This window comes from Sesamum indicum, linkage group LG12, assembly GCF_026168435.1.
Source record: "Sesamum indicum cultivar Baizhima isolate 11 linkage group LG12, ASM2616843v1, whole genome shotgun sequence".
Lineage (NCBI taxonomy): Eukaryota > Viridiplantae > Streptophyta > Magnoliopsida > Lamiales > Pedaliaceae > Sesamum > Sesamum indicum.
The window spans coordinates 12,923,032-14,007,191 of NC_142668.1; the positions used below are offsets into that span (position 1 = coordinate 12,923,032).

General features: G+C 36.5%; 188 protein-coding genes, 10 long non-coding RNA genes, 7 other non-coding genes and 1 pseudogene across 348 annotated transcripts in view; 97 read left to right on the plus strand and 109 right to left on the minus strand.

Annotated features, from left to right (window-relative positions):
- The first annotated feature begins 2,170 nt into the window (after window positions 1–2,170).
- LOC105174838 (glucose-6-phosphate/phosphate translocator 1, chloroplastic) lies at window positions 2,171–5,519 on the plus strand. Of its 2 annotated transcripts, XM_011097057.3 has the most exons (5): window positions 2,175–3,163; window positions 3,434–3,659; window positions 3,995–4,217; window positions 4,587–4,800; window positions 5,242–5,519. In XM_011097057.3, exons 1-5 carry the CDS (start codon window positions 2,663–2,665, stop codon window positions 5,251–5,253), a joined length of 1,176 nt encoding a protein of 391 aa, XP_011095359.1. In that variant the 5' UTR covers window positions 2,175–2,662; the 3' UTR covers window positions 5,254–5,519. The 2 variants fall into 2 exon arrangements, with proteins under 2 accessions (XP_088732158.1, XP_011095359.1); XM_088876032.1 differs by lacking the exon at window positions 5,242–5,519 and having other exon boundaries at window positions 2,171–3,163; window positions 4,587–5,206.
- Window positions 5,520–6,074: 555 nt separating this feature from the next.
- Window positions 6,075–10,014, minus strand: LOC105174839 (tryptophan synthase beta chain 1). Its single transcript, XM_011097058.3, has 5 exons — window positions 9,597–10,014; window positions 8,132–8,488; window positions 7,116–7,558; window positions 6,931–7,025; window positions 6,075–6,606 (listed from the first exon to the last, which is right to left on the minus strand). Exons 1-5 carry the CDS (start codon window positions 9,933–9,935, stop codon window positions 6,431–6,433), a joined length of 1,410 nt encoding a protein of 469 aa, XP_011095360.1. The 5' UTR covers window positions 9,936–10,014; the 3' UTR covers window positions 6,075–6,430.
- A 763-nt stretch (window positions 10,015–10,777) lies between these two features.
- LOC105174840 (disease resistance protein RPM1) lies at window positions 10,778–13,822 on the minus strand. The gene has a single exon (XM_011097059.3). The coding sequence runs from the start codon at window positions 13,633–13,635 to the stop codon at window positions 10,855–10,857; it is 2,781 nt and encodes a 926-aa protein (XP_011095361.1). The 5' UTR covers window positions 13,636–13,822; the 3' UTR covers window positions 10,778–10,854.
- A 1,639-nt stretch (window positions 13,823–15,461) lies between these two features.
- LOC105174841 (septum-promoting GTP-binding protein 1) lies at window positions 15,462–18,822 on the minus strand. Of its 2 annotated transcripts, XM_011097060.3 has the most exons (6): window positions 18,223–18,797; window positions 18,011–18,131; window positions 17,630–17,726; window positions 17,474–17,513; window positions 16,673–16,756; window positions 15,462–15,831 (listed from the first exon to the last, which is right to left on the minus strand). In XM_011097060.3, the coding sequence occupies exons 1-6, from the start codon at window positions 18,589–18,591 to the stop codon at window positions 15,667–15,669; spliced, it is 876 nt and encodes a 291-aa protein (XP_011095362.1). In that variant the 5' UTR covers window positions 18,592–18,797; the 3' UTR covers window positions 15,462–15,666. The 2 variants fall into 2 exon arrangements, with proteins under 2 accessions (XP_011095362.1, XP_020553855.1); XM_020698196.2 differs by lacking the exon at window positions 15,462–15,831 and having other exon boundaries at window positions 16,743–16,879; window positions 18,223–18,822.
- Window positions 18,823–23,960: 5,138 nt separating this feature from the next.
- On the plus strand, window positions 23,961–27,390 carry CHL (chloroplastic lipocalin). The gene is made up of 5 exons (XM_011097061.3): window positions 23,961–24,447; window positions 25,052–25,178; window positions 25,665–25,895; window positions 26,265–26,555; window positions 27,017–27,390. The coding sequence occupies exons 1-5, from the start codon at window positions 24,368–24,370 to the stop codon at window positions 27,296–27,298; spliced, it is 1,011 nt and encodes a 336-aa protein (XP_011095363.1). The 5' UTR covers window positions 23,961–24,367; the 3' UTR covers window positions 27,299–27,390.
- Window positions 27,391–27,572: 182 nt separating this feature from the next.
- GDC1 (Ankyrin repeat family protein) lies at window positions 27,573–28,490 on the minus strand. Its single transcript, XM_011097062.3, has 2 exons — window positions 28,147–28,490; window positions 27,573–27,927 (listed from the first exon to the last, which is right to left on the minus strand). Exons 1-2 carry the CDS (start codon window positions 28,429–28,431, stop codon window positions 27,670–27,672), a joined length of 543 nt encoding a protein of 180 aa, XP_011095364.1. The 5' UTR covers window positions 28,432–28,490; the 3' UTR covers window positions 27,573–27,669.
- A 1,663-nt stretch (window positions 28,491–30,153) lies between these two features.
- On the minus strand, window positions 30,154–32,620 carry LOC105174845 (hexon). Of its 3 annotated transcripts, none has more exons than XM_011097064.3 (4): window positions 32,514–32,620; window positions 32,304–32,351; window positions 30,800–31,396; window positions 30,154–30,661 (listed from the first exon to the last, which is right to left on the minus strand). In XM_011097064.3, the coding sequence occupies exons 1-3, from the start codon at window positions 32,525–32,527 to the stop codon at window positions 30,805–30,807; spliced, it is 654 nt and encodes a 217-aa protein (XP_011095366.1). In that variant the 5' UTR covers window positions 32,528–32,620; the 3' UTR covers window positions 30,154–30,661; window positions 30,800–30,804. The 3 variants fall into 3 exon arrangements, with proteins under 3 accessions (XP_011095366.1, XP_011095365.1, XP_088732125.1); XM_011097063.3 differs by having other exon boundaries at window positions 30,766–31,396; window positions 32,514–32,618; XM_088875999.1 differs by lacking the exons at window positions 32,304–32,351; window positions 32,514–32,620 and adding an exon at window positions 31,506–31,523 and having other exon boundaries at window positions 30,766–31,396.
- Window positions 32,621–34,909: 2,289 nt separating this feature from the next.
- On the plus strand, window positions 34,910–40,115 carry LOC105174846 (microtubule-associated protein TORTIFOLIA1). 2 transcript variants are annotated; one of them, XM_088876273.1, is made up of 6 exons: window positions 34,910–35,861; window positions 36,637–36,828; window positions 37,750–37,852; window positions 37,948–38,516; window positions 38,598–39,479; window positions 39,660–39,795. In XM_088876273.1, exons 1-6 carry the CDS (start codon window positions 35,166–35,168, stop codon window positions 39,681–39,683), a joined length of 2,466 nt encoding a protein of 821 aa, XP_088732399.1. In that variant the 5' UTR covers window positions 34,910–35,165; the 3' UTR covers window positions 39,684–39,795. The 2 variants fall into 2 exon arrangements, with proteins under 2 accessions (XP_088732399.1, XP_011095369.1); XM_011097067.3 differs by having other exon boundaries at window positions 34,912–35,861; window positions 39,730–40,115.
- A 187-nt stretch (window positions 40,116–40,302) lies between these two features.
- LOC105174847 (putative serine/threonine-protein kinase PBL23) lies at window positions 40,303–44,394 on the minus strand. Of its 2 annotated transcripts, XM_011097068.3 has the most exons (6): window positions 44,003–44,394; window positions 42,584–42,768; window positions 41,763–41,944; window positions 41,458–41,647; window positions 40,815–41,206; window positions 40,303–40,713 (listed from the first exon to the last, which is right to left on the minus strand). In XM_011097068.3, exons 2-6 carry the CDS (start codon window positions 42,705–42,707, stop codon window positions 40,495–40,497), a joined length of 1,107 nt encoding a protein of 368 aa, XP_011095370.1. In that variant the 5' UTR covers window positions 42,708–42,768; window positions 44,003–44,394; the 3' UTR covers window positions 40,303–40,494. The 2 variants fall into 2 exon arrangements, with proteins under 2 accessions (XP_011095370.1, XP_020554099.1); XM_020698440.2 differs by lacking the exon at window positions 44,003–44,394 and having other exon boundaries at window positions 41,763–41,952; window positions 42,584–42,720.
- Window positions 44,395–44,672: 278 nt separating this feature from the next.
- LOC105175145 (uncharacterized) lies at window positions 44,673–47,255 on the minus strand. Its single transcript, XM_011097491.3, has one exon. It carries the CDS (start codon window positions 47,045–47,047, stop codon window positions 44,840–44,842), a length of 2,208 nt encoding a protein of 735 aa, XP_011095793.1. The 5' UTR covers window positions 47,048–47,255; the 3' UTR covers window positions 44,673–44,839.
- Window positions 47,256–48,476: 1,221 nt separating this feature from the next.
- LOC110013001 (uncharacterized) lies at window positions 48,477–50,264 on the minus strand. Of its 2 annotated transcripts, none has more exons than XR_002288130.2 (2): window positions 49,327–50,264; window positions 48,477–48,904 (listed from the first exon to the last, which is right to left on the minus strand). It is a non-coding gene; the product is annotated as an uncharacterized LOC110013001 (long non-coding RNA). The 2 variants fall into 2 exon arrangements; XR_002288131.2 differs by having other exon boundaries at window positions 48,477–48,953.
- LOC148784869 (small nucleolar RNA R21) lies at window positions 49,546–49,628 on the minus strand. Its single transcript, XR_016063455.1, has one exon. It is a non-coding gene; the product is annotated as a small nucleolar RNA R21 (small nucleolar RNA).
- LOC148784870 (small nucleolar RNA R21) lies at window positions 49,822–49,899 on the minus strand. Its single transcript, XR_016063454.1, has one exon. It is a non-coding gene; the product is annotated as a small nucleolar RNA R21 (small nucleolar RNA).
- A 738-nt stretch (window positions 50,265–51,002) lies between the features above and the next one.
- LOC105174848 (Pollen Ole e 1 allergen and extensin family protein) lies at window positions 51,003–52,901 on the plus strand. The gene is made up of 2 exons (XM_011097069.3): window positions 51,003–51,341; window positions 52,514–52,901. The coding sequence occupies exons 1-2, from the start codon at window positions 51,185–51,187 to the stop codon at window positions 52,795–52,797; spliced, it is 441 nt and encodes a 146-aa protein (XP_011095371.1). The 5' UTR covers window positions 51,003–51,184; the 3' UTR covers window positions 52,798–52,901.
- Window positions 52,902–55,003: 2,102 nt separating this feature from the next.
- Window positions 55,004–56,407, minus strand: LOC105175146 (fatty acid desaturase 4, chloroplastic). The gene has a single exon (XM_011097492.3). The coding sequence runs from the start codon at window positions 56,101–56,103 to the stop codon at window positions 55,198–55,200; it is 906 nt and encodes a 301-aa protein (XP_011095794.2). The 5' UTR covers window positions 56,104–56,407; the 3' UTR covers window positions 55,004–55,197.
- A 1,678-nt stretch (window positions 56,408–58,085) lies between these two features.
- LOC105174849 (uncharacterized) lies at window positions 58,086–61,640 on the plus strand. Its single transcript, XM_011097070.3, has 7 exons — window positions 58,086–58,508; window positions 59,043–59,183; window positions 59,276–59,641; window positions 59,867–60,112; window positions 60,285–60,377; window positions 60,761–60,961; window positions 61,106–61,640. Exons 1-7 carry the CDS (start codon window positions 58,170–58,172, stop codon window positions 61,319–61,321), a joined length of 1,602 nt encoding a protein of 533 aa, XP_011095372.1. The 5' UTR covers window positions 58,086–58,169; the 3' UTR covers window positions 61,322–61,640.
- A 1,490-nt stretch (window positions 61,641–63,130) lies between these two features.
- On the minus strand, window positions 63,131–66,803 carry LOC105174850 (taxadiene 5-alpha-hydroxylase). Its single transcript, XM_011097071.3, has 4 exons — window positions 66,110–66,803; window positions 65,582–66,020; window positions 65,297–65,484; window positions 63,131–63,636 (listed from the first exon to the last, which is right to left on the minus strand). The coding sequence occupies exons 1-4, from the start codon at window positions 66,605–66,607 to the stop codon at window positions 63,331–63,333; spliced, it is 1,431 nt and encodes a 476-aa protein (XP_011095373.1). The 5' UTR covers window positions 66,608–66,803; the 3' UTR covers window positions 63,131–63,330.
- A 147-nt stretch (window positions 66,804–66,950) lies between these two features.
- On the minus strand, window positions 66,951–69,386 carry LOC105174852 (protein FATTY ACID EXPORT 5). Its single transcript, XM_011097072.3, has 3 exons — window positions 69,038–69,386; window positions 68,101–68,188; window positions 66,951–67,311 (listed from the first exon to the last, which is right to left on the minus strand). Exons 1-3 carry the CDS (start codon window positions 69,234–69,236, stop codon window positions 67,239–67,241), a joined length of 360 nt encoding a protein of 119 aa, XP_011095374.1. The 5' UTR covers window positions 69,237–69,386; the 3' UTR covers window positions 66,951–67,238.
- Window positions 69,387–69,819: 433 nt separating this feature from the next.
- Window positions 69,820–71,547, plus strand: LOC105174853 (DTW domain-containing protein). Its single transcript, XM_011097073.3, has one exon. The coding sequence runs from the start codon at window positions 69,972–69,974 to the stop codon at window positions 71,082–71,084; it is 1,113 nt and encodes a 370-aa protein (XP_011095375.1). The 5' UTR covers window positions 69,820–69,971; the 3' UTR covers window positions 71,085–71,547.
- A 584-nt stretch (window positions 71,548–72,131) lies between these two features.
- On the plus strand, window positions 72,132–74,397 carry LOC105174854 (RNA-binding CRS1 / YhbY (CRM) domain-containing protein). The gene is made up of 5 exons (XM_011097074.3): window positions 72,132–72,816; window positions 73,181–73,308; window positions 73,383–73,608; window positions 73,688–73,815; window positions 73,929–74,397. The coding sequence occupies exons 1-5, from the start codon at window positions 72,234–72,236 to the stop codon at window positions 74,004–74,006; spliced, it is 1,143 nt and encodes a 380-aa protein (XP_011095376.1). The 5' UTR covers window positions 72,132–72,233; the 3' UTR covers window positions 74,007–74,397.
- A 170-nt stretch (window positions 74,398–74,567) lies between these two features.
- LOC105174855 (purple acid phosphatase 18) lies at window positions 74,568–79,194 on the minus strand. Of its 2 annotated transcripts, none has more exons than XM_088876555.1 (6): window positions 78,844–79,194; window positions 77,552–78,492; window positions 76,232–76,900; window positions 75,627–75,815; window positions 75,464–75,552; window positions 74,568–74,996 (listed from the first exon to the last, which is right to left on the minus strand). In XM_088876555.1, the coding sequence occupies exons 2-6, from the start codon at window positions 77,687–77,689 to the stop codon at window positions 74,777–74,779; spliced, it is 1,305 nt and encodes a 434-aa protein (XP_088732681.1). In that variant the 5' UTR covers window positions 77,690–78,492; window positions 78,844–79,194; the 3' UTR covers window positions 74,568–74,776. The 2 variants fall into 2 exon arrangements, with proteins under 2 accessions (XP_088732681.1, XP_011095378.1); XM_011097076.3 differs by having other exon boundaries at window positions 77,552–78,501.
- Window positions 79,195–81,935: 2,741 nt separating this feature from the next.
- Window positions 81,936–87,703, plus strand: LOC105174856 (polyadenylate-binding protein interacting protein). The gene is made up of 13 exons (XM_088876336.1): window positions 81,936–82,353; window positions 82,768–82,893; window positions 83,002–83,149; window positions 83,643–83,754; window positions 83,978–84,012; window positions 84,407–84,479; window positions 84,570–84,600; window positions 85,089–85,363; window positions 85,684–85,938; window positions 86,040–86,144; window positions 86,249–86,296; window positions 86,453–86,540; window positions 87,310–87,703. Exons 1-13 carry the CDS (start codon window positions 82,152–82,154, stop codon window positions 87,480–87,482), a joined length of 1,671 nt encoding a protein of 556 aa, XP_088732462.1. The 5' UTR covers window positions 81,936–82,151; the 3' UTR covers window positions 87,483–87,703.
- Window positions 87,704–88,074: 371 nt separating this feature from the next.
- LOC105174858 (protein METABOLIC NETWORK MODULATOR 1) lies at window positions 88,075–92,500 on the minus strand. 5 transcript variants are annotated; one of them, XM_011097082.3, is made up of 3 exons: window positions 92,343–92,500; window positions 88,601–89,658; window positions 88,075–88,503 (listed from the first exon to the last, which is right to left on the minus strand). In XM_011097082.3, the coding sequence occupies exons 2-3, from the start codon at window positions 89,591–89,593 to the stop codon at window positions 88,375–88,377; spliced, it is 1,122 nt and encodes a 373-aa protein (XP_011095384.1). In that variant the 5' UTR covers window positions 89,594–89,658; window positions 92,343–92,500; the 3' UTR covers window positions 88,075–88,374. The 5 variants fall into 5 exon arrangements, with proteins under 5 accessions (XP_011095384.1, XP_011095385.1, XP_088732463.1 ...); XM_011097083.3 differs by having other exon boundaries at window positions 92,210–92,348; XM_088876337.1 differs by lacking the exon at window positions 92,343–92,500 and adding an exon at window positions 92,206–92,332.
- Window positions 92,501–94,640: 2,140 nt separating this feature from the next.
- On the minus strand, window positions 94,641–95,311 carry LOC105174860 (2S seed storage protein 1-like). The gene has a single exon (NM_001425508.1). It carries the CDS (start codon window positions 95,258–95,260, stop codon window positions 94,814–94,816), a length of 447 nt encoding a protein of 148 aa, NP_001412437.1. The 5' UTR covers window positions 95,261–95,311; the 3' UTR covers window positions 94,641–94,813.
- Window positions 95,312–97,559: 2,248 nt separating this feature from the next.
- On the minus strand, window positions 97,560–102,101 carry LOC105174862 (1-acyl-sn-glycerol-3-phosphate acyltransferase). 3 transcript variants are annotated; one of them, XM_020698533.2, is made up of 6 exons: window positions 101,653–102,101; window positions 101,146–101,524; window positions 98,969–99,118; window positions 98,780–98,878; window positions 98,608–98,700; window positions 97,560–98,156 (listed from the first exon to the last, which is right to left on the minus strand). In XM_020698533.2, the coding sequence occupies exons 2-6, from the start codon at window positions 101,470–101,472 to the stop codon at window positions 97,875–97,877; spliced, it is 951 nt and encodes a 316-aa protein (XP_020554192.1). In that variant the 5' UTR covers window positions 101,473–101,524; window positions 101,653–102,101; the 3' UTR covers window positions 97,560–97,874. The 3 variants fall into 3 exon arrangements, with proteins under 3 accessions (XP_020554192.1, XP_011095394.1, XP_088732606.1); XM_011097092.3 differs by having other exon boundaries at window positions 101,146–101,540; XM_088876480.1 differs by having other exon boundaries at window positions 101,146–102,101.
- LOC148784871 (uncharacterized) lies at window positions 101,916–102,428 on the plus strand. The gene is made up of 2 exons (XR_016063207.1): window positions 101,916–102,053; window positions 102,245–102,428. It is a non-coding gene; the product is annotated as an uncharacterized LOC148784871 (long non-coding RNA).
- A 215-nt stretch (window positions 102,429–102,643) lies between these two features.
- Window positions 102,644–106,365, minus strand: LOC105174861 (Rho GTPase-activating protein). 4 transcript variants are annotated; one of them, XM_011097087.3, is made up of 6 exons: window positions 105,810–106,365; window positions 104,097–104,772; window positions 103,765–104,005; window positions 103,259–103,321; window positions 102,831–102,941; window positions 102,644–102,703 (listed from the first exon to the last, which is right to left on the minus strand). In XM_011097087.3, the coding sequence occupies exons 1-5, from the start codon at window positions 106,156–106,158 to the stop codon at window positions 102,849–102,851; spliced, it is 1,422 nt and encodes a 473-aa protein (XP_011095389.2). In that variant the 5' UTR covers window positions 106,159–106,365; the 3' UTR covers window positions 102,644–102,703; window positions 102,831–102,848. The 4 variants fall into 4 exon arrangements, with proteins under 4 accessions (XP_011095389.2, XP_020553895.2, XP_011095388.2 ...); XM_020698236.2 differs by having other exon boundaries at window positions 102,658–102,703; window positions 102,827–102,941; XM_011097086.3 differs by having other exon boundaries at window positions 102,689–102,941; window positions 105,810–106,364.
- Window positions 106,366–109,081: 2,716 nt separating this feature from the next.
- Window positions 109,082–109,974, minus strand: LOC148784872 (protein expression protein). Its single transcript, XM_088876108.1, has one exon. It carries the CDS (start codon window positions 109,622–109,624, stop codon window positions 109,289–109,291), a length of 336 nt encoding a protein of 111 aa, XP_088732234.1. The 5' UTR covers window positions 109,625–109,974; the 3' UTR covers window positions 109,082–109,288.
- Window positions 109,975–113,558: 3,584 nt separating this feature from the next.
- Window positions 113,559–117,071, plus strand: LOC105174863 (uncharacterized). The gene is made up of 3 exons (XM_011097093.3): window positions 113,559–114,100; window positions 114,722–114,847; window positions 115,133–117,071. Exons 1-3 carry the CDS (start codon window positions 113,702–113,704, stop codon window positions 116,651–116,653), a joined length of 2,046 nt encoding a protein of 681 aa, XP_011095395.1. The 5' UTR covers window positions 113,559–113,701; the 3' UTR covers window positions 116,654–117,071.
- Window positions 117,072–117,113: 42 nt separating this feature from the next.
- LOC105175148 (reactive Intermediate Deaminase A, chloroplastic) lies at window positions 117,114–120,394 on the minus strand. 2 transcript variants are annotated; one of them, XM_088876386.1, is made up of 6 exons: window positions 120,165–120,393; window positions 119,688–119,803; window positions 119,517–119,561; window positions 118,566–118,639; window positions 118,380–118,429; window positions 117,114–117,485 (listed from the first exon to the last, which is right to left on the minus strand). In XM_088876386.1, the coding sequence occupies exons 1-6, from the start codon at window positions 120,340–120,342 to the stop codon at window positions 117,388–117,390; spliced, it is 561 nt and encodes a 186-aa protein (XP_088732512.1). In that variant the 5' UTR covers window positions 120,343–120,393; the 3' UTR covers window positions 117,114–117,387. The 2 variants fall into 2 exon arrangements, with proteins under 2 accessions (XP_088732512.1, XP_088732513.1); XM_088876387.1 differs by having other exon boundaries at window positions 117,416–117,540; window positions 120,165–120,394.
- A 918-nt stretch (window positions 120,395–121,312) lies between these two features.
- LOC105174864 (NEP1-interacting protein-like 1) lies at window positions 121,313–123,775 on the minus strand. The gene is made up of 5 exons (XM_011097094.3): window positions 123,488–123,775; window positions 123,028–123,179; window positions 122,481–122,564; window positions 122,184–122,348; window positions 121,313–121,717 (listed from the first exon to the last, which is right to left on the minus strand). Exons 1-5 carry the CDS (start codon window positions 123,633–123,635, stop codon window positions 121,595–121,597), a joined length of 672 nt encoding a protein of 223 aa, XP_011095396.1. The 5' UTR covers window positions 123,636–123,775; the 3' UTR covers window positions 121,313–121,594.
- A 3,960-nt stretch (window positions 123,776–127,735) lies between these two features.
- On the plus strand, window positions 127,736–133,751 carry LOC105174865 (uncharacterized). Of its 3 annotated transcripts, XM_088876358.1 has the most exons (5): window positions 127,736–127,885; window positions 128,304–128,354; window positions 129,093–131,517; window positions 131,861–132,088; window positions 133,157–133,751. In XM_088876358.1, the coding sequence occupies exons 3-5, from the start codon at window positions 129,095–129,097 to the stop codon at window positions 133,287–133,289; spliced, it is 2,784 nt and encodes a 927-aa protein (XP_088732484.1). In that variant the 5' UTR covers window positions 127,736–127,885; window positions 128,304–128,354; window positions 129,093–129,094; the 3' UTR covers window positions 133,290–133,751. The 3 variants fall into 3 exon arrangements, 2 of the variants coding, with proteins under 2 accessions (XP_088732484.1, XP_011095397.1); XR_016063107.1 differs by lacking the exon at window positions 128,304–128,354 and having other exon boundaries at window positions 129,093–131,489; window positions 133,157–133,295; XM_011097095.3 differs by lacking the exon at window positions 128,304–128,354.
- Window positions 133,752–134,908: 1,157 nt separating this feature from the next.
- Window positions 134,909–138,544, plus strand: CPK33 (calcium-dependent protein kinase 33). Its single transcript, XM_011097096.3, has 8 exons — window positions 134,909–136,128; window positions 136,503–136,646; window positions 136,760–136,912; window positions 137,157–137,272; window positions 137,509–137,676; window positions 137,780–137,907; window positions 137,988–138,087; window positions 138,172–138,544. Exons 1-8 carry the CDS (start codon window positions 135,441–135,443, stop codon window positions 138,244–138,246), a joined length of 1,572 nt encoding a protein of 523 aa, XP_011095398.1. The 5' UTR covers window positions 134,909–135,440; the 3' UTR covers window positions 138,247–138,544.
- Window positions 138,545–139,480: 936 nt separating this feature from the next.
- LOC105174868 (protein translation factor SUI1 homolog) lies at window positions 139,481–140,776 on the minus strand. Its single transcript, XM_011097097.3, has 2 exons — window positions 140,620–140,776; window positions 139,481–140,090 (listed from the first exon to the last, which is right to left on the minus strand). The coding sequence occupies exon 2, from the start codon at window positions 140,039–140,041 to the stop codon at window positions 139,703–139,705; it is 339 nt and encodes a 112-aa protein (XP_011095399.1). The 5' UTR covers window positions 140,042–140,090; window positions 140,620–140,776; the 3' UTR covers window positions 139,481–139,702.
- A 1,739-nt stretch (window positions 140,777–142,515) lies between these two features.
- On the minus strand, window positions 142,516–146,822 carry AUG4 (HAUS augmin-like complex subunit). Its single transcript, XM_011097099.3, has 13 exons — window positions 146,493–146,822; window positions 146,353–146,400; window positions 146,134–146,259; window positions 145,517–145,867; window positions 145,272–145,371; window positions 144,957–145,002; window positions 144,325–144,418; window positions 144,111–144,182; window positions 143,895–143,953; window positions 143,703–143,771; window positions 143,575–143,626; window positions 142,819–142,896; window positions 142,516–142,751 (listed from the first exon to the last, which is right to left on the minus strand). Exons 1-13 carry the CDS (start codon window positions 146,619–146,621, stop codon window positions 142,674–142,676), a joined length of 1,302 nt encoding a protein of 433 aa, XP_011095401.2. The 5' UTR covers window positions 146,622–146,822; the 3' UTR covers window positions 142,516–142,673.
- Window positions 146,823–147,160: 338 nt separating this feature from the next.
- Window positions 147,161–150,926, plus strand: LOC105174870 (RNI-like superfamily protein). Its single transcript, XM_011097100.3, has 6 exons — window positions 147,161–147,492; window positions 147,600–147,733; window positions 147,939–148,108; window positions 148,370–148,447; window positions 149,871–150,015; window positions 150,178–150,926. Exons 1-6 carry the CDS (start codon window positions 147,366–147,368, stop codon window positions 150,595–150,597), a joined length of 1,074 nt encoding a protein of 357 aa, XP_011095402.1. The 5' UTR covers window positions 147,161–147,365; the 3' UTR covers window positions 150,598–150,926.
- A 1,012-nt stretch (window positions 150,927–151,938) lies between these two features.
- On the minus strand, window positions 151,939–160,363 carry LOC105174871 (putative aconitate hydratase, cytoplasmic). The gene is made up of 20 exons (XM_011097102.3): window positions 159,821–160,363; window positions 158,802–158,906; window positions 158,344–158,504; window positions 158,166–158,258; window positions 157,676–157,861; window positions 157,339–157,500; window positions 156,819–156,963; window positions 156,577–156,719; window positions 156,424–156,480; window positions 156,248–156,327; window positions 156,064–156,139; window positions 155,681–155,866; window positions 155,479–155,546; window positions 155,246–155,364; window positions 154,292–154,413; window positions 153,965–154,063; window positions 153,371–153,850; window positions 153,093–153,191; window positions 152,742–152,984; window positions 151,939–152,396 (listed from the first exon to the last, which is right to left on the minus strand). Exons 1-20 carry the CDS (start codon window positions 160,161–160,163, stop codon window positions 152,328–152,330), a joined length of 3,036 nt encoding a protein of 1,011 aa, XP_011095404.1. The 5' UTR covers window positions 160,164–160,363; the 3' UTR covers window positions 151,939–152,327.
- Window positions 160,364–163,135: 2,772 nt separating this feature from the next.
- Window positions 163,136–165,819, plus strand: LOC110013011 (6,7,8-trihydroxycoumarin synthase-like; annotated as a pseudogene).
- Window positions 165,820–171,324: 5,505 nt separating this feature from the next.
- Window positions 171,325–172,546, plus strand: LOC105174872 (protein S40-6). Its single transcript, XM_011097103.3, has 2 exons — window positions 171,325–171,587; window positions 171,726–172,546. Exon 2 carries the CDS (start codon window positions 171,751–171,753, stop codon window positions 172,348–172,350), a length of 600 nt encoding a protein of 199 aa, XP_011095405.1. The 5' UTR covers window positions 171,325–171,587; window positions 171,726–171,750; the 3' UTR covers window positions 172,351–172,546.
- A 3,183-nt stretch (window positions 172,547–175,729) lies between these two features.
- Window positions 175,730–177,002, minus strand: LOC105174873 (heterodimeric geranylgeranyl pyrophosphate synthase small subunit 2, chloroplastic). Its single transcript, XM_011097104.3, has one exon. It carries the CDS (start codon window positions 176,913–176,915, stop codon window positions 176,004–176,006), a length of 912 nt encoding a protein of 303 aa, XP_011095406.2. The 5' UTR covers window positions 176,916–177,002; the 3' UTR covers window positions 175,730–176,003.
- Window positions 177,003–182,228: 5,226 nt separating this feature from the next.
- Window positions 182,229–187,065, plus strand: LOC105174874 (putative beta-1,3-galactosyltransferase 2). 2 transcript variants are annotated; one of them, XM_088876456.1, is made up of 11 exons: window positions 182,229–182,892; window positions 183,806–183,902; window positions 184,013–184,077; window positions 184,166–184,377; window positions 184,488–184,551; window positions 184,974–185,046; window positions 185,236–185,356; window positions 185,572–185,659; window positions 185,760–185,885; window positions 185,972–186,081; window positions 186,399–187,065. In XM_088876456.1, exons 1-11 carry the CDS (start codon window positions 182,780–182,782, stop codon window positions 186,575–186,577), a joined length of 1,248 nt encoding a protein of 415 aa, XP_088732582.1. In that variant the 5' UTR covers window positions 182,229–182,779; the 3' UTR covers window positions 186,578–187,065. The 2 variants fall into 2 exon arrangements, with proteins under 2 accessions (XP_088732582.1, XP_011095407.1); XM_011097105.3 differs by having other exon boundaries at window positions 182,238–182,892; window positions 186,425–187,065.
- On the minus strand, window positions 185,970–186,527 carry LOC148784873 (uncharacterized). The gene is made up of 3 exons (XR_016063154.1): window positions 186,390–186,527; window positions 186,178–186,285; window positions 185,970–186,106 (listed from the first exon to the last, which is right to left on the minus strand). It is a non-coding gene; the product is annotated as an uncharacterized LOC148784873 (long non-coding RNA).
- Window positions 187,066–188,765: 1,700 nt separating the features above from the next.
- Window positions 188,766–190,924, plus strand: LOC105174875 (autophagy-related protein 8C-like). 2 transcript variants are annotated; one of them, XM_088876147.1, is made up of 6 exons: window positions 188,766–188,889; window positions 189,005–189,072; window positions 189,758–189,813; window positions 189,921–189,973; window positions 190,456–190,574; window positions 190,679–190,924. In XM_088876147.1, exons 2-6 carry the CDS (start codon window positions 189,036–189,038, stop codon window positions 190,771–190,773), a joined length of 360 nt encoding a protein of 119 aa, XP_088732273.1. In that variant the 5' UTR covers window positions 188,766–188,889; window positions 189,005–189,035; the 3' UTR covers window positions 190,774–190,924. The 2 variants fall into 2 exon arrangements, with proteins under 2 accessions (XP_088732273.1, XP_088732272.1); XM_088876146.1 differs by having other exon boundaries at window positions 188,785–188,889; window positions 189,008–189,072.
- Window positions 190,925–193,646: 2,722 nt separating this feature from the next.
- LOC105174876 (uncharacterized) lies at window positions 193,647–198,905 on the minus strand. The gene is made up of 9 exons (XM_011097106.3): window positions 197,941–198,905; window positions 197,324–197,369; window positions 197,143–197,227; window positions 197,002–197,047; window positions 196,814–196,912; window positions 196,479–196,547; window positions 196,067–196,400; window positions 195,584–195,732; window positions 193,647–195,498 (listed from the first exon to the last, which is right to left on the minus strand). The coding sequence occupies exons 1-9, from the start codon at window positions 198,358–198,360 to the stop codon at window positions 194,068–194,070; spliced, it is 2,679 nt and encodes an 892-aa protein (XP_011095408.1). The 5' UTR covers window positions 198,361–198,905; the 3' UTR covers window positions 193,647–194,067.
- Window positions 198,906–202,593: 3,688 nt separating this feature from the next.
- Window positions 202,594–204,866, plus strand: LOC105174879 (GDSL-like Lipase/Acylhydrolase superfamily protein). Its single transcript, XM_020698509.2, has 5 exons — window positions 202,594–203,138; window positions 203,319–203,443; window positions 203,809–204,042; window positions 204,198–204,447; window positions 204,556–204,866. Exons 1-5 carry the CDS (start codon window positions 202,865–202,867, stop codon window positions 204,774–204,776), a joined length of 1,104 nt encoding a protein of 367 aa, XP_020554168.1. The 5' UTR covers window positions 202,594–202,864; the 3' UTR covers window positions 204,777–204,866.
- Window positions 203,712–203,784, minus strand: TRNAF-GAA (transfer RNA phenylalanine (anticodon GAA)). The gene has a single exon. It is a non-coding gene; the product is annotated as a tRNA-Phe (tRNA).
- A 250-nt stretch (window positions 204,867–205,116) lies between the features above and the next one.
- MSH5 (MUTS-homolog 5) lies at window positions 205,117–218,982 on the minus strand. Of its 5 annotated transcripts, none has more exons than XM_088876216.1 (34): window positions 218,657–218,945; window positions 217,588–217,619; window positions 217,400–217,494; window positions 217,237–217,317; window positions 217,086–217,158; window positions 216,381–216,444; window positions 215,906–216,060; window positions 215,677–215,778; window positions 215,497–215,524; window positions 215,364–215,395; window positions 215,227–215,284; window positions 214,836–214,949; window positions 213,557–213,613; window positions 212,697–212,798; window positions 212,516–212,560; window positions 211,585–211,662; window positions 211,423–211,473; window positions 211,261–211,342; window positions 210,587–210,660; window positions 210,384–210,483; window positions 210,026–210,122; window positions 209,822–209,911; window positions 209,669–209,733; window positions 209,517–209,575; window positions 208,726–208,802; window positions 208,538–208,624; window positions 208,313–208,374; window positions 208,165–208,226; window positions 207,334–207,387; window positions 207,148–207,233; window positions 206,736–206,767; window positions 206,629–206,652; window positions 205,487–205,602; window positions 205,117–205,407 (listed from the first exon to the last, which is right to left on the minus strand). In XM_088876216.1, exons 1-34 carry the CDS (start codon window positions 218,690–218,692, stop codon window positions 205,321–205,323), a joined length of 2,457 nt encoding a protein of 818 aa, XP_088732342.1. In that variant the 5' UTR covers window positions 218,693–218,945; the 3' UTR covers window positions 205,117–205,320. The 5 variants fall into 5 exon arrangements, 4 of the variants coding, with proteins under 4 accessions (XP_088732342.1, XP_020554165.2, XP_088732343.1 ...); XM_020698506.2 differs by having other exon boundaries at window positions 214,863–214,949; window positions 218,657–218,942; XR_016063083.1 differs by lacking the exons at window positions 205,117–205,407; window positions 205,487–205,602; window positions 206,629–206,652; window positions 208,165–208,226 and having other exon boundaries at window positions 218,657–218,981.
- A 1,242-nt stretch (window positions 218,983–220,224) lies between these two features.
- On the minus strand, window positions 220,225–221,078 carry LOC105174880 (uncharacterized). The gene is made up of 2 exons (XR_016063313.1): window positions 220,698–221,078; window positions 220,225–220,618 (listed from the first exon to the last, which is right to left on the minus strand). It is a non-coding gene; the product is annotated as an uncharacterized LOC105174880 (long non-coding RNA).
- A 2,623-nt stretch (window positions 221,079–223,701) lies between these two features.
- LOC105175150 (uncharacterized) lies at window positions 223,702–228,971 on the plus strand. The gene is made up of 2 exons (XM_088875937.1): window positions 223,702–224,207; window positions 228,476–228,971. The coding sequence occupies exons 1-2, from the start codon at window positions 223,763–223,765 to the stop codon at window positions 228,784–228,786; spliced, it is 756 nt and encodes a 251-aa protein (XP_088732063.1). The 5' UTR covers window positions 223,702–223,762; the 3' UTR covers window positions 228,787–228,971.
- Window positions 228,972–230,967: 1,996 nt separating this feature from the next.
- On the plus strand, window positions 230,968–233,567 carry LOC105174881 (uncharacterized). 2 transcript variants are annotated; one of them, XR_016062992.1, is made up of 3 exons: window positions 230,968–231,428; window positions 231,851–232,070; window positions 233,221–233,567. XR_016062992.1 is itself a non-coding variant. In XM_011097112.3 (2 exons), exons 1-2 carry the CDS (start codon window positions 231,146–231,148, stop codon window positions 232,015–232,017), a joined length of 450 nt encoding a protein of 149 aa, XP_011095414.1. In that variant the 5' UTR covers window positions 230,968–231,145; the 3' UTR covers window positions 232,018–232,201. The 2 variants fall into 2 exon arrangements, 1 of the variants encoding a protein (XP_011095414.1); XM_011097112.3 differs by lacking the exon at window positions 233,221–233,567 and having other exon boundaries at window positions 231,851–232,201.
- Window positions 233,568–235,272: 1,705 nt separating this feature from the next.
- LOC105175152 (mitogen-activated protein kinase kinase kinase 18) lies at window positions 235,273–236,756 on the minus strand. The gene has a single exon (XM_011097499.3). The coding sequence runs from the start codon at window positions 236,611–236,613 to the stop codon at window positions 235,288–235,290; it is 1,326 nt and encodes a 441-aa protein (XP_011095801.2). The 5' UTR covers window positions 236,614–236,756; the 3' UTR covers window positions 235,273–235,287.
- Window positions 236,757–240,179: 3,423 nt separating this feature from the next.
- Window positions 240,180–243,277, minus strand: LOC105174882 (WRKY transcription factor 6). The gene is made up of 6 exons (XM_011097113.3): window positions 242,829–243,277; window positions 242,571–242,672; window positions 242,299–242,472; window positions 241,865–242,167; window positions 241,348–241,461; window positions 240,180–241,002 (listed from the first exon to the last, which is right to left on the minus strand). Exons 1-6 carry the CDS (start codon window positions 243,033–243,035, stop codon window positions 240,466–240,468), a joined length of 1,437 nt encoding a protein of 478 aa, XP_011095415.2. The 5' UTR covers window positions 243,036–243,277; the 3' UTR covers window positions 240,180–240,465.
- A 4,403-nt stretch (window positions 243,278–247,680) lies between these two features.
- Window positions 247,681–253,052, minus strand: LOC105174883 (SWAP (Suppressor-of-White-APricot)/surp domain-containing protein). 8 transcript variants are annotated; one of them, XR_016063095.1, is made up of 5 exons: window positions 252,655–253,052; window positions 251,653–251,816; window positions 250,361–251,158; window positions 248,096–249,978; window positions 247,681–247,966 (listed from the first exon to the last, which is right to left on the minus strand). XR_016063095.1 is itself a non-coding variant. In XM_011097115.3 (5 exons), the coding sequence occupies exons 1-5, from the start codon at window positions 252,694–252,696 to the stop codon at window positions 248,344–248,346; spliced, it is 2,757 nt and encodes a 918-aa protein (XP_011095417.2). In that variant the 5' UTR covers window positions 252,697–252,831; the 3' UTR covers window positions 248,026–248,343. The 8 variants fall into 8 exon arrangements, 7 of the variants coding, with proteins under 7 accessions (XP_011095417.2, XP_088732437.1, XP_020554055.2 ...); XM_011097115.3 differs by lacking the exon at window positions 247,681–247,966 and adding an exon at window positions 251,955–252,072 and having other exon boundaries at window positions 248,026–249,978; window positions 252,655–252,831; XM_088876311.1 differs by lacking the exon at window positions 247,681–247,966 and adding an exon at window positions 251,955–251,992 and having other exon boundaries at window positions 248,026–249,978; window positions 251,416–251,816; window positions 252,655–252,794.
- A 1,417-nt stretch (window positions 253,053–254,469) lies between these two features.
- On the minus strand, window positions 254,470–268,929 carry LOC105174884 (uncharacterized). Of its 9 annotated transcripts, none has more exons than XM_011097121.3 (23): window positions 268,626–268,926; window positions 268,067–268,291; window positions 267,845–267,875; window positions 267,590–267,741; window positions 266,769–266,928; window positions 265,990–266,086; window positions 265,180–265,349; window positions 264,611–264,777; window positions 263,681–263,869; window positions 263,489–263,578; window positions 262,394–262,474; window positions 261,639–261,782; window positions 261,363–261,445; window positions 260,352–260,493; window positions 260,128–260,235; window positions 258,967–259,128; window positions 258,798–258,885; window positions 258,055–258,132; window positions 257,845–257,911; window positions 257,665–257,764; window positions 255,441–255,557; window positions 255,185–255,241; window positions 254,470–254,846 (listed from the first exon to the last, which is right to left on the minus strand). In XM_011097121.3, exons 1-23 carry the CDS (start codon window positions 268,737–268,739, stop codon window positions 254,721–254,723), a joined length of 2,748 nt encoding a protein of 915 aa, XP_011095423.2. In that variant the 5' UTR covers window positions 268,740–268,926; the 3' UTR covers window positions 254,470–254,720. The 9 variants fall into 9 exon arrangements, 4 of the variants coding, with proteins under 4 accessions (XP_011095423.2, XP_011095424.2, XP_088732415.1 ...); XM_011097122.3 differs by having other exon boundaries at window positions 260,152–260,235; window positions 268,626–268,925; XR_002288170.2 differs by lacking the exon at window positions 254,470–254,846 and having other exon boundaries at window positions 255,209–255,241; window positions 257,665–257,708; window positions 268,626–268,929.
- A 1,273-nt stretch (window positions 268,930–270,202) lies between these two features.
- Window positions 270,203–273,223, minus strand: LOC105174885 (uncharacterized). The gene is made up of 7 exons (XM_011097130.3): window positions 272,893–273,223; window positions 272,742–272,808; window positions 272,572–272,618; window positions 271,895–271,982; window positions 271,339–271,472; window positions 270,931–271,029; window positions 270,203–270,462 (listed from the first exon to the last, which is right to left on the minus strand). The coding sequence occupies exons 1-7, from the start codon at window positions 273,112–273,114 to the stop codon at window positions 270,388–270,390; spliced, it is 732 nt and encodes a 243-aa protein (XP_011095432.2). The 5' UTR covers window positions 273,115–273,223; the 3' UTR covers window positions 270,203–270,387.
- A 3,246-nt stretch (window positions 273,224–276,469) lies between these two features.
- LOC105174886 (cell differentiation protein rcd1-like) lies at window positions 276,470–287,118 on the plus strand. Of its 8 annotated transcripts, none has more exons than XR_016063090.1 (13): window positions 276,470–277,016; window positions 278,606–278,677; window positions 279,149–279,238; window positions 280,532–280,574; window positions 280,709–280,815; window positions 281,017–281,112; window positions 281,689–281,879; window positions 281,981–282,050; window positions 282,195–282,267; window positions 283,696–283,780; window positions 284,874–284,932; window positions 285,037–285,368; window positions 286,738–287,118. XR_016063090.1 is itself a non-coding variant. In XM_088876292.1 (10 exons), the coding sequence occupies exons 1-10, from the start codon at window positions 276,618–276,620 to the stop codon at window positions 283,719–283,721; spliced, it is 1,167 nt and encodes a 388-aa protein (XP_088732418.1). In that variant the 5' UTR covers window positions 276,470–276,617; the 3' UTR covers window positions 283,722–285,369. The 8 variants fall into 8 exon arrangements, 1 of the variants encoding a protein (XP_088732418.1); XR_016063092.1 differs by having other exon boundaries at window positions 285,270–285,368; XR_016063089.1 differs by having other exon boundaries at window positions 283,696–284,932.
- A 3,337-nt stretch (window positions 287,119–290,455) lies between these two features.
- LOC105174887 (uncharacterized) lies at window positions 290,456–295,083 on the plus strand. The gene is made up of 9 exons (XM_088876102.1): window positions 290,456–290,812; window positions 291,368–291,433; window positions 292,080–292,175; window positions 292,508–292,550; window positions 293,066–293,172; window positions 293,599–293,694; window positions 294,298–294,488; window positions 294,586–294,655; window positions 294,746–295,083. The coding sequence occupies exons 1-9, from the start codon at window positions 290,645–290,647 to the stop codon at window positions 294,851–294,853; spliced, it is 945 nt and encodes a 314-aa protein (XP_088732228.1). The 5' UTR covers window positions 290,456–290,644; the 3' UTR covers window positions 294,854–295,083.
- A 689-nt stretch (window positions 295,084–295,772) lies between these two features.
- On the plus strand, window positions 295,773–300,784 carry RTL2 (RNAse THREE-like protein 2). 2 transcript variants are annotated; one of them, XM_011097134.3, is made up of 5 exons: window positions 295,773–296,292; window positions 296,782–296,934; window positions 297,277–297,650; window positions 298,659–299,513; window positions 299,612–300,784. In XM_011097134.3, exons 1-4 carry the CDS (start codon window positions 295,906–295,908, stop codon window positions 298,858–298,860), a joined length of 1,116 nt encoding a protein of 371 aa, XP_011095436.2. In that variant the 5' UTR covers window positions 295,773–295,905; the 3' UTR covers window positions 298,861–299,513; window positions 299,612–300,784. The 2 variants fall into 2 exon arrangements, with proteins under 2 accessions (XP_011095436.2, XP_011095437.2); XM_011097135.3 differs by having other exon boundaries at window positions 295,780–296,292; window positions 298,686–299,513.
- On the minus strand, window positions 298,812–300,633 carry LOC105174888 (alpha-1,3-arabinosyltransferase XAT3). The gene is made up of 3 exons (XM_011097133.3): window positions 300,499–300,633; window positions 300,334–300,408; window positions 298,812–300,213 (listed from the first exon to the last, which is right to left on the minus strand). The coding sequence occupies exons 1-3, from the start codon at window positions 300,611–300,613 to the stop codon at window positions 299,054–299,056; spliced, it is 1,350 nt and encodes a 449-aa protein (XP_011095435.2). The 5' UTR covers window positions 300,614–300,633; the 3' UTR covers window positions 298,812–299,053.
- Window positions 300,785–302,723: 1,939 nt separating the features above from the next.
- Window positions 302,724–304,738, minus strand: LOC105175153 (alpha-1,3-arabinosyltransferase XAT3). Of its 2 annotated transcripts, XR_016063013.1 has the most exons (4): window positions 304,453–304,738; window positions 304,237–304,353; window positions 302,934–304,155; window positions 302,724–302,842 (listed from the first exon to the last, which is right to left on the minus strand). XR_016063013.1 is itself a non-coding variant. In XM_011097500.3 (3 exons), exons 1-3 carry the CDS (start codon window positions 304,565–304,567, stop codon window positions 303,008–303,010), a joined length of 1,380 nt encoding a protein of 459 aa, XP_011095802.3. In that variant the 5' UTR covers window positions 304,568–304,738; the 3' UTR covers window positions 302,724–303,007. The 2 variants fall into 2 exon arrangements, 1 of the variants encoding a protein (XP_011095802.3); XM_011097500.3 differs by having other exon boundaries at window positions 302,724–304,155.
- Window positions 304,739–306,708: 1,970 nt separating this feature from the next.
- Window positions 306,709–308,731, minus strand: LOC105174890 (alpha-1,3-arabinosyltransferase XAT3). Its single transcript, XM_011097136.3, has 3 exons — window positions 308,437–308,731; window positions 308,204–308,314; window positions 306,709–308,116 (listed from the first exon to the last, which is right to left on the minus strand). Exons 1-3 carry the CDS (start codon window positions 308,558–308,560, stop codon window positions 306,960–306,962), a joined length of 1,392 nt encoding a protein of 463 aa, XP_011095438.2. The 5' UTR covers window positions 308,561–308,731; the 3' UTR covers window positions 306,709–306,959.
- An 8,682-nt stretch (window positions 308,732–317,413) lies between these two features.
- On the minus strand, window positions 317,414–318,267 carry LOC148784874 (uncharacterized). Its single transcript, XM_088876583.1, has one exon. It carries the CDS (start codon window positions 318,130–318,132, stop codon window positions 317,611–317,613), a length of 522 nt encoding a protein of 173 aa, XP_088732709.1. The 5' UTR covers window positions 318,133–318,267; the 3' UTR covers window positions 317,414–317,610.
- A 12,939-nt stretch (window positions 318,268–331,206) lies between these two features.
- Window positions 331,207–334,180, plus strand: LOC105174892 (GDP-L-galactose phosphorylase 2). The gene is made up of 6 exons (XM_011097138.3): window positions 331,207–331,939; window positions 332,079–332,200; window positions 332,303–332,362; window positions 332,530–332,772; window positions 332,889–333,323; window positions 333,446–334,180. Exons 1-6 carry the CDS (start codon window positions 331,816–331,818, stop codon window positions 333,785–333,787), a joined length of 1,326 nt encoding a protein of 441 aa, XP_011095440.1. The 5' UTR covers window positions 331,207–331,815; the 3' UTR covers window positions 333,788–334,180.
- A 1,117-nt stretch (window positions 334,181–335,297) lies between these two features.
- On the plus strand, window positions 335,298–337,964 carry LOC105174893 (aspartate carbamoyltransferase 1, chloroplastic). The gene is made up of 6 exons (XM_011097139.3): window positions 335,298–335,633; window positions 335,834–336,401; window positions 336,476–336,615; window positions 336,918–337,091; window positions 337,282–337,518; window positions 337,629–337,964. The coding sequence occupies exons 1-6, from the start codon at window positions 335,454–335,456 to the stop codon at window positions 337,734–337,736; spliced, it is 1,407 nt and encodes a 468-aa protein (XP_011095441.1). The 5' UTR covers window positions 335,298–335,453; the 3' UTR covers window positions 337,737–337,964.
- Window positions 337,965–341,044: 3,080 nt separating this feature from the next.
- On the minus strand, window positions 341,045–344,509 carry LOC105174894 (endoglucanase 11). The gene is made up of 5 exons (XM_011097140.3): window positions 344,249–344,509; window positions 343,923–344,135; window positions 343,273–343,473; window positions 342,726–342,980; window positions 341,045–342,004 (listed from the first exon to the last, which is right to left on the minus strand). The coding sequence occupies exons 1-5, from the start codon at window positions 344,468–344,470 to the stop codon at window positions 341,336–341,338; spliced, it is 1,560 nt and encodes a 519-aa protein (XP_011095442.1). The 5' UTR covers window positions 344,471–344,509; the 3' UTR covers window positions 341,045–341,335.
- Window positions 344,510–346,996: 2,487 nt separating this feature from the next.
- LOC105174895 (small ubiquitin-related modifier 1) lies at window positions 346,997–349,391 on the minus strand. 2 transcript variants are annotated; one of them, XM_011097145.3, is made up of 4 exons: window positions 349,248–349,391; window positions 349,005–349,180; window positions 347,466–347,615; window positions 346,997–347,361 (listed from the first exon to the last, which is right to left on the minus strand). In XM_011097145.3, the coding sequence occupies exons 2-4, from the start codon at window positions 349,074–349,076 to the stop codon at window positions 347,296–347,298; spliced, it is 288 nt and encodes a 95-aa protein (XP_011095447.1). In that variant the 5' UTR covers window positions 349,077–349,180; window positions 349,248–349,391; the 3' UTR covers window positions 346,997–347,295. The 2 variants fall into 2 exon arrangements, with proteins under 2 accessions (XP_011095447.1, XP_011095446.1); XM_011097144.3 differs by having other exon boundaries at window positions 349,005–349,389.
- Window positions 349,392–350,840: 1,449 nt separating this feature from the next.
- On the minus strand, window positions 350,841–353,022 carry LOC110011250 (small ubiquitin-related modifier 1). Its single transcript, XM_011097141.3, has 3 exons — window positions 352,810–353,022; window positions 351,246–351,395; window positions 350,841–351,099 (listed from the first exon to the last, which is right to left on the minus strand). Exons 1-3 carry the CDS (start codon window positions 352,885–352,887, stop codon window positions 351,034–351,036), a joined length of 294 nt encoding a protein of 97 aa, XP_011095443.1. The 5' UTR covers window positions 352,888–353,022; the 3' UTR covers window positions 350,841–351,033.
- Window positions 353,023–355,999: 2,977 nt separating this feature from the next.
- LOC105174897 (glucan endo-1,3-beta-glucosidase 12) lies at window positions 356,000–358,142 on the plus strand. Its single transcript, XM_011097146.3, has 2 exons — window positions 356,000–357,482; window positions 357,575–358,142. The coding sequence occupies exons 1-2, from the start codon at window positions 356,111–356,113 to the stop codon at window positions 357,607–357,609; spliced, it is 1,407 nt and encodes a 468-aa protein (XP_011095448.1). The 5' UTR covers window positions 356,000–356,110; the 3' UTR covers window positions 357,610–358,142.
- A 12,731-nt stretch (window positions 358,143–370,873) lies between these two features.
- Window positions 370,874–372,190, plus strand: LOC105174898 (ethylene-responsive transcription factor 3). The gene has a single exon (XM_011097148.3). It carries the CDS (start codon window positions 371,194–371,196, stop codon window positions 371,899–371,901), a length of 708 nt encoding a protein of 235 aa, XP_011095450.2. The 5' UTR covers window positions 370,874–371,193; the 3' UTR covers window positions 371,902–372,190.
- A 3,753-nt stretch (window positions 372,191–375,943) lies between these two features.
- LOC105174899 (uncharacterized) lies at window positions 375,944–378,501 on the plus strand. Its single transcript, XM_011097149.3, has 4 exons — window positions 375,944–376,814; window positions 376,974–377,423; window positions 377,559–377,868; window positions 377,996–378,501. Exons 1-4 carry the CDS (start codon window positions 376,401–376,403, stop codon window positions 378,130–378,132), a joined length of 1,311 nt encoding a protein of 436 aa, XP_011095451.1. The 5' UTR covers window positions 375,944–376,400; the 3' UTR covers window positions 378,133–378,501.
- Window positions 378,502–380,628: 2,127 nt separating this feature from the next.
- On the plus strand, window positions 380,629–385,874 carry LOC105174900 (EH domain-containing protein 1). Its single transcript, XM_011097150.3, has 16 exons — window positions 380,629–380,946; window positions 381,047–381,126; window positions 381,563–381,631; window positions 381,710–381,767; window positions 381,949–382,004; window positions 382,080–382,116; window positions 382,185–382,249; window positions 382,704–382,817; window positions 382,962–383,064; window positions 383,154–383,203; window positions 383,580–383,708; window positions 383,804–384,055; window positions 384,168–384,247; window positions 384,974–385,100; window positions 385,197–385,340; window positions 385,429–385,874. Exons 1-16 carry the CDS (start codon window positions 380,862–380,864, stop codon window positions 385,612–385,614), a joined length of 1,635 nt encoding a protein of 544 aa, XP_011095452.1. The 5' UTR covers window positions 380,629–380,861; the 3' UTR covers window positions 385,615–385,874.
- A 241-nt stretch (window positions 385,875–386,115) lies between these two features.
- On the minus strand, window positions 386,116–386,186 carry TRNAG-GCC (transfer RNA glycine (anticodon GCC)). The gene has a single exon. It is a non-coding gene; the product is annotated as a tRNA-Gly (tRNA).
- A 16,956-nt stretch (window positions 386,187–403,142) lies between these two features.
- Window positions 403,143–405,337, plus strand: LOC105174901 (SWIB/MDM2 domain superfamily protein). The gene is made up of 3 exons (XM_011097151.3): window positions 403,143–403,398; window positions 403,657–403,855; window positions 404,490–405,337. Exons 2-3 carry the CDS (start codon window positions 403,682–403,684, stop codon window positions 404,616–404,618), a joined length of 303 nt encoding a protein of 100 aa, XP_011095453.1. The 5' UTR covers window positions 403,143–403,398; window positions 403,657–403,681; the 3' UTR covers window positions 404,619–405,337.
- Window positions 405,052–406,597, minus strand: LOC105174902 (GDSL-like Lipase/Acylhydrolase superfamily protein). Its single transcript, XM_011097152.3, has 3 exons — window positions 406,054–406,597; window positions 405,443–405,932; window positions 405,052–405,336 (listed from the first exon to the last, which is right to left on the minus strand). The coding sequence occupies exons 1-3, from the start codon at window positions 406,414–406,416 to the stop codon at window positions 405,140–405,142; spliced, it is 1,050 nt and encodes a 349-aa protein (XP_011095454.1). The 5' UTR covers window positions 406,417–406,597; the 3' UTR covers window positions 405,052–405,139.
- A 465-nt stretch (window positions 406,598–407,062) lies between these two features.
- Window positions 407,063–409,672, plus strand: LOC105174903 (mitochondrial pyruvate carrier 3). The gene is made up of 6 exons (XM_020698180.2): window positions 407,063–407,260; window positions 408,723–408,869; window positions 408,970–409,068; window positions 409,163–409,215; window positions 409,381–409,454; window positions 409,532–409,672. The coding sequence occupies exons 2-6, from the start codon at window positions 408,815–408,817 to the stop codon at window positions 409,572–409,574; spliced, it is 324 nt and encodes a 107-aa protein (XP_020553839.1). The 5' UTR covers window positions 407,063–407,260; window positions 408,723–408,814; the 3' UTR covers window positions 409,575–409,672.
- Window positions 409,673–409,884: 212 nt separating this feature from the next.
- On the plus strand, window positions 409,885–413,614 carry LOC105174905 (grpE protein homolog 2, mitochondrial). The gene is given in 6 exon segments (XM_088876662.1): window positions 409,885–411,430; window positions 412,000–412,225; window positions 412,314–412,501; window positions 412,598–412,652; window positions 412,655–413,216; window positions 413,303–413,614. Coding segments are annotated over 5 exon segments (1,005 nt in total). The 5' UTR covers window positions 409,885–411,046; the 3' UTR covers window positions 412,807–413,216; window positions 413,303–413,614.
- Window positions 413,615–414,006: 392 nt separating this feature from the next.
- On the minus strand, window positions 414,007–416,077 carry LOC105174906 (uncharacterized). 2 transcript variants are annotated; one of them, XM_011097159.3, is made up of 3 exons: window positions 415,685–416,077; window positions 415,068–415,232; window positions 414,007–414,319 (listed from the first exon to the last, which is right to left on the minus strand). In XM_011097159.3, the coding sequence occupies exons 1-3, from the start codon at window positions 415,925–415,927 to the stop codon at window positions 414,248–414,250; spliced, it is 480 nt and encodes a 159-aa protein (XP_011095461.1). In that variant the 5' UTR covers window positions 415,928–416,077; the 3' UTR covers window positions 414,007–414,247. The 2 variants fall into 2 exon arrangements, with proteins under 2 accessions (XP_011095461.1, XP_011095460.1); XM_011097158.3 differs by having other exon boundaries at window positions 414,007–414,334.
- Window positions 416,078–416,272: 195 nt separating this feature from the next.
- LOC105174909 (uncharacterized) lies at window positions 416,273–417,577 on the plus strand. Its single transcript, XR_016063354.1, has 2 exons — window positions 416,273–416,676; window positions 416,890–417,577. It is a non-coding gene; the product is annotated as an uncharacterized LOC105174909 (long non-coding RNA).
- Window positions 417,243–421,690, minus strand: LOC105174908 (phosphatidate cytidylyltransferase 3). 4 transcript variants are annotated; one of them, XM_011097162.3, is made up of 12 exons: window positions 421,471–421,688; window positions 420,588–420,690; window positions 420,085–420,338; window positions 419,831–419,982; window positions 419,521–419,662; window positions 419,049–419,205; window positions 418,649–418,696; window positions 418,480–418,566; window positions 418,083–418,211; window positions 417,932–417,988; window positions 417,677–417,760; window positions 417,243–417,545 (listed from the first exon to the last, which is right to left on the minus strand). In XM_011097162.3, exons 2-12 carry the CDS (start codon window positions 420,675–420,677, stop codon window positions 417,456–417,458), a joined length of 1,290 nt encoding a protein of 429 aa, XP_011095464.1. In that variant the 5' UTR covers window positions 420,678–420,690; window positions 421,471–421,688; the 3' UTR covers window positions 417,243–417,455. The 4 variants fall into 4 exon arrangements, with proteins under 4 accessions (XP_011095464.1, XP_011095465.1, XP_011095466.1 ...); XM_011097163.3 differs by having other exon boundaries at window positions 420,588–420,841; XM_011097164.3 differs by having other exon boundaries at window positions 420,085–420,357; window positions 420,588–420,841.
- A 4,565-nt stretch (window positions 421,691–426,255) lies between these two features.
- LOC105174910 (65-kDa microtubule-associated protein 1) lies at window positions 426,256–431,435 on the plus strand. Its single transcript, XM_020698291.2, has 10 exons — window positions 426,256–426,415; window positions 427,331–427,428; window positions 427,532–427,735; window positions 427,873–428,121; window positions 428,207–428,422; window positions 428,817–428,972; window positions 429,058–429,369; window positions 429,766–429,853; window positions 430,683–430,831; window positions 430,982–431,435. Exons 2-10 carry the CDS (start codon window positions 427,357–427,359, stop codon window positions 431,279–431,281), a joined length of 1,746 nt encoding a protein of 581 aa, XP_020553950.1. The 5' UTR covers window positions 426,256–426,415; window positions 427,331–427,356; the 3' UTR covers window positions 431,282–431,435.
- A 136-nt stretch (window positions 431,436–431,571) lies between these two features.
- EXT-LIKE (hydroxyproline-rich glycoprotein family protein) lies at window positions 431,572–435,235 on the plus strand. Its single transcript, XM_011097166.3, has 6 exons — window positions 431,572–432,118; window positions 432,295–432,395; window positions 432,851–432,960; window positions 433,656–433,731; window positions 433,806–433,946; window positions 434,288–435,235. Exons 1-6 carry the CDS (start codon window positions 432,025–432,027, stop codon window positions 435,020–435,022), a joined length of 1,257 nt encoding a protein of 418 aa, XP_011095468.1. The 5' UTR covers window positions 431,572–432,024; the 3' UTR covers window positions 435,023–435,235.
- A 2,742-nt stretch (window positions 435,236–437,977) lies between these two features.
- IAMT1 (IAA carboxylmethyltransferase 1) lies at window positions 437,978–440,291 on the minus strand. The gene is made up of 4 exons (XM_011097167.3): window positions 440,063–440,291; window positions 439,574–439,987; window positions 438,886–439,161; window positions 437,978–438,525 (listed from the first exon to the last, which is right to left on the minus strand). Exons 1-4 carry the CDS (start codon window positions 440,171–440,173, stop codon window positions 438,172–438,174), a joined length of 1,155 nt encoding a protein of 384 aa, XP_011095469.1. The 5' UTR covers window positions 440,174–440,291; the 3' UTR covers window positions 437,978–438,171.
- A 5,716-nt stretch (window positions 440,292–446,007) lies between these two features.
- Window positions 446,008–453,377, minus strand: LOC105174914 (uncharacterized). Its single transcript, XM_011097168.3, has 8 exons — window positions 453,216–453,377; window positions 452,563–453,060; window positions 449,760–450,123; window positions 448,052–449,367; window positions 447,661–447,774; window positions 447,306–447,457; window positions 446,705–446,773; window positions 446,008–446,254 (listed from the first exon to the last, which is right to left on the minus strand). Exons 2-7 carry the CDS (start codon window positions 452,977–452,979, stop codon window positions 446,725–446,727), a joined length of 2,412 nt encoding a protein of 803 aa, XP_011095470.1. The 5' UTR covers window positions 452,980–453,060; window positions 453,216–453,377; the 3' UTR covers window positions 446,008–446,254; window positions 446,705–446,724.
- A 1,310-nt stretch (window positions 453,378–454,687) lies between these two features.
- On the minus strand, window positions 454,688–459,231 carry LOC105174915 (putative BPI/LBP family protein At1g04970). Its single transcript, XM_011097169.3, has 6 exons — window positions 458,546–459,231; window positions 457,362–457,501; window positions 456,815–457,166; window positions 456,352–456,600; window positions 455,633–455,758; window positions 454,688–455,193 (listed from the first exon to the last, which is right to left on the minus strand). Exons 1-6 carry the CDS (start codon window positions 458,951–458,953, stop codon window positions 455,029–455,031), a joined length of 1,440 nt encoding a protein of 479 aa, XP_011095471.1. The 5' UTR covers window positions 458,954–459,231; the 3' UTR covers window positions 454,688–455,028.
- A 532-nt stretch (window positions 459,232–459,763) lies between these two features.
- Window positions 459,764–460,977, minus strand: LOC105175154 (uncharacterized). The gene has a single exon (XM_011097501.2). The coding sequence runs from the start codon at window positions 460,484–460,486 to the stop codon at window positions 459,845–459,847; it is 642 nt and encodes a 213-aa protein (XP_011095803.2). The 5' UTR covers window positions 460,487–460,977; the 3' UTR covers window positions 459,764–459,844.
- A 926-nt stretch (window positions 460,978–461,903) lies between these two features.
- Window positions 461,904–465,143, minus strand: LOC105174916 (serine/threonine-protein phosphatase PP-X isozyme 2). Its single transcript, XM_011097170.3, has 8 exons — window positions 464,682–465,143; window positions 463,786–463,938; window positions 463,546–463,608; window positions 463,389–463,474; window positions 463,033–463,108; window positions 462,683–462,951; window positions 462,530–462,608; window positions 461,904–462,215 (listed from the first exon to the last, which is right to left on the minus strand). Exons 1-8 carry the CDS (start codon window positions 464,820–464,822, stop codon window positions 462,165–462,167), a joined length of 918 nt encoding a protein of 305 aa, XP_011095472.1. The 5' UTR covers window positions 464,823–465,143; the 3' UTR covers window positions 461,904–462,164.
- Window positions 465,144–467,707: 2,564 nt separating this feature from the next.
- LOC105174917 (syntaxin-52) lies at window positions 467,708–471,337 on the plus strand. The gene is made up of 6 exons (XM_011097172.3): window positions 467,708–467,851; window positions 468,641–468,859; window positions 469,676–469,881; window positions 469,986–470,086; window positions 470,211–470,255; window positions 470,971–471,337. The coding sequence occupies exons 2-6, from the start codon at window positions 468,642–468,644 to the stop codon at window positions 471,100–471,102; spliced, it is 702 nt and encodes a 233-aa protein (XP_011095474.1). The 5' UTR covers window positions 467,708–467,851; window position 468,641; the 3' UTR covers window positions 471,103–471,337.
- A 1,113-nt stretch (window positions 471,338–472,450) lies between these two features.
- TAFII59 (TATA BOX ASSOCIATED FACTOR II 59) lies at window positions 472,451–477,095 on the plus strand. The gene is made up of 12 exons (XM_011097173.3): window positions 472,451–472,764; window positions 472,883–472,969; window positions 473,180–473,281; window positions 473,367–473,484; window positions 473,689–473,792; window positions 473,875–474,012; window positions 474,088–474,183; window positions 474,697–474,821; window positions 474,944–475,076; window positions 475,296–475,421; window positions 475,970–476,081; window positions 476,603–477,095. The coding sequence occupies exons 1-12, from the start codon at window positions 472,639–472,641 to the stop codon at window positions 476,974–476,976; spliced, it is 1,641 nt and encodes a 546-aa protein (XP_011095475.1). The 5' UTR covers window positions 472,451–472,638; the 3' UTR covers window positions 476,977–477,095.
- LOC148784875 (uncharacterized) lies at window positions 475,648–476,690 on the minus strand. The gene is made up of 2 exons (XR_016063015.1): window positions 476,550–476,690; window positions 475,648–476,299 (listed from the first exon to the last, which is right to left on the minus strand). It is a non-coding gene; the product is annotated as an uncharacterized LOC148784875 (long non-coding RNA).
- A 1,077-nt stretch (window positions 477,096–478,172) lies between the features above and the next one.
- On the minus strand, window positions 478,173–482,009 carry LOC105174919 (cell division protein FtsZ homolog 1, chloroplastic). Its single transcript, XM_011097174.3, has 6 exons — window positions 481,481–482,009; window positions 480,874–480,973; window positions 480,406–480,635; window positions 479,654–479,821; window positions 479,100–479,333; window positions 478,173–478,703 (listed from the first exon to the last, which is right to left on the minus strand). The coding sequence occupies exons 1-6, from the start codon at window positions 481,733–481,735 to the stop codon at window positions 478,464–478,466; spliced, it is 1,227 nt and encodes a 408-aa protein (XP_011095476.1). The 5' UTR covers window positions 481,736–482,009; the 3' UTR covers window positions 478,173–478,463.
- Window positions 482,010–482,163: 154 nt separating this feature from the next.
- LOC105174920 (V-type proton ATPase subunit e1) lies at window positions 482,164–484,448 on the minus strand. Its single transcript, XM_011097175.3, has 4 exons — window positions 484,291–484,448; window positions 483,880–484,023; window positions 483,570–483,617; window positions 482,164–482,520 (listed from the first exon to the last, which is right to left on the minus strand). The coding sequence occupies exons 2-4, from the start codon at window positions 483,975–483,977 to the stop codon at window positions 482,454–482,456; spliced, it is 213 nt and encodes a 70-aa protein (XP_011095477.1). The 5' UTR covers window positions 483,978–484,023; window positions 484,291–484,448; the 3' UTR covers window positions 482,164–482,453.
- A 993-nt stretch (window positions 484,449–485,441) lies between these two features.
- On the minus strand, window positions 485,442–486,981 carry LOC105175155 (putative long-chain-alcohol O-fatty-acyltransferase 5). The gene has a single exon (XM_011097502.3). The coding sequence runs from the start codon at window positions 486,678–486,680 to the stop codon at window positions 485,607–485,609; it is 1,074 nt and encodes a 357-aa protein (XP_011095804.1). The 5' UTR covers window positions 486,681–486,981; the 3' UTR covers window positions 485,442–485,606.
- Window positions 486,982–487,450: 469 nt separating this feature from the next.
- On the minus strand, window positions 487,451–499,170 carry EDM2 (ENHANCED DOWNY MILDEW 2). The gene is made up of 19 exons (XM_011097176.3): window positions 498,939–499,170; window positions 497,903–498,400; window positions 497,733–497,829; window positions 497,288–497,341; window positions 496,985–497,169; window positions 495,484–495,580; window positions 495,263–495,367; window positions 494,361–494,608; window positions 494,182–494,277; window positions 493,589–494,098; window positions 493,275–493,419; window positions 493,107–493,208; window positions 492,136–492,228; window positions 491,466–491,507; window positions 490,402–490,512; window positions 489,334–489,405; window positions 489,140–489,258; window positions 488,977–489,040; window positions 487,451–488,871 (listed from the first exon to the last, which is right to left on the minus strand). Exons 2-19 carry the CDS (start codon window positions 498,310–498,312, stop codon window positions 487,780–487,782), a joined length of 3,642 nt encoding a protein of 1,213 aa, XP_011095478.1. The 5' UTR covers window positions 498,313–498,400; window positions 498,939–499,170; the 3' UTR covers window positions 487,451–487,779.
- A 1,565-nt stretch (window positions 499,171–500,735) lies between these two features.
- On the minus strand, window positions 500,736–508,031 carry LOC105174922 (fimbrin-4). 2 transcript variants are annotated; one of them, XM_088876388.1, is made up of 15 exons: window positions 507,843–508,031; window positions 507,372–507,680; window positions 506,963–507,133; window positions 506,487–506,725; window positions 506,225–506,396; window positions 506,090–506,128; window positions 505,840–505,908; window positions 505,605–505,721; window positions 505,008–505,219; window positions 504,316–504,471; window positions 503,898–504,097; window positions 502,718–502,875; window positions 502,501–502,597; window positions 501,879–501,970; window positions 500,736–501,496 (listed from the first exon to the last, which is right to left on the minus strand). In XM_088876388.1, exons 2-15 carry the CDS (start codon window positions 507,456–507,458, stop codon window positions 501,014–501,016), a joined length of 2,292 nt encoding a protein of 763 aa, XP_088732514.1. In that variant the 5' UTR covers window positions 507,459–507,680; window positions 507,843–508,031; the 3' UTR covers window positions 500,736–501,013. The 2 variants fall into 2 exon arrangements, with proteins under 2 accessions (XP_088732514.1, XP_011095479.1); XM_011097177.3 differs by having other exon boundaries at window positions 507,798–508,031.
- Window positions 508,032–513,193: 5,162 nt separating this feature from the next.
- Window positions 513,194–515,317, minus strand: LOC105174923 (rho GDP-dissociation inhibitor 1). Its single transcript, XM_011097178.3, has 6 exons — window positions 515,210–515,317; window positions 514,632–514,861; window positions 514,469–514,535; window positions 514,042–514,260; window positions 513,791–513,915; window positions 513,194–513,587 (listed from the first exon to the last, which is right to left on the minus strand). Exons 2-6 carry the CDS (start codon window positions 514,845–514,847, stop codon window positions 513,510–513,512), a joined length of 705 nt encoding a protein of 234 aa, XP_011095480.1. The 5' UTR covers window positions 514,848–514,861; window positions 515,210–515,317; the 3' UTR covers window positions 513,194–513,509.
- A 3,449-nt stretch (window positions 515,318–518,766) lies between these two features.
- Window positions 518,767–521,839, plus strand: LOC105174926 (uncharacterized). 2 transcript variants are annotated; one of them, XM_011097184.3, is made up of 6 exons: window positions 518,767–519,343; window positions 520,052–520,163; window positions 520,251–520,422; window positions 520,513–520,718; window positions 520,990–521,139; window positions 521,465–521,839. In XM_011097184.3, the coding sequence occupies exons 1-5, from the start codon at window positions 518,883–518,885 to the stop codon at window positions 521,113–521,115; spliced, it is 1,077 nt and encodes a 358-aa protein (XP_011095486.1). In that variant the 5' UTR covers window positions 518,767–518,882; the 3' UTR covers window positions 521,116–521,139; window positions 521,465–521,839. The 2 variants fall into 2 exon arrangements, with proteins under 2 accessions (XP_011095486.1, XP_011095484.1); XM_011097182.3 differs by having other exon boundaries at window positions 520,990–521,129.
- Window positions 521,840–522,711: 872 nt separating this feature from the next.
- Window positions 522,712–528,275, minus strand: NHX3 (Na+/H+ (sodium hydrogen) exchanger 3). The gene is made up of 14 exons (XM_011097185.3): window positions 527,963–528,275; window positions 527,022–527,140; window positions 526,838–526,935; window positions 526,654–526,713; window positions 526,514–526,560; window positions 526,226–526,420; window positions 525,951–525,997; window positions 525,753–525,819; window positions 525,230–525,330; window positions 524,857–524,958; window positions 524,056–524,200; window positions 523,605–523,667; window positions 523,420–523,503; window positions 522,712–523,334 (listed from the first exon to the last, which is right to left on the minus strand). Exons 1-14 carry the CDS (start codon window positions 528,119–528,121, stop codon window positions 523,056–523,058), a joined length of 1,566 nt encoding a protein of 521 aa, XP_011095487.2. The 5' UTR covers window positions 528,122–528,275; the 3' UTR covers window positions 522,712–523,055.
- Window positions 528,276–530,763: 2,488 nt separating this feature from the next.
- On the plus strand, window positions 530,764–537,874 carry SVL1 (SHV3-like 1). 5 transcript variants are annotated; one of them, XM_020698163.2, is made up of 11 exons: window positions 530,764–530,903; window positions 531,004–531,177; window positions 531,740–532,033; window positions 532,632–532,747; window positions 532,851–533,352; window positions 534,344–534,382; window positions 534,496–534,780; window positions 535,418–535,560; window positions 535,678–535,734; window positions 536,707–537,187; window positions 537,350–537,874. In XM_020698163.2, the coding sequence occupies exons 2-11, from the start codon at window positions 531,069–531,071 to the stop codon at window positions 537,682–537,684; spliced, it is 2,361 nt and encodes a 786-aa protein (XP_020553822.1). In that variant the 5' UTR covers window positions 530,764–530,903; window positions 531,004–531,068; the 3' UTR covers window positions 537,685–537,874. The 5 variants fall into 5 exon arrangements, with proteins under 5 accessions (XP_020553822.1, XP_020553824.1, XP_011095489.1 ...); XM_020698165.2 differs by having other exon boundaries at window positions 534,496–534,675; XM_020698164.2 differs by having other exon boundaries at window positions 530,783–530,903; window positions 530,984–531,177.
- Window positions 537,875–538,397: 523 nt separating this feature from the next.
- TRNAS-CGA (transfer RNA serine (anticodon CGA)) lies at window positions 538,398–538,479 on the plus strand. The gene has a single exon. It is a non-coding gene; the product is annotated as a tRNA-Ser (tRNA).
- A 2,843-nt stretch (window positions 538,480–541,322) lies between these two features.
- On the plus strand, window positions 541,323–543,386 carry LOC105174929 (RmlC-like cupins superfamily protein). Its single transcript, XM_011097189.3, has 6 exons — window positions 541,323–541,554; window positions 541,662–541,711; window positions 541,814–541,852; window positions 541,961–541,989; window positions 542,388–542,554; window positions 542,777–543,386. Exons 1-6 carry the CDS (start codon window positions 541,454–541,456, stop codon window positions 543,279–543,281), a joined length of 891 nt encoding a protein of 296 aa, XP_011095491.1. The 5' UTR covers window positions 541,323–541,453; the 3' UTR covers window positions 543,282–543,386.
- Window positions 543,387–545,739: 2,353 nt separating this feature from the next.
- LOC105174930 (putative MO25-like protein At5g47540) lies at window positions 545,740–549,684 on the plus strand. Its single transcript, XM_011097190.3, has 11 exons — window positions 545,740–546,237; window positions 546,616–546,777; window positions 546,921–547,039; window positions 547,534–547,608; window positions 547,824–547,917; window positions 548,256–548,315; window positions 548,490–548,558; window positions 548,693–548,791; window positions 549,034–549,078; window positions 549,160–549,262; window positions 549,358–549,684. Exons 1-11 carry the CDS (start codon window positions 546,010–546,012, stop codon window positions 549,468–549,470), a joined length of 1,167 nt encoding a protein of 388 aa, XP_011095492.1. The 5' UTR covers window positions 545,740–546,009; the 3' UTR covers window positions 549,471–549,684.
- A 534-nt stretch (window positions 549,685–550,218) lies between these two features.
- Window positions 550,219–552,450, plus strand: LOC105174931 (bric-a-brac protein). Of its 8 annotated transcripts, XM_088876094.1 has the most exons (4): window positions 550,229–550,373; window positions 550,696–550,890; window positions 550,982–551,224; window positions 552,001–552,450. In XM_088876094.1, exon 4 carries the CDS (start codon window positions 552,031–552,033, stop codon window positions 552,217–552,219), a length of 189 nt encoding a protein of 62 aa, XP_088732220.1. In that variant the 5' UTR covers window positions 550,229–550,373; window positions 550,696–550,890; window positions 550,982–551,224; window positions 552,001–552,030; the 3' UTR covers window positions 552,220–552,450. The 8 variants fall into 8 exon arrangements, with proteins under 8 accessions (XP_088732215.1, XP_088732218.1, XP_088732220.1 ...); XM_088876091.1 differs by having other exon boundaries at window positions 550,696–551,224; window positions 551,998–552,450; XM_088876090.1 differs by having other exon boundaries at window positions 550,696–551,224.
- Window positions 552,451–552,896: 446 nt separating this feature from the next.
- Window positions 552,897–555,245, minus strand: LOC105174932 (small ribosomal subunit protein eS8). Its single transcript, XM_011097192.3, has 5 exons — window positions 555,089–555,245; window positions 554,917–554,989; window positions 554,099–554,426; window positions 553,633–553,805; window positions 552,897–553,166 (listed from the first exon to the last, which is right to left on the minus strand). Exons 1-5 carry the CDS (start codon window positions 555,090–555,092, stop codon window positions 553,085–553,087), a joined length of 660 nt encoding a protein of 219 aa, XP_011095494.1. The 5' UTR covers window positions 555,093–555,245; the 3' UTR covers window positions 552,897–553,084.
- A 130-nt stretch (window positions 555,246–555,375) lies between these two features.
- On the plus strand, window positions 555,376–557,347 carry LOC105174933 (Putative lysine decarboxylase family protein). Its single transcript, XM_011097193.3, has 4 exons — window positions 555,376–555,818; window positions 556,363–556,491; window positions 556,595–556,779; window positions 556,857–557,347. The coding sequence occupies exons 1-4, from the start codon at window positions 555,606–555,608 to the stop codon at window positions 557,209–557,211; spliced, it is 882 nt and encodes a 293-aa protein (XP_011095495.1). The 5' UTR covers window positions 555,376–555,605; the 3' UTR covers window positions 557,212–557,347.
- Window positions 557,348–557,539: 192 nt separating this feature from the next.
- Window positions 557,540–558,463, minus strand: LOC110013009 (uncharacterized). Its single transcript, XM_020698336.2, has 3 exons — window positions 558,386–558,463; window positions 558,228–558,300; window positions 557,540–558,120 (listed from the first exon to the last, which is right to left on the minus strand). The coding sequence occupies exons 1-3, from the start codon at window positions 558,434–558,436 to the stop codon at window positions 557,540–557,542; spliced, it is 705 nt and encodes a 234-aa protein (XP_020553995.1). The 5' UTR covers window positions 558,437–558,463.
- A 1,817-nt stretch (window positions 558,464–560,280) lies between these two features.
- Window positions 560,281–562,565, minus strand: LOC105174934 (Mitochondrial import inner membrane translocase subunit Tim17/Tim22/Tim23 family protein). Its single transcript, XM_011097194.3, has 5 exons — window positions 562,230–562,565; window positions 561,373–561,437; window positions 561,213–561,285; window positions 561,081–561,134; window positions 560,281–560,642 (listed from the first exon to the last, which is right to left on the minus strand). The coding sequence occupies exons 1-5, from the start codon at window positions 562,417–562,419 to the stop codon at window positions 560,431–560,433; spliced, it is 594 nt and encodes a 197-aa protein (XP_011095496.1). The 5' UTR covers window positions 562,420–562,565; the 3' UTR covers window positions 560,281–560,430.
- Window positions 562,566–568,121: 5,556 nt separating this feature from the next.
- LOC105174935 (Calcium-dependent lipid-binding (CaLB domain) family protein) lies at window positions 568,122–571,013 on the plus strand. 4 transcript variants are annotated; one of them, XM_088876332.1, is made up of 2 exons: window positions 568,122–568,360; window positions 569,401–571,013. In XM_088876332.1, exon 2 carries the CDS (start codon window positions 569,484–569,486, stop codon window positions 570,678–570,680), a length of 1,197 nt encoding a protein of 398 aa, XP_088732458.1. In that variant the 5' UTR covers window positions 568,122–568,360; window positions 569,401–569,483; the 3' UTR covers window positions 570,681–571,013. The 4 variants fall into 4 exon arrangements, with proteins under 4 accessions (XP_088732458.1, XP_011095497.3, XP_088732456.1 ...); XM_011097195.3 differs by having other exon boundaries at window positions 568,123–568,360; window positions 569,360–571,013; XM_088876330.1 differs by lacking the exon at window positions 568,122–568,360 and adding an exon at window positions 568,378–568,672 and having other exon boundaries at window positions 569,360–571,013.
- A 96-nt stretch (window positions 571,014–571,109) lies between these two features.
- On the minus strand, window positions 571,110–575,758 carry TRN1 (tornado 1). The gene is made up of 3 exons (XM_011097196.3): window positions 574,252–575,758; window positions 572,929–574,172; window positions 571,110–572,618 (listed from the first exon to the last, which is right to left on the minus strand). The coding sequence occupies exons 1-3, from the start codon at window positions 575,756–575,758 to the stop codon at window positions 571,242–571,244; spliced, it is 4,128 nt and encodes a 1,375-aa protein (XP_011095498.2). The 3' UTR covers window positions 571,110–571,241.
- A 2,459-nt stretch (window positions 575,759–578,217) lies between these two features.
- LOC105174937 (RNA-binding (RRM/RBD/RNP motifs) family protein) lies at window positions 578,218–582,695 on the minus strand. 4 transcript variants are annotated; one of them, XR_002288155.2, is made up of 6 exons: window positions 582,417–582,690; window positions 582,199–582,321; window positions 581,564–581,790; window positions 580,065–581,259; window positions 578,727–578,805; window positions 578,218–578,548 (listed from the first exon to the last, which is right to left on the minus strand). XR_002288155.2 is itself a non-coding variant. In XM_020698355.2 (6 exons), exons 4-6 carry the CDS (start codon window positions 581,783–581,785, stop codon window positions 578,792–578,794), a joined length of 1,431 nt encoding a protein of 476 aa, XP_020554014.1. In that variant the 5' UTR covers window positions 581,786–581,790; window positions 581,939–582,004; window positions 582,199–582,321; window positions 582,417–582,695; the 3' UTR covers window positions 578,218–578,791. The 4 variants fall into 4 exon arrangements, 3 of the variants coding, with proteins under 3 accessions (XP_020554014.1, XP_088732721.1, XP_011095499.1); XM_020698355.2 differs by adding an exon at window positions 581,939–582,004 and having other exon boundaries at window positions 578,218–578,805; window positions 582,417–582,695; XM_088876595.1 differs by having other exon boundaries at window positions 578,218–578,805; window positions 582,517–582,686.
- A 4,226-nt stretch (window positions 582,696–586,921) lies between these two features.
- Window positions 586,922–588,905, minus strand: LOC105174938 (Protein kinase superfamily protein). Its single transcript, XM_011097198.3, has 3 exons — window positions 588,732–588,905; window positions 587,785–588,288; window positions 586,922–587,436 (listed from the first exon to the last, which is right to left on the minus strand). Exons 1-3 carry the CDS (start codon window positions 588,732–588,734, stop codon window positions 587,035–587,037), a joined length of 909 nt encoding a protein of 302 aa, XP_011095500.1. The 5' UTR covers window positions 588,735–588,905; the 3' UTR covers window positions 586,922–587,034.
- Window positions 588,906–589,887: 982 nt separating this feature from the next.
- LOC105174940 (truncated FRIGIDA-like protein 1) lies at window positions 589,888–593,239 on the plus strand. The gene is made up of 3 exons (XM_011097200.3): window positions 589,888–590,903; window positions 591,519–591,694; window positions 592,426–593,239. The coding sequence occupies exons 1-3, from the start codon at window positions 590,096–590,098 to the stop codon at window positions 593,008–593,010; spliced, it is 1,569 nt and encodes a 522-aa protein (XP_011095502.1). The 5' UTR covers window positions 589,888–590,095; the 3' UTR covers window positions 593,011–593,239.
- A 147-nt stretch (window positions 593,240–593,386) lies between these two features.
- Window positions 593,387–600,848, plus strand: WRKY20 (WRKY family transcription factor family protein). Of its 2 annotated transcripts, none has more exons than XM_088876434.1 (6): window positions 593,387–594,251; window positions 597,571–597,765; window positions 598,416–598,917; window positions 599,291–599,438; window positions 599,523–599,678; window positions 600,164–600,848. In XM_088876434.1, exons 1-6 carry the CDS (start codon window positions 594,180–594,182, stop codon window positions 600,654–600,656), a joined length of 1,566 nt encoding a protein of 521 aa, XP_088732560.1. In that variant the 5' UTR covers window positions 593,387–594,179; the 3' UTR covers window positions 600,657–600,848. The 2 variants fall into 2 exon arrangements, with proteins under 2 accessions (XP_088732560.1, XP_011095503.1); XM_011097201.3 differs by lacking the exon at window positions 593,387–594,251 and adding an exon at window positions 595,808–596,328.
- Window positions 600,849–601,399: 551 nt separating this feature from the next.
- LOC105174942 (uncharacterized) lies at window positions 601,400–602,735 on the plus strand. Of its 2 annotated transcripts, XM_011097202.3 has the most exons (3): window positions 601,400–601,576; window positions 601,660–601,857; window positions 601,940–602,735. In XM_011097202.3, the coding sequence occupies exons 2-3, from the start codon at window positions 601,662–601,664 to the stop codon at window positions 602,518–602,520; spliced, it is 777 nt and encodes a 258-aa protein (XP_011095504.1). In that variant the 5' UTR covers window positions 601,400–601,576; window positions 601,660–601,661; the 3' UTR covers window positions 602,521–602,735. The 2 variants fall into 2 exon arrangements, with proteins under 2 accessions (XP_011095504.1, XP_020553913.1); XM_020698254.2 differs by lacking the exon at window positions 601,400–601,576 and having other exon boundaries at window positions 601,583–601,857.
- On the minus strand, window positions 602,700–604,989 carry LOC105174943 (uncharacterized). 2 transcript variants are annotated; one of them, XM_011097205.3, is made up of 4 exons: window positions 603,452–604,989; window positions 603,305–603,354; window positions 603,119–603,203; window positions 602,700–602,970 (listed from the first exon to the last, which is right to left on the minus strand). In XM_011097205.3, the coding sequence occupies exons 1-4, from the start codon at window positions 603,789–603,791 to the stop codon at window positions 602,924–602,926; spliced, it is 522 nt and encodes a 173-aa protein (XP_011095507.1). In that variant the 5' UTR covers window positions 603,792–604,989; the 3' UTR covers window positions 602,700–602,923. The 2 variants fall into 2 exon arrangements, with proteins under 2 accessions (XP_011095507.1, XP_088732565.1); XM_088876439.1 differs by having other exon boundaries at window positions 602,700–602,989.
- A 140-nt stretch (window positions 604,990–605,129) lies between these two features.
- On the minus strand, window positions 605,130–605,865 carry LOC105174944 (uncharacterized). Its single transcript, XM_011097206.3, has 2 exons — window positions 605,616–605,865; window positions 605,130–605,518 (listed from the first exon to the last, which is right to left on the minus strand). The coding sequence occupies exons 1-2, from the start codon at window positions 605,767–605,769 to the stop codon at window positions 605,370–605,372; spliced, it is 303 nt and encodes a 100-aa protein (XP_011095508.1). The 5' UTR covers window positions 605,770–605,865; the 3' UTR covers window positions 605,130–605,369.
- Window positions 605,866–607,403: 1,538 nt separating this feature from the next.
- Window positions 607,404–611,524, plus strand: LOC105174945 (Mitochondrial transcription termination factor family protein). 4 transcript variants are annotated; one of them, XM_088876438.1, is made up of 8 exons: window positions 607,404–607,525; window positions 607,728–607,963; window positions 608,546–608,624; window positions 608,694–608,887; window positions 608,968–609,657; window positions 609,778–610,253; window positions 610,365–610,491; window positions 611,109–611,524. In XM_088876438.1, exons 1-6 carry the CDS (start codon window positions 607,474–607,476, stop codon window positions 610,090–610,092), a joined length of 1,566 nt encoding a protein of 521 aa, XP_088732564.1. In that variant the 5' UTR covers window positions 607,404–607,473; the 3' UTR covers window positions 610,093–610,253; window positions 610,365–610,491; window positions 611,109–611,524. The 4 variants fall into 4 exon arrangements, with proteins under 4 accessions (XP_088732564.1, XP_088732563.1, XP_088732562.1 ...); XM_088876437.1 differs by lacking the exon at window positions 607,404–607,525 and adding an exon at window positions 610,772–610,828 and having other exon boundaries at window positions 607,540–607,963; window positions 611,106–611,443; XM_088876436.1 differs by lacking the exon at window positions 607,404–607,525 and having other exon boundaries at window positions 607,540–607,963; window positions 611,106–611,443.
- Window positions 611,525–613,017: 1,493 nt separating this feature from the next.
- LOC105174946 (zinc finger CCCH domain-containing protein 18) lies at window positions 613,018–617,467 on the minus strand. Of its 4 annotated transcripts, none has more exons than XM_011097209.3 (9): window positions 617,161–617,467; window positions 616,413–616,482; window positions 615,336–616,276; window positions 615,078–615,245; window positions 614,795–614,974; window positions 614,373–614,449; window positions 613,958–614,119; window positions 613,746–613,863; window positions 613,018–613,565 (listed from the first exon to the last, which is right to left on the minus strand). In XM_011097209.3, exons 3-9 carry the CDS (start codon window positions 616,262–616,264, stop codon window positions 613,493–613,495), a joined length of 1,707 nt encoding a protein of 568 aa, XP_011095511.1. In that variant the 5' UTR covers window positions 616,265–616,276; window positions 616,413–616,482; window positions 617,161–617,467; the 3' UTR covers window positions 613,018–613,492. The 4 variants fall into 4 exon arrangements, with proteins under 4 accessions (XP_011095511.1, XP_011095510.1, XP_011095512.1 ...); XM_011097208.3 differs by having other exon boundaries at window positions 616,413–616,485; XM_011097210.3 differs by lacking the exon at window positions 616,413–616,482 and having other exon boundaries at window positions 615,336–616,271.
- A 3,227-nt stretch (window positions 617,468–620,694) lies between these two features.
- LOC105174947 (ARM repeat superfamily protein) lies at window positions 620,695–623,202 on the plus strand. Of its 3 annotated transcripts, none has more exons than XM_011097211.3 (2): window positions 620,695–620,936; window positions 621,536–623,202. In XM_011097211.3, the coding sequence occupies exon 2, from the start codon at window positions 621,576–621,578 to the stop codon at window positions 622,989–622,991; it is 1,416 nt and encodes a 471-aa protein (XP_011095513.1). In that variant the 5' UTR covers window positions 620,695–620,936; window positions 621,536–621,575; the 3' UTR covers window positions 622,992–623,202. The 3 variants fall into 3 exon arrangements, with proteins under 3 accessions (XP_011095513.1, XP_011095516.1, XP_088732096.1); XM_011097214.3 differs by having other exon boundaries at window positions 621,541–623,202; XM_088875970.1 differs by lacking the exon at window positions 620,695–620,936 and adding an exon at window positions 620,948–621,206.
- On the minus strand, window positions 623,200–624,132 carry LOC105174948 (heavy metal-associated isoprenylated plant protein 47). Of its 3 annotated transcripts, none has more exons than XM_011097215.3 (3): window positions 623,803–624,132; window positions 623,589–623,664; window positions 623,200–623,478 (listed from the first exon to the last, which is right to left on the minus strand). In XM_011097215.3, the coding sequence occupies exons 1-3, from the start codon at window positions 623,806–623,808 to the stop codon at window positions 623,333–623,335; spliced, it is 228 nt and encodes a 75-aa protein (XP_011095517.1). In that variant the 5' UTR covers window positions 623,809–624,132; the 3' UTR covers window positions 623,200–623,332. The 3 variants fall into 3 exon arrangements, with proteins under 3 accessions (XP_011095517.1, XP_020554004.1, XP_088732097.1); XM_020698345.2 differs by having other exon boundaries at window positions 623,589–623,667; XM_088875971.1 differs by lacking the exon at window positions 623,803–624,132 and having other exon boundaries at window positions 623,589–623,780.
- A 1,740-nt stretch (window positions 624,133–625,872) lies between these two features.
- On the minus strand, window positions 625,873–629,491 carry LOC105174949 (uncharacterized). The gene is made up of 3 exons (XR_016062978.1): window positions 629,273–629,491; window positions 628,859–628,973; window positions 625,873–626,126 (listed from the first exon to the last, which is right to left on the minus strand). It is a non-coding gene; the product is annotated as an uncharacterized LOC105174949 (long non-coding RNA).
- Window positions 629,102–629,203, minus strand: LOC148784876 (small nucleolar RNA Z122). The gene has a single exon (XR_016063452.1). It is a non-coding gene; the product is annotated as a small nucleolar RNA Z122 (small nucleolar RNA).
- Window positions 629,492–632,200: 2,709 nt separating the features above from the next.
- On the plus strand, window positions 632,201–635,242 carry LOC105175156 (calcium-transporting ATPase 12, plasma membrane-type-like). The gene has a single exon (XM_011097503.1). The coding sequence runs from the start codon at window positions 632,201–632,203 to the stop codon at window positions 635,240–635,242; it is 3,042 nt and encodes a 1,013-aa protein (XP_011095805.1).
- Window positions 635,243–638,885: 3,643 nt separating this feature from the next.
- Window positions 638,886–646,413, minus strand: LOC105174950 (putative DUF21 domain-containing protein At3g13070, chloroplastic). Its single transcript, XM_011097216.3, has 14 exons — window positions 645,647–646,413; window positions 644,728–644,825; window positions 644,541–644,634; window positions 643,756–643,833; window positions 643,475–643,578; window positions 642,926–643,007; window positions 642,471–642,610; window positions 642,324–642,402; window positions 642,148–642,211; window positions 641,664–641,755; window positions 641,491–641,556; window positions 640,754–640,870; window positions 640,087–640,266; window positions 638,886–639,702 (listed from the first exon to the last, which is right to left on the minus strand). The coding sequence occupies exons 1-14, from the start codon at window positions 646,217–646,219 to the stop codon at window positions 639,460–639,462; spliced, it is 2,010 nt and encodes a 669-aa protein (XP_011095518.1). The 5' UTR covers window positions 646,220–646,413; the 3' UTR covers window positions 638,886–639,459.
- Window positions 646,414–647,167: 754 nt separating this feature from the next.
- LOC105174951 (ABC transporter C family member 3) lies at window positions 647,168–653,218 on the minus strand. Its single transcript, XM_011097218.3, has 10 exons — window positions 650,462–653,218; window positions 650,224–650,310; window positions 649,515–650,144; window positions 649,226–649,390; window positions 648,803–649,097; window positions 648,494–648,708; window positions 648,102–648,407; window positions 647,946–648,009; window positions 647,608–647,847; window positions 647,168–647,515 (listed from the first exon to the last, which is right to left on the minus strand). The coding sequence occupies exons 1-10, from the start codon at window positions 652,778–652,780 to the stop codon at window positions 647,409–647,411; spliced, it is 4,428 nt and encodes a 1,475-aa protein (XP_011095520.1). The 5' UTR covers window positions 652,781–653,218; the 3' UTR covers window positions 647,168–647,408.
- Window positions 653,219–654,294: 1,076 nt separating this feature from the next.
- Window positions 654,295–660,253, minus strand: LOC105174952 (ABC transporter C family member 3). The gene is made up of 10 exons (XM_011097219.3): window positions 657,777–660,253; window positions 657,543–657,629; window positions 656,830–657,462; window positions 656,509–656,673; window positions 656,008–656,302; window positions 655,681–655,895; window positions 655,284–655,589; window positions 655,125–655,188; window positions 654,794–655,033; window positions 654,295–654,708 (listed from the first exon to the last, which is right to left on the minus strand). The coding sequence occupies exons 1-10, from the start codon at window positions 660,189–660,191 to the stop codon at window positions 654,578–654,580; spliced, it is 4,551 nt and encodes a 1,516-aa protein (XP_011095521.2). The 5' UTR covers window positions 660,192–660,253; the 3' UTR covers window positions 654,295–654,577.
- A 5,385-nt stretch (window positions 660,254–665,638) lies between these two features.
- Window positions 665,639–671,744, minus strand: LOC105174953 (ABC transporter C family member 3). Its single transcript, XM_011097221.3, has 10 exons — window positions 669,084–671,744; window positions 668,842–668,928; window positions 668,125–668,760; window positions 667,816–667,980; window positions 667,303–667,597; window positions 666,978–667,192; window positions 666,579–666,884; window positions 666,436–666,499; window positions 666,096–666,335; window positions 665,639–666,027 (listed from the first exon to the last, which is right to left on the minus strand). Exons 1-10 carry the CDS (start codon window positions 671,493–671,495, stop codon window positions 665,891–665,893), a joined length of 4,557 nt encoding a protein of 1,518 aa, XP_011095523.1. The 5' UTR covers window positions 671,496–671,744; the 3' UTR covers window positions 665,639–665,890.
- A 1,394-nt stretch (window positions 671,745–673,138) lies between these two features.
- On the minus strand, window positions 673,139–675,787 carry LOC105175157 (salviol synthase). The gene is made up of 2 exons (XM_011097504.3): window positions 674,009–675,787; window positions 673,139–673,871 (listed from the first exon to the last, which is right to left on the minus strand). The coding sequence occupies exons 1-2, from the start codon at window positions 674,900–674,902 to the stop codon at window positions 673,251–673,253; spliced, it is 1,515 nt and encodes a 504-aa protein (XP_011095806.1). The 5' UTR covers window positions 674,903–675,787; the 3' UTR covers window positions 673,139–673,250.
- A 146-nt stretch (window positions 675,788–675,933) lies between these two features.
- LOC105174954 (serine acetyltransferase 1, chloroplastic) lies at window positions 675,934–677,504 on the minus strand. The gene has a single exon (XM_011097222.3). The coding sequence runs from the start codon at window positions 677,375–677,377 to the stop codon at window positions 676,181–676,183; it is 1,197 nt and encodes a 398-aa protein (XP_011095524.1). The 5' UTR covers window positions 677,378–677,504; the 3' UTR covers window positions 675,934–676,180.
- Window positions 677,505–683,139: 5,635 nt separating this feature from the next.
- Window positions 683,140–685,036, plus strand: LOC105175159 (pectinesterase QRT1-like). The gene is made up of 5 exons (XM_011097505.3): window positions 683,140–683,688; window positions 683,932–684,127; window positions 684,200–684,406; window positions 684,494–684,726; window positions 684,830–685,036. Exons 1-5 carry the CDS (start codon window positions 683,399–683,401, stop codon window positions 684,975–684,977), a joined length of 1,074 nt encoding a protein of 357 aa, XP_011095807.1. The 5' UTR covers window positions 683,140–683,398; the 3' UTR covers window positions 684,978–685,036.
- A 101-nt stretch (window positions 685,037–685,137) lies between these two features.
- Window positions 685,138–690,085, minus strand: LOC105174955 (uncharacterized). 2 transcript variants are annotated; one of them, XM_011097224.3, is made up of 7 exons: window positions 688,960–690,085; window positions 688,463–688,527; window positions 688,243–688,365; window positions 687,002–687,730; window positions 686,162–686,378; window positions 685,889–686,008; window positions 685,138–685,807 (listed from the first exon to the last, which is right to left on the minus strand). In XM_011097224.3, exons 1-7 carry the CDS (start codon window positions 689,252–689,254, stop codon window positions 685,461–685,463), a joined length of 1,896 nt encoding a protein of 631 aa, XP_011095526.1. In that variant the 5' UTR covers window positions 689,255–690,085; the 3' UTR covers window positions 685,138–685,460. The 2 variants fall into 2 exon arrangements, with proteins under 2 accessions (XP_011095526.1, XP_011095525.1); XM_011097223.3 differs by having other exon boundaries at window positions 685,138–686,008; window positions 688,960–690,084.
- Window positions 690,086–691,025: 940 nt separating this feature from the next.
- ZIP11 (zinc transporter 11 precursor) lies at window positions 691,026–692,970 on the minus strand. Of its 2 annotated transcripts, none has more exons than XM_011097227.3 (3): window positions 692,401–692,970; window positions 691,702–691,742; window positions 691,026–691,610 (listed from the first exon to the last, which is right to left on the minus strand). In XM_011097227.3, the coding sequence occupies exons 1-3, from the start codon at window positions 692,852–692,854 to the stop codon at window positions 691,086–691,088; spliced, it is 1,020 nt and encodes a 339-aa protein (XP_011095529.1). In that variant the 5' UTR covers window positions 692,855–692,970; the 3' UTR covers window positions 691,026–691,085. The 2 variants fall into 2 exon arrangements, with proteins under 2 accessions (XP_011095529.1, XP_011095528.1); XM_011097226.3 differs by having other exon boundaries at window positions 691,702–691,760; window positions 692,401–692,968.
- A 1,078-nt stretch (window positions 692,971–694,048) lies between these two features.
- On the minus strand, window positions 694,049–698,774 carry TIM50 (Haloacid dehalogenase-like hydrolase (HAD) superfamily protein). 2 transcript variants are annotated; one of them, XM_088876420.1, is made up of 11 exons: window positions 698,382–698,588; window positions 697,929–698,017; window positions 697,481–697,586; window positions 697,022–697,058; window positions 696,807–696,868; window positions 696,572–696,685; window positions 696,265–696,369; window positions 696,044–696,142; window positions 695,179–695,335; window positions 694,968–695,070; window positions 694,049–694,425 (listed from the first exon to the last, which is right to left on the minus strand). In XM_088876420.1, the coding sequence occupies exons 1-11, from the start codon at window positions 698,436–698,438 to the stop codon at window positions 694,380–694,382; spliced, it is 975 nt and encodes a 324-aa protein (XP_088732546.1). In that variant the 5' UTR covers window positions 698,439–698,588; the 3' UTR covers window positions 694,049–694,379. The 2 variants fall into 2 exon arrangements, with proteins under 2 accessions (XP_088732546.1, XP_011095527.1); XM_011097225.3 differs by lacking the exon at window positions 697,481–697,586 and having other exon boundaries at window positions 698,382–698,774.
- Window positions 698,775–698,949: 175 nt separating this feature from the next.
- On the plus strand, window positions 698,950–700,102 carry LOC105174958 (uncharacterized). The gene has a single exon (XM_011097229.3). It carries the CDS (start codon window positions 699,063–699,065, stop codon window positions 699,723–699,725), a length of 663 nt encoding a protein of 220 aa, XP_011095531.2. The 5' UTR covers window positions 698,950–699,062; the 3' UTR covers window positions 699,726–700,102.
- A 2,373-nt stretch (window positions 700,103–702,475) lies between these two features.
- On the minus strand, window positions 702,476–708,897 carry ATSPO11-1 (Spo11/DNA topoisomerase VI, subunit A protein). Of its 6 annotated transcripts, none has more exons than XM_088876417.1 (16): window positions 708,666–708,896; window positions 708,442–708,541; window positions 708,138–708,211; window positions 707,884–707,985; window positions 707,560–707,633; window positions 707,428–707,444; window positions 706,784–706,853; window positions 706,676–706,712; window positions 706,367–706,414; window positions 706,206–706,264; window positions 706,098–706,129; window positions 705,904–706,009; window positions 705,638–705,758; window positions 705,501–705,564; window positions 705,218–705,373; window positions 702,476–704,821 (listed from the first exon to the last, which is right to left on the minus strand). In XM_088876417.1, exons 1-15 carry the CDS (start codon window positions 708,718–708,720, stop codon window positions 705,247–705,249), a joined length of 1,086 nt encoding a protein of 361 aa, XP_088732543.1. In that variant the 5' UTR covers window positions 708,721–708,896; the 3' UTR covers window positions 702,476–704,821; window positions 705,218–705,246. The 6 variants fall into 6 exon arrangements, with proteins under 6 accessions (XP_088732543.1, XP_088732542.1, XP_088732545.1 ...); XM_088876416.1 differs by having other exon boundaries at window positions 702,476–704,829; XM_088876419.1 differs by having other exon boundaries at window positions 702,476–705,373; window positions 705,638–705,719; window positions 708,666–708,897.
- A 4,148-nt stretch (window positions 708,898–713,045) lies between these two features.
- On the plus strand, window positions 713,046–716,439 carry LOC105174960 (Pyridoxal-5'-phosphate-dependent enzyme family protein). The gene is made up of 7 exons (XM_011097231.3): window positions 713,046–713,318; window positions 713,404–713,478; window positions 713,841–713,984; window positions 714,197–714,556; window positions 714,637–714,872; window positions 715,486–715,709; window positions 715,927–716,439. Exons 1-7 carry the CDS (start codon window positions 713,106–713,108, stop codon window positions 715,965–715,967), a joined length of 1,293 nt encoding a protein of 430 aa, XP_011095533.1. The 5' UTR covers window positions 713,046–713,105; the 3' UTR covers window positions 715,968–716,439.
- Window positions 716,440–718,764: 2,325 nt separating this feature from the next.
- Window positions 718,765–724,923, plus strand: LOC105174961 (DEK domain-containing chromatin associated protein). The gene is made up of 12 exons (XM_011097232.3): window positions 718,765–718,933; window positions 719,497–720,232; window positions 720,359–720,392; window positions 720,824–720,903; window positions 721,445–721,504; window positions 721,593–721,703; window positions 721,970–722,050; window positions 722,147–722,224; window positions 722,808–723,270; window positions 723,428–723,540; window positions 723,975–724,005; window positions 724,413–724,923. Exons 2-12 carry the CDS (start codon window positions 719,519–719,521, stop codon window positions 724,559–724,561), a joined length of 1,914 nt encoding a protein of 637 aa, XP_011095534.1. The 5' UTR covers window positions 718,765–718,933; window positions 719,497–719,518; the 3' UTR covers window positions 724,562–724,923.
- Window positions 724,924–726,356: 1,433 nt separating this feature from the next.
- LOC105174962 (nuclear transcription factor Y subunit B-3) lies at window positions 726,357–727,984 on the minus strand. Its single transcript, XM_011097233.3, has one exon. The coding sequence runs from the start codon at window positions 727,254–727,256 to the stop codon at window positions 726,642–726,644; it is 615 nt and encodes a 204-aa protein (XP_011095535.1). The 5' UTR covers window positions 727,257–727,984; the 3' UTR covers window positions 726,357–726,641.
- Window positions 727,985–730,271: 2,287 nt separating this feature from the next.
- On the minus strand, window positions 730,272–734,571 carry LOC110013006 (RNA-binding (RRM/RBD/RNP motifs) family protein). The gene is made up of 3 exons (XM_088876148.1): window positions 734,415–734,571; window positions 731,878–734,300; window positions 730,272–730,578 (listed from the first exon to the last, which is right to left on the minus strand). The coding sequence occupies exon 2, from the start codon at window positions 734,276–734,278 to the stop codon at window positions 732,110–732,112; it is 2,169 nt and encodes a 722-aa protein (XP_088732274.1). The 5' UTR covers window positions 734,279–734,300; window positions 734,415–734,571; the 3' UTR covers window positions 730,272–730,578; window positions 731,878–732,109.
- Window positions 734,572–735,495: 924 nt separating this feature from the next.
- Window positions 735,496–737,558, plus strand: LOC105174963 (Ribosomal protein L7Ae/L30e/S12e/Gadd45 family protein). 4 transcript variants are annotated; one of them, XM_020698242.2, is made up of 6 exons: window positions 735,503–735,657; window positions 735,728–735,775; window positions 735,899–735,956; window positions 736,041–736,178; window positions 736,750–736,873; window positions 737,019–737,558. In XM_020698242.2, exons 1-6 carry the CDS (start codon window positions 735,566–735,568, stop codon window positions 737,039–737,041), a joined length of 483 nt encoding a protein of 160 aa, XP_020553901.1. In that variant the 5' UTR covers window positions 735,503–735,565; the 3' UTR covers window positions 737,042–737,558. The 4 variants fall into 4 exon arrangements, with proteins under 4 accessions (XP_088732175.1, XP_020553901.1, XP_020553900.1 ...); XM_011097234.3 differs by having other exon boundaries at window positions 735,504–735,657; window positions 736,750–736,917; XM_088876049.1 differs by lacking the exon at window positions 735,899–735,956 and having other exon boundaries at window positions 735,496–735,657; window positions 736,054–736,178; window positions 736,750–736,917.
- Window positions 737,559–738,196: 638 nt separating this feature from the next.
- TIC20-V (TIC 20-v-like protein) lies at window positions 738,197–739,062 on the plus strand. The gene has a single exon (XM_011097236.3). It carries the CDS (start codon window positions 738,298–738,300, stop codon window positions 738,955–738,957), a length of 660 nt encoding a protein of 219 aa, XP_011095538.1. The 5' UTR covers window positions 738,197–738,297; the 3' UTR covers window positions 738,958–739,062.
- Window positions 739,063–741,799: 2,737 nt separating this feature from the next.
- On the plus strand, window positions 741,800–743,520 carry LOC105174965 (fasciclin-like arabinogalactan protein 1). Its single transcript, XM_088876115.1, has one exon. The coding sequence runs from the start codon at window positions 742,052–742,054 to the stop codon at window positions 743,297–743,299; it is 1,248 nt and encodes a 415-aa protein (XP_088732241.1). The 5' UTR covers window positions 741,800–742,051; the 3' UTR covers window positions 743,300–743,520.
- Window positions 743,521–744,411: 891 nt separating this feature from the next.
- LOC105174966 (nudix hydrolase 10) lies at window positions 744,412–749,080 on the minus strand. The gene is made up of 9 exons (XM_011097238.3): window positions 748,656–749,080; window positions 748,323–748,496; window positions 747,159–747,224; window positions 746,621–746,758; window positions 745,916–745,993; window positions 745,787–745,837; window positions 745,656–745,690; window positions 744,998–745,106; window positions 744,412–744,904 (listed from the first exon to the last, which is right to left on the minus strand). Exons 2-9 carry the CDS (start codon window positions 748,479–748,481, stop codon window positions 744,716–744,718), a joined length of 825 nt encoding a protein of 274 aa, XP_011095540.1. The 5' UTR covers window positions 748,482–748,496; window positions 748,656–749,080; the 3' UTR covers window positions 744,412–744,715.
- Window positions 749,081–752,508: 3,428 nt separating this feature from the next.
- On the plus strand, window positions 752,509–759,829 carry SRT1 (sirtuin 1). 3 transcript variants are annotated; one of them, XM_088876767.1, is made up of 15 exons: window positions 752,509–752,802; window positions 753,543–753,683; window positions 753,766–753,795; window positions 753,873–753,965; window positions 754,583–754,702; window positions 755,025–755,125; window positions 755,259–755,367; window positions 755,967–756,046; window positions 756,986–757,064; window positions 757,231–757,284; window positions 757,809–757,905; window positions 758,000–758,082; window positions 758,486–758,553; window positions 758,777–758,882; window positions 759,278–759,829. In XM_088876767.1, exons 2-15 carry the CDS (start codon window positions 753,666–753,668, stop codon window positions 759,584–759,586), a joined length of 1,347 nt encoding a protein of 448 aa, XP_088732893.1. In that variant the 5' UTR covers window positions 752,509–752,802; window positions 753,543–753,665; the 3' UTR covers window positions 759,587–759,829. The 3 variants fall into 3 exon arrangements, with proteins under 3 accessions (XP_088732893.1, XP_011095543.1, XP_088732894.1); XM_011097241.3 differs by lacking the exon at window positions 753,543–753,683; XM_088876768.1 differs by lacking the exon at window positions 753,543–753,683 and having other exon boundaries at window positions 752,692–752,802; window positions 753,853–753,965.
- A 743-nt stretch (window positions 759,830–760,572) lies between these two features.
- WYR (inner centromere protein, ARK-binding region protein) lies at window positions 760,573–771,578 on the plus strand. Of its 3 annotated transcripts, none has more exons than XM_088876478.1 (11): window positions 760,573–760,953; window positions 761,560–763,694; window positions 764,661–765,278; window positions 766,107–767,538; window positions 768,205–768,557; window positions 768,645–768,824; window positions 768,989–769,146; window positions 770,067–770,158; window positions 770,228–770,306; window positions 771,215–771,242; window positions 771,390–771,578. In XM_088876478.1, the coding sequence occupies exons 1-9, from the start codon at window positions 760,779–760,781 to the stop codon at window positions 770,269–770,271; spliced, it is 5,187 nt and encodes a 1,728-aa protein (XP_088732604.1). In that variant the 5' UTR covers window positions 760,573–760,778; the 3' UTR covers window positions 770,272–770,306; window positions 771,215–771,242; window positions 771,390–771,578. The 3 variants fall into 3 exon arrangements, with proteins under 3 accessions (XP_088732604.1, XP_011095546.1, XP_011095547.1); XM_011097244.3 differs by having other exon boundaries at window positions 760,574–760,953; window positions 770,228–770,351; XM_011097245.3 differs by having other exon boundaries at window positions 760,574–760,953; window positions 766,116–767,538; window positions 770,228–770,351.
- Window positions 771,579–772,724: 1,146 nt separating this feature from the next.
- Window positions 772,725–774,828, plus strand: LOC105174970 (Concanavalin A-like lectin protein kinase family protein). Its single transcript, XM_011097246.3, has one exon. It carries the CDS (start codon window positions 772,774–772,776, stop codon window positions 774,793–774,795), a length of 2,022 nt encoding a protein of 673 aa, XP_011095548.1. The 5' UTR covers window positions 772,725–772,773; the 3' UTR covers window positions 774,796–774,828.
- Window positions 774,829–776,433: 1,605 nt separating this feature from the next.
- On the minus strand, window positions 776,434–777,291 carry LOC148784877 (uncharacterized). Its single transcript, XR_016062993.1, has 2 exons — window positions 776,931–777,291; window positions 776,434–776,742 (listed from the first exon to the last, which is right to left on the minus strand). It is a non-coding gene; the product is annotated as an uncharacterized LOC148784877 (long non-coding RNA).
- A 1,419-nt stretch (window positions 777,292–778,710) lies between these two features.
- LOC105174971 (early nodulin-like protein 6) lies at window positions 778,711–779,838 on the plus strand. Its single transcript, XM_011097247.2, has 2 exons — window positions 778,711–779,164; window positions 779,311–779,838. The coding sequence occupies exons 1-2, from the start codon at window positions 778,972–778,974 to the stop codon at window positions 779,682–779,684; spliced, it is 567 nt and encodes a 188-aa protein (XP_011095549.1). The 5' UTR covers window positions 778,711–778,971; the 3' UTR covers window positions 779,685–779,838.
- A 242-nt stretch (window positions 779,839–780,080) lies between these two features.
- Window positions 780,081–787,102, minus strand: LOC105174972 (NOL1/NOP2/sun family protein / antitermination NusB domain-containing protein). Of its 5 annotated transcripts, none has more exons than XM_011097252.3 (20): window positions 786,820–787,102; window positions 786,605–786,640; window positions 786,383–786,445; window positions 785,738–785,892; window positions 785,485–785,598; window positions 785,268–785,333; window positions 784,737–784,820; window positions 784,568–784,654; window positions 783,996–784,087; window positions 783,830–783,890; window positions 783,518–783,577; window positions 783,089–783,149; window positions 782,737–782,844; window positions 782,229–782,347; window positions 782,072–782,143; window positions 781,775–781,860; window positions 781,336–781,432; window positions 780,651–780,916; window positions 780,526–780,568; window positions 780,081–780,241 (listed from the first exon to the last, which is right to left on the minus strand). In XM_011097252.3, exons 1-18 carry the CDS (start codon window positions 787,046–787,048, stop codon window positions 780,785–780,787), a joined length of 1,722 nt encoding a protein of 573 aa, XP_011095554.1. In that variant the 5' UTR covers window positions 787,049–787,102; the 3' UTR covers window positions 780,081–780,241; window positions 780,526–780,568; window positions 780,651–780,784. The 5 variants fall into 5 exon arrangements, with proteins under 5 accessions (XP_011095554.1, XP_011095553.1, XP_011095552.1 ...); XM_011097251.3 differs by having other exon boundaries at window positions 780,526–780,577; XM_011097250.3 differs by having other exon boundaries at window positions 780,081–780,568.
- Window positions 787,103–787,196: 94 nt separating this feature from the next.
- On the plus strand, window positions 787,197–789,668 carry LOC105174973 (uncharacterized). Of its 3 annotated transcripts, XM_011097255.3 has the most exons (4): window positions 787,197–787,418; window positions 788,150–788,217; window positions 788,311–789,107; window positions 789,360–789,668. In XM_011097255.3, the coding sequence occupies exons 1-4, from the start codon at window positions 787,316–787,318 to the stop codon at window positions 789,418–789,420; spliced, it is 1,029 nt and encodes a 342-aa protein (XP_011095557.1). In that variant the 5' UTR covers window positions 787,197–787,315; the 3' UTR covers window positions 789,421–789,668. The 3 variants fall into 3 exon arrangements, with proteins under 3 accessions (XP_011095557.1, XP_011095556.1, XP_011095558.1); XM_011097254.3 differs by having other exon boundaries at window positions 787,198–787,418; window positions 788,311–789,668; XM_011097256.3 differs by having other exon boundaries at window positions 787,404–787,422; window positions 788,311–789,668.
- Window positions 789,669–792,040: 2,372 nt separating this feature from the next.
- On the plus strand, window positions 792,041–808,598 carry LOC105174974 (E3 ubiquitin-protein ligase UPL1). Its single transcript, XM_088876284.1, has 16 exons — window positions 792,041–792,453; window positions 793,171–793,266; window positions 793,342–793,548; window positions 795,030–802,949; window positions 803,015–803,329; window positions 803,643–803,844; window positions 803,932–804,218; window positions 804,310–804,599; window positions 804,820–805,948; window positions 806,048–806,194; window positions 806,277–806,357; window positions 806,500–806,725; window positions 806,809–806,948; window positions 807,649–807,755; window positions 807,881–808,042; window positions 808,233–808,598. Exons 1-15 carry the CDS (start codon window positions 792,421–792,423, stop codon window positions 807,981–807,983), a joined length of 11,283 nt encoding a protein of 3,760 aa, XP_088732410.1. The 5' UTR covers window positions 792,041–792,420; the 3' UTR covers window positions 807,984–808,042; window positions 808,233–808,598.
- A 1,230-nt stretch (window positions 808,599–809,828) lies between these two features.
- On the plus strand, window positions 809,829–813,133 carry NOI (RPM1-interacting protein 4 (RIN4) family protein). Its single transcript, XM_011097259.3, has 3 exons — window positions 809,829–809,991; window positions 811,772–811,954; window positions 812,829–813,133. Exons 1-3 carry the CDS (start codon window positions 809,986–809,988, stop codon window positions 812,871–812,873), a joined length of 234 nt encoding a protein of 77 aa, XP_011095561.1. The 5' UTR covers window positions 809,829–809,985; the 3' UTR covers window positions 812,874–813,133.
- Window positions 813,134–813,491: 358 nt separating this feature from the next.
- On the minus strand, window positions 813,492–816,198 carry LOC148784878 (transmembrane emp24 domain-containing protein p24beta2-like). 2 transcript variants are annotated; one of them, XM_088876287.1, is made up of 5 exons: window positions 816,040–816,198; window positions 815,014–815,211; window positions 814,206–814,392; window positions 814,008–814,115; window positions 813,492–813,759 (listed from the first exon to the last, which is right to left on the minus strand). In XM_088876287.1, the coding sequence occupies exons 2-5, from the start codon at window positions 815,209–815,211 to the stop codon at window positions 813,626–813,628; spliced, it is 627 nt and encodes a 208-aa protein (XP_088732413.1). In that variant the 5' UTR covers window positions 816,040–816,198; the 3' UTR covers window positions 813,492–813,625. The 2 variants fall into 2 exon arrangements, with proteins under 2 accessions (XP_088732413.1, XP_088732412.1); XM_088876286.1 differs by having other exon boundaries at window positions 816,003–816,055.
- Window positions 816,199–816,914: 716 nt separating this feature from the next.
- Window positions 816,915–819,773, minus strand: LOC105174977 (transmembrane emp24 domain-containing protein p24beta2). The gene is made up of 5 exons (XM_011097260.3): window positions 819,646–819,773; window positions 818,619–818,816; window positions 817,753–817,939; window positions 817,557–817,664; window positions 816,915–817,312 (listed from the first exon to the last, which is right to left on the minus strand). Exons 2-5 carry the CDS (start codon window positions 818,814–818,816, stop codon window positions 817,179–817,181), a joined length of 627 nt encoding a protein of 208 aa, XP_011095562.1. The 5' UTR covers window positions 819,646–819,773; the 3' UTR covers window positions 816,915–817,178.
- Window positions 819,774–820,732: 959 nt separating this feature from the next.
- Window positions 820,733–824,134, minus strand: LOC105174978 (cellulose synthase-like protein E6). Its single transcript, XM_011097262.3, has 8 exons — window positions 823,699–824,134; window positions 823,151–823,475; window positions 822,903–823,043; window positions 822,670–822,801; window positions 822,309–822,521; window positions 821,987–822,211; window positions 821,554–821,901; window positions 820,733–821,429 (listed from the first exon to the last, which is right to left on the minus strand). The coding sequence occupies exons 1-8, from the start codon at window positions 823,980–823,982 to the stop codon at window positions 820,887–820,889; spliced, it is 2,211 nt and encodes a 736-aa protein (XP_011095564.2). The 5' UTR covers window positions 823,983–824,134; the 3' UTR covers window positions 820,733–820,886.
- A 3,857-nt stretch (window positions 824,135–827,991) lies between these two features.
- Window positions 827,992–832,737, plus strand: LOC105174979 (WEB family protein (DUF827)). 2 transcript variants are annotated; one of them, XM_011097264.3, is made up of 5 exons: window positions 827,992–828,716; window positions 828,851–828,917; window positions 829,692–829,742; window positions 829,903–830,099; window positions 830,685–832,737. In XM_011097264.3, the coding sequence occupies exons 4-5, from the start codon at window positions 829,929–829,931 to the stop codon at window positions 832,473–832,475; spliced, it is 1,962 nt and encodes a 653-aa protein (XP_011095566.1). In that variant the 5' UTR covers window positions 827,992–828,716; window positions 828,851–828,917; window positions 829,692–829,742; window positions 829,903–829,928; the 3' UTR covers window positions 832,476–832,737. The 2 variants fall into 2 exon arrangements, with proteins under 2 accessions (XP_011095566.1, XP_011095565.1); XM_011097263.3 differs by lacking the exon at window positions 829,692–829,742 and having other exon boundaries at window positions 827,994–828,716.
- A 275-nt stretch (window positions 832,738–833,012) lies between these two features.
- Window positions 833,013–834,872, minus strand: LOC105175161 (GDSL esterase/lipase At5g03980-like). The gene is made up of 5 exons (XM_088876315.1): window positions 834,568–834,872; window positions 834,105–834,320; window positions 833,860–834,008; window positions 833,490–833,763; window positions 833,013–833,408 (listed from the first exon to the last, which is right to left on the minus strand). The coding sequence occupies exons 1-5, from the start codon at window positions 834,842–834,844 to the stop codon at window positions 833,200–833,202; spliced, it is 1,125 nt and encodes a 374-aa protein (XP_088732441.1). The 5' UTR covers window positions 834,845–834,872; the 3' UTR covers window positions 833,013–833,199.
- A 570-nt stretch (window positions 834,873–835,442) lies between these two features.
- Window positions 835,443–838,449, plus strand: LOC105174980 (Sucrase/ferredoxin-like family protein). Its single transcript, XM_011097265.3, has 5 exons — window positions 835,443–835,969; window positions 836,580–836,665; window positions 836,756–837,061; window positions 837,174–837,257; window positions 837,654–838,449. Exons 1-5 carry the CDS (start codon window positions 835,568–835,570, stop codon window positions 838,102–838,104), a joined length of 1,329 nt encoding a protein of 442 aa, XP_011095567.1. The 5' UTR covers window positions 835,443–835,567; the 3' UTR covers window positions 838,105–838,449.
- A 317-nt stretch (window positions 838,450–838,766) lies between these two features.
- On the minus strand, window positions 838,767–842,584 carry LOC105174981 (phosphatidylinositol/phosphatidylcholine transfer protein SFH2). Of its 5 annotated transcripts, none has more exons than XM_088876317.1 (11): window positions 842,188–842,580; window positions 841,808–842,096; window positions 841,187–841,270; window positions 841,053–841,106; window positions 840,708–840,785; window positions 840,414–840,467; window positions 840,138–840,197; window positions 839,954–840,049; window positions 839,540–839,641; window positions 839,372–839,452; window positions 838,767–839,296 (listed from the first exon to the last, which is right to left on the minus strand). In XM_088876317.1, the coding sequence occupies exons 3-11, from the start codon at window positions 841,235–841,237 to the stop codon at window positions 838,976–838,978; spliced, it is 897 nt and encodes a 298-aa protein (XP_088732443.1). In that variant the 5' UTR covers window positions 841,238–841,270; window positions 841,808–842,096; window positions 842,188–842,580; the 3' UTR covers window positions 838,767–838,975. The 5 variants fall into 5 exon arrangements, with proteins under 5 accessions (XP_088732443.1, XP_011095568.3, XP_088732442.1 ...); XM_011097266.3 differs by having other exon boundaries at window positions 842,068–842,096; window positions 842,188–842,578; XM_088876316.1 differs by lacking the exon at window positions 839,954–840,049 and having other exon boundaries at window positions 842,068–842,096; window positions 842,188–842,584.
- A 3,672-nt stretch (window positions 842,585–846,256) lies between these two features.
- Window positions 846,257–846,329, plus strand: TRNAF-GAA (transfer RNA phenylalanine (anticodon GAA)). Its single transcript has one exon. It is a non-coding gene; the product is annotated as a tRNA-Phe (tRNA).
- Window positions 846,330–846,710: 381 nt separating this feature from the next.
- On the minus strand, window positions 846,711–851,573 carry LOC105174982 (serine/threonine-protein kinase D6PKL2). Of its 4 annotated transcripts, XM_011097267.3 has the most exons (4): window positions 851,281–851,573; window positions 851,121–851,188; window positions 849,378–850,382; window positions 846,711–847,761 (listed from the first exon to the last, which is right to left on the minus strand). In XM_011097267.3, the coding sequence occupies exons 3-4, from the start codon at window positions 850,265–850,267 to the stop codon at window positions 846,888–846,890; spliced, it is 1,764 nt and encodes a 587-aa protein (XP_011095569.1). In that variant the 5' UTR covers window positions 850,268–850,382; window positions 851,121–851,188; window positions 851,281–851,573; the 3' UTR covers window positions 846,711–846,887. The 4 variants fall into 4 exon arrangements, with proteins under 4 accessions (XP_011095569.1, XP_011095570.1, XP_020554006.1 ...); XM_011097268.3 differs by lacking the exon at window positions 851,121–851,188 and having other exon boundaries at window positions 851,189–851,573; XM_020698347.2 differs by lacking the exon at window positions 851,281–851,573 and having other exon boundaries at window positions 851,121–851,273.
- Window positions 851,574–853,205: 1,632 nt separating this feature from the next.
- Window positions 853,206–856,903, minus strand: RPAC43 (RNA polymerase I subunit 43). The gene is made up of 9 exons (XM_011097272.3): window positions 856,613–856,903; window positions 856,314–856,499; window positions 855,883–856,012; window positions 855,694–855,774; window positions 855,368–855,567; window positions 854,844–854,939; window positions 854,608–854,701; window positions 854,315–854,431; window positions 853,206–853,634 (listed from the first exon to the last, which is right to left on the minus strand). Exons 1-9 carry the CDS (start codon window positions 856,766–856,768, stop codon window positions 853,531–853,533), a joined length of 1,164 nt encoding a protein of 387 aa, XP_011095574.1. The 5' UTR covers window positions 856,769–856,903; the 3' UTR covers window positions 853,206–853,530.
- A 1,488-nt stretch (window positions 856,904–858,391) lies between these two features.
- On the minus strand, window positions 858,392–860,970 carry LOC105174984 (nuclear transcription factor Y subunit B-7-like). The gene is made up of 2 exons (XM_011097273.2): window positions 860,834–860,970; window positions 858,392–859,250 (listed from the first exon to the last, which is right to left on the minus strand). Exons 1-2 carry the CDS (start codon window positions 860,895–860,897, stop codon window positions 858,613–858,615), a joined length of 702 nt encoding a protein of 233 aa, XP_011095575.1. The 5' UTR covers window positions 860,898–860,970; the 3' UTR covers window positions 858,392–858,612.
- A 1,987-nt stretch (window positions 860,971–862,957) lies between these two features.
- Window positions 862,958–868,224, plus strand: LOC105174985 (uncharacterized). 3 transcript variants are annotated; one of them, XM_011097274.3, is made up of 7 exons: window positions 862,958–863,344; window positions 864,390–865,170; window positions 865,270–865,388; window positions 865,474–865,561; window positions 865,659–866,093; window positions 866,174–866,630; window positions 866,732–868,224. In XM_011097274.3, exons 2-7 carry the CDS (start codon window positions 864,409–864,411, stop codon window positions 867,997–867,999), a joined length of 3,129 nt encoding a protein of 1,042 aa, XP_011095576.1. In that variant the 5' UTR covers window positions 862,958–863,344; window positions 864,390–864,408; the 3' UTR covers window positions 868,000–868,224. The 3 variants fall into 3 exon arrangements, with proteins under 3 accessions (XP_011095576.1, XP_020553972.1, XP_011095577.1); XM_020698313.2 differs by having other exon boundaries at window positions 866,765–868,224; XM_011097275.3 differs by having other exon boundaries at window positions 864,395–865,170.
- Window positions 868,225–869,801: 1,577 nt separating this feature from the next.
- Window positions 869,802–871,602, minus strand: LOC105174986 (ER membrane protein complex subunit 8/9 homolog). The gene is made up of 5 exons (XM_011097276.3): window positions 871,288–871,602; window positions 871,044–871,190; window positions 870,884–870,943; window positions 870,115–870,281; window positions 869,802–870,013 (listed from the first exon to the last, which is right to left on the minus strand). Exons 1-5 carry the CDS (start codon window positions 871,492–871,494, stop codon window positions 869,983–869,985), a joined length of 612 nt encoding a protein of 203 aa, XP_011095578.1. The 5' UTR covers window positions 871,495–871,602; the 3' UTR covers window positions 869,802–869,982.
- An 827-nt stretch (window positions 871,603–872,429) lies between these two features.
- Window positions 872,430–880,197, plus strand: LOC105174987 (GBF-interacting protein 1-like). The gene is made up of 9 exons (XM_011097277.3): window positions 872,430–872,918; window positions 873,452–873,495; window positions 874,659–874,758; window positions 875,588–875,714; window positions 875,828–876,492; window positions 877,226–877,523; window positions 877,733–877,997; window positions 878,320–878,790; window positions 879,426–880,197. Exons 1-9 carry the CDS (start codon window positions 872,759–872,761, stop codon window positions 879,774–879,776), a joined length of 2,481 nt encoding a protein of 826 aa, XP_011095579.1. The 5' UTR covers window positions 872,430–872,758; the 3' UTR covers window positions 879,777–880,197.
- A 1,403-nt stretch (window positions 880,198–881,600) lies between these two features.
- Window positions 881,601–883,253, plus strand: LOC105175162 (GDSL esterase/lipase At5g03980-like). The gene is made up of 5 exons (XM_088876655.1): window positions 881,601–881,823; window positions 882,068–882,283; window positions 882,380–882,528; window positions 882,625–882,898; window positions 882,980–883,253. Exons 1-5 carry the CDS (start codon window positions 881,808–881,810, stop codon window positions 883,186–883,188), a joined length of 864 nt encoding a protein of 287 aa, XP_088732781.1. The 5' UTR covers window positions 881,601–881,807; the 3' UTR covers window positions 883,189–883,253.
- Window positions 883,254–885,444: 2,191 nt separating this feature from the next.
- Window positions 885,445–891,137, plus strand: LOC105174988 (WW domain-containing protein). Of its 2 annotated transcripts, XM_088876232.1 has the most exons (10): window positions 885,445–885,733; window positions 886,131–886,220; window positions 886,740–886,858; window positions 887,179–887,891; window positions 888,068–889,446; window positions 889,690–889,769; window positions 889,865–889,957; window positions 890,046–890,119; window positions 890,360–890,492; window positions 890,937–891,137. In XM_088876232.1, exons 1-10 carry the CDS (start codon window positions 885,649–885,651, stop codon window positions 891,018–891,020), a joined length of 2,850 nt encoding a protein of 949 aa, XP_088732358.1. In that variant the 5' UTR covers window positions 885,445–885,648; the 3' UTR covers window positions 891,021–891,137. The 2 variants fall into 2 exon arrangements, with proteins under 2 accessions (XP_088732358.1, XP_088732359.1); XM_088876233.1 differs by lacking the exons at window positions 885,445–885,733; window positions 886,131–886,220 and adding an exon at window positions 886,258–886,483.
- A 1,425-nt stretch (window positions 891,138–892,562) lies between these two features.
- On the minus strand, window positions 892,563–895,434 carry LOC105174990 (RING/U-box superfamily protein). Its single transcript, XM_011097279.3, has 3 exons — window positions 894,318–895,434; window positions 893,866–894,232; window positions 892,563–892,932 (listed from the first exon to the last, which is right to left on the minus strand). Exons 1-3 carry the CDS (start codon window positions 894,821–894,823, stop codon window positions 892,786–892,788), a joined length of 1,020 nt encoding a protein of 339 aa, XP_011095581.2. The 5' UTR covers window positions 894,824–895,434; the 3' UTR covers window positions 892,563–892,785.
- Window positions 895,435–897,053: 1,619 nt separating this feature from the next.
- Window positions 897,054–900,117, plus strand: EMB2769 (Cwf15 / Cwc15 cell cycle control family protein). The gene is made up of 7 exons (XM_011097280.3): window positions 897,054–897,406; window positions 898,142–898,233; window positions 898,372–898,413; window positions 898,522–898,609; window positions 899,060–899,153; window positions 899,566–899,666; window positions 899,776–900,117. The coding sequence occupies exons 1-7, from the start codon at window positions 897,276–897,278 to the stop codon at window positions 899,897–899,899; spliced, it is 672 nt and encodes a 223-aa protein (XP_011095582.1). The 5' UTR covers window positions 897,054–897,275; the 3' UTR covers window positions 899,900–900,117.
- Window positions 900,118–900,889: 772 nt separating this feature from the next.
- On the minus strand, window positions 900,890–903,925 carry LOC105174992 (transmembrane protein C9orf5 protein). The gene is made up of 2 exons (XM_011097281.3): window positions 901,782–903,925; window positions 900,890–901,197 (listed from the first exon to the last, which is right to left on the minus strand). Exons 1-2 carry the CDS (start codon window positions 903,624–903,626, stop codon window positions 901,093–901,095), a joined length of 1,950 nt encoding a protein of 649 aa, XP_011095583.1. The 5' UTR covers window positions 903,627–903,925; the 3' UTR covers window positions 900,890–901,092.
- A 265-nt stretch (window positions 903,926–904,190) lies between these two features.
- ABCG26 (ABC-2 type transporter family protein) lies at window positions 904,191–907,723 on the minus strand. The gene is made up of 9 exons (XM_011097282.3): window positions 907,150–907,723; window positions 906,787–907,076; window positions 906,545–906,700; window positions 906,261–906,444; window positions 905,801–906,079; window positions 905,436–905,720; window positions 905,068–905,352; window positions 904,865–904,972; window positions 904,191–904,760 (listed from the first exon to the last, which is right to left on the minus strand). The coding sequence occupies exons 1-9, from the start codon at window positions 907,375–907,377 to the stop codon at window positions 904,491–904,493; spliced, it is 2,085 nt and encodes a 694-aa protein (XP_011095584.2). The 5' UTR covers window positions 907,378–907,723; the 3' UTR covers window positions 904,191–904,490.
- Window positions 907,724–907,890: 167 nt separating this feature from the next.
- LOC105175163 (coiled-coil protein) lies at window positions 907,891–911,163 on the plus strand. Of its 4 annotated transcripts, none has more exons than XM_088876772.1 (6): window positions 907,891–908,317; window positions 908,548–908,929; window positions 909,197–909,390; window positions 909,468–909,635; window positions 910,327–910,551; window positions 910,701–911,163. In XM_088876772.1, the coding sequence occupies exons 2-6, from the start codon at window positions 908,582–908,584 to the stop codon at window positions 910,936–910,938; spliced, it is 1,173 nt and encodes a 390-aa protein (XP_088732898.1). In that variant the 5' UTR covers window positions 907,891–908,317; window positions 908,548–908,581; the 3' UTR covers window positions 910,939–911,163. The 4 variants fall into 4 exon arrangements, with proteins under 4 accessions (XP_088732898.1, XP_088732895.1, XP_088732896.1 ...); XM_088876769.1 differs by having other exon boundaries at window positions 908,552–908,929; XM_088876770.1 differs by having other exon boundaries at window positions 908,552–908,929; window positions 909,477–909,635.
- Window positions 911,164–911,274: 111 nt separating this feature from the next.
- LOC105174995 (transcription factor DIVARICATA) lies at window positions 911,275–912,942 on the minus strand. Its single transcript, XM_011097283.3, has 2 exons — window positions 912,148–912,942; window positions 911,275–911,617 (listed from the first exon to the last, which is right to left on the minus strand). Exons 1-2 carry the CDS (start codon window positions 912,492–912,494, stop codon window positions 911,410–911,412), a joined length of 555 nt encoding a protein of 184 aa, XP_011095585.1. The 5' UTR covers window positions 912,495–912,942; the 3' UTR covers window positions 911,275–911,409.
- A 2,351-nt stretch (window positions 912,943–915,293) lies between these two features.
- Window positions 915,294–918,176, plus strand: LOC105174996 (FKBP-like peptidyl-prolyl cis-trans isomerase family protein). Its single transcript, XM_011097284.3, has 8 exons — window positions 915,294–915,504; window positions 915,902–916,090; window positions 916,180–916,214; window positions 916,579–916,672; window positions 916,786–916,846; window positions 917,358–917,403; window positions 917,516–917,586; window positions 917,738–918,176. Exons 1-8 carry the CDS (start codon window positions 915,449–915,451, stop codon window positions 917,813–917,815), a joined length of 630 nt encoding a protein of 209 aa, XP_011095586.1. The 5' UTR covers window positions 915,294–915,448; the 3' UTR covers window positions 917,816–918,176.
- Window positions 918,177–918,494: 318 nt separating this feature from the next.
- LOC105174997 (protein transport protein sft2) lies at window positions 918,495–921,190 on the plus strand. The gene is made up of 4 exons (XM_011097285.3): window positions 918,495–919,200; window positions 920,154–920,421; window positions 920,518–920,622; window positions 920,792–921,190. The coding sequence occupies exons 1-4, from the start codon at window positions 918,986–918,988 to the stop codon at window positions 920,900–920,902; spliced, it is 699 nt and encodes a 232-aa protein (XP_011095587.1). The 5' UTR covers window positions 918,495–918,985; the 3' UTR covers window positions 920,903–921,190.
- A 6,427-nt stretch (window positions 921,191–927,617) lies between these two features.
- LOC105174998 (leucine-rich repeat receptor-like serine/threonine-protein kinase RGI4) lies at window positions 927,618–931,552 on the plus strand. The gene is made up of 2 exons (XM_011097286.3): window positions 927,618–930,634; window positions 930,724–931,552. Exons 1-2 carry the CDS (start codon window positions 927,808–927,810, stop codon window positions 931,176–931,178), a joined length of 3,282 nt encoding a protein of 1,093 aa, XP_011095588.1. The 5' UTR covers window positions 927,618–927,807; the 3' UTR covers window positions 931,179–931,552.
- A 370-nt stretch (window positions 931,553–931,922) lies between these two features.
- Window positions 931,923–935,474, minus strand: LOC105175002 (regulatory protein RecX family protein). Of its 2 annotated transcripts, none has more exons than XM_011097294.3 (6): window positions 935,208–935,474; window positions 934,722–934,987; window positions 934,480–934,642; window positions 933,324–933,416; window positions 933,019–933,106; window positions 931,923–932,433 (listed from the first exon to the last, which is right to left on the minus strand). In XM_011097294.3, exons 1-6 carry the CDS (start codon window positions 935,279–935,281, stop codon window positions 932,152–932,154), a joined length of 966 nt encoding a protein of 321 aa, XP_011095596.1. In that variant the 5' UTR covers window positions 935,282–935,474; the 3' UTR covers window positions 931,923–932,151. The 2 variants fall into 2 exon arrangements, with proteins under 2 accessions (XP_011095596.1, XP_011095594.1); XM_011097292.3 differs by having other exon boundaries at window positions 934,722–934,996; window positions 935,208–935,464.
- Window positions 934,906–935,582, plus strand: LOC110013007 (uncharacterized). Its single transcript, XR_002288150.2, has 2 exons — window positions 934,906–935,018; window positions 935,156–935,582. It is a non-coding gene; the product is annotated as an uncharacterized LOC110013007 (long non-coding RNA).
- On the minus strand, window positions 935,570–945,405 carry KP1 (kinesin-like protein 1). The gene is made up of 18 exons (XM_088876051.1): window positions 945,153–945,405; window positions 944,544–944,762; window positions 942,728–942,891; window positions 942,481–942,624; window positions 941,626–941,979; window positions 941,191–941,259; window positions 940,867–941,091; window positions 940,165–940,246; window positions 939,896–939,991; window positions 939,588–939,767; window positions 939,254–939,360; window positions 938,520–938,700; window positions 938,255–938,417; window positions 937,902–938,155; window positions 937,445–937,608; window positions 937,196–937,363; window positions 936,071–936,765; window positions 935,570–935,956 (listed from the first exon to the last, which is right to left on the minus strand). Exons 2-18 carry the CDS (start codon window positions 944,695–944,697, stop codon window positions 935,803–935,805), a joined length of 3,354 nt encoding a protein of 1,117 aa, XP_088732177.1. The 5' UTR covers window positions 944,698–944,762; window positions 945,153–945,405; the 3' UTR covers window positions 935,570–935,802.
- Window positions 943,405–943,952, plus strand: LOC105174999 (histone H4). Its single transcript, XM_011097287.3, has one exon. The coding sequence runs from the start codon at window positions 943,483–943,485 to the stop codon at window positions 943,792–943,794; it is 312 nt and encodes a 103-aa protein (XP_011095589.1). The 5' UTR covers window positions 943,405–943,482; the 3' UTR covers window positions 943,795–943,952.
- Window positions 945,406–948,251: 2,846 nt separating the features above from the next.
- LOC105175003 (uridine kinase-like protein 3) lies at window positions 948,252–955,107 on the plus strand. The gene is made up of 15 exons (XM_088876052.1): window positions 948,252–948,536; window positions 949,218–949,381; window positions 949,642–949,733; window positions 950,111–950,180; window positions 950,813–950,931; window positions 951,012–951,108; window positions 951,640–951,719; window positions 951,911–952,105; window positions 952,285–952,368; window positions 952,478–952,538; window positions 953,573–953,633; window positions 953,799–953,892; window positions 954,002–954,074; window positions 954,306–954,388; window positions 954,574–955,107. Exons 1-15 carry the CDS (start codon window positions 948,463–948,465, stop codon window positions 954,721–954,723), a joined length of 1,497 nt encoding a protein of 498 aa, XP_088732178.1. The 5' UTR covers window positions 948,252–948,462; the 3' UTR covers window positions 954,724–955,107.
- Window positions 955,108–955,253: 146 nt separating this feature from the next.
- Window positions 955,254–957,753, plus strand: LOC105175004 (fructose-bisphosphate aldolase 5, cytosolic). Its single transcript, XM_011097298.3, has 3 exons — window positions 955,254–955,711; window positions 956,425–957,107; window positions 957,202–957,753. Exons 1-3 carry the CDS (start codon window positions 955,567–955,569, stop codon window positions 957,562–957,564), a joined length of 1,191 nt encoding a protein of 396 aa, XP_011095600.1. The 5' UTR covers window positions 955,254–955,566; the 3' UTR covers window positions 957,565–957,753.
- A 2,989-nt stretch (window positions 957,754–960,742) lies between these two features.
- LOC105175005 (uncharacterized) lies at window positions 960,743–961,808 on the minus strand. Its single transcript, XM_011097299.3, has one exon. It carries the CDS (start codon window positions 961,627–961,629, stop codon window positions 960,880–960,882), a length of 750 nt encoding a protein of 249 aa, XP_011095601.2. The 5' UTR covers window positions 961,630–961,808; the 3' UTR covers window positions 960,743–960,879.
- Window positions 961,809–963,644: 1,836 nt separating this feature from the next.
- On the plus strand, window positions 963,645–965,574 carry LOC105175006 (uncharacterized protein At4g26485). Its single transcript, XM_011097300.3, has 4 exons — window positions 963,645–963,913; window positions 964,004–964,769; window positions 964,885–965,083; window positions 965,180–965,574. Exons 2-4 carry the CDS (start codon window positions 964,229–964,231, stop codon window positions 965,448–965,450), a joined length of 1,011 nt encoding a protein of 336 aa, XP_011095602.1. The 5' UTR covers window positions 963,645–963,913; window positions 964,004–964,228; the 3' UTR covers window positions 965,451–965,574.
- Window positions 965,575–966,475: 901 nt separating this feature from the next.
- On the plus strand, window positions 966,476–969,717 carry LOC105175007 (uncharacterized). The gene is made up of 4 exons (XM_011097301.3): window positions 966,476–966,663; window positions 967,888–968,820; window positions 968,940–969,138; window positions 969,220–969,717. The coding sequence occupies exons 2-4, from the start codon at window positions 967,929–967,931 to the stop codon at window positions 969,491–969,493; spliced, it is 1,365 nt and encodes a 454-aa protein (XP_011095603.2). The 5' UTR covers window positions 966,476–966,663; window positions 967,888–967,928; the 3' UTR covers window positions 969,494–969,717.
- Window positions 969,718–970,444: 727 nt separating this feature from the next.
- On the plus strand, window positions 970,445–973,195 carry LOC105175009 (uncharacterized protein At4g26485). The gene is made up of 3 exons (XM_011097302.3): window positions 970,445–970,711; window positions 971,830–972,028; window positions 972,273–973,195. The coding sequence occupies exons 1-3, from the start codon at window positions 970,549–970,551 to the stop codon at window positions 972,940–972,942; spliced, it is 1,032 nt and encodes a 343-aa protein (XP_011095604.1). The 5' UTR covers window positions 970,445–970,548; the 3' UTR covers window positions 972,943–973,195.
- An 843-nt stretch (window positions 973,196–974,038) lies between these two features.
- LOC105175164 (uncharacterized protein At4g26485-like) lies at window positions 974,039–974,878 on the plus strand. Its single transcript, XM_011097511.2, has 2 exons — window positions 974,039–974,432; window positions 974,591–974,878. The coding sequence occupies exons 1-2, from the start codon at window positions 974,092–974,094 to the stop codon at window positions 974,862–974,864; spliced, it is 615 nt and encodes a 204-aa protein (XP_011095813.2). The 5' UTR covers window positions 974,039–974,091; the 3' UTR covers window positions 974,865–974,878.
- Window positions 974,879–975,857: 979 nt separating this feature from the next.
- LOC105175165 (heavy metal-associated isoprenylated plant protein 16-like) lies at window positions 975,858–976,654 on the plus strand. Of its 3 annotated transcripts, none has more exons than XM_011097513.3 (3): window positions 975,858–976,009; window positions 976,120–976,198; window positions 976,274–976,654. In XM_011097513.3, exons 1-3 carry the CDS (start codon window positions 976,004–976,006, stop codon window positions 976,543–976,545), a joined length of 357 nt encoding a protein of 118 aa, XP_011095815.2. In that variant the 5' UTR covers window positions 975,858–976,003; the 3' UTR covers window positions 976,546–976,654. The 3 variants fall into 3 exon arrangements, with proteins under 3 accessions (XP_011095815.2, XP_088732767.1, XP_020554162.2); XM_088876641.1 differs by having other exon boundaries at window positions 975,869–976,009; window positions 976,126–976,198; XM_020698503.2 differs by having other exon boundaries at window positions 975,873–976,009; window positions 976,103–976,198.
- Window positions 976,655–977,890: 1,236 nt separating this feature from the next.
- Window positions 977,891–981,556, plus strand: LOC105175166 (disease resistance protein RPM1-like). Its single transcript, XM_020698285.2, has 2 exons — window positions 977,891–980,245; window positions 980,330–981,556. The coding sequence occupies exons 1-2, from the start codon at window positions 978,696–978,698 to the stop codon at window positions 981,384–981,386; spliced, it is 2,607 nt and encodes an 868-aa protein (XP_020553944.2). The 5' UTR covers window positions 977,891–978,695; the 3' UTR covers window positions 981,387–981,556.
- Window positions 981,557–984,984: 3,428 nt separating this feature from the next.
- Window positions 984,985–988,356, plus strand: LOC105175167 (disease resistance protein RPM1-like). The gene is made up of 2 exons (XM_011097515.3): window positions 984,985–986,924; window positions 987,010–988,356. The coding sequence occupies exons 1-2, from the start codon at window positions 985,270–985,272 to the stop codon at window positions 988,145–988,147; spliced, it is 2,793 nt and encodes a 930-aa protein (XP_011095817.2). The 5' UTR covers window positions 984,985–985,269; the 3' UTR covers window positions 988,148–988,356.
- A 1,331-nt stretch (window positions 988,357–989,687) lies between these two features.
- Window positions 989,688–990,407, plus strand: LOC105175168 (heavy metal-associated isoprenylated plant protein 47). Its single transcript, XM_011097516.3, has 3 exons — window positions 989,688–989,786; window positions 989,897–989,975; window positions 990,051–990,407. Exons 1-3 carry the CDS (start codon window positions 989,781–989,783, stop codon window positions 990,323–990,325), a joined length of 360 nt encoding a protein of 119 aa, XP_011095818.2. The 5' UTR covers window positions 989,688–989,780; the 3' UTR covers window positions 990,326–990,407.
- Window positions 990,408–994,554: 4,147 nt separating this feature from the next.
- Window positions 994,555–995,203, plus strand: LOC105175010 (heavy metal-associated isoprenylated plant protein 16). Of its 2 annotated transcripts, none has more exons than XM_011097303.3 (3): window positions 994,555–994,632; window positions 994,722–994,800; window positions 994,871–995,203. In XM_011097303.3, exons 1-3 carry the CDS (start codon window positions 994,627–994,629, stop codon window positions 995,113–995,115), a joined length of 330 nt encoding a protein of 109 aa, XP_011095605.2. In that variant the 5' UTR covers window positions 994,555–994,626; the 3' UTR covers window positions 995,116–995,203. The 2 variants fall into 2 exon arrangements, with proteins under 2 accessions (XP_011095605.2, XP_011095606.2); XM_011097304.3 differs by having other exon boundaries at window positions 994,565–994,632; window positions 994,722–994,791.
- Window positions 995,204–997,158: 1,955 nt separating this feature from the next.
- DDI1 (ubiquitin family protein) lies at window positions 997,159–1,004,093 on the minus strand. The gene is made up of 16 exons (XM_088876563.1): window positions 1,003,715–1,004,093; window positions 1,003,528–1,003,560; window positions 1,003,295–1,003,431; window positions 1,002,892–1,003,006; window positions 1,001,697–1,001,813; window positions 1,001,019–1,001,084; window positions 1,000,292–1,000,354; window positions 1,000,167–1,000,211; window positions 999,659–999,720; window positions 999,465–999,558; window positions 999,213–999,305; window positions 999,059–999,128; window positions 998,855–998,925; window positions 998,312–998,360; window positions 997,748–997,773; window positions 997,159–997,463 (listed from the first exon to the last, which is right to left on the minus strand). Exons 1-16 carry the CDS (start codon window positions 1,003,778–1,003,780, stop codon window positions 997,335–997,337), a joined length of 1,236 nt encoding a protein of 411 aa, XP_088732689.1. The 5' UTR covers window positions 1,003,781–1,004,093; the 3' UTR covers window positions 997,159–997,334.
- A 2,042-nt stretch (window positions 1,004,094–1,006,135) lies between these two features.
- Window positions 1,006,136–1,015,389, plus strand: LOC105175012 (enhancer of mRNA-decapping protein 4). 2 transcript variants are annotated; one of them, XM_011097307.3, is made up of 12 exons: window positions 1,006,138–1,007,398; window positions 1,008,181–1,008,230; window positions 1,008,307–1,008,463; window positions 1,008,563–1,008,781; window positions 1,009,927–1,010,055; window positions 1,010,238–1,011,857; window positions 1,012,297–1,012,656; window positions 1,012,738–1,012,857; window positions 1,013,473–1,013,643; window positions 1,013,838–1,014,002; window positions 1,014,118–1,014,243; window positions 1,014,798–1,015,389. In XM_011097307.3, the coding sequence occupies exons 1-12, from the start codon at window positions 1,006,499–1,006,501 to the stop codon at window positions 1,015,104–1,015,106; spliced, it is 4,326 nt and encodes a 1,441-aa protein (XP_011095609.2). In that variant the 5' UTR covers window positions 1,006,138–1,006,498; the 3' UTR covers window positions 1,015,107–1,015,389. The 2 variants fall into 2 exon arrangements, with proteins under 2 accessions (XP_088732242.1, XP_011095609.2); XM_088876116.1 differs by lacking the exons at window positions 1,014,118–1,014,243; window positions 1,014,798–1,015,389 and having other exon boundaries at window positions 1,006,136–1,007,398; window positions 1,013,818–1,013,980.
- Window positions 1,015,390–1,016,590: 1,201 nt separating this feature from the next.
- Window positions 1,016,591–1,017,310, minus strand: LOC105175170 (chaperone protein dnaJ 11, chloroplastic). Its single transcript, XM_088876117.1, has one exon. It carries the CDS (start codon window positions 1,017,241–1,017,243, stop codon window positions 1,016,791–1,016,793), a length of 453 nt encoding a protein of 150 aa, XP_088732243.1. The 5' UTR covers window positions 1,017,244–1,017,310; the 3' UTR covers window positions 1,016,591–1,016,790.
- An 8,455-nt stretch (window positions 1,017,311–1,025,765) lies between these two features.
- On the minus strand, window positions 1,025,766–1,029,306 carry LOC105175013 (Pentatricopeptide repeat (PPR) superfamily protein). The gene is made up of 3 exons (XM_011097308.3): window positions 1,029,055–1,029,306; window positions 1,028,902–1,028,978; window positions 1,025,766–1,027,829 (listed from the first exon to the last, which is right to left on the minus strand). The coding sequence occupies exon 3, from the start codon at window positions 1,027,684–1,027,686 to the stop codon at window positions 1,026,034–1,026,036; it is 1,653 nt and encodes a 550-aa protein (XP_011095610.1). The 5' UTR covers window positions 1,027,687–1,027,829; window positions 1,028,902–1,028,978; window positions 1,029,055–1,029,306; the 3' UTR covers window positions 1,025,766–1,026,033.
- A 479-nt stretch (window positions 1,029,307–1,029,785) lies between these two features.
- LOC105175014 (putative galactinol--sucrose galactosyltransferase 1) lies at window positions 1,029,786–1,033,974 on the plus strand. Of its 3 annotated transcripts, none has more exons than XM_011097309.3 (13): window positions 1,029,786–1,030,147; window positions 1,030,238–1,030,503; window positions 1,030,591–1,030,681; window positions 1,031,059–1,031,107; window positions 1,031,194–1,031,285; window positions 1,031,380–1,031,487; window positions 1,031,590–1,031,721; window positions 1,031,816–1,032,226; window positions 1,032,330–1,032,471; window positions 1,032,644–1,032,711; window positions 1,032,793–1,032,927; window positions 1,033,019–1,033,236; window positions 1,033,327–1,033,974. In XM_011097309.3, the coding sequence occupies exons 1-13, from the start codon at window positions 1,029,945–1,029,947 to the stop codon at window positions 1,033,689–1,033,691; spliced, it is 2,280 nt and encodes a 759-aa protein (XP_011095611.1). In that variant the 5' UTR covers window positions 1,029,786–1,029,944; the 3' UTR covers window positions 1,033,692–1,033,974. The 3 variants fall into 3 exon arrangements, with proteins under 3 accessions (XP_011095611.1, XP_088732591.1, XP_088732590.1); XM_088876465.1 differs by having other exon boundaries at window positions 1,030,007–1,030,147; window positions 1,030,311–1,030,503; XM_088876464.1 differs by having other exon boundaries at window positions 1,030,024–1,030,147; window positions 1,030,227–1,030,503.
- A 3,639-nt stretch (window positions 1,033,975–1,037,613) lies between these two features.
- On the plus strand, window positions 1,037,614–1,041,718 carry LOC105175015 (putative galactinol--sucrose galactosyltransferase 1). Its single transcript, XM_011097310.3, has 13 exons — window positions 1,037,614–1,037,984; window positions 1,038,213–1,038,463; window positions 1,038,550–1,038,640; window positions 1,038,758–1,038,806; window positions 1,038,911–1,039,002; window positions 1,039,082–1,039,189; window positions 1,039,289–1,039,423; window positions 1,039,508–1,039,918; window positions 1,040,023–1,040,164; window positions 1,040,252–1,040,319; window positions 1,040,408–1,040,542; window positions 1,040,637–1,040,854; window positions 1,040,991–1,041,718. Exons 1-13 carry the CDS (start codon window positions 1,037,794–1,037,796, stop codon window positions 1,041,365–1,041,367), a joined length of 2,268 nt encoding a protein of 755 aa, XP_011095612.1. The 5' UTR covers window positions 1,037,614–1,037,793; the 3' UTR covers window positions 1,041,368–1,041,718.
- Window positions 1,041,719–1,043,453: 1,735 nt separating this feature from the next.
- On the minus strand, window positions 1,043,454–1,045,957 carry LOC105175016 (small nuclear ribonucleoprotein SmD1a). Its single transcript, XM_011097311.3, has 4 exons — window positions 1,045,838–1,045,957; window positions 1,045,630–1,045,706; window positions 1,043,980–1,044,171; window positions 1,043,454–1,043,884 (listed from the first exon to the last, which is right to left on the minus strand). The coding sequence occupies exons 1-4, from the start codon at window positions 1,045,849–1,045,851 to the stop codon at window positions 1,043,823–1,043,825; spliced, it is 345 nt and encodes a 114-aa protein (XP_011095613.1). The 5' UTR covers window positions 1,045,852–1,045,957; the 3' UTR covers window positions 1,043,454–1,043,822.
- An 821-nt stretch (window positions 1,045,958–1,046,778) lies between these two features.
- On the plus strand, window positions 1,046,779–1,047,225 carry LOC105175017 (glycine-rich protein / oleosin). Its single transcript, XM_011097312.3, has one exon. The coding sequence runs from the start codon at window positions 1,046,779–1,046,781 to the stop codon at window positions 1,047,223–1,047,225; it is 447 nt and encodes a 148-aa protein (XP_011095614.1).
- Window positions 1,047,226–1,047,704: 479 nt separating this feature from the next.
- On the plus strand, window positions 1,047,705–1,050,907 carry LOC105175171 (putative amino acid permease 7). The gene is made up of 7 exons (XM_011097518.3): window positions 1,047,705–1,048,260; window positions 1,048,373–1,048,609; window positions 1,048,822–1,048,915; window positions 1,049,126–1,049,340; window positions 1,049,490–1,049,623; window positions 1,049,767–1,049,994; window positions 1,050,138–1,050,907. The coding sequence occupies exons 1-7, from the start codon at window positions 1,048,140–1,048,142 to the stop codon at window positions 1,050,537–1,050,539; spliced, it is 1,431 nt and encodes a 476-aa protein (XP_011095820.2). The 5' UTR covers window positions 1,047,705–1,048,139; the 3' UTR covers window positions 1,050,540–1,050,907.
- A 1,178-nt stretch (window positions 1,050,908–1,052,085) lies between these two features.
- LOC105175019 (putative amino acid permease 7) lies at window positions 1,052,086–1,055,153 on the plus strand. Its single transcript, XM_011097313.3, has 8 exons — window positions 1,052,086–1,052,421; window positions 1,052,522–1,052,688; window positions 1,052,813–1,053,049; window positions 1,053,271–1,053,364; window positions 1,053,592–1,053,806; window positions 1,053,971–1,054,104; window positions 1,054,218–1,054,445; window positions 1,054,586–1,055,153. Exons 2-8 carry the CDS (start codon window positions 1,052,571–1,052,573, stop codon window positions 1,054,985–1,054,987), a joined length of 1,428 nt encoding a protein of 475 aa, XP_011095615.1. The 5' UTR covers window positions 1,052,086–1,052,421; window positions 1,052,522–1,052,570; the 3' UTR covers window positions 1,054,988–1,055,153.
- A 412-nt stretch (window positions 1,055,154–1,055,565) lies between these two features.
- On the plus strand, window positions 1,055,566–1,059,676 carry LOC105175021 (putative amino acid permease 7). 4 transcript variants are annotated; one of them, XM_011097317.3, is made up of 7 exons: window positions 1,055,566–1,055,866; window positions 1,056,539–1,056,787; window positions 1,057,828–1,057,921; window positions 1,058,149–1,058,363; window positions 1,058,464–1,058,597; window positions 1,058,692–1,058,919; window positions 1,058,999–1,059,676. In XM_011097317.3, the coding sequence occupies exons 1-7, from the start codon at window positions 1,055,743–1,055,745 to the stop codon at window positions 1,059,386–1,059,388; spliced, it is 1,434 nt and encodes a 477-aa protein (XP_011095619.1). In that variant the 5' UTR covers window positions 1,055,566–1,055,742; the 3' UTR covers window positions 1,059,389–1,059,676. The 4 variants fall into 4 exon arrangements, with proteins under 4 accessions (XP_011095619.1, XP_020553992.1, XP_088732266.1 ...); XM_020698333.2 differs by having other exon boundaries at window positions 1,056,542–1,056,787; XM_088876140.1 differs by lacking the exon at window positions 1,056,539–1,056,787 and having other exon boundaries at window positions 1,055,567–1,055,866.
- Window positions 1,057,689–1,059,425, minus strand: LOC110013008 (uncharacterized). The gene is made up of 3 exons (XR_016063023.1): window positions 1,059,322–1,059,425; window positions 1,058,265–1,059,239; window positions 1,057,689–1,057,952 (listed from the first exon to the last, which is right to left on the minus strand). It is a non-coding gene; the product is annotated as an uncharacterized LOC110013008 (long non-coding RNA).
- Window positions 1,059,677–1,060,674: 998 nt separating the features above from the next.
- Window positions 1,060,675–1,068,090, minus strand: LOC105175022 (S-adenosyl-L-methionine-dependent methyltransferases superfamily protein). Of its 7 annotated transcripts, none has more exons than XM_020698329.2 (12): window positions 1,067,847–1,068,090; window positions 1,067,657–1,067,752; window positions 1,066,746–1,066,829; window positions 1,066,315–1,066,389; window positions 1,065,764–1,065,844; window positions 1,065,398–1,065,527; window positions 1,063,992–1,064,238; window positions 1,063,509–1,063,683; window positions 1,063,272–1,063,355; window positions 1,062,973–1,063,111; window positions 1,062,151–1,062,344; window positions 1,060,675–1,060,969 (listed from the first exon to the last, which is right to left on the minus strand). In XM_020698329.2, the coding sequence occupies exons 1-12, from the start codon at window positions 1,067,979–1,067,981 to the stop codon at window positions 1,060,784–1,060,786; spliced, it is 1,626 nt and encodes a 541-aa protein (XP_020553988.1). In that variant the 5' UTR covers window positions 1,067,982–1,068,090; the 3' UTR covers window positions 1,060,675–1,060,783. The 7 variants fall into 7 exon arrangements, with proteins under 7 accessions (XP_020553988.1, XP_011095620.1, XP_011095621.1 ...); XM_011097318.3 differs by having other exon boundaries at window positions 1,063,992–1,064,243; window positions 1,065,388–1,065,527; window positions 1,067,847–1,068,088; XM_011097319.3 differs by having other exon boundaries at window positions 1,063,992–1,064,243; window positions 1,065,388–1,065,527; window positions 1,067,657–1,067,747; window positions 1,067,847–1,068,038.
- Window positions 1,068,091–1,070,009: 1,919 nt separating this feature from the next.
- The window catches only part of PA200 (proteasome activating protein 200), a 16,535-nt gene continuing 2,384 nt past the window's right edge, over window positions 1,070,010–1,084,160 (minus strand). For 2 of the 4 annotated variants that reach the window (XM_011097322.3, XM_020698166.2), the window contains exons 4-35: window positions 1,083,982–1,084,104; window positions 1,083,252–1,083,353; window positions 1,082,994–1,083,159; window positions 1,082,426–1,082,542; window positions 1,082,265–1,082,332; window positions 1,082,062–1,082,163; window positions 1,081,770–1,081,986; window positions 1,081,372–1,081,605; window positions 1,081,170–1,081,297; window positions 1,080,914–1,081,031; window positions 1,080,604–1,080,822; window positions 1,080,368–1,080,523; window positions 1,079,550–1,079,626; window positions 1,079,211–1,079,416; window positions 1,078,639–1,078,855; window positions 1,078,463–1,078,542; window positions 1,078,270–1,078,387; window positions 1,078,019–1,078,189; window positions 1,077,482–1,077,650; window positions 1,077,347–1,077,390; window positions 1,077,216–1,077,258; window positions 1,076,955–1,077,094; window positions 1,076,679–1,076,773; window positions 1,075,631–1,076,532; window positions 1,074,251–1,074,529; window positions 1,074,069–1,074,164; window positions 1,072,924–1,073,102; window positions 1,072,383–1,072,464; window positions 1,072,087–1,072,211; window positions 1,071,144–1,071,236; window positions 1,070,387–1,070,540; window positions 1,070,010–1,070,277 (exon numbers count right to left, since the gene is read on the minus strand). In XM_011097322.3, coding sequence (XP_011095624.1) covers window positions 1,070,236–1,070,277; window positions 1,070,387–1,070,540; window positions 1,071,144–1,071,236; window positions 1,072,087–1,072,211; window positions 1,072,383–1,072,464; window positions 1,072,924–1,073,102; window positions 1,074,069–1,074,164; window positions 1,074,251–1,074,529; window positions 1,075,631–1,076,532; window positions 1,076,679–1,076,773; window positions 1,076,955–1,077,094; window positions 1,077,216–1,077,258; window positions 1,077,347–1,077,390; window positions 1,077,482–1,077,650; window positions 1,078,019–1,078,189; window positions 1,078,270–1,078,387; window positions 1,078,463–1,078,542; window positions 1,078,639–1,078,855; window positions 1,079,211–1,079,416; window positions 1,079,550–1,079,626; window positions 1,080,368–1,080,523; window positions 1,080,604–1,080,822; window positions 1,080,914–1,081,031; window positions 1,081,170–1,081,297; window positions 1,081,372–1,081,605; window positions 1,081,770–1,081,986; window positions 1,082,062–1,082,163; window positions 1,082,265–1,082,332; window positions 1,082,426–1,082,542; window positions 1,082,994–1,083,159; window positions 1,083,252–1,083,353; window positions 1,083,982–1,084,104 — 5,062 coding nt within the window. In that variant the 3' untranslated portion in view covers window positions 1,070,010–1,070,235. Of the gene's footprint in view, window positions 1,070,278–1,070,386; window positions 1,070,541–1,071,143; window positions 1,071,237–1,072,086; window positions 1,072,212–1,072,382; window positions 1,072,465–1,072,923; window positions 1,073,103–1,074,068; window positions 1,074,165–1,074,250; window positions 1,074,530–1,075,630; window positions 1,076,533–1,076,678; window positions 1,076,774–1,076,954; window positions 1,077,095–1,077,215; window positions 1,077,259–1,077,346; window positions 1,077,391–1,077,481; window positions 1,077,651–1,078,018; window positions 1,078,190–1,078,269; window positions 1,078,388–1,078,462; window positions 1,078,543–1,078,638; window positions 1,078,856–1,079,210; window positions 1,079,417–1,079,549; window positions 1,079,627–1,080,367; window positions 1,080,524–1,080,603; window positions 1,080,823–1,080,913; window positions 1,081,032–1,081,169; window positions 1,081,298–1,081,371; window positions 1,081,606–1,081,769; window positions 1,081,987–1,082,061; window positions 1,082,164–1,082,264; window positions 1,082,333–1,082,425; window positions 1,082,543–1,082,993; window positions 1,083,160–1,083,251; window positions 1,083,354–1,083,621; window positions 1,083,749–1,083,981; window positions 1,084,105–1,084,160 lie in introns of those variants that run through there. The other 2 variants (XM_088876144.1, XM_088876145.1) reach the window with 2 other exon arrangements.

A 1,084,160-nucleotide genomic window follows, 5' to 3' on the forward strand; every position in this document is an offset into this window, starting at 1 on the left:
CACAATTTGAAGGTCTTTGACCAAGGGTCAATCCTTTGGTAGTTACATGAGCGTACTTGACTCCTAAAAATGAGGACGCTTAAACACCATTCACGGATAGTGGATACTGAACGTGGATACTCAGATAAGCTTACTGATATCACTGGATAACAGGGTATATAAAGGAAGAGGTCGCGGGGTACCAAGAGAGGTTTTTTTGGCGAGGTCTTGAGTTTATCATCTTCACTTAACCTTGAGAGTTATCTCACATATATACACCAAAACTAACTTGAGCGTCGGAGCACCTACGCCGGGATCAACCCCGGCTAAGTGACGTTCGTTCCTTGCTTGCAGATTACCTTCTAAATTACGAACGCAGAGCAGGTTGCTGGCTTGGAAAGGAGCTGAATTTTCGAGCCGGATCAGATGCACATAAGAAAAATAATATATAAATATATACATATGTAGAGAGTGTGAAAAGCAAATAAGTATGATCTTTGTTTCATTCTTGAAAACATACATTTGGCATTGTGGAACATTAGAATTGATGATGGGAATTTCCTAGGGTAATCAAAACTTGTATAATTGTCATTCCTATAACATACATTGTTTTGGCTAATTCTAGCATATTTGAATTCTTGTTCCTAATAGCTGGCGTAGCACATCAATCTTAAACTAATTGATAAGTAGAAAACTTGGTAGACCTTTAACGTATAGGCACCGAATCAACCACTATCTTCTCATCAGCCATAGTTTTCTCCCACCTAAACTTCTTGACCTAGTGATGCATGAACACAGTATTTCCAAGCGGGCATACTCCTTTTCGGATCACATACTCGGATCACGTGCATGACCTCGAGTTTTCTCTCTAGTATAACTGCAATATAAACATATTTCGTGGAAATATATATATATATATATATGTAATGTGTGTGTGTGTGTGAATGTAATATTCTTACCTTCCAGTCTTTTGAAATGGTGAAACCGTTGTAAGAAAAATCAACAATGGCTTCTCTGAAAGCTCCTTGGAGGGGCGGTGCGAGTGAATGAAAATTTCATGGTGCATGAAAACTTCCAAAAACATTGTGTATGAAGAAGTTAGGGTATGAAATTTGGAAGTTTTCTATTCATCAATTAGTTTTAGAGGGAATAAGGTGAAATTACTTAAATATCCTTTAAAAAATAGCCCAAAAGCAGTTGTTCCTCAAAAGGGAATATTCCCCTATATTTGCTGAAAATAAAAAAAAAAAAAAAGCTAAGTACTAGAAATAGAAAGGTTGGATGGTGACTTGTCAAAAAAATAATTGGGGGTAAAAAGTTAAAACGACCCAAAATTGGGGGTGTTTTAACCAAAAGAAAAAGAACAAGAAAGTTTACCGGAAGAAGTCATTCCCTACATCTTCGTTCTCTTACATCTTAATGGTTACAAATGAAATGCAAGTTCCTATTTGTACTACATATCTGCTCAAATGAACGATAAAGATTAAAAAAATCCTACAACTATGGGGAAACTCCTAAAATTCTTCAAAAACATGCACAAAATATTCGTCAATGTCATTTACCTAAAAGCTTTCACCTATTTTACAAGCTTCTAAAATATTTACACATTGTAAATAAATTTAATATGAAGAAAATATTCTAAAGCCTCTAAACTCCATATTAAGCCATAAATGAAAATACGCACATGCCTCCGTCCCACTTACGCAATTTGCTTAAACTTCATTAATTGGAGAAAAAACTATTTAATATTTATATTTTGATTAATATGTTCCTTAATTCTGCATGTAATATATTTTTTAATGGGTGTTAATGATTTGACTTTATTTTAATACCATGTTAAAAGATTATATCTGTAAAAGTTTAAAATTATTAAAAAAGAGAATCATTGAATGTTGATATTGGGTAGCTGTCAATCCATAGATTAAATTACCCCAGGGTTCAATGTAGAAACAAATGAATCCAACAACAATTTGGAATATTTGTGAGAGCAAATAATCCAAATGCAGCAGCAAATAATAAGAATGATCCCCTTCCGCGTTGCCGTTGAATACAAGAACAGGGTTGCAGCAGTTGCTTCGGACACTTCGTTCTTTAACCCAACGGCCAGAATTGGTAGAAAACAGTAACAAGTATTCGGTCTACATTGGAAACTACAAATTCGGAATAACCACCTAATTCTAAGTCTGCCACCCTACTTTCCCAATACAAAAAGAGGTCACCAACCCTTAGAACTGAGATTTCAAGGCACCGCAGTCGCCTATAATTTATTACACATTGCTGCCTTTTTCATTCAACAACACCACACACACAAACAGATCTTGTGTTCTTTTTCTTGTTTTAAATTAGATCGTATATACATTCTCTCTTCTCTCTCTCTCTCTCTCTCTCTCTCTCTCTCTCTCTCTATATATATATATATATATATATATACAAGTGCTGTTCCAACGTTGTCTCCTCCTGATACTTGGTTACTCGAGTACTCAAAGGTTGCAGACACAGACTCTGATACGCATGGTGGTTTAGGCTCTTTTTCACATAGAAGAGCCGTGAGAAACTACCTGTATTTGTGTCTTTTTGGGCTGCCAAGACTCAAGAATTCTCCAACTTTCAGCTTCTGACCAGCTACGGCAGTTTTGCAATTGTGGGCTTGTTTTAAGGAAATCGCGTCATCGGATTTTTCAGTATGATATCTTCTCTCAAGCAGCCAGCTTTGCCGCTCCATGACTCTAATTTTCGCCACTCGAGGAGAAATTTTCTTGCCCGTCACTCGCCGGTGTTGCCTTCTCTCCCGGCGGTGAAAACTTCGCGGGGTGCCGTTGTTTCCCTATCTAAACCGCTCCATGTCTCAAAGGTCGAGTCCTTTTCAATTAATAAAGAAAAGAAACCATCTCTGATCACTTGCAAGGCCTATGAAGCTGACAGATCAAAGCCGATTGTTGAGTCGGCGGAGGCGAAGTCTGAGGCCGCGAGAAAACTGAAGATCGGAATCTACTTCGCCACATGGTGGGGTTTGAATGTGATCTTCAATATTTATAACAAGAAAGTATTAAATGCATATCCTTTTCCTTGGTTAACTTCGACGCTGTCTTTGGCTGCTGGGTCAATAATCATGCTAGTTTCTTGGGCTCTGAGGATTGTGGAAGCCCCAAAGACTGATCTTGATTTCTGGAAGAGCCTTTTCCCAGTAAGAAAATTAGGGTTTCAATTATGCTATTCCCTTACCTGAATTTTCGATCTAGGTTTTCATCTTGTTTTGTTCTCTTCTTAAATTTTCTTATCTGGGCCTTTTTTCGGCCGTGTCTGGTGATCTACAAGTCCAATCTTGTCATGATTACTGTTTTCGATTTATATAATCTGAGTTCCTGATTTTTGTGGTTTCTTTTTCCGCTGTTTTTCTGTGTTTAATCAAAAGGCCTAAAATTTGATTTTCGGTGATGGTTGGGATGGTGTGTAGGTTGCTGTTGCACATACAATTGGGCATGTGGCGGCGACTGTGAGTATGTCAAAGGTTGCAGTTTCATTCACTCACATAATCAAGAGCGGTGAACCTGCTTTCAGTGTTTTGGTCTCAAGATTCATATTGGGAGAGACGTTTCCACCAGCTGTTTATTTATCGCTCCTTCCGATTATTGGTGGTTGCGGTCTGGCCGCTCTCACTGAGCTCAACTTCAACATGACTGGTAATTCACACGGCCTGTAGTTTGGTTGTTTTTATGGAGAATTTGCTTAAATTATGAGAGGATTGTGATTAAATGATATAGTAAAATCTGATGATATTTGCCTTTCTGTGAAATACTGGGAGTGTAGCGAAAGCATTGTTGCCAGCTTGATGATTCTCTTTAAGTAAATTCTTGGTGGAGTCACATGAAATCCTGTTGAAGTAGGTGGTCAGGATTGGCATTTTGTGGTTATTTGGAAAATTGAGTGAAGTTGTGAGGGTTCTGAATGGAAATTCTGAGTTGTTTAGGTTGTTTTCTGATGCCTTTTTTGTATGATTGTTGGCTGTCAATATCAGGTTTTATGGGGGCCATGATTTCAAACTTGGCGTTTGTTTTCCGGAACATATTTTCCAAGAAGGGCATGAAGGGCAATGCTGTTAGTGGGATGAACTATTACGCCTGCTTATCAATGCTATCTCTGTTGATTCTCACTCCATTTGCTTTTGCTGTGGAGGGACCACAGATGTGGGCAGTTGGATTTAGAGAAGCCTTGTCCCAAATTGGACCTCAGATCATTTGGTAATCTCATGAACCGACTACTTTCGTCGACTCTTATTTGTCCGTGACTAAAGTATAAAATGTCTCATCACTGAGCCTTTCATACAGAGGCTTATATTCATTATTGAGAAATTAAACTTACATCTATATAAATTCCGTAAGAGAGTATATATTATATAAATGCCCAAAAAGATTTCACTTGCTGTTCTTCCAATTATCTGAGCAGTTTCCTTAAAATTCATCAATCTTGGAATTTCTTGAGTAACTCCTTATGTCGGGTTTCTGAGGAGCTGTTCTGGGATTTTGTGATTTTATCTGTCTTTTTATCAGAGTTTGTTTCCTTATTGTTCTGCTGCTGGTTAATGTTTTGTGGTTGGCGTTTGTACATAGGTGGATGGCGGCCCAGAGTGTATTTTACCACCTGTACAATCAGGTGTCGTACATGTCGTTGGATGAGATATCGCCTTTGACATTTAGCATTGGAAACACCATGAAACGTATCTCTGTCATTGTCTCCTCCATCATCATTTTCCAAACACCCGTACAACCTGTCAACGCTCTTGGAGCAGCAATAGCCATTCTTGGAACTTTCTTGTATTCGCAGGTAATTGATTAGCTAAGTCTTTCCTTTTGTGGATTTTTTGACGGCTCTGTCTCATATGCCCGTTAGGACTATGATTATTACAACCAATAGCACCCTGCATTACAGACTACTTATGGGACAGTGTATCTCCTCAATTTATGTTTCCCTTTTCTCATGCTGTAATACCTAATCAAATTTTACTGTGGTTTCAACTGAAAATGATAGTTTCCCACCATATTTCCAATGAGTTCAAAGATTCCCCTAAATGAACATTTGATAACATAGTATGTCCTGTCTCCATCGGGCATCACAGCACATTAGTTAAACTTGCTACCATTAACTAGGTTCTCGTTGTTTTATCCAACCTCCTCACCATGGAACTCAAGATTGATCACTCATAGTAATGAAATTTACTGCTCCTTTTTACTTACATGCTTGACTAGTATTTGTTATGTTCAACAGGCAAAGCAGTGAAGACCGTGGAAGTAGGAATTCAGCATGACAGAAGTAGAGTTTATGTTTGGTCTGTAGCCAACTACATTTGCTAGGTGGAGCAACAGCTTTACTTGTAGATATATAAATAATGAGCTAAACAAAACTTTGCTCTTATACAGTTTATTTAGGCGGCATTTTCCTGGTTTTGTTTTGTACTTAGAAATTGAGAACTGTAGTTTCAATAAACAATGGAAGAACAACTCTTGATTAGCAATGAGATGGAATATCTAGAGTCCATTTAGGCATCTCTATAGTTGATATATTAGTTAATGCTATATAACCTTGGAGAAGTTTTTGCATGCTGATGATTTTATTTTGATGGCAAAATTTGTTCTGCAGATATTGCAGTAGTTTGAGAATATTATAACATGGGGTTTTTGTTTTTGCGGTGTATATGAGAGGGTTCCTATAATGTCTTTTTGCAACTTGGATAAGTTATCTGCTATTTGAGGCCGTCGAAAGTTTAAAATCATGTTCTTATGGCCTTGATTTCACAACTCAATCAGGTCAGCTTGACTCAGGTTATCAGATCAATCCAACTTCTCTCAGGTTCTTCTGTGCATGAAATTAAGCCAACTCAATCTAACCCTTGATTGAATAGAGCTCAAGCCTGTGAGCACGTTTCTGTCTGGAACATGTGATGAGTTATCGATCCTAGTAGAAATAACATCATTACCACCACCGTCTGGGGTAGCGTTGTTTGGCAGCGTTCGGTGAACATTTTTTTTTTAGATAAATTTGGTGAACATTTAATCACCTAACTTTAATATTTAAAAAGAAAAAGAAAATGCACTATGAAATGAACCAATGAGCTGCTTTTATTTTTTCACCTGACTCTGATTTTTAACAGCCATCTAGAGATAGCCTTTCAACATCAGACAAACACCAACATACTAATGAACGCTATAATCGAACAGCCATAAGAAAGCCATATAACATAGACAGTCTGCTAAACTAAAGACCAATTTCTACCCTTCGGAAAATATCATCAGATAGACCCTCCTATGAACTGTGCTGAAGCTAATGCAGACTGCCAAGGAGCAACATCTTCTTTGTGAGTTACAATGGCTTCATCCATACAAGAAAAGCTTCTTTCCTCCATAGGATTTTCCAAAGAAAAGAAGAAAAAGAGGAGAGTCAAAATTTCAAAGGATCCTTAAAGCTTTAAATGTTTAATGGCTGTCTGAACATCCTTATCGCCTCTGCCACTACAATTGAGCACAACCTTAGTTGTGTCAGGAAGAGTTGGGCACAGCTTCTCTAGATAAGCCAGTGCATGCGATGTCTCCAATGCAGGGATAATGCCCTCTAGCCTAGATAATCTCTTAAAAGCTGCACATAAAGGGAAAGTAAGAAGCTGAGTGAAAGGTGATATTGGTCTAGCCTTCATCCATATGACAAATTACCCCCGAAAAATCATCTTTTAGGAACACATATAAGGAAGCAGCCATGTGGGTGCAGACGATAACCACATAGGCACAGTGCATATATATACATATAAATGTGTTGAGACTAGAGAGAGAGATGCATGGAAGAAAGATAAAGAAAGGAATAGGTGTTTTAATTAGTTTTCTTCCAGTGGGATTAAGAATGGAATAACTCCATAAACTACTCCAAAGAATAGACGGAGAGGGAAAATTAAGTTTCACTCCTTACCATCCAAAGCCTCCTCATCAGTTATGCTATAGTACTCAGCCCGTCCAACATCTTTCAGAAAGCTGTGCTCAGGTCCAACCCCAGGGTAATCTAGCCTGCAGTAGCCAGAAATAAATAAATTCCTAGTCATGTATGGCAACTGACTCTCATCTCAAGTTGACACTGTAAAAAGAATATGATTTTACCCAGCACTAATAGAATGTGGTTCAACTATTTGCCCGTCATCATCCTGTAACAAGTAGCTCATAGCTCCATGGAGAACTCCAACCTCGCCTTTAGTCAAAGTGGCGGCATGTTTACCACTTTCTAGGCCGAAACCTGCTGCCTCCACACCAATTAATCTGACATCTTTGTCATCAACAAATTCGTGAAAAAGACCCATGGCATTTGAGCCTCCACCAACACATGCGACAACCACATCAGGTTTACCACCCCACTTTTCCAGTGCCTGTTTCCGTGTTTCTTTACCAATCACTGCATGAAATTCTCTTACCATCATAGGATATGGATGCGGCCCAGCAACTGATCCCAATATGTAATGAGTTGATTCCACGTTAGTCACCCAGTCACGTATAGCTTCAGATGTAGCATCCTTCAGTGTGGCAGTCCCAGAATGAACTGCCCTAACCTACATGTTAAAATAATAATTTCTCAGTCGCAAAATGTAACATTAACCATAACAAAACCGCAGATGGGGCAACAAAAAAGCAACAGAAAATAAATATCGTGAATTACACAGATTATTAACAGAATGAACCAAGCCCATGGATGTGCCAACTGCTAACAATAGAGGGAACATGTAAGAATGCATGGATTTTTCAAGTTAGCAAGTATAAAAATGAAGCTAATCCAGCTAAAAAGATATCAGATGCACCCCATACATTTACTTCAAGGGAACTCTATCACGAAGTAGCTTTGGATGTGATTCAACAATTTATGTAACATGAGGCAACAACATTAAGAATGAGTGGGTAGAACCATCACTCTGCTTCAGCCTCCTAATAAGCTGATGATCAGACAGCAAAAGACTTCAATCTTTCCAGCTGATAAGATGATAAAAACATACTTGCCAGTGGTTCTCTAACAATAAAATTGTAAAGGTGTCCACCAATTCAACAGCAGACAGCTATGCATTTCCGAACTCCAATAAAGGCAGCGGAGTAATTTGAAAAAACTAGTGTAAGATACAAAAAAAACAGACCTCAGCACCAAGAAGGCGCATTCTGAATACATTAAGCGACTGTCTCTCCATGTCTTGAGCACCCATGTAAATAACACACTGCAACCCGAACCGAGCACAAACTGTCGCCGTGGCGACACCATGTTGACCAGCTCCAGTTTCAGCTATGATACGCTTCTTACCAAGACGCTTGGCAAGCAAAGCTTGGGCAACAGCATTGTTGATTTTGTGGGCCCCAGTGTGATTAAGGTCTTCCCTTTTGAGGTAAATATGAGGGCCTTTCCCATCAGGGCGTTTATAGTGCTCGGTAAGTCGTTCAGCAAAGTAAAGTGGGCTTTCTCTTCCAACATAGTCTCTCAATATCCCATCTAGCTCTTTCTGCAATTGATCCAATTGACAATACATATTAGGTTGTACAAAATATAAGGGAATGACGTGATAATACTCCTAATACATACAGTGACATATTGCAATGCTGAAGATACCCAATGGATATAACTGGTCTTAAAACACTAAGTTGCTTCAGCAACTGCGGGCAATAATAATATTGTAACCCCATCAGGCTGCTGCTCCTGACTCTTTTCACCTTGCATTTCATATATTTTTTCACTTTACTACGTCATTGCTCTACCTCTTGACCCTACACCTTACATAGTTTTGCAATCACATAAATCTACTTCCTTTACATGTCATTAGCAAGTTCTTCATTGGTTGCTCTCTTTTTCCCCAATACCTTGCAGATACTTTATCGCTACTCTATGACGATGAATTTTGATCTTATTCTATTCTTTCAAGCCTCAGATTTCCAGTCACTAATTAGCCCTTCTCTTAAGCTTGATAGCAATACAATCTCCACTAAGGCAGGTATCTTATCCTATATCTACAGCTTGAAAAGGCATTACCTGGTCCTTACATGATTGCTTCTATCATCTCTATGTGTCTGAAAGAAAAACAAAACGGTTGCGATGCAACAGAAATGATCATTTTAATCACACCACTACACACATGTGCATTTATACTAAGAAAAGTGTAGAGCTTTCTTAGTACAAGATATCAAGGCCTTCGGATACATCCTGATTATAGCTCAACAACAAATAGTTCACTCACATCATGAACTCGTCCATTTTCAATGAAGTACTCTTCCTACACGATAGACGAATGCTAAAAGTATGAGCCTCTCAAAGTATAGCCGGTAGAAGTTAGAGCATCTTTGCCACCATAACAATGGATGCTACGAGTCGCAAAGAAATAACTTTCCAACCACCAGAACTGCCATAAACATTCAATTTTTATCATGTTACTCTGATTGACGCAACAGACAAAAAAATGATAAAGGAAAACCCGCTCCTGATCAAATACCATAAGTTTCCTAATGCAGGTTACGAAATATACCAAAATCAAGCATCAGACAACACCTAATAAAGCGCAAAAAGAAGCCACAAAAGCTGGATCCTCCAACCAAAAAAACAAATGAGAAAAGACAAACCTGAAACTCATGGTCGGTGGCAAGTGATTTGAAGGCGGCCTCAAGCTCCGTCAGGGCATACATTAGGGTTTCTGGAACATACTTCCCTCCAAATTTCCCGAACCGACCGAACGAGTCCGGCCGCTGCAGAGCCGCGGCCGGGTCGGCCTCCTTCCCGACCATCAGCTGCTGCTTGGTGAGCGTACAGTGAACGGAAGGGGAACGAGTAATGGAAGAAGAAGGAGGCGCAAATCTATGGACTTTGAAGGGCAAAAGGGAACGGGAAGGGGAATGCGCCGGGAGGTAGGTTTGGGCTGTGCAAGCAGCGGCGGAGGACGACGGGGCTGCGGAGAAAGCCATGTTGGGATAGTACAAAGGGAAGCGTTTACAAAAATATGATTTTTTTATATATTTTATTCTGGGAGTTTTCGCAGCGGTTTAACTAGTAATGGTTTTGTGACGTGGCTGATTTGTGCTTCAGAGAACTTGTGGGAAACAGACAACGGAAGTTGAAAGGACCTCTATGCCCCCTACCAACCCCCCTTGGAGCACCGCCTAATTTCTCTTCCACGCATTCCAAATAAGTAAATTAAGGCCATATATTATATAATATTTCTTGTATGAAGTGAATATTATTATTTTATTTATATTAAATTATTTTAAAAATAAAAAAATATAGAAAAAAATTAAGAGTGGGTAAAATAAATAATTTGTAAGAAATATTAGTTCATAAAAATAGTTTATAAAATTTTAAAAAGATATAAAAAAACTTAATTTATAATCCAAAATAATATTTGGGTACTTAACGAAAGCTAATGAAATAGGTTCATCGTTAGATGCACGTTAAAATTAAGAGATATTTGTAATTTTTCAAACAATAATGAGGTATTTATTGGCTATAATTTACTATTTTTAATAAATAATTTATTTATATAAATTATTTATGTTTTAAAATAATTACACATACGTTCGCTTCAACAGCAATATCATTTATATAAATTATTATTATTTTTTAAAAAATTACTCACACTCCTTGAAAAAATTGAAATCAGTACACAAATTGTCCATATTTTTTATTATTTAAAGGTGATTTTCCTAATTATATAAAAAAAATTAAGAAAAGAAACCACAAACTAAAAAATGTAAATTTTATTATCCCTATTCTAGAAAATTCATATTTGAGTTTGGTGGAATCAAATTAATTATAATAATTATAAAATAAATAAATTATATTTATGGTATAATTAATACAAACTTAATGGAGCCGCGACGAGGACTACTACAACCGCCTGCCTTGCCATTTTTCGTTAATCAGAGAATATATCTCGATTTTGGGAAGGTGCGCCAGCTTCCAGTCATCCCCTTCTTCGTCTCTCTGCTTTTCGAGTTTCTCAACAAATCTCTCAGACATGTCCGAAAACTCAATGCATTTAAGATGTGTCAAATGATCAATTCCCAAAGGAACCTCCTCCACCAATTTGCAGCCCCGTACGCACAGCGCTTGGAGAAAGGGCATCGAACCCTCCTCAATCTCTACCCATTTCAATCCGTTTAACCTTACAAGTAAAAGCTTCTTCAGCCTCTTAAACCCTGCTGATTTGAAGCACAATCTGTCACCTTCATAGGCAAGGTCGAGTTCAAGAAACCTCAAGTTGGGCAAATGTTGAAGGGATTCCGTTGGATCCTCATTGATCTTGCTCCATCTCAGATGCAACCCGGTGAGGCCTTGAAGAGAAGGTATCCACTCGGGTACCTTCAGTAACCGCCCTCTCAGTTCTAACCATCTGATTGGAGGCGCCGGAGACAGAGGATACTGCAAATCCATTATTTCCTCTTCGTCAATTGATGCAATCAGCAGTGACTGGAGGACTGTGAGCTTTGTGAGTGAGATGCACAGTTCTTCTCCATCTTCTTCTCTCAGCTTCGTGACTCCTAATTTCTTCAGTTGTGTTAGCTTGCCTATCTCCCTCACAACCCTAGTTTCATTAGCTTGAGTAGCTTCAATGTGTGAAAGAGTCTGTAGGGATGATAAGCATCCGATTCTGTACGGAGCTCTACAATTGTGTTCTTCATCAAAAGGCCAGTAACCTCTGTGAATTGTGGAATTATAGACCAAGAGATGACGAAGTCGTCGGAGCCTTAGAATTTCAACTGGCAATTCTGCCACTTTCGTGTCACTGAGATCTAATGTCTCTAGATTCTCAAGGTTCTGGATTGATTTCGGGATGGAATTTACATTTGTGGTATTTAGGCCGAGGTACCTGAGCTGATATAATTTGAAAACTTCATCTGGGATCTTCTCTGTCAAAGAACCTCTGAGTTCTAATACCTTTAGTAGCCCACAAGCACTGCCTAGCAACTTGGACAATGTCAGGTTAGATACTCGATGGTGGTTGTCCAGCACAACCACAGATTGGATGTGATGATTGCTTCCAAGATCTGCCATATTGTCTACGGAACCATGAATGGCTAGTCGTCGGACCCTAGCTGGCCATTGCGTGTGTCCACCGTTAGCTATGGTCACGAAGCTCTGTTCTTTCGACTTGGATATGATCATTCTATGCAGGATGTCATGAATATGAATTCTTACGGGCATATTGTAATCTGGTGTCTCTCTGACTTGGATTAGGCTTCTGTCAAGCAGCTCTTTAACATAGTCCTCTGCAACTTCTTCCATTGTTTTCGCCTCCTTTGGCTGTACAAATCCTTCAGCGATCCACAGCCGAATCAGCCTGGTCATATATATATTGTGATCCTCTGGGAAAATGCTTAAGTACAAGAAACAAGATTTCAGATAGTAAGGCAAGTCATAGTAACTGAGGGAGAGTAATTTGGTCATTCTCCTTAGACGGTCGCCTTCTAATTCATCACCAAGGTTTCGGAGGAACTTGTTCCATTCTTCAATGTTGTTGTTCTTGGTAGCTAAGAGGCTTCCGATAACTACAATGGCAAGGGGCAGACCTTCACATCTCTTCAAGACAATGTTGGCAATTTGTTCCAGATAACTAGGACATGAGCCCCCCAAGAAGGCCTTTCTGTAGAACAATGTCTTTGACTCTTCTTGAGGCAGAGGTTGCATATTATAGAGGTATCCATTACTTTCAGTACTAGCAGCGCAGCCTATGCTTTGAAAACGAGTAGTGATAATGATGAAGCCACTCGTTCCGCTTCTGGGAAATGCATACCTAATAGCCTCCCAGGCAGTGAGATTCCAAATATCATCTAGAACTACTATGTAAGTACTATTCTGGAGAAACTTATGAACAAATTCCTTCATTTCATCAGCATCCATGGCTTCTAGTCCCTGAGGAGGCTGTTTATTGACATCAGCAGTAAGCCTCCGGATCATGGTTCTCAGAAGCTCGTAGAGCTTGAACGAGTTTGAAACTGTCATCCACACACGAGTACTGAAACGCAACCTCACTGCTGCATCATCATAGACCTTTCTGACCAGGGTGGTTTTACCCAACCCTCCAGTTCCCACCACTGATATCACTTTAAGACCAGAAGTATGATCAGTTGAAGAAAGCCATTCGACCAGTTGTTTCTTTGGCTTTTTTATGCCCACAACCTCTGTTTCTTCCAGCAATAGTGCATCTCCTCGACTATCATACCACGTTCTCCTAGCAGGAGCAGATTCGGAAGTCCCATAGATGTCTTTGTATCGCTGCTGTCCTTTTGAAATGCTTTGCACCCTGGACCGAATTGCTCGCATTTCAGAAACAAGTTGATGGCGAGCTTTCAAATTCTTGACCGAGACATATATTTGTTTGATACGGCCAAGAACCCCATCTGTCCGCCGGCGCCCTGCCAACCAGAGCATAAATTTGTCCATCACATCTTCGGCATCATAAGCAACATCTCGAACTTGCTTGATCCATTCTTCCAGCTGTGGGTCAACTTCTTGCTTTTGATCTGCCACCCTTAAAAAGGCTCTGATGTGGCCCATCTCGTCTCGAATAGACTCTGCATTTTCCCTGAGGCTTCCCAGGAGCTGTTGCTCTTTGGAAATCCATGCCGAGAGCTGGTCCACCAGAAAACACACTGCTATTTCAGCCATTCAACTCGATCTAACTACGTTTATAAGAGGATGGGGGAAGAAAAACGGATGAGAATCACATAGTAGTATCTAATCAGAAAACTTGGATTGATGTTGAGGACGGATGAAGAAGGTTTCGGTGGATGATCAATGATGTTACAGAAAAGGGACTGGAAAGGAGTATAGTTGAAATCTTGAAGAGGGTGGTGTATAGTTGAAGGTATATCGGAAAGTCAAAAGGTTGAAAGAATAAGGGTGATGCTTCCAGTACCAGGGAAATAATTAAAGTTTTAGCTGTTTAATTAGGGGTTAAGAACCACTGATGTCTTCGCTTAGCAGTTGAGGGTAATGCTGAGGTCCCTGAACAAGCTTGAATTTATGGATTCAAGTCCTACACCTGTGGGTGTTTAATGTGAAAAAAAAAAGGGGGTTCAGGAAAATCAGTTTGATAACTACTTTTTGGTAGTTATTATTATATTTTTTTATTTCTCCAACATTATTTATTATATTTGTTTGACAATATTTTTTACAAATCAAAATATATTGTAAATATATGTAATATGAATGAATACACCTCTTGAAATTCCCTCATAATGCTTACACCTTTTTGTATACCTCATGATATTTTGTAATCATAATATTTATTAAGATAATTTGTAACTTCAATTTTGGTGGTTTATAAATACCCATTATGTAATTTATTTGTAAATAAACTTTTGGAAGAATAAGAATAGAGATTTGGAGAGAGTACATACATTGTTTTATTATGTACTTTTAGGAGTGATAGGGCTACTAAATTTAGAATATCTCTAAATTTGTAACAAAATATTTACATTAAGTTATTTTCTTATTGTATATTTTAGATACTTTTTTACTCTACAAAAATTAATAATACAATTAATAAAATGTTTTATTTTTAAAAAATAATACACGTATATAGAATATACCACATTTACTAGTATAAACTGAATCTCGGTGAGGTGACTGGGTCTTTACTATCAAAACCCATAGGATTATGTACCTAATTTGGACTAAAAAAATGAATGTTTTTTTTTCCGACACTCTGTCTATCTAAATTCGATGAACAAATGAAAAAAAGAAAATTAAGATACCATAGAATTATTTATTGTGTAGTTCTTTAATCACATTAATTTTTTAAGTCAATCAATACTTGAACAATTAATTATATAAAATATATTAATTATGCTGGGTATATTTTTCAACATCTTGGTTAGCAATCATGTCTAGTTGAAGTGATAAAATTGAAACTTAAAGTTCTATAATATTAAGTTTGATCACCATCGAATATGTGGATTTATTATTTTTCATTAGCTTATTTTTTAAATAATATCATAAATGCTATATTCTCTAAAAAAATCAATCTAAAAGATTTGTTTGTGAAATGTGTTTCCAATAATCATGAATTTATTGACAAACTATTGATAAAAATAAAACTATATTGATAAATATAGTAAATTATTGCTAATTCAAGACGCAACTTGCTAGTTTTATAATCATTTATTTGATATTCAAATAAAAATAATTAATCTATTTCGTCTCATTTTGGTGATTTTACTATGAGTAGCATTTATGTTGGATATGTATCTAAAATATTTTATCATGTTTGCTTTAATTTAAAATTTATTTGGCCTTATTTTTAATTATCTTATTGTAATAAAAATATTAAAATATTATCCAAAGCCTGACCCGAGCCAAAAGAAATTGGGTAAAAGACAAAGGGCTTCGGCCCAAAGACCTATTGGGTCCGGAGGAGGTTGGATAGGACCTGGGTATAGCTTTATCCATTGACAATTTTGGCAGTATATGCACTATAGAACTTCCAACAGTTACAAAACAATATTATATATATGTATATATATATTCTGTTTCTTTTCTATTCTTGGATAGAAATTTTAACATCGTACAGGTGAAGTATACACGTCATCTATGACCACAAGTCTGCTATTTACAAGTCAACAGTTCACGCAATTAGATTCGACCACATGTATTTATTTACTCACAAACAAAAACTAAAAAAAAAAAAAAAAAGAATTAGAAGTCAATAATGGGTTCACCAATGGTCAAGTTTCTCTGTGGAGTCCAAGGCAAGTTAAAGAGCTTGGCCATGATGAACTTGAAGATCTTGTTCACGTTGATGTTATGTGTTGCACTTGAAAAGAATAGTGTTGCTTTCATAGCTCTTGCATATGCCCGTGCCTGCCCATACCATCACATATCCTACGTTAGACAAATGTTCCCTCTACCTACAATGTTAATGTAGCAAATCCTAACAAAGAAACACACACACATATGCATCCAATGTTGACCGAAAAATATGTAACATCATGCGAGAAAAATAGCAATTACACGAGACAAGTTGAGGATACGCGTTTTCTTTTTCAATTGATATGTCCATTCCTTGCTTTTTACTTTTTCAATTTAACATATTTCACTTATTGATTAATCAGATATTATACGAAACATTCTATCAAATTAATCATATGACCAAACATTTTCACTATAATTATTATTATAAAGTAATTAATTGAGTATAATAAAATCTAATCTTAAAAAAAAAAAACAAATAATTTCTCAAAATCCAAATCACATATAGAGTCCATCATGCGGGGAGACGTCATTCCTGAACTAGCCCACACATTTCTAACACGTTTCTTACTACAAAAGTACAAACAACGGCTGTATGACGCATCAAAACAAGACTCCTACTCCTAGTCTTCCCCCAAAAATTGAACATTCTTCTGGGTGGGGGGACCCCCAATTTTGTTGAGACTTGGGACACTGATTGGTAAACAAATGACATTTTTGTTTCAACATATGACAATTTGTGTGTACAAGACTATATGTCACATTAGGGGTCATTTTAATCAATCCCATCTTAGTTACCACGTCAATTGCCTCACATTTTTCATGAAAATGACTTTTTACTTAAAAAACCATACTATAATTTTTTAAAAAATTGGACAAAAGATTATAGCAATTAAGAGAAAATAGACAATTATTAGGATTAAAATATGACAATATATTGAACAATTTCTACCTGAGTGATGATTGTCCACTGTATATCCGGCGGAAGTTGGACGAAGTCGTCGAATTTGGTCCCTATTAGTATCGGAATTGCAGTCTGCAAACAAAATAGTAATTTTTAAAATTTCACAATAGATAACACATGGTGCCGATTTCTGCTACGCCCAAAACGTCGAGTGCAGCATCGAAGATTGAAGAATGCTATGTTTAGGTTCCAACCCTGTAACATGTCGAATGTTATTCTAACTTTTATAATAGTTTTGTTCTATTTTAATATCAAATGTTGATTACATGTAATTATTTAATATTAAAGACTAGTATATGATTGACATAACAATCGATTGTTATCAGATATAAATATGGGATAACTACATTCCTCTTTCCTATAGTTTGGTATAATTACATATAGATCCCCCGTCATTTGAATAATTACATGTAGCACTCTTGAAATTTGCTTTCATCTAACAAATAAGTTCATATATTAATCAAATCATGGAGGGTTTATGTGTAATTACATCAAAATTAATATGAGGGAAATGTAATTATCCCTGTAAATATTTGATACTGATAATTGATATCGATCTACTCAAAAAAATATCATTTGCTGGCATGATGATTATATGTAATTAACTCCATACTAGGTGTGAATTTCAGAATAAAGTCGTTTCCAGCCATCTATAACGATTTTCATACTTTACATGACGCGACAATCGGCAAAAAAGGGATTCCAGATAAGCTAAAGCGTGTTACTTTCATGAAAACACCACTGAATCTCTTGAAGTAAAGTGCAAATTGGCGTTAATACCAGTCGTACCTGATTCCACTTTCTTGCTTCTTCGTACCACCCAACTACACTGCAATTCCCCACAAATAAACTTCACTGCATTAGTGCAAACTAAACATTAATTAGGAGAATTTTAGTAGATTAATGATAGGTATGGACATAATTTAAAAATTCCTGCGTACGTACTTGTTGAGAGTACATCTACTGGTGAGATCGAACATGAACAAAATCGCCACCGCATCCTTGCACGCAATCGGAACTTGATCCAATGACCCCCTATCCCCTGCAATTTCGTACAATTATTCTATTCATAATTAATTCCACCATTAAAATTGGAATTTATTCCCTCGGAAAAAATAATCAAATATTCTACAGGAAAAAAAAAGAAAAGAAAAGAAAAGAAAAGAAAAAGTCAATGAACTGAATTTGGTGAATTGATAATATAAATATTTATTAATAATTGATAATTAATGTATCAATCAATGATGTTAATAATTATTAATAATCTAGAATGTATTTTTTATTAATTTATTTAAAGAAAAATGAATTCAGTGAAAGCAAACATACCTCCAACATCCCATATTCTGAAAGCAATTCTTGCACCTTTAATGTGAAATGTCTTGTCCATTAGGTTTAGCCCTTTCATCTGCAAGCTTCTCTTTTCTTCTTCGTCTCCCACATATTTTATCTGATTATTTTCAAAAATAAATTTTTAAAAAAAAATCAAATAAGAGAAAAAATAATTCATGAATCAAAGTTGTTCTTGGTATAATAATTACCACAAAAGTTGTTTTTCCAATCTGGCAATCGCCTAATATACTGATCTTCAAGGCGACTAAATCGGAATCGCTCTCGTAACCGCTGCTGGACGTCGTCGTTTCGAGGTCTGCTCCGTTTCCGCTGTCGGAATCCCTAGCTTCCGTTGATGAAGACGAAGAGGAAGAATTTCTCCTGGTGGATAATCTTCTGTAGCGAGCATTACTAGGCATCCGTACTGAGCAAACAAGAAGTCTCTCCCAGACGAACCTGAAGAACCGCCGGACTACGGTCACTTTGTCTACGATGCTCCACCGGATGTTTATGTGGACGATTCTCCGGCAGAGCTGAGTCATCTTTCCGGTGGCGTCTTGGAATTTCTGAGTAGCCATGGCTGCTGCCGTGCATATATGTATGTTTTTGTGTACACGTATGGGGTGTTTCTGGGGTTGCAATTGTACAGTTTGAGGAGGAGGAGGAGGGAGGAAGAGGAGAGTAATATATGTTGGGTTTTGGTGTTGTAATTAGCTCACAATTACAAGACCTGTAATAATAGTCTGCCGCTGTAACCCTTACCCCAAAATATATAAAAATGAAGCAAAAATATGCTTACAAGTGGACCTTGGGCATGAAAAGTTTTAATTTTGATCGAGTTTAGCTGAATTTGAATAAACTGTACAATGAGCTGAGTGATTGATGTATAATTCAAAAATAATAATTAATTATATGACAAGCGTATCATATTTTTCTATAATTTGTTTGAATAAAATTTTCCGATGATGTTGGGGGATATGCATGTTTAAATTCATGATATATTCAATATCTTATACATTCATATTTAAATATTTTGAAACAAGAAAATATATTTCAATCATTCAGCTACTCAGTACGCAAGATATCGAATGTAACATTTGCGAACTAATATTGATATGGGGACGACATGACTCTATAACTCCGCATACTATTTATCGATGTATTTTTTAAAAAATTTTAAAACAAGATTAAATTAAATATATTAATATTTTCATACACTTTTTAACATTTAAGTATCTAAAACTATAAAAAAAAAAAAAAAGTAGAGTAAATATTCATAAATAGGATGCAGGCAGGCAGACTCAGAATCTAAATAAAATAGGAATGGAGGGTAGAAGTTGATTATTTTAGCATTAGAATAAGGTTTGATTGGGTAGCAAAGGGAGGTTTTGAGCAGTAGCCTTTTGGGGATAAGTAAGAATCAAACACAACAGTCCAATTTGCCGGCTTTATTGGTTTCTACATAGCCTAGCCCCTGTAATTAGACCAATCCCACTACTGATTATCGCAGCTCCGCCCAGTTAAACTTAATATTGTCATATCTACCACAGGAATTTGAATTATTTCGAGATGTTTAGTAAAATTAAATGTGTACTAAATTTTGATTTTTGACGGGTAGTAAATTAATTACAAAAAAAATTATCAACATACATAGTGTAATTATAATTTTTATTATGGGTTTGTGGGGTGAACACCTACGTTTTATTTTATAACAAAATAAAAAATATGGCGATTTGCATTTAGATAAGAGTTCAGTTCACCTTTATTTTTCATATTTTTTATTTTTCCACTTGGGTTCGATTTTGTCAAAATAAAAAATTCTAAAATAAAGAGTAGACAAAGATTTGGAACACGGAATAATAAAATATGTAGACGGATAACCAAAATCAGATTAGACTTAAGTGCACGTTGCTTTTTAATATGGAAATATTGGAATTTGAGTTGGTCACCTAAATGGGAATTTTAGTTTGGTACAAGAATTTTAGTGAGTATGCAAAATTATTTCTTTACTTCTTTTTTAATAAAGAATTTTATTTGAGATGTAGTTCTGAAGTTGTATGATTCTATGTCGTTCCTGGTGACGGGGTATGCTCGATTTGTATGTATAATTTAATTATTTTTATATTTGTCTAAAATAAAAAGATAAAATAAATAATTGATCAAAATTAAAAAAATAAATTAATTTTAATGTGTGTGAAGACGAGATTATTAATACAATTACTTAATTAAAAAAAGATGGTTATTTTGTGGAAAATATAAAAGTATATGAAGCAATTCATATTTTATCAACCATGATAATTATTTCAAAAGTCTCACCTTTCATACATAATACAGATGCAGTAAACTTTCTTGCACTATAATATTAGGTGAATAGCAATTTATCCCTAGTGATATTGAAAATGAACACATTACCCCTTTATAAAAAAAATATAGCAATTTATCCCTCTATACTTTATAAATGAAGCAATTTACCTCCTTATACAGAGAGATAAATTATTGTATTTTAAAAAATATAGGAAAGTAAATTGCTATTTATGTTTTCATAAGGGGGTAATTTGCTCATTTGCAATATCATAAGGGATTGCTTGCATTTTTTCCATATAATATTAGATGAGGAAAAGTCAATTTACCAGAAAAAAAAAAAAAAAAAAAGGAGCTACTTATTTAGGGATTTAAATGCTTGGAGGCATTTAGGACTCCTATTGGTGAAGTCTCAAAATCCAACTTTGGAACTCTTTAATGAGAAGGCCGTTTTCACGTGTTTGCTATTTCACTCCACTCCCTACCAAACGGACCCCTACTAAATAATGCCATGCACGATCATATATAATGCTATAGAGTTCATTATTACATCATTCAGTACATTCAAATTAAAAAAAATAACAATAATTCAATATATTTATATTTTTTAATCAACTAACACGTTTGAAGAATACAAATAAACAAGAAAATACTACAAAATTGTACTATATATTTGTGGTGCTCGAACTCACAATTTTTCGATTCAAAGGATGCAACAATTGGAGAGAGAATGAATTTAATTTGATTTACTCAAAAAGATTATTAAAACGTTAAAATTGAAAGTATAACGTAATCTGTTACAGACTCTACAGAATTTTTATTGGTTACGGAATTACTATAATATTAGTCACAAACTTAGGTGATTATATTAATTATAATTTAATGTTCTGCCAACCAATTTTATTTTATTTTTTTATTTTTTATTTTTACATAAGATAAAAAAGCAAAAATTCAGCGAGACAGCAACGACTTGATTGGTGGATCTGGATCCACCTAATTCACATTAAATATTAATCATTGGATGGGAATAAAAGAAAAAGGCTGCAAGCACCATCAACGTGACACATAATTACCCATGCTTTTCTGAAAAGCCCCTTCGCTTATTTGAAAATTACACTGTGCCCCTTCTTTTCCCGGCCGGCGCCAAACAAGCCCAAAAATAATAGCTATATGGTTACCCTAGATAGGGGCTAATGACTAATGAGAGGGTCCACTAACCAAAGACACCTTAGAATAGACCACGAAACAATATTTAGATACATTAGCATTATTTTGTCATAATCCATGGTCATGGAGTTGGGTGAGATATTTAAAAACTTACCACCAAACTCAAATTAAATAATAGGATTAATTATTATTATAAAAAGAGTACCTGCAGCCCTTTATTTAATTTTATTTCTCTGGTTGGTTTACTAATATTGTCAACACATTAATGTAAATAATTTAATATTTCATTAAACACTTGATTACTACAATTAGGTACGGTTCCCCTCACAAACATTCACACGCGTACGTGTGGTCACATAAAAAATAAATTGAAAGTTACACGGCGTGTTTTTATCATTTAATTATTGATTATATGATGGAGGTAAGTATTTTACATTGACTGTATAAAAAGAGTTTAACCAGTTTATAATTTTTAATAATATTTTTTTTAAAATGTTAATTCAAGATAAAATCATATTACATATATTAAATCAAAAGAGACAATACCTCCCGTAACGAGCAACCTACCATGTGAAAAGGATTTTGGGAGAGATGATTATTATTTTTTAATTAATATAATTCATTATATTATTTAAATATATCTTAAATATTAAATTAATTAATAATTTTAAATTAAATATGGACATATATTTAACTCATACGAAGTCAGATCAGCATGATATTATTATGTGTATGTTGCCGAATGTGTATGTTGATGTGTTTGTAATTATGATACAATTGAAAAACAAAATATTTATACTATTATAATTTTTTTATTGTACTAAATTTTTAATATCCTAATTTATTATTTATTTTATCTTTTTATGTAAAAAAACTTTGGTTAAGAAACACAATTATATTTTTTTTCTTAACAAATTTCTATCTTTTTTTTTAATAAATTCATAATTATAATTTTTTTCCACTCACTCTACGTTTTTTTTTTCTCAACCCCTTACATCCCGATTGTTTCTTTTCCTTTCATCTCACATCATAATTTTTTTTTCATTTGCTCTTGAAATCGTGTGCCGCAACAACTAATTTTACTAAAAAGAAAAGGAGAGAAAGAATAAACTTAGATAAAGTAAAATTCATTTTTTATTAACATAATAAAAATTGAATTTCTAATTAAAAAAAAAATATAAAATATATAAAGATAAATAAAAAAAATTGTCATCTTTGCAACACGCCACACACATCATTAGTCATGTTAGTATATGTGTCAAAATTTTCCCTCTTTTATTTAATTTTTTAGACACACTAAATTGTACTATTTTTAATATATAAATATTCACATGTAACACACGCCTTTAAGAATGATTTTTGAGACAATCGCCCATTACATTTAGCGACTTTTGAGACGTCTCTTTGGATTTCGTATTTTGGTAGGATGGAGTGGCATAGGAAGTCAAACAAACCTCAATTTGGGAGTGCCCATTTCGATATAATAACATGATAAACTAAAACGGCCCAGACGACCGAGGTTTGTACATACCTAAATCTTTAGGCCACCTCGAAGTTCTTGATCAGCGTGCTCTAACGTCAAAAATTAACTATCCTTCCGAGTTCCGAGTAACTCGTAGGATTAGTGATTTGAGTCGAGATCATGCATAGATATTTTGCAGTATTTAATTTTAAAATGTCGGGTTAGCATAAAAATAAAAAATCTATTTTAGATTTGTTGGGTGATCTCTAACGAAAAAATTTTTCTATACTAAATGTATTTTAAAATAATTTAGAGTAGTTAAAGAAGTTAGATTTCAGCATCACAAGTGCATGTAAGTAGGACCGCGTTTATTTAGTTTTATAGGAGTCGGATATGTTAAAATAAATACAAATACATATATTTGCATTTAATTTCTAGAATGCTCTCGAGATTGATGATTGGTAGATCAGGTCATTCAGTTAGATCGGTCGACCACTTAAGAATCCTTTTATACGTGGCCGTACAAATCTGTATTATTATGGAATGTTGGGCTCGACTCAAAAGCTGTACAAATCTGTATTATTATGGAATGTTGGGCTCGACTCAAAAGCTGAGCTCATTATACATCGGACAAATTGTCGGATCACTGAATCACTAGTTGAACCGATTGATAATACTAATACCACGCTTCGATGGAAAAGCAAAGTAACCAGAACAACTTGAAGAAGATGAAGCAAATTGGAGCGACAGTCATGCATCAGATTCACAACAAACCGTACCTGGAGGTTCTGGACAGGTTTGGGGTATCCGACGCTTCTGTATTGGAGGGATTCATGGGCCTGGAATCTGGACCCATTAGCAGGCCTAAATTGGTGTGATTTTCGTTTCTCCAGAAGCCCGGTTCGAAATCAAAAATAGTTATGAATCAAGGTTGACACAATTTGATTTGTCCGAATGAGAGTTTGAAGTTGAGACCCACCATGTAGACATATTAATTACTGCTTTTATCTTATATGGATGGAAAGAGAAAGAAAGAGAGTGATTGATGGTTGCGGTGAAGGTGGGACTGTTGTACGTAGATTAGACATAACAGTCGGTCCCAGACTCCCAAGATTTTAAGAAAAGATAAAACAAAAGAAAAGGAAAGAGCAATAGGTAGTTATCGTACGGATAGAAAAATTTAGTGTAGTTGGTAGCCGGTAATAAATTAGAATCGGGCAGAAGGGGGAAGAGCTTAACCGTTTGTTTCAGTCCCATCTCTTTTAACTGTCATCAGTCCTCGCTCTATACCTGTACGAGCAAAAGTTCACAAAAAATTGATCTTGCCAACTGTGTTATTAGAATAGAAGGAATCCAAAGTCGTTCTTGAATTCTGTATCTGGGTTTCAAGAATCAGTAACTCTAGCTTAATTCCTTGTCCGAAAATGGTGTATAAGTGTAGCAATCTTGTTGCGGCACAAGCACCACCTGTAATAGTTCAATCGCGTTATCCTCGACTGCCCAAGTACGTTTCTCGCCTCTCCTTCCAATATCTGCCCCGTTTTTGTTTTTTTAGGAAAATTTTGGTTTTCTCCCTCTTATGATAAGTCGTCATTGCCTCTATGCCTTTATCTGATTATGATAATTTATGATTGGAGTTGCAAGTGATTGGTTGGAAGATTTTCAGTTCCAATATTCAGGCTTCCCAAAGCAATGTTGGATTCTTGATGCTTTGCTGGAACAGTTTGAGTTGTTCTTGAGATTTCTTAAGCTAATGATTGTCCATTTTTTGGGTTCTTTTTGTTGCTGAAAGATACACAGTGTTGTTCTATAGACTTCAGGCTGATAGTTGGATTCTTCTGGAGATGTTAAACTAAATTGATATGGTCTTAGGTTTACATGCTTAAGTTGTATCTCAATTAGTTTAATTAGTGCTTGGCTTCCCAGTTCTTGACAACCTACATCATGTATGATAGAGAAGTCATGCAGTATATGCAATCGTGTTCGAGTTGGCTCGTGTGTTATATGTGCTCATTTAAAAATTGTATTTGAACTCCGTACATAGTATTATCTGGATCTTGGCTCGTCTATAATCTACTGCGGAGTGCTGAATATGCTGCAATCTGCAGTAGGGGAATTCCGGGCAAAGACATGTCAAACTGCTGTCTTGATCACCCTATATCCATTAAATTTGGTGTTAAACCAGCAATAGCAGGTTTCGCAGCATCAGTGATATTGCTATCTCAGACAGACCTGGTCAGTGCTCTATTTGTATATTGATGCTTCATTTTATATGCCATGGCTTACTTTTACAAAGCAAAATATGTGTCTTTTCTTTTGGCTATGTTATGCCAGTCAGTGGGAACTGCTTTACGTAATCTGAACATTGTTATGTGGAAGGATATAATCAACCCTTTTCCTCAAACTCAATGATGAACTTCAGTGTTTTTCCAGTGTTCTTTGAAAGCATTTAAATTTGGAAGAGAGAAATGCTGAATTATCTGCTGTTTTAAGATTATTATCATCCTTTTTATGTCTTAGAACTCTAATATTTTTATGGAGGTACTATATTCAAGAACAAGAAACATTTGATTCTATGAGGACAGGTCTGTCTGAAATGTTGGTGGTGCTCCTGAGTTTTCTCATTTTTTTTGGTATTTATATGTCTTGACCTTATTCTAGTTATGTAAATGGGAAAAACAGATCGCCGAGCTCCAAACATGATTTTGTTCTATTCGGCAGGCTATTGCAACAAATATTTCTCATGGGAATATATGCCAGCTTGCAAGTGCTACTGATAATAAGCTGACTCTTCCTTTGGACAATGACGAGGGGAATGGAATGCTGATGATGATGAGAGGCATGACAGTGAAGAATTTTGATCCAGCCAGATATGCTGGTAGATGGTTTGAAGTAGCTTCCCTTAAACGTGGGTTTGCTGGGCAGGGTCAAGAAGATTGCCACTGCACTCAGGTAACTGGAAAACTTCCAAGAAAGAAAAAGAACGATCTGATGAATGTTTTATATTTCAGCTCACATCCCTACTAAAAGAAATGCCCTCGGCGCCTTAATAACTGGCAAGTTGTGCTGTGTGTCAATAATATCCCCACATTGCTCGTTAGATAAAGATCTCAAAGATCATTATTGGCATATCTAAGCTTTACGGTTCCCCACACAGATTAAGGGGCAGGACGGATCATAGAGAAGAGGATGACGAATTATGTATACAGTCACCTACAAATTTGGATGGAATCTTTTGTGTCCTCATCTTTTTCATGTTTACTCTATGAGTGGAATTGTTGGCCTGATTTCTGAAATTTATTTCATGCTACATAATCGCAGGGCATTTATACGTTTGATCTGGATACACCTGCTATCCAGGTTGATACATTTTGTGTTCACGGAGGACCTGCTGGTTATATTACAGGTATAAGGGGAAAGGTTCAATGCCTTTCTGAGGAAGAGAAGGATAAAAATGAAACTGACCTAGAAAGACAGGAGATGATCAAGGAGAAGTGTTACCTTCGGTTTCCCACTTTGCCATTCATTCCCAAGGAACCTTATGATGTGATAGCAACTGATTATGACAATTATGCTTTGGTTTCTGGAGCTAAGGACAGAAGTTTCATACAGGTACACTTATTCTGCATCCCGACACATTCTAGTTTTCTGAGAGCCTCCAGTTTATATTGTTTCTTGATATGCATTCTATACTTGCCGGCCTTCTCTTGTCACTTCGATTTAAAGCCCTAAAGAAAATCCTGTTATATCTCGTTCAATCTATCTTCACAACAATTTTTGCTACGTTAATGGCTTTATCAAACTATATATTGTCTACATAGAACTGAAAGTTAGATCCGAGCAATGTCAAGAATCTTTGATCTTAGTTGCCGTTGTTTTGGAAGTCATAATGCTCTGCAGGACTTCAGGTTGCCTACCACTACCTTAACTTAAAATCACTGCCACCCAGTGTTCACATTTCATGGATTTTCTTTCAATATCTGGCACTAGTTTCTGTTGATTCTGAGCATAATTCTGATAATTGTCTGAGCTCATTCCTTTATTACTTCCAATTACTAAGAACAATATTTCAGATATACTCGAGGACGCCTAATCCTGGACCAGAGTTCATTTATAAGTACAAATCTATCTTAGCAAATTTTGGGTATGATCCTAGCAAAATCAAAGATACTCCACAAGACTGTGAGGTGATGTCAAACAGTCAGCTAGCGGCAATGATGTCCATGTCCGGGATGCAACAAGCTCTAACAAACCAATTTCCCGATCTAGAACTGAAAGCCCCCGTTGCGTTCAATCCATTTACCAGTGTTTTTGATACTCTGAAGAAGCTCCTTGAGCTTTATCTCAAGCAGTGATTGAACTTAAACCCCAAAAAGTGTCTTGTAACGTAGAGCTTCTTTATCTGACTAACTTATATTGTTAATGGCAATCTTTCTCTTTGCTTGCATATACACGCTGTCATATGTATATGCGTAATTCATTTTCTTGCTGTTGCGTAATATCATCGGTGACAGTCAGAAAACCTCTCATCTTCACATTTTCAGTTCATCCAGTTTGCTAGCACAATAATGTATAATTCACCTCAACATTATCTTTTGTAAACTAGAAGCCATAAACCATCAAGACAAATTTATGCAAACATCTTGATTGTTCAATGCATACTTCCAAACCTTATAACAAGGGAGGGGGGAACTACAACAGCAAAACTTCACATGTAGTTCAAGAATCATGCTTTCTGAGCTGAAAAACCAAGAATAAAATCCTTGATCTCATCGCTGACGGCCCTCTCCAACGCAGTACGGCCTTCTGCATCCTTGACGGTGCAATCAGCTCCAGCTCTCATCAACTCTTCAATCTTTGGCTTATCACCCTCAGAAGCAGCCATCAAGAGCAAGATATCCACTGGGTGGATGTTCTGCTCCAAAAGAGCCTCCATCTTATCATAAGAACCCTCCACTGCCAGCATTCCCATGTAATTGAAGTACTGTTCAGACATTAAAATATTAAGGTTATTCCCATTTTGAAATCCATTCAAACTTACAAAGTTATCCACAAGTCTCATCCACATGAACAAACAAACATAAGCAACAGTAGTTAAAAAAAGCCGGCCAGCCATCAACAAAACTAAGTACTAGCACAACCGACAACAGCAGCAGCAGAAGAAGAAGAGATAAGGAATGAAGGAATGTTCGACAAATTACACCTGTTCAACATCGTCCCGGTCGAAATCATCGCGAGACTGGCTTCCGTAAATGCCAGCACCTTCAGCGTCGACGCCATTCTTGCCGAACCTGAACCAGCAAGTAGTTCTTGAACCAGAGGTTGGTCCCAATTTCCGGGTGGTTCTGGACCATCCAGCAATTCTCGCAGAGCCCAGAAACTGAGAAGTGAGATGAACTGAAACAGGCGCAACTGAAGAAGACGACGACGAAGAAGAAGCTATAATGGGTTTAAGCGAGAATTTGGGTTGGAGAGCTGTTGACGCCATTGCTTTGATGGTTTCAGATTTTCACTCTCCAGTTCGGATACGATCAAACCAACGGTCCTTAAACATCCTGACCATTATAACTGGACGTTGTGTTATATCTTTAGTTTAAACCAAAAACAACAAATCAGAGTGGCGCAGCGGAAGCGTGGTGGGCCCATAACCCACAGGTCCCAGGATCGAAACCTGGCTCTGATAGATTTGATTTCCGAGAGCAAGCTTCACCTAGCCACACCAATTTTTTCTTTTTTTCTTTAATAAAAAAATCCGAATGAAAAATAGAAAGAAATTATTAGTAGAAAAATTACCTCAATTAATTTCAAAATGTTAGGGATTTTTGGGCCATCTAATCTAAGTAATAATTATTCTTATAACCTTTTGTAATATATTTATTACATATAAAGAATAATAATCTAAGTATAATTACTTTCATAACCTTTTGTAATATATTTATTACATATAAAGATTAATTTTGCATTTAATAAATGGGTTCAATCTAACTATTTTTCTTAAAGCCAATGTTTTCTACACGACATTCAAACTGCTTTATGGTTTTTTCGTTTTGTGCAAGTTCAACTACAATAATCCCCGTACAAAATTTTAAATCGAAAATCGAACTTTTAATTTTTTTCTAATATTGGATGAAAATAAAATTAAACTTTTGAGGTGTTTCTTATATATCCAACTTTACTTTTCCTTAATCTATTGTCCCTAACAAAACATCAATTTTCTTTTTAATACATTTTTTTTATACACTTATTTTTCGTCCCAATCAAACAAATACTTAAGTCTTTTAAAATTGGACAACAAATTACAACCTTTCAAGCACGGAACTGGTCCCCCTCCAACACACACACATATATATATATATATATCATCAACTTATATTTGGAAAAAGTACCTTGATATAGTCCCCCATCATTTAAACATTACAAAAATTCTAGTTAAAAAAAATGTATTCTACATAAAATAGAAAGATAATTCAAATTTTCAATGTTTATGGGCATATCATAAAGAAAATAGTACCCATTTTCATAAACTTATAAGTATGTCAAATTTCTTTGATTTTCCAATTTATTTACCAAGATTATCCCTAAAAAGAAAACAGTAAATTACAATATAATCCTTTCAATTTTATCATAATTACAATTATCTTCACATTATTTAAAAAATTTCAAATACTCCTATAATATTAACAATCGTCTAACATATATTTCTTACATAATTATGGCAATTTTATTTCAAATTTTTCTTAGATAATTATGGCAATTTTATTTCAGAAAAATTTGTTTGTGATTTACTCGAATATATAGTGGGCTAGTGGTGGTGCGCAAGTATGAAAAGATTTGGTTGTCTATCACTTTCATGATTGAGTTCACATGATGAAGCAAAGAAATATATAGTCATATGCCTCCCATGACCCCTCCCATGAAATGATCTTTTTTTTTGGTTGGTGGGGCGGGGGGGGGTAGGCCTCAACCCAGTTCAGGAACCCTCACATTATCCAACTTTCTTCACCAAACAAAACTTACACAATTTACTCTTTTTCACCATTCAACAGAATGCAAGCAAACATACCACTCAATAAAAGGAGAAAAAGCTCACTTCTTCTAACTTATGGTCCTTTTGTTTCACCTACTGCCTTCAAATTGGCCAATTGGGACTTGTTAGGTACATGAATCAGCAGCATATAATGGGGTTGGCATCATTCATATATACTCAGAATTGAAACAAACTGAAATGGATGAATAAGTGGTTAGGGAATAGTACATCCAACTTAAATTGATTTAACTGCATGCACATGAATTCAGTGACCACATCACCCCCCATAGGCCTCTACTTTAGATAAAGAATATAAGGTAAAGATTTCATGCAAACTCAAGAACTAACTAGCTTAAGATGTCTCACACTCTAAGCAAGTCTCCCACCAAGATGAGACCCGAAGCAGCTATTCGGCCACAGGCCTCAACTTTTCCTCCTAGTGTAAAAGAGAAGGTGCAAATATCCCATAGTTTTGGCTTAGCATTTTCTGATAAGATGGCCTTGAAATCTAATCCGGTGGCTATAGGGACTAGAGGTACAGTTGGATCCCTCATCATGCAAGAAATAGAGTACTTTAGCCGGCTTGAGATGGGTTGCCAGAGCAGCTCCAACAAGCCTGCACGACAACTTGCAAACTCAGCTTCAACTGGTGGGTTCTCCAAATCCAAGCTCGAATCGCTGATCACTGTTCCTGGAAGAAAGAAGAGGGGAAGCAACCGGCTCATACCAAGTATGTGTTCTATGGTGGAAGTAGTGGAAAGCAATCAGAGAAATATGTTTTCTGGATTCACTTACAGGAATCTAAAGGCTGATCTTAAGAGGTAGTCACCTTAGTTAGCCTATGCTGTCAGATAGTTTTGAGAACCCAAGCTTCTTTAGACGATTTGTTATGGGGTTAACCCATGTCTTGTCTGGATTTCCACATTTTATGTCCACGATTTCAACTACACCAGGCCCCTTTTTGACGGGCTTTTGTCTTATTGGAGTCCCTTCTATCGATATATTATCAGCTGCAAGCATTGGAATTTGATGAGTTCCTCCAGAGTAGTGCTTCGCCTTCTTTACTGTTTCAGGGCCTTTATCATTTTTAACATTGCTTGTTCCGCTGCTGCTTGCTTCATCCATTGATGTTCTGGGTTTCAGTTTTCTAGGAGTAACATCACCGGCTGCAACAGGGACCGAAGCGCACAGAGAAGGTGTCTTAGATTCAGATCTTGTGGATTCTATCTCTCTAGACATTAGGGCACTGATTGTCCCAGTTGTACCCACTTTAACGGATCCTCCTCCACCCCTTATAGCCTCTAATGTCTGAACCATATTGTTCCAACTAGCTTCAAAAGTCCACCAAGAAATTATCTGCGAATGAATTAGTGCAACTCTAAAGCAGGCTTGTTGAAACAGAGAGCAAATCAAGCTGTTCAAGATCCTGGAAAATAGCAGCACAAAGCACGTAAGTCTTAAATCAACTGTAGCAGATACAACATTACATATGAAACTCACTGAAGCAATTTGATCGAGGGTGGCAAGGATTTTACATTTGTCTTCATTAAATTCACAACATAACAATCTTTGACGAATCAAGTTGGTAGGAGTTATTCTCACATACTGTTCAGATTTTGAAGCAACTTTTCCTAGCACCCCATTGGCAACTCTTCATTCCAAAACTTCTGATACTCTTATCAGAATAGGAATAGAACTATACATATAAACCAATGCATTTTTAGTAGAAAATGCAAGCCAAGAGACTTTACTTCACTTACAAGCTCTTGGTCCTAATCATCAAAACACAAAAGTTAACTACCAAGATTAGAAGTGCTTACAAACTTTCTGCCATAAAGGGAAAAGAAAAGGCACAATAGAGTACATTTAGGTGGTAATCATGTGATGCATGATTTTCACAATCTAACAAGCAAAGAGCTAATTGATTTAAACACCTCAACTAACCTACTGCAGATAATCAATGCTTTTGGACTAAATAGTTTCAGATGAACCAATTTTGTTAAAACAGAAGCACCTAGAGCTGCAGCATAACTGTCAGCACAATCAATGTCACCATGAAACTCATAAATTACATCTCCTGACTCTTGACCACAAGAATCCTGCACAAAGAGCAAAAGCCCACCACTCCAAACCCCCAATTCTCAAAGCTAAAGAAATACAGAAAAACAAAAACTATCAAAATCCTCTTATTCCTCAAACCCCATGAAACTTCACAAGAATAAAACAGAAGATGAGTAAAACAGGACATCAGGGATCCAACTTTCAGCATTGAAATTGAATTGAAGTCTAATCGAATCCCATATGAACAAGAACTGAAATGAGTTGAAGCTTACCCACAAAGCCCACAATCCGGAGCTTCCAAAGGGGCTGTGAAATAGAACCTTGAATCCAAAACGTCCCAAGATAATGGAAAATGAGGAGTCAAATCAAATGATAGACAGCCCACAAAAGCAGATTTGAGTTATTGAAAGAAAAAAACGAATCTTGGTAAAAAAGTGAGTACTCTTACTTTCGGAATGGCTCTCAAGAAATCCAGTTCTCACCTCAAAACGAGCATTTGGGTAGATCCAGCATGGTTGTATCCTGTGTTTCTTGGATTAGGCTACCCTTGACCTTTTCCTACAATTGCTGGCCCACTTTGGTTTTCATTTTTGGAAATGTTTTTCATTTTCTTCTGAATGTTTCAAAATGACACAGTGTTGAAGTCCATTGTTCTTAAATTTGAGTTCTGTATTATTTATTTTTATTTTTATGATTTAATTTGCCATTAATCTTGTGTTGTGTTTGAATTTACGAATATCCCGAATCTATCAAATTTATTTAAATAAATTCATGCAATAAAAAAAATTAAATTTTTTGTAGCATTGTGATGAATTTTAAATTTATCTAATATAAAATTATTTAAATTTTTTATTCTAAATCCTAATTATTTCTTCCAAATACAGCGTTGGTGATAATAAAAAAGTATTAGATAGAGTATTCTAATTGAAAATTTGAGTTCATAAAATAAATATACAATCTTTTTATAAACTCCATGTCTTGTATATATTTTACAAATAAATCCGAATTAAATGATACTATTTATTCTGGAAATCTAATCTAATAAATATATAGTTTTTTGTAGTTGGTATAAAAAAAAAATTGTGTCATGATATTATTCCTAGTACTTGACTTTTTTTATATTCTCAGAAATTAAATACCCGAGTAAACGATAAATTTCTATAGCTTCAAATTATGTATTAATAATTTCGGTTGATTTAAAGCAAAAGCTGTAAGCAATTTTCTACTAATTTTTGCAACTTATTAATAAAATTATAAATATAAATTATTTTTTAAATATTTAAATTCCAATATTTTTTCATTTTTAATTTTTATTCTTAAATATTCCTAAATTTTACTATTGAGAAATTCATATAAAAAAAGTATAAATTATTTTTATTATAAAATAAAAGTTATTGCAGACACCTGAATGAAAGGGAAAATGGGTAAAATTCTTGGGCAGGTAAGATGGCGAAAATAAGAAAATATTATTGAATAATTAAATAAGTTTAGGTGAGACTTTATTTGAGTTGTAAAGTCACATTTATCAAAATTTTAGTTGAAACTCTGTCTCGTGGTGGGTGCATTTAGTTAGGGATGAGCGTTCGAATCGGATTGTTCGAGTCTCAATTCAATGAGAATGAATTTTTATAAAATGAGTTGAATAATTTTTACAATTTTCGAGTTTTGAAATATCTAAACTCGATTTTAAATAATTTAATTTAGTTATTAAATGGAGAAAAATACCCAATTAAATTAATCGAGTCCCTGATATTTATTTAAATAAAATTATCAAAAGAAATATATGCTTTCAATATTTTGTTGTTGTCTAACTTTTATTCAAATTTAAATTAAAAAAAATGAAGAAAGAAGAGGAAAAGTTCGGGTATTCGAAACTTTAAAAATTATTTGATTACTTGAATATTCGATTTTATAAGATTTGTAATGGGTACAAAAATATATTGCATGAAAAATTAAATATATTATTTGAATAGTCCACAATTCAGAAAACACGACTCGCGTGCATCCCTATATTTAGTGTACAAATACATTTAATTTGTGGATGATTGTATATATTATTTTTTAAAATATGTGCGAATTATTTATGTGCTCCGTACACAAACCATACAAATTTGTTAAATAGAGTGATTAGTAAATTAATACATATAGATATGAGTAAACATTTAAAAAATCTAAAATGCCCTCAAAACCAAACCCCAATACACATAAATCAATTTTAGGGTTACTTTTGGTACTTTAATATAATAATCCATTCTAGGTTTTGAAGTTGAGCAAATTTGAAAATCAACATATAATTCCAAAATACTTGTGAAATTATAGAATACATTTGCATACATCCAACATGAATTACAAATAAGCACCCCCAAAAACCACAAATTTACCAAAAACAAAATTCAAACTCCCATGTGCACTCTCTATTTATATATGACCCACATTATTACATTATTATATATAAGTTTGTACCACCTTAATTTTGGTATTAATTTAAATTTTTTTACCTGATTATTACACTTAATTACAAGATCTAAATTTTACTTCACCTACACAGAATCCATATTATTATAAAATAAAGAGTTGCTATGGACACAAAATGATATTTTTAACACTTATGAGTGCTGAAACTAATGTTTGTAAAGAAAGAATATCTTTTGATTGATAAGATTACTAATTTATTCAATTCAATTTAATTTTTTTATTTTTTTATTAGTTTAATGTGTTAATTTATATATTTTATTTTTTATAGATTATATATTTTAAATTATAAAAAAAATTATTTATTATATGCACATAGCAATATTCAACAACTATTACTAGTTAAAAAAAATGGAAAAAAGAGGATGTAACAGTGATTACCAGCCTGAAATTGAACCACAGATCTCACTTGTCTTTCAAATCCAGCTCACGTTTTTTGCTTTCAATCTGAGTAACCCATACCCCATAGATGGATTAGCCCATGAACTTCTTATACCCTTTTCCCTCAAAAATCTCCCACTTCTTCAATTCAAAAACCCCCATTTTCATCACAGCAATCGCATTCTTCGCTCGCTCTGTTATCCCCATTCCGAAATCTCTACTTTGCATTAGACTGAGCAACTTCTCAGCAACGCCATTGCCGGAGAAAAATCCTGCGCAAAATGAGCTCGCAAAGATCTGCCAAGCCCACAAAGCCGCCTAACCAAACAACCCCATCAAGATCATCCTCCGCTTCTTCTTCCTCTTCCGTGTCATCCCATTTAGCCATGATTGAATTGAAGCAGCGAATCCTCACTTCCCTCTCCAAACTCGCCGACCGTGACACGCATCAGATCGCTGTAGAAGACCTTGAGAAGATTATCCAATCCCTGTCGAACGACGGCGTCTCCATGCTCCTCAACTGCCTTTACGACGCTGTCAATGACCCGAAGCCCGCCGTGAAGAAGGAGGGCATCCGTCTCCTGGCGGCCCTCTGTGCCGCCCACACTGATCCTGCCGCCACTCATCTCACTAAAATTATTGCCCACATTGTCAAGAGGCTCAAGGATTCCGATTCCCAGGTTAGGGACGCATGTCGCGATGCCATTGGCTCGCTGGCCGGCCTGTACTTGAAGGGCGGTAATGGCGGGGACGGAGTTGTTTCGCTCTTTGTGAAGCCCTTGTTTGAGGTGATGAGTGAGAATAACAAGAGTGCACAATGTGGGGCGTCAATGTGTTTGGCTAAGATGGTGGAATGCGCCTCCGACCCACCTCTGGCAACGTTTCAGAAACTTTGTCCGAGGGTTTGCAAATTTTTGAATAGTCCAAATTTCTTCGCGAAGGCTTCTTTGTTGCAAGTTGTGTCGAGCTTGTCTCAGGTATGTTCCATTTCCAGCGGTAGTGTTCGGTCGTGGTGGTTCTCCTCCATTGTTTTATCTTTTTGAACGAGCGAGTACTAGAAGTTATTCTTTTGATATTTGTCGCAGACTATGAGAAAATTTAGATTAGATATTAAGTCTCATCTGATGATATAGTTGACTTTTTAATATTTGATGCGAAGTAAGAGTAGAGAAATGGAATCTTGACTCATTGCAGTATTGTTTTCTGTCGTCCAACTTGATTCTTGTGAAGTTCTGTGATTGTTGAAGTATTTTTAGAAATTAACTGCAGGATTGTGAGATTGCCTTTAGCATTGGATCCTTCCATCCAATAAGGTTCTATTTAACTACTGTAATTTCCTGGTGCTTGCTCATCTAGGCAATCCATGATATCTGCACAGTGTTCCTAGGATTTTTTATGCCATTAAAACTTGCTTAATGTACTCCCGGAGAAAACATGTTCTGGATTCTAGAGTTTTTGATTCATCCTTCGACGAAGTATTACATCTTCCCTCTTATGTCCTGATACTCGTGAATAATTGTTTGCTATTGAATGTTTTAGCGTGTCAATGCCCGTGCAATTTATCATACTGGTCCATGTAACAACCTGGACTTCAAATTAGACTGAGCATGGCACTTTCCATGGTGGTTCCTTTCACCTGTCTGAATATGTTTCATTCCATCAGTTCATTGGCAATGTTGGTGTTATGAAAGCAAAACAAGAAAGTAGACTTTATTACTCTTTCTTTTTTAATAATCTTACTTACTGTTTCAGGCAGGAGCAATTTCACCACAAAATTTGGAACCATTACTGCAGCGTATTCATGAGTGTCTTGGCAGTTCAGACTGGGCAACTCGAAAGGCTGCTGCTGGCGCATTAAGTTCCTTGGCTTCGAACTTGAGCAACATAACCCCAGAAGGAGCTACGCCCACGTTGACTGTGCTTGAGGCCTGTCGGTTTGACAAGGTATATAAAAGTAGCATCTCTGCAAACCATCAATGTGATTCTCAGAGACTGGCTATCTGTGAGCCTGCCATTTTTGCCCACTGATCAGCTAGAATTTTGTTATTTTAGAATTTGATTTGGTCTTCAAACATCTTTCCCTCATTTAGCTGCTTGTAGTCACCAGCGAGTTGATGTCTGAACTTGATATCTTTCGATGAATTATACTGCAAAACTAATAATTGACCTTTCTGAGTTTTTCAGTTAAAAAAATTCACGAGTTGGTCTTTTGATGCTTGTTATCATTAAGTTGCTCAATACTACTTGACACCTAAAGGTGACCTCTGTTTTTGTAGCGCTAAAAAATCAAAATAGTAGCTATTTTGAGTTTGCTTGCTGTCACATATTTCAGAGGATGATTGAGCAAACACGCATCCATCCTGATAGCATACAACTGATGGAAAACAGGAAGTCCCTTTTCCCCCTAATTTCCCTTGCATCAATCCTGAAAGCTCATAACAGCTTGGTCTTACCATTTATCTCAACATTCACAAAATTAACCACATGAAAGCTGCATTTCTTATTTCACAACAATTTAGGCCAAAGTACCCCAAGAACATGTTATTACCATGTCTTACCTTCATTCTTCTAGTTTGTCTTTGACATAAAGATTATTAGTTGGCTTATATTTGATAAAACTCATGTATTTGGTATGTATAAAGTATGTTACATGACTTGAATGTGAGTATAATTAACGGCCAAAATTCATTCTGTTTGCCAAGGACACTTTCCATCTTTGAGTATTTATGTTGCATAAGTAATATTCAGTTTGCGCGCTTGAATGACAATTGTTGGACTAGCTGAAGAGTGAAGTTGGGCAGCACTATGTTTCTACTGGTTTCTTGGCTGGCCAATTCAAATTGAAGTAATTCTTTCTGTTTTCAGATAAAACCTGTGAGAGAGAGTATGACAGAGGCATTGCAGCTCTGGAAGAGAATTGCAGGGAAAGGAGATGTATCATCTACTGAACATAAAGCTTCATCTCATGGTAGTCATGGATCTTGTGCTCATCAGCAGAATTCCATTAGCAATATTAGTTATTTGTTACTCACATGATTTCTTCTTTAATATTCAACCCTTCAGATGGTGAGGCTTCTGAACCTGCTGGTTCATCTGATAGAAAGGATCTTCCTAATCTTGGTGAGAAAGGAAGTGAAAAATCAGAGAAGAACTCATCCAGTGGATCGTCTCCCACTGATTCTAATACGAAAGGCAATGGAAACAACATTTCTGATGAGGCAGTTGGGATATTAAGGAAGAAGGTACCACCAGCATTAACTGACAAAGAATTGAACCCTGAGTTCTTCCATAAACTAGAAACAAGAGGTTCAGGTGATTTGCCTGTAGAAGTGGTTGTCCCTCGCCGATATGCTAATCCTTCACATTCCCAAAACGAAAAAGACCCAGAGACAAATGATACAGATCCAAGTAGGACTATGCTAAACGGCCAGGCTCAGGGATATGAGAGCATTAAGAAGGGAACTATTGGTGATAGGATCGATCCTAATCAGAGAGAGTTTTCCGGCGTTTATGCAGATTTTTCTAGAAATGAATCTGATGGATTAGTGAATAACAAAGGAAATTGGTTGGCTATTCAGAGGCAACTATTACAACTGGAGAGGCAACAGGCTCATCTCATGAATATGTTGCAGGTATACTTTCTTTCATTGCATTCAGGACAGGTTTCCTGAATTTCCATTGCACTGACAATTCCTTTTCCATTTCCAATGCAGGATTTTATGGGTGGGTCTCATGATAGCATGGTGACCCTAGAAAGCAGAGTTCGGGGGCTTGAGAGAGTTGTTGAAGACATGGCCAGAGATTTGTCAATATCAACCGGTAGGAGGGGTGGTAGTTTCATGGCTGGATTTGAGGGATCTTCAAACAGGCCTCTCAGCAAGTACAGTGGCTTCCCTGACTATTCAGGTGCTAAATCAGGGAGAGGAAATGATGGTCGCATTCACTTCGGGGAGAGGTTTGCAGCATTTGATGGTGTTGCTTCAGGCATGAGGGGTAGGGGCCCTTCTTGGAGATCTGACGCATCAGATGCTTGGGACTTCCATCCATATTCTAAAAATGGGCAAATGGGCTCAAGGAGAACTGCAGGTGCTGGTACTATGGATATTAGGTCCTCTAAATCAGATAATGAGGCTGATCAGGTAGGAAGCAGGAGAGCTTGGGAAAAAGGAGGTGGACCTGTTAGGTTTGGTGAGGGACCTTCTGCAAGAAGTGTTTGGCAAGCTTCAAAGGATGAAGCAACCTTGGAAGCTATTCGAGTAGCTGGTGAAGACAATGGAGTTGCTCGTAATGCTCGAGTAGCTATACCGGAGATGACAGCTGAAGCATTAGGAGATAATGGATCAGTACCAGAGCGTGACCCCGTTTGGACTTCTTGGAGCAACGCAATGGATGCACTTCATGTTGGTGATATGGATTCAGCTTTTGCTGAAGTTTTGTCTACTGGGGATGATCTCTTGCTTGTAAAACTTATGGACAAAGCAGGCCCCATAATCGATCAACTGTCAGATGAAGTAGCTACCGAGGTTTTGCATGCTGTTTCACAGTTGCTTATGGAGCAGAATTTCTTTGAAATGTGCTTATATTGGGTTCAACAGGTACGTCTTTTGCTTTATAGTTCCATAGTTTAGCTGCATCTAGACCAGTCATGTTTTATAATAGCCTTCACTTTGTATCCCGTATTTGATAAATTCTAGATCCCTTTTTCCGCTCCCAATAAAAGCTGGAAATTCCACTTATATTGGAGAAGATGATGTTATCTGTTGGTTCTATGACAGAAATCTTGGTGCATAACAATTTAGGGTGCATCTTATGGGGGATCCCTCTGACATTGTTTACTGTACTCAGTTGGCAGATATAGTTATGGAAAATGGCCCTGATGTCCTGGGAATTCCTATGGAAGTAAAAACTGAGATTTTAGAGAATTTACACGAAGCTGCTTCTTCATTAGAACTAACAGAGGAATGGGACGGATCCCCTCCAGACCAACTGCTACTGCAGCTGGCATCAGCCTGGGAAATTGATCCGCAACATCTCGGGAAATAGCTCTGGAAACAAACTTTTTTGCTTGGTGTGGAGTGGATATATTAGATATTTTGTATCTACAGATTGAAGGTCAAACCTCTATGTAAGAACAGTTTACCACATGTATACTATGATTACAATATGACGGGGTGTTGAGTGTTGCATTAGTCTTCACTCATAATATTGGGATTCAGAGTTTCTTGCTTGCATTTTTATGTGCATGCAATTGTTTGGTTGTATTGTTTATATTAACGCCAACCATTTTGTTAAGGCAAGAAACTGACTTCTAGAATCCAAGAATGGAAGGTAAGTCATCTCAATCAAGCTCAACCTATTGGGTCCATGGAATTATTGAAACCACTAACCATTAGTAGCACTTTCACCTGAATAGATAGATACGTTTAAGCTACATTCCATTATATCTCCCAAGATGATTTTATATTTTACAGTGAAAAGATTGTTCAAATTTCACTCAGAAATTGCAAAATTTGTCTTTATAAACTGACAAAAATCTGTCTCCTAAACATAACTATTTCTGAGTTTGTTCATGTTTAGACATTATCTACACCACCATTTTCTGGGGATCTATTATTTATCACCATTCTCTCCTTCTTGGTTTTTGTCTAGTGACAAAAACTCTAGTGCAGTAACAACATCGGTGATCATAGGGCGAGTACTGGCATCCTCCTGCAGGCACATTGCTGCGACTGCAAGAGCTTGATAAAGTGCCTTTTCGGGATAGTTCCCATTTAGCAATGGATCCGCCATCAGATGGAACTTTTTCTTGTCTTTCAACAATGGTTGTGCCTGCCAAAATCCATCAAAGAGCAGAGTAAATATAAACTCATTTTATGCACTAGGCAGCCTTAATCAGAGAAAATTGTGAATGAAGTTCTCTAAGCACATACCCATTCAATTAAATTTTGCTCTTGACTTGGTTTTGCTTGGTCGATGACTCTTCTGCCAGTGATCATCTCCAAGAACACGACTCCAAAGCTGTAAACGTCGGACTTGGTAGTCAACTGACCAGAGGATGCATACTCAGGTGCACAATAGCCGTAGGTTCCCATCACCCTCGTTGAAACGTAAGGTCTCCCTCCGACAGGACCAAGCTTGGCAAGCCCAAAATCAGAGAGTCTGGGGTTGAAGTTGCTGTCTAAAAGTATGTTGGATGCCTTAAAATCTCGGTAAATCACTGGAGGATTGGCTGTTTCATGCAAGTATTCAAGTCCTCTTGCTGCTCCTTCTGCAATTTTAATCCTCGTGTCCCAATCAAGAGGCTTTTTGTTTGGACCTAAATCTTTACACAAGAATCAATCAGCATTTCAGCAGGTGCCACAAGTATAATGAATGCATCCAGACATGGGGAAGATCAGCAAGGCAAATTCATGAAGATATGTATTAACTTAATGAGCATAATTGAGAGAGAACTGTTCACGCATACAATAATAAGCTGCAACTCTGAGGACTTTAATATCAAGAAATTAAAGTATTTTGATCATCAAGCTTAGTACAAATAGCATGAGGTAACGAGGAGTTTGTAAGACATACTTAGGAGGTGATCCTCCAAGGAACCATTGGCCATGTACTCGTAGACTAAAATTCTGTGCTCTCCCTCAGAGCAATATCCTACTAGATTGACAAGATTGGAATGGTGAAGAAGACTCAACATCAAAACTTCCACTAGAAATTCTCTATTTCCTTGGAAACCATTTCTATCGAGTTGCTTCACTGCAATATCCTGAGCGACACCAACAAGATAAAAACAAGTCAGCTGAAATCACCCTTTTGATGAACTGTTTTGAGGATGAGAAAATGATGATAACAAAATGGGACGTAGGGGTTTAAGGAATTACAATTTTCTTTCTTTCAAGGTGGCCTTTGTACACCCTACCAAAGCCGCCTTCACCTATCATCATTTCAGGGTTGAAGTTTTGAGTTGCCGCTGACAGCTCTTCGAAAGTGAAATTTTCTGCAGCAATGTTGTTCTTTCCAAGTTTTTCTATTTCTCCATCTACATACCTTCTCCTGCTGCTATCTGCAAATCTAGTGATCGATCAATTTTATTCATCATTTAGCTTTTGAAGTAATAGCAATCAGTTCTCTATTAACTCAGTTCAAACTCATGTCAAATGAAACAGAAGAAATATTCATATTTTATAATGTGAAAATGTTAAAAGTGCCCAGAATCTTCACTAAAATGCTCGACTTTGGAGGAGATATTTCATGATAATATTTAAACTTATAGGATTTAGTTACATATTTCTGGTGTCTAAACAGGAGAAGAGAGCATTAGTGTTTCTTCCAGGAATAGAGAACCCAGGTGCAACAGAAGATATGCCTAAGCAGAAAAAGTTGGCACGAGCCTAAAGGCATTATTTGTCAGATAATCTACAAAAAAATAAACAAAAATAATCATATTCTCTTCCAGATAACGACAATACAGATTTTTATTCTTTTAATTTTGGATTGAATATCATGTCTGCATCTTGTGTCTCTTTTGATTGCTGACGGGCAGCCATAATCATGATCTTCATAAGCCTTGATCATAACACTGGTTTAATCAGGGCAATCTATCAATCAGGGACATTAATTGTGAATTCAAAGCATAAAACAGGAAAGAGACACAGGAAGGAATAAAAACTTGACAAAGAATCAGGACAGATAATCCTCTTACCAGTTTTGAGGGATAAATTTGAGATCGAGGTCAAGGGTTTTGTGTCCTTAAATTCTGGAGCCTTCTTCACGGAGTTTTGTTGAATTTTCTCTTCTGACATGCAACACGAGAAACAGCTCAACATCCTTCCGTTCTCCTTGCGTTATCTCAACTTAACCATTTCAGAATGGATACACCATCAACCCCTGAACGTATATTTTCAATCAATATGCTACCAAAAGATCCAAAATTTCTCAGATTGCATTTGTATCTTGAATCTCTCAGCAATCTGATCAAAAACTTTCAGTCCTGAAACAACCAGTCCTTTCTGGTCTTTCAAGAAACAAAAAGGATTTGATGGTGCAGTTTTCTTCTCCCTTCAAAGCCAATATGTCATTCAAATATATTGGACACCATCTGTTTTCTAAATATAGCATATGTCTTGCTAAGAACCACACGAGGACAAATGGATCATAAACATGTCAAATGACGTTGTGCCACGTGGCATTTGCAATTATTACTATTTGGGCCTAGGTATGAGTATAGATAAATGCACCACCACATTAAATTGAGGAATGTGAAGCAAACTGAGACCTTTGCAACTATTTTCCACAACTGCCAGATTTTGTCCCTCCTTGTTCGATAACTAACTTTAAAATGCAAGTCAAAGTGCAATTCCACAAGAAATGGCTTTACTTCCATCCTTACTGATCTTGTTTCTCTTATAGAGACAGGCCCTTGATGCCAGTTCCGACGATCTTTCAACTCTGTCTGATGTAACTTCTACATAAGTCATGATTAATAACACCATGCAGACATGGTGAGTAGCACTAGTTCTTGACAAGGGGCTCCCCATAAAATCAAAAACTAATGTCTAAGAGTTGAGGTATGAGAACATCGAAGGTAATGCATTATGGAAACTACATCCAGAGGTTTGTCTTTAAATAAAAAATTGCGCAAGAATATCAAATGAATTGCTTCCAGTAACTCAACAAACTAATGTAAGAAGTAATATTTTTCATGAGAAATAAAGATAAAATCAAGTTACTTATTTCAAGTGAAGGAACTACTGAAATAAATATTGTTGTTTGTTTTTCCTGACGATTTATCGTTGTTCTATGTGCTAATGGCCACCCGTAAATCATGAAAATTTATCCTGAATCCAATTTTTTTAAGTGAATGTTCTGAACAGCACATAAAAATGTCAAATAAATTATGAAATGAGCAAATGTAGTTGTGTATTTTATCATATCATCTACTTCTTGGTTGAGAGTCATTATCCTAAACCCTAATTTTCTAAGTGGATGTTCTGAAAAGCAGTATCAAGAACGTTAATTCAATGGTTTCCGCATTCTAAGTGGATTCAGAATGTTTCCCATGATTAATCACAGCTTCTCTTTCTTTTTATCAATCAAATTCAGTTTCTTCTCATTTTCTTACCCGTATTTGTAGTGATTTTCAGAACACCATCTCTCTGCAACTCCCAACACCAAATTGTCGTTTCTATGGATTTTGTGAATCGAGCCCATTGCAGCTTCATGAGTTCCGGGTTTGGATACACGATTTCCACTTCCTCGAGGAAACCCTCCTGCTATTGAAGGCCAATTAGGGTTTCGGGGGATTGATGGAATCTTCAGAGGATAACCAACCAATGGAGGTTACCATAGGTCTCTTTCTCTCTAAATTCCACCACGCCTAAATTCCAGGGGTGGTGGAATTTAGGCGTGGTTCTCGCCATTGTTGAGAATCAACAACCTCCGAGGAGGAGTTGGAATGAAGTGTATCTCATTTTGAATTTTATATTTTCTTGAATGTATGTGGTTTACGGAAGATGACCTCCACTTTGTCTAATTTCTGAATCTTCAATTGAAGAACCCTAAACACAAAATCATTCTTTTTTAGGTAAATGCACATATACTGCATATTTTGCACTGCTTTTGCACAGTATGAATCATATCAATTATGGAGTTCATAATCAATTTTTCTGATTTTGGATTTTGTACATAATACGTGACCTGTAATGTATTATCTTTCTTTTATGTAAATTCACATGCACATGCACTTGCACTGCACATCTTTTGCTCAATACGAATACTTTCATGTTGGGATATTCATAATTTCACTTTAAACTCCTTATGCATGACATGAACAATCTCACGGTAAGCCCATGTTCAATAACTGATCTTGCCTATCAGAATATGAAAAAAAAACCAAAATGGCAGACAACACAACGAAAATATGATGCTGCAGCTCTGCTACACTCAAGACAGGTGAAAATCAATTACTGTTTGCACTTCTCCTGCGCAAGCGTTCGCTGTTTCTCAATGCAGCAAGTTTGTTCTCGAGCTTTATGATACGGGCTTCAAGATCCGACAGTGCAGCCAGATTGAAATGTGAAGAACTATTGTTTGGTTCCTCAGAGTTACTTCCATGTAAATACTCTGCAACCATAACTGGTCTCACATCAGAATTTTTCCTACCTTTGACTTGTGTTGAGACCTTCTCGAATGCCACTGTTTCTGAGGTTATGTCCCCGACTTCATTCTGTGCAACATCTTTGTTTAGATTCATCTCCAATTGCGTGCTAGTAAGATATCCAACAACTGCTACTGGAGATAAAAGATTCTCTTCATGTGCAGAGTGTGAAATCCCATCACATGATGAAATCATCTCTTTGTTGTGCATTTTGCTACAAGGTTGCCAGATTACCACCGAAGAGTGGCTGATCGTTGCAGCCTCATCACATCTTGGTGGAAAACCCGGTGGAAATTCAGGATCATTTGCTGTCTTTAATAGTATCAATTTCTGGAGATATTCATTAGCAGTAGAATTCTGTCCTCCTTCAGGAACTTCACTATTATGGGCTACGTCTTCTTCTAGCTTTATTACTGGTTGGGTTCCTGGAGAAGGTTTTCCAACTGCAATACTGAGAGAATTTGGAGCAGGAAAAGGAAAAAGAAGATGTTTCTTTTTCTGTTTCCCCGGACATTTGAGTGGAAAATGTGGAGGGCCATCAGGATTGTTGGCCAATATAATTTGATCTGAATCTAGGAGATATTTGAGTGGTTTCCGAGGACTTCTTCGTTGTTTCACCAAACCTTTAAAGGCATCCACTGGACATAGCACTGCTCTCCTCCACCATTCTAGATACCGGATAGTCACGTCAGATTCAGAAAGTCTAGGTGGAAGATACAACATTTCATCATCACTCAAAGACTCGCTATAATTGTACCATGCAATTTCCGGGCTCATATTTTCCCTGGGAATCCATCTTGGAAGATCTTGATCAAATCCAAATTGCATTGCAACTCTATGAGGAAGATAAGGTTCTCGGCAATCTATCCCAACAAGCAGGGAAGCCCTCAGGCACCTAAGAAAGGACTCCAGTTCTACACTCAGACCTCCCCCCTTGATCAACTCTTCTTCTTCCTTGTAAAAGCCGGGGAATGACCAGTTATCAATAGCCAGGGCATACGGCCGCCACAGGAAAGTCACTCCAGCAGAATTGATAGCCGGCCTCACATTCCCAATCACGGACTTCTTTGGGCCGCTCCAACGAGTCACTCGCACCCCACCGGAGCTAATGAAGTTGGGTTCCGGCTGCAGTGGCTGAAGCCTTTCCCAAGCCCAAACTTGCACAAGGCTAAATGGCGACAAAAGGGTGAGAGACAAAAGACTGTCATCTTCACTCAATAATTTAGTTGATGCAGCCATTGACTCCCTCAACAAGCCCAAGTCCCTATATATGCACGCCAGAACAGCTGGACCAAGCGCTAATCGCCTTCCTCTAGCTAAATGGATCGCTGCAGAAAACACATGGCTACCAATTCTATCGAGATGGTTTCCAGGAAAAACGAACCTTGACAACCACAGGGAAAGAAATGCTTCGTGCTCAAACACGCTGCCGCTCTCCATGAACAGGTTCAACCATTGGGAATGACTATCCGTTCTGAGTCTTGCAAGATTTCTGCGGCTTTCCTCTAAAAAATGTTCAATTACAAGCAGTTGTTTAGTTTCAAGAGGCAATGAAACAGGACCACCCACAACTGAGAAACCGCCCAAGATCAGCATATCCTCCAATGTGATGGTGGACTCTCCCCAGGGGAAAAAGAACGTGTTGGTTTCAGAACACCATAGCTCCGCAATCCCAAACACTAAATCTTCATCTCTGTGGATTTTGTAAATGGACCCCGTAACTGCGTCGTAAATCCCAGCGTCTTTCCACACCGAGCTGTACCTGGAATGCATGGTCTGGACCCATGATCTCCAGTTTCTTAGTGGATACCTCCAGCCATTAAAAGCCACCTTCAGCGGCCACTGAGGTTTTGGGGTGAGAGATGGAAGCTTCAGAGACGGGCCTTCAACGGAGGTCGCCGTCGGTCTCAAAAAATATGCTTTTCTAAGGGTCGGCGAACCTCCGGTGGGTGATATCATATACTCCTCTCTTTCTTCAATGGTGGAGGAGTTTAAGCGCTGTTCCGCCATTGATGAGAGAATCAAGAAATTTGTGAGAGAGATAGAATAATGGTGGAGATCAGTTGAATACCACCGGAAAAGAAATGGAAACTGAATGAAAGGTTTTCCGGGTGATACACAGACGCAGAGTTGTGGTTGTCGTGGCCTCAAAGCTTGATCAACAAGAGGGAGGGAGAAAGGGGTTGATCTGGTGGCAGAGGTACTGTAAAATATGAAGAAAAAGGTGCATTGGTTTTATCTTCTGTTTTTTCCTTTTTCCTGAGAAGAAAATGCATGAGAGTTGGCAGGCATTCAGTACCAAACGCGCCAAGCATGTCTCTTCTCTTCTATACAACTACTTAGTAAATATTACATTTACTTGTGGAGATGTAGCCTTCATATATACATATCTATACTATATATATATATATTTATATTTATTTGAGGTGATAGTAATTTGACGAATATAAGTTTTTTATTGAGTATATTTTTATTATTGAATGATTTAATAGTACAAATGTCTTGTCAATTGAATAATGATTACGATAGATTGTATGTGTTTATGATAAGTTTGATTATTAAAAATTAACTTTATACCCTTACAAATATTTTAATATTAGCAAGTCGAGATGAGATGACAAAATATTATTCTTGTAAATAACTAGTTACATAAATGTCTAAATATGTGGATATGATTAGTGTTTTTTTGTAATGAACATTCTTGACCGAAACATATAATAGGGTGACGGAGAGGTCCGTTATTCGAATGTCACAATTGGTGGCATCGGGTCGGGGCAGGTGTCGTTGCCAAAATAGCATAACCGCTCAAAATCAAGATGATTCAAATAATATACACAATCAAACAAGAAGGGATCATAATAGAAAGTTTGTTTAACATAACATAGATAGAATAGGAAATTAGTTGAGTAAGTTTATTACATGTTGAGGTTGTAATTGTTGTGTTTGTGGACATAGTTTCAAATGGTATTAGCCCCATTGTTCTAGCTAGCTGCTTAGTAATATGCACAACCACAACTACTAATTTGCTTACATATCCAAAATAATAAAAGCTAAACTTGTTCGGTTGTAAAATTAAAGAGGATTTTTTTCCAATATTGTAATCAAACAAGTTTGTGTTGTGTCGCAGAAAACAGACCAATTTCTTTCATTCCAACCACCTTGGCCTGTCTTGTTCCTTTACTCTTCAAGGGTATATCTTATTAAACAATCTTTTTACCATACAGGTGGCATAATTTACTTGGTAAATTCTAAGTACGTTCTTTAAAATTTAATATGATTATAACTATCTTTTATTATTTTAAAAAATTATAATTTCATCCCCAAAATAGAAAATAAATACCTAATCTTAGACAGTTGAGTGGAAATTACTACAATACTTTTACTCATTTTTTTTCTTTAAGAAAATATTTGAAAAACAATAAAAGAATTTGAGGGCAAATAAAAAAAAAGCCATAAACATATTAGCATATAAAAATATGGTTGCAGTTTACACCAATCACCCGAACAATTGATACAATTTTTTAAACAAAGAAGAAAACCACCTCAAAGTGGTAACATTAGATTAACATTTGAACAAACCACACTTTCAATTTAGCTTTTGTTTCTCATTTTCTCTTTGGTGCAGGAGTTTTGCAGCTTTAACTTAAGCAAGATCCTCCTCTACATTCATTTCTCTGAAGTTCAGAAAGAGTTGCAAATATCAAAATATTGCCACTTTCAGCAGTTCTATCTGCTTCTCTTTCTCTGGAAGAAATTGCTTGCCTACAACAGCCAGACTTGCATTTTCTCTCATCACCATTAAGTGCCGTCCAGTCCGCATACATCTTCTGGCATCAGTAGTTGGCCTGACATAATTGACTTGGGTTTCTGGAGATGACTATCAATCAATAACCATAACCATGAAGATCTCAATTCACTGCGTGCATGTTTTGATGAACTTATAAGCTCTTTAAAAGATATTATAAGATGCTACAAAGTGCAATGTTTGGTAAATTATTTAGAAAAACATCTTAAGAAGTATGCATATTGACTTATTGAGGGTCAGGCAAATAACATATACAGCCATATACTCAGCTCTGCCAAGCAAACAAGTTTTTCATTTAAAAGGCATAGCAAAGCAATCAAAAGCTTTTCCCAGATTATGCAACTCACATGTCATAGCCAAACATCTCAGTGTTTTGTCATTTTAGACGAAACAACAACATGAAAAAGAAACTTGCACTATGAAAACCCAGAAACAAGATCAATGAGAAAGAATCTCTGAGATATCCGTCCCTCAGAACAGGTACCTCATCAATGAGTATCAGTCCACTGCTTTTAATCAATCAGCATCTTCTTCAGAGGGAATAAAAACAGGATGAGGTGAAGAATTTAAGGTAATTTACTTAACATGAAACAAGGATGTGAGAAACTTTACGTACATCTACCATAAAAAGTTGAACTTTAGCTTTGAAAATGATATTATGCTATTGATGTTGGGGATTTTTCTCCAAACAACAAATGTAGCACATCCCTCAGAACCAATTCTCTCATCAAGGGATTTCAGTCTACTTTTAACGTTAAAATTGTGGAAAATATCATCACGGGGATGCTACAAAATCTTGATCTTAAAAAAAGAAAGTGAATCAAATTAAAAACACTTCTCTTTGCCGGAAAAATTAAAATTATTAGGAAAACAGAAACAAACTTTGGAGCGAGGCTGGCATCAGCCAAATGCACGTTTGTGCATTAAGCCAAAGAATCTATAGCTCACGGAACATGAAGGATTTGAAACATGATTACGCAATCCCTCAGAACAAGGCTATCATCAATGGACATCAGGCCACTACTTTTATTTCAATAAGACGTTCTTCATAGGGATTCATTCAGTAATACGAGAAAAACAAGAAAAGATAGTAGACTAGCAAGAGAACAATTAACAGCAAGAACTTCCACCATGAGCGAGCAGCACACGGAGAACCAAATGGGTAACCTGACGCTAAAACGACGACGTGTACAGTCTCATTGCAGGATTTGAGGCGGCGAATGGAGATTGGTGATCACGCATGTAGGGTTTTATTGGGAAGGGGAAGTGGGTGAGTTGAGAGCCCGGCTGTTTGGGTACACGAACAATTGTACTCCTGGGCCGGCTTAAGTTTTTGATGTCCCTAGGGCGTCCGCCTATTAGGTTATTTGGGGTAGGGGAAAAATAATACTGTAAATCCTACAATATCATTTCTTTAGGGGCCGTTTGTAAGGCAGATTTATTAATGACAACGGGGTGGGTTTGGCAAAATTTAAACATGTCTTCTAAAACATAATTTGGATTCGGATTGGCCCAAGAGTCGGGATTCGTTGGGTTGAACTCGATAACGAAAGATTTTCTATCGGCCCTTTTGTAGAGTGGGTCTGATTGTGAAAGACCTAGATAATTCATGGGTAGAGCAGAAGATAAACCCGATTAATATTTTTAAAATGTTAAAAAAAAATATTTATTAACAACAATATTACATAATTTTATTAATTTGAGACAATAATAATATTAAAAAAATATTTTTTTGATAAATTTATATGTGCATATTTTAGACATTGAAATACTAAAAATTTTATAATATGCGTTACTTATATAAATATTAAAATATTTATAATATTATTTTAATTTTAAAAAATATTGATTTATGTATTATATATAAGTATAAATAAATTCGGCATATTTTTTTATATATGTATAAATATGTTTTATGAAAGTATTTATACTAATTCCAGAGTTAGTAAATTTAAATTTGACTCTACTCTTTTTAGGATTTTAAAATTAGGCAAAAAGATCCCCTACTACCAACCGTTAAATTATGGAACTTCCAAATCAAATAAAAAAAAAATATGGGACAAATGTTGTAATTTTGCATCAAAATATCTTAAAACTATCGCTAAAAAAAATTCTCAATCTCAACCAGAAGTAAAAAATAGCAACATTAGTAAAGGAAAGAGTCCCAGGGCACGGAAATCAGATGTAAAAACCCTTGGCAATCAACTAGTTATTAACGACTATAGTTCACACCTTGAAGCAAAGAGGAAAGAGAACCGGAGAGGATTTCCCTCCCGGAACCCAACACCGCCGTTGTCGGCTATACGCGTCTGCAAAGGGCTTCCATCTTGCTTGGCATGTGAATGGAGTCCAAATGGAGATGGCTGTTGACTTTGAGGCTTTGCTTCCTGATTTTGATGGTAAATGGAGTGAGATCGTGGACGGGTGAAATCCACGGCAGAGTGGTGTGTGATGTGTGTGGCGACTCTTCAATTGGCCCCGAAGACCATGTTCTGCAAGGCAAGTTCATATTTTCCATTTCGCATCAGGGGTGAATTTTCATTTGCTTGTTAGTGTCTTCGGTTCAGTTTTTGGGGTGCATTTCAGATGATTTTAATTTTGTGGAATATAAAAGAAATGGTTAAGTAACAAGATCAAAGGACTTAAGGATTGATCGTGATTGTGGGCTAGATGTACAGAACGTTGCTCATTTTGGGCAGAAAATATATTGGTTGGATCAGGGAAATTGAAGTATACTGAATGGTCGTCGCTATACTGGTTTATCTTCCACAGCAAATTGGAGCTGCCAAGACTGGGATGCTATTATCTGATTTCAATGGTTGTAGTTGAGTAAAACTTATTAACTAGAAACTAGTAAAATAAAAATGGAAGGAATTTTTTACAAAAGAACTGATTTTATTTAACTCCTTGCTACAGAATCTTCAATCGTATTTCCCAATTCCTATGTTTATCAGTTAGACGGATATTCAGTTCTAAACAGGTTTGTATGAGTGATTATGAAGTATTTGAGGCATCAGACTGTTCAAGAGGCATTGTATTAACTGGATGCTTACAGCTCTGGAGCCTGAAATGTTAATGTTGCCTATTAAGAACATAAAATCACACTTTTAAAATTGTGTGACCATAAACTGATGACAAGTTTGTTCTTCAAGCTTGTCTTTGAGTTTTTTGTTCATCACTGTATTAGCAGTGTGGCATAATTTCATATGCATTGCATGATCCTTTGCAGTTGCATCTTTTCTCCAGGTTTGACGACGAAAAACCACATAGGATAAGTAATCATAGATATAGGAAGTTTCTTGGTGATGAAACTACCAGGAATTAGGTATATTTGAACACATCATGGCAGCTCAATGGGGGATTACAAAATGACACAGATGTCACAGTACATACGTTGTCTTTGTCCGTAAATTTTGTTAAGATGAAGTGAGAAAATCACAAAATTCGGAGTTGATACACATGGTGTATGAAGAGATAGATCCAGAACACATTAAGAGATGAATATTGGAACGTCCAAATGTTGCTGTTTACTTTTTGATATCAGAAAGCTGTCTTCTGTTTCTGATGGTAACCATTTCAGTGGGAAATCTTTCTTTTCCGTTTACCAGGATAATCATTTTAATGGAATAGTATGTTTTCTGATGTAGAGAATTCTGCTTTTCTGTCTACAGGTGCTGAGGTGGCTGTGCTTTGCATAACCAAATCAGGGGAAGTGCTAAACTATCAAGCATTCACAAACTCGGACGGGGTATACACAGTGGCCGAGACAATGCCAGCAAGCGAACGTTGGGATGCATGTCTAGCCAGGCCTATCAGCAGTTTCCACAGTCACTGCACACATCTAGGAGAAGGTACCGTTGGTGTCAAGTTCAGTTACAACCACCCATCAGGCTATTCTCACACTGTCCGGCCTTTTGTCTATCGTCCAGCCATTGTTCCTGTATACTGCACTTAGAAAGTGTGATTGAAACAGAATTGTTGAAATGGAAAAACAGACCAAGTCGAGCTGTATATCTATGAAATATTATATGTATAATCACATTCTGAACTTGATTTCAATGTGTTGTTTATATAACCGGAAAGATGTAGAACCATGTGCCGACCCAATTTAAGAAGAATGGTTAGTGAGCAATGCAGTGCTTCCTTTTGACCAATGAGTCTGTATGAGAGCGCTTTGCAGGGTTTAAGTGACAGCTGCGATTGTACGTAAATGTTTGGTCCTTGTTGCTGCTAACTGCTATGTTCTGCTCACAAGTAGATGTGTGTAGGTTTTTTGAGATTTTTCGGGGAACTGATAATGAAATCATGATGGATGTTCACCAGATGGTAAAGAAATAACATTTAAGTCTATGTTAGTAGATCTTATCCCCTAACTTATAATTCTCTTCAAGAATTAGATGCCTACCGCAATCTAATTGTGCAGAATTGCACCTTCAGTTCTAACAATTAGAACAAGATGAAAGTCTAAAGTAAATATAAAAAAATACAATATTTAACTTTGAGAAGAAGAGAGGAGAGGTAATGGCCGAATTTTGGCCTCTAAAAGCCTTATTGTCGCCTGCCATCTGTACCCCTTATAAGAGGTGGAATCCTTCACTTCAAAATAATGTGTGATGGGTTTGAATTAGAATCTTATTACTTATTTTGTCTCGACAAACCCAATGCTTTGTACCAGAAGAAAAGAAAGTAGCGGAAGATGATAATATCTAATTTGGTATTTTCAGAAATTATTATTGTATTATTACAAAAAAAATGAAATTGGCAAAAAGAGGTGTGAGTGGATTGAGAAGCTTGCTCTCGAAATCAATTCTATCAGAGCCAGGTTTCGATCCTGGGACCTGTGGGTTATGGGCCCACCACGCTTCCGCTGCGCCACTCTGATTTGTTGTCTAATCATTCCTTCACTAAATAGAAATCAGCGTTACAATAAACTAAGAATATTCGGTGCATATCCAAAGCATGATCGTAGGAATATTCATTCATTCAGCATAATGTAACGTTCAGACACCCCGCAACATTCCTCAGATGTCCCCTACCTTATATTCCATAATGTAAAAGAGATGGTGTATAACTAAATTATTTGTTATATTATCCCACTATTTTAATCATTGTTGGGATGGAGTATTTTTGAAATATGAAAATAATTTGAAATGAATTAGCTTAATTGTTTTTAACTAGATCAATTACAAAATAATAATTAATATGAAATTGATGCTCGTTTTTGTCACTTATTTTTTCTTGATAAAATTTATATATTAATTAGAAAGTTGATCATTCGTTGCCATTTTGTTGGAAGGTTGGATTGCGCTATTTACTCATTGTATTGTTTTCTTGAGTTTATACCGATTTTTAGATTCTACTAGCATTTGCCCCGCGCGTTGCACACGGTGACAAACTATTTGCATAAAAATAATTTAAAGTCATATTATTAATTATATTTTATATTATCAAACAAATTATTTTTTTGAAAAAACAAAATATAAAATAAAATAAAACGTTCTCTTATTCAAATTACACCAGAAAATTAATTAAAAGATATTGCAAATGTCAACTTGAATTTCAAATGAGATATATTTTTCTTTTACGATATTTCTATAAAAATCTAAACCCATTAAAATTATTTGAACTTAATATTTGTTTTGCACTGATAATATCAATACATAAATATTAAGAAAAGATATTCAAATTGCTGAAAAAACTACTGAGTCATTGATCATTGATAAGTAATTTTTATTCTATTTAAATTGAATAGTTAAGAATAAATGTACAATGATAGATATTTTTATTAATAAAAATATTTTTGTTCTTGTTTGAACAACATTTTTTATTAATAAGATTTTTAATGTATAAATGATCATACAATAAAATTACAAAAATTAGTCTCTTCCTTTGTAGAAAATTAGGGTAAGTATTTAAGATTTACTCTCTGCCAATTATATCAAATAATTCTTTCCTTTTTCTTGGACTTTTCACTTCTCTTCCTCCTTTCACTTTTTTTTTTCTTTTTTATTTGAACCAAACGAACTTTTCAAAATTTCTTTTATACACGTAAAATGCATATATTAAATAGAATAAAAAATATAATTAAATTTGCAATAAAAAATGGATGTGGTAGTCTTTGTAGCGTGGAATAAATCCACAAAATTCATCTAATTAAACAAATTACTAAATCAAAAGAACAAGCAAAACCACATTGTTTCTTCTAACATTTTCTTAATACAAATTATTTTCCTACCTAACTTTAGAATGTTAAATAATAATAATAAGAACCATTCTTTTCCTTAATAATTAGAAAAGAAAAAACACGAAAAAATTGGAATTGGATAATACATATATATATATATATATATAATTTTTATGGTACAAAAGATGTGTTTTCAGCAGGCTCTTCAGTCCAATCCGAGTTGGGGTCGCTCCAAGACCTGGGCCTCACCCCAAACTTGAAGAAAATTACCATTTCCATGACCTCAAACACCCTCCACCCATCCAGTACCTCATTCCAAACCCCGCTCACGATGCAGTAGTTGTTGTTATACGGTGCTCGGTGGTGCGCCGTGTGCTGCATTCGCGATACCAGCACTCCGCCGTCTTGCAGCGCCACCACCACCCCCGGCAGCCTGCTCTTCGTCGTGTGTGCCCACGCGTGAAACTGCTGGCTGAACATAATGCAACCGGCGCACACTCCCACGAACCCAAGCAACACCGGATCGTCGCAGAGAAGATTTATGGGAAGGACAGTGAAAGTAACCGCCCTCGCCAAAGCGTGTAAGTTGTTAGCAAACTCACGGCGCGTGATCGTCCATGGCCACTTGTGGTGCCCTTGAAACGCTTCGATCTGGCCGCCGAAAACTGGGGTTTCGGCGCCGCCGTAGTTGTCGATGCCCCAGTGGTAGATTCCCGAGCCGAGATCCGCCAGCACGTAGCCGACGAAGCCAGCTAGGACAGGCTCGAGCCAAATGTGGGAGTCGACTGCCCCTACGACAGACTTCGCTAGAGAAACGAGCACGGTGGTGCAACCTCCAGCTAGCCATGCACGGTGCGACCAGGTTGATTTCAGAGTGGGGTCATTAAGCACGGGGGGGCGGGAGGTAACCGGGTTGAGGAGCGTGGGTTCTAGGATCAGTGGGTCGGAGTTGGGACGGCGGGGCTTGAGCGGCGCGGTGGCGGAGCAATGAACTCGGGCAGGAAGAAGGGAAATTCGGGCGTGGTGGTGTGACAAATTGGGCCTAAGAGATGGAAGGCGTTGAGGCAAAACAGCCATTGAGAAATCGCAGCAGTTGGGAAAATAAGCAAAGTATGTGAATTGCAGCAGTGGTTAATAGAACAGGAGAGTGAGAGGGCATGGGAATGAAATTGGTGGTTTGAAATGGAAGTGTAATTTGTGTATGAAATGTGGTTGGAGTGAGAGTTGCGTGGGGCTATTGGAGTCGTGTACAATTTGTGTTACATATTTTCTTCCATTTTCAAATGGACAAAAAATAAAGACAAGGAAGACAACCCTCCACCTCCTATTTAATTCACAATTTCATATCAACCAATTAAATATTTTATTTTATATATATATATATATATTTTGTTTCTTGCATGCCCATAAAAGTTGTCTTGTAAACCAATGTTTCCTTTTATATGTAAATTACATGCATGTAATATCAATTTTTATTTGGACCAAGGATTTCTTAGCATAGTGGTTGAGACTAAGTTGAGATCCCTTAAATAAATTTGATGTCATAGATTCGAGTTTCATGTGGGTATTTGTTACACTTCATGTGAATATTTATCACATTTTATATGAATTATTATAATTTATTTGTACCTAATTATTAGTTGAATTGATATATTAATAAAAAAAATTAATTTTATTTGGATCCACGTAATATATATATAAGATAAGAAGTATGAGTAAATGTCAATTTAAGATTAAAATACATATATATATATATACATAGAGAGAGAGGGAGAGGGAGAGGGAGAGGGAGAGGGAGAGGGTGGGGGGAAGTTCATTTAATCTACTTAATTAACGACTCAAGTACAGTAAAACCTTTATAAATTAATAAACTCTCTAAAATAATAAAATCTTCCAGTCTCGACTTGGGCCTTTATAAAAAATCATCAAATTCGATAAGATAATAAGATAATAATTTTTAAAAAAATTCCTTTATTAATATTAGGTCCCATTAAAACTCTAAATTAATAATTCATAAATATTACAATTATAAATATTATGATAATTGCTAAAATATGAAGTTTGTAATGCTTTACGCATTTGATCATTCATAGATAATTTTGTGATGTCTTTTAGATGAGAAAACACGGTTGGGTGTTATGAATTATTTTATTTTCATATTGAGATTTATATAGTATATGTTTCATTCATCATGTACGAATATCTAATTGGCTATAATAGTTATTTAAGTGCAACAAATTAATGTAAACATGTATGTTTAAGTAATTTCAATGAATTGATACATGCGTCTATGAATATAATAGTTAATTGTATACAATGAATTGATATTATACATGAATATATTTAATTAATTACAAAGAATTGATTGATGTATGAATATAATCAATGAAACATATATGAATTCATTTATTTTCAATACATACGTACTAAATTTGCTGAATTTAAAAAGTCTCTCTTTTAATTAATAAAATATTAATTTATCGATAAATTAATATCTCTCTAAATTAATAAAATTTCATGATTCAAAAGTTATTAATTTATAAAAGTTTTACTATATATAGTCATATAACATTTTATTCTGTTGTGCGAAGCAGCAATAAAGGGGCGACCAAACATAGCAACTTTTGCTCACGTGATTATAAAAACGCTAAATTCCATTTTATTTCTTTTATATTTTTGCAAAATAGCTAAAAATCGCGCAATTCTATTTTAGTAAATTTAGCTTAAATATAACTCAATTCAAACATATTTCATCAGAAATTAATAAAAAATGAGGTGTACATATAAATAATGCCTATTACATATTTATTATGGTGTAGTTATTATATAATTAATATAAATCTTACAAAATTCGAATTAAGATTTTCCCCATTCATAGTGTTGTTTACCAAAAATAAGAGAGTAAAATCTAGAAATCTTGTCGGAATGAGATGCAATTCGCACACGTAATCCCATCAAACAACTCGAACTTTTAGTCGTAAACTGGTTATGAAACAGACAAAGATGATACTAAAAGACAACTTCACACGAGCCACATATATCTATATAAAGTCAAAACATTGCTATAACAGTAGTATACTTTCTTCGAATATCCTCATACAATCCTCTCTTTTTCTTCCATCTGCTTCAGCTTTCCCCCAGCAATGACGCTTTTCTTCAAGATCATCGGAACCCACCAGATGTTAATGCTGTTGCTGGCCGTTCTGATCGTTTCTTGTTCATACACCCAGAAAGCACAAGCCTTTAAAGCACCCTTTCGTCCCGGAGACGTATTGCCGCTGCTGCCAAGGCAAGTTTCTTGGCCTGTTTTGAACAAACTCAACAACGCAGTGGACCTTCTGCCCACTTTTGTCGGGGCGGCCTCTGCTACAAACAATTCACTCTTACACTGGAAAGGAGCTTGCTTTTACAACAACACTGCTTGGTTGGTTTTTCACAACAACAGTGGAAGTAGATTTGGGGGTGGTACTCTCCACATTAAGGTTACTGGATGCAGCTCTGCTGTTCTCTCTCTTACTATTTCCTCCTCCTTTCTTGATGTGTGTTTTTGGAGGTTTGGGATTTTGGGGTGTATGGTTTGTGGGTTTTGTTTCCTTAACCGAGCTGTTTTGGGTTTTTTGCTGAGATTGTTTTAGATTTAATTGGTAAAAGGTTGGGAAACTTGTTTGTTTCTTGGTTTCTTTTGTGTTCTTCAGGAGTGATTGTTTCTTATTAGTTTAAATTTGTAGTTTTTAATCATTTGGGACTTCGGGTATTGATTGTAATTAAAGTTTTACTGTCTGAATCGGGCCTTTTTCAAGTTTTTACTTCTTCGAATTATTTGTCTGGAAAAGTGGGAGACAGTTAAGACATAGTCATCTAGGTTGCACTCTGCTTAAATATGGTGACGTTCTGATAGATAGTAAAGGTATGGAACAGAATCTATGGGGTATGGCGATTGCAAGAAATGCTATATGTATTGCAAGAGTGTTAATTTTCCGTTTCTGTTCTTATATTTACTCTGTATACATCTCCAGGTTAGCAATGCACATAGTTGGACATGTATGGATCTTTATGTCTTTGCAACCCCGTATCAAGTAACATGGGACTATTACCTTCTTTCTCGTGAGCATACCCTTGATTTCAAAGAGTGGGAATCAGAAGCTGAATTTGAATATGTGAGTTAGATTGATTGTAACCGAATTATGCTTCATATTCTGAGGTAGTAATTTTCAGATTATAAGCATGACTGACTCCAGATGAAAATTAGGTGAAAAATAGGGGGGTTTCGATTTTTCTCATGCAAGCAGGGATGTTGGGAACCCTTCGGGCTCTCTGGGAGGTGTTGCCTTTATTCACGAATACTGATTGGGGTCAGAATGCTAATCTTGCATTTCTTGAAAAGCACATGGGTGCTTCCTTTGAAGAACGACCTCAACCATGGGTCACCAACATTACGGTGGATGATATCCACTCTGGAGATTTCCTTGTGTTGTCCAAAATTCGAGGCCGATGGGGTGCCTTTGAGACCCTAGAGAAGTGGGTGACTGGGGCTTATGCTGGTCACACTGCTGTCTGCTTAAGGGACTCTGAAGGAAAGCTATGGGTTGCTGAATCAGGACATGAAGATGAGCAGGTAATGGTTTGACTCCTCCTACAATTTGGCTTGTTTAGGTTTCTTTACTTGTTGATCGGCACATTTCCAATTTTGCCTAGTTTTTAGAGTTGCATTTTCTAAATGATCAACCATATTCCACTGCTTCTGATCCTTTAACTTTCTGAAGTCTTCTGATACAGTTATTCCCATACATTCTGTTGTCAGATAATAACATGTCTACCTTTTAAAATTTACTTCTTGTAGGGAGAAGACATTATTGCCGTCTTACCGTGGGATGAATGGTGGGAATTTGAGCTGACAAAAGATGATGCCAATCCGCAGATAGCACTGCTTCCCTTGCATCCTGACCTTCGTGCCAAGTTCAACGAGAGTGCAGCCTGGGAATATGCAAAAAGCATGTCTGGATTACCTTATGGTTATCATAACTTGATATTTAGCTGGATAGACACTATTAACGGAAATTATCCAGCACCTTTGGATGCTCACCTGGTACTTCCTATTTCAGTCTTTTAAGACTTCTTATTCAAGCCGGTACCATCTCACATTTTTTATTATCTGAGCTGCTAGGTGATTAATCCATCGTCTCAGCCCCTGCATGCTATCTTTTGCTGAGAGTATTGAATTTTTTCTTCTTCTGTCTTAATTTGTTGGACATTTACAGGTTGCTTCAGTTATGACTGTTTGGACTCAGTTGGCTCCTGCGTATGCTGGTAACATGTGGAATGAAGCATTGAACAAACGACTTGGAACTCAGGTTTATTAATATCAATCTCACTGATTTAGCGCTTACAAATTTTTAAGGATGTGAAGAAGTTATGAGCATATTATTGTTTTCAGTAGATTATCAGGGAATTGAGCATCTCTAATTGAACAAATTACTGCATGAAAACATTTTTGGACGGCCCATTGTTTTCTTCTTTCCTCCTCAAACGGGGAGGAAGGTTTTGTTGTTTGTACTTTCGCCTAAAATTCTAAGGTGCAAACGAGCACATGTTTAAGGGTTTAACATTCACCAATTTATGAAATTCTTGGAAAGAGGGTTGGCTTGCGTCTAATTAAACTTTACTTATGTTGTCCTGATTTCTCAGTAAGTACGATACAATATACTAAATATGATAAAAAATTTTGTTTCTCCAGAACTTAAGTCTTTCTGAAATTATTGTCGAAGTCGAGAAGCGTGGATCATCTTTTGGTGAATTGTTGGCAATTCCTGAACAAGATAATTGGGTTTATGCTGATGGGAAGTCAACATCGTGCGTTGCTTTTGTCTTCGAAATGTACGAGGAAGCAGGGCTGTTTGGTGAACTTGCAAGCTCTATTCAAGTCACTGAGTTCACAGTAAGTACATCATTCCTCTATCATTTCTTCTGATTTCAGATGGGAAGGTAGCTAATAAGTTGCTTATAACACTCCTGCAAACGAATCTCACAGTTAGGTTAAGCATTACTTGGAATCTTCATTAACTTGTTCCAACTTTTCCAGATAAAAGATGCTTACTCTCTCAAGTTCTTTGAAAACAATTCAAGCCGTTTGCCCAAGTGGTGCAACGATGGGGACACGGTAAAACTCCCTTTCTGCCAAATTCGAGGGAAATACAGGATGGAATTACCTGGATACAATACCATGGATCCTTATCCTCACATGAACGAGAGGTGCCCATCCTTGCCACCGAAATATCTCAGACCAGCAGGCTGCTGATACATGAGCTGCCTGAAATTGTAGTTTTAAATTATCTTGTACATCTTAGTTGGTTAACATGTAATACTCAAAACGTTTGGCCTGCCTAATGTCGTCCACCCGGTACAAGTGAAGACTTGTATCCTTAGAAGATTTGTAATATTTCATGGAAAACCAGTAGCCCATGATTGTACAGCACAATCCCTAGAGTATTTGAAATACAGCCCAATTTACAGGAGAAAAAGGGTTCCAACAGAAAACTGTAGACTATTGTTATGTTCAACGGCACATGAATGCTTATACGCAGGTTTCATAACTAGGAAACCATATATTTCTGTTATATCATTTAATTACAGCACTTTCTTTGATACAATTTGGATTGGAAGTCCTTGATACAACACATGAATGCTACTCTATAAAGTGAAAGAACAAAATACTATCATAAATGGACCAATAGGAACAAAAGTCCACTTTTAAATTATAACGTGAGAACACATACATTTTTTCGGTGAGAATGGTGAACTCTGGCGGAAAATGGTCTAAAATCACTAAATTTTAAAAGATATTGAACCAAAATACTAATTTAAAAAGTTAAATAACAAAAATGTCAAATAGCTAAGTCACATAACCAAAAGTATATTTAAGCCTTAATGAAAACAATGCCCAGAAATTGAAAGAATGGAAAATCCAGAATATTATTAAATGGAATTGGGACGACTTCAAAACAAGACTTTGAAAATGTCAACCTAAGTACTGACTCAGTTCCAATAAATTAGGTTGGACACTGAAGACTGACATATTGCTGATGATTTTGAAATAAATTACTACAGTTTTATGACAATACTCAACATTGACTTGCCTGAATAGTCTGTCTGTGCTCCGATATGCACAAGGTAGAGGCCAAAGAAACGTTGAAATATTGATTGTGAGAGCTCGAACTAATTAGGAAAGAGAAAGGTTTTGTCTGTTACTGCAATGGAATCTTGTCTTCATACATGAGAAACATTTTGTCTGTTACTGCAATAGAATCTTGTCTTGACGGGATTTACAAATAAAACTATGCCCAGAAAGCCAGGCTGCCGAGTTAAAGACTCAGAATACGAGATTAGTCCGTCTCTTTGTGTGTCTGTGCTCCAATATCCATTAAGTAGAGGCAATGATTGACAACTTGTAACATAAAAATTTGCAAGTCGATTTGGCCCAGCGTTCAGGTTTCAGCCATTGACTTCTAAGTCATGTATATTTACATACCATGGGAATCAACTATACCAACATATATGCATGGTAAATCCATTAATGTATGTCAATATCAGCTGCACTTATGGCTTCTTGGTAGCATTTCAGGCAAAATATACTTATTTTGAGGCAATACATTACCCTCACTAGTTCTTGCCGCAGACATCCTCAGCAGAGATGTTTGATTAACAGACATCTCCGACTCACTGTGATGGGGACGTAGGAGCTAAATACACTATCTTCACTCCTTAATTTAGCGAGCTTCTTTTATGTGGTTGATGTTAAGAAATTGAAGTGTGTCCTTTTCCTTCTCACTTTTGAAGCTTCTCTTCTTACATCACTCCCTCTTAACCAGGATAGGCTCGGCCAACAAAAGTGCAAAACAGCAAAAAGTCGGTCATTGTTCAAGCTTCTGACCATACTATCATATGAGCTACACAGCAACAGAAAAAAAAACCTAAGAGAATGTCTTGTCTTCCAAAAATTTACTCATCAAACAATCTTTTAAGAGCAAATAACTGAGTGACATAACAAGTGATGCTTATAAGTAGTAATAAATTCAGATTTAAGGTGAAGAAATCTTGCTATAGCATCTCAGGAAAAGGTAAATAAAGAACTCTGTTGAGGAAGAACTTGGCCAAGTACAACATTCTTATTAGTTAGTTAGCCATATCAAATAGCTAGACTGCCCACAGGAAGTACTTCCATTTTGGTATTGGAATTGCATATTCAGAGGGAATGCGCAAATATGCCTCAATAGGCCACTTTTATGTTCAAGTGTCACAGTATCTAGATCACACCACTTCCTTCGGTATAATTTCAATTGGAAGTCCTTGATTGGGTTCTGGCAGAGGATGCCTTTGGTAGCCGTTATCCTTGCAGCAGAGTTGCCATGTAAACTGAGTAACCAGATAATGAATCGTCGCAAGAGTTTCCATCTTTGCAAACTCATATCCGGGACAAATACGAGCTCCCCCTCCAAATGGAATGTAACAGTAAGGTGGTATAGATTCTGGACTCTCAAACCTGGCTGGATCAAATTTTGATGGTTCTGGGAAAATGGTATCATCCAGGTGAGTCATGCTAGTGACCCAGAATATCTGTATCAGCAAGAATTGTGTTGGAAAATTTCAGTTTCAAGTAATTGAAACAACATTTTGAAATATAACAATCGGATTTAGAAATCAAAAGCAATTAGAGTCACATTGGAACAAATAACATTAAACAGTTAGAAACACTATTAACAACAAAAGAATAATTCAATTGAAAACTTACAACGAGAATTGTATCGTAACAATTCTCAGTCTAATTGTAATAGATAATTTTAACTGAATTGCAGAGTTACTGCTTACCTTGAAGAAAATATATATTCCGTATCAATAGTGCACCAGGTACACGTAATTTCTCCCAGGTTAAGACGTTTGCGGTTCTTTCGGTTTTAGCACTACCCGGAAAACACCTCGAACAAACACTCAAAAGCTTGTTACCGAAACTAAGTTCAAATTTATGAAATATTGGGAGAGAGGCCGAGAGAGAAATTGTTTCAGGAGAGATTGAGAAACGAACTTGAAGTTGTGTCTTGCAAATGAGAAATGGATAGCCTATATATAGGCATGACCAAATCCACTACTAATTGCATCAATAAAATCAACCATAAAATGCCTTCAAATCCAAATGAAACAGCCATGAAACGGTAAAAAAATTTCCTGTAACAACAAAGAGGTTAAGAGGCCATAATGAGGTGATTCAATTCTCTTCAAATTTCAATTCTATGGGTTTCAATATGAAATCAAATTTCAACCATCCCCCACAAACTCATAGATTTGAACTTAAGTTTTTGTGATTTCCTTTAAAAAATAGTACCTTTCGATTTGAACTACTGTCTAAGTTATCTGACGTCAGTTATCACCAGGTCAAATAGAACTAAGCCTTGAATTTGAATCTGTGAGTGTGACAACGTCTGTCAGTAACAACAAGCCACCAGCTTTGTATTGATCTTTAGGGTTGACACTTAGGCCATGTGTCCTGATCCTACTTATGAATGCTTTCAGGAATAACCCAATTCCTTAGTTGTGACCAAACAACAACATTCACTAGTTGGGTGTCTCCAAGGATGCATTGCTAGCATCTCCTCTTGGAAGAATTGACCCCATTCAGAGATAAACTCTTAATATACTTGTAGTAACAGCACCTTATAGAATTTCAGGGGATAGACTCTAGATACAAAGTGTATCAGCCTATTTTGGTGCTCTGACATACCTTTACGAGTTGTTGATACCACATTGAACCTTTACCGAAGAACACCTCGAACAAATATTCAAAAACTTGTAACCGAAAGTAAGTTCAAATTACTGAAATATTGGGAGAGAGGCCGAGAGAAAAATTGTTTCAGGAGAAAGATTAAGAAAGAAACTTGAAGTTGTGTCTTGAAAATGAGAAATGGATAGTCTATATATAGGCATGACCAAATGAACTACTAATTGCATCCATAAAATCAGCCATAAAATGCCTTCAAAGTCCAAATGAAACAGCCATGAAACGGCAAAAAAATTTTCCTGTAACAACAAAGAGGTTAAGAGGCCATAATGAGATGATTCAATTCTCTTCAAATTTCAATTGGTTTCTATTTGAAATCAAATTTCAACAATTTGGAATTCATTATTTCCGAGCTTTATGATACCAAAGTCTGTTTAGGTAACGAACATGAAAAAGTATTTGCATATGGTTAATGTAAGCAAGAATACAGGAGGTTTTTCTTACTTGCCATCCTTTTGGTATTATGTATCCTTCAAACTCAATGTCCTCTAATGCCTTTCTGAAGCCTCCAAATGTAGGAGGAATCGTTCGAAGAATCTCCATTGCTACTCTCCATGTGTACTTCATCTTGGCAAGATCTTCCCATTTCAACAGCTCTCCAGAGGGCTTGCTCTTTTTAATCTCCTCTTGTTCTGCAGATCCCCAGAAACGATAAACGGGCAATCGTTTTTTCCGTAATTCAACATAAGGAATAGAAGAAAAATGTAGAAAGAAGCAGTGAATGTGTACCTGTTAGAACGGCTGCATGTATATTTGGATCATTTGCCAGAATTTGGATAATAAAAGTAATTAAAACTGAGGATGTATCATATCCACCAATCATAATAAGCATAACATTTTGTACGATCTCATCCTCAGACATCAATTCTTGATCATCTTCCCCACGAATGCTGAGCAAGCAGGTAATGAGATCTTGATGAGACGAGGCCCCATTTTCAAGTTCAATCCTTTTCTCACTTATAAGCTGTTTCAATATTCTCTGAATCTCAGCACTGGCCTTGAGGCTGCGGTTGAAGCGCGTGAACGGCAGATTAACCGGGAACGACCACACCCCTGCCATTATGTGTTGAAAATACTGAATAAGTGAGTCTCGTCTTGCTCCTCTTTCAACACCAAAAAGAAGGGAGCAAATTATGTTGAACGTCAGCGTCTTCATCAGTGGTAAAACCTGAGTACCACCACTAATAAGCAAACTAATGATCTGGGAAAAGAGGGACTATTCACAAAAGACCATGGAAGAGTAACAAATTAACATACCGTAACTTTCTGTTTCCCTTGCCAATGCATTAGAAGATGCAACCTGATTTCTTCGTCCATCTTTCCAACATAGATCTTTAAGCTATCTGCCTTGAGGAACGAAGCAAGAGCTTTTCTGACACGCATATGTTCTTCGCCACTGAGTTCCACCAGGCTGCGGTCACCAAGTATCCTCTTCATAGATTCCGTCTGATGGTTGCTCATGTTGCTGCCATCACTTGAGAACACAAGTTTGTTGGCAGCCTGTCCATGGATGAAAACAGTTGGTTTTCCAAAGAGACTCATCTTCGAGATTGGACCATATCTTTTAGCTCTTTCTGCAAACCATTTTTCAGCCGTGTTAGCCCTCATTGCCCAGAGAAAGCCAAGGCTCTGGCCTATAACTGGTATTCCTAATGATCCAGGGGGCAACCGTTTCAATAGTAGTCGTCTTCTCCTAATAATAAGGAGATAAAAGATAGGAAACAGGAAGAGGGAAAGGAGGAAGAGAATGTTCATGACTTCAAGATAGAGAGAGATGAAGGTGCTGAAGGCTCAGGTTCTTCTACCTGGAGCTTTTGGTCAACGGGGCTTGTGTGCCTGATTGGTTTACAGTTCTATATGTAAGAAACGTTTTTCCTGAGTTACTGCAATGGAATCTTGTCTTGATATATGAGAAACGTTTTGACTGAGTTACTGCAATAAGATCTTGTCTTGATGTATGAGAATCGTTTTGTCTGTTACTGCATTTTTAATCTTGTCTTGATTGAGTTTACGATTAGATCATATGTTCATTTTGGACTTAGATGATAACACCAGCTAAAACAATGCCCAGAAAATCCAGGGGTTGCAGAGTGGAAAATTCAGTGAAGCCCGTTCGTCTGTGGTCAATATGCATTAAGTAGAGGCTGGAAATCAAGAAAAGTCATAGAGCACTATGTAAAATCTCAAGAGAAGTTACATAGAGTAATTCCACCCCCCACCCAATAAAAAAAAAAAAAAAAAAAAAAAAAACTCTCTTGATACAATCATTGTACGTAAGTCACAACAATAAAATGCCAACCAGCAACCTTGACAAATCCATGTAGTTTGGCATGTTTTCATAGAAACAGAGCATGAATCATCTGTGTAGGAGAAACTGTCAATGCTATTACTCAGTCTTCGGTGGAATATGGTTCCCTCCAGTGGCAATTTTGTAAATATAAAACACAGTCATGGCGAGGCTGCAAACAAGAATCAAGATGGCAAAAATTAACATATTTGGTAGAATCAGTCGTATTTATGGAAATGCTCATAATTCATTGACACGCAATAAGATTTTGACATCCAAAAATCTATATAAAATTCTCAAAGAAAAGCAAACCAGAAAAATTGTGTGCAAGCTTCTTTCATGTGCCTGATGTTAAGATGGAATCTATCCTTTTCCTTCTCACTTTTTAAGCTTCTTTCTTTACATCACTCCCACTAAACCAGGTTATGCTCAGCCAAGAAAAGCCCAAAACAGCAAAAAGTCAGTCAAGCTCACCATGCTATTGTATTGAGCTACAATCAACATAAAAAACAACCTAACAGAATGTCTTATTCTTCCAAAAATTTACTCATTGAACAATTTTTAAGGTAAATATCTTTCTGTTAAAGCTGAGGGAAAGGTAATAAAGAACTCGGTTGAGGAAGAAATCTTGGCCCAAGTATAACCCTTTCATTAGTTGGTTAGCCACATCAAATAACTAGACTATCAACAAGAAATAGTTCGATTAATTGAATTACGTATTCAAAGAGAATGTGCAAATAGGCCTCTGTGTGTGTGTGTGTGTGTTTCAATTAAGCAAAATGCATAACTATCTTGTATGGCATTTTGCAAATGCAACAAATGAATTAGCAACATTATACTCAGAGAAGAATCCACAACATTATACAATATTAGGTGAGAGAAGCCAAGGTATGCAACTTTGGACGATATATGATCCGGCTAGAAAAGAGATGGAATAGCATGTTCATTCTTTTCGATTTACCTTATTCCAGCAACAATACCAGGTGGCATTATCTTTCCAGTTTGCATGTATCGCTGTCCCATGATCCATGTCAGTATGGCAGCAACAGCTGTTTAAGGCAGTGCTAGATCAGTAACACAGCAGTTCGGACAATAAAATACCAACATGGTTGATGACCCAAAACTTCAATCAGTAAAACAGGCAATATTAATCTTTGTTTCTCAAGTCTTACTACCAAAATTCACATTTCCATCAATGTAAGCCATTCGCATGTACTTAAAAGTTTGTTAATGCTGCTCAAAACTTTTGTCAAAATTCAAATACAGCAGCCGGAGAGAATGTTGCGAAGCCAAAAGATGACCCAAACTTTCTCCGAATTTAGTAAAATTCTAGTCAAGTTGGTTACAAATACAAATTCCCTTCTGTTGCAGTTATTTTGAAACATTTATGACAGGATTTCTGCGCAACTTCCCAAGTACTGACAAAGCAACAATCAAGCAATTTCAAAAATAAAAAGGCCAGATTTCCGACCAACATAATCAACAAAAGAATGAATTCGGACGGCTATATTGGGAAGAAAATACATAACATCACAATGACAAAGCTATCGGAAACTCTCCAAATCAGTGATAAAACTTTAAACTATTTACCAAAGAGAAGCCGTCCTTAATTCTTGTAATCTGTATCTTTATCTTGTACATTTGTAAAGAAAAGCTGGGACATCAGAGCATTAGGATAAAATATTTCCTAATTTCACATTGATAATGTTGCCAGCTTTCAACAAGAAACAAGCATTTCTGTCCTTCTACGCCCAGATCGAAATCATGACAGCATAAACTAAAGAGTTTACCAAATTCCACAAACACATAGACAATTCCACTAAAAAAATCATCAAATCAAATCCAATCAACTCAACTACGACATGTGAACGTGTTAACTCTGATAAAACGAGGCATACCCGTTTCAAGAATCAAAGCGAAGTAAGAGTTTTTGTGTTTATGGAAAGCTTGGAGGCTGAGATAACCGGCGAGGACAAGCAGCAAACCAGTGCCGAGACCCCCAGCCAGTGACGCAGTGCTGCCTTTCTTGGCGTACCCGATGACGCCACCTAACACCAGAAGCAGCCCGTATGGAATAGTGAAGCAAAAATCATGCATCTTGGAGCTGGGTTTTCCGAAAAGATTGAAATTTTTGGGGAGAATCGAGCAAAAATTAAGAGATCAGAGAGCAAATATTGAAATCGTTCTGATGCTTCAAGCTGGAAGCTTCTTCGCAATCTGGTGAGTCAGATGCACGTAACGACCACCAACTACGTTGACCTTTAGTTTTGTTTGCCGTTTTCCCGAAATTAATCTTGATCTTTAATGAAAGGACTGAAGTGTCCGCTTTCTGTATTTAGCAGACAGATCACAGACTGCAACTGCTTGCAGATTTTTGGAGGGTATTATTGTCAATATGAAAATGTTTTCGCGTGGGCGCCACAATCCTCTGAATAGTGCGTTAATGACTTTTTTTCTTTTTTACTTTTAACTTTTCTTTCTTTCTTTTTTTTGGAAGCAATTTTTTACCCTAAAAAATAAAGTGAAGTTTTCATTTTTTTTTTTTCAAAATAGTTTGTAAAATTTTTAGCATATTATTTTTGAAACTTATAAATATTTTAAAAGAAAATAATAAATAATATCTTATAAATTTGAGACCATCTTATGAAAATAAAATATTTGAAAAGCTCTTGTTAAAAGGATTTTGTAGTATTTTTTTTGTTTGGATTTTGTAGTATTTTGATTCTAGGGTTTGTGCTTTGTAATGAAATTTATTGCTTCACCTTCAACGTCAGGGTAATGTTTCTGCATTCTGAATGATCGGAAAGGTGAAAGTGAAACGCAGTCAATCAAATGCCTGCTCCCTTTCGATCCGGAATTGGATTGCAAAGGGGAAACGCCCAATTCTACTTTATCAATCCATTGAGAAACAAAATCCCCACATTTCAGCAACCGAAAACCCTAATTTTCCGAATGGTAAATCAATCTGGGTCTACAAGGAGACCCACTTGCCCATCATGCTCCAAACCGACGCCCATTTGTCTATGTAACCGACTCCGCTCTCCTGCTCTCCATAACTCTGTTACTGTCACCATTCTCCAACATAGTCTTGAGAAAAAGCACCCTCTGAATTCCACACGAATCGCAACCATTGGGCTAAAATATGTCGATGTAATTACAGTTTCCGATGTTAATTTACAAGCCCGGTTCTTTATTCGGTTGCTCAACTCCGGTTGTAGAACGGATGGGGTCAAATGTGATGAAGACAGCCATCTGTTTGATGAAATGTCGAGTGAAGGAGAGAATACTGAGTTTGTTGGCAGGGCCATTTCAGGACTGCCGTCTGAAGAAGTAGCTCTCGTAGATTCAGAAGCTACTGCTATCAGTTTTACCATTGGAAAATATGGATTCATTAGCTCCTTTAGTAATCATTGGATGACACTGGATGAATGTCAGAATATGAGCTTTGATCAGCTATTGGCCTCAGATATAGCTGTCGATGATATAAGAAAAGGGTTTGTTGTGAAGAAACTTCAGATGCGGCCTATAGAAGGGAGCAATGAATACGAAGAAAGTAAAGAATTTGAAATTGCAATTCCTTCAGGATCAGTGCTTTTATTTCCAAGCGAACGATCAATCGACGTTGAGGCTGTGGATTTTGAGGTTAAGAATTTGATCGTGTTGGATGGAACATGGGCCAAGGCCAAGAGAATGTACAATGAGAACCCTTGGTTGAGATTCTTGCCGCACATAAGGTTGGATGTAGATAAGTTGAGCTTGTACAGCGATGTGAGGCATCAACCAAGGGCTGGATATTTATCGACGATCGAGAGCATTGTGTATGCTATGAAGGCCATTGGGGAAGACTCTGAGGGATTGGATGGCCTCTTGGATGTGTTTGAATCCATGATTGGAGATCAAAGGCGATGCAAAGATGAAAGGTTGAGCAAAGCTTCTGGGAAGTGAGCATTTGATTGATTGTACTGCGTTTGGATTTAGTCTCATTTATTACTGCCATGACTTAGCTTAACAAATGACCATGAGAAGCAATGCGGAAAAGGGACAACCTAGAGATGGCCGTTCATTCTGTTAGAAAAGATGAAAACTAAGCCAAATTTTTGCATGGGTCAAGGTTGGTGGTGGATTGTGTTGAAAAAGATTCCAGACCTCAAAGCCTTTTGTTTCCACAGGTTGGCCATCGAGTTCTGTAATAGCCTTCCTTTGTGCACGAAAATAAAGCTTGGAGGTTCAGATCAGCGTTGGCTTGTGCAGAGGGAGTTTCTTTGGGGGATTCAGTCCCTGCGACTGAATCAATTGGGAACGACAAATTCAAAATAGAAAGTATAGCTCGTTCTTTCACCACTTCGGTTTCTTGCACATTGCTACATAAACAGTTAGTTGAATATTAATTTGCCCAATGGTTGATGAACTTGTCTGAAATCTTACCAAATACTCGTACATTTCCGTTAACCATTATGGAAAATATGGTTGCAAACTCTCTTTAACTGCAGCAGTCGATTGTCGTCATATTTTAGTTATCAATAGTTGCTAAGTTTATCTTAAAATCTTAACTTAAAACACACACACACACATATATATATTTATATTACTTGATCACGTCCAAATATCTAACTCTTTTTTGGTTTTTTTCTCCGGAGACTCGGCTAATAAAAACAACCCTGTTTTTGTTGGTTTAAAGAATTATTTTAACTTAAATTATCATTGTTTTAATTTAAAAATAAAGTAAAATTACGACGGGCTCCTAACACTTTTTATAATTATAAATGCTCTTCATTTTCTTAAAAAAAAAATTATAAATATTTTTTTAAAAATTTAATAAACTGTCATAAGGCTTAGTCGTTAGATTGTCGTTAATATCATGAATTATTTATAATTTTAAGAAAATAAAAAATAGAAAATGAAAAATGTTAAGAAAGTCTTAAAATTTTCTTAAAAAATATTAAGTATGAATAATTATAACTTTCATAACATTTACACTAATGAGATTTAAGCCATTGCCAAAATTACTGCTATTTATGCTACGGAGAGAGAGAGGTTGATCAACTCTCTCCATCTCTGTCTTTTGGAGTATTCGCAGACCCCGAAACTTTTCTGATGTTGAAGCTCTTTTCATGGCGACGCTCAATCCAACACCCACAACCCTTGAACCTCAGGTTATTTCCTCATCTGCTGCCCTCGCCCTCGCCCTTGCCCTTGCCCTTGCCCTTCCTCTTCATCTCTCGTTTTCTGGGCTACTCTCCACCTGCAGAAGATGAAGAAATATACGACCCCCCTTTTTCTCCCACCCCTACACAAACCGCCAAAAGGAAAAACAAGTCAAAATTCATTAAAAAGAAGAACCAAACGCAGAAAGTCGCCAACAAAATTAATTCCGATGGTGCCAATGGCTTTCCGGTGAAGTCCGAATTGCCATTTGATTTTATGTACTCTTACTCAGAGACCAGCCGGGGTGTTGAGCCCATTGGTTTTCGCGAACCCAAGAGGTTTTCGCCCTTCGGGCCGAGCCGGATTGATCGGAAATGGACTGGGACAAGAGCTCCAGCCGAGCAAAAGCCGGATTTGGAGAAGTTGGCGGAGAAGCGCCAAAGGGTTCTTGGGGAGCCACTCTCCGAGGAGGAGGTTACGGAGCTCGTGGAGAAATATCGCCACAGCAATTGCTCCCGCCAAATTAATTTGGGTAAATTTTCAGTTTTTCTAAATCTTTTCTTCCGAGCATTGTGATTGGAATTTTTTCTCTCTACTGTGGTTTATGTATTATAAGGAAGCATGACCCATAAAATGGTTTTCTGTTCATTCTTGTAAGCATGGTTGATAGTATCGACCGATGTCCAATCATAGTGGTAGATACATATCCGGCTGCAGCATGGGCCGATTTGGCTACTGTATAATGTATATTCCTTGTGTGCAGAATTCACCTCACTTGAATTTTTGAATTCACGGATGAGCTTGAAACATCTCATTAGAGTTGGAACTTCTATTACGATTCTCCTAAAGCCATTTACCTTTTTTTGAAATGAAAAAAGTTATCCTGATTATGGTAGGAAAAGGAGGTGTTACGCATAACATGCTAGAAGACATCCACAACCACTGGAGAAGAGCTGAAGCAGTGCGAATCAAGTGCTTGGGGGTGCCAACTCTGGACATGGACAACATTTGTTTCCATCTTGAGGTTTCAACCCTGACAATTTTTTTCTGCAGAATCTCGCCGTTTATTAGCTAATGAGGGTTGCAGTATGTTTGTAGGACAAATCTGGAGGAAAGATTATATATCGTCACATAAATATCCTTCTCCTATATCGTGGTCGTAACTATGACCCTGACAAGCGGCCGCAGGTTCCAATAATGCTGTGGAAGCCTCACGCACCAATTTATCCGAAGCTTGTGACTAATGTTGCTGATGGCCTGACATTTGAAGAAACTAAGGAGATGCGGAACAGAGGGCTTAATTCTCCTGCCTTAATGAAACTCAGTAATTATATTGAAGTTCAATCCTGACAGACTCTGATTTTATAGTATTAGTTGTTTAATTTCACCTCTGCATTTTGCAGCTAGGAATGGTGTATATGTAAATGTTGTGGAGAGAGTAAGAACGAAATTTGAGACTGAAGAAGTAGTAAGGTTAGACTGTACTCATGTGGGCACAAGCGACTGTAAGAAGATTGGCGTCAAACTGAGGGTATGAGAATTCTAATTGAAATCTAAGTTGTCTGTTGATGACAATTTTGTCCTAATCTGTCTTCTCTAGAAGGAAGTTATGATCCTTCAATTCGATTTCTATCTTGGATGCAGGATCTGGTTCCTTGCGTTCCTCTCTTGTTCAAAGATGAACAGATTATACTGTGGAAGGGATACAAAGAACGTGAATGAAACCTTCATTCATATGTGGAACTTTCAAGCCAGAAAATGGTGGGGCAAAACGGTGTAAACCTGATGCAGTTGCACTAGAGATTTCTGATCACCTCCCTAGCTAGCAAGAATTGGTGGCTGCAGTTTCAAACTCAGGTTTGCACGGATTTTCCTGACAGGTTAGATTGGTGAGCACTAGAGAATGTGCAGGCAACTGACTTGATGTATGATTAGGGAACTTCTCGACTTATCAAGTGTATCATCCTGCACTTTCTGTGTTAGTCATGGCCCTTTGGGATTTTTTACAATCTATCAGAAACTTTAACAGTGAACACGGACTCCTGATGAATGGAACTATTCTTATGTCAAATTTGATATTTGATATTAAATACACTGGTCAAGTTTTCACCGATCTAATCATGCAGTCTGTTTGGCATATAAGAGAATAGTCATTCTGACTCATACGGGAAAATAAAGATTGGACATTCTACGTGCTGTATGCTAAGGTCAGCTCATGAGAGGTGGGAAAGGAGATCAGGAGAGACATAATTTCTGTCCTTACCATCCTTCTTATGCATGTTCGGATATTTTTCAAGTTGTCTTAAACGTCATAAATTATAACAGAGAAATAATGGCAACAATCCCTAGAACTGATAAATTTACTGAATCAACATTTCTAGCAGAAACAGGGACCCTGAATACTTGTCTAAATGATCATTTCGATGTTAAGGCACTACACACAAAATATGCAGGATAATATAATTTACAGGACAAGCTAAAGATCCACCTATCTAGGGCTCCACGAGTATTTTTCTCAGTTCGCCATTCTTTTTCAGGAGACACCCTGAGCCAAACAGGGAAATTATCCAGACTTGATCTGACGTCACTCGTTGATCGTCATCATTCCTATGCCACCTCCACAATGCATGAGTTGAGTTCATTATCTTGAATTCACCATGGCCAAAACTTGCTTCCCGGAAGACAGACCACCCAGGTTGGGGCTCCTTGTACCTGCCAAATGATTTTCCAATACTTCTTACACTGTTATAAATCTAATTTAAAGACATGGTGCAGGGATGACAATAAACTAACTGTAATACATGGTTTCCAGATGATAGGGTACAGATAGGGTATGAAGAAATCACTATTGGTATTTATTGGGTAGGGGTCCAGGTAGGGCGATACCCATTAACAGGCCTGCCACAAAAGAGGCCACAGTGCAGCCAATCAAGACAAGCTTTCTTTTCTTCTTTTCCTGGTATTGAGGGGAACAGGGGAAGAACAAATACGAAATCCACTAAAACTGAAAAACTTTATGCTAGATCATATTTCTCACAGACGGCAATTACTGAAAGAGAGAATGCAAAGCTTCTATTTCAGCTCATACAGTAGGCTCAACTTATATTGCAGTTAGTTTTCAACACTTCTCTTCAATACACATTGTAATTCCACATTTATTTTACTACGAGAAAACTTACTCGTGCGCTAAACCTTCTTTATTACCACCATCCCCAATCGTGATGTGGACAGCTCCACACCGGTCTGATCTACCATTGAACACGCGCTTCTGTTGAAATAGCACAATAATAGGTCAAAATGCTCAAAGATCAAATTGATGGAAGCTACAAAATGTAATCATACTGAACGCTCATAGGCATGAACATGGCCAGCAAACACGATATCCACACAAGCAGCATGAAGCAAGGGTTCCATTGTTTCCATCATCTCATCACCTTCACCTTGATGGGCCTCATTACTATTATACCATGGCATATGGAATAGTACAAGCAGCCAGGGTGTCCTTCTACGATTCACCTTTGAAAGATCAGCCTGGTCAAGTTCAATAACAAAAATGTTATGTCAGCGAAATACATCATTGAATAAGATCACGTTCGATCAAAAGCATTATTTTCATCACCTTTGACCATCTACTCAAGATGATAATGGGAAAAGCAAAAGAAAGGCTAAGAACCTACATTCAGGACTAGACAAGAACATCATATTTATCTCCTTTAATATCTCAATTTTTTTAAATATAATTGTAAAAGTTTATCCGGATCACAAGGTTGTCTTCAATCACTCAGCGACATCCTATACTGTTCAGATTGATTTGTTACGCCTAGCAATACATAGAATCATGAAAAAAAAACATTGCACTCATCTGATCCATTGACCACAGAGTTCATCGGGATGATGAGAACCTTTTACATCTCATTTCATGAAAGAAACAAGTATGCTCAACTAACCTTCAGCCACCTATATTGATCAGAATACTTGTCATAATCTGCATATGAACCAAGCATGATAACATGAACACCGGCAACATCAAACGAGTAATACAAATTTGAGGTGGAGTTGCTCTCTGAATATGGCATCTTCCATCTTGAATTGTAGGGTAGAAAACCATCTTTCAAGAATGGGATGTTTTCCATCTCATGGTTTCCTTGAGTCACCATCCATGGTCTTCTACTTGCAAGTGGCTGCAACAGCTCCCCAAATGTGTCCCACCTATGCTGTATATAATCAGCATATGAAAGGTCTCCAGGAAGCAAGTGAACATCATATTTGCACTGATCTATATGCGCCAAAGTTGTCTTAGTCCATTCAGTCTGACCTAAATCACCCGCCACAGAAAAAGTAACTGGGAACTGAGATGGTGGGGTTTTGAGCTGGAACTCAGGACCTTCACGCCCACATCTATAGAAGTACAAGGTGTCATCATGCAGAGGACCAATTACAGTGTGGTGTATAGTTCCAGACCTGTACAATAAATATTTGTAACTAGTATTCTCCCCTCGAGCTGTCGAGGTGTAGTTCTTGGATGATGTTCCATATTCAACAATGGAGGGAGAATATCTATCACTAGTGACCCATGTAATCCGTATGTGTTTGGCCCCAGCCAAGGAGATGTGAACCTAAAATGGCCATTTATAAAACAAAGCTCAAAGATCAGCTCTAGGCTCGAAACTAATGCATAAAAACTCCAGTCCTCAAATCTTGAGATGACAGAAACTGATATTGTACTTGAATAACAACTCTAATAGCACCGACTCTCCTACTTTTCTGTATAATTCCAGCACAGCCATACCAAATGATCTCAATTTTCATAACTGGATTAGAATAAACCACCAGATCCAATCTTGCATAAGCAACCAAGAAAAAATACGTCATGTACAATAGACCAGTAGCGCCTCCAACATACTATTCATCAAAAGAAAATTTTCAAGCATACGATTTTTTATCCAAAAGCCACAAAGAAATCATGCTTTTGGTTCTGACTAGAGAAATTTTAATTACAGTACAACTTCGTACATAGCCAATTCTTTTCTATTAAATAATTATTTGATCAGGACTATCTCTATAACTCTTGCAAACCCCAGCACCACAGACACCATAACAAACACGACCAACTGCCCAGCACCCAAATCACAAAGGCCCAGCAAGAAAATCCAGAGAAAATAAAGAAACATGCAAATGCAATCAAGCAGTCCAGTTTCCAGACATTCAGATTCTACATTCACGAATCAAAATTTTCTTAAACTTCCCCTTAAACAAATGAACTTCACCTGTTGAGGATAAGAAGAAGGCTTCGGGTCCCATGGAAAATGAAGCGTTTTCCGAGGCGGCGGTCTAACGTACTTACTCGAGGCACTGACTACCAAAAGTGCTAGCACCACCACCAAAACCAGTTTCGAGTCCATCATCGATTATACTTCAGCATGTGGTACATATTCACTGATGCTTCATATCGACTTCATGTAAGTACAGTACGGGGTAGGTTTTATCCAGGGAAAACAAACCTCAAATTCGTCTTCGGTTCAGAACTTTGATTGGGGCATTCTCAGTAAAGCACCCGTGATGCTTGCCACATATGATTGGCATGTGGGCTTTAATGATATTTAAATGCTTGAATTTGAAGAATGTTTTGGGTTCCCCAGAGGCTGAGAACCACACATGTCAGGTAGCATAAAATATTTATTCCCATTATACAGAAGAGAAATCAGAAAAAGAACACTATCATTTGAGGAAAAGTACTTTTAACCATAGTACCACATGGAAAGCATAACAATTGATACTTAACCATAGAATTTGAGAACCGTGACAATGAGTTCTTCACCTCCAACAAATATTTGCACTTGTAATGTGAAAGGTTATGACGCTAATGTGAGAAACAATAGTACAAACGTTAAGCAAAACTTGGCATGCACCGGTCACTCTAGCCCAGCTTTCATTGAAGATTCTGATGTGGAGAAGCTGCAAATGACTAATAACGGAGACAACTCATGCCGGCATGTACATACACCATGTGTAAACCATGAGATGGCTGTGGAAGGCGCGCCGCCACCGTGCTATGGTTGATTCCAGAGGGAGGTGGCTGCGGATTAACCGGAGGATGCTGGCGATGGCACCGGCAGGATCACATTTCTGGGTTTTGGTACTGTTGCTGTTGCGAATTAATCGCCATCGTCAGTGGGGCCAGCCCGCCTGATTGTTGCATCATTCTCAACTGCAAACTCTTTACACAATTTTAATTCTACAGTATATTTCAAAGAAATGAAAAAAAAAAAAAAAAAGAAAGAAAGAAAGAAGTACTTGTAAAAGATTAATGAAAGTTTATTTTCGAGAAAACAGACGATCATGTACTTATAATAAAAAAACCAGTGTTGTCGTACTTCTAAACAAATATTTAAGGCCAAACAACATTATCATCTTTTACTGAGTTGCTTTTTATTATTCCCTTGGTTTTATAACTCACTATTGAGTTTCTTTACACGTTCAGATGGTCAGATATTTCTACTACTTCTGCCGAAGAAACTATAAACTGCAAAATCCATTGCTCTAACCCCTAAATCAACACCTTTGGAAACCGCAGTAAGGCGATGGACCAAATTTCTCGGCGCATCCATTGCAGAGTTTCCCGATTGGGGAGTCCAGGAAAAGCAAGTTGAAACCGGAATAGCATTAGCCCGAAGCAATTCCTACGTGATTGAAGGAGGTCGATTTCTTTCACAATCGGAATGCTGAATTCCTTCGCTTTAGATATTCTCACTTTTAGTCGATTTCGTCCGCCGGCGAAGGAGTAGGATTCTGGGGGGAGAGGGTAATAGCATTTAGGAAGCCACCTTAATTTGGCCAAAACTAGGCTGTGTAGTGACTCTGTACTATACGATCGCGACTGACCCAATAGATTTGGTATTTTACGCCATACCAAATATTTAGTTTGCTATTTTCTTTTAAAAAATTCGGTAATTCAATAGGTTTTGGTTTTCGGCTTGGATAAATTGAAATGAACTTATTTTAAATAAATAAATATATATTATATTTATAATTTATAAAATACATATGATTATAGTAAATGATGCGTGCGATTTTAATATGGACTCAAAACACTTAGATCTTGATGTTGGATTTGGGCTAATTGAGTAAAAGCTCTTGAGAAAGATGACCTGCAAAATAAAGGGGTAGCACTTTGATGTTTAAGTTAATTCCGAATTTAAGAATAGATGAATGTAAAAATGAATTATGACGAGAAATTATGATAAAAATGATAATTTCATATGCAAGAACACGAAATTAGAGTAATAGAAGAGCAGTAAGAAGAGTCCTTAAGCCTGGAAGAGACTGTTTGTCGGGGGTACCTCCTCTCTTTATAGAGGAGTTCCCCTGCAATAGGAGCCCTGTTGAGGGGAATCCGCATTATTAGCGAGGAAGGCGGGATTCTGTGGATAAGGCTCCTCCTTATCCATTCCTTAATCAACAAGTCTCCAGGTGAAGGGGGACTCCTTCTAAGTGCAAACTTCTACCGGGTGAAAAGTCCTTCCAAACTGAAAGAGTACAACCTCTTGAGAGCACATTTCCTATAAGCTAGCCTTGAAGGTCTCTTGATTAGGCTTCTTCCTTTGGCCAAATATTATAAAGTAAGCTCTCTTCCTTGATTGGTTTTGGTACCCCTTGGACCGGGTCTAGTGGGCCTTCTCTTTGGGCCGAACCAAATGGTAAGTTGTCCCTTTCTTGGATCAGGCATGGCGACTTGGGCAGGTTGTCCCTCTCTTGGCCTGGCGGGTTTATATCTGGCCTTAACACTGCTTTTTGAGTCAATCTTTTTTGGGTCATACCCATCAAATAAATTTAATTTTATTCAATTTTGAATTTATTTTTTTTAAATTTAATTAGTTCAATACAATATCCAACCGAAACGAAATAAAGTCATTGTGAGGGGGTTGTTGGGAGATGAGGATAATCCCTTTGATGTCTTCAAATTCTAGTGACAATTACATGGCCCTTATGTCCATGTTGTATTAATAGCCTTTTGCTATGTGAGGGAGGACGATACATCTGAATGCCAGACTTTAAGAACTTACCTCTTGATGGTCCAGTTGACCTTTAGTCAAGACCCAACATTTCCCATGTCCTAATATAGATTGGAGGCTATTCCCTTTCCGACTCCGTGCACACAGGGGCCTTCCACCAGGTCTTTGTGTAAAATTAAATGTCTAATTGGAACAACACATACTTTTAGATGAATATTTAGCATATATTGTTACCATACTCAATTTTCATCTAATATGAAATATTAGGATCTGGTTCGCAACTGCAAATAAGAAAATTGGCTACAGGCCATATTATTGTCTTGATCACACATACAATTAAATCAAATATTTTTTAATCTCAATTATATGACAATAAAATAATATTATGAATAAATTACAGTGCGATGTGTATAAAAAATGTATGAGTCCAATTGATATATATTATGCTCAAAGCTTGGGTCGAGCGAATACAAATACTGAAAGGGGACCTACAAAAAAGGCGTTAGCACTTAGAAGCCCAAGTTAGTATCGAATTTAGGAGAAAAATAATCGTAAGAAATAAAATATAATGAGAAATCATGATAGAGTAAACAATTTCGTTAGAGAAATCGTGCTAAGAGTGATAATACTAAAGTATGAATAAAGTTGGTTTTTCAAATTTTGGAGGGTGTCCCCGTAAAGGGATTGAAGGTGTCCCTATTGGAAGGCTGAAGGTGTATATATAGAGGGGACGCCCCCCTCTACCAGGACTTTGTACACCTCTTTTCTCCTTGGAAGAAAAGGGTCAAAATTCGTGTGGATAAAGTTTAACTTGGTCTTATCTTTAACTGATCAACTCACAAAAACACGTCTTTGCTTGGGATAGAACTCCTTTCGTGCGACGACTCCTATTTGGCGGGGAGCCTCTTCTAGGTTTAAGAGTTCTGGGTTTTGGGGAAACCTGTCTTCTCCTGGATTATCTTATTTGTAAGGAGGTCCTCTTAGGGCTAATGTGGTCCAATGTAGATGCCGACATCGGGGTTGATGATATGCCACATAAGAGAGTGGGATACCACGCGGAAGAGTGGACTGACAAGTGTGTGGGCTTTTTTAGCCGAGTATTTGTTAGGTTTTTATCATGGTTCGAGTAGGAGGATGCCTCCAACCTCCTTTCTTTATCAATCTATCTTCTGAAGGGCAGCCGCCAAGGCCGCCTATCAAGTGTTTTCGGGCCTCTAATGACTTGGGTTTCCTAAAATGTTATGAGTCTCTCGTTTTTTTCTTCTTTTTGAATTACTTAGACTTATTTGGGCCACAGTATTTTTATGCACATCACAATGTTTTATAAAAAAATTATTTATATATTTTAGTCTAATTTTATAAGAGTGTCAATCTAATTTACTCTAATATTATTACAGACCAACTGCAAAGAGCTCTGAAATGATTTACACAAAATTGCCTTTGTAGATTGTAAAATGTGATTTTGAGGAAGATTCTGGACCGTACGAGGGCAAAACTGGTAAAGGGATTTCAAAAAGTGGAGTAAAAAAGAAATAAAGAAAAGTAAAGGGGTGTGTAGGCAAAAAAGCATAGAAAGATCAAAAGAAAAGTAAAAAAGAGAAGCAGCGAAATCTTGGGGAATATAAAGCTGGAAATACCCGAAAAAGGTATACATTCATACATTACACATTTGTTCTCTCGTAGGATTTGTGATTCCAAATCTAAAGCTAAGCTACTACTCGCCGAGTTCTCAGATCTCCTCACTCTCTTCCAAGTTTCTGAAACACTCTCTTTTTCGACATCCAATCATTGTAATTCAATTCTGTTTCCCCCGACACTCGCATTTTGTAATTCATTGAAGCATTACAATATAGGAATGGCTTGCAGAAAGGGGGAGTTAAGGGAGGAGGGGAAGAGTAGGAGTGCCGCAGCGGCGGCGGCCGCTCCGTTGGTTGCAGTGGGTGATGCCTTGCTGTTCACGACGATGTGCATCATTGGGATGCCTGTGGACGTTCACGCTAAAGATGGCTCCGTTTATTCTGGAATCTTCCACACCGCCTCTGTGGACAAGGACTATGGTAATCTTGGTTTCGTTGTCTGCTTTTTGTTTGACTCCCTGTTGAATTTATGGGTGAACCGGGAAGGGTTTTTGCTTATTGCGTCAATTGTTTTATGGGTTTTGGTTTTTTCTGTGAGAAATTTTTGGTTGTTGATTGACGTGTGCTTTGGTACTGGTATCTGATCTTGATTTGATAGCTGAATTTCTCGTTCGTATTATGTTGAATTTGTATCTTTTCTTGCATTTGGAAAATTGAAACTTGATTTTGAGTTCTGGTTTCTTTAATTATGGACTAGTTGTTTATTGTTTAAGGCATTTGCTTAGTTTGTAGCTTAACAGGAGGATGAGCGTATATTGTCCAAACTTATTGTAATCTCTGCAACTCTCTTCTGGGTGGAAAATATTTCTAGTTAATGGATTTGTGTTTGGTTAGCCATTGTGTTGAAGAAAGCGAAGATGATTAAGAAGGGGAATCTAGAGGCAAATGTAGTGAATGGAACTCTGATAGAGACACTTATTGTTCAATCCGACGATCTTGTCCAAGTTGTTGCTAAGGCAGGTTGCTCGTGCTTTTCTCAAATCTCAAGTTCTGGTTTGCCTTATGACTGAATTTCAATCATAAGTCATAACTTCTTTTACTAATAAATGTTTGCCTACTTCCAGGGAGTCCTCCTTCCTTCTAATGGAATTACAGGGTATGTAGGGGGGAACAGCATCGAGGCTGCTGCAGGCTATATTGAATGCCTGAACAAGGATTCCGGAGTAGTAAAACCTAATGAGTCCAGAGGGAACAAAAAGCACAAAAGTCAGACAAGGTAAGATTATACAATATCTTGCCGCAAGTGATGGGTTGATAGACCTTAGCATAAAAAAAATCATATTTTGTATGCACCACTTGCTTAGCTGTCGATAGAAAGATACTGATGAGCCAGATGTTGGCTGGTAGGGGAAGGAGGGGGCAAAATGACCCCAAACAGCTATTCTTGGCAGCCTGAAAGTGGACCTAGTGTTACTTTTCTGTTAAAATGTGAAATGAAGCCATTTCAAACTCCAAATGTGGAATTCCACCACCTTGTTTCCAATACTACTTCCGCATTTTGTTTTAATTTATGGATCTTTAACGGGTGAATAAACCAATTATTCATTTTAAGTCGTTCATCTTTCTCTAACTTGTTGGGTGGGGGTCTGGGGATTGATTGAGTACAGACTTCAGAAAGTGTGCCTTCTACTTGACACATTTGATTCTTGAGTCCATTACATTGATTTCGCAACTATACGGAAATTTGCTATATTGTTGTCTACCTGCAGGTTTGCAGCCAAAAGAGAGAACGGTTTTTCTCATGCAGATAAGCCAACAAAAGTTTTGGGCAGTTCTCGGGAAGATCATAATGAGAGATTGGATGCAATGAAGCTTGTAAAGGTGAACTTTTGAATGAGGAATAGCTTGCCAATCTACTGATAAGAAATAATTAAGCTAGATTGTTTCCGTTTATTGACTGACATGCAAGGCATGCTCATGCTGTGTTTTCGTCCTTCTTATATGAAATGCTTGTATTCCTTCTCTGTCCGTCGCTCGATCTTGAGGTCTCTCATTCATTCCTTTTGCATGATTCATTCATTTTTCATTATTTTTGCTGATGCAGATAGAAGAAGCACATACTCTTCCAGTTGATGGAAGGTAAATATTTCTGCCTAATTATGTTCTGTTGGTCATCTACAATTTCTTTTGCACGTTCCTTTTGACTTGCTATTGGATGATTATTTTGCCATTCACTGGCTTGCTGTCCCTCTGATTGTGGCAGTGAATGTGGCTTAGCCTTTTGGCAAGCCTATTTTCAAGTTGAATAAGATTGTGTGTCTGTCACAATCTATCTATTAGCTACCATTTAGATGTTCTTTTTTTGTTGATTATTATTCTTGTGGTTCCTGGCACTGTTTTCTTTTTTCTGCCTCACAATATGTTGTGGTTTCAATTAATTTCTTCTTTCCTTTCTTGGTTTGTATTGTTAGTATTATACTAAAACAACTTCACTGTTTATGATTCAAAATTATCTTGCAATTATTGGTGACAGACAGGGTGGGGATGGCTCACCAGAAATGCAGAGTGATACCCACAATAACCCTGAGTTTCAAGACAAAGGAGCCGTATGTTGATATAAATTTACCATAGCAAATACTATGGGTTATATCCTCCTAAGTTGTTTTCTTACTAGATTTTAATTCTGTTTTCTGCAGACCAATGAAGTTCAAGGCTCAAGACTAAGCAGTGAGTTTCCATCTCACTCCCCTTTGGAAAAGAGTTTGATGACAAAAGCACCTCTATATATAGCTTCCATGACTGAGATGGCTTTTAAAGTGACTGCAGACAATAGATTTTAACATTCTCCCCGTGTTTTCTCCTTTCCATTTTTGCCAGTTCGGAACATTTTCTGGGGTGTGTGTAGTCTTGGGGAATGGGTTGGTGGGTTGTTTCAGTTGCTGTCGGGTTAGGAGGGATACCCAATTGTTTGGTGGTTGATGTGCAATCAATGAGCTAAAATATAGTTGCTCTGGATGACATTATCAATTGTTAGATGCAGCATTCATCTTTCTTAAACGTATAGCATGTGGAGGAAACGGAACTTCTTTGTGCTCATGTAGTTAATTCTATCCCTGCTGATACCAACACATCTCTTATATTGCACCATAAGCTGACCAGTTTTCTGTTTCTCAATGTCATCTGGAGGTTATAATCCTATGTTATCTCCCATGCAGTCACTACTTATGAAGCTCAATCAGCTCCTGCTGTAAATACTCTAGAGGATACTATGCAACAAGAACCAAAAGGATTATCTTCGGGTTCTAATGCACTTGAGGACCAGGGTCAAGATAGATCAGATGAGATTGCATGTACGGTTGCTACTGCAACAAATATTTCTATTGCTTCGGTTCCCATCATTGATGTTAAATCAGAATCATGCCTCAGTGCATCATCAAACCCCTTTCTGTTGGTTCCTCCAAAAAATTCAGGTGTTAAGAAAACTGCCAAGGTACTATTGATGTCCTTAAATAGTTATATGAGCTTTGCCTGAGAATTCACTTGTCACAATAATATTGCCTTAAGCTGGAATTTTGAACTTATTATATGTATGGTGCTTCTTGTTGTATTTCTGTTACGGGTTTCAAGTGCCCTACAGGAAGCTGCCTCTGTGAAATATTTTATTAGGAGCATGGTGCTATTGGTGTGGTTTTGTAATTGATTTTATTTTAGGAAGATGGGTTTTGGCGATTGGATGTAGAACAATGTTCCTAATTCTCTTGCACACCCAGCTAGTCACTGTGCTTTATGAAACAATTTTTCTCTTTCTAGGAATCTAAGCTCAATCCTGGAGCTAAAATATTTTCACCGTCAGTGTCGCACCATATAATGGTGACTTCTCCTGCAATGGCAAATGGAGCTAGTGTTCCTTACCTTCCAAGCACCTACACTATGGCACCAATGGCTACAGCACAAGAAGAAGTTGATGCAAGTTCTTTTGCTCATTCTCCCATGCCTGTTAAGTTTGCTCCATTCAATAATGTCGCTGTAGGAAATGGTGGTAGTGATGCTCCATATGTCCAACCTGTAAGTGTTCATAATTAAGGATGATATTGTGTCTGCGGCAAAGCTACCTCTTCCCTCATACTATTTGCTACCATATTTTACCAGATTTACTTTGTGTGCAGATTATTGGACAAGTGATAAACAGGACCCCACAACCTTTTAGGTATACTGGTCAATACCAGAACTTCCAAGCCAGCCCGGCCTATGGTCATCCAAATGTACAAAATGTATGTCATGCTTAGTGGAAGACCACTTTTCAGAATATCATTACTTTGCATATGAATGGTTTTACGAGGGTCATCTAATGATTACAATTCATTGATATTCTCAGGTTATGTTTGGACGGGGGCCTGTGGTTTGTATGCATCCCATTTCTAGTGTAAGACACGAAATGCTTCTACTTGTTTTTCTTATTGATTAATAATGTATCTACGAAACATATTCCTCTACAGAAAACGGTTGTTATGCCCCTTTGCACATTAAGTATCTACTGTGCATTTTGCTGATTGTTTTGTGGCTTTTATGTTTGTTTCAGGATGTTGTACAGAGTGCAGCAGGGTTCTCCCCAGCAACTGCACGACCTCTGTTAACTCCACATCAAGTGCATCTTCCCAAGCACCAAGGTATGTGGTTATAGTAAGATAGGTTATTTGCCAAAATATTTAATTTTAATAAGTTAGAAAGAGTTTCAAGTTCATTTTCCTGTGTACCTAATGTGGAATTGTTTAATCAGGTTAAGGTACTTGATAAGCATCAGCAGAAGCTGTATTCATGTAATCACTGTCTAGTGTGCTAATCTATCAGCAGCCATTGAAACTATAAGTTAGTTGCCTCTGGGAGTGTTTCTGGACTCAGGGTAACATTAGATGCATATTTAGTTAAAAAAACACATAATGCTGTTAAATTGTTGACAGGCATGTTAATGAGCCTAGGAAGGATTGTAGTTCGTTGCCTAGTTGACTTGGGACTTGCCAGCTTACGGGTCACTAGATAATGGAAGTAAAGGTGAAAGATGTATGAAAAACTGAACTACAGAATAGAGATCAAGAATTTCTGCCACCATATATGGTCAACCTATTTATTTCTATGCCAAAATGCACGAATATAATTCAGTAAGGTTGCTGACACGTTCTTAATATTACATCATCCTATACAGAATTTGTTGTTTACCTCATGTTTTATATAAGATTTATGTATTAAAATCAGCCCAGTACAATGCTACCTTGGTTTAACTCAAGATTTTAAGGTGGTAACGTAGTGTATGGAGGAGCAAAACTGTTGACTGTGGGTCAACACAAAACAAACACACTTTGCATAAGATCATCATTAGCGGACTGCAATAATTGATATAGTGACATTTTGGAACATCGTTAACCTGAACTACATCTTCAGGGACAGCTTCGGCTCAGGCACTGCAGCTGTGCATGGCTCCCCCAATTCTAGCAAGTGGACCACAGCCGTTTGTAATGCCAAGTTCCATTCCCATTCAACAGCCTCTCTTTCCTGTATTGCGGCCTATTGCAGTGCCAGCTGCAAATGGTTTCCTGGGCACCAAGTTTGCTTGAATTTCACTGCCATATCAGTGGCACCTTTTTCTGATTTATCATTTTCTCATGAAAAATTTTGATATATAGTTTACTGCTGTGCTTGTCCATACATGTCCATTTTTTTTCTTGTCATATTTTCTCTTTTGGTTTTACAATGTTCCTTGGAAATGAGGCATTTGAACATTGTAATCTCATGATTTTGATAAATTCATTCAGTATTCCTATTATTTTTCCTATAAGTGTGGGAAGTAAATATAACCATATTTGTGAACAATTAGGCTCATGAATGTGATTGAAGTTTCTTCTTGTCAGAACGAAGGCAGCAAAATGATCTTTGAAAAAGCCAAAAGAACCCACCATAGCTAGTTTGGGTCTTGTGTCTCCATTCTCGAAGGCATAAGGCAATTATCAAAAGTAAATATTTTAAGGCAGAAAAGTGAAAAAAACAGGGCACAATGAAAAATAGAAGCAGACTCTAAAAAAGGATGAAGGATTGCAGACTTGATAAGAGAAAATGTCATAAGGATTTGCAAGCATAACAAAATGACGGTAAATATTTTAAGGCAGAAAAGTGAAAAAACAGGGCACAATGAAAAATAGAAGAAGACTCTAAAAAAGGACGAAGGATTGCAGACTTGATAAGAGAAAATCTCATAAGGATTTGCAAGCATAACAAAATGACGGTAAATTTAACCTAAATCTAGAGAAATTGGAAACTACGAAGTTCATGATTCTAAATTCCATACAGCCTGTGAGAATGATTTGATGCTGTTGCAGATCATCTGAGCCCTGGCCAGACGTTAAATGAATTGTTCAAGAGGTGTTGGGTGCTGCTCTGACAGTTGAAACACAAGTAAGCTATACAAGTTGAGAGATCACATAATCTGGTGAACATGTTAAAGTATAGCTATCATGGCAAACTTGCTTCATTTTCCGGATCAGTTTCTATAGCTGCTGTTTCAAGTGACTCGATTTCGGCTGCAGAAGACGGTGGTTCAGCAAGTTCCCCTGGGGTTTCTTTCATATTTTCTTGTAAAGCCTAATAAAAACATGGATCCAACTTAACATGAGCATGGCAAATTACTAAATAAATCGAATTAAGATAGATGTTTGCAGAGCTTAGCTCTTTATCTTACCTGTAAAAGCTCAGTCATCCTTCCAGTTCCATGGTAGAACAAAGGTTCCATAATGGAAGCAGTAGCTTGCAAGGCCTCAGTTAAAAGTGGCTCAGTAGTATTATATTCGATTTCTTGTTTTGAAATAATACCTGAATCTTCTGCTGAAGATATCAATTCTTCCTTTCCAACCTCAATTTTAATATCAGATGCTTGTGAAGATCCTGAGGTATCAATGTCCGTTGATGTCATCGGCTTGGGTACTTCTTCTTGTCCAACCTCTGAGATGCTTTTGTCAAATGACCCATCATTATCCTGCTTGCTTCCCGGGGCAACTTGGTGGCTGGGATGGGGTTGTGCGGCTAAAGAAGTAAGGCCAACAGGTATAGATTGATTTGGTGGTAACATGGATAATGGTTCAGCCATATGCACATCTTTGTCATCATAGTCAGAAGCTTGCAATTCACTTGGAGAATCGACAGGTTGAGGAATCATAGGAACCGTTCTGCCCCTCAAGCCAACTGGAGGGGCAGGAGGAGCTGTTTTAGGTGGTGCATATTTGCGTTTTGAAGGTACCATAGCAGTTGTTTGGAGAGTAAGTTTCTTGCCACGTGATGAACTCAGGTTTTCAGCAGTGAAATGGAGATCATTCCTTCTGACCATCTGGACATGTGGAGCAACATCATTTTCTGCTGTAATGGGAACATAATGTCCTGGCTTGAAAACAACGCCCCTCAAATTTGTATTAGAGTTTCCAATCCTAACATTTAGCAAATAACCAGCATCAAATGTGGCCTCAACAACACCAGTTACAGCCTGGCCCACCAAGCATTCAACTTCCATGGTTCTATCAGCTTTCTGGGGAAGGTATTCTTTCACTCCTTGAAAACCAGGTGGAAGATGGGCAGCTTCAGTGTGCCTTGGGCTTGCATCTTTACGGGGACGACCGCGTCTCCGCTTTGCCGGCTGAACTGATGGGCCAGCAGAGCTCTCTTCTTGGGTAACTATATTCATATTAAGAAATTACAGCGAAGTCCTCTCGCTTCTGAGCCAAATAAATATTATGCTGAACTAGGCCCCTGCTAGTCAAAAGACAAGTTTCTAATAAAAATGTAATTGGCTGTGCCAAAAGTCTGCAGAACTTGATTAATTTAAGAAAATCAGTAATTGCATCATTTTGAGTGAATTTGATAACAGCAAGCTACTAAACATAAAACAAATAGTGGCAAAATATAATATTTGAAATGGCACACCTGTGGGGCAATAAATATGGGATATCTTTAGTTAATATCTCTGCAACTTCTTTCCAATTTCCACATACTCCACTAATACTATCATATTATAGCATAAAAAACTCACGCCCACCCCCCTTTTGCATCTGGAGTGGATGAGATGCTAGTATCTCCTCCCCCAGGCATATATATGTTGATTCATTTCTTCTGCCATTTATTGAAAAAAAATAATTATCTCCAAAAAAATATATTAAAAACGGTATCAGGAGGATGCCAACAATAAATAGTCACAATCAATAGTATACTATTTATGTTCACTGCAAGAGCAAGTCCATGCACTCACACCGGCGAACAACTTTGCTAAAGGTTGTTTTCCATAATTTTCTTCGTGTTGAGCAAATTGAAAAGAACCGCATGCACTATAAAAACATATCCCTTTACTTCATGAAAATGGGATGCTAACTTCCCTAGGGTGATACTAATAAGTTTGAGGAATTAAGGTCAACAGAAATAAATTCAGTTTCAAACAAAACTTTCACACAAATATATATCCGACTACCAGAAATTTGTGAGATTTTGAGCTAACAGCCCAAATAAATCATTTATGCATACAAGTACAGAAAATTATATTTACAAGCACCACCAAGGACAGTACAATGCAGCAGTTAAAAATTTCTTCCGGTTAAATGACAGTGTAGACCTTATTTTACGGTATCAATTGGGACAAAGGATATACTTTCTGATGGAACAAACATATATTTATCAATCACCAGGAGCACAAAATTCTAGAAATTTATATGATCCCTCAAGAAGATCCTTTTTAATCTTTACAAAGATAGCATTTTGAACATAAATTGATAATTAGACTAACTCAGATTGGGCAGACTATTAAGAGAAACAAATTATTTCCAGAATATAATGAAAAATAAAAAGTAGATGTAATAGAAACACTAAGAATCACACACAAATACCTTTAAGGATTACTGATGTGTTATTGTAAGATAGAGCGAGAAACTTTATGACCAAAGTACAGAGAGATCATGACAATGTCGCGGAACAAGATGAGAGTAACTTAGCAATAAACCGATGTTTCCTACACAAGAATGATATGACGCAAATATATAGACACGAACGAGGATGATTTAACATTATTTTTAAACAAAATTGAGTGGACGGAAATTTTCAACGCTAAAAAACAATATAACAATTATGAGAGGGTTGTATGAAATTTATAGCGATGGCATCTCATATAACCTACTTCAAATGACAGTCATTTAAGACGTTTCAACTTTTACCGTCTTTTTTGAAAAATTACAAGTACTCACAGAGTTGTATAAGTCCTTATTTAATTTCCATTACTTCAACAGCTACGTATCAACTATATGTTGATAATAAAATAAATACACAATGAGAACTTCATATTCTTATCAATTTAGGTAAATTGACATGAGAAACACAATAAATTAATATAGTTAAGAACTAACAAAAATAATAAACCCTCCACAAGATGTTATTACTCCACTATCATCAATATCAAGCAAATGAAACAAACAAAGTCTTGCGTTTGAAAGTTGAACCGATATAGACCTCAACCAATACATCCGTTACGGTTTTTCTTTTTTCATTACTAGCAAAAGGTTAGCCGTTACATATTTTCCCGTGAAATGCTCATGAAAAACCGCGTTAGATTACAAACAATCTCCATTAAATTGCGTAAATTTGGCAGAGTTTCCTAGATTATTCCTCCGCTCCAACCTACATGACGTGTAAACACGACCGTAGTATTTTCATAAGAGTACGTTACAAATGATATTGCATTTTCATTCAGACCTATATGCATTACACTAGGAAGCCATGAAACGATAAATAATTCACATTGTAAATAGCATATGCAACCCTTTGTGCAACTAGTTTGTATATGCCGAATTTGGCCACGCAGCGTTACCCTTCTCTAGCAGGCAAAATAGGACGGGCAAAAGGGTGAGACTTTTCACAAAATTTATCCTAAGTTTCATCATCATTAGTCACATCACATAGCAATAAATGTAGCTAGAAATTCCTAGGCATACAATGATGAAGCATCATTAAGTTGGAGTAAGCTTAACTTTGCCTTGCATTATTCCTTCAACAGATAAGATTAAAATTAAACTAGCACATAACTACATGTTCGTCCTTTGTAATCTCTACACCAACCAAAATCTGTCCTTTTCCTTTTCCCTTTTCACACGAATACGCTGAACCTTACACTCTTCGCACCAAAAAGCAAATTTAAAAAGCGCCCATAAACCGCGCAACAAACAAAATCAATTAAACAAAACCCCAAAAACTTCAACCAACAATAACAATTAATCAAAACCAAACAAAAAATCTCCACCAAACAAAAGCAGAGCCAACCTACACGAATTCAATGCCGCAACAGCAAGGCTCCATGAATCCACGCGTTGCAACAGAAGAAATTGCATGGCAGACGAAATTCAAAAAATAAAATAAAATAAAATACTGAATCATAGAATGGTGAAGAGATTAAATACCGTAACTCTGAGTAGCCTTGAAGAGGGTTTTCCTGATAAATTATTATTTAGAATTGAAATTGAACCTAAAATACGGAAGGAGAATTATTTTGTTTAAACCCTAGAACAGTGGACTTTGAGTATATTAAAGTACTACTAAAGAGTACTCAATTTTTTTAATTAAAAAAAAAAATTGATTAACTATGTCGATACTTACACGGATTTAGGTGATAGAACTACCTGACTCTGATAAAAAAAATCCCACAGTTGCAATAATCATATGACACGTGTAACAGCAGTGGGGTCCCTAGGAAGAATTTTGAATCAATATTTATACTAATACGAGAAGTTCTTTTCCTTGTATGCTCCTAAATTAAATGTGTGTGTAAGATTTAATTATTGAAAATAATTAATAAATATATAATCATTGTTATAAAATATCACAAGAGAATGGGTTCAAAAAAAAAATATTCACAAGAGAAATAGAAATGGAATATCATAATTTTTTACGATTTTTTTCATAGATTCATCAACACTGTAGCACTCTTATGTATAATAGTCTATTAAGTAACAATGTATTAATGACTTTATTTAATTTATTGTATTTTATTATCTATTTTTATATTTAAATGTAATTATATCGAGAAATTAAAATTTATTTACTATAATTTATGTAATAATACTAATGTATATCAAAATTCAGCAGTATCATTATAGTCGAATGACTTTCTCAAAAATTCTAAAATCACTAGGAGACTAACCCTGCAAAACAAATGTTAGCATTCTGATACTTAAGTCAGTAATATTCTTATGAAATAAATAAATAGAATACTCGAATCAAAATGAGAATAATGGTTGAAATAAAAAAAAATCATATGGAGTGCCAAAAATATACTGAAAATAGCTTAAAAATAAGAGAGAACAAGAGTTTGAGTGTGATGATTTGTGTCCCCAAAATAACTACATAATACCTCAATTTATAAGCATTCATAGAGTAAGATACGAGGGTTGGTTATGAAGAATCTGGTGCCACTGGATAGCTCCGTGTGTTAGCTTCCTGGCAAAAAAAAAAAAGAATTATAGGATTTAGACTTATCTAGACGAAGATATGACCGTTTAACTAAGCATTGTCCAATCTGTCTAGATATACAGGAATGCAGTTACTTGTTAACTAAAAGTCAATTCCAACGGAGCCTTTTGGAGTTATCTAGAGATTTTTTTTCGTAATGTGTCTTAACATGTCAACCATTTGTATGACATAATCACACTACTGTATGATGACTCAACTTGTTGTATTGAATTTACTTCTTGGACATGTTAGGTTGGAAGAAAGAAACAATTTAATGGGCTTCTATACCTTGCTCTGGGCCTAGCAGGTGGCCTGTTGGGCTGGAGCCCACCTCCTCATCCTTGGACTTTAAAACAAATGTTTGAGGAGGTATCAAATATAATTTCAAAATTATTCAACATATAATTCACATTAACTAATAATATTTATAAATATAATCATGTATTTTGAGTTTTTAAAACTTAATAATATTAGGAAAATCACTAAAACTTTGATATTTATCGATTCATATGTAAATATATATATAATAATTTAACTTAATGTAATAATATACATAATAAATCTTCATGAATGTTAAATTTTTAGTATTTGTCAATTTTTAGCAAAATATTAAAATGGAAAAATTAACTAAAAATAATAAAGAAACGATATAATCGCGTAAGATATGGGTAATTATGCCTATTTAAAGAGGTCAAAGGCTGAAATAGATATTCTTCCGTTCGCGTTTCTTTCACATGTAGGCCACGCTTTGTGTTATTTTTATTTTGATTTTTTTTTTGGGAGAGGAGGAGGGGTTGGTTCTGCATGATTTATGATTATAAGGGATTTTTTTTTACTATTCAATTTTATTTTACAAGGATTATATGTAAATAGTAAATTTTCAAAATGAGTGTAAGTGTAATTTTAAAATTTTTTTTAAGAGAAATATAATTTTATATTTTTAGAAGGGGTTTAAGTGCAATTAACCCTTTTAAAAATCCGATCCTCATGGCGCATTTTTGGTTATTAAGCAGAGGTACCAGAATTGATTCATTTTTAAGTGTGTATATATATATTTATTATATTATAAGTGTATTATATAAAATATGTGATTAATGCAATTCAAAAATCTGAATTGTTAAGTAGGCGGACATGGCACAATTGTGGGGGATTAATATCCAGAATTTTGATTTGTGGAGTAACGGTAGATGGGGTGCATTAAGAGAAAACAAATTATAGGCAATAAACCGATGCAGATGCAACAACACTACTTGGCAGCTCTAAAGCGCAACTACTATTATTATTACCAGACACACGATCATGTGCTACAACATTATTAATTATTCCCACCATTTCTCCCCAAAACCAAGCATTAATTAGCCCACGCACAGGCTACTTCCTCTGCGGAGAGAAACAGTGTCTTCTTATTCTACTCAACATCCGCTCAGGCAAAGATTGGGCGCATGCGGCACTCCGTGGGGTAACTCATGCCGCACATACGGGGAAGATACTGCATCATCTGCTGCATCTGCTGCATTTCCTGCTCCATCCCGTACTCCTGCTGCATCTGTCTCATCATACACCTTAGCGCCTCACAGCGGCAATGCGACTTCACGTCCCTCAGCTCGTTGCAGCACTCCCGGAAGTGCTCGAACTGCCCTTGATTCGCCTCCGCGCTCCTCAGGAATGATTCTTCGTATTGCCCCCTCATCGACCGCATCCACTGCATGCAGTGCCTCATTTGGCATTGCCGGCTCTCCCACTCGCACCCTCGTTGGTTCTCCTCCTCCCCCTCCTCCGCCACGCTGGTTGTCACCACCGTCTTATGGGCGGAGGCGCTCACCAGAGCAGCGGCGAAGAGCACGGCGAGAACTATTGTGAACCTTGCCATCTCCAGTTGTATATATGAGTAATTAAAGCAAATTGATGGATGTTTTTGAGTGAGGATGAAGTGGAGGAGGGAGCAAGTGTATTTATAGTGGAAGTGAGCAATTGCATGGCGAGAACGTGGAGGAGTGGAGCTTACACGTATTGAAATCATGCAAATGCTGCCATTGCTGCTTCTGGGCGCAGCTCTGGGTAGGAAGGCTTTTGGGCTGTGGTTTTTTGTTTGGGAGTTTGGAGTTGGCAGTGATGATCAGCTGCGTGTTGCTGGAAATCAGACGACTAGACATACAATGAACTCCATCCACCAAATGAATCATGTGAAATAACATGTTGGACACTAGCTAGCGTCTCCATAGCCCTACACTTTGTTGGATTCTTAATGAGAATCTAAAGCAAATAACAAGAATGTGGCACTTTAATGTTGCATTTTCGTGAATATGGACACAATACGATATGAACGATACAATGATAAGATAAAAGTTTGTCATTTAAGATTTACTATTAATGAAAATTTTAAAATTATAATTTAATATTTTGTTATTAATATTAAATTTTGTGTTAATGGTATATGATCATGTGATACTATAGATATTCGACATCGATTTTCATTGACAATCAATAGTCATCTAATTTTGGAAGTGAATTCGTTTGCATTGTCTACGAATTTGTGTTTTTAATCTAATTATTTCAATAAGTAATCTATCACATGCATGATTATGGGTAGACAAAAGATACACAAAGACCGTTTAGTATATTATAAATCATCTAAATTAACGAAACGATGGATGTATTGGTCCATTATACCACCTTGAATTCTTTTAAGAAAAGATGGCTCAATATATCTAAATTACCCTTATAAGGATGGAGATATCTCTAGTCACATATATTAACATGTAAATATATTTAAAGATAATTTGATTAGAAAAAAATTATTTAACATATAATAAATCAGTCAGGGTAAATTTGAATTTTTATTAAAAAAATTTTATTAATATTAACAAATTCGATTAACTAACATGGGATCTATTTATTAAATAAAAATAAATATCAGTGAATTATATGTAAGTTCAAATTTATAGGAGATTATTTATAACTTTTTCAAACTTAAAAAAATGACTGTATAATTATCCTTATATATATGTATATATTGTTTGAAATTCTTATATACAAAATTCAGTCAGGCCCAAGGTTCTGTATCAGGCTTCTTCTTGGACTTTTGAAATGGATCAATTAGGCCGAAGTCTAGCCATTTCATTTGGGCTTCTAAGATGTTTTGAAGGGCGCATGAGCCATTTATCAGTTGGGTCTATTTGAGCAATTTAATCCGGAAAAATTGAATATCAATACTAAATACGTACATGACTAATTTCTACTGATATGATATGATTCACATTATTTAATATTTTTCACATTTAATACATATAAAAAAAGATTACTTCTTCAGTATTGCATCACGAGGCTAATGCTCGATATTCAGTAATGCATTTAATGATACGTAAGCTGTCAGCAATGAAATTTATATTGTATTGACATGATATAAACATATAATTAAATTCAAGAAGAATTGGGGTATATTGTGATCCATGGATGAGAGTGGCACATTAATAGAATAAAGACGTGATCAAGGAATTGACTTAAAAGATTTGAATGTCACATTGCATGATATAAGAGATGTGTTCATTTTTTTTCCTTTTCTTGTATTTCAAGGTAGAGAAAATAATAAAATGCATCCTATTCAGTTTTTTCACAAACTAAGAGTATGAAAAGTTTAATCAATATCTGTGGTACTGGTGGCATGTATGTATGTATGTATATTGTAGCAGGCACACGTAATTCTCTTTCATTTGGTAATAAATATGTGCAGCGTGATCATTTTCAAACCTAATCTTGGTTTCTTCAAAACAGGTGCATTTCAGACCTAATCTTGTTGTTTATGACAGAAATATGGCCGACCAACCAATCTCCATGTTAAACCTTAGCCACATGCTGAAAGCAGACCAAGTTAGGAAAGGTTGAAAAACTTGTCCCACAACCAATTATTATTTGTTCACCTGTTTTTCGGTATGATGATGAAAATGTGTAATGCATGTCTTATTTCTTTATATATTGACATCCTAACTCTTACTCTTGTAAGAACAAAAAATTAAAAGAAAAGTTTGTATTGAAAAGACATTTGACAGAAAATAACATTTTAAAGTCGATGTAAAGATGTAATTACACACTCGACATAAGAAATCCGAACCCTCAAACGATTGTTATTGTTGAAGTCTCGATAATGAGTACTTGATTTTTAGTCCAAGATCCTTTAAATTGATCGCTCGAGATTTTAATTAGTAGACGAGCTCCAAATTTTGATACAATATTTGACAACTTTTGCAGTAAATATAAAAACTATCATTTTTAAAAAATATCGACGTATTGAACCAATATTCCGCTATAAATTCACATAGTACATATAAGAATTTTCTACATCAAATTTGAGAGCCAATTTATTGGAGAAAAATCGGCGTTTGCTTGGCTGAATAGCTCTGTGTCAGTAGCAGAAGACTATGTTTCCAACTACCATCATAACTCAAGCTTCAAATGCAGAGCCAGCAACCTTGGACGGAGCTGCTAAGCTATGAAGCCACAGTTCGGCAAGAACCACCATTTTCTGATAATGCTGGGGGAGTAGGCCTTTGAGAGTGGGGCAGATTCTTGGCATAAACATCATGAACCAGTTTTACATAGTCTTCGACTTTGTCGGGCGTCCAATCGTCAGTTCTGATAGGAGGAAGATACCTTACAGTTAGAGGCGCCGGTCTAACATGCAAGCTGCCCTTCCTCCAAGCTCGATGGGTGCCCGTCAAGATGATGGGGACTATCGGGCGACGTGTTTGCAACGCCAAGTGCACAAACCCCTGTTGCATAGATGCAATTTTGATTTAGAACTTCATATAATGATAAGGGTATGATGCACCGACACTTCAAGTAATCACCCCTACAGCGTCCTGACATGTGTCAAACCCGAAAAGAACAAAAAACAAAAGAAAGACACGAGTGTCAAACACACTGTTTAGCATGTCTGATATATAGGTTCTTTTATAATTTTAAGAAGTAAGGTGGCTAACAACATTTTTCTCTTCCTATTAGTTTTATTCCTTTTTCTCAATCTTTCTTCTCTGGTGTGTCTTAATGAAAACGTCACTGACAGGAATTATCAGTGCACTAATTAAGAGGGATATCCATGCAAATACTCAAACAACATGGGTGGTTTATATAATATAACCATAGTCGAGGGGGTGATAACCTAATAATACGCCTTGTCAACGTCTACAACTATGAGATCGAAAAACCAGTTATTGATCTTACCTTCTTAAAAGGTAACAAACGTCCATTCTTGGACCGTGTGCCTTCTGGAAAAATGATCAATGACAGATTGTTCCTAACAACTGCATCAGCAGCCTGCAGGAGAGACTAGTGGTTAGCAGATGCTGTAATCTGCCTAATAGCAAGATCATAAGTAGGTGAAATATTCAACTACCTCCTTCATGGACTCAATGGCTGCCTTTGGATTCGACCTGTCGATCCGCAGATGGTTTGCCAAAACATACAACTGTCCGAAGAGTGGATAAAATATTATCTGCACAAAAACAGATTGCAAGAATTCTTGAAATGCTGTCATGATATGCTAAACGAGTCGAGGGTAGGGAGAGATAATAACGATACCTACCTCTTTCTTTGCAATGCCAACAGTTCCAGTGGGAGTAAGCCACATAATAAGGAAGATGTCTATGGGGGATGCATGATTACTTATATAAATGGCTCTCTCGTTCGAGTACTCAGCGCCTTGTATCGTTATAGGATTCCCCAAAATCCACATCTGCGCGCAGGCAGTCCCGCAATCAATATGAATATCGCGTATGATCAAACATAGTAAACAACTGTTTAAGTGCAAGAACAAGTCAACTGTTTGAGCTGTTGGCTAAGACGTTATCAAGCTCAATTCTTGATCTTGATATCTGATAGAGTTATAAAAGCATTAGCTCCTTATTTGGTGGGATTTAGATACTGTTATGTTAGAGTTCAGACATTGTTAACATATTATAGCAACCTTGTGATGTCATGGTCATTGAGAACAGTAGTTTCAGCTTAATTTCCCATTCAAAGCCCAGCTAAGGTCCCCATCTTCAAAGCAGACAGACGGACAGAGAAAGAAGAAAACGGCTTTCTTAAATTTCTTGAAAAACTAGCCACATCATTTGCTCCAAATTTGAGGATAGTATCCCCCTTCCCTTTCCATGTCTGTCTCTCCTTTACCAGCTCAACTAACCACATTCATAAATTTCTAACAGGGCTCACTGTATATATCAAACAAAAAACAACGTGAAACATTTTAAAAAGACCAACAATTTGCTATAATATTGATGTGGGGTTCAGTACCCATCCTAAGAAAATTACCATTATGCCTTCATCATCTTCGAAAATACGGAAAACTCATAAATATTTTTTTGAGGTTTAGCATGATTACGGATACTTCTCGTTATTTAGAAAAATTATAAATACCCTCCTCAATAGAAAATAATTATGTAGCCTTAGACGGTGAAGTGGACATTAATTACTATTTTACCCTTGCTAAATTATTTTAAAAAATATTTGAAAAAATGTAAAAAAAAATTAAGGTGGGTAAAATAAATATTCTAGAGAAAATATTAATTCATAAAAATATTTCAAAATTTTCTAAAAAATATATCAAATAATTTATAATGTAAAAGGCACTTTAATCAGTTCAACACAAAAATCAGACCGGAAAATTAATGGAAACTAATAAAATTGGGCTCGTTGTAGACGAATGTTAAAATTAGGAGATATTTGTAATTTTCAAATAACGAGAAAATATTTGTAATTATATCAAATATCATAAGATGGTTAAAGTTATCGTGAAAAATATAAAAATTAACATCATTTTATTCAGGTGGAATCAGTTGAAATCTCATCAAACTCGTTGAATCATTGATATCAAGTCCATTGGACCCATCAATTCTGAATTATGCGAATTCTACACAAAAGCTCGTATGCTTTAACTCTACAATTTAATGGCATTATTGATATAAGCGTCAAAGGACGTTCATATTTATCGAAACCTACCCAACAACCACATCACACATATGCTGGTCATAGGGTTTGAACCATAATCAAACACCATCTCAGTCACACGTTGCATTTAATCTGGACTACTAAGCTACGTATGTCATGCCCATTTGTTTTAAATTTTCACAGATTAAGTACGGACCGTATAATGTGTACGATCGGAGGGTACAGTAAATTACAATAATTTCTCCAAAAATTTCATATAATTAAAAATATCTTTTCGTTAGTTAAATAATTATCAATATCTTCCTTATTTTAACGGCTACTTAACAATTAGCTCAATCCGAAAGGTTTTTATCCATTTTATATAATAAATTGACCAAAATGCCCTTGTAAATTAAAAATTATGATTTTATTTGTTTTTTACATTTTTTTAATTTTTTGTTGGACTAAGTGGATATTTTTTATTAATTTTTAAAATTTCTCTATCCACCCCATCCAATTTTTTTTAAATTTTTTATTTTTTGTTAAAAAATATAATAAGGGCAAACTTGACAATTTGATAGCTTCCTCCAAGAATTATATAATTTCATCAAATATTATAAAGTATTTATAATTTTTCAAATAACGTATTCGTAATTGTAATTTACGTTATTTTATTATTTTTTGTCCATTTCACCAACAAAAGAAAATTATAAATTTAATGATTTTTTTTTACCTTTTAAAAAAGAATAAGAAAAAACAAAGGAAAAATCCCGAAGTTGGGGAATAGGATATCAGAATATTCATGAGTAGAAACCAACTTATTTTAGGACTTACCAACATTTTCCCGGTGACATGGCCGTAGATGTTCCCCTGCCTAATCCTCTGGTACGGCCACGGCAGCAGCACCACCATGATCACACCCCATATGAACGTCGTCAACATCATTGACACAAAGCACACGACAATTCTCACCCATGATATAAGCACCGGGAACCACCCGGTGTCGTCGTCGTCCGTGTAGTATTCATGGCCTCCTGCCCTTTTCTGCTGTCCATCCACCATTGCTCTGGGCGGCGGCTCGGTGTTTGGCCCCGTGCTGGCGTCGAAGTAGCTTCCGAACCTCCTGTTCCGCAAGAATCCACCCAACCCAGAAGTTTCCATGGAGAAATCAATTATGAATCAAAGAAAAATGAAGTCCCTTTTGCCTGTGTTGCTACAAATATATCAATCTGTCAGAAAACACAGAGTAGAGACATCTCAGGGGAGTGATTACTCTGAGTTTGGCTGGTTGTAGAGGGAATGAAGATAAAGAAAAAGCAAAGAGTTATAGTGAAGAATTACATGAGATCCTTGCAGTAGAAGATAGATAAAGCAAATTCAGTAGAAACGTGCGGCCAAACAGAGACAGAAGCAGGAACTAAAAGGAGAGTTTTCAAATGTTTTATGATTGCTGCAAGTCAACTGAACTGGTAATACAAGTCAGCCAGCAAAGCAAAAAACAAAGCACCAGAAAATTCCATTCTTGAAATTCCAAAACTTATCACATAAGCACACGTTTTCGTCAGGAAGCCATGTCTTCCTTGTTCTATGTATAATACAAACGGGAGTTACAACAATGGAGTTTGAGGGTGTCTGGAGAGAAGAGGGAGTACTTGCAGTGATTGAGATTGAAAGTAGAAAGAAAACTGGAGGCCAGAAATCAATGGAAAGAGAGAAGTAACAAGACAAAATGAGAAGCTAAGGTAAGGGGGCTAATGCCTAATGGGCCTTTTCCTATATTTCTTAGGGTGTGATTGCTACGCTAGGTTTTTATTTGGGGAATTCTATCCAATTTTCAAACACGTGACGTCTGCTTTTTTGGGGATTTATTACCTTTTTTTTAATGCTACCATACCCTTAATTGTGACAGGAAACTTTTATTATTTTGCAACAGGAATCAAAAAATTTTAGACCACAAGAAAGGTGGTTCTTCAGAATACCCATTGTAGAGTAAGTTTTACATGACCAGCACCATCTAAACAGAGATCACTAGAATTGTCAAGAAAATAGATTGGCGATCACTAAAGTTGGAATTTGATATAAAAATTTGGCCAGTTTGTTGGCATTTTCACTTTCAATAGCAAATGAATATTTTCAGTTTTGTTTAATTTTCGTGTGAGATGTGAATGTTTTGAATCAATTAATAAAATTACATTTTATATTGAACTATGGTGTCAATCAACGTAAAACCAAACATAAAAACTTCAAAAATGAAAATGCAAAGACCAGAAAGAAAGTATTTGTAGACATGATCTGAGGTGTCAATTTGCAGCCAACAAATTCAGGTTCTTACACAGCGTGCTAAGTGTTGGTTCTAGTACTTGCAATATTCGCAAGGTTTCCAAACCTGATGCTGTATTAAAAATAATAAATAATTACATATATGAAGTGTACATTGGAAATAGGAGAAGATGTCATAAAATATAAAAGACGAATATATACACCATCTCATCCTACAAATGCATGTTATACATACATACTCTCTTATGAACTGAGAATCATTTCTTCTTTGGAGCAGATTTCTTCTTGGCAGCAGTTGTCTTCTTAGCAGCAGTTTTCTTCTTTGAATCTTTTAACCCCATTCCACTTTCCTGTCAACACATTGAAAATAATATCACCAATATAAGATTGAAGTTTGCTGGGATAAGCATTCTGAATTTGATTACACAGAGTTACCAAAAGCAGGGTAAATTCATCAAAAACATGGATGCATCAGGTTAACAAGATCTTTCATACCAACTACAGCCATTTTGCTCCAAAATAATTTGGAAATTGTGCATACCAACATCATATATAAACGACAATATGTAAGGCTATATTTTAGAGAGGTCAAACAGGAGAAGAGCAATCCATCCAAACAATCCATAGGCACATCCGAGAGAAGCCCAAGATATCATCAGAAAAGTACCTTCCTGTAGTGAATGTAAGCAATTTTACCAGTAAACTCCTTCCCATTCTTGTCCACATAAACCTGAAAAGTATTTAACAATTTGGTAAAGATACAATTGGAGAAAATAGATTAAACATGCATCTCAAAAGAAAAGGATCCTGGTCAAGGGTGCATATGAATATTCCACTGTTTGTTAACAAGCAAAGAAAAGAAAAATGGTGCTTAGGGGTTTATCTGAACTCCGAAGGCAACAAAGTATATCAGCAATTTTATCTATATCATTTGGGAGGACAAATCCCATTAAGATTGCATCCTATGTGTGGGTAAATGTGATTGGCATTCGTCTTTACTGCACCAAGAAGTAGAATGTACTGGAAGGAATCACAGCTAAAATGAAAACTAGTCTTGATAAAGAATTAAGCATATATAGGAAACATCCTTGCATATAGTTCATCAGAAATAATAAGTGTTAAACTAGAGCGAAAAGAATAAACATTAGATACAATCAGAAAATTTTTACTTACTTTGTGCCCATCTGAGCCCGTATACCAGTGACCAGCAGATCTACTAACTGCATGTACCCTTCGGTTGCCAGCATTTTTTGGAAGTCCAACACAATTTTTAGGGTTCACCCAGTTCTCAGAATCTTGTGATGCATTGTCAACCTGAGACTTTTTGACATTTTTCTTGCTTCTTGTGGAGCTTTTCTCAACATTTTGGCTCTTATTTGTTTGCCTGGAATTATTTTCTTGGGCAAATTGGCCCCTGCAGAAAAATGAACAGATTCAATTGATAAACTTTCACATGTAAAACAATAAAAGAAGATTTAAAAAAAGAAATTACTTAATATGCTTACATGTAATCAATTATTGATACATTTTGTTGCTTGTATTCTTGGTTGCTTCCTGCTCCCAAGGGGAAGAAGTAGGGCAAACGCTCACGCACTAGTTTCTGAATTCTTGAATCCTTGTGGAAAAAATAGGAATGAGCAGGAGGAAGAGAGCCCACATCCAACGTCCTCTCATTGTCAGAGACCTTACAGTCAACTTCTGATTTACTCTTGTTTTTCACGTTTTTGAAATATTCTTCACAGACTTCATCAAAAGCAGGTGTAAGAATGTGGGAACTCTTCTCTGAACAGAAATCTTTCCATAAGTCATCATTTTGGCACTTGCCAACTGATGCTTCTTTTTTCTCCCTATTGCTCAAAGCTACATGTTTACTAGTATCTGATTGTTTGTTCAGAGACAAAGTTGCACGACGCATTTCTTTGCTTGTGTCTTCAATCACGGAAGGATCATCAGAATCAGAATCAGAATCAATCAACTGGAATCTTCTCAGAGGACTCACAGTTAATTTAGGAAATATCTCATTGTTGCCTTTTGTTTCCATATTGGCGGAAGCCGAAGCTCTTGAAATTTCTTTCCACTTTCTTGATCTCCATTGGCTTCCAGAATCTAAACTCACAACCCCCTGTCCACGCAGGGATGGCTTTGAGCTGCTACACACAGAATTAGTAGGACGAATGCCTGCTATTTAGAACAAATAACAAACTTAGATTATCAATATCAGCATACACAGGGAATGGCTGATCAAATGATGTACCTATAAAGTTAAGCCATTAGCAACACACGCTAAACGCAATAATCAGGGTTTCAGATGATGCGGGTCATTTTAACAAACAGCTTTTCAGCAAGGCCCTATAGAGCGTCAAGCTTTGCCTGTTAAGTACTTCACTAAGGTTACATGAGATGCCTTCACAATCAAACAGTACTTACAACAACAGCAAATTCTGTTTTCAACCTACTGCGTCTCCAATTGTTTGTTATGTCTAGCTTTGGAATAAAGCATTTCAAATCTCAAATATGCATCTATTATATTCCTACCAGCAACAACAGCTTCTAGTATTCCTGTTACAAAAGCAATGGAATTTTTTAAATAATGATGGAAAACCATTAAGAAAAGAAGTTGCGTCATTTGTATGCAATATCTTTTGCAACTTCAGCACAGCCACATATAATTTCAGCTTTTTTTCTCTTTTAAATGTCTAGAACCTAGATCTGCACATGCTCCTGGTGACTCCTCCAGCATGCACCTAGGATTGAGACAATATCAAAAGGGAATGTGCATATGTAATATTTCACTTTTATACATTCTTGATTAATTTAAGCCAGATTCACAAGGAAAATATTTGCACATGTGGATGACTACCATTCACTTTATGATAGCTGCTGCACACACAGCTCAGTAACGTATATTCGCCTGAAATGCGGAGCAAGAGAGGTCAGCTAACCCAAGCCTCAAATGAAGAGGCCTGCTCTATCAAACATCTATAATGCTATAACACCACATCACTCCATTCACGTGTTTCTTTCCATTAGAAGACAACAAAAGACTTCCCACGCACAAAATAGTCGTGCAAACATCAAAGTAATTTCAAACTTTTAACTAATTTCCAAGATTTCTGTATACTTCCAATGCTGGAAATACATTGCAGATACTCCTGCTTTACCAAAAAAGGCCATTGTAATAAACTGACCATCAAACCAACATTACGAAATTCAAATACCTCTGGGCCAATCTTCCTCGGAAGAGAAATCCTCGATCTCATCATCCACATTGCAGGGCGCACCCTCAGAATCCGTCTTTCTGGACTGGGATGTGGGTTGTACCGTGGGTCCACGGCAAAGCCTTTTGAGAGCCGGAGGTGGGTCCGAAACATGAGAATCGGAAACCCTAACGGGAGATTCGAAATCATCCTCGCTGTCTTCTACAATCGTCCGGAGATTGACAGCTGTTGGTCGCCTCTTAGCTGGCCGGAGTAGCGAATCGGGTGGTGGGGTGGGGTGGGGCTCCGAGTGGAGATCAAAATCGAGCCCTAGAGAGAAGGATGGAGGCTCAAAATCATAATCCGCCATGAGAGACACGGTGGCTTGCTAGGGTTCTTTATCCAAAAATGAGATCGATGAAAAATTGGGAGTGAGGTTTTTCAATTTGGGGGGATTGGCGCCAAGAATGAAATATGAGAAATTGAAAAGAGTGGCGCGGTTTAGCAATGAAGCCACCTCCACCTCAAATCAAATCTGCCCTACTCCAAAAAGCCCTCCGAAATTTAACCGTCCGCGTTCCTTTTTTTTTTCTTTTTCTTTTTCTTTTTCTTTTTCTTTTATCTTGTTTGCTGTGATTGAAATAGAAGTAAATTTTAAATATTTTTTTATTTAGTATGAAAAAATTACTTTTTTTAATTTTTAAAAATTAATCATTTTTCTTTATTTTGTATTAGCATATTTATATTAAAATAATTTAAAGTTACTAAAAAATTTAAAAAGTAAGTTTAATATACTTAAAAATAAAAATAAGCGTCAAACAACGACAATAATAATTTTTATATGTCAACATTTCGAATAAAATAAGTATTGTTTTTTAGTTTAAACTATTCAGTCTCAAATAAATAAAAATTACTACCACAACCCTAATTTAATTTCAAACACATGTGCATTTATCGGTACCGAAATTATGTGGGTGTTATTAGGGGGAGAAAGAAAAAATAATTGGAGAGAAATTATATTTGTAGGCAATATAGTTCATAAAAGTAAAATCGATACTTTCTGGTATTTTTAGATCTTATATTTTTATTTTTTCGATCCAATTTGAATTTTGAAATAATTTTATATATATTTAATTTTACTTTATTTTCGTCTATTATATCCAGCCAAGCATCAAAGTTCTCTTTATGCATTCTATTTTACTTTTATTTCTCTTATACATCAAATTTTCACCCTAATTAAACCAGCACTAAAAGAGCAAAAGTGGGAGTTATGGGACATTTACTAGTGTTGAAATGCATATTTACAACACGGGAGAAAACGAATTTTTCGAGCTCGAGTCGGCTCAATTCATCTGCCACCCCTAATTGTTGTTACTCATCTGATGAGGGCGAATTCGTAAAAGTGTGCCCTACGTTGGACGAAGGTATCGGACAAGCATCTTTGCCCCTCTCCACATGTAAAATTCATTTCGTGCTCTTGGAGAGGTAAAACTTAATTATTTTTACATCAAATATAAATATTGGAATAATTACGCCACTTTTTTAAAATTTTGTGTAATTAAATAATAACTTCATATTATTTTAAAAAAATTATACCTAACATCCTCAACATTTATTTTCATCCAACATATTTATATTTATATTTTCCGTATAATAAACAATACCCATTACCACATATCATTTGTATTTATATTAATTTAACTAGAGTAATGTAAAATACAGAACATTATATTCTTTCATTATAATTACTTCTATACCCATCAATTTATAATTTTTATTTAAATAAAAAAAATACACATACATCTACAAAAAAATATTAACATTATTTACAAACCATCCCAATTTTTTTACAATTATTAGATAATTTTTTTAATTATGCAAAATATAAACATAATTTATATATATAAATATCGTAATTCTATATATTATTTGAGTGTGAACCTTATTAGATGAATACCCAATCCAGTGGCATTGACCAAGTCTGTCCAAGTGATTTATCAGCTGGCTCGACACCCTAATCTCAGGTCACATGGCGCCACCCACTTTGATTGGACGTTGAAAATTTATGGTGATTGATGGTACAAAATATATGGGGGTTTATACCAAAAATATTTTTGGATCTCATCTAAAATAATTATTTTTTTGAATCTAGACATACTTGTATGATTCGTACATTATCTTTTTGAATCTGAATTAAATTTTAAATTTTATTTATTAGAAAAATATCATGCTACTTATTATAACACACTTAATCAAATACCGGAAAATACTATTTAATAACAATTAATAATTTAAATTATTATTTTCATAAAAGTCAATCTTTCCTATTCTAAGTTGGGTTTTTTTCTCTATTTGTAATGTTGAGGATTCTTTCTCTGTTTTACCCACCAACACCAACCACAAATTATTTGCATTTCACCCTCTAATCATTTCATTATTCTTTATGAATAAGTTTTCTCTATTATATGCATAATATTATAGAATATAACAAATAAGCTTTAAAAGGTCGAATAGTTTATAAAATTAAGAGTAAATTACATTGGTGTCATTGATATTAGGTATAATTATACATACGCTCAAAATGATAAGTACATTATTTTAAAATTATAACTTTATTTACATTGTTCCCATCACGGGAGAACAACTTAAACATATCATTCAACTAAATCACAATTGTACTCTATTTGAGACGTACTTATAATTTTACAACATATGTAAAGGGAATGTTGATGTATCAGCCCAAAATTAATTGACCAGACCAAAAAGGTGCAAAGTGAAAGACTCAATTACTATGTGTAAGGCTCATAATCTGGTTAGAGAATTAATCAAAGAACAATTATATATCTGATTGAAGGGGAAAATTTTAGCCCGAACCCAATTTGGTAAAATTTAAATCATTCATATGACAAGTGTAATATACTTATCGTATGATTGGTATACAGTTCAAAAAAAATTATCAATTACACAACAAGTATAATACACTCACTCTGTAATTGATTTAATTCGAATGAGAATTTTTCCTAATTCAAGTTTCTTAATTTTTTATTACTTAAATTAGATTTTCATTTAAATTTTGAATGGACACTTGCTATGCGCCTACTGTTATTAAGGTTTAAATTTAATTTTAATTAATTAAGTTCAAATGATTAGATATTTCAATTTAATGGATTATTTCATCATATGAATCAATCTAAGTACAAAAAAATTTTAATTAATCAATTTTATTATTAATTAATATTTTGAAATAATAATATATTTTAAAATAAATAAAAGCTGGACCAGCACCAACCAAATGATTCCCAAAATTTAGGTACAAACATAAATTAAAATAAACTTTACAAAAAATAAAAACATTAGACTTCACTCCAATTTCCTACATAAATATTTCTATTTACATAGCCCTCAAAATTTTTACAAAATGTGACAAAAGAATCAGACAAATCATAAAAATTTGGATGAACACGACCGCGAATGTTGAATTGACGCAATTACCCTCATCGTCACTCAGGTATACTCTGCAGCGCGGGCCTCCAGGACCGTTGATGGGCCTCAAACCGATCACCCACGTCCATCAACTGCGCTAAAACCTGTTGCACTGACAGCCCTTGTGCATCTGCTTTCTTCACCAGCTGCTCCAACTCTTTCTTCGAGATTTTGATCTTCACCTCCGTAGAAGATAAAACGCCGTCGCTTTCTCCCAGAAGGCTTTTCTTCTGTACGCCGAGAGAGTGGCTGTAGAGATCCCCCCGGGTTCCGGTTTTATCACCCGATGCGAACGAGCCCCAGTCTTCGCCGCCCCATTCCGCGGCGGATCCTTTCCTTATGCAGTTTCCCATACTATAGTATCTACTCTCTGTGCGTGTAAATGGATATCTCTGGGCTGTATGTATAGAATTTGAGAGTGGAAGGAGAAGCGGGTGATATATAAAAGGGGCGGGTAAGGCAGGTGGTTGTGGTATGTGGGGCCCGTACACCTATTTCGGGTTGGCTCAAACTGAAGGCTCATTAGGTGACGCCACCGCCACTGAGTCGTCTAATTGAAGGGACTGGCGGCTGAGCTCGGCTACTAACCTGGCTTGTTCGATTTGCTTACGTTTCTTGATTTCCTGAGAAATACTTAAAAACCGCCAGCATTGAAGGGATCCGAGTTGTGTTGGTTGACCCGGTTGGGGAAACCATGTCAATCCGCCAAGTCATACAAGTAATCTTTCAAAAGGTAATTGAGGTGCAGTTATCTACTCAATCCTTTTAAATGTGTCTGTCTTTATTAAAATGTGAAATATTATGACAAGACTTTTTTCGGATATTATAATTCCAAAGTGATTATATTTAAGAATAATCAATTAAATGAGGTGTGAACTCTTTTTCCAGATAGATGATACGTGTACCGTCAGGGATAAGACTTTCCAAGTGTCAGACGGTTATAGCAGAAGCTGAGGCTCACAAGAGCCGGCTAGTAGACATCAAGCCGCTCCGTGTGAAAAGGAGCTAGCAACGGAATCTAGGGTGTGAACGCGGGTGAAAAGGAGCTAGCGAAGGGAATATCTCATCTACATGATCTCATGAGGAACGTCATGATTAAGCGCTTTAATCAATTCATAATTACAACGTTTATCACTGTTATTAACGTTGATGACTACCACCTCACTCACTCACTCGCCTCAAATCATTAACACATTCCGCCTTATGTATATTATATGGGATAATTAAACTCTACTTTCTCGATATTTGGTATAATTACATGTTAAAATTTTATTTAACACTTTTAATGTTTGTTTTTATTTAATAAATAAGTATATTTATTAGACAAAGATTATCGAATTGTTGATATTAATAAAAATATATATATATCTACTATCAATTGACTTATTGATTATTGCAGGTCAAATAAGTTTGTTTTTATGATCAACTTACCCTTATACGTCTAACGCATTAATGCATGTAAGAAGATATATCTTTACTATTATAAAGATAGTTTAGTTCAAAAAAGTTATTTGACTTGCAAAAGATTAATGGACGGTCAGTATCAATTTTCATTCAATTTTTTTGTTAATATCAGCAAACTCAGTGAACTTTGATTAACGGAGTGACTTATTTGTAAGACGGAAGCAAATTTCAGGAATGCTAGATATAATTTTCTAAATACAGAAAATTTACATGTAATTATACCAAAACATCAACAGAGAAATATGTAATTATCCCATATTATATTGTTTTTGTGAATCATTTGATTTAGAAGTTGTCAAATGTTGGAATTGCGAGTCTCCATTACTGTTTTATCGAGAATAATATTAGTTGTATTTCTCTTACATTATCTGTACAATCTTAGTTGTCTTGTGGAGGGGCTGGTGATGAAGCTCATGTATTTTATCCAGAGTCAACTCCTTTTTTATTGGGTTAATTCAGTTTTGTATCGAATCAGTTGGGTTATTATTATTTTTTTCAATAATGGAATTTATATAATTTTAATTTTATATATTTAAATCGATTTTTATACTTTTAAAATTCTAAAAAAGAATTATCTTTATTGTCATACTTATAAATTTTTCTATTTATTTTTCTCAAAGTCTATTTATTATACTCTCGTTTTGTTATAATCCTTTAAAGTAAATAAAAATAGACAAAATTATACTTGACTATTAACAATATAATATAGGGTAAAATGCACTTTGCCTCCATGAATTGTACTTGATGTAAATTAAATTTTTAGACAATTTTGCCCTTATGTTATATATATAGTTCAAAGAATTTCCTTTTTTTTCTAACAATTATGTATTTTTAGTTTAATTGAAAAAACTATATTTTAATTATAATGAAGTAATAGAAAATTAGTAAATTAAATAGTTTGAATGTTATTATATTTACAGACTTAAGTCTAAGTAATGAATGAGTATAAACAATACACAAAATAATTCCATAAAAATATTTTATTAATTTGGTAATAACATTAAGTTATTAACTATTTATTCTTTTATATAAAGATGAGTAATTAAATATTTTTTGAATATGTTTTCTTTAAAAAATAAAATATTTATATTTACTTATTTCTTCAAAATATTTAACTTTTGGGTAAGCATATATATTTGTCAATTTATTAACTAGCATATATGAAAATTGTTGTTTATGTTATATTTGTTGTATATCTACTATATATATTAATTTAGGTTTAATTACATTTTGTCATCGAACTATGACGTTTTTACACTTTGACATCTATACTTTTATTTTATATTAATTTACAATATCAACTTTATGAAATTTGTATTTTGCCATTTATAACTATTTTTCAATCAAGTTTTTTTTCTGGAAAAAAATAATATGCAGTCACAAGCGATATTCAAGGGTTATGCGATGTGATATTTTTTACATATGCATAATATGTGATGTTTTTTCGACAGAAAAATCAATAAAAAATACTATCATATATGGCGATGTGCAAATTTCGCAAAGTTGAGATAGTAAATTGACACAAAATATTTCGATGGTAAAGTGAAAAACGGCATAGTATAGATGGCAAAATATAATTTATCCATTAATTTATGCTCCACTTGTGATCTAAATTCTTTCCCTATTAAAAGAATTAATCAAAAAATAATTTAGTGATGATTTAATATGCAAAAAGTTAAAAAAATATTATAATTATTCAATATATGAGGGTATTTTTGTCAATCAAAGGGGTAAGTGTTATATCAGTGATAACTTAGGGGGACAAAGTGTATTTTACCCTATAATATATATTCACTTTAATGCTGTCTATAATGAAATACGTCAATCAATTTGATTTAAAATTTTATGAAATTATGATGTTTATAAATTAATTAAGTAGAAAATAATTTTTTAAAATTCGAGTGGACAAATAGTCATTTTGATTTAGCACAAGTTTACAAATTGAATAGTTTTACATTAACGAATAAAAATGCATTTGTAATATTAAAAATTTACCCATACCGATATTCATTCTTAGGGGGATATTTAGTGTACAGACTCTATCCATAAAAAAAAAAATATTTCAATAGGCATATGTCCGAGTCTAAATCTAATATAAAAATATTAACTACGAGCCTGATTACGAATTATTAAAACGGTACGAATTTAGGTATTGCCCATTAATTAACAAGTCTAACATATTGAACTAAAGTTAGATTAAAAAATTAAATAGAATTAGTATTTAGGAAAAATAAGTATTGTATGATATAAAAAATGAGGTACGAATTCAAATCCAACTCAAACTTGAGTTGGTATCAGCATTTAAAATTAAGTATTTGAAGTTGAAAAAGCAAGTCCCAGTAAATTTACGTAGATTTTTGGAGTAATAAATGAATTTCATGCCAATCTCGTTTCGTTTATTGCATATGTTGTCCTCTCAAACACTACTCACTTCTTGGATGGATCCTCTATTATCACGTGCGGATCATCATAAATTCTTTGGCCTTTTTTTTTTTTTTTTAAATTAAAAAATTGAATAAGGATAAATGTATATTCTGAGTAAAAATAGAGTATAAGGTAAAATAAATGTGTGTGTGGTGTTTGTTACTCCAATTTTATAGGTAAGAAGGAGGGTGGTCTGAAAAGAAAATATGATAGGATGAAGGTCGCCGTCGGTATACCATGAAACCCATACGATGTCGTTTGTTTTTATTTATCTTCATGAGAAATACTAAATCATTAATCTGTTGATGTAATAGGGGACGTTGACCACTTGACCGTACAAATCTACACCCATACACGTATGCTTGTTCTTCCCCTACCCATCTCTCTCCCACTGTTTGAAAAGAGATCAAAGGTCCCCCACTACCCTACCCAACCCCCCCCCAGATCTAACACTCTCACACCCAAAACCATTTCATGCTTCAAAAGACAAGTGGAGCAAAATTTTGCATGTAGGAGACGAGCTTAAGGCCGGCATCACAACAATGAAGATAACCGTGGAAAGAGCCAGTGTCCAAGAAGCTCAGCACCCAAGACCAACGCTATCCCCTCTACCACCATCAGATCTTTCTTATAAGCCCACTTTTCCAGGAAAGCCGCCTCGCCGGAAACCCAAGACGTCCACCGCCGGAGTCCGGGTTAAGAGGGAATCTACCAAACGGAGCAGCCGGCCCGAGACCCCTTTACTTAGATGGAAGTTTGATGAATCCAATGACAAGATTAATTCAGTGGAGGACGAGATGGAGAAACCATCCAGTGAAGTTGGCCGAAAGAGTGGACGGAGAGTTAGGCCAGTGGTTTCTGCCAGGAAGCTGGGCGCCGGACTCTGGCGGCTGCATTTGCCGGAGTTTCAGACTGGTGGTGGCGGAAGGTTAGGGCTTCAGGTAGAGTTTTTCCTGAGAAATTGTATTTTCAAAACTCTGATTTCAGTTCTAGATACGTAGCATATGCATATATGTACGGTGCTACTTAGTTCTTCCATTTTTCTGGGGCTGCGGATTGGCATTATACTGTGAAGCAATTATTGCATTATGTTTTGGTGAATCAAACGTAGAGTATTATCAATTTCCTTATTTATATATCTTGAGGGTGAGGCGGCGGCTTTTGAATGGAAATAATACTTGTGCTTGTGTTATTTTTCAGTGCAAGGGGGATGACAGAGAGGCATGAAATGGGTTTTAATTACATACATCTCTGTAATTGAAATTTATTTTCTTTATTTGAATTTAGTGGTCCACTGGAGAAGGAGTCTTATGTGTTTGTAAGTTTTTGAATTTGCCTTCAATTGCATTAATTATTTGGAAGTTTGTGATAATGGAACTTTCAGGACCATATTGGTTTCCCATTTTGTGTTCTTGTATGACTTCTGTTGCAAAGAGCATTTTTCATGAGTTTGCTGATTTCTTAGATCTTGTGCTATTGGGCGTGGCTTGAAAGTTCTGCTTCTGCCAACTTCAAGGAAATGTAGTTCATATTCGTCTTGCTCTTTGTCTTCTTACATGCAGTCTGGAGATGCACGATTTGGGGCCGCAATACACGGTCAACAAGTCGACAGAATACATAGTTCTCCTGCAAATGATATGGTACATAGTCCACATTCTGTGTCTGGTTCTAACGGGCTTCTGCACAAGGTAATAAATTTTGTTCATGGTGCTCCTTCCCTTTTGAACTTTTGCTCGAGTATGATTGACTGTCAAATGGGACTATGGAATGAGCCGATCTTGTAAATTGTACTGAGTTCTGCACAATGACTAGCCATAGGTTGTAGACTGTCTTGTACATGGAATTCGGGAAGTTTACATTACAAGATTTGTGGTTTATGAACTAGTTGTTGCAAGTTGCTGAATGATGTTAAGACTAGTTAACAAAGATGGGTTTCTTCTCATTTTCTTTTCTAACACTATTACATGCTGCAGTTTGATCCGTCGTTTCAATTTCCCAACTCTGCAATGGAGGGTGCAACAAAGTGGGATCCTGTTGTTGAGAAAACATCAGATGAATTGAAGCAAATATTTGGCCAGAAAAAGCTCCCTAACCGACGAGCGCGTGAAGCTCCAGTGATATCTGCCCTTGAGACACAGCTTGAGCAGGCTAGGGCCAGAATTAACGAACTTGAAACTGAGCGCAGATCTTCGAAAAAGAAACTCGAGCAATTCTTGCAAAAACTCAGTGATGAAAGGGCAGCATGGAGGAGCAGAGAACACGAAAAAATTCGTGCAGTTATAGATGATATGAAAGTTGAGTTGTGCAGAGAGAAGAAAAGCCGTCAAAGGCTGGAGTTAGTCAATTCTAAGCTGGTCAATGAATTGGCTGATGCCAAGTTATCAGCCAAACGATATCTTCAGGAATATGAAAAGGAAAGGAAGGCCAGAGAACTGGTGGAGGAGGTCTGTGATGAACTAGCTAAAGAAATTGGAGAAGACAAAGCTGAAGTGGAAACTCTAAAACGAGAATCAATGAAACTGTGGGAGGAAGTGGAAGAAGAGAGGAAGATGTTGCAGATGGCTGAGGTTTGGCGTGAAGAACGAGTCCAGATGAAGTTAATTGATGCAAAGGTGATGCTTGAAGAAAAGTACTCCCAGATGAACAGGATAATAGCAGATCTCGAGGCTTTTCTGAGTTCCAAAAGCCGAACATCAGATTTGGAGGAGATGAAGAAAGCAGAGTTTCTCAGGGAAGTGGCAACCTCTGTTAACATACAAGATATCAGGGAATTAACGTATGAGCCACCAAATCCAGATGATATATTTTCCATCTTTGAAGACATTAATGTTGGTGAGTCCAATGAGAGGGAGGTCGACTCCAAACTCTATCATACTGTGACTCCTGAAGTAAATCGGCTCAACAAAGACAGTTCTGACAGGCATCTTGACATACATATGAATCAGAATCATGAACTCGAAGAGGATGCTAGCGAGTGGGAAACTGTGAGCCATCCTGAGGATCAAGGCTCAATTTATTCACCGGATGGAAGTGATCCTTCTGTCAACAAGAGTTTCAGGGTCAGCAATGTTTCAAGAAATGGAGGGGATGAGACGCCGACTACGGAAATTAGTGAAGCTGGTTCAGCACAACCGCGGCAGTCAAAGAAGGCGTCATCCATATCTAGGTTCTGGAGATCATGCCCAAGCAACGGTGATAATTACAGGATCATATCAGTCGAGGGGATAACTCGGAGGATTTCAAATGGAAGACTTTCTAACGGGGCTATAACATCCACCGACTGTGATTCAGGAAAAGGTGGGATTAGTCCTCATGATTTGGCTGGACAGTGGAGCTCACCTGATTCAGGGAATCCACATATAAACCGAGGGATGAAAGGATGCATCGAATGGCCACGTAGTGCACAGAAGAGTAGTTTGAAGGCCAGACTTTTGGAAGCGAGGATGGAGAGTCAAAAGATCCAGTTACGCCAGGTTTTGAAGCAAAAAATTTAGGTCCAGACATAAGAGTGGATGACAAACCTGGTTTCTTCTCAATCGTAAGCTGCTCATATTTTGTCCACTGAATCTACTCGGGTTCCATTATAAATGCAACGGAGAGTATGTGGTATTCGGCTCTTTGGTTTTCTCACTTTCTTTATATATGCCTTAGTATCAGTGCTGAGAAAGCTATGGCTTATTTATGGTTCAGACAGATCAGCATCGGCAACCATATAAGCAGATGATGTTATTATAAGTCTAACATGTAATGATTTAGTTTTATCCAGGAAACAGCCGGTTTATTGTACAGGCACAAACATTAAAATTGGGTTGTACCAGTAGTCGGCTCAGAGAGGCACTTCAATCACCATTGTTATGCAATTGATCATTCGTAGAGAATGTGCTATGCTATAATATCTGTATCTCATCCTTACGTTGATTCATGTAAAGCATTGATCAGATTTACCCATGTGAATTAAGAAAATTGTCATATTTTATTAAGGGATTGTAAGCTCTTAAATGCTCAAGATGTCGATGACAGGAACAGGAAAAGCAACACAAAGGGGGATTACTAAAAGAAGAATGTAATAGAAAAAAAGGAGGAAAACAAGAGTTCCAGCAGGTGTAACTCTTTCTTTGAAAGGTTTAATTTAGATTCCTCATGCGCAGAACTCGGGAGACTACACCATAGTTGCTGAAGTTTAATCAGTTAAACCTTTGTCAAAGTTGGGCTCGAGAATCATTAGGAGCTACTGTAGCACAGCTATGCATTCAACCTCAATTCTTGCATTCATGGGCAGTGCTGCAACCTGGTATGTCGAACGAGCTGGTGCAGGTGCTGGAAAATCTGCAGCACAAACAACTACGTAAACTTCAAAAAATACAGCAAGGACCCCATGAATCTGCACAGAAGAAAATTGATGTGAAGAGATCAAAGATTCAATGGACAAGACATATACTATACTTGACTATTCATAAACTTGGACAAGGCAAATTTCACATAAAATCAAAATCGTCTAGCTTACAACACCTTATTTATTATTGACAATGTTAACCATCATCATGGACTCATGCTTAGGACCGAAAGCCAAAATATTATAAATATTAAGAATTGTACCAATTCAATTACCGTGAAAAGACCTTCCTACAGATTTTCAAGTATGGGAGAAAGGGACTAACAAAATCTAATTGACCGGAGTTTTCTGTAAAGTCATAAAAGCATCTTTGAACCATACTTATGCAGCCATTATGTAGCTTTATATATTCAACTCAAAACACCTAACATTCTTGTCCTTCCACATCCTGAATAAGAAATTTGTTCAGGCAGCCAAAAATATGTTAATTTCATGAGTAAGTTGACCTGAGTTGAGCCTCATGCTCACAAGCATATTATATAGAAGCCGTAAATAACACGACAATGAACAATTGCCTTAACCATAGAATGAATCAAAATAAACTGACTTCTTTTAAACTGTGCACAAACTTTTCACTAATTTACATGAACATTAGAAAGGAGTAAATCTGGCTATTGAGATTAATAAATAGAGAGCAAATTACACATAATCCTCATAAAGGTCTCATGCAGTTCATGGACAGAGAATAAGCAAGGATTCACTGACTTCATATATTCTTTGGAATTGGACATAACGTAGTGACATATAGTGAAACAATGGCCAAAAAGAAACATATAAGAGGATGTTCAGAGTCTCAACACCAAGTTAAGACAATTGTGAGAACTTACATTTAGCATAGATCTCATTCACTTTCTTGAAGTCATTCAGATCAGCCAACCTGTAAAGAAACAGAGAAGGATCTCATGAAAATTGAGAAATAGTGCAAGCGGTAAAATACTTATTCAGTAGGTAATTTTGTGGGTTGTGGTGATGCATGTGCCCCAGATTTGGAGAGAAATGTAAGGATTCCCTACATGATTGTTGTCTTGACAACCGAGGAATAGCTGGCACCACTTGCTTTAAGTATCTCCCCAATATTCTTGAGTACCTAATAAATCATGCATGGGCACAACTATGTAAGTCTTCCCTCCTACAACGTAAATAAGAGGTGCTTATTTTCTGGTAAGAACACCTTATAAGATGTTGCTGGTGCTTGGAAATAACTTTAAGAGTAGGTCGCATAAGCTCAAAAGAAGAGATATTAGGAGCTTATGACCTCTTCTCATTGAACGAAACCTATATCAGTGTAATAACAGGCAGGTAGAATTTGCTGAGAGACATTTCTCTATTGAGCAACATTAACTTGCCTTAAATGCTTCTAAACACATATATCAACCACCTTTTTCACTAGAATCTTATCCACCAAGAGTGCATTGACAAATAAGTCCTTGAGACAAGCTGATGAGGCTGACATTGCTCAAATAAGATTTATAAAGGAAGCTTTCAACTCATCTTGATAATATTTTAGGTCAAGAATTGCATACTAGATGACAGATCCACTCAAAAGATTGACTCATGAATGCATTAACACAAAACAAGCAATTTTGGTACTCCTATCGCCCCTTTCTTTCTTCAGCCGAATCTTCTGTTTGTACAAAGAAACTAATAGTCTGTAATATGAATAATGAGAGAAATGTATATATTCTTTCATTCACATGGCAGTCAAATCCAATACTAATGGATTCTTGAGTTAATTACAAAGCAGAGAAGACAGAGTTAAGCAGTACAATATTAATAAGTCTTCCACTCTTCCTTTTCAGTAAAATGGTAAACTTGCAATCTCTTTCTCCTTCAAAAGTTCAATTAGCACTATGGTCCACTATAGATGTTTTGTCATATGGATCCCTTTGCCTGCCAACTCCATTATCTTTAACAAATTCTTTCTGAAAAGATATCAACAAGAATGCCGAGATATGATGGAATACCTGCTCTGTTTGACCCTCGACACCATCTGACACAAACTTGCCAGTCTGCATTTTGGACAAGAAATAGAGTCACTACTACCATCACATACATTCACACATGCATGAGGCACACATGCAAAAGATGAAATCTCCATTTTAAATTATATGATCTACTAATATCACACGACAAACCTCAGGGACAAGTCCAAGAACCCCAGACAAAAAAATCATATTATTTGCTTTTATGGCTTGCGAATATGGCCCCAATGCTGCTGGTGCCTTTTGTGTCTGAACTGCTTCCTTTATACCTAGGTTCAATAGCACATTGCGACAACTGCGAGCATTATGCATCACCGTACAGTCATAAGTAGTATGGGGAAAAGAATAATAGACGCGCAAAGAGTCCAAAGTAAGATCTAATCCACAGAAACATATAACAAAAAATGAAAATTTCTCGGACGAGCAGAGCTCTTTTATCAAATAATAGAATAAGCACAATGGATATAATTCATAAAGTACAATTCTTTAATGAGCATTTTTCAGACGGAATAACCGAGACGTTTCCCACTCAACCAACCAATCAAGAAGACTGAAATAGGAACACAAAAATTGCTTCCGAAATCTCTCCGCGAGCTTGTGCTAGTGTGGATGGTGGGGTAGAGGACTTACCGGCTGCTGCATCACCAGAGATTTTCAAAGAAGCGAACGGCGGTAATCGAGCTGAGCGGCGGAAGTTGGCGCCTGGGAAGGATGTGCGGCCGTAGCCCACTGCTGATGGCGCCGGGGAGCGGAGTTCGGCCATGTCGGTAGCCGGCAAATGGAAGGTCCTCGCCGTGCACCACGCCATTTGTCTTTCTCAGTCTTTCTTTTGGCGAATGCTTTCATGAGCGCAATAGCTGGTACCTACTCATATCACTGAACCAGCTTACCAGAGTCCCAGATATTGGGCCTGGACACGCCATGTCGCCACTCCAGTTATTGGGCTTTCAAAAGTGAGAATTGGGCCTTATTAATTGCGCCTAAATTAAATATTTTCCAAATTTTGGTTCAATGAACTCAATTCTATCATTTTTCCAATTTTTATTTTTATTTTAATTATATTGATGCTTAATTAATTAAAAATATCTATATTGAATAGTTTTTTTAAGTTTAAGTTTAATTTCAATTATATCAATATTTAATAAATTCAAAAATGTCTATTTTCCAATATGTTTGTTATTTTTTGCGTTAAAATATGTTGCAGGCATTATAATATATACAAAATAGATTACTAACAATATTCGTTTAAGATTATACAAATATATATTGCTTAAATTCATTTTTCTTATTTCCCTCTTTAAGCTGAGAAATAAGTACATTGGGCCAAAGTTTAAAAAATACCATAACATAATAAAAAATGCTATTAAATGAAACATCTGTAAACTTTTAGCGCTTTTATTAAGGAAAGACTAAAAAACAAATCACAATTTGAGAACTAAAATGGCAACTTTAAATTATTTAAAAACCAAAACTACATAAATGTCTATTTTCAGGACCAAAATGGCAACTATCTCTAATAAAAAAAGAAAAGAAAAAAGAAAAAACTTAAGGGTGTTGTCCGCATTTAATTACCTACCACCTACCGGCTACCACAGCCATAAAAGAGAGAGATAAAAGTTGGGATTGCAAGAATAGATGATGGAGCATAGTTTCCTTAGACATTAAGTAAACCATTTCATCATCCTGCCTCAATCATCACTACCAAAAAGGTAATGGTCTGAAAATTAATATGGGGTTGGTGCTTAACAACAAACACTAATTACATGGAATCCCAAACATGTAAGAAATATACTCATCAAATGCATAGATAAATTTGATATCTTTCATATACAACAAAGCTCTCCTTTCTTTATGGACACATATATAAGCTGTTACAAGTTCATTCATCCATACTAAGAGATGGCAAATTGTGCTTGGAACCATAACTAGGATAGCTTAAAACTCCAAAGCTGTCACGTTCATGAATTGCCAATGCCTCCGCCAATTTTGTCTATATTATGCTCTTATAATGTTGGCTTAGGACTGGGATGTTTTCCACTTTTTTCTTCTTCTGATTGCCATTAGACATCCTTTCTGCATATTGGGCAGCTAGCTTGCCGGGTAAGCCATTCATCTATGCAGTGCAGGTGGAAGAAATGCCGACAACTTGGCAGTAACCTTGTACATTCTCCATTCTTGAAGTCCTAGCATGATAAGAGAGTGAAATGCATTAATAAAGATGGAAGTATAATGACACAATTGTGATACGAGACAGAACTCTTTTAACATTAACTTCTATGTTGTGCTTGGAAGATGGTTAGGTAGATGTGGGCATTTTGATTAATGGCTATGGTTGAGCCATGATATCCGTAGACGGGCTTCAAGCATGAGGGGTACAAACTCAGACACAGCCCTTAACCACGGCGATCTCATTAATCTCCTCCACAAGGACTACAGGTCGACAAGTCCTCAGTCTTTGTTCAAATTCTTGCGAATCTTTTAATTGAGTTGGAAGAACTAATGGTTATTATATCCATTGTTTACTCTTGTGCTTTAAGTAAGAGTCAATTTCAAAATGTAAATCATATCGCGCAATCTTTATTAAAGTTTTCAGTATTGATTTGAATATTGCTTCTAACAGACCAAACTCAATGCTAACAAGAGATATACCTGTAAGCAAATGGTGCAACATGTATCAGAACATGACAGAGCAGTCTCTGCTCTGGAAAACTCAAAAGTTGGCAACCCCTGGATTGTTTCGTGAGATAATCCCCTCATGGTATTGACCTCAAAAATATCAGAAATCTCCCTCAAACCTGTTTCCACAGTGCTAATCTGATACAAAAATAGATTATATCATCACCTAATTCAGAAGAAAGTTGGTTCAATCGCTCAGCTGCCAAACTAAAATGTTGAAAACTTAAGTCATCCAGCTAATAAAGTCACCGGAATTAATTAATCACTAACCTGCCATTGGTAAGCCTTTAACACTGCAGGGCTCACCCATTCCATAAATATCTTCCCATTTACCAAACTACATATTAATGCAACCTGAAAAAAGATCCTCCTGTTAAAACAAATGGTTTTGGGTCATATGAATGAACTCTCTACCTATGCAGATCGATTCACATGTTTCTAATTAGACAATCACTTAGACAAGAGATTGACACATCCCTACCCTCATAAGTTCCTACAGACAATGTCTACCAAAAAATTGACGGGTTTCGATGATGCAAGTATAAGAATTCATATAAAATCAAGATTCTTGGCAAATGCATCAAATCCGTGTTAATCACAGTTTTTTCACAGTAACATGATTATAACTCAAGTGATGGGCGCAGTCCTCTTTCCTGGAGTCTTTAATTGGGGAGAGATTTCATGGAGGTAGAATGCTATACTACATATTTATCCACAAAACTGCAGAATGCCGGTGGTGTTTTTAATAATGACCGTGACATACTAGTATTCAAATCTGGGACCAATGTGTTGAATTATATGCAAGTATGTCTACGACCTTGGAAAATGGCTCTCCGTTTAAAATGAGTTCCATCAATTGGACGCCTGTAACGGCCCCAGCCACTGCCCCAACACCAAACCCTCGCAGAAGACCGGTTTCCGTGGTCTGCCCTTTGATTGCTCCGCTAATCACTCCTACGGTAGCCCCACCTACATTAAAAACCAACAAGTACAGTCCAGAAAGAAATGGAAAAATGTAAAAACTGCTTGAATTGAAGTGAGAAATTAGCACATATGATGAAAATCATTGAAACAAAAGGGTCCCAACACATGAAAGCTAGTCACTAATTTGATCACAGGACAGAGAAATTCATCAAGCGGGTGGTGTGCATATCCATCCACACCGCACACACTAGTGGGATGTTCGTGCGTGAGCGAGTGAGTGTGTGCCTGTAAAAGGGGGGAATCACCCACTCTAGCAGCAAAACCGCGGCCGTGGGCTCCGTAAAACGACGTACCTAAAGCAAAAACGCAAGTAAGTAGAGCTACAGCAAATTTCTTGAGCAGCCCGAGGAGGAACCCAGATTGAGAACCGCTGAGTTCTCTGCAAACCCAAGACGAAATGGTGGAAGCCCACATCTTGGTTACTCGACAACAGATCAACATCTCTGCGAAAATTTAAGGGATTGTTGTGCGCGTACGAATGCAGACTCTAATGGCGGAAAAGACGCTCTCAACGAATCAGATAGCTCTACATAAACCAGTGCTTAAAAATATACACAAAATTTTGTGAGCATTTATAGGAGTAGAAGAGAAAAAAAGAAGAGTGAAGGATAGTGGGAGCTCAAGAGGTACCGCACACGTGCCGCTGCATGCACTCCTCTTTGTCGAACTTCGATTGGCTCCCATTACAAACGTTTTTTGTCAAACAAACGCTTTCTACGACGCTACTTTTAAATTCTTTTTTATAGCGAGTTTAGAGAAGAAAAAATAAAATGATAATTGCACCTCTCCCTATCTGATATTTGATGTAATTATACATAAATTTTTTATAATTTGAAAAATTATATCTAATACTTTTGAGATTTGTTTTTATCTGGCAAATAAATTCATCCATCAGTCAAAATTCATCGAATTTGCTGATATTAACAAAAAATACAAAAAAAAAATCTATATTTGTCCTCGATTTCTTGTTGCATGTTAAATAAATCTTTTTAAGATCAAATTTTCTCATACGTCTTCATGCGTTAATTTATATAAGCAGGTATATCTTCACCATATAAGGGTAGTTTAGTCCGAAAAAATTTATTTGATATATAATAAGTCAATAATAAATCAATTGATGACTAATATCAATTTTTTATTTTATTTTTTTATTAATATAATTAAGTACAGTGAATTTTGACAAACTAATGGACTTATTTGTTAGACAAAAATAAACTTTAGGAGTGTTAGATGTAATTTCTCAAATCGCAAAGGGTCTACATGTAATTACATCAACCCTCAGTGGAGGGAAGTGTAATTATCTCAAAGAAAAAGAAATTTATGGTGATTTATAGAAATTTTAGTAGTTGAATTTAAACAAGGAATAAGACACTCTCCTCTCCAAGGTTTAGTGTAATTACACTTAGATTTGCTATAGTTTAAAAAATTAAATCCAACACCTCTTAAATTTGATTACGTCTAACAAATAAGTCCATCCGTTAGTTAAAATTTACCGAATTTGTTGATATTAACAAAACAATAAAAAAATTCTATATTTATCCCAAATTAACTTATTACTGATTTATTGTAGGTCAGATAAGGCTCTTGTATTACCAAATTACCTTTATACGTTTTCACGCGTTAATACATGTGAAGAGGTATATATTCACTATTATAAGAGTAGTTTAGACGAAAAAAATTGTTTGACCTGCAATAAATCATTAACAAATCAATTAAGGATAAATATCAATTTTCATTCAATTCTTTTAGTTAATATCAGTAGGTTCAGTAAATTTTGACTAATAGAATGACTTAGTTGTTAGATGAAAACAAACTTAAAAAATACTAAATGTAATTTTTCAAATTACAAAAAATTTAAATATAATTACACCGTACCTCAAGAAAGGAGAATGCAATCATCCCTTAAAACAATTTTTCTTGGAACATAATTAAGAAAATTATTGGAAAACTATTTTTTTTATTGTACAGTAAATCAATAATTTTAGCACATCAATGTGTATATATGCATATTATATATTAATACTGATGTTGTCACCTTGACTACCATCTAAACTGGATGAGTAGTATTTTCTCACAAAGTAGGTTAAGATTATGCATTGGTTTGTAATCGAATAGTCGAATAATATCATACCCACAATATGGGTTCGAATTATTGTCAAAATGTTTAAACGTCTATTTTGATTTGTGTGTTGATTTTTATGTGATTAGACTTTAATTTTTATAAATAGTAAACTAGGTGTGCAATTTAACCGACACACGTGGTGTAAATACAATATTTCTAACTGATTTAGTCAGATGTCATCACTGCTTACTTATAATATAACAAGAAAAAAAAAAAAAAAAAAGTAAGTCACAAAAAATTTAAAATTAAATATTTTACTATAGTAGAAAGTACTGAATTGCTACGCCCATCACCTTTCACTTCTTTTACAAGTTATATAATGTATAATATAAAAAATATATATAATTAATTATACAATACAATAATATTATTTATAATGTAAATTTACATGATTAGATTGGGATTATTATAAATTTTAATCATTAAATGATCGTTAATTTTAAATAAAAAAATTTATTGTGATTTACTCACTAATTAATTCAATTAAATACCTAACTCATAGTTATGTTGAGTCTTTGGAACATTAAATTCGGGAAAACCAGGTGCCGCAGCCTGGAAACACTACTGTTTCTCTGTGGGTTGCTGACTAGGAAATCAGCACATTGCTTAGCTGCTAAGGCCTTGGTACCATTTTTTCCTCACATTTATTGTGCAATTAAGACTTTTTATGCTTTCTTTAGTATTTCTCTATTGCGAGGGTTGTTGAAAAAGATGCAATATATATATATATATATATATAAAATAAATTAATAGAATAGATATAGTTACATCATTTTCTTCTAATAAGAAATAGAGATAAAATTATATTGCCATTTCTTGAAATTACACTAAGTATTGCATATAAAATCCCAAATTCTCACAAAATATCCCAATTTCTCCTATCATTATCCAGGTGAAAAGGACAATAATTGCCCTAAATTAAACCTTCAGAGTTATAAGACCACGGTAGCCACTTCCCAACATGCATAGCTAACTTTACAATTTTTTTTTTAAAAAAAATTGAAATGTTGATCGATATAATTATTAATAATTAAGAGGGTAAATTGTATAACATCCTCTGTGTCTTGGTGAAATAGCATGCAATTCCATTGCGTTAATTTTATAAATAAAATATCTCTTGTGTTATTTAAACACAACAAAAAAGCTCCTCTCGATTGGAAGCTAATGGAGAGTTTTTGACATTCGTGTATTATGCGAGTAAACTTTATTTTTGGCCTTTTTTAGAGTCACTCCAGGTGTGCAAATATCTATTTTCACCCCTTTTTTTGTCCTTTAAATAGATTTTAATAGATTATATATTATTAATTAATTTACATATATTTTAATAAATTATATTATTTATGGAACATATTAAATAAATTTCAAAACACCTAAATGTATATAATCTTTTTTGAATTTTAAAAATTTATATGAATTATAAATATAAATCAATTATTTCAACTTTTTAAATTTAGATATTTATGTAAATATAGACGTAAAATAATTATTTCAATTATATATTATTATTTAGTTTAAATACATTTTAATAAACTATATTTATTCATAAATTATATTATTCAAAATAAATAATGTTTAGATTACAATGACAATATGCATTTTGTTATTTTTTGTTTGGAAAAAAAAATAATATTTCTACTTTATTTTTCTAAAAAAATAAAATAACATCTACTTTCCACCTTTCTCGCTTCCCCTCATCCCCAACAGCCATTGACTGCGGTCACCCGTCACTCATTACCCTGGTGGATCTGGGAGATGATGATGGTCGAATAATGTGACTGAAGGTGACGTCGTTCTAGATTTGGGCAACAACGACCGCCCAAATGGGGTGCAACGCCTCTGAAGGGGTGATTGGTCACCCCCTTCTGCAGGAGCGACTTTGTGCAGCATTGCGAGGTTTAGGCGGTGGGTGGTAATGCATCTCCACCACAATACTTTAAGCGGCGATGCACATCGCCCCACCATAGAAGTGATGTTGCGGCGGCGGCTCTCTCTCTATATATTTGTATTATATAATTTCGTTTATTTTTTTATTATTAAAATCAAAGACTATCATTACAATTAGCAATTTAATGAAAATTTTAATGCTATTAATTCTAATTAACAGAAGGAGAGAGCGTGTATAATTTTAAAGTATTAATTTTTTTTATTTATTTTTTTAACACAAGATAATTTTTAACTAAAATTTTAAAACACCGAGATTTTATGCAATTTACTAAAAAAAATAATGTATCATATATGACAAATAGCACAGAGAATTTGGGAATTTTCAAATCTAAAATGGACTTGGGTCGGGTCTCAAACGTGAGGATTTAAAAGAGTTTACAACCACGCGCCAATTGCGCGTGAATGCAATTGACTGCTGCTTGTGAAATACCAGAAGTGGACGCGAAAACTTATTCTGTAATTGCATGCATAATTTTCTCAGATCCAACTTAACAAAAGACGAACACTGAAAACAGGTGCATTTATCACTATAATAATATTTAATTAAAATAGTATCAATTTCCGCCATTAACGACCTGGAAGAAATTCCTTGTTGCAAGATAACAATTTTCACATATAAACGAAGGTACTGTGTTTATTTTACTGTACTTGAATTGGATTGTTTCCTTATTGGTTAGACCTTTGTAATTGCTGCTTTACCCAGATCCCGATTCCCATATTTAATGGATTGCGATTGTATATTGCATCTTGCATGGCGATAATTTTTCAGAAATTACTTTCCTTAGCATTGCATGAAACAAAATTTCACCGTGCATGACGATGAACTCTCAGAAGAATCGGAGAATTGGTAATGAGGAATGGTGAGATGGAGTTGTATGTCGGCTCGGATTCCTGAGTTGTCACTGATGAAGGAATTATATTTAGGTTATTATAAGAAGAATCTGATTTTTGCTGAGCTTTTTTCTGTATTTTGTTTTTTCGGAATCTGAAATTTGTGTCACTATAATTGTAACTAACTGTATGTATTTGTGGTGATCAAGTAGGCTTCTGAAAAGTAATAAAGATAAGGAGCTTGAGTGAAATCGGCCGGAAAGGTGAAATTAGATTGCAACTGCACAGTTTTGCTTACCAGAACATAATGTATTAGGATTTATTGTGCATATACATGTCTCAATCCTTGTAAGCTTGAGTAGGTTGACTCCCTTGTAATACTAAAGAATTTGGATGAGAATTGGTTTCCAGGTGAAATTTCAGTAGGAAAATCAGCCATATCCTTCACTTAAATGCTGTTTTTCCTCCTAGAGATGCTAAAATTTATAGTAACAATAGTTAGTCACATAGATGAGGCTTGAACATGCATCTAATGCCACAATGTTACACAGATGTACAGTTCTTTGTTACTGATATTCACATACAGGCTTGTTATTGGTTGCTTTGTTTTGACGTATGTGATGTTTTGCTTTAAGGCAGAGTCTGTTGTGTGCATCTGCCTTAAGAAAAGGCTTTAAGAAAAGGCAGAGACATATAAACTACAAAGATTAAATTGTTCTTAATCTTGTAAAATTTAAAGGTTTCATTTAGTTGTTAATGGGAAGAGTTAATGGTTTACCGCTTATCCAGTAGAAGTATCCAAGTATTTTGATAGATTTATTGTTGCTATTGTTTGAAGAAAATTTAGGAAGGCATAAGATACATCTTACACGTCCAGGACAGCATGTTCGTTGAATTAACATGCTTACAGCTTCAGTTTTACATTTTGTTAGTACTTGAGGTGCTTGCATTTCAATTGGGAAAGTTTTCAAGAATATGCTTGATTTATCATCTAAATGCAGGGATGGATGTTGGTTCTCCTGGGAATGGATATGATACCATAAATGACTTTCTGAAGGATGATGACTCTGCACTTCCAGATGATCTAGATGTCGGCTTCATAGTAAACAAAGATATTGTTGACGATGACGTTTATAGTGACTCGGGTGTAAATGATAAATCTCATCTTGATTTGAGTGAGAAAGAGAAACCAGAAGTCCCATCACTTTCTTCTACGCTTAGACATTATGATGTTCCTGGATCTCCTTCAGAAAAAGTCCGTTCCTATCTTGAAAGTGGGTTCCACCATGACACTTTGGATAAAAGAGATAGTGTAGGTGATAGGGGGAAGTTCCATACTCAATACAATGAAAACCTTCACCATGATGATTATGATAGACCGTCTAGCAGCTATTTTCATGATTCAATTTTTGAGATGGATCCAGAGCCTATTCTCCATGAAAAGCAGAATGATGATTCGGACTATCATCAGCTGGAACCTGTCTCAGTGCAGGACCACGACATGCAGCAATACATATTGGATAAGCCAGCCTCTCCAGCAAATGCTGAAATAGGTGAACATACATATGTGGAGGCAGTGCAAAATGAATCGGCTCAGTCAGGATGTGTGTCTAGAGATACAGATGAGGGAGTTCCAATGCACCATACAGAGAAGTTGTGCATTTCTCCTGTTTCCCCTTTGAGAGATCCTGAAACTAATAGTCATAAGGTACATGAATTGATTAATTCTTCACGTGGATGCAAATATTTAGCACCATCACATTTTGATAAAAAAAATCATGGCAGTTCTCCAGAACCAGATAATGCACCCACTAAAAATATAGAAACATTAGGTTCACCAAATGTATCTGGTAGTTCCTACCAATCGACCGACATTCATGATATACAACCTGGTTATCCAGCTAAGTCAAATCAGCAGATTTCCAGTCCCACGAATAAGCAGACTCCTAGTACTATAGTACCTAATCAGATAGATCCTCCCCAAGCTGAGCCGTTGAACTTGGCTTCTTCTCATGGAATGGAGCTTATGTCTCAGCACATTGAGAATTCTCCTGCAGAGCATGTTATAACATCACCAAGTGGTCATTACCGGGTGAACGGGGAAATGCTTCAGTCATCTATTAGGAGACAGAAATCCTCTTGCGTGCATAAGGCAGATTATAGAAACAGGTCCTACTCTAGGTCGTCCCGACATAGTAAGGGTTGCAAGAAGAGGTCACATGACTTAGGTCCTTCTATGAGCCACTCTATCAGAAGTGAAAAGTTATGTCCTCCACATGAAGGTCTTGTGCAACCATTATCTTCTTCAAAATCATCTGAGCAGAAGCATGCATCAAGGTCCCCAACTCCTCAAGACCAGCCTCTCAAAAGTCAGAACTCGTCTGCTTCACAAGGAGGTGTGGTGGTGCTGCCGTCATCTTTGTCTAGATTATGTAGGCAGAAGCCTGGATCAGCAAGGAGGTCTAATCATAGGAGGTCCAGTTCAAGGTCACTATATATTGGAGGCGGCCACAAGGATTTACTTGACGCATCTCTTTCTGTAGACCGGTGTTCAAGAAGTCATAAGGTATCTTCTTCTGGAGAAGGTGACACACAATTCCCATCTTCTAGATCAGTTGAGCAGAAAAATATATCTTCACTGATGCCTCATCGAAATGGTTCTCGATCAAGGTCTCCACATACTAGATACCATCACAAGAGGCCACGCGATACAGCTCAAACTGAGCAGCTGTCTCAGAGAAAGAAACTCTTTGCTTTGCAGGGTTCAGTGCAACTGTCATCTTTGTCAAGATCAGGAAAGCAGAAGCACGAACTGGACGATAAATCTACCTCTTTCGGAGTGCTATCAATGTCACCTCATAATGGAGACCATTGCAAGACATCATTGTTTCATGCTGATAGTTCTACAGGAAGGTTGCACAGCAGGCAAAAGGAATCTGCGCTGCAAGGAGATCACGGACAATCATCTTCTTCAAGATTGCGCAGCAACAGGCCTGGATCAGTTGAGACATATAAAAGAAAGAGGTCCCAATCAAGGTCTCCATGTACTGGAGATAACAAGAGGTCAAAGCGTGCACACCACCCTTCCAGCAGTCAAAACGTTTCCGCGCAACACGAATCCCTTTTGCAACCATATGAGTCAGCCGAAAGGCAGAATCTTGGTCTTTGTTCAATAAATCCTGCTGAACCTATGCATTCTGCTTCTCCTTGGAGTTCAAGGCAAAGGCCTATAAATAGTTCTTCGGCAAAAGGTGCCCCTGAATTACACAGAAATCATTGCACACACCATAATCATGGGCATCGAGGGAGGTCAATATCGCCATTACATATCAGAAGAAAGGATTTCTCTAGGGAATCCAAAGTAGATATTCCAAAAAGATCTCTGTCAAAGTCCCCAGGTAGAAGAGACATTGGCAAGTTTCCAAGGTTGTCTTTCTTTTCTGAAATTATGGAAATTCCATATTTCTCTCTTAGTATCCAATTCTTGACTGTACAAATAAGTTTTTGTTTCCATTTCTATCAATTTTCTGATGCTCGAATGTGCCAGAAGTTTCTATCTCCTCATCTTGATTTTTCATTTTGCCTGTATGTTACAGAGTTACTAGCATCTGAAATCATGCCCTCTTCTGATGAGGGTAGGAAAAAAGCACTGTAATGAAATGAATTCAGTTCTAATTCATTATTCAGGGGACAGTAACTTCAAAAGTTAGACATTCTACGTTCTCTTGCATTCATAATGATGATCATTGGTTTACATTTGTTACTTCAGGAAAAGGCACTCTCCAAGGCACAGATCTCCTCAAAGTTATCATTCTCTTCGTAGTACACCTAGAAGAACTCACTGGTCACCACCTCATGACAGGAGCACTGGATTGGGTAAACCCGGTAGAGGTCTATTTGTTGCTGGGTTCAGTTTTATAACTACTGAAAGAGATCTGGAGAGGAAGTTTTCCAGATTCGGACGTGTGCGAGATGTTCGTATAGTTCGTGACAAGAGGTACTTCACATCAATAATATAGTTCCTTGTCTTTCTTTATCAATGGTTATAAGCTCTACTTTGATTTTCTTAGTATTTTAGATTCATGTAAAACTCGAAGGCAATCTGTTTCTTTCATCTTATATATAGTATACAGGAAAAATGAGTCATGTGGCCCCTTATACTGAAATGACTTGCCTTAAGTAATTCAACCTCTGGCGTTGACAAAACACCATCTCGCGTGACTATTCTTGAAGTAAATATGGCTATTGAAATTGACCTTAAACTTCTTGCTTTTCAATATTTTGAAAGTCCTAAAGCAAATCTTTCTATCCTGATTCTCAGTACCATTTCTCTTTGAAAATAAAATTCTAGTTTGCAGTCATGCAGAATATAGATTATCTTAGGGCAATGGATAATTATGAATAATAATTGCCAACTTTTCTCTTTGTAAATTAAGCCGTTGTTTTAGGGAAGTAGTCTTCGCTAAAATTGTAATCAAAGATTCAGGAAATGCATTATATGGTATTCTCTCTTGTGAGTAAAGTTCATCTAGAAAGTTATTTGCCACCAACGACAGCTTATTCCATGATCTGCTCTGAAATTAGTGGTCCCTTAGCTGAAGATAGAATAGGAATTTGCTACGGAGCTGGGTTATTTTGCAGATAATTTATGAATTAGACAGCAATAATAGATTCTCTAGTTATTATAAGGAAAGTGATGCCAGTTGTGTTAACATCAGCTGCCAGCCTTTCCGTCAATCTTTTATTCCCCAAAACCTGGACATCCTTCTGTCAGCAACTCTGTCTAGTTCATGAATTCCCCTATTCTGTTGTTCTTTCTCTCATTTTTCTATGTATTCTTACATTCTGTTTAGAATTTTATGAATTATAAATCTTAAAAGCTGCCATTCCCATTTCCCTCCCATGATAATGTAATATTTTATATTCTTCATGCCCCTACCTTCTTTATCGACTGTCTGAATTCATAATGAGAATTTTGTGAAAAAACGAAAACTGGAACTCGCCAAATAAAGGGAACTAGCAGGCGCTATACTTGCAATCTCAGTATCCTTTTTCTACATGATAGGTCTGGAGATTCTCGTGGATTCGGGTTTTTAACACTGGAAAGAGATGAGCAAGCAGATGCCGCAATCAGAGCCCTGGACAAGACGGAATGGGACGGTCGGATCGTCCTTGTGGAGAAATCAAAATCTCATTGAAGAGATAAGGCAAGGCGGATTGGATATCAAGACTGATCTTGTTAGTCCTGCCACTCAATTTTGTTTGTCTTTAAGATATTCATTTTTCAGATAATGAGTAGGACACCGATGAATTTAAGCATTAGGCATAACGTTTGGTAGATGATTTTGTTCCTGGAAAGCACCTGGAGAATATGGTTAATGTGTGCACGTAACACTCGTGAAAGAAACGTGGCCGTGACTACTCAAAACCGCGTATTCGGTTTAGACATTTGCTGCTGTTTTTGTCCTAGTTGCAGTTGCCGGAACTATGGATAGGAAGGAGTCTACGCCCCCAATAACAATGACAACATTAATGCAGACAACGTGTCCTTATCTGTAAATTCCCAATTCTCATGGAAAATTCAAGTACAGATCTTCTTACACCCATCTTATTATGTCAGTCCTGTGCTAAGAACCCAATAGCCCTCATTACTTACTCAATTATGCTTCTCTCTATCTCTTATCTCTTTGCAATCAATTATTAGTTACTATTATAATAATAAACCACCAACTACCTTTTCAAAATTCGAATTCACAACCTTAAAAATAAGAGTAATTATATTTATACCTCTTGATTTATGATCTGTTTACATAAATTATTTTTGTTTAATTACATAAATTACCTTGACAGTAGAAAAATAAGTATAATTTATGTGATTATGCTAATATTTTTGGGAATGTGTGTATAATTTTTTAGAAAATGAAGAATTTGTATAAATGATATTGATGTTGTCTTTGTAGATGTACATGTAATTTTTAAAGAATAAGAATGAATTTTATAATCAGATCATAGATTATTAAATGTAAATGTAATTATTCCTGAAAAATATTGGGCCTACAAATTATACTCTTTAAAAAAGAAGAAAAAGCTATACAGGATAAAAACTGAATGTGATGTAGGATGGTGAGAGATGGAATCCTTCTTTCTCTACACGGCAAAAGATGAAAGAGGTAGCAGAAGCAGGCTTTCCGTGTTTTTCTGTTGGAAATTTCTGTTTTGCCGCCCCCAACAACGGATTGAATTTTTTATTTTAAGATACGTTCCATTTTTTATTTTAATTATAATTAGACGGCATGTTGCTTTTTTTGTATGGATATAATAAATAATAATTTATATTTTAAAATATATTAAGAATAAAAAAAAGTATATAAATCAACATATAATATTGAAAAATTAAAGACAGACAAAAAATTAATTTAAAATATTATCGTTATTGTAAAAAAAATTAATATTAATATGTCATAAAACGTCCATTTATGAGTAAAGGATACCTTTAGTTTTGTGTATTAATATACATATATACACCATGTATATAAATATTATCATTTTTATTTAAGAAGTTATTGTTTTATTTTAAAATTATATATAGTTATTATATGAAATAAAATAAAAGATGCAATAAAATTTAAAATAAAAAATAAAGTTATCCCCAAGGTAAAAAAGTAACTTATTAGAAAAGTAAAGTAAAGAAATTGGGTAAGATTAGGAGGGGATTTGGATTAATAATTTTTTTAAAATAAAATAAATATTATAACATGTATATGTAAATTAAAGTTAAAAATAAATAAGAATTGTAAGAGAAAATAAAAACAGTCTAGAAGGCGGAGAAAACAGTATTAAAGTAGTGCTGAAATGGACGCGTACACGTTGTAATACACCACAGACGGAATATACTAAGACCATGAAAAATCATGTAAGAGCGTAAAAGGCCGCCTTCTTGGCTCCTTCTGATCTACACCAGTTGTGATTTTATTTTCTTGTCGTTGTGGAAGAATTCAACTCCTGAGCTCGACCAACAGGCTGACCCTGACCGAGTTCATTCTCCCATTACCGTTTTGGACTTTCAGAAAGAGAAGCGATCAACGCACTTGTCTCTTTTATCCTTTACTCTTTTCATTCTTTCTCCGTATGTTCAATAGGCCTTCTGTTCAAACTCCTCGCAATTTCTCTTCAAATCCCCTCTGGGAACCTTCTTTTTCTTGAAAGTTCACCAATATCTCCACCTGTTTATGTTGTGATCCAACTTTTCGGCGTCATCTTTCTCGTGGGCTGCTGTTTTTTCCCTGAATTTCCATCTGGGCTTTCGCTGATTTGCGCGTTTTAGCTTCTTTCTTCTTTGAGAGATATTGATGGGGCTCTGCGTAAGCAAACAGAAGCCCGTCAAATCAAATGCCAATGGGCACACACCCGTAAATGGAGTCCACCACCAGCAGACCCCAATTCAATTCACGATGTCTCCCGGCTATGCAGCTCAGTTGCCCCACGTAATTCCTCCGGCCAGCCCCGCGCCGCCGCCCGCACAGAAAGCAAACACGATTCTTGGGAAGCCATACGAGGATGTCAAAGCCCATTACAGCCTGGGGAAAGAACTTGGGAGGGGCCAGTTTGGTGTCACTCATCTCTGCACTGACATTGCAACTGGGCAGAAATATGCTTGCAAGTCGATATCCAAGAAGAAACTTGTTACCAAGAGTGATAAAGAGGATATGAGGAGAGAGATTCAGATAATGCAGCATTTGAGTGGGCAGCCTAATATTGTGGAGTTTAAGGGTGCTTATGAGGACAAGCAATCTGTGCATCTTGTGATGGAGTTGTGTGAAGGTGGAGAGCTTTTCGATCGGATTATCGCCAAGGGACACTACAGCGAAAGGGCAGCTGCTTCAATCTGCAGGAGCATTGTAAATGTTGTCCAGATTTGTCATTTTATGGGCGTGATGCACCGTGATCTCAAGCCGGAGAATTTCTTGTTGTCGGACAAGAGTGAGAATGCTCTCTTGAAAGCTACAGATTTCGGACTATCCGTTTTCATTGAAGAAGGTAAGGTTTTGTCCAGTGCATTGAAGTTGAAAAACTCTCTTATTGGTTTGAATTGTTGCATCTCATGGTGCTTATAGTTGAATTCAGTTCTTGGCGTTGTCCTCTGCATATGAGTTTTTGAACTCCTTTGTGTTCAAGACCAGAACAGTCCGTGTCATTGTTGACTCTTGTAAGAAGAATACTCTAATAACTCTTTTAGTTTCATAAAACTGCAGCATCAAGAGGCCAATTCTGGTAAAAGGAAAAAAAAAAAAAAGGCTTACTATTTGTTATGGGTGTCTGTTCAGTATGGTCGGACAAATTTTTTGTTACACAACTAGATATAAACACTTACAGTTAGAGGAACACTCAACTTTTCTACTGATACTCCGCAGGGAAGATATACAAGGATGTAGTTGGGAGTGCTTATTATGTTGCGCCAGAAGTTTTGCGTCGCAAATATGGAAAGGAAGTCGATATTTGGAGTGCTGGAGTCATGTTATACATATTACTCAGCGGTGTACCTCCTTTCTGGGCTGGTAATAAGCTCCAATCTCTATACTTCAATGATTTGGTGTCAGTCCATCTCTATAGTCAATGAATTAGTGTCCAAGTTTCTCATGACTAACAGCTCAAGATTAAAAATTTACAGAGACTGAGCGAGGAATATTTGACTCTGTACTAAGAGGACATGTGGATTTTGAAAGTGAACCTTGGCCATCAATATCAGCTAGTGCTAAGGACCTCGTTAGTAGGATGCTTACTCAGGACCCAAAGAAACGCATTACGGCTGCTGAAGTTCTTGGTATGGCCTTTTCTGGAACCGTGATTGACTGATTATGTAACTGACTTTATTGTGAAAATGTTATCCTTTGCTCGTGTCAAGTAAATAAGCATCAACACTCTCTGAATTAATTGGAAAGTACCGATGCCCTTCAGATGATGATATTTCTAGTTTTTCCCTCGACACTTGTTCTCTTTCTTGGGCTCTGCAAATTTTTCTGCGCCGTAGTCTCCAACTGAAATTACGAAATTTCTGGCTTTTATAGAGCATCCATGGATTAGAGAAGGTGGAGAAGCATCTGATAAACCAATAGACAGTGCAGTCCTCACCAGGATGAAGCAATTCAGAGCAATGAACAAGCTCAAAAAGCTTGCACTGAAGGTATCACTTGATATTTGGCTATCTTTCCTACATCTCATGAAGAGAACTTTAGTAGTGTAATTATGAGTTGCATTCTCGGAAACGTCTATATGCATAAAGATGATCCATTTCATTTAACATCAGCATTATTTATAGTTTTCAGGGACTTATAGTAATCACTACAATTAGAGACCTTTCTCTATAGAAACTCATCAGATGTCCTAATCCGTTGTGGTGGTATTTCTAATGAATTCTAGGTAATAGCAGAAAATCTTTCTACAGAAGAAATTCAAGGGCTGAAAGCAATGTTTACAAATATGGACACTGACAACAGTGGCACCATCACCTATGAAGAACTTAAAGCTGGTTTGGCTAGACTTGGATCAAAACTTACAGAGGCCGAAGTCAGGCAGCTCATGGATGCTGTAAGATATAACCCTTTGCTCCACTCAAATAAACTTCCCCTCTTTTAAGGTTTTGGTGCTTTCCAAAGTGCGGTCAACTTAGATCATTCTAAAATGTTCACAGGCTGATGTGGATGGAAATGGATCGATAGATTACATTGAGTTCATCACCGCCACGATGCACAGACACAGATTAGAAAGAGAGGAAAACCTTTACAAAGCATTCCAATACTTTGATAAAGATAGCAGCGGGTAAGCACTCAACAAACTTCCAAATTTTGCTTTTTAAGACGATAGATTTGAATGATTTATTCTTTTTTCCATTGCTACAGATTCATAACAAGAGACGAGCTTGAAACGGCTATGCAAGAATATGGGATTGGCGATGCGTCAACCATAAAAGAAATAATAGCTGAAGTGGACACAGACAATGTAAGTTTGTTTCCCGTAGATCAAAGTACAGTTCTTCACTTTGTCTGAAATCTTGTGTATTAATCAAATTTGTCATTTTTCCAGGATGGAAGAATCAATTACGAAGAGTTCTGTACCATGATGAGAACTGGAAACCCACAGCAACCCAAGCTCTTCTAGCGCCAAACACAGCAACTGTGCTGTGTGAGACCATCTGCTAGCAATGTATCATATCCACTCACATGTTTCTATTCCTTGTCCCGGCTAGTTCTGGAAATAATCTTTGTTTTTCACATCTGTTTTGTTTCTATTATATGAGGAAGGCTACACCTTTTTCGTACAATATCTGCTTCATTATACCATGTAAACATCCAACCCAAAATTTCCAAGTTAATGGTTCGATTTCTGACAACATATAATGTAATGCGACAGAAATGTGATAATGAACACAAGTAGGTGTAGCAATCTTTGCATTCAATTCCATCTCTCTCTATCCTGTATGTGTTCACTCTTTTATCGTAACTTCTGGTTCGCACTGACAAACCGTATTCACCAGTGTTAAGCCCCAGTTGCCAACTTCAGAATCAGTTGCATCTTCAGATCAAGAATTGACTACGCATTATCAAGCATCTACAATTCCCTGTTAAAATTAAGCAACCAAAAATATAATAGCGCTCTGGAGCTTTTCTATGTGCAATTCAATGAATTTTATGCTAAATCCAGAATTTCCTGGCTAAAAGGCTTCAAGCCTTTTTTTTTTTTTTTTTAAAGGAAAGGGCTTCAAGCTTTAGAGTCAAGAATCCAATAAATTTTACACCGGAAATATCTGGCAAATTCCATTTTCAGCAGAATTATGCCACAAACATGATAGAGCTTCAAAGGTCTTCTTTATACGGTAAAATTCTCATCCTGCTGCATTCCAATGGACTGTAACCACAAATATCTACCCATTCCACGTTCCAATTTAGAGATAATCCATAAGACTTGCGAGCAACACAGAGGTGTTTGATTAAGCTTATAAGCTTAATGTTAAAAATAACGCATGTCATACTATTTTTCGGCGAAATTGAATTTTCTCTCCCTAATCTTATGAGACCTTGAATGACGAGCCAATATTAAATTACATTCGTACTAGTTTGATGTCAATATTTTCATCTTTGTGAGAAAATTATCTGTTGGATCTTTATTTGAAATGTGTACAAACTTATAAAAGTATTTTAAAAAAATTAAATGCAAAATATGTAAAAGAACAGCCAAGTAAATCTTAAATGGTATTTTGTCATTTTTATATAAGACGGGGAAAAAATTTATAAAATTCAATGTTCTATTTTACTACTATCCAACATAATACGAAAACCATTCTTGTCCAAGAGAACATTCATGCAGACAGTGACAATTACAACAAAAGGACAAATAGACAAATCTGCATTACTTGAGCAGATATCAACTTCATTAATAAAAGAAGTGCAGTTACAGTTTACTGGATACCCCATGAAAACATCAAGGGGTTGAAAATGAAAACTGCAGCAGACAGAAAAGAGATTGTTCTCAAGGATCACTCACAATCTCCAAATAACACACTTTAATACTCAACCACCATATATCTTCAACTAATCAAATTAATGGCTCCAGAGGCCTAGAAACCATGAATCTTGATCTGATCCTTCTTCACAATACCAGCAGAGATTAGGAATTGAGAAACATTCTTGCGCTGATCACCTTGGAGCTGAATCACCTTGCCCAGTTCTTTATCCTGAACAACATTACCATTGCAGCAGAACTCTTTCTTTACATCTTTAAGAATCTTTTCGTAGCTGAATTCCTTTCTCAGCCCCTGGACTGTCGTCAAGCTTTTCTTCCCATTCCTCTGTTGTATGCGTATATGCACATACTCCTTGGCTCCTGGGGCACCCGAATCCTTGGCCTCAGCAAAGGGATCAAAAGCGGTTGGAATCTGGAGGTCGAGATCAACCATGAAAGTTGTTGGAGAGGAACTTCGGTCGCCTAGAATTGAACGCGTTTAACTGAAAAAAGGATAGATTATTCAATAACCCAAGAAGAATCTCTCTAGTTGACTGCAAAAAACTCGAACTGATACATAAAGAACATGTTTAACCGACGCAACTTAAAAGCAGGAATTCAGGGCTCACTGAGTACTTTTTATGGAAAAAGATTTGGAAACATAATTTAATTTGTTTGTTAATCAGAAATCAGAGACCATTAACTTCAAGACGTGTATATTCAACAATTATAAAATTCAAAATCGAAATAAGGCCCAGGACATAACTTCGCATACAAGAAAAGATTTGACCTATCAAACCAGAACCCGAGTCGGGAGCGAACTTCACCGCAAAAGCGATACTAGCCAACAAAGCGCAAACAAGAATTCCAAAACACAATCACAAGAACCATACACGATCGAGAACCAAAAGCAAACCCCGAAATCCCAATCAATAGCTCAAATCACATGCTAAGAAACAAAAGAAAATTAGGGCTTGGATCACACCCGAGGAGAGACGAGATACAATCTCTTCCAAGAGCCGGTGAACGTACCTTTCAAATCTTCGCTTTCAAGATTTCTCGATTTGATGAGATGAATTAGCGTTCGAGATTGGACGTATTTATAGAGAGAAGCGGGAGGCGGTGGTTTGTCGTTTCCGTGAGCCACTAAAATCTAAATAAAGCCAACCACGAGTTAACCTCTTTTCCTAACCAGGGTTAATTTACGCCATCGAATCCGATCGTCAGGGGAAAGGAACGGTCTCGATTTTTCAGCCCAGATTCGGGCCAATCAGTTGATGATAAGAAGAAACGCGTAGATTCGACGCACTCCAACTTGCTTTTGGACACCCAACACCACCTCTTTGCTATTTCCTTTCCCCTAAGAGAACTTGCGTGTTTTACGCGGCGTACCTTAACCACGCGCTTCTTGGAATAACGTTGCCTCACGCCCTGGCCTCATTCAATTATATTTCCTCAATGCCATAATCAAAGTCCGTTATTTAAAATTAATTAAAATACATAGTTTTATTAAAATATCTAAAAATATATATTAAGATAATAAATTATTTATAAAAAAATACCTAAAAATAAAAATAATAAATAATGTTGCAAATGAAAAAGAATAATCATTTGAAAGGAGTTAAAAATAATTAATTAATTTAAAATTTTAAAAATAAATGGTAAATATTAAGATTAAATGAAACTCTATCAGGTGTTCCCACTTAATATAAAGTCTAGATTTTAATTAAATCGTTACAAATTAATTAAAAGTTTATTTATTAATAACTGTTAACTCTAATCTAAAAAAAATAACATAAAATTATAATATTTTGAACTGTTATCTAAAACTGAGCACTGGATCAATGTATAATGAGAGTGGTAGTAGAGTAGTTCCTAAGAGAGTGTTTACAATTTTTTTTTTAATTAAAATGAAGAAAATGTGCATACTGTTGTGGTATTAATATAAGGATAGATGGAATTGATTTTCTTCATATCCTATAATAATAATTAAAGAAAAAAGCTCTATTTCTTTATCATCAGAATATTTTGGGCACGGGTTTTGTTATTCTGATGGTGTGGAATTGTGGCTTTAAATCAAAGTAAAATAAATCACAAGAACATTATGACTTGTTTCCTTTTTAGGATGAGATAATATGATTGGATGAAATTAATAATAAGTGTTGGGAGGAAATCCTCAAGTAGTTATATAATTAATTGTTTACTTTGTATAATTATTTCAAGTAATAATTAATGGCCAAACACCTTACATGTTTTTAATTTTCTTTTTTTTTTTTGTAAATTTTATGATGCCCACTTGGTGATCCACATGTCCAAACTTCATTACCAGGCCGAAGAAGATTTTACACTCCATTTGGTTCCTCCCCATTTTGCCTAGAATGGAAGAAGATTAGTAGGGGGGACGAAAACTTACATATTTTCTAGGAGGGCAAAAGAGTAAATTCATTGATATAGTTGAGGGTGTGTGTGTAATTTCAGACTAAACCAACACAACCTCACGGGGAAGGAAAAACCAATTCAATGGGATGCACTTTTGATCCAATTCAATAGAGAATGTTGTATTTTTAGTCCTATAATTTATAAATTTAGTACATTTAATCTCATATAAAGATAATTGTAGTATTATAAATCACATAAGATAAAAAATTAACACAATTGATTCTATAGAATAGAACATTGTAACATTTTTTTCATTCCAAATACTATAATTTTTTAGCCAATAAAACCAAATATGCGACACCTTTTATTGTGTGAGATAAAAAATAAAATTTTCCATTTCAGCAATAGCAGCCACATGGGGGGGCTTGTCAAATTATACAGGACCCAAGTCCTAAAAGGAACAACATTGGGCTAGACTGGATTGTTAATCCAATACAAGCTAGTTCATCAATGTAAACATGTCCTAACATCATAACCTCAGAGAAATAGTTTTGTCTGAAAATTGATTAATAGTAAGATCCAAAATATTGGAGTATCATTAAGTTATTTACATAGAGATGGATGCAAGCAAGCTATTGCATCTTCTCCGAAACACCATAAAAAGCAGAATGTTATACAATCATACTACACAAATGGATAGAGATAATTTAGGTGCTAGGATGATCAGGCAACCGCTTCAGGTCCATTTCCACTTGGTGAATGGTCCACTGCATGTTCTCCAGTTTCTGCAAAGAAATTTTTGGTCAGACCTTGTAGTGAAATGAGAATTCAAAACCTTTATGTAGATTTTACCTTCACTATGTCATGGTATTGCCGGGCAATAGTGTCGAAGTGTGCATCAACACCTTGATACTCACGAAGTCGTGTGACCTGGTTACGAAAATGAACACCAAATTAGTTCGGACTCAGTTTTGGAGCCCTTGAACCACTTTATGTTGGATTACTTGCCAGGACAATTGTGTCTGTCTGTTTCACACAATTAGATGCACTACTTTTGGTCACCACTGATATCTGTGTGTGATGGTGTGATAGAAACGAATGCAGAAAGCATAAACCCTTGTGTTCCGTGCCCACATGTTGAGATATCTAGTTTCAAAATTAATATAATAGCATAGCTGAAGCAAATCGAATGGTGTCAACTGTCCATGGAATTCTCCTATTACAGTTGACAAGAATAGAAAAGTGAAGTTTTTGCATACACACTTTAGAAGTCAATAAGCATCATATTCACTACATCAGGTTCAGTATATAAAGATTCCAATAATCAATACGTATTACTACTTTCAGTTTAACTCCAGAGAACACCCATTATTTCTCCCATATTTGAAATAAAAATAAGAGAATATATACAATACCAGGTAATTAAATAACATCACAAACTGATATCTTTCTGTTAAAATAAGCATCATTATGACTTTCTCATCAAACAGCAGGGTTTCACTATAAGATAATCGACTTTGCTATTTCACATTTAAGTTTCATTGCCATAACCAGCACAGTAGTACCATAAGCAATAGAGAGCAAAACCGTTAGAGTGACGAAGCTTACCGCTTTGTTATATGCAAGTGAAGCTTCTTCTGTTGACTCAACAAGATATTTCCTATACAAAGGAGAATTAGCTAACATTACTTTGCATGGGAAGTAAAAGTTAAACTGTATACTATATACTGGTTTACCTAATTTTGTGGAGTGCTGGAATGGTTTCTGTAGTATAGGTCTCAAGCAGGAGAATATGCTCCAGAACTCTTCAAAAACAAATAAGCAAGTAATATTGTTAGCAAAACATATTTATAAACAAGGTATCCATATCAGCCAGTTTATAAACAAGCTCTCAATGTCAATGTTCAGCGGTAAGAGGGAAGCAAAACCTTAATTTCGCACTCATGGTCTCACATCTTTTGCATAGCCAAGTCTTTTGTAGTTCGTCCTACAAAACCCATAAGGAAAGTCTTTGAGAGAGACTTTGGCAAAAGGTAAAACTGAAATATTGGCATATTGCTTCAAGCATCTTATAGAAAGTGCTCAAAGTTACCAGATAAGATGGTTCAAGCATATTTAATCACAACTGACACTAAGAAGCTTACATATTTATGTTGGTGCCGAAGTTTTACATCTTTCACAAGCTTAATAAGCACCCCAAGAATCTGCTCCAGAACCTTGGATAGACAAAACGTCACTTAGAAATAATATGTAAAAAAGATTAATCATGACCTAACAATTCAATGAAAAGATTTAACCAGGCAAAACATCATTTAGGGATAATACATGATCAAGAAAGTATAACCAATTCTTGCTTACATTATAATATTCCGCAAATTTTCTGTCAGAAGAATACAGATCCTCCCTCCATGCTAATTCTTCTCTTTCGATCTCCTCAATGATCAACTTTACCCTGCCATACGAGAATTCAAACTGTAAGACTGGATTAACCATTGAAAATAAATATCTGTATACTGAGATCACAGTATAAAATTATCTTTATTAGTAAGGTGGGATATTACAATTATCACATTAAAAATGCAACATAAAGGTGACATCAACAATCTTGTATTTTATCCGCAAGGAAATCAAAGACATTTTTGTATATTGGAAACTGAAGAATAACAGTAGTCTCTAAATTTAAGCTTTCATCTTATCGATGAGGAAAACACAGAAGGGCAAGAAATTTATGCAAAGTGTATTAAGTCATATGAGCAAAGTCAGCATTATTTACTGAAAAACATAATACAACAAATAAACCATTTGCAGGAAATCAGCCTAGACAGCATTATATTTCACCTCAGACCAATTTTAGAACTTAGCAATGAGAAAGGTCACACATGCCAAATCTTTTATTGTCAGAAACTAGAAGGGGAAAGCATCTTGCATTACTAGTATGTCACAAATACATGCAGAGATCTGCAGGGGCTGGGAGAGAGAGAGATGGAGACCTTTCTGGAAGTCGGGAAGTCAAGTTCTGATGAACACTTGACGAATCTGGCAACCAAGGAGAAAATGAGAGTTAAATTACTGCATACGTTCTTGCAGTACAATGAAAAAATCAACAGAAATAAACCGTACTGGAAATAAAATAGATAGACTGATTTCAAGCTGGACAATGGGGGGGAGAGACCACAAAAGCATGGTAGGTAATCAAGAGCATCAGCAAGTTGTTCGTACACAAATCAGGCAAGCCAAGCATGCAATATTCATCAAAATATTATAAGACAATAGTGAGGGTGGAAGGATGAAATATTTAGACTGACCCATGTCATCTATAACAACAGCATCTGCCAATTTATCACACTTGGCATCTAACCGACTGGCAATCTCACGGGCGAGCAACACCTGGTATTCCGTAATGTCCTGCATTTTCAGAAAATTAAAAGATAAGAACGACTCAAGTCCAGAACATGTAAATTTTTCCGCTACGCAAAAGTCAAGTAAAGAACTTGAGACTAGCAGAAAATGTATGCAAACAGATATTGATACACTGTGAGCGGTCCCGTACAATGGGTGGTGCCTGTTGAAGCTGTGTTTGCCATAGATAGGTCGGTGTTATCCCAAGGAACCTATTTGGGACACCACCAACTTCAGGTTCAGATGCATCAGTCACCCCAACAGAGAAAGGATTATTTGCAGAAGCCCCTGCCCCGATGGCAGATACATTTGTATAATTAGTTGAATTTGTGCTTGAGCTGATTGTGACACTAGTACTTGTACTATCAAGAGAACTCCTGGACACGATACTCCACTTTTCAATTTCTTCCTCATGAATCTCACCGTCTTTGGAGATGAGAGGAAGCCGCAACTTTTGAGCAGCTTCTGCAACAACCATCCGATGCTCAAGGGCCTCATAAACCTGAAAATGACATGTTTTTAACTATCCTTTTGCCAGTAAGAAACCAACAGTAATATCCAAAATCAGTTATGAGTTCCATTTATTTCATTCCTACTTCAACTCGAAAACATATTAGACTAAACCGCAATGCAGAATGTTATATCCTTAACTTCAACTGACACTTCAAAAAAGCAAGTAACTAGATTATTTTTTACGTGGATAACATGTTTCCACTAATTCCTTCCTGAATGAAGTTTCATACTTTGTAATTAACTGAAAATTGGAACCTGAGGTGAGTTCCTCAACCCGAGCTGAGGATAAAGGCCCTGAACATCACGAATGCCGCCCAAATTAGCCACAGAAACGGCCTGCTGATACTCCTCCACCATTGATATCGCCTCTATGTACACCGCCTGGGGCAATGTTATTGCCACTAACCCGATTAGCACAAATTAAAAACACTCCAGATGGGTAATTAGAAGCGAATTAAATCGCATGAACAGTACCAGAGCTTCCAGGTAACGCTGCCTCTCTTTACACATCTCTTCTCTAGCCTGCATTCTCAAATCCAGCAAAACACCTACAAATCAAACTTGCGAACACGAAAAAGAAAAGAAACTTATGATGTGGAGAGAATGGTTAATACCAGCTGGAGATCGTAGTATGTGGATTTGGAAATGAGAGATCCATCGGGAGCCAAGCAGTGGCGCTCCAGCAGATCCATCACTTGGCTGACGTCCGCCGGAAGATTTTGCGCCGCGAATATCTTCGCCATTGATGAAGCTACAGTGCGTCGTTTTCCCTATTTCTGGAGAAATTGAGAGAGTTTGAGTTCAAAATACTTCTTACCAAACACTTGCATGATTTAATTTAATTTCATATCTTTCCGCCGGCCTCAAATTTGAAGTTGGGGAAAAAGAAGCCGTGAAACGACGGCGCTGCAGTAGCCCGTGTACTCCCACTATTTTTCTTTAACTTCCTTTTGCCCATTTAATTTCCAAGAAATGTCAGAGGAGCCCCAGAATTATTGCAAATTTGCAAATGCGGGAGGGAGGGCAAATGAGTAACAATATTTGGAACATATGTTTTTTCTCGTGAAAAGAAAAAAAACAAAAAGATAATATAGAAAAAAAACTCATTAAGGGGATTAATTTAGAGTAAGTTGAAGAAATAAAAATTAAAATCAAATATTAGGAATGAAAATAAATTTTATTAAAAAATAGATATAATAATTAAAGGTATTTTATGTTATATACATTTGGTGTATGAATGGTATTTATTATTATGACTTAAATCGAAGAGATGGATGATAAAATTAGGGGTTGGAATCCAAAGGTAAGTCGGCGGGAGGTGATAAACTAGCGGAGCCCAACGTCACAGACCAATTACTGTTATAAACCGATTTCCTAACCCGAAATCAACCATTCCAAACCGCAAGGAAAAACAGGCGAAATTGCAGATTTTTGCCTGTAAATTCCATTCCCATAGCCCACGCCTCTTTATTTCTACTTCGTATTTCATGGAAAAAGGGACAGCCAGAGAATCCACTCAAACGCTCACCACTTCTTTGCACAATCTCCAATTGAAGGACGATACCGTCAAATCAAAATCGACCCAGAATTCAATCGCCTCCACTCTTCGATCCCGTGCGTGCTTGTATTCGATTCTTTTTAAAGATTTTTCTGGCCGTTGTTGGTATTGTTGCTAAAAACTATGTGGTAATTGAAGTAGTTGGAGCTTATGGGTTTTGCAGAATTCTTGAGTTCCAATAAGGGAAAGAAGCCGCCGAGTTTGTTGAGCTTGTGTCTGGGAGTTGTCGGTAGCAATCTTGAGGACATTATTGATGACCTGGCTGAGATTGCCCTCGCGTTCCCCGCTGATGTTAAGGTCAATATTCATAAATTCTCGTCCTCTTAGTTTAATTGCTTTTTATAAACTGAATTTGAACAGACTTTTCACTTTTGCTGACAAGTTACAGTTCTCAGGTCCTATGTAGGAGTGGCTTTAGTCTTTTTGTCTTTGAGTTTTGCTATTTTAGGCACCCCTTTTTTTTGGTCTTGATATGTTCAACTTGTATTTTGTGATTGAACAGTTGGTGTTGGTGGCAATTGCGAGAAGAAGAAAGTTGCTGAATGACGACATTGTCATTGCTTTGGCAGATAGTTCGTGGGAGATACTTGATATATCTGGTTCAGATGTTTCTGATTCTGGACTTTGTCATATTGTGAATATCTGCCAAAACCTAAGAGTGGTTGATATAAGGTAGCTTTCAGTAAATTGTAATTTCTTCCTTCTAACTATGCACTACTTACTCTGTGTGGTAGGAATTGAGAATGAGGTAGAATTTGTTTGGTGGTTGGAATGATGTCTTGATCATTTTGAATTGAACGAATGACTGTTTAATATTTGTTCAGTTGCATTACCTTAGTAATGTTGGGTGACTGGCTACCCACCGTGTTATAATCAAAGTTTGGTCTGCGTGATCTTTATTTTTAGTAAGACTTTTTTTGTTTCTTTTGGCAGCCGATGCAGCAAACTTACGTCAACAGGAGTTTCGAAACTTCTTCAGCTTTGTCATTCCCTTGAGATATTGAGATGGGGGTATGTTCTCAGCTGCTATCTTCTGTGACTTCAGTCAAACTATAATCTTGCAATCATGCTATCATACATGCTGCTTACTTATGTTCTCTTAATGTCTTTATCTGTTCCATGCGCTTGCCAGAAGATCTAGGGCAGTAATGGAGAAACGGGCCATGTGTCTTGCTTACTTATGTTGCCCGAATGCCTCTATGTTTTGCATGTTAAATTTTCTTTATTCGGTGCCATTGGTAGGCATATTTGGCAGCTTCATGGATAAGTGTCAGAGAGTAATTATGGAAGATGGTGAACCGCCTGAAGGAAAAGTTGAACTTGGGAAAGAAGAGTTAAGGGAATAAATGGGAAAATATGCAAAAGTTAAACAGGCCATACATGTTGCTTACTTATGTTTCTCCCAATACCGATCATAGTTGCACTTTAAACTCTCTTGATAGATTGGCAAGCTTATGTAGTAGCTAACAACAGTGTCAGTGAGTAATAAGCGAAGAAGATGAGCTTTCTGAAAGGAGATTTCAGGCAAGCAGTGGACACTATAAAAAACAGGTCATGCGTGAATGTGATATGATTAGTTATCTGTTAAATATCTTTGAGTGCATTAATCAATTCTATTATACCAATTAAGTTAACTCTACGAATATATTACGGGAATCCATCTTTTAAATATTTTTTATTTTTTAGACAGTTAAGCCACTATGCCACATGTAAGGTGGAGCGTCTGCGACTATTTGTTCAGATCTGGCCTGGCCCTTGCCATAGTTGGTTTGCCACCTTGAATGTGTTGGCTTTATGTATAAATTTAATTGAGGCTGCTCTCATGGCTAGCAGGCTAAGGTGTGAATCTTTGGTTGGTTGGTTAAATTTTTCAAGATGTATATTTCTTTGCTAGGAATTGAACTTCTGATAATCCAAAATATCCAAGGAGAAGTTCTCATTTATTATTTCTAACAAGAACTCATTTTTGTCTATTTCCAAATCATAAGGTCTAGATGTTTCTGTGAATGATAAACTTTTAGGAATCCATTAATAAGCGAAGATCCATGTATAGGTTCCAGCCCATTTCAGACATCTTGCCTTCAATTTTTTTCTCACCTTGCCATCTTTATTGTTTTCCTTTTATGTTGGAGCCATATGACCATGAAAATTGATATCCTGTTATGTTTGTTGGCTAGAATCTACAGATTGTGAAGTTTGTTATCATATTTCCCTCTCTGATTGTTAGTATATACGCAATTCGACTGTTCCATATGTGATCTGATTGGCCCTTTTCAATTACGGAAACTAAGAGGGGAACATACCATGTCATCTGTCTGCTTTAAAATATTTACGGTCATCATAACTCTAAATGGTGTAGTGGCCCACTTTGTTGGGTTTTGACGTGGGGGACAAACCTCATAACAGGAAATGAACTAAAGTTAAAATGTTGCAGTGGTTGTCCGAGGAGCGACTACACTGCCCGCAGATGCCTGGGTCTCTTAAAGCCTAACCTCAATGATGTGGAGGGGGAATCATGGGAAGAGCTTGATGCTGCAGAATTGATTCATGGTGCACAATCACTAAGATGGCTCGTCTGGGTATGCTTTTTTCCTGTCATTGCTTATTTTTTGTGCTTTAATTGAGTAGTTGCAATGCTCCTTGTTGCTTGGGTCACATTCTAGACTATAAGACGCCAACACTATGAATAATTCCGGCAAGTGTTACTCCCTGGCTAATTATTGTTGTTCATTCTTCTGCAGCCAAAAATTGATAAGGATTCACAGGAGACCTTGACCATTGAATGTCCTCGAATCGTAGTAAATCCAAAGCCATCCCCTTTGGGTTTCAGGGGCAGTGAAGCTCCCCAAGAAGCATTGTCGCAATTTGTATTGGATGACCCAATCGTGAAAGACATTGATTCAAAAACTTGGGCGGTATCTGGGTTTACTACATCCAGGTCTGCCCTTCTACCGGTCACAACTCCTACTGAACTATCCATGGCTGAAAAATTTAGGTTAGCATTTTTGGAGAGAGATACTCGATTAGCACCAAAGAGAGCAAAGAATGCAAGGCAACATCAACGACGTGCTGAGAGGGAACGGATGATGATGGATGCTAGAGCAAAAGCCTTGGCACTTGCTTCAAAAGCTACAAAGTCTGTGAACCTCAGGAATTTTTAGGGAAAAATTCTCAGGGAAAACTTGCAGCTTCTTGTGTTCAAAGTCACCTCCGTTGCTTCCCTATGAAGACTGCACCGGATTGTCAAATTTGAGAAGATGGATACGTATTTGGATGTGGATGGCAGGTGTGTGCCTCCTGGAGGCCATCCAGAGTCTAAGTTAATCTTGGATTAGTTCATACAAGCAATGGTTAAACTTTTGTATTGTTACCTGTACAGTGTTGGAAGAGTGAAAGATTATAAAGAACAATTTTTTTGGATCTTCGGATTCTCTTGTTGTACATTGTGAAACAACTGGATACATATACTAAGATGAGAAATTTTCTGTTCTCTCTCTTTTCGTCGGTCCATTTGGTTTTAGTGATGTATTCATTTGGTGGTGAACAGGGTGGTGGTACATTTGTTTACACTGCAAGTTGCAAAATCTGGGTTTCATCTCTAGTATCTCAAGTTGCAGGATCTCTGTGCGTTGAGAGCAAATGGTTTGGACTTCTTATGCCAATTCACCTTCATTTGAGTTCTTGTGGTAATCTAAGTTTGTGGAACATACGCGAGACATGGGACATCATTTCAGCAAAGCTTAACTCCTGGTACCGTCCACGAGACGTTATATCAGCGCCAGTCATGCTACTAAAGCCGGTTGCCTCGTGTGCGATATACAATTCAGATACAACTCTCAGTATGTCTCGAAATAGAATAAAAAATTAATTTCATATTTTTTTTATAAAAGTTCAGTATTTTTGTTTAAGTTTATTCAGTTTTATTAAATATCAAAATACTATTTTTTTTATTTATTAAGTATTCTTATGCCAATTTCACTTATCAACAACTAAGAAATAAATATTAAATATAATTATATAGTTCCATATTTCTTGTGACTGCATTTTTAATAATATTTTGGTTAACCAAACCACCCAAGTGACACAGCAAAAAGGAACGATTTTGACTCGGGATTCAATATAATGCCTTCACATATGAAATTTTTTTAATCAAAATTTTGATTGAATCTCATTCAATGAAACTGAAGCGGATTGAAAATTGACCAATTAACTTTAATTGGACGGGAATGTGAAAATCAACCGACTAACAAGTACATAGAAAAGAGTGCTTTCACTAACGGCATATCAAACGCTAGATTCACTAAACATAGCTTTAGACTTGTATCTTTAGGTTTTACAGAGGAATGAGCAACAGTTGAAAAGCAAAATTTGATTTGCTTTTGTGGAAATGGCTTCCAACTGCCATTTTTAAGAAAATCTCAACTTGTTGCAGAAAAAATGCTTAAGCTGATCGCCATGTTTATCTTTCCCTGTGCAAGGTTAATGCTATTCTAGCCCAAAAGTTCAATGCAAAAGGAAACAAGCACATATGCCCATTAAAAATCAGTATAATGAGAGTCGCAAGGTGATTGAAGCGCACATCCGGGTCTAACCAAATCACAGCCAGGGATGGTTACATATTCAAATACTACTGTTTCACTAAAAGCAAAACAAGGACATTATGCTCAAACCATGTAAGATTCCCGTCATAGCCCGGAGTTAAACCATGTGAATATCCCACCATTATTGAAAGCTTTTCTGGATGAGGAAAACAATGGCTTCTCATGCAAAAATGAGCACATTTGCTCCCAGTGAATGTCAAAGAAGCATTTATTCACCGCATCAAATACCAGGAGTTTTGCAAGATGAGGAAATTGATAGACCACAGAGCTGAATCCTCTCTTCATTAAGTTCACTGTTTGGATAAATTCCGAATGACATACTGAAGGATGCCTCCATGGTCAAAGTATGCCAGTTCAACCTGCAGAAGGAATTGAGATAGTTGTAAGCCATCGCAAGGAAGACTGATTAGCTCAATAACTGACTTATCGTATAGCTTCTTCTATGTCCTCTCTCTTAGATCTATACTAATTAATGGTTATCATGTAGGGTATCGACTATAGTCGGCCATGGATCATTTAAGTCATCAAACAAAAATATGTAGAGCAACATCATCCTTCAGCAGCTACACCCTTGCACTTACAGGGAAGTCATTCCATCCAAATTTACAAGACTAAATATTTCATAGAACTTCATTGTTACAGAAATCCCTCAACCTCTTGCATTTTTGGACATATAATTGCAGAAAAAGGAGCTAGATGTGTACCTCTGTGTCAAATCGCAGGGTACATGTAAAAGATTTTCCATTATCTGTTGTCACAGTAATATCTTGTCCAGGCCTAATATCGCTTTTCTTGGTTGGAAGGTCTATGGTGTAGCGCTCTTGACCTGTCAAACCAAGTGTATCTGCATCCTCGCCAGGCTTGAAGCAAAGTGGGATAATACCCATTCCGACCAAGTTACTACGATGAATCCGCTCAAAACTTTTGGCAATCACTGCTTTAACACCCTGATTAGATAAACAAATGATGCTCAGATCAGTAGTTATAAAACAATTGACCATCAGATAAACAACTCGACATTACAAATTGACATAATATTGCAGAATACCACTCACCTGTAGCATTGGTCCCTTGGCAGCCCAGTCTCGGGAACTACCACTTCCGTATTCTGCTCCAGCCAGAACAATTGTATCATGCCCGGCCGACTTGTATCTCTGAGAAAAAAATGTAATTTAAGTCGGTATGCAGACAACAACTAATGTCAAGACAGTAATATAAGATGTAGTTAGCTCTGTTTCCACAAGATCCACGTTAGTGGTATTAATGTATTTGCCATTTGTGCCTGCTGGTAGGTCAGAGGATAAGGCATGCATGCAAAATCAACAAATCTTACCATGGCAGCATCATACACATAAAGTTTTTCCCCTGTCGGAATGTGAATGGTCTTTGGGCCCACTTCTCCATTTAACAATTTGTTTACTATCCGAATATTGGCAAAAGTACCCCTAGCCATCACCTCATCATTGCCACGACGGCTACCATAAGAATTGAAGTCCTTTCTGTCAACCCCACGCTCCATCAAGTACTTGGCAGCAGGGCTATCTTTGTGAATGCTTCCTGCGGGAGAGATATGATCAGTAGTGATACTGTCCCCAAACAACAGCAAACAATATGCATCCTTCACTCCACGGGGACCAGGTGGGTCCATTGTCATGCCATTGAAGTAGGGAGGCTTGTGGATGTACGTTGACTCTGAGTCCCAACCGTAAAGGTTTGATGAAGGTACGGATAACTGATTCCAGAATTGATTTCCTTTTGTAATGGCTTCATAAGTGCTCTTGAACATTTCAGGAAGAACGCTGGATTGAACAACCTACACAAATGTACATTCAAGTTTGATTCAAGTAATAATAACAGCCCTACTTCCGTAGTTCTTATATGAAAAACAGATGAGATAAAGAGAGATAGAGCAAGGGAACCAAATTACCTGTGCAATTTCTTCACTGGTAGGCCAGATATCCTTGAAATAAATGCTCTTCCCATCTTTTCCAGTTCCAATTGGCTCTTTGTCAAAGTCAATATCAACCTGGAAAATGCAGCATTGGAAGGAAAGAAAAAATTGGTGTATCAAATGATATTTTCACCAGAGAACACTTTTAAAACTAACCAACCCGGCAACAGGTACTTAATTCTAGTTGGATTGATGGACCCTTCCATTTATATAGATTCAAATCTAAATGACAATGAAGTGCCTATCAGCTGTAAATATAGAGTGCTATAGCCCATAGGTGCTGGACAGAAATCAAAGTCGTACCGTGCCGGCTAGTGCATAGGCTACAACCAAAGGAGGTGAAGCTAGATAGTTAGCTCTCGTCAGTGGATGAACACGACCTTCAAAGTTCCTATTTCCAGATAGCACGGCCGCAGCAACAAGGTCTACAAAATCAAAATAAAGTAGTTGAATAATACGTAACACTAAAGCCATTGGTATGAATCACGACATGACAGCTAAAGACGTCCATAACTTCTGTGCTCTTCTAAAATTTCTCAGCAATGAACATGGCTATGCAGACCCAAAATCATGGTTGATATTTTGATAACTTTAATTCAAATTATTACAAATGTCACAATCTCAATCACAGGAGAAAGAAACAAAAGGATAATTCCAAAACAAGTGTAATTCACTAGACTCATGAAATCCGTATGCCTAAATTAACCAAAAGAAAAAAAAGGCAATTGCTTTTATCCAGGCAAGATGTCAAAAGCTTGTACCACTGTTATAGAAGCAGAATTATACAAATCCATTAAAGCCCTTTTGTTCTTCTTGGAAATGCGCACATGAAACATAACCCAGATCATCTTTACTTTTAAGCAAAAAAACGAAGAGAAACAGAAAGGTTACGATGGAAGCTGACGTCAATGACTTGAGCATGTGTTTATCAAATAAAAGGAAAGCACTATGAAGCCTTAAACAACTTTTACTCTCTAAATAATCTCTGATGTGGGGGCAAAGGGCACTACAGGAAAAATCATTTTCATGATTATAGCAGATATTTTGCCCAACATGCCCATTTTTATCGCCAGAAAGGATATGCTATAACAATTTATCCCTACTCAGATATATGGATTTCAACAACTACAGTTTACGTTCAATAATACAAGATTGCAGTGGCCATTGATTAATGAAGATGAGATAAACAAGTATCCAGACAAGTTTGCCAATTGAGTGCAATACACCAAAGAAAAGGGAAGCATTTAGGAAATATACCATTGTCAGCTATAGCAGAAGCAACTGATTCATCCAGATCCCCAGAATTACCAATACAAGTTGTGCAACCATAGCCAACAATATGAAAGCCTTGCTGGTTCAGGTACTTTTGCAAGCCACTACATGAGGTAGTAAAATAAATTCAGAACCTAACATTATGGTGTTGTATCATGTGATGTCAAGGAGAAAAAGAAAATTCTAAGAACGACGTTGTGCAAGATCCTATACAGTACCTCTGGAGCAAATATTTTGTTACAACCCCAGATCCTGGGGCAAGACTTGTCTTAACCCATGGTTTTACCTGTCCGATAAACATCAAACTATAGGTCAGGAAAAGCAAGCTGCTGATACGAATCTCATAATCAGAGTGCAATCAGCCATATGTCACGGAAGAGAATTAAAAATCCAAGAACCATCCGATGCTATGATACAAACCTCTAACCCCAGTTCACATGCCTTCTTTGCAACAAGACCAGCTCCAAGCATCACACTTGGGTTTGATGTGTTTGTGCAACTTGTAATAGCTGCTATGACAACACTTCCATGCTTGAGCTCCGCAGGCTGCCCATGGAATGAAAATTTTACAACTTTCTCCTGTTGTTCCTTTGGTACAGCGAAGCCCTGCATGAATAAAGACAAGAAAGTTGCAGAAACTAAAACAACACAACATTAAAGAAATACAAGGCTTAAAAGGAGTTTTTACAACTCAGGCAGCCTTTGATCTCTGTTTTGCACTTTCACATATTTTACTAGTTGTATATAGTCAGGCTCAGAGCTGAAGTGACTGCAGAAATTTTTGAAAGAATGTTGCATCTTACCTTGAACCCAACTTTATTGTCGAGACATGAATGCCAATCAGCCTTCATATCTTTTAAAGGAACTCGATCATGAGGCCTGTATCAAACAGCAACAACCCATTCATCTTAAAGAATATGTTTATAATATGAAAAGCGGAAATATTACAACTCTACCAGCAGGGCACCAGAGACATTCTATTAATACCTTTTAGGTCCTGAAATACAAGGTTCAACATCAGCAAGATCCAACTCCAGATAAGACGAGTACACTCTATCTTGTTGAGGCTGTACAATGAATGCATCCAAGTAAGCCCATATTTATGCCATTCAACTCTCTCACTCACAAATTAAGAATAACCAGAAAAAAGTGATAACATGTACCTCACTGTAGTCAACGAACATTTTGTTTGCACGCAAGTATGCCTCGATCATTGCTACCTAGCCAAGTTGAAGCAAGAAGTGCCATATCCTTCGCAGTTAGACTCTGCAGATATGTTTTAACACCAATACGCAAATAAAGAGAACGATACCCACTGTCTCATCGCTTCTTCCAGTCAATTTTAGGTACTGTAGCGTGACATGATCCACAGGGAAGAACCCCATGGTTGCTCCATACTCAGGAGACATATTTGCAATTGTTGCTCTATCTGCCAACGATAACTTACCCATACCCTCACCTACAAATTGAAATAGACAGACAGACAGACAGATCAATCTCTCCAACATGAGGGAAATATAGAGAACTTTTCAAGCTTTTCGGCTAAGATGAGAGTTACCATAAAACTCAACAAACTTGCCAACCACACCATGTTTTCTCAGCATTTGCGTCACTGTTAAAACCAAATCTGTTGCAGTAACCCCATCACGCAATTTCCCAGACAACTTAAAGCCAACAACACCGGGCAGAACCATGCTCATTGGCTACCAATTTGCAGGAGGAAAAAGATATTGATATTAAGCACAACAGCATATGTTGAAAACGGGAAAAGTTATAAATATAAAGGACTAGAAGAAATTCTGACATGAAAAATTGATTGATTATCCTAGGGTGATTAAAAGAATGTAATCAGTTCCCATAGAAAAATTAGGTAAGGATGTCCTAAAGCAAACACAAAATTCATTGTGAACAAAAATGCCCTAACAAAGAGCTCTCTTGTGGAAAGAAGTCAGATATAACTAGCCCAGATATCCAAAAATTCCAAACAGCCATTGAAACCCATATTGGCTAAGATGAAAGATACATGCAAGTTAGCATAATAATAGATCAAAATTCAAAGCAAAACAGGTATAGGTTACCTGGCCAAGCATTGCTGCCTCTGCTTCAATTCCTCCAACTCCCCATCCAGCGACACCCAAGCCATCAATCATGGTTGTATGAGAATCAGTTCCTACAACACTATCAGGGTACAGAATGCCCTCGGTGTTAAAAACAACTCGTCCAAGATACTCCAGGTTCACCTGATAAATTTTAAAACATTTCATCAATGTCAAATGGTATGAAGTGCAAGTGTTATACATTACTAGCTCCACAGCTCTTTCACTTATTCAGGTACTTGCCTAAAATATCAAGCTAAACTACACCTTACATATACTCAATAATTGATGAACCTGAAAAAATAAAGGGCAAAGTTACCTGATGGACAATACCAGAACCAGGAGGAACAACAAGCATATTGCGGAAGGCAGTGGATCCCCATTTCAGAAAAGCAAACCTCTCTTTGTTTCTCTTGAACTCAAGATCCATGTTGGCCTGCACAGCATTTTCTGATCTGGCTACGTCTACCTGAACAGAATGGTCGATGACAAGGTCTACAGGAACCTGGCAACATTATTTTATAACAAAAGAAAAGCAATGTCAATACGCCAATAAGTGAAGGCAATTTACAAGGCAATCTACCTATACACAAACTTTTTACACGAAGGGAGTTTCAAGCAGACAAGCAAAAGTGTATAATTTCCTGTTTTCTCTTACCAATACACTCAAATATATTCTTTTTTAAATGCTGTCGAGAAAGCACAATGCATATAGCAATTACATACATATAAACCTTATGCAAAAAAGTAGCTTTCTACTGCAAAAGCATACTGCAAGGAGATTAATGTACAAAGGAGAAGCTGTATACCAAAGGATTGATTTTGTCGGGGTTACTACCAAGGTCCTTGATAGCCTCCCGCATGGAAGCAAGGTCGACCACAGCTGGAACTCCAGTAAAATCCTATAAAAGAAACCAGAGAGCTTTTACAGGAAACTGCTGTAAAGAATTGTGTACCCATCACCAATCTCCTCTTTATTCCTCTCACCTGTAACAGAACACGAGCAGGCTTAAAAGGAATCTCAACTTGCTTCGGAGCAGAATTTTCCCAATCAATAATTTTTTCCACATCCTCCTTGGCGACTTGGAAGTTGTCACAATTTCGTATTGCTGACTCTAAGAGTATCCTGATAGAATATGGAAGCTTGTCTGCACCATGAGATATTAAAATTAAGGAAAAACCTCATGAAAATGTCATAATAACAGTAAGCATCACCCATACATCTGAAAAAAGTATTCCGATAAAGTGCATACCTCAACTGTACGTTGTACTATTAACACAAATAAAAGTTTACTATTCTGAGGTTTGAGATCCATCATAGAGAAAGTTGGATTTAAAGAAGTCAAACCATGACAATGATATAATTACTAAGTTTCATATGGACAAAAGACACACGATACCAGAAGAAACACTGAAATCCAATGGTCCAAACATCAAGTCCTTACCAATCCTAGGATCTTTCAGAGCAGGAAGGCTATAGAATTTCCCAAATTCACCTCCTCCAGGCTTGGGAAGACCAGATAAAATTCCACTGAAAGGATGCTCGGAAGCTGCATGTATTGGTAAACCTCAACAATATGATGATGAAACAGGACAAGCAAATCGTGATTATATAATAACTTGAATATAATATCAATTGGTTGTGGAAGCAGGGAAAAGTACCAAATCAAATCCCTTCCTATTAAAATGAATAAGTACCAATGTGAAATACAGGCATCTTCATGGTATAAATTATAGTCATCATAAAACCGAAAATATATTGTCTGAGAGAGGAAATTAGAATGCCTTGAAAAGACTATTAATCCCATCACAATAACAACACTAATACTTGTCAAGACCAGTGGCCTTCTTTATAATAAATTCCAGTCCACAAATAAGTAAATGAAAATATACAGCATTCCACCAAAACAGAAGTCTTCATCATGGCTCATGCATCTATCGGTTTATTTCACATGACATAAACCTCACAGAAAAACAAAAATAAAAGATCATCAGTACTGTAATTGATTTTAATACACTACTATATGCCTTCGTATAAATATATGTGTATGCAGACAAGCAAGCACGAATATAAAGGCAAACATAGATCCATTAACCCAAGCATTTTTAATTCTTCATTATTAGTAACATTGATTCTTAAAACAAATCCATAAAAAAGGCACAAGGAAGTCCCCGTTCGAACAAGACATGTAAAAAGTTGGCGGATCAGTAGATGTTGATATAAGTTACATTTCCGATACCAATCCCGAGCACTAAACATGCATCCATTAATTCTCAACAGAAATTCAAAAGTTGATTTAAAAGTAGGTCGAATAAACAAAAAGGCACTTTCCATCTAGTCCAGCGAAAAGGAGAATAAAAGGTATCCAGACACCAAAACCAAACCCGGCAGAAGAAGACACCACTCAGTAAATCAACAAACACAATCCAACTCAAAATCAAACGATACAAAATCTCACTATACCCATGGTAGCGATCTTGCGCTCAAAGCGTTCGAGAACAGGAGACGCAGTCCTGATCTGAGCTCTAAGACTGACAGGCGATCGCCAATCAACACCGTGACTCCACCGCGGAGCGGAACACCGAATGGATCGGAGAGCCGAAGAGAAGCTCAGCGATCGGTATCCGAGGCTCGACGGACGCGACGACGAATGCAACGGCGGATTTCTGGCGAAGGTCCGAGAAGAAGGCGATGAGAAAGAATGTTTCACAGAGGAAGAGAGGGTGGAAGCAAAGCGAACTCTACAAGCCTTGAGGATCGAAGACGAGGAAGCTGAAGATGAGGAGCAGTAGGTGGATATATACATGTCGATTAAAAGATATTTGCGCGTGTCAGTCAGTAACCTAACCCTAGTGAGTAGTCACCAGTACCAGTACCAAATTCTCTTTTTATTACTAAAAGAAAAGGATAATTTTACTACGACTACTACTACTACTACTACGCCTGTGCAAGTATGTAATGTATAAATGAACGAGTCCGAACTGCGCAAACTGAGACGAAGCAGTCTTTATGGGCTTATGAGTGTGTAGAGTAATTGGGGTTTTGGAGCGTTTGATTCCGGGACTGGGAAGAATCAACGGTGGAAGAAAAGGCTGGACGAAGATGTGGGGCGTGAAAGGCTGCGGTTTTGCGCTTTTTGGTTGGACCAACTTGTTTCTTCGGACTTTTTGGTCCGGAAATTGTTGTGTAATTCGCATCATCACATTCATCGCTGCTCTTGATTCGGTTCGCGTGGCGCCCACATGCTCTGGATCTGGTGATTGTACGATGATGTCATAATATGCTTTTAGGGTCGTATTAGTGGCCATAAGTATGTAGTTTGACGAGGTTAACATGAGATTCATTACATTTAGTAAATTGACCGAATCCAATAATTGAAGCTGAAGATTCAACACACCATCCAAAATTTTGATTTGATATTTAGTTTTTTTTTTAAAATAAATTTTGGTATCCAATTTGATTTTGATTATTAGTTTGAATTCACTAGATAGTACCGAATCAAGAAATATTAATTTTATTTATATTTATATTCAATTTTTATTTACATACTTTTGTGTTATAGTGATTATTTTATTTATCAAACATGAGAATAAGTAAATCAAAAGTATAATATAGTACTTAATTATTTTATTTTATTTTGTAACAAAATTTTGGCTTATCAAAGTAAATAAAGATTTCATTACTTTACAAAATCGAACATATTAATTCAATTTGATTCTTGGTATAGTAATTTAGCCCACCAAATTTCTTTTTAAAAAATTCAATATCATTCAATTTCTTTGTCACGCGCGATTTTTGCGAGAATATAAAAAAAATTATAGTGTGAGATTAAAAAAAATTATGAAAAGATATAAACGTAGTATAAGGTGAGGAGAAAGAAAGAAGTTTGTGAAAAAAAATAAATATAGGATAAGGTTCAAGACAAAAAAAAAAATCATAACTGTAGATTTATTAAAGATACAGAATCATTTTGTTGTATTCTTTAATTTTTCCATTTCTTAAAAAAAAAAGGTTAGGCATAATAGTAATTGTCATTAATTTTAGTAACTATACAGTTGCAACTTATTTAATTTTCTCAACCCACTACTTCACGTTTCTTTTTCAAAGAAAAGGTTAGGCATAATAGTAATTTTCCAAAAAAAAAAAAAAAGAAAAAGTAAACCACTCACATACTAATCTCGATAATTAAACTAAAAAATTAACAACTGTTCAGTAGGAAAAATAATATCACTTTGTAGTTTATAGATAGAGAGTGAGAAATGAAGAGTGCTTAATAACTGCTCAAAACGTTTTCATGTCCAATCAACTACCAATACAATTTCCCCCACATTATTTACATGAACCATGCATGCATGACTTTCCAAATATTATAAATCACAATAATGAGAACATAGATGATTTCAAGAAAAACTAACAAAAAGCGTAAGTACAATTAATGCACAATCACCAAGAAACCAACAAAAGTAAAATTAACATCCATAGTAATCCAATATTGAATTAATATTAAAATTACTATTGTGGACAATTTTTTTTGCAAAAAAATAGAATGATTAAAGGGTAAATTAGGAAAATAAAAAATTGGTACGATTAAAGGGTTTTCTTTTACTATCTATAGTGGCACGTCGTCCCTACGCGCATATAGCAAATAATGTTTTATATTTTTAAAATATATTATAGGTATTTTTAATTTTTCAAGCAACAAGGAGTATTCATAATTATGCCAAATTTCAGAAAATGTAGTTGTAACTTACTCAATATTAAATTACAATAAACTCAGATAAATACATTAGCATAACTAAACATTATGAAATATTAAATTACAATATAACTCTGAAATATTAAATCACATAAAAATGATACTAACACCCACACATCCAATGACTACACCAACCCATAACCTAAAACCAATTCATAAAACCTCAAACTTAAATACCAGACAAAGACATCAATGATACATCTAAATATCAGACTTCCTATATCCGCAATCGGAATGCCTGGGACCACAAGGGGGGGGTTGCCCCATGATTGAAGACATGTCATTTATATTCGAACTATGGTATGGCATATGCAATTATTCTTACACATTGGAGGGTGCACAAGTTCCACATACTTATTGTACATCCCACAATATTATAGTACAATTGCATGATTGCATTTAGACCCACAGAGGAGATGAGAATAGTTAAAACTAGAATCAGAAAAAGTTTCGATAAAGGATGATTTTGACATTTTAAAAATTTCTTTAATTATTTTTTCAAAAAAAAAAATTGTAAGGGTAAAATGGACTTCTCAAACTTAAAAATTAAAGGTCAGGATTTTTTTTAAGGTTCTAATATTTAGAGGGTAATTGATGTGGTGAATGCATCTGGTAACTGCATTTAACCCTTAATATAATCCTAAAAAGTTTTTACCAAATTTGGTCGAACTAAATCAATTACATAGCAAGCGTATTGTACTTGCCGAATTATTGGATATTTTTCTTAAATTATATACCAGTTATACGATAAATGTATTACACTCGATATATAATTAATTCGGTGACCAAATTGGATTTGATTAGAATTTCCCTATAACCCTTCACTAATTAGGGAGGTGAGAGGCAGGCAGGGAACCGTCCCCGATTCCTAATCAAACACCTGCAGGATCAATTGTTTTTCAATTCAGAAAAAAACGTGAAAAAGGTTGCTTCATAAGGAATTCGAACAACGGACCGTAATTGTATAAAACCTGAAATATTAGAGATCATTTCACTTCTTTAATTAACACTTAATAGTAAAAACATACGCACATTGAAACAGACACAAAAGTGATACTTCTTCTACTGGCAGTAATCTTGCCTGTGGCAATTCTCTTCTTCTCCAGCAGACAGAAAAGACTGCAAAGAGCTCGCTATCCACCAGCCCCTCCAGCTCTCCCCATCATTGGAAATCTGCACCAATTCCGCGCTTCAACTCCTCATATCTATCTATGGCGACTCTCAAAGAAATACAGCCCTGTCATGTCCATGAAGCTCGGCTCGAAGCCAGTACTCGTTGTTTCTTCACCTAAAATCGCTAAAGAAGCGCTCAAAACTCAGGACCTCGTGTTTTGCAGCAGGCGGAAGCTTCTTGGGCACTACAGGTTATCCTACAACGGCTCTGACATCACCTACATGCCTTATAACGACTCATGGAGGGAACTGAGAAAGATATGTGTTCTTCACCTATTGAGCAGCAAACAGGTCCAGTGGTTTCGGCCTATCCGTGAAGATGAAGTGTTTCGCATGATCAAGAACCTGTGTGTCAGGGCAAGTTCAGGTGAGGTTGCTAATTTGAGTTTGATAGTGGTGGCTCTGACAAGCACCATAATCTGTAGGACTGCTTTTGGCAAGATGAGTGACCAAGGATCGGGACAACTGAGGTTTCATAAGCTTTTGACTGAGTCTCAGGCCATGAAGGGCGGATTTTTTCTGTCTGATTACATACCTTCACTCGGGTGGATAAACTGACAGGAATGATTTCCAGGCTCAATGAGATCTATAAAGACTTGGATGAATTCTACCAAGAACTCATCGACGAGCACCTGGATCCAAACAGGCCAGAATCAGCGAACCCGGATCTCCTGGATCTGCTAATCCAGCAAAAGGAAGAAAACTTGTGTTCGATCCATCTCACTTGGAATCATATAAAAGCAATACTAATGGTCAACAATCATCTTCAATCTTCAATATCAGAACTCCTATCAGCAATTTCTTCACTCGTATCATCCGCTCTAATTGATTTTTTGCTATTTTTTTTTTGTTTTAATAATGTGTACTATACAATTACTTTATCCAATTGAAAATTTCCATTCATAGATAAACGACAAGAGTGATATATATAACTCTTGCATGCCTCCGGAAAATTAGGGGCTTTCTTATACAAATGCAGACATGAGAGCAATAAATAAAGATAAATTCTTGGGAAAATTCTAATTTGAACCTAATTCACTTGAACTAATTATATGTCAATTGCAATACACTTATCGATTGATTTGTATAATGTTTAAGGAAAGTGACTAATCACACAGCAAATGTGATTAGTATGGTTCGACCAAATTTGATTCGGGCAAGAATTTTTTCAGATTCTTGATGGCCCTGAAATATTAGATGATCATTCCATTCTGAAAACTTCATTCCCAGTTCTCTAATAACATTTGGTAAAAACATATGCGCATCAGCATCCAGCACTGAAACAGCAACGTACAACACGGAAATGATCCTTCTTCTGGCATTAATCTTGCCTTGCCTGTTGCAATTCTTTTCTTCACCAACAGGCGAAAAAGACTGCAAAGTGCTCCATGTCCACCAATGGAAATCTGCATCACTTCGACACTTCAAATCCTCATATCAATCTATGGCGACTCGCAAAGAAATACGGTCCTCTCATGCCTATTGAAGCTCGGCTCCAAGCCAGTAATCGTCATTTCTTCACCAAGAACTACCAAAGAAGCGCTCAAAACACACAATCTCGTGTGTAGCAGCAGGCCGAGGCTTCTTGCGCACCATAAATTATCCTACAATGGCTCCGACATCGCCTACATGCCTCATAGAGACTCCTGGAGGGAACTGAGAAAGATATGTGTTCTTCACCTCTTGAGCAGCAAACAGGTCCAGTCGTTTCGGCCCATCCGTGAAGAAGAAGTGTTTCGCATGATCAGGAATCTGTCTGCCAGGGAAAGTTCAGGTGAAGTTGCTCATTTGAGTTTGATAGTGGTGGCTCTGACAAGCACCTTAATCTGTAGGACTGCTTTCGGCAAGATGAATGATGAAGGATCGGGACAACGGAGGTTTCATGCGCTTTTGACCGAGTCTCAGCCATGAAGGGCGGATTCTTTGTCTGATTACATACCTCACTCAGTTGGGTGGATAAACTGGCAAGAATGATTTCCAGGCTCGATGAGATCTATAAAGACTTGGATGAATTCTACCAAGAACTCATCGACGAGCACCTGGATGCGAGTGTACCCGCCAGCTCCACTCCTACTGCCTAGAGAAACACTGGAGAAGTGCAACATAGAGGGGTATATCATTCCACCTAAGACCTTAGTGCACATAAATGCATGAGCTATTGCAAGAGATCCCGAATACTGGGAACATCCGGATGAGTTTGTGCCCGAGAGATTTTTGAACACAAAAGTTGACATCATAGGACAAGATGTTCAGGTGATTCTGTTAAGAGCTGGCCGGAGGGGGGTGCCCTGGAATCATGATGGGGCTTGCAACGGTGGAGCTAGTGCTCGCCAATCTTCTCTACACGTTCGACTGGGAGTTGCCTGTCGGGATGAAGAGGGAAGATATTGATACTGAAGTTTTGCCTGGAGTTAGTATTCGCAAGAAAAATCCACTTTGCCTTGTGCCTAAGCAATTTAACTATTGTATTTGATCACATATAATGCCTTGGAGTCCATCTGAATCGTGCATTATAAAATTACAAAGGATTTGTTTTAGGGCTAGGAGTTACTGATCTTTGAGTTCGTCTTCTGGCATGCATGTTATGTTAGATGAATAAAATTCTGTCATTTAATTCTATGTTGTCTGTTCTAGAATTTCACCCGGTCTGCTACTAGACGTAGAATATTGTAAAGAATAGGAGATAGTTGCAAAGAATGGCTAAAGCAGCAATATAAGAAACAGACCTAATTATTAATCTCTTATCAAAGTTATTAAATCATTGGAGGGTTTAGGGTTCTGGCACTTACAATTTTCAAAGTTTACTATGTCTGTAGAGCTCACCAGTTTGAGCATGTATATATATATTATTTTTTGAAAATAAACCTTCATCAACTTCATTTAGAAAAGAGTGTAGAAATTTCCAACCCTGTTACACTCTGTCCTCATTCACCAAGAAAGAACATTCTACTCTTTCAACAAAAACTACAATTCAGGACAGACCCCCCATCCTAAATAATATTGAAGAAAGATATACCAAAGAAACCTCAAGTCACCTCCCCTGTTTATCAGCAACACAGGTAGGCATCTCCCCATCCTGTTAGTTCAAAACCACTCTCACCTAATAACCAACCAGCCGCCTGATTCGCATTCTTCGGAACACAAGAAAAATTTCCCCCAACACCCAAATGCAACAAATCATTGGTGCAATAGGTCCTACCAAATTGCCATCACTGAGCAACATATCAATGGTTTTTGCATTAAACCCCTTAAAGAATTTCCACAGCTAGTCTTGCCGCAATTGCCTCTGCATGATCCTTCTCTAAGATATGAGGACAAAACATCACCGTCCAGCAGAAACATTCGCCTCTGTCATCACGAACAAACAACTCCCACACCAGCACCCCTCCTGTCCGGGAAGACAAATCCTGCAAAATTAGCTTTGAACACACCAGCCGACGGAGGAGATTATTGTTATTTGTTTTTCTTTTCTTTTCAATGAATCGATTACGTTAAATATTATTATTTCAACAAACAACAATTAATTAATAAAAAAAAGATTTATAATTGAATAATAATTACTATTTCAATAAACAAACTATTATTAAAATAATCCAAGACGAATTTTGCTTTCTGTAATTCAATTTTACCAATTTAATTGAACCTTATTGACATTTAAACTGTTATCCTCAATCATATAATACGTATAATATGTTTACTATAGAATTGAAAATTTTGGTTTTATATATAAAAGACAAGATGATGTGATGCATAACTCTTGGACGCCTCCTGAAAATGAGGGCCTTTCTTACATCAATGCAGACATAAGAGCAATAAATAAAGACAGATTCTTGATAGCTGAGCGGTTGGTGACCGTAGATTACGAGACCCTCTTGCTATTTGGTTAGTACTTAGCAGCTGCCACAGAATCAAAACAAAGCGCACATGAATCTCATCTTTTTGCTTGCTATCATCACAAGACTCCAAACATGTATGGGCCGGATTCGCCGACTTTTAATTCGTACTAGGATGTCAATCAAGTGTTTCGAGCATGTTTAAGAACACACTCAATTGATGTTATGTCCAATCTCTAGCTTGATTTGAAAATTAATATAGTTTCTAGTTTATTTTAAAGTTTTTATACTAATGCTAACACTAACAAAAAATAGTATCGGATTCACTTAAAATACAAAGTAATGAGATAAAATGTTAAAAATTAAGAGAGTATAAATGAGTAGAAAATTGGGAGTGAGATTCCTCATTTTTAGTGTACAAGTGATAAATTGAATTTTAAAATGTGAAACTCTAAGTAAGAAATTCAAGTCGTCAATTTAGCTTAAATTGGATTTTCATGCTGGGAGAGCTCTAAATTTATATACAATCTTCAACCGGTTAGATAAGATCGAATTCTCTACGAATTTAATGGAGGTTTTTCACGAATTTTGTGGAGGTTTATCTCTTGGTAAGGTTGAATTGCCGAATAAAGCTAAATTTTCCACTGATTTGATATAGGATTATCTCCTGGTAGTTGGAGTCTGTTGCATATGAAGATATCTTTTAAAGAAAAGGATGTCCTATCAGAATTTTAGCAAATTGATTGAGGAGGTACTTTCCTCCAGTTGGAATCCCAAAACTTTAGGGTTTAAAAATTACTTTCAGCTGAAGGAGTTACATGTCCCAGTTGGGACAACTGGTCTGTATCTAATTCAATAGGGTTTTCTAAAAAATCCTACGTGGATGCCACCTAACCATTCGTGGACGCCATGTGATATAGGCTTTTACTTTCACTAGGGGATTTCAAATCCCTATCCTATAGGGTTTCTTGGACTAAGGTCTTCTCAAATTCAGGTTGCTTTGGATTTTTTGGGTCAATTTACTTCTTAAAGGCACTTTCTACCTAATTTCCTATGGGGCTCTATTTGAACTGAACTTTCTAAAAATACTTTGAATTTTTACTTGAACTAGGCCTTTGAGGGACTTCTTTTAAGCTCTCGCGATCACTTTATTCTTTTTCGACTGCTTAGTTCCTCTTTAAATTAATTAATTTTTATAAGTATCCAATACAAATTAAATTATTACATAAAAAATAACAATCTTGTAACTTATGAGAATGAATTAACAATCTTGTAAGTAATAAGAATAAAATTGTATTTGCTAAAATGAGTTGTCAAATCAAACTAAGGTAATGGAAAATGTATTATTGAGTCTTGTAACTTGAATACTGCAAAGACTGGCTAGATCTTCACCATATTTTCCTGCTTTTTGTCTCAACTTTGGCCACCATCCTCATTAAACCCAGATTCAATGTATGGCCGTGGCGGCAGCCTCCCTTTGTGGGCCATAATGTCATATAGGATTCAGCTTCAACTTGTAAACTTCACTCTACAACCCTTCTTTTTTTTTAATAAATGGTCTAATTCATTTTATAGCCAATTATTACTTTTATGAATAAAGCATTGAATCAAAGTTTGAAGTAAAATTAACTTTTAACATAGAACACTTGCCCAATATCATACTTCAAAGGGTAAAATACACTGACTCTCTAAATTATTTTTGATATAATATTTATTCTCCTAAATTGATAAATATAACATTTATTCTCTTAGTTAGATAAAAATGTCCCTCATGTCTTGACAATTATATATTTTTAATATATTTTATTAGTTTGCACATCTAATTATTTTTTTAATAAATAAAGAATTTAAATTAAAAGTGGAGTATAAATTAATAGACATAATAGACACACAATAAAAATAATATAACTAACAACTCATATATATTTTTTAAAAGAAATTGACAAATATAAATTCTTAATCAAAAGTTCAATATTATTTTTAAAAATTATATATATATATATAATTATTTTTTATCATACTTTACAAAAAATATGTTCAGAAAATCAATATGTAATTACTTATTTTTATCTAAAAGAATAAATAATTAATAACTTAATTTTATAACCAAATTAATAAAAACTTATTATGAATTCTTCTTGGAGTAGTTATTGTACTCATTCATTTCTTAACTTTGAGTTTTGTAAAATATAATTGAATTCAAATTATTTAATTCACTGATTATATTTTACTTTATTATAATTAAAAGATATTTTTTTAATTAAAAAATTTAATTAAATTTAAAATACAAAATAATTAAATATATATTATTTGAACTAAATATATATGATATAAGGGCAATATTATTCAAAAATTTAATTTTAGGGAGTACGTGTACATTTGTTAGTCTGAGAGAGTAAATATTATATCAAGAATAGTTCAAAGGGACAAAGTATATTTTACCCTACTATAAATACCAAGATTTCAAAATCTTATACGATCAGTTCCAATAAAATTTTATAACGAGGTATTTGGTTCAAAGTTCATAAAAAATATAAATAGTTTTTTTTTTTTTTTGGCATTTTCATAAATGAATTTAGCATATATATAATTATCATAATTTTTTTTATATAACGATATATTCAGTCATTTATTTTAAAGAAAAGAGAAGCTCTTTTCCATGAGGGATTACATCCTCTTTCAATTAATTATTCAACCGCTGATAAATAAATTGGAATGTAAGATGAAATTTTGTTAACGAGTAAGATTCGTACGATTCGGAACTTTTTAGTCCCATTTATTAGAGATTTTTTTAACTATTTTGCTTTTATCTCGAACAACATTAGTTTCATTTTCAAAATGGGACGAGACGATTTTTTGTGATAAAAGGTTAAATGTGCTCTATGCATTGAAGAATGTGATTGGAACCATTCACCAAGCAATACAATATTGTCTAATTGTATTATAGGAATAGTTAATTAATAATTAAGGTGTATAAAATAAATCAATTTATATATAAGTGGTAGGTCCCTCGGAACGTGCCCACCCATCATTACTTTACTTAAATATTGCTACAACCTATTCAACTAAATTGATGACGCTTCTCTTCATCATATGCTTAATTAATTAAAGTTCAAGAACGTATTAATTGCCCCAAATCTTATTTAAATTTATGTTTGAGAGACTTAGAATAGAGTTTTTAATTCAGAAAAAAAAGACAAATGCATGAACTTAGGCGGGAGTTGATACATCAAACATCCTAATATGCATGTAATGTTGGACCAATTTAATTAGCGATCAAATATTAATAATTAATGTGTATTTTTACAAAAATCAATTACCCTTTGAAAAGTAATTATATTAATAAAAATTATGGAGTGTCGGGTGTCATTTTTAATCCTATATATTTCTTTTTTAATAAAAGAAGTTAATGAGTTTCAAGTCTTTAAATTTTGATGATTGCTAAAAACATGTCGCTATCTCATATTTACAAAGGTTGAGAATTCATTATAAGAATATTTCACTCGCTATGATTTATATAAAAAAACTCCAAGAAATCCTTACACAAAATCATAATCAATGTGAGATTGGAATTTCATCGCAACGAGGGAATCAAACTATATAAGAAAGTTCGAGATCAAATCTTCCGTAACTAACATGAGTTTGGCGTGTTATTCAGGCACGTCTTCATGCAATTTAGCCCTGCTTAGATGGTTTTATTTGAACGCTCATACACACGTACTATTTTCTGGATATTGATGAAATTCTACTTTAGTATCACTTGTCATATTCATAATTCTTTAAGAATACTTAATTATTAATTTAATTCTATTAATGTGTCAATCGGTATTGATTAAATCACTGTATTGCTCAATTTATTAAAATATTAAGACATTAACCTTTTTTTTTTTAAAAAAAAAAAGAAACTTGTATAGGTGGCCTTCCCTAACGAAGGAGGTGAGAGCCAGGCTGGGAACCATTTCTTTAGCATCATTCCTGATTCCTAATCAAACACTTTCAGGATCCAATTATTTTTTAATTGAGGAAAAAACGTAAAAAGTTGCATCTGAAGAATCTTGTGGCCAATAGTAAGAGTGTGAGTGGAAATAAATATATATATACATACAGAAAAAGAGAAGTTTAATCGCATTTGACCTCTCCCAACAGCGATTTCAGGCTCAGGCATTTCGAAGACGACGAGAAAGATATATATATATATATACATTTAAGATACAAATAAAGACAAGTATTTATGAAATCTTTTTCTCCAGCTAGCGGCCATGTCTCCCTCTCTCTCTCTCTCTGATTGCCATCACTACTCTCCTCTCTCTTCACCCTAAATATTAAGGGCTTATACTTCACCCTTTGCTGCCCACTCTACCAATACACCAAAAACCCTTCGCTCCTTTCACAGATTAGTAGATATATATTGCTCTCTAAGGAAGATCAGAGAGCTTGCTGACAAGAATTCTAGTACTCAGGAAAAAAGGTAATTACATGAATTATTATTAATCTTGTTTGTTTTCTTACATGAGGGCGAAATCTTGATTTGTTTAAGGCCCGTCTGGTAGATTATGAATGGTCAGATTGTTTAATTAATGGTCCTGATCTTTACGAATATATCCAGGGTCTCTTTCATCTGTCAGCTGGGAATGGAGAACAGGTACGGTTTATACAGCCAAGGAAGCAGTGGGTGGACATCCTTAAGGAACGAAGAGTTCCACGAGGAAGATGTTTGGGGAGTGTTCAAGGGGAGAAATAAGGATTCCGATTCCGGGGCCATCATCATGACCTCTTCTTCCAAACAACCCTCTTTCGTTTCCAAACGCCTCCCAACAGCAACCAGAATGATCCCGAAATCCAGCAGCAACAAGAATGATCCTGCAGCCGCCTCCCAAGAACCTAAAGTATTTCAGCACTCCGCTCCTGTAAACATCCCCGATTGGTCCAAAATATACGGGACCATCTCCAGAAACAATACCTCCGGTTCGTGGCTGGATTCCGATTCCGGCGGCGATGGGAATGGGAATGGGCGGAGTAGTTGGGAAAGCGAGGACGACGACGACGACGACAACGACAGGGATGTGATTCCGCCGCACGAATGGATAGCGAGGAAACAGGGCAGAAGCCAAATATCGTCGTTTTCAGTGTGTGAAGGGGCTGGAAGGACACTCAAAGGGAGAGATTTGAGCAGGGTAAGAAATGCTGTCCTGAGGAAAACGGGATTTCTTGAATCAAAACCCGATTATTAACTTTTAGCAGTAGAAGTCGTGAAACATGTGTGTTAAAGCGATTGTAGTTGTGATTGTTGCTGTAAAGTGGTCTCTTCTGTACCCAGTCATTATTTCTTCCTTTCTTCAGGGAATTTCGTGCTGTTCTATTATCACTACATTCTTGTAAATTGATTGATGCCTCCTTTACATTTGAAAGGGATTTTTTCGTGTGGAAGTGGTGAAGGGCTCTTGTTAGGGCATATGTGTAATTTGATAATGGTGGTTTTTCTATTACAATCTACTGTTCTATTTTGTACATCTTAAGTTTAAATTTTAAAATGTAATATTAATTTATAGTAAAAAATTCCAAGTCAGATTAATTCTTTCTTTCTTTCTTTTTTTATGAACACTTTGTGTTTGTATTTATATCGTGAAAAATAAAATTACGATAAACACACATGAAATTATTGTCATTTTATGTATATATTGTATAGAAGTAATAATTGGCGTGGGATCTATTTTGAATTGGGAGGTGAACATGTAAGAACAGTTGTAGATGTGCAGTAGTGTCACATTGATTGTTTTAGTACTAAGATTTAGAAAGCCCCTGTGACAGACGCTTTCTAATTAATAATAGATGTGAGATGTCTTTTATTTGTTTGTTTGTTTTTTATTTCTAATAGATGTAAGATGTATGAATTAACATCTCACTTTTTCAGATTTTAAGGGGAAACAAACACTTTAGTTATACAAACCACCTATCAATCTACACTTTTTTATAATTGAAGTGGATGGTTTTCGTCTCTTGCATTTTTTTTTTTGTGTCATTTTTATTTTTATTTTAAAATTTACTTGTATGTTTGTTTTTTACTTATTGATTCGGGTTCGGTAATCAAGTGATTATGAGGGTAGTTCAGATGGGGTGTTTGAAAATTTAAGGAAAATAAAAAAATCGTTAAGCTCATTTGGTGGTCTCCGACAATAATTTTTTTGGTGTTTAAATTAGTTTTTGAGTGTGAAATATTTGTGGCCCAAATTCCTAAGCTGCTTCGCCCAATTGCTTCAGCCCATTTGCCCTAGCCCAGCCCATCCACCCCACCCGCCTACCCGATTTAACGCTATAACTATCTGCCTTTTCTTTTCTCTGTTAAACTCTAACCCTTTTTTTCGATTCTCTCTCTTGTCATAGATGTATCATTGAACATATTCAATAAAAAACGCGCTTTGAAAAAATTATGATTTTTAATTTAAATGGACGCATTATTTTACCCAAAGAATACATAATTTCACAAGACTAGACATAATATTTCAACCAAAAGACACACTTATCCATTTGGGTGATTGGGCGTTATCAACTATCATTCATGTGTCATGAATTTGTCATGTAGCGCAAGTTGTAATCAATTATTTATAATTTTTTAAGTTGATCAACATAAATTTATTATTATTTTATTAATTTATCATTCACTATTTTTCCAACAAAAGATAAAAGAACAAAAAAGGTTAATAGGAATTAGAAGTGAGTAGTACATTTGTAAAAAGTAGGAACTTGTGAAAGTTTGTGTAATAGAAATCGATATAAGAGTTAGATATTTTAAAAAACAACAAACCAAAAGAATTTTGGTAATGTTTTGAAACTTTTTCAAAAGAAAACAAATGCTACAACACTAAATGCTTTTTCTAAATGGAATGAAAGAAATGCAAATGGAGGACCTTTGTTATAGAAGTTGGAAAAATGTCATTTAATAGACATGTCCGATATCAAAGTTTGCTTGTCGTTCGACTTTTGAGCTTGGGATACGAGAAATGAGGTTGGAACCTTGATTTTGATAAATGCTTGAGTATATATACGGAAAAGCATTCGTACGGACGGCATCTGTCCTCTTAGGCGATGCCAACGCGTGTCCCCCATCCAATATTTTCTGCTGACTTATGTACTTGATAGACTTTGATTGGCCTGGCTCATTCCTAGTCCGTATTGTCATTAGAGTATTTTGAGTCTCTTTTTAACGCATTGGGCTTTATTTATGTTATCCACATCAAGTTCCAATTGAAAATTATAGACATTTGTAAAAGTTTATAACTTTTTATTTGGATAGATACATCATTGCACCCAAATAATATATCATTTTACCATAATTGACACACCATTTCGATGAAAAGTAACATATTATTTCATCAGAATAAACACATCATTCAACCGAACGACACACCACTTCAATGACCGACACTTATTCGGTTGATGATGATTGGGTGTCGTTAGCCATCACGCACGTATTATACTTATTATGTATTGCATATTGAATAAATCGCTTGTTCATGAATTTAATTTGATAAAAAGAAATTTATTTTATAATTCATCATTCACCATTTTTCATAGTACAATCAGCCTCGTGTATAATTTTTTCAAATTATAAAATTAATAATATATTGTTATTTGCACTCTTTGACAGTTTTTCATATCTAAAAGAAAAATTAAAGAATATAATATAAGTAAAAGAGAGAGAGAGAGAAATATGTAACTTGAGATTATAAAAATATAAAAGAAAATCAAGTAAATTGATATAATATACATGAAACCACGTGATCGAGCCAATGACATTTTCGTCTAATAATTAAAAACTAAATTTAAAATTAAAAATTCGAGTCCCATCAAATATGTCTGCATTTATAAACATCCCTATAGTTATATTATTACTGTTTCATTTTTTCTTAAAAAAAAAAAAAAGAAAAAAAGAAGAAGATGGGAGAAAGAAACCACATGATTGGTGTTTGCTAGCTAAGTGGAATCAATGAAGACGACAAAATGAGAATAGGAAAATGGAAAAGTATGTTAAAACTACTTTATAGCATCGTAGTGGAGGAGATAACTTTTGTAGGGAAAGGATGGAAAATTCTACCTCGCATTCTTCAGTTATATGATATCTGTAATGCATTTATCGTCTTATAAGTGTATAATTTAAAAAAAAATAATCAATCACATATTAAGTATAATAAATTTTACTCTGTTGATTTGATTCGAATAAGAATTTTTTAAAAGAAAATAAAAAGAGCACAAATCTCATTTTGCAGTTCCAAGTGATTGGTTTAATGCCATCATCTTCACGGAACTCACCTTTATATTATATTATCGGTGTGTGCTTCCTTGTATTTGAAATAGGACAAAGCCCTAATTGTCAACAATTTGACGGAAAAATTGAACTCATTTTGTCGGAAATCTTCATCATCCATGGGTCAAGATATATTTTCAAAATAATATATCGTTTATAAGAATTACTAACAAATAAATAATCAATACAAGCATCATAAATTAAAACATTTAAATATACAATCATCTTAATTAATTACTGTTGGCATTTAATAAGTATGAGCCTCAATAAGTCTGTACGTACTTTAAAATCGTTAAACTAAAAAGGGATTGATATAATAATTTAAGAGCAATATATATATTAAAATGGATACATTTAAAAGTTACACAATATTGATTAAAATCCGTGCAAGCCACCACCTGTAGCTTTGCTGAAAATAGGTTATTCTACCACAAAAATTAGGTATTTTTGGTTGCATCCACATATCACAAGATAAGACGCCGAGCATCAGACATCCACCCCTCCTATGTATCCCAACTTTACAGCCACATTTTCCCGTTTCTTTCCTCCTACGACCGATGATACAAACCGGTTTTCACGGTCCTAACTGATCTGGACCGCGGCGAGGCTCGGCTCAACCAGGCTCGAGATCAGCTCAGTCTTCTTCCCTTGCAAGCTCTCCAGTTCCTTGAGAGCCAATTCTTTAAATTTCTCTATTTTTTCTTCCATGAATCCGGCTTTGTTCTTCCCCTGAATTCCCTGTACCATGCCGGCATAAAGCCCGAATCTTCTCAAACTCTCTATTTCCTCCTCGGCTCCGCCGCCCAATATGGCTCCACAAGCAGCTCCGCAAGCGTGCAGCTCACCTTCCTTTTTCTTACACACGTATTCGATGACATCGTACTCGCTCCCCAATTGGTCCAGCCCCAGTTCTTGGTACTGCCCGTCCACCATCCCCTGTGAGCCAGTCGCCCTCGTGATTTCTACAATCACTCTGAGTATTTTGTCCGGGTTGCTTCGGGCCGGGTCCAGGGACCGAGCCAACAACTCGAGCCCAAACGGAATGATCCCATCTCCCGTCAGGAGCTCGATGTTGGGGTTGTATTTGTGTTGGATTCCGGGCCTGGGCCTGGGCCTGTCCGTCAACGGAAGGTGCTCGTGGGTGTACGCTGCCGCATGCATGAGATGTATAGCAGCGGCGGCCGCCATGGCTTGGTCCCGGTCACCGCCGACGAGCTCACACGCAGCCACGCAGAGAGAAGCGGCGGTGGTCCTTGGTGCGGCGAACGTGAGGTGGTGCATTGGCTCGAAAACGGACTCAGGCGACCTGATGGGGATGGACTTGTTGAGATAGGCGTCGATTTGGGCGTCAATGGAAGCCCAATAAGATTGGGTTGGGGCCGTAGATAGGACGACAGACATGCAAGGGGGGGATGGACGGCGGGGATTTGATGTGAAGAAACTGGTTTTGTGAGTGAAATGGGAGAGGTGAGAGGCCATTTTTGAATTTCTCATGCAGTGAAGGAAGGGGAATTTGAAGTAGGAGGAGGAAAGGGTAGAATAGTAGTTTAAATAGGGGAAATTGGGTGTAGGTGGTCCATGACTATTTGGAAAATAGGATTTGATGGGTAGGGACACTAATACTATAACATTGATATTTGAGTGCCCAATTTATAAAGAAATTGGCTCGCGTGCCTCATGCGTCCTCTTTCCCACTATTTTACTTCACTTCTAAACTCTTCTCTTAGGCTGCATGCATTCGTTCCTGATTTTGCTCGAAATCAACAATTTGAATGAGCGATCTCTCAACAGTTAACTAACTCCACCAAAATCAAGCGTTGGGTTTTTTAGAATAAGACAAGTAAAGTGAGCTTGTCGGGCACGTCCCCAACAACAACCTTTCGACGCTCAAGTTAGGTTGACCGAGGTAAATGTGTACGATTAAAGACGTAGATCGAAAAGGATTAGCATTCATTATCTCGTAATATGGCGTCTTGGAGTATTTATAAGGCTTAGCCGGATACTATTGAAGGGGCCACGTGGCCTTATCCTGCTAGCTTACGTCCACGATCAGACGGCTGGCGTTGCCTGGATCTTCAAGTGGGCAAACGGGTCCGGGTCAATTCTGCTCCGACCTGACTAATAGAAAAGACGCGGATCCCGGATGGAAAGACTAACATGCCCTTGATTAAAGGTATTATAGGCATTTTTCATGTATACCTATCAATTCCCATGAAATTATTTGGATTTCAACCTTCAACTATCATTTTAAATGGATTTCAGATTCAGTTTAAATCAAAGTTAAAAAATTTGAATACAATGTAAGAGTGCAACTCGATTGATGGATTTGAATTTTATGCATTTTAATCACTATCATAAATTCTTTGAATGAATTTAGATAACTTTAAATTCAAAGAATTATAATTCATTCACCTTTGTGTTTGGATTATGTTTTGTCGAACTCCGATGAATTTTAGATTCTTTCTATTTTAAGTCATTTGGAATTTCTTCTTCAAATTTTTCCTCAAATTCAAATATAACATAATTAAGTTTTTTAATATTTTATTTTAAATTCTATTACGTGTCTTAATTTAACATATATATTTTTTATTTTATTTAAAGAAAAATTTTATATATATAGTGTATGTATTATAATGAAATTAAAAGATGCAAAAAAAATTTGAAATAGAGTATTTGATCTGCTTAACTCAAAAAGTCAAACAAATTGGCGAGTACCAATGCCTATTTTTTAAACCAGACACGGTCGAAATTAATGTTATCAGGACTTTTATGGTCCCTATAATTACATATTATATTTCATGTAAAAAATAATATGTCATTGTGTTATGATAAGTATTTTTTTTTTTTAAAATGATCATTACCTAATTATATTAAAGACAATTATGCTCTCATTTCTTAAAATTAAAATTTGATATAATTATACGTAAATCTCATGTGGTTTAAGAAAATTATATCTAGTCACTGATATTTGCTTTCTTCTAATAAATAAATCCCTCTGTTAGTCGAAATTTACCAAAGTTCTTAATATTAACAAAAAATTGATATTTACTCTCGATTGACTTATTACTGTCTTATTGTAGGTTAAATAATTTTTTTTTACAAAACTACCCTTATAATAGTGAAGATATACCTCCTCAATGCCTCAACAAGTGAAGCCGTTTGAAGGTAAAAATAGAATTTTTTTTTTCAATTTTTTTGTTAATATCAGCAAATTCGGTGAAATTTGACTAATAGAGTGACTTATTTGTTAGATGGAAGCAAATCTCAAAAATGTTAGATGTGATTTTCCAAACCACAGAGAACTTACGTGTAATTACACCAAAACTCAGTGAAAGAGAATGCAAAACTTCTGTGTAACGTGACCTTTTTCCGTCTAATTTCACAAAATTCAGATTGTAACTCGACCAAATAATAATAATAATAATATATAAAAATAGATAGATTGAAATAGCAAAATAAAATTTATCCAATAATTTATTAGGATAAGTAGCAGTTAACCCATAGACCCGTTGTTGTGGCAGTAACCTAGACCAGCACGGCGATACTTAGTGTATTTCTTTGACAATCTTGCAATATCCATCATGGGATGATGCGTGGACGGCTGAATTGATTAATTAATATATTTATTTTGACTCAGTCTGCTGCTGACCAGATTTACTACATGTAACGTAGTTTTTGGGGAACTCAATATTTTAATGCTAAATTATTATCTGAAATTAGAATAGTTATAATTGATTTATTTATTAAAATATTAAAAAAAAAAAAAAAAGTACAAGAGGTCAGCAGGTGATATCAGTTTGAGGCTAGACATGGATTGCAAGTTTGGCCAATATATAATAACCTACTAAATCCAGATTTCTTGACTTTAATCCGTTTCTGTTTCCTATAATCGCTTAGATTAGTCAAATTAATCACCATTCCCTGAATTCAACATTTACTAATATTATTTCATCAGAAGTAGATACCTGTAGACATCTTCTCCCCCAACTTCTTTATTAAGAACAAGACTATAAAACATCCACTAAAACTCAATTATAATTTTTCTTAAACATGTCAATACGAGAACATTGAATAAGGCCTCGTCGATTTTTCATTATTAGGTTGGGCGAACTATTTATTCGAGTTTGATATAGGTGGGTTGAGTTATTCAGCTCAAACAATTTAAATAAATATAGTATAATTAATACAATTTTTTATTTTATTTTTAATCATGTTACCTAATTAACTCATATCACAAAGCAACGAGGACATTAAGTGAATTATATATATGTGTTATGGGTTGCTAATGACGAAGACAAATGTTCTACATTAATCGCCGACAAAGAGCTTGAGTGCTTTATACGTACGAAAACACAATTTTAAGACGAAAAGAATCATAAAGCTGATGTGAAGCAAAAAATCGACATCACCTGTAGCCACATCAATATCACTAATCTAGAAATAAATCAGATGGTTGAAGTTATTATGTTAGGGGGTAGGAGGAGCAGTAGCAGTAGCAGTAGCAGTAAAGGCACGCAAACTTGACTACTAAACAACCAAACCAATACCAACCACTCTCAAAGTCGCACAAGTTTTAATGCATGTGTTAATACTTTGACCCCCAAATATACATCAAAATCACGCCTTCCTCTACTCTTCTCTACTTTGGGCCTTCCCCTTAATTTGGATTCACAGATTTGATTCTTGTCAATTTAAAATTTATAGTTAAAATTCATCTAATTCGTTTATATCGTAAAATAAATGCTCAATTGATATGGATTTTAAGCCTATTTATAATGGGCTTAAAGTTCACCTAATAAACTAGTCATCTTAAATCACTTCGACATGCTATAAAAACGTTGGCAAAATGAATTTGAAATCTTCGCACAAATTTCTTATTATTTTTATATATTTTTGTGTTTGTAAATAGATAAATATAATATATACATATATATGTAATTAATTTTTATTATTTTGTAATTAGGATAAGTTTATATGTATATAAGAAATAGGAGTTTGGTGAGGCGTAGGGCACAGCACACCAACTGGAAGCAAGCCATCAAATGCAGGTGTTGAAGAACAACTACCTACTCACCACCTAATAATAAAGAAATAAGGGGGAGAGAGGAATATAGGGTACGGGTATTTGTCGTGTATGGCGGCACCACCATATGTAGCATGTCCCACGCCGAGGCCTGCTACTCGTACCTTTCCATTATTCTGATTTTATTTTATTTTTTATTATATAACTCTGAAATATTAATCGATTAATTCTTTGTTTCAATTTCATTTATTAAGTATGATATATATCGAATTTAATGTAGTTTCTTTTTTAATTTTGATATAGGCCCATTTTCTATATTGATTGAAAATTAAGTCTCTAAAAGATATTAATTTTACTAGCGTGACGCCTTTTTATAACAAAAAATCATAAAATTCATATATAATCGGAATATATCAGATCGAAATATTAAAAAGACTAAAATACCTCCTCCTAAAAACAAAATACCCAAAGAGACTTAAAGATCTCTGTGTGTTTTCATCCTAATCTATCCTAAACACTAGACCGTTGCTTCTATACCCAGATAAGTGATACATTTGACCCTATAAATACACTTAATTATTTCAAACATGAATACGTTATTTATTCAATTAACTCCAATATATACTATTTTTTTTGTCGACTTCACGATATTTTTGTTGGTACTATCCAACAAACTTGATGAATTATTATTAATTATTATTTTTAATCTTGTAAATTCACATGTTATGCCCAATTGTAGAATTCTTATGACAGAAGTGGCAATGAATTATGACGATATTCTCAAATTAAAAAAGAGAAAAAAAAAACAACTCATTATTGCAGAACGTAGATGTAATAATGTATGAGTATGAGGTGTAAAAATTTGATGATTGAGAAGAGAGGCACGTTCTTCACACGTGCACCATGTGTGATTAATTTCCAGATTTGAGACACACACTGCTGTATCATCTATCTATCTATCTATTTTTCTTTTTACACAGACAGCAAACCCATATCTCACATAATCCAATTATTGGAAATTACGACAATTAATTAATGATTAATTCCTAGTATTCGCTCACTAATACGTCTACTGAGCTCTAAGTGGATTCCATTCTAACAAACCCAAAGACTCCCATCACCACTTTCTCAAAGATATAATTGGAAACAAACAGTTTTTTTTCCTTCTTTTAGACAGGAATATACATAATTATTGTATTATATTTCACCTAATGTCGATAATAAAGTTATTTGTGATAATCGTTAAGTTTAGTAATTTCAATTTTTAAAAATTATAGTTAGAGATCATTTATAAATTTCGATAATAGTTATCTAACGAGACATAAAATCGATATCCATTTATCTGGAATGATTCTTACATATCTTTCAAGTCATGCACATAAATAAACACGACTCGAGTAAAAAGAATTATATAGGGTTTATTTATCATAGCAATTTTACAATCTTTAAGGATGTTATGGTCATTTAATAAATAATTGCGGATTTGATGTCACAATCTTTTTATAATATAAAATAAATTATGATTAATCTATGAAAAAGTAAATAAGTATTTTACTTTGCTCTGACACAAAAGTAATAAAAAGCAATTTTCTTTTGAAATTAGAGAAAATAATTTATACAAGAAGAGGAAGAGAAATATTTTATTTAAAAAAAAAAAAAAAGAAACAGGCGTAGTCAGACAGTTCACCGACAATTTAGCAGAGGCACGAGGAGGGAGGTTTTGTTAAGGCACAGTGCATTATGTTTAATTTTTTATACCTTGAAATTAAAAAAAAAAAAAGAAATAAAAAAAAAAGACATGGAACAGAGTGCAGTTGGGTGGGCGGTGGGTCTATTCTATTCTTCTCAAATTCCACACCCCTCCACTCCTACTTCATCTTCTTCTTCAATTCTTCTCTTCTACCATCTCAGATTCCACCGTATTACAAGTTCGCCGTCGCTGATTAAAGAGCCCATTTTTCCTGTTTATATATACGGATAGTAATACTTCATTAGTACTTCCGGGAGCCATTTGCAGAGCTCCTGAATGCTCGGCTAAACAGTTCCGTTTCGTCCGTCTCTGTTCTGATCTCTCCCATTGTTCTTTCTTGTGAGAATAAGACAGTGATATTGCGCTGTGTGTGTAGTGGATGTAATTGCTGCGATATTCAGTGTTTTGTTGTGATCTTTGTGTTCCTGATTTGGGTTATCAGCACTTTTCAGATTTGTGGTTGTGTCAAGTGAAAATTTTGAGCTTCTGGATCCGTTTCTGAGTTGATTTGCTCAGCTTCCTTGAAATTTGAGATGGGTTTTGCTTAAGTTGAGCAGTTGAGGGAATTAACTCGAAAAGGGCAAGATGTCTTGGAAGAGCAGAGGATTGGAGTCAACTTCGAAGAATGTTGTTTCGAGAAAACTCACTTTTCTTCTTTGTATTGGTTGCTTCTGCGCTGGGATGCTCTTCACCGACAGGTTTGTTCTTTGTGGATTTCATCTCAATTTTGAGCGAATTTTTGTTAGTGCATATTTGGGTTGTAGAGTTTTAGGTTTATGGGGTGTTTGCTGGTAATCGACATATATGAATGGCAATGATGGCCAAATTATAAAGAAATCATGACCATACTCGGTTATCAAGGCACTTTGAATGCTTTTTGATCCAATCATTAAGTATGAATACTCTTTAAAGTATTACATAGTGCTGCACTTGCTGCCAATGATGGACGGAGCTAAAAGTTAATATATATACAGGAATTTGGTTTGATTTATTTGATTAAATCTTTTCGTCCTCCTTAGGCTGTTAAGAAATCTTGGAAATTAACTCGGTCAAGTTATAGTGGTGAATCTTTTGATACAGCGATAGGAGAGATACAGTTACAGGGGGAATGACTCACTATCTGAGATTGCTACTAATTTAAGAGCACGTAGATGCTGTTAGGGTAATTACTCTTAAGTTACAGCTGTTCGCTTGAGATTGAAGATCTTGATTACAATTTGGGCGCTTGTTCAGCTGCATTTTGATTTTATTCTTGTTCGGACCAGAAGTTGCATTTGTAAATTAATACTTTAACATGAAGTCATCATTTTCATGCTAACGGTCTAATGGATTGGATTTGCTGGAGTCTTCATTGCAACTTAGAACAATTTAGAGTCTATCTATACTAGATATGGATTGAGTATATAAGGAAATTAATAGGAATACTTGCATTTACCTTATAATTTTCCTGCACCTCATTTTTGGAAGTACTAGTATTGTTTCATCATACTTTCAAAGCATTTCTGCTGACTAAACATGGCAAAATTTTCTAACGCAATTCAAGATTTGGTTTACGATATTGTAAAGCTTCTTATACATCCGTCTTTGACTGTTTTGATTTATTGCTGACAGGATGTGGGCAGTGCCAGAAGCTAAAGATATATCACGGTCCACAGGAATTGAAGATGAAAAACTTCAGTTAGTTTCAGATGGTTGTGGTCCAAAACTTGTGAGTAATTTGCTATCACTAATTGAACCTCACCCCCATTCTAAATTCCAAGTTTTCATTATTTGTTTAGAGAATAATGCATTTTCTTACATCAATTTTCAATTTGTCAGAAAGGTGTAAAAGGTGAAGCCAAGGAGATATTAGGTGAAGTGTCAAAGACACCTGATGCTATACAGTAAGCCCTTCAAGGCCAATGATGTTTATTTCATTAAATTCAGCAATAGCTTTAGTTGCATAACTCATAGCCCACCTTCAAAGTGCAGGACTCTGGATAAAACAATTTCAAATTTGGAAATGGAGCTAGCTGCAGCAAGGGCTGTACAGGATTCCTTACTTAGCGGTTCCCCAATATCTGAAGACCTGAAGTTACCTGAATTGACCAAAAAAAGAAAATACTTGATGGTAGTGGGGATAAACACTGCTTTTAGCAGTCGAAAGAGAAGAGACTCTGTACGTGCTACTTGGATGCCACAAGGTGCTTCATCTTTAATATATCGTTCCCATCTCACAAAGTTTCCGAGGATATCATATTGGGTTGGTGTAGTTATTCCTAATTCATTATTCACATTCTATTGGGCAATGCAGGTGATAAACGCAAAAAGCTCGAGGAAGAAAAGGGCATTATAATTCGATTTGTAATTGGTCATAGGTAAAATGAACAAATATTTATTGTGGCGTTAAACAATTATTTAGCAACTGATCTTTCTTGTGCGACCTTCTGTCAGTTGTGACCTCTGTGTGAAGTTATTATTGATCAATATCAGTTATATATCAGTATATTATTGCAAATTTATCCTTCAGATAATCATCACTTAGACTTGGTTTTTCCATTGTTCAAATCTTCTTTTTTTGCACTATTCCTCTGGGTTCTGCTTTATGTAATTTAATGCGCTGAATTTGTTAAGAAATAGTTATCTTATCGTGAAAGAGCTTCTGAACATGCATAAATTTCATTTTGCAACCTTATCTCTGGAAACTTTCCCAGAGCGTCCTAACTCATTCATACACATGCAATCTGACAACGAATGATTGCTAATTTTCACCTTTATACATTTGGTTTCTACTCTCCAGTGCAACATCAGGTGGCATTCTTGATAGAGCTATTGAAGCAGAAGATAGGAAACACGGAGATTTTTTGAGACTGGTAATTTCATTCTGCTAACAAGCTATTATTCTTTCCTGAAATTACAGTCAGAGTATACATCATCTGGACATCTGTCAGTTGATATATGTTGTTTCTGCATGTTCCTTCTATGCAATCTACTACTACAATAACTATGATTGAGGTATTGTGCAATTCATTATCCTTTCTTATTAATACATTTTTATACAGGAACATGTTGAAGGATACCTTGAGCTATCAGCAAAGACAAAGACGTATTTTACCACTGCTGTTCAACTTTGGGATGCGGATTTCTATGTCAAAGTTGATGATGATGTGCATGTAAACATAGGTATGAAGCAAATATTATAATCAAACAATGTGCTTGAATGACATACTTGTAAATCAGAAGGAAGAACCTGCTTTGTTGTGTAAGGGTAAACAAGTTTGGTCTTGTGAAAAATAATGAGGTTCGGATGAGGAGCAACATGGTGTTTGAAATGCTTCTAAAGTAGTTTATTGTAAGACATTCTCCTCAATGTTGTCATCTTATGATGTTTGGAGCAGCAACATTGGGAGCAACTCTGGCTAGGCATCGTTCAAAACCAAGGGTGTATATAGGATGCATGAAATCTGGTCCAGTCCTGGCTCAAAAGTAAGCAAGTTTCTTGCAATGATTCTTTCAGCTTTACTTCTATCCCCAAAGTTCTTGTTTCCTTCCCTTAAATGAACCCGGTTTGGCATTCTACTGACAGGGGAGTAAGATATCATGAACCTGAGTACTGGAAATTTGGCGAGCATGGAAACAAGTATTTTCGTCATGCTACCGGGCAATTATATGCTATTTCGAAAGACTTGGCTACATATATATCAATTAACCAGTGAGTGTTCGCCTTGGCTTGTTTTTCTCTCTGTATTTATCTAAAACCTAAATCACCATCCTGACATGCAATTTTCATTGTGGTAGGCACGTTCTTCACAAATATGCTAACGAGGATGTCTCACTTGGATCTTGGTTCATTGGATTGGATGTGGAGCATATAGACGACCGCAGACTATGTTGTGGAACACCTCCTGGTAACATCTTTTTGCTAAGCCAAACCTGCAAACCAATAACCTCATTCACTAGAAAATATATTTTTAAAACACTGATAAATACGAAACAAGAGGTACCTTTCAGGTTCTCTAGGTATTCCAAGTTTATGCAAAATTTATCGCTTTTTAGGTGATTGAAATTTCAAACCTCCATTCTTCTGCTTCTTAAGCCACTGAAATTTGGACCTAAGAGATTATAAGATGTGAAAAAACAGCATCAGAGTAGCTAGTGGAAGTTTATGTATAAGTTGTAAACAGGTGCTCGAACAATGTCAAGAAGTAACATATACTCTTCTTAGTTATGCCGATGAAATTGCAATTGCAGATTGTGAGTGGAAGGCCCAGGCTGGCAACATCTGTGTTGCTTCATTCGACTGGAGCTGCAGTGGAATTTGCAATTCTGCTGATAGGATTAAAGAGGTGCACCGCAGATGTGGAGAAGGAGAAACTGTTCTATGGAATTCTGCTTTCTGATTAAACTAACATTTCTTGTAATCACTGGCGCTATGGCTGACAAAGTTGAGAATTCTCCAACCGTGCAGCTTTCCTATACTGCTACGATCTTGTCCTACCTCAGGACAATGCTACGAGGGCTGCTAGGACTTTGCTTGTTTTACATCATTTGCTGGTGTAAATATACCTGTAATATATGGACGAGGAAGGTGGGAGAAAAGTGGCAGTAAAAATCTGCTCCGTTTTAGCTGAGGAGATAGATGATTGTAGCAACTATACATAGAAAATTAGGAATACCATCATGTGCTGCTGTGAAACTCAATAAGTTTGGAATTTTTGTGGGAAGTTTATGACACGGTTTCATATCCAATATATTAAGGATGAGGATACCACGTTGTATAAGGAGGTACAAAAATCCTTGCAGTCCTTATGGAATGGACATCTTTTAGCTTCTGCCTTTTACTTTGAAGTCACAGTAATTTTGAGTTGTTTCTGATGGTGTTGATTTGAAAAGCGTCATCTTTTTCCTTTTTCAATAAATTATAGATTTTAGAAAATGCAGGCCACGTCTACAAATGATTGATTGAAAAATAAAGAAAGATAGGGTGAGTTACATTAGGTTGAAGCAATCAATGTTTCCCACCCAACTCCAATTAATTCATAACTATACATATATACTATGTTCAATTTCTTTATTTTACTCTTTTGCCCTTCAATTAAGATTGGAAATCAACTAAAGAAAATAAAATCGGACTCCATCCATTTAATTATGACAACATATACCTCCTACCACTATGATATTAAAATTCAATTTGAATAATTAAGATACTGGACCCCACTTTTAATCTTTAAAATCTCATTTTTTCGATGTTGAACATGGGAATGAATTGTTGTAATAATGTCCATGAATACGCAGGTATTAGCTTACTTGTCAATGCCAGTTTTTGTACTTAGCCTGTAAGGGTGATCAACTGAACATTTACATGGATGGAAAATTCTAATCATTTAATTATAGAAATTTCTAAACATAATAGTAAGTTTTACTTGTAAAAAAAAGCAAAACATGTTTTATCTTTCATATAAGCGATGAACTATGTAACTTTAAGTGTGTGATATTTGCATTTTGGTACAGTGGTTATATGAGTGGACTTAAATTTTTGTTTATTTTGAGTTGTTCGATTAAAAGAAGGTGTTTGGCTAAGCTTATAAGCTTCTAATAGTATCGTGCCCGTTTTAGTTATTATGTCAAACACCCTAACATCTTATAAGTTTTAATATCTTATTTTATTCAAACACTTTAGGAGTTTATTTTTAAAATAAAATCCAACATCTTATAATCTCCTAAAATATCTTATAAGATGTTTTAAAAAAGTTTAGCCAAATCCCCTCTAAACAGGAGATAGGATAAATTTGATTATAATAATTAAAAAAACTCAAAATTAACTAAAACGCATTTACTTTGCACAATTAATAAAGTAAATCTGGGACTTATACTTTACAAACATTGAATCAAAGATAAAGGACAAAATTACCGACATTGCCCATTCAGCCCATGTATGTTTGTAAGCCCAATTTAGCCCACTATATTGCTAACCCAATTTCTTCCGACATAGACAACTCTTTTTTATATTCTTCTAAGGGATAAATGCAAATTACCCTTTGAAATATTAAAATAGCGCAAGAAACTTCTTTTATAAAAAAAAAATGGCATAAAACCTCCCAATCTTTTAATCAAAAAGCATATCATCCCTTTTGACTGGGCAGTGTAGTTCACTCGTTCATTTTACGATTGGTTCATCTATTTTGATTTAGTAATTAGGAGTAAAAATAATCATTTGCAAATCAAAATAGCTAAATCTTTCGTAAAAATGGGCGAGTGAATTATGTTGCCCAGCGGAGGAGGTATATCTTTACGTGTTAATGCATCTGAAGAGGTATATTTTTACCGTTATAAGGATAGTTTAGTACGAAAAAAATTATTTGACCTATTATAAGTTAGTAATCAGTAAATTAATGATAAATATCAATTCTCATTCAATTTTTTTGTTAGTATCGATAAATGAATTTTGACTGACGAAAAAATTTATTTATTAGATGAAAATAAATTTTTAGGAATGCTAAATATAAGTTTTTAAATCATAAAAAAATTATATATAATTATAATAAATTTTAGAAGAAAAAAGTGTAATTATGGATAATAGATATGATATAATTGAGCTTTTGTTTTTTTATGAGTTGGGGGGGGTTATGAGGGGATAAAATCAGAAAAGAGAGACACACGCGAATTATTGCTCCATTATACGCTACTCCCCCCTCTCTCACTCCTTCTCTTCTCTGGTAAGCTCTCTCTCTCTCTCTCTCTCTCTCTCTCTCTTTTCCTTTTACGTATACGGGTTTTCTTTTTATTCTGCTCCAATTGTGGAGCCTAAATTTCGTTTCCTTTCGTTTCTAGCAGCGAATCCTTGATTTCTATCGACGGCATCATGGCCAAGAGCTCCTTCAAGTTGGAACACCCTCTTGGTATTATCACCATAGGCCGATTGTTGATGGCCTACCCTTAATTTTCGTCTGATTGTGGTTTTATTGCGTTGAATTGATCGGTGCTTCCTTTGGTTTTGAGATTTTGCTATGATTGCGACTGTTAAATTGATGTTTGTCAGGACTTTTATGATCTAGATTGTTGGTGCTTTGTGTTTGTGTTTGTGTGTGAGGGAGAGAGAGAAAGAGAGGTAGAGGGAGTGAGCGGTTGCTTATTGTCTTATCTTGTTGTTGTTGGGTGTGACGTGGTATATGATAATCTGATCGTGTCTCAATTTGTGAGGATTGACTCCCTATTAGGTTTTTATTATGATGAACCGGAATAGAAGTGACCTATGGGCAATTTTCTTTTTGTTAGCTTGGAGTTGGTTTCTGTATTGTTTTATAGATGTTTTACTATCATGCGAAAGATGGGTGGGAGTGAAGCGGTGCAAAACCTTATCTGATTGTAATTTTTGGCTTTGGCTTTATTTCTGAGTCTTTACTAAATTTAATTCTCTGTAAAAGGTAAAGTTGTATTTCATATACATTCTTCATGGAAGGAATAGTTTTGCCACAATGACTATTTTAGTTATGTTAGCACATCTTGATTTGCTTCGCTGTATGTTTGTACAATATAATCTTTTGTTGGTTTTTTGGGGTTTGATCAGACTGTTTCATATTTCAGAGAGGCGACAGGCTGAAGCTGCTCGAATCAGGGAGAAATACCCTGACAGAATTCCGGTATCAAAAAAGTCAAATTTGGTTTATGAGTGCCTTTTTTGTTTTAATTAATTTGATATTTTGCCCCTCTCACCAACTGACGTGCAATATCTATTTCTGTGATGCAGGTTATTGTGGAGAAGGCCGAGAGGAGTGACATACCTGACATCGACAAGAAAAAGTCAGTAACCTTATTCATCTTCTAGCACTTAGTCCTTATAATATTTAGTTGGGGGTTGACATACATTGTTCTGTTTTATGTTTCTTTGAGAAAGTTTAATGCACTGTGCTTTTCTATAAGTCTGTACATTTTAGCAATATGTTCTAGTTTTCTTTGAGAAAGTTCCTCTGCTATGTGCTCTTTTATTAGTTTGTATTTCAGCAATATGTTTTTTATATATGCCTAAACATTGATTTACAAAATTTTGAAACTCAAGTATCCTAAGAATTCCCTGAAATCTGCTAGCAACAGGATGTAGTTTCAGTGGATGTTTACCCATCTGTAATATTTTCTGGTACCTTCATTTTCATTTATGTTGGAAGATAAAGCAATGTTCTTTTTCTTTCTTTTCTCTTTGGGTTGTTAAAAAATGCAGATGGCCAGCTCTTTGTTCCTAATTAGTTGTAGTCTCATACCAATGTTTGATATTGACAAAATTGCAGATATCTCGTTCCTGCTGACTTGACTGTTGGACAATTTGTTTACGTTGTACGAAAAAGAATTAAGCTTAGTGCTGAAAAAGCCATATTTATCTTTGTCAAGAACATTCTCCCTCCCACCGGTAAGGAGGATTTTTAGGAGTGCTGATCAGTACACGACTTTACCTTTGTGCCGAGCTTCTGCCCTTTCTTGTTTAATAATTGTCTATGTTCTGTTTAACTGCAGCTGCAATGATGTCTGCAATTTACGACGAAAATAAAGATGAGGATGGCTTCCTATACATGACTTACAGTGGAGAGAACACATTTGGGTCATTCTGAAATTGGAGTCTGGCTGAGTCATGTATATAGTCCTAGAAAACATGTAAATTCTCTTTGATTATCTATCTGGTCTTATCCTTATCAAGAGATTGCTGTTGCAAACAATGTCAACTTCGATGGTTTTATGTTAATCCTATGGTAACTTCTAATATATTTTCAAGTTTCAGTTTCGTGTGTTAATATAGTTCCCTTGCTGCTTCAATAAACCTCTGCTGGCAGTAATTATGTGTTGGGCTCTCCTTATCCTGTTACTGAATACGGATTTAAAGCTATTAGGCCGCTCTCATTTCCCTGATCTCTAGAATGATTGCAGTGGTTTCGGCTGTAGATTTGGACCAAATCCATCTACAAAAGGCCGATGACTCCATGAACCAGCCGATTGATCCCCTCTATTTCAGGATTTCGACCAAACAGATTCCCCACCAAGAAACTGTTTTCCGACAAAATTATTGAGCTTTCACCAAACAAATCTTTATGCTACTACTGGGTCAAGCATTTGCCTGTTGGATTGCCACTTTGTACATGACAACCGCATACCAATTGGACGAACCAATTATGTTTTGGTGGCTCTCACAAGCAATGGTCAACTTCTCAAAATTACAGTCGATTTCCGAACTTTCACGGGTCATAACCACCAACTATGTTTTTAATTACTACTTATTTTTCTGCTAATGAACTCTATAGAATTGGTGCCAAAATAGGACACGCCGTCTAAATATTGTCAGAGACTTGACTAAAACACGATATGAAATTGGTTTTTGTATCTTCATTGACATTTGTACTCCTACTTTCAATATATTCATCTTCATTTTTCTTTTTTCTAGTCTTTGAAGCTTAAATTAACGAGACGTGTACGAAATCATAAGATTTGATCCCAAGAAATTGGATCGTGTGGTTGAGAAAGCATACACAATACATGACGTGAGTTTAGACACAAGTTCTTCTTTCCTAAATTACGGAGTCCAATCACAAAAATTCTTTTGAATTTCATATTTTAATTTTGAAAAGTAAATTTTACAACTTAGCTTGATAGAAACGTATGTTGCATAAAGCTATGTACCTAATAAGAAAATGGATGATGGTCAAAATAAAATGCAAAAACCAACGATTATTTGACTGAACTGACACCACCATTTTCTCAACGTTTTTCCGCTCACCCCAACATTGTATTATTGAAAAAGAAATTACAGTACGCTGAGCATTGCAAACTCTTGGTCAAAACATAATAATAAGTGCATCAAACACGTGTCAATAGAACCATTGGTCCTCCAAACAAAAGCGTGTCTTTATCCACCACACATAGACATTGTCCCGCTGCTTGACAAACTTAAATCCAAAATGCAAAAATATCATATTAGAAATAAAGAAATCTACATGCACGTAGTCATGGCCTCCTTATATTGACCTTAGAATTGTACCGAGTTTCACATGGAATAATTCAATGCCATTGCAATCGGGCAGTTAGCCGTTGCAAGCGTATATATAAAGCATTCCCACCCGACACAACCAAACAGCTTCGTCTCAAAGAAACAAGTCGCAAAGGAGAAGATCGAGAGAGAAAACAAACAACGCAGTAACAACACCCAGAGATCAAGAACATGGCTATGCCTTTGTTCAATATCTGGGGCTGCTTCTCGGAGCAATCGGAGAGGAGCAGGTACGTCTGTGAAGGCGATGTATGTTATCTACGTGGTTCAAAGGAATCACAGAGTTCCAATTCGAAGAAGAATGAACACAAATACAACATTCGGATCCCGTTCTATCGGATTTCATCCAGAAAGTCTTCAAGTTGAATCCCTTCATGTGGGGTACTTATAGCTTTGGAGTAAGGCTAATTTTATGCTTTTGATCAATTATTGTATATTGCTCATGTGGAGCCTTTTTCTTGCCCGCGCATCGGGTCAGCCCCTTTGCATGTTAGCTTATTAGGGGCAATAATCTTTGTGTAGCTGGCTAGTGTAGATATCAAAAGATTAAAGGTCCGGGGAGGGATTAGAGAAAAACTCGAATTCTTTAGGTATTTTAGTGCATGATGATATCCACCTAGATGCACGTGATGGGATATCTTGCTTAGACAATCTTGTTGTTTGAGCTGCAAACCTAGATGTTCTGTAAGTTTTAAGGTTTTTATGTTTTAGTGACTGTAAATTTTCTGTTTAGACCCCCTTTCAGATGGTATAAAAGTTTCCCCGTATCTCGTGGAAATTCTTTTTTCTCTCTTCTTATCTTCTGTTTTGGAATCACGGGCTTATGACAAAAGTCCATTCAGATATATTGAGGATATTGAAAGCAGAAGCATGATTTAACATCGAAAAGTTTCTGCTCTATGTGCCTTTTGCCTCTACAAAACTTTCTTCATGAGAAAATGCAGTTGACCCGAATTAACAAATTGAGTGGTGATATGAACTTCTCTATGCATACCGCGTCTAGTAAAAGTTGTTTGCGTTTTGCCATCTTTTCTTTAGCTCTCAGCCACACTTATTTCGGAATAGAACCGACAACTAGATCAACTTTTGATGTGAAAGGCTGGAAAGTAGGGATGCATCTATCAAATTCCACTTTATGATGGTCCATACCGGCATGGCCGGCCGTTGTGCAGAATTAGCTACACGGGATCATGTTGGATGTTGCAACAGTTAGGTTGGCACATTTTCCTTTTGCAATATCTGTGTGTTTTAAATGAAAATATGAAAATAATTTCCCCTTCTTGAACATCATCCCTGATGCGAGTTTGTCGGAAGAATCAGAAAGCTTCTGAAAGGAAAATCAAGAGACATGTAAAGAGGACTGCTTGTTGAGTATCATAAGTAAATTGAGAGAAAGACGATCATTTTCATAAGGTGATAAATTGCTCTCCTGCTTGAGACTTTAGCTTTCGACCAGAAACATGTGTGTGCTGTATTACTCATAATTCTCTGTCAAGAAAGAAGACAAAAAGGAATGGTTTCTTACAACTAATGATTTTTGTCCACCATCATTTCTGTCTGATGCCTACTTTAAATCCAATCAAGTAACAAGATAACCCTTACATAAGACTAGGGCCACATATCAGTATAAATGTTCTCATTTGGTCAGTCAGCAAACCAGAAAACATACTCACAATACCCTGAATCCCAATTGCCGCCCCCCCCCCCCCCCCCCCCAAATAATTGGACAGAGAAACTTGATCTAGTGTACTGAAGACATGATTCTCAGATGCAATTCATGACGGCAGATTTGACTTATGCACCAAACTGCTTCTATCTGACTGCCATGCCAATTACAACAATCTTCTTTTTCTCTAAATAAACTGTCTCAGAGTTGGAGAGCCAAATCAGGCTGCTGAGGATCAACCAGGACACCTGATGGAGGCTTTCGAGGAGACCCTGATTGGGAACCAATATTTAAGTCGGGAGCAAAATGCATCTGTGGGCTGAGATTTTGCCAAGTAGACTGCAGCTGGAACCTGGATAAATGAGCACTGGCTAGTTGCGGACAAACCATTGGTTGGTTGTGAAACTGTATCCCATTGCCTACTCTTATAGGTACTGGGCCTTGTGGTACAAAAGCATGACGAGATGGAGTTTTCCTGTCTGGTTGAACATGCATTCCTCGAGAAGCAGGAAACTCTCCATGAAATTGTGCTACTTGTGAGTGGATATCACGAGTTGAATTGCACAAGGAATCAGCATATATCTGGTCCTTCTCTAGATTTGCATTTGGCCCAGCTGGTCTAAATCCTCCGGCTCCTACAGACATCCATGCACGCGCAGCAGCTACAGCAGCAATGCTTGAGTCATTGCTGCTAGGGGATGGAGCTGAAGATAAAACTTGAGGAGCCCCAGTCGATAACTGATTTGAGGATAGTCTTTGATTCTGAGCTTTTTCAGCCAACATCCTCATCAACTGGACAGGATCACCCAGACCCTGCCCCTGCTGATGGGCTGATTTCGCCGAACCAAATGATGAACTGTCTAACGTATTACTATCCCATCCATTATCAACAACCCTTCCATTAGGCAGTCCTCCAATACTGGGTCCAATATTATCAGGCCTTCCAGAAGCTTCAGATGGAAAAAGGTTAATGTCCCTTGAAGTGAATTTCGTGAACATGGAAGTTTCCATTCCAGAACTCTTGGAAATTTGTCGGTGGCCAATGAGTTCAGCTGCATTTTTACTGAATGAGGGTGGACCTGTCGATTGAAACTGCTTCAAAACCTTCTCATCAGTCTCAACAGAAGTCCTAGAGTGTGAATATTGATGCTGGTTACTGGGATTAGCAGAATACCCAGGGTTCATCCCAGGTGATGAAAAGAAAGATGGTTTTGTTTCTGATACACTCATTGTAATCAGGTGCTCCTTGACTGGAAGAGTGGTGGTGATACTAGGAGCAGGGGAACTGACACCAGCAGGACCAATAAATGGGGATTTATTTTCCAAAACCGGCCTACTACCTGGGCTTTCCTCGGAAGACACTGTGACCATAGGGACATCCTCGAACTTCCGAGGATCAGCATCAGGCTGTACCTTCGCCAAAAAAGGCGGTTCCTTCACAGTGCAATTTTGTAGCATTAATACAGGAGTTGGAAGTGGCTCATAGTCTCCCACCCACCCCCGACCAAACTTGAATCCTTGAGGGAGCGCTTGTTCAATTCTCTTGGAAGTAACTTTCCAGGCAACAGATCCAAATGTTGTAGCAAAACGAGCCAAGCTCCTAGCATATGAATTATCCGAAAAAAGCCCTACCTGGTCGAGAAAAAGTGGGACTAAGTCGGTACAAATAATAATGACAAATGAAGAAGCATAAGATACAAATCTATAAGAGGCATACAGGAATCAATTGCTTGCTTTCTCCCTCAAAAGTTGACAAGATAGATTCCGAGGTGGTCACAGGGGAAGAGAGCAAGGTGCTATATGTGGCACGACGGTTTTCATCGTGCAGAAATGATTTCCTACCAAACCTAGAAACCGGACCCTTAACTGCAAGTAGAAGGTTGAGTAGTCAGAAGACAGCATCATATGCCAGGATAGATGAACTACACAAGATTCTATATGCTGAAATCACCACCTTTGTTTCCCAGGTGGGTACAACAAGTACAATGCAAGAATGATAAATGTTTTCCTTTCAAGATGCAGACATATGAAGGCGGATAAATAAAAGAATGCACAATCAACTGGTATGAATCAGTTATTGGATCCAAAAGAATAATTGGAAGTGTACCGACATTGTCCGGAGGCAACAGAGATTTTTTGCGTCAGTTATGCAGCAGATAAACCAGTCAAATGTTGTCAAATAATAAGGTCCATGAGTTACCTGGCAATGATTCTTCTCCCTTGTATAAATTGTTGTCATTCGATAAATGATTTCCTTCAGCAAGCACATCGATATTACGAGGTCTCTCGCATCCAACAGACTGGAGGGCATCTGAAGCATTATGGATATCAACTGTTGTTGCATGAATGACTCCTGATGAGAAATCAGAGCTAAGAGATTCTTGGATGGTCCGGCTCACAGACTTTTTTATTTGCCTTATCAAAGTAGAGCTAGATCTCATCTTCTGATCAGGCTTGACATCTTTTTCTGAGCATTCAGCATTCAACCTTATCTTATGAAATTCTTTTATGGCCAATTCTTTGATGCTGCGTGCCTTTTCAATGATAAAGGTGAACCAACAGTTGTCCCAAAAGAGTTAAAATAACAAGTTGAAAAAGTGCAGCCCCTTTACCTGCTTGTGGTATATGGTATCCGGTGCATTGTATTGCATTGCATTTGAGCAAATGAGAAAAACATCACTCTGCATGATAGCAAAACAGAATTACATGCAGAATAGGAAAACAAAATATGCATAATTCTAACATCGATAACAAACTCAAAAGCAAACGTAAAATCTAGAGTTCTGGTCACTGGTCAGTAATAGCCACCGACTGACAGAAAAAAAAAAAAAAAAAAGCAGCATATTAAAATTTAAAAAAAGAAAAACAAAAGACAAAGCAGAAATACCTCAGAAGGATATCCTTTCTTGGACCAAAGTAAAGGACACAAAAGGGAGCAGACACTCACCTCAAACTGTTCCAAAGTTGCATATGATCCATTTCCAAGCTTGCTCCTTACAGTGGCAAAGTCCATTGGGTGCTTTATGACATCATGGTAATCTGGAAGCTACACCAACAATAGAAACTAACTAGTTTGAAATTCCTCAGCACAGACGCCTGATACAAACCAAACATTCGTAATAACTACCCACTTACCTCTTCAGGATCAACGGGTTCTGCATAAACACCATAAATATCTTTCCTGCTCAAACAGGACATTAAAGAAATTGACATTAAAAAGTGTCCCTCTCATGCAATCTCATTAATGTTACCAATAATGTCGAATTAGTCACATACTTCTGAAGTTTGTCCAAAATCAACTCCAACTCCAAAGCTTTCCTATCAGGCAATGGTATCCCAGATGGAAACTCTGTCGGTGCCCCTATTCAGACCAAACAAATTCAACAAACCCCATCATAAGTTTCACAAAATTGAGAATATACACTTGTCAGAAAACCGTAATAGAAGAGAAGCGCACCCGGAGGTGAATGTTCAGCTATGGGTTCCGCCTCTTTTAATCTAACCTGCCAAATCAGAAGGCATCATTAGACTTCCAAAAAAGCCGCCAAGAAATAGACAGCTGATAAAACCATAAGTAATAAATTAGTAAATAAATGCCAACCCACCCCCCCCCCCCCCGGGTAGCTTAGGAGAACAGAAGTCGGCGTGGGTGTAAGGTGATAGAAAATGAAGGCAGACAAACAACATGCGCGAGTGAGTGGGAACATGAGCGTGTGTACAATATAATACATTTCTGTCTGTGGCACCACGACTGTAGTGTGTTCTAGAGAGAGAGAGAGAAAGGGGTGGGAGCCTGATCAGAGTCTGTGGGGGTTAGTTTTTCTTGACAGTTAACCGACCGTTACGTATATATACATCAACATAAACACATTTCTCCCGACCACACAAACCACACGCACTGACCTATACACACACCACCTCTACATAAATCAAGACATTTTTGCTCCCTCTTATTGCCCAATTAAATTAATGAACTCCAATCCAACACAGCTTCACTTCATTTCCAGGCATTCTTGAATTCCCATTTTCGTCGTTTTCCATTTCTAGATCGAAACAACATAAACTGATAATCACCTCCTCATCGTTTTCGACACTATAGTTATCTTCGTCATTGACATCATCATTACCACCATCCATAACCTCGTCGATTTCTTCATCGATTTTCCGCTTTTTCAATGGCTCGCCACCGTCATCGGAGGAATTGGCTGACGTCGCGGGCGCATGGTCCACGCGCCGGGTCCGTCTCCGCTGAGGGGCTGTTGACTCAAGTTCACCGCCGCTCTGGAGTTTAAGAAGGTGCTTGAGTTTCTTCTCTCTGCGGTGCAGGTCCTCGTTTTCGAAGAGCTCGTCGTCATCAAAGTAGTCATCGAGGCCGAAGACGTACTTCACATTCCGCCGGCGATGACTACGGCGAAGGTCAGGCTCCGCCGCTGACGTCTCGATGGCCAGCGGATCCACCTTCGGTGGCCTCCCTTTCTTCTTCATCTGGGCCATCCTCAGGATATTTCTGCTCTCTCTCTCTCTCCACACTCTCTTAATCTCTTTCCCTCTGAAGAAGCAGAAAAACCCCCACTTTCCCCACTTTCTCTCTCTATATTTCTATTTTATATTTTCTTTCTGTCTTTTTCTCTCACTCCATGGTTTGGAGACTGGTATGGTTCTACCTGGCTCTGCTTTTTCCTCTGTTTGTTGTCCAAACCTGGGTCTGGAGCTGAGGCTGGGAGAAAACCAGCGAAACGGCGTTAGTGGCTGAGAATGACGGCGTTTGGGTTGGGTGCCGCCTAACCTTTCGTCAACCTGCCGGGCTCAGACTTTTGCAGATATTTCTGTGCAAAGTCGCAGCGCGTGTTTGCAGTGCTCATCCTCTACGCGCCATTCCTTCTGTACCGTACGTACCCCTGATTATTTTTCTAACATTTGCTTTTTTTTTTTTTTACATGATGATAGTGCTCGATTATTCAAACTGCCTACGATGACGGCCATGCGGTTTCAACATTTTCAAACCAATTGTATGTCATTAGCGATTTTATCAAATAAATTTTGAAAATTAAAATCAAAAGTATGATTTAGTGTAGCTTTAGACGGTTCGATTTCGATGGTTTTAAACACTTGTAATAAAAACAAGACATTAAAATTAATAAAAAATAACAAGCTAACAATACATAATTAAAATAAAGATTAAATATATTTGCATTTCTGAATTATGCAATTTGTCTTATTTACACCCTTAAAGTATGAAATGTAACAATAAAACTATTGACAAAATAATTTGAAATTGATAAGACTAAAATGCCCTTTTCACTCACCCCTATACTTTTTTATTCTACTTCCTAAAATAAATTTTATTAAAATATCTCCCCTAAACTATTTTTAGTGATTTCAAATTTAACTCACATTTTATTTTAAAAATAATTTTTGTAATTTATAATTTTTTATAAATTATGAAACACAAAAAATATTTATAAGCTCAATATATGCAAATATATTTTATAAAGTAAAATAAATTATATTAAGAAGTACATGTAAATATGTGTCAATACATAATGCATATAATATTATAGAAAAAGTATGTTATATAATTTATAAATTTTATTCAAGTACATGTCTACATAATAAAAATGTATCACTTAAAAAAATATAAAATTTTATATATTAATTATATTATAGATATGCATATTTTACAGCATATATATATTCAATGAAATATTTTAAATTTTTATTGATAGTTAATTTTTTTAAAAAAAAAGTTCAATATACATAACAAATACTGTATAAGCAAAAATTATGTAAATTTTTACCAATTGTGTGAAAAGTATAAATATTATAAATTTATGGAGTTTATACAAATTCTATACTCAGTATAAAAATTATAAATTTTAGATAGTATTTATTTTAAATAAAAAAATTATAATAATTGAAACTATATTGAGGAGAATGATCGTAATAGAAATATTTTAAAGGTGTAAATAATTAAGGGCATTTTTATCATAAAAAATTTAGTGTATATTAGGAGCTATTTTATTACGTTTCATAGTCCAGGGGGTGTAAATGCACTTTATTCATAGTATAAAGATGCAAAGTGTATTTAACACTTGGAATAATTAAATCAAATACATAATAATTTAATGAGATACATATAGCTAAAATTTGAACAAAATGTAACAAATTAAAGTCCAACCCTCTGTCTACAGATAATTCTATAAAATTCTCTTTTAATTTTATACTGAGCTAATAATTGAAGGATATGGAAAGGTATGGGCCTGCGGCACCAATTTATAAGCCCAAATAAGGAAGTTGTAGTGGGCGAGGTAAGTCTGAGCCCAGTCCAACAAGCCCAATAGAGTGTCTTTAGCTTTTCGGAAACTATGGTTTTCTCAAGCTTTTTGTGTACAAGTTGATCAAGAATTGCTTCAAACAAGTTCATTTCATTTCATTACATGTGGCTAGGGGTGGCAAATGGGTGGGTTGGGTCGATTTTCAATCGGGTCCAAACGAATTAGTCCAATATTGGTTGAATTTGAAATGGATTTAAAATAACGAGTTGAAAATAGATCAGGGTTGCAAATGGGTCGGGTTGGATCAATGATATCTATTTATTATATTTAATGTTTACAAAATTCAAACTTATAGATAATAATAAGATGACAATATTTTAATCCAACATGCAATATAATATAATTAAATGATAATTATTCATTATTTACGGACTGTAATCAGGTTACATTAAATATTTATTTGTTAAATATAAAATAAAAAGCTCATAAAATATTACAAAATACCGTATTTTTCGAACCAAATCATGAAATGAATAACCGTGCAATCAATTTCTCTATAATTATTTCTAAAATTGAATTGTGGATTTTCAACCTCAATAATAATAGTACGTGTTAGTTCATTATAAAAATTTATTAAATATTGATACTTGATATGTTCATTGAAATTTACAATATAGTTGTATACTGTCAATTTATTAAAAAAAATAATGGTCACATATGAATTGCAAGTATCCTTCACTTTCCTTTAATTTTTTTTTCATTAATTCAATAATTTACTAAAAATATTTTGAGAATTTTGTTTCTTATAAAAAATATGAAAAGTTAGAAATGTAAAAGTATTTAGTAATATATCGTATAATTAAATTAATTTTAATGAACTTAAAATTCATCATCAACTCATATACATCATTAATATATTTAAAATTTATATTTAACTCACTTAAAACTCATCACCGACCAAAAAATATATAACACATGAAGCGTGTTATAACAATTTTCTGAATTTCTTCTCTATTAAGATTTAATACTGAGATTTAAATGATTGGGAGAGAGAGAGAGAGAAAGAGTTGATAAGAGCAGGCAAATAAAGGGGAGTGATGTGCATGTTGTTGGTGGATGACTGATGACTGATGACTGTATGAGCTTCTCATAGACCAGCGGATCACACAAAATGGAATAATGGCTTCAAGTGCGATCGATCTACTTTCACATATTTCCACTATCTTTCTTTTTTTTTTTTTTTCTTCTTTAAGATAAATATTCTATATTTAATTAATTCAAACTTATAATTTTAAATTTATTTGTAAAACTTCAATCTTAACTTGAACTAATAAATTAAAAATATTATTGCACTATCTTTCACATATATGTATATATATTAATGATGTGTAAACTCTCTAATAGCTTCCACTTAAAGTATATATACGGATGGTCAAATCGAGCTTGGGCTACTGACGTCTTATGGCTGCTTCCAAATGAAGAGGCAAACATTATATTTCTATGGCCTACCGCGCTCTTTTGGCCTCGTGTGTGTACCATATATGGCGTGAGCGTAATATTAGGCGATTTGATATAATACATAGAGATACACGCACTGTGGGTGCGTTAGTGATTCGAGATGTGCAGCAGAGGATTCTTAGTGTAGAATTACCTTGCTATTAGCACTTGTACACTTTACTGCTTATGGCGGATTCTTTGGCCTGTCGAGTAAATCGCTTAGATTAAGTAAGTTGTATTGTACTATCGTATTTATTTTTTTACTTAATGAAAATTATCTTTACAGAAAAAAAAAAAAAAGTATATATACAGACATGTGGCATGGCTATTTTCCGTCCATAAATAAGAAAAACGACTTACGAAAACTTAAAAATCTCGAAATAACTCACGTAGCTAAGCCTAAACACAATGAATCGACATATTGGGAATTTGGGTTTGGCCAATATTGATGTGTATGTTTGTCTCTTCTCATCATTCAAAATATCGGAAGTCGATGGACATATATAGGCCCAGAATGATATGAAAACACGATTACAAAAGCTGCTAGTGCGACTCCTTCCACTTATATGTATTCAACACCACACAAATATATTATCGATTGGTCAACACTTGTACAACTAATATTTCATTCACACACATACTCATATATACATACAACTTTCTCATCATAATTCTACATCATTTTCACATTGAATCCACTCTATATTAATGCTTGTAATTGAATATATATATATATATATTAATTAGTAAAATGCCATCAAACCCCATGGAATAATAGCCAACAAAAAAGCTTCCAAGTGGATCCATATCTTTTACAGTCACTCCCAGGAAAATTCAAGAATCAGCAAACAAACCAACTCAACAAATAAAAACGATTAAAAATTTCACAAGGAACAAAACGCGCTAAAACCTACTACTGCACTATACATTTATCACATTTTTCCATCCAACAATATAACAGAAACCCTCATCCAATACAATTTCACTGCAAAAAATCCCTTCACAACGCACACACATATGTAAAGGTCAAATATATATAGAGATGGGCGGACGAAGTTTCTCCATCGCAGCACACAAAACAAACTCAGCCCTCATCAATTTTTCTGCTCGTTCACATCTACTCATCATCACCCTTCACATTTCTCCATCCCCCAACATATATATAAACTACACACCCTACTTGTCTTAATTATTCCATCATCGCAGCATTCAAATTTCATCACACAATGGCTTCTTTCTTCATGATGCGATCATCTGCATCCTCGTTTTCTTGCTCTATTTTTCTCTCTTTTGTTCTGCTGTCTTTTTGTGCTGTTTCGAGGGCTCAAAGTAGTGTACCGGGTATGTACGTGTTTGGGGATTCGCTGGTGGACGTTGGCAACAATAACTACTTGGAACTTTCTATAATTAAAGCCGATTTTCCATACAACGGCATAGACTATCCGGGTGGCCAAGCAACCGGCAGGTTCTCCAATGGCAAAAATGCTGCTGATTTCTTAGGTATATATCATGCATCTACCTATTACGTACATGTATTTGTTTTAATTACTTACATGAGAATGAAATGATTAATGTATATGTGGTCCTAAAATATCTACTATCAATATTAATTAAACAACGACTTATAATATCATGACGTCCATTTATTAATTAATTTGCATGTGTGATTGAATTTGACAGCGGAGAAAGTGGGGTTAGCAAGTGCGCCGCCGTATCTGGGGCAGCCTAACGGTGTGTTTGTGAAAGGGGTGAGCTTTGCTTCGGGAGGAGCCGGAATCTTTAACACCACTGATGAAAGCCTCATCGTAAGTGAACTCAACTCAAATGGTTTGGATTTGTTGTTGTGTGAGTATTTACGTACAAAAATTCTTAATACGGAGTGCGGCCCACTTAATTTCCATGATATTCTTTTCATGAAGCTGGGTGGTGGACACGTAATTATTGATATTTTCCACAACTGCCAAATACTATTTATGATGAAATTCATGAAAACAATACAGAAAGATAGGAAATTGGACTTTAGTTTTAGGTACAGACAGACTATCTGTCAAGAGAGAAAAAGATGTTAAAATATGCGGTGAGCGTGGATCGAACACGCGACCTTCAGATCTTCAGTCTGACGCTCTCCCAACTGAGCTATCCCCGCTGCTTGTTTTTCTTACAAACGCAGAAGCATACAATTCCATTACCGCATCAACTGGGACATTTCTCCACCGTGCGTCAGAGACTAGCCAAAGAATTGGGATCTCATTTAGAGGACCACTTATCAAAGTCGCTCTTCCCCGTCGTTATTGGGAGTAACGACATTATCAACTATTTCAACACCGGGTCTGACGCTTCTCAGAAATACTCCCCTCAGGAGTATGTCACTCTAATGGTTTCCAACTTCAAAGAATTGCTCAAGGTACAATAGCATTTTACGTCATACACATGAAACATCAGACGCTCACTCCAAAACTATGATTCATATCTCTTTTACATGCATACCAAAAATTGAACTTCAATCACACACATTCTGATAAGACAATTAACAGCTTGAGTGATCCTTTTCAAACTCAGGGAATGTATGGTCTAGGAGCACGCAAATTTATAGTCACTGGGATAGCCCTGATCGGATGTGCGCCCAAGGTAAGATATCCCACCCCCACCGGTGAGTGCAACAAAGACGTAAATTACTGGGCCAAAAAATACAACGATGAGCTCACACTGATGCTGCATGAATTGAAATCGGAGCTCAAAGAATTCCAGTACTCGTATTTCGACACATACGGTGTCTTCACTGAGTTCATTCAGAATCCAGCAACTTACGGTACTAACTCAAACTTACTACAATGATCAGTTTATTGAAAATTGTCTAGCTTCCTTTTCCAGTTATGATAGAACGTTCTTTACATTGAGAATATGAATTGGGCTTCAGGGTTCAATGACACAAAATCCGCTTGCTGTGGACTGGGAAAATTGAGGGCCAAGTTTCCTTGCACGCCGCTTTCGCTGTTTTGTTCAGACAGAAGTGACCACCTTTTCTGGGATGTGTACCATCCTACAGAGGCAGCTGCTCGCATTTTCATTGATGTGCTTTGGAGAGGTTCAGGAAATTATACATTCCCCATGACCGTTGAGGAGCTGATTGCTATTTAATAATAGAACTAGGCAACACATTTTAAGTGAGAACATGTGCGATAGGTGCTTCTGAAATAGAAACAACTGGGAATTTCATTGAGTTTTCTACATTTGAAGTGTCTATATATATATATATATATGTTGAAGAAATGAATTGCATCCAGTGCTCTGTTTATCTATACCCAATAAAATCTGAAAGCAGCGACTTTGATGGTTGGTGCACAATAACCTTCTTGTGTCTAACGTTCCTATGCTGAAGCTTTCTTAAAGAAAACACAATTTTAGCAGAGAAGAAAATGAAGGGTAAGAAGCAAGAGAATGATTCTCTTGTACAGAAGGCGTAGAGGACACAAAAAAAAGACAGTTAAGAATGTAGATAAAAATGTAATCAGCAGTCAGTCACTTAAGTGCATTTCAAGAACATGATCGTTACTGTCTGGCTGCATTAAGATGCCACCAAAAAAAAAAAAAAACAAAAAAAAAAGAGATCTCAAACTGCATTAATACTCTACCAGCGTTTGTAGACCTGTCGAATGTGGCATAATCCGGAGTTCTTATGCTTTCAATGCTGAGAAGGTAAGATATCTTCAAAGAAAAGATGCAGATTGCCGTTTGAAGTATCAAAAGCTAGCATCTTTTCCACAGCCTCCTGCAGTTAGTATGCACACTTCATTAGGTGTTGAAAAATTTAAACTGGCTGACTCAATTAAAGAGCATGCAAATTGCACCTTATATTGCTGATCCTGTGCCGATATATTCTCATGGAGAAGTCTGTCAACATTCTTGTTGTCTCCAGTAGCAATCAGTATAGATGCTGCCCTTTTTACAACTTCCTTAGAAACTCCTAGAAATTTAGAACATCAGAAAACTTAAATTGAAGGAAAATATTTTCGTTGGCCTACCCATCCCTGCTCTTACTCACCAAAGCAAGTCGTTAGGGGCCTTATACAGGATATATACTAAGGCAAAAAAATGTCCTACAGGATTCCTTGAACTCCAGTTACTCCTGAATGCTGACACAATAGCTAATTCAAACTATTGTGAACATATATTGCTTAATGTTGAATATAATAGGATGAGCATATTATTGTTTTGATGTCAAGTTCACTTGTGAATAAAGCTACCATAGTTCATGCAAAACTTTTTCGTTATTTCACAAGCTTTTTTCTGCTGGAAACAATCATACTTCCGTTAAAGCCCAAAGGTCTGAAAGAGGTAAAGCATTTCCCAGATAGAATCTTCACCCAGCTGAAAAAGAAGAGCTTTTTAGTCTCTCAAACAGGAAAATGGCAATCACCCTTTTACTGATGAGAAGTAGGCGCAGTTGGAAGATGGTAGCTGGCATCCCCAATTCCTGCTAACCGTATTCAATACCAAAACTACTATCCTACCAGCTTCAGACAATCTGGTACGAGCTTATCTTCCAAATTCTTTAGTTGTGAAGAAGTAAGAATGGATTAATAGTCTATTTGTGATTATGCATGGAGGGACTATCATATCATGTTCACCCTATCCATCCACCAAAAAGTGCAGGTTCCTGCCGCTTAAATAGTGATCAGTTCAGATTTAAGTGGTCGGACAGTAGTATCTCCTTCTGAGACCATTACAGGGGAAAAAAAAAAAACAGATTCGTTTCTTTTTCTTAAAAGAAATCCCAAAATTTAGGTATGAACATGATATACAACTAGTCACTCAAGGAGTTGCCACCAATATAATATCATAAGAGCTTCAAGTACGAAAATATCATTATTAGCTTTAACTTTGATAAATGTGAAAATTATAGGGTAAGAATTTATACCATGATCCTGAACCAAATACATTTCATGACAAGTTAAATTCCCAGCTTTACAAGACAATATTAGAAACATACCTGCAAGTAATGCACAGTGTAATCCTGCAAGACAAATTACAGTAATTGACTTTTGGGTAAACAAACTGTGAATCTGTATTGGCTTCAAGAGATGGTTCAGCACTCACCATAGCTAAGATGTGCATGTCCAGGAACCAACCTGCCAGGCACAAGATAAGTAAGATGATTTACAAAACCTCACAAACAACACATGGCTGGACCCACGTGCTAGGAACTCTGTAGTAAGAAAGCAAAGAGTTGACAACAATATTCAGCAGAACAATCCCGATACCCCAACTCATAGTATTATCCTAGCACAATACATCCATTGTAGGAGACGGAAAATGTTTTATACATCACAAGTCCAGATGACTGATATCAGTGCCCTTATAAACAGAGAGATTTCAAGAAGAGAAACTTAATTACAGCCTTAGAATCCATGTGTTCTGTACATGAGGAACCATGGATCAAGATAATTAATTTGTCTCGTTTATTTAAAATAACATTAGATTCTACATTATATTAAAAACAAAACAATACCTATATAGAAATACAATGTCTTCAACATCTGTGCATTTGTCTTCTGGGCTTAGCACACTCATGGTGTAATACTTGATCTTGCTCGACTGTGGGCATTAAATGATGATGTTTGTAGCATAGAAGATCTAGACAGTTGTTCAAGCTCGAATTATGTGAAATATGAAGTATAAGCACAAATTCTGCTACCTCCAGTAAACAGCCACTTTCAAATATCTCACTCAAGTGAGTAGACAGCATAACCTGCACAAAAGTGGAGAATCCTGATATGAGAGGCAAGTTGTCACTTAAATAGACTTTGACTCCCCAACAAAAGGAAATAGTAAAAGGCCTCCTTCAGGACAGTGTACAAAAATTGACAGTGGTTTCTAAAAATTAACAGGGTTAAAACTTGATGATACTGGCAATCGTTTATCATAAATATATGAAGTTACTCCTAAAAATTACATCTAAACAACTAGTGCACATACTTTCACATTAGCGAGAATAAGCCATGTGCAAAGCTTTGATGTAGTGTCATTAACTCCCTAGGAAAAATGGAAAGGAATATAATGAACGCAAATGCAGAAAACACTCTTTGATGGGTTAGGCCATTTTAAATCTATTTATATCTCCTAGCCAAGAAGGCAGCTACTCGAGCCCCACATATGCTTTATCCAGTTAGAAACTCTCATTAAACTCATCCAAAGTTGGTAATAGCAGGAGCACTGACAACCTGATAGACAAAGAATACATCCCCTTGCCAAGTAGTCCCTCTGTCCCAAAAAGAAACAGATCATTCTGAGGATCACATTGTTTAAGTAAGAGTTGAAAAAGGAGATTTGTGTATCTTTGAACTATTGCCTCAAAGTAGTAGCTGAGGATCGGTGATTCTGTGAGATCAATAAAGAGGGTAGGCACTCATTTCATTTCATTCACAAAGGGAGTCTTATTCTGAGATATCCAAAAGAAAATAGGGGCAAAATTTTAATGAATTACTTTGCTTGAAGCTAGGATGTCGAAAGGCTGTAAATATCAAACCTTAGGAGGATTATCGCATTTAGCGAAATAATTTATGGTTCCACCAAGGAGACCAATGCCGTCTGTAATTGATATGTAGGAGATGTTAGACACCAGCACCAGCAACCATACAGTCACTAAGAAATCATGCATTTTCAGAGTAGCTTACCTTCAGATAGAGTTCCTTTTCCGAATTCATCCACCAGACATAAAGACTGATAACTTGCATGCCTGGAGATAGATGAAAGTATACAAAAATATTAATAAATCTACTCTATAAGATCATCCATGCTACAGGTTTCAGTCTCGGGTCATTAATACCGTCTTGACACACTACAATACAAGACAAAAAAGGCCCGGGAAAATTCCAACTATCTGTGATTTTCTAGCATACCTCAACATCATGCCCACTTGCTGGAGGTCAATCATAAATGTTGATTGTTCTGCGGTCATAAACTTACTTCCCATTGCACAGAATATCCTAAGTTAATGAGTTCACAGCATTATTGCAAATTGGAATAAAATAAACTGCCTCATGAGAAGGATGATCGAGTGACAAGATTGGAGAAGAAAAGATGAAACCTATCAGTTAAACCCACTATAGCTGAATCTGCTGGTACAAAACTTCCAATGTGAGAGAGGAAAACAATCAACGCAACCTGGAACACACAAGCGTACACATAAAAAGTGGATAAGCAATTGCATTATAAGTGAAAATGCTATTTAGCCATATAAAATTTTCATGCTTTCTAAGACAATACCAGGTACCAAGTTGCTGCATATACGAATTACAGATGGGATAATGATGAACACGATGCTTTTAAACAACATACACAAGCTTTGATAAAACAAACAGTAAAACCATCCTTGGTTTGTTTATCTGCTATGCTACTAAGTGTCACCAAACTTGCTTATACACATCTCCTGGTACCTGATTAACCATTTATGCATGCTTTTCACTTTGTCGAATTTATCCCATGAAATTAACTATTTTTCTATGCGTGGACCAGATCAATTTTAGATGGTCGATCCCTTGCAGAGCCCTGACTAAAAGGAACAGACAAACTATAACAAAGAAAAGGAAAAGAAGAAATACATGAGTGGTGATAATAAAAGAATGAAGGATTCGTTGGAGCTGCACAAAGAAGGTAAACACTTAAGTCTGTATATAACTGTGTTAAATAGACACCTAAAAATATGTCCAGGCTGGGAACAATTAAAGGACATAAAAAAAAAAAAAAGGAAAGGAAGACGGATTATGCCCAGAGGATGATTGAGGATGTATTTAGCTTCAAACAGAAGTTAAAATCCTACACGAGGAAATCTAAGGAAATTAATTTTCACCGGAAGAAAGGAAGTCAATTCTTACAGACCTGCTTTATGTAGATACTTTTCCCCGAATAATTAGGACCAGTGATGATATTGATTCTTCCTGGTGGGCACAAGTGCATGACTTCTCCTTAGTAGCCAACATGAGTGACAAATCTCGATCCAATTAATTCAAAAGAAAATTCGCTACAAGTACCTTCATCCAGAATCTTCGTATCATTGGGAATAAATGTATCAACTGTCATTTCCTGCAAAACATGCCTGACAGGTAGCAATAACAAAGCTTCATAACATCTTAATGGACATAAATACAACGAAGGTGTAGCTTAATCTGCATAGCTGCTCAAACCTTCCATTTCTTATATCTAGCACGCTTTCTGAAGTCAAAATCGGCCTCACATAGTTGTTCTGGCGAGCAACCAATGCTAATGACAAAGAGCTACATGGTAGTCACATAGTGATCAGAACAAGGAGTAGCATAGAAGGAAAAGTACAGGGACGATGAGGAACCTGAGCAGTAAAATGGAGTGAGCAGAAACTGAAGGGTTCTCACCAATCAAGCTCAGCTGTAAAAGTAACAGCTTTGAGTAAAGGATCAGAGAATTGAAGAACGTGAGTGACGAGATCTCTGGTAATAGCTCTCTCCATGTCTACGAAAAATGGATCAGTAGAAAAAGAGAACGGAAGCATCAGAGACAATGAACAATAGCACATCAAAACAAGCAAGCGGCAGATGTGTGCCATAAGCAGAACACTCTCAAGAAGAAAGCTACTATGAGTAATTTGCCTGCAGTTCATGGTCAATATCAATACAGTACTTATGCTGCTATAACATGTAATGTTCTTTGAGAATCAGCAATAGCCCCAATTAGTTTTAGGTTGGATGCATGTAAATCCTTCCTGAAACTTACCCAAAATTTTGTGATATATATCTCCTAGAAGGTCATCCAGTTCTCTTGTCTTTGCAGTGCGATAGAAAAACTTCTTGGAGTCTCCATCTTCATCAGAGAACTAGAATTTTACCAAACATAAGCATTGCAAATATCAATAAGCTCTTTGTTGCACAAATGATAAAAATGCAAGGTATATATTTATATATAAGTGGATTACTTACAGCAAATTCAAAATCCTGAAGTTTTTCTAGAATGTTATCATTGAGTTTGTCTTCAAAAATGCACATTAAGTAGCCTGCATCATATATCAAGACAACTTTGTTTGAAAGCTCAGGCGCATCTGAACAAAATCTGGAAAAATTTGTCTTCTGAAACTCAAAAGGTTACATAATATTCAAAACAATAAATAGTTGGATTCAGTCCCTTCATCTGAAATGAGTATATTCTATCCAGTTTCATAGATCTGTGATTCCTCAGACCTATTCCAAGTTTAGAAATCTGCTGAATCATGACAATTGCATATACTTATTTGTTTCAACCTTAAGTTTAAGAAGGAAAAAAATAGTTTGCCAATTTATAGGACTCGATGTCTCTCTCATAGCTAGTAAAAATAAGTGGTTTCCTGTATCATCAGTTGGCTTTTAGTTTCTGGAGTGCATAACCTCATAGTGAAGCCATTCTTCAATATAAAGATGGAAAAAACTATAGAAGTTTGGTGCATTCCCGGGAAATAACAATTGACAACCAAGCTTATCAGGGAAAATCAAATTGTAAATGAGGTCAATGGAATAACCTCAAAGCCCAAAACTTATCCTACTGAAACCATACAAAATTAGCATTGACTACCAAAAGCACCACGACAAAATATAAAGCCACCATATAAGCTCAAACCAACCTATCTGGTGTATATAAACGATACAAGGGATGAATTTCTCCCCAGACATATGAGGTAATCTTGCGAGTTCCAATGATGAAACCTGTAAGTGCAGGTATTTTCTTCACATTGAGTATGTGTTCCATATTTTATTCAAACACTATGACTGCAGAAATATAGCACCTCTTCCAGAAATTCTGGCAATTCCTCGTATATTTGCCTCAGCTCATCCAACTGCATGGAACAAGGAACTAAAGCCACAAAGGATAGCAAGACACTTGGAGGAATCACTTAAAGATAGAGATACTTCCTTAAAATCAGTCTAAATCTATGAAGATGTCTCACCTCACCACAAAAACCATCTTTCACTATCGTGTCATAACCCTTATCTTTACTTCGATTTACATCTATAACTCCCATGACCTACAAAAGGCTCAACCAAACACAAAAATCAACAAATGAACAATACATGAGGAAAGAACTAGAAAGTTCAGAAATCATTGGAGTACAAGTTTGCAAACTCAGGAATAACTATGAATGCAAAATCATGTCCCTGTAACATATGGGCTCTTGATTAGTCAGCGAACTGATAGGTTGTCCTTAATCCTTTCCTAAGGCCATCCAAGCATGAGGTCCTATAGGCTAAAACTAAGGGCCCATTTGGTTGTGTTTTCAATGAGATTTTTTCCACTTTTTACTATTTGGGTAGTTGGGATTTTGTTGGTCAAGCCATTTTCATTGAGAATGCATTCTTATTTTAATTCTCAACTTTTTGAAATTATAGGTCAAATGGGTTTGTCATACTTGTCAACATGTCTTTTCTTGCTTCAAATTCAATTAAAATTGTTTCAAATGGCAAGACTCACTTTGATTATTTTATAATTTTACATGTTCAATCAATTTGGTCATCTGTCACATCAAAAATACATATACCTATATTCAACATAAAAAACCAATAAAGCATTTCTACACATTTCCAATTGTTGGAAACTGAAAATGAAAATGAAAACACAACCAAACGGGCCCTAAAATTTCATTTTCAAATACCTGATATGCCACACAGAGGATCATGTCAGTAAGTTTGCGGTGAAAATTAAAAGTTACACTAAATACTCGATCACTCAACTCCTGATTACAGCACAATGGTTATTCATATGCAGTCCTTAAGGGTTGAAATTGGAAGCATTACAGGAGGTCAACAACCAACTATGTCAACAGAAAAAGCTTAAAGTCAACAGAGAAAGAAAACGTAAAATAGATAGAAATCAAAACACACCAGCTCATATACATAGGCCAGATCAGTAGACATGTAATGACCAGCCTGCAATGTAATATATGCAAGACAAATGAATAAAATCATTGATAAACTACATAAAGAAGTCAAATAACATGGCAAAAAGAAGATGATGACATAAAATATTGTTTGAATTAATGAAGAGATTAATCAGTAGTTATACCTTCTCAATGATATCCAAATTTAAATGCTTCAGTTGCTCTCGAAGTGTTTCTGAAATCCCTACTTCAAATATCTTGTTTATGTGCAGCAGTGAACATATGCTCTAAAAAGAAAACTCAATGTTTACATTTATAAAGGAGGTAACAAGAGTGACATGACATGTAATAAAAAAGGATAACAGGAAGAATAACACATATGGGTCACCCTATCGGCATACGATGTGACGGTTGAGTGATGTTGCCACATCAAATCTTATCCATGTACATGTGTTGTTGCATCATGTATCCATTTGATCTAGATCTCTTATAACACAGTTTCAACTTCAATTTTCTCAACGTGTCAAATGCACCAGCAATCAGGCTCAAACAGAAACTAAATAGACAGTGTGCTCTAGATACTTAGTTGTGCCATTTTATGTGCTTTAAAACTTTTGGACTCATCTCATATGCCACAATTCTTAGAGTTGCATTTCGTTTCTTTCTATATTCTGGCTTGACCTTCCTCAAACTCTTGGCAAGAAAATCACAACGAAAAGTTTCCTTCAAATCTAAGAGTGGGAATAAAAGTGCCTGAGGCATAAAGAAGTCAGTCAGCACATAATCTGGTATCTAAATCATTTGCAATCATGATAAATGCAAGCTGAACCATGAACCACCTCCTTTAATGCAGATAAATGAAGCAAAAGCAATGGGAGAGCAAGAAAGAGAAAGATGAATCAAATTATTGCTTCAAAGAACCCTCTATATAAGCATTTTCTAGATGAAGAAAGTGATCAACCCCAGAAAAGAAGCAGGGTTTGCCATCAACTTGTCAGATTATTAAATTTTTTACTTTGTGAATTGAGAGAGAATAAAGCCATACCTTAAGAAATGACGTCCAGTCACTACTTGTACATACAGAGCTTGGAGAATTGATTTTCTTTAAAAAATTCAAAATACTGGAATTAGAACTGAAAAGATAAGAAGGCGTATAGAATTTAGAGAAAACAATGCATCCTTCAGGGCTGGGCGATAATTGCAGACACCCGTCAACTTACAGAGGGTATTGCACTTACCACCAAACTATCAATTTATGCAGACAACTTCCCTACCTTTGGAAAATGCCCCCCCCCCCCCCCCCCCCAAATCAAATTCCGTTTCTGGCTGAATATTTTCCATGTTCTAAATATGTAGGTTATGTGCAATTACCTGCTGAACTTAAAAAGTTATGAATTAACCACCTAAACTATCTAATTCTCATTCTCCATCATTGACGCCTTATTTTGGTTGGATAAAGTGGAATGTTTCACCAAAATATTATCATGTATTATTTTCTTACTTAAAATGGACAATTTGGTTAATTAAAGTTACCTATTTCTATAGTTATTTTGTCCTAAGTTTATTAGACATTGAAAATCAATTTATGGTTACTCCCCAAGAACTGTTGTAGCATATAAATGCATGTCCATTTATCTATGGAGTAATATGGTCATTTGGAATTTAAACTGGATATGAATAAGAGAGTCTGTGTTCTTTTGGTATATATGGGCAATAAAAGGCATTTTTGTAGAACCTTTTTCTTTTATATATTCATAAATTTATATACCTTGTCTACATATATCATAACAATGATTGAGGAATAACTATAGAATTATCTTTTAATTATCTCACACACATAAAATTACTTGAGTTGGTTAAAATATCCCCATATGATGCAAATGAAAAGCTTATGACAATACTTTGCAGCAAAAACTCCACCACATTTATCCAAAAAAAGTATTTTGTAGTCCAACTAGTTTAGGTAGTTAAACTTACATTTCTTTAAGCTGACGAGGTAAAAATGCACACAACTCAAAGTAATGCAAAAAACTCCAGAGGAAGATTTTATCTGAAATGGAATCAAGGGTGAAATATTCTACAGATATATTGGAGGATCGTCTAGATGAATTAATATTTTGGGGTAAAGTGCAAACCCTCCTATAATTTGTGAGGGTGTCTGCATTTAACCAAAAAAAAAAAGAGAAGAAGAAGAAAAAATCTTGTTAATGTGGAAGAAGAAAAAAGATTATTACAAGGTTTGCGTCAATGAAATAGCACATATTCTTGTTTTTAACTAAATATCAAATGATACTATGGGCATAATACTGTTGAAATACATTTACCAGGAGAGCTAAGAGGAGATTCTGCACCTTGAGTATGTGAGGAATATCTTTCACAGACTTCAGAGTTTGCCGCAAAGAAACCAACAATTCTTCAGCACAAAGAAAGAAAGATATCTGATTTATCAAGGGGAATACTTTCACTCAATGCTGATAAGGATACAACATTCATGTTTACAAAATGATTTAATGTGATCAGCAGTGACAATTATCATCTCAATAAATACATAATACCTTCACACGCTTAAAGCCTCATTTCATCTGAATCCTCTTATTTTCATTCTTATGGATCTTTGCAGTACTTTGGTCATGCTCAGCACTAAAAAATTAATATCAACAGTATATGCTAAGCACAAATGACGACAATGAATATATGTAGCTAAGACAAGGATACAGTATTGAGGCGAATATTCAACTTTTCAAGGTCAAGTACAGGCCTCAGGAACCAGTTCCTGGTCAAATAGTACTGTTAGCCGAAATCTCAACAAGGGCAAAGACCCAGCAGTGTTATATCTCTGGAAGTCATTTTACCTTAATAGACGTCTGCCCATAGGTGTTACACACTAAAAGGATGCGAAAATATTAGTCTCGATAATTTCTTTCGAGGGCCAATAATCTGAGAAATTATTATGTGGAAGATATAAAAGAAGAAGTTTCAGGAGACCTTATTCATCATCCCATATACAGAGAACCTGCAATCACAAATATCAGTGAACATTTCTTTTAAACATGAGCCAATGGGCTCAAGTGATCGTTCTGATTTTCCCCTTTCTTTTGCTCTAACTAAGCTCATATGGCTTGGACATTCATTTAAGACAGATCAAAAGTGTGTTTCGGCATTTACCCTTCCTTTGCTCTACCAATGCCCATGTGACTTGGATGCTTGTCAGTTTGGAATATCTGCAATGCCTCATGGGCAGCAGAATCAACTTTGAGGAAGTTGTTTCTTATCTTGTTTGTTAAGATATACATCTGGGATGTGAATCTAGCTTTCTGCAACAAAAATAGATATAGAAGAAGAGAGAACTTAACCCGGAAATTTTGCTTTAATGAGTAACAGACGGCAAAGATACAGTGAAATCTCAGAAACTGAATTTATTGCAATTGACACATTCCCACTTTCCTTCGCTTCAAGGGTATCTAGTACCCTCTCATTCTCTAATATGGCAAGAAGTCCCCCACTGGCACGAACTTGAACATCACTGCGCACATCCATCATGGAACTAAGCTACAGTTGAACAAAAGAACATAATCACTTGCATCAGAATTTATTTTAAACCAAGAAATGATCCAATATTCTAATGTCTTGAGTCCTAAAAGAATTCATTATTTCTTCATATAAGCTCATCTTCCCAAATATAGTTAAAGCTCGTCAAACCATAATTTGGAAAAGAATTCAAGGCATGAGTCAATCATAAATGTGTATTACAATCTAGCAAGTAAATCAAGACTACTGACAACTGAAAAAGCAAATATCCAAAAGTCATAATCAAAGAGTTGAAGAAGGAAAAAGACAACATATAGGTCAAGCTGAACTATTCAACTCACATAAGAGACCCTTTCTTTGATATTCAACCCTTCATCCATTCCAGTTACACGCAGGTACATTAATCTGTTTGATGCAATAAAACATCAAAAACAGGTATTACTAGAAATACTTGGTAGAAACAAAATATCCGACTCCAAAGTTGATATCACAGGCTATAAATCCATCTAATGACATTTTAAAAAAAAACACAAAGTATAATCCTTAATGTCCTGGCCGTCTGCCATCCGATAGTGCCAACTGCCAACAACTGACCAGATGCCAAAAAACTTGAGTTGAGAAGTTAAACTATTTTTTATTCTGATGGCCACATCACCAACATGTGAATTGAATTGCTTAGAAGCTTTTAACAAGAAACATATAAATCCCCATAATGCACTTTCTGATCAGCTTGCAAACTGACTCCATCTTTGGAGGAGTACTCGGTTGATCAACTAGAAACTGAAAGAATCAACCAAAGAAAGTTCATTTCTTAAGATCTCTTTTTATAGGTGTGACCTAAAATTACAGAGTAAGGATATTTTGTGTTTGATGAAAACATGAAAAGGACGGCCAAAATTTGCCAGAGTTAATTACCAGAGACCATTAAGTGCATATGATGCAGCAGCTAACAGTTGCTAGAGACCATGTGACCTTTATCAGCTTAGCAAGACATGTCAAAACTTGGATGAAGATACAGGTACAGAGTTCTGCTATTATTTTTTTACCTATGCCATGCTTGCTCATAGCTGAATAATGAACTTTTTACGAGCTTTACTGTTGGAGCTTCAGCATTCCCATCTGCATTAATTCTTGAAATTAGGGGATAAAATGTGCCAGCAGAAGGTTGAATGAGATATCAAGTTCTAAGTGGTGTACCATTGTTTTGTAGAGCAGCCAAGAAGGATTGTTCGCACTTGGTGCTGGTATAGATTATGCATGGTTGGGCTTGGTATTTCACTAGCAATCAAACGAAATTATGAAAAAAGAAAAAAGCATGAAACAGAGCTAACACACTACTTGAACATTTCTTTTTAAGTACCCATCTCAACTAAAGGAAAATCCTCATTGCCATCTTCCCAGAATTCCAGAACATGAAGTTGACATATGCTTGAATCATAAAAAGATATTCCAACCCTGTTGAAAAGGCGTATTCACGTCAGTAATTTAATCTTCTTAATTTGACCTATTTGACCTCTTATTCAAATATTAAGGCAGAAAGAGGTTTACCTTTGGCCATGCATGATACATGCCATATACACCTGTTACATGAAAGTAACGAAAAAGAAAGATGTTATGCAGCGAAAGTTATTATAGCAATGCTTACTAAAGTAAGAGAAAGCATGAGGTAAGAATGAGGCACTATGCAGACAAGTAACTGCCTTTTTAAATGCATTTGATATTTCTAAAGGCACATAAAAGACTGTTAGTTTTTAAATGTTAAATTAAGGACTCAAAAGGAAAAAGAATTGAATTCTGTGGATGTTTTCTGTCACAACTTCGTATTTGTAATTTTTCTTTTACAGATCTGTTCTCTAACTTTGCCGTCTATATCCTCCATTCTAATTCTAGTGATCCCTCTTTCTGGCAGTTGTGTATTAGCACCTCCGACATCTGCTTTTTCACTTTTGTTCTGGAAATCATTAAAAAATTTATAGAGTACAGTGAGCTAGCCTGTGAATAATATCTATCGAAACTCCAGGTTTGAAACTTTCATGCAAAACATTTACACCTTATCCTATTTAATCTAATAATGTAGATCATGGCGCTCTTTTTCTGCCCTGCATCTTGCTCGTATAGTCTACTTGTCAGCAAGCCTTCAAATGATTGACAGAATTTCGATTTGATACGGAAATGTCAAGATAAAAACATCTCCCTAAACCAAGTATTCCAATGTCAGTTTTCCAAGGATCCATTACTTTTGATCCATCACAAAAGTGAATGCAAATAAAGTTCCAGAAATACTTCAACGGGAAAGTGGAAACTCAATGCCAACTTAGTAATTAACTTAGGCATGTAATATTTTTTTTCCGGAAAAAAAAAAAAGAAAACCTTCACTCAATCATAATGAGATTGCAGATGTTGCTTAACCATAAAATTTTCAAATTCTCCAAATTAGGAAAAATATTTGTAATAACGCTGTTCTATTTTGTTCAACCAAACACAGAAACTGCAGAACGAAAACAAACCATAAAAATAAGTTAAATACACAAAATCGGCCGAATCAAATAATCTCGCAAACTGAAACCGAGACGGTGTTGATAACCGTTACACGTTTAAATTCTAATACATCCCATACCTGAGACTCCACATCTGTTTCGTCGACTTCTTCCATAATTTTTTTGAGGCCTGAGATTGAGAGAGACAGAGAAGAGCAGCGAAGAAAATTTTGAAATCCGTAAAATAAAAGACGAAAGAGGTTCACGCGGATTTTTGGAGCGAATGGCGTCACTTAACTGCCACTCTGACAGCTTTCCTTATTCAAAAATTCAAACAAATTCTTATATTTCAAAGGGAAAATGGCATGGGACACCCCTGTCAAATAGGAAAATTGCTAAAAACCTACTTATATTTTGAAAATAGCTTAAAAGCCCTCTATGTAATATAAAACTTGCAACTCCCCCCTCCACCTCAGAAATAGATGGAGAGTGACCTGCACGCGCTAGAAGTTGAATTAAAGAAGTTTTTTGAAATTTTTTTTTTTGTTTGAATTAACATAAATGCGCCTTTACAGTAGCTGCTTCTATGATTATATTACAGGTAACAAAATTTTATTTGTTCTATTTATTATTTTTTTTGTAATTCCTTTGTATGAAAATTGAAATGCTTTGTTATTAATAATTTTTCTTTTATATTTTGTAGAATATGTTATGCTTTTAGAAGATCTTCGTCGAAAGAAGGAAAAATTGATTTAAGATAAAAAAAGAAAAAAAAGATTCAAAATATTATTGTAAAAATATGCTGCAATTAGAATTGTAGGTTCAACCAAAGAAAGTGAATGAAAATTTATTCTATAATTGTAAGACAAATAATTTTATTTATTTTTGTTGGTTGGACCTGATTAGTATTTCTAAAAAAGTTTCACAGTCAAGTTCAACGACGACACAACCAACAGTTGAAGAAGAAGTTTATTCAGAAAGTAGAACAATCGAAAAAATTTTAAAAACGTATTGTCCATTTGCCATGAATTAACAGTGAATATAAAAGCGTTAGAGGAAATCAAAGAATGATGAAGACATTTTTTGTGCTTGTTATTGTTTTGGTAATTGCCATAGTATTGAAATAAATTATGTATTTGTACTCGTTGATCTTATTAAATGAATTATTTTCACGTTATGAAATAGCTTGTATTTTAACTCAGTTGAATCTGTTGAGAAAGTATCAAATATTGTCAATAATAGTTATATATTGGATGCTACGAAAAAGCTATTTATATGAAAATTTTATAACGATATTACTAATTTTCATTTTAATCAATAGAAAGGGTTAAATTTATGAGTTAGAACTGATGAGACAATATTACATTATAATTACCTATCAAATTAGTGCAATTGCTGATCATATCTCTACTTTTATATAATTAAAAATTTTCCTCTGTACTTCTTCCCTTCTCTAATATAAATGATAAAGTTTTAAGGTCGGATTCGAATCAATTACATTTTATATTTTTAGAATAAAATATTAACATTCCGTTAAGTTTTTAAATATAGTAATTATACTATATTAGCATGCATGAAAATCACGTCAATCCCTTTTAGAAAAATTCTAACTCGGACCAGAGTCGATTCCCCCTCCAAATTCCTGAGGAATTCATGTCATTTTTCATCCGTCTATGGAAAGGGCGCTCTTCACCCATCGATTAAGGGGTTGGATTTTCTATACACATAATATGTATATATTTATTGAAACAAAAGATACAATTAACGGCTGCTAATTGCTAATAAAGTATTGGCATTGAATGAATTAATTCTGAGTCGGGTGGTCTTATTGCAACCAACCAAAATCAATAAAACCAAGAAGAGGATGGATTGTCGTAGCTCATTATACACTCATCAAAAACTAAGGAACATTTCGCTATTCAAATTCAAAAACTCATCTCGTTGCATGAGCCTCCACTTCTCGGCCTCATTGCTTTTACTTTCATCTTTCATCTTCAGCCGGATTTTCCCCATCCTTATTTGCCTCTTTGGATCGGAGATCCTTGAGAATAAGTTCCGGCACAACAAAATTGGCTACAAAGTATGCGAATAAACACACAGCACTGCCATCAACAAGTGTATATCAGAATCGTATAAATCATTTGATAATCACTTGTAACTGATCATCAGACGAAGACAAACCTCGTCTGGAGCAGCACCGATAGGTTTCCGGCGGCAGCTGGAGAAGTAGCGGCGAGAAATATGGGAGACGGCGGCAGAGATCTGGTTCTGAGAGACACGAAGGAGAAGCCATTTGGATTCAATCGCATTGAAGAAGGTTTACTTTCCCAGAATTGGTGTTTGTATTTGTGATGGGAGGGTAGTGGAGAGAGCTGAGACTGAGAATTGATGCACTTCATTTCGCGATTCAGTTTCTTAGTTGGGTAGTCTGTGGATAATGTATTGATATGATGATGATATGTTTTTGGGTGAGAGCCGTGGTGTAAGTGTAACCACCTAATCCTACGCTGCCGATGCAAGCGAGAGTTGAGATTTCTGTCCTCCGTCGTTAGATTTTCCAGACACTTGGTCCCATCATGAGTGAATTTTTCTGTCACCGGCCAAATGTTGACCAATAATTCCAATATACCATGAATTTTGAATATAAATTTAATATAATATTAAATAAGTAGTTAAACATATAAAAATAATGGTAAATAAGAAAACACAAAGAGAAAAAAGAGTGTGCTAGAATGGAAATCAAGAAACTCAAGTTCAAGTCGAACTTAAAATCGAGACAGTTTCACTCGCCTAGCACCCTTATTATTCACAACAATAACAATTAGGAAAAATTGAAGGCGGGTTTGCTCATACTCGGATAGAGCATATATATTTACTAAATATTAGGGGATGAAAATATTTGTTTTTGCACGAATAGATTTTTACAATTTATTTTGTAATTTTAAATTTTTCCAATCAATTTATCGGAAAAATTGCATGTACATGGCCCAATGAATTCTACGGGATCGACATAAACTCTCCTCTTTGACAATAAAAGCTTTGAATGTGTCTTGTCCTATTTTAGCAATCATCTAGGATCTAATTATCCGATCAATTTCGCCGACACTGGCTACTTCACTGGTCATATATATAAATCATAATCAAATATATGTGGATATGTCTATTTATAGCAAGGCGCGTTTAGGTTCATGTTATAGCAATTCCTCCATGAATTAATGGTTCAACTAACACGTTTCGAATGTTGTCTTTTAGTTTATGGTTTAAATTCTGTATATTACGTGCATGTATGTAAGTTATATGGGAGAAATCAATTGATCAAATATTTTCAAGTGTAAGGAAAATATCAAAATAAATTAGGGTATGTGTTTTTTTATGAGTTTTAAATTTCTCGAGATTGATCAAATTCGAACTTAAATTGTGAATATTATAGGAGGTGTTAGCATATGGGAACAACACTAAGAATACCTTCCTATAGATAATTTCTCCAAAAATCAAACTATCAACATATCCTAATTTCTTAGGGGCAAAATGCTTTTTGATTCTCATAAAATAAAGGTAGAATTTATTTTGGTAACATAACTATGACATGTGTCGCTTTTAGTCCCATAAAACTCATAATCATAAATTTTTAGTTCAAAAAAGTCATGTGCATTGTAGTTTTAAAACTAAAAAAACTAAAAAGGCATTCTGATTTTGGGACTGAGAAGTTCTAAAAATCACTTTTTTTCGGAAATAAAATCGCCCTGATTTTGAGTTTTATAGGATTAAAAGTTTCACCTGTCATAATTACGGTACTAAAAGAAATTCTACCCTTATTTTATGGAACTAAAAAAATATTTACCCCAATTTCTTAGATTCCTACCTCTATCTAATACTATAACTTAGCTTTTGTTGGAGGATCATTGCAAGGACACCTTCAACCCATCATCGATTTCTCTATTTTCAGATTATTAGCCCTATAAAGATTTGGATCATTTGATCATCGAACATCAACCTGTTGGATCAATAGGTATATAAGTTATTTTCATACGTAAATTTGATATTTCTGATATAAGTAATATAAGGAATAATTACATCTATATTTCTTAATTTATGATTTATTTATACACATCATCCCAATCTTTTACAAAATTACACACTTATGAGAAACATCAATATTATTTATACAACTTACTCCTGCTTTTTGAACATTAATTATACATACATCACAAAAAAATATGCGTAATTTATATAAATAGACTATAAATTAGCGAAAATATACATAAATGTGATGTGTATATGAATGAATCAAAATTCAAATATATAGTAAAAATAGAACGAAATACCAAAACGAGCAAATGAATACCTCAACAAAGTTAACAAAAAATAATTGGTTCATATAGAACAAAAATACCAAAACAAGCTAATAAATACAATACAATGCACCAAAGAAAATAAAATATTCTTACCAAATAAAATATGATTGAATTGAACCAATCACATAATAAATGTGATACAATCACCACGTGACTAGGTTTTTTTTTTTTTTTAAGAGTATACCAATCACGTAATAAGTGTATTTAATTAAATGAGAGGAAAATAAAGTAGTAGTGCGTATGCATATATATATATATATAGAGAGAGAGAGAGAAAAAGTAAATACTAAAGTGAGGGGCAGAAATCGGGCATCACAGGAGTTAGCTGTATCCGAATTTAGTTTGCATGAAAGAATTCATGCTTTTCCAGATCAAAAGGTCAACTGCAAATTGTGAGGGTTGAAAAAGTCTTTGGATAGAATGAAAATAGCAATCAACTATGTGACATTGTGTGGGGTAATTGAACTCGAAAGGAGAGTGGAGGTTTGCATTTGATAGAAATTTTAATTCAAATTCGATATAGTTGAATTGGGATCAATTGTATGATAAATATAATATGTTTGTCGTGTAATTGATGTATATTTTATGAATATAACCAATCACAAAGCAAATGTGGCCTATTTTGTAATTAATTTGATTCGACCATATTTAATTGGACCAACAATTTTTCTTGATCAAGAACTATATATATACATATACAGCTGGGTGCATTAATTATTTATCCCAAGAGAGAAAACTAAGTGGTGACCGTATTTAATTTAAATCTTCTCAACCATCTCTTTGAAAATATTGGCATTGCCCTTCTTTGGCCCTATATATACTCCCTCATTGTCACTCCCACCATTCATCCATCATCAATAATTAGCTACTGCTCTTCAAGTACTCATCAAGATGACTTGTAAGATTTTCCTTCTCCTGCTTCTTGGCGCTCTTTTTTGCACTTGTGGTGCAAGGAAGGGTTCTTTTGACGAAGAAAAGAACCTCTTTCACCGCCCTGGACTTGGTGGCATTGGGGCGGGAGGAGGCGGAGGTGGAGGATTTGGTGGTGGAGGCGGAGGGGGCTTGGGTGGAGGTTCTGGCGGGGGTGCTGGCTTCGGTGGAGGTGCGGGTGGGGGACTTGGAGGTGGAGGAGGATTTGGAGGAGGAGGGGGTGGAGGTGCTGGTGGAGGAGTAGGGGGCGGCTCTGGTTTTGGTGGAGGAGCGGGATTTGGAGGAGGAGCAGGGAGTGGTGGAGGACTTGGAGGAGGAGGTGGTGGAGGGTTTGGAGGCGGTGGCGGAGGTGGTGCTGGTGCTGGTGGCGGCTTTGGAGGTGGATTTGGTGGAGGAGCAGGAGGTGGTGGGGGGTTGCCCTGATCCTGAGACAAATATATATATGTTGGTCTGTGGACTATTATGCATGGAATTTGATTAAAGGTGAAGTGAATAAGGCAGGCTCTAGACCAGGAGCTCTATCTTTTGTAACAAGTAACAACAAATGTTTGCAGTATGTCGTCTTTTGTTTTAAGTATGGGTACTGAAATGGTTGCAGTGAAACATATTTCCACAAAATTCTTAATCACGAAAGTTTAATTTGGTATACATTAATCTAGCCTGACTTTTCCAATTTCTTACCGTGCTTGTATTTTCTCCGTAACACATTCCTCACATGCAAGCAGTACTCATTTTTGTCAAGATTTACATGCACAACTCTTGTTTTTTTTAGTAGATAGATGGCAATAAGATTCAGAGGTACGACTCTATTTGCTTTGGTTTTGATACGATGACCATCTTATATTAAAGTTTAACCATTAAAAAGAATAACTTAATAAGTTTAATCTATAGATTATCACTATGCGAGCTGTAAAGTCCAAGTACCATTTACGCGAATATGATAGGAAAAAAACGTATATAATTTTATATTTTATTTAATATATACCTATTGGTTTGAGTGAAAAGTTGTTCATTTTATAGGTTTTAAATTTAAGTTCTTTGAGCAAAGTCTCCTACAAGCCTTGGAAATGAGACATGTAGAAAGTATGTTACCATTCTAATCCGCAAATCAGTAAGCAATCGTGAAAAAATGAAATTAATTGAAAGAGGGCTATGATGAATGATAAAATGATAAGAGAACGTTTGAGAGCATAGTGTTTTTGTGCGGATGCTAGTGCAAAAATTGCGTTACACTTAACCAGGGGGAAAAAGACTTGTTTTTATGGCCATAATCATCCACAGAGTGAAGAAGGATGACCTCTTGGGACTTGGGTCAGTGGTTGCTGCAGATAGGCACTCTCAAATTTGGAAGCGGTTAACAAGGATCTTGAAAAGTTAGGTTCATTGAGGAATCCTTATACAGATAACTCTTATAATAGGAATAAGTCCTGAATTTTTTAGAGGGTTGTTGAGGTACGTGTGGTGATCTGCTTACATCCTTATGCCTCGTCACGAGTTACGTGGCCATCCTTTTCGTTTGTGGACAAATGGTTTTCCGCCATTTGTGTGTGTGGCCAATCTGGTAGCTTGCCAGGTTCAAGGGCACTCTCCTCATGGGCTGGCGACCCTTTATCGGAGCCCACCTCTGTCAGAAGTCTCTAATAGATACTTGGGCTGAGGGCCCCTTTTTTTTAGGCCTCATGTTTTCAGAAATATCTAATTGGGTTTTATTTAAAATCTCTTGTTTGGTTGAGTATAGTTTTAGGGCATCACATATTATACGCACAAAAATTTTCTAAAATTAAAACAAATAACATAATATTTACAATCATGACATGTATATATTAAGTAAAATATAAAATACAATATCTGGAATTCAATCCCTAATAGAAACTCCACAGTTGATAATTATCAACAATTATTACTTCTCCAATTCTCCTAAAGTTCACAGGAAATCCTTAGAGAAAACGAAGTGAAGGAAAATTTTGAATAATAAATGCAGACGGTTAAATAAATTAATAATAGTACAAAATGGTCCTAATTAAGTATTCAATATATTTTTCTCATCTCAACATAATTAACAAAGACCTATACGAAATACTATAGTTATATATATAATTAATCTAGTTGGGCCACATTAATAAAATCTTGATTTATTTATTTATCTTTTATCGTAACACGCGTTTGAGTAGTGTTTAGATGCTGATGAAGTATTAAGACTTGAAAGTGTGTAAAGGACTACTCAAACCACTATTTATCGCACGCTTTATGTACAATTTTTTTTCTAAATAAAATACATAATATTATTTTATTAGTGACGGCATGTGGGATAAATTCATTTAACAGGTGGGCCATTCTCTAATAGTTGAAACTAGGCAGTTGGCTGATGATCATGTGATGAAAAGTCTTCCATGCATGCAGACTGCAGTCTTGTCATGTGTTGAGAAAGCAGAAGATAGAGGTACAGGTACAGGTGGTTGCATTGCAATTTGCATTCATTAACTAATATGTCAAACACGGTTTATGGATGAGAAGAAGATAGCGCCATTTAAAGCATTCTAATAACTAATCATTTCTCACCTCTCATCATCATCACCAGTCAGTCAAACACGATTTCATTTAGAGTAATTTCTTCTTTTTATTTTGTTCTTGATCTCGGTTGCGTGCCACAGTCTGCACCACCACCGCAACGAATCTTGCTCGCTCATACTCATCCCTAGGGTTTTTTCTGATTTTGTACGAATTCAGCGATCTAGATAAACGATCTCACCACAGATTGCTAACTTTTCCAAGATCAAGTATTGGGTCCCTGAGAATAAAACAAGAACAATGAGCTCGTCGAGCACGTCCTCAACAACAACCCTCCGACGCTCAAGTTAGGTAGATTGAGGTAAAAGTATGCGATCACAAAGTTCAATCTAAAGGAATGTGGAACTGTTACCTCTAAATATGGCATATGGGTTTATTTATAGAGTACAGTTGGATACTGTTGACTGGGCCACGTGACCTTATCCTGCTGGCTAGTGTCCGTGATCGGACCGCTACTGTTGCCCGGATTTTCAAAGGCAGAGTTGGATCCGGGTCAGGTCCTTTTCGACCCATCCGACAGAAGAGGCGCAGATCCACAGTGAAAAGTCTGTAATACCCTTAATAAAGGGTGTTTACGATATTTTCCAACATATTTTACTAGATACCAATCACTTTCTTTGGTGACCTAGTCCCACCTCCGTTCCATGTTAAATCATGATAATCTCCAAAATTAGAGGGGAAAAATAAAAAGTACTTAAATACATATGGATAAGTAAATTAATGTAAGAAATTTAGGACTATTTTTTATTTCGAATAGTGATGAATGTCCACTATATAGTTAATTAATCATGAATTTTGTTCGACATAGAATAAATGAACCAAAAGAAAAAAAAAATTATGTACTAATTAAATTTGTGGAGATCGGCTGCCCAGATTCTAATCATAAATTACAAACTTATTTAATGAGTGAAATAAAAGAAAGGAAATCATCAAATAAAAAGAACCATGCATGTACATACTTCTCTTGAATAGTATGTGCATTGTACGTCATATACGATACTGTACAAATAATATTGTTTTTCTTATTAATGATTGGGCCTATCACCCATTCAAGTTGTTGGATAGCGGCCCATGGGCTTGCACAGCAAACCATTTTAATAAGTTTTAACCAATAGACTCTATAAGAAACACGCTTTTACTAAATATCCAGAGAAGCGCGAGTCTCGGCGGACCCCCAGTTTTGAGCAGGAAAATGCACTTTTCGATTTATAGATGAGTGTATTGTATTTTTGGTCCAATAATTTATGAATTTAATATCTTTGATCCACATTTAGTCTAGTAGACTAAAAGATGCTACGATGCTACAAGTTTTTAGTAGAAATACTATTACTTTTTTATCTTATTAGATCATATGTATTAAACTCATAAATTATGGAATAAAAATTGCAACATTTCCTGCATAGGGCAAAAAGTACAGTTTTCTCCACTTTTGAGTATACACAATACCACTCGTAACAACTTGAAATCTTTGTACCCTTTCCATTGTAGAAACGATTCTTCAGGTGGTCGTGGATTCCCAGTCTTAAAAACCAACCCACTTCCGACAGTGAACTGAATGTCTGTACTCTTAATACACAGTAATGATTAAGTGTGTAAATGTTGGAACTGCGAAAACTCGTGGTTGGAGCTCGTTGCGAAATTATGACTGCCAAAATCAGGTGATTTAATAGCTAAAGCCAAGAAACAGCTCCCAGTTTTCTTGAATCCATGTTTCAAATATGTTGGCGGATCGAGAGAATAAGTTCCCTCTTTATGTTTACGGTTGGGAAGATGTTGCCCCATTGGCCATTTCCCACATGCAGGGATTTCTGAAGCCTTATATCATCTATATAAATCCCCCCTTAGATCTTCGCATTGTTAGTCTGTGTAAGGATAAGTGAAGTGTGACGATGAAGATGTCTCCTAATAAGCTTCTCGTTTTTCTGTTTTTATGTGCCCTTTGTGCTGTTCATGCCAGAACATTGTCAAGCAACGGCGGTGTCTTTGAGAAGAAACCAGCGGATCTTCCTGCTGAAGACGGGCCGTCAGAGGATGACAATGGAGATGGGGGTGCATCCGACGAAACTCGCGGGAGAAGGCCAGGAATGGGCGCAAGCGTCGGCGCAGGAGTAGGGGGTGGAATCGACGTGGGGGCTGGGCGTGGATTGGGCATAGGTGGGGGATTCGGAGGTGGAGTGGGTGGAAGCGTGGGATTTGGTGGTGGACCAGGCGGTGGTATTCGAGCTGGTGGAGGGATTGGAGTTGGCGGTGATGGTGATGATAGCTCACGTGGCGGTATGGGTGGTGGACCAGGCGGTGGTTTTCGAGCTGGTGGAGGGATTGGAGTTGGCGGTGATGGTGATGGTGATGGTGATGGTGATGGTAATGGTAGCTCACGTGGCGGTTTGGGTGGTGAGGTCGTTGGAGGATCCCCTTGACGTAGGCTGTGCAAAAATCAAGTCCCCACTTCCCAGTCTAAAGCTATTTGGGTTTAATAAGGAGCAGGCGGCAATATTATGTATGAAAGTGGTACAGTAGTACTGTCTGTGTAGAAGAATGTTCGTGTGTCTTGAGAATGTATTATCAAGTGTCGCGCTCTATAACTATGTGCATGTCTTATCAAGCGTCCTGTCCACTGTCTTTTCAATCTCAATTTCCACATATGCTTAGTTATGTGGCACATGTTAAAAATTAATAAGGAGATATTAAAAACATAACAAAAATATATATATCTATACTCTTAAGCACCGTGTACATGGTTTGTTAAGGGTGGATTGGGCCGAATATCTACTCCCTTTTAGAGTTGAAACTAAGGGTGGCAGTATATGGTTTCCACCAAATTCATCTAATTTTGAGTTAGGTTATTTTTCATATAGGTTCAATATAGTTTTATTTAAATAAATTATGGGTCCTAAATGAATTTTTCATGTTTAATTTTCTATTAATTTACCAAAAGTAATTTTAATAGTATAATAGAACTGATAAAAAATATTAGTATATATTACAGTCATGAGTTCTTTATGGGTCCTATATGGATCGTTGATGGATTTTAAGTGGGTTGATGATGCGTTCTATATAGGTTGGTCATGAATTTTAAATGGAATAGTGATGTATACGGGTTGACGATGAATTTTAAGTTCATTATAATTGATTTAATTATACTATATATTACTAACTACTTTCACATTTTTATAAGAAACAGAAATTTTAAAATTTATTTAGTAAATTATTATTTTAAATTAATGAGAAATAAATTAAAGGAAAGTGAAGAATTTTATAAGATAGTCAAAGCTTGCAATTTACATGTAACCATTTTAAAAAAAATTCTAATAAATTTTAATTAACATATCGAATATCAATATCTAATAATAATTTATAATGAACTAACATGTACTATTATTATTGCGATTGAAAATTTTACAATTTAAATTTAGAAAGAATTATGGAGAAATTGATTGCACAACTATTCATCTTATGAGCTGTTTCAAAAAAATACGGTAATTTTTAATACTTTACAAGCTTTTCATTTTAAAATTTAACAAATGAATCCTTGATGTAACCTGATTACTTTTCTTCATATAAATTTAATTGTATTATATTATATTATAAGTTGTATTAAAAATATTGTCAACTTATTATTATTATCTAAATTTTAAAATTTATAAATATTAAATATAAAAATATGGGTATCATCGACTCAATTCAAACCATTTACGATCCGTTAATTCAAACACATTTTTAACTCAACCCATATTGAATCCAACCTATTTGGATTCGACCCAACCCGTCCATTTGCCATCCCTAGTTGAAACCAATTACGCAAATTGTAGTCCCTATACTTAGGGCTGAAATTAATTTGGTCCCTGAATATTTTAAGGCGCAATCTGAGTTCATATAAATATATATATATATATATATATATATATTTAAATTGTTATAATTTTGATCTAATTATTAAAATTACAATTAATGAAGTTGGGAACACGATTGTGTTGCACAACAAAACAATAAAACTGGATTAGAGAAAGTAATAAAGACTATGTAATTTCTCTAGTATTTTATTTTTATTTTTATTAATTTACTTTGTCTCTATCTATTTTTTTATAATCTTTTATTTTCATTTTTACTACTTTCTCCGATGTTTTATTTCCATATCTTTTATTTTTATTACTTTATCTAATATTTTATTTATATTTTTATTACTTTATCTGATTTTTTGTTTCCATTTCTTTAAATTTTAAAATTTTATTTTTTAATTACTTTTTCTAATATTAAATTACCATTTTATTTTTTTATTTTTATTACTTTCTCTAATCCATTTTTATTTTGTTGTTGCCCAACATGGCCTACCCTCCAACAGTCGTGTTCCCAGATCCGTTAACTTTAATCCGATTTTAATAATTGAATCAAAATTATAATAATTTAAGAAGTTTAAAGGTTCAAATCGCATAGAGAAAAAAAAAATTAATGTACCCTGCCTCTCTGGGTCGTTAGGGTCTGACATCTTAGGCCTACAAGAGATCGTTAACGAAATGGCCCAAAAATCTGCTCGGCCCAACAAGCCCTGTCGGTGTGAATATGATATTGATAAAAATATCAGTGGTTTTATTCGGTTTGGGCCACGTCTCCTCCCCTTTGATTCGTTTCTTCCTCCAGTTAATCACACGTCGCTCCTCCTCACTCAATATATTCACTGCATCGCATCGTCTCATCCTTTTCCCGATCAATTTATCTCTATTATTCCGTGAATTTCATCAGAGTTGAAGGAAAATTCGTGAATATTTTTGTTTTTGAAAGATGATTCAGCCTCTATATGCTCTGGTTTTCGGGGAAGTGTTTGTGATTTTGCTTCTTCTTTTTCGGACGCCGCTGAGAAAGCCGCTTCTGCTTTTACTGGACAGATTGAAGCAGGGTAGGGGCCCGATAGTGTCGTCCACCGCCGCAGGGACCTTGTTTGTGATCATGGTATCCATTTTGTTTAACATTACGAGCATTCAGAAGCGATCTATGGAAAGTGCCTCCGTTAATCCTACGGACCAGGTGCTCTTGGCCAATCAGCTTCTCGAAGCATCACTGTTGGGTAAACTTTCCTTTGATCCTTAATTTGGTCAATCTCTTCTTCTTGTGCAAGAAATTGTGATATACCATCACTGATTTTGCTTAAAAATTATTTCTAAAGCGTGTTCATTAGTTCTGTTGTTTTACATAAATTAAAATGAAAATGAAATTATTTGTGTAGGGTGGTGTTGATATAATTTCTTATTAGATTTCATGTAATAGTATAAATAATATTGATTTGGTGAATTAGAATCCACGTGATTGTTAAATTATTTGATTCCCGATTCATATAGTGATTTTGTCCTATTTGTGAAACGGCCCCATTAACACAATGTCATAATGTTATATCACGTGATGAGCTCTTATTATTGTACAGTACATAGCCATGCTTCTAGCTACTAAGATCCTCACAATTGGAAGGAAAATTGCAATTGATGAATGCAGGTTTTGCTCTATTCCTGTGGTTGATGATCGACAGAATCCATTACTACATTAAAGAGGTTCGCATGCTGAGGAAGCATTTGGAGGCTGTGAAGAGGATGGATCAGAAGTCGGAGGAAGTGAGGAGCAAGGAGAAGGGCAAGAGTAAAGCTGTGGAGGAAGATGACTAAAAATGATAGCGGAACTTGAAGCTAACGTTAAGCTTGGAAAAGGCATGACTGAGGTTAATAAGCCCGCATTTATTCTAGTGATTAGGAATATTTGGTGCTATACAACTAATGCAGGGTAATTTGATAAGATTCTTGTTTTGTTTTAACTTTTACATCAATGAAGATTTGCTAATGTTTATGTTTATGCATGGATCCTTTGGTTGCTTTCATGGTCCTAGTTTGCTGGTCATCAAGTAGGATTGATGCTGGCATGAGTTTTTTAATTATCCATCCTTTTTCCCCTAAGACGCCATGAAATGGGATCTACATTACCCTCTTATTTCACCAAGACTTGGTATTGGGGATAAGTAGTGAGAACTAGAATAGCATGAAAATGAATGATGGAGTGAGATGAAGAAATGGAATTTTGGGGCGCTGCCCTGGGGAGTGCAGATAGCTAACATCTGATCGGAATTCAAGAGTAAATTTAGACATTATGTTAGGAAATGGATGCTATCAATGTGGTAGCAGCCGATTTTAGTTAAACCATTAGAGCACATATAAAGATGTCGATATTTCACTTTATTACATCTTCATGTTTTATCTAAAGATGTGCACCTATATGGAATACTACCGAAGTGGATAGCATAAGATTATTCCCCCCTCTTTCTAGAATAGATGTAGAGATCAAATCATTGTCTCAAGTTGTCTTTCTGGTTTCGAGTTGGTACTCTTCCCTTTTCCTTTCTATACCTCCTGGATGGATTCCTGTCCTTCCTTTTCGCTTGATAAGATTCAACCGAAATAGTTGTCAGGAGCTTGACTTATAGCAGATGCTGCACAATATACAGTTCAAGCAATGTGTTTTTCTCACTTTTGTAATTAGAATAGCATAGGAATAACTATGAGGAGTTGATAGTTCATTTAACTTGTAGCAGATTAGGATACTTACTATATGGATCAATTGATTGACATAGCAAGTTTTGAGAAACATAAGTTAAAAAATTTTGAATTCAAATGTCGAATGTTAATAACTGTGCACTAGAAGGATTCAGTGCCTCAATTACCTAGAGAATTGCACAATTCACTTTTGTGTTTCTGCTTGGAGCCTGAATATCACTGTTCAACTGTTCTGGGATATTCATATTCAGGTTGCAGTGTATTCTTTCCTGGGCTCTGAAAAAATTAGCCTCTGATTCAACAAATTTTTTTAAATCTGATCAGGTACATCCAGGTAAATTGGAGGTAACTCGACCAACGGTTATGCTTGAATCGAGTGGATTTTCTGTAACTACGCAACTAAAATTACGGGTAGAGGTCATTGGGTTACAAGCGAAACCCCTCACCACCTAAGTTCGGCCAACTAATTTAAGATGGTTGAAAAGTTATAAAGTGTGTAGGTCCACTTTCATACCTTGTATAAGCGAACACAAATCGTACTTGCGATAGTTGCAAGTAAGGAGCTACAGAAAGGTCGATGTGTTCTTCAAAGCGTCATTCTTTCTATAAAAACACACTGATAATGTAATGTAACTGGGTCCTGTGACTGGAAAAAACTTGTGTTTAATTCGAATGCATGGTGCCGTACTCTCCTACTTTTATACACAGCATATGATTACACTTATGATTGGTACATCCGCGCACCAAGTATGGTGGTATATGGGTCAACATATGACGTGAGGCGAAGTCATGGATGAAGTCACAGGATATGAATTCCTTCCAATGTGATTTAGACTTTCACATAGGATTCGCAGCAGGACATATGTTCTAAATAAAAAACGTTGAAATTCAGGCTCCACTCCACTCCAATCCACTACAATGTTTACACTAAATATAAAAGTAGTGGGCGCATCCGCATGAGAGAACAATGGCACACCGACCCTCAACCAGTGCCCAAGGATAAGCATCGTAATTCTTGTTTTAGTTGAAGCACTTTGGCTTTGGCTTAGACTACCTACACTCTACCTCGACAAGAAAGAATAAGCTTCGCTGGCTTTGTTTTTGGATTAGGATAGCCTAAACTCTCTTGTCCGTAAAATAAAAAGGAGGGTCTATCTCTACTTTTGTTATCCACCAATTTATGTACTACATTTCTCCTATTTATATGATTTGGATCATTCTGGTTGTTGCGAGCATTCAAAATATAAAATGTTTTAATTTAAATTAGATTTGGATATGCACAACGAATTTTATGATTAAGTATCATTGATCATATGATTCATCACATATGTTTAATTCACTTGTGATATGATGTAATTGTATATAGTAAACAGAGCATGATTTTCTTTTTTTTTTTTTCCGAAAAAGTTAAAATATTAAGCTACAAATTCTAAAAAATAATAGCCAAAAGGAAAAGGTGGTGGGTGCTTGGGTCATACCATCTCCACCTTACACATGCGTTTGTATTTCTTGTTTTATGGATAAGTCTCCACCTTACACATACATCAAACCACAATGATAGAATTTTAGTAGTTGAAGTGCATTTGCGTTGCTTGATCTTTTCGTGCCCTTTGAGCAAACTATTGGCCAACCCAACTTTTCTAGAACCCAACGAATAACCCACATCGCCATTCAAATAATCAAAGGTGGGCTCTCTTGTGGCGGTTTTATTTCTTAGTTGACTCACTTAGTTTCTTAATAAAAGAATGGTTGACTTCCCGACCCACCAATACAAGAATTTTCACACTTAATCTTATGATTCTTCAAGTCTTCCATGTTCACACTTTAGGTCTGAACACTTGGCAAGTGGGCGGTGGACTTTGTAATTTTTCACCTGACTCCATCAACGTGTCGTAGAATTGCATCATTCTTCACACTTGCCCACATACTGTCAACTCTAATCCCTTCACCACCGCCCATTGTGACCAAGTTCCCCGTCCAAAGACCTCAATACTTGTAAATTGAATAAGTAATATTTCTCGAACAAATTTTAGTTATAATCAGTTCAAAAATATATGTTTGTCTAAGTTCTTTATTGTTGATGAATCAAAATTTTCATAATTAAAAAATCATAAGTTCGAATCCAATCAATACATGAATATTGAACTACTTCAATAATAATAATTGTCTACTTGTAATAAAACTAAGTATCTGTCCGAGTTTCATGATTTTTTATTCAACACGGCTTTAAGAAATAGAAGTAATGTAAATTTATTTTCAAAGGTTACCTATTGTATAATATAAGAAGTCTTTGCATACTTTTTAATATTTCTTTTTACCTTTTCTAATTGCTTTCCGTTTACACTGTGATTATGAAACTCAGAGTAAACCTTTGAAGGTTAAATCACATTTTCACACACAATCTAATGTAAATTTGTAAATCACCCGTACTTTGAAGGATTGTAGGAAAAATTGATGTGGATGAGTAAAAAATTCCATTACTGTTTTCTTAAGAACAACAATTCTTGATACAGAATCATAGTTACCACTATCACTACTCCAAACTGGAAAATTACTAACATCAACACTACTAATTTCATCAGGAAAAGAATTAAAGAATGAGCCTTCAACGGCATCTGGAGTTGGAATCTCTTCTTCGTTGATACTCGGAAATATACCGTAATCTTGGTTCATGTTTTCACTGTCGTGATGAATTTTTGAAAATTCTTCATCTTCATTGGCCCTGACGGTCATCCAATCTTCCTCCTCTTTCCAGACTGGTAAATTCAAGTTCGGCAAGAAAGCATCTCCGACCAAACCACGGATCCTACCTGTCGGAGAATCCGAAGATGAAGCAATATCCGTCGGGTTTGGAGAAGAATCCGGGACCTCAAGAGCATCCCAGAAGCCTTGATCCATTACACTAGTCGGAGATTTCCTGGTGAACTCTCTAATTTCACCACAATTCACCTCCACAGAGTTGAGAAACGGGTGCTGCAAGAGTTCAGCGGCCGTCCACCGCTCTTTGGGGTCTCTCATCAAACACTTACTCAGAAAATCCTTAGCACAGTCGGAGAACCAGATGGGGAACTCCGGCACGTCGCCGGAATAAGCTACTCTGTAAAGAGCTGACGCAGGGTCCTTCATCTCCGGCCATGGATTAGATCCCGTGGCCATTTCAATAACTGTACACCCCAAGGCCCAGACATCAGCAGGAAAGCTTTGCTCCTCCCCGCGTGCGACTTCCGGGGCCATGTACGCCGGCGTTCCGGCGAATGCGGGAACAGCAGAACCGCTCCATTTCGCGCACCCAAAATCCGCGATCTTCAATCCATCATCGCCGATCAATACGTTCTGGCCTTTGACGTCACAGTGCACAACCCCCTTCAGGTGAAGATAATTCAATCCCTGGAGCATTTGATGCGTATAGAACCGTATCACGTTCTCATCCAGGCAACCCCCCTGACTCCTGATCAGATCAGAAAGCGTGCCACCGGCGACATACTCCAAGAACAGATTGTAAACCCGTTTATTATCCTCCCAAGAAACATCAGAGCCAAAGCACTTGACTATAAAAGGAGAGGAAAGCTGAGACATCAAACACTGCTCATTCTGTAACAAGCATGAAGAAGAAAAACTCGCAGACTTAACAGCAAAGACACAGCCAGCGGCGGTGGTGGCGAGAGAGACCACGGCGGAGGAGCCCCGACCGATGGTAGGACCCCTTCTCCACTCCATCAAAATTATCAAGATCGAAGTTCAAAGTGTTGTTGGATTTGAAGTCTTCGGAGGGTGGAAGTGGAACTATATATATAGGGGGAAAGATGAGTGGATAGCTGTATTTGGAGAAACAGTTAATTTATTCGATTGGGGGGGTTGGACGTCCTTACGCAGAGAATCTTCTTCGGGTATTCCTCCCGTCCCGTATGCGAGCGACGGCCATACGATAACACACTTTCCATTTATACAATTAAAAATGTATACGCTATGGTTTCCTTTTTCAGTTGAGGATGAGGGGTTCCACGTGGCGGGAGGGGAGAGGTAGAGAGGCATCGGCCGACGGTGTGCGGCGCGTTTCTTTGCTTAGCTATAATTAATAAAGAGGCGTCCACATGAAGGCACGTGAGCACGTGCCTCTGAACGCCGCTATCATCGCAACTACGCAATCAACAACCAAGCCAGCCAGCCAATCGATGCGCTTTTAACACATTGCGGCGCGGCTTTTACTGTTCGGGCAAGCAATTCTAATTTCAAGGTTTCGGATTTGGCTAGGTACAACTACCAAGGACCGACGACGCCCTTTTCACCTCACCTTATGTCCTCTTAATTAATATCTACCACGTCACAACATTTTTATTCAACTCATTTTTCATCCATATCAATTCATTCATCACCAAATATGTATAATTCATTTTAAATTATATATCAATCACATAATAAATATATTATATTTATTATATAAATAATTTAAGTTCGAAAAAATTTAATTTGAATTAATATTTCTTCTATAATTATAGCACATCTTATGTACGTTTACAGCTAAAAAAGATGCCATTTTCACTTAGACTTATGTGATCTTAATTAATAACTAGTAATAGTGTTGCACATTTTATATACGTGCATAATTTTAAAAATAACTTAAAAAAATGAGCACAGTTGAAGGACAAAATGTATTTTTACCCAAAACTAAATTGGGAGAGAGGGCAAAAAATTAATAGGCAAATTGAAGGCGTATTTAATTTATTGAGTAGATTGAGAATAAGTGGAAAGAAGCGTATGGATTGGTGGTGGTAAGTGGAAGGTAAAATGTTGAAGCAGAGGGCAGAGAGAGTGTGGTGAAAGTTGGGGATTTGGGACTTGGGGCAGTAGTAATAGTAGGAGTAGGTTCACCATTTTAATGCTACTATTTACTCTTCACACCAAATACCAATACTGCCCAATTACTTGCCTACTTATTATGATGCTACTCTCCTCCATTTCTCTAATTAATAAGGAAACTTTAACTTTTATGATTCACTCTCCTATATTTATCACTCTAACCATTTTTCGGTCCTACACCATTAAATCATATTGTAGATTTGGTCTCGCACAATAAGTGGGTGGGACTATATCTATAATCTTTTCATTCCTATGTAATAAAAAATGTTAACCTCGTTAAGCATAGGATCGATAGTGCAAATCCTTTTATCCCATGAGACGAAAAATAAAATTCTATATTTTATGTAAATGTCATCTAAAGATATATTTATTTTTTTAAATATATATATATGAAAGAAACAAACTAAGCACAGTTCACCAAAAGGCACGAGAGATTAATGTAAGTGATAATTTTAATACTGTCACTATATAATTATGTATATGATCATTAATAACTTATTTTCTTGTAGCAAATGTGATCATGCACCCTGCGTATTATTTTTTGTAAATAATATTTTATTTTTTTATTCAACATTATAATTGGACAAAAATGTATAAAATATTCGTTTTTGTAATTTGGACCATGTACTATAAGCTGCAATAAATAAATACTAGACGAAATATTAAAAAAAGAAAAAGGGGGGGACCCTCGATGGGTGGCTATATGAGGCTGGTTAAGGAGCCACGTTACAGCGCGATCCTCTCACATGTTTCATGTTCGGTAAATTGAAATTAGGCCCAATTAAGATTATTAAATAGCGACTGAGAAGTTGTTGTCAAAAGGTTTAATTAATTAATATAAAAGCAGGTGAGGTGAGAATTGAGATTGACAAGTTATTCCAAAGTTGTAGAGTTACGCCCAAACAATCCCCTTAAATGATGAGCTTTTAATGCAACAATAAAAGTTTGGGGCACGAGAAGAAATTCAAGTATATGACAGATATAACTGGTGATATTTCTTTTATCGTATATTAATCATATAATAAGTATATCATATTTATAATATAATTGATTCTGATTTAATCTAAAAATATTGGGCAGGAAGAAAGTAAAAATGGGAGGAGTAGAGGAGGGGAGTGGAGTGGAGGTTGCAACAACCAAATTGAAAAAAGTGAGAATCTTGGGGAGTTGAAAAGCTAAAAAAATTGGAACCGCCCAACTATTTTAAGCTGAAAAGGGGAAGGAGTGGGGGTGGGGTTGGGGGGGTTAACAGTTAAATCATGGTTCTTGTGCTTAAAGTAATGGTAGGCGGTGATCTTTCCAAGGTGTAGTCTGAAGCAAGCAAACCCTCTCTACCCAATCATCAAAACAAAAGTGCATTGCGTTCCTCACACCACACATCACTTTGATGCTACCTATCTATATCCCTTCTGGCCTTGGGGATAAAAAGAAGAAAGACCCCTCAAATTAAAGGGGCATCTATCCCTTTATGCATCACAATGGTGGATCTGTAATGAATCATAAAAAACAGTTTTTACCTAAAATGACATGTTGATGGAGTATTTGAGGTGACAAAATGCATCTGGGGCTATATCTTGTTATTTTGGATTCTTGATTTATTTTAAACAAGTCACATGAATTCTTTAAAGAATGGTAAAATAAGTTTTATCTTACTAATATATTGATGGAGTACTTCAAGTGACAGAATGCGTATGGAGTGAAATCTTATTAGTTTGAATTCTTTAGCACGCTAATTTTATACATGTCCACATGTTAATGAATGTGAATAAGTACATTTTCATCTCGTAAGAGTAGCTTGTATCTTAATGAAAAAAAAGAATGAGATAGGTTGAATGTAGATGTAAGTGTAGGATTCAAGAAACCAAAATGTTGATATGATTGGAGGAGAAAAGCAAAGAAGGATGATGAGGTGATTAGGCATCATGGGGTGGAATCTTCCCCTACCTTTCTTTGCTTTTGGTTTATGCATGTACGTATGTGATTGATGTGTGTGTGAGGAAGAGGATTGCACACATGAAGAAAAGGACAAGTGAGGCTCCACATTCCTATTCATATTCCTCTCCCCAATGCCAATTCATCAGCTTTATTTGTTGTATATCATCTTTGCTCTTCTTCTAATCCATTCCTTACCTAACCAAAACCAACTAATTTAGTGGTCAGGTTTCCGATCAACTAACCAATTACACTGCGCACATAAATGTTTGTGGATGAGAATATTGGCAAGCTCACCTAATGACTTATATATTTTTCGAGAAAGAGGAAAGGTTGTAAGCCCACAGCTTCAATCTATTAACTTTCTTTTCTTTTATGATTCCTTAGGAATTTGCCCATGAGTTGTCCAGTTATGACAGTCTCATTAATTGGACATCACCACCACAAGTATGTGGACTTAGAAGAACGTATGTTGGGCCGTCCAAACACAAATATGGTCCACAAATTGGGATCTTTCCGTGCACTCCAAACCATTCAAAAGCCCAAATCTACGTGGGTAAGTACATTTTAGGAGAAATCAAGAAACAAGCCTTGTTTCTGCACACATGAGCATAAAAAGATCATGACACGTAAAATGACATGCACGAAATCACCAAAATGAACTAATTACACATGTGCACGCATGGTTTCAGTTATTGGGACAAAAAAACTTCCTCTATGCATTTTTCTTTCTCTAACTGTCCAGCTGGCCAAAAATCAAATAGAGCACTGCATGATCACTTATTTTCCAACATCCCCCACGCTGTTGTTATGATCTACAACCCCTTCATTTCGCTGAGAATTCCCTATAATTGAGCTTATGGCCGCAGCCAAAGCCGCAGTGAAATTAGGGTCCGCCGCAATGGCCGCGGTCGCCGCATTCACAATATCCTGGGAACTATCAAGAACCTGAATCCCGGCTCCTGGGCTTAAATGTTGTGGTTGATGACTCGAAAACGGGCTGAGAGCTTGTGGGCTATGGAGGAGTGAATTTGTGGGGATGTTAGCGTTGTTATTTGTAAGATCCAACGTCACAGTAGGAAATGGCGCTGACGCAGATATTGTGGCCAGGTTTTGTGAATAGGGCAGCTGCACGTTTCTTGCCAGCACGTTTGAGTTCTGTAATCCATCCGCACTCGGCATCGGTCCCGAGAGTAGCATTGTTGCGGCGGCAGATGTGGTAGACGCCATCGCCATGGCTGCCGGCGGGAGCGGGTGGTTATGTCGCCCTTCGTAGGTGGTTATAAGAACTGACCGGTCTTCTGCACACCTTTGCACCTGTCATTTACAATCATATTCTCTAAGAGTTAATGTTAGTACAAGCGAAAACCTCCTCCTAAAATTAGTAACAAATTATACCAACCATCCCTGAAATTATGAACCCTAACTCTAGATTAGCCCCACTATAAAGCATGATTACATAATCATATGAAATTTTGGGAGCATTATGAAATTCGATCAATTTCTGAAAAATTATATATATTGGCAACTTAAGCAGTCGTACGATCTCCTGATTATACGAGAAATTTGTAATACGAAATACGGTTGCATCATATTGAACTAATGATAGTGATGCAAGAAAAGAGTTGCGATATATAGAATTAAGGATGGAAAAAGCTATACTTGTTTGCGAACGGGACAAGCAACAGCCATGGTACAACGGTAATAAGCACGAGGGCATGGGTTTCCCTTGGCCAATTTTTGCCCGTATTTTCTCCATTGGCATCCATCTGAAATCTGCACCACACCATACATATGACGATCGATAAGTAGACCAGATGTAATTGTGAACATAATTAGTGACAAGCTGCAAACCAAGAATATTAATTTCAAAACATAAATCTCCTTTTCCAATTGAAGTTACGTATCAGCTGTTGATCAGATTCTCCCAGAACTCAGAAACAATTATATTGTCAACTGTACTGGTTATTACCAAGAGAAAATAAACTTTCATGAATGTGAATTTTCTACACGTTGGAGTGGTAATGTTGAAGTTTGGAGTTTCACGGATGTGAAATAATGTATATATAATAATTTTATATGTTTGTTATTCTTGAATATGTCCTCTATAATTTAAAATTATTGATGTACCTAATTAATCAGCAGTAAAAATACGAAATTGAATGCCCGTTTCACTTACCATAGTTGCCTCTGAGCGGGCACGAACTGAGACACGGGCTTTCTTCATGGTGGCCTCAGCCGCCTGGTGATCGAGATCCTTTGAAGTATGAGGCTGATCATGAGGCACTTTGTTTATCTGAACTGAGTTAATGCTCTTCTGCAATCGAAGATTGGCCATTGACATTTCCTCCGTGCACAGTGGTGAACTTGAGCACTCCAGCTGCTGCTGAGTTTTGCCAATGTCTTTACCCTCGCGTTGACCGCGATGCTTCAGGTTAATCTCGAACCCTTGATTTTCTTCATCAACCACTTCATTTATCATCTGAAGAATGCAAATATTACTATAGATATTCAATCAGTTAACTGAAAAATAGTGTCTTTTTTCGTTCTTCTTTCCGTGAACTGTTAATGTAAGAGTCTGGATCATGACATAATAATCTGATGCGCGCCAACCTTGCGATCGTCTGATTTGATTTCAGCGGATGATCCAGGATTCTGCTGATGATTTGAAAGTGACATGATGTGCATCTTCAAGGAATAATACTTGTCGTTGATTTGATTTAGGATGGCTCTCAACCGTTCATTTTCTGTGTTCATCCGGTCCAGCTCCGCCTTCAGAACCACGAACTGCAAATACATATACATATATCACAAATCCCGTATATATATATATATATATATAAATAACAGTAGTAATTGGTTGTAATGGATTTGAATGATCTTACCTCTGTATCTGAAGTAGTAGTACCCTCTGCTGATCTATTACTATCCATACTCCGCTTCTCACTCATCACATTTGGATTGCTTGTCAAAAGATCTAAACCAGTCTACATTTTTTTTGGGGGGGGGGGGGGGGGGACAAAAGAGAAATTAGAAAAAAAAAATTAAACTGATAATTAATTGTCTGCGAAAGTTAACATGTATGATGCATTCAAAACACATTCATCCACAATATATATATAGAGAGAGAGAGAGAGAGATACGCTTATATGAAGGAGAAGTTCTTTCCCAGCTGGTTCATCACTTTCTTTCTTGATTTGAACAGTAGTTGATGAATAATTCCTCTCCTCCGCGGCGAAGAAATCCATTTCACTCAGAACCCTTTTCTCCCCATGATCCACATCTGACAAACCTTGATGATCATCAAAGGAGTTGAGAATCATCATCTCCTGATTAAACCCGTTTTCCATCTGGAATGAATCCTTATTATCACATGCACGCTATATAATACATTCATACAAATTACAATGAATGATCCACCAAAGAGAGCAAAAAAAATGATCTAATGTATGAATATGAAGCGATAGAGAGTGTAAACGAGTCTTGATATGTGTGTGTGTGTGTGTTGTCCTTTGAGTCTTAATATTAGAAAGGGCAGAGGAAATAAAAACAAAAGTAAGAGGTAAGAGTTGAGACCAAATGGGAAAAGGATTTCAAAGGAAATTGTAATGAAAGAAAATTCCAAGAATGAATGGGGTAGAGTTATAGGATCGGAGTGAGGTCAGACGGTGCGTCAATGTGCGCCCAATCACTCTGACGAAATCTTCTTCCCAATCAAATTTTCTTCACTAATTCTAAAATAAAATTACATGAACAAATATATATACATGTTATTATGTAATTGGTTAATATTAATTATTGGATCCAATCTGAAAATGAATTGTTTTGTTGGAGTGAATTTGAGTGGTATGCGATTGGGGTGGCGAGTTCCACGTGAGAAGGAAGAGTCAACGGAATTGACGGCCAGGGATTCTCCACATGGGGACTCACCCCACCACTTTGACCGCTTTGTTTTTTACTTGTAAGCTCCCACCACCTTAGCTACACCTACACTACATCCCATCATCTACCTACACACACTCACACATATATTTTATATACTTTTATTTCTATTTTTTTTTAGGGTTTGACATAAGATGCATTCTTGTTTTAGTGGTTTTTGAACCCACGTCCAATCAAACTAAAACTATATAAATAAGCAAAAATTTGTAGTGTCTAAGGGAAAAGTAAGTTGTCATTCTATTATGATGTTGTCCCCGTGAAGTTCATGATACGGTTAGACCAGCAATTAATTCATGAATTAGTTTGGATGTCTATCTCTAGAGTTTGAAATGGGAATAAAGCTAGCCGATGTGATCACTTTGATTTTTACAGTGATATCGCTCGAAATATGCGACCTTGATTGGTTATCTCGATCACGTACTATCTCAAAATCTAGTGATTGAGTTCTGAGAATAAAACAAGAACGTGAGGCTCGTCAACAAAATTCAATTTAGAAAAGCCTAAATTCATTCATATTTACAACGTCTGAAGAGTTACGAAATCTTAGTGACCGAAATTCTCTAATTGCTAAAAATTATTGAATGATGGGTTAATGTATGCCACCCATATAGCTAGAGTTTTCAAAATGCTACCCCCTAACATACATGACCAGTAAATGTAATTTTTAGCCGAATAAATATCTATTGCGATATTTATGTTAATGTAATTTGTAAATTGTGATACTGTTGAAAGAATATGAGTAACTTTTTGTTAAAAATTGTGTTTGTGATGTGTCGAACACTCTATTATCTGTAATATTGTCATATCCTCATGTCAACCCGTGCTTCTGTTTTCATTAAATTTCTGAACACGTTAAATGATATATTTAACTCATTTTCTAATCGTGTCAATTATGCGATTTTATTCATATATAACTCATATCTAGCAATATATTGATCGATCATCGAAGCTATCAAAATTAATTACTAATTCTACGATTGTAGCAGTAGTGGAACCATATCGAATCCCTAGGGAACTACGATTTAAAGCTCAGTCAAGTTGCGGTAACCAAATGGGTGAAGTTTGAATTAAGAATTATTACTAACTAATAGAAACTAACAAGAAAGCATATATAAATTGTGAGAAAGAAATCAATAAGAGAAGAATTCGGATCCCAAGGGAATGTATCATCCAATCGCTATGTTAATCATTGATCACACAAGGTTAAGTTCACAACGCATTCAACTTCGAAATCTATTAGAATAGTGATAATAAATTCATGTTTTTCTATTGTAATTGATCTGACTCAAGCATCCAACTCAAAACTGAGTATCTCACGACTGGGCACAATAGCGTTCCATATCAATTCAATAGTGGCATGTGCATCAGTGAGAATAGTTGAACCAAATCAAATAATTGAGATAATTGCAATCATCTAACCTAATTTTCTTGTCCCTATAAATAAATCATGCGGAGCAAACAATTAATTTGCTTGCTATTTGTGACACTTATTCATGACAATTACGGATTATTTGGATAGCAATAGAATAATTAATTTCAAATCAAATTGTTGGATCTATCAAAATTAATCATTCTACAAGATGTAAATCAACACAAGAAATACTCGATGAAATCAAATTAAAACCAAGATATCAAAATATAACAATTGGGTTTAACGTTCTCCTTGAATCAGAAAAGAGGATCAGCTACACCATGTGTGTAGAAAATCCTAAAAAATATAAACTAAGAAGAAGAAAAGGGGAGAGATGACCTAATCTAAGAGAGTGATAAAATATGAAATTGAATACTAATCTTCAGCCTTCACACTCCTTTTTATAGCAGCAAAATCGTCCTCCCTCTTGCCTTCCAACGTATTGTTTGGAAAAAAAATGTAGCGCAGTAAAAATCTTTCCAGATTAATCTCTCTTGCAGATAGCTTTGCCCATTGAATAGGGTGTGATCACGTCCTATCAGATGTTCAAGTCACTTTTCCTCTCATCTTTCCTTAATCACTTTTTGGCTTCATTTGAGGCTTTTAGGCTCTCTTTTCTTCAAATGGGGTTAATATCAATCTTTTATCTAAAAGTTGCATAATTCAATTATCAATACAATAAATTCATTCTAAAATACTCAAACTAAGCATGCATTTGAGTGATAAAACGCATCGTATCGTATATATAAATATATATATATAATGATTTTTCAAACTTCTGTACATTATAACATTCAACATAACCCTAAATTCTAGAAATCAAATTTGTTGGATAACTTTCCAAAGGGGTAAGCCAAATAAGTCAAAAAATAGAAAGAATCAGGTTCCTGGAACGAGGGGAAAAGTGTAGGGCTGAAGTTGATTATTTCGTCGAACTTTTCTCGTGGATGTCTTCTTTTTCTTTATAACAAAAATAACTGAATTATTATTATTGAAAATTAATGTATAATTATGTAAAAATAAATACACGGGTCAAGACGTACATTTAGTCCCATCAGATATCTTGATAATAATTAAAACTCGCATTATAAATATAATGATGTTCGATATTAACCATTAAGTCATAAGGGTTGATGGTCTACAACATAAAACTGGGTAGCAAGAGCTTATGGCTGAAAAACGTACCTTCATTTGTCTTTAACGAGGCTTGAAGGTGGACGAGATTAAAAGTCTAAGACGTTCCATTCAATATGAAAGTAATTAATAGCAACTGTTTAATATTTGCAACTGCCAAATGTTCTGATATTTTCTCATTTTAAAGTCTATTTTTTAACTAAATAAAAAAACAATTAATTGCAGTTTAAAGTCATAAGAATAAAGCTCAAATTTTCTCTTTTTCTTTAGGTCAATTCTTAACTAAATTAAGAAACGATTCTTTTTTTTTTCTCTATAAATTTCAATACGTGAAGCCGACTTGCAATAAGTTGAAATCCAAATATACGAATTATTAAATTTAAGTTCTACTAACAGTACGACTTTGAATCCAATTTTTTTATGTTATATTTAAGTATATATGATTCTTAATATAGTTTTATTTTAAATTTATTCACGAACTGTTGACACATGGTTATTAATATTATTTTTAAAACCTGCTAAGTAGTTATTGTGAAGCAATTCTACAAGAATAATTTATTAATTGGGACATCATAGGGCACATTTTAGTCAAATTTTGCGTCGCCCGTCATTTTTATTAATGTGTCAATGATGTCTAACTTGAATGATAAGGTGAAAGTCTCATAATTAATAGATTGTGGGTTTGAATCCTATTGAAACGACTATATAATTAAATTACTTTTTATAGTAATATCTTATTTCTTTGCTTATTTTGAATATATTTATTAATTTCGAAAAGTTCAAGTATTAAACTAGTATTTAAATTTAATATAATAAATGATGTAGCAATGAACAAATTTTTATTTTTAAAAAAGTCATTTTTGTTAATGGCCATCAGCTCATTGAATAATCAATTAATACATGTTTAAATAAAATAATTGCTGCACCGATATATTAAGACAAGGCAACTAGCACGTAGTTATAGCTGTTGCAGAGTGTAAAGTATTTATTATTGTTCAAGTGTCAAATTTTGCAGCGCAAAAAGTCAGCTCATTCTCAAACTGGGGAGTAGTATTTCTCCTTGTTCAAATTTTGCAGCGTAAAAGGTCAGCTCAGCCTCAACGTCACGGATACATCCACCCACTTTCAACCCTTCAATACTCTCATCTTCTTCTAGTAAATAAAACACCACCATTCTTTTAGTCTTAAAATTCCAAAATTCATTGAATCCTAATGTTAACTTTAAAATAAAGCCCAAATCATATTTCCAATCCATCCTAAATGCATTCAGCTCATAAAACACGCCTTTTCACATAAACCCACTTTTTGTAAACGATTGACAGTTAATCTGCTGAAATTCATACTGAGGGTTGAAATTTGAAAAGGATTATGTCGACTTTAGATTAGAGGTCGGACCGCTCTACCCAGTCGCCAGCTTTCCCGCTTCCGTCGACGTCTGAGAAAGTTCTTAGGGGTTTCGAGGATCTTTTTCTTGTTTTTCTAGAAACTATTTTGAAGAAAGTCAGAACTAGATGAAAAATCAAAGAAAGTGACATTTCACCCAAGATTACAAGTCTTTTAAACTTGGAGTTGGATCACATGAAAAGGCAAAAATAAAATTTTACAAATTATTAATTAGAAGCACCAAGGCACATGTTTTTCTTATTCGTGACCGAAATTTATACCCAAAGAAAAAGCAGGGAACAACCTGGATTACTCCCCGCTCTCCGAATGGATGAACACGAGTTGAATATGACACTTTAATTTCGAATCAAGATCCTGTGGGAAGATAGATCTTCAGTTTCTGCAAATTTTCTGTAAATGCATAGAAATAAAATCTCATAAGGGCATCAGAATAACAATTTCACAAATCATCAACAACAATGCAAAATTTCATGTAATATTAAAAACCTCTGGGAGATGAGGGATTAAAAAATTTCATACAATATTAGCACAACAAACTGATGTTGTCATACACAGGCAAATCAAGATCTGCCATTGGTCAAGAACTGGCAGCCCATTCGGGAAGGTGGTGATCTTGATTTTCTCGGCACCATACATAGGTCGAGCACTTCCAAGTGTATTTGGAACTCTGATGCACTAGCAATTCTATCCTTCCACCTCCTGCACTCAGTCTTGACATATTCATCCTGTCACTTATCACACTTTTCATGGATGTTGAAGTTTCACAATTAGACGCGAGTGGCCATCAGCATTGCACGGATTTTGGCCCTCAGATCATCAGGGACATCAGTAGTGGTTTCAGAAGGTTGGGATGAAGCCCTCTGGAGGGAACTCACTACATCAATAGAAGTTTCTCTGCTGATATGACCACCTGCAATTCCTCTAGACTCATCTGAGACTCTGCAGCTGATCTCGCCCTCTTCCAACTCATTTCTTTCATCAGATGATCCCTTTTTATGTTTATCTATGGAACTACTATTTTCACGATCATCATCTGAAGATGTATCATGCTTGCGGTTCCGTCGAGATTCCTTGTCTCTAGAAGAACGCCCACTCTTGTGCCTGTGTTTGTCCCTGCTACGATGCGAGGAACGATGCGAGTGATGCTTTTTCCTAGATTTTTTATCTATTCCATGATCATCATGATTGTCTTCTTCCTGCAAATATTGCTTCGATGAACGCCTTTTCCTTGAGTGCTCATGAGAAGAAGAGTGAGAACGATGTTTCTTCCTAGACCGTTTATGATTTCTGTCCTCTTTATATTTATCTTCACATTCATCCTCCCGTTGTGAACGACGAGATCGGTGCTTTGATTTATGGCGCTTATGGTCCCTGTCTTCTTCACTACTTTCTCCTTTATCCTCATTTTCCTCAGAAGAAGAATGATGTCGATGCCTTTTCCTATGGTGCTTATGTTTCATTTCCTCTGCACTTTCATCTTCTCCATCATGTCTCCTAGATCTTGATCCAGAATTCCTTCTTGAGCGACTCTCATGCTCTTTTGTATTTTCATCTCCATAATCATCTTCATCAACATCCTCACATCCTCCAGCTCTTGATCGATACTTCCTTTTCGAGAGTCGCTCAGCATGCTCCTCACCAAAATAATTTTTCTCACGCTTCTCACCTGTAGCAGGCATATCAAGATCAACAGGAGCCAAGCTGCCTTCTCTGTCTTTGCCATCAAGATTAACCTCACTAGCTGACCTTGAGACTCCGGAGTCTAGAGGTTCTAGTGATGAACCACGTGATGTTCCAGCTTTAAAGGGCACTTCGCCACTTTTCAACATGGCTACAAACAGTTTAGCCCTTTTCAGCCTTTCAGCCTTGAGCTTCTGCTCTTTGGTCAAGTGTGCCTCAGCAGAATCAGCCTCTCCAGCAGCTTCACCAGCAACTGTTCTTGCAATTGCGTTGGTGGCAACTGCAGAAAAATTATGACTTTCACTCTGACCAGACTTTTCAACAGCATTATCTGGTCGGGAAGAAGGAAGGCTGCCTAAAGTTCCAGGCTGTATAACTTCACTGCTATTCACATGAACACCCGGAGAAGTGCTTGAAATTATGTGCAAATTAGAATTTTTTATGCCTCTTGTTGCAGCCTGAAGAATAGCAGCTGCAGCTGCTGCATCTACAGTGATTCCACATTCTTGCTGGGCCCCTTTGGATTCAGTCTCCTGTGTGTCCTTCTTTGATTTGCCTATTACCATTTTGAACTTCTCTTTCCTGTCAGATTCCAATGGCATGTCACAAACAGCAGAATCCAATGAAAAATCCTTTTCCTTGAGTACAGAAGCTTTCTTGTCTGTCCTACGTCCTACTAGGTCATCCTTTCCAGGATACAAACTCTTCCCATTTACTCTAGACTGCAAGAGAGATACAAGACATTAATAAAACAGAATTCTTGGACACATCAAGTAATCTTTATTAACAGGAAACTAAGGAGACCATATCACCGCATAGAAAAACAAACTAGATTCCTAATTTCCAAAAATCTATGGAAGTTCCATAAGTTCATTTTTGGCCGTTCAGGGTAGGAACAAGTTCATTCAAGATTGGCCCAACCAACAAACAAGTGGAGATCAAAAACTATTTTTAAACAAGATCATGCATATCCTGTCTTCCTAACATGGCCAGTAATTGCGGCCAAAAATGAAACTATTTGCAGTGACAAAACACAAGAAAATGGAAAGGAGAGACACATTTGATATGGTTTACTCGTCATGGTATTACATAAGGAAAACATACCTCTTGAGTAGTTTGAAGGACTTTTAAGTAGTACGAATGGTACTGGTTGGATGGGAGAAGAAAAGGAAATCTCCCATGCTTGCTATCTTGCTCAATAAGAGTTGCCTCAAACTGCTTCCCATTTCTGATAATAAATTCAACAATCTTGTCAATCAATCTCTTTAATTCAGGTGGTGGCTCTACAATTAATGGCTCAATCTTTGAAGTCATTCCCATGGTCAAACTCTTTGCTTTATCTGCAGCAGCGGAAACTGAACGAGATTTCTCTTCCATGCCTTTCACAGTTCCAGATTTGGATGCATTGATCAAAGAGTTCTTCTTCACTGTGAGAACCTTCTCTTTATTGGAAAGAATTGGGTTTCTAGACACTGACTCATCCTTCACCATATGGGCCTGGGATTCAATCTTTTTTGAACCGTGAGAAATACTATCAGTGACAGAACTATCCTGGGAGGCATCTCTCTCAGTTTTTACAGTATCATCACCCTCCTCTTCCTCTCCAGACCCATAGACTGACCCAAGCAAAGACAAAGCTCCACCAACACCATTTGAATTATTGGGCTCGCCACCTCCCTTTATCCTCTCATCTTGTGAGTTTCCATCAGATTCAGAATTCAAAAGCTCTGGGTGATCAACAAGAAATCTGAAGTATGCATGAAGATGATGGCCAGGCATCAAGAACCCAAATGTTGGATTGTCTCCCTGTTTCACCCGCAGAATAATCTCTGACTGCCCACCATTTTTGCTGACAAACATGGCAGTCCTTGCAATTATCTGATGCGCCTTCTCAGTAGGAGGCTGAAAAAGAAAAGGAAAAGTACAAGACCAAAGAAAGAAACTCTTTTAGAAATGAGAAATTCCAACACTTCTAAACAGCAAATCAGAAGCACGGGAGTACAGAGAACTAATGAAGCAAGAGACATTGAGTAAAACTGATTACCGAATAATCATGATGCAACAACCAAAAAAAGGAGCACTATTTAATGTATTGCATAATTTTGCCCCCTTAAACTGATAGTCTTCAAAAAAGAAAATTTCTACTTTCCTAATCCCACCTGCAACGCCCTTGTCATGACATCAAAAGGAAACAAGGTGCCAGTGTACGGCAACCAATCACAAGTAGTCCATCCCTGCTCCAAGCATCTGAAAACTTGACATGGCGAACCTTAAAATACATATGCACCTTTCACAATTGTTACAGGCCATACTAGGGAATTTGGGTTAGCAAAGTACAAGATATCAAGTTCAGGCAGAAACATACAAAATCCTTAGATTCAAGAGCACAGGCTTACCAAGCAGTGAAGAAGGTCTCCAGGAATGGGGAACGGAGGGAGAAACCCAGAAGATTCCGCTCCAGCATCAGCATCCCTTTGGTCAGCAGAATCATTGTTTCCATAAGAGAAGGCAACAGCACGATAGCCTAAACTGTCCGGTCGGTGTTCATCATCCTCCACATCTAGATATAAGAAAATTTTAGACAACACTTAGATGGTCCACCAACAACTGGGAAAGAAACCTAAGATTTACGAAACATCAGTTATCCCCATAAAAGACATAAATGAAGTCATGTCTAAAAGGATTATAGAAACCTTACTTGTAACTCGAAGAAGGAAGTCACATTTTACATCCTTCCTGCAAATTTGGAAGATACAGTACAGAAGTATGCTACCGGCACAAACTAGATAGATATTACACCCCTTGTTCATCCTACCCTGTTTTTTTAAAGAGATTTCAGCATAAATATTTCCTGACAACAGCCATAACACCAACCTCCACAAACAAAATCTCTAGCAATTCAAAAAGTTTGCTGAAGCATCTTAGTACATAGCCTCATCTGTTTTGCATTGCCTACAGTAGAAGTCAAAAAGGAACTTTTCATGTGTTTTCTCAAGGAAGAGAAGACAACAAAAAACTTCCTTCAGTTACGGGAGCCTGGCAGTTCAGTGTATAAACAATGTTATCTTAGTCAAGCCTGCCAACAGAAAGGATTGGAAATGCAAAACCAATATTTTCTCTTATACAATGTGCCAAATTTTGTTCTCACATCGGCGGAGCAGTTTGATTCCAGATTATTTCTTTCTTATCGTTAATTTCCAGATTCTCACACAACAAGAGAAGAATTTTCCGGATTCTCCCCCCCCCCCCCCCCAAAAGAGAAGACTTAAAACAATAATATTCGTCTCCTTTTTAGCTAAGAAAACTAACAATACAATATTAAGTCAAGAAACTATTAAGCCGAATATCCAAAACCACTAAACTTGACAAGTCGAAAGGTTAAGAAAAGTGATGTATACCTGGTTGATCGGACTGCGACGGGAGGTCAAGATATCTCTCATGATCGAGTTCAGCTTCAAGGGATAAGTCCTCCACGAGGATAGTTTCGGAGTTGCGACTGCGTCGGCGCGGCGGAGGAGGTCCGGAGAGAAGGTGGCGCACGTCGTAACGGTCGATATTGAGGGAGTGCCACTCAACAAGGGCGTCGCCGGAGTTCACGAACGCCGCCATGGCGTCGTCGTCAAAGAGCAAGGCGTGGCGCCCCACCACCTCTAGATCCATATCCTTTTGCTGCTTCGTCGATCGTCAAATTGTTGTGGCTTGCAAGTTGAGCAAATTTCCGGAGACTAAATTGAATTGAAGATGAAGAACCCTAGAAAAGAGGGAATTTCGGAGGCGGTAATAAAGTGGTTAGCAAGCACCGTACCAATATTCTGGGACATTTGGGCCTATTGTATTTTGGACCTTTATTGGGCCATATCTCAGGACAAACATTGAAAATAAAACTTTTGATTGGATTAGGATCCTATTAAGTAATAACTTTCTAATACGTAAATATGCCCCTCAACTATAATAAAAGTCTTTGAACTTTCAACTACTCAAAGCTGTTAAATATTTTTTATTAAAGTTAAAAATATATATTTAATTAAGGACCAACAAAGTTGAATCTAAAATTAAAATTTTAATTATTGTGCTTTAAATATATATATATATACACACAAATGTTTATAAGGATAATTTTATTCAAATATTTAGTCCAAGGGAATTAAGTATTACAACTATTAGTTTCAACTTTAGAGAGATAAATGAGATGTGTAATATAGTTGACGGGTAAAGTGCATTTAACCTTATATATTTAATTTGGACAATAATTGTGCATAATATAATTTGTATGATTTTAGATACAAAAAATAATCTCGGGAAAATATGGAAAAAAAATAAATTAAATAATACAAATTGTTGGAGATATATTAATGTATTATCTATATATATAATTAATGAGAGGGGAAGTAACATATAATTGGAAAAGCAAAAAAAAGAAAATGTAAAATAAATGCGTACTAGGATCCAGTAATACCACAATGGACGAAAGACTTTTAAGAAAATTCTAACATCAACGGTTAACCTGCAAAACAAGGGTTTCAACATTTAAGTTAGTAATCCAATTATCAAAAAAGAGTTGGAAAATTCTTGAAATAACATAAAATAGTCGTATAATAATTGATATAAAGTGATAAAATATCATAAATGTAAGCTAAATTAAGCTTATGGAGTTCAAAAATTGAGCAAGGAAGCTGCGCTGTTTCCAAGAGAAAAATAATATTAGAGTATAAAATGACTTGATACCATTTTAACTACATCATGACCTTTTAGAGCAGAAAGCAGGAATTGGTTACTGCAATCCGCAGCCCGTTGGAAAATTGCAAATGTTTGCCAACTAACAAACAATGGAAACACTATTTGAACTTATTTAGATTGAGATTTAACTGTGTCTTAAGCAATCAACCAAAAAATGTAGGAGTTTTGTTCCCCCCCCCCCCCCCCCTATCTTAGAGGTTATTACTAGCTATTTGATAAAGTTGTAGGTTGTTACTAGATGGGAGGAGTTATCCTAACATGACTCCCATGCTATCGGCTGACTCATCTTACTGAATTAAACTTATTTTTTTGCTCTAGCAATTAGTTTGTAAGAAGTATAGGTTTGATTCCTTAGTTACTGGCCAACCAGATTGGGTCTGCTGGGCTAATCAGTGAGAGATCCACTCATTTGTTTAATACTTTTAGACAAATTACTTGAGGGAGGTATCAAAACATAATCGAGAAAAAAATGTGAGTTGCAAGAGAACAATGAAATTAAGACTATATATGGATGGAATACATTGAATTTAATGAAAGAATTTAAGAAAAAAATTTCAAAGAATTCCGCATCAAAATGATTTGAAATTCATCAACAATTTGTTACTCTGTTCTACAATTTGTGTAGCCCGTATGAACTAATGACTATCAGTTTCTTGGGTTTCCCACAGAAAAAGAGTAGCCGTAAAAGAATTATACAACACTCAAAGAGTCCAGCTGATCAACCATCTTACAGGAGGATTTGGTGGGCATCTAAAAACTTCAAAGTAGATTGCAGAAACTTGTCTCCAGCAGGCGAGCACGACTTGGCAATTTCCACGAGTTTGGAGCATGCTTCTAGCGTTTCATCAGACATCTAGGAGAATTCAAGGTATAAACTAAATATGAGCAAATAAAAGTTTCTTTTGAGAAAATAAAAAACTGCGAACGAGAGGTTTTGCATGTTTAGAAGTAATATGGTAAATACTCATGTCTGGCATATATTCATATCTGGCACCATGTACACCACACACAGTGCAGCAAAAGGGGGTGAATTAGGAAGACAATGGGGGTGGGCTAGGGGGGTGGGGGTGTGAAGTGGCAGAGATTCCAGAGCAGAGAAGAAAGTGAGGAAGCAAAATATGTTCCAGGAGAATCTGCAGTTTCTTGCATGATTAAGTTAGAATACCATCAAGAATAAATCGATTTACTTACCTTGAAAGATGAAGCTACACAATTACAAGCTTCGAGAGCCATCTTTCCACGGACAGCCTGAGACACAAGTTCACGATGCTGTGATACAAGTTCCCAAGTGTAATGATAAAAATTCTAAGATAATCAGTGATGCTGCATCAAAACTTCACAAAACTGAAAAGAACAGAAAAGAAATGCTGCATGGAGAAGAAGTGACAAAATGGAGAATGGATAAGTCAAAAAGATATATAAATAATTTAAAACATAACCATCTTACCATAGAAGGCTCTTGCATAACAATATTTACAATGTCCTGAAGAATGCCACCAGAAAATGACAACAGTTCTTGATGATAGGACCGAACACCATAAAATAATTGGTAATTACCAATGACCTGAATACATAAAAGGTAAATATTACAGCCAGCAAATGAGCAATACAAGCAACAGGAGATATGAGATATGTATATAACATGCATTTACATGCACATTCACAGAGAGAGGGGGAGGGAAGGAAAGATTTCAATTTGCCTCCTATAGAATGTTCAAGGTCATTGTGAACATCAACAAGCAGATAGTGCAGCATAGAGTTTGCAATTATATGAAGAAAGTACAAGGTACCATGAGGGAGAATAAAACCAGGTTTGGAAGCCATTCGGCTAATGCAATGTCTAAGGAGTGGTTGGCAGTGGTAGTAGTCGAGGAATTGGGGAAGGGGTGAAACTGCACCTTCTTTGTATTTTATAAGACAAGATATTCAGAAGAATGGAAAGTTTAGGGGTGTTCAAAATTCGGTAAACCGACCGAAAACCAGCCGAATACCCTTTTCTTTTAAAACAAAAATCGGTTAGTTCGGTTCTGAACCGAATCGAACCGGCTAATTAAATTCGATAAAATGGCATGCCAAATTTTAGGTTAACCGAATTACTGGTTCAATTCGGTTAACTGAATTGCACAACCATTGGAAACTAGAGGGAATAGAGGGGTGAGGCTATCCCTTGTGTTCAATTTTCAAACTACCCTAATTAAAAGAGGAAATGGATTACAAGAACAAATATCTTCGCTTTCAACTGCCCTCTTTCATGATACCTAAGGAGAGAGATGGATTGACTTTTCCTTTCCCTTCCATGATACACCAAACACCATTGATAATGTATCAAAACTCCCCATTTTACAATCTCACATTCCCATAGAACTTATTTTCCCATTTTTTATTTGCCTCTCTAGAGGTTCTCTGATTTTCAATCTTGCTGTGTATACCTAGTAAGTCTCAGTAATTCTAGGAATCATCAAATTCTTCAGTAGCTCAAGTTAGCCGCATCTGGTACAAAAAAGGGAAGGAAATAAAGAGTTAGGAGAGTGAAACTTACTTTTACATGGTACTTGAAGTTATTTGATATGACCCAAGGAGAAGTAAATATAAAGTACTCCTTTATTTAGTACAATGAAAATAATGTAGGAATGGAAGATTTATTTTATTGTTTTACCAAATAACAATTTTCTTTATTCTTATGCTAGATACAGATATAATACTTTTAATATGAATTGATAATTGAACTTGAAAACTTACTTCACAAACAATCCAACAATAAGCAAATGTCAACACCAATTACAAAATATTTTGGATGCCAATTTGCAATGTGCTAGAGCTATTGGATCAGTGGTGGTAGTGCAATTGTGAAGCATCACATTTTTTTGCACTAGGGATTATGCCCGTGGAACAAAGAATGGTTGAAAAACATAAAGATAAATAATAAAAAAATATAGTAAAAGATTGTGCCATGGATAATATAGTTAGCAAAAATGCAATTGAGGATTTCGTCATTTGAGTCTTTATGATTTCACTTTTTCGCCAACTTTGGAAGGAAAAAATTGGCTGCACAAGGGGTTTCAATTATTTCAACCTTATATTTTACTTCCTCTTCGATTATTCCAAATCAAACATGAAATCTTTTCATATACAGTAGCTTATAATTCCACTTCTCTTATACCTTCACTTTTTCCATTCACTTTTGCCCAATCAAACAAACACTTTATTGTTTCCCTAATTTTACAGGTTCCATCCCTTCACCCAAAAAACAGTGTGGACATTCATATATGAATGCGGTAATTTGAGGCATAGTGGATATTTACCTAAAAACTACAGGCAGATTCAATAATATCTTAGGTCTAGGCATCAGACACAGTGAGGAGCACTTGAAATCAAGTCATACACGTAAATATACCTTCACAACCTGTAGCTCAGTTGGTAAGGCCGGAGCAACTTTAAAGGTCAAATCAAGAGTACAGACCATGTTATCCTAACAAGCCAAATCGGTAGCAACCCGCTTCAAGTACTTAACACATTTTACGTATACATGATATGATAATAGTTTTCACTGGACTTGTTACCAAACATTTTGCTGTCTGGATCATATTTAAAATCCTGAGCAGGAATTAAGGAGGTAATGCTGAGAAAGCTTGGTCCGTGATCACAGAGTATTAGTAGCCTAACAGACTTACCTTTCCACTGATTGCATGGTACAGGAATTGATTCTGAGATAACGCTGCTGACAAGAAAACAACCATACATAAAACCTTGATCTTCATTCTGGGCAATACCCTACAATTTGGGAAGTCACACCAAAGAAAAAATGCAAGCTAAGCAAGTCTAATAAATAAGTGAAATAAAGGAAGCATCACCATGGCTGGGAGTCTAGGAAAGACAAGACACGCTTGGGAATGCAGGCCCCTCCTTGATCAAGGCTACCTACAGTGAGAAACTACAACATCAAGAAGGTCTAAGAGGAGGTAACAAAATCCAGCGATACTTCCAGCTCTGCTGAGACTATTATTGCCGTTCTATATAGTAGGTTAAAGGTGACATAATCTCTATGAAGCTTAAAATGAGACCTGGAACCATCACCAAAATGCCACATAACTTGCATATTAACGAAATAATCCCTTCAACATCTTCGGTTGTCTGCACACCTACAGGAAAGCATACTGATTCAGGACTTCAAATTGTAGTAAACCACTACTAGGACATGCAACAAGATATGCAGGAGAGGTGAGATAGTGCAAATTAGTCTAGTAAATACACATTGGCAAAACAAGGAGCTAAAGCATAAAGACTCATGTACCTAGGATAGTAATAGAGATATTCATAGTAGGAATAAACAAAATCAGAGATCATCGGGTTCATAATAATAGAAGAATTGTTTTTTTCTCATCACAGGAGTCGACACAGTCAAGTTACAGCTGCTTATAATAAGGACTATGGGTACATTTTCTTGTGTGTCATTCAAATTGTCAGTTCTCCATCTCCTTCATCATTGTACGACTTGGTGGGGTCCCAGACTCCCACGGAACGGAAAGAGACACAATTACTGAAGAGGATATCAGCACTTCCAGCAAGATCCATCATGTACTTCATTATGATGAAGTTGCAGCAATTCTTTATCATGACAAACTACACCCTTTTTTTCAATTCATGCATGTTATCTTTTATTGTAGTATCAACTAGAAATAAAATCTTTAAGATAGCGTTTTCTTATAATGTTACACTAAGCATTTTTTGGTAAAAATTCTGTCAACAAAACTGATGTACCCAGTAATCACAGCAGATTTTCCGGTGAAAGAAGTATTTATCTAACCATCGACAGAGTCTACACTTTGCAAACAATTTATTGCTGCATCTATAAGCTCATCCACATGTGAAATAAAGCCACCAAGTATTGCAACCTGATACAAGAAAAGATAAGGAGCTGAACATATGACTCAAAGAATATGATAGTATAACTGAATATGAAGAATAAATTGCACCTCTGCCGTTTCAAGATATAATTTGAACTGTCTTATGACACTAGGAATAGCAGGTACTGTAACTTCATTAAAGGCGAGACATGATTTGACAAAGCTGATACTATTATTTCCATGTCTCAGTGCTCTAACAGCTAACTTGTTGCTGGAATGAACAAGCATCTCCTGCAATCACCAATAGTATATAATGTTAATCACAAGCACAGCATGATAAATTAAAATAATCAACCTTTGATGATCATGGGATGAAACCCACAAAAAGGTAACAGATTATACTATCAACAACAACCAATCGCACCCCTCCAGGGGAGGGCAAACAAGAAAAAGGGGAAAGAGAGTTCACCCTGACCAGTAACAATCAACAGCGGAAAGAAACTAGTTATTTAGAACAAATCAAGGTAGTTCTTATAATCCCTTGGTAAAGCTGTAGAAGCAATTTGTTCAAAAAGCATCTTCAGTAGTCAGTAGACTCAGTACCCTATCAAGATTCTATATAGATAGGAACGGGTTCAGTCTTATACAGTTTGTTTTAGTTAGAAGAGCGCAACTACAATCATGCAACTCTTTCATTAGTTCCAACTGAATTTATGGGTGAAGGATGGAGTTAAATTATTATACTAACGACACTATTACTTTGTCAACGCATGACTACCAAAAAAGAAAAGACTAACTTTGTAAAGCAAAGTAAATAAAGTATTCTTATAGGTTACATTTGCAGTTCCTTACTTGGGCACGAGATTTTTATTTATAATGTCAATTTACTATGATAATAGAATTTATAGTACAAAACCTTAATTGAAATTTAGAAACTTCGAAAAAAATTAATCTAGAAATTACATGAACCAAAAAATATTGACATTGCAAGACCAATTTATGTAAGTTAGGGAGTCATTAATTACAATATAATTTGCAATGCTCACTTTTGTAAAACATGAAATGACAAAAGATGGCACTATGAATGCTTCAAGATAATTTCTCACCACTGGTTGTAGGAGCATAAAGCTATTATGTCAACAGTGTAATACCATGTAACAGCAATCCAATATTAGTTCTCCTTATGTAACAGTGGGAAAGGAAAATCAAAATCACTTGCATTGCATAACTAACTTGTTAATGAGTATCATCATAAGAAAACGCACGTCCCAAATTAATTTTAGAACATAACTGAACAGACAGTGGGCGAGAAACCTGGAGTTCACTAATGCAAACAAAAGCTCCGCGACATTGAGCAAGGAACCTTAAATGGAGTTCGACTTCCGTCCCATATTCAACCTAACAGTAACAAGCAAATTGTTGATCATAAATTCTTCCAAATGTCATAGCCAATTTTATTGAGTTCTCCACAGTTATTGAGAAACAAAACCGTTTTGCAACTAAAAGTAGGTTACCATATATACAAATCGGGAAATCACACGAGCTGGATGCTGATAATCATCCTTTCTCATATTTGAGAAGTCTAAACCATCATACAAGGCCTGAGCGACTTCAAGTAGGACCTCAATGACTGTAGGATCTTGAATGTGACCCTGCCTAATAATATTATATTAGTTCCTTAAGCTTCCAAAAGAAACTATACTAGAACTGAGATGCTTATCTCCCAATATACACAAGAAAAAAGATGCAAAAGATTTGAAAATAAAGTGATTCTTTACAAGTGACCCAAACTATCAGAAAAACTGAAGAAAAAAATAACTAATGATAAAAACACCACGTCCTTCAACAACTAATAAAAAAAGAACATACAGGAGAAGGAACAAGTTAAGTGCAAAACTTATGTCTATGAACTAGCAGTGAATCTCAAATGCCTGCAGTTCCCTCCTGAGGAACATTTATGAGTTATTTGCATCCCCTATTTAATGGCATCATTGGCATGGGCCCAGAATATGGTAATGATTTTTAAGAATACGCGTTTGCAGATTTTTTTACCAGAGGGTTTACAAAAATGGATTTCCACTCCGTCCTGATAAATACCAAGAGACACGGATTGAAAGGGGGAATTTCCAAAAACCTCCCCATACAAGCCCAAAAGAAAAAAATAATAAACAAAAAAAGTAAAATAATAAAATCAACTGGTCAACTTTTCCACCCTTATACCTGAGACGTGTAACTTTCCTACGGAGGGTCCTATCTCATTTCTGAATGATTCTTTGCTACAAAGAGAAGACCAAGATGGTGACTCAGGAAAGGTCTTTCCACCACTCTCAACCCAACTTTCTTTACCATGTAATATAAAGTCGATAAAATTGCCATTGGCCAAATGATTGGCAACAAAATAGTTAATGAAAAGTCAATAATAAGCCACACTCCTTGCATCCAAAAAACATGGCATTAATTTAATTAGGATTTAGTAAAAAAAAATTAACCAAAGATAAATGGAATGTTCTGAGAAAAGATAATACCTTGTTGCCATACTAAGAAGTTGCATATTGACAGAGTTTCTTGAGCTCCCATGCAACATATCTAAGATGTCTAGAAAATGGTTCTACAAAAGCATAAATTTAATGCCAATCAGTGAAGATATTCTGCAGGAATCTCAAGCCACAAGACCATAATCTAGTGTATTGATGAGATAATGTTTATGATTAAATAATTTAGAAAATGGGATTAAAACTGTGTCAACACTAGAAGTAGGGACAGTTTCATAGAGAAGAAAATCTCCAAGATCAGATGCATACCAGAGCTAAAATGTCCTCTATGTTGGCAAAATGAGCAACCAACTTTAAAAGAATTGACTGCAGGATCATCAATTCATTTTCACCAATCTTTTCTTCCATTTGACGATCAAATATTCCACCCAGTATGACATTTAAGCAAGTACCCTGCATAATAGATCAGAGTTAGGCAGATGTGTGTTTCCCTCAGTAATTCAATTATCACATAGAAAATATAAGGAAAAAGCCAAGGTGTTACAAACCCATCTAAGAAGAATGATTTTATTTTCAACCTTTAGATGGTTCCAAGTTGAAGTTTATTACTCTTTCAAGATCTACAAGAACCAATTGTATTCGTATTACCGTCAAAACCAGAAATTAATGGTGCATGCAACCCACTGATCTAGTTAAATGGCAGAGAGAAAGCATTATCAAATCCCCTAAATGAGAAGGGGGGAATTTATCTTCACCATTAATGATATAACAAATTTTAACTTAATTTGGCTTTACAATGTTGCAGATTGCATTAGGAAAACATAAGGTCGAGAAATGATACCCAGCTTTTGGTATGAGCAGAGAATCATCTATTGCCAACTACGTTAGCCATAGTTGGGAAGATTAAAATACTTCTTCCAGAAGATTTTCCTTATTTTCTTTTCCAAACTGTTATGATCAGATCGAATCAGCATCATAAGATAGCCAAAAGAATAAAAATACGTAAATCAGCTTGTAACATGAATAGCATGGATAAAACGTATATTGATAATGCTTAAAGTTACCAACTGATTCTCCAAGATAATATCCAAATAAGCATCTGCAACCATCAAGTACGCATCAAGTTTGTCATAACAAGAGAGAACCTGAAATCACAGATGCAACTAATTTATGAGTAATGGAAATCTTATAATTGACGAACAGTTTCAATTATTAATGACGAATCCTGTAGACACTTGACAAGTGAAAAAAAAAAAAACAAGCATGACAGACAAAATCATATACGGACAACTTGAAGGATCTTCTCAATTCATTCTGTGCTATAAATAAGATAAATGCATCATAGAGTTTGGGCTGGAGTGAGATATTGTAAAAATATATAAGGCTCAGGACATGATAATAATATGATAGGGGAGAATAAGTAATACCATCTAACTAGAAAGGAAACGGGAAAAAAGATTTGGCACACATCAATAGATCTATGACTCAACAAATTTGAGAAAAACAGAACCAAAAGTCCCAGATTGCAAATATCATCATAAGGAATTAGCCAAAGCATGTATTATATAATGCACTGACACTCCAGAACTCACCCCATGTAGTGTCTAACGCATGTCAGACACAGTTCACCCTATGTAATGTGTCCACAAATAAAACAAAAAAGAGAAAATCCCAACACATGAAGGACAAGGCAGGACCCGGGTGATAGCATGTCCGACATTTTTCAACATGGAAATTTACCTTTTTTCTTATGTTTTTGGAATTTAAGGATTATAAAATTCAAAAAGCATTCTAAAATTATTAAAAGAAATAATATTATCCCATTAAATTTTATTGTACCTCATTTTCATTTACTTTTCTTGTTTTAATATTTATGCTTTTTTCAACAATATCGTAATCCACAAATTCCACTTACTTACATCTAACAATATAAACAAAATAAATATATTCTCACTATAGTTTTTCCTATAATTTATAAATTATTTACTAAATACATATACAAATATATGTTTATGTCCATGTATATATTTTATATATAACATTTATAGCATAGTCAAATTTATAAATACACCGTGCATCATGAAAAGTACATACGATCAATGATATTAATTCAGTATCAAAACAGAAGAATCTACACAAATGAAGAAAAACTATAATACCTGGGAAATTTTATCGACTAGTAAATGAACACTGCTCAGTTCAGGTACCCTTTCACATAGCCTATGTCCGAGTAATTTGAAATTCAAACACTGCATATTAAGAGTTATATCTGCCGGATCATAAGATTCAAAGAGCAAATAAACCAGTACAAAAACCAGAATACCACTTCCTCCAAATGTTAAGACACATACCTGATCAAAAGAGCTATCATCAGTGCATTCTATGAGATGTAGTATCTCCATGGCATTAAAACAAGTATACCCAATTGGAAGTTCCTTCAGTATATAATGAAGGAAAATCGAGATACACGAACAATTTTTAAACAAGGTTGACGGGTCCCTGCCCATCCCAAGTGCCACAAGAATACTGCTAATTTCCATCTGCAGCGAAGTATACATAGTTAATAAATGCATTTTGCTACAAAAAGAGATGGTTCTCACAAGTTTCAAATAACAAAGCAAAGGATTTAACAAGTAGATGTTAGATTGCAAGTGGGTTTGATCGAGATGCTGCAGTATTAAGGCCTAAAGCTTTAGTCTAGGAAATTTTTTTCAAACATATTAAGCCACACAGATCCAAACATTAAAATCGAGAAAACTTAATGCCCTTGCCTTATCCTACAAAATAGACGAATTTCTTGTCTTTCCAGAATAATTTATACAAAACTTGGGTCAGGCTAACTACTAGTTGGGGGTAAACTGAATTTCATTTTCAGAATGACAAAGCTCTACGATGAACTAAATTTTCTTAAAAGAAGAGAATGAATTATAATCTAAACAACACTGAGCTACTATATAGCAGCAAGAAAGCTACTGTTTAAAACATGCAACATAAGGTTGATTAAGGATAAAAACAGGATGCATCATTCGTTTAAACTAACAAGACCAGAGCACTGAACTTCTGGCACAATCCTCATTCCAGCCATACTCATCCCTAAACCCCCCCCCCCCCAACCGATCCCCACCCCAGCCCACCTCCCTATGTTCTCATAACTCCACTCCAAACTATATGAAAGAAGCAAGTGGCTGTGTAGAAGAATACGACCTTGTAACACCACATGCAACCCAACAATCTCAATGGACCAGCAAAGAAGCAGCGTCTGAACATTAATTCAGTCTAACCTGTTTCCGATCCTTTAATAAGCATCTCATGATATACTCAATAGTAGGTTCAATCAGTGTAAGAACCAATTTACTATTTCCAGAAAGATTTCCATCCATAGTGTCTCTCCCTTGTGTGAGGCGCATTAACAGCAGTTTTAGATCATTAGTGCAGGTGATCAGAAAACCTGCAAGTTCAGGTAGCTGTTTCTTATTAGAGGCATGAATATTTTGAAACCAACAATGAAAAGTGAAAACTATGTCGCGTATTAAAAGAGGAAATGCTAGAGAAAGATCAGCACTAGCAAAGTAGCATGTATTGCAGACCGCGAACCTGTTGAAATACATGAGGTAACTTGTGAGTTTGATGAAATGCGCAAAATTTTATATTTCAAAGCACACGGACATACAACTGAAGTGTCCTAGGTTTTGTCTAAACTCAGATTGCCAAGTCACCATCAAATGTTAATATGTTAACATATAAGTGACGTGCAAGACCACCACAATAATCACATAACCCAACAAGACTCAAGGAGAGCACATAAAAACATTCAGTTACATACATAAGAATAGAGACGAAGAATTAGTACCAGTGTCATATTGTGGTAATCGTTGAGCACATTGGACCAAGTACAAGCGGCAGTAGGCTGATGCCAGTGGATCAGCAATGCCCCTCACCATCATAACCAAGCGTTGAAGGTTATTCTCAGGATGGTTGTGGAGGAAGCGCCAGCAAGGCAATATTGCAAGCTCCAAATAGCTGGTGCAATAATAATCAAAGTGATTATAACAAATGATAACATAAACTCAAAACTTAGAAAATAATTTAGTTGAAAATTTGCAATGCAACTCTCAAGATAGTTCATCAAAGATTTAACATATTGTTTCATCTCTACAACCCTGGAGAAGAATGACATTAGGGGAAAATCCTCTAAAACAACGCAATCATAATTTCCTTTAATAATTCATTTCAAATACTTCTCTGTGTAACCATGCAAAGTACTTCACATAAATGATCGAGCAAGAAGAATCTAGAGATAAAAACAACCAAAAATTTGCTGAGAAACTTCATGAAGTGGTAAACCTTAAAATGAGAAGGAAAAAGTACAGGACCCTTGCAGAACGATCCTCTAATTTTTTTCATGCACAGATTCTACTATTGATTCGCTAAAAGAATAACTTCAATAATGTCAAAATTTGATGCATTGATGTGAGAAAGTCCAGGAGATAAAACTTCCAAGCTGTGTTGCAAATCTTCTTCTCCTTGTCTGTCTATCAAGAGAATGTCCAATTCATGCTGTAATGATGTTGACACGAAACTTTTTCACATGCTAAATATTATAAATTACACTGAAATCTTGGTTATGAACAAAGAAGCAATGAATAAGCAGGGACTTCACATGCGAGGAAGCAGCTCACGAACAGAGCCAACTTTGCTCAACCAGTTATTGCATGTTTCTTTGGCATCAAAGCATACATCACCTGCTTTGAAGTTATCTGCATATAAGAAGGAAAACATGGATTAGAAATTTTACAAATTGGCAGGCTGCCAAAGTTGCAATATTAAGTTAATAAACACTTGAAGCAGATATCACAGAGGCGGATAATCAAGCATATAAGTGCATTGGTCTCAAAATATCCAATCAATCCACAGACCATAATCTGCCTTACCTTCCTTACAGAAAAACAAAATTCAGCATCACTTCTTGGTAAAATTTCTTTGAGTAATGACGAAGATGCCATATCACTCATTCCACGCATCATATGCCACCATCATTAGCTATTTAACACCAATTTTAAATTTTTGTTATTACTACTTGAACACCCCCCCCCCCCACACACACACACAAAAAAAGGAAACAAAATAGAAAAGAAAAGGACTACTTATGCACTCAACTCCAGAAGTTTCTGTAGCTGAAAGCATTCTGCAACTTGGAATTGTGATAAACTCAAAATTTATAACTGAGCTGGTCATGGGAACAGCATATTCCATTCTTTCCTGAAAAGGCTGATTGACCACCTTCTCAGGTACAGGTTCATAACCAACATCATAAACCAGTATATTTGTAGTTAGTGAGCAAGATCTTGCCACAGAGACCAAAAGAGAGGAACAACTAAAGAAAGTCAATCCATTTTAAGACCAAAAACAACAGAGAAATTCGATAACCTTGTCACAGACCTGGTAAAGAGCAAATAAATCCCCCTTCTTCAGTGATCTCGGCTTTTTGCTTGATGCGGGCCCATACGAGATCACCAAGCATATCCATTATGTCAGTTGCCAGAACAAAAAGTGTTGGATAAAACTGGATTACAGATGCATCCATTAGAAGCCTGGCTACCTACAAAACAATATTTTCATTTCCAAAAGCACAAACTTTATGGATGAAAGGAAATAAATTCTTCACCAACCCCCTGCCCTCTAACCAATCCTTTAACTGTGCAACCCTCAACAATTAGTGATCAATACAGTGTAAGAGCACAAAATGAAATCAACTGCAGAACTCCTTCATCCCAACAGTTCAAGAGGCTGTTACCTTCATGGTTTACCAACTTCATTCAAATTGAAAAATTTTGAGACAAAAATCAGATAAAGAGGACAAAAAGGAAAAACTTTCTAAGCACATAAAACTCCGTGTAGATACATCGAAAATATTTTACAGAAGTTGTTACATTAGGTAGATTTAACAGGTCAAAACTTTTCCTACCTTGTCTAAAGAAAACCTCCAGAGAAATATAACTTCATGGAAGTTGCATACTTCATATCATTCAATGGTCATCCAAGGGTTTCACAAAATCCAGAGAGAAAACAAATTTGTTTGAAATAATGTGGATTCACCATCCAGAATTCTTCAGCTAGAGAGTAATTTTTATCTTAAATTCTTTATCAAACATATTCAAAGATGGAAAAGACAACACATAAGCACCGCTGCCCCAACCCTTAAGTCACTTGGCACAAGCATAAGTTTTTCATAAAAATGAATATGTACTGAAAGGATTTACCTTGATCGACAACCTTAAAGATGTTACTCGGTCATCCCTAAGCCAAGACTGATTAATTTCATCTTTGAGTTCCTGCAACTTTGAAAGACACTCCTGCTGACTCACAACCTTAACATCTTCTTCATCAAAATTTTTGGAATCATCCAATTCCCCTGAATGCAGATCTCTTGATGATTTACCAATTTCTACAACTATCTCAATGATTATAAGCAAAGGCATAAAGCAAAGGAAACACAATAAAAAGAATACCAATACCTTTGGTACCCTTCACAAGCACAGCAGACACCTATTAGGAGCAACCATCAAGCAACTAGTCAACATCAGCAACTTGATCCAAACTACTGAGCTTAGATTTTACAGCAAAAAAATGCCTCAACACAGAGGCTAGTCACCACTATGTTTCCAGTAGATTAGAATTTTCAAACATCAAAAGAAAAATCGAAGTTCTGGTATCTATGAAGTAGCAGAAACACATACCAAAGACACCGGAGTTGTTTTAGAAACAGGAAACCGCTGCATCAAAATTCTCTTAAAAGAACTCCAGTCCTTCCTTACTCTCAGTTGAGCAGAGATGTCACTGGGGGCTGTGGCCTCAGAAGAAATATCTTCATGCAGAATATTATTGGATGATTCTTCCATTATCCCATCAGTAGCCCTAAGTGGATCGACAAAATCATCATTTCTGCAACCAGATTCTTTCACCTGCAACAGAAAGTTCATCACCATATAAGGTTGAGTTAGATATACAAAGCTTCATTGGAAACCAAAGAAATTATGTGCATAGTCTATTATGATCCTAATTGCAAGGAGCAAAACATGAATGCCACATTATACATATAAACGCCTAAGAGTCTAAACGGCCTTAGACTTAGACGCTCCCACTTCAACAGCCATAACAGCAAGAGGATCGCCAACAACTTGCGAAATACACTTATTTTCTTAATCACGCTGAAATCGCAAACTCTGCCACACTATGATGACTCCTTTTCAGAACACAACGAAAATAATACATTCTCAAATTATCAAAGAAGCGTACCCGGAGAGCCGAAGGAGAATGAGCGGATAAAGGATGAGTATCGGCACGCCTTCTGGGAAGCGAGCAGGCCCGCTCTTCGGCTCCGTAGTCTCGCCGTCTGAATTCAACTCCCATGGACTGAACTTCCAATAATTAACACAAGAACGAGAACTAAGATTCAAGAAACTACACCTTGTCGCTCCGCCTGATCAACTCTCTTTAGCGGCTTCGCCGATTTACCACGCGGTGATTTTCTTTGGCCATTGCCCGGAGACAGAGTCGCTAGTTCTTCTTGACGACTTTAGTTCACGAACGAGACTTGACGGGAAAGTACTTTTGACTGATTGCTGGATTCGTACTAGAAATAAGGCTTGGGCCCAATATATACATAGACCCATTTTTGACAGCTGCCCATGATTGGCCTTATTGGACCATCCGATGGCCCAATATTTATTTGTCGTACAGTTTTAATAAAATTTAATCTCTGAATTTTGTGCTTTTTAATATCATTTAGTTAATTAAAATTGCAAAATTATTTTACAAAGTACTTTAAAAATATTAGTTTTATTAAATTAAAAAACCATCATCGATAAAAATTCTAATTTAAAGGCCAATTTTCATTTTTCCCAATTATTTATCAATATCTAGATTAATAAATCAGAACTAAATTTAATGGTTTTTAACGCATAATAATAATTCTATTAAATTTATTTGTTCAATAAGGTAAGTCTTCTGGCCCAATACATAATAATTCTATTAAACAGACCCAATTCTTTCTGTGGTCACCCAATTGGACTCGTTACGCATGTATGGCGATGGCCCCTCCTCTATTTATATTTGGTATAATTATGAGTATTTTTTGTTGTCTCGGTAATATTCAGTAAAATTATGTAAAATTAAAATAGAAATTTGAAATTATTAATTTTATCTTAATTCTATTTTTTGGTTATAAAAAAATCAAACAAGATGGATGAAAAAAAAATTCTACTTAGTCCATTTAAAATAAATAAATAAAATTATAATTCATAGTCCACGAAACATTTTGAGCATTTCACCACAAAACATAGATGAAAAAATCTAACAAAAATTAATGAATTGTGATAGTTGTTGGATTGTCGTTAAAATTCTCAAATAATGAGAGATATTTGTAATAATTTACCCTTTCACTTATTATTAGCCAACTGACAAAAAAGAAAATTAAAGTAAGGTTTTGCTTGTACTTTTTTATATAATCTAATGAGTATATAATAAAACACTTTTTATTGGAGAAATGCGGAGTGGGTTCTTATTCAATTTATCTTCAAAGTATTCTCTTAATGTAACTAATTCATTAGTCATCGTCATAGGTTTTTTAGGTTCTCATTTAGAGGGTGTTTTGGCGAACCTATAAAACGTTAAAAAAGTGTTTGGTGATTTCATTTTAAAACAATTTATAAGATTCATAAATAAGATTTATGAGTTTATCAGTTCACTCTAACAGGTTGAGGAGTTAATATATATATATATATATATATATATATTGTTCACCATTTTTTCACCCCTCCAACTTAGAATAAATTGACTAAATCCATCGAATTCTTTGCAAGAAATGCCACACATATTAAACAGCAGTCCTTCAAAATATACTTAATCAACCACAAAAATGTAGCACTGTAAAATATACAAGGCGTTCTACACAATTAGCGTTTAAACTATAATAGTAAACCAATATAAGTTTCTTGTTCTACACCATCAGACACTAAGAGATCTCAGCCATACATAGTGTACAAACATAAAACTGAACTCATTTCTTCTTCGAGTAGTCCCTCGGTCCAAATATGGTTGATCCAACTCTCACATTGGTGCTGCCCATTTCAATCTGCAGGCACGAAATGAACAGTCAGGTAGTAGTGGCTATACGAATAATCTATACATTTTGTCTCTAAATAAACAAGGCCCCACAATTGTGTCTAATTTGCACCAAGCAAAATGATGAAACTAAGTCGATTCTGGGAAGTATTAACAGATTGCCAAGTTTAAGATTTAGAAGGTTATTTGCTGATTCTAAAAACTTCCCAAAGCATAACCTAGCTTCTGATGACTTGCAAGTTGATAATGATATCTGACTTATCTATCGTCCAAAGTCTTAAGCTCATTTCACTTTAAATCGAAACATGGAATAGCATTAGACATATCATTTGCAACTACTTTGGTCAATTTTCCACATACAATGCATGATACAAATTATGCATCTAATGGTTCTGTCTGTACCATAAATTTAGTACTAACTGCAACTTATAAAATATGACAAGTCAAGCAGATACGGCAAGCTGAATTCCAGGCTTACCGCTTGTTCAAAGTCACCAGACATGCCCATTGACAGCTCACACTGAGATTCTACCATTCCTAGTGCCTTGCATAGCTCAGCTCTACAGTTCAATAGAGTCTGTGGCATGGCAAAGAAATTCATCCATCAGTACTCAGAACGTTTGTCAAACAAAGTGCATTAACAACAGAATGAGAAACTCTTAGGACACCAGCATAATTGTTTATCACTAAACAGATCTGAGCCACTCAGCATAAGAGTGAGAGAACAGAGGCCTGACTATATAGAAAGAAGGAATGCATATATAAGCTACCTCATCTCAACTTAGAAACAGCTAAGTAACATGATGACACACAGTTGTAAAATATGAAAGTGCTTGGAGAGCAAAATCAACATCCAGTCGCTTCCTGTCTGAATGTTCAAAATCACCTTGAAGTTCTCTGGAGTTGATGTGTAGTCGGGCATCCCAATTGTCATTAATCCAGCAAACTCAAGATTGGGGCAGCCTAGCTTGACATGCTTCACAAGATCTACACATTGTGATGGATTTATTCCAGATTTCGCTGCATTTCACATCAGAATTGGTGTCTATATGAGACAATACAATAAGCAACTTAACATGCGAATCCAGAAAAGAGAAGGAACTGCACGACAACTAAACTTATATTTCCACGAAATTATCATGTCGCAAATACAAGAATTCACTAATTTATTCAAATTTAGAGACTATTCTCAAATTGTTCAAGTATATCATGTATGTGCAATTCATCATGTTACGCTCTAGATGACGAGTGAGATGCCAAACTTTGCAGCAAATATTAATTTCTGCAATCAATATGATGATTAAGCTGCTGCATCATCAACTATTAAATTTTTAGATGGAGCGCCAGCTTGAACTACTCAAAAGTTTCTATTGTGACTCAGAGGTCAACCTAAACTTTTACACGGACTATTGGAATTGAAAGAGACAAGATTAATTACTCACATACTTCTCCACTGGTGTTCACCTGGACCAAAACCTTCAAAGGCTGCCTTCCAATATTTGAAACTACACGATCAAGATTATTGGCGACCTGCGCACCAGATACAACACAGTAATACTGTCATTTTGATTGATTTAACTTGGAACTCCATCAAAAAATTTTGTTTTAGTTAAGAGCACCAATCTTCAAGGAAGATCATTTTTTGCAGGGATAACGACCACAAAAACAACCAGAGCTGCCAAGCATATAATCACAAGCTATTCCAGCTTATTGATAATTCATTATATCCAAAGTTAAATATTTTCAGCTGTTATAGTTTAAAGTTTTTTATTGATAGTGCTTAATTATGCTTTCTCATCATTTTATGGAATATGGAAACTGTAGAAGAACATTCAGTCAAGGAGGAAGGCAGCATATAAAATTCTTGATTTCACTGGGAGGTATGATACTAAAGTGGTTTCTTGGCTTACTGAGTCTTGCCACCATAACAATTAGCAACTTCAACTACAATGTTTCTACTGCTGTCTTCAAAGGCCATTTGATGATTCAATGAGCTTCTTTGTTAGCCTTAAACAATTTTGTTGGGATGAGCTATGGAAAAGGAGGAAAAGGAGAAAAAGTTACATGTGATGCCTAACCCTGAATCTCTATTTGACTGAAAGCATTTGAATAATTTTACCTTCTCATTATCAACACCCTCAACCATGGCCAAGTTCGGAACAGCAGCTGCAGATAAACAAGACAAACATTTAAAGCATTTCCGTCAAAACAGTTGTTTATAACCCGAATAATATCTCCTATCCTACAGCTTAACATTGGAAAACGGAGTCCATGAGGTGTTCATCATACTTAGCAGCGCTTTAACTTTATTGCTCTGCAAATGCCCGATAAAATGCCACTCAATGTCCTCAGGGAGCTGCACACGAAATATACACCCAAAGTTCAGCAGAAATTCAACAAACATTCAATCCCAATCGAAATTCCTGATATACTAAAGAACCTGAGGGGCTTTATCTATAAGTTCCTGAACGTAGTTTTCGCCAAAACATCGGTGCCCCGCGTCGTAAACTTGGTCGATTAGGGACACTGGCTTGGTCTTGCTCACGGCCACCACCCTTACATCATCGGCGCGGCGTCCGGACCTCTCTGCGGCGAGGCGAACACGGTGCAGCACCGCCCGTAGCGCCGTGACAGCTGCGCCTTCCAGGGCCGGAGCTGCCATTATTGGATCAGGGTGTTCACCACTCTTTTTATTCTCGTACCGCTACCAGATGAATTTCTAACTGATGAAAAAACAGAAGATATATGGGATGGTTTTTCAAGTGCCAAATAATTCGGATCCTCCATCAGCAACTTCAAGTAGAGGGATATTCGGGTCCCACATTAGAGGAATATATGTGAATTGTATTTTAGCCCCTTTTTAAGAGGTAAAGTACAATCCACGTCCTCATAATTCCTGAAATTACTAGCGAGCCCTTGGAAAAATCAGCCTCTTTAGATTTTTACAAGGTGGGCTGGTGTTTTTTTTTTTTTCACTAAAAATAAATGTATGATATTACATTTATGAGGATAATTAAGTTAATTTATTTGAAATATTTTATATATTTATATATATGTACTATTTATTAAGTATGAGGACATGAGGAAAAATATTTTTAATTGATTAAATGTGTATTACTCAAGATACCTTTATTTTAAAAAAAAATTGATAATATCCTTAGATTTTCTAGAAATTATATCTTGTTCGTGCATATTTAAATTTAATAAAAAAGTTTAAGAAAATATTAATGAGGCTCAAGTAATTATTTTATTTTTCTCCACTTTCATATAATTAAATTAAAATAATAATATAAATTATGCACGTACCTTGAATGTACTTTGATACCTAATCTTTTTGTTATTGTTATCATTTGGTACAGTATCTGGTCTTATAATGTCTTTTTTTTTTATTTATTTAAACCTATATGATGTTACATCTTAGTTTAAAAGCAAATTCTTAAAATGTTTAAATAAAATAATGTTAAGAACCTTATAAAATATTAGTAATGTCAAATATTTAATTAATACGATTAGAAGTAAAATAATTTTTTAATAACTTAAAAATTCAATTTTTTTAACTGTTGAAAGAAAGACGAATAATTAACTGATGATTTTAAAAGTAGAGTTTGAAAGCCAAAACAAGTTATATAAATCGATGAGATGAATTGAAAATTGGAATTGATAGACAGAATCCTCATGTATTTGAGTTTGAAAGTGAAATAAGAGCGATGAATGTGAAATGGAGATGCAGAAAAGTCCATCTTGAGTTTTTCTTTTGGCCAAATAATATAAAGTGGCCTTGTGTTTTGAATAATTATGCTAAAAACTTTCTTTTATTTTAAAAATAAGCAAAATATCCCCTCTGTTTTTGTAAACATAATTTACTTGTCACTATCCGTTAAAACCAATTAACAACGTTAAATTTTTTATTAAATGATCGCCATGCCCTTCCTATTATATTATATAGAGAATGTCGAATGAACGATTCATGAATATGAATGTCAAATCAAAATTTTTGGACAATTTCGAAAAATAAAAAGATCCCCCAAATCTAATCGTATCATTCCATTATATTAACAATTAAAAAAAAACGATCATACTATGTCATAGTATGAGGGTAGTTAGGCGAGTCGGCCCCCATCCTCTAGTGGGTTATGACATCTCTCTCTCAAGGAGGTACCGATGATTCAAATTCCCCTAGGGTAAAGGTACTATGGAAGGAAATTGATCATGGATTACCAATAAGCCTAAAATTGATTCTTCCTAGTTAGATGCTCGAGCGATTAATGGGGACAAACTATAAATTCGTCGCTGGTATGTCTACTCTAGTTCAAATTCAGCTTGGCCAAATAATTCGTCAATCTACTATGAGATGGTACAACCCCCCCCCCTTGTCCTTTAGAAATATCCCATACGAAAATTGATCAATTCATCTCAACTGTTAGATTTATAAAAGTTTAAGGATATAAATTCAATTAATTTTAAATATATTTATTTAAAAAAATAATAAATTTAAAAACTCCCGTCCCCACCATACTCTGCCCCCTTCTCCATCGTTCAGCCCAACAAACCCCCTTCCCTCGCCCCTACCCACCTGTCGCTTCATAAAGCGCAATGCTAATGTCACTGTTGCACCCCAATCTAGGCGACCGTAATCACAGCCTCCCAGAGCACGATCGCCAGATTTCCTCAAGGCAACAGTGAGGGGAAATTTGGGCGACGGCGGTCGACCCAATTTTTTTTCTTCAAATTTTATCTTTTGATTTAATTTAAAAAATTAAAAAATTTAATTCATATTTTTTAAACTTAAAAATAATTCAAAAAAGTATAAAATGAAATTTAAATACTTAAAATAATAATTTAAATTTACATACTATTTATAGTAAATAATATAATTTATGTCTAAATAAATAATTAGTTTAATTTAATCAATAATGTATAATAATTATATATAGTTAGTTTTTTTTATTATGATATTTAATTTAACTATTCAATTTAAATTATAAATATATAGTTTTATTTTTATTGTAGTTTAATTTAAATAAATATATTTAAAGATAAAATTATTTATTTTTTTAAAAGGAAAAAAAGTAAAAAGAAAATCACAAAAACAATATGAAAACAAGAAAATGAATAAATGTGTGTGATTTTATAAGTTCAAAATGGTATAATACTCATATTTAGTTCAAAAATGGGTCAAAATTTGCCAAAAACCAATCCGTTTCGCATTAAGTACGCGTAAAATCCACCTTAGTTTTTAATGAAATTAGCGTTTTATGCAGAATCTTTTAAATCACAGGGGCCGTTCAGCTTATTTTTAAATATATGGGTGTAAAATACAATTTGGCCTTTTATTTTTAATTAGGATAATCACACATATATCTCATGTATTTTATATAATTATACATAATTATTTCATAGTTTGAAAAATTATATTTAATTTTATTAAATTTGTTTTATATCAATAAATAAGTTCATATGTTAGTCAAAATTTATTGAATTAACTGGTATTATCAAAAAAATTGAAAGAAATTCCTATTTTAGCCTGATCTACTTATTACTGACTTATTATAGGTCAAATAAATTGTTTCTAATTACACTATTCTCATACATCTTAACACACACTAATACATGCGATGAGATGCACCTTCACTTTTATAAAAATAGTTTAGTCATTAAAAAATTATTTGATATACAATAAATCAATCGACGAGTATAGATTTTCCATTCATATTTTTGTAAATAACAATAAATTACGTGAATTTTGACTAATCTGGTCTATTTGTTAAATGAAAATAAATGATAGTTTATAAAGTTTTGCGGACCAATTAGGGGATTATATGTAATTACACAAAACTCGAGGAGATGATGGTGTAATTATTGTTTTAACTACGTACTTAATGGGCTGTTGTGAATTTTTTGCAAAATATAAAATATATGAAGGAGGCCATACTATTTAATCAGGCGCCATTTAATTTCAAAAGCCGAGGCCCAGGCCCTAGAGTGGTATAATATACGTTTCAGGGGGCTTGACATGCAGCAGTACACCTGTCAACCGAATGCAAACTTGTAACGGAAGCACAGTGGCTTTTTCCCTCTTTTTCATCGACAAATACCCCCCAAAACTCCAGAGTGAGAGAAAAACGCCGGTTACGAAATTCTTAAGAGAAGATAAAGAACTGAAAAATGGCGAAGAAATCATCCAAGGCGAATAAGGGTAAAGCCGTTGCATCCAAGGCCGCCGGCACCAGTCGTGGAAATTCCAGTTCCTCTCAGGCTTCTGCATCATCTCCTCCATTACATGGCGCCAACACCTCTTCCGTTTCTACTTCCCGCTCCCCCCTTCCGCCCGCTACCGCTTCGCCGGTCTCTGTTCTCCCCAATGCTACAGTTGGAGCTTCTATCTCTTCGTCCAGCCCGAGCGTCCCCGTCCCCGCCCCCGCTCCCGCCTCGCCGGCTGCGCAAGTTCCACCGGCAGGATATCGAGCTGCCGGTGGAGATGGCAGAATGAGTTCGATTGAAAAGTACATCCTCGATCTCCTGGACTCTGATCGCCGCGAAAACGCGCTTGCTGAACTCTCCGCGGTTTGCAATTTCTCCCCCTAAATTTAGTCTCACTTTTGTCGCTTAGTTTAATCTATTTTTTGGGTATTACGATGCTTTTGTCTATATTTCTTACTGATTGATCTGCTCAAGGTTATATTTTACGTCTAAATGTACAACTCTGTGATGGTCCGGATTTTTTTGTTCTGCTCTTGTTTCTTTAAAACGGGTGTTGTTTTACGTTATCTGGTATTGAATTACTTCTGGTGTTTAGTTTCATGGCCAATCTTTAGGCTTGCATTTAGTTTTAGTATTATTACTCCGTGGAATAAATTAAAGTTTAAAATATCATAGTGCAATTTGTCTGTAAACCATACAATGCACATTTTCTACGACAAAATTATTGGTGAAGTCCGTTACAGCTTTTTCTATAGAGTGGTTCCTGTAAGGTTGAGGTGTTTGGCTGTGACCATTTGTATTGTCTATATTTTTTCTCTTTCATTTCTCAGGAAAAAAGTGAAGCATACTATTCTTAACTGATATTCAATCCTTATGCTCCTGCCATACTAAAGATCAATTTCATGCTACATTCACATTCACTAAATTTATGTAGTTGGATTGTATATACTAAGAGGTAAATGTCACCGGCACTCTCATAATTATGGCCAAAGTTGGATCTTCACTGATGGGCTATTGCTGAAGTAAAAACTTCTTCCTGTAGTGCAAAAGCTATCTTATGCATGTAATTTGTTACTGGAACCAATTAATTTCCATTTTCTGCTCTTGATAATACACTGCATGTATGCAAAATTTATTTGCTTGGTGTTATACCTATATCAAATTTTTTTTGGTGAAAATGAAACTTGAATGTCTTAGATATTGGTAGAATTCTTACCATTTCTCACTAAATCCAATCATGAAAAGTCGAGGCCAAGCAAACCTACTGCCATCTCTCTAGACCTCTTTCTGTTAACAGACCTCAAAGCAATGTCATATATTCATCATCTCATTCGTTTGGTTTCTTTGATGCATTTTAAGTTGGACGCAATTTGACAGACATATTACTTCTTGAAAAGTTAACAGTTTTGTGATTATCTTTCTTGTCAACTAGATATAGTTTAGCTAACATATCATCTAAGCTTTAGAAGCCACTTGATATGACATTATCTGTCGACTGAGATAATAATTTGATGTTGAATATAAGTTAAAGGAATTAATTTAGGGTAGTTAAAATGAGAGCTAAAATGAACCTTGATGTCTTAATTGAGTGAATTATTTAGTACTTTAGAGATTGAGTAGAAAGTCGAAATGGTATAATTTTTCATAATATCAGTATTTAAAGTGAGCTCCTGGATAACCCATTTTTCATTTCCCATGTTACTCAGATTGCGTTTGTCATCAAGTGCCTAAGTACCATTCTGGAAGTGGCTTCACTACCTGTTATTTTTTGTTTTTCTGGGTTTTACTGAGTCTTTCCTCTCTCTCTCTCTCTCTCTGTCTCTGTCTCTCTCTCTGTTTCCCCTCTTTTTTTGTGTCTGTGGATACTCTTAATAAGATACTCGCTTTCATTAGATGGTTCAATCCACTGCTATGCATATGACTAATAAACTTTCTCATCCTGTTCCTAATAGAAGAGAGTAGCGTTCCAAGGTCTGGCCCCACTCCTATGGTTTTCCTTTGGTACAGTAGCTATACTTCTCCAGGTAATGAGGTTTTTGTGATAATATTTGTCAACTTATCATTTTCCAGAATTTCTAAGGAATAATACTTTATCTACCATTTATCTTCTCAAACGTGCTAGCTTTATTTTCTCTTCTCTAAATGCGTCGTGGTGAGCTTGATATGCTTAGTATTTCTTGTCCCCATGAGAAGTATCAATTGTTTATATCTAGCAAAAAAGTTGGGAGTTCGTACTTTTTTTGGTTGCTTCTTTTGTGTCTTAGAGAAAACCATTTGTTCTCTTAATTTGAAATGTATTAAGATTCGGATTGAAAATAGACTTCACGAATTTTCTATAGTGTCGTTTTTGTGTTTTGTAGTGCAAGGCTCTTCAGATTGTGCCATTTGTTTTCCCCTTTAAAAGTTCCTCTAATTTATGCCTCTATTTTCTTGCTTTGCATATATTGGCTATGTGTTGCTTATGGCTGATGCTACTTATGTTCTATATTCATAAGGAAGTGCTGTCGGTCTATCCATTGCTGTCACCCCCTTCCCTAACTCCAGAGCAATCCAACAGGGTGTGCAATGCTCTTGCACTACTTCAGGTCTGACGCTTTTGCTTTCCTAATCAGCATAAAACATATAACATGTGTCTGTATTCTGTAGATTCTGTATAACATGTGTCTGTATAACATGTGTCTGTATTTTTGTGTTGACCCGTCAAGCTGCAGATGGTTGTTGTGGGTTGTAAATATGACACACCTTGAGTTGCCTTGATAACTCAGGATATGAGGTGGAAAGATGGGAGAAAAAGGGCAAGAAACAAGTTTAGAAAATAGAATGAAACAATCCCCTGTGTCTGTTATGTTCTGGAAAAGAAGTGATTTATGTATTTCTGTTTCATGAATCTAATCTTTTCTTCAATCACTTAACTTCTGCATGTATTAAAAAGCTCCTAATTTTTTCAAATATTCTAGTACTTTGGTAATTACTCATATTGTACTGCTAGTTATTGTTGTACTATCTTGACTTTTTTTCCCTTTCTTTAATGTTTTCACCTAATTGATCCTTGGAACATGGAGGCCCTTACTGATTTTGTGCATATTAATGATGTTCCGATTTGCTGGAGCTGTGACTTCAGCACATTAAGATGCACCTGAAATGGCGTCCGACACCAGTCCTGAGTTTATGTTACTTCATATTTAGTATTTATATTCAAGTATTATTTCAGGATGATGTAGTTGCAGTTGATTCTCTGAAGAATTAGTAGCATCCAACCCTCAAAATCTGATTTAGCCATAATATCCTTTCATGGTGGTAGTCCTAGGACTTGAGATAATGACTGCAGCGTCGCTCATGTAGGGTGATGAGTACTATCTTTTTAGCTTATTCCTTATATATCTTGATCAAATTATGTAAGCAGAAGATGTCTTCCGATGCATAGGTTTTCTGTGCATTTGAATAAATGACTTCAATCCTCCAATGCTGAAGGTGATTACCTTAAGCGGTAGATTGCTACTCTGTTCTGGTCTAATTCTCTTCTGCTCATTGATAAAGCTGCATTTCTTGTAGAAAATACACTGCAACAACATGTTTTTTGCTGTATGTTGGTTGAATTAGCCAATGTTTTATATTGTGATTGATGACTGTGGTTTTCCATATATGTATATGTATATGTATATATTCTTACCTCCAATTTCTGTCATTTTGGTGTTTTGATATATTTGTTTTATCCTATTCCCAATTTCTTGTACTTCAAAGGCGAATACAAATAAGAGAATTCTGTCTGCTATAAAAGGTTGAAATAATCAATTGTATGCGAAGTGTTGAGTGAGCATTGTCTGCTTAGTGTCCTAAACTTATACTCATTTCATTATTAAATTATGTGGTTGGTGCAGTGTGTTGCCTCTCACCCAGACACAAAGATTTTGTTTGCCCAAGGTATGTTTATTGCTTCTGGACTTACTATTCCATTTGTAGTCCTGCTGCAGGAGAATTAGTTCTCTTCACAAGCTATTCATTTAGGTTCTTTAAAGAGATGACAGGTTTAAAATTTTGTCTGAATGCTGTTGCAGCACGCATCCCATTTTATTTGTACGTCTTTCTCGGCACAATTGGTGAATCCAGGCCTTTTGAGTATCTGAGGCTTGCTACTTTGGGGGTCATGGGTGCTCTTGTGAAGGTATTTCTTATTCAAGTTGTTGTTTCTGGATTTTAAAAAAAAGTTACTAAGACATAGTAGGTTCCCGGTCAGTGGGGAAGGAGGAGAATTGGATTGGAACATGAAGTAATATAGCCAGCTTAATTATTGGTTACCCAAATGTCTAAAAATTGTATGATTGTGGTGAAACTAATTTTGCATTTAAATCTCCTCTGTTTCCAGGTTCCAGACACCAGAGTGATCATTTTCCTTCTCTCATCGGAAATAATGCCACTATGCCTTCGCGCAATGGAGACTGGAAGTGCATTGTCGAGAGCAGTTGAGTGTTTGCATGTCTATTTTTTTCTGGGTTGTGCATTTCCCCTATGATTAATGGTAGTCCATATATTAGAAATCAATTGCTTTCCATCTGGTTGATCTGATTTTTGACCCCGTACCTAAAGATTACTGCAAATTCTTTATGGTTCAACTAGGGCTACTGAATAAAATGATATGTCAAGTCATAATTCTCTGTTTCTTTCCAGTTTTACGGTGTCATAACTGCTAATGTGTCTCGTTAGTGACGAGAACTTCTACGGTGGTAGCTAAACTACAAGAGTTCAGGCAATATGTTGCTGGACACAATATTGCTTGCTGGCTTACTGGTCTCTGTTGTGGTATCTATAGTAGACAAATGCAATATCAGCTTCGCCGTATTGTGGGAATATGATTTTTAAGAAATGCCTTGTAACTGAATGGTTTTAAGTGCTTGATGGTGTGAACTCTAATTGTCGTGTTGTGTGTGGACATGCATTATGTTATATGAGTGCTAACATTTAAATCTGAGCACAGAAACATCATCATACCTATTGCTTGCTCTTCTTGTCCTTGTGATCAACTAGTTACTGGTGGCAGGTTGCAACATTCATTGTGCAAAAACTTCTGCTGGATGATGTGGGTTTACAATATGTATGTTATTTGCCAGAGCGGGTGTTTGCTGTAAATCATGCACTAGAGAATGTTCTTGCTTCACTTGCTGAACAGCCCTCGACTCGGCTCTTAAAGCATGTCATTAGGTGTTATCTTCGCTTTTTGGACGATGGAAGGTCTGCCTTATTCTAATGGAATCAGTTTGTTTCTGCAATGCCTTCCTCTCTACTCTAATTTATTCATGTAATTAAAGAGACCAATCACGATTTCCCTGCAGAAGTCTCTGGGTACTCAGAAATTTCCTCCCAAAAAGGCTTACCGATGGCACATTTGATCATTGTCTTCGAGTAAGTATCTTTTAGCATACAAGTCATTTCGACATGTCCTCACTTTTTATCTTTATATTTGTTGTGGGTTGTTTGGCAAGGATAAAAGGTGTTTTTACTATTGGATGCTGTTCTGATTGTTTCTTCTGATGGTAATGTTTCTAGGAAGATCAAACAGCTAGAATGTGGCTGCAACAGTTGCTGGACAATCTTTCAGGACGTCCAGTTACGAAAGAAGGTGGGGGCATCTGATCATATGATAATACAGTGCATCAGGACGCTGTTGTTACCTCTATGTGCTTGACAAGCGATTATCTAGCATCACCTTTACTTAAGTGGTTTTACTCTTTATCCATATGAATACATGAATATTTCTATAGGCTTCACCGGTACCTGAAGTTAATTTATGGTTGCTTCCATTGATGTATCTATTTAGAAACATACTTCTCTTAGTTGACAATGTGCAAATTCCTGTTGTTTTTAATATAATCTGAAAACTTCAAACAGAAACAACTAACTGGGGGTATATATGTGGATGTCACTTTCTAATACGCTAAATGAATTTTTCTGTAAATTTGTGGCTTCTTTCCTAAGGAAATTGTACATGGCCTCAGCTTTTTTGTTTTAAAAGTAGTCCGGTGTGCTGCTTTTTCCTATTCTTGATCTGAAGAGAAAGGAAGCATAAAGGCAACACCATTTGCGGTTCTTCAGTTCTTTTAAGAACTTTCTATCAGGACCTAGTTCTGATCAGTTTGTTACCTGGATCCGATTTTCTTTTGATAATTTAGTAGCTGTAGGAAAAGGAAAATGCAACTTATGTAAAACTTGTTTCATATGCATAGAAGTCCACCACATTCCTTCCTCGCATAAATTTTTGGAAATAATTGACTTGTAATCCAGTCCTTGTGAGGTCTTTCATCTGATTTCAGGAAGATTCAATTACATCGAAGTTCTACCTTAGATGAGCTTATTGAAACTTTGAAATGTATTTCTGTTGGAACGCTAATTGGAGTTACACATTCATAAGCCATAATTTGCATGGGATTCGTTATGACGAGGTCCTTACTAATGCAAAATTTTTCTAGGATTTAAATAGATTATGAAATCTATGATTTTGTTACCTCTTATAGGTACAAGCTCCTTCTGTCTCTATTCGTTGTTGTAGTTACTCCTTCAGTCTGCTGGCTTCTCAAATATTTCCAAGTCTATTTGGCTTTTTCGGAAATAAAAATATCACTAGTACAAGACACTGTTGATTTTTATGAATGTTTCTTTACCTTCTTTATTCTAGTGATACCAAATTCAAGCACATTTTGGTATTTGTTGGCTGCCAAGACCGAACTTTGCTTACCCATCCATGTGCTTTCCGGCCGTACAAACATACCATGGTGTATGATGTACGTCAAATTTATATACGTAGTGTAGAGGCAATGGCACAAAATAGATTAAGAAATTTGATTTTTGTATCTTTGCGTTAAGGATCTTACGGAGAGTAAAAAATTATATTTGGCTCCCATGTTTGCTTATAGTGTGCAGCTTTTACTCTAAAAGAGCTCTGTAAGATTTATCATGGGTGCACGGTGTCCTCTTGCTTCCTGCTTGACATGCTTTTCGACGAATTTGTGGCAAGAACTAACTTTCTGCTACCTGCAAAATAATATTGCAGGTTCTCTTCGCGATTCTACGAGATAGTCCTCACCATGTCTATACTTATTTTTATTGGGCAGCAGTTAATTCTGTCTCGGTTCCAGGTAATGTTATCAATTTGTTGACGTGGATGCTTCCCCTTCCTGTCATCTTTTTTATAAGAACACATTGCATCTCCACTGCAATAAAGCGGCATTTTAGTGTATAAAGTACCTCATTAATTCATTTAGTTAACTATGCCTTTTAAGCTTACATGTGTTTTTTTCTTTGGTGCCTTTCCTTTTAAATCACTTGGCACTACTTTTCCCCCTAAAATGATAATAATTGTGGGGGTTACTATGTTCCACCTGCTAGCTTTTCAAATTTGGTCAATTATAGATTGTGATACATGGAGATAATCTTCCACCTATATAATAATTTTTGCATGTTGTGACAATGGTTTGGGATTTATATATGTATATATATACTGGTATGACTATTTGAAGTTTTTTTCTGTATTTATTTGAGATATGCTTGAGGATGGTCAAATAATCGTGGGCCTTGGGCCCTAAGATAATTTATCGCCATTTCTGCAATTTATGCATTCTTCTGAGGAGTCGTTCCTCGTGTCCTAAGAATCATAATACTGGCATGCAAAAGCCTTGTCACTTTTATACCTGCCATCTGCTATATATTCCATAGCCAATGCTTGTACAAAGAAACACCTAAGTCTTAGAAAAAAAAAATTGGTTAAATTAGGTCAGTGGTTGTCTATAAATCATTTCTTGACTGGTCTTCTTTGACATTTATGAAGATTTCTTTCAGTTGATATTCCTGGGAGCCTTTATATGACTTGTTTATCTGTTGATTCTTTAGTTTGTAATGCATGGCCTTCCTATGCGTGGAAAAAGTAAGCCTCATTTACGTTTAGTTATATTTAATTAATATTTAGGCCCCATTTAGGGTTGATTGTATTCAATTATTATCTATATTGTCGGTATGGTTGATTCTTTTGTGGGTGTGGCATTGGCATGTGCTTGCGACAATTTGGCTCCTTTACACTGATTCTATTCAATGTACAGTCCTCCTATATGATATGATCCTAATCTATGTGCCTTTATTCCTTTGGAATCATTGGCCTCTCATGAGATCTAAATTTCTTGAAAAAACAAAATTATTTCCTACTATGTCTTTGTGATTTGTTGGTATTTTTCTCAGGCCATATAGAATGGGTCGAGATTTTGTTTTAATTCTTTCCTAGTTTGCTGCTGCCTCAGGTATCATTCTTCTTTCGGTATAATTTACTGAATTACAAATGTAATCTTTTATATGTAATATTTGACGCCATAGCTGGATGTTACTGTTTTCTCTTGCTTGCCAGATGGCCTAGACCGTCATTGTTGTGAAACTCCATCGCTGTAACAAAACAGGATGTTCCTATTATCCATCTCGCCATGATTTTATTTTGTTTAGTTTGATAAAAAAGACTATATAACTGAGAGTTATTCCAAATAGCTCAATTTCACTTTAATGTTCATAAACTTCCTTATGAAATTTCTGTATATAAATTTTCTCTTTCAGTAACTATTTGGTTTTTCTTGACCTTTATTGCAGTTTGGCAACTCAAAATTACAAAAAATAAGAGAGTTTTTGGCTGGCAAATGTTTACATGAAAGCAATGCGCCCTCACCATGCTAGAAGGAAATATGGAAGGTAGATCTTGATGTTGAATGCCTCTGTTATTGTATACTACTTCTGTCCCCAAAAGATAGATAGCTGCGGCGAGTGACTACCACTCTAAGTGCAATTATGAACTATAGTTAATTACTCTTAAGAAAATAAATGTATTACGCGATATAAAGGCAAGAGAAAGTGCAAAGGCAGCTGGCTTAGAAGAGTATAAGATATTTCCTTAGTTCTAATGTCAATGCTTTTGTTATACTAGTTAAGAAAACATTGCGTCTCTTCAAGCAGATTTTCTGAAAGCAAATGACAGGACAGCGAATGCCATCAATGTTATTTTGTTATGTGTTTTATGATGAATCCCTCATTAATGGGCAATTGCAGCATTTCTCAGTGACCAAGGATACAGTAGAATTGTTGGTTGCGTAGTGCTTTCTTAACAAGGGGGTGAAAAGAGACAAATGTAGTATGCACATGGATAAACTTGTTGATCATCATCTGTTGTTCTGGCTTATACTGCTCGAGAAATTAAGTATTTTGCATTCCTTGTTCAGGAGTGGGTGTGATTTAAACTCAGTTTCGACTGGAAAATAACATGAGGAAATCATTCCCTTTGACCGGTCTTCTCTTTTCGTGTGACTAGTGATGGAAGTGCATAGATGATATGAAGCATACAGATGCTAAAGAGTATTAGATTTCCTAAAGCATTGGCTAATGAAGGAAGCCTATCAAAACTAACTATCATGGATATGTCTACTGGTGGCATAAGTGACTAACAATTTCAGCAAAAGCTGTTTGTCACTGAGCACTTCATAGAAATCCTATAACATTTTCTGTGTTCAGGTGAAAGAGAGATTTTCTAACTAAATCTGCTATTGGTTATCACCCAGTTTCCTTTGATTACTGTGGGCCGTATCTCATTTCAAGATTCATCGACTGACTTGACTAGTGTCCTAATTCCACTCTAATTAATTTTTTAATTTATAAAGCCCAATTGAGGACCTAGTTTCCTTTTCATATGTTCTCTATTCTGGTGATGAACCACTAGCTTCTTTTGCTTTGGCATTCCTGGAGATATTTATGGGGTTGCTATAAATTAAGCAAGCAGTTTCTTTATGCTCCTTTAAAATGTTGAAACTTCCACATGCTAATAGTTTAGCTGGTCAAAGTTAAGTTACCTTTCAGAATTCCTTTTTATATAATTTCTTTTGGCATTTGTCCTTTCCCTCATTTCTTGGGGAATTTGGTCATAAAGAGAAAAGAATTAGAAAAATAAACTCATGTTCGATTGAAATTGTTGGTACATGAAATCATCTAATTTTCTGTTATTCTTTTCAGTAGTTTAACAGACCCCGAATGGTAGATTTTTGTTTGATGATTTGTCATTCTCCTGTTTCAGGAGAGTATAGCAAGTGACATTATCGTGCTGCGAGATCGCAAGTGATGTTATTCTGCTGGCAGACATGGGATAGACTTTGATTGATTGCAAGTGATGTTATTCTGCTGGCAGACATCGGACAGACTTTCATTGATTACATCCTGTTCCCTGTAGAAGATTATGATTGGTTGAAATTGTCATCTCTGTATGCTTTATTGTTGTCAACAACCTTGAGAAAAGTCTGCCTTTATGCTGTTTAGGCTGTGAATATGGCAATTTTCGGTTCAAATGATGTTCTAGTGATTGTAAGATAGTCAAAAGCATCGGCCTTGTAACATCTGATGTTTATGAGCTGGAGAAAGAAACAGTGAAATATAGAATAGATCAAGGAACTAGAAACAACATCAGTGTGATGCCTGGAATTCCACGCTCACCTAGGCTTTGGAAGTAACTACTAACTGCTCATACAAAACTCCAGTCTTTCCTACTTTCACTTGGATTGGATTGGATGTAACTATGAAAAGGTGATGTAATTCAAGGACGACTTTTGAATGGTATCGAACAACATGAGATTACCAGGAAAAAAAAATCTGAAAATTCATCTTGATGCAGATTTTAGAGTGCGTATATTCTGTTGTATCCAGATATTTTACAGTTGCAACCCAACTTCAATGATCTCACAAGTTTTATATTGCTATGCTTGACACAATGTTGATGTCCCAGAAATCACAAGAATGTCTTGAATGCATTGTAGTATATATTTTATTCCATTTGGAGTCTATGTTGAAATCTTGAGTCACTAGGAGCTTGAATTCTTCTAAACTCAATATACATTAACAAATTCAGAAATTTGTGTTAGTTTGTAAATCTCACAGCCTTCAATGTTCGTAAAATATATTATGACTTTTCTTAAGCCACGAGTGAATCAACACTTTCGACTAACTCCAGTTTTCAATGTTTAAGGTCACTGCAAAATGTGAACGCACTTCATTTTAGGGGCGCGTTTTTACAAAATGGTAAATTACGATTATTCTTTTGATATTTATCGTAATTATAAATATGGGATAATCATTTTTTTCATACTCATGGTATGCTTTTGTTTCAGTTTTAGTATATTAGGTTTTCAATTTATTAGATTTGATACATAAAATTTTAAATTTTATCCATTTGTTTATCTTCTGTCAGGTTGACTGTTAAAATAAAACGGTTAAAAAAATTAAGTGAAACTTGTATGGCAATTAGATCCGAAAAATCGGGGCTCTGACCTGGACCCGTCCCATGGGGGTGGTTTTGGGATGAAATTTCCCGGGTGTGGGGCATGTCTCCATCCCGCCCTGCCCCGCCCTCGGTAATACATTATTTAATAAAAATTATACTATGATATATAAATCCTAAATATTTTTTGTGTGTATCCGATTCTATATAAGAAATATAAAAAATTAAAAAATAGTTGATAAGAAAATCAATAATTTAGATGAATATATTCTTTGTCTTGTATAATTTATACTAGATTGAAAATTATATTAAGTTATTTAAATCTAAATTGATATTATTTATTAAAAAATAAAATATTAGTTGATTATATATTTTTTATAATATAATTCATTGTAAATTGTAAAATGATATTAGATTATTAGAAAACTAATGATTTAGGTGTAGGTATTCTTTATCTCAATACATTCATTTTCAATTGAAAATTATATTAGCTTTTACTTGATGAAAACTATAAAATGTTGATAATTGTTTGCAATTATATTCATTTATTTCTTTTTTCATGTGGTGGGGCAGGTTGGGCGGGCGGGGGCGGGGGCGGGGGTGGGGGTGGGGGTGGGGTGTGCGGGACGGGTCTCGGTCCGAACAGACCCGTACCAACCCATCCCGTTGCCATCTCTAGAAGCTTGTCTATATAAGGCATGCTTAACTATTTTATGCTATCGAACATGTAATTATTTTTTTATTTTGATTCATATTTTAATTTTAATTTTATAATCAAGAACAATATTAATTCAAATTGTCACCGAAATTAATTCAAATATTTCATTCCAATTGAAATCATTATGGAAATAAAGACGCTCGATGAATGCGAAGTAATATAAAGATAAACGCTTAATAATTATTCAATAAATTTAATAAAGTCTTATGTTCAATCATCCCTCATTGTTCACAAAAAAATAATCAGAGAAAAATAGAATAAATCATTCAGAAAACGTTAATGTACTTTTATATATTGTTTGGTTGTGAGTCGAATAAAACTGCGTATGCATGTTTTCGGTAAATGTAAATTTCATTAAGTAAAAGGAGTATAAAGGTACAATAACATGTTTCATAACTAGGCATCCCTCTCGACACGCCAAGGGATCCGCCATAAACAATAAAATCCACATAAGTTAATAAAATAGGGTAAGTTAGCACTAAGGATCCTTTGTCGCATGTCTCCTATAACGATAGCAACAAGGTTTTGATGCATCACGTTCCTCTTTGTCAAACCGGCGAAGGTTGCGTTCGAGACAAATGTGGTAGATAGCTGCAGCCACAAGGGCGCGGTAGGACGCAGAGATGGAATCCTTGCCCTTCTATTTCATTGCTGCCCACAAAACACCCGTTGGCCAATTCCGGTTAAACCAGTCAAATCTAAGGGTCTGTCAGGTCACCTTTAAGCACCTCTAGGAATACCTGAAAATTCGAAAGGGACCTAAAAATAGTGAAAATCAGCCTACTTTGGACCCATGAGGTCTCAGAATACTAAGAATACTAGCAGTCGTAGGAGTATGGAGTGATCTCAAAGTCTTGCAGTCCATTCTGCCATGGATAGTCGTAGGATATCGCCATTGATATCTTATGATGTTGCTCATGTACAAAATAAGAAATATATAATAATCATTATTTTTGATTTGAGAGAATTTGTTTATAAATTTATAGAATTTTTTATTTCACTAGTCACCGAAAAGCCAAAAAATTTAATTATTAAAAATAATTAAAAAAAGGTATAAAAAAAAGCATAAACTCTAATTAAATGGAGTATGCATTGACAATATTTGTGTTGTAACAATGCAAAAATAATAAAAAAAAACACACGCTTTCCTCAGTGAAATCGGTATTTTTTTTTGCTTAAAATTGGATTAGTTATTATTTTTTTGAATTATTGTACTTAATTGTAAAATTAAAATCAAAATGAATCAAAATAAAATACTTTTTGTCTGTTGAATAAAATGGTAGCCAAATATGTCTTACATAGACAAGCTCCCACTTAATTTTTTCTCTAAAATTGGATTGACTATTTGTTTTAACAGTAAACTTAACGAAGGGTACCCAAATAGATAAAAATTAAAAATTTTGGGTATTAAGTCAGATGCTTTGAAAATTTGGAGTTCTAAAACTGAAAATCGAGTATAATTTGAATATGAAAAGTGAAATTATCCCTGATAAATATTTAATTATTATTTAAAAAATTATAAATATTTTTTTAAAATTAATGGTAATTTTTCAAACAGTTTAAAAATATTTGTATTTAATATCATGGAAGCTTTATAATTTTCCCGTTTACAAAATGCCAAACTTGGGCTGAAATAGTACCAAGTCTTGAAAGGATTCGGAGGATCGGTTCAAGCGAGCTTGGGCCAGATTTAGGCCCACTGGGCCTGCAGCGGTTGAAACTGTCTATTGGTTTGGGCTTCTAAGATTCATAATACCGTGCGTTTCGCCTATTAGGTACGTTAGGAGGACGGCTACTCGCAGCAGCAGCGAGTGAAAAAACATCAGCGGTCGAGGTGAAGTGACACGCAAGGCGGCAAGCATAGAGGGCATCATCGTGCAGCTGGGCTGAGCGGCACGTGTTAGCCAACAACTTTCACTGCCTGCCTGCTCTCTCGGATAAACTTTGAACTTGAAATGTTAATCCAAGGGCAGTCCGGTTTTTAGTGAGAGAAATATGGCGAACTTACCTCCGCCTCTGAACCTGAAAGCCGCCCCCTTTGAGGTGCCCAGCAGCTCTTCTTTTGGCGCGGGTAAAGAACGGAAAATGCAATCGGCGGAGCAGCTTGTTCTCGATCTTTGTAACCCTGATCTCCGGGAAAATGCCCTTCTCGAACTCTCCAAGGTTTTCAATTATTTTGTTTCCGTATTCCTTTTCCCTGTCTTTATTAGGTTTCTTCGTGTTTTGTAGTTCAGTGTTGTATTATTCTTATATAGTCTTCTTGTGCTGATTGGATGTTTGGTGATCTCCCATAGCCTTTTCATCTTTCTTTCCGTGAACTAAAAATAATTGCACAGACGCTTTTGCATTTCTTCATGAGCATATTGAGTGGTGGAACTGAAGTCGCCGGTTGTTATATGGAATTTTAGCGTGCTGATTTTGAAACAGATAAACTGACAAGCATGCCACTCATGTAAAGTTTGAATTGAGGATCTTATGTTATGTCTGAATTGTGGGCAGTGTGCTTGCTTTCAAATGTGCAAAACTTCAGTCCTGCCGGGCAGAATTCCCCGTGTCTTCCTCTATTATGATCCATTAGCAATTAACTTATGGTCATTGGGCGTCAAGTCTAATTCCATTCATTTCTTTCTCGTCACATGTTTGATTCTTGCTAGTTAATCATTTTTCCCAACTGCAATTTCATATATCTTATACAATGTTTTCTATCTGTCCTAGTAGAAGAGAGAACTGTTTCAAGATTTGGCTCCACTACTGTGGAACTCCTTTGGTACAATTGCTGCTCTTCTGCAGGTTTGTTTTCTTTCCTAGCCATGTTGGTCTACTCTTCTGCATTCACTGGTTGGCCAGTAATTATTGGGCAGATCCTCAGATCCCTGATGACTTTAGTTTGTCATTTGATGTTTAATCGAGATAAATTCTAGATTTAACATTTTCAATCAGAATACTTTTAATAATTACTCTGGTTGTCTTATTTTAGTTGTCATGTACATCTCACATAGCTTTACTTTATTAGCTAAAAGTGGGAGTTCCGAGTAAGAAATATACGAATCTCATGAAGGGGAAAGTCCTTGCTGAATCACTAAGTACGTGGAAACTGTTATTACTAATAAGATCTATTTGTTTGTGGTCTGATTATCAACTCATATTTATCCTTTTTCATTTTACTGAAATTGGAAAAATATTCCAATTGAATTTGATGTTTGGGTTGGAAAATTTTATGCCGACTTTTTGCCTCATTTTCTGATGAGGAAATTTTCATAATATTTGTATAATTTCCTCTATTTTATGTATTGATGGGCTTTTTAGGTAATATTTAGCTGCATTCATTTCTGGGATTTGCTCTTGAGATCTGCTTTCTTTTTAATCTTCACGCTATTCTATTGGACATTCTGGACTGACCTCTCTTTTGGATTAATCCATTCTTGACCACCTGCAGGAAATAGTTTCCATCTACCCAGTTTTATCACCACCGAACCTAACTCCTGCACAGTCAAACAGAGTTTGCAATGCACTTGCTCTTCTTCAGGTACTGCTCTTACATGGTTGTGTAGCCAAATGCACGTCTATCATAGTATAATTAAGGAGTCACAGAATGTAGTCATGATGTTTCTCTGGTGCTTCTGTTGCATGTGGATGTATTTTGGTGGCTTTATCTACTTCACAAACCCTTTCTCTCTGAACTACCTATGACCAATAGAGAAAAATGTTAGCGCCGGCAAAGTTAGAAGATCAAATTTTCATCCCACTGGGGCAAAGATAATAACATGGGGAAAAAATAATTCATTAACTGATAATTAGACAAGGCAAATATCTTTTCCTTTTTGTGGATCTAACATGATGATTTTTTATTTGTTGCAGTGTGTGGCCTCACATCCAGATACTAGAATGTTGTTCCTGAATGGTAATCCTTATGGACATCTGAGTTTTTTGTTGCTGTATCCAATATAGGATATTAGAACTTCGAAATAAGATTTTCTGGTAATCGGGTAAACTTTGTACCTGTACATTTTACTCCTGCTTTCTTTTTTGGGGTTCTTTTCTTGTGTATTGGGGGAGGTGGGAGCGCTGGGAGCTACTGAGAGTAGCTTCTGGAATTGGAGTACTCGTTGGTTCTACTTCTATGTAGTGGTCAAGTGATTAAGATGAGGTTGTTTGCGTTCACTGGCTCCTGTGTCTCTTTCACCTGATTATATGGCATGGTGATGATTCTGCCATTTTTTTGCCGAACATTGCCATTATTAAATTCGTATTAATGAGGTTTTAATTATCTATTAATTCAGCTTGGATGATGCGTCCTGTAATCCTTCTCTAATACTTGTGTAATTGAGTTCAATGAAACTGTTGCCTTCTTTTGATGAATTTGTGGGCCGGGAAGTTCTAAATGGGACTTTTCCATCTTGTATTTTCTTTTTGCAGCCCACATCCCTCTATACCTTTATCCTTTTCTTAATACAACCAGCAAATCGAGGCCCTTTGAGTACTTGAGGCTTACGAGTCTAGGAGTCATTGGTGCACTTGTGAAGGTATTCCCATTTCGCCAATTTAAAGTTCTCTTATTATGCTAAGATAAAAAGCTTTTCCTCTTATGCTCATCATAAAGGAATGCACTGTGTGCCTGTTTGTTGGTTTATTCTGCTCCATGCCTAATCTAATAACCATGTGGATATACAAGCAGATAGGTTTAGAAATTGTTGGCGTTAAGTTTGCTTAATCCGCCACTGGATACAATGAACTTATAATATAGGTACAACACCCGGTTTCCAAATTGGTATCTTGCTAATGAAATGTAAATAATGTTTAGCTTATGCAGTAGTGATTTGAATGCTTTTGTCTCTTAGTGCTTTCCTTTCTGTTCGTCTTTTTTTCCCGATTATTAACTTTTGCATTTCCTTTGCTCATTATATCTTTTACATAACAAAGAGCACTGTGGCTTGTCTTTTGGTTCATAGGTTGACGACACTGAAGTTATCAGTTTCCTTCTCTCTACTGAGATCATTCCCTTGTGCTTACGAACAATGGAGATGGGAAGTGAATTGTCCAAAACAGTAAGCATTTTGCCGATAGCATCACTTACTGACATTTTGCTCATTGGTTGTGGTTAATGTGGAATTGCTTTTGAATAATGATGTTTTTGAAAGGCATGTTGATTATGCAGCTGTTCTCTCTTTAATGCTAAACCAAAAGTTGCCACTAAACAACTAGAGTCTGTATTTATCCATTCAAACTTAAATTCTCATCAATATGTCACAAATATTGGATGTGTTTGGAGAAATTGCGTGCTGATTTTTATGTACATCCTACACAATTAAACTAGTTAGTTCTTATATATAAGTTCGAGTGGGATGGGACCTCCACATTTTGAGCATTATGTTGCCTGTTTCACGAGCAGAAGATGGATTTTCTCTCCTGATTGTCACTATTGGTTCTCTTAGTGAAATGATTGAATGGGTTCCACAAACTCGATGTGCTATAAATGTCATGATACCCTCAAGATGCAGCATTTGAACTGAGCTTTGCTTACATGGGCATCTCATGTTTATATGCTGCCTCATAATTTCCATAACTAATATTTAAATCTAGTGCAATTGGTTTTAAGCTTTTATTTTATGATTGGTGGACTTGTTTGAATATGAGGGCGAATTTGGCAGGTAGCAACATTCATTGTGCAGAAGATTTTGCTTGACGATGTTGGTTTAGAGTACATATGCACAACAGCGGAGCGCTTCTTTGCTGTAGGTAGGGTGCTGGGAAACATGGTTGCTGCACTTGCTGAACAGCCTTCTTCTCGGCTTTTAAAGCACATTATCAGGTGCTACCTCAGATTATCAGACAACCCAAGGTTGGTCAATGGCGTCTGCATATGGGTTGCTCAACTATATTTCTTCATTTAAGGTTGTGCATCTGAGTGGTGAAATCAATCATCTTATTTTATGCAGAGCTTGTGACGCCCTTAGAAGTTGTCTGCCCGACATGCTTAGAGATGCGACCTTTAGTAGCTGTCTTCGGGTAGGTGTAATTAATACATCGTATCTTGAGATTATGAGATATTTATCTTTTTGTTGAAAAGGACGAATTTGCTTAATGTTTTGCTTTCAGGAGGATCCAACTACAAGAAGGTGGCTACAGCAGTTGCTTCATAATGTGCAAGGACCTCGTGTAGCGTTGCAAGCAGGAGGTGGGTTCGATCACATGATGGTCAATTGAATTAAGCCCAGAGTCCTATGTTTATATCTGATTTATAGGCGGATTGTTTGCTTAGTATGTCCAATTGTCACTTTTGAAATTTTGTGGCCGATTTTGCCACGATGAACCCTGAAAGCTGGAGTCTCTAGTTGTGCTTTAATTAGCTGGAAGCTAGAAGATGTATCTTTGGACCGTTTGTTCAAATTGCAAGACCATCTGGTATAGTTAAGACTGTAAATTGCCGTTGCTAATGACATTCTATGAAGAGCTTCCTAGCCGACAAGCCCGCATAAGTTCCCTGTGTGATGCGAATCACACAATGTTTCTGGGATCCTCGACTATCGGAAAGATGATGAGGTCGAACCTTACATCCCTCTTAGAGTCGGGGTGGTGGTTGAACAAATTTTGACTTAATATTTAATTCCTGCGTGATCTGAATTTCCATTTAATATTTTAATCCTTCCTCCAGAAATTATAGTCAAAAGGGAAACCCGACTCCGATTATCTAGAATTGCATCAATTGCCACCCAGTTGACGATCAGAATTGGGCTCCGAATTTCATCAATTGAACGATCAAAATGGTGGCCCGGAGATGATGGAACCTACCCCGAAATTACCTCAGAGAAATTGGCGAGCTATGGCTCCATAAATGAAATTTTTATTGTAAAGTTTGTTTTATCAGCTATTTTATGTAATATGCATACACCACATGTATTTAGAATTCCATTCAATATTGGTTTTCCGTAAATGACTAGCAAATCCTTTTCCAATGTCATCTACGCACTAATGATTAATGAGATGAGAATCTGAGTTTGCAAATACCTGAATTTATTATCAAAATCGATATATGCCCTATACGAATTTATTTTCTTAGACATCCGAAATCGTGATTATTATTAGGTTATTAAATGCCAATTTCTTATTTCTTTTTTAGAATAAAATTAAGGTCTGACTAATACTATGTGCTGCCTCCACACAAAAGACACTCCTGCTACTGCAAAGTCGTAAAGCTGTGGTGTCGCCCAACTCGCTCTACCTCTATTCGACGCGCTCAACAGGCCCGGAACTCCGATATGCAGTCGCCGGCGAGTAGCCCAACGGCAATATATACGTACACGCTTCCATCGGATGACGAAGAAATATCCGACATGGAGGTATCGGTGACGGCGGTGGAGAAGATTCTCAAGTACAGTTTCAAGAACAAGAAGCTGCTGGAGGAAGCCCTAACTCATTCCTCCTGCACCGGCTCCTCCTCCTACCAGCGTCTCGAGTTCGTCGGAGATGCAGCTCTTGGCTTGGCACTCGCCAATTATGTTTTCCTCCTGTACCCTGATCTTGACCCTGGCAAGCTCTCGCTCGTACGCGCCGCCAACATCAGCACCGAGAAGCTAGCGCGCGTCGCCGTCCGCCATCAGCTTTATAAGTATGTTCGTCACAACGCCACTGCGCTGGAAGAAAAGGTATCTGCTTTTTCCCTGAAGAAACTTCAGGGTTGGACCACATTGTGGCTGATGTGGTACTGAGTCCAACATTTTTATAGTTATCTATATACCTGTGCGGGTCTTATAATTGACGCATATTTCAATTTGTGTTCCCCCCTGCGGGGACATGGCTTTGCTAGAGTTGAAAATGGTGAAGTTTGTTTAGTTATCTAACGAGCACTTGAGAACGGGGAATTGATGCATGCTTCACGACGATCATCTCATGGGTTTCAATGTTGGCTAAAAATTCTTAAGTATATGAAGTGTACTATGCATGCTTTGTCGCGAGTGGCTTAGCACCTGAAGGCATGGATCTTTCGGGGAGCATTGCGCACTGAGTGCACCAAAGAATTGTTTCAATTGTTGCCCCGTGAAGAGATGCATCAGCAAGTGCTTGTTGGGAAGCTAAACCAACTTTTCCACTTTGAATTCTATCAAAATCGTGCCCCTTTCATGGTTTTGTTTCAGGTAAGAGACTTTGTGAAGTCAGTAGAACAAGAGGATGAAGCAGAGGTTTACGGGGGTTTGGTGAAAGCACCAAAAGTTCTTGCTGATATTGTAGAGTCAGTGGCTGCTGCAGTATATGTTGATTCCAACTTTGATTTGAAGTCTATGTGGTTGGTTAGTTTCGACTTGCTTTTCTTAAAACATTTCTTTGTTGTCTAATTTATTAAATATGTTTACTAGATTGTCTGTGTACGCCATGTTTGGCTAAAATTTGTGTGACAGGGAATTTGTTGGCAAGGGGAAATATCAGAAGTGTCTGAATTCTAGCTTCTCATTATTTTAAACAAAAGGATATCTCATTTATCAGCTGTATATCTCTCTTCTGGAAGTTCATGATATTTTCTGATGTAACAGGCATGCTGTCAATTTCAGTGCTATTTGTTCATGGGATGACCCAGCATATACCTGGAATTCCAGGCTGAAGTTGCTTATTAGTTCTGTTTTGCTTTACTTTAGATTATTCGAGACCTTCTGGAGCCTATTGTTATGCTTGATGTGCTGGAACAACAACCACAACCAGTCACAATGCTCTTCGAACTGTGCCAAAAGGATGGAAAGCAAGTTGATATAAAACATTGGAGAAAAGGAGAGAGAGATATTGCAAGTGTCTATGTTGATGGGCATTTTGTAGCATCAGCTTCTTCTGAGCAAAAAGAGAATGCGAAGCTTCATGCTGCGAAGGCTGCTCTTCGTAAGTTGTCTTATGACTTCGGTGACATAATGAATGCTGACATATTTAGCCAACTAAATGGGGACAATGAGATTGAGGGCGCGAAACAAAAACTGCATGAACTGTGTGGCAAGAAGAAGTGGCCGAGACCGAATTACAAGTAAGCTTTTTGAATTGCTGAGATCTTTGTGTAGCAGTTTATTATGTGTATAATGCTAACCTATTTGTTGCCTTTTGTGATCCATTTTCTCATGATGAAATTTCGCATCGCATCTGGCAAGTATGAAAGTACAGTATAGTATCACTTCATTGTCTTGAAACTGTTATAAGATGCTGCATGGGGTCTTTATATGCTGTTAGCTGAAAAGATCTTTATTTCTGCCTTTGTGCCGTGAAAGGGAGAAGCTTTGTTCCATGTGGAGTTGTTGCATTTTCTTCCTTAATTGCGTAATGGCTATTAAAAAGCATCGAATTGCTTATTTAATTTTATGCTCCACTATAATACATACATCAATCGTCTGACTATGAAACGAGAGAAAATATCAGCAACTTTATGATGTATAATGTCAATTATATTGTCTGGCTTGGGGTGGATGGGCATAATTGTAGTTTTTGTTGCCTGTTGATGTGCTTAGTCTGGTTGGAATGTGTTGATTGGAGGAAGAAGTAAAAGTGACTGCTCCTGGATATGGTTATGGCATGGAAGATACCTGTCCATTTGCTAGTTCTGAAATAGAATATGAAAGAACAGTAAATTTCACTTCGTTTAGACTTGAGAAAATCTATGTAAGCCAAAGATCACTTATTTTGTTTGTTGTCACACATATTCAGCTTTATCAATCATACTGTCCTGCTTTTGCAAAGACCTTTGTGGTAACTAAATTTAAGGTATCAAACCAGATTCATGAGGACATACTCTCTTAGGTGGAGCAGATATCATGAATGTTGAAATTCCATGTCAACCTTAACCACAATAAAATCAAAACTTGGTTTTGTTTGGTGATAGTTCTAAATGTCATCTCAGCAGAGGTTTTATAATTGCATCAGATTGCATATCCTGAATGGTAGAGGTGCTTTTGTCTTCTCATTTTCTCATTTCAATTTGGTGAAACTGTATAGTGAAAGAGGGGAGGATATCATTTATCCTCCTTTTTGTGTAACCCATTAGTTCTTTGTTTCCTGTCAATGTACGCAGAATCCAGAAAGAGGTTGGTCGTGCTCATGAGAAGAGATATGTATGCTCTGTTGAAATTGAAATCACTGAAGTTGTACTTTTTGTGACGGGGAATGAGAAGTCACGAGTGAAAGAGGCAGAGAACTCGGCAGCTTCTGTAATGCTTCATGGTCTAAGAGACTCTAAGTACATATGATTTTCTCAGAACATAGAGAGTGGCCTATTGAATTCCTAATTCTGAGATAACAAATGCTTCTGTCTGATTGTAATTGTAGAGATGTTAGGTTTATATAATCCAATCCCGGAAATGGTTTCTTGGGCCAAGTTACCTGGTGTCTTGTTCAATATTCTGTGCTTCACTACATGTATGACTGTTGATCTGATAAAAATTACCTAGTTAAAGATGCGTTTTTAACCAGTTTAAGGGCTTGAAGTATTGTTTTCCTAAACCTCACTATATTGACTCTTACATCCTGCTGGTCAAGGTACACAGCCCGAACTTCTCGATAGCCCTTTGCATAGACTGACTCTGGATCTGTGATGACAGAATGATGGTGTCCATACAATTCTATAAGTGAGCTCTCCTCCGGTTCGATCTTGTATCGCAGGTAATGAACGTGCATTGTGGGGGCTGGGTTGCCATAGTAGTTGGCTGCTGCCCATTCCAGTCCCAGTGGTTCTACTTGCACCATGACTGCGCCAGCAGGCAAGAACAACTCATTTGTAAGCCCAGCTCCATGAGCGCCCACAAGCACACTGCACGAGTTAACTGTGTTGGCGAACTTGTTCACATTTCTTGCCTCCTCCGCTCTGGCAACAATGACCCGGAATCCCAACTCTTTCATCATGGTAATCATCTCATCTTCATTTAGAATCTTCCGCGTTTTCTCACGGGATATAAGCATCAGAGTTGGCTTTCTAATTTGGGAAACATGCGTGAACTTTAGGCTGTATGTTTGTCCAATAAACTGCCTGAAATCATGGATAGAGTATCCTCCAGGGATGTCACTGGGATTCAAAGCCAGATTATCATGGTACTTGAGCCCAAGAATCATCCCTGGAAAGCAATGCACGCTTCTATTGGCAGCTGGATTCATGACCGCATAACTCGACATTCGAGAGAATATCTTGCTATATTTGGCCACAAATGAAGGATCGTAATCCTCCAGGATGATGAGCACACGGGATTGGAAATGCTTAATTGTGATGAAAAGGGGAATCAAAATGTCATTGAATTCATGGAATAAGTTCCCCGAGATGCCAGATGAGAAAATTACAGCAGGGACTTCATGGTTATATTGGCAAACTGGTGGCTGATTGGCACCGTGCAATATCCTGACTGGAGTGATATACTGGAGAAGGTACTTATCCTTTTGCAGAGCATATGGCTTAACACTAGTTTCTTCTTGCACCCAATGACTAGAGGAATCATAAACTGTAATGTTGTTGTTGGTGTCAATTCTTACCGGGAGATCCGCTAAACAAACGATCGAGTTTTCAGCAACATCGCAAGCAAATCCAGTGGTTTCCAGCTTTCTCCGATCTTTCCCTGCACAGATATATTAGCCCCAGTGAGATTGTAACAATGTGGTCTACAAGAAAATAGTAGCAGATATTTCACTGATATGTTACCTCCCATCAAAAGGAAAACAAAGACGAGGTCGCTTACCTCTGACAAGTCTTGCAAATGGGGATTGCGGTGGCTTCTCCTCTTCATCTTGTGAGCTCGAGAACTGTTGCATCCCTGTCATTGCCAAACAAATTGGATTCACAGTCAAATCTTTGAAACAGGGGAGTTTATGAAAAAAGAACCTTGTATAGAGTTAGGAGTTACATCGATCAAACGGAACGATATCTCCCCCGAAGAAATCAGCAAAGAGCATAATGAGAACAAGCAAGAAGGTCACTGGAGCTGGACCGAAAACTGGCCATCTCTTGTTCTTCTCCATCCTCAAGTTGTTGCATTGAGTGGAAGAGATGCACTGTTAAGGTGATGAACACTGATGTTTATCTAGTCAGTCAACTCTTTGAGGATCCTTGGTTTTCGTTTTCTTCTCGGTTCCCTTTGTCTTTGCTTTCTGATTGCAATCTTTTATTAGTATTATACTTAATTTATTCAACCTCCTGCTGGGCGTGAGGGCTGTTAAGCGCAAATCTTGGGCAGCTAATGACCTGAGATTGTTATTGCTTTAAAGTAGTGGCAAAGGTACAAAAGTCTGACATAGCATTCACATGGCCTTTGGATGGATCTCCATAAGCTTCTGGGGGACGATGCAAAGAATTGTATTATAGAATTTGGAGGAAATAGTTGAAGATGAAAAATGAGAGCAACTACTCTACACATCTGACTGCTAACATTATCAAGAACCAAATGTGTGTCGCAATACACAAACACCGAAAAGTTTTTCCCTCTCATCTACTATACGTTACAGTGAACCTTTTGGCATTGAATTTTTTGGATTTTAGCGGAGGAAAGTTTTGTGTTCTAACTATAGAAAATAGAGCGTAGCATTCTACATCTTTTAATTTTTTCCCGTAAAATGGAAGGTCCAAAATTAGCCTAAACATGGTGAAGAAATAGAAAAGGAGGAAGCGGGCAGTCGTACAACGATTACTTTATACTAAACTAGCAATGGTTGCACGCATTTTCGGGCATGTACATTTGTGGGTGCAACGTGATCATTATTTATATCTTTTCATTTGATTGATTAAAAAATTAAGAACAGGCATTAATGACAATTGACAAAGAAATCAATTTTCAAGTGCTTGGTCTTGGGCCGTATGATTGGATTCAAGCAGATGGCGCCATATGCCATCCATCCCTTCAATTAGAAGGATCCCACACTGGGCCTGCTCCAATATGCCTATTGGGCCAGCAGTGATTGTCCTCAAGCTCAATATTTCTTTTAGTTCATATCACCCACTATTCAGCCCACATCGAATTTCGAAATAAAACATATGCTAACGTCAAATCTAAAATTTTCAGTGAAAGGTGACGTAGTAAGTTATTTATCTCTAAGGACTACATCCCCCTTTATTTTTCCTATTTGAGACTTTTTTTCTTTCTTTCTATCTCCTACTTATTTTTTTAGTTTTTAATGGTATTTTCATCTTATTTGAGCTTACTCTCTTCCCCCCCCCCCCCCCCCTTATTATAACTTCAATTCATACATTAGAGATAACAAAAAATTTGATTTTCTAAATATTTTAATAAATATTTATAATTTTATCTTTAGAAAATAATATTACATTATGCATACATGCGATGCTAGTGTGAATAAAGCGTAATAATAGCGGTTCATTATCAAATCAGTTATTAATGATTATAGAAATTAGGAAATAGTATTGCCATATGATATCAATAAACAATTCTTAATAAGAAACAAGGTTTATTAAAAAAAAAAAAGAGAATATTTTATTACTAATATTTCTGCCAGCGATTGTTTGCTTAATTTGTAAGAACACATTAGTTAATTTTAAATAGTTTTACATTTAGTTTTATCTGCCAACACGAGGGTTGTGTTGGTGAGTAATTAATAAGTATTGTTATAGACGACCTTTAAAAAAATGGCGTTCGGTGTCACCCCAAAATATTTGATATCGATAACACTCAAGACACTTTAATCACACTTTTGAAAAATAGCATAAAAAAGACTTGGAACAAACACAAGTCATACAAGAATAACTCGAGAGAAGAATTTATTCTGACAATACTCAGATCGATGGATTTGAAATCTTAATAATAATTTCTTTTAAATTTATTTGAATAATATTATATATTAAAAAATTTAGATTATTTTAAAATATACTTTATTAAATATTAACAGATTTTAAATTTTTTAATATAAAATCATTTGAAATTCTTTCTCAATATAATTTTGTGTAATTCAATTCCATGAACCCAAATGGCAGGCATAAGAAAAACCCACATGTTTGGTAAATAATGCAGGAGATGGATGAAGGAATGCTGTAACAAGTCTAATTCCATGAACGGTGGTCCTCAGGGTTGGTTTGGATGTGAATGGAAATGCAATAAAATGAACCGGAGAACACTTGATATTAATAGTAGGAACGAGACTACCTGAATATTAACTGGAAATGTCTAGTAACCAATACCAAAAATTGCTGGACCGTTACGGGAAGTGCCCAAAACCTGACTCCCACTCCTAGGAAAACTGCTGCACTTTTTATAGACATCTGATGTTAGAAGAGTTTGTACAATGAGAACAAAACGTTTGCATAAATGTGTAAGAGCAACATTCTTGACACCTTTTTTGCCCAAATGTTCTCAGACTCTAAGTACTTTCTTTCAAATGAATCAATACAGACTTCTTCCTGCAAAATCACAGAGGTGAATATCGAACAAGGCTTATCGCCTCAACCATTGTCTCTCTAAACCTCGTAATATTGATTCTTGCATTTTGTCCATTAAGGTACACTTCCTTGCCTGCCTGGACAGGAAGTGCTCTGGGGTCTGTGATGTATGTATGATCCCGTCGGCCGAACACTTTCAATAATGAACTTTCCTCGGGCTCAATCTTGTACCTCAGGTAGTGCACGCCCATTGCACGGGCCGGATTCCCATAATAAGTGGCCGCAGCCCATTCCAGGCCGATTAGATCCACCTGCACCATGACTGCACCGTCGGGCAAGAAAAGTTCATTTGTGAGGCCGGCCCCGTGAGCTCCCACGAATACACTGCACGAGTTTATGAGACTGGCAAATAAGTTCAGATTCGATATCACTTTAGCTCTAGCAACCACAAGTACTCGGAAGCCCAACTCTTCCATCATAGCAACTAATTCGTCTTCGTTCAGAATCCGTCTTGTTGATCTGCGCGATAAAAGCATCACTGTTGGAGTTTTAATCTGCGAGACGTGGCTGTACTTGAGATTCATTGATTCTCTAAGAAACTTCCTGAATTCGCGCATCGAAAGCCCTCCAGGGATATCACTGGAATTCAAGGCCAGATGGCCATGAAACTTTAGCCCGACTACTGCTCCTGGAAAGCAATGAACACTTTGATTTGCAGACGGGTTTATGATTTCATAAGAAGTCAATCCAGACAGGGCCTTGCCGTACTTTCTCAAAAACGAAGGATTGTAATCCTCCAGGATGAAGGCAACTCTGGACTTGAACAGCCTGGTGGTGATGAAAAGAGGGATGAGGATTTCGTTGATTTCATGGAACACGTTTCCCACAAAGCCGCTGGACGAGAAGATCACAGCAGGAATTTCGTGGTTGTATTGACATACCGGCAGAGTGGTATTTCCCTGTAAGATTTTTACTGGTGTTACTCTTTTAAGAAGAACCTCGTCTTCTTGCCTTGCGTAAGGCCGAATCACCGTTTCTCGTACAGATTGATTAGAAGCAATCGTAACTGTCATCGCTCTGGTATCAACCCGCACAGGACGATTTGAAACACAATGTATGGAGTAAACTTCACTGTTGCACGCGAAGCCGGTGGCTTTGAGCTTTTCCTGGTCTTCCCCTGTTAATTTGCATCAATCAAAGTTTAGTAGAGCTATTTTGCATACTCAGAAGAAATCTGAAGCAGAACAGAAAAGCAGACCTTTTACTAGTCTTGAGAGAAGAGAATCCAGGGACTCGTGTTTTTCTTCCACAGGTTCCCTGATAATAGCCTTTCTGGTGCTGGAAATAGGTGGAGAACTGGAGGTATAATGGAAGCCTGCCAATTGCAAAAGAATTTAAATAAACTAAAGTTGTTCTCGAAATGAAATGAAACAAAAAAGGGAATAGAAAAACATGTAACAAAGGTAGAACTTACGTTGCTCGAATTGAATATTATTCCCCCATAAAATGTCGATATAGAGCAAAGGAAGAACAAGCAAAAAGATCCATGGAGTTGCACGGAAAACCAGCTTTCTGGGCTCCTTCTCCATTGTCCAATAGTAAGCGAGCAACAAGTTCTTACACAGTATGCAAGAAAACAATTAATATGATGATGGAGAATCCTTAAAATGACTAAAATATTACCAGCTGATGAGATGTCAATTCTGTTCTACCTTTAATTTTTTCCTTTTCTACAGGTTCTATGTCATTCTCCTCATATTTTACTAATTAATTACTCTCATCTTCTTATTCAACTGTGGAGAGGAGACTTTCTAAGTACATGAGGGATCTATTTGTTTATGACTACTGCCAAGAATCAGAACATTTTTTAATCTGTGCTTAATTTCGTCATTAAATTTTACGAGCTATATATTAATCTCGTATCGATATTAGATTTTTGAACAAGTCCAAGTAAGCTCTATCATTTATTAGTTTTTCGTATAATGCAACAACTTAATAGCAAAAAATAATCAAAGCCTATACTCAGGCTGCTGATATAGCAACATCCAAAGCATAATCCAAAACGTGGTTTCTCTACGTTTTAACAATTATTTGAGGCCTTTTCGCTCCAAGAATACATACCTGCTCGCTTATTCTATATGAAACAACAGCCAATCCAAAACCGTTAGACAAAATTACAAGTTGGAAGATTAATTTACTTGAGGAAATGAATCTTGTTAGTATTTCACTGTCGACAGAAACGTATGGATATTTTGAACAAAGGGTGCCAATTTTGATGCCGCCAACATCGTTAGGCGTTTAGTGTTAATACTAACAAATTTTCTAATCCCTTTGACAGCTACGAGATCCATAGTTATAAGGCAACTCCCTCGGTTTCTGAAGCTTTTTCTTCTTTTTTAATCTACCAATATACGTAAAGAGGAATACTATTCAATATTCATTAATAGTGATCATAAGTCTGGATTATTTTATTCTATTAGTTTCCATTCTTCGTCCTTTGAATCATTCCATGGTTTATAAATAAATTCAAATTCGACGTTCATGGACCATTTTATATGTATAGAAGAACCACAGGAACCAACGCCTGCCGTGGAAAAACAGCTAGAAGAATTAACAAGTGGCATTGTGAATTGACTACCTCATTTTGAAAGCTTGTCCAAATTCTTACAGGAAATGATTTGTTGGTATGAAAACTACTTCAGTGGTAATGGTTAATAATCTTTCATTTCTTGTCAATTCATCAGAATAATTAATGGGAGCTGCTGTTTCTTCATCTTTTTCTGATACATAATGTATTTTAGGACCACAATTTGCATTCTCCAATTATAGGCGAGGCATATATGCGTCGTTAGCTTGGGGTTTCAACTTGTCCTGTGTTTTACACGTTAGTCATCTTCCTGTAGCCATCTAGACTTTTCCAACCTCTCAAGTCAACACTGATGCCTTGCCTCTCTTTGCGTCATGCCTCATGTGCGTTCCTTTTTTATTTTTCAGAGATGGGGGTGGGGTTGCCAGACGGACACGAAAGCTATCTTGATTTGCAATTCCTTAGTCTTACTATTATCATTGTACTGGATCTTGATAAATATAAAGTAATTGACTTGCTGCCAACAAATTAATTTTTCTGCAGTTTTTAAGAGAGAATTTACATCAAATTATCAATCAATACACGTGCTGTTCCAAGTTGGTGATGCTAGTTGCAGGTGGTTCCTCGTTTTGGGAGGAGAAAAGGAAAAAAACAAGCACGGATTTCGTTTCCTTGATAGTTCTGTGATTGCAAGAACCAAGAAAAGTATATAAATGATAAGTCGTGTTTGTTGCTCGCTCTCCAAGCAATGAATGAAATGCAAAGGAATGTCCTGCTTTGCGGAGATAAATGTGAATTATCTTAATGACATATCACCGGTTGTATTACTTATCCGTCTGCGAAATCGTGATACATTTTCCTACGTTCTGCTGATTCCCAAAATGTAACTCATAACCATATATAGCAGTAACTACGTGGAACGAGAAACTTTGCATTTGAAATGAGTTTTTGACAGTCCTGCTCGTGCTATCTCGTGAACCTGCTTAAGATGTAACTTAGACAACTTACCAGCAACCTTACTCATACAACTCCTTCAGCTAATGTGTGAAGATTGACAAGGAAAATGCTCAAGTGGTGAGCTTCAGCAGTGCAATGACAGTCAAAAAGGAACATGGCAAGCTATAGTTACCTCTTAGAATAAGCTTGAATCAAGATTCCTCAGACCGGATATTTTCACTTGAACTCAATTTAGAATGTCATACATATCTGACTTGAATACAAAAGAATTAATTCTGCATACACTTAATGAAATAAGAGAATCTGAACAATGGAAACAAAATGTTGCCTTAATTTTCCAGGCAACAACATGATTATCCTTGTATATACACAAGCAAGATGTTATTTGCTTCTGTGTCCAATTACCTGAATTAACCTCTGACACGGTGAATCCTTGTTTACCTGTCTAAATCCGTCACAATACTGAGGGCTTCAACAAGTGTCTCCCTAAACCTTTCCAGATTAACCCTCACATTCTGCTGATCAAGATATGCAGTTCTAGCCGCTCGATATCCACCATCTCTGTACACAGATCCAGGGTCAGTCACAACTGAATGGTTCTGTCCATACAATTTTACAAGTGAACTCTCCTCCGCTTCAATCTTGTATCTCAAATAGTGCACGCCCATTGCACGAGCAGTATCGCCGTAGTAGGTGTTTGAGGCCCACTCCGTCCCAAGTAGCTCCACTTGCACCATCACAGCACCGGACGGCAGGAATATCTCATTCGTCAGGCCAGCCCCATGAGCTCCAACCAACACGCTGCAGGAATTAATCAGCTGGGAGAATTTGTTCAAATTCGATATCACTTTCGATCTTCTGATCACGAGTACTTGAAAGCCTATCCCTTCCATCAGGGCAATCATCTCGTCTTCATTCAGAAACCTTCTAGTGTTTGTACGCGACAGAAGCATCAACCTCGGTTTAGTTATCTGTGAGACGTGCACGAACTTGAGATCATAAGCCTGTCTGAGAAAATGCCTGAAATCAGACATCGAATACCCCCCTGGAATGTCGCTGGAATTCAGGGCCAAATTATCATGGTATTTCAGCCCAACTACCGAACCTGGAAAACAGTGCAAACTTCCATTTGCAGCTGGATTCATAACCTCATAAGCTGACAGGCGTGACAAAACTTTCCCATATTTGGTCATGAACGACGGCTTATAATCCTCAAGAACGAACAGGACTCGGGATTGGAACTGTTTAGTAGTAATATACAGAGGGATTATGATTTCATTCATTTCATGGAAGACGTTGCCGGTGCTGCCAGACGAGAAAACCACGGCCGGGACGTCGTGGTTGTACTGGCACTCCGGTGGAACTGTGGTGTTCCTGTATTGTAGCATGCGGACCGGTGTGATAACTTTGAGCTCATCTTCCTGCCTAGCATAAGGCCGAACGACAGTTTCATGCTCCACAGCCTGATCAGACGGTATGTAAACCGTCATGTTCCTGGTATCAATTCTGACATGCTTATTTGATACACAAACAACAGAGTGTACAGCCCTGTCGCATGCGAAGCCAGTAGCATCAAGATCTCTCCGGTCCTCGCCTGCACCAAATTTCGTGTTAGCAATTTACACTTGTCTCATCATCTTCAGCAAGAAAACAAACTTCCTATATTACGAAACTCACACACCTCTCACAAGTCTTGCCAAGTGAAACCTGATGAACTCCTGCTCCTCCAGCGTCTTGTTGACGGCCTTTCCGTCTCTAAATCCAGCTTCCGAAGTAGAAAAATACTGCACCCCTGCAATTTCCAGAAATTCAGACAACCCTGGAATTATAAATCATCATATACTCCAAGCATACAAGAAAACAGCAAATTAAGAGATCAAAGAGCGGGTCTGAACTCTGAAGAAGAAAAATTACATCGATCAAAGGGAAGTGTATTCCCCCAGAAGAAATCAACGCAAACGCAAAGCAGAGAAAGGGAAAGCAAGAAGACGAGTGCAGGAGTTGCTCCAAAAATCAGCTTCCTCGGCTCCTTCTCCATCTTCACAGCTACGCTTCACTTCTTTTAATTTGCATGTCACGAATAAGTATGATATTGAAGCCGGCTACGATTCCTCAAGACTTAAAAATGTCCTGTCATTCTTTTTCACATTTTTTTTATGAGAAAATTGTATTGACTAATTTATTTTATTAGAATGACAACTACTAAGAGTCTTGGAGCCGGGGGGAGAGCATATGTTGAGTAGCTGAAGCTTGGAATATCAAGGAATTTCTATTCCAGACGAATTTAGCGCAATTGAACCAATTATATAATAAATCAAATATACTTACAATATAATTGAAGTATAATTTAAAAAAAATAATCAATCACATAAGTAACCATTATATTTATTTATTTTTAATTAGTGTGATTCGATCAAACTTGACTTGAATAATAATTTTTTAAAATAGTAGTGATGGGTGCATGGCAGGCTAGGTAGCTAGCGGGCTACTGTCAGGTCGACTTGGCTTCTTAATTAAGATCTTTATAGAAATTAATGGTACTTGGGGAGTATTTTTTGAACAATATGGGTAATTATATTGGATTCAAAAGTCAAAATTGTGATGCAGAAATAGCGTTATCTATGCTTTGCAGCATATTAAATTAGTGCACATGGCCGTCGATCTAAGACGGAGTTTGCGATCGGAAAAATATTGTAAATATAATTAGATTTGATTCAGTTCTTTTCTTTAAGAAAAATGAGTAATTATATGACAATGTTATATATTTATAATATAATTGATTGAATGAGTTTAATTTAGTACGGGTAAAAAAAAACACAAATAAATTATTTTTCACTTTTAACATAAATATATATAAAAACTATCCACTAGAAGAAATATAACTTTTCGTAATGATTAAGTATTATGTTTAAAAATAAAAATTCATCGTAAATATTAATTATGGTTGCGCAATGGCTATAGAATTATTGTTTATGAAAACGACGCCAAATTAAATACTCTAAGCTATAGTTAAAAATCATTGCAAAAGTTTTGGTTATTGGTAAAATCACGTAAGAGTAGTCGAAACTTAAGTTTTTACATTGATTTTGTTTGAGCGTGTGATAAATAAAATTGATTTATAGTGATTTATAATATAGAGAATAGGCCATCTCCGATTTCGCTTTCATCAATTAATTAAGTAATGAAGGAATTAAAAGCTAAAGCATAAGATATGAGAGGCCATCAGAATCTTTGTTAGAGAAAAATGGCTTAACAGAAATATATAGATTAATTTAAAAAGTAATTAATTCCAACAAATGTAAAATAGTTGGAATATCAGTATCAAGATGGGAAAAGGTTAAGGTAGTGATGCCGTTGTTGATGTTAACAACTTAGCATGTGCATACTCTTCTTCTTTCATTTTCTTCATTTCACTTCACGCACACACACACACATATATATATATATATATATTAGTTATTGTCGCACGCGATTGCTGCAAGCATATAAAAAAAATTTGGTGTGAGATAATAAGAAAAAAAAGTTATGAAAAAAATCAAATTATAATTATAAATTACAACAAATATGAAAAAGTAAGGTGAGAGAGAAATTTGGAGTATTGAGTAGTTAAAAGAAAAAAAAATATATAATTATGAGATTATTAATAAAATATTAGAATTACTAATCTGACCAAAAAAAATTTAAAGGGAAGAAATGAAATAAATGATAAAATTTGAGTATTCGAAAATTGGTGCAAAAAAAGTTCAAAAATTATAGTGTGAGATGAAAAAAAAAATTATGAAAAAACTCAACTGTCATGTGAAGTGAGAAGAAAGGGGAAAAAAATCAATAAAAAGAAAGAAATGAGGGGTAAGATTAGCAAGAAAAAAAATTGTAATTATGAAGTTATCGAAAATATAAACATTTGTGAGGGAAAAAAAATATGGAGAATGTGAGAAAGAAAAATAAATTGTAATTGTAAGTTTATTAAAAATATAGAAGTTTGTGAGGAAAAAAACGAAGAATGTGAGAGAAAAATATGAAGTAGTGGATTGAGGAGAAATTTTTTTTAATTATGATATATTATTAAAAAAATATTGAACTTAATATTATGACCAATTATTTTTTAAGGTTGACAAAATGAATTAAACGGTAAATTTATGTATTAAAAAATTGGTACGATAAAAGGGTTTTATTTTATAATATTAATTAGTTCTTCATACGTGCATATAATAAATAATCTTTAACGCTTGAAAATATATTATAAATAAAAGTAAAATATATAAATCAATACATTACATTAATAAAAAGAAAAAATAATAATAATTTATGAATTAATGTAAATTTTGAAAAGTTGAATAGTTATTTTATCATGAAGGACATTTTTTACTTTACAAAAAATTAGTAAGGCTGTGTTATTAACCATCATTTATGAGTGTGGACGGCCTTTTTTTTTTATAATAGTATAGATATAGATATATTTAAACTCAAATTAATTAAATTAGAGAATAAAATTTTCTAATTAATAACCCCAACAACTATAAGATTCTTCTCGGACAGGCAGCTCCAACAATTTATTATTACTATGAAATAGACTATGATAACCCTTATTTTGCACAAAGGATATATATAAATATATACATGTTCTTCTGAAGTAGTAATCATATGATTAAGTCGATAACTCGATAAATTGAGCAATATATTGATTCAATCAATATTAATATTTGTTCAATATAATAATATAATTAAAACAAAATTACTATAAATTCACATAAAGTAAGACAAATACCCACACGTCCACCAAAACTGAAACTCATGATTTCAAACTTGTTTATAGAACCTAAATCTATATGTATTTATATATATACTTTTGCCGCTCCCTCTTTTAATTGATAATTGTAACAACGGTTCTATTTTTTTTTTTTTTTTTGTTATATTACCTCTTTTATTTATTCTTTTACCCTTTTAAAAAAAATTAATCAAATAAAACACGAACTATGTATATATACTAAAACTTTTTTTGAAAGAAGGGTATCTATCTGGTCCTATGGCAGCCCTCACCCACTTATTTAGTGCACATTACTTTCACGTACTTAAATGAAAATGCTGAAGATTGATTTTTACAAAAGCGTGAACAAATTGCATTAAGATATTGACGTTTTTGTTTGCTATGTGAAATGCTCCTTCACATTCTTCCAACCATAATTTCAGAAACTGTACGGGATTTATTAATATAATTAGGGTTTTTGGCATAGGTACAATTAATTATTATTATTATTTAGTTGGCTCAATCATATCCAATAAATATTAATTATTTAATTAAATCAAATTCTAGTGTGCGTTTGCTTTTTCTTTTTTCCCCCTTCAACACGAACACAGTGATCAAAGACTCATGCAATCATTATTCTTTTTATATTAGTTGTTGCTGCACGTCGTAATATTTTATATTTTAAAATATATTATAAATAGAAAAAGATATATATACCAACACGTCATATTTAAAAAAAAAAGCAACAAAAAAAATAAATTAGGAGTATTATCGGACAATACAATAAAATTGGTGTCGCAGTGCCAATAATCCACGTTTGTAAGAGAAAAATGTCTTCTCTTATATATTAGCACAGATAATGTTTAGGTTATGGGTAGAAGTGTGAATTCTTGGCATTTGCAAAAAAAAAAAAAAATAGAAACCGCCATTGATATATTTGTGAAGAATGTATCATCTCATTCATCTGAAAAATCAAAATGTAATAAAGCTAATGAAAATGTATACATACAGTTAGTGAAGAAGGAGAAGACTTAACTACCTCTAACTAATAAATTGCCAGCTCGGATCCCATCTGGCCTAACTAACTGAAAACGTATTTACCCTAATAGAAACGCAAAAAATGGAAACACACGACTATAGCTTAAATAAGACCTGCGAACATGCTCTGTATCTGTACCAACTTCTGCATCATCATCTTCCTTGTGTTGCTTGTGTCAGCGCTTTCTGCATCTCACTACATCAAGTCCCTTCAGTTGTATCCCTATTCGTCTCATTTTATATGAATGTATTGTAATTTATTTCATAATTATTCTCGGTTATATTTTTTTATAATTGAATCAATGTATTGTTCAATTTATTGAGATATTGATGTAATTATATAATTAACGCTTAAAAAAAATTATATTACGATACAAAATTGACATTTGACTTGAGTAGCAAGCTTGAGGTCTCATAATGAAAAGTTTGTAAATTTGAATTATACGAATCTAGATATTTAGTCTACCTTAATTAGTAGTATATAGTTTTTTTTATTTATTTTGTATTTATTGACCGATTTAAAAATATTAACATATTGTATTTTTTAAAATTATGGATAAAAAAATCAAACATTTGACAATTTGAAGTCAACGTTGGTGGTCCTTCCAGCCCCTATACACACTCTTACGACAGACCCCAAAAAAATAACAATAATAATAATAATAATAAATTGAAAGACGAAACGGAGTTCACTTTATTGAATTGATATCTTGATTTCCACATTTTCCTGATCAATTGTGGACTTATTACATGTATAGATGGTTGAATATGATTGGCGCCGAGATTAGCGAAGATAAACCTAAATAATTTGAACATGATTGAGGCTAAGTCATGAAAAGGGGTGACAGAAATGAGGGTTAATAGAAGAAGATGTATGGTTGATGGTGGATCCGCAACTGTAGGAGCATCCAACATCCCTACAATTACTCTGCATGTAGCTAAAATTCACGTGCCAGTCCCTCAAACCTTGCTTCTATTGCATTTATGATTCACTATTTTAAACAACATATTGAGATAAATCACTTTTTTTTTTTAAATTAAGATAATTTGCTCATTGACAATATCATATGGATAAGCGTATTTTATACTTCCTATTAATCGCAGTTGCTGATGATTTAGCATTAGGTTTTTTGCTTTCTTTTTTTTTTTTCCTTTTCTTTGTTGGGAATAAATTAAAATATTAATTGGCACCAGTTGAAGAATCAAAGAGGGGATTTGGTTGGAAAGGGCGGCCTAGTTTTTCTTCGATTAATTGCAATTAGACACTACTTTTTATCATTAAACTTTTGACTGTTTGGAATGGTCCGGAAAGTACAACTGCAATCGCTCATTAACTAAAACCGCGGCAATGTTGTAATACGTTTCAAGTTGTCAACCCCCTGTTTGCCAAAATAGTTTCTACTATTTTTAGAGCTGAGATACTTAGAGTTATTAAACAAGTGACTAATCACGTAACAAGTGTATCACTCATAAATTAAGTGCAATACACTACCGTGTGATTGCTGTATAGTTTCGAAAAATTGACTAGTCGATTGACAAGTATATCGCATTTGTTATACAATTGTATTGTCGACACTATTGCGTTATGGTTGTCAACACTAAGCAATACACTAATTCGACCCATGTATTACTATAACTAAATACTACGGAATAAATTATAATAAATTCATATAGGGTGAGACAAACACCAACACATCGATAGAACTCGAATTCAAAATCCCAAACTTATTCATAAAATATCAACATAATGGTTAAGCTAAGACATCATCGGTGGCAATTTACTTGATTGATTTGCCGTTTGGAGTAAAAGATTGAGATGCTCTCTTTGTTCTTTCCCCTAATGGAATCTAATTTTTGGCTGCTACATTACCAGCAGCTCAGATACTTATATGAGTGGGCAGCCCAAATACAGGTGGAGGTGGTTTTGGTGTGTTGAAATTGGGCCATCATTTTATTATTTACTTCACAGTCAAACTGGGCCAAGCTTTCTTTGGTAGACAACTTATCTGAGAGAAGAATCTATTACAACCTTTTATGTCTATCAAATTTCAATTTTCAATCAGGAATTTATTTTAAAAATAAATTATTGTTTTTAGAAAATCATTAAATAGTGCAATAGTTCGACGTGAGATGTTTGAGCTTGTGTTATTGGCACTCCAACATTTAATTTAATATGTGATTGAGTAAAACATAATAAAATAAAATATAAAAAATAAGAAGGTACTTTTCGTATGCTTGGTATAAGTAAAAATGTACTAATTTCGACGCAGCGTCCTAGCTCGAGGGTTGAAACGGACGGTTGCCCTAGGTACAATAAAACCTCTATAAATTAATACTCTATAAATTAATAAATTCTCTAAAATAATAAAATTCTCCGGTCCCGACTTGGGCTTTTGTAAAAAATCATCAAATTCGATAAGATAATAAAATAATAATTTTTCAAAAAATTCCTTTATAAATATTAGGTCCCATTAAAACTCTAAATTAATAATTCATAAATATTACAATCATAAATATTATGATAATTTACTAAAATATGAAATCTGTAATGCTTTACGCATTTGATCATTCATAGATGATTTTGCGATGCCTTTTAGATGTGAAGACATGGTTGGGTGTTATGAATTATTTTATTATCATATTGAGATTTATGTAGTATATGTTTCATTCATTATGCATGAATATATTTAATTGGTTATAATAGTTATTTAAGTGCAACAAATTAATGTAAACATGTATATTTAAGTAATTCCAATGAATTGATACATGTGTCTATAAATATAATAGTTAATTGTTTCATGAATATAATCAATGAAACATATATGAATTTATTTATTTTCAATACATATGTACTAAATTTGCTGAATTTAAAAAGTCTCTCTTTTAATTAATAAAATATTAATTTATCGATAAATTAATATCTCTCTAAATTAATAAAATTTCATGGTCCCAAGGTTATTAATTTATAGAGGTTTTACTGTATAAGGACGCTCTTCAAGTAATCCTCTTTTGTTGTCATGTGTCCTAGTTTTTGGTGTTTGAAATCTATTGTACCAACAATTTTTTTGGTGATACGGCACAAATAATCCCACGTGGACTGCCACTTGGCTTCTACAAGGATGACTTCTTGTTTGGACCTCTACTCAGGCTTGAACATTTTGTTCTTTTGGGATTTTTGAGTTCTTAGTGCTTTATTGTGAATTGATAATTTTGTTTTTCATATGGGTTTTTTGAGCCTTTTTTATGGACATCATCATCAATATTTAACAAAATATATTTCACAATAAGAAATAAAAATTTGAAATCATTCAAATATAAAATTATCCAAATAAATGTAAAAAAATTGTTACTGTGTATTTAAAATCAATAATTTTTAAATACATAAATCCAAATCTATTAAGAAAATCCTCTCAAAAAAGAGTGAAATACTAATATTATACCATCAACTCATTCCAATTCATACAAACTCTTTTTTAAAAAAAAAGAAAAAACCCAAAGGAAACGTCGCTATATTTGGAAGAGCAGCAGAGGGGAGGAAAGTAAGACGAAAAAGGGGTTCACCTTTTATGATGAAAAGAGAGGCGCATATTCATAGGGATAAATTAAAGAAAATCAGAAAAATCTTGGGAGGAGGAATATATATATGGCATCTTCATTAATCCAATCAACATTCACCACCCTGTATTAATATTGTTCAACACCCACACAATCATATTATGTGATGGTACAAATTTCAGAAAAATTGACCAATTCTGTACACTACAAATATATCATACTTACTCTGTGTTTGATTTGATTCCGCCAAATTTGATCTGGGCAAGAATCTTCCGCTTATATATGCTTTATTTTCTCGTGTCAAATTAAAAGTTTCGACTCGAAGGCACAAAAACTATATGAATGCTCTATTATATTTTGGTATCACACTAGTTAGCAACAGACACGTAATTTTTTTTAAATTAAAAAATATAATTAAATTAGACTGTAATTTCAAAATAAGGCCGTATACATCAGTATGTGACTCTAAGGTAGTGATAAAAAGATCCTTAAATGTGCATAACTATATTTGATGACGTTTATTTAAGTTTATCTTATTTCCAAAAAAAAAAAAAAAAGGTTTTACTTTCGCCATTTGGCATTATTGTGTTGGCATGGGTAGGTTAATGAAGCTGATGTATGTCTATTACAAGACTAGTTTAATTAACCACTTTCTTGCAAATATTACCTACCCACATGACATGTACGTATAAAATACGTACATTTGCATGCACAAAAGGAGTTGTGTTGACTTGTGTGGTCAAGCAGCCAAAACGTGGTTCAAATTTTTTGTTCTTATTTAGTCTTTTCCGGTATACTTCATTTATCGGTGGATGTCATCATAACCCGCCTCGTTTATAAATTCTATGATCATTTTACTAGGTAATTAAGTGGACAAAATTTCATGGTAAGCCCCAAATTAGAAAAAATAATACGTATTTTAAATCATACATAAATCGATTATTATATCATTTGGATTGAATTTTCTATTTCAAATTTTATTATATGCATCTCCCATTTCGATAAATTCTAATATGGATTGAATTCTATTAAATTTAATTTTGATAAAAAATTTTCTCTTATTTAATATACACATGACATCTATGCAAAATATTTTTTTAAATAAAATATAACATAAATTTTATAAATATAGCGTGTATATATTAAACGGAATAGAAAATATAATAAATTTTGGAATGGATAATCCAATATGCCATATAGTCACCCTTAATTAATCAAATAGGAAAAACACAATTATGCTAATTATCCTTCGGTTGATGGCATACATGGGATGGGAGCAACTCCCACTGCAGGTCCCAAGAATTGGAGAAGGAAGCAATAGTGATCATGTCGAGTGAATATTTAACTATTTAAGCACCAAAATCAAATAATAAAGTATGTTCTCCACATTTCGTACAATGAATAATCTCCTTAGCTTCTGGCACTATACACATACATGAAACGAAAAACCTTTACCTAAATCAATTTTGATCGAATTAAATCAATTACGATGTAAATACAATACACTTATCGTATGATTGTTTATTTTTTTAAGGATGTACGCCTATCACACGACAAGTATATTGTACCTGCTATATAATTGATTCAGCTTCGATTAAAGCTGATTTGGATTAGAATTTCGCGACATGAAACACACGAGGCACATTTATTCTGCATATAATTAAATTATAATACTCACTAATATGTATGTATGTACAGAAGGAAAAGGCTAAGAAACATTCTGCAAATGAATTAATACTGATAGTCGATCAAAAGGCTTTCTGATAAAGATCGTGAAGCTTCTTCCACGACTCCTCCCTCTGCATCTTCAGCTGTTTGTAGAAGTTCCCAATGAATGTCTCAGCCTTCTGAAACAACTCCTCCCCAACTTCTTCTTCTCCCACCTCCTCATTCTTCTCTTCAACCTTCTGATCAGCTTCTGCTTCGCCAATGAAGAAGATGCTCGGCGTCGAAGGAGACTTCTTCACCTTTTTAGGCTCTTCAACGACACCGTTACCCGTCTCATAAGTATCATCTAACTGGGCAGCAGCTTTTGCCTTACTAATGGTTACTGGTTTTAGTGCATGATTAGGTCGTTTCTTGTTGTTTTCTGGGGGTTTGAGGAAGAAAGAAAGGAGCCCGGCTTCTGCTCCCACTACAATGATCAGAACGTTGGCGATGAAGTAGAGGTATGTAGACCTGAGAGATGAAGATAAGAGAGGTGTTATGGTGAGGAGAAGGAGCACTAGGAAAAGCTTCAAAACCTGGGACTTATCGGTGTAGTATGTCATGGTGGGAGAAAGTTCTGTCGGAGTAATAGGTAGTTGGGCTTTGAGATTGATAAGGAGATGTGCAAGAGAGCAGGGATTTTTGTTGGAGAGGGTTAGGGGTGATGGGCATGCAGTGAGCTGTGGAGGGGCCTATTTGCACATATATATATAGCTAGTCATGAGGTTTTGGTCTTGTAAATGGGACTTGTTGTAGGTTGTCTTTATTGTCCCTATTGTGCTCATATGAATGAACTTGGTTATAGTCGGAAAAATTCAAACTCAAATCAAAGTTGATCGAACCAAACTAATCGTCTTAATTACTTTTATTAAATTGTACATCAATCACACAATAAATATATTATATTTGCCATATAATTTGTTCTGATCTGATCGAACCAGATTCAAATTTGAATTTCCCCTATAACTTATGTGAAAGAAATATACTGCAAAAGAATAAACATGGAAAGACAAATCAAATAATTCTATAGTAATTCAAGATTAATTATCTATTACAATTTTCTATAGTTATGTACTCTACTGGAAAATTTAATATTGGGTCCAAAACATGATAAATTTATAATCAAGTCTAATATATATTCTTTTTCAAGCTAGCTATGAGGACTAATAATGTAGCACAACTTCTTTACAGGCATAAATTCCAAGTTTGGACCAGTCCATTCAAGAACTTGATTCCTAAATTCCCTGTTGTAGGAAATATTGCTGCATCTTTAATTTTTGTTGTTATGCTCTCTAACATATGAAAAGAGAAAAATCCAATCCGGAACCTAAATGAGGCACTGGTAATCGTAGCCAAGTAGTGGCAATGGTGCCAAAATAGGTCCATACCAAAATCCAACCCAACCATACCAACTTGCAGCTTGGAAGTGATTGATATATAGGCTGGATGGCATTACATATCGTATGGTAGGCATATGGTCAATAGTGGGATCACTAAATATCAAGAATACATAACATATTCCTACCAAAAACCCATCAATTTGTACCAATAATATGTATTTATGAGGTCTAACATATGTAAAACACAAGAGAAGAATATCATTTTTTCTCTAAAGAGATCACAATATGAAAGATCATATTATAACACGGTTGAATTGTCCGTAACTATAATAAAATTCTTTTCTTGTAATTACCCCTTCATTATGATATGTTTTATTATGTAAAATTACTATCCAATATATCTACCATTTTAACTACAATTTATCTAGTCCATGTTGATTAGTAACATTATATTTTCAACTGTCGTGCAATTATTTTTCGATCACTTTAAATTTAATTTTATTTAAATTAGAACTTGTTTCTATAATGATGGTAACTATATTAGGAGAGGCGTGACATTGTGGCATGATAAAAGTGATATCCATATCCAAGTTTCGAGCATGGGATTAAGAAAGAAAGATTATGGAGAGATGAGAGTACCATAAAAAACTAGTGAACAATCGAAAGAGGGAAAGAGACATTTGAATTCAATTGGCCAATTGGGGATAAGGTCGGTGTAGGATGCGTGGGTCCCACATTTGTTGCCTGTTGGATCTTCCTGAGTCCAATTTACTGAATAGGGGTGGGCCCAGGCGCAGTAGCTTAAGATTTCCGCCGGAATCTATAATGTTAGGAATAAAATTTCACTTGATCTACGGTGATTGATGTGTTCCATTCTCCAACTTTTCGGCCCTTTCAATGCCCCAGACATTATCCAAATTGTTGCTTAATCCCGTGCGAATCAGCCCTAACTTAGTTAAAATCCTGTCACTGAAAAATTATGAGTTTGAGTTTCATTGTATAGGTATTAATTTATTTTAATAATAATTATTTAATTTGTTATAATAAAAATATTAATTATCAAATTGAATTAATATTTATATTAATTTTTTATAATTAAAATTTATAATATAATTTTAACAAATTCATTCAAGAAAAGAAAAATATAGAACTCAGCAATTTCCTGATAAATATGTAACAGATATTAAGTAAAAATTACGTTTCACATACATAGTATTATAACATGTCAAAATTATCATACGATAGTTTCAATTTTCAAAGTGAAATTTAGGTTAAAATAAAATTAAATTTAATTTGTAAATATTTTAGGTTTATGCAATTCTTTCTGGATCGGAATGCGCCCTTTCCAGTGACAAGGAGTCAATAAAGAAGAGAAAACAATAAGCAACATGTTTGTCAAATTCCCAACTTGTAATAAGATGAAATGAGATAGCTTAGGTTATCCATAATGTTTATTTACAATGGTTTGGATTTTGAGTGAGTGGCTCTGTGGAATCTATGATAATAGCCGGAGCCCGTAGGGGGTCTCAACTCAATTCTTGCTGCTTTTTACTTTTTCTGCAAATATCTCAAGTTTATTACCACCTTTACCTAAAAGCACGCTTTTGCTTTTGCTTTTCCTTTTTTCTTCTATAGGAACGTTTTATTCCTTTTAGTTTTTCGGACTAGTCACTTGCCATCATCCTTGTTGCTACTTGCTCCTCTCCAACTCAAACTTCTTTTAATTTATTTGTCCATTAATTTTCACATTGCATTTGAATTAAAAGATTTAAAATTATGAATTTAAAGGATTTCAAATTCTTTTATTTTAATTTTGAATTATGTTTTGACGAGTATGGATGAATTTCTAATTCTTTTCAAATTGATCTATTTGAAATCCTTTTTTCAAAATCCAAATCTTTCCATCCAAATACACTCTAAAAAAATTGCTCCGTCCATCAAAAGTTAATTTGTTGATTATTCAAGATATAAGATCATACTGAAGTACCTCGTGAGGTCTTCATCTAATGAATAAACGTGAAGGGAAAAAAAGTACGATTATGTGTCTGGATCCCACTAAACGTATAAATGTTTAATTTATTTTATTTTATATGAATTTATTATTTTCCTTATTCTTTGCAGATGATTGTTTGTAGATATTATATTGATACGTAAATTGAAAAACCACAAAAGACTAGTACAAGTTGGGCCAATTCGCTAAGGATGATTCATATACAGCGGAAATTGAGTTCGTATCGTTGGGTTTGAAGCCCAAGTTTTGGGCTTTAATTGCCTATTATGTCAAAATGGATGAGTGTGTGTGTCTGATCCATAAAATCGAGATTGCCAACATATGTTATGGAAAATTCTTGTCTAAATTAAATTTAGTTGAATTAAACTAATCACATATATATTTATTATGTGATTGATCACTTTTATTAAAATTGTACATCAATTACATGAAAAATGTATTACACTTATTATATAATTGGTTTAATTTCGACCGAATTTTTCGGGGGGATCTGGCAGAGGACCAAATATTTGGAAAGCAGATCTGCCCGATCCTCCATTCACAAATTATAACTAGACACCAATATCTTCTGCCAGATCCCCCGAAAAATTATTTATGTCGTATTTACTGTTGTAAGGATTGTAAGTTTGCGGGGGTGGGGGTCCGTAATCACGTGAACATTGTCTGCCATCACGTTTTACTTCTCCTTACTCTTTGCTACTAACTGCATTCCGCAGCTATCTACCATTCTCAAAACTTGGATTTTTTTCACGTCAAGAAATTCATAAAATGAAATATATATATATATATATATAAATATATATCTTCGCATTTGGTCAAAATAATTTGATCAAGTGCTCATAGGGGTTGTACCGTTGAGATTCACTGATTTCAAACACAATAGTTGTAAATTAGATAAAATTCACTGTAAATTCAACCTGACGAACAATGAAAATGCTCGTGCTGCGTAATTAAATTATCAATTTTGCTTTTACTGTATTTTTTAAATAAAAAAATGGGTAAAAGAATATGGATAATATGAATGAAAAAATTTAAAAAATTGTCAAAAAATCATTCATGTAGTCTATAATAAAAAAATAGAAAATTTTAAAAAATAAATAAAATTATAATTCATAATTCACAAGAGTATTTTGATAAGTCCACAAAAAAAAAAATGAATGGAAACCTACAAAAAGACTAACAGATTGGACCAATTGTTAGATGATCGTTAAAATCACGATGTATTGATAATTCTTTAACAATGAAGGAGTGTTTTGTAATTGTATGTCGAATATCAAAAGAGCCTATTGTTATTTACCTTTCAATTTAATATATATATATATATATATATTTAGTATATAAAATTTTTCTTATATAATATAAATCATATAATCCTTGGGGTAATCCAAATTACCCCTGAAATAGCTAAATCAATCGTAAAAATGTGTAATTGAACTCATTGCCCAGAAGAGAGGATAACATGCTTCTTTATTAAAAGGTATGGAAGGCTTTGCCTTTTTTTTTTTCTTTTCAGGCCTTTTTTTTTGGGCTATTTTTCAATACTTAGGGAGCAATTTGAATTTATCTTATAATCTTTGTGCACGAAAATTCAATCCACGAAATATGCAACTTTGGATGGCGTGGGCTGAAGTATATTCACTGAATCTCCTCATTTGTGACTTAAAATATGGAAACGTGGTTATGCTCCATACCCTCAATCTTGGATGACTAAATAATGATTAACCTAATTCAACCACAACTTTTATCCAAACAAAATTTTCAACTATTTTATATTTATCAAACATTATTAGTTAAAATTATTTATTTCAACAAATTAACTTTTAAATAATATGGCCGGTGCAAGCAAAAAATTGCCCGTTTTAATATGTTCAATTTGGAGATCTTTGAATCTAATTTTTTACAAACTATAGAATAGGACCTACAAAAAACATGTTAATACTGTATCGCTCAAATCGATAAACAGTGGTGGAAATACGAATTAAGCTGGGAAAAAAGATATAATGTAAGAATAATGCTTCATTGCTAGTATATTTTGAATAAGAGTATATGTATGCGTGCGAGTGTCAAAAATGCATTACCTTTTATCGGAGGGAGGAGACTTATTTTTATAGCCTTCCTATCCTAATGTTTGATGAAGTGTAGTTCCCTCGGGATTCAGGAAAATGATTGTCGAGATTAAGTTTCCAAAATTTCTAGAGGAAATATCGGGGGTGTTGACTGTTGGGGATCCTCGAACGAATATGCTCTTAGATTCCTAGGGGTTAGTTAGGGTGAGCTCGATGACTTGCCTAGATCCTCAGGCCTCCTTAGCGGCTACTTGACCATCATTCCTCCGTGTTGACCAAATAGCATACTATCACGTATGTAGGGGATGTGTGTTAGCGCCCAAGTTTTTGCCATGTCAACCTCTCCTTCAGGCTTAGGGGGGGGCCTTCAGGACCCCTCTACGGGCCTTCTCATCCTACGGACTTCCGTAAATGGCCTAGGCGTGAGGTACTTTTTCCTTGATCGTGTGTATTTTTAGTACATCAATTATAGCTTAATATATATAATGTTAAATTCAACACAACTAAAATGCCATAAGTTGGATTCTCATGATTGCCCATCTATAAATACATAATTTGATTTATTATAGTGAAAAATATCATATACAAATATGGTAATTATTCAATAATATCCTTAAACTATATGGGAATGATATAATTAATTTTATATCGGTCAAAATTCAGATTCGTGGAGAAGAATTTCATACCAAAATAAATTAATTAATTTTTTCTTTTGGTTACAAGAAATAAATTGATTAACGAGTAATGAGAATGAAATGCAACTAAAAAAAACCTTATGCCGCCCTTGTTGCTTCTGTAATAAATTCATACTTATAGACTTCAATGGAGTCAGCCAAAAACATGTAATAAAAGGTACGATAATGGTGGGGGTATGTGTAATGTGTATCCCCCACAACGTTTGAAGTCGCCGAGACTTGTCCTAGAGAGCTTCTCCACTCCAATAATCATGCATCCTAACTTTTAAATTGGTTGAAACTTTTGTAGTGTTTATGTAAAGTATTATTTCTTGTAAATAAAAATCATAAACTATTATTCATTAAATAAATTTAATTTTAATTTAATAATTATGATGATTATATATTAATTATGATATTAAATTAATATTTATAATTAAAATAGATAATATCTCTAACTCGTATAAAATATTATTAATAAAAGAATAAATAAAAATATAATAATTGACAGCGAGGCCGGATTAAAGGAAGACTTCAAATGAGATAAAGATGAATATAGCCATTTTTTAGAGGTAGGTTCGTCTTCCCCACCTCCACTACAAATTTACATAAATTATTAAATAAAGAGGAAAATAATCTATTTTTCTGGACAAATCTGATTGATCCACGTTCGAAATTATGTTAATGCCCACCTGGGTATTAATTTGTGGGAAGGGTGAAATTTTGAAATATTTATTTAATATAAATATATTAAGTTCTAGTTTCATATATACATAGATGTTTATTATTTTTATAATTTCTAATCAACTCTTATCAAACGGACATATGGAAGACAATGTTTTTATTTTTTTACAATTATATACTGATGTAGGCAAGCGTGCCACATCGATTGCAAACGAGGAGTTGGAGTGGCTTATAAGTCTCAAAGTCTCTTATTCTTGACAAAATTCATCATACATTGCATTGCCACATTACGTGTGGTATTCTGAATTTCATATAAATTTCATAATTTTGTTCTAAAAAAATACATCATCACCAGTATAGAGCACTCAAATTTTTCATTTACAATTAATTTAAAATATTTCTCTACATCAAACTGAGAATGATACGATAAATAAATAGAAAATTCAGTTTAACCAATTCAACACAGTTACCAACCCTAATTCCAATAGGGTCCCATCAGTTATAGGATGTGATAGAAGTGTGTGCCCTCAAGAATCATCATGCAAACTACCAAAACCCTTCTTCTCAAATTCAATTTGATGTAGACCACATATAATCAAGATAATAAATATTTCATTTCCATTATCATTGTGACTTCTTAATTTAAATTAAAATGGTCAATGCAGTCGTGTACTTTTGGTATATCTTCATCTATATCATACGAGGTCCTATATTTGAAAAAAATAAAATACTAGGCTCTATATCGTTTATTAATACTTAAATTAATTCAAATTCAAATTTAATAATATGATCAGAAAGCTAAATATCATAATAATAAATATGCATTTTTAATGATGTTAATTTTAGAATTATTAATAACTAATCCTATATATTTGAAGATGTACGAATACATGTAATATGATTCAAGCCGTTCGATCTCAATCCCCAAAAGGTCGCGAGGTCCCATTGTTGAATTTATTTTTTTTTAAATAATAAGACCGCATGAAAATTTCTGCTCGTAAATAAATTAAGAATTAATTTTTTATTTGTTGTTTTATTGTGTAGTAACTTATCTCATATTATTGATCAGTGTATAATTATTGTATTTGTCTTTCTTATTTTAGGTATTAACATTTAACAGGATTTATTGTTATGTAATTATTTCAATTTAATAATAGTTCATCGCTTCATATAAAAAAAAGATCGTGCTAGAATGAATTCATCCATACATCCATTAAAATTCGAACACATAACTTAAAATTTATCATGAGATATCAATCTCAACTATTACTAAAATAAGACGTCGTTGGTAATAAATTTACGTGTTAGTAAATGTATTTTTCCCTGAATTATTGAACGGTACACAATAACTAAATCCATATATTAGTTTTGAATGAAAAGTGGTATCTACCATTCAGAACTTGGACTTTTCTTGGGTGAAATTTTCATTATTTAGATGATTGCGGTGGAAATAATTTAGGTCCCACGAACTGAAATTTGTGTAATTTGGGTTGGGAGAATTGTCCACGAAATTTCCCATCTTCCATAAGAGGAAAATCGGTGCTTGTCTCTCTTGCATCACTTCCTATTATACTGCATACCTTAAGAGCTTGAGCTTTTCTCTATTTGTTTTGCACATTTATAGAACAAAAATTGGGAACATTGATCTACAGAAAAAAAATCTAATTTAAATTGCATTTTGGTTATATTTTCCAATTAATTGCACGATAATTACATTTTATTTTGTGGTATGATTTAGGAAGAATGATCAATTGTGTAATAAGCACAGCAACACTTACAATTTAATTCCCTCTTATTTGATTTTCAAAGAAAAAAATTAAAAACTTCGATTTCAATCATTATCATACTAATTGATCGTATTCTTGTGAGTATAAGTCGATTATAAAATTAAGTATAGATGATCAGTTCTTCCATCGATTGATTATTTAACGGCAAATAATTTATTCAGTTAAACAAAAAAAAATAATAATGATGAAATGAGTTCTAATTCACGATTTCCTGTCGAACACTACAAAAAATATAACATTTAATTATGGCTAATTACTATAATTAATAAAAATAGCCCTAGCAAATAGTCACCATCACAGCCATGCATCGGTTGTTGGTTGTGCTTTTTACGAGGATTGTTAAAATACTTATTATGATTTTTAATCATGATAAATATTTTTATCATGGCTCTTACATGCGGAAAATATTTTTTTACAATAATTTTATGTAATCAAGATTAATAATAATTATTTACTATAATTTATAACGACAGTCATTAATATTATAATCAATATATATATATATATATATATAAATTTGCCCCCCAGGGGAAAAAACTCTATGGCCCTTAAATTTGAAACATTTGTGAATTAGAATGTGAAACGTGGTTATGGTTCCAGTCCCATATCATATTACTAATTGTTTAATGAAGTTGGATGACTGAATAATGATACACCTAATTAAAATAAATCTCACAAATATATATATATATATTCATACTTATACTTCAGCAAGAATCGGACAAAATTTATTTAAAAGTTGAAACCCTTTCAGCAAAAGAAAACACAGAGGTATCATAATGCTGTCTCCCCCCCCCCCCCCCACCCCTTTGCATTGACGTCATAATTTTGTCTACTTCTCTCCCTAAATAATATACACCCACGTTAGATTTTGGCAAAATGAAAAAATTATACGGAAAATAAAACATAAAACTCCAAGAAAATTCCTCCATATTGGACCAACAAAAATGAAAAAGATCAAAACTACCTATAAAAATCAAGAAAATTATAAAATAATCAGAAAGAAGGCAATTTTAGTCCTGTAATCTAAAAGATGTAGTTATTTTTTTTATTTTGCACGAATTGATTTTAATAATTTAATTATGTAATTTTAAAATTTTAACAATGTAAATTCTTTTTGGATCAATTGATATAAAGCGTTAGTGCTCCTTTTGGGCTATGGGCGTAAAAGCTTTGCATTGTTCATATCAAGATTCTGGTGAGATAGAGATAAAGATTCCACCCCAAAAAATAAAATGGAGTGTAGGATAAGTAGGACTAAAATAGAGATCATTTCGCTTTCCCTTCTCTACCCACAAGTTTGGGTCAAAATAAGTCACCTGCCTGCCCCCCTCCTCCACAACAACACAAAATATGGCTGCAACAAAAAAAAAAAAAAAAGAAAATGATTCGTTTTGAGGTTACGCGGACCCCAAAAGATAATGGAATCTTTGGATGATGACTATTGAAAATTTTAAAAATGAGTATACGTTAGAATTGATGGGAGGTTATTAAATAAAATCATATAATATTTAAATCAGTTTGATTATTAAATTGAAGAGATAGAACAAATATATTCACTATAAGAAATTGTGTTTCTTGATTCCAAATGATCTAAAGTATGTATAAGGGTTTGGTATACGTATTTATATAGATCCACGTATTGAAATTTTTTCCTTCTAGGAATCCAAGTGGCAAGAATCAACAACTATCATGTTGTTCGTCGGGTTTGGATGGTTCAAGTCCAATGCAACTTGATTTATATATTGCAGGTTGATAATAATAATAAGTAAAAATTAAAAGATTCATATATATGTAAACTATTCGTCGTTAAATAAAGTGAGTGGTCGCTTTTGTTTTATTTTATAATTTATATCGCATATAAATATCAAATATATCATATACATCACAGATGTATTTAATACTTTCTACATTTTGGCTTTCATAAATGGATGGAAATAAAAAATGAAATACAGAATTGAAACAAAAGATCCGAATATTTGAGAGAACTAAAAACCTTTGTAGAATGGATAATTTTTTAAGTTAAAAAATAAAAAACAAAAAATCTTAGACCAAATAATGACGTGGATACCACTTTTGGCGCCAAATAATGCATTGAATTCGTTTCTATTGCATTGGTCCGATAATATTTTAATTCAGCAGTTAAAATTAATATTTCATAAATAAATTTGAGATTATAGACTCGACTTTCACGTAACATATGAGAATATATTTTATCTTATGTCGGTTATTATAATTTGTTTACTATATATATTTTTAATTATATTGATGTATTATTACTTAATTTATCAAGGTATTAATAAAATCATGCACGTAATTATCATTTTCTTTTTAAAAAAAATATACAAAAAGTTTGGTGAAGAATAGTCCAATGAGGTTGCTTGCCAAACATTTTTCTTAAATTCAAAACTCAACCTTATGCTTTTATTTATTTGAACCCTTTCATTTTCACGTTGCCCACATTCCAAGGAATCTTCATTTCTTAATAATTACAAATTATAACATCATTTCACACATTCAAATTATTAAAAACTTATATATATATATATATAAAGCAATAAATAAATAATAAAATACTATGAATATAAATTTACATTGTGAATTCATAATCTCCCGATTACAATTCAAAAAATTGCAACAAGGTATTATAACAAAAAGAAATTCTATTTAGAGCAGCAATTATGTTAACATTTTTGAATATTTGATCACAAGAATCGAAATTCATTATTTATAAAATTAATCTAGTCAATGTGGCGTGGGTAAAATCTCCCATGGCTTTACATTTTACTCCAACACATTATATATATTCACAAATTAGGCCAAAAAAATGGTGTATTTTTCGCACGAATTTAGATCAATCATCAACCCGACCCAACAAGGTAATTGAAAAAAAATCAGAGCCGTTGATGTTTCATACGTGGTGTCATCACTTTGAGCTAAATATATACCTAACAATGGCCCAAAACTTATAAATACCTAAAACAAATGCGGGATCATGTGTAAAATATATTCTCCTCTATATTCTCAGTTTGTACATCGATCGGATTTTGTTGTAAATTTAGGGTATATTATCTCTAGTGTGGTTGAGAACATAAAGACCACCAAATCGAGGTTGTGCAGTGGACTTCCAAGAATGATCTCCATCACAAACCCATCACTTGTTCAAACGGTAAATAACTATTCCATGCTTTGCTTGTTGGGTAAATTACAACTACTTCCTTCAGATTTGGTGTATTATGAATATCATCTTATTGCTCTTTACACTGTAAAAAAATGATTATTGAATATAATTTTAGTAGCTATAGACTAAAAATCGTGGTAAATAATTTTTATTGACCACGTTTAAATAAAACCGATGAAAAAACATAGATTTTCCACAAAGAAAAAGTTATTTGTCATGACTAAATGTTTTAACCACCCTCTCAAATGCCACAGTCAAATAATCGTTACATGATTGTTGTCAATAACTATTTGCTACGGCTATTTTATTTTTAAATGTTATATTTTTTGTAGTGTTAGACGATGAGGTAAAAAAAATAAAATACTTGGAAAAATATAAAAGAATATTGAGTGTGGGTGCATAAAGTAAATAATCCATTGAAAATGTTAGTTCATAAAAGTATTTTATACAATTCTAAAATGTATATGAAATTATAATTCATAATTCAAAAGGGCATTTCAGACAATTCACTATAAAAATTGAATGAAAACCTAACGAAGTGTGCTTGTCGTTATAAGAACGTTAAAACCAATAAATTATTTGTAATTTTTCAAACAACAAAAAGATATTTATAATTATATCAAATTCATGAGAGGTGGTTGCAGTTTTTGTCCACCTTCAAACTTCAACTTGTTCCTATGTGGCAAAGATAGTTATTTATGTTTTTTTTTTCTTATCTTTTTTTGGTGTACCATTCTAAATTCCGCGTAGATTGTATTTGGAGTTAAGGATTTTAAATTTATAATAATAAATCTATTGTAATTATTTGATTAATTCCATGTTTCAAATAATTTGAAATCCCTCAATTCTCATTTTGAATAAAGTTTTATAAACCAATTTTTTAGGTTTGAAATAATAAAAGATTGATTTTTATAGTTATGCCTCTGATAATAATGTAGATATAGTGGCATGAACATTAAGTTATTTTGTAGTTCCAAATAAAATAAATGAAACAGATGATGGTGATATGTACCAAAATCCTTTTATGCTCTATTATCTATAATTCTCTCCCTATATATATATCGAAATAATATTATATATGTATTTATATATCATAACAATTATTTGAGGGTAACCCTAAAAACATGCAATTCATTACTATCTGAATTATATAAAATTAACTAGAACAAAATAATTTACTTATTACGATAAAAGAACTGAAACATTCATATTTTAATGGCACGTAACAAAACATTCCACTATTTCCAACCAAACTAAGAATTAGTTACAAAATATTTGGTATTAAATTATCACTATAAGCAATTAATAATAAATGTATAGTGACAATCTTGTCACCAATTATCGATAGTGATAATTTTATAGACAATTCTTGTCATTGAGAATTATATAGTAATAAGATCAAAATTATTGTCACTTAATATATATATATATATATATATATTATGTGACAGATTCAAAAATTATTACTTGATATCTTATCATTAATATTATATATTCTTTTGTGGTGTGTTTATTATATTTTAAATGTCGTATGCATGTTTTCTTTATTTATTGAAAAAATCAATCAAATAAATATTTAATTGCTATAGATTTTAAATTTGATTGTACATGCATAGAATATGGCACGTGCAAATTGTTACTGGGACAATAATTTCTGTTGTGTAATTTTGTTACTCTAAAATCTTGGGAGATAATGGGGTTTTTATTTGGAATCTGAAACGTACTAACTTGACAAGAATAGGTCGTGCAATTTCTCATAACTTTCTTATCTCAACCTACCAAAACCCAAATCGAATGACGACCCGATTCGAATCCTTTACGGGGAACAGTGAAACCCGGGGCACACCAATCAGTTCAGAGCCCATCTGCCACAAATACAATCACAACCACAACCACATTCACAGATTCACTCTCCTCTCCCTCTTATCAGCCTCTCACTCTCTCTCTCTCTATATATATTCACCCATCCTCTAACCCAACCACCATTACATCACACGCACCACACCAGAAGAACTAGCATTGAATTTTCCCCTTCTCTTTCACAGATTCTACGAATCCCTTCTCCTTCTCTCTCTCGATTCTCCGAAATCTCAATCGCCGGGAACCCTGGATTTCAAGTGACGTTTCGGCGTTGTTCCTTTTTATTTTTTCTGTTCTCTAGAGAGGGGTAAGACCCCGGGAGAAAAGTTGTCGACAATCACGGCTATATTAAGAGTAAATCGCCCTTTTCTACATGTCCGGGCACTACGACGCAAGGGTTGTGTGACCGGGAGCATCCCTTCGCCGCACGGCGGACGTGGCGCTTTGCCCTCTGAAGGTGGCAGCCCTTCCGACCTCCTCTTCCTTGCTGGCGGCGGTCAACTCCTATATTAGCTCCCTGCATTTGTAGATTAGTATTTAATTATCATATACTACTACTACTACTACTATTCTGTTACTCGATTAAGAATCTGTCTGCTTTTACCGAGAAAAAGGAGTATTTTTATAAGAAAGATATATTAAGATGATGCTAAGGATTAAAAGGGTTCCTACTGTTGTTTCCAACTACCAAAAGGAAGAGGCGGAGGAAGGCGCAAGCCATGCAGCCGGCTGCGGCCGCAATTGCCTCAGAAGCTGCTGCCTCCCAGGTAATTTTCTTAATTGTTTCTGCGGTCTGTTTTTTATTTTATTTTATTATTATTATTTCTGTGTAAATTTCATGCGGTGCGTTTAACTCCTGGTTGTAGTTTCTTGGTCTGAAATTTACTGTATTGTTGATTCGATTAGGGGCAAAGTTGCCATTGTATGCTTTTAACAAGACAAGCAAGGTTGTCTGTGAAAAGGATTCTGTTGGCTCCGAGAACGACGAGCCTCCCGTTGACTTCTTGGACTCGCTTCTCCTTGCGGAGGTAGAGAAATAAAATACCGCAAATCTGATACAGGGTTTGTTTTTTACGTTTTTCTACTGAAATTATACGACTTTGTGTAAAATTGATGATTCTTGATGGTAGTGGGAGGATCGTATGCAGAGAGGACTCTTCCGCTATGATGTCACTGCTTGCGAAACCAAGGTTTGTCGTTGTCTTCGCACTATCTAATCTACAGTCAGAGGTTCTTTCTTTTTTATATTTCTTTTTCCTTCTTTTTTCTTTACTATCTACTCTGATTGTCACATGTAGTATTAACGTCCTTTGGTGTTTATATTGCTTCTAACTGTTAGAATGATTATGGTTTATAGGTGATTCCTGGCAAGTATGGATTTATTGCCCAGCTGAATGAAGGCAGACACCTGAAGAAGCGGCCTACCGAGTTTCGTGTTGATAAGGTCTTGCAGCCCTTTGATGAGAACAAGTTCAATTTTACTAAAGTTGGGCAAGAAGAGTTGCTCTTTCAATTTGAGCCCAGTAAGGACAATGTTGTCAAGTTCATTCCAAAGGCACCAATTGATGCTGAGAATTCGCCTAGCGTTGTCGCCATCAATGTATGTATCTATTTTGCTTTGCTCCCACATCAATTTTTTGGTCTATGTTGCCCTTAAATGTGTTTAGCGAGGTGTAGCAATAGCTTGATTACATGTAGTGTTGCACAATTTAACAGGTTAGTCCAATTGAATATGGACATGTGCTGCTGATCCCTCGAATTCTTGAATGCTTGCCTCAGAGGATTGATCGTGAGAGCTTCTTACTTGCTCTCTACATGGCTGTAGAAGCAGGGAATCCCTACTTCCGCTTGGGTTACAATAGCTTGGGTGCATTTGCTACTATCAATCATCTTCACTTCCAGGCCTATTACTTAGCAACACCTTTCCCCATAGAAAGGGCTCCGTCAAAGAAGATAATAACTACAAATGGTGGAGTGAAGATCTCTGATATTCTGAATTATCCGGTCAGGGGTCTAGTTTTTGAGGGTGGGAATACCCTGGAAGATCTATCAAATGTTGTCTCAGACTCCTGCATCTGCTTGCAAGAGAACAACATCCCTTATAATGTACTTATTGCTGATACCGGGAAACGAGTTTTCCTCTTCCCACAGGTTAGGAGAACTGTACATGGCACCTTATAGAACTCGATCTTTTGCATATTTGCTGTTTTATGTATTTATATTTTCTAACTGAGGCTAATGTCTAATCCATGAGTTTTATGTGAACAAAACAGTGCTATGCAGAGAAGCAGGCTCTTGGGGAAGTGAGCTCTGAGCTCCTCGACACTCAAGTGAATCCAGCCGTTTGGGAGATCAGTGGACATATGGTACTGAAAAGAAAGGAGGACTATGAGGAAGCATCTGAAGAAAATGCTTGGAGGCTCCTGGCCGAGGTTTCCCTCTCTGAAGCCAGGCTCCAGGAGGTGAAGGAGCTTATATTTGAAACCATCTGCTGCAATCTTGATGAGAACAAAGATGTCACTAAGACCCCAGTTCAGGAGTCAGCTGTCACCCCTCCACCTCATGAAGACGTGGATGCCATTAGAGGCTCCCACCCTTCAATGGTGCCTGTGTAGCAGCATTGTCAGGTTCCAAGCTCAGACCTCAGTATTTATGCATCTTAAACAGTGAAGCGCAACATGGAAGTTTCCATGGTTTGGGTTTGGATTTGCCTAGATAATGCAAATTATATATGTATGCTTTGTTGTTGGATCATGTATGTAACTCCTGTCTAGTGCTTGATCGTCCAGTCGAGGCGTGCTTTTATGGATTGTGTAAAATATTGTTCCTATCTCCCTGGTTTCCCCTAGGATTTGCCAAAATAAGGCAAACTATGTTTGCCTCCTTGTTTGATTTATCTGTGCAAGTCACTAGTGTCTAGTGCTTGATTGTGGGATGGAGCTTGCTTTGTGGATTATGTAAAAAACTACGTCTAATGGATTTCTGGTTGAGACATTAGATTGACTGAATGTGGATGTTGTCTTTGATTGTTTTTCATTTTAACAATAAGAAGGGTGCTTGAAGGTGCTGGGAACCTTGTCCTAGCATGGCAGATGAGCATAAAGCCATCCAAATGGAGACTGACAAATAGGGGAGCCACAAAAATAGTTGTGGTCCCGGGCCATTTTGGTGGTGTGGGTTACATACATACCAAAAAGCTGCGGCCTGCTTCATCTGATAACCACTTCCGTGGACTCAGACGTACATGTTCTTTTGTATTGTTTTTGGTTAAAAATTCGAATTATGAGGTGCTGTCAATTTTCTGCCCTTTTCTATGTGTACTTTTAATCAAGGACCACATTTGCTTTGAACCAATGGCAATGGCCTTTCAGTAGGGATGAACCCTTGGTCTTGGGGAACGACAGGCCGTGGATGTCTCGTGTCAGATATTTTTCCACACAATAGAAATACTTCACTCAAAGATATAAATTTATTTTCTTAAAGTTTTCTTGTAGATGCTACCTTCTATTGGATAAGTAAAATATATATATATATATATATATATATATATACTACTTTTTACAAAAACTAAAGAGTATATGATGATTACTAAACCACTCAGTTCACAATTTTCATTTACTACGTTAGGCTGGCCTGTTATAAGGAGTGCCGGCTTGTCACTTCTCTTGGTTGCAATCCCATGAAAGTGGTATTAGGCTGTCACCAAATCCGAAAGGATGCTGAAGAACTTCTGGTTTCTCATATTAACCTCGAGGCCTGCGTTCAAGTGGAGATGAAGAAAGGGGATTAGCATATGAAGGAAGATCCAAAGTTGAATTGTAATATGATTTTGACACTTTTGGTATTATTCTTAGAGTCTTTATTGTCCCTCAAGATTTTATTATTAATCAAATGTATTATAGGAAGCATAACAAAAACACAATGAATACTTAATGCAATGTGTAATATTATCTAATAAACAAATTACTAAACAATCTTCAATTCATCAGTCCTAATTTCAATCACAAGTCAACTAATCTCAACCTAATCAACTTCAACCAAGTAAAGGTGTACTTAGTGTGATAATTTAGCAGTTACAAGGTATAAGAGTACATTGTCTGACCATTATCATATGAGCAGGATGGCGGATCCAAAAAATTCTCTTGTGAATATTCTTACCCGGATTCAATTTATTGTGATAAAGTCGAAGCAGACCAAAACAATTAAAGGAAAATCAATTGAAAATCATAATAACAATAATAAATTGTTTCATTTAGTAAAAGAAAACTCAAAATTCGTTTAATGATACATAATAAAATCAGAGTGAGAGGCCGAAAAATAAAGTTCGATAAACGAAGAGACATATTTTCATGTTGCCAGGCCCGAGGGCTAAATTTTCCTACTCACATAAGTTCTCGAGAACCGACTGAGGACGAGACATTCTTGGCTCAAATCCAGACAGCGATCCAATCTCGAACAAAGGTCAGTTCCTCACAAATTATGCCTTATGTTTATCGTGGATTGCTGTCACGAGTTTTTTGCGTATCAATCCTATGATGTGGTCGGTTGAGACAATAATGTGTTTGATAAAATGCCCCTGAAGGTTTTTCAGTTTCAGCTATTATATTAAGATTGAAATGTTCTTTTTCTTTTCTTCCTGACTGAAGCTTCTCTGTAATCAGGTTCTATTGACTGTAATGGCGTCCTCTTCTACATTCTCCACGTGGGCCTTGAATGGTGGCGTACTCGTCCCTAAGGTATCAAGAAACGATGGCGAGTTTATTTGCAATTATCTCAATTGTTGTGTTAAGCGAACGCCTTTTATGCCCACATCTCAATCTGCCCACGTATCCCGTTCATGCGTATTCCCTGGTGCCAAGGCAATTGACTGGAGACGAGGAAAGTTGTCTCCCAAGGGTGGACTCCAATGCAAAGCATTGGAAGTTGATACTAAGCATTCATTTTCATTGGGGAATAAGTTTCAACTTGAAGATGTGATCGAGGCTCAGCAGTTTGATAGAGACACTCTCAGCGCCATATTTGAGGTGGCACTTGAAATGGAGAAGATTGAGAAGAACTCTGCTGGAAGCCAAATTCTTAAGGGGTATCTAATGGCCACACTTTTTTATGAGCCCTCGACTAGAACCAGGCTTTCGTTTGAGTCTGCTATGAAACGTTTGGGTGGGGAAGTTTTGACCACGGAAAATGCACGTGAATTCTCCTCTGCAGCAAAAGGAGAGACACTTGAAGGTACTCCATCGTCACTCAGTTTGTTTACTTGATTGAACGGTGAACTGTTCATGTTGATTTATGTTTAACTCCAGATACCATAAGAACGGTTGAAGGATACTCTGATATAATCGTGATGAGACATTTTGAAAGCGGTGCTGCCAGAAGGGCAGCAACCACGGCTAGTATTCCTATTATCAATGCTGGAGATGGCCCTGGACAACATCCAACTCAGGTTTGGGAACCGGAGATGATTTTAAGATAATTTAAATTCATTAATCAAGCTTTGGTAATTAATGACGTCCATTAATTTCGTCTATGTGCTTCAACTGAACGATGTAGCAAATTAGGCATCTTACTTTATATGAAGCATTTTGTAGATTTGTAAGAGCTATGTTAGACAGGTTATGGATATCCCTATATGGTGTATATGTAATATCAGAGTGTATCTGACATGTTCATTATACGTTGGCTCTTCTTCCTCTTTTTTTTGTTTTTTATTTATTTCTTTGAATGCTTTCCTCTGGCAATGAATAGGCCCTCCTGGATGTGTATACTATTCAAAGAGAGATTGGAAAACTTGATGGCATTAAAGTTGGACTTGTTGGAGATCTTGCTTACGGAAGGACAGTCCGCTCACTCGCCTATTTGCTTGCTAAGTACAAGGATGTTAAGATCTACTTTGTGTCGCCTGAAGTTGTAAAAATGAAGGTAAGCAAAAGGGTTTGGAGTTGTCAACGGAGGAGGTGGCTCTTAAATTTCTGATAGGAACTCAGTTTGCTGAAACTATTAATATGAAAAAATAACTTTTTTCTAAGATATTTAATTTGAGATTGAATTAAAAGTTTCTTAATATAATTGTATACAAGAATTAAGACTACACTTCCTATCCGGATTTCAGGATGACATAAAAGATTATCTAACATCTAGAGGAGTAGAATGGGAAGAAAGTGCTGATTTACTGGAGGTGGCCTCTAAATGTGATGTGGTGTATCAAACTCGTATTCAGCGAGAACGCTTTGGTGAAAGAATTGATCTATATGAAGAAGCTCGAGGGAAATACATTGTCAATCTGGATGTGTTGAATGTAATGCAGAAACATGCAGTTGTAATGCACCCTCTACCGAGGCTTGATGAGGTTGGTTGCCCTTTTCTGTTTTGCTATTACTTGGCAATTTACCCATTGATGAGATCGTTCTACTTTTCTTTATCCTGATTTTAACATATGTATTCTCTGGCTTATTTCAGATAACTGTTGATGTGGATGTCGATCCAAGGGCTGCATATTTTAGGCAAGCGAAGAACGGTCTCTACATTCGCATGGCTCTTTTGAAGCTCTTACTTCTTGGTTGGTGAAGCAGTGTGCTGGAAATATTCCCCTACACAGAGTTAGTAAAAGATGCATGCTTTCCACTTTCTTGTAGTGGACTTCCTCCCTGGGACAGAACAAGTAGAAACTCAAGTCATTGTAGTAACTTAGATGATGGTTTTACTCTTACAGTTGAACGGGGTGCCTAATTTTTCTTTCTTGTTCCAGTATATTATCTTTTACACTTTTAATGTATCTTCATCGGTCTTGGTTCATCTTTTATGCTTCGTCTTGATTGGTTAATAAGTTCAAGAAAAATCGGGGTTGCTTGTCTTACCCCAAAGTTATGTTTATTTTTTTTTCCTTCACAGCAGGTGTCTTCATCCTTGATGACGAAGCTAATCTTGTTATTCTCATCCCGAAGCTATAGAGATATAAGAACCCATGAAATTAGTTATAAAATGAAATGAGATATAAAGTTTATAGCAATAATTATGACAAAAGCTAGGTTTGTGAACTTCGTTCCAATTTGTGAAGAAAATGCAAGTCCTCGGGGTCGCTAGCTCGGACTCAAGGTCGCTGTCTCTCACCATGTCGCATCACCATCCCACCAGATCATCACTCGCAACCTGCTTTCTTATGAGGTCCCTAGCGACCTCCATTCACTTGTATATTTTCTATTGTACACTTAGTTAGTTAATTTATTGCACAGTCTATTATTTTTCAATTTCTTATGATAGGATTAGTTAGCTGATTCTTTCTTGGTCTTGTATATATAGGGCTGATTGTACATCATTGCCGATTGGCTTGATAATTTTATGAAAGTTCATACTTTCTTCTCCATATTCTCTACAATGGAGTTGGGTTTTGCTCTCCTAAATTTGAGAGTTTTACACAATTGCCGTCCAATTATCAGCAAACTTGAGTATATAGTTAGCAGATTTGTGGAGAAAAATAAAAATGGGCCTTTGGGTCGACCGTACAACCCGTACTTATGGGCCGTGGCCCAAATTCCGCAGCATTCAGTCACGATTGCTCACGACGGCATTGAGAGCTTCGCCACCGAAATGTAACCTCTCGCCGATTTGGTTCCTATCTTCTCCGAATGTCTGGTCTCTGTTTCTTCTCAGTTTTTAATGATAATCAGCTGAGCAGTTTCCTTTTTGCGGAGAAAACGAGTGAAGAAAAAAAGTAGAAAAAATGAGTGGTTTCAAGGCATTTAAAGCAAATGTTCCAGTTGCCTGGAGCCCCAATCTCTACATCACACTTATCCGGGGTATTCCATGCTCTAGGAGGCTCCGCCGGCGCACATCGGAGGCCTTCCGCTTGACCTAATTATCGGCGGAATCCTTCAGCAGGTTCCTAAGATTTTGGTTGTTTACGAAATGCAGATTGGTAATTTTCATATCTATTGTGTTTTTGAGTAGGTTAGACTGAATTTACATATTTTCTTCTTCGTTTTGTATGGTAATTTATAGTCCGCTTTGGTTGTAAATCATCATTCTGTCTTAGCCTACTAATTCTTCGTCGTAATTTCTGGACTCCTTGAACGGTTAGCCCTTTTTATTTATGTCCATAAATAAATACACATTCATTTATTATATCATTGAGATCTTTTTTGGTTAATAAACTTAATATAGCTCTGAATGAAGTCTTCTGACACTCATTTTTTGCGGTTTCATTTTGTTTCGTACTGTATAAGTTCATGCAGACATCTTCTCCTTCTTGGTAATCTGTTCTTTCTCTACCGTTAGTTTCTTCTTTTTCTTCCCAGTGTGGATGTAAATCATTAAACTGAAACTTTTTAATGTATTTTAAAGTATGTGTAGCCAATTTCTGATGTTTTTTGGTGCCAGAAGCCCAGATACAGCATGGTTCCTTGCAAAGTATATTTCTTGCCAACCATTGCCCGAAAAGATGGCAATCAAAACTAAGATTAAATTTACAAGTCATATTTGGATGGTAATGAGTAATGTAAAAACTACCCATAGTTTAAGTCCTAAATGTATTTGAAGAGTGCTTAATTATTTTATTTCTTTTCTTTTCTTTTGAAGGCTATAGAGTAGGCTTCACCATCATGGTTAATGTCCCATTTTCTTATATTACTTCTTTCTTACAGGTTGCCTCTATTCTGTCTCTTCTGCTTTCTTATAGGTTGTCTGCATGTTAGATATTCTATGTGAACAGAGATAGTGGCAACTCAAACTCAAAGTTATGGTCCTTCAACCTCTGAAACTTGCTGCATATTGAAGAACACTAGTTTATGATGTCAAAGGAAGTGTAACGTTGAACATGAGAAACATTATTACTATTAAGGGATGTGCTTCCAACTGCTTTCTTTGCTTGGTTAGCTGCATGGCGTTCTTGTTTCTGTAATATTGGTTTTCTTTGGTAAAAATCAGTTGGTAGCATTTGTGCATGTACAGTCTATCTGCAGAAGCTGTATTGACTGCACGGGCTAATATCTCGAAGAATTACAATGCATGCATGATTTGAGCTACGAATTACCTAACCTCGTACAAGTTCCAAAGGTCGTGTCCGCACTTTGCTATTTTGAGTTTTAGTTTTTGGTCCTTACTTGGCATTGAGGTTGAAGGGGTATTTATAGACAGGTCACACTTGGCTAGTGACATCCAAGTGGTGTAATTCAAAGATAGTTGTTGCCCACACAAGGATTCAACAGTCAAATTTGATGACGACGTCATCAGTTCCGCTCAGATGGTGCCGACCCGATCTGAACCCAAATAGAATTACACTAATCTTGGAGCGTTTAATCATTTTTTCATTTCCTTAAGGGTATTTTTATAATTTACCCAATTGTGGTGTGTGACCCCCACATCAATGACCTTTACCCAGTAAAAGTGAAAATTGATCAAGGTCCAATAACAAGGGTACGCATTGTTATGTAAGTTGAACTATGTCAAGAATCAAAGTCTCGGATCTGCAAGCAAGATCCAGAATCATTGAGTGATTGAAAAATCAGTTCGATTGGCGTGAGTCTCATAATTCCTACTCCTATTAGTTCTACATTAGGCATTCGTGTGGTAGCTTTTCCTCATAAGTGATGAGCAATGAATGCTGACCCCTCTATTTGATGCCCAGCCCATGTGTGGATGTCGAAAACTTTGTTCCTTATGAATTCTGTACCAATAGTTTTGTGCTGTCGGTGAGAGAAGCGGTAGTTAGAGGTTGGTATTGGGATGCAAGAAGTATGATAAGTGACTGGTGGTTAGAGCTTGGTATTGCTATGCTGTTCGCATGTTAAATGCTAGAAGAAGGTTAGTGTTGAACATGTACTGCTAGATTATTACAAATTAAAGACCTCATCTTGCTTGCTGCATTCCCCCACAAAATATTAAATACCATTCCCTAATATGAATATATATATATATATAACACTGTTCTGAATAATTGGCATCTTCCGCCATGTGCCATGTTCAGGCACTCTATTGAAATAGACATTGGATTTCTGATTCAACAGAAATACAAAACAAAAATGACTCAAGTTCCTTTTCTTGAAGTCTATCACTCTTTTTTCACCTTCATAATTTCTTCAAAGACGTTATATTTTAATCTTATGGAAGATACAATAACCTTACTGGCTATACTAAAGAATCCCCCCAATTTGTATACATTCTCTTACTTTTTATATTGAAGAAACCAGTGAGAAACCAGCAGAGGCAGTAGAATTGGAGCTACCCTTTTCTAGTGCATTCAGTTTGGCGAAAACACCGACCAGTGGAGCAGTGTTGTAAGTGCAAGCCTCAGTTTGCACAAAGTTTCCCCGTCTGTCGACGAATTCATCTTTGCTATCAGGTCCACCAACCAGGGCTCCGACAAGAACATTCGGGTTTGGATCCTGGCGACCATGCCAGTGATCATAACCCTGAGTGCACCCTACAAAAACCTTGCTCTCTCTGTATGGTTCCATGGATGCACCCCTATGGTGCACTCTCTTGGGATAGGCTGGTCCATAGCCAACCAAGTAGCTTACTCCCATGGGATTGGAGCCCAAAATGTAGGCCACCTGTGATTTGACAAATGAGAGGATCTCATGGGATCCCACTGAATCTGTGGGGCAGTTGAGCATTTGATTGGTGGCATGGAGGTGTTCAGAGTAGACTGTGAGTAAGAAAACAGCAGTTGAAACATACTGCATGTTGTTCCATTGGCGGGTGTAGAGGAGTCCACCTGGGGTGCGTTGCACATTAGTGGAATTGTTCTTGTTCAAGCATGCACAAATATAGTGCTCTGCCTTGGACCTGTATTGTTGGAGGATCTCCTGCTGTTGATTGTTTTTACCTTCCATCGGCAACTGCAAAAATACTAACTTATATTATAAAAAGAAGAAGAAGAAACACAAACAGAGACGTCTGCATTTAGGGGATGGAAAATTGCATTTCTTTTGGCACATATAGGACACGACTGTTTGTACTTTCGATCCCCTATCTTACTGGATTAATTTTTTGAACATAAGATTAAAAATCATGTAAATATAGTTATATCTACTAATCAACTGGGATCAAATTTGTTATATATTGAAATTACTTTTTAAATTTGTGGGATAAAAAATATTAACCCGCAGACTGTAAGACCAAAAATGCAATACTCCATATTCTATAGTAATAAAAGTACAATTTCCCCTTTAGGGGACAAGGGTTAGTGACGATGCCACTATAGGAGAGGACTTTTTCGAGTCTTGGTGAATAAACTTCCACCAATTATACTGCAATCAAGGAAAATGTTGGGACTCTATGAATTCCTCTATCTTGAAAGCATTGGGGGGGGGGGGGTTAGGAAGAGAGAGGTGTAAAATGTTTTGATTTGGTTTTGATGAGTTGAAAAAGGTGAAAATCCAAGACCAAGTTTACTAAGCGTGGAGGGGTAGCCTTTGTCGCACTTTACGCCAATGCTAATGATGCCATATTGACTATAAAAAGAATCCTTCTTTGGGTTATATGTGAGATTTTGAGTTTCAATTATTAAAAGAAAAAAATCCTCGATATTCATTCTAGTAGAAAAAGAAGAGAAATTACCGTAGAGGCAATGATTTGGAGACCGGCGTACTTAACATCCCAGCTGAACTCAGTGATGGCCCAACTGATCCCACCAAAGGGAAGGGCGTTTTGAATAGCATAATTGAGGTAATTGGAGTTGTCGGTGGCCTTATATAGCCACAAAGCAGCCCACAACAACTCGTCCATGTACCCGCTCACCGACGTGTAATACCCCTTTGCTCCTCCTATACTCTTGTCATATTTACCTCTATACTTGTCCCCAAATTCAAACAGCTGCAACACACATAAACACTTCATCAACCCACCTTCTTTTCTTACATATCTCTATCTTATTTCATCTATCTTTTTTTTTTTATATATAATAGACTTATCGTATGATTAATTTAAATTTTAGCAACCTGAAATGAACTAAAATTTGGCATTGCTTTTCACTGCTCCACCTATTTTTGTTAATTAAACTGCTTTTGTCACAAAGTAAGAAGGAAGATTACGTGAAGCCGTATTAAATAATGAACAAAAGACCTACTTCTGTCTGCCTCTCTAACCACCTCATTAACTAACTTACCTGTTGTGCGTGCTCCAATAGAAGGTGGGAGTAATGTGGGTTTGTTCTCCTAAACACGATGGAGGCCGCTGCCATGGCCGCTGCTGTCTCCGCCGCCACTTCGGACCCGGGATTGTCCTCATCCAACTTGTATGCGCGGCGGGACGTCGTCATGTCCTCCGGCCGCTGCCAGCACAGGTGATCGGTGTCGCCATCACCCACCTGAGCAACCACCACTAAGTCTAAATTAAACGTCCGTCGTTATCATTGTTCCCCCCTTAATCATATCACAAAGCACGAGATAATTGCTCGTACTTTTCCTTAACACGACATTTTCTCTGTTGTCCGAAACCGACACTAGCTACTTTAGAGTGATGACTATAAACAAGATTTGAAATTTTCGGACCCACCCAGAAATCAGGGGCGTGTGTTACTGTAATCACTGCAGCTCTCTCCAAGATTCAAACCCACTTTAATTCTCCGGCGTGATTGGGGGATTAAAGCCCACACTTTTTCTTGAAGTGAAAATTCGTGCTTCTCTTTGAGTGAATTTTTTGAAATTTTTTGAAAGAATAAGCGACACGACATCCCCACAAAAAGTTGAGAAAAAAAGAAAGAATTCAATCACCTGAGCCCATAGAACATGAGGATGAAAGAAAGAATTCAATCACCTGAGCCCATAGAACATGAGGATGAGTGTGTGCTTTGATGAAATAATCAGTTCCCCATTTGATCGCATCAAGGGCGTGGCGGAGCTCGCCGGCGGCGGCAATTTCATCCCGGAATTCAAGAACACCCCATGAAAGCATTGTAATGGTGAAGGCCATTGGCAGACCAAACTTCACATTGTCGCCAGCATCATAATAGCCTCCCACCAAGTCCACCTATTCCCAACAAACAACCTAGAAACTGTCACACACTGCCCATACTAACTCAATTTAATGAGATTAACAAAATGGTTTAAATGCATTAATTACGAAAGAAACGTTGTTCAGACCCCTTGCTCGAGACCGTCGGTGAGGCCGGAGTGGTGGCGCCACCGCACTCTCTGGTTGTAGGGGAGGCGGCCGGAGCGCTGCGCCTCAAAGTAGAGGAGGCTCTTGGACAGAGCATCTTCATAATCAAAGGATTCAGAGAGAGAAAGAGCGGGGAAGAGGGAAAGAAGTAAGAGGAAGAAATGTGAAAGCAACTTGCGTCGGCATTGGCTTTTCTTCCCCATTGTTTCAATTCTGATGTTAGTTCTGTTGAGCTGCCTCTCCCTTTCTCTCTTTTTCTTATGGTGTCCCTCTTTATATAGCATGCTAGGGAGGCACGTGACACTCGGATTTTTTGCATGAGATCATTAATGTTAATTCCCTATATTTTCTCATTTTTTTCTGCTTATTATTATTATTGTCAATTAATTCTGAAAAATTCTTTTTCAGACTGGATTTTGCCGGATCTTAAACCAATCATTCGACAAGTGTAATACACTTACTGTATAATTAATATATCGTTCAAAAAATTTGATAAATCACAAAATAAATATATCAACTACGCAATTGATTTAGTTGAACAAAACATGATTTTTCATTAATTATTGATATTTAGAGGAATTTGAAATGAGGGTGGAGGGAGAGATGTATGATGGATGGATGGATTGTTGGAGTGTGGAAGTCATTGTTGCATGCTGCTGTGTTACATGTATTGTATATGTTACATGTGCGTAAAGTGAATTTGAACAGTTGTCCAGTAAAGGGAAAATGAGATTCGTAGCATATGGCCTATATGCAGCGTTACTTTTGGAAATTTGAGTCTGTAGTTTGCCACATCATTTCAGGTATTAAAAACAGGCAGAGTTATAGTGATCCAGTTAATGCCTTTTTACCCCTTCATTACTCCCACTGCATATCAAATTAGGTTGCTACCCAAAAAGTGAATTTATTTATTGTATCCGTGCAGTGTAGGTGTGGAGTTTGAGGTTTTATATTATGAGCTTCTTTGATGCATTATTGAAATTTGAGTATGATTAAATGTTATTGTCGGGAGCCTATTTTACAATTTGTTCAGGTAGAGATTCTGCAAAATTTAACTATTTATTTAATATATACACACCGACTATACAAAGATTATGTTATTTATTTTAAGATAAATTCTAACAAAATTCTCTAAAATCTAGCACATGTATAACTATCTTCTTATTGTTTGAGAAATACTAATAGTTCTGATTTAACGTTTGTCCAACTTTTCTATATTATTAGTTTTAATTTGGTTTTCATTCATTTTTTCGTAAATAAACGAGTTGAAATGCCTTTGTGGGCAATTAAATGATTTTATTTATTTTGTAAAATTTTCTAAGACTACAGGGGCAAGGAAATTTCACCTTGTTTTTATTTTTTTTAAAAGAAACAATAAGGTAGATATTTTTTAGCTCCGATCAAAGATTACATTATTCCATTTGAAATCATATAAACTTCATGAGAACTCATTGTAATTTACTTGTTATCTTATTTAAAAAAGTATTTTATACAGGTGGTATCTATAAGTTAAATGATATAGAAAATATAGTATGAATTGAATTAGAAATCCAATCCACCTGTCCAATGCCAAAACAGTCTCTAATGACCATTCTTAGTTAATTAGCTGGTGAAGCGGTTGATTAGCTAATTGGTTGTGATAACAAAAGAATTGGAGTAGTTTCCAAAGGATTAAATAAGGGTTGGGTGGTCAATCCCTAAAGTTGCATGGGCTTTTCTAATAATGAACAAAATTGTTGTTGTGGACACCTTATTAGTCTTTGTTGCATTTAGGCTTTAAATTTTTATTTTAGTCCAATCAAGAAAACATAATCTATAAACGATGAGTAGGATAACCAAAACATTATGACAATAATCATTTTGGAATTCAAGCAATTAATTGTGGACCAAGAGAGGTTTTGAGATAATAATGGTTAGGTTAATTCTCAAAATGGAAATACAATATGATGTCTAAAGAGAGTTGTAAACATCAAATAAATGAACCAACCACCTAAATTCACATAGATTGGAAATTTTGAAAATCTAGAATGATAATCCTGATTCTTTGGCCTTGTTCGGCTAATTACATACTATTCAAATTTTTTGAACTATAGCTTATAACATTGTAATGAATTTCAAATTCCATGGAGATAAATGTAAAAAACAATCACCCAAAAGCAAATATTACGGTGAAAAAGCACATGTTTTGAAGAAATGAAAACAACCACCCATAAAGCGAAAAAAGATTAAGAAGACGTACTGGGACAAGACATTTTGCTGTCTGAAATTAGTTGCAGGATTTGCATTTTTGTCAGACTAATAACGAGGTAAGTCGGACATCAGAGTTAGTAGCAAGGTTGGCAGATTGATCTTGTGCCTCCCAAATGGCGTGGGCCTAAGACGAGCTCCACCGCCAATTCTAAGCCACAGGGTTAGGTTGATACAGGGTCTTTTTAAGACAAGATCTCCACACCCTGGCCATGCCAAGATTGCTCGACCAATTGTTAGCTCTTCTTCATTAACTGGTAATAATTCAACACAACATAAGACCTAAGAAAATCATGAGCCCTCCAAGTAATTGACCACAGCATCTCACACCGACACACAAGATATATGTTTTTTTCTGTATGGATATGAAGAGTCTCAAAGCACATAACATATTTGATAACATACAGAACGTCCGCTTCTTGGACCTCCAAAACCTTGGACTCTTGCAAAGAGAAAAATGTCAACACAACAAGAATCAGCAGTTTACAAAGCTTGGGAACCTTGATTATCATAAACTAAATTATATCATAACCCTCCCAAGAGAAAACAATGAGGCAGCCAACAAACTGAAACAGAATGACTGCAATGGGACAACAGTAATCACGACAGAACACTGAGTGAGTGCTTAAAAAGTTTAAATTCCAACAGTATTGTGTCGCTCATAATATGTTCTCAGAACCCAATAAAACTAGTAATTTAGGGATTATCTAGAACTCATGTGCTAAAATAAGTCTAGAATTCTGATCTATATTACAATCCCAAGGCCTTTCCATGAATTCAATTACATAGCTGCACCTCCAGTCTGGTGCAGCATGGCGTCTATCTCATCACCATCCTCCATTTCCAGCTGCAAAAAGTGGAACACCATGTTAACTCAGTGTACTTTATAGCTGAGATAAGTGTATTTCTGTAGTTGCAAATGTTACAGAGAGGAAGAGGGAGAAAGGTAACCTCATCTGGGGTTTGCTCCCCCCGGAGGCGACGACCATCAAACAGAAAAGCAATAGAATTGAAGTCCACAGATTGCCGGTCACAATAGGCGTTCATAAGTTTCTTTAGCTGTGTGCTTCTCTTAATCCTGAAAAACACTTCATTCCCATCCTACAAGAACAATCAGAGCATCGTGTTGCTTGTTACAGTTTCCGAGCATCCAAAATTTACTCGACCATGACATATTACATATCATATTAGTAGCTCAAAACACAAATACTTTTTCAATATAATAAATGAGAAAAAGTGAAAAAAAAAATAAATGAAACTTATAATACTAACTAACAGGGCAACAAATCTGTGGAAAAGATACAGTGCCTTCACAGACAGAATAATATGGTCAAAATGGGATGATCCTTCCCACTGAAAAATAATTTCCAGACATGTTCTGCTAAAATTTTATGCCAAAAAGATATGCAGCAATTCCTACTGAAGAAGCTATATTTCCAAGCTCATGCATATAAGAAAAACACAAGATCTCTAAGTCCCCAATCAAGACACAGGAAGTTTATTTTATAATTAAATGGCTAATGCTAACAAAAGAAACAATGCTAAGGCTTTGCTAAAAATTGAGAGAAGACCAACTTACTGAAGCAACATGATTACGCGAAATTATAACAAGACTAAGCTATGCATGCTTGTAAAGATAACAGCAATAAAGAGCCCTTCAAAACTACCATAGCAGTAGGTTCTATATCAGAAAAGGATTCTAAGAAACAAAGTCTACTGATGATTCAAACATCAACCACATAAATCAACATACGAAAAGAAGACATCCATAAAGTTCGATTCTTCAGTTTTGGGAGAAATAGCATTTTAATCCTGAGCAGCAAAACCATGAGAACACAGTATTTTACAAAATAAACAATCCAATTTTACATGGAAAGTTCTGCTTGCATTAACAACACATGAAAAAAGCAGTGTATCACTATACAATGGACTGAGACAATTGCAGAGGCGAACACTAAGTAGCAAAAACAAACCTACACAAGTATAACACACCAAGAACCAATCTTACCCTAAACCAACAAGATAATTCAAAAAAATTTAAAAGGAAAACAAAAAATCCAAAAGCCCGATTTTATTTCCTTAGTATCTCCGAACAGCAAAAGAATCGTCCAGCCAAAAACTCCAAATCGGGAAAAGATGGCATTCCAAAACAGGAAAAAGAGTATATATATGTGACTTCCATACAAAACCACTCCATTAATCCTTTAACATGCTAACGATTACGATAATTTGCCTACAAATTCTCAACATAAACAAATAGTGGCACAATCAACAAAACAAACGAAATCAAAGAATTGGCAAAACATAACAACAAAAGTAAACGTCAGTATATAAAACAAACAAATATTTAGCATCTGAAAACCCCAGAAACAGATTTCTACTAACGAATACACCAAAAGCATCGTGGGCACACGTATTCAAAGACAAGAAACAAACATGCTGCTGGTGCTGCTACTGCAAATCGAGTAGAAGTAGGAAAAGGTGTGAGACCTGGCCTTTGACTTTGAGATTGATATGGGCGGAAGCATCGGCAGGCTTCTTGTCTTCCTCTTGACCCGACATTTTCTCTGAATCGTCTCCGCTTTCTCTTGGATTGGGCAGGCAGGCAGGCCTAACACAAACAGAAGAGAAGTCTCTTTTGCGTCCCTTGGCTAATCTCCGCCCACCTTTTATTTCGAATTTTTCTATTATTTAATTAATCACCCAAATAAAATAGGAATCAATGAGGTTGACCTGGAGATTATGAGTTGACGGTTCAGATGCAGCGATGCGTGATGGACGGAGACGGACTAGTGCACCGCCCTTTACTTTACGGATTGATACCTTACGATGTGGTCAGAGTAGAATTTTCACTTTCCTCCTTTGAGAACGAAACCTAGAAATATGCGCTGCGTGATTTGTAAGCTATGTTTGTATCTATGGTCTTATGGTATTTGCATTTTACCCCCCATAATTCTTTTTATTATTATTATGACCATGAGATAATACAATATTCTCTTTGAAGTACATATAATAACTATTATTCAAAAGTGAACCTATATCTAAAGCCTCGCCAAAATACACTAAATTATTTTTCAGAATCAAAAGCATATATCTACTAACACAAAACAAGACTCCACTTAAATCCATAAACTCATAATTAATCTACAACAACACAAAACTCGTTACACCTGATTTTATCATCTATTGAAGGTGGATTGGAGAACATCTAATTTCCAACTGCCAATTTCTCTAACTCTCTTACACCAACTTAAATTACAAAATATATATATATATATATATATATTATTTTTCATCTTGAAACTTAAAATTTTATCAAATTTACTTAAAATTACAAGATCAAAAGTGAGAATTCCATAATTGATATAACCAAAAATCAAAAGGCCCTAGATTATGATATAAAAAATGTCATTGTTTTAAAAAATAAAAACAAATTTAGATTGTTTACGTACTAGACGCAAGTATTACTTACAGATATAACATATATTTTACTTGGTGGTGGTGAATAACTAAATATAAACACTAGTATACTACTAATATTCACTAAATTTATAACTAAAGGGTATGTGCTCTGGTTAACTATATTTTTTGGTCTCTATATATTCATTTTTTTATCTCTTTGTTCATCTCCCTCAATTTTGGTCCCTAAAAATTATAAATTTCCTCACATTTGGGATGATTAATAAATTGACCGTCGAACCTAACATTGGCTCAAGACATGGTCATATTAGCGTTACATAGCTGGGTCAGGTAACACTCGGGTTTGGCCGAAAGACAGTGGCCCAAAACACGGCCGTGCTGTGCTCAGGGGCAATCTAGATGTCCTTTGTCCTAGCAAGATGGCCATGTAAAGCTCGCATCGTAAGCTTCATCTCCACATTGCACGGCCAGCCTAGTCATCTTCAGGGTATTGTTAGTTTTGACCGCCTATTTTAACACCCATTCCAAATGTGCTGAAATATATGTAATCTTTAGGGATCACAATTGAGGGAGAGAAACATCAAAGACCAAAAAGGCGAAGAAGTGGCTATATATAGGGACAGAAAACGTAATTAGTGCGATTTTATTCCATATCAATATACGAAAGTTTATGAACTTCCGTCCTTTTTATTTAGGAAATAGTGTCTGTAAATACTGAATACAAACCTTCTAAACTGTAAATTCTTGGAGAGTTGTCTCACGGACAGTTAATTCACCAAGAATGGTCCTAGAAATGGAGTTGGGAGTTGTCAATGATGTTCTCGCTCCCAATCCATTCCCCAAAAGAAAAGAGTTACAGTGGGGGGAACTGGTGATTACATGAAGAATATTTGAACTAGACTGCAGTGAAAAACAAATTAAATTCTATCATCTGAACAGGGAATTTTCAGGAATGAAATATGAAGCAAGTGAATTAGAATATCAGACAACTAATCCGAAGAAACTAGAAAGTTGCTAGAACAAGAGTAAACTGGAAATCACAAGTTAAACAGGGATATCCTAGGCCAAGTTATATTACAAACGAAATCACCAACTCTAACTATGCACGAGTGCCTCCAGTCTGGTGCAGCATAGCATCTATTTCGTCACCATCCTCCATTTCCAGCTGCAGCAGGGGGCAGAAGAAAACAACTAATTCAGAGTCTACTCACTACTGTACATGAACGCTTTGGAGATATACAAGTGCGACTTTGTGTGTGCGCGCGCTGTGTGTGTGTGTGAGAGAGAGAGAGAATGGAATTGAGAAGAGACCTCATCAGGAGTCTGCTCTCCCCGGAGCCGACGGCCATCAAAAAGAAATGCAATGGAGTTGAAATCAACAGATTGTCGATCACAGTACGCATTCATGAGTTTCTTTAGTTGTGTGCTTCTCTTAATCCTGAAAAATACTTCATTTCCATCCTACATAAAACATACCAACTAAGACACTTCTAGGAATGAAAACTTTACAGTTTTGTACAATTCAAAAGAAAAGTTTGCAGGAGCCGAAATCATGCCCCAGTTTCATAGCCGGATAAGGTTAGTCAGGCAGAATTACCACAAGAAAACAAAAATACAATGAAACAAGGGGCCAACGATGGTTAAAATTTATGCGAATAGAAGAAAATTGATGACAACAAGAAATGCGAAACTAAATGTATAAGAGCAAAGATGTTTGATGCAACAAAACATGATTTTACAACAACCAGAACAGCAGATTGTTTTAACCAACTTTGTTCTAACGAGAGTTTTCTACAAAATCATAGTTAACCACAAGAAGTCTCCCTATTCATTATTAAGAAACTATAATTACTCAATTTGCATGCGGGAATCTGATAAATTTCTGTCCCACCGACCACCTAAGTCTTTTAGAACAAAATCTCCTCACTGACACAATCAAATCAATTTCAATAATAACCCAACAACTCTCGCGAGAAAGAAAAGTACTGGCTGCTGACCAATAATTGAATACTGGTAGTTTTCCCACAACCTTAAACCAAGCAACCATGAAATTCCTTAAAAACGCTTTGCTAGCCTTAGAACATTTAATTTTTCATGCATAGAATTGAATTCGCAATACGTCTAGGATATCTGAATCCTTCTATTGAAATTTGGATGAATCTATAAGATGTGAATTCCCAGCCACATCAAAATTCCAGGTGCCAAACATGAAAAGGCCTGTTGATGTACCACAAGCGCAAGGCATATAGTCATGGCTCCAATGTTAGATCACCAATAAAACTAACAAAACCATTTGACATGTAGAAATTCTATCAAAAATACAAAAGAATAAATAAATCCGTTGCATATACAATTAGCATCTGCGTATAACATGCAAATGCCTTTAAGAGTTTGGGAAATTATTCTCCACCACGTACACTTGCAATACCAATGCCCCATCAAACACTAACCATGGAATTCTATACTCCCAGTTTACCCGCTGCAACTACATAGAATATGCAAATGACCAAAAATCAATCTTCCATCAAGGTGAAGAGATTTATACCTTGCCAGCATAGAGACATTGTTTCTATTGCAGATATAAATACAGTCTACAAAATGTAACACACAGAAACGTCATCAATCATCATAGTTTATACAGCTATAGACTTAAAGAGTGACGAAGCTACGACTACAGGGTCAAGAAGAAGAAAAAAATAGGAAAGGAAATCGTGACCGGGAACCCAAAAGAGGGGGGAAAAAGCTGAAGCAACTATAAAAAAGAAAAGCACGAAAATTCTAGTAAAATCAAATTGGGGAAATATGACCTAATGAAAATATTTCAACCATAATCATTAAATCAGACAGAAACGTATGATATATAAAAGAGTAAGACCTGGCCTTTGACTTTCAGATTGATGTGTCCCGATTGATCGCCGGGCTTCTTATCCTCCTCCTGACTGGGTGTCGACATTCTCTCTCAGACGCCGATCTGAAAACGCCGCCGCTGTGCTCGCCGGAACAGTAAGTTCTCTGGCCTTCCTGCCTTGGCTCTACGAGGGGAGGGTTTTGCCACCTGCCTCTTGCTTGCCCTATTTTGTATTTTAAAAACAAACGCAAAGAAAAACATAAAAAGAAATTGCTAAGTGATAAGTGCTGAGGATCGTGTGGGGTAGTGTTTCTGCGGTTGGGATGCGTTTGTTCTGATCCGACGGTGATAATGCGTGTTATTTTAATTAATTTACACAAAACACTAATTTTTCATAATATTATTGTCTCATGATTATATATTTTTGAATATATTAAAATATTAAACTACATCTATCAGGTTGGCTTCGAGGCCGATCGTGTCCCAATTTTTGACAAATTCATCCCAAACCTCACCGATTATCACCCTTAATAAAATCACAATTTTGTTACTATTTTCATATATCAGAAATTAAGGACCAAATTTGGTTGGATATCACATAATTAGGTTGAATTTGTGAGTTATGGGCAGCAAATGTGGTGTTCGAAGGTTACCGGCCATCATCAGCTGACACTCAGTTTGGGCAAAACCAAACCCAATCGCTCTTAACTTTTGCTTATTGGGATCAAAGTTGAAGGCACCTAACACGTATTCATGTAGTTGGGTGGACCAAAATCACTCCCCACCTCATTCTTACATGCCTAAATTCATTCTCTTCAAACCTAAACCCGCAGCTTTTCTTTTCCACATCCCAAATCAGTTTTCCATGGAAAAACAATCATCTTCATATTGTTTTTTTTTTTTTTAATACTTCATTTACGCATCTTTTTTGTCTGCTTCAAAGAGTTCACACTCAAAACGAGATCAAGTGTCCGAACTATAATTTTGTTTTTTTAAACTGTAAAAGGGCATTCGATTTTAAATATAAAATACGAATATAATTTAAGTGAAGGTTGGTTGCAAATTTGACTTTGAGTCCATGCACATAAAATTTATGGGATAATATATATCTTACCATGTCGGATGGGATTCATATAATTTATTTGTCAATGTCTATAACGGGCTTCTGAAATTAATAACTGGCTAGGATATTTGCAAGTAAATAAATGGTAGGATCAAATATCTTGAAATATCCAAATCGAATCACTTAAAATAAACACAGCCCAAATAAATTAATTCGAAATGGATGATTAAAAAAAAAAAAATCTAGTTGGATGAGTGAGACATTTATGACAAAAAGTGTCATAATAGTGGAAACATATCATGCGGATACCTAGCAGAAAATCATTGAAGACTTGGTATCCAGATTGTAAGATGTAAGGTTTAGTTGAACGAAATTTTGTCAACAAACACAGTCTTAGCCTTTCTTTTTTGCTCTTTCTTCTCAACTAGAAGCAACTAACACTGGCTTTAATTATGAGTGGGTGCAGGTCCAAAAGTTTGTGGACTTTATTGCAAAGTTATTTACAATGGAACTGAAAGATTGTTGCATAAATTTTGCGACATCGTACGAAATCTGTCCAGAATTTTGTTTGTTTTTGATTTATTTGTAGCGGCATTTGAGACAACGTCTTATGAAAATCAGTGAGTCATCACCAATTTTCAAATGAAAATAATGTGAAGGTGAACAACTCCATGAGTTGAGGTATTATTTCAACCCGAACCACCACCAACATGTGGTTGTTCATAATTTCTGGTGATGAATTCCAAGAGAAATTGAGTTATTGGTGTAGACAAGGCCCGACTCTAGTCTACAACTTGTCCTCCTCTACTCATATATATAAACTGCAATTGGGACCTTTACTGCCAACCAATTGGGTAAATGAGTTCATATATTTCGTAAAATAAATTATATCGACGCTTTTTAAATTAGATATAAATATATAAATATTTTTTTTAAATTATAAGTACATTCTTTTGTGGTGTTTTCCCCTAATTTAAAAAGAATCAGTACTGATCCCCAACTATTATTTGAGAACTCAAACCCATGATCAAAGTTATAGATGCAAAGTGTTCTTGTGAACAGACTTCCTTGTTTTGTCACACTCCCTTGGTGGTGTTAATATAATGTATCTTAGGGAGTGATGCAAACTTTTGTTACCATATAGGAGTACACTTGTAATTATCAATTAAATACATATCTTCTCTGTTGTTTAATTTCGATCAACAGCAACGGCGACTAGGACAAAAAAAAAAAGGTGGAAAATGCCGACATCCAACGGAATTAAATGATGTAGTGGACCAACATTTGTGAAGGTTTATTGCTTATTCAGACAGTATGAACAACAGATGGATCTTGTTCTTTGTAATTATTAGTACGTACTATTAATATATAGATTTACTGTTATTTAATAATAATAATAATAATAATGCAGTAATATGTAAATTTTAAGGTTAAGTTGTTCTATACTTCCATATAAGTAAATCAACAATCGAACTTTTTTTTTAAAACAAAAAAGGACAGGTGGGATGATGGCCTGATTCAAAAGACCCGTTGTAGTAACATGACAGGCGCAGTCCGTACAATGATATGATTGTGTGATGATAATGAACAAACGCTTCAACGTTCATTTCTGTCTTGTTGATTTCACTTTCAGTCCCCTCTCTCTTGTACCCAACTTGTGGATTATTAGGGTAAGTTGATTAGGCCATTAACCTAATTATTTTGTTGAGAGTGCAACCACCCATCCCCTCCACCTATTATTACTGCTTCCCACCCAATTATATTATATTAAAAAAATTAATTAATTTTGATGATCTAATATTATAGGCTGATTTGTTAAACCATTATCGTTATCCAATAAATTCAAAATCGAGATAATAACAGTAAAATAAAGAAATAGTATTATATTATAATTGTTGTATGATTGCTGATTTGTTAAACCATTAAAAAAATAAACAGAATAAAAATCATCTTCAACGTTCAAAAACAAGAATGAGACAAAAACGTTGGAGAATCAAACAAAAAGTCATTAACACAATATACCTAATTACTATTTATCTTTCTTTGTTGCAACTGGTAATAATACTCCCTCCTTAATTCCTCTCCAAATTACATCAAATGTTAATTCCTTTTACGCATGATTTCACTATATGTAGTTATTACCGGCCCACTAACTCCACTACTTCACCACAAACACTCTAAAATTCAGCATCTATATAAACACAATCTAACTCACCTATTACCATTCAAGAATCTCTCATCCTAACTACTCCTTCTCTAGTGCAAATGGAAATTCTTCACATACACTTTCTCTCCGTTTTCCTCTTCCTTTTCTCTTCTATTTGTATCCAATCCGTTTTCTCCGACTCCGGCAGCATAGGAATCAACTACGGCCGCGTTGCGGACAATCTACCCTCTCCGCCGCAAGTGGTGCAGCTCCTCAAAACTCAGGGTATCACCAAAGTCAAGCTCTACGACACTGATTCCACCGTCCTCAACGCATTTTCAGGCTCCGGCATCTCCGTCACCGTCGCTCTCCCCAACGAGCAGCTCTCGGCAGCAGCCGCCGCCAACACATCATTCACGGACTCGTGGGTCCAGTCCAACATCCTCCCTTACCACCCCAACACCAAGATCGAAGCCATTGCCGTAGGGAATGAAGTGTTCGTCGACCCGAAGAACACCACGCCGTTCCTCGTACCCGCCATGAAAAACGTCTACGCTTCACTCGTCAAGTACGGCGTCGCTTCATCCATCAAAATCTCATCCCCGGTGGCCCTCAGCGCCCTCCAATCATCTTACCCGTCCTCCTCCGGTTCTTTCAAGCCTGACCTGATCGAACCGGTGATCAAACCAATGCTGAACTTCCTAAAGGAAACCGGCTCGTACCTGATGGTGAATGCCTACCCATTTTTCGCGTATTCTGCCAACACGGACACCATCTCATTGGACTACGCTTTGTTCCGTAATAACTCCGGCAGCAAAGACGCCAACAACGGGCTTCTTTACAAAAGCTTATTCGAAGCCCAAATCGACGCCGTTTATGCAGCAATGGCCGCCTTAGGTTTCAACGACGTTAAAATGGTGGTCACTGAAACCGGATGGCCGTCAAAGGGCGACGAAAACGAGGTCGGTTCAAGCGCAGAGAATGCGGCTGCATACAACGGGAACCTGGTGCGCAGAGTGCTAACTGGGGGTGGGACCCCTCTGCGGCCCGACGAACCTCTCAACGTCTATCTATTCGCCCTTTTCAATGAAAACCAAAAGCCCGGGCCCACTTCCGAGAGAAACTACGGGCTTTTCTACCCAAATCAGCAGAAAGTGTACGAAATTCCGCTCACGGTGGAGGGTCTCAAGGGTGCGTCGCCCACCATGGACGAGACGGAGGTGATGGCGCAACCGCCGAGAAAACTGGGGCAAACGTGGTGCGTGGCGAGCGAGAAAGCTGGGGAAGAGAAACTGCAGAAGGGGATAGAGTATGCTTGTGGAGAGGGAGGGGCTGACTGCCGTGCGATTCAGCCGGGTGGGACATGTTACAACCCGAGCACGCTGCACTTCCACGCATCGTACGCATTCAACAGCTTTTATCAGAAGAACTTCCGGCAGAGTGGGGCCTGTGATTTCGGCGGCGCCGCCTACGTAGTCACCCACCCTCCCAGTAAGTTACTTTGTTACCACATTTTTTTCAACTGCTAATTTGAATAAAATTATTTCTTGAAGAATTTCAGTTAATTGTCTGGAAAATTGCAGGGCTGGGGAGCTGCGAGTTTCCGACGGGGAACTAAATTAACAGGACATTGCTGAAAGAAATTAGGAAAGTTGTGGGGTTGGAGGGCAGAAGGATTTGGTAGGGCAGGCAGGCATGATTCTTGCAGCAGTTGGATTCCTGAACTTAGTCGTCATGACTTTGTTAATGCAGAAACATAATAATAGTAGAGCATAGTATGATCATGAAATGAGGGGGGGGGTGTTGAGAATGCTACATCCTTGAAGTCTCCAGTACCTGCTGTTTCCTCTGTTGCTGCTACTGCTGCCTTTGTTGATACAGAACTCAGCAAAGAAGATGATGATGAAGTTGCTGATTCCTCTCTGTTCGATGCCGGGTAGAAGCGTGTCATTCATTACACGCTTCTTCTAATTTTGTGTTGTATTTGTTGTGTGGCATACACGTCATTTATTTTGTGGATGATTGGTCCACGTCATAGCTGAGTCAGTTAGATAGTTGTAGACGGTTATGAGTCAGTTGAAGTCTCTGTATTTAAACGCAAGTTCGAACCACATTTGGAGTAATACAGTCTGATATTTTTCAGCTATGAAACAGAGCTTTCTTCTTGCTTTCTTCTCGTCCACACTCAGCAAACTTTTGATGTTTTGTGAGGTTTCTAACATGGTATCAGAGCCTTCTACGTGAAGGTCTCTGGGTTACCTCATTGCAGTGATTGCATACCTTATTGATTTTGATTCAGAATGGCGGATGAAGCAGCCTCGTCGACTATGGGACACAGAACAGGTGAAGCATCGTCTCAGTACGAGAAGGACATGCTTTTCATTCATCCTTCTGAGCATTCGCAGCTGGCGTTAACATCTTCGCCGCTAGATGGTACGAATTTTTTGGTGTGGCAGCGAGCAGTATATGTCTCTCTTGGAACGAAAATGAAGCTAGGCTTCATAGACGGTTCGTTCTCAAAACCAGCTCCTGGTTCACTTATTTTTGAGCAGTGGAGGCGTGTCGATTTGATGGTCACTTCATGGCTTTGGAACTCCATGTCGAAGGACATAGTAGAGTCCTTCATGTACTGCAGCACCTCGCGTGAACTTTGGCTAGCAGTGCAGGCGCGATACGGACGAAGCAATGGACCTTTAATATATCAGTTGCAGAGGGAGCTCTCTTCGGTCGCTCAGCAGGATTTGAGCCTTACCGCCTACTTGACAAAGGTCACGAAACTCTGGAATGAGCTTAATTGCTTGGCTCCTCCACCGAGGTGTAAGTGTGGAGGATGTACTTGTGGGATTAATGAGGAGATTGATCAACTTGCTTCACTGACGCAATTAATGCAGTTTCTCATGGGGCTTCATGAGGTTTTTAGCAACGAACGCAGTCAGATTCTCATGCTCGACCCTTTACCAACTGTAGAGAAAGCTTTTTCAATGGTTTATGCTGTTGAACAACAGAGAATGATACACACTTCCATGGAAATGAACACCAATAATGTAGCCTATCAACTATTCTCTAAAGGCAGTAAGAGAGATGATGGAAAACATGCACAAAGACAGCGGATTACTGCAGCAGAAAGACGAACTGTGGTTTGTTCACATTGTCGCAAACCCGGACATGGGCAGGACACTTGCTTCCAGTTGCACGGAATACCTGATTGGTATAAATCGCTCAATGAAAAGAAGAAAAAGGGGAGAGCTTTTACAGCTAATATTGATGTTAAAGATGAAGGAGTGCCGGACAATACCACGAGAATGATAACTCAACTGATTCAGCTGTTGACAAAGGCGAATGCTCCCTCGGATCCTATCACTAGCCACGCAAACTTTGTACAATTTGAAGAGGAGTTTGCAGGTAATACCGCTAAGCCAACTGGTATTGATTTAAGCTCTTGGATCATTGACACGGCGGCTACCAATCATGTATGTGCGAACATTGCATCTTTTCATTCATTTGCTAAACCTGCTACTCCTCACTTCATCCATTTACCAGATGGTTCGAAAAATGCTGTTACTTATGTGGGCAGTGTTCAATTAAGCGACGAAATCACACTACATAATGTTTTTTTTGTGCCTCAATTTTCTGTCAATCTAATATCTGTCAGCCAACTCTGTACTCACACTTCTTTTCAGCTTCTCTTCACTAAAGAATCATGCTTTTTGCAGGACCAGGACAGTAAGAAGAGCCTGGCCATAGCTCATTTGTTCAAGAACTTATACATTTTCAGACCTCATCCCAGTTTTGCTTCTGCCATGGATAGTGTTGGTAGTGGTCTTGCCATGTCGTGCACACAATCTGACAACCAAACTTTGTGGCATCAACGTCTAGGGCATGCTTCTTTACAAGCTGTCAAACACATCAAAAATATTGTTTTTAGTGTTGATAATGATAAAATTCCTTGTGATGTTTGTCATAAAGCTATGCAATCTCGTGTGCCTTTTCCCGTTAGCTCCTCTTATTCTAATACACCTTTTGAACTAGTGCATATGGATTTATGGGGACCGTATGCTGCTTCTAATCTGTTGGGGGGTACATACGTTTTAACGTTGCTTGATGATTATTCACGGTGTCTTTGGACCTTCATCCTTAGACAAAAATCCCAAGTCCCTGTTACCTTGAAGCATTTCTGTTCTCTAATCTCTAACCAGTTTAAGCGTTCCATTAAAACCTTAAGGTCTGACAATGGTTCGGAGTTCTTTAATCACGACTGTCAAACTCTTTGTTCTGATTTAGGAATCATTCATCAGTCTTCCTGCACATACACTCCTCAGCAAAATGGTCGAGTCGAACGAAAACACAGGCATTTGTTGAATGTCGCTCGGGCCTTACTCTTCCAGGCATCTCTTCCCATACGATTCTGGGGAGACGCCATCCTTACTGCCACATTCTTGATTAATAGAACTCCTAGTAAACTTTTACATTGGAAAACACCTTTTGAATTACTCCATGGATACCTTCCTACATATAACCACTTGCGGGTTTTCGGCTCACTATGTTTTGCTACCAATTTAAATCCTCATAAATCAAAATTCCATCCTAGAGCCTTAAAGTGTGTCTTCATAGGTTATTCGATGCACCAAAAGGCATACAAGTTATTTGATTTAGACTCACGTTCTGTTTTGTTTTCCAGGGATGTCCAATTCTACGAAGGAGTGTTCCCTTTCTCGCAGAACGTTTCCTCCTCTAATCCCTCGCCTCCGTTGCCTCTAGTTTCACTAGACGTTGATGCGGTTTCGTCTCCTTCCTCCTTGTTCTCTCCTCAGCCTATTGTGTCTCAGTCCCCTTATTCACAGCGTGTGTCTCCACTACCATCTATAGATGCCTCCACTCGTGCTATTTCCCCTGTTCCTCGTCGTTCAAATAGAATTTCTCGAAAGCCAATTTGGCTTGAGGATTTTGTTTCTAATGTCACTAACTCTTGCATCATTCATCCATGTAATGCCGCATATACATCCTTTGTAGCCTCTATGTCAGTTTTGCAGGAGCCTAAGTCGTATCAAGAGGCGATGCAGCATCAAGAGTGGCTCGATGCAATGAAAGCTGAAATCACTGCTTTGGAGAACAACCATACATGGTCTCTTGTTCCTCTACCAGCTGGAAAGAGACCAATTGGGTGCAAGTGGGTGTATAAAACAAAGTTGCGGGCAGATGGTTCGGTGGAAAGATACAAAGCTCGCCTGGTGGCGAAGGGTTTTTCACAGATAGCCGGGGTGGATTATACGGACAATTTCTCTCCTGTTGCAAAACCGGTCACAGTGCGTGTACTTCTCGCTGTAGCAGCTGCTTATGGGTGGCCCTTGCAGCAGATGGACGTGAATAATGCATTTTTGCACGGCTACTTGGAGGAGGATTTGTATATGCAACCACCGGAAGGATACTCTGTTCAACCTGGCCTTGTTTGCAAGTTGGAGCGTTCCCTCTATGGCTTGAAGCAAGCCTCTCGACAGTGGAACGTCGAGCTCACGCTTAAGCTTACAGACTTTGGTTTTTCTCAGTCGGCCTATGATCATTGCCTCTTCACCAAGATGACGGATAGTGGCCTAGTGGCTCTTCTAGTTTATGTTGACGACATCGTGGTTACAGCCCCATCCTTGGAGCTTATTCAATCTGTCAAGACCTATCTACATTCACTCTTCACCATCAAAGATCTTGGTGACGCACGTTATTTTCTTGGGCTCGAAATTGCTCGCAATTCTGATGGTCTTTATCTTGCTCAGACCAAATACGTTCACGATATCGTTCGTGATACTGGGATGATGTCTGCGAAGTCTGCGAGCACTCCTCTTCCGTTTGGCCTTAAACTTAGTGGTGACTGTGGTGCTCTACTTCCACAACCGGATCAGTATCGACGACTCATTGGCCGATTACTGTACTTGGGTTTCACCCGTCCTGACATATCGCACTCGGTACAACAGCTTAGCCAATTTCTGAATCATCCGTGTGTTGCCCATTGGAAGGCCGCGCTACATGTTGTTCGTTACCTTAAGGGAGAGCCATCCAAAGGGCTGTTTTTTCCTGCCACATGTTCTTTTGAATTGACGGCTTATTGCGATGCCGATTGGGCGTCTTGCACTGACTCACGCCGCTCGCTCACAGGCTATTGCATTTTCTTGGGAGATGCCTTGGTGTCTTGGAAGACAAAAAAACAGTCCACAGTTTCACGTTCCACCGCCGAAGCAGAATATCGAAGTATGGCGTCGACAGTTTGTGAGCTTAAGTGGCTTTCCTATTTGTTGTCTGATTTTGGTATCAAATTATCTCTTCCTGTGCGTTTGTTCTGTGATAATCAAGCCGCTTTACATATCATGGCCAACCCCGTTTTCCATGAGCGTACGAAGCACATTGAGATTGATTGCCATGTAGTTCGCACTGCGTACAAAGATGGATTCTTAGCTCCTTTGCACATTCGTAGTTCTTTGCAGCTGGCTGACCTTTTAACTAAGTCATTGTCTCTGAAGTCTTTCGCATTCCTACTCGGCAAGTTGGGTCTTGTTGCGTTGCACCCTCGTCCCACTTGGGGGGGGGTTGTTGAGAATGCTACATCCTTGAAGTCTCCAGTACCTGCTGTTTCCTCTGTTGCTGCTACTGCTGCCTTTGTTGATACAGAACTCAGCAAAGAAGATGATGATGAAGTTGCTGATTCCTCTCTGTTCGATGCCGGGTAGAAGCGTGTCATTCATTACACGCTTCTTCTAATTTTGTGTTGTATTTGTTGTGTGGCATACACGTCATTTATTTTGTGGATGATTGGTCCACGTCATAGCTGAGTCAGTTAGATAGTTGTAGACGGTTATGAGTCAGTTGAAGTCTCTGTATTTAAACGCAAGTTCGAACCACATTTGGAGTAATACAGTCTGATATTTTTCAGCTATGAAACAGAGCTTTCTTCTTGCTTTCTTCTCGTCCACACTCAGCAAACTTTTGATGTTTTGTGAGGTTTCTAACAGGGGGGGAAGCTAATATGAGGACTTGTTATCTCTGTAATTATTTACCTACTTCTGAATCAAAATACAGTATTATATATTCAGTAAAGAATAGATACATTGTTATGTATGTGTGATGGGGTGAGCAGCGACTCATACGTCATGGGTCGAATGGTCGTACAATGGTGTCCGAGAAAGGAGGTATTGGATTGGGTTTGGACAAGGATCAAACTATCAAAATTTGATACTTTCCTGGTGGGCTTTAATGGGTCTACTGACAGCCCAGTAAAGGTCCTTAGCACAATTCAGCCCACATCAATATGGTGAGTCCAAAAAGCCCTTTTGATGAACAGACTTATCTTCAACACCAATTGAAAGAGATGTTTGTTTGTTTACCAATTACCATATGCATCTGAAAATCAATCATCTCAAGTGATCCATGCCATAACAGCTCAACACAAATTCTCTAAATTACATATCCAAACCCTTTGCTTCTTTTATGGGGTATGAATGATTTTGCCACACATACTCTTGCGCCTATTATTACTTTTGTTGAATATAACATATGCTCCAAATTATTCTGACTATTATGCATTTGGTTTGATGAAATTATTATAAGGAGGGTCAAAGCTTATTTTGATTTTGGTGTGAGGCCGATCCACTGTCAACATGTGGTGGACTAAGCTTAAACTACATCATCCCACTTCTCTATTATATATTTAATTTTGTATGATATGATTTTGAGTAGCTCGAAACGCCCGTTTAGCTGCCCAATCTCCATTCATCATTTCTATCCACGATAACAATTATTATTTTATTTATTTAGATTTTTTGTTTTGCCTTTAAATTTATTTTTTAAGGAGAGAGAACCACACCAAATTTATTTTCTAGGTAGTAATATAGAGACCAATCAAAAACTGAAGGATACGCGCCCTCCCTGCCACCACAAGCTGTCAGTCGTGTTCACGCTCAATTTGCTATGCTTGGGTAAGCATCAGCCCAATGGATTACCGGTAGAGCCAGTTGTCGGTGAGATCTCGAGCCCTGTGATTTTCAGGGCTGACACCTCAATATACACAGCTCCACTCGCTCACTAATCACGAGACCCTGGATTCGGGTCACGATCCAACCCACACATTTTCATCGGGTCGGCACTCTGGAGTTGAGCGTGGGTGGATTGGATTTGACCACGGCTGCACTCTCTTTTGGTTTTATGGCATTTGTGTCCTTTCTTATATTGGATATGCTTTTGAATTACCAAACACTATTGCCAGCAGTATTAGAACATATATAATATATATTTTAAAAATAAAAAGTAATATATAACTAAAAATAGATTAAATTATTAATATAAATGAAACGGAATTATAAATGTGATAGTATATTGATAGTTAAAAAAATAATATAAACTATATCGATAAAAATATTTAAGTGTATATTGATATTTTAAAATTTAATATAATTGCGCTACAAACTGCCTTTTGTGAATTAAATTTGCCTTTGTGTTTTACATTAGCATAGACGATGAAAAATTAAAATTAATCTAGGAATATTTATTAATTTCCAAAATTAAGATTTTCAAGTTTAATAAAAATCATTTGGGTTGCATTTCGGTTGTGTTCTACTTTATGAAGCCCTGAATGCACTACAAGAAATACTTGAACTGTCTGTTAAAATTTAATTTAATAAATTAATACATATATATTGGAAAACACTCTACTTGGTTTTTATCAATATTTTTTTTATTTTTATGTTATGAATATTGATACAGTATTTGGTAGGTAAAATGAAAATTTTGTGCCTAATATTTAATAGATACTCTATTATTTTTCTAAGAAAGAGTCAGGACATGCAAAATTTTCAACAAAATTGTGGACGATCTCGTGTCCGTCTCTTTCCATCATTTTCATAATTATTAATTGATACAATAAATAATATAATTTTTGAAATAATTCGAAAATTAATTGCAACACATTTAGCCACGTATTTTTTTTCAATTGATTATTGACTATTGATGTTGAAGATGTAAATATTGTAATTGATTCATAAAAATATAAAAGCTCGTTTCAAGATATCGATTAAGGTTGCGATATCATGTGCATAAATAGATGCTATTAGAATTAATGATGTCTTGATTTAGTGGTTGAGGCTAAGGCTGAAGTCCCATGAACAAGTTCGAAGTCATGAATTAGAGTTCCACCAGACGTATGGGTATTTATCTCACTTTACGTGAGTTATTATAATTTTATTTACAGTCATCATGACGTATTAGTTTAATCAAGAGTAATTGTAATTTATTGTTTACTATTCTCAGTAATTAATTACAAAAAAAAGATGCCACCATCAATTGGAGATGTAAAGCACCCTTTATGTTGTGTTCTTTCTTTCTTCTTTTTCTAGTAGATAAAATTGTAATTATATCATGAATTTTAAATATTAATAATAATATATTAAATTATTAATATTAACTATTTATAATTAACTAACAACTATATTAAAATAATCCAACATGTATATATCAATAAAATTTAAACCCACGACCTTAAAGTTATAGAGTCTCAACTTCAATAATTAAATTATAATTTATTGACATTATTATTATTTTACTACTTATGATTTTCGCACGTAATTTGAATTTCTCCAAATTTATTTTTTTAAAATGTTTCATTATTTGAATTATAGTCTTAATATTTTATTTGAATGAGCAGAAGGCATTTCAGAGCTTATAGCTGGAGGATGGGCATGAAAAGAATTTGGTACTAGGTAGGGTTCTTGGGGGAGGTTCAACCACAAAGAATATGCTACTTTTGTTTTCTTCTCTTCCTAATCTCCATGCCCTAATTCATGATTTGGCTTTTCAAGGGCTTCATGGGCTACTTTCGCAATCAACTATTTTTTTTTTTTTTTTTGGCTAATTAAAAATAATGTTTGAACTAAGACGCTTTTTATCATAGAAGAAATTTGATGTCAATTCAACTAAATAATTATCGACTATTCGGTACATAAATGTCCGTATTATAAAGTACTGTCTGCTAAATATATCCTTAAGCTAAAATGTGTTCGTTTTCTTGGATTCGCAGCTGTGTTGTTTTGTAAATCAATGATATCTTAATTTAGTGATTAAAATTTATATCTCATAAACAAGTTCGACCTCATAGGTTTGATTCCCATCAGAGGTATGTGTAAATTGCTTCAATTTAAAGAACACAATGGGGTAAATTGCTAATTATTTTTTTATAGAGAGTAATTTACTCATTTGCAATATCACAGGGGGATAAATTGTATTAAATTTATTACTAATCTACAATTAATTCAGAATCTATATATTATTTTTTATTTTAATTTTTAAGTAAGAACAATAAATTATTATTGATGTAATATTAAAAAGTTTGATGATGGCGTTTTCGAGTAATAAGGTAGACATTTGTTTTGCAAAACTAATTAACTACTTAGGTGGAAAATAGGATTTTTAAATTTTGTAAATGGTATTTTCCTGGGATTGATTAGCATTAGATTAGAAAGCAACTTATGGAGAAATGAAATGGATTAGCATTTACACAGACAGCTGTAAAGCTATTTGGACATTGATTTATTATTATATTATTGTACATTTGTTTGTTTGAGCACAAATTGTGGTGTGTGTTCGATATTCCATTTTCAATGCTGAGGATGTTACGTGAATATTGTGTTATTTGTGTTTATAATTAGATTTTAAAATAATTTTACATATAAAATATTAATATAACAATTTATTATGCACGTATTGTATTAAATAAGCTAAACAAAGGTTGAGAAAATAGAAAGCTGCACAAATTAGTTACGCACTTGTCGTTTTTCTATATCATGATTATTTGTGTCTGTGTAGGTGTTGACTGCTGCTATAACTTCAAGATAAAATTTCATTAGCTCACAGCAGTGTCTTATTTCATGTACACCACAACGAGAAGACTATAAACTAATATTTAGTCACATTGTTAAAATTTTCAACTATTACGAAAATGTAACAAAAACTAAGAATTTGACCGCAATGATAAGTTTAATGGCCTAACAAAAACTCATAATTGTAAATAAATTCGATTATAAATAGACTACATAAATTGCAACGGCCAAAAATACTTATTAAACTTCGTAAGATAATAATTAATTTATTATAATGTGGCCATAAATTTCAAAATAAATATTAAATTAAACTGATAAATTAAGTTCAAATAGATATTAAAATATTTTTTAATAATTAAGAAAAAGTTTAAGGTTATTTCCAAGAGAGGATGTGGTTGTTCTTTGTGATCCAGAGTTGGATTACAAATGAGTACTATATTTTGTATTTAAAAAGCATAATTAAGAATCTTATTTTATTTTTTTTATCATTCAAGGGCTTTTTGGTCTTTTAATAATTTATTTTTTAATTTAGTATCGCTTTCATGCTATATTGATTATTTTAGCGAACAATAAATTTTTTGTGTACGCGAAGCTATGAAAAAAAGTATTGACCACTAAAACCAAAAGTTTAGTCTAATCAACGAAGCTAAGATTTTTTAATTTTGAAGTCGTGAGTTTGGATCATATCAACTTATGACTATTGGCTTATTTTAATAGTAGTGATTAATCTAATTTAGTATTAATTATTCTTTAACTAAAAATATTTAATATTAATAATTAAAATTAATGATATAATTATAATTTAAAGGAAAGTATAATCGTATGGTGTAAGCGACGGCATATTCGGCTCAAAAGTAACAGTGATTCACATCTTGGGCCGAAATTGGACCAGTGCACCGCAGGTGCCTTCCCACGAATTCATTAAAAAAAAAAAACAAATAATAAAATAAAAATCCACAAGCACTTATCCCTAATGTATGCGACATCGTATAAATGATGTTTTAATTAATAATTAAAATTAAAATTATGAATTTCTATTTTATTAGTATTTATATGAGTTTATTATAATTTATTTTATAGTTTTTTTTTTCAGTTGTTCAATTTTTCAAAATATTAATAATTATATATATACATATATATAAAGATTGACTTATCCTAATTTAGAAATTGTTGGATTTTTACTAAGTTAATTTATTTTTGAAACAATCAGTGGAATATTTTTGGAATAAAATTTGTTAGTAGACAAGTGAACATATTATAAATTTTATTGAATAGTTGGTATTATCCATAATGTATATTCCTTGACCTATTTAATGATTATGGTTCAAATAATGGCTGTTTGAATTATTTATTTATTACAATTTGGTGAGCTCTAAATGTTACTTCCAATTAACAATATATATATATATATATATATTGTCCCAACTATTTAAAAATATTCACTTAATTATGAATCCATAACTTCTAAGTTGGGATCGACGATATTGTGCGAACAATCTCATCCAGTCATCCATTTATGCCATCGATCACACCTATTGGACACTGTTACAGTTATGATACGTTCATTTCTCGTGAATGGCATATGCAGATCACGTTTAGACATCATCATGTTAATCATTTCTCGACCACCAGATAACTTGTTTAAAAGAATATTTTTATAATTAAACATTCCAAGTTTTCTTACATTTTTATCTCAATCTCATCACTTATTTGAATATCATAAAATTTTCAGCGAGATTGATCCAAAAACCACAATAATCTTTAACGCAACAACTTAAATTAGAATATCATGGACCAAATATGCAATTACCAAATCATATTACACATGCCACATTCTACTATGATAATGTAATAGAATTGCGTAATGCGCCCCACCAGACACATAATCTCAACATCACCAGAATTTACATGTCGGATTATGCAATTTACACTTCCCCCATGAAAAAAGTTACCAAATACACTCAACACAATATGTTCTGTATCGTATTCTTAATTAAACATGAAACGTAACAACATTAGATGATGGTAAATCCGATTTCTTACATATATTTGTTGTTACTATAGTTTATAATTATATGAAAAAAATTATAATATTGTTTGAAGCATTTAAGTTGAATTGCATTAGAATAAGCAAATGCAGATTTTGGTCTGACTTTTAATTATATTGCAGTAAGTGAATTTATGATTATGAAATTTATGTTATCTGCTGCAGTTGGATCGGATAGGTACAAATTGAAGTCACTTTGGTCTTATGCTCTTAAATAAGTTTTGGTGGATGATTTACACCATATCATTCATTGCATTTTGCAGAAAATATTGTCCTGATTACATGATTTTATTGCAATTTGCCTCACAATATATGAACACATATGTCAATTGAAAAAATTAAATAATTCTAATATATATATGTATGGACAATTTAGCCCATGGACATTTGGGAAAAAAATATAATTAATAATTGTATCATCATAATTTGTTGTTTGAAGAGTTCCATGCAAAACTTGAAAATTTTGGCGGGACGATCTTATGTGTATCAATTTTAAAAAATTTAAAATTGTTGTGATTTATAGGAATATGGATGGTGTGGTACATGATAAATTTTGATTTAAATATTTAATATATTGATTATATATAAGAATTATGTATGATTGAAATGGGATTAAATAAATTTTTTTTGGATGATTAACGCTGGTCAATTTTCGACGCGTGCGTACATCTAGTTGGACTGTTAAGATAATTTTTAATCAATAGGCTGAATGATTGTGTGAGTACATCAAGTTGAATTCATATGAATCAAATTTTATTAGAATTCAAAAAGTAAGTACACGTGACCAATTAAAAGTACCCTATTATACGTTTTAATGTATAAGCTACAAAAGCGACTTTATTTGTATCTTAAATGGAGTAAAGCTTAAAATTTGGTGTTAGTTCGATCAAGATGAAAATAGTCACAAATAAGACGTATGCAGTTATTAAAACACATCAAGAAGTTCTTCCTTAACCCTCAATTCTCCCCTCAAAGAACTCCCATATTCCTCCCTTCCATGCCTGGAAAAATAGGGAAAAAGATTTAGTAGTAGAGTATGTCAGATAGCTTCAAGATCATCATAGTCGGTCGAAATTAGCAACAAACGATCCTCTAGCATACGTGACTTTAAAAGTACCTCAGTTAATATATGTTTTAACAAACAATTAATGAGCTACGTATGCGACTTTAGTCGTATCTCAAAAAGAGTAAAGCTTAACATTTATTATCGAATCTGATATCATCTGAAGTTCAATCAAGATGACAATAATCACGCTTGCGTAAATCATACGTATGCAGTTATTAGAGTACATTGATAAATCCAGATACCGACAAACTAAACGTATGCCCATATAATTAATATCTTGCCAAATTATGTTAGTCGAGTTGGAATTATTTAATCTATACAACTGAATCGTTATTACCCTCATGCATGCATGCTTCCACAAAGTACGTATTGAATAAGAATATCTTTTTCTACGCAAGACAATATGAATCAAACAAGTAATAAGATTAAATATATATATATATATATAGTAGTATGTTGAAATTATGCAAAATTATGCTAGAAATTTGAAGTTTATGACAATTATAATGCTACCACATTTACTCTCACCACCAACAATGAACATTCATAAACTCTAACCAGAAACAATCATCTACCACGCCACCCTTTGCTGCTTTTTCACGTAAATAATGAAGCAGAGAAAAGGACAGAACTGGACACCACTCTGACCAGAAATACCAACACCCATTAATTAATAATTGAGAAATTTGTAGGGGTAAATAGGGAAATAGAGGAGAGGTGAGGGGTTGTTGAGTCTTTTCAGGTATGGATACAAGGGGCGGAGTCGGTTTGTGGGGGCGTGTGAGAAGGTAGAGAAATCGAGAAAGCAATTCCTCCCAAAAATTGAAAGGAGAAAAAGGGAAAAACAGAGCAAAAAACAAAAAACAAAAAACAAAAATTAATAATTAAAATGGAGAAATAAACGCTCGGTGCACCTCACCCCCCTACCCCCCCCCCCCTTCTCTGTTTTCACACACAACACACAGTAGAGAGAGAAAGAAAGAAAGAGAAAAATTAGATTATCTCAATCTCATCTCATTCCTCTCTGTATCTGTGGCGTTGTTTCTTTCTCTGTACATATGTTTGCTTCTTAGGCCATTGCTTTTTCTTCATTGCCCCTCCCCCCTCTTTATAATCGTTTCTCATCTGCTGATAATTGGTATCATTTTTCATTTTGATTTTTTTGTTTTTGGGGTTCCTTCTCCTCGTGCTCCTCCGGCTTTTTTTTTTTTTTTTTCCTCTTGATCTTTGGATTTGGCCATGCGGCGAGGCAGAGCACCGGTGAGGCAAGCGGAGGTGGTTCACGGCGGGGAGGCAAACGGATCTGGAGGTTCTAAGGAGATCAGATTCCGGGGCGTGAGGAAGAGGCCATGGGGAAGATTTGCTGCCGAGATCAGAGACCCTTGGAAGAAGACGCGTGTTTGGCTCGGCACCTTCGACTCGGCTGAGGAAGCTGCACGGGCGTATGACAGCGCCGCTCGCTCTCTCCGTGGCCCTAAGGCGAAGACGAACTTCCCTTTGCCCCCAAACGGCACTGTTTTTCCCGATTTCAACCCACAAAACCCTAATCAACCACAAATCATCAATAACCCTAACGACCCATTTATGGACTCCCGGTTTTACTCCGAGGAGCACCAAATAATTGCGCAGCAAAGGCCGACCTCCAGCGGTATGAGCAGCACCGTCGAGTCTTTTAGTGGGCCCAGGCAGCCGCCGCCGCCGCCGAGACCGCTGCTCATGCAGCAGCAGAGGAGGTATCCTCGGTCTCCCCCAGTTGTTCCAGATGATTGTCACAGCGACTGTGATTCCTCCTCATCCGTGGTTGATGATGCCGAGTGTGACATAGCCTCCTCCTCTTGTAAAAAGCCCCTGCCTTTTGATCTTAACATGCCGCCGCCGCCGGTGGATGCCGCCGCTGACGCGGATGCTGATGTGGACGAGCTGGCTTGCACGGCGCTCCGGCTCTGAAGTGTTTTAGATGACGATCCCATCATTTGGAAAAAACTCATTTGGTTAAATTACCAAACTTCTTTTTTTTTTAACCTTTTTTTCTTTTTATTTGCGGAGAAAGCCAGGAAAAAAAAAAAACAGGAATGAAACAGAGCGAGAAGACTGCTCATAGACAGGGGTGAATGGACTAAGACGTTATAGAAACTTTAGAGTCTGTGTTCTATGAGTGTCTGTTGTTTGAAGAGAATTTACTTGTTTTAAATTTATAAACCTTAATGTTATTGATAATAGAGGTTATTCTGATGCAGATTTGGGTGTAGTCCTGTGGTGTTTTGGTCTCTAGATGATGTTCTTCTGAATGTTGCTACTCAAGTCTGTTGTGTGTATTTTACCCTTAAGCGCAACTAGCTGTGTGAGTTAGTTGTGAACTGTTTAATCTCGACTTGGTGAAGTTCTGACCTATTGGTTTGCAACATCTAGTTTTCTTTGTTGTGATGTGAAAATTTGAAATTTTGAATAGATGAATCTACTCTAGTAATTCCCGGACATGGTTTGTAGGCATTGCGGTGGTATCTGATCCTGCTATTTTGAGAGTACTGTTACTGGGGTAGCTTAACTTGAATTGCTTTTGCTACATCTTTGGGACGGGTACCTCGGATTGTAGGATACTTTGAAAGCTTATTTTCCATTGTTCATTAATCTGCATCTGCATTCTTTGTCTAGTCTGGTATCCTATCAAGTGTTGCGGGTAGACTTGGTTAAGTTTCTTGCTAGAAGAACTGCTTATGGAGAACACTGTGGTTTATTTTACTTGTTTTGGTCCGTTTGTTTGTACTAGGAAACTCTTCTTTTGTTTTAAGTCATACTTGGAATTGTTAGTACCTTATGCTTTTGGACCTATGCTGTTTTGCCTTGGGATCTTGCATGGGGCTGTTTTCTTGGTCGAGAATCACTTGCATGTAGATTTTACGTGTTTCTTGTATCTCGGATAAGTAACTGATGTAGTTAGATACATTAGTCAGTAGTCATCAGTATGCGGTTGTATCCTCGACTCCATAGATCACCACGTGTGTGTTTTACGTTTTCTTTGACATGTCCAATTGACACGATAAGATTCTGTCAATGATTGTTAATTAATGTATTTTTAGTGGTTTTTATTGCTGGATGCCGTCAAAAGAAGTAAATTTGGAATCTAGATGTATTTACTGCAACGAGAATGCTTTGAGACGCATTTATTTATGCTCCGCTTCTGAGATGGTAACTTGTTGTGGTTCTGTTGTATTTCCATTTCCCTACTCTTTTTTCGTTCTGATTTAACATGTTTCAGCAGTTTTCACTTCAAAAGGAAAATTTATCATAAAGGGGTTTTCATGTTCTATTGCTGCTCTACTCCTTTGCAGACTCCACTGGCCGCGCACATCAATAGACTTCTTTAGTTTTCTGGTTTCTGTTTTGGATGTCATTTACTAATAAACGCGTTGGGGATTATATGAGGTTTCCTTTTCTGTGCTTTATACATGTTTGTGCGACGATAATCTCTATTCTTCTTTCTTATTCCAAATTGTGTTTCCTTCTTTTGCTGTGCTGCTTTTCTTTCCTGTTTTGGCACAGAGCAAGACAAGGTGGTGGTGTTGGTTGAACAATTTGGTTAGTACTATTTCCGGAATCGTATAGGTTTCACTCTTATGTTGTCAATCGCAACTTGGATCGCTATAGCAACTTAAGCAATTCAACTGTGTAAGTTTGTTGCCTGTTTCTTTTGTTGATCAATCCTATCATTAGCAGCATTAAGGTCTTCATGTATTTGATGTGTTATTTGTCTTGCACTTTCTTGCATGATATTTACGTTCGGCGAACATGAGTGTGGGTGCTGTTGGTCTTTGAGTCGGTATTTTGTGCTATTGATAACCTATGTCTCGAAGTATGCTGCTAGTTCTGTATGCTTGATGAAGTTGGATCTCTTGGTAAAGATTCAACTTGCTCTGTTCGTCCATTGCGTTGCCCAGGGGGAATGTCTTCTTGGTACTATTCCTTCCCTGGCTGTAAGAAGTAGGTTTTTTGGCTGATACCGGGATATTCAACAAACTGGGAATAAGATATTAAGTTTTACACTTCATGAACACGCCATGGTCGGGACAGTGAATTATAGGCCCAGGTAATACAACTTTCCTCTGTCCAAAATATCAGTGAACATTAATGTATTTTGAAATAGTCGTTGTTATAGGTAGTTTGCTGGTCTCACAGCCTTCTCCAATTGTTGGTTTACTGTCTTTAAACGTTTGTCCTGGCTTATTAATGTTAGCCGTGTTTGAAATTTTCGAGTTCAAATGGAAGAATATGTCCAGCATCCGCGGAGAATGTCCGCTCTTCTGTTAACTGTGCCAAGCAGTCCCTTAAGGTTTCAAGTTTTGCAGTGATATATGCATAGTGATGGCACCTTACTTTTGGAATGGAAGTTGGAAGCGAGAAACTTTTTATTCAAATCAAGTTTGATTGAATTAAATTAATTATATAATAAGTATGATTTACTTTGTCATGTAATTGATCACTCTCTTTAAAATATATACTAATCACACGATGAATATACTAAAGTTTATTATATAATTGATTTTAATTTAGTCAAATTTAACTTGAATTAGAATTTCCGGAAGCGTGAGTTATTTAGCAAAATAGACTGGTTCCAGCCTAACAAGAAGTAACTCTTGGTTTTAATACGCACCGGGAGGGTATCATCAATGCATACAACAAGAAGGAGATCCTATTATCCTTCCTTCATCACCCAACACCAAACCATTGTTTACCCAAACCCAAACCCAAACCCAAACCCAAACCCTATTTACATTCAGGCCCAATAAACGGTTTGTTCTTTTATCAAACATCCTGTTACATAACTTTATTCCCTCGCTTTTTTATTTTTTCAAATATTCAAAACAATAGTCTATACAAAAAAAGTTAAATATAATATCTGTAAAACGAAAAACTTACAACTTTTGTGATGGGTGAATGCAACCCATAATTCTTGAAGGATTTTTTTTTGAAAAAAATGGATGTTAATTAGTCTGTCGTGCTTTCTCCATTATAACTCCCATCATTATAGAATAATCTTGTACCACATTTAGCATGGCAAAAAAATTTCGGGTATATTTCGATAGTCATTTTCAGTAACCGAAATGTCAAATTTTGAGGTGTATACATAATTTATTCTAAATTAAAAATGTTGGTTCATGTGTCTAGAAAGAAAGCTCAGGTGATAGATCATGATACTTATCTTTATAATTTGAATTCCTAGATAAATTAAAATAATCTTCAGACATCAATGAATGAGAGAAATTTCATTTTGGACTAAGCCAGAGTTGGACAAGTATTGTATATATATATTGTTATGGCCACGTCTAATGGCATCTTGTGCACCACTCATCCAATCAATTTCTCACAGACACTGCATCCGCCCAACAAATTCGTTGACCAACAATTTCTCCCTTTCCGACTTTGATTTATAATTTGGATTAAATGTAATTTAATTTATGTGATACATAAAATAAATAAATTATTTTTTATTCTTTTATCAATGATTTAGATAGAGGATAATTTACTTCATTTTCTAAAAACATCATTTTTCACAAAGAGTATTTTGTTCATTTCTCATATAGGAGGCCGAGGGGAAGCAGAATGGAGAGAATGGCCACTCCCACTTGTTTGATTGAATGCGGAACAGTACACGTTGTGGGGGCGTATGGTCCCAGCCCCACAGCATTCCTGATTGATTTGTGGTTTCCTTGTGAAGTCCTCTGCTGCTATTTCTCATCACTCATTTCAATTTCACTACAAAATTATTATAATATATGTTAGTCAGCTTAATTGATGAGAAGAAATGTTTTTTTAGTCAAAATGATTTTAATAAGAGGAATTAATAGTGAAAAAGCTCATAAGAACAAATTTATCCTCCAAAGAGCATGAGAATCTTTTGCTCATCACCTGATTTGCCAAATAGTTGATTCCCAGACCATTTGATGGCTCATTTACTGATAAGCAGTCGATATGAGTTCTGATATATGAATTTCTATAAATACATTGAGGGTTTCATTTTCACAAGTATGTATCATTTTAGTTTTGATGTTAAATATATTACATGTAAGATACATAGAAAAACAACCTTGTTATTGTTCCTTGCTTATCTCCTCTACGCTATGGTTGAATACGATTGTTGGAGATGCGGACATGATTTTGTTCTGGATGAAGAAGAATCCAGAACAAATAAAATAAATTTCCAAATCAAGAAAACTGCAGCTGAGGCTGAGCTCTACCCAATTTCCCACTCTAAAATACTCCTTCCTCCGCCAACTTCCCTTGCGCTCTCCCATTGGCAAACAAAAGTCAAAACTAACTCAAACATCCCACCTTCCTTCCATATGTAAACTGAGAGTCTGAGATACAGATTTTCATTTCAGACCCACAACTCAACCTCTCTCCCCTCAATCACAGACCAGAATCTCAGTGCTACTGGATTTCATGCGGCCATGGGGGATGAAAGAGAAGCCTTGCTGCTGAATCACCTTAACAAGAGTCGGGCCTTCGCCCGCTGCGTCTCCCACCCGCGCGACGAGCTCCAGAGCTTCCGCACCTGGCTCAAATGGCTCTGCGTTGATCAGTCCAACCCTTTGACTGCCTGCCTCTCCTGGTTCGTCTTCTTCGCCTTCGCCATTGTCGTCCCCGCCGTCTCGCATTTCGTGCTCTCCTGCAGCGACTGCGACAGCCGCCACAGCCGGCCCTACGACACCGTGGCACAGCTCTCTCTCAGCGGCGTCGCCACCTTATCCTTCGTTTGTTTGTCCACTTTCGTCCGCAAGTACGGCCTCCGGCGGTTTTTGTTCTTTGATAAGCTCCGCGATGAGAGCGAGACTGTTCGGAAGGGGTATACCCAACAATTCCATGTACGCTTCTCCTTACGCCCTTCCTTTCTCTCGCATTCAATCTTGTCTGAATTAAGATCAAGCGGATTTCGATTTGACTGTTAGAAACTTACAGTAATTTGGGTGCTTCAGATCCTTCTTTTACTAACAACTCGCGTTACAATCTTGTTCGCAATGCAGAGATCGCTGAAGATCTTGTTCAGCTTCGTGCTGCCCTGTTTTGTTGCTGAGAGCGTCTACAAAATATGGTGGTTTGGCTCAGGCGGAACACGAATTCCCTTCTTGGGACATGTGATTGTGAGCAACACCGTTGCTTGCATCCTGGAGCTGTGCTCCTGGTTTTATAGAGCTATGGTCTTTTTTCTAGTCTGTATTCTCTTCCGTCTCATATGCTACCTTCAGATTCTCCGCCTGCAGGATTTCGCTCAGGTTTTCCAGGTCGATTCTGATGTCGAATCAGTTATGAAAGAACACCTCCGGATAAGAAGGCATTTGAGTATTATTAGCCATAGGTATAGAGCATTCATATTATGGGCATTGATCTTCATCACCGCAAGCCAATTCGCGTCTCTTCTCATGACCACACGGCCCAATGCCGATGTCAATATATTTCATGCTGGAGAACTAGCGGTACATACTCGGATTCTTCGTTCCCATGTTCTTGTGCAAGTGGTTTGACTTGTGAACACGGTCTGTTTGATCAGATGCAATACGAATTTGCAATAGAAAATCCAGCCCGCTGAAATTTTTGTACTTGATGCACAGGTCTGCTCTGTCAGCCTTCTATCCGGGCTCCTGAGTTTGTTACGAAGTGCAGCAAGAATTACCCACAAGGCACAAGCCGTGACGTCCCTTGCGGCCAAGTGGCACGTGTGTGCCACAATCGACTCGTTCAACACAACAGAAACCGAGAATGCAGCTGCTCAGGTAGCACGCGAGCAAGTTTTCGCTGAGAGCTCCCAAGGATCATCTGATCTTGATGATGTTGGGGATGAAGAGGATGACCTTGACAATACTAAGTTTCTTCCATCATATGCCTACAGCACAATCTCATTTCAGAAAAGACAAGCATTGGGTACATCAGGCTACCTTAAATCTTTTTGTTTGTTTCCCCACTGTGTGAGAATTACTACACACATTTATTCTATTTACACATGTAATGTGAAGTAAACTGATGATATCTAACTTTTGCGGTGTTGCAGTGACCTACTTTGAGCAAAATAGAGCTGGAATCACGGTATACGGCTTTATGCTGGACAGAAGTTATCTCCACACCATATTTGGGATAGAGTTTTCTCTTGTGCTCTGGTTGCTGGGGAAGACAATAGGCATTTCTTGAACCAGCACACGGGCATGAATCTGGATTAATTTGTCAGTACCCCAGGCATTTGATTCGTGAAATCTGCGATTAGGAGTCGTTAGAAGACAATTTATTCGTTCAATTTTTCTATCGTCCATCACTTTTGTATAGAAGGATCAGAACGAGCCTGCTCGACTCATCTTGCATCCTACACTTGTAGATTTTTTTTCTTTTTTTTCGCAGGTCGTATCTATGTGTGTTGGTTCTTACGTAACGAGTATGTGCCTTGCTCTGTAGCTTCCTTGATCATAAAATTGCTACAATGGGAGAGGTTTGGACTTTTTTGGACTGTGTTGTACTCATGCTCGTTTCAATGGCTATATTGTCATGTTACTTTTTGTTCTTCAAGTTTCGCTCATAATCTTTCACTGAGTTTCAAGCTTCTTCATGTCATAAAGTAATATCAATTGAAAAGATAAAATAAGTAATAGATAGTAATAAATTAAAAGGGTGAATTACAACAACTTCTCCTAAAATTTGACATAATTACAAATATACCTTAAATATTTGATTAAATTATGTAATCGATGTATGAAATTGTCAATTTTGTTCTTATTGTATTTTTTTTTAAAAAATAAAATTTTGTAAGAAAATTGAACGGGATGGATAGAAAAATTTTAAAAATTATAAAAAAATTATCCACTTAATACATAAAAATAAAAATAAAACTTTAAAAAATAAATACAACTATAATTCTTAGTTTATAGGGGTATTTTAGTCTGTTCAATAGAAAAAATTGATGAAACCCTAATGGAGGCTAATTGTTAGAGGACAGTTAAAATCATGGGGTATTGATAATTTTTCAAATAATAAAAATATATTAATAATTATATCAAACCTAATGAAAGCTTGTAATTTACTCTAAATTAAAATAACCTAGCTAGGCGAAGTCAAAAGCCCATTATAAGTTTGAATTCCACTACCGTGTTGGTGTGTATATTAATCTATTTTAATTCTAATTATTAATTAATTATTGATAATAAAAAATTATTATTTTTGGTGGGCTTATGTCTAATGCAAAAACGCGTGTTGGATGTGTGCAATATGCTTCCTATTGTTGTCAAGACTCAAAACCTTTGCTTCCACAAGAAAAAGAGCGCTAGTGACAAGTCATTTTCACTAACGTTTTATCTCTCAATTTGCCTTGATCTTGTTTTTCATGGTCAACTTTTAGTCTCAAGCACCCTGCCTGCCTGCTTGCTCAAGTAAATTTCAAGAATTAGTATATGCATGTGACGGGGATTCTAATGAAATATTGAGGTTGCATCAGTGTCGTGGATCAAGGTCATTTCTTTCGGGTCAGGATAACTTGGGTCTGACCCATATAGTGACTTGAATAGATGTCGTGCTGAGAAAATGCTTAGCCATTGTATGAATAACTTTTGAGACGACACGCGTTGGGGAGTGGGACCCACAAAAGGGCCCTACAAACAAGAAGTACTTTTACACACAACGTCTTACTCGCATATTTAGATCGCAAATTTTTCCTTCGACCCCAAATTTACTTGAGCATCGGAGTGTCGTGGTCGAGGACGGACCCGACTAGCTTAATTTTCTTTGTTTTATCTTCAAATATCAGATTCGGAGTGGTGACGTGGTGAGATCGTGGTCCTTGATCTAGGTCGCGCGTGATCAAACCGAATCAGCATGTTCACTTAATTACTAAAATATTAGTTTTAATTAAAAGATTGTGTATTTAATTTTTTTTATCAATGTAAAAATGGCATTAAACAGATTATTCATTAGTAATTATGTATAAACAATCTGTGATCTTTAGGCATATGATGATAGTTAAAGTTAAAATCATTTGGTTATTTTTCTTTTAGAAAAAAAGAGGGTAAATTCCACTTTAACCCCTCTACTCTCTCTTTGTTTCACTTTAGCTCCTACTCTCCATTCTATCACTTAAAACCTTTTATAAAATTTTCAATTGCATTCCTACCTCCAAAATTAATTTTATTAAATAAAATACTTATGAATGTTTTTTCTTAGTACATCTTAACATCTATATACCATCACACTGAAACCTTCAATGTAAAATATAATCAATTAAGTAGTAAAGAATTATAATGGTAAAAATCATCATTATAAAAATAATTATCATCATACAAATTAAACAAATGATGATAATAGTATTATTGATCAAGATAAACGTTATTCAATAGAACCATCTAAATTAGTTTTGAGTTTCGAAATGTAAATTTAAAATTTAGAGTAAAAACATAGAGATGTTAGAAGTATTAAAAAAAAAGTTTCACGATTTTATCCTAAGTATTTTATTTTATAAAATTAACCCAACTGAATTGTTAAGTTTACAAAAAAGGTGAGGATGTAAGTGAAGTATTTATAAAAGTTCAGGGGGATTAAGTGATATAATTGAGAATTGGAGGGGGGTGAAGTGGAATTTACCTTTTTTTGGAAAAAAAATATTGATGCATTAAAAGGTACTTGTTCCCTTAAAGAAGGGGAAATCACCCGGGGAAAAGAAAGATTTAGGACTTAGGAGTAGTAAACTAGACATGCCAAACTCAGAGCGACGTCGTTTGACGCAGGACGTCGGATAAACGGCTCTTCGCTCCCAGAACGAAGAAAAAGACAAAACCTCGTTTTTGGCTGTAATGATAGATAATCAGAAACAGCAAAAATTGTTACTCGAGGAAAATCCGGTAGCCAAACGAACCTGAATCGAAGTCCTGAAGTTGCAGAGAATGGAGATAGATTCTGCCCCGATTAGTCGGTGCTCCAAGGAGCACCAGAAGATCTACCAGGATTGGTTTTCTTTCGCTGATTCAGGTTGCTCCTGTTATTTCTCCTACTTCAAATTTGATTCCGGGGTTAACTTGTTTGTTTACTTCTTCTGTACTTCAAATGTTTGATTCTTTTATGCAATTAGATGGAGATGGGCGTCTCACGGGAGGCGATGCTATCAAGTTCTTTGCCATGTCTAACTTACCTCGTCAAGATCTCAAACTGGTAATTATTGTTATCATTTGTTTTTTTACTTTTTATTTTTTTTTCTCTTTGTTTGATTGTTTTTATATTGCCTTTCTTAAGGATGTTTTCGCTGCTTTCTATGGTAAATTCTTGTGGGGTCTAACTTTGTTCTAGTTCTGGAGTTAATGTGGTTGATTAAGTAGCACAGATGATACTTTGTGACGCTCTGCTATCTACTTTAACTTTACTCGACATATATTGTATTGTGATCAGGCTCTTGTGTCGTTTGATTTAGCATATGATTAACCCACTTTTGTGCCAATGTATGTCTGTCCAAGTGTTACTTGGCTTATTTTGTGTTTATAGGTTCCTGAACTGGATTGAAGGCTTTCATTTTGATTACATCTATGGATTCCTTTTTGTAGATTTTTCCTATCTTCTTATCTTGCTGTTGCTTCTCTTTCATTTTCATAAGGTGTGGGCAATTGCCGATTCGAAGAGGCAAGGCTTTCTTGGATTTAAAGAATTCATTACAGCAATGCAGGTTCTGATATTTTCCTGTTCATTTTGTGAAAATGATCAATATCATGATGCTGATCTCCCTTAACATTTGGCTATGTAGTTAGTCTCTTTGGCACAAGCTGGGCATGCTCTCAACAGTGATATTTTAACTTCTGAAGGTAAGCACTGGAGTATCAGATTCTTTTGCTTCTTTAGTTTTCATGTTCCTGGTCATTCTATTTACAAGTCGGAGATGGTGTTTTATTGCTTGCCTGAGTTTTCTTTCCAGTTTCTTTAGTCTGTTTATGTCCTAATAAAGTAGTGATTTTGACATGGTTGTATTACATTAATCATCTGCAGTTGACTTCGAAAACTTGCAACCTCCGGCCATGGAAGGTCTAGATGCACTCCTTGCTGTAAGTCTTTTATTTTCCCGTACTTGCATTAAAATTTAAATGCCACTGTTTTTCACTTTTTCTGCTTTTGTGCAGAAGAAAAAGCGTGTATCAAGTGAACCTGAGCAGAATGGTAAGCTTGATATGTTGTCTGTATTGGAATATTGGTATTCAATTCTGGCTGACTTTATTATGTTTTAGGCAGTGTTCAACCACAATCTTCACCTGCAGCTAGTTGGTTTTCTTCTTCAAAATCTGCAAAGAAGGTAATCTGGCATTATGAACCGTCTTTTACTTGATAATGCCTACATTTATGCCTCTTCCTTTGCCATGCTTATTGCACACTAGCATAATGCCATCATTTGGTGAGGTGGCTATTGGTTTAATTTTCTTCGGTAGTCATCCATTTTAAGGTCTCTAACTGCATGGGGGTGGAGTGAAATGTTTATTCCTCGATTTCTGTTCTGTATAATTATCTTCCTTTTTTTCTCCTGTTCTCAATCACTTCAAGTTTTTGTGCTTTCATTTTTATTTTAACATATCTATGCTCAGTTTTATAGACTTCACTATATTGGTGTCAGAGTCATGAATATTTGCCCTCTCTTCAAGTTCTTTCATCATGCCATTCCTTTCGTTACCATCCAATTTCCACATGTCATTTCTTCTTTGTTAGGTTTTTTGGCTCCTTGAATGATGCTTCCTCCTTATATATTGTACTAGGTATCTCTGAGTTCTGTCACTTCAATTATTGATGGCTTGAAGAAGTTGTATGTACAGAAGCTCAAGCCCCTGGAAGTAACCTATCGGTTTAACGACTTTGTTTCTCCGTTGCTGGTACATATTTATTCTTCCTTCAGTTAAAGTAATGTGCAGAAAACACCAAAATATTTGGTCTTCTATTTGTTGCTTTTTTGGATGGACTATACTTTAGCTGATCTGGTGATTAACTCTATACAATAATACATTGCATGTTGGAAGACCAATAGTGATTTTGATGCTAAGCCCATGGTGATGCTGCTGGGTCAGTACTCCACTGGGAAGACAACATTTATCAAACATTTGCTCAGAACAAGTTATCCAGGTACACAACAACTATCTCTGGAGCATTCATGTACCTTCATTTTCTTTTGTTACTGATCTAATTGTTCTTTATTCAACTCTATATCATAGGTGCTCACATTGGGCCAGAGCCCACCACAGATAGATTTGTTGTTGTGATGGTATGTTGTACTCTTTATAGTACAAAGTTTTTACTATTTATTTTAAGTTAAACAGAGTCCTATATGATTCTGCTGTTCGAACTTCTGATGCTATCTGGTTCCAGATTGTATACTATGTATGATTTAGTGGGTTAATTGGTTTTTCTACTGGCATAACTTAATGGATGATGGAGGCAGCGCTCTATTTTTTCTATGATTTCTCGTCATCTGGTGTTGCCTTCCTTCCTTTGATGTGTATTGCTTACATGGAAATTGCTGGCTGAACATTGGGTTGATTGCTTCATAAATGTTTTTCCAACTTCTGACTCCATTTCCGCTGGTATACATTTTTGTTTCCCATCAGTATTACTGTGAAATTGTTTCTTTTTTTATACAGAATGGACCTGATGAGAGAAGTATTCCAGGAAACACCGTTGCTGTTCAAGCAGATATGCCTTTCAGTGGCCTGACAACTTTTGGAACTGCATTCTTGTCAAAATTTGAGTGTTCACAGATGCCACATCCTGTGAGGGCAAACTTTATCTATCATCAACTTTTTCACCCAAATGAAGAGAGACAAAATTCTTGACTACTTATATTTTTTGTTTTGAATGCTAAAAGCTGCTGGAGCATATCACATTTGTGGACACCCCTGGTGTTTTATCAGGAGAAAAGCAACGAACACAGAGAAGCTATGACTTTACCGGTGTAACATCGTGGTTTGCCGCAAAGTGTGATCTCATCCTGCTTCTATTTGATCCTCACAAACTTGATATAAGTGATGAATTCAAACGAGTTATTGGATCTTTACGAGGTCATGATGATAAGATACGTGTGGTTTTGAACAAGGCTGACCAAGTTGACACACAGCAGGTGCGAGTTATTAAGTTGTTTTCTTTACTCGTTATATTGTCCTTCAACTGTCCCCATAAAGAAGCTATGTAATGGTCTGGTAAATTCATTTTACTGGTCATGCTCATTGCAGCTTATGCGGGTATATGGAGCATTGATGTGGTCCCTTGGGAAGGTTCTAAACACTCCTGAAGTTATGCGAGTTTATATTGGGTAAGCTCTTAGCCAATTACTTTGTTTTTTGTAACAATTGAAATGTTATCTGCTGATATATTGTTATCGGACCAATATCTAAGTTGACTCTCAGCTATGATAGCTGGCTTGAATATTTATTTGGTGGAAACTGAGATATCCTATGTCCAAACTTGTATGTGTTAAGGTTTTGATATTGAAAGTTAGGGCACCCACTTCAAACTTGAAAACCTAGGTTCGGGAAGCTTTAATCGTTTTCTTTGTATGCTGCTATTAGTCTTACAGATCTTCTGGAGAAATGTGTTTTGGGTGTTATTTTGTAGTTATCCTATATTTTGCTTGTTGCTGCATCATTTGGATTATTTTCTGAAAAATATTTTTATATTATATCCTGTCAAATTTTATTCCAAGGTCCTCTATATTAAAAGAAAGTTTCCGAAAATTGAGTCTTGTGATGGATGCTTTTGACAAAATGCATTTTTACTTGCTGATGTCTGCTGCACTTGAGTTCTTTCTTGAACTTAAGTCAGCCTTATCTCATTGACTAGGTATAGTCTGCATCTTCTTTCCATTAGTGGTTGAGATGGATGCTAGAGTTCTATTTCTTATACCCCTCCATCTTGTTTCCTTGCTCACCTTTGCCCTCTGCCATCTCTTCTTTTACACTGCCACTGCAGTTATGATTAATTTTCCTGTTCTTGTGGCTAACATTTGCTATACTCTTGGTGTCTTCTTTTGTCTTTACAGTTCGTTTAATGACAAGCCCATCAATGAGGCTGCTTCTGGTCCCATTGGTAAAGAGCTATTTGAGAAAGAACAAGATGACCTTCTTGCTGATTTGAAAGACATACCAAAGAAAGCTTGCGATCGTCGTGTGAGTATGAGATCATCAAGTTTTTATGCCTTTTGGGCCACTATTTGCTTATTGGCATGGGCAAAATGGGTTTAAAATATTCTTTATGTCCTGCAGATAAATGAATTTGTAAAACGTGCTAGGGCAGCTAAGATACATGCTTATATTATCAGTCATCTGAAAAAGGAGATGCCTGCAATGATGGGCAAAGCTAAGACGCAACAGAGGCTCATCGATAACCTGCCTGATGAATTTGCAAAGGTTCTAGCTCTCTCTCTCTTTCTGTGTGCACGTTCTGTGTGCCTGTGAGCACACGGCTTTGCTTATTTCCCTATCATTAAATTTTCAGGTTCAGAGGGAACACCATCTACCAGCTGGAGATTTCCCTAATGTCGAACACTTCAGGGAGGTTCTGGGTGGCTACAGTATCGATAAGTTTGAGAAGCTGAAACCTAAAATGATACAGTCTGTCGATGATATGCTTGGGTACGACATCCCCGAACTTTTGAAGAATTTCCGCAATCCTTATGATTAGAAATACATCAAAGTCTTTTTGGGCGGAGGAGATCAGTTCTTTTTGGATACCTCAAAATCTTCTATTCTACTTTTATAGTCAAAAGGGGCATGGTATATGTTGGAAATTATATACATTCATTGCTTGTGAATTGATCACCTGTATTTGTGCTCTTGATGATTCTGTACGATATCTACTCTGCTACGTGTTGAATTGAATACCTTCCTCCTTGTAACCATTGGATGCCTTCACCTACAATAAACGTAATAAATCTTTTTTCATATCGTGAATGGCGCGCAGCCGCTCTGGCAAGTCGCAAAAATATTGCATGCACAGGTTCCTCAAGGACAAAGTTGAATAAGAAAAATCTGAAACTTCCAGAGTTCGAATTTTGGGAGAGTAGAACAGAAATTTCAGGGTGAAACGAAATAGAAATGAAGGTAATAGTCGGATGGGAACCCCTGGTATCTTTCTCAGGATTAAAATGGAAGAAAATATTAAGAACAACGAATCCTTGTGGGTTGCACCAGCCGGGAATCGAACCCGGGTCTGTACCGTGGCAGGGTACTATTCTACCACTAGACCACTGGTGCCTTTTGCTTTATCGTTCTCCATCTTCCATATGAGTACCTAAAAATCAAGGTGATGCTACATAAACCATTTAATTCAAGGGTGAAAATTATAGAGACCATTATTAGTAGAAAGGAAATCAAAATGGTTAAACACACCAAAGTCCGTGTTCAAAACTACAACATTTTGTAGTGATCGTTGGCAACCAATTCAAGAATTGGTTAGCAGATCAGAACTACCAAAGACGTTTGTCAGATTTTATCAATCCTCCACTCATTTTCTCTCACTATATCCCCTCTAATAAAGTAAATCAATTCAAGACCGCTCTTGCTAACGAGATATATTAAGAGAAAAAAAGAAGAGGGACAATGCAGTCTCTCCTGTCCTATTATTGCTTTTATTTCAATAAATACTCTTTCATATCAGGTAAACAAAAATGAGAATACACATCTATGCAATCATACAAAAATGATACAAAGGACATAAATAGACCATGAAGACACACAATATCCATAATGAGGATAAAATATTGCGAAACTATGGTGACATCATGCACGAGAAAAAAGGTTGTGTAGATAGAAATGAAGATTTACAAATTGAAGGAGAATGACAAATGTAACAAGACGCAGATGACATTCATTGGCGCATAAGATAAAAGCAACACCTCACTTCTTCTATGTTAAAAAATGGAAATAAAACATATTCTACCGTGACACAGATACAGACACACACACACACCCCACACACACCCCACACCCACACACACACACCCCACACCCACACACCCCACACACACACACACACACACACACACACCCCACACACACATACACCCACACACCCCACACGCACACACATTCACACACACAACCCGCACGCACACACACACCCACACACCACAAAAAAAAAAAAGACGCACAAATAAGAAAATGGAAAAGTCGAGACAAGGAGGGGTCATCATTAAGCAAAACTTCTCAAGTTTGTGGTTGATAAAATTGAAAAAGAAATGCAGTAGCTGATTAGAACATATAAAAATATATTCGTTGACATCATGATCTCAACAGAAACCTGCTACACCAGATCTTGATTTACAGAAAGGTTGATCCCGAAACTGGATAATATTGATGACAAAAATCATTGCCCTAATACAATTACATATATAAAACACAATGAGAAATGCTGCAACCTTCTTTTTTCCAATAATAGCATTGGGTTCAAAAGAACAGTAATAAGTAAGCTCTACTTGATGCCCACAGGAATGCTTCCCCCAAAGCATCGAATATCAACCAACAAGTAAAACAACTTTAAACTCAATAAAATTCCAAAGCATTATTGCAATATTTCAACTAAAATTCCACTCTTATTTCAAAAAATACTATTTCATATAAGGCAAATCAAAATGAGAATACACATCTATGCAAGCACACAAAAATATTATAAAGGACATAAATAAACCACAAAGACACACAATACCCGTAATGAAGATAAAATATTACGAAACTATGGTGACATCTTGCACGAGAAAAAAAGTTGTCTAGATAGAAATGAAGACTTAGAAATTGAAGGAGAATGACAAATGTAACAAGACGCATATGACATTCATTGGCGTAGATGATAAAAACAACACCTCACTTCTTCTATATTCAAAATGAAAGTAAAACATGTTCTACCGTAACACACACACACACACACACACACACCCCCACACGCACACGCACCCCTCACACACATGCACACACACACACCCCCCCCACATGCACACACATACACACACACGCACGCACACACACACCTACGTGCACACACACACACACAACCCATACGCACAACACACACACCCACACGCCACACGCACAAATAATAAAAAAATATGCACAGACAATGAAATGGAAAAGCTGGAACAATGAGGGGGTATCATTAAGCAAAACTTCTCAAGTTTGTGGTCGATAAAATTGAAAAAGAAATGCAGTAGCTGATTAGAACATATAAAAATATATTAGTTGACATCATGATCTCAATGTAAACCTGCCACACCAAATCTTGATTTTCAGAGAGGTTGATCCAAAAACTGGATAATATTAACGATAAAATTATTGCCATAATACAGTTACATATATAAAACACAATGGGAAATGCTGCAACCTTCTATTACTCCAATAATAACACTAGGTTCAAAAGAGCAGTAATAGTTAAGCTCTTCTTGATGCCCACAGGCAGGCTTCCCCCAAAGCATCGAATAGCCACCAACAAGTTAAAAAACTTTACACTCGATAAAATTCCAAAGCATTACTGCAATATTTCAACTAACAGAACAGATCACATGTCAGAAACACACATTGCATACTCAGGAAATATCAGAATTCTTACAACCAGAAGAATAAAGCAATTACAATGATACATTAAATCAAACTGGAAAACAACAAATGCAGCAAACTAAAGTGGTTTTCTTCAAGAAACTCATCAATCACTAGATTAAAGATCGAATAGGGCACACTTAGCAGCAGTTTAGAGGAACCCTAAAAGCACATGATATGTTTCCTGCTCTTCTTCTCAGACCGCTTCTTGCCTTTACCCACTCGCGAATTATTTGAAGCACTGACGTCGGAATCAGAGTCAGAATACGAGAAAAATAGTTGTCTAGATAGAAATGAAGACTTAAAAATTAAAGAAGAATGACAAATGTAACAAAACGGATATGGCATGCATTGGCGCAGAAGATAAAAACAATACCTCACTTCTTCTATATTCAAAATGAAAGTAAAACATGTTCTATCGTGACACACACACACACACAAATACACACACACACCCCACATGCACACACACACACACACAACCCACGCGCAGACACCCACATGCACAACACACATACACACACACCACACACACACACACACCCCACACGCACACCCCCCCCCCCCACATGCACACACATACACACACACACACACACACACACCACATGCACACACAACCCACACACACACGCACGCACACACACACACACACACACACCCCCACACGCCACATGCCACACGCACAAATAATAAAAAAATACGCATAGACTAGGAAATGGAAAAGCTGGAACAATGAGGGGGCATTATTAAGCAAAACTTCTCAAGTTTATGGTCGATAAAATTGAAAAAGAAATGCAGTAGCTGATTAGAACATATAAAAGTATATTCGTTGACATCATGATCTCAACGTAAACCTGCCACAACAAATCTTGATTTTCAGAAAGGTTGATCAAGAAACTGGATAATATTAATGATAAATTCATTGCCCCAATACAATTACATATAAAACGTAATGGGAAATGCTGCAACCTTCTATTGCTCCAATAATAGCACTGAGTTCAAAAGAGCAGTAATAGTTAAGCTCTTCTTGATACCCACAGGAAGGCTTCCCCCAAAGCATCGAATAACAACCAACAAGTTAAAAAACTTTAAACTCAATAAAATTTCAAAGCATTACTGCAATATTTCAACTAACAGGACTGATCACATGTCAGCATCACACATTGCATACTCATACACACACACCCCACATGCATACACACACACACCCCACATGCACACACATACACATACACACCCCTCACACACATACACACACACCCATCATGCACACACATACACACACACAACCCACACACACACGCACACACACCCATCATGCACACACATACACACACACAACCCACACACACACGCACACACACCCATCATGCACACACATACACACACACAACCCACACACACACACACACACACCAACACGCACAACACACACTCACCCACACGCCATATGCCACACGCACAAATAATAAAAAAACACGCACAGACTAGAAAATGAAAAAGTTGGAACAATGAGGGGGCATCATTAAGCAAAACTTCTCAAATTTATGGTCGATAAAATTAAAAAAGAAATGCAATAGCTGATTAGAACATATAAAAGTATATTCGTTGACATCATGATCTCAACGTAAACCTGCCACAACAAATCTTGATTTTCAGAAAGGTTGATCCAGAAACTGAATAATATTAATGATAAATTCATTGCCCCAATACAATTACATATATAAAACGTAATGGGAAATGCTGCAACCTTCTATTGCTCCTATAATAGCACTGGGTTCAAAGGAGCAGTAATAGTTAAGCTCTTCTTGATACCCACAGGAAGGATTCCCCAAAGCATCGAATAACAACCAACAAGCTAAAAAACTTTAAACTCAATAAAATTTCAAAGCATTACTGCAATATTTCAACTAACAGGACTGATCATATGTCAGCATCACACATTGCATACTCATACACACACACCCCACACGCACACACACACACACACACACCCCCCCACACACACACACCCCACATGCACACACACACACAGACACACACCCCTCACACACATACACACACAACCCACATGCACACACACACACACACACACCCCACACGCACATGCACACACACACACACACACACACACACCCCACACGCACACACACACACCCCACACGCACACACACACACACACACCAACACGCACAACACACACTCACCCACACGCCACATGCCACATGCCACACGCACAAATAATAAAAAAACACGCACAGACTAGGAAATGGAAACATTGGAACAATGAGGGGCATCATTAAGCAAAACTTCTCAAGTTTGTGGTCGATAAAATTGAAAAACAAATGCAATAGCTGATTAGAACATATAAAAGTATACTCGTTAACATCATGATCTCAACATAAACCTGCTACACCAAATCTTGATTTTCAGAGAGGTTGATCCAGAAATTGGATAATATTAATGATAAATTCATTGCCCCAATACTGGTACATATATAAAACGCAATAGGAAATGCTGCAACCTTCTATTGCTCCAATAATAGCACTGGGTTCAAAAGAGCAACAATAGTTAAGCTCTTCTTGATAGCCACAGGAAGCCTTCCTCCAAAGCATCGAATAACAACCAACACGTTAAAAAACTTTAAACTCAATAAAATTCGAAAGCTTTAATGTAATATTTCAACTAACAGGACCGATCACATGTCCGCATCACACATTGCATACTCATTAAATATCAGAATTCTTACAACCAGAAAGAATAAAGCAATTACAATGATACATTAAATCAAACTGGAAAACAACAAATGCACCAAACTAATGCATGTCCACCAAGCTAAAGCGGTCTTTTTCCAAAAAGCTTATCAATCACCAGATTAAAGATCGAATAGGGCACACTTAGCAGCAGTTTAGAGTAATCCTAAAAGCACATGACACACACACACACACATACATACATACACACCCCACATGCACACACACACACACCCCCCACATGCACACACATACACACACACACACCCCACATGCACACACATACACACACACACACACACCCCATATGCACACACATACACACACACACCCCTCACACACATACACACACACCCCATATGCACACACATACACACACAAACCCCTCACACACATACACACACACCCATCATGCACACACATACACACACACAACCCACACACACACGCACACACACACACACCAACAAGCACAACACACACTCACCCACACGCCACATGCCACACGCACAAATAATAAAAAAACACGCACAGACTAGAAAATGGAAAAGTTGGAACAATGAGGGGGCATCATTAAGCAAAACTTCTCAAATTTGTGGTCGATAAAATTGAAAAAGAAATGCAATAGCTGATTAGAACATATAAAAGTATATTCGTTGACATCATGATCTCAACGTAAACCTGCCACAACAAATCTTGATTTTCAGAAAGGTTGATCTAGAAACTGGATAATATTAATGATAAATTCATTGTCCCAATACAATTACATATATAAAACGTAATGGGAAATGCTGCAACCTTCTATTGCTCCTATAATAACACTGGGTTCAAAAGAGCAGTAATAGTTAAGCTCTTCTTGATATCCACAGGAAGGCATCGCCCAAAGCATCGAATAACAACCAACAAGTTAAAAAACATTAAACTCAATAAAATTTCAAAGCATTACTGCAATATTTCAACTAACAGGACTGATCATATGTCAGCATCACACATTGCATACTCATACACACACACCCCACACACACACACACACCCCACATGCACACACACACACAGACACACACCCCTCACACACATACACACACAACACACATGCACACACACACACACACACCCCACATGCACACACACCCCACACGCACACACACACACACACACACACCCCACATGCACATGCACACACACACACACACCCCACACGCACATGCACACACACACACACACACCCCACACGCACACACGCACACACACACCCCTCACACACATACACACACACCCATCATGCACACACATACACACACACACAACCCACACACACATGCACACACACCAACACGCACAACACACACTCACCCACACGCCACATGCCACACGCACAAATAATAAAAAAACACGCACAGACTAGGAAATGGAAAAATTGGAACAATGAGGGGCATCATTAAGCAAAACTTCTCAAGTTTGTGGTCGATAAAATTGAAAAACAAATGTAATAGCTGATTAGAGCATATAAAAGTATACTCGTTAACATCATGATCTCAACATAAACCTGCTACACCAAATCTTGATTTTCAAAGAGGTTGATCCAGAAACTGGATAATATTAATGATAAATTCATTGCCCCAATACAGTTACATATATAAAACGCAATAGGAAATGCTGCAACCTTCTATTGCTCCAATAATAGCACTGGGTTCAAAAGAGCAACAATAGTTAAGCTATTCTTGATACCCACAGTAAGCCTTCATCCAAAGCATCGAATAACAACCAACACGTTAAAAAAACTTTAAACTCAATAAAATTCTAAAGCATTACTGTAATATTTCAACTAACAGGACCGATCACATGTCAGCATCACACTTTTCATACTCATTAAATATCAGAATTCTTACAACCAGAAAGAATAAATCAATTACAATGATACATTAAATCAAACTGGAAAACAGCAAATGTACCAAACTAATGCATGTCCACCAAGCTAAAGCGGTCTTTTTCCAAAAAGCTTATCAATCACCAGATTAAAGATCGAATAGGGCACACTTAGCAGCAGTTTAGAGAAATTCTAAAAGCACATGACACACACACACACATACATACATACACACCCCACACGCACACACACACACACACCCCACATGCACACACATACACACACACAACCCACACGCACACACACAAACACACACACACACACCCCACACGCACACACACACACACACACACACCCCACATGCACACACATACACACACACCCATCATGCACACACATACACACACACAACCCACACACACACGCACACACACACACACCAACACGCACAACACACACTCACCCACACGCCACATGCCACACGCACAAATAATAAAAAAACACGCACAGACTAGGAAATGGAAAAGTTGGAACAATGAGGGGGCTTCATTAAGCAAAAGTTCTCAAATTTGTGGTCGATAAAATTGAAAAAGAAATGCAATAGCTTATTAGAACATATAAAAGTATATTCGTTGACATCATGATCTCAACGTAAACCTGCCACAACAAATCTTGATTTTCAGAAAGGTTGATCCAGAAACTGGATAATATTAATGATAAATTCATTGCCCCAATATAATTACATATATAAAACGCAATGGGAAATGCTGCAACTTTCTATTGCTCCAATAATAGCACTGGGTTCAAAAGAGCAGTAATAGTTAAAGCTCTTCTTGATACCCACAGAAAGGCATCCCTCAAAACATCGAATAACAACCAACAAACTAAAAAACTTTAAACTCAAAAAAATTTCAAAGCATTACTGCAATATTTCAACTAACAGGACTGATCACATGTCAACATCACACATTGCATACTCATACACACACACCCCACACGCACACACACACACACCCCCCACATGCACACACATACACACACACACACCCCTCACACACATACACACACACCCCATATGCACACACACACACACACACACCCCACATGCACACATACAAACACACACACCCCAAACGCGCACACACACACACACCCCACACGCTCACATGCACACACACACGCGCACACACACACACATACCCCACACGCACACACACACACACACACCCACATGCACACACATACACACACACACAACCCACACACACACATACACACACACCCATCATGCACACACATACACACACACACACCCATCATGCACACACATACACTCACACACACCCATCATGCACACACATACACACACACAACCCCCCCCCCCCCACACACACACACCAACACGCACAACACACACTCACCCACACGCCACATGCCACACGCACAAATAATAAAAAAACACGCACAGACTAGGAAATGGAAAAGTTGGAACAATGAGGGGGCATCATTAAGCAAAACTTCTCAAGTTTGTGGTCGATAAAATTGAAAAAGAAATGCAATAGCTGATTAGAACATATAAAAGTATACTCGTTGACATCATGATCTCAACATAAACCTGCTACACCAAATCTTGATTTTCAGAGAGGTTGATCCAGAAACTGGATAATATTAATGATAAATTCATTGCCCCAATACAGTTACATATATAAAACGCAATAGGAAATGCTGCAACCTTCTATTGCTCCAATAATAGCACTGGGTTCAAAAGAGCAACAATAGTTAAGCTCTTATTGATACCCACAGGAAGCCTTCTTCCAAAGCATCGAATAACAACCAACACGTTAAAAAACTTTAAACTTAATAAAATTTCAAAGCATTACTGTAATATTTCAATTACCAGGACCGATCACATGTCAGCATCACACATTGCATACTCATTAAATATCAGAATTCTTACAACTAGAAAGAATAAAGCAATTACAATGATACATTAAATCAAACTGGAAAACAACAAATGCACCAAACTAATACATGTCCACCAAGCTAAAGCGGTCTTTTTCCAAAAAGCTTATCAATCACCAGATTAAAGATCGAATAGGGCACACTTAGTAGCAGTTTAGAGAAATCCTAAAAGCACATGATACACACACACACACACACATACATACATACACACCCCACACGCACACACACACACACCCCCCACATGCACACACATACACACACACAACCCACACGCACAGACACAGACACACACACACCCCACACGCACACACACACACACACACCCCACACGCACACACATACACACACTCACCCCTCACACACATACACACACACCCATCATGCACACGCATACACACACACAACCCACACACACACGCACACATACACACACCAACACGCACAACACACACTCACCCACACGCCACATGCCACACGCACAAATAATAAAAAAAACACGCACAGACTAGGAAATGGAAAAGTTGGAACAATGAGGGGGCTTCATTAAGCTAAAGTTCTCAAATTTGTGGTCGATAAAATTGAAAAAGAAATGCAATAGCTGATTAGAACATATAAAAGTATATTCGTTGACATCATGATCTCAACGTAAACTTGCCACAACAAATCTTGATTTTCAGAAAGGTTGATCCAGAAATTGGATAATATTAATGATAAATTCATTGCCCCAATACAATTACATATATAAAATGCAATGGGAAATGCTGCAACTTTCTATTGCTCCAATAATAGCACTGGGTTCAAAAGAGCAGTAATAGTTAAAGCTCTTCTTGATACCCACAGGAAGGCATCCCCAAAGCATTACTGCAATATTTCAACTAACAGGACTGATCACATGTCAGCATCACACATTGCATACTCATACACACACACCACATGCACACACACACACACACACCCCACACGCACACACACACACACACCCCACACGCACACACACACACACACACACACCCCACATGCACACACATGCACACACATACACACACACACACACCCCTCACACACATACACACACACCCCACACACACACACACACACACACACACACACCCCACATGCACACACACACACACACACACCCCAAACGCGCACACACACACACACACCCCACATGCACACACATACACACACACACACACCCATCATGCACACACATACACACACACAACCCCTCCACACACACACACACACCAACACGCACAACACACACTCACCCACACGCCACATGCCACACGCACAAATAATAAAATAACACGCACAGACTAGGAAATGGAAAAGTTGGAACAATGAGGGGGCATCATTAAGCAAAACTTCTCAAGTTTGTGGTCGATAAAATTGAAAAAGAAATGCAATAGCTGATTAGAACATATAAAAGTATACTCGTTGACATCATGATCTCAACATAAACCTGCTACACCAAATCTTGATTTTCAGAGAGGTTGATCCAGAAACTGGATAATATTAATGATAAATTCATTGCCCCAATACAGTTACATATATAAAACGCAATAGGAAATGCTGCAACCTTCTATTGCTCCAATAATAGCACTGGGTTCAAAAAAGCAACAATAGTTAAGCTCTTATTGATACCCACAGGAAGCCTTCTTCCAAAGCATCGAATAACAACCAACACGTTAAAAAACTTTAAACTCAATAAAATTTCAAAGCATTACTGTAATATTTCAATTACCAGGACCGATCACATGTCAGCATCACACATTGCATACTCATTAAATATCAAAATTCTTACAACTAGAAAGAATAAAGCAATTACAATGATACATTAAATCAAACTGGAAAACAGCAAATGCACCAAACTAATACATGTCCACCAAGCTAAAGCGGTCTTTTTCCAAAAAGCTTATCAATCACCAGATTAAAGATCGAATAGGGCACACTTAGTAGCAGTTTAGAGAAATCCTAAAAGCACATGACACACACACACATACATACATACACACCCCACACGCACACACACACACCCCACACGCACACACACACACACCCCCCACATGCACACACATACACACACACAACCCACACGCACACACACAGACACACACACACCCCACACGCACACACACACACACACACCCCACACGCACACACATACACACACTCACCCCTCACACACATACACACACACCCATCATGCACACACATACACACACACAACCCACACACACACGCACACATACACACACCAACACGCACAACACACACTCACCCATACGCCACATGCCACACGCACAAATAATAAAAAAACACGCACAGACTAGGAAATGAAAAAGTTGGAACAATGAGGGGGCTTCATTAAGCAAAAGTTCTCAAATTTGTGGTCGATAAAATTGAAAAAGAAATGCAATAGCTGATTAGAACATATAAAAGTATATTCGTTGACATCATGATCTCAACGTAAACCTGCCACAACAAATCTTGATTTTCAGAAAGGTTGATCCAGAAACTGGATAATATTAATGATAAATTCATTGCCCCAATACAATTACATATATAAAATGCAATGGGAAATGCTGCAACTTTCTATTGCTCCAATAATAGCACTGGGTTCAAAAGAGCAGTAATAGTTAAAGCTCTTCTTGATACCCACAGGAAGGCATCCTCCAAAGCATTACTGCAATATTTCAACTAACAGGACTGATCACATGTCAGCATCACACATTGCATACTCATACACACACACCCCACATGCACACACACACACACACACCCCACACGCACACACACACACACACACACCCCACACGCACACACACACACACACCCCACATGCACACACATACACACACATACACACACACACACACCCCTCACACACATACACACACACCCCACACACACACACACACACACACCCCACATGCACACACACAGACACACACACCCCAAACGCGCACACACACACACACACCCCACATGCACACACATACACACACACACACCCATCATGCACACACATACACACACACAACCCCTCCACACACACACACACCCATCATGCACACACATACACACACACAACCCCTCCACACACACACACACACACCAACATGCACAACACACACTCACCCACACGCCACATGCCACACGCACAAATAATAAAATAACACGCACAGACTAGGAAATGGAAAAGTTGGAACAATGAGGGGGCATCATTAAGCAAAACTTCTCAAGTTTGTGGTCGATAAAATTGAAAAAGAAATGCAATAGATGATTAGAACATATAAAAGTATACTCGTTGACATCATGATCTCAACATAAACCTGCTATACCAAATCTTGATTTTCAGAGAGGTTGATCCAGAAACTGGATAATATTAATGATAAATTCATTGCCCCAATACAGTTACATATATAAAACGCAATAGGAAATGCAGCAACCTTCTATTGCTCCAATAATAGCACTGGGTTCAAAAGAGCAACAATAGTTAAGCTCTTATTGATACCCACAGGAAGCCTTCTTCCAAAGCATCGAATAACAACCAACACGTTAAAAAACTTTAAACTCAATAAAATTTCAAAGCATTACTGTAATATTTCAACTACCAGGACCGATCACATGTCAGCATCACACATTGCATACTCATTAAATATCAGAATTCTTACAACTAGAAAGAATAAAGCAATTACAATGATACATTAAATCAAACTGGAAAACAGCAAATGCACCAAACTAATACATGTCCACCAAGCTAAAGCGGTCTTTTTCCAAAAAGCTTATCAATCACCAGATTAAAGATCGAATAGGGCACACTTAGCAGCAGTTTAGAGGAATCCTAAAAGCACATGACACACACACACACACACATACATACACACCCCACATGCGCACACACACACACACACCCCACACGCATACACACACACACACACACCCCACACGCACACACACAGACACCCCCAACATGCACACACATACACACATACACACACCCCACATACACACACATACACACACACAACCCACACACACACGCACACACACACACACACACGCACAACACACACCCACCCACACGCCACATGCCACACGCACAAATAATAAAAAAACACGCACGGACTAGGAAATGGAAAAGTTGGAACAATGAGGGGGCATTATTAAGCAAAACTTCTCAAGTTTGTGGTCGATCAAATTGAAAAAGAAATGCAGTAGCTGATTAGAACATATAAAAGTATATTCGTTGAAATCATGATCTGAACGTAAACCTGCCACACCAAATCTTGATTTTCAGAAAGGTTGATCCAGAAACTGGATAATATTAATGATAAATTCATGACCCAATACAGTTACATATATAAAACGAATGGGAAATGCTGCAACCTTCTATTGCTCCAATAATAGCACTGGGTTCAAAAGAGCAGCAATAGTTAAGCTCTTCTTGATACCCACAGGAAGGCTTCCCCAAAGCATCAAATAACAATCAACAAGTTAAAAAACTTTAAACTCAATGAAATCCCAAAGCATTACTGCAATATTTCAACTAACAGGACCGATCACATGTCAGCATCACACATTGCATACTCATTAAATATCAGAATTCTTACAATCAGAAAGAATAAAACAATTACAATGATACATCAAATCAAACTAGAAAACAGCAAATGCACCAAACTAATGCATGTCCACCAAGCTAAAATGGTTTTTTTCAAAAAGCTTATCAATCACCATATTAAAGATCGAATAGGGCACACTTAGCAGCAGTTTAGAGGAATCCTATAAGCACATGACACACACACACCACACATGCACACACACACACACACACCCCACACGCGCACACACACACACACCCCACATGCACACACATACACACACACACCTCTCATACACATACACACACACCCCTCACACACATACACACACACCCCACATGCACACACATACACACACACAACCCACACACACACACACGCACACACACACACACACCCCACATACACACACACCCCACATACACACACACGCACGCACGCACACACACACCAACACGCACAACACACACTCACCCATACGCCACATGCCACATGCACAAATAATAAAAAAAACACGCACAGACTAGGAAATGGAAAAGTTGGAACAATGAGGGGGCATCATTAAGCAAAACTTCTCAAGTTTGTGGTCGATAAAATTGAAAAACAAATACAATAGCTGATTAGAACATATAAAAGTATACTCGTTGACATCATGATCTTAACATAAACCTGCTACACCAAATCTTGATTTTCGGAGAGGTTGATCCAGAAACTGGATAATATTAATGATAAATTCATTGCCCCAATGCAGTTACATATATAAAACGTAATAAGAAATGCTGCAACCTTCTATTGCTCCAATAATAGCACTGGGTTCAAAAGAGCAACAATAGTTAAGCTCTTCTTGATACCCACAGGAAGCCTTCCTCTAAAGTATCGAATAACAACCAACAAGTTAAAAAACTTTAAACTCAATAAAATTCCGAAGCATTACTGCAATATTTCAACTAATAGGACCGATCATATGTCAGCATCACACATTGCATACTCATTAAATATCAGAATTCTTACAACCAGAAAGAATAAAGCAATTACAATGATACATTAAATCAAACTGGAAAACAGCAAAAGCACCAAACTAATGCATGTCCACCAAGCTAAAGCGGTCTTTTTCCAAAAAGCTTATCAATCACCAGATTAAAGATCGAATAGGGCACACTTAGCAGCAGTTTAGAGGAATCCTAAAAGCACATGACACACACACACACACACACACACACACACACACACCACACGCACACCCACACACACACACACACCCCACACGCACACCCACACACACACCCCTCACACACACACACACACACCCACACGCACACACAGACACACACACAACCCACACGCATACACACACACACCCCACATGCACACACATACACACACAACCCACACGCACACACATACACACACACAACACACACCCACCCACACGCCACACACCACACGCCCAAATAATAAAAAAACACAAACAGACAAGGAAATTGAAAAGCTTGAACATTGATGGGGCATCATTAAGCAAAACTTCTCAAGTTTGTGGTCGATAAAATTGAAAAAGAATTGCAGTAGCTGATTAGAACATAACAAAATATATTCGTTGACATCATGATCTCAACGAAAATATGCTACACCAAATCTTGATTTTCAGAGAGGTTGATCCAAAATTTGGATAATATTAATGATAAATTCATTGCCCTAATACAGTTACATATATAAAACACAATAGGAAATGCTGCAACCTTCTATTGCTCCAATAATAGCACTGGGTTCAAAAGAGCAGCAATAGTTAAGCTCTTCTTCATATTCACAGACAGGCTTCCCCCAATGCATCGAATAACAACCAACAAGTTAAAAAACTTTAAACTCAATAAAATTCTAAAGCATTACTGCAATATTTCAACTAACAGGACCGATCACATGTCAGAGTCACACATTGCATACTCAGTAAATATCAGAATTCTTACAATCAGAAGAATAAAGCAATTACAATGATACATTAAATCAAACTGGAAAACAGCAAATGCACCAAACTAATGCATTGTCCACCAAGCTAAAGTGGTTTTTTTCAAGAAGCTCATCAATCACCAAATTAAAGATCGAATAGGGCACACTTAGCAGCAGTTTAGAGGAATCCTAAAAGCACATGACATATTACCCACTGTAGAAGCTAGTCCTCTTCATGGCGATGTTTCCTGCTCTTCTTCTCAGACCGCTTCTTGCCTCTACCCACTCGCAAATTATTTGAAGCACTAACGTCGGAATCAGAGTCTGAATACGCCTTCCTGCTCCTTCTTTTATGCCGCAGATGAGCAGAATCATCATTTGAATGATGGTGACTCCTCCTCCTCCTCTTCTCCTTCCTACTCTTCCTCTTTCTTCGCCTACGCTTCAATTCCCGCAATTTATACCTGCAATTTACTTGATTGAGAAAAGTGCCTTCAATTCCTTAAAAATAGAAATAAAAAAGAAATAGAAAAGTACTTTCAAGATAATCCAACTAACCATACTGCTCAAAAGCAACATGGCATCAGAAAGTAAACCAAAATCCAAAATGCTATGAATACATGGGATGGTTAACAGAAAGCAATTAACACTGGGTTAGCTTTGTATTTACTAAGGTATTTCAGCAAAAGCCCAAGCGACAAGAAACATAAATCACACAAGACACCCCAACCGTTAATAAAGTTAGCATAAAAACTTGTAATGGATTTTGATTATTTTATGAAACTTACCTATCTTCTAAAAAGTTAAAACTAGTGTCTCCTTCTAGTAAAGGAATCATTCACTTTCTAAAGAATAGCCACAGGAATAGTTGTGCCATTTATTGAGCAACATCACAGATTCAACAACTTATAGGCCTAATATCCTAGTTTCTGCAATACCAAATCCACATTACTAGAAAAGTGTTACCACTCAAATATGTATGAAACTGCCCATAGGTACCTGAAGGCAGAAAAATAACAGAAACTTTGGTAGGTGAATAATTAGTTCTTTACCTGATAAACAGTAAGTTACATGTAAGCACAAGTATGAGTCAAGCATCAGCTACAACATATATAACTGATCAGTTGTTTCTGAGCATAGCTTATTTGATTAACAAAACCCAGATCGCAATCATTATATTGTAGATAGTGCAATAGAAAATTATGAATTCAAGACCTAAGATAAGAATCTTGGTGAATTTTTTTTTTACGTATAAATAATTTTATAACTGTATAAATTTTACTGCATGAAAAATATTAGTACCAGCAATTTATAATTTGAACTTAATTGAAAGCATCATTCACCTTTACATAAGCTATGTTTAATATTTAAATTTACATCAATTACTTTGACCAGTACAAAGAAGTCATAATAATTGTTATAGCCAAGGTTTTTTACATTTGCAATAATAGTATGATAAATGTGAATTTGGATACATACCATCAAGTTACAATTTTGAATGTTATTCACCTCTCCTCTATAGTAACTATGTTTAATCTCTACAAATACATAAAATAAAGTAGTTTGACTAGGTGGCGGGCATTCTGTCTGGGTGTGGGCGTGCTGTGAAAAATCGGACTTGGACCGACTTCCACGTCTGAATTTAAGAAGGCTTCGTTCGATCAACTCTGTGCTCTGCCGAAATCCAGCCCCGATTGGTTGACGGTTCTCTGTCTCCCGCACAGCCAAGTCTTTTTGAGAAGGTCCGTCTTTTACTTGTATGTAACGTGTTCGAGGAAATTCCTCTATGACTTATAGTTTCTCTGTGCCGACTTGTGGGATACGAGGTGGCATGAATATTTGGTAGCTTGTCTTCAGGACCTGGATTGATATTTGTTTCTAGGAATTCTGCCAAATCTTAATGTTTGGATTTTCTGAAAGTATTAGGCTGTTGCGATTGTATGATGATTTTGCAACGGATATAGTAGGCGTGATCGTTTAATTGCGTTCGGGGAATGCAGGTACTGAGAAAGAGATTTCCCGAAAATGCTGCAGCAGCGGTTGAAGAAGGCAGTTACAGACAACCCTAAGAAGGTTGCAGACTTAATTGATCTCGTAAATCTGCCCACAGTACTTAGAGATTTCATGGGTCAGTCTCAGAGTTCTCGACTGAATTGTTTTAGGCGGGTTTGGTCTTATATCAAGGAGAACAATCTCCAGGTTAGATCCCAGACACCCCACAACATGCCCAGGCACACACTAATTTGCTTGATGTTTGCATTTGTTTGATCTGGGAATTGCTCTTGCTCCTGAAAGTTGTCTACTTGTTGATCAACGCTAGTTATCTGAAGTTTGAGCTCAGAGCTACTGTCATTGTCCAGTTATGTTCATGTACTGATTATTCTAACGAATTAGAGGAGTAAATCTCTTGAACTGATTGTGTTTGTTTATTTTGGTACTCCTTGTTCATCCTTTAATGTGGTCTTACTTAGTTCGACAGGTCAATTTAGGTGAATGGACAGGGTTAGAGTGGGTTTCAAATTTGTTTGCTATCTGAATAATATTCTTTTGCTACAGCTGAATCATTAGCATCAAATGATATGAAGAAGCTAACTCACTAACCCTCTCTTACTGCCTCCTAAAACCACCAAAAATTCTTGAAACAACAAAAAATGCAACTTATTTTCTTAATAATATATTGTTGCCTTTATTTGAACAGAAGGAAGTTGGGTATGGTTTCTTTTTTAGGTGCTAGCAATTACCTCCCCAAAGCTTTATGATTGCTTCCTGTCACTATTAAATTGTTTTGGCATTCTTCTTAACTACCTGGTATACTTCGTTTTGTCTTTTGTAGGATCCAGTCAACAAAAATGTAGTGAATTGTGATCAAAAGCTGAAGAGCATTCTGTTGGGCAAGTCTAAGGTCGATCTTGCTGAACTTCCCATGTTGGTTAAGTTACATTTCCCCAAGCAGCCCAAGTGATCATCTAAGTTCGTTGAGGTTGTATCCATATCTTGCTATTCATACTTGTAACGAGTGGTGCAAAAACCTAAACCCTCTTTTAAATGCACTTAAACCCATCATGAAGCTGCATGCCTGCAGGCTGTTTTGTTATGCCAGGGAGTGTGTTCTACTTTCAGATTCATTATCGAAACATTTGTTTCATTTATGTATTTATTTTTTTGAAAATATTGGTGGGCAGCAAGAATGGGCTCCTGTCAAGATAGAGACTAACAATTACACATTATAGTTGTCCCAGTTGTGAAAATTATGAAAAACACCGTGCATGAAGGGAATTGTCTTCATAAATGGTAGTTCCTCGAATTATCTTGTCTATATGTGTTCCTGTTGTCTGCTTTTAATAGAATATGTGGCTGGATCGACTATTCCACCTACTTTTAGGGTAATAGCAAAATACTAAATAATGTAGAGTAGAATATCATATCATGTAGTATCCATATTCTTGCCTGATAAAGACTGAATTATTCCCTGTAAGAGGAAATTCATTGTAGAAATACAGCTAGATATGTTCTGACTGCATAGTTTGCTAGTATGCCGTTTGTTTTCTCTGTAGGGTGGAAAGAATCCCAAAACACGTATTCATTCGCATCCGAACATGTAAGACCATTATCTTCACCACACAAATAGCTCATCTCGAACCTTCCAGTCCCACAACATGCAATTGCTGAATGTTCAAAACCTGTGCCACACATACAAATTTGTGATTAAGTCGAAACTCTTAATCATGTCCCCAGAATACGCTAAAACTTACAACCGATGTCAAACATTTGTGTCATATAACTCACCAAAAGAACGAGGGTTCTGAATGATATTATAAAGAGTAGCATAAGGATTCACAAGCACCAACCGAAGCCCAGAAAGCTCCCTGTTCAGTGTCTCCACCAATGACTGCAACTGCTGATTGAAATCCATAGCCACTTTGTTGTATCCATCAATGCATCCTCCACCTGATGCTAAGTTTGCCGTTCTCTCCAGCGGCAAGCAACCCATCGGAGGCAGCCCTGTCAACGATATTTTCCTCGCTCCCAGCTTGTAAATATTTGTAATGAAATTTCTTGCTATGCCTGCCAAGAACTTCTGGTACTCCTCAATGGAGTACTCTGATGATCTGCTTGGAAGCAGATAATAATTTTCTAAGAAATCATTTGTTCCTATGCTAATTATGTAGAGAGCTTCACCCAAAATCTCGTCTGCCTTGTTGTTGCCCAGGTAGTCTCTCAGCCTGCTTTGGTATTCCTTGTAGTACTCCAATTCCTTCCATAGAGGTATTACAGACTGCATTTGGAGTAATAAAATTCTTAAGAGTTTAACATAATGCGAATTCGCTTATATAGTAGCCAAACAACGAAAATTTTGAAGTTAATGAATCATATGAGAACCTCATTACTATACTTACAAGAACTTTAGAAGTAACATTGTCATAACCAGTTCCAGCTGAAGCAAAGCAGACTCCCGTAGCGAAATCTTTGATGGTGTAAGCCGGGTCCAAATACGCAGGAACAGTTGTTTTGAGCCCAAAAGCCTCGGAGATGAAATCTGTGGGAACCCGGCCATTGGAAAACCGGCCTGTTGCTCGACCACCATCAAAATCTCGACCGTAAGGCTTGAAATTGCTTTTTAGCACTGTCGGGATGTAGTTGTTGTTCCCAGAATCTACCGTGGAATCTCCAAAGACGATGATGGATGAAACTTTGGCGTCGGTTTTGAGGATTTGGAAGAGTAGAAGTGTAAGGACCACAGAAATGGAAGGCAATGCCATTAATTTCTGTGTTGTGGGTTCGGACAGGGGTTGCTATAAATTAGCTAATGTTAGGAGCGCTTAGACAGAGTGCTATATGAGCTCTAAATTTGCTCCACTTGTCTTACAGTCTGCTTTGGGATGAGAAAGTGTAATAAGTAGGAATTATCTATAAACCTCTGTTCAATGGCAATGACAGTTGTGGCCCAGTTATCACTACACTAAAGTCGATATATTAGAGTAATTTACATTATTTTTCGTGTTGTATTTGAATTGATGGATTATTAAATTATATTTTGTGAAATATTGAAGTCATTTATTTATTCACATACGCACTTTTATTGCGTAGTGTAGGAAAGAAGTAGTCGGAAATTTCATGTAAAGTAGGTGCAATGTTGGTTCTAATACCAAAACAGTATCCCAATCCCAATGTTTTAGTTAGCTGAGGCTAATGTTCAGATCACGATGTTTACACAAGTTAGCAGCAAAAAGCCAACGGATTTTGCGATTGACAACTCAGAATATAGAGAGATGGTAAGCAAGCATGGAGTAGAGGTAATAAGAGTTGAATTAACGATGAATTAATACTATTCATCAGCTTTCCTGATTTTCTTTCAGCCAAAAAGGCTGGAAAAAAGTTGTCTTTTCTTTTGATTCCACGGAGGTTCACGTTTCAAACACGGTTTTGTTTCTTCTCTGATCTTGCCTTGTTATTATGATCTCTTGAAAAAGCTATCAGAAACGGATTATTAGCCACGGAAAGGGTTCACTTTACGTTGTCAAGATATTGTGGGTGGACATGAGATTCAGACATTGCTTCTATTTATTGCGTCTTTGTGATTTATGCCACCCCAAACTTGTCATGGTATGTGCTTCCTCCTTGTTATTAGGCCTTTGATGTGCCGTTCTCTTATGTGATCTTGCCAAAATATCTGACAAGTTAAACTATAATCTCCGTTGATGCGAGCAAAGATGCTTAGGATCAAGAGTTCAACTTATTAATTGAGTGAAAATGTAATGAAATAAATCAATAAAAGAAATAAAGTAAGTGTGGTTTTCGTATACTTGAGTGTAATTAAAAACATACCAATTTCTAAGAAAGAGGTCTATTATTTATGGGTAGACTCCTGGCTTGGGGAAAAGGCAAGAACCCCCAATATTCAGGTATCAATGGGAGGTGTATCCTCAAACAAGTAGGATTCTTTGATTTTTAGGCGGGTTATTATATTTGAGATAAGGATGTTTTTAGCTCGTCTCTTCTTATTGCCATATGTCCTAGTTTTTTTTGTGGTTGGAGCTTATCCGCCCCAATGGCTCTCTTTGCGTGCTATGGGGTGAATAATCCTACATCGATTGACACTTGGCCTCCACGAGGGTGGCCTCTTGCCTGGGCCCCTACTTGAGCTGGACCTCTCAACCCCTACTTCTTGAGTCTTCAAAGTCTTAGGACTTCCCTTCAGGTTTTGGGTCTCTTTTGCTAGACCATTTTATTGGTACAATTCTTAAAAACAAAAGTAAGGGTTAATTACACTTAGATCCCCTCTAAAATATCAAATTAAATATTTCCTAAGGAAGTTTTAAAATTATATTTATATTTTCTCCAAAAATTCACTGTTTACACTTGATCCTTTTTTGTTAAGATTGGGTTGAAAGATATTAACGATAGAAGAAATTTATGTGGATTTTCAATTTTATCCTTCATTTAACATTCGATATAATAATTTCATACTTACAAGGGGAAAAAATACAATTACATTAACCTCACCCCATATATATATATATATATATATATATTATTTATCACTTTATAAGTACAAAAATCTACATGGGAATATTAAATGAAGTGAAAAATTAAAAATGAACGTATTTTTCTAACGTTAGTATTTTTTGTCCAAACTCTAATGGAAGAGGGTTAGTGTAAATGGAGAATTTTTGTAGGAATTGTAAATGTAATTTCAAACATGTTTGGAAGAAAGTGTAAGTTTGCATTTTAAGAGGAGGTCTAAGAGTAATTAACCCAAGAAGTAATTGAAATTCAATTTATTTATTTATTTTAATATTGAGTATATTTGAATTACATATAGCAAATGATACTCATTCAGTTTTCGGTCAAAACTCAAAAACATCTTTTATAATTTGTAAGTTGCAGGGCAATATCTTTCAATTTAATTAATGAAGCTGAGTTTGATAGTTTTGATGAAATCAATTCATTTAAAAAGACTAACGTCGCTACTTATTGTATAATTAAATGGGTAAGACTAAATAATTTAATTAAATATACAAATTTGGATGCGGTGAGTAACAGTTGATGCAATTTGGTGGATTAGGTGGCAACTGAGGCAGATTGATGTATAAGTCAAGTCGACAAGCTCAGCTCCTCCATACATATACATACACAAGTAAGTAAGAAAAAGCATCAATGGCAGCCTCCAAGCTCCAAGCCTTGTGGAACCATCCTGCAGGCCCCAAGACCAGTACTTTTTCTCTTTCATCCTTAATCTTCTGTCTCATCATCAGTTTTACAAATTTAGTTATATAGTATTGGATTATGATGGATGGATGGATGGATGGCAGTTCATTTCTGGGCTCCGACGTTCAAATGGGGGATAACGATAGCCAACGTTACAGACTTCTCCAAGCCACCTGAGACCCTCTCTTACCCTCAACAATTAGGTACTTTTTCTATGAAATGAAATAAAAGTATCGACTTTGATCTTAGAAGCTTTTATATAGATATATATGTATGTGTTGTCGACGTTTTGGGCAGCTGTTGCTGTGTCTGGACTCATATGGGCTCGCTACAGCACAATTGTTACCCCGGTCAGCTTTTGTTCTTAATTGAGTCATTTTATGTATTGTACAGTGATTTTTGAAGCGTCAATAGTAATTTTCTTATATATCATCCAACATTATACTGTATTTTCCGAATATAATTGTGTTGGGGCTCGATACAACATTGAGATTCAAGTCTTTATAATTGTGCAGAAAAACTGGAACCTGTTTAGCGTTAGTGTGGGAATGTCAGCTACCGGATTATATCAGCTTGCGCGCAAGACTGGGTGAGTAATAGCAAAAAATACAAGTACTAATGATGCAATGATCTTGCAATAGGACATCTTAAATTTGATTATTTCAGGCATGACTACAACTTGTCCGAGAAATACGTGGGGGAACGGTGACCAAGGTTTAAGAAATGCAACATTGAGGATGTTTGTTCACCTCGTCCTATTCTAATTTGTGTTGGTTATGCTGAATAAAGGATGACAAATTTCTGATATTGGTTAGAGTCGTTGGATAATGCAATGATTTGATTTGATTTCATGTATGTCCTTTATAAGAGCATATATTAAACAATAAGACATTTAGGTGTCATTTAGCTAAAAGGAAAATCTGAACAATCATACACAAATTATCGAAAAGGAATGAGAAATTAATTGGAACTTAATTCCATAAGTAATTGGATTACTTATAAATGAGAGGGATGCATTGGATGCAGGAGCCCAATAATAAATTAATAGGATTAATTTATATTGGGTCATGTATTTAATTGGATCAAATACATAATTGGCTTAATTAGGTGGGCTTTGATTAAATTGAATTTAATTGAAATTATTTGGACCTTGTATTTTATTTTAAATAAAAATCGGCCAAAGCACCCCCTAATTAAGTTGTTGGAAAAATTATAGGAAAGAAAATTATGGACTAACAATTTTACTTTTGGAAAGTGTCATGTTAGTCATCTTTTATTTGGAATAAAGAAATTATTAGGTTATGGATGACAGAATGAACCTAGACATATTGTAATACGTCCATATAAGGTATATATATGTATATTAATTATTTGGAATGACTAAAGAATACATAACATACAACAAAAATGATTTCCTATCCTAAGAACATGAACTCGGTCGCCCCCTCCTCTCAAGCACAGTTGGTGTATTTTTCCCCCAACTCTTTTCTAGCAAATTGTATTGAGGGATATCTAATTACAGTGTGGTGTGAACGCAATTTTAGATGGCTTTTAGGTTGAAATCTTACGTGAACGGATCAAACGAATGAGATTCGAAATAAATCAATCAAAGAGGTACCACTTGATTTACGATTTTTTTTATCTCTCGTTTTCATTTTACCATTAGCCCTATTTTATTTTTATTAGTGAAATTATTAACTATATCGAACTTCTGGAAGCTCTAAGGATGTACCCCTTGAAATTATAGTTTTATTACGTTTCGTTTTTAATTTGCGTACTTTTATATTACCGCTTCTATTTGCGTATTCTCGAATCGATCCACTCGTATTTTTCGATGCTTTTATTATACAAAGTTCTTTTTATTATTTATTTAATAAAAAATTATAACATTCATTTAATATGATTCTCACAATAAACGGAGCCTCAGTGCACAGAACAAATGTAGTGGTCGTTCTTACCTCTTTGTACATGGGTTTTGGTTTTAGATTGATGTAAGGTGTATTATTTATGACAAACAAAGTTGTTGAAATTCGTAATTATTATTTTTTAAACATATCATATTTATTATGTTAATTAATTATAATCGAAAGGGGTTAAATGCAATTTAACCTGTAATATGTGAAAAGGAGATAAATTGCCTTTTTCCCCAATCGAAAAGGATGCTGCAACTCAAGATCAACTATGAAACAACGGCCAACAATGTTCGACCGGACAAAAATATCCTTCTGCAGTTGGTTTAATTTAGGAACTCCTCAGTCCTTAAGATATTCCACCCCGTTTTCTCTAGGGGCAATAAAGTCAATCCAGACCAAACACCTTTTCTTTCTCACCAACTCCACATCGTCTGCCTTCTTCAGTCCCTCCACCGCCACTATCCTCACGCTCTCTGTGTCCCGATTCCACCCTTCTGATAAATCTCAAATTCCGGTAATAACGTCTCGGTTCTTCTCGAGGATCGTGTTGACTCAGTCCCGCAACTCCCCGCTCTTCTTTGATCGCCATGGCCGTAAATACGTTTCCTCTTTCACCAAGCAATTGCTCTTTCCGGGTGGGCTACATGATAAGGTGCACTCTTTATTTCTTACGTATGAGGGTTTTGCTAGGGTTTAGGCCCTTATATTTGGTTTTCTATTTGGGGATGAAAGATTATTTCTTCTTTTTTCTTTTGTATCTCTTCATAATAGGATATAATTATGAGTTTCTTTCAGTGTGATTTGTTTGTATCATGATGGGCATCAATGTGTTTGGTTCTTGACCTGTATTTTCCTGAATGGTGCAATCGAAGTTTGAATGCACAGCTTTGAAGGAGGTCCCGGCATCTCCCTCTTTGTAAATTAAATATCAATAGCATTTTCAATGAACGCCAATCTGAGCTATCAGAACGGGCGCCTTCATGATTTCGGCAGCATATAAATTAATAACATTCTTGGTATCTTGGTGTCTAGAGGAAGCTTTGTAGTATACGGAACATTACCTATGATTGAATAGGCTGTATGAACTGCCACTGCCCTGCTTTTTCTTTCTTTTTTTATTTTGTTGCGCATTAGGTTCTGGTTTGCCTTTTCTTTTATATCATATAGTAGTTACGAGTGCTGGAGTTAGTAGTATTGTGGAGACAAACTCTTCCATGTTAGGGGGTAACTGATCAGGTGTCATTGCTGCAATATTCAGCCCAAAACTCTTATAAATTTCAATGGTTTGGATTCTCGTCATCCACCTTCCCTCAGCCTAATAAGAAAGAGACTGCTCAATCTGGAAATGAACAGGATAATAAGGCCAATTATGAAGCTGCTTCAGCTACTGATGCTCCTGATCAAGCAGAAGCATCAATCTTTGGAGAAAAAACTGAACCAGTTCTTGGTACAGAACCTTAGTAGAATATGTCTGGGGCTGTGAAAAGAAGAAAAAGAGGTACTAAAAAGAATAGCATTTTCTGATTCTCATTCAGATTTGGAGGTTGACCTTTCAAGAGATGATCTGGTGAAACTTGTGGCTGAGAGGGAACAACTTTTGGATTCAAAGCAGGAAGAGCTTGAGAAAATGAAGGATAAAGTTTTGAGGAGTTTTGTGGAGATGGAGAATGTAAAGGAGCGTACTAGGCGTGAATCTGAAAATGCAAAGAAGTTTCCCATTCAGGTTTGTGCATTTCCGTTACAACTTCACCACATGTAAGTTTTCCTTGAGCCACATACAGGAATGCTTGACCAATTATTTATTTGAATTATGCTGCAGAATTTTGCAAAGAGCCTTTTGGATGTTGCGGATAATCTGGGTAGGGCTTCTTCTGCTGCAAGAAGAGCTTTTCAAATTTTGATGTGTCTAACAATACAGATGGAACTGTTCAACAACTTAAAATGCTCCTTGATGGCGATGAAATGACTGAAAAACAATTATCAGAGGTAGTACAGTTTTTGGTTCAACTTCCTGCCATCAATCTTTGATATATTGTGCGCATCTGCTGCCGTTCAATTTGTGTATTCAGAGTTATTTTCTGTAAAAATTAAAGGTTATAATGTCGAACATGTAATCCTAAATCATTTTCTGGTAGTTTCTGCAAAAGCTTGCCTGGTGTTTGCATTTCTCTCTTCATGCTTCCTTATCTGGTTTCTTTTTGGAGTTTAGGCCAATATCACAATTCAAATAAGCATATCCTAGGAAATCCTAGGCCGAGCTGCTAGCTCCTCATAGTTAGATTGACCGAAGGAGTAAGCTTTTTCATTTGCAAGTATTCAAAAAATTTGGACTAGAGAAACGTGATCCTATCAACAAAGAATTTGATCCAAACAGACATAACGTGTTCCAAGTACCAGACGCTTGGAGGCCAGCAGACCATGCTGCAGTTGTTCTGAAGGTATCTGATGAGTTTACACGTAGATGCATGTTTTGTAAACCCATAAGTGTAAATCTTAATGAAGTACCTTTTTCTTCGCACTGCAGGCCGGGTACATGCTGCATGAACAGTTATTTGGCCTGCTGAAGTAGGTGTAACTGTCGCAATGAGCAATTAGCTGAAAAAGTATCTGAAGGAAAACATTGCACCGTTTCTTGGGCACAATATCAAGTCCTAGGCTGGAAAAATGACTGGTCTCTTTGTATCTATTCGGCCAGGTCCCATGTCTAGTTGCAGATAATAGAACGTATATACTCATACATCTGTTTATTGTTATCTGCGCAGGTGTTTTAGATGAATTCATGTTAACCCAAATTTTGAGCGTCAAGTCAGGAATTAAAGAAGTCGATTTTACTGCATCCCTCAGTGCCATCAATTGTCTCACTGGTTTTATTAACAAGGCCCTGAAAGTTGGCAGGTGTTGCCGCAAATGCTTTGGTATAGCCTCATGTACGGCTATTCTTTAGTCTGGGTTTAGTAGTGCCTGAGTTCATTCATTTGCTATGATGGTATTTGATTGGTAATGTCCAAAAGGTTTCCCTGGTAAAACTAGCAAGTAATTTCACTATGAGCAGTCTCTTTAACTACTGAGCAGAGGAGTTTGGCAAAAACAACAGAAAGAACATGATATGCAGGGAAAAATTCATTGAAGCCAGTTAAGGTATTTCTGCTGGAAATAGGAGCTAAACCCCAACAAGTCATGTAGCTATTTAAAGGAGGCAGCTGGCAGAGCAAGAAAGGGAAACAGGCAAGAACAATAAACACATCCAGAATTAGATATTAACTTACCATTGCCTAATATGTGCATTATAGGCACTTGTAAGGATCAGAGATATGATGGCTGTTTTCATCTAACTGCATGAGTTTATAAGCCAAAATCCCTTTGGCTTCCTGTGTGAGAGGCGAGCTCCCCTCTATTCACTTTTCCACATTTCAAAATAGAGTTAATTTATAGAACACTTCAGATACTATTCACCCTAACTTAGCATTCACTACGCTTTGCTCTTTGAAATAGGAGCATTGACTGGACTTTTGTTGGAATCTTCTTGATCTTCACTCATTTCCTGCAGTGTAATAGACTGCGTCAAGTTAAACTCACACCTATATTTTGTAAGAATCGCATCAGAATATACCTATTATGCTTATGCAGCAAAAATAGAAGAGTGCATATATCATCTTTTAACGGGAAGGAAAACCGTCACTCGTCAAACGAATCTGTGAACTGCCAAAATAGTGTCTGCCAGAGTCTAGTTTGTGTCTTACAAACAAAGCATGTATATATACACACAGATCCAATTCTTAGAAGCACCAGCTGAAATTGTTCAAGGAGTGTACTTATGTTAACAGGAAAATGAGCTTCCAAAAAAAGAACCATGAAGGGATTCTGTCAAACATCTTTCGAGCTGAATTTGAATTAGGGGAAATTGTCAATCACTGGCCAACAAAACACAGCTTCATCAAGCTTGAAGCAATCACAAATGCATTTCAAAATCAGGCAGAGACACAGAATAGCAGCAAGCATGTTGAAGGTGCGTGAAGTGCTAGCAGGGAAATGAACCTAATCCTGAACCACGGCCATGTGACAGAGCAAGAATATGCAGAACACAAGAGTACCAAATTGCTTTACACTATCTAAGATGAACATTGCATTGTGTTCAACATCTTCAGTGCTTACTACTGGCAGATGCATGAAACATATATTTGCAGTGTGGAGAGAGGAATTAGTTCAAAAACCAAGCCTGAAAAGCTTAAATATGGGAAGGAAGTTCATCTGGAAAGAAGTATCAAGAAAAAGAAATTAGTACAACTAACCTGAGTGTCCTCTGCACTGACATCTCCTATCCTAGGTTTTTCCAACATACCATCAACGTCAGTAGTCATGTTCGCACCATTTTCTGATTGATTCCTTATGCTTGTTCTAGCTTCATTGCTAACCTTCTCCAGAGCTTCCACATTTCCCCTTTCTATTGGAACAATCTGCAACATGAAGCATCGGCCATTTAACCAACTGAAACAAGACTTATCAGAACTCATTCAGGAAATATGGAAGAAGCCGTTCTATCACCTGTTATTACATCTTACAGGTAACTTACATTACATAATCCAGTGAGCCATATTCCAAAGACAATCATGATTCTTGAATCGCCTTACCATGGAAAGAAAGGGTAATTAATTACTTCTCCGACAACTAATTTCACCAATTTCATGAACATAATTATGATCATACAACAACGGGGGGTTCAAATTGCGATTACTCGAATGAAATCCCAGAAGCAAAATGGTAAAAGAATCATAAACAAAAACGTAGAATTTCTACTCATAAAACACGTGAAAAGGAGGGTTTCTTTTTTGTTTCTTGAAAAAGCAGAAAGAGTGGAAGAAACAAAAAGGGACAAAACCCCAGGCCAGCTAAAACTCTGTTCGTTTACCGGAGCATATCGGAAGCGGCGTTTGCGGGGCTCATCAGCGGTGGCGGTGGCGGGGAGTGGGGTCCAGCGGCAGAGGAGGAGGGGAGGAGCATCGTTTCGGTTGTTGCCATTGTTTTGGTTGTTGGACTGGGAGCTGACCCATTGCTTCTTCCACTTCCTGACTGGGCCGTTGAACACCGGCGCTGATGGGCTGGGCGCGTACCTCGACGAGGCTCGGCTCTGTCTCGACCCCACTCCTTCCATCTCTGCTCTGCTTCACACTCTCTCTCTCTCTCTCTCTCTCTCCGTTTAATGTTGGGTTCTTCTTGCACCGCTTCTCTTCTTCTAATTGTCGCAGCAGGAGTTGGAAGTAAATGGGAGTTGCTGTCGTGGCAGAAAAAGAGCGAAGTTGCAGATGATGTCGCTTTCTGGTTGATGCTTTTGAGGTTTCAGCCACTGCGTACGGTTCGCCTTTAGTACTATGTAATTAGCAGAGAAGATAATGATAATTATGCTACACTCTAATTATGCAGTGTACAATAATCTACAACATCATAATCATACCCTTCTCTTCATGTCCCCATCTTCCTCAACATACCATCAAAACAACTTGGAGTGAAACCCCTTGAATCATATCAACCCTTTGATGTGCCACTTCGGAATTAAACAAATCTTTCACTAATTAAAAATAATTTGTTTTAATATAATTGTGTTTGTATGCTTTTGGTTTGGGATTCCTTTTTAATGACTAAATCCAGGCTTATTTACCAGCAAATCATGTTTATTAGGGAGGGTTGCCTTGGTAAATTACTATTATCAAAGTGACGTCGGTTGTGCTCAATAATCTTATCCTCTGAAGTAGTCCATTTCCCGTCCGTGCCATAACAGCTCCAAGAATTTTTGTGAGTCCAACGATGCTGGATGCTGGCTGCTGGCTGTGCTGGCTGTGCTGGCTGCTGTACTATACGACACCCCAGTTATTCTTCCATTTCAAGCCCCGACGCATCTCAAAGGCCATATTCTCAATCCCATCAAGAAATTCTTGAAGCTTTTGGATGAAATTGACCCTTTTTGTTTTTGGTTTCTCATATATCTCTGTACTAGTCCAACAATCCTAACTTATTTGAGAAAACTGGCTTTGGTCTTTTTATGACCAGATAAGTACTTTAGTCATAATTATTTTTGAGTAATCAGGTTGCTGAAAATGATCTTATGTTGTTGCTCAGGTTTAAGAGGTGCTTGAGGGAGGACAAGTGCTAGAATGGGTCGGAGAAAGTGCAGACATCCAGTACATAACGAAGTAAGAGAGGTGATTGAAGTTCGATTCTTTGATGAACTGGATGCAACCCATCATACCTCCCTGCTGAATTTTTCTCCAGCCTGATCACAATCCAGAGTCCCCATGGATGATTTTCTGAAGGGAAACTACACCAGCTATGAGGCATAAATACATGAAAGAAACTTAAGGTGTTTCCTCATTCTGGCATTGGTAACTATAAGCATTTGAGATATGGAAATTCTTGATTTGAACTAAGGGAATCAACTCTTCTTATGAGGTTGCATATGGGGGTAGTGTTGGTGAAACTGGAAAAAGCTAGTGCCAGCTGAGGAAGTAGTTACACAATCCCACTGCTCGACATTGATGCTATGCTACATTTCTTCTTCATGAAAGCAGGAAACAACGAAAATTGCAACCCAAGAAGGGTTGCTGGATCCCATACAAATTATACAAGTTCTTTTTTCTCCTACGGTAAAGCTCTTGATGGGTTGATTACATTCTGGTTGACAGCCTTCAAGGATGCACAAATTGTTGTCCTTTGAATATTTGACCTAGCATCATGTATAATCTTTCCTGCTCTTCAAAGCTCAGGTTTCTTACTATCTGCAAATGAGAAATTTCAGTAAGTTGAGTCTCGTTGTAGCATTTTTTAAGGTACCTTCATGTTGTTTGGAATCTGAGGCGATCATTCTGATGAAAGTTTTACAACATGATTCTTGGAAAGATTTACTGACCTGATCCAAGATCATCTCTACTGAGTTGGTCTGAGGGAGGACAAAAGATTGAAAATAGATATAGGCAAATATAGCCATCACCATCTGCATAAATATGTCAGGTTGAATGTTAGTGTGCAGTAAATCATCAAGATGCACACTGACTGAGATATGTCAAGGATATCAGGGTCACCGTAAGAGAAGTCAAAAAATTGTGCCGATTTCATTTCCACCTTAGTGAAACGTGGCAACGATGTGGAAGTATGAGCAGTTTACCTGGCAATCCATTCGATCTGTAAAGCCACCATGCCCTGGAATGCTATCGCCAAAATCCTGGAAAAGGCTGGGATTCAGTGTGATTGTGGAAGGATTATGGAATTACTGAGTATTATTCACGCCATCTTGACAAAATGAAAATAATACACACCTTAATCTTAAAAGCTCTCTTCAAACCACTAGCAAAAAACCCTCCAAAAGGTGCAATAATTGATGCAAACAAACCTAGGCATAAAGCATGCCACTGCACTGGCAAAACAGACACTCCCTTCCAAGGTATCTGCAGAAATTCATTACAATTAACTTATTCTTTTTACTTTTTCATCACAACGTAGTCACAGTGTATTTCGACATTCTATAATCCTCCATTCCACCATATCATGTAGATGCACATCTGTGGAGAACGTGACATAATTGCATGCCAAATTGTGAATCGTGTGAATAAAATAAGAAAAATGAAGCATAAAATGGATCAACGACCATCCAAGTTTATCTTAATACAATATAATACTCATACATCAACAACAAACCATCACCCATCATCTTACCCATTCAGGAAGCCATATAGGAAAGAAATAATACTCCGGCTTGAAAAGTGGCCCAGGATCGCAATGAAGCCAACCAGTTGATAGGTCCTGCATTTACTATTCAGACAATAACTATCCACAACAAAACTGCAGGTTTTTATTTATGATGGTTTATTGCAACAAGAATTACCTTTCTTGGGCATGTCAACCATTGAAACTGGCCCAAAATATTTGCAAGCTGTAAAATACACATTAAAATTACTATAAGGCCATTGACAATTATGTGACTTGATAGAGTCAAAGAAAAAAGTTGGCAACAATCACATATGCTTCCTGGGATACTTGTGGCTGTGTCTAATTCAGTTGGGAATAAGACAGGCAGCAGAAGAATAGACATAGGCAGTTTAATTCTGGTTTTTATCGATTTTGATACATGTGAGAGTGCTTCAAGTATACCAACACGAGTAGACGGTTGTAGATCAAAAGGAAATATGCTACAGTGCTTCAAGTATACCAGCACAAACATTTCATGGCTACGAAAACAGATGCAAACAATTCGGACTTAACAGAGAACTTTTTGCAGTGTTTACCAGAAATGCAGACACTACGGTAGCAACAGATCCTCCAATAAAGCCCTCCCATGTCTTCTTAGGGGATAGCTTGATTAAAGGTGTTCTTCCAAAGAAGAAGCCAAAGAAGTATGCAGCCACATCATTAGTTGCTATAAGAAATGCCGGAAGGACAAACCTGTATGCATGGGGTGCAATTCTGATAGCATGAGGATCATCGAACATTCAGTACTAGAGAAAAGAAGAAAATATCTTTAGATTCCCTTTTCATTGCTCTTTTAGGATTTCCTTGTTATATTTGCAGGTAAAAAGAAAATGACTGAGTGGCTAAGATTTTTAAGGCATACTATCCATGAAAACAATACTACGATGTCATCATGGTGAAGCTGATGTGGTGAAATCCAAGGTACTTCAAATAACAAAACTTAATAATTTTTAGAGCCTTATATACTGAAAAAAAATAGTTTAAACAACAATTCCAGTATCTAGTTACCAGAAAATTCCTTCGAAAATATTAGCAACAGTGAATGAAGACTGCGTGAAGACCACTATAAGAATCATGTGCGTCCATGCATACTGACCAAATTGATACTTGTACATCTTCTTCTTCAGAGTAAGAATGAACCACACCATTCCTGGAACGGCAGGTGCAATTTCCATAAGAGAAAGTTATACTAATAATAGTGATACCATATTCTAACGACAGAAGCCACATATAAATATGATAATTGAACATAAAGCTTGTGCTTGTAATAAAAGAATGCCTAATGATTATGTTGCAATCTTTCAGAATTTCTACGGACCTGCAATGTATAGAAAATAACAAATGACCATGTGATACTTGATAAGGCTGTTCACAAGTCTATAGAAGAACTGATCTGATGTTACAGTATTGACAAGATGTTGACTGAGAATGCGGCCATACACATACAGCATTGCTGTAAAGAAAAAATACCTGCAGAAGAGAGAATACTTAATTTAAGAATACAAGGAAGAATCTATCTAAGCAGGAAGCTGTAAGGATTCACAATGTATTTAAGAGTTGAACTGTTCTTACCAGTTGATAAGCCAAAATCCAGGAAGCTGCTTATCTTCATGAACTCTTCTACGCAACTGAAAAAGCTCGGATGCCATTAATATTTGGATGACAACCACCATTGCGCATATATAAAGATGGCCCAAGTACAGAATGAGTATGAAACCTCCAAGCATCCATAAAGAGGAATGTGTTCGAATCCACATGGATCTATATTTGTTTTGATCATGGACGAGTAAGCTTCCTCCATTTAATTTGCTTGGATCAGGAAGAACCTGGAACAAAGAAGGACACCTACAATTCTAAGTAAAAAACTAAACTTCTTTATTAAACGGAGCTCACCTCTTACACCATGCCTAATGAGTGACATATTTTGACCATAACAACTAACAGGAGGAGATCATTTTCAACTAATAAAATTATATTTCAGAGCCTTGTAAACTGATGATGTTGATTAGTTTCAAACAATTGTGAATGCTTGGTCTATAGTAAGATAAATCGATGCTTTCCAAGTTGAGAGTTACCTCTAGCGATTTGGCACGTCTACGCTGACGAATTCGATTGGTAGGTGTTGAAGGTAAAGGTGGGCTATGTTGCTTCTGCATCATATTCATATTCACTCCCCACCTAAATAATTGTTGACGAGAACATATGTAAAGACCCCCCAGGAGTTAAATAGGCTTCCAATGCCCCAAAAGCATGTTGATGATTTGTCATAAAATTGGCTCAAGTGATTCAGGTAATATTCAAGAAGAGGGCATCATGAGTTATACTAAACCTTCATAAACATAAAAAGTGGGGTAAGCAGCTGAAAAGCAAGGGGGAACATAAAAAAAGCCACTCATCTATTTATCAGAGTACACTTGGAATATTAAATAGCTTTCTACTGAACAGCCCATTAGAAATCAAGGCACATTACGTTAATGCATCTCCTGTTTCAAGTCTACAGCATTTTTGTCCTCTTATCTTTGTAGTCGATATGAAACCGTACTGTTTAGTGGAATCCATGACGACTTCATAATAAACAACATATGATGTTCCGGTAGACAATTCACCATTCTAACAAGGGTCTGGGTTCTACTACAAACTTGGACAACATAATCCTAGCCACATATCCACCATATAAACGCAAAATTTGAAATACACAGGAAAACGAGTAGGAATCCGTGTTTAAGCTAATAAATCACATATCTCAACATATGAATAGCCATTCAAACGCTTCCCCCTTCGCAGATAACACACAAAAGCAAATGTCATAAATTTCCATTCATTTTTTCTAAATTCCGACACAAATGCAACGGGATACAAACACAACGCGACAAATAACATCTTTATTGACGAAGCAAGAAACAACAATTACGAACCTAAAGTAAAAAAAAGAAAATGATACACCAGGGACAAATATACCTGCTCGCAGTTTATCCCCTCCACTTGCTTCTCCAATATCTGATACTCCGAAACCGCAACACTTGCTACAATGAGATTCATCCGGAACGAAAATGCGATGGCAAAAGCACGATCAATTTTGGCGATGATGATAGAGACATTGAAGCTCAATTTTCTGGATCAACAAGTTTACGCAAAAGGCGGGACTGCTTCCCTCCCTCCCTATGCTTAGATGTCTACACACATGTTAGCCCCGCTACGACGCGTGTATTTTTCTATATTTTATTTTATTTTATTTTTTCTAAAAACTCACTGTAATAAAAATAGAGATATACATTTTCATTTCCTCGGATTTAGTGTAATTACACAAAAAAAATTTGTGGTTTGACACTTAACACCCTTGAGGTGTACTTCCATCTAACAAATAAGTCACTTTGATAGTTGAAATTCACCGAATTTGTTGTTAGTATGTTTACCCCTATTAACTTATTACATATTTATAATTAGTCAAATTATTTTTTATGATCAAATCACATTCCTATATCTTCATGCATTAATGTATGTGAGAATATATATTTTCACCGTTATAAAAATAGTTTATTTCAAAAAAATTTGTTTGATATGCAATAACTCATTAATAAATCAATCGAGGGCATGGGACTTATTTGTTATATGAAAGTAAATTAGGAGCGCTAGATGTAATTTTTCAAATTACAATAAATTTACGTATAATTACACCAAATACCAGAAAAAAGATAATATAATTATCCCATAAAAACACTTGTATGAAAAATAATTAGAATTACTGAATTTTGTACTTTTTAACCGTGCATAAAATATATTTTTTTCTCCATTGGCTTATTCTCAGAAATTAGCTTAGCCCCGATTCTACTTGAGCATTTACTATCCTAAACCATAAAATATAGGGATAATTCCCCTCTCCTTCTCAGGTTTTGTGTAATTATATGTAAATTTTTATAAATTTAGAATTTGTATCTAGTAGCCCTAAGGTTTGTTTTCGTTTAATAAATAAGTTCTTTCATTAGTCAAAATTCATGAAATTTATTTATATTAACAAAAAAAAATATATTAACCCCTGATTGATTTATTATTGATTTATTGTGTGTCAAATAAATACTTTTATAATCAAATTACCCTCATATGGCATCACGGTTAATGCATGTGAGGAGGTATATCTTACTGTTATAAGAGTAGTTTGGTTCGAAAAAATTATTTTTCTTAGAAGCTGGAAAAAATAATTTGATCTGCAATAAGTTAGTAATCAATAAATATAGAGTAAATATCATTATTTATTTATTTATTTATTAATATCAATACATTTAGTGAATTTTGACTAACGGGTTGGCTTACTTGTTAGATTGATGGTAAATATCAGTTTGCTTCCAGTTTTTTTCTTAATATCATAAATATAGTGAATTTTGACTTGAAGGAACTTATGTGTTAAACGAAAGCAAATCTCAGGGATGCTAAATGTAAATCTCTAAATAACAAGGAGTCTATGTGTAATTACACCAAACCTCAGGGGATAGGAGTATAATTATCCTTAAAGTATAACAAAATGGTCTCTCATGATATAAATCAACTTTTTTTTTTTTATAATAAAAATGCCTTATTATTTATACCCTCTAAAATATGTATATCTATTACAATGGCTCCAAACACATATTTTGTATTATTATAAAATTTTTATTTAAAATAAACAATACAAAAAATTTATGATTTTTGTAATTAGCATAGAATCTATATAAACTCTATAATTTAACGATCCTTGCAATTTTTTTACATAATTGTTAAAAACATTACATAATTTTTTGCTTGTGATGATATATATATTGGATTATCTTTAAAATTAAACTATCTTTATAATTTTAAAATATTACACCAAACATATATATACATTCATAAAATATGCAAATATATAGTACAATCAATCTATAATATTTTATAATTTTTTGAATAATGATATGATATATTTTAATTATGTGTACATGTAATTAAATAAAACTTTTTAAGTATTTACATGTATTTTTAATATAAATAATATATTTGCATATAATCGCCTGTAAATCATTTCTGTATTACATAATCTATAAAAAATTATAAATTTTTATTATTATCTTTTGAATGAGATTTGAGTAAAATTAGTTTAAGGAGGATTTTTTAATAAAACATACTTTATGGAATAAAATAAAAAAATATAGGGATAATTGAGAAAGACATTTTTAATCTATTAATATCAAATTATTTTGTGAGAGGGAGTTTTTATTACTTTTTAAAATTTTTGGAGTAAATAAGACTACACTAATAATTTCAGAATGTGAAATGTATTTAATCCAAATAATAATAACATGAAACAGAGCAGAGTAGCATCAGTTGTGATCCGGTGAATTTTGATTGGAATGCGGTACCTACCAAGTTTAAACGACTTTAATTAATTGATTCGAGATTACACCTTGCAATGATAGCGACTTTAACCTTCATGCATGGAGCATGACGATTATGATACCTCCCTTCCCACCATATTTTACTTAATTGCCCCTCCTCCATACATCCATCCATCCATTCAAACCCCCAATTTTTAGATGTCCTGATTTTTTAAATTCAAGTGGGTATTTAATTTCTTTTTAATAATAATATATTATTTTTTATTAATTATCTTATAATATATTAATTTATTTAAAAAATAAAATTAACGCGTCTCTGTTTGTGCATTGTGTTTCCTATACTTAACTAATTCAGAAGTATGTTTGTTTTAAGTACTTGTCCTATATGATGGAAATCAAAATTTAAATAATAATTTTTCTTATTATTTATTAATTAAATGATAGAGGGATTAATGCAGTAGTAATGGTACGTTAAGCGGCTTCATTAAGTCTAAAAAATTCAGTAATCTGAGTATAATTATGATTATGATGCAGGAAAAGGGTGGATACGCAGTTCATAGAGCTCCACTCCATATTTAATTAGTATTAATTAATGAAGTAAAAGTGTTATCTGAATGAGGCGTGATTGAGTTAATTAAAGAGTCCGCCCAATGTGCTACCAAACTTGCACTCGCCAAAAGCCCCATCCCATATAAAAACTTTAAGACGCAGTCTAGAATTTCTTTTTGCTTTCTTGCAATATCCTTTTTCTTTTTTTTAATAAGATTCAATTTAGTACACTCGAATTTAAATATTAATATATCATATATCAATTTAATTCAAATAAGCAAACATATTAAAAAAAACAAACAAACAATACACCATTATGAAAAACAAATTTTAGATTGTGATACCTCAACTTCACAAATCAAACAAAGCTCGTTGATTGCAGCATCCTGTTGACTATGTCAATCTTTAACAAATTTTCAAGAACAAAAATGTTCTTAGAGGTAATTCTGTAATTATCAAAAGATAGAAAAAGTGTCAAAGTATTTTTTTTTAAAAATAAGTAATATGATCCATATATATTTTTAATTATTTATATCAAATTTTAATTTAAATATAAATTGTTATATTAATTTTTTTTATTGAATCTCTATATAAAATTATACCTTTTAATAATTTAAATATTAAATTATTTAATAATATAAATTATCACTTAATAAAATTATTAAAATTAAAAGATTATTTATCTTCTATTTTTATTTATAACTAAACTCTACTAAAAATAAAATTAAAAATAATTTATGTATTTTATATAAATCATATTAGAATTAATAAAGTAAATAATTTATTTATTCAAAAGATATCTTAAATTATTTTAACGGGGGTTACGGTAGGCATGGCGGGTGTAGCTAGGAAAAAAGGGATAATTTTTTAAAATAAATAATTTAATAATTTAAAATATTTTTTTAATAAATAAATAAATTTATTTATTAATTCTAATTAGATTTATATAAAATACTAATTATTTTTAATTTTCATTTTAGTTAAACTTAGTTATAAGTAAAGATAGAGGATAACTAATTTTTTAATTTTAATAATTTTAAATAATATATACAAGTGTAATAATTTTTTAATTTAAATTCATAATCTATTAATCTTATTTATATATTAATTAAATAATTTAATTATTTAAAAATATAATTTTATATAGAGATTCTATAAAAAATTAATAAAATAATTTAAAAATTTAAATTAAAAATTGATAATAATTATTAAAAAATATATATAGTCATATTACTCACTTCATAAATATTATTTTGACACCCCTTCTACCTTTTGATAATTACAAAAATACTCTAAAGACATTTCTATTCATAAAAAATTATTTTAAAAATTAAAACCTGATCAACAAGAGTATTTAGATTTTACTGTCAGCATAATTTTTATAACTTTTTAAAAAGTATGAATAATTTATGTAAAAAGATAATAGATAAAGGGGTGTAAATATAATTATTCCTTATTATTTTTCATATCAATCATACATAGTTGCAAGCAAATATGAATAAAAATGTAACAGGAGAGAGTGCTTTTTATCTTAGGTAATAAATAATAGTTGATCATTCTTTTACCATTGCTTTTTACCGCTAACGACATTGACCTGACCGACCATTTATAGTAACAGTCAAAAGGCAGTGGGACCGTCGAACCACAAGGGGCAAACAAGTCTTTCCAGCTAGCCCCATCAGTGTCATGTCTCGTAAATAACCCCTCAAACTGGGGCAATTAACTACCACAAAGATCTTACACTTTTTCATCACGACAAATAATAGTATGTTGGGGTCAGAGACGACGACGTACGTGTCCGGCCCCACACTCACACTCCCATAACAATTTTCCCCCTCTCTCTCAATATATATCCTTTTTTCTGTCCTTTGCTTCTAGTCTTCTACACTCACTGTCCTTTTGCGAACACACACACACACTCACACTCACACTCAGAGACTCAAGCAACCAGAAAAGAAACACTTAGATCTGAGTCATTATACTCTGAAACCCGACCCATCTAGTGTGATCCGGTGGGCATTGACATCCATTGCTGCTTCTTCTCTGTTCTCTGTTGATAAATTTGGATGTTTTTTGTGGTATTAAGTGCTTGATGTTACTACCATTGCTTGTTCTGGAAAAGTTTCTTTTATTTGATTGAAATGGTTTTATAAGGAGATTTAACTGTAGGGAAGTGGATTTTAACAATGGTGTGTGTTGACTGTAGTGTTTGTTGCTTCTGGATTTGTTGTAGATTTGTATGGATGATGGTGTTTTGTGGTCTTAGTTACTGGACGCCTTGTTTAAAAAGGGAATTCTTGATGAATTATATTTTTGTCAAATTTTCTTTTGGTGCTTAAAACAGCAAACTTCTAGCTTTTTCCTTTGGTTTGATGGTGGTGTTGCAGTGAGGTTTGAGCAATGTTGTCTAGACACTACTTTAATTCAGCGGTTTCGGTGAAAATTGGAATTTTGTTGGAAATGCTTATCAGTTTGGTTCGGCTTTAATTGGATCCATACTCTGGAAAAGGGTCAAAAATGGTGGTGCGTGCTTTTATGCAATTTAGCGTGCATTTTGGGAAACAATGTGGTGAACATAGTGCTGATGTTGTAAGTAATTATAATTTTTCTGGAAAGAAATTAATGGAATAGATAAGAAACTAGTCCTGTTTGAACAATTGTGGCTGGCAGGATCATGCCCATGCTTGCTTGGCTTTGCTTATGCATTTTTTTGCTTGTGCTGTTAAGGAAGTAGGTGGGATTGAGTTCTGACTGGTGATTCCTTGAATCTGTTGTTCAACTACTTGGCTCTGCTCTTGCATTAGGGCTAGCTGATTCGAAGTGCATTATTTTGACATATGCATGACTTCATTCATGATATGGTGGTATGCAAAACAGCACTTAACAGTGGTTAGAACACAGTGACTGAAGTTTTATTCTTTTCTCAGGTTCCTTCCCTCTAAGCCATAGTGAGATGGCAGCTGTAGAGGCCGAAAATCCTCTTATTGGACAAATTACTTGCGGCTCCTTACTGCAGCAGCTGCAGGCAATCTACTATTTTATTCCATGATTCACTCTTTTTAAGCTCCCTGTTTCAGTTAAGCTAAGTTTTTGCACATTGATGGAAATAAATCCTTCTTTAATTGCAGCAAATTTGGGATGAAGTTGGTGAAAGTGATGAGGAACGAGACAAAATGCTCCTTCAGTTAGAGCAAGAGTGCTTGGATGTATACAAGAGAAAGGTTGACCTGGCTGTGAAATCCAGAGCACACCTTCTTCAGACTTTGGCAGATGCTAGAGTTGAACTCACCAACCTCCTATCAGCTCTTGGAGAGAAGACTTATGTTGGAATTGTAGGTGATTAGGTTTCAATTATACGGAGACACTTGCAGATTTGGAAATGATCATCTGAGGAATGTTCTGCAGTCCATAGCATTCAATTACATCTTAAGTAGTAAAATTTACAATGGTCTCTTTGGTTCTTTCACAGCCTGAGAAGACATCAGGAACCATCAAGGAACAGCTTGCAGCTATAGCTCCTGCACTGGAAAAACTTTGGAAACAGAAGGATGAGAGGATAAAAGAGTTCTCTGATGTTCAATCTCAAATACAGAAGATATGTGCAGAAATTGCTGGAACTAGTGACAAGGTGGAGAGTCCTGCAGTCAACGAGTCTGATCTATCGCTGAAGAAATTAGATGAGTTTCATGCTCAGCTCCAAGAACTTCAAAAAGAAAAGGTGAGGTCTTTAAGTTACCATAATCAGTTCTTAGATGCTTTCCTGCTTTTCTAAAACTCATGGCTTCTTTTGCTTGATCTCCCAGAGTGATAGGTTGCACAAGGTTCTTGAATTTGTCAGCACAGTTCATGATCTTTGTGCCGTCCTTGGCATGGACTTCCTTACAACTGTCACAGAAGTGCATCCAAGCCTAAATGACTCTACTGGTGTACAATCAAAAAGCATTAGCAATGAGACACTATCGAGGTTGGCTGAGACAGTTTTAGCACTAAAGGAAGACAAGAAACAGAGATTACAGAAGGTAGCCACATTAGCTCTAATCCTGCTGATTTGTCATAATGAAGCTGAGTAAAAGTTCTAATTTTACATTCTTGTGTAAATTTCTAAAGCTGACTGTGAGCGTGAAATTTCTTCTTATTAGTTCGGAACAGATGCGGCTGGTTTAAAATCTATGCTATTTGTCCAACTTCTGTTGGATTTGTAAACAAGCATCATTTCGAGAAATATCTTGAAGATGAGGAACTTATATTAAAGAGTAGTTTGTAGTTACAATTGTTTTTACTTGCATAGCGTCATTTTGCTTACTTTTGATTCAAAAAGATGTTCTGTTGTGAATTTTTTTCTACGGCATGGAGATAGCTTTACCTTAATAATGCAACTGAACTCAAACTCTTGACCAATGTCTCTCTCTACAGCTTCAAGAACTGGCAACTCAGCTTATTGACCTTTGGAATTTGATGGACACACCTCCAGAAGAACGTAGCCTATTTGACCATGTCACTTGTAATATTTCAGCTTCAGTTGATGAAGTTACTATACCTGGGGCTCTTGCTTTGGACCTCATTGAACAGGTACCTGGAGGTATTTTACTTCACAAATTTCGAATCTTCATAGGCATACAATCATTTATGATTTAATGTACCGGATTTTCTGAAGGCTGAAGTGGAGGTTGAGAGGCTTGATCAGCTAAAAGCTAGCAGAATGAAGGAAATTGCTTTTAAGAGGCAATCTGAGCTTGAGGAGATATTTGCTCAGGCACACATAGAGATTGATACTGAGGCAGCTCGAGCAAAAATTTTGTCACTCATTGATTCAGGGAATGTCGAGCCCGCAGAGTTATTGGCTGACATGGATAATCAGATAGTAAAAGCAAAAGAAGAGGCCCTGAGCAGGAAGGAGATATTGGATAAGGTTGAGAAATGGATGTCAGCTTGTGAAGAAGAAAGTTGGCTTGAAGACTATAATAGGGTAATTATGTTCTTATCCTTTATCTTTCTTCTCTGCTTCACTCATACATTAGGCTGCGTAAATATTTCTTGACATGTTAGGCAGTGGGGGAAAAGGGGATGGAACCAACAGTAAGTTGTTGTTGTCTCTCAACTGCCTGTCAGTTTGTCTTGAGAATTTTTTTTCCTTGGTGTAACGTAGCACAACAATCTATGCCAGCAGCATGATCTGTGATTTATACAGCCTTTCTTTTGTTCAGTGATTGAATGCTGGTTAAGTATCATACAATTACAGAGAGCCCTTTCAGAAACTATAACACTTGACAATCACATTTTCCTTCTCTTTGCGTCACTTCATTGTTTTATCTGGCACTTTATTGAGTTGGAAATTAAATGAAGCATTTCATTTATGAAACAGGATGAGAACAGGTATAATGCCAGCAGAGGTGCACACTTGAATCTGAAAAGGGCAGAAAAGGCACGAATCCTGGTGAATAAAATTCCAGGTATGTGTTGAACTTTGACAGTAAGTTTCATCTTTACTTCTTTCCAGTGAATAACGAACTAAATTGTACCATCCTATTAAGGTAGGGGTATATCAATGTCGGTGGATGAAATGTCCATCTATTTCTACTAAAAAGCGGATGAAATATTACCATCCTACGAAGGAAGGGTTATATCAGTCAGTATCCACGGAATATATTTTATATCCTTGCTTTGTTTAAATGTTTCTAACGAGCACCATCACGAAGCATTTTAGACAGAAGCATGGTGGAAGTGTCAAGAATCATTTATAAATTGGGAGCATCCTTAATGCCTCTAGATTTTCTATTCCGCTTGTGTTAAGTCTTCTCATTATCCATAAATATCATCTATTATTTGCTCCTTACTTTTCCATTTCTTAAGAGTACATTGGAGTCAACAGTCCTGACCTTGTCAAGACACTTATTTTCAAATGGCATGAGAAGTACTTAAGCAGCAACACTAGTGAAATATAGAATCTTGACCCCTATATGGAAGCAAATAGTGGTAGTACGGAGAGCATGAGGCTCTGTTGAAGGTTGTGGCTTAGGTAGGATACGGATGTTGATTAAAGCATAATAAAAGTATAAGTGTTTGAGGAGCTGTCAGTAAAGGCTAAATGATAATTGATAAGTAGATGTGCAATATATTACCAGTTGATATGTTCTCAACTTTGTAACATATCTACGCATTGTAGTTGGTTATGTCTGGTTTTTTGTTTGATTTTGTCAATCTACTTCTTGAAGGAACTTCAACAGCGACATGCCCATACATAAACTAATATTAGAACCTGTACCTTTTCTGGTCGTGCAGCCCTGGTTGATAGCTTAGTTGCCAAAACCCGTGCGTGGGAGCAAGAGCGTGGCATAACATTTACTTATGATGGTGTTCCGCTACTCGCCATGCTAGATGAGTATGCAATGCTCAGACAGGACAGAGAAGAGGAGAAGAAGAGGTTGAGGGTAAGTCTAATATCTATTCTATTGTACACAACCAAGCTCGCTGACACTGATTTCTAGGAGTTAAAACAATTTGCTCCTGTCAATCATTCAACTCATCAATGCCTTTTCCATTCCTATACTTCATATTTACTTTTTCCTTGTTCTATACAGGACCAGAAGAAGTTTCATGAACAGATGAGTAAAGAACAAGAATCCATGTTTGGTGCGACACCAAGCCCTGCTCGACAGCCTAGCACCAAGAAGGTGGTTGGCCCACGAGCAAACGGAAGCGCCAATGGAAGTTCTAGCAGACGGCTCTCTCTAAATGCTCATCAAAATGGTTCCAGATCTATAAACAGAGATGGGAAGAGAGAAAACAGGCCGGTTGCTCCGGTGAACTATGTCGCCATATCAAAAGAGGATGCAGCATCACACATTTCTGGGACTGAGCACCTCCCGAGTACACCCTAAGTATTGCCCAGACCAAAGATCTGTTGTTCCATATATCTTTTTGATATCTGTTGTGTTTATTAATGCTTACCAGTGTAGTGGTCACTGTCAGTAGGATACGTGTTGTTGAATACATTAGGTGTTTGTCTTTATATTGAGGCTAATTAGTAAGTAATTTCAACTCAAATTACAACATCAAGCAACCCAACCAGTAAAATTCAATGTACAACCAACCCCTCTGAAGTGCACCGGTAAGCTTTATTAAGCAAGTATACTCTGCTTATGGACCTGATAACAACTGAAGGCGCACTTTCATATTTATTTTCAGGAATTGGGATCAAAAGCTTAATGAGGCCAAAGATGGAAACACGATTGCTTGTGGCTTTTCGTAGTCTCAGTAGTTAAGTTTGTAAATTAAGCTAAGGTTGTCGACGCAAATGTGAAATCCTGCTTTTCTCTCTCTCTTTCTACATTCTTTTCTTCTGACAAACGTTTCTCGTGAAATTTTCATTAAAAAAAGGTAATATATATATATAATTAATTATAAGTTAATCTTTGAGTGTAGCTTCTACACAATTTACTTAAACTAATTTTTGTATAATCGCATTAGAGAAAGTATGGATTGTGTGTAATCAGAATGGTTTGGGACAAAAATAAAGAAAAGAAAAGAAAGCTGACAAGACGACACGTCGTCGTATTCTAGTTCTGCCAAAACTTGCAATTTCAATCTCTCTGATTCTTGAGATTTTGAACGGGGCACGATAATGGCGACCGAGAATGAACCGGCGAAGCTGCTTCTGCCGTACCTTCAGCGAGCCGATGAGTTGCAGAAACATGAACCCCTCGTCGCCTACTACTGTAACTCTCTCTCTCTCTCTCCCTCTTCTTTTTCCTCTGTTGAACTCTGAGATTGAAATTGTAATGATTTTCATACAACTTCGTGATTTGTAGAATTTAGCTTAAGGCTGTTTGTTTTGTTCCCTTATTTTTTTATCTTTTGAAAAATGTTCATTGAATATGATTATTTTGATCAGGTCGATTGTACGCGATGGAGCGAGGGTTGAAGATTCCTCAGAGCGATCGCACTAAGACTACCAACGCCCTCCTCGTTTCCCTCATGAATCAGCTTGAAAAGGTTTTCCTTTGTAATTGCTATTTTCAGTTTTCTGTCAACTACTCTGTGAGCAACACTTTACTTCTTGTATGTGTGAATTTTAATCTTTCATCGGAATCAGTTATCCTGTCCATGTACTGCCGCTGGATAGCTTCCAGTTCCATGTTGGAATTTAAACAATTGGATTAATTTTCTACCGCGAGACGGTTCTTTTATTCTTCTTTGCCAGTGTTCTGTGTGTTTTTGGAAAATTTTCAAATCACATATCGCTAATATCCTCGGTACTTGCTGATCCTAATCATTTAGTCTGAATCCTTACCTATGTGTAGTTACACATTCTACTTCATTACTTCCATTGTTTTTATTGTACTGGTAGTTAATAAGTATGTGAATTTGTTGTTTGATCTTCACTTCATGTGACTTGAGTTACCTGATCTAGTGATCTCTTTGGTGTACCTCTTCACATTGTCTTGCAGGATAAGAAGTCATTGAAGTTGGGGCCTGACGATTACCTACATGTTGAGGGATTTGCCTTGAATGTCTTTGCAAGGGCAGACAAACAAGATAGAGCAGGAAGAGCTGATTTGTATGACAACTTCCTTGCACCTTTTTACTCGTTCATAGTTGGGGATAAATTTCCTGTTTTCTCATTGCATTTTTATCGCAATCATGTTATTTTATTGTTGGGGGTGGGGGCTCAGTGCTGATATTTGATCCCTCAATTTATAAATTGCTCAATCAAGGTCAGATATGGTGGCACTCTTGCCCCTTGAGAAACCATTTTGTATTCAAGTGGGTTTGGATGGATAATATTGTTTTGGTAGGTCGCTACTCACATTTCAACAAGTGAGGTATTTCTGTGGCACAGATTGGGGAGGCTCCCCCCAATCTTCATGGAGCTACACTTCATGAATATTTGATCATTCTAACTCCTTGGCATTGTAGTAATATTTATGTGAATGGCTTTATGATTTATGTGGCTTGTTTTTGAGTTCTTTCTGTTTATATTAGACTCAACTGTTGATCAATCAAGTTCATTTGCATTTTTTGTTGGTAGCATGTATCAGAGAAATTTTCTCTTGAAGCGGCAAAAATCAAATCATTTTGTAAGTCTGAGGCGCTAGATTCCATGTATCTTATTTAGCTGAATCTTTACTGGTCCAATATTCTTCCAATTCAGTACCGTGAGCATCATAGTTGGATGCATGCATGAAAATTGACTGAGTTCATATTATTTTGATCTTGCTTACAAATTGCTAATTACCCTTTTGGTTGCCACAGGAATACTGCAAAAACGTTCTATGCTGCAAGCATTTTCTTTGAAATCCTGAATCAGTTTGGGGAACTTCAGCCTGATGTGAGCATTAATCTAATTTACTCACTGCAAATCAATTTTCAATTTTCCTTATTCTTTAATCACCCCTTTTACAGCTCGAGCAGAAACAGAAGTATGCAGCATGGAAAGCAGCAGATATAAGGAAGGCTTTGAAAGAAGGAAGGAAACCTGTTCCAGGTCCTCCTGGTGGAGAGAATGATCTTCCGGTGCCATCAAGTACATCTAGTGGTGAATATGTATGATACTTGTACCTTTGATTTTCTTCCCTTATGTTTATATTGCAATTTGGTGACTGGTGAGAGAAAAGAGTAATACTGCTCTGTTTGGTGAAAGCTTAAAGATAAGTCCAGCTATGTGCAAATTTTTTATGCCTTCTTTTTGCTGTTTGATTCCTGTGGACTGCACCAAATCTTTCAGTGTTTTGCTTTTAGGTTGGTACTTCATTTTAATTTGACAATTACCTACTGGTTTGGTTCCTCTAACATTAATCAGCAAATGCTTTTTTTGTGATGAAATTCCCGAGGAAAGATATATAGCATTAAGTATTTTTCTTACAGTTTGGGTACTCTCTTTGCAGGATCTTGGACCAAGCAGAAATAATTTTGCCACCCAACCCGATCCGACCACAGTAGATCCTGCTGTGAGAAATGCACTAGATTCAGCATCATCTCCTCGGTCATATGATCGAGAAAATTTTCAGCATCCTACTAATTTCTCACAACCACCTTCAAATGTTACACCCTCACCTTCTTCAGGCATTTCTCCTCCACCTCGTTATCCTACTGATGATTATCCAGTCGACAACCTTCATCAACCACCTTCGACAAACAACTCCGAACATTCTATTTATCAGCAGTCATATCACCACCAACCATACCAGCCAGAAATGCAGCAGCACTTACCACAACACTATCATTCACATGATGTACCCTCGTACTCATATCCAAATTTCCAGTCTTACCCTAGTTTTACTGAGAGTAGTCTTCCCCCTGCTCCTTCTAATTACCCTTCTTTTTATCAAGGCTCTGATGCTTCCTATGCCAATTCACCACATTCTAACACGGCAGCATATCCATCAACTCCGCAATACAATTCTAGTAGCAGAAATGGGAGTGTTTCAGAAGTTTCTCCACCCACCACACAAAAATATGAGTACGATAGCAGTTACCAGCCTCCACCTGAGAAAATTGCTGAAGCACACAAGGCGGCTAGGTTTGCAGTTGGGGCTCTAGCATTTGATGATGTTTCTGTTGCAGTTGACTATCTGAAGAAATCTCTTGAGTTGTTGACAAATCCATCAGCTGGTAACTGAGTCCTGTTATCTTTCCGACTTGATACTTACAAGGTTTGATTTGTAAAGATTTATAGCTTGGAGTTGTTCGTCTTTGACACATGAATGGGGATTGGAATTGTATACGTATCTTGAAATTGTGAGCGAAAACTTGTGAGAAACAATAGGACTGCCTACATTGTTTCCTTCTTTTATTTCTTGGTTTATTTTATGATGATTGATGTTTGTAGGGCAGTCGAATCCCTTATCAACACCCAAGTTGTTCTGCATGGTTTCTGGATGCATGGACTGTGATTATCTCAGAAGGCATCAATTTTCTTTTTCTCGATCACATATATGATATCTTGTCATGGAATTCGTTCTGACAAATAGTTATCAGTTTCAACCAATTATGGCATTGTTGAGTCTTGAAATAATTACCTAGTGTTCAAGTTTGACTTCATTTCTCCTCCACCTCTTAATTTCATTAATAGGAAAGAAAATGACTCCATCAAAACAATGAACACCCTCTGTTTATACTAGAAGGATAAGACAAATTTAAGTCTTGTCGTGTCCAAACCAAGGTTCAAACTTTCATACAGCTATGTTCTTCAAAAACGCCAACACCTCCTAGGACAACACGAAAATGCTAAGTATTACTTTCTAGTCTAAACGTGTACTAATAATTCCCGTACGAAACAAGAGAGGATACGAACATCATATCTAGTTCAGACTGCCTTCATCACTAGACGACGGGGATAACGATGTCTAACTTGCTCTACTATACATGAACTTACCTGCATTGCTAATAACAAACAATACGTTCCTCTGAAAACTCGTCCCAGCTAATAAACATCCTTCCAGATTCAGTTTCCCTTTATAATCTCATACATCTCACACTTATAAACCTATCCTCAACTTATTATTTCATGCACATACCTTGACTACTAAAACCAATGGGATCAGACTTCTGTGTTTCCCGGCGTAGCTTCACTTCCAGCAGACCATCCAAGAACAACCCAGATAATGAAAGCTGCGGCCTACGAGCATCGCTAATGAGATTGATGAAGCCAAGAAGCTTATTACGGGCCATCATGAAAATCAGAAAGATGAAGGAAAAGCAGGAGCTACCGCTCTACAAGAACAATTATAAGGTTTTAACTCTTGAGGATTGGATTATATCTTCTCCAGCTGGTGATTATATCACTGTCAGTGGAGCTGGTGACGAAACATTGCATGCGCCTAAACAGCCCTCCAGAAAAATTCATCCATCGTTTGATGGAGTCCTCAGAGAAGAGATATCAGTGAACGCCAACGAAGCTGAAAATGGGCAGTCCTCATTTAGCAGAACAAGAAGCGGGAAAGGGAAGAAGAAGAAGGTGAGTTTTACATCACCGGAAGTGACTGATATATTCATGCTGCAGGATTCGCCGGAGAACAATGTCAGCGAGACAAAGAATACTCAAAGTTTTCATAGAGAAATGCTTCATTTACATACCACCATTTAATCAAATGCTTGTGGAATAATCAATAATTGAAGTGTGAAGTTGGATTGTTATACTTCACTAATAGCTGTAGGGATTATTCCTCACTGAGGTGACAATATTTGCATGAAAAAGGAATTTGGAGTTGAAGGAGACATATATTATTGTTGAAGCATGATGATAACTGGAAGTTTTTGGAGCACCCCATAATTAACTATCTTATAATCCAAGTGGCGAGCATTGTCATCATTTTCATGTTAATTCAAATCATTAATTAACTACACTTCTCATTATGTGTGTGTGTGTGTGTATATATATTGGCTTCTTAACAGTACATGACCTGCTAATTAACAGTGCTATATACTGATCATGGTGCCAAGAACAGTAGTTTAATTAATTAATTGTTAATGCTTAACTCAGATGCTAGCAACAATTTGTAATTATGTTGGTATTTATTGCTCATACAGCTACTAATTGATTCTAACTCATGCCGTCTGGTCTTGTAGGTGCTACACAAATGACTGTCACTTTTTAAAAAATGAAGTGAATGTGCTGATCATTCATTCGCAAAGCACTGAATATAATATAAATTTAATCTATTTGCATGTACAGAATGAGTATTCTACTAGATTGTAACTTGTAAGTCGCTTTAATAATGAAATGCTGATAAACATATATACGCCGTTTAATGCATGATCTATTGATTCACATGAATTCACTCCGCGAACACGAAAGCTTAATTTCTTTGTTAAACAGTAACCTATCAACAACTTGTGATTAGATTATTGCTATTTTCGGCCCTTCTTTTTGGCTTTTCGAGTGGATTTGGATGTAGGGAGAATTTTAATTTAAATCAGGTTCAATATTTATATTATTATGTGATTGATATACAGTGTAAAAATTTATATACAATTGAAATAAATTATTGATCAATTACATAGTAAATACAATTTAATTTAATAATGAAATATGACTAAATTGAAATGGACACGAACTTTGCCGACAGGACATTGTTCAAAGTCCAAGAATGTGAGATAGCTAGGAAAGTTAGTTTGAACTGATCCAGATTCATAATTAACAACGAAATGCATGCAAGCCTACATTCAAGAAACATTAATGATGGACAAAGAAAAAAGAAACATAAAAGGCAATTAGATGTATGTAGTAGAAAATTAAAAAAAAAAAAGGGTGAAAAAGTGGGTAAGAGACAATTACATACTTGTTCTCGTCAAGACAGGTTGAAAAGCAAAGGCCATTGTTACTGTTCCAATTCTACAGACACAATCATCGCATTCTATCTACCTTAAAGTGAAAGTCATGAAAATTGCAATGAAACAATTTAAAGGTTGTCTTTTCCCTAACTTTTTAAGAAATTCTAACTCAAATTGAATTTGATTGTGTATAGTTTAAGAAGATATAACAAGTATATTGCAATTGTTTTGTAATTAGTTTGACTCGATGAAATAGTAAAAATTTTCCATTTGTGTTAAGAAATCACCAAAAAGCCAACATATATATTTAAGTACTCCGAACTCAATTCTATCCATAAAATTTGCATATAAACAGTCGCTAATAACACACATTAGTTCTTAAACCACAATACAAGAGTACTAATTATACCAACACATAGTCAAACAATTTCCCCTTAGTTTCATCTTTTCTATAAACATCAATAATCTTGCAAGGGGGGTCTTTAATTGTTGTTCACTAAGCTAAAGAAAGGGATGCAACAATGTGAAAGAACTGAAGCTGCTCTAGTAGCTCCTTGGCACGGCTTGTGGCTCGCATCGCCACACGCGAGAAGAGCTCGTCGCTCAGTTGATCACCTATGTGTGCATCAACTAGGACACCGCTAACACTACGACAACTGTTGGCCAGCACGCGGCCTATCTCAGCTGCATCGTCCGGGTGGTTCACCACCAGAGGGCTTCCACCTCTGAAAACTTCCAGCTTGTTGACGATGAATGAACCGTCGGCCTCCACCACCTCCTTGAAGTCCTCTAGGCTCGGTGCGTAGATTGGGATGTTGAAGTTGTCACGTTTTTCACTAGTGATTAGACCCTGCAGGAGACGAAAATTAAACCAATTGAATTTCTTGATGAAAATTTGGATAAAGTGAAATCAAAGTGGCAGCTTTATGATAGCAATATGATGCAAATGGTGATGATCATATCAAGTTGGTGGTGGGATTGATTTGCTTGGGGGCAACAACGACGCCTGCCGCCCGATACGGCCAACATTGGGAACCAACATGCACGACAAGCTCTAATCATGTCTAGTTACAATGTGTCATGAGTTAGATGATCATCACATTTGCTTTTACTTCTTCACACCATATCACAAATATTGAGTTAAAAGTCAGTACAACTTCATCAGTAATTCAACAAAGATGGTTAGGTTGTAATGAACATATATACATACCTCCTGGACTAGATCATCCCAAGCATCCTGAAAATGGGTCCCAAAGAGAAACCCAGCCCCGCCCTGGTCGGTCGGGTCGGAACAAGTCCGACCTAAGCAAACCAAGAACATGGACCCTCCACTCTTCATTTCTTTGGATCTTGATCTCAGGAATCCAGCCAAATCACTCTGGAATTGTTTCTTGTATGCATTTGCGGTGCTCTCGCTTGCCCCGTGAATAAATATTCTTCCCCTGTTGTATGCCGTCGATCTCTTGTCCAACACCACATCAGGAACCTGATGATGGCCGTTCGGGTCGACCCACCCGATCCAACAACAACAAAATTTAATATTTGATATCATGCAAATAATTAAATAATTGATCATATGGGCATTTGCATTTGACCTAATCCTCTTGTCAGGGACGATAACCTTGTTAATATATGCGGGTATGGGTATAAACCATTTTTTAATAAACGGGCAATCATTGATCCATGCATGCAGCTTGGATTGTACACCACCCCAGAAATTAAAACTGACTATATATTATTATTAGAAAACAAATGTCCAAATTAGTAGGTGGTTTTGAGAAAACCAGGGGCTATTTTCTTTCAATTGCTTTTTGACAATTTTACCAAAAGCGTTGGAGCTATTAGACACGCCTTTTTCAAATTAACGACATTTTCGGGTTAAGAAGAGAGTGAGTGACCTGAGACAGCCAGTGCAAGGAAAACGCGGAGTAGAACACATCAACGGACTTGGCCGGGAAAAGTCGATAGTAAAAGGAACCTGGAACTCCGGCGGCGAAGTAAGAGCGGTGGCTGTTGGAAGCCAGGCACTCCTCCATGCTGACTCCGCCGTAGGGAGGGAGGAGCTGGAAGAGGGTGTTAAAGTCATTTGAAGGTAGATCGGAGAAGAAGGCTGAGAATTCGGGCGGGTCGCAGCCCGCCGCCTCGTAGCGCTTAGTCATGTGTTGGATGATGACGTCCACCATGTAAATGGTGTTGCTGCCACAGGAGCAGCCGAGGTCGGCCACCACGAAGGGAAAGTCCGGCGGGGTCTGCAGACGGACGCCGTCCAGGGTTTCTCTCAGGAGATGGAGCATTGATCGAGCATGCTGAGCCTGCATAACAATTGTACACTCTTAAGTTGCACAAATGAAATGATGAGAAAGAAGAAGAAACAAAGAGAGAGAAACCTGAGCCTGAGAGTTGTTAACATAGCTAGCTTCCCCTCTCCCTCCTTTCATGCTCAGCATCCTTTCCAGCTTCATTTTAGAAACTACAACGTTGTCGCCCGCAGGAGCCATATATGTATTATATATATATAATGTGTATGTATATATTTATACTATGTTACGAGGTAGGATGGTACAGATTGTGAAAGTGAGACGAAGAGAGAGGGTGGACGGACTGTTATATATATAGGGAGGGAGGGGATAGATATAGATATGAATGTTAAATGAATGTAAAAGAAGATTACATAAAGTAAAAACGAAAGAAAATAAATGGGCCTCACATGCAATTGAAGAAATGAGGCCCAAGATTCACGCCGCATTTCCATCTTTCATTTTCAATCTCTCTACGTACATACCTCCCTCTTGCCTGCTTCTTTAAACAATTCCTCATTCTCATCATCCATAAATCAGATCATGTTGTGACCAATGAAGCACATCCATCCATCCATGCCAAGATGGTGATGATGATATGGATGGTAAGTTGGTGTAATCTGTATGCGCATGCATGGGTTATAACTTAATTGCAGTTTTGATTTGATTTGATTTGATTATTATGTGTACTTAGGATGATAAAGTAAGGGAAAGAGTGGTACGTAGTGCTGCTAGATTCAATCAGTTTGAGAGCATTATGTATATGTATGTCTGGTTGTAATTTGATTTAATTAGTCTCGTCCCACAAAACTGGGCGGGAGACTAGTGTAAAACAATGTCTGTACTCCGTTAGAAGCATTCTAAACATGACCAATTACAGTTTACACGGTAACTGAATGTAGATGTGTCTGTCAGTAGATAACACGGACCCATTACTATATTTCTTTTGTCTTAATTTTCAATTTATCACTACTGGGGACTTACTTTATTTTCAAAATTAAATGAATTCAATATATTTGTAGTATTCAATTTAGACTATATATCATCATATCACCCTGTTTTTACCAATAATTTATGTTGCAAATGCTCCTAGTTTCATAATCTCCATCCAATTATAACATCATATATAATTCACATCTACTAATAAATGTACTTTTTGATTTATTACCCATTACATTAAATGTAGATGTCAGTCCAAATACTTATGATACTTATCTATTTTGCCCCTCGGATAGGACTTCCATAAATTCATTGATCAAACTTCATTTTTTGGTTTATTACATTAGATGTTGATGTGAGCCCAAACATTTATGTTACTTATCTATTTTGCCTTTTATGAAGTAGGATTCGCGGATCAAAATATCCTTGAAAGTCGAATTTTAATTTATTTATTTTTAATAGTAGGTGGTTTTTTTAAATGGCATTTGTGGAAATCGGAATGCCTTTAACCTAATGCGCATTGAAAAATTGGGGTGATCTTGATATTTTTTTTTTTTTTTTTGGTGGGAAAAAGAATATATTGAATCTCAACGGCGTAGATTGTTTTATGTTGAGCGGATCTTAGGTGTAGAATGATGATGATGTGGGGATTTTGAAGATCTTGGAGAAAGCAAAGTGGGTGGGGCCCGCCCCGACTTTATGCGAATTCAACAAACAAAGATTCAACTGCCAACGGCTAAACCGATATTTGATATTGATTTGATGCATGATTAAGGGACTAATTACTCATCTCTCATTCTTAATTAAATCTAATTGTGTCTTTATTTTAAAATTATTAAGTAATCTAATACCCTATTGGTGTCGGTCACTTTGTGTTACACTTTTTAGCAACATATTTTATTAATTCTAGTAAAGATGTATCGGGTTGTTAGTTGTAATAGTTTTTACAGGTAATTATTGTCTGATTTAGAACTGTTAATTAATTAATGTTCATACCTTTTCTTATTAAAAAAATAATAAAGAGGATTATAATGGGGAATTCAAGAACAAAAAGCTAAATTAAATAATGATGATCATCTTCTTCTAAACCAGAAATCAAGCTCTAATTTTCACCTAATTCATGCAAAAACACGTAACCAATTTCTCCATTATTTTGTCCTCTTCTTTCTAATTAATTCTTATATATATATATAATCAAAAGTATATATTTGCATTAATTTGAGAGAAAGTAATGGAAATAAAAATACATACATATATATACATAAATATAAAAAGAGAAATTTCTTCACAATCACAAACGACGGTTAATGATATCGCCATATCAATTATTTATGAAGTAAAAAATATCATTTATAATAAAATAATTAATCTATTCAAATTTTTAAAATTTGAATTAATTGATAAATTATTATTATTATTATTTGTTCTTTCTTTTTCTAATGTCATGTAACGTTACTTTTATTTATAATATATTTTTAAATATGGAAGATTATTTATTATATATACATAAAAATAACTTGTCACGATAATTAATAATTAAGAAATTAAAAAAGGAATGATTATTGGCATTGGAGAGTGATGAGTGTCCCAAAAGCCCCGGAATTTTGTCCCTTTTCTCAACTTATTTGTCGGACCCAACACAAAAAGTAGTGTATATATATATATATATATGTATTCTACCTAATAATAATGTTAAGTTGTACCAATGATATTTTAACTTAATAATTAAGACTAAAATTTCATAAATAAATTTTAAATTATGTGAAAGTGAATTAAGATTTTCTTTTTAAATGAGATCAATAATATAAACTTAATTTTTTCTCCAAATTACAATGCATCAATATTACAAAATTCCTCATGTGGGCTTTAATATTTTTTGTACAAAATTTTAGAATTTGATTTGGTAAGTAAAATTTTTATATTGGAATTTTTGGTCCTATAACTTGAGAGAGTTGGCATTTATTATCTTTCATGAACTTATTTACAGGACTAAAATTGCATGCGAATTGAAATTTTCGATCAAATTCGCCAAAAAATAATTAAAATTTTTAAAATTATAAAGTTGCAAAACTAAATAGCGAAATCAATCTGTATGGGATTAAAAATGCCACCCTCAATTTACAAGATAAAAATTGCGATTATCCCGTGGATGTTATTTAAATATATCAAATGAATTGAAAATTATAACAGATATCGCTAATGCCTACTTACCAAATAAAGAATTTTTATAATTAGAAAAAAAAATCAAATTCTAGAAAATTTGGATTGAGTGAAAATTGCTCAAAAACACTTCGTCCAAATATATATATAAATATAAATAGATTTTATTTCAATCAGTATGATTATGTAATAACCTTTTGTATCAATGAAAAGAAGATAACAACAGCCTAATAATCCCTTCACCTCATCAATCTTTTTAATTACTTCATAATTTGATCAGCCCACCCCACTATACCAACCTATATATATATATAGATGTCTCTTATTGTTCTTATACTACAACCCACACAAACATGTGTGCGTGTGTGTGTGTGTGTGTGTGTGTGGACATGTACGTCGTTTCGTTGAGAGAGTAAGCGACAGATGCATGCATGGAGACAGGGTCAGTCAGCAATATTCTATACCTGCACAATTATTGTATGTTGAATGTAGCGATCAGATTTTTGAGTCAGCTTTCCCTTTTGCCTGCTGCAGCAAATTAATTAGTAATTGGTTTGTAATTAATTAATGGGATTAATAATTAGAAAGAGGGAGTTGAACAGGAACAGGAACAGGAGCAGGAGCAGCAGGCTTTTGGGCTAATAATAATGTTGATATATGATCAGAGTTGGTCAAAAGGATATTTTTCACGTACACTGTTATCATTCTGCCTCTGCCTCTGCCTCTGCCTCGACTCCCCCCCTCCTCCTTGAATACGACCCTTTATATCATATGTCGCACCCTCACTTCTATTCCAGCTACATACATAATTACAGAGAATAGGAAGAAGCGTGCTTCCCGACGCGTCACCCCCTCTGTTATGATTGGATTACGTCTTTTATTTTATTTAATATATACACACATCATGAGTATAAATTAAATATATAACATCATTTTTATGCACACATGATGTGTATATGTTGATGGGTTGCAACAAAATTCAGAATACAAAATTGACTTGGTTGATAATTCTTGAAAATCAATGAATTGAGCTATAAATATGTATATACATACATAGATTCATAGTTGAAGAGCTAAAAAGAGGAATTAATTGTTGATGAAGTTGGGTGTGGAATGATTGTGTGGGTATTGAGGTTTTTGTGGGTGGGAGTAGCTAGTGAGCATCAGCAATAGCAATGAGCATGTCGATATGGTCTCAATAAGTAGCATTATGATCACAAGAGGACAAAACCCATAAATACATGAAAGAAGCAACTAGAGATCTAGCTAGCTAGGTATATATATTCCATGGATGGATGGGAGTGGGAGTGTATGCATTTCCAATACCACATGTAATTTATGGAGCAGGAAATACAAGCAACACCACATTTCCTAGCTCTTATTCTTCAACCCTTAATTTCTGCCTTTTTGTTTTGGATTTATCAGGCAAAATCCCAGTCCAATCAAGAAACCCTATTACTCTATTGCATGTGTTCCCAAATTAAAATTTTAGGTTGTGCAGACGATCAACATCATTTAATTGTTAGTTAACTTGATGTTGAAGAATGTGTGGGTTGATTGAGGTACCACCCATCACTTCAAACCCACATAGCTATAGCTATAGCTCTAGGGATCACGAGCCCACACACACATCTACATACTTAATGCACTCTGCAATTCCAACTTGTATTATATTTATAATAATAATGACTCGCTAACACTCATAAGTGAGGACCAATATCTCAACACTCGGTCAACTACTGTTAAACTCCGTCATACTTTTGTTTTTTCTATTCATAAACATGAATTTAAGGCTGATGAATACCAACAAACTTATAAACATACAACATTATTATTCTTTCTCAAACTCACCCTAACACTCTTACTGTTCTTCATCTTCCCATAAAACCTCCCATCTATGCATGTTTATAGAGAGACTTGAATAGGTGAAAATATATATACCTCTTCACTCCAAAACATATATACATTAACCACAATAGCCAGTACTGGATCCACGAATTTGCTGTTGGTATGTACGACAAGTTGTAAAACTAGAATGATACTGTTCCTATCCCACTCCCCTCCAAATTTGTGGAGCACCCGACAGTTTAATGACACAACCCCATTACTGTTCACAAAAGGAGAGGCACACTTTCTAATAATAGAAAGGGTGGTATGAATAGCCCAATGAAGTTGGAGGCGAGCTCAAACATATTGGAAAAGATGTATCTACCTACTAGACACATGCATGGAAATTATGCTTTTTGCATGATGTCATCTCATCGGGATGCCATTGCCATATCATTACTGTTTATGTGCACCACAAGTTACAAATGGGTACTCTTAAAACTCTTTGTCTGTGGGTAGTGTGTAATGTGTCGAATTTAAACTGCTGGTCCTGGAGAATTATGAGTGCGGCTCTTATGGATAGATGACTCACAAAGCATTGTGTGTTTGCTGGAATTATGAATGCACATGCCACCCCCCCCCCCCCCCTCCTTCGTTTGGTTATCATTATTAGCTTCTGAAGCTTACATATTATTCTGCTCAATTTCTCCGTAATGACAAGAAAGAGAGCCGACATGCTATTAGCATAGGGAATGCCGAACCCTTCTCAATTGCACAAGAAACTCAATTCAGCAAAATGGATGTTTCTCTACCAAGTCGTCGTCTTCAGCAATTGGGTCTACAGAAAAACGAACTACCTTAGTCCCACTTGTTTCTCTACTAAATCTTTGTTTGTTGGACATAAATACTAATATGTTCCGAGAAGAAAGGTAAATTAAATGAATTGGCAGACGAGAAAAACTTAAGAGTTTGAATTGGGCCGCCAGGCCTCCAATCACGAATTATGAGTCCAACACCAACCACTTAAAAGACTCAGATATGCAAAGAGCGAAGCCTGTGAAGTGGATTTTCAGTTTCATTTCCTGACGCGAATTGATGTGAAAGTCAACTTTGCGTCAAATGTGTAATAATTTGAATGATTAAAAACAAAGAAAAATACTAATCTCATTTACATTAACAATCATGTAACGTAATTGTAGTTCTTGAATGAGCACCATAAGAGGTGTGTCCAGAAAGAGCTCCATCTAAATCCACCTATCAATGAGATGATACAGACTACAACTAGAGCTACATATTTTACACAAAACTGAATCTGAGCATCCTGCTTCACTGGTAACGGCCACATCAACAAGCTACCTGTTACAAACAATTCCTCCTGTTACACTTAGATAACCAATCTTGATATTGAAGGTTAAACATGAAACGTAAATACTTGAGAAAATCACTCTTTTTGACGAACTGTTAACCTATAATCTAACTTTGTGTAGGTTTGGGTGTGGGTGCAACAAAACTTGCAATCAAATAGATGTCATGCTGTATGCCCCATATGTACATTATACTCCGAATGTTTGAGCAATCCTTTTCTACATTTAGCAGGGGTCATAAATGAAAATAAGATGATATTGCAAATATGCAGCGTTAACAGATTATTCTAGACCATCCGCAAGAGTGATGAAAATGTGAAAGCCATCAACTAACCAGAAAAGAATATTCAGATGCAGTACAACATTTATGACCAAATTGATATAAATATATCTACACCTGATAACATGTGCACAAACAAGGGCAGTACATATAATTTCTTACCTAATATGCCTACAGCATGCTTAACAGGAAATATCCCGGAACAGCCCTTTTGCTTCATCATAAATCCATCTGCCAAAAGAAATACAAAAATGAATAGAGAGACAAAATTCTGAATTATTAAATACTGCAAGTAATTGCTGATCTGAACTATCAATTTTGGCTCTTCATATTCCATTTTCCTCACACAAATTTGAAATATATTTAAGCACCATGATAACACACACAGCCGTGACAATGCGTTAGATCAGACAATATCATGATATAAGTAAAAGGTGTCACTATCATGTCCAAAAAGATTAACTAGGTGTTCCCCACTGCTGTATGGAGGGTGGGATGTGAAGAGCATAGGTAGCAATGAGGCATGCATATAGGTTTATTATATAGTGAAACATAGTCATTAGGCATCATACTTTGAAGAATAACTATATTGCAATAATTACAGCAACGCAAAATAGCGTTTGACCCTATAATAATCAAGAAATCCACTAGGAAAAACCAAATGACATTGTTATAAAAATCACCAGAATATAAAGCAGCACATGGACAAAGTGTGGAAGAAATGTAGCTCAGGAGTAAGGATTGCTTAAATCAATGAACTCACTTGCACAGATAAAGCGGCAAATGATCATTCGGTTGTTTACTTGAAGAAGTTCTCCTTTCACTTTCTTCAGCAAATCTTCTTGGAGGAAGGACTTGACAAGGGCCTTCTATTAAGCCAGCCATCAATGCTCTACCACGAGTAGACTCATAGACCTGCAAATTAACAAGAAAGAAATGCGTACAAACTCTCAATAAGTATGTCCACTCTATCATAAGTCTTAGTGCGAACAAAAGTATCCAGTGACCCCGGAACCCATGCACTCTTTTTGGTAAATGATGCCTGGACCATTTCATGAATTTGAAGTTCATAGAACAACACACTCCAACAAGCATAGTCAAACTAAATTAAACTTCACCTCACTGTCTTCCAGGCCACATGGGCGGCCAACAGCCTCAGGCAAATCACCAGGAAAGTAACACTGATTCACTGTTACCCACTTTGTTGTAGTATTTCTATCCTCCCACATACCCTGCAATGAAGAGATATTCATAATGCAGACCACCAAAGTACAGTGAGCTATCCTACTGGTTCCCATCAGAGATCAGAAAATCAACAACTCCAGAAGCAAAGTATAAAACATCCAGGTCTGCTCCAGGAATTGTAATTTGTAAAGCAAGGTCAAGTGCAGGTAAAAAAGAATGCAACCATTGTGAATGCTCAAACCAAGCAAAAGATTTCCAGAAATGTAGTCAGAAACACAATGCAACTTCTCTCATCTACCAAAACACATGTAATTAGATTCTTACCTGTAGCTTTGAAGGTACAAGTCTGCCATTCAAGCGAATAAGAACGTGATCCAACGTTTTGTACAGATGTCCATTGATGCAGCAAGATATGTAATAGACTTTTTCATCCAAAACTTGAACCGGGTCACCAACCCAGTTGACAGTATGTAAACCATCTGCCGAGGACCTATCCTGGTTCAAAGCCGCAGCACTTGCAGCAACTCCAGAAGGATTATCACGTACAACTGCTTGCTCCTTCCGATTTGTATTGTTCGAAGACTCATCGCCCTGAGATTCTTTTGGATCCCTCATCAGAAAGTTATTTTCCAGAGATCGCCCTAATGAACTTGCCTCTACAGCATTGGCAATTGCCTGGGATTTATCAGTTGAACTGGGAACTATCGATAACTCTACTGAAGAATTTGGTTTTAGTTCAGCCACGTCCTCAACGGTGGTTTTCCCCACCAATGAGTTTAGAGGTGAAACACTAGCAGAACTGGAGGTTTTCACCAAATTATTTGGGCAAGTTCCAGAAGATACTTTATCATCCATCTTACCCCTATTCGAGACATTATCATTCTCCTGCATCCCTCTAACCTCTTTTCTCTCTGACCCAGATTTGACATGGCTTTGATTATTGCCTGCAACTCCAGTAGGAGTGTTTTCCAATGTAATGTTCCCATTAACTATTACCTTCGGCTGGCCAACCTTATCATCTGAACCACCAATTATTTTACTTGAAGTGGACGTGCCAGATACTAAATTGGAAGACACTTTTGGGGTATTGATATTTCTCATGACACGACCGTATTTAGGAGGCAAAGGTTTACCATTGCTTAAAGACAAGCACTTTCCACAATGCCACTCCCCTCTTGGAACTCCCTTTTGGTTAGTTGATGGGAGGCATTTCAAGTGATACCCCTTTTCACAAGCATCACAAATGAGTATGCTATCTATCTCTGTCACTGTAGACATGCACATTTGACAGGTCAGAGCCTTATTCATATACTCCCTAGAAGGTGGATTCCAAGTAGGACGCTCAGACGCCCGTGGTTGTAATAATTTCTGGACAATTTTACCAATTTCAGCATGGGTATTTGCCACAGGTGAAAGTTGAACACGATTAGTGCCTTGTGAAGCGGGTCCTGTTGTCTGAGAATCAAGTGTCCTTGATGCTGTTTGAGGGGCCAATCCAGATTTGACACCAGCAGCTCCCTCAAGCTTAAAGGACATATTCACAGGGACCTTATTATCTGATCCAGTTTTGGATGATAAGGCAGAAGGGGGTTGCACTGACCAAGTTGGAGCCCGCGCAGTTGAGTTAGCAGAGTAAGTGGCTGCAAAATGCAAGTTACAAAAGGTTGAATATCAAATGAAAAATAAGAAGAAGAATAAGATGGTGATAACATAGTATGAGCAATTTCCCAAGGGAAGGCTGCATCAGGAAGTAGTTCCCAAGAAGATAAATTTATCTTATCAAGTTCCTATGAAATGAATATCAGCAGTTAATTGTGTAATTTCCATTTATAAAGAAATTGTTAGTAGTCCCTAAAAGACAAATATTTATGTTAGCAGAACAACAGCCTCAGCCCAAAGAATATCCATCTACACAAACCTAAGTTCTTCCCTTACATGAAACATTTTTAGCATAGATCTTGCAGTCAAAGTCTTCATGGTTTGATTAAGGAAGCAAATCTTCCTACAAATGAAAAGAAAGGATTCGTGTTACCCTGGATTTGTGAAGGTTGTGAAGAACCATTAGCTCTTCCATCTGATCTAAGGTGCGGCCTGTTAACTCTTGGCAATGCCGCTGAACTTGAATGACTAGAAGGCAATGCACTGGAAACTATTGGTCTTATCTCACTTGTAGGAAGCTGATATGACAAAGATGTAGAATTTGCTGTAGTACTATGGCCTAAAGGTGTAGTAGACTGGAAGCTCCCTGAAGATATTGACATGTGACTTGATTTATCTGGCTGAGACACTCGAACAGGATGTGATGCACTGTGACTCTCAACAGCTGCACCAGAGTTTGCCTGCAGACGAGATGAGTGTGGTGTAGATGGTAGAGAAAAAGCTTCTGCCTTTTCCATCTGAAAACAGAGGAGAGTAAAACAATCGCCAGAATAAAGCAGAAGTTACAGATGAATTAGAAGTAACACCAGCAAACACCAATATCGCATTATAATTAAATGCAAAGAACAAAATGAAATTCTATGTATAAATAAATGCAGATGAATTATGCAAGAGTAAAGCTGGTGTGTGTGTGTGTGTGCGGAGGGGGGGGAGGGTGACCAACCAATTAGAAGCATACAAAAGATCGAATGAATTGACCAACAAGCGCAATTAGCGTATTATGATACAAATGTCAAACCTAGAAAAATCCATCAAAGATTCCACACCTAGTGTCAAAGCGTGCAAGTTAATTACGGAAAATATTGTGTGAGAGCTAGTTTTTAACAGAATATTAAATATTAAATGATTCTCCTTTATGAGTACTTAAGTTTTGAGATACGGTGTTCATTTGAAGTGGTATCAGAACGAGGCTAAACAACAGGTGACAACTTAGCCTTTAGATGAAGTGTGCGCATTCAACAATGTGCATAGCATAAAGAGATTTGCTACATACTTCAGCATAAAATTTGTTTTGTCTGCTTAACTTCATTTTTATTATTTCCAGTTTCTACTATTTAAAACACCGGACACGTATTCGCTTTACCCATTCTCAATGAAAATACGACATATTTTATTGTCTTACCTATAACCATCCATCTCAAGCGTAAACATCTATCTAGTGAAAATAGGATCCACATCATTAATATTTGACATAATACTCCATTAATTTCAAGAAATCCACTAGCTAAAAGACCAATAATTTCTACTTCTAGGCCTCAACATAAATAAAACAAAAATATCTAAATCCAACATAACTTAACTGATGAGACATAAATAAAATAACGGAACCCATTAACTATTATCCTTACACTAAAATATCATTTTCAATCTCACAAATTCAACATTTTGACTCAATTTCATTTACAAGATAATCAATGCAAAAATGGAAAAGCGCTTGAAATGACAAAATGAAAATGAAATTGAAGACAAACAAGGCTTCTTAAATGCTGGCTTTTGACATTTTGTGTTGTCTTCATGATATTGTTTTGATTTTTCGGTCAGATATCCATGTGAATCACTCAGATTCAGATTCAGATAACCAGAGGTAAAATAGAGTTTGACAGTTTCCCTCTTTGAGAAACATGGAAAACCTATCCATACATATTTGACCTGCAGCCTTCGTTTATGAAGCAATCAGGCCCTTCTTGAACTTTTATTAACCATGTTCAACACATTTCTCAAATTAATAATCTTTGGTCAAATCTCACTTTACAATTGCTATTTAATTTGGCATACTCTAGCTCACTTTCTCATATCATATGTGAGATATAGCATCCAATTTAGCCCTATCTAAGAGAAGATCAGAACATTTAATCTAGTGAAAAATCTAATACACAACATCTAACTCGATTACACGATTTAAAATTCAAATCCTTGCATTCAAAACGGTATCTTATCTTGGAGCCAACAGATCAGGTTAGGTCCATTCTTTACAAAACCATCACGCACTTATATTGTTTTTCACATACTACTGTTCCGATGTAACTTGAAGCCAACTAAATCTACTAAGCTTATTTGATCACATCTAGAATAGTTATCATCAATTTCTAGAGATATATATTTCATCTTGAAAATTTTCTCAAAGAAATTAACCAACAACTCTAAATTCAAAATGGAAGCTTCTCCTTTCTACACATTTTGATATTAAATAGAACTTCAATTATAAAACAGGGAGGTTAAATGAGCATGAATCAGCCTAAACTTGAAGGAAGAAAGAAAGTGACAAGTGATAACCATCAAACCGCATGCCTAGCAAAATTGATAGAATTACATGATGCATTTTTTAAGCTGAACAGAACACATTTGATAACCTAGCACAGAGTGGGGAGGCAAGAAATTTACTTTTATTACTGTAGCGGGAAGAGGGACAAACCATAATAATTTGTCTAGAAACCATATGGTTCCATTCATGATTCAGATTTTTTATGCATCACATTTTCTTGAATAGGGGCCAAATACTTTTACTACATTGGTATGAGAATAGTTATCTCAGACTTTTCATTAAGAATGCAATGCCAATACTGAACTACAGAACAATAAATAATTTCTTGACATCGGCACATTAAATAACAAATTAAATCGGACGTTGCAAGACTATCACCATAAAATTACAGAATGTAATCAAGCATGTATCATCAGAGATAAATGAAGAATGCTCATGAATTGCATATTCCCTCCAACCAACAGCTCATACAGAACTCCACATCCACGTTCCATAATGCATCCTCGTGACTGAAAATCATATAAAAATATTCTAAACTCTATTTTCATCAGTCATAACAGAGAGTTGATTCCCAGATTACAACTAAAAGCAAGAATTAAAGAAGCAACCAAATCTCTAAACTGAATAGGCAAACCTTTCTTTTGGAAACCAACAACTTCTCAGCGATAGACATTTTGGGCGGCCGAAACCCTAGCCTCTGCTCTTTCAATTTATTAAGGCCCAAATCCTCAATTACACCCCCAAAAGCATCCCTGGGGAAGACGTCCTTGGGTGCAAAACCCTCGCAAACCTTAGCCAACCTGTTCCGCGCCTCTGCCATCAATTCCTTCTCAGCATCAGTGGGGCCCTTTCCTCCCCTCATTTTCCCCATCGCAGCCAAAACCAAGACCATCTCCGCCACCTTCTTCACATCCCCAACCAAACTCCGCTTCCCTCCCCTAAATCTCTTATGCGGCGAGGCCTCCCTCACCACATCCCCATCCTCCTCCGCCGGCCTCTTCTCACCGACAACCTCCGATCTCGCCTCGAACGACTCAACCGCTGATTCCATCCAACAAAAACAAAAGAAAAGGAACAACTACCTGGAAAGCCGCATGGACGGCACCGTATCGAGACAGGAAACCGCACAGACCTGCAGAGCGGAGAGAAGCGCGAAGCAGCCATGAGAGAGAGGGATAAGGGGAGAAAGAAAACAAACCCTAAGGGGGGCGGGAGAGAGGGGAGAATAGAGAGGGGGGGAAATGAAATTAGGAATCGTTAAAAAGAAAAAAACTTAAAAATAAAAACCTTTTTGGCGGGTAATTGTATTGAGCTTTGAGTTGGAGAGTGAGTAAATCGTATGTGAGAGAGAGAGAGAGAGTGAGTGAGTGAGGGTAGGGGGTGGTGAGCCAAAAACTTGAGCAGGGCAGCAAAGGGGGGAGAGAGAGAGAATGAGAGACAGACTCTATTATATATATGATCATTTGTTGCGAATACACTATTTTCATTTTTCTTCTCTTTTGGTATAGTGTGTGCGGTAGCTGTCACGAGGGTTGCACGCTCCTCCACCCTGCTACTCTTGTTCTTTCACACATTTGCCCTCCATCTCTTCAATTCATTTACACTTTCATTCTCTAAATTTTTGTATAATTACATGGAATTTTTTTGTAATTTGAAAAATTATATTTAATACTCTTAAGTTTGCTTCAGTCTAATAAATAAATTCCTTCGTTAGTTAAAATTCACTGAATTTATTGATATCAACAAAAAGTTTGAAAAAAATCTATTGTTAACCCCAATTTGACTTATTACTGATTTATTGCAGGTCAAACAATATTTTTCGAACTAAACTACCATTATAACAGTGAAGATACACCTCCTCACATGTATTAACACGTGAAGACATATTATGGTGCTTTGGGCATAAAAAAGAATTATTTGACCTGAAATAAGTTAACCGAGGATTAAAATAGATTTTTTTTTTAAAATCTTTGTTAATATCAGCAAATTCGGTGAATTTTGACTAACAGATTAATATTTATTAAATAAAACAAACATTAGGGATGCTAGATTCAGTTTTCAATTTAATATATTTACTCCCCCCATATCTGTCTCATGTCTACATAAAATATTCATAATTTTTGTATAATTATATAAACTATTCCCGATAATGTGTATTTTTAAAAAAATAAATATAATTTATGTAAATAGATCATAAATTAATAAGCTAGATGAAATTAAGTATCAGCCGGAGATGAACTAAAATCATGCACAAATTAAGTTCGTAAACACTTATATTATTGTCACAAACTTTGAAATATAGTTTTAAAAAACATATTTACATATTTCGAAATTTATTTGAATGAAAAAAGAAATCTAACAGGTCCAATTTGAATTTCAAATTTAGAGATGGGATCCCATTGCAACCCCTGAGGAGGAGGGGAAGGGCACTAGCCCCAAAATGATATTGGTGTGACGACATGCAATTGACTAATGACCGTTTCAAAATTGCTTTTACAAAAAACAAATTGAAGAGCGTATTAGTATTTGATTTATCATTTTACATCGTTTTTAATAAATAATTTAAATTAAATAGATAGGAGTAATGATTTAATGTAATTGATTATATGCAAAGGGAAACGTATGTAAGTAATTTGGATGTCCTCAAACTGAAAATCGTGTTTCTGGTAACAGAGCATGTCCAGTTGAGTAGTGCAGTAATGCAAACACAAGACAAGAAGAGAAGTTGGGTGAAGCGAGGAGAAGAGAGCGAACGTATGTGGATCTTACAGATCAATGATTGCTTTCCTTGTATACATCAGAACCCGCACCTTACATACAAATGCTTTTATTTTACAAATACAAGTAGATACAACACGTATACGCTTGCAAGATCAACTACTGCGCATGCTAGAGATGTAGTAACAGCGCATCCATTTTGAATACGTTACGTGCAGGACAAAGGGATAGGATCACAACTCATAACCAACTCCCCACAGGTGATGCTGTAGACATCTCGAATTCGTAGTGGGGAAGGCACTCTCATGGACAGAACACCTTTTTCTCTTGCAAAAGATACCCATTTTTGGTTATGCTGCAGCAACTAAATGAGACAGGACTATCAGATGGATGTCACGTCACTGCATATCACAATCCAGGAGTCTGTGCAGAGGATTCGGGCATCTTGAAGCTTGTAACCATGGAAAACGGGTAACTGAAATCCTTCACTGAGTTTTAAATTTATATATGGCAAGATCACAGTCTTCAGCACCGTGGATGCTAATGTCTGCAAACATAGCCGGTTCTTAATCGACATAAGAAGAGAACAATATTTGCATGTACTGACACATAAAATGGATTTTTGTACATCTGTGAGTGAAAGAAGAAAATTTAAAAGAAAATATGGCATTGGAAGTGGGAAAAATGAAGGAAAAACCCACCAACTTTCTTCAGTGATCCCTATTCCCTAACTCTGGGTCAGGGTGTTCTCTATTGATCAGGTGTGAATCTATTATCATCTTAAGAGTATCCATCTGTATTATCCTAGCTGGCACCTTAACAACTGTCTCTTTTAAGGATATAACTGGGCCTATTTATATTACTGAACGATGATACTTCTTATAGCTAAAGTTCATAGACATGCTTTGATGCTTTCTAGTTCATAGAAACACGGACTAATACATACTTGAGCAACCCCAAAAAATTTGAAAGATTTGAACAGATACCTGGATCAGACGCATGTGCAAGTCACCAACTTTGCTCCAATTAAGAGACAAAGTGAAGTCATTTAACTTTACACTACCAGTGAGAGCATTCCTTGAAATTTCAGCCGACGTGGAAGTACCAATCCCCTGAAGCAAGCACACTTGTTTATATCATCCTCTCACTATACAGATACGAAAACAAAGCAAGGGAACTCAAAATAAAAGATGCCCATATCACTTGCAGCAAACCGGTTTGTTATGTAATGGATATAGAACAATTGCTAGAAGAATTTAAAAAGTTTCAACTGATAAAACAGGCAAGCTGTTGACTTGTTGATAAAAGTATATTTATGCTTATCATCTGACAGAAGTCAATTTTTGCATCAAAAAGGGCTTCTTAGTTTACATCTAGACAAGTTTAGCAAATGCCAAAAAAGGTGATTTTTCATTTCTTCAACATTTATTCTTTAAGAAAATTTGTAAAGGATCCACTTAAATAAAACAAGTTGTAAGAGGTGCTATTCCAACAAGGATCAAGTTATAACACAATTTAAATTCAACAACTGCACAGCGGAAAATGCAAAGGCACCTAACATTATTACTTATCCCAGTTTCAGAGTAAATTATCAGGATGAAGTAATGACTGCAGCCAGGTAGACTCCAAATGCTAAGTGCATATAAGAGATGCATTTGACTGATATCCTGATAATGTAAACACAGAGTAGCTTCACTAAGCTTACCATGGAAAAGGATAAAACTGGTATTACTTCCTCCACATCCAAAACATCAATGACCACATCTAAAAGAATTGTTGCCGTAATCTGCTGATTTTCAACTTCTATGGTTGGTGGTGAAGATACAGAAACATTCAAATTCATGTCATGATTTGGGTACATCTTATACAACTTCGGAATGATGAACCTCCATCCAGCTGTGTTCAAGAGGGACTGGTCTGGCAGTTTATCAACAATCCACTGCATCTTGCTTGCCTGATAGAAAAACCAAATGTTAGCTATAAGATGTGGCAATCCTGGTATGCAGTTTAAGTGAAGCAAATGCTAAACCGTCAAACAATTCCCTTGACCAGGCTGCCAAGATATCAGAAGTTGATACTGACTAACAGTATGGATCCCAGTGGATCCATATCCAGCAACTGAAGCAAGACTATTGTCCCATCTCTTACTACAGAAGTTAAGAACTTACATTAAAGTAAACATATGATGCAGACTTGAGAACATCTTCATGCAACGAGATTTTGACCATCTTATCTGCTTCCTTGCAGGAAAGTGAATCTCGTATTGATCTGTGGTAGTGGCTGGAAAGCACAACTGCATCCTTGGAAGAGAACAACCCATTTACTTCAAGGTCAAGGGATGACTCAGTCAGCTCTGGGTCATCAACAAATGTAACATTTAATGCAGCGATATTAGTTACAGGTACTTCCTTGGGAAGAGATTGCAGCATAGAGTCAAGCCCTACAATTGATTCCTTTATTTTCTTCGAAACAGCATCCTCAACAGCAGAACTAATTTTGCTCTCAAAAGCATCCACCAATCTGGAAAACATAAAAGAAGCAATTGATTTTGGGCAAATTTGGTACCATAAGACACAAGTTAAAATAATGTCAAGATTTGCATAACCAGAAAGCAAGGGAAAAGGGAGAGTTTTATAGATAACCTCTATATTTGATGGACATAAAAAAAGCACATCTATAGTTCGTATAAACAGTAAAAAACACTACGTACGATACCCTTGGTAAAGCCATGATGCTCCACCATCCAACTTTATATATATATCGTTCACGTAACATCCACATTCCAAAAGAGACAGCTTTAGAGATCCTTGAAGAGTAGTCAAACTGAGGGTAAGGCCAACCTCCAATCCTTCAACCTTAGAAGAATTAAAAATTGTTAATTCCTGTTATTGCATAAATCAACTGGGAGATGATTACTTCATTTTTACATTTTTTTTAACCACTGTAATGATTAAGGCTTCGGGTCGAGAGTGCATGGATTAGCTGGTGAACTCACTTGCAGAAAAAATGGTCATATGAAGCAAATAACTGAGCTAAGTCTCTAAGAGAGTCGTTACATGAACACTAAGAGGATCAAAGGCATGACCCAGACAGTTTCCCGTCCAATGATAATTTTCCCAGAGTCGCGTGAATATCAATTACTGCTTTACCAAAGTTTTTGTCAATAAAACAATGACCTTCCCCTAATCTCAGAACACCTTCTTGTAGCATAAAATATGCCAAAATTTTGAGTGAAAAGAGAACGTAGATAAATAGATTATGATTAGTAATATAGTATATTTGCAAAGTTGCAGAAAATTTTCTTAATCTTTTGAACATGTAGGCCATCCATTGACCTATATTGGCAACTTCAAAGTCTTGCATAAGTGTTGGGAAGTGAACCAAAGTTCACAAATTTCACGGCTACGACATAAGATTTTCCTTAGGGATCCTCATCCCTTTCAGTGACCTCAGCCTTCAAATCGTAATGTTATAAAAAATACGGGCAATTCTAGTTCACTGATAAGTGATCTCATGACTAGGACTAGCTAGCGATCACATGTAGGGATATGGCAGTTTTAGTGTATTCCTTCTCTTCGTCTTCGACCATGCCGTGTTATATTAGATTCTAACAATCGTATGTCTTTCCAGACTAACAGTCTGCTGAAATCGAACATTTCGTGATTTTGATTCATGTGCGGATTACTAGCCTCTCCAAGTCAATATACAGACTATATTGAAATCTGACCCACTTATCTTCTCCATATGCATGGTGAAATTGCTGCTTATTACCATTAGAAAATGGAATAGCCAGCCTATCCAGCTGCCGTACAATTCTTGCTACCAGTGCACAACACGAAAGACTAAAAGCCACAATCATCTACACATGTAACAAAATCCATAATAAGTTAACAACATACCTCAACAGTGGCACTTCCCTTATCAGAGACCGTGATTGGAAGTAACCAAGTACTGTACGAATACTCCCAATTCATACTTAAATTCGCAGTGGCACCAGATACATCTATAACTATCCCGCTATCTCCAGTTTTTAGAGTAGATAAAGTTACATGAACTCTTTCAATAGTAATATTGGAAAGAACCATTTGAACTCTACCCACAAACGGGATTTTCACATACTTCTCAATCTTGGGCAGCTCAAGCGGAACTAATGAAGACTCCGCCTTTTCTATCAACAAATCCTTGAGAAATTGAAGACCCTTGTTTGATACTTCCGCTGCCATATACCCTACTTCATGAGAATGAACACAAGAAGAAGAAAAGGCAACTAAAAAGAGCAACAGAAAAGGGAAGATTGAGCGCGCCATGAGATAATTGAGGATAAACCCAAATAAGAAATGGGCTTTTTGAATCAAAATCAGGGTTTATCACTAATCATTGTAATTGGAAAAACAAAGTACTTTATTCTTGGATTTGTCTTCCTCCAATAAGGGAGTTGAAAGCATAAGCAACATTGGAGTCTTGAAATATAAAAATAAAGGAGATAAATATACGCATTGACGTTGACAGCATGAGGATTCTGAAACACTTGCCGTTCTGAAGATGATACACGTGATCATCGCAGTTCGGTATTACGCAAAGGAAATCAAACAGGTAAAAATTATACCGAAAAATGATACAATTAACAAGAAAAAGAAAAGAAAATCTCGTGACCCGTTTTGGCTTTTGGGCTCGGTTAGGCCCAATTCATGAATTACTCACAACAGTTATTGGGCGACATTGCAAGAAACTCCTTAAGGACAGGCTTATTATAAAAAATATCCCTCTTAAGTTTAAAATGTTTAGAAAACATAAATTCTAATTCGAATCGAATTTAATTTGATTGAAATTAATTGTATGAAAAATTTAATGGATTGATATATAATTTTAAAAAAATGATTAAGTGCATATTAAGTATAATATATTTACTATGTGATTAGTTTAGTTCGACAAAACTTAAATCATGTAAAAATTTTCCTTACAAAAAACCTTCAATCTAAAATTCAAAATATTTGTAAGAAAGAATCACCATATATGCCAAAATTCTTCCTCCAATTAAATTAGTTAAATCAAATAAATTATACAATAAATTAATAATATACTTATTATATAATTAATTATATTTTTTAATTTTTATATAACAAATACAATACCCTTCACATGTAATTGATCTGCTCTATTAAAATTTCCACCATACATTTGATATACGTGTAAAAAGACTATAATTTAGTCTTGTAATGGCATGTCTTGTTAGTGATCGTCGCCGTGGAAAGATGGATGTCCAGATCACAGGTGCTGTAGGCGACGACGTGAATATTGAAAACTATGCGGACTTTCCCGGAGACTCTTACGAAATTCTGGAAATGCAACGTGCCGGAGATGGCATTGGAATAGAAATCAGAGTCGTCGAGAAGACGATCCGCCATTAACGCAAGCGAGATGTTCAGAATGCGGGTGTCGCGCGCGCCGATCTCTCCCGCGGGGATGGGGGCCTCTCCGGCGTCGTTGCCTCGGTACCTGAGGACAGCGGTTGTGTTTGCGTACTTGAGACCGACCCAGTTAGGGTTCTCGACGGTGACTTGGGCGTCGAGGGTGAAATTCAGGTAGACGCGGCGTTTGAGTATATCGACGGAGGAATCAAAGTGGGCGAGGGAGAAGGAGTTAACGGCGGTGACGAGATGCTTGGGTTTGAAAACAGTGAGGCCCAGAATCAGGAATAGCAAGCCCGATCCCACTACGGCAGTGACCACCCAAAGATAGGCGTATTTCCTCCTTCGCCGCGCTGGGCGGCGATCTGGAGAGCCAGTGCCCATTAGTAATTGCTCATTGTTTTCTAATACTATAAATCTATTTCTGCACATGGGAGTGTCTTGATTTCGTCGCTATATACTATTGGTGATATTGATACCTTAAAACTGACTGATGATTTGTAGGCTCTAACGCGAGTTTCGCCCATGTTTAATTATACTGCCTTTACGGACTAACAGATTAATAATAAAACAAACAACGAATCACCAAAAACCTGTAAATTACGAAAGCTTGAGATGAGATCGGTGAAACAGTATCCTCTCGAGCTACCTCCCCTGCTAAATCCTTAGATGCGTGCTACTCATATATTTACTCTGAAATCAGAATAAAACATACGTAAGGCAGGAACCGGCCGGCATTCAAGGAGGAATACCAGGAGTGCGCGTAGCTCAGTCGCATGTTGACTCTGGAACATTTGAGGCGAAATGCACGAGGTCTAGAAACCCGCCGCTCACATCGTCCTCGTCAGTTTGCGCGATTATCAAGATTAACGCCATCCTGAAGTGCATGCCTGACGAAGCCAGTCTCTGGGCGGCGAGTGGCCGGGAATTTGAAATAATGAAATGAATCTAAATTACAAAGCAAAATAAGCAATTATTATTTGGTTTCCTGTAAGAGATTCAAAACTCTTTTTTCTATATGATCCTTTTTTTTTTTTTTTTTTGACTTGGATGAATTTTTTTAATTGAAATAAAAGTGATGATTTAGTTTTCTTTGAATAAATTAATTATAAATATTTATATGTAATATTTTTCGATAATTATAACAATCATTTACTAATTATCAATATCTTATTAATTATATCTATTCAACTACGTACTATTATTATAAAAATAAAATAATATGCTGCACACTGATAAAATTCAAATACATAACTTTATACTGATGAGCCCTTAACTTTACAAATCGAAATAAGGCTCATTGGTCTTTTTTCTATATGATATTAGCAGCAATAAATCTGAAATCTCTTAACTAGAGTTTCACAAACATGTTGGCAATTCAATTTTTCTATCGAGCAAAATTGTAATTATCTTTTTGGGCAATTTCGATTTTCTGTTCCGCAATTGTGTAATATTTTTGGGTACGCTTGATAACCTATACTATTATTTAATATTTTGATATATTTAAATACACATCTACAAAGATAATGACAATTTGGTTTCCTTTTCTATTCTTTTTCTTCCCTTCATCTATTATTTATTTTCTTTTTCCCCTTATATTTTTTCCTTTCAGTCACATTGTTTCATCTTATTTCTATTCAATCTTTTATTCATCGTCAAACATATTAAATAAAAAGTATTATAATTTTGATGTATTAAAATTTTTAAGCTGATATCTCAAGTGTGCCAACAACAATAGCACAGATTGTAAGGTGAAGATTGCACATTACCACTAGTGTTTCTTCCTTCTTCTATATAATTTATTGGGAGATGGATGTAGTTGGGGTAATCAAAGGTAACAAACTGGAAGTTTTCGCACAGCTGCGTGAAGTATGATCAATACTATAATTTGGTTTGCATACAAGTATTCACTGCCGATTAACACACTATCATCACAACAGACAAATAGAAATATAGATGAAGCGCGCAATAGGATAGGTAGCGCCCAAGCACCATGTTTTACAACACCCCATATATCATTCCTATGGTTCATCTATGGAGCTCAAGCCACAATCATCCTCCTTTCACCACACTAGAGCATTTACAACATCAAACTGTTGTTTCTTCATTCCTATAAGAAGTAATCTGGAGGCGGCTTCTTAGCAGGCGCTCCTCTTGATTCCTACATTTCACCATAAACACAAATCACGCATTGTAAGAGGCTAATATGGGCTTTCTTGAACAGACTGACAAAGCAATCATGTTGACTGAAACAATCACTAGCGTTTAATGAAATCCTACTACTAACAAGAATATAGATCCTACACTATGCACCAAAATCATGAGGGAACGCAGCACGGGCACAACAAACAATTCTGAAGCTGGCGGTCTGGGTTAATGTCAAGCATTTGACCCAAAACCCAAGATTTATGGTTGGCATTTCTAATCTTCCAGAGAGCAAAATGTGAGCCGAAGGGGAGAAAAAAGTCATAATACCTGTGGTGCTGCTTCAAAAACACGAAATTCACTTTCAAGGTTTTCATTCAGCTCAAGAATTGCTGCTACATTTCCACATCTGTAGCATGACTAAAATTCATGACATATTCAAGGTAGAACAATGAAACAACTAAAACAAATTGCAGTTGTTACCTGTAACAGTAATTTGGTGCAGACCAGACTGTAACTATCTGATTATTAAACATCCATTTATAACCTTCCATTACCAACTGATGGGCACGACATATGAAGTCAATATTGTTCGAGTGATTAAATGAAGTGACAACACTACCACCAAATAAGAAACCTGCGCCACGTGGGCTCAAACCCCAACCATCAACAATGTCTTCTGGATCAGACCATAGGAGATCACACATAGCACCATCATGAGGCACTTCTTGCTTCCGGTCAATTGTCCGAATCTGAAAAGATGGATGATGTCAATCCCAATCATCAATGCAAAATAAAGAAAAATACTTCTAAGTTCCGGATATTTGTAAGACCTGGTCTAATGTAGAAATCGCTGGAGATAAACCACCATGAACACAAAATATTTTGTTCTCGATGAGTGCCGATAGGCTGCAAGAGATTGCAAATAGGACATGACTTATCAGAGCAGTCTTTCACAAAACAAGCCACACCAAGACAAGGAAATCGTAATGTGGTAACCCAGGCATGCAAGCAGAGGTTAACCATATAAAAAATCTAAACTAGTATCCAAAATATGAGGCAACTAACAAGTTGGCCTTTGTTTTCTTTTTATTGGTGATACTTGTTTACTGCACACGGTATATGAAATTCAACAAAACCAAATGCAGGCTTTCTTTCTTACAAAAGCTGATGAAAAGAAAGTCGCAACCTTATGTAATCAAATATATCGGTACAATATCTCCAAACATTGACAGAACCATATTTCCGTAGGCACTCGTCGTAGAAACCGTACACCTGGAACAAGTTACACAAATAAGTATTTTACAGAATATAGTAGCTAAACCTCACATAAAACAAAGATCAACCTGTGTTATCTGCCGACTCTCATGGTTACCCCTGATGAGAGTTATCCTATCAGGATATCTGACCTATCAATGCAATATCTGTTAGTCAATACTAGGCCAGTGTCTGAAATTTCTTGGAACATGGAATGCTAGATACTCATATGCTCTTGTAACAATTTGTGATGTCCAGGAATACTGAGTATCATAGATGACGCACGAGTACGCCAACTTTCAGGACAAATAAGTTGAAAATGCAGGTACCTTCAGGGCAAGTAGAAGCAGGAATGTCTCAACTGAGTAAAATCCTCTATCCACAAAATCTCCAAGAAATAGGTAATTTGTCTTTGGACAATCACCTCCTACTTTAAAAAGCTCTTTCATGTCATAGAATTGCCCATGTATGTCGCCGCATATCTATTTCATCCAATTGTAGAGAAAAGACAAATACTATATTAGTAATCAGAGCATTATATTCAAGCCAATAAATATATGACATCAAAAGGCACAGCATAATATCTTCAAACCGAGAAAAGTATTTCCACTGGCATTCATCAATCCTTTCTATGTCTAAAGCTTCTTTTCTTAGACATAACTTTGTCAATTATTGTGAAACACTTTAAATTTTCAATAATTGACTGTTTCAGATTTACTTACAACCCCCCCCCCCCCAAACAACACCTGATAATCAACAGTGGCCTACCCATTAATTTCAGCTTTTATCCCCTACGCTCACTTCTGAAGCAAATATGAGATAAGGGGGGCTAGAAGTGGAAGGGTGATCAGTTTCAATACTCAAATTTATTAATTCACATATCTTCTTATTCTAGTTATCCAGTTCGGTAAATGAGAAGTCGAGCCCCATAATATCTACACTCATGGATTGAACTATTTGAATTTAGTCAGGGAAAGAAGAAATAGAAAAACACATATTTTTTCAGAACTCATAAATCATCCACTACAACTCAAATCTAGGTGGATCTCAACCAATTATTTTGAGAAGTCACTGTAAATCGAACATCCAGTGACTCAAGTTGCTGGCAGCAAAATCCCATCTCAAGTCTTCCTGTATCCAGTTCTCGTGTAGCAGAATCTATTCAACCCAAACTAACCCAAGAAAAAGTGAAAAAAGTAGATTTCAAGCTTCCTTAGATACTCACAGTGACGGGGGCATCGACGCGCTGAACATTGCTCTCTTCGACGAGGATTTCCATGGCCTTTAGGCAGAGAGCCTTGACTTCGGATTCCTTGAGCGGTTCGCATCTTTTCAGCTGCTCTATCTGCCGGTCGAGGTCTGACATCTTCGCAGATTCCAACCTTAAAACTCCTCCACTAATTCTGTGAATAATCAAATCGTTTACGAATTATAAACTATTTTATGATTCCGCATCAGAATATTTGCAAGGCTTCGCCTTGCTGATTGGAGGCGTGGTTCTAGTTTTATACTGCTGCCATTGATAATTGACGATAGCAGTGCTGAGGTTCACTACTTTTTTGTGTGGGCTTTCTTTTCTCTCTGGAAATGGGGCTTTCGCAATTCGCGCTTGAATTTTTGGGAATTCTGATTTTCCCCCTCATTTCTTACCTTAATTAGGTTTTCAGTCGGGCGCATTACCTCTTCACTCCTTTAGAGAATCGCTGTATGTCAGTGTAGAAGGAATAACAATAACGGTTTATATGAATCAAATCATCAGATTTTTTTTTTTATGTAATTTGACCAACCGTTATTCTTTCCATCAAAATAATTATAATCAGCAATATCAAATATTTATAATTTAAAAATTATTAATAACTATAATCATCAATATTATATAACTATATCTAATCAACAACCACTACTAAAACGATACATACTATTGAAATAAAGTAATATCCACACACGTTAGTAGAATTCAAACCCTCGACTCTAAGTCATAGAGCCTCAATTTTTCCAATTAAGTTACACTTCATTGATAATCGAAATAATTAGTATTAATATTTAAAAATATTGGATAGTATCTTAATCAAAATAGATGTCGTCAACAAATGAATACTGTCGTAGTTCCTTCCACTTAATTAATAGTATAAATTTTAAAGCCTATGTATTAAATAACATTGATAGTCTTCGCACATATACTTATGTACTTAATTTTTCATGACCTCATTAGTATGCAATAAATTAATTTATGAGCATAATAGTATGATTGAAAATTTTATCTGGTGGCATACTATTTATTGGCTTGGTTAAATGTCATTTTTAGAAAAATAATAAAGTTAGGCTCAAATACATTGGGTGATTAAGGCTCTAGATCAAAGTCATAAATACTACCCTTTTAAGAAAATTGGACCCATCCAAAATTCATGATATGAAAGACTAAAATTGCAAACATTGGCATGAATTTTTCACAAGATTTTGAATATTTTGATTGGTCATGGAATACAAAATTCGAAACTTGTAATCCTTTGTTCTAAAATGGTCTTGAAATTGGGGAAACTGGACACATTTAATTTCATACTTTATAAAATTTTAAAAATGATTTCAAAATTTAAATCATCCGACACAATTAGTCCCCTTATATTATGTAAAGTAGATGATGAAATATTGAGACTTTTTCACAATGTTTGGTTTTGTGTTTTGGCCCATGAGATGGGCCAAAACACAAAACCTTGTTTGTTTTTGTTTTTTATTACTTTTTTTTATTATTTTTTATTTTTTTCTTAACATAAATATATATATTATATTTCATTAACAAACAAAATACTATATATACATACACATATATATTACTAAATATATATATTAAAAGACATGATTTGACAATAAACAGTAACTTCTGTCTCCAAAATCCCAACATCAAACCTACACCACTTATTTTACATTATTTTATATTATATCAAAACACAAATCCAAACATACCATCTATCTCAAAACACATATTTACTTATCTCTACTTTTCTCTCTCTATTTTCAAAACACCAAAACAAAAACATCCAAAACATTAATTTCGGAACTGTTTTGAGAATTTTGTAAAGCAGATAACTAAATGGGTCCAATTTTATTATCATTTTAAAAAATCTAGTAAAACATATGACTAAAAGCATAAATTCTCTTATTTTATAAGATTAAAAGTGTAATTTTGTCATTTTTTGATATATTGTTCATTATTTTTAATAAAACTTTCAAATTACTTTTTGTTACATACAATATTATATGGGTTAAAGGAAACATAACACCATCTATCGTCTTTGTTGAATTGATTGTTATGAAAATTGTTTATATACTTTACAGATTTTTTAGCTTCTCATTGCATGGGATAGTTACGAAAATTGTTTGGAGATCTCAGTAGTAGAATGGGACTTCTTATACCACATTCGTAATGTTCGGGACTAAAATGAATCTAACTCTATTTTAAAAAATATTTGTTATAAATAGGATAATTACACTATATTTTTATAAAAATCGGTAGAATTATACATAAATATTTTGTGATTTGATAAATTATATTTAGTATTCACGACGTTCATTTATGTCATTTTTATCGAATTTGTTAATATTAACAAAAAGATAAAATGAAAATTCATATTTGTCCTAAATTGACTTATTATAAAATTGATGCATGTTAAATATCTTTTTAATCAAACTGTCCTTATAAGGTGAAGATATACCTCAACAAATGTATTAGTGTGTAAAGATGCGTAAAGGATACTTTGATCATAAAAGATTTGTTTAATTTGTAATAAGTTCATCGGAGTATATTCAATTTTTTTTTATATTAATATCAACACATTCGATGAATTTAATTGATGGAGTCTATTTATTAAGATGAAACTAACGTCTTAATTATTATGTATTTACAAAAATTTACATATAATTAGACGAAAATTCAAGAAAAATGGTATAATTATACCAATACCAATATACAGCTAAAGTTTGTGTTTCAGTAGATGAATTTGAAATTACGTTATGAATTTTAGAAAAAGATACACCCCTGTGCGATACGGCGGCGTTTGGTGACTTTGGTCCCTTGAAGACCAAGTCGGAGCAAGCACAATTCTCTTCGACCTTATAAAAGGGGAAAAGGAAAAGGGAAAAGAAAAAAAAAATGGGTTGAAATCCATACTTTATTAGGGATATAAGCTGTCCAGCAATATAAAAAGTCGGAGCAATAATTTGTCGCGTGGTAAAGGCGTCCATTAGTCCGGAAATTTTTTGCCGGTAGCTGGTGGCGCGTTCTGTCGAGCCCCATCGGAAACCGTTCCGCAAATTCAGTCTATCGATAGGCACGCTGTTCTGTTCCTGTTTGTGACGAGTCCTACAATTCCACAATTCTGATCGCCGATTTTCGAGAAGGTAATACAAATGTTCCTCACTTCTCCTGCAATTATAGGGTTCTTGATGGCACGCATATATGATGGAACTAATATGGAAGTCGTTTTTTTCGGTGGCGGGGGTGCGGTGTATGTTTCAATTTTTGCGGTGGAGTATTTGGTCACTTTTAATTTAGATGCCTTTCTTGTGCGATTATGGCTTCAAAGGAGTACCTCGTCTTGTCGCTGAATTTCGGAGAACTGGGCTAGATGTGTGGTTTTCTTTGGTTCTTTTTAATTTGTTAAGACTTTTTTGTATTTGGTGTAATTTTGAATTTCTATGCTGCTTATTGTTTATATCATAAGGATCTATTGCTGTGTGATTTACCAAGGGGTTATTCGCAGTATTTGTATGATATGGCCAATGGCTAAAGATGTTTCTTGCTTTGAGTACTATTATAATTATTCAAAAGGTTTTGATTCAGGTAGATGGATGGTTTCTAATTATGCAGTTCCCGGATTGTTGTTTTATATTTCAACTTCCTCTCTTGCTATCTCTAGTTTTTTTTTTTGTGTGTGTGTTCTTGATAGTTTGAAATAACCTTGCAATATGCAGACAGATGAACTTTAAGGCCCTCTGACATTGTTAATTGTTATGATCATGTTAGTGGTGGGATATCAGATAATACATGTGTCATGCATAGCATGTTCTCCTTTTAAAATTAAACTTTGATTATCTGAAGATTATGGGACTGAGTTTATATTAGTTTTCTAGCTATTAATTGTATAGATGATTCAGTTGTTGAAATTGCTCTATAATTGTTTTCGGCAGAATGGCGGCTTCTGGAGACTCATGGGTGAGGGAGTACAATGAAGCTGTTAAACTTGCTGATGATATCACTAGCATGATATCTGAAAGGAGTTCATTGCCTGCGACTGGGCCAGAAGCGCAGAGGCATTCATCTGCCATACGGAGAAAAATAACCATACTGGGAACCAGACTGGATAGCTTACAGTCTCTTTTGTCTAAACTTCCTGGGAAGCAATCCTTGTAAGTTACATAATTGAACTCTTCAATTAAGATTTCAGATGTAACTAGGTTCGAATTTGCTTCCTTGAAAGCTTATTTGGAATTCTGATATAAAATTAAAAAGGTGAAGGAAGAAAGAACTATAATATTGCACCCTTTATTAATTAGGACTTATGAACCTAGCTTAAATCACATAATCTACCAGTGGTGGCTGGTGGTCTGGAGTTGAAGTCAATATCCAGCCACCTCATAGCTGGAGCATCGCCCTAGGCCACTTCATGATTTCTTAAAGTCTTCCTCCTTGAATGTGATCATGAAGATTTTGGGGTTGACATTCAGAAACAAAGGTCAGGGACAAGAGAGGTTAAGACTGAGAAGTTCTGTGAGGAGGAAAACAAAGGACATCCAAGAGCAAATGGGCTAGCTGTTCAAAATATAAATGAACAATTACCTGATGTGATGGTGGTAGGGAGCGAGTATGAATAAGGAATGCACTGTAATATACTTGGTTTCTGGGGCCACTTGTGGTTTATATTAACAAATAGAGTGATAGGCGATTAGAGTTATGTTTCATGCTTTCCTCAACCTAGAAGTTAGATTTAATGGCTTAGCTCGACGTTTTAAATTTTCTGGTAGAGAATCACAAATTAACATATTCTATATAATTATGTCTATATATTTATTAAGTGCTCCAAAATGATGCAACTCTTAAATATTTAGAGTTTTTCTGCTTCTAAGACCCAATAGTTCTTCAATGTCACGTAGTACCTAAACTTGGTTCTTTTTTTTACAGTATATTATTCTTGACATGCTTTTTAACCTGCTCCATGCATGCAGGACTGAAAAAGAAATGAACCGTCGTGCTGACATGGTTGCAAACCTGAGGTCAAAAGTAAACCAGATGGCTTCTACTTTGAACATGTCAAACTTTGCGAATAGAGACAGCCTACTCGGACCAGAAGTAAAGCCTGTTGATGCCATGAGCAGAGCAAATGGACTTGACAACCAAGGCGTTGTTGGTCTTCAGAGACAAATCATGAGAGGCTAGTTGCTTGTCTTTGAAATAGAACGTTCTTTTGATTTTCATTCTGTAACCTACAGTGTAGCTTTTATGTTGTTTATCTTTACCATTTTAGTTTCATTGCAGAACAAGATGAAGGTCTTGAGAAATTGGAGGAGACAGTCATAAGCACCAAACATATTGCGCTCGCTGTGAATGAAGAGCTTGATCTACATGCCAGACTAATTGTGAGTTTTCTAGTTTTTGGTTTCATACTTCACATGCCTACTTCTGTTACATCCCGCAATGTAGTTGTTTGTCATCCATATTGTGTTTCTGTCATGACCAGGTTCGTGTTTGTTTAATGTACAGGATGACCTGGATGAACATGTTGATGTTACAGATTCCCGACTGCAGGTGAGTGTTATTTTTATAATATTCCCTCAAATCATACAAATCCGTATGCCAATGGTGAATAATGGTTTGGACGAATTTTAATGAAACTAGTAGACTGTTAGATTGGAGGATTTGCATACAATGATTTGAAAAGATTCTGATATGGAATGGATCTTGGATTGTGGTAATTACCTCTCAAATCCTAAAATGCAAGAGATATGCTATATTAAGTTAAAATCCTTACATCTCAAATCCCAAAATGCAAATGGAATGTTATAATATGTTCATCTTTATAGAGAAGTTTTGACATTGACATAATATCTAATGTCTGAGCCACAAACCTGAGGTTATTCCTTTCCTAATATGTGAAACAGAGAAGTGTTAAATTAAAGCAAAAGGAGGAGTTGTTCAGAGAGACACCTTTAATATAGATTCACGTGATGGTGATTGTTTAGATTGGTTTTTCAGATCTCATTGTTTTCATAGCAAATAATATGCTCTGGGATGTGATTGGCAAGTATGTTGCTGTCAAAACGCATAATAATTAACAGTCATCAAAATCCAAGTACTACGACACATCTCTGTTGCTTGCCCCCCCATCTTGATGTTTAATTTCTAAATCTTCACCTAAACCTTTTTCTTGATGTTTAGTTTCTAAATCTTCACCTGATGCTTTTCTCTGCAAGGCTATTTTTATCTTACGTTCTTTCGTTTCTTCTCCTCCTAATGATAACAGAGAGTGCAGAGGAGGCTTGCAATACTGAACAAACGGACAAAGGGTGGCTGCTCTTGCTTGTGCCTGATGTTATCAGTTATAGGGATCGTTGTGTTGGTCGCTCTTGTATATATGCTGATCAAATATCTGTAATCTTTGAAGGAATGGAATTGGAACCTTTAATGTCTGTCTGTCTTGAATTGATGTTTACTGCTTTTAGTAAAGAAGAAAGAGTGGGAAAGCAGGAAGGCGGTGTGTCTTCCTTGGATTTGAGTTTTTCCTTTGTTTGCCATATTGTTTTGCCCAGTCCTTGTATGTATATATTTGATTGCCGAAAGCAACTTCCGCACGGTTGTCATAAACCCCATTTTGAAGTTTTTTTTTTGCAGTTTTTGAGTCAGAAAAGCATGTTTTGCTGAGTTGATTGTATTAGTATCATATTTGGTTTGTGCTGTTTGTCAATTACTCGAGGATATTGTTAAATTAGTTGCAGTCAAGAACGGGGTGGTCTCTGTTAAGGTATGAGGATTGCTTCTCCTATTACTTGTCTAGATTCTAAGATGGATTGCATCACAGTTTTATTCATAGACTGCCTTGTGAATGAAGGTGGTCTGATTAATTTGAATCTTCTTGCGAGCGACACACTGCTCTAATCAATCTCTAGAGCAACCTGCAATTACCATCTCCAGGAATCAGCTTCTATTGTCGTTGTTATTCCTCAACAACTAGCGAAGTCGAGCGTTGCAAATATATAGCCGCATTAACAAAGTCTCAGACAAGTAGAATTTTCATACAGTTTTAATCTCCCTGATACAACAATATCCCCAAGTAATCGGAAACAACACAGACCATATATGATAAATGCAATCAACTCAACACAAATTTTCCTTTTCCTCAATAAAAAACACAAGGTAATTCGAGTGTTCAACACCCATCAAGGGAGGTGATTCGCACCAACAGACCCAATTCTATCAACATAATTTGGTGTCAATGTGCTTGAAATCACACCAGAAATATAAAAATTGAAACTGTTTTGGATTACCCTGGGGAGTTCCCTGCAGTATGTTTCCTGAAATTTGACGAGGTGGGTAAAAGATTTGAAAATTTATAAAAAAATTGTCTACTTAATTCAGAAAAAAAATCCATAAATAGTTTTAAAAAAATAAGTAAAATTATAATTTATAGTTCATAAAGGCTTTTGGTTATGCAAACTTGACGACGAGTAATGAATTGGACAACTGTTAAAATTAAAAATATTAGTTATTTACAAAAATAATAAGAGACATAAGTAATTGTGCTAAATTTCATAGGAGCTTTGTTGTAATATATTTATTTATTTATTGAAAATGGATATTGGTGGCAATTACACATTAAAAAGGATAAAAAGAGGATGAATAAACGGGCTTACCTTTTTTTTCTTTTTTAATTTAAAACTTATATTGGTCTGGTCTGGCTCGGCCCGTCCTAAATTAGACCCTACTCTCGGTATAAAAGTACAGTAAAAGCTGCTAAAATAAAAACCCAACCCTAACTGTAATTTCCCCCCAATTTGAGTTCATGCATACACTTTCTCATGCGCTAGAACGAGGAGAAAATTGAATTGAGTATGATATCAGCGATTTTCCGTACTCAATCGCATACTTATTGACCTCGTAATCCAATTTTTCGGGAAAATTTTGAAATTTGGAGATGAGCATAGTACCGAAAGAAACAATTGAGGTGATAGCGCAGAGCATTGGCATCACCAATTTATCCCCCGATGTGTTGCCTGCTCTGGCTGCTGATGTGGAGTACCGCGTTCGCGAAATCATGCAGGTCGTTATTTCCTATTTACATTTTTCTAATCGAATGTACTATGTTTGCTGTTACTCTGAAACATACAGTTTGCCTTGTGTTGAAGAAATTACGTATATTTGTTTATTCTTTGTTACAGGAAGCAATCAAATGCATGCGACATTCGCGGAGAACTACTTTAACTACGGACGACGTTGATAGTGCCCTTGGATTAAGAAACGTCGAGGTAATATTTGCCTTTTAGTATGGATGCTACCAGTTCTTTTCCCCTTATGCAATTATGTGTTAATGTTGCCCTTTTCCGTTTGTGATTGCTTTGACTTATGGAATGTGTTAGAGCCTTTTGCTATTTTAGTGTGTATTTTCTTGGTTGCTGGTTATATATGGTTTGTGTGTTTGGTGATTGTTGTTTTTGATAATGAATCAAATCATTCAGCCAATATATGGATTTGCTTCTGGAGACCCATTGCGGTTCAAAAGAGCTGCAGGGCACAAGGACTTGTTCTACGTTGAAGATAAGGATGTGGAGTTCAAGGAGGTACGCAATTTGGGTTTTATTTCATGGAATTTTAGTAAGAGTTATAGCATGTGTACCTACAGTTTTTGGTTTGATGCATTTTAAGGTGATTGAAGCGCCGCTGCCGAAGGCCCCGTTGGACACAGCAGTGGTTGCTCACTGGTTAGCTATTGAAGGAGTTCAACCTGCTATTCCAGAAAATCCTCCTCCTGAAGCTCTTCAGAGTAGCATGCTCATGCTTTATATCTTGATTCTAGATCAAATGCACAGATGCACACATACACTGAAAAATGAAGGAATAAGTTGTTCTCAGTCCCACCTTTTCCTGCTGGAGGAACCATACGTGTCTTTGTTTCAATGCATGTATATTCCTTCTGTTTGCCAGCTCAAGATTTATTTCATAAAATGATTAATTTCTTCTATGGCAGCACTATCAATGCCCTCTGATAACAGAAAGACTGAGTTTAAAGATGATGGAGTACCTGTTGACATTAAATTACCAATTAAGCATGTACTTTCACGGGAACTTCAGGTACTGCTGACGTCTTATGTGTTTTCCTTTATGCCTGCAAAAGAACACATTATGTCTAACAGATCCTGAGCTGGTGGTGCAGCTTTACTTTGAGAAGATCACTGAGTTGACTGTGAGTAGATCTGAGTCTCCTCTGTTTAAAGAAGCATTAGTCAGCTTGGCAACTGACTCGGGGATCCATCCATTAGTTCCTTACTTTACATTTTTTGTTGCTGATGAGGTAAATATAAGTGATTCTCAATCTAGACTAATACAATAATATCGGAGGTTGAACATCAATGTTTAACAATGGCAGGTTTCTCGCAACCTGAATAATTTTTCTCTCCTTTTTGCTTTGATGCGTCTTGTCTGGAGCCTTCTTCGAAATCCACATATACACATAGAGCCATATGTAAGTTATTTTTTGCTTTCATTCTTTACTCTGGTTCCTTCTCAATATGTATGTGTTTCTTATTCTAAACTATGTTGAACTTTTTTTTCCTCATGATTTACTCCTTTCTCAAGTTTACTGATAATCTTGTAGAGTAACACAGTCTTCACTTATGATGTGCTAGGTGTGAATAGTTGTGTGCTTGTTGAAACTCTGCCCCTTGTCCTTTGTATTGAGTAAATCAGGCTTGTGGATCTTATTGGGTTTCATATTTATGATTGTCCTGGCATATTAAAGCCCAGATGTTTAGATTTCAATGAAAGAGGAGATAAGTAATGAATACCTGGTTGGCACATTGGTCATGCTACCATTTGATCTTACACACTAGTAGCTTGTGGCAAAGTCATCCAAAGGCAGAAAACTGGTTGCATGAGCAACCTGATTTTGGTAGATTTGAAAGTTTGTTAGCAAATGTGCTTTAGCTTTATGTTTCAATAGCATTTTTTCTAATTACTCATATCTAATTTTAATTAGCTGCACCAATTAATGCCTTCGGTGATGACTTGCCTCGTTGCTAAAAGATTGGGAAATAAATTCTCCGACAACCACTGGGATCTTAGAAATTTCACAGCTAATCTGGTTGCTTCCATATGTAAGAGGTGAGAATTCTTCATTCTTAATTGCAACCACATAATAAATGAAATAAATGACTTCTTGGCTTTTCTCCTGACAATAAATTTGTTTCTTAAATTTGATTTCACTTTACCATGCAATTTTGCAGATTTGGCCATGTTTATCACAATCTCCAGCCACGTGTAACCAGGACGTTGCTGCATGCTTTCTTGGACCCATCAAAAGCTCTCCCTCAACATTATGGTGCTATTCAAGGCCTAGCAGCCCTCGGGCCTAATGTGGTACTTCCTGCTTCCTTCATCCCTCTCTCTGCACATACACTCAGTTGTGTGTGTATGTGTATGCCGGACTTCATTTGCATGCATGTTTGCATCAATGTGTTTGCTTGTGTGCGCGCTTCTGCTTGTTAGTTAACTCATGTGCACATATGTACATATCCTCTGTCTTATATCTATCATACACAATGGTTAGAATGGCTTCTAAAACAAGCTACTGGCCAGGTTCGGTTGCTGATACTTCCCAATCTAGAGCCTTATTTGCGGCTTCTGGAGCCAGAAATGCAACTAGAGAAGCAAAAGAATGAGATGAAGAGGCACGAAGCCTGGCTTGTATATGGGGCGTTAATGGTAACATATGCTTTGTGGGACTGTGCTCGATTTTATCTATCCATTTCACTCTGATCGAGGTTTCAAAACCAAAAGGCAAAACAACTGTCATCCATTGTTATCTTGACCTGAAAAATCTGTATTATTACTCATGAAGATAGTTCATCCAGGGATAATATCCTAAAATTATGAGTAGAATGTCCAAGGGTGAAGAAGGGGATAAACATGATCTAAAATAACATCAACATCAGGGAAGGTAGTTACTTTAGCTGATCACCGTTTAGATCAAGAATTACCATCATTAGAAAGTTCATTAACATCTGCACACCCATTTCATCTTATTTATTACAAACTGGCTTCAGACCAACAACCAGCTGAATTTGATGTAGAGGCTTTCAGCCTGTGAAGTCCACTTGCTATGTAATGAGGCAGTATTATATCCCACCACAATAGACTCATTTGAAAAGACTCAGTTGTCACTAATAGCTTCAATCCTTTTTATTGTACAAACATGGTTTTGTCGTCTTGGTTCCATTGTAATCTGACTGATGAAATAATGCTCTTCTTAGCGCGCAGCTGGTTTGTGCATGTATGATCGGTTGAAGATGCTACCTTCTCTACTGTCTCCACCTGCACGTACTGTCTGGAAGAGTAATAGCAAAGTCCTGACGACGGGTTCAAGTATGATTCTCTTAGTCATGTTTCACTGCTTACATGAAAATGTTCAGTACCTTTTTCTTTATATTTATACATGGGTGGTGTTGAGGGATAGCGGAGGGGGCTGTGGATGGAACTAGAGGGCATCCCTGCATTCTTGTAATGCACAGCCCTTGGCAGCTTTATAAGTACATGCATTACCTGGTCAATTTCCTTCATGTGCTATTTGTTCAACAGTATTCCTGGCATTTGGAAAGCAAAATTTTCATCAGGATGTCTAAGATCGACTAGGCCAAATGTTCAGAATTGGATGGGTTTATGTATGTATTTTCTAATGACTGAGACTATGTTTCAGAATGGTATTCTGAATTTGAAATTGCAAGCTACATAACTTGAAGTTGTATGAGTGGGGACCTTATCATAAAATATCTCACCACGAAGGCTAATCATTGATGCATGCTTACTTGGCAATTTGTGAAGTCAGAATTTTACCTTCTGTCAATTATGAGATTCTGATGCTTTCATCTATTTCCGACTTGTCAAAGATAAGCGTAAAGCCAGCATGGATAACATGATGCACCAGCCTCCATTGAAGAAACTAGCAACAGACAGTTCTGTCGGAGTAATAACCCCGAACTCACTGCCGGCGGACATGCCAGGAACTAGCAGTGGATATTCAGCAAATGTTGGGGCGGACTCTAATATGCAATCATCAAGGCCTTTAACAAATAACAACGTGCCTGGGTCAAGTGGCAGAAAGGAGATTGTTGGTGGCCAAGGACTGAAGCAATCAGCTACTCTTGATCAGGCGTGGAAGGAGGATGCCGATGCTAGGCATTTGTTACCTTTGTTGTATGAACATTTTGGTGAAAGCATGCTCTCCTTTGTACCTTCACCTGAGGCAGCTGTATTCTTATAATTTTACTCTGGCCTGCAGAGGGAAAAGCTATATCGTAGAGCTCTAAGTTAAATTGTGTACTCAAATAGTACTCATGTTGGTTAATTTCTCTCAGGACAGTGAAAGATATTTTTGCGTTCTCTCTCTCTCTCGTTTTGGAGTTATTGGGGAATGAATACCAGCACGACGAAATCACAACTGGCGCACACATTTCTTGAGAAAAAGAATTATTAGCATATTAAAATGTTATCCCGGCTTCTCTTGCATTACGCCCTCTGCTACGGGACATTTGATGTTTCTTTGTTATTTGAATAAATTACAACAAATTTTGGGTAAAGTTTTTTGTAATTATGAATACTTTCTCATTATTTGTAATATTATAAATATTTTTTTTATATGTGATGAAATTATATAATTTTGAATTATCAATTTTGTTTTTGTTATAATTTTTTAATATAAAACTAGAAAATTATTAAAAAATCCGAATAATGTGGATGGAAATTTTTAAAAAGTTATTTACTTAGTTCACAAAAAAAATCATAAAATTTTAAAAATAAATAAAAATATAATTTTTAGACCGAAGAATATTTTGATTAATTTATTGCATAAAATAAATGAAAATCTAACAGCGATTAACAGATTCAGTTAATTGTAAGACGACAGTTAAAATTAAAAAAATATTAATAATTTTTCAAATAGTAAACAAATAATTTATAATTATATCATATTCCAAATCAACTTGTTCTAACTTGCCCTTGTTATCTCCAGTTCTCGAAGAAACGCCTTAACAAAGAATTGGTCCATTGGACCTGATATGCGCTCCACATGAGCAGACACTTTGAGTTCGTTGGGGCCTAATAATTTAGAATTTTTAATTGCAGGTTTGAATTGTTGTTTGTAATTAGACTTTAAATCTTGGCGATCTTCGATAAACCATAAAAAATTTGACAGTCTAAAGTAAAGGTACAATGTCCTCACTATAAGAATCTTGGGCGATGACAGTAGTTATGTGATTAGACTTAAATTTTTTACCACTGCCGGTGAATAGAATTTCAGATCGATTTACAAGTGGAGTGTTTATGAAGTGCCATTCTTCCTTCCTTTGTTCTATCCCACTTCACTCGACATTTCTATTGACCTGGTTGCAGGAGGAAGCACAGGCAAAATTTTCTGGTTCCATGCACAACATAACTGAAAGCTTATTTTAAGTCAGTACCTTGTACAAAACCCTTGCAGCCTTCTTATTTTCGAGGAAAAGAGAACACATCGGTATGGTGGTTGAAATTTATGCACAAGGAATATTACATCTTTTTCCCGGTGAAGATAGCTGTGCTCCTAAGAGGCCTACCTTTGGCTGTGATCTCACGTTGACATACACAAGCTGAAAGGGAGAAAGAAGTTGCAGATGAACAGATAATGTAAGAGATCTTCATAGCTATATGAAAATGACCCCTCACCCCTTGGGAATAATGAATGAAGAAAAGAATGAATGGAAAAACAAAGACCGGCTAGAAAAAGAGGCTAGATGATGTTGATGAACTGAGTGAGACTGGAGGCTTCTTGCTGTCTAGGTTCCCTGTAATCTTATCAGCTAGCTTTGCTCCCATTGGGTCGGTCAGAAAAGTCTTCTGAGTTGATTGAGTAAAACCAGTTGCGATAAGGGTAACATGGATTTCTCCGTTGAATTGCTCATCCACAACGGCACCAAATATAATATTGGCAGAAGGATCTGCTAAACTTGTAACAACCTGGGATGTTAGTAAGAACAAAAATAATCAGCAAATAATTGCACATATATTTCACAACATTAATTTTTATTTTTTTGGCTATGATGCTTTCATATGTCTTGACTATTAGGGAACCATAGTGTTCCGTGGGCCTGCATTGTTTGTCAATCACCAGTAAATTTTTGTTCAGCTGTGCATTCGGGTAAAAGATGGTTCATGCAGCAAATAAAGGTATTCTCTCAGGGGTGTGAAGAAGAAAAAGCTGCTAGAGAGATCGGATGCAGGGTGGTGATTGTGAATCCACAAACAAATAACTCTATCCAGAAAGTCAGTTAAAACGAAAAATATTCAAGTAATTCTGGTGTGATTTTTCAAATCCGCAAACAAAAGAAGAAAAGAGAAAAGGCACCGCAATACCTGAGACACCCTATTCACTTCTTGCAGAGTTATATCCTTCCCTCCAGTAATATTGTATACAACTGCAGTAGCTGACTGAATTGAAGAGCCAATTAGAGGAGCCAAAGTTGCTTGTTCAGCCGCTTCTTCAGCACGGTTCTTGCTAGAGGAAGTACCCACTCCAAGGATTGCAGTACCGGAATCCTTAATGACTGCCCTGACATCTGCAAAATCCACATTTACCAACCCTGGTATCTGCAAATATAAGAATGCTCAATAATCACACAACTGGTCTAAAATGTGAAGGAATTTCAGTTACATAAACATAACTGAGGAAGGAGGTCCTCACATGAGACTTAAATAAACTTTTGAGAATATTTAGTTTCACTCAACCTCAGAGATGGGGACAAATCTCCACTTTAATACTGATAACTGATTCACACTTCACATTTAGTTAGGTTATGCATATACAAGCCAGAGCGAAAGAACTAGCCTCTGGGAAATATGAGAAAGCTTGCCGTAAAGCAAAAGGGAATTGTTGATGAAGCACTAAAGATTTGTAGCAGCACACTCACATTGATTATATCTGATATCCCTTGAACACCCTGACGGAGCACATCATCCGCTAGAAGGAAAGCATTTCGAAGGGAAGTATGTTCATCAGCGATATCTAGGAGACGATCATTTGGAATAATTATAAGTGCGTCCACGTTTTTCTGGAGCTTTTCAATTGCTTCAAGGGCCTGAAACAATATCAGGTACAGATTAGAAGAATATTAAGACTTTGAATAGTTAAAGTTCAACAGATTGAAGATGAGTCCTTCAAATTCCCAAAGTGCACTTCATAAGAACAAGAAACTAGAATGAGAATATGAATGTAACAGGGCGAACATTAGCCCCAAAACAACAAGAGAACAATGAGTGAAGATTTGGACTTTCAGGTTCCATCACTCCATCACACTGTAATGAAACGTGTTTTCATTGACACATTTCCCCATCAAAATCTACTGATACCTCAGGAAGACTAGTTGGATATAGCATTTAGATGTTGTGAATTTTGTATAACATCTTTCTTTTTCGGAAGTTCCAGCTTCCTTAGCAGGACAAGTTGGATGGAGTAAGAGATAATTGTAACGAACCTTTGTCGAACCTAGGAATATTGCATAAATTTTCATCTAACAATTTGTACCCAAACCAGAGTACATGGTTTTGGTTGAACAAGAACATAGTTCTTTATCTGATTCGGGAGGAAGTCCACACTCCAAATGTTTTTGAGAAAAATAATAATGAAATGTTCGCTGGTTCTTTAAATAGAAATATCACCTACCTGAACAGATCTTTTACCCCCTTCAAAGCTGAATGGATAGGTAACAACACCAACAGTTAAGTACCCCGCATCCTTTGCTACTTGAGCAACAACAGGGGCAGCACCAGACCCCGTACCCCCTCCCATACCTGCTGTTATAAACACCATATCTGATCCCTTTAGAGCATTTGCAATGGCTTCCTTTGACTCCTCTGCAGCCTGTTCCCCTAAAAGTGGGCTGCCTCCAGTACCTGCATTCCAGCAAGCGTTTAATGTTAAAACCATCATGAAGGGACTGTAATATCATGCACAAATTCAACAATCTGAAACAGTAAGACCATATAGTCAAGCTTTCCGAGTTCTGACGCATGAGAACTATACATCATTATTAAGTGACATATGGTATAATTTATTTTCCATTATAAATATTGCAAGTTTCAATCTTGAGAAGTGAAAGAAATTAGTGCCACAAATAAGAGAGAGGCAGACCAAGTCCACGAGTCAAAACTTCTCCAATCTGAATAGGGTTCTTTGCTAGAGATTGCAACAGTGTCTGGGCATCTGTGTTTATGGCATAGAAATCCATTCCCTGTCAATCAACACCAGACAAAACTATTGCAAATTAAGATAAATATAACAGAAATACAACAAAATCTTCAGAATGGATTAGAAGAACAAAAGTTTGCCCGAAATCCATGAAATAAAAGCGGATTGACATATTCATGTACAGCGACTAGAAACATGGGGGGGGGGGGGGGGTGTACAGAAACTATAAACTTTCTGAACTACATTGTATTTGGACACACAAAACAAAAAGTAAATTAGACTGCAATGAAGGTCTCGATATAAACAGCGATAAGTACCCTATTAGCATCATTTAAATCTCAAATTCTGTCGGAGTAGATTCTTCACTGTGGCTCTAAAACATAAGCATTATAACAAATCATTGATAAACTTACGAGTACGAAAATGCCCATTATGCGCAGTTTGTAAAGACAACATCTTGAAGGGCAGAATGCCATAACAAGAGGAACGGAAAACAGAGGCATAAAGAACAAAAAAGAAGTTAAGTGGTGGGAGGGTTTTCCGCCGTAACCTGTAAGCCGCTGCCAATCATGCGATTAACGGCATTGTTGCCACCTCCACCGACTCCGACCACCTTAATCTTGGTGGAGCCTGTTGGTATATACGAGCAGTAAACACCGCCCCGGCGTCGTTTAAAATTGCAGAAACTTCTACGACGAGACCTGGAGAAGGAGATACTAGCACGCGCATTTTCAGAAAAGGAGGTCGCTGAAGAATGAGTCAAGACTAACTCAGAAGGGGGTCTTCTGAATCTAAGCGTCGCCATTAATGCAAGTTCTGCTTTTTAGTCTCTGAAAATGAGTGTTTTGTATCTATTTGCAAGTGTTGTTTTGTAGTATCCGGAGAGAAGGGAATCAGATTTGAAGACTAAGATTTTGTTTTATTTGATACTAATTGATACGACATTCAGCCCTCGAAATCCAAAGCAGATTCTTTTTTACTTTTGTCCATCTTATTGCATATGTCTCGAGGGTTTGCACTTTTTCCTGTTCTTTTTGTCTAATGTTGATTCGCGTCGAAGTAAAACATTCAAGATGAATTATCAGATGATTAGGGTTTGCATGAAATATCAAAAGCATGTGCTGAATAAGTAAACAATGCATGCAGCAGTTAGAAGTAGATTGCTGAAGGACAACTTCAAGTTGATAACTGCTATCTTAGGGCCTCAGGCCCAATTTAATTTGTGCAAAGATATGGGAGCGGATAAGATACAAACTATATTTATTTCTTGAAAATACACAAATTAAGATGTCATCCTTCAAAAATGAATAAGAGATAGGAAAATGGGTTTTACAGAGCACAGAGAAAATGGAGCACAATTTTGAGAATAATTTTTAAATAGTTGAAAATTACATACAAATCTGACAAAAGGATTCTGGGTACTATATACCCAAAGATGTTATTGATTGCTCTTTGATTCTCCACCCACAATCAATAATGTAGCTCTGAAACAGGCTTGCTTGCACATGCTTCCCATAGAAATATCATTCCGATTCATTCAAAATGGGAACAATTAGAGGTTTCATCTGTGACAGGTACACAATTGCCCACCTACACATCGATAACATAAAAAATATAGGTTTTTAAGAAAATAACCTGGATGTTTTCTAAATTAGTACTGGAAACAAAAGGAACAACATTGCATTTCTCTAAAAATTAAAAAAAACATATGCATTATGGTCAAAGCAATTTCCCTTCAACCCATGAACAATTCTTCCAATCCGAAGGAAATTTGTGTGATTTTCTAATGACTTCAATAGATAAAATGCTACATGACTTGTTGAGCATGGTTGTTTAATCATCCAAGATTCCAAAGTGATAACAAGAATATAGACCAAGACAAGCTGAAATGAACAGCCACTTGACAAGAGGGGAGAACTAAGCATAATGATATGAGAATCCTGGTGAACAAATTCTTAAAAGAGAAAGCAACAAAGAAAGAAACAGCTCCCATGATTCATAATATGAGAGGAATCAACATCTGTGCAATCTAGCTTCGAACACGGGAAATGTACCCTTTAGATAAATTTGGATAAATAAGTGTGCATGCTTAGAAACAGACTGTGCTCTTACATATGCTAATGTGACTCACATGTTCAAACCCCAGATCTGACATCAATGTCAATTGAGCTTGTATATAAACCCAAAGAAGTTAACAGCTATCAAACAGTAACTTTAAGGGATCAAAGATTCATCTTTAGTGTTCATCATAGTTTCATTAGTTTGTTCTTTCAACACATTGTTTCAATAGTTATTACATGTCTGCAAATTAAACATTTTACATAAGCACCTTAAAAATTTCTGGGATATAAATGTGTAAGTAGGGGACCTTTTTCTTAAGGCGTTTCGAGAGGGAAAATTCAATTGAGGTAAGCTTGCCACTTGGCACTCACACTCATGTATACACTATCTGCTCCTCAAGTGGCAGGGTACTAGAATGAGATAATCTAATTGGTTCAAGTTCACCACAAGATCGTCACATCAGAAACATCAATGATTGCAAAAGCGGAAGAAGGAATGGATTGGGAAACATAAACTTGCATCTCACTATACAATTTTAAATATTTTTCTTTCTTCTTAAACGAGGGAAATGTACTTACATCATCCAACAGCACACCGTTGCTGTAATAATCAATGTCAGGTGTAACCTGCATTGCAGAACAGAATCAAATATATGTGAAAACAGGAGTTTAATCTCTTTGCCCCAGAAAAACCAAAAAAATGTGATTATCACGGATGGAATTCCATTACATATGTAGTCCAACAGATAATTAATCTGATAAAGAAAAAAATATATGAAAGGGTGGACGTGTGGTATGAGAAATTAGTTGCATATTACAAGAAGCAGAACACACAACTCAAGCAATCCGAGAAGAATCTTTCCCAGAAGTGAAAGAAATGTTAACATACAGATTCGCGGAGGGCCCTCTGTTGCAGCAGATTCTGGTGCAGAGTGATGCAATAATCCCAACAACAAGGAAGATTAGCGTAGTCACCAAGAACCCCATCTCCAATTAACGCTATGCCCTCAGACAATATCGACTAACGCTTTACCTGCGAAAAGGATTTTCCAGACCACAAATTAACAAGCAGATCCATCACTACGATTCAAAATTACTACTTTAAGATTTCAGTCATTGCGTAAAACAAAGAGCTGCATATGATGTGAAATATATACAATATGGATTCAACACTTCAATAAGGCGTAGCAATACAAGGGGATCAAGGCATTGACAAGAACCCTAGACATTATTGAGTCAACAAGTAACAGCAAACATACATAATTGAGCAACAATCATGGCGTTAAGAATCCGGAAGTACCTTAGAATCCGGCGACCGGCCAAGCTCCAGGGGAGCACTTGAAACTGCTGGATCCGGCGTCGCTTTGACAAGATTCAATTGTCTTCTCAATGAATGGGATGCTCAAATTGTAACATGATATTCAACGTGCGATTCACCACCAAAAAAAGAAAAGAAAAAGGAAATTATTTGGGCCTCGATTTATTATAAAGGAATGGGCCTATGTGGGTCCTTTTCTACCCTGGGAAGCTTAAATGGGCTTTGCTTATGGCCAGTTTAGAAAGCATATTTGGGCCTCAGTTGAAAATATGATGGGCTTTCAAATCTTCTTTTTGGTGGACTTGATAAGGCCCAAAGGTTGGTTTTAGTTCACAATCCTGTTTTTGGACACTTTTTCACTAGGTAATATATTAACTTTCTGTCTTGCCATGTTACTGACAAATTATGCCTCATATCAATTTCCCTAAGACTACATTTAGATAGATGAATTTACAATGATGGAATTCAAATTCTTAATAATGTATATTTTGTATGCTAACATTAACTTTCACACTAAAAATAAGAAACAGTGTCTGAGACATGTAAAATAGTATATATTTATTTTCAAAAATGGGGTTAATGGAATTGAATTTTTTTTCTGTCCCATTTTACACATACGCTGTATGTATAAAAAATTACATTATCAATTTATTTAAAAAAATATTTTATACACATATCCATGAAACATACAACAAATATTGGAATAAAAAAATTGAATTGGATATGTATTAGTGGTTGTCAAAATTGGAGGTTTTTACACAAGGCATGGCCCCTGGCGTGAAACGAATGTAAGAAGGTAAAAGAAAAGTTGGGGGAGTGAGAGAAGAAGAAAGTGGTTGAGGTGACATACCCCAGATTCAGCCAACAGAAAGAGGGTAAATAGGAAATTGTAGCTACATGGAATCTTGTGATATGCCTAGGAAAAAGCATTCCTTTGTGTCTACACTGCTGTAAACTGAGTGGTCATCGTCATCGACTAAGTGGGATTATTATGTGATAAGCCCGTGGCCCGCGGCCAAATGAAGGATGAAGGAGATGGAAGGGAATAGATTTTTATGATGTGTGGACTGAAGAGCAGTGGGATTTTGGAATTTGGGAGAATAAATGGCCTAGTAAATAAAAGTTTCAGATAGTGGGAGAAGATGTTTTGTTTGTGTTATTTGTGGGCAAATAGGTAAAAAAACACATCATAAATCTCACGGCTAGTCTATCATCATTCAATATAAAAGTAAACATAATCTAGTTTAACAAGTCCCCATTAATATGAGAAGCAATCCCCAATTCTATCCACCACTCATTTATCCTGGCAAATAAACAAGGACTTTCTCTACCATATGCACCCACACTCTCGTCACCTTCTCCTTCACTATTACTCCTATATACCGGAACTCTTCAATCACCCTCACGTCTGCACCGTTCCTCATCAACGGCGGGAAGAACAACCAGAAACTCGTCCCAACCACGAACCCCACCGTCAACGTCCTGCTCACGTACCACGGCAACCGCCATTTCTTCTCAGCCAAAGCCACATGCAATCCAAACTCCACCACCACACAAACGCCTTGGATCACAAAAAACATGGTCATTTCCCATGACGGGCTCGCCCGAGTTACGTACCAAAACAAAAGTTCATGCATAAGACCAGAGACAAGAAAAGCTGCCAGCACCGCTGGCAGTGCCGCCCAGTCCCTGCCCACCACCGCTGCAGCGGATGACCTGATCGGCTTGTACACCGTCTGGCGCAGTATATTGTTGACCGTCAGGTTCCACCGTCTGCCCCAGAACTCCCGGAGGGAGGTCGCGAGATATGGCTCGTCTGACGGGGTTTCGAGCTCTAGCCCCAACAGCGCCTGGACCAATAAACTAGATAACTCAACCAAAATCTCGATCAAGAGAAAGACCAAACAACAATACGCGATCAAAACAATATGGGTGTGAATATACTCCTTGTAATCATACAATATCGAGATTAGCACGGTAGAAATTGGGATTTCAGTGGCCAAATATAGGGGCAATTTCTTGGATTTCCGGGGGCCCGGGGCGTCGTTTTTGGGCTTAATCTTGAACGGGAGAGCAGCAACGGCGGCGAAAACGGGGAGAGATTTCGGGGGGTTGGAATAAAGGGGCCCCTGATCAAAGGCGAAAAGGAGAAGCTTGAAACTGGCAAGCCATGTTATGAAGAAAGCCGTGATGGCAGTTAAGAAAGCGGAGGTCGTATACAATGGAAGAATCGCGAAGACGTAGAAAATCGGGAGAAGAGAAATCAGCCGCCATTTGCCTTTGGGCAATCTTGCAGAAACGAAATGGCAGTAACTGAGAGATGCAATTACTGCTAACCAAACACGACTCAGATTCTTGATTTCACCTTCCATTACTGTGAAGATCTTGATGATCAAATTCTATAGATGAAAGTTTAATCAGTCAAGAAAAGGGAGTATCGGAGGAAGATTCCGCGTGATGATGTGAAAAAGGGAGCGATAAACTGGCCACCGTCCATGTTTATTTTGTGGTTTTTGGAGGATGCATATTCAAATGCTACGATACGGCTTTCCTCAGCCATTGGTGCACGTTCAAACATTGACTTGATTTGTGGGTCTTTGCCGAGGAGCCGAAGTTGATCTTTTTGGCCTACTCTTGTTTGTTTCTTCGCAGAATCTTTACATATATTTCCTAATAACTATCAAAATCGTTTATTTTTTGAAGGACGATATATTATAATTAATTGATATAAATTAATTATAATTATTCTTATCGAATATCAATATCTAGTAAAAATTATTATAATAATCGTATTCTAATCAAATATTGATACCTATTATTACAGTATAAATAATATCCACTATTTAATAAATGCATTACACGTATAAAACAAGTAAAAATCATAAAATCTCAAACTTAGCCAACTAAACTAGTGAGGTTACTTGTCATTTCTATATGTGGAGCCTTTAGGTGCCAAAGAAAGTAAATTAATTCTCCAAAGACTTTGTTTGAAGCTGCATCTCATAGGTTGGTGGTCATTTCAAGTTCATTGGCAACTTCTCTAACTTAGTTCTGTTGAACTAGGCTTAGGATTGTTATACTATGTTAAATGAAAATTCTCAAATTTCAAACGAGGAGATTCAGTTAGGCAGGTGGAGGCAGCTGAAGAAAATAGGAGCAACAAGAGCAAGGCACTCAGAAAAATTACCCTGCTACATACCCCTTGCAATTTCAGGCTTCATACCATCAATTTTATGATAACGCACTGCAAGCACAAGGACACCCAAGGTTTTCACTGGTCTACTGCAATGAATACAAGCAAAATGAAGCCTATCTAAGTATCAAAATAGAAAAAAATGAGCTTATCTAAAACTACCAATGTTAAATATTAACAAAAGAGAGCTGCCTTGAAGTTGAAATGTCGCGTTCTTGGACTAAAGGAATATACATCTCAAGAGGAGGACCGCATGCAACTATGGCCCCCTTCCAGATCTACTCATTAAGCCATCCTGAAGAGTTCTGCTGAGAGAAGGGGCGGTATGGACCTGGAGCAAAACCTAAAGGGCCAAGTCGGAATGGGGGTGTTGGAGCGGGAGGATGATAACTACCACTTGCGTCCCGCATAAGTGGGCCAGGAACCGTGTTGCTCATTCGTGCGTGGTTTAGCTCATCCAAACGAGGAGCATATCGCTGCATTGCAGATGTATTCATCCCACCATGAGTGGAGTCTGCAGCGGGATTAAGTCGTCCATATGGGGATGGAAACCCAGGTCCAGGATAGGACGGACCAACAGTTCGCTGACCAAAAGAACTCAGTTCCTCACTTCTTATCCACCGGTCACTCGCCCTAAAACCGTAGTCATGGATAGGGCTTGGAAGATGTGTATGCCTGCCTATCATACTTGGACGTGTTTCAGCAACGTTCAAGTTGTGCCACTCCTGATTCCCATTATATCCAGTTTCAGAGTATGGCCTATATCTAGAGAAGTTCCTTTGGTCGTACCGCTGAAAGTCATTCCCCCCAGAGTGAACTTGCAATGGAGTTTCGAGATGTTTGGGTGAATATGTTTCCAGTGACCTACGACCAGGCACATTTGGTGACGGATTGCAGGAGATAGGGCGCCTTTTAGACTTGTCTTCCAGAAACATATTATCTGATTTTCTTTTCTTTTTTCGTTTGCCACCAAACTTCTTTGAATTTTCTTCAGAATGATTCTTCCCCAGGGTGCAATTCTTATCCCATTCAGGGCCACTGCTGTCATGTGGCAAACCTTCTTGGTGACTTTTAGTCACTGTGCCGTTTTGTTCCCCATTTTCAGATTTATCTTGGTGTACATCTTCGCCTTTGTCAACAATCAGTTCATCACGAATATGACATTCCTGCAAAGGCTCAGGGACATGCATCTCATCATGACTTTCCTCTGCTCGATCCTTCTTTTGCGCCCCAGACAGGTGCTGTTCAGCGATAGCCTTGTGTTTGGGCGTCCAATCTGGACAGCTCCAGAGATAAAGTACAGGTGCATTCACGTTCCAGTCCTCGATTTGTTTGTCATTTACATCAACAGATCCAGGTAGATAAAATGCCTAATAGGTAGAAACCGTGCTAGAGCATTAGCATTTAGCATTCACACACTAGGAAAGCCGGAGATATGTTCAGAGCAAATACAGCACAATCATGAAAAAACTTACCTTGCCAACAAACATCTGATCATCCTCCCAGATCAGATCATACGGAGATCCCTTTTCATCTAACCTGATCAAGAAAAAGAAATCAAAATTAAAGCCTCTCAATTTTATTTGCATTTGCACATTTTTCTATTATATCAACATAGTGAAAAGTTGAAAGCGATACCGCTGTGTCTCCCTTGGAACAATAAGGATTAGAAGTTTTGGTCTGAATTCAAGAGCTTTATTGATGAATTTGTTGGCAAGGGCCGCATTAACACCAAAAGGTGGGTTCAGCCCGATAATCTAACCAGAAAGCAATCAGTTATAACAATCTGATGGACATGGAATTCTGAGCACAGAAAGAGGTATTATTCTCACCAATTGCGACCCATCTGGCAACTCATCTCGTTTTACTCCCATCCAGTCTCTTCGTTCAAAACTAAAATCATTCTGTAAAACAGACAAACACGAAAGTAAATCCAAACATGCAGATGCAATAAAGACTAGCAAATAGAACCACCAAACTTTAAATTTTCAGTTGCTGGAAAAAAAATGCATCTGCAAACTTGCACAATGAGACAGTTTAACCCCGATGCAACATAATCCAAGCAATTCCAGTCGGAACCCTACGAAGATCTCACAATTCCCAGGACAACTCGATTTTAAAGAACAAGTTATTGTTAATTTACAAATGTGCACCATATAATGGAGCCTAAGTTAACACGTATGTCATGAATAACAGAATAAAAAACATAATATGGAGTGTTCCCATACAGAAATAAGATAACTCATTGATTTAGAAGATATTTATAAGTCAAAAGAAGTTCCCCGCTTCATATATTATTGGGCTAGAAAAATGAAGCCATCCAAATGTCAGGCAACAGAGTATAAATAAAGCAATGTTTTATCATAGCCAGAGATGATTGATCAACAATCAACAGCTAAACAAGGATGAGCACGTTAATCCAAAACCACCATCTCTGCTATAGAATCACTTTTCAAAACCATCACCACCAATCTCCATCCAAAGTGGCCACTATCCAGAAAAGAGGAAATATGAAACAAGATATGTTCTCCACTGGCATTCAGAAACCCGTTAGCCATGCAGGCAAATCTATATGTTGAGCAGTACATTACTCAGGGGAACGAATGGTGGACCTGTAGTCACTGTAAATTGTTGCATTTCAGGGGTAAACGATGTTCAGAATGCGAGAAAAGGGGAAAACAACTAAGAGAACCACGGGTCTCCATGCAGAGAACTGAATCCAAGAATTGTTTTTGCCTCTACAGAATTGCCCCCAGGGCTCGAGCCACAGCAAAGGGAGTGATAGGTTAAAGCCATAGCAAAAGATGCCAGGAAAAGATCGTATTCCGCACCATGCCCATAAAAGAACATCCAGGAGGATGTCCCGCCACAACTTAAAAATTTGGTCACAATAGTTTCACCTTTGGCCGAAAGGTGTCAAAGTTTTTGAATGAGCATCTCTTTCCCATCTCGTCCAGCTTTTCTTTCATGAGGCAGCTAAAATCATTCGAACCGCAAGCAAAATCAACTAGCTGTTCAAAGAAACAACAAATATCAAGAAGCTAAAAAGATTAATACATAAAAATCAACAGAAAAGATTAATAAATAAAAATTCTCTAGTAGCTATTCAGGGAAAATTGCAGTTTTTGGCGGGTGGCGTTTTGGGTCCTATTCGAATTTGTCTTTGCAATTGGGTCCTGTGGTTTTTCAAAATTTGCGAATTGAGGACAATCCCGGCCAATTTCTCTGGGCAAATCACATATGATGTGCACATGACCTGCTAATTCGGGATTTCCAGCCAATTTATGAATTTCCGGCCAGAATTGTCCTCAAATGACCAATTTTTTAGTTGCAAGACCAAAGTGCTAAAATTGATTTCAAAAGAACCAAAATTGCCACACCCTACACTTACAAATTAAAATTGCAATCTTCCCGTAAAGATTGATGTCAGCTGTAGGGTTGTAAAATTTTTAACAAAAAGGAAAAGCTACCAAATTTATGTCCTTAATCACAAGATGTAATTTAAGTTACGAAATCTCCCCATGCCCTCTCTATCGCACCCCTCCCCCCATCTTCTCGGCATGCATATGGACTTGAGAACAATACCTTGCTCTACTGGCGACCACAGATTTCAAGACTGGTGGCAGTAAACTGAAAAATGAGATAAGGGAAAAAAAAGGAGGAAATAGGAAACTGAAGGCAGCAAAGGTGTGCTAGGGCAAACCAGAAATGGTAGAAGTTGCTATGCCATAAGACTGGTCATGAAAAGATTAGAAGAAACATGTGTTGCTCTTCAATCAGACTATGGTAGTTAGAGGTTCAGGTCATGTTAATATACTTAATGGTCACGTAATGGAGGATTTTTTTTTAACTTCTGTTTCCTTTTTTTTTCTGTTTGGGCGGGAGTGGGGATGAAGGATGGGGGAGACGCATGGAGGCACAGAATATAGTCCTTCTAATGATAAACCAAAAGAAAGTGTATTACCATGTCACCATCTTGAATGTACCAATGGAGCACATCAACTACCTGCATCGGGAATCACACCATCAACACACAAAGAAAGTAAAACAGGTCAATGGCCAACATGACAGGCTAATAAATATAAAAACAATGCCACCAGGTTCTATGTTGGAACAGTGGGCTAAATATGTCTGGTTCTCCACCTATCCAATGAAAGATGTCTATTCTTTTAGTTTATTTGTCCCAATAAGTTTGACATGGACAATAGACAACAAAGATAAATCAAACTAAATCCTGCGACAAATTTTGGAGGGTCGATTTATTTGTTCCCTTTCCAACAATATTTTCCATCATAAGCCATTTTGAGAAAGGACAATTCGGGAAGAAATTGTTATAAACTTTGTTAAATCCTAACAGACGTGAAATGGGATATCTTCTGTGGCATGGAGAGAGTATTTTTGCATACTGAAGTACATTGCTACTTTAATATATATGTGTGTGTGTGTGTGTGTATATATGTGTGTGTGTGTGTGTGTGCACAAGAGATACAGAATAATAACCAACATAAACTGAATACAAGAGAAATAAGCATTTTCTGTCCCAAATTTTAGACAACAATTTCTCTTAAAATCAATAAACAATAATTCCTTAAATCTATCTCCTAATCAAGAATCGCCAGAAAACATTAACCAACCTCTTTCAGTTTATCCATTTTCGTGAAATGGCGACCAAAGGATGTGTAGCGCAATCCATATAGAAATGGAGCAAGATATACTTTCAGCTTCTCCTGCAGAAACAGAACAGCTCAGCACTAGAACTCAGGCCTCAAGACTAAGAAAATTCACTGTCTCCAGAGGGCACATGGGACACTCAGAAAATTCAAAACATATTCCTATTCGTTAGTGCTTCCACAATGGGAACTTTGAGTTCACAGCATACCATTATTCTAAAATTGATTTTAGCTAAAGCAACATGCTTGGATGAATATGGTGCCAAAGGAGATTTTAATTAGCCGAATCTCTTTCTGAAATCAACTCTCTCAATTCTTCCTTCAGTTAAGTTTGAGTACAAGCTTACACTTCATTGTGCATCATATGTAGGCAACTTAGAGCAGCTAGTTTAATGGCACCAGTTTGTTCCTCTTCAAGCTATTGTATGGGAATGTACCTGAGGATGTTGACTGTACAACAGGTCAGAGTCTCCAAGACTCCAACAAGAACTGCAGGTATCACCCCACCTCTCTAAGATGGCCTTTCACTTAGTTATCCTTTGTACTATCACTTCCCTCAGAAGTTTCCGGAGCGTCCAAAGTATACTTGAACATTGAAATGTGTCAATAATTTATTCCTCATATATTACATCAGTTGCTTTCCTTGGTGAAATCAGGCCCACTCTCCATCTTTCAAGAGCAACAGGTAGCATATTCTGATTCACTTCCTAAGACGGCATTTTCTTGCTAACAATCCATTCTTGCAGCAAGCATGGTGGTGTGAGATGATAAGAAAACAAATAACACAATGCTTCACTGGAGATGTTTAATTTTGCAGACATCACACAGAAAACTGTCCATAACTAACGAACATGCAAAACCTTAAAATATAGGGAAGGGGCACAGACGTGAAAGAAAATAGACAATTCAGTTAGCTTTCTACATCAGACACTTACTTTCCATCTCAACAACTGGACAAGTAGATCATTGCCACAGACTGCTTTGGCATCCTGAACACTGCCACCTTCATCCAATTTTTTCAGTGCCGCACGAACAGCCTGCAGTTAGAAGATAATTAACTTCCATTAAGATTAAATGATCTGCAGAAAACATTGATCACATACCTGAACAGCACCCTCCACTTTCCCCATTGTAATATTGTCTGCAGAAAATTTTGAATATTGAGAATGTGTAGATGGTGGTTTATGCCTTCTTTTAACTTCATTGAGTGTTATTGAGGATGAAGCATCTCTCATCAAAGTCAATATTCTGAATTACAATGAAAAATAAAACAGGGAGGTTAGAGTAATAAAACTTCTAGCACTCACATATCTAAATCTGGTAAAGAGTGGAGTTCTAATAATTTTATGTCCTTGTAAATAGAGGTGCAGTCTAGGGGTTCGGAGAACAGAGGATAAAACACATTAGGAGTTCACACCTTTTTCTGGTATCAGCATCAAGAGTCAAAGTATCATTTACAGTTTTTGCTACAGGCTTGGCCTTCTGCGTTCTCTCAGGTTTACTAAGAACATTTACCCCCCTGCTAGATTTCCCTGGTCCTGAATCCAGGCCACAAAAGGTGGCATATAACCTATGGCCTAAAGATATCTCCCCTTCATCAGTTGCAGATTCTTTTGACTTCTCAAGATCATTTCTGTTTGAATCCACTTTCTGCTTTTTGGAATACTCCTGAGCAGGCAATTTCTCCACTCTTTTTCTTGAGAGATCACCTTGCTTTGCGCTTGAAGACACCTTGTCAAACACTTTTGGTGGTTTTACGGAAACTCGTTTCCCCACATTACTTTCCAAAGCTGAAGTTCTTTCCTTCGACAGATCCTTCTTTTTGCTAGATTCAAATGGTAGCTTTTTCAGTTTCTTTTGCTGAGGACCTGGAAATTTTATATGGTCCCTAACAGGGGTGGCAAAATCCGGGTCGATCTCATGTTCTCTGACAAGAAAGATAAAATTAGGTAAAACGAATACCATGCTCGATCAAATAAAACCAAACTAAAAAAAAAATCAAGGACCCACAAACAGTAGATCAAAATACGGTTGGGAATCAGTCCGTCCCAAGCTCTTTGTATGATTTCTCCTGCCTCGTCCAAATCCTTTTCACCTGGAATATCACTGCCAATATATTCGGAGCTCTTAGCTAAGAAAACAACTTTGAAGCTAAACCCAGATGAACAGGCAAAGAGAACTCAGATCACCTTGGCAGACATTTTCTATGGTATGCCCTTGGACAACGACGACAAACAGCAAATTGCAACTCCGGATTTGACCTCACTTCCAATTCGTTACAGACATAACATTTATGAGCAGGGCAGGCAAACTGTTCCCCAGCAGCAATCCTTTGCTCGTGGTCTTCTGCAGCAGCTCTATTGCCAGGATGGAGAAGTTTAGCCACACAGTGAGGATGATAGAAGTGTCCACAGGCTCCATTAACACAACAAAAGACCTGCAGATAACACGCCAAATCCGATAACATGTCAAAGAGACATGGTAAACAGAATCAAGAATAACAGAAGAAAGATTGTTTTGCAAGTGAACCCACCAGCAAATTGAAGATAAAAAGTGGATTCATAATTGGACTTGAAACATACTAATTGATACGAGAATGCCGACGGAAGAATAAACACCTAAAACTGCGGGGAAGGGGGGGGTAATTCAAGCCATAAATGCACGCCTCGTTTCACTAACGTGCCCTGATACTGAAAGTGCACCTTCATGATAGCCAAAACTAATCACAGAAAACACCACGTAGTTCTTGAACATAAGAATCTAAAAGGCATAAGTCGAAAAAGTATGAAGGGAAAATGAAATGATTTGACGGTATAACAGATGGCATACATCAAGTAGCACATTTAAAATCTGCGTCAGAAGAAAAAATGAGCGAATAAATCTCAAAAAACGAAAATGAAATAAAAGCAACCAACAGGGGCTTCACCTATTGCTTCATCATGGTTCAAATATTAAAGAACTAGTCAGTAAAGGGAATTTGCTCTTTAGTGCATCTGACAAGAAAAAAGCCTTTCTCACAAGAATGACTGAACTCCAACATTGTGGAGCACCTTGTGAAAAGATGATAGTGAACTTCTGATCGATCACATACCTCAGCACCAGATGATTCATCAGAAGATCCTAATTCCCCACAAGCAAAGCACTGGTGCTTCTTATACTCACAATTCTTACAATAAAAAGGAACATTTTTAATCGCCTGCATTTAAAATCACAAACGCCATTAGAGTTTGCCACATGGAAGCAAAAACCCCAAGGGAAATAATTCTTATAAGAAATTTGGAGGAGAAGAGAGAAAGTAGCAAGAAAGCATACTTCTAATTCTGCATCAGTGAAGCCCAGAGATTCACAGTTAGATTCCTCACCATCTTCAACAGTTGCATGGAATGACCTCATGCACTTGCCTTCGCATCTAATTTGATCACGGGACACATTTTTCATAGAAAAGAAAGAGTTGCATTAACTAATTAGACAATCTGCCTTAATGTTGATAATATATACACACAAATATATATGGCAAATATGCAAAAGGTCGTAACATACAGATGAATATGAATAAGGCGCATCTACATGCACAGTTATGATAGTTATGATATGCAACGAGGGCGCATACACGAAACTGTAACACTGTTAAAATTGATAAAAACGACAACAAAATCAATCATGCACTTAAGAACTACTGAACATAACAGTGTCCTGAAAAATGCATAAATGCCTAAAAGACTCTTAACACCCCACGCCATAGAACTCTTTCAGTAGTCAATTTTCCTTCATGTCCCCTTTGCAATACAATTGGCAATTCTATTTAACAATTGAAGGCCAGATGAAAACCCAGAAGTATCAGTTTCTACATTCATCCTCCAAAAAAGAGACAGAAAACGTAGTGATATTAACCATTCTGATGCTTAACCCCTAACCATAGATGAGGCCCCAAACACAACACTGCATAATTTGGTGAAAGATAATTGTACAAATGAAGAAAACATGAAATAAAACACAAAACATTAAACACCATTAGGAGAAAGATGCATATGTTCATGCACGGAAAGACATACAACAGAAACAACACTGCTGGTCCTGATCTAGAAGTCGTTTAGTGATTATGTGGAGCAGACAAACATGAGCAATCTGCATAAAAACTCAACACCTAAACTTTCCAGACATAAAAAGCTACAGTTGAAATGACCATTGGGCCCCAACCTAGTGACGATTTTGTATTTTTCTGAATTTTAAATAAAACATAGAAAGAACGACCAATTTCATGTTTATATGAAATCCAAAAATGATTTGGTCAGACATTAAAAATGCGCATTCTTGTTTCTATAATGAAATTTGAGTACATACAGTCATCGACCCATTTAATTTTCACCTTTGCTATTTTTCTCCAATTTTAAGTATCAGAATCCTATCATAGAAACAGGACTTGTCAATCATAGCGTGTCTCTTCCTCAAACCATGCTCTTAAAAATAAAATGCAACTCACTAAGATATACCAGTATTCCATAATTATATTCTTCCCCAGATCACCATTTAAATCAAGTTATCTCACTTGCAGATCCATTTTGAAATTTGCTGCTGTTTTTCATTCTTAATCTTCTTAATGAAATCTATGCATATTCCCTTTCTTCAGCTATATAAATAATGAACACTGATCTCATAATAAAAATGACATACAAATAAGAACAGGTCAAGCATGGATAGGCATGAGATTTGTTTTAAAGCTAGTGGAGCGTGCATGATACTATTACACAATAAACCAAGATAAGTATTAGCAACTGGAATGCTTAGATCTAAAATTAAAGTCAAGATAACATACATATATATATGACCACCATTGTCACAAATTGCACAGACTGAGTCGAAACAATCATCCTCATCAGACTCATCATCTCCATTCTCATCCTCTCCATCCTCATCATCTGCATTCTCATCAATCGTGTCAGACTCCTCCTGGTCTTCATTTCCATTAACATCCTCAACAATAAAAGGAGGCTTTACATCCTGGCAGCAGCACATTTACATAATTAAGTAATTTACGAATCATGTTGTCAGGCTTATTTTATATGTTTTTAGTGAATCTGCATGTGAGTGAGTGAGAGAGAGAGAGAGAGAGAGCAACCTCGTTAGAAAATTTCCTCTTCCTGAGCTTTTCCTCGAGAAATGTATTCAAAATCTGTTTAAAGGAGGGGGGTATGGAATTGTTAGGGGAGATAAAATTAACAAATACATGGAAGTTAATCAGGAGTCCAGTCAACCTCATGCTCCAGAGTAGCATCAGCTCAGAAAATGGACAATTAAATTGTATCATCCTATTTAATGTATTCCAGGCTAAATATTAGCATGTAAATTGACAAAGACAAAGATTGAGATGGGACAACAAAATAAGAATTTTGGGAGAATTAATGACCTTTACCTGAATACCTAGAAGTTAACTGTACCCTATCAACTCCTCATTATAATTCACATAGTTAAGATGGAATGTATGCAGAATGATATCACAAAAACTAACATCATTGCAAAAGTTCTGATTTACTAACATAATCCAACAAGGACAGACTACGAACCTTGGAGTTCGCTAATGCTTCATCCCTCTTAACAGCTTCATTAATTAAACACTTGTGATTTACTAGATCATCCTCCGAAGGCCTTTTCTCGAACATGCTAAAATATTGCACAGAAGTTTGAGAAAAATGAATACACAGAGATATCTAAGATTCCAAAATTCAACATTAACCTGAATGTTTTATTAAGATGGTCCCACAAAGCTTTCTGCGGACGCTGAGGATTCCACTTAACGAAGTGTAAGAAATGCACTGTGATCTGAATTGTTCTAATTATCTCGTGATAAGCTTTTCTTGGCTTCAGAAGCTTGATCCAGCTACCCTCTACTGATAACACTGATATCTCAGGCTTCTCATGCAAAAGAACAAACTTCCAAGATATAACCTGCTTATAAATTTTCCGAAGCCCATTATCCGTTTTTCCACATAAGAAAATCTGTTGTAGCTGTCCATCATGAGTCTCGCCTTTATTCCACACCACAGGCAACTCGGTGAAGGGAACCGACTCGTCATCACCAGAGATAAATTCATACTCTGATACATTGTTTACAACTGTTTCACCTTCATCATCTGATGACGCCATCTCTTCCTTTAGTTCCCTTGATCAATATCACTTTTTTCACAACCCTCGCATATTGTTACGAGTTGCAACTAATAGCAAGATCTCAGAACTGTAGCAAGCAAATGGAAACATAATCGACATTGCATGTCAGTACAACCTGGTAATCTCAACTATTACCTACTTCCCTACAGTGTAAAGAAATTCATTATGGTATATAAACTCTTGAAGCAAACTCCTAAAATAATTTTACTTTCTTCCTTCAAGAACAAAAAATCAAAGAATACAAAAGGAAAGAAAGAAAAAGGAATTACTAGCAAGAATCGATACCCCTAAATTGCATACGTCTAGGGGCGATAAAGACGATTCTGCATAAAATAAACGAGACAAAACATTCAAAATTATCCTTTCATCCATTCAGATCAGTGAACCATAATTCTCCGGAAAACCAAACACAACTATACACGGCAATCCACAAAAACAAACTCCAACAATATTCGCCACTCCAAGGCACCGCTACTAGTTATGGACGCCGACACACACAAACACCATCAAAATAAATTAATATATAAAAATTAGGGTTTAAACAAAAACATTGATAACTCAGCAGTAAGTTAATGACCTTATACCATTATACAGCCATCAATTACCTTATTACCATTAAACATCCACCGAAAGATGTACCATGAAACTCAAACGAAATCGAATAATAAGCGAATAACCCTAGTTTCTCGGGATAGCCGTCGGCGCCCACAATTTGCCTCTGTTCCCGGTGGGAGGATAAGCGCGCGTGATTCGTTTGAGCCCAAAACTAAAACTTGGAATCCGATTTGGTGCAGTATACTATATTAGAAGGGAGCGGGTACTGGCTGAGAGTACGTGGCCGTTTCTTGCTTGGAAACAAGCAACAATAAAATTAATTTTTTAATTTTTGTATTGAAAAAGTATTAACTATTGTAGCACAAAAATAAATTTTCAATGTCTGCTTAAAAAAAAGAAATTTCGAGTTATAACGCTTCATGTACCAAAGTTTGTAAATAGGTGCAGTATGAGTTAATAATTCACGGGAATTTATTATTTATTAATATATAGTGTTTGGCATATTTGATTAAATAATAGGGGGTGTACTTACAATTATACTGACTTTTATGGAGAATTTGTTGTAATTTATAAAAAATATATAAATAGAGATTTGAAAGAAGAAAAGGACCCACAAAAAGGTTTAATTTATCAATCTCGCCCTTTGGTTTTGGATTTAATAACGTTATTTGTTCCAATTATATTAAAGTATCAACAACAGTAAGTTAGCAATATAATATCACTAGAAACATCAATATTGTTTATAAAAATCACGATAAAAAGTTACGCATATACCAAAAAAAATGGACATCATTGCACAAATTGTCATACTTTTAAACTGCTAATGGTGGTTTCTACAAACGGCAGAGATACTACAACTACAAATATAGCAAACATTATAAATGACTTGTGTAGACAAACTATAGGGATGCTTGCAAGAGTTTTCAAAAAGCGTATTCAGCTTATGGTTTAAAAAAAAAATATACTTTTTAAGTGTTTTGGATGTCACTTCTAAAACTTTTACAAAAAGCATTTTTCAACAAAAAACTAAAAGCACCTTAGAGAGTGCTTATTTGATTTTTTTTTATAAATAAATTTCAACTTACTTATATATTATTTTACTGTAATTATGATAATCTTAATTCAAGCTTACCATCTTTATAATTTATTTTCTAAATTTTTCAACAAAATTGATGTTAAGGTGTTCAAATAACATGAATAAGTTAATGATATTATTCCGATAAATAGAAAAAAAAAATGTGAATTAAATTGTTATAATTAATTAAAAATATATATTTTTTTCTATGATGCAAATTTATTTATAGTCTATGAATAAAAAATCATATTACTTAAAATATTATTAAATTAACATTAAAATTTTAATAATATTCAATATTTTAATAATATAACAATAAGTATTCGTATAAATTAATACGAGATATATTAAATGAAATAAATTTTTTCTAAATTATTATTTAATTAAAAAACAAGTGCAAATATTAAAACAAAAATGATATTCCTCTAATATATAAAGACAAGATAATCAATTAAACTTGTTTCAAAGTAATTTTGCCTCAAAAATTACTCAATTTTGCTTTTTATATTTTCTACAAACACTATACACTTTTATTTGTTACAACTTTCAACCTTTAAATGTGATTATCCCTTTTAGTTAACTCTGTCAATCATTCAGGTCAGTAGGCGAGATGATAAACTTCAACCTGGGAAGAAGCTTCAAATTTTAAATGAAACTTAAAATTTGAGCCTGAAATTTAAAGCTCTACTTGCTTAAGCTCAGAATCTGAATCCCAATGATTTCCCAGCTCACACTCGAACTGTATTAGTCATAGAGAAAACAGACGACCGCGTACAAAAATAAACCTTTAATGCTATAAAATTGGCAACATTTGCTCCCAAACTGAAGAATGGAACAGCTCTTAGCAGAACTAGAAACATATTTCAAAATTTCCCCCCCAAAAAATATCATTATTGTAAGCCAAGATGACATATTCTCTTTCTTTATAAACTGAGAACATGTATCTGCGTATAACTTTGCAACAAAGAACTTACCCATTTGAGCGGACTCACCTACACAAGTATTCCTACACTTTTATTTATGTTGTGTTCTAACAAAATTCTGCAACCACTATTCACTTTGTGGTTGTCTCCCCTCATTCACAGGTGGTGGAGCAGATGTCGCAGTATCAGATGGCAGATCATCTGCTTGGGCAGAGATTGCCGTATCAGAGACTGTATCATCGAAAGTCATGTGTGATATCTCAGAAACAATCGAGCCATCATCTTCCCCACTGATTGACGGCTCTGGTGATGCTTCATGAGAAGCTTCTGTAGCAGGGGATAAAGAGTCATCAACAGGAAGCACAGGGATCAGGCCAGGAGTTATGGCAAGAGCTGTGGATGCAGAGCCATTAGTAATAGGTGAAGCTGCTGCATCTGAAATAGATACAGAAGCAGGCGACTGAGCTTCGTCGACCGAAGGCTCTGGTGATGTCCCACGACTAATGGTAGAAGGGGACGCAGCAGCAGACGACTCCGAGTCTTCCACAGGCTGCTGAAGGCTCCAGTACATAATACTTGCCGTGAGAGTAAGAATCATTTTTTGGTTCACCTGTCAAGTACACAGGCAGGAGCGATATCAAATATAATGTTGTCACAGTTGCTTGTTTACAAGAAATTTTAAGGATCACACTCTGGGGCCTCCTTGTAATGTGGGATACAAGGTATGGAAACGAAATTTGAACTAAGGGGTAGGACAGTGTTTAAGGTTTGCTAAAACTCAAGCCAGCTTTCTTAACCCACCCACCCCCCCCCCCCCCCAAAAAAAAGAAAAGAAATATCCAAATCTTCCCGTCCTTTTATCTATTGAATACCAAGGGAGGGATATCGTGATTAATATCAGTAGTTTGTTGCATTTGAAATCAAGTGTAAAAGGCTGCAAACCCCTGCTATTAGAAGTAACTAGAGGCACACAGCAGAACTTGGATCCTTACCTCAATGATATCCTCAGGCAACAAGAAAATGGAACAGCCAAGCTTTCTTGCAACACTGATTATATAGGTAGCATTCAGCTTCTTCTCCTCATCTGTTCAGAAGATAACAAAAGTCAAATTCCCATTTACGCTTTTCAAAATTTAGACGTAGCATTGACCACCTCATATGACAAATCACACTGAGATAAGCAAAGGAAAAGATCAACATATGTAGTTACGAGATCGCAGGAGAAGTCTGCGTTGAAAACTACTGCTCCATACATACCGTCCACCTTTTCCAGTACATACACCCCAAAAATGGCATTCCTTTCCTAGCACACGTATTAAAAAATTGTATTTCCCCTTCATTGATGAACACTCCCCCCCCCCCTTTTTTTTCCTTTTAGGGGGACGCACGTCAGAAGCTTGTAACCATATGGCAATCGTACTTACAGATACCTTAGCTATAAATGCAAAATATTCTCAGGCATCTTAAAATTTCTGCTGCCAGATATCTAATGAAATATCACTACAACTTTGAACTTTTGACTGTTTAGGATGTCTGTCAATTATAAGACAACGAAAATCATCCAAGTAGATTAAGCAAAATTTATTAAGTTCAAAAGTTGAAATGGCAACTTACCACTTTCACCTTTGGTTACAAGGTTCCAATTAACAACGCGTGGCTCAACTGCACTAAGAAGCTCAAGAAAGAATAGTCCATTTGAGAGGCTCTTATCCTACATAAGCATTCAAAAATTCCATCATTACCAATCAGCAAAAGGGAATATGATACCTATAAGACATGCATGCATATACAGACTCGTGTGCTTGGTGAAGTATAGCAGCTTATTCTCAACCTTGAAACTCTCCATTTGAGATTTTCTGCCTAAACTCTTTACTTTTCTATTAGCCCAGTTCAGTATATCAGCATCAGTAACCTCCCTTCCTTGGAAACGCGACCTCAGTTTTTTCAGAAGTTGAAGCATATTAAATCTCATCAACTGCCAAAGGAAAGCTGCAAGGAAACCAGTGCCGAACATACTTGAGAGTTGAGCACTATCATCCATTATTTAGTTTAGTTTCAGCTCATGCAAGTGTTCAAAACATTTATAAGAAATGAGGACAAAGTAACCACCTCATCAAGTAGAATAAGAGTTACTATGTAGAAACTTGGAGAACTTTTGGCAGAAGACATTCAGAAAGCAAAAAAGAGGTGTTTAAACATCATCGACTACCAAAGTAGGAAACAAATCAAGAAACGAAAAGTAGGCCTTGAAAGTCACTAGAAATCAGATACAAAAAACTACGCTGGGACACTTCATGCTGAAATATTATCAGAAGTTCGTACATGTACTTCATATACTGGTCTGCTCATCTGGATACTGCAATCCTGCCTTTTATGGGTCTCAAAAGAGAATTAATTATATCAATGCAAGGGCTCTAACAAAAAATACCAGAACTAACTTTTGCTTTTCAAATTCCTTTTACTCCATAATAGCCTAGAGCATTTTGGGCCTAACTCTAAATTGAAGTTCATTCATTCTTCATGTCTTTTAACTTTTATTTTTCAAAGAAAATAATATCTTTGAACACTTGTAGCATTGAGAACTGTGTAGCTTTTGTTTTCGTATTTATGCTGATTTATATAGTAAGTTGCTTGCACCTTTTCCAGAGGTGAAAGTACAAGGCAATTTTCGTTTTCTGGTTACTGATGCAATGAGAAAGCCAAATGCATTGGCCAAAGCCATTCATGATTGAAAAAGGGCCTTAGCCCACTGATCAAAAGAATGAACAGAAATTGAAAAGAAAAACTTATGGCTGGGTATCGCTATCTACTAGGTTCTTTTATTTTATCTAGATTGCTGAGGAAAGAGGAGGATGCAATACGGAACCACAATTAACACAACTTAACACAGGCCCTGGGGAAAGTGCTTAATGCTGTGCTAATTCATCTACTTGGCTCAAGACTTAAACTTCTGGAATGGATTTGTAAAATTCCAAACCAAAAAGAACCTAGTCAAGAAGGCAAGTAGTTACCAAGTATGAGCTTCTTATTCCCTTGCACAAAATCATTCCCAGCTACATTTACCAGGGAGAGTTTCAACAGCTTTCCTATCCGAACAACTTGATTGCAGTTCTCTACTTTTCTAAATGGCATTTTTATTGGTGGTTTTGTTGCCTGCTTCCAGTTGACAGATCCTGGAGCAACTTTATCCAGCACTTCCAGGAGAACCCACCTGCGCACATGATATGTTTGATCGATGTATGTTGATGAAAACCAAGATGACAGATATCAGAAAGTGAAACCCAAATGGCAAAGCTAGATTCCAAAACATCAAAAGAGCTGTTGTCCTCTGTAAAGTACGAAAAGCAAAACTCTTAAACAAATGGGTTCCTTTGTAATTTCATGTGCATAATTGTGTTATAAGTAACTTCATAAAGCTGGAACACTAACCCATTTCTGACATCCTCAAACAAGTTGTTGACATAAGAGACACTTCCTAGGCTGTTTATCCACAGACGAAAACACCTCTCTTCTCTAGACATTAGCTCATCATCTGTCATCATCTCTGCAAAGGAGACCTTTTTGCTGTCTGTGGACAAACCATTCCTGGGTAAAAGAAATCAGGTACAAAGTCCACAGACTTGAGTCACAAAGATATAAGAACCAGATACGCAATAAATGCTTATAACTTAAAGAGACACATGAGACCAATGTTTATTATTTAAAGATACGAAAACAAATAATCTCAACAAAGGTGAAATTCTTTCAGAGATGAGACAACTGCACAAGAGTACCGCATCTCACATAATTGCACAATATTCCGAGATTTACCTCCTAACAGGAGAAAAATTAGTGCACTGCTGGACTATAGCTTTTTTATCAAAAGTATCGACGGTAAATCACAAACGCCGCAAATAAGTTCAGTACATACGAGCAACGTTTCAGTGGAATAACTGAACATCTATAAGGTATTTGTTTGAAGCAAATAGGAGAGACTATCAGTTAGCAATGATGGTTTTGCCTTTTTGCAGTCAAACAACAACAACATTAGCTCCTTAAAAGAATTCATACCACTTTGTAAAAGCATAATATAGCTGTAGCATCCAATTCCTTATCCATGTCCAAGAAGAAAATTTTCTCACCTCTGGTGGAATATCTGTGCAACAAAAGCAAGATTCAAATTACTTGAGCCTTCCACAATATCCTTGGGAGTTAGATATCTTTTGCAATCCATTTTCTCAGCATGCTCAAGAACCAAATTGGCCCTTTCAGTGGGATCCTTCGTATCTAAGGTGGCAGGACTGCAATGCTCCGGCGCAAGTACATTAAGCAGGTAAGTATACGCTTCCCCATCCTACAAAACATGACTATGATAAAATCATAACAGCTGAAAATGTTTGTGAACTATAAGAGGAGCAAAAAGCTCACTGCTATCTGATTGATAGTTAAATGGACAACCATAATCCTAGAGCACATCATGAATAAGCAAAAGAGGCCCAAAGCTAATCTCAAACTTAGAAATAAGCCAAAAAACAGAAGTCTCAAATCCAGTCATTCTCTCCTGTAATTTTTACACTGGGACCACATTGCACATTTAACATAATCTCTAAAATGCTTCCATAACACCTCCCTGGGGGGCTTAAGAAGCATAATGAAATCCTGTCACCGTCAACCCAATCTCCAACAGAAATTAACCAACATTCTTACAACTCAAAATCAACTCTATAACATGGACATACCTTCAAGTCGGAAGAAAAATTTGTGACAGTTTTTTTGTAGCCTGCTTTCTTGAGATGGAAATTCATCCACTTCAGCAGAACTTTTTCGGGGGCAAGTCCCATAAGCTCCTCAACGTCCTGCATATATTAATGACACTTATCAAAGCGTGCCATTAGGCTGAGTTCGAAGCTCCCCATATTGGAAAAAGAAAAACCCTGCGAATTACTATGATTAAAAGGAAACATAACCAATTACATTGTTGTCCTCAACAAGTTCCAGAAGTTCGGGTGTCTTTCTGAGGTTGAGATCTGCCAATAGTTGGATCTGAAGATGCCACACCAATGCAGTGGAAAGAGTTTACATCAGTAAAGATCAAAGAGCACAACTATCCTTTGCTATATTCTACTCATTATAGTCAAGAAGCCTTGCAGTATCTCTTCCTTCCTTCTTTCATACTAAAGCGAACTGAAAACGAAGAGATTTTATGAAGCCCAAAGGTGCTAACCTTTATGATCTGAGAAATTAATCCAAGCAGCAGATGCGGCTGCAAGGGACGAACAACAAAACATAAACATCTCAACAAATGATTTAGATATAAACCCTTATCCCGCAAACTTATCAGCACATCAGCTCAACTTACTCTTCCTTCAACAAGATCCTGAGTACCAATGTTAACTACTGTGCATCCAATAGCCTTAGCAGAGTTGAGACACAGTGTGTGATTCTCGTTTCTTTCCCATGGATTGAGTACTCTTTTCGTGTTAATAGCCCGATCGTCTATTGTGCCAGGTACTGCCACATTGATCAGCTTACTGCAACAATTTCAAGAGAAAAGTAAACCACCAGAAACTATCAAAATCAAAGTAGTTAATTTGGAATACCAAAGCTGTAAGTTAAAATACCATAGTAGGACTCCATCCTTTGCAAGATCAAATAAAGCATTTGAAGCCGGATCAATTGGAAGGAATTGCTTCAGAAATGGGTCGTCCCTGAGGTAGCTGTTAATATGTGCAACATATGCTGACTTTTCAGGCTCACTAATAGTGTGAAGAAGGGTGGTCGTGGTGGCCTTCAGGAAGGACGAAGAGTGTTTTGGATCTCCCAATTTGGTGTTGGCTCTACTTTGTAAATCCAAATATGACTGCTTATCCAAAGCAACAACAAAAATGTTACCGACTGTCTGTCTAATCTTACATCAAGCAGAACGAGTTTAAACCCAGTCTCCACTTCACTAAAGGCCATTTCCTCTTAAATATTGTCATGATTACAACCCAGAAGCGAAAAATTAACCTAACAATATTTATATAGCCAACTTCTAGTCTGTTTACAACCCAGAAGCAAATTAACCTAACAATGGATAAGGTGCAAAAACACTTACCCTGAGGAAGCCTTCAAAATCTACCTCATCATTCATATCAGAGTGTGATTCTCCCAATCCTTGCCTAATCTCCTCCTCATCAAATATGCCACTGAAACGCTTTAGTTTTACCATCAGAGATGGCAAATCACCAACTGTAACTTTACCATTTTGATTCTTCGTTGATATGAACTAGCCAAAGAAAAGATAAATAAATAAATAACGAAGTAAACAAACTAAACACAGCACATATTCAATAAATTAAATAGAAATGCACTTCAACTGGCTATCAATTCTCAGATGCAAGAAACACACAGATAATGCCGATAAAATTCCTCATTGATTTAACAATAAAAGTACATCACCACATCGACCAACACCAAAATTAGAGATTCATATACAGTAGAAAAGGGATAAAACGAAAGTTTACTTTGGACTTGAGGGTGCGAAGCTCGACTTGCGTGAACTGGCTCTGAAGCCATTGATCGGAAACCAAAACTCCAACAAAACTAGACATCTTCTTCTTGCCCCCGCGCTTCCACAAATCGCGGGGAAATTCCTCCAAATCGCACTAAAATCCGAAGTGGTTGTCTACCCCAGAATCCAGAATTCCCAATCTCCGTCTCAATCCAATCACGCCAATATATGCAAACAATCCATGCAAACAGAACCCGATACTCCACAAATCTCGGACGAGTTCCCTTGGGTCCCCGCCAAAACCGAAATCGACAAATTCAATCTGAAGAAAAAACAATTGAATATGAGTCTAAAACACATCAAGATTCTGAGAATGGTCAAACAACGATACGATGAAACAGGACGTGGGATTGAACAGTTCTCAATAGTACATGCATACCTGTCAAGAAAATCCAAGATTTGCGCAAGCCTTTTTCGATCTTACCTTTCCCTTATGAGTTTATTGAAGGTTTGACTGTTGGATATGAATTTCTGAGCGTTGCTTACAAGAATGGAGGTGGAAGCGCAATTGCTTCGATGAAGGGCAAAGAAGAGGAGAGAGAGATTTTTGGTTGTGGACACGCAAAGACTATTTGGAGGAGGAGCCAAAAAACAGAAGCCAGTTAATACGAGAGAGTGTATGGAGGCCCAGTATCGAGAGAACCCCACGCGGCGGTGTTTCGCACGCTCTCTGCTCGCCCAACACCTCATCCCCTTATTTACACCTCATCTCCTTATTTCGTCACTTTTTGTGCCCGTCTATCGTTTAGCCGCCCCTACCCTACCCTACCCTACCCGGATTTTCTTCATCACTGCTGCCTATTCCTATTACTTACCTATTATTATTTATCATTTTACTTTCAATAAAATATGCTCTACTTTCTTATACAACAAGTGTTAAATTACAACTAGCTTCCTAATTCTTCATCTAATTATAAATATTTTTTTACAAATATCTTTTATTTTATAAGTTATTTAATAATTAATTTAATTTTTTATTTTTTTTATAATAAATTGACCGAAATATTTTTATAAATTAAAATTTATAATTTTATTTTTTTTCGTAAAATAAGTGAAGAGCAATAATTATTTTTTCCTTTACCCCAAAGACTAATTTTCCAACTAAGAGCCAAAATATTTCATAATGTCTGGATTCGTTTTTTGAGTGTTTTATGGAGATAGAGAGAGAAAAATAAAAATAAATAAGTGTGTGTTAGAGATAGTATGTATGTTTGGATTTATTTTTGAAGATAATTTAAAATAAGTAAAATATGTTTAATGTTGATTTCGGGAGACAAAAATTATTATTCATTGTCAAATCATATTTTTTTTATATATATTTATGTATATGTGTGTGTATATACATATATGTATGTATTTGTGCTAAAATAATTAAAAATACATAAATAAAGTATTTTTGAATGATGACAAATATTGAGTATATTTTGACTTATTTCAAAAATAATTTAAAAATAAAAACAAATATAGTGTTTATGTTTTGAAGTATTTTATAAAATTACTGAAAAGTGCATATGAATTTATCTATATTTATTATTTACCTATACTCCCACCTAAGTCATCACCACAATTAATTTAATAAATATATATATGCCATTTTGTAGTGGTTTTTTCTCCGTTCCGAATATGTATCGTCGATTTATTAAGTTCTGAGCAAAAAAATAAAAATAATCAGGCTTGAATTTTATACTTAAAAAAAAAACCATTATGTGTAATATAAATTACGAAAAAATCGACGCTATACTATCAATGAAAATTTCCGTCGGACCTATTTATGTTTTCATCTTCATTTAGTTCTTTTGAGCAATCATTATAGAGAAAATTTGTTTATATATATGTATTCTCAGTAGCAATACATGGATTTGACGTCGCAGTCAAATATAAAATATAATTTTATTAATTAATTCAAATATATTCTCGTCTTCATACAAATGTATACAAAATGCATATTTTCCACTTAAAATAGAAAATTGAAAATGAAAACATAAAGAAAAAGAAGAGTTTTGACGACGTTGAGGGTATATTTGGTATTTTAGTTTCACCAAGAAACAAATTATAAAGCATAGAATTGCGTAAACCAATAATAAGTTGTACGTTTTTTAATGAGAATATGTTACATAATTACACTTTAAGATAGGTGGGGGAAGTCGATGTCGTTTTTATGAATACAGGCCGAGCAACAATAGAGATCCTTGTGGGGCTGCTTCTCTTTGCCAACTTGAATTTTTGTACAAATGAAGAGTTAGTTTACCGGCTTGTTTTACTCAGATCCGTCTGGATAGGCTCACAACACAATCAATTATATTTGTTATATAATTGATTTATAATTCAAATATAATATTCCATCATTCAATAGATATATCCCACTTATTAGTTGATTAGTTTAATTTTACCAAATTTTGATTTGAATTAAAATTATTTCTTTTTATCATAATAACGATTATTTCATAGAAACCACAATACTAATTTGGAAAAAATATAAGCAATTATTATGATATTTCAAATGAATAAATTACTCCACTACTAATTTATGTCGAAATTTACATAATCCATGTAATATAAGAAAAACTGCCGCTATAATATCAAAATAGTTACTGGTCTTTGGTCCTAATTATCGGGATATTAATTTCTATGAGTTGGTACATTACAGATAATACTTGAAAAAAATGAACTTCAATAAAACCAAAAAGATTTATGTTACCAAATTATGACCAGCAAACAGTTCCAAATTGTACTACTACATTCAAAAAAAAAAAATATTCAAACTGTACTATTTATTTTGATGTGCATAAACATAAACTGGCACAGAAAGGCCCTAGCGGCTCATAAAAGAAGAAAGAAACAAAAAGCTTATGGCACCCTCCAGAAGGCCCAGGACATGTCACGCCTATGACGTCCCTAAGAGATTAAAGATGTCCCAGCCCATAGTTTAATTAGGCTGGCCCAAACAGTGCAAGAAACCCAGGAAGAAGGGATGAAACCAAGGACATCCCCGATTTGGACCATGGTTGAAGCCCGACAAAGTATTTGGTTCAAAAGGCTCACACACATGGCAACCCACTCTTCCACGTGACACATCAGCATCCACTTGGACCATATCAGCTGTAGCAAGGAGGACTCCCCTGGCGGCTAGGACTCCTTGCAGATGAGAAATTTCTCCGGACAAAGAGAACTCCTACTAACGTCAATCTAACTGTGAATAAGGACGACCTATTCCTTATCCTAACCATTCCAACCAATCTCCACGAATATCTAGGGAGTGAGATAGAGCTCTAACTGATGGGGGCACTCTCCTATAAATATAGCCTTGGTCCCTTTAGGTGGGGGACACCCCTCTCACTATCTAAACACCTCTCTTACTCTCTGAACTATCTCTTAAACTCAATCTAAGTATATCATCACGTGTTCTTATACTTTTCACCAAATTTATTAACCAAATATCGATTCTTAATTAAATTCACTTACAGTTTGCTTTATTTCATCTCAAATTCAATATTAGGTGTCGGAGTGCTAACGCATTTTTTGCAAATTCCCCCTTCAAGATCCGGATACGGTTCGGCCCAAGTTTCAAATAATAGTCCCTATCTATTGAACTCGTGCATTTTTTGAATGCATCATATTTAATACTGGTTATATTAATATCTCAACAACCCAAATATAACTCTAATTTGTGATAGAAAAAACCTTTATAAATCACAAAAATATAAAATTGATTTAGACTTATAATGAAAAAAATAATATTTGAACATTATATATATTAAAGAAAATTAATTTTATTGTTAAATACATTTTCACATCTGAAGTATGCATTTAATCATATTTATGATGAATTTTTTCTTATTAATTTATACCCATTAAAATATGTTTATTACAATGATTCCCCTAAAACATAGTTTGAATTATTATAACAAATCTATTTAAAATAAGAGGGTATTTGGGTGAGCTTATAAGCTTTATGAAACACATTAAGATGTTTAGGAGCTTATAAAATGCTACAAAATGTTTGATAGACTCTTTAAGAAAGATTTCATAAGCTATTCTAGAAAAAGTAAGGACTTGTCAACTTATTTCTAATATATTAAGAAATCCCTTTGAATTAATTAAAAATTTGTCATTACTAACATCTTATTAGCTCCATAATTTTATTTTATCCCTACACTTCATGAACTCATTCATAAATAAAATTCAACATCTTACAAATTCTAAAAATATATTACAAAATGTATGAACTTATAAAATCTTTTATATACGCTTAGCCAAACACCCTCATTAATGTTACTCAAGATTTAGGCTTAACTGCATTTTCCTGCCCTGTATACATGGTTAGTGGCAAAATAAGGGTTGTAGATATAGGGGTACCAATTAATTTTTTCGACAATTATAGGACTCCGCCCACCAAATTTTAAAAGGTGGTCGGAATTTGTTGAGGTGGACAAATATAGAGTTTTTTAAATTGGGAGGAAAGCTATTTAGATATTTTTTTTAATCTCTTATATGCCGCATAAGCACTTATATAAAAATAAGGTCAAATTGCATAAAAACAAGCTTCGAATTTATATTTTATACTAGCTTCATGACATGGTGTATTCACATGCATATAATAAATCATCTTACACGATTTAAAATGTACTATAAATTAAAATAATATATAACTCAATACATTAGCTTCAAAAAATCAACTTAAAAATATAATCGTCATTAAAAAAATAAATACATAAAATTATTATTATTTAGATAATTATATATCTAAAAAATAAAATTATTATTTTATAAAATATAAATTTAAATAAAAAAACTAACCCCCCAATCTGCTCTCTTGCTGGCGCCTCCCAAAAAAGAGGCAAAGGCAACACCTATAACCTATCTGCAAAGGGGGGCGACGACCCCAAGCAACTGTCGTCGCCTAGTGGTGCTGGGAGGAGGGGCATGAAGCGTCGTCCCCCCCTCCCCTCCTTTATTGGAGGTATTTTCAACCACTTTTCAAAATTGAAATTTTTAATTTTAGGATATTAGTTGCCATTCTATATTTATGGTCCTTATTTTATGACTATCTCTTAAATGCAATTAAGCCCAAATTTGATTACTTTTCACATTTTAAGGATTTTTTTTTTTGGGCTAATTTTCATACTTGAAGAGATGAATACGGCTATAAACATATTTTAGGGAAGCAAAATATTTTCACCCTTAGTTTTAAGGGCTCCAGCCACTAATAAAAAGACCCATTCATAGCCAACTAAGACTATGTGGTTTAATGTGTAGGATAGGGCAAGATTTGCGTGTGAATACTGCCTTACTAACAAAAACCAGAATTAATTATTTTGACAGAATACCCATAACTAATTTTAGAGTAGCGACTTTGACAATAGGTTATTTGACAATTGATGACCCCCATAAATAATTAGATTTTGGTGCATTACTCCCGCGGACCTGGTTGAAGGATGACAATAGTTTTGTATTCTGGAATGGACTGCACGCCCCCACGCCACCCATTTTTCTATATTATAATGAAGTTGTTATTTTTTTCTGGAACCAAAGAAAATAAATCCAAATAATGTAAAGTGTCATTCATTCCTTTTCAGCAACCCGCCACCGACCGCGGGCAATACCGCCAACGAATGTCTGCTCAGTGTCCGCCCATTATTATTCCGCACCGGCATCTTAGGAGACGAATTAGGACGAATTTTATTGAATTACTGACCCATCAAATTTTTGACCCGATTAGTCCCCATACTTTTGCAGATAGAAAACAGAGAAAAAGAAACTTGGGACTAATTAAAATTGAGTGGCAAGAATGGGGCGGAAATAAAAATTAATTGTAGCTGAGTGAATACATAAATAATAGATTTCTCGCCACGTTATAATTGTATTTTTTTTCTTTTTTTTATTTTTTGGATAATTAACTAGAACAACAACTAATGAAGAGAACACACTCGCAAACATTAATAAAAATTCAAGTAATACCAAAGGAAAAATATACATATATAGTAGACCAAAAATGTTAAGGATGAGTACTTGAGTAGTGGTTGTGGGCCGGGCTTCTCGAAATCCTTCCTCTTGCAAAAGTGCATGACCATAAATTGGGAGATTTATCAGACTACTGGGTGGCCCATTCCTTCTGGATATCAAAAGTGTAGTTGATCTCTAGGTAGCATTTGTTGTCATCGTCAATAAACTGAATCAAGTCAGATCTAAGTCAGTCATGCGATAAATATATTATATTTGTTATTTGATTGGTATACTGTATAAATAGAGTAACTAGTCAGATAACAAATACATGATGGGACTAAACTTGATTCAATTAAATTTTTTTTTTATTATTATTAGTTCGTTAGAGAGACGGAGGAAACTCTGACGGGAAATTAATGTATGTTCAACCTTTGATTTTGCGGAATATGATCCTCTAGCAAACATTCCCGATGGAGTCGTCTCTTCGGCCATTTCATGTACATATGGCTCCACCTGAGGGCTAAAGGTCCCCAGCATTTCTTTTGCGCTGTCCACTGTTACATGTTAACAAACACTACTACACATTAATAAATCAAAATCACAATATTAATTTAACGCGTCAGAATATTGAATTCTAATATGACTAGAAGGAAAGAAAGTATTAACACATGTACATATACCTTTGAGTCCAGCCTTCCAGACAGTATTAGTGTACTTGAGGCCACAAACGATGTCGTTGCTGACCTTGAAGGAGAATCGCAAGCGATAACGGCTTCCTTCCTTGAGCGTAAACCACAACCCTTTTGGGTTTCCACCCTCCGGAATTGGAAGCTCGATGTCAGATCTCCCCGGAGACAGGATTGTCAGGTTCAGTATTTTTACATCTGGTTCTTGATCCTCTGCAAATTATCCCGCAATTCTCAATTATATAACATTGGTTGATCTAATTAGAACGAAATTTAGCCTAGTTTTCTACAAAAGTAAATGACTTATTATTGCTTGAATTTGACCAAATCGATTCTAAACGAAACATTTCATGTATGTTTAAGGTATGCCTGTCTTGTACAGGAAAAAACGAAATACGTACGCTGAAAAAGTTATACGTACCTTGAACGGCATCAGCATCCACACTTCCTAAGAGTTGTTCTTTCCACCTCCTCAAGCTCTCATCATCCTGAAATGAAACCATATTATATATCTGAACATTGAAAATCCATGCAAGAATCGTATTAGTTTAATCTAAGATCGATCGATGAATGAACATGAAAACCTTGTCTGTCTCAAGATGTTCTTTGATGGTCCGTTTCGGCCCTAACTGAACCTGCACTTCTTCTACTTCATCCTCGGTTGTGTAACAAGAATTAGCTTCACTAGGCTGTCTGCTCACACTTCCCTCTAAATCAGGCGTCGCGTCGTCCTTCGCAGCAGCGCTGTTTGTCGCACTGTCTGAATCATTCTTTTCTTCTTTATTCCCATCAGATCCCATCTAATTATCTCTATCTATATCCAAAACAAAACACACCTCATCAAACATATATACACACACACACACACACACACAATCTTCTGCTTTGCAAGAAATCAATGAACTTAGAAAAAGAATAAAGGAAACGACAGACGTGTCCCCTCTAGACAAAACTGTCAAAAAGGTTCATCATGCAGCATAATTGAACACAAGAACGAATGGGGAATTAGATGGCTTGAATGTTAGAGAATTGATGGGATTAGTTAATGATGATTTCCATACCAGAAAAAAAAGAAAAAAGAGGAAGTTGAGGGGGGCTGTCTTAACTAACAAATTTACAACTTTTAATCATGAATGTGTTCTGGAAAGAACAGTGCGTGCACCTGGTAGAAGGTGCAAATGGGGAGAAAGACAGCTTGTTTAGGTGGTGAAAAATGATGAGATGATGGAGTGGAAATGGAATGATGAGTTTGGATAAAGGGGAGATGATCATCAATCACATTTACAGGAGTAAGTATTGGTTTGTGGTGATCCCATAACATATATATGTGAAAATAGGCAAATATTGAGCAAAATTTTGAGAGTGAAGGTCTAAGAGGTAATAATTACTTTAGTATGGATATTTCTTGATTTTTTCAGAGTATAAATGGGACCGAAATCTTGGCAAGCTATTTCGGGTCTTTTACTGTTTCTTGAGAAATTCTAGTCTTGTGAATGGGTTTTGTAAATGTTTCCTTCTATATACAATGCAATAGATATGTGGATGGCTGATAAATATTCTATTTTCTAAAATTAAGGGTTATGTGTCAATCATTTGTACACTCAATGCATAAAACATTGGGTGCGTGTGGGAAAAAATCTTATAAAAAATTTGGTCCGACCAAATTGTGTATCAATTTCATAGTAAATGTAATACATTTGCCATATAATTAGTTAGTCACTTTTTTTGAATTATACACACATAACAAGATAAATATGTTACATTTATTGTATAATTAGTTCAAGTTTAATAAGTGCCAATCTGAATTAGAATTTTCGGGGTTGTGCTATATTTAACTGCATAATAGTGTGGAAGAGGGTGTTAGTCAATGTTAAAATTAAAGAAAAAGGCACATCTCTCAGATAAAATATATATATATATATATTTCCACATCTTACCTTTAATCAAGCTTATGAATATCCTTGAAAAATGAATTCATTTATTTAGTTATTTTGATTATAAGAGTTCAGATTTGATGGGCCATGGGCTCGTTTGGAGCTTGATGGGCTAAAGTGGGCCCAGTTTGACTTGGGCTGTTGTAGGGCTGATACGGATTTTAGTATGCTTTTTAATATGGGCCTAACCCAGGAGAGAAAAAAGCCCAGTTTCAGTAGCAGTTTAGATAAGTGTAGCATTGTTTATCTTTGTGAAAATATCCAATTTTTTGTACTTTTCTAAAATTAATTTAAATTCATTTTTATATTCAGTATGCTCTTGTAAATTAATCACTCCATTTTATATCATTTATTACTTACTTAATTTTATATTTAAAGTAAATCATTTATTTTTTATTTATTTATTTTTGAAAAAAATACAATTTATGCTAACTAGTATTTTTTGTACTTCATTAACTAATTCCCAAAGCCATATATAGGAAGAAGAAAAAATCAAATTCTTGATAGATAATCTAATTTTAGGAAACTCAACGTTCATGCATGGCCAACCAAATTCCGAAAAATTTTATAGTAAATAGTCTAATCAGATATGAATCAATCACATGATAAATATAATATAATTAATATATAATTTAAAAAATTAACTAATTAAAGAATAAAATATATTATATTTATGATATTTGAATTCAAGTAAAAAAAAAAAATCGAAACCGCATGCAAAATCAATATAAATTCCCCCACAATCCCTTTGATTTTCCATCTCCCTCTCATTTTTCTTCCTCTTTGAACCAAAATCCCCTGTCATTGGTCAAAGGGAAGAAGAAACAATCATGGCTTTCTTCACCACCCGCCTCGCCGCATTGCTTATCTCTCTCTCCGTCGTCCTCTCCGCCGCCTCCGCAACCGACCTATCCTCCTACTTGGAGGGATTCAAGGACCATTTCAGGTTCCTGCACAGCATCGTCCCAAAGGAAGAGCAGGCCAAGGACTGCCAGTATCTTACCGAGCAAATGACCGCTGCCGTAAAACAGGTGGAGCAGTTCTCGGCGACCGCAGTGGCGAAGCGGTTAAAGGATCCCCCGACCGACGATTGCGCTAAGAAGGCCCTTCTCCTGTGCGAGGAGGCGTACAAGAAGGCCGTGGAGATGTTGAAGAAGGGGGTGGAGAGCGTCTCCGCCGGAGACTTCGTTCAGGCGAAGAAGAATTCACGCACGTTCATTAATTACATCAATGCCTGCGACGACAGCTTCGGCGAGTTTCGGAATTTCGGCGACTGGGCAAGGGGCGTCGGCGATGACTGTCTTGGCAAGATTGTCAAATACGTTTAGAAATCATGATTATTTCAAAATTATAATCGAGGGAGATGCTATTTGTTATATGTTCATTTTTTCTCATCATATTATGAAATAACATTTTTCTCTATTGAACAATAATTACTCTATTCCTATAGTACTTAATTTCTGACCATAATTATCTTTTGACATGTATATAAAGACGGTCTTAAAAAATATCATTAGATTATTTTTTTTTTAATAACTTAGCTAGTGATTCAAATTAAATTATTTTGAGGTCAAATAATACTTAAAAAAGAAAATCATTTTTCCATTTTAAAAATATTTTTATTTTATATTCAAATTCAAATTTTTATATATCTTGTGCAAATATTATTGCCTTTTGATGATGAAATTGTCAATATATTCACTACACATATTTTGGTCCACGTCAAAGTCTAATTGTTCTAATAATTTTGACCTTTTGTGTTAGAAAATAAACCCATCAATATTATTAATTATTGGATCCATTAGATGAAGGTCACCATGCTTCACTTTAAAATTAAACATGCAATTAGCCATTTATATAATAATTAACTAATTACCCATTCATGATATACAAATAATGAATTAAACATTCTAAATAACTAATTAATAATTAATGCTTTTAATTGGATGATTTATTCTTTCAACAGAAAAGATCAAAATTATAATTACTGTGTTTTGAAGTGGATAATAACATGGTGGATGACTCAACACATTTTATTTATGTGCAATGAACACATTAATAATGGTTTAAATGCAATATAAAATGAGTAAAAAATTTCATGTGATTTCTTTTAGCATATTACTCCTCTGTACTTTTTAAAAATGAAGCAAATTCTTCTCTATATAAACATTGTTTCATTTTTCAAAACACATGAAGTAATTTGCTATTTTTTTATATATATTTTTGAAAAATATGCAATTTACATATGAGAAATGAGCAAAAATCATGTGAAAAATAAAATAGCAAATTACTTATTGTATTTTGAAAAATGAAACAAATTACTCTCATATCTAACTCATTGATAAGAGGATAATTTACTTCATTTTTTGAAATACAGAAAATAATTTACAATTTTTTTTTAATAAGAGGGTATTTTTACTCATTTATTATATTACATGAGGATGAATTATATTTTGTATTAATAATTTTATTATTAGATGTAATGGTAGCATTATTTTCAAGGGACTAACAGCAACGATACGGACTATTTTGTTACGTTTTATAGTTAAAAAATATTTATGCAACACTAAGTCATAATTAAGGTTCCAAGTGTATTTAACCCTATTGACTTTTACAGAATAAGTGAATTCGCAAGAGATGCAACACCAAAGAAAACAGTTCACTCACGCAAACGTGGCGACTGTTGATTGGCTTTCGCAAACTACTGCAAACCCACGCTTGTTACCCAAACCCCTAGGTGAAGGGGCAATATAGTCATTTTAGGATTATATAAGAGAGAGATAGAGACGAATAGAGCAGAGAGAGAGAAACAGCAGCGGGAGGGTAGAGAGAGAAAGAGAGAGAGGAAAGAAAGGGGTAAATTTTGCGATAGTAGGAGTGGAGTGGCAAATTGGTAAATTAATGAGTGAGAGAGGGGGGGCAGCAGCACCGCCAGCGGGGCTGGTGGTGACGGAGCAGCAAATAGCGGAGGCGCTGGAGGCTCTCCTCCGCGACACCAACGCCTTCACCTCCTTAAACGGCGTCGTTCAGCAGCTCGAGTCGAAATTGGGTGTTAACTTAAGCCACAGAGTCGACTTCATTCGCAGCCAGATCCAGCATTTCCTCCGCCTCCAGGCCCAGCACCAGAATTTCATGTCCCACCACCATCACCAGGGAAATTTTGCCCTCAATCAAACCCCCAATTTTCACCCCGTTCCTTCGCCACATCTGCCTCCGAATTTCACTGCACATCATACAGCAGAGGGTTACAGCTTCCACCCGCCGCCACCATCCCAGCCACAGTTGTCGCAGCCACCGCCGGCGCCGCCGGTCGCAGTGAAGAACCCTAGTGTCACCACCGCCAGTGTTTCTGCGAAAGAGAGGTGGGTTTCTAATTTCTTAAATGATTTCTTTTTGCTTTTTTTTTTCTCCTTTTGGAAAACAAAGAGAGCTTTGTGAAGGGTCGTTTGGTTGGTGAGGAAATTTTGGGTTTTCTTTGCGTATTGGGAACTGTCCTCAACTTCTGGCCACCAAACAGGTTTTCCATTTTCCATTTCCGTTGCTGTTTCCTAGATTTGCTTCCTAGTTACTTTCTTTGTTTCTGGCTTCAGTTATTCTCTAGGTGACCCAGTCATGATCAATGCGTAGAATTCACAAAATTAAGCTTTTTGGTTTTTTAAGTGTGTCGTAATGTTATCATTTCGAGTAAAACTATGTGGGATGTTGGTGTAGATGGTTGCTTTTGTTTGCCAAAGCACACAAATTCCGTTGTATTATCGAATTCCGGTTGTTCAGTATGTTGACCGAATTGAACAGCAGAGAAAGGGAATGGCATGACATTACTTGTGTGTTTGTTGTTGGGGAGGAGGAAGTATTCTGACAAGATTAGTAGCTTTGAATTTTTTATTTATTTTCAACCCTCCAATGTCGTTCAACATTTCATGCAATGAATCATCCAACAGTAGCTCCACCACGGGCATTAAATGAGCATTAGCCTTGTTCTAGGCATTGTTTTCAAATCAGTATGGTGTGCTTATCAAACTTACTAGAGCTCGTTGGCTTGATGTGATCTGTGTGCAATGCTTTTACAGTGTTCCAACTGCGAAGAAAAGAAGAGGTGGCCCTGGAGGCCTAAACAAATTGTGTGGTGTTTCTCCCGAGCTTCAAACCATCGTGGGCCAGCCCACCTTGCCAAGGACTGAGGTTCAGGAACCTACTCTATTGTTTATTCTTTGTGTTTCATCTAGAACAATATTTGTACATTCTTCCTAAAACTAGTGTACTTTGCAGATTGTGAAGCAATTGTGGGCTTATATAAGGAAAAACAACCTTCAAGATCCGAACAATAAAAGGAAGATAATTTGCAATGATGAGCTCCGCTTGGTATTTGAGACGGACTGTACTGATATGTTCAAGATGAATAAATTGCTAGCTAAACATATACTCCCGCTTGAGCCTACAAGTATGGATCCGTCCGTTGAGATTGGTCGTGTACCTTGTTGGGACTTTGATGCTTATGATATATTTGCAATGTCATATTGTATTTTTGCAGAGCAGACAGCTGAAAATGCTAAGAGACTGAAGGTCGCTGCGGTGAAGGTCGATGTTGCGGGATCTGATAGTAAAGGTGATGACCCTGTTCCAATTGTGTTAATATCTGAAGCACTTGCCAGTTTTTTTGGAACTGAGGAGCGGGAGATGTCACAAGCAGAAGTATTAAGGCAGATGTGGGAGTACATAAAGGTTAATCAACTTGAGGTATGATTTGTTTATTTGTTTTTTCTGCTTTATGCTACAATTTTTCAGGTGACAGAAACTTATTTAATAATTGTTAATTTGAGGGGCACCTTAGAACAGCCTTCACCTTTAGCTCTTTCTTGAAATACCTTCCCGAAGATAAATTTGGCAGTCGGCACTGAGTTATTTTTGTGGACTTACCCATGCATAATGATGTTCACCATCTTCTTTGTTGTACTTGGGCAAGAAGTAGTTTTCTTCAATATGTCTTACCATGTTCTGCTGTTCTTAGGATCCTTTGAACCCAGCAGCCATAGTCTGTGATGCTAAATTACAAGAGCTTCTTGGGTGTGAAAGCATTTCAGCATTAGGGATACCCGAGATGTTGGCACGGCGTCATTTATATAAGAAATCGTGATAGCACACTGACTGGTAAGGAAAGGTATTAATTACTCTTGCCATCCTTGTAACTGGTTCCTCTGAGTTAATTTTCTAACCACCAAAAGATTGCGATACTGGAGAATTTGCCTGAAGATTTTGCTGTCTATTCAAAATTCCTTGGCTAATTCTTGCTGCTGTCCTGTCTGTGATTTCACATCTTTTGGCCTCTCCCTTCCCTTTTGTTTGTTGTCCTATCCTGGTTATTTCTTGTTAAAAAGGATTGGGTTCTTTGATTTGATGGATTATTGGGAAGAACTATGGCTTTAAAATTTGTTCTTTATGAAATTCAGTTGCAACTCTGATGGTATGCTGGTGGTCTTCTGCAGATATATGATGTTAATGCTAACTTATTTGTGTTCTGATGCCATGTCGAGTGCTTCCTGAAAAGAAGGTTCAAGTGGCTTCTACTTTCAAGTGTTTAGGTTTACGGCTGTTGCTAGCACTGGAAACTCAAGTTTAATTGTGGGCTAGGTATAATCCAAGGTTTTTCATTCTTTAGTGTGGAAACATCTATCTATTGCATTTCCAGGTGCTGTAAATATCCTGACCGTAGGACAACAGATGTAAAAGAAGATTATACGCTGCTATGCCGGTTCTGTAAAATGAATGATTATCGACCTTAGGTCAGTGTATCCACAAAACAGCATGTTATCCATGCTGATGTGCTGCTTTATTGCTGTATATGAATTTAGCTGCCTACACGACTCTCGTGATATTTTCAAGTTTAGAAACTCTCTGGGGAAAATTCCTCTAAACAAATCACTGGTATTCTTCTACACTACTAAAAAGTTAAGCTAGTAGAGCGGGAGTGTGTGCCATAGGGCACAGACATCGGTTCCCTGTGGCTGAGTACAGAGAAAACAGGTAGTCCGAGGGTACCTTGTTTGTGTGCATTCCCGATGGTCATGTTATGTTTGCTTTTCTTTTGTGGGATTTATGTAGAAAATTCATTCTAGCAAGTCCTTTTATGGGTGAAAAATATTATTAACAAATTATCACAAGACGCTTCAATTTGAGCATTTTCCCGCTATATTCCAAAAGAAATTAGAAGACATCTCAGTACGAGTATATTTTTATTCTATTTTGTCTTTTCGTACCAAAAAGATATTAAAAAATATATTAATACAAATACAAAAACAACTATTGTAGAACATCTCAAGGCAAATATATGTTTATTTTATGACATCTTTTCATAAAGAAAAGTAAAACAACGTAAAACATATTGATCCAAACATACTTTCATTACCTAAAACTCACGCACAAGAATAGAAGTTCACTTAAAAATATCAATTTTTTGATAATAAAAGCGAAACTAAACAAGAGGCGATCTCACAGCTATAAGCCTATATCTTTCTGATTTATTTTTAACCGTGATGCGATTAGGTAGGAGTTAGTTAAAACTATCATTTACAGAAACCCAGAAAAAGTAGACAATCAAGAAGGCTCGTCCAGCTTAGTGTCCCAAATTAATTCCCGCCAGATATCGGTCGAGAGGGACTGTTTTACAATCGACAGCACAGCCGGGAGCTTTCATACATGGCTGAAAGAGGGCCCAGTATGCAAGAGAAAGTAGTTATACAGAAAAGATTCAACTTAGCATCTCAAATTACTTCATCGATCCTTAGTACAGAGCGCCTTGTACTAGTACAAATATTTAGCATGAAAAGCCCATTGTTGGCCAAAGACGGACCAAGATCCTCTATTCCATATAATCCATTAAAGTACCAACCAGCCACAGCCACAGCCACCGAATGAAAATTGCAAACCAGTTGATCACGTTGGTAATTTAAGCTTCCACTGCCCTCCTCAAGTATTTTGGATATTAGATGCCTTCTAATAGTGTCACCATTTCACTGGAGGAGCCCACAGATTTCTGATGCTCCCTTTCTATTAGATTCTTCCATGCTTGTATATCGCCTATGATGATGTCTGATCCCTTTGTGGACCACCAAATATTGGTCTCATATAGGCATCATCAAATCTCCGCCAGAAGGAGTGGATAGTGTACACAGGCCTTTCAATTAGCATTGACAAACCATCTTTTGCTCGCAGAAGATTAGTTGCTGCTGATTCCTCAAAGGAGAGGAGAGGAAGCATCATATCCTCCTTGGTAATACTCCGGGCGTGGTCTATGTTGTTAGCATGACCAGGAGGGAGTAGATAGTTTACCAGCGGCTTTGTCAAGAAACCAAAGACCTGCAATTCGGGCAGCCGTCAGATATACTAAAATAACAGACCTTTATTGTGAATTGGAATCCCACATAACTAAGACTCCACTCACTATTGTGCTAAAAAGCACAACGATTACTGTTGTTGTAACCATTGTAGCATTCACCGGATCCAGTGGCACACCATAATGCGTAAACTGCAATGGTAAAAAATTAGCATGCAGACAAAGTATATAAAATTACTTCGCAACAAGCTATACTCGTTGAAGAACACCACCCAGATCCAGCACAGGTTTACCTGTTTGAATGCCAGAGCAATGGAGACTGCTCCTCTCATCAGCCCAGCCCACCAAATTATAACCTAGTGAAAAAAAACTCAGCACATATTATTAACATTTCGCATGGAATTAAGAGATCAGACAAGGATATAGTACAAGAAGCAAATCTATACAAGAAGTGTTAAAGTTGGCCCCTGGTGCAGGTTAACAATCGCATCTTCACCTGTCACGCTATTCATTTCATTGCTTCTCCATGCACTTTGATTGAAATCAGTATTAGGTCCAACAAACTAATTAATCCTCATGGTTTATCTGTTAGATAATCTTATCTTGCCAATATATTTCTTATGAGTGCACTTGAGCAGGGCAAGTCAACAAGGCTTCTGAGTCAAAACCACAAGGGAGTCCTGACCAGTTTCAGCAAGGGGAGGTCACAGGTCCCCTTAGAATAAATTTTCGAGATGTGCTAACCTGGTGCTTCAATGTTATTGACGATGATCTTGATGATGATCGGTTCATACAATTTGACAAAGCCGAGAGAGGAAACACAAAAGCAGCACGTCCAAGCATTATAAGGAACATAACAGTACTATACACACCAACCGAGTCCCAAGCACTGTAAGGATATTTAGTAGAAAGGAAAATTTCAGTTCAAATAGGAAGACATAATTTTCCAGGAACCTAGAGGATAAAGAAAATTCCAATTTCACAACAAGCATCACAAAGCCAATAGTGACAAGTTATGAGATGCAATTCCGTAAACAGAAAACTTGTATCATTTCTGGAGTGCTTCCGAGAATGATCTATGTATGAAGGACATTCCAGTTTCACAACATAGAGGATGAAGGTAATTCCGGTTTCACAAAGACATTACAAAGCCAATAGTGACAAAAGTTATGAGATGCAATTCCGTAAACAGAAAACTCTTATCATTTCTGGAGTGCTTCCGAGAATGATCCATATATGAAGTATTGATGACTGGTTCACTTTGGACAACAAGAAACTGAAGAGTTTGTCACATGCAGACAACCGATCAAGCCAATCATACCCACAGACATTCAAAGAAAAGGATAACCTATCCATGTGCAGATAAAGCACCATAGAATTTATTTAACTTCTTAATGAAATTTGACAACAAATTATTGGGAGGGGCATGACTGAATGGTTTCAGTAGCATAGCAACTAGCCAAGGAATGGCACAGAATGGACCATAAAAAAGATTTAACCTTGCCCGGAGCTAACTAAATCTTCCTCTTGAAGGATAGTTCTTACCTCAACTTGCTCATTCTCCATTTCTGAGTATCAAGGGCATCCATTCCCACATATAAAAATATAAATGTTTCAGCAATAAAGGACATCATTGCAAACACATGCCTGCAAAACAAAAATGTAGAACTGTAGTCCCACCATACAGATCGCTAATGAAGATTCTATAGTATTTTCCAGCTGCTCCATGGAGCCTATAATTTTGATACTTGTTGAATACAGATAAATATTTGCATTTTTTTATATCACTACATGTGTTGTAAGAACTAAGAACAGTGGGTATGACTTCCTGTAAACTAAGGTTGAATGAGGCAGAAGACCCTTCTCAAGCTATTACTGGAATTTCAGCTGGCACAAGATATTGGAAAAGTATACATACCGGGTGGTTACTCTTGAACTGTCAGTTACATTATGCCAAGCATAATGTGACATGAAAATCCCACAAAAGAAGACCGTCAGAATCCCACTTAGCTTGAACAGCTGTAAGGATACAAAACAAGGTTTCAAGCTTCACACGTCTCTTTTATTACATTAATGTATCTCAAACAAGAAGGAGCTTGAAAGAAAGCATCAGTATAACACCTTGTCTTTACATGGAAGAGATAACAAGGAAGATTTTAAAGGAAGAGAGCCATACAAAAAATGCTGAACCAAAATAATCTAAGAAACTAGAGAAAGCTGATGTAATATGATGCAGTGAAGACCTGGGGAAATAAGAAATACTAGTTTTCTCCATCATGTGTAAAACTGTAAGTCAGAGTTGGAGATGAAACAGATACCAAGGATCTATATCTGAACTGCGAAATAGAACTGCTTGGGTATGGAGGATAAATATGTAAAAACATATGAACTATACAATTGAGGTAAGAGGTGGCTGTACTAATTCTTTTCTTTTCCATTACCTCAGCCAACATGTAGGAAAGATATGCCATAAGAACCATAACAGCAAGTTCACGAACAGATGAATGCCTGTTGGCACGAGCAGATACATGGTCCATAAGAATATCGCAATCAAAGCACCCATCCAACTCCACGTCATATACCAAAGTTTTCTCACTCTGTCTGCTAATCGAAAAGACACAGATCAATAAAAATTTTACCTCCCAAAGTACAATCCCTTGAGAACATAGGAAGTCAAAAGCCCAGCCTGAACGAATAAAAGAAAATTAGCTCTCTTTCTGTGCATCGAACAAAGAGAAATGGGAAGCCAAAGTACAGCAGCACATGATGTTAGATCATGTTCTAGAGGTATACATGAGCATCATGAGATATAACAAACTACAAACTAAAAAACCCAAAAAATTAAGAGAGAACCAAAAATCAAGCTAATGCATTTCTCAATCAAGCATTCAAGGTACTAAAATCTGGAACTCACAGCAACACCCAGAGCAGTGCTTGTGGAGAACAAGTATAGGAAATCCAAAATAACTCGGACTGCAGTCCACACATCTATTCTGTTGACATCAAGCTTTTGAATTGCATTAAATAGAACAACTGATGTGGCATCATTCACTACGCCTTCCCCAAAAACTAGGCTGTATAGCAAGGGGGTCTCCTCTTGATGCAGAACCTAAATGAAGATTCCATATGTCATCCCATGAGCACACAAAGGTCTGGTTACTTGAAGTAAAACCATGCGTGTCATGTAGCAGCATTAACCAACCTGCAGGGTGCATACAGTATCTGTAGAAGAGAAAATTGTTCCGATACCTTGTTCGGACAAGTAAGAATTAAGGTTAGTTTAAGTGGTACACCATGACAATTTGCAGAAAATCAAGTCAGTCAAGGTCTTTATGAACAAACCCAGATAATCACGGGGAGTCAGACCAATAAAATTCAACCTCGGAAACAGCAACCAGCTGCCTATAGAAACAGCAATATGCAAACAGTTCGTCAGAAATTCTCAAGGACATATCAGCACATCCTCAAAGAAAAGCATTTTACATGATCGAAACCAAAGTGTAAGTGGACATGCATGAAAAATTACCAGCTGTAATAATAACTGATGAAATAAAAACTCCTATTACTCCAAACAGCATTATTGTTAAGAAGTTATGGAAGAACTGCTTCTTCTTGACCTGGAATCTGTAGAGAAATTCCAAAGATATGATAATATGAAACTGGTGAAGTAGCATTGGAAACAAAGGTATCCTAAGAAGCTAATAACTCACCCTGCATTAAAAATGATTGGTGGCAGGAGATAAATGAAGAAGATCTCTTCATCGAACCTCAATATGTGTGAACTTTTCCCCTTGCTTATCAACAGAATTATCGTCCCAGTCACACATCCCTTATTCATCAAAACATGAGTTTATCAAGCATTGGACTTAAAAATTTATCTATTAAACCAAGTCCAACAATTGAAGCATCATAACATCCAGAGAAAGAGACATAAATGTTTATGGAAACAGGCAGAACCCTTTGAATGGCATAATAATCCACAGCCAATCTCAACTTATAGCAAACTTGTACATGAAAAAACAATGGTATATCGCGTAGAGGAAACCAGGATTTTAGGTTGGGCAATGAGGACAAAGGAAAACTTTGTTAAACAACTAATACCCCAAAACAAGTACTAAAATCAACGAAAAACTGAGTGCAAATCTTATTACAATCTCAAAACAATTGTCCATGGAATTTGCAAAAGGCAGTAATTAGTAAACATATTTTGTTTAGACTACTTGTACCAATCCCAGCTAGGCAATCCAAACGATCTAAACCCGTAAGTCTTCAACAATCAATTAACAATGACACTCATTAACTATCAAACATGTACAATTTGCCAATCCTTTCCCTTTTTCATATGTTAGGATAACCGTTCTATTCAAACTCCAACTGTCCCTCCGCTCTAGGTTTCTTCAGGTAAAAAACTCCATACCTTGGATGATTTTAGCGAGAAAAACATAACAAAACCAAACAGTCCAAAACATGAAGCCCAAAGCTAGGTCATTCTAAAGCAATAAAACCCTCTCATTTTAGTATTTCCTTCAGATAAATGCAACCTCCGAACATATCACCAGACAAACGGAAAGCACAAAACAAGAGCATATCCAATACACAAAAAGAAACGTCGACGGGAAGGCAACAGATGAACAAAAAGTATATATATTACGATGAAAAGCGCGGTGATGGATTCATTAACCCATCGATTCTCTTCGAGCATGTGTCCTATCACCAAACAGAGGCAAAGAACCGCCACAAACACCGTTATGGGCACCACCAGCTGGCGCGCCTCCCCCAGGTTCCCCGCCATCTCCCACATCCTCTCCATTTACTCTCAGAGTTCACATGCACACAATACAAAACACAGCGATTTCTCAGACCGAGTCAGAATCAGAAGTAGACAAGAGATAGAGAGAGATGCGAGTGAGGAGCAGTGTAACTACTGAACATCATGGCACTTGGCGCGAATTCCCGGCGCACACTGATACGTGTCCAATCCAATTATTTTATTACCTTTTCTCCGCTTCCAATTCTATTCTTTAATTTACTTTTAATAATTACATACTAATTCATCTATTTAATAATATTAATATATTACGTATTGAATATTGTAATGGTACGTTTAATTAGTTCATTTTGAAATATCTGTCGTTCCTCACCTTCTTTACCCTTTCTCTTCTTCTTCAAACGGTCTAGCCCAGTAACTCTTCTTGGGCTCGGCCCATAGATTTTGTCTGCCTTGACAAAAGGAAAATGTTGCAGTAATTATTTATATAAATACAGTTAGATGTATGATTCATTTATTAAATTATGATCCAAAAAATTTAAAAATTTATGTGTGATATTGTCTATTCAAAAATTTCATATTGTTTTGTCGTAGACAGCATGTTGCAATAGAATTAGTGCTCTTTGATGTGAATTGTTGTCCTATAAGGTCACGATTTTTTTGAAAATACATTTTGCTATAAATACAATGCCATGAGATTTATAAGACGCTCAAATTTCTGGTAAACAGAGGATGAAGGTGTTGAGGAGCATTATCAAGGAAAAAACTTCCAAAATCCAATAATACACCCAGCATTGGAATCCCTCGGTGGAGGGGAGAAAAAGATTGAGCATGCCCATTCAATTCCCTTCCCTCTGCTCCTGCTTGCTTGACCATAAAGATGAAGTCAACACCTTAGTTTCTACATAAAAATACAAGTCTAGTATTCCACGACAGTGATAATTTTTTCCTTTTTTTTTTTTTTTCATTAGACTGAAATGCTCATTGAATGAGAGGTCCCCCTTCTTTCAGACAAATATCTCTTTCTTTGTTACTTATGTGGTCAGAGATTGAGTAAGGGATTTCACGGCAAAAATAGTTTTGGCATACAACTGTTTCTCAAGTCTAATGTTGTTAGAAAGAGGAGGTAATGAGTTGTCTTGTCAATATATAGTGAAGTTGGTTTAAAAATAATATGAGTATTTATAGTGATACTATGAGTTCTATAGTATGGTAGGGTGTACATATTTATTGTATAATTTGCATGTAAAAATTTCTGTTACACCCTTAAAAATAAAAAAATAATATGACATATACTTCAGTTATTGATTTAAGATCCCAATTATAAAATGTAATTTTCAATCAAACCGTGCGATTTCTTTATTTCTTTATTTGTGATGCACTTACGAGGTATATTTATTATGACGAATATTTTCAAGAAAGGAATTAAAAACCCTTTATCTCAATTGGAGAGATCGCCCAAGAAAACTAAACGAGCAAAGCAATGAAACTTGCATATTAAATTTATAATTTTTTTATATAAAAAATAAATTAAGTGGTTCGGATTTTAATCACCAACACAATAAATAATATACTTTTAGAGCTATAAATCACTTGTAAAAGTATTTAATAAATTACTCATTAATACAGTTCAAATAATCAGAAAATCTTAATTTTTTGCTTCAAACGGATATAATTTGTGTGGCTTTTAAACGACTGTCTTAAATTATTTTTTATTTATCTTTCCGTAATACACAAAAAGAAAATAAGAAAAAACAATAAAAGACCACCACGACGAAAGTCGTCTGCTACTTTTTGTTTTGTTATATTCAAATGGCAATATACAATATTTTTTATAGTGGACCCATATGAGTGACGGAGCGCTATTTAATTGTTAAATTAATCACTCATAAATTATTATGAGGTTATAAATTTTAATAACTTATAAAAACTTAGATATATAATTATGTAAGTTTTTAATATATTTAGATTGAATGTATCATCTATAAATTTATGTATAAATTACAGTTACCTTTCATGACATTTTGCATAACTATAAATATCATCTCATTATTTAAAAAATTACAAATACCTCTCAAGTAGAAAAATAATTATCTATAGATGGTGAGATGTGTATTTCCCTTTGCTGAATTTAAAAAATATACATTTATATATTTAAGCAATATATATATTTGAGAAAATATATAAATATTTATGTGATTAAAATAAAATACATTTATATATTTAAGCAATATATATTTGAGAAAATATATAAATATTTATGTGATTAAAATAAAATTTTCATACAAAATATTAATTCATAAAAATATGTAAAATTTTAATTTATAATATAAAAGAATATTTTAATTAATTTAACAAAAAAATGTGATGAAACTAAAAAACTTGACTCGTTGTTAAATATTAAAATCGATGAGTACATATAATATTCTAAATAATAAAAATATGTTTATAATCATATTAAATTTTATAAAATACTATATAATTTATCCTAATGTTATAATCTTCCAAACAAGTGGGCCACCACCCTGTTTTGCAAAAAATTGCCTGTCACCGGGTCCGATTTGCGTCCCACTCCAGATGTGACACATCTTACGGACGTCAAGCGCGGACTTACGTCGGGTCGTCTGGAGCTGTCCTTATAGAATTCAGGAATTTCAAATGTGCGATTATTAATATACTTTTTAGGTTAAAAGGACTTAAATGACTTTTTCTTAAGACAATGCAGAAATAAATAAATAATGAGTATATAAACCTGCAGGCTGAAAAGGCCTGCTGAAGGCGCCAGCCTAGCTGAATTCAATCTCTCGAAGCTGAAACTCTCTCCGTATGTCTCTGCTCCTGCTTCATCTTCTTCTTCTTCTTCTTCTTCTTCTACTTTACTGTAAGTCGTTGTTTATTTGTTAGTGGTTGATGTTTTCGAGTAGGAAAACGAGAAAACTAACCGCCCGGCGCTTCAGTCACCGCTGTGTTCATCTAATTCTCCGTCAGAATGTGGAGATTCCGGGACGTGTTTTTGCTTATTATGCTTTGCTTATTGGCGGTTTCAGTTGCTGCTCAAGGAACTAGGAGGGGAGGCAGACAATGGCAAACACTAAGCGGTAGAAGATCTCTGTGTGTGTGTGTGTGTGTTGCTGTTATTGATGCGGAGAAACGCGACCACTGAAGTGGCGTCAAAGATTTAGTTGGTTGCTTTCTTTTTCTTTTACTGCAGAAACAAGTCCGAGCGTCCTATAATATTATGCCCGCCATCTAATGTCCTTCTGTTTCCATGTTGGTTGATGGTTCTCCATGATATCCAGATTATATTTATTTCATAAACCTTTTGATTTCATGGAGGACGACGGCATGGGGTTCCTAGGATTATTCTCCGAGGAGTCTGGCAAATAGTCAGTCATCATGGAGTATTAAATTTTATGTTTGTGCAAGATGTTGATTTCTACCTGCAGTTGCGTTTAACTGAGCTCAATTACTTCACTGCTTTTTTTTCTTTTTTTCTCTCTAGAGTACTATTTTCTTATTGGAAGTATGTAAGTATGAATGTGTATTCCTCCGTGTTCTAACATAATACAAGCTTTACTCTCTGTTCCGCAAGTGTTTTGTTCAAGTGACCATCTCATAGTACAGGTTCCAAGAACTTAACCTTTTTGCTCCGTTTTGCAGGAAATGCGCCTTTGGTGATAGCAAGAGGCGGGTTTTCGGGGGTTTTTCCTTATTCCAGTGGTTACGCATATGAACTCGCTCTGCTAACTGGCTTGCCTAATTTGCATATATGGTGTGATGTTCAGTTGACCAAAGATGGAGCAGGAATCTGCTTTCCAGATATCAGGCTACAAAATGCTTCTGATATAAAATATGTTTATGGAAACAAGAGCAACACCTACACTATAGATGGAAAGCAAGAGCAAGGATGGTTTTCTGTGGATTTCACCCTTAAGGACCTAAAACTCGTGAATAGTAAGTTCGATTCACGGTCACCTGCTTGCCTTGCCTTCTGTTTTAGTGATATCCTACTCTGTTACTCTGAACGTGCCCTGCTCTGGTTGTAGTGCTTTTTTCTGCAATAATCTAGGTTTTGGAAAAGCAAATAGCTGCAATCCTGTGCTCGCTTGTTTTCTTCTGTAAAGCACCGATATTAATCTACTCTATAGGAGTAATTTACACTGTTGAATCACTCAGTATGTGCGATATACAAAAAAATCATTCTTTTATTTCTTGCCACTTACAGTGAAAAAACTGCTGAAACTGAAAGTTAAGTGTTCAAAGTGCTCTTCTCGGCACATTGATTTAGTCATTATGTGTGTGATAACATCAAGTATGTCTTGGATTTTCATAAAAGAAATACAAATTGCATTACCTTGTGTGTGGTTATATTGACCCAACCAGTAAATTCATTGATGCTGTGGTTCTACAGTCTTCAGTGTAAAACTATATTTTCATGCTACTAAAGATTTCTGCAGCTGGCTCTTTTTGAAGCTTGCTTTCTTGACAGAAATGAATTTGTATAATATGAAGTCATTACATTCATGCTGACTGTCATTTGATATTGGGACAGTGAATCAAGGGATTCATAATCGAGTGCCACATTTTGATGGGAATAATCTGCCAATTCTTACTGTTGATGATGTAGTTAGACTAACAAAACCACCTGGGTTATGGTTAAATATTCCGGTATGTGAATCAAATCCTCCTTCTCAATTGTTATCATAAGTTTTCATCAACTATTGTTTGGCGAGTCTTAATCAGCATTCTTTTTGTTCAAATACTTGTACAGCATGATGCATTTTTCAGCCAACATAACCTGAGTATGAGAAGCTTCATTATTTCTGCATCGAGGCGCATGATTGTTAATTATATATCATCACCTGAAGTGGGCTTCCTCCGCAGTATCGTATCACGATTCAGAACAGGCCCGACAAAGCTTGTGTTCCAATTCTTGGGACCTGATGATGTGGAGCCTTTGACCAACCAAACATATAGGTTACTTATGAAGAATCTTACATTTATCAAAACCTTTGCTACCGGAATTATTGTCCCCAAAAGTTACATATGGCCTGTGGACAACAGCCTATATTTACATAATTACACCTCTCTTGTACTTGATTCTCATGAAGCGGGTTTAGAAGTTTTTGCATCCGATTTTGCAAATGACGCATCTTTGCCGTATAACTACAGCTATGATCCTGTGGTTGAGTATCTTTCTTTTATTGACAACGGCCAATTTTCTGTTGATGGTGTGCTGTCTGACTTCCCAATAACTGCATCTGCAACCATAGGTAAAAGTGAATTTTCATTTAGATAGGCTCTTCAAACACCCGGGTTATTTATTTTTCTTATGAAACAGATTGTCACATCAATCTGAGTTTTAGCGTTGAATTTGATCTGACCTCTCTATTCTTAAACTTAACGGTATTGCTTTTTAAAGTTCAACCTGCCGGTATCAAATGTGATTGATGCTTTTAGACACAAGTATGATCAACTAAAGACTATACTTGAGTTCCTCGTTTGTTTTCTTCATTTTTGCTTTAGTTTATTTTATTCTTTGTCATTGAGTTTGTGTGTCTTGTAGCATTTTCCTTTAATTTGTCATTTACTTTATTCTTGTTGATGGTTTTGTTTGTTATTCTATGTTGGGTGTTAGCTTCAAATAAGATTCTCTTCCATCTCGATGTTTCTTTGATGACTTTAATTTTTTGGGCAATTCCCACTGGTTGGCTGCTCAATCTAACATTCCTAATTCTCGATTTGACGTACAAACTTAGCCTAGAGCTGAGTTTGTAAGATAACACTCTTGTCTGAAGGGAAAATAATACTTTCCTATTTTGATTCTCATCTGATTATGACATACGATTAATAGTTATTGACCTCAAGTTCCATAAGACTAATCCAGGATGTGCATGTTATAAAACTATGAGGGCATGCATGTAGAAGACATGTGAGTAATGTCTCATTATTACAGGTAAGAATGTAATCTATATCTGATATCTTGTTGTCGACTTCTGCAGTAACGAATGTATCTGTATTTCTGGTGAGGATAATTTTCTTTATTCTTTGAAGTTATTAGCAAAATTCTATGCGTCAAATCTCTCATCAGCTGATTTCTTGCTGAACTGAGCTGACGCACCTTAGTTTACTAGAATCTTTGATGCAATGTAGCACTAGAGTGTTTAATTTGCTCTAGGTAATTCTGGTTATCACTTGTTTTGTTGAAAAATATTAATATCCTGTTGCAGACTGGGGAGTGTCTAATCTTATTGAATTTCGCAGATTGCTTCTCACACATGGGCAAAAATGACACTGTGCAAGGTAGACATTAGTAATTGCATTGTGCTGGTATAAACTTGAATATTTTCTCTCAGCTAACTACTGCAACAGAGCTGTCTATACTGACATGATCCTTTCTTCTGCCTCTAATTCAGCAAAACTATTGATTATATCTTCTGAGGGAGCAAGTGGCGACTATCCTGGTTGTACTGACGAGGCGTATGCTAAAGCTGTATCAGATGGCGTAGACATACTTGATTGCCCTGTTCAAATGACAAATGATGGAATACCCTTTTGCCTGGGATCTATCGACCTCAAAGAAAAAACAAATACTGGTGAATCAATTTTCACCAACCTCTCGACAACTAATTCGGACCTTAACATTATAGATGGAATTTTAGCCTATAATCTTACATGGAGCCAAATTCAGACATTGAAGCGTAAGTGAAACGGGAACCTGGTCATGTATCATCACACCATTTGCTTAACATCCATAACTCCAAAATTACAAGAACCACTGGGCTTGCATATATAAAGGTTGGTCGAAAAAGTCAACATGTCATGAAGCTTGGGGTCTGGAGGAGATTCTTTTCCAGCTTACACATGTTCCAACTGGAGCTTACTTCTTGCCGAGATGTGCATGATTCCTGTAGTCATAGGGCCATCAATGGGCAGTATGTGCAGTAGTGCATGAAGTTGGCCCCCCACGTAACTTTTAACTGGGTTGATTTTGGCTAGACAACAAGCTTAATATATTAACCATTATCTATTTGAAAAACACAATAGGTCGTATGAGTCACCATTTTGCATGTATCATGCAGTCTCTATCTTAGTAAGAATCTTACAAAATTGATGTTTCTTGGTTGTTGGTTACTTGGCATTTGCATCAGACGCAGGACAAGATGAACTGAAACTTCATCAAGAGTCAAGACACATCCTCTTGAAAGTTGATTCTTATTTCACATCTTTTACGTTTTATTGCATATATTGATATCATTCAATCGCAGGTTTGTTGCAGTAGTTTCTCTTCAAGTTGTTAAAAATTTGCACTGATGTCTTATTTTGGTTTAATTGCAGCTGCTATTTCCAATCCATATTCGATATATTCAATGTTCAGAAATCCAGCAGCCAAACATGTTGGGAACTTAATGCAGTTATCTGATTTTTTGGCATTTGCACATAATGCATCTTCAATATCTGGAGTCTTGATCAGCATAGAGGTGAGTATATTTGATGCAACTTCTGTTGGATCTTTGATTTGACCATATTAACAAATGAAACTCATATGTGGGGTGCTATAATGCTACTTTCTGAGTTCCTGTGCCCTTATTGACCAGCTTCAGCTAACAATTCAGATCAAAACGTGGACTGTTAAGACAGATGTGCATGATCTGGTAAATTATTGACTTAAGATATTCAAATCTAAGAATTTGATACCGCATCACAACTTACATACATTATACCAAAAATCTCCAAGCACATCTTGAAACTGTTGCATGTGATAAAGAGAAATTTCTAGCAGTTTCAGTACCTCAAAATCAGGCATAGAAAATCAATAAGTTTCTGACAGAGACAGAGCAGTCTAAAGTTGAGGGGAAAATGCAGTTTGGATTCTTTTATTATTGTAGTTTTGTCTTACAGTTTGCCGTCCATGTATAAATTGGGAATGCCCGTGATGTGAAACAAAATCCTTGGTATCATATTTATGTAAATAGTCGTTAGTCAGTATTCATGCAATAGATTCTTCTAGTCCGGAAATCAACAAAATTATCCTACAGTCTGGAAATCTCCAAAAAATTCTCTCGATGGATGTTCCAAGCTCACTAATACTTTTCCGTAAGAAGAATGTTATTTTATAGAGTCCTTTCTGTTGTCACAATATCCAGCTGCTTCAGGACCTCTTTCTTTGTTGCACTTGCATGCTTTGGTATAAAACAAGGTGTATTATGTTAAAGTTTGACATCAACTTGTTCAATACTTTTTGGTATGGTATATGGGTGACAAAGGTGAGCAGTAATTCAAGTAAGACCAATGAGGTCGCATGTATCATCCTATCCGTGAACAGTCCCAAAATGTAATTGATGTCACAATCATGAAGTTGAGCTCATCTGTGCTTGTTGCTGGAGCATTTATGTTGTTTTGAACATACATTTAAAGCTTGTGAATGTGTTGCTTGATAAATTGATGACGATACTAGCTTTCTAGCTGTTCCCTTTCCATCGTACTGTGGTGTCAAGGACTTAAAGATGACTAGCAGGAAGATTTTGCAAAAATACGCATATATTTGTTCCCCATTTCACGTAGGATACTACCTATACAAATTTATTTGATGAATATCGCATCACATTCTGTTTCCTGTCTTGCAGAACGCTGCATACTTAGCTGAAAAACAGGGACTAGGCGTAGCTGATGCAGTTTTGGATGCTCTAAGCAAAGCTGGTTATAATAATCAGACTGCCAAAAGGATCATGATTACATCCAGCGATAGTGCAGTACTTTCCAAGTTTAAGAGCACCAGCAATTATGAGCTCGTCTACCTAATTGATGAGATTATTAGCGACATCTTGAACACAACCATTTTGGAGATAAGAAAATTTGCTAGCTCTGTTGTCATCCGTAAAGCATCCATTTTTCCTTCTGATGATGCATTTATCACTGGTAAAACATCTATCATCCCAAAGATAAAAGCCTTTGATCTCCCAGTCTATGTGAAATTGTTCCGAAATGAGTTTCGATCTCAACCATATGACTTCTTCTCCGATGCGTATGTGGAGATTAATGCTCATTACTTTGCGGGAATTGATGGTGTCATAACAGATTATCCTGCAACAGCTGCTAGATTCAAAAGTAAGTTCACATGCTATGTCCATTATCTTATAGTCTGATTGTCACTACATGTTTTTAGCATTTGTGCTCAAGACCCCCGTGTTTCAACTTTCTAGTTGAGCGCCAGAAACTGCATCCTGACGCGTAAAAGCTAACAACGTTTCTTGTTTGATTCATTAATAGGGAACCGTTGTCTAGGATATAAAGATACACCACCATACATGATGCCTTTGCAAGCTCGGCTTCTTATTGATTTAATCTCGCCAACATACCTACCCCCGGCAGAGGCTCCAAGCCCAATCCTCACGGACAACGATGTGGCAGAGCCTCCTTTGCCCCCTGTCACCGGAAGGCCTTCAACTGTGAACACCGGTAGTGGCTCAACAGCACCAGGTCCAACTCCACGAAACGGGCAGCCTGCACTTTTTGCAAGCACCATCCTCCATGTTCTTGCCATTTTACTCTCAACTCTTATATGCGGAGGTCAGAATATCAATACCTTGTACACCATCTTGTAATGTTTATAATCTTGTGATGGACCTTACTCAATATCTATAACGAAGTCTGAGACTACCTAGCCAGTTCAGATTCCACATCGGAGAACCTGAGAAATTGTTTTCTCGGACGACCTTGTATGTATTTTATGTATATCCAATCTATTATAGAGTGTGATTTTATTACATTGTGTTTTGGATCGGCTAGAAATAACACTTTTGCAAGAGAGAAAAGAACATGCTAAAACCAAACTCCCGATGATTGCTAGTATCACTGGCCGCAATGCAGTATGCTGAACAGTAGAAGACAGATGTATACTCGTTATTATTGCTACTCTTCTTGAACCCTTCCACTCTCCCAATTTTCAACTATTATTATAACTCATAATTTGCACTACTTAATTATTATCAAATTCTCTTAACACGGTGCATTAATGGCTTCACCTGCTCCCATTCTCCCGCCGCAAGAGTCTTGGTGCTGAGGCTCGCAATCTCGCCTAAAAATCAGTCACATCCCCGTAAGACAAGCTCGTTGCTTCATGAGCACAAGAATTTCGTGCGCCATAGCAGAACCCCAAACTCCGCTGATCGTCCAGAGCCGGTGGAGATCATGATGGCACTGGAAGAAAATTCGTGGTTTCCGTCGGAGAAGGCGGAGCCGAGAACATCGCCACTGTTCAGGACGCGGCGGCGGATTGGATTGAGAACATCAAGAAAATAATGTAACTTGAAGCAGCGTCGATATGTCCGAGTGGTTAAGGAGACAGACTCGAAATCTGTTGGGCTCTGCCTGCGCAGGTTCGAATCCTGCTGTCGACGCATATTTTATTGCCCTGATCTCAATAGCAATTGACATGATTTTTTATTTATTATTAAAGACAAAATAATTTCCTAAAACCAAAATTGCTCTTAAAATTGGATTTAATTTCCAAAATTTATAATGGGGTATCCGGTGATTTTAAACCATATCAAAATTTTATCTCAAAAATTTTGTTAAACCTCTATTTCGTTGGTGATTACATTCGTCAATATGTAATTAATTTTCAAGTTTAATGAATTAAAATTAGAATAAATTATATGAACACCTCTATTTTATATTCTCTGTAAAAGTTACGAGTACATTTCTTAAAATTATATGTAATTACAATTGCATGACCTGATTAGAAATAACATATTATAGTATATATTTAAAGTAAATTATATCCACCCACAAAATTTCAATTTATAATTTTATAAAAAATCATAAAATATTTATATAATTATATCTAATTTTAAGAGTATAAAAGCAAACTATCCTGAAGATGAATACAAAATGAAGAAAACCAAGTTCAAAAGTGCGCTTTGTTCCATAATTAGGAAATGGAACACGTTTTTACCAATAATGAAGTCAAAGGAATGGGTGGTGGGCATCAACAACAAACACAAAAGGAAATGGGATTGCATCAACATATCGTAATTCATAGATCATCACACTCACACTCACGCTTTCATTGGCGTCGCTTTGGAAACTTCCAACACGCTTTCAAACTCCAACTCAATCTCATCTGACGTATGTTTGCTCTCATCCCACATACGCCTCCCCCCATCCTAAATTACAAATTTATTATTCTTATATAAATAAATATTTTAACAAATTTAATAAAAAATTAAACCAATTTAACAGTGTAATTACAACATATTTTATCCAACTACCTATAAATTATTAATTAATTTAATCACATCGATTGTTCAAAAGTAGAATAGATTAGTATTTGGTCATGCTTATATCATAATGACGGCGCCCTTAATGATAATTGATTGGCAGCAGATTTTTGGAAGACTGCTTCATATCTATCTATTGGACAGTTTTAATTTCATTGTCAACTCAAGTTCAGACAACTCATTAAATATTCATCATCACCATCATATATATATATATATATATATATACTTCAATCATCTCAACATTTTGATTTACTACCTTCTTAAATTGACAAATATTCAACCTTATTATTATTATTATGATTATTATTCAATTAATTAAAAAATTTGATGGTCGACCACATTTGACTATTAAAAGCACACACACGATGCTATATCAAATGAAAAAATTATAATAAAAATATTAATACACATTAATCCCGTGTCTAAATTATTATAATAGCATCAGAAGATAAATTTACATACAAAATTTAAAGGAAAAAATCCTTGGAAGAAATTAGATGTTGGTGATTACTTTCTTGGAAGTGAAATTACATTTATTATAGCTCATGTTGTATATTTATTTAATGCATACCAAGTTAACTTTTGTAAGTCTCCTTTATTTTATAAAATATTATTTATTATTGGGGAAAAATGCAAGCAACCCCCTTGTAATATCACAAGTGAACAAATAACTAGATTATGAAAAAATAAATAGTAATTTATCTTCTTGTATTTTTTAAAATACAATAATTTATCCACTTTATTATTTTTAAAATCAAGCAATTTACCTCCCTATATAAGGAAGTAAATTGCTATTCACGCTTTATTATTGAGATGAAGATGAGGTAGGTATTATATGCTTTTGAGTTGATGTTCATCTAGATTCTTATTGATTCACACTTGAATAGGATAGATTTAGGGTGGGTTTGTGAAAATTCGAGATTTCGGATCTATCGAGTTGACGTAGTAGATCAGATTAATATTTTTTTAAAAAATTAAAAAATAATAACTATCATAATATTTATAAATATGAGATAATAATATTATCGAAAGGTTAATAATTTTATCAATTTATATGAGGTAGTAAAATGTTAAAAATTTTATATTATGTGTTACTTGTATAAATATTAATGTTTATAAACTATTTATTTTATTATTTTAATTTCTAATAGTATTGAGTTTATGAAATATAAATGAATTATAAACATATATTTTTATATACATTTGTTTATATTATTATTTTAAGTTATAATAGTATTGAGTTTATGAGATATAAATGAGTTATAAACATATATTTTTATATACATTAAAATACATGTTATATAAGTATACATATAAAATATATAAAGTTAAATATGAACACACAGCGAGAAAGACATTAATAGTACCATACAGGAAAGCAAGTTTGGATTCAAATCACCAAGGCCTGAACTCGTCTCTCGAACCTCTTAAGACTTCAAAATTCGTCCCAATGAATGCGATCGAGATTATTGCCATCCCTAATCATCAAATTCTTTATAGTGATGTATTAAATTATTATATTAATTAAAATAAGAATTAATCAAACCTTGTTATTTTTAAATTTATTATAATTATAATTATAATTATTTTTTTATTATTAAAAAATTATAAATATATTTTAAAATTAAATAATTATCTAATAAATACTCTCTTTAATAATTTATTATAAAAAATATTTATAATTAAGATAAATTTTAAATCACCCATTAATTTATAAAATAAAAGAAGAAGTTAAACATGCGTTGGAACAAACAAAAAGGGAAGAATACATACAAGATGTGACATAATGCTATCATCATGCTGAGGCAAAATGTCCGGAATAAAACAAAGTCCCTGGATCTCAAGGAACCTCCCCCCCACCCCCCCAATCCCCCCCTGGGTCCCACCTATGGCCCTTTGACCCTCACAGATCAACCCAACGAATTTAAACCTTCCACTCCCCCTTTCTTCTTCACTATTCCATGGTTCCATCCCCCCTATATAAACACCACATACATGCAAAACTCTTCATTTCATTTCAAATTTCAACACACACAGTTTCACATTCATCACTATATCTCAGCAGAAAAGATAATACAAGAAACCAGACATGGCAAATGTTGTTAGAGATCCTCGTCCTGTGGTCAGAAAATTCCTGGCTAGACCTCAACATGAAGGCGTCGGTGCTACTGTCAGAAGAAGCATTGGAAGGTGAGGTTTTTATTTATTTATATAAGGTAAATTTTAGAAGAAATTTCATGGTTTTTTTTTTTTTTTTTTTGCGTTAAAAGAAGGGATTTTTGTTGGTCTTTTGGCAGGTTTGAGCTGAAATATTTTGACCCTTTTCTTGTACTCGATGAATTCTCAGGTGGGCTGTCTCTGTTTTTGTTTGTTTCTTGAATCTTGAAAGCTTGGAAGTTTCTTGATTTCTCATTGATGGTTTTGTATTTTTGTTTTAATGAATTTACAGTTTCTGCTCCTGCTGGATTTCCTGATCATCCACACAGAGGTTTGATCTCAAAACATTTCCCCACAAAACACGATTTTAAGGTAGTTTGGATTGATATGGATGGTAACTGACTATGATTTGTTTTTTTTTGTTGTGATCATCTTACAGGATTTGAGACAGTCACCTACATGCTTCAGGTAGACACCTGCGCCTTGCTACTAGTTTTCTTTATGCTCTCCTCTCTGTTTTCCTCTGTGTATTGTCTGAGGTTTGGACATGAAAAAGTAGCACTTTGTCAATGTTTTTTTTTCTGTGATTTTCATAAAATAATGACAACAGTGTGAAAAAGTGGTATTCAGACCATTTCTTGATCATTGCCACACTGTCCCAATCATGGTGTGCTTGTGCAGCCTGAAGAAAACAACATAAATCATTTGTTTATTAAGGTTGACTCATAATTCAAGAAAACCTGAAAATTGATAGAAATACATAAAATATTCAGTTCGTTTTCCTGTTTTTCTGGGCTATTGGAATTAATTAACCTGAATCAATTTTTGATGAAGAAACTGAGAAAAAATTGTATTTGTATGGACAGGGAGCAGTGAGACATGAAGACTTTGAGGGGCACAGTGGCACCATAGAGGCCGGTGACTTGCAGTGGATGACTGCAGGAAGAGGGATTGTCCACTCAGAAATGCCTGCTTCTGAGGGTACTCAAAAGGGCTTGCAGTTGTGGATTAACCTCTCCTCCAAATATAAAATGTCAGTGCCCCTTCTCACTAACTTTTTACCTTTTTGCTACCTAGTGGGATCTCAAGAATCAAACTAAAAAGTACCCATAACACTCACTTAACTACGTTCACTATTCCCCACATAGTCCAAAGTGCCGTATCCATTAGCATCCGATGATATCGATTGATACGTTATGAATTTGTTTCCTTACGTCTGTCAACTTATGTTGTCGCTGATAACTATGCACAATAGGATTGAGCCAAGGTATCAAGAAATGAACAGCAGGGACATAGCGGAAGCATCAAAAGATGGGGTAAGAGTCCGAGTCATAGCTGGAGAGGCGCTGGGAATCAAGTCACCAATATACACCAGGACCCCTACCATGTTCTTAGACTTCACTCTCAAGCCCGGGTCGCAGATTCGGCAACCCATACCCGAATCATGGAACGCATTCATTTATGTGTTAGAGGGGGATGGCATATTTGGGACTGCACGATCTTCGGCTGTATCAGCCCACCACCTTGTTCTTCTTGGCTCAGGCGATGGGGTGGAGGCCTGGAACAGATCCTCGAAACCACTCAGGTTTATTCTGGTGGGAGGTGAACCGTTGGGTGAGCCAGTGGTCCAGTATGGTCCGTTTGTAATGAACAGCCAAGAACAGATTGATCAGACCATTGAGGACTATGAGAACTGTGCGAATGGATTCGAGAAAGCAAGACACTGGAGATCTGAGTCCAATGTTGTCTTTGGATATTAGTTTATATGTAACTCAATTGTATTTTAATATCATTATTATTTCATATATGTTTTGTTAGCGCTCATTGAAATAAATATTTTTCTTTTTTTGTCTTTTTTCACAAAATGGAACGTAGACTAATGAATCCATCCAATTTTGTCATAACGTGAAAAGAGTATTGGTTTCATTGAATGAAGCTAAGATATGGAGAAAAATTATATAAAAATTCTTATTTAAATTATATCTGATCGAACCAAATTAATTATATGACAAAGATAATATACTAACTACAAGATAAACTAAAATTTAAAAAATCCGATTCCAACTAGAATTTTTTATAAATTTGGTGTATGCGGACAAGTATTTATGTGGTTCAAAAAGGGAGGAATTGCTCCCATGTTTGTGCTTTATTTGGACCATTCATGTCGCAATCTTGGGCAGGTTAAGAGGTTTTTGTCTAGCTAGCTTAACATGATCATTGGTTTTAATTCTCTATTTTGAATTATGTTTACTTATAGTTATATATAAATTATGTACACAAACATTACTTTTTAGATGAGATTATTTGAATATGTAAAGTAGTATGATAAATATATCAATTTATAATAGACGAATGGAACTTTTTAGGCATATACAAATTATTATTGTACCTGCATGTTATCTGATTAATTTTATTTGGCAATTTTTTTTAATTATGTATCAAATTTGATGTGGTAAAAAAATGCAGGGTCCGATTGATGTGGATTATGCTCAAAATTTGGGTTGAAACGAATGCAAATCCTGAAAGGGGGATTTGTAGAAAAGGCGTTAGTACTCCGACGTCAAATTAGTATTTGATTTTGAGATTGAATAAAGTCAAAAAGTAAATAAGTATAATTAAAATAGAAATATGGTGAATAAAGTTGGTCAAAAGTATAAGAACATGTGGTAACATACTTGTAGAGTTCTTAGAGAATGTTTGGAGAGTGAGAGAGGTGATTTAGAGAGTAAAAGAAGTGTGAGGGACGTGAGAATGAAAAAGGTGTCAGGAAGGTGTAAGAGACGTTAGATAGTCCCCGTATAGAGGAGTAAACATGTATTTACACCCCCTGCGATGGAGCACTGCACATTTTCTTTATTCTCGGGGAGGAATGGATAAAGACAGTTTGGATAAGGCATAATCTATTCTTATCTTTTATTAATCTTATTGTTGAATGCTAGTGTCCATGTTGGAGAACCCTTCATCAACAAGAACTTCTAAGCGCTAGGGAGTCCTAGTCGCCAAGAAGTCTAGGGCAGGGGACTCCCTCATCTGCGAAGAGTCCCAACCGTCAAGGATGTCCTCTTTGCTAGGGCTAATGTGGTTTCAGGGTGACTGCTGACCTCTAGGTTCATGTGGCACCATGTGGGAGAGTGGGTTGCCACGTGTATGGCATTTTGGCCCTAATATTATGTTGGGCTTTCTTTCTTTTCTTTTTGAATGTTTTGACCTACTAATTTATTTTTATGCACATCACAGTCAATTTATATATAAGAAATTAATGTCATATGTTATCTGATTCAGTTGATTCGGACTACTCGCATCTATTGAAATCTCTTTAATATAAACAATTACATTATATAATTAATGGGATAATTACATTGCTTCCCTTATAAATTTAATTAATTAGACATAAATTTCTTATACTTGATAAATTATACTTAATATTTTTTAAATTTGTTTTCTTCCATCAAATACATCCATTCATCAATTAAATTTACATAAATTGCAGCCACAAAACAAATTGAATTAAAATTTATAATTACCCCTAATTAATTTACTAACCACTTATCATAGGTCAAATAAATTTTTTTTGATTAATGATTCCTACTAAAATAATAAATAATTCACATCAACTTTTTAATAACTTTAGGTAGTACTTCTTTTTTTTTTTTTTGGGGTCCTACAAAAAGATAATGAGATAGTTATATATCCCCTCATGGGATCTAACAAATGGATCCATTGTTAGTAAATAATTTATCGAATTTGTTGATATTGATAAGAAAAAAATTGAATAAAAATCTATATGTACCTCGAATTAAATATTCCTGACTTATTACAAGTCAAATAAATATTTTATGATCAAATCATACTTGTAAATATGAAAATATACCTCCTCACATGTTTTAGAGTGTAAAAATGGGTAATGTTAATTGGTACAAAAAATAACCTGCAATAAGTTAATAATACGTCAATCGGGATAAATATAGATAAATATTCAATTTATTTACTAAAATCAATACATTTGATAAATTTTAATTAATTGATGAATGTATTTATTAAATAAAAAATAAATATTATGAATTAAATGGAATTTCTAAGAGATTACATCAAATTTTAGGGAAAAGTTGGTGTAATTATCTAAAAAATAATAGTTTAAAAAGTAGAAATAGAAAAGGTATAAAATTGGAAAAGGAGAGAGAAAGAAGAGAAAGAAGACAAGTAGGCTACAAAAGAACCGTAAGCTCTCCTACGAATTTGGAGTTCCCATAACACAAACACTCTCTCTCCCATATTCCCACAACATCTCAGCTCCTCAATTTCTCCAAATAACACCGGAATACGTACCTATATGGCATCGCTCATTCCAACATCTTTTTCCTCTTTCTCCTCCTTCTCCTCTTCTTTTTGAAACATAAGAGCAAAGAGATTCTTAGTAAGGGGTCTTTTCGAATCCGGCATTCCGGCGAAGTCTGTCTCATTCCCCGGCTGTCCTTTCTGGGGAAAGAGATGCCTACCGCTGTGAAGCAGGAGAAGGAGGATAACACCATCAAGAGGTCCAATTCTTCCTTGAATTTCAAGAAGCTTGTTCCCAAGGTGTTGCGCAGCAGTTCCATGAAGAACCCTTTCAAATCCAAGAAGCCTCGGACCCCTGTTGATATTGTCCGGGAAACAAGGGCGTTGCTGTTGTACTTCCATTCCGGAGACGACGCTGGCAATCCTAAGCGCGATGAAAAGGTTCATTCTTTTTCCTTTTTTGGGTTGCATTTGTTTGCACCGTGATTTTGATTTGTTTGCTTTTATGTTCTTAATTCATGTCCGGTTTTTGTTGTTGAATGTATTTCGTTTTTTAAGTTTGATTTCCTCTTGCATTGAGGAATACATCACCTTAAACTTAAAGGCGTTATCACAAATTTCATTCTCCATGTTATCCTGATATCTCTTTGTTCCAGCGGTTTTCAACAAACTGTTGTTGGAACAATGACACGACGTACTCTGGAGCTTTTGTGATTCTAACACTTGTGTCCTGACAACATTGTTGCGGCATCAGTTTATTTTCATGGCATTCTTTTCAAACTACGGATCTTCTGATATACTGCAGCCTTTTGGTTTCAGTTGGAACAATTAGACGCCGATATCAGGGAGCTTAAGTCGATTCTTTACGGCATTGATGAATCTGAACCTGTTCCAGAAGCTTGTGCGCAATTGACTCAAGAATTCTTTAAAGAAGACACCATGCGGCTCCTGATTAACTGTCTTCCGAAATTGAACTTTGAGGTGAGCAAAATGTATCCGAGCTTAGTCCCGTATTTCAGTTGCTCCACTTTGGATGCTCTTTTCTCTTGATATATGTCGGCCCAGCTTATTACATGTTCCACTCTATTCTTGTTCCTTATCATGGATACATATTTTCAATGAAGGCTCGGAAAGATGCCAGCAGAGTCATTGCAAATTTGCAAAGGCAACCAGTTCATTCAAGATTGATTGCTTCTGATTACTTGGAAGCCAATCTAGATATTATGGATCAGTTGATAACTGGGTGAGTTATCCTTATTTTGATTTCTAACTTTTATTTTTGTCCTAAAGCTACTTTATTGTGACATACATTTTAGTATTGCAGCAATTTCTGTCTGCCAAACAAAAAATTGAAAGAAAGAAAATGCTAGTTGTAAAAGTTTGGTTTCCTGATTGTTATTGGGAGCATTCTTAGTTTTGGGAGATTAAGATTGCTTCTAGTCAAATTTTGGTGAAACTAAAGATTAATTCTTGTCACTACATTGTGCACAAACAAAAAAGAGTCAGGACTCTCCATGCACTTTGCCCATCTTGTTTAAAAGTTTTGTCCTTGTCCTTGGTTGAAAAGAGACATGTAAACTGTTATGCATAAACATGGTTCAGAATGATTAAAATCTAAATAACATTCTTGGAAGTCTTGATTGACACAGGTATAGATGAATGCTATAGTTTCCTTGCATTTGAATTCACCTCTATTTCCTCATATATACAGGTAATTAATGTTGAATTTTTCTATAGGTATGAGGATCCTGTTGTTGCTTTGCATTATGGAGGAATGTTAAGGGAGTGCATACGACATCAGGTTGTTGCCAGGTAAGAATCATAAATGCACATGTGAAGTTTCTTCCCCTTAGGGTCCATCTGTATACACTGACTTATTTTCTGTTCTTTTATTTCATTGTATTTTCTAGCCTTCATAGTTATATTTCGAAAGTAGTACATTGTGGTTTACTTCATTCCACCCCCCAGCTATTCTCTCTCTCTCTCTCGCTCCTCTTCACAGTAAAGTCTTGATGTGTTGCCTGCAGATACGTTTTGAAGCCAGAGCATGTGAAGAAGTTTTTTGACTATATTCAACTTCCGAACTTTGATGTTGCTTCAGATGCTGCTGCTACATTTAAGGTAGTTTATTTTGCTCTATGTGTCTCTCTCAGTAGCAGCTTTTCTTTCTCAATTATGGATGTCTCCATTTTGATGCATGTAGATTTTCTTACATGATGACACCTTGTATAATAGGCTTTTGGATAATCTAGGTTGTCTTTTTTGCTAATTTCCTTGTAGTCGTGTATTCTCCTGGAAAAGAATGCCAGACAAAATCTGTAACTTCCAAGTTGATGCTTTCTGATTTCTCAAAATAGTAATTATGAGTATATCTTTTCGATGCTGGAAAATCCGCATCATTTCTTTGTATTCATGAAGTATCAAATAGTCATGCTTATGTTTTCTGCTACATCTTACAGGAGCTTATGACAAGGCATAAGTCCACAATCGCAGAGTTTCTAGCAGAAAATTACACTTGGGTATATTTTCATTTCTCTATTCTGACAATGTATTTACATAAAAAAACAAAATGTGTTTGTTTTCCTGGTTTGGAAATTTCATTCATGATAACACCTCATCTTTTGCTTTGTTATTTTGTTTTAGTTTCAGTATATTGAGTCAACGAAAACCTGACATTTCCCTACTTTTCCTAGTTCTTTGCTGAGTTCAACTCAAAGTTGCTGGAATCTACGAATTACATGACCAGAAGACACGCTGTCAAGGTACATAAGTGTCTGAGATTCAGGACTTTTCTGTTATGAATAACTGATGTCAGTTGTATGCATGGAACAACAACTCACACACATATATACGTACATGTATTGTTCTCTCACTGATGACTACTTATACTTTTCAGCTGCTTGGTGATATTTTGCTGGATCGATCAAATGCTGGTAGCATGATACGTTACGTCAGCTCAAAGGATAATATGAGGGTTCTAATGAATCTTCTGAGGGTAATAATTTTTCTTTAGCACAAAATGTCGTTCTTGTTTACGAGCTAATATGAACATCTCAAATAGCATCAAACAATAAGCTTTCTATATCTTCAAACATGATATGAATTTGTCGGCAGCAAGTGCTGATCCCTCCACACTATATGTACAAAACGGACATTTATCTGCTTTAGGGCTAAAGGTTTAGCTTGTTGATTTATATGTTGGACCGGAGAAATCATGTAATCGTGGTGGTGGTGCAGGAATCACACAAAAGCATCCAAATTGACGCATTCCATGTATTCAAGGTTTCACCTCATAACTCTATAATTCTTGACTGCTCTCATCAGTTTCATCTTCTTACTCTGGTTTATCCGGTCCTCGTGTAGCTCTTTGTGGCCAACCAGAACAAGCCTGCTGACATCGTAAACATACTATGTGCAAATAGAACCAAACTTCTTCGCTTCTTAACTGGCTTTAACATGGACAAAGGTACTAAAGCTTCTTGTTCTCACATCATAAGCGCACCTGTGAGATTATAAGCATGCAATACTAAATATGATGGTCTTCATCTGTTTGTTACACAGAGGATGAAATGTTTGAGGCAGACAAAGCTCAGGTGATGAAAGAAATTACGGAGCTCGAACCAACGACATCTTTTAGCTGCTCTGGGGAGTTGTTCAAACCCATATCAGTATAAAAACTAACTATAAGCTGTGATTGCCAGCAAAAGTGATGTATGTGTATCCCATCAACATGGAAGTGTTAGTTTCTTTCAGTAGGGCTGGCAATTAATCATATGTTGATAGCAGAAAAAGCATCAAGAATACGTAGCAGTTATTGTCTATACTACATTGTCAAACTTGCTTCCACATAATTTGAGACGTTTTCAGTGTAGAATCATCATTCAAGAATCGTACTGTTTTTAGATTATTTCTGCTAAAGACTTATGCTTATTCTTTCTTGATTAGAAATTTAATGCCATAGCATAAGAGAAAAGAACAGTTTTAATTTTGTGAACCATTTTCCATAATTCAACTCTCGAATTTTCAGCCTTTTAACATCTAAACTTTTGTATGTATCCAACCAAGCTCAACTTTTTTAGTGTTTTGATCTATCATTATACTTTTTAAATAATTTTTCAATTTTTCAATTTTTTTCTTTTTTTATTGATCTTTAGTTTTCTCTCTTTCCGATTTGTGGTTTTTTATTTATTTTTTACTATTTTTTTCTCATAACTAATCTTTTTTTTTCCTACTAATTATTTATTTAATTAAAATAAATAATTTAATATTTGTTTTAAAAAAAATTAATTAATTATGTACATACATTTGAGTATGCGACACGCACTAATGATTACATTACTTGAATAAAGCATAAATCAATATTCATCAAGCAATTATCTAAAGTTGAAAACTGGGCTGGAAATGATTAAGCGACCATGCCTCTTGGGCTTATTGGGCTCTGTCACCATAGCGAATATAGGCCCAATCAATAAGTTCTTAAAAAGTTAGAGCTTCCGTTTCCATGTGTCCGGTCGATTGCAATTGCAATTGTTCGAATAGAGTCTGCTGAGCTGAACGATCTTGTTTCCTGCAATTAGGTAATTTATGTTTGCGTTTATGTATGAATTTTCGTATACCACGGCTTTTCAACGTGTGTTCTTGTGTTCGCCCATGGTTAATCTCATATACATGCCTGCTGTTCGATGAAATGCCACGTTCATTTTTGTTGATCTTTGTCTCTGTTTTTTTTTCCTCTGCAAAATAAATTAAGCTCATTATTAGCTTAACAGGATTCAAAATTATGTTTTTTTTTTTATTGAGTTGCATGGTTCGTTCTATTGTTAAGTTTCAAAGTGGAGAAAAAGTAGCCATTTTGTTCCTTGCAATGATTTTGGCTTTGGGTGCTTGAATTAATTGAAGGGGGTTATAGACAAGCAGCCAAGTTAGGCTCAGTGCATCAGAACAATATTTTCTTGAAGCTGAATGGTGCAAAACAGGACCACTCTGGGCATAATGTAATCGTGGATTTGGAAAATGAATATCTGAGTCCCCCTCCAACTCCCGAGCGTCCCTTTGCTTTCACTGAAATCAAAAGAATGGAGTAGATCCTTTCAGGTCTGTCATAACGGAAGATTGTACTGCAGTTTCTATTTCTTGTGCTACCATGAGCCTCTTGATTGGTATTTTTGATGGCGATGAGTTGCAGAGGCAAAAGAGATGCAGACGGAAATATATCCTTCCATACAGAGGGTTTGAATATGATGAATGATCTCATTATATTTGATTCCACTCTTCCGATTGCATTTGTGGATCAAGGGATAGTGAGGAGACTGGTAATAGTATGGAAAATGAGGTACAGATTGTGATGCATAGTTTCTTCGATTTGTTGAAGGACTCAACAAGCAAGACATGAACCTGGAAGTGGATGGGAGCTGAAGGTGTCTCAAAGGTGGTTGTTTAGTAGAACCATAGGGTCAAATTAGATGTAGATCGACACTTCTTCACAATCATTCTTGTTCAAGGAAAAAAAATACCATTATATGATACGCTCAAGATAAACTTTAACTTAATAATTAAATTTGATGAATGAAAAGGTTATATTATCGGTATCTTGAGCTATATTCGGCGTAAGCCCACCTCTGTAGGATTTCCTCAACTGTGATGAGCATGGACAATATTACAGTTTTATTCAAACTATTAAGTTTCCCGAAATTTAGATCCATATGATGAGGATCTTCAAGGATGGTTGCTTCTTTTCATTTTCCCAACCACTTTCACATTACTAATTTGGTCAGTAGTTAAGTCTGGAAGCACTAGAAACTAACATAGGAGACGGGCAGCATATTTTATGTAGAAAAGAAATACAATCAAAATTATAAACTGAACAGATGGATTCTGGATTTGCTAAAGCATAAGAGAAGATGCAGTTTTACGCCTTTGGATATGGTATACATGGTATTGATTTAGCTGATTGTTTATGGTCATAAGTAGAGAGTCTTTATCAACTAATTGGGAGGGGTGCAGAAGCTAGATCTGTATTGATAGGCAGCATCAGCATACCATGATTCTATTTTTCACTCTTTATATTGATTGTAGATTAGTTGGCGCGTTCACCACCTTTTCTGCTGACTTTCACTGATATTGTCGTAAAACAAAGTTGTCTTTTGTATTGCTTAATGTGAGTGAATGATACTTTCCTATGTCTTCTTCTGTGTTGCCCAGTAGATCCAGTTTATTTAGAGAACACAGTTTCAGATGGTGGTGTGCTTTGAGGCTACACCGAAGAAGTTGGCTGCAACAGCAGCGCTCTTCCTTACTGGTGGCGCATTGTTTGGATATGGTTTGCATCTTTGGTACGTCAATGCTGCTCCTCAACAAGCTCGGATCAAAGCTAGAAATGACTTTGTAAGAGAGAGATTAAGAAAGAAATATGGGAAGCCATAAATTGTGCTCCTTATTCTCTTATATTTCATGTTGGTTGATGATAGAAAACATTATTAAGGAATTTATGCAGCTTCAAAGCCGCATTCATCAGTAAGTGTCAGAAAATGGGTTATGTTCGAATCTCATGAGCCCTTAAATCATCCTCGTCGGTGTCACAGTAATCCATTTCCTGAGCCAATCTTGTTAAATATTCTTTTAAGTATCATATAATATTTGTGTATTCTGGAGTCACAGTTTGACGCATAGAAGATTGAAGGCTGGGAATGCACCTATGCAATGTTGCATTCCCCATCAGCGACTGTTTGAAAACTGTTGGATGGTCATGGATTTCTTCAAATGTTCACATTTTTTGGTGCTTCGCACAGCTTCTGTGCTACAGATTTTGATTTTCTAGCACGTGTCATCAGCATATTGACAATTTTCGAATTCAATAAATATGAGCACATCTCTCTACAGCAGCTTCTTATTGCCTCCAAGAAAGTATTAGCATCTTACTATACAAGTAAATGCACTTGATAGTTGATTCAGTTTTTTTCCTAAGTGTTAAGCTGACTTATAGTTACTTTTTTCCCAGTCACTAGTAATTACCATAAAGTCAGAAGTTTTGAAAGAAAAGCATCATAACAGAATAAATGATAACTAGCGGGGCTCAAAACGATAATTCAGCAGCCTGAACATCAAAGCAATCAGCAAAAGCAAAAACTTCAATATAATTCTCCTCATGAAATCAAAAGTATGATATAATTGAAAAGTTCAATGGACTCTAAGATGCTCATTTTGTTCCCAACATAGGACAAAAAGGAGAAGATAAGATAAAAGAAAGCATTCTCTGGGATTGGAAATTTTGGTAAGCTTGGGACAAAATTTAAGCACCGCCAGCGCCCTTTCCCTTCTTCCTCTGAAGTTTCTTCATGTAGAACTCCAACTCCTTACCCTCCAAAATGTACCTATTCCAAGAAACAATTTATGCCATGACAAAGACAAAAGCATGTATGGAACCATATGAGCCCATATTATAATTAAAACTTAAAGTGGAGTGTTAAGTAAGACGAGCGTGGATTAATATCCTAGAGTCAGAATGAAATTCCATAATTTGGACAAACAAAATTTGATATTTTGATGCCCCAACTATCCTCCATCAAACTATATAGATGTAATAAGAGTTACATGAAACTAATGCAATTTTGGATTAGTAACTGAGCCAATGAAACAAATACATGCACTTTATACACATAAATTTAGACCCCAGAAAATGTGTATATTTTGGATATTCAGGTAGTGTCCTTCCTGGAAGCATTATGTGTCTCGCAACAAGCTCATTGCCTCTTATTGACCTCATAGGAACTCATCATTAGACCTTTAGTATTTTTTGTAACAAAATTTAACAAAAGAATCAAGAGCTAAATTACATACCCATCAGCACGCCCACACTGGCCAGGACGAGAGGAGATTGCGGCTAACAAACGACCACCACCAAATTGCTCCTCAATATGTTGGTCAATCTTGCGATCCTGTTGACGCTTTTCTAGTTTTCTCTGGACATGGTTGCTCTTCTTTACCTCTTCAGTACCGGCAGCCTCAGTCTCCTAAACCAGGTCCAACAAAAAAGAGCAAAAGGATTTAAAGAGGAAATTCACAATAGAAGAAACATAAATACAGACAGTTGAACATCAAGGATTGACCCTGTAGATAATAATGCTATCCTAAATTATTATGGGACTTCTCCAGCTACCACACAATCTTGTCTTGTTCCTAATGTCTTAGCACAGTAAATATGTATCTCTGTACAGATAATGATTGTGTTCCACAATTTTATCCACCAAATGAGGCAGAAAGGAAAACTATGACACATGCAAGGAAAACGGAAAGACAAGCATACTTCTCCTTCCTTCTTGGCAGCAGTCTTCTTCTTGCGACCAATGTCCACTCCATAATGTTGAAGATACCACTGCTTGAAGGGTGCAGCATCCACTTGAATGATAGCACCTTTCACTAAAGTCTGGGTCCTAACCAATTCATTATTTGATGCATTATAAACGACATCCAGAATACGAGTCTTTCTTGTTACAGCTTCACTCCCCCAAGAGAAGTTTCCTGTATCCAACCTCAAGGCCCGCCATTTCACATTACCTCCTCGAACTCTGACCCTGCGCACTGTCTTGTTGCTCGACAACTTTGTATTTGCGGGTTGTCTTCCGAGCTCATACCTAGTAACACACAATAGAATTAATTAATCAAATAGCAATAATAAACAGAGCTCTAAAGATCCAGTCATAAAGTACATCAAATTGCTCTGGTAAACCTAATTCAGAATCACAATCACCGGCAGATGAGCTTCAGACATGCTTAACAGGCCTTGTTTAACTAATAAACTAATAAAGAAGTGACTACCAGAGAATCAGATATAACAAATGTCACCAATTGACTGATAGATGAGGATCTAATAAAACAACAACTCTCTTTTCGTCCAAGGATACGAGAATATCCATTCTGGTTAAATTTGCTTAGAATAAACTGGTATTCAATTCCACAGAAGATCAATGCACTCAAACTTAAAACTGAAATTTTACAAGCATTAAACAAAACTCATAGTAATTTATATCCCAAAAAGAAAAAGAACAAAAGGGGATATATCAAAATAATAACTATATAGAATCACGAAAAAATCGAAGTAAGAGGAAAAAAACTGGAAATTACTTTCTCTTCTTCCTCCAAGCCTTCTTCTTTCCTCCAGTGGCACGCCTCTTGTGCATCGAGTCCCGTGAAATACCTGGAACAAACCAGTATCGCAATCATCTTCGCTTCAGAACAAATATCGGAAAGATAATATCTGAAAGTATACCAAAAGGAGAAATAATTAATCTTTTACCCATGATTTTCGGCTGTGGAGTCTAGGGTTCCGATATATCACCGATGTAATGCAGACACGGCAACGGCGGTACAATTGCAGCCAGCCAGCGAGAGAAAAAAGAACCAAAGTGAGGTTGCAGGATTTAACATACACTTTGCCAAAACCCTATCTGTCTAAATTACAAATATATCCTCCCAGTAGATCCAAACGATGCCGTATGAGTGTTTTTGCCCTTTTAAAATATTGTACGCCCCTACATCACAACGTAGGACTCCGGATATCTTTGCATTATCCTACGAGACACCCCAGTATTTTAAAATATTTCGTAATTACCCCTCAGTAACTTTTTCATTTCCTTTTCATCCTTCTGCTTGGGAAAAATCGAACTACATTTCTCTCTGTTACATCCCTACAACAGAGCAAGAGAGAACCCTATTACAATTCGCAGAACTTTTGAGCTTTTGCTCACGAACATATATGCCGATCAACAGAATTTGATACGAACGGCAGAATCTTGGTTCTTGGGAGGTTTGTAATGGGGTTTTCACTCGCTAGTTCGAGTTCATTGTGGTACTGTTATCTGAACAAGGAACCTGCTTCGAAGGGCTTAAAGACTGTTTATGGTGACGGACATCAAAAGATCACGGTGAAATTGAAGATTCCTGGGCTTTACACCCACCAATCAAGAAGTTCTTGTTGCTGCAAGCTTGAGGGAATTGATTTTGAGGAGAGAACGAGCCCTGGTGAGGTATATTTTCATGTGAATGTATCTTTTTATGATGAAAGTTCGTGTCTTTGTTTCTTGTGCTGTAGAACAGATAGGAAGTTCTGTCCTTTTTCTGTGAAAACGGCGTCATTTGTGTCAGTGTAATTGTTATAAAAATTTCAATTTCAGCATAATGTTGGTCGAAGGTGGAATCCTTTCTCTTAGAAGTTAATGCATGAATTTGGTTTCACTATGCATTCCGGATTCCGGAAGAAATATAACACTGGATATCGATTATTGTAGTTTCTTTCATTTGATACTGAGGGATAGACAGAATAACTTCTAGTTCAGTTCTGTTTGATTGCCGGGATGAGTGTGATGGTCATGTCAAGCAAGCAGGACATAAGTGGAAGAAGTTAGAGGAGCTAAATCTTAACATGAAATTTGGGCAAAATGAAAGTTCTATGGATTCTTCAGTTGCTTTATGTGGAATGTTGGCCATGAAATTCATTATTGATAATCATCAGTCGTGTAGGAGGCATCAGTGATCATTGGTTTAGGCTAACAATTATTCTTTGAAAAATAGGTCAAGAAAGAAATTGAACGGTGCTATGAACTTATACGAAGACTTGGCAGAGGAGTTGTCTACTTGGGTTCAGCAAGGTTGGGACCTAACCATCCACATTATGCACAAGCATTTGAATTGGGAAAAGAAGTAAGTTATTCGTATCACAGGTTACTTGTAAATCCAGTTTCTGGCTTATAAGTGTATTAAATTGCTTGATTTTAGGCTCTCCAATTTCTATTTTGTTTGGCAGATTGCAAACCTCTTAAATTGTACTTCGTGGTCAGGGGCTGGGCCAGGGCTAATGGATGCCGTAACTAAAGGGGCTCTTGAAGCAGGAAAGCCGGTTGGTGGATTTAAGATTGGCAAGGAAGCTGGAGAATGGACAGCAACGAATTTCCATCCTTACCTACCACTACAAAACTATTTGACTTGCAGGTTTAATGGTTTCTCTTGAAATTTCTACGTATTTGGTTTATAAGCATGCATTTGTAAACTGCTTATACTACACGCAGGTTCTTTTCTGCAAGGAAGCATGGGTTGGTGGATGCTGCTGTTAGAGCTACTGGTTCAGATAAGACGGCTGTTGTTGCTCTGCCTGGTGGAATTGGCACCCTAGATGAGGCGTTTGAAATTTTGACACTGATTCAACTTGAAAGAATTGGATCCCCCCGTCCCGTTCCTTTCCTTCTGATGAACTATGATTCATTCTACTCAAAGCTGCTAGACTTCATTGATGATTGCGAGAGCTGGGGTACTGTCTCAAATGGGGAGGTGGCATCCCTGTGGAAAGTTTGCAACACTAATGCAGAAGCTTTGACATTTCTCGAAGAATTTTATGCTGGTGAGGTAGCCTGTAAGTTTAGCTGACAAATATGGTTTTCATATTTGTCATACTTGGAATTTGATACATTATGGAGGTAACAGAACTTGAAAAATGACAACTTTTTTCTGCTGAATCAATTACATTTCTTAGAAATTTAACATTGATCACAACATTCACGTATATGGTGACATTCACATAATCACATTCATCCATTGCACACTAGTTGCTTTCAATTCCTTCCAAAAATGAAGGCATTACATAAGACAAAAGTTCAAAAATTTCCAAGGAAAAGAAAAATCAGAAACTAGGGAGCTTTAGAAAGTTCTCCTCAATTTCACTTGCCTACTCCTTTAGTTGAGTGCGGCACGTATCTTACATCACAGTGCAACAGCCCATGCCTTCACCACCTACGCCCGGTAAGGCTTTGCTATAATGCATCTGGTTTCCATCATGTCTGTACCCATAGCTGGTATACTGAGAATCATGTGCATGATCATAGTTCCGATAAGAATGTGGATAATGATGCTTCTGATCATAAGCAAGCTGATAGTGATGCTTGTGATCTAAACAACCATGCTGATAGTCTTGATTGTGATCATAAGTATGCTGATAATGGTAGTTCCAATCACGGCGATCCTGATCATAATCATGTTTGTCATCATATGCTATCTGGTAATCATGTTTCTGATTGTGAGCCGATGACCTGAGAGCATCATGTGAAGGTAGCTTTGCACGAGGAAGGTTGCCTGCATGGAGATACCTTCCATCATACGAGTTGTTAACTCCTCCCTGGTTCATTGGCATGAATAAATTGCTGGAACACTCTCCAAACTGTAACCAGCGTAGCTCTGCCTTTCTGCCTGATTTTCCAACCATTTTCAGAAGTAAATTGGGATCAACTGTACCCGAGATTTCAACCAGGCCATCATCATCCATTCTGAAGCTATATATCCCTACACAGAACCACCATTTCCATATATTTTAGAAGGGGAAAAAAACACGAAGAAAAGACCGACGCAATACACCACCTTTGACATATCAAAATATGAGCGAAACATACCATGACATTTTTGCAAGACTTTTGCAACAGTCTTTTGCCCAGAAGAGCGAGTGTTCACCTTCACAAGACAAGTCTGCATGATTACCCACCAGTACACTTGTCAAAGGATAAGAAAAAGAACATTTAATTGTAGAACAGCGAGAGAGAATTTGCTTAACCATGAATGGATGATCCTTGGACAGCTCTTGGAGGTTGTATTTGGGCGCCATTGTAAGGAGTGATGAATGAGCACAGTGTGGGTGTGGGTAATGCAATTAAACTGCTTTCGTTTATAGTACTTATAAAGAGGTATATTTTGAAAATGGAAACAAATCTTTGGGCGAAAATGGTGGGCTTGTTGTAAACTTGGAAATTTTGTCGGTTTCATTTTTGAGAGGCTGTAAGATGATGGAGATATCCAGAATCCAAATTCTGAATCTTTTCTATACAAAAATTGTTTGATTTGGACAATAAAGTTTTGCTTCATAGTAGCACAGTGTACGCTGGAATTCATCGTCTCAGATAGTGTATCCCGCTGAACTATAATCCTATGACAACATCATGTTACTCTTCATTGAGTGTGTCAATACGGATAATGTCTCTTGTGAATTTACTGATCAGTGTTCTTGTAACAATATTTCAATTTTGTGTTTGGACTTTAACTTCTTCTTGGTGGGCAATGGTCAAGTAAAAGCAAAATGTTGCAAATCTATCATTTATCTATACTATTATAACGAAAAAGTGTGTTATAGACACAAAATATTACTATTTCTAAACCAATGCATCATTTTTTTATAATCTAAAGAATAACTAATAAGATGACTAACTTATTCAACTTTTTAAATTTTATATTCACTTAACTATTCAATAAAAATATTTTTGTAAAATATTTTAATATATAAAAAATTATTTATTATATGTACATAGTAACGCCGTGCATGACAACTGATTCTTATTAATGAGAGACCATTGAGTGTTCTCACACAAAGTTGATATGTCAATTAACCACTATCCAGTCCTCACTGATAGACATGTGCCCCACTGCTTTATTATTCATATCTTATAATGTTTCATTTTGCATTTTCCTTTTGCTTTTTTTTTAATTCAATTATCTTTTTAGAAGAGGTTAAGATATAAAGAAATAATTCTCAAAAAGATTTACAAATTCCCAACAAAGCTGCACTGGGAAGGCAAAGAAAATGTATCGCGTCATCCTAAAAGCGACCATCCAATAATTTTCACCAAGCATTCTTAATTACATCAAACAGCAACAGGCAAAGGTCTCGCCGCGGGAGGGCAGCCGCCGTCTGGCTGGCGGCAGATAGCACTCATCGACGTCGTACTCATACAAATACTGCATATAGTGGTAGCGGCCGCCATGTCCTCCATCACGAAAAGGGTAGTATCACCTGTCTCCGCCGTAGATCAACCGACTTTTTAAATATTGAGGTGAGAGATGCACATCAAATGAGCCTGAAATCTAAAGCTTGAACTGAGAGATCTTCAGTTGAAAATGTAGGATCTGTTCGTTTTTTCAAATTTGTTTCGACATTAATGACAATTGCCAATCTGGTTGATTATGACAATGGATTTGGATTAAGACCGCCTTCCGTAATAAATTATCTGAGGATTATTCTATAATCCCAACGTCATTATAATCCGCTTTTGCAAGAAAAATCTTTTCCTGTAAAGGAAAATGGAAGGTGATTGGCATAACATACACGCCATTGTTTCCCAACTTTGCATTGGAGTACTCACAAGGCCTGGAGATTATTGGGCACGCTAACGTGGGCCTTAGAAGGGAATTTAGCCCGTGGGAATTACATAATATGATAATATGTATTCGTGATTTCAGTTAATAATTTTTATGTTGTCGAAATGACCATAATGGAGTGCGCTCTTTCCAGTACTTCATATTTTTAAAGAAAACAAGTTGCAAGGTGGAACGCGATAAAATTGGAAGACAAAGATGTTCCATGGAGCATTTGGCTTTCCCCACCATTGACGTTAGAAAAGCCAAAAATGAAATGCACACGAGTTTTATTTCAAAAACACAAAAATATTTCGCCTCTAGTAAGATAACAAGTCGAATTTATCAAATTTCATGAAATGGTTTGAAATTTACAATACACCTCTTGCAGTCCCGGTGTTCTACATAAGAGAGAGAAGCATAACTGGTGCTGTAAAGGCAAAACTCAGTTTGAGGCGTACCACTGCAGCTGTCTCATTTTCTAATAGACCGGCAAAATGACGAAAAGGATTCCTTCAGTTCACTGGGGAGCGGTAGTGCCAAAGGAGGAAGCACACCATAATGCTGCCGATTGACTCTCAAAGAAAATGGCTGAGCAAGGGCTGGCTGCTGCTTGTTAAGACCTTCAATTATAAATGAGAATGCCCCAAATGTGATACAGCTTTGGAGTAGAGCCTGCGGCGCACCTGGAGAAAATAAACAGCAGAATAACATTTACAACACAGATTCCACCTTCAATAATCACAGGTGAGAAAAAGTACCACCATACAGCAGCCGAGTCAGTGAGAACCTATCAATATAGTCAACTTAATTGTTGAACACCTTAAAAAGTAGTAGCTTGACAGGGCAGGTTAAGTGATGTTGAACAAATACAGATTCTGATCAGTTTCCAGAATAGATTTGAGCATATATCGCAAGCTATGATTAGAACTTGAGGTTGACTAAATATTTATCTTGCAGTAGAAACTTAGAAGCTTTTGAGGCGCATTGAAGGTACTTATGCATGGGTGTAAAAACTAAAATATAAGATGTTCAAAACTGTGAGCAAGGGTATTATACATATATACCGTATACATATATATGGGGAGAGAGAGAGAGAGAGAGAGAGAGGGAGATTAGAGTACCTGGGAAGCTTAGAGCAAGGCCCGTGCAACAACCAGCAACTCCAGCATTTATGACTGTAGAGAACGAAACAAGTCAGATAAACAAGGGTGGTTAAGTCAGGCAGTATTTCTTCACAATAAAAGAGGATTTACCATCATCTTTCCCCCGCAATCTCTTCAAAAAGCAGACAACTAAACTGTGGACTCCAGATAAAACTGCAAATGTCTACAAGGATGGGGAAAACTAAGAAATCCGCACTACAAATGATCTCATATCAATAGATCACATAGCAAGTCAAAAGTTACACCATACCTTGGCAGAAGATCCAGCCTCAGCAAATGATCCTTTAAAGCCCTTCTTCTTGATTAATCCAGAACCTAGTACACGAAACCTCACAAAGGTAAATTTGGATAAATCTCATTCCAAAAGTACAACATGAGGACAGTCAATCACCAAAACCCTGAAGAACGACCTAAAAGTGAGAGTCGCACTACCTATTCTCTCAGTTCCAGAGAATATGATAAAATTGTGGCCATAGAATTCAGTTGTACATTACTTCCAATGTTCCAACAGTGAAATCACTCCTTTATCGATAACAAGGTTTAAGTTACATGTTAAAAGCAAATTCAATACAACAAACTCAACCACACAAATTTAACGCCAACAATATAGACAGATAATTTCCTCTTGTGCTTAATGCAGACAGTTAGTAGACAACATCATTGAGAATTCTAGCTGTTAAATAAATTAGCGTTCGTTGATAATAACCAAACCAACAAGATGCCAGGAGACCCCAACGGACTACTGCTAGGCACAATGCACCAGAAGCAACAAAACTCCATCTCAAAATAAAACCGTTGGTTCTGCTACCAATTTCAGAGGACAACACAACTTAATAGCAGTAACATCAACGAGTAAGCAAGAACTATATACCTGTACTCTGAGGTAAACAATATTACACGAGACATAAAACCACTGACAATTCTGAAAATGCACAAGGCAGACAACGCAAAATAAAAATCAGCCTCCAGAGAGATAAAAAAAATCTCATCAAATTCACAAACTGTCCATACTAACGAAATTCCAACAACCAACAAATCTAAATAAATATTTAAAAAAAAAAAAAAAAGTAAGAAGAACGCAACAAGTAATCAACAGGCAATGAGTACCGTAACCAAAAATAGATCCCATGAAAGCGCCGGCAGCGGAGTCACCAGCGAACCTGAAGAGGCAAACAAGGGGCGGACTCGACGAATTGGCGGCGACGAGAGAGTGGGACGTATAACTAGGATTGGAGCTCGGAATGTTCTCGATTTCGGAGTCGGAGTCGGAATTGGTAGAGTTGGCCGGCGTCGACATTCTATAAGGAAAGACGATAAACCCTAAAGTTGGCTAATCCAAAGTAGTCGACTTCCCCTGTTTGGTAATCTCTACCTGAGATATTTTCTTCGGATAAAATGCTTTTATAATTATTATTTTTGGATAATTGACAAATATAAACACTACCACCTCTTTCCTTTCTTTTCTTTCAAACTTCAACAATTTTGTGATTCATTCACAAATTATTATTCCTTCCAAATCACTCATTATTTTTAATCTTTCTTTTAAATTTGAATTAGACTTAAAATCAAAATAGTAGTGAAAACAAATAAATCAATAAAAATAAAAGATAAAATTGTTTGACAAAGTTGTTACTCTTGCAATGGCAACTTTGATAATTATCAGCATTTGACATTTTTCACGTTTCTAGAGTTGGACTGGACATGCGAAGCACGCACTGAAAGCAACCACTGTCACATATGTTTATTGGGCCCGAAAAACGGCAACCGGGCGTACTCGCGTTGGAGCCCCGAGTATAGATAGAATTATGAGGTAATGCTTTCTTTTTCCAAGTATTTTATTTATTTGCTCTTCACATAATCCTATTGGTTTTTAGGGTTATGCAATCTTTATTATTTTTTTTTTTTTTTGCTAATAAGTAGAACTAGAGAAGTGAGATCAGTACAACAATCTGCTTGTGCAATGTGCTGCACAACTACACAATAAGAAAATATTCGAATATTTATTAATTAATTTAAAAATAAATAAAAGCGTCTAAAGTTGAAATATAATCATTATTTATTATCTTTCACTTTATAATATCTTTCTTTTTTTTATATATATAAATCGTATGATCCTACCGATACTTTCAAAAGAGCTAATTAACATCGGTTAAAACAAAAATCACACAATAATTTAAAAAAAGACATAAAAATAGGTGGTTGGGGGAAGCAATTGAAAAGAGATGCATAGCTTTAACCCAAAAAGTCAATGCCTAATCCGTAGTCCTGACATGCTTAACCCACTGTTACTAAAGCAACACTGTTTTTTTCAAAGGTGTCCGTTCCTTTTATCAAAGTGATTGAAGAATAATTTGGAACACACATATGCATGGAGTCAAGATTTGCTGACTATGTCATAAATATAGTTTAACAATATTTCCGACATTTATTTAATTTCCTGTGTCGACAAAGCAACCGTTGTGGGTGCAGATAAGACGCCCAATTTGATTTTTTATGTTGTTGGTAGTTCGCCAAAAATGTAATAAATAGGGCATAACAGCCTTACTAGTGATGTTTTAGCATCAATGCTAACGGTTGAGTTTTCACGAACAATGTCGAGGTTATGAGTTTGAGTCTTATTGGACATGCAAATTTCTTTGTTTTATTTTAGATAAGTTATTACAGTTTATTTATAATCATATCAATATATTAATCGAATCGAAAATTATTATAATCTATTATTTATTGATGTTAGAATATTATATATCAATTAAATCGATACAGCTAAGTAACGATGTTTGGAAGGTGGTAAAAATACGTGAGTTGATTGGCGTGGTGGGTGCACTGGGTGGGACTAGAGCAGATTTTTCAAAGACCTAATTGAATGAGAAAGAAATCTACATCTGCCCTAGGAGTCAACTCTATGTGCTTGTCTTTGTCATCTAGATACACGTATACGTTTTTTATTTTTTTTAATAAAATAAATATATAATATTTATCGTATGAATCCAATAATTGCACCTAGTAATAAATGAATCGATTTTGAAAATAATAATAGATACCTATTTAGTATCAATATAAATAAATTTAAATGTTAGTATAATGTAATTTATGATGTTCGGTATTTTTTCACCAAGTACATACAGAGAAAATTTACTTTTTGGTTTCTTTTTCCTCATTTTATTAAATACCAAGTAATGTGGAGGCTGTCTTAAAGTTGTAAACATACTAAGATTTTTTACTTATTTACGCATTGAAGAGTTATAGTTTGGGGTCTTTCAAATACAGTGTTTACTGTCTTTTGATAGATCACGTATTGAAAAATCTAGACTAAATAAGTATATTTAGATCTTTTCATATTCAGATTTGATGAAAGCGAACTTTTCTATTTCAGACACACGATGTCTAAATAATTGTCTTATTTGAACATATCATCGGAATACAAGTTCGGATCTTTTTATGAATGAGCTACAAAATACCTAAAAAATAGAGAAGAACGTGGGGAATAATGGAGGAGCAAAATTCAAAGGTGTAGGTAGAGAGAAATGAGAATTGATTAAAAGTGGAGTATTGTAGAAAAATGATGGTACTGTAGTGAGTGATTGGTCAGCATCGCAACATCCCCTGCCCCAAATGAGCTTCCATCACTTTGGACTTTATACATAATACAATACAACCTAACGGCAACTAGGAATAAAGAAATACGACATGAGGAAAAGGATGTCTGAACAAAGTATATAAAAATAACAAGCAAAAAATAGAAAAAAAGGCCTCACTTTTCTTATTTTCCGGAGGTGGTGGGATTTGTAATTTAACACCAAAAGTAGGAATTGTCTGACAAATACTAATCTATGTATCTGTATGTGGAGCTTTGGAGTATGGATTGAAACGAGGGGTGCACTTTAGCACGACGCCCAACGGTCTATTCACCACAGCAATCATGCGCAAATCTCTGAGCCTCATCTCATTACTTTCTTATAATAAATAATAATAATAATAATTATGCCCATCATCATTTCTTGAAAATACATATACATTTCTCCATCATTGCATTTTCTCACCCCCCCCCCATTTCACTATACTCATGATCATATCCCCATAAGAAGATTATTGTTAGTATTATCATCATTATAGGAGATAATTATATTTATGCCTTCTAATTTATAATTTATTTATACAAATAAATAGCAATATTTAATTTGTAGTTAATTGATTAAATCAGGAATTTGATTTTCATCGAATATCGAACTGAAAATTCGATTTGATATTCAATTATTTTTTTAAAATTTTTATATTCGATTTTATTTTGATTTTTGTGCTAATTAATCGAATCAAACTGAATACTGAACTTTAAAAATATATATATTTAATTATTAATTAACAAATAATTTATAATCAATAAATTAATATTATGTTATTTTTTTAATTTTTGATTAATTCAATACTGAATCGAATTGGACCAAAATAAGTTCGAATTTGATGGAACTGACATTTCATTTTGGTGTACTTAAATTAAGTTCGATTAACTGAAATGAACACCCTTAAATGCCACTAATGTATTTTTTGTAATTACATAAATCATTTATAACAACTAAAAAGCAAAGATAATTTATGTAATGATGTTAATATTTTTAAAGGTGTATGTGTATTTTTTTAAAATTATGAATGCTTATATAAATTAAAGGGATAGCTATATTCTCCCCCCATAGTTTTAGTGCAATTATATGTAAATTTATTGTGATTTGAAAAATTACATCTGACATCCCTAAAGTTTGCTTTCGTATGACAAATAACCCTTCTCGTTACTTAAAATTCACTGAATTTGCTTATACTAATAAAAAAAAAACTAAAAAAAAATTGATATTTACCCACGATTTACTTGTTCCTCACTTATAATATGTTAACAATTTCTTTCTTATTAGACTACCCTTATAGCTGTGAAAATATACCTTCTCACGTGCATTAACACGTGAAGATATATGAGGGTAATTTAGTTATTAAAAAAATTTATTTGACCTGTAATAGATCGATAGTAAGTCAACAGGGATAAATATATATTTTTTTATTTTTTTATTAATATAAGCAAATATAACATATATTAGGGACGTAGATGCAATTATGCCTTATTATTATACATAGAAGAAGATTCTGAGCAAGTGGGCCGAGGCCCACTCTCCGTGCGTTCTTTTTCAACTCAAATCGTTTTGGGCTTATTTACTTAAATTATTAATAATATATGTGTAGCTATATATTTAAAAATTATTGAATAAAATTCACAATATTTGTCTGGGGTGAATTGTAAGTTGCTCTAAATTTTAAGATCTTGGACCACATCCCTTTACTATCTCACTGTTAGGTATTATTCAAATTTATTTAGAAGTCTTTGCGACTCAAAATTTGAAATTTAAAATTGCATTCGTTATACAGTATATAAATATTTATTATTAATTATACACTATCCATTCGATATTACCTCAAAACTTGAGATGTCATCGTCCGTAAACAACTGACGAGCATGACAATGCCCCATGTGTTTAGAGTACTCGCGACATCATCTTATTTTATGAAAAAAATAAATAACTTATAATAAAATTACTAAATAAGTATTGAAAATTAGGGGGAGAAAAAGGTGGAATAGTGTGCAGCAGTCTGCCACACTATAAAGTAGCATAACTTTTTATTAATACCCCACTCCAAAAATATAAACAAAAACTCCACCTATTCATACAATGAATTTGTAAATGCACTGTTTTCTTTTTTTATTTATAAATATGATAATTATATAATCACACTATTGTTTTCATGGAGTTGAGTAATTAAACAATACATTCATTTGATAAAATATAAAATCGTGAAATAAATTAATATAAACTGAGACAAATAGCGACTGATTCGATTAAACTCAAGTATTATTGAATTTATTTTTCTAATCCCGTTAATACATTAAAAATTAAGGAATAATTGCACTCTCATTTCATAAAGTTTGGTATAATTATGCGTAAAAGTCTCTTGTGGTTTGAGAAATTACATCTAGTACCTTGAGATTTGATTGTGTCTGACGGTAGACCCTCAATTGTCAATTCACCTATTCTGTTTTATATTAATTAAAAAATTTGAATAAAAATTAATATTTAATCTCGACTGATTTATTACTTACTTATTGCAGGTTAAACAAATATTTTGCGACTAAACTACCTTATAATGGTGAAATATACCTCATTGCATGTTTTAGAAATTATCTGACCTGCAATAAATTAGTTGAGGTAAATATGGATTTTTTATTCGATTTTTTTGTTAGTATCATCAAATTCGATAAATTTTGACTAACAAAGTGAATTATTTGTTAGATGAAAATAAAAATTAAATGTAATTTTTCAAATCACATGAATATCATGTATAATTGCACAAAAACTCAAAAAATGGCAATGTAATTATACTGAATATTAATTATTTTTATTAAATTAAATATCATGAATCGGTTTTATGTTTTTAAAAAGATTTAAATATTATTAATTTAACTAAAGTTAAATTACGACGGATCCTTTTAAGACTTGGTATAATTATAAATATTCACTAATTGTAAAAATTTATTGTAGATACTCTGTGAAATTAATGAATGCCTAATAAATACTCTTATAATTAATTATTATGATAAGTATATATTAGACTATCATTAACTTTAAAAAAAAATCATAATTTTTTAAATAATAAAAAATAATTATAACAAAAATTTAAAAAGAGTCCCACAGTAAGTTATCGTTTAATGATATATGAATGAATAAAATAATAATAATAATATAGTGTGAAAGGCAGCCGTAAATGTAGGACAATCAATGATGACTAAAATGACAGAAGAGCGTTTGGCAACGTGATCGGGGTGCACGTGGTTGGCACGCTCCGATGTCCGGCTCCCAACTATGCATCGCACTCAGCTTCTTTCTCATTGGCTCCTCAGTCCCCTGTCCTTATCGCGTGCCAGTTAAATCCACAGAAAATAAAAATCCAAAAACGGAAAAAAAAGAAAAGAAAAAGACGCAGCTCCCAATTTTATATATGCCCAACACGATGCACAAAGGCAGAGGTTTCCGACACCCTTCAATCCCATTAATTCTCATCCTCTTTCAAGATTTTTATTCCTTGTACTGTTTCCGAACTCTCCAGCACTCTGCTTTCTTTCTTTGAGAAAAGGGTCGTCTTTATTTGTTTGGATTTTGTGCTCAGCTTCTGCAGAAATTTGGTTTGACCATTGGAGATATAAGGCAAGAAAAGACCCAATTATTGGCTCTTGCTGTTCTTCTTTTTCAACTTTTTTTTTCTTCGTTTTCTTGAATTTCTTTGTTGTGTTTACTTGGTTTTTTTGTTTTCTTTTTTGTGTGTGTTTGATTGCTGGAGTTGATGTTTTCATATATTTTTAGACTTGTGTGAGAACTGTTCTTGTGATGCGGGGAAAAGGTGGTAGCTTTATTGGTGTGTGGTGAAACTCTTGATTTGCACTGTTGCTGGGTTTTTGTCTATTTCTAGGATTTGGGTGTTTGCCTTCTGAGTTGAACTTTGGGTTTTTGAGATTTGTGGTAATACATCAATTCGTTCTTGCTCTGTCTTGGGTTCGATTGATGAGTTTTACTTGTTACTTCTTAGTTTGGTTCCTGGTTTCCGATTGTAGTAAGGTTTCATCTGGTCGGTTATTGCTAGAATATTATCCGCAATTCTTCCAAGAACTTGTGATATTATGAAGGTTTATCGTATGTTGGATTATCACTGCTTGCATCAACTGTGTTGTTCAGTATTTCAGTGTCTGAATCTTAGTTAATTATACACGGACATACTTGTTAGCTACTTCTCCAACACTTGCAATATCTTGGTCTTCTTCTTTCTGTTATTCTCCACTCATATGACTTGTTTTCTTTCTGGTTTGCTTGTCGCTTTAACTAGTACATCTTCCAATTCGGTGAGCTATGTCTCTGTGGTCTTTAGATCCATATCTTTACTAGTTAAGCTGGGTCCTGAAATTTGGGTTCTTTATGAGTTAGAGCTTGAAAGTTAGACATGGGGTGCCGGGTGCCCTTGTTGTTTTTGGTTGTTTGTTTCCTTTTCCTTCTGTTTCTTTGTTTGCAGGTATAGTTTTGTTTTGGTGCTAAAGCTCATGTGATTTCTTAGTGACGCTGTATTTGTATTTGCATCAACATTTCCACCCATCTGTTGATAGCTAATATGGAGTACCACAAGTTTGCTTGATGTCAATTTCACTTCCTTTACAGGTTAATTTTTTATTGTATACTCATGGATTCTCCTCAATCAGTCGTGTCGCCCCTGAAGAGCTCCGCCATTTTCACCGAGTCGGAGAAGCAAAATGCCAATCTTTGTGTAGAAAACTCTGGCTTGATGTCGAGGGAACTCAATTTTCAAGGGAAGCAGACCACACCAGGTAACTCTGAGGACTTTCTTGGTGCTTTGGAGGTCTACATACACCAAGCTAGGGACATCCACAACATTTGCATCTACCAGAAGCAAGATGTTTATGCGAAACTTTGTCTGACTTGTGATCCTGAAAAGACAGTCTCCACCAAAATCATAAATGGTGGTGGGAGGAATCCAATCTTCAATGAGAATCTCCGTCTTAATGTTCGAAAGGTTGATTCCTCGCTTAAATGTGAGATATGGATGCTAAGCAGGGTGAGGAATTATCTTGAAGATCAGCTTCTTGGTTTTGCTTTGGTGCCTATTTCTGAAGTCCTCCTCCACAATGGTAAGATGGAAAAGGAGTTTTCTCTCTCCTCAACTGATCTCTTCCACTCCCCAGCAGGATTTGTCCAGTTATCAGTGTCTTATATTGGAACACCACCGGAAGTCATTCCAATACCTGCACCATCCACATGTGTGGATACTGATACGGTCGTGCAGGACACAGAATCTATCAAGTCTGTTCCTGGTGACTTGGATAAGATTGAGTTCCCTGATCCAAAGGTTGTAAATGAAAATAATCAGATGGTTGAAGAATATTTTGGGATGCCATGCACCAATGTCGAGTCACAAAGTTCAGAAAGCCTAGTCAGTTCTGATACTGAAAACCAGGTAAGCTCAGAGGTAGAGATTCAACATGGGAAAAGCTTCTCAATGGGCACTGAAAATTCAAAGCCATTTCCAAAGATTGACTCTCCTCCAAGCAGCGTTTCAACAGATGAAGCTTCATCTGCTTCTGTTCCTGTGAGTTTTGAGTCCTCTGAGACCCCCAAAGGTTCAAAATCTTCAAATGAGGAACATGTTTCACATCCTAAAGATAATTCCAAGGAGATAATCGCCAATGGTCTAGACGCTGAGAGTAATGCATCAATTGTGCCATCTGATAATGCAAAGCCTGTTGTCACCGTAAACATTGAACCAGAACCAAAGGTTGTTCAGCAGGAAATAGTGGATATGTACATGAAAAGCATGCAGCAGTTTACTGAATCATTAGCCAAAATGAAAATGGACTTTGAAAACGGGCCAACCAGCTCCGAAAACTCCAGTTCAGACCAGAAATCACCAGCATCTAAGAACTCTGGCTCTCGAGTATTTTATGGGAGTAGAGCTTTCTTTTGAGCGGATACTGAAAGGCCCAGAGTACACAGGTGACTTTAGTGCTTAGAATGGAGACTGATGCTAGTAGTAACATTTATGTATCATGTAACCTGGTCTGTATTGTGCCTGGGTATGTTTAGACGATCGAAAAGTATCTTAACTTGTATGTTTTATGAGCCGCGTGTCATCTGAGTTGCTCGTAATGTATATTTGAGACCCGCGCTCGTAATCCTACCCCTTTACTATTAGTCTTTTACTGGTTTGTAATAACTGTGTTCATCAGCTTACATTTAGTGGTAGATCATTGTGAGAGTTATTACATAACGATAAAGTGTTTGAATTTGTATTGGGCCATATTGTTGTTGTTGTTTCCTTCGGCTTACCTTTAATTGCCCGTTTTCCTGATTATGCATAATTGCTGAATGATGGATGATGTGCTAATTTGAAGCATAAGAAGTATTGCCCAACATCTAACAAGAATCAAGGCCCTAACCCTTGAAATTAGAGTTGCAACTGCGGGATAAACATTCCCTATATCTTGATTAAGTCTAGGGACGCTTACATCCAACTATAAGATATAATTCAGATCGGCACTTCAATTATCTCATATGCTCTTGTGTACATATGCCTCCTGCAAACCCATGCAATTTGACCATCCTCCCGGTATCTGACTCGCCACAATCCGAACTTCTCAGCAATATCTTTTCCAGTTGAACATCCCTGGTTCCTCAAGAAATCCACCACCCATTGATGAGCCGCCCTAAGATCTTGTTGGATGTCCCCCGTGTTCCTGCTTCTGTTCCTGTTTCCAGCTGCAGCAGCTCCGATAGCTCCAGCAGCTGCTGCACCAGCTGCTCCATAAAGAAAGGGAGAATCCATCAAATGTGCGACCTCCCTGCCTAGATCAGGTATCATTTCTCCCATTCCTGCTGCTAAGTGGGCTCCGATTTTGAGGGCAAAAGTTAATAGTTTCATGAACTTTTTCATATATGGGGCTAGGCACTTTACTGTGATGTTATCTACCTGCATAAGTTCACAACCAATCTGATCTTCAACCACATGCATTTCTCGCCGGAATTCACATAGCATATGCAGGCGGAGCGCTGTCATCCCTGAAACCATGCTGGTGATTAATCTCCTTGAGTAGTTCTCGGCCCTGACAAGATAGAACATGTTTGGTAGTTTTCTTTCCTCGAGTTGGATGTTGTAGTTCACAAGATAGTTCACTTTCCGATGCAGTTCAATTAAAAGCCTGTGTTCATAGTATCTCAGGCCTTGAATTTCCTGCTTGATATCTTTGATTTCTTGTTCAATGATCTTTAGCCTCTGCAGAACTGCTTCAACACCCTTCGCTATCCCTGCAAATGTTGGCTCGACAGAGCTGGTTATTTCTTCACTGGCAGTTGAAGGACGATCTGGATTGTTTTCTTGTGGGACTTGAAGTTCCATGGCAAGGTTATATAGGTCATGGTATCGGCAGTGAAGTACTTCTCTGAAGTCATCATCCGACAACAGATCTCGAGCAAAATCAAACCCAGGTCCAAGAATAAGGCTTCCAGAATCTGTAACTGAATCCCAGGTGTGCTGATAATCATAAATACTGTCTGCAGGAACTGAGAGCAGTGCTTGCTTCAGTTGTTGGAGGGGAACAGATTGGTTTCTCCTGTATCTGGGAGAGATGAGATTTTTCACACATTCGGAACGAAGAACATATTCTGTCAATGTGATCCCATGACAGAGGCTCTGTATTGCTGGTATAATGAGATGTTGGAACAGTCTAAGAATTTCTGTAGGGCTCTTCATGGAGCACGCAAGTACATCTATGGAATAACCTAATTGTCCTCCAAGCTCTACACGGACGTGGATTCCATGTATATTTATTGAGATCAGGTACTTCTCAATGCTGTATGATGCTCCATGTTGGTTCTTCAACCCCATGATTTTATTGTGCAAATGTACCTAGATTTACAGAAAACAGTCCTTTTATAGCTTTCAAACAATAACTCAAAGACAAGTATACTTGTCGATATACTTTACAGTTATTAGCATTTCCTTATCATTATTCAGTAAAGTTGATTATCCTGAAATTGCATATTTCTACAAATGCTCTTTTCGTCCAGGCCAAGGACCTTTTCTTTCTCTAAATGTTTATATTCAAATGTTAAATGGAGGACTTACCGACTTACTAAATCTACTTCCTTTTGATTAGCAGAAGAAGACATGACAAACTGAAGAAGTTATAGACCGTGCCGAGCAAAATAAGACTTGCCTGTAAGCGGGGGAAGAAACCTGGTGTGAGAAACATGTGGCTTGAGTCATCACATTGAAGACGTCTCCCTATGTAATTGTTATCAGGACTGTTAACTGGCCATCTCTGAGGTTTCCACCTGCCTTCTTCCAAATTTGACGGGATGAGTAGAGGTGAGTTGGGATCTGACGGATCTTGTTCACAACAGAGTTCCAGTTTCAGCATCATTTTTATAAGATCACTGGGTTGAAGATTCTCAATAATATTTGAGCCCATTCCAGGAATGCGACTCTGTAAGCTGCCTATTAAAATCTTCTCAAGTTCTTTTCTGCAAATGAATCCACTCTTCTCAGTTGTGCTCGGCTTTCTGACATCTAATCTTATTAGCTGACTGAGTACCTCACCACAAAACCACTCATAGTCCAAGATTAGGAACCCTAATTCATCAAAATAAATCACTTCACCGATATGGTGAAGATTTGTAGCCACTGCTCTTCTCCTCATCTCTATCTTCTCTTTATTATCATGTCTTGAGCGGATTCTTAGAGCCGGAACTCTGACTTGGCATAGATCACCAAACTCTTTCCACTTCATCGCTGGTTTATTGCGGTTCTCCTGTCTCCAGTCAGATAATATTTCTACAAGATCGTTGCAAAGCTGATAGACTCGTGGAACCCTTTCAAGAACTGTTTTGCTTGTTTTCCGGATATGATGGCTGAGTTTACCCACTGAGGCTGATGATCTTGCGTCAACTGTAAATACAGTTGGATAGAATTCAACAAAGCCCTGGAACTTCTCTCGTAGTCTTTGAACCAAACTGACAGTGGCCTGTAAGCTATCAGATTGCTGATTGATTTTGTCAAAGTGAGTGAGCACCATAGTTACACTAGGTAGCATGCATTGCTGAACTGCTCGTTTTGAGTTTGAAACAATGAACCTCACCCAGTACTGCATATCTTCTTCAATCTCACTCGGGGGTTTTGGTTCTCTGTTGCTCGGTTTCCTGAATAAGCTGGATATGATCAGAAAGAAGGATGCGCTGCCATGCCCCGGAAACATGAGATCGTGCAGCGAATAAAACTCATGCTGCCCAGCAAGATTCCATATGGAGATTTTTGTATCTTCATCTTTGAATGTCTTAATCATGATGCTTGGTGTTCTAACAGCTTGCTCGACAGGGTTCACCAGAATCCTCACCTGATCCAAGTATGGCAGCTTTGAAGGGGATAAGTTCTGTGAAATAGAATTGCACAGTGTACTTTTACCTGCAAAGGTTACCAGAAAACATTGATTTACAGTTTTTGATTTGGGAATGCGGAATGCAGTGAATCAGAATAAGCATACCAGCATATTCTTGACCGCAGAGAAAGACCCGACAACTCTTGGGCAAAGTCATTTGCATGTCCTTGAGCAAATCAATCTCAGGTTCACTCCGCTCATTCTGACCCAATCTCTTATATATCCCTTCTGTTTTTCCTGCAGCCTGCAGTGGAGTTCTTGCAAGATCAATGTCTTCAATCCAAGGATTCACATTCAACGTCTCCATTATGGTTTGCAGCACAAGTTCACCCTTTACCCCTTTGCAGCCTTGCAGAGATAAGTTCCTCAGAGTTGCATTCCTCTCCACGCCTTTGAAGATTTTGATGATATCGTCTGGCTTGAGACTCTCATCGTCGTATATTCCCAGATGAGTAACACTTTGGTTGCTGGTCAGCATCTGCAGAATGGCTGCGAGCCCATCTCTACCAATCTTAGTCCTTCCTCCTCCTAAAGTTACCGACTTTAGCGTTGTGTTTGCTTGATTTTGCAGAGCCGAGAACTTGCTCAAAGGACAGAGTAAATGCTCAACACCTATTCCACCAAACCAGTTCCCATCAAGATGCAATCTTTCCAAGATCCGGTTTTTAAACAGTCCAGCTGCAACATAAACAACACCCTTGTCCTTTAGGCATGTCTTGGACAGATTGACCTCTTTCAGGGTTCGATTCTGCTCAAGAACCCAGCGAAATTCCTTCGCCCACCGTGATTTCAGCCTGACTCCTGTCATGTCAAGAGATCTCACAGTTGAATTCCATCCCAATGAACAGGCGACACGGCATGCACCCGAAACGTCGAGGTGGTACACTCGAAGAGTGCTGTTTTCAGGTACAAATTCAACCACCTTAGAACTCTTCTCGTTGCGATCCACACTCCATATATGGACCTCCATCAATCTATTCCTAGCCAAAACAGCTGAAATTAGAGGTGTTGCTGTTATCGACCTTGAGTCGAAAATTGTCAGCAGTTTCAGAGTTGAGTTTACTTCAATCATTTTAGACAGCTCTTCTGCTCCCCTTGATCCAATCGAGTCTTCCCATATTTGCAACTCTTCCAAGTTATGATTATCCTTCAGGGCTGAAGCCAGGACTCCAGCTCCTTCTGAACCAATACCTGATTCAGACAGCATAATTTCCTTGATGTTTTTGTTTTTCCTCAAACCATCTGATAGCTCTGACAAACACTCTGCACTAAACTTGTTTCGTCTGAACATCAGCTGCTTGATGTTTGGGTTATTCTCGATCAGAACCCGAAGATCTTTCACCTGTTGCAGCTCCCATTCTACCAGGTGGAATTCCAGGTTTCTCAATGATGATTGAGCACCATTCTTGGCTGTTCCTAGAACTTTGAGAAGCTGAGAGAACTGCAAAACGCTGTCTTTTGTTATGTTCACGTTCAAGGAGTTCTCCGTTTCCTGGAAACAACCCGAAGCTGGTTGAGAAAACAAGAACGAGACGCTCTGCAGTTCGATGCTCCCCGATTTCATCAGTTGCAGAGCCCATGGGAGATCTTTTACATTCTGATCTGTTGCCATTTCTTGAGTGAACTTTGACAGGATTGTGGGACTCTTCAGACAAAGGTAAAGATCATTCTCTTACTAATCTGTTCGGATGATCAAGAACTTGTACAACAATTTAGGAAAAACCGAGATTGCCTGTTCTTGACTGTCAATAAGCTGCTTATTAACTGAAAAGTGGCATAAATTCTGTACTTGTCTTTGAAGGAATTCTTGTGGGCTATGAGGTAGTTTTCTTGGATTCTTTTCCCCAGTTGCTTTACTAATTCCTACTCTTTTCTTCATTTTGTCAAACACAAAACATGGGATTACAGGCCCAATCTCCAGTCTCCTCGGACTTGGAGCCATACGTCAATCGTTGGTGTCATTCATTGTCTAACGAAAAGATAGCCAACAGGGCCTCACCGAATTGTTGCCTTTTTTTTCAAACTTTGAAGCTATTTGGAGCATTGCAACGCCCCTGGCCTCCTACACTTTCCTTGTACTTTTCCCATTACAACAATTAAAGAATCCTATGAACGCGGAGGGAAAGGGAAAAAAAGGCATTCTGCCTGTTGCTGGGGACAGAGTAACTTTGTGTCGTGGCTATGAATAAACAAAAAAAAAAAAAATGATAAAAAAGTGCCCTTTTGGCCTTTACACATTTCTTGCAATGTTGTGTGAGACGACAAGATGTTTTTGGAGTTCATTTGGTTCATCGATAGGATATGAAAAGTAAAAAAAGCCAGTGCACATTTCTTGCAATCTTGTCGAGACAATACAAACTCTTTCCTAATGTTTGGATTTATTTTTTAAGTTTTGTTGTGATTTGTGGAGATAGAGAGAGAAAAACAAAGATAAATAAGTGTGTGTTCGAGATAGTATGTATGTTTGGATTTATTTTTGGAGATAATTTAAAATAATTATTGTATGTTTAATGTTGTGATTTGGGAGACAAAAATTACTATTCATTGTCAAATCATGCCTTTTTTATATATATTTATGTACATGTGTGTGTATATATATGTATGTATTTATGCTAAAACAGTTTAAAACACCTAGATAAGGTGTTTTTGAATGATGACAAACATTGGGTATATTTTGACTTGTCCCAAAGATAACTTGAAAATGAAAACAAACATAGTGTTTCGGGTTATATTTGGTTCAATGGGAGGAGAGAAAAAGTAAAAAGACGAGCGAGAGGAAAAATGATAATAGTTTTTAAAATTATTTAGTATATTTAGAAGCGAAGCAAATTTTAAATATTTTTTTTATTTGGCACGAGAAATAAATTTAGATGAAAATACTATGTTTTAAATCTTATTGATTAGTCATTCTTCTTCGTTTTGTATTAAAAAATAAACAAGTTAATATTATGCTAAAATAAATATAAGTTACAAAAAATTTAAAAACTTATTGATATTTTTTATGTGATTATCTTTTCTTAAAGATTATTATGGGAAAAAATGGAGGAAAATTATATGTATGGTAATATGATAAATAAAAATAAAAAATATACTTCTTTTGTTCTTTTGGTTTTATACTTTTATTTTTTTGTTCAATTTTAGACAAATAAAAGAATTGGACTCCAAAAGAAATTTATGTATATTCAATTTTACTTAATCTTAATTTTATTCCCCCTAACCAAACATCAAATTTTTTCTATATATATTTTTTTACTTTTCACTTTTTTTATACATTTATTGTTTCATCCCAACCAAACAAGCTATTCGTCATTGAATTTAGAAAATGGTGCAGCGGAAAGTGGGCCGATTGGAGTAAATGGGCCGGGCTTTTTCTAATAGAAAGTGGGTTGGCCCACCTGTGACGAGATCTACATTCCACCAGAACAAAATCCATCTTTAATGCTAAGATTCGATGGGTCTACTTTTGTAGATTGCTTTAAGTATTTGATTGAAGAGACCAGAGCAGTAGACCAGATGCACTCTACTTTTTCCTCTTTTGTTCAACTCCTTTTGTTTCTTTTCTTTACTTGTCAAATTTCAAATATTCTTTCTTGTGTTTGTTCCCTCCCTCCTTTTCTTGAAATGCAGCGGTTTTTGTACACTCCATCTGTGTTCTTAATTATTTTTTAAAAAAAAGGTTTTGAATTTTGTTTAAGTGAAATTAAAATTGTTTTTATTATCCCGATATCTTTCTGAAATTTGTAATAAACAAGTGAAAGAATTTCTTTTTACATTCGCGCACCCAACACACACCCATCGTAGGAAAGTCTTGTGAACGGACTATTGGACTGTTGCCAGAAGGACCTAACAAGAAAATGGAAGAATAGTAACAGAAACAAGAACAGTGAAGGCAGCCTTCAGACAAACAATGACATTTAAGGCAGCATGAAAGAAAAGCATTAAGACATCATTAAGGAAGCAAAGATTACAAGAAAAACAAGATGAATTCATTATGTTCCTTGCACTACTACACATGTATTTCATACAGGAATAAAATGTTTTCAACTTTGTCAGATACAGAAGCTCCAGTAGTAAAATGAATAATCATATCCAATATTTTTTATTGAAGGGAAAAGCTAAGAGGAAGCTAATCCCTTTATGTATTTCACGCTAGCAAATCAAACAGAACCCTCACATACAATCTGAGAGAAATACAAATCCCAGACAAAAAAAGAAAAAGGGGAAACTTAGAGCCGAAAAACAGAAAAAAAAAAAGAAAAGAAAAGAATACAAAAATAAATCTCTACCTCTCCAATGTCGTACCAGCAGTACCGTCTTGAGTTGAAGAGTCGCACAACAAATAAAGCTAGATGGATCTTTGAGAGTATTATCCCGCAATCTCATTTACGTCTCGATCAAAATGCTGATAAAAGGAACCTAAGTTATATTTAAAAATCAAACCTCAAAGCCTTCATAAAAACCCTTGAAACTGCTCACTCTTGATATGTATACTTTGGACCAAGACCCTTGTTAGCTCTGTGTAATCACATCATTATAAGCTGATGAGACATATAACATATATATCTATGAGGGGTACGTACGAAATTCACAATCCACATGTTTTTAAAGTCTCCTCTCCTACATTATCTCCAGAATCTGAAATTTCCTAAGCAGCGATTCCTGAAGAAAATAATGGAGAAAAGTTAGATTGCATAGTTCAATTGATGTACTGAAATGAATATATTAACAAGTTTGTATACGATAACAGAGTTTAGTCAGTCTTTGTCGAAATTCTTTTGTAACTTCTAGCATTTCACATTGAAAGAATCAACACCATCATCAGCTTAAGAGTATGTAATGTTTGCGGGATCCTCAAGTTTGTAAACGTAAGAATATGCATCAAGGATCACCCTATGCATATACGTTACCGGAAGAATTACTGATGGACTTCTCAGTTCTCATGAACTAACCTGCTTGATTCTGTTAACCCTTATACTATTAATGTTCAGCATCTTTTAGCATGTTCCAACATAATTCAAATAACGTCTTACACATGATCATAGATCAAAGTAATTTGATTGCAGTTGGTGCAGAAACTTTCTAGTTCTTACTCAGTAACTTATGCATTTTAAACGCACCAATGTACTTCCACACCATTCACAAATCCTTCAGAGTTCTATTCTCATTTTTCTAGAGGTAATTAAATAGTTATGTATATAGTTATAAACTGTTTTCAATGATCACAAGCTGTAACATGAAAATCAAATCTAAAGTGTATATATCCAAAGATGCAGATAGATATGCTATTAGTTTGAAATTGCATCTAATTTATCTTAATATACATTTAAGGGGTTTTCACTTGATCAAGAATAGTTCACTAAGGCGTTGCAGTTACAGAATGCGGCCATGCTTCTAACTGACATGATATTTCTGATGGGGCAAGTCTTTAACATTTTTTTTCAGGTCCGGTTGGAAATCAAAGATCTTGAGCAACGGCATGAAGTAACTTGAAATTTTGAACGAGTCCTTCAAACTCACCTCACTCGAATGAATTATGAATTCTTTCAAAGAATGGCAATAAAAAAGTAATTCAACAGACTACAGCCGACTAGTGTGATGTAACAACTATGACTTTCAGCCACAAACTAGAAACAGAGGTTCAAGTTTTCAACTCCTTGGACATGAGGACAAGTGAACTAATACAACTTTGCATTACATACTATACTTCTTTTTCAAAATATATGATGAGAATAAGAAAAGAAGGAAAACGAAATATTTATCACATGAATTCCATTCTCAGTGATAAACAAATCTAGACAAGTAATTACATCAGTGAGCCATTCATCTAAGAAATTAGGTCAAGACAACGAAGCTAGCGCACAGCAATTTCTGGAAATAAATATATGTGCAACTTCAGCTCAAGGATAAAAAAGAATTACCTCTACTTGATTGCCTGTTTGGAATGTCATAGCCCACCCCATAATCCTCAGAATCTTTAGCAGTAACATCTTCTGAATTTCCAAGCCCATAACCAAATGAACCAGAATTCTCCAGCTCAGAAGATGCACTTTGCCAGGTTGGATCACCATACACAGAGCCACTACGGTAGAAGTCCCCATAGGAACCCTCATAATCACCACTTGAGGCAGCAAATGAAGATGTTGTCGCTACACCAGTTCCACTGTTTCTGCCAAATCCTCCTGCTCCCAGCGAGTAACTGTTTTCTCCACCTCTATAGCCAATATTTCCCCCATTGTAGCCAGAAGAATTTCCTCCAAGAGGCGCGCCAATAGGCGAAGTGCCCCAGCTTGCTCCATTGTTTCCAAATACTCCAAAACCACCACTTCCAGAACCAAAATATGAACCAGAGCTGGCATTATTTGGTGAGGTATTAAGGCCACCATTTCCCCATACGTTTCTAGGTGATGAGTTGAGAAAAGAATCACCTCTGCTGCTACTTGCATTATAACCAATAGGGGTATTGTACCTACTCTGATTACTGCCAAAATAGGGGCTCAGTACACGACCATAACCTAGGTTACTGCTAAAGTTAGAACCCCCTCCAAAGCCCCCGTTCAGACCTTGCTCCATATTCACACCCATTCCATAAGCAGGAGAACCAAAATGTGAGAAACCAGCACGGCCACTAGTTACCGGATTGTATCTACTGTCCATCCTGACTCCATAGCCTCCAACTGAGCCAAGATTATATCCCTGGGCGTAGTTGTTGAGGAAGTTGTTGGCTCTATTAAAACCATAGTTGTAACCAACAAGCGGGCCCCTGCTGGGCCCCGGAGATAATTCTTTTGGAACTGCTCGCTTTACCTCGACCATCTTACCATTGAGTTCATGAAAAGTTTTGTGCAACACCCTATCCACTGCATCCTCCGAATCATAAGTTATAAATCCAAAACCTCTAGGCCTTTGAGTGTTGTGGTCGTACATCACTACAACATCCATTATGGTGCCAAACTGATCAAAGTAATTTTTAAAGTCACTCTCGGTGACGGTCGATGCTAATCCTCCTACAAAAATCTTTTTAGTGCGTCCAGGTCCTGGTGATCCCTGAATGCTGCCACTGTTTCGATTTATCAGGTGTTGGTCATCCCTTGGAACAGCTTTCTTAGCTTCAACCTGAAAGATTGAAATAAAATGAATTGTCCACAAAGTAAATTCTATCAACGTAATAATCACACGAAACTCAGACCGAGGAAGTCCAAGGAGGAAAACCTATCATCAATAACCACCTCCAGTTACCAGCTATAGGAACGGAACCTTTTTTGCCTCAAAAGAAAAGCAAATTGAAAACCAATTGAATTCAGCAGACTGCATCGAGGCATTTTTTTAAATTGAAGAATGACCATCATTTGCAACGAAAATTGAAGTAATTGAAAGACGTTGTAGTATGTACATTATCTATACAACCCAACCAACTTACAGTTCGTCCATCAATCATGTGCTTTTCCTTCACCACTCTCTCAGCAACTGCAGGGTCAGCAAAGACTACAAAGCCGAACCCACGAGCACGGCCGGTTGTTCGATCTCTCATGATCACTGCCTCTACCACTTTCCCATATGCTCCGAAATATTCTTTAAGACGATCCTCATTCGTGTCCCAAGAAATCCCACCAATAAAGAGCTTACCTTGATCCACCTCCATCTTTTCTGCAATTTACATCAGAATTATTATCTCGAAATTCAACAATCCTCCACCAAACCAAACCAAACAAACCAAAAGAACTTGTAAACAAAGACAACCACTGATGCCAAAACAAAAAAAAAAAAGAAAAAGAAAAAAAAGGAATAATTATACCTCAAATTGAACACACAATTCGATCATGATTAAAATATGAATAGAATCGGACGGAATTCCGAGATCCTCCAAAATGCGCGAAACAATTCAAGAATGAGATTCAATGAGAAACATATTGCAAAAGCACCCAGATTGCAGATGATTGATGCATAACCGCAACAGATGTTGGAAAAGTCGCAAGCACCAATCATCGCAAGACAAATCTAATAGATCGAAGTGTATAGAGAAGGGCAAGAAACAAGAACAAATAAAAATTGTACCTTATCCAGAAAATCAGGCAGGAATCGAAGCAGTGAGTGATCAAAAACGGAGTGGGAAATGCAGGATTCAGTTTAAAATCATTGGATCCTTGATTCATCAATTAAGATTGAATAGTTGCAGACCTGAAAATCCATATTTCATGTAGATCAGCGAGACCCACAATCAGAGAAACAACAATCATTAATGCTTTGTTTTATCATTTTGATTAAGGACTCACCATTGAAAGAAGGAGAGACAGATTGGAAATTGGGGTGAAAGCAAGATCTAATGAGAGGAATATACATAAATGAAAACAGAGGGTATGCTCATCCTCTCACCTTTCCTCTCTCTCTCTCTCTCTCTCTCGCCCCCCACAAAGGTCCTTCTCTTCCTTTCTTTTTCTTGGTTATTCCACTCTTTTTAAACAAAACCAGAAGAAATGGAATTCCCTTAGCTTAGATGAGACAACATATTATTTATATTTTATTATAAGAACTAAAACTAAATTATATATATAGATAGATAGATTGGGTAAGAGGGAAAGAAACAGTGTATGTATAATGTATGTATGTATGTGTAATGGATTGGGATTGTTAGTCAATTTCTCTGGTGTAAGAATATTTGAAGTCTAAGGTAGAGATGACAGCGCCTCACCAGCTTTTCTGTATTACTACCACCTTATTTCTACCAAAACCTATCATTTTATTTTTCAATTTTTTCTCTTTTTAATACCTATTCCTGAAAATATATATATATATATATATATATGTCTAAATCTTCAAATTTTAATTCAAATAAATAATAGTATATTTAATGCAAAAAAGAACATATTATTTTTTATAATTATTTCACCAAATTCAAAGCCCCCACTAGCATAATATTCGATCATTATCGACCTATTTATTCAGATATACGTGTAGCCCTAACGAAAATAAATTAGGAATAAACAATCCTAATATACTTTATAAACGTGTCAAGTTTTAGAAAAAATATTTTCTTTAATTCAACATAACGTCCTTTTTATAATGATTTTAATACTTGTTTATATTACTCAAGGCATTTACTAAGAGATAAAATTTCTAATTTAAATCGGGTTGGTTGAACCTAAACAATTATATAATAAGTGTAATATATTCGTCGTGTGAATAGTATATAGTTCAGAAAAAATAATCAATCAAATGATGAATGTATTACACATTATTTTATTTTTAATTTGGTTAGATCAAATCTGATTTAAACAAAAAAATTTCTAATTAATATGGACATCATACTATTTTTCATGGTCATTTTGATGGTCTGCCAAATTTTCTTCATTGAAATGTCTCTTTTGTCCTCCAATACCTTTTTCTTTCATAAAGTTCTTACAGATTATACCAAGCACGTAGAGCGAAGCCATAACGTTAATCAGCATGGTCCGTATGTATTCGTTTTCCTGTATTTTTTCTATCTTGTTCATGTCGAGCAGAGCAACGGACAAATTTTGTGTACGTATACACAACGCGTAGCTCTCATCGTAATAAACATATTAATTATTAAAAAAATCAAGAAAATTAAGTATATAATTTTCTGATTTTCTCTTGGGACCTGTCGTTGGCCAATGCCACATGGACCACCTAAATTATTACCAAAGAGAAATGCCCCTCTTTTTTGGTACACTCCAAAGGAAAAATGTTACATTCACTACACTACACATATGTGTGTATTTATATGATGGGAATAATTAGAATTATTATAATACCAACACATGATCTGCAAGTGAAAACATAAGAACCATACCAAAAAAGCATGAGTATAAACCTCTGATGTATAAGCCAATGGGATTATATAGGAGAAATAGTGAAGGCCATATGTACCTGGGGCATTGAGCGCTAGTATTTATTGGGAATATATCAATACTGGAGAGATTTTGAAGCATGATTAATTTCATTGTTCTTAAGGTAAAATTTGCCTCCACTATGTATATGGTTGCTGCCGGATTAAACAAATTCATTTATAGGATATGATTAAACCAATCGAAACTTGTCGAACAACAATTCTGGAAGCTTCATATAAAGAACAACTCGAAAAACTAGACATAGAATCTATATGTGCAAGCTATCCAACAGTATTTATATATTTGCTGAGTTGCACGATTCCAAATGAATCATATATCGGATGTAGTTCGATAGTCTCGGATTTGAATCTAGTCGGATAAAATGAGGCGCCTCTTGGCCTGTTTTGTGATTCGGAGAAACGACACGAAATCATTCTGTATTTCTATAAATATTGCAGTTCTTTTAATTTTAAAGTATTCTTATCTTTTACTATTTAACGTCTCATCAATTTATAGAGTTATTATTTGATTTAATCATCTTAAAAATTATCGAAAGACCTCGCTAAATGAAAGAATATATTAAAAATTATATCTAAAAAAAAACTATATTATTAACGATTATCTTCCAAAAAAAGACAGCATGATGTGTGTGTATATTTTCCAATATCATTGATAGTGGAAGCTTTACTAGTTTTAGTGCTATCCTATTGCACAAACCGTGTAGACATACATAGATTTCTTGAAAAAAGACAAAAAAGAAAAAGAAAAAGAAAAAATATTCATTCACAGCACGTAAAATGTAGATAATATTATTCAACTCTCGCATATTTCGATTCCTCACATCAATGATCTTTTAGCCTGATAGCTATGATTGAATTTTCATAAAAATTATGGGTTTGAATCACACCAGACATATGCGTATTTATCTTACTTTTACGTGCTCAATATATTTAAATATTAATATAATAATATAATTACTGTTTTTTATCTTAAAAAAAATATTTCGATTGCTGACAGTAATTATTCTGAGAATTGTGTGTTGGAATTTGGAACAAAAAGATGTCAAAAAAAGGAAAATCTAAACCATAATGTCCACATCAAAGCATCATATATAGATCAAGATTGATAATTATGAAGTTTTAATTAATCATGTAATATTAGTACAATGAATTGTCTCATGTCTGTCTGGAACCCGCTTGACCCTTCCACTAAAATGCTATTACCAGCAAAGATGCCACAAATCTCTGAGTGGAATCAGCGACTTTCAATCAGAGAGTTGATAAAAGAAAAAGGCAACATTTAAACTATTTATTTTAACCTCACCTTAACACAATTAATTACCTTCTTAAGACACGATTAATTAGAAGACTGTTTGGGTAATAAATGAAGTAGCATACCTAAATTAAACCACCACTAACGAGGAAGAAATAGTTCAACTGTTTATTAATGATCATTAATTTTCCTAACTCTTAATTAGGACTATTCTTATACGCACAACCCAATTTGGATTATTATTAATTTCAACGAGTAATGTATTTCGGATGTTTTGACTACATTAAAATAGGTTTTTGCTACTGTTGGAGTCATTTTGAGTATGGTATATTGCAAAGGCTCTACTGAGATTTGTCGTAATATTCCCATATTGTTTGAGGATTACAAATTTTAGAGCACGAATTCAAAATTTTTCGATACATGCCGAATTTTTAATTTCAAACTAAACTAAAAAAAGAAAGGAGGAGGAGAACAAGACGACCAGAGAACTTCCGAACGCGTCCGAAGTGGCGAATCGTTCAGAGCGACGACGTCCAATGCGTGGAATTTCCTGAAAGTATATACACTCGCTCGCATGATGTCCCTTCATGTTCATGACTTGAAACCCACAAGTAGCGACTTCCCCTTTTTTCCCAAAATATCACTGAATAGGAAAGAAGAAACGTGGTAATAATATATGGTAGAAATCGTGCATTTGTATGGGAATCCAGCACGAGCGATGAAAATGCAGTAGTCAAGGCATCAGGCCCGTATTCAGCCTGGGCCGTTGGGAAGCTCATCTTAATTGAGCTGGGTCTGGATCAAGATTGGGCCTAAAGATCAACCAAACATCTCCAATTCTACGATAACAAGATCTTATGTCCAAATCATTGAGTTGTCGTTTAAGTTTTGATTTGAATACCACTTACATTGATATCTGTATATTTACATCATTGTTTATAGTTTTGAGCTACTCAATAAATTATTGATTATGGTATGGTAAGATGAAATTGACTACTTCTATTAAAAAAAAATTATAACTAATGTATGTACTATGAATATGAAGCCATAATTTTATGTTTGGTGGTGTCGAAGTTGAACCCAACAATCAATTAATAAAGAGAAGCAATTGGCATGATTTTTTGACGCATACCAAATGTAGCAGGGTATTCTGACCTGACCCGACCCTAGCGGCCGTTAAGAGTTGCTGCCGCCGTAAAAAAATAATAGTCCAATACAAGTGGATGTGGAAGATCTTTTCCTTTTTCAACGGCTCCTCAAATTCAAAATTGCAAAAGCCGAAATTATGGGAAAGCAACAACAATTTTCACGCCAGCCTGTGTTCATTTTGAGGATTATTTCATCAACAACTACACTAGGCCTCGGCGCCGTCCATATACTTTTTCAACTTTTGTTGCTCTATTTAGCCGTTTCGTTTAGTGAAAGGTTGTCTTCCTCCCTTCTGTCTATCTCAACCTTAACACGTTTTGTACTTATTCAGAGTGATGACGATCATGTGAACCAAATGGTAATAACAAACAAACATATGTATGTCTTGGATTGGGAGATTACCAAATCAAACAACACTCTATTTACAGACAACACCTATTTCTAATGCTTGGGAGATTACCAAAATCAAACAACTAAAATCAAAATTAAAAATCATAGGACACATCACATTTCAAGAACCATAAGTCATTGCACCCTTTCAAAATTAAGTGGTAAAACATGAAACCAAGGGGGAAAGAAAGGAACACATCTTAACCAAATGAATTTTTACATTAATCACCTGCTAATTTCTACTATAGTCATCTGCATTTTCGTCATCATCTTCGTGAATCCCATCGAAGAAGGGGTCTTTCAGGAGATCAGCAGCCGAGGGTCGAGCCCTTGGCCGAGCAAGACACTTCTCGATGAATGCTTGTACCTCTGGGTCCTTCACTTTGTTCATGGCTTGAGGCCTGAGCCCAGATGTCACCTTTTTGTATATCTTCGCGACATTGTCACATTCACTGTATGGTAGCTCGAGAGTCACCATCTCAAGCAAGCACATTCCAAATGAATATATATCTATTAGCTCTGTGTAATTCTCATCATACAGCTCAGGCGCCATGAATTCTGGTGTCCCTAGCAACGAATGAGCCGAGTGATTTTTACCAACGGTAGCCGCCAAGCCCAAATCGCCGATTTTCACCTATATGAGTCAAGTAGATTTAAAGAATTACAGCTGCACCCAAGAGAACAAACATCCAACTTAGAAAGCAAAATATTTAGCGCAACAATAAGAAACTTAATGCACTTAGCCAAAGAAGGAAATGGGTAAATGCTGCCAGCCGAGGTGTAAATACAGATGTAACTGAATATCAAAATATACCAATCTTATCAAAACAGCTACTTTGATTCACGCACACTTTTTTTAAGATCTCATTTCATGTTTCAGCCACCACTCCAAAACTTGTCATCAGAAAACTCAGAACTCACTTCAAGCTATGAAAACAAGTAAAGAAACAGAGACAAGAAGCAAAGTGTTAATTAAGTATACCTGACCAACGTTGCCATTGATGAAGATATTGCTACAATTGAGATCCCTATGAATCACGCATGGCTCATGAGTATGCAAATAGTCCAAGCCCTTGAGAATTTGCCTTGACCATTTCTTCAAAGCCTTAAGTGAGACCTGCTTGTGTTTCTTCCTATATTCCCTCAAATTTCCTGACGTACAGACCTCAGTGATAAAATTCAGCGTGTTTCTCTCCCTGTCCCGCCAAACTGAGTATAATGCAATAATGTTCTTGTTTTTCAAGTTCCTGAGCAACCGAACCTCTGAATACAACCGGTTGATCATGGCCTCATCGTCACAAAAGTTTCGTAATTTAACTTGGTTCCATGCCACCTCAATTCCTTCTTCTTGGTCGAATGCCCGGTAAACTTTCTTCACAGCCCCCGCCCCAAGAAGCTCAGCATACCGGCCATACCGACCGGTAGGGTCAACTTCCACAAACGGTTCCATATCTCGATCCACCATACTTAAGTCCATGGCAGGCATCTACAACCAAGAATTTTCAAACAAATTAAAAGAATAAAATAAAGTTCCCAGTTCATAAATCATGGGACTCTCTAAATTACGTCATGAGAACTAGCTTCATGCTTCCCAACCCAGAAGGCAAAAACTCAGTTTGTTAAACGATTCAAACATCAAACAGTTGATGTGCACACAACTTTCAACCTAAAGCACTCCACAACCCATATTAGTTCATCAAATAAGTTGCCCTCTTTGTCCAATTTCCACAAAGCACATGCAGAAAGAATCGAAACAACACATAAACTCTTTCATAAGACCCTCTTTTCTTGGTAAAAATACCCCCTACTCCACTTCTTGTACGTTTGAAGAAAACCACATCGTATATCATAAAGAATTGCACAATTTCACAACCAGACCATAAGAAAGCATAAAAAGCCAAGAAAACAAAAACCCCGACAAGATTCTACCATGTACTCGATGCCTACAACCGATGATTCCTCTCCGACGAAGGAAGAAAAACACGGCTACTCCTCCTACTCCCTCCTCGCTCGAACAAAGTCGAGGTATCTTATAGGTGTTAGGATGGGCTTTCGGTCTTTTACCTTCTCACATGAAAATCATGGTCCATATATACAAATTATATGTAGTTGACTGCACTTCTTCTTGGACTACATCACTAGAATTCTTCGGCGTAAGTGGAAAAGTAAAACCCCCTCCCAAGGGCGATTTCGGAACTTTAACACGAATGCCATTCGATTTTTTTTTTTTACTATTGCTCGCAATTTTTCAATCTATACAAAATTGAAAATAAGTATTTTTCTCTAAATATGGAAACATAAATTATTTGGTTAAGAGGGACTAAAATACAAAAATATCCGTATACAATTATTAGCTGTTGATTAATTAGTGATAAACATCGACAGTTTATTATGTACTTAACTATTAATTTACTCATTCGCTTGCCGAATATTTACTTGAGGTTGTTATTGTACAACAGTTCATACGTTATCCAAATACTCATTAAATTTATTATTGTGATTTTGAAATTTATCAATTCGAATTAAAAGGAATGTCTGTTTGAAATTGTTTAAGATATACATATATTAATTTTTGATTGAAAATAATTAGAAAGCGCCTTTTTAATTATTTTTATTTTTTAATTACTTAAATTGAATCATTTTATATTAAAAATTATAAGCAACTTCCTGTTGATTTTTTATAATTTATTTTAAATTTGTAAACATTAGACTTTCTCAAATTCTCTAACTCAAATTTAATTTGCTGTTATGTTTGTTTCTAAATAGTTTTGACTTTCGTCGTTTTTTACCTTTTGAATTTTTTTTATAATTTATTTTCACGATAAAGATTGATATTATTGCAAATATAAATACAGGAAACCTATTGAGCATTAATTATTTTTTTGTTAATAGTAATAAATAAATATAATAATGTATCTTAATTATAATATTTTATTTCAATATGACAACCAATAATAAATAAGTTATAAAGTGAGACAAGATAGTAGGAGAGGACAGGGTCGGGCGGTCCTAAGAGAGAACAGGGCCCAGGTAGAAGGAGGCTACATTTAAAATTTGTGTTGGATCAAATATGGCTAAGTTTGAAAGAATTGAAGCCCAACAAAGCTACAATAATATCTTCACCGCCAAACACACCAACAGTATGTGTAACGTCTTTCATTCTCCTTGGCTTCGTCCCCTTCGACAGTTTTGGTTTATTGTTCCCGACCAACTGTGCTGCGGGTATGCTGTCTGATTATCGATTCGGGTGTTCAGTAGAATTTGATTAGTTTTTGTCTGTTGTTCAAAGGAGTATGGCTCTGACGACTGTACAATCAATCGAGAAGGCCCTCAACCTCGTCGACGGGAAGAAAGAGAACTTGAAGAAGGCTTTCGAGGAATTGCAATCGCGCTCCTCTTTGCTCTCCTCACTCAATTTCACATGGCCTGATCTAGACGCTTATTTTAGCTCCATTCAGACCCAACTCCTACAGAAATTGTCGATCCTCCAAGCCCTCGAATCTTCCCAAACCCAGAATATCATCGAACCTGTAAAACGAAAAGATTCTTTGTCGTCGGAACCGGTACCCGCACGACCCGAACTGAAGTCTCTATGTGAAAATATGGATGGATTGGGTTTGCGTAAATACGTCGTTGAGCGGCCCAAGGAAAGGACTGCTGTTAGGGTTGAGTTGGCCGACGCTTTTAAGCACGCGCCGGACCCGGGCTCGATGGTTCTGGATGCTCTGGAGGGTTTCTGGGACGGGAAAATTGGGAACGGGTCTAGGTTGAGGACAGCTTGCGTGGTTTTGTTGGAGGAGTTGATGAGGGCTGGGGTGAAGATAGGGCCGGAGGTTAGGGAACGTGCGTTGGCTGTGGCATTGGAGTGGAAGGGAAAGATGGCAGCAAATAGTGGTAATGGTGGTGATGGGGATGAGGAGGGGAAAGAGGAGGAGGGGGGTCTGGAGACGCTGGGTTATTTGCAGCTCTTGGCTACATACAAGCTGTTGAATGATGGTGGGAATGATGAGAATGAGCTGATTGATTGTGTTGTTTTGATTGCAAGGTACCGGCAAGCTGTCGACTTGTGTCGAATTCTCGGTCTTGAGAGTAAAGTTTCTGGTAAATATGAAGCTAGCTGTTTACTTGTATGTGTTCTTTTGGGGTATTTATCCTATCCTGCATTAGTCTACATTATTGTTATTTATTGCATTTCCTGTGCTCCATGTGAAGATTGGATGAGCAGGAGAAATTGAAAATTTGATGAATGATATTGGTTGGGATGGCACCTGATTGATATTTGTGTTTTTGAATACTGTTCCATGATCCATGTGGATGGTCTCAACTGGCATAATGGTGTGATAAAATTATCTAAATCTTGTTAAATCCTGTTTCAGAACATAGTACTTGGACTATTGATCAAAATAGTTCAAAAGTTTAAGCTCTGCCCAGGAATTAGGTAAGTATAGAGATGTTAGATTCTGTTCTTTTCTTTGCATGCACAGCTGAGCCAATCGTCATTGTAGGAGATGCAAGTCTAGGATTCAAAATATTGGCATCTGATCTATTAAGGTGAAGGTTAGCTGGTGGCTACAGTTATGCAGTAGGAAAATTCAGTTTTGTATTAGTTTCTTTAATCTTTTCCGATATCACCCTTAATTGCCTGTGCTGTCTCACTTTCGTGCACATTTAATTTTGAAGTCTGACGTTAGTGCTAATATTAATGGTTTATGACAGATGTTGTACAGAGGCTTATCAATAAGGGTAAGCAACTTTTAGCTCTTAAATTCATTATTGAGTTTGAGCTAACTGATGAGTTCCCTCCCGTGCCCTTATTGAAAGCCCATGTGATGGATTCAAAGAAAATTGCTGAGAAAGTTCGTAAGACCGGGAAGAGTTCTCGTCAGTCTTTGGTAATACATCCATATCTTCCTTTTCCTTTCCCGTGTAAGGGTGCCCCCTACCATTCATTGTTTCAGAATTGAAAATTTATTACTTAGGTGGTATAACGACAAAGTTCTTGGTAGTTATGGTTGAACTGGAAAACTGTTTATCATTATGTGCTCTTTAAAAGGATAACTGCAAGGTGGTGTATGATAAATTTGTTCTTGATAAAAAATCATAAATAAGCATATACAACTGTCCAGTTTAAGACTTTGAGTTGTCAGATAAAACATTCTGCACCCACCTTTGAATTGGAGAAAGTTTGAGTTCTTGAAGTTGTTTATCTTTTCTTGAAATTTTCTGAAATAAACAAGCTGTCATAATATTTCTGGGGATCTTCATCTGCAATGGAAATTTTCATGTCTTTTGCTGTTAAAAGTAGTTGTAGCCTTGATAAATCATTATTTCAGTCAGTGTAGATTACTTTAGTATCAATGTCAAGACCAAGTAATTCTTTAAAAATACTAGTTTGATTCTTCAGTAGTATTATCTATGACTCCGCATGAGAGAGTTTTATTTTAAATGTACTAGTCAAATATTTTTTACTAAACTGGAGTGTCGAGTGGAAAGATTACTTACCCTTGAACTTAGGCCTTGGAAAATTCATTATTTATTAGGGATTATTAAATGCCAACCGTAAGAGGATTGGCTGCAGTATATCTGCAATGCTGTTGACTTACTTCATTATATTCCTCTGTAGAATGATGCTGCAATGAAAGAAATTAGTGCACTGAAATCAGTGATTAAGTGCATCGAGGATCATGCTCTGGAATCTCAGTACCCAAAAGATGAACTGGTAGCACGCATTGAGAAGTTGGAAAAAGAGAAGGCTGACAGGAAAAGACCTGCCGCAGCCCCAGTACCCAAACCTCAGCAGCAGGTGAAGCAACAGAAGCAAAATGGGAACAAGCGAATGAAGGGAGCTGCCGGTCCATCAGCATTTAAAAGGAAAACTCTTGCTAATTCAGGTGTTCCCTCATCACAGCCATCTTCTGTAAAGAGGGCAGGTTTATTGCCCGATCATGCTGCTCCATACCTCAGTTCACCTGCTGGGACCTATGGCATGGCAGGATCTCTTGTGGCTGCTGCGCCATATGGGAGCTCCTCTGCAGACTTGTATGTGTTGTCGGGAGCCCCTGTGGGCTTTTCCGGGAACCTAAATCCATCTGTATCGAATCCTTATCCTTCAGAAACACATGCACAACCTGGTTATTATGATAGGGCGATAGGTTATGGTGGATATGATGTGCCGTCTCAATACCATCCAGCATACTATCCACAGTGATACATTGACCTCTGCAAACTTTGGATGGTCATATGGCATGTGTCGGAATTTAAATGTCATTATCGGAAAGCATTACCTGCTTTTCAGATCACTGAGATTTTGGCACATGACCAAATTTGGTTTTTCCCGTAGTTGTTAATGAACAAAGGGTTCTTGAAATATCATCTGAACCAGAATCTGTGGTCCAGATATTTTAGATTAATATGACTTGTTTCATGTTGATCGTTCACTTTAGAGCTTATCTGACAACCAACTGGGAACTTTTGGAAAGTCCCCCTAACAAGAAGTTTCATTACCCCTATAGTAGTTAAGCTGTTCTACAGTTTCTTTTTCTTGCATACGTAGTTTGTGCATGTGGAAACAGGAAATCAGTTACTTTCCAAGTGAATCTGATTTTTCTGCCAAAGCTTGATACCAAGCACTTCTGAGCTGCAGATGGACTTCAATTTCCAACACCTTTGCTATTCAAACTTATTATTTCCTGCAAGTTGTACTGGGTCTCTGAAATTTCTATCCTGTGTTAACAGTCTGCTCTTCATTTAGAACTGAGTGGATTGAAATTTCAAGTTGGTAGTTTGTCAAAGAGCTTATAACCAACTTGTGTTTCACGGTATTGGATTGTGAGGATGGAATTCCTTGACCTCCATGGGGAAAGCTTGGCTGGTTTTTTAATATATTACTGGATGTCACATGCTATGTCTGCATGAGATGCAGACATGACAACACATTTGTTGTAACACTACTTCTGCGATTGAACCCATTAGACTTTACACTAGCCTGGTAGGACAAACTGTTTGTCCTATCGATTTCTCCCAAAGATCTTATGGATGATGCCTGGGCATTATGAAGCACCATTTGTTGGCCAGTATGCTAATTGTTGTGCGTTTTGTTGTTTCTTGGGGTTTAATTGGATGACTGTTTAGTTAACTAGTAGTAGGGTTAACATTGAGAAAGAATGTGTGTAAAGTGCATATTTGATCTTTCTCGAAAAGGGAATTGAGTTCAATCTCTGAGAGATAGCAAGAGTCCTCCGTTGGCTTTATTTACTTGCTTAAATAGATCAAGTGTGTGTGTGTGTGTGTGTGTTCTTTGATGTAGATTCTTGGAGGAGGCAAAGGCACAAAGCCTTCAAGGTGGAGTAGGTTGCAACTCTTTTGTATTAGTCCAATATGGGGAATAAAGAAATAAGGCCCGTGACATCAAGAATCCCACTCTTTGACAACAGATTTTCTTTACATTTGGTAAGCTTTTCGCATGCATAAAATTTTTTAGAACAGTCGTTGTATTTGCAATTAGTTGGTACAAGTATTGTATTTGATCTGTACTGTAAAATCCAAATTTCAATACACTGCTTAATAGTATTATATTGTATATTGTTGATTAGAGTTGTTAGCTTAATCTTGTTGTTCTTCCCTGCTGTTTTTTGTTCATCCAAGACGTTTAACTTGACACATACGGGGAGGAGAGCTGGTACTGTTTGAAAGCAATGTTGGTTTGAAGAAATTAATGAGGTGAGTGAGTAGTGGAGCTTTTACTTGGACAGGAGGAAGTACGTCAAATGTTGTATTATTGCGGAAAGAGGTGGTGGTCCAAACAGTTGCAGATTTTATGATAGCCAATTGAGTGTTGTTTGGACTAATCTCCGTATGAATATATGCCCTTCCACAACACAACAAAATAAACACCCTGCAATCTTCTTCACTTTACAATTCCGCTTTAGTAGCAATTAAAACGTCAACCCAAACTCATCTTGTAAAGGAATTGGTACATCTTCATTATTGCACTTCCCTACAAATTTCTATTTTAGTGACTCTACCAAGATTTCTGTTATGTGTTTTTCTTCAAAATTCTTCCCATACCAAAAATTAATTTATATGAAAGTTTTTCTTGAATTAGCAACTAATTGGAAAATACATTTATTTGAGTCAAAGTTGTAGAAAAAATTTGCATACATATATCTATACAGAACAACTATCTTTGTTTGCTAATCTTTTTTTCTTTTCTTTTTTTAAATACCGTTATATGTGTTTACGTTTACATAAAAATAACCACCTGCTTTAGTCATTTGATTAAATCAATAATTCTATTACATGTGCATTTAAAGAATATCATACTAGTTTTGATAAGTATCACAATTTTTTTTTTAATTTTATCAAATAAATAGGGGTAAATTAATTTACAACTATTTCTTCTAAAATTTTGCATAATTATAGATATATTCTTATTGTTTAAAAAATTACAAACATCCCTCTTTTTGAATTTAGTGTCCGTGTAATACCAAGGAGATATCTTAGATTTCATCTAATTATTATGGTTAACTATTTAAAATGTCATTTTATATAATAAATTATAATTTTATATACATTTAAAAATTTTATAAAATATTTTTATGAACTTATATTTTCAATAGATTATTTATTTTACACATTTGCATATATTTTTTTAAAAAAAAACATTGGTAAACAGTAATTTTTATTTTATCGTCTAAAAACTACATAATTATTTATTTGAGATAAGTATTTATAATTTTTTAAATAATAGAATACATATACAAAACTTGAAGAAAGGTAGCTAGCTGTAATCTCCAATAAATAAAATAAAAATTTAAGTTAGGGATATAGATCAAGTGTGGGGGGGGGGGGGGGTTGTAGTTTTTAATTAAAAAGGGTGGATTTGTAGGATAAATAGGGTATTTAGAAAAAGTTAAGAGGAGGGTGAGGTGTGTAATAGTAATAATCTGGGAAGCAAGCAGCAAATCTAGTTGTCACTTTCCATTTTACAACGGAGGTGGGGGTGGGGGTGGGGGTGTTAATAAAACTGGATAAGGACCGACTGCCCAATCACAACCCAGACCCGAACCCGTTAAAGTCAACCAACACCGTATAACTTGAACCGTCTCCGTCTCCGTCTCCTCCTCCTCCTCCTCCTCCCTCCCACAATTACCATCCTACCCCTCCCCCCCTTTTCCCCCATTGCTTCCAGTTTTGCTCAAACATTACTGCACCTTTTCTTTCTTTGACTCTCTTCTCCTCCCCCCCCCCCCTCTCTCTCTCATCAATGGAAGACTCTCACTCGCTCCCTCACACTTCTTTCTCTCGTTCCCAACACTCGCCATCCGGTAATGCTACGCCTCAACTCACATCTGCTCATGATCACGTCGCTGACGGTCCCGGTGCTGCCGGATCCAGCAACGGAGCTAAGTATCGGCTTATGTCTCCGGCCAAGCTCCCGATCTCTAGGTCGACTTGTATTACTATTCCACCTGGCCTCAGTCCGACCTCGTTCCTCGAATCCCCTGTTCTTCTCTCTAACATCAAGGTCCGTTTTTTTTTTGTTTTCCTTCTTGGGCTTGTGACTGGGACTACTTTTTCGTATGTGTTTTACTTATTTGGTTACTGGTTAAGGGAATTTTTGCACTGGTGCTATTTGCGTCAGTAGCTCGAGAGATTCAGATTCCGATCCGATGCCAAGTTTTTTTGTGTTGGTTGCTGAATATAGCTACTAAAGTTTCAAAAATTGGAAATATTGAGAATCCAGCTTTTAATCTCTGTGTGTTGAAGTATTCCGGAGCAGGATACCCAGCTTTGCCGTTCTCAGTTTTGTGAAATGTAATTTTTGGGCACAGCGAGCAAACGCGGTGTTAAGCTGACGTCTGTGTGTTTTATTGTGGAATTTTTCGAATTATTGACAATTATGAGTGGGTTTCATCATTGATTTAATGTTTGGTTCTTTTTCATCATATTGCTGTTGCTGTTGTTGAATAATTTCCCCTTACTCATCAAGTGCTCATTTGGAGAATATTAAATTTGACGTGAATAATATATGTGTCAACATTGTGTGTTTTGGGACCCTTGGATTCTGATGCTTACATTAGAGTGTATTATATTGGTTTCTAGGTGGAATTATTTTGGGCACCTTTAAACCTTTTGTGGAGACTTGGCCATACAACACCTTTTGAGCTAATGGAGACTAAAATTGGAAAAGGATGTGAATGGAGAATAATCAAATTGATGAAAGCACATGAAACCATTCTGTTTCAATAGAATCTTAACTATTCCCATTCTGTATTATCAAATGGAGATGTGTGTGTAAAGAAGCAATACATTGATAGAAGAGTTTTTCTTTCCATATTAAATAAGTGATCGGAAATTTAGGTAGAAGATTTTAAGTTTCACTGTTGTTTCTTTTCATGATTAATCTTTACCCGTTGGTGTTTGACATTTTGTCTGATGTATTGTTCCCGGGGGAAAGATGTTAAGTGTCTTGATTGAAGCATCAGATCAATCTATGCTATTATAGTTGTCAGGATTATGTCTGACATTTGTCACTTTGAGGTGCATATATATGTTGTACTTTACCATCGGAACTTCAAAACAAATGATCTTTGAGGTTTCATGACGTCGAGTTTGGTTTTGCCTGACAGGGGAAAAAAGTTGATTTTGATATCCCTTTCAGACAGAGATAGAAGCCTACGGAATTAGAGTAGAAAGTTATTTTATGCTATTTAGTGCCAGTCAGGACAATTCACTTACTGCTTCTAGAATTGTGTTATTTTTTCAGGCGGAGCCTTCTCCAACGACTGGTTCCTTTTTCAAGCCTCAGTTGATGCAAGGCTCTGGTGAAAATGCAGCACTTTCGCTGCAGAAACATATTTCCAGTGGCAACACAACTGATGAAAGAACATCCAGCAGTTTTGAGTTTAGGTTTCATACTGGAGCCAATTCTACATCAGGAGTGTCATCCGCAGGGCTGGCGGTAATGCCCTAAAGCTTTTTGCATTTGGTTTTAAGATTCTAGCCTATTTTTGTCTAGTTTTTATATAAGATAAATTTGTCCGGACAACAATTGAATGAATAAAAAATCATGTTTTCTCTGATTTATAACTAAGATAAAATTCAGTCCAAACTATTTCAGCAAAATAGTAAAATTAGATGAGAGATTGTGACTCTGATGTTTTATAGATTTTTCCATTCCTTCCCAACTACATGGTATTCAGACTGAGATAGATAGCACGAGAATTCATAATATGTTGTGTCATTCTTTACGTTACAAATGACTCCTAATCAGGTTGATGGAAGTTTGTTTAGATTTCTGGACGTAGATCTTTATTATCCTATTATTTTGCCTGTGTGGTGGAATATCAGGAATTCTTTTGTTGCTAGTGAATCAGTGGCATTGAATGTGTTGGATTTTGCTGTAATCTTGTCAACAAACATATGGAGAATTGTTGTAGTGCTATGATTGGTATAGAGATAAAAGTTCACATATTTGGAATCAAGAAATCTATTTATATAGCTATTGGATAAACTTTGGAAACTCAACTCTGCATCGTTTTAATACACCAATTGCTTCAGCTTGATTTGCAGCAGAATCTCTACTAATATCTAATTTCTTTGTGGAAAAAGATTCCTGTGGGGTTGAATCGAAATGGACCAGTCATTCATCAAGATCAACGGCATACACAACAATCTTCTGCACCTTCATCTCTGGCTTCACAATCTGTTGCCGTGGGTATACATGATTCATCCATCTGTAGCACCACTGATGAATTAAATCAGGCAGGACAATCGAATACAGGCAATCAAGCATCATCATCTGATCATAAAGATAGCATCTCCTCAGTGTCAGCTGAGAGAACGTCAGATGATGGGTATAACTGGAGAAAATATGGGCAGAAGCTGGTTAAAGGAAGTGAATTTCCACGAAGTTATTACAAGTGTACATATCCAAATTGCGAGGTGAAAAAGATATTTGAACGTTCTCCAAGTGGACAGATCACAGAAATTGTGTACAAGGGTTCACATGATCATCCAAAACCTCAAGCTGCACGTCGCCATAATCCTGGTGCTCTTTTGTCCATTCAAGAGGATAAACTTGACAGGGACTTATCGTTCACTGGTCAAGAGGGTAATGAGTGCTTTCTGATTATTTTCACTCACTATGTCAAAGTTTGTAGCCCTACTATTGGGATTTAGCTAAATTGATATACATGAACTGATGAACATAAGTGTGGTCATATGGCTTCGGCTGCTTTATTAATTTTCACAATTGAAGCTTGAGAACAATCACTGAGATGCTTAAACTGGGGATTCTTCCATGTTTAATTTGTGCAGCTTAAGCTCAAGTTAATAGTGAACCAGTTTGAGCTTCACCCGAATATTAGAGCTTGATTTAAAAAACTTGGAGCTTAGCTCAGCTTAACTCAGTTCTTCCTGAAGATTACCTGTTGTGAACTATATATGTCAATCATTCTCAATTTTTGTTCATTATGTTGTTGAAGACAAGTTGAACACCAATAACATGGAGCAAAATGGCTCTCCGGCATTGTCTCCTCTGCAAGCGAATGAAGATGGTGTAGATGGTTCAGGTTCACAATTTCAGGCCATTAATGATGAGGTTGAGGAGGATGATCCTTTTCTGAAGCGGAGGTATGTGGTTTTAGGAACATTATTGAATATGTTTATTATCCTTGATTCCTTGTCATAATGTGTATTGCTGAAACATCTGAGCAGGAAAATGGAGGATAGTATCGATGTCACTCCAATTGTTAAGCCCATTCGTGAACCTCGAGTAGTTGTTCAAACTGTGAGTGAGGTCGATATACTGGATGATGGATATCGTTGGCGGAAGTATGGACAGAAAGTTGTCCGAGGCAATCCAAACCCTAGGTATGTAATGTACTAATGCTTCAGCACGCAATGGAAGATTGAAGTTAAAGATTATTAGTCATCAGATGAGAGGGATGAGAAACCTAGAAAAACTGGGGGATATTAAAATGGATGAAAAACAAGGAAAACAAGATTCCTATTTATTAGAGATAGAGACTGATACAAGGAAAAGTTAAGTTAAAATGACAAGACATTAAACACAAGACTGAAACAATGAAAGGTATCACTAAATTGCACGGGAGTGGAATTGAGGTTATAGTTACTCGATGTTTGCTTATGTGGCCTTGCTGAAAGGAAAGAATGTTTATTCTAAATATCTGTTGGTTGACTGAACATGTCGTCATTCTTCTGTTAGATTTCCATCCTAATAAAATTGGTACTTTCTCGATGAACACAGAAATTTTACATTCCTGGACATGTTACTTGATCATATATACACATTCGATATCATATGTACAAATGATTACGTTTCATTTGTAATCCAGGAGTTATTACAAGTGCACAAATGCTGGATGCCCTGTGAGGAAGCATGTGGAAAGGGCATCTCACGACCCCAAAGCCGTTATAACTACTTATGAAGGAAAGCACAACCATGACGTCCCAACTGCCAGAAACAGCAGCCATGAATTTGCTGCAACTGCACCATATGGTGGAGCACCAAAAATCAGGCCACAAGAAAGTAGTTCAATTAGTCTTGATCTTGGTGTTGGAATCGGGCATGTGGCTGAGAATAGGACCAATGAACAGGGGCAAGCTTTGGACACTGAAGCCGCACAAAGCCAAATTGTTCCAAATAATTCCAGTATGACGGTCATTCAAGCATCACAAATCCCTGCATGCTACGGTATTGTAAACGGTGGCTTGAATCTGTATGGAAATAGAGAAAATCGTGTCGAAGGTCATAGCTTTCAATCTCCACCGCTACATCCTTCTAACCAATGTCCGCAAAACCTTGGAAGAATACTTATGGGGCCTTAAAATTGTAGCTGAATACTATGGATATATAATATTAAAATTTGAATTCTAGTAAAACTAAGGGGTATTATCCTCATGGTAAGTAAATTAGGAATGTTCCGGCACCAATATATTTGCTTTAAGCTTCTCTCCTCCTGTATGTTTGATATATATGCATTTCTTTCAGATTGTAGCCCCGCAACTGTTTTATGTAAATCGTTTGATCCCCATCTTCTACCACCCACCCACAAACACGAACTTTGTGTTGTTCATCAAGTCTGGAGCAAGCACAAAGTTATACCTTGGGTTGTGAATCTTGTACATAAGTAATGTTTGTCCGCTGGAAAATAGTTCATTAGTTTCACCACAGATAAAATCGCTTGTATGTGGCCAGCTTGGTAGTCTGAGGTCAATGTTGCATTAATTGTGTAATATTTGTTTCCATCCCACATGTTCCTCAGTCATTAATACGCATTGAATGTCTTGTAGATACGAACATGTGACAGTTGGAGACATATATAACATCTTGAACCCTAAAGAAGCTCACTAAAATTAAAGATGAATGCGGTCATTTTCCTATGGTGAGAAACTACGATGACACCTTTTGGCTTATTGTTAGGTCAAAAAATGGCGAAATATTTACCCTTTTGCCAAGAAATGGACACTTGAGTAAGATAGTACCCTTGCAATCACTTCCCTTGTCTATCTTTAGGCCTAACTCTTTTTCTTTTTTTTTCCTTTTCTTTTCTTTGGGGGGGGGGGGGGGGGGGGCGAGTGCTTACAAAAACTATAACTTCCCTTGTCTGTGTGCTGCTTGAAAGAAATCAAGCCACGTCTGGTCAAACTTTGCCCACAGGAGCCCAACCCACCTACAATATCAACCATTTTGCCAATGATTAGAAGGCCTAAACTAATATTCCTTGCAGCAGCTCTCACTGACTGAGGTAAGTCTAAGCCTATCAAGGTAGTCATGCATCCATACTCTTTATCTTGTTCATTGTTCTGAAATCTTTGAGTTCTTGTAAAGAGATGAACTCCATTTGGATATCTCTAAAAGAGAACATCAACTGCGGCAGCAAGATGACAGACGTTGCTAGGCTGCCCGAAAAAATGGCCAGACGGAGAAGTAGCACCTCGGCAGAAAGGAATCAGCTCACTGATGAACATGAAAGCCCGTTGTTACAACTCAAATTTAGACATTATCCCATAAGAAGCAGGTTTCAAGGTAACAGAGTCATATCCCACATTAGCTTTTCTAGTTATAACTTGATGTTGGCTCTTTCATACTAGTTTGTATGTATAAGTAGAGCTGGAAATTGGGGACTCGTCGAGGAATGTGATCCTGATGATATACCAAGCAAGTTCAGCTAACCCGAAAAAGTGTTCCAGGACGATAAAGAGAGTCCTCAAGGTGAAAAACTCGCCCGATATCATAGGAGAGTTTGAAAAGTACAGAGAATCAGTGAAGAGTACATCGTACGAGCATCATCCAAGAAGCATGGTGGACGGAAATGAAATCTTGCAATTCTACGGCACAACAATCAGCTGCTGTGGCAGAAACACACAACTAGTGTCTGAACTTTGCAGTGATCCCACTTGCCGTGTTTGTAGAATTATCCAATCTGGTTTCAACACTTATTACAACATACAACATGGGATTCGACTTAGCATGAGCAGCGAGGAAATGAGCGAGGAAATGAGCACCATTGCCAAGAATAAGAATGCAGATAAGGCAGTGATCATTTGTCGGGCAATAGCTGGTAGAGTTATAGATGTGGAAGGTGGGGAATGTGAATCTGTTGGAGATGGATTGTGTATGAAGGCTCAGTCCTTAGTTCTACGAAATCCGACTGCTGTATTACCCTGCTTTGTTATAGTTTTCGACTGAATATAATGTTGTAGCTGTGTTTGATCCAGCTTTTCTGTATGATGTAGGATCTTAAATCCCAACCTATACTGTTTTCAGTCCTTAGTTGTAATAAATTAATTATGTACTGATCTTGTGATTATCAAAAGCATCTGAACTTCAGGGCAGCTATAGCATTTACCTGTCCAAGAATTACAGAATGAAAATTTCAAAGATATTCATTGTATTATTCGTAATTCGACATTGTGTGCTGTTTTGACTATTTATAATACATAAACAATAAATAAAATAAAAAACTGCGTCTGCATATCTCCAGAAACTGCAGTGCCAGATGAGAACAAGTGCAGGTTGTGGAATCTTCAGAAATTCTGGTTTCCTGCATGCAACTTACGGTTGAACTAGAAAGAGGAAGCAACTACACGATCTAACCAGTAAAGAATCTCCTCCAAGATTGCCATGGCAAGAACCCTCCTGCACCCAATTAGCTTTTCTGATTAAAACAAGAACCAACTAATCATTCCATAAATCTTGCCGAGCAATTGCTACTATCAAATTACTCAATAAAATCTTGGTGATCAGCTACTTATATCTACACTTAGATCAATTAATAGCATCATACCGCAGCCAGGGCATCGGAAGTAGTACTTCTTGTCCCTCAGAACAAGCCCAGAGCCTTTACACACCTTACACTTCCTCTGTGCCACCTGTCATTTTATTACAGTCCAACCAAAAACAAAAGCCTGCAATTAGCTACTGATTACGGTTAACATCACATCAACAGTTGTTTCAATCCAAGTTTACGTACAATTCTCTTGCTGAACTCAATCCCAGCGACCACGAAAGGGGTAACACCGGCTGCACAATTTTGAAACTCAGTTTCACAGTATCTTGAAACGCTTTGAAGGACGGTGAGCGTAATCTAAGTTGAATTGACATATATACTATTGGTTACCTAAAGTGCCCAAGATAATTTGCCAAGTGATTTCGGGCTGCACCTCTGAAGTGATGGCGGAGAAGTCGTTTATAGCACTTGTTCTTGAAGTTGATGGGATGTTTCTGCTCGGTAGAATGGTGGGTTTGGTTGTGATAGATGGACTTAGATTTGATCCATAGTAGGTGGGGTGACTTGTGATGAAGCCTCGGGTTGAAGGGTATTTTACGCAAGGGATTAGTTGAAGAGATGAGAAGAATGGAGCAGCATCCATTCGTGAAAATACGGAAACTGATAGCTCAGAGAAGCACAGATGATCAGGTCTGAATCTTCGGCCTATTGGGTGGCAATTTGGAGCCATAGGACGGGCGAAGTTCTGATTGCTCCACGTCGACTTGTTCGGCTTCGGGTTTAGGCCAAGCCAATCTTTCACCGTTTCTGGGCTTTCTTTCTGGGGATATACTTGCAACTTCGACAGGCATTCTGTTTGGGCCGTCTTGGAGGACTTGAACAACCTAGAATAACTGAAAAAGTAGTCCAATATAACAGAAGGGAAAACTTGACGAAATAAACCTTCTCTCTTGAGGGCTGGGCTGCTTCTTAATGCTGACGATGAGTGCTAAAAAATTCGCACCAGCTGTTTAATTTTCTGCTTGTACTTTTGAATACCACATGACGATGGTATGTAATTAAACCTGATTTGTAGGAAGGGTTCCGCAATTATTCCTTGAGCGGTGGAAGTAGCTTAATTTCGAAACCCAATTGCACATCTCGTGCCATGACATGATTAATCACTTGTCTTCATCAACTCCAACAGAAGAATGGAAAAAAAAGCGTTTTCAAAGTGATGCATGAGGAAGCAAGCTAGCTCTTATACAGGGTTTATTGGCAAGATAACAACAAAATTAGAGCTTATTGCTGTCACAGATGATACATTCGGTTTCATCGCAATGAACTCTGCTGAATTTTGCTACCCTAGGTTAATGATTATATGATCATTAACCAGGATCAGTTAATGGAAATATGTGGAGACAGATCCAAGAATCAGAAACACAAGTTCAAGAAAGTCTGAGAAGCTCAACTGCAGACAAAGTCTTTGCATAATACCAAACATTAATTCAATCAATCTATACAGGAATAAGAAAACAGAGAACTATATTAAGACCAAAACTAATCGGAACAATCATATTTCACCTTAAAAGCATTCATGAAATACACGGTCCATACAGAATATCTGTTTAAGCTTGTCATAGTGCAATCTTGTTGTCATAATGTATCGAGCTATTCTGAGCCATAAATCGCTTTTCTATATGAAAAACACTTTCAAGAATCACTTTGGCTCTATGACAAGCAAAATGTTTAAAGAGAAACAATCATAACTAATGGTAATCTTCACAAGGATTAAGCAAGTCTACTACACCGAAAAATGATGTGGTGCCCATTAACCAAGAAAAATAGGCAACATTATCTAACCCAAAAAGAATGTCTCTCCATACTTGAAAACCAATATGATCAGCCAGTCATCACAGGAAAGCCTTTGTCAAAACTGTGTTGAACATGAAAGTGCAGTTACCGTATTGCTCAACCAGAAGGACACAAACAATGATCCCTAAACTTGCCACTAGTTGGAGGACATTGTGACAAAACACTCTAGCAAGACAAATTTTAATATGTAATAAGAAATAAGGATGCAGATAAGTATTTCAAATGCAAGTTAAATTCAACAAGCAGCAATCGCAATACAAGTGATTTCGAGTTCCAGTAACCACCTCTCAATTATTGAGAATAGAATATAACTTGGTCAAATTCTTCCTACAGAAACCCAAAACATCATCAGCAAGGAGAATTTTCATTCTTATCAGCAGTTCTACCAAAATACAAAGGGGAAAGAGCATCACTAGCAGGCCCGGGAAAGAGGCAGAAGAAACCCTAGGAAGAATTACTTCTTGTACTTGGCAACCTCGCCTTCATTGGGGAAAAAACCCATGAGCCTGCCGGCAGAATTCTGGTATGCGTACATGAAACCTCCCATCACCCCAATCAGACCACCCGTCACCATCGACGGCCCCCTAATCCCGGGCTTAATCCCTAATCATTCATTCGCATACACAATAAATCATCAAATCATTCGGCATTTAAGACTAATCAAGCAATCAACCAATCAGCAGAAAGTAAGGTATGGTACCGGATAGGTATCCGACGACGACTGAAACGCCGGTGATGGTGGTGAGGCGGAGGTAGTCTAGTGTGTTGAAATTCGCCACCGTCTTCGTGAACGGTGGATTCCGATCTATCACCGGGTACTCCGGCTTCACCGAGGCCGTTATATCAGTATTCATACTTCCTCACTGCTCAGCTTCTCTTCTCCAACAACCAGTCAATCAAAAATGCCACAGTGCAGCTGAGGCTCTCCTCTTTCAGATGCGTTTCACAGGCGAGCACTCCCCTACACTTCCGAAAAATATGGGCCTGCTCAGTAGTCTGTGATAGTGGGCCCAAACCAATGAAAGGCCCAATGGGCTTATAGCGGCCTCTGTGTCGGATTTGAAACGCAAAGGAAATGTGAAGCGATTAAAAATTAATCCCCAATTGAAAATTGTTTTACAAGTCTATAGTTAGATTAAAATCTAAATATTACGTTAATTAGGTAGCTTTAATTCTTTATCTATTTTATTTTTAAAAAATATACATAATCTTATTATTCTTTTATAAAATAATCAATTGCATTTTAAGACGATAACACGTAAAAAATTAATTAGATTTAAGTAAAAAATACTATAATAAAAATCAGTACTCGCTGAATCGATTTTTATTTTCAAATGCAAAGTAGTTTTATTTATTTTAAATAATTTCTTATTTATATATTTTTTTAAATCAAATTAAATATAATATAATATTAAAAAAAAATAATTACACCGCCCTCCTATGAGGTTTAGAGTAATTCCACATCGGCCTGTTTAATTTGAAAAAAAATTACATCTAGTACTCATAGGTCCTATTTACTAGATAGTATTAGCATGAATATCTGGCCTGATCTATAATAATGGTTTGTTTACAAAAATTTTACATGGCCCGGTACTTCCAAAACTCGATACTATGCTGCAATATTTATTGGATTCAAATCCGGCTTGCAAGGGTGGGATTTAATTATCCTGTTCCGCTTGGAAGACGCCTTCATTTTTCTTTGCCTAAGTTGCCTCTAATTTGGTTGCGTCCAATTACCATATAGTCCCCATTTTTCAACCAAATTACATCAATATACGTTTCCTTTTCTCTCTGGCACCGCATTTGTTCTCCTATTTTTCTCTGTTGCTGTTTTAAACGCAGGGACGAGAGAGAGAGAGAGAGAGAGAATAATTTTTCTTCTTCTATTCTATTTTATTGCGTATTATTCTCTCATTGTTGGATGAGGAGTGGTCGATTATTTGTCATCCTTTTGTTCTGTTATGGGTTTCTTTTTTCTTTTTTTTTCTTATTTATCTTAATTTGTTGGTTGAAAGATGAAGGAGATGGAAGGGAATAGATTTTTGATCTGGGATTTTGATTGGACAAGATGAATATGATGTGTGGGCTGAAAAACATTGGTTCGACTGATACTTCGTTTCAGGTATTTTAGACCTTCAGAAGTTGATATAGCCCAACAATGGCAAATAAATGACAGGAATTTTAATGAATTTTGGGTTTTGAGAGAAGAATGCCGTAGTAAATAAAAGTTTCAAATAATAAGAGTTTTTGCTTGAGAAACGTGTTGTCTTATTTGTGGGCAAATAAGTAAAAACCACATCATAAACCTTAGGGTAGTCTATCATTATTTAATATAAAGTAAACATAATATAATTTAACAAGTCCTAATTAATACGAGAAGCAATCCCAATCCCATCCACCCACTCATTTATCCTATACTGACAAATAAACAAGGTCTTAAAATATAATATAAAAATTGACTATTTTGTAACCCGACCTGCAATAGGACTATAGTATGGTACTAAAAATGCAATTAGCTCGTAAACTAGTGATGGAGAATGTCATAAGTGACCAAAGCAATGGAGACCAGAGAAAGAAGAGAGGAGCAAGGAGATAAGGTTCCACAGCGTTGTACGGTGGTAGATACTCTTCAGTTTTCTTAAATCTCGTTAGGGTTTTAGAGCATATGATAGCAGCATATTCTTATTCTGCTCTCTTCATTATTTATCGCGACGCTATTCGAAAATGGCGGTTTTCTCGCTCTCCACTCCCACTCTCAACCACTCTCTACTTCCCTCCCACTCTCACGCTTCCTATCTTCTCAATTTCGCAGCCTCCTTGCCTTCGCATGCGGCTGCTGGCACTGTCTCCACTTTTAGAAGATTCAATGGCAGAAACTGCTACAGCAGAACGCGAGTTGCGTCGTCGCATTCCAATCCCAAGATTTTGAAGTCTAACCGCCGCTCTAGGTACGGCCAATCACTCTCTGCGTACGACACCGATGAGGATGAGGATGACGGTGGCGGCTCTGATGAAATTGATGACGACGAAGACGATTGGTCTTCGGAAGTATGTTTTATTACCGTTTCTTTTGTGTGCTTATTTTGTGATTCTACTATTTGACAGAATTTTATATTAGTGTTATCAAATAATACGTCCTCCAATAGTTTAATACCAAAAGCCATTTGTTTGAAGCTACTTTGTTGAATATATTTCTTTCTGGCAGTCATGAGCATGATTCAATAAGTGAAAATTCTAAGGAACTAAAAGTGGAAACGAGTAAGAGAAAGATTTATAGGTTGATCTGAGATGCCTTAGAACATTGTAGACACTGCGTACTGATTTTGATCCAGTGTGCCATAGTATAATTAGGATTGATGTCAGCTTATTGGTTTCTAGATCAGAATTTTTTTATTGTCCGTGGATGGACTTCAGCAGTTACTAAGCTTGGCAAGTTGTGTATGGATCCTCCAAGAAGGCATTCAATCAAAGATTCAGATAATAGACTATCTTCCCCGTGTGCTTGATTAGTTACTTTGGTTCAGCTGGCCACTCGATCATCCTACTGTTAGCTAATCTTTATCATGATTTAAAGTTCAAATTGAGTTAATTAGCCAAGTTTTTCATGTTTACATTTTGGGCATTTTCCAGGATGAATTCGTAGATGTTAAAATTTCTGAGGCTGACAGACAGCGGTTAAAATCGAAGAGTGCCGCCCTCAAGGGACAAGGTATTATTCAAAAACTAAGCACAGAGTTCTGGCAAACTAAATCAGTTTAAGGAAAATTCTTATAAACAGGCAGCAGCGGGCGCATAAAAGGAGGCTGGAATTTTCAGTCACAAAGCACTGGACGTAACCTTGAAACAAGGCAGAGCAAATCTGCTGCAAAGAATGGCAGACACACTCTAGAGAAGACAGGTAGAGGTGGTTCGTACAGTGCTTCAACAAAGTCAAGCAGTATTAGTTCTTCAAATGTGAATGCTAAGGACAAGGTATCCGTCATCATAGCTAGCTGCTAGATATGACTTCCAATGTTATGCCTGATGTTACCGGTGCTGTTTTACTATTCCAGGAAGCAGGAAGCTTCACCAAGAGCAGATTTTCTCATTTGTCAAAAGAATTAGACTTAGACGAGAGATATTTTCCACTGCTTGAATATCTGAGCACTTTTGGTCTTAAGGAATCTCACTTCATCCAGATGTACGAGAGGCATATGCCATCCCTTCAGATTAATGTTGAATCAGCCAAGGAGAGATTAGAATACTTGTTGAGTGCTGGAGTCAAACATAGAGATATCAGAAAAATAATTCTGAGACAGCCTCAAATTTTAGAGTACACAGTGGAAAACAACCTGAAGTCCCATGTTTCTTTTTTGCACAGCTTGGGCATTCCTGAGTCCAGAATAGGGCAAATAATTACTGCCACTCCTTCATTGTTCTCTTACAGTGTTGAGAATTCCTTAAAACCCACAGTCAGGTATTTGCTAGACGAGATAGGAATCCAGGAGAACGACATAAGTAAGGTTGTGCAGTTAAGTCCTCAAATCCTTGTTCAGCGAATAGATAATTCATGGACTACTCGTCTTAGGTTTCTGATGGAAGAGTTGGATGCTCCTAGACAAAGTATTGTGAAGATGGTCACAAAACATCCTCAATTCCTTCATTACAGCATTGAAGATGGCTTACTCCCCAGAATCAATTTCTTACGAAGTATTGGGATGCGGAATTCTGACATATTGAAAGTGTCAACTAGCATTACACAGGTGATCTTGCTTCCCTTGTGTAATTGATTTGGTATCTCCACTCATGATGGTGGTTGCTTAAACATAAGTTAGTGTACCATTTTTTCTGAATTTGTGGTTGAACTGATTATTTTGTTGCAGGTATTCTCCCTATCATTGGAGGGAAATCTGAAGCCTAAATATATGTACTTGATAAATGAACTTCGAAATGAGGTCCACTCTTTGACCAAATATCCAATGTACCTAAGCTTGTCTTTGGAACAACGGATCAGACCCCGCCACCGTTTCTTGGTTTCATTGAAGAAAGCTCCAAAAGGGCCATTTCCTTTGAGCTCATTTGTTCCAAGTGATGAATGCTTTTGCCAGCAGTGGGCAGGGACTAGCTTAGATAAATATCTAGATTTTCGCCAGAGATTACTGCTAAAAGATTTTGCAAAAAAGTATGAAAGGCAATGATGAACTTCATTCTTCCTTCCTAACCTATTACTGCTGGTGATGATCATCTTGGGCTTTGTTTTTCCTTCCTAACCTACTACTGCTGGTGAAGATCAGATGTTTCTCTTGCGATATACGCATCCTCTACATATGTTCAGGAGCATATGACGTGACTATCCATGGTAAACTCCTTGATGACTTCTTTCGTAGTCACATGTTCCTTTTTCCTCTGGATGTTGCGGATGAAACAGGTATTATGGTATTGAATTTCTAGTATTTAAAATCTTTATCAGGCATTGGTCCAGTTCCTTTCTGGAGCTGGCTAAGCAATATGGTGAACTCCAAAAGGGCTTTTGACAGACTTCTGGTGATTCTAACAATCGAACTGCATGCACAATATCCAGTCTCTACAGTATTGAGGTAACATTCAGTAATTTCTTTGTGACTAAAGATTTGCTACCTGTTAATTTTCATTTTAATGTAAGGATCAGATTTCTGACAAATTATCATTGGTGGCACCTATTCTTGTAATTGGGTTGTCATTGGCCCTGGTGATCTTGCTTAAACCTTTGTGTTTCTTTTCAATTTACTTTTCGTATGTGAACTGTTGTTAGAAGATTGTATAATTTTGAAAACTAATGGTTATAAGACTTGCCAATTGTATAATTTTGAAAACTAATGGTTATAATTTCATACGCAGATATAGACACGTATGCACAAACAGTAGCACATTTCTGAGGTTCATGAAGTAGTACATGTAAGGCTATGAGATACCAACACCATCAAGTGGAATCTTATACAGCTTTTTCCATTCCCATATTTTTTCCCAGCTCATCTTATGATTTACTAATTTATTGATGCATCATATTTAATTATATCAAAAGTCTTAAAGTAAGGCAAACTATTACATGGTGAAACGAAATGTCTTGTGCACCTGACATAGAAGCAACAGTGTTTAGCATGGTCTATGAGGGAAGTCGCAAGGCTCCAAAGCTTTTATTTGCAATATTGATTTGAAATTGGTCTTCCTTCAGCAGGTGTGTAATCCAACAATAATTTCATCAAGGGAACAGACGCAATGCTCGGCTTCACTCCTCGTATATTACTTGCGGCATCCTCTTGCTCCCACTAATACAAGACATCCATACCTTTGCAGCACATAGAATTGTGTCGTCATGTTCATTTTTTCTGCCTCCAATCGAAAGGGAGCTTCGATGAAAGTAAGTACATCGGGAAAAACACCGATGCTCGTGTTTTTTCTTGTTTATAGGTAATCTTCTGGTAAATTAATACATATATGCATGATTGAGTGTATCCTGTAACTTGATCTAAACTAACTCATTTATATTCACTCCGCTCCAATTTCTGTCTACTTCTCCTTGCTTTTCTGAATTGCTAGATGGCCAGATTCTACTTGTATAAATCACTACTTATTTATTTGTTTTTCTGATCAGTTTTCGGAGTCGTGTAGACCTCCAAATGATTATGTTGTCCGTATGTCAATTGATATGTAACACTTGAATTAAATCTATTGCCGCCCAATTAGGAAAAAAGAGGGGGACCTGAACCGATTTCATAATAATTGTGATGGGGTTTAGTTGGTTGGCAGGTATCTTTCGACTGCCGCCATCCAATCTGTTTTGATGGTTCATTCCGCTAATTTCGCTTCTCTTAAGTTTGATTTTTATATCAAGTAGGACTCATTCCTGCATATTTTGCACAAGGCCCCCCATTTAATCTAATTAGTAATAACTATAGACCCCACCACTCCAGGTAGTGCACCAAGATGAATAAATAATCTGGGAAATCAATCATGCATCTGCCACACTTAAGATCTGACCTGTTCTACTTATTAAGATCTGATGTGTTCATAAATATTTTATTATTATTTAAAAAATTATCTGACATCCAATATGTAATATAATTAATCAACTTTTGGATAGAAAAATAGAAACATCAATTTCACACTTGCTGAATTTATTTAAAAAATATGATGTTGGATGAATGCCATTATAAAAATATATATAAAATTATTTAATGCATGCCTAAAATGATATTTTGAGCAATTCGATATCTAACTTTAGATAAAATCTTAACAGAAACTAATAAGATGAATTAATTGTTACATAGATATTATTATCAGCAAATATTGATAATGTTTTAAACACCAAGAAGGCACATTTATGATTGTTCACGAGAGCTAGATGTAATTTAGCAAAATATAAAAGTACTTAGAGGAGTAAATGAAAGTTGTCGGAATAAACCTGTACTCTTGCTTAATCTCGATTATTCAATTCAAGAAAGTCAGCTAAAACGGGCATTAGCATCTCTATCGGCTACATATAATTGCGAGGTTTTTTTCTTTACGACTTTCGGCGTACAAGGGGAAGGTGTAACTTTCACTAAATCTATTGAATATTTAGCAATATCGTCTTACTATCGATAGAGTCACTTTCAGACCGTCGCTGCATTGTCTGATATGAGCATCTTCAGAGGGGACCCTTTTCACTACACATCAAGAAATTAATGTCTTAAGCGCTCTCACTCTCCTCTCAAGCGACGGAGTGAAAGCAAACAAGAAATCAATGATCACATTTACTCACGTCATGAGGTCTTACACCTCCCACTTGCAAGCCACACACAGACGTGCGCAACTACCATCCAACCAGAAATCAATTAGGAAAATGCAAGAAACTACACGTTCAATTAAGGTTTCAAGGGCAGAAAAGAGTGACATCCCATAAACACAGGCAAACATAGTCCACAACCAGCTGTGTGAGTTCATGTGGTTTACACCTTTTTTCAGGAAGAAATCCATCTTCAACTAAAAGCCACAAGAAGGTGACATTTGAAAAGATGAGCAAATTTGTATGAACCAATCAAACCCTATCATCATGATATGCAGAACAAAGGATTGCCAGAGCGATCAAGGCAAGTTAAAAACAATTGGCTGAGAACCGCAGTATGAAATATTTCATAACGAGCCGTAAATACTTCCAAGTTGTCCGTAAATAAGTTATTTAGTCTATGACCCAATTTTCGCAGAGATTTCAGACATATTTGCACGTCTCTGCTACCATCATATGTACTGGTGGGGTACTCTAGTTTGTTTCATCACCCAAGTCCTAACTCCTATATTACATTCTTCTTCAAAAGACTAGAGCCCTATTTTTCTTTCTCTCGACACAGATGAGATTCCAAAAAGAAAACAAAAAATTCGGATCTTACATGTACTTCTCTGTATCATATGCATCTGGTGTTTCTTCTAATGATATGTACTTGCGGCACGACTTTGACTAGGCAGCAAGCTGGGTAGAATGTAATAGTAGAAAAAAGAACTGTATTTTCTGTCAACTAAGGATGTTGCCTTCTAAAACCAGCACCTCTATAAACTCTATTAATCCTGTGTGTTGTCCTGAGACTATATGACAGCCGAAATGCTGCTAGCCACTGCAGATGCGAAGGGGCTGTCGGGAAGATTAAGTCCTTGAGCACTGCAAGATTGAAAAAAAACAGAGAGTAAGGCAACCAGAACTGATGGAAAAGAAACAGAAAACTATCAAAAAACAAATGGGCTGTCAGTACTTCCGCCAGGCAGCACAGGACAAGCAAAAACTGTAGCGAGCATGTATATGTAAGATATTAATATCAAGAGAATAAAGAAAATTATCAACCTCTCCTGATCACCGCAATTGCTAACTGGAAACTTGGGGTGGTCATCACTAGTAGAGCCACAGTTCAAAACGTCAAGCAGATAATTGAAGCGTTCTGCGGATGGGAATTCGGGGGGATCTGCGCAAGTTTGATATCATAAATAACATGCAAGATTTTAAAATAAGGACCATAATAATCAGAAAATGCAGTTATGCACGAAACGGCATGTGACCTTCAGGCCCTTTTAGCTTGTCCATGGAATAACTGAAACAAGACTGGCCGGCCATCTGTTTGCCAGCTAACTGGAGCTGTGAGAGACGCATTGTCTCAAGTTCAAGGACCTGTTCATGTTCTTCCATTAGCTGCCTCCCGAACAGTCTTGAGGATTCCCAACCTGTCATCAGTGAAAGAAACCCCTATGAGATGTTGGAAAAGATGCTATGTGGGAGGGGAAAAATTGAAAAGATAGACAGGTACAGAATTAACTTGCAATCCATGGAACCTAGTGAATTAGAAATCTGATCTTATTGTTAATTGCTTATAAACATGAACGCACAAATAAATAAGAAGAAAAGAGCTGTTATCAGTCAAATTTCTAGCAAAAAAGCAATAATTTAGTCTTAAGGCAGGGGTTATGAGTGTCTTACTGGCTTGAAGCTCTGAGTCAAAATCAATAGGGTGCGAGTTGTAATACACCGGATGATCAAATTTTTCCAGGTATTTCCTGCATAGAAAATGAAATGATATGTGATATATGAAAACGGGTATATTGAAGTTCCTGCTTAGGAGCAGCTAATAAGTATAATACAAAGCTCAGACACATTCCAGAAAACAATATCTAAAAGCATCTAATGTTATCAAGACCAAAGCATAATAACACATAGAAATGTCCTTGTGCTAAATATTCATAATTTTCTTAACCTGAGCTTGAAGTCTTAATATTAGGATCTTCAGATGAGCAAGTTACTTAAAAATTGCACATGTAGCCAATTTCAGGGATCAGATGCCACATTATAACCAAAAGACTCTGTGAGCAGAATTCTGAAAATAAGATATTAAGAAAATATACCTTTCAACAAGCTTTGACTTTTCTCTATATGGTTTCACAAGGACGCGGGCGCCACAGACGTAATGGGGATTTCCCTTTGACAAAATTAGCTTCACGGTGTCAGCACTCGCAAAAGTCACAAAACCAAACATCCGTTTCTGCTGGCAAGGAATCCTCACATCCTGCACTGGACCAAAGGTACTACAAACAAAACCATACGACAATTAGTGAACTTCAAAAGAATCAAAACTTTTAAGAATTGACTTGAAAACTCCGTCAGATTGGGAGTTTAGTATGGCATTACCTAAAGTAATTGGAAACATCTTCCTCCGTAAATGTGCTCTCAGCTGGAAAAGTCAAATAAATTTGACGTGAACCACTAACAATAGGACCAGGGTCATTTCTTTCGCCCCGAATGTCCATAAATTTTGGAGCATCTTCCGCCAGTATCACAGCATGCTGCCCATGAGGCCTGGAACAAGAGAATTAGCAGAATAACAGCTAATCATAAGCATTAAACAGAGAAATGGCAAAGTTACAGGAGCGAGGGCTGATGTTATACCTGTCAATGAGTCGGATACTGTTTTTAAGGCGAGCAAGAAGTTTCGTCAAGCTGTAACCAGCTTTACCATGCCTTTGGCTCTCAGTCAAATACCCTTCAGCTTGTAAGGTTTTACCATATCTCTCATAGTACATCATCGGCAGAGATGCAATTGACACAGGGTTGCCTCTTCGGGACTTCAGTAGCTCTGTGATTTCCAATTCTAGTTTCTCAAGGGACCCTGATGAGAATACTTGATCTTCTCCAGTAACTTCATACGAATTAGGACCAAACATATGAGGGTAGCTCTCTGGAAAAGATTCGCCATGAAAATACCTACAATTACTGCCATGCTTGCAAAAACCCTTGCTGAAATAATGACAAGTCTTAACAGGATACTCTATTATGCTTGGAGAATTTCTACTACCCCTAATACTCAGATTGTTGAATGCAGCTTCAGGACTATAGTAATCGTTTGGAAAATTAGAGGGTCCCGATTTTATAGCTTCTAGTGGATCCTCCAAACCCGTATAATCAGAATATGGAATCAGTTTAAAGTTCGAACTTTGCATTGGCAGCGGATGCTCCACGGCTAGTTGAGGATCCCAGTAAGGATCTACCCTTCGAAATGCAGCTGAAGGCGAAAACGGTCTCGGTGAAGCTGGTGAAAAGGGAGCAAACTGAAAGGAAGGATCGGATAAAGGGTTAGGATTCATCGTAGGCGAAATTGGTGGTGTAATAACCGGTGGAGCTGAAGCTAACAAGCGTGCCATTTTCGCTTTCTGTATCAAGTTGTGGATTAAGCTATCCGGCCCGAGAGCCAGCCTAATCATTTCCTGGTCAGAAAGGCCTAGAAAATACATATATCCAATAATCTTCTTCGCAATATGTTCCGGCTCCAATCTTGAAATTCTCTCAATAACAACCTTTGCAGCCTCAGAAGAATCCATTTCACATCTAGTCTACACATAGAACAGGGAAGAAAATTAGTGAAACAAACCAAAAGAAAAATTCTAGAATGCATACAGTAACAATACTAGGCCACTTTTCTAAGTAAACGTATTTTCCAGATACTCCTTCTTGCAGTTCTGATTAGACCTTTCAACTAAAGGAGAAGGGATAGATCTTGTGGGGAAAAATCAACAGCTCGTCATTCTTTCATGAACAGCTTCTTGAAAGAGAGGGAAAACAATCAGCATGCTAAAATAGTCTTCCTCTAGACTTAAATACAAGGAAACCACAAAAGGCAAAAATCAGCAAAGCAGAGTCTGTGAAAAAGCTGGGAAGCAATAATTCATGCCAGACAAATACAGCACAACTTTATCCAAACCCAGCAGAGAATTGAATATTATTTCTCCAACAACAAATCACATGCACCCAAAAACAGCAATCTGAAACAGGTTTCTTGGAGGGGGAAACTATGAAACCTCCATTTTTCTCCATCAGTCTAGAAAAGATGTAGACAAGAAAAGTGCATGTGGGAAGAACAAGGTGAAATCCCAGTGGACAGTCTTTGCACACAGAAAATTAGGCAAACCAGAGTAGTTCCCCAGTCTCGACTTCAAAACAAAACCCAAAACTCCAGTTATAAAAGCTTCAAATTATTGTTCAACTAAAAAATTCATCGCCATATAGAAGCCCTTTAGCAGAAACTCACAGAAATCCTTCACAAAAACTAAGTTAAAAGATTCTGTGTGAATTAGAGCACATGCAAACACACACACACAAACACCCCAAATAAAAAACCAATCTTTACAACTAAAAATACTTCCTTTAACAAAACCCATGAATGAAACAAGATGAAGTAAGAAAAAACAAGTATGCAGGAACCACAGATCCAACCTACCCTCTGAATTGACAAAGATGAAGAAAAGAGAAAGGGAATACTCCTCCAACTCGTACTACTGCTACTACTACTACTACAACTCTATCTCCATCTCCATGTCAACCAAGAAAAAACAGTTCTCTCTCTCTCTCTCCCTCTCCATCTACTTATCTCTCTCTCTCTCTCTCTCTTCTCTATTCTTGTCTTCCCACTTTCTTAATCTGCTGAAACTTCTCAGCACAAAAAACCAGAGCCCATCTTCGCTTCCCAGAGCAATATGACAAGATACAGTGCTTTCTACAATATATTTTGGTTGTTTATATATTTATTTAAAACCCATTTTTCCTCAAAAAAAAGAAAAAGTTAATACTTATCGCCTGATAATTGTTCCTATTAATATACATCAGATGAATAAACAAAAATTTCCTAGATTTACGATATGGTTGATGACAGCTTGAAATGTGTGTTACCAAATTACCCTTCTTGAATTAACAAATTCCCAGGGAATATTTTAGTGGGATAAAAAAATAATTCAAATTTCGGAAATTCCAATGTGCAGGAATTACAGAAATTAAAACATGTCGGCCCAAGTACATCTGTGTTTGTGTGTGGCTACAAAGTCAGTTTTTTGTCTTCATCAATGTGTGGTCCATCCTCAATTCCAACCGTCGGATCACTTCGAGATTTTTGACATGCAAATTTAATTTTTATTTTATGTTTTGCTTTTATAATAAGATAACTATTTATTTATTTATATATATCTCTATTTTCGCGCCGTAAGCACCAATATAAATTAATGCGTGTTGGAAGCAAGAAAATGATAACATTGATGATTAAGATTGGATTAAGAATGATCCACTACCTCACTCCTATTTCCATAACTCATTGACTCTATTTTTTTTCTTGTTCAAGAATACACCGTATAGATAGTACCAATCAGCCGCTTATAATTATCATTAAGTGGGACCCACATAAATAATTTCATCCCGCTCGACATGTCATTTATAGATACAAACATTCAGACTCATTTAAAATTATCTTTTTAATTCCCAAATACTTATATTTTACATTCTCATTTAATAATAAATAAACAGAACGTTGATCATACATTAACTGTATAATCCATATAAAAAATGAAACGACATCATAAGAAATTTTTAAGAAATTAATAATAACGAACTAAATACTAAAACCCCCCTTGAAAAAAAAAACATACTTCATCTTAAAATTATTTAGTTTTAATTTAGTATAAGTTGTCAAATGTCAACTGAAAATGGAGAATGCAAAATTTAGGTGATGTCAATTTTGGGCATGTCCACATTTGGTAGTAGTGGGTGATAGTGCAGTCATGCCATGTCAATCAATGCAACAAATGGGACAGAGGCTGGAAATTAAAATTAATTAATATGATTAGGACATAATTACTAAATATATATAATATAATAAAAAGCAGGGGCATTCTTGGGAATTCATCTCCCCATTAGAGGACCGTTTCAATCGGCAATAAGGCAGGATAATAACGTCAGCGAAATGAGAGGGAAAGCAGTTTCTTTTTATTTTTTTTCCTAATTTAATAGTTTTAATATATATATTTATTTTTGTCTTTTTGGTTCAATAATTAGAGGAGGGAATGGAATTTGAAACGGTAGTGGGGTGGGGTTGGGGGGGGGGGGGTAGGGGTGGAGAGGATATAGGGGAAAATGAGAAGAGGGGGGGATTTGATATTTGATATAGTTGATGTGGTGGTTCGGATCCGCGCTGGAATCGGGCCCATTAGTTATCATAATATCCCACTTCTCCCGCTTATACTTTTTTCTATTTGCGTTTTGACCCCTCCTACTTTTTCTAATTGCTTTTTTCCTTTTTCGCTGTTTCAGAATTACGCCATTTCTATGTTTGTTTTCTTCTATTTTTTTCTTGAATAATTTCTATATATTAAAGATAAATGAAAAATATATTTGAATAAAAATTGATTAAATAAAAAAAAATATCGGAATAAAATAGTTACTAACATCATAACTAATAATAAATCTTTCCTTACGTTAAAATCTCCATGCAGATATTAATCTACTTTGATGGTTGCCTTTTTGCTCTAATTTATTTAAGATTACTAATTATCTTAAAAAAATTATTTAAAATTCATTTTCGATACCTAATTATATAAATTAATTTATTATTCCCCGAAGCAATTTTGCAGAAGAAGTTGACTTATTTTATTTTAATTTCATATGGTTATCTTTTTATTTATTAGTTGGTTGGATGTATAATTTAAATCTGAGAGCCCACACCAGACAAGAACGTGTGCATTATTCATCAGACAACGTGCGACCAAAATATTTATGGTCTTTTAGCAATGTTGCTATATTATGATTCTAATTACAATTAAATGTAGGAAATTTGGGTCTACTACGTACATGGTACTAATATTACAGATTTTGTGTTGGGATTCCAATGTTTTTTACTCGTATTAATTATTAATTGTTATCGCACCCTAATTGATTATATTTTAAGTATGTTTATAACTATTATATGATTAATTGAATTTTTTTAAATTTATATATATATATTTGTCAAATATATTTTGTTAAAATGATTCATACTGGTGGGGGTGTCGTTATTATGATATTTGCTTATAGAGTAATCAGAATGCTAATGAAAATAAATATTATTATTTTGAAATACTGCGGATTCTTATGGTTCTAATTTAAAAAATATTATAATATAAGATTTGGAAAACATATATTCCCAATGGCTCTACACTATCAAACATAAAAACTATATATGAATTTGTAAGAAATTTAAAAAAAAAAATAAAATGAATGTGTTTGTGTAGGTGAGAGGAATCACATGCAGCAGAGTGATGTGGGGCGAAACCTTATCCAGAATGGGATGGTGCATGGGACTGGATTGCTGGAGACAAAGCAACCTTGTCATTGTTGCATTACATCCAACACCAACTCATTTCCTACCCCTTTGTCCCCTCCAATTCTCTACCATTTGACTTGTTACATATGCGAATTTGTGCGTGTGTATATATATATATATGCACCACATATTATATATATATATATATTAAATGTCGCTGCATACAGTCCCAATAACATACTATGCAGTAATTATTATATCCCGTCTCTGAATTTTCGACCAAATGCATCCACCCGTTAGTAGTATCTCTCTAATGTTAGATGTGTAAAAACTTAATTTGATATATATAAATTGGCGATGAGTTCTTCTGGAAACTAAATTTGAGGAAATTTACAAAAATAAAGTGCAATAATAATAATTGATGTAAGGTGTATAGTCACGTTGGGTCAGAGATAAAATAAATTGATTAGAGCTGATATAATATGTATTTCTTTAAAAATATAAAAATGAGGTTCGAAAAATATTTTACGAACATTCATAATTTTTAATTTTCGACCGTGGAATGTAAGTTGAGTTGTAAATAGTATCTTTGCTATTATTTCTGGATAATGCTCTATTTTTCCAACTTATTGGTAAAATTTAAAAGGATGTTTTATGTAATGGTTGTTGTTATTATTTTTCTTTTTATTAGTTATGTGAGATGTGATGAAAAATTACAAGAGGGGAGGAGAAGATGCAGAGTGCAGAGAGAGATATGATCAAAGTCATGGGTTAGGGCTAAGGCGGCCCATGTTATTCTACATCATAATGCTGACCTCCACTCCTCAAATTGGGCCCAAATTGCAATTTTGTTCGAAATAGGCCCTTTCTTGATTTCTTCTGCTCCGACGGTCGGCGGCGCGAATGACGGTGAAAAATCTCAGCGAAGCAAGGCAAGTCTTTCATCCTCTCCCCCCCTGAATGGAAATGATCTTAATTTTGAAGTGAATTAAATGAAATTTTATCTTTCTGTTTTCAAAATTTTGTATCTGTTCTAAATTCTACCGAAGAATTCCGTTAATCTCTGATATGTGAATTGGGGTTTCCTTCCCTTGTTGGATTGAAGCTTCCTTATTTAAGCTAAACTGATGAGTTGGAGAACAATTTTTGTGTCCTATCTCTTGTGGTGGTGATAGTATTGAATATTGGGGCAATGGGTAAAGGTAAACCTGTTAATCTTTTTGTTACATTTCTAAGTTTTGTTCGTTTCTGAAATTATGTAAGAGATTTCATACCTACTCCATATCAGCGTGTTCTGGTGGTGCTGGTGGTGCTGGTGGGTTGTTGATCATTTGCGATGCAAACCTCTAGTTATCTTGATGTTCTGTTGTTTGATTATAAGAACAGTCTGATCCCAGTATACCTTTGCTTAGTTGTTATTCTGTTCTTATACTGAAACATTCAGGACCTTGTGTGCTGTACTGTAATGAGATTTTTGTCTAAGATGGACACTAAATTTGTTCATCCTCTTATGGAAAATTCATTTCTACAGAATAGATTGAGGATCGCCTAGCAATATTGTATTCTTCTTTATGGAAGAGTTGTTGGAGGGCAAAGAAGCAGGGAGCAGCAATAGCAGAAACTGGGACGAAGCGTTCCATCTCTTTGCTAATGTGATTGCATCTGAGAATGATGCAACTAAAATTCAGGCCACGATCAGGCTTGCGAAGATGTCCAGATATGCCCCAGAAAATATTTTGGCACTTACTGTGCCCATTTTATTGGAGCTTCTTGAAAGTCCGCCAACTGACCTGAGTCCTTTGGTTCAAGAGGCATCCGCATACAGCTTGAAATGCATTGCTTCCCAAGGAGAAGGCAGATTAGCCAATCTTATTGGTCAAATGGGTGCGGTTCCTCTTTTGCTGAGACTATTACCCAATTCTGAAGAGGGCTCACAGAGGGCTTTGTTGAAGTGTCTTAGGAATGTTGTTACATTTTGGGGCCAGAATCGCATGATTTTAGTTAGTAATGGTGGGCTAGAGATTGTTCTTACTATGCTAAGTTCCTGCTCTGGTCATTCAAAGTTGATCTTATTAGAAATCTTGAGTGTGTTGGCTCTTATAAGAGAGGTTAGAAAGGTTCTGTGGAGATCGAGAAAAGTTCATCATCTTGTTGAAGCTGCTAGGTGTGGCAGCGTGGTCTCTAGAACTAGGGCTGCTCAGGCAATTGGCTTACTTGGATTGATTAAAAGAGCTCGTCGTACGCTTGTGAATGCGGGTGCTCTGCAAGTGCTTATGCAATTACTTAAGGAGGGAGACCCCACCATGAAACTAGTGGCTGGTAATGCACTTGGTGTGATCTCTTCTCATGTTGATCACATTAGGCCTGTTGCCCAAGCAGGAGCAATTCCTTTGTATGCCGAGCTACTTAAAAGCTCTGATCCTGTCGGCAAAGAAATTGCTGAGGATGTGTTCTGTGTCTTAGCTGTTGATGAAGAAAATGCAGTAACAATTGTTGAACACTTGGTCGGTATTCTTAGAGGAGATGATGTTGGAGCAAAGGCTGCTGCTGCTGATGTTATATGGGATCTCTCAAGTTATAAATACTCATTACCTATACTGCAGAACTCTGGTGCCATTCCAATTTTAGTCGAGCTTCTGAAGGACGAGAACATTGATGTTAAAGAAAAAGTTGCAGGAGCTGTTGCTCAGCTGAGTCTGAACGAGGCCAATCGAACAGTCCTTGCTAATTCTGGAGTGATACCCCTTCTCATCAATATGTTGGAGGATGATTCCGACGAGCTGAGAGACAACGCTGCAGAAGCCCTCGTGAATTTCTCATTGGATCCACTACTTGGAGATCAGACATCCTGTATTTTGGAGAATCCTTCATTCCAGAATATGCGTAATAGACTAATGCAGATGCATGCCTCAGATGAACATCTGGACCTGTCTATAACAAGGCAGATAAGTACAGAGCAACTCACCTGGGACCCTGGCTTTTATTAAAATTTTTGTAATTACTTGTCGGAAGATAGGCAGTTTGTCCTTAAGAACAGGATGAGAACTACAGCACACGTAGAAGTTCCTTCAGCCCAAAAAACAAATTCACTTACCCTACATGTAACTTATGTGTTTTGTTTGTATGAATGTTATCAGTAACTTCATTGCCTGGAAGAAAATGTCGATTTATATATGGAAATATGCCAACCTCAAAGAATGTTGCAGATTTACTTTACTGTTACTGTTACTGTTAATAGAAACAATGATATTACAGCTTCATATCTGTGTTGCCTGATTTCTAACTTGTATATCAAGAAGTCACTACATCTGAGATTCTGAATACACATTTAATCCTTCAGGTCATCCACAAATTCAAGGCTTGCATGGCCAACTTTCTTCCTGAGCAAGGTGGTCATTCCGGCTGCATCCACCCCGTCTCCAATCACCACCACTTGGTCTCTCTTGTCCCCTTCCAATTGCACCGACAGTACCCCTGTACTTAGATACACACATATGACAAAAGAAGAAAGAAAAAAGATTAAACCTTAGTTACAATGCTCAATGGTGGCTATTGTTCTTTCATATAATCAATCACTGACTCACCTGATGCCATGGCTGCAATACTCATGGCCTTGGATCTGCATTTATTGCATTTCAGCTGTACCTTTATAACAATTTTCTGCTGTAACATGAAAAGATTAAATGAAATACAACGATATAAGCTTTATACATTGCAAACAATGCAGAATGTCATCTAATCATATATATGATGAACAAATTCATGTCTTTTTAGAACCGAAAGCAATACATAGCGTACCTGCATCGTTTGCTTCACTACAGCAATTGCAGGACGGCTTCCTGAATATAAAGAACTGTAAGTTGGAAATCAGTCATCAGTTTATATAGCCAGGCTTGTGCAACTCTTGATGCATGCTTTTGGAATCTCTACTGACTTGAACTACAATGTATGAACAAGGTAAACGATCCAACGCGGCGATGACCCTGAAAATAAGCGTCAACACATATATATGTATATATCATGCTTAATTTTGTTTTTCAAGATTTAGCCATGTACATTCAGTTTGAGGTGTTAGCGACAATATAATGACATGACAGCATTACGATTAAAAAGGATGCATGACTCAGCCATTGATTAAATAAACCAATTTAGAGTTCGTTTGATTAAAGTGGGAGTAAAAGGGAAGGGAAAGGAGAAATGAAATGGGAAGGAGAGGAAAAGAATAACAATTGTCAATAGAAGTAAATCTCAAATACTTTTACGAGAAAAACACATTGAGAAGAAAAAACTAATTTTGTAGTTTTACTGAATAACTCTTTTCTTTATTTTGCATTAGAAAATAAATAAATTAATATCACTAATACAATTTTAGTATATCAAAAATTTAAAAACCTTATCAATAAAAATATTTTATCGAATAACAATAAGAATATTTTTTATTAATAAAAATATTCATCAAAATGAGTATTGTTCATTTATTTTAAACTATTTAGTTTAAATAAAATAAACATTACTAAGAATATTTCGATTAATGAATTTGAATTTAAACATCAGTGCTTTTGTTGATATCATATACGACTTTAGGGGGAAATTATATATATAAATATATATGGATAATAGAGTAAATAAAAATAAAAACTGTACTTTTTTATCTTTTGAGCCTTATAATTCCACTTTTCCTCCTAATTTTAGAGGAAAAACAGAATTGGATTCTAAAGGGATTTCATATACATCAAATTCTATTTCACATCCATCTCTTCCCTCTAATCAAACACCAAATTATTAATTATACATTCAATTTTACTTCAACTTCTCTTATGCTCCCACTTTTCGCCCAAACAAACATACTCTTAAATTTCAAATCTCGTTTACCCATCCAATGTGAAAACTTAATTCCAACTTAACTTGTGAAAATGGTTGCCATCGGCCCAGTTTCACATGATGGACTATAAGATAATTGATTTTTGCATAATTAATTTTGATGAATTTGTGATCTCATCATTGATTATACAAATGGCAAGTATTGTGCATATAATCTAAAGCCCAAAAAAGATCCCAAGTATATCGCCCCTGATTTTCTGTTTTCTTGTAACGCTAATGAGTGGCTCGGTTCACTTAAAAACTTAACAAAAACACTTACTTTATGTAATGATGCATCGTTGATGGTTCTTCTGGAAAATATAAGTGTGTTAGGATTTATAATTACGTCTTGCGTTTGGGTTAAGTATGACGCAAGTTGAATTTCGAGAACAATGGGGCAGAGGTTTACTACGAGGGACAAGACAACTATATGCATCCTGTTCGGCCTGGTATTCTATTATCTAAAGCTCAGGCCATGTTCATCGGGACCGACCACACGACACCAATGCTTATGTACGCTATCTCACCACACGTTTCTGTAAATCACATGTACAAGGATTATATAATATTCTAACACTACAATTTCAACACAACAGGTTCCAGGAATTAAATGAGTTGAATTCTTGCAGCCAATCAATTCATTCATTTCATCGACATATCAATACAATCATGACTAACAAATAATGATACCTCACGTACAAACTCTCTCCCACAGATTCAAAACACAACCTGTTTCGTAGGATGAGATTGCCAAAGCTGTTAGATATATTGGCTCCAATGAAGCTCCGGAAGCAGATGGTTGAAATGCACATTATTGTCACAATTATCAGCCCATTGTAGAAGCTTCATTAGTTCCTGTATTGCAGTACAATCCAATAAAAGAAGTTCAATAACACATTATTCTTATTCCAGAAGAAAGGAAAGCCCATCCATCACTGGTTAACACACCACAGGCCACAGACTGATGAACTAGCTAATGAAATGTGGTCCATAAAGTAACCTCAAACATCACAGTAAAAAGGATCGTATCTCCCATTCCAAAATGCCCTTGTTTCAATAGATCATTGAGATCATATAACATGGCTGCATGAATTATTTCACACAGTGATAGCAAAAAATATAGACAATGTTAAATGGACACAACATTGAATGGTTTTACTTTAGAATCCTGCTCCATGCTCTTGATACTATAAAACCAGGAACCTGGCCCTCCAGTTCCTATATTGTTTCTTGCAGATGATTGGCGTCTCCACTCCCTTTTGCTAAGCAAACCACAAATCAGCTCAGTCACAATTAGTGATCTAACTTTCTCACAAATACATAACAGGTGCATTAGGTTTATTTACAATTATATTAGAACAAAAATATGTTTAAACTAACAACTCATGGCCAATATTTCTCTTTTCTATAAAAGATGGTCAAAGTAAGTTAACGGCCTAGAACAGTTGGCTTATTTATTTTTAATAAATCAAGAAAAAAAAGAACAAATACAAATTTTATTAACTATTTGTAATGAAAATCATGGACACGATCCATGACGTACCATTTTTTATTTTTAAAATTTGGTGTGAAGTCATGGATAACATCCACGAATCCACTTTTTTTTTTTTTAATTCAAAAATTATATTTGTTAATTTTTTTTATTAATAAAAAATAAATAAATTATATAAATATAATTTAATTAAACAATGTAATATTACTGTGATGAGTCGTGTTTTCAAAACATGACTCGAATAAAAATTTAATTTTTTTTAAATAAATTGGCCTGTTGTGAACCACGACTCAACTTAAAAAATCCTTTGTTTTAAAATATGCTCAACTCGAGTTTGATCCGCAACTTGTAAGGCTGCCAATTTCAAGGCACGCATGCTTGCCTCGGCAGACGTGTCATCCATGTTATATATATATATATTTATATTATATATTATAATTATTTAATTTTAAAATTATATATTATTAATTATAATTAATATTAAAATTTATTATAATAATTATAATAAATACAAATATTATTTATAATTTACACTAAATAGTGGTAAATAAATTAAAATGTTTGCAGAAGTTTGAACTTTAAGTATTTGTCTCACTTTATGAAAAAATATTTACGTTGATATATATATTTTAAACATATATACATATAATGAGTGAAATTATAAGATTTTATATATCCTCCTTAATTCTTGAACTATATTCCTTCATAAGTGAAAATATAATTCAAATTGTGACAGTTAATAAATTAATGTTAAAGCAATCCGAATCAAAATGAGAAAATCAATTACTTTTGATTAATTTGTAATATCTTCCCAATAAATTGATATTTTAATTATTTTTTTAATATTATATATATTATTATATTGATTGTTGATAATTTAAATTTAAATTTATAATATAATTTTAACTGATTCACCAATAAGACTTGAAAAATATTCACTATTAATTGATGAGATATTACAAATTAATATAATATATAAAAGTAAATGTTTTTGTGGGAGTTTAAAATGTTATTTATGATATGCGACCCCACACTGATACATTAATGTAAGTTAATTATAGTTATTATGTGTACTTTTTTTAAAACATTATATATTATTATTATTATTATTAATATTTTTATGTTATAAATATTTGATTATAAATTTACATATTTTCTCATAATAATCAATGTTTGAAAAGTTATTAATTAATATAATTATAATTAATTATTATAAATATTACAATAAATATAAATATTATCATATAGTTAAATTTTTATCTCACCTTATATAGGTTATTGTGATTTAATTATTGTAATTATATTAATATATTTATTTAATTGAGCTATTACACAATTTTAATTTATGCTCAATTAAATAATTTTTACAATTATACAAAAAAATATACATTATTATATTTATATACTTAATTATAATTATTTAAATTAATAATATTATGATTTTTTAAACTTTAATATGCTGTTAAAAATTAATTTTATATAATTAATTTATAAAATATTTAACTAAACAAAATTAAAAAAAAAAAAAGAAAAATGCTCAAATCAGGATCACAAATCACAACTTGGAGTCGTGATTTGGATCGCAACACCAAGTCGCCATTTGCAATTGCGACTTGACAATTTATTTTTAAAAAAATATTTTTTAATCAGAATTGCGGTTAGAAACCGTGAGTCGTTATAATAATATTAATATATTTAATTAAATTATATTAATATAATTATTTTATTTTTTAGTAATAAAAAAAATAAATAACCCTTCAACTACCACGTAAATCTTGAGTTTCCTTATCACCTATTTTGAAATTTTTGATGGATTGGGTACGAAAATCTCAATCCATCCAAGACCATTGGATTATAAAGGGTTATGCCAATAAAAATGATTTATTTATTATAATAATACCAAAAAAAATTAACAAAAATGCAAACAAAACAAATTTATTAACACAAATATAGTACCCCAACTCACCCAATTTTTTTTTCCTTATGTTATCCGCAACATCAAATCGTAGATGCTAATCGCGACTTCAAATCATTTTCTAAAAAAATCTTTTTTTAATAAATAAAAGCTAAACACCTGCTTTAAAAATAAAGCTAAAATTGGCAATCAACCTTTATTTATTAAAAAGAATTTCTTTTAAAAAAAGAAAAAGTTTAAAATCGCGGACACCATCCACGACTTAAAATCACGGTGTTCATAAGAAAAAAAATTGGGTGACCACATTTGTATTAATAGGTTAATTTTATTTATATTTTTGTTAATTTTTGTTTTTTTATAATATTATAATAAACAAACCCAGTAAAAATACCCAACTTTTTATAATCCAACGGTCACTGATGAACAGAGTGTGTAGCATCCAAACACATATATCTAAAATAGAGCCTAGCACTAGAACTTGAGAGGAGAACTCCCCTTCAATCTTTTGGTTTCTTCTCCCACCAACAGCGAAAGACGTTCAAACAAATAAAACTATGACCAGTAATAGATCAGGAGATGAAATTTACCCAGAACCCAGGATAGCAACAGAATACTGAGTGCATCATCAAGTAGAGCGGTGTACTTGTGACCATATCCCATCTGTTCCATCCTATTATTAGGGCCAACCTCATCTCCTCTATCCTAAAGGAGAACAAGTAGCAGCGGTGGGAAATTCTTGCAGTAATATAATTGCAGTGTCAAACTTAATTCATTTAACGTAAAATGAAAATCCCTAATCGATAAAATGAAATCGGAGCTGCATGAATGAGTTTGGGATCAGACTGACGTGCAAAAGAAAATCGTTCAGCAGAGCAACAGATAGTCACTGAGCCTCTGAAACATGAGTCGATAGATTCTCATCATTTCCCAAACTCCATTTACGCTCTATGCTCTTCGAATGTTGCAAAAATCACGACAAATCAACTATTCTACTACATTACCGCATACAAATAGATCCAGCTCCGGGGAGACATTGAAGAGTCTCTCATCTTCGATTTGGCAGCCACTCTAAGCACGCCATCCTATATATAGAGGTTTGGAACCCTAGATTTGGAGGGGGCAGCACTGACGGCGGCGCCAATTTAAAGATGAAAGTTGCCCCAGCACAAACCCTAGTTTCCCAAATTTATAGAAGAAAGAGATAAGACAGTGTTTGGATGTTTGGGTATAAAGTCTCATACTTGATAGTACATTTTCACATTCAATCTTAAAATACATATACATATGCATTTAATCTTAAAATACATTTCAAAGAATCAAATTATATGGATGACTTTACATAAATATAACAAAAATGTCTTAATAAAACGATGATTTAATCCTCAAATTTAACATTTTAGTCTATGATGTATTTAATAAATTTCTAAACTCAATAAGTTTTTATATTTTCAATTGTATGATACTGAAAAAACAAACATGAAATATTAAAGTATTTAAATAAAATAAGATCATTGAACTTATAATATATTAGCAATCACAAATTTATAATTAATTTAAAAAGAATTAAATTAATGTGGATGGAATTAATGTGGTTATTAGTTTTTACCAGCGAATATTTTGACTATTCTAAATATTTCAATGTCTGTGGTCACAATTTAAACTTTTATATCGTTTATCATATTTTATTATATTTATTTACCATCGATTTTTAATCATGGTCATTAAAATATAGAAAATAGCTCATTTTCTTGTAATGAAGAGATTTCAAATGAATTCATATTACATAGATTTGAATTTCGAAATGAACATAATTTATAAATTAAAAAAATAAAAACTTATAATATAAGAAAATACTGCAAAGTAGAATGGGTAACACCCGATGGCCATTATTATTAAGGACATGATGTAGTGTATAGTGGTATATGGGTAGTCATACCACTGGGCCTGGCATCCAATATCCTGATTCCTATATCCGCGGGTCATAGTCCCCACACTCTCGTCTCAAAAACGGAAAGAATTTACAATTTATTTTATGAAAACCCTGCAAAATTTCTCTATTTATAAAATATAATTATGAATAGTTTTTTTTATTATTTATAAAATTATAAATATTCTTATCAAATAAAAAAATACTTATCTGACTTCGAACAGTGATATAGAAATTATTAATTTACTCGTATTGAGTTTTTCCTTTTCTTAAGAATGTTTGAAAAATGTAAACGAATAGAATTGAGACGAGACTGTGGCCAAAATTAAAAATTCATGTATTTTTTATTTTCTATCCAAACCTTAATGAAAAGGGAATAGGTGTAAATGAAAAATTTTTGGGGGATGTAAGTGTAATTTAATTTTTTTTTTAGGGTAATTCGGGTCACAGGTCGTCGGTCACCTTACATCCTTAGAAAGATGTGGACCTGAGAAAAGAGAGGAGATCATTAGGCTCGCTGGGTGGTCCCCAACTAAGACTCTTTGATGCTTAAGTTAATAAAGTATTCGAGATCGAATAGGTAATCGAAATACGAACTGAAACGATCTAAAGTGGGTTACTAGAGTAATTAGTGTCTTACCATAAATGGCTGAACATATGGTATTTATAGTATTTGAATGGGTCAACTTGCATGCATGAGAGGTCTACTCGTATTTTGCCATGCTTCATCATCTTAACCTAACCACGTATAAATCAACGGTCTACAAGTATAGGTCTTCAAGGCGGGTCATGGATACAGTCATGACCTGCAACTCAACCTGGTAGTTGCAATAGGCGAGTATGCTGGGTCGGGGTGTGGGTCCCAATTATCCTGACCTGCGGATCTCGAATTTTTGGAAGGAGCATAAGTGGGTTAGACCATTAGATTGCAGACAAAAAAATAGATGAGAACCAAAAATACTAATTTTTATAAGTTACGAGACTAAAAGTGCGAATCTCATAATGAATAAGACCAAAAGTGCAATAAACCTTAACTTGTGGGACCAAAAACTTTATTTCCTTTACAACATTACAAAACATAAAAACACAAAGTGTTGAAGGTCGTAAACCAAGACCTTCAATCTTGAAGCTCTTTACGTGGGATAAGATGATGCCTTCTTCTCTTAAATAAAATTAACCAAACTATTTTTCTTGCACATGAATTGGGATTGAAAGAGTAGTTAACTGGGAAATTGTAAACATTAATTTCTGGACAAAAATGTCGTGCAATAATTTATAAGATACTAGTTATATTAAAGCATTACAAGAGTTGCACGTCTCAAGTGGTGGTCTTCTAGCTTTCTCACCAAAATAGCTAAAACTTCGGCTTTTGAAAAGCGACTTTGAAATATCAAACACTAAACTGTACCATTTACCAGGTGCACTGAGTAGTGTAAATGATGATCAGGGGAGATGGATGGCCACTTTATCGTACGTACACTTTCATTATCTCAATATATATCAACCATTAATTCATTTGTGTTATTTATTAATAAACAACAATTTTAATTAGACTGAAGATAAACCTTATAATGTTTCTTTACTAGAAATAATTAATAATCCAAAGACTTGGACCAAATACATAAGATAACAAAATGCGTGTTCCAAAGACATTGTAATGAAATTTCGAGGAAGGAGAGATAGCTGCCCTATTTTCCATGTATGTATATGTTTTTTTTTAAAGGAAAGTTCACATCCTGGACCTCTCCGTTTCATGCAACAGGAGATGGAATATTAATGTACGTGGAGAGGCCATCATCACATTTCTAACTCTCTTGTAGGAAAACTGCAGCGCCACCTCCTCAGCTTTACTTCTTCTTTCTGCATTTGCATATAATCTTCCCAGTTAATAACTTGATCATATCCTCATCATCATGAACTATCACTACCTTCTTCTTTCAATCTAATTCTCTTTTTATATGATCACCTCCCTCGCCCGCCACTGATCTTACAAGTGCAGAAAATGCACTCAAACGGTGCTCGCCATGAACCTATAACGTCGACACTCCTGATTTCGCACAATGAGCTGCAGCATCATCAACTTGGTAGGCCTGAAGAGTATTTCTTCATCAGTCCCGAGAGATTGGCAGAAATAGTTGAGGTTAATATGCACACAGAGTCCCTGCAACTCTGTGGTATTTTTTCTGCGTTAAGAACAAACCTGGATACGGGAATTATTGGGGATCAAAGAGATCTTCATTTTCGAACCAAAGTCTTTGGTTCAAATTTGATCACTCTATCGTGTGACATCGCTCAAAGTCTCAAGCAGCTCTTGTTGGATGCTTGCAAGGACATGGCGATCTTCCTTCTTCTGTGCTGCGCAGTGATTTCTCTTGCAATTGGGATTAAGAGAAATGGTATGGAGGAAGGATTGACTGATGGAGCGTTCATTTTCCTGAACATATCTATTGTTATCAGTTTTGGAGCCATTTTCAGATTCTTCCAAGGCAGATGGATGATCAAAAAATCCTTGAAGCAGCACAAGAAAGTCCTCCTGGTGGTGAGAAATGGTAAGATGCAGAAGATTACTGAATCCCAAGTAGTAGTTGGTGATATCGTATACTTGAAGACCGGAGATGAGGTGCCTGCTGATGGGATATTCATCGATGGCTATTCATTTCAGCCCAATGAGGGTGTGGGGGAAATGGGCTCCATCCTTTCACCATATCATTCTCTTTTTACTGGTGCCAAGGTGGTTAAAGGCCACTGCCGAATGCTCGTGACATCCGTAGGAGAGAACACAGAAAGAAGCAGGCTCATCAGATCAATAGCCCTCATCCGGCAGAATGATCATCAGAGGCCAAAGGCGCAACTACTGGATGCAATTGAGAAAACAAACTCCAAATTGGAGAACATTTTGTTGAGCCTCACGCTGATCCTTCTAATACTGCAACTAGTCCGGTGTTTTGTGTGGAGACAAGATCACAAGACTGATGATAGGGACCACAATCTTGATTCCAATGGAGTGAAGGGAACATTTGAGGATTTAATGGATGAATCCATAAAACTGATGAAGAAGGAAACATCATCACAGACGAAGGGCTTAGTTACCATGCTTTGCGTGCTGCTCTTTGCCAGGAGAGACGGCTTACCTTTAGCCATTTTCACCTCATTATTGCTCTACGCAGCAAAAAAAATGAAGTCCCGTGGGGCAATTATCCAAAAGCTTCCAGCAAGTGCAACAATTGGCTTAGTTACCACCATTTGCTTAGATGGTAAAACGGCTGATTTAGTTCTGCAGCACGCTAATATGGCTGATTGGTGGGTTGGAACCAGCCTCGTCGATCAGAATGTGCTCAGACAAGTAGATAATCAAATTCTGGATATCCTGCGGGAAGGTATATTTGTCCACACAGGCCACAACGGCCAAGCAGATATATCTCTTCTTAGTTGGGCAAGGCCGGTGCTTGGCCTTAATATTGATCATCATGAGTTTCACAGAAATCATTCCATCATTCGACATGAAGCACCTGATATGGACAAGAGTTTTGTTAGTTGCTTGGTGATGAAGCACAACAGTAGTGCATCAGATAAAGGGCTGCACGTGCACTGGAAAGGAGACCCGCAGCTCATAGTATTTATGTGCTCTCGTTATTATACCGTAGATGGAACTATAGAAACCCTAGACGACAACAAAAGAAGTGAATTTCTCCAAATAGTTGATGGTCTTGTTTCATGTGGACGTCGCTGCTTTGCTTTTGCTTACAAACAAGAAACTCAGGAAGAAGAAAACTCCAGAACCGAGGAAAAGGAGAGAGAAGAAGTAGGTCATAATTATGCTGGCGTGGAAACCCTCAAACCATCGGAAGATGGTCTAATTTTGTTAGCGCTAGTGGGTTTGAAGAATCCCTATACACCTGAGACGATAGAAGCAATTGAAGATTGTCGAAAATCTGGAATCGGGGTCAAGTTATTGGTGGACGATGACATAAACACGGCGAGAATCATAGCCCTGAACTGCGGAATCCTGAGGCCTGAAGATGATATCAGCGAAAGTGGAGCAGTAGTAGATGCTTCTGATTTTCGAACCAGCTCCGAAGAAGACCGCATGAATATGATTGATAACATTCATGTAATGGCGAATTCCTCTCCAGCTGATAAGTTGTTGATGGTGCAGTGCCTGAGACAAAAAGGTGAGAGAGTAGCTGCAACTGTTTCGTGCATTAGAGACTGCCCGCTGATGAAACAAGCCGATGTTGGCATTTTCACGGGCGATGACGATCACTGCCCACAAGTCTGCAAGGAAGATGGCGATATCCTTGTCCTTAGCAGAAACTTCTCTCAAATCCCAGGAATCATAAGGTTGGGAAAGCAGGTTTGCGGAAACCTGGAAAAAATCGTGAACTTACAGCTCACCCTGGGAATTTCAGCTTTCACTGTAAATTTCATTGGTGCAGCTGCTCTGGACAGGGAGGAGCTCATAAGCTCGTTCCAGCTGCTATGGACAAATCTGATCATGGGAGTTCTCGGAACACTGGCAACGGCGATCGGAACTGTACACACACATTATTCCTCTGAAAGGAACAAATCCCGACCAAAGGTTTATGGTTCAGGTCCGGTCATAACCAGGAGCATGTACAGAAACATAGCCCTCCAATCTGTCTCCCAGATCACTGTCATTCTGATACTGGGAACGAAGGGAAAAGCCTGTTTCCAGGTCAGTGAATCGGCCTTGGAAACAATGATTTTCAACTGTTACGCCTTCTGTCAGGTGTTCATGTTGATCTGTTCCAATATTGATCTGAAGAAAACTGATATTCTTGGGCGGGAGAAATCATCATCAGCGGGCAAGAATTGCTTGTTTCTTGGTTGTCTGGTAACCATCGGGATTCTTCAGGTGGCGGTGAGTGAGATGATGGGTGTTATGGGTCATTGGGCGACGTTGGATATAAAACAATGGTGTATTTGCATCGGAACTGCATCATTTTCAGTGCCCTTAAACATTGCTGCAAATGGATGCGCATTCATCGTACGCAAAAGCTGCTTCAACTGTAATTTATTTTAATTACACAGTTCAATTAATAAATGTCAAAAACCCTTAACATGTAATGTAATTATACAGTTCATGAATGCTGGAGTTCTTTCACATAATCTCCTGCTGCAGATTTAGCGATCATGGGTTAAAACTTTTCACTCTATAATTTTGGTTTTATCCAAATCATATTATGTGATTCGTCGGTACATCAATCACACTACAAATATATTGTACTTGTTATATACTTAATTTAAGTTCGTCCAAACTCAATTCAAGCTGGGGTTCTCCTCATCCTCAAATTTCTCTAACTTGACATGGATCTTGTCTTTTTACCAAAATGTATATTACATTTCATATTACAATTATATAAGACTTCTATATAATTTCTCTCTAAAAATATAATAAATTTTATAGACAGGGAGCACAGCTATATGTTAAATTAATATGTAATGTAAAACGCAATATAAATTTATCATAAAAATGCAAATTTGTATATTTCATGAGAAATTTAGTATTTCGATACTTACTATGTTTTCATTGAAATATATATATATATTGATGGAATTAATTATTCAAAAATTTAAATTATATATATAACAATATCAGAATCCTGTGTTCTAACACACCAAGTAATTAGATAATTATCATATAATTACTTCTTTTAAAAAAATAAAAGACATCAGTAAAATCTCTATAAATTAATAATGTTGAGACCATGAAATTTTATCTGTACGATCTTTTAAACAGAGATGTATGTGTACCTGTTATTAATTAAAAGAGAGATTTTTTAAATTAAGCAAATTTAGTATATACGTATTGAAAATAAATGAATTCATATATGTTTCATTGATTATATTCATGCATCAATCAATTCTTTGTAACTAATTAAATGCATTCATGTATAATATCGATTCATTATATACAATTAACTATTATATTCATGGATGCATGTATCAATTCATTGTAATTACTTAAATATATATGTGTATATTAATTCGTTACACTTAAATAACTGTTATAGCCAATTAAATATATTCATACATGATGAATCAAACATATACTATATAAATCTCAATATCGAAATAAAATAATTCATAACACTCAACTATGTCTTCTCATCTAAAAGGCATGGCAAAATCATCCATAAATGATCAAATGCTTAAAGCATTACAAACTTCATATTTAATATTTATAATTATAATATTTATGAATTATTAATTTAGAATTTTAATAGGACCTAATATTTATAAAAAAAAAAATTAAATTTTTTTTTATCTTATTATCTTATCAAATTAAATAATTTTTTATAAAGGCCCAAATTAAAATCGAAAAATTTTACTATTTTAAAAAATTTATTAATTTATAAAGATTTTACAAACCATCTTATTTGCCTACAACAACATAAATTCAACCCAAGATTAGGGTTAGGCCAGGTTCCACGCTGGGGATTTATCAAACCGTACCAGCGGGTCCCACGCCTTGGCGGCGGCGGCGTAGAAAAAACAATATTAACTGTCACCCAACTACTCCGAACTGCATGTGTAATAAAAAAAGTTGAGATGTCCGCCACTATATATAATTAGCGTCAGTTAGTTTAATAATATGACCACTTTTGTTTTTCCCACTTAACAATGTCTCACTTTTATTAATCTTTTATTATATCTTCATTGATCTGGTGATAAGCATTATGTCTCTTTATTTGTTGGTATGGGCTATAATATTTTGCCATATTCTTGATTCAATCACACTGTGTATTCATTACTCAGGGGTAAAATATTTTTTTAATTTTACAAAATAAGAATAAAAAGTAACGTTTTTAGTTCTATAAAGTTCAATATTATGCCTTTTTAGTCCCAAAACCACAACGTCTTTTCAGTGTCAAATGGCGATTTTTTAGTCCAAAAACCACAACACATATGACTTTTTGGAACAAAAAATGAGTTCTATTTTAATAAGAAAGGACTTGATAATCCAAGATGTCCTACAAAACACACTACCTTCCCTTAAACTGCATCGAAAAGGTCTTGATAATAGTTCTTTAATGTTTAAGTCAGTAGATCGTATGAAGGATGATTATTTACAAATTTCACCTAATTATACAAAAGGCAAAATAATTCAATAGTGACATTAAATTGGTTTCGATCCAATTGAGCTGAGGCCGTAAAAACCTTGAATTAAGAAGATACATTCAGAATTGGTATGAAAATCATAACAATTTTCAGAAAAATTACAAGACAACATTCATAAAATATCCTCAAATCAGATATATTGACAAGAAATTACACATAGAAATAGAATTTGTAATTGTGATGTTTCCATATGTTGAGGAGCCATGTTTGGGTTTTGTTTCTTTTATTAATAAAACAACATGAATAGAATGGCAGCGTCAATTTATAATACATATATGGCATCAAAAAAGTTGGCAGTGACCACTGACCACCTCTTATTTCAGTATTATTAAATGATTGTAATGGATTCAAATTGTCCAAAGAAATCTGCCACTATTATTTCATTAATGTAGAGTCTAGAATAGGGGTGATCAGTCAAATTGATTGGAAAACACATTAAATATTACATTTATATTACAATAAATTCATAATAAGGAAGATAAATATATTTATTATAGTAAATACACCCACATTAAGTGAAAGAAAAAAAAAACTTTAATTATTTATTTATGACAAATTAGTTTTAATTATAAAGCTAAAATATTAGGGGTTTTAATTAATTGCGTATCTTATATTGGAGGAATGATGAGGTAATTAGGATTTGGTGGCTCTTTCACGCCGTCATGTACGCAATCAGCTTTAGGACAGAAAATCTAACATATTCGTCGTCAATAGAATTATTATAGCTTCATGCTTTTGATGAACGGCCGACAGTGAGCGTGGTGTTGGGCCCACATAACTGGGACTCGACCCAGTTGCATTCACGCGAAGGTCTTGGCGAGGTCGGCGGAACTTGTGGGTCCCTGCAGCTTGTAGGAAGTACTGAATCTATGACCATCAAATCAAATCAGTAGTGAGTAGCTCGAGAGAAGGCCAATCAATAGTTTATTTGGTAAAACATTATCATCATATTAGGTTTTATAAATTAAAAATACATAAATTTTAACAGTTTAATTTAATTTTTGGAAAGAAAGAATTGTATGAGAATACGTAAATTTTAACAGTTTAATTTAATTTTTAGAAAGAAAGAATCGTATGAGATGTCATTCATCTAAAAGTGGCGTGGCGTGGCGTGGCATGGATGTGGAGTATTTAATATTTATGAATGAATAATTCAGCATGCAAATCAAAATGTTACACTACACAAGAAGAATGTGTCTTCTTCATCTTTCATTCACCAATCCATCACCACTTTTGTATTAACCACCAAAGTACATGCAATCACTATCAAAATGTCTCAAATCTTATACTTCATTTAATAATAATAATAATTAAATAAAAACTACGTAACCTTTTAATCATAATGTTGTTCGATTTCTATAATCTACTCATATGAGGTGATAATTCACTAATATATATTCAATTATCAAATTTGAAGACCCTAATAACAACTGATTTTACGGGGTCTATTTGCGCGTTTATGCCAAATGATCACGACTCTTGAAGACACATCAGAACTGATGATATATATATAGTTGGGAAGCTACGCTTTTAACATTTCGAACTGGGCATGCAATACAGGTATTAGATTTTATATCATTCATGCAGAGTGAAGTTGATTTGACCATGTATCAAATCAAATCAAATCAGAGAGAGTGAGAGCACCCCACACTTGGACAGTAAATCAGCTGCTACTGCTACTGCTACCGCTACTGGCCATTAGCAAGACCAAAGGTATTACAACAAGTGGAGATCCTGACTAAACCTCTACTATCAACAAACTATTTTGGTTGCTCAGAAAAGCGGGTGCCTTGTGGATGTGGCTATCTTATTCTCCCCATTACTGGATCAATGCGGATGCAAACCCCCACAATGTTGCCGACTTTCTGAGACATCTTGCTGCAAATGCAAACTCCACATTTCATCTTCCAGAACCCAAAGCATGATGATTCATAGGTGGACACTTCGCAGCTCTGAGAGTTCATTTGCTACCAAACAGCACACAGAACTGCTATTTCTTATAATTCAAAAAATTTCTCCACTTCCCTTCCGTTCTCTGTGGGTGAAAAGAATGGGTAATGCAACTACTGTGCCCTTTCTTTTTTTTTTTTTTTCTTTTTCTTCTTTTTATGAATACAACTACTCTTTACTTACTTGATCGATATTGTCTTTCTGTACAGACATTACAAAATCGTTGGCTATTTCATGAAATGAGGCCACCTCATCGCACTCTGTCCTATCTAATTCATCATCACTGCCGACTTTCCGTTTTCCAACTTTGGTTAACAAACGAGTTACATCTTTGGACTCTACTGATGCCTCATCATTGTTTATCCGTTCAAATCTGACAGCACTAACTTTTCTGGCATTCCCTGCTAGTATCTGCACCAATCATATAAACATTCATTAAACATTACATTACCAGCTCTAAGAGTTGTAACTCTAGACATCTTGATGCTCTCAAATTATACATGCCTGTCTTGAACTTATTTGTAACATAATCAGCAGATAAAGAAGGGTGCTTTATGGTCTCCACTAAACTAGACACTAAGAGACCCATGAATAGCAGAAAGTTCTTTAGCAGGCTCGTCTAATTTTCTTCTGTACTGACACTAAGTGCACCACCTCTCTACTGTAAGAAACTTCATATCAATCTTATCTTAGCAGCATCATGGATGTAAGTAATTCAGGTTACAAATGAAAAGAAAGAGAGCAAAGGAAGATGAGAGGAAAACAACAATTTAAGTAGAAAATATAAGGCACAACCTCAAGCTTAAATATCTGAGTCTTCTCATTTTCATCTTGTCGGTCAGATTCTGTTCCATTATAATCATCATGATCATCTCGATTTGCTCTTTCAAGGACCACTTTTATAGTCTCACCTGTCCTTGGGATATATCCAAATGCCTCACACACAAAACCTGACACTGTTTCATACTGATGACCCTGCACGATGGACAACCATGTGAACAAGCATTAAATAGACATACACAACTACATTGCATCCTAGATTTGTAAATGATACTACATTGCATGATGGACGTCAATGTCGAAAAGCATTACATAGACAAACACAACTGGTTGCATCCTAGATTAGTAAATGATACCACATTGTTTTATCTTCTAAAAAGAAGTGGTATGCTAAACAAGTGTTCCTCAAACATGTCATGTTTGATCATTTCTAAGCTTGCAACAAGTTCCAATAGAACCAAAAACCATTAACTATAAAAAGACTGCCAAATATAATTGATGTCAATGCTGATACATCTGAATCTCGACGATCAAAAAGAACAATCAGTAAAAGAACCCCATAATAACCCAAGATAATTTTTGTGTCATCATTCCAATGTATCATGAATGCAGAAACATGCTTTGAAGTTTGAAATTCCTGGATGGCCAGTAAACCATAGCAGCATTAGCAAAATGGAAATACCTCTGGCATCTTAATATTAAGATCTTCAGAGAGCTGATCAATTGATGTATTAGCATCTACATCATATATGCCTTCAGCACGCATGACAACGTAGCCAGTTTTTTTCTGAATTTCCTCCTGGAACACAAAATAAATATAGGTCGGAAGCCAGTTTATCAAGCAATGCTCCTTCAGTATTACCAACCAGAACTTACATTACGAGCATAAACAAACCTAAACTAGAGGTTGGAAGCCCTAATCTGAAGCCTTTTCATCTTTACACAGCAGGATCCTCTAATCAAGGTAATTAAATGGTTCACTATAAGTAAGCAAAGCACAATGTAAACTCCAGAAGGCAGTTGAAGACTTGAGTACAGTAGATGATATTACTCAAATGAGATAGTAGATGATATGAAACAGGCTCCTGGATGGGCAATGATAACGCATGTGAATGCCTATACACTTCTTTGATTCAAGATATCTTTAATTTTTTGAAGGCATTGAAAGAGCATAACAAAGACCAGAAACCACTTCACTAAGTGCCTGTAGTAGGCAGCTTGATGAGCAGTGAAAACAAGATCTCTGAACTGCAGTTGCAGAAATATGTCTCCGTTTTTATATAAAAAATTCAGTCAATGGCAATGCCACAATGCAGAATATAGCTGTGATGATAGGACAAGTACCGGAAATCAGCAAAGTTGTAAAAAGTATTAAATGCCTTACCCACAAGTTAAGAAATTAATATTTTAACCCCTTACCTTTGAATCATTTTCATCAAAAATTTCACCTACAATTTCTTCAACCACATCTTCAAGGGTCACAATCTGTTAGAAAAAAAATAGAAGACATCTTATTCAGAGCAGAAACTTCACCCATATGGATAAATAAAATAATTAGGCTTTAAATGTATAAATAAAAAAGAATCGCTTACACCAACAGTTCCTCCATATTCGTTTAGGACAACCGCCATATGTACCTTCCTGATTCGGAACTCTCTAAGAAGATTCCACACAGACATTGAATCTGCAATATTGTATGGATTTTTAGATGTACAAGGGCTAAATATAATGTCAGTCATAAAATCAAACATCACCACTAATCAAGAGTTAATATGCACTATTCTGGAATTGTAGATATAGTTCTTGAAAGAACCAAAACTTTATGTAGTATTTGGACTGAGATGTAGCAGGAGACCATTTGACCGCTTTTATCTTAATTCTCATAAAAGATACATCTTCAAGGATGCGTCAGGGCTTTAACTATGGAACAGCAGGTTGACTGAAAGGAAGGAGGTGTCCATTTTCCCACCAAACTAATTTTGAATTAGCAATTACCGAATTTGTAACATGGAATCCAGAATTCCAGGCATGTTTTTTTTGAGGAACTAATATGAAAATCAAAGTGCTGTAATTTACCAGGAACAAAGTATGCAGGTTTGTGCGCCATGTCACCCACCACAGAACTTTCTAGAAGTTCCCCCTTCAAAACCAAACAGAATATAATTCTGCATACTATGAGATTTTTGTGTACAATTATAAAATATGAAGGAACAGCATTCAGGAGTGATTAATATCATCATTAATTAGTCAACCTTCTGCACATAATCCAGAAGATCCATCGCATACGCAATACCAACAATGTTGTCAATACGCTCCTCAAAGACAGGCACCCTACAAGCAAGTGGATAACTTCTTAAACAATCATAAAAATGACAAAGCAAAAGACATGCCGGCAATACCTGGAATACTGATGATCCACCCATGAATTGTGGAAATCAACAAGTGTTGCACTAGCATCAATGGCAACAACATCAACAAGAGGTGTCATCACTTCTCTAACATGTGTATCTTTTATCTCCAAAACATTTTCGATCATATCCTGTCAAATTCCAATCCCACATTAGAATTTACAAATATAACCTGCGAATAAGATATAAATCCATAGGCAGTAGCACGTCTTGGATTCTATGAAATACAAGTTTCATATTATACAGTTTGATCAATTCATAATGGCAAAACATAACCAAGTAGCAGCAAACTAAAATAATGAAAGAAGGCTCTGGTCTTTGCTAAGGTTAATGTGTGTATCTTCCAGGTGCTCAAGAATTAGAGAGCAGAAATAATATTGCAAACACAAGCTACACTAATCTACCTCCAGCAACATGTTTTCATAATGATAAAACCCATCATTTACCTGTTCCTCCTCCTCGATTGCCCCGCTTAACTCTGCTCCTCGTAGCATTAACTTTAGCTCATCTTCAGTTACATATGGTTCACTAATACATCAAAGTAAACAAAGTAAAGCAATAGTGCAAAATAATTAAAGAAATATGTAAAAAAGTATCAGCGAATAACATTAACAGGTTACAAGAAAAATAAATAGCAACAAGAGAAATCACTGATTTATAAACAATTCGTTCGACATAGCCAACAAGTATGGATAGATATTATGCTTCAGGTCACAAAAAGGACAGTTGAGTCAATGTTAACAGTACTCTTACTTGTCAACACATTGTTGTTAGTAAGCCAGTATTAATTTCCTGTCAAATAATTATTCATCAGATGTTCTACATTGTTTTAGAATGATTACTACCATTGCGGAGAAACTTTTCACATCCTGGAATTAGGTAGCCAGATAACAAATGAGAAAATTATAAATACATAAAAGAACCTCATAAGAGATATCGAAGGCAGAGAGGAAAAAGGGAAGCAAAATAAATTTCCAATTAGTGATAAACCGAACCTTCTTCCTTTCAGACCTAGCAGTTTTAGCATTCCCATTGACAGATATGTTACGACTCTTCCCACAGGATACAGCACCAGCGAAAGCCATGCAACTGGCCTAACCTAAAGGTAACAGAAATTGCAGTTCTTAGAAAATGTACAAAGGCATATTTTGTGCTAGAATTGTCTTTATTCTATTTTATTTTACTTCTTCCGGAATAGGGCGTATCAAAAATCAATATGACCATTTGTTTAGACTTTTAATGTAATCCAGAAAGAAAGTAGCAGCTTAAAACTCACCACAAACCTCGCGACCTCCGTGGCATTGTGAACAGCTATACTTTTAGGAGTAATTTCAGTGAGGAGCAGAATAGCTACCTGGTATTATTGGAAGTTTAAGGCTTATCAAGCATTCAGATAAAAACAACTAAATTATCTTCTCATACTAAGCAGAGTCAAGATTCACTTTACAAAGGGGGAGGAAATGAATATAGAGTTCTCGCGAACATTAGCACAGATAGCATAGAAATAAAGACAAACAGATATAACGACATTAGAGAAGACAGTTCTTTTCGCAGACAAGACTCCTTATAGGAAAATATTCCAACTTACGAAGTTTTTTGTTAGACACCAAAATTCAGACTTCCACGTCATTCAAGTAAAGATGAAGAAACATAAAACTAGACTTTTAAATCCAGATTCCCAAAATATTTTTGAAACATAAGCAGAATAGCTGCATTCTTAAGGCGTTACTCTTAACATGATTAAAATAGATTTCTATTACTTTTTTTGGAAAAAAAAAATCCATTTAAAAAATAGAAAGTAAGCGTCAGAAATAAAGTCAGTAATTAAAAGAGATGGCACACATTTTCCATTATGAATTGAAAAATAATTCTCCATGTTGCATTCGCCAAATTGCGTTAAGATACCATCTATAAGAATAGTGAACATTCACTTTAGAAGAGAAACTTTCAGAAGAACTTCTAGGGACTCGACCATTATATTAACGAAGTAGATCAAACAAACAGGGTTCTACCAACTCAAACATTTACTGCATAAAAAGTCAAAAGAAACTGAAAACATACTGTCATAACTCCAGTAGCTGCACTGACACCAGCTTCACCAAATATTGCTGTTGCAGCTTCAGTGACCAATGCTGTAGCACCAATATTCACCACTCTGAGCATTTAAAATATCTACAATAAGAAAACACGTTCACATTCAAAATAAAAAAGAAAAGAACAGCTAGTCAACTCAACAAAAGAGCAGTACGTGGTGCCAATGAGGATTGTTGTCAGAAATCGAGTAACGTCATTTCGTAGCATTTTGAACACACCATTCTCAGATTCTTTCTCAGCCAGTTCCCTCACCTGCATGTAGCATAATTATTATTTATACTTTCAGGAGAAAGGAGAGAAACAGATACGAAAAACAAATGCCAATTTCCAAAAAAGCAGCAGAGGTTTGTCAGTCAATTACACCAAACCATAAGTCCGTGACACAATGCAATAAGTATAATTGTCATGCTCAAGAAAATATATTTGGGCACAAACTGGTTATTTGCCTAGCAGCTACACCATTTCCATGCTTCCATTATATCACAAGTCACAATAACACAATACCACAACTTGGAGAGCATGAAAAGAGCAAAATCTAATGATTGTCAATCTGGAATAGCATGTTCTCAAATTTTCAGTAATAAACAAATTAATTGGAGCTTCACAAGATATTTTAAAAGGAATAGATAAAAAACAGACCTAACTTGCTCCAATGGACAACATTCATGCTACAACACCTTCTTAATTTCTGATAACAGATGCAGCAAATACAGGTTCCAAACCCTGAAAGGTAAAATAAAACAAAAGTAACCATGTTCTGCGAAGGTTCCATATGGTTTGTCCTGGTTGCTACCTTCCAACTCAGCAGTAAATAGTAATTTTGTGGCTAGAAAAGAAAAAGGATTGGCTTTCTTTTGTCGCAATTTACAAATTGAGGAAGACAAAGAAAATGTATATGTCACATTCATTAGACTCTCTTCAAATACAGCATAAGAGATGTACTCATAATAAAAAAATAAAAATTAAATTAACCAGCTGATAATGCAACATTCTGCAACTCTATAACCTGAAATATACAAAAGTTAACCTTACTATACACGAATACAAATATCCCAATTATAAGTCCTCAATACCTTCCAAGGCCAAAGAGTGGTAATGGAGGTCTCTGCCATGGAGAAAAAAGCCGATAGCCCTAACAAGGCCGCAAGAACTAAACCCTGCTCTTTGAAAACCGTCAATACCTGCAAAACCTTTGGCCATGAGCTCCTCAACGCCAACAAACTCCGCTGCCAAACCCCACATCCTGCAGTAATAACACCCTCCACAGCCAACGCCCTCCGGCAACTTAATATTACAACCACCCCAATCGCCGCGGCGACAATCGCCAGCCCCCTCCTCAATGAAACCTCGCCAATATTTGCTGCCTTCAACACATTATTAATACCATTATCATCATTCTCATAACAACTTGTCCCAACAGAATGTAAATGAAAGGGCGCTCTTTTACTTGAGTTGAAGAAAAAGATCGGGGAGTTGTGCGGCGGGGTACAATAGGTGGTGCAGCGAAGATTACTAGGGGGAAATTTGGGGGATAATTTCAATAGAGGACTCCGAAGAAAGAGGAACGACAGATTAGAACCGCTAATGAAAGTAGATCGATTGAAGATTGGGGCTTCAGAGGCGGCGGCGGCCGCTGCTGCATCCATGAAATTATTGTACAATAAATTGAAATTTAATCGAAAAAATTACAAAGATACAATTTTTCTTGGAGGGTTGGGGGCAGGGAGGAACCTAGGGCTTTTTCCTGAGCTTGAAGAGGTGAAATCTAGCAGCTGAGAAGCTCATCGTGGTTTGTTGTTGTCCGAGAGCCTCTGCCACCTCTTTGGATTTTTTCCTCTTTTGCTCTAAAGGAAGTACACCGGCAACTTGCCACCTTAAAATGACGGATATACCCCTCTCGCAGATGCTTTCTTAATTTGTTTTATTTTCTCTTTTTTCTTTTTTAACTTAAATATACTATGATACATTAAAATGTACTTTCTTAAAATTTCCGTGGTTAAAAATACCTCATAATTATTTAAAAAAATACAAATACTTTTTTAAAATTAATAGATATCTAACAAATACTCCTTTATAATGAGTCGTTACGAGTAGACGACAGATTCTTTTAGAAAGATATTTACAATTTTCAAGTAATACGTGAGTATTTATAAAGTCTATTGTAATTTACCTTATTACATACATTAAACTACTATCATCCAAAACATGGAATTCTAAAATACTTAAGAGGGGTAAAATTGTTCAATTTTAAAAAGTATGAGTGATTTTACTAATAATGTAAAACATCAGTACCATACCAAAATTGTACTATTGCCAAAATTTTAGGGAAAATAATAAAAAAAATTAAATAATTAGGAAAATACCCCATTTTTTGAGAAGTTAATTTTTTAGGCAAACCGTTTAAACAAAGAGGATTGTGTCATAGAAATGCTGTTGATAAATTATTTTAATATATATTTGCTATTTTAAAAATTATTTTGCCAAATATGGAACCCTATAATACTGGGGAGGGGTGAAATTGGAAAATTCCAAAAACTGGTGGGCCATTTTTCTAATAATGTAAAATATCAGGGCAATACTGAAATTTTGTCCAAAATTTTACTATTGCCGTATTTTTGTAGTGCATTGTGGAAAGCATTAAAGTGGTATGGTGGAGATGCCAATTCCAAGTGCAGGGGAACCTGTCCAATCCCTTGCATTCATGTCTACTCTCTTGTGCTCAAAAAAACTTAGCTCAAATATGTGAAACTAAACATGAGCCCATCAAAGAGCTCAGACCACATTGAAGTAGTTTATGTACTGGCTCAAAACCTGCTGCATCAGCTTCTTTAGATCCTATCTAGAACTACTTGATCTCATGCTGTATTCTGCGACGAGCTTTGCAAAGAAGGACGATTTGTCCTCCAGCAACTTATCCGGAGAATCATATTCCTTAATACGTCCTGCACCGGAGGAAGAACTAGGTAAGTACCAAGAAAGTTGCAGGATGAAACTAAAGATTGTGGCGCTAACAAGACAAAGGGTTCTTGCATACCATTGTCTAATAATAAGACCATAGCGCTGTCAAGAACAGACGTTATCCTGTGTGCGATTGTTATGACTGTGGAGTCTGAGAAGTGTTGTTTCAGCGTTTGTTGAATGAGGTTATCAGTTGCTGTGTCAACCGATGCTGTGGCCTCATCGAGCACCAAAATCTTGCTTTTCTTTAGCAGCACGCGGCCTAGACAGACTAGCTGCCTTTGGCCGACACTCCAGTTTTCTCCATTCTCAGAGACTGAAATGTTTATTTGGAATTTAAGAAAAGGGAGATTGTGAATGATGTTAAACGAGTTAGAGAAACTTGAAATGCATCAAATGGTCGATGAGGTAAACCTGAAGAATCGAGCTTGCTCTGCTTCTCCCGAACTTTATCTCCAAGCTGGCATTTGTCAAGAGCCTAAAGCCAAGAACAATGTTCAATATTAGTGCTGAAAAGAGACTGTTCCTTTCAATCAAATGATGAATCTCACTATTTGTTTGCAGACCTACCTCCCATATCTGTTCGTCTGTGTACTCTTCAAGAGGGTCGAGGTTACTTCTAACTGTCCCCTCAAACATGGTTGGTTCCTGAGGAATTATGCTCAATCTTGATCGTAAATCATGCAGTCCAAGAGACAAGATATTGATACCATCGATTGATATTTGTCCACCAGCTGGTTCAACAATGCGGAAGAGGGTCTGGATGAGTGTCGATTTACCACTTCCCGTCCTCCCTACAATTCCAGTCTTCTTCTCCCCAAAGAAGGTACATGTAAGGCCATGTAACACTAATGGCATGTGTTGAGCATATCTGACCTATAAATAATACTCAAATCCTTTTACAAATAGCCAACAATAATCCAACAAGAGGGGGATTTTAATTGTAACAGAAAAAAACCCACCTGAAGATCTTGTATACTAACTTCTCCATGTGTTGGCCAATGACTTTGTGGCCTATTTGATTCTACAACAAGAGGTGGTTCGCTTGCAACAGAAGAATACTGAAGTATTCTTTCAACAGATATGATCTTCGTTTCCATGTTAGAAAGAGTCCAAACAATCCATGACTGTAAAGCATTTAAACTAAGCCCATACGTCACTGCTAAGCCAGCAATACCTGCATCAGAAATTGAAGAAAAGAAGATAAACAGTTGGTTGTGTTTGTAGTTTTAAGAAACTTTTAGCGCGCGAAAAACTTGTGATGCACTTACTTGGATCCACTGTTCCCTTTGGTAGAGAGATCAAGATACCTAATGCAAAAGCAAAAGTTAAAAGAGACAACATATCCACGCGAAGAGACAGCCATTCCATTGCAGCAGCACCATGGAATCTTGGCCGAGCATATCCATCTATCAGATTCATGCTTAGATCACGGAAGTTGAATTCCTGATCGAAACTTCTAATTGTTTCTGCCCCTGAGAGTGTCTCAGAAAAGTGTTGTAATACTGGAGCTTTGTACAGCCCACACAATCGAGCCAGTTCTCGTCCCGACGGTACGTAATATTGCTGCAGACGAGACAATGCTAAGCTACACAGCTTTTCTGATAGAAGATACTTTTTGCATGGTTAATTATGTTATATGAACTTACAAGACTACAAAATCACATAAATTATTAATTGACAATAGAGCATACCTCTAGCCATATGCAGATAGCTAGGACTGGAATAAAAATGAAAAAGACTTGCCATGCTACTTGTGACACAACCCCAATAATTCCAAGAAGCTGTATGATGGCAAAAGCAAATTGCCCAACTAGATATGCAAGCTCCAAATCCACTGTACTTTGGTCAGTAGATGCCTGTGATAGAACAACCTTGGTTAATTTTGAAGTTACATAGCATCCTTAATGCATTAATAACGAAATTTTCAAAAGCAAAGAAAAAGGAACGGATGAGCAAACAAGCGAGACTGAAGTTCCTTACTCTGTTGAGAATTCTGCTACTTGGGGTGGAATCAAAGAAAGACATGGGTGCACGGAATATAGATAAATGCATTTTTTTAAAGAGTATTGTGGTTGTCTTGAAGCTTGCTGTCACAAGGAGCAAGGCTCTGGCCAAAATGCAAAAAGAGCTTCCGATTGCCAAAGCAATATAGACAAGCATAAGAGTAGAGCTTGCAACAGGAGGTGCCATGTCTGTAGACACAGGGGTTGCCGAAGCCAACCAATAATTGCTTCCAATTTGAAGTAGCTGAAACAGACTCTGTGCGAGCAAGATAAAGGGTACAAGAAGTCCTCTATATGCCGTTGTGATGTAACTCCAGTAAACAGAAAATCCTACTCTTCCTTCCTCTCTTTCTTCTTCTTGGACAAGCTGCCCACTTTTCTCCTTATAATTATCTACATTATTACCGTCCTGAGATCCCTGTTCTTCTGGAAGTTTCTTAGCATATGCATCTCCACTTCCCTCAGGACTTGCTGATTTCCTTATCCCAGTTGGATCGATTGCTGACATAGCTTCCTCATGTGCACCAACAAGCTTCTTGAAATCACTTCCGGATTTTAAAATATCTCCATACTTGCCGATTTGGTAAATTTTTCCATCTTTCATAACCTGATGGAAAAAGATTAAGTTTTTGTGACCTGGATGGAGGATTAGCAAGCAATAAACAAAATAGACATGGAAACCTCACCAAAATGAGGTCTGCAGCTGGTAAGAACTCCATTTGATGAGTAACATAGATAACGGTTTTCGAGTCCAGAAGACCCAAGATACACTCCTGCCATTGGAAGAATAAAATACAGGACATGTAAAGATGTTTTTCTCTAATCAACGGAGCCAGGAAAGTAAGAAGAGCATCATCAAGATTATGCATGAGACTTTAAGGCACGACATAAATAATACTAGCAACAAGGAGGGATGGTGCTTACGTTGAACAGATGACTTCCTGTGTGGGCATCTACTGCACTAAACGGATCATCAAATAAATATATGTCAGCATCTTGGTACAGAGCACGTGCAATCTGTACTCTCTGCTTCTGACCACCGCTCAAGTTGATTCCTCTCTCACCAATAATTGTTTGATCACCAAATGCAAGAATCTCCAGGTCTTTCTTCAGTGAGCATGCATCAAGGACCATATTATACCTTTCTCTGTCCATTTCCTTACAAAACAATATATTTTCTTCAATTGTTCCACCCCGTATCCAGGGTGACTGAGCAACATAAGCCTTTGTTCCGCTGACCCTAACAGTTCCAGATAGTTTCTGCATCTCCCCCAAGATAGAGGATAGTAAGCTTGATTTGCCTGAACCAACTGTGCCACAAATGGCAACCCTCATCCCACGAGACACTTTAAAATTAATATCCTCTAATGTTGGTGTAGGAGATGATACATTCCAGACGAAGCTCCCATCGGTAATCTCTAATGCTATCTCAGAATTACTAACTGGAAGCTTCTCTACAACATCTGGCTGCAACTCATCCAAGGAAAGGAATGATGCAACTCGATCAAGTGAAACCCTAGTCTGAACAATCATGGATACCAAACCAGGAAGGCTGTAGATAGGCTCTTGAAGAATTCTAAAGGTTGCAAGTGCAGATAGTATCTTTCCAGACTCTAATGGAATTCCCATTAGCAGACAAGCACCAAAAGTCGACACAGACACAAATGCAGGGGTACCCCAAAAGACAAATGCAATTATAGCTGTTGTGTAAAGATATTTTCTCAACCATCCAGCCTCAGCATTCCTAAGCTCGATGATTTTGGACAGAAATTTCATCTCCCTAGCCTGAAGCTTTAGAATCCTCATGTTTTTCAAGACTTCAGTTGTTGATTTCATTCGTTCATCTTTAGATTTCATAAGCTTGTCCTGAAATTTCTTCTCCAATTTCCCCAATGGAATATTTACTAACATCACTAGAATAGTTGCAGCAAGTGTAGCTAGCGAAGCAAGTCTAAGAGTTCTATATAAGATCATTAATGCCAAGGCAACATCTAGAATGATCGTCCAAGGATCATGCACATACCAAGAAAAGTCACCTATCCTCTCAGCATCAACAGCCATAAAATTAATAATTTCTCCAGTGGTACGCCCCTTCTTAGATTGAGAAGAAAGACTTAATCCCTTGTTATAGATTTTAGAAACCAGTGCTGCCCTAGCCCTATATCCAGCCTGTTGCACCTTGAGATAATATTGTCTCTGTGCCAAGCACTGCAAAACCTTTGCAATAGTAAATGCAGAAACTAATATATAGCCCTCGTTCCGGACATCCTGATGACCATTTAAATATTGAACAAAGTAGTCAATGAGGTAAGGACCAACATACGAAGCCAACGTAAATATAATCACGCAGACAGCAGAAGTTCCTATCTCCCACCGGGTGGAGTAGATCAATGCCTTTGCAAGCATAGTTGCAGTGACTCTATTGCTTTTCACTCTACCAGACTCCAACTTATCATTAAAAACTGGATACGTCGTTCTAACAGAGTCAAAAGTTGAAAGCTGAGGAATATCCTCTAAGTCAAGTCTTCTGTTATAGCCAAGAGAAACCAGAGGACCCACCCAAGAGAATGTAAGTGTACTAAAAATACCAGCACTTTCAAAAGGAGTCACTGTTTCGTCCCCTCTGGAAAACTGATTGGATTCTCTATCATTGGTATCACTACCATTCAACAGCGGTTCTTCAAGGATGGTAGCTTCACATTCTCCATGAAACCCAAAATAACAGAGGACCAAACCCATCACCAAAGAAACAATATCAGATGCCCAAAACAGAGCTGACAAAGTTTGGTACTTCTTGTAATAAAGGATGTCCATTGCCAGGCAATAACAAGACACTAAGACAAAAGCCCCCCACCAAAGTCTCAAAACAATAGGGAACTTCGTTTCACTTACATTCTGAAGCTGGTTTTTCAAGAAACGTGAGAGATAAAACCAAGCTACTGTTTTCACTCCCAAATCCACCAAAATCACAATCTTTTCATCAGACCGACCGTTGGTGTACCAATAAAAGCAGTAAAATACGCATAACGCGAGATTAAAGAAGGAAAGACTCAAACAAGAATACAGGGTTGGTCTGTAAAACAAGAGCCTTGTGTGCCTAACACTCTGTTTCTGACCTTCATCACCATTGCCTCGAATTTTCTCGCAAACCCATGATACGATTGCGCCAAGCAACAAAATCAGATGCAAAGAGCCGGTGAACAAACGTAACAAAGACGGGTTCAGGAGCAAATGACTGGCCATCGTCTCAAACCAAAGCAGTCCAGCCCAAGACAGAAAAAAACAGTCTATATACCCGTCATGAAGAATGATGCCATTCTTTCAAAAGCTTCCGTTGTTCTGTTCGAATCAAGAATGTCTCTGGGTGGAAGTCAATCAGCTTTCCTCTAGTGATCACGTATCCTGGTGCCGAACGAAGAAAACCAATTGTCTCCTAGTAAACTTTTACTAGGAGACAAAAGAGAAAAACGGTTTGTTGTTGGTTGACGAAAATCTGGATTTCTACAAAAGCTGGTGGCCGGGCCGTCGCCGTTAATGAGGGACACGACTGAAAAGAAGAAGTGATCAGAGTGACGGGCTAAGGTGGTGGGCGAGAATGATATTACGGAGCGATCAATGGCGCAAGAATCCTTCATCGACCGGCCGTTTTGTAGTTGGCTCTGCTTTTCGTAGGCAGGAAGAGTTGGGCTCTTCTTTTTTTCTTTTTTTTTTCTCTAAATTAGTATTTTGAAATATAATTTATTTCTCAGTATTTTAGGTGTAATTGCATTTTTAGACATATATTTATAGTCATTTGCTATTTTAATCCCGTAACTTATTAGTTGCTAGAGTAATATTTCAGTCTTATATGCTCTTTATTTTTGTAATTTCGAGATAAAATTGATCAGAATTTTCAAAATTAAATCGGAAATTGATAAAATCCACCCAATTTTATCCTATAATTGGAAAAATTATAAATGTACAAAACTAAATTGCTACTCTAATAAATCACATGATCAAAATGCCAAAATACCATAATTACAGAACAAAAAACGTGTTTAAGTCAGTATTTTGTTTCCTATTTTTTTTACAATTTAATTTCCGATTTACATAACTTTCTTTGTTCTATAATTGCTCCGTTGTGCTTTCTTTTTCTGAAAAAAAAGTTTAGAAAAAATGAAATAAAAACTTACGAACTCAGTAACAAAATTAGCGTTCAAAACTAATCATGATTCTTTCAATATTTGTCAATTGTATAGTATTTCATATAGTTTTGTGAAAAGTTTAAAAACATCTCATTTTCAGAACAAAATTCATGACAAAAAGTTTGGAAAAATTGCAAGCAAGTCATGTGATATTATAATTGAGCAAATTACTCCACTACGAAAAAAGAAAAACAATTTACCCTTCTGTAATTATAAAAATGCAGCGATTTACTTTCCTATATTTTCAAAAATATCATGATAGGTCTGCATGTTGATGAGTAGTTTCAGAAATTCATCAACCGCATATTTCTAGCGTGGGATATTGATGTGATGTTAAAGCTTCTTGCATCTCACTCTGGACGTGGATTGGATTTTCTGATACAAATTATATCTCATTTTCTACTCCATTTAATATATATACACGTCACGTGCATAAAATCTTTTCTTAAATAAAGTACAAATGTCATCTATATACAGATGACGTGCGTATGTTAAGTGAAATAAGAGATGAAATACGATTTGCAAATGAAAATTTCGATCCCCTCGGAATGTACTTAGACACGAATCCATTAATGAGATAGTAAAACTCATGAAACTTTATTGTAGAAATAGTGTACATGAAATGATGATATAAGTACAACTTTGCAGCCAAAACTTGTTGAGATCTGCTGTTGTAGAGGCCTAATGATGAGAGCTCTCTTTTCTTCTACTTATTTAAACCAAGGTGTAACGAAGTCGTCCGCCACGTCGAACGGATGTCGTCTCCTGAAGCCACAGGGTTGAACTTATGTGGAATTTCTGGCAGGTTTTCGTCATCATCGTTCTGTTGGAAAGTTGAACGTAAAAGCTGTAGTTCTCATACTCGGACATTTGAAAGATTTTCGAAACTGGAACTTGATCTCATGCTGTATTCTGCTACGAGCTTTGTGAATGATGAAGACTTGTCCTCCAGCAACTTTTCTGGAGAATCATATTCCCTAAGAAGGCCTGAACCATGGATATAACCGAATGAGGAACGAAATAACCAAGTGAATATCAAGAAAGTTTGACGTAGGATTGAGGGGTGGAGTACCGTTGTCTAATAGTAAAACCATATCGCTGTCGAGTACGGATGTTATCCTGTGTGCGATTGTTATCACTGTTGAGTCAGTAAAATGCTGCTTGAGAGTTTGCTGGATGAGGTTATCGGTTGCAGTGTCTACTGATGCAGTTGCCTCATCGAGCACCAGAACCTTGCTTTTCTTTAGTAGCACGCGCCCAAGGCAAACTAATTGCCGTTGACCAACACTCCAATTCTCTCCATTCTCAGATACTGAAATGATGGTTAAAATTCAAGAACACGATTAGTAAACTCCGTATGTACTAAAATAATCTGGATTGAAAAACCAGTCAACGAGGTAAACCTGCAGAATCGAGCTTCCCTGCCTTTTTCCGGACCTCATCACCAAGCTGGCATTTATCAAGAGCCTGAAGCAAAGGAAGAAAATTAAACAACGTACATTCAATTGAAAGAGAACCTATTTTCTGAATGCTATAATTAAGCCTTAAGGCCCTTAACACACCTCCCATATCTGCTCATCCGTGTATTCTTCAAGGGGATCCAGGTTACTCCGAACGGTGCCCTCAAACATGGTTGGATCCTGTGGGATTATGCTTAATCTAGACCGTAAATCATGAAGTCCAATAGATGAGATGTTGACACCATCAATCAATATCTGTCCAACGGTTGGTTCAACAATGCGGAAGAGGGTCTGAATAAGAGTTGATTTACCACTTCCTGTCCTCCCTACTATTCCAGTCTTCTTCCCTCCAAAGAAAGTACATGTAAGGCCTCGTAACACGAACGGCATGTGAGGAGCATATCGAACCTAAAAATAATTACACCTGATTATGGTCAGCAAAAAAACCTACAATCATTGAGATAATGAACTATTTGAATGAAGTCCAGTGAAAAATCACCTGAAGATCTTGGATATTAACTTCTCCATGTATTGGCCAATGACTCTCTGGCCTGTTTGACTCTACTACAAGAGGGGGTTCGATTGGAATAGAAGTGTACTGAAGTATTCTCTCAACTGATATGATTCTATTTTCCATGAAGCAAAGATTCCAGACAACCCAAGCTTGCAACATATTTAAATTAAGGCCGTATGTCACCGCTAACCCAGCAACACCTGTACATATTGAGAAAAGAAGAAAAAGATTTAGCAGCTTATATGGTCTCGACAGACTCATCATGGAAAAGGAGAAATTGACAAATATGATATACTTGTAGTTAACACTCACTTGGATCAATAGTTCCTTCTGGAATAGCAATCAGGAAAATCAACGAAAAGGCAAAAGTCATTAGAGACAAAACATCCAAACGAATGCACAGCCATTCCATGGCACCAGCAGTATAAAATTTTGGCCGTGAATATCCATCTATCAGTCTCATGCTTATGTCTCGGAATCTGCGTTCTTGATCAAAACTTCTGATCGTACTCGACCCTGAAAGCGTCTCCGAGAAGTGCTGTATAACTGGAGCTTTGCATACCCCACATAATCGGGCGAGTTCTCGTGCTGAAGCTATGTAATATCGCTGCAGGAGAAGAAGTTAGCCAACCACAAATATGTATGCAAAGGCATGTTAGCGTCTGAACAAGATGGAAAATGAAAAGATAGTTACCAGTCAAGGCAAACACGGAAAGAAGCAAAAAATACTTGAGCATGATTTAATCAAATATCAACAAGGGGCCAAATAACATTCAGTTTTAGGAAGAGCAGTGAATTGGAACCAGAGTTTACCTGCAACCATATGCAAATAGCAATCACAGGGATAAAGATAATGAAGACCTGCCAGGCAATGAGCGACATGACAGCGATAATTCCTAAAAGCTGTATTATGGCAAAAGCAAATAGCCCAATGATGGATGCCATGTTCAAATCCACAGTACTTTGGTCTGTAGAAGCCTGGGAAAGAACAAAAATTGTCAAAAACATTCTTTAAGCTAATAGTTGCTCTGGGATCAGGAAAAGTTTCACTCTATACTCTATAATTTAAAAAGGTGAACCAGAAAAGGAAAAAAGAAGTTATTGGGAGAGAAGACAAAAACAATTTTGACGTACTCTATTGAGAATTCGTCCACTGGGGGTGGAGTCGAAGAAAGACATGGGGGCACGAAATATGCAAAGATGCATCTTGTTAAAGAGAATATTTGCTGTCTTGTACCCGATTGTCACAATGAGTAATGCCCGCGCAAAAATACAGAAAGAACTTCCAACTGACAAAGCAACATAGACAATGATGAGCGTCGAGCCTTGGACGTGAGGTGCCACATCCTTTGACACTGGAGTTGCCCAAGCCATCCAATAATTGCTTCCAATTTGAAGTATTTGAAAGAGAGCCTGTGCCAGCAATGGAAAGGGGGCAAGAAGACCTCCATATGCTGTTCTGATGTATTTCCAGTAAACTGACAATCCAACAGTTCCTTTCTCTCTTTCTTCTTCTTCAACAAGCTGACCCTTTGTTTCCCCACTGTCATCTACTTTATCATTTCCACCATTTTGACAATCCTGTTCATCCAAAACAGACTTAGCATTTCGAGAAATCTCCTCACCAGCAGCTGCTCTCCCAGCATCTATGGAATCCAGAGCTGATAAAGCCTCCTCGTGAGCACCAACAAGTTCCATGAAGTCACTTCCAGATTTCAGAATGTCACTATACTTGCCAGCCTGTTTAATTTTTCCATCTCTCATGACCTGATGATTAAAAAATTAGGTTAATATCACCGGATTGAGGTTTGGTGGAAAATACAGCAGTTCAGAGGTGAAGCGCTCACCAAAATAAGGTCTGCAGCAGGCAGAAACTCCACTTGATGCGTAACATAGATAACAGTTTTGGAATTCAGAAGCCCCAGAATGCACTCCTGTCATTAGAAACAAATGTGACAACATGACAGAATAATTGGATTTAAAAAGGCACAAAAAGGAAATGGAGAAGTGGTTCAACAATTGCAGTCATCAAGAGGATGATAGCATATATGATAGTGAAAACAAGGAGCATCGGTGCTTACATTAAAAAGATGAGTTCCTGTGTGTGCATCCACTGCACTAAATGGATCGTCAAACAAATAAATGTCAGCATCTTGGTAGAGTGCACGTGCAATCTGTATCCTCTGCTTCTGTCCACCACTTAAGTTGATTCCCCGCTCGCCAATAACAGTCTGATCCCCAAATGAGAGAATTTCCAGGTCTTTCTTCAGTGAACATGCTTCCAGGACCCTGTCATACCGTTGTCTGTCCATCTCCTTACCAAACAGTATATTTTCTTCAATCTTTCCACTTTGTATCCAAGGTGACTGAGCAACATAGGCCTTTGTTCCAGAGATCCTAATAACCCCAGATATTTTTGGCATTTCCCCCAAAATACAAGAAAGTAAGCTTGACTTGCCAGAACCAACTGTGCCACAAATCGCAACCCTCATACCATGAGAAACCCTTAAATTAATATCTTTCAGTGTAGGCCTAGGAGATGATACATCCCAGGAAAAATTTCCATTGATTACCTCAACAGATGTATCAGAACTATTAGCTGGAAGTTTCTCTACTACATCTGGTGGTAGGTCGTCAAGAGAAAGAAATGATGCAATTCGATCAAGAGAAACCTTAGTCTGAACAATCATGGATATTGTATCAGGGAGGTTATATATAGGTTCTTGAAGAATTCTGAAGGTTGCAAGCGCAGACAGTATCTTCCCTGACTCAAGTGGGACTCCCATTAGCATACAAGCACCAAAAGTCACCACAGACACAAATGTAGGAGCACCCCAAAAGACAAACGTGCTGACAGCTGAAGTATAAAGATATTTTTTCAACCAACTTGTTTCAGTATTCCTAAGATCCATAATTTTAGATAGGAACTTCAACTCCCAAGACTGAAGTTTGAGAATTCTCATATTCCTCAAGACTTCAGAGGTCGCCTTCATTCTTTTATCTTTAGATTTCATCAGCCCGTCCTGAAATTTCTCCTGCAAACTTCCCAGTGGAATATTTGCTAACATCACCAGGACAGTAGCAACAAATGCAGCTACGGAAGCAAGCCCAAGGTCTCTATATAAGATTGCCAATGCCAGGACAACCTGTAGAACAACCATCCATGGATCATGCATGTACCAACCAAAGTCACCTATCCTCTCAGCATCAACCGACATGTAATTTATAATTTCCCCTGTTGTTTGCCCTTGCTTCGATTGGCACGAAAGAGTCAATCCCTTGTCATAGACTTTGGCAACCAATGCCGCCCTCGCCCTATATCCAGCCTGTTGCACCTTAAAAAACCAATGTCTCTGTGCCAAACACTCGAACAACTTTGCAATGAAAAAAGCAGAAACTAACACATAGCCTTCATTTTTGAAATCTCTATGTCCATTTAAGTATTGAACGAAAGCGTCAATGAGGAACGGACCAACGTAAGAAGCCACTGTGTATATGAACACGTAGAGAGCAGATATTGCAATTTCCCTCCAGGTGGTGAAAATTAATCCCTTCGCCAGCATGATTGTTGTGATTCTGTTACTTCCTCCACGATAAGACTCCAGCTTACTGTTTAAAATTGGAAATGCCCCACCAGCAGTATCAGGATTGTGAAGCTGAGGAACATCCTCCAGGTTCAGCGTTTTCTTGTACCCAAGGGATATCAAAGGACCCACCCAAGAGAAAGAAAAGAGACTATAAATACCAGCTGTAGCATAAGGAGTCACAGTCTCATCCCCTTTGAAAGGTTTGTGAGACTCTCCACCATTAGCAGCACTACCATTTAAAAGGGGTTCTTGAAGAGTGGTATCTTCATCCATTTTCTTACCCAGAAACCCGATATAAGAGAAAACTAAACCCATTACCGAGCAAACAATATCAGAGACCCAAAACAGAGTTGACAAAATATGGTGTTTCTTGTAATAGAGAAAGTCCATTACAAGGCAATAACAAGATATGGAGAAGAATAGCCCCCACCAAAGCCTCAAAGCAAGCGGGTACTTGGTTTCCCTCGAATTCAAGCAATGGAATTGCAAGAATAGATAGAGAGCTAACCAAGCTAGTGTTCTCACCCCCAAATCCAATAAAGTCAGAATCTTTTCATCAGACCAACCATTTCTATACCAATAAAAGAGGTTCAATACGCATAAAATGAGATTAAAGAATGAAAGACCCAAACAGGAAAACAGAGTCGGCCGCCTGTAGTACAAAACACCAACGTGCCTGACATTGTGTTTCTGGCTTTCATTCCCATTGCTCCTAAATTTCTTGTAAACCCAAGAAAGGAACACGACAACCAACAAAACCAGGTGCAAAGAGGCGGTGAAGAAACGCAAGAAAACTGGGTTAAGGAGCAAATCACCGCCCATGTTTTCAAAAGAGAAGGAGCGGGACTGAGAGAGAAAAACTGACATACCCATCAAGAAAGACGATGAAGTTTTGTGAAGAAACTCCATATTTGGGAGTAGTCAAGCGTGGTATTGTGGAGTGAAGGTCCAAACCTCGGCAGAAGGGTGTATATATATATACACACCACTGACTAAGAAAGAGATGAATGGAAAAAGAATAGACTTTTTTTGTCTTTTTATTTATTACTTTCTTGAATTGGAGTTCAACAGTCTTGGCAGTTAGCTCATTACAGAGATGAAAAGTCAAAGAAAGGGGATTTCCATTTCCTTGGGCAGGAGAAGCCGTGGTGGGCAAGACTCATTTGACAGAGTTAACAGCCTCCGTGGATTACATTACAGGAGCGGCCGGGGACCACTAGATATATCTGAGATCCTTGCAGATGCACGGACTCTGAACATCCTCATTACGTTTGGATTAATGTTTGGAATGATTTTGTTTTGGTGTTTTAGAGAAAAAAAAACAAATAGAGATGAGTAAGTATGTGTTTTGAAATAAATGGTATGTTTAGATTTGTATTTTGATATAATATAAAATAGTGTAAAATAAGTGGTATAGGTTTGATGTTGGGATAGATAGGAGTTACTGTTCATTGTCAAATCATATCTTTGAATATATATATTTTAGTAATATATATGTATATGTATATATTATTTTGTTTGTTAGTGAAATATAATATATATATTTATATTGAGAGAAGAATAAAAATAATAAAAAATTAAATTACATAGCACACCTAGTGGAGGTGTGTAAAATACAAAACCAAACAAGATTTTGTGTTTTGACCCATCTTTAAGATGAGCCAAGACACAAAACCAAACATAGTGCCTTTGTTTCCATATCTGATTTTCTTTTCTCGTTTTTTTTTTTTATAAAAAATAGTCATAATCATATACATATATATATATATTATATAAGTGATAATTATATTTATAAATTAGAATCTATTTACATAAATAACTACTATTATTCATGCAATTATAAAAACTGTCTTACCAGCCAGCAGGATAAATTTATGCTATAATATTGGTATTTTTTCAAGTGTACATGTAATTTTCAAAATAAGGCGTCTGTATAAATAATATTGATATTTTTAGTGAATGTATGTTATTTTTCAAAAGATATAAATAATATGTGGAAAAAAATATATATTAGAAGTGTAGACATAATTATTCATAAAAAAATAATTATTTTTATAAATTTTTAAGTTTATTTATTTATATATATTTAAATAAAATAGTTCCACGACTGTATGTATTTTTCAAAAGCGCCCATCTCAAGGTATTAATTTGTAAGCAGTTCTTTGAATTGTTAGTTTTGTCGTTATGGCACGTGGTCCCTAAAAATATATTATAAATAAGAATAATATATATAAATCAATACATCACATTTAAAAAATAAATAAAATTAATTTAAAAATATTATCGATACAAAAAGAATTTGGAATGAGTAAAAATTTCATATTAATATAGAAAGATAGTATTAATTATATAGATGAGAAGAAGAACTTAAATAGGGGTGATTAAAAATACATGAGGACAATTTTGGTAATTCAAAAAATTAGTATCCCAATGTAAATAACCGCTATTTATGAGTAAGTATAGAAATATAGATATAGATGTTTATCATAATCGCGATTTCTATTCGCAATTTTGCCTAGTTTTTTTAATATTTTTCAAAAAACAGTAATTTCATAATTTTTTATATTTTTAAATAATTTCCATGAGAAAGCTCGGTTCAATTTACATATATTTAAATTAAAAAAATCCACAATTGTTTATGTTATCTATGTTTTCAAAAGCGCCCATCTCAATATATCCGAAGAAATATAAGGAAAGAGACAAATTTTCAATGTCATGTTCCACCAGAAAGCTCGGTTCAACGATAATTACGTTCCTCTCTATTTTTTATATAATTATACGTAAATTTTTATAGTTTAAAAATTATATCTAATATTTTTAATTTTTATTTTTATTTAATAAAAAATTTTATTTTTAATTAAGATTTACTAAATTTTTTGAGTAAAAAAGCTGAATGAAATCGATATATCTGGATTGACTTATTACTTATTTATTACAGGTCAAATAAATTTTTTGTGACTTAACTGTTCTTATAATGATGAAGATATACTTCCTTACATGCATTAACGTGTGCATATGTATAAAGGTAATTTTGTCTTAAAAAATATTTATTTGACCTACAATAAATCAGTAATAAGTGGTAAATATAAATTTTTATCCAATTTTTCTTATTAGTTTCATTAAGTTCAGTGATTTTTACTAATCGGAGGACTTATATAATAGATAAAAATAACTATCAGGAGTCTTAGTTGTAATTTTTTCAAATTATATAAAATTTACGTGTAATTACATCAAATTTTAATGGAGAAGAAGAATACAATTATCCCATTATTATATCATAGGGATATTCCATCTGTATTGGAAATATAATTAATTTTTAATATCATAATATAAATATTAACCCAAGACCTAATCAATGCAAATCCCTCAAAATCTCCGAAATAAATAAACATAATGTCTTGATAATTAGATTATTTGAAGTGTGATGTGATTGATAATAAAATCCATCCATATCTCTATGTTTTGATACGCATGTGATTTCTCTATATCATGTGGGTACATTTCCTATTCCATCAGTTCTAACCAAAGGTGAGCAAATAAATTTAAAATAAGTACTGTATGTTTAATATTGTGGTTTATAAGATAAAAATTATTGTTTATTGTCAAATCATATATATATATATTTATGCTAAAATAATTAAAAATATTCCAACATAGTGTGAGTTTCCGTTCTCACGACAAATTTGAGTATAAATTCCCATGATTAATTTTTCACAAGTTGGAGGATAGCGACGCAGGCAGGACCACGTTTTGTATTAGGTGGTGTGGCCTGCAAGCCATTTCCATATGTGTGCTCAACAAGTATCCAAATTTTTAATTTATCCCTCGTGCACCGTTCATTATAATTTATTAGCAAAAAAATAAGTTAATAATATTTTTATACTTATAAGAATATAAATATAATATGAATATAAAATCAAAAAGGGTATAATTATAAATAAAATTATATATGAATTAATTTAAAATAATTATATCTAATTAACGACTATTATTAAAATAAAACAATGACAAGCATTAATAGAGTTGAAACTTATAAGTTTAGGGGTTGAAGTGGGTCTCATCCACTCCACTCCCTGTTTGTACGTCAAAATTGTGGAAACATTCACATCCATGTAATAAATGGACCATACTGCAATTATTAGATTGGTCTCAAAATGGAAGCACGTGATGTTGAAGATGTTCTCCATAATAACGCCATTATTGCATGATCATGACATAAAGTTAGCAACACACTATATGAAATACAATACTAATTTTAAAATAAAATATTATATTACACCAAAATAGAATGCGTAAGTCATAAAAGACTTTGTTATGTATGTCTTAATTATAAATGATCACATCATTGTTTAAAAACGTACACATATCTTCCTAAAATTACATATACTTCCTACAATGAGTTGCCACACGAGATTAATTGTTATTTTATGAAGATATTTGTAAATTTTTAAACAACGATTAAGTATTCATAATTATAATAAATTTTAAAAAAATTTATTGTAATTTACCTTACATAACTCTTCTATAGAATTTATTAATATCCGAGCTCATTAATTTACCCCCATCTATTTGAATGATCGGTCTTAACTCAGGAGGAAGAATTGGTAATAGACACAAAACCATCCATTCTGGTTCTATATTTGTTCGAAGAAAATGCTTAGCCAATTCCATGCGTCTAACCAAAAAATCCTTTCTTCTTCCAACCTTTCGATCTTCCCATTCATTCCCTGTGGTCCCTTCTTCCCCTAATTCTTTCCATTCTACCAACGAATTATCTAGAATAATGCGTAAATCTTTTTTTGAAATGTTAATTAATCAAAGGTCCAACTGATCACCACGTCTGTATTGTAAATATGCAGTTACGAATAATCCAGCCAAAGTAATAGGAATTAGACCTAACACGATTCCAAATAGAAAAACTTCAATCATTTCAATTTTTTGAAAAGGAGAAAAAAAAGAGGGAATATCTATACCTAAGTATTAATCCGAATTGACGTGAATCTCAATGACCAAGAATTGACAATTGACGCGGGAAGTAACTATAGAATACACGGAATCTGACAGAAGGATTTCTTTTCTGAATTCTTTCTTTCAAATACAAATAGAAAGTTTAAATAAGTCGTATCTTGCTCAGACCAATAAATAGAGCTGAAGTTATAGTTAAAGCCACTAGTAGAAAACCGAAATAACTAGTTATAGTAAGCATAAAGGGGCTAAATGAAATATGGTATTTTTATACATATGTTTCTAAAGCATTTACCTAAGTTTTCATTTTTGTCAAATAGGAGGATATACAAAAATACCAATTGAAAGAATAAGTTCAATTGAAAGTTTTTGATTCATCTATCATTATAGACGGCACGAACAAAGATAAAGTGACAGGCATATAAAACGAAACCGATTCATCATTTCTAACATCTAACCATCTCGCTATTCCTATCAACCGAGTCGTTGAGCATAAACTAATAATACGAACTGGATCGTGTAACTTCATTCAAAAAACATATTTTCCTGCAAATGTGGAAGGAGGGAAAGATAGAGTAAATCCAAAATTTACTCTTACATCATAGAGTGTTTAATAAATCCAAAAATACATTAATCAACACTGTACTGAACCAACCATGTCTTATTCTATTGGTTACAACTGAAATTTAATGTACAAACTCAATATTATGAAATATATTGATATTTATTTCATTTTATATAAATTTAAGTATTTACTATAATTTGTTTTATTTTATAATTAGATTAAATTTTTGATTGAGTAGAAAAGGAAAAAGAGTGCCGCAGGCATATTGAGAGCAACTGGTATTAATGTAAAGATTCTTGGAAGTTGGAACTGTTTCTTCTGAATATCTATGGTATCATTCGCCATTAATTAGTAAGACGTGATCCTACGGGTGTATATAATATATTTAATAAAATAAAATCGTACAGTATAATAATGCTCAATTGGTGGTTTTTTCTCGAAAGGCCAAGGGATACGCCACAATCAATATAACGCATATGAACGAATAGAACGATATAAATTAACACTGATAATCCTCTGTTTAATATCTTCCACCATGATGGTGGCTATGATGCTCGGTGGTCGCTCCGTGTGCTCAAAACGTCTCAAATTTTGTCCCCTCCAAATGTGGTAAATGCAAGCAACAAGGGTTGCACGATAAGCCAAGTTAATGATATGTTTTTCTCCCCATTTTCTTGCAGCCCACTCAACGTCCTGTGACCACTCTTAAAATGAAGTGGTAATTACGCTATCATCTTTTGAAATTTAGTATAACTAACCTAAATCCCTTATGATTTAAATAAAATATGCATGTGATTTGACACCACTGAAACCACATAAAGTACGATTTCACCAACTAATACCAATATATATATATATTCATATTCTCACACAAACATTTATACAAAAATTAAAAACACACATTTTCATGGGATGTGCTCCATGCAAGAAAACGACGCGAACGAACGAACAGGCAAAATGATGAGAGCTCTCCCAATTTCGTCTATTAATTCATCTTCCACGCGAACCAACGTCGATTCGTCTTCTGGAGAAACACTTGCGTGGAATTTTTGGCGGGTTTTCGTCCTTTCCATACTACTCATGCTCGTGCATTCGAAAGATTTTCGGAACTGGAACTTGATGATGATCTCATGCTGTATTCTGCTACGAGCTTTGCGAACGAAGACGACTTGTCCTCCAGCAACTTTTCTGGACTATCATATTCCTTAACAAGTCCTGAACCATGGAAATGATCGAGTGAATATCAAGAAAGTGCGATGTAAATGAGGGGCGGGGTGGCGTACCGTTGTCTAATAGTAAAACCACATCGCTGTCGAGCACAGATGTTATCCTGTGTGCGATTGTTATCACTGTTGAGTCACTGAAATGCTGCTTGAGCGTTTGTTGAATCTGGTTATCGGTTGCAGTGTCGACTGATGCAGTTGCCTCGTCAAGCACCAGAACCTTGCTTTTCTTTAGCAGCACACGCCCGAGACAAACTAGCTGCCTTTGACCGACGCTCCAGTTCTCTCCATTCTCAGACACTGAAAATGTTGGTTAAGATTCAAGAACTCGATGAGTAAACATCATATGTATGAGTATGAAAATGATTCGCTACATAAAAAGCTAGTGAACTAGGCAAACCTGCAGAATCGAGCTTTCCTGTCTTTCTCCGGACCTCATCACCAAGCTGGCATTTATCAAGAGCCTGAAGCAAAGGAAGAACATCAATCAACATAAGCCATCAAGAGACTTTTCTTGGATGCTTCAGTTAAAGCTTAAAGTACCTCCCATATCTGCTCGTCTGTATACTCTTGAAGGGGATCCAGGTTGCTTCGGATGGTCCCCTCAAACATGATTGGGTCCTGTGGGATTATGCTTAATCTAGATCGTAAATCATGAAGTCCGATGGTTGAGATATCGAGACCATCGATCAATATTTTTCCAACAGTTGGTTCGACAATGCGGAAGAGGGTCTGAATTAGAGTCGATTTACCACTTCCTGTCCTCCCTACCATTCCAGTCTTCTTCCCCCCTAAGAAAGTACATGTAATGCCTCGTAGCACAAACGGCATGTGAGGAGCATATCGGACCTACAAATAATTACGCATCTCGTTATGGTCAGCTCAAAATCCTATAGTCATCGAGATCATTAACTATTTGAATGAAGTCCAATGAAAAATCACCTGAAGATCTTGGATATCAACTTCTCCATGTATTGGCCAATGACTCTCTGGCCTGTTTGACTCTACTACAAGGGCGGGTTCTATTGGAATAGAAGTGTACTGAAGGATTCTTTCGACTGATATGATTCCATTTTCCATAGAGCAAAGAATCCACACAACCAATGCTTGCATCATATTCAAATTAAGGCCGTATGTCACTGCCAGCCCAGCAAGACCTATAATATTGAGAAAAGAAGAGAAAGACTTAGCTGATTTTTGCAGTCTCAACAATTCGTCAGGCAAAAGCAGAAGTTGACAGATATGATATACTTGTAACAACACTCACTTGGATCAATGGTTCCTTCTGGAATAGCAACCAGGAAAATCAACGAAAAGGCAAAAGTTACAAGAGATAACACATCCAAACGAATGCATAGCCATTCCAGGGCAGCAGCAGTATAAAACTTAGGCCGTGAATATCCATCTATGAGTCTCATGCCTCTGTCATGGAATCTGCCTTCCTGACCAAAACTTCTAATTGTGCTCGACCCTGAAAGTGTTTCCGAAAAGTGCTGTATAACTGGAGCTTTGCACACTCCACATAGTCGAGTGAGTTCTCTGGCAGAAGCTATGTAATATCGCTGCAGAAGGAAAAGATGAGTTAGCCAACCACAAGTATATATTCAGAGTCATGTCAGTGTCTGAACAAGATGGGAAATGAAAAGATAGTTTTCAGTCAAGTCGCAGACACGGAAAGACATCGTGCAGAAAATACTCAAGCATGATTCAATCAAATATTACAAGGCCTGTAAAATTAAATTCGATTATAGGAAGAACGGTGAAGTGGCACCAGATTTACCTGCAACCATATGCAAATAGCACTCACAAGGATAAAGATAATGAAGACCTGCCAGGCACTTTGCGACATGATAGCAATAATTCCTAGAAGCTCTATTATGACAAAAGCAAATTGCCCAATTATGGATGCCATGTTCAAGTCTACTTTATTTTGGTCTGCGGATACCTGTGAAAGAACAACGATTGTCAAAAACATTCTTCAAGCTAACAATTGTCCAGCAAGATCAAGTAAATTGAAGTCTATAATATCAAAAGGTGAATCAGAAAACTATTACTAAGAGCAAAAAAGACAAAAACAATGTTCACGTACTCTATTGAGAATTCGCCCACTGGGGGTGGAGTCGAAGAAGGACATGGGGGCACGAAATATACAGAGATGCATCTTGTTAAAGAGTATATTTGCTGTCTTGTACCCGATTGTCACCATGAGCAAGGCCCGGGCAAAAATGCAGAAAGAACATCCCAATGACAAAGCAACATAGACAAGGATGAGAATTGAGCCTTGAACGTGAGGTGCCACATCCTTTGACACAGGAGTCGCCCAAGCCATCCAATAATTGCTTCCAATTTGAAGTACCTGATACAGTATCTGTGCTAATAATGGAAAGGGTACTAGAAATCCTCCATATGCTGTTGTGATATACTTCCAGTAAACTGATAATCCAACATTTCCTTTCCCTCTTTCTTCTTCTTCAACAAGCTGTCCCTTGTTTCCCCCACCATTATCTACTTTATCATTTGCGTCATTTCCAGAATCGTGTTCATGCAAGACAGACTCAGCATTTTTAAAGCTTTTTTCCTCACCTACAGCTGATTTCCCAGCATCAATGGAATCAAGAGCTGATAAAGCCACCTCGTGAGCACCAACAAGTTCCATAAAGTCACTTCCAGATTTCAGAATGTCACTATACTTGCCAGCTTGTTTAATTAGTCCATCTTTCATGACCTGATGATTAAAAAATTAGGTTCAAGTAACTGGATTGAGGTTCGCATGGTAAATACAACAATTCAGAGATGAAGTGCGCACCAAAATAAGGTCTGCTGCGGGCAGAAACTCCACTTGGTGGGTAACATAGATAACAGTTTTGGAATCTAAAAGCCCCAGAATGCATTCCTGTTATTAGAAACAAATGTTAGAACATGATAGAACAATTGGACTTAAAAAGGCCGAGAAAGGGAACTGAGAACCCAATCAACAAGAGCAATCATGAAAAAACAAGTCGTCATACAGCATATATGATAGCGGAAAGAAGGAGAAACTGTGCTTACATTGAAAATATGAGTTCCTGTATGTGCATCCACAGCGCTAAATGGATCATCAAATAAATATATGCTGGCATCTTGGTAGAGTGCACGAGCAATCTGTATCCTCTGCTTCTGTCCACCACTCAAGTTGATTCCCCTCTCGCCAATAACAGTCTGATCTCCAAATGAGAGAATTTCCAGGTCTTTCTTCAGTGAACATGCTTCCAGGACCCTGTCATACCGTTGTCTGTCCATCTCCGTACCAAACAGTATATTTTCTTCAATCTTTCCACTTTGAATCCAAGGTGACTGAGCAACATAGGCCGTTGTTCCCGAGAGCCTAATAACCCCAGATATTTTTGGCATTTCCCCCAAAATACAAGAAAGTAAGCTTGACTTGCCAGAGCCAACTGTGCCACAAATCGCAACCCTCATTCCATGAGATACCCTAAAGTTAATATCTTTCAGTGTAGGACTAGGAGATGATACATCCCAGGAAAAGTTTCCATTGATTACCTCAACAGCTGTAACAGAACTATTAGCTGGAAGCTTCTCTACAACATCTGGTGGTAGGTCATCAAGTGAAAGAAATGATGCGATTCGATCAAGAGAAACCTTAGTCTGAACAATCATGGATACTGTATCAGGAAGTTTATAAATAGGCTCTTGAAGAATTTTAAAGGTTGCAACCGCAGATAGTATCTTTCCCGACTCAAGTGGTATTCCCATTAGCATACAAGCACCAAAAGTCACCACAGACACAAATATAGGAGCATCCAGAAACACAAATGTGCTGACAGCTTTAGTATAAAGATATTTCTTCAACCAAATTGTCTCATCATTCCTAACATCCAGAATTTTATAGAGGAACCTCAACTCCCAAGCCTGAAGTTTGAGAATTCTCATATTCCTCAAGACTTCAGAGGTCACCTTCATCCTTTTGTCTTTTGATTTCATCAACTCATCCTGATACTTCTCCTGCAAACTTCCTAGTGGAACATTTGCTAACATCACCAAGACACTAGAGATAAGCGCAGCTACCGAAGCAAGCCCAAGATTTCTATATAAGATTGCCAATGCCAGGACAACCTGTAAAACAACCATCCATGGATCATGCATATACCAACCAAAGTGACCTATCCTCGTAGCGTCAACAGACATGTAATTTATAATTTCCCCGGTTGTTTGCCCTTGCTTTGATTGGCACGAAAGAGTCAATCCCTTGTTATAGATTTTGGCAACCAACGCTGCGCTCGCCCTATACCCAGCCTGTTGCACCTTAAAAAACCAATGTCTCTGTGCCAAACACTCGAACAACTTTGAGATGAAAAAAGCAGAAACTAATACAAAGCCCTCATTTTCGAAATGTCTATGTCCATTTAAGTATTGAACAAAAGTGTCAATAAGGTATGGACCAACATAAGAAGCCACTGTGCTCACGAGCACATAGACAGCAGATACCGCAATTTCCCTCCTGCTGGTGAAAACCAATGCCTTAGCCAGCATGATTGTCGTGATTCTGTTACTTCCTCCACGATAAGACTCCAGCTTCCTGTTCAAAATTGGAAATGCCCCACCAGCCGTATCAGGATTGTGGAGCTGAGGAACATCCTCCAGGTTCAGCGTTTTCTTGTACCCAAGGGATATCAAAGGACCCACCCAAGAGAAAGAAAAGAGACTATAAATACCAGCAGTAGCATAAGGAGTCACAGTCTCATCCCCTTTGAGAGGTATGTGAGACTCTCTACCATTAGCAGCACTACCATTTAAAAGGTGTTGTTGAAGAGTGGTATCTTCATCCATTTTCTTACCCAGAAAGGCGACATAAGAAAAAACTAAACCCATTACCGATGAAACAATATCAGAGGCCCAAAACAGAGTTGATAAAGTCTGGTGTTTTCTGTAATAGGAAACGTCTATTACAAGGCAATAACAGGATATGAAGAAGAAAAGCACCCACCACAGTCTCAAAGCAAACGGGTACTTGTTTTCCCTCGAATTCAAGAAATGGAATTGCAAGAAAAGATAGAGAGCTAACCAAGCTAGTGTTCTCACCCCCAAATCCAGTAAAGTCAGAATCTTTTCATCAGACCAACCATTTCTATACCAATAAAAGAGGTTCAACACGCATAGAATGAGATTAAAGAACGAAAGACCCAAACACGAAAACAGAGTTGGCCTGTAGTACAAAACACTAACGTGCCTAACACTGTGTTTCCAGCGTTCATCCCCATTGCTCCTAAATTTCTTGAAAACCCATGAGAATAACACGACAACCAACAAAACCAGGTGCAAAGAGGCGGTGAAGAAACGCAAGAAAACTGGGTTAAGGAGCAAATCACCGCCCATGTTTTCAAAAGAAAAAGTGCGGGACTCAGCAAGAAAAACAGATACCGTGATCAAGAAGGAAGACGAAGTTTTATGAAGAAATTCCATACTTGGTAGTAGTCAAGCATGGCAGTTTGGAGTGATCTAAGAAACCTCAGCAGAAGAGTTATTATATAACACTAATGAAGCAGAGATCAAACATTCTACGAAAGAAGAATCTGACTTTTTAATTTTTGGATGTTGGAGTATGTGGAGTTCAATAAGTCTGGCTTTCCACTAACAGAGAGGAAAAGTCAAGGAAAGGGGAATTTCCTTGGGCAAGACTCATTTCATGGATTTTGATTACACAAACACAAGCCCGCCGGCCATTGGATATTAGATTCTTTGGAGTGTGGTTTGATTGATAATACAAGAGATAATTATATAAAGTATCTTTGTCATTTTGTTTTTATTTTTTTATATTTATATAAACCAATCCCAAAAATTAAAGAATAAGATAGTTTGTGTAAAAATATTAACGTTTTTTAGGATGTAAGTGTAATTTTTTTTAAGAAATAAATAATTTAAATAAATAATATTGACAATTTTTAATATGTATATATAATTATTATTTTATTGTAAATCAGATATGTAGATATAATTATCCGAAGTATGTAAAATCACTCATCACTCCATAATTGACATTGGTGGAAGAGGAAATTTAGTCCGTGATGAGTTCATACAAAAGTTTACTTTAGTGGTAAACTGGTAATTATATGCAATCACATCACGTTCACTCCTCCACCTGATTAATTGTTTAAAATTATTTTTAAAAATTCTAAATTCTAAATATATATTTTTTAAATTCAAATTATGTCAATCATTTATTAGAACCATAAAAAGAAATTGACAGTGTTAATACTTATTAATAGATCGATCCATGTGATTTTTGTAATTGTTGTTTTAAATCTAATTGTGACAATCACTAAATATTAATTATGTTAAATTATAATTTTTAAATAAGTGAGATGGGTTAATTAATAAATTTAAAATTATTTGGATTGGTGCAATCAACAACACCAGACAGAACCCACTATTCGATTTATAAACATTAAACTTAAACCCATCTCAAAACCTATTTAATTTGATTTAATTAAACACGAACTCGCCCCATTCAGGACGGGTCCGATGCGGGCCCCAATTTCCCTACTCCTAGACCGTTGCCATGCATAGCAAGGCAACTACTACCATATTTTGCATGCCGAGCGACTTCATTTGTGTCTTGAATAAGTATTCGGAAATGGACAAATGAAATCTAATTTAAACTGCAAAGTTGGATTTCTGTAATTTTAAAGTTATAGGATTAAATTTTATTAACATATGAGTGTTTAATGTAGTTTACTACTAATCCTGTTGATTATAAGTTATCTTTTAGTCTTTTTTTTTTAATTAAAAAATAAAGTAATTATAGATATATTATAAATTGTAATTATAATTGAAACTCGCATCGAAATAGCACTAAAAATTCATGATAGAAGAGGTGTTGTATTGAAGTTTCTCTCACTTGAAAAAGTGATGTATGTAAAATTTGTGAACATTTTGTTGGGGGACATAAAGTGGAGTGGGTGTGGGAGAGAGGAAGAGAGAGAGAGAGAAGGAGAGCACGTGGTGTTGAAAATTGTTCCCAATTATCGTCTTTTGACATAGTGTCATAATTGCATCATCATGTCATATGTTTCTTTTTGTTTGATTTTTTAGAAAGAAGTAATACATTTACACACATAATTTAATCATATTTATTATGTAATTACAAGATTTATTATTGATACCCAAAGTACAACAGGAAGTTATCATGCAACCAAAGAGAGACTGAGGAAAAACATCTCAGACAGGGAAGGGCCTTCTCAAAACAGGAGTTACAAACAAGTCATCTTTTCTTCTAACAGTAACACCCAAAGCCTCTGTCATGTCCATTTCTTCATGCTTCATTCCTTGAGGTAGATTCCAATCAAAATGGTAGAGAAACATTGCAAGTGGGAGCTCAACATTGGCAATGCCAAAAGACATGCCGGGGCATATCCTCCTTCCCGCGCCAAAAGGGATGTATTCGAAGCTCTTCCCCTTATAATCAACTGAACTATCAAGAAATCTTTCGGGTTGGAAGCACTCAGCTTCTTTCCAATACTTGGGGTCTCGACCTATTGCCCATGCATTCACAATGACTCTGGTTTTGATTGGGATATCATAACCATCGATCTTGCAGCTCTCGTTGCTTTCTCTAGGTAGTAGTAGTGGTGCTGGTGGATGCAGCCTGAGAGTCTCTTTGATCACTGATTTCAGGAACTTCAGTTCGTTGAAGCGTGCTTCATCGACAACATTTTTACCTTTGAAAACATTTCTTACCTCATCTTGGGCTTTCTTGAGAGCACTTGGATTTCTGAGCATTTCAGACATAGCCCAGTCCACCGTTGTGGCAGATGTCTCACTTCCAGCACTGAAAATGTCCTGACAGAACGGAACGACAAGCATCCACAAGGATCTCCGTCTTAGTTATGGAAAGTTGCTAAGTATATAAAATAAAACAGTATGTGCTAGGCCTGTCAATAATACCATAAAAGGCAAAAGTGGACAGGAAAACTAACCAGGACTACTGATTTGATCTGAGCTCTGGTCAACGGAAGTATGTTTTCATCCTCCTGGCACTTCAAAAGAACGTCTACAAGATCGTGTTTCACTTTCATAGCAGTCTTCCCAGAATTTCCTACTATGTGTTCATTGATGATGGTCTCAAGAATTCTATCTGCTTGCTGCTGCAGGCTCTTGAGTTTAGACTTCAATCCACTGATCAGAGGCAGCAGTTTGATGGAAGGATACACATCAGAGATCTCGAAGCCTACTGCCAACTTAGTTGCTACTCTTATTATAGATATAAAGGTTTCTTGATCCTTGGTTTTCTTACCGAAGGCTGCTTTGGCAGTGAGACTATATGCAGATGAGTAAATTTTCTCTGTCAGATTGATTGGTGATCCTGCTTTAGAAGCTATCCATCTGCAAAGATCCAAAAACTCTTCCTCTCTTAAAGATCGGAATGACTGAACACTTTTCGAGCTTAAAAGTTCTGTTGTGCAGATTTTTCGAAGCTGCCTCCAGTAATCACCATATGGAGAAAAGATGATGCCCGGGCAATCACAAGACATAACCTTTACTGCTAGGATTTCAGGTCTAGAAGCAAAGATCGTGTCTTGAGTTTTCATCACTTCCTCAGCGACGTCAGGTGAGGAAACGATGACCGTGGAAACTTCGCCAAGTTGAAGGTGCATCAAAGGTCCATATTTCATGGCCAAGCCCCTTAGAGCACGATGAGGCTGATCCCCTACGAGCAAGTGCATATTTCCTATGAAAGGTATCTTTCGTGGCCCTGGAGGAAGGTTCAAAGCTGAGTGTTTGCTTTGGATCCTATTCACTAGATTCAGAAGTACAAGAATCAATAAAGATAAGGAGACAAGAATTTCTATGTATGAGAACTGGAGGGTCATGTTTCAGTTAAACCGAGGTTCTTGTACTGATATCTGGTTTTTACGGAATTATACCAAGTTTTATGCAAGTGCAAGAACTTAAAGACCTGTAAGATCATATCTACCATTTTTTACTTTAATCTAATTGCTGATTTTGTCAAACCAGAGACCCTGCCGGCCATACCCATCTCTGTTTTAACAAATGTCTTAAATCTGGCTCAGAATAATTTATACGGTCAATGCAAGGTTTCCAATAAAGGATGACTAGTTACCACCCTGTTTCTGTTTTGAGCAGCATAAGTACTTGTATTTTGCTGTCTCTGGCGTCTACGATAAGAATCTTTAGTATTTCAGAAGACAAACGGAAGGGACAAAGATATAACCTCTTAAAAAATAGAAGCACTAACTTCAGTTGTTTGTTACTGGTTCTACGTTGCTCTTTCATTTTGCTGCAGATATAAGCTACCAAAAACTACATCATACTACAGTAGTTATCACAGCCGCGTCAGGACTCCAGAAATATAACTTCTTTATTAAAATTTGTTAAATTACATTCATTGAATGATACTATATTATATCCAAGTCAACTACAGTATTGATATCTTTGGAACTAACAAGAACGAAAGTTGTAAATGTCATTACAACATATTCAAGAACATGAAATGAACTGTGCTAATACCCACTCAGTTTGACACGCCTAAGAATGTGCCATTTCAGCTCAGAGCAAGCTTCTCAAAAATCTTTGGAGAAGCTATGCTCAATCTTTGACATAGACTTTCAATCTGGATGTCTCTGTCCATTGCTTTCAAATGACATGATGTATAGAACCAATAACCGAACAACTCTAAGCAGCAGCAAATTACGGAAGTTTGCTTTCAGAAATAACATAGTAAGCATATTCAAGCAAGTTTGTACCCAACTATATACCACATTTCTCCTAGCATAATCCAAGAATCAGCAAAACTAAGTTCGGATACCTGAGACTTGAATATGATTACTGAATAAAGCTACCAACAGACTCCAAAAAGAGACAATGACCTTAAAATAAGACATGGGAGAAAGAGGGAGCTCAATATCCATTAGATCACTAAATTACTACATATGGCTGTCCATTCTTCGCGGAGAATGAAACAGGTAATACAGAACTAGAGAGCCCAATGGAGGCTTATTCAACAGAGTACATAACAAGAGGATACATCTCTGCTAGTAGGAGAACTTAGGTTCTCTCTGAAGAGCATAAACGACACCCTCGAGGTCCTACAATCTATTTAACACTGTCCAGGGACAAACATATAAACTTTAAATGACATAGTCAGACCACTCAGATATATGCGAAGTGTGGTCCATCGTCAAACTAGGAATCTTATCCAGCTTAACCGGATTCTCCTTCCCTCCAATCAATCTAGCAGGATTCCCAACTGCAGTAGTTCGAGCAGGGATCTGTTTCAGCACAACAGACCCTGCACCAACCTTAGCCCCGTCTTCAATTCTAACATTTCCCAGAACACAAGTACCTGCCCCAATCAGAACACCGTTACCAATTTTCGGGTGCCGGTCTCCAGAGACCTTACCAGTGCCACCCAATGTCACATTGTGTAAAATCGACACGTTGTTACCAATTACAGCAGTTTCTCCGACCACAACTCCAGTAGCATGATCAAACAAAATCCCTCTTCCAATTTTCGCCCCCGGGTGAATATCCACTGCAAGGACTTCTGAAACCCTATTTTGTATCAAAAGCGCCAAGATTTTCCTGTCCTTGGACCACAACTTATGTGCTATCCTATGAGCCTGGCACGCCAAAAATCCTTTAAAATTCAAGAAACAATGCACATAACTAATACAAGCAGGGTCCCTCTCCTTAACCGCCCTCAAATCATCAGTGACTGCCCTCATAATTTCTTGATCCTCCGTGAGGACCCCCAAGAAAAGATCATAAAGGGTCCCACTAGGGAGGCTAGAATTGCTCAATTTCATCGAGAGATAATTAGCTAGAGCACTCTCCATGGAATCATGAGACAGAATTGAACTAAAATAATAATTCGACAATATGGGTTCCTGCTCAACATCTAACCTGGCCTCATCCTTCATCTGCAGCCACAAATCATCAACCTTTTCATCCGGGCTCTCGCTATTTTCATCCACAACAGTTTGTGTCTGCGTGTGGAAGCCCTTGGAACCTTTCTTGGAACCGGGCACGCGAGGAACAAGGTCAGGGAAATTGGGCCTGTAGTATTTCACATAACTATCGAACAAATGGTCATCGATCTCTTGATTGCTCTTCTGCGGAGGAGCTTCCGTTCTTGAAGAGTGCACGCAAGCTGACATGGTGAACGCCGGGTTCTTGAATGGCTTGAAAATTGGCTTCTGGAGTACAAATGGCGATCCCAGAAAATTTCTGGACATAGAAATAAGAGGCGCAAGACACTGCGTGGTGGAGTAGAGAGAGCTATATAGAGGAGAAGACGTGGCTAGGGAGAGAGTCAGAGTTTTCATAGGAAATATTTTTTCTTTTTTCTTTTTTCCTATTTCTCCTCGAGAAATCAGAAGAGAATTTTAGTGCGAATAAAAGACAGGTTCCTCCTTTAGCGCATTTCCGGGAGAGGATGATAAGAGCTGGCTGTGTGTGGATGTGTCGATGCATTTATAGCTTCCACGCGCCGTCAGGGCAGGAGCAGTGCGCTTCCCACAGTTATTTCCATTTTTATTTTCGGCAAATCTTATTTGTAATTCTTGGTCCCATATATTGAAGCAAGTTTCGTTTTGCTAAGTTTATTTAAAATATTTTATAAACAAAATTTTAAAATACTTATATAATATAAGATTATAAAATTTATAAAACATTAGCGATGACAATTTTGCGACTAATATTATTAAAATTATGAAAAAATAAGTTGAAAAAATCTTAATTTTTTAAAAGTCATTCTTTTAAACCAAAAAATGATAAATAGTTTATATACTTTCGACCCTCTCAGAAAAATAACATGTTTGCAAGTACATAAGATCACTCAAACATCACCTTAATAACTAAAATACAAAGTCAAATGAGTGAGCGAGAAAAGTACAACATACGTTTATTTGAGTAATTACATCCACAACTCTTAATGAAATTACATCAATACCCCCATCAGCTAATGTTTTTATAATCTTTGTAAATGTCAGAGAGAGTTTGTATAATTATACCCACTTTCATGATCTCAAATTCAAATTCACCATCTTTTAAAGATAATCTTGGAACAGTATATTAAAAAAGAGTATGGTGTGGAGAAAGATTAGTGAAGCATAAAAGAAAAGGAGTCAGAAATGACCCACAATCTGAATTAATCTGTGTCATAAATTCTGCTAATAATGTAGGCTGAGGATAAGATGGGAAATTTGGGGCCATAATAATCCTTCTAAAGTTGTACGCAACATCACCTCTCCATTATTTAGAATGCAATTTTTGTGCACTTTGATTTTGGTGTGGGATTCCTTTTTGCACTATTTTGATGTCTTTTGCACTTTTATCCTTTTTCTCAATAAACTCAAAGGCAGCACTTAAAATGGGGGAAAGGGTATTGAAATAGAGTAATTAAATAGGAAGAGCTAATGTTTACAAATATTATCCAACTGCACAATTATATGTAAATTATTGGCCTAAAAAATGATTGTGTAGTCATCAAAACTCCATATGCTTGATTTAAAGTTGAGCGGCCACTGAATTAATTTGGTTAAAATAAGATTTATTTAACCTGTAATAAGTCAATTGAAAATATATAAGCAATTTCATTCGATCTTTTTTTTTTTGTTAATATCGTCAAGTTCAGTTAATTTGACGAATTGAATGATATATTTGTTAGACGAAAACAAATAGCATGAGTACAATATATACTTTTTTAAACCACATGGAGTTTACGTATGATTGTACAAAACTTTAAAAAAGAAGTCTAATTATCCCTATTTATAAACATTCTTGAATTATAATTACACGTGAATTATCAATCTCAAAATGACTATGTGGTCATCAAAACTCCGTAGATACCCCAATTTAGAATAAGTCGAAGCGAAATCGATACAATCTGAATAAAATAAGCGTAGATCTTTAACCATTTTTACTATTTATAAGAATTTTGATTGCATTTATGTAATTCCAAGATAGCATCACAACTCTTAATTCATGGTTCATATAAGATTAACAAGACAAGGAGTGTGGATTGAGACCCTAATTAATATAATTATTACTTTTGATTAACTTCAAGTGCATGTATCTATGGTTAAAAAAAACAAGAAAGAGAGAGAAACAGAGAGAATTTCAAGTTCATGCATCTTCAAATAAAGAAAAAGGGAAAATTCTCTATTTCCAACTTTTTTCTTTTTTTTTGTGTGGGGGGAGGGTTGAGTCCGTCGCAATAAGAGTGGCGCGTGGTTGAGAAACGCAGTAAAAGCAAGTGATGGGAAGATATTTTGAGGCAAAGAGAAGGAGGGTTCAAATTTGAATCCTCAGGAAGGGGCACATGACGAATGCGGTGACGCGCTGCCGAATCCAGTCGACATCTCTTGACCCCAATCTCTTTGTTTAGGTGCGAGTGCATGCACGCTTTTCCTATGCAACTATCATATCTTCAGGAAACTTCATAAAAATAAAGATAATTACACTTTACTCATCTGAGTTTTGAAATAATTATACATAATATTTTTATGATTTGGAAAATTATATTTAGCACCTTTGAGATTTGTTTTTATATAACAAATAAGTTCCTCCATTGATCAAAATGCACTTGCTGTTATTGACAAAAAAAACTGAATGAAAATTGATATTTACTCTCGATTGACTTATTGCAGGTCAAATAATTTTTTCCGTACTAAACTATCCTTATAAGATTACAAATACACCTCATCATATAAATTAACGCGTGAAGATATATGAGGATAATTTGATTTTAAAAAGATTTATTTGACATGCAATAAGTCAATCAGGATAAATATAGATTTTTTTTGTTAATATCAGCAAATTCGTTGAATTTTGACTAACGGGTGAACTTATTTTTTAGATAGAAGCAAACATCAAGTGTACTAAACGTAATTTTTCAAGTCACATAAAATATACGTGTAATTACACAAAACTTTAGGAGATAAGAGTGTAATTATCTCTAAAAATAAATATGAATTTCTTCTATATAATATAAGAGGAATTATTGTGAATGTTTAAACAAAATAAATTGTAATAATATGAATATTGTTGCCTTCACATCAATTGGTAAGCAGTTTAAATCTTTATTATAAATTGATTCCACGGCTCCGATTACATCATATCTATACTAATGTTAAAAAAATAAAACCCGCTTCCACACTCTTACAAACGATAATCAGTAACACTGTTACACCAATTTAATTAGATATTTTTAAAAATTAACTATAATAATTACTTTATAAAAGTGACTCAATGTCAATTTAATACCACCAAAACCAATTCTTTTGTTGGTTTTTTTTAAAAAAATTAATTTATTAATTTTTATATTTTATTCTGATTCATAATATATTTTAAAATATAAAAAATTATTTATTATATGCATAAAAAGACAACGTGTCGTGACGGTTATTATCTAGAATGAGAAGGTGTTGGATTGGGGTGGTCATTGTCATTTATGGCCATTAGCGCTGCTTAGTAATGTCTGGTTAACCCTAAACACCTTCATAAGTAATTCATATTGCTTTTAATGCACTAAATTTTATTTTCAAATCCAACTTTATGACTTGAAACATTGAATCATTATAACTGAATCTTATCTATTGTACCTCTAATTCTGATGAGGGTATTACCTCATCTTTCAAGAAAGGACAAAAAAGTTGTTGATTTAGAGCGGAAAATATCCAAAAAAATTGAAGGGATCCGCGTGCATATGCCTGGAAACCCTACCCGTTTCAGAATCCGAAACCCACTCTCATATAAGCAGTTCACTCTCCCACCGCATGATTATGGACAAGGGCTGCTAAAATGACGCCGCGCGGCCCAATTCATTCCGTACATGTAGATTCTATAAATAATTTAAATTTGAAACATTAATTCATTCCGTGCATGTAGATTCTATAAATAATTTAAATTTGAAACATTTATGGAAAACATATTTATTGCTTTCGATCTCATTTATATCTTCATATCGCATATTAATAACTCGAACTTAACTAACTTATGCGTCGGAGCGTCTTGATCTGGGGTGAAGCCAACTAGGCTAACATACGTGTTTCTTTCTTAGAATCCATCTTTAATATCTAGGGCAAAAATATAGTGCACTTGAATTCTTGGATGGAGATCGCATATTTCAATCCGAATCAAATTGTATTCGTAAAAGCATGATCAAGGACTGAAATGCATAATTTAGAGGCATATTAATTATAATTTTAAATATATGTATATATATGATGTACATGATTTGCGATATTAATTAATAATATAAAGTTTTTACCCATTAAGAAAGATTAAATAATTATGTTATAGTGACACGGGTGACAACAACTATTTGTACATAATTTTATTTGGGGCGTTTGGAAACCAGAACAATCAAACTCTCCTTACAGGCAGAATATTAAAATTAAGGGTAAATTACAATGACCATTTTTTAGATTTGGTATAATTATGAATATTTTCTCATAGTTTGAAAAATTATCAATAATCCTCCAATTTTAATGGTTGTCTAACAATTATCCCAATCTATTAGGTTTTCATCTATTTTTATGGTGAACTGACCAAAATTCCATTGTGGAATTAAAAATTATAATTTTATTTATTTTTAAAATTTTTTATGAGTTAAGTGGATAATTTTTTTTCATCCACTTCATTCGATTTTTTTTATAAATGTTTATTTTAAATAAAAATAAAAATACAATAAGGACAAAATTGATAATTTCATATCTCTATCCAAGGATTACGTAATTTCATCAAACATCAGGGGTATTTATAATTTTTCAAACAACTAGATAGCATTCATAATTATGCGAAATCTCAGGAGAGGTCGTTGTAATTTACTCTAAAATTAATTGATCTATGGAGGGGATTAATTAGGGAATATACCCGAGACAAGAATTGGATAACCTTGAATATATATTTGGGTTAATTATATTTTACACAATATGTGATATTTTTTCTGCAGAAAATCAACAAAACAATAGTCATATATGGAAAAGTGCAAATTTCATAAAATTAAAATACTAAATCAACACAAAAGAAATTTTCAATGATAAAATATAAAAAGGAACAAATTTGAAATGGCGAAATGTAATTTACATTATATATTTTGATACGTAAAATCCCAATTGGATTGGATTGGTCACTTTTGCCCTTTCCCACTCCCACTCCCACCAAAACCGTCACTATCACTGCCCGTTCAACTCGTCGGGAAGCCGCCGATGCCACCCATTGCCCTATTTATTTAATTATTATTATTATTATTAGTGGTGAGGTTGCTTTCATGGATAATTTGTTAAATAATTTAATGTGAGCAAGTTCAATGATTCTCTTTAGATACTGTACCTCATTATACTAATATCTCTATCTCTATCTCTATCTCTGCTCCATTTCCATTATGATTCCAATTACATATATTCATTTTTATTATTAAATCTTTACATCACTAACATCCTCTGCTGCTCCTATCATATTCCACAAATAATTTTATAATTCTTTTTAATACATAAAAAATAAATCAAACTATTCAATTCTCGAATGCAAATAATGAAAGTTCGTTTGAATTTCATTTGTTAAATTAATAAATTAAAAATAGCAGAGTTGGGAGCCCAAATATGTTATGTGGGCTCGGTGAAAAATGTTACTAATAGGGCCATGATGATTGGGCTAAGATTATATTAGTTCTTCAATGTAGAATAGAGGCCCAATAATATTCTATTTTTACATATATTTCCACGAAACAAAAAAGTTACAAACCAATATCACAACAAGTGCTAATTCATCGAAAATTAAGTATGATTATTTTGAAAATTAGTCATTCCGGATAGCATTAATATCGTAATTTGGGAATTGTTTTCACCATAATGATATGATTTTTGAAAAAAAATAAAGAATTAGAAGAAAAAAAACTCCAATGTAGTAAAGAATTATGCTTGAACCGTTGCATGCAACCACCACTGCTCAACAGTACATCTTTACCCTGTTAAAAGATATTCCCTCCACTGATTAATTTTACCTAAGCAAAAACTTTGTGACTTTCTCATAATCCTCTTCTCATCACCTTCCATTAATTTAAACACAACCCGTCTTTGTATTTGCATTCATCTTCAATTTCTTGTTATGTATCTCCCAAATCCCATTTTCTCGCTGTAATCTCTTCAAGAAATCTTCATTTATAGCTGCAATGCTATGGTTTACATTGATGACTGCAGTAAACTTACTATAATATACTTATTCCCACGCTCCTTCATTTATTGCTTTCACTTGATTCTCACTACCCTTCTATCACTCCTACTCAGCCCATAATTTGTGCTGTTCTTAATTGTAGTTTAGAGCCCTGAAAGTTGTTTCTGGGAATGAATTTGACAGGTTCAATGACTTGTTTTTTGGTTCTTTTGCTGTTGTGGGGTGAAGTTAAAGTCGGGTTTGGGCAGATTAATGGTGATGGGAGGAACTACATTACGTGGAACGACTTGAATGTGGATGATCACAGGTCGCCTTTGAGAGAATCAGGGTATCAGAAGAGAGTAATCGTGGTTGATGTGAATGGTCGGGGGGATTCAGTGACGGTTCAAGGCGCGGTGGATATGGTGCCGGAAAATAATGCAGAGAGAGTGAAGATTCACGTTCTTCCTGGAGTGTACAGGTTTGATTTTCTCTTTGTTTTGAGCTCTGATTTTCCATGCATGCAGTTGTGCCTGTTAGTGTGTGTTTGTTTGGTTGGTGGGAAGTGGGAACTGATATTTGGGAGTGGGGGAGTGAGGAAGTTACATGTATAGGTAGTGGGCTCTCTCTCTCTCTTAAATTTGATGGTTTTATCACAACTTCCTCACATGGAAAGTATTTTCTCTCTCTTAGTGATGATCTGATTGCATTTTTGGAAATGCAGAGAGAAGGTTCATGTTCCTGCAAATAAGCCATATATTTCGTTCATTGGAGATCAAGATCAAGCATCTGCAACAGTGATAACATGGCATGACAAAGCTTCTGATCAGGCCCCGACTGGCGGTTTTATAGGAACTTGGAAATCAGCCTCTGTTACAGTAGAATCAGACTATTTCTGTGCATCAGGGATCACTTTTGAGGTAACCAGACAACTCATTCGACCGTCATGAGATCAATGAAATTACAGTTTCTTGATAGTGTTTTCATGACAGAATACAGTTGTTGCAGCGGGTGGTGGAGTTGATGGGTACCAAGCTGTAGCACTGAGGATCTCGGGTGAAAAGGCCGTGTTTTATAAAGTTCGATTTCTGGGCTCACAGGATACACTCCTGGATGAGTCAGGGTCGCACTACTTTTTCCATTGTCTCATTCAAGGGTCGGTAGACTTCATATTTGGTAATGCAAGATCGCTCTATCAGGTACCCCGTCTATTTTTCTGTTCGTGCTTTTCCTTCAGTTTTTCATTTCAGAACGCATGAATAATTGAAGTAAAACGATTTGAACAGGAATGTGAAATTTCTGTTGTGGGTGATGGATTTGCAGTAGCAGCTCAACATCGGAACTCAGTTGCTGAAGATACAGGGTTCTCCTTCGTGAACTGTACAGTCAGCGGAACTGGAAATGTTTACCTGGGGAGAGCCTGGGGAAACTACTCCCGGATAATATATTCTTACTGTGAATTCGACATTGATGTAAGACCAGAAGGATGGGAGGACTGGAGAATTCCATCAAGACAAAAGTATGAAATCTGTTCTCGTTGTCTGTGTTCCATCAAGCTGCATACGATATAAATGAAATCGCTGTAATCTTCTAACATTTATGTACGATGATTGTGTTTGCAGTACCGTGGTATTTGGAGAATACGAATGCAGAGGTAGAGGAGCAGATAGGACCAGAAGAGCGCCCTGGTCCAGAGCCCTGAATTGCTCTGAAGCAAGACCTTTTTTTGATACGACGTTCATAAGAGGGGAGCAGTGGCTTAGACTCTAGTTTACATGTTCCAGGACCAGTTTTCAATATACTCAAAAGTCATATGTATTTTGCTCGTATATGTATGTTCTGACTATCTCAAAGATCGACCATTCAAGGATACATCAGACGTAGCGATACTAACATAAGATTGAAATGCAAGATAATCCAGTGAGAGAAGTACGAAGCAATAATGAACTAAGCATTTCAGGGATAGTATGAGCAAGAAGTGCATACAGACACATAATCCACACTGTGAGTCGACAAAGAGTGACAGAAAGATCCCAGGTACTACATGGGATTAAGATCCGGATTCTTTCTGTCAAATGGACAATTAGCTGAATGACTTAATCTGAAGATCAGACCTCCGACTCGTTTCTGTACATCTAGCAATTACATACCAAGTAGCAAACTTACAATAGATACCTGTTATCTTCATGTACAACTATTCTACTGTGACAATAAATTATACCACCGTATACAAAAAGCGGGAGAGCTTATTCCTCAACATTCTGTCAGCATTTCTGTTGTTTCCACTTCACATTTCAGCTCAGCGATCTCACATTCGACCAAGTTGTTATCCCCGTTGCCATCATCAATGTTGTTTCCCTCATCACCACCACCATTGCCATCAAGAATGGAACCTTTTACAACACTAGCACCACCCAAGTCACAATCTGCATTCTCCTTCTCCTCTTCATCATTAGAAAAATAATCCTTTTCTTCAGCTTCAAGAAGTCGCTGTTGCTCGCTGCTAGTACAATCATCTTTCAGAGGGACATTTGTCAGTGTCATGCCTGCTAAGTCGTCATTCTCCTCTTCCACAGCACTGAGTTTGTGACTGGTGACAACTTTAAGACAGGAAGTTGGAGAATTATCAGATTTGGCTTCTTTAGGAACAGCGGATGACACAGGGAGTTTAGTATCCATACTAGTTGCAGATAAGACGTGGAGAATATTAGGATTAGGCTCAACATTGACCCACCGATCACCAATCCAATCTCTTGAAACTCTTAGGTTCTTCATCTCAACATTCAAATACAAATTTTCACCTGATATTACCCAGAAAAAGAAAAGGAAACTTTGATAAGAAAACGAGCCTTCATGTCATCAAGTTAGTCGACTCTGCTTCCCATTTGGGGTGGGATAGAGCCAAAACAAATGAACGACCAATTAGACATGCAAAAACAGTAGGGAGGACTAACCTGGAATATAAATTTGATAAATTCCATTTTTACCATCACGAGTTCCAGAGACAACACCTTCCCACCAACCATCATTCCACCAGGCATCTGCTGGATCTCCAACCTCAAAGCTAAGGATCCTTTCATCACAAGGATAGGCAGGCCTCACAGTTGGCCGGCCACCATGCCTCATCCCTAGTTTATCAGCCTTGGCCAATCTATATGTAGGAACCCATTCCTGCAGTTAAACATGATAAAAGTAGTATAAAGCATCTAGCTAGACGTGCCCGGAAAGAAAATAAAATGAAGCAAGTGTACAACAATACATTTGCAGCCAAAATGAGTAGAAAGGAAATTTAACAGAGAAGAGCAATGACTGCAACATTAAAAGCACAACTGTTTCATTGCTAAGGAATAGATGTTTAAGACCTTCCATAATTATCTTAAAACTTCCCATGCATTTTAGCTAATTAACTATATCTAGAATCCATGTCCTTGAGCAATCCTTCGTCATCAATGGTATACCTGCTGGATTTAACGAGATCAAATTGTTTGCCTTTGTAATACTTTCATATGCAGTATATGATTCATCACATAGGGCAAAATCTATGGCATGCTGGTTAAAATAAATAAAAAAGGGCTCTGGTGAGCAAACATATCAGCAATAGGGCTTTGACACACAATAGTTCTAGATGAATTAATGCAATGCAATACAACAATGCAAGAGGTAATCCATATGCTCTAAACAGCATATCAGCAAATATTTCACGACAAGCTTGAAAATTAGACCGTGATTTCATGCAAAGACAAGTCTTATTTGCTTTTCCTGTGTATAAGTACAAAAGGAATTAAAGGATGTACCTCGAGGTTGGTGCAACTTTCTTCATCCTTCACGTCATCATATAGGATTTTCATTTGTCTCCTGGAGACCTCTAAGACTGTGCACCTGAACCAACAGCCACGAATGCCACTGTCTTGACAAAGAAATTCTACCTTTTCATTTAGTGCAAAAAGTGGCGTATGCCTCAAGTGGCCTTCATCATGCTTCACGAAATTAGGCTCCCTACTCAGTAGAACATGTTTCTTGTATGATAAATCATAAGTCAACTTATGATGCTCCCTGAAATTTCTATTCCGTTTAGCTCCCACTTTTACATCATCCTCACAGCTAAACTCTTCTTCCTCAAAAAAATCTGGGCTAAAGCACGAGAAAATTGGTTGATCAAAATACCCACGCAATTTACTTAATTTGAAAGGCTTTATCCTGTTGCTCTTGAATTGTCTGAAACAGAAATGAACTCCGCCTAACAAATCATGTGGAAAAACTGCCAAGCATTTCTCATAGTGTTCCCGGGTTAATACTATGGCAGGACCATCAACGCATTCAGCACTGATGACCTGTACATATGGAGTGATGAAGACTTCTTTAGGATGAGGATCCCGTAAAGAAACAACTCCCTTGACTTCTTTATTATGATGAAACCATCTCACTTTGACCTTTTTCTGGCATTTTCTGTCTTCATACATATCTTCCAAATATGCAATATAGCGGTTTTCTTTTTCAGCCATTACAAAGACAAATGATTGTACCTGAATAGCAGGGAAAGGTTAAAACAGAGAGCAAGAGAAAAGAAGTCCAAGATTCACAAAGTTCCTCAAAGATAAGCCCAAGAATAATTCACCATTTTAGAACTAAGAAACAGAGGGGACTACATCTCAACAATGCTTTAGGAATCACAAATATATTATAAAATTCACATCTCCGTGTCAATAAACGCCATCTCAATTTCAAAAGAAGCAGCAAAGAAAATCCATTTTGAGCATACATCTGCATGACAAAGTGGCGTCAGAAAATTCAAGCAGGCCAGCATGACCTAGTAGTCAGCACTTTGTCATTCTATAACTTCATATCCTCCTTCGAAAGCAAGAAAGTAAAACATTATCTAAATTTGGAAGATACCCATGCCTCACATTAAAGGGAAAGACTCCTAACAATAGTTAAACCTACCAGGTGGTTCTCCACCTCCCCATGAAGTTTTGGATGAATACAATATGATGTAAAGCTTGGAACGTCCCTTTAAGAAGGGTTTCAAGAAGCTTACCGCTATTGAAATCCCATTCCTGCGAAACGCTGGATAATGCTTCAGCTGTTTACCACAAGCCCATGCTGAACCTGACCATGAAATGTCTAAATGATGACCTTTCAGATTCCTTGCTAAACGACCCTGATACAAAAGTAGGACGATATGTCAATAAACAAGACTTAGATGATAGAGGTGAAAAAAGATGACAAGATACAATAAACTAGCAAGAAACATGTACCTTATGAGGTGGCATGTGGGTCTTCTGAGCATTTACTTCAGAAATAGGGTCATCTTTAGGTGACACTGATCAAGAAGGAAACAAAATCAAACTTTGACTACTTTCAAATATAATGTAGCTGATGTGCTACTATATGAGGCCAAAATCTTAAAACACATCAGCCTGGCTGTCATTCAGCCAATAGAATAGGGTAAGAAAGATGACATACTCTATCAAAAAAGTAACTTTGATATATTAAAATTAAGGAGCCATTACACGAGAATGTTTTTCAACAATTCAAAACTTTAGATCTTTCACTAACTTCATACATGAAAGAGAAAAAGGCCATGTACCAAAACTGAAGAATTAACTAAGTAAATTCAAATGCTATTAGTACAATAAACAGGAGGATTGATCACTAAAGATCACTACAGTTAAAAAAAAATAAAAAAATGAGAGGCACTAACCACAAACAATATAAGCGCGGTAGAAACAATCAGATAAATAAGAAAACATACTTGCATAATCTCCTTGCCTATGCTGTTTTGACAACATGGAAGTAAGCCAGTTCACAACCTCTCTCCTCGATCTCCATCTGAAGCCAGCATGGACTGAGTTATCGGCCCCATGGGCGCTCAAGAACTCGTCAGATACAACATAGAACATGTGTCTAACACTCCTCTCAGTACCCACAACAGCAAGAATGGACTCCCCTGAATTATCCTTCAAGAAATAGTGAACCACACGGTTGCCCCTCTCTTTTGATACATATTGCTCTTTCCACTCCACAAAATAGTGCTCGCTTGCCGCCATAATTGATAGTTAAGAACCCTTTTAAGCAGGAATTAAGCTTTGACAGCCATCAGAATCCTAATGAAACCCTAATTTAACAAGCTAAAAGTACACCCAAAATAATCTGGGAGAAGACTATCTCACACCCTCACCATAAGAAATAGAACAGCTAAAAACGAGCTATCTTGGGAAAATTCAACAAGAACATCCAAAATTCTAAAATTCTCCAGCCTAACTTTGACCAGCCAAGAACGCCTCCAAGACCCAAAATTTAACAAAAGAAATAGAGTCCCAGAAACAGGGGAACTCACCTACAGCTGCGGCTTCAAAGATCTACTAAGAGATAACAAAACAAAGTGAAAAATTAAACAGGTAATGCTTCATAAGCCCGATAACCCTGTAACACTTATGATAGCATTCCACAAGAAGATATATCATCTAAAATCCAAATGGGCATGGACCAAAGAACATGAAATAATCTATCAAGAACAAAAACTGGGCCTTTGAGCAGAATTTTCGGTACAAGGACCTGGAGACGAAGGTCAAAATAGAGGACCAAGGAACAGGAAAACAGCTTGAAGTGTTGTGTTTCTTCAAATTCACTACAAAAAGGTCGGCTAAAAGAAAGGTTGAGAGAAATGAGTTATGGATAAAGACAAGGCAGTTGAGCAAGAATAGTTAGAAACAGTCAGAAAAGTTGGAGAAGTGTGAGAGTCACATCGGTGCAGCTGATGATGGAGGAGGAGAAAGGAGGGCTAGTGGACTGGTAGACGGTAGGAGAGAAAAGGGTTGAACTTAATAGCAAAGGGCAGTTTAGGGTGTGGACGCTCAGACGCTAACACGAATGCTGGTGACGAAGCATCAGCCATCAAATTCAAGACTCTAGATATTATCAAACTTCTTTTGATTTTGGTCTTTCCCATGTATGGGCCCATTTGTCATTCATGTGGGCTTTGATCTGGCTCAGCTTCTCATTTATTGGGCCTGTTAGAAAATGCGAGTTGTTGTTAGAATGCCTTTGTTTATGTATTGATTTTTCCATAAAAACGAACATGTTGTCGGATGATAAAACACTTCATGTTTATTTGAATGAATACTAATGATTATATTTTTCAGGTCAAGTTACAACATAATTACTTGAAATTTGTTATATTTATAAATATATTTTTATTATTTGAAAATTTTATAAATATCTTTTCAAAATTAACGAATGTTTAATAAATATTTCCTCATAACAATTCATTATAAGGAATATTTGTTAGATGATCGTAAATTGAATGAATTATTTATAACTATAATGAATAACCTCTCCATTTATACCAACTATTTTGCTTAACTGAATAAAATATCTATTTATCTTTTAAAAAAATATATTTATATTTATTTATAAACTAAATGCATAATTGAAATATATAAATATGAATATGTATATATAGATAAGATAATGATCCCATGATTGTAGGAATAAAAGAGGAGCAAACCCCCAAAAGGCTAAAACCTTTTTGTTGTGTTTCACAATTCACAAAAGCGTGAGTTGCTTGTCGGCAACAAGTTTGTGAGTTGCACTCGTCTCCTTCGCATTTTCAACCTTCTTCTCCTCATTTATTTCGCTTTTCAATCGTTTTGGTCGACCCCCCGACACCTCACGTGTGAACCTATGTACCATTGATTTTTTCATTTCAAATTTATTCTACTCTTTAATTGTATGTTAAAACTTAAAGGCTACATTATCTAAATGTGTGTTTGTATATATATATTTATATTACTATTAAATTAAAAAAAGAGGATGCAATTAAATTTAATATAAACTCCAATCTATATAGGAAAAATCAGAAAATGGAAGCCATATGAGCTAAGTATCCCAAATCATAACAACTGCAATCACCCCAACGCCCAACAACACAGCCAAAAACCTGTACTCTGGGCTGTCCAACGAAACCATCTTCTGAGCCTTATAGCCCTTGGACAGCAGATGATTGATCGAAACGTAGATAAATACCCCACAAGCCAGTCCCATTGATATCGCAAATATCCAGTCCGCCACTGCACCCTGCGTCGTCGCGTCTATTACAATGCCGATGGCTATGCCAGCTGGGCTCGATATAGCAAATGCAAATGCGTAAGCCGCACAAGATAAGAGTGGACGGTCGGGGATCATTCTGAGCAGAGCTATTCCCATGGCAATTGCAGCAAATATCTTGTGTAGGCAGACGGTCCACAGAGCCCGCCAGGCATCCGCTTCTGTCTCTGCCACTCCAATTGCAATGCCCTCAAATACGGAATGAAAGCATAACGCAGCAATCAGCAAGATGCTATCACCAAGTGAAGCAGCAGTTGCTAGTGAAGCGTTTGCTAAATGGCGCTCCGGGGCGTTCTCCTGACGTAACAAAAACAGCTAAATGTAAGCTCATTAGGAGAAGGAAATGCATACCGTTTGGAGGAATTCAAGAACATTTGTTCTATCTCACCTGTAACTTTGAGTCTGAATGTAGTCGATTACCATTTCCCCCTGCATTATGAGCATTTGCTGTAACAAAGTGAGACAGATGGAACGTACGAAAACATTGAAACCATGTCAGTAATTAAGGATTAGAATAATGCAGACCATGACAAACATTGATAATACTTGATACCGAACCAAATACTTATGTGGTCTAACCCTGTCCGATTAAAGCCTGCAGGCTCCAACTTTGTTCGAATTTAAGAGTGAGATGTTAACTAACATCCCATCAAAATACAACAGAGTACTAGAAGTTAACCTGTTGTCGAAGTTGCAAAGCATGACCATATTCAGACAACTGACGACCATTTTTTATTCTTTCAATTCCATAAGCAGAGCTCAATTCTAATCTAATCCATGGAACAACTGAAATGGACAGATGACCAAGAAGCGAAAACCAAACATTTTCTATACACAGATTACTTAAGCTTACATTCGTTAAAATGAAGCATCAACAGTTCAATAAATCCACCAAACGACCAACTGATCAACAACGATAGAATTATTGCAAATCCCGTTGCATATTCTATTGAATTTAAGAGACAACCACCAAGTCTTGAATTATATTAACAAATTCGTGCCACTAAAACAACGATGATCAACTGCACCCAAAACGGAAAGGAATCAAATCTCCAAGCACTGATTAAATTAAAACTTGCAATTATACCTTGAAGCTCAACATCACCATTAGCAGAATCGTGGTCGCGCTTCCCATAAACATAAGAAACAACGCAATCAGCCAACATTGTGAGCAAATATCCAGCACTTGCAAGCATGAAAGCAAATGGGTATTCTTTACGGGTCAAGTCCCCAAAGGTCTCATGCGAATCACTCAAGAAATGCATCAACGCAGTCCCCAGAAACACCCCTCCGGCGAACTGCGTCCCCAATATCAAAAACCCCTCGTTCCACTTCATGAAGTACGGAGACATCCCGCCGACGAAAGTTCCAACAAACACTAGAATCAGGCACCATATCTTGACAAGAATCAAGGAGCGGGACCTGAGGTTGGGTTCCTCCGATGGAGAACCGGAATCGGAGTCGGAATCACCGCCATGAGCACAGGCCGAGAGGACAAGGAAGAGGAGGAGGAGAGTGAGGAAGAGAAGGAAGCGGGCCATGGAGTAGGGAACATTGTGTGTATTTGTCGTAGTTCGCTTTATAGTGAAGTACTGGCAATGAAGATAAATTTAGATGGTTAATTGTCGTAATCGTCGTACGAGAGAGAGAGAGCGACGGGGGGCGTGTTTGTACTGCCAAAACTGTAATGAGAAGGAAATTAGAGTTAGTGTTGAGAGAGAAAAGTACATGCCTCTGAATTCAGACACGGTGTGTGTAGTACAAACAAACAAAAAGGGCAACGGAGGGAAGATTCAGCTGTCTTTCACGAATTAGATTCTTTTTCATTGAGCAATACGTAGGTGTCACGAGTGAGTTTGGACCACTACATCGGATTCTTCTACCTTTTTTTACAATTTCAATTATTTATAGTGCATAGATTTGATTAAATCAGATGCATTGTAGAATAATTCAATTTTTGTCAAATGTCAATCGATACCAAATTAGGCAATAAAATTGAAGATATATATGGTAATAATAGGGCGTTGACAATAAAAATCACTATATGAAAACTTTTTTATGGATTGTAGATCAGAATCTAAATTACAATTTAGGAGTATATGACCATTTGTTAATTAAGACCCATATCAGACTAGCAACAGAATATCATAGATCATGGGATTGCTAAATTGACTCTACACATAAACGACTCAAGGTTCCTGGTTTTGCATTTTTTATATAGATCATCTTAATTTTCATGATAAAGCCAAAGCCAACAGTACAATATAATGATGCTACCAAACTTAAATTTGGACTTTATCCAGAAGGCTCAAATAGGATCACGGGCCCAGCAGTTGAAGAATCCTAAATATTGTGCACTCGATTAATACTTATCCTCGGGATTTTTATCCTATTATTTAGACGCCCGAGGGATGTTTGCGCGGCGAGTAGCTTTCATCATTAAATGTCAATCAAAATCGGCCAGCTAAACCATTGTCATTTCTCCAGTGAAGCGGACGTTTGGCATTCAATGAGGTGCGTTCTGATGCTAACGAATCTGCAGGCGCATCCATTTCGCATCCAACAACAATGGAACGCTTCAAGAATAATATTTTGTTCAATGAAAAAATTGATTCATAGGACCTTACGCTAACGCCCAAAAGCAAGGCGTGCAGACATCCTTCGCCATCCCAAACTTGCAATGGCTTCAAGCTGGATATGATTTACCTTCACGTCCAAAAGAAAATTATTCACAATTAATTGACAACCACCACAACCACTCGCAATTTCCAGCAAAATTGTTCCTAAAAAAACTAGCAATTGCAGGAACTAAGAATACAAGCTCGCCTCAGCAAGTTAAAACAGAGGAATTCCCGGCACTTTGACTGTTAAAATTTGTACCCACTTTGTCCTTGGGAAGCATTTGTCAGGATATTTGCTAATTGAGGAAAAATTACTTCATTAACAACAAAACAGAAATTTGAGTGACTGCGTTGGAGAATGACTTTGTTCAAAACCTCAGAGACGATTTGTAACTTGACAATCCACCCATTTTTTTGTAAGAACTTCAATCTGTGACAGCCGTGGCTAGCGTCTCCAGAGACGGCCTTGCTGCTTTTGCTCTTGCATCCTCCTGCACAATATGAAGTTGTTCTCAGAATTCCAGCATGCAATTGGAACATCAGAAATTACTCAAGGAGGCAAGAAGAAAGAGATGATTCTAATAATGTACATCCACATCATTTATCTCAGAGATCCCAAATGTGGCCACAAAGATTAAAAGGGGTACAAGAAAACAAAACATGGTGCCATTTGAGGTACAGGTGAGAAAAACACAAATCCACAAGAACAAATATAAAAGCCTCACATAAAGAGATGCCATCATACTTAGTAGTTTATGATGACCAAAATCAACCAGATAAAAGAGAAGACATATGGTCATCCTACCAAACTATTTTATCGCAAGAATATCTTCCTCTCCCACCACTCCCACACAAAAGAAAAAAGAATCCACTTCCTCGCAAAAGAAAATAGAAAAGAGCCGAGGAAAAGGAAGAGGGTAGGCAGAGAGAATAGAAGAAACAATTAACATAATAGTACAAACGCACAGTACTGACCTCCCACCAATAAATGACAAATAACCAGAAAAAAGAAAGAATTGAAAAGAAATCCAACCTTTGATGCTCTTTGGATCGCTCGACAAACTCTTTTGCAATATCACGACCCTGGTATGAAGCTAGAACAGTTCGAATATCAGCTGGCCGGTGTTTGGCTACATCTGCACCAAAAAATGATAAACCCATATCACAACAGATAAGTTTGGAAAGCAGATTCATGCAAACCCTGGGAATTTGAACATTGAAAAAAGAACAAGTTGAATGCTTACACTCTAGGAATGGAATCAGGTCTAAAAGAGCAGTGTCATCTGCTTCCCCTTGCCATGCCTTTACTGGGACACAATTTTCAGGCTGAAGACTACTTTCTAGAGCATGGCCACTAATGTATAGAATTTTTGCCGGATCCCTGTTTAGCATTGAAAGGTCCTGCACCAGGAGAAAATAACCAAAGATGTTTAATCTACGAATGAACAACTGCAGAAATGGAAAGGGATTTTAACCAAAACAACCAGGATGCAATGGTTACATATGCTAAGTGCATTATATCATGAGAGAACTAAATCTTTCCTCACTTAATTCTCATTATACGCACAGAATAATGTGGTATGCACAAGCCACAGCTGAAGATAACTGTTCTCTAAAAATCAAACAGCATTAAATGCCCATCCAGAAAGAATTCTTATGCAAGCTTATAGACTGGGCTGCCAATCCACTAGCTTAATAAGAACGTTACAGATTCACACTTTATGCTAGGTTATGATAGATAAATAGAAAGTGTCTACAGACTTTAAGTTTAAAAAAAGAAAGAAACTCGAGCAATTGTATGGTATAATACAAAATTACATATACATCCTTTGATCCTTCTGGGGAAAGGGCTCACAAAATGAGTCAAATGTTATTTAGCTAGATTACGGGAAGCAGTACTTTCTGCAGAAAAGCAACATCAGTCATTCGGTTGACTCAGCTGCTATTTAGTGTCTTGGTGACGGCAGAAAGTACTTCAGGACAAAGTGTCCAGCAAATTTATACGATATTTCAGTCATTATTTTCTTCCACTTGGTGTTCAATTTCTTTGGTATAACAAGGCAATGTTCACAGAAAAAATATGAACAAAAGAATAGCTGCATTTTATACCCTGTAGTGCTTGCCATCAATATATCTTGTTGCCCCCCTTGAGAGCCTATAGCGGATACAGTGCTTTGGGTCCAATCTTTCAGCAACAGGATCAACATACTGCAATTGCAAGGATAGACATGCTCAACTATATTACCCCCCAAAAAATTAAAGAATTAGTAAAATTAACTAGGGGGAAGTCACCATCCACCCATCTTTTCTTTAAGAAGGTGGGAACTCACCATATTTAGTTGGTCAGAGTATACTACAATTTCATAAAATTGAGCTAAATGCTCCAGAAAAGCATCTACACCAGGTCTTTTGAACGTTCTCCATCCTCTGTCACGCTTCAAAAGGAGGAACCAAAGGAAACACAAAGTTACTTTAAGCTAACATTTACCTGCACAATGAAGAGAGACAAGGAGAAAACAACATACACACACACAGAGTTCATGCTCTACAACAGCAAAGGTACTAGATGAAGAGTAAATATTTTCTATCTCAAGCACAAACTCTACCAACATAGTCTGACATAAGCGACAAACATACCTTCCAATCAGAATATATCAATGTCTCATTTAGATCAAGAACAAGGGTAAAAACATGCTGCTCCAAAGGATGCAAATCTGGCAGGAGCTTATCTGATGTAGGTTCAGTAAAACCCTGAGATGAAGCAAGAGGATTAAAATTTAACCCATAGATGAAGCAGAGATTAAAAAGACAATTCATAAAATTAAGCATGAAGCAGTGAAAGCGAGAGGTGAAAATGCATATAGTTGCTTACCCGAACTTGTTCTTCCGCCAACCTCCTCAAATCAAGATACACCTCGACTACCTTAGCAGGCACTGCAGCACAATACATATACGGAAACATCCAATTAAAAAAAATGAAATGCTGAAAATTAGCATATTTGAACAGAAGCGAGAATGAACTGTAAATCTCCAGCCATTTGAACAAGTACAGAGAAAAATCATAACACAACAAGGAACAGAACTCACCTGTCATTGCAGCAGCACGTACATAAGCTTTATATTTCTGCATAAACAATAGTTGACCATAAATGTTAACTTGTGATTTTCTTATTCCAAACGCCATCCTAACAAAGATAATTTATGCTTCCAGAGTACAAACACCAAGGTCATTACAGCTCACATCCAGGAAGTACCATTTCTAACAAAGTAAGATATAACAAAGGAAACCCCATGTTGCTCGGGCTCGACTATGAGCATCAGCTCCATGTATATGCATGTGTCAGTCCAGCAAATACTTAAGCTTTTGGGAATGTACATCGCTTTCAACATTTACTTGAATTTTTAGACACAATTACAGGAATTGCCATCCACAAACATAGGAAGCTAACATCAGGAGGACACTCCAGGGTCTCTTGTATAAGTGTAACATGAGAAACAATCAGAATAATGCATGTCCAATATGGTATATGTAATGACAGGCATAACCTTATCACAGAGGATATAGTTTGTCACTCCGTCAAACGCAATGCTATGGATAGCAATCTCCAGTTTTGGAGTATTGGACGAGTAGATCGCATTTTGTCCAGTCATGCTGCAACAGCACCAGTGTTCAAATCAAGAAATTATGCTTCAAATGATACGCCATCCCCAAGTCATCCAAACTCACAATGTACTTGTCCTTAATTATGTCCTAAGCATTTTCAATAATGGAAATCATCTGCTTCCTCGTCTTTCTTTCACTTATCATTGTGGGGTCTGCCATCCCTGTCCCTTACCCCAGCCCAGACAGACAATTAAAGCAGAAACGAAGTAATAGAAAAGGAAACATAAGTAACACTTCAGGACTACAAGAAAACCAGTACTAAGCCTATATATGAATCATGAGAACTAACATACATATAAAAGCTAAGTACAAGGGAGCTGTCAAACGCACGTCAAAAGAAGATGCGTCATCCCCAATGGTGTACTTTGCAGATGCACGAAGGACTTTAGTTTTTTGATCAATCTCATCCAATGAGTATGCTGCAAATAAACGAGTATATCAACTTCTATTCAAGCAGCCCTTCAACTTAAGCATACATTGAATGCAATCATACTGGCAGTTTCAATCAATCATCAACTAGTTTTTGGGATAGTAAATTAGTTAAAAATCATCCGGGAACAGAATAAGAAAATATCATTACATGCGTTAATTGTGATGATTTCCAAGTAGTCAGCGAATTGTAACTATAACTTGTCTGTACATGTTTATACTGACAACGAATGAAAACGCATAACTAGGAAACTGCCAAACTCTAAGACGCAGTTTCTACTGCCTCGAAAAATCAGAACCAGTGGATCACGTAGAGAAAGCAGTCCAGAATTTAAAATGTGCAAAAACACGCACCATAGGTAGCATAGCCAGCAGTGGCAAGACCACCGGTGAGGGCGGCCACAATACCATACTTGAGAAAGCTCCAAGAGGTCTTCTCTGCCTCTGATGCCGGCGGCGGATCACTGGGGGGTGGCTGATCACCGAGGATCGAGGAAGAGAGAATGGTTTCTTTCGGGGGTTCAGTGGCTACATTCGAGGAAAATCGACGGTTATTCCTGGAGATGATTGAGAAGAAACGGGAGCGAGATGGCAGTAACGCTGACATGATCAGGTATGGCGGGGATCTAATTAGGGTTTTGGGGATTGCAAAGAAGAAGGGTGTGGGGTTTAGGGCAGGGGGGTTTTGAGGACAAAGAAGGAAAGTGGAGAATAGGAGCAGATGTCTCCGGTTTCCTTGAGTGACTGAATCTTTATTCTTGTTGGCGCTTTTAGGTGTATCAACAAGGCATTCATTCAGCGACAATTGAAACGCGACTTCCACTAGGAGCCCGTCACAACTTATTCAAAATGGTCCAAAAATCAGAGGTCCAGCAATGGGGTGGTTCATTGGGCTCTTTAACCGTCGTTAATATTCAAATGAAATGGTCCTGATGGCCCATAATTCTATTTCCTACTAATACCCACTGTGCTATATTTATTTAGTTAATGAAAATTGGTTACTTGATGTTGGGCCTATCTATATAAGGAAGCAGCATGTCCATCCCCTTTCTCGTCTTGCGTCCTCTCCCATACAAAGAAATGGAAGAAAAGAGAGTTGAAAGCTCCAAGGAATTCATGATGCCCTCTCAAGTGAAGAACATCATCCCTCACCTACTCCTCTCCCTCTCCCTATTTTCCTTTGTCTTCTCCTACTCCTCATCTTTACTCAGTCTCCACTCCCCCAATAAGTTCCCCTACTTCTCCACCAACAACTCCTTCCTCAACAAAAACTGTTTGTTTCTCATATGCAACGGCCTCCTCGTATTTCTAGCCAAAACCTCCGGTACTCTCGTCCCACCGCCGCCCAAACAAGTACTGGAGAAACTGTACGTGTTGGAGGAAATTAGTGCTCACCCAAAACAAGAAGAAGAAGAAGAAACAAAGGAGAAGAGTGGGCAAGGGGCAAAGGATCAAGTATCCATCTTCATTGAAGAGGAGGAAGGAGGCGGTGATTTGGAGGATGAGCGTGGAAGCTGTTGGCTTTTTGATGATGAACAGCTTTACGGAGAAGAAGCGGAGGAGGAGGAGGAAGAAGAAGAGAAGGAGGAGATGAGTACGGAAGAGATGAACAAGAAGTTTGAAGATTTCATAAGGAGGATGAAGGAGGAGATTATGATTAATGAAGCCACACACAACAACCTGCTTATACTTAATTAATTTAGAACCCCATCATTTTTAACTCATCAATCATTACCTAATTAATTACTACAATTATGAATATATATATAGCACATAATTAATATTCATGATGATATTGATGATACATATATATATATATATACTATTTCAATATTAATCTTTCGTTTCTTCTTCTTCTTCTTCTTCTTCTTCTGTAAGTAAGTACATACGTGTATAGGAATGTGATCTTTTATTTTTATTTTTTTTTCTTTAGTTCCATTTCGGTTTAGTTTTTGTGTATAGGCATGGGAGACAATGTTCTTTTTCTGGGATGTATATTTATATAAATGGGAAGAGAATAACATAATTTATGTATAAGTAAAAATGGAACGGACCTTTCTGTTTTACTCGACTAATATTTGAGGCTGCCGCTGTTTCCAATATGTCCATGATGAATCTACTCTCTCTGTCCTCATTTGATTTCACTACACATTCATACAAATTGGCTTACTTGATCTCTTTGGTTCATGATGCAAATAATAATAATAATAGGTATATTTACTCTAATTATCTAAAACAATGAATATATATATACACTTCAAATCTGAACTAAAATAAGTAATTTTGTGGAATTACTAAAACAAGAGAATTAAATTCCAAGTATTTTCACTTACAATACCAATTTTTGGTATGTAATCAAGTAAGTCCACAATTTGAAGATCATTTCAGTAAAAGAGCTCAAATAACAAAATTGTCGCTTACCATTAACACAAATCTATCATACAACACAATATTCGTGCATTTTCTACCTAGATTGTATCCAACCCTATTGTTGTTTCGATCTAACCTAAATTGTACGCTCTCGATTCCCATCCTAGACTTTATATACTTAAATTATCATTTAGGAATCGACACCACGAAATTAGTTCAATAATTCTTCCCTATGCCTCTTTATCTTTTAGTAAAAAAGCCTAATCCATAAAATTGAGGTTTAGTTCCCGTAGCAATGAATTGGAGTGGTGTAGGTGGACGATCAAGTTTCCAGCAGAGAGCAGTGTTTGGGAAGCGTTTTCACCACCAAATGCACGCAGCTGCCCGGAGAACTATTTGCATTAAAGTGTTGGTTGATGGATAAGTCTGGGTGCATCCTCACTACTCAGGCACGTAAGCACAGTTGGGGGATCTAATATTAATCTTCTTTTTTAAAAATAAAATAATATCCTCTTTACTACTCAAACTGTATGTATACCTTCTGCTTTTATATAAATCAGGGGTAATCAACAATTAACTAGGTAATATATATATATATATATATAATTACATCTAACTACAACTATTAGAATTAAATACACTTTACACCTTTAAAATATGCTTATAATCGATTTTTTCGCTCCCTAAAGTATAAAAAGTAAGAAAAACTCCTCTAATAAAATAATTTTACATTGATAAGACAAATATATATATATATCATCTCACTTGCCTCTTTACTTTTCATTTCTCTCCCAAAAGGGTGTTTTTCATCAAAAAATTATTTTTAGCGAATTTTGAATTTTATTAAAACTTCGTCCAGGATTCACTGGATTCTTGAATATGTCTCATTTATGTAATTAATTATCTCATTATTTGTTGTAATTTCTTAAATTCCTAAGCAAAGTCCACATCAACTTGAAATAATATATGTATGAAATTGCATACATGGTTGTGCATGTAAATCTAATATCTCATCATTTGAATACGACACGTATTCCAACTATTAATTAGAGGTAGTTGAAATATGGGACCCATGGAAAGTTTGCTTCACTGATCCCGTGTGCCTCATAAGCTTTTATCCAAATTAATTAATTGTTATATTGATATTAATATCACTACATAATCAATTTTAATTTAACCAACTTGGTTCAATTACATTAATTGTTTGTTTTTTTTTTTCTGATAAAAGGAGAAAAGAAGAAAAAGGAGGTAACAAAGAAGTGGGTGGTTTTATCAAATAAAGCTTCTTTCTTGAAATATTTGGACGGCGCCAAGAAATATATGCAATCAGTTTATTATAGTTGGGGAATCCTCCTGACATGAACTTCCACCCCGAAAAAGCAAGCTTCGTTTAGGGAATCTTTGACGGCAAATCTTTTTCTTTTTCTTTTTTTTTTTTTTTGCATGTTTACCCATTTTACTTTGCATCCTATTCAATCATCCATTGTTCTTTATTCCGAATTTTTCAGGGGAAAAAGGTAACAACGGACGCTCAAATCAGATTAAACATATTTATAACCGTATTTAAGTTTTTTATATTTTTTATTTTCTATAAACATTGAACAAGTTTTCTTTTAAACATATATTTTTTTAAAAATATTAATATTAAATAATTCTACCTTTTAGCGAACGATTTCAACTTTTAAATGAAATAGCCGTTTAACATGGTAACAAAATCAAACCAACAAAGCTAACTCCACGTAGAGGGTTTCCACATGAAGGAAGCATGTTGAGATATTAATATTAAATGACTATCTACTTTGACAACTTAAATTTTTACATGAGTTGATCGTTTTATAAGCATTTTCTTACATTCCAAAACAAACTTAATTTTCTAAAATGAAAAAAATTCTTTGCAAAATACTCTAGTTTTTATTACAACATACAATATACATTTAATTTTAGATGCATCATAATTAAGCTACACATCAGATGCTACAAATTTCCAAAGAATTAATATAATAAGCTATTTAAGAATCCAAAACTTTAAATTCGGTAGCATAAGAAGATGAGAAGATTCAATATTCATACAAAAAGTGTACACATATCCGATGGTCCATCATTTAATTAGATACTCAGAAAATATCCTCAAGTTTAGGTTCGATATTTCAAAGAACACATGCTTTTGTGCTCTATCTATTACAATAAATAATTAAACATCAACTTATGTAAGTCTACATATTTAGATATAAAAATCATTCGTACGTGCATAGTAATCCATATTGATATTCTTTTTTTTCTCTCACAGCCTTCTCCCTTATGTCTCTTTCTATATATTCGCTTCAATTATAAGCTAGCCATGTGTATTGCACTACATACTGAAGTTTGAAAGGTCGAAAATTAATATTACTATAAAGCAGCAAACAAATGTAAATTCGGTAATTGTCTTTTGCTAGAAATCTAACATTAAAAGACATAAAATTGTACAAGAAAAATTCTTGAAGACAAATTGAAACATCGAGATCAAATAATAAGTTGTTTGAAATTGAAAACATTGTCAAGTTGAAACGAGAGACGGCAGCCTGTCAGATGGACAAACAAAATTTTTTTTATCGAAATTAGATTTGATCGAACCAAACCAATCACATAACAAGTATATTTCAATTGTCATATAATTGATTCAAGTCCCAACCAAAAGTTCATATATATATAGGGAAAAATGCAAACAACTCCCTTGTGTTATTGCAAATTAACAAATTACCCTCTTATGAAAAAACAAATAGCAATTTACCTCCCTGTATTTTTTGAAATACAATAATTTACCTCCCTATGATTTTTAAAATGAAGCAACAAAGTACATGGTGGTAAATTGCTATATTTTTTTCATAGAGGGGTAATATGTTTATTTTCAATATCACAGGGGATAAATTGCTATTCACCCTCTATATATATATATATATATCCTATTAACTTTCTCAAAATCTTTAGGAATGTGGCCAAAATTCCCCGCCTTTCATTTTCAACATCCTGTGTGGATTTTTATCGTGCAAGAGGTATATATCAGATGGTCCTCACATTCCAAGTTTAAGTCAATCTCGTAATAATTGTTAACAAAAATAAGACCAAATGTTAAGACCACGTAAATCAGGGTCTAGAATATCCTCACCAAATTGGTACATTAATGAGAAAATGAAGACTAGATTGAGATGGACCTTTCCTGCAAAATCTGACACCAGGAATTTCAAACAAGAAAAAAATATCCACGTATTCCGGGGTAGGACATAGGTCAATTATTGTCATACTGATAACTCATGTTGGTTAATAAATCTTTTACAAAAAGATGTAGGTAGTCTTAATTTAATGTTTTTATGACTTAGCATGATGCTAACATGTTAAATCACATTTTTTTAAAAGCTTGTTTACGAATTATACTGGCCTACCCCGGCCCTTCCTATACAATCTTATGCTTTCTGAAGTCTTAACTCCCATGTTTTAGCAACAGAACTAAAGATCTATTGGTCAAATAAAGTTAAAGAGTGTGTAAAAGCTCTTAAAGGAAGAGGGAGGAGCCAAAGTAAAGTAAAATATGTTGCAGCATAACTGCATAAGGATTTATGACTTTTTGATACAGAAAAGCATGAAAGACTAACATCTTTTCATTCGGTTCTATGAGTAAAGAAAACAACGAAAATGGCTGTAGAAAGCACGCAATAAAACCAATAGTTTATTCTTATTGGGGGTATAACCATTCAAAAATGGCAAAATTGAAAAAAATATCTTTTAAGTTTAGTTTTGTGTGAACTAATATAAATAATTATAACGCGTTAGGATAAAGAATGCTGAATCATGATTTTCACCATTAGTTTCTGGAAAATCGACATTAATTAGAGCATTCCCCGGGAGACAGGTTATCAATAAGGCCACACAAATCTTTATCAGCGTCACATTCTTCTGTTCCTTAACTAACTTCTGACTTATAATTGCATGTGGGGTGCTATGATAAACTGACTCATGCAAATGCATCAGTTCATATATTGTGTGCGGTTGATTGTAGTTGTTCTATTATTAATTAAAATATTTGAATCTTTCTCTAGCATATTGCAATTACTGATGTTTCTTTTGTTTTTGCATCTCTTTTACCCAAACGAGAAACTTCAACTCCAAACGTAATATCTTTAAGACTTTAACCTTCAACCAGCTAAAATGGAGCAAGCAGTAATCCAATAAGAAATCAGATTATGCAGCAAAAACTTAGTACAGATTCATCAGCATATGGATCATGTGAGATGGCACATACCTTCTGCATGTCACGGCCAACCCATGATAATAGGAACTTGGGAAGCAGACCAGAGAAAGTTGTGCTTCAGGTGCCCATCATACCAGCTGGAATGTTCTGGCAAAGCCCTTTAGGTAGATATGGGTCTTGGTTGGGATTGTGCCTGTATCTATAATCCTATGAACCATAGTTATCATTGCTATCATAACTTCTTCAGCATTTATGTCAACATAATACATATATTACTTGAAAAATGAAGTGTAACCTACTTAGTATGCTGAAGTATGTTTCTCTTAGTGATGGGTACTTGAAGAGTTTCCACATACTGAGCAGCATATTGATTCTTCAACAGTTTGAGCTTAACTTCTTTAATCGTAATTCTAACTACAATTATAAAGGCCTAAGGCACCTATCTCTACTGCCAGTATCAAAATTCTGTGAGACAAGTTCTTAATCTTCTGAGTTCTTTTCTATGTTGATCATTCATATCACTGATAGCCTTTCTTTTTTTTTTAAATTGATAAGTACTACTAAAAGATTAGATTTAACTTGAGACTTTACATACATAATGTGTATTAGGAAAAAGAGTCGGTATTAAATGTATGCTCCCTCCTGGATCTTGGATGGCAGATAATTCTCTGACAAGAATGTGAGTGAGTGTGCTGATAATGCTTCAATCTCGAATTTGATTCCTCTGTCCAGCATCAACTGAAGTTCGGACCTTAAATAAGGTTGTGAAATATACCAAACTTTCAGTAATGTGTCAAAAAACAGAAACAAACCAGATCATTTTAAACCACACTGATCAGGAAAAAGAGAAAAAAAGATCATAAACCACAAAGTTTAACCTCCAATACGGGACTTCTCGTTCCATGTAACACCTATTTAATAAGCCTCCGGCTTTCTGCTTATCTGTCGATTCATTTCAATCTTTAGTTGTAACAGATAAGATTTGGAAAGAACACTTCCTTATCATCTCTCTCACCTTCAGCTGTCAAAGGTAGGAGGCACTGTTGTGGGAACTGATACTTCTCATAGTCAGATAAAAATGCTCCAAGCCAACGAATCTCAGGGATGCGAAGAGATTTGGAATCATAAGCAATTTGCTTGAAGAAGTCAATATACCGAAATCATAATTAAAAAAATTATGGGACCAACTGAATTTATTGAATTGCTCCATTGTAAGTATATGAAACAACTTATTCAACGAGCATAAAGAGATGCAAAATAGATCCCAATTAATTGTCTTACCATAGAACCAAAGCGATATGTTGTCAAGATATCTATACCATATGGATCACAATCTACCAAGCAATAGACAGGCAAACGCAACGTCTCAATAAGGAGGCGCAAAAATCTGAAGGGATATCAACGGAGGGTACAAATTAGTTTTGTAAAATAAATTAATCAAATTAGTAACAATAATGACAAAACTAACTCTTTACCGTCTTGTGGGAACGTCCGGGTATCCTTTTCCCTGGAAACAGATAATTACTAGAATTGGTTCTAGTAAAAACAGAGAACACAAAATTAAACAAACTGAAGTACTATACAGTGACAATGATGCAGCGGTTTTGCCTACAGAACTGATCGTTTGACAGCCGCTGAAAGACTGGACAGTAAAATCAAAACCAAAATGGTCTTTCTCAATTAAGAATATGAATGATACAAATGAATAGATCATATGAGAAAATGGAAAAGATAAAGGTAATACCTGATTCTTTTTCCACAACTAAAATGTACTCAGCCACACTGATTACATCTAGTAGAAGTGCCAAGGAAGATGATGAATGGATAAGCAAATAATTACAAGATTTACACAAACAATTGACATCCTAATCCAGATACTACCATATGTAATGAAAAAGATCCAATACTCCAGTAAAAGGAAGTCCTCTTTTCAGTTCCATTTCGTATTATATCTTCAACTTCATTAAAATAAGTATAGAACCAATTTCAGTTCGATCAAGTTTTACAATAAGTTTCTAATAACTCGAACTATACGTATATACCAACTTGATACCTTCCACATCTTCTACATGGATAGGGATATGGTGTGCCTGCAGACACAATTAGCTGAAATTATGTTGTTGGCCACATGGTCCATTGCAGCTTCAGTTCCTTTTCTTACCGTGTTAGGACAGTTGATGCAATCAAATTTCCTCCCAGCTTCTTCAAATCTCAGCCAGCCCATTACCAATCTGAAATTAGGGTTGGTTAGTTGGTTGGTTTTTTTTTTTTTTTTTTTTTTTGGGGGGGGGGGGGGGGGCGGGGGGGAGTTAATGACCAATATGGCATCAAAACTCAGAAAAAAGATGCAGATAGCCACCAAACCGGAAACGATTGAAAATAAAGCTACCAAGATATTGGATATGAGAAGATATTAGCAAAAGTCAGGTGTCCATGGAGACACTGAAATGGAAAACTCCTTAGATGTTAATAGAAACTGATTCAGTTACATATTAGGATTTGCCAGTTTTTCAGCAATATTCCCCCATACATGTTATTGGTGAAAAATGCCTCAAATGAAGTGTCCGACTGTGCTGACCAGTGTCTTAAAACCAATTGATAAAATGTTCTCAATTGGCTTTTATAAATAGAGGTATTAATTACAAATTCTACCATGAAAGACATGCTAGGAGGATGACTGTTACTGGAGGAGCAATTTATCAAATTAGCAAATAAAGAATTTGCTATTGAAATGTTAGAAAACCTCGGTGACACAGTATTCTCAATCTTGAAGAATTTTTAAAGTTCAATTTACTTGGAACCTACCCATTTCCAACAGATACCTGCAAATAGATAACATGGACAAAACATCATAAATCCGAAGTTTCCTTTAATGTAGTTAACTGAAGTATTTGGATATTCAGATAACTAAGAACTGAAGTAGTTCTCAGAACATACCACATTCAAGTTGTGGCGACTGCACTGCAGAAGGATGCAAATGTCATTTATTGCTCGATCAACGACACATTGTTCTGCTTTGCAGTTCAAGGAGAATTAGATGAAACGGGGTAAGAGATACATTCACCAGAGAATATTGGTAACTTAGCAAAAACAATTCCTCATATCAATGATTTTATGATCTGTGAAGCTGTGTAGTTAGCATGCGTTGATTAAGTGAGGGTGGAATTCGTTGTAAACATATAAGCATCTAAAAGAGTGCGTGCATTCATACAAGTAACCCCATTCAGGTAAAGTGCGCATATTTTGATGGACGAATCACACCTTTAAAAACTGAAGGGTGCATGTAATAAATATCCCTTTTGGAACCATGTTTGTTTTCTTGGAGGAGTTGCTGAACAATTAACAATACTCTTAGCAACACATCTGAAAAGCAGAACCAACCATGTCAAAGTTGCCATAAGATAGTTTAAATAATTAGAACACCAACAGATGAAGATCTCAAACAACTAATTCCATCTAGCCTACATCAAGTACTTAACCACAACCCCAAAACTTTGTTAAAAGATGCTACTCACCCCACCTACGTGCTTGACTTTCTTTCCGCAGCATGAGAATTTCCTTTCCTTTTGGCAAATCATAGCTGCAACAGCTGCATAAACACACCCAAAGGAAAATCGCACACCAGTCTACAATCTCAAGTTCCTTACTCATCGTATTTGAAGCGAAATCATAACAAATCCAGTACTTCTCAATGTTCTACCACAATGAGCGAAATCCAAAAACTGTAACGAGATAATTTGTTCCATGAAATCACAGCTTCTGGAAAGATTAAAAAAAAAAAAAAAAAAGCAAAACTCTAATATTATGAAAACTTCTAACCAGTTTCCAGAATCACCGGTACAATAGGAACTAAATTGATCAATGTACAAGGCTGGCAATCGATCGTTACATACGTCTTCAATAATTGATCGCGTGAGTTCTGCACAAAAAAGAGGAAACAAAAAGTGCTCATCTACTCTCGATTCCCTTTAGGTTTTGGTTAGATAAAATCGATCGTAGCATGCGTAGTTGCTTAGATCGGAATCACAAATTGCAAATAATACCTCGGATTTTCTTCAGCAAGTCATAGCTATTGACACTGCAATGCTTCCCCTCCATTCTCCTGAGTCGTTTCTGTTTCGGATAGAAACACAACGATTTGGCGCGGGAAAATATTAAACTCCAAAAGTAAAACTATGGAAACTAGGGGGTAATTGCGGTTTTCGCTTCCAAACGATTTTTTTTTTTTTTTTTTGGGCATTTTTTATCCTTTTGTTAGTAAAATTGATATAATTTTGTTTGAAGAGGAAAAAACAGAAAAAAAAATTATTTTATAGTTTTTTTAATTTTTGGTCTAATGCCAAATGATAATAAGTTGAGAATAAAAACTACAATCTCGAATTATTTAAAAATTAAAACACATAACATAATTATATGTTAGGACCAAAATTGCAATTATTCCGAGACTTTTCCCAACAAAAAGGAAATATTAGATTGGTTAAACAGACAAAGAGAGGTGGTGGATTGCTCGATGACCCATCAAAAGCCCATTTAGTGAGCATAGATATTGTAATAAGGCAATGCATATATAAATTGGCCCAGCCCACTTCGATCGGGACCCGAAATGGCGGTTCAAAATGATATAATCAGCAACGACTTCCTTTCAAAAAAAAAAAGAAAAAAAGAAAAGCAATGAAGAAATTATTTAAATTATTATATATTATTTTTCTTTATTGTTTGGCAACAAAGGACGTGGCGTACAGTATACTGCTAGATCGAATCAGCTTTTAGATCTTAAATTCGTCTTGGGGTAGAATAATAGTGTGTGGACGGTTAGTTGTTCGATGCTGCGAATTTGAATATGTTACAAACTGACAAAGTCCTTCAAATTAAATAATAGTAACTCAGTACATTGCTAAAGAATGTGACATGCACGCAAATTTGAGTAGTAAGAATTTCATAAATGGTACATTTAATGTGAATATACTGATTAGTTGTATAATTAAAATACATTTACATTTTTAAAATTAAAAAAGTATGGAACAATTATTCATATATTTGATTTGTACTTGTAGCATACAGCGTCATTACTTCATCACCATGCCTACTATTTTAAACCATGTATTTAAGTATTTTATCCATAAATTGTAAATATTGGATAAATATATGATACCATCATTAAATTGAAAACTTGGTGTTTCCATATTTTATTTAATTGTTCACAACTATCCTATGGTATTGATATCTATCAAGACTGGTGCCTAAATTTCAGTAGCATAATCAAAATGTAAACCAATAATTCCACATTTTGGAAATTGAAAATGACTTGAAATTAAAAGTTTTACCAAACATATCAGAATTCAATTCCAGGAATTGATCATCTTGTTATTATTCCAGGAATTTACAAAATTCTTAACCTGTCTAACCAAAAAGAAGAAAAAATCCAAAGAAGAAAGCGTCAGAGGAAAAGATTACATAGTCGTTACTCAGCTTTGACACTTTCTTCTACTTCTATTTCTCCTAATAGGGACTGTACTTGCTCCGGTTGGCCGGCCACGTAATCCAGCAACCCTTCCCCGGTTTTCTCCCCCGGAGCTTCCGTCACCGGCGGCGAAATCCGGCCGAAAACAACGATGGTGACGAGAAAGAGCGCCGTGGAGACCAGGAGCGGCCAGAAGTACTTTAAAACGTCGAGAAAACTAGGAGCAAGATAGCAAAGAAAGAAGATGAAGATACTCAAAGCGCCGCCGAACAGAATGTGGAATTTGAACTTGAGAAGCTTTTCCGGAATTTCCATGGCTGAGATGGGAAAACTCGAAACCCTCTCTCACTCTCTCTCTCTGCCGCAGAGATTCTCTGCGAGAAAAAGTTGTGTGAGCTTTGAAGACAGTGAATATTTTCAGTAAGTGTTGGTGATTTGGTCCACTTCATTATATGCCTTTTTATTCTAATAAATTCCCAAATTACCCCTGCATTTTTACTGCCTTACCAAATGAGATCCTGTCTGTGTCTGGAGTAAAAAGCTGACTGTAATAAAAGTAAATGCAAATTTGAACGTTTTCTCAAATCTAAAATTTTAAGCGTGAGAAATGAGAATTTATTTGAATTTAAGTTATTATATAAATATTGTATTTCGATTTTTATAATATAATATTACTTTTATTTTTAAAAAAAATCAAAATATCATTTCCTCTTTGTAACCAAAAATAAAAGAAACGACGACGCCTAAAAGTACATTTAATAAATTGAACTTATGCTATAATTTTTATAAAAATTGAGTATATTTTTAATGATATTAAGCTAAATAAACAAAATATCAAAATAGTACAAACTTATAAACGACCTTTTGAAAATAAAACCAAACAAGTCTTTCGTACCACCCAATAAGAAAAGGAAATTGCCCTTACCGTTTGCGTTTCACCTTTTTTGTCCTAAAAAAGTCCACTCCAAGATGATTTCGTTTTGACTTCAACTTTGCTTTTCGCCTTCATCTTTATGTTCATTCATATAACATACCCTTCTATTCAAATTTGCTTGGCTGTTAATTAATTATAGATCTGTAAAAGTAAATTATTGAATTTATTTCAATTATTTAAGTTATGTTGAAAAATTAAATAAAATGTTTTTAGCACTTAAGGAATTTTGATATGAGGGAATGATTTTTTTTTAAAAAATAAAATTAAGTGATTTCATATTATAAGTGTTTGATGTTTATTAATATTTAATATAATATAATCCAAAATAAACTAAATAGTTTGTTTTTTTTAATCAATAATTATCTGAATGAATTTATTATTGAAAAAATTAAAACCTATAATTATAAATCTACCAACTGAAATTTAACATAGACGAATTTCAAATACTACACTATTGTATATTCTAAAACATTAATTATAATGGATAATAATACTGTTATTCTTTGATGTATAATGTAATTACAAACAGATTTACTGTAATTTGAAAAATTACATATAATATACATGAGTTTGTTTATGTTCAAAAAATAGATATTCCCATCAATAAAATATTTTGTTGATTTATTACAAATCAAATAAAATATTTTCTTCGATCAAACTACCCTATATATATCTTTACATACTAATGCATGTAAGTAGATATATCTTTACTCTCATAAGGGTAGTTTAGGTAGAAAAAATTTATTTTCACCCGTCATAAGACAATCGGAGGTAAATATAGATTTTTTTTTGCAAGTATTAATAAATTCAATGAACTTTTACTGACGAATGGATTTATTTATTAATACATTAATAAACAATTCTTTTTTTTTTTGAGAGAGTCCTAATTATAAATATATTGGTTGGGGAATATATGAATATGGGGGGGGGGGGGGGGGCTGCAAATACTTTGAATTGAATCAGATGTCGTTTAGTGGTGAGTGAAGCAAAGCATGTATGTGATCGTGAGTTGGTGGGCCATTGAAATGCTCTGCCCCCGCTAACCTCAAAAGTTATTCCGTCCCATGACCCACCTTTTCACGTCACGTGACGTGGTCTTGTCTTCTCAAATGCACAATTCTGTAGCCGCAAGCTTTTTCAAAAAATAAAATCACATTAATATTTCTAAAGATCAATTAATACATAATTAGTACAATATTTAACACGCAATCAACTAATAAATTCAAAATTAAAAAATAATAAACTATCATTAAAAGTAATCTACATATCTATATTCGTACCGTTCGAACTCAACAGTATAATGTCAAGACGTTTCCTTTTTCTTAATTTCTTTTGATTCTCTCATAATTTTAATTTGGATAACACACAGAGAACTATGTGTATAGTCGCATTTATCCCCATAAAATATAAAAGGTAATAGAATTCTCATGATAAAATAATTTAAAATTTATATGACAAAATTGCGCTTCTTAATTTCTTACTTCCTATACTTTTTCATTTAACTCCCTACATTATGTTTTATTAAAAAATTTCACCAAAACTTCTTTTAGTGATTTGAAAATTTATTCAAAATTGATTTAAAAAGATAAATATTAAAATTTATTATTTTTTTATAAACTATGCAATATAAAAAATATTTAGAAGCTCAATATATCCAAATATATATTGGGTAATATATCGGTTCACTCGATATATTAATATAACTAAAAATGACAAAATAACAAATCATATGTTCGATGGGGTTCAAACTTGTGACCTGAAACCTATCAAAATACTACAAAAAAATATTAAAATTTAAAAATTTAAAATTGTTTATAGTATGAAATCATACAAACAAAATTAGATAATTTGTTATTATTAATTTAAAATTCATAATCTTAAATCTATGGATCTAAACGCAATATAAAAATAAGCGATTGAAATCTGATAAGGTCCATTAGAAGTTTGGCTGGCCCAGTCCAATATGACTTAGAAGAATTGGGCAGCCCAATTGGTAATCTGTGGCCGACTTTAAATTGTTTGCAGACCGAATTATACCCAATCTACCTAGGCCGTCTATTGGGCGTTTTGAAGAGGCACAGCCGCGGGATGGCGCCGCCTGCGAGAACTGCCGGCGCCGCTGTGACTGCACTTTCGGTGATAGCCATGCTCTCTTACATAATTCTAAGCAATAGTAGGTCTCGTTCGAAATCTTCAAGCAGGAGGGCCACAGTTAAAAATTCCGGAAGTGGACTCGTCGCCGCCATTGGCAACACTCCTCTCATTAGGATCAATAGCCTCTCCGACGCCACTGGATGCGAAGTAATTATTGCTTTGTTTTTCGTTTTCTTTTCCTTTTTCTTTTTTTCGTGTGTTTTGTTTTAATCACGAGTATTTTGGCGGGTAGATTCTGGGGAAAGCGGAGTTCTTAAATCCTGGAGGGAGCGTGAAAGATAGGGTGGCAGTCAAAATCATTGAAGAGGTAATTTAGTTCTCCTTCTTTTACTTATTTATACAGTCTATTCGCAATGCTTATTCGTTGTTTTAATATTCTTCTGGAGTTTTTACATGTGTTACCGCCTCAGCGTATTGTGGGAAATACCTCTCACCTTACCCCCGCTATTTCCCTTTTTCTAACAATGGGTTTCCCGCTTCTTGATTCTCTTTATCGCTTGATTAAGCTATTAGTTTTTTGATACTTGTATCCTGAAATGATGGTTGTGAAATCTGTACGATCGTGCTACATAATTTTCTATTCCGCTTAACTTTTTATTCTTATTTTTAGTCTATATCTTAGTTTCACACTAATTTGTATTATGTTTCGTTTCCCTCATTATTTTACAGGCCCTGGAAACTGGAGCTCTAGCTCCCGGCGGGGTAGTCACAGAAGGAAGTGCTGGAAGCACGGCTATTAGTCTTGCAACAGTTGCTCCAGCCTATGGATGCAGGTGCCATGTTGTTATCCCTGATGACGCTGCCATTGAGAAGGTATTATAAGTTTATTGTATTAAAATAAGTTAATTATTGTTCAAGCATTCTTTGTTTTGCTAAGCGAGAGCATTCATTTAGTGCAACATCTAACTTCTACAAGTCTAGAAGTCATTCATCTGTAGGCACATGATTCCAGACTTATAGCAATGATTTTTTAGTTCATTCTTTCAGATAAAGTTCCTATTTATGGTTTTGCTTATGTGTTGCAGTCTCAAATTCTGGAAGCTCTTGGTGCCACCGTTGAGAGGGTTAGACCTGTCTCAATCACACACAGAGAACACTTTGTAAATATTGCAAGGAGAAGGGCGTCGGAGATGAATGAACTAGCATTGAAGAATGAAAAGATTAGCGAAACTAGCAACCATATTGTGGAATCGCATGGTTCAAATTGCTTAGCTGACTGCAAGGGTGGTTTCTTTGCAGATCAATTTGAGAACCTTGCAAATTTTAGGGCTCACTATGAGGGTACTGGACCTGAGATTTGGGAACAAGTTGGTGGGAAATTGGATGCATTTGTTGCTGCTGCTGGCACTGGTGGCACGGTAGCTGGAGTTTCTCGGTTTTTAAAGGTGGTTTCAGCCTGACCAAGAATATTTGGTTCAACAGTATTGATGTACTGATATAACCTATTTCTCATATATATCAACAGGAGAAGAAATCATCTATCAAGTGCTTTCTGATTGACCCACCTGGTTCTGGGTTGTTCAACAAGGTGACAAGAGGCGTGATGTACACTAGAGAGGAGGCTGAAGGGCGGAGGTTGAAAAACCCTTTTGATACAATCACAGAAGGAATTGGAATCAACAGACTGACAGAAAATTTTAAACTGGCTGCACTTGATGGGGCTTTCAGAGGCTCCGATAGGGAGGCTGTTGAAATGTCTAGGTTAGACTTATTTGTTCTTTGAAACCTTGTGTTTTATTGTTGAATAATGCTTGAAGCTTGGTACATGCCAATCAATAACCTGATTGATGAATGCTAATGTTCATCCCCCCCTTTTTCTTGTTGGTTGAGGGTTTCAACTGAGTTAATATGTGCTTTTGTTTGTGTCTAGCATGGCTAGTCAAGTGGCTACTAAAGCTGTGCTCTTATTGGATGACAATTAATATCCTGAATTTATTGTATTCTTTGCCATAATGTAATAATGTGTCTGAATCAGTTTGTTTTGTCCTGAACTTTACTGGTTCCATATGGTGATGTCCGCATAGTGTTCATAAGGGTTCATGCTTAGTGTATTTCCGGGGGATTACTTTAGAGAATTGGCTTCAGTTTCCAAGTTATTGCTGAGGAACAGTATAACGGTGAGAAATGAACTTTGTCCAGATTTGTTGCTACATTTAGTAATTGGGCTTCTTAGCGCTGCAGTTTTGACATGAAATCCATATTCTGAAAACAAGCTCAGTTGAGTGTAGCTTCGCAGCTCCTGTGTGAGAGTTACTCCAAAGACACTTTGCATTTGTTATTCTGATATTTGATTGACCCAATGCTTGTTCATCAGGTATTTATTGAAGACCGATGGACTCTTTCTTGGAAGTTCATCAGCGATGAACTGTGTTGGAGCTGTCAAAGTGGCACAAAAAATGGGTCCTGGTCATACGATTGTCACAGTTTTATGCGATAGTGGGATGAGGCACCTTAGTAAGTTTTACGATGCCCAGTACTTATCCCAGCATGAATTGACACCTTCAGCGTCTGGATTGGAGTTCCTTGGTCTTGGTGCTGGTGAGAATTTGAGTTTATGGTGACATGCATAGATTGCTTAGTGGAAATGCCTAAACAGTAGATTCATCATTTTCTTTCTATTTATTTACAATGAACACAGGCATATATTTCACTTCTGGACAGCCTATATCAGTTATGTCTTGAAAGCCTTGTTATTCATGAGAGATTTAATGTACCTGTTTCTTTCAAATGCCCCCCTCCCCACCAACAAATGCAGATATGAAGATTCTGAACGGGAAACACACGCCAAAGAGTTGAGAAATTGGAGTAAAGTGAATGCTGTGATTCTCGGGACCTTGATTTCAATATCATGAGTTTGGAATCATAATACTTTGGTAAATGGTTTTGACTTTAGATATAAATCCTATGGTTATGGCAGTGGATGAGATTTTGCAACTACGTTCACAACCTGAAAATGTGGAAGATTGAAAACAGTTCCTGTCCCTGGAGACAATTCGTGCAGGGCGTCCCTTCTTGCCATTGGCTTCACTCATCATCTTCTTCCTCTAGGTTAGAATTGACCAAGATGTTTCTCCCTCTTTATTCTGCTCCACTCTGCTGACTTGTTCACTAGGAATCTATAGATTCAATTGCTGCTATCCTGCAGACCTGCCGAATACATTGGCAAATTTTTACTTGTACAGCTCATTTATTATTTAAAGGTAGGACAAATTGATATGTGAATTTGAAGAGACATTGACCACATTTTATTAAAATTACATTCAACTGATGCTGATGTCTTGAATATGAAAGAAGGCTTTTTGGGATTTCATTTGTACTATTGAAAGTGAAATATGCCCTCAATTTTCTGCTATTAGATGGTGGAACCGAATCTGTGTACTTGGTGGACCACCTGTGTTCCACGTTGCAAGGAAAAAGAGTAAGCCATGGATTGAACAACAGCAGTTACAATGCAGCCTGTTAGAATTATTTTCGAAATGCTTCCAGGTACTAACGTGTGGGGAAAAGCCTTATTTAACAGGTGCATATAACAAGCAAGAATGAGAATAAAATGGAAATTCCGGAACTTATGTTGACAATTGTTGAAATGATACACAAATTCTAATTTAGGTACCTCCTCTCAAAGAATGACTCATGACAATGGGGGTCTAGTCGGTCCTTAGGAGAATTCTTGGATGCATTTTCTTCTTTCCAAGGCAGTTCATGGTATTCTCTTCTTTCCTAGCCTGCCAGAACATTGAAAAGATTACTTGAAAATCCCATTCAACCATAGACGATGAAAGCTTCTAAGTTTTTGCAAATTTGAATTTTCATCACCTGGACCGACACCTTAAAATCAAATTTGTTTGTTTCTGTAATTTTATAGGATGTTAGCATGTTTGGTTATATAATTTACCCTATTTATATATTTAATCATGAACATATGATATTTGGTTCTTTTTTTGATAGTTTAGTACCGTGTTAATAAATTTGGTCTTCTTCATACTGTAATAGATTTCATTTTATGTTGTGAAGTTATAGGTCGTTAGGACTAAATCTGTTAACAAATAATTGAATTTGTCCAAAAAGAATTAAATGTTAGATGTTCCGGACTAAATTCATAAAAAAAAAAAACTAAATGTGTAAATAGAGTATATTTTAGAATGAAAAAATATAATTTTGCCAAATCATTTTAAATGCCTCTAACTGTATATACAGAAAGAGAGAGAATTATATCATTATTACTAAAATATATTTTAAAAGTGCAGTTAAAAATTTTCAAATACTCGAAATTTAAAACCAAAAATCCATTATTAAAAATTTTAAATTCATGGAACCAAATATAACCTCAAAGAAGTCGCCGACCATATGGGCAGCTGGTGGCAAGAATATTTGACATTTTGGTTATCCCCAGCAAAAAGTAATTGGCATCCACAAGGGTGGGGAGACAGGACTCTATCACGAAATGGAGAAAGTGACGACATGATCATGAATCTATCCATCCCCATCGGAGACAAACAGAAATGCGCCTTCATCACTCATGATTAACACTTTCTCTACAGTCAAAATCAACACCAAGTCTTAAATGATGGAGAAAACTCTGTTGCGTTTGTGTTTCTCCATCTCATGTGTAATTCTAAGAAAGTGATCCATCATTCCTCTCTTACATCACTTACAGTAATTCGGCTGTTCAAAGCCTCCCTACTATGCGTCTCACTCCTTTCATCCTTTTACGTCCACTTCTCTCTCATACTACTGCTCGTCTTCATATGCAAGCAAATGAGCAGCCACGGGAGAGTAGTTGTAGAGGCGAAGGAAGATGAAGGCAGCAATGTGGTTGATAAGCATGACGACGAGGAGGAGCTCAGCAACGAGAAGGATGACTTCACAAGTCCAGCGGAATCTGAACTTGGTGATGATGCTTTCGACTCCATCTCGGAGGAAGACTACCTTATTGAAATACGGCCACCGGAGAAATGGGTTGAGGCTGATCAGGAAGACAATTTAATTGAGATTGATATTTCAATGGGCTCAATTACAACCTAATTTGGGCTTCCCCCCTTTCTTTATTTCCTTATTTCTTGTTGTTCAATATTTGATACTTTTTGTAGTTTAATGATCAAGTCGAGTAATGTTTCAACGAGCTTTAATAGGAATAGTTAATTGTTCCGACCTAACATTTTATTTTATTGATTGAAAAATTAAAACAAGAATTGAATTTTGTATTGGAAACTTATGAGTTGTGATGAAGAGCTTAGGGTCTGATATTGAAACTTTCTAACTATAATTTCCAAATGTGCGTATTGGGCTTCATTCAGAATCATCTATTCAGAAGATCTCAGCCCAAATAGTGTGGGCCGAAATCCATAACGGCCCAACTAAACAGGCAGACAGCTGTTAGCGTCAGGCGTCAGTCAACGGTATCCGGATCAGCTTACAAACAAAAGTACCTTCAAACAAGTGAAATCTTGTCCGTCCATTACACACGCCCCTGACCCAACTGATCTCGGCCGTAAACTTATGTCCCGTTTTAGAATTGCGCCCGGTGTCTGGCTCCGCCATCTGACATGGCATTAAACTGCATGTAAAATCCGGGCTTGAAGTCCGCGCCATAAAAACTCAGACCCAAAAAATGAACCCCACGACGCTACTGTGAGAATACGTTCAAAAACCGAAAATTGAGAGAGAGAGAACGTAAGGAGGAAAAACTGTTCAATCGTTTCAGTGTGGGACTGAGCTTTGAGAGGAACTCCTCCGTCTTGAATTTCAGCCTTCCGTTCTTTGTGAGTTTTCAATTTCGTCTTTGTTGTGTTTCTGTCTCTGGAACTTTGCTCTGTTTTATTGTTCTCTTCGTAGTGTTTTTAATGTTAAATTTAGCATCTCTGCAGGTTAGGGTTCTGTAGTGCTTGTGAGAATTTCGATTTTTTTTACGCTTTGCTCCTTTCCATGCGGCGTGTTTGGTTTTTTTGGTCTGTCTTGATTAGCTAATTACTGTGGTAATGATCCTTTAGATCTTGTTAGGACATGCGGAACATCTTTCTGTGTAAGCATGCATTTTATTTGATTATCAGCACTGTATTTGGGTGCGAATTATTTGTGAAGTCGAGGGAATTTGGATTCCAACTGTTCATGTGTGTTATATTTCCTGTTCGTATGCTGCAGTTTACCTATTCCCTTTAGGTTCTAATTTTATGGAGATTGAATAATTACATGTGTGTTAGGTCGGCTTTTTGTTTCATGCCTCTAACATGACATTTTTTCCCTCACTAGTTATTTTTTCCGCATTAGCATTTTTATCTTTTAGTTCCCTTGTTATTATAATGATATATGAAAAATGGAAAAACAGGACTTTTTGAGATTTAGCTGTTATGGGTGAGGGAGATGCTGTGTCTGAGAAGCCTGAGTCTGTGGCCAATGGGACTACTGAGGTGGAGAAAAGGGCTGAGGTAAACGAGAAGACTGATACTGTGGCGGATAACAAAGAGGAGCCGCATGATGGAGTAAATGAAAGGGAAGAGGATAAACGAGATAATGCAAAAGTTGAGGCTCAGGATATGGATGTGGATAAAAAAGAAGTAGGCAAAAGTGAGGAAATTGGTGAAAACGTGGAGGATGAGACGGTTGGAAAAGAAGAAGGAAAGGAAGAAACCAGAGGAAACAAAGAAAAGCAAGAAACTGCTGGAGAAGTAGAAATGGAGGAAATAAAGACCGAGGAAATGGAGGAAGACATTGAGGAGAAAACCAAGAGTACAACTGAGGATAAGGTTGAAGAGGAGGTTGATGGTGTGAAAAAGGAGGCTAGCAAAGAGAAAGAATCAAAGAAACGTCCGAGAACAAAGAGTAGTTCTGGAAAAACAGACAAAAGTAATAAAAAGGATCCTGAAGAGAAGAAGCAGAAAGAACCGAAAACCCCAACAGAGAAAAAGACGAAAGAGCCTAAACCCTCAGTAGATAAAAAGGAGAAGGGTCCAAAAACCCCTGCAGCTTCCACAATAGAACGCCCTGTACGTGAGCGGAAATCTGTGGACAGGTTGGTCGCCACGATTGAGAAGGACTCTGCTAAGGAGTTCCATATTGAAAAGGTGTGAACTTTAAGTTTTCAATTTGGTGTCTTCAACATTATGGGTAAAGGTCTACTGGCATTATATGAAACTAATTGACTTGTTGAAGATTTACTCTCTGTTTGACGCAACAGTGTTCTCTTGCAGGGTCGTGGAACTGCACTGAAAGATATCCCAAATGGTATATGACTTAAATGTCTGCAGCCTTTATATCACACATGCCTGTATATCGTTTTAAGCCTATCTTACCATTTGCAATGATATCTGCATTCTGATGCTTTTGCTGAATTCTCTTGTATATTCTCTCTTTTCAGTTGAACTGTATGGCTAGCAGAATTAGTATGTTCGTGGGTTTGTGTGTGTGTGTCATGTGTAAAAGAAGTCTGTCTTGTGTTTTAGTGTAAAATTTTGCTCATCTTGTTTGTTGTTTAAATACTGGTAAGTTTGTGTCATTCTCTCTTCCATAATTCTGCTCTTGCAGTTTGATCAGAAGCTTCTCAAATTTCTGTTAAAAATATCTTATGTTATCTGTTTTTTCTTTTAAAATGATGTCCAGCTGTGCAGCTGTATCAATGGCTTTGGCCTTATTTATGAACCACATTTTTATTTCAGTGGCATACAAGTTATTAAGAAGGAAGGGCGATGATATTTTCAAATTGCTGCATACTATTCTTTTCGGAAGGAGAGGGAAGGTAAGATTTTAGGGTTACTAATCTTAGCCCATTGTTGGAGGTTTCATATATAATCCTTTTGTAATTAATCTTCTCACAGAGTTCTATGTCACTTGTACATTAAGCTTTCTCTCCCTTATGAACTGCATTTTAAGATTTGTTTACCTCTGAGTTAAGAATCATATTTATTTCTGCTAGGAGTCTAGTGCTGTCTCAACTTCTTTCAGCCTATTCTGTTTTCAGAATTCATTCTGAACTATATGGTATTGTCGCCATAGTGAATAAAATATCATACAATTTTCCAGTTGCCACTATTTTCTACTCTGAGGTACATATCACATTTTCAAAATGTGCTTTGCTAAAAATTATTTTTCTTATTGTCGGATTCAAATTGATGTTGGATTCATTGTCATTCACCATTTCTCACCAATACTTCTAAATTTGTGCTTAATAGGAATTTTTTGTAACCATAAAAATGTTGGTATGGAGTAGTTTGCTAAACTTGCATGCTTCTGTTGACAAATTCAGATCGTTTCTTTGTTAACTTGTTTGACTTCTCCAGGCTGCTCAACTGAAGAGCAACATATCCAGATTTTCTGGATTTGTTTGGCATGATAATGAGGTATAAGGAAATTCATAATGAGTTTTGTTTGGAACTCTGGCCTCAGAAATGTTAGAACTTATTGTTCTCCAAATGAACATTGTCTCAGGAAAAGCAAATGATAAAAGTCAAAGAAAAGCTCGACAAGTGTGTCAAGGAGAAACTAGTGGAGTTCTGTGATGTCCTTGATATACCAATTTCCAGAGCTAATACGAGGAAGGTTTGTTTATATCTTCCAACTCAACTTAAGCATGCCAAGTTATAACTTGTATTAGCTTATTGTAATTCATGCCTTCAATAGGAATCTTGACTCTACATATTGCCCATTTCTTGACCAAAATATTCTGTTTTTTTGGGTGCGTAAATGCCCTGTTCTTATAAATAGCAAACCCTGCAATAGTAATATAATATTTTCATATGCTATTGCTGAGCTTTACTTGCCTTGCTGATAGATAATATTCTAAATTTCCGTTATTTTGATATCAGGAAGATATTATTGCCAAGTTGGTTGAATTTTTGGTGGCACCTCATGCAACGACCTCTGAATTACTTTCTGAGAAGGAGCAGGTTCAACACCGGTTAAAAGTCTTTCTGATTTTTGTCGTTTTCTGTTTTTGGCCTGTTAACGCTTATTTACACATGTGCCGTGCATGCTGATCACAGCCAAGTAAGGGCAACAAGAGAAAGAGGGTAAGCAAGCCAGCATCTGGGAGTAATATGCCATCAAAAGGCTCAGCTAAGGTACCTTTTGTGTGGTTATAACTCTTTATTCAGGATTGAATATGTTCAACTGAAGTTAGAATTATTGCATTTATCTCCATCACCTTTCAACAATATATTGGATTCATTATACCAGCGTATGTAGGTTTGTCTGCATTTTATGTTAGGTAATCATTCTATACAGTAAATCACCTGTTTCACCATGACTTGACTTGTAGTTTCACAATTTTCAAGCTTTGCTGAAGTGCTGTGTTAACATCTCATTATATTGAGTTGGATATGGGTTGCATAAAGCAGTACAGTAAACATAGCATGTTGCATTAATACACGAGAGAGATGCTTATGGAAGCACACTCTTTGGTGAGACAAGTTGTGCTGAGGTCGTGTGGTCATTTTGCCTTTCGCCACTGGTTTCTGAATCAAGCAGTTAATTTGGTGGTTTCAAATTTTGCTTCTGCATGTGGCAAGTGAGTAAATTGTTAATAAACCATAATGGGGTTCAGAACAAAAGAAATTAAGATGACAAACAAATTTGAAGTTCTTATTTAAGAACTATACTAGCAGAGTTCTATCTTTCACCATATATTATGTCTGGCATTCTCAGAGTCGAAAGAAAACTGAAAGTGCACCCAAAAAGGGTGGAGAGACAAAAAGCACGCCGCCTGAGTCTGAAGATGAATCGGGAGAAGAAAAAGAAAAAGCACATGAAGAAGATGATGCAAATGGTATTCCAGAAAGATCGGAGGATGAAATTTCTGAGCAAGCTGAAAGTGAGGAGGAGAAAGAAAGCGAACCTGAAGAGGAATCTGACGAGGACAAAGGAAAGCAGAAGCGAGGATCAGCAAAATCGCCTGCCAAGAAAGGACCTGCTGGAAAAGCTAAAACCAAGAAAGAAACAATCTCCAAAAAGGCCAGTCCTCCACCCAAAAAAGCACCTGCAAAATCACCACCAAGTCGCTCAAAGAACAATCACGACACAGCCGCAAAAAAATCGTCTGGTAAGAAGAAAGATGACTCTATTAAGAACTCACCAACTCCAAAGAAGTCGGCATCAAAGGAGAGCACTGGTGAGAATTGTAGCCTTTTTCCTATTTTGATGGTTAAAGTTATCTGACTGGCTGCTTTGTCATAATTGATTCATTGAATTAGTCCTGGTTGTAGCCTTGGGTATCTCTCTTGAGAACCTGTCTCCTGAGGTTTGTGTTTGTCAATGTCCAAACGCAGGCAAGAAGGTCCTGAAAGTGAAAGATAAGCTCAAGGAGGAGAAATTAAGGCCAAATGACGATGAACTCAGACTTGCAATTTGCGACATTCTTAAAGAGGTCGACTTCAATACGGTTAGTTTCTGAAACTCTCTTCTTATGCTTTCTTGTGTCGTCAAGGTAGTTCAGAGAAAATATTGGTGCGTTTCTTATACTTAGATGACATGTATTAAGGCCTCTGCTCTGAAATCTCTTATAGTTGGTTAGTTGGTGCCAAGGATAGAACAACCAATGCTGTATCTGTCGTATAACATGGAATCAGGTGTCTTTTTGACCATGTATAACTTGATGCTGCATTCGATCAGTGATAATTCTGAAAATGACATGTGGAGCTCAATGTTGCCTCATACATGTCTGTGGTTGAATGTGGACTCTTCTTACCATAAGAGATCAAAGTGTGACAGTATATAAGTGGGATCCAAATATTTGGTTTCTGCTTTGTAGTTCATTCAATATTCTTGTTTCTTATTCTGTTGTTTTAACATCCCTGATATACTTCTAATTTGCAGGCTACCTTCACTGACATTCTGAAGCTACTTGGTATGTTTCCTTTAATATTTATTTATGTGACCTCTATGTCTATGGAGACCTTGGAATTTTCTTTTTCACTTTGCCTGTATTTTTATCTGTTTCCTCCCTTCTGTTAGTTTAAATTTCAATGTCTTTACTTAGGCAGGCGATTAGCCTAGACAGATTGGATTTTAGATTCTCTCCTACGTTCCTTGGAAATGTTAATCAAGCCTTCTATCTATGTTATCTGAAATGTTAAATGTTTCATACTCTTTCCCATAGTTTTCATACAGAAAAAGATGTTAATGAAGCCGGTTATAGCAGTGATCCTTTGTGTACCTGTACTAAATGAAATGCTAACTTCTGTATTGTTTTCCATGATACTTAAAATCAAATTTCATTTTTCCTTGTGCATGATGAATCCTCTGCTATTTCAGCCAAGCACTTCAACATGGATCTTACTCCAAGAAAATCATCAATAAAGCTCATCATTCAGGATGAACTTGCAAAATTAGCGGATGCTGATGACGCAGATGACGCTGAGAAGAACGAGAAGAAGTCTTCCACCCAGGGTGTTGAGGCCTAACAACCTTGCTGGAAGATGCTACATAAACCTGGTGTACACTATACCCTTACTACCTTCAGCTTCATCATATTCTCCCCCGTAATTTATATTTGTCCTGCTCGCACTTAGGGTATCTTCTTTACCTTGAGTTAAACCAGCTGTAGTTTACTGTTAGTGTAATTACTGGCTAACTCTTGTTCTGTAGATTGATATGAGTAACTGTCTGTAGCATGGCATGTACACATAGACGAAGTTGTAGATCTTTTTCATTCCCATATACACCGACCCTTGAACAGGAGATGAGTGTTTCGACTTTTGGTCAGCTACTCTGTATGTTTGAAATGTTGATAAACCAGTAGACAGCAGATGAACCTTCGTGTTCCTGTATTGTTGAGTTTGGCATTTTCATTTACTGTTGCTGTGGGGCATTCTCTCCACTGATGATTATTAGATGAATGCAAGGAAATCAGTGGGGCTCTGCCCTTGTGATGTTTCTTGCTTTCTAGTTACCTAATTGGTGCGCAATATCATGTATGCTAGATCTTATACATGTATCCCAGATAAGTAATCAGCTAGTCACTTGTTCATGGGCTGCTTGGTAACTGTTTCATGTGGGTTTGTTCCTCTCCTCAGGTTGACTAACTTGGTAATTGGCTATTTGTTTTCCAGATCGGGTCTGAATTAGTAATTATATCACACTTGCTTTGAAGAATATCATGGAAGGTTTATAATAATCCTCGGGAATTCGGAATCTTCAATTGATGCACGTGATTTCATTGAACAATCTACAGCGCTCTCACTAATCATGTGTTGACTACTGCTTTTGTTATTTATTATTTTATTTATATGAAGAAAGTAACTAATGAATGTCCCTTTTTCATCTTTCACTCCAATTCATGTATGGGCAAAATTCGGTATGAACAAGGTGGCAGATGTACGATTTCCCCACCAACAGTTATGGTTTGTCGGAGTGTGAGGTGTCGTTGGTACTAGATTGCTTGCTACTGATTGATTGCTTAAAGGGAATAAGTGGAGCACCCACTAAGCACTAATTTAACATCCAAAGTGGGGTCTCCTGAGAAAATTAAACTACCACACCAAGGGGGCGACGACGTGTGTTTGAAAGGTAATGTAGGAAAAGTTTGCGCAGACCACCAATTTATTATTCATAAATTAATCTGCAATGGGGTAAGCCTGGTCAATTGAGAATGATGGGTTGGTTGAAACAAGATTAATTAACTTCAGGTACTAATAGACCCTGATATTTTCCCATTCTTGGATGGGCTGCTGTAAACTATTAATTGAGAATAAGACAACATCTCAAAGTGAAATGTTTAGTTTAATTTTACTCGATTTTGACTCTGACAAAATTTACCAACAAATGAAACCTTCTGAGGTTTTTTCTATAAGCTATAATTTATTACATCATACAATATAACAACAGCACCACTGTCGTGTTAAAAATAAATAGATTATTAAACCAAATAATTTAAAATTTCAATGGGAATAGCTATTTGGAATGGGGATTGTGGGGCCCAGATGGAAAATGAGTTAGGGCCCACACCCACATAATAATTGGAAAAGGAACTTACGGAAAAGCATCACTGAAAAGTTCTAACCTTTAGGCCTACACAGTGTTAGCGTCATGTCAAGTGAAGCTGATCAGATTACTGAAAAAATATCTCATAAGCGACACATGCACTGCTCCAAACTGGGAACACCAAACAACGGATGCTGCTCTTTTTTAATAAAATCAGATATTTGAAACCAAAATAAAAGAAAGTGCAAATTATTATATTATACGTAAAATTGACAGTAGACACTACAAATAACATTTGTGATTAATAAGATCACATCAAATAACATTTGTGATTAATAAGATCACATCCCCTAAACGCCTAATTAGAACAAATCAAGAAAACAAGACAAGATTGCCCAAATGAAAAGACCAAACTCGTACGTACACATATACATATGAAACGCAAAATATAAATATATATATATATATATAGAATAGAACTATGTATTATATATTACATTACACTACATAGGTATACATTTGAATATGTATTATGTCCCCATCATCAATCAATCTAATTAATCATTCATCAACATGTGGCAAGTAAAGCCTCCCACTACCAGCACCTGATCCAGGTCCCCTTTGATAACCCGACCCGATTTTCCCAGACCCAGGCCCGCCCGCCATCTGCCCGTACCCATAAACCGGTCCTGCTTGATGACCCATCATATTCATGCCATACATCCCCTCGTACCCACCCCCAGTACTCCCCATATTCACCCCCCCGCCGCCGCCGCCGCCGGAGCCGCTGCTCTCCTTCTCTCCTCTCCCAGCCATGGCAGTCTTCTCCCCCTCCATATCCCTAAACCTCTGCAGATATATCTTAAGCGGCTCCACGTAGTCCTCGAACCCGAGAGTCGTCATCGCCCACAATAAATCGTCGCCGTTGATTGTTTTTCTCTTCTCCCGTTGGCACTTGTCGGATGCCTCACCGGTGATGAAGCTGATGAACTCAGAAACGCATTCTTGCACCGTCTCTTTCGCATCTTTCGATATTTTGGCGTTGGCGGGCAACGCCTTTTTCGTAATCCTACTGACGTTGGCGATGGGAAGGAACCTGTCTTGCTCTCGAGGGGAGATTTCGTTCAGGGAATTGTGGTCCCGATGCCCTCCCGAGTCATTATCGGAATCCGCCATTTTTTCCTGATGAACCCTCCGAGCTATTTAAGTGTATGTTATTCCACTCTCTTTGAATGAATACTATTTGGTGAAAAAGGAACTGCTAAATACACAGACTACATGAAAAGATCAGGTGTGTGTGAACTGTGAAGACTTCTTGTGATAACAAATCATAGCTTCCCTTCTAGAGAAATTAAGCAATTTCAAAACGTATAAAAGCTAAGTCAGTGAGGATATTACTGTTGGAGAGTGAGAAAATTACAATTTCCCAGCAAAAAGTAACTAAGGGAGGAAGGAAAAAAAACAGTAGAAACTGAATTATAAAGATCAAAGCTCGAAAATTTTGGATTACTAGATCCGCATTCGACTTGAATAACTCAGAATTCACTAACCGGAACCACAAAACAAAGGGATTATCTGCTTATGCTACTGAAGGAGAGGTTTTGAAACAAAAACAAAAATTGAAAACCTTTATACCTTAGAAACAGATAATCAACGATGCGAAATAAAAATTATCCCACAGAAACTGGAGAAATTCCGGTATGAAATTCAGGTTTTGAGTAGTAGAATTATCAGCAAGCCAATAATACAGGAAGAGAAAAAAGTATTAGTAAAAATTAGATACCAGAAGAGGCTTTGATAGACGAAGATAATCGACGGTTAATACAATACCTCCGGCGAATGTTCCGGCGCCGGGAAATCGGGAGAAGAATTTCGAGAGAGAGAGGAGGGGGGGGGGGGGGGGTTGGAGTGGGAGAGGGAGTGTGGGGAGAGAAGGTGAGGTGAGGTCCGTTGGATCAAATGCTATAAGAACGCGATCGTATGAAACACGTGGAAGATTGTGGACCGTTGCATGCCGATAACTATGCGGCCACTGAAATAAAATTGTCTGCCTTTGGATTGGTGGTGGGTGGAAGGATCATAGCCGTCTGTCCCGCATCAGGCGCGTGGGCGGCGGTAATTTGGTTATTTATACCCCAATGGGCATTAAGGTAGTGGCTCATGTGGACCACCTCCACCTCCACTCTTTTGATCTCCATCATTATCAACCCTAACCCCTCCTCTTTTTCTTTAATTCACACTCTTTTACTACATTTTTTACTCTCAATATGAAAACCAATTTCACATTCACTTCAAAATTCATTTTATTTTAGTCTTAAAAACATTACGAATTTTTGTTTAACAATTTACTATGCTCTTTTTTACTTTATTTTTATATTTTCCTCACTAATACAAAATCAAACAAAAAAACGACCCTCCAAAAATTCTTACACTTATCCTTATTTTTCTTTCTCTTTCTTATATAAAATGAAAATTTTTGAAAATGAAATAGAGCGACGAAAAGATTTTTAATTTATCAAAGCAAATATTGAAGAATCATTGCGGGAATTCTATATTTTTATTTTGTTATTTATTTTAGCAAAAACCCAAAAATTCCGAATGGAAGCTGATTTTGTTTAAATGCAGCTAATAATCTAAGCGGAGGCAGCTAAGAACATTGAATGTGACAAATTCAACTCCACCTTAATCAAACAAAAAGGGACTTTTTTTCTGTAAGAAAAAAACCGGATGCAGAGTAAAGTAGTGCGAGTGAGGTGAAAGAATAGCATATAGATCAAAGTTGGACGATCTGAAGAACATATTCAAAAAAAGATGAGTCAATTTGAATTCCAATATTCCTCTTCATTCTAACTACACTACATACAGTAATTGATGTGGACACCTATGTAGTTCAATTCAGAGGTATGCCCACATAACATTCATCGAGTTTGTGGTGATAAAGATGGATTTACTCACGCTTTTCACAAGTTCGGTACGCTAGAGGGAGAGTTCCACTCGTTCTATTGGCTTGAATCCCGGATTATTCCAGAAACCCGAGTCGATGTCAAAGAACCCGGCCTTCTCTGTGCATTCATGTGCAGGCGTATTCTAAGTAGAGGATCCCACTTCCTATCTTTCCTAGGAGGGTAGGGTACTTCGATGAACCGAGAATCAGTAATATAATACAAATAAGGGAGCGTCCGTCCTTCGTCCGCCTTTACAAGGGCAATGCCCAGTTCACTATATTGATAGGTCTGATTCCCAACCCCCCTCATCGGAGGGGGGATGGATTTACTCACTCTCATTAATACCAAAAAAGTTAAAAAAAAAAAAAGACAACCAAAGCAGTGATGATCATCTCTACAAACAATCATTTTGCTATGTGATTTCCTGAGTATCTCATTCTCTGTCTACAGTTTCTTCAAGGAAGATTCTACTGTCAAGTTCCCTTCACTAGGAAACCAATGGAGACAAGCCCGACAATGCCCAGGGCAAAATCAACCTTTTTTCTTCCTGTTGCTACTACTCACAATGACAGACACTCTCCCAACAATTTGCACGGATTGATGTGAAAATGAATCTGGATTCTGAGAGATCAAATTTTGATTCAGATATCAAAATGCAGGAGAGTGCATGATGCATGATTGAAGGTGCGAAAAGTTTCAAAATAAAATTTAAGCATTTTTAAATAAAAACTCGGGTAGAGAAAGCTATTTGCATGGTATATAGAGTTTTCATACTATGAAATTATTTATAGAAAAAAAAGGGGGGTAATGCATATAGTGAAAACCACTTCACCAGATCTTAAACAGAAGGAGATCACTTAATTTCGATTCACTTTCTCCTCTACGGTTCCATATTTTACATACACCTTCAATCAGTCCAAATCCCCAATAACCAGAACAGATAAAATTAAAAACCGTATACAGAAGAGACAACACCCAAGGATCAATATCAATTACAAAACCACAAATATACATAGATGTGATTGCGTATGTACAAAAGAATACATATTTTTGTACAAAGAGATGGCTTTCCTATATACATGCGATTTCTATATACAAACCCCAGATTTACACAGGTTAAAGGACTACAGTTAGCACTCTACATCATCTTTGAAACAAGAAAATTGCAGCGATCAAACATGATATACCCGACAAAAAACAAGGGGTAAAGAATTACAACAAAAATGAAAACAAAAAAGGGGGCAAAAATCGCAACATCCTGTGTCTTTAATCTAATACATCACATTCATACAATAACATATTCTTAAACATCCACCATATCTCAGACTTCAGCATTTTAACCCATCATCCATAACATTTGTTTAAAGCCATATTAAAACTCAAACATAAATGAAATGTCTGAAAACTGAAAGAGAAAAGGGTTCCACTAGCATGCTAAGAGGTGTCACCATGCCATCTCATCCTCTCTTAACTAGAAGCTTTATGTCCCATCTATTTTCCAAGAATCCAGACTTCAGCTGAACTGCTTCAGATGAAAATTCATATCCTTCCAGCTACCATCAAAAGAAATATGTGAGATACATTTGCAGTATCACATGCTCAATATATTCTGTTCATACCAATGGTTAATAAGGTCATCATACAAGCAATCAACTTTATATCAGCACACCAATTTCAGCAACAACATCAAAACCAGAAGGACTCAATTAAGGCAAAAAGCAAAGCATATCAAGAATTTTTCCTACAACAGGCACATGTGTAGCAGTTTTACAAATTCACATTTAGGATTCTAGAAACCATCCAGATGGGTTTGGGAATGCCAGATTTCGGAGCAAGAATGCCATCCAGGAGACTACAACAGGAGAAGAAAATTACAAAGTGATTACATCAGCAAATTCTAGATGCAGAGTCCCATCCAGGCTAACCGAACATCAATGTCTCAAAATATTGACTACATGCCCAAAGTAACCTTTTTTTATGTCTACCTGATTCTCCAATCAATGGTAATGTCCTCAAGATTCTAAGAAAGGATTGCTCTATTTCACTTACCCCTTACAGATCCATCTCTCTCTCACACCATGCCTCCTCCTAGATAGAGTATAAAAATCAAAGTAAAACCACCCATTGCAACTTCAGTGCAACCTATGCAATCATAAAAGTCATAGTACAGGAGCCCACTGCAAACAAGATATACCAGAAACCACCGCTATGTCCACCATTGCCGCCTTGTAAGTGTCTAACATCATTTAACCATCAAACCACAAACACCTACCCCCCCACACCCCTGCTTATACACAAAATAGAAGGAACAAACTCTGCTTCCACATCTCACCTTTCCTAGGTATGCAAGCATCATATTAGATAAGAATGGTACTGACATCTGATAGGCAAATACCAGGGACAGTCCCACAAGCTTCAAGATGAAAAATACTGCACTATCAGAGGAACTCTTCAGGATGAGTACTAGCAACAGCAGTCAAATTGGTAGTAACAGTGCTTGTGCAGTATAATGAGAGTACTAGAGATAGTTGGTGACGGCAAACGGCACTGTGACTCATAACTATTCAGTTTAACATTTATTATTTTTCACCTAACCCCCTTTCTGTGAACCATCAAAATTTGTTCTCAATGTTGATATCATTACATAGGTACAGGAGTTATATAGATGTTCACAATAATTAAATCAACTACAATTCTTTCATGGACACCAGAACAGACAAACATGCTTGACCAATGATCTACTTATACACAACAGAGAAAACAAGGCCAAGGGGACAGCAAGTCAAACAAATAACAAAACCTACAAGTTTCTACATTTACTTCTAAGAGAAGCATGAAGTGGAACAACTTACTTGAATCATGCTCGCTAATAAGCTGTGTCTTTCAAAGGTCTCATCAGAACACTGAAGCCTTGAACAATATCAAAAAGCAAAATAGTTCCAATGTGTCAGGCATCCAACAAAGCAGCTAGCAATAGACTCTGGATGATCATGGTTAACATCATTTATTTAGTGTCTAGTCTTTTTTTTTTTTTTTTTTTTTTCTGATGAACTAAATCCTAGAACATTCTGCAATGCATCTGAGTTATTCAGAGGTTAGGCGTCGCCTTTTCCCATAATCAGCATCCCTTGATCTGGATCTATGCTCTTCCTCATGGGACACCCTTGACTTGCTATGAGTCCTTGATCTTCCCCTGTCCCATTCATCATCATATTCCGCTTCACGATTCCTGTGCCTATGATGATCTGCATATCTGTCTCTATCGTCCCTATGGCGTTCCCGTTCCCGTTCCCGTTCACGGCCACGTTCATGGTCTAGGGACCGCTCACGATCCCTGTCACGCTCCCTTTCCCTGTCTCTTCCGACATCTTTGTCATCACGATGTCTCCTTTCTGACCAATCATGATCGCGCCCGCCATCTTTTTCTCTGGGCACATCTCTTTCATAACCAGCTCCTCTATCATCTCGGTACCTTCTCTCGGAAGAGCCAGACCAATCCCTTTCAGATCCTCTGTCTTTTTCCTTCAAGGCATTTGGCCATGGCCCTCTTTCTTGACTCCCTTCCCCATACTGATGCTCTGATGCAGCTTCTTCCCCATAACTAGACTCTCCTGCTCTCCCTCCATGTTCATCACCTGCCCATCCTCCCATATTAGGATCTGACCACATTCCCATATTAGGCCCCTCAACTCCAGAAGTGGGCATCATCCCCATGCCATTCAAAGGCATCCCTCGCCCAAAAAATGCTGGATTAACATGTGGGGCTACACCAGGCAACCCAACATTTCCAACAGGTCCAAATGAAGGTAAAATTCCTGAGAAAGGGGCAGCAGGAGCACCAGGAAATCCCCCATAACCACCCATTCTCCCCATTGGGCCTCCAAAAGCAGGATCAAAACCTTGGCCCATCATTGCTTGAGGATGCAATAAAGGCGGGGCGGCACCAATCCCCTGTCCAAAACCATTACCATTACCAGTTATGCCACGAACCCCCATCCCACCAGCTCTGTTCCTCATGGGGCCAACTGGCCCCCTGTTTCCCATCCCTCCTTGAGAATTGCCTCTACCCCAATTTCCCCTCCCAAAGCCTCTACCATTATTATCACCAGCACCCTGATGATTCCCACCAGCGGCTATATTGCCACCAACGCCACTGGGTTTACCAGCCAAATCTCCAGGCCCTCTCCTTTGTTGATTAACAGCTGTGGAGCCCATCTGCTGTTGGTTTCTGTTGACCTGAGCTTCACCCATTCTCTTAACAGTATAGGGCGAAGCATATGCAACTACACAGGGTCGTCCATTAAATATATGTCCATTCATCCCTTCCTTGCAGGCAGTGGCAGCTGCAGGATCGTAAAACTCAACCTGACAGTAACCTTTTGACTTCCCACTAGCTCTCTCATCAAAGAACTTCACCTCCTTCACTGGCCCATACTTGCATAATTCCAACTCTAGCTCAGCATCTGTTGTCCACCAATGCAGGTCCCCGACAAAAAGAATTGTCCCTCCACCTCCTCCTCCACCACCACCGCCACCTCCACCCCCACCGCCACCACCACCACCACCACCAACACCAACACCAACTGCACCATCACCTCCACCACCAGCTCCTCCACCTACACCATCACCTCCATACACATTCCCACCAGTCCCATTCAGATTGCCTGCAATCCTAGCATTCTCAAGATTTCCTATATTAGCAGCATGTGGCTGCTGATGGTGAACCATTTGTTGATTATTTGGCACACTATTGCTCACTGTCCGGTCTTCCAAATCAGGCACTTTGTTTGATGACTGCCCTAGCTCAACCCTAAATCCATTACCACCACTACCTGGTGTTCCCGCCCCTCTACCGACTCCAAGATCATTTGCGTTATTATTTCCTCTAAATCCCACATTCTGATACCCCTCTACTCTACCAGGAACCCGGGACGAAGCCCCCTCATCTTGAAAAGCCACACCCCCACTCTCCACCACCGGCTGCTGCTGCGATGGCGGCGGAGGAGGCGGGTTAAGCTTCGCCTTGTTCTCCTGCACTTCCTCATTCCTCTGCCCTAAGTTATCCTCGTTCCTACGAAGCGACTGCAGAAAGTTCTCACCAACATTAACGTCGTTGTAGAGATCCTCATAGTCATCGTCCTCCTCGCCGAGGAAACCCTCGTCCGCCACTGCGGAGATCGCCTCGTTCCTGTGGAACTGCTCGCTCGGATCTCCCCCATAGCCCCCACCACCTCCAGCTTCATTCTGGTCCATGACTCGACTCAACACTCAAGACCTAGGGTTAAAATCAGAGCCCTTAATTTTTCAATTCAGAGTGCTTAGACGAAAATTGGGTGCATTATAGGTATAACTGAAGAAAAAAATAGAAAAAGAGTTTCGAAGATCGTACCAGAAGTAGGTCCTCTTTCTTCCAATTCTCAAGTGCTCAAACCCTAATCTGGAAACTTGTAGTATTCTTTACTGCGATATATAAAATATAATAATAATAATAATAATTCCCAAAAAAAAAAACATATATATATATATATATGAAGGATCGAAGGTATATTGGGGGCGCTCAGTTATCTTTTTCAATTCCTTCTGTAATATTTAGGCACCTTGCGGACTGCTAACGTGTCCCTCTGGTGCGTATGGTACACTACCACTTCGAGTTAAGGGAAATTGACGCCAAAATTAAGATTAAAACATATATATTTTTATTATTAGTCAACACACTATTTTCGTATGTATATAATAAATCATTTGTATATTTAAAAATATATTATAACTAAGCATAATATATTATAAATCAGCACATCACGTTTTAAAATAAATTAAATGTATCAAAAACCACAATTAAAAAAATTATTTAGTGTTGAAGAATCGATGTAATACTGTCATAAACCATCGTTTTATAAGTGAAAAGTGTTATTCATTTTTATATATTAGTCTAGATATCAAAACTAACAAATGAGGCCTGTTTATTTTTAATTATTTACACAAATCACTCCTCAAACATGGCCCGTTTTTATCTGTAATTATTATTTGATTGAACAATTTTAAAATATAATAGTAAATAAATTATAATAATTTATCTTGATATATTAAACAATGTCTTAATTCATTTAATACATTAATATGATTAATAATGAGATAAATAAATTACAGTAACTCACTTTATATTAATACGCTCAACTTTAACTTGAATCATTAGACTAATATAGTATTATTTAAAAAAAAATCGTACACACTAAAATGCAAACATTTTAAAATAATTGAATTTAAATTGAGTCAATAAATGAAAAAAGGTTAATATAAGAAGTTGAAGGGCAATTTCAGGTAGGGATTTAAAAAATAATTTTGGGGATTTTTCAGAAGGAAAATTTGATGTTGCAAAAATTTTTACTCGGAAAATAATTTAACTAAACAATTTAGGTTTCAAAATTTAATTTAAAAGGTCAATTCAATATTTTGGGCCTAAATTAGTGGGCTTTGATAGGCTTTTAAGACGATGCAAGAAAAACTCAGAGCAACGCAGGCAATCCTATTGGAGGCTGGAGCATGCGAAGCAGAAAGAGCACCGCCGGCGCGGCCGCCGGAGTCTTTTCGAAGACCATTGATAATCCGACGCCCGTTCTTCACCAACCCCAACTGTATGTAAAAGCGGTTTCTTTCTCTGACTAATTGATATATTCGATTGTTGCTGATTCCATCCCTATGCAGCTGCTTTGAAGGAGAAAGCCTCACTCGTTTCCTCAAATCAATCCGTAGGTACAATACTCTGGATTTTTGTCTTCTCTCAAATGAACCTGTACCAGATAGTGTTATTGCTTATTAGCTGGGTGTGGGTTGCTTCTGAATTTGTTCAAATTTGTTGATTGTTCGTTTGAGTAGGGAGATTGAATCGGCAAGAGGTTCAGACGCAACTTTGCCTCTTAAGTTTTGGATTAAGGTTCTAGTTTTTGCTTTTGCTTGATGTTTCGTGTTATTTTGTGACGGAGAGATGCAGTTGTAAATGTATGTTGGAATTTATCAGCAACACTTTGCAGTCGGAGTAAATGAGGTCACGCGTGCGCTTGAGAGGATGCCACCAAGTTGTGGGGCTAAAATCTCATCGGAGGAGCATATTCCGACGAATCACGATAATAGCGAAGTCGCCCATGTCTGCCTTCAGGTAGATAGTTTGCTGTGTGGACATCTGCTTTGTTTCTTTGAGTTGTGTGTTTTCTACTTGTTGTTTCACGACTTTTTGCAGTTTGCGTACTCTAATTTTGCGTGGTTCTTTTTGTTATTCAGTTGGCTTGTTATAAGGCATGCATTGTGTGCGATTTGGTTGTTCTTTTGGGCTTGATATTGAACAAAAGATCCTCTAATCTTTGAGAGAAGATCGTAAAATGATCATTCATTGTGCTATTAGAAGTGCTTGTTTCTCTATATTGTTTAGGGACATGATGCTCTCTGTTTTACAACTACTAGAGGAGGGGATTAAAATTGTTTGTACTTCATAAATGCCGATCAACCACTATTTGAAAATTTAAGAAACTTTCGAGACACATTGTTTTTCTTGATTGCTTTAAGGGAATGTTATATATGCATTATACCCGCCTTCAAAGTATGATGTTACAAGAGTCAATTGTTATGATTTCTATTCTCAACACTCATTAAATATCACCACTTTGTAACTTTGCAAGTACATTGATGGTAATAAGTCTCTTTTCCATAAGATGCTCCTTGTGTAATTGTAGGCAATATTGCTAGCATCTGACTGCAACCCTCGATGGCTGACAAAACATCTGCCAGCTCTGGCTGCTTCAAGGAATGTGCCGCTCATCTTTATAAAAGATAAAAAGGAAGGTTCTTTAAGATTAGGTGAGCTAATTAAGCTGAAAACAGCAATTGCAATTGGAATTAAGGTGAGGAGTCATATTGCATGTGAGTTAGTTAATTTTAGTGCTTCCAAATTTTTCTTCACTTGTGCTTTTTCCAACTACCTTTCGATTTACCACTGGTGCAGGCCAAGGGAAATGCTGTGAATGATCTAATTAAGGAGGTCATTGGTGCCGGTGACAAGATTGTTAGCATAGAAACTTGAGAACTCGAGCTTCCTCAAGCTTTACTGGCCAGATATTAATGCTTTTCTCTTAGTTGGTGCAGAGTCAGAGTATGAGGTGATTCGTTCAATTTGTTACCATAAAAGCATAAAAGGACTATAAAGTACAGGCAGTTGAATATTGATGGAGTCCCATTGCTCAAGGTTGAGGAAACCTTGGATATTTTCTGGGTACACGGACACACGTAAGCTACCACCGCATGTCTGGATGCAGTAATATGATTTTGAGCATTTTGTTTCTGTGAGGAACATGTACATAGAGATTGATTTAATTGTAATTTTTATTTTGTTAGTAGTTTTGGATTTGACTAGTTTCATCTTACTGCTGCAATCATCCCTATTAAAGGGTTAACTACATGTCTATCATCTGGGTACTTAAGAACATTTGAGTTTGACCACTGATGATATGAACTGAATATTTAAGATATTCTCTGTTATTTGGCACCGGTATTTCATTCTTCCTTGTTCATCATATTTAGCTGTTCCGCCCCTCCTCAAATTGTGGCGTCTCCATTTTCATCACCCCTGAACTCCTTGTCAATATGAGATTGAAGAGACCTACCTATATCTCGTATCCATGTGTTAATTTGATATTTGGACAGTTCGGTACATATGCTAAGATACTTATGATTAAATCCACATTCCCACAATGTAACTTCTTATCAATTTTCAGGAATAGAAATGTTTTGAAACATAAGTTCTAATACGCAGAAACTGAAAAATGGTACATATACAAGGAAGACAACGTATCCACTCGCTTCTGTTCCAGTCAAATAATCTATATATTAATTTCTATCAAATTTTAGGGATAGTTAAAATTAAAATAATAACTATTAATTAATTTAGTGTATATTATTGTTATTATTATTAAGTATAACATAAATATAGATCAACAAAATTATATTAAAAAAAAAAAGGTGTCCCCAAGTCTTAGCGCTACTATAAATTTGGCACAATATTAAAAAAAAATTAAAAAAAATGGAGGGTCGTTAGTAGCACTATTTTTACAATTTTACCCATTTTGGGTTATAGTTGCAAATTATTATTTTTTTTTTATAATATTATAATAAAAAACCTCGCATCTGAAAATTCTGTGATACTGCAATCTACAACACTCTTCTTCCCTACCCCCAATTCGAGTTCAACACCACTTTCTCGGCCATCCTCATCACTCTCTCAAGGGATGGCCATCAACTCTCTTTTCTCCTTCCCTTCAACTCTACAAAACAAGCAATCCCTTTTCTCTTTCTCTTCTCTAAACCCAAAACTCAGTTATTCTTCATCTCCAGCATCAATTCCTCACTTCCCAACTCCCCCACTAAGAAATCCAAGAACTATCAGGAGGTCCCTCATCATCGCCCAATCCAAGGACAGCAACTCCGCCGATGCGCCGGACCGGTTAATATCTGCCATCACTTACTTCTACCCCTTCTTCGATGGCATTCAGTACGGAAAATATGTCATCACGCAGTTTTCTCCCTTTCAGGCCTTCATCCAACCATTGGTTCCAGCTATTAGGGTCTTCAAGAGCTTTCCCTTTAATGGGTTCTTGGTATTCTTGACGCTCTACTTCGTTGTTGTGAGGAACCCCAACTTCAGTAGGTATGTAAGGTTCAATACTATGCAGGCTATTGTTCTTGATGTGCTTTTGATATTTCCTGACCTGTTGGAGAGGAGTTTTAGCCCGAGAGATGGGGTGGGGTTGGACTTGATGATGAGCTTGGATAGCACTGTGTTTTTGTTCCTCTTGGTTTGCTTGATTTATGGCTCGTCTTCTTGTTTGCTGGGCCAGCTCCCAAGATTGCCTCTTGTTGCTGATGCTGCTGATAGGCAAGTGCTGTAGATATTATAATTGTCTGCTACTTGCTGATTCTTATGTATTTAGATTGATACATCTGGACATATTAGAATGCTGAGTTTGTTATGATAAGGAAATTTTCACTGATAAGCTGTTAATTCCATAGTTGTGTCTTGTCCTGATATGAAGTCTGGAGTAGTGGTGAATGAATGCTCACTTCTGCTTTCTGAACGGAGGAATTACTGAAAAGGGTTCATTATCGAACTTTGATTTCTCTAATCTGACCTAAGATTGTTGACTTAGCTGGTAGATGAATATCATTCGTGCTAAGTAAGCTGTTGGAGTACATCAAAGTTTTTTGGGGCGTTGTCGAGTTTCTTGACAATGCTTCATATTTGGTGGCTCTTGAACTTGTGCAATGCGAACTTAATAGACTGGGATTAGCTGAATTTGCTGGTAATTGTGCTGGAAGTCTAATGAATTGGCTGACAAAAAGGTGAGATTCTTGATTTAGTGAAATGCTTCTATCTGTTTATGCCTGCATCACTGTGCAGTCTGTGCTGAGAAGTCTCCTATGCCTTGTGTGTAGAGCCTTACTGTGCTGATTCTTCACAAACATGAATCTCATAGTTTTTGTTCCAAAATAAGTTATTGTTATCCCCTTTCAATTAGGCAGCAGTCTCACTTACTGAAGTATTTAAACTCGGAAGGATTTGTATTTTCTAATACCACATTATAGAGGGTCTTGCAAAACTTGGTACCATGCTTTTTCGTTGACCAAGTTTGGTACCATATAAAGAGGCCACAGTTGTACAGTACATACTGCTGTTAACTTCTTAACGGAGAAGCCATGTGATGAGCAGATGGCTGTCTGGAGTGTTGGGTGGTAAGAAGTTGCTTGATTAGTACCATACTTTTTAGTTAGCCAAAAATGATATCATATAAATGGACCGTTTGCACGATAGATATCTCAGTTAAGTTTTTAAAGGAATGGCTATTTGATGTGCGTGTTGCCGTCAAGCTTGTTGTTCTGGCGCCCAAATGTGAAGTGAGTCACGCGGTGTTGAAGCTAGGATTAGGTTAAGGGGTGAAATGGAGTTAATGTTGGGGTAAAAAATACCACATTCTCCCCCAAATCGATCTTCCATCTATGAAACCAAACCTTAAGCAAGAATCATCCAAAATCAACCCTAAGTCAGAATCGAGTAAAAATTTGGGTTGAACTTGGATGATTTGTGCTTACGATCAGGATCATGGATGGAAATTCAATTTGTGGGTGAGTGGGTTCATTTTTTTTCCCCCAAAGCAATAACTCTAAATACCAGTTCCATCATAATAACTATTAACCCACCTCTAAATATTTTTATATTAGATTCAAATCTAGACCCATTAAAATAATTATTTTATGTATAATACCCATGGGTGTAGGTATTAGTATGGGCAAAATTCAATACCCCAAATTAGGGGTGGCAGGTGAGTCGAGCCGGCTTGATTTTGAGCTTGAGCTCAGTTTTAATTGTTCACCAGCTCGCGAGCTAGCTCGTCTCGAAAATACTGTATCAAGCTCGAGCTTGACTCATTGCCACCCCTACCCCAAATTGCATATTTATTTGTCATTTTAATTTTATCGAATTTTTAAACGTCTACTGAACAATCAACCAGATTTATTGGACATCTAAAAATTCTTCAATTTTGTGCATTTTTTTTCGGTAAATTTAATTTTCATAAATAGAAAAAGATATAGTACAACAATCATGAATCAAATAGTGTTTCCCTCGACAGGCCAAGGAATACGTCACAATCTATAAAGTGCATGTGTATTATCTGAGTTAGCTAATGTAATGCTAAGTATACGATGTCTAACATCCTCTACAATTAAGCTAGCTACAATATTCGGGTTCCGCTCAATATACTCGAATCGTCTAACATTGTTTTTACTTATTGATGTTTTGATAGAATTTTCATTTTCATTTTTATTTTTTTGGTGACAGCTCCAAATTAGATTTATGATAAATTAATTAAAAAATAACATGATAGTTTAAAAAAAAAAATACATCTGTATATAAGAAAATTACACCAGTTAAGCTCGACTAATAATTGAAATAAATAAAATGTAATTGAATTTGAATATTGATTGTGGGCCTACGTATGAGTTTGGTCCTATGTAAGTGAAGCGGGTTTCACTGATGTTTGAGCAACTACATATACATCTTTGCCATTAAATCAAATGCAACGCAATCTCGGCCCAAATGCAGACCATATAATTTCAAATTTGATAGAATTGTATAAAGGTGAAGTAGGCATTAGAAGTTTGGAGAATGTGGTGGAAATTTGGGATAGGAGGGTTTGTCGGTGGAGACAATGGAATACAAATGCTTGCGACATGGTATTGCAAGATTCCAGCTGGCACACACACTTTAGGTTAAGGAGCGGCGACAGAATTGCAGCTGTTATTTCATCATCAGGGGAAATTGGTCCCAAACATACTGCCAAAACTACCCACCCTCACGCCCCTCCTTCTGCAACAAAAGAAGAGATGCCTGTGCCTGTGCCTGTTCCTTGGAACATTTCTCTTTTCTTTTGATTCAAGTAACCTAACCATCCATCTTTTCTCCTAAACTCAATTACAACTCACTCATTCCTTGTACCACACAAACACACTCTAAGTTTGAGAAGGAGAAGGATCAGTGAACACGGTGTTATTTATGTGTTTCCAATCAGGTTGTCCTTGTCGGTGAGCTTTATCCCCACACATTTGCTAAAATCAATCAAATTATTGAACAACCACTATTATCATATCATATATATTCCCTAATCATGCTGTTGCTGTTGCCGCATTCAATTCAATTCCAACCATTTAATTATATATATGTTCATGTAATGTAAAGATTATTATTATTACCACAGAAACCTACAAACTCCTCACCATCATTGCTCATGACTCTATTCGGTGGCATTAGCTGTAGTTTACTCCAACTTCCAACTCTTTTTCTATAAACTCCCCACCACTCTCTCTCTCTCTCTCTCTCTCTCTCTCTCTCCTTCCTCTTATTACATCTGCCCACACCCCCAACTCCGTTGGAATAACCCTATCTATACATCCACTTCGCTCTATCCCCGCTTTCTTGAGTTTAGCATCATGCTGCAGCTCCGCCTGGTCGCCGCCGCAGCTGCGGTGCTCTTATCGCTTTCCCTTCTCATACTTCCATCTACCACCTATGCCCACAACATTACCCGCATTCTCGACAAGTACCCCGACTTCTCCACCTTTAACCACTATTTGACTCTCACCCAGCTGGCTCCTGAGATCAACCGACGAGAAACAATCACCGTTTGTGCGGTGGACAATGCCCGAATGTCGGATCTGCTCTCCAAGCACCTCAACATAGGCGCCATCAAGAATGTTCTCTCGCTTCACGTGCTCCTCGACTACTTCGACTCCAAAAAGCTACACCAGATCACGGACGGCACCGCCCTTGCCGCCACCATGTTCCAGGCCACCGGCTCAGCCCCCGGCTCCGCTGGCTTTGTCAATATCACTGATCTGAAGGGCGGGAAGGTCGGTTTTGCCCCCCAGGACAATGGCGGCGTTGTTTCTGCCACTTTCGTCAAGCCCGTCGAAGCTATCCCCTACAACATCTCCGTCATCCAGATCTCCTCGATCTTGCCTTCTCCTGAAGCCGAGGCCCCGGCGCCAGGACCGAGCCAGACGAACATCACTGCACTCATGTCGGCTCACGGCTGCAAAGTGTTCGCCGAGACGCTGTTGGCTAATCCAGCCGAACAGACATTCGAGGACAACGTCGAGAGCGGATTAACTATTTTCTGCCCCGGAGACGACGCTATGAAGAGCTTCATGCCCAAATACAAGAACCTAACTGCAGCAGGCAAACAGTCTTTACTGGAGTACCACGGAATTCCGGTTTACCAATCGTTAGCAGGACTAAAATCGAGCAACGGCCTGACGAACACTTTAGCCACCGACGGCGCCAGTAAGTTCGACTTCACGGTACAGAATGACGGCACCGATGTGACAATCATAACGAAAATTGTGACCGCAAAAATCATGAATACCTTGGTCGATGAACAGCCATTGGCTATCTACGAACTGAACAAGGTTCTAATGCCGAAAGAGTTGTTCAAGGCAGCCCTCTCTCCTACTCCAGCTCCAGCTCCGGCTCCCGAAGCAGACGCAGAGTCGCCGAAGCCATCAAAGAAGAAGCACAAGTCGCCGCCTGCACCGGCTGCTCCGTCGGACTCTCCAGCGGACGCTCCCGACGGAGATGTGGCGGATCAGACCACGGATAGTAACGGCGCAGTTAGGTTTGAGGGTGGAAGGTTTGTGGGCGTAATTTTGAGTCTCTGGTTCGCATTTCTACAGCTGTAAGTTGAGTATATTGTAATTTCAATTTTTGAGGGGTTTGTTTCCATTTTCGATTTATTTTTCATTTCCACTTTCATTTTATTGTGAAATGAATTAAGTCCCGTTTGGGTATTTGTTTGATTTGTTAAATAAATTGTATTAGAGTGGTAGCGGTAGCAGACTCTTGTTTTTTTCTTTTTTAATCTTGATTTAATTAAATAAAAGGCCTCGGCCGAGTTTATAGATTTGTATCTCTGTATTAGACAGCGAGGAAAGGACACCCACCTTTGTTTCATTCCTTTTTTGTGGAATGAATTATTTGGTGGGTGTCATAGTAAAAAGGTTTTTATTCAATTCAAATTTGATGGAATCATCAAATTAATTACAAATATTTATACATAATATGTCATTTTTCATTAATTATATTACACACTGGTATGTAATTGGGACTCAATCTAAATTAAAATTTCTAGTAGTGGGACATAGTGAGTAGCGGTGTGTATGATGCTAAATGAGACATTACAGGGACGCCGCCCAATGCGCGCATCAAACACTGACGACTACACATGCTGCACCATGTGTATATTTATTTTTTTATGTTGGTAGTGAAATTGCGAAACAGAAAACAATTTAGCAAGTAAACGATGAGTGGATGGGAAGATGGTGAATGATGCCACTTTTGCATCTAACTTCAAATCGTGATATGCCGGTGCTTCACCTGTGGTTTGGTTGGTTGCTGCATGTTTATATTTCTTTCAACATGCCACTATAGTATATCTTCATTTGGCTCTCAAAACAATGTGAAAATTGAAAATAAAGTTTGTGGGGTTGTTTTTGAATTTGAGCATTACTTCATTGATGCGATTGTTTTGAACTTGGTGGAGGCATGATGATCTTGATGTGATTGAAGGGGAAATTTGGTGTCATTTTTGCTAGTTTTTGTATTTGCGATTGCCAAGGCCTTTTTCATAGGCAAATAATGTTGCTTCTAACGGCTAGTTCATGAAAAATGTGGCCCAACCCTCATAATTCAAAAAGAAGAAAAATAATAATAATAATAATCCCCTAGAAAGGCACTCGAGCATTCATAATACAATTTGAACGCCGGTAGCTCAATTTCGATAAGTGATGAGAGCTAAAAGCAAACCAAACTCGAATCACTTCCATATTTATGATTCAACAACCCATACAAACAAATTGTTACAATTTATTTAAGTTAGGTTGACATTTTTCAATTTCAAATCACATTACAGCTCTTATTCCATTTAATATATATACGTCACATGTATAAAAATAATATTACTTTATACATATGGCGTTTATATATTAAATAGGACAGTATATGTAATGGGATTTGAAATGAAAAATCAATTCCAATATGTACCATTACAAAAAAATTTCCTTTACACTGCCCATCTCCACAGACAAATTTGGAGATTGTCACAGGTTCAGATCCTCCTTGTTAACGTAAAGGTGGCTGATCTGATCACTGAAGGATGATGCTATTGGCAGTGGACTGAATCCAGCGTAACCCTTGTCAACCTTTGCTAGGCAGATATCCGCAGCATGCTTGAAAATGGAGTATTCTGGGGGAAAAGGTTGTGCTGCATATTCAGTAATTGGCATCCACTGCATGCAATTAGATGCTGAGATTTGTCAGTGATCTCCATTAGATATTTGACAGGCAAAGGTTAATAACACCACTAATTACTCTTTGGCTACCTGGGCTGCCTCAATTTCTGAGTCTTGTCTTTGGATGTCAAAGGATAGAGGCCTTAACATGCATAGGAAAAGTAAGGTTGACTTCTGGAAAAAAGACTTGTGATATTGCCTGTAAGTGAAAATAGGCATACGAAAGAACATCAAAAGCTTTACGCCACAAATAATCTCATTTCCAAATTTATTAAACTAACATGATCAAGCTGTTACAATTACAACGCTCACATCCAGCCTAAGAACCAGGTAAAGCACCTTCTCCTTTTGTTTCTTTTTCAGGGGTACTACAGAAACCAAGATCGGACACAAATAATCCAAGAAAATCCTAGAGCACAAAATTTAGTTTGATCTTTGACAAAAATAATTTACTGCATTCCATGAAGATAGATACAGAGGTATCTCCAAATTTGAGATGATATACTTACTGATAAAACTTGAACTTGGATTAATTTTATTTAGAATTAAATTACTGTAGCATAGACTTCAGTATACAGTAGAAGGTAAACACTGACCAAATATCTGCATTAAATTAATTAACTAAACAGCATTTGTTTCTCTTGTCTGCATAAACAGTCAATTTAAATAATATGATTTTCAGTCGCATTTGTTGGAAAACAATATTTAGCTCAAAAGAGAACTGTAAGTCTTATTTTGCAAAACTTACCTGAATGCCAGTACATTCATGAATTCTGTATCAATCTGCAATAACAAATACCATCTTCCTCAAAACAGTGACCAACAGCAGAATGAGATTCTATGCGTATCAATTTATTCACCATATTAGCAATTACTTACTCCTGTTTCTTCTTTTACTTCTCTTCTTGCACCTGAAAAAATATCTTCGCCCTGGAAATTACAAAGCAATGTATTGGTAAAAGATATTGGACATGATCCGTACACTGAAACTTTAGTTAAACTGCAAACCTCTTCAAGAATTCCCGTAGGGATCTTCCAAATACCTGTTCCTTGAAGCTTGCCAAACTTCTCTTGAACAACAAGCAACTATGCCAGAGAAATTGTAAGAGTTAAAAGAAGAAGACGAACTCAAAAGTCCATAAATATCGACACTCATTAGCATAATTTGCACACAGAATTATTAATTGTCGAATTACAAGATGAACATCAAATTAACTCAATAATAAGCTTGTGCTTTACCCAGAAGTAAAAGAATTTTAAGGGAACTACTTCATTATGAAAGTCTACAAACAGAGACGAAATGCAAATGAACATGGCCAACAAAATACACCAGGGATAATAATACTTGTAGGGACAAACATTGGGAATAATGAAAAGTCATGCTCTCAAGGAAAACCCATCATGAAAGGCATCACGAAGGATGCAATAATACACTCTTTGTTACAGGACTAGTCACAAGAACACCAGTTCAAATTTGACTCCAACTAACCATTTTTGCTGCACATCTGCTTAATGTTTCCATTAAACAGTCACAACTGTCAGCTTAGGATTTATTAAATTCCTGTTGAATTTGTTTATATCGCATTGTTGGGACCTGCTTTTCAAAAGGATCCTTTTGCCTCATCGTTTTCAAGTAATCCACTTTTCTGTAACAAGGTATTCATCTTATTCTAGGGTGTAAAACTCACAGACAAATTTACTTAATAAAAGTACCTCTCTCTTATCATCCATAATAATAGCACCAATGCGGAGCCGGTGCGTTGCATTAGCTGGGATGGTACTAAGAGTTTCAGGAATCCAGTATACAAGCATCAAATAGTGAGGTTCAGCATGATGATACATAAATCCTTCCTGCAACATATACAATCTGTGTTCATAGGCTAAATTCAACAGAAAATACTATGATTCACTTGAACTTAGATACAATTCTAAAATGGCTCAAGAACCTTTATGCTTGTCTCTAAGCTAAATTAAATGGGAAAGAAGCAGAATAATCTCATCAAAGTTCACCAAATGAGAATCATATCATTTTCATGGCTACTGGCTCACAGGAGGATGCCTTTAATTTCCAGCAAAAGGATACTTTGGAGAGCCTTAGTCCCAAAAAACGACCATACGTAAACCAGAGTAAGGTACACAGCCCATTTGGCATGCTCTGGCCCCTAGAATGACAAATTGGGGCTATAGAAATTGTAATAAAACTGATTATGGATTCTTAAACATATACATATTGGAAAGGTGAAAAAATGACCTTCACAGCAATTTCAACAAGATTCACAAGTTGAATTGGTAGCTTGATCCATACTCCCTTCTTTTCCTGCAATAAATTTTCAAAAAGAAAAAAGTGTTAACCGCAGATCACTGATTGTGGTCTTTATTTAAAGTTGTACAATAATGTCAAGGATGCTGATCATCCAGAGTCCGTGTGGACTAAAAATTGAATGTTGCATAAAATGACTCTACAATTTAGTGCAATTAAACAGTATTATGTAGGCAGTAGGGTTAAAATGCTAGTTAAACAGAACTTACTACATTGAGAGGCTGAAATTTGCTGCTCTGAAGGTTGTATAATTGTCTTAGGGTCATGGAGAGGCAGAGAAGGATGCAAGCATTATGCTATAATACTAGGTCAACATTAGGTAAAAAGATGGGGAAGGAAAACCTAAATTTGGGTTAGTTATTCTTACACTCCACAAAATATAAGGAGAACTCCGACAACTACAGCTCAACCTTAGCCATGTTGGTTAGCAGAATGCCTCAGTTAGGATTTCTTTGTGTATGCTAAGGTGAGATGCTCATGCCAACAGAACTTTCCTCCAGAGGCTTGGCTTATCCTCAGTCAAGAGCTCAAAGAAGGGCAAGCCCTCTCAGAATAGATCAGAAGAAAATTAGACTAAACGGACTCAAAGGTAGTTGATTTTAGTTAATTTCAAAAGTCTGCAATACAATAGTACTACATAAGCTTAAAGCAAATAGTAAAAGTTATTCATGTATTAACTGCAGCCTGGCACCTTCAGTTTTCTGAAGTTCTCACAGCACCAAAACATATTTCTCGTACATAATTATATTTAATAACAAAAATGAGCACCGGTAACAATCTCGAAATATAAGATGGGGATGGAGAATAAGTATCAGTTAAGTTTGAGCTCGCTACTTCTTACTTCAATCAAAATCTGATCCAGATCCATCAGCTTAAGTTTGGGAATCCTGACAGTTATTCATTAAACCAGGGAAAGCAGAAGGGACAAATTGGTGTCTCTGTTGTATGTTAGCCCAGTTATCCATTAGCAGATGCAGGATAATACCAAGAGTAACTGCAGGCGCTCAAGGTATGCGCATACCAAATTACCGATGACACACACACGCACACACAAAAGGAAAAAGAGGCAGAGAGTGAAGTGAATGCCATAAATACCTGCAACTTCCACTGTGAAAGTGAATATCTGAGAATCACACTAAAATCATCCGGATCCATAGCCTCCTTCATTTCCACGATGATACCTTCATGCTCATCAGGATAAAAAGGAAGCAGCTGAACCTCCTCTACTCCATTTTCAGAAGTTGCTTTATCCATTAATCTGCAAACAGCCTTAATATAAAAAGCAACCTTAGTTCAGGCCACAGAAACTAAAAGAAATTAAAGTGAAACTTAAATTGTTTTTTACAATAAATTCTCTTGAAATTTTACTCATCAACCGAAAATTTCACATAAAAAACAATCTTACTTATCCAGTCTCTGTCAACTTACACCAAACTATCCTCAAGTTGAGCTGATTATAGCGCGTAGCACATAGTAGCAAGCTTACTCGCGAACACAATGGCTTACTCAGACAAACATACAGCCTCCGAATTCACCAAAACCGAATTCTCAGTTCAGCAACAGCTTCAGCAAATTCATGCGCAGAGTAAAAAAACACAGAGTTCACAAATTCCATTATCCTAACCCTGAACTAAACAACGTCAAACCGGATCAAACTGAACAGAAAATACACCAAACAGTCGAGATGTTCATCAAAACCCATACAATTCAGAGAAGCATGCTTATGCGACTGATAGTGGGGAGGTTGATCCGAAAGTGTTTGGGGTTTATACACATGATATGACTGAGAGTGGGGAGGCTGATCCGAAAGTGTTTGGGGTTTATACACATGATATGATTGGGCGGAAGGAGCAAGTTGCGAGGTCATGAGAGCGTAACGACTAAGTGGTAGTTGGATTGCGCCTGTATGGGCCCAATATTGCGTACCATACCCAGATTCATTTACGTGTCGGCAACGGAGCCCTCACTTCTCATATGGGCCATGGGTCCGACCCACTTCACGTTGCCATGAGGCCCCCCACCGGCGACCTTAAAATACCCACTACCATAATATCCGGAATTAGGACAGCCTGTAGGCAAGAAGGATAAGGATTTAGCGCACTCAGCCAGCTGATGACGTGGCACTCAAATCCACGTCATCAGTTAATCAAATCCTACGAATAATTAATTATTTAATTTCAAACGTTATTTTTTTTATTTTAACTAAATATAATTAAAATAAGTATTTATAAAAGATTGTCAATAACTATAGTGGTTAAAAGCACGTTCAATGCGCATGAATTTTTATTAATTAAATAAAAAAAAAGAAAGACATAATGAGTAATTTTAAAAAATAATAAAATGAATTATCTTTATTAGAGATAAACGTATTATTTAAAGAGAAAATAAAAGATAAAAAATTAAATAGTTCATCCTCAATTATAGAAAAAATAAATATATAAGGTTTGACTTTGGTATTTTTTATTTGAATGAATTGATGTGTTAAGCAAGGACAAAGTGGAACTGTCCCGACTGGCAAATAAAGGAAAAAGGAGCCCCTGTTAGACAGAAGCAAATATCAATTTATAATTTTATAAATTACAAAAAGTATTGTATAATTACATCAAATATTAATAGAGTACGGTGTAATTATTTATTATTATTTTTATTATTAAATTAGAATAATCTCATTATTTTCTTTAGAAATCTTTGTTTTCTTTTTTGTTATAAACATATGGACATATGCATAATTTGTGATACGAAATGATCTTAATTTTGTCAATCAAACTAATATTAATCCGCTAGTTGCTTAATATAATGGGTACATATGTACATGCGTTTTTATTATAAAATTAATTAGAATTAACGAAAATATCAGTGGAGGATGGTATTTTAAATTCTTTTCAATTTTGATGAAAGTTTTTCCCTTATTTTTGCTAAATAAGCCTTTTGTTTATACGAACTGACTACTTTTATAAGCTTTTCTTTTTACTCTTCAATAATGCGACTATTTAAGTCGTGTACTATTATGAGTACTTTATTTAATAATTATTGATGAGGATTTAAATACCGGTGTAATTGCGTTTATGTGTATCTCCATTTAATGCCCAATTGATAGTTGCAATAAATAAATTAGGGTGAAATACAGGTTGCCCTTAAATTGTTTTTTATATAATATTTATTCCATTCATTAAAAAAATATAATACTTACCTCCTATAATTAAATACTTAAATAATATTGTTCTTATATTATATATATACACACATGATTTTATTACATATTGACAAGTGAAAATACGACTTATTTACACAAACTATCTTTATTTTTAAAAACGTCAATATCATCACACAAACTATCTCTATTCATGAAAGGTTCGTGTTATAGATCATAAATTGTAGTTGTAATTATTTTTAATTTATATTTATCGGCATGACTAATTATTTAACTTGTCTTATTTATTTTAATTAAATTTAATAAAAAATTTAAATTATACGCACACGTTGAGTGCACTTCAATTACTAGCATTAAGAATTTACCTTATATTTCAAGCTCATAGAGAATATCTTAATTAATAATTCATCAATAACTTAACCAATTAATCAGACAGTTAATCTTTGAAGGAATTAGAAAGTTGTAAAAAGAGAGAAGCGACTTAAATGCGAGGATGATAAAACGTGTTTGTATGATTGATTTATTTTTATTAATATTTAAGGTGAATGATTTTTAGAAACATCGAAATACTGAATTTAGTTAATGTTTCCGTGTGGTTGGAAATTTAAACGAGTAATAATATTATAAGTCTTATCATTATTATTACATATATGAAGACTTGTTCTAAATAATACTCACAAAAATTCTTATGAATTGAGTGATAAATGTACCGTACTTATTATATAATCAGGGTATAATTTATTAAAAAATAATAAATTACACGATAAAATTTAACTAAATATGATAAAAGCAATATTTTATTAAATAAATGCAGTGTTTCATTTGATACATCAAAAAGCACTCACGAGAAGACTATGAACCAATCCACAGTCATTTTGCCAATATACTAAAATACTTGTTGGAGTATAAAAATATTGTCAATACAAATCACTTCAACTACCCCTTTATATAAATAAAAAACTATGATTGTTATATGAAATAATGGTCCTGTTAAAACATATTATAAGTTGAGAATAAATATGATTAAAATAATATCATAAATCGCATAAAAGGATCATAAAAATGAATATTAAAAGTCCAACGATTATATAACGAATACTATAATAAACTGATAATAAAATAAGATTATTAGTGAAAATCATACAATAATTAAATATTTAAAATAATGCAAAATAAGAAAATTTGTAAGTTTATTTTCAAGAGACATTGGGTTCAAGAAGTGAGGAATCCATAGAGATTAGTTAGTCAATTGTCATCAAATTAAGAATTAAAGTTCACATTGGAAAGAAAAGGAACACATTTCTTTCATCACAAAAACATGGGATAAAGAATAATAGTTAGGATAATTACACTATCCTTATTTGATACTCAGTGTAATTATACACAATTTTTATATGATTCGAAAAATTATATTAATTGATGTAATTATCCCTAATAATTAATATGTTTTCGAACTTAAACAAACAAAAAAAATATTTTAACAATATTAATATAAAAATACACTTATAGCATCTTACATTAGAAAAAAAAAATTAAATATTGGCTACAATTTTATTAATTATGAAATAAAATCAAGATAAATAATTAAGATTAAATAAAATTAATATAAAAATTTAGATTATCCACTAAAAAAAATATTCCTGTCATGTTTATGAATCGTAATAAATATTTTTGCCATGATTTTTAGTCATGCCAAATATATATTAGCAACACTCGTAAAAATCAAAGTTGATAATTATTAATTAACCTTAATTATATATTAAAAAATTTCAAGCATTATAACCATTTAAATATTTTATATATATTTTTTAAAGACGCACCAACCAGCGTACCACGGATTAATTGTTCAATTTAATTTATTTTAAATCAGGCAGTTATATTAACAAGATTACAACTAGAACAACATGGACAGTGATTTTCGAAGGCTCCGTTTGGTTGCACGTAAAATTAGAATATACATCAACGTACTGAATTATTATAATTTGCAAAAGAAAAATAAATTATTTATCAAGAGGAGGTAAAGTCATTTTTCCCTAATAGAAATTCCCTGAAAAATATTTTTCACTATTTATTTTCCCCCCATTTTTTGTTGAAACCAAACAGGTCATATTTCTTTCTTGGTTTGGCGTTTCCTTAAAAGAACCAAGCGTATATTTTTTCCAAGTACCAGACCACAGCTATAACACAGAGCAAACAGAGGTGAAGTTCCCTTCTCATTTTATCTGATCGCAAAGAAAAGTGAGAAAGGAAAATCACAAGGTATATACCCTACCCGAGGCCCCAAAAATCGACCAAAAAAAGGAGAAAAACCCCCAAAATCGCGCCATGTCTCTGGGGTATGCCGAGAAGCTTTCTGTGATTGAAGATGTGGGCAACGTTGGAATGGCAGAGTATTTTGACCCGCCGCATGTTTTCCAGGAGAAAGTAGAGATTCTTGTCCCTTTCTATGTTCTACTTGGATTTGGGTTGCATTGTTATGAGTAATGCTTTTTAATGCCTGTTGATAGTACTTTTTTTTTTTTGTTAATTGCTTTGTATGATATGATGATCATTATATTTTTTTCTTTCTGGCTGTTGCTTAAATAAGTTGTTTGGGGGTTTTTGCTTAATTTATGGTTACTTTATCAGCGTTCGTGTGAGGGGGCTTTATCTGATGCTGCGAAACTATTCTGTCTAGTTCATAGATGGGATCTGTTTCCTGTTGAACTGCATTTGTACTGAATAATGTTAAATTTTCGTTTATGTGTGTGTATTGGGCTCCAAAGTTGTTTTTGGGACCTAATTTTCCTTCTCATGGGAATTATGAAATCAAATGCAGTTTGGCACCGGGGGTTGTTAATTGGTTGTAAGGCTCTTTTTTTTTTTTGCATGCTATATAAACTTGATTAAAATAACACGAAAAGGCCGGATAAGTCTTATTTATTACACGAAGCAATGGTGTAAAGTGAGAACTTGTATCACTCCTCTTGCTGTGGGAGTGCAGTGGATGTGGAATTTTATGCTAACTAAACAGGGCATGCTACTTCCCATTATGTATTATTGGAAATATTTATTCCCGAAAAGGTTATATGTGTTCGGTGCTTTTAGAGTTCTCGTCCATACAAATTTGAAATGAAGTTTTTTAGTACGTTAGACTCATTGATGAGTTATGATTCTTGGAGAAGCATCAGGATGTCACAGGGTCTCTTTGATGGAATCCAGTATACACATATTACTTGCCAAGTTTACCTTACAAAACATAGTTTCCTGAACCATGTATAGGGAGCGACACCAGCATAACTGTGCACATGATGAAAAACTTGATGGTCAGTTTGAATGCCATGCTGAAGATGATTTGATTTCTATTTTTACTCCTTATAACCATGAGCTTCATTTTTTCACTCGCAGGTTGAACGACTTGCTGGGATGATACAAAAGGTCTCACCTTATAGTGATTTGTGTGCGTTCAGTTTGATTATCTCACTTAAAATCTAGATCCATGTTTTTTCATGCAGAGCAAGCACTTAGTGGTGTTTACTGGAGCGGGAATATCAACTTCTATTGGTATACCTGATTTTCGTGGTCCCAAGGGTATCTGGACCCTTCAGGTAAAAATGTGTTAGGCTAGACAGCTCCTATATTCTTGGAGAAGTTTTTGGCATGTTTAACCAACTCCACCATTCTACACGTCATCGAAAATGTCTCTTCATCTGATGTTAGAAATACCAACCATTAGTATATAAAGAATTTTTTTATCTTGTTTGTAAGTTGATTGTTTTTCTTGTTACAACAATTTAATGGATAATTTTTGTGGATATGTAGTTTCAATGTCACATTTATTCAGATGTACTTTTTACGTAACAATTTTTCTGGAGGTTATGAGAGGGTACTAGACATGGAAAAGCTGCTTTACATTAGAATCATTGTTTGAGACTTCACTGTTCCATAGCAATATTTTTTAGTGTTAAAACCACTATTGAAGGAGAGGAAGAACCAGAGGATTGATTCATGAAACCATCTTATAAAGGCTGATACTTGATACTCGCCTCTCCTTTAGAATGCATACTTATCACTACTAACATGAGGTTATTCATAGGGATAACAAGCTGGCTTGCAATGCCTGCTATATACAACTTATTATATCACGTCTGCAGATCTGATGAACAAAGAAAAGATCAATGTTTTTATCCTTGTTTCCTTGACTTTCTTTTTTACTGATTTGCAGCGCCAGGGCAAAGCATTGCCAGAAGCATCTCTACCTTTCCATCGTGCGACACCAAGCCCAACTCATATGGCATTGGTTGAACTTGAGAAGGCTGGTCTCCTGAAGTTCCTTATCAGCCAGGTAGGGCATTACCATTTGCCTCCTTTCTCCCAACCCAAGATGTTCTACTGAATATTACTGCTTGAGAGTAATCAGTTCAATTTCTTTACTCAAACTCTCCCATTTTCTCTTAGCATCAAATGGGTTGCATATTATATAATAAGTTGCTTTTCTTAATATTCTGCAAGAATCTGTACGGGCTTTGTCATTTGTTAATGTTAATCTTTGTAATCAAAGTGCATCACTTATTCTTTCATGCTTCTAAAGTTCTAGAATCTTTCTTTATTGGCCTTTTTGTGGTTTTGACTCTGTTAGTTTGTATTCTTTTTTCCGAATATGCTAGAACGTTGATGGCCTCCATATTCGTTCTGGAATACCAAGGGAAAAACTTGCTGAATTACATGGAAACTCCTTTATGGAACTATGCCCATCCTGCGGAGCTGAGTAAGTATTTGAAATACACTTATAATTATACTTGATCGTATTTCAATGTTAAGGTATTCTGTTGATTCTGTACACTCAGAAGTTAGCCATTGAGTTCCGTCATTCTTGATCTTAATCACTATTTTTTGTGCAGATATATGAGGGACTTTGAAATTGAGACTATTGGATTGAAGGAGACCGCACGCCGTTGTTCCAAAGCCGGTTGCTGTGCAAAATTGAGGGATACTGTTCTTGACTGGGAGGTACAGGTTTTTCATTGAGAAAGTCCATTATTGTTGAGTTCTTCTTCAAGTGCAAGCAGAATTTCCTGGTCCCTGTTGTTTGAAATATGTAGGAGAGGCTCAAAAGAGTCAATCAGGAGGGTTTTTGTATTTTGCTAAAAATAACAGAACACAAAAACTGTTGCGTTCGGTTGTGCAACGACCGTTCACTTGGTGCACTCACATAATATGGGTGTGTGTATCTTCTTTAAAGAATCAAAGCTGCACTCTCGGTTATTTCATTATTGCAGTCTCAAGATTACAAGTCTATGACTGATGAATTAGTAAGATAGATGGTGAAGGAATCTTAAGAGGTCTTCTTTAAGTGTGAAATAGAAAACGTTCTAAGAGAACTACAGTTCTTATATTCTGTCCAACAGCCTCTAGGCTGTGATATATCTAGTAGTATGCATTAAGAAATACAAGTTATGGTCTGGAGGACATAATGGGGCGGTGCCACGAGTGGGACCAATATATTTAATATGTTACCACTTGATGTGGCATTGCGTAATGGGATTGGACATAGCTGTTCAATTATCACTTTCTGAAGTCCTAGTGCTGATAATGCTTTTGTCTCTCAGGATGCTTTGCCACGTAAGGAGATGGATCCTGCAGAAAAGCACTGTAAAATGGCTGATGTTGTCTTATGCCTAGGGACAAGGTAATTACTGAGATGTGAGCATAAATGTGTCCATTCTTTCTTTTGTTCTGACTTCTGCTGTCCGGTCCTTTCCATTTTCTTTCAAGATAAGCCAGCTAGTGTATTTTTTCTTACAATTTGGTTTCCAGGAATTCTTGTAAAATTATCACCATAAATGACCCTCGGTATAAAGACCATAATTTATATCAATTTTAATGAATTAAAATTTAGAAACAGTACCACACTTAAAACAGTTACATGACTAAAGCCCCCCCCCCCCCCCTGTTTTTTTCCCTTAAGTTTCTTCTTGTTGCTAATGAATAATGCTTTCTCTATCATTCTACTCTGAGAATAGAATCTATTCTCAGCTAAAGAGACAAAAGAGAGAAAAAAGAAAAAATTATCAAGCTAGAACATTTTGCACTTATTATGAGCTGTTGGAATAACACCTACTGTTTTCACTGCAATAAACTGAGCATCCTACCCAATGGATAGGAGTTCATCTAATTCGTGCAAATCATATATTTTGCACGTTTCTTCCTTTGTTTCTATTATTAATAATTTATTTTAAATGGCTGAAAGAAATAACCAATACGTTACATATCATGGAATAAGAAAAGGAGTGCTTTATAATGTAAAAGTGATGAATATGATAAAACGGCCATTCTTTTGTTACAAATGATTGGAATTATTTTAATGGGTTTTTAAGGAACATTCTTGTCCATTATTGAAGTAAAACAAGTGAAGTGTCTTTACCATAATGTGGAGTGTGGAGTGCTGATATAATGATACTGTGTTAATGGTAGTGTTTGCATTTCCATCTCTGAGGAGTTGTAACTTAACCTGAAACCAACTTCCTCTTTCCTTTTCCTTGATGCAAGAACTCCTTGATTTGTAATGTGCAAAAATCATTTCCATGCCATGTTCAATTCAACATTATGATTGATCTACTTTATGCAGTTTGCAGATAACTCCTGCGTGTAATTTGCCCCTAAAGTGTCTCAGGGGTGGTGGAAAGATTGTAATTGTGAATCTTCAGGTAATTTTCTTCCCTCTCTCGCCCAGCACTTGACAACAAAAATGTCTTCTTAGTTCCTACTGCATATATGATTCCAGAATGCTAAAGCCAAACCTTACCTATGTAACCTACACAAGAGATGAGATTGTTGTTTATCAGTATTAAGATATGTTTTGCAATTCTACAGAAAACCCCCAAGGACAAGAAAGCAAGCCTGGTGATCCATGGACTTGTAGATAAGGTGAATTCCTTTCCTGATAAACTATGCTTTTAGATTTTTTCATTTAAGAAATGATTTAAGCTTCTCTGATTAAATTTACAAAGTTAATTGAAGTGAAAAAAGGTTAATTAGGAGTATGAGTGAAAATATAGAAAAGCTATACTACTCTACCAACTCGTCTGGAAAATCCGTGTGGATTAGAATAAGTCTGGATGAGCTTCTCGGCTTAAATATCAAGAGAAAACAAGAAAGCCTTTAATCTCACAGTTCTTCATGCACTAGCACGTGAACTACACATGCACCAAGAACCTTAGAACTTGATATGATTGTTCCCGTTCATCTCAAAATTCTTCATTTGTCTCCATTTTTTGGTTCATAGACTGCACGGCTTTTGGGGAATATTTTTAAAAGAAAAAAAAAACTATTCCAACTCCATTACGTCTGTCCTAGCATTTTAGAAGTGTACGGCTGGATTTTTGTAAGGTAAAAATTTATTGTTTCTTTGCTCTTTCTGGAGCTGCTAGCTAAAAAATCACGTTTAACAGGTGATTGCAGGAGTCATGAACATGCTCAATATGTGTATCCCTCCATTTGTTCGAATTGATCTTTTTCAGATCATTTTAACTCAGGCCTTAAGTCTAGGTAATTTATTCCCATAACTATACAAATTCACTCAGAGAGGAATGGTCACAAGTATCTTTTATAATGCTGCTTTCCATGGACACTTGTTTTCCAGATAAAAAATATGTGAACTGGACCCTCAGAATAGCCAGTGTACATGGGAAGCAGGCACCTTTGCCTTTTGTTAGATCTGTTGAGGTGAGTTCATCAATTTCGCATGTCGCCTTTTAGAGCTAAGTATTTAGTTCTATTATTTGTTAATGCAATCTATGAGAACTAACTTTAATTCTCTTGTTCTGTGACTTAATAGGAATAAGAAATTATATATGCTATATCATATGTTACCTCTTTTCTTTTCCTTTGTCTTGTTTTGTTTGTCTTTTCCAGGGTTGAAGAAGGAAATGGTTTGACATTCTGATATTTCATAACTCAATCAAATTAGTTATCACGAGTCTATGCTTTTGTGGAATGAATTTCATATTTCAAATTAGTTTCATGATCTGGAACATGCGATCCATTTTTTTGCACTATCCTGCATTTCCTATGTCATGACATTGCTGCACTCTGGGGTTGTGTAACTTCTCGGGTATTTGAAAAATAGGTCTCCTTCTCCGAAAGTTTAAACATGAAGGCAGCAGTTCTGCACAATCAACCTCTTCATCTAAAAAGGTAGCTCATTTCTGTTGTTATATGTTATGAATTGGGTTTACTTCCTTCTTTATATATGGAAATTGATTTTTCTCTTCCTTCTGTTGACATCTGAGAAGAAATAAAAAAAAAAAAATAGTATTAGGGTAGTATGCCTTGCCTTATACCCATGAAAGTAGTAGGTACAATTATGGTGTACTTGTGTTTTGTCTTGATGAAAATTTCTTAAATAAATGCTTATCAGGAGGACTGTGAGGAGCACAAAACCTTTTGATATTATTTTGAAAATGAACTTCAGCCCTGGTTGCAAGTGTTTGTACACTAAGCTCAAGATCCCAGTTGATTTTGAGGTGAGTATACCTTTTTTCGGGGGTTCATATGTAAATGCATTTATCTTCTTTTGATTATTAACTTTTTAGTCTGAAATCTAGTTTACTAATGGTGCTAGAAATGACCAGATGCTCAGGATAAACCATTCTTTAAAAGCTAAGTACTGCAATCATATCTAACATCTGTTCCATGCTTAAATTGAGCCAAAAAGCAAAAATGATTGATTACTGTTTTGCCTGTTTCAAGTATCAATCAAGAACAGATTCCTTGCCCGTTCTTATATGTGTATGTTGCAGATGATGATGGAACTGCATCTTATACTACGAATGGATACTTCAACTTGTATTCTAAACTGCGTATCCTGTTATAGCCTTTATCTGCTGAATAATTCCTGATGAATAAATACACTCTTCAGGTTTCAACAGACGTTGTCAAGGAAGAGAGGGATTCCATTATTCAGAAGCTCAAGGACCGAGCCATCAAGGATCCATGTTGCGGGCAGACAGCAGTAGTCGAAAGGCGGGCCATTTTAGTTCCGAAAAGTGAAGTTATTGTCCATGCAATTGTTACAAACATTATTGAATACGGCAGTTCTTCAGGCGATTCTGAAGCGTCATCTCTTGGTAACGTCTCACTTAAGAGGAAACATGAAGTTAAGCTTGACAGCGGGATATCTTGGAAACGAACAAAGGCAAGAAAACAAAACAGTAGACATAGAAGGTGACTTTGTTGTAACTTAAGCTGTGTAAATATGTGGTAGGATTTGACACAATTAGGAGGTTTCTTTTCCTTTTAATGCTAGATTTTCTTTGTTTCTTTGAGGAGTTAAAGAGTGGGGTCTGAGAGTATTTTTGGTAGATGGCACACTCAGTCCACCTGATAGGTAACTGGAGAATATACATAATGTCTCAATTTTGTAGATTTCAGACTTTTGGTATATCATATTAACTGTCTATATTGTACTTTATTGCACCTTAGTTTACAGCGGAGCTGTTATGTTCTTTCCCATGTCATGGCTTAAAACGCAGTCCATACTGAAAAATAAATAAGGTTGTTAAATGGTTATAATACTAGGTGGATTTTAACTTTATTACAAACTGAAAAATAGTTTAATATAATCGCCAAAGTATTTGAATTTATATAATAACTCAAAATTATTAAACCTTGTATAAAAATATCAGCTAGTAGCTGCGTTTTATTTGTTTTGTCAGGATGTATGTATGTGTGCATGTGTGATATACACATCTTTTTTAGGGTAAATTACAACGTGATCTTTTAATGTTTGTCTAATTATAAATATTTACTTGTTGTTTGAAAAATCATAAATACTCTTTAAAATTAGTGGACGTTTAACAAATACCTTTTTGTGATAACTCATTGTAGTGGGTATTTGTTAAAGAGTCATTAATTTTAGGAGTACTTATAATTTTTTAAATAATAAAAAAAATTATAATTATAATAAACTTTATGGAAGCCTTTGTAATTTACCCGTTTCTTATAATAATTCTTTGCACTTTCATAGCCTTTTTCTTACCTCATTAATTTTCAGGCCTGGTAACCTATAAAAAGTTTAAGGCCCAAAACATTTAGAGCCCCTCAATTTCAAGATTATGATTTATGCCCATGAAGATGCGGGTTAGATCCGACCCGCCTCAGCTAACCCGTCATTCATCTGTCTGTTTCGGACGTTAGTACGTTACCAATCCTTCCCCATAAAATTTGAAATCTGCGTGCCCGCTCGATGCTATTTGATCTTCACCGTTCATTCAACGGTCACAGACACACACACACACACACAGGCAACTCTCTCTCTCTCTCTCTGTATGTGTGAAATTTCCCATTCCGGCAATAGCCATTAATCAGGTTCGTTGTGTCCGTGGATGGATTATTTGTAACCATAACGCGTCCTGCTGAAGATGACTACGGTGGAGAAGCTGTTGGTGCAGATCTTCGAGCGGAGGAATTCGATAATCGAACAGGTGAAGCAACAGACGGAGTTGTACAACCAGCATCTCGCTTCGAAACTCCTGATTGACGGAATTAGCCCTCCCTCTTGGCTTTGGAACCCTAGTGCATCCTCGGATTCAAAAGGTATTCTCGGAATATTTTCACATTATCGATCTTAGGGCTTGGTTGACTTACAATTTTGGAATGAAGTTTAGTCGGAGTGATTTCTGATGGTCTGACGCTTGGAAAAGACCCGACATGTTTACATTTAGAGCGGATGGAAGTTTTCTGGTTTGTTTCTAAATTAACATTATAATTTTATGGGTAGATAGATGAATGTTTTTCTGTAACAATTTTATTTATGGGTAATACTTAGTGCTTTTGGCCTATAAAGATAAACCACATGACTACTGGAGCAGCGCCTAAAACATCAGGACTACTTGTGCTTTGTTTGCTAGTTCATATATCAAATAAAATTTTCTGTGTCACCAACTTTAGCAGACTCAATCCTTTCAGTTTGCCATTGTTATATCAGCTTCATTTTCTGCTATTGCGTGTCTTTGAGTTTGACCTGCATTTAAAAATTGGTTGTGAATTTTTTGTTTTACCAATTCCATTGTGATGAGGACTATATCATGGAGGTAATTGGTTAAAGATGTATGGAATTTGACTGCTTTTTGACATGGGAAAATACACCTTTAGTGGCTTGGGAGCAACATATCATTGTTTGTTGTTATTGTGTTATTGCAGAGCTTAACAAAGAAGAGCTGATCTCTAAACTTCTGCATCAGTATCCTCAACCTTCAGTCCGTTGCTCTATTGCACACTACCCGGCGTACAATAACCTAGTCTTTACCGGAGCTAATGATGAATTTTCTGATGGAGTTTTCATGGGACATACGGCTTTTGATAAAGGTCCCGGCAGGCAAGATGATCTATCAGTGCCAGCATTGACAACTGATGATTGTGGTCTATGTGTCCTCAACTATCCCGAGCCTGATGCTAGTGTTACATCACCTGAGGATCAGACAGATGGAAGGATCTCAAATATTTATAATGCACCAGATCAATCTTTAGTTGGAATTCAGAGATCCAAGTCTAGACAAAAAGCCCTTGTGCTTCGCAATAGTGCAAAGCAACAAACTAAGAGCAGCTTAAGCCATGAGAATATCAGCAATGGATTTTCTAGCCAAATCAGATTTTCTCTCTCCGCTGCCAACCAGATGGGTCAGAAAGATGAGCTGGCCAAATCGCCAGAACCCGATCCTGTTGGTAGGCAAAGTTGTAAGGATGTAGATTTGGATGAATCAGATTTTGAAAAGAAAGAAAAGGGGATAGATGCTAGAATTACAAGGTCTGGAAGTTATTCTGAAGTTCCAATTTCTGTCAGTGGTTCCTTAACATTAGGTCGCTCATCTGAGGATTGTAAGGAAGATGCCTCCTCTGCTGCTGCTAAAGAGAGGAGAAACGGATCCACATCTGTTTGTGATCCTAAGGAAGCCGATAATAGTGTTGATAAGTTGCCAAAGTCAGCTGGACAATCTACAATCTGTTTTCAGAGCGGTGGAGACAGGCAATTAGATGGAGCTGATTGTGCCAGCAATGATAAGGAAACCAATGTTTCTACTGGTAGAATTACTAGGTCTAAAATTTCTGGCAAACCTCAAAATTATGCCTGTAATTCTTCAAAAGCTGAAAGTGATGCTTATCAGAAAATAGACATTGCTATGATGGATTCTCAGGATCAACCATCAAATTATGCTGATGGATCTCTTACGAGGTTTAGTCCTTGTAATATCCTGAATGAAGGCTTTGAGGCCCGAGAATCAATCTCAGGAGATAGCAAGAGTAGGAAAGAAAAGGGTGCTGTACCATCATTGAGTTCTAGCCAACATAAAACCTGTGTAGATGAGATTTCAGGTCTGGATATGCATGCTCACTCTGCCATGGTTGATGGTGGCATTGCTCCATCAAGTGGGGGATCACCACTAGAGGTTAATGATTCAGGTGAGGTATTGGGCTTAGTTAGACATTCTGTTGGGTTGTTTCGTAGAGTGACAAGGTCACAAACTCGTGCTGACGACAAAGAAGCAAATAAGCCTGTAATTTCTTTTGAAAATCGTAGTTTTGGGGGTACAATGTCCAAGTCAGGTTGTAAACAAAAGTCTGCTGCAAAAAACGAACTACATAAAGCTTCAAGTGGTCAATCCATTTCAACTTGTCATGGAACCAATAATATGCTTGATCAGTGTGGAAATGGAGCCCTTCTTATGCCCAGTGAGCTTGTTTTACATGATCATGTCGATCAGTCTGGTACTTCTAGTTCCAATGATGCTAAGCAGAGGAGAGATGTGGAGTCTCAGGTAGGGGATGCCTCTGATTCTTTTGTGTTTGTGGAACCAAAGCACTTAAGTTTTATAGAAATTGAAGATTACCCCTCGAAAAGATTCACTCCTGATTCTGAAGTGAGAACGCTTGATAACTTACCAGAAAAGTTGGGCTATTCTGTTTCAGATGCTGCGATATCACTGGATAAAGGAATTTCTGGTGATGTTAATCTGTTAGTGTCTGGTAAGAACTCATCAGAGAAGCCACATGTCTCAGGTAAATCAGAGGAAGTCCAAAGGGATTCTTTGGAATCTGATATTCAGGAGAATCCTGACACCCGGGATGAGAAAAATGGAACTATTGTAAGTGATTACTCAAAGTCAAAGAGTTCAAAAGATAATAAAGATGCTGCGCTAAATTGTAAAATCTCTGGAGTTCAGCAAGAAGCCAATATTACAAGATCAAAAATGGTTGACATACACGAGTTACAAATGCATCCAGTGAAATCTCATTTGGAACATGGGCATGAATCATTTCCAGAGCCACACATGGAAGAGGTTTGACTATCTTATGCTTATATTTTGTCCAGTTTAATCCATATATCTGCATTTTCCTAGGCACATTTTTGTCCTATATAATCCATGCATTCGTGTTGTTTTCCATTTTTAACACAGTACATATAAAATGTCCATGTAATCCAGATTCTTGGTAAGTTAGTGAATATGTTCTCCCTATCTTTTTCATTTACATGTTTTTTTTCCTTTATTCATCCAATATCGTTACTGAGTACAGGAGTAAAATGAACTTCTTTGAAGAACCTTTGACACGAGTCTAACATAGCGATTGGCTAATAGATCGAGTTCTAACATTTCATTTTCCTTGTGCTTTGCTTTGCATGCCTCACTTAATTGAGCTCCAATTGATTGAAGATCCATATTTGACATGTGCCTTCTACTTACTCAGCTGATCACAATTGCTACTAGAGAAGTATAGAAATGAAGCAAACTTTATTCTTGCACATGGTCCTCAAAGTTGACCTTCTCAGAGTTCTGCTCTCCTTTTAGGACGAGACAAAATACTTTTATATATGCAGTAAAACCTTGGTTTTTCCAAATGCTATCCTTTTTTTTGACCTACCTTGTATGTCTTCATATATAGCCTTTAATGGTTTCACATACTCGAATACAGTAAGAGGAAAGAGAGACAAGATGTCATCATTCATTGGAATTCTGCTAGAAGATTGATGTGGCTGGAAACTGGAGTATGGTTTAAAAACTATTCAGTCACCATTATCTTTGGCTCTTTATTTCTGTGTTAGGCAGAATGTTAGGTTGTTTGGGTTTATAAGCCTGTGATGAGTAGTTTTCCTTGTCTTAGATTTTGACTACCAAAAGGTGGTTGCATTCTTCAATAGATAGGTACACCATCCTTTGGTGCTTATTAATAAATCTCCAGTAATTTGAGAAAATATGTCTTGTTAGAGCTTCATTCTTTGCGGCCTGTGTTTTTGCCTGGTTTGACAGGGGAATTTGAGTGCTGAAGGAAAGGACAAGAGTCCATGGATGGCAAATGCTCCAGAAATGGAAAACTTAAGGCCTTCAGTTTGCCCGAATTCAGTGAAAGAGCCAAGAGCAGAGTCCGATGCTTGCTCAATTGAGAAAGTCCAAATGTCAAATCCAAGTTGTGTTGTTCTTGACAATAGAAAGCAGCTTCCTGCACAGGAATCTCAAATATTATCATGCCGTGAAGGTGAAGTGTCTGGTCAACATGCAGATTCGCCTGGGGTAGATAATGGGTTTGTAGCATGTAGTACAATCAGGTCCCCGCATCATGAAAATTTGTCACTTGAGAGGAGATTCAGACATGCCAGCATGGAATCATGGCCACAACCAAAGAGGAGAAAGATTGAAACGCAGCAAACTCATAGTTTTACCACTTCTGTGAGCTTAAGGGTGAGAAGGCCTGACAGCAATCAAAGAGGTCCTTCCAATAAATATTTGGCAAACATTGGAATAAATATAGACACTGTCTTGATGGATACATTTGATGTAAATACGATTACTGATACGGAGATCTGTCCGGAGATGGATCCTAATTTGACTGAAGGAATTGAGTCTACTTCTTTATCTCAAAATGGAGAGGTAGATTCTTCTCTTAACTTTATATTCAACAGGGTATTTGAGGTTTCTGTAGTTATTATTTAACTATTGCCTGTGAAGAACATTTAACACGATCATTCTTTTCTTGATTGTATTATTTTGTTTTATGTTTAAAATTTTTCGTCCCTTTTGTGCTGCTTGATAATTCTCAAATCAGAGCAAGATTGTATTCCTGTGTACATTTGTCAAGTCACCACTATACTATGTTTATACCCTTTTGCTATTATTCATGAATAAGTAGTTCTTAATTGGTGTTCTTTAAATTTGGCTTCTTTTCTTGTAAAGAGGTCTTGTAAGTTCTTGTAAAAAGCGAAACAAATCTTGGCTTTGACAGGATCAAATAACAGGATGAGATCAGATCTCATATGGAGAATGTTGCTTGAGCTTAAAGATGCATTGTAAGAGGAATAGGATGAGACTAAATTAATTTCTTGGTACTACAGAAAGTTGGATACCTTAGGCAATTGACTCTTTTATTCCATTAGAAGACATGAAAATAAATGAGGAATATATTAACTATTTTAGGTGTTAATGGAACTATTTTCTGGATGCAAATCCTGCTTGTCAGCTGATTTATTGTTGGCTAATTTATAATTTTATGAGGTCGATTTAGATTCACCTAAAAGTACATGGAGTAAGGAACTTTATTCATATGGAGTAGCAGCTGTGAATGACATGTAGGGTTTCACATGATCCCTTTATTTATTAATTTAAAAAGAAAAGATCCTTTTCAGATTTTATCACACTCAAATTTATAGTTTACTTCAGGTGATTTGTCATTTTTCTGATGGAGCTGTGTTTATGACAAAGTTGATGCAGGTTGAATTTTGTAACGAGGAGAATGAACATAAAAATTTGTCCTCTGTTATCAATAACGAGGAGTTAGGAGCAGCCCATTTCTCAAGCTTAACTAAGAAGGAAGCTGAAACTTCACAAGGATGCTTTATTGAGGAAATGGGAACTCCACATTCAAGTAGCGACCATCTTGATGCAACAGAACCTGTTGATGGACAATGTAGTCACCACTTATGTGATCTAGGGAAGAACATCAATAATCTAGATTCTGAAAATTTGACTTTCCCCAATGCTGTGCTTGAAGGAATACAATCTCCTAAGTGGGACAATTTACAGCCACAACATTCTGTTATTTTTGCCAGCAATGAAGATGAGGAACTTATTGATGTTGATCAATCTAGGCCTGTATTTGAGGGGTTCATTGTAGATGCGCAAACAGATGGTGGTGAACTGGATTTAGCAGAAGACAGAATTGACTTTGATAAACTGAACCTTCCAAGGACAACAATAGAGCGTGCTAGTATTCTAGCTGAAATTTGTAAATCCGCTAGCTCAGACACACCCTTGTCCAATTTCTCATATGCTTGTGGATTTCAGGGAACTCAAAATTTGTTATGCTCTGTACCTAATGGTCATCTTGAGCACTTGGACCTTAGGAGTAATTTTCCCTTAAATTCTGGTTTTGGCAAACAGCTTGAGTCTGGCAGCAGGCTTACAGATGATAAGAAGGATGCCTCTGAATGGATGCCATATACCGATCATCCATCTTATTCCGGTACACATATTGGTTGGAATTCAAGACACCAACAAGCATCCCCAGTTGGGAGGCTGTGGGAAAGACTCTCTTCACATACTGGGAGTTCAGAAAAGCGTTTAAGTTCAAATCCAGAACTTACATGCTTCCCGATTGAGGAAGATCCCAGCATAAGTGAAGGGAATAAAACTGTGGATGATAATACAGATGATGTCCAAGAAGAAGTTGATTCATCATTTGCTAAGCACTGTGATGGAAGGCATCCGCTTAAGGATTTGACAAATTTGGGTTTAAATCCTTTATCTGTTTCTGCACAAGAGAAAATTCTGAGGGCAGATAGTGTGGATCTGGTCAGCAAAAAGTTCAGCGCTTCTGGGACACAAGATAAAGCTCAATGGAGTCCAAAAATTCAACACATGAATAGAAGTGTGACCAGGGAAAACCAGACTTCATTTATTGGTGCTACTGATGGTAGGAAGAACCAAACCTTAGCAACTGGTACAAATGGAATCAAGAAGGCCAAGGAATCAATTAACAACAGTATCAGCAGACCAATTTTGTTAAATAAAACCAGTTTGAAAAGAGGGGAGCAAAAGCTTTCTTTGAAAGAGTCTAGGAGGAATAACATTGTTTCAAATGTTAATTCCTTCATACCGCTGGTACAACAGAAACAAGCGGCAGCAGTTTGTGCAGGTAGTGTCTCTATTCTTGCTCTATATCTTATATCAAAGAAACATGGGCTTTATCGAAAATATTGCAAATGTTATACAGCAACTAATGAACTGTATTATAACAACCCCAATACCAATCTTATATTTTTTCAGTCTGGTAATGGTGGTTCAGTTCAGTTCTCTGTAATTAACTGGTCTTCTTCTTCTTCAGCACCAAATAGCTATTCTTATCTGTAGTTTGCTTATTGTATTGCATTCAATAATTATTTGCTGAATGTGTTTGGTTACTTGCTCTTAACTTGTACTCTTGTTGTATTTTGTAAAAGGTTAACATTTTCTCATATCTTGAATCTCTTTTGTTTCCTTTGGATCGAGAAGCTTAAACTGATCTGTTACTTGACAGGAGTGCATTTTATGTTTGTGTGTGTCTGGGATTTGTGTGCACTTCTTTTGTTTAAGTAAAGAAGTTTATTCAGAATTAGTTTGGTTTGTAAAAGTTCAGGTTAACAACCGGTCCTTTTTCTGAACATTTTCCCCTTGTCGTGGGGAGGGGTAAAAGCTTTCAGTTCTCTACATTTTAGAAATATGAACATCAGGCTGAAGTTATTGAGAAGTGGTAGTGTATATAAGTTTGTTTTTTGTCAGCGATTGTTCGTTATATACACATGTAGAATTCCTCATCGTGTAGGAAAGAGAGATGTTAAGGTGAAGGCCCTGGAAGCTGCGGAAGCTGCAAAACGTTTGGAAGAGAAAAAAGAGAATGAACGTAAGATGAGGAAGGAAGCATTGAAACTTGAACGAGCAAAATTGGAGGAGAAAAACATGAGACAGATGGAATTAGAGAAGAAAAAGAAAGAAGAAGAACGCAAGAAGAAAGATGCTGATATTATTGCAAAGAAAAGGCTAAGAGAGGAAGAAGAGAGAAAGGAGAAGGAGAAGAAAAGAATGCGACTTGAAGCAAGGCAGCGACAAAAGGAACAAGAAGAAAAAATGCGTTCAGAGAAAGCTGAAAAGGAAAAACAACAAAAACAACGGCACAAGGTTATATTTCTTCTGTGTAACAAGTATTTATGTCATTTTTGTGTTCTCGCTGTCAATTCAGTCTCACGCATTTCTTTGATACTGTAGGATGAGCAAATAAACAGCAAAATGGAATTTCAGAATGAATCCAAAAAGCAACAGAACAAGGACATCATACGAGGAGATGATATAGCTTTGAAACAGACAGAGACCAAATTGACTCCCGCTGAAGTTATGATGAATTATGAAGAATGTGGTACTTCGGGTCCATCTTGTGAAGCTGGAAAGGTAGGAGATTTTGTGACAGCAGATTCAGTTGGATGTCAACTTTGCATGTTTTCTAATTTATAGATAGTCATTATACAGATATGAAGCTTTGTACTTTACCAATAGTAAGCTTCACAAAGGATTTTCTTTTGGACTCTTATATTTATTACCTTATATTCTCCTAGGCAATGCACACAGTGGATGAGTCACCCAAAAAAGAGGACTTGATAGGTTGTAATAGTCAAGGAAAATCATATGAGATCTCTCCATACCAGTGTTCAGATGATGAAGATGATGAAGAAGATGAGTTACCCACCAAGAAACATATTCCATCATGGGCCAGGTGATTAGTTAAATATTCAGCAAGTTGTCTATAATTTGATAAGGATGAAAAGATTTTTTGTTTCAGAGGAAAGGATGGTAAAGGAGTTAGGTTAGGAAAATTAAGAGATATCAAATAAGAAAAAAATATTTCTCAGTTGGACAGGGAAGCAAGGGAAACAATTTGAAAAATTTAAACTACCATGTGTTTTCCAGCATAATCTCAACTTCAATTATTTAGCCTAGTAAAAATGATTTTATCTGTGCTTCATTTCTGTTGTATATGTATAGCATTGTGAGTTTGGGACCATTGGTTAAAGGGTATAATTACATGCTAGTTCAGCTCTTCTCCAAAGTAGTATAATGTTTCAATGTATACCTCCAAAGTAGTATATTCCCTTTTTTGGTTTGTAAGGATAACAAATGAGTAAAATCGATGTTCCTAGTGTCCAAAGTCAAAATCGCTGGAATTTTAGCTTTTGATGCATTTGCTTTGGCTTTCCTCATCACTTTCCTTACCAAGCCAAATGGTGCAAAATTTTCCGTTGTAGACTTCTAAAAGAGCTGAATGTACTCCATGAACTGTATTTCTGTTCAACCTTAAATCAAAATACTCAGTGCTAGATTTTTCTTATGCCCTTAATCAAGTTAGAGTGCTGAAATTTTGGAACATAAATTGAAACACGTGTAATCATAAGTACCTCTGGTGCAGAACTGTTAATTATTGGTGAAAATATTTAATATGAGAGGATATTTATTGATATTGTTCGATGTTGTGCCTAGCAAAAGGAGAAGAACAACATTGGTCACATGGAATAAGTTGTCATATGAGTAATTCATGTTCAGCATTTTTACAGTTTGTTAAAAATCCTCCAAGAATTTCCAGCCATCAATCTTTGACCAATAATATTGAAGTTCTGACATTATTTGTTCTCTCTGCAGTAAAAACTCTGTGGCCATGCTTTTGGCCTTACAGCAAGAAATGGACCCCGATGTGATATTTCCCCCAGAAAGTTTTTGCAGAATGGATGAAGGTAAATCTTGAGATATAAATAGATTATCCGGAAGCAAACTTCTTGCTCACTAACTTTGGTATTGTTTAGTTCTACTTCCTCGCAGGGTACAGCAGAAACAAGTGGCTACATGAATCGAATAGTTGGTTGTTGCAATCATCGTCTCTTGGTATATATTGATTGATTCTGGCTGGGACTTCTTTCACATGAAAAGGTTTTTTTTTTTTTGCTTTCTTAACATCCTATTTATTTGTTTTAGTTTAATGAACATTTATTCTGTGCAAGAATAGATGGCTAAAGAATAATAAGGAAAATATTTATAGCAAAGTACTTGGAGGATTCATTAGATCTGGGGTCCTGTTCTTATAGAGTTTCTTATGACATCATATCTGCTTCCCCATTACCACTAAATTTCATCCTCAAGCTTTTACTTTTATCCACAACTAGGTTAACATGAACTGGCTGTTCCTGTAAGATCAGTCACACCTAGCTGGTTATCTATAGCTTTCTCTTTACTTATTATTATATCTATCTGTTTGCATTGCCAAAAGAATAAGACCTTGGGGGTGTAGAATGTTTTAAATGAAAACCTTTAGCATTAGTGGTATTGGTATCTGAAAGTGTTCACTGATCGGGCCACCGATTTATGTGTTTTTTTTCCTGGGATGGGAAGAAATTCGATTTGAACACGACATTACACAAAAGAATAGGCAAAAGAATGAGATTGAGCCTGGATTATAATAATATTAAGATCTCATGGAGCCTTATCAAATGCGGTTCTCCACTTACAAAATTCATTGCTTTTTGTAATTGCTTTTAGATTTTACATTTAAGATCACATACAAGGGCCAATTGAGAGCAAATGCTGGGCTCTTGCAAAGGGCACAAGCTTCCACATCTGTTCCCTGTCTAACTGGATCGTATTGCCTCACTTGTAAAATGCAACTTTAAATTCAATGTTCAGTTAGAGGTGTAATTAGTGTTGGATCTTTTCTGAGTCCCTGGTCCTCTTTCTTTAAGATTATGCCTTTTCTTGGTGAATCACAATCTAACTAACAGATTCTGCATTTTTGGCAGCAAGTGGTGTATCTCATTTTAATTTCAGGTATCAATGACCTCTTTTATCTGTCTCATGACAGCTTGTTTTTGTTTCAAAAAATACTGTTTATCCCAATCTCTTCTGCAGGAATTGATACCTATTACAAGCATAACGAAAGCTTGCTAACTCTAAATGGTTCAACTTTCTTTGCAGATGGATGATCCTGCTCGTGTCTGATGACACTCAGAACACTAGGCTTGTATATACTTCATATGCAGCTGTGGATGAAATTCTTGTTCCAAACTGATATGCAGGGAAAATCAAACAATGCTTCAATGATCATTGTCATATACGTTTTATTCTTTCTCAAGGGGAAATGGAAACATATTTGACTTTGATGTATCATCGATTGGTATTTTGTTTCTAAATAACTATGCTTGATGAAAAGATTAAAGGTCCTTACATTAGTAATAGGTCAATTTTGCTGGAAATTAAACTTTGATGAAATTGGGCACTGTTAAAAACAGTAATTCTGTCGCCAATGCTCTTATTAAAGCATCCTAGTTTTACTCTGTACTTGAGTTCAATTGTGATCCTGTGACAACTGCAACGAATGGCAAGAAAGGAATCCATGCTTGCAAATTGAATAGAGGAACAGCAACATGAAGATTATTTCGTTTATTGAAACAACTTTGATATGTCATTCACTTAAGCTATTCTCATCGTAGTAGATGGTGGGAAATTGGGCCCATACCATATCTAATACATTAAATTTGTCGAAATAAATAATCAAAATGGCTGTGATTCGTAACTTATGTTGCATGAATTCCTAGATACATTATTAACATTATACCCCTCCCTGCCCCTGGAGGGCTCAATATGAATCTGAACGGAGCTTATGAAATTATGAATTGATCAGCGGCTTCTTTTTGGAACTTCGCTGGCCGTTCGACGGTACTGCTTCAATCATGAACCCAGATAGAATTAGAACTTAACTATGCTTTTCCCACTTGAAGGGGAAAAAAAAAAAGAAATGAAAATATTTTATCGTACCAACTTTAAATATTTAAATATATTTTTTCATTCATTATTTACTTTTAAAATATTTGGTCAAAATAGTAATTTAAATATTTTTTTAATAATCTCAACACTTACTATTTTTTTCTCTCAATTCACTAATCCATATTTCTTATAATTTACAATTATAATTTATTTCTTTTCACAATTTATTTTTTCTCGTCATCTTACATATAATTTTTTTTATATACTCAAAGGAACTGCGCGACGACAACTAATTGGATAAAAATGCATACATGTTCATAACATATTTGAAAATATTTAAGCACAACATTATGTCATAAACAACTCAATAAAATAATATTGAAAGCGGTATCTTTTTTATTTTTTTTGGGTAATTATTGGAAGTAAAGTAATAGTGATTTACTTAATTGGTTGGAGAGAGGATAGTTGGAAGAAGAGAGCTGCGCGCCCATATTCCGTTTAAACTTTAAACACCATCTCCCACCACCCCCACTTGATGAACTCAAGAACTTGCAGTTAGTTTTTTCTTGAGAATCCAATTCTAAATACCATCACCATGAATCCAAGAAACCTTCTTGGTTTCTTCGTCTTCTTTATTATCTGCAGCCATTCTCTTGTATCCTCAGAGAATATCACTCTTGAATTCCCTTTCTTCACTCCACAAGACTTCACTCTTCTCGGAGATTCTACTCTCCGGAGCGGCGCCGTCCGCCTCACCCGAGAGCTCCGCCTCCCATCTTCAAGTTCCGGTTCTGTTATCTACAACTACCCCATTGCCTTTTTCAATCCAGAAACCAATGTCACTGCTTCTTTCTCCACAAGATTTTCTTTTTCAGTCGACAACATCAATCCATCCTCGTATGGGGATGGCTTGGCATTTTTTCTGTCTCCCAATAACCGGAGATTGGGGAGTCCAGGCGGGTATTTAGGCCTAGTCAATTCATCAAAACTGACCCAGAACAGATTCATTGCAATTGAATTTGACACAAGGCAGAATCTGGGCTTCAATGATCCTGATGACAATCATGTCGGATTGGACATTGACAGCCTTGTCTCGTTCAAGACTGCCAATCCGATTCTCCAGGCCATTAATTTGAAGAGTGGCAATGTGATTAGTGCTTGGGTTGATTACTTGAATGAGAAAAGGAAGGTGGAAGTATTCTTGAGCTATTCCAGTTTTAAGCCAGAGAACCCACTCTTTACTGTGGATATTGATCTTTCTGATTATCTAAAGGAGTTTATGTTTGTGGGATTTTCGGCTTCTACTGAGGGAAGCACTGAGCTGCATTATATCAAGAATTGGAGTTTTCAGACACTTGGGTTTCGCCCTGTTAGGCCAAGAACTCATCCTCATAATGTTTCGGACAATTCTGTGCCCTTAAAGCCTGCTACTCCATCTGCTGATCCGAGAAACAGGCATCATAAGAGGATTGCACTAGGCCTTTGGATTAGTTTTCCAGCCTTCTTTTGTGTGGTTGTTTTGGTGATTGGTTGGGTTTCTGTGAAGAAGTGGAGAAGCATGCAAACAGGTATGAGCTCGGAGGCAGAGCTTGTGACAGGGCCGAGGCAGTTTAGCTACAAACAACTGAAGTCTGCCACAGAAGGGTTTCGCCAAAGCAGGGTTCTGGGGCATGGAGCCTTTGGCACTGTCTACAAGGCCTTTTTTGTTGATTTGGGTATGGTATCTGCTGTCAAAAGATCAAAGCATACCCATGAAGGTAAAGCCGAATTCCTTGCTGAGTTATCAATTATAGCTTGTCTGAGGCACAAAAATTTAGTCCAGCTCCAAGGTTGGTGTGCTGAAAAGGGTGAATTGCTGCTTGTCTATGAGTTTATGCCTAATGGGAGTCTTGATAAGGTGCTATACAAGGCTGAGAATGGCAACCCGCTGAAGTGGGCATATAGATACAATATTGCTGTTGGGCTGGCTTCTGCTCTTACATATTTGCATCTAGAATGTGAGCAGCAAGTAATTCACAGAGACATAAAGTCTAGTAATATAATGTTGGACGGAAGCTATAATGCAAGATTAGGTGATTTTGGATTGGCAAGGCTGATGGATCATGGCAAGAGTCCTGTTACGACTCTCACAGCAGGAACTGTGGGATATCTGGCCCCGGAATACCTTCAATGTGGCAAAGCAACTGAGAAAACTGATGTTTTCAGCTATGGTGTTGTTTTACTTGAACTGGCTAGTGGGAGGAAGCCAATTGAGAGGGACGCTGAACGTCAGAAAACGGTAAACTTGGTGGATTGGGTTTGGAGACTGTATTCTGAAGGAAATATTTTAGCAGCAGCAGACAAACGAATGAACGGTGAGTTTGAAGAGGCTGAGATGAAAAAACTACTGCTCGTAGGCCTGAGCTGTGCCAATCCAGACAGTGTAGAAAGACCTTCAATGAGGAAAGTTTTTCAAATCCTAAACAATGAGGCAGAACCTTCTGTCGTACCGAGGGTTAAGCCAAGTCTTTCTTTCTCCAACAGTGTTCCTCTTAGTATCGACGAAATTGTTTCAGACTGGGAAGATTGCGGGACACCTGAATCTCAACTAGAAATCAGAGTGGGATCTGCTGTATGACACTCTTTTTCTTTCCTTCACCAGGTCATTTAGGCATGCACGATTTGAACAAAGTTGGTGATTTCCTTCCAAATCGACTCTGCCTTAGATATAGAAACATAATCTCAGGAAAGAACATTTATTACGGATAGATAGCAAATGAACTGTCAATACCTGTTACTTCCTGTAATAAAATCTTGAACTATTCATGAACGTGAAGATCTTAAAAAACAAGTGGAGTAGAGTATATGTTGGCATTACATTTGAACTTGAGGGCCATGGACAGTCATCTAACGCCATAAGAATCTGAGATTTTATGTGTGCACTTTAGGATCACTTTGAAGTTGTATTTCCATTTAGTGCATGATTTTAAAATTCTTGATAATATTGAGACTAAGAAATTCATGCAACACCGGCCTATTAATTCCTGTATCTGTTGTTTTTTTACACTCTTCATACTCTATATCAGAAGTGGTTCTTTTTTTTTTTTTTTATGCAAAATCAAGTTTTTATTTGCAGATGAAATTCAGTTCTGAGCTTTTCTACAAGCATATGCCGTGGGCCTGCATTTACTTTTCGTTGTATTTCTTACTACGACTTAAAAACTATACGTAACGAATGTAGACAATAATAAACAGGAGAACCAAATGGAGAAAAATCGTTACAACAAAGGTACCCTATATGAGTACCTCAATTTAGTTATATCCGAAAGATATTTGAATTGCAAAAATATCTAAAGATATAACTTTGTATAAGAATCAAATCTAATATGGAGATAGGTTTGTGCACATCCTGAGAGGAACGGTCACATCCAAAAGGAAAAAAGAATTAGATATAGATCAAAATGCAAATATATACATATATATATATATATATATGATGGAAAGCAAACAAATGGTTGAATGAAGATTTTCTCATAAGAATTATTAGTACAAAATGTGTCATGACAAGTTTGTATATTGCATGTTACATTCCACAAGTTTTTTGTTTTTCAACTTTCTATATATAATATATATATATATATTTATATATATGCATAATATAAGACAGACATGATTTGACAATAAATAATAATTTTTGTCTCCAAAAAATATAATATTAAAAAAAATATTTATATATATACATGATTTGACAATAAAAAGTGATTTTTGTCTCCCTAATCCCAATATTAAACTTACATCACTTATTTTAAAATATTTTAAATTATCTCAAAACACAAATCCAAACATATATTATCTATTTTCAACACATACTTATTTATTTCTATTTTTCTCTCTCTATCTCCAACACACAAAACAAAACACTCAAACTACAAATACAAACACAATGTAAGTATTCTGAATATATGCATACATGTTTTCTACAATTTATGGGAATTTTTACATAGAAAATACAGAAACAATGCATGTTACCCCTTCAACCCTTAAACTTGTGAAGACAAGCACCTGAGTACGACTACCGAAATTCCTAATTAACATAAAATTTTGCCACTGACCCCCCAAGATACCAAAATTATAGTTGAACTCAAATCAAACAAACATGACATGATGTTATACATTAATTCATGCCATGAAGATTATGTGTGTGTGTGTGTGGTTATGTATGTATATATGTTTTCATACATATAACTAAGGAATAGCTGATGGAGAAATCAAGAAATACACCAAACCACCTTAGTTATATAATTAGTATATGAAGAAGACAATCACATCTGAAGCTCATCAAAAAACACAAAACACACAGACAGAGATCATAGAGGAGATCGAAGTAGCTGCAGGTTATTAATTACTTGCGGTGATGGAGGGTGGTGGGGTGAGACGGTCGTTGGCAGAAGCAAGAGAGCACAATCCCACAAAAGGCAAAGACCTCTTTGTCAATGGCGGGCTGTGCTCTCTCTCTTCTGTCAACAAATTAATTTCCCTCATATATCCATCTGCACCACTTCTGATTCTCCATCTTCATCATTAGCTACAAAAAATGATTGGCAAAGAAACAACATAAATAAATAAAACAAACTTAACAAAGATGCATCGACCATGTGATGAAAATGGAAAATTCATGCATGAACGCCAGAGAGCGTGATGAAGAGCTATGATTTGAACAAATTAATATAAAGGAATGATGAATAATTAATTTGGAGTAGAATTAAAACTGGCCTTTTGGTACGGTCTCTCACATGAAAATGAAATGCCCCTTCAATTCCATTGCCATTCGGCTACCACATAACATGTCTGCATATGCAGTGCATGTGTGCACCCCTCTCCTCTCTCTCTCTCTCTCTATATATATATATATATATATCCACTGCTTGCCTCTCTCTCTCTCTCTCTCTATATATATATATATATATCCACTGCTTGCCTTGCATGAGAGAGAGAGAGAGAGAGAGAAGTGGCGTATAGCAATGGAACAGTAGTGAAGTAGAAGAAGAGCCAGAGATTTATGGAAGGAGAGAGTCCACTGAGATTTGGCAGAGCCATGCCATGTTACTGTCATTCATATATATGCTACGTACACAGCTCGTTCATATTAGGCAGAAGGACTACATATATATATATCTATACAGAGAGAGAGAGTTAGGATAATGAGGGTGTGCAATAATAAATGTGTTGTTTAGCTAAATAGAGGGCGATAATGACTTGTTGATAAAAGTATACAACGCGGGTTTCTCTCGTGATTTGTTTATTATGCATTCATGTGAACCCATTTTCCTCTTCTGCCTACTCACCCCCCCCCACCCCCACCCCCACCACCACCCCTTTAAGTTCCTATTTTCAATTCCCACTCTCACTCTCCCTTCTTTTAATGCTTGCTGCATCTACTCTTCTTTTTACTCCTTATTTTTCATTTCTCCTAATTACATATATCCATCCTATTGCAATATCTAACTAAATTTGATGTAAGAAGGGCTCTCAAATGCATTACTATAGTTAAGAAATATTAGCTGACCTAGAACTTTCAAGCATGTCTTTATCATTCTTGACAGTTGTTTCAATCGAGCTTGATCGAATCTAAGGTATACCTATCAGAAAATTAGTGTTACAGTTACCAATTACATGACAAATATCCAATTTATTTATCATATTGAATGAGTTTTATACACTCTAGTGTAAGTGTACGAGACCCCGTACTTCTTACACTTTTGTTCTATTTTCTTGAAACTGAGAGTCTAACTCTAAGATATTAAATGATTATTTAATGCGTGCTCGTATCCGTATTGCAAGTTGACCCATTAGAAGTAATTTGATGGGTGGAGATAGAAATAAATAAGCAAATTAAAGAGGGTAAAGATCTTGAGAATCTTGATTGAGAAGAGCAGCTGCTTAAAATGAGGTTGATTATTTTGACACCTTTGTTTTTATATTTGGGTATGTTATTGTGTTAATGGAAAAAGAGGACAGCAAAATATCAAGAGAAAATCTTTATATAGGTGGAAAGATTCTGCTTTTCATAACATATATACCAAATTTTGCTTCTTTTCTCATTCAGAAAATAATTCACCTACTGCCAAAGAAATTCCATTATTCCCACCACAATTTTGTATTTAGAGTTGCTGCTGAAATTGACATGTGCCCTTTTCAAACCTTTTTATAGTACATTATTATATATATCATTATTCAATAATAATTTATTCTAATTATACACGTCTTCGTATGTATTTGCGTGCCGTGTGTATAATAATACAGAAAGCGGTAAAATACTAGTGTATTTTTCTTTGATTTGTTAATGTCTAAGTGAAAATAATTTTTTTAAAGAATTCATTTACACATGTGTATATTTATGTATGTCGAGCAAGGTGATCGAATCGAATCCAAAAGACAAACTTCTAATAGAAAAGGCCCTAAATTGGGCTTGAAGCTGAATTTGGGCCTTGAAGACTGTTCGAATTTCACCACTCAATGATGTAATGTTTTACCGCCAACCTGGAGTTTTGACTGTTTCTACAACGATCAACTGAAACTCTCTGCCACTTCCCACACTTCCCTCCCCCACTCTCCTCACATTACAACTGTAATAACTGCTAAATCAACCCTTTTTTTGCTGCTATATTATAACGTCCAGTCAACGGACGTTATTCTTCTCGGCAGATTGCTATAAACTCTTGAGTTGAGAGGACAATAGAAGAAGAAAGAGAGATTTTCAGGTCAATTGTATTTTGAGTTATCTCCTAAAGGACCTAAACTGTATTTGTTCCGAATGGCTTCCGGCGTAGCTGCCTCAAGGACCTTCAGTAATTTGTTTCTCTCCGCCCTTTTCACCGCATCAATGGTGGCGGGTTTCCGGTTTGAAGTTGGAGAAGAGAGGGGGTGGAGAAAGCCAACTGGAAAGGAGCCAGAGACTTATAATGAATGGGCTGCCAAGAACAGATTCCACATTGGAGATACTGTTTGTAAGTTTACTGATATGTTCAAGAAATTCACAGGCTATATATATACGGATGTACTTGAGAAATTCTGCTTTTCCTTTAAAAATAGTTTCTTTGATCAGTTATTAGGAGTTTGCTGTCATGTTGTTTAATTTGCTTCTCTTTGTCAGATTTCAAGTACCAGAAGGACTCAGTGCTGGTGGTGAGCTCTGATGATTACTTAACATGCAACACTTTGAATCCAATCTCCAAATTTGATGATGGAAGCACAGTTTTCCAGTTCGATCGATCGGGGTTATTCTACTTCATCAGCGGGCAGCCTGGCCACTGCAGATCAGGCCAAAGGCTTATTATCCGCGTGATGCACCCGTCAGAAGTGGAGGCTCCAGAACTTGCACCCTCGCCTTCCACTGGTGGGGGATCGGGTGGAGATGGCGGGCTGCTGGCTGATAATTCTACTGCAAAGCGCTCTTGCATTTCTTACTTCGTGACTGGTCTGGCAAGTGTTTTTGTGATTCTCTATTTGTTCATGCAGGAACCATGATGGAATAGTGTTTAAGTTTCCTTGATTTGATGGTAGATAGTTTTTTCTTAGAATGATTTGCTTTTGGCATTTGATATTATTGTTGCTTATTTGTTAATTATTATTTTACCGCTGGATTTTGATTGTTTTGAATTTTGATGATGAATTTTTATCAGGTTCTTGTTCTCTCTCTTTCTCTTTCTCTCTCTCTCTCTCTCTCTCTCTCTCTCTCTCTCTATATATATATATATATATATATATTACTGCATTATTTGCTGATAAAATTGAGTTCAGTAATTTCAGAAATTCCTGGTGATCACTAGTGATTCTGAGAGCCAAGGATTTCAAGAAGAGCTGAAGTACAATTTGAAATATGGGCTGGCTGCTAAAATGCTTATGATAAATAAACAAATAAAGTGTTAAATCAAGAATTTTCATTTGAAAATGAAGAACTGTGGCATATAGTTTAAGGGCAGAGTCTCAGGAAGTTCTAAGTCTCAATACATTAAACCATTTAAAACACCAAAGCGCTGCTGAGTTTGCTGAATACTGGACATAAAGGTTGAAAAAGCCCGTCCCTGTAGAAAAAAAGAAAACATGGTGGAGTTATTACACCAATAACCGTCTCCAGGTTTCAGGCCAAGGTCAAAGGTCCATTTAAAAGATCTTGTGCACTTCAAGCTACTCCAGCTCATGTTATTTAAGGTTCATGTGGACCAGCTAGCCAGTATCTTGTCCGATCATACAACCCCAAGCCAAGGTTCTTCTTAAAGATTGTGACAATATTATTATGTCCAGCCCCCGCCCCAAATTCTCTATGTTTAAGCAGTTTGTGCCACAGGCCTCCTTTTGTTGAACTTACTTCGTGAAAACACAAATGACTTGTTGAACTTGAGTGTCGAGGCCTGAAGAGACTGGTAAAATTCATCAGCCAGCAAATATAACAGAGTAAGAGCTCAGTATTGGAGTTAGGGAGAGTCAACACACCTGAAGAGTATACCACTTCCCTGAGAACTTGCTTGAACAATTATCTGATGAACTGCGTTCACAAAAGCATGTGCAAAATGATAACTATTCATCTAGGAATAATGCCAGCTCAATAGCACAGATTCACTTGTAACTCATCTAGATCGTAAAAGGCGAGCTGCAAAGGCTCCATCAAGTGAGTGTTTGACAGGATTAGAGCTGTAGAGTCCATCTACAGTAACAAAATTGCAAGGTACATATTTGTCGACAGGATCTATGCAGAATTCCTGCAAATAGAATCATGCAAAATTGTTCTGCTTCAGTGAAGAAAGGAGCATAGAACTGTAAAAAATTATCTCCAACAGATTCTATCAGCAAGATAATGCTTTTATCATGATAAATCAAGGTCTGATGCAGCCAACTGCACAATGTTAATATTATAAGGAGGATAGCAAAGTGCACGAAAAATGAAGTAGAATAAAGAATTTAAAAACAGTTAATAGTTTGTGGTGTCCAAATGCAACAATTTTATCTTTTTAAGTGCGAGCACAAGTATTAACATCTTTCTTATAAGGATGCTGAGACATGATCAATGAGAAGTAGGAACTCATAAGAAAGTTCAGATGGGTTAAATGTAGTTAACGGAATCACTATCGCCATCCAAGTGGCTAATGTCAAGAGCTGAGAAATATTGTCAGATAGTTACTGGATGTCTCAGGAGGAAAGCAGCAATTCTTTCTTCATTCTCCTTTGGATCAATGGAACAGGTGCTATAAATCAGTACTCCACCAGGCCTCACCAAGCTGTAGATGCAAAACAAATGAAAATATAAGAAAACCATACGGTTTCAATTGTACAGCCCAGACTGAAATTCTAAATCTTGCTTTCCTAAGGAAAATGGTTTTCGTAAATTTTTTAGTTTCAGATATTCAAGCTCCAAATCTAAAGAAAATAGTTACATTTGAGCAGGGAAAAAATCCTGTGAACTTTAGGAAATTAGCTTCCACATTTCTTTTGCAAGCTCTCTCTGCACTTTGCTATTATTATATAAACGGGAGCCAACATATTCATTTTGCATCTAATTAAATGAATTCGTTGTTCTCAAATTAACTAGTTATAGAAGTGAAAAAAACTGGTGGACCGACGTGGAAGCTGAATCAAGAAGCTCATCTTGCAAATTTGTAAGTTGTTCGATGTCTTCCAGCGTCCTATTCCAACGCAAATCTGCTCTCTGTATCAAAGCAATGAAGAAATAAAATATTTAAAGACAGTCAGTTAGAAGAACCGTCACAAAAGAAGTTCAGATGACCAGAGAGGGAAGACATTTTGAAAAAATAATACAAAAAAGAAAAGAGAGGATTAAACTGAAGCATTCTTACATTATCCTCAAAGCAAACAATATAAAATATCCTTTAAGATGCAGGTATCTTATTTGAATATACCTTGGACAAAACCCCCAGTCCAGAACAAGGGGCATCGAGCAAAACTTTGTCAGCCTTTGTGCAGTTATTTTCCTGGTTAAAATAAATAATATGGAACCTGAATTAGTTCTCTTTCCTTGAAAATAATGCAACTTAATTAAGTAAGAAAATTCCTTACAGCAAATGCACGAAGATCAGCATGAATAGTAGTGACAACATTGTTAACTTCATGCAACTTGGCTGTCTCTTTAAGGATTCTCAATCGGCCTTTGTTTACGTCAATCGCATATATGCTACCTGATAAGTAATGCACGAACACGTTACCATAAAATCTCTGCGAAACAATAGTCTTTACCACATTGCTGAAGTCTCACTATATAAGGTCATAATATCGAATTGATAATCTAGCAGAAGTACCCTGAAAACCATTCTAAAGCTTTACTGTTTAATTAGCCTAAGATCAAAGACAAGTTCATACCACAGACCAGAGTATCTGCTATTAGTAAATAAAGAGGAAAGATTGATAGGGTTTCTACAGGAATAAATAAATAACCATAAAAAGAATTTATTCCTAAGTATTACTTTTTATCTCCTGAAAGCTAAAAACCTCCCTCTTCTTGATAAATCCTGCTCTTTAACAGAACTTTTTATTGACAAATTGCTCACCACATTCTGCAACAATGTACCTTGACCTTTCAGACATGAAGCCATGAATAGAGTCTTTCCACCTGGGGCAGCACAACAGTCAATAATAATCTCCCCAGGTTTTGGATCTACAACAGTAACCACCAATCCTGCACCAACATTCTCGTGGCAAGCAACAAGAATATCAGATGGATATGGTATCAGGTTTAATAATACACAAATTCCAGAAATTCTATTCCATGCAGCTACGATTAGTGAAAAGAAGATTTTGAAGGGACCCATTCAAAGAAAAGAACAGAAATAAAATATATGGTATAATTTCTAACAGCGTAAGCCGTTTCTATACCACATCGATTTACTCTTAAAATGAAGTAACATAATAGCAAAAGTTACCTGCACTCTCATCCTGGACAGAACAGAGACCTTTTTTCAGCAATCCAGCTTGTATGACAATCTGGGAGAAGGAAATTTGGACTAATCAGGACTCTGAAAGATACTCCAATGGCAGATTGCTGGAAAAAACTATCAATAAACAGGATAAATCAATATAACAATATAAATAAATATAACAATATTGTATGTTTCTCCTCACGATGCAGATCTTATTTTTTCTAGGTTCATCAGGAGTGACTAATTGAGATAATAAGCTGCATGGAATGTAGGCAGAAATTCAACCACATCATTAATACAACAAACAATAACATAAATGTTAATTAGGTCATCAATATCATCACAACTTTGTCCTAAAATGTTGCCAAACTCTCTAACAAAAAGAACAATAAAAATGAAGTTGATATGGATAATGAGGTGAAATGCTTTTACCTGCATCCCAGCTCTTAATCGGACAAAATCATCCAAGTGCTGAGAAAGTTCATATGGAACCTAAAGTTCAGGAGGAAGGAAAAAAAAGAGAGAGATGAGCATCACATGCTAATGCAGTTCATGTTTCTTTCTGGAGTCAAAAGTTAGACGGAAGGAGTATTTAGAAATGATGATTTACGTGCAAAGAAGCCCAATTATAAAGCACATACTCTAAGATAACTTAGGTCCTCAAAATTTAGCCACAATAACAATGCCATTTTCAACAAGTGTGTGTGCATGTGAGAGAGAGTACAAAGAAAATTAAGCAACTACCTTCAACATTTCAAGTTCTGTCACTAGATCAGCCCTTGTGAATCCTTTAGCTGTATTTGCTCTGAATTGTTATTAGAAGACAAAGTGGACAACATTCAGACATCTGCTATTCAAGATAAAAGTATCTTGTTCAAAGTTTAAAAAAGAAAAAAAAAAGAAGATAAACCTGAGACTGTAACAAGGATCAGAGTTGTTCCATGTCATTAACTTAATAGCTTCTTCAAGACCAAGGCAGTTTGTCCATCGTCTCACCATCCACTAGAAATCAAAGTACATGAGTATTGGGTCCAAATGAGTTGCAAGGCATGTGGGAATCCTAGATGCCAGACTAATATCAAAGGAAGCTCGTGGTTTTCTATAATCTACAAATCTTGCATGTAGTAAGAAATTCAATATGTATTCCTAATACCTAGCTCCGGCCACAGCCTCAGTAATAAAACTGAACAATTCTAGACTTGTCCATGGAAGACTGAAGGAACTACAACAACAAACCTAAAACGGTGTCTCCGTGTTGACTGGTTATTTTGTTGTAAGTACTAATGATTCACCTTGCCATTTAAGCAGATAAAGATTTCAGACTTCAAAAGAGTAAAAGTAGTAAATACAGCAAATAAGATAGAATAATGTGTGCTTTTTACCACCATAGTTGAAAAAACACTAACACAAACAGCAAGGTTAATTATGTGAATTATATTATCCTAACTACTATGAGATGAAAGGTAACAATTACAAACTTACAACAGGATGAGAATGGATCGTAGCCAGAGCACGTGCTTGCTGGCGGTCATCACCCTCCACTTTAGGTGAAGGGAGTGAGCTAGTTTCCTGCAGACACTTAAAAGACGGAAAAAATCAGTAAAATGTCATTGATAAGCTAATGAAGCATACGTGTATAGCAATGGTTGACCTTAAGCAAAACAAGCTTCCGCAAAACCGCATTGACCATATTACCAGCACCAGGTCGAAGTGCAACTTTTGCTAGCTTTACATTCTGTTGTACCCAAAGGAAAAAAATCATAAATAACAAAGAGATAAGGAGTTTCATGCAACAGTGTATTGCATATAGTTATTCATGTATTTATTGGAGCTTCTAATGTTGTGCCAAAGCTGGACACATCTAGAAAAGGAAAAGGATATTCAGACCAGCAAGAAAAATAAGATCATCTGCATTGGAATTTGAAACATGTGAAAATCTTAAACAACCATGGTCCCACAGTTTATGTACAGAAGCATAACAGTACTAAAATCATCATGTAACCCTGGAATAATGACAGGATATAACTGCCATTGTCATGAACATGGATAAATTGCATCCCAAAAGTGAGAAGTTGATGTTTACATATTCCTTTTCAAGTGAATAGTTTCATGGTCGTTGGCGGAGATAAAACTAAGGGAAACAAGAAAAACTTGAGTTTGAAATTTCTAACTGTCCACTTACCTCATCAACAACTGCATATGGAGGCATTTCAAGCTTGGCGATCTCATAGAAACCAATTCGAAGAATCTAAAAACAATATGTGTAAGCTTAATTCCCACAAAGTACATGTGCATGCATATGTGTAAGCTTGAAGCACAATGAAAATTTTAGTAGGTTCTTTGGTTGGTGAAAATAAGCATTACATCATCCAAAAGAAACAAACAGCTCTCTAGTCAACCTGTAATAGAAGAGGTTCCATGGTTCTGAAAGTGTTCTCATCATGACACAATGAAAGAATCAAATGATCAAGATATCTTCTCCATCGGATAGTACCCCCCACAATTTCTGTTACCTACAAAGTGAATAGTATCAAGAGACATTAATATGGAAACACTTTTATTTTCTCCAATTTGCTTGAAATCCAGATTTAAATTGACAATTCGCCGTGATCGGATTTGAACACTAAATGTGAGAGGGTAAGTGAGAAAAACCAGTCGGAGATCCCTATCATCCAAATCACGGGTTCGGAAGCCAAGAGTTCTCTCGACGTATCCCATCTCGTTATCCCCTGAACCCTTGCCTTGCTCATTCAACAGGTCAGCAAATGCACCACCAAGCTGAATGCGCATCAACCTCACAGCAGACACTATATAATGCCAGGAAAAGAAGTAGAAAATGAAAATGTTAGAACCTCTCATTGATTTAGCATGATCTTTTTTTCCAATTAAATTCTGAATAGTGAAACTTTAGGTGCTAACCCATAATGGTTTTTTTTTTTAATCTCAGATTATTATATGTTGGTTATATGGTGACTCTAAATTCTGTTTGCTGATGATCATGTTGTTCTTGAAAATCCATAAAAGATAACACCTGCTCTATTACATGGAGCATTGAGAAAGATCTCCGGACTCATCCTTATATGTGATTGAACCCGTTCAGCAACATTGCTGTATGATTATGGTTATGCACATGCTCATGAATTGCTGTTTGTGTTATAAATTAATCCAAGTTCTTAAGCGAAAGCTTGGTTTTCCAAGCATAAACGATATACTCTACTCAAGAAAAAACATTTACATAACAGTCAGTACCATTCCTTTAAAAAGAAGGCGTGAAGAATGATAATTGAAGAAGCATACCAGCTCTATGAGGTGATACTTCCAAATTTAGCTTCTCCTTATTGCTGGCGAAATTAAATCGGCCTGTACCGTGACATCAGATCAACATAGTCTAACAAAGAGATTGTACTATCTAACTCCCATTAGCGCAAAAGAACTAGAAGAGAAAAACAGAAACTTAGGCTCAAGAATTCAAAGTCACTTTGATTCACCAGAATTAAAGCAAAGCAAAAGACAGTATACCTGTTCGACTTCCACTAGTGACACTCCGTAGACGACCTGTAACACAACAAACATTCAAATTCTTCAAGAACAAGACAATTTTTTTTTCCCAGAAAGCGGAAGCATTCTTCAGGTCTAATCATGATACAAGCAAATAATACAAGAGCAGATTCCATTCAAATACTAAGTTCATGCGTTGATTTTCTCCAGATTTCAAGCAAGCCCCAAATAGTTACCTGTTTTAGCTCCAGTACTTGAAGTTTTAGACAAGTTGTCTCCCGGAGTTCTCTCTTTACTATGCTTCCTCCCCGGCGCAGAAGTAGAAGAGACGACGCGAAGAACGGTAGTATTCACCACTCTCTCTGCGAGTGGGCAACGCATTGAAAATGGAAGTGTATTAGCATTATGGAAAACTGAGAGAGAAGAGCTCACGCGGGAAAGAGGTGACCCTGTCTCCATTCTCATTCAGAAAAAGAAATGAACACAACACCAGAACGAAAAAGATAAAAAGACTAGTTAATAAATTAACAAAATAAAAAAGGGAAAAACTTGAAAAGCGTGTTGGGGTCCTCGGAGAATGTGTCCCTTTATGATTCTTGGTATAAACGTGCTTTTTATTCTTGGGAAATACAGTGAAGTATATAGAAAAGTATGTTCTTTTGTCCTTCAATATTTTTCAAGTGAGTTTTGAAGGGGGTCCAAAAGCGGTGGATAGTCCATGCAGTTCCTTCAATGGGCTGTTCCAATGTTCCCATACCAGTCTTTGTAGAGACAAACTTGGGCACTCGCCTTGCCGTTCCTGTTTCTCCGGATATCACGGTGAAGGAGTTGAAGAGTTTGTACTTCTACCAGTCAATGTCTATGCTTTTGCTCATTCTTGCTATTCTTTTCAATGGATTTCTTCATTGCCTATCTCTAATGTTCAGTTGAAATTTCATCAAAAAATCGATTCTTGTTTCCGTTTACTGGGTTGCCGGTTTAAAAAATCTGAACTTTAATGGTTATTGGGGTGATTATTGACAACTGGGGAAGTGGGTTCCGTCCATATCTTGAGCATTGGGCTGTTTATTATACGAAGCAATCTCCTTTCGGTAATTGGTTATAATGTTGTAAACTGGAATTTTAGAGCATGTTGCTGGCCCAGGCATTGGTTTATCCTACTCTTTAATTCAAAAACCAGGTTTTGCTGTCTTTGCATCAAAACCCCTCTTCCAACTCTGTCCCACACCTTTGTGTGTGCATGTGAGGGAGGTTATAAGGGCTGAAACCCTTTAATATCCGGTAAAACATTTGAGAACAATCGAGGTTTACAGATCCGTCAAAACAAATCTCTCGTACTTGTTTAGATAATTTTCGACTATTGTGGTTTAAAATCCTTACTAACCATTCTGAGTTGTTTTTTGAAATATTATGGTGGATCGGATTCACCCAAGATTGGAGTCACTTGAAATTGTTAATTCCAACTCACTCCCTGGAATTCAAATCCTTTGATCCAAATTAACCTGAATAGTTGGCTATTAGAATGATTTGCTGCATGTTTAAAGATGATCTTTATCTTCATTGTAGGAGAGCTTGAAAGGGCGCATCTGAGTTGTTTCCCCGAATTTGGAAGTATTAGTGTTAATGCCCTGATGGTATGTTCTTTAACAGTTGTTTCCTCTTGTTATTTAATTGTTGAGTCTGAATGCTCCAGTGAAATATATATTGCATAATCTTAATGATCCCAGGTGCAGCGAGAATCACACTGTTACCACTTGTCTGAGTCTTTGCCTCTCAAGTTCGCTTTTCTGGGTTCAAATGGTACTTGGTTTCTGCAGATGGATGTGCTTTCATTGAGCATTCCTGATCAAATAGCTATTGATTCAGTTGAAAGGGGGGGGTTTATGATGTGTATAGATAAGAAGAGAACAAAATGCAAAAGAAAGAAAGTTAAGATACAGAGATTTCCATACCTCAAAGCTGCGGTGCTGAGAGTTCCTGCAGTTGTCTGTTTACTGAAAAGAAAGACGAAAAGGAAGAATGTGAAGAGAAAGCACAAAGTTGGATGCCAAGGACAAGGACCTATTCAGCAGCCTCTTATTGAAAAGGAAAGGCTGGGTCAATTTGCCTCTATAGCTGAATTAAATTGGAGTAAAAAGTGTGATAGTGATGTGATTGCTGAGGCCCTTAGTGATACATTCTCGGAATCGGCATCAGTTTCAGGAATTATCAAGAAGTACTTTTCAGATTATGATGAAGTGGCTTCTAGTTCAGGTTTCCCTTTTACCACAGTACGGAACAGACATAAGGAACGGCTTAACAATAGGGCTGATTGTAAAAGCTTGAATATTCGGTCTGGTATGATGTCACCAGTAACATGCCACATTCCCCCTCGAGCATCTCAGGATGTGTGGTTGGAGAAGCCCAGTTCTGAAGCATCGAGAGAGAAACTCAGAGAACCTGAAGTTGGAAAGCGTCTGTTGCTGGCGTCTGATAGTCTCGGGCTTACTCCAAGTAATCAACGACCTGCACTCTCTCTCTTCAGGTACAGTAATGGAAAATCACCATTTCACAATTCGGCAGCTATAGTTCGAAATTTTTGTGTTTGAGCTAACAGATGACAGTGACTGAAGTAAATGACTCTGGTAAAACTGTGATAAGATCCAATCCAAGTGGAATTATCCATAGGATGGAGGCCATGATTAAATGTAGTTTGCAGCAAGCCATTAACCAAACATAAATACCCCCAAGAACCCTGGCGAAGATTCTGAAACACACCATATGCTGCTCTTTCCAGGTTCACCGTTTCCTTTTCTGAAGCTGTCATCAACACGGTTCTTAGTCGCTTCCGGTTATGATGATTTCGGAAAACTAGGAGTTTCACAGGGAGGATTGATCAAGTCCTCAGGTGTAAATAGACGCTCAGAGCTACTTCCTACATCAGTCGTTTCAGAGGGTTTTCTTTTTTCAGGTTTTACTCAGGTTTTTGTGCACTGTAAAACTATCAAGCCCCCAACATGCACTAGCCCCTAGGGGGCTTGAACCATGGTGAACAATGAACCATTTCATTCTCAAGGTTCAACAGGTTAACATCGTTTCTGCTTGATTTTGGCTCGTGCAATCCACTCTAAAGTTCAACAACAATGTAAAGTTTTGTAATTTAGTCTTGACTGAAGATATTGAAGCTACTAAAGCCGGACACAACTAAGTCAAAATCCACATTTTCAGACCGGAGAGGAGTGTGAAAATGTCAAGTTTTGGGTAATATTTGTTCTTAATGACTTGGTCACATGGCCACCCTGATAAGATATCAGTGTCTATATTCCGAGTTTTTGACTTGCCTTGTATGCTGGGGCATCCACTTTTAGGTCCCTTTTTGGTAGTATCATTAGTCAATTACTTAATGAAGTTGCATGTTTTGCTTTTGTTGTTTCTGTGTGTATCCTCTACTACTTGAGCTCTAAGAAAAGCATAATCTGCTTTTCATTCAATGGAAGTATTTTCAGGAAAGAATTCTGCTAAAGTGACAAGAAAATTGCTTCGTTGGTAAAGGCTCCATTACTTTACTCATGGAATTGCACCCATTATTTTTTTTTATAAACCACCCACTTTTGCACTGTATAAATTTGTAGTACACATCACTACTTTTCTCTTTGTTTTCTGGGGTGAGGGGTGGGAGAGCCTATACGAACTACACACACATATATATATAGTTTCTAAAATACGTCTTTCAATCAAGGGTATGCATAGTTCTGTAAATCGACCGTATTGAACCTTGCCAAAAATTCAATAATCAACTTTGGTAAAACTCGTGTTTAACACGGTATTGGCCAATATATTGTACTGTACCGAGTAATAAATAATTTTTTAAAATATATATTTATATATAAGAATGTACGACTTTAAAAACAAAACGATTAATTCAGTAAAATCTTGAACCAAATTGATTTTGTTCAATTTTTATCCAACCGAACAATTGGATTCGGATTCAATTAATCACTGTAGAGGAGGTTTTTAATTAGACCTCATCACATTCAATCATACTGCACGTACTATTATTTTGAACAGTAATTGTACGATTAATTGGAACTTGGGTTAAACTCAAACCAAAGTTGGACTAATAAAATTTCCCACATCCCATTTTGCTGCTATTAACAAAAATTCGTGGAGGATGGTTGTGTTTGGGAAATTCAAATTTCTACTAATTTTTATCTTCTTACCATTCAACTGTGGGAAAGGAGAGGGATAAGAGTACAGTTGAGTTGGAAATATCTCTGTGAATTTCAACTTTTGCATGCCAAGCATTATAACTCTCCGATGCTAAGAAAACATGAAGGAAATGGATGACAGCCATTAATCTACCAAGCCCATTTGTGAAAGGATATGCAAACCTTGAATTGCACTCTCTTTTTGTTTGTTTTTTTTTTTTTTATACTTTCCAATCATAATTAAAATTGACTCTCCAACTATACTAAGTTGCACCAATGATCATTGTCTAAACGGTGAGATCGTAAGTTCGAGTCATGCGGATGTAAATATTTAGTCTATTTTTTATAATAGTATTTTATTTTTTTGTAATTTTGAATTTGTTGGTTTGTTTAAAAATATTAATGTATTGCATATTAAATATTGTATTAATAATATGTTGGTTGATGTAGATGTATTGATGTATTTTTTTTTAAAAAAAAAAGATCGGTAAGTTACAACACTCAATTCAATATTGGTCACAGTGGGATATGGAATATTTTCGTCGCACATCTACAAATTAATATAAATTCATTAAATCAATTGATATTTTTTTTGGTGCATTTTGGATTGATTATTACATTTTTCGCATTTTATTGATAATAAGAGTTGGTGGGATGTTTGTATGGATTTAATAATTAATGAATTTGGTGTTTAATTGTATTATAAAAAAAAAGGCGATTGTCTAAGATTACGGACTAACATATTAAAATTCTATTAAAAAAAGGTAACTAAACAATTTAATTACACCGGATTAGTTGATGTTTAATAGTTGTTAATTATTGATTATTAATTGTTGATGTTTTTTTGACATAATAAACAATCATTTCATTAAATAAATAATAATTTTTTGTTTAATTTTAAGATGACGAAAAAGAGGACACATGAAAATTATATTAAATAAGGACATTTTATAATTCGACACGTGGAAAAATTTGTGATTAATTCTTATTTTTATAGAAATATGTATCCTCTTCCACTCTTAAGTAGATTTGGGCTGAAGAAAGACTATGATAATAAATCATAATTTTAATAATAAATTAAAATTATAAATATAATATTTAATTTGTATATATTTAAGTAGATTGAAGAAAATAGTAGAATTGGAAAAGGCGAATGAGAAGCAATGATGGGAATATGTAGGTTCCTTATTTTTGTGAATTTTGGTTTTTGTTAAATTTGATATAATTAAAAGGAGTCCTTTTATCAATCTTTGTTATGGATGGTTATATAAGGAGCACAACTCCATCCTCAGTGTAAATTTTCTTCTCTTTTTCTCCCTCTACAATTTTCTCTCTGCGATCACCAATCGCCTAGAAAAACCCTCTCTTCGAAAACCCTAGAAAATCACGATCTTCATATCGTGTCACTATACGGAATTAACATCCCTCTCTAATTCAAATCCTGTCACTTTTTCCTAATCAAACAATTTTCCGCCTTCCGATCCTGCCCCTATCTCGTTATTAACTTGAAATCTCCCTAATCCTGTTTTCTCCTGTTTTATTTTGGCCAGTTTTGATTGATTCTTGCAGCTTTCGAATCGGTCGATTCATTGATTGACTCTGTGGTACTACTTGAATCGGCCAATGGTCGCATTTGGTTGATCTTAAGAGATGAAGTTGAAGCGAAGGAGGGCACTTGAAGTGGTCAGTGGAAATATATTTGTGCTCCGATCATTCTTTCAATTTCGTTTGAATTTCTCTCAAGTGGGATACTTGTTAGGGTTAATTTTATTTGTTGCTCTTGATTTCGGGTAGTGTTGCAGCATTGCGTATATATATTTTTAATTTTTTACGGTATTCTTTGAGCAGGGCATGACTTTGATTTGATTGGAAATAATATGGATTTCTAGAGCTCCAATCTGTTAACTGGCGGTTTATTTTAAACCCTGTTTCCTTTCATATATACAGCAACTCTATGTTTTGCTTACCCAGGCGGTGAAACTCGTCTTTGTACTGGCCTCAACCTTATCGTTTTTGATGTTCACCTGTTTCTTTGTAGAAACCCTTTGGAAGTTTTCCCTTATAATTCATCTTGGTTGCATTGTGTTCATTTCTTAGTGTTTGATGCTTATAGTTCTTTCACCCCCACAAGTGTTCCGGGGTTGCTATCTTTAGGTATTATCTTCTCTAGTTAAGGTTGTGAAAAGCTTGTTGCTTGTTGCTACTGATTTTATTATTGAATGGGATTTGCTAGTGACTGGCCTACTGAGTTTAAAGCTGGCCATTAATTTCTGATTACATTGCAGCAAATTCCTTACTATTCTCTTTTTTGGGTTCTTTTATTTGTTTTATTTATGTTGTGGTATCAATATCAAAGAATTCAATTTTGGAAGTAAAGGACCTGCCATCTGCTTCTTGCAGCCTCCGAAGATCAAGGCCTTCATCAACAATGTTACTGCTACACCACTCGAGAATATAGAAGAACCACTGAAAAGCTTTTCTTGGGAGTTTGATAAGGTGCACTCATGAACTCTGGCGAACTATGTCAGTTGTATTCCTTGCTATACTGATACTGATTTTGTGCAAATGCAGGGAGATTTCCATCATTGGGTCGACTTGTTTAATCATTTTGATACCTTTTTCGAGAAATTCATTAAACCAAGGAAAGATTTGCAGCTTGAGGAGAACTTTTTGGAAGCTGATCCACCCTTCCCGAGGGATGCCGTTCTGCAGATTCTCCGTGTCATAAGAGTAATATTGGAGAACTGCACTAATAAGCATTTCTACAGCTCTTATGAGGTACTCGTCTTTATCTTTTTAACACTGCAGTAACATAAATGTCTTCTCATTGTAGTGTGACTTGATTGCATAGAACGTTTTTCCTGGTATACTATGTCTGCAAGCTCAAAAAGTTGTAAGTGCCGGTTTGGTTATTCTATGGTATGCGGTACATGGTGGTGAACTGCTGTACTAGGTAGTTCCACGTCCGACTGGTGTTTTCCCTTCATATGATGGGACTTAATCACGAAGCAAATGTGACTAGTTTATCTTTGGGAAGTTTATGGACTACGATGAAAATGCCATTTTTGCCTCAGCCAAGTTCAAAAGCAATCACATTGAACTTGCATGCCGTACTAGCCGCATTGCTGTTGCATAGTGCTGCGTTAGGCAATGTGTTTGGTATTTAGCCTAGAAGAAATGACTAGGGGCTATTGCATTAGTTTTCATTAGGTGATTTTTAGTATGTTATGGTGAGAAGGCAGTGAACTAGGGAGAGTGGCAGGGGTGCCCGGGGAGGGGGTGGGTGGGCGAGAAAGGTGGAATGGGGAGTGAGATTTCATGCTCCACACTACCAACAGAAACTAGAGAGGGTGTAGGGATTGTATCCTTTGCCTGTTCCTAACATCTGCAGAAGATGTAGTTTTCAAGCTTCTTATGCATCCACCTAAAGAAAAGATTACTGATTTGTATTTGTGAGGGGTACCAGTGGGAAACACTCGGTGTTTGTGTCTCAAAGAAAAAGCTTTTTGTGGATAGATGTATTCTCCAAATATAATGAGTGAACAAAATTAAATTGTTGTGAATGAAGGCGACATCTGTATGCTCAATCCCTTTGTGGAGGTAAAGCTTTTTGATGAAAATTCTGGATCTATTTTTATTGCGTTAGCAATCTAATACATTTCTTTGATCATAATACCCGTCAATTTATGAAATCCAAGCTAATGCTTAACTGATTAGGAAAATGTTGGAATAAGTTTGACAGTCCAAATTAGTTTATGCATGTTGGATACATTTTGGCCTGAAAATAATTAACTTCATAATTGCAGATTCCTGGTAGAAGTTGGCCTCCTCTTGACTTACTACATTTCTCTTTTGAATAATGAACAATGGAGAATGCCGATTTTGATTCACAATATATCATACACATGGAGATGCAGAATTGCAAGTTTACACTGGAAGATGTATAATGGAATATCTGTCTTATTTGTGCATGCGTGTCTATGAGAGAGATAGACTTGGCACTGATGAATTCCAGAAATCGTTAAAAAACTCTAGAATCAAACAGGCACACATGTACAGAGAACACACACACACACACACAGAGAGAGAGAGAGAGAGAGAGAGAGTTATTTTCATAAATGTTGAAATTTGAATGAATATAGGTACACATTTTTATATTATTGTTGTTTCACTCAATGTTATGCTTGGACTTTTCAATTCATTGCTTGTTTAGTGTCCATTTTGTTCTTTTGTCTTACTTGTCCAACTACTCTGTGCAGCATCACTTATCATCTCTGCTTGCTTCCACCTATCCGGATGTTGTTGAGGCTTGCCTACAGACTTTGGCTGCTTTTTTGAAGAAATCCATCGGAAAATACATTATAAGAGATGCTTCTCTGAATTCAAGATTATTTTCTTTTGCTCAGGGTTGGGGGGGTAAAGAAGAAGGTCTTGGATTGATTTCATGTGCTTTGCGAAATGATTCTGACTCAGTTGCCCTTGAGTTGGGTAGCACTCTGCATTTTGAATTTTATGCTGTGAATGAACCCACTTTAATGGAACAGTCAACACAGGGTTTACAAATTATACATATGCCTGATGTGAATGCAACAAAAGAATCTGATCTTGAACTTCTGAATAAGTTAGTAGTAGAATATAAAGTGCCCCAGAATTTGAGATTTTCCCTTTTGACAAGACTGCGGTTTGCTAGGGCTTTTAGCTCCCTGGAGGCACGGCAGCAGTATACATGTATCCGCCTGTATGCTTTTATAGTTCTTGTTCAGGCATGTAGTGATACTGATGACCTGGTTTCTTTCTTCAACACCGAGCCAGAGTTCATTAATGAGTTGGTTACTATGTTGAGCCATGAAGATGCAGTTCCTGAGAAAATTCGAATTCTCTGTCTTCTTTCCTTGGTTGCCCTTTGTCAAGATAGGTCTCGTCAGCCTACCGTGTTGACTGCTGTAACATCTGGAGGGCACCGTGGTATTCTATCTAGCCTTATGCAGAAAGCTATTGGCTCTGTTGTCAATAATTCGTCGAAGTGGGCTGTTGTTTTCGCAGAGGCTCTGTTATCTCTTGTTACTGTTTTGGTGTCATCATCATCAGGTTGCTCAGCCATGCGTGAAGCAGGATTTATCCCTACTCTTCTGCCTCTGCTGAAAGACACAGATCCTCAACACTTGCATTTGGTTAGCACAGCTGTACATGTGCTGGAAGCCTTTATGGATTACAGCAATCCAGCAGCTGCTCTTTTCCGAGATTTGGGTGGTTTAGATGATACTATATCACGCCTAATGGTAGAAGTGTCTCATGTTGAAAATGGTTCAAAGCAGCAGAGTACTTCTGTTGACGTTGACAGTTCGGAGTGTGGTGGTTCTCAAGTAGTTGGAGATACTTCTGCTGAGCTTGATAGTCTGCAGCCTCTTTATTCTGAAGCATTGGTTTCATATCACCGAAGGTTATTGATGAAAGCCTTGCTGCGCGCCATCTCACTGGGAACTTATGCTCCTGGCACAACAGCTCGAATGTATGGCACCGAAGAAAGCTTGTTGCCACATTGCTTGTGTATAATATTTAAAAGGGCGAAAGATTTTGGCGGGGGTGTCTTCTCGCTTGCAGCTACTGTGATGAGTGATCTAATTCACAAAGATCCTACCTGCTTCTCTGTTCTAGAAGCAGCAGGTCTTCCTTCTGCTTTTATGGATGCTATAATGGATGGGGTTCTTTGCTCAGCAGAGGCTATTACTTGCATACCTCAGTGTCTTGATGCATTGTGTTTGAACAACAATGGTCTTCAAGCTGTCAAGGAACGCAATGCTCTGAGATGCTTTGTAAAAGTTTTTACCTCCAAACTTTACCTGCGAGCCCTTGCAGCTGATACTTCAGGTTCCTTGTCCAGCGGCCTGGATGAACTAATGCGCCATGCTTCCTCATTGCGTGGACCAGGAGTTGACATGCTGATTGAAATACTGACTAAAATTGCAAAAATTGGATCTGGGCTTGAATCAGCTTCTCTGCCCACAGATTCTCCTAGCTGCTCTCAACCTGTTCCCATGGAAACTGAATCTGAACATAGAGATGTGACCACGATGGATGATAGGGATTCATGCAGACCTGGAAGCAGCGAGCAATCGACTGATGTAGTACCCGATGCTTCATCAATGAATGTGGAATCCTTTTTGCCTGATTGTATAAGCAATGCTGCCCGTCTCCTTGAAACAATTCTTCAGAATTCTGATACTTGCCGAATTTTTGTTGAGAAGAAGGGAATTGAGTGTGTCCTGCAATTATTCACTTTGCCTCTTATGCCTCTCTCAGTTTCTCTTGGTCAAAGCATAGCTGTTGCCTTTAAGAACTTCTCCCCCCAACATTCTGCCTCACTTGCTCGTGCAGTATGTTCTTTCCTGAGAGAACATTTGAAGTCTACAGAGGAACTTTTGACTTCGGTTAGGGGATCCCAACTCGCTCAGGTGGAATTTTCTAAGAGAGTAAAGGTCTTGAGGTGTCTCTCTACTTTGGACGGCATCCTGTCTCTGTCGAATTCTTTGTTAAAAGGGACCACGACAATCGTCTCTGAACTGGGTTCTGCTGATGCAGATGTGTTAAAGGATCTTGGGAAAGTTTATAGGGAAATTCTGTGGCAAGTATCCTTGTGCTGTGAGTTGAAGGTGGAGGAGAAGCGAACTGTTGATGTGGAGCCTGAAAGTGCAGATACAGGTCCATCTAATGTGGCTGGAAGGGAAAGTGACGACGATGCTAATATTCCTTCTGTGAGATACATGAATCCTGTCTCAATCAGAAGTAGTTCTCATTCTCAATGGGGGCTTGAACGTGACTTTATATCTGTGGTTCGTTCAACTGAAGGTTTCAGTCGACGCAGTCGACATAGTTTGGCTCGCCTGCGTGGTGGCAGGACTGGAAGGCATTTGGAAGCTTTCCAAATTGATCCTGAAGCTGGGGCAAGTGGTGCCGAGAATCCTCCCCATGGAATGAAGAAGAAAAGTCCTGAAGTACTGGTCTTGGATAACCTTAATAAGCTTGCTTCAACCATGCGCTCTTTCTTCACAGCACTAGTGAAAGGTTTTACTTCTCCAAATCGTCGAAGGACTGAAACTGGATCCTTAAGTTCAGCTTCAAAGACTATTGGAACTGCTCTTGCAAAAGTTTTCCTGGAAGCTCTGGGTTTCTCAGGGCACTCCAATTCCACTGGAGCTGATATATCGCTGTCAGTCAAGTGTCGTTATCTTGGGAAGGTTGTGGATGACATGATGGCTCTTACGTTTGACAGTAGGCGGCGCACTTGTTACACTGCAATGATTAATAACTTCTACGTCCATGGAACCTTCAAAGAGCTTCTTACAACATTTGAAGCAACAAGTCAGTTGTTGTGGACTGTTCCTTACACTATTTCCACATCAGGTGTTGATAACGAAAGGAGTGGTGAGGGGAGCAAACTGTCTCACATTTCATGGTTGCTTGATACACTACAGAGTCATTGTCGTGAACTCGAGTATTTTGTGAACTCTGGGTTACTGCTATCATCAACGTCGGCATCTCAGGCTCAGCTACTTGTTCAACCTGTTGCAGTAGGTTTGTCCATTGGGCTGTTCCCTGTTCCTAGAGACCCGGAGACATTTGTCCGCATGCTTCAGTCACAAGTTCTGGATGTTATACTTCCTGTCTGGAACCATCCAATGTTTCCTAATTGTAGTCCTGGTTTTATCACTTCAATCATTTCACTAATTACTCATGTATACAATGGCGCTAGTGATGTGAAACAGAATCGCAATGGATTATCTGGGACTGCGAACCAACGCTTCATGCCTCCTCCTCCTGATGAAGCAACCATTGCTACAATTGTTGAGATGGGTTTTTCAAGAGCAAGAGCTGAGGAGGCATTGAGAAGAGTGGAAACAAATAGTGTTGAGATGGCAATGGAATGGTTATTCAGTCATGCTGAAGATCCTGTGCAGGAGGATGATGAGCTGGCTCGTGCACTGGCTTTATCTCTAGGAAGTTCAACAGAAACACCTAAAGTTGAGGGTGCTGACAAGCCTGCTGATGTCCTTTCGGAAGAGGGTCAAGCAAAGCCACCTCCTTCTGATAACATCCTTGCTGTGGCGATGAAATTGTTTCAGAGTAGTGACTCGATGGCTTTCCCGCTGACAGATTTGCTTGGGACTCTTTGCAGCAGGAACAAAGGGGAAGACCGCTCAAAAGTAATTTCTTATCTTGTTCAGCAGCTGAAGCTTTGCCCTCTTGACTTTTCCAAGGATAGCTGTGCATTGGGTATGATCTCGCATACTGTAGCATTGCTTCTTTCTGAAGATGGAAGTACCCGAGAAATTGCTGCACAAAATGGGGTTGTCTTGATTGCAATTGATATCTTGATGAATTTTATGGCCAGGACGGAGGCTTCAAAAGAGCTCCTTGTCCCTAAATGCATCAGTGCTTTACTTCTTATCTTGGATAATTTGGTGCAGCCCAGGCCCAAGATATCTTCTGATGCTGATGAGGGAACAGTACCGGGGTCTTTATCTGGCTCGTCAGGAAAGCAAATATCACCCGAGGCAATAGAGGAAAAGTCAATATCAGCTGATGTAGAGAAGGATGACTCTGCTAAGGCTGGTTCTGCATTTGAAAAAATTCTTGGAAAACCAACAGGTTATTTGACGATGGAGGAGGGTCGTAAGGTACTGGTAATTGCTTGTGACTTGATTAGAAGACATGTACCCCCTATGATTATGCAGGCTGCTCTTCAGTTATGTGCTCGCTTGACAAAATCGCATGCTCTGGCTGTGCAATTCCTTGAAAGTGGTGGTCTGGTTGCCCTTTTTGGCCTTCCAAGAAGTTGCTTCTTTCCTGGTTATGATACCTTAGCATCTGCTATTGTTCGACATCTTCTTGAAGATCCTCAGACTCTGCAAACAGCTATGGAGCTAGAGATACGGCAAACTCTGAGTGGAAGCAGGCATGGTGGACGTATATCAGCAAGAACATTTTTGACATCAATGGCACCTGTTATATCCAGAGATCCAGGGGTCTTCATGAGGGCAGTAGCTGCTGTATGTCAGTTGGAGTCATCAGGAGGCAGGTGCATTATCATGCTATCTAAAGATAAAGACAAAGAGAAAGAGAAGTTAAAAGCATCTGGCATTGAGACTGGAGTATCTACTAACGAATGTATACGAATAACTGAAAGTAAGGCACATGATGGATCTATTAAGTACTCCAAAGTCCACAAAAAGGTTTCAGCTAATCTTACTCAAGTAATAGATTATCTTCTTGAAATTGTATCCACATATCCTTCACACAGTGGAGAAGATGATTGCTCAGGCCATCCAAGTGCTATGGAAGTAGATGAACCAACTAACAAAATGAAGGGTAAATCAAAGGTTGATGAAACAATAAAGATAGGATCAGACAGTCTGTCAGAGAAATCTGCAGCCCTAGCTAAGGTTACATTTGTTCTGAAGTTATTGAGTGACATTCTACTTATGTATGTTCATGTTGTTGGAGTAATCTTGAGACGAGATCTGGAAATGTGTCAACTGCGTGGGTCAAGTCATTTTGAATGTCCTGGACAGGGGGGCATAGTTCATCATGTTTTGCATCGACTTCTTCCCCTCTCAATAGATAAATCTGCTGGCCCTGATGAATGGAGAGACAAGCTCTCTGAAAAAGCTTCATGGTTTTTGGTTGTATTGGCTGGCCGCTCTAGTGAAGGAAGGAGAAGGGTGGTGAATGAACTTGTCAAAGCCTTATCTTCATTTATCAATGTTGAAGGCGATTCATCAATTAGCAGTTTGTTACCTGATAAGAAGGTCCTTGCTTTTGTCGATTTGGTATATTCCATTTTATCAAAGAATTCTTCGTCCAACAACTTACCTGGTTCTGGGTGTTCACCTGACATTGCCAAAAGCATGATAGATGGAGGAATTGTGCATTGCCTCTCTGGCATTCTTCAGGTAATTGACTTGGACCATCCTGATGCCCCCAAAGTTGTAAACCTCATACTTAAGTCGTTGGAAAGCTTGACTAGAGCAGCCAATGCTAGTGAACAAGTTTTCAGAGCTGATACACTGCACAAGAAAAAAGTAAATGGTTCAGGTGGAAGGCCTGATGCACAGCTTGTTGGCACTGCTGCTTCTCAAGAATCACAATCTACTGATAACAGAAACAGTCAAAATGGGCTTACCGGCAATTCTGGCTCAGAAGCGCAGCCCCCAGATATCTCTCAGAATGATGATGATCATAATGAAAATCAAAATCAGTCTGCGGAGCAAGAGATGAGGATTGAGGAGGATCCAACTACTGATTCACCTGTGGATCTTGGGGTGGATTATATGCGTGAAGATATGGAAGAAAGTGGTGCTGTACCCAATACAGAACAAATTGAAATGGGTTTTCATGTAGAAAATAGAGTAGATGATGATATGAATGAAGAAGAGGATGACATGGGTGATGATGGGGAGGATGATGATGATGGGGAGGATGAGGATGAAGATATAGCTGAAGATGGCACTGGTCTGATGTCCTTGGCTGATACAGATGTGGAGGACCATGATGATGCTGGCCTGGGAGATGAATATAATGATGATATGGTTGATGAAGAGGATGATGATTTCCATGAAAACCGTGTTATTGAGGTAAGGTGGAGAGAAGCCCTTGATGGATTAGATCATTTGCAAGTACTTGGACAACCTGGAACAGGGGGAGGGCTAATTGATGTCTCTGCTGAAGCCTTTGAAGGGGTGAATGTTGATGACTTCTTTGGAATTCGTAGATCTTTTGGCTTTGAGCGTCGTCGTCAGGCTAACAGGACTTCCTATGAGCGCTCGGTTACAGAAGGGAATGGTCTTCAACATCCTCTCCTTTTGAGGCCGTCAAACTCTGGCGGTTTAGTTTCAATATGGTCCTCTGCTGGGAATTCATCCCGGGATTCAGAAGGCCTTTCTGCTGGTAACCTTGATGTAGCCCATTTTTATATGTTTGATGCTCCTGTTCTTCCTTATGACAATGCACCATCTAATCTATTTGGTGATCGGCTGGGTGGTTCTGTACCAACCCAACTAGGTGATTTTTCTGTTGGTTTAGAGTCATTGCGTGGATCAGGTCGAAGAGGACTAGGTGATGGCCGGTGGACTGATGATGGCCAACCCCAAGGTGGTGGTCATGCTGCTGCAATTGCTCAGGCAGTTGAAGAGCAGTTCATTTCTCAATTAAGTAATAATGTTCCTGCTGAAAGGCTTTCTCAGAACCCAGGATTGGTGGGAAGACAGGAAGGAGATCCCATTTTGGCAATCGATAATCAACTGGCATTAGGGGTTGATAATTCTGATGTTCAACTAAACGACTATCAGAATATTAATAATGATCAGCAAGATAATCAACTAGCTGAAGTTCAGTCTCAGGAAGTAAATACAGAGGTAGGTGGTCAACAATTAGGTGAAGGCCAACAAGCAATGGAAGATGTGCCATGTGAGATTGATAATAATAGCATGGGAACTAGGGATGGAAATGCTATTGACAGTCAGCTTTTGGAGACAGCTTCAGGATCCGTTGCTCAGGATGGTGAGCCTTTCGACAGCACTTCAGATGGTCTTGGAAATTCTTGCACCCCTTATGAAGGGGATGGCTGTGATATATCCTTAGAGCTGGATAATCAGTCTAGTTGTCATGCTCATTTGGTCTCTGAATCTGATATGCTAGGTCCCGGTACTCATCATGCTTCTTCAGTTCCAGAAAGTGGTGATGTTGATATGAGTATTGCTGAAGTGGAAAGAGATCAGACTGGCTCACAATTTCCGCTTTCTGAGATCAATCTAGAGGAGCCATCACCACAACAAAATAGTCTGGCTGGTCAAGAAGCAGGCCAAACAGATGAAAGTGGTTTGAACAATGAGGCTCCTAATGCAAATGGTATAGACCCAACATTTTTGGAGGCGCTTCCAGAAGATCTTCGTGCAGAGGTTCTTGCTTCACAGCAAGCTCGCTCTGCTCCAGCTCCTACTTATGCACCTCCTACAGTTGAGGACATTGATCCTGAGTTTTTGGCTGCTCTTCCTCCTGATATTCAAGCTGAGGTTCTTGCTCAACAACGAGCACAAAGAATTGCGCAGCAATCAGAAGGACAACCAGTTGACATGGACAATGCTTCAATCATTGCCACTTTTCCCGCTGAACTGCGTGAAGAGGTGTGTGTCTTAAACTCTGTACTCATGACTTAGCTTAACTTACTTACTTTCTTTGCATCTACCAGGTGCTTTTGACTTCTTCGGAGGCGCTATTATCAGCATTGCCATCTCCTTTACTTGCTGAAGCACAAATGCTCAGAGACAGAGCAATGAGTCATTATCATGCTCGCAGCTTGTTTGGAAGTAGCCAGAGACTCAATAGCCGGGGAAATAGATTGGGTTTTGACAGGCAGACAGTGATGGACAGGGGTGTCGGAGTCACTATTGGGCGGACGGCTTCTTCTATTGCTGAGAATTTGAAGTTGAAAGAACTTGAAGGAGAACCACTTTTGGACGCTAATGGCTTGAAAGCATTAATCCGTCTATTACGACTGGCACAGGTACATTATTTATTCCAGTGAATGATTTGGTCAATGCCTATTTGCTAAATGCTTTATCAAAGTGATTTTTTGTGTGATCGATCCCTTGAATATTTCAAGATTTAAATGTTTTTAATCTTTCGAATGAGAAGTGGCTTGGCTGCAGCCTGTAGGACATGAAGAAGGCTGTTCTGCATCTTCTTCTTTGTAAAAGTCACTTTGTGACTCACTTCTCTACAATATCAAATTGAGATGCTTTTGTGTGTAAAGTGAGTGTCTGAATGACTACTGGTGCAGTATGGAACTAAAATGATTTTCTACTTTTTGCTTTTAGCCTCTCGGGAAAGGTCTATTGCAGAGACTTCTGTTGAACTTGTGCTCTCACAATGATACAAGAGCAATTCTAGTTCAACTGCTGCTTGATATGATCAAGCCTGAGACTCTAGGCATAGCTGGTGGACTTACTTCAATGAATACACAGAGGCTTTACGGATGTCAATCTGATGTTGTTTATGGCCGATCTCAATTGTGTGATGGTACGCTTTTGTTTTCTTTTCCTAGTCATGAAAAATTATTTTATGAGTTGGGATTTGTTTTCACAAGGATGTTTCTGTTTTATTCAGGTGTTCCTCCACTAGTTGTGCGACGGGTACTCGAGATTTTGACCTATTTGTCCACAAACCATTCGGGTGTTGCCAGTCTTCTGTTTCACTTTGAGGGCTCAAATATTACTGAATTAGCTTATGTAAACCATTCAGAAGGCAAGGATGAAAGGGGCAAGAATAAAATCATTGGGGAACAGCATCATATCCTTTCTGGAAACTTACAGAGCAAGGATGTTCCATTGATATTGCTTCTTAGACTTCTGAGTCAACCACTTTTCTTAAGGAGTATTGCGCATCTTGAGCAGGTGTGCTTTCTCATTCCAGATTTTCATGTTGAAAAGCTGCTATTGAAATATGTTTTGATTAATTGTTATATTTCTTGTTGTTCACTTCAAGGTCATGGGTTTGCTGCAAGTAGTTGTGTATGCTGCAGCATCCAAGATAGATATCCATTCTAAAACTGAAGAAACAGCACCTAATGCTGAAACACCTTCTGGCAATGAAAATACCAGCAATATTCAGAAAGAGCCTCATGTATTGGGAGTAGAATCCACTCAACTTGACCAAAGCACCCATACTTTGAACTCCAAATCAGATGGTCAGAGAAGCTTAGGGGCTTATGATATCTTCTTACTACTGCCGCAATCAGATTTGCATAATCTCTGTGCTCTTCTTGGGCATGAAGGGTACTATTACTTGTAATCTGATCATTCTCTATTCATTTGTTGTGTTTCATGCTGACTTACGTTTGCCATAAAATAATATATGCTTGTATAGTCTGTGATTCATTTCTGACTGGGGTAATTTCAAAATTTTATTTTTCAATCTCTTTATCATGCTGTCCTGGTGTAATACTGCAATAGAGAAATAATGCTGGAGAATTTGTCTGTATTGTCCATCGATTAGGCTTTCGGACAAAGTTTACACATTGGCTGGTGATGTGCTAAGGAAGTTGGCCTCTGTCGCTGCTACGCAACGCAAATTTTTCATTTTGGAGCTTTCAGAGTTAGCCCAAAGGTTGAGCAGCTCAGCTGTCAATGAACTTATAACACTTAGGGATACACACATGCTTGGACTGAGTGCTGGATCGATGGCTGGTGCTGCTGTTCTTCGAGTTCTGCAGATTCTGAGCTCGCTTACTTCCATTGGCAGTGACACTGATAAGTATAGAGTGGATGATGAGGAACAGGAAGAGCATGCTACCATGTGGAAGTTAAATGTTGCATTGGAGCCACTATGGAAAGAACTAAGTGAATGCATTGGTAAAATGGAATCTGAGTTGAGTCAAAGCTCAAACTCTTCAGTTGTCTCAACCATTAGCATTGGGGATCAGATACAGGGTTCTTCTTCGGCATCTCCTCCTCTTCCCCCTGGAACTCAGAGACTTCTGCCTTTCATTGAGGGCTTTTTTGTTCTTTGTGAAAAACTACAGGCTAACAGTTCGACATTGCAGCAAGATAATAACAATGTGACAGCAAGAGAAGTGAAAGAGTCTGCTGGACTTTCAGTTCCATCGTCTATTAAGGGTGTAGATTCTTACAGAAGACTTGATGGGTCTGTCACATTTGTCAGATTTGCTGAAAAGCACCGTCGTCTTCTGAATGCTTTTGTAAGGCAGAATCCTGGTCTATTGGAAAAATCACTCTCAATGCTGCTGAAAGCTCCTCGGCTGATTGATTTTGACAACAAAAGGGCTTATTTCCGTTCCAGGATTCGGCAGCAGCATGACCAACACCTCTCAGGTCCACTACGCATTAGTGTTAGGCGTGCATACATTTTGGAGGATTCATATAACCAGCTTCGCATGCGACCAAGTCAAGACCTTAAGGGACGGCTGAATGTGCATTTTCAAGGTGAAGAGGGTATTGATGCTGGTGGTTTGACAAGAGAATGGTATCAATTATTGTCAAGGGTCATATTTGACAAAGGAGCTTTGCTTTTCACCACTGTCGGAAACAATGCAACTTTTCAGCCAAATCCTAATTCTGTATATCAAACTGAACATCTTTCTTATTTCAGATTTGTAGGCCGTGTGGTAATTGTCCAAAGAGCCCTATCTTGTGTTTAGAGTTTTTTGTCATCTTTGTTATTGACCTTTAATTTCCTAATGTTGGGTATATTGTCCTATTTATAGGTTGCCAAGGCATTGTTTGATGGACAGTTGCTTGATGTCTACTTTACTCGCTCCTTTTACAAACACATCCTGGGTGTAAAGGTCACTTATCATGACATAGAGGCTGTTGATCCTGATTACTACAAAAATTTGAAATGGATGCTGGAGGTGAGTTGGAGTAAGAGCAACCTACATGCTTTAGTATGAATTTAATTGGTCCTTAATTTTCTTGTATTTTCGTCTTGTGCAGAATGATGTAAGCGAGATACCAGATCTGACATTTAGCATGGATGCGGATGAAGAAAAACACATACTTTATGAGAAGACAGAGGTGTACTCAGATGAATGTTTTCTTGATATTCTTATTTGTTTATCTTTCCTTTCAGTTGTATTTTGAGGTTCAACACACATGATTTAAGTCTCCCCAAAAATGCAAATTTTCTCTGTTTTTCTAATATGCTTACATTGATTAGGTTACTGACTATGAGCTCAAACCGGGAGGAAGAAATATAAGAGTGACGGAGGAAACAAAGCATGAATATGTAGACCTCGTTGCGGATCACATTTTGACAAATGCTATCCGGCCTCAAATAACTTCATTCCTTGAAGGTTTTAATGAATTAGTACCGCGGGAACTTATTTCTATTTTTAATGATAAAGAGCTGGAATTATTGATCAGTGGTCTGCCGGAAATTGATTGTAAGTTGGCTGTCATCTCTCGGGATTGATAGATTATTGCATGTTATCATGAAAATTTTCTGATGATTTTGATGTCTTTGTAGTGGGTGATCTTAAAGCAAACACCGAGTATACTGGTTATACTGCAGCATCCAATGTTGTTCAGTGGTTTTGGGAGGTTGTTGAAGGATTCAACAAGGAAGATATGGCAAGATTCCTCCAATTTGTAACAGGAACCTCAAAGGTTATCCATTTCATCTGGGATATCTTGATTCTCTTATATCACCGATTTGTTCTTTATCATGTCAACTTGAGTGGACATGTACTGCGGGCATTGTTTTGTTAGAATATGATATATCTGCTTAAGTAGATTAAGATGGACCTGGTTTAACCTGTTGGTTATATGACGAATTAAGTCAATATATTTGTGAGGAATAGAGCATAGGAAACTCCTGAACCAGAAAGAATGATTTTGGTTTGGAGCTATATGTAATGTTATGTTGCTTTCGTATAATTTCGGTCTTGTCCTTGTTGCATGTGCTGCCTTGTTCTGTTCTTTGAGTTGGTGTTTGGTAGTTTTGTCCAAGCATTTTAGTTTTTACTGTTCTTAGTCTTAGAATGTCCTACTTAACCTACAATCATGTTGGTCCTGAATCTCTTTTCAGATTGTAACCTTGTTGATTTAAATTTCGTCATTGGCATTGATTAACTACTTCCAATTTGTTAACCTAGATATGATTAGAGATAGTTTAGGAAATGTTCTCCTTTATTTGTTGGGTGTTCTGTTGTATTCCTTGGTGAATTTTCTCTGATACAAGGTTTCGAACCAGCTTGTGCACATATGCATGTCCATGCTGGCTACACTAAATGGGCTGTGCTAGTGGGAAATTAGCCTCGTTCAAAAAGATTTCTTGCAGCACTAATTTAGATTTTTGGTTTCTTAGGTTCCTTTAGAAGGTTTTAAGGCACTGCAAGGCATATCTGGTCCACAGAAGTTTCAGATTCACAAAGCATATGGAGCTCCTGAGAGACTTCCATCAGCGCATACTTGGTAAATTTCTTTTTATTGGGAAATATGATGGTGGGGGGTATTAAGTTGACAAATATGTTCCAACAGTTAAGTAGTTATGTCGCAATCATGTTCTGTAAATTCACTGGTCTTTACAACCTTTCCAGCTTTAACCAACTGGACCTTCCGGAGTATCCTTCTAAGGAACAGCTTCAGGGTCGTTTGTTACTGGCAATCCACGAAGCTAGTGAAGGATTTGGATTTGGTTGATTCTGATGATTTAGTGTGCTGCTTCGCACTGCTTCTGGGTTCTTCTCTGCAATATACGAGTTAGTTATGCTTTACTTTGATTTTGAATTTAATTTTGTACTGTTGGCATCGACTCGGAGCTCACACGTGTTCACACTTTAGCCATCTTTTATCTTAGGCTGCTTCAGACATTGGAGAAGCAGTATAATGAAATTAGGCAATTGTGTTGAATCAGATGTTCTTAGGACTTGAACTTGTATCATTCTGCAGGAATGGAATGCCGATGCAAGGTCAATTATCCGTCAAGTAAATTTTCCCTCTGGTGGCATAATCTATAGCAGCAGAACTGATTCTTTTGTCACATCTGCTTTCAGAGGATGGAACTGGCTAATCTTTTTGTTTCAGTCTGTAGTATATGCATGAACAGAGACAAGAAGGGGAAGAGGAAGAGGTTTTAGTCTAATATTTGTCCTTATGTAAATACTCTTTTTTTTTTTTCTATCTTTTGAGGGAATGGGATATTGTTAGATAACTCTCTCTTCTCATTCTTTATCACTCCTGTGGCCAATTGGCTTCCAGGTTATTATTACCAGAGGAGTCATTTATCAAATATGATATGATGTTGGCATTTAATAATTGTGATTTTGCAGTTGAGCATACAAGCTGAAATCCCCCTTTCCTGTATTCTATGGCTTTTTGGTGTTTATTGGAAATATTGCCATCAGGCATTTTTTGTTGAACTCTAGTGTCGTTTTCCCTTGCAAGTTGGTCGTAGTGAAACTGCGTAGGGCAATTACCTTGTACTTGTTCTTCCTATGCTACAAGCATACATGAAACGTCGTTATCTGTAACTATGAATGGTTGCATTCTGCTGCTTTGACTTTGGAATAGTATTATTATTTGATGCTTGGCTGTGATGTTTACTCAGCAATTGGCTACGGCCCTATGTCTATTTGTTGTCGTCTCTGCTCTTATGTACCATTACATTTAGCCTCTCCTTGACCACAATGTAATGTGGTTTCTGTTAAAAACCCTACGGTTCCAGCTCCTTAAATCATAGGGTGGTTGGGTGGTTCACTCCAATATTCTATCCCCTATAGCGGCACTCCCTCCGTTGTCGGTGAGCTACCGCATGATTGATTGAGAGTGTAGGTCAGACATGAACACTGCAGTCGTCCGTCTTACGAATCAGTCAACTAATGATGAATACAAATATTAAACAAGACGTCATTGCTTGCATCCCAGTTGACATGCTTCCTTTAACCCCTTGTAATAATCCTCCTCTCTCTTTAGCTGTTTTAGAAAAACAAGAACACCTGAAAATTATTAAATTCCGTCCCTCCCCGTGCCCAGATTACGGAGTTGGAGTGGCATTGCAAGTTGTTGAACAGGCTGTACCCAATACCCCAACCTAATATTCCAATTTCAATTCCAAAAAAAAAAAAAGGAATAATTATTATAATAGTTGTTGAGTAATATTCTTGAAGATACGATTCATTTATTTATAAATAAATAAAAAAAATAATGGGAGGAAAGATGAAGCGCAAAGGCAATTGTAATGGGTTGCAGTTACAACTGTAGCCATCTTAAATTTTGTCCGTTGCTGTGCTTTTCATTCCATCACTTGGCGCTCTGTTTGGCTGCGACTAACAAGTTGGGGTTTCAAGTATATGCTCTTTCTGCACTCCCCAAACACGGAGTTACAAAGGAAATAAATAATAATTTTAAATTTTATTTATATTTATATATATTTGTGTTCCCATCTGTTTTTCTTTATTTGGAGTTATTAATAATAATAATAACATTAACGGCTCCTCGCCTTGCGGCTGTATGTATGTATGTGTATTACACTATTTACTACTATTCCGCTGCATATACACACAAACGCACACCCACTATATATATATATATATATTGTCTGTTTATATACGGACGACTGAACCTCTCTCCTTTCTCTTTCTCTCTGTATATTTCACGCCTCAATTCATCTTTTCGGCTGGGTGATATCTCTTCCTCAGGATTCATGTCGGTATGTGATCGAATTCTTAATCATTTTTGCTTGATTTTTTTTTATTCCTATTGGATGGATTTGAGTCGATTTATTTGACTCTTTTTTTTTTTTTTCCTGTTTCCTTTGGCGTGTGTCAGAAGAATGATTTTCATTTCGTCTCGAGTTTCATGTGTCTCGATTGTTCTGATCGATCCGCTTTGGTTGTTTGGGGCTAGGTTTTTTTATGGTGAGCTGAAATTGAATTTGTGTTTATGTGAAATTCGTTAATCGCTGTTGGGATTGGATGCTCGATGTTCTATAATAATTGATTTTTTGTTCTATAAGCCTTTCGTGTCAATGTTCAAGCAAATTTAAGGAACTCCTCTATCGTAATAGATTCAGTTTTGCATTTCCTGTCCGTGAAGGAAAGATAAAATTTCAAGCATTTTCTTAAAAAAAAAAAATATTCTGCTGAAACTATTGCTATTTTTGTCTATTTTCTTTCACTTGAGAATTTTAAGCGTATTCAGTCTGATCAATACATTTGCTGATATTTCTATATTCACTTTTTGGTATCATAATTGTATTTTCCATGTGAAAATTAGGAAAAAAGAACTGTCCTTGCTTTGTTATCCGTAAATATACAAATTCCTTATCCATGAGTTCAGGTTTGCTCTTATTTATGATATTGGGTGCCCTTTGGTGGCTAATTGACAGGAAATACGTTGCTCCTCAATGCAAACTAAATTTACTACGAAAGATTGGACAGTGATATTCTCTATTGGATTTTTCAATATTTTATTGTTCTTTTTGTGTCAGTGTATCTAGTCTATATTTGGAACATTGCCATTAATTACAATATTATATTTCACACAGTGTATTTAGTTTCTCTATCTGGAACACTGCGATGAAATATCCTTTGCCTTACATGATATGGAACTTTTCCCTTGGACATCTTTCTTCTCATTTAATGCAAGGTGGAAGATAGAAACTGGTGGTGATTAAATGATTATGGTTGTCTGGTGATGATTCCATTGAGGTCTAGAATTAGATTTAGTTTGTAATGGCTGCTGGACTGTTACTTGTTAGAGTACTAGTTAATATATCTGGACAAGATATTGTTTTCAACCTAATATGTATGTGGTTGGTTCTATGTGTAATTCTTTTCTGTTTGTATATGTTACCTTATTTGCAGGTACCATTTTATGTAATATTTGAGTTATGCAGAATAAGCTATATTTGCTGAGAAAACTTTTCCTCGGGCACATGGGGCTCATTCATCTCAGTCCTACTTCAAGACACGATTAAAATAAATTAAGTGTCTGATTGTTGTTTTAACTGGACTTAATTCTTTTCTTATAACTCTGGCATGCAGTTCTATACATACTCTGCAGTGACTATAAAAATTTCAAATTTTATAAATGTCATAATAATTTATTAGGCAAATCTGCCCTGTCCTCATTTACAACTCCAGCTCCAAGGGATGCACAACTTTCATAGTCACCTTCTGCTTTGGCAAATTAACAAGCTTAAATAAATTAATATTTCGGTTTGTTTCGAGCTCATTTTTTCATTGCTTAATCATATTATACATCAGACACCCAGGTGGTTTTGCTTACATGTGAAACCATTCATCTGATTTGACCATTGCATTTGATCAGTTCTAAAAGCGCTTTGTCATGCAAACTTGTTTGGGGTCATCTCGTTTGAATAACTTTTTTCAATTCTTTTAGATCTGAGCTAGAAATGCTAGGCTTCAAAATTTTCATTTATCTTCTAATTAGAGCTGTGTTGTCCTTTTATCTGCTTCATTTTGCAGGAGAAGGGTCGGCCATTGCCAAAGTTTGGTGAATGGGATGTTAATGATCCCGCTTCAGCAGAGGGATTTACTGTAATATTTAACAAGGCCCGGGATGAGAAGAAGACAGGTGGGAAGCCAGATTCTCCAACAAAGGTGGATACAAATAAAAATCATGGGGCAGAACCACTAAAACCTCAGGGTGTAAGTAGTTGTTCAATTAAATATTGCAAATATCAGCCATTCCATCTCTAATTAAAGCTTATCCACTATGTGATGGCATGTCTGTTGGTATTTCTTCAAAAAAATATTACAATTCGCTTTTTTGTGGCTATACCAGTTTTGCTTTTAACTCAGTTTGTGCTTGCTCTAGCTATATTTGTTTGGTATGACTTTCCATGGTTAGAACTATGTTAGTATCTAAAGATATATATATGTGAGATTATTGATTGCATCTTGATGTCCAAATATTCTCTTTGGAATGCCACTGTTGCTTTAAATAATGTCCCTTCAATATCACATTATGCTGTTCAGAAAGAGGTGATTATTTGGTTGTCTGGGCAGTAGAAATTTGTTTACAGACTGATATATGGGGGGAGAATGTTACTCTTATCATCTTGCAAGGTTGGAATTTTCTTTTTGGTGAAATAATTACAAGAACTTCTTGCGCCATAGCATTCATAATTTTTTATTTTCAGTAATTTCAAGTGAAATTTTGTTTTTGTATAAGAAACAAAAATAGGTTTGATTTGGTATGTTTTGTGATGTAGTTTTTTACAAAACCACGAGATACAATAAACATGTGTTTGTTCTGTAATTATGTTTAGATTATGATGCTTTGTAATAGTTTCTTTTGTATGAAAATATGTTTTATTTTGTAATAATTTTTCTTTATGAAAAGAATTAATAAAATGCCTTTTTTGAAATTTATGGTGAAATAGCACTAAGAAAGGCCCAACCAAATATGATTTTAGGATTTAAAATGAATTGAAAACGACCCTTTGCTCCTTTCATGAACCTCCCCCCTCCTTGTTATGATTTTAGCTGGTCTTAACTGTCTAAAACTGATGCTTTGCAGAAAAAATGGTTCTGCTGCATGCAGAATCCAAGTGCAGAATCTTGACGAGGTTTATGTGTAAGATATATAGGAGTGCATATTTATAAAGGCCCCAAGAAAATTCTCTAAATCAGCGCTGCATGTAGCGGCATCCATTTTATGTTGTAAAATCGCGTTTGTGTTGTGGGCTAGGAATATGGTAAACTTGATAAACATTCTGTACCGTTGTTTTGTGGAACATGATGAAGCCAGCTTTATGTTTGATGCTTTTGCTATTTTGTGACCTGTAAAGCATTTGTATCCCCTGGTAATCACCATTTCGATCACATTTCTCTCTCTCTCTCTCTCTCTCTCTCTCTCTCACACACACACACACACACACACACACGCACACAATTGCAGTTATGTCTTTGTCTAGTGTATTATTGATTGCAATTATCAGTTGTTTGAAGGTTGTAACATTACACATTAACCGGAGACAGGAAAGTTAAAATTTGAACAGAACCATAGTTGTATTAGTCTTGATATTGCAGAACGACTTGGATTTATAATTTAACGACCGTAAACCAGGCATCAGGAAGTCTCATTGCGAACATACACATCCAAGAAAATGCTCGCTATACATACAACTAACCTTTTTATACCCAGAAATTAAACTTAAAAAGAAAAAAGCAACATAACTGATTTCTTAAAAAGGATTTATAATATAATTATCAAAAGAGAAAAAGACAAGAGAAGCTAACTGTATCAAAGATACATGCACATATGTGATTGTATCAAGGTTCATCTTTCAGGTAATGAGGACTTCAACAAAAACACTAAACTCTAGATGCTCCTAGCTTTCTCTCAAATAAACGGCGCAAAATGTAGACTTGCAAGCCGCTTGCCAAAATCAGAGCAGCCGATTCAAATAATGCCTTGTGAATTGCTCCTCTGCTCATTTTCTCGTTCACTGGAATTCAATCAAACAACAATCACGATACACAAGCTAGGTAAAAAATATAAGATACCATCATGTTTTTGGTGCACTTGTTGCATTCATTTGAATACAGACATGGAATGTATGCATCAAGTTCACAGCTTTTCACACAGTCGGGCTAAAGAAAGACAACTATCACAATGAACAAGCAAATGAGTATAAATTGGTAAATGATGTCGAGAAGATGGTCTCAATTTGAAAATGACAAGTTGCGTAGTTACCTATCGCCTGACGATCAGTCTGAGCCTCCAGCCAATGTTGCTCGAACTGAATATTGTATAAAGCTTCCTCTAATTTCCCAATATGCTCAAAAAGAGGTTTAAAATGCTCTGCGTATGCCAAACAAAGAATAAATTCCAATTAAATATTCTGAATGGTTCATCCCAAATAAAATTAAAGGAAAATTCAGAGATACACACCATCTTTAGCATGCTCATCATGATATAAGAAATGGCCAGCATGAACATCAAAGTCTAAAGTTTCGTGATAGGGGGACTTATTAGTGAAACAAAACCGGTAAACTCCTTGTTGGTAGGCCACAAACTCGTGCTTGTCACTTGTCTTGTCACGAATATCATGGATCTGTTCACCATTTGGTCCCTTCACCTGATATTTTTGTAATGCTCAACTGGTCAATCTGATCATTTTTTACAACGTAACTGGAGATACAAGTTAGAACACTGAGACGCACATCATTTTCATCCAAAATCGGGACTATTAACATCAGAAAATATTTCTCTCTAGGACTGACAATGTATTCTAACATGCTGCATCAGGGGGTAACTGCGGCTTATTTTGATCATAAACAGCCTGGTGGCCTTCTAGTCCCAATGATTAAGGCTAACCACATAAAAAAGTAGACTTAAATGTTTCTGAAAACCTTATCATAGCAAAATGTAGGAAAATATGATGGTGTTTACCCCACATCATTTTCAGAGTCATTTTTTGTTCAGAACAAAAGGCACCGTAGTTCGCTCTGGTAAAGGGACTGACAAAACCCTCATCCCACCAATCAAACATCACCAAGTGACTACCATTGGCATGAGAAACAATGAAAAGCAGAATATCGAAATAAAGGGGAAGATTGACCACATAATTAATTACCAAATGGAAATGTCGTTAACTTGAAAAGGAAATTTCAGACCTCTGTTTCTAACAAAGGATTAGAGGTACTCATAAAAAACAAAGGAATTAAAGGAATAACAGAATTAATCAAGAGAACTTTACCACAAGGTCAACACCATCGTCACTGTAATGCCATGACCCTTCAGACTTAATCACCACAAAAGAGAAATGGACGGTGTTGCCATATTCCACCTTGTGGGAGAAGCACTCCTCTCTATCTATCACAAATCTAATACCAAAAGCCCCTCCAAAGCTGCTTAAGACTACTATCACAGCTAGCGCTGTCACTGAAAGCCTCATCTGCATCCCAATTTCAAAACTTCATCAATTTTGCCAAGGAATGAAAAACGGTGAGGAAATAGATATCCGTCGTACATGATATTTTTTCCTCAAAATCAAATTATATAAGAATATTGCAAACAAAGGAGAGGATAAAAGCTGCTGCTGTTTTTATTGAATCTAACAAATACATCTTACAAGGAAAAAAATGCTTAATATACAATATCTCAACACCCCATCCTCCAAATTCTAACTTAAGAGCTCAGAAACAAAAGCATAACTTTAAATTGGAAAATCACTCAGTCAGCCAAGAGCTAATTTAATCAACCAAACAACAGCACTCATTCATGGCTTTAATCCCAAATTGTCAAATGCGAAACAAATGGGCATTAATCCTCCCAAAACTGCATCAAGACACAATTAAACTTCTTAGGAATAATTTATCCGTAAAAGAAAAAGGAACTGTTCAAAGAGCAGGTCAAATTAGACTTTCGCCCGACCTGACAACAAAACTAAGAGCCTATTCAGCCAAACCCACCAAGATTCAAATAAGGAAAACACACCCAAAAAATAAAAAAAAAAGTCAGGCGCTGGAAAGTACAATAAGAATTCTCCAGGGTAGGGCAGAAAACTCTAATTGACTAGAGAGGAAAACCCGAAATCCTTAACCCCAATCTACTCATAAAACAGCGAATAAATTTGATTGTTCCCGTATAGATTCATTGAAACTAAAATCTGAGATTATAGCTAAAACATATCCGCAGATAAACAAGGAAAAACAAAGCGAAAAACGAAATCCGAGAGAGAATTACGCGATAAAACATGGAGAAAGGTGAGAAGGAAGCAGACCTTGTTCTTACTGCTTTGATCGTAGATTCGTAGTCCGTCGCGAGTTTTTCGAGCGAGACTGTCAAAAAGGGCGAAGTCCTTGTGACATGGCTTCCCAAGAATCAGCCAGTAAGAAATTGCCACATCGACAACGAATTATTGTCTATTCCTTACATTTTATTATTTTCTTTTCGTGTCTAATTTACATATTTAAAAAAAAATACAATAATATAATATACAATCTGATAGTTTTGCGTGATATTAAGTTACATATTTTTAATATAAGTGTATAAAATATTATTGTATAAATGTCGGTTAAGAAAATTATATAAATATAAATAAATAATACACATATATTTTTCTAATTTTTATTGTTTCACTATGAAATAAATATCATTAAATATTATACTGTGTATACCGATTATATAAGTTGCTCCTACGAATATTAGATTGAGAATATGAATTTTAAAATAAATTTATCTCCAGTTTCAATCTTATATGTTAAAAAAATGAAACACTTTAGTATTATTCTTTGACACAACCCCAAAGTACTGTATCTCAACCTAACTCCCAAGAATAAAATACTTAATTCATTGAGAACAAGCCCTAAAACACCCATCCACACACACATCATAACAACGGACTATTATCCAATATCCATCTCAGTCAATCCCTTTTATAATTTTATAAAGTTAACCCTTAGTCTGAGTTTGTTTCACCTTCAGACTCTGGCATTTTGGGAACCAAACTCACACTTGTTTTAAGGTTGTAACATTACTTGTCAAGCGGAGACAAGAAAATTAAAATTTCAATGCATAATAAGATATGAACATCAGTTACAAGTATTTCTAACACCCATAGTCAAATAGGACGGATATTTTGATGACCCAAAACCAGGACAGCAGCAAGTCTCATTGCAAAGATTCACTATCAACCAAAATGTTTGCTATAAATACAACTAACTTATTTGTACCCAAAAGTTAAAATAGAAAGAAAAAAGGCAACACAACTAACTTCTTAAACAGGATTTGTAATAATATCAAGAGAGAGAGAGAGATGGAAAAATGAAAGCTAATTGAGTATCAAAAACACCTACTCATATGTGATGATGTCTAGGTTCGACTTTCTGATTAGGTAATGAGGAACTGTCCAGTAAAACATTAAACTCTAGATGCCCCAAGCTTTCTCTCAAATAAATGACGCAAAATGTAGACTTGCAAGCCGCTGGCTAAAATCAGAGCAGCCGATTCAAACAACGCTTTTTGAATTGCTCCTTTGCTCATTTTCTCATTCACTGAAATCAATCAAACAACAGTCACCATACACAAGTTAAGTAAAAACTATAAAAGACCATCATGTTGTTGATGCACTATTGCATTTATTTGAATGAACAGATAAAGATAAAGCCATGTATGGTCTAGCGCACAGCATTTGACACAGAAAGGCAACTATCACAATGAACATGCAAATGAGTATAAATTGGTGAGTGATGTCGAAAAGATTGGTCTCAATCCGAAAATAATGAGTTGCCCAATTACCATTTGCCTGACGATCAGTCTGAGCCGCTAGCCAATGCTGCTCGAACTGAACATTGTATAAAGCTTCCTCTAACTTCCCGATATGCTCAAAAAGAGGTTTAAAATGCTCTGTGTGTGTCAACCCAATAATACATTTGATTGAATATTCGGAACAGTACAACCCAAACAATATTAAAGGAAAAATTTAGAGACACACCATCTTTAGCATGTTCATCATGGTATAAGAAATGTCCAGCATGCACGTCAAAGTCAACAGTTTCATGATAGGGGGACTTGTTAGTGAAACAAAACCGGTAAATTCCTTGGTGGTAAGCCACAAAGTCGTGCTTGTCACTTATCTTATCCCGAACGTCATGGATCTGTTCACCATTGGGTCCCTTCACCTGATATTTTTGTAATGTTCAACAGGTTAATCTAATTATTTTTTACATCATAAATGGAGATACAAAATAAAACATCTGGAAGCAAAACATTTTCATCCAAAATCTGGACTCTTAACATCAGAAAATATTTCTTTCTAGAACTACATAATGTACTCTAACATGCCGCATCATGGGGTAACGGTGGTCTTATTTGATCATGAACACTTTGGTAGCTGGGAGCTACTAAGCTAATCTTACCAACATACCTTTTGCAAGAGCTATGTGATGTTTCCTCGTTGCATCAGAATGCGGATATATACCTAATGATTAAGGTAACCACATTCAAAAATGGACTTAAATGTTTGTGAAAACCTTATGATAGCAAAAGGTAGGAAAATTTGGTGTTAACCCCACATCCTTTTTCTCCGTCAAAATATTGTTCTGAGCAAAAACCACCATAATTCACTCAAGTGAAGGGCCTGATAAAACCCTCATCCCCCCAGTCAAACATCAACAAGTTACTACCATGTTTAAGGCATGAGAACAAAGAAATGCAGAATATCAAAACAAAAGAGAAGATTGACCACATAATTAATTACTAAACAAAAACATCATTAGCTGAAATGAAGAAGAAAATTTCAGAACTCTGCTTCTAACAAAGGAGTAACAGGAGTAAGAGAATTGAACAAGAGAATTTTACCACAAGGTCAACACCATCTTCACTGTAATGCCATGACCCTTCAGACTTAATCACTACAAAAGAGAAATGGACGGTGTTGCCATATTCCACCTTGTGAGAGAAGCACTCCTCTCTATTTATCACAAATCTAATCCCAGAAGCCCCTCCAAAGCTGCTTAAGATTACCATCACAGCTACCGCTGTTACTGAAAGCCTCATCTGTATCCAATCACAAATTCACAAATTTTGCAAGGGAAAAAAGAATGGTAAGGAAAAAGATATCTGTGGCACACGGATATTTTTTGCCTTAAAATCAGATTATACAAGAGAACGCAAAGAAATTTGGGAATAAACATAGCCGGAGTGTTTATTCAATTTAACAAACTAAAAATCCACTAGAAAACACACAAACACACACACAAAATATATAGTGCAGCATTTTATGTTATTGCTTAGTTTCTCCAAATCCTAACTTGAAAACGTAGAAACAAAAGCATAACCTTAAGTTGGAAACAACTCAGTCAACCAAGAGCTAATTTAATCAACTAAACAATAGCATATTTTCATGGCTTTAACCCCATATCGTCAAATGCAATACAAAATTTACAAATGGCCACGCCTTAATCGTCCCAAAAATGAAGTAAAGCACAATCAAACTTCTTAGGGATAATTTTAGACTTAAAAGAGAAAGGAACAGTTCAAAAGTCAGATGAAACTCGCTTCTCGCCCGACTTCACAACACAATTAAGAGCCTTTTTTCAGCCCAACCCAACAATATTCATATAAGGAAGGCGCTGGAAAACACATTAACACTTCTCCAGAGTGGGGCAGAAAACTCTAATTGACTAGGGGTGAAAACCCGAAATCCTTAAACCCCAATCTACTCATAAAACCGGGATTAAATTTGATTGTCCCGTATGGATTCCTTGAAACTAAAAGCTATGATTATAGCTAAATACAAACAAGGAAAAACAAACGAAAGCGAAATCAGAAAGGCAATCATGCTAATAAAACATTAAAACATCGAAAAAGTGGAGAACGAAGCAACCTTCCTGTTAGTGCTCTGATCGTAGTTCCACGTGAGTTTTTCGAGCGAGACAGTGGCAGAAAGGTGGCTACCTTGAAAATCTATCAATAGTCCATCGGAAGCGGGACGGTTACAATGATATGGCTTCAAAAGATTCAGCTACTAATAAACGGACACGTGGGCAACTAATTATTTTCTTTTCTTCTCCTTGTTTTTTATAACAATTAAAAAAAAAAAAACAAAGGTTATATATACAATAATTAATATGATGCACATATTAATTAAAGTTGATCTGATATTTTTGCCTCGTGTATGTCAATTGTCAAATATATAAATACATTAAGTTATATATTTTTAATACAAACATTAATGATAATACGAAAGGAAAAAATGCAAACAACCTCTATAATATTGCAAATGAGTAAATTATCCCTTATAAAAAAAATAGTAATTTATTTCGCTGTGTTTTTTAAAATGCAGCAACTTATCCTATTGTGTTTTTTAAAATAAAGCAATTTAATAAGATAGGAGGGTAAATTGTTTCATTTTAACTAACACAAGAGGGTCAATTGCTTCTTTTTTTTTTTTCTAGTTGATAATTTCCATATTTGAAATATTATAGAGGATAAATTGTATCCAACCCTACAAATATATATATACATGTTAAAAAAAATACACAAATATATTTATATATTTTATACAGTTTTCATCATCAAATATATATAATGATATTATATCCTATTTGTGAATCTTTCGTTGTAAATACAAATAGTACCTCTAGTAGTATAAAAAAGAACACTATTGAGGTTATGATATTTATTTTAGAATAAATTAGAAGGGGCACCTCTCAATGTTGGTCGTAATTATAAATATTCTTCTTGTTTAAAAATTACAAATATTTTTTGAAATTAACGGTCGTTTAACAAATATTACTTTCTACAACAGGCTATTACAAGACTTGTATTTGTTAAACGGTTGAATAATAAAGGTATTTATAATTATGACAAATATCAAGGAATGCAGTTTTGCATGTACCACCCAAGCCAATGCCAATATTGGGCAATAAAGCAGTTCCTTCCCTCAAATCCAAATTGTTGCATCTCAAACATGAGAGAAACCATTCAAATTTACTAAATTGTAGACAAGTAAGCTCATTCTAGCTTCAATGAGACTACAAACAACCATTGTTTTTGGTCCAGGACATGTAGTTAAAACATGGCAAGTTTAAGCCATTCATGAATCCCAGAACAAAACCTTGCTGTCTAGTAAACAGAAACCAAGCATGCGATGGATGCTATCACAATCGACTTGAACGTAACTGAGGACGGTATGCTACCCTTGTCGCTTCGGAAGAAGAGGCCTTCATACACTGGCAAATTCAGCATAGCTATTATCCCACAAATAGTCAATTGAGCTACCAACTTCTCAAGCGTCTGCGGTGCTGAAAAGAGAGCTTTCTTGATTCCCCATCCTAAGCTGAAGAGGTTCAGCAATGCAACCGTTGCGATGATCACTAACATGATAGAAGAGCTCCCAAAATCGATTAGTCCCTTCCTGTACCTCTTCCGTGCTTCGTCGTCCACTACTTTTGCTGTGACTGCAAATGCTGTCTGGGAGAGGCCTAATTGCGTGATGATGGTGTCTATGAAGGCAAAGAAATAGGCAGTCGTTCGTCTGATCAGAACCATTCTTTGCAAGTTCCACCATCCCCTCAATGTATTACCGATTACTAGGTCTTCAACCAGGGTGTAAGCTGTTTTTGCAGCAAAGACATATGCGAAAGGTATGAACCATAAGCTGGACACCTGGAATGTATAGACAGATAGTTCTTGTGTTAGATGAGGAACGTAACATAAGCAATCGGTCCTGCTTATGTACGATTACATGCATCAACTGAGAAAAGGGGAAAGCGGAGGTACTTTTATCAACCTGAGGGAATAAGGGAATGTCGCGGAGCAAAGAAAGAGCAGGAACGACAACGTAGCAAAGAGTGGGGAGCGAAACCGGAGCCCAGAGAAGGTAGATACTGTATCCCATCTGGGCACCTAAGCTTATTTTTCGATGGCCGTAGATGAAGGGGCAGTACTTGGAAAAGAATACCTGAAACATGCCCTCAGACCATCTCTTGTACTGAATAAGCGATATGTCTAAGGTTGTCGGACAGACACCCTGAAAGGCGTACTTGCTTGGATTGTAATAAACAGGTTTCCATCCCCTGCACTGGATTGCTAATCCTGTGACTATGTCCTCCACCGGACATCCGTAAACCAGGCCCATCTGCATATGTTAAATCATAATCACTGGTACATAAAAGCACAAGCATTTGCAAAGACATATGATGCTTGTTAGTAAGAGAGCAAACCTCCTTTCCCCATTGAGTGCCCTTCTCATAGCTACAGTTTGCTAAAGTCCTTGAGGCTTCCTCCAATTCTTTAACAGATCTGCCCTCTTTGTTGTCTATGACACTGTGGCATTCAATTTTATGACTACCAGAGTACTTCTTTCCAGATAGGCTTTCCCTCCTGTGAAAACATCCAGTACCGACGTATAGAGCTCCGCCAAAACCATCCAAACCACAAAGCTCAATCTAAAGTAAGAGCAAAGATTAGTTCACCAATTTGTCAACAAATATTTGAGACTTAGCACTCAAAATATGTACATAGAAATGATAACAGAAGAAATACTTGATTAGTTGCTAGGTTTAGATTTGCATAAACATCATTCTTGACGGTGTTATTATAGTTCTGAGGATATTGCACGTAGGATATCTGTTGCCCTTGCTTTTCGTCTAGAAAGAAGCACAGAGCATCCCGTATTGCGTCCCCATCGTTTGAGTACATATCACAGTCCACATTGAGAATGATTGGCGCATTGCTGATTTCTGCTGACACTCTTATCTGCAAATCGGAAACAAACAGTGTGATGTCTCAAACTACTGAAGATGATGAACATGAGCTTAACTCAATATTTACTTTCTGTTGATAATGTTGAGTTTTCATGTGAATATTACTAGAAACAGAAACATCTACAGAAAAGCTTGATTACCAATGAATTCATTGATCCAGCCTTGAAGTTATGAGGCCATCCAGGTCTCTTTTCTCGGGACAAGTACACCAGTGTCGGCAACCTGTTTCCCTCAATATCAATTGCCTCAGGATTCCGTCCATCTATCAGAATCTGAAACAAAACAGGGAACTTGTTCTTAGTTTCTCTTCACCATTGGCAGCTGAAGGGAGAAAAACTAAAAGTGATTTTTGCAATTATACAGTGAAGAACACCTGAACGATCGAGTGATGATCCTGCTTTGTGACCTTAGAATTCCACTCTGAGAAACCTTTGTGTTGATCCCTGATGTCTTCAGGAATGCAGCCCTTTCCTGCTGCTGAATCTATTCGGCTTTTCATATCTTCATACCGTTCCTAAAACACACACACAACAAGAGAGAGGAAGAAAGTAGTTCAAAACTCTCATCCATGCATCCCTTTACATTTTTGTCAAGTTAACCGTTACTCTGAGTTAGATTCACCTTGACACTAGTCCAATCTAGGACGAAACCGGATTCATCTACGCTGGTGTTCTGACAAGAAAAATACACTTCAGGGGACCTCGGCTCCACATTGTATTTCTTGCAGAAGGGTATCCAATACTTTGAAAATCTAGAGGCCTCAAAGAGAGCATAGAACGTTAGCTCCGAACCCCCATCATCGGATAAGTAAACGCTGATCTTTTCGGAAGGATAATTGTACGCCATGACCGACAATACAGTGCTTATAACCAGCAATGGTGGCTCCAATATAGGATCTGCTGTGCAGACAAAAACGTCAACTCCCGGCAACTTCTTCTCCTCATATCTGCAATAAAAAGTGAAAGTTCACTTACTAAAAAAGCAAGTTGCTACCTGGTTCAGTTAAAAAACAAAAATAAAAGACAATATCCTCAGCACAGATTCATTAATGCTCATCATGCAGGCAGCAGACTGATGGCGACATAAAACCGTTAGATCATAGATTATAACAACGGGAGCGCTGAGTGCAAAACAAGCTCTCTCACCTGCGAACTACGGTTTATATATACCTGGTAGAGAGCCTATCTTTGAATGGATAGCGATAGACGACACGCCATCGGCCAGACTGAGTGATGATCCAATACAGACCAAACAAGACCTCAGCAAAGAACATAGCAGCCCAAGCATGTTTTCCAGGTTGTCCAGCTCTTGGAATGTGAATCAATCTGTATGACCATATCAAGACTATCCCACATAGTATTGTCAAACAGAAGAGTTTATGGACTGCTCCACCTCTTGCTGCTCTTGTGTCAAACAAAGGAAGAACAGCTTCATCTCCTTTCTTTGCACTCATTCTCTCACTCTCTCTTTCTCTCTGTCTATGGTGCACACAAAATGTACAGCAAATCCTGCATTAATAGAAAAATTAAAAAATAGGGTAGATATTATTGACACACCAGCCTACGTCAATATATTCAAACACCCTATATTTTCTATGAAATTTTGTGGTATTCCTATTTAAAAATTATATGGGAGATCAAAGCGGACAAGTTACGGAGTCACGACCAAGGCGGCTTACTAATTAGTTCTTCTAGGGTACATGGGTAAATTTGTGACATTAACATCCACTGGAGATAAGTAATCATGCAAGTGTAGGTGACGTGGATGCGAGTATGGCCAATGAGAGATCAGATATTTATTAGTCATTTCTCTTGGGGGACAAGTGAAATAAAGGAGACAAGACAATACGACGATTCTGATTATCTCGTAGATTTTTGCGACTGCGACGATTTTTTTCCTTAAAATATTGTAATTGTTAATTATTAGTAAGATCAAAATAAAACTCATGGTAATTAAGATGAGGTGATGAAGTGAAATCAATCAGGTTATTTCAAAGTGATGGTTTCAATAGTTTTCCAACTTTTATCTGTTTTTCCAAGTCATGAGTCGCCTACCGTTTGAAAAAATCTTGATTGGTTAATTTAACTTTTTTAAGTAAAATAATAAATAATATAATTATATTTCAAAAATATAATGTGAATATGTGTGGTAGGTATCAAGATTGAAAATTAGTGATGTTAGAATTATGAAAGAATTAATGCGACAAATTAATGAAAAGATTGAAAATTTTGATGTCGCACTACAATAAATGAAGTATTTATTGTGGGATACACATAGCAGTACAAATGATGACTTTTTGTTAGAAAGAGACACTTATAAGTTGCTATGGTAGCTCATGTTTAGGGTGGGCTTCAGCTCTTACCCGAAGTCTACTTCGAATAATATTTATAAGTATATATAATTATTTAAAATTTTAATTTTTATTTAATTCATATAATTATGAAATAAATAATATTTTTAATATATATATTTGATTACTAAACATTTATAATAATAATCTTTTTTTTTTAAATTAAAAAAATTTAATCAAATTAGTCGGGTTGGATAGTGGCGGGTTTTTGGGTCCAATTATAATTGGGTTATGTCCAAAACTTTCACAATATGGAGAGTGAGAGTGAGAGAGTGGTGTCACAGTTCCAACTTGAAAGAAACCAATCAGACAACATAAAAAAGTCAGACAATGTTCCGTAGTGTTCTTGGCATGTGGGACTGGGGATATTTTTTGGGTGATGAATGATTGATGAATTAGAGTGTATCTTGACAGCCATCCATCTTTGAATAATCAATTATTACTTACTCCTATTAAATTAAATTGATATTGGGTTTATGATTTGCTTCCAGGTTCTTGATATAATATGGTTTATTTAATATTAAGATTTGTGGAATGACATTTTTGCCCATACTACTGATTCATTTTCACCATATACTTCAAGATTCATATAATCTTATGTATATGAGAGCTCTAAGGACTATGGGTTTCTGACAATTTATCTTGACCACATGTTGAGTGCTTTTATGGATTCTGACATGCTCGTGGGGATTGAGTCTCATGATATGTTGTAATAAGTTAAATATCAGATGAATTCCAATAAATGTTGGGTATTGAAAAAGTGAGCAAGATTGGATTTGTTGGGAAGTGTTCGTTTAAGAACATCTCATAATTAAGTTAGTGAGATGTGGGATTGGTGGGAAAGATGAACTATTTTATTAACAATGGCGTCTTTTTGTCCAAGATGGTTCTGAGGTATTTAATAGGGATAGATGTGATCTACGCGTCCTAATCTCAATCTTTCATGTGTTGAGTGATTGATAAATGTGGTTCCAACTTAGATCTGATAATATTTAATCGGAATAAAATAAAAAAATGCGTGGATCCTTCTCCTGTTTAGGGATTTTACAACTTATTTAGGAAGGGGTATTTTTGTCTTTTTCATATCTTTTTTGCTTGATCCTGTCAAAGTTATTTTTAGGGGTAATAACATTCACACCCCCTAATTTATGGTCTATTTATACAAATCACCAACCCCTTTTAGATAACTACACACACTCACTAGAAACGTCGACATCATCTGCATAGAACTATTTTTTTATTTTTTAAATTACACATACACTCCAGAAAACATTAACAACATTACTATCTTTGTTTTTTCATTATTAAGGGTCATTTCTGTAATTATACAAAAATAAAAATAATATATATAAACAAAACATAACTCAAAAATGTCAATATAATTATCCCTCATTTTTATATTCAATTATGCTGATGATGTCTTAAAAACTTTCTTACTCCGGATCAATTTAACTACCAATGAATCTTTATAAACGATCAAAAAAGCACGAAAATTTTTCTTTTTTTTTCCCATAATTATCGTTCTAGCTACTTGGATATAAGTATAATTTGGGCCAAAGGCCCACTGCTTTCCTTTTATCTATACATATGGAATACTTCATCTTAGGAGGCCCGGCCCATATTAACTTTCAAAAAGATGCTTCCTCGTTACATGAATATGCCGACGACCCTGAAGAGCCCCATCGGGCCAGGCCCATGTAAAGTAAGCCCACATACTCACTCACAAGTCCACATGTTCAGCATTTTTATCAGATCAACGGCCCAAGTGTGGAGGTAGGTAAGAGCAGGACACCAACACCCCTACATATCAATATTTTATTTATTTAATACTCCCCTCATTTATTTATTTTTAATACTCTTCTTATATTTAATAAAATTATATAATTTTTAGATGAAAGTCTGAAATCGTCAATTTTTTTGTTGTTTTTTTTTTTTTAAAATAAAAGATTATGAAATAATGGTCAATATGGATGGAAAGTTTTAAGAAATTGTAAAAGAATATCCATTTAGTTCATAAAAAAATTTAAATTTTTTTTAAAAAATAAAATTATAACTATTTGACAATCGTTAGAATCAGATAAGTATGAATAATGTTCCAAATAACAATTAAATATTTATAATTATATCAAATTTTAAGAAAACTGATTGTAATTAACTCTATTGGTTTGAATAGTAAAATTATTTATAAGTCTCAATTAGATTTACGTGACCAATTTGGTTGCTACTGCATTAGGCTAAGCATTGGCAACTGGCAAATCTCATGAGAGACGGCCGGGAGGCTTGGTTTAGGTGGAAAGGGCAGAAAAGATGTGGTGTGAAGCTCTAATTGTGATACCAAATCATCAATTTATATAAAGAATATGATAAAGACAGACTCTTCTTCTCCTTAATTATTAGGTAAACCATGACCCCTCCAAAAATATTACACAACCTGAATAATATAGTGGTAGATTGAAGGAGGAGTTTAATGGAAAAAATTACTCTTCACACACAATGTTTTCTATGTCTGGTATTATTAGAGTGAATAATGAATGGTCAAATCATTAATAATAAAATTGATTTAATTTTTTTTTATAGTAATACTGAGAGCTTTATGAGGTGGTAAGATGTGCATTTATTGTGTGTCTTATATATAAAAAAGTATTTTTTTTTTTACCTTTGTAAATAAATGAATATTATGAATAAATACATCATTGAATATCATTTCGCACAACAAAAAGAAAAATCCAAATGGATTTAACTAATAATCACACCATACTAGAAGAAACTAGTTGATTTTGTTGAAGTTTTAAGTTATGTATTGGGTCGTGAATCAGACCTTTTAAATACTTTCTCGTGACATACTATTATAAGAAAATTTTACTATTAATTTTTAAATAATAAAAATATATTTATAGTTATGGTGAATTTCAAAAAACTTGATTGTTAATTCACCCTTTACTTTGACATAGTGTATAAATAATATGGATAACCTAATCTTTGAAAATGAAAAGAAAACAAAAGATGCAGCTATCTACTTAAGAAAGAATCTAACAGTGGATCCACTCATACCTGGCCCAATTACAATGAAGCAAATTAAGCAAAGAATTTGGAGGCAACCCCACAAGAACAAAGAGAAAAAGGAATCCCACTTGAATATTGTACACTAAGCAAAGTCTGTGTGCAAGAAGAGCTTTCTTTGTCTTTGTTTGTAGCTCTCGTGATCAAACAGCAAAAGGCCAATTAGTTCAATTAAATTCGGTAAAATATAATCCAAAAAACCCATCTCCATCAACTATGTTTTTGCACCTTTTTCCGCTCAGTCAGCGTTTGGCCGGTGCTCTTTGCTGACCTGGTACTCCTCTGATTTGCTCGTGTGATATTTAACCCTCATAAAAGGCAAGAAATTTTCAAAACTCTGTGTTCTCTTCTCTCCGACCTGTTGAAATTTGTGTACAAGTTCTTCGATGGGTTTCTTCTTGTTTTATCCATCCCAACAGTGAGCTCAACTTTCGAAAAATACTGTTGTTTCCTTGCTTGCCCTTGTGTTCTTTTTGTTTTTCTTTGTGGCTGGAAATTCTGTGAGGTGATTTTCTTGAGGGGGGGCTCTGGAGGTTCAGAGTTTTGGAGTTTTCTCGGTGGTGGGTTTCGCGTGGCTTGCAGATTCTGATAGAAAGATTTTTGACTTTTTGGAGACTGTTGAGAGGTTGTTGAAGTTGATCGAGATTTCTCACTGCCCATCGATTTTTTACTGCCGCGGAAAGACCCTTTTCGGGATTTGAGTGTTTTGATGATTTCTAGGGTTTACGGTGACCTTTTGTCTGCTGGCTCCCTCTCTCATATGATTTGGGTTTTTGAGTGAGTTATTATTAGCTTTGTACCTTTTACTCCTTTTCTTGCTTTATTGCATTTTGCTTTACCTTCTCATATACAGTATATTTTTCTTTTTAGTTTTTTGGATTAACTGATAATTTCTGTTTATTTGAACTCAGGTTCAAGACAACAATTTTTCAGTGAGATATTCGGGATTGAAGTTGTTTACTTAAGCATAAATTTGAGGTAATTTTTGGTCCTTGGGCTTCACTGATTTTAGTTCTGGTTTGTTGTGATGTTTTCCCTTGTCTGATTATGCCTCGCCAAAGAGATTTCTGTTCAATCTCCCGCTGATATTTTCATCTTCTCCATTTAATGGCAAAATTTACTTGCTTGAATTGTCAATGGAATTATAACCTGACCACTATAAATCTCTGGTGGTATAGTATGTGTTTTCTTTCCCTGGAATCAGTAATGTCAGATATAGGGAGATGTCTAGAGGTTCTTGTGTGATATATGTCATACATGTTTTCCATTTTTATTACCTTTCTGAAAGCAAGCACCTGTTTTTCATCAAAAAGCATCTGACACTGCCGTCGGTATGAGGATTTCACAATGATAAAACTTTTAAATATTGGATTATCTGGGAAGACAGACTTAAGAAATGAATGATGGTGGAGCAATGGAGCTGATCAATCAACGGTGTCATTTTTCACCGCTCTGTATGGAAAATGCACTTTCGGAGATCTATCTTTTACAATCCAGTGCTCTTTTACCCATTAGAATTGAATCACTGTGTTAGAGTCGCAAAATGCCCGGATTATGCTCTCATTCTCTAATCAGAGAAGATGTTGAGTGGCATTTAGTATTCACTTTACCTTTGAATGCTTTCCGCAGCATCTGAGTTATTGTGAGATTTGAGTTCCTAATAAGTGGATCTATTCTGCAATATATGTAAAAATATTTTTGCAAAAGATGTCAATTGCATCAATGCCTTGGCCTTTGCTTATGTAATGTCAGGTTTATTCGTTTCATCATACCTGGTGGCGCAAGCTTCTCCAGAAACAAGCAGTTAGGTTTCATAAATTTTGCACACTCTTACTAAGATGGTCATATATGTCTCGGGATACTGTTATCTTTTACTGAAGCAACCACCTCTTTTTCTTCAGTTTAGCCTTCTGTTGTCGTTTTAGTTCAATATGTCTTTCTTTTGCTGTTTGTTGCATGTAAGAGCTGGGAAAGAAAAATTGAGCAATTATGGTGGCAAAAGATTATCAGAAAACTAAAGGATCGACCAAAGCTGAGGTGGGGGAAATCGACACCAGCGCACCATTTCAGTCTGTCAAAGATGCTGTCAGCTTATTTGGTGAAGGAGCTTTTTCAGGGGAAAAACCTGCCATTAGGAAGCCAAAACCACATTCTGCAGAAGTATGTTGATTCTAGTTTCTTTATCCTTCCTTGGTGTCATTACTCATAACTTGATGTGGGTTGGCTTGCGTCAATTTGCAATTTTAAGAACAGTGGTGGATTAATTACCTTAATACACTCCTGAAGCTTGGGATTAATATGGGAGTTCTGTACTTTATATATGCTTTAGCGCCTGGAGAAATATTGACCACATGCTATAGTATATTATGTGAAGAGTTGAATCTTTTTTAAATATTTAAGGAGAAGAGGAATGTTTTGTCATATATAGAAAATGTGATCATATGTTTATAGAGGTTTGTGTTATGGGCCTTCACTCAGGTTAGAACACCAACAGTTCACTCATTTTTCTTTTTCTCAAAAACACGGCTTCAAGAGAACACATACTAAATCAGTATGACCAAGCATGTGATGGTTGTTTCGTGTTTCTGAATACATAAAACTTGTCATATAAGATAAACAAGTCTTCTAACCTCATGATGCAAACAATTCAGCATGGATGGTGAATAGCTACATTTGGCATTAATTAGCTGTTGCGATGAATAGGCAATTATTTTATTTAATCTGTCCTTGTTGTTTTCCTTGTAGCGAGTGCTGGCAAAAGAGACACAGCTTCACTTGGCCCAGAAGGAGTTGAATAAGTTGAAGGAACAACTGAAAAGTGCTGAGACCACTAAAGATCAGGCTCTTTTAGAGCTTGAAAGAGCTAAACGGACTGTTGAGGATCTGACCCGGAAGCTTAAAATTGTTAATGAATCCAAGGATACGGCAATTAGGGTTACAGAAGTGGCTAAGCATCAGGCAGTGCAGTTTGCCGAAACGAACAATGATTGTTTTAAAGGAGCTAATGCGTCTTCAAATAAGGATCTTGAAACTGCAAGAACTCAGTATACGGCTGCAGTTGCTGAACTTGATGTGGCAAAGCAGGAGCTAAGGAAACTTCGTCAGGAATATGATGCATATGTGGAAGCAAAAGAGATAGCTGCAAAGCAAGCAGCTGAAGCTGAGAATGCTGCGAAAGTGAACATGGGAAGAGTTGATGAGCTATCCAAGGAAATAGCAAGTGTACAGGACTCTTTTCAGCAAGTGAAGCTTGCAAGTCTACAAGCAAAGGAAGAGGAAACAAAGATCTGTGCTGACAAGGACAAACAGAAACAATTATACAAAGAGAGACTTGAAGAATCAGTTAAACGGTTGCTTGCTTTGAAGAAAAATATTGATCCTGAGCTCATAAAAAATTTGGAGATTCAACTTAGTCAAACCTTGTCGGAAAGTGAAGCTCTAAGAAATGAGATGGATAATGCGAGATCTGCTGATCTTGATTCTGTTAAGACTGTTACTATGGAATTGGATGGTGCTAAAGAATCACTAAATAAAGTGGCAGAAGAGGAGAGCTCACTGAGAAGCCAGGTGGAGACCCTTAAGGTGGAGCTGGATACCATTAAAAAGGAGCATTCTGAATTAAAGGAGAAGGAAGCAGAGACCGAATCAATTGCAGGTATTCTGCATGTGAAGCTCCGGAAAGCTAAGTCTGAGCTTGAAGCAGCACTTGCTGAAGAAGCTAAAGTCAGAGGCGCTTCTGATGAAATGATTGCTTCCATCCACCAGCTAGCTTCAGAGAGTGAAAATGCAAAGCATGAAGCTCAAGAGATGAAGGAGAAAGCTGAAGAGCTTCAAAGAGAAGCAGAAGCCACAAGAATTGAGCTGGAAGAAGTAGAAGAGAAACTCAGAGTTGCGATAGATGAGAATGAAGAAGCCAAGGCAGCTGAGGCTAGGGCCCTTGATCAAATAAAGATGCTGTCAGAGAAAACTGATGCTGCACGTGCCTCAACTTCAGAACCTGGAGCCCAGATTACAATGTCGAGGGACGAGTATGAAGCCCTGAGCCGAAAGGCTGAAGAATCTGAAAAATTAGCAGATATGAAAGTTGCAGCTGCAATGGCTCAAGCGGAAGCTGTGAATGCCAGTGAAAATGAGGCCCTCAAGAGACTGGAGGCTACCCTGAAGGAGATAGAGGACATGAAATCTGCAACTCAAGCGGCCCTTAAGAAAGCGGAGATGGCTGAGGCAGCCAAGAAGGCAGTTGAGGGAGAACTTAGAAGATGGCGTGAAAGGGAACAAAAGAAGGCAGCAGAAGCAGCAACCCGCATTCTTGCAGAAACAGAGAAGAAGTCATTTGAATCATCTCCCCATCATTACCAAATCCAAAAGCCAAGGCCTCAAGAGAAAGTGATTGAAGCAAGAAAGCTGGAAAAAGCGAAGACATCCATCAACAAGAAAGTACTGATGCCTAGTCTGAGCAGTGTGTTTAATAAGAAGAAAAACAAAGTCGAGGGTGGTTCTCCTTCGTACTTGCCTGGTGAGAAGCCTGTTTGGTGAGTGTGATTATCAAATTTTTGTGCAGTATAATTAAGATCGAGAGAAACTGGTTCTGTACATTTGAGACCACCGGATATTCATTAGCAAAGTCGGGTGATACTGACTGCTTAACAGACTTGGGTAATTATTTGAAACTTTGGTGGTGTATCGACGATGTAAATGGCTGCTAGCGAGAAAAATGTAGAGAGCCACTGGTGTTACAGTGAAGACGGCTGCAATAATAATTTTCTGTGCTCAGGTTTGCCTGGGGTGAAACTTTTTACATTTGCTTGTTTAGTTCTGTGTTTTGAGAATTGATCTTAACATGAACGTGTTAAGTTTGAAGTGAACTTGTTAAAATGGTGGTTGCATTTGTTACAGTCTAATTCAACTACCAAACATGTCTTGTTATATGTAGTTGTCTTTATATACTAAGAAACAAGTGAAAATCCCGTAAAACCGCTGTGTTTGTGATCCTTCAAGAATTATTACGATGATTCAGGCAAGAAAAAACAATTATGAGAAGTAAGCTACCTTGATCAAGTTGATGAAATACGCTAAAATTAAATGAAAACTGAAATTAATAAAAGAAACATCAAGCTTATTGTACCTAAATAGTTGCAGAGTCTACCCCCCTAAGAATTACCCTCTTTCAGCTTTATGCAACCTAATACAGGACTAGCCCTTTGAGCATATTAAACCTAACTAGCAGCGTTGTTTAGCCAGAAAGCTGAATTACTCTACTTCAGAAATGGCAGAGGAGGTGCGGGAAGATGTTGTTGACAAGCCATGCAGCCATGATCTTATAGCCTTCTTGAGTCAAATGCACTCCGTCCCAACTCATGTATCGTTTTGGATTTGAGCATACTTTAACACCTGCACCTCCACACATTCTCGTCATGTTGAAATTGTACTTTCCTCCTGTTCCGCAGCAAGCTTTTTCTCTCTCAAATCCTAAAATATGTGATCCATCGTCATCACAAATATAGTGTATTCTTGATCTATTCAAATCGGACATAAATAATATGTACATACCGTGAGAAGTTGCAACTTGGAGTAGAAATTGGTAGGCATTGTAGTAATCCCCGTAGACAATCACAGCATTGGGCTTCTCTTGTTTGAGTGTGTAGATGGCGTTTTGCAGCTCTTTATTGTGGTATTTGGCGAAGTCATTCAGATGCTTCAAGCAGTGATTCTTATCATAAGCTGCAGAGATGTTGGTTTGGAAGGCTGTTTTGTAAATCGGGAGGCAACCGATGGGGAAGTTTCCAGGGATCACCACTCTGTTACCCCCTACTTCAATTACCCTCTGTACATAAACATTCAATCATTAGGCCAATGTTGTATGATAATAATCATTGCAAACTGATTCTTTAATTAATAATGTAAGTTTATAGTTACGTACCCTGGCAGCATCGACGATGGTAGCAACAACATCGGGCACCATGCTTCTCAACTCCTCCATTGTTTTTCCTTGGAAAATCGCATAGTTGTAGTCGTTTCCACCGATTTCCCCAACCATGAACAGAGCATTTTGGAGTTTCTCAGCACAATCTGTCAATTGCTATTAATGTTAACAATAGTACTTGAAGACATATAAATACTGTCAAATTAGTATAGAATGTAGTAGACAGACTAGTATGAGAATACCTCTAGAGTTAAGGCAAATGGAACTGAAATGGGTGAACATCCAGTCCAATTGGACGTTGAGAGAACTGGTGGTCACCGGAGAAAATATGTGTTGGGCAGCCAACACCTGAGATGGCAATGCGGTGGAACCTGCCACGGCAAAGTTGACGCCATGCTCAAAATCTGCAGCATCCAAGTTCTTGTATGGTGGAAGAAAAGGAAGGCCGGCAGCGATAGCTGTAATTACAAGATAATAGAAATTATGTAAATCTTCTTATGACACAATATAATTATCAAGAAAGAATTAAACAGTAAAGAAGATTGATCCACCGTCAATACTCAATGCAATAGGCTAAGAGCTGAAGATGAACCAAGCCAAGAGCAAGAAAGTTATGGATATGAACAACAAAATACATAACAAGATCATAGATCGAGTGAAGTCATCATGCACCAAGTACAAGATAGGTGGGGATAAAAACCTTACCAATATAATCAATCATAAGAAGGCCATTGGAGCACCGTCCGGTAGCATTCTTGAAGAACGTTTGGCCGTATGGTAGTCTTGCGAATGCCGTGGCCGCCCCAATTGGGACCTCCCGGATCAAGTTTCCGGTGTCGGAAATAGAGTCGCCGAGTTGATAAATCTGATCGAACTTGCAAATCTTGAGAGGATGAGCATTTGCGCATTGGGGTACACAAAAAAACAAGCAGCAGCACAAAACAAGAACAGGGAAAACAAGTTTATGGAAAACAGAAGTCATTATTGTTTCTTGAAGGAGAAAAGAATAGTGCAATGGGAGTTGATGTGAGGAAGAGAGTGCATAACATATGCATGCTTATATACAAGAAAATAAGGATACGTAGATCCTATTTGTTTTAGGATAATAATTCCGCCATCCTACTACTCCTAACTCTTCTGTCTCCTATTACTACAAAAGTAGTTTCTCATTGGTTGACGATAATAATATAATCCTAGTTGATGACGGTAGTTATTCTTGTCTTGTTTACTATCCATTCCCATTTTCTTTTTCAAAAGAAATTTAAAAATAATTTTCTTTATATCATAATTTACTTAAAAACATTTTAATCTATATATAAACTATATAAACTTCTTATAATTCTTATTAATCACCCACCGTTATACCTAATAATAATTAGTAAATTATGTATTAATACGAAATAAAATTAAAAAAAGACTCTTTTTTCTGAACCATATTTTATTATTTTTTTAAAGTATATATTAATTACATCATAAATATATTATATATATTATATAATTAATTTAAATTCGATTTAAATTATTAGAGCAATTGTTTCTTTCAACTTAATAAGGATTTTATTAGTAGAGAGAAGAAAAGAACTCCACGGAGTACAGACCAATTGACTTGGTGGATGCCAGGCAGGGACCCAAGAAAGGACTTTTTCCCCGTCACTTGAAACCCGCACTAGTTTTCACTGTCCACCCACTCTCTACAGCGGCGCCAATGTCGAACCCACTAATGGCCAGCAATCGGGACGACCCTCTTCTTCTCTTGAGCGGCCATCACCCCTCTTCCGCGTCCTCTCCGATCGCCGTCTCGGAAGCCGACAGCTACCTTTTAGACGCCTCCCAGATTGGCAGCGCGTCTGGCAGCTTCCAGAACGACGGATTTCTTGGCGGGGGATACGATTCCGGGTTGATCAATGAAGCTGAATACGGATTCTCCAGACCCGATTTCAGGCAGGGTCCACTTGTGGGTACGGTGGAGCTGTACGAGCGCCACGTGTTCCTGTGCTACAAGAATCCTCAGGTGTGGCCGCCCCGCATTGAGGCTGCTGAATTTGATCGCCTTCCTAGGCTTCTTGCCGCTGCTTTGGCTGCCAGGAAACCTGATATGAAGCGACAGGTGAAGGGTTTCTCGAGTTTAGTTTTTCTTTTCTGTTTTCACCATTTTCACTTGTTTTCTGGAAATTAAGTCCATTTGGAGATGATGCTAACACGGTTTTTGGATCTAGGTTGGATTTCGTGAATCTTCTTGTATGTTTGATGAGATGAAATATCTTAATTGGTCTTTGAGCAAAGATGTATTTCTTGATGTGTTTCTTGGTGCTTGTTGTTGAGGGAGTCGGAGAGCTCTCTCTCTCGATCGACCCTTGAAGCCGTTGAGTTTTTAGTGTCCAGTGTGGGTTATGCATCATGCTTCTTGGGCGTTGGATTTTGTTCGGTTACTACGAGAGTAAATTCGTCAAATCTTGGCATTTTTTCAATGAGGTAGAAGTTTGAGGGAACATTATTTATTTGCCCCATAAAAGGAAATTCCTAGGTTAACTGCTGTATTTCAGTGTACTGGCTGCCTAACATTCTGGTCCTTTCACCTAAGTACTCACAGTTAGAGGATTCCTTTTGGCATAATTCAGTGGCTCGATTCATCATTCCCTTGTCTGTAGGCAATTTAGTGGAAGTTTGTGTATGTAAATGCGATGATTGTGTTAATAGCATCTGTCTTTGTTTCTCAGACTCGCTTAACAATATGTGAGGGACGTGATGGAACAGAGACTTCAAATGGTGACGTGTTAATCTTTCCAGACATGATCAGATACAGGTTTAAGTAGAAACTCATTTTAATGCTTCAGCAACTCTTAAAATTCGTTTAGTTTGCTATTGCACATTCTAATATCAAGTAAAATTACAGGAGATTAACCCATTTCGATGTTGAAACTTTCGTCGAGGAAGTGCTTGTTAAGGATGGTGAATGGTTGCCGGGAAGTCCAGAAGCCCTAAGAGGCTGGTACATCTTTGTGTGCTGCCATGGTACAAGGGATCGACGGTGTGGTGTTTGTGGACCATCTGTCATTAGTAAATTTAAAAATGAGATAGAGTCGCGTGGTCTACAAGGGAAAGTATCAGTTAGCCCTTGTTCGCACATTGGGGGGCACAAGTATGCGGGGAACGTGATCATTTTTGGACCAAATATAAAAAAGGAAGTCACAGGGCATTGGTAAGTGGTTGATAATTCACTTTTAGCAAAGGTTCTTGAAGCTCTTGATTTGCTTCTTTTAGACATACCGAAGCCGTAAATTTGATGCAACAATGTGACTACTGTGCTGCAGGTATGGATATGTTATGCCCGAAGATGTACCTCTTTTGCTTGAACAGCATATTGGGAAAGGAGAAATCGTAGATTTCCTGTGGAGGTAATTTCCTCAATGGCGCCTGTATTGATACCCATTTATGGAGAAATTTAATAAAATAATTCCATTTACCTTTACTTTGTTGGATGTATCGTATATTTAACCACCCAAATCACTGCCTGATAGCATATTGCTACCGGATGTAGCATCCCATTAAAATGGCCCATTTTACTATTGGTTAAGAAGGTAAAGGAGAATGCCAGTTGCCTGTGATTTCACTGTATTAATGGATTCTTGGAGCCATTTCAGGTGATCACAAGATCATTTCTACGGGATGAATAACTATATTCTATTTTTTGTTGGCTCTGGTGGTTGTGGCAGTTGGTGGTCCTCTGGATAGAAGGCATTTTACAATTGTGTTTTCTTTGGCTTGACATTGACATTATTGTTCTTGTGCAGGGGACAGATGGGTTTATCGGAAGAAGAACAGAAAAAATCACAGGAACTGAGGTTCCAGGTTAATGGTGGATCAACTATGGATAGGACCACGAAGGAATGTGCCCAAGTAAACGAAGGAAGTGTCAGCATATGTGCATCTCAGGTGGAGGGCACGGGATGTTGTCAAGTGAATGGAGGCTTCTCATGCTGTCAGAACTCTGTGTCACAAGGGAAGAGGCTCGATCCTGATTCTACAGCGATTGCAGCGAATTCTACTGCTGAAAAGAAGAAGAGCTCCAAGAAACAAGTCTTGCGAAACAATAGTGGTAAAGGTACTGGTCCTCGTAAAGTGTGCTCAATGCCGACATGGTATGAGAACTGGGAGCGGGAAGATACATATGCTGCACTTGCTGTTATTTCTGCTGCTATGTCGGTTGCATTTGCCTATAGATGCTACAAGCAGTTAAGCTAAAATCTTAGTAGTGTTATGTTATGTTGTTCCGTGTGACAGAGGTTGTTGCATAATTCTTGAAAAGGTACTTTTGTGGTTTGGAGATTAAAGGGCATAGTGAATCATAGCACACAGTGTATCTGAGATAAAGGAAACGGGGGATGTAGAATGCAGTTTAAGTGCTGGCTGTTTACGTCTGTTCTTCCTACTTGGTAAATGTCTGAATTTGAATCTGTAGTTTCCTGTAATCTGAAAACACGGTTTGTACATTATTGCTAGTTTGTACAGTGAATCATGCTCCTGCTGCAAACTCACTACTTGAGTGCTTAAGCTTTTGAAAATCCATACAGCTTCTGATTTATGCTATTGCACTCCATACTTGCTGCTTTTATTGTGTGTTTGGCATAACATTTTCAGCATCTTGGGCATCAAAGTTACTGTATTCCTTTGATAAGGCATTAATGCGTTCAAGTAGAGAACTCCAGCCATTCAAGACGTAATCTTTTCAAATGATCCCCCACCTAAGCGCCCCCCCTTTGCCAAGGTTAGGCTGCTCCTGTATTGGTATTTTATAAGATAAAGTCTGATTAGACACGAGCTGGAATTCTCACATTGGTGTGTGGCTAAAGCCAATATTTATGGTTTTTCTAATTCGCACTGATCAGAAGATAAATCATCAAATATAAAACAACTCGGGATTTGTTCTTATGGATTTCCATAAAGCTGGGTGACAATGTGGCATCCACCACAAGTAAAAAAATGGAAGACGAAGAAGAGGAGGCAAGAACAACACAACCCAGCATCTTTGTAATGCTAGCTTGTGTAATACAGCTCTTGAGTGGGTGGCCCTTTAGGCTATATACAGTAGTTGTACGCTGACACCCCACTGCGTTCAATCCCCAGTTATCTTAAGCTCATGGAACGAGTGTGAAAGCCCGTTTTGGTTCCCGATTCTCTGGAACTCAGATTCTATAGTTTGAGCAATTTTGATATCTTCTGGATCAGGCTCTGGGACATCTACATGGACCGAACCATGTTCGACCAGTGCAACTGAGTCCATTAGTGCAGCTTGCTCCTTGACGTAGTTGTAAAGCTGCTGATGGAAGGGATGGTCCAAGGAAAAGCAATCACTAACAGTTCCACTTCCAGAATGCCGAGATGACCCCGACCCTTCTCTTCTACAAAAATGTGGGAGAGATTCATAGTCCATAATCTGCATAAATATGATTATGAATGTCAAATTTGAACAACACAGCGCAAAGAAGCCAATGTATTACCACAAAACTACCTTCAACAAGTCCTCTCTACCAGAGCCCGAAAGAACCTGAACTTTCTTCCTCGTTCTCTCTTGCAGAAGAGGTCTAACAACCTGAGAATGCGTAAATGTATTAGGTTATATTGAATGTCAATGTAGTACATACAAACTGATTACATGCACCGCCAACACACACCACACCTTCCAGCATGCTGTAAATACGTATGGGGCATTGACTATGTAATAAGTCTGCGTCTTCTCGGGATAGTTCAGGTCATCAATCGTTGATATTGCAGACAATAACTGCAACCAACAGAAGTACAATGATTTCAGGGCATAGTCAGAGTAATTTCATCATGCTGTCAAGCTAAACTAATAAGAGATCACAACTAAAGCTGAATGCAAACAAGATAATAGATATGCATGTATACAATTCAATGCATTTGTATGTGAAGACTAATGATATTTCAGTGTTTGCATAAATCCAATGGTAATTAATGGCCGCAACTGACAGTCAAAATGGGTACGCCGGCGATCATATGAAAACTGCTGTTGCAGTTATAAATTAGCATGTAAAAAATAGACCAAGGAAACTGTCATAGAGACATGTAATACCTTGATTTGATTCAATGCAGAAAGCTTTAGACCACTCATGTCCAGAATCTTTATGCATGTGCCAATATACCGTCCATATTTTTTTGTTGCCGAAGGCTATATTAATGGAGTCTAGAGTAAGTCAGACAACTAAAGTTACAGATACACAATGCATTTTAACATAGAGATCCTCGTGGAAACTCACCAATATCACGCGATCTCTGTATTCATTCATCTGGATATGTGATTGGACATAGTAGTGAATCTAAGTTATAGATAACAAGCATTAGCAACCAGTACACGACAAAATACTTTTTCCAAAACAAAAAAAGAGTAGTTCTGTAATATATTTATTATGTTTTCTTTGTCTCCTAATTCTGCATAAATAATAACTGATTCCCAATTTACCAGTGAAAGTTTTGAAGCATTTGTAGCTTGTGAAGTAATAAACACTAAGTCTATCATAAGTACAGCAACTTACAGATGTTTTATCGTATGTGCTGAGCCCGACACCCACAGCAATGACAGGAAGACCCTATAAATTGCCAAGGTAAGAGTAGAATGATGAGCTAAAATGAACTCAGTATCACAATTTGCACCATCTGTCTGTAACAGTGTAAGTGGCGTACTTTCATGAAAAGTGAGAAATAAATAAATACGAGGAGGGGGAGAATGACAAATCTGTTAAAGAAGAAAAGTAAGCCAAATGGTCCGATTTTGTTCAAACGTCAAATCCATCGTGTAGAGGGAAGAAATTACAGAGACAACTATGTACCTCTCTCGAATACCCAGACATTCCTACTAGCTGAGAATCCCGTATTGCTCTATACACATCGCTAGGATCAATAGGCTTCTGCATAAGCAAACAGCTAAATCAAAAGTTAAAGAATAAAAAAGGGAAACCAAACATACAGTTCTTCAACGTGCTAGGCAAATGTGCACCTCTAGTTGCAGAGTTTGTAACTGGTTGTTTCCAATTTTTTTCATATTACAATTTTAAATAACAGATCTTTTCTGAAATTTGTCTGAAGTTACAAATTCCAACTAAAATATGCAATGCTGACCCAGAACAAACTGAGGAAGATAAACTGACTAAAAGAATAATAACCCCAATACTCACCGCAAGTATGTTATCAATTTCATTTTGTATCCTCCAGTTTAAGCAGTCTATAAGCTGAAAAGTATGCGCTGCTGTTAGAACCAGAAAATGATAATTAGCTTACTTTAACAGGAACAAAATCAACTGCAGCAAACCATCTTGTGTGCATTCGAGAGATTTCCATCTCTTGCTTTTAGAAACCTCATCAAATTCTCCCTTGGGTAACCATTATGTATATTCTGCAAATTATCAGAAAATAATCAGGTTGTACTTAATTCAACAGAATTGTGTGCTCTGAGAAACACACACCCTCCCACTTAGTTGATGCATCAATGATGATCCAATGCACACTTCACATCTAAATTTCGATTTCTCATCCTTCCTATATCCATTTTGCATCCTGGCCATCATTATTTTGTTGAACAGCTAGGAAATGAATTAACTTTTATTTACCTACAGGATCTGAATTAGTACTAAATTCCTCGGGCAATTCAATCGAAAAACAAATAGAAAATGTAAAAGTAAGAGCTATATCAGATAATTTCTGGAAAGAAAACCTGGACGATCAAGTGAATTTGCACTGAATACAGTTAAGGATGCAGAAAAATCAAGAATTCAACCCTATATTAACATTTACATAGGTCAAAAATAACTGCAATACATCACTTACAGACAAGCAATGTATAAAAAATGACTAAGAAATGCCTAAGTCTTCCCAGTTCCTAGTCCTCACTACCAACTTGATCAAGTTGACTAACCGACAAGATGTTACTTACACAGAGCACCCTTCATATTTCCAAGCAACCCAAGTCTGAGTCCAAACAACAATTTGACTTGAAATTGACCATTCTTTTATCCCCAGCCACAATTGGGAGAGAGATAAGTAAAAATAAACCATGATGTATATAAATAAAAATGACTAGAACCCTATAAACTCAAAATTACAGCCCGGATCAAATTTAACTTCATCAACATTCAACCAATCTTTCCACCCAATATTACTGAAAATGCAAAATGATCAAAAACAATGACAAACCAGGAAGGCTTTCTTCAGTGGTTCATCAACTGCAATGAAAACCATTAAAGCATCAGCAGCCAGCAAACACAAAGATCAACAAAACAGCAAACACATCAACAGATGAATAGAGTAGCTGACTTATTTCCATCTGGGCCAGAAACTGTTTGATCATTTCCTCAGTTATGAACTCCATTGTTGCTTTCCCTCTTTACACACACACACACACACACACACACTCTCACACAAATTGCTGGTGGGGTTGCGACCCTTGTGGAAAAAGCGGGCCTCTCTTGTTCCACCCCACAACCAAACCACCTTAAGAGCAAAGACGCCTTACAGAAATGGAAAAAAGTTCAAATTACAGAAAAAGACAAAGCAAGAAAGAACACTTTATAAAGTATTGAGGGCATAAAGATATCTGCGGTTGATAAATTCTAAGTTCAACTCGCGATTCTCACAGCAACACCCAACAAGAACGATTCTGCTACTAATAACATAATAATTATTTGTATTGGCCAGACGCAACCGTTGGCGGTAATGGGCTAAATACAAAATCCACCGACCACTCCTCGGAGAATTATTCCAAATACAAAAAGGAAAATTTTTTTCCATTTAATTCAGATTCTTTTTTTGTTTAGTATGTTTTTTAAGAATATTATGATATTAAATTAAAGGGATAATTATATTTACGCTCTTGATTTATGATATATTTATACAAATCATCCATTTTTTGAATAATTACACATACACCCACCAAAAGTATCACTATTATTTATACAAACCACCACTGTTTTTTGAAAAATTACACACATACCCCCAAAACGTCAATATTATTTCACACACTACTTTTACTTTTTGATTGTTATTAATAATTTCTGTAATTATATAAAAAGTACGAATAATTTATGTAAACAGATTATAGGTCAGGAGTGCAAATGTAACTATCCCTAAACTAAATATAAATTGTCAATTTCTATTTCTAACCCTAATTGAATTTCAAAATGATTTTAAAAGTTTTGATTTTGGTAAAACATTATATCAATGTTGTTGTGATTTAGGGGATTTTTCTCCCTAGGTTTTGGTTTTGTCCAAATGCTTTAAGGTATGGTTTGGGGCTAGAGATGGTAATATGTCTCATAATGTATCATGACAATGGGAAATATCACCAAACATAATCTATGATCATTAATTTTGAGATTTGATGCCATCTTTTTACCTAAGTAAAATAAATGCTAAATATCTCTTTTCGGACAAACAATCAATATAAATATATGTAATAATAAAACATAAATATTGGAGACATTCAATTAAGACTCATGTAAATGCATATTTGGATTCCCTTTTTACATTCTATTTTGCCACATAAGTAATCATTGCTTTTTTATGACTGTTTATTTTTATCCAAACGATTTATCAGATATTTGTTTTATATAAATTATCCCTTATTTTATTTAAATTTATATAAGTATATAATATTTTTTTAATCCAAGATATTTGCATATTCTTTTCACTAACCAATTTAGAAACATAATTCAAATTTATTTTTATTCTATTTATAATTTTCAATTTTATTAATTTTTTAAAAAAAATCCCGACAATGATTATTGGGGGCTATATATTTATAGAGTTACCTAAATAAATACATCATCGTATAATGTAAAGTAGCATTTGTTGTTTCCATGAAAACTGATTAATTTCTTGAAAATTAATATATTTATATAATAATTTCTTTTTTGGCACGACACTTTCAATTATTTTTTATATTCGCCACGATTTTTATTTTTGTCGAATACCCACAAGATCAAACATTGTCCTAAATGTTTGGACGGTCTATGGACAACCTTTGTATAGCATAATTGGAAGACATTGCGTAGTTTTAACGTGACAATTTTTGTCGAAAAAAAAAAGGAATAAGATTTAGCCATTGGCATAAAGGGGTGTAATAAAAGTATTCCAATTAGTGTGTTTATTCGCATAATTAAATAGTTAGCACTACACATACTAAACGACCAATTTGTCAGAATAGTGGTTTGAGTGTTGGATCATTACTTTTATCTTTTAGCAAGAATTATTTTATTTATATCTGGTATTCAAAAATTGATTCCATTCTAAATTTGAACTTTTTAAATAATTTACAACGTGATTATAGTTGGTAGAATTTTTTTGAGTACATCGGGAATGGGATTCGAGGACAATCTGAGTATGGTATCAGAATCCTCTCTTTCTAGGAGGAGAGTAATGTCAACTCAACTAATTGAATAATAATATTGATTTTTTCTGACTAGAATCCTTCAACAGCGAAATTAATGACCAGCCCAAGAAAATAAGATATTCAAATATAATTTACCAGGTAAATTATAATGTGATCTTCTTATATTTGGCATAATTACAAGTAGTCTTTCATAGTTTGAGAAATTATCAATATTTTTTGGTAACTTAGCCTAACGTGTAATATTATCTAAAAAATTAGTAAAGAACTTACGAAAAATAGTTTGTGATTGAATTATTGATAAATTATGAATAGTTGATGGTCCGAAGGTTTATTTTGGCCGACCCTTCTTATAAAATGACTTTTATACTCTTATATATTAAATTATCGAATAAATACGTTTATAATCTTAAAATTAAATTAAAATACAAATATATTTTTTATAAAATTCTAAGTATATTTTTTAAGGGTATTAATTTTATGTATCTTTTGAAAAAATTTATTATTAAAATACAGAATGTACGTGTAATTACAACTACAAATTCAGGAGTGCAATTATAACTTAAAAAAAAAGTATCTCTATATTGAATCTTACAACAAAATAGTGTAAATGTAATGTAGCCTAAATTATTTCCCAAAAAAAAAGTAAAATAATTAAAAGTAATTTAAAAGCGTGGGAGCAGTCTTTTTTAGATGATATAAAAGTAGACACGCTGAATGAGGAAATAACGTCAGATTGATGTGGAGCACGACTTTTACGTCTGGAGTATCAACCAACTTAATTAATGTTCAATTTATAAGAGTGGGACCCCAATCTTTTCATACAGATGATGATGATGATGATGATGATTAAGGCATCGTCATAACTCTCACCTAATTATAAATTCAAGTACCAAGGTCAAAACTAAAACTAGGATTTCATTCACTGCACTCAACGCATAACTTTGCTGATATATTAAATTTAGGCTGTTTGGACTTTGTTCTAAAAACTATATTAACGGGTGGTATGAGTTGGGAAATCGAGGTGACCTCAAGATAGTTTTATACATACGTGTTTGGAACTTGAAAAAATGAATAGATCGTTAGGCTCGTTGGAGGACATCAACTAATATCCTCTGATGTCTAAAATGAAAGACTCTCACAATCAAAATGGTGTACTTTAGACTGAAAAGCTTTATGGAGCCGAATGTCGTATTTGAACGAGTTCATGTATCGTGATCTCAGCCTTTCAGATATTGAATGGTCGATAATAGTAGTTATGGGTCGGACCGGGTAGGGTGCACAGATTCGTATCCTATTTAAAAAATGTTAAATTTTCTTATAGCAGAAACAGAATAATTATTGGTTCGAGATAAAAACATAAGTTAGAATCACTAATTAAAATATTGTGAAACTTAAGTTAGAATAGAGAAAAGCAATGGTTGGAGTGAGCTTAATAAAAGGCAGTAGCTGGTTATAAGGTGGCTAGAGAAGAAAGTAGTGCCACTTGCAACTTATACTCATTCTAAGACACACATGAAGATGGTTGATGATTGTGAGTTATAGTGGTATATATGATGCTTTTTGACCAAAGTGAAAAGAAATGGACATCATGTGATGTGAGTGCATATGTTTGTTTCATTATGTTGTAATGTCCATCCATCCAAATACCCAATGGGAAAGGAATGTCACATGATATTCATATTAGTTTTATGTTTGCTTTCAAATTTTAGTTAAAGAAATCAAAATAAGTAGTATAAAAGTGTGTAGAACATGAAAAAGAATTTATACATTCTCCTTAGTGGTTTTGTTCACCAGCTAAAATCCTAAAATCTTAATCTAACATGAATAGAGGTTTTCAGACGGACAACTCAACGGTTGGTTTGTGTCTTATAATAAGTATTTTTGGAGGTTTTGAGTTCAAATTTTGAGTAGGTAAGAATATAAGGGAAAAAAATTGTATATAATTAACTATATCTTTTTAGATGATCTCATATGAATACAAATATATAAACGGTTGCGGGGATAGCTCAGTTGGGAGAGCGTCAGACTGAAGATCTGAAGGTCGCGTGTTCGATCCACGCTCACCGCAAATTCATCCTAATGTTGACATTTTCCAGTCTGCGAGACGTTTGCTAGTTGCCCTTTTTGTCTCATTACTTCTCCATTACATTTATTGTCTATTGACATGTTCTTCCTTCCTTTCCTTCCTCCAATCAGCGAGCAACCACTCCTAGTAGTGCTCACAGAACAGATTCATACCTATCAAGAACAAGCTGACGTCGAGCAAGTTAAGAATGAGGGAGCAAAACCCTTTCTTGCTATGCCTGCCTACTTCTTGCTTTATGTTTTTCCTGTCTTAACACCTTATGTTACTACAGAAAAACAGTCGGTGTCTTGTCTGGAACTGTTTCCTGAAAAGTCAAAGCCAAGCCGTTGTACCAGGAAAGCTTGAAGTGATACACAGTACGGATTGATACCAACAGCATTACAACAATTTGCAATACAACAAATCTTCAACTGTCCAAATACATAATCAAACACTACTAGCACAAGACGCTCTGACCTTCCTTTTGGTCCTTTTAATGTCTGGAAATATCCATATATCTCATTTTCTGAAAACAAATAGCAGCTCAAACATGAAAAACTACTAAAAGAAATCAAATTCCAGATAATTGTCAGAATTCTGGGGAGCTGGGATAGCTGCAGGGGCAACTTTCAGACTAGTTGATGGTGGAGGTAGGGGAATCCTCTCCATGTCGACTGGTCTTGGGACCTCTGGAGGGCTTGCACAACGGATAAGAGCCCAATTCACACCTTCAAAGAATGGGTGCTGCTTGATTTCCGTTGCTCCACGTTTGAAAGCCAACCGATGTTGTGGCTCTTTCACTAATAAGCCTCTGATTAGATCTCTAGCAGCGAAACTAACAACTGGAGATTCTGGAAAACGGAGGGGTTGACCCACGACATTGAAGAGGGTAGCCCGGTTTCCTGATCCCTTAAATGGTGTCTTACCAAACAATAGCTCGTAGAGAAAAATCCCGAACGTCCACCAGTCGACTGCACTGCCATGCCCTTCACCTTTAATGATTTCAGGTGCCAAGTATTCGTGGGTACCAACAAATGACATTGAACGAGCATCCGTCGGCTCAGCAATAAGTTCTGGCAAAGGGCTAACTTGGTTGCCCACTTCGTTTTTGGGTTTTCGATCTTTCTTGGATTTACTTGAAAAGAGGCGAGGAGCAAAACATGTAGTAGGGACCATACATGATGGCTGGATACAGGATGGCTCAATGCAGGCAGGTTGGACGCAATAAACACTGTTTTTCCGTAAAGGATCTGCTTCAATCGATGAGGACTTTATCAGAGTGGGGCTCACAGTACAGCGAAGTGAAAGATCAAAATCTGATAGCATTATATGCCCATCGTCCCTCACGAGAACATTTTCAGGCTTCAGGTCACGGTAGACGATGCCGAGCATGTGAAGATATTCTAAAGCAAGAAGGACCTCTGCCACATAAAACCTGCATGTGAAAATCCCAAATAAGCATATAATAAATTGATAAGAAAAAGTTCTTTTAATTAAGCTCACACAGGCAAACATCCCTCAAGGCTCTAGATTTTAAGGTTCAAATGCAGATGGGATTATAACTAGTATCTTAGGCTTACAGACTAACAGAGAATACCCAATTCAAAATATCAGTATCTGTAAAATGCACACAAAAGGTATTAAAAATTAATCAGAAATGTATGACAGACACGCAAATTGGATTTAACATTAGAAACATGATGTTAAGAAGATAAACAGGTATAAATACATTACATTACGTAAAATAAGATACACGTGGAAAAGGGAATTTGGATGAGCTGTAATAGAGAATTCAGTCCGTCAACTTGATGGTCCATGTCAATAACCATAAATAGGTGGCACGTCAAACTAATAATTTCCTTCTTAGCTTTTCAGTTTCTTCTATGAGAATGGAACACTCCTGGAAGTAAGTGTTCCTGGGAATAGATATAGTAAATGAGGAATACAGGATAGGGTCTGAGATGACTATTCTACTTTTACTTCACTGCTTCATCAGGTACACTACAAGTCGAGACATAAATACAGTAGACGAAACAAGGTGTAAGTATGACTTACATCTGCTGAGGTAATATCACCAGAAAAAGAGAAGAATGCTTAAAGGGACCCACATACAATGCAGTAAAATGCAAGTAAAAGGTGTTCAAAACAAGCAAGAAGCTAAATGAACAGCCACATGGATTCAAGTTGATACCTGATATTCAAGGTATGCTGCAAAAGTAAAATGCTAATTAAGCCAGTAATTTAGAGAAAAATGTGTTGTACTGACTTCTTTTTTATTTTGCTTTTTGTTGAGGACTGGGTTGCAGGGATGTAAAGTGAAATTAAAAGAGCAGAAGAAGAGAAAATATATCTAGGAAGAATTTGATTGAATGCACACTAGCAAGCACAGGTGTCTCCACTGACAACTGAATAGGCTAGGAGTTCCAACATAGAAGCTTTCACATGGCATTTATTGAATTGGAGTTCTATGAAAAATCTTCAAGAGTCAGGGCTCTGGTTACCTTATTTAACCTTTCATGATAAGCCACTAGCAGCATGGAATAGATTTAGTTGATTAGAATATGCTCTTATATCAGAATCTGGATTGTGTATTTTATCCTCTCTCTATAAGAGTGCGCTTGCAGAAGCTGTAAGGACCAAAGAATTCCTAGTAAACTAACTACCAAGTGCCGCATTGGCAACTGGTCTTGAAACGACTAGAATTCTGAATCAAAAGCTTCTGAAACTTTTAGGCTTTGTCTCAGCTTATTTCCATGATAGACCTTTAAGATAGGGCAGCGATAAACCTTACAGTAAGTAGTATGCATAAACCGCTGGGATCTATACCAGCTCATTGTTTGTTTTCGCAGAATTATTAGAACTTCACATGTTCACATCTGAAATATACTTTCTAGATTTGCTTTAGTTAGTTCAAATATTTCTTTATCCAGTTGCTGGCTCAAAATATAGTTATACATATGGTAGCATTGATTTGCGAAGTCCTGAGAGGAAACATTTAATGCATAAAACAAATAATATATCACAAAAGCATGAGTTTAAGAAGTGTCATACTTCACGGCTTGCTCAGAAAAGTGCTTTCCTGGTTGCCTTTGTCGAAGTGTATGCAAGTCTCCCCCAGGACAGAACTCCATTACTAAACATGAAAACTTTTCTGTTTCAAAATGAGTGTATAAGGTCGGAAGAAAAGGATGATCTAGAGACTGCAGAATTTCTCTTTCTGTCTGGGCTCGCAGAAGTTTCTTTCGACTAGCTAGTGAAGCTTTATCCATAACCTTCATTGCAAAGTAACACTTCGTACCACATAATTCCGACAAATAGACACTTCCGATGTCACCACAGCCCAACTTCTTCAGTAGTCTAAAGTGCCTCAGATCTAAGACCCCATCCTTTGTGCGGACCGCCTGTATTGCCTCCCATCTAAGGTCGTTTGCTTTATGGGGTTTGTTAACACCGCTGCTCAAGCTGCTGCAAGTACTTTCATCACTAATATCAGTACTTGTGCTACCCCTACACAAACTGCTCTTGCCACTCTCAACGAAATCAACTCGATCACTAATCTTGGCACTTCCGCTAGTCTTAGCAAGGCTGCTTGCTCCATCACTAACTTTTGCAGATGCAGCGCTGTCTTTCACATTTCCATCATCTGATGTTTTCTTTTCCTGCTCAGCAGTTTGGTTCAATATTGGTGCTTGTTTTGGATTACCCAAATGTAAGCTTGAATCCATTTTACCTGTCAAAGAACTGACTGCTCCCTTCTGCAAATGATTATTTCTTTTTATTTCCGCTGCAGCTTCTAAAGTAAATTTCTTAGATGCAGCATTTTCAACATTTCTGGGTAATTCTTTCATAGCAGAGTCCAATTTTCCTGTTTTGTACGCTTGCCCTCCATGACTCTTGCTTTGCTTTCCTGAGGAGCCCGTGATACATGATTCTGAGGCCATTGGACTGTACGGAGACTTTATAATTAACCAAATTGAACACACACAGAGCCCAAATACAATATGTTTGCCCCTTCAATGCTGAAATCAGAAACCATCATCTGCGCCGCATCCACATCTGCAGTTTAGTTCAGAGACAGAGCACATTAGTGACCGAATCACAGACAATAAGAGGAAATTAGTAGATTAAATAAATTATAATTAGTTCAAAACAACGTCAGTCCTTTGACATACAAAATCTCCAGCAAAGGCGTAACACAGACGAGGATAGTCCTCATAAGTACCAAACCGATCACATATCCAACAAAAAAACTCAAAGCTGGATTCACAAAAGGGTATTGAGGAAGCAAATCAGAGGCAGAATCTCTTCTCCTCCAAAAGTAAAAGAAAAATAAGTGTAGAAACAGGAAGCATACAAGTGAAGATGCAGATCAATACAACAGATAGAAGAGCAACAAAGTGTGCAATTTCCCGTGGAAGCAACATCACACGTCCAATTTACCTCAAAATGCAAGCCTTCAACCTTGAGACGAACAATTGCTCAGTGATAACAAAATTCATACATCAGATCAGCAGAATATTGCAATGAGAGAGAGACTGACTTAACCTATAAACCAAATGTAGTCCCTCAAACACCCTTCATAGTCAAACATTACCACATAGCAAAAAGATAAGCACAAATTTAGGATGAAAATAGCTGGAAAAAAAGTAAAGGGTCCATGAAAAGCACAGATCTTGAACAATGACCCACCTCTCTCTGTAAAAACCCTACCAAGAGGGATCTGTAAAACCCCACAAAAACTCACAATGCTAAAAAAAACAAAAACCCAGAGAGGCGTAGAGAAGTACAACGCACCTAGCAATCCACTGGACCAGTTCGAAAGTAAAGCAAGAAAAGCAGTCCAAACCAAAAAAGAAGCAAACCTGGAGTCACAAAGATCAGAACTTTAGGGTTTGCAAATTTCAATTGCTTTAAGAATTGGAAGGAAAGAAATTAAAAAAGGAGGCCACTCAACTGTAGGGAGAGATAAACAAGATAGTGACACCTTCCCCTCCCCCTTTCTTCTTCCAAAAATGTGTGGGTTGAATGATATAGGAAAAGAAAAAGGAAAAGGCTTTGAGAATGTTGAAAGAGAGAGTTGGGTGTGTGACTGCCAATACCAATGCAGCAATACTGTAGTTTATTGTTGTATTGTGTATGTATATATGTGTGTGAGAGAGAGAGAAACAAAGAGACTGTGTCTGTGAGTGTGAGTGTGAGAGAGAGAGGGAGAGAGAGGAGTTAAAGTAAAAGCTTTACATGTTCAATAATTTCAATGAATTTTGTCGCAAAGAAAAGGGTCTGAATCAACAAATGGGCCTTCAAATGCTCCAACCTGTCCCTCATGCTTGCAAGAAGCTGGTGAGAGTTGAGACCACTCCTCCATTAATTTCCCATTAAGACTGTAACTAACTTGGTAATTACCTCTTGTGTCCTCCCCGCCACCTTCTTGCTCTATTGCCTACAATTTCATTCAATTCACTCCCCATTATTCACCTTAATTATAATTCTATTATGGACAATAGTTATTGAAATTACACTGCCTAATTTTAATGTACCTCTTCATCTACAATGTGGGCATACCTTTCCTTATATTAAACAAAATTAAATACAAGTTAATGCAACCTTGATGTGACACTTCTTGTCATGAGACGTTTTCTTTTAATGTTTGTATTTGTCTTTAAAATTTATTAATACTTTGAAATTTGGAGTTTCATCACAAAACAATTGTTTTCTAAATCCGAACAATTCTATAGCACTGACTAAGTAACAACCTACGTACGTGACTTGTAATTCTTTTATTATATTTTGAATGGTGATTGTAGTCGAAAATACCTTAAAATTTTTGTAATAAAAAAATGAATGATTATATTTATTTTTATTGATTTACGATCTATTTTTACAAATCATCCATATTTTTTGTATAATTACAAAAATTATCCTTAACAACAAAAAGAATGATAGTTTGTGTAATATTATTGATGTTTGTGGAAGGTATATCAGTAATTTTTTAAAAAGTACGAATGGTAATGTGCAAATGAAATTGATATTTTTCAAAAAATAGGAATGATTTTCTAGAGATCTATGTATAATGTTTTAAAAGGTATGAATTATTTGTGCGAACAGAAGATAAGTCAAAAATTTAAATATAACTATCCAAAAAAAAATGCCAGAAAAATGCAAGTGAAGCCAAGAACCCAGTCATCTATATCACTCCATGACTGTTTGGCGTTGGCCCAGTTGTGGAATGCATGTAGAGAGTTCTCTTCTCCCCCTAGTTGCGTGCCACTTACAACACAAACCTTTCCTGACAAAAACTTCATCAATTAAGTTTGTTCTCTCCTTACAGAAAATTAAAATTAATGAACCCAAGTTTGTCTTAGCCTTCCCCATTGACCTTACCATATGTGTTGTCAACACCAACTGCAGTTATCGTACAACCTTTCTTGCTTCCTGAGGCAGTGCCCATTGATGGATAATCCCTACCAACGAAAACAATGCTCTTCTCCAGTTTTCGCTGTGTATGCTGATGTACGTTGTCCTGTAGCACGCTTATTACATGTGGCTTTGAGGTTTAATAACTTTCTTTATTCCTGCAAAAAGTTCTGCTTTCGCGGCCTACTATCGTTTTTTACTATATTTTAGGAAGGGGGTCTTAAGTTATATTCTCCATCCTGGCTGTCACATGTTTGGGTTTGTAAAAAATAAGGTAAAAGTTGATAATGGTTTGTGAAGTGTTTTATTTATACATGTTTACAAGGAAAATGTTGAAATGTGACCTGTCTGATTGATCAAGAATCCAATGTTTGAATTTTTTTTTTGTCAGTAACATGATGGTTATGATACCTGGATGGAGACAAACAGTATGAAGAGATGATTAGTGTGACTGCATCTTTAAGATAATACTGAAAATGAAATGGATTCGCATTCGACCTTGTAGGTTCAGGTACTACATTTTTCTTACACAGTAAGTGCAGTACACCGGATGATGCTTATATACCAATTCTTGATACATTCAATAGTTTCCGTCATGATGTAAATGCCGATTTTGACTTCAACTGCGTTTGATGTTTACGTTTCACTCCACTGCTTGATTGTAGAGACATGAACATGGAGCGGGCTATCTGAAATTTGTAGTCATGCCAAATAACTGACAAACAATTCCTACATCTTCGTTTCCAATGTACTTGGATCTTCCCCATGCCAAGGTTGTCTTTGAAGGAACTCAGGAGAGCTCAGTTATCACCCGCTCACACTTGTCTTCTAAAATCTTCACAGCTTCGGTGAACAGTACTTCAGGAGGCAGCGCTCCTGCGGACTCTATTGTAACTGAGGAAGTAGGAGATAACAAAAATGTTAGGACCATATTGGTGAAGTTACCGTCCAACAAGTAAGTGTCGGACCTTATTTTTTAAAAACTTGTAACTTTTCCTTGTCTTACAATGTCCAAATTAGGGCACTGGGGAAACTAACAGCAGAATTTATAACACAAAAGGGGTCCATGAGAAGCTTAAAGCTACCACACATATTTGTAGGGTATGTTCATAAGCTAATTCACAGAAAACTGATAAGAGAGAAAAAATAAATATTGTGAAGTTAAATTATCCGTGGTTTATAAAAACAAAGCCTTAATATTTTGTTTTACAGCTAGCAATCATCTGAACTTTGACCACAAGATTTGAGAGTTCTTGCAACTCAATTTGAATCCGGACACGAAAAAGAAAAGGTGAAAAAAGGTGAATTTCTAATGAACAAGTCAAAAGCATATTATTAAGCATATTCTCACAGCCATACAGACATCTATGCTGAACGCAACTTATTTTGCCTGGAACTTGCTATTTCTTCATTGGTGGCAGCACAGCAGAAAATGTTGCACTACAAACTACTTGGAATAACAGATCACACTGACTAAAATTCCACAGATATTTTGTAAGTGCAAGAAGAAACTAAATGACTAGAAACTGTCAGTATAACTGAAATATAAAGGTACGTTTCACCACTCCACTTACAAATGAAATGATCTTTTACACGCCGAAGAGCCACACGCTTATCCCAATCATCTCCTCTGATGCATTCGCGACAGAGAGTACAAGATCGAGGTCTTGCCACAGTTGCTCTCTTTCGACCTAATTGACAGTCAGTCAACTTATTAGAAAACCTATAACTGAGAAACAAACAGCATACATTTGGAACCAGTGGACAGATGTAACATCACTTTTGCAGTAAACCAATTTAGATGCATAAGGGATAAGATAAGCTAAAGCAATTTACAAAATTAATCATCGCCCAGCTATCATCTTACCTTTACCAATATCTTCAATATCAAACACTCTAACAGGACATTTCTTGACAAGTTCTTCAGCCTTTTCATCTTCAATTTCTTGCAAAAAGACAATCTACACAGGAACATAATACCAAGTTGTTTCAGCCTTATTGTTTAACCATATTAGCGCCCAACAAATTTAGCATATTGAAGGAGTTTTGATTAAGAAAAGATGACACCAATAATAAAGAAAAAGGATATAGGAATCTTCATACCTCAGGAAGCATCCTATACCAAGCAGTAGCAACAGGGGACCACTTTGCATGCGTCTTACCCATTCCTTTCACAGCATGTGCTTCCAGCTCAATTTCCTGCACGAGTAGCATTGTATTTCAGAGACACGGAAAACAATCTTTTAGATTTTGATGGCTAACTTGCAAGAAAGCATTACATAAACATATGATATCATACTATGTCGTCAAAAAATTCACCACTTAGCAGTAGCCATTATTATGCAAGATACATGAATCACCATCAGCTCATTTTACAATTAAATTATCCTTTAGACAGGGTTTTATTCTCATGATAAGCAACAGAGATATGTTGAAATATGTTGCAGTTACTATCGAAGTTGTTTAAATACAAGCATGCTAGATCATAGTACGAGAAGCCAAAATTTTTGTGATTTTGCACATTTACAAACAAGACCACTAAATGAATGACAACACAGAGGGTCCAATATAGTCCTGCTCTAAGTTTCACAGATACAAAGAGCTAGACATCGAACATTAAACCATACCTGTCCCGGACCAAGTTTAGCTAAAATGATATCATCATGCTTCGGCCCAATTGGGTTGTTTACAAATTCCAGCAAAGAGTCTTGGCTACAATTAAATGAAGTGTAAGTTTTCGTCTTTGAAGTCGAATCTGCAGCTGCTTTTTCTGTGCCTAGTATGAACTCACTGCCATGTGGCAGCCACTTCAGCTCGTTGGACTTTACTGCAATATTTTGCATCAATAAAAGGAAGAGAAATGATTGCAACTGTTCATTGAGATAAACTATTTAAACTGGAATCAGTGAAACATGTTCAATGGATCTTCATTGGTTGAGCAAACAAATGATACCTTTAATACGTGAGCTCCCTCTTTCACAACGAACATGGAGTTTAAATACAATAGTATTCTTTTCATTGGGTTCATCATTTTCTGGAGAATAGACAACTCAAGCATCATAAAACTAGTCTCATTAAAAGCTGAACTGAAAAACAGCTGAAGAAAAGAAATATAGAAAAACAAGAGGGAAATAGCTTGAACCTGACTTATAATTGAAGAGCCTTGGATCAACTTTAAGTGGAACAAGACCCAGTCTATGCGCGAGTACTTCATCTTGGACCACTGAGGTGTTATTCGCTATAAGAACCTTTTCAATAGCCATGGTGGGAAGCTATACAGGAAAAGAGAGAGAGAAATCAGCCCTTCACCCAATAAAATATAAGCTCTATAGGGACAATTGCACAGAAGCAGTTTGTAATCATATGAAAGTCCACTAACAATATACATTAAGTAGCTAGAAGGCATTAAGACAGTAATATGTCAAATACACAGCTGATCTCATATAAAACCAAAGTTTACACAAAGAATATACGTTAAGCAGCTAGAAGACCATGTTCCACTAATTCCAGTTGGCTCTGATATAAAATCCCAAAGTTTACACAAAGATGGCTGAAAAGCCCGAAAAGGCGCACCTCGGCGATGAGGATTCTTCGAAAAGCATTCGCGATAGCAGCATCAATGCCAATCATATCAAACTCCATATCATCCTCTGTGAGACTAATAACTTCAACTCTAAAATTGCTGCGAAATTCCTCCAATCGGAGACTGTTATCCACTCCCATCGACGCATATGCACCGGAGTATTGAAAATTTTCCGTCTTTATTGCCAAAACAGAGAACAAAAATAATGAAAAACGGAACCTTGAGCAACCCCTCAAAAAATAAAGTTTGAGAAGAAATAGCAATGAATAAATAAAGGTAATGTAAATACATGAGTAGGGGCATCGAAAGTGCAGAGAACGCGAGTTCTCTGGAGTTCGAGGTGCGGGGGCAGCCCTCCCTTCGGAACATCAGGCAAATCCCACACCGGAATTTTCGGCGTCTTCTCTTCCTTCATGGTTTCAGAATCTTCGCTCTCCGAAACCATTCCTCTGTGCAGTTCTTGATAGCTTAGTTTCTCTCCGTCTGTCGTGAGAGGGGGAGGGGGAATTGGAGCCTGGAGGGGCGCAGAGACAGAACGCAGGTATGCAAAATTTTGGGGGTTTAGGGTTTAAGCAAGATTTCGATTTCCTTTTTTTTCCTAAAAAAATTTCTAGTGGGGATGGTAAACGGATCCGGGTCAAACCGGACAGGTCTAGGCTCTTTTTTATATATACTTGCACAAAATGTACTTCTAAATAATTGCCCCATAGATCCTATATCTATCTATATGAAGAAGAAATCATATAACGAAGGAGATTCTTATTTGTACAAATAGTACTTCGAACTTGGAGCGAGCATGAAGAAATTAACGATACTTCTTTATCTTTTGAGTTGTTCTGTCGGATCGGTGGCTCAAGATCTTTGGTCTCTACTCGGACTCGATGAAAAAAATAAGATCACTTCTTATGGACTCTTTGAGAATGATTCGGATCTAGTTCATGGCCTACTAGAAGTAGAAGGCGCTCTGGTGGGATCTTCACGGACAGAAAAAGATACATTATCTCTGTGTGCATATAATAAATAATATTTTATATTTAAAAATATATTTTAAATAAATATATATATATAAAAACTAATACATCATATTTCTAAAAACTAAAGAAAGAAAGCAATAAAAAAAAACTCAATTTATGAATATTATTGGCATAACAATAAAATTTGTATTACGGTGTCATAAAGTCATTTATGAGAGAAAAAAATACCTTTTCTTGTATAGATGGAAAAGTAAATTTATATGCATTATTTTATAAATATAAATGTGTTTTATATATTCATAAATAAAATATAAAGATCTAATACTATACAATAAACTAATAATATAAAGTCAATTGTTAGTCCAAAGTTTTAATATGTGTAAGAATACCAAATATTTTCAAAAGTTATCATTTTTCAATAATTTAAACATATTTATTAAGTAAATGGCATGTTTATACAATTATAAAGTGAGTCTGACACATCAAATCATTGATTTCAATTTTTAGAAATCTTAGCAGATCATTTTGGAATTTTTATAAATTGTCCCAAATCTAATTAGTTATATGATGATATATTTTATAATATAATCCATTTTTATATATATTTTGCATTCAAAATATTTCATACCTAAAATAAATTACGATTGATCACATCTAGATTCTATCTAAAAATGTGAACTTATACTTGTACCCCATTTTAAAAATTCTCCAATTACACCTGACTCCCTTCGTTACAATTTTGATAAAAGATGCTAATGTTAGAAAAAAAATTATATAAATTTTTATTTTTACCATATTTAATATTCCCACGTAATTGTATTGCATTTATAAAGAAAATATATAACGATGTTAACCTCAATCCATATATATATATATACTATAGGTACAAAAATTTATATGAAAATTGTTAAATAAGGGACAAGTTGAAAATTTACGTAAAACGTCTGCAATTTTTGTCTGGACCTTAATGAATGAAGGTCAGGTGTAATTAATGAAAATTTTTTGAAAGAGATTTAAGTGTAATTTCAAATTTTATTTGAGAAAAGTATAATTTTGTAGGTTGAGAGGGGGTCTAAGTGTAATTCCACAATAAATTCATCGTTCTTATTGCAATTTTAAACTGCTCATAAATTTATGACAAAACTTTGTATAAAATTAGTGACATGTTTGCATTACATTTTCTGGAGCCAGCAGGCCGACCATAATATCAAAATTGAGAAATCTAATCTACCGATTTGATCATCAAACACAACAATGAAGATTTCAACCAATCCGGTTGGATTTTAAGTTTCTAAGTATGGCTGGCCACACTCTTCTACCTAAACTGCCTATACCGATCGTACAGGTAGCCGCCGGAGGAGCCTTCCCCGCCACCCTCGTTGCCCACAAAGTAGTCACCTATTTGTGGCAACGCAGCATAATTACCGCCTTCGACAGCGAATCTGGCCGGTGGAGCAAACCTCATTGCTGTTTGCGGTGGCACCTGTAGTGGCGGTGGTCGAGCTACCGGCATTTGAGCCGCTGGTCGTGGCTGAACTGGGCCGGCCGCACGCCTGATGAACGGCAACTGGTGCATGGAGGCCCGTTCGGGGTCCTGAGCCCGGTACCTATTCAAGTAAAAGGTCAGGGGTTCGATGTAATTGTCGAACCCCAACGTCCCCATGGCTGAGAGCACGTCGTCTGGGGTGATAGTCTTCCGGTACTCCCGATGGCACTTGTCATTAGCCTCACTTGTAATAAAGCCAATGAATTCGGAGACGCACTCTTGAATAGTCTCCTTTGCATCGTCAGCGATCTTTGCATGGGCCGGGAGGATACGGCGCATGATTCGAATGACATTGGCAATGGGCATGTACTGGTCCGGATCGCGCTTGAAGGTTTGTTCCGGGTTCAAGCCGGCAGCATTGTTGGGGATGTTGGCGGGTGCTGCGCTCGGCTCCCGGATGACTATGCCTGAAAAGATGAAGAAGGTGTTTAACCCGAGTGTGTGATTTTTTCAGCAATGCAAGCTCACATTTATAGTGCAACAAAGTGAAAAAGACAACCTACTTTAGGTGAGGGGATGAGGGTAGCATTGGTTGAGATTTATCGAGTTGCTACCCTTTGATTCCTTTAATAAAATATGAGTTATTTCGACCAAAAATTCTTACACGGAATAAATATAATGTACTTGTTATATGATTAATCACTTTTCTTAAATTATACACTAATCACACGACAAGTGTATCACACTTATTATGTAATTGATTCAAATCCTGTCAAACTCGATTAGTATTAAAATTTCCCTCTTAAGACTCGAATAAACATATATCAATCAAATCAATGACAAAAAATAATATTTAAAAATGCAAACATATATAATAGTAAATGCATGCTCGCAACCTTGTAAAATACTTGGACAGTGCATTCGGTTGATTAAATATATAATGACCAAAATACCCTCCAACATATTTATTTTTACATAAAACGACCATCTCTTTTAAGTTTTTCATTAAAAAAATTCTATTCGTGCTCATCTAGAATTAACTAAAATTTAAAATAATATCATTTTATGATTAATTATTTATTTCATTCTTTTATATAATTAAGCAAAAATAATAATAATTTAAATTATACACACATATGAATATATTTTCGAATAATTATTATTTAGTGTGCCAACTATGGGTGAGTGTTGACTGCCAAGTAAACAGTGATGGTCATATGTTGTTTACCTCCTATTTTCTTCACCATCATCATGTACAAAAAACCAAGTATTGGTGAAAGTTGTTGGCCTTTTGTCCAATAGTTAACAAACTATGCAGAAAAGAAAACAAAGATGCTTTATTGCACTTAATTTCAGTTTCAAAAGCAAAACATTTGCAAACAAGTACCCTTATTTTACTCCTTTTGCACTTCTAGACACAATTGCCCTCAAACAAGAATTTCAAGATTTTTTTTCCCTCTCTTTTTCATGAGAACCAATGAAGGATTTATAATGTTTGAATTTATGAAACACATATGGAGGCACAAATTGTTTCTTGAATTGTGGAGAGTAATTCATTAGATTAGATACTTAAAATTGGATAGGGTTGAAATTGGAAAACACTTTTCATACCCAAAAAAAAGATGAATTTAGGACAAGTATTTGAAATTGAAACAAAAAATTCACTAATTCAAGTACGTGCAAGAAATCAGGACGAATTATACCTACGCGTGTCGTTTATCAGCCGGAGAATCAAGAAAATAGCATAAATCACATAGCGTTACACGTCAACACAGAAAATAAATCGGAATAGAATAACACAGCGAAAGCCGACAAAGTATCGCTTTTCATTTAATCTACACAGCGGAAGCCACGAAACGTAAAAGAAGATCTGGAGACGCACCAAGTTGAGCTAGTTGAAGAATAATTCCAAACATTAATCCAAAACCAAGGAGTCCAAATACTCCATGCATGGTAGTGATGTATATGAGCAAAAAAATCCAATGCACATTGTTCACATAGATTTGTATCTAAAGTGAGAATGGTATGAGAATTGTTTGTGATATTTTACCAGATTGGGGTGTTCTTTTGGTGTTTGATTTATGCTTGGGGTTAGAGCTTCCTCCACTTTCCATCTTCAAAGTCTAGTCTATGAAAATTTTTCTAACTCTTTTTTCTACACACAAATGGCACACTATTTCTCTAAGGGCTCTTTTGTTTCTTGGCTATGAATGTGAAGTGTTGAAGCAATTGGATTGAATATATATAGACAAGTGAAACCTTTGAAATGAGTCCACAAGGGCAAATGAGGGTGGTGTGTCTTGTTACTAGTGGTGAAAGGTAGGGGTAAAAATGGGAAAGTGTTCATTCTTGTCACTATGTATAGGAAAATGTTCACCTATTTTACTTTGGTTTGGTAAGTTGACATATTCACCACCATTATTCAATAAATTAGTATGGCCCTAGTTGCAAAAATCAAATTATTTCGGACTGCATTTGGAATGATGGATTTGGATTCGATGGGACGATTTTGGAAAAAGTATTTCAAATAATTCCATATTGGAAGAATTTGATGATTTGTCAATGTTTAACGGAATACAATTCAAATTTAGAAAGAAGTATTTAAGTTCTTCTGAATCTAGAATTACTCATACGAATTCAAAAATTGTTACTAAAAATTTAAAATTCATACTTTTAAATTGAATCCATACAAACAACCTTATTTTTTCAGAAAACTTAGTTGCTTTTGTTTAGTGTAAGTGAATGATTGGGATTACATTTTTATGCCTCAAAAAGTTGAAATAATTGTTTGTTTTTTTTAAAATCAAGATTAAGGTGCGAGATAAGTATTATTGTACCATTCAACGTAGGTCGAAAAATTTACAAAACACGCTTAAGGAAAATATTTTCAAGTAATTCCCAAATGTTGGAATGTGCTGATATTGCAAAAGATTATATATTTGTATATCATTTTGTTTATAATGTTTACTTAGGAAAGTATTTATTTCATATCTCGTCGTTTAGATACGTAATTGTACTGTAATGATCATTAAAATCTAAATTTCAATACTGTCATTTACTCATCGTTAATATGACAACACTGAGTACGTATTTAGTTATTTTCTAAATTACGGATGGGAATGACTTAATTATGGCAACTAATTTATTAAAATTTTAAAATATGTAGTAAGTGTCCGTAACGCAATTTTTATAAATGAAGTCAAAATTATTCAACTTATTATTTCACATAGTTGAAATATTTATTAATTTTCAATTGTTAAATTCTAAAATAACCAAAACTAGCTTAAATCTACACATAAAGGAGTTAAAGAAGAATCTTCAGATCGTTGTGACGAAATTTTTAACAAATAATTATTCTGCAAAATGGTTTCGACACCTTCTATTTTTTGACCACCTTTGCTACTATAAGAGCTTTGTTTTTGTGTCGTGCAAAAAAAAAAGCGCTTTATTTTTGCATTTTATTAAATTTGAATATATAGCATCGAAGTAGTTAAACTTTTAATAATTTATTTATTTTATTAGTAGGATTCGATATTTAATTACGATGCCTTCCATTACTCCTTACTCAACCGACGAGATAGAAACAAACTTAATTATTTCTAAAAATAATTAAGGATAACGACGACTTAATTACGACAACTCATATGATTCTAATTTCATAATTGAAAAGTCAATAAATAAATTTATTGCTCATAAAAAGGGTTAGAAACAATTAATAATATGAGTCTAAATATAAAAATGGGAGTTATTCAAAATTCCAAGGTAATTAATATTAGACAAACTAAAGGAATTTAATAGAATTGTACTTATTAATATATCACATAATAAATGACATATATAAATATATATTTATTATTTATATACATACAATTTAGAATTAATTTTTCATTTTTCTTTTTTTTTCAGATATGCTTGAAAAGTAGAAGTGTGAAGTTTAGGGGCATATTGAGGAATTGGAGAAAGTAAGAATGGAGAATACAAATAACCAGTGGGGAAATATATAGATAAGTGTAAAGTGGAGGGGCAAAATTAGAATTACACGAAAAGTAAGGAGGATGATCACAAATAATAATAAGTTTGGGGAAATATCGAAATAAGTGGTAAAGTTTAGGGGCGTATGGAGGATTTGGAGAAAGTGAAGAAGTGATATTTGACAAATAAACAGTAGAGTGGATAAAGAGGGACGCTTTTAGGTTTTGTCGATTGCCTCCTCACGTTAACAAAAACCCTAACGCTATCTTCTTTTTGCAAAACGCGCAGACAGAGCGAAGTCGTGAAAACGTTTCTAATGGAGATCTCTCGCACAGGTTCATAGATTTGAGTAGCCGTTGGAATTTCTCACACACAGTCCCTCCTTCCCTCCCTTTTTTTCTACGCTGCAAAATTCAACCTCCACCACCCTTTCAATCTATTGTTCACATCTTCTCGAAGCTTGTTTCTTTATCGGGTTGGAGCAAGCTCCGTATCCATGAATCTATTGTTCATTCTTATGCTATGCATGTGTTGCGTTGATTGAAGGGCTGCCCGTAAGACACTGGGGCTTGTGGGTTTTTGTTTCCAGGTAAAATTCTTTCTTCCCTTTTCTATCTCGATGGGAATTTGAGGTAGCATTGTTTTTTTAGATTCATTTTCCAGTTCAGAGGGATGATGTTTGATTTGTTTCGGTGGAGCTTACGTTGACAATCAATCGTCTGTAAACTGCTGATTCTCGTTTTGGAGTGGCGTTCCTTGTGGATTATTGATGTAATTATCACGCAAGTTAATGGGTGTTTATCCCTTGCCGACTTGTCTTGTTTCTTTAACATTCTTTCGCATTCTCTCTATTGCATTGTCTAAATTCACGGATGAAGGTCCCGATCTCAAATCAAAGTTTTCTTAGGCTTAGTTGTTGACTGATGGCGCACTGCAGCCTGTTGCTTAAACTCTGAACTGGTTCATATTAAGGAAATCTTGAAGCGTTAATGTAAAACAATGGCCATTAGGTTTTTGAAGTCTCTCAAAAACTTTTCTGTGAGTATACCGGTTGAGGTTTATTGCTATAGTATGCATTGTCCTATCTTGAGCCTATGTAGTATCAGCTGCCAAAAAATGAATAGAGGAACGACAATGCAGTATATGAACAAGTTATATGAGCAGCTTACAGAGTGCTAGTTACTTTCCTGATTGGAGAAGAATGGTAGAGCAGTTTTTGAAGACATGTTGAAGTGGATTTTTCCTAGGTCCTCTCCAATCTCATGAGGGATGAAAAGTTCTGAGGGAGTTTGTTTAGATCGACTAGTTCTGTCGTACACCTTCATTAAATAAGTCTTGATAATGGAACCCCTAATAACTCTTGCATCTTCCAGGTAATATGTAAATGATCATAATGAGAGAATTAGCAGTTCATCACCAGAAAACATTATTATTTACCATGAAATTTCTATCCCAGTTGTGCCCCCGTCTCTTCCTTGTATTCTTTCTTACTCCAAGGCTTATAATGGGCCAACATACTGATCTTACCTCGAGCATATCTAAAAACTGATATATGATGAAAAAGAAGTTGTTGATGACATAACAAAACGAACTCAGTTGTGCAACTAATAATATATTGTTTGTTGTTAAAATAGTGCAGGAACTTTAGGGAGGATGGATTCTGGACTGGGTCACACATTGCATCCTGGACCTATTGATGATTCCGTACTTACCTTACAGGATCATCACAGATCTACAGATATATGGGATGGTAAGGACTTTGAGCCTCTAACTTGTAGGAGATGTGATGGCCACTTTTGGCGCTTGGGTACATTGGATCCTCGAGTGCAGCAAATGATGTTGAAAGCAGGTTTTTATGGGGTGTATAAGGCTGGTCGCATGCGGCTGGATCATGCTTTGATCACAGCATTGGTTGAGAGATGGCGCCCGGAGACACATACTTTCCATTTGCCAGTTGGTGAGGCTACAGTTACACTTCAAGACATTTCCGTATTGTGGGGTCTCCCTGTAGATGGTGATCCTATTACAGGTGTGGATACCAATCGGTCAATGGATGAATGGCAGGACATATGTAATGAGCTACTGGGATTTAGACCGCCGCCTGAAGATTTTGATCGTGGACGGCTTAAGATCCGATGCTTACAGGAGAGGTTTAAAACATTGCCTGATGGTGCATCAGAGGACACTGTGCAGTTTTATGCCAGAGCCTACATTTTGCAGCTGCTTGGGGGGCAGTTATTGTCGGATATGTCAAATAATAAGGTAAAGTTGATGTACTTGCCCCTGCTTAGGGATTTTGAGGCAGCTGGCAGGCTAAGCTGGGGTGGAGCCGTTCTTGCTTGTTTGTACCGTGCTTTGTGCCGAGCTACTAAAGCTGAGACATCAGATATATGTGGGCCACTGGTTCTTTTGCAGGTATTAGGAGCTAAATACTGAGAAACTTCCTTATTTTTGTTTCGGTGTTTAACAATCCAGAACTCGTAAAGATACATGGTCTTTGTAAATATGAATCAGATTTGGGCGTGGGAGAGGGTGCCCTTCATCCGCCCTGGGAGATTAGCACCCCGCCAGCAGCCACCTCCTGACATGGTTTCTGGGGATCACCCTTTGCCTGCTGCCCCTTATGGTTCCAGGTATACTAGCTGATGTCAAACAACTCTCAAAGTGTTCATATACGTAAAGGCATCAGCTTTATGATGAAATATTCGTTGGTTATAGGTGGAATGTTGGTTTCAAGCTGGAAACTGTCGGAACTCACGTTTTAGTCTTGTATAGAGACCAGCTAGACAATATGAAGGATGACCAGGTTCGTGTTCATTTGTATATATTTTACTATTTCCAGCAGTATTTCACTCTATTATGACAATTTGTATGCTAGTATTGAGATCTTCTTTTTGTTTTAGTTTGTGTGGGAGCCATATCCTGCTGATGTCTTGGCCAGCCTCCCAGGGTATTGCGTATCAGGAAAACGAATTTGGCAGACAGTGGCTCCTCTGATCTGCTTTGATGTGGTGGAGTTTCACCACCCTGACCGAGTACTGCGTCAATTTGGGCAACAACAGACGGTTCCTGCAATTTGTGACACTATCCCTGACATCCATTTGACTGATCGTCGGGGGAGACAAAATTATGATTGGGCCCATCATCACAGGCAATTTGTTGATATGTGGACCGAACGCTGTGCACGTGTTGTAACTGCACCTCCGGTTGATGGTCCGATGGATCAGAATGATCCATACATGCTATGGTACCGGCGAATTACTCGCTTGTTGATTGGTAATCCTGCTACTCGTCCAAATACCGGATACCAGGGAGTTGGAGGTGCAATGGAGGCAATGGTAGAAACACCATGATTTGTCCACTTCTTATCTATTATTATTTTTACGCTCGTGTTTTCTTACTTTGTCAATGCATACAGGCCCAGAGCTTACAAAAAATATACCACCGTGCCACTGATGCTATGCATGAAGGCTATGAGGTATCAGGGGAAGATGTCCTTAGAGAGATCCAGGATATATGTGCATACTCTCTGAGGGCAGCTCATGAGGATCACCGTCTCACCGTGCGCCCTGATTTTAGAGCACCATCTCCAGCTGGATCCCCATTTGCTCCCCCTAAAGTGCAAAGAGGTAGACCAAGGAAGAGAGGTGGGCTTGCTTGTGGACGAGCAACTGAGAGCCGGAAAAGAGTTTCATATGCCCCAACGATGTCCACCTCATCGGATGTGTCTCATTCTCTTAAGCCATCAACTATTCTTCAGGCACATGTTGGTGAACTCCCAGATACACCTCAGACATGGGATTCATCACTGTGTGCACCTGATTTCCAGGATGCTTCAGATCCAAACACAATGCAATTGGATCCTGAAGCCACAGGTACAGTTGCTTTGCCATTCCACTAATAGTTTCTGTATTTGGGAGCGAAATCATTGACAATCTCGTTTTGATTATTCTTGGCACCTAATTTTTTTTGGCAGATACAAAGTTAGCATTATCATTGGATTTTGCAGAAACCACAAACCCAATAATAGATGCTCTTGGGAAGATTCGTGATATTTGTGCATTTGCTTTGAGAATGAGCAATGGAAACCAGACCATGATATCAGAACATGATATGATTCCAGATGATCCTAAAACAAAGCGTTGTAAGCCAAGGAGGAGAGCTGGAGTGAGTGGATACTTGGTTGGTGCAAATTCAGGAGTCAATTCATATTTTCCATGTACCTCTGGAGCGTCATCTCCAACACCATCTGTTTCATTGGGACCTAATGGTTCTCCTTCACGTCCGCAAGATTGTCATGAACAGGCTGTCGAGCCTTTGGTAGCACCACTCTCAAGAGACTCTCCACTGCCAGAATTGCAGGACAACTTACAGTTGGAGATGATAGAGTTGGATACTATAACTGGAAGTAGAGAAGCTTCACCATCTCCTGTCAACCCATCTATGCTAGATATCCCATGTGAACCACCAGGTGATCAGGACTCTGTTCTACCATTGACAGACGTAAAAAGCTTCTCACAGGAGGATAATGTGCCAATGGTGACAGACTCTGCAGATACCCCACAACCTGTCACTGTGCTAGAAGAGAATGGAGGAGGTACTGAAGTCTTGCCACCCATACCTGCACCTCATGCAACAACACCATGTCTACCGGCTCCGGTACAACCAGACTATGGGGACCCTACAAAGTTTAATGAGTCTCCTTCCTCTCCTCTGGTTGATGTTGGTGCCTCACAGGGTGCCCAACTGGAACCTGAAGTGTCAACTGTCCGACCAGACCCTAACGAGGTGGTTACGGATGTCAATGGACCAGAAACCAAATCCATCCCTGGACCTCCTGTATTGGAGCCCCAAGGAGCTCAGACTTTAACACCATCAGACTTGGCCAGCCCCATGACAGAAGACTCGAAGCTCTCGTCTCAGCAGGATGATAAGGAAATCCCTGAACCTTCGCCAGTGCCTCAAGTATCATTCAGTCATCCTGTTTCTGATGAAACGATGAGGGTGGATGGGCCAGACACTGATTCTACAGGAGGCGGTGATGGCAAGAGAAAAGAGCAGGAAACAAATAAAGTAAGTGATTCTTCACCCAATCCAGAAACTGTTCACAATCATGGAAAATCACCGCTCAAGTCTTGGCACGAGGGAGCATCCCAGGTCACTGAGACTGATACTGCAACAGCCAGAGATGATGTGCAGAGGAAGTACAAGAGACAAAGGCGTTCTGCTCCAAAACAGAGGTAGTTGTAGTATCCTACTGTGCAAACCTTTTTACCCTTATGATAATTGGATTATGGTGATAGACTTAGTTTGTACTTAAGGAAGTGCTCTACAAAAGGTTGCATTTTATCCAGTTGAGTTCTTCAGTACTGGTGCTCAGTTTTTTGAAGCATTTCTCAGCTTCCTGAGTCATCTCTTCTCTAACAATGGATTTACATTACTGAAGTTTTATTCAGGGATTTATTCTCATGTACATTTTTCAAAACATTTGCTTCTTATACATCTATTCATGAGATTAAACTATACTAAATTCCTGCTGTTACTCTTTATCAATCCATACTATTTAAGGCTGAACCCCTGGAGTAGTTGCCTCTATTGATAGACTAAGATACCCTTTAATATATAAATATTTTTTGAACAATATAACTCTCACTTAAATAAATTGTTTCATCTATTATTTATTTATTTTCTCATGCTATTTCATCACTTTTGATTAATTATTCATTTTATTTCTTTTTATTATTAAATAAATATAATTTAAATTATTCATGTGCTTCTCTAAATTACGTTATCGGCATTCGTTCTTTAAGCTTTATATACAAGCATTTCAGTAAGGCAAAACAGAGAAGGAAATGCTGATATTTGATTTCTAGGGAAAATACTGAGAAAGGAATACTTGAAGAGATATATAATTTGACGAGTTTTAAAAAGACGACTTCCTTTTAAATTTTGCACTCTCAATTTCTTTTCTTCTTTTTCTTTTTCTTTTTTTCTTTTGTGTTGGTTGGGGGTGGGGGTTGGATAAATAGAGCAATGTATCCACATTCTTGTTCGATATTCCTTTATTTTCTTAACTGCAGACGACCCACATTTTTAATACTAGCATGGACATAATAAATACTTTTTTATATTTTAAATTATATTATAAATAAAAATAAAAATAAAATATATACACTAATACTTTTTTATATTTCTGAGTATAATTTTATATATATATATATATTAGTATAGATATCGATAGATTATGAATGAATATTCTATATTTTGAAAATTTAATCTACAATCTAAGTTTCATATTAATCAATTAAATCTTGGTTGTTGATAAAATCGATGAATTATAATAACATATACTATTACACAATATATATGGGGATGATTACACTTTACTCTTCTAAAATTTAGTATAATTATACATAAACTCCTTTGATTTAAAAAATACATCAAACACTTTTGAGATTTGCTTATTTCTATTTATTAATGGGGGTATTTATTTGTGATGAAAGCAAATCTCAAAGACCTTAGATATAATTTCTCAAATCACATAAAGTCATGCATAAGAGAGTGTAATTATCCCTATATATATATATATTTCCAAAAAGATAACCAGTCTATACTCTATAGTGTGTATCACATCGTTAGTGTGTTACTTTCTCTTTCGTTTTTTCTGAACGCAAAAAGCGGGTTTCAGTAATAAATTTGCCCCTGGCTTTCTTTAAACGTTTCAAATTTCAGATAAGAGTAAATTACATTTAACCACTATCCCTAGTCAAATCCACAAGTGGAGCTTGAAAGCCCAACTGTGACTCTGATTTCTCACTGTACAAGCAACAAAATTCAGGTCAAGCTTTGCGATACTGGTTCACTTGTGGTGTCGAGCAGCCTGTCGCCAGAAACACCGACAGAACTTGTGATATTAAGCTGTCATCAGAGGCACTTAATCCAACCATGCCGGTGGATGGAATCCTCCTTATAATCAATGATTTTGGACATCATTGCTACAACAATCTATATGAATTTATGATGAACACCCCAGGGAATCCCAGCGCTAACGAAATGAGAACAGAAAATGAAAAAATGAAGAGGAACCAACAGTATTCGGACATGGTGAGTCTCAAAGTTTTTGACTGTCAAAACATGATTAAAAAGTCTTCAAGATCTTCAGCAGTAATTGGGTAAAGTGTTAGAATCAAGCAGCATTTGTTACATTTAGCACATAAGCTTTAAAGCTCATTTAAAAAGTTCCGAGTTCAGCCAGTCCCTGTAAGAACATTGTAAAATTTCAGCCATGAAGTTCAGTATTAACAACCCAAAACAACTAGTTAAATACTGAAATAGAAGAGACTAGTAAATGGTTCTTACTTGCTGATGTCATCCAGGTGATCATCGAAATCAATGATCTCCTGCCACTTCTTAGATGAGATGCAATCCAAAAGCACTATATTTGCTGAAGGCTCCTTGATAGCAAGCTGGTTACTTCCGTCTGATCCAACTAGCTTCCAACTACTAGATGCATCCTTGATATAAAGCTGCATGATAGAGTGGGAATCCAATTTGAAGCTGAGAAACTCAGGGTATAATCTTTAACCCTCCCGACCTCCAGAAAGCGGTTGAGATAGATAAAGAACCACACTAGAAAAATTGGAACTAAGAGCAGAACAATGATGCAAACGAGACCAAATGGGCAAGGCAAACTGTAAACAATAGAGTATAGTGGGGTAGACATGTGTTTAATTAGAGAAATAGACTAAAGTGAATATGTTTTTGATAATAGTCAAATCAGGTTCTCAGGACGTTGAAGTGCCCTTGATATGGATTGCATTCATTTGTTTTGATTTCCAAATTATCAAAGATACGCGAAAATAAATGCTCAAAATACTATCTTTGTGACCTTTTTACTATTCTAGAAAGATTAGCTGAAGGTTTTAGGCGTTAACCGCAACTAACAATCGACACATTCAAGCTAGTACTAATAAAGGCTTCAGAATAGCTTTTTGCTCAATCTCAATGACTTAGGATAACAAACAGCTACAGACAATAGTTCATCATGTTAAGCATATATGTTTGTCAGCACTCAAACACAAAAGACCAAGTATTATACAGCCCAGCTGCGAATTGTAGCAAAATTTACCTGCATCACTGGGCTTCTGTCTTTCCCCTTGGGTAAAGACTCGAGCTTTTTATTATCCAACTGCATATCCACAAATTTGAAGCATCAAGAATTTGTCCAGAGACTGAATTCCAAGCTTCTGAGAATTTCTAAAACAAATTTCAAGCTAATAAACACGTACCAAAAGCAAGGCAGCCTGAGGAAAATACCGAGTTATGTGATCCCCAATATTCTTAGCCACACTCGCTAGCTCAAAATCATCACACCTCTCATTAGCATGAAAATAGCCCACGAGGCTCAAGCCTTTCTCTCCATAGTACTCCTCTATCTATGAATTCCCAATCCGGAACGTTCAAATTTCAAGTAAAACGGATAGCCTACGCAATAAACAAGCACCGGATAGTGTTCAGTATCGAGTGACATACCATAATGAGAGCAATTTCGAGGGGAGGAAGGAGGCCGATCTGGGAGTGACAGAGCGGTACGGACTCGACGATCTCAACGGCAGAGCCGGCCCCCGCGGAGCGGCCGAGGAGGACGGCATTGACGGCGGAGGTCCGGTGCTTTAGCGCGTGGAGGACCAGCTTTATGTAGGCGTTCTGGTGGATCTCGAACCCGACCTCACCTCCCATGACAGCAATAATGAATCCGAATTATCCGGGTCCGACCCGATGAGAAACGAGATGCCGAATCACAAATAGGAGAGGAGGGACGCGGGTTTTCTTGTTTCGGATTTGGCGTCCAGTGATATATATAACTACTTCCGCCACGGAGTCCTTTTCTTAACGCTCCGGTTTTCTCCAATTTCAATGAGAATCGTTTTTCTGCTGCTAATTTCTCATTTTCACTCTTCTCTCTGTTTGTTTACGTATTTGTGTATTCTGCTCTAACCTTTTAGAAGTGTTAACCTAATTTATCTCAAATATATTTTAGCTTTAACTACAAAAAGCTAAACCAAATATTTAATATTTCAATTTCTTCTTAGCAGACTCTGTTGTTCGATACGATTACGAGGGTGTTTAACCGGATCAAGTATTTTTTATAAATAACTGAACGTAGTAGACATGTTATTTTTTTTGTACATAAGTCGGGACGATGTGCCATGACAGCTGATACTATATATATAAAAAGAAAAGGACTTCTGCATTCACAAACGACGGTTACTAACATTGTTGCACTAATTTTTTATAAAATAAAAAATGCCTCTCAACCGCTAAAATAGCTAATTTATTTAATTTTTAAAATTTTACATTAATTAATAAATTAGTTCATTTTTTTATTTTTAATGTAATATATTAATTTATATATATTATTGATAATATTATCTTTAATATATTTAAAGTATGTAAAATATTTATTTATTATATGCATACAAGAACGGCGTGGCACAACGGCTAATAATAAACTATGAAGACGGGTACTATATACATTAAAAACAATATTATATAATAAGATTTATAATTGAAAATCATAAATCTGAATTTAAATAAGAGAATTATTAATGGATAATGAATTATTATTGGAAATAAGAAAAAGAAAAAGGAATAAAAGCAGAGGCGCAGAGGCAATAGGAGGTGGTATTAGACATAGAGAAGAATGAACGTGAGGGAGATAGATACTAAAAAGCATATACCCACCGCTCTTTCTATCTAACTGCTCCCCTTCCAATTTTATACAACACCACCCTCTCCAACTCAATCATTCAACAAAACATCATGTTCAAAATCCCTACCATATAGCAGCTGCTCTGATTATTGAACGCGCGATCCTCATTCCACCGCCACCTCTTCCTGCATGCCTCGTATTGTCGATTTGCAGTACATGAATGATACTCTCATCTTGTTTTTGGGTGAATAATAACCGGCATTATTCGTTGTCGCGTTCGTCCGACGAACAATGAGCGGCTTTTCTAGGGTTTCGATTTCCGACAGTCTCCGGAAAACGATTCAGGATATCAAGGAGATCACGGGAAAACACAGCGATGAGGACGTCTACGCAATGCTCAAGGAATGCAACATGGATCCCAATGAAACCGCTCAGAAGCTCCTCTACCTTGGTAAATATGTACATGCGCGTCGAATGTGTGTGGGTGATTGCATGCTGCGGCTATATATGTAGGTGTGTTGTGTGTATGTGCCTACATTTGTGCTCGTGGTGGCGTTGTTTCCGTTTTCGTGTTGTGTTGTTGAAGATGTCAATTGTTTCGGTTTTGTGATCTTTTGAGCATATTCTGTTGGTTTTTCCATTACTAGCTGAAATATTAGGGAGAGCGAGGAATAAATTAATCCTAGCTATGTGTTCCTATAGGTTGAACAAAGTGAAGGGGAACCGCGTAATTTTGAACTTTTCCCTCCTTACTGTGAATTTGAAAAGCTAATTCAACTTTTTAGTTGGACTTTTGATGTGTGTGTATTTTATCTATTTATTCTTTTATAGTTGCGGATGATTTTAACCCACGCCATTTTTTATTCTACCAAAGAAGAAATATTACCTTGCCTAGTACTCTACGTTCTCCTGCCCCAGCCTTGCCGAATCTTTTTTTTTTTTTTTTTTTCCTTTTCTTTATCAGTAACCTTCCTTTTTGTGCAGATACATTTCATGAGGTCAGAAGGAAACGTGATAGGAGGAAAGTGGTAAGTAAGTTCACTGGGTGTATTCGTTTTTTGCAGCTTGTAGCAGAGACTATCTCACCCACTTTTCGGCCATGTCTTGCTTTCCTGTTCTTCTCCTGTAGTTGAGCACTGAAATATGAATTGATGGATGCTTTAGCATGAATATAGCTTAATTTGTACTACATCTTTTATCTGAATTTAAATACTTGCTTACAACTGTGATAAGGTTTTATCCACGATCAAGTGCTTCATGATTTTAGCATGCATCTTCGGTGCTCTAGAATGACGCTGTTGCATTGTGCACGTTTTGGGATGCCTTGTAGAAAGATTTCTCAAGCAAGCACCTACACCACTTGACAAGTGGAAAAATAAGAGAAGACACTAGACCTTTTTAAAAGTAAAAATCCATCTCTTATGGGTGATATTTAATTTTGCAATTTGCATAATTGGCATTGTGAGTCGGATGCTTTTGTATTCTTGTTTTCGTGGCAGATCTTTTGTGTGATTTGACAGTATAAAATTTGCACCTTGGCTAAATAGTATAAGGTAGCCATTTTTTATGATTCTGGATATTTTGTGCTTTAAAGATCAAACGGATCAAGAGTTGTTTACTGTTTTGAATAGTACTAGTTATAATAAGAGTTACAGAGAAAGAGTGAAGACGAAGCAACTAGGCATCTTACAAGGGTTTGGAGTTCATCACATCATGATCAAACCCTAATAAAATTGCAACATCCATTGAGGAACGTAATGGAGTTCCATTACATCAATTATAGATTGTATGAATTGGTCCTCAAGAAACTTGCAAATTTAATGGCTTCTTCTGAAAGCTTAAACCAAAAATACACAAACAATATTGTGAAGAGGTTGCATATTCCCAGAAATACATATGATATGTAATGTTGGATGGGATTACGTCTAAAGAATATTGTGAAAGAGCTTATATCTTCCCAGAAGGAAAAAAGGTCCATGTATTTCAGTTTATGTTCATGTTCTCAGCACAAGGCTGTCGGTTTACAATCATGTACTATTATTGGTAGATATGCTGAGGATGCCAATTGGTAGGTTAGATGGTTTTAAGTTATATTTGATATAGCTTATTTTTTGAAATCTAAGAGTGTTCTAGGAATTTTACATTATGTTATCTGCAAAACCATTCTTCAATACATTCTTCCTTCTTGCAGGGGGTTAACATCAGAGCACAGGAAGAATATCGGCGAACACCAGGCATGCAGCGTCGAGGGAATGGGGGCGGGAATTATGTTTCTTCTTACAATTCTGATGGTATTCCTTCCATCTTATGTAGACTGAGAGCTGTTCTACTTTAACTTTCTCATCTTTCATTTTGGATTGAAGTTTCTGACTGCAAGATGCATGAACTACTTTAATGGGAATTGGTCAAATTATGTGTACTTGTCTGTATCTGGCATGGTTTCCCCACCATGGCCCTTGCTGGCGTGTCTCATTATAAGTTTGAATTCTTTGAATTACTCTTAGTGCTGTAGAGGTATATTACGAAGTCCTTTGTGAAGTCTTAATGGGCATTATTATTTGCTATGCTCTTTTAACTTGCATGAGCATCTAGAATTGTGTTTCAAATGTCTGGTTTCTTCTCTTTTCTAGCACATATACTGCATTCTACTCATTATTTTACAGTTCTTAATGCCTAAAGTGTGGGACATTAAAAATGGGTGTTGGAGAAGGAATGAATACATGTCTAACTCAAATCCCTCTTCACATATTTCTTTTTGTATATTTTGGCTGTAGATAAATGCTTGGGATGAAAATTTATTTCATAACCTTTTGTCTTCTATTTAACTGAGGCAAGGGACAGATTGCTTAGGAACAGGATGCTTGAGTTTACTTCTTAATAATTATCAGCGGTCCTGCAAGATTCTTTTTCACTTTCTGGTGTGTTAGCTCAACTGGGTTCATCTGCAGTACTTTAAAAGAACATAAGACAACAAATGGTGAATGCCGTCCTTCATGCATTTGACCTTTCTCAGTTCACTGAACAGATATTACTCATTTTTACAATTAAGCTCCTGGTTTATATATGAATTCTTTGCTCTTGATGACATTGCTTGCATTACCTGTATTATAATTTCATCAGATGCTGTACGCGGAAGACAACTAAATGCTCGTCGACAAAATGGTTACAATAGCCGCATGGGGAGAGCTTCTAAAGCTTCTATGCCAGTTCTGCGTAAAGACAGCAATATAGTAGCTTGTGACGGAGGGTAAAGTTCATCCATTACCGATTTCATTGGTTAAACTGAGATTTTTTGTTGGAAGTTAAAGTGTTCCTTCAAATGGTCATGGAGTAACCATTTTACTAACAATAAACTTTCAGTTCCACAGCTGCTGCTGATACAAGTATATGTGATGGAAGCTCTAGCCACGAATCAACATCCCAATTAGTCGAGCGTAATGATAAAGGTGTCATCAAGGAAACGAAAGCTGATTATGGTAATAAGTCAGGGAAAGTGCCATCTCTTAGACCTGTTCTCATAAAGCAACTTTCAAATGTGGATCCTGGTCCTACACCCACCCCGACACCCACCAATTCCTCCATAGTTGCATCAGGAGCCAGAAATGATGGTGGAAGCTTGAAGTCAAAATCTAGTCATGTTGGAAATAGTGTTGGTTCAACCTCTGTGTCAGGCTTGTACGCTTCTGCATCAGATCCTGTCTTAGTGCCATCTCTCAATCCCCGGAACCTTGGCTCTGTTGGTATAATTAAGCGAGAGAAAGGGAGTCAGCGGAATACTGCTGAAACTAGCATTAATCTCCAGGCTGAAAGCAGAATGAATGCTGTTCAGAGTGTGGCTGTTGGCCAAGCTGTACCAGGATCTGTTGAGTTGACTAGCAGCGCGCAGCCAATGGAATACAAAGGAGTTGAAAGGGCTCAGCTGGCTGAGTCTCCACTACTGCCATCTTCTTCTAGTCACCAAATTGCTGCTGCCAACGATAACCAGGAAACTTGTGCGGTTCGACCGGTCAATGGTCCTCCGAAAGGTATCGTTTTGTATTTTATGCAATGTGTCTCTGTTGCTGCTTAATGTTCAGCCCTGAACTTTGTTATGATAGCACATATTAAGACTTTACGGAATAGATAAGTTGTACGTTCTGATTGCATCATCATTTGTTTAAGAGGGTTCCTTTAATAGCTGCTATGTACATAAATTGCAAATCCAGAGAATGTTGATTTTAGATGTCCTCAGTATATGGCATTTTCCATTGTTCATTTTTCTATTCCATATTTCTTCCACTTACTTCCTTAAGTATTCTAACTAATATTATGCTATCCATTCATTTCTTCGTATGACTAATCACGCGAGTTCATTCTGAAAGAGAACAAATGAGGAGTCTTTGTTAAGCTGCTCCAAGCATTAACTACATAAATTAACTGAAGAGAACATGCTATGTGGGCTTGGAAAACTTAACGAATCTTCTGATTTTTGGTAGGTGGATTATCAGTTGATCCATTTTCTCTTGAAAGATAACAATAGCTTATAGGTATTTTATTCTAATAATATCCTAGAAAAGGTTGTTTCACCTTGTTATAAGAATGATCACCATTTCTTAATAAGTGGATCCTAAAAGTTGAAAGATAATATATTATTTTTAGTGACTTATTCATAATTAACAGGTTGCTTGTTCATTTAAATCAAGGAATTAAACATGACATGAGTATAACTTATTTGTTTTTGGCTATTATTATAGTATCCTCCCTCAATTATGTGTGCAGAGATATTGTCTGAAGCTGTTGGTGTTGCACCAGAAGCTAATATAAATTCTCTTCCTACACTGGAGGATTCTTCTTCAGAGCAAGCAACTGCAGAAGTTGATACTAAGCTAAATAAGTTACACATCTCATCCAGACAGTCTGTTATTTTTCCCAATCATCTTCATGTACCTGAAGCCTTCAAGAATGCATTGACGTTTGGAAGTCTGGATGCTCATATAGGAAAGGACAATGAGGACTCCAATACTAGAGATGTATCAATCACAACCAATGTTGAAGCTTCCAAGGAACCTTCTCCTACGTAAGTAACGGGTTATCTTTTTCAGTTCTCCCACTAGTCGGAACGCAATGAAATTTAGTTGCAATATGTTCAACATATTCCCTGTTCTTATAGCCTTATAGGTGTCTTCCTGCTCTACCAAGTATGAACATACACTGTGTGGTAGTTCATTCCTCTCATGATGTCCCAGATTAAATATCAAATTATGTTTCAATCATTATTTGTTGCAGTCATCAGTCTTCATCCCCAAGATCCGGTAGTGATTATCATGATCGGCCCCAGTCTCCCCCCAATGTGCTAGTAAATTTAACATCACCACAAGAAAATGTTTCATCTGGTACTGCTCTGAGATATGACCAGTCAAAGCAGGAGATGCAGCAAACTGTTGGAGGACCTCAGAATCCAGTTCTTCCCCCTGTACCAGATTATGGTCTGAGTCTTGTCCCCCCTGTTGTAGGATCGCACCTTGTACAACTGGAAGGACTTGAGCCACAGGTGACTAATTTGTTATGATTTGGGTTCTTGTTTGTCACCTTTATGCTTGACATTAAGTAATTAAGTACCAAGAATTTTCAGTGGTCGAACTCCGAGTCTATTTTGTTTTAGCAGATGCATGAAATGCCACATTCTTGTCACTGCCGGATTGATTTAATCTGTTTTCACATTTATATTTCTTTGTTTTGCACGTTTGCTATTTTTTTTTTTTTCTGATGATTAAAGCATCCTGCCCTGGTCTCCCCTTTTAATCTTTATTTTCATCCACCCTGGAGGTTTTGTGATGTAATCTTTATCTACATTTCTACGTCTTTGACTCCAGGGAGGAAATTCACTGATTCCATCAACAACTGCTTCAACTCCATCAATGTCTCAGCCCAGAGGAATTGCTCAGAGTTCTATTACTGTATCACCACAGTTGTTTCCTTTCCTCCGGCAGCCATATCCTCCTAATTACATACCGTACAGTCCTTACTTTTCCCAGCTATATATGCCGCCCCAGAATGCACACCAGTTGCTAAGCCACAGTGGGTTCCCTCAGCAACATTCAGCTGGCAACATCTATATGCCACCAACTGCTGCTGCTGCTTCAGGAGTTAAATTCCCCATCTACAAGCCAGGTAATATAGCTGGAAATCTGACACATTTTGGAATTTCTTCTAGCTATGGTTCATATGGAGCGTCTGGACTGGGTTATGGTTCAAGTGCTGCTTTGCCACCTGGAACATCTAGCAATGATGATCTTACAGGATCTGAACTGAAGGAAAAGAATATCTACTCTGCAATTAAACAGGTGTGTAATAGCTTGCTTATCTGGGTATTGTTTTTCGAATTGGAACTTTGCACGTTAACTTTGCCCCTGTATCGGTTAAGGCTCTACGTTAACTGGGTCTTTCATAGGGCAGTCCTTAGACCATTCTCGAGAATAAAAAGTGCCTGTGGCTTACACTTATGAACACACAACACCGTGAAGATAAGGGGATTTGCTGTAACTTATTTTATATCCGGTCTGTTAGTACTTTTTACAGAAATGACAATGTAGAATATACCAACTTTATTCATGTACTACCAAGAATACCTGCTTGTGAATCATGGATTCTTTTACAACTTGAGGAACATAAGTAATGGCTTCTAATTTCAATTGGTTTAGTTTTGATGTAAATATGAGAGGCAAAGAATTTAGTTGATAATGATATTGCTATTATGTTGGTCTGTATAGATGGCAAGTTGTCTTCACCAACAGATGTGTTCCCGTAATAATACTGCAATCTCTTATTAGACTGTGCTTAGCAAAGTTCTGCCTCCTATTTATCTTGTTTCTTGAGGATTTAAGTACATATTTATCCACATCTTCCAAATGCAAGCAATTGAGTTTGGTCAAGTGCTTTCCAATAAATTGATACTAACGATCATAATTTATTTTTCCAGAACGAGGATTTGCACATATTGACTTCTGCATCTGGACGAGATGTATCAGCTTTGCAAGCAAATGTGTTCTACAACCTTCCACAAGGACATCCTCTTGCATTTTCACCTGCACAGGTCGGTCACAATTCGTTCCCTGGTATTTATCATCCAACTCAGAGCATGTCAACACCGTCCTTAGTTCAATCGCTCCAGCAGTCTCAGCCAACAGGCGGATCGGTCGAATCTATCATCCCTCCTCTGAGTTCTTATCCTCAGCCACAACTCCAACCACAACCACAGTTGCTACCTCTACCTCAGCAATACGGGCAGATGAATTGGAACCAAAAATTATTGAATAGAGAAAACATTTGATGCAAGCTTCACTCATATAAGGTTATAACTGAAGCTATCGTCTCATCAGACTGTAAATACATGAAAACAATCGAATAAAAATTTTTGGGTGGTAAATGGTGGATGGGAGATGTTACATGCCACGCAGTAAAGTTAACTGGTGCAGGTCTTTTACTGTTCCCAGTGCCGAAGAGTCTCAAAGTTACTTCTTGGTCAACTTCAATACTTTTAGGTATAGGAATTTATAGGATTGACTAGAGCTAGTTGTGTATTTCAATATTTTTCCCAGCATGTTTCCCCGAAAATTAGCAAATTCAAATGGCGGAATGATAAGTTATATTTCTGCCGAAAAAATTGTAAATTTGTGTTTCTAGTTTCTTTTTTTTTTCTTTTTTTGCTCTTATCACTGTTTCTCTTCTTACTCAGATAGACCTAGGGTGGAAGTACGTATTGCGATCTGAATGAAATGATTGTTCCCTTTGTTTTCCATTCGTCAAAGGCATGTCTACAGTAATTACTAACCATCTGAAGATCTATTTATGCTTGCTGGCGCTTAATTGATGAAGAGTTATACGGGTGTATAATCTGATTGGTCTAAAATCGTGAATGATTCAAGTTCAATATTTTTTTAGGTAAATTACAAGGAGCTATTTTGAAATTTTCTTAATTATAAATATATCCTCATCGTTTGAAAAATTATAAATATTCTTTTGAAATTATAAATACTCAAATATCTTCCTACAATGAGTTGTCACAATGGGGTATTTGTTAGGAATATTTATAATTTTAGGAGGGTATTTGTAATTTTTCAAATAATGAAGGAATATTTGTAATTATCACAAACTTTAGAAAAGCTGGTTGTGATTTACCAAATTTTTTTTTATAGCAATTTTTATAAATTTATGTAAAATTCAGATACGTTATTGGACTCCAAAAACCCAATATGAACAACCTATTTTAAACTCAATCCAATCCCAAACATATTTCAATCTAAAACCAGATTGAACATATGAATCTGAACCCACGCTATAACACTCATCCTTTGAAGACTGGTCAAGTAAAATAAGGTATCAAGATGTCTATCTGCCAAGAAAGATCCCATGCTATAAACTTAATAGGATTTTCATGGTTTCATTTTGTTAGCATAGTTTAGTTTTAATTTAAAATCTTACTCTGAAAAGGAGAACAGAAAAATCCAAAATTTATAGTTGTAAACTGGTGATTAATGTCAAGGATAGAGACTTCTCACAAAAAAATGTTCTTCCAATTAATTGTACGGAAGCAATTATGAGACACATCTCTAATATTCGGATAAATTTAGCTAGTAATACAATTTAAATTTTATTTAAATTTAAGTGCATCAAATAATATATACTTGAAATTTTATTTAAGTATATCATTAATTATCCTTATCCAGAAAATTCACTCAAAATTTTAGATAATTTCTAATTTAATATCAATCTTTCTAAAAATACAATTTCGTTTCCCTTAACACTGAGTACTGACTAGTGATATTAATATTGAATAATCAAAGTGTGGAAAACAGTTATTGGACAACCCAAAATCCACAACAACTAGGAATACATCATCGACTAATGAGGAGCAATTCTTGTCCTAATAGAAGACAGGAGATTGAGGAGTAGGAGGACTTGGATTTCTGGTCCTAATTCTAATACAACTACCCGTATTTTCTTGTATATAAGCATGCATATGTTATGCACTCTCTTCCTCACATCAATTCCCATTGCACTACTCTTGTCTCCATCTTCTTTTCTCCTTCAAGAAACAATAATGGCTTCTGTTTTCCATAAACTTGTTCTCCCTGCTCTTGTTTTGTGCTGCTGCTTGTTTTCTTGTGTACCCCAATGCGCCAATGCTCATCCTCTCAAGATTTGCAAGTTTGATCAGATTTACCAACTCGGCGACTCTATTTCCGACACTGGAAACTTGATCCGGGAGGTCCCAATTGGGGCGGCCACGGCATTCGCAAGACTACCATACGGCGAAACGTTCTTCAAGAACGCTACCGGACGTTGCTCCAATGGCCTTCTTATGATTGATTATATTGGTAAGCTTTTTATCTCTATCAATCTTGTACTTGGTGCATGATGACTTCACTCTATGATCTTGTTATGTATTTTGTTGTTCATATCATATGACTTTCTTGTTCTTGGCTTGGTTCATCTTCAGCTCTTATCCTATTGCATTGAGTATTGACGGTGGATCAATCATCTTTACTGTTTAATTCTTTCTTGATAATTATATTGTGTCATAAGAAGATTTACATAATTTCTATTATCTTGTAAGTACAGCTATGGCTGCCGGCCTTCCTTTTCTTCCACCATACAAGAACTTGGATGCTGCAGATTTTGAGCATGGCATCAACTTTGCCGTGGCAGGTTCCACGGCATTGCCATCTCAAGTGTTGGCTGCCCAACGCATATTTTCTCCAGTGACCACCAGTTCTCTCAACGTCCAATTGGACTGGATGTTGACCCATTTCACTTCCATTTGCCTTAACTCTAGAGGTATTCTCATACTAGTATGTATATTACATTCTATACTAATTTGACAGTATTTATATGTCTTCAAGTACTATTGTTAACATTAATAGCAACTGACAGATTGTGCTGAGAAACTCCAAAATGCTCTATTCATGGTTGGGGAAATCGGTGGAAACGACTACAACTATGCGATTTTCCAAGGAAAAACAATGGAGGAGTTGAGAAGCATGGTGCCCGATGTTGTTGCTACCATCGTTGATGCTGCCAGGGTACGTAACTATAAACTTACATTATTGATTAAAGAATCAGTTTGCAATGATTATTATCATACAACATTGGCCTAATGATTGAATGTTTATGTACAGAGAGTAATTGAAGTAGGGGGTAACAGAGTGGTGATCCCTGGAAACTTCCCCATCGGTTGCCTCCCAATTTACAAAACAGCCTTCCAAACCAACATCTCTGCAGCTTATGATAAGAATCACTGCCTGAAGCATCTGAATGACTTCGCCAAATACCACAATAAAGAGCTGCAAAACGCCATCCACACACTCAAACAAGAGAAGCCCAATGCTGTGATCGTCTACGGGGATTACTACAATGCCTACCAATTTCTACTCCAAGTTGCAACTTCTCACGGTATGTACATATTATTTATGTCCAATTTGAATAGATCAAGAATACAATATATTTATTATGACGATGGATCACATATTTCAGGATTTGAGAGAGAAAAAGCTTGCTGCGGAACAGGAGGAAAGTACAATTTCAACATGACGAGAATGTGTGGAGGTGCAGGTGTTAAAGTATGCTCGAATCCAAAACGATACATGAGTTGGGACGGAGTGCATTTGACTCAACAAGGCTATAAGATCATGGCTGCATGGCTTGTCAACAACATCTTCCCGCACCTCCTCTGCCATTTCTGAAGTAGAGTAATTCAGTTTTCTGGCTAAACAAAGCTACTAGTTAGGTTGAATATACTCAAAGGGCTAGTCCTGTATTAGGTTGCATAAAGCTGAAGAGGGTAATTCTTGGGGGGTAGGCTTTGCAACTATTTAGGTACAATAAGCTTGATGTTTCTTTTATTAATTTCAGTTTTCATTTAATTTTAGCATATTTCATCAACTTGATCAAGGTAGCTTACTTCTCAGAATTGTTTTTTCTTGCCTGAGTCATCGTAATAATTTTTGAAGGATCACAAACACAGCAGTTTTACGTTCATGTTAAGATCAATTCTCAAAACACAGAACTAAACAAGCAAATGTAAAAAGTTTCAGCCCAGGCAAACCTGAGCACAGAAAATTATTATTGCAGCCGTCTTCACTGTAACACCAGTGGCTCTCTACATTTTTCTCGCTAGCAGCCATTTACATCGTCGATACACCACCAAAGTTTCAAATAATTACCCAAGTCTGTTAAGCAGTCAGTATCACCCGACTTTGCTAATGAATATCCGGTGGTCTCAAATGTACAGAACCAGTTTCTCTCGATCTTAATTATACTGCACAAAAATTTGATAATCACACTCACCAAACAGGCTTCTCACCAGGCAAGTACGAAGGAGAACCACCCTCGACTTTGTTTTTCTTCTTATTAAACACACTGCTCAGACTAGGCATCTTGTTGATGGATGTCTTCGCTTTTTCCAGCTTTCTTGCTTCAATCACTTTCTCTTGAGGCCTTGGCTTTTGGATTTGGTAATGATGGGGAGATGATTCAAATGACGTCTTCTCTGTTTCTGCAAGAATGCGGGTTGCTGCTTCTGCTGCCTTCTTTTGTTCCCTTTCACGCCATCTTCTAAGTTCTCCCTCAACTGCCTTCTTGGCTGCCTCAGCCATCTCCGCTTTCTTAAGGGCCGCTTGAGTTGCAGATTTCATGTCCTCTATCTCCTTCAGGGTAGCCTCCAGTCTCGAGAGGGCCTCATTTTCACTGGCGTTCACAGCTTCCGCTTGAGCCATTGCAGCTGCAACTTTCATATCTGCTAATTTTTCAGATTCTTCAACCTTTCGGCTCAGGGGTTCATACTCGTCCCTCGACAGTGTAATCTGGGCTCCAGGTTCTGAAGTTGAGGCACGTCCAGCATCAGTTTTCTCAGACAGCATCTTTATTTGATCAAAACTATTCAGTAGAGTTTATAGGCTGCAAAACTAGCTTAGATATTTCATTTGTGTTTTCCTTTCTCTTATGTCTTTTACAGCGCCATAGTTATTAGGATTACTTTTCAGCTTTATTAGAAATTTGCATAGGTTGAGTATACTAACATAGTTTCATCCAAATAATAGAGGTTCATCACTTCAATCCTTGTGAACTCAAATTCCACCAAAAATATGGATAATCATCACATTATTTTTTTAAAATTTCATCGTTGTTTGAAAAATTACAAATACCTTCTGAAGCTAATACATAATAATTGTCTAGCAAATACCTCTCTATAATGGACCACGAAAAAATATTTATTACACAATTATTAATTTTATATAATATGATCATATTGCTCTTTCTTGTAATATTACTCTAACGCCCTCTTGTAAAGTTTGGCGTTCACCAAAAACACCCCATAAGACCAAATCTGTCACACAACAAAAGCATTTGCATCTTATTTTATTGCTCTTCTCAAAAGCTTTACCTGTAGGGGCATTAATGATACACTTTCAACTTTCAAGCCGTTTTTTGGCTGGAAAACACTCGCATGGGTCGTTTATATAATTATACAAACGATATGGATAATTTGAGTAATTAAACCAAAGGTCAGGTGGTGTAAATATAACTATTCCTTCTTTTTTTTTTTTTTTTAAATCATGGTTGAATTATTAATAATCATATTGAATTAATTATTTATTTTCAAAATGTGATTTATTCATTGTCATTTGAATGAAAATGTATTTTTTTCTATTTTTATTTTATTTACATTTTGTAGGTTCTCTCTTTTTTTTTAATTTATATATTTTGTAAAACACCTTAAGATATTTTATTGTTGGAAATAACTTTATTTGGAAACATTATGAATTTTTTAAAAATAAAAAAATGAAATTAATTTACCTATTACAGTACAGGATATTAAGCAATTAATAGTGGTTAAATGGGTTGCTTTATCTGATACGGCGGGACAGAGAGATGGGCCTCATCTCATGTAGGCCCATTTAGCCCAATGCCAATGAACGAGACAATTTCAAGAAGGGCAACTGCTGAAATTCAATTAGGCGGTTTTGTTCGACGCTAGTTGTTCTAGGGCTTCGTACGAATCATCAAATACTTCGATTTATCAGTTCGTACCAAAGATAAATAAATAAATTTTTCAGTCCTTTACTCAATCTTTGTTGTTCTATTCGTCTTTTGGTAAATCAATTTGCTGGTCGATTCCGAGTTTTTGTCAAATTAATATTCCGATGGGGAGGCGAAAGGAGCGTAGGCTCGCCGCCATAAGCGCCGCTGGTCGTAGAGTTAAACTTGATCTGTTCGCGGAACCCTCTGGTACGTTCAAGTAGATTATTAGATTAGTAACATAGGAATTTTGAGAGCGTCAGGGTTTAGAACTTTGTGGAACTTAGCATGCGGGATTAAGGTATAGATAAAATATGGCGGGAATTGTTTTTTTTCTTTCTCTCGTGCTACCCCAGAACTCTAGAGTGGATCACGTGATATGCTTTAATTATTTCTTTCCATGCTTGAATCAGAGATATATGTTTTATGCTAATTATGGGACTGTTAGAAGAAAAAAAATTCTAATTGGTCTCTCATTCTGAATATTTTGGTTTAGGTTCGCAGATTAGAATAATTGTTCTTTTGATTACTAGTTTTTCAGTATTGATAGGGAATGTACATGTTTGTTTGTATTGCTTACTTCTTGTTTGGTCCTAACCTTTCATAGGAGATTTGGGTGGCTCCTCTGCCCAGGAAGAAGTAGGAGGGGACGGTGCCAAAACTCATGCTGAGTTGCCCAGTTCACCAACATCTTCAGGTGGGTTCCGTCAGTTTTCTTCAAAGGACTGCTCTTTGTAGAGAAGACATGATGTGACCGCATAATATTGGTGGAAATTATTGGGTTTTTTTGTACAAGACATGTTATTTGCACCCCAGAAAATTTTGTTTTCAGACTCAAATGGTTATCAGGCTACAACTGCCCCCTGCCACAGTGCTTTATTGTGTAAACTTTGGACTTGTCTTGCCCTTATTGGCGGCATCAAAGGCGGTTTGGAGATTGCTCGGAATTTTGCCCAATTGGTTCGTATGTCTTTGACTTTATTTCCTTTTGGTGGTACTGATGGTTCGAAATTTCTGCTACAGGTGTGATGGTCTTGCTGAATGTTCTAAACCTTTGACTTTTATGTCCAATTAGTTATAATGTTATTCTAGTGACCATTTCTTTTGAATAGTCCTAGACATTGAACTGCATCTTTGTGTCTGGTTATCAAGAACTTGACATGCAAGCAGTTAAATTCAGATTTTTGAGGTGTTTGACATAGTAAACCGTCTGCAGGTCAGCAGAATCCTCTCCTGCTGCTTGAGCAGTACAGTGATGAAGAGTTGGATGAGGGTTCAAATGAAGAACATAATCATGCTCTTGCTGAGGACACATCTAACGACATTGATGAAGAGGTGATTGTACAAAAGATATACTGTGTTGTTTACTTTTGTTAGGCAGATTTGGAGCTCAACTGCCATTGCGATATGTTTCTGGAAGAACAAAATTTTTTCCCTGAGCAGTTATCCGAAATTAAAAATTGTACTTTTTGACCAGCTTTTTGTTTGTATCAGAATAGTGTATTTTACATTTGGATGAGCTTTTGGATCAGGAGATTTCTTAGTTTTTGGTCATTTGGGCTTTCCACATTCTCCAGTTACATGATGTCGATCTGACTATCATGGATCTTTCTCCTTTCCTGCACTAAATTTGTTTTAATGTCTTGCCTTCTCAGGCAAATTCTGCTGCAGGGAAGGAAACTGAAGATAGTGAAAATAATAATGAAAAAGAGCCAACCACCCAAAAGGTGGATGATCAACCTATGATGAATGACAGTTCCCAGGATCCTTTGCATAAACTCGAGAAAGGGAGCATTGCAGAGATTGACTCTGATGATTTGCTGATGCAAACAAATAAAATGGAAGAAGCTGCATGTCCTGCTGCACCCGATGTGCACCTTGTTGGGGATGTGAGTTCAGGTTGGAAGATGGTGTTGCATGAAGAGAGTAATCAATATTATTATTGGAATACAGTGACAGGTGAAACTTCATGGGAAGTACCTGATGTTTTGTCTCAGGAAACTGTTACAACACCTGAAGAGAAAATCAATGATGATAATGAAGGTAAAATGAAAGCTCTCATAGGGGCACAAAGATCTAGTGTGACTTTGGACATGGAAGAAGATGATACTAGGAAACTTAATCTTGATTCCAAGGTCAATTGTCAAAGCAATGAGAGCGTTGATCATGGAACAAAAATAGATGGATCTAATGAAGGTTTTAAAGGTGATTCTGTTGATGATGTGGAAGGCAATAGAGATGCAAACCAAAGTGACGAGACTCCTTTGCTTATTAGCCATTCTGTAGAAAATGGAATTGGTGCCGATCTTTCTTCCCAGCTGATAAAGTGCTGTGAGAGCCTGTTAGAGAGATTGAACTCTTTGAAAGGGTACCAGTCATGCTTCCACTTCCTTTTCTTCAATTTTTTAATTTTGGTGATGGCATTTCTAGAAACATAAGCAATTTATTGTTTTTTATATATGATATGCTTTTCTTAGCCACCCCCCCCCCACCTCTTCCACTAATTCTTCTTGTCAATGATCCTTCCTCTTCTCAACAATTCAGTTTGAATTGCAATCCGGAAGGTCAAGATGTTAAATTGAAGTGCACATGGGAAATTCAAACGAGACTTGCTGACATCAAGGCGTTAGCATCTCATGGATCATCTCTGCTTCCCTTTTGGCTCCACTCCGAATACCAGCTGAAGCGACTTGAAGCTGTGATAGATGGTGTCATTAAATGCCATAGTTCTACCTCCCTAAGTGCGCTTGAAGCTACACTGGAATCAAGTGAAGACATTGGTGATGGCACTGAAACTGATTCAAGGGAGAAGAATGTATCGGTTGCTGGTCTGGAATCTGATGCTGAGTACAGGGATAAGAAGTCAAATTTTGAGGCTCATAGTGATAGTGCTGCTGCCATGGGACATGTACCCTTTAAGCCATATTCCAGCACCTATCCTGTCAATAATGTGGGCGGGAAAAGTGACATGATTGAAACTGAAAAGGAAAGTGAAGTAACTCCCAGACCTGCCCTCCATTCTGGTGAAGATGTAGACATGGATGTGGACATGGAAGTTGAAGATGAGCCTTCCATCAAGTCACCTCATGAAAGTGCATCGGGTGCTCATTATCATGTCTCAACTGAGCTGTCAGATCCGCACGATAAACTTTCACATCAGGAATCCAAAGTGCCAGGGCAAGTATTTGCTGTTCCTCCTGTTGAAGAGTGGATTCCTCCCCCACCGCCTGACAATGAACCCTTTCCTCCACCACCACCTGATGATGAACCTTTTCCTCCCCCTCCACCAGATGAGCCTCCAGAAACCTCATATCCTCCATCTTCTCATTTGGGATCAGTTCAACCAGTTCATCCTTTTCCATATTCTGCACAGTACACTCTATCATATCCTGGATCTAGTCTTGAGTATTATGGACAACCAAACCTTGAAATCCCTGGCACTACTCTCTATACGCATCCCGAGGGAGGTCAAGTGGCCGTTGCACATGTACCACATTACTACGAAGCAGCTCCAAATTTATATGCTGTTGCTCCTTTGGTAGTCAACCCTGTTGAGTCAACAGCTTATTTTGGCCTTCAAAATGAATCCTTGAATCCTGTTTCATTAATTAGTGGCGCAGTCCAGTCTTCAGGTATACATAGTGAACCCATTCCTGAAATTCTTGACTCTGGTACAGCAGGATCCTTGGTTTCCCATACAGGAGCTGGTGCCAATCTGTTACTAAAGAATAGTGCTATTGATGCTAACCCTGGCAATGCCACTTTGGCCCCTTCAGAGGTCCATGACGCACAACCCTCTATTGGAGCTCCGGCAACTTCTTCATTGACAGATGGTGGTTCCGTTTCATCAACATCTGACACCACAACTTCTGTTTCTGCTGCGGCAGCTGCTGCTGCCGCAACTTCTAAGGCTCAGCCTAAGGGTAACGTTTAAGACCACCTTTATTCTTGACAATGCAAGTTGTACTACTTGACACATCTTAATATTGAGTACAAATCAATCGTTTTCTGCGAATGTTTGTTCATTATTCTGCATTGAGAAATGAACTGAATCTGAATTTCATTGCCCCTTCTTTTTTTGTTTTTATGTCTGAATTCAATTTCTATTGGTTGCAACTATCAAACATCTGATTTGTGGCTTCATTTATTCTTCCCCATTTTCACAGTTCCACGTGGGAAAAAACGGACTGTTGCAGTGGTATCCACTTTGAGATCTAATAAGAAAGTGTCCAGCTTGGTGGACAAGGTTGTAGTCTATCCATCTTTCTGATACGATACATATTTTCATTTTCTTAAGTCTGACTTGGTTTTTGTTGTTGAATGCTTGTACTTCTTCACCAGTGGAAAGCTGCAAAAGAGGAGTTGCATGAAGAGGAAGAAGAACCTGAAGATGCGTATGAAATCTTGGAAAAGAAACGACAAAGGGAAATAGAGGTAAGACTTTGGGATTTTTCTTCTTTTTTTTTTTTTTTCCATGTTTTTTACTTGCCTTCTTGTGTCGCTAACATACTTCCAATTGCAGGAATGGCGAGCACAACAAATTGCCAGTGGCGAGGCCAAAGATAATGCTAATTTTCAACCATTGGGTGGTGATTGGTATTTATCCTGCGCTTTCTGGCTTTAGATCTAGTATTTGGTACCTTGAACTGCTTTTAAAAAGCTCTAGGGAATGCAATTTCATTGTCTACAGATATTGATATGTTTGTGTATAGACACCTGGGAAATCCTTGACCTTGTCTTCTATAGTACACATAAATGTGGGCTGGATCCCGTGTTCCCTGCTTCTCATGGTCAATTACCCCTAATATTCTTTGTGACTGGTCTATTGTCATGCAGGCGAGAACGAGTGAAGCGCAAGAGAGCCGAAAAGATGAAAGAGGCTGAACAAAGTTCATCAGATGCTGCTGCAGATGGAAACCAGCAACCAGATCTCGGGGAACTCTCTAAGGGTCTCCCATCTGGATGGCAGGTACTTTTCTGGCCCTATGACTGCCACTATTTTTGGGTTGGAGTTCTCCAAAGTTTGGGTATATGCTTGTGTTCGAAAACTTGTGCCATTCTTGGACAAAACAACCTTGATCCAATTTTTAACTTCATCTAACTTTTCCAATCCAAGATTAACCCATGATTTTCGCATGTAAATATGCATTTCAACACACAATAATAAGACATGCACACACTGCACAATAGACATGATATGCATCTAATTACTTTATGCCCTTTAATTTAACTGCGAAATGTATGTCCGCACAATTTTATCCATCTCAAAACTAAGCTGAGAACTTAACCACTCTAACTTGCTCAATATTCGTGAAATGGCGTCCCAAGCGAAGTGATTATCCGAAGTATAAAAAGTGAAATCATATTCCTTACCAAGTTGTACTCATTCCCTCACTCTCATTGTTGGTGTCAGGTTTACTGGGATGAATCTTCAAAGCAAGTCTATTATGGAAATGTGTGGACATCAGAAACAACATGGTCAAGACCGACAGACTAGCAGGAGATATATTTCTGAAATTCCTCGATTTTGCTTTTTTCTCTATTCTAATGTTTTGTAAACTAAAATTCCTCAGTTGAGGTCTATTGAAACAGCAACATCCCACTTTTGAAGTTTCGTTCCGTCTTGGATGGGTTTTTTCCCCAACTCCCTGAGCTATCAGCCATGCGCTATCAAATTTTGAATCATAAAACACCGGAAGAACAGAAGAGAAGAATAAATATGAAAATATGTTAAGCAAATGAAGCAGACCTCAGCAGAAATTAAGAAATAAATCATAATAATAAATTTATGGTGTTATGAAGAAAGATGTTCACTATGTTATACAAAATGGCTTAAAGGAAGGAGTTGAGTTCAGCGTGCCTTCCTATAATTTATCTTCTCATGGAGAAGTAAATTGTTCTAGCGTTTAATTGAAAAAGTAATTAGAGCAATCTATTTTATGCACTGATGTCTAAAAGTAGCAGAGATAGACGTATTGATTCCCAACACGAAGGAGAAAAATGTTCCCAGTGCCGTTGCATCATCTCCCCGCCAATTGAAATTGGTATGGAATATAATACTTGGTATTTTTCTTCAATTCAAACGGGCAGTGGTTTGTGATCTCAAACTTCTTTTGAGTAATTATTATAATAAAACAAACAACGATACCACGTTGAAGAGATAAAACAGTACATGAGAAAAAGAAAACTTGTAATAATGTGAGACTATGACACCAATACTCGCCACTCTTCAATTATATATTGTATGTATAGGTACATAAATTGTATTTATTCAGAAAGAAAAACAAAATCACGAACAAAATATTTTCGCATGTCCGCTCCAGCTCCACGTTAACACGCTGATTCACCTCATACGGAGAAAGGGGACTGGATCCATTCCTCATGTATCTAACCAGAGCTAACATTTCTATGGTGGCGGCAGCGGAAAGATCCGGCGTGTGTGGTGGGCGAGCAAAGGCAGTGAACCGGTGTCGACGGTGGTTGTTTTCTCGCACCGCCTTGCCCCGGCGACGCCGGTACATTGCTAACACCGCTAGGTTGCTTCTTTATTTCCCCAATGTCTAGACTCGTACCTGAGAATTTCCGAAGCTTATCCTTCGACTCCATCTCCTCCGACCTGTTCCTGAAAACTTTCACACGATCACAATGGCAGAAAATTCGGCTTCTCAACCAAATTTTCTGCCACCTCGACGGTGTTGGTCGGCGGAGATTGGATTTTCCTAACTTCTTTCTTTAGATTCTGAAGTTAGGAAAGGATTAAGTTAAAACCCCGAGAATAAGCTGTAAACATGAGGAAGACATCATTTATAGGCTAATTTCAGAAATTTTGGGTTATCATTTGTGAGGTGGGTTGCAATTTGTGGCCACCAATGATTATCATTGATTAGGTTTTTGTCCATGTCATTATACTAATCCTAACAGTTTGATTTAGGTGAGATCGAACCTAATCCAGTCGTATGATTAGTTTATTATAGAGGAGTGATTAATAATATGTTCAAGAGTTGTTTTTCTTTTTTTCTGGTTAATCTTCAACAGCGTATTAGCCGCTAAAACGATGAAAATATGTCCAATACCCCACTCTCTGGGTGGTTTAGCCTCAAAATGTTGTACAGGGATTCCACTCACTCTAGCAACTATGTAAATTTGCACGACTTATGATTTATAAACAACATTGATGCCCTCTTTTCCTTAAATCCAGGAAAGGGAAAAATAATGTAAAACCTAAATTGTAGGAGGTTTGTTTTCGGGTTGATGTTGTCTTTTCATTTCTCTATCCCTTGTTTGCAAAGAGGACAACAAGAGATAATCTTGAGCCACTGGTCCACACACTTCATGTGAAATATATGAGTACATGGCAACTGCCTCATTTCTTCCTTCTCCCTGTACTTGGCCAAACAGATACAACATTCCTGTCCAAGAACAAACACAAATTTCATTAGCCCTTTATTCCTTATCAAGAATATAAGTGGAGTGGAGCTCAAGACGGGTGGGTAGGACCGAATTAAAACAATAAAATAATATGAGTTTATTTGGGCTAGATTTACTTGGAATCGGGACCAATCCAACCCGACTCAATGGCACACGACCACTTGGGCCAGGTATGTTGAACCATTTCTTTTATATTTATTTTATTTTTAAGTTCTTTATTTTAGTAATTTTTTTAAGACTTTAATTCATTAATAATCTTAAGTTTATTTTAAGTTCCTTTGTAATTTATTATCCTATAAGTTTATTATTGTAAATTTGTTAGTCAAGATTATTATTTAAGTTTATTATATAGTTTTAACTATTGACTATTATAGTTATAAATTTTTGTCTGATTTAATTTATTATTTATTTATTCCATTATACAGCTTAAAATTTAAGTAATTATTTAGAACAAATCTCAATTTTATTTAGAAAAAAAAAAACATGCACATTCGGGCTTCACCAAAGCTTCAACCGGGCGGTCCATAGGTTGAGTTTGGGTTTAAAATGGATCTAATTGAAGTCATTTAAAGGCCCAAAACTACCGTAAAACCGACCATATATAGTATGGGCCAAGCCTAGATTGAGTTTTTTTGGGCTAGATTGTGTCGATCCAAGGTTGGCTTGACCCACTGATGCACCTTGGAGTGGAGCTCTCTTAGTGCTTTTGAACATGATCCAACAGTTCATGATTCCTAAATATATAATTTAACAAAGAAACATGAACTAGAAAAAATTACGTCATGCTCATGCATTCTGGGCCACATGTGACCGAACAATTATAACTACTTTTATCATAACATCGTGCAAGAAAAATCAAGGAAAATAATAATAATAATAATAATAAATGTCCATGAGAGAAGAGTGTGACATACCTGAACCTCATGGTTTTTTGTTGAATTTCCAAGCTCTGAAATGCTTCCAGCATCCTTGTACTTCCAGCTTGGCAGACTGGCGAGCTGCTCCTCAGTTGCTCCTCGTTGGAGGGACGCCGTATTCATGTTGTAGCCTAGGAGGCTGCTAAGCATTGGCACACAACAGCAGAGCAACACAAACAGTATAAACGGAAACGAGTAGCTCACAGCATTCCAGGCCAACAGGGAGATGCAGAGGACATGGAGTTTAGGAGCACGATGGTATGAAGCAAAACGTGAATCAAACACCCACACGTTGCCCATCACAAACCATATTGCAAACAGCAGCTCAAGCGACGTCTTGCATTTCTGCATATACTGCAAGTCTCTGATCATGGAATCAGAACACACAAAAGCGACATCAGTACTAATCTTGAGAGATCAAATAAGTATATGATTGCTGTAGCTTTTACCTCGACTCTCTGTGGCTTCTCTGCTGTTCAATATCAGAGCCACTCAGATCATTATCCCCTCGAGTAAGATAAACAAGACGATAGCGCCAGTACAGTAGCACAAGATTGAGGAAACAACCGAAAGCATAACCTGCAACCCATATCCTCATGGGCCAAACCGGCCTCTCCCCTTTAGAGATGATCAGAGTATATGCTGTGACACTGATTTGAACTGTCAAAGCTATGAATTCCATCAACATCCAGTTCTTGGAATCAAATGGGTTGGGTCCAAGGTCGGACCCGGACCCATTCTGGTAATGAAAAACTCTTCTCAAGAAACTATACCACCTTGATCTTGATATTTTCATTGCTAATCTTATCAAGAAAGGAGGAGAAGTCCGAGACGACCTAGCCGGCGAACTCAGAGCAATCCTCTCTTCTACTGCTGCCGGAAAAATTGATGAAACAGAAACTGCACTCCCGGAACTGCATAGTGAATCCGGTTGAAAGAAATATCTTGTATTCATCGAAACCACCAATCTCCTATATTGCCGCCCAGGCTAAACGGAAATCCCTCAGAGCCCACAACACAAACAGATTGCAATCAAGATTTCCTGAGCTATATTTATCTGAAAATCAAGACTCTTACAGCCTAGGGAAAAACAAATATAAGAAACGGGTTTGAGTTGGGGAATGAAAAGGTCTGAGGATGAGATTACAACAGAATTAAGGTGAAGTGTTTCAATTAACAAAAGTGTGGAAGGTGAAATTTGGAGTGAGATGGCGACCAAGAACCCAACGGTTTTGCTTTCATTCCAAGTGAGTTGGGAAAATAACTACACAACAGTTGGCCTAACTTCCATAGTTGTATTGTTTAACAACTAAGCAAGTTGAGGCAGAAAGCTACCGCCTAAGGGTTCTTCAAGAACACATAAACCTCAACTGGATTACATTGAATATAAAACCCTCAGATATTTGATGTTAACGTTTGAGTTGATCTGAATTTGATTCGGGCAGCAATCTTGATTAGTTCCTTATACGGAATTAGTTGTTTGACTGCTAGGAATATTTTATATATGTATTTTGAATTCCGGCTCCGGCGGGTACAGATGTCGCCCGATAAATGTAACCAGCAAGAGCTCTAGGTCCATCGTCCGGTCCCTCTACTCGCCGTCAGGCCCATGAATGACGATGTGGAAGCCTTTAAATGGTCAGACATTTCTGGGGTGGCAGATTGGATTTTGAACATTTATCCTAAATAATACAAGTCTTTTAAGGATACGTTGCCTTGTTTATACTTATCTCTATATTTTTTATAAAATTATACATATTTTTATTAAAAATGTTAATATTATTTATATAAATTACTCTTATTTTGAAAAATTACTCATACACTTTCCGAACTATCAACATCACTATACAAATTATCATACTTTTACCGTAATGAGTGATTTTTATAATTATGCAACAGATATGGGTAATTTATGTAAATAGATCATAGATTAAAACTATAATAAAAATAATCCTTTAAAAAAAAAAATTCTTGAATCTATAATTTCTTGACTATGTTTTAAACATAGAAACTCCTTTTGCAATTTCAACATATCACAGGGACAGGGATCATTTATTTAATTTTACCCATTGTTCTAACATTAAAAAATCAATGTTGTTTTCAGGTGTGGTGTTATAGTCCAAACTTGGGGTAATTGATTGATTGGAAGAGAAGCAAAAATAGGGTCATTTCAGAACAGGACACATTTAATTTGTACAATTGTTTTTTCCCTTCTTCTTCTTTTAGCACACTCCCAACACACTTATGCACACATTTAAATTTGAATATAAAACCTATTGTAAAAAAATTTGTGCTCAAATCGTTAGATTGTCCTAAATTTGATTGAGTTGACACAAATATTTTTTTTATTAAAAGAAGTATTATGAGTTTAGTGACGGGTTTTCTCTACTTTAGTTGTTCGAATAAAAATAAAAAATATATTTTGACATGTACTCCACATCATATATATAAAATTATAGAAATACCCTCTGTTATAACTCAAAGTGACCTAGCATATCAAGGTCTCCAAGCCAATGTTCGTTCTAGTCGGGATTGATTCGACCTAAGCTCAATTCTACTCGACCTAATGATGTCATCACTTTATTTGGTCGTACAATATGTCTAATAATGAAATACGACACTTTGATGTAACAAACCCAAGTGAATATTGATATAAATAGTCCACCAATCAAGATGTCATGTAAGTAAGTACGAGTGTGGATTAACTATTTGAATCTCATACCGGCTTTTAAGGATTTAAAGATCAGAGAAAATTATAATTAGAGCCTATTTAATGTATCACCGATTATGTTTTGAGAATGCAGAATCTAGGATTGAAGTTATATTCTTGCGTGACCTAAAGTATAAGTGTGGGTTTGAGGCTCTAGCAAGGTAGACCAAGTCGCAATTCAAATTAATATGAGTAAATTACAAAGGATTTATATGAGATTTTTTATAATTATAAATATTCTCGTTATTTGAAAAATTATAAATATATTAAAAAATTAATTATTATTTAATAAATACACTTAGAGTGGATTATAATATTTATAAATATTTATTAATTTTGAGAGATGTTTATAATTTAAAAAATAAAAAAATATTTATAATTATGAAAAATTTGGAGTGTGGTTGTAAATCAATTCGTGAAATCTTTAATTTGAGCTTGGGTCATACAGGGCGGCGCTTGTGAGAGCCCACTTATTATTACTGTCCAGTCCACTTCATCGGACGACGACGTTTTTCCTTTCGGCAGGCTTGTCCTCTGAGCGTCTCGATCTTTATCTCGGAAGAGAAAATCAAAATCAAATCCTTCAACGTTCTAGAATTTCGATTTCTCATCTGCCTACGTGCAAAGAGGCGCATCAACTCTTCAGATCTTGTTTCTTGACCAACAGCTTGAATTTTGATTAACCTAGGGTTCCGGCATGACGACGGCAGCGAGACCTACGTGGGCACCGGCGAAAGGTGGGAACGAACAAGGCGGAACTCGTATCTTCGGTCCATCTCAAAAGTATTCGTCGAGGGACATAGCTTCTCATACTACCCTAAAACCCAGGTTTGATACCCCCCGTCACCTTCACTAGAATTTCTTTCTTTTTTTGTTTTTTTGGTGGCTTAAGGTAATATTTAGTTTAGTCCGTTTCATGGTATGTTTGTGGAGTAATGTTTCCTGTTTGTTTTTTTTGCTGTCTATTTAACTGCGCTACTGAATAAATGGTATCATAAGCTTTTATAGTTATATTACGTTTGGTTCAGCTTCATCATGTTCTCTTTCGCCCCCTCTTTGTATGTACTTGCTGGAGCCTTTGAATGAAAAGAGAATGGACGACCTGAAATCACTCGCTATTTGTTGGCTGCAAAATATTCTCATTTCTTTCTTGTTACCTTAGCTGCCTTTGAGAAATATGCTTGAAAACTACTTGTGTATAAGTCACCCCTGTTTTTGGTCTCATCTGTTCTTACTGGAGACAATGCAAGAACTTGAACATTGAAGGGGAAATTTTAGGTAGCAGTGACTCTTAGTATGATAAACTTTTACTCGCCAGTTTCCTGGATGGATAAGAAGTATTATTGATATCCGAATTTCTTTTGTGTGTGTACTAAGTTAATGTTCTATATGTGTGTGTGCATTTCTTAAGACAATTTTTTGTTTGTGGACTCATTTGGATGTGGCATAATATTAGCTATGAATGTTATGCCCTTGTTTCTTGGAAAACATCTTCCATTTCTCTCTCCATTTACCATTGTAGTTTCAAGACTCTTATGTTTTTATCTTGATACATTGCCCCAGAAAGGAAGGGCAAGACACCCAAGAGGAGCTGCAAAGAAGAAATCTACGAGATGAACTGGAAGATCGGGAGAGGAGGCATTTCTCATCAAAGGGTTAGTGGTATTCCATTCCCATGCAAATCATATAGTTCCAATATACGCATTCAAATAAATTTGAGTATTGTGGTTGCCCTCTTTAAGTGATTGGTTCAGAGTTTCAGTCGTTAATATGACACTTTTCATGTTATGCAGAAGATAGAGATCGTCGGAAAGGAGGTCATCTTCTTTTAGAAGGTAAAGTATGCAGGATTGTTTGGTCAATGTTGTATCTTTAATGGAGAAACTCAGGCTTGAGTTTTTTCTTATTTTTTTAATCGAGTTACGAGGTGACTATATTTGCAGGGTCCAGGAGAGATGTTGAAGACCGTATTGTTCCACGAAGTGTAGATGCAGATGATGCTGATGTGGATGCCCAGAGTGATGATGATAGGTTTGTCGTTTCCTATATTTCTTTTTTATGTTGAGAATGTAAATATTTTTCTCACATGTGTTGGCTGCATTAATTTTGAGTTATATTTTTGTACTTTAGTTTATTGCTCATTTCCTGACAGCAAACTTAATCCGATATTTCTCGTTCTCTTTTTTCATTTCTTACTTTCTCTTTTGTCATTTTCCTGACTTTCTTTGCCTTGTTTTGTCTTAATAATAAATAGAACAGAGGATATATACCTTTACCTTTTTCTTCGTGCGTCTTGGGTGGAGAACCGATTGGCTTGGGTTGCTGTCTCAAATCATTAGCAAACTGAGATCAGATGGTTTATTGAACTCAAAATTTTATATTATATGCTTGCCTATTGTACATTCTCCTCTGTGTTTGCACCGAAGTTTCTTGTTCTTATTGTGATTGGCTGATTTAACTAACACTAATTATTTACTGTAGTGATGATGATGAGGATGATGAGGATGATGAAGAATCACTCTTGGCCGAACTTGAACGTTTAAGGAAAGAAAAAGCTGAGCAGAAAGAACAAGAAGTAAGCTGTGCCATCAAGTTTCTAATAGTGTTTTTTAATTTGTTGCCAGATCATTTTTCTCGATGTTTCATGGTGCTTTGCCATATGGATAATTGTTTTTGCTGTTAATGGAATTGTTTTCCTGAGAGGTTCAGTCTAGGTCAACTGCTTGCCTGCTTCTGTACTTCTTCGGTTAATCTAGGCTCAGCATCAATAAATGCAAATGCCTTTGTCAACTGATGTATGTAACATGCAGTGATTGTTTTTCTCTAGTGCATTATGTCTGCAAGTAAGACGTGGCAGTGAAGTGCCTATTTTCCATTGCATATGTGACGTGTTTGATTTACATATGAATCTTGTTCTGGTGCAAACTACCAATCCAGTGAAACTGTGGTTTCAATGAAAAATTAACAAGCTGTTATCCTTCTGGTAGGAACGACAAAAGCAAGAAGAGGAGCTGAAAGCTAAAGAAGAGCAATTGTTGCGTGGAAATCCTCTCTTGAACAATCCAACTTCCTTTAGTGTGAAGAGAAGGTTGTATAAATTGTTCCTCCTTTTCAAAAAATAAGAAAATAAAAAAATTGGGTGTATTCCTCTTTATTTATTGTCCTTATAATTGTTCTCTAAATTTCAATTTGTTCAGGTGGGATGATGATGTGGTTTTCAAGAACCAAGCTCGTGGCGAGACAAAGACTCCCAAGCGCTTTATCAATGACACCATCAGAAATGATTTCCACAGGAAATTTCTCCAAAAATACATGAAATAATATTTCGTGACCATTTTACTGATGGGACCTGTGCCTAACATGGACCGTGCCAATGAACCTGTCTCTTGGTCTCAATTTGTTGACGATTGACATGTTATTGCAACATATGTTTCTGAGTGTAATATATGTTCACATGCAATGCTCTGTTCTTTACTATGTGTATTTGTCTACTCGAGTAATTCTGATTACCTTATGAAATCCAGTCGTTGTATATTAAATGCTGTCTGGCCATTCATTCTCATTTGGACTCTGGTGGATAGCATAGAACAATGTCTTGGCCATATAATGTCAATGCCAGAATTGTATGCTGGGTGCTTCTTGGTGCAAAAACTTGATGCCATGTATTGGTAAAGACAGTTCAAATACCCATTGCTTATGCTGAAGGTACTCCATCATCACTTAAATATTTGCTATTTGTAATAGAAACTTGATTGTTGCATTTTTCACATGCCCATCCTTGTGACGCAACCATGGTCTTGCTTTGCGGTCAGTGGGAGTAAGGTTTTTGAGTGGAATTAAAGATGTAGAAGATGTCATTGTCCCATTGTTGGTTGAAGCTCAAGTTATCCATTCCTCCGATGATTACCAAGGACTTACCCCAAAATGGTGGGCTTTGAGGTCTTAATGTAAGCTCTCTTTTGTTTTAGTTGGTGCAATATTTATAATGGTTGAAGTCTTCTTACTTTGCGTTAAAGCTATTATCATCAGGAAGGTGATGTAAACTTCACTCGGTAGGAAATTCAGATGTGAGTGTCTAAAACAAGGTTTGCTAACACTTCTGCGCCATTTTTATATATAAAAATTGCATAATTTTATATATAGAGATCGTTGGCATGATGAACATGATTCTGACTTTTCTATATATATATATATATATAATTATATAGATTGCCTCTTTACATTCAAAATTCATACTTTAGGTATCATCATTTTGAGTCCGTAATATATGAATTGCTGGATGTGTCCACTACGAGGAGAGGGCCAAACAAATTACACTAAAATTTCAGTTTTGATCTTCACTGACGGTATGACAAATTTATATTTCACATGTAGCTATGGGGTTGTAAAACCCCGTGCAAAATTACAGAAGCTGAACACTCAGAACAGTTCAAGAATGGTGTCTCCCCCATTCTTTAACACACAAAAAGCTCAACAATGGGGTCTTCCTCACTTGGCACCAAGACATCATTTTCCTATTCAGTCTTGTTCTTGTCCTTGGGTCCTTCCAGAACGAACTCCACATACAAATCCTTCAGAGCAATTACTACAGTAGTTATCAGCGGCCCCATGATTGCTCCCTGCAAAATTAGATGGATAAGTTGTGCAGCTAGACTTAGTCACTTAGATGCCAAAACAAGATTATTCAGCCACACGTACAGGTTCATCCACTAACAACTATCCTTAGCTGGCAAGAGAGGGACTAAACTAAAATTAGACCAATAGAGAACTCAAGGCTATAAATTCTCCGGGATGGGTAGCCATATGAACCCACAATAGATTCATGCAGTAGGCATCTGTAGAACTTAAGATAGGCCTCCTCGGCAAGATGCACATCCAACATTCCACAATCAGCGCATTGACAATTTTGGTTGTAAGACTTTCCATGAACCAATTAATTTATGTTTGAGGAGACTCGAATAGTTACGTAGGAACTTTTAGAACTGGAAAAATTCCTTCATTTAGGGAGCTTATGTCCTACTGTCCTGGTTGCTTTATGGTTATGATGCAAGGCACGCAATAAGTTGTCATGTAGAATGCATAAAGGCAACTGCATTGAACACAACTATGGGAAATTGAGGTAAAACAAAGGTGACTGTGACTCCGCAGTAGAGCAGAAAATACTAAAGAACGGTGATGAGGAGGGTTGCTAAGTCGAAATTACCTCCAGAGCTGAGGGGAACAATGTCATTCCACCAATGATGCTGAGACCTGTAAGATAAGCACTATAACCAGGGATATCCTCTTGGATTTCTGTAGTTCCGTAATCCATAAGCACTAGATGGATAATGGACAAGCTGAGAGCCAATATGTATCTGCCCTCCAGTACTAATTGCAATGCTGCTGGAATTGTCGACAGCCATGGAGGAAAGAGAGGCAACAAGGAACTAACAAATGCAAGCACAGTCGACATGTACAAGAAGTGTATCGAGAATAGTCTAAAGAGAAGCCAAGTCATACATCCCTGAAAGAAAGCAATCTCAACAGTTGCTAACAGGACCCCCGAAATGGCATTGTCAAGCACCTCAACACACCGAGTTCTTGCAGATCGTGAAATGGGAAGCATGCACATCACCTGTTCTGTAACTCCACCAGACTCTGATGTGATTAGATAATACAAAACCCAAAAGAAAACCATCGACTGTGAAACAAAATTGAATAGGCCAGCAGCACCAGAAAGAATAGAATTTCCAATCAAGAACATTAGTTTAGCACTGCCACCCAGAACAGATTTACTACTTACTAATACACTCTGCATCACATTCATTCCTTGTGAAGCAAACCCTTTTGCCTTCTCCACCAAATCCTCTCGACTGATCACCACTTCCCTGAAAATCGCATCAACTTCTGTATATATTTGGCCCCATTCACGTTCCTTAACTCTGTTCTTCAGACTCAAGATTTTCTCAGCAAAGGGGGAAGGGCTCATCAGAGCTGTGGACTTGGAAGAAGAGTTCCCTGATGGGGTTATCACAAAATGTTTGATCCCAGTGACAAATTCAGTCATATTATACTGCAATGCGTAACTGTCAATCTGGTCAAACATGGTTTCATAAACCTTTGTAGAATACATATCCACCATTCCAGGGACATCATTTTCATCCATCCATTTCTTAACCCCAATCTTCTCAGCATAATTACTCTCTTCCACATGTGATTTAAGTGCAATGACTGCATCTTTTCCCTCCAAACCGATCTTATATGAGAAGAAAATCGTCCCGACCAACGACCCAGCTATCATTGCAACAATCAACCCAATGGCTACAAGAGTCTTCAATCTTTTCAATATAGCCCTGGTGAAAAATGCACTCACAGAAAGCCTGCGAAAACTGTTGCTCCTGAAGGTACTAACTTTACTCATAGTTGACTCCACGCCACTGCTTGTAAACATAAACCCCAATGCAAGAAGTGAAATGGAACCCATGCTACCAATCTGCTCATAAGCCATCACAAACAACCAAAAAGAGACAAGCCATCTCAACAATTTGAAAAACCCACTCTTTTTCTTCCTCAAAGAAGTATCCTTTTTCTTCCTAAGAGCAACTCTCAGAACCACCTCTTTAATTTCAACAAGAGTTCCGACAAAGACTCTGAATATCGCCACAGGGACAGCCAAAGTTGACTCTGTGAGGCCTAATTTCAGTGGCTCCGACCAAAACCCGACAAGGGTCTCTTGAATACCTCTCAAAGGGATTGAACAGAGCACAGCCCACAATATGGGCCTCAAGAAATCTTCAAGGAGTTTGCAAACTCCATAGAGAACAAAGATTGTGAAGGCAAGCCCTGCGTGCGCCATGGTTATGTAGAGAGCGAGGCGTACCTGAGGATCACCGGAAACGGAATCCCTATTCTCATCAGTAGTTGAGGGTGCCGGCTGTTGGGGCTCCGGCGAAGGCGCGTGGTTTGTCTCTGGTTTTCTGATGGAGGCGGATCGGAACATGTCTTGCCACGGTGGAGAGGAACAGTTTGATTCTGGTTTGGAGCCGGAGTCATAAGGCACCAACTCCATTCTAATGCTTTTCTTGGGAAAAAAGGAAAAAAAAAATGAAAGAGAAGGAAAGACAGACCGAAATGATGTCAACTCCTCTCTTTCTCCTAAATCCCAAAAAAAAAAACCCTCTCTTTCTTCACTCTTGAAGTCTCCTAAAAACAAGTCTTGATTTTCTCTATCTTCTCTGTACTGTGTGTGTGTGTGTGTGAGAGAGAGAGAGAGAGAGAGAGAGAGAGAGGGTACTGAAACAGAAGGGACGCTGTTTATTTTTTATGTTTTAACCCAATATGGAAGGGACGCCGTTTCAGATTTCAGAAAAGACTGTAGAATTACAGATATGATTCATGTGGAGGAATAACAAGTTTGGAAAAGAAGTAAATGGTTGGCGAGTTTGGGGTTTATTCCACTGTCAGTCATATGAGGTGTTCAGTTCAATTTCTTGGTTGACCCTCTCAGTCTCTGCTGGATACAATCATTACTCATTTAGAGTTGTCATATTTTCCACGCACTGCCCAGATTGCCCTTTCTCTCATCTGCCAACGTGTGCCCCACCATTTCGGCGCAGTAATTGTCGGCACGAATCGGGTTACATCCCAGGAGGGCCTGGATTGGTCCGACTCATCGGCCCATTTTTGTTACTTCCCCATTGGAACAACACCACCTAACTGACGAGAGAAATCTTATTATAAAAGATGAAAGGGCCAAAAACAATCCCTTCTTGGATTTATTCCAATGGTTCTCATTCAGACAACATATTCTGTTTCTTGTACTACGTTACATACTAAGTGCCTGCCTGGAAACTTAAGCTCATATAGAGTACATACTAAGTGTACTTTTTCATCTATGTTGCAGAATTCTCTTGTTTCAAGATTCTCTTCTCCTTCAGAGATTGTAGATGTTGATTTTTCTGCGTAGACAAATGTATGCACAGAGCCGGTACGCCACCGCCATGGTTAACAAAATCCAAACTTCTCTAAGTCCACCCTCCAAATTCACGGTGTCGAACGAGGGCGAGCTTTGCAGTCTCCGGCAACCACTCTTGCTTTCACACTCATACAGCTGGTCCCCTGAATACTGCACCTTCACCAGCAGCCTGAACCCGTAGTACATAAACGACACATACTTCAGCCACTGCATAAATTTCGGAATGTGCTGCAAGAGGTATGTACAAACTGTGGTTAGACTAATAAATCATTGTAAATTAATCAATTGATTCTATTTGAGTTTCTTGATATGTGCTGTAGTGATGTTGATACCTGAACATAGTATCCACCAGTGAGAAGAAATAACATTAGTATAAGAGAAGCGATCATGCCGGCACGTTTAATGCTCATCACGGCGGCTCCAAACAGTTCTCCTGCTCCCTGATCATAGAATTTTGTAGCTACTGATCAGAAGTCTGAAGTTATTAACAATTAAAATAACGGATCGTACTAGGGAGTAAGAGTATACTACTTACTTGACTAGTTACAGCAACCAAGAGTATTGCGGATAAGGTCAAGAAGAAACATTCCACTGTTCTCTTGAAGCCGGCCATGAAATACAAAATGCACATGAAGAAGGTGGGATACAATAAATGGGCCACCATGTCGGACAACGTGCTGCATACATAGTAAACACTCAATCTGTACATGTCTGCCTTTCTTTCTTTAACTAAAAATATCTTCTCAAATGGGAAAACATAAACTGCTCCGAATATGGATGAAGAAGTCCAGAAAATACAGATGTAGAACAACAAACCAATCTGCAAGTAAGGATGGCCGTTCTTGAGATAACTGGATCAGTTGTTGAACGATGTTACTAAGCAAAGAGATAATGTAGTTTTACCTGATCTCTAAGTTGAGCTTCAGTTGCAGTGCTGGATTTCCACCAGAGAAGGCCTAAGAGAACAGCCACGCCAAATGCCTGAATCAAACGAAGCTGATCAAAGTAATCTCTCCATCGCTCTTTAAATGTTCGCTTGAACAATATTGTAAATTGTTCCGACCAACTCAGCGTCCAGTCTTTCTTCACTTGGACAGCTAATTGTAGACGTTCCGGCACCTTTAGCGCCTGATGATTCTCTTCCTTTTCTTTTGGCTCCAACTCGACTTTGTATTTACGCTGTAGATACTGCGAAAAGAATTTATAACATATGATTTTTAACAGTAAAGGGTGAAACTGCTGAAAGTTGTAAGGAAAACTATGCTCACTCTTATCACAACTTTTTCAAATTCAGCAGTCTCTTGAGATTCAAACAATTCCTCAGGAACACTGATGTCGTTCACTTGTCCTGTTGCCAAATCCAGCAAGAACTCTGCAGGATTCATTGCTAACTCTGGGACGAATCTTAAACTTGAGAAGTATTCCATTGAATCGCTAGCTTTTCCATAGTAAATAGGGTACCCTTCCGATATTAGCAGAACTTTATCGAACATGTGAAACATTCGGCTTGAGGGTTGATGGATAGTTGTAATAACTGTTCTTCCTACCTATTTGATCATAAAAATGTTAGCACATTAGAAGAATTATCCGTTCCACACTTCAAGAAATTAGATATTCAGAAACTTGTGGTCATATTGCTCGTTGTAATAGCCACTAGAAGTGGGACAGTTTCAAAACTAGAAGTTATGTAGTCAGTAAAAATTGTTCTCTGTACCATAAAGTCTGTACCTTTGCGAGACCTTGAAGTATTTGGAGTATTCTATTAGCAGAAGTGGAATCGAGCCCTGAAGTTGGTTCATCAAGCAACAGAAGTGAAGGATCCACCAGAATTTCATGCCCTATGCTGGTTCTTTTCCTTTCTCCCCCAGATATACCTTTAAGGAATCCCCCACCGATTCTTGTATGACGACATCTATACGGTCGTCAAATACAAATGTAAATCATTACAAGAACATCATGAGTTATTTTATGCTGTTTGATCTTTCCTAGAAAGTTCAGCAATTTGAACCAACCTTTCAAGGCCTAATTCCTTAACAATCAGCTCAACTCTTTCATACTTCTGGCGTCGGCTCATTCCGCTTGGAAGTCTTAAAAATGCTGCAAAAACCAGGGTTTCTTCCACTGACAATTGTGGGAAGAGGACATCATCTTGTGTCACAAAACCAATCCTGTATACCAGAAACAAATGCTTAACAGAATAGATTTCGATTGGAGGAGATTTACTTGAAACTTTCGTTGATCTTTTCCAGTTTACCTTCTCTTGAGAGCTGCGTTATATGAAACATCATTGTACGTTACAGTCCCTCTAACATTTTCATGCAATCTACCGCCAAGAATCTTTAATAAAGTCGTCTTTCCGCTTCCAGAAGGCCCCATAAGGGCTAGGGTCTCACCAGGGCCAGTGCTTCCAGTTATACCTTTCAATATCTGCTTGTAGTTATCTTGTTCAATGTTCAACTGCACAGCCACCTTGGAGACGACAGACTTAACAGGATTAACAGAGGGGGAATTTCGAACTTTCACCTTAAACTCCACATCTGCAAACTGCACTAAAGCAAAAACTTCAAGTCCAGAACCAAGAATCACAAACCATAAAAGCAAGACAATGAGGACTTGCCTTGAGAAAAATCGGGAGGGGCCGGTCCTGTGATGTGGCAGGTATCTCTTCCTCTATGTCGATTTCTGAACTCCTGTTCCTCAGATAAGCTTGAGACATGAACTCAATATTGTGGCCAAAGCCATTGCTACCTGCAATCTGCATGGATCCCATGGTGGGAGGGGACAATGACAGATCTTCGATCTCGTCTTGTCTCCCATATTCCATTTTCTTGGAATTGTCATTCATCTAAGAGTGAAGGTTAAAGTAGGCCTTGCAGTTCACATATGTTATATAGTGATCAAACAATAACATACCAAATTAAGTCCTGCGAGGAAGAATGAAGTCTGTTGGGCAGCAAGCTTTCTATGTCCAACTACAGAGAGTTAGATGACTTGTTTTCTAGTTGCCACACACCTTTTGCAATAGATTCACAATTCTCTCCAAGATTTTATATACTAAACATCATTGAACATTGTTCTTCTTTCAATGTTGTTTCTTTTTCTTTAAGTACAATGGTGCTGGGTCAAGAACAACTTAGGTTTGATCCGAGGACACTCTCCTTTGTTCAGGAAAGTGATGTCAATTCAACCAATTGATTTTTGGCTTTTTAATATTATTTCTTGAAATCTTGAAAGGATGAGAAACTGAAGTAGATTTTTTCTTTTTTGCTTTCTGTTTCTGTAAGAAAAATGCAAATCTGATGTCGAGAAAATTAATCCAAAATCAATATAAATACTTAATGTAACTACTTCATGGATACAAAGAGACAAAGAAAACGCTTCACTTTATAAAAGCGCTAGAGGATATCGACGACACGGAAATCGTGGTGGTTTTTTGGTGATTAAAGACAAACTAGGTAATACCAGAGCACGACGTCGTCCGGGAGTCATGGACGAGTGAGATCTTGAAGGAAGCCATGGAAGCTTCGGAGGAGATACTGTTGAACTCGCTGGCGAACTCGGGGGTTCCGGTTCCGGCTGGTGTTTCCTCCGTCCACAACCTCACTCCACCCACCCTCTTTTACGTTTGTTCCCACGCGCTCCGCTTGATTGACGGCCCTCACCATGCGTCGTCGTTTCCCGCGTCCTTACCGGAGGATTCCATGCCTGATAGAGTCAAAATCTGTACGGACCTCGCCTCCGCCTTCAATAACCTTGGCTTCAACCCCGATCTGAGTTTCCACAAGGTTCCGTTAATTCCATGCCTTCTCCATCGGTTTTTCTTTTTCTAAAGAAATGGAGTATCTTTGGTTTACAAGGAAATTTGAATATAGTTCAAGGATTTCATATTCCGATTGATTTGTCCAACTTTTCGAACTGATGAGGAAGATTGCAGTTTTAGGCATTCGGTGTACTTGATTTCATGTTTGTCCCCTAATATGTAATTATCTCTGATGAAATGATATCTGTTGGTTAGGCAGTTTCTTTATCCATCCAAGGAGGACTTGTACATGCTGGTCAGGTTCTTGGTCGGAAAGTTGTCTGAATCGGCCGGAGCTCTAACTTCAGGAGATGGAGAAAATGTACAAAATGACCAGATTTTAACAGGATTACAAGATCTGAGATTGAAGACTCAGGCACTTGAATCCAATTATATGAAGCCTCAAGATGACTTAACTCAAAGGCCTGCTGAACCTAATTCAGTTATACACAATGTGGAGATCAGTGTGGAAGCATCTAAGGCTACAGAGCAAGATTCCGATTCAAGTGAACGTAGTGCAGGGTGTCACGATTCAGATTTGAGCGAAAAGGTTGAAAGCTCAAGAAAGAATGCTACTGGAGATCATGATGGTTCTCAGGTAAACTTGTGTTGGTCGATTCAAATGTTGGTATTTGAATTTTGTCCATGATTATGTCAAAGCATGGAGGTAACATCCTCTTTCAAACGGTAGGCAGCAATAGTCTTGTTCTCCTACACCCTGACTCAGAATCTAATATTGGAAAAGAAAAGGAAAGAGAATTGCACAGTTATCTTGAGTTAACTTTTAGTATATCGGTAAATGAAAAATCAGTATTGCTATTGGCTTCATATTATATATATGAAATAACTGAATGAGGTCTTTCAGAACCAAGAAGTGCTTCAGAAGCCAATGGTGGCAAAATATTCAGAATTGCAGCATGTTGATGAGGAGCGAGGGTTATTGGAAGCAGCGCTAGAAATGGTACTTGATGACCAACATCCTCTTGAGTTTTACATTGAACAGCTCAATAACCAAGTGGAAGCCAAAAGACATAAGCTGAAGGAACTGGAGACTGAATGGTAGGGATTTGGCAATGCTTCTGCGACTGCTACGACTTTAAGTTTACCTGAATTAACAAGAAACAGACTTTTTGAAGGTTTCTTAGCGTTCAATGCAGGGATGCAAAAGAAAAAGCTCTGCAAGAGAAAAAAAGAAACCTTGAGCAGTCTCTCATTGGACTTTATCCAGAGGCAGCCGGAAAACTTAGGGAAAGGAAAGAAACTGAGTTGGAAACAGAATCTATTCTGTCAGAAATCAAGAGAAGGTATGGTTCATCATTTGCAACTATAAAAGAAATAACTAAAAGGAAGAAGGGAACAATCCGCCATTTTACCTTGTTTTTCAATATTTTGGATTTCTATTATCCAGCAAGAGTTCCGATGGTTTTGCAGTATACTAAGGGCCATCATAGAATACAGCTGTATATTCACGAGCTGCTTAAGGTTTTGTAGGTGAAGAAGTATTGTGTATATGTTCTTTTCAGTATTAAGCTCCACCGAGTAACACTTTTTAGAAAGTGTTAATTGATACTAATTCAATTATGTGACCATCAGTTAGGCATTTCAGCCAAGCTGATACAGCTTTTGACTGCCCACCAGCCTAAGAACCCGAATGGCTGCCTTCAGGGACTATTTTACAATAATTTAAATCTTGTGATCTACTTGAGTCTGCAGAGAACATTATCAGGATGTTAAAGTGCAATGTCATTTGTTAAACTCATGGTGGTCACTTTTGGGAAACCAGTTTGCTAGTTTAAGTATTGAAGTAATTTTGAATATGATTACTTCCTATGCGGCCACGATTATTCTTGTTTTCTTCTCTTCTTTTGTCTATTTGACCAAGCATAATTCAGGCATGCCTGTATCTTACTGATCCGGCGAGTTCCTTGCTGCAGCTTGATTGATGCTTTCTAGAATTTCTTCACTTGAGCATGTCTGACTTTGTATCGCAACCAGGGAGGAGGAACTCTCTAAGCTTTCATCAGATCTTGAGAAACAGCCGAAGCTGGCATCGAGAAGATCCTACATTGAGCGGATCAATGAAATCACAAAGAATAGCAGGAAACAGGATAATGACATAGAGCGGATCCTGAGAGATACAAGGGAGCTCCAGTTGGAGAGTAATACTATCCAAGAACGCCTTAATCGAACTTATGCAATAGTTAATGAGGCAATTTTCAGGTATAATCTTCTACTACACAGGTCTTCTACCATGGATTGGCTTTAAAAAAAATGTTGGGGTTATTCTGAGTGCACACACCATTTGTTTGAAGTCCTTTCTTGTCGTTTCCACTTGATGGTGTCCCTACTGACCTGGAGGATTATTGCAGGGAAGCGAAGAAAGATCCCGTTGCTCGACAAGCTTACAGGCTTCTCACAAATATCCATGAGAGCTTTGAACAGATTGCTGAAAAGATTCTTGCCACCGACAGAAGCAGGAGAGATGCTGCTGATTATGAGGCCAAACTTGCAATCATTAGTGCTAGAAGTTTGAACATGGACAAGCTACAAACAGATCTTGATGCCATTAGAAAAGAAAATCACCTCCTTGAACCTGCAAATCATTAGTTCAAACACAGATTGTAAAACTTGTTCATCCCCATTAGCCTTCTAGAACCTAGAACTGTGAACTGCCGGACTGAGGTCACTATTCAAGTCAACCGTGAATTCAAGATCACTGCTTCTGTGCCTCTCAGAAACTAGATCTGTAGAAGGGGAATTTATATGCTTCATTGAATACACGTTTAAGGATCATTTGGCGTTGGTTTATAAGATTTGAACCCCTTATGGATAGATTGTAACTCATAATTCTGGTATAATATGAGGGCTCATCACTTCGAGTAAGATTGCATTCAAATTTTTATTAGAAATAACAGGGAGCTTCAACCCTCACAGGAAAACATATTTACACAGTACTAATTGACTCAGATGAAAAAAATCCAACCAATCAGCATAAAATTCCTCAGACGAGAACAAGCATATTTACATTCCTTGTCCTAAAATTCATCTCAATCAAGCCTAAGTTACTTCAAAGGAGAATCAGTTAGCGAACTTAGTCATAGAGGTTTCAGCAATCGAACTATCAAATATGCTTCGTCTTTTCTTATTTTGTTCCTCCTTTTCTTGACGTTCAAAGTGCTTCTGGGCATGACTAGCGACTTGTGTAGGATTTCTGGTCAGGACCACGTATCTTGAAATGCTTTTCCAGTCTCCTTTTCCATATTTCTCCAATCCGAGAAGAAATAATCTGCATGTATTTCACAAACAGGACATACGAAAATGCCATGCTCAAAGAAAGCACAGAGGAAGAAACTGAGTGCTAGAGAAAAGCAAGAATAATAACCAAAAATTTTATGCAAGAAGATAGACCAACTAACCTAAGTTTATAGTGACCATGAGATTTTGAACAAAGAGTTATTTGCAGTCTTGCTTTGGACCATTATTATTCGCAGTGTACAGAGGTTTAAGGTTGATTCAAGAATTTTACATACTAAGCCCTAGAAATACTCCTTCCCACCCCCATTACTTGTGTTTTTACAAATTTTACTTTGATTGACAAAATTCAATCTTGATCCTCAGTTCTCGAAATTCGTTAACTATTCCGTATCAAAATCTTGTTTTCATTTTATGTTTGGTTTTCAATCGCTACCCAGACATTGAAATCAGAATAATGCAAGCATACATTGTACCCTACCATTATTAGAAAATCAAAAAGCCATAATAGTAATAGAATAATGCAATATAATAATAACGTTAACACGATTTAATCAATTTTACCTATGTTCATCTTCAGTCCACGGTCTGCCTGCTTTCCTCTGAACGCCGATCGGCTTCTTATCGGATTTAGGGTACTTTTGGGGTTCCGACGACCGTGGTGCATCCCTTTCTACATACTCCGGCGACTCAATCAACCCTGCTTCGATCGCCGTCACGTCATCCAACAAGACGGCATAGTGTTGCTCAACTTCCGCCGCCGATTTCGTTCCAAGCCTGGCGGCGATTTTCTCCCACCGATTGGGGAAACCTTCAGGGAATTCCACCAACCCATTTTCAAATCGCTTGTTTTCTTCCCAGCTCCACCTCGAAATCTCCGTTTCTAAACTGCAGCCACTCGTATTAACCATCTTCCTGACCCTGCGGTGACCAATCCTTCCGCCTTCTCTTCTTCTTTTTCCTCTCTTTCACTGGTAGAATTTGAGCGCTTGGAATCGTGATTTTGTACATATATACAGGGTGATTCTTTATTGCTTTTCCGGGTAAACACTCACAATGTGGACTTTTTTCCTCATCTGCTCAATGCCGATCGAATTCACGTGAACAAATGTTTTTTGTCGCGATTACTGCGAGAATTCCTTAAACAAAAAGCGAATATCTGCGGGTTAGATTTCGCTTTAATTGAAGCTTTTCTTCTTTTTCCTTCAGGAAACAACGAAATTCGTATCCAAATCTAACCCGTCGTGATTCTCTCCCACCAAAATTTCCTTTCCGTTTGGATTCGTCGAGGTTTATAAGGTTAACTACTAAATTTTCTCCTCAAAAATCGGAACAGCAAACGATGAGCCCTTCATGTCTGCTTTTTTTCAATTATTTCGACTTTTTGCTCTTTTTTTATTTAGATTTATTTCTGATTTCACATTATTACTATTATTTTTTATTTCTGTTCGTTATAAAAATTATTTAAAATTTAATATTATTTTATATGTCATGATATAATTAATTATTTCTATATTAAAGAAAAACTACCGGATTGGTGCAACGTGCAATCGATTTTTTTTTTAAAAAAAACACGTCGTTTGAGAAATATATTATGAAATCATATTAGAATATTATTAATGGTATGTATTTTTTTCGATAAAAATAAATTTCATTAAGTATAAGAGCATAGTTAATAGAATATAATTAAATCGACACTTGTAGTAATAATCGACACTTATAGACTTATAGTAATAATCGACACTTGTAGTAATAACACTTAAATTTTAAATTAATTAATTATCAATTTGAGTTCCATCCAACATATTGATATTTATTTCACTATATGTGAATTATTGTTATCTATTTATTATTTTTAATTAATATATTGCTCAATTTATTAAGATATTGATATAATTGTATATAAATTTTAGATAAAAAATTCGGTCCAAATAACATAAAACTCCCAAGTATTTTCAAATTCAGCTAAAAACTCCCTTATATTTTAAAAATGGGTACCCCTCTATTTTCGTAAACATAGCTTACTTGTCCTCTCTATCAAAACCACTATACGATGTTAAATTTTTAATTAAATGGTCGTTATGCCCCTTTCTGTTATATTTTATTTTTTATTTTAATGAACGTTGGATTTTTTCAATGGAATAAAAGCTGTTAGATTTGGCCAATTCATTTCAGCCGTTAGATTAATAAAAGATTAAGGGTCTATGTTTAATTTTTAAATATATATTAGAAATACTTTATAAATTACAAAATATAAAATTATTATTAAAAAAAATTAATAAAATTCAACAAACCCTCTCCCCTCGCCCTTACCCGCCAGTCACCTCAAGGGGAGGCGACGTCGGGGCAACAGTAGTCGTTGCCCAAGTTTGATCGCCCGGATTTTCTCTGGGTAGGCGATCACAATCTCATGCGTAGATATGCTACCGTCATTGCCCAAATTTTTCTTCTTTAAATTTTAATTTTTGATTCAAAGTTAAACAATTAAGAAAATTAATATATATTTTTCAAACTTAAAAAAATTCAAAAGAAAGCAAAAATTTTTTATTTAAATTCTGAAAACGATAATTTAAATCTATATAGTATTTTTAGTTAATAATATATAATTATTATAAATAATTAACATTGTATATAAATTTTGTATTGTGATATTTAATTAAAATTATAAATGTTAATTTTTTATTTTTTTTTTTGTATTTTAATATAAACAAAATATATTTAAAAATAAAATTATTTATTTTTTAGAAGGATAAAAAATAAAAATAAAAAAACCACAAAAACAATCTCAAAAACAACAAAAAAAATGTGTGTGATTTTATAAGTCAAAAAGGGTCATTCTTAGTTTAAAAAGGGTAAAACATCTGCCAAAACTCAATCAATTTCGTATCAAAGGCATGTTAGTTTATAACAAAATGGGAGTTTTACGCAGGATTTTATAAATCATCGGAGCTTTTTAACTTATTTTTAAAATTAATACAAAAGGATTTTTTAGCTAGTTTGGAAAAATACAGGAGGGTAAATTACAATTTGACCAAAAAACTCGATTCTTCAACTAAAATAAATGATTTGAAATTGGTTTAATTATTTACAACTTGCCAAGAAGTACTGAGTGCAAGTTTGAAAAATTTTATTCAGAAAACAAAATTAAAAGACATAGATACATTAACATTTATGTATAAAATTAAATTATTCTACTTGAGAAATGGCAGAGAAGGTGGGGGAAGATGTTGAGGAGGCATGCAGCCATGATCTTGAAACGAAATGAAGTTTAAATTGTATTTGTTAAATTAACGAATCGAGCTCAAACGAATTTCTCCCAATCAATTTTGAAATTGAATATCGAGTAGATTGATTATTTTTCAATCCTAGGTAGGAGATTATTATTTCCTTTTTCTTGTAGTTTAGCATATCTTTATTTTTATTAGGGTTCGGATAAATGAATTTTTCTGGAGCTATAGATAACTCGAATCGAGTCGAATGCTTTATTGTTCAATCTTATTTAAAGTAGTATTTAACTTAAATATTATATTTAAATTTGATTTGTTTAATAACCAATCCAGCAATAACAAGATGTATTGGAGTTCGAGTAGTTTGATATTTTTAGATTATTTTATTATTTTCTCAAGCTTGAACTAAATTTGAAAATTTTGGCAAATGAATTATTAAGCTGAAGATTGTTAAATTAGCAATCCCAGTTTTTAGGAATTAATTTGAAATCGAGCATTGAGCAATTTGATTATTTTTTGTATTCTAGATGTTCCCTTTGGGGCCGGATATAAATCCGAAGCGATAGTCTACGGTTATGGATTTGTTACTTGGTTGGTCTGGTTCTCATCCATTATTATTCTAAATCTAATCTGGAACTATGGAAGCTCCTGCATTCCAAGTCCGTCTGCCGCCACTTCTCTCTGCTTTTTCGAGGTGAAATCCTGTTTCTCTAATGATTATCAGTCCGATGTTTTTCGAATTAGCTTTCTTCTCGTTCTGAAGTCCCATTTTTCGTGCTACGATTTGTGAAGCGCTGTTAGTAACCTAGTAGTAGATTTCTTTGTATCCGCAATTGCTTAGCTGCACTTTTTCAGGATGGTGATTTTGAATTATTTACTTGAAATCAGGATAGAATTAATTAAAATTTATGTATTATTCAAAACATTGATTGTAGGAGAAAGTTCGGCGAGCTGTTTTGTTTGTTGTGTTGAAGACCTATCTGTATACGTTAATTTGGGGCCTGCAATGTATTCTTTTCTGTGTACTGATGTTTTGGACTCGGAAGCTGAGTATAAGATGCTGAATCTCGGGTATGTTTTGAAGACTACAGGATTAGGAAAACTGAGGACCTCAAGGTTTCTGCGGGGAGACACTTGAAAGATGGATATCCGTCCATTGTGGCGAAAAAGGTACCAAGAAGGGCGATTTTTCGGCTTGTGGGAGTTAATGTGGTCTTTGGAAATGTTTGTGCTGTTCTTGCTGCCCCAATGCAGGAGATGAGAGAACCAAATGTACTAAGGTAAATGATGCTTACACTTTTTCTCTACTTTGTTATGTAGTGGATTTGGATCCTATACCTGATGGTTGTTCTGCTTTTGAAGCATCCAGGACAGTCAAGCTTGCTAGTGGAGTAAGAATACAAGGTAGATATCTTCAGGATCAAACTGTGTTTATCTCTGTGTTTCCATACAATTATACAAATGTATGCATGACAGATAGGGGGTATATCTTATATATTAAATGCATCATTCAGAAAGCTGATGGGACTTTGAGCTATTCCTATCTTTGCTGGAAATCATTGCTGAACCCATATATTGAAAATTGTTTATTTCCCATAAATTAGATCTCCTGGAAGGGACATAAAATTTATTTGTAATGTCTAATAAGTTTCTAGGAGCATAGGGACTAGGTGGGATGGGGCAGTATGGTGAAAAGAGATGTTTCAAGCACATGCACTAGTTCGATTTATTTGTGATGTCTAATAAGTTTCTGGATATCCTGTCCAAGACATTGTTGAAGGACAAGGGCAGGAAGCTCATGAAGGAGACACTGTTGAATTTAATTACGTATGCCGGCGATCGAATGGATACTTTGTTCATAGGTACAATTCCGTGTGCATTTGGTCAAATGGATAGTTTGTATTTTAACATATTATTTTGCTTCTCTTAATATATGTAATCCTTTGAACATTGACATGTATTCTTTTATATGTAGCACTGTTGATCAGTTTAGTGGAGAGAGTTCTCCGGTTATACTTCCTTTGGATGATGACCAGGTTAGCATAATTAATACTTCCATGGAGGAGTACAGAGCATTTGGAAATGGTGTTGCATATTAATCATATTGGTTCATGCTTGGATTTCCTTTCAATTCACATCCTATATTATATTGAGAAACTTTGACTTTGAACTATGGGTGAATTCTTTCCTGCTACCATCATTAGATTTATCTATTATCTCCGATCAACTTCATTATCATGAGGTCACACTCGGGCGAATATTTTAAAGTAATGAAAATGCTCTTTGATTCTCTAAATTAGAAGTCATATGTCGACTTAAGAACAAGAGATTAATGTTTCCCTAGACCAACCCAACACTATTTACACAGGGCCTTGAGATTTTGAAATTATTACAGCTAAGTCAATGCGTTCCAATATACAAGTCCAAAAGCATTAATGTGAAACCACATGAGGAAGACCACATATTCATTCGTAATTCATTTATAAAACTTTTGAATTTTAGTGTACATATCTTACATATTACAGTTTAATTTTTTGTATATGGCAGATCATAAAAGGTCTAAAGGAGGTTTTGGTCGGCATGAAGGTTGGAGGTTGGTTCAGACTTTAATTCCTAATATAGAAGTTTTCTATGCATTAGTGACGCTATACTTCCTTTTAAAGAAGAGGGTATTGATTTCCTGAATTTCTGTTGACATACTTCAGGAAAGCGAAGGGCACTAATACCTCCTTCTGTTGGATATACTAGCGACACTTTACAACCTATTCCTGAAGAGGTCCTTTTTATCTGTTCCACGAATTTAACATTATTTTTCATTTTATGCATTTTCTTTTATCGTGATAACTGTCATGTTAGACTTGCATGCAAAACATATATACTCTCAACATGCACCTGACTAATAGTCTATCCTTGTGATTTTACTGCAGTTTGGTCCTCGCCGTAGCCTTTTGTCTCATGCAAAGGAGCCTTTAGTTTTTGAAGTCCAGCTCCTGAAAGTCCTATGAGTAATCTTTATGATTTCAAGTTTTCGAAATCTTACATGCCAGATGGAATTGATGGACACCTTAGATGATCTTGTGATTTCATCCCTGAACAAGATGTGTAAATAGATCATCGATCCAATATTAATTCCTTGGCTTCACCTTCTTGTTTCCCATTGTCAGTTGCTGCCATCATGTGTAGCTGACAAATGCAATGATGGTGACCAAATGATGCAGCTTAGTAGCTGATATACGTTGTTGTAGCTGTGAATTATGGCTACTGAAGGTAATGATCAGCATTGAGCAATTTTTTCCGGTAGCCTCCCGTTAAGAAACCGCTGCAACAATGAATGGAATTGCGGGATTGTCCTAGCGAATTAAAATATCAGCGACTAATCTTTGGTTTGTGCACTTGAACGGATTGCTCTCTGTGGAACTGGAGCTTTCTATAATTTGGCTCAATCTTGAACTCATTTAAAAATTAGAATATGTTATATCTATACCAATTGAATTTAGATTTAAATATACAGATGTCCTTTATTTTTTTAAAAATTATGATTGCACCTTTGAGGTTGTCGATATGATTATAAATGCATTCTTATTTAAAAAGTTTACACACATATTTTTTAAGGTATATTACACTAATATTCTTAAGGGAACGTATTTATAATTTTACAAAAAATAAAAAAAAAAATCATTGCAACTTACCCTAAAAAGCTTGAATCTAAGCTTGAGCTGGGCGAACTAGTAAATTCAAAATATAGTACAAATATGGTATCCTTTTGAGGTTTTTCCTTTTAAAACTTTAGCTTGCCGGGGCATGTAACTATTATTCTTTTATATTATTGTCAATGTCATTATTAGAATTATTCTGAATTTTTTCTACATGAATTAGAGGATTATATTATAATCTTCAATTAACATATAACTGTAATTTATTTTTACTTATTCACTAATAGAATTTTTTAATAATAAAACTCAATGTTCCACTTAAAATAATCTCTACTCTGAAAATCAATAAGCAAGACAAGAAATCATTAGTGGTGGCGACCACTGACCAGGCAAAGGCGGTTGCTCACTGTTGCTTAACACCTACGGCTGGCGACTGGCGAGTGGTTGGTTGCGTTTGCTTTTTGCCCCCACTAAGAGCCACAGCCTTTTGATTCATACACAGCAGATCCGGAAAGCGTTACAATGCAGAATTGGTTCTCGGGCGGTTTTGGTGATAATGAAAATTCCGTCCAACGAACGGCGTCGTCATCGTCGTCTTCTCTGCTTGCAGATTGGAATTCATACGCAACAGCTAGATCTTCCGAAGAGAGTAGCAGCGGGGCCTCCCTCGGCGGTGTGTTCGATATCGAAGCAGCTGTGAGGTCCGCCAACGACACCGTATCTGGCACATTCAATGTGTAAGATTTAGATCCTTTCCCAAGCTATCTCTTTCCATATGTTTTACAGTATCTAAGATGTGTGCTGTTTATTATACATCCTTCTTTCCTTTGTTAATTTGAATGATACTCCTGAAACCATGTGAAATGTGGGATTTGATTAGTGAAAGCGGCTAAGACTTTTCTCGTAGAGGTGAATTGGGTGGGGGATCATGTACGTGATGACCAATCGAATGCCTAAGAGTTATTAGTGTACGGTTTCACTCATTTAAGAGACTAACAGGTAATGAAGTATTAAAGGCCGCTATACTAGACAGCTGAAAGCCTTCTGGTGTACAAAATGAGATCGGTGACGAAAATTTGTGAGAAATACGATGTAGCTGTGAAATTATATGACGTTGATGTATTAAGGGGATACAAAGTTGGCAAAGTTTCAAGTGTTTAAACAACAAGAGACTAAACCCGGTAAGCTTGCTGCCAGTTTGAGGGTGAATGTGTAGTCTAAGGAAATCCATTTAGTTCGAACACCATTGGCCGGTGAATATGCTTTTTCCTTATGATGCATATGACAATTTGGGAATCCAAAAGAATTTGAATAATCACTGAAATTGTCGAAGTGAAATTCGTGGCTGTATGAAAACGGTCTTTATAGATAATGGGGGAGCTATTTAGCTATAGGTTGTGAGAAACAACCACAAAAGATCCATCCACTCATTCATTTTCACTTGAGGAAGTGTTCTGAGATAGCCTAAAACATGTTCTTAGGGCAAAATAAGGAGAAGAATTAGAATATCCAGGTTATGTTGTTCTAGGGTATTTAGATTGGAATTTGTGATTTATCTATAATTCTTTTTCCCTTGTCACTAATGAGCTAACACCTTCTTTTTCTTAAGCTAGCGTATATTAGCAGACTACTTGGAGGCCATTTTTCATATACCTTGTTTTTTTTCTAAGTGTAATTCTTGTGTACGCAGGGTTACAAAAGGAGTCAAAGATTTGCCTGGGAATTTCCAGTCTGCCACGAGTAGCATCCCTTCTGGAAAAGCACTCATGTATTTTGGCTTGCTCCTGGGGAGTGGAGTTTTCTTCATTTTTATAGCATTTACTTTATTTCTTCCGGTGATTGTGCTGGTGCCTCAGAAATTTGCCATCTGCTTTACTGTTGGGTGTGCCTTCATCATCGGATCCTTTTTTGCCCTTAGAGGTCCAAAAAATCAGTTTAACCACATGTTCTCAAAGGAGGTGCTCCATCACTTTTACATAATAAGTCTTGCTACTGTCTTTCTGGATCAGTTGCATCTCCACTAATATTCTTTTTATTTTGCTTCTCTCTATCAGAGGCTTCCTTTTACATTAGGGTTCATCGGCAGCATGATTGGGACTATATATGTCTCTATGGTGCTTCACAGCTATGTTCTAAGCGTGCTCTTTTCTGTGCTTCAGGTATTAAGAATTATGCTTTTTACTTTAGCATTTCTGTTTGGCAGTTAGCTTCCATTTGAATATTTCTCTTATAATTTTCTATTCAAGAACAGAATTCCCCATCTAATAATAAGAAAGAAACAATTAGTCAAATAGTTGTCTGATCCCGAAATGCTGCCTGGGTTTGTAGGTCATGGCACTAGCATACTATGCTATCTCTTATTTTCCTGGTGGATCAGCCGGACTGAAGTTCCTTTCAGCATCCATAACATCTTCTATTTTGAAGTGCTTTGGGAGGTGACATTTGCAATGCGTTTTTGTAGTTGTCTCTCTTAGCAAAAAGGATGTGTATACTTGAATTTTTGGTCTTTGATCATGATTTTCACTTCACATCATTTGGATTAAGGGAAAATTTTCTTTGTTTCCGTGGATTTTGTGTATACACACTTGTAACGCAGTAAAAAAATCAACACCAAGCACTTTTTTTTTGGTCAAATTCAAAGTTGACATGCATATTCTGTGTAGTTGTGATAACTGGTTGCACATTGTTCATTTCCATTGCGTAATGCTATCTTTACTTCTATGATGATTTCAGTGCGTAAAACATCAAGAAAAACAATCTTCCATCTTCAATGTTAGTACCTTATGCTTTATCATTGATGATTTTCCTTTTCTTTCTTCTTCTTCTTTTTCTTTTTTTTTTTTGGTCCTCTTCATAGAACTTTCCCTAATTCAAGATTGGATCATAAAAGGCTCTCCTATCAGGCTATATCTGGATCTTTCCTCCTAAATTTAGGAAACATTCTGGTCTCCAAATTATCAGGGAACACTTGATTTTCCTTTTGCAACCCTGATAGAGAGAGATCTATTACATCACCAATTACATCAACATTTCATGAACGCGTTTCGATTTCCAAAGCCAGCCCTCAATCTTATGAGCTGCTCCTTTAATGATGGCGAAACCCACATAGATATTGTAATGTGAATACCTTTTTGAGCGCATAGTAAAATTTGGGCCGTCGAAATATGAGGGAAAAAGAACCTCCTTTTGGGTAATTTTCTAAATTATCTTGAGAGTTATTGAGCTGTTGAACAATGCATGTTTTAAGGGGCCAAAGTATTAGGTCACAAGTCACTAGAGAAACATGTGAGGGGCTCACACCACAAACATCAGAAAAATCTCCATTATTTTACATGGGCTCTACAACGCTCCCAACCCCAGCCTCATAAATTGCTCTCTCCAGCTCAGACCAATTCATTGGCCCGCTTTCCTCAATAAAAAGGCCACGGAGGAGCAGGTGATTCTGCCTGCCCCAGTACCCTATGCCTTTTCTGTTGTACTCTCATTTGGTTTCCCTTTTAGTTCCTTCCTTCAACTTCTTGGGTATGCTAGTTATTACTATCACTCAACGGTCCGCGATACGCTTGCGTGCATAATATTTAAAAATTAAATTATTTTAAATAATAAATATATTATTTGAAAGAATCAGTGTCTGACCAGAGAAGATAAATGTTTCAGTAATAAGCAATAGTTAAAAATTGGAAAGAAAAAAAAAGGCCATAAGTGATAGAAAAATCGAGAAATTGAAAAAAAGGTATAAAAAATAAAGCTAATGTAAATAAAAAATACCCCCCCCCCAAAAAAAAAAAAAGAAAATGTTTTCCAATTATAAAAATAAATAAAGTATAGAATTGGGCACACTAATTTTGACTGAGATCAATGAAAACCACATTAAGATGTGAGGATTTGTTATTATAGTAAAAGCTAAAAGAGCTTTTTTTCTTTTCCTTTTTTGTAAATATATGTATAAGAAAGTTAAAGATGTTATTAATGTTGTCTACTTTTGCACCTAATTATATATCATATTAATAAGCAGGCCAAAAAGGATTAGTGATCTGCAGAGTCCCGAAATTAAGGAAAGACAAAGACTTATTAGGGTGTAGAGGGGACATGACTTGACCTTACCCCCCTTACTTAACTTTGTTTTTATAACCACTCTACTTTATAAATAATATTACTCCAAACATCAACTTTACCAAACAAATATTCCAAGCCAAATTAGTCTTCAAATTGAATTCACCTTGTATTTCACTATGACAATAAATACTATTAAGGCACAATTACAATTTCCTCCTATAACGTTGGGTATAATTACACATAAATTCTTTGAGGTTTGAAAATTTGTATCTAGATTTATTAGATTTATTACAGGTCAAATAAATATTTTTATGTCCAAATTATTCTCCTACATCTTTATGCGTTAATGCATATGAGGATGTATATTTTTACTGTTACAAGGGTAGTTTAGTCGAAAAAATTATTAACTTGGATTAAGTCAGTAATAAGTCAATCGATGGTTAATATTAATTTTTTTTATTAATATCAACAAATTTAGTAAATTTTGACTAATGAATGGTAAACACTAGGGGTGCTAGGTATAATTTTCTAAATCATAGGAGGTCTACGTGTAATTATACCAAACTTTAGAGGAGGAATGTGTAATTATCCCTAAATAATATTAAGAGATTACATTTACACTCCATGATCTATAATTTATTTATGCAAATAATATTTTTTTTATATAATTACAGAATCCATGTCGATAGTAAAAAAAAACCTAGATTTCGTGCTCTTCTAATTAATTTTTAGGATGATGATTAGCTCTTTTTTTTTTTTATTGGAAAGATGGGAAAAAAGAGTTGGAAGGTTTAATGGATAAAGTGGCAATGATATTGTATGCCGAAGTAACAAATTTGATGAGTTGGTGATGATAACTATGATTGATGTGGTAGGGCAGATGAAGATCAAGATCAAGAATTCTCCAATCTCATCACACGTATCAGGGTTTTCAATTTGAAATCTGATCAAATACCATTTCCCACATGTAAATATTTCTTTTTATTTTCTCTTGTTAATTAATAATAATAATAATAATTATCAGTTTTTTTTCTGGAGAAAGAAAAGATGCCTTTCGTCTTCTTAAAATACACTTTTTTCCCTACATCTTACACTCCAATAATTCAACCAACCATCCAATTTAATAATACATTATATTCCCAACCCCCCCCCCCCCACCCCCGGGGGTGGTGGTGTAAATCTCTCAACAGTCATGTGACCGTAGATACAACAACCAATTATATATATATATATATATATATTGATGGCTTAAAATGGAGAGTCATAAGATGGCACGTTCCTAAAAGTAATGTCTTCCAATTGACATGTTTAAAGACACCCACATTCTGCCAATGTCTCAATTTTTATTACCCTTACCCTTCTCTCTTAACAAATATGTACACAAAATCTGTACTATAATTGTTCAAATCATGTGCCCTATATATATATACAAATCCATATCAGATTTTTGTTCATTGATCCTCATCATCTCATGTGGGAGCCAATTTACATCTTCACCAATCTCTCTTACATTTATCTTTCTACTCTCTTTTTTTAATATTTAATTTCGGCCATTTGGGGTTTTAATCAGATTAAGTCCCCCAACAGTGATTGTTTAGATTAAACTAAGTGGAAAAGTTAGTATAATACATGATGAGGTTATGCAGTATAAGGCCGTTCAAAAATGGATTTACCTTCTAAAACTGTGAAATTCATCAAATACTAATCGTGTCTTTTTATCCAAATCTTACCCACATGACCTGATAACCCCAAAGTCAACCACTGATTACTAGTTCATATGTGGGTTGGTTACTTGACGCGTGAACCAATCGTATGACCTATGATACACAGATCGCTCTTATGGATACTTTAATATTTTGTACGATAGGTATGCATTAGTGAGTGGTGAGGTCTCTCTCTCCAATCTCATTGTACTTCCAAGCGAACTAACATAATATTGTAGAATTTTAGCTGAGGATTATCTTAACAAACCTATTGATCTTTACTGCAAGCCAAATTAAAAGTCATTTTTTAGTCAACTCCAAGCTTTCATCCCACGTGGACGAGAAGACCCCACTTATTCAAGATGGACTGCTAACTTTTAACCTCGACCCGGATCAATATACTATATCAAGTAATTAGTCTAACATAAATTTGACATGGAATTACAATTAAGGGGGGATGTTTGAATTGTTTGAGAAAAATGTGGAACAGCTAGAATTGTCAGGCCAAGAATGTGGATTGTGGTGTAGTAGTAATTAATAGTGCAGCATCACTTCACCACTATGTAACAAACGTAGCTTTTACACAGCACCAGACAGGGTAGTTAAAAAAGCTATCTTTTTTGGATGCCAAAATATTACAAAAGTATGGATGAGAAAAGGGACCAAAGTTTTCTCACCAACAATATATGTACTAAAATATGTTTGTCTCTTCTTTTAATGTTATTGTTGTCCTTTTTATTTTTCTGGGTGAGGAGGCTCTTACATCTTTTTCCTCACTGCTTTTTCCCCTTTGATTCTAATATTTAGAGCTTATGGCCTAACTTGTACATGAGCATGTCAAGTAGCCATCACCCTAAATTGTACACAAAGTTTACCTTGTTTGTATTGGGAAAGTGATAAACTAGTGACGTACATATTTCATTTTCCCATCTTTAACTTAAGCTTTTACGTTTAGGGTCCACTATTTCATCCCCGTCCCGCGATACGTCGCGCCACAAACTGATCACTAACGCAGTCTGACTGAGTTAATAAAGACAAACCACTTGTCCACAGAAAATTACGTGTCCGATTTCAATCTGTAAGTACCCTTATAAACAAAGTATGATTCTTGAAAAATGTTGCGAATTATGGCAGTCGAAACTGTTCAGATCTTTTTTATATTAAAAATAAAATAAAATTAATTGTAGTATGATTAAACAAACATTCCAGCGGCATGCAACTCAAGAACACAAGAAACTAGTACAAGTTTTAATTTGAGTAGTTTGAGTTTGATCCCTAACTTGAAAAGTAAGCAAAAAGAGTAGTAGTAATTTTATCCTATTTTATAACATAGTCCAATGTAAATTATGTCTGACTACAAACTTGAATGTAAGGAAGGAATTACATAGGGATGAATGCATCTTTAACTACAAAGTCTCTTCCCGTGAGTGACATCATAATTTAATACATAGAGGTTTTTGTTTTTTGTTGATTGATTGTCTTAATTAACGTGATTAAGAAACATAATTAGATGTGAGAGTGTGGAGATATTCTTAATTAATCCAGTTTTAGTATTCTTTAATCCTTTACAGCAAAGCAGGCCGACAGCATGTCCAGATTTGCAGATTATTATTAAACATCTGAAAATTAGGTTACTTCTTGGTGAGTCATGTGGGCTTCACTACTCACAGATTCCATGCTTCATTAATCAAACTTAATTCATTAATTATTTTAGTATTACCTTAAACACTTCTCACACTTGTTCTTCTATGAATAACTACCACCACATCCCTATGATTCGGATTTATTACCACTTCTTGTCTTTTCGATTTTCTATTTTTTTTTTTTTAATTTCTTTTTTAAGAAGGTGTTCGATTTGATCTCTTCTCATGTATTACGCGTGCATATGTATCACCTAATTTTGAAAATATAGAAATGGACGTGATTTTTATACACATGACGTATTTGAATTGCCATTTTTTTGACAGCCGACTAATTTTACCCTAAAAATTTACAGTCTACTTGAGCGGCAACTGAAGTTTCAGCCTTATGGGAGGGAATTAACTGAGCAGGTAATTTTCAAAAATAGCTTCCAGAAATAGTGAAAAATAGTACCCACTTTGAAATTCAAAGTTAAAAAGACTCTGAAATGGAATTTTAAAAAAAAAGCAACATGTGGATGAGTGATAGAGTTGCAGAGATTTGGACCATCCCTACCCTTCTTGCTAATTAATTGAATCAACATGGCTATATATACATAATTGTGGTACGTTTTTTCTACGTACATATAATAAATAATTATTATGTATTAAAGTACATTATAATAAGAATAATATATATCAATTGAATAGTTAATTTATTATAAAATTTAAAAAATTTAAATAAGTTAATTATCTTATAAATTGAAGGGTATTTTTAAGATTATAAAAAAATAGTGCAGGGGTATAAAAAATTGATGGAAAAATATGGAGTAGGGATGGTTGTTTGAAGTCCATTTCAACAATAAAGCAGAAGCAAACTGTTCACAAGATGGCCCTTAAATGGCCTGATTAATACTAACATTTATTTTATTTCACTGCTACTACTACTCAGCTATTAATTCCCCACTATATGACATAAAGAACAATTATTTCTTTTTTTGACTTTAGTATTTTTTTCAAAAAAAATAAAAATAAAAATAAAAATAAAAATTCAGCATGCAGTTGAATTAATGTACATTGAATAAGCTGTTGCAAATGCAGAGGAGGAGTGAATAGTGTGACATATTCTGTGCTTGTGTTGCAGATACTGAAATTAGAGTGAGAATTCGTGCTGTATTTTGTATTATTATTATTATTATTTTGGAATGAAGCGATGAAGTATTGTTTTTTGAATAAATCGGTTACAATTATTAATGTCAAATATTTATATCTCATAGCTAACAATTATAACAAGTTATATACTAATTATTAATATCAAATAACTAAATTTAATCAACACCTACTGCTAAAGTACAACAACGCCCATTGTTAAAGTATAATAGCATCTCATATCGTTCGGTGTTATGTATATAATACAAATTTTACATATTTGACGTGTATATATGAAGTGCAGTATGAGATGCGAGATGAATTTGTAATAAAAGATTCGAACAGAAAGGGGAGGGATGAGTTATTGTCATGGAAAAAAGAAGAAGAAAACTGATGGAAATGTATAGTGTCCGGAGGGCAATTAAGAGCCACTAGCTTGGGGTGGCAGTGAAAACTACCCAAGAAGATGTATAGATGTTCAGTGCAATGTAAGAACATGGCTATGTGGGTTCAAGAAGCTAAAATCCAAGAAACTTACCTGGACAGGGACAGCAGAGGCAAAAGAGTGGACAATTAAACTAATGTAATCCTCAGATTGATTAAATTATGTCTGAAATAAGACCAAAAGAGCCCATCTGCATCACCATCTTGCCTTAATACCATCTCCAAATACAATAATTATAATAAATAAATAGAAAAAATAAAAGTGGTGTTGGATCCAGATCTTCCTGCTTTTCATCTATAAACAAAACCATGGGGGGTTCAGCACTCAACAATCCCCAAGAAACCTTCCATCACCTTCTCTTTGCTTGCAGCAATGCCTGCACCCTTAAGCAACCCTCTGCCTTTTCCTAGTGTCTTCTCCTTCACCTTACGCCTGTTCATTGGCTCTCTTCTCTTTTTAAGTTGCTATTCCATTGATGAGCAGGGCCGTGCTCTGTTGGCATGGAAGAACAGTTTGAATGACTCAACCAATGCCCTCTATTCTTGGAATTCTTTGGATCAGAATCCCTGCTCTTGGTTTGGGATACACTGCAACTCCAATGGCGACGTCGACAAGATAAGTTTGAAGTCTGTAGACCTGCAGGGGCCCTTGCCTTCAAATTTGCAGCCACTCAAGTTCTTGAACACTCTCATTCTCTCATCAACCAATATCACCGGCACGATCCCGAGAGAGTTTGGGGACTATCTTGAGCTGGTTCTAATTGATATAAGCGATAACGCAATATCCGGTGAGATTCCAGGGGAAATATGCAGGCTCAGCAAGTTGCAGTTCTTGTCTCTCAACACGAACTCTATCCAGGGCAGCATCCCTTTGGACATTGGGAACCTGTCCAGTCTCAAGCACCTTATGCTCTTCGACAATCAGCTAAGTGGTGAAATCCCAAAGAGTATAGGAAAACTGAGCAATCTTGAAGCATTAAGAGCCGGTGGGAATCAAAATCTCAAGGGAGAATTGCCTTTGGAGATTGGAAACTGCACCAACTTGGTTGTGCTAGGCCTTGCTGAAACCGGCATTTCTGGGAGTCTTCCGTCGTCAATTGGGAGGCTGAAAAGGCTTCAAACTATAGCAATATACACATCTCTGCTGTCCGGTCCCATTCCGGAAGAGTTAGGAGATTGCACTGAGTTGCAGAATCTGTACTTGTATCAGAATTCCATCACCGGTTCCATTCCGAGGAGGATAGGGGAGCTCAGGAAGCTTCAAAGTCTATTATTGTGGCAGAACAGTTTGGTTGGTACAATTCCAGCCGAACTTGGGAGCTGCACAGACTTAAGAGTCATAGATTTATCAGAGAATCTCTTGACAGGAAGCATACCGACGAGCTTTGGAAATCTTTTCAAGCTCGAAGAACTGCAGCTGAGCGTTAATCAACTATCAGGTACTATACCTTCCGAGATAACTAATTGCTCTGCTCTGACTCATTTGGAAGTTGACAACAATGAGATTACCGGGGAAATTCCGGTTCAGATTGGCAAATTAACGAGCTTGAATCTGTTTTTCGCCTGGAAGAATAACTTAACAGGCAATATCCCAGAATCTTTATCCGAGTGTGAGAATCTCCAAGCTCTTGATCTTTCTTATAATCAGCTCTTTGGCCCGGTCCCTAAACAGATTTTTTCATTGACAAACTTAACCAAATTGCTGCTAATTTCCAATAACCTGACAGGGTTTATACCATCTGATATTGGGAACTGTACAAACTTGTACAGATTCAGGATTAGTGGTAACAGGTTGGGGGGTACTGTTCCATCAGAAATCGGGAACTTGAAAAGTTTAAATTTCCTTGATATGAGTAACAATCGGCTTGTGGGAGGCATTCCTCCTCCAATTTCCGGGTGTGAAAATCTTGAGTTTCTTGATCTTCATTCAAATGCACTCACTGGCCCTCTCCCTGATACTCTGCCCAAAAGTCTACAGTTTGTTGACATTTCAGACAACAGGCTCACAGGTCCACTAAGCCCTACCATTGGTTCCCTAACCGAATTAACCAAACTGAATCTCGGAAAAAACCAACTTTCTGGCAAAATTCCAGCAGAGATCATGTCCTGCAATAGGCTACAACTGTTGGATCTTGGAAACAATGGTTTTTCAGGTGACATCCCTAAAGAGTTGGGCCAACTCCCATCACTTGAAATCTCTCTGAACCTGAGCTGTAATCAACTAACAGGTGAAATCCCTTCTGAGTTTTCGGATCTTGACAAGCTAGGAAACCTTGATCTTTCCTACAACAAGCTATCTGGGAAACTAGACATCCTCAAAAACCTTCAGAACCTTGTGTCCCTAAATGTTTCGTTCAATGAATTCTCCGGTGATTTGCCCAATACTCCCTTCTTCCGCAAGCTGCCTCTCAGTGATCTTGCAGGCAACAAGGACCTATACATCGCTGGTGGAGTTAAAACTCCAGCTGACGGCATGGGTTCTCCTGGCCATGCTAGAACCACCATGAAGCTAGCAATGGCGATCCTTGTCAGCACCAGTGTAGTACTCGTGCTACTTGCTATTTACGTGCTAGTCAAGACCCGGATGGCCAATGTTAAATCCATGGAAACTGATACTTGGGAGATGACATTTTATCAGAAGCTGGAGTTCTCAATTGATGACATAGTGAGAAACCTCACATCGTCAAACGTCATCGGGACTGGAAGCTCCGGTGTTGTGTACAAGGTAACAATTCCTGATGGGGAAACACTGGCAGTTAAAAAGATGTGGTCATCAGAAGAATCAGGAGCATTCAGTTCTGAAATTCGAACTCTTGGTTCAATAAGACACAAGAACATTGTGAGACTCCTAGGTTGGGGTTCGAACCAGACACTGAAACTGCTGTTCTATGATTATCTTCCTAATGGGAGCTTGAGCTCACTTCTTCATGGAGCTGGCAAGGGAGGAGCAGAATGGGAGGCAAGATACGACGTCATCCTCGGGATTGCTCATGCACTTGCATACTTACACCATGACTGTGTTCCCCCTATCATGCATGGGGATGTCAAAGCAATGAATGTGTTATTAGGCCCTCGAATGGAGCCATATCTTGCTGACTTTGGCCTGGCTAGGCTTGTCAACAGTGAAATTGATAAAACTGATACTTCAAAACAGAGTCAAAGGCCTCATTTAGCCGGTTCTTATGGCTACATGGCTCCAGGTAAATACACTTCAAATTCACTTCGCAAATTTATCAGCAACATAAGATTAACTTGTTTAGTTTTTAACACTTAGCTGTTGCTTTCACAGAACATGCTTCCATGCAACGCATCACAGAGAAGAGTGACATATACAGCTTCGGTGTGGTCCTTCTGGAGGTCCTGACAGGAAGGCACCCATTAGACCCAACATTGCCAGGGGGAGCGCATTTGGTTCAATGGGTTCGCGACCACTTGAACAGTAAGCGCGATCCGGTTGATATACTGGACCCAAAGCTGAGGGGGAGGGCTGACCCTCAGATGCATGAAATGCTACAAACATTGGCTGTGGCTTTTCTGTGCCTCAGCACACGGGCCGATGATCGCCCAATGATGAAGGATGTGGTGGCCATGCTCAAAGAAATTCGGTATGTGGACCCTGTGAGGCCAGACGCTGACATGCTGAAGGGAAGTTTATCAGCCGCTCCTAAATCGCCCCCTCCTAAGAAAGTGATTGCACAAGGATCCTCTAGCTGCTCTTTTGCATTCTCCGATGATTCGGCTTGATTAAGGGTTCAAAGAAAAGTGCTCTTTGTGCATATTATGTAGGAGAATTCATAGATAGTACATGTGATCTCAGTGTGGACACCATATTTTCGCTTAACAGAGGTTGTATTTCTTGTTAATAGTTCTGTAGAGTGTAACAACCGGTGGTTGACTAAGAGTGAATTCAAGTAAGGAAAAGAACAAAATGGCATGTTGGAGGAAGGACAAGAAGGGGGTCATGATTGAATCTCGTTTCTGCCCTCGTACACGTGAGTAGATGTACTATAAAAAAGGGGACGCCTTTACATATCAAGAATATGTAGAAGCTCGAGCAATGATTGAGTATTGTATTCTCGCAATTGGTATTTATTGCAAAGAAGTCAAGATTCTCCATATTTTCTTATATAGAGCCCTCGCGTTCCTTCCTACCTCCTCCCTACTATTCCAGCGCTCCCAAGTCCCATCACCTGTTAAATGATGTATCAAGAAAACTTTTTGAGCATTAAAGAGCCCTTTCAAACAAATAATGCAGTAGAATCCTTCGACCCACAGACAGAAACATGCACAGGTAATGGGCAGAAATGGGATTTAATAAACATAATATGAGTAGGTGAAGCAGAAATATCATAACAGCAGTGTGGGTGCATCACATAAGCATATGGTTTCTATGTATAGTGAATCCCTTATCTTGCACCACGGAAAAATATAAGGATGAGAGATGCATTGCAAGCACAGTACTCATCACTCAGATAATAGGTAACTCAGTGAAACAAATTCTCGTATCTATTTCAGAATGTATTGATGCATTGTATCTGATGTCTAGCCTCAGAGAAACGACAACAATCTTCCTGGCATCCTCCTCACAATTGTTCCTTTCATCATTTATTACATGTACTTAGGGTACATTTGACAAGTCCATACTAAACCCGTTGAGACTGATAAGAACAGCACATCGACGAAGAGTTATCACCACTGGCAGCAGAGCAGGAAGGCTTTAGGAAGGACTGTCGGATTCCAACTTCTTCAATACATATTTAATAACACTCCAATTGAAGCCACGATACTGAAGCCACCGGACGATTCTTGATTTTCGTGTCTCTTGAGGGGCTCCATTACTTCGCTGCCATTGCTTCAAGGCCTGAACGTATAGCTGATCAATAGAATGCTTTGACATAGCAATTCCTGAATCCTGATCTCCACCACCTTCACCATTCTCAAAGACTAGTTTTATCGCTTTCTCTGCATCTACTTCGCTTACCCCCTTTTTGAATAATGCCTAATTAAGAATCATAATACAATTAGACGTACTGTTTTCTTTCTAAGGTATTATAGTTACAGCTTCTGAAGCGTGAGTTAAGATAAATTAAGTGGACAAAAAGATAAAGAGATAACCACGCAATAACAGGTCAACCTAATGCCAAAGTACAGCAACATCTATCATAACAGAGCTGAAACTCACATATTCTCTCAGCAAGATGGGGTGGAATAGATAAAGGAAATTGTACCTATAGGGGAAAAGCATCCCCTGGAAGTTTATAATTTCTTTCCCATGTTCTCCTGATGGATAAAACAGCAAAAAGAGGCTCCCTAACTAAGACTTAAAAAATTCCTATTCTTAGCAACTTGGCCTGAGTTGATGAAAAAGTAACTGGACATAAACGCAATAAATCATCCATTACAAAAACCTAAAATCAATTGTAAAGTGCGCAGTAAATTGTCAAGAGCACAATAAAGGGGGCACTGCACCGTCAGTAGGACCAATAAAGTTTGCTGATTGAGGTAGGGGAGGAAAAGTTTGCCAATGATATACCAAAAATACATATTTGGAACAGTTTATAGCATAATATAGAGTTAAATTTACTTGTCTGATTCGCCGAGGGCCCCAACTCGAGGAAGACCATCTGGATCGAGAATATGTTTCCGCATATAAGCAGTCATTAATCAGACCCCTACAGTAAAAAACAAGGATCAAGGGCTGCAAGTGGGTTGTGCTGCAATTTGGTGATTGCTTGGAAGTAAAATTTCCCTCATATGAGGCCTCTAATTGTAACTTCATGTAGAACCATGCCAAACTCCAAAACTGATTAGTACAGGGCAAGAGAAATTTCATCCATATTACCCCAGAAAGACTGATGAATTGAAAACTACATGTTCTTGGCTATGCACCTGTTCTGATAGTCTGTTATCACTGCATCAACAATTTCAAGTGGAAAACTCTTTCCTTGTAGCTTCTTTTTCAGCTCCACAGCAGTAAATGCTCTGCAATTTTGCAGCATGCCTCAGGCACACAAAATTGTGAACATACACATAGCAAACTTTAAGATGAGTTTGAGCAAGCACATAAATCTTTTAACCCCATCAATATTTCTCCTCAACAGAAAAGTTTGAAGACCAACAAGCTAGCTGGTTCACTATGTCGTCATCAGAGCTTGAATGAAAGGTAAGGATTCCCACAAAATAGAGGTTCTCTCACTAGCATATTGTATAACCAAGACAATGATTATACACCTTTTAGTGCATCAAAAGCTTAGCCTCATTCATGACAAAGCAACAACTAAACCAAATGGAAAAACCTCATTAGGAGGTTCACTCCCTTGGAAACAGCTGCTAGAGCTGGCTGTTTCTTCGGCTAGCAAGCCTAGCATATAGCAGGAAATCCTTGTTTGCACGAATTTGCAACCTCAGGGTAATCCTAGTGAAGGTATAAAACCTTCAGTGATGTTTCTTACTCTAGTTCAGATTCACACAAATACAATATTTAGAACATTCAAGAATTAACTTCACTCAAAATCCATTGGATTCTCCTTTTGGAGGGATTCTAAGTCACTGCATAGTGCATACGATCCAACAGTTTGGATGCATTGATTGAGCCATTACCATCTGCACTTCGTTCTCACAGGATACTATTTGGTTTCCATCTTTTCGGTTATTTCAAAGGGAAGGCTTTCACCAAGTCGAGGACTCGAGTCCAAGGTAGCAAAGTATATTAGTCAGAAAGTTAAGACTTATTTCTTGGTTGGGGTTATTCATTATTGGCTCAATCACTTTTGTGCCTGCTCATAACTTGATATTTTAGAAAATCTTAGACGTGGAATCAAATCAACTAAAGGTGTTCATTTCTATTTGGTTCATATAACTGAAATACTGCTCTGCTTCCAACACATCTTGTGTGATTTAAAATCTCTCAACAAATTAACAAATACTAACCTAGATCAGTATATTAAGGGAGAAAACCAATCAAATTTACTAAGTATTCAGTTACAGATGGAAAATCAGAGCATTCTAATTTATTCAACTATATGAAATTATTTAAATAATAAACCTGGAAGCAAGTAACTCAATCGCCGACTTCTCCACATCTTGCCGACTATAACCTGATTGAATTCCAAGACATATTTGACTACTATTATCGATGATCTCATCAGGCTCTTCAATGAATTCATCATTCACAGCCATGAAATCCCCCTCGATCTCTTCTTCCACCTCTAGAAATTCCCACATAACAATTAAAAATTTCAGTTCAACTTCTCACATAAAAATATACTAAGCGTAACTTAACCATACCAAAACTCAGCCCATGACTTATGTTAGAAGTACTGCAGGCGTCATGATTCATGGACTCAACATCCAAAATCCTCCGGCTTGCACTCTTGGAAATATTGGCAGTCGCTACATTCAACTCCGGCTCATCATGCCTTTTGTTCAAATACCTTTGAGGCAAAGAAACAACTTCATTTCCTTCGTTCCTTGAGGATTTGTTGGGAATGTATTTCACTGGAAACGAGCTACTGTAGTCCCTCCCCTTGGCGCAGCAAATTATTCCGCTTTTCCTTTTTACCCTAAATATTAAATCTTTAAAAAGTAATACACAATGACTATGGCTGCCATATAAAGTAGCAAGATTAACGTTTTTCCACACAAGAGTTTAATCCTTATTCTTATGTCGTCTGAGTGGATTGCTCTTATCTCCAAAACTGATAAAATTCCAATTTTCGCAGGAAAGAGGGAAAGACAGAAGAACATAGGGCAGAGAATGAAGAAGATACCGACCAGGGGATTAGAAAGACTCGGAATTGGAGTTTGATTGCAGTTGCATGGATGAAGTTCCCGGGAAAGTAAGCCATGTTTGGACGCTGAGGAATGGAAGGGAGACTGAAACCCTAATTCGCGAGCGGCAAAAATTGGAGATGGCCTGGATTTTAATACCACAGATGGAGATGGTTAGCCTTTTACGCGCGTATCGGGATTGATTCTTCACGCCATGTATTATGTTTTCTTCTTCCTTTTTTAATAATAAGCTAGTCAAAAATTAAAAAATAAATAAATAATTTGATGATATTCATTCACACAAAGCATCGGATTGTAACATCAAATGGGAAAAGGAGAAATCCGCAGTAAGTATATTAATCCTCTTGTGTTCTGAAAGCTGTATTTATTATATTTCATTCCTCAGCTGCCCACATCAAGTGGAAACAGCAAAAAAATCAATAGTATCTTGACAAAATATGAACATGAAGGAATGAATCATGTCGACCTCATAAATACAGAATTATGGTATGTAAAGAGCACTGCAATCTGGAATCAACATGTAAAGAATGTACTGTACAAATATTCTCATGACCACATGCTCTCAGTTCATTTGCAGTCAAATCATAAATTTCCCTCGAGGCGTAGATCTACTCCTTCGAAATTCACGCACAGATGAATTGCCTGATTCTTTTACGTTCTGAGGTACGATGTTGGAGAGTTTATTTTCTTGGTACCCAGCCGATAAGGGATCCATTGTCTGGATTAGTTCTCTGTTTGACAAAGAGAACATGTAACCGTGAAAACAAATGGACTAGGAAAAAGTTCCATGTGAGAAGTCCACGAATATGGAAGCTTAATTTCTAAAGCAAATATTTCCGTCATACCTTGGTTCTACATTTTGAGAGTTCCTTGAGAAGTTCCTATGAAGCTTCTTCACCCTAGTGGTACCACATGCCGGCAATCCTAAACGTCCCTGCTCACTTTCAGGATCTGAAAAATCAACTTTTGGAGTCTCCTCCAGCATTTTACGGGTGCCCACATCCGAAAGCAAGGTCGTATCTGAAACACCAGATTTCTGAACTTTAGCTGATGTCTGTTGTTTGGTCTTGAGCTTACTCTCTGGTTTAGATTTTCTGATGCCACCTTGCCGCACATTCAGTGCTTGCTTGAATTGTTCCTCTTCATTTTCAGGAGGAACTTTTCGTAGTGTGATCCTCTGGAGGCTGTTTAAAGCATCTGGAAGAGGTGCCTCTTGTGAACCCAGCGCATAGAGGCGTGTGCTCATGGCAGATGGTACAATTGGAGGCACACTGGCAACAGATTTATTGACTGCAAGACTTGGTGGAAATGGGACTTTTATGACCGAATTTTCAAGTGCGTCAGACTTTATTCTAGGTTTGATGAGGGCAGCTCTATCAGTGGATATTGATCTCCTAATTGGCGGAGATGGAGATCTAGGATTTGTGGAGCCTACTGATCTTTCTTCAGCTAGGAGGGGCACTTTTGGGATGACATCCTTGTCCGTGAATTTTGAGGGCACTCGAGGCCTTCTCTGCTTACCAGAGGAACAGCTTCTTGCCTGAAACTTAGCATGAAAGAGATCAGATCTACTTCTGGCTCATCAAACCACATGAATTGGAAATCTAATATGCAAATGTCACACAAAGATGGTTAAGCCTTTTATGAATTAGAAGTATTGAATTGCACCAGATATTTCCTTAAAAATGAACTTTTCCAAAACCAATGCCGTGCAATTCAATGATCATGCCTCGTATTAGGCCAACTGCATAGTTTTATTTTTTACATTAGTGTCTATCATAGGCTCTCACATATAAACACATTCAAAACCTCTATTGTAACTAGCTCCAGTTACTTTTTACATTTTACCAAGTCAAAAGGACAAAGCAAAAGTGATTAAATTTAATGAAGGATGTGGATTTGGAATATTAGGTACTACTTGAATATCGATTTATGATGTTCATGTCTATGCAATAGCTTTTGGCAGTTACCTCTATGTTTTGAGTATCTACAAGTTGCTGACTGATGTCTGGCTTCAAACTGGAATTGCTGTTAAATTTAGGCACCCGAAGTGGTGAAACAGCAGCTCTATTTGTGCGACTTTTCAACTGCTCCAATTCAGCTTCCTTTCTTTCCAAAATTAGCTTGAGGTTTGAGATCTTAATGAACCATGAAACATTAAGAACATCAGCTCAACAAGATCAAAGCCAATATTAGACAACTATTGTAGAAGTACAGACCTCTTCTTTAAATTCTCTAATTTCACTAGTTTCTTTATTAGATTGGGCTGCCCCCAGGTTTATTGTGGCAACTCTCTCCGCAAATTTGAGAGTGCTAATCGTCTCCCCTAGAGCATTAACCTCTGGGTTTATATGCACAAACATCAGCGTCTTAGCATGTCCCCCTGTGGAAAAGATGACAGTAATAAGAACAATAAGCTTTGCAGAACTGATATTACACCTGCAACAGGCTTTACAATATCTTGATATTCATTTTATTCTGACAAACAATTTGTAGTCAAGATTTTTCAAGCCAACTCGCATAATCTGATGCCAGGTCAACAATCAAGTACCTCAAAAAGGTTACCATGTAAGGCAAGGAGTAGAGACCGTATTTCATTTCATATCTCAACAACATACCAGAAGAACGATTGCATCTAAAAGGAATGTTTACAAAAACGTAGATTGCATGAATTACCTAGAGAATCTTGTAAGACTTGAGTAAGCTTGCTATTCCTGTAAGGTACGTGAGAACTCTTTTGTGCTAGAGCAGCAATAACATCTCCAAGTGCAGAAAGAGATCTGTTAATATGCTGAGCTTCTTTCAATCTTTCACCAACAGCTTCAGATTTATCCACTCTTTCACTCCCAGCTAGATCTACTAAGTGAAGGCAACCCTTTAAGATGGAGCCTGAGACTAGTTCTTTTCCTCGGACATGAACTGTCAAAATACTGCAAGAAAGGGTGTCCATCGAAGATTATAAAAATAATATTAAAGAAGAGATGTCATGCGGAAAACTGTAAGCTTCAAAGGGGACAAAAAAGGATCACCTATGAGATCGGCTACTCCGCACATTCAAAGCCGTTGCACCCACAGCACGATTTCTCTGTCCAATTCTCATCAAATCAAGAACATCTTGAGTACATTTAACAGGAACTAGGCTTGCATCAGGAACATTGAGACCATTAAGTTGAGAATTGTTTCGGATATCTAATGTGAAAACAATTAAGGGCATTGACAATTCACGTTAAGAGATGTATATCATAAGCAGAAAACTTTTTCACATCAACAATGAGAAAAAAGTTTGACAAGGATATCTTCTATTGGTTCCATCAGAGACCAGCAAATCTCTCACTTGTTCATTGTATATCTCAATCATTTGGACTGCAACATCATACTCTATAACATCCATTCTGGCCTTTGAAATGTGAAACAGGTCACCTAGAGCACGATAGTTCACCCCCCATGTCTCCTCTGTTGTCAAGTCTGGACCACTCTGTGTACATGGAATGTAAATGATTCAGTACTCATGTGTAAAAGATCTTACAGAGAACACAAACAAGCTATATCTTTTTTGGTTATGATGGTCTGCCCGTTATGAAATAGCTTAACTCTTACATACTTTTGCCACCATATAGATTGGCATGTCTTTCCCAATTGGGTCACAGGGGAATAATTTGTCTGAAGTCTAAATAACTCCAAATTTATCCAAGGAAAATCAACTAATATGTTCCAGTTATTACTTCAGTAAGAACATTTCTTCCTTGAAATTATTATGCAGTGGAGTTGTATCTAGATATATAGATATAGAATAACATGGCTAATGATGAGTGCTTGAGTAAATATACAAATATATTACCAAACATCTGCAATCTGCATCATCCACTAGTTGTCCACAACCATAGTAAGACAAATCATAATATGTTCCCCTAAATGATAAGTTCATAACTTTGTGCAGCCAAAAGTGCCATGCCGTTTATAACAAACTCACTTTCTGAATTAATAATGCAATACGATGCTACAGTTCCTATTGGAAAAAACCACATTACCATTGTGTATGTCTTCCCAGAGCCAGTCTGACCATATGCAAATATACAAACATTATAACCATCCAGAACAGATCTCACTAATGGTTGGGTATCTGCATATATATGTTCTGCAATATCGAAAACAGATTAGCATAAGAAGCTTCAGAAAAGAATGTTAGGCAATGATGTGGCTGCTTTTATATTATATGCGGAGTGAATATTAAGAATGACACTGGAGATTGTCCATGTCTCGTAGTGAAACCTACCTTGCTGCACAACTTTCAATTTGACATATCTAATTTCAAAGGTGGCTAGATTACAATATCAACTAAAAGAGAAGGTGATGAGGGCTTACGCTGTGTCACATTTGTTCCAAAGACCTTATTAAATGAGAAAACCTTCCTTGCATCTTTACCCTGCTTCAGGGGATTCACAATCATAATATTTCCATTTTCCCCAATATAATCAACTGTCGACTGCCCGTTAGATTGTCCTGGAAGGAACGGTCTTACTCTACAGTAAACTCTGATGGTTCCTGCGAAGAACAATTATGTTATGGTAATTTTCAGTTTCATACAAATGCCAATTATATGCTTCTGGGCTACAGGCTCTTAGACTCCAAAAGGCATCGTCTACGAGCCTTTTTTAAAATTAAACGATCACCTTTTAGATCTTGAACTTGATTATAGAGAAGACGGTTTTCTTCCAAAACCTTTTGATATGAAGAAGCAGCGACTTCTAGGCCCTTGACATGGTGCCCTGTTAAAGGTATTGTTGCATTAATAGACTAGACAAATGCTGCTAGAAGTAACCATAATATGAACTTTTTGGCACTAAAAAAGGCAAATGTCTTCATGCAGACAGCATACAAATGCAAAAGGAAAAACAAAAAGAATGAGATGACAAAATGTAACTGCTGGCTTGAATCTGACCCAGACATTGGAGTTCTTTCTCCCATCCTAATTGAACCTGGTGGACCTCTTCTTTTGTCTCTTTATAAATAGCTTTTAGGTCCTGTAATATTAAAACAATAGAAACACATTATCAGGAGTATATTCACATAAGAGGATGCAAGGTCACATAAAACATGCAAAGTTGAAGTATACTGACATTGGCAGCAAATATACATTTTTCAGTTACAAACAAAAGCATCACATGAAAAGCACATATAATATATATCAGGCAGTTAACTTATTACTGTATGTCTGGCACCTCCCAAAAGTTTGATCAAAAAGTCCAAAACTGGCAAACCTTTGACAGCAACCCACAAAATCTCTCTTAGAGATAAAGCTGGATGTTGAAGTCTGAACACAATGATAATAATCCTTTTCCCAGAATTCTTAACTTCCATTACTGATCAACTCAATAGCAAATAGGATCTCAACCAAATCCATTGGTTCAGTAATATTTTTTAATGTATTCTTTCCCTTTCAACCCCCCCCCCCCCCCAAAAAAAAAGTTTCACCATAATTTGACTTCGACTGCTGGCTGTTGAAGTATAAAGTTGTGAAAGGTTAAAATCTTTTTAGTGGATCAGTTTGAATTTCTCACTATATACTCCTCCTATAAATCTTAAGTAAGGAAATCAAAAGGGAGAGGGTAGGACAAAACACTTAGAAGCCAAGGGCAAATACCTCTAGCTGTCTGTGCTGAAGATCAAGTAGTTCTAAACCACCATGAGAGCAGATACTTCCATGCCGTGCAACATCACCTTTTCCACCACAAATGCAGAAATTAGAAATATCACTTGATACAAGCCTGGTCCTTTTACTTAGGTACTTTCTTATGGCTTCAAGGAATTGAGATTTTGTCTGAGGACCACAATTACTATTAAGGACTTTCTTCAAAAATAAGCCAAGCTGCAAGGCAAAGATTGAGAGGATAAATTAGTTCTAGTACTAGATTGAACAGGCAGAAACTGTGTCATGTTCATAAATAGCTATTCCAACCATAATTACCTGATCACCCTGAGACACCAATAATGCTGAGAAATCCTTAACAACCTTCCTCAGCAGAAAATCGATAACCTACATATTTCGACAGTCAGCTGAATGAAGATGGTTGGTATACTTGGAAAATGCAGATGATAATGATATAACAAATTCTTCGAAAAGATGCATTACAATGATAGACTGCTGTATGCATATGATTATCCAGATACTAAAAAGTCATAAACCAAATAAAATTAATACAAGAGTATGTATTTTAAGACCTCCAAACAGGGAAAGAACAATCTTTATGTATTCGTGGTTAACCATCATGTTGAGAATTTTTATTCCCTTCAAGATGTTGAAACTTTTTCAGACATCCTTTTCAGAAAATCTTTTGTAGTACCCACAAAACACAACAAATAGCATATTCAGATACAATAAACAAAGAATAGTCTTACCTACCGTTGGACTCAAAGGCAAGTCCTCAAACCCATTGGTTTCGTTCAGAAAAGCTTGTAGAAGACCAAGACTAAAATGATCAAACATGAAGCTGAGTACATTGCCTGCCCTGGATTCCTCATGTGATTCAGTAGATAAATGGAGGAATTCCATTAGCTGTTCATATTGTGAAGATTCAGAATCATCTGTTGATTCATCTGCGCTCTCACTACTACCTGTAGATGGTGATTCTTTCATGAATGAAGTAATCTTCACTGTTCCACCATATCTCCATACTCCAATACCTCCAGATTGCTTCCATTCATGATATCCTTTTAAACATAGAATGCATTCCACTACTTTGCCTGATGAGCCGCCCTATAAATTCAATAATTTTGAAGTTCATGAATGTATAACAGGAAAGACATAACTAAGTTAATTAACCATTTAGAAGCATGTGTATCATTTACATATTTTAGCTGAAAATATTAAAACACATTTCATTTAAGCTGGACGGCAATCTTAACATAAGTTACATTACAAAATGTTAAACATTTATATCAAAAAACCGCGAAGCCCAATGAGGCCGCTGAAGAAACCACTATTTGGGCATCCTCATGGTTAACAAAAGGTTGGTGTTGGTGGATCAGAAAGAATCAGCATAAGAGATGAAATGAAGTTAAAACAATGTACAAAGTCTGCTGCAAATCAATTATAGTCCATATTAGTTCAACTTGACTGTGTGAATCAAGTTCAAAGACGTTATCACCTTATCGCTGACATCTACCATGATAGGTTTAAGAAGCTACTACACATGCCACAGCATAATCATCACAGGACCAGCATATAAGCAACACAAACCCAAAAAGTGGTGCAAACCTTTTCAAGATCAGACGCTTCAAACGTAAGTAGCTTCATCTTGCCAACAGCAACTAGAAAATTCCTCATGTTTTCAAAGTACTGAATAGCAGACTGTGCTGCCCCCTCCGTAGCCTGGACATCCAGCACCGGATTCTCCACCACCTACCACAAAAAGAAATCATAAACATCGTTAAACAATCAAAGGATCAAAACTTATCCAACAAAAATAAATCCACGACAAATAGTAGTTGATTGTTCGCAGTACCTTGTGAACAGCCCCGGGGTTGACTTTGTTGAGGACGTTGCAGAGAATTAATCCGTTGCGAAGCGCCAAACAAAATTCCCCCTCCGTCGGTTCTTCGGGGAGCACCTCCGAAGCGCCCTGGTCCATCTGCCGGAGCCATTGCGCCGCCTGATACCTCCTCAGAGCTGAAATTATAGGTTTGTAAAGCACAAGCAAAGAAGGAATGCCGATCAGATTGTTTTACTACTACAAATCATATTCTCTGTTTTCTTTTTCTATTTTGATTAATTTCAGCTTATTTCTTTTAAAAATTTAATTAATTACTATTTTGTGACTAAAAGTTGAGTTAGCGATCGATGGAGGGAGATGTAACTCATGATTATTGTACTGTACGATTCTATAACTTATTTAATAAAAATTATATTTACCTAAAAAAAAGTTAAGTTAGCGCGCCACGCGAAATTTCGGGGATTTAAAAATCCTAAGCCAAGATGATCGCGCCATTTACCTAAAAGTTAATGTTCACTCTAAACCGTCGATTCATGTCTTATCAATGGCTCACAGCAGTTCAACTGAAACAACGCGGATCATAGCTCACAACCGAAGATTGTTCCACATCATCCAACGGCTCTAGTGAAGTCCTACCCCCATACTCCAACCCTATAAATATCCCATCATAATCACCGTTTTGTACTGACCACAGTTAAAAATATTCAGATTCATCCTCGGAAGATCCTCCGTCGGGAGTTCATATAAATTCATTGAGATCGTAGAGAATGTCAGGAAGAGGAAAGGGAGGCAAGGGTTTGGGGAAGGGCGGAGCTAAGCGCCACAGGAAGGTGCTGAGGGATAACATCCAGGGTATCACCAAGCCGGCGATTCGGCGTTTGGCCCGTCGTGGCGGTGTTAAGCGCATCAGCGGTTTAATCTACGAGGAGACTCGCGGTGTTTTGAAGATTTTCCTGGAGAATGTCATTCGTGACGCCGTCACCTACACTGAGCATGCTCGGCGGAAGACGGTGACCGCCATGGACGTGGTTTATGCCCTCAAGAGGCAGGGACGCACCCTTTATGGTTTCGGAGGCTAGGATTTTCTAGGGTTACGATTGGATATGGTGATATTTGTGTAGATTTAGTCAGTTTGGGTATTATTATTAGGAGTTCACTTAGAGGATTGAAGAGATCTTGTATTCCATTGTCGTTTATTACTTGAATGAGATGAATTGCTGTTGTGATTCTCACACAATGCTCAACTTCCAATTTCTTTTAATATTAACCTAATTGCAATTTCAGTAAATAAGAGAACTCATAGGGCACTTGATTAATTTCCTTCCCAGCGTGAAGATCAAGCCTGATGGTGCCAAGTGCAATCATTATGCATAGTTTTTAGAAGCCGGCTAAAGGTTCTTTTTTATTCATGCCTGCAATTAAGAATAGTGGCCGGGTTAGAGAACTAGACCCACAACTTTGATGGCGGGCCAAACTGACATGAGTATCCGGGCAGCTAATACAATTTTAAGTTTTCACTTTTTGAACACACTCGAAGGCCATCTGCCTACCCCAAGTCTCCTACTACCTTATATTATGATGTGCTGCACTACCCTTGTTGCTTTTGGACTACAAATCTGGAATCTTGACGCAGCGACACCAACTACTACACTTTTGACTTCCAGGAAATTATTTTCCCTTTCTTTTTGCTCTGTCTTTTAATCTTCATTTTGTCCATTAATCAATGCCAATACGCTTATTCAAATTATTGAAAGGCTATAAATTCATAAAGGAAGAAAAAACAGAGGATTCATTATTTAGTTTTAGAATTGTGTGTATGTTGACGAACCTGCTTCCTCGGCTTTTCTGTGAGCTAATTCACGGTCACTGATTATTTCTTCGGCATATGGAGCACCGCTATTGTTGTAGATCAATCCCTTTAGTCCTCTCAAGTTCTTGCTGGGAGAGCTGAAAATTGAGCTACTGTAGCTTTCTTGCGGCATTCTCTCCTTTTCTGGCGTTTCTCCTTAGCCCGACCTCCTTCGGAGTACGTGCGATTAGAATAGCCCTGTCACAAATCACAATTCAGTAAGAACAAAAAACAAAAGAGGATGGCTTGTCACGGGGAATTAAATTAACTCTTGGGATGATCTGAAACTGACCATTTCAACTGAATTACATAAACGGTTAAGATATTATTCCTCGTTAATAACAAGACAGAGAAAGAGGTTAGAGTGATGAAAAGGCGACAGAGACAGTTTCTCCCTCAGAAATCTTGCGGATTTTCCAAGTAATCCAATTAAAGTAAAGAATGCAGGCAGTATCAGTTGCAGAGGATTCAGCATGAGAATTGAGAAACCAGAATAAAAAGGAAAAGGAATCAAGAATTGGAAACTGAAATTGAATTTGAATTCAAAACTCAACGACACAAACAACCATGAGAACAACTGTAAGTTACCTGATTAATCACAGCCCGCGAACAGTCCTACAAATTCCGGTGATGGAATCCAGGGAAGAAGAAGAAGCAGAAGAACATAAGGTGGTATGAGGCTGACGGTATCCGATTAAGATTAGATCTGAACAATAAAATGAGAGGTTCAGTTGGACGAGGTTCTCGTGAGTTGCAAACAAGAATTCAAAATTCAATAGAGGTTCATTTAATGCAAATACGAGAGGCAGAAAGGGGGGAGAAGACTGCAGACTCACTCAACTCAAATACTGAAGAAGGCCCTCACCTGATAGGAAAATGTCCCGTTGTCTCTGCTTTTCCGGAACTGGGCTGGACCCCACGCTATATTTAACGGAGTTAACACGATTTAAATTGTGCCTTTCGTCACTGAATTCCACGTGGCGAGGAATGGGGCGAACCAGGATCCGACAAGTTGGGTCTTTCGAACGTTGGGCTGGGCGGCAAGATCTGCCTTCTCTAATTTGCCCTGCTCAACACCACAAACCTTAATCAATGAAGGGGTGGGAGTGCTAATTTGGTCTGATTTAAATGAATCAGCTACTCATTTGATTTTGAGGTATTCATATGTAATCAAAGTTATTTCAATGGCACAACTTATGTGAAGATTAATGTTGTAATCGTTTATTGGAATTCGACTTAAATGCTCTATAGCAAAATCTATTCATTTTACATATACACATCACATGTATAAAAATTATGTTATTAATTAAAAAAAATTATCCACATAATGATATATATATATATGTAAAATATAACAGAAGATGCAATACAAAATTGAATTCATCCCGAGGGGTATGGAATGATGTAAGGGAAAGCACGTTAATGAAAGAGGGATAGAAGCAGGAATGTGGTGATTATGATGATGTTGCCTGAGTTTAGTGGTCCTGCTGCCCATCACCATGCATTGGTTTTTATTCAAATTAAACACCTCGGCCCATTCATTTTTTTTTAATTCAATTTTTTGGGAGTAAATATAATTGTGATTTAAAATAAAATAAAACAAACAAATTATCCGTGCAAACATCATTACGTACAATATTTTGTGAGCATATATGATATTTAATTATATGTAATGAATATTCTGTTTATATGCCGATTTATAAAACAAAAAACTCATTAATTGTTTGAAATATAAATACATTGGGATAGGTAACAAATAGCCAATTTCACTGCCAGATGCCACAGAGAAAGTGTACGTTGGAAGTTTGAAACAAAGAGGAGGGGAAAAAGTCCCGACTTCTCTTCCTTCATTCAAATCATTCAATTTTGTGCCTTTTGTTATCCCTTTTACATTCTCTTACCAATTTGTCTCAACCCCACACTATTTCTCATCGAATTTTTCACCAACACCCATTTCCTAACCTTAATGCTCACTTGTAATTTTTTTTGTGGGATTAATTTTAAAAAAATTTGTAACCTAAGGTTAGTTAAGATTGGGGTACTTAAAAATAAAAATTACGAGTGAAAAAAAAATTAAAATTCAAATATTTGAAAAAAAAAACATAATATTTACGATTTTATCAATAAACTATAAAAGTTGATATGGGTTTTTAACTTTCGTCTTCGATCAACGTAATTTAAGTAGTCCAGAAAGCATAAGCACCAGACGAAAAATACTCTTTTCAAATTTGTTTAAACAGAATGCGGTTGGAACAAAATATTTACTGAAAGTATGTGGTGTTTTATTTTAAATTATTTTTGAGATATTATATAGATTTTTAATACATTTAATATATAAGTCATCTGATTTTTTTTTTTCCAAAATAAATTATTATTCAAATAAATAAGATAAATGTTATTGTTATGAATTTAAGAGTGTAGCCCAAAGGTCCAATATGGGCCGAGCGCTTACGTTTTGGGAATAATCAAAGCAGGTCTCGTCATGGCAGTGTTGGGTCACCGTATCCATCAACTCCTCACCCACAAACCCACCAACACTGAAATAAATGTTGAAGAAAATGAATAAATATTGATTAAATTCATTTTTTTTAAATATACAAAATAAATAACCAATCTTATCCAAAAATATTCACTTCAATCTTCTTGCTAAAATTCATAATAAAAAGCATTTGATTTTTTTTTTGGGATATATTTTTTTAATATTTATTTATTAATCTAATTTCCTATTATCCCATTATCTTTTAGTAGTTTTTTTTATTTCATTGGTTTTTAGTTCTTTTATAAATTTAATATTAGTTTATTATTTGTATATATTTAGTAAAATAATAAATATTTTTTTTTGAATTATATTATAAAGTTTGTCATAAATTACTTGTTAAAATTAATATTAAAATATTGTGGATGTTAAATTTAAACAATTATTTAATTTATGTATACGAAAAGTCAAATTGATACATTTAAAAGAACTATAATCCTTCATTATTAAATATTTAATAAGAAAAAAATAGTTTTTCACACTCACCATGCAATTTACACACTTTTACACAATTAAAAATAATTAAATACTAATCAAATTAATTTAATCAAAATTATTCAAAAAAAAAAAAAAAGAACAATATATGCTTACATGTGGGACCTAAATATTTATTTACTTTATGCGGCGGGTTTATGCGGACCCTGCATATCCGGGAATCTAGGCGGGACCCGCACGCCACCATTCGACGGCCAGGATCAGCGAAAGCAGTGCTGGCTCACGGATGACCAACCGCTTTAAAAACGGGGCCCACCCGGACATCCCAACAGGGCAGGAATTGGGCCCCATACCCGTCCATAGCCGAGGTGAAAACGGGCGGTGAAAACTCTGATCGCTCATCGATTTCCTCTTTGGCGAGATGGCCGACCAAAGAAACAACAGCAGTCCTTGTGCAGAGAGATTTAGATCGCCGAGTGGGAGGGATGGGGGGGTCCCACTGTAATTTCGCGGAATTTGGAGCCCCATTTGTGGCAAACCCCTTACCTCGTTTTTCCGTATAAATTCATCCCGCACTCGGGACTTGGCTACAGCTACTAGTATATTCGCTACTCTTCACTGTTTCAAACCCGAGGAATCGCCGCGTAAGCTAGAAGCTGTGTTCGTTCAAATTGTTGCTTCCGGGATTGTACTCATCAGGTAGATTTGGGAACTGCATTGATTAGTTTTGATGTGCTGCTCTGTTCATGTCAGTGTGTGTTTGTATAGCTGCTGGGATCACGTTTCGGAAGTTTACATCTGCTGGGTATTTGTGAAGTTTACGACTTAATTCGATCTTGTATTATCGAAGTTTGTGATTTTCCTTTCGGTGTTTTTGTTTTTTCGTTTTTTTTTTTTTTTTTTTGTTTTTATGAATTTAACGAGCAAATGGGAGCTATCTCGGAATCAGAGCTCAACATTCGACTTGAAGTGGCAGGAAGACGTATTGCAAATACAGCGAGGTTGTAGATTGGATTTATTGGGTACTGTCTTTTTTTTCTTTTTTTCGTGGGGGGGGGGGGGGGTGTTGGGTTTGGAGGTGCTTTCCTTATCGAGTTTAGTGACTGATTTGAGAATGCTACTAAGAGGATAATATTTATATGGTCATATATATTGGTTTAAGTTCTTTTTTCTAGTGTCTGTTGAAACTTGATATCCCCGAAGATCTGTTGATTCTGGTGTAATTTGCTACTGATTGTTGGTAATCGGTGAAGCAACATCAATTTGATTGAGCACCTGATGGAGGGTGCCAACGATAGGTAGCTCTATAAGGTTTTTCAAGGGCACCTGATGGCGACACTTCCGGTTTTGCTTGTTCAGTACCATTCCTACTTTACAAATGTTGTCTCTATTTGCATGATGTTGAGATGCACGACAAGCCTTCTGTTTTGTGTTAGAAATGGTGCTTCGAAATTCATTTCTATAGGGGATCTTGACCCGAAATTTTTTTAATCTTCGTGAATATTCACAACAGAGTCTTATTTTCCAAGGTTCTAATAAAGCTTGTTCTTCTTTTACTCTCTGTTTTTGTTTCTGGGTCTTTTAAATCCGGCAGTCATGGATATATGAACATTGAAGCTTATTCATGATATTGTGTCTTCTCCTGCTTATTCCTTTTAACATCTTATTATTTGATTTTGCAGTGAAAGCCTGAAAATGGGCTTAAAAGCAGTTGAAGATTTGATAGAGGCTTCGTCAGGGGTTCATTTTTCTGGATTTCATTTAGAAAATACAGATCCAAGTACTTCAGTGGTTGAACAACCAACCACCTCTGAAACTGAAAATATCAAGCAACCCTTTGTCATAGGTACTGCAAGGATGTTATTTTCTTCATATAATGACAAATAAAATTTCGCTATCATGATTTTGTGATATTTTGCTGAGTGTTGTGCTTGTTGTAATTGCAGTTTACATTCTGGTGTTTTAGAGTTAAGATCCCATTCTACTTATGCCCTCAGCCATCTATTCTAGTATCATTTAGAATAAATTTTGTTGAGACCTGTTGAACTCATTCTCTTTTAATAATTTATAAACGCTTCATCTTGAACATTTTGCGCTACACTGCAGGAGTTGCTGGAGGTGCAGCATCTGGGAAGACTACAGTTTGTGATATGATCATCGAACAGCTTCGTGATCAGCGAGTTGTACTTGTTAACCAGGTATCACTATCTCTCTAACCGTATGTTTAGTGAGAATACAACAACATAAAAGAGCTCATGGAACTTGGAGACTTCAAATTGAGAAGGGAAAAATGCAACAAAGTAAATACAACTTAATGATTAAAAAAACAAAATATAGTGTTATTTACGTGCAGAATACACCCTTGTATTCTTGCTGTCCTTTTGAAACTAATAAATGGCATCTTTTACTGAACCTAAATATGCTCATTTGTTGGTGATATCCATTGCATGTCAGACTAGAATTAGATGTATAGTCCGCATTATTAGGAACTCATGTAACATTTTGACTTTGAACGCCCTCCGAAGTTCTCAACTCCTTTCCATGTAATACACTTTTCCATGAGACATTTTGGCAGGATTCATTTTATCACAATTTGACACCGGAGGAGCTTAAAAGAGTTCATGAGTACAATTTCGACCATCCTGGTGGGTATTGTCTTAAACTTTGTATTTGACCTTTCCCTCAGCGTTCTTCATCTTTACTTGAGTCAACTCTTTATTTAAAAACAAGTCTTCAGGTTAAGGATGAACCTCTAGAAGTGTAGATCTTGTCCTTAAACTATTTTTGCTTATAAGGAGGATGCCATGTGAGGGTCAAAATTTAATCTGATGCACTAATTGCAACTTAAAGTCATCTGCGTTATGATCATTCATGTGGCAGCCCTATGGTCTTCTGCATTTTATTCACGTTGATTTCCAATTCAATCTTAGTCTTTCTTTTTGGTTATGTACAGTTACGCTATCATATTGATCCCGCCTCAGCTATATATCTCATGAATTAAACAGAAATGTAGTTCTTAAGAGCATCTTTCTGTAAAATTGCAGTTTCTGCTTTCATGCCTCACTGGTAACAAAGTCTTTGACGCAACTAACAGTAATTGTAGGAGAAACCAAAAAGGTATAAAATAATAATAGTCAATGAAGTGTCATCTGTGATTTGATTACTTTGTTCTGGAAGGAAATGTTGCTATGCTAGAGTTTTTAGTTGCCTTTTTGTGGGTTCATGATTACATGGTTCAGGATTACTGTTAATAAATTCCATCCTTTTTTTTGTTCAGATGCATTTGACACCGAGCAATTATTGAGTATTATGGAGAAACTGAAGCATGGTCAGGCAGTAGATATTCCAAAATATGATTTCCGGAGTTATATAAATGATGTCTTCCCTGCTCGAAGAGTAATTTCTCTTTTCACTTTCAGCATCTTTTTTTCCCCCTTTACATTTGAAATTTATTCCCATCGGGTAACATTTGGCAGGTAAATCCTTCAGATGTCATTATTTTAGAAGGAATACTCATCTTCCATGACCCACGTGTCCGAGATTTTATGAATATGAAGATATTTGTAGATACAGGTTCTTTTTCTCCATTTCCACCATTATTTGTGTCCTCCTAAGTGCAATAAGTATCTGAATTTATTTATTTTTGTGGTACATATGAAGAGTCCTTAGCAGTTCTTCACATTAGATTTGAGCTTCTACTATGTACAAAATCATCATTTTTGTCATTTTTCCCCTACTGGCTGTCTTGTATGTAAAAGACATAAATCATCTAAAAGATACATAGGAACCCATTAAAAATTTAGAACAGAGCATATCATACCTTATGCTTAGCTGAACATCTCCTTTTGGGATCTCACCTAGGTGGAAGAATTTATGGTTGAATAATCTACAGCTTTATGTGCAATTTGCGAGTATTGCTAAAGTTCCTTGCAAGTTTATTGAACCAATAGATGTGAGTGTTACCATGCCAGGGTCTTCAATTAATTTCTCCTTGTTGTTGCTTCTTTTTCCTATTATTCATTGAGGGATTAAATTTTATCATGGTTCAGTATTTTATCTACTTGTAGTTCCTCTGGTTTCATAATACCAAATTTCTGGGTGCAGATGCTGATGTACGCCTGGCAAGGAGAATAAGGCGTGATACAGTAGAGAAGGGTAGAGATATCGGTATGGTACTTGACCAGGTAGCAAATAATGATCCCTTATTTCCATAAAATTATCAGTTACTATCTTTCACCACAGCTGATTTCATGAATGCCTTTTTACCCGGTTTTCTCTCTTTTGTTGGGAAATTGATGCTCAGCCGCAATTAATACCTTCGGTTAATTTTGATCCAATGGTTCACTTACTAATATCCGGTTGCATCTGCATGCAGTACTCAAAATTTGTGAAGCCTGCTTTTGATGATTTTATACTTCCAACAAAAAAGTATGCTGACATTATTATTCCTCGTGGAGGAGACAATCATGTCGCTATTGACTTGATCGTCCAACATATCCGGACTAAACTTGGTCAACATGATCTTTGTAAAATATATCCAAATCTGTATGCCATTCAGTCAACTTTTCAGGTATCATTTCCCTCTTCCTAATTCAATAAGTGAATCTACTACATTTCTAGTATAAAGTTTCGTGATGCATTATCCTTTGGTTCTATGACTTTGTTGGAACTTAACATGAAGGTTGTATTGGCACCCATGAACTTTTTTTGCCTTTATATTGATATGAGGTCGTTGTTTGTCTTATCCAGATAAGGGGTATGCATACACTTATACGTGATGCTCAAACAACGAAACATGACTTTGTCTTTTATTCTGACCGGTTGATCCGATTGGTAGGGTTATGAGTTTCTAGATGTAATTTCCTCCACAATGTATTAATGTTTTAGTTGTGATAGTCATCATAGCTTCACTTGCTTATTAGTGTACTTTCACATATATTAGGTTGTTGAACATGGTCTTGGGCATCTTCCATTTACAGAAAAGCAGGTGATCACCCCGACTGGTAAGTCCCTATCATAATCCGTTTTAGGTCTTTAGGTTTACTAAGTGTGTTGCCTTTAGCATTTTGAAACAAGAACAGTTATCCTTTTTGAAGCTCTAGCTTAGCTAGTTAGTTTGGGATCCAATTCTGCCTCAAAATTGTTTATAGCTTAGTGAATTAAAAGGCATTTCAAGTAAGAGTGCAAAATGAAGTATCTGCAGCGTTATCCTTTTTATGAAGCAGGATCTTCATCATTGCTATTACTACTTGAAGTTTTAACCATACCAATCACAATAAAAATGAACTTTATGAAGCACGGGGAAGTTCACAAGAGGAGCCTGAAACCTCTCAGGATTATTTTGCTCAGGAAAGCTATTAATTCGGTTGTAGTTCCTGACATGGGTATCACTACTTGAAGTTTTAACTAAATGGAGCAAGGAAACATGAGCTTTTACGACCAAAGGATGGTGAAGATCGATAACGGCAGCCTGGAAACTCTTGGGTTTATTTTTCTCTGGTCAAGCTGTAAATTTAGTCTTGGTTTCTGAATTTGGCAGCTTATGGTGTAAATCAATTGTTTTCCTGCTTTAAATTGAAGCATAAAAACCAGTCTGGAGGTGTCTCCTGTCTGTTTCTAAGCTTTTAGTTGCTGTTTGTTTCCCAAATCTCACGTTGCCCGTAGGTATTTACTTGGTTACTCAAGTATTAACCACTGAACACTGTTTTTGACATTAACACATTTTGATTAAAAAGATTTGCTTAAATGTGATTTGCATCCTTGGGAAACAAAGTTTTGATATGACATGTTTATTTCCATTCCTAGACTTTTTCTAGTAAACTGTAAAAGGGAACTTTAATGGGGCTGATCATGAATTTTAGGAACTTTATTTAATTGAATAGTAGCAAAACATCAATGTATCCTTGCAAGTTTCAGAACATATCTTGTTTTGATGTTACACTTACTATTCCTGCTGTCTCCATCTCAGCTTATTTCCTCAACAGAAATTATCATACAAACGTTGTACTTATTTCTTGGAATTGCCATTTTAATGCAGGGTCTGTGTACACTGGAGTTGACTTCTGTAAAAGATTATGTGGCGTCTCTGTTATCAGAAGGTATAAAGATCATCTTTAACTTTTCTTCAATCTTCTTCCCTGGGTCAATGGTTTTTCGTTTCCTTTTACTCCGTAGGTGCCAATAATAAATAAAATCACATAGCAGATCCATTCTTTTGCTTCTATCTTGGTGTTTGGTCATGAAATTATTCAAACTTTTGCCAGTGGTGAGAGCATGGAGAATGCCCTGCGAGCATGTTGCAAAGGAATAAAAATTGGCAAAATTCTTATTCACAGGGAAGGTGATAATGGTCAAGAGGTTAGCAATAGCTGCTCCTAATCCTGTGTGGGGCATGTGTTTTTTCTTGAGTTACTATGGTTTTCACTTCCATTAGATGTTAGTGAAATGCTTTGTGTACTCTATGCAGTTGATCTATGAAAAACTGCCGAACGACATCTCAGATAGACATGTCTTGTTACTGGATCCAATACTGGGCACAGGTTAGCCTCATCATATTTCTGGCAAAATTCATCTTGTGAACTAGAATTATTTCACATTTCCTTTTAAGGATCTATATGTGTCAGAAAGAAGCTTGTCGACGTCCAAGATCTTCCTATTGGTTTCGGTTTTTTTGTTGTAACTGTTAGCTTGGTAGATCAGATGATAGTATAGGATGGCAATTCCTTTAGTGACCTATTCTGTATTCACTATCTCCTGGTGAATTTCTTCAGGAAATTCAGCTGTTCAAGCTATTTCTCTACTTATCAAGAAAGGTGTTCCAGAGTCAAACATCATATTCCTTAATCTAATTTCTGTAAGTTCAATATCTCTCTAACACTTTCTTCTATTGCTCTCTCTTTCCCGAGCAATTTTTTCTTTTCCCCCTTCAGATGTGCTCCCTTTAGCCTTGAGGTGACCACATTTTACAATTCCAAATGCTTTTGTTTATTAAGGACCCCTTTTGAATCCCTTATTCCAAATTTTTTTCTGTTTATTCAGGCACCTCAAGGAATACATGTGGTCTGCAAGCGATTCCCCCGAGTAAAGATAGTGACATCTGAGATTGAAATTGGTTTGAATGAGGATTACCGTGTTATCCCTGGTATGGGCGAGTTTGGCGACCGGTACTTTGGGACAGATGATGATTGAACACCAAAGAGCCCCCCCCCCCCCCCCCCCCACCCTCAATTTTATGAGAAGAGCAGATTCGAGATGTATTATTTCTGGTCACAAGTGAGGAAAAATCAGCTCTATATGGATCACTAATAGTAATAAAACTGATTGCCAAAAATGTTCATTTCGCTAGGCATTTAAGCATGATGTGGTGGTTCATAAGAAGAATATACTGGCTCAGGTGGGCAGAGTAAAATCACTTGTTTTTCAGGTGGTGGGAGCAGCGGTCGCTGCTAGTTTTGTAGCTGTTGAGATTGATTTCATTGGTGACTATCTGTTAAGACACTTTACCCCATGATGTAGGGGGTAACATTCAATACATGGGCATATAAAGAACCGTAGAGTATTTGCTTTGCTCTAGTTCTGATTTTGTGATTATCGTACTTTGTTGGCGTCTATAAAATGAAACACAATGCAATAGAAGATACCAAACTATTGCATTCGGACACACATAATCTGAACATTTTGTGGCGGTTAATTTTCTGAAATAGAGAAGAGTGAAACTCAGAGGGTCGCCATGAAGCACAGAAGTGTACTGTCTATGTGTGATGTGTGTAGAAAAAACGGTGGGGGTAACTTAACTGTGTAGGCAGCTAACATCGGCATCAGTGCATTAATAGAGCCCGCCAAAAGATTGATTGTTGTTTGGAATTAGTGATTGGGAGAGTGAAGAAAAAAGAAAAGAAAAGAAAAGAAAAGGATTAGTGGGGGAGAGTAGGATAATGGGCATGGGGTTGCCATTTGGGCGCGAGACAGATCACTCATTACTCTATCCAGGGACGATAACCTTCGTTAGGCTACCTCTTCTGACACGTGTGCATGGGGTGGATCATGTTGGAATATTCCGTCAAATTTCATTGTCTATATATAATAGCCTTTGCTTCTTGTTTTCTAAAATTCGTCCGTTTATCACTTCTACTTATCCTGCGAACAACCATGTCTGCCTTCGTGGGGAAGTACGCTGGTAAGTGTGTTGCTGCTATCTATCTGTCTGTCTATCCATGTCGGGACTAGGCTTACATCACATGGTATGGTGGTGAGACTTTTCTTGTATGCATTGCTGCCACCTCTACTTAAGCTTCTTTTATCCACCCATGTTCAAGAAACCACTTATTCACAACACATTCAAACTGTAAGACTACATTAGTTTTGTCTTATGATTTGTCACTTGTTTTATAGTAGTGAAGTGAAATCATAAATGTTACTTCTCACTAAGCTATGATAAAATATGCTTCTATATATAATTCATTTATATGAACAACGATCTGTTAGTTAGCATATCGTATTGAAAGCAATATGATCATAATTCTTTTTACCCTTTATATTCCATTTTGTACTGGTTTATTATACCAATGTTATTGAGTTTACTACTTCCATTTGCAATAAAATTATCAATTTTATTTATTTAAATTTATTCTTTTGAGCACATAGTAATATTTTGGGCATTACTATTTTGTATTTGTAAGAATTTCTTTATTGAGAAAAAGTGAAAGAAAATATTTTATAGTTTAAATAAATGTATAATCTTAATTACAAAAAACAGTCATCCAAATTAAACCTTTTTTTCATGAACCCTTTAATACAAAGAAACTACAAACAACAAATAAAAAAACGGCATGTTACAGAACTGCATTATATAATTGTCTTTGTCTGCTGATTGAAAATTCATTTGTGTAGAGGAACTGATCAAGAACGCAAAGTACATAGCCACCCCGGGAAAGGGTATATTAGCCGCCGACGAGAGCACGGGCACCATCGGAAAGCGCCTTGCCAGCATTAACGTCGAGAACATCGAATCCAACCGCCAGGCCCTCCGTGAGCTTCTCTTCACCTCCCCCTCCTCCCTCTCCTACCTCTCCGGCGTCATCCTCTTCGAGGAAACCCTCTACCAGAAAACATCCGACGGCAAGCCCTTCGTCGAGGTCCTCCAGGAAAACGACGTCATTCCCGGCATCAAGGTCGATAAGGGCACCGTGGAGATCGCCGGCACTAATGGGGAGACCACCACTCAGGGCTTCGACTCACTCGGCGCGCGCTGCCAGCAGTACTACAAGGCCGGAGCCCGTTTCGCCAAGTGGCGCGCTGTCCTCAAGATTGGTCCGAGCGAGCCGTCTGAATTGAGCATTCAGCAGAACGCGCAGGGGTTGGCTCGTTATGCCATCATTTGCCAGGAGAACGGGCTCGTACCCATTGTGGAGCCGGAGATTCTCACTGACGGAAGCCATGACATCAAGAAATGCGCCGCCGTCACCGAAACCGTCCTGGCGGCGGTTTACAAGGCCCTCAATGATCATCACGTGCTTCTGGAAGGAACTCTTTTGAAGCCCAATATGGTCACTCCCGGCTCCGACAGCCCCAAGGTAACAATTAACAGGATCTTTTCCCTCAAAATGAAGCCGGATTTTAATTGCCATAGAATTAAACGCATTTTTCACATATATATACTACTAACAGGTTGCTCCGGAAGTGATTGCCGAGTACACAGTTACTGCGCTGCGGCGGACTGTGCCGCCGGCTGTGCCAGGGATTGTCTTCTTGTCAGGAGGGCAAAGCGAGGAAGAGGCGACGGTAAATCTGAACGCAATGAACAAGTTGGATGTGCTGAAGCCATGGACGCTTTCATTCTCATTCGGGCGTGCGTTGCAGCAGAGTACGCTAAAGACGTGGGCAGGGAAGAAGGAGAATGTGGAGAAAGCACAGGCGGCGTTCTTGGCGAGGTGCAAGGCTAATTCGGAGGCGACGCTGGGAAAGTACACCGGAGGGAGTGGTGGTGATTTGGCCACTCAGAGTTTGTATGAGAAAGGATACAAGTACTGATCAATCAGGCTCTTGCTCCCAAGGTGGAAAAAGGGTTTTTAACTAAACTAAGTCTTTTAAAGTTATGTTTTGGCTGGTGTTTTCCAAGCTTGTTTCTGGTACATAGTTTACAGATGGCTGTCCCAAATTCTGATATACCTTCATGTTTTTCAGTCTCCAAGTTGAAGAGTGATTTGAGCATTTTGATTACTGATTTGTTTGTTGCCTGCATGTGTATGTAAATATGTGTTCTTGAATCAATTGTTATTGATATTATATATTTGGGAAAAATGCAAAAAAATGAGAAATTTATGCCGTCGTAAAAAATAAAACAGCAAATTATCTTCTTATATTGTCAAAAATAGCAAAATTCGCCCAGATCTGCCCTTCCCCTCCCCCTCCCCCTCCCCCTCCTCTTCTTCCTCTTCCCTTCCCCTACCCCTTTGCTTCCCACCTACGCCCAGGCCGCCTCCGCCCAAATCTGCCCTCCCCTTGGTCGCCGCCGCCGTCTCCTCTTCTCCTCCCTCCCCCTCCACCGACATCGCGCTCTCTCTCTCTCTCTCTCTCTCTCTCTCTCTCGCTCTCGCTCTCTATATATATATATATATATAGACTATATATAAATACATATATATATATGTGTAAATAGGTTTATTATAAAAGTATATATATATATATATATTCAAATCTAATTATATAAAATATTTTATTTTTATTTATTTAAATTTAAATCGTTGATTGGAAATAGATAAAATTTACACGTTGATTTATTAGTTAACTTTGGACCTAAGATAATTAAGATCCAGCAGCTATTAAATAAGAATATAAATATTATTTTAAATTTTAAATTAAAAAATAAAAAAAAAAGGCGCATGTTGTACACAAAATGCATCGGGAAATAATTTGCTCTATTTCTAATAACACATAAGGGTAAATTATTATTATTTTTTTTCCATAAGGGATAAATTTCTCATTTTTCATAGCACATGAGAGTAAATTGCATTTAATCTTGATAACCGAAGCAGTATCTAGAGATAAACTATGATTCTTTTATATATATATATATATATATATATGCACATCAAAGTTTATAATACTCAAAGCAAACATAAAACCTCTTCATGGAATGTGTGACTAATTAAGTTCACGTGCTGAATATTTTTTGAAGTTCCAAACTACTGTAAGGTATTTCTGGAACTCAAAGTATTACATTTGGTCCTAAAAATAAGTTAGTGAAAAGTTTCAAGAATTTATAAACTAAAGTGGTGAGAATATTATAATTTACATGGTGAAAATAAGAATGCTCTAAATATTTTGGAAAATAAGCTGGGATAAATGATATGGTGCTTCAATTTGGGATTTTAAATTAGAACACGATGTGTTATTAATTAATTGATTGAGTTGATATCACTCTCCTTTTTAAATGATAATATCCCAACTTAGATGCCGACTCCCTCTCTAATTATTGTAAATTCAATCAATTCTCTTAAAGAGTTTATAAGGCACCGACTATTACCATAATGATCGTTCGGCTGACATAAAGTGGGCGTCAGAAGGGGGAGAGAGAAGCCCAAAGCAAAATAGAAGCCATCTTCCTCGTGTCACACCACAACGTAGTCGGAATAAAATAATAATGAAACCACTGCAAGTTCTGTGTAGTATCTCAGAATGTGAAAATGGACTTCCAACAGTCGCTGAAATTTCTGAGCAATCATGAGAAAAATTCTGGCTGCTGTGTTTTCCTGGACATGAAAACTAAAGAGCCAATTTCATCATCATTCGCCTCTTCAACCCCTTGCTGCACCAACACAGCTCAAGAAGATCATCTGAAATTCAATCTCACAGCATGGGAGTGTATTGGGCAGTAGGGGGATGAGGATTAAGGAGACTCTGGATAAAGATATGAGTCCTGTTGAGTTAGAGATTGGGATATCTCTCACAGCATGCTGGGCATGCTGTTGTTAAAGGAAGTGACGGCCAGACACATTTCAACATAAAAGTGGTTTCTCAAGAATTCGAAGGAAAGAGTTTGGTTAAGAGGCATAGATTGATTTACAGCTTGTTGCAAGATGAATTGCAAAGCGGACTGCATGCATTCTCGATTGTGGCAAAGACACCAGCAGAAGTTGACAGTTTTACAAGGACAGAGGTTTTTTTGTTTTTGGTTTGTTTGTTTCTATTTTGACTGATACTTATGATTTGAAATTATAGATATGAGTTGTCTTTATACTTGAAAATCATAAAAAAATTGTATCTTCAAATCCTTTGATGCCTGATTACATTTGAGCTAGCTGGATGAGTGATTTCCTTTTCTGTTTCCCTCAAGTCAATTTATAGGTTTTGCCTTCTACCCTGTTTTGTTTGAGATTTTGATGTTCTTTGTTCCAGGCCTTCTTCTCTTAGCTTTTTAAATTTCCATTCAATTTTGGTGTGTGGGCTTCATATCTTAACTTTTTCTTAGACAAGGTAGACATCAGTTGGATGGCAGGAAATACTACAGAAAGTTTGATTTGTTGAAAAAGTTGTGCTACAGAAGGGTGAAAATTAAGAATTTGTCTATGTGGGACCTGAAGATATCAATTGGATGAAGACCACCTTATTTTGGTAATTGATTTTTAAAACTAAGTTTATCTTGCTATGCTACTGACTAGAATTCCATTTGCTGTTATTAGATGAATCTGCAAAATGGCTTAGGATCGCTGCAACGTGGTATAAGAACATCAGATGGAAAAGGGGATTTTGAATCTTTTTTTAATCCTAATGGTATATCTGTGTGATGTTGGTCAGCCAGATTCTTTAAACCACTGAAGCATTAGAAAATTTGAGGCTCTGGGAGGGGAAGAAAAAGAAAACAAAGTGCTAAATCCGAACGGATTCAAAATCTTTGTATAAAGGTGGATAAGTTCCAAACTCCATTAAACAATAGCTCTTGTTTTTTGCCTCTGAGCGTATAATTTTTGAGAGAGAGAGTCTTTTCTTCGCTTTTAAGCTTTATCAGTACAGAGGCTTGATGATTACATATATGTACTCATTGAACAAAATGGTTGGATTCTTCTCGTTTTCCAGTTTTGACAATATGAAGACTCAGTGGCTATTCTGGTTCATATAGTTGTTTCACCTGTCTCATCTGATTAACAATGGACATGCACTATCAATAGATAAGATGCAACTTTTTTTAATGTAATGAGGGACTCCTTCATCCCTTTTAAGCTGATCTCTGCACTCCAAAAGAATTGTTCGTCATGAATACAGTTTACTATAAAAACTTGCATTTATGTTCAAATCCTAAATGTATGAGAACAACAGGGGCAAAGAAAATGGAAAGCCTTCCTGCCTCTATTTCTTGGTTCTGCAGCTACGGGATACCAGGATACCGTTAGGGGGACTTGTCATTTCCAACTGGCATTTCCCATGCATCCAGTAAGAGTAATGAACTAGACCTAGCTTAACTTTCACTCTGAAAGTTCCTTTGATGCTGTAGACGACCCTGTTCCTCTGCTCCTGGTTTCGAAGTTCCATAGCTAGAGTTGGTGGTACGTGGACCATGTTTGATAGCATGCGGATCGACACGAAGCGTGCCTGTCCAGGACTCAGACTGAAGGGTTGAAGAACTTGACTTGCTATTAAACTTTCTGAGAAATAGAGCTCAACATACAGGTACTCAAATCTAACACTCAATTTCCTATTCGGGTTCGAAAAATTAGCTAGAAATGTTATGTCACCATTAACAAACTCGGGCAAGCTAAAGTAGATGGCACTGAGGCTTGCTGCTGGAGTGTCAAAAACCGGAGTTCTTGGTTGAACAGCAATGAATATGGTTAAAGTAGCAACCCCAAAGAAGATGAGGAGGAGGCTAAACATCATACACAGGACTGCACCAAACCATACTATCGGCTTTGTCCTTCGAGGTTGCCTGAGAATGGGTGGCTCTCTTGTTCTAAGCTTGCTGCTATGCAGCAGCGAGTCGGACGTCAAATCTTGCTGGTTCTTGGCGTGCATTGGCAAGACAATCTGATAAAGAGGAGACGGCTTGGTTTGCCTGACAGAAGGAGGTGTGCATGGTGGGGGCGATGGAAGGGGATGCATTTTGATAAAGAAAATCCTCTGTTGGAAGGAATGAGAAGGGAAATGGAGTGGATTTTGTTTATTAAATAAACTTGGAAGTGGAGTATGGGAAAGAAAGCAATGAGGGTAAAGAAAAGGAAGAAGCTTTTGAATGATAGTGGGGGGCTAACTGTTGTTTGGAAAACAGGAAAAGCAGCAGAGTGTTGGGATCTAAAGTTGGTATTAGGTAGATGTATGAGCATGAATTATTTGTTGCTTTTGGTGTTGAATCAAGAAAACGCCAAAGGAAATGCCCCGGCAGGCAGCGGACTTGTGCCCTTTTTCACTTTCTTCAAGTGAGACGTCCACCTGTCGCTCGTTGGGGTATAGGTCGACCAAATCAACGGCCGACGCCTGTCGACTTGTTGCTCGCGTTATCGCGTAGCCAAAGGATGTGTATTTTTATAAATTGGCTATATCATGCATGCTTACCCATTAAGGAAGTAGTAAGCCAAGAAAGGTGGGCAGTGTGGTTAAGGTAACTTGGGAATCAATATTGATGGTAACGTTTCTTGAAAATTTATGTATGTGGTCCATGTTCATCTTTTATTAGAATCTCAAAATCTAACTTACACAAAGCAGTCAATAATAACTTTTTTTTGGGGGGGGGGGGGGGGGTAAATCATTCTTCAAAATCTCATGTCTATATTTATGATCCAAGTAAATTTGAATATGACGAACATTGCATTTTAAAATAGGGAAAGCCTCCGACATGGATGTTTACATCCATGAGGCTCGAATGCAAAATTTTGCTCGGGTGGAATGCAGTAGTTACAATCCCAAGAATTGACGCAATGGTAAAACTCTATGCAAGTATACGAGTGGGTCAATTTTACCTAGCAGTGAAAATTTTCGTGTTCAAATCCAAATTTTCTTGAACTAGAGACAGTCACAAATGGTGGGTGGTGATTAGTTTCAAACCCAATGGAATTGGGACACCTTTTGGAAAAGAATGGAGCAGCTTCCTACATATTTACTCTCTTTTTGTCTCCAATTATATTAATGTTTTTACACTTGCTTCAACCAAGATTTATTGTTAATTAATTATAAAACAAGATCAAGATTTATTGTTAATTCTTTTTCAGTAAAAAAGTTTTTGCGTCCGATCGAATTTTTTTTAAAGTGATAATTACATCACTACATCAATATTTCGAAAACTAAATAGTACATCGAATCATCAATCAATACAAATTACCAACATTTTGTAAATAAGCAAAATGTTGAGTAGTTCGACATGTAATTTTTTACGTTAAAGTTCGATTATTATAATTTTGATCTTCTGTGCTAGAGAAGTCAACCCGTCAAGTAAAAGAGTTAATTTTTAATTATTTATTTAGCTTATTGAATTCATCATTGGTAGACTATTGACAAGTCATTAGTCAATTGTTAATTATTTTTTATTATTCTATGTATAAATTACAGGTTTAACTGATTGATTGCATGAATAGTTTCAAAATGAATTATGATCTGTGAATAAATGTGTGGTGATATATGTTAGTTGGAACCCTAACGCTTTTAATTGACATGTTTATTCCTCTATCACAGAAGGCCAAATTTGCCAGAACAATTGAATTTCGACGTGAACAATGACATGGCTAATGATTCTATATTTGACTTACGGTAATGGACATATTGGTAATTTTTTAAATTTAACAACAATATTTTTAAATAACGAACAATAACGTTAAGCATTTTGTTACATGTTATAGTTTAAGAGTATATATGTAATATTAGCCATAGTTTAGATGTGTTAAGTGTATGTAATTCTAAAGAATATGTATACATTTTTTTAATTGACTTAGTTATTTATTGATACGAAGCCAACAAATTTGATCTTACTCGACCCCAGTATGTACGGACAGTACGTATGCGTATGTACGGTGCCGAATGATCTACGAAACTTTACTCCATCCTGAAGTAGTAGACTTGATCGACTGTACAAAAATACGAGGTAGTATAACAAATGTCCAAACAGTACTATGATTCCCCTTTTGCTGGGACGTAAGTTATCATATGCTTTTTCATTAAAGTATAGTTGGTTGTTAAAAAGAAGACTTGTGCAGTCATCGTCGATCCACTTCGCCTGCAGTTTCTATGCTGCTTCCCTTGTTCATCTTTCCGATTCTACTCTGGGTTTAACCTAATAAATCAGTTCTCCGATGATTGAACTAATGTAGGATGCGATCGGCGGCGGGAATTTCTGTTTTCTTGGCTGTTGATGATTGCCTCAGGGGCCCAGATTGACAGACGTGATCACACACATATAGTTAGTTATATTTCATACTGATTTTGTTCTACTACTGTTTTTTACCTCTTTGCTCTGCTGTTTCTTGAATGTTGCGTGTTTTTATGACAGTGGAAATGGATAACCCTTGATTAGATTAAGGAAGAAAGAGTAACTAAGCAGAGGAAGATGGGAGGTGGTTTGGGACTTTAATTAGCCGTCATTACCCGCCTGTAATTTCAAAGCATCGAGAAAGGAAACGCGTGTAATTAATGAAGACTGAAATCATAGTTGTTGTATAGATTCCCCCTTTTCCGCCCATCGTCTCCTGAGTGAATTTGTGTTGGCGTCGGGGAAATGGGACTTCTGCAGAGTGTCATCAGGTCTTGGGATAGTGAAACGGATGAAGAGGAGAATGAAAGGCCAAGAAATCCATACAACTATTACTCTAAGAGCGCTGGTGAAAATTCGGGTCGGGTTAATGTTCTCGAGTCCTCTCATCAACGGCGGGATGGGAACTACTCAACTCGCTCTCTGCAGACCAAGCATTTAACCATTACTGTGCCCAGCTTAAGACAATCACCATCACTTGCAGAAACAAATGTGAATCTTGGGGTCGGGAGTTCAGCTGTTTCTGTAAAGAAAAACAACGATGTTTACCGCCCTTCGGAAAGGATTGGAATTGGGTCATGTTCAGTTGAGAAAAAAGAGAGACAAGTGCAGGTGAAGATCAGTTGTACTGCTGCGGCGCCGGAGCAGGGGACTAGATGGATTAAGCACTACAGTAGCGCCCACAGGATTCTGCTGGTCGGCGAGGGGGATTTTTCATTCTCAACTTGCCTGGCGAAGGCTTTTGGTTGGGCGACGAACATGGTTGCGACGTCTATGGACTCGCAAGGTAAAATTGTTCAAATCCGCCTCTCGGTTTTACCATACATGATGATGCGTTTCAGTTCTTGCAAGTCATAGGCTATTATTCATGTGGGAAGATGTTTTTGGTGCTTTTTTCTCAGCGTTCCTGTTGAAGCATTATCAGAATGCCATGTCCAACATAGTGGAATTAAGCATTAGGAAGTGCAGGGTCCTGCATGAGATGGACGCAACCAAAATGGCGAATCATGAGCTGCTCGAAGGAATCAAATTCGACATCATCGTTTTCAACTTCCCGTTTGCAGGATTTTTCAAGGGTCTGTCACGCGAGTCTCAGCTAGGGTCAGTTTGTGCTCCTCCTCCTGCTATTCTTGTAATCTCTACTTAAATTTTTCAAGAATGAGCATGGTCTCCTTGGTTGTTCATATGTTTATGCAGACATCACAGGAGCCTGGTGAGCTTGTTTATGAAGAACGCAAAAGCAATGATGAGTGAATATGGTGAAATTCACATAACTCACAAGAGCAACGGATTCCACAAGGAATGGGAGCTGGAGTCATTGGCGTCGTCCCACAAGCTTAAGCTTATAGAGGCTGCGGAATTTAACCTTCATGACTATCCAGGCTACAACACTAAGTATGGTTTCGGAGGCGACAACAACTTCAACTGCTACCCCAGCAAGACTTACAAATTTGGAGTTAAATCTTGAAATTCCCCATCAGAAACTCATCCTGTTTACAACAAATTATGTATATTCCTAAACTAAGAATGCTGATCCCCGAGCTATACGTTGTATGACAATCTTGTTTGCGTTGCATTGCCTTTTCTTCCGATTTCCTATGGCGCCCATGTTTTATGTCTAACATATTTATCGAAATTCGGTTTTGTTTTTGTGTCAAGTGATTTTATTAAATTTAACTATAATTTAAAAATAAGACCGCATACAATACATTGGTGAATTTCGTTCTAGAGTGCTATACTCATTATTCCAGAACTGTCATTTGATTAGCTAAAATTGTAGGTTGATTTGAATGTGTGTCTTACCCTGGAAGCAAGGGGTCGCGTCTGTCTTCTTCCTCCACTGCTCCCTGATACTTTTGCTTTTAACTTTCTTGCTTTGCCCACTCATATCACGGTACAATTATCAATCTTGGCTGCTGTGATTATATCATCTTTCCAAAAGTTAGGTGGACTATATATATTTATATATATATATTTGAACCCATTTACCATTAGCATTGTGAGTCGTTGTTTATGTCTTCCTGTCAACTTCTGTCTGATTTTATAATTATATTTTGTTATGAATCTAAATAGAAAAGAGATTTCACCTTCTATAAAAATCAATGAAGACCAATCCAATTTAACAAGGATGTAATGTTATTCGTTTGCGGCCCTCCTCGTATTTGTGACAACATGATCATCGTTCACAATTACTAAATTCCAATTACAACCCTTGAGCCTAAAAATAATTATAATTTTTAATATTTTAATTCTTACCCAAAGTTTCATCATTTAATTACCATAATTGTGGGGATAGATAAATATTCCAAAGTGTGGAATTAAAGAATAGAATAGACAGACTTTTGGTAGTGGATGACTTTACATTTGTACGGAGGGATGATGTGGGCGACATGACCAATCCTGACATCATAGTCCAAAGGGAAACTCTACCACCTAACCAAAGTAAATTAAAGACAAAGAGAGAATGATTTTTTTTTTTATTTTTTATGTTGGTCTTATAGTCTTCGTCTTGAAGTCTTGTGCCTTACTTAAATTAAATCCACTTTACTTCTCTCAACTTTGTATTTCTCATCATCTTGATCGGCCTCTGCTAGTGAACTCTCGTCGAAGGAAGCAGTCGCCGGTGATCGATCCTCATCGCCGACGACCATGATCGCGTCTAGCAGCCATTTGTGAACAGGGTAAGCTTCCATTGTCGTCGTTATCACATTTGCTGGAAAATCACTATTTCGCATCAAATTATTACTGTAATGCGTATTTTGATGTTTAAATGAGTTGTGATGATTGATTGATCTGCTCTTCAGTTGTTTTACTTTATGCATTGGACTTAAGGAAGAGGGTTTTAATTTGAGAATATGGCAATTTAAATTGAAAAAATAATTACAAGAAAAGGATTGATGGAGAGAAAATATTGTGTTGAATTTCAGTTGAGTTTGATGAATAAAATGCTGAGTACGTATGTGGATCTTAGATGGTACGTATACAGAGTAGATGGGCATTTAGTTCAAGTATTATAAATCTTTATATAATAATTTTAATCTTTATTTTATTAAAAACATATTACTTACAATTTTTAATTATTAAAAGGATTAAGTATAGAATTCTTGCTATACACAATTACATTGTCTGTGTATATTTTAAATTAAATATTTTATTTATAATATGTTGTGCTATAAAAGAATCTTTTATGTAAAATAAGTTTTCATTTTCATTAAGTGAATAGTTTTAAATTTATAATTTATTTTTTATTATCATAATTAATTGACAATAGTTTTCAAAACCAAAACAATACAAGTACGTATTTTTTATTTATTTATTGTTTCTTCTGAACATCCTTATACTAAATAACACAAAATTAGAACAAACTCAGACTATGAAATTGTAGCTGCAATTTTAGTTTATGAAACATCCTTTTATTAAAAGGGAAAAATATAATTTACACCCTTGTGATATTACAAAAAAATAAATTATTTCTCTATAAAAAATAAAACAGTAATTTATCTTTTTTTATTTTTTAAAATATAGTAATTTATCTTTCGATATTTTTAAAATTGAAACAATTTATCTTTTTGATAGGACAGTAAATTGCTTCATTTTTTAAGGGTAAATTGCATTAGACACTTTATTAAAATCATTTTCCTCTTTACTAAAAATTAAAAGAAAAATAAAAATGGAACCCCATCATAATATTACACAACCAAACGGGAAGAGGAGACGAAAAAAGACGAGAGACCCTCGGGAAGTAGCAGAGACGAAAGGTAACTCAACAGCCACTCGTCCTCCATTTTCTCTTCGAGAACATAAAAATTTACTGCAAAGATTAATTACAGTGAGAAACCAACCCCTGCAAGAGTAAAAGTGAAACCACCCCCACTTTGATTTAAAGTACATTTCTCTTCTTGCAGGCCTGTTCCCATTCCTATGAATGTTCTGAAGATCAAGAAAGATGGGAATTTTCTACAGCATTAAAAGATTCTTGGGCTATCAAACAAAAAATGAAGAAGGTGAAAGCCCAACTTATCCATATTCTATCCTTCACCGGAGCCAGAATCGTTATCCCTGCAATGGCGATTCCGACAGGTTCTCGGAAAGGCTGCGTAAGATGTTTTCTTTTCACAGTTTGATCTACAACGCTGTAAAGGGCCTGTTGCAGACATTCCGCTTCATCTTCTACTCTCGGAGGCCGAGAAAAACTGCGGACCCGGTTCTTCCTGTTCAGAATCCAGCTCCAAGCGTAGACCATGATCAATTATTGCTTCAAGCCCTTCTGGTTTCTTCGCCTGGTGATGAATCATCCGTGGGCTATGCCCCGGAAACTGCGCCTGCTGCATGTGCTCCTTTTGCTGATTCCTACGCAGATGATCAAGAATTGCAGAATGACAATATTGATGTTTTGCCTTCTCAACGATGGATGGAGGGAAGCTACTCAGGCAACAGAAAGCAGACGGATTCGGTGATAATATCCACACCCGATTTCACATACTCGCTGGGCCAAACCAGCGCGAGCGATGAGATGATGGATTCTGCTGTTTTTGTGGAAGAGAACGCGGGGGCGATAGTGGACAGGGCTCATGCTTTTATAGAGGAAATTGGTCAGGGAAATGTCCCTGATTCTGTGGAAGAGAATAGGGGGAAGAAGTCGTCGGAAGTGAAAGAAGAAGAGGAGAAGGTGATGATAAAGAGTAGCGTGGTGGTGGATGAAGGGCGGTGGATTAAGCATTACAGCAGCTGCCACCGCATACTGCTGGTCGGGGAGGGAGATTTCTCCTTCTCTACTTGTCTGGCTATGGCCTTTGGCTGGGCTTCCAACATCATTGCTACTTCTCTCGATTCTAAAGGTACAATTCAATTTTCATATTCGTCCTTTTCGATTCTTGCCCTGGCGTTTGTTCTTGTCTTTTGATGTCAACACCCGATCCCGTTTATCCCTGCTTAATTGGTGGCGCAATTTCGTCAGGATTTTTGAAGAAAAATTATGAGAATGCGGCATCCAACATTAACGAATTAAAGATCAGGGGGTGCAAGGTCATGCACGGCATTGACGCAACCCAAATGGCTACTCATGAACTGCTCGGACACCTTACATTCGACCGAATAATTTTCAACTTCCCCTTCGCCGGATTTTTCAAGAACCTGTCGCGGCAATCACAGCTCCGGTCAGCCACTCGTCTTGGTCACTATAAAACTTTGAATGCCTCCATTAATTAACATATACATGTTCCTGTTGTTATGTGTAGACGACACAGGCGACTAGTGAGCATGTTTCTGAAGAACGCGAAGGAGATGATAAGTGAAGAAGGTGAGATTCACATATCCCACAAGACCAACGATTTCCACATCGAATGGAAGCTGGAGGCGGTGGCTGCTTCCCACAGACTGAGGCTGATTGAGGCCGTGAACTTCAATCATCTTGACTATCCAGGCTACAATACCAAGTGTGGATTTGGAGGGGACAACAACTTCAATTGCAACCCCAGCAAGACCTACAAATTTGGACTTAAATATTACTAAGCTGTCCAAATTCTTCTTTATGAGTTGCAATTTGTGTATATATAAATGTATGTGCTGAGTGTTTTTGTGCTGTGGTATTGGGCTGTCTATGTCTTGTCTAATGGTAATTTACGTGCTATATGTATCTCACCCTCCCTCACTATCACTCTTTCTTTGTAAGAGTCGTGTTTGAATGAATTGATTCCATATTGCATTAAATCATGAATATGATTTGTTGATAATTATATGATAATTACTTAATATTACTATAATTATATTAAAGAATAATTTAGAAAAAGTAATATGTGCTTGCATTTGGTAAATAAAATCAATTTGTGATATCTTCTTTTGTGGGGAATTATAACTTAAATATGTCAGGTTTGAATCAATTATAAAACAAGTATAATACATTTATTGTATGTGTAATATATTTTTTAAGAAAATTATATGACAAATGAATCATGTTGGTTCTATGATTTGGTTCGATGGGCAAGTATATTTCTTCTTTTATTTTTTTAGAGAATTTTCAACTTTGGAAAAAAGTTAAACTTCCTCTATATTTACGAGATTCACAAAATTGGAAGTGTGAAAAAAATTAATTAGATAAATAATAAAATTAAATTAAATACAAAAAGAAATAAATTAGGAGGGTAAATAATGGAGTATAGATTACATCATCAATACTTGGAAATATTTGACATTATATAGGCCCGCAGGCAACTGGAAAGCTGGGGAAGAAAAGACAGGAAAAGGTACAAGCAAGTGAAGCACACCCTTTTAGTAGGTGTTGTACTGCTAATAGAAGAACTTATGTACTAAGCCAAAGCCCAATGGGCCAGCCAGTTGCATGATTTTAGTTCCAAGTTCCAACCATGCACTCACACTCTTCACCTTCCCAGAATTACCCCTCACATTTCCCAAAAACCAGCCTAATATGTCGATGGCACATGCGTCATTGCATTTAAAATCAAAGGAGAAGAAAAAGATCAGTCTTTTGGCACAAGAAAAAAGCCTGCAAATCATTCTATAGCAATTCCTGCTGCTCTACAGTGAAAGAAAGTAGAAACCCATCATCAATGGAAGTTCGTGGAAGAGAAGAGACAGAGAGATGGATAAAGCATTACTCGTCAGCCCATAGTATACTGTTGGTGGGCGAAGGAGATTTCTCCTTCTCTTTGTGTTTGGCTATGGCTTTTGCTTCTGCCACTAACATTGTTGCCACTTCGCTCGACTCTTATGGTATTCTCTCTTTTCTTTCTTTGTTTGTCTTTCTTGTTTGATGTTCATTACCTTATTTTTGCGGGGGGTTGTTTGATCCTTGCTTCCTTGCATCGTCCGAGATTCTTGGTTCTTGGGAAGATTAATCCCTGGAAGTTTTACTATGTGAATGAATGACTCCTGTTGTAAAAACTGAATCTTGGCAATTTACTAGGTTTGATCTTACACATAAACATGGAATTTCATGAGTCAGTTGAAGTTGTGGCGTTGTCTTTCAACTTTCATACGTTACATTAGTAGTACTGCTATTTACTTTCTTTGCGTTTTGGCTTCTTTGGATAGGGTTGTGTCCTTTCTCGTTTCAATAATTCATACAAAAATAAAGATTTCCCCCTTTTTCTGCAAATGTGATGCGGACAGTTTAAGGATTGAAGATTTACATGTATATCTATTCCTGCGGTAGGAGATTCTATTGAATTTCCGATCTTCTGGTCTTAGTATCTATGAGTTTCTCCAACACAATAATGCATGGTTCTAAGTTGCCATATCGGCTATAGATAATATCCGTGACATTGTTATATTGGGCCTGGTGTATCGGATATTATCTTGTGATATGAAACAATGCATTATAGGATGCTAAAAAGATAGTAAAATTACAAAAGCAAATACAACTAACATAAATTATACTCAAAAGTTTTAGTATAAAATTTAGCAAACTATTATCAATAGTAAGAGAATATTCATTATTATGTAATAATACAATAAGTATAGCAAATTGCGAAGACTTTTTAGAAAAGAAGTATGCATTATATTATTGGACACAACATATGTGACAATACGAGTTCATTGGCAATATCACTGATAATATCTTGATATGATTGATAATATCAGCAATATCATCCAATATTATCAAATACTATTGCTATAAATATATACTAAGAGAATAATAAGTATCGGTGGATATTATTGGATAAGGGCCACTCCGGAAACGTAGATACCCATCTGAGTAATTCTTTCTTTCTTATCAAGGTTAGTCACAGTGCATATATGGTTGCTAACTTTTCATGTTTATCCTATTCTATGCGATCTGTTCTCTGTTTTCATCCTATGTAATGAGGGGACTACCTTTACCAAACCAGATGATTTGATCAAGAAATACAAGAATGCGAAAGCAAATTTGGCCTATTTGAAAGTGCTTGGGGCTTCCCTGTTACATGGAGTGGATGCAACCAAAATGAGGATTCTTCCTGTTTTCCAGTGGAAGAAATTTCATAGGATTATTTTTAACTTTCCACATGCTGGTTTTTACGGGAGGGAAGATAATCCAGATCTTATTACGTAAGCCTCTATTCTAGTAAAAATGGATGATCAGATAGTTACTACATTTGTTTAGTGCATGCATAACTTTGTTTACGAGGTATTCTTCTTGCTTTTTTTTTTTTGTTCTTTGCTGTATTTTATGTTCCGAGTAAGGCTATGTTCATTTCATTGATTAGACGTGTATGTTTTATTAAATTCCGGGTCCATAAATCTTTTGATTTTAATGTTTGCATCAATTTTGTCTTTCATCTGCCGTGTACAGGATGCATAGGAATCTCGTCCGTGGATTCTTAATGAATGCAAGCAGCATGCTGCTGCCTGATGGTGAAATTCATGTTAATCACAAAGTTACGGCTCCATTTGGCAGTTGGAACCTCGAGGATCTTGCATCAGAATATTTTTTACTTTATGTCGGACAGGATGATTTCAGGATTGAAGACTACCCAGGTTACAATAATAAAAGAGGATCGGGCTTCAGATCTGATGAGCCATTTCCACTAGGTGAATGCAGAACCTTTAAGTTCAAACTCTGGCCCGGTGTTCAGGGGTTCGATTTGATCCAAACAATGCCTCCTGAGTTCCAGGTTCCTGTTAAGATGCAACAGCAGCCCGTTCCATTAGTCAGGCCTTCCAGGTATAATGATGTCCACTTGTCTAATGGACTAAGATTAAACATTGACCATAAAAAAGAGTGCCATAGGATATTTGGTGCTTATCTTGATCACGTGGAGCAAACATTTGGAAGCACTAGTTATGATGTGTATCATTCTGTTCGGGAAGCTTTGAGGCTTGGCTTTGAGATGTACATGGCTGCAGAGCCCGGGAGACCCCCGAGTGGTTATATTGGAATTCTGGAAGAACTTCACCATTTGTGCGTTTTGAGATCCCAACGACTGAGACAGATGCTATTGACTCTTGATCAGCAACATTGAGCAAGTAGTTCTGTTAAGGGCCCTGGCCTGGTAAATATGCCTTTTTATCCATGTGCTGGGTCCTATACAATGCTGTATGGTTTCCCAGCATCCACCATTTTGTTGAACTGTTAGAAATGTGGAGCTTGCTATATCAAGAATCAAAATTAAATAATCTAAAGCGTGTAGACGTTTGTAATGAAGAATCATTGTTCAAACATTTGCCTGAATTTTTGGGATAATTTCACGCACTTTTAATTCTCAGAAAGTCCGAATCCCATTTTTATTTTTATCTTTTTAATTTTTTATTTTGCACTTTTTCCTTTTTTAAAGCCACAAGACAGAAAAGTATTTGACATAAAAACTCTACATGAAGAGCTGAAAATAAGATGTATCACTTCACAAGTGCCCTGAACGAAGATGTTTCTACTGGGAATACACAATCTTGCCAAGGTTGAAGAGCTAACTCTCTATGAAGCAGTCTTGGTCATTTTCTGATTCTTCCTCACAACGAAACTTAAAGCTGCCTTATATGAAAAAATATATTCATTTTTGTTTTCCGACACTATCACAACTTTGTTCCTGACAGATCAATTCTGTAATACTTGCAGCTTGTCTCGCTTGCTTAATTAGCTGTCTACAATACTAGAACCACTACAGCAAGGAGATGTAATATACTTCTTAATGTCCCTGTAATGCTGTTGGTCATATGCTGCTCTATGAAATAACGTTACAAGATTAAGCCATTATTAACCCACTCGTTTGTCTTGAATATACATTTGCATGGCAACTGATACGCAATTGCATCTGCATCTCCCCATGTGCTATCTCAGTCATGCAGTCCCTGATGAAGGGAATATGAAGAACTTAATTGCATCCTGTAATCATGAATCTTGGACCGTATCCAAAGCTCTTGGGGATTACGAGTACTAATTAGGTTGTGGTATCCTAAGAGACATGGTGTTACTGGCCTGGGAAATGCATGCACTTATTAATGAATACTACTATCCAGATTCTATCCATTTAAGAAGGAAGTTTCACAGTATCTGATCTCAACTTCTATAAAATCCTGAATATTTAGCTAAGAAAATCAAGCAAAAATAGCAGCAGGGCATGAATGACAATCAAGTTCGTACTGCTTAGGCTGAGCTGAAACATTAATCACAAGTAATGGAAGAGAAGTGGATTCAGCACTACAGCAGTTGTCATGAGATACTGCTAGTGGGCGAGGGAAATTTCTCCTTCGCTGCAAGCTTAGCAACTGCATTTGGCAATGCATCGAACATGGTGGCCACCTCTCTGGATTCTCCCGAGATGTTGAGGATAAATCATCCAAGTTCAGTGAGTAACCTTGATCTTCTGGAAGAGAAGGGATGCACCATAATCCATAAAGTAGACGCTTGTTACATGTGTGAACATCCTCTCCTTAGTCACAGGAAATTTGATAGAATTGTATTTAATTTTCCTCACGCCGGTTTCTATGGGCCCGAACACAATGCCTATCAAATATCGTAAGAGTCGATCCTATGATCCATCAAAATTAAATATTACAGACAGCTGATTTCGCAATCTTGTAAAATATAAAGTCATGATCATGTGAGCATATATTTTTAACAAAATTCAAAGTAGGAAAGATGTAACACCATGCATATTAATTTGTTGAATGCAGGCTTCACCAGGATGTGGTTCGTGGTTTTCTGAAGAATGCGTATGAGATGGTGAGAGAGGAAGGGGAGGTTCACATCACCCACAAAACTAGCCACCCATTCTCAGAGTGGAAAATTGAAGAACTAGCGGCGGAGGTGGGATTCTATTTGAGTGAGGAGGTGGATTTCTTCATATGGGATTACCCTGAATACAAAAATAAGAGAGGAGATGGATCTCGAAGCGACGATACATTTCCTGTTGGCCGATGCAGCACGTTCAAGTTTGCCAAGAACTAATCTCTCTCTCTCTCTCTCTCTCTCTCTCTCTCTCTCTCTCGATGAATTTATGAAACGCATATATTAATATGAGGTTCTTCTCAACTTCCTCTGGCAAAGCTAAACTCTCCAAAATTTAGTCCGACTAAGATTTGATAAGACTTGAATCAATTGTAATTAGATCGCTGATTCTGATTGCTGTCGTATGCTATTATTATTATTACAATGCACAACTTGTTATAAAATAAAAGTAGTCAATTAATCCTCATTCTGACCACTGCTCATCACCAGTACGTGCCTCAATCCTATATAATTATATGCCTTACGCAAACTTTGATTTCATGAAATTATTACACAATTTTAATTTCATTATTAGAAATTATTAACTATCATCTGTTCGTGAAAGTCAACGTATGTAATTAATCATCAAGTTGAGTTGGTAATTAGTAAGTAATACATTTTTGTAAGACATACATTCTAGGTTTTCTTAACACACCAAGAAAACTGGGTTTTAGAGACGGCTAAAAGGTCAAAGTCTTTGAAATCGATTACCTTGTAGTGATAGTTTTAAATAAAAATTTGTATTTATTAATAATGATTTTGACATACTATAAAATTCGTTCTTGAAAATATTGGCATTGGTTTGTTGTTCAATGAACAATAAGCAAAGCAATTTCTTAATTAGCCAGCTACAAGTTCTTGCATTTTAGTCACTTTGTTAATTACTCCACATAATCTCCAATAATATATAGCAACTTGACAAATTAAATACAACTAGTAATTAATTAATAATTAGTAGCCAGTTAAGTACTGCATTACATATTATTTTAATTTCCATCTTCCAGTAATAATCAACTCCCGCCAATCCTAATCTTGTTATTAATTACTAATGATTGAAGTTGCATATATACAATAAAAGTGGGAAGACTGAGACTCGTTCTGTGAGACTGTGACTTAAGTCCTATATATCATACATAGTATCTCTCTGGTGTAGCAGTTAGTTGCTTCTCTACACGCATCCTACGTAAAAACAGTCTGGTTCCGGGTATTAATTAATCATTGCATCAAACTCCCACTAATTCCCTCCAATATATAAACCTGCTTTAATCTTAATCTCCCAAAGTAATGAAGTTTCTGGGAGGGCTTGCATGTAGCCGGAAATGAAGGTGAGCTTAGTTAATTGATTATGTGCAGGTCTCATCATGACTAATTAAGATGCAATTAGCGAAGCACGTAATTAAGGTAATGATGATGAGTAGTTTTTGTATTTTGGTAGCAAAAGATAGTGATAAAGGTGGCGATGGGGAGCGACAAGGCCAAATCTAAGGCCATGAAGATTGCTGTTGCCATGGAAGGTACCTACCTTCATTTTTCACATACAATTCATATATGATATGATGAACAAATTCAGCGTATATTTATACATGCAGGAGTGAGCTCTGTGAGTGTGGGGAAAGATAATGATCAGCTTCAGGTGGTCGGCGAAGGGGTTGATTCTGTGTGTTTGGCCAAATCTCTCCGGAAGAAATTCTGTTTTGCTGACATTGTAAGCGTCCAAGAAGTGAAGCCACCCAAACCGGAACCGACGCCATGCCCCCAGCCGCCGTGCCTGCCACCCTGCGACTACCAGCCACCGTGGTTGGCGATTCAGCACGAGTTCCCGGTTTGTGATACGGGTCCTCCTAATTGCGTTGTCATGTGATTCGTACGTTAGGATGTTGCTAATAAATGAGTTGGATATATGTATTGAAAATGTAAAGAAAATACAACGATTTGAAGGAATTAATTAAATTAAGGATACTTGCTTTCAAGCAGTTCTATTAATGATAGTTTTTGGTACAATGTTGTATTAATATTACAATTATAATTAAAGGCAGTTTTCGTCCCCTAGTTTCATGTTATTTTCGTTTTAGTCCCTTAAGTTACTAGGGTTTCGGTCTCATAAAACTGAAAAAATCTCAATTTTTTCTACAAATTTGATCAGAAAGTTGAGTCACATGCCAGACATTGAGATTTTTTCAGTTTTATGCGACCAAAATGGAACCTAGTAACTTAAGGAACTAAAATGAGAATGACCTAAAGTTAGGGGACAAAAATTGCCTTTAAACCTTACAATTACTCAAAAATTGCGGTATTGTATTTGCGAATTAGGTTAGTGCCCAGTACTATTAATGATAAAAAATGTGTGTTGGTTTAAACAAGTGCACCGTCACTTGACTTGAATACAAGAGCATTTTTCTCTTCATACTAAAATCCTATTTTTATATATGATTGTTATATTCAAAATTATGATTGAATAACAAAACCAGGATACATCATCACTAATCATTAATTAATAATCTATATTAATCTCTTAAACAGAATCTCGTCTAATTGTTAAAAACATGTTGAGATCAGATTAGAATTTGAAGCATTCAGCATGACACATTTATAGTATCATTGCCCATACCATGATTATATATATGTTAAGATAAGGGCATCAATATTCAATAACAAGGAACTAATATTTTGATTCATTAGACACATTATCGATCCAATTTCTTCAAGCGTACAAACAATGACTGAATTTGACAATATTGATAAACATTAATTGGTGACCGAATTCCGTGAGGGCTAGCTAGTTACGAAAGCTTAATTAAATAGCATCGATTTAAGTTATTATCATGCGTAATCATATGCCATCCAAATTATAAACTACTTTAAATTACACATTAACACAAGTGTCACAGTCGATAAAATAAATCAAAGTGTTTTCAATATTGCCAATACGGTAATTACTGGATGACGGTTGCCACTCTTTAATGTACAAGACTAAAATTATAATTTTGTCTCAAGTCCAAGCCCCATTCTTATTTTTTTTTTTAACTTCAATTGTTTATGTTGCTCTTTTTCCTTTTCTGTTTCTGGGGTTCCACGAATATTAAAGCCACAAGACAGAAGTATCAATTTGATATAAAAACTGTAATTGAGTAAATCTCATTGATGATGCATGTTGCCTGGATTGACTCAGTCTGCATGCTTTCATCATTCTTTACCAGTTGGGGGTTTGACGCTGTTTGCAGGCCTACAAGGAGACTTAAATGTATATTTTCAACTAAAATATCGTACAAACTTTAATGTAGTACACCATGAATTAGTCGTTAATGGCCTAAGTTAAGACTTTTCTGCCGCGCTGGAATTGCCTGAATATTGCAATGGCATCTAATTTCCACCACCATTATTAGGAAGGGGGCCTACACTTCGTGTTTTCCTCCATTTTTCCGGAACTTTGGATGTGTGCACTCTAAACGGGACTCTCCATAGTTCAGCATCGAACTGGGGTTTCACGCATGTATTTACGGTTATGCTTTTACCATTACAGATGATATTTTCACTTGGAATATGTAAGGGCGGGGGGCTGCTGATTGACCATTTCTCATATTTGTAATTGCTAATTGGGAGATAGTAAAGATTTTGAGACGGGTTCTTGAGAGTGCATAATTGTCCGGAACGAGTCTCCAAAGTCAATCCTTGTCTTGATCTGGCATTATCAAACGCAACTTCCTGAGAAATCTTGTTCCCTCAGCTTCTACATCATCTAATTAAGAATCTCACTTTCGTCCTGCTACCAAGGCTTTTGCCGGGCAATGAGGGAAAGATGAAAAGTCGACAACGGGTTTTGGTTTTGGATTCAAACAATGAGGGAAGGACGGTTCTGGAAAGGTCCATGCCTTTCTCTCCTTCAGTTTCGAGGAAAAAGTAGTTAATAGTTTGAAGATTCAAAAGGGGCAACAACTTGCTGAGTATATATAATTACATCCATTGCACTAGTTGTTGAGCACCATCGATCCATTCAAAAAAACAAGTGAAATTATGGCTGAACTTGCTGTTGCACTGGGTTCAGCTGAGATCGTTATACGTTTGCTCAGTAAATTCAATCTCCAACCAGATGTGCAGAATGAAATCCAGGGCTTGGAAAGTTGGCTGACATCAATGAAGGCCTTCATAGAAGACAATGATGGCCGCGAAGGGAGCAGGACCCTGGAAGTTCAGATGGAGAAAGTTCGAGATATTGCTTATGATATAGAAAATGTTCTTGAGGAGTTTTTCCTTCACTCACCACCTTATACATTTCACAACCACACAATCACTCGGACGGTTCACAAGTTTGCCCACAATGTCTATCATGGATTTCCGCTTCGTAGGATCTCCAGCAAGATAGCAAACATCAATAGAAACATAACAAATATCAAATCACAGCGTGAAGCTTTTCCTGATAATTATTGCAGTTCAACACCATTATCAAATTCCAGAACAGGGATTCAGCACCAGGCGAGTCCTCTTCTCCTTGATGATGAAATGGCTGGCTATGAAGAGCCAAAAAGAACATTTATTTGTCAGTTGGTAGATGGAGAAAAGGGGCTGGTCACACTAGCAGTGGTTGGTCCTCGTGGCTCCGGGAAGAGGACATTTGTGAAAAATGTTTTATGGAAACCTGGAATTCGGGGACAATTTGACTGTCATGCTTGTGTTCATGTGTCTCAGTACTTTAATGTTGCGGAACTCTTTATCAACATGCTGAAACAGTTGTGTTATTCCAGGAAGGAACCATATCCAGCTGATGACAGTTCAAGCACACTGGCAAATCTGCAAAATTACCTGGCTGGAAAGAAGTTCGTTATCATTCTTGATGATATTTGTAGTAAGGAACACTGGGATGACATCAAAATTGCATTCCCAGACGCGTTTCTTGGCTGCAGAATAGTTCTCACAACCACGTCCTCAACTGTGGCCTCCGTATGTGCATCATCAAGCAATCATATATGCAGGTTAAATGGATTTGAATGGTCGGAAGGCTGGAAACTCTTACGCAGAAAGGCCTTCCCGAACAGCAATGGAGAATGCCCTTCTGAGTTGAAAGACTCTTCCGTTAAAAGTGACAAAAAATGTGAAATCAGGCGTGGTTCCGAGCTGTCTGTCATCGCCAATCCTCTGCTGCCAGGATACATGGATCTCTCCAGCAATCTGAAGAGTTGTCTCTTGTACTTCAGCATTTTCCCTGAAGGTTACTCTATCAATCGTGGAAGGTTGATACGTCTCTGGGTAGCTGAACGGTTTGCGACAGAAACAGCCGAGAAAACTGAAGAGGAGGTTGCTGAGGATTATCTGAATGCACTTATCCACACGAATTTGATTCATGTTTCCAACAGGGATTTTGATGGTCGACCTAGAAGTTGTCGAGTCCTTAACCTTGTCTTCCAGTTTATCATCCAAAAGTCCAAGGATGAAAATTTTGCATCAATCTTTCCGAGAGCAAATACAAGTCAAAGACAGAAGATCCGGCGTCTGTCAATCCACAACGATTGCACCCATTTGCCCAAGAAAAGTGACCTCAAGCGTGTCCGTTCGGTGTTTTTATTGGGGTGCGTAAGCCTCTCCCTTGATATAGAGAACAGTTTATCTTTCCTCCAGTTTCTAACATGCATTTTCTTTTTAATCTTCTCCAGATTGCTTGAAAAATCTCTTCCTGATTTTGAGGGGATTTTACGGAAGTCCAAGTTCCAAAGAGTCTTAGACTTGCAAGGCGCTTCTCTCACAGAATTTTCCGAGGACATCACCAGTCTCACCCTTCTGAGGTATCTTAGTTTGAGGGACACCAAAATAGCGAAGATTCCCAGTTCTATTAAGAAACTTTCTTACCTTGAAACCTTGGACTTAAGACAAACTGATATCACAGAGCTTCCGAAAGAAATATCCTATCTGCACAACCTCCGTCACCTCTTTGCCTACAAAAAGAATGTGAGCAATTACGTAGGTTTTGATTCAGAGCGAGGTGTTAAGATACCTGGCGGAATCAAGCACTTAACTAATCTACAGGATTTGTCCCTTGTGATCGTAGACGCAAAGGGCAGAATCCTCAAACATTTGAAAGAATTGAGCCAACTCAGGAAGGTAGGACTTACAGGGCTACTGAGTGAGCATGGTGAAGCTCTGTCTGCATCTGTTGAACAGATGAAAAATCTTAGAAATCTGAATTTATGCTCTGCCAGCAAGGTCGAGTATCTTGCAGTGACAGAAATGACAAATCCTCCTCACACTCTTCAGCGTCTATACTTAAAAGGGCTCCTGAGAGAACTTCCCTTGTGGATCTCCTCACTTGATAACTTGCTCAGGATTGGTCTGAAGTGGTCTAAAATGGAGAAAAGCCCACTGCAGGCTCTCGCGTTCCTGCCGAACCTAGTGGAGCTTCAGCTGGTGGACTGTTATATTGGGGAAGAGTTGATATTTGAAGCTAACAGTTTCAAGAAGCTAAAGAATTTACTGATTGAAGAATTCTCCGAACTCCGCACAATTGTGATACAGGGTGGAGCAATGCCCGACCTGAAAGAGATGTCACTTGGTAAGTGCCCTGAACTGAGGATGTTACCACAGGGAATACACAATCTTGCCAAGGTTGAAAAGCTGACTGTGTATGACATGGGCAAGGAGTTGGTAGCTCGAATCAGAAAGAATGGTAAAGATAAGGAGATGGTTAGACGCATTCCTGTCGTTCACATTCAATGATCAATATTGCTCATTTGAGAATCTTTCTGATTCTTTCTCAAGTTGAAGCTGCCTTACAGTTAGTTTCAATAACACTTTGTGTTTCAAAACCAAGAAAATATGAAAAATTATGTTCAGTTTGTTTTCCGACATTATCGCAAGTTTGTTCCTGACAGATGAATTCCGTAATACTTGCAGCTTGTCTCCCTTTCTTAGTTAGCTCTGTAATAGTGTTGGTAATATATTGTTTGTGAGATAATGTTATAACATTTAAGCCATGAATATGCATTTGCCTGGCAACTGATATGCATACTCTCACTCCAGATATGCTATCTCAATCGATGCGGTCCCAGATGAATAAAAATGATGAAGAACATAATGAATCTTGGTAAGAGAATCTGAAACTTTCTTGGAGTAGTGTATCAAAAAGGTCTTGGGATTTACGAGGAGTTTGAGGTTGCGGTATCCAAAGAGACATGTTGTAATTACTGGCCTGGGAGGGACATGCATGCATGATGCACTTAATTAATCTCCAGATTCCATCTATTAATTCACAACACGTATCTAAGCTCAACTCCTATAAAATCCTAACTATATAAACCATGCTAAAACAGCTGCCGCATGGCAAATTTGCTATTTTACAATATAAAAGGAGGCTGCTGACGTTTTTACCTTATTACAGTAGACAACTTGCTGTAAAATATTAATTACATCAATCCTAATTATAAGTCAACTTTGATATTATGACATGATTACACAACTTTTCATTAATAAAAATGATTAATTGTCTTGAATTTCCAAAAGTCAACTCATGTCAGTAATCATCAAGTAATATTTTTGGATATATTCTTGACACGCAAAAGAAGTAGGTTTTCAGGTTGAGAAGTGAAACTTATTTACTTGGTCTCTATTTTTCATCTCCGAAACCTGCGTTCTTGTTGTGATAGTTTTTAATAAAAATTATCACGTATCCAAATGTTTGATGTAATAAAATAAGTTTGATACCATGATGATATAATATATAAAATTCATATTCTTGCAAAATATTGGCAATGCTTTGAACAATAAGCAAAGTTTCTTAATTAGCCAACTAAATGCAATATGTTACTCATTTGTAAGTTTGGAATTTTGATATTTTTATTCTTATATTTTTAAGATTACAAAATACTTTTTGTAACTTTTGATTTTTTTTTTATTTTGGTCCTTTCTATGCTTGATTTTGCAGAAGTTGTCGGAATGAATCATGTACTCCTCGAGGTAAAATTTTTATCTTTTATCTTTCAAAAAATTGCAAAAAGAGTCCTAAAACTTTTTGACATTTTGTGTTTTTGGTCTTCTCAGTGCCGAACTTTGTAAAAGCTGCAAGAATAAATTATATGTCACATCATTTTTTTTTAAGAAAAAAAGCCGTCTATATTGACAAAATAAACCCAAAAAAAAAAAGGCCCAATTTAAATGACCCATATGATTTATTTTGCCTACTTACAAAATTCAGCACCGAAAAGATAAAAATTATGAAATATCAAAAGATTAGAGAACTATTTTGCAACCTATAAAGATAAAAGATAAAAATGTTAAAGTGCTAAAATTGTAACTAAGATAAAAATATATATTTAAACCCCCTCTCCAAAATATATATATATATATATATATATTTAAACCCCAATAATATGTAGCAACTGACAAATTAAGCACAATTAGTAATTAACTAGACGGATAACTACTGCAATTACATATTCTTAATTTCCATCTTGCTCGAATAATTATCTTTCCCGCACTCTAATCTTTTTATTAAATACTGATGATTAAACTTGCATATATAATAAAAGTGTGAATTATCTCCCGCCCAAACCGAAACCGGAGCCGGAACCAGAACTGACGCCGTGCTCGCCACCTTGTCCGCCACCGTGCATGGCGATTTGGATATAAATTTTTATTTTTAAGATTATTACGTCGGATATAATTGATTTTATTAGTATAATGATATTTTTAAAATTACAATTATTAGTATACTTTAAACATGTCACTGTAGCATTCAGAGATGGAGAACTTCAGAAACCCTTTTGAAAAAATCAATACATAAAAGAAATATAAACAAAATGTGAACTAAAACGATGGTATAATTTTTGGCAAAATTACATTTTTGGTAACATAAATTAGGGGTTCAACACATTTAAGCCATGCTTTTTTGAGACTACACATTTAATGCTACACTTCCCTTCAAAGAGTCCTACAAGCTATGCATGTGCCCTTAGGTTTTTTACGGAAAGTGTCATTTAGGACCAGATGTTAAAAAAATTGCAATTTTGGCACTAAATGTGCAATCTCAAAAAGCGTGAAATTAAATATGTCGATTCCTTTAATATATAGAATCTAAAGTATAATTTTGTCTGCTCTGCATTAATGTAATTTAAGAACCAAGCATATGTACTTGGTATGGTTTAACAAACAACCCAATGTATTGATCATATCTATAAACAAGTGCACCGTACACCAAATTTATTATTGACTCTGAAAGTCGTTCATAAATTTGATTAGACTTTGGGTCTTGACAATAAGAATGCAGCCGAAAATCTCCAACTGTAACGTTGGTGTATTAAATGGCACCCATGAAGGAATGCGATTGGAAAACCAATGTAGGTGACGTCCCCTCTACAGGAAGAGCACCCTACCATAACAATGCATTGCCCCTTCAAACGATACAGGAGGATATGTTGGCTTTAATTGAGGAAGAGTCTGTTAGAAATGTGAAGCTTGCTATGTCAAGAATCAAAAGAAGGCAATCTATCGCGTTTAGATGTTTGTAATGAAGAATCGTCCAACAAACATTTGCCTGAATTTTTGGGTAAATTTCACGCACTTTGACTTATTATAAAGTCACCACCAATCAATTGGTTCCTTGGTTAAAACCCCAGATGTCTCCAATGTCCCGTTCACATTGAAACCAAGAAAAAATAAATAAAAATCTCATAAAGTCACCCACTTTTTTATTTTAATTTAACTTAAGACTTTTCTACCCGCGAGGGCCGCAAGTAGCCTGATTATTGAAATGGTTAATTTCCAGCCCGAGGAAGGACTTGCTCAGTTCTTTTTCCTCCAATTTTAATTTCCTAACTATGGTGTGAACTTGTGAATGTTGAAGGTATATGATGTGCGGATTATCTTATGAAGGTTTCATTAATTCCTTAATTATCACTAAAAATCTTACTTTCGGACAAGCTTTAAGCCCTATGTCTAAATCTAAGGTTTTCGTAGCCTTGTTCTAGCATCCTTTAAAATACATTGATATGTACGTCTTTTCTGTGGCTATTAGATCATTTTTCAAGGAGGCGACAAATTAAGGTTAGCAATTCGAATCTGTAGAGGAGAGGGTAAGATAAATATAAAAGAAAAATTGAGTCGGGTAATGAGCTGAGTACGAAGAGTGGGTTGAATGGAGAACGGGCCAAGGCAGCAAAGATGGGTAGGTATCCAAGCTTTGGCTTAGGGAGGTTGTGGGATTGGACCTATCATAATTTCCCAACAAATTGCTAGTGGGAGATACTAAACAGTATAAGACGGGTTCTTGAAAGTGCAAAATTGTCCGGAACAAAGTCTACTAAGTCAACCCTTGTCTTGATCTGTCTAGTTGATCGTATCATTATCAAACCCAACTTGGTTGAGGAATCTATATCGTCGGCTATTACACAAATCTGAGAATGACGTTCCTTCTTGCTACCAAGGCTTTTACCAGGCAATGAGGGAAAGATGAAAAGTCGACAATGGGTTTTGATTTTGGATTCAAGGATGAGCAGAAGGTTCTGAAAAGGTTTTGGCCTTGTTTTTGTGTATCCACCTTCATGTATACATTACATCTATTGCATTAGTTTTTGAGCACCATCCATTCAAACAAACAAGTGAAATTATGGCTGAACTTGCTGTAACCGCTGCATTGAGTTCGGTCCAGATCGTTCTGACTTTTTTCCAGATCGCTAGAAGTTCCAATCACCGACGAGATTTGCAGAATGAAATCGTGGAACTGAAAAGATGGCTGAAAGCAATGAAGGCCTTCATTGAAGACCATGATGGGAGCGAAGGGAGCAGCACGCTGCAAAATCAGATGGAAGATATTCGAGATGTTGCTTATGATATTGAAGATGTCCTTGACGAGATTGTCCTTCACTCACCACCATATACATTTCACAATCATGAAATTACTCGGCAGCTTCACAACATTGCCCACAATCTGTATCATGGGTTTCCACTTCAAGGGATCTCCGACAAGATAGCAACCATCAAAGAAAAAATTGAGAATATCAAGTCACAGCGTAAAACTTTTCGTGATAGTTATCCCGGACCATCATCAAGTTCTAGAACCAGGGTCCAGCACCGGGTGAGTCCTCTTCTCCTTGATGATGAAATGGTTGGCTATGAAGAGCCAAAAAAGAAATTTATTCATCGGTTGGTAGATGGACAAAAGGGGCTGGTCAGACTAGCCGTGGTTGGTCCTGGTGGCTCCGGGAAGACAACATTTGTGAAAAATGTTTTCTGGAAACGAGGAATTCGGGGAAGATTTGATTGTCATGCTTGGGTTCATGTGTCTCAGCACTTTAATGTTGAGGAACTCTTTATCAACATGCTGAAACAGTTCTGTTATTCCAGGAAGGAACCATATCCAATTGATGACAGTTTAAGCCCACTGGCAAAGCTGCAAAATTACCTGGCTGGAAAGAAGTTCGTTCTCGTTCTTGACGATATTTGGAGAAAGGAACACTGGGATGACATCAAGGCTGCATTCCCAAACGCGTTTGGCTGCAGAATAGTTGTCACGACCACGTCCTCGACTGTGGCCTCCGTATGTGCATCATCAAGTGATCTCGTATACAGCTTAAATGGATTAGAATGGCTAGAAGGCTGGAAACTCTTCTGCAGAAATGCCTTCCCGGACAGCAATGGAGAGTGCCCTTCTGAGTTGAAGGACTCTTCTGTAAAAATTGTCAAAAGATGTGAAGGACTGCCCTTTGCTATTGTGGCGGTTGGTGGTGTACTTGCACAGAAAGCAAGACTTCCAAATGAGTGGGAAAGGTTTCATAATAGTCTTGGATATGAAATCGGGAGTGGTTCCAAGCTGTCTGTCATCAGCAATGTTCTACTGCCAGGTTACATGGATCTCTCCAGCAATCTGAAGAGTTGTTTCTTGTACTTCAGTATTTTCCCTGAAGATTACTCTGTCAAGCGTGGAAGGTTGATACGTCTCTGGGTAGCTGAACGGTTTGCGACAGCGAGAGACGAGAAAACTGCAGAGGAGATTGCTGAGGATTATCTTGATGAACTTATTCAGAGGAATTTGGTTCATGTTTCCAACTGGGATTTTGATGGTCGACCTAGAAGTATTCGAGTCCTTAACCTTGTCCTCAAGTTTATCATCCAAAAGTGCAAGGATGAAAATTTTACATCAATCTTTCGTAGAGCAAATACATGCCAAAGCCAGAAGATCCGGCGTCTGTCTATCCACAACGATTGCACCCATTTGCCCCAGAACAGTGACTTTCAGGGTGTCCGTTCAATGTTTCTATTGGGGTGCGTTAGCATCTCCCATTGATATAGAGCAAAGGCTATTTTCCCTCCTGTTTCTAACATGCATTTTCTTTTTCTTTTTCTCCAGATTGATTGAATCATCTCTTCCTGATTTTGAGCGGATTTTACGGAAGTCCAAGTTGCAAAAAGTCTTAGACTTGCAAGAAGCTCCTCTCGCAGAATTTCCCGAGGACATCACAAATCTCACCCTTCTGAGATATCTTAGTTTGAGGGACACCAAAATAACAAAGATTCCGAGTTCTATTAAGAAACTTTCTTACCTTGAAACCTTGGACCTAAGGCAAACTGATATCACAGAGCTTCCGAAAGAAATATCCTACCTGCACAACCTCTGCCACCTCTTTGCGTACAAGTACAATGTGATCAATTTTGTAGTTTTTGATTCAGTGCGAGGTGTTAAGATACCTGGCGAAATTGGGACGTTAACTAATCTACAGGATTTGTCTCTTGTGATCGTAGACGCAAAGGGCAGAATCCTCGAACATTTGAAAAAATTGAGCCAACTCAGGAAGCTAGGACTTACAGGGCTCCTGGCTAAGCATGTTGAAGCTCTGTCTGCATCTGTTGAACAGATGAAAAATATCAGAACTCTGGATTTATGCTCCGCCAGCAAGGCCGAGTATCTTGAAGTGAGAGCGCTGGAAAACCCTCCTCACACTCTTCAGCGTCTATACTTAAAAGGGCGGCTGGGAGAACTTCCCCGGTGGATCTCCTCACTTAACAACCTGCTCCGGATTGGTCTGAAGTGGTCTAAAATGAAGAAAAGCCCACTGCCAGCTCTCGCGCCCCTGCCAAACCTGGTGCAGCTTCAGCTGGTGGACTGTTATATTGGGGAAGAGTTGATATTTGAAGCTGAATGTTTCAAGAAGCTAAAGAATTTAGAGATTGAAGAATTCTCCACACTTCACACAATCGTGATACAGCACGGAGCGATGCCTGACCTGAAAGAGATATCACTTCGTAAGTGCCCTGAATTGAGGATGTTTCCACTTGGAATACACAATCTTGCCAAGATTGAGGAGCTGACCCTGTATGACATGGCCAAGGAGTTCATAGCTCGACTCAGAAGGAATGGTGAAGATCGAGAGATGGTTAGCCACATTCCTGTAATTCACTCCTTCACTCTGAAGAATCGGTCTTGGTCACTTGAGAATCTTTCCGACTCTTTCTCAAGTCGAAGCAGCCGTAACAGTGTGTTTCAATAACACTTTGTCTTTCAAGATAATAAAGAAAATATGAAAAAACTATATGTCGAGTTTGTTTTCCGACATTATGGCAAGTAATTTGTCGTGTAATATATACTTGCCGCTTGTCTCCCTTTCTTGATTAGTTCTGTAGTAGGTGTTGGTAATATGTTTGGTTATGAGATATTAATGTTATAAGATTAAGCTATGAACATGCATTTGCGTGGCAATTACTGAATACTGCTGCACAAACTCTCACTCCAGATATGCTATATCTCAGTTCATGCGGCCTTCCTGTTTATATACATATATTAATTGATTAAATAAGATACATTAGGTTGTCGTAATTGAGAGAAGCATGCAGAGATATTGAGAGTGATGCAGCTGCAGCCGACCAGCTAGGTGGTGTTACTCAAACAAATGGGTTGCAGCAGCATATTGCATGAGATAGACGCCGAAACCATGACTGCTAGCTCCACTGTTTTTTATCCACCCGGGTAATGCCTACCCTACCCCATCATCTTCAATCATTAAATATAGATATATGTATTAATCATTTATACATTATTTTAATTGTTGTAATTATTAACAATTAAGATAATAATATAATTGCAATTGATTTTATTTTAAAATAATAATAATCACTTATTGTGATCGGCACGTAATTTAAATAATTACATGACAACTTAATATAAAATAATAATAGTCATTTCCTTCTTAGGACCACTGCTCATCAGCATAACCTCACTCCTAATTATATGCCTGACGTTAAGTCTGATATGATATTATTAAAAACTCTTTTTTTCTATTTTTTTCCTAATAAAAACAATTGATAATTGTCTTCTACCAGCGCATGTAAATCTCTGTAATCATCAACTTGATTTGGGAATTACAAATTTTGGTCTTCTTCGACGTGCCCAACAACTTTTAATAAAAGTTATTGTACATATATGTTTATTAGTAATAAAATAATTTTTATATGATTACTATATATTTAAAATTTAGATTCTTGCTGGATCTTGGCACGGTTTAATGTACACTAACCTACCATAACCAAAATTTCTTAATCTCTAATTATTGCATTTGAATCCCTCTATTTTAATTACCCTTCTATAATCTCCAATAATAACAACTCGACAAACCACAACTAGTAATTAATTACTAACTAGTAGCCAGATTATAAGTACTAAAAAGTACATATTTTTTAATTCAGTTTATTACTAAATTATCCATTACGTTCAAACTCAAATACTAATTCAATATTTTAATATTTGTAAATCAACAACTATATTCAGAGTAAACAACAAATCAAGACACTACTATAAAAAATAGACTATACAGTACTCATACATACGTAGGACTCAAACTCACGATCTATATATTCAGATAACTATATATCTCCATGCACACTCTAAACCAACCCCCACCCTTTTTTTACAATTATTGATAATTAAATTACTTCCATTAAAAAAAAAAAAAAAAAGAGTGGGAAGACTTGGTGACTTATGTCGGGTCATACGTAATATCTTTTTGGTGTAGCAGTTAGTTGCCGGTATTAAATATGCATCAGACTCCGACTTCCCCCTCCAATATAAACCTGCCTGTAATCCCAAATTAATTAAGGGACTAATTACGTTTGTGCATGTAGCCGGAAATGAAGGTGAGCTTATTAGTTAGTTGATTATGTGCAGTTCTCATGATTAATTAAGATGCAATTAGCGAAGCACGTAATTAAGGTAATGATGATGAGTAGTTTTTGTATTTTGGTAGCAAAAGATAGTGATAAAGGTGGCGATGGGGAGCGACAAGGCCAAGTCTAAGGCCATGAAGATTGCTGTGGCCATGGAAGGTACCTACCTTCATTTTTCACATACAATTGATATATGATATGATGAACAAATTCAGCGTATATTTATACATGCAGGAGTGAGCTCTGTGAGTGTGGGGAAAGATAATGATCAGCTTCAGGTGGTCGGCGAAGGGGTTGATTCTGTGTGTTTGGCCAAATCTCTCCGGAAGAAATTCTGTTTTGCTGACATTGTAAGCGTCCAAGAAGTGAAGCCACCCAAACCGGAACCGACGCCATGCCCCCAGCTGCCGTGCCTGCCACCCTGCGACTACCAGCCACCGTGGTTGGCGATTCGGCACGAGTTCCCGGTTTGTGAGACGGGTCCTCCTGGCGGTTGCCCACTCATGTGATTTTTTACTTAATGTTGATGTGTGTAATTAATGAACCGTCAAAATTTAATTTAATAAATGAGTTTTTTAAGTTTAAAATTAATTTGGATTAAAAGATAGTTTACAACTATTCTACATAACATATATGTATATATAATATATTCAGGGAACCCCCTTAAATTGTTTCATCGGACAAAATTAAATAGTATTATAATTACTCGTGTTTATCTCAAAGATAACTTAATTTATTATCAAATTAATAAAGTCTTTTACATGAAAGTTTTTTGTCAACTTATTAGATATCCGTACTCAAACCCAATCGATCATACATTAAGTGTAATTCATTACAGTCATGTGATTGGTTTTTTTTTTTTTTTTTAAATTATACACCAGTCACATGATAAGTACAATATTGTACTCGTCATGTACGTATTGGGAAATAACTTTAGTTATTAAAGCTCAATCATAACACTTAAATAATAAAATATCTTTAAAATATGTAATTGGTGTGAGTTTTATGTATGTATTGTAGCAGTTGTATAAATAATATTTCTGGTACGAAGTTGTCTTAATATTACAATACATAAAAATTGCAGCATTGTAGAGGAGGAATTAGGTGAGTTGTAGCTTTCCTCCATCCTCCAATATTAATGTTCAATTGTGTGCACCGTCCGCCCATTTTTTAAGTCAAATTGACTTGAAAATAAAAGGATTTTTCTCCTCCTCCTCCTTAAATCCTATTTTGATGTATATTATCAAGTTCATTTCATTACATATAATTATAATGACAAAGATTTAATTAAGATATAAAACTAATACGGCACATTACAACTAGCCGAAGACTTCAAAAGTCGTTGGTAAATTATATTGGGATTTCGCTTTCGACATTGAGAATGCAAATAAAATCCAACGTTGGTCCATAAAATATTGAAAAAATGGACTTAAAAATTTTTACCCCACCAAAAGTCCTTTCTCTATTTCAAAATTATGATTGAGTAACAAAGCCAGCCAGGATACATCATCACTAATCATCCATATCTCTTACACACAATACGTCTAATTGTTAAAAACATGTTGAGATCATCAGAATTTGAATTTGAAGCATTCAGCATTCACAAATTTATAGTAATTGCCCTTATCCATCGTTGTATATATATTAAATTGAGGACGTACGTCAATTTTGATCTGCGGTTTCAATAATAAGGAACTAATATTTTGATTCCGATTTCTTCAAACTTATTACAACCAATGACTGAATTTGACAATATTTATAAACATTATTGGAGATTGCATCCGCAGGGCTAGTTGCTATTGTAATGATTCCTGACTCTCAGTTACACAAAAATCTAGAAATAATTATATTTTACACTCCATAACCAATGAGCTATTTACACAAATCAGTTGTGTTTTTTGCATAATTATAAAAATCAATCAAGATAGTTAAAAATAATGAATAGTTTGTGTGATGATGTTAATATTTTTTGGGGAGTGTGTAATTTTTCAAAAATTAAGGTAATTTGTATAAATAATGTCGACGTTTTTATTGGGTGTATGTGTAGTTATCCAGAAGATAGAGATAGTTTGTGTAATAAACCAAAAGTCAGGAGGTATAAATATAATTATCTCAAAGATTTGAATAGCATTGACTCCAGTTATCATCATACGCCTCCAAAACTATGAACAACAAAATTGCAAAATCAGTTGTGTACGTATGGGGGTTTGGCAAAATTGATCTCGTAACTAAAGGACTCATAATTTTAGTTTTTTATATTTCAAATTTATAGCAACTTTGTCCTTTCTGGCCCAAAGTGACCAAAAATTATAAATCAAATTGCGACTTAAAATTTCAACATTCAAATGGACCTCACTTATACAAACCTCACCCCTTTCCACCACCCAATCCCGTAGCTACACCACCCCCGCAACCGCCAAGCTAGTTCCCTCCCTCTCTAACATCCCATTGCCGCTAGCCCTCAACCTCACCCTCCCCTCCACCAGCCCAACCCCTTCCCTCACCCATGCCTAACCCCTTGCTTTGTCCGCCTCCAGTCCTCAAGCTAGATCTATTTTCTCTCTTCTCAATTCGTCACCATCCGACTTATCCACCATTTGAGACTACCACAAATTGAATCCCTATCCTCTGGTGAGTCAATTATACCTAGGCCTATTCATTTTCGTTATTATCCGGTCGATTCTGTTCGTTTTCATTTCCTCTACTTTCTCGCCACCCCGCCACTATTTTTCTTTGTATCTCCATTACTAGCTATCATTTCTCCAACTGACCACCATCCTTGTGTTCATCTCCCCATGCCGCACACATCCCTTCAAACAGCTTCCCCTCAGCAGCGTCCACACCATAGCCTCCTCATCACTTGACCTCTCTTATTTCTTCTTTACATGTGATTCTGATTGACTTTCAACTATTGGACTTCCTTCACCTAAACTAAAACTTAATTTAGCGGCTCTTTTCAGAATGCGTGAATGCAAATAAAAAACATCCCCTAAATAAGCTTCGGTACCAGTCGGTCTTCGTAATAGAAGAGACATTTGGCGATAAGCTTCATAAATGATTAGAGTGTGTTGTTTATGGTTTATAAAATATTCAGCCAGTTTCCCTCCTACCAGGCTGACTCAACATCCACGTAAAATGCCACGTATTTAAGTTGAGTTAAGTTGGCAGCCAGAACCTTAAGTCCTAATTTATCTGATTAAATCTAGTAATTTTTTATCGAAATGAATAAAATTACCACTAAATTAAATTTACATGACTAAAATTGCTGGTCCAGCACTTACAGGACTAATTTTAAAATTTTACCACTATAAACTGCTTAAGTAAAAATTTACAAATTATCCATCAACACAACATTAAAATTGAAAAAAAAAAAATCAAACTCATAATTTTATTCATCCTTAGTTAATAATTAATGATTGAGTCAAATAATGTATATATATTATTATCCTCTCTATTCACTGACCTGGTCCGAACATATATATCAGCTAGTTGACAATTACAAAGTAGCAGAAATTAATCACATATTTTTAAGTTGCTCTTCTCTTGGTATCTACAATTATTATTAACATGTCAACAATCATGTCTATTTAAATCAATGTTTATAAATAGTACAGTCAGTTCGTACTGTACTTTTTATATACAAATGTCATATACATAAAGTTTTTTTAATAAAAAAAATATTAAAAATAAATAAATCTTATAAAAAAATATAACACTAGTTCATAATAAAATAATATTAACTATACATATTACCAAACTGCAGTAACCGGTTTCCTTTTTTCCCGCCAACCGTGTCTAATGTTTCTCTGGTTTTGTAATTTTTAATAGCATAGCAGTTGGTTACTTGCCACTGGTATTTTTATATACACCCCTTGCTAGCATTACCAAAAGAAATTGCACACTTTTATTGGTTATGATAAAATTATATATCCTCAAGTATTTGTATATATTACATTTACACCACTTGTATTTTATATAATTATATTTACGCCCCTTAATTGGTAGTATTTCCCACTCCCAAAGTTGACGGAAAATAATTAAAAACTTTACTTCTGGGTAGGTTTGGTTGGCAATTGGGGTAGTTAGGCAGACATATATAGTGTTATAAATACCCCTTAATTTTTAAACGTATCAAAATTATCAAACTGACTTAACACCGTTAGTAAAATCGTTGACTGATGCTGATCTAATGTGGCATTCATATGGTCTTATGGTTAGAAAAGTTGTTGGAATTTATACTTTTTCCAATTGCAGATTTAATTGCAAGTTTATTTTAAATTTAATAGTTTTTATGTGTTATTTGTTTTACCAAAATTTAAAAATAAGTAACAAGCGAAAAGTGATAAATTCAAAATAAAGTTAGAATTAAACCTGAAGGAAAAAAAGTCTACTATATTGTTCTTCGGGTGCAGTTGGCTTGATTTTTCGAACATAATTTTTCTTGATTTTTTTGGGTACAAAGTGTATACAACAATTATTATATGGATTCTTACGATGTATATATAGAGAGTAATTTAATAAAATTAAAATCCTAATCCATATTTAATTATGATCCCAAACCTACCCTAAGTGGGCCCCAGAGATTGCTAAGTTTATGGTAATTAAATTAAAAATGTCAACTGTAATTAAATATGTAAATTGGAATAGGGGTACATTTTCAATTTAACCACAATTGAGGGTTCTCAAAACAATTATTATATGGATTTAAACACTCACCTTTCCCTCCTATATATAAACTAGGGTTAGGGTTTGCTCATAATTAATCTCCCAAGTTAAGGATTAATTGCAGGTGTACTGTAGCCAAAAATTAATGAAGGTAAGCTAGCTAATTAATACATGTGAATGCTAATTAGCTAAAACACGTTTTTGTTAATCGTGATAGCAACATAATTCTCATTTTGGCAGCAAAGGATTGTGATAAATGTGCCGATGCAGAGCGAGAAGGGCAAGTCCAAAGCCATGAAGATTGCTGTGGGTATGCAAGGTATGTATGTATGTATGTATCTGTGTATGTATGTATGCATGTATGGTATAATCGGATTTCTTATATACAGGAGTGAACTCGGTGATTGTGGTGAAAGATAAGGATCGGCTGGAGGTGATCGGCGAAGGGGTTGATTCTGTGTGTTTGGCCAAATCTCTCAGGAAGAAATTCTGTTTTGCTGATATTGTGAGCATCGGAGAAGTGAAGCCGCCGCCGCCGTCTAATTGCGCGCCACCGCCACCGCCGTGGTGCCAACCCTATTGTTACGCGTCCCGAGTTTACGGAACTGCTCCTCCTAATTGCTCTTATATGTGATCACCACCACCCCCCCTTCAAGAATCTTGTTGTCTTGCTATTCTTTTTGAGGTGGATTCATTCTATATGGGTTGAATTTTCAATTTCATATCACGTATTTATATAATTCTACTGAAAAAAAAATACAAACAAATTCTGTAATATTGCAAATAAACAAATTATCCCCTATAAAAAAAATAGTAAATCACGATCCTGTTTAAGGAGGTAAATTACTATATTTTAAAAAATACGGGGATAAATTAATTTTTTATAGAAAATAATTTGCTCATTTACAATATTACAAAATTATATATATATATATATATATTCATTTTTTATTTGATAAAGACAAAATTGAAAGATAAAACATATACGCATATACATATAATATTCGTAGTATTAAAATATTATTATGAATTCTTTATTTAATGATAATGAAAATACAATTCTATAATATATGCAGTAGTATATATAATAAGGAAGGAGAATGACATGCAAATTTTGATTGGCTGAAGTCCTACATATATTATAGGGATAATTACACTCTCCTCCCCTAAAATTTTGTGTAATTACACTTAAATTTTCTATGATGTAAAAAATTACATTTACTACTCTTGAGGTTTTGCATCAATCTAACAAATAGATCTCTTCGTTAATTAGTCAATATTTATATAATTTTTCGATTATTAACAAAAAAAAAAATTGAATAAAGATTTATATTTACACCTAATTGATTTATGTAACTTACTGCAAATCAAATAAAAAATTTCTTACTAAACTACTCTTATAACAATGATATATATACATCTTCACATGCATCAACATGTGATTATGTATAAGGATAATTTTGATATAAAAAATTTATTTAACCTGTAATAAATTAAAAATAAATCAATTGAGGGTTTCTCAAATTTTTATTATTATTATTTATTTTTTCATATGTAATACATTAATAATAAAAATTTATTATTTATTTCTTCATATATAATTCATTTTAGATTAAAAAAAATTATATTAAATTACCTAAATTTACAATGATATTTAATATTATTTAATAGAAAAAGTAGTTGAATATATTCTTTTTATTATATAATTCATTCATTTTAGGTAAAAAAAAACTGTATTATTTATTGAAAAAAATAAAAAACTAGATGAATGTATTGTTTATATTATACAATTCGTTGTATCTCGAAAACTATGTTAAAATACCTAAATCTAAAATGATATTACTTATTGAGAAAATAAAATCTTTGAATGTATTCTTTGTAGATCATAATATGATATTACTTATTGAAATAATAAAAATTACTAAAATGTATTCTTTGTATTATTTGATTTATTTTAGATCAAAAACTATATTAGAATACCTAAAATCTAAAATAATATTACTTATTAAAAATGTTCTTAATTAAAAATCAAATCAAAAGTAGTTTCTTTAATTTCATTTTTTATGTCACAAACTTATGGTATGATATTTTCTGAATATTGGGGCAAATTTAGTTGGGCAGGGAGGGGATGAAGGTGGGTTTGATGGGGCGGGGACAGGGCAGGGCCATGGTATTGACGGAGCGGGGACGGAGTGAGCCAACCCGTTTCGTTGCCATCACTAATAATTATTCCTATCTTATGTTGGCGTAGCTTAGAATACCTTAAATATTTCAAAATGTACAACTGCTTAGAATACCTTAAATATTTCAAAATGTACAACTGTCACAGTAAAGTGTGCGGGAAAGAGTTGGACATGGGAAGAATGGGTGAGGCTGAGCTGCTGCTGACTATAGCTCAGTTGATTAATGTGTATATAGATTCAACGCGTACCCTACGTCAACAATGGAAACTCGTAAATTAATTCCCCAATAACCCAAACCAGTGCCACGGCAAATAAACACTTCACCATTGACAAGGCAAAAACTGAGGACAATGTGATCGCAGAATTTCCATTTTCCATTATGACATGAACATAATGTAACGTAGAAATGGTAGAAGTTCATGTTTCGTCCAACAACCTACGGAAAAGATGAGCATGTATAATATAGAAAGGAATAGCCCAACGTGGCAACCATATAAGGACAAGTTCACTCATTCCTCCAAACCCCAATGTTCTACAAATCAGGTATAGGCTCAGCCCAACAACTGCAAGATTTTTCCCACAGTTCAACCACTAAATGTGCATAGAGCATTTAGTGTACACAATTGCCAAAAAAAATAATAAATAATCCACAACATCAAATAGATCACTTTCATCCGCCAAAAAGAAATCCAGCTGCTTGTTCTTCATTGCCGTCAAAAAACTTCAGAGCTTGAATCACTTGCTCCCTTCCAAACCCTAACTCAACCAGCTTTGCGACTTTGGCTTCAAATTCAGGTCCCTGCACAAATGCCACACTAGAGTTATAAAATTACAAACGCAGAAAACCATAGCAAGTATGTCAACTTGACATGGCCCAACTGAAAAATGAAACCAAATGCCACGAGCTTAATCCTGGTAAGTTAATGAGTTCAAACTGACTACGTCAGGCAAAGGCAAGATGGTAGACAGGACATTAGTATATAATTAAGTTATAGGTATGATCATAATATATAAAACTAACAAACACGTATTGAACGCACTGATAGACTAACATAAAGTTAAATTATTGTAACTAGAAAGTACCTGGAAAGTACTCTTGCCAGTGCTTCCTGTAGTTCATTTAGAAAAAACATTAGTTCCAGAGCAGTAAATTCAGTGTACATGCACAAGAGCTTCACACAAGAACAATGAAAGAGCAATAACGTATACACGGTATGCAGACCATCACCGGCAAATGTATAAAAGCCCAGCTGTAGTTCATAGAATGCCCAACTAAACTAAACTAAACAAGAATGAGAGTAATCTTTCATACATATATGAGAAAGAAGAAATATGTATGCCCGCTGTTATGAATCCATCATGTTTCCCATCTCTGCCACTCGGAAGCATTTACTCAACAGATATACCCCATAGCATATTAATATTTCTTGCCTCAACCCTCAGTCCCTCTGCCACTTGTAAAATTTCGAACGACTCATTACATAGTTAATGTTGGTTAGCTCCAATCATTTGTCCCATGAAACTAACAGGCAAGGACTCCAGACCTCGGTTTCAGTATAAACATAGGAAATGCTTATACAGGAGAGTTCAACTAACGTCACACAGCATTTACAACTAAATGCTTCTTCAAGAAATGTCAGAACTAACCAGAAGGGCCTCCTGGTGTACTAATGTGCTCTTTAGTTGCGGATGTAGCCTGAAAACCAGAAGAGATTGATCAGAATGCTTGGCCACAATTTGTTATTACAAATGAGTGTACATATGCTGTAGCAAAGCAACTCAACCGAGAAACCATGCAGAACACAGATATTGAACCCATCTTTCACAAAGTTTAGGGAATGGAACACCTAGTCCCAGCAAGTAGCCTATATGCTAGCAGATAGAAAGCAGATTATGGTTCTCTAAATTGACAGAGATTTCAAGTAACCTATTCCCAAAATTGCTTTTGATTACGTATAGTAAACCTGCAGTCAAATAAAATCTAGTGGATGCTCTGAACACTGATACTTCTAGAAACATCTCAAGCATTCATTTAATTCAATTTCAGATAAATGAGAGAACTTTTTAACTAAAAAACTGCAGGATACTTCAACAGTAATTCTAGTGAAACAAACACAATCTCCCCACAAAATTAAGGAATCAGGTAAAAATGTAAATACAACTAATAGCATGATCGTTAGATATCCTTACTTGTGTTCCTGAGCTAGAAGCTTCCTTGGCGTGCCTCTCTTCATCCAAAAACTGTGTAGGAATGTCCTTTTCTAAAATTTTAAAATCAATGAAAAATAAATCAAAGCACAGTTGAGCAACTTAAAATACTGAAGCTCAATACCAAATTTCATAACCAATGAAAAAGTAAGCCTCAGAAATTGAAGAAAAAATACGAAATTCTACCTGCCAAAAAAGGTACGGCAACCTCTCCTCCACCAACTCTCAGTACATTCTCCTTCAGATCAATAATGCACTGCAGAAAAAAGGTAGTCTAAGTACATCAATATCAAAGTAGGCTTAGAACAGAAGAAAAGGAACACAAAGATAAAGACATTACTTGGTGTTTGCGAAGCATATCCAGGCCAAAGAGAAATTCCATGTTGGGTGCATCCAGCACCAGAAAGGAACAAGGGTAAAATATACTTCCAATCTGCCACATTATTATGGAAGTAAACATGTCAAATTCAAGAGGCATGGCATATTACATGAAACTAGACAAAAGCACAAGCACCGAGGGATAGAAATAAAAAACTGGGGAGACAAATACTCAGTTAGCAAAAAATAGAAGTAGCAGTTCATATTTGCATACCTTGATTGGGGCAACATGTATCCGACCTAAAATCTCAGACTGACCAACTCCATGAGCGATACCCTTGTACCGAGTATCCAAAAGCCTTAACAATCTGGAAGAACATAAAGCCAACAGCATCCCTATCAATAAAAGAATAACACTAGACAAACCAATAATGTCCACGATGCAGAAGAATCTAGAGGATACATTACCCACAACGTTCAGCACAACTTTTAGATATAATTGTTGACTGAGCTCCACTGTCAACAAAGGCCTGCAAGGAAGACAAAAAATTTTTTACCTAGCTTAAACTGAGACAAACCTTGCACATTTACCACAAAATTGTCCATATTGTTAAATTGGTTTTACATTCTAACTTATAAGATCCAGTGCAAGTGGTACTTGTGGTCAAGTATCTGACAGCAGCCAATATAAGAACTAAAAATTGTGAGGTTGAACTATGACATATATCCAAATAAAAAATGAAACCCAACTCTTTCAAAGAATTGGGTGAGCATTGATGTTTTCCTTGTGTGTTAGTTAGGTTGGTTCACAAATAGTGCCCCCAAAAATAGAAGCAAGGTCTTCCGGACACTTCCACCTTGCTCCTTATTTCCTTGATGGGATTTGGTTTTATTCGAATCTTTCTCGTAATGGGGCATAAGCTGATGAACGAGCAACTAAAGAAAATAAAACCGCGTTACTGTACCAATTCAGTACCTTCAATGGGACACCATTAACTTCCATGTCAACATACAACATTACCTGGAAACAGAATATACATGTAAATTTTACTTTAAAAAAAATAAAAAATGTATTTTACCAGACAACATAGCAATACGTACCACTCTTGCAAATGCTTCAGGGTTGTATTCCAAAGCCGCGGCCCAGTTCTCATCAATGCCTTTCTGCCAATCATGAAATGATTTGTTGTAACCAACGTAAAAGAACTAATATCCATTGCAACATTCTTACAAACCAAAAACCACAAAATAAATTGCTAAGTACCAAACTTGCTGAATCCCATGTTCTGAACCCATATAAAAATCAGAGGAAAAAGGGATCTAAAAACCGATGTATTATCTCAGTGCCAGGATTACTATGATCTTACTACAAACAATAGAAACATTACAAGGGTACCAACTAAAACCAGTTCTTTTGCATGGTCCTCAATGATCAGCTAGCCGACAAAAGGTACTGAGACAGTTGAACATCTAATAAATGTGATGAGAAAAACTTGGACTCGAACTAAAGATTATATCAGCTGCCTCAAACTCATAAGTTGTGCACACAAAAAAATAAAATTGATAAATCATAATCAAACACTTCAAGTGGTAGCCACAAGCTCTCTTTCTCACTATCCCTGGAACTTCAAGTTAAAAAGCCACAGGTGCTGAGTAACATACAAGATCTGGTTTAATAGGTCAAAGAACAGCCACACATCTTTAAAACGTCTATCATCAATCTTTCCAGAGGAACGCTCATAGATGCAAAGAATAATCCATGAGCTGATATCCTATGAGTCTGCCCATTATAAATCACCTAGAAGATTAATGTAGGAAACTATCTGACCTGGCGAATAGCAGCTTCTATTTTCTTTTGTGCCTCCACGTCAAATGGATCTGCATATAGTAAAGCCTATGCAAATAAAAATTTTCAGCATATTAATTTCTCAAACAATGATCCACGAGACTCAGATCATAACAGTCATAATCCCAGAAAGAATTGTTATTATTTGAAGAAATCATAATACAATTTAGTGTTCAGATCAGAGCAGTTTATATGAGCCCGGAGAGGATTGTTATTACTTCAGAAACAGAATCAGAATTTAGCACAGGGCAATGACGGTGATAATGATTAGAATACTTAGAAAATGGAAAACACATATCACCGGAAGGGTATAAACAAGCAGCAAAGCAACCTCTCCCAACACCAACCAGGAGATAGGAAGCATAAGACTCAAGCAAATTTGCATTGTCACACTGAGAATGCAAATGTCAATCAACAGTAGGATAACATCATCTGAAAAACCAGAGCAAAAGGTAACCTCTCATTCTCTCAAGCTTGAGACAGATTCAATTAAACTTAGTGATACCGAAATATATAAACATGCCATATACTGAGTCCCAGTTCACCTACTAAAAAGGTGAATTTCTGTGTAAAGTTCACAATCTTTCAAAATTGAAGCATTGCATATGGGGATTGTGGAGGACCCAAAAAATCAATGATGAAGAAATAGCTGATACTTACCAACTCCTCCTCTTGTTGACGCCTTAGCTCAGATCTCTGGCGATGTCGTACGCGCAACAGATCTTGCAGCTTGTTCAAATCATTTCCAAGAATCACTTGTGCTAACTCAGGATCACTCTACCAGTTCACATAGCACATAAAGTATCGTTAAAAAAATTATTTGTAGAACAAATTACCTTTAGACTCATGAAAATACGCCAACAATCATAAGCTAGAAAACAAATAGGGAGCATTTGAACATTGCAGCCAATTAAAAGAATTTAATACCATAGAGCTTACTAGAGATATTGCAATAATATTGTAACGAAAGATAGCAGGGGCTCATGATCATGCCTTTTACTATTCAATTACTCATTTCACCAGCCAATCATCCTGTCACGCATCATAGTTTTTTCTTCCTTCCATGTTGACCATTCTTAAACGAAAAGGGAGTAGGATTAAATAATAACACCTTTTTCAGGATAAGATATAGCCCATATATATATAATCTTCCAGTAAGGACATTTAAGTTGGTCCAGAAAGTCTCTGTGCTTGAAAATAGCTACTTTTTCATGATATTAACTAGCACCTGCAACAATTTTGGCAGTAATTCAACAAAGGCGACGACTTGGTCAAAAACCATAGATTATCATGATTAATCATATTCAGGCCAATATCAAGACCCAATTCTTCACGGCAAATAAAGCCCAACAGGCTGTATCAGCAGTTTACTAGAATGAAACCAGTGGTACTCAGACAAATCAAAGGGTCAGGCAGAAACCTAATTTACGGCACATGAACAGAACCCAACAGCTTTACAATCCTTTTTCTTAAGCATTTTACAAAACTTGGGCCAGTATTTGCATGCTCTGGCAGGTTGTACTATGAGCATGTCCCCGTTGCTATCAGGAAACAAGCCCATGAGAATTTAAGATAGTAAGGGCGTACAATCACAGTAGTCACTGAATGGTGTGCTCATTCTCTTGATCAACAGGCCTAGGGAGCCTTTAATGTTCCCAACCATGTGAATTAGTAAGTCAATTTACCTCTTTGTTGCTATTTTTTTTTCCCTACTGCACTTGTACAGTCATGCCATTACAAGATTGAGCGATCACTATTCCTTAATTGTTTTATCTTTGTGGAAACTAGGAGGCAGGGTTCTCTAATTTTCAATCAAGGTAAAGGGCCCTATTACAGGTTTCCCGACTTTCTATACCTGAAATAGTTGGGCCATCACATTAGAATCGTTACGCAACTGCTGCTGGAAAGCTGAGGGGTTTACTGCTGAACCGTCCTGATTAAAGCCGAGTTCGATGCCAGGCGCTCCAGCTCTAAAATAGACAAGAAGAAAAACTCCCTCTATAAGCAAACGAAATACCTATTGGAATTATTCCAATATACTTCGGTACCTAAAAGAAATTATAACCAAAAGCCAAAGAAGGAAAGAATAAAAAGACATTTTACAATTATATCCAAACAGTATCCCGTACAGCTCATTAGACAGTTTGCCAAGTAGTAAATTTCAAAGCTAAAAACTGGAGAAAATCGTCGAGCTCTCCAGGTAAACACCAAATATGGAATGTATGGATGCAAATGAAGATAAAAAAAAAAAAAAGAACCTGGAACCAGAAGATGCGGCGCCTGAAACCATCATAACCAAATCTCCATCAGCAACACCGAGAGCACTCAACTTGTCGGAATTCCTCATCTCCCTCCCATTATACAGCAGCTGTTGTTGCTGCAGTGGCACCTGTGTCTGTTTCCAGCATTCAGTGCATACAATTTCAAAATTCAAACAAAGATATCGACGGGTTAAACAAGAACTACACAGAAAAGGGCACGCAGATCCAACCTCAACCTCAAGCAGAGCTTTCAAGTTCTCAACCTGTTCAAAATGCACATAAAGTCAGCATCAGCATCAGCATCATTACAACGCCTTCGCAACAGAACTAAAAATTAGCAGAACTCCCAATCCTACAATGCCCAGAAAGCGAAAAACAATATAGGGTTTCAATAAAGTAACAAAGGGGGTAAATTACAGATTCGTCCCGATCGACGTCTAACGTGACGATTTGCTCGTCGGCGGTCATTACAGTGATCTTCATCTTCTCCGACCCGCTTCAACCCAATTCGAGTTCCTCGACGAATGCGATTACGCGATTTTTAAAACAAAAAAAGGTATTACCGGTATAAATAAAGAGGGTGTTTCAATTTGTGTACTCCATTATTGGTGTTTTCTTATTGACAAAGTTATCTTCCACGTCGTTGACTGATGCTTGCAAAGAACTCGATTGTCTCCGTCTCTTCTTTCACCACTTGAAAAATTACTTACCGTGGCTGTGACTGCGGTAACCCCCCTCTCCCCCCTTCTTCAAAGTTACCTCTTTTTAACTTCCTTGGAGCGGAGGGTCTCTTCAGATTCCGCAATCCAACATCAATTAGGAATCTCAAAACATTATTAATAATTACTTTATTTTCCTGTAATTCGTATTTCGTAGTACGGGACACGTCAACAATTTCACTTCTGTCTCATGAAATCAATAGGGCATTGAATATATTAAAATTAAATATATAATAAAAAAATCAAAATTAATGCCTCGACGTAGGGAATGGGCTATGGAATGATGAGAAGATTCATGGGCCGCCTTCTGGATTGGCCCATTTTTGTTCATTTACACGCAGATTTTAATACTTTTTTTTGCATGTTTACTTTGTGATATGATATTTTTATATGATATATAAATATATGTGATTAAATTTTAGGGATAATTACACTCGTCTCCCCTAAAATTTGATGTAATTACACGTAAATTCCATGTAGTTTGGGAAATACATCTAACACCTATGAATTTTGCTTTCGTCTAACAAATAGGTTTCTTCGCTAGTCAAAAATCAATGAATTGCTGATATTAATAAAAAAAAAGAACAAAAATTGATGTTTACACTGATTACTTAAATTTGTATATATTATTTTATTTTATTTTATAATGTACGTTTTGATTTGAATTTATTACCTCAACAAACTAACTTATAATGTTTTGATACACTCAAAAATATTTTTATAGATACATCACACATATATACTTTCATGGCAAATATTTAGTGAAATGCAGTCTAATGATTGGCGATTTAAAGAAAGCATGCATGTACAAGTACAAATATGTAATAATTTGGAAGTTGCACCACCAACACCATTTCTTGTCCTTGGATCATTAATTGTCAATAAATGTTTAACAACTTCTCACAGTGTTGGCAAAATGGATCCTTATAATTCCAAATTAAATTCTTGATTGCTTGAAACTTATGTCCCGAGTAATTAATGAGACTATGTCACTTTGCAATGAAGATGCCCATTTTTTTAATTATACGTCCCTAAGAAATTCATTAATTACTTATGGTGACTTAGAATCACCATTTAGCTCAACCCTTTTCATTTTCTTGCTTTTTGACATGGTTGAAATTTTTACTTTAATAATTAGGGAATTATTATTTTTAAATGCACACATATTTTAATATATAGATATTTGTGAGTTTCCTCGAGTTTGATATGGTAATGAGACAATTATGCCCCTCATTTACGGGTGTAAGGCTTCTTTATGAAGGATCCACAGGTTTATTACGTGGGTCGAGTCGATCCTCAAATGCCAATGAGAATTGTTAATATTTTAAACACGTATTACAATTTTGGAAGCGTAGGCCAGACGCTCAAAAGTTATAGTATCCACACTCTGTTGTTTATCGATACATTTTGATAGATTTACGGATTGACTTTATGATCCATACTAACTTAAGCATTGGAGTATCTTTATTTATGAGTTTTTCAATGTGTTGTAGGTTATCTTTAAGAGCTTGATCGGAGGACAATTGCATCCAGGTGACCTATGACCCCCGATTAATATTATATCTCAACTAGTTTGCCCTTAATTTTTCATATGGATTGAATTTAAAATACTAAAATTAACAAAATGAAAGTATGTATTAATAAAATCCCATACTTAATTTGAAAAATCATTAATGACATTTACCCACCTTTTCTATTTCTCTAGTCCATAAACAATGATAACAAATTGACATGTTGAACAACAATTTAATGGTATGGTTCTAACAACTCATTATATAGTTCATAGTAGTTTCATACAACTTTTATTACATTATTTTAACTTTTTCAATCACGACTAATGTTAATAAATTATTGGTTTTAATCAAATCAAATTAGACTGTCCCAAAACGTACAACTGAATTAATAATCACGATGTACCATTAGCCGATCAACACGACCAATTTTTGATACACACTAATCATAAATTTTAATTAACTATAAACCCCCGAAAAAATAGAAAATTAACTTGCGAGCCTTCCGTGGGGCAAGATAGCAATAGACCCAAATATAAGGGCATTTTCAGCAATTTTTACGATCTATGAATCGACAAAAACTTTCTTATCAAATCAAACTCCACCATGATACCATCTACCGAAGGTAAAAAACAATTATAATATTTCTGAATCATCTTCTTCTTAGTGTAGTCTCCAAAAAGTCGCTCTTCACTATCACCCAGTATCCACCCCCATCCCCACCCTCTCTCCGGGCTCTGCTCCCAATTCGCCCATCGGATCTCCCCCAGACGCTTACTGTATTTTTCTACTTACCAATCAGTCCATGCGTACGCAATCATACATCTACACAAGCAAGGAAGCAGCTCTCGATCAACCGGAAAGGCTAACCAGATCTCTCGCTGTCAAATACCAGCGGTAGTAGCTGTACGCTGATTGTTGGGTTCTTGCTATATCAGTAGATAGGTAGATACGTAGGTGCACACTGTCAGATGGCGTCGCCAGGGAATCCAACTCCACCAGGCGGAGGTCCCTTTGATATGCATAAGTTATTCAAACCTTCCACCACTCCGCCGCCTGCCTCTGCTCCCCCCGCGAACCCTAATCATCAAAACTTCACCAATAATGCTGGTAATGCTAATAGTAATAGTAATTTGGTTTCAGCCCCTTTCCCACCCCCTTCGGCCTCTTATCCTCCACCCACCGGCGCAGGCGGCGGGCCATACTCGTATTCCCCTCAAACATCCCCATTTCATTACCATCACCCAGTGTACACCCCGTACTCCAATCCCTCGCCGCCCCACCAGGAATTCGCTAACGTGCACCCTCAGAGGTCAATGTCTTATCCTACGCCACCGCTCCAACCCCAAGTGCAAACACCTACTTCATCGCACCAGAACAATTTTCAAAACCCCCCTAATCCCCAGAACCCTAATAACCCCGGGGCTCGATTGATGGCGTTGTTGAGTGCGCCACCTTCCACGCTGGAGGTTCCTCAGCAGCCGGCGATGCCAATGCCTCAAATCCACCCCACCTCCTCTTCGGGCTCGGAATTTTCTGCAGCACAAAACGTGAACATCTTGCCCTCGGGCTCAGGTCTAGTGATTTCACATCAGGGCCCTGTGATTCGGATGCCGAGTAGCAAGCTCCCCAAGGGACGGCATCTGAACGGGGATCATCTTGTTTATGATATAGATGTTAGATTGCCTGCGGAGTTTCAGCCTCAGCTTGAGGTTACACCCATTACAAAATATGGGTCTGATCCAGGACTTGTTCTGGGGAGGCAAATTGCGGTTAACAAGACATATATATGTTATGGGCTCAAGTTGGGGGCTATCCGGGTGCTCAATATTAACACTGCCTTGAGATCCTTGCTTAAGGGTCTAGCTCAGGTCTGTTACCACTTGGCTTATGTCAATTTTATTCTTCTGATATATTTTAAAATTTGGAATAATGTCGTTTATTTGTTTCATTAGGTAATAGATGTTTCAGTAATTAGTATGTACATTTATGGTGTTATTTATTCTGTCAAAGCTAATTCAATCCAGGTTTAATAACTTGTAGTAGTTGTGCTTTGTGTTGGCTGAAGCCCTGAACTTGTGCATTTATTGTTGGTTAATGATATACTTCTGTTTTTAGTGTATTCTGCGTCTTCATTTAATTAATTAGTAGTGGCCTTGCGATTCTATCTTTCTCGTTCATGGCTAGTGTCAGTCACTTGATAGCTAGCACAGATTTTAGGTATAGTTTCAAATGTTATTTCTTCACAAAATGACTGGAAAAAGAATGTACCATGGTTTTCTTGGTATTTAGTGATATATGTGTGCTTTGGCAGTGTAGATATATTTTGGATTATTATATATTTATTTGTGAATTCGAAACTGTGCCAGGATTGGAGTCGGTTTTTATGGCTTTAGTTTTGCAGGCTGGGCATAAGCTCCAGTGCAAATCTTACAAATATATAAATAGGCTTTGGACCTAGATTTTATGCGTTCAGCCTCTGCTATATACTAGTTTGCATGGTTGTTTGAAAAATCTTCTAATTTGATATTTTGTTTTTTGATTTAAAGATATATGGGTGTTTTCTTAGCATTACTCCTTCATTTTCTGGATATTCAAGAAAGCATTCATGGCCTATCTTGATTTATTTCTTGAATATTGTATTTTCTTACAGAGGGTCACAGACATGGCTTTCTTTGCTGAGGATGTTCACCTTTTGGCGAGGTAGACTCTTTGTCAGTTTCTTTTTTGCAATTTTCATCTTTGGTTTGCCTTTAATATGCTATTTTACTGCATATAGTGCAAGTGTTGATGGCCGGGTTTATGTGTGGAAGATCACTGAAGGCCCGGATGAAGAAGACAAGCCTCAAATTACTGGAAGGAGTGTTGTTGCCATTCAAATTACAGGGGATGGGGAATCTGTCCATCCTAGAGTTTGTTGGCATTGTCATAAACAGGTACAACGTCCTTTGGTATTTATGCTTTCTAGTTTGCAGCTGCATTTTTATACCTTCCACCCATAGTATTGGTTAACCAAGTCAATTTTCCTGGTACAGGAAGTTCTTGTAGTGGGAATTGGCAAACGTGTTTTGAAGATTGATACCACGAAAGTGGGAAAAGGTGAAAAGTTTTCAGCGGAGGAACCCCTCAAATGTCCCATTGACAAGTTGATTGATGGGATCCAACTTGTTGGCAGCCATGATGGTGAAGTGACTGACCTGTCAATGTGCCAATGGATGACCACTCGCTTGGTATCTGCTTCAGTGGATGGAACGGTTTGTCAAAAAATCTGCCCTTCTTTTTCCCTAGAGCTTCTTTAGTTAATCTTCTCTGGTACTAATAGGGACCAAGTTGATAATTACTCTTCTCATTCTTTAATTGCTATTGTTATTATTTTTTTCTGGAATTAATACGGCCGAGGGTGGATATACTGTTATAACACAATTTTATAATCATATAAGTGGCCGATGTGTGTGCACGTGTCTATCTTATCAATGTTCAGGTCCTTCAGGAAGTCCCTAGGATCTGTAATTCAAGTATGTAGCTATTTCATAGTCAACTAGGCCAAAAAGGTTCTAGTTGAAAGGAAAAGATCCCAAGTTGCTTTGAGGATGTGAACACATTGTCGGAGATACAAATCGTCTAGAAGACATTTAATACACTGGCCTAAGAATACCCAAAAGGAAGATGAATGAAGCACAGGGATCTTACTATTAACTATAAGTTGATTATGCTAAATTATTGAAATATCCCTCGTTAGTCACACTTCTGAAGGCACCATGTAGGAGAAAGGGCAGGCAACTGTCCTGAAAACAAATTAATGTGCCCAGCTCCAAAGTGGATGAGAAATTGATTGGAGAACAATTGTTTCATGCAAGAGCAAAGAGGGCTAGACCAGTATACTTATTCTATGTAAAGTAATGAAGATGAACAGAATGATGTGGCCTAGACATGGTTTTAAAAGCCAAGGAAGGCGAGACATTTCCTGGTTTAACAAAAAACAACGTGCTCAACAATAGCTAGATTGGAATGTATGGTCTTCTTTGATGAAACTGAGACTTTCAAAATTGAAAATAGCCAATCCATGCTATACCTTGTGTCCTCTTCAGAAAACAATCTTAAGGTATTAACTAGCTACTTTTAAGTTTAAAATGGTTTTGTCAGAGTTTTCTGATTAAATTCTTATAATCATCTAAGCAAGACAGGGTAAAGTAATGCATCTTACTTGGAGTTGGTGATGTTGAGAAAATATGCCAACTCTGGAAGTGTGAATTTTTGCTTATGTCAAAGACACCTCCAATACTGAGTTATTGCATAACTATATTCTGCTTGCATAATTAGGTTATTTGGTAACTGGTGATTGTGCAGTCATTCCTAGACAATTTGAGTTTCTCCTGACTTTTTCTGTTTGTAATTGCAGATAAAAATTTGGGAGGATCGAAAGGCACTTCCAATTGCAGTTCTCCGACCACATGATAGCCAACCTGTTAATTCTGTCACCTTTTTGGCTGCTCCCCATCGTCCGGATCATATCATTCTTATCACTGGGGTACAAGCAATGAGAAACTTTATCGTGCTATGATATATTTTTTAAAAGTTACACTTCAGTATCAATTACTTTTGTCTTTCCCAAGGAGCTCTTTAATGTTGCTTGGATCAAAGAACGGTTTGCCTGTTGGTTCTAAATTTGCTATAAATTTTATGCACTAAACTTTTAAAGGATACATGTAGGGCCCACTAAACCGGGAAATTAAAATATGGATATCAGCAAGTGAAGAAGGTTGGTTGCTTCCCAGTGATGCGGAATCATGGCATTGTACTCAGACGTTGGAACTAAAAAGTTCAGCGGCTCGAGTGGAGGAAGCTTTCTTCAATCAAGTAGTGGCCTTGCCGCAAGCTGGCCTTCTCTTATTAGCAAATGCCAAGAGGAATGCTATATATGCCGTGCACTTGGAATATGGTCCTAACCCTGCAGCAACGTGCTTCGATTACATAGCAGAATTCACTGTCACTATGCCTATACTGAGTTTTACAGGGACAAGCGAATTACTACCTCATGGTGAACAAATTGTTCAAGTGTATTGTGTCCAGACACAGGCTATTCAACAGTATGCGTTGGACTTGTCACAGTGTCTGCCTCCCCCGACGGAAAATTTAGTCTATGAGAAGTCAGATTCTAGTGTCTCACGTGATGCTGCAATTGAAGGACTTGCCAGTTTGGAGCCTTCTAGCAGTAAAGTGGCAGAGATATCTATGTCTAGTTCAGCACCCAAAGCATCTATACATGAGAGTGGCTTGGAGAATGCACCTACAGTTAGATACCCTGTTAGCGCTGCTGCTGGTGAGTCACCAACCATACAGGAGTTTCCTTCCTCAAGTATGGAGAGCAAACCAGTTAATTCGTCCACAGTTCCTGATGATAGTGATATGTCTTTTGCTACTTCACCTCCACTCCCTTTGAGTCCCAGGGTGTCCAGAACACTTTCTGGTCGTAGAAATAGCAACTTTGAGCATGGTCCTTCAGTTAATGATCGTAGTGCAGAACAGAAAATGGTTGAATATTCAGTTGATAGACAAATGGATACTATTCATACTAATTTGTCTGATGTTGCTTCATTGAATGATGATTCAAGGAATGATGACAATAAACTTTCTCAAGATGATATTCCCATGGCCCTCAACCATCCGATTAAGTTCAAGCATCCCACTCATTTGGTAACTCCTGCTGAGATATTGATGGCTAGTTCGTCCTCTGAGGCGAACCACACAAATGAGCCCTTAAGTGAGAGTGAACTGAGTATCCAAGATGTGGTAATTAGCAATGATACAAGAAACATTGAGGTAGAGGTCAAAGTTGTGGGTGAAACAAGATTCAGTCAAAATAACGATATTGGGTCTCGAGAAGAACTTCACACGGGTGTATCAGATAATAAGGAAAAATCATTTTGCTCACAAGCCTCTGATCTTGGAATGGAGATGGCTCGAAAATGTCGTGCCTTATTGCCTGAAACTTATACTGTGGAGGAAGCTAGGCAGTTTAGTGGGGCTGCTGGAACTGATGCAGATACCCAATCCTCTACTATAGTAGAAAATGAAGTGAGTGACTCTGATAAGGATGTTACCAGGAAGGTTGTTGATTCTACAACTTCTGTGGCAGCTCAACAACCTGCCCCAAGTACAAAAGGCAAAAAGCAGAAGGGAAAGAATGCTCAAGGATCAGGACCATCTTCACCATCACGCAGTGCTTTCAATTCTACAGATTCTTCTGTTGAACCAGGCATTAGCTCTAGTATTCCTCCTATAGAAACCGCTGTTTCACAAATTTTTTCCATGCAAGAGATGATGACTCAGGTGATTTTATTTATTTATTCTTTTTAGTTAATTAAGATGGTTCTGAACTAGTGATTGTTTTTCAGCATCCTATTCCTCTGCTGATTGTCTAAATCATTTTCATGACTCCTTATACTCTGTCTTTTCTCTTAGTCTAAGATTCCAATATTTTCATAGAATTGTATGCCTCAGTAATTTTTGGCTTACTGTATTGACTTTAAAACTTTTTGCTGTTAATTTTCTTTTTTCATTTTAATTATTTGCCAACTCAATTGTCTGGAGTGATGCTTCTTGTCTTGTCTCATTCCCAATTCTAGATATCAAGATTAAGAGTTAATGCTCAATATATGTGCAAAATTATATTTTCATCTACAGACATCTGTTTCCAATCAAGTATTGCTGTTGCAGGTGGAATTTGCTATGTAAACAGTTGCATCACCCTAATTATGTTTCTTTGCAGCTTGTGACTATGCAAAAAGAAATGCAGAAGCAGATAGGATCAATGGTTGCTGTCCCAGTTTCCAAAGAAAGCAAAAGACTTGAGGCAGCTTTAGGACGGAGTGTGGAGAAGGCTGTCAAAACTAATTCTGATGCTTTGTGGGCTCGTTTCCAAGAAGAGAATGCAAAACAGGAAAAGGCAGCAAAGGAGCGGATGCAGCAACTGACAAATATGATCAGCAATAGCTTAAACAAAGACTTGCCTGCTATTATAGAGAAAACTGTCAAGAGAGAACTGACCACACTTGGGCCATCCGTGGCACGAACGATCACTCCCACCATTGAAAAAACAATATCTACTTCCATCGTAGAGAGCTTCCAGGTGAACATTTTCTGTCTTTGTTTGCATGTACAATCATTTACTCACTCCATAGATCTTAAGTGATTTATGTGATGTGATCAGAAAGGGGTTGGTGATAAAGCTGTTAATCAACTGGAGAAATCAGTCAGCTCAAAACTTGAAGCCACAGTTGCTAGACAAATCCAAGCTCAATTTCAAACTTCTGGCAAGCAAGCCCTACAGGTATCATAAAAGAGAACAAGTTTGGTTTTTAGCTTTTGGCTCTAAATAGAAGTTTTAGTTCGCTGCTGAGAAATTTGTTAATAAGAGACTCCCCCTCACCCATTATTCAAAGAATGAGTTCGGAAAAAGAAAATACAGTTCTACTTGATTTGATGCAACAAAGTTTTCCTGTATAATTATGACTAATGGCTCCAGAATTTTATTTTACTGTCTTTGACATGCTCTGGGTTGTGTGATACAGAAAATGACCAGGTTGTAATCATAGCCTTTTTTTCAGATGATTATCCCGCCCTTTTTAGAAAGTAATGTGCCAAGAAACGATAGAATGCTACTTTTGGAAATGAAGCCCTTATTTTGGCATTAGCCAAGTACATCCTGCGGAAGATAGATTCTATTTGCTTATGCTGCGTTATAAACTAAATCATTTTTGACATTACTTTCTCTCCGTGCACTTCTGGATATGATAGTTCTGTAATTAGTTAATATTTTCGGGAGATGCCTTATCCACTGGTTAGTTTCTATCTTCATTCCCCGTTTTATAGATGAACTTGCCTTGCTTGCTGATTCTGAATACATTTGTATAAATTTAAAATTTAGTCTTAATTTGTAACGCAGGAAACCCTGAAATCAAGTTTGGAAGTTTCTGTGGTCCCTGCATTTGAGATGTCATGTAGGACCATGTTTGAGCAGGTTGATGCCACATTTCAGAAAGGAATGGTTGAGCATACAACAGCAGCTCAGCAACAATTTGAGGCGGCACATTCACCATTGGCACTTGCATTACGGGTACCAAACACTGATTACGATATGTTTCTAATGTTTCTATATACACCTTACTTACTACTTTGAAGGACAGCTCATGGAGGGTGGTAAATTGCCAGTCTTGACACGGTTTCTGTTCTTGTATATAAGTCTTCTGGTTATCTGTTTCTTTTTTCACTTTATATCCACCAGCGCCAGTGTTTTATCTTATTTTTCAGGATGCTATAAATTCAGCATCATCAATGACACAAACTTTGAGCAGTGAGTTGCTTGATGGCCAAAGGAAACTATTAGCTCTTGCCGTCGCAGGAGCAAATTCTAAAGCACCAAATCCATTGATTAGTCAACTAAGTAATGGTCCTCTGGCTGGTCTCCATGAGAAGGTTTGTGCTGTTTCTTCTTGTTTGGCAGGACTAAATGTGAAGCAGTGTATGGAGAAATGAGTTCATTTGCTTCTATAATAGCTATGTATACTGAAGTGAAGTTTAATATTTTTAGCTCGAGGTACCTCTTGACCCAACAAAAGAGCTATCTAGATTGATAGCCGAGCGTAAATATGAGGAGGCTTTCACTGCTGCCCTGCAAAGGAGTGATGTTGCTATTGTATCATGGTTGTGCTCTCAGGTATTGTATCAGGAGCGATGTTGCTATGCTTTCATTCAGAGTGGTTGGGATGCTATGTTAAGAGTCAAGATAACTTTTCATTCTCCACACAAGATTTTTGTAAAAATAGCTGGTATGCATTAACAGCTGCATGTGGTGTTAGTTTCAAGTAGCTTTGGGCCCATGGCTGAAGCATGTTGAACCAATTTTATGAATGATACTATATCATCAGAGGTTTCTGAAGCGAATAAGACTGATGCAAAAAGGGTCTCTTCTTTCTCTTGCATTGGTTCTTACTGACCTGATACGGAGTATGTTTGTTCACGCGGCTGAGCCTTTAGATGAAAACAGTTTTCACTCAATTCCATATCCTTTTTGAACGCAGAAATAGAGTCCCTTGTTTTCTTTTCCTCCCCTATAATGCTTTACCTAAAATTAGATATTTTTAACTTTTTCTTTCTGGATGGCTAGCATTTGTGCACTTGACTCAGGAACACTTTGATTTTCATACACTATGTTCTCTAACTTGTATCTCTTTGTTTGTTGTTTGCTATAATTCATTTTTCTTCTACCAGGTTGATTTACCTGGAATTCTGTCGATGAATCCCCTACCTTTGAGCCAAGGTGTACTCCTCTCTCTTCTACAACAGTTGGCTTGTGATATCAGCAAAGAGACCTCTCGGAAATTAACATGGATGAGGGAGGTTCTATCTGCTATAAATCCAACTGACCCAATGATTGTAGTGCATGTGCGCCCCATCTTTGAGCAAGTTTATCAAATATTGAATCACCATCGCAGCCTTCCAACCACAAGCGGTGCTGAACTTTCCAACATTCGCTTGATCATGCATGTCATCAACTCCATGCTTATGAGCTCTAAGTGATTCCAGTTAAAAGAATAACAGGGTCGATGGAAGGTTTAAATATAACTATATAGAAGTGAGGATGTGCAGAGCTGAAACTGTAGCTGTCTTTCCCATTCTTATCAGAGGGTGGAAATATGTTTAGAGGTCTGGGCGAACTTCAATTTTCCCATATTTAAGTTATTTGATGGGACATCTCTTGTTTATATGCAATTTTGTATGTTAAAACTTTCCTTTAGCAGGGATATTTGTGTTTGTGTTAAATTAAATATCTTGGGTTACAAGTTGCAAGTTGCAACTAGAAGTTGGATGCAAATCGTTTATAATGTGGGGGTGATCTGCAGTGGGTGAAAAATTGTACGTTTCTTTCCATCTTCCCTTTGTTTTGGTCCATCATACACTCTGAGTTGCGTCTACCGACCAAATCAAACAGTTAATGATGATAGTAAATATTGCGCAGCGTCTCAAGGTTGCAGGGCTTTGCATCCAAGTTCCATTTTGAACAATGGAAATAGTGGCCAAACTGCGTTTGAATTGCTATTGTTCTTGTCCACGGAACTCTTTGTGCACCTTCATCTTGCTTTCTTCCTCCCTTTTGAATTGACCACTTAACAACATAAGATGATGGATCAAATCTTAGGACTTTGGCCGCAACGTCTGTTACAACCAGTAGTTCATTTGTCAAACTTTGTACCAGTGAAGCACTCCCCTGATATTCAAGTCAAGCAAATTAGAATCACAGACACAGAGTGAGAAAGAGAGAGAGAGATTTTTCTGCTCGTCACGGATATGTGGTTCCACAGGCACGGATGAATGAAGTTGCGCCCTCCCCTGGATTTCACTTATTACTGATATCGCCTTTCACCAAGCCAGCTTTTTCAGCTGCAAGTTGACTGCAATAGGCCCCCCATAGATATTAAAATTTCATATAATAAAGATATAACTATATTTACAATCATTCTTTTATGATTTATTTACATTAATTAATTCTGTCTTTTTCATAATTAAAAATCAATATTGACAAATAAAAAGTATGAGTAGATTGGGGGTGTATGTATAATTTTTTAAAAGATATAAGTGATTTATATAAAAATATCGATGTTTTCGATTGGTATATATATAATTGTCGAAAAAGCATCAACAGTTTTTTACAAACATAAAATAGGTTAGGAAGTATAAATAAAGTTATCCGAAATCTTAATGAATTATCAACAAATACCACAACTGGTACAGAACATTTATTTATGCTGATTGCTTTCTGTTGAAAGCAAGTATTTATTTGTCCAAGGTTTTAGAGTAGAATTATAAGTGATGGAAAGTAGAAAGAAAGAAAAATAGTAGATTAACATATTCTGGGTTGTTGTATTTTTCATTAACATCCAACAGCAAGCTTAGTCTTTGCCCAATCACATACATTATTTTGACTAAGCGGCCAACACTAAACATGTTTCCGATTATTGGTTCCGCTCCAACCAATCACATGGGATGGATGGACCACCAGAATCTCAACTATCAACCTTTCTCTTCATATAAAACCAACAGTTAAAATCAAATAGTTTTTACATATACCTTTATGCTAGTTAGTATTTTCCCTTCAAACTAAAAATATAAAGGAAAAAAGGAGGAAATATAGAGCTAAATATTCACATTACAATTTCTCGCTTCCTCAGCGATTTGCCTCATGATGCATAAAACTATGGCGCCATCACCAGCACTGATCCGTTTCCCACCTCCGTGTCCGGTAAAATCTGCTCCTACTCGGACTCCCGTACCCAGATAGACCGCCAGTATTCCACCGACGTCTCGAATTAACATTCAAATTCGAGTCGTAGACCGCTCTGGCGTCAGGATCCGACAGTGTTTCATAAGCGTTCTGGATCTCGATGAAATCTCGTCCGTCCGACGTCGAGGCAACCGACGAGTCCATAAATCGCGAGGTCGCGTCGGGATGGTAAAGCTTGGCGAGCGTCCGGTACGCCGTCTTGATCTCCACCTGCGATGCGTTTTGCCTGACACGAAGGACCTCATAGAGGCTCCTCCTGTCGGCGGCGGCAGCGGGCTGCGTTACCTCGGCCATGGCGGCGCGCAGAGACATTCTGCGGTGGTGGGATTGTTGGAAGGATAAGGAAGGGAAGGTGAGGGTGAGGGTTCCCAGCATTGAATTGAAAAGGGATTAAAGATTTGGTTTGGGGGAAAGAATGTTGCGATTTGTGGAGAGAATTAAGAGATGGAGAGTTTATAACAAAGTCAGAAGGGGCGGGGAGCAGGAGTGGGGCCCAGCGCCACCTGTTTTCTCTGTGTCTGCGTGTTTGCTATGAGGGATTTATAGTGTGCTGACATTGCACATTGGATTGGGTTGATTTGCTCGGTTTCTAGAAGCTTAAGCATCCTGCTGTCGGCTCGGCTTAGCCTCTTGAGCCGTTTAATAGGCGTTTTGATAAAAACTATTATAATATATTTCTTTTACTATATTCATAAAATTAATTCTATATAAATAGATATTATTTATTTTTTGGGGGGATTATTATATTTCTATACTCTAATTTATAATTTGCTTACATAAATCATTCTTATTTACGCGTAATTACAAAAACCACTCATAACAATTAAAAAGTAAGAATGTAATAAATAATGTTGTGACGTCTTCGAAAGTGTATGTATAGTTTTTTCAAAAATAAGAATAAATTTGTACAAATAAATTAATATTTTTAGTATGTATATTTATAATTTTTAAAAAGTAAGAATAAGCTGTATAAATACAGTATAAGGTAGGCTGTTTGTGTATGTGGAGTTGTAATTACCTTCTACTTTTTCTCTTTCCCTCCTATTTAATCTGGTCCATCTCTTTTATTATTTTATTTTATTGAAATGTATTCTTAATTTAGATAATTGAAAAAACCTTAATTCATCACATATTTTCATAAAATAGTCATAATTTCAAATTAAACACACACACACATATATATATATATATATTTCATCAATTACATTTAAATATGAAAACTTTGAAGCATATATAGAAAATTTATTACTAGACTATATTTGATCGAATCAAACCAATTACAAAATAAGATTTTCTATGCAATTAATAATTTTTCTTGAACTGTTACCAATAACATTACAAATATATTATTTGTTATATAATTGGTTAAAATTTCATTTAATCCAATTTGAGGCTACAATTTCCCAACATACATATAGATAAGATCATAAGAATAAATGGCAACATTGATCCGTCCACGTAAGCCCAACATGTTTTAGACCCCCACACACATGTGAAGTGCCCCAATTAGGATATTTTGAGTGTGGTTTAGTCAACTTGGGCGACCAATTTGGAAAAATAAGAAACTTTTGGTAAAATGCTATTTGTAGCTGAATTCGATTTTCAATCAACATTCGTAATTATCCACGTCAAATATGTATAATTAATTAATAATTACTGTTAAAATAGATAAAAATAATTATTATTAAAATAGACACGTACGTATTTTTGGGAAAAAATCTTATTTTTGGTCCCATATATTAAGCCTTGTTCAATTTTGATCTCATTATTTTTTGATTTGTCTCAATTTTTAATCCTATCATCAATTATTTGACAGAAAACGTTAAAGTGCCCACGTGCTTCTTACGCAGTATATCAACTTATGCATATTGCGGGTAAATTTATACTAGGCAGGACAAAAAAGAGGGAAAATTTGAAATTATGGTCCGTCATCTTCTCTCTTTTCTTCTAACAGATCCACCTTCAATCTCTGAAAAGATGGTGTCAAGTGATTCAACTTTTACAATCAGAACTCTCATATGTTATTGTGGTAAGACAGCATGTCTAAGAACCTCATGGACAAACTCAAACCCGGGAAAAAGATTCCATCGTTGAGATGATATTACAACTGGGTGTGGATCTTTTGTGTGGAAAAACCCACCAATGTGCACAAAGTACCTGGGCTCCTTCACAAGTTGAACCAAATAGAATAAGAATTCTTGGAAATGAGGAAGAAGGTGAATTTGTTGCATAAAATGAAAGAAGAGGTGTCTGAAATGAAAAAGAAAGTGAATTTCTTGCATAAGTGTTCTAACAAAATCGTCATATTTTTTCCCGAACCACAAATTGCAGTTTTTGACATGAAAATTCACACTCCACATTTATCAACAGAATGTGGAGAAGAGTTAAGATGGGTTTTTGGCAGAGAAATTTCGCAGAGAAAAAGGAGATTTCAAGAGAAATTAGGATTTATATGTATAATTTTTCCCAAATACAGATCAAGATATACCACGTGACCACTATAACGTTTTTCGTCAAATAATTCACAATGGGACAAAATTGAGATGTATAAAAAAATAATATCCTAAAATTGAAATTTTTATAATGAATGCGATCAAAATCAAACAGGGTGTAATATATGCAACCACAAAAGGAAAAAAAAAAAAAAAAAAAAAAGAGATTTTCTCTAAGAGTTTCCTTTTAGCCAGTTACACTCCAACTCTGCTCTTATCGATGGAACATATACAATGTGCAAGAAATCCGGAAAGATGAGGGGCCACACACCATTACCACTAAAGTAAGTTTTGGAAATGTTATTGTTGTACTACTTTTGTAAAGTTAGATATATTCATACATATATATATATATATATTATTGTTATTATTAGTAAAAAGGACTTCTAAAAGAACCAACTTTTGTTTGTCGCTCAATTTGCACAGAAAATATCTACTGCCATTACATATTTCTTTTGCTCTATTACAATGAGGACAAAGATTAATGGTGTTAGGTGCAATTAACAAAGACGGGCATATGAGCTAGTTTTAAAAATACAGACGAGGGTTTTTACCTATATCTCAAACACACGGGAGTTTTTAGTTGAATTTTTAAATATAGGAGGGATTTTTACAGAGCTCGAATTTACAAACTTTTCTTTGTGAGACGTTAACTTTGTCAAGGGCAACTGTATAATTCAAGTCAGTAGTCAGCATAAAAATTAAAATTTTTCTAAACCCACATTTTGAAATAGTTTAAATTAAGTAATGATATTAATATAGGATGTAGTACTCATTCTTTGACTCTATAATGGCTTTTTTTCTTCTTTTTCAGGTAGAAAGTTGTTATACATTATTAAGTATTACACAAACACAAACAAAATCAATTGAACAAAGAAGCATGCTGCTAATATTTTATATATGTGAAAAAAAAAATCTATAAGTATATTAATGCCACATATGTGGTGAGGGTGGTGGGGTTCACAAAATACTTTAATTTTAATTTCAAAATTATTATCTCGTGCTTGATTGGAAAATTAAATAAATAGGGGGTCTGATTTTCACTTATGTATAAATATTTATTTATTTTTGTAATGGTTTTTATTTTTTTTACTTAAAGAAGTTATATAAAATGACTTTGGTGGTAAGAAAATGTTGAATTTTAGTAGCAATTCAAGAGGTTGTGATACCAAAATCGTGTTTTTCACTTCTTAGATAATTTGGAAATTTCTCAATAAATTTTGGAACTTTAACGATCATCATCTTTTATGTATGAAATTCACTGAATATTTTCAAATAATATTCCAAAAAAAAAAAAATAAATTTTAAACTCAGTAAAAACCACTCGAATAATTCATATTTTTATATAGTTAAAGATTACTATTTGGATATCTTCAATTCTTTTAGTCTGTCATTTTTTTATATATATTTAAAATTATTTTATTAATTTTTATTTTTCTCTCTTATCTCATCTGTCCATTTTCCTCTCTCGTCAACTCTCACATCTGTTTTTCTTCTCACTCTTCTTGAAAAATTCTCATAATTTTTTTTAATGTATTTTTCTAATATTTTTTTTTACGTATTTGATTAATATAATATTAATTTTTTAAAAAGTAATAAATGTTTTAGATTTAAAATTAATTTTGTGTACTTATATATTATTTTGATAGAAAATGAGTATGTTTTAGATAGTAGTCTTGATTATGTGGGTAGTGCCATAGTCATGAATGTTTGTGGTCACATGTGCCAAGTTTTTCTCTGCAGAAATCTTTCTCTTTTCACTTTACAGTCCCCACTCAAATGTTCAAAGTCAGTATTGAATAAATTTGTGGTGTTGTTAGCAACTCTTTTTTTCATCAAGTTTTAGTCTTTTGGATATTTTCCCATTACAACAATAACATTGGTGGGGGTTAATAGGTAAAATCACTCTAATGAATTATTTTGCCCTTCAAAAATCAAGAAATAACACGATATGCAGAGTCGGGTCTTTTCTATTAGGTCTGATCGACATTCTAAAAACTCAAAATAACAATTGTTGATGATTCCAACACCTAAGAGTCCCTTATCAAGCACGTGGCTTTATATAGTTTCACACAACTAATTCTTTATAAATACTGATTCACTCTATTAGTCGAGTATGTATTTAAGACACTAAAATCTAGCTCCACCATTTCCACCCAGAGAGAACTCTGACTCAACATATCCGAAAATTTTAGCTGGAAACCGTCCCCAACAATTGCTTAATGAGTTGCATTGTAGGCAATCTACCTTTCTAAATCAAGAACCTACTGTATATGGACTCTACCTTATATTTTTAAAACGTAAATATATTATTAGTTCAGATCGCCACCCCAAATTCAAATTAAAATACAATATTACAAAAATGGGTAAATAGCAATTTATCCTCATGTGATATTGAAAATGAGCAAATTACCCTCTATAAAAAAATATAGCAATTTATCCCCCCCTCCCCGTACTTTTTAAAATGAAGCAATTTACCTCCTTGTATAGTTAGGTAAATTGCTTCATTTTAAAAATTATAGGGAGATAAATTATTGTATTTTAAAAAATAAAGAGAGATAAATTGCTATTTGTTTTTTCATAAGAGAATAATTTGCTCATTTACGATATCATAAGGGGTTGCTTGCATATTTTCCTATAAATGAGTAATTCACTACCACCACACATGCATGAAAAATCAAAGGGGAGGAGTAAATGGTCCTCCTCCTCATCATCATCAAATGCGGACGGAAATAAAAATTGAAGACATAGCATAAATCATTTTCATGGTGGCCAGGCCACTGCCCACTCCCATTAGAATCAAAGTGTCAAAACCAATTGCGTAGAAAGGGCCAATTTCAAAATGTGACTGCATCTTTTTTCATCCTAATAATACATCCTTTCATTTAAAATACATACTATTTTATTTAAATCAACGCATTATTTCACCCAAAGAGTTTCACTCAATAAATATATTATTTCAATCAAAAGACATATCGCTTCACTGTTCAGTTGATTAGGCATGATTGGATGATGATTGGGTGTCATTAACCTATTATTTACATGTATTATGTGTTACGATTTAATTTGATTGGAATAAATTTATTTATCATTCACTGTTTTCTAACAAATGAATGTATTTGTGATGGTGGTCATGATCATCATCATCATCAAATAATGAAGGTAAAAGAGGGAGGGAAATAAAATTGAAGATAAAGCATAAATCATTTTCAGAGTGGGGGACTGCAAGCCCACTCACGTTTGACAAACAAATTAGAATACAAGTGTTGTGTGGGAGTGCATGTCCGTCTTGGCACGTGCGAAAGCTTCTAGAAACCAGCTTTCTCTTTCACACTCCAATGGCCACATATTTGGAGCTAATTAAGTCACTGCTAGATAGTCTTGGTTGATTAACCCCTACACCACTTGTACTCTGTGCTGTGGATGGATCCAATTTGGTTTAGGAAAGTCATGGATTGCTTTGTTCTGGATTTAACTTTTCCCTGATTGGATGATTAGGGCTGTGAATTTGAGATTAACTAAAACCATGCAAAATTAAGAGAATAATTAATAATATATATATATATATATATATATAGAGAGAGAGAGAGAGAGAGAGAGAGAGAGAGAGAGATTGCATGATCGTTGATAAGGATATTATGTGAATAAGTCGTGTTTTATAGGAAACAAGATTTTGTGGGAGTGGTGATAGTTGACAGGGATGTGAAAGTTATGGTGTACCACTACTCGTCTCTACAACTTGATTTGGTGCGTCATTTTATTTTATTAGATAAATTCTATTTAAAGTAATAGTGCAATTTGACATTAATGGGAAGTGATCTCCAGCTTTGGGTTTTCAAATTTAAAATTTATTATTAATTGGGATAGTTTTTCGATTCCATATTCTTAATTAGAGTGAAATGGTCCATCATTTCTTTGCTTTAGTGCATCATTAACTCTAATATGTACGAGCTCACTATGATCATTAGATTATTGTGCTGTCTGTAGTTCACATAAAATTGTATAATTAAAATAAATTTATAAATAATCACTTTTTAGTAACAGTACAATTTTTGCTACGTTGATCTTCTGACGACCTCTCTGATTATTTCTCCTATGACCTCCATGATTATTTTTCCATGGGCCTTCCTATTATTTTTCTTATGATTCATTGATTTAAGTATAAAAAAGTTAATTGGAGCTTTTTCCGTCTAATTCTGACAATAGTTGAGAAATTCAAGTATTATTTTACTTTTTAAAATTAACAATCATCTTGTCCCAAAGTTCAACACAACACATACAATATATAAAGAAATAAGTATTTGGCGGAATATCTTCTGTCATCATTGTCGACTGCAATATAAATATCTTTTTTAAATTAGAAAAAGGAATATAAAGAATGATGAATGATATATATATATATATATATATATAGTATTACTCGAATTATCATTGAAAATTTGTTTATCCAATGTCATAATGAATAGCACTAACTAATTGTGCAACTTTTATTTCTTTCCAAACTGAAAAAAGTCATGGGTTGATGCTTCATAAATTATGAGTGATGGGATCAATCATTCACTTGCATATTCCAAAGCTACATATATAGAATTAGGCCACGTTTAGTTTGATATATAAATTTATATAAATTAATATAATATTTATTTTATTATATGAAGATTCGATATAAAACCAAAATTCTATAATAATTACTATTACACCTGAAAAACTAATACCACCTTGGAAAGTGGTATAAAATTTGTCCCGAGGTTGCACCAAATATGAATGACCGTTGTACTTTTGAAAAATAATAATAATAATAATTGATATGTGTAAAATTAGCACGGGTCCAATGAGCTTGAACTTCGATACTGAACTTGGGCCAACGAATAAAGAACTTAAGAAACGGAACTTGCGAAACAACACGTTAACACTCCAACGTTAAATTTAAGAGATAGTAAGTGTAAAAAGATAAATCGTAATTAAAAATAGAAGTATGATGAATGAATTCGTAAGAAAAAATCGTGTTCCAAGTGCAAAGAGAGCGCAAAATGAGAACTAACAACAAGAGATCAAGTTTGGAAGGTATTCCTCGCCTGGGATCAAACATGTATTTATAGGGGGATCTCCTCATTCGGTGGGAGTCTGCACGTGCGCCTATTTTGGGTGAAATGGATAGAAATTGTTGAAATAGGCCACAATCTACTCTATCCTCTGGTGTCTTACTAGTGTGAGTAGACTTCCACGTTAAGGGGATCCTTCACCGATGAGAACTCTTTAATTTGCAGGGAGTCCTACTTATCTAGGAATCTGAGTTCTTGAGAGAACCTTCTTCGACACGTGTTTTTCGTGCTGGCTAGGGGGTACACTTAGTGGTCCAAGTGTTGGCCACGTGTGCCCCATAAGGGCATTTAAACATGAATTTGGGTTGGCCGTCACTAATTGGGCCACGTCTTTGAGCTAGGTCCTTGAATATCTTGGATGGCCACTCCCTTCATAAACTGTTGGATCGTCTATGGGGCCCTGGGCCCTTTTGCTCTTCCGTAGACCAAACTTCCTTGGCCCATAAGCATCAAACAATAATTAAATTATAATAATAATAATTTGTTGTTGTCCACTAAATTTTGTAAACAATGGCTCCAAAATAATTTTTCTATCAAAAGCATGTAGATATATTAAAGTAAACACTTGATAAAATTTATCCTATTTCGATAATATATATAAATAAACACATGACTAATTATACAAAACTGTTTGTATCATCCATTTAGTAAAGGATAATCATATCATTCATTTAATACGATCTCCTCAAAGTAAACGGAGCCTTTAGCCTTAATATAGAAAAAAACGTGATTGAAGTCCTACGAAAAAGTTTGAAATTATAATTTTGATTTTATCAAATATATGAATATTTGTGTAATTTATATAAATTATAAATTATTACGTTTTCAATCCCATTGATGTGTTGATCGAAGAAATTATAATAAAAATTGAAAGAAGTGTAAAGTGGGCGATGGGGCCTAAATATATGGTCTGGTCCTTTTGTATCCGCTAGGGACATTGGCCTGTACTGTACACAGTCGACACAGTCAACTAATCTCTTCATCCGACCAAAGCGAAGGCTATTATTATTATTAATTTCAGGTAATGACGAAACAATTAACATTAGACATATATTGTCCAAGAAAAGGACACCACCCACATAAGAAGAAACTCCATCATAACCATATATGTCTATTTGGATTTTAAGTTTTTATTATAATTAAAGTAATAAAATATAATAAGGTACTATCATTGAAAATAAGATATTACTCATAAATCATTATAATTCACAGTAATGTACGCAATATGAATTAATTTGGTCGGCTTTGTATCACATGCATTCATTTGACCTAATCTGGATAGAAATAATTAACAAAAACGATGTCCAAGGAGAAGTAAGGTATTTCCACATGCATTGTGAAATCACCCTTCCCACAGACTCATTCAGTGACACTAATATTATTAACTTTTGCCACAAATGACATTAACTCTGAAAATGGAATGTAACAAATGTGGGATGTCATACAACCACAAAACTCAAATGTATATTCTAGACTAACTAGTTGCGATTGTACCTGGTGTAAGATAGCTCCTGGAGATATCCTTCATGCTTTAACATGTATGCCTTTGCAAGAACTAGTAGCGAAACAACTTAATCCCACTTGTCTTGCATCGGTCTTTGATTAGTTCCAACCATTTCACTGTGAAGTTGATGAGCCCTCGTCTTGCTACCCTTCTGCAAGTGGCCAACAATCAATCTCTCATAAACATTTGGACTAGGAACAAGGGATCCAGCTTTCATTATTTCTAGATACTTCTCAGCCTCCTTCAATCTTCCACACTTGCTGAGACTGATAATCAATGAATTAAAGCCCAAAACATTAGGAGAGATTGCACGGTATTCCATCTCAAATAAAAGTTTTGTAAGCCCCTCCATATCATCATCATTACCATAACCAGAAATAAGATGAGAGTATGTGTTTTCATCCGGAGCAAATCCTTTATCCAACAAGATTGTCAACATTTCATCAGCATGCTTCGTCTTCCCATTTTCACAGAGCTTCCCAAACATCTCATTAATAGCTGAAAGACTAGGAAGAAGCCCCATCCTTATCATTTGCTTGCAAAAGACCAAGCTATCCTCCAAGCGTCCATTCAATGAGCAACCTTTGACCAGCTGATTAAATGTCTCATCTAAAGGCTTCAAACCCAACCTTTCCATCTCTTCTAATAGCTCAATTGCCTCATCAATCCTCAACTCCTCACTATATGCACCAACAAACAAGCTGCACACAAAAGCATTCTCTTCAAAACCTCTCTTAAGCATTTCTTCATATATCTGTCTTGCAGCATCCAAATTGCCCATCTTCACCTTGGCAAAGACAATCAAAGAGTATGAAATAGTATCCAGAATCATATTTTTCTGCAACAACTTCTTCAATATCACCAGCCCATCTTCACTCCTGTTCTCCACTATCATCTCATAAACCAAGCAAGTATTCACTATTAGCTGAGGAACTGAACACCTCTTCCCATGCATCCTATCCACAATACCAAGAAACTTCTCCAATTTCCCTTCTTTACACAGTGCATTAACCATGATTCTCATCGTCACTTCATTTGGGCATATTTTTGCGTCAATCATATGCTCGTATACTCCCCAAACCAAATGGGCCTTGTCAGATTTTTGCATTACATGTAGAAGAGTATTGAAACTAATCACACTCAAAGTAAACCCGTGATCAAACAACAACTTGCAAGCATCAACAACACCATCAACCATTCTCAATTTTGCACAAGTTTGTATAAACAAGTCAAACACGAACGGGACAGAATCAACAACTCCATAATTCTCAAGCAACGAATCAACAACAGAAAATGTTTGCGCTTTACTATCAGAAAAATCTCTGGTTAAGACTGATTCAAACAATCCCTTGGCGTCCCTGATAAGCCTGGCTTTCACCAAAATGTGGATTATTATGCAGTAACTTGAAAGCCCATGTTGGAAATGCATTTCCTTCGCTGACCAATGGAAAAAGTTGAGGGCTTTTCTTGAATTAATGGGTTCTTTGAGCTGCAAGAGTATGTTCTCAACCATAGGCTTGGTGAATTTGACGGAGCAGAATTTTTTCGTGAGGATTTTCCAGTTGTGGCCTTTCTGTAGAGAATCGACTATGGAGATGATGCTGTCATTGATGTTGCTTTGCATATGTTGTGAGGAAGTATGAATTAAGGGGAAGAACGGAATGGGAAAGCGGAGCAGAGCGTGTTTTTTGTGAGTAAACATCCGAAACAAAATGGACATTTGGTGAGACAAAGATGGGCAGAAGCAAGAGCAACTTCAGTACTGAGCTTTCTAATGTATTACAACTCCTTTTAGCCTTGGGTTCTTTCCTTTAGGTATGAGTTTAACAGTCTTCACGTGTGTATTCATGCTGACATTAACTCCTACCATAAACATAAAAGAAATCACTCAGATTATTCATTTCATACATCTAAACTGTATAGATGAGAAGCCATGGATAACAAAGGCAAAAGTACGACAGAATGGCAATAGCCACCACGTAAACTTGCAAGGAAGTGGTTTCTGTTTAGTATGATATGACAACATTTAGAACAATAAAATAAAATCAATGCAGCAACCCAAAAACGATATACATAGTTGTCATCCTTATCTGTCAAAGCAAATTATGGAGTTTTGATAAATAAGCTTTGGACAGGTAACTCGACTAGGTGAATTCACTTGGTTTCAACTCTGATCTGGGGCAGAGATGATAATAGGTCTATGGTCATACAAATGCACATGCAAGGGTCTCAGGTGGGCATAGCAAGAAGCAATCGACGGTTACTCTCTATGGTATATTAGAAGTATCTTATAGCAATGGTTATTTGCAATCAAAACTAGTGCAGTTAGAGCAGCAAAGAAGCCAACTGGTAAGACAGCTTTCACAAGATGAAAGTGTGAACTACTAGTACAGACGACAGCCGCGGCCGTTTTTAACAATACTAGGAACTGAAGGTTCCATCTATACAATGAGTAGAGACGCCAAGGCAAGAAGATGACAGAGTCACAGAAACTAGGAAAACAAAAAGGAAAAGGTAAAGAACCATGACAGAGTGAAATGCATGAGACATGACGCAGACAGCTGCGTATGAAGCTGCATCCTTTGCACTGGAAGATGCTGATATGCTAGACCTAAGTATGTAAACAAGACAATTAATTATCACGCTTCAGTAACGTGCCTATCTACAGAATTCGGAAGCAGAAACAGAAGAATATAAGCAAAACACTTGATAAACTAAAAATTCACACTTCTTCTCTCAGTCTCCACGCCACATTTTTTTGCCTCTTTCAAGAAATAACATATTGAAATTACTGATACAAGAAGACATCTACTTTTCAACTATATTCGCAAGACAAGGGCAAAATCTACTCATGAGCTAAACTGGCTACCAATTGACGCTAAGGTTTAACAGCTCAAAATTGCTTACTAGAAGCTGTTAACCGAAAAGAAGATACCTATAATGGTGCCATGAACGACAGTGCCGTTCTTGAGTTCGATTGAGACGATCTCGTTATTTAATTTCCTCAAGAATCTGCCCAATAAGAAAATACCATAAAAAATAGAGAAGGAAGGAAGAAGATGAAAAAAACAAGAGGAACTAGTCATACCTTACGAGCTTCATCGTTGCTCGGATCTGGTGGGCAGCTACTGAGTAGCTAGGGCTCCAAAAATTGAAAGCTAAAACAATGGGGGAGCGGGAGGTGCTTTTATTTAATCATGCTTGTACCCATTTTAATCATAAAACAATAGGATGGAGAGTTAACTACAAAATTTAGACCACAAGTAAATTTCATGGGGTTGATTAACTTGCAAGAAAAGTTTTTGTAATTCCAATAATAAGAGGGGAAAGTCTATATGCCCGTATCACGGTGTAATCAACTTGTGATTTATTCGGTGTAGATTAATCTTGTTTTTTAGCAATATTTATTTTAAATGTCGATTGTATATGTTTTCACACGTAAAATTTGTATTTTTCCTTTTATCCCATACATTCAACACAATCATGCATCCATTCAAATTTAAACTCATGACATCTTATACAAAATTTTAAGTTCAAGTCGTTGGGTTATAACTTCACAATTTGGATTGCATAAACAGTTGTCCCTACCGGCCCATGTCTCCATATATCAATAGGCTCATGCCCACTGATGTAGGGTTGGGCTTAGAGAATGGGAATTGACTGAATTCAATGTACATTTTGCATGGGCCCATATTTCTTTAGTTTTAAGACCAGAGCTAAAGGAAACAGTCTTGCCACGTCACAAGGAATCAGCGTTAACCATCAAACTACACTTGTCTTCTCAACTTGTCTCGGAACTACTAATCAAGTATGTATTCATCTCTCCAGTCTATCTCTCTTTCTCTCTCTCTATGTGTGCCATACAAACACATTACTTTTATTCCATTTATATCCCCACAACGTCAAGATTTTAATCCAATTATGTTAATCATTGCATAACATAAACAGCGGACTCTGGGTACTCCGTTCCAAGAAAGCATGGCAAGAATGGTGGATGTCGGCTCTCAACCAGATTTATCTCTTGGTGATGGGAAGCTGAGAGTTTCTGGGAACTGCATTCTCAGTGATGTTCATGACAGTATTTTCCTAACTCCATCAGAAACCAATCAGGGCACTTTCATTGGTGTTAAGGCTGATCATCAGCGTAGGAGCCGCGTGGTTTTTCCAGTTGGAAAGCTCAAGTAACAATTTTACTTGATAAAATTCTCCTTTCAATCTTGTCAAGAATAGTCTGTGACTGTAACTGATGCCTGCTGCTAGTAAATGTGCAGGGGGTTAAGAATTTTATGTCTTTATCGGTTCAAGTTGTGGTGGATGACCCAGTGTATGGGGACATGTGGGCAGGACATACCCTGTGAGACTCAGTTTTTAATGGTGGAAGTACCCGACAGTTGTCAATTTGGTGAGGAAACGGAAGGTGGGGAAGGACTGTCAAAACCAGTGTATTACACTGTGTTCTTGCCAATTCTTGAAGGGGATTTCAGGGCTGTACTCCAGGGAAATGCACATGATGAGTTGCAGATCTGCCTAGAAAGTGGTACTTAGAATTTCTGATGCATTATAGTTCATGAGTTCTCTGAGACCTGCATTGCTGTGAAACTGAATAGGAAATTGCAATTCACAGGGGATCCTTCTGTGCAAGAATTTGAAGGGAGACATCTGGTTTATGTGGCAGCAGGGGTGGACCCGTATAATGTGATTGAAAAATCAATCAAGTATGTTCACTTGTGTCTTCACTTGCAATAAGTGCTTACGCTTCCAGTAGTAATCCTCGAAGAACATTTTTTTTTTTTTTGCTAATATAGGCTTTGGAGAGTATGCTAGTAGCTCAGTCTTTTCCTTGCTGGTTGGGTAGAAGTAGAATATGACTTGATCAAATTGAAAAGGCTTTCTATTCTGTTACTGATGCCTTCTGGTCTAAGATTTCTACCACCGTCTTATATCAGTTTCTTTTGCAAATTCATTGAATATAACTAAGCAGGTAGCTGTTTGACACGACTCCTTTGATTTCAAATCATATGTGCTTTCCGCTACGTAGAAAATGATTCGTTTGTGTTTTCCTCCCTAATCTGAAGACAAAATGATTAAACAGGTCTTTGGAAACCCATTTGAAGACATTCCGCCATCGAGATAACAAAGAGGTAGTACTAGTATTAATTATAGACGTCACATTGATTCGGTCATGAGTGCTGTCATTCTGATGATTTTGCTCTCAATCCTGGTTCAGATGCCTGATATGTTGAACTGGTTTGGATGGTGCACATGGGATGCTTTTTATACTGATGTTACAGCTGAGGGCGTTAAGAAAGGAATAAACAGGTCTTCTTTCAATTGATTAAGTTTCTTCCAAATTTATCGATTTTTGAAGGTATCTAGCATCAAAACATCTATATAATTTTCATATGTTTTGTAGTCTGGAGAAAGGTGGAGCTAGACCAAAGTTTGTGATCATCGATGATGGATGGCAATCAGTTGCAATGGATCCTACTAGTAGTGAAGCCAAATGCGAGGACTCAGCCAAGTAAGCTACTAAACTTAGAGGCTTATCCTTCACCTGTTTGAAAACTTGATACGAGGAAAGGCTGACATTGGAAACCTTTTTTGTCTCATTTCCTTTTTGCAGTTTTGCAAATCGATTAACTAGTATCAAAGAGAATCACAAGTTCCAAAAAGACGGTGGAGTGGGTGGTACGACGGATTCAGGAACGGGATTTTGCCAAATTGTTACTGAGATCAAAGACCAATTTTCTCTGAAGTACAAACATGAAAAACTTAAATTTGAATGTTCATTTTTCTTCATCTCTTTTCCTGGCCATAAAAATATTATATATTTTCCATGAGTTTTCCAGGTATGTCTATATCTGGCATGCAATAGTAGGATACTGGGGTGGTGTTAAACCTGGTGTTGATGAAATGGATCAGTATGATCCCAAGATAGTATCTGTCGTTCCATCCCCTGGTGTTGAGTCCAATGGCGTTTGTTTCGTCTTGAAGAGCATTATGGAAAACAGGGTTGGCCTTGTGAACCCCGAAAAAGTCCATCTTTTCTACAATAATCTGCACTCATACCTTGCTTCGGCTGGCATTGATGGGGTTAAAGTTGATAATCAAAGCATACTTGAAACACTTGGGGCAGGCTTTGGTGGAAGAGTGAAACTGGCAAGAAAATACCATGAAGCACTGGAGACATCGATCTCTACAAACTTCAAAAACAATGGAATTATTTCTTGCATGAGTCACAGTACAGATGCGTTATACAGGTACAGAGCCTTCTCTTCCGCCTATGCTTGCCTTTGCCGAATTAATGCATTGTGGCCTCACTTATTTTCTGCAGTGGTAAACTCCAGTTCTCTTTGGTTTCAGCGGAAAGAAAGCTGCCATTATTAGAGCATCAGATGATTTCTTTCCAAGAGATCCAGCATCACACACAATCCATATAGCATCAGTTGCTTACAACACCATTTTCCTAGGAGAATTTATGCAGCCTGATTGGGATATGTTTCATGTGAGCATACCATCTTCGTGAAACAAGTTTTTGAAATACTCTTGCATACTTTGTGCAGTTTTCCTTTTTCCTAAAGAAATTAATGGATATGTAAGTTATTTCATTTTATATGCTGATTACGTTTTCAATACAATGTATTAAATGTCAACTTTTTGTTTGCTTTTGATATCAGAGCTTGCATCCTATGGCTGAATACCATGGGGCTGCTCGTGCTGTTGGAGGCTGTCCGATCTATGTCAGGTGCTGTTAACGCTGCGCTCCTATTTGTGAATTCACATTCTACCACTTTAGTGTTTACATTTCATGAATCTTGATTTGCAGCGACAAACCTGGAAACCATGATTTTGACGTTTTGAAGAAGCTTGTACTTCCTGATGGCTCCACATTGAGGGCCAAACTTCCTGGAAGACCAGCAAGAGATTGCTTGTTTTCTGATCCTACCAGAGATGGGAAAAGGTACGAAAATGAACATTAAACTATAGTGGAAGCTCTTGCTTTACAGATATAAGAAAGAGCAATTAACTTAAACTCCTCAACTTTGTGGCAGTCTTCTGAAAATATGGAATATGAATGATTTCACTGGAGTTCTTGGAGTATTCAATTGTCAGGGAGCGTCATGGTGTCAGGTTACTATAAAGAATCTGATCCATGATGAACAACCTGAAACAATCTCCGGCACTGTCCGAGCAACAGACGTTGAATACCTGGGGAGCATTGCTGAGAGTGGATGCCCTGGAGATTGCGTTATGTATTCCCATAGAGGCGGTATGTTATATCACAAACATTTAGACATACAAATAATTGCCATCTATACTTCCATTGTGGTTAACTTTAGTCTTGGCGATGCCGCTACAGGCAAACTTATCTATGTTCCAGAGAATACATCTCTGCCGATTCAACTGAAAGCTCGTGAATACGAAGTGTTTACAGTGGTTCCAGTCAAGAAACTCTCCAATGGGGCTGCATTCGCTGCAATAGGTCTCATCAATATGTTCAACTCCGGCGGAGCAATAAAAGAAATAAACTACGAAAGAAACATCAATCTAAGTGTTCGTGGGCGTGGAATATTCGGTGCATACTCATCGGTCAGGCCTAAAAGGATCATAATAGAAACATTGGAAGAGGAGTTCGATTACGATGAGCGCTCCGGACTCGTCACTCTTACTCTACGAGTTCCAGCGGAGGACTTATACCAATGGAACATAACAATTGAAGTTTGAGCACTTGGTTAGTATAATTACTCAAGCAATTCAAAAGATTTGATTTTTTTGGTAGGGGGAGCTTCAACATGTTAAAAAAGTAAGAACATTAGCTCCTACCTTTTCCCTTCTCCAAAGGGTATCAAAATTATTACAATGCTGCTGCTGCAATGAGTGGTGTAGCTGTGTAGGATCTATATGACGATAAAGAATTGTGAAAACTGAGACATCTCTGTCCCACCCCACATTTGCTTGTATTATTGTGGTTTCAACATTAATTTCTAATCACATTGGCATCACGAAAGGACATTGCATCGCGCTTTAAACTAATCATTCTCTTTTTTTCTTTTTGTGAGTTACATAGAAATGAACTTATAATTAATGCCCTCATCCAACTTTTTCCAAGAATACAAGCAGATTGCTCTGTCCCAAACATTGTATTATCCGATTCAGACACAGAGGGGGTGTCAGTGTTTCGGACAAATAGAATGCGCCATATGTTATGAGCCAATTGGTTTTTCCGGTGCGTTGTAGTTTTGAATATTGGATGTTGTTTAGCAGCAAGTCACGAGTGAGCTGCAGATAGTGTACTAGTTGGTCTGGTCCAGTATCGGGGTAGAGGCTCCCATGTGAGTTTGAGTCTCCCATATGCATTAAATTGGAATAGTGGATCCATGACCCAATATACATTTATATTTGTGATAGAGTTTCTCAAATACATGTTGGGATAAGAACTCCAACGATAAACTCTATTTAAGATAGAGTTTGTAGTCTTCCAATTATGTATTGGATATAGACTCCTTTTAGGGATAGGTTTACGTGCACATATAAATAAAGTACATGGTTGTGATCAAAATCACAATACAGAAACACTAATGTGATACAAAAATGAGTTGATCACAATATTCTCTCCAATTCTCTCTTTCTTTTTCTCTCCACGTTCTTTCTTGGAACATCATCATAAACTATTAATTCAATGATTCACAACCGATCTAAATACAAATTCACAAAGATGGCACCGACGAGTTGTTGCTGCAATGCCATGTTGGTAGCTTGTGCCATAATTGGGATTGCATGTGTGTTGTCTTGTCTTTTTCCAGGCAGCTTCACAAAATATGGTTGCAGCTCATCCGTTAAATGTCATTTTCTTTTTCCTTTTTTTTTTCTCATTAAAAATTTTTTAATCGAAAAAATTAGCATTTTCAGTATGATGATTTCAGAAATATACCTGCTTAAAGGTTGTCTCTCTCTCTCACACATTTTAGAATACGATTACATTCAAATTTAAAATTTGATTCAATAAATCAATAATTTAAACTAATAAATACAATTCAAATAAAATAAATAGATACATATTTGTGGGGTTTAAAATTCAAAAAATTTTTAATTATAAGGCCTCAACTGTTCTAAATTGAATAAATTTATTATTATGACTTTCAACAACCCAAATCCTGAAACAAATGCAAAATCATTAGCGTCATTGACATAATACAAATTATGATAAATATTACCGATTATATTTTAATTTTTCATTTCTTTCATTATAAGGAAATCTGCGGTCTATGCACCCGCGATGCGTAAACAAATAAAAAAAATTATAATAAAAATATTAATTTGACCATTTTTAATCAAATTAAAATGAAACTAGTAATATTTCTTTTTAATGATTAATGGATGATATAGAAAAATAATTATGAAATTAATTCGATTAGCAATAATTAGCTGTATTATTAGGCGGAGAGTGGAGAGGATATTAAGGTGCGAATCGCAATCTTTCTTGATAAGTTGGGAAATAATAGGCTATAATACGCATAGGCTGACGAGGATCCGAGTTGTAAACACGTCTACTCGGTGACGGCCCAGATGATTTCATGACCCCCGCCGTCCTTTCCCCTCCACATAAATTTCTCCAATCCTACGGCTTAGTTTGACTCCACTAATTAATTTATCATCTCCATCTCATGCTGACGTATACCTAGTTGACAGGTCATCATCTACTCAGCAAACCCCAATCCATCCAACCAACTCCTTTTACCCTATCCCTCTTCCTCTCTTGTTGCACTCAAATTTTATTATATTTTTTTTATTAATTTATGTGTGCGCACCAAATATGAAATAGTTTTTTAAAATAAAATAAATATATAATTTCAATACACATAACATATATATCTTCTATACTATAGTAAATTTTTTTTTTTTGATAAATCAACTAAATACTTTTTGAATTTGCACGTATCTCAACTTTTGGTTATTTATATCTGATAACCAATAAATTAATTAATTGTAATCTTTAAATATTTTTGCGTGAATATTCATTGTGTCGTGTACCGTTGATATTAAATTAAAAATATATAAATAAAATATAAAATAAAAAAATTTAATCTAATTTTGTTCAACTTTAGACACGTCAAATACCATGCGAGGTTGTCATAACCCATATGATATCGGTAGGAAAATTGTAAAATAATCCCACAATTTAGAGTGATCTCAAATTTGATCTCACCTTATATGAAATTTTAAAATTTGACCTTATGATATGATATAGGTAGGAAAATTGTAAAATAATACCACAATTTAGAGCGAACTCAAATTTGATCTCACCTTATATGAAATTTTAAAATTTGACCTTATGTTTTGTCAAAAATTGCAAAAATAGGTCAAAAGATTGCAAAAAAACCCCAACACCAACATAGATAAAAACTAACAGCATAGAATCCGCGTGAAAGTCACACGCATGTGGGTCAAAAAAATAATCTGTAGTTAGTTTTAACATCTGTTAGTACGATGAGACTTTTTCTTTTCTTAATGTTTTGATCTCTTTTTATAACTTTTAAAGAAATATGACGTTAAAATTTAAAATCCTGTAAAGCATAAGTTCAAATTTGAAACGACCTTAAATTATGTAATTAATTTTACAATTTTGCCGGAACATATATGCTTAATTACATGTATATTATTTTTTTCTTGGTTGTAGAAAAAAAAATAATGATAAACTCAACTCACCTACCCACCCACGAGGAGTTGTCTCACTTTGAACAAAAGTAACTTGGAATTAAGAAGTTTGAATCGGCCTCGAAAAGCCTCATTTAATTGAATTAATTAGCCACCTAATCTAGTGGGATTAAGGTTCCCCCCTACTTAGATAAGGACTGTCTGATTGACAAAATGTACCTATTCTTGCAGCCTCTGAATCATTATTACAAATGGTGCCTTGTTATACCAAAATATGCTGCCAAACAATTGTATTAACATTACCTGTCCGGCCTATTTTATTTTTTCATCTAACTAGTTTGGTGTGGGTCTCATCTCATCTCATGTCTCACAATCTCAAATATCATTTCATTTTGACTAATTGCTTATCTTTAATTTTCGTATTAGAAAAAAATAAATGTAAGAAACGTGAATGAATTAGTTGAATGTAATCGAACGGTACTGTGTTATTGAAATAGTCCAAGTTATATGTGACATATCACGCACGATGTTTGTAAAATACATAAACACAATAATAAGTATGTAGCTTTATGAGTGAATTGTGAATATGTTAAAATTATAAATACAATCAGACTCGTTAAATATTCGTAAAATCTTAAAATAATACAATTAATTGAGGATGGTTTATGAGAATTTAAGAAAAATTCCAACTAAAAAGAATGAGTCAAAATGAAGTAAATCTTGAAAGTTAGGGGAAAAAATAGTGAGACACATGAACATGTTAGAAAAAGGTTGCATTGCATGGGAGAGTTGAAGGGTTGGAGTGTGGAGTTGAAAGAGGAATTGCGATTCCCGCCAATGCAAGATATTTTCTCTAAGTTGCAAAATAAAGGGCCGATCGAGTCCCGGATTTCACGGACAGCTATGTGTCAAGAATCGCGACATTGCATCAGAAAAGCACATGACCCTCGTGTTTATTACCTATAAATACCCGAACCCGCATCTGCTATTTCTCATCCACTACGTTGTACAACAACATTATTTCCTCTTCTGTTGTTGTGCTACTGTTTCATAGTCCATGTTCTTGGTTTTTGAGGCTCTTGGTCTTTAGGGGTTGATTCATTTGATCTTTGTAGTTGTTCGTTTTTGTTTTTGTGGGTGTTTCTTGGATTGAGGATTAGGAAGAGAGAAGATGACGGTTGGGGCTGGGATTTCTGTGAGTAATGGGAGGTTGAATGTGTTGGGAGAGAACATTCTGAGTGATGTTCATGAGAACATTATTGTGACGCCGGCAAGCGGTGGACTCTTGACCAATGGAGCTTTCATCGGCGTCCAGTCTAATCAGATTGGCAGCCGAAGGGTCTTCCCTGTTGGCAAACTCCAGTCAGTTCTTTTCTCTTTCATTTGTATTTTTTGCCATGCCAAAAATTCATCTTGTTGAAGTTTCTTAAGCTGGTGTAAGAACATGGGTTGTCATGGGTTTGGAGGGATTTTCCTTCCCAATTGCATCTCAAGTTGCAAATTCCATGATCTGTTTTCTATACGAATTTATGAAAAATTGAATTTTTATGGTGTATGGTAGATCTGATTTGTATGATAATGATTTTCCAGGGATTTGAGATTTATGTGTGTCTTCCGATTCAAGTTATGGTGGATGACGCAGAGGATGGGCACATGTGGCCAAGACATTCCTTTTGAAACCCAATTCTTGATTGTTGAAGGACGGGACGGTGCACATTTTGGTGAAGAAGGGGGGGAAGAATCGGCATTGTATGTTGTTTTCTTGCCCATTTTAGAGGGAGATTTTAGGGCTGTTCTTCAGGGAAATGCAAACAATGAGCTGGAGATATGTTTGGAGAGTGGTGCGTGGTTTTGAGTTATCTTTCCACCCTTTCCAGTTACTTGGATCTTTCCTTTTCTCACATGTGTTAATAATTGAGGTTTGTAGGAGATCCTGCTGTGCAAGATTTTGATGGGAGCCATCTAGTTTTTGTTGGAGCTGGATCAGATCCATTTGACGTCATCACAAATGCAGTCAAGTATGTTTTGCTATAAATTTCTCTTTAAGTCCGCAGACATATCTTTGATGATTAACTAAAATGAGACATCTTAAGATTCATGTTGAGATTTTGAGAACATATTCTCAATTAATGCAGGACTGTGGAGGGACATTTGCAGACATTCTGTCACCGTGAGAGGAAAAAGGTGGGAGTAATCATACCCAACTCGTACTGCCATTTTACTGTAATCTGGGGAAGAAAGTCTTAAACTTGATCATATTCTAAATCTTGCACGTTATCTTGATTCAGATGCCAGATATGTTGAACTGGTTTGGATGGTGTACATGGGATGCTTTCTATACTAATGTCACTGCGGAGGGAGTGAAGCAGGGTTTGGAGAGGTAACCTTGTTTCCAACAGTATACTAGCATATGATATATGTCGACAACGTCTAAGAAGCTATTCTATATCTTATTGCAGTTTGGAGCGAGGTGGGATTCCCCCGAAGTTCGTCATCATTGATGATGGATGGCAATCAGTTGGCATGGATCCAACCAGTGAGAAGGCACAAGCCGACAACTCGGCCAAGTAAGTATAATGATTTCATCTTTGTTGTTTGTGCTTGCTGTTCTTTTCTCTTTTCTCTTTTCTCGACTAACGGTTTAGTTTAATCTTTGTCCTGTCCAGCTTCGCAAACAGGCTAACTAATATCAAGGAGAACCACAAATTTCAAAAGGATGGGAAAGAGGGTGAAAGGGTAGACGATCCAGCAATGGGAATTAGCCACATTGTTACTGAAATTAAAGATCAGCATTCTGTCAAGTATGACATCCGACACTTGTAATACTTTTACTTCTTGTGGTTATACCAAAAGCAATTCTATATGATGCATTATCAACCGTGCAGGTACGCATATGTTTGGCATGCGTTGGCGGGATACTGGGGTGGTGTCAGGCCTGGCATGGCTGGGATGGAACACTACGAATCCAAGATGGCTTATCCCGTTTCTTCTCCAGGAGTTCAGTCAAATGAACCATGTGATGCTTTAAACAGCATGACCAAGACTGGCCTAGGACTAGTTAATCCTGAGAAAGTCTATAATTTCTACAACGAGCTGCATTCATATCTTGCATCGGCTGGTATTGATGGAGTCAAAGTAGATGTCCAGAACATCCTTGAAACTCTCGGGGCAGGCCATGGTGGAAGAGTGAAGCTGGCTAGAAAGTACCACCAAGCATTGGAGGCATCCATTTCAAGGAATTTCCCTGATAATGGTATCATTTCCTGCATGAGTCACAACACAGACGGCTTGTACAGGTGACTAATGAATTGTCTGATTTTCCATTTGGGCATTTGGTTTTACTGTATCATAATCTCATGTAGTTTCTAGATTGGTGACTCAAGTTGTGATATATTTGCAGTGCAAAGCGAACAGCTGTCATCAGAGCATCAGATGATTTTTGGCCAAGAGATCCAGCATCACACACCATTCACATTGCATCAGTTGCTTATAACACCATCTTTCTAGGGGAGTTTATGCAGCCGGATTGGGATATGTTTCACGTAAGCTGATGACCTGATCACCTGTTTGTTAATGAATTTCTGGATAATACGTATTCCGTGCTAATAGTTATACTAATCTGATTGCAGAGTTTGCATGAAATGGCTGAATATCATGGAGCTGCACGTGCTGTGGGCGGTTGTGCTATATACGTCAGGTGTTGTAACCGTACATGAGATTTTGTTATGGAATAATATATTTTCCGAAGCATGTTTCCTTATGTTGGAAAATGGATATGTATGCAGTGACAAACCTGGGCAGCATGACTTTAACCTTCTCAAGAAGCTTGTACTTCCTGATGGTTCCATATTGAGGGCTAAACTTCCAGGAAGACCGACACGTGATTGCCTGTTCTCGGATCCTGCCAGAGACGGAAAGAGGTGCTGCCGAAACTTCCTTTCAACCTTATATTTTGAAGATCTTCATCCAATTAGAGTTTCTTTGTATCTAATAACTACAATAATTCCACTGCAGTTTGTTAAAGATTTGGAATCTTAATGACCACAATGGAGTTGTGGGGGTCTTTAACTGCCAAGGAGCTGGTTGGTGTAAAGTCGGAAAGAAGAATCTCATTCATGATGAACAACCCGGCACAATAACCGGAATCATTCGAGCTAAAGACGTCGACTATCTTCCAAGAGTTGCTGGTGATAGATGGAACGGAGATGCCGTTGTGTACTCTCATTTACACGGTACTTTCTGCTATATCAATTATGATGATACCTCTGAAAGCAGTCCCTCCCCAATGCAAAAGTAAAACAGAACAGAAAAAGAGCCTATCTAATGATAGTTTGTGCTGACGTTTAAATATACAATTCTGTGCTGCAGGAGAATTGGTTTATCTTGCCAAAAATACGTCTCTGCCTATTACACTAAAGGCGCGAGAATATGAAGTGTTCACGGTTGTCCCCGTCAAGCAGTTGTCCAACAGAACTGCTTTTGCACCAATTGGTCTCACCAAAATGTTCAATTCTGGAGGAGCAATCAAAGAATTAAATGATGAAGCGGAAAAGCCTGGAACCGTCAACATGAAAGTTCGCGGTTGTGGTATGTTTGGAGCTTATTCATCTGTGAAACCGAAAAGAATCCAAGTTGATGCCAAGGAAGCCGAGTTTGAATATGATGAAGCTTCCGGGCTTATTACATTTGCTTTGCAAATTCCAGAAAAGGAGATGTACCTCTGGGATGTGACTGTTGAACTGTGAAGAAGTTAATGGAACCTCGTCAAACAAGACCGAATTCTCTAGTAGAATTCTTGTTTCCAATGTACCAATTTTCCCTTCAATTTCCTTTTTTCTTTTGCCCCTTTCAACATCCCACGCGTTGTCTCCTACGGCGAAGTTTGTTTCTTGTCTGTGTATGTCGAGATCGAGAGGACTCGGTAGGAGGTTACATAATGTAGGCATTAGGTGTTTCATGGATCCCTGTAAGACATGAATGGATGAGTATTAAAGCTGACAAGCTCAATTATCTCAGTCCAAACCATCAGCTTCGAAGCTGTTACTCCCAGAATATCTGGTTAACATATTCAATGATCAACACTTCTTCAATCCTAAGATTATCGTTCTCTCTGCTTTGCTTTCAATGATCTGCAGCCACTTCATTCTGAAAGCGTCTTATCTTCATACTAAATGTTCTATAATTTTCCAGCCTGAATGGATATATGATGCCATACGTGAAATGGTTATTAACATTGTAACTTCAAGTCGAATAATGCATAATTATCGAAGCACGTATTGCTTCAATTAGTTTAAAGCCTTTGCATTACCCTGAATTCTTGATCAATTGAAATGGCGTTAGCAGCTCAATGCTCTAACAAAACCAATTTGGCTCACAAAACATCCTTATACCACCAACTGCTAACGTGGGGGTGGACTGTCTTGTTTCTCGCATATCCAAAATGCACATGTTTGCCCCAACTAGCTAGTCTGCCGCCATGCGTCTTGCCCACAATTTTGGAACCTGCCGACGCATCCCTTAATGGCAAGGAGCATCTTTAGCCTTTGCATTGTAGCATTTCGTATATGCCCGCAACACCCGTCTCATGTTCAATGCTCTCCTGGTGCATCCTCGACGCACACATTCGTCGTGTTTGTCTTCTATGCGTCACCCGAGTAAGACCGCATCATAAGTCCGATGCTTATTTGATATGCCAACATCACGCGTTGATCCCACACGACATGCTCAACATGTCTTCTTGTCTTTCGGCGTGACTTCACAATTTGCCCACAGTGTGGTATTGTCCCACGACCACTCATCTTAGCTATTAGACCCCCGTGCCATGGCTAGAACCCAATAGTGCATGCCACGAGCGGTGTTGTCACTAATATCCCATAGCCCGCAGGGCAACCTTGCACATCACATGAACATCTCGGTCGCTTTTGTGCCCAACGTAGGCCATCCTAGTCCTACGCCGTTCGTCCGGTTCCTATACCTTCCAGGGACTCTAAACACTCATTTAAGATACCTAGAGTTGGCTCTTGAAAGCCCCCAACATGTCCCAAAGAGATGCGCATTTATTGTCGACGTTGCTACTGTTCTACACGGGGAGGCTGGCTGGAGCTCACCACTGCATCTCCCCCTTATAATAGGCTTAAAAATATTTTCCCCTATTCCAAGAGTAGACATTGAAATGGCCAAATAGCACACCTTTTTTCGTATCTCCCTCAACTGACGTCCAAATCACGTGCCGCTTGAACCGTTGCGTATCCTACGACTTCTACATCATAACCCAAGAGTTTCAACCTCATCCAATCATCCATCATTGAGGAATTGCCCACGCAATATTTGAAACCATAGTCTTGCTACTGATCTGGCAGACTCGAAACATCATCGTCGTTTCCTACTCAAACGGAATCGTCTTACTCTAAAATATCTTGGAGGTGTTCCGAACACCCCAAGGATCTTGCGTTTGAAACAGTTTTGCAAATCTCCAAGGATAAAACACTCTACTTCATGCATTTGTCTCCTGTTCGCGCACATGATGGCGTTCTCGACGCCCTTATATCTCCATATCCAAATGACTTCAGACTTGGCGGATAGCATGCCCGCATCAATGAAGTTTCCATATGAACAGTATTAAAAACCCCAATCGATAAGAGTCTTTACTTGATGGTCATTTGCGCAGCTACATGCCGGGCATCCCCTAGTTGCCTGCACGTCCTCCGCAAGTCACTACGGTCGTCTTGCCTAAAGAGCGACCAGTGACACATAGGGAGAGAAGACACATGCATCTTGAAAAACAGAGTGGTGATGTAACAAACCATGCTAGATGTATAAAAGCAAGCTAAATTGTTGAACTAAACCAAGATGACATAGTAGTTGATTCATAGTACTTTTTCCCATACAAAAGAGTGACTCATATTTCAGAAGGATTTAAACTTAAGCTTAATGGTTCATACACTTGCATCTTAGAAGCTAGGTACAACCACACTCACTGCGTTACACAGAGGCGTCTAAAAACCTAGCATTCCTAATGAGAGAACTTGAGTTAATCTGGAATATATGCAGTTGAAAGAGTCAGTTGAAAAGTGCCATTAATATTCATTTCTTACATACCCCGGACTCTCAACACAATTTTTTTTTTTTTTTTTTTTTTTGCATATGGAGGTAGATTCCAGATGTTCCAAATATTGGAATTTGGAAATAACCAAAAAAAAGCTAACGACCACGTCCACGGCCCCGACCACGTCCTCTGCCCCGACCACGACCCAAAGGTCTCCCTGTATATGACGTGTATTACGAACATGAAAACCACAGTTGATGGAAAAAACATGAAAGCAAATGTGAAAATATCAGCCGGAATAAACTTCATTACCTGCAGTTGGCTTTTTGGGCTTAACTCTTGGGGTCTCTTCAACAAGTAAAGTTTCAAGATTTAAGCTGTCAGGAAGAATATAGTAGCGAATTGTATTTCCCCTAACGCTCAAATGGTCAAGCGTAATTGGGTTCTTTCCTTTTGGTATGAGTTTAACAGTCTTCAAATGTGTATTCATGCTGACATCAACTCCTACCATAAACATCAAAACAATCACTAAAATAATTCATTTCATACATCTAACCTGTGTAGATGAAAAGACATGGATAACAAACGCAAAAATATGATAGAACAACAATAGCCACCCCCATAAACTTGCAAAGAATATCCAATAGAGTGCATTTTCAACTGAATTTAGGAATCCCTTTATGTAGTATGATAGCACCAAAAAATGATACAAAATAAAGATTTGCAGGAGTGGTAGACAATGAAATTTTAAAGCTCCAATTATTCATTCCTCCAAGCCATTTTCCGTCTTCCCCAACTATAAGCTGCTAAAGATAGAACTAATTTTCCTCATCTACAAGTATGACTGACAAGTGTTAATAGTACTGATATTTATCCTAGATATGGGTATATTCGCTAACAATTTATCTGTTTGTCTTTACTGCAGGAGGGCTTAACAATCCAGCCCCCTCATCCCAAAAACGAGCTGGGCTTTCACTTGTCTCTTGGGCCCAGCTGATGGCCCAATGCTATTTTCGTACCAACACCTCCCCTCTCATGGAAAAAGAAAAAAGAAAAACCACAAAAAAAAAGAAAAAAAGAAGAACAAGAACAAGAACAAGAAGCCACTTTGAAGTAGAAGCTTAAAAGACCAAAAAGCTTTCCATTTAGTATGATATGAAAACATCACGAAGAATAATAGGACTATGGTCATACAAACGTGCATGCAAGGGTCTCGGGTGAGCATAGCAAGAAGCAATCGGAAGCTACTCTCTATGGTATATTAGGAGTACTTTATAACAATGACTATTCACAATCAAACCTAGTGCAGTTATAGTGGCAAAGAAACCGCAACCCAAACTAGTGTAGTTATAGTGGCAAAGAAACAACTTGTAAGATAGCTTTCACAAGATGAAAGTCTGACCTACTAGTACAGACGACACATTGGCCAGATAGCTTTCACAAGATGAAAGTGTGACCTACTAGTACAGACGACACATCGGCTGTTTCAAAATATTAGGAACTGAAGGTCCCATCTATATGGTGAGTAGAGACATTAAAGCAAGTAGATGGTGGAAATTAAGAAAATGAAAAGGAAAAGGTAAAGGTAAAGAACCATGACAAGAGAAATGTGGTGAGACACGATGCAGACAGCGGTTTATGAAACTATATCCTTTGCACTGGAAGATACTGATATGCTAGCATCTAAGTATGAAATATAACAATTAATCACCACGCTTCAGTGATGTGCTTATCTACAGATTGCGGAAGCGGAAACAGAAGCAAACGAATATAAGCAAAATAATAAAAAATAAAAAATGTCACACTTATTCTCTCAGTCTCAACGCCACATTTGTGCCTCTTTTAAGAATTAAAATATTGAAATTACCATACGAGAAACAACTACACTCCAATTATATTCTCAATCCAAGAGCAAAGCCAACCAAAATGCTTACTAGAAGCTGTTAAGCGAAAAGAAGATACCTGTAATGGTTCCATGAACGACAGTGCCGTTCTTGAGTTCAATTGAGACAGTTTCGTTATTTAACTTCATCAAGAATCTGCCCAACAAGAAAATACCATAAAAAAAAGACAACGAATCAATTCCAAACTTACATATAAAAAGTATTCAATCTGAATTAATAAGAGAATGAAAGAAGAAAAAGAAGAAAACAAGAGGGATTAATCATACCTTACGAGCTTCATCGTTGCTCGGATCTGGTGGGTAGCTACTGAGTAGCTAGGGCTCCAAAAATTGAAATCTAAAACAATGGGGAGGGAGCGGGAGGTGCATCTATAATTTTATTAGATTAACAATTATTGAAAGCGTCAGAAAACACAATGCGACTCTTACACTAACTCGCGTTTCTTACCATTTCATCAGGGAAGAGAGGAGGGGACCTGGGTCCCCCCACCATGCTTCGCCTTAATTAATTAACCCACACCCACCCTAAAGCTCAGTCTTTAATTAATAACAATATAATTATATATCTATTATTGAAATAAAACTACAGCTACTGTTACTCCAAAAATGTAGTGTTTGGCTACTTTACTCCAAAAATGTTTGATACCATGAAAAATAAAATAATCAAACAAGCCGAGGTTGATAAACTACTTAATTAGTTGAAGGAATTGCACTTCAATATCGATTGTGATATGTATACGAGAATAAAATTTATTAGATTTATGGGAGTGGTATTTCGATTAATATTTTTAAATATTTATGTAAGTTGGAATTACATGAATATGAGGTTTAGTTTTAGATAATAATAAAATATTATATTGCTCATTCATATTATATAATTGTTATAAAATAATATTACATAAAGTTATTTGAATAAAAGTAGAGTATGAAGTTGGAGCTTTATGCTGAAAAATGATGAGATTTGAAGCAGAAGGTAAAATAAGATTTGCAACACACAATCGGCTGTTATATGATAAGGTCCAAGGTTGTAACCTATCTATAAGAGGGAAAGAGAGAAACAATCAAGTCGAATCCACGTCTACAAATCCCGGCTGACACGTGCCTCCTCACTACTCTTTCCTTAAGCTTACAAAGACACCAATCTTTGTCATTCCCATTGCTCCATTTGGTTCCTGATTTCTGCTTCATAGTGAAGATTCTCGGCCCAGATGGAAAAACATCACATCACGGAGCTGGAGCCCCGCCACTTCTCCGGGAGGACGGTGCTTCTCGCGTCCATTGCTGGAGTGATAATCGGTGGTCCACTGCTCGCGTTGATGGGAATCAGCTTCCTCGCTACTGTGACTCTGCTCCTCGTAGCCTCACCACTGTTGTTAATATTCAGTCCCGTGCTGTTCGGCGCAGCGTGCGTCTTAGCTCTGGCGGTGATCGGGTTCGCGGCTGCCGGGGCCATGGCGGTCGCGGGAGTGTCCGCGGTTGCCTGGGTTGTCCGCTCGTTTACGAGCAGGAGAGCCGTGCAGTTCCGCAGCGGTCTCGGCGTTTCTGATAAGTTGATCGAGGGTGGCGATGAGGAGGAGCAGGGGAAGGATTGGGCAGGGTATATTCAGCAGAAACCGTATCTCCCGCACGAGAACGTACTGATCAATAGAGGCTAGAACTTTGGGATACTGATCATGAGTGCATAGTCTACGGCAGGAACGAGATATATCTGTACATGATGTAATGATGGTTCATTTTGACTGGCTTTGTTGTTTTAGTTCTTTTATCTTTCTTTCCTCGTATTAGTACTATTGTACTATGTTTATTTCAGAGCTGAAACAAGAACATAATCTGCAAGATTCATGTTTATGTCATTCTTGTTCTTTGATAATTCGTCTGGTTATTTCAGTTTCGGATGATGATTCCAAATGTCAGGTAAAGATTTAAAGAGCAAAGTGAAATTTGGTAAAAAGGTTCAAGAATGCTGAGGTAATTGGGGGTAAAAGTGGAGAGGGACAGACTAAAAACTTGGAATGAGTTAAGAGTGTCAGCTGTATGACCAGAAAACGTGGGGAAAAGAGTGAAACAACCTGGAGTGAAGCAAGGGTGGCCTAGTTTTATTTATGTAACAAAAGTTTACTATTTAGCCCCTGAGTTGGATTTGCTCATAGATTTTACCCCAAACCGTAAACTGGCAATCAAGTTGAGATCATCAAACGTTAAGATGAAAAGCATTGCAAGAAGATGTAAGTCTGATTGGCAACCTAAATCTTTTCCGCCTAAAAGGGTTCTTGGCTAGTTGAATCCCACAGGGACAGGGGATTGTTAACGGACCAAAGCCCTGAGTCTTTGGGAAAATAGCGAGAAATAATGAGGGATTAATGAAGAATTACAAGGAGCGTATTAATATTATCTGGACCGTCCGTGTAGGTAAAAAGAGTTCGAAAAAACTTGCCTGTCAAACAATCCTAGCTTTCTTTCAGATCTACTGTAATAGACCTGACTTTCTCTTACCATTGGCAGTTCACACATGTATAAATAATTCAGTTGAAATAACGACATTGGTGTCTAAGTGCGTATTTAGAGCATCATGGGAGGAAGAGATAGGAATGAACCCATCCCTTTACTGCAACTGGGCGTCATATCGTCGCCTGCCCATGAGTTGCCCAGTTCTTCCGATCATTCAGTCAACTCCCACCATGAAAGAACCGGTTTGTCATCTCTTTTCCATGATGCTCTTTATTTATTTATATTCCCATTGATTTAATAAATGTTTTCCCCATTGCTTGTGTTGATTCTTGGGAAAAAAATTGCATTCTGAAGGGACTGCATGGACAGCGGTGGCTCATATCATAACAGGAGTAATAGGGTCTGGGGTGCTGTCCCTGGCCTGGAGCATGGCGCAGTTGGGCTGGATTTGGGGTCCGGTTTTGATGGTTTTCTTCGCATCTGTTACTTTGGCATCTACTTTTCTCCTCTGCAATTGCTACAGATCTCCAGACCCTGACAATGGTCCTGACAGGAATAAATCCTATATTGATGCTGTTAGACAGAATTTAGGTGTGTATCCATTTATATCCGTGAATGAGTTAATCAGGAATTCAAGAGTAAATCAGGATTTGGTCTAAAACTGCTCCAACCACAAAGATATGGGCAGCGGCATTTTATTGCGAGGATTGCCCAGGACGAGTTTTTCCTTTGTTTTTCATCCTGATTGTTTCATCTGATCTTCAAAAACTGTTTCTGAGGTTTGAGAGAATTTGGCATTGCAGGAACGAAGAGTGCTTGGATATGTGGGCTGCTCATACAGCTGAATCTCTACGGGACAGGAGTTGCGTATACTATTACTACTGCTATCTGCATGAGGTTCCTGTTCCTACCATTATCTTGGACTGAACTTGATTTCTTGATTGTGATGCCAAGCCCTTCAACTGTTTGTTTGATGAAAGGTTCTCTATACTAAAATCTGGAACTGTAAATGAAGCTTAAGTATTGCCATGTAGTGATGAAGTTTCTTCGTACATATAATATAATCTACTCTAACCAATTTGGAATGATTCCTTTCCTGATATACAGTGCGATACAGAGATCAAACTGTTATCACAAGCATGGACATGACGCACCTTGTGAATTTGGAACTACACAGTACATGCTGGCTTTTGGAGCAATTGAAATATTTATGTCTCAGATACCTGATTTACATAGTATGGGGTGGCTCTCTGTCCTTGCTGCTATCATGTCCTTTGCCTATTCTTCAATCGGATTGGGGCTTGGAGCTGCAAAAGTCATAGGTAGATTTCTTGACCTGTTATGTCATTTTAGCACCATACTTGCTTGTCTCTGCCAACAACTACAAAGTATTAGGGAAAGTAGTAGATGATAAACATGTCAAACAATCAGATCTTGAAGTCTGTTTTGTCTGCCGCTTCGTCATTTTCAGGAAACAATGTAATTGAGGGTAGCATTTATGGAGTTTCAACTTCCACCATAATCCAGAAAGTGTGGCAAGTTTCTCAAGCAGTCGGAGATATAGCTTTTGCATATCCATACTGCATAATTCTTCTTGAAATACAGGTACAGGCCTTTGCACGTCAACATGCATATAATCCTGTCTTTTTTTATTTTTATTTTTTGAGGATAATCCTGTCTAAAAACGAGGAAAAGGAAAAAAAGGGATATGCAGACTAACTTAATCCGTAAACTTTCCAAATGTGAAGGATACTTTGAAATCACCTCCACCAGAGAGGGAGACCATGAAGAAGGCATCACTGATTTCAGTCTGTATCACCACTTTCTTTTATCTTAGCTGTGGAGGCTTAGGATATGCAGCGTTTGGAGATCAAACACCAGGCGATCTCTTGACCGGATTCAGCGGCTACGGCCCCTACTGGCTGATCAACTTCGCTAACGCCTGTGTTGTTCTACACTTAATTGGAGGGTATCAGGTAAACAATGAAGTGAATCAGCCAAAAGAACTGCAATTGTGCCCACTACGATCTATTAATCAGCATCACTTGATTTAGCTCCACATTGAATGAACATTCTTGCTGACAAGCTCACCCAATATCCTTGTACTGTCAATATTCAGGTCTATTGTCAACCATTATTTGCAGTGGTTGACAAATGGCTGGCCGAGCAGTTTCCCCAGAGCTCGTTTGTCAACAGAGAGTACAGCGTGAAACTTCCGGCAGTGCCAGCTTTGAGTCTAAATCTTCAGAGGCTGTGCTTCCGGACGGTTTACGTTGTATCAACAACAGGAGTCGCTATGGTATTCCCATATTTCAACCAGGTTCTGGGAGTTCTGGGCACCATCAACTTTTGGCCATTGTCCATATATTTTCCAGTGGAAATGTGGTTGAGGCAGAACAACATAGAATCCTGGACAACACAGTGGATTCTTCTCAGGACTTTTGGCTTTCTTTGCTTTTTACTAAACATGTACATGCTCGCTGGATCAATACAGGGAATCCTGACTGCTAGATTCAGTTAGGAAGGATTCGATGAAATAGGATCAGACACAAAACAGATTCATACTGGGATACTGATATGCCTGGTCACTATACTGAACATAAAACAGGCTTCAGGATGAAGAATCTTCACGTGGAGCAAAACGGTTACCTAATTTGGTATATAGCTGTTTCGATCTTTTCCATTATAGTCTAGAGAAAGCTCTTTAAGAAGGAACTTAATAGCTCAATAACTTTTAACTCCAAGTCTGGGATTTACTAAGTGACTTCTGATATCAAAGCTTTCCTTTCCCTTTCGGACAGTTCAGCCATTAAGGAAAGCGTCTGCGATTTTTCCATTTTCATTTCCAAGAAAGGTTGCTCTAAGTTACTAACGTTTGAGGCTGATCCGACCCCACATCAAGGTGACAGGATTCGCTTCTCTGCCTGAAGGAGCCGAAGCCACTCGACTGATAAGAAGAGGCTCGATGTAATTGAGTGAGTCGAAAGTGTTAGTGAGAAGCCCTCTCCTATCTAGTACTATTTCCACTCTCCTCTGAGTGCCAAAAAAACAGTGCTAAGGTAGCCTGTGGAAAGAAAAAAGAATTTCGCCTCCTTTGTTTTGGGAAGGGAGGATTAGGAAAACACAGATGAAGATTTGCTGCTTGGTTCAACGCCCTTTGTGACTGGCTACACTCGTGAACAAAGGGTGAATAGGAGCCGAGGGGCAAGACTGATGTAATGCGAAGCGCTCTCCAACAACCACTTTCTAGAAACCTTTTAAGTGATTATTGATCTAATCAAGCTCAATCAAGTTTTAATTAGATTAAATATGAGTCAAATTTCATAATCTTGATATTTTGAAATATGTTCTATTATTTTTGTGTTTATTCTAATCGAGCTCGAGTCACAACTTAAAATTTATCTAGCAAAAAAATTTGATTTGAACTTAAAGTTTATTGAAAAGTTTTGTTTGATTTTGGCTAATTAACTTTAACAACTCAAATTAAAATAAATTTTTATTGAGTATCGAACAGTTTGATTTAATTTTTAGCCATCCTCGAGCTAAAAGTCACCCTTATATGGCACCAGTAAGATGTAGCATCTGATCCATGCATTTGTCATTGAATTTCAGAACATTAGTGTTATTATGATCACTAAACAGAAACTTCTGATCTCACTCTTAACAGATCAAAGACAATTGTGCTAATACTTATGAAGCATATATATTATTAGATGAATGTAATAATAATGACATTGGCATATATCATAATAGCAGTAATTGGTTCAATTTTGACCAAATACCTTTTTTTTTTGGTATTCTTTAATATTTTTTAATTACTAAAATATTTCATTGATTATAAATTAAGAATTTAACTTGTATTTATAGTGTTTTAATTTTAATATATTAAAATAATTATTTTTTTATAATATAGATCTTTCATTAACATATTTTCTTCCCCCTTTTTTTTTTATTTTTTCTAATTTTTCAGGTATATAGTAGAATGATTTTTGACCACCAAATTGATTTAATTTTGACCAAATATGGATTTTAACTATATTGATGTACATGTGCTAGTCGGTGGCTTACGTCTTTTCGGCGTTTGTGTAAATTCTCATGTTTGACTCTGAGTTTGATGTGCTCATCGCTTTTCCTCCAAACCGCAAACTCCCCACCAAGTTGAGATTGTTAAATGTTAACATGAAAAGCATTACAAGAAGATGTAAGTTTGATTGGCAATCTAAGTTTTCTGCCTAAAACGGTTCTTGGCTAGTTGAGTCCCACAGGGACTGGGGATTGTTAACTGACCAAAGCCCTGAGTCGTGCTGACGCCGGAATCTTGAGAAAATGGCGAGAAATGGCGAGGGATTGATGAAGAATCACGAGTAGCGTATTTATGTCATTGGGGCCGTGTAGGTAAAAGAGTACGAACAAACCTACCTGCCAAACAATCCAAGCTTTCATTCAGATCTACTGTCATGTACCTGACTTCTCTAACCATTCGCAGTTCATTTGTATAAACAGTTCAGTTGAAATAACGACATTGGTGACAAATTGCGCTATTTAGAACATCATGGGAGCAAGAGATGCGAATGAACCCATCCCTTTACTGCAGCTGGGCGTCCCATCGCAGCCTGCCGATGATTTTCCAGATTCTGATCATTTGGTCAACTCCCACCCTGCAAGAACTGGTTTGTCATCTTTTTTTCATGATGCCCTTTATTTATTACATTCAATTTATTTTCCCATTTGATTTTACAAATGCATTCCTTATTGCTTATGTTGATTCTTGGGAAACAAAATTGTATCTTGAAGGGAATACATGGACAGCAGTGGCTCATATCATAACAGGAGTAATTGGGTCTGGGGTGCTATCTCTGGCATGGAGCATGGCGCAGTTGGGCTGGATTTGGGGTCCGCTTTTGATGGTTTTCTTCGCAGCTGTTACTTTGGTGTCTACTTTTCTCATCTGCAATTGCTACAGATCTCCCGACCCTGACTACGGTCCTATCAGGAATAAATCCTATATTGATGCCGTTAGACAGAATTTAGGTATGTATCCATTTGTGTCCTTCGTGAATGATGTATGAGTAATTCAGGATTTGGTCTAAAACTGCTCCAGACACAACAATATGGGCAGCTGCATTTTACTGCCAGGATCGCCTGAACAAGTTTTTGTTTTGTTTTCTCATCTTGCTTGTTTCATCTGATCTTCAAAACTGTTTTGGGCTTTTGAGTTGGTATGTGAGGTGTGGGAGGATTTGGCATTGCAGGAAAGAAGAGTGCTTGGATATGTGGGCTGCTCATACAGATGAATCTCTATGGGACAGGAGTTGCGTATACTATCACAACCGCAATCTGCATGAGGTGCTGTTCCTACCATTATCTTGGACTGGATTTGATTTCTTGATTGCGATGCCAAGCCCTTAAAGTTTTTGTATGATGAAATGTTTTCTATACTAAATGGAGCTAAGTACTGGTTTGTAGAGATGAAGTTTCTTTGGACATGTAATATAATCTACTCCAACCATTTTATAGATAAGTGGCTGCAGAATGTTTTACCAATTCTGTATGGTTCTTTTCGTGGTATACAGCGCGATACAGAGATCAAACTGTTATCACAAGCATGGACATGATGCTCCTTGTGAATCTGAAAGTACATGGTACATGCTGTTATTTGGAGCAGTTCAAATATTTATGTCTCAGATACCTAATTTTCATAGTATGGAGTGGCTCTCTGTCATTGCTGCGATCATGTCCTTTGCCTATTCTTCAATCGGATTGGGGCTTGGAGCTGCCAAAGTCATAGGTAGATTTCTCGACCTGTTCTGTCATTTAGCATCATACTAGCTTGTCTCTGCCAACAACTACAAAATATTAAGGAAAATTGTAGATGATAAACATGTTCAACAAAAAGCTTTTGAAGTCCGTTTTTGTCGGCCGCTTTGTAATTTTTGTCAATAATGTATTCAGGAAACAAAGTAATAGAGGGTAGCATTTATGGAGTTTCAACTTCCACCGCAATCCAGAAAGTGTGGCAAGTATCTCAAGCAGTCGGAGATATAGCCTTTGCATATCCATACTGCATAATTGTTCTTGAAATACAGGTACAGGCCTTTGCACGTCAACATGCATATAAGTTATAATCCTGTCTAAATATTAAAAAAATGATAAACGGAATAACCAGACTAACTTAATCTGTAAACTTGCCAATGTGAAGGATACTTTGAAATCACCTCCATCAGAGAGGCAGATCATGAAGAAGGCATCAGTAATTTCAGTCTGTATCACCACTTTCTTTTATCTCAGCTGTGGAGGCTTTGGATATGCAGCATTTGGAGATCAAACACCAGGAGATATCTTGACCGGATTCAGCACCTATGGCCCCTACTGGCTGATCAACTTTGCTAACGCCTGTGTTGTTCTACACTTAATCGGAGGGTATCAGGTAAACAATGAAGTGAATCAGCCAAAAGACCTGCAATTTCCCACTACAACCGTGAACCAGCATCACTTGATTTTAGCTCCACATTGAATGAACATTCTTGCTGACAAGCTCACCGATATCCTTTTGCTGTCAATTTTCAGGTGTATTCTCAACCATTATTTGCTGTGGTGGACAAATGGCTGGCTGATCAGTTTCCCCCGAGCTCGTTTGTCAACAGAAACTACACTGTGAAACTTCCCTCAGTGCCAGCTTTAAGTTTAAATCTTGAGAGGCTATGCTTCCGGACGGCTTACGTTGCATCAACAACAGCAGTTGCTATGGTTTTCCCTTACTTTAACCAGGTCCTAGGAGTACTGGGAACCATCAACTTTTGGCCATTGTCCATATATTTCCCAGTGGAAATGTGGTTGAGGCAGAAAAATATAGGACCCTGGACAACCAAGTGGATTCTTTTCAGGACTTTCGGCATTCTTTGCTTTTTACTAAATATGTTCATTCTTGCTGGATCGATACAAGGAATCGCGGCTGCTAGATTCAGTTAGGAACTGTTCAATGAAATAGGATCAGACACAAAACAGATTCATACCGGGATAGTAACATACCTGGTTACTATACTGAACATAAAACAGATTCCATCTGAAGAATTTTCACGTGGAGCAAAAACAGTAATCTAATTTGGTATAACGCCATTTTGATCTTCCAACGCTACAGGCATTCTTACATGGGACAGCACGACGCTTTGATCCATGCATGATTATTGAATTTCAGAAAATTAATGTTATTACGCGGTTCGATGTAATGTTGCAGATGAATAAACAACTTGCACTAAATAATAATTTTGATCCCAATCTTAACAAATTAAAGAAAATTTGTTTTAATTAGGATTCACTTATACGTAACTAGTTTTGTGAAGCATATAAGTTATCAGATGAATGTAACAATAATTACATAATTATAATTATAATGGTAACAATAATTACATAATTACAATTATAATGGCAGGTCGGATAATTTTGTGATTGTAGATAAATAATCCAACGGTTCTATTCTGCCATATATCTATGTTCTTTGTGGACAACTCAGTTTGGTCTACAGACGGGCCTGCATTGGGCTTGGGCTGTAATAATAGCCGCAAAGATGAGATCCCAAAATATGAGAAAAGCGAATCATCGTGGACTTGGTGGCATGTACCCGTAGGCTGTTCTGCATCCTCCCCTGCAGTTATTGAATCGCCCTGTGTAGCTGTGTGGGGGCGATAATCGCAGTTGACCAAATTCAGTCCTCTCCGTCTCCACTGATGGTGGGTATGGAAATAGGTGGATATGATCAGCAGACATCACTGTTGTCGCATTCAACTTCCTCTTCTCCTTCGTCTTCTTTATCATGCAGCGATCAAGCTGCCGGGCATGCTCATAAGACTGGTGACTATGATCTTCACTTTATCATCTCTCTCGATTTCTGATAACTTGAAAATAGCACAACCCTGGGTTTTTTTTACGTAGATAACGGCTCGAGTCTTTCGGTCATTGGTCTTTATTCTTCTTTTTCATGTTCTTCCCCTATCATTTTGTGCTGAATTCCGGGGAAGGTCTGGCATCAGGTCAGCAAGGGAGAAGGGGCAGCGCTGCAAAAACTGTCTTTTTAGAGGACCTCTTTCACTTCTCTTCTTACTCTGTCCTGGTGCTGCTTTTTGCTCTTCTGATAACTGCTTATTTAATCTAACTGAGAAGCGTTTAGAAGTCCAGCCACTATTACTAGTATTCTGTTCTTTCTTCTCTGTGATTCCGCAGTTTGCTTAGAATTCCTTCAAGCAAGATCCCATGCATATATTCCTCAAGAAAAACAACTCTGAACAGATAAAAAAATTACAACAAATTTGGTTGAAACTTAATCTGATAAAGAATGGGATAATTCGATACTAAAGAGTATGATTGAGATTACAGGTCAACCCAATTCCTCTGCTGTTCTAACGAAGTAGGAGCACCAAGCACACAATATTGCTGAAGTGTTCATCATAGCTTATATATCAATGAGTGAATTTTTTCTTTTTGGTAGAACAATTAAGAAATATATAATACTATGTCTACCTCCAGCAGAGCGATCAGGGACGATATGGACTGCTTTGGCACATATAATAACAGCGGTAATTGGTTCCGGGGTACTATCACTAGGATGGAGTATGTCACACCTTGGATGGGTTGCAGGTCCATTAACCATGTTGGCATTTGCATCAGTTACCCTTACTTCTGCAATTCTTCTTTGCAACTGCTACATATCTGCTGATCTCGACAAAGGGTTACACAGAAATGGCTCCTACTTGGATGCTGTGCGAAGAATTCTAGGTAAGATTTACGAAGTAGGTTATACTCATTCAGCATGCAAAAATCCTGGAACATTCATCCTGTTTCGCAAATAGCCTCTCGTGACTTTTTATCCCTTTTTGAATTGGTGGAAGTGGAGAAATTAAGATACTATAGTTTAGAGAAACCCTGTCTCCCACATTATACACACAAAACGAAAGCTAATATATTGTTTGCAGTTGAATTAGAACAAGAGAACTTTTGTCTTCAAACAGTTCTTCTATTCTACTTAAGGGGCAACTTCTTTTTGTTCTATCTCGACTTTTACATCCTAGTGTATCAATGTAGAAACTAGTGGCTTACTATAATACAAAATGCACGCCATAAATTAGTTACCTATTGATTTGTGTAGGATCCGATGATCTTGAATTCAATTGTTTACTAAAAATGCGAAATCATAAACTTGACTTCTGTGTATGAATGGATTCTTTCTGAAACTGGGGTCGGCATTCACAAGGTGAAGTTTCAAAGTCAAGATAGAATATCTGGATTTTTCCCACACTTGTCCCTCGGCCCCACAGATGTCCAAGACACAAATTGAAAGCAGGTACAAATGTAACAATTAAATATCAACTGAAGATACTATTTACCTGAATAGTTTCCTCTTTCAACATCCAGATGTTTGAAAATATCAGAATTTTTCTTTGGATATCTTGCTCAAAATATTCTTATATTCTTGTTTATAGTCAATTATCTTTCTTCTTCTTGCATCTCAAACCTTATGCCACTTCAATTAATAGACAGAACCAGACCTTGCGTGGTTCCACCTCCTACGTAGTTACTTCAAGTAACAGATGGAGGTCTCTTCCTTACATTAGTAGTCCATTTACAGTTTTCCATGAAAAAGGAGCTCCAATGTCCTATGGAATTCAAGCACAAAAAATGCAGCACAACTTAAAGATTTTCTTCTTCTGCATAGCCTGTTAGTACAGATAAAGTTTCATGTGCTTGTGAGTAAAAAATATTACACTATGTTAAATCCTGAGACTGGGATCAAGACAATCCTTATCTTGGCCTCACAGGGAAGAAGAGTGCTTGGGTGTGTGGCATAATCGTTCGAATCAATTTCATCAAGGTGGGTATTGTCTACACAATTACGTCCTCCATCAGCATGAGGTATGATGATTAGCCTCTCCAATATTCCCACCTCCAAATCAACAAAAAGAACAGAAGTTTAGATAGTCATAGCCATAGTCTTCAATGCATAATACTGCCTATTTTTTTAACATGTTTTGTCCAGAGTCACTAGTAGCACTTTAGTAATAACATCTCATTCTTTTCTTTTTGTCGCTATGAGAGCATGTTAGACTACAATCTTAATTGTCAGCTTTCAAATGGTGCAGAGCAATTCAAAGGTCAAACTGTTACCATAGTGAAGGGCATACAGCTGCTTGTAAATATGGAACCACTTATTACATGCTTACATTTGGAATTATTCAAGTGATAGTTTCTCAAATACCTGATTTTCGGAACACTGAGTGGCTATCTGTCGTTGCCGCAGTCATGTCCTTCACATATTCTATCATTGGATCAGCACTTGGCTTGGCCAAAGTAATAGGTATGCAATTGGGAGAGAAATGCAACAAGAACAACTGGAACTATGACATTTTTGCCACATCCTATGTGTTCTGTTATTTTAACTCAACCTGAATTTACAGAAAATAGAGAAATAAAAGGCAGCATTGAAGGAGTTCCAACTTCCACTGCTGCACAAAAAGTATGGTCAATTTCTCAAGCGATTGGGGACATTGCCTTCGCTTTCCCTTTCTCTCTTATTTTTCTTGAGATAATGGTAAGGGAAGTTTACAACTAAAGTTTGTAATTCCTGATCAGAACCAAGCAAATATCAAGAGCTAATAGACCTTTTGGGATGAACTTACCTGAAGGACACTCTGAAGTCAAATCCACCAGAAAAAGTCACTATGAAGAAGGCATCTGTAATTGCAGTCTGTGTGACAACTTTCTTCTACTTATCTTGCGGAGGATTGGGTTATGCAGCTTTTGGTAATTCAACACCTGGAAACCTCTTGACTGGATTTGGGTTTTATGAGCCATACTGGCTTGTTGACTTCGCTAATGCATGTGTTGTTCTTCATCTCATTGGCGGATATCAGGTACTCATTCTAACATATTTTCCACTTTGGTGTCTTTGGTGCTGCAGTATCATGCTAATTTCTTTTGTATATATCTAAGGTGTTTACCCAGCCGCTTTATGCAAGTATTGAGCAATGGTTTACAGAGAAGTTTCCCAACAATGAATATGTGCATGGTGACCTAAAACAAATGCCTGCTTTGAGGCTCAATCTGCTTAGGTTGGGTCTCCGAACTGCTTACGTTGGATTCACCACAGGATTTGCAATGCTGTTTCCATACTTTAACCAAGTCGTGGGGTTAGCTGGAGCAATTAACTTTTGGCCTGTTGTTGTATACTTCCCTGTGGAAATGTACTTGGTGCAGAAAGAAATAAGGCCTTGGACAAGCAAATCAATTATTCTAAGGATATATTGTTTCATTACCTTGCTCGTTATCCTGTTTGCCTTTGTTGGCTCAATCAAAGGTCTTATAGCAGCAAGGTTCAGCTAAGATGGGATCACGTTTGAAGTTTGATGATGAAATTGACCTAGACAAATGAACAAAGCATCAGTCTCGAAATCCTTCATAGTGTTCTGGATTAGGACTGTCTGTCATTGCATTCTCCAGGTGCTCAAACTTATAGAAACTTCTACACTTAGAAAAGTTTTTTAAAACCTCTCTCCATAAGCTCCTATATTTATCTGAAGTATATATGTCATAAATGGTCCTTTAAATTTGTTTTTAAAATCACTTTAGTTCTCCGTTTTCACTTATTGAGTTTACCATCTCTAAAGTTCATATTTTGTTTATTGCAATCCATCTGTCAACTTTCCACAGAAAAGTCACCGGAATCTCGTCATGTGACCTTCACATGCTAAGTTGAAATACCTCCTGCAGATCTGCCTGGTCACGAGGAACAGAAAGGGACCTCAATGTATGGACAAATTCTTTAAGCAATGCAGGCCAATGAACCCGGCATCATGTAGTTGGTTGTCAAGTAAAAATATCCACATCCATCGTGAATCAAGATATTAAAAGGCAAGCACTATAACATTCCACACGAAGCTAGCCAAAGTACAGGTGATCCCAACAGTTAAGTCACTGTAACTTGGACAGTTCTTAAGGAGAGTCCAAAATTCCAAACAATAACAGCAGATTTGGAAAATAACTCGAGTCTATGAAATTAGATTATTAGAATAGCAATGTTTATTTCAAAAGAGTTGCACAACAGCTTAGATCTAAACCAACAAAAGCATGAAAGAACTTGCACTCAAGATAATCTGCAGAAGACTCACCATAGGCATCAACTGCTTCCCACCATTGTCCATAATTGGGATAGGTCATTGCCTGCCTCTGACCAGCACTATCACTTGATCTCTTCTTCTAAATAATTGAAATCTGAAGAACATAGTAGAAATAGACAAAGAAAGACAATATATCACAAATGGATAGGATTGACCAAATTAGCAAAAGCTTTGCAACTCCTCCTGGTAATTCTGATAAGAACTAGAGCCATCCTAATCAATGTGATAATCATACATTATACTATCCTTAAAACTATTATTGGCATTGCTGAAAGTTATCTTTGAATTGGTAAAGCCAGAGAGCTCATTCAGGTGCCAAAGCACGAGTTTGTTGGTACTTTCAATCCAAGTACATTGAATAGATCACCATCAACATTCCTGTGATGGCAACCTATCAGGGAAAAATTTGCAGTACATATCCAGGAAAGATTGGGAAGGGGAAGATCAACCATCAGTTCTTAAAAGCATGCAACTTTAAATACAAACTGGAAATTGAGCATCAAGAATAAAAATCACAAGCTTTATACTCAATACTCAAAGGAGAAAATCCAATCTCACTCTAGGGTCAAACATATATAATTTATCAATTTATGAAATTGTTTCAGAATTTTTCAGCAATTAGAGCCACATTTCTTGGAGACAATACAGGATCGAATATAGGTAGCAAGACAGTCTGAATAAGCACATTTCCCTGCTCTTGGAGAAACAACAGTCTATCAAGCAGCAAGATAGTTTCCAAAACAGGGCCTAGAGCAGCTCGCAATGTCCAGTAAGGGCCAACAAGTCCCTGCAGTTAATTAACAAACATGTCTGCCTTAAGAAAGATAGGGATAGTTAAATCTAAGAAAAGACTATGCTCTTACGTAGAGAAATCCTCGCAACATGACACCATCTCCAACATATGCATTTGCGTTTCAGCAGAACCAACATAAGATACCAGAATAAATGCTAAAAACCCAGTAGTCCAAACTCAGAAATAGGTTATAAGATACCAACATGCCCCCCCCCCCCCCCGGCAAAAAAAAAAGAATATACATATATATAAACTGATAATAATCCAGGAAGATAGACAGAATAACACAGAGTGGTTCAAGGATTTTGACAAGGAAAGAAAAATGACACCACAGATATACACCAAACTCAAATTTGTTTTCACTGTCTAAGGAAAACAATGAGGAATGGAATGGGGAGAAGGAGGGTGATGAATGTGTTGGGGAGGGTGTATCTTTAGGCTTTTCCCTCATATGCTTCACCTTTTTGTGAGGAAATTATATCCTCATTGATTATGTTGTATTTCAGTAACCTCTTTCTATTTTGTTCAAAAGCATTCATTTTAAGAATCAAAAAACAGATAAATAATAAATTAAAGCTTCATTTTCACTGATATACTGCCTGTTTCAATTAGAATTTTGATCCACTAAAAAGATCTCAAAACTGGCATGGTTTCAGTAAACACTAATTACAAAGGTAATAGTGGTGGTCCATATCCAACGGCGGTCATATATTTTCCTACTGACAGCATGTTTACCGATCATTAACAATTTAATTATAATCTCTTCAGCAGATGCGCATCAGCCCACATCCTGAAGAAAATTAAGGTCTGAACAGTTGTTCCACACAGTTCTTGCTCCTTCCGGTTTCATGTCAGTATTTACTAGGACTTCATGTTTCTCTAGTTAACTCCTAAACCCACACAAAGCAACACCATTGAACTATTGATAACAAATAACCAGCTGCGAAAAGCAATCACTTCCAGGAGGACCAGGACACTTGATTCAACATGCTATATCAGTCACAAAATTTAGCTGGTTTTCTAAACTTCAAAAACAATGCTACAATAATACATATCAAGCAGGCAAAACATAGTGAGCAGTAATAGTTTGAAATAACTGAACAACGAAATTAACTAAATCCAACTATTATAGCTGTGAAGCACGAAGACAGAAAAAAGTGCAAAGACAAACTTACGGAAAATTCTTCAGCTTCCTCCCACAACCTAGAAAATTCAATATCCTGAGGGACACAGAGACCAAGCCGACCTAATCCAGACTTGCAGAACTTCACAAACATGGAATATCTATCAGCAGAGTTAGCCTCTTTATTTGCAGATTTTGGATATGAAGAATGTTCGTTAAGCAAAGCATCCTTAGCATAGGTTGAACCTGCAGGAGAACCATCAAATAATGACGAAAGCATCCAGACAACAAGCTATGAAGTCCTCTGAGATGGCAGCTTCCTAGCTTACAACAAGAGTGTAAAAGTTATCTAGACGACACTACAGCGAAAAATCAACTTTAACTTTTTACCAAGGGATAATCATTCAGACACATAAGATCTGATCGTATGATGAAAAAACACCCATCTTGAGACACAGTGATAATACCACGGGTGATTGATTATGGAGTATTGGCAACAAGGTGGTAGTAGTGACTCTCGTGGTATTGTTGTCGCTGGGCTTTTGAGTGGGGTCAAATGTAGTAATGTGGGAGGTAGGCGTGCAAGGCTGATGGGGTGTGTTAAGGGGAAATAAATATGAAACAGAGTGAATGGGGAAAAATGGATTAAAACAAAACCAAAGGTTCATTTATTTATTTCCAGTAAGTTATGTAAACAAAAAAACCTCAATAAAATAGAAGTAAATAATTTTATATACTTAGGGTTCATCAGTCATCACTTAAATTTAATTTATTAAATATTATATTATTACCTATATAAGCATTTGTTATATAATAATCGACACAAGCTAACTATATTCATAAGGAGAAAAGGATCAAATAATATCAGACTTACAACAATTTTGGGAGAAAGTTTGAGCCATGTCCGCATTACACTCCAGGATCCTCCGATGATGCTGCCGACGAAAAGCCTTCCCCTGCCGCCCTATTGCTGGGCTTCGAGTTATAATCTCTGGGTAGCACTGAAAGAGAACCTTCAACCAGCAACCATATTAGACATTTTACTTAGCTGAGATCGATAAAAGTACAGATGCATAAAAATGACTCATGTATGAAATAAAGTTCCTCAATATATGAATATAGAATGATAACATAAGGAATGGTTCTTAAAAGACAAAAGGCAATCATGTGTACCATCTGAAATGCAGCACGAAAAGTATGAAGCTCAAAATTGTGAAGGCCGGCAGCTTCACCCAAACCTCTCCATCTCTCCGCACTCTAATTAATTAAACCGATGTCAGCAACCAACTTCATACTCAAAGAAGGCCAGACAAGGAGATTTTGAACAGTAATAAGCTGGATTGGATTACAAAGGTATAAAGCAACATTCACTCTAGCATCCATGACAGAAATGTCAATTTGAAACATCACCTGACAGGCTAGATCACGAGCATTCTTTCCCAGCTGTAAGTTTGCAGATTTAGCACCTCTACTCACTGGGAAACCAAATTGGCAATCACCTTCTTTGATGCCTTCTTCAGATAATAAGTTATAACAGCAACCGATACTAATCACTGCTTTGACTTCATCACATTCCATGAAAGTCCTAGTTATTAAATAACTAGAAGTCAGCCAGTAAAATAAGCAAATAACAAGCGAAAGCTTCTATATCAGCTAATGTGAGCAAAAACAGCTTCAAATCATACAATCAACTGCAAGATATAAGATCAAGTAATACCATGCCATAAAAGATGAAGAATGAAGGCATATGAACTCATTGTTTACATCAGGTTTGAATAAGTCAGATGAAATAGAACTTTACAACATGTTTTAAGAAATAAGCAACCACTTGCTGAGACTGAATAATGTAGACTCTAGGAAATCAGCAAAACACAAACACAATGCGACTTTCACCTAAGCATTGTCACTGAAAGATCTCCACAGGCATGAAGTCCAGCTAGAACCATTGTAGATTTGTCATCTGCTTTTGACGAATAGGGACATTCACTAGCAAGATCTCCTGCCAGAGGCTTTGAATCAGTGTTGTCTCTGAAAATAGTTGGGTTCTCCATCTCATCCACTTGCCTTAAGGAGCTGCTGATATCTTTCAACATGGCAGGGGACAGCACACGACATGTCACTGTTTTTGGTATGCAGAAACCTGAACTGGAGAAAGTTTTAAATTGTCTATAAGCTCAAGAGGAAAAAGAGAATTCTCTCAACCAGGTTACACAATTCTGGAACAACAAATCATAACTCAACAATTCTTTTATATACAATGAAGAAGACTTAACAAAAGCAGCCACTGACAAACATATTAAAACCAGTTCGGCCAATACTCATGAAGGAGCAAAGTATGCAACCAATGACCCCCAAGAGAAGCAAAGACTGGCTTGTCAGATAATTGACCATGCAAATTCAGGAAACAGTCTCTGCATTAATCCTTCCTTTATTGTGAATTCAGAAGTACATAAACATTTCAGAGCCAAAACAAACAACTCCAAAGGCATTTAAAGCATTAGAAAGGCAAAATATGAATGCATACTGTTAAAGAGATCAAGGGACTGATACTAAGGTGAGTCCATTTTGAGTTGCCCCCCATTTATATAAGTATAAAATGCAGAAAAGTAGGGTATGAATGTGAATTAAAGCCTATGGAAATTTTAGATTGACAAAGGGAAATAAAGATGCAAAACGGTATAATACGCGTTATCTACTTTAAAATTCCAAACGAATGAGAAAAACAACAGCACAGTGGGGAAACATGCATCCTAACAATCCTATATTCAAATGATCATCATCCAAAAATGGTTCCTCGGTCAAAAACCAAGCATCCAGTATGTAGAAACTTCATGGAAAATCAACCTATTTCAAAGAAAAATAGCAAGTTCTAAGCTGCAGAAACGATCTGAAGCCAGAAAAGTAAATATTGCATGCCTTAAATAACAAGTGAACCAAGTCTTAAACCAGAGAATCAATACAGCACCTCAGAGAAAAGATGAAGATGCACATGTGCAAGAGAGAATTTGTTGAAAATGTTCAAATGGCGTATGTCTGTGAATGAGATATTAGTGAAAGAGGACTGATGGCAGTTTAGCAGGTAAACTTAAAGGAGGGAAACATTAGATCGGCTTGTGCAAGGTGAAAAGCAAGGAAAACAATCATGATAGTAACTGAGCCTTTGTGAATAACCAGTTTGGAGCAGTGGAAAAAGGTGCTTCGTCTTTGCAGAGGAACATAGAGAACTGCATGAGCTGGTGAGAATGAGAATATGCATACCAAAAGGTTAATTTAAAAAAATTAGCCATACCGAGATTTACATTTCTTAGCTGCATAATATTTCTCAATTCGCTTCGCACGTGCATCAGTAATACTTCCATGATGGGAAGAGGCATCAATTGCTATTACAGAAAGCTCATGTTCGAAGGAGAGAACTTGAGCAAGATAACCCTGCAAAACCATATCAAAGAAAGACATCTAATTGGCATGAACAAGCTAGAGAATCGAATGGACTTCATTGAACATTAGCCACAGCACATCTGTATCCAAGTAACCTTATTCAATATTATGTTAGAATAAACCTAAAAGAATGCAGAATTGAAATTGAGATATCAGGAAACTATTCACTGTATTTTAGAAAGAGATAGACAATCACGTGTAATTAAAAAAGAAAGAGGTTTCGATACCTGACCAGAACCAACATCAACAATTTTGTGGGACCCAACTCTTCTAGCAATGGAATCAATAACACCAGCAAGGGCTTGAATCTACTGCGGCAAACATAAATAATATGTAAGCATTGCAAATTCCAAAATTTCAGCTGTCAGGATAAAGCCAAAAGAAATCACATTAACTTAATGTGCAAGCATCTAGTTTATTAATTTAGATATTACATCAAAATCTCTCAGTTCATCTGAAACTTCCATTATACAGGCAAACAGATATAATCAAGGATAAGGAGACTATTCCAACCATCTTTGACCTGTTCAACTCCAACTATTCAGAAACCCATTTATGACCTCATTTCAGCAGCAACATCCATGAAAAGTAAAAGAAAGTTTACCAAGACCACTCCCTAGTAACTTTATTCGTTAACTTACAATCACAAAATTAAAGGCCATCCCCGCTTAGTCTTGAGGTCTATTTAACAAGTTGATCAAAGTGCTTCAAAAATAAGATCCTCACAGTTCTTGCAAGGAAATGAATATAACTGAAGAGCAAAAGGAAGGTGGCCTACTTCATGTTTTTTCTTTTGATTCATGCCTTGGGCAAGGACACTGTTCAGTGGTGCTACTCGCAGACCTGGGAAAGCCTGCAGCGACAGAACAATAAAACTCAAACAAATTGATGCCTATTAAGAATCCCCACGTAACTTAACCTTTCAGTCAATAAACAATTGCTCAGAGAAGGTAAAACCACAATGAATATGATCATATGTTAGAAAGGAAAAAAAAGAAAGAAAGAAAAAAAGTCCCAGGACACATCCATAAGATCCTTGTGTCCTTCAAAAGCACAGCGGCGTCAAATATGTTCAGTCATATGAAATGGTTGAAGCAAATAAGACATGTAATCTTCAACCAAAAGGATTTGACACAATTAAGCAAGAAGAATTTATTACACTACTGGTCGCAAGGTATGATTAACATACAGAATGGAGATAAGAAATACCTCCTGCAGATCTGCCTGATCACGAGGAAGAGAAAGGGACCTCAATGTAAGGACAAATTGTTTAAGCGAAGCAGGCCAATGATCCTGGCATTATTTAGTTATTTAGTTCAGTTCAAGACATTTAAGCATCTGTCATTCAGTCATAGAGCAAAAGGCAACAACTTGAGAAAAACCAGTTCCGGGTGTTGAGCATGATAGATGCAACACCAAAACAGAAACCCAACAACTGACCACAAAACAGACACATAAACAATCAATAAGAACCTAAATCAAAAAAAGAACTGGTGACGCAATAACAAAATTATTTAGTTTGGTTCAAGATATTAAGCATCAATCATTCAGTCAGAACATAAAGCAACAACTCAAGATGGAAAAGTTCGAGACGTTAGCAACAGAGATGCAGCTACAAAACATAAATCCAACAACTGATTACTGTTACTGCACAGACAAATAAAACAAACATAAAGTGAGTCTAACCAATAAGATCCTAAATCATCTTCTGACACAAATATAGGTGTTAACAGCCAAAAGTACAGGCGACTCAATTGCTTAGCAACTACAGCTGAGGCTAAGGTTTCAACAATAAACAGTAAATTAAATCTTTATAAAATACAAAATAAAAAATAAAAATTGCACTTTATTAATTTTAGTAATTTTAGAAACTTTAAATAATTGGTACAAGGTGAAATAATGTTCGAATTGAATTTTATAATTAATCTCATTAGCATATGAAAAAAGTTAATTTAATATTTTTAATTACAATAACAGTTTAATGTATTTGTATATTCTATCTATTAAAAAAGAGTTAGTAAATACGACAGACATGCACAATTATTTTTTCACTGTCTTTAGTAAATTTCCAGAAAAGACCCGCAGCAAAGATGAAAACCCAGGCAATGCAGAGAACCAACCTGGACCACTCCAGACGGGATTTGCAGAAGTTTATCCGCAGGCTCTTTCCGCAGGCAATCCATCCACTCTTTATCAACTGCTTCCCACAGTCTGTCCTGTCATGTGCCTTCAAATATTCACACCACCGTTGCATATATTAAGCAACACGAGTGAAAGTTTACCGCTTTCGAACATGTCAGAGGAATCTACCTTGAAGAAATTGACGACGTGGGCATCTAAGAAGAACCGATAAGGCTTGAGGAAGTCTATGATGGCATGGATCCATTTGAGGGTTTCACTAGCCGTCTTGCATGAGTAATTGCGCGCGCCGCCGCCATCAGCCATGCCGGAGTGCCTTCACGTCGTGAGCGCTAAAAATTTTTCCCCGCACAGCCGCCTCTGCCCGAAGTTAAGCGATTTAATGAAATCGCTACTACCCTCGCAAAAAGCCATCATGCGACTACTTAGAATTTGTCAAATTTGCCTAGCCCAACTGTCATCTTTATTTTCACCGTAACCCTAGGCCCAAATATCATATCTGCTAGCCCAACGTTCGAATTGAATCTTAGATCCAACAAGACTTAGCCCAACTACGGATTCATCTAATCCAAATATATGTATAATGGCATACACCCACACCCTCAACATTTGAGGTTTTTTGCACTTTATCTCTCAATTTATTTTTTTTTTTTTACGTTCGACCGTTCAAAAGTAGAATAAAAATAAAAAGGTGAACGATCGAATGTAAAAAAAACAATTGAGGATAAAGTGTAGAACACCTCAACATAATACATTTGATTATTTAAGTTTAATCATTTTGATCCATTTAGTCCTATAATTTGCATTTGTTTGTATAAACCACATTACATGCTGTAATTTATTCAATTTAGGACTAAACTTGCCCAATAATGTAGATGGCCAAAAAGAAAATGTGTCTCCCTCTCATGCAATTGTGGCTGCTCAAATGCAAATTAAAACAATTTTTTTTTTCAATCTTAATTTTTCACGCGTATTATTGGCAGTTCTAAATTCCCAACTTCTCTCCTTCCCTCAAATCCTAATTTTTCCCCGAAATTAATTAAAAATTTATTTCTACCCGACCACTAATCCATCCTCAGGGTTCCAATTTTTCGAGACAAGGAAAAAGGGGGGCAGAGGGGGGGAGGGAATTGTGTGAATTATCTCGGTAAGTTCAGCTCACTTCCTAAATGTTTGAGAATTCTTCGATCCCTTTTTTTTTTTTTAATTTCCAACAACAATTCTCAATCACCACAAGTCTAGTACTAAAAGTGTCAAAAATTAAAGAACTAAAAGCGTTGTGGGCAAATAAATTCAGGCTTAATTTGATCACTATATAATTACATGAGTAACTAAATCATAATTATAATATATACAGAATTAGATGTTTTAAAAGTATAACGTACTTCTCCGTAGAGGACTAAAAATGAATTTTTCCCTACAAAAAATTTATGCAAGATACTAAGTTTGCTCGTAAAGTCATGTCATAATCTAGTGGTCATGGCTAGCATACAACCAAACGCTAACATCTCTGAAAATGGTCATCCTTCGAAATGATTCATGAAGACCATATTTATAAACTTTTATATTTCTGTTCATCAGAAAGAAGAAATCCCCACTTTTATTACCCTTCACTCACCATTCACCACCTAACTCACGCGATTGCTCAGGCAGCTCTGCTACTCGAGTTGCGAGGAAAGCACATGAACAGCAAGGCTATTTACACTTATAAGTTTCTTAGAAAGACTTTAAAAAGTTGAATACTCAGTTGATTTAATCCTTATTAGATACTACATCAACATTTTAGAATAGTGGAAATCCCATTTTTTTTTTTATCTCTTCGTCCATTTTATTTAGGAAAAATTTATATTTCCAAGATCTCATAATTTTGATTCGTGATTGGCCAGATCATTGATAGCAACAATATCCAAATACCAAATCCAACTTCTATATACTCCCCGCAAAGTGGAAGAAACTTTTGGAAAGGTCAAAAAAAGAACGTCTTCTTCCAACATAAGAAATTCTTCCAATAATTCCGAGCCTAATCTTTTTAAAAAAGCACGTATAGTACTTTTGTGTTTCCGAGCCAAAGTTCTAGCACAAGAAAGGCGAAGTATATACTTTATTTGATACAAAGTCTTTTTATTGGAAGATCCGCTATGATAATGAGAAAGATTTCTGCATATACGCCCAAATCGATCAATAATATTCGAATGCACGACTCTGCAGGTAGAAAAGAAACAAAGTATATCTTTGTAGGATCTACAATCAGATGATTAGATCCATCCTATAGTCTAATCTAAGGGAGTCTTTACAAGCAAGATTTCATTCCAGATTAGATATGACACCACTCCATGATTACAAAAACGTATCTAAAACAATTAAGAGAAGATTGTAAGAATATTATACTACAGAGATATGGAAACAAATATTCAAACAGCTACAATTTCTCTGTTCTACAAATTTCTTTCGTATTGGTTTCTTCTTTAATATTCATTGTTTTTTTTTTTATTTAATTTCTTTTTCTTTTTTTTTTGGGGGGAGGGGGGCGCACAGTGGTGGTATTTTCACAAAGTATACATCAGGCGAAGTATGAAGATGAGGATGATGTATCAGCCAGGACCTGCAAGAATCCATGAAAAACTTGTTAATCAGGACATCATGTTCTCTACATCTATTCATCAGAAATCCATTATTTCCAATACATAGAAAACTAGTTCATAGAGCTATACCTCGAGTTGCTCTTCAGTGAATGAATCTTTTTGAACATTCCATGTGTCTGCATGGGTGCGACGGAATTCTGCAATCGCTTTTGTAACTGTTGATTTCAGGGGTGACGGCTCCGACACAAAACGGGCCAGCAAAGTAACATGTGCAGGCAACCAACTGGAAGACATTTTAGTTTGTATGTCAGCGGACAATACAGATCACTTGAGCATATCTTATTAGCAAAAAAACCTACCACTCCACCATGTCATATAAAGAGAGAGGACTGGTTCAAAGTGCATGAATAAGATGTTTCAGGCAAATGCAAACAAGATTGTTCAATGTTCTGTAACCCAGTGGCTATTGAGACATTCACATAGGAGTTAAAACAATTGTTAAACTAGAACAAAGTTGAGCAACCCTTTTTTACATCAATGAAATGAAGAGCAATTTGTTCCGTAATATTACAAAGTTGAACAAAGGATTCTTTTATTAAATAACTTCAAATATTTAAGATATTTGATATTATGGATATATTCATCTTCAGCAATGTGACTCATAAATACTGCCATCCAACAGAGCGTCCTCCTACAGTTACAAACTACATTAACAATTCCAGACCTGAATTCCGTGCATTGATGTGCACTCAGAATAATGATCTAGTTTCAAGGATATTACTCGATATCATCATGTGGACACAAGTTTAAAACTCAATTTATACAACAAGGATATGCTTTCACATATTATCTGAAGCGTGACTAGTATGTTCGAAGTGCAACGTACCGGGGCATATCGTAAGGAACCGATAGCACACAGGCTGCTAAAGCAAGTATTGAACCATGTACAGCTGCAATGGGGGTCGCAGACGCCATGCTTCTGTAGTAGCAAATAAGTACTAGCAGATTAGAATACTGATGCACAAAATATATCAGTTCAGTAAATAATGGCCTAAGAATAATCAAATATCTATTATAATAGCATCCTTGACAACTAATAATGACTTCCAATAATCAGTATAAGCTCGGGCAAGGTCCATATAAACGAGTCCATAAAGGATATCATCATAACCATCATAAACCTGAGCACATTGAAAGAAAAGACCAACGAACTCTTCCTAGAGTAGATATCTCATATGTTCTGGTAACCCAGAGGTCATCAGTGAAGCTTACCAAACAGACAAGAGGCAAATACATGTTTAAAAAACTTAGGGAGAGATACAGGAGGAAGGGAGGAGCAAGACCAATGAGTGTTCTTCATATTCTTTTAGACCAGCAAATGTTCAGTTTAGGCTCAAAGGCTATACGAATTTAATGACTTCCGAGCGAAGCCAAAAAGAAGATTCAGTTCCAGAAAAGTGTGTAGAATTCTTTAGATTCGTTGCATTCGCCATATATAAAAAAATAAATAAAAGAAAAATGTCGAGGACACATGAAAAATTGAATAAGTTAAACAAACTTTAATTCATGCTAGGTAGAAACAAAGATCAAGTCGTTCAATGTTGCACACTACCTTCAGACAGAAAACAAGAAGCACAAATGTATAACAGAGAATTGCAATGAACTCAGTCACTGATAGTTCCTGGCTTTTGCTCTAGTCATGACTAGATGATATTCATAAAGCAACCTCATTCATGAGCAAAATTTTCTGGACGAAGTTTATCAACATACGTGATGACTAATCATAGATGCAAAGAATGATATATGAAAAGCCCAAACAATAACAACACCTCTTCTTTCTCTTCTTCAGTGTAGCCTCTGCTTCCTCATAAGCTCTCCGGCGAAAATCTTCAACCAGCTCTTCATCCCCACCCTTCATCAGCCCTGCTAATACAGCAGCAGCATGCTCTCTTACCTGAACAAAGTTTTTTATGATGAATACTTGTGCAAAGATGTAAAAGGAGATTCATCCTCGAGAGAGCAAGATAATACTTCTATTTTGTATACATGATTAGATAGAGATGACAACACAGTATAATGCATTGCATGTTGACTGGGAAAACATTAAATTTGTTGGAAAACTAACCTCCAGTTGATTGTCTCTTAGGAGCCTCTCTACAGCTTGCCAAATCTGTTGTGAATGCATGGTAGAGAGGATAAAAGTGTGCCTGCAGGAAGATGACAACGTACTATTAGACATACTGTTGTTCGTTGACTGTCACAAATTACCACAATGATTCACAAAAAACTAAAACTGACTGATATTAGCTTCCCAACTTCCAAAAAGAACTGGTAATGATATTAAACTAACAAACAATACAGCATCCATGACCAAGAAGAAAAGAACACAATATCTTTTTCTAACAAATACTGCGCACAGACAGATTATACAAAGAATGCCATAAGGAATAAACTTTGTCATAAGTAGTTGGATAGTTGGCGAATCATTCTCTTTGCATGCATGAAAAATGTTGACAACAAGCCAACCATGTCGAAAAACCATATTAAATTTCTGGACTAAAGAGTCCAAACTATAGTTGCATCGAATTGGGATAAATAACATGACCAGAAACTACTGAAAAACATAGCCGTGACAAGTACTACTAACTCGAAATCAACTGTCATACCTGTACATGAAACTTCGCAGAAATGTCAAAGTTGCGGACCGAGTTCTCCAATTGGGATCATTGGCCAAAGAAAGAATAATAGGCACGGTTTTCCTGAGATGAGGCTCACCAAACACCCTCCATTTTAGCAACTCAAAAGCAGCCTTGGCCAAATTCGACAGATCTTTATTTGATGTTTCCTTCAAAAAATAAAAGCTAATACATAAGCATAGAGCTACACCCTAGACAAAGTTCCCTGCAGTGCAAAGAACGTGATAACAGAGAAAATTTTCTACTAACATTTTCAGTACATGAAAACCAATTCAATTCTTTTTATAAATATGCATGTCAAATCACACACATAGATGGAGACGCCATGATGAAAGTATTTTGGAGAATGTTGTTTTATTTTCAACTTGATCCCTGGCACCATCATTTTGTGGTTTTCCAAGTTCAAGCAAAACAGACTTCTAGTTATAATCTAGATAAATAATATTTTTTAATAGAAAATTAATTTACAATGGATATGATTAATAAATATGTGATCTCACTAAGGTCGTTGCTTGACTTTCTGATTTAATATAAAAAATTGCATAGAATGAATGAGAAGAAATCCATCAAGACCAAATGACTGAATAAAGTATGTGAAGAATCAAAGTTATTGAATATCCAAAGCCTAAGCAGTAGTATAACTAAGTAAATTCTACACTATAAACTATAGTTATTTTAAATTCATGTTGAGTAGTTCCTCTTGTTCTACCATAATAGCTTGAGATGTTATGTTTTATTAGATTCATGAAATTTTGCGTACTTGAATTTCTCGAGTGTTACTATACATTAGTCCTATCCACTTCAACGATTTGCTTCTCCAAAAGAATATGCTACATAAGCAACAAACAAATCTTCACCTTCGGATGCTGTTCAATGAATTCAAACCCACAAAGAGATAGAAATTTTTCTTCTTTGCTTCTTAAATATTTCGAGTTTCTAACATAAGGCCATAGAATGCCCCCAAGTCAAGGTCATTTTCTACGTTCATGAAAGAGGTATCATAACTGGTATATGAATCTATTGGCAAATGAAAGTGCATTCCTATTGCACAGATCAGGATATTGAAAAAATGGGCAGATAGCACCGCAGGAGAATGAAATATCCAATTGATTTACCTGTAAAGATATCACAGGCTGCAGAAGTTCAAGAATAACATCCAGCAAAACTGTGGACCTTCCAGACTTCAAAGATGATATGATAAAATGAAACAACTGCATATGGAGATCAATGAAATCATTTTACTGAAGCCCAGTAATAGTCGTTTGAGTAATTATTTGAATATGCAAACAAACAATACCGTTTCCATCCATTTGATACTGTCTTGAGAAGGGTCACTTGACATCCCGTTTTCAATTTTTTTATCTGTCAGAATCTCCAAAGTTTCAGATGCACCAGCATTTTGTATCTTAGGCACAAGTTCAGAGGCTTGTTTCACTATATACTGATCCCAGCATCTTGCAGCTCCTATATTTGCGCTGCTGGCTTGCCCTTCAAACAAGTTATCATTACCAAAGGATGCACAGAGTCGAAGATTTGAACATAACACTGAAAGGGCAACACCAATTGCTTCTCTCACCTGTTCAAACAAGTGTCAGAAATTTGATGGATGACAATCATAAATTTGCAGGGACATGTTAAGATCACAACCAGTTCAATTTCAATCGGGATCACGATTTGGATTTTAGAGGAAATATTTGTGCATTCAGATATAACGCAACAATTAAAATGATAAGAAAAGCATATCCCTACAGAAACTAAAACTAGAATAGATGATAGTTTTCGTTTCAAAACAGGTCAGTATGAAATTAGCCAGTCTCTTTTAGATATTCTACAATAAGAAACATTACATTAAATCTTCAAACTACCTCAACTAAGAAGCTCAAGGAATTTGAGGAGATCGAGCAAAGTGTCTCATATGCAGTTGTCAGAAAATTGCAGAATTTGATAAACGTCATTCACAAAAGAAATGGAGAATAAACAGAATAATGAGAAAAGACGAAGCAGCATTGAGTTACACAAAGACTCTCTGGATAACCACCAGCAGCAAATAAACAGAAAGACAATACTAAATAATGAATGGAATAATCTGGAATGGCTAGAAAGAAGAGTAGAACTAATATATAGACAAGAAGAACAAGCCCATTTCAGAACCAACCAAAATTGCTTAATATCAAGGAGAAAAGAAAAGCTCCAAAACTATGACAACCATATTAGATAGAGCAACATCCGGTAACAAAACAACACATCACAAGATTATTGCTTGGTGAAAGACAAACTCTGGTTTGGGTTATCTGAAAATAACATTTTACCTTCCTAAGATATGAAAGTTTCTTCCTACAACACCCTTCTTTAAGGAAGTGATTTGATTCATGGGGATCCTTGACAGCTAGTTTCCACAGAAAAAGGGAATTTAATAACTACCCGCTTTGAACTGTCACATATGTTTTGGCCCATCTCAAACAGAGACATCAAATCTAACAAGATTATGAGAAAAGCAATTCTAGGTAAGGAACCGGTTCCATTAATTCCAAAGATCAGTAACCAAATGGCTCTTGGCTAGAAAGATGGACAACTGGTCCAAGAATAAAGGCCATAACCGGAAGACGAAAAGGCAACATCATGTAACTTAACATTTTTCATACTTATAGCATGCCTGATGAAAATACATTTTGCTTACTTGAGCAGACGAGTGACTCATGTTACTCAGCAACTCTTCCAGAAGATTATAATGAACCAGTATTTCAATTCCAGGCATTCTCAGAGGAGATACTTCTATGAGGACAGCTGAAAGAAAAGTATAGCGTTTCGCGACCACAGAAGTTGTAACTGTTTGAGGTAAAGGTTTCATCAGGCAATCAAGTACTTTATGTCTCAGTAGAGGAGCCCTGGTTCCAGATTTTCCCTTCCCAGTGACTGCATAACGAATACTCGCGGCCCACTCTGGAATAGATTCTACAGACGGTGCATGAATAATATTCTGGAACTGGACCACCATCCAGCTGTCCCATGCTTCTGAGACACCAAGGACATCCGAATGCAGCACTCCAGCAAATACCTCAGCAGCAACACATTGTTTTGACCTCTCCTTGGCATCAACAAACTCCTCTAGGGCATTTCTCAAAGCCAGAATAACAGGCATGCCACATTCTTGAATTAGCCTTTTAAAAATCCGTGCAAAATTCGGGTAAAAAGTATCACTTCCGAACAAAGATATCCAACTAGGAGTACGAGGCCATGAAGCAGAAAAATCAAAATAGAAACGAGTTATTGATTTGTCTGCAAAGCTCTGCAAGGAAGAACTTCCATAATGTCCCCTGGAAGGTGTAGTATCCACATCACTGATAATGTGAACATGAGAAAGACTATTCAAAGTCTCATTAAAAAATCCTTCTTCCTGGAAAATACCACCCAAAGCTCCTTCAAGAGCTGACTTGGTGTCTCCCTGCGAATATCCATTACCACTTGCGCTGTTTTCTGCTGAGAATTTGTAAGGTGACTCTTTCAAAAGCGTATTTAGAGCAGAGATTGCTAGTATTCTGGTCTGAGGGAGTTGACTCTTCAGATTCTTCAAAAAGTGACCTGAAATTGTCAAATCTTACCATGAGGGCACGGAAATTATAAAAGTAATTTGCTAACTGGATAACATAAATATGATGGAATAAATATCAATACAGGCATTAAACCCACAAAGAAACCAATGTATCAGACAGGCTTTCATTACGTACCAGAAATTTCACTGAGAACTTTTGTGGGTACATTTGGATCATTTCTGGACGCCATAGCCAGCAGTAGCAGAACTCTATTAGCCATTAAATTATACCTGACAATGTTTTCACGTCAATACACAAGTATGCACAAGATGCCTCCAAAAGTGTAGGTCTAGATATACAATTATGGAAGTACCCGTGTCTGAAACCTCATACTGTAATAAGGAGAATCAACACAATCCAATGACTGAAAATAGCAATATTTTACAAAAAGCAATAGAGAAGAATCTGTACCGCCAATGCAAGTTGGTGTTTCCAAAACTCATAGAACCAATTTCAGCAACCAGATCTGCAAAATCAGTCCCGTCTGTGCCTGGTTCCCGGAAAATGCTTCTTGACAACCCCGCAAAATGGATATTATACTTGACGAAAAGCTGTTGCATGCCATATAGTTATACACAGAAAAAGCACGTAATCTGTGTGAGAAAACCCATGGACAAAATTCACAAAACTCGAGTGAAAATGAAACGAAAGCCATCAAATCATGCAACTGACCTCAGTAATTGCTTTTTGAGCCTTTTGTGATTCATTATGTGAGCTACAGGAACAAAAATGAAAATAAACCACATCTATCATTACCTTGCATAATATTTTTGGAAAGTAAAGCTATAGAGAAATAAAGCTACCTGAATAAAATTCCAAGAAGGAATGAAGAAAGAGCCTTTCTGTCCTGGATTTTAGGGGAGAACAAGAAGTGTGTGAGTGAACTTGCACAACTCTCTTCATAGCATTTAATGTAAACAACTACTTAAAATTGATACCGTTGTTAAACGCTTGAGGACGGTTTGGGATGAAAGTACTGCACAAGAACCTAAGACTGCATTTTCTGGCAAGTTTGGATCCCTCAGGTTTCCAGCTAGAGTTAGCACACATTTTGATATGGTTGATGGCCATCTTTTCATCATCTTCAGGATGGATTTTGCAGCAAGTCTGAGGACAAAAGATAACATTTCACAATATATGTAATCAATGTTATCACAGGACAAAGGTAGGTGAGTGTTTGTGGTGGACATCACATGCATGTTGCACATGCAGACATGAGACTGAAGTTTGGCTAACACTCGCAACTGTCAAGCTTCGAAATTTTCCAAAATAACAAATTAAACAAAATAAAAACAAGCGTTGGTACACAATTCAAATGCAAAAAGATAAACATTAATTTGCACTTAATTATTAATTGCAAAATGACAGGCAACAAGTAGTAACTTTGTGTGTGTGACTGTTAGCAATGAAAAATGCTTCTTATCCACAGCATGTTAACAAAGTATTACAGGTACTAATGAAATTGTTGAACTCACCTTCGAACAGTTTCATAACTATGCAAAGAGAGATTCAGAAGATCATCCATCAAAAGAACGACATGCTTGGATGGAAACACGTTGCCACTTGTACGGAACAAATGATAAGATGACTGAGATGATCTCCAGGTGTTATGCATATACGCTTTGTCGACAAGTGCCCACCGAGGCCTATAATAGAGCACCTTCAGCATCCTCAAAATTACCTGATGCATCAACATTCCAAAATAAACAAGAATGAGATAACTCACCTTCTTTTTCCTTTAGAGTGAGATGACACAATAAAATTAATTGGAGGCTCTATAATAGCTGCAGATTCCAGCTTCCAGGACTGCCTGTGATTGGACCACTCCTCATATTCAGAACTTCCTGCACAAATGTACAAAAGCAAAATTAGGAAACCAAACTCAACTAATGAACAGAATTGCCAATAAGGTATCTTACCGTAATTTCCTAATGTATCCATAACACGAATGAGAAGTAGCAACAAAATGCTATCATCAGACTTCTCCTTCAACAAATATCTGCAATATTGTCAAATTTAAGAAAGTACTGCCATGCTTAAGAAAGTATCCAACATCGAGGGAGCGCAACAGTGGCAATAGGGATACCATATTTACCTGCAGGTTTCATGGATGACATCAGCAGCTTTTTCTCGCAATTCTGAGCTTCCTACACATGAGCCTGTTGCCCCGGCAATCAGAAAAGGAGAACACCCTGCCTCTTTAACCATCCCATTCTCAGAGGACGGCCTGAAATCAGGTAAACATGATAAAACACCTTGTAATGAAGAGTCAACACGCAGAAGAGTCACTTTTAAGTGATCTTTCTCGTCGCCTGGACATTAAAAGTGCAGATTAATCAGTCAATAAGATTTTACACAAATTACAAAAAACCTTTTGTGGATGAATCTACAAAAAAAAATGAAGAAACGTCCTCATGTCTGTTTTTATGGCATGTAACCCCGGAGTTGTCAAGAAAGCTTTCTGGAATATATCAAACAAATGAGAGGTTATAACCACTAGTAGAACCTAAGGTATACAATTTCACATATACCAATAAGTCTGTGTCTATATATCTGTCTCTTTGTATTATAGTAAATCAGTATCACAAATTGTAACGAGTCCGAGGTAAGAAAATTGCAGTTTCATACTTCAAAACAGAGTTGTTGAAGAGGAGTATTAATGTATACCTGGATCAGAATGGATCTTGGATTGGCATATCATTAGTAGGTCATCTAGGGCAGATTCGAAGTGCTGCTTTAGAAGCTCATTTGCGAAACTAATTTCATCCTCCACCGGGACATGCCACCTTGGGGCTATTACTGGTTTATCATAAAAATCCTTTGTATCAATCCATTCCTCTAATGAAGGGGCAATAGAATGATGCATCACACACCTGAGAAGACATGATATTTAGTCCCAAATGAATAAACTGCATGTGCCCTTGTGTGCACATGGACATATAACACGTGGCCATACAGCATAAAGTATAAGAACAAATTCCACAGCAGGTCGGTAAAAAGAGTTACTTGTAGTGATCAATAGGATAATAGTGAACAAGGCTGCCTAAAAGAGAACGCAGAACATGATCACCAGCCCCATTAACCTGCAAAATCATGAGAAGTCTCGGCACATCAATATTGAACTCCAAGAGCAGAATCAAATTTCATCTGAGGATTGAGATTTCCTTTCACCACAGGGACAGATATTAAACATGCATATATCTCAACTAAGTGGTGCGAATCTAGTTAGGATGCTTAGCATACTTAGGTAACTGCGTCAACCTCAATATCTACCCATTATGTAACATCCAATAAAGCATATCCAAAATATTTTCTCTAACCATAAATTGAATTTACAAAAGTATCCATTTAGTACCTTAAACAATAAATATCTTTCACAGTCAAAAAAAAGAAGGAACAATAAAAAAGTATTGATATATGAATAAAACTGGGTACCCTTTACTATGGAGCTCCTATAATTTTAAACTTCTAGAGATACTCATCAACCCCCACACGAATGTCATACGTACAAGCAATGTTCTACTTAGGCTGGTAGGTAAAGTAATCTTGACCACAGCAATTAACTTTTCTCTTACCAACTACTGTAACAGTTGCATCGGGCATATCAGTTTACAAAATGAAGACTTCAACTCGTGTAATTATCTTTAGAACTCAACTCTTCCATGCTTAAAAGGGATCCATAACACATTGGATTTCAGTTGCAGCGTCCAACTGAATGTCTTGGACAGACAAATCCCCTTTCAGGCTTACACTCTATGATTCAGATACACATACACACAAAAAGCTAGAATGGATAATCAAGTCAATCAAAGTAGAAAGAAAACCTTCCAAGATGTTGAATCAAAGGCAGAAGCAATAACTTCTTTGAATAGCTCCCTGTAGCCCAGAAGTGCTGGACCTCCATAATTGATTGCCACCGAAAGTACCTTCAACTGATACTCAATAGCTATTTCCAGAGCTGGAGATAATGTAGATTTTTCCTAGACAAAGCACAACTAGAAATCAATATAATATCCTAGCAGAAGTTAAAATTAACAAGGCCATTTACAGGAGGAAGAACCTTTCTTGACGATGGGGCATCAAAAGTTGCTTTATTTCCAAAACCAGTAGTTGGTGTTGCTTTCAAGGAAGAAATAAGTGAATCTAGGATTGGTTTGATAAGTTGAACAACTGCCTCTTGTGGATTTGAATGAACACAAGCACAACAAAGCAGTCCAACCTCTGCAATTGCTCCAGGAAGAATATTTGACGTGACAAACTTGGAAATTTTTTTGAGTGCCTGTTAAGATCATGTACCAGTTCATACATCTGCCCAAGAAAATGACAAAAAGAAACGGTAAATGAATTAAGTTCAATCATAGCCCAATCACCCGCTTGTAGAGTGAATCTGAGAGCCTCCCGAGCAATATTTCCAGCATACAGAAGTAGTAAGGACCATCCTCCACCAGGAAAGTCCCTGAAGTTGTTGGTGAATAAACGCCTTCAGTCCTGCAGCAACAGTAACTACTTATTCCCACTATCATAGCCCAAGAGGTGTTATACACTACTATCAAATGGATATGCAAAAATGTGAATTTGCTACAGAGACACAGGGAAAAGCAGGCAAAATATTTTATTGCTGCTTACAAGACGCTACTAGGTTCCAGGTGCTGAAGTAAAGAAAATAGTCGATAGAAGAACTCATCAAGCCACTCCGAGAAGTGAAATGACGGGATTAGTGATCCCTCCTTTACATCATCGTCCAAGGTAGACATCTGCAGATGTAGATGATTAGCAAAGTACTAAATTACATGCATAATTAAGCATATGTCTCTGCAAAAAGCCTCACATTAGAAAATAAAGAACCAATCAGTTGCATGGTGGCCAAGGTTTTGGGTGGATCATTGGCATCCATGCCAAGTAATGTGTTGGACAAAGAAATCATCAGTAGATCAGAAAATGAATCAATTCCGCTGACACTAGTTGAATCCATAGGCAAGCCCGATAAAGAGGCAAAAAACAATGATCTTCCAGCAAATGCTATAGATGTCACGGCACTCTTCAACTGGTGCGTAGCTGTCATCTGATTATTCCCTCAAAGTCAAACTATGCAAGTAAAGAAGCTTCTTTTATGTTAAACTAATATTACCCATATAACTTGGCTTGGAAAGAAAATTAACAGACTCGGATATAGCGAATACAAGTAAGAAAATGCTCTTGAAAACTTATCTCATGAGAGAAACTTACAGTCTCCAAAGCCATATGGAACCTATTTGCCAAAAATGGCAGAACTAAAGATGGCTCCACATACGACAAAATAGAAGTTGCTGCAGCCACTGTTTCAGAGAGCTGATCACTTTTGCTATATTGGCCACGATCTATTAACTTCAGCACAGTATTCACAAAAGAAATCCTATCAGACTGTGCCAAGAATAGTTCAGATTGCTCTGTGACATTTTTGTTCCTGAAAGAGGTGGCTTTTTCAGAAATCATATAAACACATTGAAGTCTTATTTGCTTGCTTTCGAAGATCTCTTACAGTTGCTCATGTTGCAAGCGTTTCTGGAAAGTATTCACCAAGTGGAACAAAAACTGCTCCAACGAGTAAGTCCAGCGGCCACCATTCGAAGGATGGTAATATCTAAAATGATGAAAGAGCAATAGGAAACAATCTTTAAGTCATATTGAAACCAAGATTTATGAAAAAATGTAATAGTGGAGAGAAAATTCCAAAAAACAAACTGCTCTAAGAGACTGGCCAATTTCTCGAAGTGCTTTTGTGCCGAGCCACCAGGTCTCAATAGATACACCTGCAATGGCAGTCACATGAAGTGCAGCCACTTTGAGTATAGTCCATGGGAGTTATGGTGGATCAACTACTAGGCAGTGAACGCGAATCTTACTATTGATTTAGCAATGGCTTTTGATGGAGTGACAGTCCTATTTGCAAACAAAAATCTTGTGTTTCTCGGAACGTCTATAGAGAAAGGATAGGATCCACCCCCGTTAGCCACAGGAACCTGTACGTATATCACATAAACTGAAGGTGATGAGCATTGCTGTCGAATAATACAAGATGAAAAGCCCTACAAACATTTTGCACACATTAATATCATTAATTAAAAGAGAGAACAGAGTGAGCCACATATCTTCATAGATGCACACAGTAACATATCTAAATCCAAGACGTAAAAATAAAAATTGGGCAGAACTTAAATCATCGCCTGGAAACCTTGTGGCCAAAGACCTGCTCAGGGACATTATTCAAACTCATTGGCATTTTTTACCTTTTGAAAAATGAGAACCAATCATTTAACCAAGGTCAGAGGTGACAGCCATTGCAGTCTCATTCACAGGTTCTTTATACAAATAATCTTCAAATGGTTGTGCAAATTTTCAGATAAGAATTGTAGGCATGGTTAAGGAATATAGTAATCAACAGCTACACTACTTTCAAAAGCACAGACTTACCTCAAACATATTCAAGTAAATATTAAATAGATCTGGCAAGAAAACCTCCCAGTCAATGCAACTGTAGCTCTTTATGACACGAGCAGTGACAGAGGCCCATTGGCTGTTCCAAAATTGACAATTTGGTATTGAACCCCAATGATCTAAACATATTCTAACCCATTCACTGCAAGAAAGACAAAGGAAATCAACGTATTGATGAATTTCATGCCAAACTCATCAATTAAAGAACTTACAGGACACAGGGGCATTTCTTACAGTTGAAAAAAATCCTGGTTGTCAATGTTTGTAGGGAGGAAAAGTCGCACAAATCCAGCACCTTCAAAAGAAGCATTATGCCACGGATTTTCCATTAGGGATCTGAAAATTGATTTCATAGAGTAAAGATGAGTTAAACTAATGTCTGATATTTGAATAATATAATTGACTCGCAAAAGCTGCAAATGAGCAATTGCCTAGATGAAACCATATCAGATGGCAAATGGTAACTGTTTGCAAAGTTCATTTGATTGATAAGGACTAAGGAGGAAACAAGCAATAACCCGATGAAATCATGTTAAGACGACCAATTGATAAGTTGAACAGAAAGGAATGAAACAACAAAACAAAGTACTAAAACAAAGGTTACCATGACAGTGCATCCATATTTTACGATGCCATAATTTTAGCAGTAGAGTTCCATTCGGAATGACAATCACCGCCCATCCCTCCCCAGCCCAGCGCACCCCAGCCCAGAAGACAGTAAAATAAAAGAAAGAACGGTAAGGTGGGAGGAATAGCAGAAGAAGAAATAAATAGAAATAAACACCAAAAAGTTCGATGAAGGAAAGAAAAGGTTAAAAATGGCATTATATTTATAATTTAAAATTTTCAGTCAACATTATCACTTTACTTTTGATTGTAGTCCTCTCGATCCAGGAAAATGGTTTATTTTTCAATACTCTAGATAAGTCCCACAAACAATATTTTAAATGAAAGAGAAAGATACCTGAATTCAGACCATATTTCAGAGGCAGAACCAGGTGGAAAGAATCTCCGGCAAGACCGAACAAGGGAAGTAACTGTTTCGAAATGCCGTTGTCTCAGTCTCCACCCTTCAGGGCCAGTATTCCTGCATCAGAAATTATAATCTAAATTACATGCATGCTCTTCACTAGATACAGGAAA

Coding starts and splice junctions, on each gene's coding strand:
- LOC105175010 (XM_011097303.3), top strand. Junction 994,801..994,870: donor GATTGCTGTGGGTATGCAAG/GTATGTATGTAT, acceptor TCTTATATACAG/GAGTGAACTCGGTGATTGTG.
- WRKY20 (XM_011097201.3), top strand. CDS start 596,068: ATGGAAGACTCTCACTCGCTCCCTCACACTTCTTTCTCTCGTTCCCAA. Junction 599,439..599,522: donor GATCCTTTTCTGAAGCGGAG/GTATGTGGTTTT, acceptor ACATCTGAGCAG/GAAAATGGAGGATAGTATCG. Junction 599,679..600,163: donor CGAGGCAATCCAAACCCTAG/GTATGTAATGTA, acceptor TTTGTAATCCAG/GAGTTATTACAAGTGCACAA.
- LOC105175162 (XM_088876655.1), top strand. Junction 882,284..882,379: donor CATTTGCCTTAACTCTAGAG/GTATTCTCATAC, acceptor AGCAACTGACAG/ATTGTGCTGAGAAACTCCAA. Junction 882,529..882,624: donor CCATCGTTGATGCTGCCAGG/GTACGTAACTAT, acceptor GTTTATGTACAG/AGAGTAATTGAAGTAGGGGG.
- LOC105174898 (XM_011097148.3), top strand. CDS start 371,194: ATGCGGCGAGGCAGAGCACCGGTGAGGCAAGCGGAGGTGGTTCACGGC.
- LOC105174973 (XM_011097254.3), top strand. CDS start 787,316: ATGGGCTGTTCCAATGTTCCCATACCAGTCTTTGTAGAGACAAACTTG. Junction 787,419..788,149: donor CACGGTGAAGGAGTTGAAGA/GTTTGTACTTCT, acceptor TCTTCATTGTAG/GAGAGCTTGAAAGGGCGCAT. Junction 788,218..788,310: donor TTAGTGTTAATGCCCTGATG/GTATGTTCTTTA, acceptor TAATGATCCCAG/GTGCAGCGAGAATCACACTG.
- TRN1 (XM_011097196.3), bottom strand. CDS start 575,758: ATGGCAACAGATCAGAATGTAAAAGATCTCCCATGGGCTCTGCAACTG. Junction 574,173..574,251: donor CTGCGGTCAAGAATATGCTG/GTATGCTTATTC, acceptor TAACCTTTGCAG/GTAAAAGTACACTGTGCAAT. Junction 572,619..572,928: donor GTTTCTTCCCCCGCTTACAG/GCAAGTCTTATT, acceptor CTGTAAATCTAG/GTACATTTGCACAATAAAAT.
- LOC105174874 (XM_088876456.1), top strand. CDS start 182,780: ATGTCTTGGAAGAGCAGAGGATTGGAGTCAACTTCGAAGAATGTTGTT. Junction 184,078..184,165: donor AAGACACCTGATGCTATACA/GTAAGCCCTTCA, acceptor TTCAAAGTGCAG/GACTCTGGATAAAACAATTT. Junction 185,660..185,759: donor GGTCCAGTCCTGGCTCAAAA/GTAAGCAAGTTT, acceptor TTCTACTGACAG/GGGAGTAAGATATCATGAAC.
- LOC105175166 (XM_020698285.2), top strand. CDS start 978,696: ATGGCTGAACTTGCTGTTGCACTGGGTTCAGCTGAGATCGTTATACGT. Junction 980,246..980,329: donor CGTTCGGTGTTTTTATTGGG/GTGCGTAAGCCT, acceptor AATCTTCTCCAG/ATTGCTTGAAAAATCTCTTC.
- LOC105174999 (XM_011097287.3), top strand. CDS start 943,483: ATGTCAGGAAGAGGAAAGGGAGGCAAGGGTTTGGGGAAGGGCGGAGCT.
- LOC105174847 (XM_011097068.3), bottom strand. CDS start 42,707: ATGTTGAGCTGTTTCTCGTGTTGCATGTCAGAAGAGAAAATTCAACAA. Junction 41,945..42,583: donor AAATTTATCCCTCAAAACTG/GTAAGAGGATTA, acceptor CTAGATTTGCAG/ATAGCAGCAGGAGAAGGTAT. Junction 41,207..41,457: donor CTTGGAGGATCACCTCCTAA/GTATGTCTTACA, acceptor TCTTGTGTAAAG/ATTTAGGTCCAAACAAAAAG.
- LOC105174920 (XM_011097175.3), bottom strand. CDS start 483,977: ATGGGGTTCTTGGTGACTACGCTAATCTTCCTTGTTGTTGGGATTATT. Junction 483,618..483,879: donor AGAGGGCCCTCCGCGAATCT/GTATGTTAACAT, acceptor TCTGCAATGCAG/GTTACACCTGACATTGATTA. Junction 482,521..483,569: donor ACGGTGTGCTGTTGGATGAT/GTAAGTACATTT, acceptor ATCGATGTGTAG/GTGGGCAATTGTGTACCTGT.
- TIC20-V (XM_011097236.3), top strand. CDS start 738,298: ATGGCCATCAACTCTCTTTTCTCCTTCCCTTCAACTCTACAAAACAAG.
- LOC105174953 (XM_011097221.3), bottom strand. CDS start 671,495: ATGGAATTTCTTCATAAAACTTCGTCTTCCTTCTTGATCACGGTATCT. Junction 667,193..667,302: donor AGAAGGAACCATTGATCCAA/GTGAGTGTTGTT, acceptor TCAATATTATAG/GTCTTGCTGGGCTGGCAGTG. Junction 666,500..666,578: donor CAGACGAGCAGATATGGGAG/GTACTTTAAGCT, acceptor CCTTTGCTTCAG/GCTCTTGATAAATGCCAGCT.
- LOC110013006 (XM_088876148.1), bottom strand. CDS start 734,278: ATGGACCAGAATGAAGCTGGAGGTGGTGGGGGCTATGGGGGAGATCCG.
- LOC105175150 (XM_088875937.1), top strand. CDS start 223,763: ATGACTTGTAAGATTTTCCTTCTCCTGCTTCTTGGCGCTCTTTTTTGC. Junction 224,208..228,475: donor TGGTGGAGGAGCAGGAGGTG/GTGGGGGGTTGC, acceptor GCGTCGGCGCAG/GAGTAGGGGGTGGAATCGAC.
- LOC105175014 (XM_011097309.3), top strand. CDS start 1,029,945: ATGGCAAGAATGGTGGATGTCGGCTCTCAACCAGATTTATCTCTTGGT. Junction 1,031,286..1,031,379: donor GTTAAGAAAGGAATAAACAG/GTCTTCTTTCAA, acceptor TATGTTTTGTAG/TCTGGAGAAAGGTGGAGCTA. Junction 1,031,488..1,031,589: donor AAATGCGAGGACTCAGCCAA/GTAAGCTACTAA, acceptor TCCTTTTTGCAG/TTTTGCAAATCGATTAACTA.
- LOC105175161 (XM_088876315.1), bottom strand. CDS start 834,844: ATGACTTCTGTTTTCCATAAACTTGTTTTCCCTGTTCTTGTTTTGTGC. Junction 834,009..834,104: donor CATTTGCCTTAACTCTAGAG/GTATTCTCATAC, acceptor AGCAATTGACAG/ATTGTGCTGAGAAACTCCAA. Junction 833,409..833,489: donor CCAAGTTGCAACTTCTCACG/GTATGTACATAT, acceptor CACATATTTTAG/GATTTGAGAGAGAAAAAGCT.
- LOC105175007 (XM_011097301.3), top strand. CDS start 967,929: ATGGGAATTTTCTACAGCATTAAAAGATTCTTGGGCTATCAAACAAAA. Junction 968,821..968,939: donor TACTTCTCTCGATTCTAAAG/GTACAATTCAAT, acceptor CAATTTCGTCAG/GATTTTTGAAGAAAAATTAT. Junction 969,139..969,219: donor TCGCGGCAATCACAGCTCCG/GTCAGCCACTCG, acceptor TGTTATGTGTAG/ACGACACAGGCGACTAGTGA.
- NOI (XM_011097259.3), top strand. Junction 811,955..812,828: donor AACCACTAAAACCTCAGGGT/GTAAGTAGTTGT, acceptor GATGCTTTGCAG/AAAAAATGGTTCTGCTGCAT.
- LOC105174894 (XM_011097140.3), bottom strand. CDS start 344,470: ATGGGGAAGAAAAGCCAATGCCGACGCAAGTTGCTTTCACATTTCTTC. Junction 344,136..344,248: donor CCGACGGTCTCGAGCAAGGG/GTCTGAACAACG, acceptor TGTTGGGAATAG/GTGGACTTGGTGGGAGGCTA. Junction 343,474..343,922: donor CTCATGTTCTATGGGCTCAG/GTGATTGAATTC, acceptor GTGGTTGCTCAG/GTGGGTGATGGCGACACCGA.
- LOC105174972 (XM_011097252.3), bottom strand. CDS start 787,048: ATGAGAATGGAGACAGGGTCACCTCTTTCCCGCGTGAGCTCTTCTCTC. Junction 785,893..786,382: donor AGTATCACCTCATAGAGCTG/GTATGCTTCTTC, acceptor GGCATTATATAG/TGTCTGCTGTGAGGTTGATG. Junction 782,845..783,088: donor TGTCCAGGATGAGAGTGCAG/GTAACTTTTGCT, acceptor ATGTTGGTGCAG/GATTGGTGGTTACTGTTGTA.
- LOC105175155 (XM_011097502.3), bottom strand. CDS start 486,680: ATGGAAGGTGAAATCAAGAATCTGAGTCGTGTTTGGTTAGCAGTAATT.
- LOC105174985 (XM_011097274.3), top strand. CDS start 864,409: ATGGATTCTGGACTGGGTCACACATTGCATCCTGGACCTATTGATGAT. Junction 865,562..865,658: donor ACAATATGAAGGATGACCAG/GTTCGTGTTCAT, acceptor TTTTTGTTTTAG/TTTGTGTGGGAGCCATATCC. Junction 866,094..866,173: donor GAGGTGCAATGGAGGCAATG/GTAGAAACACCA, acceptor CAATGCATACAG/GCCCAGAGCTTACAAAAAAT.
- LOC105174876 (XM_011097106.3), bottom strand. CDS start 198,360: ATGGCCCAGATGAAGAAGAAAGGGAGGCCACCGAAGGTGGATCCGCTG. Junction 197,048..197,142: donor ATTTTGGACAAACTTCAGAA/GTATGTGACTAA, acceptor CTGTTTGAGCAG/GAAAGATATTTATGGTGTTT. Junction 195,499..195,583: donor AAAGCAAGCAATTGATTCCT/GTATGCCTCTTA, acceptor TTTCTCGACCAG/GTAGGGCTTTTTTCGGATAA.
- LOC105174917 (XM_011097172.3), top strand. CDS start 468,642: ATGGCGGCTTCTGGAGACTCATGGGTGAGGGAGTACAATGAAGCTGTT. Junction 469,882..469,985: donor TCAGAGACAAATCATGAGAG/GCTAGTTGCTTG, acceptor GTTTCATTGCAG/AACAAGATGAAGGTCTTGAG. Junction 470,256..470,970: donor TTACAGATTCCCGACTGCAG/GTGAGTGTTATT, acceptor TAATGATAACAG/AGAGTGCAGAGGAGGCTTGC.
- TAFII59 (XM_011097173.3), top strand. CDS start 472,639: ATGAGCATAGTACCGAAAGAAACAATTGAGGTGATAGCGCAGAGCATT. Junction 472,970..473,179: donor TTGGATTAAGAAACGTCGAG/GTAATATTTGCC, acceptor CAAATCATTCAG/CCAATATATGGATTTGCTTC. Junction 475,422..475,969: donor TTGTATATGGGGCGTTAATG/GTAACATATGCT, acceptor TGCTCTTCTTAG/CGCGCAGCTGGTTTGTGCAT.
- LOC105174850 (XM_011097071.3), bottom strand. CDS start 66,607: ATGAACATTCTCTTCCTCCTTTCCCTCTTCCTGTTTCCTATCTTTTAT. Junction 66,021..66,109: donor AAGGGAAACAGAAAGTTACG/GTATGTTAATTT, acceptor GGTGGTACTCAG/GTTTTACCACTGATGAAGAC. Junction 63,637..65,296: donor TAATACCAAAAGGATGGCAA/GTAAGAAAAACC, acceptor TTGCTGATACAG/ATATTCTGGGTCACTAGCAT.
- LOC105174992 (XM_011097281.3), bottom strand. CDS start 903,626: ATGGAGTTGGTGCCTTATGACTCCGGCTCCAAACCAGAATCAAACTGT. Junction 901,198..901,781: donor TGTTCCCCTCAGCTCTGGAG/GTAATTTCGACT, acceptor CTAATTTTGCAG/GGAGCAATCATGGGGCCGCT.
- LOC105174910 (XM_020698291.2), top strand. CDS start 427,357: ATGGCAGCTGTAGAGGCCGAAAATCCTCTTATTGGACAAATTACTTGC. Junction 427,429..427,531: donor CCTTACTGCAGCAGCTGCAG/GCAATCTACTAT, acceptor CTTTAATTGCAG/CAAATTTGGGATGAAGTTGG. Junction 428,122..428,206: donor AAGAACTTCAAAAAGAAAAG/GTGAGGTCTTTA, acceptor TTGATCTCCCAG/AGTGATAGGTTGCACAAGGT.
- CHL (XM_011097061.3), top strand. CDS start 24,368: ATGGTGTATAAGTGTAGCAATCTTGTTGCGGCACAAGCACCACCTGTA. Junction 24,448..25,051: donor CGTTATCCTCGACTGCCCAA/GTACGTTTCTCG, acceptor TGCAATCTGCAG/TAGGGGAATTCCGGGCAAAG. Junction 25,179..25,664: donor TGCTATCTCAGACAGACCTG/GTCAGTGCTCTA, acceptor TCTATTCGGCAG/GCTATTGCAACAAATATTTC.
- LOC105175171 (XM_011097518.3), top strand. CDS start 1,048,140: ATGGGAGGAAGAGATAGGAATGAACCCATCCCTTTACTGCAACTGGGC. Junction 1,049,341..1,049,489: donor TGGAGCTGCAAAAGTCATAG/GTAGATTTCTTG, acceptor CGTCATTTTCAG/GAAACAATGTAATTGAGGGT. Junction 1,049,624..1,049,766: donor TAATTCTTCTTGAAATACAG/GTACAGGCCTTT, acceptor CCAAATGTGAAG/GATACTTTGAAATCACCTCC.
- LOC105175165 (XM_011097513.3), top strand. Junction 976,199..976,273: donor GATTGCTGTTGCCATGGAAG/GTACCTACCTTC, acceptor TTATACATGCAG/GAGTGAGCTCTGTGAGTGTG.
- LOC105174853 (XM_011097073.3), top strand. CDS start 69,972: ATGCCTGCTCCCTTTCGATCCGGAATTGGATTGCAAAGGGGAAACGCC.
- LOC105174908 (XM_011097162.3), bottom strand. CDS start 420,677: ATGAATATGATGCAGAAGCAACATAGCCCACCTTTACCTTCAACACCT. Junction 420,339..420,587: donor GACGTGCCAAATCGCTAGAG/GTAACTCTCAAC, acceptor TCTTTGTTCCAG/GTTCTTCCTGATCCAAGCAA. Junction 418,567..418,648: donor GGTTGACATGCCCAAGAAAG/GTAATTCTTGTT, acceptor TAGTAAATGCAG/GACCTATCAACTGGTTGGCT.
- LOC105174984 (XM_011097273.2), bottom strand. CDS start 860,897: ATGGAAAGTGGAGGAAGCTCTAACCCCAAGCATAAATCAAACACCAAA. Junction 859,251..860,833: donor CAAAAGAACACCCCAATCTG/GTAAAATATCAC, acceptor TCATCTTTTCAG/GCATAGTCATCCGGGAGCCG.
- EXT-LIKE (XM_011097166.3), top strand. CDS start 432,025: ATGGCGACCGAGAATGAACCGGCGAAGCTGCTTCTGCCGTACCTTCAG. Junction 433,732..433,805: donor TTGGGGAACTTCAGCCTGAT/GTGAGCATTAAT, acceptor CCCCTTTTACAG/CTCGAGCAGAAACAGAAGTA. Junction 433,947..434,287: donor GTACATCTAGTGGTGAATAT/GTATGATACTTG, acceptor CTCTCTTTGCAG/GATCTTGGACCAAGCAGAAA.
- KP1 (XM_088876051.1), bottom strand. CDS start 944,697: ATGCCGCAAGAAAGCTACAGTAGCTCAATTTTCAGCTCTCCCAGCAAG. Junction 942,892..944,543: donor CAGAAAAGCCGAGGAAGCAG/GTTCGTCAACAT, acceptor CTATAATTTCAG/CTCTGAGGAGGTATCAGGCG. Junction 941,980..942,480: donor AAGCGTCTGATCTTGAAAAG/GTTTGCACCACT, acceptor TTGAATTTATAG/GGCGGCTCATCAGGCAAAGT.
- LOC105175156 (XM_011097503.1), top strand. CDS start 632,201: ATGCACTCAAACGGTGCTCGCCATGAACCTATAACGTCGACACTCCTG.
- LOC105174998 (XM_011097286.3), top strand. CDS start 927,808: ATGCCTGCACCCTTAAGCAACCCTCTGCCTTTTCCTAGTGTCTTCTCC. Junction 930,635..930,723: donor TTATGGCTACATGGCTCCAG/GTAAATACACTT, acceptor TTGCTTTCACAG/AACATGCTTCCATGCAACGC.
- DDI1 (XM_088876563.1), bottom strand. CDS start 1,003,780: ATGAAGATCACTGTAATGACCGCCGACGAGCAAATCGTCACGTTAGAC. Junction 999,721..1,000,166: donor TTAATGGTGTCCCATTGAAG/GTACTGAATTGG, acceptor TCTTCCTTGCAG/GCCTTTGTTGACAGTGGAGC. Junction 999,129..999,212: donor ATATGCTTCGCAAACACCAA/GTAATGTCTTTA, acceptor TTTTTTCTGCAG/TGCATTATTGATCTGAAGGA.
- LOC105174995 (XM_011097283.3), bottom strand. CDS start 912,494: ATGGTTAATACGAGTGGCTGCAGTTTAGAAACGGAGATTTCGAGGTGG. Junction 911,618..912,147: donor TGGACTGAAGATGAACATAG/GTAAAATTGATT, acceptor AAATACATGCAG/ATTATTTCTTCTCGGATTGG.
- LOC105174841 (XM_011097060.3), bottom strand. CDS start 18,591: ATGGCTACTCAGAAATTCCAAGACGCCACCGGAAAGATGACTCAGCTC. Junction 17,514..17,629: donor AGTAGATGTACTCTCAACAA/GTACGTACGCAG, acceptor GGGGAATTGCAG/TGTAGTTGGGTGGTACGAAG. Junction 16,757..17,473: donor AAGCAAGAAAGTGGAATCAG/GTACGACTGGTA, acceptor TTTTGTTTGCAG/ACTGCAATTCCGATACTAAT.
- LOC105175009 (XM_011097302.3), top strand. CDS start 970,549: ATGGAAGTTCGTGGAAGAGAAGAGACAGAGAGATGGATAAAGCATTAC. Junction 970,712..971,829: donor CACTTCGCTCGACTCTTATG/GTATTCTCTCTT, acceptor TTACCAAACCAG/ATGATTTGATCAAGAAATAC. Junction 972,029..972,272: donor GATAATCCAGATCTTATTAC/GTAAGCCTCTAT, acceptor TGCCGTGTACAG/GATGCATAGGAATCTCGTCC.
- LOC105174862 (XM_020698533.2), bottom strand. CDS start 101,472: ATGGAAACTTCTGGGTTGGGTGGATTCTTGCGGAACAGGAGGTTCGGA. Junction 98,879..98,968: donor TTGGCATTGCAAAGAAAGAG/GTAGGTATCGTT, acceptor GTTTTTGTGCAG/ATAATATTTTATCCACTCTT. Junction 98,157..98,607: donor GTTTGTTACCTTTTAAGAAG/GTAAGATCAATA, acceptor TCTATGCAACAG/GGGTTTGTGCACTTGGCGTT.
- LOC105174945 (XM_088876437.1), top strand. CDS start 607,640: ATGGCGGTTTTCTCGCTCTCCACTCCCACTCTCAACCACTCTCTACTT. Junction 607,964..608,545: donor AAGACGATTGGTCTTCGGAA/GTATGTTTTATT, acceptor GGCATTTTCCAG/GATGAATTCGTAGATGTTAA. Junction 608,888..608,967: donor ATGTGAATGCTAAGGACAAG/GTATCCGTCATC, acceptor TTACTATTCCAG/GAAGCAGGAAGCTTCACCAA.
- LOC105175145 (XM_011097491.3), bottom strand. CDS start 47,047: ATGGCGGAACAGCGCTTAAACTCCTCCACCATTGAAGAAAGAGAGGAG.
- LOC105174923 (XM_011097178.3), bottom strand. CDS start 514,847: ATGGGATCTGATGGGAATAAAGAAGAAAAGAATGATTCAGACAGTGCG. Junction 514,261..514,468: donor GGATGCTGATGCCGTTCAAG/GTACGTATAACT, acceptor GATAATTTGCAG/AGGATCAAGAACCAGATGTA. Junction 513,916..514,041: donor CTGGAAGGCTGGACTCAAAG/GTATATGTACAT, acceptor AACATGTAACAG/TGGACAGCGCAAAAGAAATG.
- LOC105174974 (XM_088876284.1), top strand. CDS start 792,421: ATGAAGTTGAAGCGAAGGAGGGCACTTGAAGTG. Junction 806,949..807,648: donor TTGTAACAGGAACCTCAAAG/GTTATCCATTTC, acceptor TTGGTTTCTTAG/GTTCCTTTAGAAGGTTTTAA. Junction 807,756..807,880: donor CTTCCATCAGCGCATACTTG/GTAAATTTCTTT, acceptor CAACCTTTCCAG/CTTTAACCAACTGGACCTTC.
- LOC105174948 (XM_088875971.1), bottom strand. CDS start 623,676: ATGTTACAGCAGAAAATTGTTATAAAGGTACAGCTGAAATGCAATAAA. Junction 623,479..623,588: donor TATTGCAGCCATGGCATCAG/GTGAGTCAGTGA, acceptor ATCTAAGTACAG/GGGTACTGTCGGTGCAATTG.
- LOC110013009 (XM_020698336.2), bottom strand. CDS start 558,436: ATGGCGCCCAAATACAACCTCCAAGAGCTGTCCAAGGATCATCCATTC. Junction 558,301..558,385: donor CCAAGGATCATCCATTCATG/GTTAAGCAAATT, acceptor GTAATCATGCAG/ACTTGTCTTGTGAAGGTGAA. Junction 558,121..558,227: donor AGTCTTGCAAAAATGTCATG/GTATGTTTCGCT, acceptor GGTTCTGTGTAG/GGATATATAGCTTCAGAATG.
- LOC105174883 (XM_011097114.3), bottom strand. CDS start 252,916: ATGGATCTAGAGGTGGTGGGGCGCCACGCCTTGCTCTTTGACGACGAC. Junction 251,817..252,654: donor GTCGCAGTCCGATCAACCAG/GTATACATCACT, acceptor TCTTATATCTAG/ATGTGGAGGATGATGAACAC. Junction 251,159..251,652: donor GAGACCTTCTTCACTGCTTG/GTAAGCCTGTGC, acceptor TTTCTTTTTCAG/CCTCCTACTGAGAAGGCGCA.
- ABCG26 (XM_011097282.3), bottom strand. CDS start 907,377: ATGAATGACAATTCCAAGAAAATGGAATATGGGAGACAAGACGAGATC. Junction 907,077..907,149: donor CCCTCCCGATTTTTCTCAAG/GCAAGTCCTCAT, acceptor GCTTTAGTGCAG/TTTGCAGATGTGGAGTTTAA. Junction 906,701..906,786: donor AACGCAGCTCTCAAGAGAAG/GTAAACTGGAAA, acceptor TCTGGTATACAG/GATTGGTTTTGTGACACAAG.
- LOC105174952 (XM_011097219.3), bottom strand. CDS start 660,191: ATGGAGTTTCTTCACAAAACTTCATCGTCTTTCTTGATGGGTATGTCA. Junction 656,303..656,508: donor CTATTTGCATATGGTTGCAG/GTAAACTCTGGT, acceptor CTTCTCCTGCAG/CGATATTACATAGCTTCAGC. Junction 655,189..655,283: donor CGGATGAGCAGATATGGGAG/GTGTGTTAAGGG, acceptor CCTTTGCTTCAG/GCTCTTGATAAATGCCAGCT.
- LOC105174871 (XM_011097102.3), bottom strand. CDS start 160,163: ATGTATATATCCACCTACTGCTCCTCATCTTCAGCTTCCTCGTCTTCG. Junction 155,365..155,478: donor ACAAAATATTTGCTCCAGAG/GTACTGTATAGG, acceptor TACCTCATGTAG/TGGCTTGCAAAAGTACCTGA. Junction 154,414..155,245: donor TTCTGCTATAGCTGACAATG/GTATATTTCCTA, acceptor TTGATTTTGTAG/ACCTTGTTGCTGCGGCCGTG.
- LOC105174970 (XM_011097246.3), top strand. CDS start 772,774: ATGAATCCAAGAAACCTTCTTGGTTTCTTCGTCTTCTTTATTATCTGC.
- LOC105174938 (XM_011097198.3), bottom strand. Junction 587,437..587,784: donor TCAATGGCAACGTTGGTCAG/GTATACTTAATT, acceptor TGACTCATATAG/GTGAAAATCGGCGATTTGGG.
- LOC105174977 (XM_011097260.3), bottom strand. CDS start 818,816: ATGAGGCTTTCAGTAACAGCGGTAGCTGTGATGGTAATCTTAAGCAGC. Junction 817,940..818,618: donor AAGATGGTGTTGACCTTGTG/GTAAAATTCTCT, acceptor CAAAAATATCAG/GTGAAGGGACCCAATGGTGA. Junction 817,313..817,556: donor GACTGATCGTCAGGCAAATG/GTAATTGGGCAA, acceptor GATTGATTTCAG/TGAATGAGAAAATGAGCAAA.
- LOC105174965 (XM_088876115.1), top strand. CDS start 742,052: ATGCTGCAGCTCCGCCTGGTCGCCGCCGCAGCTGCGGTGCTCTTATCG.
- LOC105174897 (XM_011097146.3), top strand. CDS start 356,111: ATGGAAATTCTTCACATACACTTTCTCTCCGTTTTCCTCTTCCTTTTC. Junction 357,483..357,574: donor CGTAGTCACCCACCCTCCCA/GTAAGTTACTTT, acceptor GGAAAATTGCAG/GGCTGGGGAGCTGCGAGTTT.
- LOC105174922 (XM_088876388.1), bottom strand. CDS start 507,458: ATGTCTAGTTTTGTTGGAGTTTTGGTTTCCGATCAATGGCTTCAGAGC. Junction 504,098..504,315: donor TTTGAGGATGTCAGAAATGG/GTTAGTGTTCCA, acceptor TCATGTGCGCAG/GTGGGTTCTCCTGGAAGTGC. Junction 502,876..503,897: donor GAATAAGAAGCTCATACTTG/GTAACTACTTGC, acceptor GTTTCCTTGCAG/CTTTCCTTTGGCAGTTGATG.
- LOC105175163 (XM_088876769.1), top strand. CDS start 908,048: ATGGAAGCTTCGGAGGAGATACTGTTGAACTCGCTGGCGAACTCGGGG. Junction 908,930..909,196: donor GAGATCATGATGGTTCTCAG/GTAAACTTGTGT, acceptor GAGGTCTTTCAG/AACCAAGAAGTGCTTCAGAA. Junction 909,636..910,326: donor CTGTCAGAAATCAAGAGAAG/GTATGGTTCATC, acceptor TATCGCAACCAG/GGAGGAGGAACTCTCTAAGC.
- LOC105174997 (XM_011097285.3), top strand. CDS start 918,986: ATGCAGAATTGGTTCTCGGGCGGTTTTGGTGATAATGAAAATTCCGTC. Junction 919,201..920,153: donor GTATCTGGCACATTCAATGT/GTAAGATTTAGA, acceptor TTGTGTACGCAG/GGTTACAAAAGGAGTCAAAG. Junction 920,422..920,517: donor ACCACATGTTCTCAAAGGAG/GTGCTCCATCAC, acceptor TCTCTCTATCAG/AGGCTTCCTTTTACATTAGG.
- LOC105175004 (XM_011097298.3), top strand. CDS start 955,567: ATGGGGTGGATCATGTTGGAATATTCCGTCAAATTTCATTGTCTATAT. Junction 955,712..956,424: donor CTTCGTGGGGAAGTACGCTG/GTAAGTGTGTTG, acceptor TCATTTGTGTAG/AGGAACTGATCAAGAACGCA. Junction 957,108..957,201: donor CCGGCTCCGACAGCCCCAAG/GTAACAATTAAC, acceptor TACTACTAACAG/GTTGCTCCGGAAGTGATTGC.
- LOC105174865 (XM_088876358.1), top strand. CDS start 129,095: ATGGATGTTGGTTCTCCTGGGAATGGATATGATACCATAAATGACTTT. Junction 131,518..131,860: donor GACATTGGCAAGTTTCCAAG/GTTGTCTTTCTT, acceptor TTGTTACTTCAG/GAAAAGGCACTCTCCAAGGC. Junction 132,089..133,156: donor CGTATAGTTCGTGACAAGAG/GTACTTCACATC, acceptor TCTACATGATAG/GTCTGGAGATTCTCGTGGAT.
- LOC105174887 (XM_088876102.1), top strand. CDS start 290,645: ATGGCGAACTTACCTCCGCCTCTGAACCTGAAAGCCGCCCCCTTTGAG. Junction 290,813..291,367: donor CCCTTCTCGAACTCTCCAAG/GTTTTCAATTAT, acceptor CTGTCCTAGTAG/AAGAGAGAACTGTTTCAAGA. Junction 292,176..292,507: donor ATGCACTTGCTCTTCTTCAG/GTACTGCTCTTA, acceptor TATTTGTTGCAG/TGTGTGGCCTCACATCCAGA.
- LOC105174863 (XM_011097093.3), top strand. CDS start 113,702: ATGAAGATAACCGTGGAAAGAGCCAGTGTCCAAGAAGCTCAGCACCCA. Junction 114,101..114,721: donor GCGGAAGGTTAGGGCTTCAG/GTAGAGTTTTTC, acceptor TCTTACATGCAG/TCTGGAGATGCACGATTTGG. Junction 114,848..115,132: donor CTAACGGGCTTCTGCACAAG/GTAATAAATTTT, acceptor TACATGCTGCAG/TTTGATCCGTCGTTTCAATT.
- LOC105174839 (XM_011097058.3), bottom strand. CDS start 9,935: ATGGCTTTCTCCGCAGCCCCGTCGTCCTCCGCCGCTGCTTGCACAGCC. Junction 7,559..8,131: donor TGCGCCTTCTTGGTGCTGAG/GTCTGTTTTTTT, acceptor TTTAACATGTAG/GTTAGGGCAGTTCATTCTGG. Junction 7,026..7,115: donor CCACATTCTATTAGTGCTGG/GTAAAATCATAT, acceptor TGGCTACTGCAG/GCTAGATTACCCTGGGGTTG.
- LOC105175159 (XM_011097505.3), top strand. CDS start 683,399: ATGAATTTGACAGGTTCAATGACTTGTTTTTTGGTTCTTTTGCTGTTG. Junction 684,128..684,199: donor CATCAGGGATCACTTTTGAG/GTAACCAGACAA, acceptor TTTTCATGACAG/AATACAGTTGTTGCAGCGGG. Junction 684,407..684,493: donor ATGCAAGATCGCTCTATCAG/GTACCCCGTCTA, acceptor CGATTTGAACAG/GAATGTGAAATTTCTGTTGT.
- LOC105175152 (XM_011097499.3), bottom strand. CDS start 236,613: ATGGAGTGGAGAAGGGGTCCTACCATCGGTCGGGGCTCCTCCGCCGTG.
- SVL1 (XM_020698163.2), top strand. CDS start 531,069: ATGTGGAGATTCCGGGACGTGTTTTTGCTTATTATGCTTTGCTTATTG. Junction 532,748..532,850: donor GGTTATGGTTAAATATTCCG/GTATGTGAATCA, acceptor ATACTTGTACAG/CATGATGCATTTTTCAGCCA. Junction 537,188..537,349: donor AACAGCTGCTAGATTCAAAA/GTAAGTTCACAT, acceptor ATTCATTAATAG/GGAACCGTTGTCTAGGATAT.
- LOC105174919 (XM_011097174.3), bottom strand. CDS start 481,735: ATGGCGACGCTTAGATTCAGAAGACCCCCTTCTGAGTTAGTCTTGACT. Junction 480,974..481,480: donor TGATTGGCAGCGGCTTACAG/GTTACGGCGGAA, acceptor GTTGATTGACAG/GGAATGGATTTCTATGCCAT. Junction 479,822..480,405: donor GGGGTAAAAGATCTGTTCAG/GTAGGTGATATT, acceptor ATATTGTTTCAG/GCCCTTGAAGCAATTGAAAA.
- LOC105174961 (XM_011097232.3), top strand. CDS start 719,519: ATGGGTGAGGGAGATGCTGTGTCTGAGAAGCCTGAGTCTGTGGCCAAT. Junction 720,393..720,823: donor ACTGAAAGATATCCCAAATG/GTATATGACTTA, acceptor TTTTTATTTCAG/TGGCATACAAGTTATTAAGA. Junction 724,006..724,412: donor TGACATTCTGAAGCTACTTG/GTATGTTTCCTT, acceptor CTGCTATTTCAG/CCAAGCACTTCAACATGGAT.
- LOC105174901 (XM_011097151.3), top strand. CDS start 403,682: ATGCTGCAGCAGCGGTTGAAGAAGGCAGTTACAGACAACCCTAAGAAG. Junction 403,856..404,489: donor TCAAGGAGAACAATCTCCAG/GTTAGATCCCAG, acceptor TGTCTTTTGTAG/GATCCAGTCAACAAAAATGT.
- LOC105174962 (XM_011097233.3), bottom strand. CDS start 727,256: ATGGCGGATTCCGATAATGACTCGGGAGGGCATCGGGACCACAATTCC.
- MSH5 (XM_088876216.1), bottom strand. CDS start 218,692: ATGGAAGAAGTCGACGAAACAGATGTGGAGTCTCAG. Junction 211,663..212,515: donor TGGCCTATGTATATGAGCTG/GTGTGTTTTGAT, acceptor AGCCTTTTGTAG/GTCATGGGAGTTATAGATGT. Junction 208,625..208,725: donor ATAGTGGGTTTAACTGATAG/GTTTCATCTTTT, acceptor TCATTAACTTAG/GATATTCTGTGCAATGGGAA.
- EMB2769 (XM_011097280.3), top strand. CDS start 897,276: ATGACGACGGCAGCGAGACCTACGTGGGCACCGGCGAAAGGTGGGAAC. Junction 897,407..898,141: donor CATACTACCCTAAAACCCAG/GTTTGATACCCC, acceptor ACATTGCCCCAG/AAAGGAAGGGCAAGACACCC. Junction 898,234..898,371: donor GAGGCATTTCTCATCAAAGG/GTTAGTGGTATT, acceptor CATGTTATGCAG/AAGATAGAGATCGTCGGAAA.
- LOC105174981 (XM_011097266.3), bottom strand. CDS start 842,242: ATGGAGTTCATAACTGAGGAAATGATCAAACAGTTTCTGGCCCAGATG. Junction 840,050..840,137: donor ACAGAGATCGCGTGATATTG/GTGAGTTTCCAC, acceptor CCATTAATATAG/CCTTCGGCAACAAAAAAATA. Junction 839,453..839,539: donor TATTTACAGCATGCTGGAAG/GTGTGGTGTGTG, acceptor ACGCATTCTCAG/GTTGTTAGACCTCTTCTGCA.
- LOC105174942 (XM_011097202.3), top strand. CDS start 601,662: ATGAACTCCATTTGGATATCTCTAAAAGAGAACATCAACTGCGGCAGC. Junction 601,858..601,939: donor CATAAGAAGCAGGTTTCAAG/GTAACAGAGTCA, acceptor ATGTATAAGTAG/AGCTGGAAATTGGGGACTCG.
- LOC105175153 (XM_011097500.3), bottom strand. CDS start 304,567: ATGGAGAAGGAGCCCAGAAAGCTGGTTTTCCGTGCAACTCCATGGATC. Junction 304,354..304,452: donor TAATATTCAATTCGAGCAAC/GTAAGTTCTACC, acceptor TGCAATTGGCAG/GCTTCCATTATACCTCCAGT. Junction 304,156..304,236: donor TCTCTCAAGACTAGTAAAAG/GTCTGCTTTTCT, acceptor GCAAATTAACAG/GGGAAGACCAGGAAAAGCTC.
- LOC105175005 (XM_011097299.3), bottom strand. CDS start 961,629: ATGCATCCCCTTCCATCGCCCCCACCATGCACACCTCCTTCTGTCAGG.
- NHX3 (XM_011097185.3), bottom strand. CDS start 528,121: ATGGAGAGGATGTGGGAGATGGCGGGGAACCTGGGGGAGGCGCGCCAG. Junction 527,141..527,962: donor CCATCACCGCGCTTTTCATC/GTAATATATATA, acceptor TTGATGAATAAG/GGATGTGTGACTGGGACGAT. Junction 523,668..524,055: donor CAATAACATTGAAGCACCAG/GTTAGCACATCT, acceptor TTTTTTCACTAG/GTTATAATTTGGTGGGCTGG.
- LOC105174979 (XM_011097264.3), top strand. CDS start 829,929: ATGGTGGCAAAAGATTATCAGAAAACTAAAGGATCGACCAAAGCTGAG. Junction 830,100..830,684: donor CAAAACCACATTCTGCAGAA/GTATGTTGATTC, acceptor TTTTCCTTGTAG/CGAGTGCTGGCAAAAGAGAC.
- LOC105174903 (XM_020698180.2), top strand. CDS start 408,815: ATGGCAGCCTCCAAGCTCCAAGCCTTGTGGAACCATCCTGCAGGCCCC. Junction 408,870..408,969: donor TCCTGCAGGCCCCAAGACCA/GTACTTTTTCTC, acceptor GATGGATGGCAG/TTCATTTCTGGGCTCCGACG. Junction 409,069..409,162: donor CTCTTACCCTCAACAATTAG/GTACTTTTTCTA, acceptor CGTTTTGGGCAG/CTGTTGCTGTGTCTGGACTC.
- LOC105175146 (XM_011097492.3), bottom strand. CDS start 56,103: ATGGCTGTTTTGCCTCAACGCCTTCCATCTCTTAGGCCCAATTTGTCA.
- LOC105174947 (XM_011097211.3), top strand. CDS start 621,576: ATGGAAGAGTTGTTGGAGGGCAAAGAAGCAGGGAGCAGCAATAGCAGA.
- LOC105174888 (XM_011097133.3), bottom strand. CDS start 300,613: ATGGAGAAGAACAAGAGATGGCCAGTTTTCGGTCCAGCTCCAGTGACC. Junction 300,409..300,498: donor TATCGTTCCGTTTGATCGAT/GTAACTCCTAAC, acceptor TGGCAATGACAG/GGATGCAACAGTTCTCGAGC. Junction 300,214..300,333: donor ATTTGCAAGACTTGTCAGAG/GTAAGCGACCTC, acceptor ATATCTGTGCAG/GGAAAGATCGGAGAAAGCTG.
- LOC105174838 (XM_088876032.1), top strand. CDS start 2,663: ATGATATCTTCTCTCAAGCAGCCAGCTTTGCCGCTCCATGACTCTAAT. Junction 3,660..3,994: donor GCTCAACTTCAACATGACTG/GTAATTCACACG, acceptor TGTCAATATCAG/GTTTTATGGGGGCCATGATT. Junction 4,218..4,586: donor ATTGGACCTCAGATCATTTG/GTAATCTCATGA, acceptor GTTTGTACATAG/GTGGATGGCGGCCCAGAGTG.
- LOC105175168 (XM_011097516.3), top strand. Junction 989,976..990,050: donor GATTGCTGTGGCCATGGAAG/GTACCTACCTTC, acceptor TTATACATGCAG/GAGTGAGCTCTGTGAGTGTG.
- LOC105174840 (XM_011097059.3), bottom strand. CDS start 13,635: ATGGCTGAAATAGCAGTGTGTTTTCTGGTGGACCAGCTCTCGGCATGG.
- RPAC43 (XM_011097272.3), bottom strand. CDS start 856,768: ATGGTTTCGGAGAGCGAAGATTCTGAAACCATGAAGGAAGAGAAGACG. Junction 855,568..855,693: donor AGGGAGCTCACGTATTAAAG/GTATCATTTGTT, acceptor AAAATATTGCAG/TAAAGTCCAACGAGCTGAAG. Junction 854,940..855,367: donor CTAAACTTGGTCCGGGACAG/GTATGGTTTAAT, acceptor CTACTCGTGCAG/GAAATTGAGCTGGAAGCACA.
- LOC105174955 (XM_011097223.3), bottom strand. CDS start 689,254: ATGGCGGCAAGCGAGCACTATTTTGTGGAGTGGAAAGAGCAATATGTA. Junction 687,731..688,242: donor GGAATGGGATTTCAATAGCG/GTAAGCTTCTTG, acceptor CCTGCTATTCAG/GTACAATCATTTGTCTTTGT. Junction 686,009..686,161: donor TTATCAAATTTATATTCCAG/GTTAGTCCTCCC, acceptor GGGTAATATCAG/GTGAAAATTTGTATTTGAAT.
- LOC105175017 (XM_011097312.3), top strand. CDS start 1,046,779: ATGGAAAAACATCACATCACGGAGCTGGAGCCCCGCCACTTCTCCGGG.
- LOC110011250 (XM_011097141.3), bottom strand. CDS start 352,887: ATGTCGACACCCAGTCAGGAGGAGGATAAGAAGCCCGGCGATCAATCG. Junction 351,396..352,809: donor ATCTGAAAGTCAAAGGCCAG/GTCTTACTCTTT, acceptor TGTTTTATGTAG/GATGGAAATGAAGTATTTTT. Junction 351,100..351,245: donor GAGAGCAGACTCCTGATGAG/GTCTCTTCTCAA, acceptor CCCCTGCTGCAG/CTGGAAATGGAGGATGGTGA.
- LOC105174958 (XM_011097229.3), top strand. CDS start 699,063: ATGTCCATCCCCTTTCTCGTCTTGCGTCCTCTCCCATACAAAGAAATG.
- LOC105175012 (XM_011097307.3), top strand. CDS start 1,006,499: ATGGCGTCGCCAGGGAATCCAACTCCACCAGGCGGAGGTCCCTTTGAT. Junction 1,011,858..1,012,296: donor TGCAAGAGATGATGACTCAG/GTGATTTTATTT, acceptor GTTTCTTTGCAG/CTTGTGACTATGCAAAAAGA. Junction 1,012,858..1,013,472: donor CTGGCAAGCAAGCCCTACAG/GTATCATAAAAG, acceptor TTTGTAACGCAG/GAAACCCTGAAATCAAGTTT.
- LOC105174845 (XM_011097064.3), bottom strand. Junction 31,397..32,303: donor CCGGATTGTGGGCTTTGTGG/GTAAGCTTCAAC, acceptor GCTATTTTCCAG/GATCTTGAACAGCTTGATTT.
- LOC105175016 (XM_011097311.3), bottom strand. Junction 1,044,172..1,045,629: donor CGTTCATGGAACCATTACAG/GTATCTTCTTTT, acceptor TGTTTATGGTAG/GAGTTGATGTCAGCATGAAT. Junction 1,043,885..1,043,979: donor GCCCAAAAAGCCAACTGCAG/GTAATGAAGTTT, acceptor CGTCATATACAG/GGAGACCTTTGGGTCGTGGT.
- LOC105174884 (XM_011097121.3), bottom strand. CDS start 268,739: ATGGGAGTTGAATTCAGACGGCGAGACTACGGAGCCGAAGAGCGGGCC. Junction 265,350..265,989: donor CGTGAGCTGCTTCCTCGCAT/GTGAAGTCCCTG, acceptor TTATTGCACCAG/CTATTTGGAGCTTGCAATAT. Junction 263,579..263,680: donor ATGATAGCTCTTTTGATCAG/GTATGTGTCTTA, acceptor CTTAATATGCAG/TGTTTGAATTTCAAATTACT.
- LOC105174990 (XM_011097279.3), bottom strand. CDS start 894,823: ATGAATACAAGATATTTCTTTCAACCGGATTCACTATGCAGTTCCGGG. Junction 894,233..894,317: donor AGAAGCCACAGAGAGTCGAG/GTAAAAGCTACA, acceptor TTCCATGATCAG/AGACTTGCAGTATATGCAGA. Junction 892,933..893,865: donor CAAAAAACCATGAGGTTCAG/GTATGTCACACT, acceptor GTTCTTGGACAG/GAATGTTGTATCTGTTTGGC.
- LOC105174854 (XM_011097074.3), top strand. CDS start 72,234: ATGTTGAAGCTCTTTTCATGGCGACGCTCAATCCAACACCCACAACCC. Junction 73,309..73,382: donor ACATTTGTTTCCATCTTGAG/GTTTCAACCCTG, acceptor GTATGTTTGTAG/GACAAATCTGGAGGAAAGAT. Junction 73,816..73,928: donor AGATTGGCGTCAAACTGAGG/GTATGAGAATTC, acceptor TCTTGGATGCAG/GATCTGGTTCCTTGCGTTCC.
- LOC105175003 (XM_088876052.1), top strand. CDS start 948,463: ATGGGAGCTATCTCGGAATCAGAGCTCAACATTCGACTTGAAGTGGCA. Junction 951,109..951,639: donor GAAGATATTTGTAGATACAG/GTTCTTTTTCTC, acceptor TTCTGGGTGCAG/ATGCTGATGTACGCCTGGCA. Junction 952,369..952,477: donor CTGACCGGTTGATCCGATTG/GTAGGGTTATGA, acceptor CACATATATTAG/GTTGTTGAACATGGTCTTGG.
- LOC105174986 (XM_011097276.3), bottom strand. CDS start 871,494: ATGGGAGGTGAGGTCGGGTTCGAGATCCACCAGAACGCCTACATAAAG. Junction 870,944..871,043: donor CTCAGGCTGCCTTGCTTTTG/GTACGTGTTTAT, acceptor GTGGATATGCAG/TTGGATAATAAAAAGCTCGA. Junction 870,282..870,883: donor ACAGAAGCCCAGTGATGCAG/GTAAATTTTGCT, acceptor TCTATCATGCAG/CTTTATATCAAGGATGCATC.
- LOC105174937 (XM_020698355.2), bottom strand. CDS start 581,785: ATGGAGGTGGATCAAGGTAAGCTCTTTATTGGTGGGATTTCTTGGGAC. Junction 581,260..581,563: donor ACATGATTGATGGACGAACT/GTAAGTTGGTTG, acceptor TCAATCTTTCAG/GTTGAAGCTAAGAAAGCTGT.
- LOC105174988 (XM_088876232.1), top strand. CDS start 885,649: ATGGGGAGGCGAAAGGAGCGTAGGCTCGCCGCCATAAGCGCCGCTGGT. Junction 885,734..886,130: donor TCTGTTCGCGGAACCCTCTG/GTACGTTCAAGT, acceptor AACCTTTCATAG/GAGATTTGGGTGGCTCCTCT. Junction 889,447..889,689: donor TTCTAAGGCTCAGCCTAAGG/GTAACGTTTAAG, acceptor CCATTTTCACAG/TTCCACGTGGGAAAAAACGG.
- LOC105174960 (XM_011097231.3), top strand. CDS start 713,106: ATGGCGCCGCCTGCGAGAACTGCCGGCGCCGCTGTGACTGCACTTTCG. Junction 713,479..713,840: donor CAGTCAAAATCATTGAAGAG/GTAATTTAGTTC, acceptor ATTATTTTACAG/GCCCTGGAAACTGGAGCTCT. Junction 715,710..715,926: donor GTTCCTTGGTCTTGGTGCTG/GTGAGAATTTGA, acceptor CAACAAATGCAG/ATATGAAGATTCTGAACGGG.
- LOC105175154 (XM_011097501.2), bottom strand. CDS start 460,486: ATGTGCAGAAATAGATTTATAGTATTAGAAAACAATGAGCAATTACTA.
- LOC105174966 (XM_011097238.3), bottom strand. CDS start 748,481: ATGGATAAAGCAACTTCTGAAAATGGAGTAGAGGAGGTTCAGCTGCTT. Junction 745,994..746,620: donor TTATGGATGATAAGAGAGAG/GTACTTTTATTA, acceptor TCTCTGGCATAG/TTGCTTGTTGTTCAAGAGAA. Junction 745,838..745,915: donor CTACGGGAATTCTTGAAGAG/GTTTGCAGTTTA, acceptor TGTAATTTCCAG/GGCGAAGATATTTTTTCAGG.
- LOC105174858 (XM_011097082.3), bottom strand. CDS start 89,593: ATGAATATAGTTACCCAAGAAGAGAGCTCTGCTGGCCCATCAGTTCAG. Junction 88,504..88,600: donor GGATGACTGAGCTTTTACAG/GTAAGATAAAGA, acceptor TGTTTTTATTAG/GCTTTACAAGAAAATATGAA.
- LOC105174872 (XM_011097103.3), top strand. CDS start 171,751: ATGGAGAACAGGTACGGTTTATACAGCCAAGGAAGCAGTGGGTGGACA.
- LOC105174881 (XM_011097112.3), top strand. CDS start 231,146: ATGATTCAGCCTCTATATGCTCTGGTTTTCGGGGAAGTGTTTGTGATT. Junction 231,429..231,850: donor TCTCGAAGCATCACTGTTGG/GTAAACTTTCCT, acceptor TGATGAATGCAG/GTTTTGCTCTATTCCTGTGG.
- LOC105175170 (XM_088876117.1), bottom strand. CDS start 1,017,243: ATGCTGGGAACCCTCACCCTCACCTTCCCTTCCTTATCCTTCCAACAA.
- SRT1 (XM_011097241.3), top strand. CDS start 752,704: ATGTCTCTGGGGTATGCCGAGAAGCTTTCTGTGATTGAAGATGTGGGC. Junction 755,126..755,258: donor TGCCCATCCTGCGGAGCTGA/GTAAGTATTTGA, acceptor TTTTTTGTGCAG/ATATATGAGGGACTTTGAAA. Junction 758,554..758,776: donor CAACCTCTTCATCTAAAAAG/GTAGCTCATTTC, acceptor AATGCTTATCAG/GAGGACTGTGAGGAGCACAA.
- LOC105174935 (XM_011097195.3), top strand. CDS start 569,382: ATGGATTCTCCTCAATCAGTCGTGTCGCCCCTGAAGAGCTCCGCCATT.
- LOC105174934 (XM_011097194.3), bottom strand. CDS start 562,419: ATGTCGACGCCGGCCAACTCTACCAATTCCGACTCCGACTCCGAAATC. Junction 561,438..562,229: donor GGGATCTATTTTTGGTTACG/GTACTCATTGCC, acceptor TTCGTGTACTAG/GTTCTGGATTAATCAAGAAG. Junction 561,286..561,372: donor AGGCTGGATCTTCTGCCAAG/GTATGGTGTAAC, acceptor CCATCCTTGTAG/ACATTTGCAGTTTTATCTGG.
- ATSPO11-1 (XM_088876417.1), bottom strand. CDS start 708,720: ATGGAGGGGAAGCATTGCAGTGTCAATAGCTATGACTTGCTGAAGAAA. Junction 707,634..707,883: donor GCACCCTTCAGTTTTTAAAG/GTGTGATTCGTC, acceptor ACTGCAAAGCAG/AACAATGTGTCGTTGATCGA. Junction 706,010..706,097: donor CCGGACGTTCCCACAAGACG/GTAAAGAGTTAG, acceptor ATATCCCTTCAG/ATTTTTGCGCCTCCTTATTG.
- LOC105174856 (XM_088876336.1), top strand. CDS start 82,152: ATGGCTTGCAGAAAGGGGGAGTTAAGGGAGGAGGGGAAGAGTAGGAGT. Junction 84,013..84,406: donor ACTCTTCCAGTTGATGGAAG/GTAAATATTTCT, acceptor TATTGGTGACAG/ACAGGGTGGGGATGGCTCAC. Junction 86,145..86,248: donor GTCATCCAAATGTACAAAAT/GTATGTCATGCT, acceptor TGATATTCTCAG/GTTATGTTTGGACGGGGGCC.
- LOC105174930 (XM_011097190.3), top strand. CDS start 546,010: ATGCCTACCGCTGTGAAGCAGGAGAAGGAGGATAACACCATCAAGAGG. Junction 547,609..547,823: donor CGACATCAGGTTGTTGCCAG/GTAAGAATCATA, acceptor TGTTGCCTGCAG/ATACGTTTTGAAGCCAGAGC. Junction 548,316..548,489: donor TAGCAGAAAATTACACTTGG/GTATATTTTCAT, acceptor TACTTTTCCTAG/TTCTTTGCTGAGTTCAACTC.
- LOC105174971 (XM_011097247.2), top strand. CDS start 778,972: ATGGCTTCCGGCGTAGCTGCCTCAAGGACCTTCAGTAATTTGTTTCTC. Junction 779,165..779,310: donor CCACATTGGAGATACTGTTT/GTAAGTTTACTG, acceptor TCTCTTTGTCAG/ATTTCAAGTACCAGAAGGAC.
- IAMT1 (XM_011097167.3), bottom strand. CDS start 440,173: ATGGCTCCTGCGGGCGACAACGTTGTAGTTTCTAAAATGAAGCTGGAA. Junction 439,988..440,062: donor TTAACAACTCTCAGGCTCAG/GTTTCTCTCTCT, acceptor ATTGTTATGCAG/GCTCAGCATGCTCGATCAAT. Junction 438,526..438,885: donor GGGATGATCTAGTCCAGGAG/GTATGTATATAT, acceptor CGTCTCCTGCAG/GGTCTAATCACTAGTGAAAA.
- LOC105174893 (XM_011097139.3), top strand. CDS start 335,454: ATGATACATAATAAAATCAGAGTGAGAGGCCGAAAAATAAAGTTCGAT. Junction 336,402..336,475: donor AAAAGGAGAGACACTTGAAG/GTACTCCATCGT, acceptor GTTTAACTCCAG/ATACCATAAGAACGGTTGAA. Junction 337,519..337,628: donor CTCTACCGAGGCTTGATGAG/GTTGGTTGCCCT, acceptor GGCTTATTTCAG/ATAACTGTTGATGTGGATGT.
- LOC105174914 (XM_011097168.3), bottom strand. CDS start 452,979: ATGGAATCAGCGGTTGAGTCGTTCGAGGCGAGATCGGAGGTTGTCGGT. Junction 449,368..449,759: donor ACAACCTTCACAAATCCAGG/GTAACACGAATC, acceptor TGCATTTTGCAG/CCACTTACTCTGCTAACTCA. Junction 447,458..447,660: donor GTGGCCTGGAAGACAGTGAG/GTGAAGTTTAAT, acceptor GTTAATTTGCAG/GTCTATGAGTCTACTCGTGG.
- LOC105174855 (XM_088876555.1), bottom strand. CDS start 77,689: ATGATGGACTCGAAACTGGTTTTGGTGGTGGTGCTAGCACTTTTGGTA. Junction 75,816..76,231: donor ATCAATATAGGTGGCTGAAG/GTTAGTTGAGCA, acceptor GAACTTGACCAG/GCTGATCTTTCAAAGGTGAA. Junction 74,997..75,463: donor AAAGAAGGTTTAGCGCACGA/GTAAGTTTTCTC, acceptor ATCATTTGGCAG/GTACAAGGAGCCCCAACCTG.
- LOC148784878 (XM_088876286.1), bottom strand. Junction 814,393..815,013: donor ACGATGGTGTTGACCTTGTG/GTAAAGTTCTCT, acceptor CAAAAATATCAG/GTGAAGGGACCAAATGGTGA. Junction 813,760..814,007: donor GACTGATCGTCAGGCGATAG/GTAACTACGCAA, acceptor ATTGAATTCCAG/TGAACGAGAAAATGAGCAGA.
- LOC105174931 (XM_088876089.1), top strand. CDS start 552,031: ATGGTGGTGTGCTTTGAGGCTACACCGAAGAAGTTGGCTGCAACAGCA.
- LOC105174943 (XM_088876439.1), bottom strand. CDS start 603,791: ATGGCTCCAAATTGCCACCCAATAGGCCGAAGATTCAGACCTGATCAT. Junction 603,204..603,304: donor TTGAGTTCAGCAAGAGAATT/GTACGTAAACTT, acceptor ATAAAATGACAG/GTGGCACAGAGGAAGTGTAA. Junction 602,990..603,118: donor CTTCCGATGCCCTGGCTGCG/GTATGATGCTAT, acceptor TGTTTTAATCAG/AAAAGCTAATTGGGTGCAGG.
- WYR (XM_088876478.1), top strand. CDS start 760,779: ATGACTACGGTGGAGAAGCTGTTGGTGCAGATCTTCGAGCGGAGGAAT. Junction 763,695..764,660: donor CAGAGCCACACATGGAAGAG/GTTTGACTATCT, acceptor CTGGTTTGACAG/GGGAATTTGAGTGCTGAAGG. Junction 768,558..768,644: donor AACAAAAACAACGGCACAAG/GTTATATTTCTT, acceptor TTGATACTGTAG/GATGAGCAAATAAACAGCAA.
- LOC105174852 (XM_011097072.3), bottom strand. CDS start 69,236: ATGCATGATTTTTGCTTCACTATTCCATACGGGCTGCTTCTGGTGTTA. Junction 68,189..69,037: donor CGCTTTGATTCTTGAAACGG/GTATGCCTCGTT, acceptor TGCCTTAAACAG/CTGTTGCTGCCATACTGACA. Junction 67,312..68,100: donor GGTATTGTTGCTGGAATAAG/GTAAATCGAAAA, acceptor TCTTGTTTGCAG/CCTCGCCATGACTGTGTTTT.
- LOC105174848 (XM_011097069.3), top strand. CDS start 51,185: ATGGAGTCCAAATGGAGATGGCTGTTGACTTTGAGGCTTTGCTTCCTG. Junction 51,342..52,513: donor CGAAGACCATGTTCTGCAAG/GCAAGTTCATAT, acceptor TTCTGTCTACAG/GTGCTGAGGTGGCTGTGCTT.
- LOC105174954 (XM_011097222.3), bottom strand. CDS start 677,377: ATGAAAACTCTGACTCTCTCCCTAGCCACGTCTTCTCCTCTATATAGC.
- LOC105175167 (XM_011097515.3), top strand. CDS start 985,270: ATGGCTGAACTTGCTGTAACCGCTGCATTGAGTTCGGTCCAGATCGTT. Junction 986,925..987,009: donor CGTTCAATGTTTCTATTGGG/GTGCGTTAGCAT, acceptor CTTTTTCTCCAG/ATTGATTGAATCATCTCTTC.
- LOC105174980 (XM_011097265.3), top strand. CDS start 835,568: ATGTCGAACCCACTAATGGCCAGCAATCGGGACGACCCTCTTCTTCTC. Junction 836,666..836,755: donor CCAGACATGATCAGATACAG/GTTTAAGTAGAA, acceptor GTAAAATTACAG/GAGATTAACCCATTTCGATG. Junction 837,062..837,173: donor AAGGAAGTCACAGGGCATTG/GTAAGTGGTTGA, acceptor ACTGTGCTGCAG/GTATGGATATGTTATGCCCG.
- LOC105174902 (XM_011097152.3), bottom strand. CDS start 406,416: ATGGCATTGCCTTCCATTTCTGTGGTCCTTACACTTCTACTCTTCCAA. Junction 405,933..406,053: donor ATGTTACTTCTAAAGTTCTT/GTAAGTATAGTA, acceptor CTCCAAATGCAG/TCTGTAATACCTCTATGGAA. Junction 405,337..405,442: donor TCAGAACCCTCGTTCTTTTG/GTGAGTTATATG, acceptor TGTGTGGCACAG/GTTTTGAACATTCAGCAATT.
- LOC105175022 (XM_011097318.3), bottom strand. CDS start 1,067,981: ATGGCTGATGGCGGCGGCGCGCGCAATTACTCATGCAAGACGGCTAGT. Junction 1,066,830..1,067,656: donor TCCCGTCTGGAGTGGTCCAG/GTTGGTTCTCTG, acceptor AAATAATGCCAG/GATCATTGGCCTGCTTCGCT. Junction 1,062,345..1,062,972: donor AACTTTCTCCCAAAATTGTT/GTAAGTCTGATA, acceptor GTTCTCCTGCAG/GTTCAACCTATGCTAAGGAT.
- ZIP11 (XM_011097226.3), bottom strand. CDS start 692,854: ATGGCCCGCTTCCTTCTCTTCCTCACTCTCCTCCTCCTCTTCCTTGTC. Junction 691,761..692,400: donor TGGTGATGTTGAGCTTCAAG/GTATAATTGCAA, acceptor ACTTTGTTACAG/CAAATGCTCATAATGCAGGG. Junction 691,611..691,701: donor ATTCAGACTCAAAGTTACAG/GTGAGATAGAAC, acceptor TTGTTACGTCAG/GAGAACGCCCCGGAGCGCCA.
- LOC105174860 (NM_001425508.1), bottom strand. CDS start 95,260: ATGGCAAGGTTCACAATAGTTCTCGCCGTGCTCTTCGCCGCTGCTCTG.
- LOC105174882 (XM_011097113.3), bottom strand. CDS start 243,035: ATGGAAAACGGGTTTAATCAGGAGATGATGATTCTCAACTCCTTTGAT. Junction 242,168..242,298: donor TCAAATCAGACGATCGCAAG/GTTGGCGCGCAT, acceptor TGCATTCTTCAG/ATGATAAATGAAGTGGTTGA. Junction 241,462..241,864: donor CCCGCTCAGAGGCAACTATG/GTAAGTGAAACG, acceptor GGTGTGGTGCAG/ATTTCAGATGGATGCCAATG.
- LOC105175148 (XM_088876386.1), bottom strand. CDS start 120,342: ATGGCGTGGTGCACGGCGAGGACCTTCCATTTGCCGGCTACCGACATG. Junction 119,562..119,687: donor TTCTTGGACTTGTCCCTGAG/GTTTGTCGTGTG, acceptor TCCAAAATGCAG/ACTGGCAAGTTTGTGTCAGA. Junction 118,640..119,516: donor TCGAGGGTCAAACAGAGCAG/GTATTCCATCAT, acceptor ATGATTTATTAG/GTACTCAAGAATATTGGGGA.
- LOC105175164 (XM_011097511.2), top strand. CDS start 974,092: ATGGAAGAGAAGTGGATTCAGCACTACAGCAGTTGTCATGAGATACTG. Junction 974,433..974,590: donor CACAATGCCTATCAAATATC/GTAAGAGTCGAT, acceptor TGTTGAATGCAG/GCTTCACCAGGATGTGGTTC.
- LOC105174915 (XM_011097169.3), bottom strand. CDS start 458,953: ATGGCGCGCTCAATCTTCCCTTTTCTGTTGCTCTTTTTAGTTGCCTTT. Junction 456,601..456,814: donor CATCATATGTTTACTTTAAT/GTAAGTTCTTAA, acceptor TTTTTCTATCAG/GCAAGCAAGATGCAGTGGAT. Junction 455,194..455,632: donor TGCACATGCGTCTGATCCAG/GTATCTGTTCAA, acceptor CTATGTTTGCAG/ACATTAGCATCCACGGTGCT.
- LOC105174873 (XM_011097104.3), bottom strand. CDS start 176,915: ATGAGAAATTCAAAAATGGCCTCTCACCTCTCCCATTTCACTCACAAA.
- LOC105175015 (XM_011097310.3), top strand. CDS start 1,037,794: ATGACGGTTGGGGCTGGGATTTCTGTGAGTAATGGGAGGTTGAATGTG. Junction 1,037,985..1,038,212: donor TTCCCTGTTGGCAAACTCCA/GTCAGTTCTTTT, acceptor ATGATTTTCCAG/GGATTTGAGATTTATGTGTG. Junction 1,040,320..1,040,407: donor GGTTGTGCTATATACGTCAG/GTGTTGTAACCG, acceptor ATATGTATGCAG/TGACAAACCTGGGCAGCATG.
- LOC105174899 (XM_011097149.3), top strand. CDS start 376,401: ATGGGGGATGAAAGAGAAGCCTTGCTGCTGAATCACCTTAACAAGAGT. Junction 376,815..376,973: donor GGTATACCCAACAATTCCAT/GTACGCTTCTCC, acceptor TTCGCAATGCAG/AGATCGCTGAAGATCTTGTT. Junction 377,424..377,558: donor TTCATGCTGGAGAACTAGCG/GTACATACTCGG, acceptor CTTGATGCACAG/GTCTGCTCTGTCAGCCTTCT.
- LOC105174940 (XM_011097200.3), top strand. CDS start 590,096: ATGGCTCTGACGACTGTACAATCAATCGAGAAGGCCCTCAACCTCGTC. Junction 590,904..591,518: donor TCTTGAGAGTAAAGTTTCTG/GTAAATATGAAG, acceptor GGTTTATGACAG/ATGTTGTACAGAGGCTTATC. Junction 591,695..592,425: donor AGAGTTCTCGTCAGTCTTTG/GTAATACATCCA, acceptor ATTCCTCTGTAG/AATGATGCTGCAATGAAAGA.
- LOC105174987 (XM_011097277.3), top strand. CDS start 872,759: ATGAGCGGCTTTTCTAGGGTTTCGATTTCCGACAGTCTCCGGAAAACG. Junction 877,524..877,732: donor TCCAAGGAACCTTCTCCTAC/GTAAGTAACGGG, acceptor TATTTGTTGCAG/TCATCAGTCTTCATCCCCAA. Junction 877,998..878,319: donor TGGAAGGACTTGAGCCACAG/GTGACTAATTTG, acceptor CTTTGACTCCAG/GGAGGAAATTCACTGATTCC.
- LOC105174864 (XM_011097094.3), bottom strand. CDS start 123,635: ATGTTGATCTGTTGTCGAGTAACCAAGATGTGGGCTTCCACCATTTCG. Junction 122,565..123,027: donor ACGGAGAGCCATTTTCCAAG/GTCGTAGACATA, acceptor ATCTTTTTTCAG/GTTGCATTAATATGTAGTTT. Junction 121,718..122,183: donor GTTGCACCATTTGCTTACAG/GTATATCTCTTG, acceptor TTATCATGCTAG/GACTTCAAGAATGGAGAATG.
- LOC105174890 (XM_011097136.3), bottom strand. CDS start 308,560: ATGGAGAAGGAGCCGAGGAAGCTGATTTTTGGAGCAACTCCTGCACTC. Junction 308,315..308,436: donor TACACTTCCCTTTGATCGAT/GTAATTTTTCTT, acceptor TGGAAATTGCAG/GGGTGCAGTATTTTTCTACT. Junction 308,117..308,203: donor CTTGGCAAGACTTGTGAGAG/GTGTGTGAGTTT, acceptor AATTTGGTGCAG/GCGAGGACCGGAGAGATCTT.
- LOC105175013 (XM_011097308.3), bottom strand. CDS start 1,027,686: ATGTCCATTTTGTTTCGGATGTTTACTCACAAAAAACACGCTCTGCTC.
- LOC105174870 (XM_011097100.3), top strand. CDS start 147,366: ATGGAAAAAGGGACAGCCAGAGAATCCACTCAAACGCTCACCACTTCT. Junction 148,448..149,870: donor CTTGAGATATTGAGATGGGG/GTATGTTCTCAG, acceptor AAAATGTTGCAG/TGGTTGTCCGAGGAGCGACT. Junction 150,016..150,177: donor CACTAAGATGGCTCGTCTGG/GTATGCTTTTTT, acceptor ATTCTTCTGCAG/CCAAAAATTGATAAGGATTC.
- LOC105174946 (XM_011097210.3), bottom strand. CDS start 616,264: ATGGATTCTTCTGAGGCTGCAAAGGTTGTTATTGAGAGAATTTCAAGA. Junction 614,975..615,077: donor GATGTTTCCAATTACTTTAG/GTAATGCCATAC, acceptor TTTTGTTTGTAG/TACCTTTGGTCCAGTGCAGG. Junction 613,864..613,957: donor CAAGCTAAAAGGGCCTGAAG/GTCACATGCCGT, acceptor AAACTTGCGCAG/ATCCCCCCGAATTCCCATCC.
- LOC148784874 (XM_088876583.1), bottom strand. CDS start 318,132: ATGACATACTACACCGATAAGTCCCAGGTTTTGAAGCTTTTCCTAGTG.
- EDM2 (XM_011097176.3), bottom strand. CDS start 498,312: ATGGCGTCATCAGATGATGAAGGTGAAACAGTTGTAAACAATGTATCA. Junction 497,170..497,287: donor AGAGGAAATTTTCTAACGAG/GTTGCTCTCTCT, acceptor TGCTGCTGCCAG/GATGTAAAGCCTCCTTTTAT. Junction 489,259..489,333: donor TGCCAGATGGGTCGCAATTG/GTGAGAATAATA, acceptor CTTTCTGGTTAG/ATTATCGGGCTGAACCCACC.
- LOC105174996 (XM_011097284.3), top strand. CDS start 915,449: ATGGAAGCTCCTGCATTCCAAGTCCGTCTGCCGCCACTTCTCTCTGCT. Junction 917,404..917,515: donor GGTCGGCATGAAGGTTGGAG/GTTGGTTCAGAC, acceptor GACATACTTCAG/GAAAGCGAAGGGCACTAATA. Junction 917,587..917,737: donor TACAACCTATTCCTGAAGAG/GTCCTTTTTATC, acceptor ATTTTACTGCAG/TTTGGTCCTCGCCGTAGCCT.
- LOC105174929 (XM_011097189.3), top strand. CDS start 541,454: ATGGCAAATGTTGTTAGAGATCCTCGTCCTGTGGTCAGAAAATTCCTG. Junction 541,555..541,661: donor GTCAGAAGAAGCATTGGAAG/GTGAGGTTTTTA, acceptor GTCTTTTGGCAG/GTTTGAGCTGAAATATTTTG. Junction 541,853..541,960: donor TCCTGATCATCCACACAGAG/GTTTGATCTCAA, acceptor ATCATCTTACAG/GATTTGAGACAGTCACCTAC.
- GDC1 (XM_011097062.3), bottom strand. CDS start 28,431: ATGGCGTCAACAGCTCTCCAACCCAAATTCTCGCTTAAACCCATTATA. Junction 27,928..28,146: donor ACCGGGACGATGTTGAACAG/GTGTAATTTGTC, acceptor ATGTCTGAACAG/TACTTCAATTACATGGGAAT.
- LOC105174885 (XM_011097130.3), bottom strand. CDS start 273,114: ATGGCAGCTCCGGCCCTGGAAGGCGCAGCTGTCACGGCGCTACGGGCG. Junction 272,809..272,892: donor TTATAGATAAAGCCCCTCAG/GTTCTTTAGTAT, acceptor TTTCGTGTGCAG/CTCCCTGAGGACATTGAGTG. Junction 270,463..270,930: donor CTGGTGACTTTGAACAAGCG/GTAAGCCTGGAA, acceptor TCGTGCCTGCAG/ATTGAAATGGGCAGCACCAA.
- LOC105174900 (XM_011097150.3), top strand. CDS start 380,862: ATGGAGATAGATTCTGCCCCGATTAGTCGGTGCTCCAAGGAGCACCAG. Junction 381,632..381,709: donor AATTCATTACAGCAATGCAG/GTTCTGATATTT, acceptor TTGGCTATGTAG/TTAGTCTCTTTGGCACAAGC. Junction 384,248..384,973: donor GTTATGCGAGTTTATATTGG/GTAAGCTCTTAG, acceptor TTGTCTTTACAG/TTCGTTTAATGACAAGCCCA.
- LOC148784872 (XM_088876108.1), bottom strand. CDS start 109,624: ATGGGAAACTGCATAAGGAAAGGATCCGCCGCGGAATGGGGCGGCGAA.
- LOC105174875 (XM_088876147.1), top strand. CDS start 189,036: ATGGCCAAGAGCTCCTTCAAGTTGGAACACCCTCTTG. Junction 189,814..189,920: donor AATACCCTGACAGAATTCCG/GTATCAAAAAAG, acceptor TCTGTGATGCAG/GTTATTGTGGAGAAGGCCGA. Junction 190,575..190,678: donor GAACATTCTCCCTCCCACCG/GTAAGGAGGATT, acceptor GTTTAACTGCAG/CTGCAATGATGTCTGCAATT.
- LOC105174892 (XM_011097138.3), top strand. CDS start 331,816: ATGATGCTAAGGATTAAAAGGGTTCCTACTGTTGTTTCCAACTACCAA. Junction 331,940..332,078: donor CAGAAGCTGCTGCCTCCCAG/GTAATTTTCTTA, acceptor TGATTCGATTAG/GGGCAAAGTTGCCATTGTAT. Junction 333,324..333,445: donor GAGTTTTCCTCTTCCCACAG/GTTAGGAGAACT, acceptor TGAACAAAACAG/TGCTATGCAGAGAAGCAGGC.
- LOC105175002 (XM_011097292.3), bottom strand. CDS start 935,281: ATGGCTTACTTTCCCGGGAACTTCATCCATGCAACTGCAATCAAACTC. Junction 934,643..934,721: donor AAGTCATGGGCTGAGTTTTG/GTATGGTTAAGT, acceptor GGGAATTTCTAG/AGGTGGAAGAAGAGATCGAG. Junction 933,417..934,479: donor ATTGAGTTACTTGCTTCCAG/GTTTATTATTTA, acceptor GCAAAATTGCAG/AGCATTTACTGCTGTGGAGC.
- LOC105174886 (XM_088876292.1), top strand. CDS start 276,618: ATGGCGAAGAAATCATCCAAGGCGAATAAGGGTAAAGCCGTTGCATCC. Junction 280,575..280,708: donor AAAGATTTTGTTTGCCCAAG/GTATGTTTATTG, acceptor ATGCTGTTGCAG/CACGCATCCCATTTTATTTG. Junction 282,051..282,194: donor CATTTGATCATTGTCTTCGA/GTAAGTATCTTT, acceptor TAATGTTTCTAG/GAAGATCAAACAGCTAGAAT.
- LOC105174932 (XM_011097192.3), bottom strand. Junction 554,427..554,916: donor GCTTGGAGGAAGAAGAGAAA/GTAATTTCCAGT, acceptor GTGTGTTACTAG/GTATGAGCTCGGAAGACAAC. Junction 553,806..554,098: donor CTGCCAAGAAGGAAGGAGAA/GTATGCTTGTCT, acceptor GACCTGGTTTAG/GAGACTGAGGCTGCCGGTAC.
- RTL2 (XM_011097134.3), top strand. CDS start 295,906: ATGCAGTCGCCGGCGAGTAGCCCAACGGCAATATATACGTACACGCTT. Junction 296,935..297,276: donor ATTTGAAGTCTATGTGGTTG/GTTAGTTTCGAC, acceptor GCTTTACTTTAG/ATTATTCGAGACCTTCTGGA. Junction 297,651..298,658: donor TGGCCGAGACCGAATTACAA/GTAAGCTTTTTG, acceptor GTAACCCATTAG/TTCTTTGTTTCCTGTCAATG.
- LOC105175006 (XM_011097300.3), top strand. CDS start 964,229: ATGGGACTTCTGCAGAGTGTCATCAGGTCTTGGGATAGTGAAACGGAT. Junction 964,770..964,884: donor GACGTCTATGGACTCGCAAG/GTAAAATTGTTC, acceptor CTTTTTTCTCAG/CGTTCCTGTTGAAGCATTAT. Junction 965,084..965,179: donor TCACGCGAGTCTCAGCTAGG/GTCAGTTTGTGC, acceptor ATGTTTATGCAG/ACATCACAGGAGCCTGGTGA.
- LOC105174916 (XM_011097170.3), bottom strand. CDS start 464,822: ATGTCAGACCTCGACCGGCAGATAGAGCAGCTGAAAAGATGCGAACCG. Junction 463,109..463,388: donor GATATATTTGATTACATAAG/GTTGCGACTTTC, acceptor AATCTCTTGCAG/CCTATCGGCACTCATCGAGA. Junction 462,216..462,529: donor TTTTTGAAGCAGCACCACAG/GTATTATGACTT, acceptor GGTGAAATGTAG/GAATCAAGAGGAGCGCCTGC.
- LOC105174951 (XM_011097218.3), bottom strand. CDS start 652,780: ATGGCCAGTCATTTGCTCCTGAACCCGTCTTTGTTACGTTTGTTCACC. Junction 650,145..650,223: donor CAGCTGCAGACCTCATTTTG/GTGAGGTTTCCA, acceptor TTTTTCCATCAG/GTTATGAAAGATGGAAAAAT. Junction 648,408..648,493: donor TTAGTATACAAGATCTTCAG/GTGGGTTTTTTT, acceptor TATTATTTATAG/GTCAGATATGCTCAACACAT.
- LOC105174906 (XM_011097158.3), bottom strand. CDS start 415,927: ATGGAAGGAGTGGGGTCGAGACAGAGCCGAGCCTCGTCGAGGTACGCG. Junction 415,233..415,684: donor GCCGCTTCCGATATGCTCCG/GTAAACGAACAG, acceptor TTCATGTTGCAG/ATTGTTCCAATAGAAAGGGG. Junction 414,335..415,067: donor TCAGTGCAGAGGACACTCAG/GTTAGTTGTACT, acceptor AACTTGACGCAG/TCTATTACACTGCAGGAAAT.
- LOC105174950 (XM_011097216.3), bottom strand. CDS start 646,219: ATGGATGCAGCAGCGGCCGCCGCCGCCTCTGAAGCCCCAATCTTCAAT. Junction 643,834..644,540: donor CAGCTACTGGAGTTATGACA/GTATGTTTTCAG, acceptor CAATAATACCAG/GTAGCTATTCTGCTCCTCAC. Junction 642,212..642,323: donor TTCTGGATTATGTGCAGAAG/GTTGACTAATTA, acceptor TTGGTTTTGAAG/GGGGAACTTCTAGAAAGTTC.
- TIM50 (XM_011097225.3), bottom strand. CDS start 698,634: ATGTCAGCGTTACTGCCATCTCGCTCCCGTTTCTTCTCAATCATCTCC. Junction 696,370..696,571: donor TGATATATTCTGATTGGAAG/GTATGTTTGTCG, acceptor CTCCTTTTGAAG/CGTGACAGAGGATGGAGAAC. Junction 696,143..696,264: donor ACTCTGACCAACTAAATATG/GTGAGTTCCCAC, acceptor TTGCAATTGCAG/TATGTTGATCCTGTTGCTGA.
- AUG4 (XM_011097099.3), bottom strand. CDS start 146,621: ATGGCGAAGATATTCGCGGCGCAAAATCTTCCGGCGGACGTCAGCCAA. Junction 143,627..143,702: donor CCAGCACTCCACAAAATTAG/GTAAACCAGTAT, acceptor TCCTTTGTATAG/GAAATATCTTGTTGAGTCAA. Junction 142,897..143,574: donor CACTTGCATATAACAAAGCG/GTAAGCTTCGTC, acceptor TTTCGTAACCAG/GTCACACGACTTCGTGAGTA.
- CPK33 (XM_011097096.3), top strand. CDS start 135,441: ATGGGGCTCTGCGTAAGCAAACAGAAGCCCGTCAAATCAAATGCCAAT. Junction 136,647..136,759: donor TGTACCTCCTTTCTGGGCTG/GTAATAAGCTCC, acceptor AAAAATTTACAG/AGACTGAGCGAGGAATATTT. Junction 138,088..138,171: donor CTGAAGTGGACACAGACAAT/GTAAGTTTGTTT, acceptor TCATTTTTCCAG/GATGGAAGAATCAATTACGA.
- LOC105174861 (XM_011097087.3), bottom strand. CDS start 106,158: ATGGCGGATTATGATTTTGAGCCTCCATCCTTCTCTCTAGGGCTCGAT. Junction 104,006..104,096: donor GTATCAATAATTGATTACAT/GTAAGCATATTA, acceptor ATTTTTCTGCAG/GGGCCAATTTGCCCAAGAAA. Junction 103,322..103,764: donor CGGGCTCAGATGGGCACAAA/GTAAGTAAAAAT, acceptor AATACTTTTCAG/GTTTATGTGGACAAGAATGG.
- LOC105174879 (XM_020698509.2), top strand. CDS start 202,865: ATGGCTTCTTTCTTCATGATGCGATCATCTGCATCCTCGTTTTCTTGC. Junction 203,139..203,318: donor AAATGCTGCTGATTTCTTAG/GTATATATCATG, acceptor TGAATTTGACAG/CGGAGAAAGTGGGGTTAGCA. Junction 203,444..203,808: donor CCACTGATGAAAGCCTCATC/GTAAGTGAACTC, acceptor TTACAAACGCAG/AAGCATACAATTCCATTACC.
- LOC105174982 (XM_011097267.3), bottom strand. CDS start 850,267: ATGGCCTCAGAATCATGTATCACGGGCTCCTCAGGAAAGCAAAGCAAG. Junction 847,762..849,377: donor TTTTCTGAGCAAGCCGTGAA/GTATGACACTTC, acceptor TTTCACATGCAG/GTTTTATGTGGCAGAGGTCC.
- LOC105174933 (XM_011097193.3), top strand. CDS start 555,606: ATGGGGTTTTCACTCGCTAGTTCGAGTTCATTGTGGTACTGTTATCTG. Junction 555,819..556,362: donor AGAGAACGAGCCCTGGTGAG/GTATATTTTCAT, acceptor TTTGAAAAATAG/GTCAAGAAAGAAATTGAACG. Junction 556,492..556,594: donor CATTTGAATTGGGAAAAGAA/GTAAGTTATTCG, acceptor TTTGTTTGGCAG/ATTGCAAACCTCTTAAATTG.
- LOC105175157 (XM_011097504.3), bottom strand. CDS start 674,902: ATGACCCTCCAGTTCTCATACATAGAAATTCTTGTCTCCTTATCTTTA. Junction 673,872..674,008: donor AGATCAAATCAGTAGTCCTG/GTTAGTTTTCCT, acceptor CCGTTCTGTCAG/GACATTTTCAGTGCTGGAAG.
- LOC105175021 (XM_011097317.3), top strand. CDS start 1,055,743: ATGGTGGGTATGGAAATAGGTGGATATGATCAGCAGACATCACTGTTG. Junction 1,055,867..1,056,538: donor CGGGCATGCTCATAAGACTG/GTGACTATGATC, acceptor GTCTACCTCCAG/CAGAGCGATCAGGGACGATA. Junction 1,057,922..1,058,148: donor ACGTCCTCCATCAGCATGAG/GTATGATGATTA, acceptor CAAATGGTGCAG/AGCAATTCAAAGGTCAAACT.
- LOC105175019 (XM_011097313.3), top strand. CDS start 1,052,571: ATGGGAGCAAGAGATGCGAATGAACCCATCCCTTTACTGCAGCTGGGC. Junction 1,052,689..1,052,812: donor CTCCCACCCTGCAAGAACTG/GTTTGTCATCTT, acceptor TGTATCTTGAAG/GGAATACATGGACAGCAGTG. Junction 1,053,050..1,053,270: donor TGCCGTTAGACAGAATTTAG/GTATGTATCCAT, acceptor TTGGCATTGCAG/GAAAGAAGAGTGCTTGGATA.
- LOC105174846 (XM_011097067.3), top strand. CDS start 35,166: ATGAGCTCGCAAAGATCTGCCAAGCCCACAAAGCCGCCTAACCAAACA. Junction 35,862..36,636: donor TTGTGTCGAGCTTGTCTCAG/GTATGTTCCATT, acceptor TTACTGTTTCAG/GCAGGAGCAATTTCACCACA. Junction 36,829..37,749: donor AGGCCTGTCGGTTTGACAAG/GTATATAAAAGT, acceptor TTCTGTTTTCAG/ATAAAACCTGTGAGAGAGAG.
- LOC105174849 (XM_011097070.3), top strand. CDS start 58,170: ATGACGCTTTTCTTCAAGATCATCGGAACCCACCAGATGTTAATGCTG. Junction 58,509..59,042: donor GTGGTACTCTCCACATTAAG/GTTACTGGATGC, acceptor ATACATCTCCAG/GTTAGCAATGCACATAGTTG. Junction 59,642..59,866: donor CAGGACATGAAGATGAGCAG/GTAATGGTTTGA, acceptor TACTTCTTGTAG/GGAGAAGACATTATTGCCGT.
- LOC105174978 (XM_011097262.3), bottom strand. CDS start 823,982: ATGAGTGCAAAGAAAGGAGATGAAGCTGTTCTTCCTTTGTTTGACACA. Junction 823,476..823,698: donor AAAGATAGGCTCTCTACCAG/GTATATATAAAC, acceptor TTTTTATTGCAG/ATATGAGGAGAAGAAGTTGC. Junction 822,802..822,902: donor ATCATCACTCGATCGTTCAG/GTGTTCTTCACT, acceptor GTTTTGTTTCAG/ATTCTGATAGATGGACGGAA.
- LOC105174868 (XM_011097097.3), bottom strand. CDS start 140,041: ATGGTTGATCTCGACCTCCAGATTCCAACCGCTTTTGATCCCTTTGCT.
- LOC105174944 (XM_011097206.3), bottom strand. CDS start 605,769: ATGAATACTGATATAACGGCCTCGGTGAAGCCGGAGTACCCGGTGATA. Junction 605,519..605,615: donor CGTCGTCGGATACCTATCCG/GTACCATACCTT, acceptor ATGAATGATTAG/GGATTAAGCCCGGGATTAGG.
- LOC105174895 (XM_011097145.3), bottom strand. CDS start 349,076: ATGTCGGGTCAAGAGGAAGACAAGAAGCCTGCCGATGCTTCCGCCCAT. Junction 347,616..349,004: donor ATCTCAAAGTCAAAGGCCAG/GTCTCACACCTT, acceptor TTGTTCTTGTAG/GATGGGAATGAAGTGTTTTT. Junction 347,362..347,465: donor GGGAGCAAACCCCAGATGAG/GTTACCTTTCTC, acceptor CACTTTTTGCAG/CTGGAAATGGAGGATGGTGA.
- LOC105174926 (XM_011097184.3), top strand. CDS start 518,883: ATGAGTGAGAGAGGGGGGGCAGCAGCACCGCCAGCGGGGCTGGTGGTG. Junction 520,423..520,512: donor ACTCCCGCTTGAGCCTACAA/GTATGGATCCGT, acceptor GTATTTTTGCAG/AGCAGACAGCTGAAAATGCT. Junction 520,719..520,989: donor TAAAGGTTAATCAACTTGAG/GTATGATTTGTT, acceptor TGCTGTTCTTAG/GATCCTTTGAACCCAGCAGC.
- LOC105174963 (XM_011097234.3), top strand. CDS start 735,566: ATGCGAAGCAGAAAGAGCACCGCCGGCGCGGCCGCCGGAGTCTTTTCG. Junction 735,658..735,727: donor GTTCTTCACCAACCCCAACT/GTATGTAAAAGC, acceptor ATCCCTATGCAG/CTGCTTTGAAGGAGAAAGCC. Junction 736,918..737,018: donor CAATTGCAATTGGAATTAAG/GTGAGGAGTCAT, acceptor CCACTGGTGCAG/GCCAAGGGAAATGCTGTGAA.